This window comes from Epargyreus clarus, unplaced genomic scaffold (genome assembly GCF_041222505.1).
Source record: "Epargyreus clarus isolate Ecla_fem2 unplaced genomic scaffold, WU_Ecla_fem_2.2 ptg000019l, whole genome shotgun sequence".
Classification (NCBI taxonomy): domain Eukaryota; kingdom Metazoa; phylum Arthropoda; class Insecta; order Lepidoptera; family Hesperiidae; genus Epargyreus; species Epargyreus clarus.
Genome location: NW_027332227.1, coordinates 3,474,290 through 4,502,004, shown reverse-complemented (window position 1 = coordinate 4,502,004; position 1,027,715 = coordinate 3,474,290). Strand labels below are relative to the sequence as shown.

Sequence of the window (1,027,715 nt, the reverse complement as noted above, 5' to 3'; positions counted from 1 at the left end):
ATGAAACCGGCTTCTTATCATAAGTTATCATAATAACAGTTATTTATTAAGAGGTCTTATAATATTTTACGAAGCGTGATGGAAAATAATGCAATTCTTACAAAGTTCTCCAAACGCAAGTCACAAATTAGAAAATCATAATCGTATCAAATTAATTAAATATTCTCTAACATCTATTCAAAATGTAACAAATACTCAACAATAACAAATTTTTCTGGAACGGCAACACAACACAAACTTTTGAAAGTAGCGTAGTATGTAGACTCTATGGAAGGTGCACTACAAATACAAACGAATGTATTCGAAATGTAGTGTAGCAGTGAATTAACATACTTATCATGAGTGCACCTTACCAAAGCGAAATTATATATTTATTGTATTTATATGTTATATATTATATTATGTTTAATTTAATAAACAAGCCACGCCAATAAAGAATGATTTTGAAAATGATATACTATTACATACTTTTCAATTTCTTATTTTTTTTTAACTTGCATTACTTATATAAAATATCTGATAATTTAGTCTTAATATATCATTATGTATTCATTTACTTTTGTAACATATTTCAAGCTTCTATGTCTGTAAAATAATTCTTTCGAATTCTGTGTGACATCATTATTATTTTATACTTATACATAGTTCTATTAAATATATTTGCTCTGTAAATAAATATGTTAACAATAAAATAATAAAATATAAAATGTTTAGCAAGATTTTCATGAGTTCGTTTCTTTTCATTCATTCATTTATTCATTATCAAAAATCATTCTTTATGCAAGTGATTTAGGGTGAGAACTCACGAAGCGGTTTTCGCGTCCGCTGAGACGGTTGAATAACGCTTCATGAGTTGCAAGCCTTACTCATGCATAAAGTACATACTGCCGAATTGATTGTTGCTAAGATCTATATTGCTCAAGTCAATTAGAGTGGGTAGATGAAATTTATGTAATCGAAGAGTTTCTTAGCGAATGATAGGAACCAACACTGTTAAATAAGGTTAGTTGGGTAATATCGGCGCTGGGGTAAAACTGTAATGTGGAGATTGTAACTTAAATTACCCAAGATTTTAATTACCATTTTAATTGCGTGGTTTATAGTGTTTGTAACAAAAAAAATGGCCGATTTAATGTACAATTTCGATTATACCGTTTTACCCCATATCTGATATCACCCCAACTAACATTACTGTTCAATTATATATGTAATCAGCGTGTTTATTGTATATCATGTGTAACGCATAGTTGTATGTCTCTTATAAATAATATACATACTTGAATTATAGTTAAATTAATTTAATTTTAACCGGTTACGTCTTAAGGGTTTTCTGTCGCTTCAATATAATATTTTATAATTAGTGTTTGATATTACTTTTACTTCTTAATTTATTATTAACGAATTCTTGTATGTATTTCTTCTACTATTATCTGCTTTGTGAATAAATTATTCTGATAATATTTAATTAAATTGTCCTAATTTTTTACGATATATAAAATGTAACAATAATTTGTGAACAGATAAATTTAGTAAAATGTGGGCATTATTATCGATAAACGCACTTTAAGAATTACAATGATGTAAGTGTTATGCTAGACTCAACTAGACGAAAGTGTGGACGCGTCACAAGTGCTTGCGGCAAAAAATAGATTTACTTTAAATACATTGGATCGGCTACAAGCACTTGCAAACCTATACGAACCAAGTCAAATACTTCATCCACACGTTTGAGTTTTAACGGCTCGTTGAGGCTCGGAAAGCGTGTGAACGCGGCATAAAAACAATTCAAATTTACTAATGTACACAAAATACTTAAATATGTCAACCTATTGAATACAACATTGAATATCGTGTAGTTGCCGTAAATTCCGCTAGATGGAAGTGCCGTCAATTTTGGATTGAGAGGGAAATAAAGGAACACGCCTGATTCAAATGCATTTTTCTCGAATGCAAGGTATTTTCACTTACTTTATTGTAATTCTAAAAGTGGTATGCACAAATACAATACCTATTCCGTTTTATAACGTTTTATAAAATACTATAATAATCATAATGTTATATTCATATGAAACCCGTATAGCGGATACATAAAACACATATAATATTAATAATATAGGCTAGTTTGAATCATTTGACAAATATTAATCTAGAATTAATATAAAATAATATTATTGTATTAGCAATTGGTTTATTACTCGAGTTGTTAATTTAATACATTTAGTACACAAATATTGAGTTTACAATACACATTACATAACGTTACCACGGAGTTAACGAGAATATAAAATCAAAGAGATTGAAAATAGAATAAAAAATAAGGAAATTATAATAAACTAGCTGGCCCGGCAAGCAAAAAAATGTTAAGGGTGAATAACCCTTATCACTTAGGGGTATGAAAAATAGATAGTAGCCGATTCTCAGACCCACTGAATATGCATATAAAATTCGGTGAATATCGGTAAAGCCGTTTGGGAGGTGTACGGTAACTAACATTGTGACACGAGAATTTTATATATAAGATCAGGAAATAACATTAACAATTTCTATCATCACGAATACATTTTGAGGCGGCTAGGGGAGATAAAAAACGTAACAATTCAATTTTTGGAAATATTATTCCTAGAACCAAAAAGGAAAGTGGTCCCAAATTGTGCCGCTAGAGGCGCTACTGCTATTTACCTCAGGACGATGTTGGAATGATATGTATTATGTATGTATGTTTCAATGGAGATTCTATTTCAAAATGGTAATATATTACATCTCTTATACATGATAACAAACAAAATGTTCAAATTAACAATAATTAAATGTGATACTGTTTTACTTAACTTTTACCAAAATTAATAATTCGAGTATTTGTTTTTATATATTTTATATTGAAATTGTGTTATGCCAATAAATGTTGATTGTGGTTATTTTGTGAGATCTCGTGTATATGATTTCATTGTTATTATTTTTTTTGATATTTTTGGCAACAGCTCACATATCTGAAATAAAATTATATACTCAACTATATCAATCTAGTAATAAATTCCATATTTAAAGTTTTATCGGCCTATCATATATTTTACCGATGTAAATGCATAAGTTGTTGTGTTGCATATTAAATATTAAAAAAGGATACAAACTATATAAATTTAGTAGGCATTTCATATAAAAACTCGGGCGTCATTTTTACAAATAGTATAAGCAAGAATACTATAAATATGATTGAGAATCTGTCTGGTGATATTGACTAACGAGGCAAGACCTATATCTGTTCGATTTCATAATTTAATCATGCAGTTATTTTATATATATGTAATACGTTATTGTATATGTAATGGATGGATGTCTTACGCCCATCAGCGATTTTAACCAATTTTTGCGTACCACATTTCAAATTTGATAATTTTTCATCACTCTTAAATTTCAAATTTGGTAGGTACAAATTGGTTAGGATCTAACCGACATTAGTATGAAAAACGTAAAGCAGTAATATTTTTATATCATTTGTAAGATCTCGACTGCCATGATCACTTGACTTCAATTAGACGTTGTTATTTTACACCTAATTAAAAGTGTTTCTGATGATAACACTCTGAATGTCGTATCAATTGTGTTTATAGTCAGTCACCTAGGCCAAAGTCGTTTTATCAACAACTAAATTGCATGCAATATGCACGTATGAATAGTTTGAAAACTTACTATGTTTCCTATTGCACCAGACGCGTTTATATAATTCAGTTGATCAATAAATGTTCAAGCATTTTGTAATATAATTCTTCGACTTTAATTCACTACTGTCGCACTGCTGGGCAAGGGTCTCCTCTCCATATGAGAAGGATTAAGCCATAGTCCACCGCGCGGGCCAAGTGCGTATTGGTAGACTTCACATACCTTTGAGAACATTTTGTTTTTTAAAGATTTCTCAGTTATGCAGGTTTCCTCGCGAAGTTTTCCTTCACCGTTACAGCAAGTGATAATTAATTTGTAATATACTTTTCGCACCTGTTAATATAGCATTTGAAAGGAATTATTTTATTTTATTATCGAACGTGAGCCATTTGTGAGTTCAATGACATACTCTGAGGAGTACTCTTAGGAGTAGTTTTATATCTGTACATTATGTATATACTAGTGGTAGTCTCTTATAGGCTTAGACCTTGTGTGTAGTAATATTGTTTTTAAATAAGAAATGTGTGTGTGCGTCCTTATCTGTAATTATTTTGTAATGTTATTTTAATATTTTTTATCGTCACTTATTTTAATCTGCCAGATACGGCTTCTGTTGTAATATATTTCTTGACCTATCACATTTAGTCACATATTTCTTAATAACATTACTTACCTACTTTAAACTTAACGAAATAACACGAGTGTATGACACTATAAGTATTTTATCTTTTTTTTAATAACAAACAGTTAAAAAGTATAACCTCATGGTAACTGAATATATTGTCACTTTTATTGATTATTATGATTTGAATATATGAACTGAAAACTGATTAAAATTGCATTTACTCAAATTTATTGAATATTATATAGAATTATAGGCATTTTCAATTATTTACTCTTATAGCCTACAGTTCCTTACGATGATGCTCCGGTTGTTATAAGAATGGATTTATTGCAAACTACACCACTATTTATTTTCTAAAATTACGATTATAAATGTATCTAGCAAATTATAACGAAACCTTAACATAGACAAATTCTTTAGCGACATTTTTAACAAAATAGGAAATCTAGATAAATGTCTATTATGTGGCCAATTATATAATAATATCTTGTTGCTCTGTGAAATATTATGTATACTCGAAGATGTATGCTCGATCTTATAAATAACTTTAATAACGCAATTTAATTTTATTATAATAATATTATTGACATTTTATAAATGACATGTATATCGTAAATCACATTTAAATTAAAAATTCAGAAATCGATATAAATATATCATAAACACAGTAATGAATAAATATTAAGTATTTTATAGGATCGAGTGTAAATATCTGATATGCCTGTTATATTATGTATTTATGTATGAAGTTGTAGAATTTTAACAATGGTAATATGATAATGTAAATTTTTCGGTTAACAATAAACCAAGTTTACAAAACAAATTGTTTTATTCACCCTTAATATGGTCATCATAACATTTACCCCAATAGATTATAGAAATTACATTATAGGAATCTATTTCAGGAAATATTTGAAATTCACTTTATTTATATCATTTAAATGTTCTGAAAATATTAGACCAAATTGAAAGCTACCCAAAGCATTACATAAGAACGTAATAATATACAATTTATTTAGTACAATACTGACAGTATGAATACATCCTTATAATAACCATACATTTTATTAGGCAATAAAACAAATAATTAAAATCGCTGTAACCTTTATTTATCACGCTAACTTCTAAATATATTAAACTTAAATTTAATTGGAACTATACCTATATTTTTCCTTTTTTTTAATTTTCTCCTATAAAATGTACTTTGTAAACATCTTCGCTTACGTCTATACGTCTTAGAAGACACGCGGACTCATAAATTGAGGTTAATTTTCATTTTCCATAACATCCCTAATTTTTTTATTGTATTTTTTTACCAATAATAAGTGATACTGGTGTTTAAATACGAATTTCATCATGTATATTATCTTGTTTTACTGAATCCAAGCCATAGCCGAGGTATATGTATCTACGCAAGTAATAGGCCTATAAAAGGGCCGATAACGAAGGTCGTTGCCGTGTAAATGCCAGGGTGTGATTGTCTTGCTAACATTTGCACTGCCGACCGCCCAATTAGGATGGCAGCAGCCTTTTGGGAAGGTGAACTATAGTGATCTATATCATTGTTGAATTGTTTAAAATAAAGAAACACTTTTATTACTCTACTTGCTGTAAAAGTGGAAATTTTATATTGTAGCGTATTTCGTAGCACCACCAATATAACGAATACCCATTAGGAAGTGTAGATGGTATATGTTTAACATAATTTTCATAATGTAATTATGAGATTTTTTTAAAAGATGAGTTATGGAGTTTCTTTCGCCGCCTTTTTTCCCTAGCGAAACACCTAGTGAAGTGGTGGTTCAACATTCAAAAGGTGCCCTGCAAAGAACCTATTTTGAATGAAAAAAAAATGATTTGATTTGAGAAAATACTAAGAATCCAGGGGGTATTCGACCACTTGTAAATCTGTTAAGGCAAGGAGGATATGCTTAAACCCCGAAACATAGCCTTGGTATATGAGTGAGCCGGAGTGTATGAAATCCTGTACAATAAACACAGACATTATATCCACTCAAAATAAGAGTAGTCTACATATTTTTGGTAGGACTTTTGACGAAGTGATCATAATATATCCAAATAACATCGTTAGGTAAATTATAAAATTGTAATTGTTGTTATCGAAGTTCTTTTTATTTGATGAAGTTCTGTAATTTGTATTGGAACATATAATTATCTAAACTTTTTCGAACAGTACTAATCACTATTGTTTATTAAAACTAATTTTTTTGGTACCTAATATTTTACAATCATTTCTTTACAATTTTTTAAGATAAAAAAAATGATTACCTAAGAAAATTAAATAAAAACTAACTATGCTACAACATAATGCAGTAACTTAATAAATGAAATGTCTGTTAAAAAGATAAACATATCATTACTCACTCCCTCATATGGAGGCATTGCTAAGCTATTCGGAGCCAAAGGGCTATAAAGGGGCTGGCAGTTACGAAAACCGTCGAGCAAATGCCGCGACGGGATAGTCTCGGTAACATTTGTAGCGTCCAATTAGGGGGACGACGGTCTCTGGGCTTTATGGGTATGTAAAGTATGTTTGGGCAAGATTGGTGCTAAGCTAAAAAACGCAAAATGTAATGGTCAATCAAAGTACAGGAAAAATTGGGATAAATGTTTTTTTTTTAAATTGACACCATTACAACACACGATAGGTAGGTTACCCAATATCCAAGTCATTTACACATACAATCAGTTAATTACACATTCAATACGCATGTCGTCAATTATTTATATTAGATAATTTCATTTTTTTTATTTTAAGATAAACGCTTATGAGCAGTCCTCAGATAGAATAAAGTTATATAAGTCTTCGAGTTGCAAATGATGGAAAAAATAATGAGTAAATACTTACTTATACAATTATACATAGTTCGACGCAACGAAGATGTGCTTAATGTCTGGTCTATTGTAACTACGAGTATGTAGCTTTATGCACTTTAGGTACTATGTTGTAAGTAACTAAAACGACTCGAATGTAATGTAAAATAACGTTATTTGTTTATATGCTTAACAAACATTACAGATACATGTCCAATGCGTTTATTTATATCCGAGATATCTCTCTAAAACAGTCGACAGCTGTTATTAACCCTAAACAATATGGTTTAGCTGGCTAGTCGCAACCCTAAATAAATGCAAAAAATACCTACAAGTCGCTAACTAGTGCGTAGTTATCTACCAAATCACAGCATATAGCTTTTTTTATGACATGCCCCATATACAATAGATGATCAAAATAGGTCAATATCCGTATCAAAAAAAGAGCAACAAATATTTCGTGATTTCTTGCTTTGTAGGTAGGTACAATTTTTAACTACATCTACCCATCATAAAAAACAAATGAGACCTGGGACAGACACGTGTTGGTCAATTATGTAGGAAGATGCGTATAATAGTTTCCGCGGCGCTACCATAATAAACTACGCTAGTTTTAATAGCGTAACAGAGTTATTTCCTAGTGCCGCACCATTAAAACTAGGAGGTTCGTAAACATCGAACGCTTTATTTACAACGCGTGAAAATCAAATATTGTTTCAATTAGCCGAAGCAAGACGGTTTTCTTTATGGGTTCGGGACGCGCCCTGTCCCCATTCTGCACCACTAAGGCTGGTGGGGTTGGGGTGTCGCCTCGGGATGCTCCGAGCTTCACTGACAAAGTGACGAACGCGCTTCAAACCCGCCGCGCGCTTCCAACTCTTTGACAACTCTTTTTAACATTTTCATAAAGTTTTTGCTTTTAAATTGTAAAATATATTAAAACGTATTTATTTTATAGGAATTAGCTAGAATTTGTTAGCTAAACAATAAATTTGAAGTAATACTTAAGAAAAGAAAATTTATAAATATGTCTTAGAATTAATTTGTCAATTCAGTGTTCATAGAAAATAGATTGATAGGCGGCTAAAGATGTCCACCACAACCCTTTTTTTCGTCTTGGCGGCGTCCTCCATCATTACAGGTAAGTTTTTTTTTCATTTTAGATATATTTGAAACAACCTCATTTAACATTGTAGTTTACTTTATTTCATAGAACTTAAAACGTGTTATCTATGTCAATAAGAAAAATAGTGCCCGTCTGTAATTTCGAGCGATAAAAGCTCAATGGTGTATCTAAATTTTCACCTCCACCATGAGTGTTTCGGTTCGAATCCCCGGTACGCTCCTCTATTTGCCGAATGTGCGTAAAACGGACTAGCATTGCCTTTAATAGTGAATAACAACATAATATGCATGAAAGTCCTTTCAAAGTTGTTCAAAAGTGCCATTAAACTCTCTGTCCTAAAAAAGTCACAAGAAAAAGCTCAAAAACTTCATTTCGCCATTATTTTTACTATTTATACGAGGCTCTGATGTATAATAAAAATAATTTTAAATGTCTGTTTGTGACTTTCAAACTACCATTTTCTGAGCTCACGTGTCCATTTTAAAGACAAGCCCATTATTTTTGAGTACCTATTGTACCTATTTGTAGGTAGGTAGGAAACAATAGAACTGATTTGCACAGGACATTAAAACATATATGGAGTACTCTTCGTGAAAATATAATAGATGTTACTTCTTAAAAATTACATATATCTAAACACCAACAACAACCAACAAAACAGTGAAGGAAAACATCGTGAGGAAACCTGCAAACCTGAGAGAATTATAGAATAAAAATCTCAAGGGTATGTGAAGTCTACCAATTCGCACTTGGCCAGCGCGGTGGACTATGGCCTAATCCTTCTCATTCGGAGAGGAGACCCGTGCCCAGCAGTGGATCAATCATGGGTTGATGATGATGATGAAACACCAACACATCTACACAATATACCTAAGTACCTATATGAGTTATGATTTACAATTCTCGGGTAATTTTTCTGAACATTATCTAGAAATTATGACAAGAACCTTTGATCTATCATAAATATATTCAATTACAGCGAGTCATTAAAAGTCCGAGAACCGAGTCTAAAGTATGTGAAGTCCTTGATAGGTACGTCTAGGTCTAGAATTAATACCAGTTTTTTACAGATCTAACCTAAGTCTGGAAACTACACGTGGTGACCATGTGGCCAGATGCTCACATATTTATCATGACATCATCAAACCATTTATTACATTAAACCATACATTAAGTACCAAGTCATTTCCACACTTCATATTCATCCACATATTCATTTTCTACTGCTAGGCACATTTATTCTAGTGATAAAAAGTCAGTAATTTTTACAGTATCTCCTAATCAATTCTTTGCTTAATAATAGATTTAAACATTTTTGAATATGTTAAACAGAACTTAAAGGTATGTAAATTTTCCGCAAAACGTTTTCCCACGTCATTATAGCAATTGAAAATTTCTAACGCGTGTAACTTTATTGCAAAAATGAGAGGAATACAGCGACAGACGACCAATCATATCTCTTAGCTATTGCTGCTAATAATAAATATAAAATAGGTTTAGAAAAACAAAATCCGTATCTAACATTACGTAGACTACGCGAATAACTGTTGTAGGTTTACGTGCTTATAATCGTTACATTGATTTATGAGCACTTCTAGATGTTAAAATAAATGTTGATTACATTTCGGTACTTACACGCGTACAATGTGTTTCTGAGAACACTGTGTTATTACAAATTGTATAAGTAAAACCAATTTGATCTATAAATAAGTGTTGAAACAAAGCGCCCTTCGTGATCAGATAGCTTTTAGGTCATTTCCGATAGCTGTCCAAAAATAAAACGCCGGCACGGCTTGAACGCAGGCTAAGCGATAAGAAATTAGATGTCATTTACACAAAATATATTTAGTAATCTACATTAAATGTATAAATGTGTGAATACAGGGCCAGATTTAGAGGTCTAGAGGCCTTGGGGCAACAAAGGAGTGGAGGCCCCCTGGCCCCAAATTATTTTCCGAATAAAATTAACAATTTTTTCAGTTGAGTTTTTCAATAAATATTTTATTGTGAAACGCAGGTAGATTCTTCTAGTATTCATGTTTGTACAAAGTACTGTAGATAAAGGTAAAACAGCGAAAAAAATATCAAAGGAAAAGATATATATATATATTTTTACTAGTGTTTACTAGTCGGATTTAAAAAAAAAAAACGGCGTCTCTATTGTGGGGGCCCCTCTTTTGTGGATGCCCCGGGACGGCCGCCCCGGTTGCCCTCCCTTAAATCCGGCCCTATGTGAATAATACAAGATCTACGTGATCATAATTGAAGTTACTCGTAAATATAAAAAGTTATAGCCGAACGGCTGGTTTTAGAATTACCCCAGAATGCTGGCGACATTACCTAGTTATATAAGCCATTTTTCTTACCGGGGTTAATGGTATAATTCTGATTGTTAATTGACTCTTTGAAAGATTTGGGGAGATACTTGATCGCATCCCTACAGTTTCAACCTCAAGATGGTGAAGAAATATGTAGCATTTAATTAGTAGATTATTTTTATAAATAGCATATACCTAATAGAAGATGAATAGCAGATGTCAGTGTGAGTGGCAACGACATAGGCTGGCCTAGAAGAGTTATATGACTATCCCTGACGAACCTAACTATTAACGACCAACTAACTAAACAACTATTTTTTTTTTGCAGCAGCGGCATATAAGTAGGTTTTATAATGTTTCCAATTACGGTAATTAGTTCAGTACCCTTACTATAAGTTTTTACGTTTCGACAAATATGACTGTTTTGGTATTTGTTTACGTATTGGCTCATACAAATTCCAAGTTCTGACACAATCCGCTAGGGGCGCTGGTTGGAATTAGTATGAGCAAATACGTAAACAAATACCAAAAAAGTCATATTTGTCAAAACGTAAAAACTCATGGTAAGGGTACAGAACATTACATAATTTCAAATTAGAGGAACATGAGAACGCGAACGCGAGAGACCCAATTTTGTACCACTGCTGAGATAAATATATTTTTTATTCCAATAATTATTAGAACCTGTTTTCAACGAAACTACCTGAACTGAACTGAACCTTTTATCAATACGTAACGTTTAAAAGTCATGATAATGATAAATGATAGATGCAAAATTACATTTCATTAAATTTTATTTAGAACTAGGTATTTACTTAATTAAACTATGTAGAAAACGTTAAACTGGAAAAGTTGCTGCTAATAGTGTAGTTGTACGGCAGATGGCGGTACTGCCTCGGGAATCAAACCATAAAGGGCTCTACTTTTTTATCTTATTTTAACGTTTTTACAACTACAAAAAATAATGGATAATATAATGCCTAGGAAATGAAATAAATGGAGGACCTATAGATATACTTAATAAGAATAATAAGTAATAATTGCACATGCTAAGAATACAAAATCGAATTTTAACACAGATAATGAGAATATTCCCTTTTTTACAAGGCAAACATAAACTTTCCGAAGTTCTTGAATTGAGTAAGTTTTAACATTTCATATAGTAATAAGTACTAACTTTTTACTATAACTACGAGTAAGGCGTGACTTAAAAAAAATTATAGAGATAATTGTCAGCTATTCAAAAACTGCAATATTTTGATTGCCAGTGCTTTTAAGATCGTAAAGCCAAGTCGAGCTCGTATCGCGGGCGCCGCCCGGCACTCCCCTGACATTTTCCGTAGCCCATAAAAATAAATATCTACCAGGGGATCATGGCAGGCGAAGACTCACTTTTGTAAAGGCCTCGCCGCTCCCTCCCGAACCCATTTCGCTCGGTGACGCCCTACTAACCTCTTTGTCGCACGCTAGGTTCATTTTATCAAGCCTAGATTTCATTTTATATACCTACTTCAGTGACGAGGTTGTAAGTAATGTACCGAACATTAAGTTAATTAAGTAAAGTAAACAAAAAATAAATCAAGTGGACATAAATGGCCTGTCACTCTAAAACTACACTTTTTAGGTTTATTTGAAGGGTTTAAAGTTATAAAAGGAATTCGTATATAAACTTTTGTATACGTATATTTCATGACCTAACAGATCGTCTAAAATATTTCGTATTTTAAATAAAGTTCTTCTTTTCGAAGTAGAGTCGAATTTTCTATTTAGATAAATGAAAATATGTACCATATAAATGGCCGCTGGCACTAATGGGCTAACTTAGTGTTATATTGGTCGTACGGCGTACTTCTGTCGTATTGATCTTTCAAATGGTTCTAGAGGGTTGGCTTAAATTCACTAGCGACGTTACTTCTGCAGTCAAAACCAATAATTCTAATGGGTTGAAATTTCTTAATAATAATAATAAATTATAACATTGCTGGGCACTGGTCTCACGTTTAGGCCATAACCTACTACCACGTTTACTAGATACGCATATTATCTCTAGACAGAAATATATTTTTTTTTTTGTTTTATACCAAAATAGTACAAACGAACAGTTCAATTCCATAGATTTTTATGTATCTATTGATGCCACAAAGGTGATGAGGTCATGACCTCAAGCTCGCTGACTTGCGTGAGGCCGGTGATAAATGACGTCCATTGTCTTTATTTAGCGTAGGGCCTTAACACAACGTTCCTACGAACCATTAAAATCGGTCATCCCAATAAAGTTAATAGCTTTAGATCGGACATTGACGACATTGTTTTAGGGTTTTGCGAATAATAAAGTTACTGTAGGTATAGGTACAAGGTAGATCTCGTAGATAAATAATCTTATGAGAAATAGTGGCTTTATAATGATAGTACAGAAACACATACACATACAACTAGCTTATTAACTAGAAATCAAGTAAATTAAAAAATATTTACCATTTTTGAGAGATTTCCCAAAAAAAAGAATAGTTTATCAATTCGTCGCATTCATACAAAATAACGAAACAATTTTTATCTATCTGTCTTATCTTACCTTATCATATCTTAGAGTAGTGGAAAGATTTATTTATATCCTGTAAAAAATATGTTTTCAGAGTTACATGCGTGAAAATTAAAAAAATCTGGCTGGGGTAGATGGGTACTAAATACTAATATTATAAAGAGGAAAACTTTGTTTGTTTGTTTGATTGTAATGAATAGGCTATATTTTATATGAAATATATTTGACAAATAGATTTTGAGCCGGTACAAAATTTGCCGGGTCAAGTATACCTAGTATACTAAATATAATCATTCCGAGTGTAATCAGGTCGACCGGCTAGTTATCATTATAGCAGTAAAAAATATGCGTGGGGAGTGCTCAGTTCATGGCGTCTCATCATTTATGCAAATGTTTCTAATGTTATATTCGGACAAGGCGCAGGTAATAGCTCTAATAAACCGTTCTAAATTCTAATGACTCCGCCAATTATACTCGTATTTTATTTTTGACCTGCTGTATTTTGATGAAGGTTATTAAAATCATATTTAATGTTAAATAAGGTCTATTTTTTGCCCATTTCTTGACTATCTTATTATTATTATCATCTGTAAAGCGCTGCTGTGTTCTGATTTCAAAATATATACAAATACATCTGAGTAGGTATTATTATCAGGGTTGTTAGGGGTAGACATCCACTCGTCACAAACCTGAAAATTCCAATCCTATTTGTGGTTAATCACAGATGTCCATAAACGGCAATAACCACTAACTTTCAGATGGGCAGCTAATTCCGAAACAAAAACACAGTACGTAGGAAAAATTATTAATCTTGTTTCCGATCAAAATTATTTCTTTATAATGAAACTGAATGCACAACACAATAACAACATTCGCAATTGAATTTGCTTAACGCTTAACCTAAAATCGGTTATCGTTCAGCGCCGTGGCACACGTTTTAATCGTTTCGAACAACCATCCAACTGTAGAACATTGAGCAGAGTGCAGTGACCGGAGTGAATGCAATGAAATGCATTGCGTGCTGTCGCATCTCCTCGACGCACTGCGCGCCTGGTGCCGTGGCCGCGCCCGCCCGCTCGCCATGCTGCCCACTTGGCAACCAGCGACAGAGACGGACGCCGGACATAGAATACCGTTCATCTACTGACCACTCCCTTCGCGTTAACTTGATTGGCCGATCAGCGAGATGATCGGATCGAATTGTTAGGACCTTAGCAAGTCTTGAATGAGGACTACGTTATTAAAAAAAATATAAATTATACGGCCACAACTCCGCCTGCCCTTATAAACTTCAATAAAGCATACTTTAACCTACAACTTTAACCTACTTGTGAAATTAATAAAACGAAATTATTTTACTTTTCGAACAATTATAAAATAGGGTAATAAAAACCTAAATAAGCGTTTGTAAAACCAATTGGAAGCTTTTAGGATAAGAAAGCACACTGGAAAGCGGCTCTATAGACCTCGCGATTATTTCTCCTGTCCATGATACGGACAGAATCTGCCCCTTACAAAATATGACACCCTAATACATCTTCGAACCAATTACGCATATCATTATGGCCCCTGTTTCGCGTCTACTTTGCATTTTAACTTTTAACACCCAGTTTAAAATATTTAGAACTCTTCGAGAGATTGCAAAACAGTGAAATACCATCTATTATTTTTTCGTATTCATCTGCGGTATTCTTAGCTGCGAATTTAAAAACGTGCATCGTATTCCGGATTAAAATTCTAAGCGTGGATGATTTTTCGAAAATTCGAAATTCGACATTTTCGAAGTTACGAACGTAAGTTATGTCAGTAAATACTGATTGTTATGGCAGTAAATACATGAAACTCAATTGCAATCCGTATAGAATACGATTTTGGTGGCCGGTAAATGCGTCATTTGTGTTTCTTTTCAAGAAAATAAGACAACTGCGTTGCAATTTTTTTGCTAACTTTCGTTAGGTCGGTATATAAATTAGTACTTGTGACTTTCATGACTTTTCTTATTTTGCACAAGAGAAGCAATATCGCTTCAACATTTATATTTATGCACTGGAAGCTCCGACGTCATTGGGGTTAAATAAAATGTAGAGCCTTAGTGTAATTCATCGTTGTCAGCTCTTCAGTATAAGGCTATCTTTTCATGTCAGACCATAATGCCCTTTGCGTCCATAATATTTAGTTGTCAATGTTGTCATCAGTAATGTCATTATATTTGCCATGTCTATAGGGTGCAATCTGGGCAACATTAGAGGCACAACAGAACTTGTATCTAAAAATTTTTTTTTTAATATATAGATGTAAGTATTTATTACTATGTATTTATACAAAAATGTGTAGTCTTTTTTTTGATTTGATTTAATATCGATTTTTTATTATAGTTACTTAATTCAGATAAAATACCAATTGCAATTAAAAGAAAATTGAAACAAATAACTTTTATTTGCTTTCGGAAAGTGAGAAGAGATAATTGGAATATCTAAAATTGAAAACCATCAATTCATAGGATGTAGTATTATTATTATATCGTTTTACGTTCTCTACTACACTGCATACAAAAAATTGTAGACAGAGCGCAGACGCGGCTGACTCTCGGGTGACGCCCCCAATTGAATCCCTTCGGCAAATTCATTCACCTGTTCCCAAACGGAACCAATATACCAATCCCTATAACATCGAATTCGTATCATTCATGGTGTATCGATTTCTGGTCAGGCCTACCTCTTCTAAGTCATGTAGCCTTGGTATTTTCCGAACAGATCGACATTATCGGCAATCGCCGATACATTTCCAATATAGTCGAGACTGTCACTGATATCGATAGAATGTATCGTTTAACCATCGTTTATCCAGAAATAGATGTGTAACAGAGAGAATTCAAGAAATGTTATTTAATCATAGAAAGCATCCACGAGGAAACCATAATAATTAAAGTTTTGGGTATTATTAGATTGCTGCATTTTTGATTGTATACGGCGACAATAAACCAAATTTTATTTTTACTTTAAGAAATAGGCAACATCTGTCTTCTTATATCTCCATATTTTATAAATAAAGATAGAGAATTAATAAAAAATAAAAATAATACAGCATTTTACATGCAATACACCTGGTTTGCCTTTTGAATAAATTTAAATAAACTATATGGTAAACCATTCATATCACTAATTTTAATAAAGTTGAACAGAAAACGTGAGAAAAAAACTAAACAAAACGACTTGAAAACGGATATGCCGTACCACCGTGGGCAAAATACTAGGATAACAGACATTTGCAGAGGATTTGTGGGCGCAAGTGAAAACGTTAACACCGCACCGATTGTACTATAAGGTTGGCCGCCCATTGGCTTCTATTCCTTCGGAAACTGGTAGGATAAACAATAAAGTTCGTGTATGCGAATGTCAATTAATGTTTCTCGGTGACTTTTTAGTAGTTTATGCTTTCGAATAAAACAAACATCATCACTCGCTGGTTTCTCAAGTAACAAATTTTACACTCGAACAATTGGCAGCATGTTACACAAGTGCCCAGAAACTTAGACCAATAGATGATATTTTCAGCAAACTTTGGAGATAAAACCCATTCAGCGGTCATTGAGTGGGTCGTTGTTATAGATAGATGGGTTCTTTAAAATAATGAAGTATTAAGAAGCACGTATATAGTGTTCAAAGTTTGGTGATGGAAGATTGGCGTGTCATACAACAACAAATGCTTCAATGAAAATATTTAAAAAACTAACATAACTACATTGATTACATAAATTAGTAAAGATACTTCGCCGCCTTAAAATTGAATGAAGCCACAAACGGCTTATTAGTAGGTTCTTTTTTTGAATTCCTGACAAATAAAAACATTTTTAGAGAAAAGATACGAATAAATAACTAATACTGCGTAATTTACATACTAAATAAACAATTATTTCAAATATTTTAGGGACATTTTAGCACGGAGACGTGGCAAAACTTTTTTACGCAACTATTTCAATTCTCAAAACTGGGTACATTTTCTTGTTAGGAGTGAATAATCTTTACTAATCTATGATTGATTATGATATCGTATTCAAAATATTTTTATTGGTTCTCTTAAAAGTATGTAACCTTTAGGGTTTTTATCTTATTCGCTTTAGATTAGACTCAAGTTCAATATTCAGAGTAATTACAATCTACTCAAAAAGTTTAAATGTTACCTCGTGTCAGGATGTTTATGGAATTCGACTCCTGGAATTTTATAAGTATGCCTTGCCTATTGTTATTAAAATTGATTAGATTAGATAGAGTCAATCTAATAATAGTTATGTATTTTAAGAAGAGCGGTTCAACTTAAGGCCAGGTAAATGTAGAGACTAGTAGAACTTTTTTCAATGACCTCGATTACCCCAATTTGGGATTTTTGGGTTTTAAACCCCTCCCTCCTTTCACAAAGTTATATATCAGCCAAAATAGAATTTAAATATTTTTTTAACGCACAAGCAAAATTTTGAAACGCAAATTTATAACGAGGGGTTTGTTTTTCTTTATAATATAACAGTAGCAGTCGAGCATGCAGTCCACCTGATGGTAAGTGGCTATTGCCGCCCATGGACATCTGTAATCAACCCCAGATAGGATTAGGTATTCCTACCTGAGATCGGCCACAGATGTGCCGCTAACCCCTGAGGACTAAGCTGGAACGCCTCGGAAAAGTCTGTCTCCCTTACGACACCCTTCAAACCGGAACACAGCAGCGCCTAACACTGCTGTTATTAGGTAGAAATAGGTGAGGCGGTGGTGACGCCGGAGTCGAACCACAAAGGGTTCTACCACCGTCAAAAACCTGCCTATGTAAATTAGTCGCTGCAATAATGTTTTTTATATTGAATTTGTGGTATTGTAGCTACTTCAATAATTATATTGAAGTAGCATCGAACATGCAATCCTAAATGTTATGTTTCTGTAACCAACTGCATAATAATATAGAATTGAGGCTCTACCTAAATCTGATCTCAGATGCGTTGGCAAGAGGTGCGTTGGTTGAGGTCGCCTCACATTAACGTTACCAATCATCCACAACCTTCAGGATTACTCCACACTATAGTCTGATTCATAATTAGGTGTCCAAAATGTAAACAAAGGTGTCGACCTATCAAGAAAATACGTTTCAAATGGTAGTTTCTTATTTTTGACCATATTAAATTATTACAACAATAATAAAATTATAATTAAAAAAAATTAAGATCAATTCACATTTTCTAATATTTATATTACCTCAATTTCGTTCCATATAGTAATAATAATAATAAACAAGGTTTATGGTAGAAAATTAAAATGGGATAATGGTAACACAATCGGAACCCAGAACATTTCTTGTGCCGCCATTTTTAAGTTTCGTAGCTGATGTTATTCATTTTCGTGATTGTAATTGAACTCGAATGTTTTATCGTTTTCATAGCGCGTTTATTAAATTGTGAATAATTGTAAAGTTTTCGTTTTTTGTTGAGTTTGTTAAAGTTTTTGTTTCTTGTTATTTTTGACAGTGACATTTGTTTGTTTACATTTTGGACACCTAATTATGAATCAGACTATAGAAATTAATGTGGCGGCGGCACCTCCCTGGTCGAATCACACTGGTTCTACAAACTTTCAAAGGTTAAAATAAAATAGTAGAGCAAGTTTTCCTAGCTTGACGGAGAGTTGGATCATTGCCAGTGGTAAAAATATTCAACTTTTACTTTATTTGTAAATGGTTGAACAATATTTTTATGACATGCATAGGTACATCTAGGCAAACATACGTAATAATAACTATCCTACCTAATTTGAACACAAACTTTTACATGGCTCAACACGTTTTCATACGCTGGGTGCGTGCTACTTGGTAAAATTTATTTACATTGTTCTGTACTTTTAACTAGCTGACCCGACAAATTTTGTACCGCCTCAAAATCTATTTATCAAATATATTTCATATAAAAATATAGCCTATGTTACTCGTCGATAATGTAGCTTTCGAATGGTGAAAGAATTTTTAAAATCGGTCCAGTACTTTTTGAGCCTATTCATTACAATCAAACAAACAAACAAAGTTTTCCTCTTTATAATATTAGTATAGATTATAATTTACTTGACCATCGTTGATAGTATGTATTTACACATAGCTTCGTGTGTGTAAGTTTCTTCAACCGATCCACGAGGCTATGAACAAGAACGCAGACACGTTTGGAAGGGCCCGAGACGGAGTGCGTAAGTTCTTGCGTAACGTTCTCTCCTGCGATTGGCTGAAGAAACTCCGCCCATTGCGTAGGGACCTTGGACTTCGTCAAGCCCTTACTATGCCCTTTTTATCTCCTCGTACAGTCTGCTCTCCTAGTGAACTGTGTTTTATTATAAATAATTTAAAAGGGCTTGTTTAATAAACACAATAAACAAAACTTTGTATCACCACTGAAAAAAATGAAGGTCCCAATATAAATGAAAAACTGTTTTCTTAACTCAACGAGACTCAACACTTTCATGAAACAATGCATCTAACAATTTGAAAAAAGCTAATTAACAATAATTAATTCAGTAAATTGTGTGAAGGGCCACGAAGCCCTTCCTAGGTGTAAATGACGAAAGATTTTTTTTAATAACAAGTAATAGGTATGTCACTCCCAATGACTTTGTGTACCAGGGTATCATAAATATATAAAAGATTCTTAAGAAAGGGCTTTTTGAACGTGCTTGATAACAATCCTACCAACGCCATAGTTAAATGGAACACGGGTTGATTATGAATTACTTACTATGGTTACTATATGATTTCAATAATAAGGAGATCAAATTTATTTCAATCTCTTACGTGTTTAGCGTAATAAGAAAATATTTTTATTGCAATGTCACACTCTACATACCTACATATAAATAGCGATTCAAAATAATAAATATTATTAAATTTGTATTTTATGAAAACAAGTAAGTTATATTTATAACTAAGTACACAATAAATAAATAAATTAACATTCGAAAAGTTAAGAAAAGAACAAAACAAATGAGGAAGGGCTCATACTTGTTCTTGTTTGAAGAGAAGGGCCGGCGGGCCAAATGCCAGTCCGACAAAGATGGCCTCACTTGAATCTTATGAACCAGGCTTCCATGACTATACAACGGTATGAATGGAATGTTTACATGAACGTTTATACCTGTGTAATTTATTGCATTGGGATTTTCTTTTAAGAATATTTATGAAAGAAATCGCCTTTTAAAATCTGTACCGTCAGTTACAAATTTTACTAGGTATTAGTGTTAGACATTTGGTGAAGTAAGTAGTTAATACGCGTACTCTTATGACACCATTCGAAGTGAATTACTTTAATGACATTTTCATCAAAGGCTTTGCATTAGTAATATAACCGAAGCATACTTCAAAGTGAAATTTTCGTAACCCAGAATGCATAAAATGACATAATTATAGTTCATGGTAATATTTTTTTATAACAGTAAAAGATTTTTTCCAAGTCTTTTTATGTTGTTAAGAAAACAAATCTTAAACAAATAGTTTAAAACATTATTTTAAAATACGTATAAAGATAAGTATGTAGATGTACCTTCTTATAATGAGATTATTTTTTTCAAAGCTATATCTACTTATTGGTCTCTACACAGTTATTGCTGGTGTATTTAAATTATTGTTTCTAATATCAAAATTAGTCGCACTAGGATCATTAATATCTGATTAACTTAATTATTATTTAGGTACATCGTTTTTGAGTGAATACATAATAATATGCTACTTAAGGCGAGCATGTTCGAGAAATTAGGGTTTATTCTTCATACATACAACCTTTGCTGGAGAGAACATAGCGTGGAATACGACGACCTTCTTATCAAAGAGTTTTGACTAAACAAAAGCCTAGAAAGTTGGTTCATTTGTGGCTACAACTAATCGAGCAACAAGTCGAGGCTGGATGTCCAGAATTTATTTGCCAAATGTAGAGCGATACGGACATAACACAATAGAACCATCAGGGTATTCTAAACCAAAACAACATGAGTTCTCGAGTCTTTTGTACGTAGTGCTATCACCCCATTTTGCAATAACTTTTAAATTGATTGTTTACAATAAAAACAAAAACATATTCCTCGTTTAAATAAGACATTTTTAACCAAATATAAAATTGGTTCGATGCAGAAATTATTATCAAACGATTGAACGTTTTCTCATCAATATCCTAAAAATAATATGATGCCACTTACAGATGATAGACACAAACGGATTCTTTAAACTTAATACTTATCTTTCTGGATTGGGGATAAGGAATTGATAAGACTATTAAAGTGTAACTATAAAGTTACCATGCTATAATGATATACAACTTGATGTGATGTGCATACGGCACACTCACAACCCCGTTCGGGGCTACATACGCATACCTACATCGAGCCACCCCTAACCTAGCGAGGGGATCGCGCAGCATATGTGTCATCGAGCTACCTATAGATCATGTTTCCCTGGTACATATAGCCCACATGCTCAACCCTTTTCAGACACATTGGCCACACATGGAATGCTTCAACGCTATCCGAGGTCCCCACACGATGTTTGCATAGAATACACATTCAATGATTTGACATAACACATACAACGATGTGATATAACACCGAGAAAATAAACATGTGTGACACAATGAACCACGTAGTAGTAGGCAGTAAGTACATCGTTATAAGTACAGTATCTGAGGTATATTAGTGTGTATGCAAACATAAAAATACAAAGTCGTAATATTATTAACATTGCTCTCAAGCAAGAATATTTAGGCTGGTAGAGTCGCGCCCTTTTTGCGTATATCGTCGCTTAATTAAAAAGGAACCCTTTTTTTAGAGAAGAACACATACACTGGGTTGCCTATATTTTTTGCGAATACATTTAATTTCAGTTTTCAATTAAAAAATAGATGAATCTTGATCTAGTAGTTGGGATTCGAGCAGACAACGTAATACGTAATTTAGTATTGTAATATTATAGATTTTGTAATAAAATAAATTGTGTAATTATAAAATCTAACGGAGAAAAAAGTCCCTGTTGAATCAGAAGTTAAGTTGACGTCTAACATGTCAATTTGTAAATTATATGATAAAGATAGTATAGAAGTAAATAAAATTTTTAAATACAAAATCATACAACAATCCCTTAATACTTTGAGACAAAATAAATTCGTATTTATAAAGTAAGTTCCAAATTTAAATTAACATTGTCAATGTCCTCGTTGCCCTTTTGTTTGACACACTTGACATCCAGCTGAACAAACTCGCGCCGTCGCACACGCCCAATGACGCAGTGACATGCGTCAACAGCAACTGATGCACCAGGAACACAGCCGCGCCAACAAGTGCAATGATCTCTTGTATTGGCGCATTGCTGCGACCACTCTTGCAGGACCTACATTCGCTTGAGGCGTTCACCGACATTCCTTTTCACTCAACAGATTCCATGTATTGCGTGATAGTGACGCAAAAGGGATGGGGGAGGTCATCTTATATTGGAACCACGGTTATGTTAGTTTGCTATTTCTCTCTCTGTCTTTCACAGTTATCACCAACGAATGAATGAGTCGGTTTACAAACTGTAGGTCGTATTCGTTAGTTATTTTTAATTCATCAGTCTCACTTTTATAACATTTAATTGCAGTATAATAAAATTACAATAAAGGAAACAATTTTATGTTAATTAAAACAATTCTACGGGCGCTACAAAAACGGTTAAGATTAGTTCTTACTCTTAACTTAAAACGAATTAATAACTATTGATATAATTTAATTATGGAGTTCTTAACTATGACAATTAATATAGTTCTTACCTGCCCAGAATGATTACACAGTTTTATATATTTTATTTGACATAAAAATCTGTAGTTATTTGTGAGACGAATATTATTTGTATCGGTCAATCTGAAACCACCTTCTACGATGCAATACTCACCTAATACTTCGTTTTCAGGTGCTCACCTTCTATTCAGTTTAGTGCTCCTAGTACAACAATACTCAATTTACTAGTTACCGGCGTTACCGCTGACTAAAATTGCATAAATTGTGCACATGACTTCTCTTATCACTCTATGGTTTAAATTTGAAATGTACACTCATGAGTAGATGGGGGAATCATAAAAATAATTGTAAGAAAAGCGAAGATTTGTGAGTTTATATTGAACTTAATTAGAATATTTGAAAGGTAGAGTCGTAGTGAAATTAATCTCTCTGCAATGCTTGATTGTTACGTTCTTAAGTAACCTTTTAACTTTTTTGTTACTTGTTAACAATAACAATTATTCGGAAATAAAATAATTTTGTTGAAACTAAGAATTTCTAATCATAGGTACTACTTATGGGAACATTTCTTTCTCTACATTTTAGATTATTTACTATCCATTTACAATCTCACTTAAATTATGATAGATTTTTGCAGGTACCTAAGTTCTTCTCAAGTAATTTCTCACAGAAGCCCTATTTTAAGTCGTATTTAAAAGATGGTAAAAGTCATAGAAAAGAAAAGCAAGGTAAAAGTAATATTTTTAGAACCGTGCAGTACCACCGCCACTTCTATTTATATCGTGAAGCTACTCTAGATTTTGGGTAAAAGATGTGAATGCTGGTCTTTAATCATTACTAAAGCATCTTTGATTGAATTCAGTTACAACTCTATACAGAACCAGCGTTTTATATACATATATTAGGTTACAGATGTCCATGGGCGCCAGTAACCATATGACCACTTTCCATCAGGTAAACTGCATGATTGTTTTCTACTTAAATCTAAAAATATCAAAATCCTTTTAGGAATTATAACCAGCAAGCAATATTTGAATCAAATCGCGAATCAACTCACTTTGTCCTGGCAGGAGCTAAAATGTGCAATGGGCACGGCCGGGATCTCTTCCCATCTCATGATATCCTAGTAAAAAGTGACGTCATTGACACCAAACAGTTGAGCTTTCACTTTGCCTTTGGAAATGAAGAGCTTTTGTATATTGAATGAACTTCTCTTTGAGAAGCTTTCTCTCATTTACCTAATATAATCTCTGTAAATGGTACTTTTTAGAGACTAAAACATACATTTCGTGTTTAAAAGGGCCCAGACGTATGCAGAAATTGTGAAATATCGAACTTTTTTTACAGTAAATATGGGTACATTGATTATATAAAGAGGGGGTATATAAAGAACGTTAATTTGTTAAATAATTAATTTTAATCAGTCATTGTGAAAAATAACATTAGTGTCTTTTTATCGTAAAGATAATTATCCTTTGCAGGATTTGGTTACCATTTTTCAGGTGTTAAAATTCGTAGTCACCGTCCATACGTTAAAAAAGCAAAAAGCAAAAGCAAAAAAATGTTGTAAGATATCATAGGTACAAAATAAAAAACGTAAAACCAACTTGAATATTATAATTGTGTCTAATGAAAAGAAGTGCGTAGGGTTCCCGCCTTCGTTTGCAACTCATCCCATTGGTCTCTTTCTCTTTCATTGTGTGACCCTGACCGCTAAACAAAGATCGATTGGGTGCTACCCACTACATCCCCACGAATATCATTGTACTCCTCTACTGTCAGGAGTTTTGATCTCCTCGCGACCTCTAAATTCCCAGTATAAAAAGGGGGCACCTCATTGTTTCCACGCACACGCACTTTTTGCCTGTGAATGATAAAAAATAAATGTTATCAAGGATCCCATAACTAAGGGTGCTACCATTCTTTTGTAGTTATGTCGTTGTAGTTTGTACTTTATGTTAGGTAGTTTTTAGTTTAGTAGATACATTTTTATGCAGGAACATATCTATTATATTTTAGTAAGTGAAAGTGTAAGTAGGTATTTCTTTCTTATTAATATTAAGTATGTAGGTACGTAGCAAATACGTATTTTTTAGATTATTAAGATGATAATATTAATAGGCAAGATCATAAGTCATACACATGTACTTAGTATTTTATTATTTCATGAATACATGAAACACATAGATCTATTAAATGTCATTGATGAAACATAGATTTTTGTGTATCAATTAGCGTACCTAGCGAAAAAATCTAACTCTATGGTATTCATGAACAAAATAAAATGTACGTAATATACAAAATAACACTAAAATAAAAAATAATGGTAAATTACGTTCACATATTTTAAAATCAGTATCATAATTTTGTTCGTGGCGCACTTAATGCATCGGTGCACTTACTTCTATGTAGAAGTGAATGGCCGTTGCGCTACGTCACGCGGCGTATCTGCGTTCATTGCCTTAACCCTTGAGCACCTTGTCCTTTCGCAGGACGACGCGTTACGATCAACCTCCTTTAATTATTTGCTGCCCTGGTGATTCGCAGGATATTTCGTCCCTTTGGGAATAAGCTCCGGCGTCCTAAGGGATAGGACAAGATTTATCGAAGGACTCGCACTCATTGTTACGAGAAATAATGTACCCATACTAGAATATCTCTATAAAATGTGAACTAGACCTGATTCAAGAAAGGATTTTTTAATTAGAAGTATCATGAAATATTTTAGATTACTAAGTAGGTATATTGTGTATAAAAATTTTTTTTCATTATACTTTACTTTGCGTTACTTACACAAATATTGCTACTAAGGTTTTTCTGTTTGATTTAATTTACAGTAATTGTTAAGACCCGTAGGTAATTTGTAAAACTTTCATAATACCGCTAAAGATTTACATTCATAAAGGATAAACCTCAAAAGATCTTTCGTTATCTCGTTCCAAACTTTACTAACAAAGATACAAATAAAAAAGGGAAAGGCCGGGAACGAAGCTTCTTATGCATTCTGCGGTCCTGCTAATTGTTGACGTCATTCCAATAGAATCCACATCCCCTTGGGTACCTCTTAAGCACATGATGGGTTAGATTTAGAGAATGTTTTTTTTTCAAGACACGTTTAGTTATTTTAGCAGCAATGCGCCTGAATAAACCAATATTACATACTTAGTGAATTTAAAGTATTTTTTAATGTTTAAAATAAATGAACTTTAGATGTTGTGTGCCGCAAAAGATTCAAAGCCATAAAATAAATATAGCCCAACGCACCCCGCCGCCATTCTCAGAAATACAATGGCCGACGGGAACACGCGGTGGTTGGGGGAGTGTTAGAGCGAGAGGGCCGGAACCCCGACTTTCCCTTCCTGTCGCACGTACGAGCTTTCGAAAGCTCCTGCGATCATGACCTCTATCACATCTCTGGAAGCCTGGTACATTCCCGCGCTACTATCGTCGTTGTCGCTAGCCGCTTTCTCCTTCTGATGAACTTTTTTTAGTATCGTTATCCCATGAATGAAACGACACTATTTGTCTCGTTTCTCTGATACCGTTGATAGGGGCTTAAATTTTACTCTTGGAGAGTTATAAATAATAATAAGCATATTGAAAAGTGTACTAATATTTATAATTATATTAGAGGTTTAATACTAAAAGAATAAGTTATACCTATGTAGGATTTATTGTTATAGTTATTATGAAACTTTTGACGATATTGGTTTAGTCAACTTTAATTCCTTTACTAAAACTAATTAGCTCACCCGAGAAGCCAATTTCGCCATATACATATGCTTAAAGAATATAATTTTAATTTGAAGAGGTCCTTTTTGCTTTCAGTCGTGGTTGGAGCTAGGAATTCCCAAACATCTCCATTCAATGCCACTTTAACATCAACCATAACGCCGTTAGCCATGTCCCGGACGCCAGCCACGCTAACAATGGCCCAGGAGATGTCGACCGCGGTGCCCTTACCCCCGGTGTGCGCGGACGCGACCAGCACCACCACGCCCTTAGGCAGACTACGCAGCGCCATGAGGAACACCAGTTTCACGCAAATTAATGCTTTCTTTGACGCGTTCCTCATTTTCTACAGTGATGAACATTTGGTAAGCTATGTAAAGAGCAGTTTGAACAGTTCATTATTTTTGGAGCTGTGTTATAAAATAATAATCTTTAGGAATATGTAATTATAGGCATATTTATTTATGAAATTGGAAACTCACTCCTTTTCGATTTTAAAAACAAAACCCCTTTTAATAGACTTCGAAAAGGAGTAGGATCTATGTTCGACTGATGTACTTTTAGTCTTCAAGAGTAGGCATACTAGCGGGCTCCTTCAGTCGGGATAAAATAGCAAAACACGTTTTTTTGTATAGCCATTTTATTGATCACCTACATAATTATGAAACATTCAAGTATAGCCCATTAAATTTCTTATAATGTAAAAATTCCCAAGAGCGAAGAGCCGAGTCCCGAAGAGCGTCGTTTAGAGTACATCAGCGGCTGGGACGGGGCCGGCACGGCGGCGGTGCTGGCGGACGGCGGCGCGGCGGTGTGGGTGTCGGCCGGCGACCTGCTGCGAGCGCGCGCCACGCTGTCCTGCGCCTGGCTCGTGCTGGACGGCGACGACCCCAGCCAACCTACCATCGCTGAGTGGATCGCGGTAATTACACACAAAGTGACACATTGTCATGATAAAACACTAAAATAGAGCCGTTTCCCTTACTTTAGATTGCGGGATTCATTTTAGCTAGTTTTGGAACAAGTGTAAGTATCTACTAAATATTAAATTATATTAAATACGATATGTTTTCCTTAACTGGCCTATTTACCTCACGATCTCTATCTTACAATTGTCTCCGTGTTGCTCTTATTAGATACCCAAGCGTTCATATATGTTTACGGGTTGGAATTACCACTTAACATAATTTTACATTTTTCAAAATAAGAATCTTACACATATAATACTTATGTTAGAATTTATTTTCCATTTTGAAAATCAAGCAGGAACGGCCGATTCGAAACGGCCGTGTTGGTGGCGACGCAAGACTGACGTCTGTTAATGAATGGCAAGCCTTATCCTCAAACCTACAACGCGAAGGCTTCCAATTACTGCACGTACAAACCCTAGTCGATCAGCTGTGGAACGACGAACTCGACTCCGCTCGGCGACGGCCAGAGTTCTCGAGGATCGTTGCTAGCTTACACCACCCGCAATATACTGGTACGTGATATAAAGTAAAGAGTAAAATTTTGATGCAAATAATTAAAAATCTATCGAAGCGCACATAGCCCTAACTGCTTGTCTCTCTACCTATCTACAAAGTTAACCAACGTCGATTATGATCGGAAGCCTGATGGCTAAATGGCAAAATTCCAAGTTTCGGCAGGCATCTGATTGAATCATTGAATAGGCATGATGACAAATTTTAAAAAACCCCTTCTATAACGTCTACCGATTCCAAAAATCGTATTATTCGGTAATAAATTCAGTATTAACGAAAATAATAGCATTTGTTTATTGAAAATATAAAAAATATAAATTTATTGAAAATATATTAAATAGAGGTTTTATATTAATATGTATGTTAGTCTGTAAGGTATATATGATATGGACCTCTGTACTCAATTATACTTTTGTATCTTTGTTTATATTGTCTGAAATAAATATTTATTATTATTATATTATTATTATAAATCATAAAGTATTTTTTAAACTGAGTCATTTTTGAGAATCCTTTCAATATATTGGGTTTTCTTAAATCATTTATTCTTTGATTTTTTTAATACTATCATCATGCCAATTGCAGATGTTTAACCTTGTCTTATGTGCGATTTGTAAAACACCTCTTATGGTTTTTTTCCACTACCATGTAACCCCATCACCTACACGCGGTGGAGCAGGGTTTTGGAATACATTCCAAGCCTCACCAAGTTCTGCGAAGAGAACCGCCTAGCAGTGGAACAAGAGTGCAGCCAGCCAAACATTTTTTTTATCTTTCCATGTAGACATTCTACTATTACTACTTTTCCAGGTGTAACTTGGCGCGAAAAAGTAACAGCGGTGCGAAACGAACTGAAAACAATAGGAGCTGACGCCATGATTGTGACCGCACTGGACGAAGTGGCTTGGCTTCTGAACGTCCGTGGCAGAGACATTCCATACGCACCCCTGTTAAAAGCTTTTGTGCTCATAAGCATGAGGGAAGTAAAAGTATACGCGCCGCCTGGGAAATTATCAATGCCGGTCCGCGAAGCTCTCGCCGTTTATAATTGTTTCACTACGTCTACCAATTGTACTAGGTCTGTATAAATTGAAGTCATAATTGTATCAAAAAGTTATCTCACTTTGGATCTAGAAGTAATTCACGAGTTCTTTACCAATACTTGAATCAAAGTCATAACTCAACGCATTATTACGTTACACACGCGAATGTGTACTTTCTTTACTACTTAGTCTGATGACGTCACAGGCTTCGCGACCACTTCATAGAAATGCTCTACCGGCCTACCGGGTAGAGTCTACCCGTTCACCATTTGTTTACGAATTTATTAAGTCCCGTAGTTATTAGCGATTCAAATATTATGAGAATTTGACACAACAAAGTTCCGGTTATCACCTAACTTAACGATTGATTAGACGTTCTCATGTCAATTGTTTTTTTTAATAATATAGGAGTAGCAGACGAGCATGCAGTCCACCTGATGATACGTGGCTGCTGCTCATGGACATCTGTAATTAACTCCAGATAGGATTAGATATTCCAACCTCAGGTCGGCCACAGATGCGCCGCTACCCCTGAGGACTAAGCTGGAACGCCTCGGAAGTTTTTGGACTTACCTAAATAATATGCTTCCAGGGTTAATGATTACACAACAATCTACTCAGACTTACGGCGCACAACCGAAAGCAAGGTCCTGATACCCATCGGAGGCACGTTCCAGCGAGGTGCGTCAGCAGCTATCGCACAAAGTATTCCACAGTCGAAGAGGATTTTTCAACCGTCTCCCATCATTTATTTGAAGGCACAGAAAAACAAAGCTGAAATTGAGGGTATAAAGAAGGCTCATTTACGAGATGCCGTCGCTATGTGCACTGTACTGAGTTACATAGAGGGCATGGTAAGAATTTACTTTTAAAAATTGTCAGTTCATGATTTATTGATTAATATAAGTTCCGTAAATTCCCTTTCTAATTCGCATCTCGCGTATAATTTAATTACACAAATATACCTTACTTAACTATAGATATAGGTACCTACTCTCCTAATTATGCGTTTCTCTCAGTTTAATTGTGCATGTAAGTATGTCATTATGACAGTCTTAAGTTATTATAGGTACTCTTATATCGATGTTGCCATTTTTGAGAACTCAATTACCTACTTCAATAATAATAATCAAATCGTTCAGGCAGTATTTGCAGTTTTCCGGTCTATGTAGAGTTACTTAATGTATGTCTTATTTACAAGGTTTTATAGGATGTGTAGTGTCCATAGCTATTTACACGACACACTATATTATAGATGTATATAGTATAACAATTAAGAAGCGTAAGTAAGCGAACAATAAGTGAAATAAAAATGATAAAATATTAATTTTCGTATATACATGAAATCCTAACTGTCTTTTCTTATTTTTCATCTAAAATTAATTAGGTTTCCGATATAGAGATAGAAGGAGGTTTGTAGGTTACACTCTACAGTTTTTTTCAAATTCGTAGGGAAAAGCAGGTCTCAACGAGATATCAGTAGGAGTGAAGGTGGACATGACGCGGGCGACGCAGGCGGGCTACGTGGGGCTCGCGATGCGCACTCGAGTCTCATACGGTCCTAACGGCGCTGAACCCGAGTACCGCGCCACTAATGCCACTAATAGACGCATTTTCATGAATTCTACTATTATTATACAGTCTGGCGGGCAGTATGATGGTAAGTCGATAGCAAGATGTATGTACATCTTAAATAGCAATGTCCCTGCATTAGAACATAGATAAAGACTTATTATGCAAAATAATAATATTTGAGTTCATTCGTATTTAATATTTATACCTACATGTCCTGAGACGTTTTAGTTAGAGACTAGGAAATGGTCATATAAACGGAACCAACTGTAACGTAAAGTACTAAGTAAGTGTATCGGTATAGGTACGTTTTACTAAATTTATTTAAATTGTTCTTGTTCTTATTTATTCTTATTTATAGAAACTGATGAATTAATGTACATGCCACTGAATAGCAGTGTTGTTAATTTAACAATTCACTACAAATTGCATCCATTGGAATTGTATCACGTGATACACACTCAATACGCCCTCTATTATCTTGTTATATAAACAATGCACCAACATAAATTTTAATCTGTTCCCACAACATCTGTAGAGGGAACAACAGTGGTAACCAGGACCCTGCACTACGGGACCCCATCCCGGGAGGAGCGGCGCGCGTTCACCACCGTGCTGCGCTCGCTGTCGGCGCTGGCGTCGCTGCAGACGCCCGCCATGCTGCCCGCAGCACACGCGGACCCTGTCGCGCGGGCGCCGCTGTGGGCGCACAAACAGGACTACACACCACCCACGGGCCACGGTGTGGGAGCTGCGCTTAACCGACGAGAGGGTAATGTATATCATTGTTATATAAGCGTCGCTGCAGACGCCCGCCATGCTGCCCACGGACCCTATAGTGCGGGTCCGCAATAGAACGCAGCGTTGGAACTGCGCTTAACCGACGAGGTGAAAATATCATAATTACATTAGCGTCGCTGAAAACGCTGAAGGTGGTAGAACCCTTTGTTGTTCGACTCCGGCGGCACCACCGCCACACCTATTTCTACCTAATAACAGCAGTGTTAGGCGCTGCTGTGTTCCAGTTTGAAGGGTGTCGTAAGGGAGACAGACTTTTCCAAGGCGTCCCAGCTTAGTCCTCAAGGGTAGCGGCGCATCTGTGGCCGACCTTAGGTGGGAATATCTAATCCTATCTAGGGTTGATTACAGACGTCCATGAGCGGCAGTAGCCACTTACCATCAGGTGAACTGTATGCTCGTCTGCTACTCCTATATTGTAAAAAAATAAAATAAAAAAAAAACGCCCGCCATGCTGCCCGCGGACCCTTTTGCAAGCACCGCTGTGGGCGTAAAAAACAGGACTACACGCTACCACGGTAATAGGATCTGTATAGTCCCCGCCAAACTGCTAGTCCGCTCTGAAGTTGTTGCGAGCAGGTGTAGTCATACAATCTGCTACGGTGAAGCGATTCATTTCTATATTTAGACCGAACTAGCAGTTTTACGCGGTTTACTCGGCCCTGTTCTTGAATGAACCTTCAGACACGCTGAGCGAGAGTTCGCATTATAGTCCATTGAAATGTTACATTTTTAGGCCTAACCTAGCTTTTTTAGAGGACGCAATTTTAATTTTTTTGAAGTGTAGGGAGGGTCAGTGTAAAGCTAAAACCAAGTTTGTGGGGTCCCCACCCTTGTCCTACGGCCGCCATCTTGAAAATAGGGGTTGAAATGTTTTAACGATATATCTCTTAAACTATTTATCAGATGAAAAAAAAATATAAGCATTCTTAGTTGCAAATTTAATTCCCTACAACTTTTTTCCAGTAACTTTTTGTCGTAGAACTATAAATAAAAAAGTTATAAACGAAAATGTTAAGAAATTTCAGAAAAATGTGTATTTTTCGATATAATTTTTATATCACGGCGTGCGTAAATGGACGTTTTACGCACGCTTCGCGTGCGCAAAACCCCCATTTCCGACTCCGTAATATAAAATTTTATACAACACGCGGACGAAAAATGTTTTTCTGACTCGTGTGTGTGTTTGCAGTCCTCGCCTGCGGCTCGGCCTGCAAACTCACACTTGTCAGAAAAAAATTTTTCGTCCTCGTATTGTAATGTACTATTTTTTATCATTTTACGAAAAAATGATATCAGACCATTTTTGTAGATCGTTTTTTGAGGAACAACTTTTATACGCAACATTTTTTTATTAAGTCAATAGCTAAGGTTTTACAGCGCTCTGAAGTGAGTACTATTTTTCAGCACTCTTAACTATACATATACGTGTGTACTAATAATCTGTCATCAGTTATTTTTTTTATATTTTGTTATTATATTTTTTTTTATTATTAATTTAGCAATATTGTAATAATTAATTATTGACTTTTTTCCACTCCATTACAGAATTTTACAATTATTGATATTTAAAATAATTTTAATTCTCATGGCCGTTACCGAGAATACTATTCAGGTAGAAAATACCCAAGGGACCATTAGGGAACAAAAGAACATCTGCCTGCTACGTCCTCTAAAAACGCAACCCCAAATGTAACTTTTCAATGGACTATTAGCGCTCCCCCCCTACAGTATTTTAATTACATCTGCATACTTGACTTTCATTTTAGTCTTTTTATTGTACATTTTATATTTTTTATTTAAGCAAAGTAAATTATATAGGAAGTGTAGAATAAAAATGCATGTTATGTGTTTTAATTAGTATATTTAGGTAGTTAAAAGCTGTTAAAACAAATAAACAAAAACAAACAGATAATCCTTATAAATTTGGAACTAAAAAATATTTGCGCCTCGACTGAGATGTACGAAAAGTTTTATTATTAAATTTAATAGTATAAAAAACATTTGGATCTTTGATTCGGATAAGTTTAACAAAAAAGAATGTTGGAAAACATGGATAAGGAGGAGAAAAAGAAGTATGTTTCAATAATTTGTAAATACCTGCAGCTACTTTACAGTTTATATATTTTGCTTAAATGATTCTCGAAGTATTTTCCTCCATTTTTCCACATAGTCCACGAAATCATTGCTGGGCATAGATAAGTATAGATATCTCACCGCCTTGTAATTGAAGGAAGCCACTAAATGACTTGAACGGCTGACAAATGTGTCAGCCATTTAATAGCTCTCATGGTGTAATTTACGCCGTACAATGCTGACATGCGCAGTTAAGGGTGCAAAAATACGAAATCGAAGAAAAAGTGCGGAGAAATATCGTTTCATTCGTAAATGATCTAAAAACTACATTTAAAAAAAATCACACGAAAATAAATGACAGTGACAATTTCAATTGTCAAAACTGGTTACATTTTCTTGTTAGGAGGGAGTAATCTTTACTAATCTATGTTGCTGGGTAGTGAATTATTGTGAATTATTTTTACTGTAGTCCTGTACCTTAAATACCGACTCTCTGCGCTGAAATTGTGGTTTCTTTCATCAGGCTTCACGCTTTCGGGCCTAACAATAATCTTTATCCAAACAACGCTTAGGAAGATAGTATTATATTTACAGACCTGTATTTTGTATATAGGTCAGTGATTATATTACTATCTGAACCGGCAAACATTGATTGCCATATAAATAAAAAAATGTTAGGGTGAACAACCCTTGTCACTTAGGAGTATGAAAAATAGATAGTAGCTGATTCTCAGATCTACTGAATATACATATAAAATTTGGTGAAAATCGGTAAAGCCGTTTCGGAGGAATACGGTAACTAACACTGTGACACGAGAATTTTTTAAATAAGGGATTATTATATTAGATTTAATTTAAATGACATAGAATCACAGACCTGTATTTGTTGGGTTTGCGTAGAATCAATCATAATTGTTCTTGTTCTTCTGGTTCTGTCATTTTGGTAACTTGCAGTTTAAGATCTTTTATTTCAGCTGTGGTTGGGAAAGAACGTTTATACAATGTTGAAGGACAGGGAAGACATAACTCAGTTTGCAAAAACCGGTAGGCTTGTGAGTTTATGCAATATAATTTTAAGCAAAAATTGACGTAGTCTTGGTCGTATCGATTTCCTGTATTATGTCGTTTAAGATTACTATGGGCTTTTACTAGGAGAGATAGTTTGCCGTCCAAAAATTTATCGCAAAGTTGATGAAAAGTTATTTCTTCAGATTGTTGTGTCTTATTTTCAAGTAGTTTTATTTTCTTTCTGCATCGGAGGAGTTCATTCTGAAATTTTCTTTTACTTCGAGTGTTGCTAGAGGGACTCGTTAAGGTTCGATTTATAGTCTGTGTACAGTTATCAACTTGAATGGACGACTTGATTGATAGATCAGTTTGACTTTGTTTGTCTTCTGTCCGCAAGAATTCTGGAACGGTACTTGCTAAGCTTGGCAGCATAAATAAGGGCTTAGCATTCCTTTTTAAAAGTTTTCTTGTCGCTGTTTGTCGAATATCGTCCGCATCAAAATGCTTTTCGCAAATACGGTAGGCAGCAAAGTTAGATTTCTTTTGTAAATCGTCTCGACGGATCAGTTGCAGCCATTGAAGACGTCTGAAAATAAATTGATTCACTCTAACTCTAGTTGAAAAAATAGCCTGCTGTCGCCGAAGGTTAATAAACTTCAATCCTAACTATTAGATATATATTCAAAATATTTAATTATAATATTATTTTAATTAATTATTTTGTGTTATTTCCATGAAGTGTTATTTATATAATAATAAGTGCCCATTTATATTATATTTTTTTAGTTGTTAGTTGTTTAGTTGGCTGGGACGATCACATGAGTAAAAAACAGGAACAGAGACAAACCTTCTAAGGGGCGTGCAAAATTATTTCCTATTTTAGTAGTGTGGGCACAAGGGAGTAAAATAAAATAAACAAACTTTTAACGTCATATTATTGTTGGCCGCGCTGCCTTCATCCTGCTAATATATAAAATTTGCTGGTGCGACCCGACTCGTTTCTATATTCAGAGCAGACTAGAAGTTTTGCGCGGACCCTACTAGCCGACCAAACCAACTAGACGAATGTCAAACGTGACGTCACTCGCAAGCTGTGTGCGTACCGCTGAAATGTAAATTTTAATAAATTTCTGTCTAATAATTTATACTTTAACGACTGTTATTTTATTATGTTTTATGTTAGTTTATTATATGTAAAACGTAAAACTCTCATAATTCTTTGTTCGCTCTCCGCTGTGAATAGTCTTATTTTTCCCCATTTTGATGTTGTCTTAGCACACGACAGTCACTCATTACTTAACAAATAACTAACCAAAATAACAAAGAAACAATAACTATGTGCACAGATAACAATAATAACATTAAAGAAAAAATATAATCCAAAAATTATTTGTGAATTGTTAGATGCACGAAACACAGCGTAAGTCAGCGTGTGAATAAAGCAAGGATTAGAGTTTATGGGTTTAGCTGCGAACAGTAGTGGGTTGTGAGCGGGGCATGAGGCGGTATTCGAGGAGGGAGGACGCAATCTATCGATTTGTTATAGTAGGTTGCTTGGTCGCCTTATAGTAGTGTAGTAGTGTAAAACGCCATCCGATCAACGCGGTTGTATGAAGCTTTGTCTCTGTTACTTTTTTTACTCATGTGGTACGATTGTATGAGTCAGTTTAAGAAAAAAGAAAAAGAACTATCTTAACGTTCGAATTGTATTTTGCGCAGGAATCATAAAAGTTGTAAATTGGTCGAAGAAATAGTTTTATTGTATTAATTCAGAGGTGGGATAATCTCAGATAACAAACTTCAACATCTATCAACGGAACCAAAATTACAACAATCATTTTATAAATACCAAAATAATATAAAATTAACCTAATCTAATTGAAAATTAGACGAGCTTACCTGTAAGCGAAGTCTGATTATAATTTTATGAATGGTGATCTGAAATATAATTGAGAATTTACAGTGTAGTATCCTTCTTCCCACTCGTCGGCATCGCGATTGTTTAGCCTTTTAAAAAAAAAAATTTTAAAGACCACTGCATATGACAGTGACAATATTGACAGCTCCCGATTCCTCCCTTAATTTAGAGTCTAAGTATCATTTCCAACTTAGTGTCCTTGATAATATGCATTCTGTCTATATCTAGGAGACACTTTTGTTCTTATTGTTGCAGTATGGGTTTTGATTTTGGGAGGATGGTTGTAGTTACTAGAAAGTTTTTCGAACAATTTAGTTTCTTTCTGAGCATATGTTAATTACTGAGGCATTTCCATAGTTGTGCACACATAACTGTAAAAGGTGAATGCATTATTTTCTTACATACCTGGTAAGTAATTTGTACATAACCTATGAATCGGTGATCCAATCCGAGGAATTGCTTCGAAAATTCCTGCTACTGCGACCACAACTACGCGGACGTGATTCTTCATTCCTAGTTTCCATTTTTTCACTAGTTTTGCTTCACTATACGCGTTTAACAAAACTTTGAAAAAATAGTATCACGATGCCTTGGAAGCGCGAAAAAGAAGTGACGATTGTGACGAATCGGGAGCAATAATGTCACTGTCATATGCAGTGTCAGTGGTCTTTAAATTTTTGTTTTTTAAAAGGCTAAACAATCGCGATGCCGACGAGTGGGAAGAAGGATACTACACTGTAAATTGGCTACTTGACACTTTTTGGGAAACTGTTTTAATGAATTCATATACGTATTATATATGCCTTTCATTGATCATTTTTTCGAAAAAAGGGCTATTTATTAATAAAAAAACATATTTTTATTACGGTAAACGGAACGTTACGCCAAAACAGGCGGTCAAGTGTCATTTCGTAGCGTGACGTCAACACATTGAAAATATAGAAATAAACTTCGACGCTACACATACTTCAGGGGAAATCTTGGGAATTATTTAACTTTTATTAGTACAATTGCAAGAATGTCAAATTACAAGGCGTGTGCAGTGACGATGTGTTCAAGTACGATCGCTAAATATCCTAACAAATTTGCTTATACAAGTTCCTAAACCCAAATCTCATAAACGTTAAAGAACTTGCAGATTCTTATATGTGTAAATCCTCTGTTTGCAAGCAATGACATTTTATACTATCTATGTAAGAGAAGTATAATTGAAAAAAAAGGAATAAATTTAGTAACTCTCGAGTGATTCGTCAATTCCAAATCATTGGAACGGGACGTAATCAAAACAAAACAGCAAGTAGAAGTATTCATATATTTAATATATTATATACATGTCTATGATAAGAATAGAATTATAAGACGTCTATGAGAATTCTATTTTAAGGGCCCATTCTGTAATTAATAGGACACAATTAAAATATTTCATGACTGTGTTATTATTGATGGTGCATGTGCACTGATTAAGTTACATGACTGTATAATTAAAAATACATGATTTGCTAATATTAGTATTTTATTAACCGATTTCTTTGTTTATTTGGTTTATATGGTTCTATTAGTATGTACACACAGTAGAACTTTTGTATATATTTATCATATGTTACAGTTACAATAATTACTACAGATCACCTAAGCTAAATTTTTGTGCTGCTTGCGTGTCTGCTTTTCTTCATTACTAAAATTATTTTCCGTAACAAATGGATATATATTTTTATCACTGTCATTTTCAGAATTAAATTGCAATGCAATAATAGGAACTGTATGGTCACTTTTCTTCCTTCATCTTGTTGGGTAGGTTACGCAAGTAAAGAAGTACTATTTCCCGTGTACTTTACTTTATGTATTTCAGACTGGTGCCCACTTTCGAAACTTTTGGCTCCTCACTTCTTCTAGACAGGACAGTCATCACATTTTCATTTTCATTGATGTACCTTGTGTTCAGGACAACTTTTACTTTTCATGAAACACAAACTTGCCTTCCTCTTAAACTGCACATACTCTATAACGTCGTCACTATACGATTGTCGGGAAGATCTGTAAATATAAATATAACCAATTAATAACCTTAAAACAGTTCACATAAGAATATAAGTATATTTAAAAAAATCTTAATAATCACTTGAAGACAACCTTTCTTCTGTCTGAAGTCAGTTAAGAAATGCTTTAATTGTCCGATATGATTAAATGTAAATATAAAGAATGTTTTACTTACGTTGTTTATTTGATATTTCCATAGGTTATCTCACGGAAGTTTTTGTATCCATTTTGATTTATTGCACTGCATATATGGAGATTCTTTAAGCAGGTTCACGCTATCAGCTTTAATATAGTATGGCTTCATTTCGATTCACAACATAAATTCAACCAACTCTAACAGCAAACGATTTAATTATTATTTCTCTTGTTTGGTTTCGATGTAGTGACGTCACATGACATTTGAGGCAGCACTGTCGCCGTTTTGCGATTTAAAATCCACAGATAAAAAATCGAAAATTTCTTTTTAAAAATTAAAATACTTAGAACGTATTAAAAAATAAACGAAATACTGCATAATTTATGTTTACTTATAAGCTATCATATCCAACATATTTCATATTTTATTGTTATAACTGTCAAGTACCCAATTCTCAATTATATTTCAGATCACCATGAAATTAAATTTAGACTTTTTGACTCATCAGTTAAGGAACAATCATCGTATTACGGTATCACATAGCAACTCATTGTAGCAATGATAATATTATGTCAAGGCAACAGATTGCAACAGTAGGTAAATTGCGAACGCAGCGCTCGAACGTCATTGTCATTTGTCAACGCCATTTTATCACTAAATTCACACACATTTAACATGATATAAGCCATTATAAGCCCGTTTTTTGTAGGCGACAGGTTGACTGACATTTTGTTTTAATATTAACCTGCCGATGCCGAGTAGTAGTAGTAGTAGATTAAGTATGTAGATACATAAAAAACATTGTAATTGTCTTACCTTTCGGAGTTTGAAGGCAATTTAAAAAATAATAGATTTGGATGTGTTAATGACGAATTAAAGCAACCAAAAACAGCACAATATAGTCTACAACTCTTCGCCATATTATTATTTAAACAAAAATCACTGCTTAAAAACCGCCACAATACCCCCTCGTCACTGCGGCACATTCACGACTGTTCGCGTACTGAGTGCATACCGATGTACCGGCTACGGATACGGACTACGCCTTGAACCCCCGAAAACAATCGAGAAGCATGAATGCGATAGCTTTCTTGCCTTCTCGTTCTCGCACTCGCCTGTTCTCAGATCGGTGTCGGTATTTTTCCCGCTTCAAAGGGTTTCTTGGGCGCGAAAAAATAACGGTATTTAATTCTTCTCCGGTTCGCGATTCATTTCTATATTCAGAGCGGACTAGCATTTTTACGCGGACTTTATATATGTAAATGTCTTATTTTATTGTGGACTCCATGCTCTTTTGCTTACAAGAGTGTGGGCGTGTAGCATAGATATATTATCCTACTGATTAGTATAATATATCTATGGCGTGTAGTAACTAACCCCACGTTTTAAAACTTATTAAACTCGAACAGGACCTTCATCAAATGAACTAAAATTCTATTATGATAGAAATCATACAAGTTTTATTGCTTTTCATCCTAATAAAATTAGGTAGCAAAACAATTAAATTCAAAACATTAAATTCCTACATTAAAATATTTTCTCTTCATTTCAGATCCAGTTGTAATTGATTATCGCCAGGATACTAATTTGCACATGTTTAAGGAAGGATACTTCGTTACCAGTGGTATGTGATTGATTTTTTCTTTCTTTCAATAACATTCTCAATGATTATTTTAACCACTTCAAACAATAATTTGTTAACAGAACCTACATGGTCCGAACCGGGGAAGTTTGGCGTGCGGCTTGGTAATATTTTGGAAGTTATTTCAAAGCCCAATGGTTACCTAGGATTCCGCGAGGCGACCCTCATACCATTTGAGCCAAAGCTCATTGACAGAAACTTACTTACGGACTACGAGGTACGTAGCTTATATATAAGTTTAAAATTTATTGTATCTATATTTGTTTGAATTGGCGATTCCACAAACAAAAAATCCTCTTATTTGAAAATTTTAACGCCCCTTGCGAATATTTTTTCGCCTTTGCTACAAGTAAAGACCTCAAGTCTATCGCACAAACATATTTTCGCAAATTCAATACGCTATTTTAGTCTCGAACGAAAAAAACAAATACTGCCGAAAACATTAACTTCTCCTTTTACACGCCAGGAAAAATATTAACATAATTAACTTCTTATACCTACTTGTCATTATTTTATTAAAAATATATATAATAAGATCGTAATTGTAATTATAGCGTCATAATATAACATTTATTTAAATTAGATAAACTGGCTAAACGCATACAACGAGCGGATAAGAAAGATTGTGGGTCCAGAGCTGAACATCCAGGGTCTCACCGACGTGTACTACTGGATGATGAACAAGACCTTGCACATCGAGCTGCCCCCGAAGACTCTGAAACACACGAGTGCCGCCAAACACCACACATGTGAACTTAAACTACTCACTATGGCATTTATTGGAATCCTTACATATATTATGCTGTAGTACAAAATTGGTGTTCATTGTTACTATAATCGTAGGTATGTCTATATTTAAATTAATATTCGATATAAGAAACCAAATAATTGCATAGTGTTCTAGTTCAGCGAAATGCCTATCAGCAAATTTATAATGCTTACAAATGGCGAATCGAGGATAAAATCTAGAATGCACCGTAGTCACCTAGAAATCACTTATAATAAGCGTAAGCATTTTTGTAGAAGTTTTTATACAACTATAACAGAAAATAGTGCTATATAAATAAGATTATTTATGGTTGTTTTTTTTAATCTTATTGTTATTAATTTTTACTACCTTCACTGATTATTGACTATTTACTTAGTTCTGGGAAGTGTTATATTTAATAATTGATATAACCGCTATATTTGTTTCTATTTCTATCTATCTATATATAAATGAAATACCGCAGTAGTATTGTATTTAAAGTATTAAAAATATAAATACTGTGGAAAGAAAAGTATTTGAGTTAGTATTAAATGCAATAATTTTATAAAATATAGCCATTATAATATGTCTTATTTAACTAAGAAATGCTAGTATTAATAATAAGTATGCCCCAAACGGTGCCTTTTAAATTTAAGTTGTAGAAGAGACTTAATCACGTAGTAATAGAGCACTTTATAACTAAGTAAACATAGAAAATATTTACTATTTCAAATTGCTAATGCAGGTTTTTGTATTATATTATACACAATATGGTACAAAATATAGTCCAACCAACATTTTTGTGCATGTGGCAGGGGGCGCCACTGGCACACATGTTTTTATGTTAAAACTACCTAAGAAGTTGAAATTTTTTATTATATTATACACAATATGGTACAAAATATAGTCCAACCAACATTTTTGTGCATGTGGCAGGGGGCGCCACTGGCACACATGTTTTTATGTTAAAACTACCTAAGAAGTTGAAATTTTTAAGGATATGTATCAATATTTACAATATTATTGAGAATTATGTAATAATTATGTTAGAAATTTCTTGGACAAACAACAGGAGTCTTGTAAGTTTTTAAGATCTTAATTTTATTAATTTAATGTAAAATCTAAAAAACATCCCCAGGGGTAATAAAAAATCTGTCATAAAGCTGCCAATAAATGACTGTTTCCAAAAATCGCCACACGCACGGAAAAGTTTTTTCGGACTTTACCAGATTAATCTTAAATTCTTGATTGCACTCTGTGAGAAATACAATAAAACAAAAATATAAACATACAAAAGTATTAGATATTAAAGTAGCGTAATATTTAATTCTTTATATTAACTATTGCATTTTAATATTATTAGTATATTGTAATTGTAATTATAAAAATGGAGCCTTGCACCGAGTGCCTTATTAAAGTAGAATGTATAAACATTATTATAAATAATAAGTACCAATTATAGCAATATTATGGTATGATATTAAATATTTTGTAGTTAGTAGCAGCTTTTTAACAATTTATTGCGAATACATTTATTTATCACATTACTGTTGCGATCTCTGTTCGGTTCATTGATTTGTTCCAAGGCCAAAAATTGAACCTGAGACACTGTGTAGATGTTCGGTATGATGGCCAACACACATTTTGGTCCTTTCCCATATGTTGCCTGCCAAGGCTCATCAAAATCTTCCTTTAGAAAAGTATAATACATGCGAAATTATTTACAAACAAAATCTTTCTAATCCCCTTTAAATAATAATCTTTACTGTAAGCTAATATATTTTTATCAAATCTTCAAAATCCTTTATATCATATGGCCGTAAAAAAAAAAGGCTGATAAGCCACGATCACTAAAAATGTATTATAATTAAATGCTTTATAAGTCAAGAGCAATATGTAGTTACGTGCCTTTAGTAGATTATAAATATGCATTGAGTATTTCGCTAAATTTTAAGGACTTGACTTATAGGTACTGTTATATTATCGTAGTGCTTGATCGTCAATTTGAAATAATGTTTGTTACGTTTGAAATACGCATTAAAATTGTATTGTATATTAAGAGACATGACGTATTGTCTATGTAGTGTACTATATCAGCACTTACAAACAATGTATTGTTTGTAAAATCTTTAGAGGCTTTAGAATTTATATGTAACATGACCGCTGCCTTATAATGTTATCACATGTCACTATGTATTCAAATGTGCAATAAATAAAATTATTGATGTATTTCCAAGTTTTATTTACATTGGTCCGTATCAGTATTCACACGTAGGTACATAGGGCCTATTACTTGTCACGCGGGTTTGTGCCCACATGAGTGCCACATGCGTGCCACTCTCATTCTATCATGTCACAGATAGTTTTCAAGTCTTGCAAGACGTATGCAGGATGCAGAGGTTTTTTAATGGATTTATTCACGCATGCGGATAAGACAGACATAAAGACAAACACGCGTGATAAAAATACCCTTTTATCATCTTATCAATCTAACTGTGTAAAGGTGATTTATTTCAATCCATATTTAGTTTATTGTGACAATAAAAAAGGAATAGATCTTTCGTTCTTTTATTGTATTATTCCACATTGTATAATCGTCATTAAAATTACAGAAAGTCATTTGTCACAATTAAAGAGATTAAAAAAAATCATCTTTACATTTATTTGAACAGTTCTTTGTTAAATGGCACAAAAGATATAATGTTCCCGTGACAAAAACCAGTTTAGACCAGTGCGCTTCTATAACTACGAAAGCAACGCGTGCAATACACAACAAATATTAAATATAAAATATACCTTTGAAACAATAACATCACCTCTGATCTCTGTGCAAAACACATTCATGGCAGGTCTACCACACGATAACAATTAACAAAAAATAGGGATGGTGATTGGTCAAAGAATAGATTTTTGGAATATAAACATCAATTCAAAATCATGCATTTTTGACGCTTTTACTTTTTCATATGTCCCTTTTTCTTCTGGTCTTAATTTCAGGTTTTTTTTATCATCTACCTGTACACACAGAGCAACAAAAATAGATTTTCTACTTTTATATTTTTAAAGATCAATTCGTCAATTTGTTTTAAAATCGATCTTTTAGAATCGCCACCCCTACTTAAACTTAAAACCATCATATTCATTCCTCAGAAAAGACATTTCAAGACACAAACTTATATATGGCTCAGGTACAGCTTATATACATTCCTTTCCTACATTTTCCTTCGCCCTAAAATTAATACCACTATAAATAATTTCATTAATTAAAAATAATTGTGCTATGTGAGTTATAGAAAAGGTAAATAACTTGGCAAATTCAACCAAATATTCCCAATTACTCTGCCAGGCCCAATTAGAGGCCATTTCCTAAGCCTTGCATAGATTTTTATAATTTACATCAAATGTATCTAATTTAATGAAATCATATAAGTAAAGTTGTCGTTTACTTCCAGCCATCCAGCAGTAATTCAGATCAATGCCAAGTATTCGGATATAACAATCAATCAAACGCCGAACCGATGTTTTATCAGTACAACATTACTTATAACAATTCAATTTGTTCTAAATGAAATTATGATTTAAATTATTACTGATTTACGATTTGTAAGTTTACATTTTACTCCTTTTTAATGTTATTTTACCAAAAACACATTCAAATGCAAATTTAATACGCCTCTATTTTTAATATTCATAAACAAAAATAGTACTGATTTCTTGTAAATTAAAATGTGTTTTTTCCGAATGATGACGTACATAAAAGAATAAAATACGTGATCCAATATTCTACGTTAAGTTAAGCTTCAGTCTTCGGCTATGCCTGCTTATCACACGTATAAACATACATACAAACATTATGCATTTGTTAGTGATACATAACACTTATATTTTCACATACAGAATAATATTATTATGTCATTTTTACACAACAATCGTTAAATGGAAATTACCAAATAAACAATAACAAATCATTAATTAATTCGTAAACCATTATGGAATATTTTTTTAATCTCTAATCTATAGATAAATTAACAAAAATAACATCTAATTAAAAATAGCAACATATTGCATAAACACATACTATTGTAGTATTATTTTAATACCTTTTTAATACGAATAGATTTAAATTAATAGGTAAATGATTTTGTTAACGATTATAAAATTTTGATGAATTTTAAACAATTATGCAATTATTGAATAAAGCATAGATTTTAGTTAAGCTCATAAACATACATACCTAATATAAATATATCCCAAGCACACATCAAACTACTTATTAGAACACTGATTGGTTTAAAGCACGACGAGAGTGATATAATTTGCTACAAAACTTAGTTGTTACCATCCTCGATGTTACTCAGATCTATATTACCTTAATCACTAGATCAAAGTACAATAAAAGATCATTCATGTAACTTTTTTGTCACGCATGTATACGCCAAAACGAGTTCCGCTTGCGCGCGTGACATATGCATCACATCGTTTCATACTTACACGCTCGCAAAGATAATCCAGCGAGTTAATTAGTTAAAATCTCTGTTACGCTCATATCTGAGTCCAAAACTTACGGATCACTCATAGTCACAGATGTAGGAAGTGTTAGGTGCCGATGAATTTGAACATGGCCTGACTTAGAATAAGCGTGACAAGCTCATAATTAAAGTACTGTTGATTTATTTAGTTTTATCGGATGCCCAAAGTGCAAGTTACTCCAGATCCAGTTAATTCGAAAATGCCACAAAAGGCTTAGCAAATTAATAAATATAGATAATGTTTTAAACACGTCTTTTTATACTGCAAATTACAACAATTTATTTTATTAAACCAATTTAAAATAGTAGTCATTGTGATAAACTACCCACTATTGCAAAATAATATTTGTTGTTCTACCCGCCGTCTGTGTAATAAATGTGACATTGCAACTCGCCGGTCGACTTGACTCAGTCTTACTTCGGTAGCGGCGAGAGACGGACATGTGTTGAGCGCACAAATTTTAATATATTGTTTCGTTGAGTTCCAATCCTGAAGTAGAAATCCAAGACATAACAGTAATTATCCTGTACTTATAACTATTAGTTTATTAGTTATAGTTGTTAATTGTTAATTTGACACACAATTACTTCATTATCTTCCAGATAATCATAAATTGCTGTAATTCACACTAACAATAAATACAGCTTAATTCTTCATAAAGATGGTTTCACAAATATAATTACTCTGTTTATATATAATTAAATAATAAAGAATTGACATAGCAATAAATGCAACGGGAAGCTTTGGTTGCTGGGATGCTCTATGATACACGTTGGGCGAATTCATCTCCTGAGGTCCACCATCTCCACCGGCGCTGTGTCGTCGATGCGCACGTGTGTTACAGTCTGGAAGGTAAATGAATAATAATTTAATAAAGTACGTGCGTAGGCATGTAAGAGGTTATACTTCCTTAGTTTTATTAATATACTTTTATAAATACAAATAAATTTTATCTGTGATGAAAATAGAGACAGAATAGGTAAAATATGTGTTATACACATGTGCATAAAAATATGCTCTGTTCTGTTTTTTTACACTTGGACCAAAAGAAGTACAGCTTAAATTTTTATTAGTGGTTTTCTTTTATATTACATAAGTACAAGGAAAGAGTAAATCGTCAATTAAGTTAGCTTAGTTTTAATTCCATATTTTTAAGTACTACTAATTAATTTCTCCTTAATAAATCACTCTTCTACATTCCTATTTTAATGTTATTTTAATAATTGTCCAATCAAAATACTCTCATGCATAATTCATAATGCGCTAAATTGTCATTCATATAGCATTTTCAAACACTTACATAAAATAGTGGCGGATCATTAGGGTGTGGATGGAAGCCGGTTTGTCGGCAGCTCGCGATATACTGGATACCGTAGTCGGGAGTCAGCGCGAAGTATCCCGTTCTGAAATTATTTGTTTTTTCATAGTAAGTGCTTTACCGATTCAGTTACATAATACAAATAAAAGTGTGCAAATAATTAAACCGGTTAATATCGATAAAACATAAAATGTATTTTGATTGCGATTTCACCTTTTATACATGCGAGTAGTTCAAGACTGCATGCATACCCAATTACATAATATATAGATTCTACATTCTAATGCTATTATTTGCTCTTTCTTGTTGTGAACTAGTTACATTCAATTTAGATTTATTATCAGGTGATAGTTTGGTTGGGCTTTTAATAAGTATAAGAACCGTTTCATTTCTTTGTTCATACATTGCGCACTTGCATATTTTCTATACAAATTGTCAGTTATATAAAGCTATCCGGCAAAAACTAAGAGTGTATTATTTTTCCAATATCATTATAACTAATAAAAAAACACTCACAGCCCCACACTAGGATTCTCTGTATCGTGAATGCTATGGATACACACAGAGACAAATACACAAACACGCAGATCCAGAAATCTAAATTCATCATTTAGAAATCTGTCTGGCCGGAGATCGAACCCGGGACCCTCTGCGTGTCAGACCGGCACGGTAACCGCTGCGCCACGTGGGTCGCGAGTCAAATGGAGATAATAATATTAGCTCTACTGTAACTTAATCAACCAGCAGTCTCCACTAAGTGTCATATCCCAACCACTGTTTTGTGGCTGACGAGTGAAGGTTAAATATACTTACTCATTATATTTTGGTGCGCATACAATTGCGATGGCTTCTGGCATCATTAGCTGGTAAGAGCACTGTGTGTGCAAATCCACTGATGACAGAAACGCTGTTTGGGTTGGATGGGTCTGCAAGCAAAAACAGATGTTGGTTTTGGTAATAAATCATATAAAGTAAAAACATTTGCTATGTTTTAAAAACTAGGGCATCCTTGCTTTGTGTGTATAGTCCGCGCCAAACTGCTAGTCCGCTCTGAAGCTGTTGCGAGCAGGCGTAGTCATACAATTTGCTATGGTGACGCGATTCATTTCTATATTCAGAGCGGACTAGACCACATATACATAGATTTTCACAAACTGCTCAGATGCTAAAACAGACATGAAAATCCCCTCATTTTAGCTATTTTCTGTAGTATAATTGAATATACAAAATTTGTATGGTATATCCATTCTTTTTTCTTGGCTTTGTGGGTACAATGTGTCATTCATTGACTTCATATGGTTTGCTTAAAAAATTTTTTTGAAACTCTAATCTAATCCGTCCATTGCTTATACTATATTTATTGTATATTTTATGACTTAAATATAAGGAGATCGTTGTAAATGCGGGTTTCTTACGTGTATCCAACCGAGTGTGATCAGGTTATGCTGGTCTTGGTAGTGGAAGATCTCCTCCTCATTGTTAGTGCTGCAAGAATCCGCCGTGCCAGTCTGCTTCGGCACTATCACGTGGGTGATCTTCAGCTGATCACGCTCCTGGAAACATGAATTAATCAAATTGCAAGTATTCTTTTAATTAATGACATATTATGGTGTTTCAGCAAATAATTCAATAATGACATATCGTAGTGTAGATGTTCGGCGGCTTTAGTATTGTATTTTACAAGTTTTGTGACGTCACACTAGGATAATACATGCGCACTGTTACTTTACGTTACGTTAAGTTACGTCACGTGTTTAATCTTATTTTATTTTTATATTGTCTTTTGTTCACTTATTTTTATTTGTGTCGTCTTGTGTTGCGTGTTATAGTCCGCATCAATCCTTCTAGTTCGCCTTGAAGTTGCGCGCAGATGTAGTCAGAGAGCCAATCCGGTCGAACAGAACTACAAGCATATGCTCCGTAGCAACGTAAGGGCACACCAATGCAGCTATGTCCCCGTGAGCAACAGCAGGCAGCGGACGGATGCCGGGGCGGTCCCGCGCCGTCTTCGTCCCGCTGATATTCACGATTTGCTGTTGCGACGCGACTTGTTTCTACATTTAGAGCGGACTATAAGTTCGGCGCGGAGTGTACCAGGATGCCGGCGAGGATGCCGCAGAGCTCGGTGTTGCGCGCGGTGTGCGGCGCGGCGAGCGCCAGGAAGCGCGGCAGCAGCGCGGCGGGCGCGCGCACGGCCCGCAGCCGCCGCCCCGACCACACCTCCTCCGCGCCGCTCGCACTGCGACCGTACCACGTTTTATTATTTGTCGACTTCTTTACCAAACTGATAGACCACAATCAACACCATTATGTTTGTTACTAAATTTGTAAAAAAATATATGATACGCTACGCTGGATCGTGACGTATTATATTGCATCCTATCGTGTCGTTTCATATCGACTCGTTATCATTTTGATATATATTTTTGTGACGCAATAATTTCACGTAAATTTTTTAGCAAATCATATAAATTTGTAATATGTTTGTACAGTACCAATTAGCACGTAATCGTTGTGTAATAATTTCACGTTCAGTTTCAGATCGATACTTTAATTAAGGATGAAATTAACGACTAGTTAACTAATGTTTGTGCATGTTTCATAAATGATAAAAAGATAATATGTCGCTGAAATTACAAATGAACTTTTAAAACTATACCTTCGACCAGTGGCGAACTAGGGTCGTAGGAGGCCAGGGGTGGAAAGTCGAATGGAGGCTCCCAGTGTAAAAAGTTCGCCTGTGATTCGGTGACCTTTTTTTTCACTGACTGATACACATTTCATACATTGTTTGGTTCTAACGATCTTTTTTAACAACTGCGTTTGGAGGCTCCCCGAGGATCGGCGGCCCGGGACAGGCCTTCCGCCCCCCCCAGGGCCGCTAGAGTCATCGACACTATACTTCAAGTATTAAATCCAACATCAATTTCTTACTACGTCGACGACAATTTCATATTAATGTCATAGCAAAGTATACTTGTGAAGAACTAACAGATGCCTGGAGGGCGGTATGAGCGGCGGCGCGGGCTGGTAGTGGTGCGCGGGCGGGCGCGGCGGCGTGGCCGCGAAGTCGTCCGGGTAGCTCACGCCGTCCACCGCCGGCGCGGACGGCGCCACCGCCCACTCCTCCTGCGCACAACACACACACATCATCACAACACCTGACATGATACATACATGAAGGTGGTAGAACCCTTTGTGGTTCGACTCCGGCGGCACCACCGCCACACCTATTTCTACCTAATAACAGCAGTGTTAAGCGCTGCTGTGTTCTGGTTTGAAAGGTGTGGTAAGGGAGACAGACTTTTCCGAGGCGTTCCAGCTTAGTCCTCAGGGGTAGCGGCGCATCTGTGGCCGACCTCAGAAAGAAATTTAATTTTATCTGGGGTTGATTACAAATGTCCATGGATGGCAATTGCCACTTACCATCAGGTGGACTGCACGCTTGTCCTACATTATAAAAATTTTTTGAATAGTAAACAATAATACAAGAACATTAAGCGTAAAACATAAAGCGAAAACATCAACTATAGAGCAATAAATTGTTATCAATTTTACCGCATGCAGCAAATGTGGTGTTGGGTGTGCATCTTTCCTATCTTCATCTGCTTGCAGCCTCTCTGCCAACTTGGCATCATCTTGTTCTTGTTTCCTCCTTGCTTCTGCTTCAATGCGCCTTTTCTCCTTAAAAAGCTTAACCATTAGATATAATGTCATAGAAGTGGATCACAGATATCGGAAAAAGATTATAGGCAACAAAGTAATAGTAATAGGAAAAGGGCAAATCATAACAAATTTCGGAGTAAAGAACCAATTTTTTACAAGTAAATAAATCATCACTATCATATAAAAATTTATTATAGCACACAGAGTATTGATATTTTCATAAATGTTTTTGTATTTTTTGAGTTTTGTTAATATATTATTTAATCTAATTGATTAGGCACCTGTGAAACTAGAAGTAACATTTAATCTGACAGGAAACTTTTCATATCCAAAATATATAATTTATTTTTATCTCTACATTGAGGAAAAAAATTGTTCATAGTCATTATTTATAGTAATTAAAAAAAAAATAGCAAAAGGCAGTATACATTTTTAAAATCTTAATATCACAATGATTAAGCTTAAAGTTTGATGATTCGACTAACCTCATTTTCCTTATAATGTTGGTGTTCTTTAGCATAAAGGTCTAGAAGTTTCTGCTTGAGCTTCTCAGCTTTTGGCATGACTTCTTTAAGCTTAGACTGGTTCACCGCTTTCACATCAGCTGGCACTGATGCATACTCCGGATGTTTCCGGATCTTCTCCACGAATAATGTCATGAACTTCATGTATAATATGTAAGCGTTCTCAAGGCTTCCTTCTGCTAGGTACACGTTAGCCATCCTTACCATTTCTAGGCCTGATCTATAGTATCTGTAATAGTAAAGTAACTAGGATATATAGTTTTATGTAACTACGATCTACGGTTCAATCCCCGGCCAGATAGTAATCTAAATGTTGAATTTAGGTTTCTGTTTCTGGGTCTGGGTGTTTGTGTATTTGTCTATGTGTGTGTACAGGGCACCCACGATACAGGGAATCCTAGTGTGGGACTGTGAGTGTAGACAGTGTAGCATAGCGTAGCGTACTTACTACAGTGATACTGTCACATTAGGGTACCAATGCAACATAACTATGTGATAATGTTTGTTTCCCCTTCGCATGGCAATTTCAAGGTAAAAATACTAAAAAATTATTTTATCTATAATTGCAACTTTGTGTAAAAAAATTGTCAATATCAAATACTAAAAAGTTTACATTTATAAGATTGGTAATACCGTTTCATATACATATTCTTTGTTTCTTTAATGAATTGTTACATGATAATGCACAAGTACTGAATGAAGAATAGCAGTCTCAATTATACTATAGAATAACAGAACACGCATGAAATGTATACATATGCAATTATACCAAATTAGGACAATTTACAATTCAAACAGCATTGAGACCAATTGACTACCATAATTATTAAAACTTAATATGTGGGTATGTAATGTACCATAAACTATGAATGTTATACTATTACATCTATTGTTAACTATTAGGGCAGGTTAGAAAACTGTTTTAGACGGTTATTAGTTATAAGACAATATTATATTCTTAGTGTACTGCTGATGTAATATTAATATGATATTTAACATCAAAAACAAATTATCTGATCCTGTACCTCCAATAAAAAAAACAGTCTTCTTTTCCCTATTTCAATTTATGCAATCATAAATGCCTATCAGGGTATGTTAAAAATATGAAGATATGTACATGTTCTTAAATTTCAAATTATATGATGTTACCTTCTAGGAGGAACGTTTGGATCCACATCTACCATGGTCCCGTAGTTAGCTAACTGTTTCACCCTCACGGCGGGCTCCAAGGAAGCCAGATCCACAGTTTTCGTACGTTTTTCACTAGACTGCATGATATATTATTTTAGTCTCTTTCACACAAAAAAAAGGATAACCTAACAATAATAATACTCAAATTGCAAATACTAATACACAATAATATTATAATTCTAACGGAATCAGTCCTTTACAAGTACTGGCATTATCACAAAATTCACGAAATCGTAAACAAAATAAACTCCAGACTCCGGCAAGGTGACTAACAAATTGACAATTTTGACATTGATTTGACAAATAAGATGACATTACTTTATTTTTTATATAATGGATAGGCAAAAAAATATACTGCACAGCTGGAAATTATCCAAAGTTCGAATTCAGATTGCCTCACAATATATCTAACTGGTTAATTAAAAAAATGTAAAGATTTTAGTTTTACTATTAATTAATTTCACTTCTTAACTTCACTTTCTATACTGCCGTATATATATATTACCAATGTAGCAGCAACGTAAATTAATTATTATATTTATGCCATTTTGGAATAAAGATGGTTTACCATTCAGTCCAATTGTTTGGATTTTGAATAGGTATCGCTGAGTAACAATCGATTACTAGCTAAAATCTAAAAACAGGATAGGAAGGAACAAGTACAACGGTTTGTTAATTAAAGGTAGCTTCAGGAGGAATGAAGATAGGTAAACAATAAGTACATTGCATCAAATTTGTTTTAATTTATTTATTACCCTTACAAGGCTCTGCAAAAAGCTGCATAACACATATAACAAAATCCTAATAATGGACACCAAATACATGCAGAAATAATTAATAGCAAAAAGTGACACAAATTTTTATACAATCTATAAGTCGTTAGGAAAAATGGATACAACGATGGACATATCTTATATACGAAAAAACAGGGCTTTTTTCTTAACGTGTAAACGTATGCGTCCCCAAGACGAATATCATATCTCCACACTTCTTTCTCAACATCGCCTATTAGTCTATTAATGTTAGATACTGTGTTCTTGCAGTATCGATATACTTTATGTCTGAATGTAATTGGAGTGCCTTGTTTTGTTAAAGATTTGAAAATTCGCTCTTGAGATTGTATTGGTTTCCAAGTTTGATGAAGTAAGTCTTTCGAATAAGCACTTCTTTTAAGATTAGCCTTATTGCGTATTGGACTTGAAAAGTTAAAATGAACTGGCAAACCACGGGTATTTGTACATAAATGTCTATGTCTATGATGGCAAGAACAGCGCACGGAAGGTACTACTTTTTGTTGAGATTTGCAGACCGTGGGTTTCCCTGGATAAGACTGACTACGTCGGGCACATCGAGGCAATTTGTTCGTATTAACACCAATAGTATTATTACTACAAAACTTGCCGCAATATGGCTCGCTTGCTACTGTCCTTACACATTTTTTGCGACATTGACTACTGTTATATCTCCTTTTTCTCTCAGCAGCCTTCATTACCCAACCTTTATTTTTACTATAATACAACGTATATTTATTCTTTGGATTTGACGTCATTACACAACGCTTATTAGCCTTATTACGATACCTGCCTTTTGGTGGGTAATGTAATTCACGACGCGCTGAATCATTGTTCCCTGAATGAAGAAGGGATTTAAATACGCCAAAGGAAAGTGCAATTGAATTGAGTGCCCAATTGATACCCCTAACTAAAGGTGACCAGAGATTATTATCAGGACATGTTTGTATTGAGTTGTCTACAGTACGTTTACTGCCATGCACGTGTATTTTCACTACTGGTTTACTTTTACACCTCGAAGTTCGATTTATTTGTTTGGGCCGCAAAGGGTACGTAACTACCCAACAAAAAAATAGAGCAACAATACATGGGGACCAAACGATTAGAGCCAGTGCAAATATGATAAACTTAAGTGCCCCTTTTGCTAAGTAAATAGCGTTTTCGTGTAACATTATTGGATTGTATACAGTTTTGAAAGTATTACAGCAATCCTGGTTTGATTTGGACTCGTTTTCATGTTGCACGCTTTTTATACACACTTCTTTTAAGTCACATTGATTGCTAACGGTAGGACAGTCGCCTCCGCCTCGTCTTGTATTAGATGTTGTTACAGTTACTTTGAGATTCTCGTTTTCAGTTTGGCATTGGCAGTTATTTAGCTTACTCCTTCTTCTTCCTTTTATATTAATTTCCTCTAACTCTGCGTCTGTAACGTCGTAGTTAGGAAAATCTATGACTTTGTAATGTGTTGGGAGAGTACAGCCGCAACTTGGAATAGAACTTGAATAACGTAAATTTGTACATTTCACATCATTTAAGGCCAAACTTTTACGTTGCTTGGTGTTCTTCGGTACTTCTTGGAACATATTTACCATGTTGAGAGGCTGGTTACATTCTTCATCAAACTTATTACATAAACAACGCTCTTCCAAATCATAGATATCATTAATTAAAGACTGATGATTTCTGCATTTGTTATTCTTAGATATGTCTGAGCTAAATAAAACTTTAATTTCGTTGCTTCGCATAGAGGTATTTCTTTGCTTTTTATTTTTTGTGTATTGAAGTGTTTTGGGCGATTTAACAATTCGTTTAATATAATTACTACAGGTGGATAGGTTTTTCTTGATATTTATAAGATTTGCAGACTTTCTTCGTAACTTGCATTTTTGTTCTTTAGCTGAAACAAACATTTTAGATATTCCATTATACTTAATAGTAGCTCCGATCGAAAGGTTTCTTTCACTTTGTGTAAATAAAAAGCATTTAATTTTCATTCACAGTTTCAACTTACGCCAAATAATTAATGGTCTTACTTTTGATTTTTGTGTTGGATAGTTTTCGATCAACGTCTGCAGTCCTTTTTTTCCGAGATCTGTTTTCCTTCAGTATTGTGGGCTGTGCAAAGTTTTGTGTCGTATGTATGGCATAATTTTCACCAAATTTCGCAGCTTTATCATTACTACTACTATCAAATTTCAAAACAGGCAATCTGTGTATATTCTGAACGCTATAATCCATTTAGTTCAGTGTAGTTTTAATATTTTGCTCCTACTGCACCTATCAAAGGTACTTACTTATTTACAGAAAGTATGTAAAGTATAATTAAAAATTCATTACTATTGGAAATAGTGAATAAGTGTATAACTTACAAAAATATACATAATACTTGTGCAAATGCATGCTATAAGATGACATTGTCATTAAAACCCATTGTCAGTAGTTAGTAGTTTTTCTATTATGGCAGCCAATGAAACTAGATTATGCAGTCATTAAAGTGGTATTTGTGAATCATCCATGGACTTTTTAGCATGTACCCATGTATTTTTTTCGCTACGTAAATCGCGTAATAGTTATAAAAAACACCATTAGACTTGATCCTAAGAATCTATTAGGTCAAAAAAAATAATCAGTAATTAAAATCAATTTACCGTTATCTTCCTACTCAATTAAAAAAACCAACTTCAACTTTAGGACTAACAAAATTTTATTAACAAAATTTTATTTTACAAGCACACTTAGATAATTAGTGAAATGTAAATATGCAGAATCTCACAAATATAATAAATGCCAACACCTCTAGTACACAATGTAAACCTTTTATAGCTGCTGTTCAAGTATCTCATAGTAAGATTATAACTGCGCACAGATAACAATACAAAACACCACAATAATGAGAGAAATGCAAATTTTATAATTGCATAGGCGTTACAGCATAGCAATTGAAAAAAGTAATTAACAAGGTACGAATAATGTTCACACGACCTGTACTCTACTTTTCCCATGCGTTATAGCTAGAAGAATTACTATGCAAACATGCATATAAGGGTATCCCTACATATATCGACCTATAGAATCAACAAGAGAAGTGAAACCGGTTAGAAATGTCATCCCGTCCTGCATGCTGAGTCTGAGTCAATGGGAATGCACTTTTATACCACTTGAGAATGACTGTATGGGACAAGTATGGGGAGACCCTTACAGATAAGCGCACATTCTTTAATAATTAATGTGCTTCTAATGAAAGCACCTTGCGGCTTAAATCGCAACTAAGCACGTACTTGAATTGTTTCTTGTCGTAATGGCATACAGAATGTATGATATTAACTATATAATTAATTACAATACGTAAATAGGGTAAATAAGCTATCGACACATACACATAGTATATTTCTTTAGCAATGGCAACAGCAAGCACAAAAGAAACACTTGAGAAATTCGAAGCAGATTAATATCGGTGCCCAAAATAAAAAGCCCAGGAAAAATAACATAACATATCCCAAGTCTTTCCATTTCATCCGAGAACTTTGGTAATGAGGATAAAAGTTCAGCAATCGACGGTATTTCCACATTTGTGGCGTTTTACGAAGAGACATCAAGTAACAATCCTCTGCTGAATGCGAATTCCTTACCGTATAAGGACCATTACTTGTAAAGTCATTGCGGTTCAGGTCAAGCATGTTCGCAAAACGGCTAGAATACGGTCTAAACCTTGTATTCGTACACTGTGATGTTATAAGTTTTTCACAAAAATCATATAAAATATCGTTGAAGTCTTTTTTAACTTTACTAGGCTGTATGCGAAGATTTGGAAGACTTTTTCGTTTGGTTTTATTGTTGTGTTTGTTTCGTTTCTGGGCTTTCTGTTTGTCGAGGACGAGTAACAGTTTCCTGCGCGCCTCTTGTAGGTCCGCCGCTGTAGACTTGTCTGCTTTCGCTCTGAGCTCAGCACGTTTCTTAAATTCCTTTATCTTTCGTTGCAATACAACTTCTTTTTGAAAGAGTTCTCTCTCTTTTAAGTGTAATGACTTTTCCTTTAGCATAAGTTCATTGTAATCTTTAAATATCCTTGTGGGTTCTCCTGGTATTCCTTTACGCAAATGCATTGTTATTCTAACATGTCTGTGCTCTACATCAATGAAGCTTGGTTGATTTATTGTAGGATTAATGTAAAGGATGCATACCTCTGTACCTATATTTTATTTTATGCGTAGGTACATATAGTTTGCGTATATTAATTAACCTCTTAGTTTAAAGTGTAGTTTGCAGTGTTTAGTAAACAACATACCTTTTTAGGATTTATATAAAGAATCCCAGAATTATATAAGTATTTATCTTACTTAGACAGGCATGTTTAAATACGCTTGAATTTAGTTTTTACTTAAATTTTAAAGATTTGTTTTGGATTTGTTTGTGCACTTGCACCATGTAATTTTTGATAGATTTGAGTTTAAGGGTCTCTCTGACATTGACGGATTAGTTTTTTTGGAAAGACTACGAGTATTTTTAGCCACAAATAAAAAATATAACTTAAATGCATTGTGTTTTTTTTAATAACTTAAACAATATTTACAATATAAAATTTTCGTGGTTCCTTCGTTTGTCGATTCGAGAAATATATTACTTAATAGCTTAGCTACAAGTACAGATATAAATGTATGTACGAGCGAAATTATACGTGTGCAAGGAGCGAAGTTCAACTCCTGAGAGAGGTCACCAACACGGAGTGAGAAAGCGGTTCGTGAAATGCTACGAGTCGCGCTCGCGTGACAAAACAAAATACACGAATGCGAATCCAGCCTCATGATAGCCTAGTGGTAGGTATGAAGTAGCCTCTTATGCCGGGGGTCCAGCGTTGAAATCCTAGGTAAGGATTTTTCAAAGTTATGAACCTATTGGAAGTTAATTAATACATGCTTTAACGTTAAATGGAAACATTGCGAGAAAACATGGCTGACAAATTAAAAAAAAACCTAAAATTAAGTATGAAAAGTCTACCAATCCGTAATTAGTGAGCGTGGTGCATTATGGCCTAATGCTTGTTATCTGATAGAAGACCCCAGCCTAGCAGCGGGACAGTACTTAATGAGTTATTAATGAAAAGATAAGCTTTTGAGGTGTTTGACTTAACACCTATTGTTAAATATTGTAACCTTCGTAAAATCAAATGTGAATGTCGGGTGACGCGTTACAAAATCCGCATTGGGATCAAATGCGTCACTGCCTTTCCAAGTCTCCCAACAGTCGTGCCGTTCCTTTTGCCTTCTTATCCTATAACTGAGAGTTTGCTCTGTATTTGTCTGGCTCTTTTTGTACTTCAGTATACTTGGTAAGTATGTTCCGTCGCTTTTGAGTTAGATACTTAGGTATGTATCAAAATAAATATAGTATCATTAATTCCACATACAGGCATAAATACTTACTTAGGCATAGATACTCGCGTACTAAAAACGTACTTAGATTGCTATTCGTAAATCGGAAGTAATAGTACTAATTAATATCTAATCAAACCATAAGTTGAAAGCAAAAAGTCTTTACAATTGCATACAACTACGATTGTAAGAAAATACCAGCAAATTCTAAGTAGTGCCAGTAGGATAATAAATTCTTAATTTAGCAATAAAGAATAACGATCAATGTTTGATAAATTTCATGATTAAGATAGAGGATACCGTATCCAATGTGATTTCAGTTGAATTTCCTGCCTCGCATCCGTGAGGTCAGCGGACTTGCTCCCGCAGCGGGTGCGACACGGGTGCGCAGGCGCAAGCAGTTTGCCGCGAGCCGCCGACACACGCGCGCGTATTGCTCCACATTTATTTTCAAAAAAACAAGTGACAAAGCCAGTGAACATTTTAATTAAGTTCGGGTGTGACTTTAGTTCCATCGGATCGCATCCCAACGAGTCCAGGTATTTTTAGAGGCATACATTAATTGTCCCGGAACTGGTTATCCAGTTTTGCTTCGCGAAAGTGCACGTCTTGTACCTGGATTTACCGGATTGTTAAGGAAATTGAACCTAAAATAAGTGTATAATATATATAGGTTGCCTGTGTTTAAAATATATCTATAAACGTCTTGTAATTAAGTATCTAACCAAGAAATACTTCAGGAGTATTGATTTCATGCGTGCTATTATGTGTTTATATTTAGCATTGTTATTTCGAATTGATGATAAAATCGTTTGTCTTAACTTTAAAATAGAGCGACTCTACGAAGACATAAATTACATACATTTTAATAAGTAAGCTAAATTTTATAAAATCAATAGAAATATCATAGGTGCTGATTCTTCAATATTACGTAAATCTGAAAACTTAGGATTACCTGTCGTTCCTCTTTCAGAATTCTTTATTATTATCTTATGATTTCTTTATTTAATTATAAATTTTACAACACTGTTTTTATTGATATCAACGATCCATACCTAAAATGATAAATATATTGAGAAATTGAACGTAGAAGTACTTTTGGTTTCTATAAAATATTTTAAGTAAACTTGAAATTTACGACTATGGTAATGTGGTCAGCGCGTCACACGCTTCATTACCACAACAAGATAAAGCCAAATTATAAGTACAAATGACCTATTCGAGTTGTAATCAAGCAACCAGTAGCAGACACTTGATAAACGTACACAATGGTCGCCTAGTACTGAGTAGAATGTAGATAATAGGATCAAAATGTGTAACCAAGCTCTTTGTTTACTTACTGTGAAATATTAACGTAGTTTGAGTGAAATATTTAGGTCTAGGTATCTTTAATGGCCCGCATACGAGATACAATAGTTATTTACTGTTTTCAGGCCCCGTGTAATGAAATGGCGCAGTACCAGATCCTATGTTTGATTATCGCTACGTTGGGTAAGATTTTTCTTTATAAAACTTAATCTTATTAGAAATCAATAGGTAACCTGTTTACACTTAGTTTTCCTTCTAATATATGGAATTATGCCAAACACTGGCAGTCACCACTAAGAGTACAAGACTAAGTGATCTGCAACAGTGCAACCATTTTGTTGTGTGTAAATTTTTAAAGCATGTGGAACTCTTCAAAGTTTGGCGACACTTGTGTAATGTGTATTGGCTTACATTAGCAACATTTGCGTCGTTTCATTTTTATATTTAGTGTCTTGGGTAAGGCAGGGATATATTATATTTTTATGGAGCTAAAAACGAGGATGTATCCAATTAATCCGGTTTTTAATAATTATACGAACACCTGTATTCGACTAACCTAACTGAAGTCGATCCCAGAATGTGCAGATGCGTTGCTGGCATTTTTGAACGTTTTAATAGTGCTTTTTCATTAGACTACATGCAGTTTTACAAGCTTACAGCTGGTGGGCTTCCGTATTGCCCTCTATAAAAAGCTCTACAAAAAGGCTGTCAAAAGTCTGAAAATAAAGCTGCCACAATGAAAACAAAGAATGATTTTAAGTTTTAATATTCCACGTCACCTTTATTCTCAATTTCCACGAAGCAATAATGTTCGAACTGCCTTATATCTGTGTAAAAAATATTCGCGGCTTTACCACGACCTTTGACATTCACTAAAGGTTCGCAATTTGCATTTATTTCTCCAAACCGGACTAATCGCGCGCAATGCTACTTAGCAACTTATGGGTCAATGGGAGGGTACATTGACACTAGATAAGATAATTTTTGATGTGAAACATCTATAGCCGCACGTAAAACTGATTTCTGGCGTGGCGACGCATGCAGTAGAGTGTACGGTGTGGCGACGCGTCGCCATGCGCAATCGACACAGTAATACCGTCCTCAGAGGCAACATCGAATATAACTATTACCGAAGTCACTGATTAAACGAATTAAGTAGTCACGATTTGAAATAAATTCGTAAATTTTTGTATTTAATGAAAATAAATGTTTATTCAATAAATAGTCATCGTTATCTGGAAAAAAATCGTAATATTTTATTTTATCATTATGACATATTTAGTTCCTATCACTATATGTTATTTTCTGCATATTACTTTTACAAAATAATGTCGATGTTTCACATCTGCCAGGCGTCCCGTGACGGCTCACATTTTTTTTATCCTCAAGAATATTGTCAGGAACCAAGATTCAATAATAATCATAAGATACAATTTAAAATTAAAAAAGATTTTAAACATAATTTTTCACGTTACATTGAAGTAAACGAATGAGTACTTAAGTACGCTATAAGGAATATTCTGAGAGTAGTTTTCCGCGATTGTCAGATCAAATATTATCTTCCTTTAGTAGAATTAAATGCATGAGTAATAGAATTGAACTAATACCGCTAAATGACAGGGAGTAACGCTAAGTGTGATCAATAACACACGGAAAAAAATATTAACCATAAATGTATGTAAACATACACGTACGTTCTTATATGTAGAGTTGTTGAGCCTTGACGATAATTAAATATAGTAGTTCCGTATTTATAAAAACACTAACAAGGAACGATGTATGGAAAGATATTCTATTTACCAACAAACACTATTTTATTACTATTTTTTTAATATAATATAGTAGTAGCAGACGAGCATGCAGTCCACCTGATCGTAAGTGGCTACTGTCGCCCATAGACATCTGTAATCAACCCCAGTTAAGATTAGATAATCCTATCTGGGGTTGGCCACAGATAGCGGCGCATCTGAGCTACTAAGCTGCAACGCCTCGATAAAGTATGTCTCCCTTACAACAGCAGCACTTAACGCTACTGTTATGAGGCAGAAATAGGTATGGTGGTGGTGCTGCCGTAGTCTAATCAGAAAGGGTTCTGCTCACAGACCTATATCTAGGTCTGTGGTTCTGCTACATTCTATTACTATTTCTATTAGTTATTTCTAACAAAACATTACTAACAAGATGATAATGTTTCGAAAATTAAATGTTTGAATATCTATTTATTTGTAAACAAATTAGATGTATATAACGGAAATTACAATGTAAATTGCGGGGTACAATATATTATATACCTATACATAGTTACATCATATCCTGCCGAGCTACTTAACAATTTTCCGTAGCAGAATCTTCATCATTATTCATCAGTCATCTTTACTACAGGTATGTACTTATCACTAATTGCAATTTAATGGTTCTCGATACAGTAACAGATTCTTAGAAGATATGAGTCATATGGTTTTTGGGATTTATTTGCTACCTGAATGCGTGATCACGTGACCTCATGCGACGAAAATGTAATTCATAGTATTCATACAAGTATTAACTGTGACTTAAGTAGGACTACCATGAGTTTACAAAAGTATTACTCGCTAGCGACTGCGTAAAATAAATGTATGAAAAATTGTACAGCGCCTCTGGTGGTTACTCGTAGAACTAAAATCCGTAGTGACGTAACTCGATACGTAAAAAACCTATCGAAATCAAATCGCTAGCGAATGTCATTATGATCTATTGCCATACAAATTCGGTCCCATGAGTCATTTATTGACAGACGTTGTCAAGAAATACCGTAACGATAGTAGTTATGTTATTCACTAGGAAATGACAATAGTTTTCTATTTACCATTTCTATAGTGGCGTTTCTATGCCAACTTATGGTAATGCTACAGTACGCCGTAACGTAGGAACGTAAATGTCTGCCGTGTGTATAGTAGAAGAGTAAAATTTACATAATGAGTCACCATAATGCAGTGACGTCCATGAATGAATGAGATCTTATCTTAGTATTCACTTAAGCCTTCCATCTGAGTGGAACATTAAGCTCAGGTTACCTATGGGAAACGTGAGGCATGCTTGTTGTAAAGATGGGATATGGGACTTATGGGATGGTATATGCGAGGTACCTGACAAGTTTTATTCACGAGTTTCACGACCGAACGTTTCTTATATACGAGGAGTTATATTAAATGAAACTAGGTTATATTCATCAAATGTTCTTACTAATATTATTCAAGGTTATAAAAACCTTTATGGTTTGACTCCCAAGGCACCACCGCCACACCTGCTTTTAACACCAGTGTTACATGCTGCTGTGTTCCTGTTTGAAGGTTGTCATGAGACAGACATACTTTTTAGAGGCATTCCAGTTCTCAGGGACAACGCATCCATGACCGACCATAGTTAGGACTATAATCTGGGATTAATTACAGATCTCCATGGGCAGTAGTTGCTAACAGGTAGAATGCATTCTGTTTAGCTACTTCTATATTATGAAAATAAATCTGTATACATACCTATTTCTGTGAAACTGTTAACAAAAACATTATGTGCAGATACCTACCTACTATTTTAAACTCCAGTTCTAAAACATCTTGTAAATTTTCACATCCTTTATGTGCAGATATAGTCCGCGCCAAACTGCTAGTCCGATTTGAAGTTGTTGCGAGCAGGTGTAGTCATACAATCTGCTATAGCGACGCGATTCATTTCTATATTCAGAGCAGACTAGCAGTTTTACGCGGACTATACCTACGTACTATATAAAACTCCAGTTCTAAAACATCTTGTAGATTTTCACATCGTTATTTACAGTGCATGCATAACTCATGCATAAACCAACAGTCGATCAAAGTTGGTCCAACGAGAAATCTTGGTCACTTTCAATATCCCCGCGTATACCTACATACGACTTACAAGACGGTCGCACAACTGGTTTTGAGCTCACTTACTCGATTTGCACTTATATTCGCCGATAGTCGATACCAATGAGTTTACACTTTTAGTATACTTCCAGAGTAGGATCGAATTCTTGTACTTATAAAACCTAGTAAGCATATAATCCACCTGATAGGTAAACATTGACGCCCATAGACATTTGTGTTTGTCATCAACATCTTGGAGGAGCCCCATGTCCAGCAGTGGGACATGTTCCAAAAGGAAAGGGGTTTAGCTAAAGTCCAACATGCTGGACAAGTGAGAATTGATACTCTTTACACACCTTTGATAATTTTTATAGAACTGTCAGGGTGCAGGTTCCTCACAATATTTTCCTTCAACATTTTAGCAAGTGATAAATTAATTTATTAATTTATTATATGCACATTATTTTGAAGTGTGTGCTTATTCAAACTTCAGAGCCCCTTACTGAGAGACCGACCAAGCTATCACTACCTCTGTATCTGTGATCAACTCCACTTAAATGCCTGTTAGAAATGGTCAAATTACGGTCTGTGATAAAAAGATTAACTTTTAATAACAGACATTACTCAAAACCCTTTTAACTTCTACAACGTGCAACCTACCTGTTAAACATTTTGTCAAAAGGAGGTCTTATTACATTACCCCTCCAGTAAACATGACCTGCGCCACTATTTGAACAGATAGGTATGTTGGAGATTAATTTTGAGTTCGCAGCAAAAGATAACAAGCACTTATTCAATTCTCTTACCGGACGAGGATCATTTTGGTCAATTTATACTAGTTTCAGCTACCAAATGCCTGAGAAGTAACTGTTGTGTTTATTATATTGTTAGTTACGTACTTGTATGAATCTGTCATTCAGAGAGCACGATGCATTTATTTATTTATTTTGAAGGTGGTAGAACCCTTTGTGGTTCGACTCCGGCGGCACCACCGCCACACCTATTTCTGCCTTATAACAGCAGTGTTAAGCGCTGTTGTTCTGGTTTGAAGGGTGTGGTAAGGGAGACATACTTTTCCCAGGTGTCCCAGCTTAGTCCTCAGAGGTAGCGGCGCATCTGTGGCCGACCTCCGATACGAATATCTAATCCTATCTGGAGTTGATTGCACATGTCCAAGGCAGTAGTCACTTACCATCAGGTAGACTGCCTCTTGTCTACTACTCCATATTATATATAAAAAAAATACTTGACTAGTCAGAGGCAAAATGAAACGATTTTGTTACATAATGCAGTTACCACCATCCCCTTAGTGTCCAAGGACACGGGTCTTCTCTCATAATGAAAACTCTGCCTTAATTTACCACGCTGGTCAAGTTCTGGTTGTTAGACTTCATACACCTTTGAAATTTGAGACCTGTTTTTCTGCACAACTCTCCAACATTAACGTTTCCACGCAATGTTTTCCTGAACCGTTAACGCAAGTAATAATTAATGATTTTACAAAGCATTGATAGCTTAGTAGTTCGGGTGTTCCAATCTCAGGAATGTAGGTATCTCATGTTTTCATTTGCGTATTATAGATGAATGTAGATGTAGATTATGCCTTTTAAAAGAACAAAATCTCTTTCGTCATACATTCCTCGCCCGCTCACTATAAATAACTTTAATCAAACTATGTTTAACTATAAGCACCTGCACAAAGAAACATGTAGTTCTTTGTTTGTTTTGATAGTGTGGCTATGTAACATGGCACGTCCGAGTTCCATCAGATTGAATTAAAACAAAGCTCGCAATCAGCGCATAGCATCGGTGTAGCACGGAAACTGCATTGAGCAATGCATCGGCCCTTCCGGCAGCTGGCCACCGCCGTGCGAAACGTGGCGCCTTAGGATCTTGAAACAAAGGCTTGAGGCTGGGCTACAAAAAGAAAAACACATAGGGCTACAAAAACAAAAGGCTACAATTTTTAATAATCAGTAAAAAGGTTGCAAAAGAGCATGTAGCCCACCTGATGGTAAGCTATTGATACCCACTGACTTTTACATGATCTTTTGAGATTTACTCCAATATTATATCTGCTGCTCTTGAGGGCTAAATTGGAATACAAGTCTGTCACTTAGCAGACCTTTCAAAACCAAATATACCTATTAGCACTTAACACGGTTGTTAATAGGCAGGAATTTGTGTAGCGTTACTAGCGTTGCCGCCTGAGGAGTAGAACAAACGGCTCTATAACTTTAAAATAACTGCCGGATTTACGACTATTTTCAGACCGGGGTTAGAAATTAATAGACTCTCCCAGTGATAAATTGTTAAAAAATGTCACTAAAATGTAATGGTTGAAAATTCCACCTGGAGAATAAGTATAACATTAATAAATTTGCACTCTTTATTACTCAATAAAAACAGCGAGGTACCTAAACGTTATTCAATACGGTCATATAAGTATATAGTTACTTAAAAGGACCTATTTTACTAAGTACTTTCGGTAACTAGATGTTGGCCCCGCGTATTATTATCTTCTGACTCATAGACGCGAGGTACTTGACTAGAATAAAACCTAGAAACGTCGGTCTATATGCAGGTAAAGTATCTGGAAAGATAATTTTATTGATATAAATATAACAACATAGTTTTTTTATGAATAATGTAATGTAGATATATAACATTTTGTTGTAATTAAATAATAATTAGTATTTGAATAAAGAGATGAGAATTTACAACATAATAAATACATATACATATACAAATACATACATACATACATTATAAATTTAACAACCATATTAAAGTTTGCGTAATGTAAGTAACGGAACGTGTAATATTAAGGTAAAAATACGCTGAACATTTTCGTGTAATACACACACATAGGCTAGTGCAGGGGCTCCCAAAGTGTGCGTCGCGGCGCCCTGGTGCGCCGTAGAAGGTAAAGAGGGGCGCCGTGAGTCGATCCGCTAATTAGTTGACACCACAAATATTGGCGTTTTGATTCACATTGATTTGACTGAATAAATATCGTATTTAATTTTTGTTTTTTCTCAAGTATTTCTTGTTGTTTTCCGTTTAAAGTCTTTTAAAATAACATAAGTATGGTACAATTTTATATTGTGGTGTTTAAATTTTCGTTTCGATCAACCTAACGTTACTACTATTATTGTGGGTACCTATTTCTTTCGACTGTCTTCATCTAATAGTTAGCTAGAATAGGGCGCCGTGAAAAAATATCGAACTTGAAACTGCGCCGCGGTTTACAAAAGATTGGGAACCCCTGGGCTAGTGCGTTCGGTTGGAACAGTTAAAATTTGTCCAACGGAATGCCGTGCGTTTAGATATGTACCTATAATAGCCAAGTAACATATTAAACTTATAAATGTTTATTTACACTTACTTCTTATTGATGTTAAGTCTGAATTTAAGATCAAGTTATTTGTTTATAATTTCAGACCAATAGAAAACAATTTTGATTTTCGTATTAATAAATAGATATGTGCTTTCTCAGTCTCGGCTCTGTGTAGTCACTGGTTAGAATGACAAAGAGTAATGGTACCACAGAGACATGCGTTCTACGAGTTCATACAAAATGTATACAAAGTAGCTTATCACCAGTCACGTCGAACGATTAACGTAATGTAATTTGCAAACCGTCTTGTTAATCTAATCGCGCGTATCAGGAGTCGCGTGTAAGTGCCGTAAGTGCAGTTCAAACAAGTTCACGTTTTACATAAGCAATTCAGAAGTAAAGCAGATTACAACGCGCACCTCGTTTAATGCAACGTATTTGATTAAAATATGTAAATGCATTCTGTAACACTGTCTTAAGATACAGGACGTGGCTCTTATGTTTACAGAAAGTCCCTATATCTGACGCATTTAGGTCCAATGCTGCTTAGAGGCTCTGACGGCGTAATGGCAGTAGACATTACGGATAAGATACCAATTTACTTGCGTGTCCAATTAACTCTAATAACATGTCACAACCACATACTAAGATACAGCTGAACGGACAAAGAATCGCTAAATCGCTAAACATAACGTCGAGTTATAAATAAAAGATTCAGTCGATTTGTCTTGCTAAGGTACTTTCACTTTGAAATATGAGGTTACCGGAGTATCTCGAAGCGGATAAATCCGTGTTGGTGATTCATTAGACTTCTTAAAGCTTAACTCAGCATGAGGTATACTGTGCCAACCAGTGTTTTTCAAAGCGTCGCGACCTCCTGAAAAGTCTTAAAGAGATGAGATGTCTTAGAGAGATAAATTAAACGGTATAGAAAAATCTCAAAAATATATTTTATCTCTGATAGCGTTAATGAAAGGCGCTTCGCTACGTATTTTTTGTATGCCTGTTTCAGATACTTAATTATACTCGTACATTTAATTGTTATATTTAACATCTCATTTTATTCATATAGGTAAGTATAGTCCGCGTAAAACTGCTAGTCCGCTCCGAATATAAAAGTGAATCGCGTCGCCATAGCAAATTGTATGACTACACCTGCTCGCAACAACTTCAGAGCGGACTAGCAGTTTTGCGCGGACTATACAAATGTACAAATTTCATATTTCTTGGCGGTAGGGGGTCTCAAAAAAAATTTATCTAGTAAAGGGGTCATGTTTTGAAAAGATTGAAAACCATGTGTTATTTTATCGATTTCAAAAATTTTGAGAACCGGGTCTTGGGCACCGTTAAACACACCAGTGAAGTATCGTCTGACCCCCTAATTGAATTGTTCTGTTGGCCGCGGCGTTAAAATGTTTACTTTTGGATAAGCTAAGTGGTACTCCACGTTTCTTATTTGAACTTTACTGCACTACCTTCTATATGTGGAAATTTAAAATCAACATTGAGTCGCACTGCGCGATAACGGTATCCAGCGGTTTTAAGAAGCTCCTAATGCATGAGGTCAAAGGCCAATTTGATTGTTATACGAAATAAATGGTTAATACGTCGCCACGTAAGTGTAGGATAAATGCATAAAGTTACTCCGCGGAGTAATACCAGTTGACCATCACAATAAACGTCTGTGCAATTAAGTTGTACGTACCGATGAAAAGAATGTAAATTGTGGAATTGAACTTTCAATGCGTTCTTTGATTACATTTTCTTGGATTACGTAATTATCTTATGTAATGTTCAATACGACTACTTTGACGACGATAAGACTACTTTGAGCAACTTATTGCACGCTCTTGCCCGTGGATTCATCCGAGCAGGCTACATTTAGGGACCACGTTAAAAAGCAGGTTACCTGGTAATTTAGGTCATAAACTATCTGTGTGCCAAATTTTATTTCTATCCGATCAATAGCTTTTGCGTGAAAGAGTAACAAACAAACATCCAGCCCTACAAACTTTCGCATATATAATATCAAGTAGAAATAAAAAATAATAGCTATACGTAAGATCGATTGAGCTCTTGATCATTCCCTATTAGGAAATAGAATTAAAATACAATTAACAATTTATAAGCAACAGTTCGCATTGCAGCATCACATAGATACAATCAGCCATTTACATCCTTTAAGGTTTTGTTAATAATAATAACATGGTCTTTTATTGACAGGTGCCAGGTTATGTCAAAGCCAGAGTTCCTCCAGCCCTGATCAGCCAGTGGTTCAGAGTACACTCCCAAGCCTGGTAAGGGAGGTGGAAGATAACAGCAGGTATAAGACTTTGGAGGCCAACGCAACTCTACTGAAGCTGTTGGTTGACGACAAGGATGGTGTGAGCAGGTAATTTAAAAATTACTAAACAGTTAAGGATTTTACTAAGCGCACACTCGAGGTCAAGGGTTTCATAGTTGTAAGGAACATTTATGTACAAAAATCGATATAATTTGTATTTATATTTCTCGCTTCTTAAAGAAACTGAAAAACATTGAGTTTATTAAAAGAAAATGTTCTAGTACTTCTTTAGTTTTCTTAAGATTATTTTCCATTTGGCTAAGGAACCCTCAAAATAATTATTATGTTCAGTCAAGTATGATCAAACCTTGAACACTTTAGGGATATTACATTTTTTCCTCTTGCACGGTTTCTTATAAAGCGTAACCTGATAGGTAACTGGAAAATAAGGCTCTTTTTGACGTCTCCAATATAAATGAGTATTCGAAGGGCAATCAGGCGGATAGAATGTCCTGTCGATAATCACGCGATGTTTTAAAATTAGAAAGTGTAAAAATAACTACAACTCCTCCTACGCGCCAGCGGTTTAACAGCGGGGCGGCCAACCGCACATCGAGCCGTTAACCAGTTTAATATGCAACGCTTTATTATAGGTAATATAGGAGTAGCAGACGAGCATGCTGTCCACCTGATGGTAAGTGGCTAGTGCCGCCCACAGACAACTGTAATCAAAACCCCAGATAGGACTATATTACTACCTGAGATCAGCCACAAATGCGCCGCTACCCCTAAGGACTGAGATGAAACTACTCAGAAAAGTATGTCTTACTTACCACACCCTTCAAATCGGAATACAGCAGTGCATAACACTGTTGTTATTAGGCAGAAATAGGTGTAGCAGTGGTGCCGCCAGAGTCGAACCACAAAGGGTTTTGATTGTAAGCAGTTTAACCAAAATGAAGAGTTAGCCGCCCTTGCGGTTAACCGCTAGTGCGTAGGAGGGATAAGTAACGTTAGGAATCGTTATTTACCACTTTCTTTCAATCCTCATATTATATTCTTATACTTATAGGTAGGTAGGCAGGGTAAGTAAATAGTGTTTTGTATAGTCAAGAGTAGAATTTTATTTTATCAGGTATTATGAAATAATTTCAGATCGGAGGTATTTGACATGCTCCACTCTCGCGATGACAACGAAGATCACATAGATCTACCAACATTTCCTGAAGACACCGAAGAAGGGAGAGCTGACGTGCCACTGACGCCGGATTCACAGGCTGAGTTTCTGCAAGGTATCTTAATCATCTCCACTTTTCTTGCTTAGGAGTATATGTTAAATCATTTAAGAACGCCAAAAAGCTCAATAATGACCTATAGATAAATAAGATCTATTCAATCCTATACAAGGACACGAGCAGTTTATGTCAATGATCCTATACCTAAAACTTATCCATAATCTTATAAGGTTGACTTAACAGATAATTAATAACCCTTACTTGGCAGTCAGGTAAAAATAACGCTCAAATAATCTTAAAGATTAATGCTTTCAATACCTCGCTAGATGATAAAGACCTTTTTATTATTTTTGCTTTCATACGCTGACGTTTCTGGGATAAAACGAAACCAGTTTTGTAGCCACCTATCTACATTGACAGGTGCACATAATCTTCCCACTAGTCAAGATGGTTGGAAGCGTACATAGCGTGCGATGCATAGTACTCGATTAGGTACTCGTACTTGCTTCGCTCCCGACTTCGTTTAAGCGCAAACGAAAGGTGTAAATGATTAAAGTTAGCAATGTTGTGTTAAAAATTACGACACCTATGTATTTAAGAAGAGATAGGCCACCGAATAATATGTTCCCATCGTTGTCGTAATTTTAGGAGATCGTCATTTTTCGATCACCTGTCGACGGTATCTATTCATTGAAGTATCCTATCTAGAACTCTAACAAGTTTTCTGCAAAGCCGTCTTACCAGCTGTGTTCCCCACAAATTATTCGTATGAAACGTGTTACAAAGACCGCCGTTAAAAAGTGCTCAAAAAGCTAAGCGTCCTCAGCATATCGTTGTTTTTGATAACTACTTTGAAACTACAATAGACTTATTATGGTAGATCGTTTGCATTATCTCAATTAGAAAATAAAGAAAACTGAGGTATTATTATTCGTGTATAGCTAAAGTTTTCACAAAATCAACAGCCGAAGACTCCGTGCGTAAGGACTCGCAAAGGCGGTACGCAGCGACGAGAGGCGAGCCCATCGGCGCAGCAGCGGGCATCATGGTCGTGGTCACCTGCAGCATCGTCTGTCTCGCTTACACTGCGCTCATCGTGTGGAGACGGATATATATGTGAGTATGGCTTATTATCGAAATAGACCAATGTTACAGCAGAAGTACCTACAGACTTGCATTTAAAACTTGCACGGTGTGCACTTAGGTCTATTTTAATTTTTTATGTTATATAGGAGTAGGATACGAGCATGCAGTCTACCTGATCGTACGTGGCTACTGCCGCCCATGGATATCTGTAATCAACCCTACATAGGATTAGGTTCCTATTTGAAGACGGCCACAGACAACACTTAATTTTATATACGTATTGCACTCTAGTGCATGGAAAATTAATGTACAATAAAGTCCCGTAAAATATGAGGCATTTAAGTTTTATTATAGACTAGATGACCCGGCAAACTTTGTACTGCCTCAAAATCTATTTATCAAATATATTATATATAAAATATAGCCTATGTTACTGGTAGATAATGTAACTTTCGAATGGTGAAAGAATTTTTAAAATCGGTCCAGTAGTTTTTGAGCCTATTCATTACAACCAAACAAACAAACAAAGTTTTCCTCTTTATAATATTAGTGTAGACTTATAGAGCACTGAGTTACTAGTCACCGGTACTTACGTTGCAAATTGCTATAACAAATATAAGGTAGTTAATAAGTAGGTACTTTATCCTACTGATAAATGATACCCACGCTACCCACTGAAACTAGTAAGTAGGTACTTAACTATACGCTCTTTTATCTTATAGAGGTAAAGTTCTTGTGATAAAAGTACCAAAATAACTTTATCCGCGTCTATATCATAACACATTGACCCATCGTTAAAGTTAACACTGAAACTAAACATCTTCCCTAACCAATTTATAGGCGTATGTTTTTCAAACTTAAATATTTTATATCATAAAAGATCCGCCAGATAACATTTTACGACAGTATAAACATCGATTCGAAGTTTTTTATGGCTACACAACCATTTACTACAAGTGAACGCTTATTTGAGGCTTCACTGTGACCGTAAACCGGCTATTGTGGTAACCTAATATCTGTCTTCCTGACGTCCCCTGTTCGCGTAGGAAGCGTTCAACAGGAATAAAAAGTATAGTCATAACTTAAAATTCTACGTCTTTAGTATGACTTTAGAAGTTTTTATCAAGCGAGTTTAAATTATTGAAAATTGTATCGTAAATAAAATAATAAAATATAATCGTATACTTACTTCGGTCGGTCGTATACTTACTTACTTCGGTTAAATCATATTTTGTAATAACTCACCCGATCAATTCTAATAAACTCCAAAAGTAGGTATTTCTAGGTTGTTCAAACCAATCACAGTATTCTTTGTAACGATTTGAGGTTTAAATAATAACGCCTGATATACATTATGGCTTGTGTACAATGAACGCAGGAGATAACAGTTTTAACGGTATCGCAGGCGCAATAGACCCACAAATCTTACCGCTATTGAGTTGTTTAAACCAATACCGTTTGGGAAAGTTACCATAGCGTCAGTCATATACCATAAACCTATTTTTACACTAAAGTATCTACTGTAATACTTAGGTACTTATCAATTATTTATTTATATTTCCAGAAAACGAAACGGTCTGAAGCACGAATTGCTTAGGAACGAAGAAAATATAGCCGAAACTAGAATTGAAGTAAGTAAATAGCTTTACAACCCGTAAAACGTCAGTTTCTAATAAGAATATGTCTTCTATCGTTAGTGTCTATGTCCTCAAAGACTTAATTTAGGGAATGGGTGGCCTGGTGATCGCTGCGGCCTTACAAATGTAAGATAGATCTATGTTCAGCAGGAATCTTCCAAAAAATAAAACGATCACAGATGCGATGCCGCTCCGAAGAAATAAGATGGTAAGGTCATACATTATGTAAGTCAACCTGCATTCACACCCTTCCAAAGAAACACAAGAACTTCTTCATACTAGGAATATGGGAGGCAGGAGGAGTGGGTAGATACCCAATAAGAGAATATGTTAAGTAAGCTGTATAAGTATATGTGTAAATACTCGTATGTTTAAGTAAAAAATCGTTTATAAGTCATCCTCAATTCGATTACTGATAATATCAAAACCTCAATATACACTTTCTATTTTTACAGTTGTAAAGTCACGGCGAGAGTTCTGCGATCGGCTCCCACGGCGCTTTGACGATCTACAATTCATAAGTTTAACATTTCGATCGTTAGTCATTGATAAGTAATGAGGTAATTAGAATTAAGTTCATCGAGTCATCAGACATCACATTGGATGAATATGATATCTAATCAAGACTGAGTTGGTAGTTTACTGTAAGATTATATTTTAAACGTGGTCTTGCGATGTGTATGTAACATAATAACTTTGTTGTTTACGAAATAAACTCATTTCATAAATGCGTAATTGATAAAAGCATAATATTGTACGCTTTTAAAATAAAAATTAAAAAATAGAATGTTTTCTTGCAGTGTTTTGGTATTTACTATAACTTAGAAAAGAATAACATAAGTGTGGCGGTGGTGCCTCCAGAACAACGAAGGTTTTACCACCTAAAGCTACTCATTAACTCGTACTAGTAGACTAAAATACACTAGTATTATATACTTTTCATACGTGTAGCTAGTAATTATTATGTTTGCTTTTATAATAAATGTATCTCCTTATGACTAAGTGCTGAAAATAACTACGTAAATACTATTTTCTGAAATCTTTCCACTTTCTTTTCACTTACTCTCTAAAATGATAGACAACATGCTCAATTGCTAATTTTACGTTCTTTTACTATTTTTAAATAATATGTTGTAATATTACTATTTTATTAATATTTTACGACAAAACGATTGTATACTTTTATCCTTGAAAAAAGAAGGCGCTAGGATTACTCAGATATCCTTAATGGCACTATCGAAGTTTTCTAAACATACACTAAATTTGCTCTACAATCTACAAACGTCATCATTTACTAGGCGATCTAAGTTTGCAATTTAAGCATTAATGGTAATTACGCAATTTGTCATTTACAAACAACAAACAAAAACAAAAACATTTTACTTGTACTTTAAAATCATTCTACATCTTATGTAATTGTTTTTAAATAATATTTATATGGTTTTCAATTATATCAATATATAAGTAGCTAAAAGGTAAACTTAAGAAATATTTTTCATACAGAATTTTGATGTCAATCTTTCTTTGTTCTTGTTATTTTTAATTAAGCATTCAATACTACTCTGCTTTTAGCTTTATGTACTAGATACATACGAAAAATCTCATTGACTGCATTGTAAACTGTGCCATCACACATCATTTTCATAAATACCTTGTTTTACAATTGGCATAGTTTAGGATTATTTATTTGTAAAGTCAAAATATGTCTGTGATGTGATTAATAATAAGAATACGATACATATAAATATGTTTTTAATAAATTATTTTCATGTATAAATTGTTTCTTTTGATACTATTATCCTTAGCATTGTCCCTCAAATTTTGTCCATGGTTTGAGCTAGCTATCTATAAGGGTAGCGGTATGAGTTGTAAAATATAAGATTGTATAAGCAGCCAATCCTATGAACAGGTTTCCAACTGAAATAAAGCTATTTTTATCGCTGCTTGTAAATGCTTTACTTGTATGTATAAATAAATATTAAATATCTAAATATTACGTAATAGATTATTTTGTAATAAATTACATAATATCGCAAACGCTGTGAAGATATTGATACTGAGTAAATATTAAAATAGATGTAATCAAATAAAACCAGGTATGAAGCTCAAAACAGATGTTTATTATTAATCTTGTTTGTAAAAATCACTGTAATACAACCAACAACTAATACATCATTGTAAAAAAATGATAACATGAAAATGTACGTCGAAAAATTATTAAAGAAAACAGTATAAAAACAATACTACAATAATTACGCCTGATACTAGTAACTTAGTCAATAAATATAAGTTAGTAAGTAACAATCCCTTTTTGTACAAATTTGGTAACTGATTTTTTAACCGACTTCGTTAAAGATAATATTCCATGAAACCACACCTGTGATGTTTTGTAACATAAATCATGTAGGCTCTAATGTAAGTTAAGTAAATGCAAAGTAAATGTATTTAATTCGTCTAATATTTTCGTTAAAATTTGAAAACTATTAAATAGTCATTCAATGTAGCAGTTATTATGACTATATTTCAACAAATAGTAAAAAACAATGGTTATAAACAATATTTATCTATGACAAACTTGTACAAATATCTCAGATGTGTGTCTAATCTTATCTGATCACAATTTATCACCTGTTTGCAAAGGTTGTGTTATACTTTGTAGTATTACTTGTTTTCCTTATGCTTAACAACAACAGGGCCAGTGTTGTCGCCTGTCGCCTTGTTGTGGGCACCGTGGGCGCCATCACAGTAGGGCCACTGAAACAGAAACATTGAGAAATATGAATACATAATACTGTTGAGAAAGTTTGCTTCCAAAATAACACACAATTTAAATCCCGTAATTATGCAGGCTTGCCTGTTATAAAAATAAATATTAGTGATCATCCAAAATTGTTTATTTTTAGGTAAAACTGAACCTTCCGCTGACTTGTGCCTATTTCTTCCAGAAACTAAAACTTTAGTTGATCACTAATACATAGATATAATTATATATTTTGTGCTATCCATAAATATATAGCAATAAGATAGATATATTAGAATATTTTATAATGTTCTTTTGTTCTTATTTAGTTCATTTCTGTATCATCATATTGTTTATTTATGACCTTGTTAAAATATATTCTAGTGCCACTTACATAAAAGGAAATATTTAAATACATACAAATTTAATACAGGAGTAATCTCATGCACTGCTATCACATGCAACAGATAAGGTGATAAGAAACCATGTAGGTCACACATGACAGAAATAAGTCTAACATACACAATCTAACATTTTGCACATGTTCACAATATTTATAAGTTTAAATGAGACCTTAAAATTGGGACAAGGTTTTTTCTCTCTAAACTAGATCTGATAATTCATAACAACATAACAAAGAAATTCACTATGTAAGACCTCAACCTAAAAACCTACTAAGTAATGGGATACTTTATTCTGGAGCAGTGATAGGTAAGTAGTTTGATATTCATCCTCTAAATCTGGCATCTAAGGTTCAAATCTCAGACCACTGACTTTAGAAACTTGTGAATTAAAAAATTATCATCACTTTAATAAAGTAAGGTGAATGAAAACAACATGGGATAACATAAAAAAAGTTCTTTGAGATAACTCTGCCAGCATTGCAGACTATGGCTTCAAAGATTTGACTTTGAGAATACCTGAGCTCATCAATGGTAATGGTGATAAGTTCATGAACTATGCTTTATTCTAAGAATTTTGACACATTTATTTAATTTAATTTAGTATATTAATACTCTGAAAATTCTAAGAATTAATAGAAGTTGTAATAAATACTCACATTCTTACTCCTCCAACATCTACAGAACACTGCCTTCTCAGTAATATCTTCAATATCAATAAAGTCTACCACTTTTTCTATATCCTTCCTGATTCCAGGGTTGATCTGGCCACTGCCAGCTTCCCGGGCCTTCTTTATGGTCTGGTATGAGTAGTAGGATATGCCACCGATAGCCAGGGTTGGTGGCAGAAGGGCACACCAGTCACGCACTACAAAATTATGTTAAAATTGAATTGAATCATAAAATAAATAAAGAGTAAATAACTTTGTGCTATATCAACCACAAATAGAAGTACTAGCTTCTTCCAATGGATGTTAGGGGAACCAAATAATTTCCTTTATTAATGATCAATTGATCAATCAATCCAATTCTTCCAAATTCAGCTTAGAAATTGTTGAATTTCGATCTTTGGTGGGCAATTATAGGTAAGATGAATTATAACAGTAATTAACAAGCATAAAAAATTTGTTCAAGGAGGCAGACAGAAGTAAATCCCTTAAAGAATATTCATATATTTCACAGGACAACATGCTATTAAGAGCAATTTAGTAATTAAAAATAAAAACCCCACTTTATAAGAGGCATATATAGAGGTCCATAGTGTACTTTCAAGGCTGTTCAAAGGCATTTTTATGTGAAGAACTAAAGTAAGAAATAAAATATAACAAATATTCTGAACATAAAATAAATTAGCCATAATACATAAGATAAAAATAAACAATTAGGTGTGTCAAATTAGTACCAGTCCTTACAGATAAGTTATCAAGATTTTACGACAATCTTAAAGCTTAAACAATGGTAAGTAACTGCAGAATCATGTAATGAATTATTAATGATTACAATTAAGCATTACTGGGACAGGAGATAAATTATCAGCAAGTGTGTCAGTGGCCTTGGAATACCTCTATGCAAGCTGTTATGTATCGGATACATTGTACTTTCCCATTTCAAAATGCCTTTTCACTACACCTTGACCTCTTTTTAATGCACTTTCATTAGTTTTTTGACTTTTTTTAAATTACGATCAAACAATATCTGGAGAGTGGCTTGGCTAGGTCATACTTAATACTTTGAGTCAACAAAAGCATTTATGTCAATTAAATATAATAGACACAAAAAACGTGAAGCAAATTATAAACTGAATGAGGAAAAACAAAATAATAACTCACCACCAAGCCGAAACCAGCCTCCAATGGAATCCGGTATCGGTAAGCCAGCCAAATAATTCGGAATAGTGACTTTGACAATGTTGGATATAAAATACATGTTGGATTCTAACTTCTAACGAAATATGAAAACACGAAAGCTTACAATATAATCACGCTCACACAGTTACAGGTTAGAAAGTTACACAATTCAAAACAGTTAAGAGCGAATATGTTTATACGTATATACCACAGACTACTACTTAGTACAAAAATAAAATATTTAAAAAACTTTAATTCGCAGAAAGGTTGATTCACCTGATTGTGACGTTACGAATTTATTTCCACACTCAAAAATCACAACTGACGTGTAAATGTGGCAATGCAGCAAGCGGCCTGACAGATTATTAATGTTGCCAAGTTACCAATTTTGCCTTATTAGTTATAAATTTATGTCGAAAGATTTTCAACCTGCCATTGATTTTCTCGGCAAAGCTACATCTCCTTATTGCCTATATCCAATGATATGCTTGGCTGGTTTACAATTTTATATTTACAATCATTTTTATATTTAAATAAAATCGAAAAAAACATGCTACAGTTAATATAAATCATTTAAACTGGAAGTTAATAAGGCAAGGTGTAATAGACCATTTCGTTACAGTTCAATTTTTGGCTCTTACCCGATCTCATTTTAAAGAAGTTCCTTGTCAGAAGATCGGGAAACATCAATAAATCAATGAAATTGATAAAAATATGAATATCTTCTACTATCAGCCATCAAGGCCATCATAAGCCGAACATCCAGAAGAAGGGCAGCTGGTGTATAGAACGGTGGCTTTTGCATTTCTAGAAGGTTAGGCGTTATATTTTCTAATAAATAATTAGGTACCTGATAGGTACTGTATCAGATACGTGATCAATAGGCATTTACAAAGGACAAAGAAGATTGATATTTTTAAATGTAAGTATGATGAGGTAAAGAAAATAAAGGTAGAATGACATGCCAAATATTTAAAATATATTTATTCGATAATTTTGTATTATATTTTAAAAAGTCTTGTATTTTTTCGATTTATGAGTTAATATCGGCACAACATTTCTAAGATTAATTTTAGGGAGAATAAAATATAGAGCTAGTAACATTAGCATTTTGGTAACTACGTAAAATACGTTATCTTTTTTTGTTTCTACAATAAAACGTAAAATATTAAAATTCTTTTAGATATATTTTTTACTTTACATAAGGAAGAATGATCGATTGATGATTTAATTGATAAGAAAACATTTTTAATAACAAAAATACGATACTTATTTCAGCCATCAAAACCATAAACTCAAAGAGTACGGTAAGACCAAAAACAATAAACTATAAATCTTTTCAAAATTTATTTATCTGTACCTGTCGTCGCTTTGGATGGGTGCGCTTGCCTATCGTACGTTGTAATTATGAATCTTTTCATTAGATTTATTGAGTAATATTTCTATGTTATAGCTTTTATGTGATAGTAAAGAAGTGTAAATAGTGAATTCCATTGGAGGATTGGTCCAATGCTGTCGTCTGCCGAATATGGCTGACGAAAGACTAGTGGTCCTGAATCGTTGTGACAACTTAGGGTTTGGATTTTCTCTACTTGGTGAAGCCGGTTTGCCACATATTATATACGAAATCGAAGAAAACTCTCCTGCAGCTCGCAGCGGGGAGGTAAGTCGCGAACACACTGAATATTAGAGAAGCTCGTGAAACTTGTAACAAATACTAGAACAACTAAAGCTATGTCATCGCTGTTATATTTTTCTTTTCTAAAACTATTATTCCTGATTTTCTATGATAAAAAGTCTATATTTAATCGTGTTAACAATAGAGCTTTCCATATTATTTTCAATTTCTAGAAAATGTATTTAATACATTTTATTTACTTAATTGAATTCCTGTGCATTATGTACTATATTCCATATATTTACCTTATTATTAATCAAACTACTATAAATTATAACTTATTACTCTTTAAAAGTATTACCCTCTTTTTATTCTCCTGTCATATACCATATGCAAATCAGCTGACTGTAACAGATGTGAAACATATCCTTCAATTTTCCTTATATTGTGTATAGTATCATTAACCAACCTAATAAGAGTAACATTCACACATAAAAACATATTTTTCTGTTGTATGAGGTTAATATTTAAATAACATTGTTTTTGGATCTTAAAATTATAATAAAAACATTACCTTATAAGGAGTCATAGTCATGGTGAATAAATAATGAGAGAATTAAGATAATTACAAAAAAAGAAAACACTATAATACTTAAGTTATAAAAGTTTCTTAGAGATTTCTCAGTACACTTTCTAATCTTACACTTGTTACCATTAGATCTGCAACATTACATAAAACCAATAAACATGAATAAATTATAGCATACATTATATACTGTTCAGAAGAGTATGTGAAGATTGAATGTAATATTGAAAATACAATTATAAGGTGAAGTAGATCAAGGCCTTATTAAAAAAACACTTGACAATATTAAAAGAAATGTTACCTGTAACATGTATTACTGAAAATTATATTACTTTATGTTTTATTATGCACATATTCTCACATTTGATATGAACTAGTTGTGCTTGATGTTTTGTTAATAATGACTAATTATTATTATTAATTTGTCATAAACATTTCAGTGAAGAGATCAGTAAACATGTTTAAATGCCACGATTTTATGATACATCTAATCTAACACAGTAATACAATTTATGAGCTTGCAATTGGTTGACCTTCAATCTTTTCAAGTGTAGCATGAATGCATGCGATTGAGATTACTATGGAAACCGTTGTTAAGAGTTGAAGTCAAACACACTTTGTTTTTTGTTGAAGAATTATGTTTACTACTGTTTTTGTTTTGTTGTGCACATAAGAACAGTTTTGTCAATTTTAATAGTTTATGTGATTTTTATAAAAACTTCAAAACTCTATTTTGTATATGGTAACATTAACAAAATATAATATAGGTAGATTATTTATTTGTATAGTTAAATCATACATCCACCAAAGGTAATTTTTTTTTAATTACAATTCACATATGTATTGTTATCAAAAACATGTTAGGATTTTTATATATATGTAATAAAATAAAATGAATTTATTCAACATTGTTAAATGTGTGAACACTCAGAAGATGTAGCAAGCGTGTGCATGTGTGCATAATGTGGTCAGCTCAAGGCAAACGAGTTTAGGGACTCATTTTATGCAAATGTACTGCTCATTGTACACTAATTAGTCGAGATGTAACATATTTGCAGAAGTTTAATTCAAATAAGGAGCTGTTATTTCATATATCCACAACTCACACGCCAAATGGATTATTTATTTGCATTATCTGCCCTTTTTAGCCTATTTAATGTTGCTTGCCATGAAACAAAACCTTTAAATGTCAGGTGGAGATTGAATGAATGCATCGAGATTATAATTTTATAAATACTATATTGTGCTGTCAATATTTTTATTGCCCGGTTATAAATTAACTTCAGTATCTAGGCAATAACCATGTCAAATGTCACTGTTAGATAAATTGCATCAAATTGTATTTACTGCTATTTATGTGGTAGTAAATTGTGTACAATATTTCCATCAAATCATTTCTTTGTTTATTATCTTATTACTTATAAAAAAAAATGTGAGCCGTCACGGGACGCCTGGCAGATGTCAAACATCAACATTATTTTCTAAAAGTAATATGCAGAAAAGAACATATTGTGATAGGAACTAAATATGTCATAATAATAAAATAAAATATTACGATTTTTTCCAGATAACGATGACTATTTATTGAATTCGATTGCGCATGGCGACGCGTCGCCACACCGTACACACTACTGCATATAGACTGTATATACATACCACGGCATGCGTCGCCACGCCAGAAATCGGTTTTACGTGCGGCTATAGATGTTTCACATCAATAACAAGCTAGTATGTACCTACGGCTAACACATGTAGTTAGTTTATAAGTTATCTAAAAGATCTATTAGTTTTGCAAAATTGTATCCCGTTTCATTACTCTGGTACAAGCCAAATGAGAAAGAAATCTTGGCTGTTATAATTCCTTTGTTGGTAATCAGTCAACAGACCATTATAGAACTTGTTGAATGGAGAATACTTTTAGAAGAGACTAATTAATGCTTTGATCTCTTAAAAGTTGCGATTTCTTTATCTTCCGCTATTGTTCATGCATTCTGAACATTGACAACATATAAGTTCTAAGCTATTATGTGTTAGAAATTCTTCATATATACTTTATTTTATGTCCAATGATGTCATGTGCTTGCATAGTATTCTGGTAGTTCTCTACCCAGTTTCATATTGTATCTTGCAATTGTACGTTGTACATCCTTCCATTGGGTTTTAAATCCCGTAAAAATAGTTATCCAATCCCTTTCACCTCTTAAAACGTAACACATATTCAAACCAACCTAAAACTACTTTATATAGCATGATTGTTATTAAAGTACACTCATGTTTTGATAACAAAACAAGTAACAATGCCAAATTGATGCAAATTTTATTGATATTTGGGTGCAGAGAGACGATTCTAATTGGTCGATGTAAAGTGTCTTATTATTAGACATAATGTTGGAGCACTCGGGCCGCAATCGAGACGACCTGATGACGCACTCGGCTAGGCAGTCGACAACCCAACGAATTAAATTTACCCACAAATTACACCAAGGACATTGGATCTACTTTATTGTAACTTGTGCGAAAATATTTTCGCGCACTTTGTCAGCTGGGAAAGTCCAATATATTCGATTGGTCGATTTGCAAACGTTTAGAAATTAGGATTTTAGTAAGATGTCTAATTCTTGAAATCTTAATTTTTGTTAGTTGCAGTTTCTAAACGATAAGACACTGATAACGGCATGAATGCTTGTAAGTTTGTTTAGATCGACCCTCAAGTTAGGTAATTAGATTATTTAATCCTTTCATAATTGCCTGAACTACTTATCTATGGCCTGGACCGTGGAAGTGACACTTTAAAGAATTCACTAGAAAGTGTAGGAACTCATTCCCGAAGTCGAACGTATATTAAATTAATTATATACAAGTCAACTAATTTATGATTTAGAAAATCATGTTAACAAATTATTCTGCAAAATGTACGATATTTATCTAATTAAAGTTACGTAGTAAGCTTAATTTCAATGATTTATAAATAAAGACCGGTTTGCGGGTTAACTGAACGAACAACTTTTTCTATAGAAAGTAGCATCGCCATATCGATAATGACAAGTGACGACAAAATGTTGTAATTTATTACCGCTTTCAGTTTTCTAGCTATTCATTAGCTACTTCAATCATCTCGCGAGTGTTCGATAGAGATAAATCGACAAGGTCTTACGTCTACAGTCTACACTATGTACGAAAATAGCTATTATAAGTACGTTAAAACTGGAATTATTTGTACAATGCCAGCGCTAACCGTGCAATGCTGGAAAAAGTATGAATGAACTTGAAATTTAAATTGAATGTTTTATAATATCGTGATATAGCAAACATTAGAATTATGTAGGGTTAACGATTGCCAAGCATGACTCATGCGATAATAAGAAAACAATGTACATAAACTTACATAGAGTAGAGATAACGTTAGTAGGTATACGGTTGCAACTAATCAAGAAACTTATAAAAACCTACATTAGTTAGTCTCGCGAGCGTCGTAACGTAATCAGTGTATTATGTCATAGATATTTCATATTCATAACATGTAATTGTAATACGGTCGAGTCGGTTGACACTAGCCGCGGGCGCACACGCACGTCGACTGCAAGTGCGTACGATATGTGGTGTCCTCCGAATTCCAGCGCAACGAATATAATTATCCTTTGTTCATTTAACGGTTCGTGCTCTGAATAATCTTATCAATTTAAAGACAGACTTAAAATAAACATGTCAATAGAAGAAAGAACCAAAAGTCTAAACAAAGTCCATTCACCTATACGTAACAAAATCGCTTAGATTGCAACACGTCTGTAACTAAGACGGAATGTAAAACGTACACGTAAACCGCAAGGGCTACTTCGGGATCGGCGAAGTGCATTTCGGCAAGAATTCCAATACCTACCTAGTTTCAAAATCCCTTCAACGTGCGGTGAAAGCGATCGCGCGTGCCTAATGAAAATTTTAGCGACTTTACAAGCGGCAATGCGGCTCGACTCCATTATATACGACCACTACCACACATGCATAATGCGACCACTTTGGATATGCATTATCCAGTAGCTTTAAAGTGAGCACATCGCTTTATTATATGAATAGGAAGCACTTTTGATACTGTCACTATAAATATGCGTTAAAAATATTTTCATTCAGAAAAGTACAGCGATCCACTTGATTTACGATGTTAGTTTTAAATGTACTTTAAGTTGTAATTGCATTACACCAGTACTAATAGGAACTTTCCATATTATACATATACATAAACTATAAAACTAGGCAGTATAGAACTAGCCTAGTAGTTAAGAGACTCGGCCTCTCGATCAAGGGGTCCGAGGTTCAAATCCCAGGCACCTCTGATTTTCGAATTTTTGTGCGTATTAGAAATAAATTATCACTTGCTAAAACGGTTAAGGAAAACATCGTGAGGAAACCTTGCATACCTAAAAGATTAATTTAAAAAATATCTCAAAGGTGAAGTCTACCAATACGTACTTGGCCAGCGCAGTGGACTATGACCTAATCCTTCTCATTCTGAGAGGAGACCCGTGAACAACAATGGGTTGATGATGACGTAAACTATAATCGTCGCAGTCCCAGTTTGTTGTTTTGACTTTTGCGTCTAGTTGAATCATTCATAAAGTAACAGTACGATCCTTTATTTATTTGCGCTTAGATTCAGTCCGCGACATGTAAATTAGTTACAGTTCGTGTGAACAACTAGTTACTAGGTTACTACGTTTATTTACAACATAAACTAATGTTTTCTACACTAACAGCAGTTATAGCCCAATATTAGGTTTTTGTCGTGGGTTCTATAGATAAAGAATAAGGAACTCGGTCCTAGAAGGAAAGTTGACGTATTTGTTAAGATGTCTCCGTGAATAAGAATCAAAACCCTCTGCGTGTCAAACTAGTATAGTGACCGCTATGCCTCGGAGGTCATCATTTAAGTTATTGCATTTTATTTTAAGAAACCTTTGTTTTAGAAATGTGAACATTTCTCAAAAGCAAAACTATTGAGGTCATTATTGAGATATTAAAACCTATATAATAAAATTTAAACTTAGTTATTGCTTTAACACAAGGAATACCAAAAAAGTGTCATTTTCGCGATGGTATGATTTTTTTAAATTATCTATTTTAATGAATAAAACAATTCAAAGTTAAATTAGATAATTTATTAATCGTCTTCAAAATTACAAAAAACAAACCTACAATAAAAACATGTATAAGCGTACAAGTATAGCATAAAATATTAAATATGAAATATTGGAAAACTTCCATTCCGTAGTCTGCAGTGGAAATTTAGTTTACGATCGATTGGCTTCCTTCCACCAGTTCCTGTATATACAGGATCTAGTTATTTATAGCTCTACAACTACGCGGAATGAAAACATTTCGGCATCTATCAATTACGTTTATTTACATAAATACTATGATTATACGCGCCGTAAATACACTGAAGTAACTACTATGACTATTCCACGCGAAATTCTAACACCTATTAATACTATTGAACATGATTGTGAATTGATTATATTCGTGAGTTGCTCTTTTTCTTTTACGAGCTTTCCCTTAAACTCTTTTTGATATAGTATAAATTCCTTATAGGCACTTTGCAGCAGTTTGATTGTCTTCCTATCGCCTTATAGGTCGAAATTTATCTTGTTACTTAGATTGTAAACACAAAAGAAACGTATCGTTTACCGCTAAGCGCGAATAACTCACGAAAGATGTACAGTAGGAGAACCTTTCTTAGAATTCTTTCCTTATATATAATCGAAATGTAACTAATAAAACACAAATGCCATAAATGTGGGCAACAAGAAATGCAAGAATCGAAGAAAGCACTAATAGGGCGTAGGCCCGCTATGTGCACTCAGCGCGGTGGGCGTTCGGATACGATCGTGCGATATATGGTGGGAGTATAATATATACGGATCGGGTGTGGACTGTGGTGGTACCGACACACCTGTTTTGGTAGGTCAACATGTTTTATTAGTATCACACTAGCGGTGCACTATGGTTTCACGCGCGATTGGAAAAATATAACGTGACATACCTACTTACATATAATAAATTTGTTACCTTCAATAATTTCAAACAAAATAACATTATATCAAACAACTGATAAAAACTGATATAGAGCCGGTGACCGCGCTGGAAGATTTCATGATTTTTATTTTTTTGCGCCGTACCCCAATAATTTTTCTGTAAAAATGTTTATCTCCCAGTGTAAGATCTAATGCCAAGTATTTGTACAATTTTTGAAGATGGTCATTCCAAATTCTGCACTTGCACGACGCACGTACATTTCATGTTGATGACGATGAAATGGGGCTGCGTCAATAGGACATTGAAGGGGTGAAAGTGAAAGAATAAAGGTGATGTGGTCACCTTTTCCTGGACGTTAACTGTTGGATTCTTGAATGATTCCTAGACCCTTTGAATGGGGAGTACCATTGGATTCTTTGGTCTGATAATGTATATTACTCAGACTGTACTGTAGTGCGCCTTCCTGAAGCTGTTAACAGCTGTGCTACTGTGTAATAACTTGCATTGTATCTTTATATTCCGATGACATCATCGGAAGTAGACGATAGTTAGATCTTGTCTTTAAGAATAAGCTGTAGGGGTTAAAATAATACATTAAGCATTGTATTAAAACCTAAGAAAACTAATCGAAGTTAGATCCGCTAGGTGCATGGGGGGCGTGGGCGCGGTAGGCTTCAGCCACGATTTATGTCTCACAGCTCGACGTTACATAACTCTAACATGCACTGCCTTTCATTCGCTTCATTGTAACATGCGTTCAGAACGGCTAATAAATTTATAACGCTTCCTTGTTCTTGTGTGCTGGAAATTGGGCCATTTTTTATGTATTAGCTCATCTAGTTTATACTTCGCAGCGATCAGTTTGGGTCTGAAACGTCTGAGCGTAATAAATCATACTTTTAAAACAACTATAAAGAAGTTTGAAAATTAAAAGCTATTGTTTATTCTTGTGGCGTGAAATGAACTATAAGTTCTTGTACTTCTACAAACGCTAAACGAATAGCCTTATAAATATTATATGTTCGTCTGCGAAAATAAGTAAAATGACGTACGACGTACGTTTGCAGGTTTTATTTAAAAATAACCCACCATGAAAGTAGCAAAAAATTGCGTAACATATTTATAGAATAAACTGCCTACGATCACTTAATCACGAAGCATAAAGTATTCCCACTTAAAAACTCGATCGATCGAACATTGGGACAACATCTATTATAGGCGGTTTTTATTATAAGCGTTACTCAGGTCATCAAGTGACTTTGTAAATAAGAGATAAATAGCGCCAATTGACAGATATTGATTAAGTGGTGACAGAAATAAAGTTCCAACGATAAACGCAATTAAAGAACAGATGGTCCGTAGGGTGCGCTCCTCTTGTCTCCCTACGCTAGGATGACGTGTGTAATGAAATAGTGATCTAAAACTGACTCATGTTATAATTGTAAGAAAGAAAAACATGTCCAGATGGGTTGATTTAACTTAAATTATAAAAATATAAGTTAATATCAATTAAGTCCTCAATTATAAATTGAATTTTGAGGAAGTAAAGTTGTTATATTTAAACAATTAATTATATATTATTTAATTATATTTAAACCGTTAATTATATTTAAACAATTATGAATTTAAAGTGTCCTATATTCCTAGTGTTACAGAGCGATAAAAATGAAATAAAAATTATAGTGAAGTTCTGACTCCGGAACTTCATCAATACCCTACCTTCCAATTAAAAACTTTTTCAAAAGTTAAAGCACTTGCTATTTTTTATCGCTCACGGTCTTAGCGCCGGCAACTAGCGCCAATGAGAATAAACTAACCACGCCACAGCTGACGCTACTATCAAACTCTATTGTAATATATCGATACTAAATAGTACAGCAATGCAATAGATACTCGAATGAATAAAATACTCGAATTTATAACATCTACCATCCTCACTGACTCATGCCATTCGATAGCAATACAGTTTTACGTACTTTGACTAAACGTAATTCTAACAAATACATAACAATAACAATAAATAAACAATCATCTCAATTTATTAGAAAATTGTGAATACCATTATATATGCATTGTTATTGTATGATGCGTAAAACGTACCATCTATCCAATTAGGACATACTTCCTCATTTACGTCAGTGCTTCGAAAATCTGGCATTCGACGCTTCGGCTCTACCTTGCCCGAACGTGGGACGCATCCAACTAATTCATATTTCCGGTGCGCCCTTCTGCGGGAGTTTGATCTAATTTATCTCCTAAGCTCAATCCATTAGCGGACCCTCCTGTGATAACAAGTTGACAGCGGCGGGCGCGGCGGACGGCCGTGCCACACGGTGCTCCCCGCTCACTACACTACATCTTTCCGATAGATCAAGTTGTTCCTTCGATAATTCTTCTACGGACTCATTTGTGTGTAAATATTAATCGAAAAATTGCGTATACTAAAAATTAAAATAAAACCCCGTGTGACTTATGAGCAAAGCAAAATTAAATGTTACAGTGAATCATTATTATCAACGGTGCCAGGAAGTGGCAATATCAAAATACTCATCCTCAGCTAAGTTGTGTAAATATTGAAAAGTTGTGTGTGAAACATTTGTGTTGTGAATGTGAATCGTGGTTTCTGTGGCCTCACATAACACATGTGGTTGTGGGCACGTGTAGCTCGTGTGTAGGCAATAATATTGGAAATTAAAGGTTTGTTTTAAACAATATTATATATTGTAGAACTTTTTATCTTTGTCTGAATTGACGATATATCATGTTAGTTGCATTGCTGCAATATCTTTTGTCAGTCAAGGAATCCTTGTTATTTCTATAAATTTTGTTCTATAAATTAATTATACATACGGTTACAGCTGTTTTCCTCAAAAAGGAAAAATTCAATCATACTGTAACTCTGTAATTTAACGTCTTTTTGTGATACACTAGCGCCACAGATCAATGAACGGCGTTGCAACTTTTATCTTTTATCCTTTGTTATAAACTATAGTCTTGTGTCATATAAAAGTTAGTTACATCGTCCTATTTCCAGTCAATTTCATATATAAAATACGTCTAACATACGTCACACAGTGTAACTATCCTACTTGGATCAACTTTTAAGTCTGGCCGGCGATACATAGGATTGCTATTAGCGGCTACACAAAGATGTTTGTACAGCCAAGTGTTTACATGCGGATTATTAGGGCTTAGGAAAACCTAAACGTTGTTTCTCTCCTTATCTGTATAATCTAAAGTGTATGTCTTTTATAGTATCTTCACTTTTATGTGTACTTTTCATATTACAATTTATATTTATTTGCCATTAATATAATAGCGAATCATACTTACGATGTTTAAATACATAATAATAGATAAAAGTACCTACTGTGAATATAATTTTAAGTACTGTGAGTATACTATTTTGAAGGTGGTAGAACCCTTTGTGGTTCGATTCCGGAGACACCACCGCCACACCTATTTGTAGTAATAACAGCAGGAGCGGCGCTTTATTCCGGTTTGAAGGGTGTGTTAAGGGAGACATATTTATCCGAGGCTTTCCAACTTAACTCTCAGGGGTATCAACACATCTGTGGCCGACCTCAGTTAGGACTCCAATCTTATCTAGGGTTGATTACAGTTGCTCATGGGTGGCTGTAGCCATTTACCATCAGATGGGCTGCTCTATTGCTGCTTCTGTAATGCCAAAATATACCAAACCATATTGAAGTAGTGTGGTATGGTGCTACTAGTACTCATAAAGAGAGAGTCGTGCTCAGCAGGGGGATATTAATGTGCTTTAGGTAAAATAAACTTCATTTCGTTCGGTTATACGAATATCATAACTTTGTATAAATTAATGAGGAAAGTTGTTTGTTGTTTAAATGAGTTACGTACAGAGTGATTAACAAAATAATTGGTCTTGTTATCATATATTATTATAACAAGATCAATCGTTTAAAAGTGGTAGAAACCTTCGTGGGATTTCAGAGTTCCCACAGCTTTTATATCTACTTTACAACATTAGTATTAAGTATTGTTGTTTTCTAGTTTGAAGTATGTGATAAAGAAACGCTTAAAGATGCGTCCCAGCTTAGTCCTCAAAGGTAGCTACGAATCTGTGCCCGACCTTAGTCCTATCTGGGGATGATTACAAATGTCCATGGGTGACAGTCGCCACTTACCATCAGATGGCCTACTTACTCGTTTGTTACTTGTTAAAAAAAACTATGTTTTAAGTAAATAAGTGGATCCGTATGTTCAATTACAGGTAGAGGCGGGAGATGTATTGCTCAAGGTTAATGGGACTGATGTAAACCGGTTCACTACCCGAGAAGGTAAGGAATTCGCCATTTATCACGCGCATGACACTTATCTCGAAACATCCCAACTGCAGATAACTGTTTCGCTCTAATTGAAGCTGCAATTGTTCTGTGTTCTACGAAAATGGAAGCTTTATTCAATTTACGGACCGCCATAATAACCTACATTGTTTGAAAATGAAGACCCTTACAGTATAATGTGTGTTGTTTATTAATGAAGGGCTTTGTGATTGTGTATGTAATAAGGACGTAATCTTAACAGATTTATGCCCCTTGAGGCAAACAGCCGAAAATTTCGGTATAGTATCCGAATGATAACAGTACATATTCAAATATTAAGTAAAAGCATAGTAGCTGTGCCGGTTATTCTAATTATTCTATTGAAATTTGGATTGATTCTAATAAGAGTTTTACGAGGGTGCAACGTAAACTGTAATCAAAAACTCGTGATTGATTGAAAACTAAAAGATAGAACCGATAGAAATGTATTTTTCTAAAACCGTCAAGTGCGACCATCGCTAGTGAAGTTATTAACACTAATTCAATGATCGCGTTATTGCCGCTCCGATATCATCACGCGAATACGTAATTCACGTTTCACACGTAGACGTGGACTTGTTCTTCAAGCGTCGATATATTTGAAATAGTTTTATCGAAGTCTTGTCTAATAAACTTATCACGATACTGGGATATATTGCTCTAACCATCGGCCTTTTGAGATCCACCAGAGGACATAGGTCTCCCCTAATTTAGGCATTTCCGACAAGCCTTCTGCAATGTCTTCTGAAAGCTGAAAGTTCTTCTGAAAGATTTCCGTTGGATTCTTCAGGTCTAATGGTATGGGGGAATATATAGTAGATAAGTAGGTTCTAATATAGTATATAATAGTTCGGTAACCAACCTCGTGATTTCTCCGTCCATCTGCTTTGTTATAATTGTAATGAAAATATTCTTGGTGTAGATAATTATTTTGATTATTCATAAATGATTACACCGGGCTCTGCCTCTTAAAATATGCACCACGGACTACTTTAGGAAGTAAAATAAGAAGGTCATGAGTAAAGCCTGGCTCATTTATCTTTTGATTTTGTTCCAGTTTTAAAATGTTTGCGGCTCTCATCGGATCCCGTCACTTTAAGGCTGAGAAAGGGTGAGTTTCAAATCGATTACAATTCACGAACTCTTGATACACAGACATAATTATGATAAGAACAAAAAATTCGCTATAGTCTGTGTCTCTAAACGACACGTCTTATGTTAAAATCTGTAAGGCCTTTTGGGCGTGCCAAAGAATGAGACATACATGCATACGCACAAAACAATACATCATACAAACATCACATCTACAAACATCACCTTTGAAATTAATTGACCTGTGACATTAGAAAAGTGAGGGTTATAGTTTGCCAGTAATAAACGTCGTTTCTTGTAATAAATATCGTTCGTTCCCAGGTGGTTCCGTGGAGTTCGCGAAATAAGTCGGTACAAATAAGAGGGAGGCGTGTAATTTTATAGGTGACTCCCGGGATCCGACCTGGGATAACCTCGCTCCGCCTTCCAACCTTTTAATAATGTAACCAAGTTACGCTCTGTTGGCGAAATTGCAACATTTTTTGATTAGTACCTATTCTATAGTTGCCAGAATCTTCTAGGAAATCATGTTTTAAAAATTACTTTGTAAAAAATGTGTCAAAATTACTCGTAAAAGTAAGTAGATGTTATGATTTTGTTATTTTATAAAAGCTGAATGTGCACAAAGTCCTTGAAAAGTTATAAAAAAGTTATCTCACCAAATAAAGTCGTAATATGTAATTATTTTTGAAACAGACGTGCCAGTATGCACGGGGTATGGACAGACTGCCCTCTGATTCATTCGGACGGACAAGCGCGCCATATATTGAATCGAATTACACATAAGATTCAATTATATGATACCAGTAAGGGGCTTGCTCTAGGAATCGATTTGTTTACTTACGCCCTTTAATAATAATTAATGTACTAAAGGTCTAAATTTGACATATTTTCCTAAATGACAATTTTAGAACTGCAGTAGATAACATTTCGTTAAGATTGATTTTATTACTAACGGGCTTTAATCTAAGAGTTTCTTCACACCGGCGTTTTTCCAGCGTGAACGTTTAATGGACGTATATGAGGTATATGCAGCATAAAAGCTGCGACAACGCAACGTACTTACTTACGTCTCCATATCGCGGCGTGAGCTGCGTATATGTTCGCCGAACATCTATACTAGAAAAAACGTCAGTGAAAAGGAGCTATAAGCTATTATACAAAGTATGACTGTTTGGCGACGACACAATTACAAAATTTGTCTACTCGTAACATTGAGTCGCTATTACCGTAACAGGCGATAACTGGTGATGGTGATATTATATGGCATCATACTCGTCATGTTTTCATTTTTTGGTGGCCGTAACGGCCTGACCACCTTCACCGGGTTTTGGGTGGTGACCCCAATGCTCACCCGGGACTAGAAGACTGGGCTAGAAGGGATAGTTTAGGTCATCGTTGCCGGTTTCCTTGACCGTTTAACTTCGCTAGAGCGGACTCAGCACCTGCTGGAATCCTAAGCATCTACTTCTTGTTATACAGGGAATGCTGCTGCTCCAAGGGCAGCTCCTATTAGGTTAGGTTACCTTAGTTCAGTTACGCTAATTAACTTAATGTTTCAGACCCACAGATCAAAGCGAACGTGAGGCGGTACTTGTCCGCAGCGGCCGAGCGGCGGACTAGCGGCGCGCGGACCAAACACGATAAGTGAGTTTACACTGTTATAATATTCTTAATTTACTTATCTTTATGACATTCGGAAAATAACGAGCAGATAACGTTCAGGACAGTAGCGTTTAAGATGTTCAATTGGGATGTATAAAGAGTTTCTTTGAGACACTTTCAAATAGGGTTGACACCCGTACTGTAATATTGACTGTGCTATGTTTTAGTCAATTGTACGATATATTGTAGAAAAATAATAAAGTACGAAAAGGACTATAATTATTTTCTTTAGTAGCTCAGATGTCGTGGCTCTCCCTTGATATCAAAATAGCTTTATAAGCAGTCATTTTCAATATTTACAAGTAGAAAAAAAGATTGCCAGTTTTTTTTTTTTGCCTGAATATTCTATCCTAAATTACCTATTATCATAGGTATCTTTTTGCCCTGTTTTTGCAAAAAAAATACAATTTTCTTTTTAAAAAATAGTGGCAACCCTACTTTCAAACAAGCCGGTCGCTTTTGCGTTATAGCCGGAGGCGTCGCCCGATGTGGAAATAGGTGTCTTAAGTCGCACGTGACGGTTTAAATGCGGGGGTAGGAACTAATTAAGGTGATATTTTTACACGTACACGGTACGCCCCCGTAAGTTTATATTTAGTTGTGCCTTATTTGAAATGTAATCGGAAACCCACCCTCGTGCGACCGACAGCTGATATCCGATAAGCGATCTGTAGCCATATGTGTCCCAGACTTGGGGTCGCCCCAACCCCACGTATCGGTCTACGAGGGTAACACGGGTTGAAGCCGTCGACGGAAACTAATATTGACGTCTTGTTTCCATTAGTCCATTCAATTTCCTATCCAATCTATCATAAGTAATTATTAGGTATGATTGTTATCTTAATGTTGGGTGTGATTAGAGATGTCGTATTAGAAAGGATTATAGGTAATGAGTAAGAATGCCACAAGTACGCGAATTAAGTCACGTATGTACATTCGAAACGGAACAAAAATATTTATTTTTCCTTACATTACATTACAATTTCGCATTTAAAACCCAATGGCGGACATAATAAAATAAGGTCAGTGAAGGAGGATAACACTAAAAATAATAAATAGTGTGAATTGTATTTACAACGTCTTGTGCTGGGGAAGACGGCGGAATATTTATGTTACTATTAGAGGGGGACTTAAAGTGTTATTGCAAGAGTTCCACTGAAATAGTTTGCCATAAATGACGATTTAAAGGCGATGTTAGTTTATGATAGATTTGACTAGCACAGTATTAAAGCGACCTTTTACTGTCCTACTGCTGGGCACGGGTCTCCTTTAAGGTAGAGGATTAGGCTATAGTCCACCGCGCTGGCCAAGTGCACATTGGTAGACTTCACATACCCTTGAGATTTTTTTTTATAAATTCGTCAGGTGCAGGCTTTGTCGTGATGTTTTCATTCACCCATAAAGCAAATGATAATTCTTCACATAGTTTTGAGATTTTTTTTATACATTCTTCTGGTGTGCAAATGATAATTGATTTCTCAATTACACATAATTATTAAAAACCAGAGTTGCCTGCCTGGGATTTGAACCGCTGACCCTCAATGAAGACGCCGAGTTTTAACCACTTGGATATCGCTGCTTTGATTCAACCACCAGCACAGTAAGCCGGGCTTAAATGGACCATGTCAAAACATGTTACTCATTCACATTCATGGTTCTAAGAATCGACCGATATCATCATCCAATTCTGTTATTTGTGCCGTGTAGAAGTGGTTTTAAGCACTGATTTGTGCTAGTTTAAAGGTTGTACCGTGACTGCTTGTTTGAAATTTTAATTTAGCTTATAAGATTTTTTTAAATCGGAAATATATTTCGAATACTTGATACCCTAAAAATGGTTGTGAAAATATAATATATAACAAATCCGAGCGATACTACCCATACGAGCGAATTATAGTTTGCCTGGGACATCAATATAACGTGCAATTTTAAATGCTTTAAGCGGGGAAACTATGATTTACATATATTTTCGATTTTTTACGCGTGTTGCGGTACCCGCAACGGAAGCGGAAGAAAAACGTGAGTGAGTTCTCATAATAATGACTGGCTCTAGTATAATATCTACGGTATGCCTCATAGCGCATATTGTTATTATTATTTATATGTACCATGGTTTTATTAGTACATTCATCTATTCTAACGTGACCTACTTACATAGATTAAAACAATTGTTCATTGAACGCTGTTTACCATAACAACGACCTATAACAATAAATGATGCGCGATTAGCAGGAATGCGACGGCGAAAGTAAATCGGTTCAAATCCTTTCCAGGACGTTCACCTCCCGCTAACAATGCAATTTGTATGCCCTCGTCCAATTAGCATAGATAATTCATTTTGTATGCACGTTTTGCATGGTTATGGGACTTCGATGCTTCGTTATTAGTTTTTACTACGGTAGTGCCGTCAAACAAATCCGCCCACTACTTCGCCGGCAAATGACCTAACGTGATAAGAAAAAATATATACATTTTGAATATTGAAGAAATAGGCCATAATGACATTATTATGGTATCTTAAAAAGTAACCCATTTTTTATGAAACTAGGCCTTTTAAAAACTACATAAAAGTACTGAAATTTACATATCAGCATAAACAGTTACATAAATATATTAGAATATTAATTATCCTGTATTTTCTAGTCATTGAATTAATTAATTATTTAATAATTAAAAGTTAATTAGTGGGCTTTCCCCGCCCGCTGCTCACATAAATCCTTTAATTTCCTAACGTTAATGAAGCGTACAAAAACAGTGAAGCCTTATTAAAACCGGCGTCCGATCGAAAGTGTTTGCAAGTGGTTCAACGGTTATATATTGTTAAGGTCAAATCATTGGGGCGTAGTTGAACATTAATCAGTAGTAGAGATGGGCAAAGAACCCGGTTTAAACCCTGTGCAGGGTTAAAACCCAATAAATACCCGTTTATTTCCTCCCACTGGGTATTTATTTGGGTGTTTATAAAATGAGTTAATAAAATCTACACAAAGCTTTTAAATAGTTCAAATGTTTATTTAATAGATATACTATAGGTTTTTACTGTATTTCTAATGTTTTTACATTTTTAAATATGACATTTTTAGGGGTTCATCTATTTTTATTACCTTTTTAATTACTATTTGTTTGACGAAACAAATAAGTATACCTCTCGTATACTATTGCACAGGTGGTGTGGGAATATGGGCATATAATGTAAAATGTAATTCTTACGTATCTTAATATCTTAATAATTATAGCTTTAAGAAAAAAAAATATAAACATTATTTTATAGATAATTTTATTTCGAGAAAAATCCAGAAACCCGAAAATTGTGACGTTTGACCCCGAATAAGTGCCGACACACATCGATGAGGACTTTTGGAACTTTACTTGTAATGGTAAACCCAAGGTCTCTACGGAAATTTAGCTTTATGTTATTTGATTACAATTTTTATGTCTAAATTGACCGGACTATAAAAACTCCTCTATCAAAATGTTTCAATGTCATTTTCTGTAAATTAAGTAGAAAAAAGTAAAAAAAAAAGTCTTCCCAATGTTTAATCTATTATTGTTATTATCTTTGTTATTTTTGGTTTAACGACAAAAAGTTATAGAACTAAAATTATAGATAAATCAATTTGAAACCATAATTGTTCTTACTAAATTTCTGTGCGACAAATAGTTTGCCTGGTAGAGCGTAAAAACGCTTTGTGCCCCTTTTTTCAAGATGGCGGCCGAGGGACAACAGTTGGGACTCCACAAATTAGGATTTAACTGTACACTAAGCCCTTTACACTAATCATTGACATCTATAAAATATAATTGGGTCTTCGAAAATTGCAACCCAAATGTAACACATCCGAATGGACTATAACAGCGTAGTTAAATGAAATATGTGCTTTTAGAGTGCATATTTAGTGAATTGTTTACAATATTATTTTAAAAATGATATTACACGAAGAAAATAAAAATATGAATGACAATAGTTTACACCCGCTGTTTGGGTGTTTATTTGGGTTTAAACCCTATTTCACCCAAAATACCCGGTTTAAACCCGTATCCACCCATTGGGTTTAAACCCTCTGCCCATCTCTAATCAGTAGGTAGTAGGTAGGTATAGTCCGTGTAAAACTGCTAGTCCACTCTGAATATAGAAATGAATTGCTTCGCTACAGCAAATTGTATGGTATACCTGCTCGCAACAACTTCAGAGCCACCTAGCAGTTTGGCGCGGACTATAAAATAGTTTCTGTATTTTGCTATTCATACTATATTTAAAGCTTGTCTTCAAGTACTCGTCTTTTTTCGATTCGATTAAATTATATTACGCCATAGTATCGAACATAATAATTTATTATAGTAATGTTTGTAATCACTTATGCTGATGTGTGATATACAGTACAATATGCATAAACAACTTTTAACTCGGACATACAAAATATTAGGAAAATAGGAGTCTACCTAATTATATACAACAGTAAATGTCACAGAATATGAATCATCAACCAGACGAATTATAATATTAACTGAGCGGATAATATCACGTTACCATTATGTGTACGGGCAGTGATAGCCTAGTGGTTAAAACTCGGCGTCTCGATCGAGGGATCCAAGGTTTAAATCCCAGGCACGCACCACTGATTATTCAAAATTATGTACGTATTAGAAATTAATGATCACTTGCTTAAACGGTGAAGGAAAATATCCTAAGGAAACCTGCATACCTGACAGATAAAAAAAATCTCAAATGTATGTATCTACCAATGGCCAGCGCGGTGGACTATGGCCTAATCCTTCTCATACTGAGAAGAGACCCGTGTCTAGCAGTGGGACAATAATGGGTTGATGATGAAGATTATGTGTGCACAGGGCCCATTCACCGCCATCGAGCAACTCGGAACAGCAACAGCTGGAGCAGCTCGTCGAGCAACGGGTCGTGCGTGAATTATAATATTAACTGAACTTATAATATCACGTTATCATTATGCTTACACAGGACCGATTCACCGCCGTCGAGCAACTCGAACAGCAACAGCTCGAGCAGCTCGTCGAGCAACGGGTCGGGCGTGAATTATAATATTAACTGAACGAATAATATCACGTTACCATTATGCGTACACAGGGCCGATTCACCGCCGTCGAGCAACTCGAACAGCAACAGCTCGAGCAGCTCGTCGAGCAACGGGTCGGGCGTGCAGTCGGGCGAGAGCTGCGAGGCGCTGCTGCCGGAGGAGCGGGCGCGGCGGCCGCGCGCCACGCAGCCTAAGTTCGAGGCGTACATGATGACCGGCGACCTCATGCTCAACCTCTCGAGGGTCGAGCATCCACACCACAACCACCACGCGCCCACACATCGGACACACTATCATAGGTGAGCAATTCATTTCTTTTTGATAATATACGAGTAGCAGACGAGCATGCAGCCCACCTGATGGTAAGTGGATACTGCCGCCCATGGACATCTGTAACCAACTTCAAAATAGGATTAGATGCTTAACTGATGTCGGTCCCAGATGCGTCGCTACCCCAGTAGACTAAGCTAGACCCGCCTCGGTAAAGTATATCGCCCTTACCTCACCCTTCAAACCAGCACACAGCAGCGCCTAAAACGGGTGTTGGCGGAAGGTAACCACAAAGGGTTCTTCCACATCAAACCATTTTTGTATTTTCGCGTTATATTAATGTGGGCTGCGCGCGTGTCTCTCACAATGATAGGTTTCGTATATAGTAAAACTTCGCCATACTACACAAGTACAAATTGCATTCATACTTGGTAAGCTTACCAACATTAAAATAAACTATGGATAGAACTCCCAGGCCTATTGGTTTCCTTTAGTAATTTTCCTTGATCATTCACACAAATATGGAGAGTGGTTTAGGGGAAGTCTAGAAGACTTTTAATTTAAGTACTCCAAAATATTTACATATTAAGTATGCTACGATTACATTTTATATACTTATTTATTAACCTGTGGTCTTTAGTGGGAAATTTACCTTATCTCCAACCACAAAAACTATAGCTTTTAATTTTTTTTTCACTTTATTACGTCACTTACCATAATAATTTTCATGTGCTAAAAATATATTATGTGCATGTTTTATTTTTAGATATAATTCAACGCCCGCATCGCCGAGTGAGAACCGCCTCGCGGCTCGAGTGGAGCTCTCACAGCGACACAACTCGTCGCCAGATACCGGCCTCGTTGGGGATCATGCCAACAAGTTGTAAGTACTTTATAAAGGATGGAAATTGACAAATTGATGCATTCGACATTGTGACTCATAGGAGCTTAGGCAAACTATTAAAATAGAACACTGTATCCTTGTAATCATTTTTATCAATCTTACAATTAACTCCGGATTAAATAGTTGTGGTAGCTACTGACGAGGTTTAGAATTTTTTTGCTGTCACGTGGGATTTGTTAGTCACCCATCCCCACGCGTGCCACTCGCACCATCGTTTCACAGATACTGTTCATATCACGCACGTCAAATGCACGCGGTTTGACAATAGACTGCAGCGGATTAATTCGTGCATGCACATTCGATTCGCGTGACAGGAAAAAGATCCTTGGGCCTTCAAAATAGCCGTAGCGTGTCATGCGGTTGCAGTGTTGCTATCGCGTTGCTTTCGCGATTCGAGAGTCGTGGTGTTTTTATTCAGTTTCATGATTGACTCTGCTTGTGATCGTAGCGTTGCACCAAAAATATTTAAATATATCTAAAGCGCTGCTACTAGTATTTATGTGTTCCTGTAAAATAGTCCGACGTAGTGGTTAATTAAAAGCGCCTTTAAGGTTACAAATTAAAAAAAAAACATAAAAAATATGATAGAATTTTGACCACTACGGTTCCTAAATTTCTGACCATATTTTTTCACACCAAAAAAAGAAACAAAATTCCAATTTATTTTTTGAATATTGCATCCACTACAATATATTTCTACAATGTCCCAGGTTCAGTTCCCAGCCCGCGTCGCCGGCGGGCGGCACGGCGGCGGCGGAGCTGGTGTCGCGCGCGCAGCACGCCGTGCGCACGTCCCGCTCCGAGGACCACTTGCAGGTGCGTTCGGTAAATACTTGTGTTTGTTTGTTGTAGACGACCCGCGTGGCGGAGCGGTCACCATACCGGTCTGACGCGCAGAGGCTCCCGGGTTCGATCCCCGGCCAGACAGAAATCTAAATGATGAATTTAGGTTTCTGTTTCTGGGTCTGGGTGTTTGTGTATTTGTCTCTGTGTGTGTCCATGGCATCCACGATACAGGGAATCCTAGTGTGCGGCTGAGAGGATAAAAAGCGTATATTTTTGTCGTTTGTCTTGCAACATTTATTTATTTATTTATTATTTATGCACACATAGATAATTAATATAAAAGACTTATTAATAAAATTTCGTGCAAAGGTACTGAGAAATATTATCCAGCAGACCTGTAAAAGGAGATTGCTTAATAAATGGTGCACGAGACTAAATACAGATATGATATTATTTATTTATGCTTATTTGTCGATCATCCTACAACGTTTTCAGTTGTATGCGCACAAGACGTTATTTATCACTTGGTATAACGATGAAGGTTAACGTAGTGAGGAAATTGAAATATCTGAGAGTTTAAAAAGAAACTTCAGGTTGTCTGACGGTGTATGTGGTGGACACAGGTCTTACCTCCTTTCACTCCGAGAGGAATCCCGTACCCAGTAGTGGGACAATAAGTGGTTGGCGACAATGTAACATACAAATATTCGCGCGTCGTGCGCGCCGCCACATTTTGTCACTTTGCGGCGAATTATTCGCGGATATTTAAATGTTGCATACTACCCGATTAGCAGTACCTCATTCATTACTTACAAACATTGTTCATTAAGTGTAAGACATAACGTACTTCAATATTGTCACCTCGTTAAACATACAAACAACGGTAATTCTGCAGTTTTATTATATTCACTATACATGAAGTTGTATGGATATTCATAAATATATATTTCACTGATGTATATTATAGTGTCTATGAAGATTGTGATTAATTAATAATGTATTTCCATATCATGTGTCATCGCGCCCGGCACATTTTTCCCTTAATATATCAAATGCCATCAAATCAACCGCAAATCGACTCCTGCCGCATGTGGTTTGGGCTTGAACATACACATTGTATTTCTAGAATATTCATAATCTTCACAAAGTTAACTTGATTAGATCTATTTTACACTTCGCCGTTTTGCCTGATCAGTTTGATCTTTGTGAATTTGTTTTGGTTAGCATAAAAATACATCATGATCATGCATATATGGAATTTAGCAGGTGCAATGACAATATATTATAGATACATACTAGAAAGTATGGGGTGTCACAATCTAAAGTCGAATAGTGTAAGTTTGTAAAGGTGCAATATCAGTAACTTTAAACAAATATATGTTACAACATTTAAGAATGAAACTTACATGCGGTACCTATACGATTAACGTGTGTGCGTTTGGGCGTTTGGGCGTTTTATAAATGCATTCATTGCGTACGTCAGTCTTTTTCATACATGCATGGGTTTCACACATTACCACTGATATTAGTATTTATTTTTTACTATTTATTATTATTTAATTAACATGGTGATGGTGTTACAGAAGGAGTCGTCGCTGAGCGCGGTGGCGGTGGACATGGAGGAGGACGTGACGTCATCGCTGAACACGCTGCTGGACGCGCGGCCGGACTCGGCCACGCCCGCCACGCCCGGCCCGAGGTCCGACTCCGACGAGCGGGACAGGTTACACCCCAGCTCCCTAGTTGTAACGTGCTCCCTCGTGCCCTACCTCGTGTGTGTGTGTTTGTAGTCAGCGAAAGTTCCTTTGAATGCAATCATAGAAGGTAGTAGAACCCTTTGTGGTCCGCCTCCGATGAGGGGACCGGTTACACCCCAGCTCCCTAGTTGTAACGCGCTACCTCGTGTCCTACCTCGTGTGTGTTTGTAGTCAGCGAAAGTCCCTCTTGAATGCAATCATAGTAGTAGAGATAGTATGATCCTTTGTGGTTTAACTCTGATAAACGGGACAAGTTACACCTCATGTCCATATTTGCCACATGCTGCCTTACCTAGTATGCCTGTGTGTGTGTGTGTGTGTATGTAGCGAATGAGAGTTGCACTTGAATTCAATCATAGAAGGTAGTAGAACCCTTTGTGGTCAGCCTCCAATGAGGGGGACTGATTACACCCTAGATCCCTAGTTGTAATGTCTGCTGCCCTATGTAGTTTATGATTATAGTCAGCAAGAGTCCCACTTGAATGTAGTCATAGTTGTAGAGGTAGTAGAAACCCTTTGTATTCCGACTCTGATGAGTGGGTCAGGTTACACCCGAACGACCTAGTTGTAACGTGCTGCCCTACGTAGTGTGCCTGTGTGTGTGTGTGTGTGTAGTGAACGAGATTTTCACTTTAATTCAATCATCGATGGTAGTAAAATCCTTTGTGGTCCGAATCCGATGAGCCGGATCGGTTACACCACAGCTCCCTAGTTGTTACGTCTGCTACGCGACAAACGTAGTAGTGTGTGTGTGTGTGTGTGGTGTGTGTAGTCAGCGATAATCCCGTTTTAACTTGGGCGTAAAGACTAGACTATTACAATTTACAAAATTAATCGGAAATTAAATATTATATTTTTTTTATAACGAACGAATGCGGGCGCCCTACTCTGTGGCTTTTCGGGCCTCTAGGAGTGAGGTATCCGGGCCTCGAGGTATCCCTCTTTACACGAGCAATTCTCATTAATGCCATTCTAATGTACACGAACTAAAACGCAGTATAAACCTAACTGCATTAATCATCAGTGTTTCCCGATAAATATGAGTAGTACATTACAATCGTGTGATTGAACGAACGTGTTTGTGCCCGCAGGATCGTGTGGACATACAACGCGCCGGTGTCGCAGTGCAACGGTTCGGGCGCCACCTCCAACTCCACCTCCATATCTGACGGCATCTCGCAACGGTAAGTACGAGGGTACGTTTTTAAGTTCGCGGAATGAGGGACAAGGAGCGAAAATAAAATGTCAAAATTATTTTTCTTTTTCTACATATTCTCCTGCAAGACGAATGCATTTTTCAGATCTTTGTATTAACTTATTTAAACCCTCATAAAAAAATGTTTTGTCCTTGTCGGAAAAATACGAGGAAATTGCGTCCTTTACTTCTTCGTCTGTAGAAAATTTCTTTCCACGAAGCTCTTTTTTCATTTTTGGAAAGAGATAATAATCGCTGGGAGCCAGGTCTGGACTATAGGGTGGGTGATTTAAAATATCAAAGCCCACCTTATGCAGGGCAGCCAGTGCAATACGGCTCTTGTGTACGGGCGCATTGTCGTGCAACAGCAGGACACCTCTGGATAATTTTCCTCGTCTTTTTTCTTTGATGGCTTCTTTTAACCGCTCCAAGATTGTTGCGTAATATTCTCCGGTTATAGAGACACCTTTATCTTTGTAATCTATTAACAAAATTCCTTCTGCATCCCAAAAGACTGTCGCCATGAGTTTGCCGGCCGATTGTGACACCTTAAACTTTTTAGGAGGTGCTGTACCCTTTTTATGCCACTGCATGGAGTCTTGTTTAGACTCAGGTTCATAATGGTGAACCCAAGTTTCATCTCCAGTAACAATTCGATTCAGTACAATATCCTTATCTTCTCCACAGAGGTTCAAAAACGCACAGGAACATTCAACGCGCTGTTGTTTCTGAGGCGGCGTGAGCATTCTCGGCACCCACCGCGCGCTGACCTTAGTCATGCCAAGATGGTCATGCAGAATTTTAAAAATGGTTGTATCCGATACTCCAACCATTTCTGCAAGCTGTTTCTTCTTTAGCCGAGCATCTTCCAGTACTAATTTTTCGACTTCCGCTATTGTTTCCGGAATGGTCACCTCAACAGACCGTCCTGGTCGTGAGTCGTCTTCAAGTGAATCCCTGCCTTGCTTAAAAAGGTTGTTCCACTTGTAAACCATCGTTTTTTCAGGGCAAGAGTCCCCGTAAACCGATGACATCTCTTCCATTATGATTTGCACAGACTTTCCTTGCTTGGTAAGGAACTTTATAACGGCGCGATGCTCGATTTTCTCCATACTTCCAATTTTCTTCCGGATTGACTTGTTTAATTGTCGATAGTTTTAAAACTAATGATGCAATTGTGATAAAACTTTATATTTATACTATTTATGAGTCACTTAACACGTACCGCCCTTAACGAGCCCGCTATCCCCCCTCCAACCCTGCCATTCCGCGGACTTAAAAACGCACCCTCGTATCATTACTTTATCGAGGCGTTCCAGCTTAGTCCTCAGAGATAGCAGCGCATCTGTGGCTGCTGCATAGATTCATCTTTATTGTATCATGTTCGTACGCATGTCGGCAAACCATTACAAATTCAAAGGTGGTTTGGCTTGGTTTGTTCAAATTTGCCGAACCAATGAAGTATCGGTTTCAAGTAAAAGCTAAGTGGAATTTGCCGCAAGCGCGTGCGACGCGTCCACACGTTTATACATTTGTAGAGGTAGAGGTTAAGGTTAGGAATTCAACATCCTTGTGGTTCTGTCGTCAGGTTAAATATGTCGTAAAGTTTTACATTAACCCCTTATAATTATTATCTGAGTGAGCCTCAAGCAAAGCTGCTCAACTTGACTTTATTAATGAATTTTTAATGCTCATATCAAATTTCTATAAAAGTTATGAATATTTGTAGGACGGGAGATCTTTTTCATGAAATTTAACAGAAGCAGAATTTATAAGCAAATCGCTATTTATTTAACTTGATGTTAAATTACACTGCGAGTATTATTCATGTATCAAAATCTAAATATTAATCATACCAATTGTTTATTTGAAACTTAAAATATTATAATACATAAAACACAAATTCTATGTACAATTTAGTCGAATGAGTAATGTGTTATCAGCGATATACGTCATGCATATTCTCGTTATCGCGGGATATAACGTCGATATGTCGCATAATTGCGTGGGAGTTTTTAATTTCATTTTGGAGTGTGTCATATAAACATGTTATTGCATTGTTCATACGTCATCGATTGTTTGAATAATATTTCCGGTAAAAGTAATCGTGTGAAGGTACATATCTATTAAAAACAGACTAAAACGTATGCCTATGATGCATCTTTTGCAGTATAAATATGGTTTCGTGTATAAAAAGAAAGCAAATTAATACGTTTACGCGGACCCACCCGTCTAGTCTGTTCTGCCTATTAGGAAGGGATATATTTTTTGAATATGTTTCAAGGGGACTGTTATTTTTTGTTTTATATCATCTATTCTCTTTAAAGGTATAATTTGAGTGAACAATCAGTTTTTGATTTATAAAGTTTCTTAATGATGTGAATATTGTGCTTTTAAGACTTAAAAAACTTTGACGGTCGAGTTTTTCTTTGTACTTTTGCGCCCAAACTTAGCAGTGAGCAATACCAAGTAAAAAATAATATTATACCGAAAATCATACTTGATATTCTCAAATTTTATGTATTTTTGTCTAAAAATGCGCCATAACGAAGCGTAAAGTGTTTCTCAGTGCAGTTATTTTTGATCTTGCTACACCAACGTGAATCTAAATTAATCGAGGACTCTTTTGAATACATAAAAATGCTAGTCCTTACTTATAACATGAGTGTCATTTAATAAAGGACTCTTTTTTAATTTCATGTATTGGTGCCCTTTCCTTTATATACACTGGATGTTCTTTGACTGTAAGTTGTGTGTGGTGTGTCAGGTCGTCGTCGCCCGCGTCGCCGACGTCGGTGTCGTCGTCGGTGATGTCGTCGCGCGCCACGCCGCCGCAGCGCGCGCCGCCGCACGCCGCGCACCACGCGCGCGCGCTCAACGGTACACAATACTCCTATAATATGTAGTATTAGAAGGGCATAGAACTCCACTATTCGACTCCGACGGCACCACCGCCACACCTATTTCTGCCTAATAACAGCAGTGTTAGGGGCTCCTGTGTTCCGTTTTGAAGGGTGTGGTAAGGGAGACATACCTTTGAAGAGTAGTGGCGCATCCGTGGCCAACCTCAGGTAGAAAACTAATCTTATCTGGGGTTGATGTCTATATATAGACAGCAGTATCCACTTGTAATAACAATCCACCTGATAAGGTGGACTGCGTGCTTGTCAGCTGCTTCTATATAATAAAACTACTGAAATCAGTGAAGTAGTGTGGTTTCGCAAAGTTAATTTTGCTTATTATCTAATAGTCTAGGAAAAAAAGAAAGGGCGTCAGGATCACTGAATCTGAAATGTGTCTCTAACCTATGAGATTGATATTTGTTGACGGTCGTCCTTAATAAATTTGTGCCGCCACTGATGGCTTACCAAAACTCACTGACCCATCTAAATCCCATTCACACCTAGTTGTAACACATTGATTTTATTTAATTTCATACACATATTTTTTTGCTGAAATCCCAACTATAAAAACATAATTATGTACACATGATATGATTTATAAAAATTACTAACAAATTATTCTTAAAAACCAGGTGACATGAGCCTCTCAGAAGCGGTGTCAAACATATCTAGTCCAGACTTCCAAGACCAGGACGACATATTCGATACTGGCCGGGAATGTCCCCGCATGGAGCTCTCCGACCCGTCAGACTCCGACTCAACGATATTAGTATCAGAACCCTGTCACAAACGAGCCAAATCCAACTCCACATACTCAATGGAACACAGTAGTGACGTCACATTGAACGGAGAACACAACAAAGACTATAGGATAGTGATACAAGTGAAAGGACCGGAGAAACAGAGTGCAAACGCTAACGATAATAATGTAAATAATAATAACAATAACAATAGTAATTACGCGCAGAACGGGAAGGAGAATGGACACAACTCGCCGGAGAACCAAGGATACCAGGTATTCATGATTAAAGTTTATGTATAACAAAAGTTTGACGGGATGTTATAGTAATCATGTGTGTCGCAGATGTAATTTTTTACCACTACTCTTTTTTTAACGAATATCCAACCATTATGACGTAATACCGAGAAGTGAAGGGGGCGGTTACTTTTATTGGCAGTTCGATCCTCACCTCCATCCGACGCGCACATGCTCTTCGCGCTCTGTATTACGTATATTGTCTTGTGATTGAATTCAAAGATAATGAAACTAATATATCCACCGCAGCCTTAAAAGCTATATTATAGTAGTTTTTGTAATATATTTATTTTTATTAGGTAATTATGATTTGAAAAAATAATTATCATGTGCTAGTAGGCAGATAATATGTATATTATAAAAAAATCTATAAGTGGCTTACCTTTGGGTGCCTTACACATACATTTTCCCTTTACATGTAAAAAATATTAATCGGTATTTTGTTTCTCAATTTCCAGGAATTGTGCAGCGGTTCAGACGGCGGTTCGGACGAGGGCTCCGACGGGGACTCTCTACACTCGTTCCACTACAGCCCCAAAGCTGTGGACATACCTTCGGCCGAACGGCTCGCTAAACGACTGTACCATTTAGACGGTTTCAAGAAATCTGATGTGTCCAGGCATTTAAGTAAAAAGTACGTATATTAATTCACGTAACTCTTTTTGACTTGTTGAATATAACGTAATAGACGTAATAAACGCTTTCTACACACACAGCCCCACACTAGGGTTCCCTGTGTCGTGGGTGCCATGGACACACACATAGACAAATACACAAACACCCAGACCCAGAAACAGAAATCTAAATTCATCATTTAGATATCAGTCTGGACGGGGATCGAACCCCGGACCCTTTGCGCGTCAGACCGGTATGGTGGCCGCTCCGCCACGTGGGTCGTCAAATGCACCATTTAAAGTTACTACAGATTCGACTACAGAGAAACTTTTAAGATGAATTGTAACTTGTTGCGCTTTACAGAAACATCCCTAAGAAGCCTGTAAGAATAACAATATTTTATACGCATTAAATAAATTTTAACTGAGAAAACATACAGACACTATTGAATACGAAGTTTTAAAAAAATAAAATAGGAATGAAAAGTATTTAAGTTATTAGTAAACTACTTGGATAACTTCCGATCATAAATAAAATCTTTGAACAACATATCATTTTAGATTACCTTCATCCTGTCTTACACCTGCGCGCGCATTTTTTTTTCAATCTGAAAACAATACCTCAACCACCGCAATAACAGACCAAAATAATCATAAGTTCTTTATAGTAAGTTCTATATATCTAATATATTAAACAAGTGTTAATACGTTTTCCAGCAACGAATTCTCCCGTGCAGTGGCTGAAGAGTACGTGAGGCACTTCGAGTTTGGTAGCACGACGCTCGACGAGGCGTTACGGTCGTTCCTCGCGCGGTTCGCGCTCAGCGGCGAGACGCAGGAGCGAGAGCGCGTGTTGGTGCACTTCTCCAGACGCTATCTGGAGTGCAACCCCGGCTCTTTCAACTCTCAAGGTTAGAACAATGAACTTTATTCGCAAGGTTAGAATAATAAACTGTCCAGCAACGAATTCTCCCGTGCGGTGACTAAGGAGTATAGTCCGCGCCAAACTTCGAGTCCGCTCTGAAGTTGTTGCGCAATATCTACAATTTGCTATTGCAACGCTACTGTTTCTATATTCGGAGCGGACTAGCAGTTTGGCGCGGACTTTACGTGAAGCACGAGTTCGGCAGTACGACGCTCGACGAGGCGTTAAGGTCGTTCCTCTCGCGGTTCGCGCTCAGCGGCGAGACGCAGGAGCGCGAGCGGGTGTTGGTGCACTTCTCCAGACGCTATCTTTAATGCAACCCCGGGTCTTTTAACTCGCAAGGTGAGGATGGCATGGTTACTGCTTTAGTGAGATTGTTGAATAGATTGAAAAGCGTAACTATTGGCAAGATTTTTTTGTTCTTCATAAAATTAGTAATGGAATACCATACATACAATTAAGTACTTGTCTCTGTTGAGCCCTTTTGTATTGGGTGGCCTTCATTTTTATTACTTCTAAAACATAAGAACTAGATGTTTTCCTATAATGTTAGACATGTTTTTTATAATTTTGGATTGAAATTTTAGTAATAAATTATATAAAAACGACAACAAATATTACGAGATTCATTATATAGTGCGCTATACAAATCGAAACTGTGTGTAATATCTTTATATGCTTTGTAATTCCAAGACTGAATCATATGAAAAGATTACTTTATACAATGTCATTATTCAATGTATCAAGTTACTAAGCATGCCACTGCCTGTAAATGGTGAAGTTAATATTTCGTCGACGACGTTCCGGTTAGTTGAATCCGACAAGTCGTCGAAGGCGAATATTTACCGAGTTTTACATGCAATAACAGTCTGATCACGTATTGCTAAATAGTCACATAACGTTACAACCTCTTACAATTAAATGACTGAATTGTGGATTAATTAGATTTTATTGGATTGTTTTTAAATTTACACATTCACTTTACAATGTTCCGCAGAGTAGAGAGAATAATAGACAAGTGTCATAGATAATGAAAAAGACATTAGATGGAAGGCACGAAATTTAAATTGTAATGATAACATATTTTTACTTTGACACAACCTTTTACAGACGCGGTGCACACGTTGACGTGCGCGATAATGCTGCTGAACACTGACTTGCACGGCTGCGGCGGCGGCACCTTCCGCCGCATGTCCTGCGCGGAGTTCATCGAGAACCTCGCCGAGCTCAACGACGGCGAGAACTTCCCGAGAGACACCCTCAAGCACTTGTACCACGCGATACGCACGCAGCCGCTGCAATGGGCGCTGTGAGTACATTCTCTACTTTCTGTGTCACTAATCCCTTGTAGCTTTTCATCCTAATATTTTTTTTCAGTTATGCAGATACACGTACGGAAGCTGAATGTAGAATAAGAATAATAATTTATAATATATATTACATAATAACAATAGATACTCGTATATAATATGACGTTCACTTAGTGTAAGCCCGTGAACGCCACTATTACAACTGATTATGAAAGTATACATACAATAATAATAATAATGTACTATATTGTACCCATAACAGAATAAAAACACATGGAAAATTAATAGTTTTAAAAATACAATACCATACCGGTCTGACGCGCAAAGGGTCCCGGGTTCGATCCTCGGCCAGACAGATATCTAAATGATGAATTTAGATCTGTTTCTGGGTCTGGGTGTTTGTGTATTTGTCTATGTGTGTGTCCATGGCACCCACGACACAGGGAATCGTAGTGTGGGGCTGTGGAGTGTAGAAAGTGTTTATTAATAGGCAATAATAGAATTAACATTTGAATGTATTGTACCAGTGATGCGGAGGCGAACGCGGCGGCGACGGGCGACAACGGGCGCGCGGGCGGCGTGGGCGCCAACCCCTTCCTCGACGTGCCCGACCAGAGCCGCGCCGTCGAGTACAAGAAGGGATACGTTATGCGCAAGTGCTGCGTCGACGCTAACGGGAAGAAGAGTGAGCGTCTTTTATAAACATTATTAGTAACGAAATTATAGATATTCAATAGTGGAAGTAGAATATGACATGGGAGCCCTGTAATTTTCTTCTTCCATTTCAAGAAAGATGCAAAAAGTAGCCCGTCTGTCTTATCGCTAATAAAGAAAATCGGCAAAGTTCGTCAGCAGTCGTCGTTCGGCATCAGTTCGGCAATATACAAAAATAAACTAATTTCTATGTTTATGTATCATGCAAAAAAGAAGATACCTGTAAAAAAAGCTACCTTTTAATTACAAGCAGCTACGTTTAGCTATATCTCGATTGTTTGACAACATCCAATACATTTTCATAAATAATAACATTATTATTATTCGTAATGTTTATTTTGTTTACATATTGTTTAATCTTATTTATTTTATTCTAGCACCTTTTGGCCGACGTGGGTGGAAGATGTTCTACTGCACATTGAGAGATTTGGTACTGTATCTGCACAAGGACGAGCACGGCTTTCGGCGGAGTCAAATGTCTGACAACTTGCACAACGCCATTCGGTAAACTACTTCAGACCTTTCGTTTTAGCTGCTCTTGTGGTCTCAATGTTTAATGATATGTTTCATTGTAGAATACATCACGCGCTCGCCACAAAAGCTACCGATTATACGAAAAAACAACACGTGTTCAGATTGCAAACGGCTGATCAGGCGGAATATTTATTTCAAACAAGGTAACATTAGATTTATATAATGTAGATGAAAAAACTAATTAAAGCTCTAATTTGTAATAATTACCAATGAATATATTATACGAATAACTTAAATAATACTGTGATATTTGAATAAGACTGCACACTGATTTAATATTGCTTTTGATTGGCTGATTGGTTTTTCCTAGCTGACATGCAATGACATTACATAACTGTTAGTGCTTTACGTAGGATCCATTTCAACAACACTGAACACCAAATCAGATCAATTATTTTAGTCAGAATAGGTTCTTTACGGAGCTCTTTTTGAATGTCAATACATGTACCGCCACTTCACAAAGTGTTTTGTTATGGAGAAGAACAGGCGAAAGAAACTCCATCACACACATCTACGGTTGACTATTGACATTCTATTACAGATTGTATTTCTTATATAAACTAGCGCATTAGTAATGTTATGAAATTTACTTTGTACGTTGCAGCGACTCAAAAGAGTTGTGCTCGTGGGTGGAGACTATAAACTTCGTGTGCGCGGCGTACTCGGCGCCGCCGCTCGCGGGCGCGGTGGGCTCGCAGCGGAAGTTCCAGCGCCCTCTGTTGCCCTGCACGCACACTAAGCTATCTATGGTATGTATTCGTGCATGATTGTACCGTAATGTGATATCAATTCAGTATTTAAATTACATTACTCACTAGGTAACATAGTTTTGTTGATCTGTTCTTCTACGTTCTATACCAATTTTAGTATGATGTTAGTAGTACTTTCATAAACTAGTTTATATAAATTCTTTGAAGGACGAAAACTTCCCGTTAAAGGGGTCTTTATATCGTGCTTCCAAACATTGGATGTGTATGTGTAATTTATACGACTATTCAGATCTATTGTGATTATTCTTGATGTTATTTGTACTATTATTTATATTAATGATTTAAGTAAGTACCACATTACGTGAGATAAATAAACGAGACACACGTTTTTGACAAGTATGAGTTTTAATAATGATCTCGTTATTGCCTGTGGATGTATTTTTCTCTCTTCGTGTATCGTGTGTATAATGTGTTGGTATATTGTGACGTCAGCGGGAGCAGCTGGCGGAGCACGAGGAGCGTGCGGCGCGGCTGGAGGAGGAGCTGGCGGCGCTGCGCCACCAGCCGCACGCGCACTCGGCGCACGCGCGCGACAAGGACCACTACCTGGTGCACGAGGTGAGCTCCGGGTGTGAGGTACTGTGACATCAGCGGCAGCAGCTGGCGGAGCACGAGAAACTCGCGTAACTGACGATCATTTAAAACCTTGTCACTCGGGGTACTCGCGTTAGCATATTTGTTGTGATATTGTTTTCATTATTGAAACGTCAGTTTATTATATATATGATGTCCGTGTTTCAGATTTCAGAGGGTAATTGATTTTACCGCTTCACTTAAACATTTAAATCATAACTTAATTCAGAAAGTCTAGCTAATTTCCAATGTTATTATTATGTACTTTACATTGCTATAGAATAATTTGATTACTTCCAGATAAAAAGGTACCGCACGTACGCGTACGTGATGCGCGCGCGCGCGGGCGGCGCCGGCGCGGACGAGGCGGCGCCCGCGCTGCCCGAGCGGCCCGCCGACCGCGCGCCGCACGCCGCGCACCAGCCGCCGCCCTGACGCGCCATGGCGGTGTTCGCCGCCTGCGTGCTGTGACACCCCCCGCCCCCGCACCCCCGCTCACACCCCGCGCACACCCCGCGCGCGGACATCACGAGCCGCGGCTGTTGTACACCGGAACGAAACTTAGTACGAGCCACGTCTGGTGTACACCGGAACGAAACTTGTATTGGATCTGCTGCCTGTAGTCAGTACGAGTACGTCTGTTGTACATTGGAACGAAACTTGTATTGGATTTGCTGCCTGTAGTCAGTACGAGCACGGCTGCCCGTTACACGAGAACCACTGTTGTTCTACACCGACACGAAGTTTGTGTTGGATCTGCCGCCCGACACACGGCTGACAGTACGAGCCACGTCTGTTGTACACCGAAACGAAACTTGTATTGAATTTGCTGTCTGTAATCAATACGAGCACGGCTGTTGTAGACCGGAACGAAACTTGTATTGGATCTGCTGCCTGTAGTCAGTACGAGCACGTCTGTTGTACACTGGAACGAAATTTGTATTGGATTTGCTGCGTGTAGTCAACCGTCTCAAATTGACGAAGAAAAGATACAACAGATAAACGGAATGTACTGTTTTTGTATTCATACGAACTGGCAGCCCTGCCCGAACCACGTGACCCCGTACCGTTGTACAACGAGTGGACCGCGTCGTAAACGAAAACTAAACCACGAATGTGAATTTTGTAAGCCGGTAGCGAGAGGTGTTATGCGGGGGCGATGCCCGCCCGGCCGCGCTGCGACACCGGAGAACGTTTAAGAATATTTATTAGAGACGTTAAATATTAGATTTAGATCTCCCGAGTGATTTTAGTACTTCCCGAAGTCGTCGCGCGTTTATCGTTCCGAACGATACTGCGCGAGCGTATTTTTTAACCTACTTAGAAGTTTTTAGGGTATACGACTTAATCTTCATGAAGTGAGCGCTACCGGGTCTAAATTGTAATTTATAAAAGTAGGCTTAATAGAGTTCATTATGGTGTTAATTACGACGGCGGAAGGTATGGAACGCCGCTGCCGCACGATACCGCAATGGGTCCTCTCCGCCACTCGAACTCCGCAATAAGACTGAATAAGATACTCAAATAACATTCCACTGAGATGAAAATGTTTTCGAGCAGCTGTATAGGAAAGCGGCGGGTGTGCTTTACTAGTTGTTAGTACATATATCACACGGTTGAATCTTAAATTTAAATTATCGAATCATCTAGTCCTGTCTTCCTTGCAAAACACAATTGCTTTTGGATGTTCACATAATGGATATGGTGCGTCCACACCATTATTGAAGTGACAACTTCGAGTATTATAAAAAATGTATAATATTCTGGAAAGGAATTAGAAATTTTTAGAGTAAATTCTATCGTACAACATAATATTTCATCTAATATTGTATTGCAATAATTTAGCATTTGCTTAGTAACTACATATTGAAATTATTATATTATTATGTTGTAGTAATTGCAAAAATTCGGCGCTATTAAATTAAACTAATTACGTTTACTAATTAACTCTTTCTGTATAAATTGTATTATACAGATAAGAAGCTATTTAGTTGTAATGTTTGTTTCGACAGTCAAGCTGATGGTTTTACGCTTTAATTATTCTCTCTTTATTATTCTTTATATATTGGCTTGCACTGTAGGAATATGTTTGTCATAGAATATTATGTTCTTATATTTTGTCAGTTGAAGCGTTGGTAATTAATTTAATATATGCAATATCATTTACGATTCAAGCTCCATTTCAATCCAAACAGCTTTGGTGCTTCACATATGATACTGAATATGATTTTGACATCAATTGAATTAACATATTGTAAATAGACTTTAAAGTGTTGAGACTGATAAGTGATGTTATTTATTGTTTGTAAATCAACCAGTGTTAAATCTTGGGTGTATATATTACTATATTGTGCACCTGTAACAACCGAAGCTAATTATAGCAAATAAATTACGAAACATTTGACAACTAATGTGTATGAAATATCGAGTTATCATAATTAATTTATACTATGAAAAATACATATACTGAAAGGTAAGGTTTATTTATATCTTTTTACATTGTAGTAGCCTTAGGTCCTAATTCATCCGATAAAGAGTGCCAGTAAAGTGATATTTGAGGCCGTCATTGTATTATATTTATTTGTGTTTGTTTGTAAAGTAGCGAAACTTAAAATAATTCCTCACAACAGCTATAACGAAAGTAAGAGCTAAATAAATATTTATTTACTTGTTACACTCCATGTTTATTATTATGAACTGTATAAATATAAAATAAGTGAACTCCCAAAACTGGAAACAAAGCAATAAAGCTGCAATTTGATGTAATTTGTAATATTATTTTGATATTTACATAATAAATAAAAAAAGGAATAGGAATTTGGAATTTTTCATCATCCAAATCAAAGTTGAATATTATATAAATAGCTTTTGTATTTTCATTTGTTGTTTTTTGGTTCAGTACTTATTTATATTTTAATAATCACTAAAAGCTTCGGAGCTACTTATGTATCAGTGTTCTTTGTTGTTGATCTATTTAAGTGCTTGACTTCGGTTCACTTTTATTAGCTAATGCTCTGCCTCGTGTTTTTCGTAAAGAATATCAAACTTTAGGCTGTGTACACACGGCGCCGCGACGGGGGTGTTTCTTGCCGAAGCGTCGACCCACAACACAACGCCCGGCCGCCGCCATTGTAGCGCGGTGTAAAAGCACATAAACAAACCCTTACAAATACCACCCTTACCTTCACCTCCGGGGCAGCGGTGCGGTGCGGCGTCGTGTGTATCGCCCGTGTTTGTCTCGCAAATGTGTTTACAATACTACGTTAACGTAGCTGGCGTGTAAATTAAGTGGTTTCTGTAGTTTGCTTTTAGGATGTTTTATATATATATATGTAATCATTGTAAATAGTTTATTTTTTATGGTTTATTTACATGTTACTTTTATTTTTTATTATTTACTGAGATATGAAATTTGTAAAGGTATGTTTTAAATAAAAAAAAAAATGCCTCATATTGTGAAATTATTATCTGAATCTTGTAACCCTTCGCAGTGCTTGCAAAGTAAGGTTATCTATTTGCTTATATAATGTAGCCATATAAAAATTGAGGATTATTTTGGAAATATCATTCCGATGGCCGCTTGTTGCAGGCGGCTAGTGGTGTTGGGAGTGTAACTTGTTGCTTGTGAAGATGGTTCAAATATTTTATGCCTCCAGTTATTTTTTTTTATTGCATAACTTCTGGGGAATGTGGTTATTTGGAGAAAGCTTAAAATATTTGAACATTTAAATTATTAATTGCATTTGCATCTCTATTTTTTCTTTTGCGCCATTCCATTGATGATTATTTTGAAAATCAAAACAATTCACATTATCAGAGATTGCTTACTCATCTGCATTGTTTTTTTATCACAAGCATGTAACGATTTTTAGACCATCCCCTTCCCCAACCTTCAAGTAAGCTGTGTACGATGAACTGTCAAGTGGTTTATGTCCACATTAAAAAATGCCTTTTATAATGAAAGGGGAGATCCACAAATTACGTGAGATGTTTAAGGGGGAGGGGGGGTCGAGTCAAATCTCATCTAATCTTACGTTGGAGAGAGGGGGGGGTCTCGGCAAATATCACGCAATTTTTTTTCTTATTGAAACAAAAAAAAACTATACTATTTTGACCCATTATCCAGATTCTATATGCTTAAGATTTAAGCATAACTGTAATACGATTAAGATCATTCACTAATTCGTTCGAAAGAAAATAATTTCATTCATACTTCGACGTTTAACGTTTACATATTTAAGAAACGCACATTTTGAAAAATCTCACGTGAGATTGGGGGATGGGGGAGGGGGTTGAATAAAATCTCACGACATCTCACCAGGGGGGGAGGGAGGGACAGAAAATTCAAAAAAACACCTCACGTAATTTGTGGATCGCCCCAAACTCGATCTATATAGTATATTGTATATGACAAATTAATGTCTTCCCTATTCCTATGTTTACAGTATATAAGTGGTGAAATATTCATAACAAATACCCAAGAATATAATAGTTTTTCCTACATTATTAAAGTTTAAAAATACATGTAGCAAACTATGAATGTTATTGTTGGATAAAGAAGTCACGATAATCTTCAATAATTAAAATCATAAGCGTATAATTCTTGGAATTGATAGTATTCTGTTTATATTATAAGGTTCCAGTTTTGCATACCTTGCATGATTTGTATGTAATGTATGAAATTATTTTGGTATGTGTGATTGTTTTGATATCGTGAATGTCGTAACTAAAATGTACGACAAAGTATTACAAATTATATAACATTGGTAAGTATGGAATTATAATGTTGGCTGTGCCGGATATTTAGAGTATTCACTTAATATTATTATTGTGTAACTGGGAATTACAACTTCAACATTTCGAGAAATGTTAAGTCAATCAGAAACAAAGTATAGTAACTATTTAATAGCCAAATCATAATTATGAATCCAAAAGGAGAATTTTGTATTTGAAATATATCATAAATATACAATAATAGCTTTAGTTCCATTTCTTTATTACCAACCATAACCCTTTGAAGAGCTGGATTAAATATGTCAAATTATCCTTCAATGCTTTTATTGATATTTTTCCCTCATTTTTAGTTTGGTATACATGGGTAATATTTAAAACTTTCTATACTTCTTTCTTTCTGTAAATCTAAATGTTTTATGTAATATGTCATACAAATTTAAATCACACTAATTTAGAACATTAAGTTCACCGAACTTTTTATAATAAATTCTGACCTGAAAAAAATGCTACTCCAACAGTGACATTTTAACAAAAGGTCCATTGATTCTAGTACTTACTAAATGGACAGAATAAATCCAAATCAAACTATTCATTGATATTAAAATAAAACTTTAATTCAAACAATTTGATTGTATCATTGTTTCATTATGAAGATTTTGCTATTTGGTATGCATAATAAAAAAGTAACTAATTGTGATCAATTCAGGTAATATTTGAGTACAATGAAGTGTTATTACGATTAAAAAATACACACTTATAAAGAACTAAGGTTATATATTTAAAAGGATGAAATTCCTATTCCTTATACTAAATACTTAATATCTAGTTCCAAATGTGTAGTCAGTATTTTTTTGTAGAGGCCTTTGCAAAGGATGTGCTAGAAGTTTTGCTATATAGTCATGGATTTTCGTAGCATTCCTAGACACCTCAAACACATATGAATAGCCATCATCTAAGTCCTGCAGAGCATCATAAATCTCCTCACATTTATAGAGAGCACAATCTTCTTCATGGGCCAGAAGGATATCAATGTAAAAATATAGATGTTTCTTGAGGAAATTAAAGTATGCATCTTGTTGAGGTATCAGAGGAATACAATTTGATCTTCCATACAAAACTACCATTCTCACCACATAGGGTGGTGGCAGTGTACATTGCAGCTTGTTGTACTCCGGCATCACTATTTCATCTTCCAACATATCAAAGATCCTTGAAAATTCAAATGTCTCGGCAGTACATTCTTCTCCAGTAACAAAATCAATTGTATTAATAATATCCCTCACATTGTTGGTGAAATTGTGTAACCAACATGGGTCATTATTCTTTAATATTAGTAATGCAAACTCTGTTTTCTTATTAATAGCATGTTTAGAATACAAGAAGAAGTCGAGCACTCTCTTCAACATATTAATAGGAGTGAATGAAGAACCATCGCCCAAACGATACAAAGAATTTGGGTTATCATAGCAAGCATCCAAGCAGATTATAATTTTTTCTGGAACATTCACATTGGGCACATTAGGCTTTTGAAGGTTGGCCAAGACTTGTTCACGCAGTTCACCATAATCTCCAGTAGGAGATTTGTTAGGGACATTACTGTAACAAATAATTAAAACTTGAAACACACATTATACTACTAAAATTAATGGTCCAGTGCACCTACACATTAGTATCAAAGTCCTACAAAGATTACATATTATTATAAAATGATATGTGGTGATTTGCACCTTCTCGACTGTTTTGTCGGTATTTATGAAGACCCCGTCCTGTTGCCTACAGGAAAAAAGGTATTCATGTCCCCATTATCCAATAAATGAAATATATATGTATAGTATAAATATAAACAAAGACTATGAATAGTTATATAAATATATAATATGTAATAGTAGTTATTTAAGATATATATACCTATATAAAGTAACTAAAAGAAACCCTTATTTATGTACGTACGTACTCCATGTGTGTGCTGTGTGTTAGTGGTATTTATGTATCATTATTCTGTGTGTTGTTTACAATTACAGTGTCTCCGAGTACTTTGCTAAGTATGATTGATGTATGTATTGCTGCCTGTTTTTGTAATATGGTGATGTCAATGAATGTGTCTTAACTTTTCTATATATTTTTTAATACTTTTAGCTACTACGCCAGTAGCACCAATAACTATTGGAATGACAGTCGTTTGCGTTTTCCACAGCCGACTTACTTCATTTTTGAGAAGGTGGTATTTGCTCAATTTTTCGATCTCTTTTGGTCCTATATTGTAATTGGATGGTACTGTGACGTCTATTAAGTATGTGTGGTTATTAGTTTTGTCTATATATTATATATTATATATATTATAAATATGATAATACATAGTTTCATCATGAAAAATATTATATTTATGGAAAATAGGTACTAGAATAGAACATGAGGCCACAGAGATAGCAGCTGCTTTATAACAGCAGTTATCTTATGTTATGCTATAATAAATTAACATCATCATCAACCCTTTATTGTCCTACTGCTGGGTCTCCTCTCAGAATAAGAATGATTAGGCCATATTCCACCGTGCTGGCCAAATGTTATTGGTAGATTTCACATACCTTTAAGATTTTTTTATAAATCTCTTAGATATGCAGGTTTCGTCACGATGGTTTCCTTCACTGGTTAAGTAAGTGCTAATTAATTTCTAATATGCACATAATTTTGAAAAATCAGAGGTGCGTGCCTGGAATTTAAACCTCGGACTCCTCGATCGAGAGGCCGACTTTCTATCGAGGCACTACCACTGCCTTTATTATTAACAACCCTTTCTATATCCAATTGATGGAGACCTGTGGTATCAAATTGGTGAATGGAGTTCATTATTTATAAATATACAATTTATAAGTACTACAATCAAAATAAACTAAATATCTTAAATCAATAACTGATTTGTGTGGAAATATATTGTACACTTACTCGGCATCATGTGAATCACGGGAGCTGCCCGATTGTAATATTATTACATCTTGTGAATCCATTCTCTGTTATAATTCTATTCACATGAGTATACGGGAACTTAAAACGTTTTTTTGCAAACTGTAATCGATAAAAGAGTAACTATTTTGCACAAATATATTTGTTTATCCTGCCTAAGTGTCTATGAAAAATGACATTGACTGTTAACCTATACAGGAAATATATGTCAAGAACCGATTTTACCCATAGACGAAATATAAATTTAATAAAATTACGATCTTAAAAACAAGAATTTATTTTATGACTCGATAAAACGGATACTTTTTCGCATTATTAATAGATAATTTTAAATATTGATAAATAAATTCCTTTAGGTATTTTAGATAACATAGCAACACTACTACTATGGCTAGTGATGCACCTGCCAATTGTCAGTCTAATAGAAAACTATATAGGGAATATGCATGTGATTTAGATTTGCTTGTTATTTTTTTCCTCGGTACATTACGGTCCTGAAATTACATCTAAACCATTATTTTTTCTTTATTTCGTGTTAAATTGTTTAAAACTTTAATCAAAAATCGTAAATTATGCGCGCGAAATTCAAATTTGCAAAACGCATTCCCATTGGTCGAATCGAAAAATGACGTCACATAGCGTGTTACGATGTTTATCGGCGTCGATATTCAAACTGTTTGAGCGAAAAATTGTTTTTGTCTATATTCCTACAGTGTTAATTATTACGTAGTGCGATTTTTCTACATAGTATTATTAGGAATAATCAAGAACAATGATTGAAAGTAGTTTTGTCAAAGCACAATCGGACTGAATAAACTGGTTTTTATGCATAGGTCAATTCGGAAATATTTAACTGATCATAACTTATTATGTTAATATTCTTTTTTTTTAACACGCTTTTATTAGCTTCAGACGTATGTATGTTGGTATGTTGGTATGTTAGTATGTTAGTATGTTAGTATGTAACGGAATCTTTCAACATGATTTTAACCCCCTTCAAAACGTCGGATTAACCCGAAATTTGGCATACTTATTAAGGACCGATGACAATTCAATATTTTAAACATTAATAGTTTTGTACCATTGTCCTTATCAACATCCTCTGGATTAACGATTTTCGAGGCGAGATTTTTCAAACACCTTCAGCAAAGTTCATCGCAACTTTAGATTGCAAATAATAATTATTGCTATTTAGTTTCAATAGGCGTAACTTTTATATCGTGATTTTTAGTTTAGAAAATAATAATGTTATTTCCCTATAACTCAAATGTTCTGAAACATATCTATAATGCCCTCTTGTAGAATGATTTTTAGGATTCCGTACTCAAAGGTTAAAACGAAACCCTCTGCGGTCTGTTCGTCTGTCGTTGGGCTTTATCTCTTAAATCGTAATAGATAGACACTTGATTTTTTTACAACGATGAATAATTGTGGTCGCTATAACGAGAAATACTAAAAATTAATAAATAATTATAGTTCAAAAAACTAAAAAACACGCTTTTATGATAAAATCAACTAAAAAGTAGAAAATAATTTTCAATCTAAGAATCAATTAAGGAACAGTAAATAGTATAATCGTGGAAAAAGTGTGGGGTGCTCCATTTATCAGGTTCGAAAAGCACCATAAAAGCGTGTTTTTTAGTTTTTTGAACTATAATTATTATAATATAGGAGTAGCAGACGAGCATACAGTCTGCCCATGGACATATGTAATCAACCCCAGATAGGATTAGATATTCCCACCTAAGGTCGGCCACAGATGCGCCGCTACCCCTGAGAACTAAGCTGGAACGCCTCGGAAAAGTCTGTCTCCTACCACACCCTTCAAACCGGAACAAAGCATCACCTAACACTGCTGTTATTAGGTAGAAATAGGTGTGGCGGTAGTGCCTCCGGAGTCGAACCACAAAGGGTTCTACCACCTTCAACCAATCACCTATCTTCACCTATCTTTATAATATTAAAATAGATTATAATGCATTTTGTGTGTTTCAAATGATAGTATTTGTTGTAGAAGTCGATAAGTACCTAACGAAGTAGATGATCAATGCAATATTTTAAAATCATTTACCTAAAATTATTGTTTGCTACAGTAAATACAAATGTTAATGCGATTTTGGAGATACTTTATTTGTTTCCTATAATCTTGCACCACATTTTTCGTATTTTCGCATCTTTTGCAAAAGAAAAAACACTATATAATGTATTTATAGTAGTGGTTTTGTACAATAACTCTTGGAAATATTTAAAAAGTGGTTATTTAGCCTTTTCCTATGATGTAAATAGCGATGAAACCTGAAAACGTTTAATAATACCTTTATGTGCATACAGTTATCATCAATATTAATACAAATCACGCTACGTGACGTCATTCAAAGAGCGCGTAAAATTGCGGCGTTCAAATGTGTCAAATTTTATTGATACTTTAAATAATTTTTAAAAAAATATTTCAATCACTAATAAAATTGTTTATATTTTTTACTATGTTAAAACGATGTGATAAGTGGTTTAAAATAATAAAATAAAAATGTGCATATTCCCTATTCTCATGTCGATAGTAAAAACAACTTTTAACGATGTGCTTGAAACAAAATATGTAACGCTCACTTTTCAACAATCAAAATAAATATGCATGGATTAAATGGTATATTTTGTTATATTCAATTTCATTCGATTCTTTTACTTTATCTCAATGAATGTTAAAGACAAAGAAAAATATAACGAATATAAGATTGAGAATGGTTTTAGTCTTGTGTTTATTACGTTACAATTGTTACATAGTTAATTTTTTAATTAAGGCTTCTACGTTCGATATCGTTATCGATAATTATTATAGAAATGTGTGAAAAGTTTTTTAGTTACGATAATATATCGATAATACGTGGTCGTGTCGTGTCTAAATGTCATGAATTATATGTCAATTGTCAAAACGACAAAGTCGTCAAGTCGGAAGTCTTGTAAAGTCTTGTCATTTTCTGTTTCTTCTAAAATACAGTTTTTTTCTATCTTACGCTATAATGTTGTAACATAAAGGAATATTTATTGATTTATTTAGCGAGACGAAGTATTGGACATTACACAACGTTTAAATGATCGTTCCTTCATCAAATTAACTAATTCTCTAAAATATTTTATGGAAAATATTACAATATGGATAAACCGGAAGATGTGCATACCCTGTTATTGGAGAAGATAAATTTAGGTGAAAAATTAATACAACAAATGGAAACAATAAAAACATTGGATGGAGCTTTGAAGCTGCAGAGAAAAATAAAACAGGAGCTTTTATTCTTACAAAGAGTATGTATTGTTGATTAGAAATGTACTGAGTACAGTAGTTATAAAGTATTGTTATCAAATAATTTTAAAATGTTTTTCACCTCTCATAAAATAATATATTTTATTCCATTTAATCTTCATCTAAATATGTGTTCCTCACTTGATTTCATATAAAAAGTATTAAAAAAGGAATGAGTATAAGTATATCAGAATGAATATCAGAGATCACATTGAATAGTAATGTAATAGAAAACTATACATTTTCCTTATAACAGGCGGACAACTTGTTTGTGCTTCAATTTTTCCTATTCTCTCAGCATTCTAGTTCTTCATTTTACTTAATTTTCCTAATATGCAGAGAAATTAAGATACTAATATCTACTGAAATTGTACAAAGATATTTTTTTTTCGCTACAATTAACTGTTTATTATTTATATAAACTAAATTGCTCTTAGTCTAAATAGCTTTATTTATTACAGTGACTAGACAGCTAATATTAGTTTAAAATGATTTTAACTGTTTTATTGTCCACAATTTGTCAAAAGCAACTATTGTATGATTTCTTCAAGTAATCTGTGAATATTTTTTTTTCTTTTACAGTTACAAGATTCAAAGAAAATAAAAATAGAGCAATTGTCATGTTCAAATCTCAGGCACCTGGGTGCCTTGGTGGAGTGTGCCCTGAGACCTGGTGTGGTGTCCGTGTGCAAGACATTCCATGTGCACGAGAATAAGCTGCTTGTTGATGTAATTGGTGATGAAGGCAAGACATGGACAAAAGGTATTCACAAAAATTCAAGTCATCATAAAGATTAAAAATAGGGACAAAAGGTATTCATAAAAATTCAAGTAAAGTTAAAAATAGAGCATAAAAAATAAAGTCAGAAATGGGTTGACTATGCCATTGTTTATTGCTTATTTATAAAAAATGCTAGTTCATACTTACATAAATTATAGTTACTATTGAACAATCTTTGTAAGTGATGTGGAAGGTGAAAGGATTTGTGTCTGTGTAAGAAAATTTCCTGGAGTAAAACTATCTCCTACCTAATTGTAAAGTTTTGTAACAGACTTGCATCTAAAGAAATAAACTATAACAAGTTGACCAAACTTTACCAAACATTGTTTCATCTCCTTCACCAATAAATTACACTTTTGATAAATCTGACCTGTAAGTCCAAATAAAACAACAAGTTTATGAAGTGACTGAATTCAAATAAATTATATTTAATTGTTGTATATTTCTCTTGTTTGTTTTTAGTGATAGCAAGAAATCCAAAGTCACTGTCAGCATTAAGTTCAGGCAATGCTTCATATGGAGCTCGGTCAATCTTGGATCAGGCGGAGGATTACCTGGAATGTGCCAAGCTATTTCCTTGCATGTACCAGTCACCAAAGGCTGGTAAAATTATCTAACTTACACTTCTAGTTGATATATTATATCGACGACCTATGTAAACTGGTGCAAGTGCGTTTTCACAACTTTACAGTAGAGCGATTTGAATGTTCTAATGCGTGTAACTTTAACATTATTCAATGTACATAGTTAAAATATTAAAATGGTATAATTGAAACCTTTGGAAAATAGCTGTACTTGCATTTATGTAGCTTGTTTTTCTTAAAGTGCCACAACGCGTATACTGGTATAAGAGGCACTTACACAAGTTTACACTGTTGCATGATTTATTTAAAATTATGACTATAAAGTAATAAATCATTACTTGAAATATTTTATGCTCCATCATGTTAACGTGGTTATGGCCTAAAAATTAGAAACAAAAATGTTATTAAATATACTATTTCTTTGAACATAGAATAAAAATAACGCAAACTCCACTTACACTTACAGCAGTGTAACGTGTGCGCGCGGTAGCGTCGCAACACGCTTACTGGTGTAACCTTCACTTGCACTCGAGCGTCGCGCAATTCGGGACCACGTAGACTAGTATAAGGGACTTACACCAGTATTCACAGTCCTTTAGCGCAAAATAGTATTATTTGCACATTTTTATCTCCGAAACTTATTGATTTTTTAGAAATATTTTTGCAGGTTATTAAAGAATGGGTTATTTAAGTAAGAATGATGCAATAAAAACGTTTTTGACATTCTGCTACTTGTACCAGTACACGTAGGACCCGTCGATATATTACTTGGAGTTGATGGAGGAGTAAAATGAAAAAATATTATTTTATTTAATTGTTATTAACCATATTTTTTTTATAATATCGGGTGTAGCAGACAAGCAGTTCATACAGTAAGTGGTTACAGCAGTCCATAGATGTCTGTAATCAACCCCAAATAAGATTAGGTTCGTACAGATTATCCTTTCTACCTAGAATGCCTCAGAAGAGTATGTTTCTCTTACCACACCCTTCAAACCAGAGCACTGCTGTTATTAGGTAGAAATAGATGAGGTGGCTGTGTCGCCGAAGTCGAACCACAGATGGTCCTATAGACCACATTCATATAAATCTCTATTATTAGAAAAAAATAAATTTGAATTTCTATCTCATAATTTGACTGAAAAATATTAATATATTATTGGTTGTAGGTGGTGTTTGAATTTGCCAGTGGAATAGAAAAAAACCTAGCAAACAGGCTACAATCTTTGGGTATTGTAGTGAAAGGTGAAGTTTTGCCAGATTCCAAACCATCTGATGATTTGGATGACACTTGGAATTCCAGTGATGAGGGTGAGGAGGATTGCCATAATGGGTAAGATCTACATGAACTACTCACTGATTGCAACTTCTACTTGCTATGTACTTGATAAATTGATAGCCACAGAATAAGTTGTATATAGGAATAAGTTCATGTGTTTAATTATAAACATGATATTCTAAGCATTAACTTATGTACATTATATTGCATGTAATGTAACACCTGTTAGTGATAATATTAATCATTAGACAATTTCTGCCTACTAGAATTAACAAATTTCGATATTTGCTAAACATTGGATAAATTGTTTAGTAATAATGACCTAAAACAATTTTTGCCTTCTAAATAAAGAACAATCTAAATATATTTAACTCAAAGGTGACTGACTGACGTAGTGATCTATTAACGCACAGCCCAAACCACTGGATGGGGCTGAAATTTGGCATGCAGGTAGAAGTTATGATGTAGGCATCCGCTAAGAAAGGATTTTGATCAATTCTACCGCCAAGGGGATAAAATAGTTGGTGAAAATATTACTTCGTAACGCGAGCGAAGCCGCGGGCAAAAGCTCTTACAAAATATGGGCATTCGATAGACAAATATTGGCTAAGGTTGATGAATACTAATAGGTGTAAGTTATGGTAAGATGCTTTAACCCCTTGCTGCTTAAAAACCATTTCTTCTAACATGCAATTTCTGATTCCAGTTCACCACCATGCTTACAAGAAATCAATCAATGTATCGAAGACAATCCAGATCGGTCAGATATAGACACTCTTAATTTGGATGTTACTGCCATGATGGCGTATGTGAGCAACATGACGAATGGTCACTGTAATTATGTATTCAAACAAGATGTACTCACTCAGCAGTCTGCTTGGGAGGCAGAAAGACCTGTGAAGCCTGTGTTAGATAAATTGTTTGAAGGTAATTAAAATACTTATTTCCCATGGTTGTGTTCTGGACTACTTAGGATGGAAATTGAATTTGCGGCAATGGGCAGTGAAAATTCTTGAAAATAAAAAGAATTCTGCCATTTTGAGAAATTTTTCAGCTTCTAAAATGGCCGCCTCGGGCATACCACCCCTTACACTCCAGCATGCTACACCTCTATCTTTTACGTAACATAACATTGACATGTTAACATAAATAGAGAATGTTTAAATAACTCTGTAAGCTATTCATTATTTTCTTAGTTATGTTGTGAATAAAAAAATAAATAAATTGTAGGTAAAACTTTGGTATGTTGTAAGACTGCTTGGAATGACTTTGAAAAGATTGTAAACATACTTGGAGGTCCTAATGAGAAGAAACGCGCCGCAGATTTAAAAGAACGTATGAATATATTTGATGATGATTTTGCAGGTATGAAAATAATGATTTATTGTATAATACGTGTGCATCTATAAACATCTTTATTATCAACAACATAAATTGTAAACAATAATGTTAGTGATAATGGTCCAAAAAAATCTATTTTGCGTTTTAAAATATTTGTATTTTTTATATATATAGAGCTTGAATTAAATATGCTACTAAAATTTTCTTATTAACTTTTTGAATCGTTTTGAGTAGTTTTTTTAACTTAGTCGTTTATAATATTATGTTATAGGAGAAGATGATTATGCCAGACAAACTCTAAAAGTTCGAGGCCATGTCCGCTTACGGTCGAAAATTATATTCAACTTTGGGAATAGAATTAAAGCTCTAACCGTTTCGGCCAATGAAGGTTTCGTGAGAGCAGCTATGCAGCAGGTAATAAGAAATAGTTCATATAATGACTAAAATATTCATATATTGACCATATAATTTTAATTCATATATGTATATACCATATAAATTTAATTTAAAATAAAAGTTCATATATTTACCAAAGTAAAAGTTTCTTGTACATTTATAAAGTAGTCATAGACGTCTGCAGTTTTATTACATTTTTCTTCTGCAATCATCTGCAGAGTTTTGAAACTTTTACTTGTTTATTTTTTTGAGTAGAACTTACTTAATAAATAGCCTCCGTATTCTCCAATATGTACAAAAACGATTAAGGACTACGTAAAATAATTAGGTATGTATATTTTTCAATTGTTCTTTTTCAGGGGGTAACTTATGCCGCATTTATTCACGAGTCTCGAGCGCTTACGGAAGGAAAGGAAGCTTCGGCAACTGAGATCACATTATGATATTTATTTATAGATATTTTATACACATATTCATAATAAACGGTGGTCGGGTATAAAAACCGTCATAATAATATATTGAACTTTAACACATAACCATTGTGTATTGATATATAAAGACATTTAAATATTTTAATATAAACGCCCACGGTGCGCTTTTATGCACTTTCGATAGTCAAGATACTAGCGGTCAAATATAATAATATTAAAACTGGCAGTCCTCCAACACGCTAATATAAATAAGCAGTTTTTAAAAAGCTATTTGAGCCGCCAGTGTTATCAAAATTCATAGTTATTTTAATTTTAAGTGATATGCTTGATACACTAACACATTATTTTAAGGCACATGACGACTGCAAGGTTTTACGTTAACCATACTACATACGTATGGCCTTATATTCAATATTTTAGATACAAACCGCCCATATGTAATCGTAGCCTAAATGTAAATAGTATATCCTATTTATTCGGAATGCAGTGCAGCGACGGTGTTGTATGTATCATAATAAAATTTCTAAGTCCACTAACTGGTAATATTTTGTAGTTTTATTTCTGCAAATGTAATCTAAATGTCTATCAAAGTTTACAAATTTATTATGGGCGTCGTAGCCGATAATCAAATGTGTAAAATATTTTTTCATTCTCTAGACAGGAGGACAGCTTCCCCTCCTTGCTCCCCTCCAGCTGTCCTCTCTTGGCCATGTCTAGGACTAAGTTGGAATGCTGTTGATGAGCATGGATCCATACAAGCCCCTTCAAAGCGAAACAGCAGTGTTTAGCACTGTACTGTTATGAAACAAAAATGAACTATGTTAATTTCTGAAAAATTTAAAGATAAAGTGTAACTTATTCTATTTCTCTTTCTATAAAACACTAATTAAAAATTTAAGTACATTATAGTAACTAATTATGACAGGGATATGATTTCGTAGCAAAAAAATGTAATATCTCATTCAGATACTCGCGAACAATGTGCCGAGTAAGTCGCCGAACAATGACGAATGTTTAAACTCGGCGCATGATTATAGACGCATAATCTTTTGATTCCTGAAAAAGCTACAGAGAACAGACGAGTACCGGTTATTTACATACAGATATTCGCGTATCTTACATATTCATATTCGTGATATTCGTCTGTATCAGCGATTATCTAAACATCTCATTATAAATGATATTTCCGTGCTTGTAATTCGTCACTGTCAAACTGTAATGTCAATTGTCACTTGTCAGTATGACAAGTAATTCAGCTGAGTATTGTTATTGTTATTTTTTGTTTAATAATTAATTCTGAAATTAAAATGGATTGTTAACTGTTTTTTTCTTTTGAAATATAATGAATTTTAATGTTCTTTAAATCTTATTATGGCTAAGTTGGATACTGATGAATTCGATGCACAAATATTAGCCGAAAATGTAACTTTTTTGAATGATTGTTTCGATAATACGTTTGTTTTGGCAAATTCTTTGCCTTGTGTAAGAGAATATGTTGCGGAAACTGAGCCTGAACCGTCGCTGAATAAAATCAAAGTTTTGAAAAATAATAGTACCTGCAGCCCTTCATCAAGAACCTCTCAATTAGAAAATAGCATTCACCAGAGCAGGATATCAACACAATGTAAAGATAATAGCAGATATTTAAAAAACTGGGGTCTTCCTGGTGAAATTATTCAAAGATACGAAGAAAAAGGAATAACACAAATGTTCGAGTGGCAAGTTTCATGTTTAGGTAATTCTAAAGTGCTTGCAGATAACAGCAACTTGGTTTATTCAGCCCCTACATCTGCCGGGAAGACCCTCGTGGCTGAAATACTTACAATTAAGACCATATTAGAGAGGCAGAAGAAGGTGATTATAATTTTACCCTTTGTTTCTATAGTTCGAGAGAAAATGTTTTACCTACAAGATATTCTCTCTAGCTCAGGAATTAGGGTTGAAGGATTCATGGGATCTCAGTCACCCCCTGGGGGACTGCAAGCAGTCCACATAGCCATATGCACTATAGAGAAAGCGAATAGTTTACTAAACAGATTGTTAGATGAAAATAATATATCTGAGCTTGGTGCAATAATTGTTGATGAGTTGCATCTCTTGGGAGATCCAAACCGTGGATATATATTAGAACTTCTCCTTACTAAAGTTAAATATATATCATCAAGATTAGACATACAAATTCAGATTGTTGGTATGTCTGCCACCCTACCCAACTTAGATGAATTAGCTAAATGGTTGGATGCTGAGTTATTTATAACAGAATTCAGACCAATCCCATTAAATGAAGTTTGCCTGATAGGAAATAAATTTTATGATAAACATGGAAATTATATAAAAAATGTGGATCATATAGACTGTACTGGTGAGAAGGATAATATTTTAAATATATGTTTAGACACAATAAAAGATGGATGTTCTGTATTAATATTTTGCATGACCAAGAATAGATGTGAAAATTTGGCACAAAATATTGCTACTTCCTTTAATAAACTAGGCTGTTCTGCCGCTCAAAGTGGCTTGATTCTAAGGCAACAGCTAAAATCTGAAAGTATATTTGAGGTTTTGGAACAACTTAAAAATTGCCCTGTGGGCCTAGATCAAATATTAAAACAAGTCATTTCATTTGGTGTTGCATACCATCATGCAGGATTGACTTTTGACGAAAGGGACATAATAGAAGGAGCATTTAAGTCTGGAGCATTAAGAGTCCTTGTGGCAACATCAACACTGAGTTCTGGTGTAAATTTGCCAGCCAGAAAAGTGATCATCAGGTCACCAATGTTTCAAAGACAGCCCATAAATAATTTAACCTACAAACAGATGGTAGGAAGGGCTGGCAGAATGGGCAAAGATACTTCGGGCGAAAGTGTCTTGATTTGTACAGAAGCTGAAAGAAAAATTGGGTTGGAATTGATGACAAGTGCTTTAGATCCTGTGAGGAGTTGTATTGACAATGAGGATAAATATATGAGGTCAATGCTTGAAATCATTGCCAGTGAAGATGTTTGCACTAAAGCAGAATTGGAGTTGTATTCAAAATGTACATTGCTGTATGCACAAAAATTACTTTCAAACAATTTGTTATTAGAGGATACATTAAAAGAGTTGGTGAATTTTGAACTTATTAGGAATCAGACTGAGAGTACAGAAGAGAGCTATGTGGCTACCGGTCTAGGCAAGGCTTGCCTTTCTTCATCAATGGCTCCTCACGATGGTCTGTCTTTGTTTTGTGAGTTACAGAAAGCACGCCAGTGTTTGGTGCTAGAAACTGATTTGCATCTGATTTACTTGGTAACTCCATATAGTGTAAGCAATCAGTGGAGTGACATAGACTGGTTGCATTTACTCACTCTCTGGGAATCTCTTACTAAGGCCATGAAGAGGGTTGGGGAACTGGTCGGTGTTCAAGAGAGTTTCATTATTCGTAGCTTGAGGGGTACTAGAAATTCTAATGTATGTCCTAAGAGCTTAAATATACACAAAAGGTAATTATGTATTGTGGGTGATTATAGTAATTATAAATAACCTTCTTATCTAAGTAATTTTTATACAAGTATTAGAAATATTTAGTTCTATTTATTTTTCGTTTCTCTCCTTTAATTTTTAATTGTATCTTCTAACTATTAAATACCCAATTGTTGCAGAGATACTTACAATTAGACAATTATTGGTTCTATTCAAGTCAATGCAATTAAATAATACCTACAGAGTGCCTACATATAATTTGTACTTTTTTATTTTAGGTTTTATACTGCACTTGCTCTACAAGATTTAGTAAACGAAGTCCCCTTATCTCAAGTGGCTACAAAATTTCAATGTGCTCGAGGATTTTTACAGGGCCTTCAACAAGCAGCTGCAACATTTGCAGGTATTTCGAATTTTGGAATTTTATATTTGTTTGTGTACCATAGGCCTGTACAAACAAGAGAAATAATATCAACTTTTCTTATAGGTATGGTTACAGCTTTTTGTCGCCAATTAGGTTGGAAAAATATGGAAACTTTAATATCACAGTTTCAAGATCGCTTGCATTTCGGCATACACTCAGAACTTATAGAGTTAATCAAATTACCTTCACTAAATAGTACGAGAGCCCGCGCTTTATTCGACGCGGGCTTCGAAAACATTTCGAAAATAGCATCAGCAGATATTAATGTGATAGAAAATATTTTCCACAAGGCTGTACCATTTCAAAGCGAAAAAAAGCGAGATGATGATGACGATTTAGATTTTCGAAAACGTAATAGTATAAAAAATATCTGGATAACGGGTTGTTGTGGTATGACTCCAAGACAGGCAGCTAACGTTTTGATTTTAGAAGCTAGGAATTACTTGAAGCAAGAGATTGGCGTTACAGAAATTATGTGGAATAAAGAAGTTGATTCCAACATAGTAGTAGATGATATATTACAAAAATCCCATAGCAATGGCACAAACCATGTTGATAATAATGAATGTTCTAAACAAGAATGTAATTATGATGTGAATGAAAAAGTCAATATAGAAAGCAACGCTTCCGATCTCGTTATCACTGACTCTGATAAAAGCAATGATATCAACAGTTTCAAAAAATCTATATCAGAAAAAGAAGTTGAGACAGTTTTAAATAATGAAGTTATAGAAGAAAAAGTACACAAATCAAGTTTTACAAAAGATAGCACGAATAAGACAAATATTAAAAATGAAAAACAAATTACGTTTCCTCATATACTCTTAGAAAGTAACAACAGCAGCCCACAGACGTTAATTAAGGACGAAATACTTTGGGATTCCTTGTCCTTTACTGCATCTGCTATGCAGAATATATCTAAAGGCCCCCCTTCAGGTACATTTTTTTCTCCAAATATAAGTTTTGGTGAAACTGAAGTAAAACTTGAAGAACCAAGTAGTGCTACCAAAAATGCATCAAAATCGTCATATACTTCAAATAAGGATGTTAGTCTATTTTCGACGGATGCTGAAAACTCTTTTGTAGAGGAAAGCTTTTCTGTCAAAAGTGATACAGAAGTCTTAGATACAAAGATAAAAGGCAATGGTCAAATTAAGCCCGAAGATAACAATACCGTCGATTATATTAATTCAAGTACAATATTAAATGCTTTCAAATCTTCTGTTATTGAGAATGATGACGATGATGATATTAAATTAATGTACGAAGAGGAACATGATATATTTGATGAGTTACCGATTAATGGAACTTGTTTGGATAATGAAGTAGTCAATACACAACATAATGGCTCAATAATCGTTAAAAACAGTTTTATAAGCCCACTCAAACGCCTTTCTATTGATAATGGAGATATGTGTCAATCATCAGTAAAAAAGAGAAAGAAAATAAACGAAGTAGTTTCACAATCAAAATGTATGAACTTACAAAGCTTATGTTGCAAAGACTCAACGCATGTAGTAATGAAGTTTACAAACCATATATTAGATTGTTATATGTTAAGAGAAAATGATGTTTTAAAAATTGAGAATTTATTTCAGAGTCACAATTTTGTATCAATGATCGTAGAAATAGGTGTTGCAACTCCGACCAAAAGTAAATTAATAGGAAGCAATATTCTAAAAAATGGTCGTGGTTGTGAAGTAATACCAATAGACAATCCCACAAAGTTGCTAATGAAGGCAATTACGATATGCTTTAGTGAGAAATTATGTGTTTATTTGGACCTAACGTCTGTAGAAGGGATATTACATTTAATAAAATCAGTACTTTCGAAGTGGTTAGATAACAAGTCCATTAATATTAGAGTAATATCAATAAAATCATGGTATGCAAAGATGCAAGAGTATTTTCAAAAAGAAATATTATCACATTTTTGTGATGTAGCGTTAAGGGAATGGCTAATAGATAGCGACACGAGGATATCAAATATTTTTGATTTGGTAAGTGTAGGCTTGAACAAAGTATTTTTTATATAATATAGAAATAGCAGACGATCATGCAGCCCACTTGATGGTAAGTGGCTACTGCTGCCAATGGCCATATGTAATCAACCCCAGATAAGAATACATTCCTACTTGGGGTCGGATGCGCCGCCACCCTTGAGGATTAAGCTGGAGTGCCTAGGAAAAGTACGTCTCCCTTAGACCAAAGCACAGCAGCGCTTAACCCTGTTGTTGTTAAGCAGAAATAGGTATGGCGGTGGTGCCTCCAGAACCCTTTGTGGTTCCACCCACAAAGGGTTCTACCACCCTAAAACAGAAGAAGAAATAAATCTAATGTTTCCATAAATTTAAGCATACATTTTTTGTTTCATCACATCAACATTTTAGGCAATGAAGTACTGCAATTTAGATTTGCCAAATATGGAGCTAAAAGTAAACGAACAAAATAAGAGATTTAAAGATTTATCACCTGCGCAAAATATGTGTCTAAAGGGATGGTGTATCTTGAAAGTCGCTGAACAGCAGGAAATAACGTTATTACAGCAATATAATTTAAATAGTACTATTAGTAAGTATTCCTTTATTAATTCATCATCATCATCACCCGTTACTATGCCACTTCATCCCGAGTCTCATCTCCGAATGAGAAGCTTAAGACGTGTTAAGCGTTCACCGCGCTGGCTAAGTGCGAATTGGTAGATTTCACATACCATTAAGATCATTTTTTAATATCTCTTAGATATGCTGGTTTCCTCACGATGTTTTCTTTCACTTTATTTATTGTACCCTTGAAATTTGTATTGCAATAAAATTTTTCGATTTGCGTTGCTAAGTAGTAAAGTACCTTTTAAAAATTTGAATTTGTACCTACATACCTATCTAATCATCGAAGTTGCTATGCTTTGTACTTTCACAAATTTTCCTCCATGACTTTGTCGTCCGCACCCCTCATTGAGTTTTTAAGTAGAAACCATACATATTATCGGGGCAAATGTAGCCCTTACTGAATAAAAGCCACATTTAATTTTGTGTAAAAAGTTTGACGGTGATTAACGCATTGTATCGTGTCACACCTAAAAAAAATGTAAAGGAAGTTTGTATCCTATTTTGCAAAACTTACCTACTGGCCAACGATAAGGTGTCAATTTTACGCCCCAAAAGAAATATAACTTCAGTAATAAACTTATTTACCTACCTACACTACACGTGATTTATAATCGTCGTCGAGTTGCCTTTCCTTTGGCTCGTCTATCTTTATACCTACTTAGTCGCCTCTGTAGGGCTCTCCACTGTATCTCTGCCATCGTCAAACGGTATCGTTTGATACATAAGTGTGAACCACGAGTTGTCCTTCAGTTGAAACTTTAGATTGCCGGAGACTTCAAAGTCAAAGATATATTTTGTTTGTTTTATTGTTAAATGAGTTTGATTTTAGACCAAGGTTTTATATTTCCTTAATGTTAAGTAACTAAATTAAATAGGAGATCTAGCGGAAGTTCTGTCACCAATGCGTTTTGTGAGACTAAATTGGAATGTTTCAAATGCAATAAGAAGGCCCTTTTTTTTGTTGACGAGGGGGAAACCTTCAAAAGGTACCCGACGCCATGGGAGTGACGCCGGGTTATGTGGGATTTTGACCGCACTAAAACCCCCCCGGTGGCCGTCCTCAGCGTTTGGTGGAGAACTCCGGGATCTCCAACGGAACACAACCAGAGTCCTCCTAACGCGATGCCCTTTTATCGGGCTCTGCCCTGGGGGGAGCAATTTACGCTCCTCTCACATCCCCTGGTGATTACAGCGATATGCGACCACACAAACCGCTGTCCTTCCCGGGGTCGCTTGCTGGATGGTTTGAGCTCCCACTCTTGCCGCCCGCAACCCCGGAAGCCCCTTTTAGTCGCTTCTTACGACAGGCAGGGGATACCGTAGTCCTATTCTGGTCCTGGTACTACAGGGACAGCAATAAGAAGGCCCTTGCGTTCGCGATGTCGCAGTTAACAATGAGTAACACGAAAATTGCGAAATTTTTTTTTGAAGTTTTTTTAATGAATTATGTTTTAATAGAAATTAAAAACCTACTAATTCCACTGTTCTTTTTCATTATCTTAGATGAATTAGAAGACATCGAAACTCACGTTTTGAAAATATTAGCAAACAGCGAACGACGTGGAATCACAGTCGATAAAACTCTAGCCTCACACCTTTTGATTGATGTAAAAAAATCTCAAGAAATCCTACAAATGAAGGCGTATAAAATGTGCGGATATCATTTCAACTTTAATTCATCGAAAAGTGTTGCAAAGGTAGATTTTTATCATAAAATTATACATATATCTGCTTATTTCCATTTTTTTAATTATTCAAATAGGGCAATAAAAGTATCATGACACTTAAAGTGTTTCTTCGTATGCACTTTTAATATATGCTACCGTGCTTACAATTTTTTTTTAAATAATTGTACAATTTCAGTATAATGGAATCGAGTCTACTTCTATTTACTTGTTGTTAAAATTGATTTCTTAATAATTATCTGTTTCTCGGATTATCTCGGTGCAAAGGATTTGCTTATTTAAATATGTACTACTAGGTTTTAGGATTGTACAAGGGCCGCAAGATAAGTACGAAGAAAAGTGTCCTCACCGCTCACAGCAGCCCACTGGCTAGTATTGTTATATTCTGGCGGAAACTGAATTCCATTTTAACGAAAACATTGTATCCTCTGACTGAAAAGGCTTGTGTGTACAGCTCTGACAACAGGTATGATAACAAATTCATTATTTACATAAAAACACATATACACACACGCAAACAAGCAAGCGCGCATACATGATAATAGAAACTCGACTCACTGCTACGAGTACATACGATATATTACATAATGATTACGTAGTAACTATTTATTAATCTGTGATAATGACCTTATAATGACAGTATAAAGTTGTTATAGTAGTTTTTTTTTACTAACAAAGTAACAAACCCTGTGATTTTCTACATACTTAGGGCTAAATAGGGACATCTCGTGTGAATAGACTATCTCAGAAATCACTGGAAATAAGTTTCTCAGTTTTTTTCACAGGTTATGAGAATAATATGACTCTACATACTTAATTTCACGCTTTTATGCGCTATAAGTAGTTATGTTAGGGGGAAAGACACGCTGAAGCCTTTCGTTTAGTATACAGTACCTACTGCGTGCATTGCCGAGTAATTTGTGCTTTTTGATACTAGGTACATTTACCCAACGCGTCCCAATTTAGTCCTTAGACGTAACAAAGACTCCTTGATCAAATTAATTTTGACAATAGTCTTAATTGCAATGATCATTCAATACCATGCGGGCTGCATAACCCTTCGCCTCTCCCATCATAATAATACACAATAATAAATTTTACACAAATTAAATAATACATTTTATAATAATAATAAGCTTTGTGTCGCGATTGGCAAAGCGTCGAACAGTGCAGTCTTCATGCATAAGTAATTTGTCGTTTGCAGGATAACCCCATCCTACACAATGTTCACGTGCACGGGGCGCATTAGTATGCACGAGCCGAACCTTCAGAATGTTCCCCGTACCTTCTCTATTCCCCTAAAGTATCTCAGTATAAAGGATTCTGAACCAAGTCACGACGTCATGGAGTTCAATTGTAGGAACGTATTCAAAGCTGCGTCAGGTTGTGTGTTCGTGTCAGCGGACTATTGTCAGCTGGAGATGCGCATACTGACTCACTACAGTACAGATCCTATGTTGATGGATATAATGAGCTCTGATGTGGACGTTTTCAAGTCCATCGCGTCAACGTGGAGCGGGGTGAAGGAAGAGGAAGTGAGTTGTAATTTGATTAACTCTGTCACTTTTCTTTCTTACACTAAGCTAAAGGGTCGGCAGGTCGGACCGGAGGTTATATTATTGAAATAGTAAACGTGCATATAATCCACTAGATAGTGAGTAGTCACAGCCGCTTCTGAACCTATGCACACTGTACAGTAGGAAACTTCTACTGATCTGACTGTCGTCCTCAGATCTAGTTCACTATTGATAAAGGTGGTAGAACCCTTTGTGGTTCGACTCCGGCGGCACCACCGCCACACCTATTTCTACCTAATAACAGCACTGTTAAGCGCTGCTGTGTTCCGGTTTGAAGGGTGTAGTAAGGGAGACAGACTTTTCCGAGGCGTTCCAGCTTAGTCCTCAGGGGTAGCGGAGCATCTGTGGCCGACCTCAGGTAGGAATATCTAATCCTATCTGGGGTTGATTACAGATGTCCATGGGCGGCAGTAGCCACTTACCATCAGGTGGACTGCATGCTCGTCTGCTACTCTTATATTATATAAAAAAAAAATTAAAAGGAATAAAACCTCTCGTGGTTTGTCCATGGCATCACTTTATAAAGAAGTGTCGCGCAAGCTACTTTAAAGAGTGAGGTAAAATATGAGATATTCAGGTTTATTCGGAAAGTTGACAAAACAACGCATACGTGACCAATCTTAGGAAGATTTCATTCTTATCCCTTATAGTCACGAAAACGAAACACTATTCTACTTAATTTTCACAATACAAACCAATTATAGGTAGACGAAGATCTTCGTCAAAAAGCAAAGCAACTCTGTTATGGTATTATATACGGAATGGGCAACAAGACATTAGCGCAGCATCTCGACGTAACCGAAGCAGAGGCTGCAGTATTCATGGACACGTTCTACAAAACATATCCGGCTATTAAAGTATTTACCCGTAATGTGTTAGAGGATTGCAGGAAAACCGGGTATGTGGAAACGCTTAAGAAGCGTCGGAGATATCTGCCCGATATCAATCATCATTTAGGTGCAAAACGAAGTAAGCATGTTTAAAATCACTCCAGTTATTCTTCCATTAAATTTTATGTTTTATGAGGACGGATTTTGTTTGGTTCGCTTTTGGGATTTAACAAAACAATATAGTCTCGATCTTTATGAAACATAACAGAAATATTATACTGTCGTGACATGTTTTGGATTCAGATTGGTAGCTAAAGTATTAAATATCTGTTTTATCAAGAAAGAACTAAAATTTCGTAGAACAAAGCATTACAAAGATACTAATTAATATTAGATTTTTTTTTATTTTGTCCTACATTTTCCAATGTATACAGGAGCTATATATAAATGTATGTAAAATGTATATCCCTAAGTGTATACATAACTTATAAAATATTTCTTTAATTAGGTGCTGCGGAACGGCAAGCAATAAACACAATGATCCAGGGTTCAGCAGCAGACATAGCGAAGGCGGCGATGTACGCTATCGACAAGAGAACCAATAATAACCCAAACAAACCGAGCCTCGTACTACAAATGCACGATGAACTCATCTACGAAGTACCTGAATATGATAAACTTTCTTTCATTACAACTATTAAGGAAATTATGGAAGAAGCGATTCATCTAAAGGTCCCCTTGCCAGTCAAAGTGAAAGCTGGATACAGCTGGGGGTGTTTGGAAGAAGTCAAAACAACGTAACTGCCAAATAACGCTTTATATATTATAAATCATGTGATATAACAAAACTGAAGTGATAAATACAGTGATGTTTTTTAATTTTTAAATATCGTTTTTTTATTTCTACCAAACTAGGCACACTAAATTGGTAAGAACTAGATACAACTAATACAAACCAGTACGAGTTTCATTTTAAACTCGACCCTAAAAGTTTCATAAATTTCAGTGCAATAGATTTTCGTGACTCTCACTTACAGAATATTACTTACAGAAAAGTATAGTTAACATTAAACATTAGTCAAGTAGCGCTACATTAAAGCATTTTTCTTCTCAATACCAACGACGTAGTAACAAATTAAATGTGGCTAATAATAAAAAAATAACATATTAGTACTGAAGGTCACGACCCACAGCAACAAGGAACAATGAAACAAGGAGGAGTTTGGCAACAATGCGAGCGCCATCTTCGTTCGCGATTTGAGGGTTTTCCCATTTCCCTCGTTAGTAAGTTTGCGGACAGAGGGCGCCGTGAGTGCCGCCTCCGCTCCGCAATCGATACCTGCGCCGCGGCCAGCCTCGCTTGTCACCCTCTGTCACGCCAGCCTCGCGCCCACCGACGCACAGCGGCTCTATATAACATTAATATTCGAATAACCTGTGTATTCCCGATGTCTCATCCCTGAAATCCACAATGTCACTAACCAAACCTACCCGCGAGTTGCCCGCGGATATATCGTATGTAATCGCGCGCGAGCATCCCAGCCGTGTTTGATCCCGATGTACCTCTGAGTTTACGTGTAATCAAAATGCATCTTCACTTCGAGAGGAACGTGAACGCGAAGTGCGATTGTACGATACTGTCGCTGTCGTGGATGGGCAAGGTTCCAGACGAGCTTCCAGAGGTGAGTTTAATGTTTTATTCGTAATTTAACAATAACTTTCCACATTCTTATGGTGGTTCGTAACATGTAACATATTTTACGTAAGTTACCTGCATAGTTTCCCTACTGTTCAAACATTCGATTGCGGTATCATCTTCTATGTATTAAGTACCCATTGGTTTTCTAATGTTAATGTACGCGAATGTCATTGTACGCGAGAGACTGTTCGTTTTAAAACAAATTTACAAAAGTCCACGTGTATTTCTATTAGAATACAATTAAATAAATTGAGCCTATAAAAAGGTCACATTTTCGTAACGCAAGATCACATTTTCGAATAAAATATATGTGTGTAACGTAAATTATTCGCCTCATGAAACACCACTTTGTACGAATTTTTGCACATATTATCCGGTAGATTGCCAAATAGATTAACAGCCATCAACAGCACGTAGGCTCGATTGCCGCTGAACCTGCACATTATTACAGGACATTAAGTTTCCATTATCTTTGATGAGAATGTAAAACAATTTTGCCGCCGTCCTACTGTAATTTGATGGCAAAGAATTTGTGGATAAACCCGAATGAGTCGAACGCAATTCAACGTTAGATTACTAAGTGAAACCTTGTGTTCAATTAACCTGTCTACGCCTTTCAGTATTTCATCTATTCACGTACAAAGCATTACTTAAATTGCCATCGTTTTTCACTCTAAAATAAGTAGGCAATTTTAATGTCTTATTCCTTTTAGTATTTGCGAAATTCTTATAGGTCTATTGTTTTACTTATTATTAATTCTGTGTTCGTAAGTCCAATTTTGCACATGATTTTGTCTATGAAATGAAGATTTCTGCCACACGTCTTAAATTATTGTTGATTCAGATTGAAAACTTATTCTGAATCTTTAAACTTACTTCTCAACATTGTAACACTAAATTAAAATCTTTCTTTGTATATAATAAATTTGTTTTGTTGTACAAGATTGATATAACAAACGGGCATGGAGTTAACCTGATGGTAAGTGGTCAATGTCGTCAATTCGACCTTAGGTCTATCAGATGCGTTACCACTCCTGAGGACTTATATGGTCGTCTCATGTTAATTTAACGAAACGAAAAACTGATTCGGCGTTAGAACGGTGACTGTGGTAATTCTACCTTAACATTTTCAGAATCATAGTTTTCAGAAATGTAAAGAGCATAATTAGCCGTAATGGTGTATTTATTTCGTCGTTCTCCAAAATTACATGCAAATAACATATTTGTACAACACTAAGTATTTTTGTTATAAGTCCGAGCTTTTAACAAGCATGTAGGAAGACTATCCGAAATTTCTAACGATGTTTTTAAGCACAGTGCCTTAAACATTCTCAGTACCCGAGGACATGATGGAATTATGGTATAAGCCTGTCGTAGAAACTATATGGATCTTATCTTCACGACAGTTAGCATTCAAGTTCCATTGTCTACTTTCTACCCCAAATATTTTGCATATTTTAATAAATTAAATTTTCTTGTATTATAAAGGCAGACACTTGTAGTCTACAATGGATTCTACAATCTAAATAGTAATCTTATATATGTATAAGTCATTTTATTCGCGCGTATGGAAATTTACGCCCTATCTATATTAAATCTTGTTTCAATTTACTTAGTAAAATATTAAATCATTATTTTGAAACTGAATCATTATTCTGAAACGAACTCCTCGGGGAATAACGTCCTGAAATCATATTATAATTAATTTTTAATAATTGTAATACTTTTACTTACCACCGTGTACCTAGTGGTTCACGTAACCACATTTTCATCAACGTAATGCAATCTCAAATTAATGCAATTTCATTTGACTTAATTAATACGTAGCCAAAGTCTACGCGGCGTAGCACTCGTAGCAAACCACTGTTTCAAATTGGACGCACAGAGTTACTGACCCATATTTAGCTTATTGCTCAACTATTTGGAATAAAAATACGTTTTACATATTTGCGTTTAGATAAACAGAATTTATAACGAGCCTGAATTACTTTTTAAGTTAAATTAACCTTTCGTAGTGATATATGATAAGCCGTAAGGGGGTTACATTTTCATGGGTTCTCTATTTTACGACCCTGTCGAGCTTTTATTTGATTCACAGTTTCTCTGACATGTATTTCTTTATATATTACTTTCTTATTTTTCAATAAAGATGGCTACCATGCCTGAAACTATTGGCACTCGATTTGTGTATCGCTATAATGAATAAATAAAAAACTGGACTAAGCATGCAGTAACGTGAAAATTTTGCTTCAATTTTTTATACTACGTTCGCTTTGGCTACCTCGGCTTTGGACATTATAGTGTTGTTATTTGGTAACAGAAACATACAAGATAATAAATTAGAATTACAAAATTACTAGCTATCATCTAAGCCCGAAGTTGATAAAATACTTTGCTTTCCCGTCTGTTCAGAGTTCAATCCTACCAAGTTGGTCGGGTCTTATTCCGACCAACATACTTGTTGTTTTTGCGTTAAATTTTAAAACACCATAATTACTGACTGAAGCCGCGGGCGTCAAATTGTTCATATTATATGGTTCAAAACTAGGTACTATACGTATACCTAAATATGTTTTCACTAATAACATGATTTATGAAGTTAGAACGCGTGTGTGCTCTCCATATTTCGCCTAAAGGGCGGTTACTTAGCGTGGGACTCGTTTAAGTACCTTCTAGGCCATATGTAAATAACTACCCACTTGAGCAAACAAGGATTGTGTGTTCTTAATTTTGATATTACACGAAAGAGATGTGTAATATTGTAATTGTAATCCTATTCTAAATTCGGATAATATTCTCAAATTCATTAATAACAAATAAGTATACATTAATACTTTGTTTTAAATTTAATTTAATACAGTTACGTACGTTCAACTTAAGAAAAAAAATGTGGAAAATATCTCAATTTTTTTAATATAAATAAAGGTTTAATTATTTTCAAACAATCTAGAAAGAACTGCTTGTATTGATTAATGAAAGCAACATTCAACGAAATTGAATCTAGCAAATCTTAACAAAGCAACGGCTTTCTAAAGATTTTACTCTTTTATAAATTAACAAAGATATCGTTTCTTCGTTTGAAGAGATAATTTTACTTCAATTTTATTTAAAATGCTAGCAGGTAATGGACTCTCCTTCAAATAAATATTTTATGATGGAAACTTTGAGTCGAATAGAAATTAATATAACCGTATACCTATTTAAGTATTTATTCATCATCGTCCGTCCATTTTGTAAGACTGCTGGGAATTCGTCTTCCTTCAGAGCCACTACACTGACCTAGTGTGGGAATATAAAAATTGAATTTATATATGCCGTAATTTTGTTTTGACTCTTGAATCTAAATTCAATGCATCTATAAATAAATATAAGAATAAAAGACACCTACATAAAACATATGATACTAAGTAAAGTTTTTGATCTAATATTCCAGATATTAACGTACTAACACGATTAAAATACAACAATTACGCTATGTACGTTCTTGTATATTATAAAATTAAATGATAAATTGTTTTTGTAAGCATATAACTTGTAACTTTAATTTATTTACTCTGTAATGTGTAAGTTGCATGCTTGCATAGTAGGTGCTAACTACCCTAACAGTAACTTTCTTGCCTTGAAACAAGCACGCATCTATTGCATGCAATCTTTGTGTTAAACAGGAAGTTATTACTACGTATCTAATCATAATTGAAAGTACCTCTAATTAGTTTTTATAATATAGGAGCAGCAGACGCGCATTCAGTCCACCTGATGGTAAGTGGCTACTGCCGCTTATGTTCATCTGTAATCAACCCCAGATAGGATTAGATATTCCTACTTGAGGTCGGCCATAGATGCGCTACCCCTGAGGACTAAGCTGGAACGCCTCGGAAAAGTATGTCTCCCTTACCACACCCTTCAAACCAGAACACATCAGCGCTTAACGCTGCTGTTATGATGCATAAATAGGTGTGTGGCGGTGGTGCCGCCGGAGTCGAACCACAAAGTGTTCTACCACCTTCAAGTGACGTACCCACGATCCATCACTTATGTATATCCAAACTACATGAACCAAAATATATGTCTGCTAGTTCTTAGTAACTATAGGTGTATTATGCACAACACATGGGTGGTTATAACTTTGATAAGGAGTAGGTCAGAGGAAAAAGGTGGTAAGGTTGTCTAGTCTTTGAACAATATTTTTCTCTCTTATGCTAATTTCCAGAATAAACTCTGAAATTTGTTGGCAAAAAGGTCTTGCAAAGGTACATAATATCTACATAACTACCTCCGTAGACTGAATAAACATTTTTTTATTAAAAGCATATCAAATGTTATTTTTACCCTACTGGGGGTAATGTTTTTTGACACACCCTGTAGGCCAAACGGCTTGACGGATATTAACATATGTGGTTTTATTGGATTCGTCTAATTTGTGGGAGTAGCAATACATTATTGTAAGCAGTCCTGCTTTATACTTTTACAAAATAAGTGTCTAGTTATCTCATGTATCTTTTCCATGATTATGTTTGTGTTTACAAACTTACGTCGATATGGCAGGTATACCAGTTATACGATTAATCTATTTATAGTGTCCTCTGTAAGTGATAAATTGTCCGGCAACAGAGGTAATAATGAAGCATCGATGCGGATCGCGTAATATCTACCTAATTGCCAATTGCACCTTCGATCTCCGGTCTGCCGCGTTCCCTCCGAGACAGGACATGCTCCATTATGCGTCTGTTAATTACTAGCTGCAGACAATTCGTTATGTAAATAAATAAATAGTGTTTTGGCACATAATTGTAATCGTAGAGTCCCTCAAGCAGATTGAGTTTTGGGTAGTGGTTGAGAAGATAAAATTTACTGACTACAACTGAAGTAAACAGTACTCGCACTAATGTTACTTGTGTGATGCGATATGATAAGACGAAAACACCATGTGAACTCTTGCAGTACGATTGCCACGTCAATCTATTTATTTAGAACATAAAAGATTTTTAATACTGATATGGTCCCATGAGATGTTGTTAGGTTAGATAGTGAGATAATACCTTAATACAGAAGATCTCTTAAATAGAGACTGCATGAATTAACCGACTTGGATTACATGGATCTCAGGACTTTTTACGGTAGAAGAGCTGAATGGCGAGGCTTGGATTTTTTACAAGCAGTGTTTTTGATGACACAAAATTTACTGACTACAACTGTAATAAACAGATGACGAATTGTGTAGAATATGCCAATATTTTCATTATTATATCTCAAAATTTGTCAATTTCTGTCTGCTAGATAAGCAATAATTATATAGATTGATTTTTAATATGGGGAAAAACTACTTGAAACCTTTCGCGTCGACAGTAGGTAGGTGGATTACTGGAATTTGGTACCGCACTCCGAACTTCTTGATGGTACAGATATGTTTGTACTAGAGTTGCGCAAAATGTATCACTAAAGTGAAAAGAGTGATATATATCTTTTGAACTCAGTGATATATATCACTCTTTTAGCTCAATAGCTCACTTTAGCTCAGTAGCTCTGTAAAGATATAAGCGACAAAAATAAAACACGAAGACTTAAAATTAGTAACGATGGAAAAAAGTTTTATAAAATTAAATGACTTACTCACACATTAACAGACACAATAGTCTGCAAGACAAAATTGTTTTGACATTTTTGATTCTTATAATTAATACAAAACTGGCAAGAAATTATATGAATATATATATGAATTATCACAGCCAACGCTATTTGTATATCCCGGTTTCCATGTTCTTAGCAATAAAATATTTTTATTTAGTGTTTAATACGTAACCGTAACTGTTATATATCTCAATCAACGCATTTGACTCGAATCAGGCTCACTACTCACTCTCAGTCAGTCGCTCATTTGACTCATCGCTCACTCGCGAGCTAGTATAACACTGTTGAGTTGAAGAAGATCTTATATCCGGAATCGTTTGAATCTATGAACTAAACCATGTGATGCGGATATAAAGATATAATTCAAATCCGTCGGAGTTGATGAGTGATTAGCTCTTTGGTGAAGATATATATCTTTTATATCACTCACTCGCGAGCTACACAATTCTAGTTTGTACGTTTACTTAGGTACTTCATTTTAAATTCCTATAGGATATAATTATCGATATGTTTATACCTACAATTGAAATGGAAGGAGTTGAATTAAAAAGAAAATTACACGTCCGTTAATTAACTTTGCTCCCATGACAGTCTTCCGCTATAACTCTAAGAACTTTTTAAGTAGAACTTATCTTTAATAAGAAATGTAATGGATGTCCCTGCGGTATCTAAATCTTTTTAACTTATATATCTTTCTGAAATTATTGAGCATTGGCAAGCAACGATTAACCATGTCTATAAATGAAAATTTTACTCAACGTGTATTTCCATGAACATGCCATATTATAACAAAAATGTAACAAATGAAAAGTAAAAATAGAGAGGAGTCTCCATATAGTAATGGGTATCTTTACAAAACTGTAATATAAATGTTAAGTGTATACCACAGTCAAAATGTTTGAAAACACAAAAACATGGTCGTTAAAACCCTCCGTGTGCCATTGCGCCTATACCGACTATTGCATTTGACCATTTGAATTATTTCAATTCAAAGACTATATTGCAGCATTTTGGTGGAATATTTCAAGGCTAAAGTTTTACGTGTATACCTACTCAGTCGTACTTAAGTATCTGCGCTAAAAAGCACTTAAATGTAAGAAGCAAGGTTTAGTAGTAAGCTCCTTAGTATGTTACCGCCGAGTTTCAAAAGCGAGTGTGTCTTAACGTGCGACTAAGTACTAGCATAATGAGAAGGTGGCCTATTTCCGCGGAAACGCAAAGACAACACATTTCTTTTCGCCAAGAATATAATTTTAGAAGTAGCAGGATTATCTTTTTGTGCCTAAAGTGTGGGTACAAATATTATTATTTGTATCTTTTACTTAATTGTTGTCGTGTACCGTAAAAAGGCTGGCTAGTCTCAATTTTTCTGACTCTCAGGAGGGAGGGAGGAACGGAATTTGTCGACGAAAAACCAAAGGCATACTCTTGTTTGCTAAAAGTGGGCTGTGCCCTCTAATCCCCATCCCTTTTACGCCCATGTACTTAATTTTATGTACATAGGTATATATATGGGCACATTTGCAATACCATAACCCTTCTAGGCCATAACTATAGAGCTATACAATACCTATCTAAAACAAAATTTATCCAAAAAATATATGCGTCCCCAATAAAATAACACAATACAACAATTATATCGGCTAAGGCAGCTCTAAGTAGACCTAGGTCTTCTAAGTAATGACTAATGAGTCAGTTTCGGGTCGCAATAATGAAGCGGCAAAGTAGATCGCGTAATGTCTAGCTAATTGCCAATTGCGCCTTCGATCTCCGGTCTACCAACCTGCACTAGACAGGACATGTTCCATTAGCAGTCTACTAATTGATCTCGCTTCTATTAATATTCGCCATCGTCGATACGTGAAAAACGTTGTTGCTGTAAACATGTTTAAAATGCAAACGATTAGTGTCCCGACCTTAATTTGTAAGTAATTGACACACTAATTAGTGGATTCAGAACGCGAATTAAAATGTTTCCTAATTAAAACTTTGCTTCGTCAATTGAAACTTTATTTTTTACCGTACCTAGGCATAATGGTGAATTACAGTTAGGAAAAAGTACGTCAGAGCAAATAACATGACTTTCGTAACTTACGATAAGCAATTTATAATACCATCCTGTTTAAATTAGAATTATTATTATTATTGTTTACTTAGTCACAATACCACATCCATTTGATCAAAACAAAACAGGGCTTGAAGCTGCTATCATGGTATCACTAAGGATTCTATTGCATCTACTTACGATTGACATTAACTACCTATTAGGTACTATGCAAACATATTGATAAAATTAAATATGCGTTTATGACGTCATTTTTACATAATATAAATACTAATAAATAAATAAATAATACAGTAAGTAGTGTGGGTGTACATTTTAACATACTAATGTAGTCATATTTAAATGAATATATCGCAAGGGTAACAACAAAGACATTTCAGTCTTTGTTGACGACACCCAAAGTCCCGAAAAGGTTTGTTTGCTCTCCGTACGAACACTTGACCCGTAGCCGTCGGACCCTCGTTTGTGCTATTTAAATATCACAAGTCAGTTTACAAAAAAGATCCGTACTAAAAGGTTTCGAATATTACAATGCTTATTAAAATGTAAAACTACTTAGTACCTACTTACTTAGTATGTTGTAAAGTATAATTTATTTATTTATTTATTTATTTATTTAAAATTTATTGCATCACCTCTAAAAAATGTGCAAAAGGGCAAACATAATGCCTGATGGCATTCTCTACCAGTCAACCCTGGGTGGTTGACTGGTATAGATTTATTCTAAGCACTTTAAATAATTCTCTCTATTTTATTTAAAAGGTTTCGAATATTTATATGCGTGTAAATATGAAACACTATTACGTACCTTTGTGAACTGAAATATTTATTCTACGCTAAAATTCAGTGCACTTTAAACAATTGATTTCCTTTCGCTTTATTCACATTATCCGATTCAAATTCATATTTCAAAAGTCCGTACTAAAGTACAGTACGTAAAGTCCGTGAATTTACGTACTGTACTTAATGTGTTATTTTAAATCAACGCACACAATCGTGATGATTATCTTGATCGTACCCGATTTAACAATAGATTCTTCAGCAACATTTTATAGGACGAAGCATTTCTCGTATATGGATAATGCAGCACCAACATAAGTCCGACAATGCTGAACGTACAAATAGGTACCTAACTAAAGGATTCTGCTAGTAAAGCTTTGAAGAATTCCACCATTCATCACGTGCCTTTCTCTTTGTAAGAAGTAAGTATACTTTCATTCCGTAGAGCAATCTCTACGCATTTCTTTCACGGATTTTTTTTACTTGGCTTACTGCCCATTTCCTTAAGGCCGGAGCATGATAATATTTTAGTTCTATGACACTGGAAGAAATTATCGGAATGCTCTACTTCTCAGGCTTGTGACAAGATAAAATTGTAGTAAAATTTTGTCCTGACCTATATTTGGTTGTAATAAAGTTTACGTAATAGGATTACATTTACCGATGAATATATATTATAGGTTATTTTGACACTTCTCGCGCACCTGTTGCGTTATGATCGCTAAGCCAGGCAGCCCTTCAAAGTCCTTTCATTCCCTGTTAGGCAGACGTGACAAGGAATAAACGATATTGTTTATATTTGGATTATTTCTGATCATTGTTGTTTGCTGTACCCAGGAGGAAGGATGGAAGCTGAACAGGAACAACTACTATCAAGAGGGGTGGCTGGCGACAGGCAACGTGCGCGGCGTGGTGGGCGTCACGTTCACGTCGTCGCACGCGCGTCGACCGCACGAGCTCCCGCTGCGGACCAACTACAACCTGCGCGGGCACAGATCTGATGTAAGTGGCTCTATCTAGGAACAACTCCTGAACAGGGATAACTACTACCAAGAATGGTGGCTGATGACGGGCAACGTACGCTGCGTGGTGGGCGTCACATTCACGTCGTTGCACGGGCGTCGCTCGCACGAGGTGCCGCTGCGGACCAGCTACAACCTGCTCGGACACCGGTCTGATATAGGTTTCTCTATGTGTGAATTACCACTGAACCTCTATTCATAACTACTACCAAAAGGATGACTGGCGACGGGCAACGAGCGCGGCGTGGTCAGTAACAACCTGCGCGGCCACAGATGTGATGTGTGAGTATTATAGGTGTCTTTATCTCGATCGTTTCAATTCGATGCGATTTTTCTGAAGCGCTAAAATCTTTTTTGTGTCCATCGATATATTCGTATGTGAACTGTTCTTCCTACTCTTACTCGTATTACCTAAGTATAGTTACAGCACTTACAGCTCATGAAAAAATAGGCTATTAAAAATCAATCTTTCTTAACTTGATCCTAAATGCAGAAAATACATTATTTACCTTAGATGAGTAAAATCTAAGTTATTTTCATTCAATTTTAGTAGACAATGATCGAATCCAATATTTTCATAGAGTTTGTTTGGGTTTCATTCCGCCTACGACGAGATACGGCTACTAGAAATAGTTCGACGACAACCGCTAATAGAGAAATCGACTGATTGAATTTTATTGCCACTCTAGGTTTCTATAGACTGCAATGGAGTTACCTGTCAAGGCAAATTTAAATTCGTTGCCTACACTGTTGCTTTATTTTTGAATTTTCGAAACAAAAATGGCGACTGAAGGGTGTTCGCAAAAATACAAACGTCACTAATTGTGAACACACGTGCAACCTACGAACTGCCAGCGTTACCGCAACATACGGGCTATAAATGGCTACATTTTACGAAATAACGACGTGGAAAAATAAAGTACGCTGTGTATTGTCATTGAGAAGCAGAATATTTTTGTACCACGTTATTTTAGCACCTTCCAACATAATTTACTTGAAACTCAAAAGATTAAAAGTGCGAATAACAATACGCCTTCATCATGATAAAACGCAAGCACCGCTTTCGTTTAATACACTTCAACTAAACTGGCGCTGCCTGTAGCTACATTTTGTGGTGAGGTGGGCTCGAAAAGGTGAAAAGAAATAGCGAATGTATGTAGTATTTATTTTCTTGTGAGAGCGAAACAAAACAATTTTTCCAGGCTAACGTAATGATGCCTATGATTGTTCGCATGGCACGGTAATTTCAGTTTATTGTTCCAAGAGCGCAACGTTGTGTTTTAATTAAACTGTTTTTAAGTTCTTTGTTTTTTCTTCATTCGTTTTGTATATCAAAATAATTCTATACAAATGAGTATGTTTATTTTACGTTCTAATTTGCGTAAGTTTAAATGTTAGGGATATTATCAAGCTTACATCGGTAGAGTTGATAATATTATTACAGAATTAATAAGCAAGTATGTATGGAGATAGGCAGATATACGAGTACATACCTTCGTAATGATCATGTATTAATATGCATAATTTTCATTAAACTAAGGCTTCAGGTTTTTATTTGTTTTCGGCATAATAAATTTCCTTTCATTTCCTGGTCCAGGTAATCCTTGTAAAATGGAACGAGCCGTACCAAAAGCTGGCCTCGTGCGACAGTTCTGGCGTGATCTTCGTGTGGATCAAGTACGAAGGCCGCTGGAGCATAGAGCTGATAAATGACCGCAGCACACCGGTGACACACTTCTCCTGGTCACATGATGGACGGATGGCTCTGATTTGTTACCAGGTAACTAACGAATGCTTAGTACATACTTAATGTAATGTACCTAATACTTGGCCTGGTATATAAACATATTAGTTTTAGCCGGAAACATAGGTACTCACCATTTAGAAGCCGTATAATTACTACTACCAGAAAAAAATATCTATGGCTAGTGTAGTAATGAGGTAACGCCATACAAAATTCTATCTACATTTTAGGCATACCTAAGGCATAATCGCACATTTTTGCAAGTAGTATAACTCTTACTCGAAATAAATAGCCTTATTGTAAATATGTATTATTTTTGATTACAAGGATAGTGATTAACTCTTGTATGTTATAGATTAAATAATGTTATGACAGGCCTACAAAAAATAGATAACATAATACTTTCACATCGTTATTGCCAAGCGGATTAAAAAGGTTAAATACCTAAAATCCTTCACATAGTTAAATCTGGCCATTAGCTCCGAAATCCTATTTTAACGAGTAAACGTTGTGATATTCATTGGTGTGTCGAGCACGACACGTGACTCTACATAAAGGACGAATAGCCGTCGTTCCAATTTGCTAAAAGGTTTCTCTGCGCGCTCAACCGGACAACGCTATTTGACACCACTGAAAATAAACTTGTCAAGTAGTAACTACGTAGTTAGGTATTATTTCTGTCTAAAGAACTGTTAAGCACCACTGTGCTCCTATTTCAAGATTGTGGTGAGAGAGACATACTGTTTCGGGTTCCAACTTAGACCTATGGGGTAACGCATCCGTAGCCGACCTCACTTAGTACACTAATCTTATCTACTCTTGGGGCAAGTGCTCATTGGCCGTGCACGGCCGTAGCCACTTACCATCAGGTGGACTGTGTGCTCATACGAGCTGCTTCCCAATTATAAAATAAAGGAAGATGAGGAGCACTTATCACTTATCTTATGTATCCATGGACGTATCCATTATAATGCCATTTTAAGAAAGTCGCGTTTTAATTGAGTTTGGTTTAAGGTAAGAACATATCAATTTTATGTTGAATGAACTGAAAATAATAAGCTTATTCCAACGTGCTTTTCAATATAAAAGTTAGTTTCGCAACGTGATCTGAGAGTAAATGTATTATAAGGTATTTTTGTTACAAAATTTCCTTTTCAAAAGTTACAGCTACAAAGGAAATTCACCAAAGGTGAGTTCTTATTGTTTACTTCCTATTATACTGTACCTTCAGGTATGAGAAAAATATCTTAGAAAAACAAAACAATGTATTAATGAGCGTTACAAAATAAACAGGCGTAGCCCGAAGCGCGTAGCCTTGCTGTAGCCACCGTAGCAATTATTCGGACTTTCAGCACACATTATATTTATTTAGTGCTTTTGGACTGCGATAACTGCCAATATTTTATTTGAAACTTAACCAACGATAAATTACGTGGCGGGATTGAGCAGGAGTGTTAGAAACCACCGAACACCTATACTCCTTACATGATACGTAAAATGACAAATTTACATACAAATTACATATATACACATATTACACTCATTAGGAAGATTTGAGTCGTGATCTATTCGACTCCCGACGACTCCCTAATCAACCCGATGTTTAAATAAACATCACGAAAATAAAAATTGAAACTAAAAATAATTACTTGTGATTAAATTGTAGATGTACATAAAAATCGCGTTACACTATAGTCTGAAATCTATTCTGGACCTAGTTTGAGTGAAATTCACATTTCTTTTTCATAGAAATTCACGTATTGAGGAATTCTTTCAGAAGGCAACGTATCTAAGTGTGAGTAAAATCGTATAATAATAACCCAGCAATGTACATAAAAGTTGTACGTGTATTTATGTCAGACATAAGATCGTAGGTACACAGAAAACATATTGCTCGAGGGTCGTTAGACGCAGTAGGTAAGTAAGGTTAGCATAACAGTAGGAAAACGGTGCGGGAAAATTGTTAGTGAAATATGGCTTCAGGCATATTGCGTGTTGGAGAGCGAGCTTCGTCGGTGCCTAGTACCCATACAAAATACCTTTGTTGAATTCAATAGCTTTTGAGATACGAGTACTGGGTATGCAATTTAATTGAAAACGATAAAACCGTGGCTTCAATAGATTGATCGAATCAAATGAACTTTATGCAGATAGCTTGCCTAGTGGCCTGTATTCTTTGCCTAGGAATAATTAAAGCGCTGGCAATTCATGTGTCGGAATATACGAGATGCGAAAGCCGTGCAGCCGGTCGAAAATCGATTCAATTAATTGCCATATGGTACGGGCATTCAATGAGGGATACTTTCAACACCGAGATTTATGATATTATAGGATGAATAATAGTTTTTATAACCACTTTAATCTGCGATGTCGGCTCATATTCGATCCATATGTTCGCAATGTTCTTAGTTCAAATTAGAGTTATTGCTTTAAAAGTGTGCTTTGTACGGGATATTGTACGAGTAAAGAGTAGGTATCAAGCAGCTATCAAGCATATTACATAATTATATTATGTGTATTTTTAGCACAATTGTTTATTTTTTATTATACTTATTTGATCATAAAACAGTGTGGTAAGCATTTGAAAATATGTAGCTAGTGATGGAGATAAACATAAATCCCAGATGAAATTCGTGGATTTATGAAAAAATCTGCTGTCCCTACAGAGAGGAAATATGAAACCGTCAAAATGTCTTCAATATGAACTCAGTAGTGTATTGCGGTTGGATTTTACGAGTAAAAATGTAATTATAAAAGTAATGTAATTCATTTAGTAAAGTTTACATTGAACGTACAATAACGAGATGACGACATTAAAACGATTTTGTTTTAGTCGGCGTTGGAAAAAGTGGCTGTTTTTAGTTTGCTTATAATTAATTAATAACTGCAAACAAAGCTAAATTTGACACATTTTAGAGAAATAACTGCATGAACATATAACACTATATGGTACAAAAGTAGCTAGGCATAAGTAGGTATACACACGCAAATACACAATATGTACCTACCTATAGCGAGATTTTGTTTTTAATTAAATGTAATAATAAGTACCTACTATTTACATGAAAAAATATTTGAATTAAATGTTGTAATAAGTACCTACTATTTACATAAAATATTAACCGTTTACCAGAAAACTTTGTCATTTCGTCCTCAACTTTTTGGATATCTGAAAATAGAAATCTCGCGTGTTCTGTTCACTTTCATAGGTCAACCGTCTTCAAAATGTCGACGCGATGATGGAGTCGAAAAAGATTTTATCTGTCTGATATCATAAAAGGAAAAGTAGACCTTCCTTAAAAGAGGTTATTAAAGTTTTTAGATAGTTTTAGTGCCGGGACACTAATATCACTCTGAGCCCTAGGGAGCGTCTGGCTACTACTTTTTTGTAAGAGAGTTGTTAGTCCTTAAGGGTAGCAACGCATCCGTAATGGACTTCCGGGATGGGACTTTTGTTTTGTTCGGCAGAACTTAAACATTTTTAAATGGTGATACTGTAAATAGAAATAAAAGTTTCATATTTATTCGTAATGGCGCATAAACAAATAGTGTTTGAACATGTTTTCTATTACGAAAAAAAGTCGATTCAGTACATTAGCTTGATTTAACTGTTAAAGTCAACAACGCGAGGAAACCTGCCTGAAAGTTTCATATTTGTTAAAAGGACTACCAACTCTACATTAATTAGTGAGGTGACCTCTTCGATCCCTAATAGTGATCGAAGGGTGACCTTAACCTGTGATTAGGCGAAGATAGAAAACAAACTTTTTGTAGCATATTTATAAATCTCTATTTGACTGAAGGCGGAAGAACGCTTTGTGGTTCGATTTCGCCGCCACCACTGTCACACCTATTTCTATCTCATAACAGCAATGTTAAGCGCTGCTGTGTTCTGGTGTGTGTGATAAGGGACACATACTTATCCGAGCTTAGTCCTCAGGGGTAACGGCGCATCTGTGGCCGACCTCAGATAGGAATATCTAATCCTATCTGGGGTTGATTATAGATGTCCATGGGCAGTAGAAGGCACTTGTCATCAGGTGGACTGCATGCTTGTCTGCTTCTCCTACATTAAAAAAAATTTACTAAAACAGGTAAGTAAAAATATGGAATAATGCTTAGTCTCTATAAAAAATAACTAAATGTGTATTAATGTTGTACAAAGGATGGATTCGTGTTGGTGGGCTCGGTCGCGGGCCAGCGGTACTGGTCGTCAATGCTGTCGCTGGACGCCAGGATCACCTGCGGCTGCTGGACTCCCGACGACAGCCAGGTCTACCTGGGCACTGCGTCCGCCTCCCTGGTCGTTATGGACGTGCATGGAGCTATGGTGTCACAAGTGAGTTAATAGGCTTAATAACATGAGCTTAGCTTTAGCTTATTGATTACAGATGTCCATGGGCGGCAGTAGCCACTTACCATCAGATGGACTGCATGCTCTTTCAGGTGGAATTTTTACCACGCTTTTATTAGCTTGACCTGTATGTATGTATATAACGGAATCTTCGACTTCGATTTTCACCCACTTCGAGCGATCCGATTAACTTTAAATTTTTAACACTTATCAAGAAATGATGACAATACATGATTTTTATAATTTTGTCCCATTCTCCTCACCAGGATCGTCAGGGTAACGATTTTAGCGTGGTATTTAGTTTTTAAATTATAATTATTTTTCTTAATTTGTGGATGTCTAGAGTTTTAATCGTACTTATTATTAGGTAGTTCCTTTATTAATTAAGTAAACACATATGGATTGATTAAACAAAACGTAATAATGTATGCATGGCTGCTGCCTACAACTGAGGTATTTAAATATTGTAATGCATTCAAGCAACTTAATGTTTGTTTTCGCCAACAAATCTTTATGGATATTCGCTTAGTTTAAACAAGTGTTTGTAGACTTGTGAATTCACGGGCTTGGTGTTATTAAAGTTATCTGAATGCCGTATAATTTCTATAATACCGTCTATTTGCATTTAAAAGTACGAATTTCAAATCAGTAGGTAGGTACTAAACCTTCACAATAATTAGCATGAAAGTCCATTAAGCCCTAATCTACATTACATTGCCTAAAGCAATTTATTGCAAAGCCAACTCAATCGATCATAGCAATTAATATGTAAATGTGTTAGTGAACTCATTCAGATAGGGTAAAGTCAGGTAAGGTAAGGTAAATAATGAGTTTTGAAGTGTCATGATGGTAAATAGAACTCTTCGTAGCTTGACTAATATAGCACTGATACGAATTATTATTGCTCAGATCTTGAAAATATTGAATACGTGTCGTGTCGAAGGGTGGCAATCTTGAAGCGTGCAAGGTTGATAATGTCTGGGCAGAAGCCAACCTCGAGAGTAAATTATAGCATGTTCGGGTAGTACGTTAGCGGCCCTGGCAACATTTCAACTAGACCGGAAAACCCGATCTCATATAATCTGGGGGTTATCTAAAACAAAGGAACTTGAAATTAAACGTTACATTGAACACGTTGACCTTATTATGTAACAACAAGTGAGGAGGTTCTATAAATTCAGCTTATTTTATAGCTACTTCAAAGTAGATGGGATATTTCACCACTTCTGAGTAGCAGATAAAGTGGTATCTCAGAGGTACAGGAACATCTCCCACTTCTAAGATTTCCTTACCTCATTCTTAATTACACGCTTCTACTAAAAGCATAAAGTCAATAGGGACTCTTAACCCAATAAAGTTTATTTCATTTCTCTTTATATTAGAAGCGCACACAAGTGTTCAATTTTTAGCGTACATTTTTTAAATATTGGCCTTTAAATTCGCAGGTAAAGTTAGTCGCCGAGGGTAGCATAACGTCAATGGCGTGGTCCTGCGAGAAGTTCAAAATGGAAGAAGGGGAGGACATCGGGGAGAGCAACATCGGTCACGTGCTGGCGGTGTCGCTGGGCAGCGGGGAGATCGTGCTGCTGCGAGGACACGACGACGTGAGCCCCGCGCGCGTGCGCACCGGCCTGCGCGGCGGCACGCTCGCTATGGAGTGGGCTAACTCGCGAGAATTGCTCGCCGTTGCTGGCACTCTAGAAGCTGGTAAGGAGAATGTTAAACACAAAATAATATATTACCCACTTTTCCACGCTGAAAGATATCGAACCCTCCTACGTATAATATCGTAACTGCAAAGTGACATCTTTACAGGAGAGCGTTTCAAAGTTTAGAATATGTTAAAATGCGAATACAATTTGCATATCTTCAGGTACCTCCTCAGGTATCTCTATGAAATTTGGTATATATATTTTATATTATACGCTTTATAACGTTACTTATGCCGATAAAACACATTAAAATAGGGCAATTTATGCAATAAAAACAAAAAGGTACTTTTGATCAGGAGAGACATTTAATCTTTAGATGTTCCGACATTCTTTTCTAGAACAAAATTTTGATCAGTTTATGAAGTAGAATAGGCTTTAATAATATATACATACCTTTCTCGTGGTTTAAGTTGTGTGATATTGGGTATGCTACGACTATCCATTGAAACAATTAACACATGTTACATACGCAGATAGAGTGTAATACAATAATTCCGTTTATGTTAAACATCCTCAATTAATTTCTACTTGATTTGTATCTATGTATGACAAAACAAGCAATAGTAACGTTCCTCAATTTGATTAGGGTTGACACCTAGCTTGGCATGTAACGCTGATACAACTAACGGATTTCGCAATAGATTTGGAAACATCTATTCTCAACAATGATAAATGGTGTATTTCGTCCCTATTTTTCAATCTGAATATAAACGATACTCTACCTACCTATTACGTATTATATAGTAAGGGCCACGAAGGTTTACGATCTAGCGTTTTAGGGGCCGTTCAAGTATTACGTAACGCAATTTTTGAAGATTTTTGACCCCCCCTCCCCCCCTTGTAACGCACCGTAACGTTTTTCTATACCCCCCCCCCCTAACGTTACGTAACACTCAAGTGTCAATTTTTACCCTAAACTCGCTAAAAAGTTATGTTATAGTTTTTATCCTTGGGATACTTTTACTTACATATTTACTTTATAATACTAAGAAATAAAACAAGAGATTTTTAATCCGAATAAGAGTAAAAACTAATAAAACATCAACTCCGAAAAAGCCGAACTAAGTCGGCTGAACCCACTCATTCAAGGGATTTCCCGTAAAACGTAAATGAAAAGGGTTGCCAATTTAGGAGTTTTAATTCCCTATTTTTTTATTAAAAAAAATGTTACGTAACGTGTATTACGGAAGACCCCCTCCCGCCCCTGTAACGCATCGTAACGTTTTACAAGACCCCCCCTCCCCCCCAAATTGCGTTACGTAATACTTGAACGACCCCTTATGTGGTTTGACAGATAGTTTTCGTATTCTAAGGTTTATGAAACGGCGATAGCTATTTACGATCGTAGGTCTTTGTTAAGGGATCCATTTGATTTATGTGTATTCCGACTCCAACATAGGCGAGAATAAAAAATATGAAGAGCTCTTCGATAGTAGAAATAGAGCAGGCGGCGTCTTTGAATAAAATTTAAGTAAACTATTCAGTCAAACTCACAAGACACAGCGGAATCAGCTTCCTTATGTTTGCACTTTCGTCCATCCTTTTTAATTCCACAATTTCTGTAGGAACGTTCTAATATTAACCCTAATATGAATATCAGACGTTTGGCTGGGTTAAGCTAATAATAAATAACTAATTATTCGTTACTGCCTAAAATTATTTGTAAAATATTTTAAAAGACAGTAAGGATTTAAGACACCAAAAAAATATTACCTAGTATTAACTATTAATATCAACATTATATAAATAAGTGTACTCTTCTGTACTACCGTGTAGGTAGTCGGTTTAATACGGTGTGTAAATCTTTTAAGCGAAATACATACAAAGACTACTCAACGATCGTATGGCTGCGTATTAGCATAGTGAGATTGCGTATGAGATTAGAGGCCCACAATAAATTGATTAAGGTGGAACACTACATACACTTTGCCTATAAAATGGTATAGATGGAAACTTTAAATGTTACTTAATATAAGTAAATAAATAGTTAACATTGTAATATTTACAAGAATATTATTATATTAAGTGCGTAGTATTTTTTAAGTAAATCCACAATATACAACTATTCCCAGTAAGAAGTATCTAATTCTATTTTTGTTTCTAGAACCAAATGAGCCAGCGGATTCGCCTCCATACAAAAATGTTGTGAAGTTTTACTCAGACACTGGAGTCCTCATTTATACTGTACCAATACCTTATACTCAGGTAAGTGTCTACATAAAATAGTTTTCTTTTTACATCTTTTAGAATTTTATCAATTCAATTTACATATATTTTTTTTTATTATGGCGAATAAAATAAACATACTTGCAAAATACAGGAGCTTTAAATTTAAATGACCAAGTTTAATGGAACGTCAATTAAATGATTCCATAATTCCATACTTACCGAATACAGATAGGCTCCAATACGAAAAGGTAAATATCTTACTCGGGTGTATTCGATACTTGTCATAAATACCTCCCTAACCTACCTACTTTTTCGTTTGCCACGGAATGTTTAATAATGCGAATCAAATGATTACGCGTCTGTAGGTGCTACGCTTCGTTCACACAGTCATCATCGTTTTGAAGTTCGCGAGTTTCCAATCATGTATCCGTGTGTCAGGCTCGCGTGACAGCGCTGACGTGGGGCCACGCAGCGCGGCGCCTGTTCGTGGGCGTGGGCGGCGCGGTGTGCACGGCGCGCGTGTGGCGCGTGGTGGCGCCGCTGCAGCTGCTGGCGCGGGTGCGCGCGGCGCAGGCGCTGCGGGAGCCGCGCCTGGCGCAGCGCCTGCCGCTGCCGCCGCGGCTGCAGCCCGCGCTCGCTAGCCTCTTCGCGCACACCATACGGGTAAACAATATAATCGCCTTACCATTCATGTTTAAAGATGTCCCTTTACAACTAGGAGACGCCTGTAACATTTTTTACCGCCGTCCAATCTACAGCTAATGATCTGGAGATTATTTTGTTTGTTTCTCAAAGCTTCTCGTCAAATTTCTTCAATCCATTACAATCCAATATCATTACGAAGGTTGGGACACAGAGTTCTTAACACATGGAACTTGCATCAGACTGTACATAATTTTATTTATACCTTAATCTTAAACAAGTAACAGATTTTTGGAGTTTATTGGAGTTTACTCCTTAAGAAACGATTTGAGTTATAAGGCCCGGTACGGAAATTTTATGAGGAGTAAAATCAAGTGTAACACGAAAAGTTGAGGCGTAACGTAGAAAGAGACAAACATATATATCTGTAGGATTGAACGTGTAAAAGAATGAGATGGAATACATTACACAGCGTATCTCATTCTCGGGGTCTCCTCTTTGCGCGATACTTCGTAGTCTCACTGTATAGTTCACTACCTCCAGTCTGAGAGTTGAATGTGTGCGTATGTTTGTACGTGTGTGTTGCGCGCCTGCGTATTACGAAGTTCTGCCACAACTTGTATACTGCTGCCGAGTACAGGGTATGCATGTTGTATAATAAATGCATATAGTAGCATCTATTGTATACATCTATATACAACGTACATAAACAGCAACCTAACCATCAAGTTTTAATGTTTTTATTATTATTATTATTTATATTATTTTGTAACATACTTTATGTAATACGCATTATTGAAGTAATATAAATAATCCGAATAATTATAGATATATGTTTGTTTCTCTTATCATTTTAGCAGATGCGTTCATTTACCCTTTTTTTCTATTCGATATATATCATAATTATCGTTCGTAAGGAGTAAACTCCAATCGTGCGTCGTAGCTGACACACACACACTTTTTTCTTTTAACTTTGGCATTTAACAGTGTAATGTCCCCGAAACGAACGAGCTCCGTCGTTTCGTGTCCCGACCGCCGGCGTCGGGCGGGCGTCTGCACTGCACCATGCTGCGGCACGACGACGAGGAGACGGGCGCCTACACGCTCTATCTGGAGCATCTCGGCGGCCTCGTGCCGCTGCTCAAAGGCCGTAGGACTAGCAAGATTCGACCTGAGTTCGTCATATTCGATCCCCAGGCAGGAGGTAATTGTCTTGCTTTTTACCCATTTCTATATCTCATTTTTTTCTGCAAGCATATAGATGCTATTAAGCATATAGATTGGTATAGAGATAGACCAACAATAATTAATTATCTCTACTTATACAAAATCGTCTGGTCAGCATTAACTAGCATTTAAAATGATTCTTATATGCAGACAAAGAAATGACATGATTACAGTTAATATTCGTCACGATAGATTCATCAGATCTTGCGATATTCGATACCTAACTTCAAAAATTATCTAACGCGTCTGCAAACTTTCTTAGCAGATGAAAATTATTTTCAAGTAGAACATTTCGTAATTCAGAAAAGTTCCCTTTGGCATATGTTTGTCATCAATAAAATGAAATATTCATGCGAAACCCACCAATTTAAATATTGCATGTTGCCTGTATGGGCGCAAAAGTATGCCTATCAAACTCACCTTCTGAAATGTCGTTTCCCCCAGAGGGCGCAGGCGGCGTGGCGGTGACGCGCGAGAGCAGCAGCAGCAGCAGCAGCGGCGCGGGCAGCGCTGGCAGCGCGGGCAGCTCGGGCGGCCGCGTGTCGGCGCCGCGCACGCCGCCGCGCACGCCGCGCCCGCGCCGCCCGCGCCCTGCGCCGCTGCCGAACAACGAGTCCTGCTCCTCCGACAGCGATCGGGAGGATGGTATTGGAACTCACAACTTATGATTTAGACTCTTTGAGTTTTATTTTTCGTTAAGACTTTTCAATTGTATCTTGTGATTTTACTATTTTGCTATACTATTTGGCGCTGGGATACATAGGGCGTGATAAGCTATCGGACCTAGACATCTGGACATCTAATTGTTAAGGGTGCCAAACTTGAATACGGCGAAAAAAAAATGTGTTCATAGTGTTAAAAATAATATTTTTTCTCTAAAATAAGTAAGCTAAAAAATCAAGTTTTCGCTACAACGCGCCGACCAAACAGCGCTAATACACTGTGTCCCAGCACTGTAATCAAATGATAGGACCGGTGCTATTAGAATATTTAAAAAATCCGAAGTGTATACTTAATGTATCGTTACTGAAACTATCTAATAAATTTCCAAATAATCTAAAATTTAGTGATTTACAGGGTGCTCAGGATCTCCAAGGCTTCAAAGACGTAGGCGAGCTCGCGAACGTCGCAAATTTAGGAATTCCAGTGAAAAAGATGACACCCCTGATGAATTAGCTTATATTGATTCCCTTCCAGAGGTATTATATTATAACAACATCCTTTATAATAGTTGAACTACTTGTATGATTTTCGCTTCAATGATAAAAATTAATTTCCTTTCAGGACGTTCGGCTGGTAGAAGTCACTTCAAATATCTGGGGAACAAAATTCAAAATGCACGGTTTAGCTAAAAACGTACCCGCAAACTTAGGGCAAGTTACATACAAAACGTCGTTACTGCACCTCCAGCCAAGGCAAATGACACTTATGATAACTGAATTAAGGGATGATTATCCAGTCGGCCCCGATCCTACCTTCAATCCAAATATATTTTCAGAAGACGAAGAAGACGTCTTTCAGTCCAGTAATCCTAGTTCCCCATCACACACCAATAACAATATCAGGAAGAAATTTAATCAAAACATACTTAGTGAGAGAATCGGCACTAACAATATACATAGCCAGACTGATTATACCTCGATTAATAATAATTTTAATCCTACACTTGCGAGGGCTGAATCGTATGAGGAATTCCCATACATCGATACTAGCGACGCGTTGAACAATGTGCCAGATAACTACAATGCAACTCCAATGAGGCATACAACGCAACCCTCAGAACGGCGGGTGAATAATTCTAACAGTGTACCAAATCGACATGCCATTTCGCCATTAAGATGTGAAAGTTCCGTTCCCACACTGCAATCACCTAAGAATGCTGTGGCCCCCACCGATATTATTTTTGAAAGGCCGTCTCCACAAACTGTTTCTTGTGGTGGGCGAGGAGATTTTTGTGTCGGCAGAACTGATTACAGTGTTCGCGGCGATAATGTTTCACTCAAGGGAAATATTTCCAATATAGAACAACAGACATTCAACTTAAATCTTAGCTTAGAACCTAGTAGACAGGTAACAATTAAAAAATGTGATAATCACGTCTCTGATAATTGTCTCTCCAAGCTGCGCAAAAATATTTGTAACAGGGGTGAATCAGCATCATATGAGATCAATACTAAAATATTGAAATCTTTGTGCAACAAAAATTATGAGCATGAAGTTCATCCGGATGCGATGATTATACGCACCGACACGTTGCGAAATCTGCAAAAAAACGAGGATCTCAAATATATCGATGAAGAGACTCCAGTGGAGACCGCCATTAACAATTTAACTGAAAGAGGAAGGGAGGTGAGAGTACAGAGAACCACCACCGTGGTGCCGATTAGTCCGGTGTGCGCTAACGTGCCAATGTATGATACGATAACTCGTAGTTGCAGCGTGGGTTATCTTGACCTCGTGGACCCCCAGGTGCTCCACGCACACGTGAGCCTGACCGCGCTCAAAGGAGAGCCGCCACGACGTCTCGTCCTCGTCAACAACAAGCGACACAGGAGGCCGAGACGATACTTCAGGACTTCCGACGTCAAGCAGACGGAGATCGTAAAGACGCCGAGTCTGAAGAAGTGCGGAAAGTCGAAGAGCCTCGACTCCAGCGAGCTCGCAATGACCGCCGATAGGGGCAAGCGCCAGGTCAAGGCCGCCGCATCGAATGCGCGGGAAGATAACGCGTCGGCGAACTCGAGTAGCCGCTGCAACAGTACCGGCGAAGAGAACGGCGGCACGAGCGCGGAGGAGGGTGGCGGCGCGGCGGGCGGCGCGAGCGGCGGCGCGCGGCGCTCGCGGCGGGAGCGCGCGGCGTGCGGCCCGGGCCGCCGCGAGCCCGCCGCGCCGCGCGCCGTCCCGCCCGCGCTAGCCACCGACAGCGACTCCGACTACAGCAAGTATTATAGTTAGTAGCACTTAGATGCTTTATCTCACCCGCGGCCCTCCCCTTACTTCACCGGTGAGACTCGCAGGTACTTCGCCCCCTGCGGCTAGTCGAGGTAGAGTCGAACGCGCCCTGGCACTCACGCATGTGGCTTCCGGCAAGGCTCGATCGACCGAGGCCCCTAGTTTGAGATCACTTTCTCCGATACTAGTCCGGAATGGTATTTTTCCTAACACTAGTTGACTGACACCGATAGACTCTAAATGACACAATGACGTATTTCTAAGTATTAGAAAATTAGCCTGCTTTTAGATTCTTAATCGACAAGTGACTACGATTGAATGCGTTGCATAGTAGGTACTAAATAAATTATGATTTACGAAAGGGTACTTAGTTAGTCTACCTTCTTAACCTGATGAATGGAGAGTAATGATCCTTCGTACGCACCATTATAAACATTGTGATTTCAAAAAGTTAGACCGGTACACCTCAAAAGTAGTCTAAATTGTCTACATACATCGTCCTTTAACTCATTTCCGAATATTAATAAACGCGGCAGGTTCCTTGGAGCAGTTAGCGCTGCGGCTGCTGGCGTCGCGGTCGTCGCGCGGCGCGGCGAGCGGCGCGGCGGGCGGCGGAGAGAGCGCGGCGGGCGGCGCGGCGCGGGAGAGCAGTTCGGCACCCGCCTCGCCGCGCCCCGCGCGCTCGCAGCCCGCGCCCGCCGCCCGCCGCCAGCGGTACTCCTCTGCGTCGCCCATACGGTGCGTTACACATAAGTACACTGGAGGGTTTATTGCTTTTAGTTTGGTTGTTGCTATCAATTCCTCATGAAGTTCTATGGTTCTGTTTATAAGTAGATACAACAAATACAAAATAAAATAATAAATGAGCTTTAACATTAGGTATTCAGATTCGAAGGTTATAAGAAATCACATATTTACTTTTATAGTTATTGAAACTGAAATCCAAAGTAAATACTACAAATCTACTTAAACAGACAAACATGTACAGAACGAGTAAAGTTATACTAAACTTTATTGCTAGTAGTTATAATATACCTAGTATTTGGTATACATAACGGCAATAACTTTCTTGAATGTTTCTTTCCCATACACCATCTAAGAATTATCAATAGACACTGTATTCAAGTGTATCTGTTATAGACAACTGCTCAACTCTCCTCTGCTAAATCGTCGTCGAAATAAGAAACCTTCAGAAAGTTCCGACGACGAATACTCGAACGGCGGCGGTTACAGTGAAGTCAACAGCAAGAACTACCGCGATCTCGAAAGCTTCCAAAAGGCACAGCTTAGGAACAAGGTTAGTGAATCGACCCCAAGACCGAATATCCTTTGACGCAGCTGTTAATATCTCGAAAGAGTTTAAATTAACTATATTTATCACTAACCTGTTACATACATATGTTCACAGCTTTAAATAGGTACCGAATATAAAATATATCCCCTTAGCTCGAGCTAGCAAGTCCCATCTTATATTCACTTATCCACTTTATTATATTGTTAGGAAACAGGACAACTTTTTAACTATACAAAAACTTCTTTACTGTATATAAATTTCTTTGTAGGCATGCATTTTTTACAATGAAATAACAAGAATACAAAACAAGTACAGTAAAGCAATTAGAGTCCATTAATATTATATATCGGTTACTTCAGAACCGGGTGTCATTTTTAATCTATTTTCCCGCCTAAAATCAACGAACCAATAACGTAAGCTCGTTGATGACGTAAACGCTTCTGATTGGTTAAAATTCTATATTTTGCCAATAAGTCGGTGTTACTAGTACCTGTATCTTATTTTCCTGCTTACAATATACAGGGTGAATTTTTCAAGTGGGTCTTTATGGTCAAATTCGAAACTATATAACATAATACTTGTATGTCCACCTGTCCATTGCAAATACAAATGAAGATAAGTAATTCAGTACGTTTGTCAGCTGAAGCGCGCGGGCGGCGCGGCGGGCGCGGCGGCGGGCGGCGCGCGGCGCCAGCTGCTGATGCACAACAAGGCGCCCATGTGGAATGAGAACAGCCAGGTCTACCAGCTCGACTTCGGCGGCCGCGTCACGCAGGAATCTGCCAAGAACTTCCAGATCGAATATCACGGCAAGCAGGTCAGTTACATATGATAGGTAGGTGAGTAGGTACTCAATTGGAACAAAAACACAAGATTCTTTAAGTGCCCCAGAATATCATTCACCTTACGTAAATTACGTAGTATTAGTTACTTATACGTACATTTTCTCTAAAAAAAAATTATTTGTCAAGAATTCAAAAAATAACTGACAAGCCTTTTGTGGCTTCATCCAATTCCAAGGCGGTGAAAGTATCTTTCTATTTTACTTATAAAAGTCCTATGTAATAAAAAAATCTGTCTTCATGTACCATTTATACTACTACCGCTAATATCGAAAATATTAGAAGTCTTTACTGACTTATCTGAATGACCAAGTAGTATATTATTTCTAGGTAGGTATTGATAATTACAATGAATTTATCTAATATAATGTTAAACTCGCAGGTGATGCAGTTCGGACGCATCGACGGCAACGCCTACACCCTGGACTTCCAATACCCCTTCTCCGCTTTGCAGGCTTTCGCGGTCGCTTTAGCAAATGTGACTCAGAGACTTAAATGAGCAATGCCTATTGCGAATAGCAGAAAGTTGCGGTCCTACGGTTTCTACAACCGCAGTGGACTGTAAACTGCTGCTGTACAAGGCGACGTGATTTCATAGGACGCTATCGCAGTTATCAAAGTGTTTCTTTCGTCAAACTACAGCACAAGATTAAATTTCCTAAATGCTTACACAAAGTGCAATAGTGCTTGTGATTCCCATACGTTGCTGTTGAACGATCGTGAACTAAGCTTAATCATATTTAGTGAAACGTAATGCAATTTATGTTAGATTAGTCAATAGATCGCGTCGCGTATTGTACTCGGTCGTTATAATCGTAGGTAAAACCCTCGCTGAATATACGCTTTACCTTAACTAATTGTCTTGTAATTTAGTGAAATACCAACTCACTGTTCTACAGATATTTTTTACACATGCTTAGATAGGTAGCATTGTAAAGTATTAAATAATTCAGTACTCTCAATGCCGTATGAATAAGAAATCGGTTTCATTGGGACCATCTACAAAATCTTTTTCGAAATGTGCAGTACTATCAACTGTAATACAATTAATTGGTACAAAAGGTCGAATGTATTCACAATAATTGTGAATTATGGCACTTTAGTGTAATGAATTGTCGTTAACTGTATTGGCCTATAGTTATTGTATGATAGTAATATTATAATTATCACATGAATGTTGTTAACTATTCTGTTTTCCTATTATTTACATTTTCGTATTGTTCTTGATGTGAAAGCACTAAATGGTGGATAATTCCGTTAATATATTTTGCACGTACCTTTTAGAGATGTACTCTTGTTAGGGGCGACCAATAGGAATACCTATAGGAATTGTGTTGTTAAGGATAGTAATACCATTGAGTACTTCTAAGTGCATTATGTCCTATTTTGCTTCGTTTATAGATGTTAAACATTCTTATACCATGGTTATTGTTTTCATTTTAATTTTGTCGATATGGATAAGGTGCCTAAAATAGATTCCTAAAAAATCATAAATCATCCTGATGCATTCATGAAATAATTCTTATGTAAAGTTGGCTCAAGGAGAGTGCAATCTGAACTAATCATTATATAGTCCTATGGCCCCGCAATGTAAGCAACATTGCGGGGCCATGAAGGACTTAAATATTAGGAGTCTATTTTATATCTTCATTTGTGTTTGTAGGATAGTTGTTAATAATTTAGTTGTTCGGTCTGTAGCTTTTCGTTTGGTTTAAGAAGTACTAGGCCTAGTTTTCAGCAACCCATTGCATTGTATATCTGAAATAATTGAAGTATAATGTATCTGTATACAAAGTTAAATGTTGTCTACGTTAACAGTATAGTAATTATTCACTTTTTGTCATACATGTGACTGTTAGTTATTTATGAAGAGTAAATGTTTTAATGTTATAGTTTTAAAGAGCACATTTTAAATTATCCATTAAATTGTTGTTGTACTGTGTGTGTTATAATTAAATGGAATTGTTAATATAAATGTAATTATTATTTAACAATTTGTAACGTGTTGTTAAAATATACTTGTAACCAGAAATACCAATTTATTTCTTATTGGGAAATAACATAGTTGGTATTTTGCAGCAAATAAGATATGCTTGTAAAATCTAAAAGCTCTATTACATATCACAGAGACGGTACCAAGATGTAGCACTTGTAGCAGAAAACAACATACATTTACGGTCTTTTTCCTGTCGCGCGGGTTTACGCCCGCTCACGCGTTCCACATTTAAAATTCATTGCAGTCTCTTCGCGTCCATGTGCACTGTGCATGAAACGATACGATGCAAACATAGATTACTAATCTATGGATGCAAATGACGCGCGTGTGAATAGTCTTCACGCGTAAAGACTTAAAAATATAAAAGACGAAATCACTTAATTCCTATTTTTATGGATGGAATTACAAATAATAAATGTGAAAATATAAGATAGAAACAATGCTACATATTTTCTGCTCTGTGAATTTCCATGTATTCGTATGGATAGAGCTATAAGAATGTAGAATTTCTTTTAAAAACGTACATATCTATGGTTAATTAATTAGTTATGATTAGAATGTATACTGAAGAATATATCATCTTGATTTTTCACTCATTTCTTTAAGACTGCACTTTGTAACATATTTTTGATATCGTAATTTCTATTATATTCTCGTTTAATTATAAAACTTAAGAAAATATTGATGTTGTGTATCCAAACTTCGTTGCATTTGCTTGTGATATTGTTTGCTTTTATCGAATCAATGTTAAATGTGTTGTTTACATAAAACTGCTTTCTCGTGGATGTTTGATTTGTTGGTTGTAAATACCAGTTATAGTCGCAAAGTGTAAATAAAACTATTCTCCAAATAAAAACAATTTTGTTTTAATATAAAAACATACTTCCTATTGACAAGCATTCGTGAGAACCATTTTAATTAAAGTTATAGCAGTTGGTATTCTAATATCGCCGATTTGTGTAAATTCAATATTAGAAATAGTACATAGTACGATATAATTATATGTCTTTTATACTACAAATACAACGTCTAATGGCTTGATCTAGCAGAGTCTATAGAACATTATAACATCATAATATATTAATAATTTCTATAAAACACTAATTGAGTAATATTTCAATTAAATACATGAATAACGGCACTTATTATTTGTTGACACTTAACCAATTATTTAAAGAATTACAACGTGTTCGGGGAGCGGTAAATTTCGTATTTAATAATAATTTTCTATGTATTACAATTAGAAGACCTGACACGTTTGAAGCCACTGCTTCCTCAAACAGACGACCTAGAGCGACCGCATTAGGGGGCAAACACCAACGTCATAATCGTGGTTGTTAGAACCAGTAACTACAAAAAACGATTTAAAATATGGAGAAAAGTAAGTGTATAGTCCGCTCTTAAGTTGTTGCGGGGAGCTGTAGTCATACAATTTACTATGGCGACGCGATTCATTTACAAAAATACAGATAGGTCAAAAATCATTATAATGCAGTTAGGCCACTCTGGTTGTAGCAGCCTCAATTATAATGGACCCTCCACACGTTGGCCAATATGTATGCAGATATATTGTTTAGAAGGACATCCACTAAAACTGGAGCGCATGTACGAAGCGAGGGTCCGCTCCGAAGAGCCGGGGACGCTGGCATCGGCCGCGTGTGCTTAACTGAAGCGACGTTGCTTAACTGATATGGAAAAACATTAAACGAACGGGCGCCCGCCGCGCGTGTATAAACATGTCGCATGCACGCGCGACCAAGACATCGCTCAATTTTTTCATACAAACACTCGAGCAAGCATCCGTGTCAGCTTTAATTGACGCCCATAAGTGACGCTGATCACCGACATTAATTCCAACGACCAACATGTGGTAAAAATAGCCATAATTTGCGCATGTAAGCTTGCTGACCAGGCAAAACAATTGACACATAACATAATCAATACGTGTGCCGAGTCGTAGGCCCGTATAACCTTCGTGCAATCAGCTGCACAATAAGAATCATAGGAATACCGGTATAGGAGCCGCATGTGCATGGATAAAGGCGCTATTCTTTGGAAAGGCTTAACCCCTTATGGCCAGTATTTGATAGCCGAAAATCTAACGAGTCAATAATAAGCGCTTTAGCTATGTTAGTCCTCCACACCTTTAACATAAGAAACCTCCTCCTTTTTTGAAGTCGGTTAAAAATATTATGATAGTGGCAAAATATTAAAAAACAACACACTGCTACTGAGTATAAATGAGTAAGGATGTAAAAGCTTAACCTTTACAGTAAAAATATTTTCAACTTATAAGGGTGTTCTGACTGTTCCACTATTGCTTCCTAAGTTTAAATAGATATCACGATTACAACAAGCACATTTGTATCTCTACATGTATAATATCAAATAACGTGTTTGGAAAACTGAATACATAAGTTATAAATAAATACATATAACAATCTGACCATTTTATATTCAAACAATATTAACCAACAATTCTATGATATAAAAGTTTGCCTTGAATCATCAATGTTTCAATATCAATATATAATAATGTTAGCACTCTTAAAAATTTAATACAAAATTTTATTGATACATGGCACCTTCAGAATTACAATAATGAAGTGCACAAAGTTAAACAGGCTCATAGAAAAAAAAGACTTTAAAAGGTATGAAACTATTCAACAACACTTGTATAATTATCGTAAATTCCGCTACATGAAAGTAGTCGCAACTTCGAGAATCGATAATAAATTGAACATTAATCAAATTATTTTTACTCGAATGCACTCAACTGCTTCTTCTCCATAAACACCTTGTGAAATGGCGGTATATGTATTTCCATTTGTAAAGAGCTCCGTAAAGACCCTATTTTGAATTAAAAAAATGTTTTGATTTGCTTTGACTGTAATGTAATTCTAAAGATGCAATGATTCTTTGATGGAATTGCCTAATGTAGTTCCTATAGCTTAACACGGTAAACATTTGTGTACACAGCCTATATTTAACCAATTTCATTTCACAAGAGGTAATTTTGTTGCGCAATATTGCCATTATGATCAGTCTAAGGCTTGGGTGTTGCACTCATTGTAGAGCGCGGCTACAACTGCTAATCACTCTCACTGCCGCTCTGCCCGGGGACATAGTCCTCGTCATCTTCATCTGATATATCCAGGTCATCCAAATCTTGAAACAGGGACTCATCCACTTTAACTGCATCTCCTGAAATCGAAGTTTGAATTAGACATGGTTCTAAAATGCCATATTATAAGTAGAAATAGTAATAATATACAAATTTTTGTAACATGCAATTTATGTATTATGGAAATAGCAAATGAGGATGCAGTCTCCTGATGGTAAGTGGCAACTGTTATGAATAGACATTTATTATCAACCCAAGATTATACTAAGTACTAATTTATATAGTATTAGATTCCTTCAAGCTTAAGGCTCAAATAACTTTTATTTTATATTTGAAACCAATTCAACAGTAATAAGCTGAACTTCCAATATCATATTTTTCTCTATAGATATCAAAACTAAATATTAGCAATGTATATAAATATATATAGTGTAAATACTCTAATGAATAAAAAAAAATAATAAAACAAACAAAGCATTAAAACAGTCTAAAAATAAAATTAAACAGCTTCTAGTCCTACTAAGTACAGGATATATGATGTATAAGTGAAATGAATATATCAGTTAATATTCCCTAATGACGTCAAGTTCAAATTTCAACATTAACTCACCATCCTCCAGAAACTTAAGGTCAGATTCGTTAAGTGTGGTGTCCCTAAGGAATAGTTCTTTGCCAGTGAGTTTGTTTTTGTCCTTAGCTTCTTTTTCCCTTTTTGCTGGGATTCCCATATCAATTTCAAACTGCTTTCTCCACGCCAGGAATGATTCCACTGTCACTCTCGTGCCTTCAAACCTTTTCTGTAAAATTATATGTATTTTAAAAATGGTTAAGTTACATAAAATAATAATTAGGTTCTTTTAATATTTACAGATATAAAAGACAAAGCCATTATAAAATGAAAAGTCCAATAAAAGTACTATACACGGTGGATACCTTCATACGACAATAAATGAAAACACAAGTCCTATTCCTGCCTTGGAACATGGTACAAAAATTAAAAAACATCTAATTTAAAAAAAAAACTTCAAACAAACTTAAATAATTAATTTATAAATTATGGGGTAAAAAATAGAATGCCATTTATCATTCAATTCAATCAGTTCATTCACCTTTGATAAGATCGGCAACAGCGTAGTGTCATGACATAAAATCTTTTGCTGTGAGTGTGATCCTTGTCTTAGGAATAAGATATAATATGCATTTACTTAATTTGACAAATTTGCAACATTGTAGTTGTATTACGTCTCGATTTATAATGTTTTTACAATTAGAAAGTGTGCAGAAATTTTGAAAAATGCAAAAATAAATGTGTGCTTACTAGTAATAAAGATATTTGTTTGAAAAATTGTTTGAAGGCTTGAGAGATGGATAGGTTTGTGTGGTAAATTACCACACAAACACAATTTAGTATTCACCCTGTATATGCATGTACTTTTCCAAATTTTCTCATAATATATCACATCCAAAAATTATATAGCCCCTGGTATTACTATAAATATGCACAAAAATCTTGGAATAGTAGACTACACATACAGAGATCACACACACACACACACACCACACATCAAGATATATAGGAATTAGAATGACACAAATTTAATTCTGATAAGATTAATTGATCCCTTCATAGAAAACACATAACACTTAAACAAAACAAACCAATTCTGCTTCTTCTTCTGCTTTCTTCTTTGCGAGCATCTGTTCCTCCCTTTCCTTCTTAATTGCATCCCACTTGTCGTTTAGCCACTCTTGTCCTGATGACACCAGGGTGAACACCATCACCATGCCAAGGTTCTCCTCACCCTGAAGGTTGTAAAAGTTATATCAAGATTTATTTAATGTTGTTATACTATCATATCATTTATTAAATAATCTCATAGATTTAATATACTATGTCCTAAATAAGATTAAATATATGTCCATAATTCAGAATTGATGTATCCTACGCCTGCCAAAATGGTACGTTATAGAAAGAGTTTTGCTTATTGAAAGGGTTCTGCAAGGAAACTAATTTAAATAAATTCCTTTTATTTTTGATATCTTTTGAATACCAGAAATTTCTGGTACATAGAATTGCCATATTATTATATTGATTTATATATGGTTTGCCATGCACTTCATAGCTATGGTTAGCATAGATATGGTTTGCCATATATAAATGCCTACTTAATTACATGAAGTTTCTATTTGGTGATGAGAGTTATCTGTGATTAAATTCAGATACAATTCTCATTTTACTTGAAGTGGAAGGCATCAGTGGTACTAGAGAGGCTAGGTCATTTTCCATTTTAATTACATAAAAAAAATACCTGTTCAGTTAAATAAGTAAGAAGTTGACTTTTATCGACGACATCGTCAAAATTCTCTTCGTTGTCAATCTCAACGACCGGTAACTCATCCGGGTACTTCGGAGTATACGTAAACACCAGGCGGCACGCCAGCCCGTCTCCTTCGTCGAAGCCCTCCGACTTTATTGGTATTGAAAACTTCAAAACAGGCTTCCTTTCCAGTACTAAAATATTAATAAATTTAAACTACACGATACAAATTTTTCGTAACATTTTTACTTAAATATTATTGTAACTTTACCTACTTTGCATATCACCATAGTATATTGAATCTAACGCTTCAATTTCACTCGACTGTTCATATTCATAATCCATAATGCAATTGTATTATTAATTTGTTAGTGTAATGTGTTTTCTTTATTTTTTTAATAATTAGATGAACATTATAGGTTATGCTTAGTTTGCAATGTTGTCAGTTGACTTGACAAATGACAATTGATTGACAGTTAATCAACTTGACACAGTTGCCATTTTTTTTATCCAGGGCCACGCAATATTTGCACTTTTGCATAACATTATAGCATAACTTTAGACCTTCGGGAGAACGTTAACCCTTGAAAATCGCCTAAGGAAAGAAGCTCCCTTGTAACCTGAAATGTTAATGTTACTTCATAGGACTTGTTTTAAATGCTAAGATTAGTGATTGGATATGTTTGTGATCTTATTGGAAGATAGAACCAAAGAGTATAGTAACTGGTAGACATAGGATGTAAATATAAAAAAAACTGGAGAGGAACCACGATCTCATCTAAGGTCGGGGTCTCGCATCCTTATTAGTATTTTATTACATGAATAGTTGTATAACTTACTTTATCTTTGCTAATTATAACATTGAACTATAAAAAATAAAGAGCCATAAACAATTATTATAGTTTAACATTTTAACAAAAACCATTATATATTTATTTGGTTAAAAAATATGTATATATTTTATGAAGTGCTATAACAACTTGCATCTTGGATTGATGATGATTGATTAAAATTTGCACGTTTAATGTTCTAAACTTATTTATTTGTGGCACTTTGTGGTGCATAATTTCCCGCTATTTTTATGTATGAACGTCATAGTCACGTGACTGACATCCAAGTCATCGAACTGACGGAACTGACCAACCAACAGCCAACAGCCAGCGCCATCCCATTCTAACCAAATCAAAATCGTAGTTTGAGAAATGGCCGACGATAAAGAAGTGGAAAAAACGATCGCAGAGGACTTGGTTGTAACCAAGTATAAGTTAGCAGGACAAATTGTCAACCGTAAGTTTCATCTTAAATAGTATATGTCAAAGATTCGTTGTTCCGTGTATGATTCTATGAATGTGAGTATACGTTCGCTGGACGCGTGTCATCGCCATGCGGACAATGTGCTTCGTCCACCGTTGCCAAGCTATTTCGGTTTCAGAACATATTTATAACCCCATCGCTCATTTATCAATATGATTTCCTCGTTACAGGTGTTCTAGAGCAAGTGATTGCGAAATGCATACCCGACGCGTCTGCGCGTGAGATATGTGAATTTGGGGATAAGTTGATTTTGGAGGAAACGTCCAAGGTTTTCAAAAAAGAAAAGGATTCCAAAAAAGGGATCGCGTTCTCAACATGCGTTTCCGTCAACAACTGCATATGTCACTACTCGCCGATACCGAGTGAACCTGACTACATTCTGAAACAGGGAGATCTGGCTAAGATGTGAGTAAATATAGTAAAGAGGTTATATCCTTGTTGGGTACTCCCCATGTGATCAAAATATAGACTGCCATTAGATTAAAAAGTAACAACTCCACTAAGGTTATGGTTGAGTGGTTAAACAAACAAATAATTAGGCTAATAAGTTATACATTCTTCAATATTCCTTTCACTAGAGGTTACTTCTTTTTAAAAATTATGTGCTTTCTGTATGAATTAGAATATAAATCTTAAATCAGTAGTGCTCAATATTTCTGTTCTGAATTACTAATTATTTTGTGAAAATTATACGAGAATGTTGCATTAGAATTTTGTTGTAGTGACCTGGGTGCACATATTGATGGTTTCATAGCAGTTGTGGCGCACACAGTTGTGGTGGGAGGCGGAGAGGTCTCCGGCAGAGCAGCTGATGTGCTCCTTGCTGCCCATCTGGCTAGTGAAGCCGCCTTGAGGCTGCTGAGGCCAGGCAATGAGGTAATGTTATATTTAAAATTCTCATGTCACAATGTTAGTTACCGTACTCCTCAGAAACGGCTTTACCGATTTTAGCTGTCAGCTAGTGATGTATAAAATGTAATATCATTTGTTGAAACATGATGATAGTAAATCGACAATAAATAAAATACCAAGTCAGAATTAATAAAATATTAGTAAAGGTGATTTTTTTTCATTTTTTAATGTATTATTTCATCTTTTTCAGAACTATGCTGTGACAGATGTGGTCCAAAAGATAAGTTCAGAATATGGATGCAAAGCTATCGAGGGCATGCTCTCGCACCAACTAAAGCAGTTCCGTATCGACGGAGAGAAGAGTATAATACAGAATCCTTCAGAACTCCAGAGGAAGGAACATGAAAAGGCCACATTTGAGACTTACGAAGTGTATGCAATGGATGTACTGATCAGTACTGGAGAGGGAGTGGTAAGTTAATGTGTATCTATTTTACATCTTGAATTCCATCCATAAATCTTGTGAGATCAAATTAGGTTAAGCTGTATGTAACTAAAACAAAACATGTTTTTTTTTAATAATTACATTGGCTTATTAAATCGTCAGTTCCATTTTGTGAGATTTGTAAACAAAGTTTATATAAAATTCTGAATTGACCCTTAGCTTAAGATCCTTGATTAATCTAGTTAACAAATCATAAACGATGGATATATACATAATTATATGTTACATTGTAGATTGTAGAATGATTTATCCTATTTATTAGACCACATACAGATTATTGCTGTCGAAATTGCATGTATTGCATGCATTCTTGTTCTGACATCACATGGACTGTTAAATTGCCCTGAAATTCTTTCCAGGCTAAGTTCCTAATAACTCGCCTGGCAGTACTCAGGGAACATAAAATAAATAGGATTTAAAACTGAAATAATAGTGTATTATTTCAGTGCAAATTCTACTGACAGTGCTAATCATGATATTTAATTTTAATTTCTATGCATATGGAGTTCTATCAATATTGAGGTTTCATATTATTTCAGGGTCGAGAAATGGACACTCGGTGCACAATTTATAAGAAAACTGATGAAGTGTACCAACTAAAATTGAAAGCATCGAGGATGTTCTACAGTGAGGTAATTAACTGTTTTATTGTTCATATTAATGCTTGACACGCAAGACTTGCTAAGCGACATTGCATAAACATTGAAAGAGATTAGTTGAAAGTTGAAATGTTACAAAATAAATAAAAAAACTTGCTTAATTATTTAATTGAAATGATTTTAACATACATAAAAAAGTTTTCAATCCAACAATTTGTCAATTCATCTTGTTTTTATAATTTTGTATGTAAAATTTACTCAATGTCTCCTGTAAAATTTACTCAATGTCGATTAGTAAGGATTGCCTTGATATTATATTATATTCTATATTTACCCCAAATAAGGTGTAATATTGCTGTTATATTGTGATATTGGCTGGTTATTTGGGGGTATAGTATTGAAATGAGTTTGAGCCAGTTTTCATATATATGATTTTAAATTTGGTAAAGGTCATTTCAACAAATAAAAGTTTAATATCAACTAGTTTTATCTGCGAGTCACTGCATGTATTAATATGAGTTTTTTTTACTACCATAAAGGTAAAAAGTATGTTAATTTTTTCTCAAAATTCATCCATTTGACCATAATAGATTATTATTCATAGATCTTTGCTGGGAATGTAAACTAAACAAATCACTCTGTATAAAACCTTGGACTTTGGACCAAGAATAATCATTTTTTCACTAAGTTCACTTCATTCATATTATAGCTACTGTATAAAACAATTCTGTATATGGAATTTTAAGATGGTAGAACCCTCTGAGGTTCTACTCCGGCGGCACCACCGCCACACCTATTTTGTCCATAACAGCAGTGTTAAGCGCTGCTGTGTTCTGGTGGTAAGGGAGACATACTTTTTCGAGGCGTTCCAGCTTAGTCCGCAGGGGTAGCGGCGCATCTGTGGCCGACCTCAGATATAAATCTATCCTAATTAGAGATGGGCAGAGGGTTTAAACCCAATGGGTGGATACGGGTTTAAACCGGGTATTTTGGGTGAAATAGGGTTTAAACCCAAATAAACACCCAAACAGCGGGTGTAAACTATTGTCATTCATATTTTTATTTTCTTCGTGTAATATCATTTTTAAAATAATATTGTAAACAATTAACTAAATATGCACTCTAAAAGCACATATTTCATTTAACTACACACTTCTGTTACATTTGGGTTGCAATTTTCGAAGACCCAATTTTATTTTATAGATGTCAATGATTAGTGTAAAGGGCTTAGTGTACAGTTAAATCCTAATTTGTGGAGTCCCAACTGTTGTCCCTCGACCGCCATCTTGAAAAAAGGGGCACAAAGCGTTTTTACGCTCTACCAGGCAAACTATTTGTCGCACAGAAATTTAGTAAAAACAATTATGGTTTCAAATTGATTTATCTATAATTTTAGTTCTATAACTTTTTGTCGTTAAACCAAAAATAACAAAGATAATAACAATAATAGATTAAACTTTGGGAAGACTTTTTTAACTTTTTTCTACTTAATTTACAGAAAATGACATCGAAACATTTTGATAGAGGAGTTTTTATAGTCCGGTCAATTTAGACATAAAAATAGTAATCAAATAACATAAAGCTAAATTTCCGTAGAGACCTTGGGTTTACCATCACAAGTAAAGTTCCAAAAGTCCTCATCGATGTGTGTGTCGGCACTTATTCGGGGTCAAACGTCAAAATTTTCGGGTTTCTGGATTTTTCTCGAAAACTAAAAGCACTTAAAATTTTCTATAAAATAATGTTTATATTTTTTTCTTAAAGCTATAATTATTAAGATATTACGTAACAATTACATTTTACATTATATGCCCATATTCCCACACCACCTGTGCAATAGTATACGAGAGGTATATTTATTTGTTTTAGTTGTGCGCTATTTGTTTCGTCAAACAAATAATAATTAAAAATGTAATAAAAATAGATGAACCCCTAAAAATGTAATATTTAAAAATGTAAAAACACTAGAAATACAGTAAAAACCTATAGTATATCTATTAAATAAACATTTGAACTATTTTAAAAGCTTTGTGTAGATTTTATTAACTCATTTTATAAACACCCAGATAAATACCCAGTGGGAGGAAATAAACGGGTATTTATTGGGTTTAAACCCTGCACAGGGTTTAAACCGGGTTCTTTGCCCATCTCTAATCCTAATCTTATCTGGGGTTGATTACAGATGTCCATGGGCGGCAGTAGCCATTTACCATTAGGTGGACTGCATGCTCGTCTGCTAGTCCTATATTTAAAAAAAATATTTATGGAATTATTTCAAAAGTTTATTACATCGACAGGTCCGCAACAAACATGGTTCTATGCCCTTCAATCTGCGCAGCTTCGACAAGGAGACCAGTGCACGGCTAGGCATCGTCGAGTGTGTCAATCATAAACTTATAGAACCTTTTACGGTAATAATACTTATTATGATTATGTTTATTTTTACTATGAACATTGCATGAAGTCCTTACAATAGTTACAGCATAGACTGTTTTTATAATCAGTTCTCTAATCTCTAATCTAAAATTACAACATTACATACATTTACAATTTCAAGTTTTCACAACATGTTTAAACATATAAAAGATACCGTTCCTCATTAACAAACTAAACTTGAGCAATAGTAGATAAAGGAGATGAATTTTTTTTAATGAAGTTTTAGAGAACTGTAAAATGTACAGTTGGTTGTTGAAATCTTAAAGGCTATACTCTATCTCTACTGCATCATTTGTAATAATGAATTGGACACTTTTGCAGGTGCTGTATGAACGTCCAGGTGAATTAGTAGCACAGTTTAAGTTTACGGCTCTGCTACTTCCCAGCGGCACACACCGTATCACCGGCCTGCCATTTGACAAGACTCAGTGCAAAAGTGATCGCTCCATCAAAGACCCTGAAGTTAATGTATGTAACTTATTATTTCTTAAAAAAGTAAAATTTATTCAGTTTTTTTTTTTCATGCTTGCTATATGAAATTCCTGTAATCTTTCAAAATATTCTAATTAATAGTTTGTTTTGAACAAGCACAGGGTATATTAAAGTAATCTTTTTGAGCTGGATGGCTAATGTAGTTCTTCAGTTTGAACCATTACAACAATTTTATACTTAAAACTAGTGACCGACAAAATGTTTTTTTTTTACCAAACCACTGACTGAACCTTTAGTTCTTGTGCTGGTTGTGGCCTAAAACGAAATATTCTCATTCTTATGACTTATGTAAATGGACACAATTCCTGATAATTGAGATATATTCTGACTGCACTGATTTCGGGTCGGAACCATAAATTTGCTTGGTCACCATTCAAAACATTGTCTTGTATAAGAAAAATGACTTCTATTGTAATAGTAATATGTTATATTACCTTGTGGCAGGCCCTCCTCAACTCGTCCGCAAAGTCCAATAAGAAGAAGAAAAAGAAAGCAGGTGCCGAAGAAGCAATGGAAGTGGAAACTGCTGCTTAGTGCACCACTTTCCAATGTTCAAAGGGACTTAAAAACTGATATCTGCAACTTTCCGCAAATTCACTCTACATGGATACGAATCACCAAGCTAAAAAAAAGCTAAAAAGTGGCGAAAAATAATAAATAACATACAATATTTGGACCTGTGCATTCACTGACAAACTGTACTTCAATGTACTATAAGACTCATGCAATTCACTTAAGATCGGCTGTTATCTTTTAAATTGACTGTTGATAGATATAATTCTTTATTTACACTATTGCCTTCTTATGTGGATTATTATAGATAGCATACAACTTGGTGTGTGCTTTTAATAGTTAATATAAAACACTTGTCACTATGAAAGATGAACATAATCATAATTATATTTGTAAATAAGCAACCGCAGTCTCTGTTCCCCTTCTATTCACGAGAATTTACTTAATATGTTGTATTAAAATGTGAAAAACAGACTCCATATAAAAGATCATTCCTTGACTTATTAACTAAACCTTGTGAAGTGCACAAAATTTGCTCTCACTCAATTCCTTAAATGTGCAATTTTAAACATACATAATTATATTGTATAAGAGGACTTAGTGGTTTTTGAATTTTAATTTAATATGGATGCCTAATTTGCTATTTTTTGTTATTTACAAAATCATTAACAGATATTCTTTTAAGTGAAATGTGTTCAGCTGAGAAAATTTTGACAAATTTAATTTAGCATTCATGTAATGTTTGTTTTCAAGACCACTAAGTTTTAGCTAGCTCTATAAATAAAATGTTTGCCAGATTACAGATTTATCAATATTAGCAAATTTGTACAAGCAATTTTATAATAATGTAATCTGTCAATATGAAAATATTTATGGAGTTAAACTTAATTATAATGGAGTTGCTTCATGTGTGACCTTGTGAGAGAAGAATAAATCAAATTGTGCCACATTTGTGGGCTGTTTTTGTACATGTTGTTTTTATTACACCCCAATACAAACTGTTTTAAGTTGTCATCACCAAATCCATCATATGTGATGTATGTCATCATCATCAATCCATTACTGTCCCACTGCTGGGCACGGGTCTCCTCTCAGAATGAAAAGGATTAGGCCATAGTCCACTGCGCTGGCCAAGTGCATATTGGTAGACTTCACATACCTTTGAGATTTTTTTTTTATAAATCTCAGGTATACAGGTTTCCCCACGATGTTTTCCTTCACCGTTTAAGCAAGTGATAATTAATTTCTAATATGCACATAAATTTAAAAATCAGAGGTGTGCCTGCGGTTTGAACCTCGGACCCCTCGATCGAGAGGCCGTGTTTCGTAACCACTAAGCTATCACTGCTAGTGATGTATGTATGAGACCCTAACTAGCAACCCTGTTGCATATTACATTTCACGAGTTTTTGCTAGGGGTTGAAATGAGATCATAGTAATGTTAGAAAATTTGGGAATTTTATATTGATAGCATTGAACTATAAATAATGATTGACCAACAAAACATTGTAACAGAGAAAATATTTCATTTTCACTGTTACCATGTCATGTCTTTTTAAAGATGCTAAAATAGCATAGAAACTACTTTGTAACATTGCTGGCATTCGTTACTCAATAATTTATTTAAATAAATTATGTAAGAGTTAAGATATGATACAGTAGAGCACTACACTGGTGCTCCATGTAATGAGGCATGCAATATATAGCATTATATCCATTAAAGCAAAATGAGCTACTCATACAACTGAGCTTGGTCATTTGAATACAAGGCTCAAACAAAGAGGCAATAAATGTCTTTTGGAACTTAGTGAGAATACAAAGGCATCTCTTAATGCATGCACACATGCATTCATGCATTGACCAGCTACCAATGGGTAGTTTATACTTGTCTCTATAATATCAAGGTATGACAAATAGTTAATAATATGAATCTACTTTATCTTTGTTAAACCAACATTGTTGTACACACTTTTATACTTTAAAATAAAAACACCAAAGTATGAGCAACTTATCATGTGCATATATAATTATTGTAGACAGGGTTCACAATATGATGATCAGTTACCTTTAATTATCCTTACTAATATTATAAATCCAAAAGTAACTCTGTCTGTCTGGTTGTCTTTTCTTCACGCCTAAACCACTGAACCGATTTCAATGAAATTTTGTACAAAGATAGTCTAAAACCCGAGAAAGGACATAGGATAGTTTTTATCCCGGAAATCCCACGGGAACTAGGGATGGCAATCTAAGATTGATTAATCGGGGAATCGATCTTTTGGACCACAAAAGTCAATTATTTAATTCGATATTAGTAAGGATTGAATCGTAAATTATGCATTTGATCAAGTAATGATCTTTAGTAAAGTTGAAGGTACGAATTTTCAGTTTTATGTATGTTAGTATGTCATATTATTTTCTTTTAAACACGGGCGCCCCACGGGCAAAAACTAGTTGCCTATAGTACTATTTGCATATAACCCAATGAGATAAAAATAAACACCGAATACTTTGTTGCACACTTTAATAAATAGCTAATATGTTAACATTACTTCATTTTGCAGTTTCTTGTCCAGGGCTCGGACTTGGTTCTACTAGTTCGATGGCACTGGAGATTAATTCATAAGTCTTAGTTGCTGCATTACCAGTGTGTGTCGGAAGGTCAACCAAAAACTTGAATGTCGCTTTTACGCCACTGTTCCAATAATATTTAAATAAATATGTCAACCGGTCATTCGATGGTAAAGCAGGGAGCTGCAATTAAAGTTAAGATATCATGAAATTTGAATTGAAAAACAAAAAAAATACATTTTTTGTGCAATTAACAACAACCTACATACCTCGTAAGGTATCTGCTTTTTGAAGTCTCCAACATACGGAGATACTCCATTTTCTAATTCTTCGTATATTGCACTCGTTGTGGCGCTGTCTTTCCAAACACCTTTATCTACTGTATAATAAACTGCAGTGCCCAGTATAGCCGATTTTATACCGAACCTGAAAATATAAATTTTGTGTAGCTACAATCTTGTTACTCCTAATGGCTAAGAGACAAATGGGTGTTTGTGATATACGTACTTCAGCATATTCGAAGAAAGGTAAATTTATTGAAAAAAATTAAATTCCTACTCCAAATTATGTAATTTTAGCGAATAATCGTTTTCGTACAATAAATGTCATGTTATGCTATGTCATAATGACATAAATAAGTGACATATTTGGACATTTCATTTATTCAATTATTTTACGGAGATTTTTAAAACATTTATTATCAAAAATAACATGCAAAATAAAGACATTAAAAGTTAAAAATATATATATTTTTTAATTTACAACAAAGAGATATGTGATAAGAACTTTATAAATAATATTCATCTAAAATTAAATTTATATAAAAGATTAATTATTATAGCTTATATATTTTCATAGATTGTCCGAAAAATTTTTCTGTCGTGCGACCGGGGATAAACGATAGGAGAAGAAGAAGAAGATAAAGGAAAGGAATAGGCACAAACAACATTAGGACATCACTATGTTTAGTATCCTTGACAGTGACACTGGTCAATTGTCACTGTCAGAGTCAGACTTGTTTATATTGATTTTCCGGATTTTCGTAAATAGGTAAAAGTTATAACATTAGTAGTAAACTCGTACTACATTGTAATTTGTGTTACAATCTTCCCGTAAAAACATGGAGAATGCAGAAAACCTAATAGAAGCTATCAATCAGTGTTTCTTACCCAAACTAAATAAAAACTACGATGAGACTGAAACCCATGCCGAGTATGATACTCGCAATAACAGTTTGGAAGAAAATACAAAAGCTGTTGTGGAAGTACTGGAGAAAATGAAGATAAAAATACCTCCCGAGGAAGAAGTGCCGGCTATCATTAAATCGGATAGAATAGTTATATTAGCGACATTATTAAATTTATATAAAGAATTGCTTTGCGATTGCTCTTGGAATTCGGATAAAAGTAAAGAATGCGCCAAAAAAATAAATGAATGTTTCGAGCTTAAGTGCGAGACAAAACTAGAAGATGTGTTAAAGAAAAATGACGTGTGGGATAACCAAGCGGTGTTTAATAAAGCTTTGGACGAGCTGTGCAAAAAGTTGACGACTGACGATTTTAAAAAGTATCCAGGCCAAGTTGAGGTCTATTGTGATCTGGTGCAACACTTTCAAGTAAAGCAATTCTTATAAAATCTTGTAGTTTAGTTTTCATTTAATATACATTTTTTTACAATAGAAGTAGAGAACAAGCATGCAGTCCACCTGATGGCTAGTGCTCATGGACATCTGTAATTAACTCCAGATTATATCCTTAGCAATTACAGATGCATTGCTCTCCTGAGCACTAAGTTCAAACACCTGATGACAGCTGTGTTCTGGTTTGAAGGGTGTGGTAAGACATACTTTTGCAAAGTGTTCCAGCTTCTTCCTCGAAGGTCGAGGGGCATCTGTGTATGACCTCAAGTAGGAAATTAATCTTGTCTGGGTTTGATTACCGATGTCCATGGGCGACAGTAACCATTTACCATTAGGTAGACTTCATGCTCGTCTGCTACTTCTATATTATATAAAAAAAACTGTTTTATTGTTAATGCTTAAAAATTAAAAAAGATATATAATTACAAACAAGTTCCCGTTTCATTTACTTTTCTAGATCATGTACTTCAAGTATAAATCATAGATTTATTGATATTAAGTTATTTTTGTGTGTATGTGTGCATCTAATTGAATCATATCTTTTCAGGATTTTGAGCTGACAGTGAAATCTTTGAAGATACTTCCAGTTGCTTTAATTCTGGTTGATGACTTTATTGAAGCAAATAAGACTAAAGGATTGATGTGTTGTCAAGCTTTATTGAAGAAATTGGTATATATTTGTTTTTATTATAATACTTTAGTGGTATCCACATAAACTTATTGTATAAAAAAGTAGAATAAAGAATTATAAAACAATTATAAATTATAAATATAACTTTTGATTTTAGTAGAGATGCTTTTCAGGCAATTTACTTATGTTCCTCTTGTAATTTGTATTTCTTATGAAAATACCTTTTTGCAAATCACATTTGTTTAAATAACAAATGATTTTCCATTGTTATAAAATTATTAATAATATTTATTTGTTTTCTTACAGAAAACTGAAGATTTTGAGAATGGGAATTACTATGATGTCATATATCTAAGTGTTAAAAATTCACTTAATCATAAGGACATAAAAATCACTGAATTGAGTCAATCTTGCGCTTTACTGCTGTGCCAAATATTTCCTTCAGACATTAAGGTGTTTATTTATTTAAATTATTAAAAATAAAAAAGACACTACATAATATCACCTAATTTGAATGTAAATATGTAAAAACTGCTGTGTTAAAAGGAAAGGATACATATAAAAATATTTAAAATTAAATCTATTAATGTAATATATCATTTTTCAGGATGAAAAACTTGATGAGATGTACTCAGATGCATTGGAACAACTGAATACAGAATCAGATTTGTACAGGAAGGCAGCATACTTCAAATATATCAAGAATATAATGCAAATGCTCCAAATAAAATGTGTGGGGAAGAGTCTCTTCAAAACAGTTATTTGTGATAGCATTGAAAACTGCTTGACTGATAGTGTGGAAGAGATCCTATTGATGCCTTCACTTGAGGTAAAAATTGTTTATAATTATTCACAAGTCGTTATGTTTTGTATTGCAATTATTTTAAAAAATGTAGATTTTGAAATATCAACATTAAAACTATTAAATTCCATGTTTAAAAATGAATTTGTATTAAAATTGTAAAAAAGTAGAATATTTTTTAATGACATGATGCTTACTTTACTTTTATAGTCATCTTAAATAAATCATTTTGTAAATAATTCCTGACAATGTTTATTTTTTACAGTGTTTAGAAGAATGGATCAAATACTGCTGGCCAGTTTGGAAGCTTCCTGTAGACTTCAAGGTACTATGTGCCCTACTGAAATATTACAGCAAGTGCAACACTGGTGAGGGTGGCTTGTTTGTTCAGAGGCTTATTGTGACACTGGTCTCTCTTTGCTCAGCTGAAGAACAAAAACAGTTTGTAACTAAACTGGCAGGTAATGAAGAACCTGATAGTTCTAAAATCGTTGATTTGACAAATGAAGTTTAGACTAATGATTTCATTAGGAATTTTCTGAATATATGTTTTATAAGGAATTGATAGTCGGTAGAATAGTGACGTAGTTATGATAATTCACATTTACATATAGAATGAATTATAAATTCATTATAGCTAAATATTATAGGAAATTATGTGCAAATGAGTTGATATGTTTGTAGATGTTAATTTTGTTTATTTAATTATAATATTGATATGTTAAGATTATGTGAGTAAAAGAGATTAGAATGCATTTTTACGCAATAAAAGATTACAATTAAATTTTGTTTATTATTATTATATTACATTAAAAATTGCATCACCTTCATAAATATGTTAATGATAAAGATGAGGCATTGAATACATGGAACATAAATATTTATATCAATATAATTCACCTTCAAATTTAATTTTCCTATATATAAACATGATTCTGAGATATTATTTACATTGTTGCTTTAAAAGTCAAATGTTTCTCCTTTAAACTGTGGCGGCAAGTTAGTTATGATGTCCCTCATTTCCTCTAGTTTCTGCTGTGCGGTGTTCCGTCGCCACAGTACCGGACATTCTGTATTCTCACAGTCAAGGTACTGAGCGTGGCCACAACATGAGTTGCAGATCTGGAATGACAATATATGTTTTATTATACATCAGTAGATAAAGATAAAGTAGAATACAAATAAAAGTAGATAAAGCAGTGATAGTCTAGTGAACTCTAGTGGTTAAGAAACTCGGCTTCTCGATCGAGAGGTCCGAGGTTCAAATCTCAGGCACGCACTCCTTATTTTTTTAAATTATGTGCGTATTAGAAATTAATTATCACTTGCTAAAAGGTGAAGGAAAACATCATGAGGAAATCTGAATACCTGAGATATATAAAAAAAATATCAGTCTACCAATACGCACTTGGCCAGCGCGGTGGACTATGGCCAAATCCTTCTCATTATGAGAGGAGACCAGTGCCCAGCAGTGGGCCAGGAATGGGTTGATCATGACGATGATATACATCAGTATCACTTATAGTATGCATATGCAATTTGTGCAAAAATAAATTAAATGTGAGATTTAACAATGAAACTTATTACTGCTATTATGTCTTATTAAAGGATGTTCTGTATTATAATAAATATCTATGTTATTGACGCATTTGCAAGGACGAAGGTTCTTTCAACGTTGGGTATTAAAATATGTTGCGTACTTCATGGCAGCAGCGCAGGTGTTGTTGCGTGTTGGCGGCGCGCGCGGCGAGCGCGGCGGCGGCGGGCGGCGCGGCGCAGGCGGCGCACAGCGCGCGCGCTCCCCGCGCCCCGCACGCCGCGCACCGCCCGCGCTGCAGGTAGCGCGCGATGCCGCCTGTGCCCGATTCGCGACTCCATCCAACCTCACGCCACCTGTAAGACACGTTATACGTTGTTACACTGGAACTTTATTCTTACAATGAAACTATAAGGTCGTAGAAAACGCGGGTTCACGGCTGCAGTAGCACACGACTTACGTAGTATGTTACGCGTATACCAATTACAACACGCAGCACATTGCAACAGTCGTAGTCGTAGAACACAGGCTTAAACTTACCACTTAAACACGTCGACACCCAGCAGCGACAAGCACCGATGCAGCGGCGGGAGCAACACGCGCGTGGCGTAGTACGCGACGTGCGGGGTGAGCGCGGCGTCGCGGAGTAGCTCGTGCGGGGTACACGCCAGCCGCACGAGCGCCGCGCCCGGCGCGCCCGCGCTCACCACCCACGACACGCGCTCGCCCACGCGAGGAGCGCTGCGGCGGTCGCGGGACAACGCGCGTCTGGATATCAAATAAAGTCTATGTTTAATTTCGATTGGGTAAAATTTCGGTAGAATGTACAATTTATCCAGTAAACAAATTTTATATATCGACATTTACACACATATTTTTTTTTTATTTAATAAGTTTTTGTACACAAAAAGAAAAATAACAATTAATCTACACACAATACAATTTATCTAGATTATGTCGCTATTTCTCGAGTGTATCACAATAAAAGAAACAGTTAGATATATTTTAATAAATCCTCCCGAATACTGTAAGTATCCTCTCGCCTCACCCACCTTGTCACTCCACCTCACTACTACTTCGTTGTAAAAGGAAGGTGGCATAACCCTTTCTGGTTCGACTTCGGAGGCCCAGCCAGAGTGTCATTGATCTATATGTACGTGAATCTATTTGTATGTAAAGAAAAAATCTAACTGAACACATATTATTCCCTTTATTAGAAGATCCCATCAAGCCATGCCAAGTCAAAGATTACTTATTTATGACTTCAACACGTCAACGTCAACTGCCCTTTGCCGTACAATAAACACTTCACTACTGACGAACAGCTCATAGATGTAGGTGCAGGTCCGCGTCACGCGGCGCACTCACTTGGCGATCTCGTTGGGCGGCGCGGCGGCGCCGGGCCGGTAGCCCGCGGCGCCGTGGTACTCGCGCGTGAACAGCAGCTCGGGCGGCGGCAGCGCGCCCGCCGCCAGCCGCGCCAGCTGCGCCGCCGCCAGCCGCCGCACGCGCGACACGTCGCCCGTGGAGAACAGCTCGCAGAGCGACTGCTGCAGCAACTGCAACGATACACGAGTACATATGCCACAGTTTTATATGGTTGTCATTAACAGATATAGCCAAAACAGAACATGAAACCCCTCTCTGCCCCTTCCACTTTAAGGAAGAATTTTTGGACTTCTGTGTGTGTGGGCAGCAGATGTCACTAAATGAACAAAACAGATTTTTTTCTATTGTTGGAATAGGCATCTGTTTGAATTCTGTCTCGTCAGATAAGAAGGTAAGATGTAGCATGCTTAAAATGCTAAAAAAAAGCTTATTGATTGTTATTTTATAAACTCCAAGGTCATATTTATACTTTTTTCTGATCTCAATCATACATAAAAATATAACAACAAACTAACTAACCTGAGAAGTGGCACTCAGGAACATTTTCTTTCTTTCATTTTTTATTTTTTAAAACCTTATAATCAATACAAAAACTCACTTTGACACCAGCAGGGCAGCCGTCTCTACGCACAGTCTCGATACCCTTAGCTTCGTAAACAGGTTTCTCTTGGTCGGGACTTTCATACATGTAACCCACGTAACGTTTCTTAGTTTGAAGAATGCATGGCTGATAAACCTACACAAAATATTTACGAATAAAAAAACAAAGACATTCGTCGTCATTTTGTCTTACTTTATAAAAAGTATCTAATTGAATTAACAACAATAGGATATTGGTTCTAGTTAAAAATTCAACAAAAAATCTAAATATAGAATATTTCAATAGAAGCGAAATTGTGTTTTATTTAATATTCTTATTTGTATTTTTATTTTTGGATTTTTTTTTATGAAATTAGGGATTAATTTTTTACGGAAAATGACTATATACATAACTGTTCCATACTTTCATTGCACATTTCTATTTTGTAGCACAATTAGTTAGGACCTTTTAAAATGCAATTCCGTTCATTCATTTGTACTAGTAAGTTGATAACTCAACCTTCAAGTTCAATCAATTCAAGTTTCAATACCTTTTCTAGTTTCAACGCAACGGGCGAAGGATTATCAGCAGTGACGGCATCAGCAATCTGCTGGCCGATGCGGAACGCGTCCGCGCGCGAGCCGCCCGGCACACGCACGAACATCGAGTCCGTGTCGCCGTACACTACCTGTGTATTTAAAAAATATATATGTCAAGATAAATTTTATTTTATCAATTTTTTTTATGACTTCTCGATATATTTTTTGTATTTTTTTTTTTGAGACTCCGGTGCCAATCCCCATGTAGACTGACTGACGCATCGGCTTATATCGCTTGAGAAATAGTGGAACTTTAGCGATGAACTAATGGTTAAGGCGACTGTTCAAAGTTTTCCGACGATTACTTAGTAGCTTATGCATCTATACAGACATTTAGACAATCAACTGTTGCTAACATTTTAGATATTAGTTATAATATCAGCCGCTCAGCAACCAATTAAGGGACTGATTAGTACCTTAAGCGACAAAATGGTAGCTTACCTTAGAGGCATGGTAAACGAACAGAACACTGTTTGCGCTTTATAATTATTTTTATACCAATCTCACACACAAACCTTAACATTCCACTCAGCATCATTCCTGACGAGTTTTATAGCCCGTTCGAGCGTCTCCCTGCCCTTAGCGACCACGCTGTCCCCGACCTCCACGCACGGCATGCGCCCGCTGAAGTTCGCCGCAGTGTACCCGTACGTCACGTTCGCTATTAACTTTAAACCTGGGAACGGATAATTAGCCATTTATTACGCCAGTTATTAGAATCAATCTTTATATAACTCCTTTCTTTTAAATGTGTATGAGGCTCATAGGTAACTTACTTTATTTTCCATAACAAAAGAAATACTTTGCATAATTATGTGTATCGTATATGTTTTATCGACAATGCAACAACCTCACTCTTCAAATTGACCCATCCATTAAGAAAATCTTGAAAATCCATTCCCAAAACCAGAATTACAAATCATCGTCGACTGCTAATAGCAGCTAATGCAATTTAAAAGTTTATACACCTTTTGAACATACTAACCTAATTGTCTAGAATGCATCGCCTTTTTCACCGCTTCATCGGTCTGCAGCTTCATCCCCTTCTTCACCGCCTGGCGCGCCGCGAGGATCCTCCGCAGCAAGGCGGGTAGCACCCCACGTCGAACTGATGGCTTCACGAAACCCACGCCCACCGGCGACCAGTGGATCAGCCCGTTTTTGTGTAGAGCCTCTAGTTTTGATTTCGGTATACGGAGACGCCAAGCGCCGAATTCGTAGTGCGAGTCGCTAAAGAAAAAAAACAGGAATAGATCAGGTCTTGCTATTGTTCGGAAATATGTGCCCAACAGCGGTGCAAAAGTTTGCTGTTGACTTTATGTATTTCAACAGTTTCCAAAAATCTTAACCTTATCGGCTTAAAACATAAAATATCTAGTTTCTATGCATTTGAATGTCATGAGAGTATTATGACTTCAAAAAATAAGTCAAAAAATCCAAGTTATAAGAGAAAAATAGTCAATAAGCATGGATAATTTAAAATAGTAAGTAGCTGTGGGATTATCTATCGGTATTTACACTTTAATAAACTAGAACACTTACCCAATAATATTTTGCACACGGCCAATACACGTCGAAAAGCAGTAGTTGTATGCGATCATCATAGAGGGATATAGACTTTGAAAATCGAGCACTATCACAGGATCCGTGTAGAACCGGGACTCTGTAATATAAGATTAATTAAATATAAGTAAAGAAACAAACTGCTTAAAAATAATAGATTGAAAAGGGTAATAATGTAGCCAATGTTACTCTCACAATTGAGATAAATTATCTAAATTTGTTAAGAGTCGTCTGAACGAAGATTTGTCTAAGGGGGCGTCAACAATAATAGTCTTAAATTAAGGGTTTCGGAAACTCGCTAAAAACGTTTCACGTAATTGATGGATGTAGTAGGCATCGTGTCTTAGACTTGTCCGATTTAGTAATCGAACGATTTAGTATTCCCTCCTGATTACCCTCCGTAGTCATATATTTGGTGCATATCTATACAAAATATCATTAACCTGGTTCAAATATAAGCGGCAGGCATTCAGGCGCTTGCATGGCGGCTCGCTGCTTCACAGTGGGTGATAATGCTACTAAGTTGAGTGGACGTGCCGCGCGTAACATCAGTGACTCCACGCGGAACTGCGAGCCGCGGGACAACACTAGTGCGATTATTCATGCAAAGAGTCGATATGTTGACGGCGTTGAGCGTATACAGGTAGTCGTGCAGTCGGGTAAAAACATTTCGAGTATGTCTATTCAAAAATATCATTAACCTGGTTCAAATATAAGCGGCAGACATTCTGGGGCCCGCATGGCGGCTCGTTGTTTGACGGTAGGTGACAATGCGACCAGGTTGAGTGGGCGTGCCGCGCGTAACATCAGCGACTCCACGCGGAACTGCGAGCCGCGGGAGAGCACCTCCCACCATTGTAGGCCGAACAGTCTCGCTAGCTCGGATGTGCGGTCTGAGGAGGCAAGTAAATTGTTTGTTGTAATGGCGGTAGAGCCCTCTGTAGTTCAATTCAAGCGGCACTACCGTCACAACTATTTCGACCTAATAACAGCAGTGTTAATCTCAGCTATGTTTTGGTTTGCACGTCGTGTCGTATAGAAGACATACTTTTTCGAAATATTCCAGCTTAGTCCTCAGGAGGAGTAACACATCTTATCTACGGTTGATTACAGATGTCCTTAGCGATAATAGGCATTACTTACCATCAGGTGGAGTGCATGCTCATCTGCTATTCCTATATTATAAAAAAGAAGAGTAGGGAGGCTGTTGAGTTGGAGGAGCCTTTGTGGTTCATCTATTCCAGATAATTACAGCAGTAAGGAGTTACAATGCATATATGATCAACCTCACAAAGCAAATTTTATCATACAATAGTTTGGTTTCTATTTCATTAAATTGAATTAATTATTGTTAATGCCTATGATTTGCATAACTTCTTAAAATTTTAGTATTCAAATTAAATCAGAACTTACTTATAATATCAAGTTTTTCTAACATTCTTACGGTACCAGACAACTTCGTCAAGTAGTATTCCACGGTTATCCATCGTAACATTCGGGATTCATTGTTCCACCATTCCGAAAGCTTACTATAACTGTATTTCGGTACTCTTTCCTTCAGGATTTCATACATGCAGTTCTCAAAACTGTAACTTGAAAGCGCCAATTCATAACGAAAGAGCCGCCACACATTAAAGGTGATTCGTCCAATAATTTTCCCTTCAAATTCATTATCATCAGTCTTACATCTCTTCTGCCGGTGCTTTTCTGTTATCCTCGATATTTCTCGAACAATTTCCAAGCCTAATATTTGCGCTCTCTCTAAAACATATCCCCAAGAATTCATTTCCATTTCATACCCGCACATAATGTCGGGATCGTGTTCTTGAACCAATTTTATAAGTTCTTCGAGTATTTTAATTTCACTGTTCACATATGTAACGTTAGAATTAAAAGCACATCTATCTAGAAATTTAGGGGGACTCTTGTCATCCACTACGAGTACTTGAGTAAGCTGTCTTGTAAGGAAATGGTCTGATGGAGATTCGTTTGTGACTGTTATGAATATAGCTTGAATAGCATCATACGCTGGGTCTGGGTATAAATCACCTCTCACGGCGGTATGTACTTCGACAAGCATTAGAGTAAGGAAGTTCATCTGAAAAAATATTTATTTGAATTATAAATATAAGGTTCTATGGCTTGTATCAAAGCTTGGCAACTGAAACATTCAAATTCAAATATTATCTATTCAAAATTGATTCATACGGAACTCTTTTTGTAAGTCAAAACTATCATTTCTTCGGATGGTGTTTCGCTATGAAGAAACACCGAAAGAAACTCCATACGTGTGCAAATTTGTATATTTTAAAATAGTGTTCATATTTACCTCTACTGTAGGGGAATCAATTAAAACTTCTTGATTTTCACTGTTTCCAAAGCATAAAATTGACCCATCAGGTTGCATCGTGACTTGCGGCGAATTACTTTTATCCTACAGTAACATCACAAATATTATTTTTGTAAGCATAAATTGTGCAAATATATCCAAAACAGAAAATAAAATGTACCTTATCATTTAGTTCTAAGCTTAAACTACTTTTGATATCAACATCATTCAGTCCTATCACTTGTGAACTATCTATTTCATCTAGGTCTTTGCTTATTTCTTTCATATCCAAATTAGTTTTATCTACACACTCAGAACTCGTATCGTGCTTGTGTTCTAGACTTCTTAAAACCTCTCGAGTGGTCGGCGCACGTTTCACTGGTTGTAAAATGTATTCCTTATTATTCGCTAGTAATTGCAGCAAGTCTGGTTTAGGCAATTCTTCTGCTCCTACATTTGATTGTAAAAATAATAATTGACGCCATTCTTCGATGCTGGTTACATTTAATACTTTCTCAAATGGCTTTTGATCTCTGGCCAGTCGGCTGTGCAATTTTAGTACCATTTGACCTATTTCCACTTTATCGCCAACGTCTTTGTGGTCGGAATAGAAAGGTTTTGGATTGTTAGTCTTAGGTATTAAATATTTGTCTAAAGTAGATATTATGTAGCTTTTACTTGGAGGTCTAATTTTAGGGGCTAATATTAAGATATTATCCACCTCGTTCTTCGTGATATTGTATCCACCATAAGATTTATCTAGGTTGTCTTGGTCATTTATAACTGTAATGTTTTCTTTTTTAATATTGGAGATAACAGTAGTCTGTGTAGAAGAATCATCAAATTCTTCTATCGGATTCACGTTATCTTTGTGACTTTCGTCAAGGGAATAGTCAAATAATTTTGAGGAATCATAAAAACTTTCTATACCTAAATTGTCATCATCTGGAGACGAATCGAAAGAATCACTTAGAGCAACCGAAGCTTTATTTTTGACTTCAGTCACATTCTTGTGTGATGGACCAGCTATCGGTTCGTATTTATTTTGCATGTCATATGATGCAGCTTTTCCTGGATGAAGGGATTCATGTTTGTTAACTAAGTTAGTTACTGATTCATTTTCAAATTCTAATTTTTCTTTAATGCTCTTTTTGTTTATAGATACTTCGTCATTATTTATTGAAGAGTCTATAACATCTACGGAATCATTTAGTTCTCCCTTAACTATTATCTCACTTCCTTCTGAATCTATCTGTTTTATATTCATTTTATCGTCATCTCCATATGTAATATTTAAACAATTTATGTCCTCTTTGACAATTTTTCTACTTTTAATTAAATCTTCCTCATTTAAAGTACTTAGATTAGAATCCTCATCTATGGACGCATTTGTAATATTACTATCTTCATTACTGTTTTCTAATTCAGTCTTGTCTCCTAAATTAATACCTTTATTTTTTGAACTGGTTTCTTTCTTATTTTTTGGCTTTGACAATCCCAGTTTAAATGATCTCATTTTCCTTTTTCTAAGTTTTTTTAGACCTGCTGATAAACATTTTGGGTAAAATTAAACGGCTAAGTCAAATGAAATAAAATAATATAGATATATGAATATGATATATTTAACCTTACATTCATCATCACATGTTCCATCTAACTGTGATATAGTAGCACCCTCCCAAAAAGATTCATCCCATGAAGGCGAATCATTATCGTGGTCATTGCTGAAATCAAAAACTGTAGAACATTTCATTTGAATATATGAAATATTATATTTAATTTAAGTACCATGTACTTCAGAAAATATAATTACCCTTTAGACTTGTCTATGCATAAAGTATCTTCATCAAAAACCTTTGAATATTCAGCATCATCCAGCTCTACATTTTCTTCATCTACATTAGCAGGTGTTCCCATTATACTGTCATCCTCAATTGGTTTCTCATCTAAATCTTGTAGTATGTCTACTAGTTCTAAATCTTCAGAGTCCACTGTGAACAAAATATTAACATTATACTAATCAAATGTGGATAATAGTATAAAAATTGCATCTACAAATTACTCACATGGAACTTGACTGTAATGCAATGAATAACTGCTATTTATTGCTATATCTTCATTCACAATCGTAACATCAAAATCATCGAGAACATCGTTATCCGCATCAGGACTTATTTGTAAAGTTTTATTTACATTTGGACAAAATATGCTTTCCCGTAAATGTGCGCAGACATCAGTAGCATTAAATAATTGAGAATCATCCAATGTTTCAGCTGGATAGTGAATTTTTTCTATGTGTTTAGCATTTCCAACATCAGTATTCACAGGTTTATCCAATAAGTCGGATATTCTAATAGAGAACATATTTTGAAATTTATAATGTGAATCAGTCTCATCTGAATTAATTCTGCCTTGAGAAAGAGATTTTGAAGCCATTGATGCATTTAGCTTTTCTCTCCTTTTTAATTCTTGGTCCCATACTTCCTCTAATCCAGGATTTTCAATCCCATCACCTTTGCCTACTCTCTGTCTGTTAATAATGTGTGACGCGATACAATCCGCTTCATAGTAGCAAATGCTTTCTGGCTTCAAAGTAAACTCATCTGGACTATCAAGAGGCTCATTACTCTTTTGAGATACTGACGACTTACGAAATTTAACCTTTTCTAGATCAATATTGCTCATACCAAAAAGGTTAAAGTCGATAAAAAATTGCAATGTGAAATTCAGATGAGATTCATGGGGCTGAAGGGTTTGACCCAAAATAGCACCATTGCTACATAATTCAACTGCTTGCCTTATGAGCCCTGGATTGTACAGAAATATTTTTAAGTAGAGATGTTCTTTATCATGAAATCCGTAGAATGGTCTGAAACAAATTAAAAATTATTTTTATTTTCATTCATAAATTCATAAATAAAAATAAAAATCTGTTTAAAAAAAAACACATATCGTAAAATTTGATGGATAAGTGTTATAACTACGAATTTCACAATAAAAATAAAAACATGCAAACCTCGCGATAAACTATATTCATTACGGAGTTTACTACTATATCATTTGCAGGTACTTACAATCCTTTCACCAGAGATATCTTATAAACATGCTGGTTTGCTGAAGTGGCTTGTTTAAGTGCAATATTTAGAGCCTTATCCAGGCTCGCTGCAATCTAGAAAAATGAAAACATAGTTTTTAAATTTTATTATTATTTATTTATTAATAAATGTTATTTATATTGTCTAATGTAAATGATAATAATTATAAAGGTTAAGTTATAAACATAGGCCTGTGGAAACTTATGAACTTTAATTACTTTTTAAATTAAATTCCTTATGTATGTAAGGAATTTAATTAAAAATTTGTGTATCAACACAAATTTGTAAGCACAACACATAGTTGATAGCAAGGCATTATAAGTAAGAAAGATTAGATTTTAAACATATTATATAAGAGTAAATGGCATTAAGTTTTTATAAAAAATGCTTTTGGAAAATTTACATATTTTAGTTTTTATTTTAAATTAAAGGCAAAATTTAAATTCTATGACAAAAAAAATAGTTTTCCTAAAACTAGATAATATACTTAAGAGCTTACTTGGTACAAAAATTGGGGCTCTGGATTTGGAGTAGGGCATGGTATGTAGAAGTAGGGGAAAACACCATGAACATGAAGACATGCTTTCCGGCCATCAGGTGTAGACCCAAAAATTCTTAAGACTGGTACCTGGAGGCAAATTATTTTTTTTTTTTTTTTATGAGATTGCAGTAGCAAGTTAGCTTGCAGTCCATCTGACGGTATGTAGTCTTGGTCACCCATGTACATATATGACCAACCCAAAGGGCAGGTTGTACTTGTAGGCGATCATAGATATGTTGTCACTCCTGAGTATATTGCCAACTTCATATGTAAATTAGCTGTATAAATAAGTGTGGAAAAAAGAGACCCTTAAACATTACAATTTATAGCTCATGGGGGCAACATAGCCAGCCATGGGGCTTCATGTAGGACTCTTAGTGTTAACTTGAGGTATATATATAAATAAGTGAAAAGCATGGTCATGACTCAAAAATTGTGTCTAGAATCATTACTATGATTTTACATGGCTAGGATCACAATTAATATACATTGTGTTCTCAGCAATGCTTGATTTTCATATATATTTATATTTTGGAATAAAAAAAACAAGTTGTGGTGTACCTGTTTTATGTTGGATCCTCTGAATTCTGAGTAAATAACATCAATCCCAGGTACAGGTCTCGTTAAATAGTGATCACATACTACAATACGAACTGAAAACTCTGGGTTCACTAGCAAGGAACCTGAAATCATTGAAAATAAAAAAAATACTATTTAATACTAGTAAAGAACTTGGGACATAATTGAAACTATAAAAAATGCTATTTAAGGCTGTTTGTTTTGAATATTATTACTAACTTTTATCACTCGAACACCTGTAAGAGTTTTGGTCCGAAGTTTGAAAAGTTCTCTCCATAGTACCTAAACGCCTAACATTTTATTACGCTGTTATTTTAAACACTATGTTTAAAGTACAACCCGTCAGTACAACCGAAAATATACAAAAACTGTAGTTTTTAGGCTAAATAATATCGTATATCTGTCTTCTATGAAAATAAATTTCACAAAAAAAAGGAAAATATTATAAATATGCAAAGAAGTCGGGAAGGACGAATGAACTAAAATCGTATATTTTAATAATGTAAAGATAAATTTAAATTAATAAGAACACTAGTAGTTACACTTTACAAATATGTTTGAAATGTTGTATTTGTATCCTTATTGAACTTTGAAGAGTTTGAATTAACTGTCAGTTGTCATTGTCACAGTTACGTCTGACAGTCTGTCACTACCACAAGCTTGCTCTGGTATAATTGTCGATGGTGTCACAGACTACTAAAAAGTTAACACTTTTGAGAACCAAAGACAAGAGATTATACAGACTTTATTGTTACTTTATCTGGCCTGAAGCGAAATGTCAAAGGTCAATATTGATGAATGGTGATATTTTTGTTTATATATTTGTCTGATTCCGGTAATCCGATAGCGACAATTTTTGCGCGATCAGAAAATAAATAAATTGGGTATTTGAAATCTTCGCACTGAATATGTAGCTAAGAGAGAACAAACAAGACAGCGAATAAGTGAAAATGTAAACATTTTTGCAATTGCTAATGGAGATGCATTGAGTATTTTTCAAGTTAAATAATTAACTAAGAAGAAACATCTCGTGTATGAGTATAATATCAAGATGTATTTTCCAGTAATAATGGATGAGGTGGACATATTTTACGAGATAGCTTCACATCAGAGCAATTTCAAGGGGCGAATTGTAAGTTGACACTACATTCTATAGAATCCTTCATAAGTTCACTATCCACACCTGATTATTATAATAGAAGGCTAAAGTACTGTTATATTCCGATTTGTTCCTTATTCAAGAAGTTTCAGTTTAATCTCAAGGGTAACAATATATATGAACTTCAGTGACATTTAAGGTTGAATACAGATGTCCATAACGGAGGATTAAGGAGAATCCCAGGTACCAGGCACCTTTGAATTACAAAGTTATTTGTATTTTAAAATTATTTATTCACATGGAGGTTCTTAAAAAAATCTCAGTTTTGTGTTAAGTCGATTAATCCACACTTGGTTTGTGTGGTGGACTATAGCTGAAGGTCTTCTCAGTCATAGGTTGTTCACGACAGCTGTCCAAGGGGAAAGGAATCACCTATGGTTCCTACATATCCTATTTGTAGTACGAGCGTGCAGTGTAACTGATGCAAAGTGATCACTATGTTAGCAATAATAATTCTGAAATAAGAAGTTGAACAGGTGTATTGCTGCCCCTTGACATACTCATAGCCATATCAGTATCTCTACTTATCAAAACTCTTCATTATAAATATAACGTAGTAGTAATTTGATCACAGTTGTTGCAATAGTAGACTCATGCAGTGTTCACTGTGGGATTCACATGGTCTATCACCATTACAAGTAAGACTGGTAGAGTAGGAGTTTATAATATAAATAATGTTTTAGATGTATTCGGCCCTGTTGATATACATAATTGGTGTGTTAATAATCACAATATATCAGCTACGTTACAGTCGTCGGGATATGGAGGATGCCCAAAACCACATTATTTATTGGACATTGGTTTTGTTTCTAACGATAATGGGTATTATGTGGATTGTGGATCAAAAAGCATGGTTACTTATTTGGCATGCTATAAACTAAAACGAAATGTATCCATTTGATGGGCCTACGAAGGCACTTATAAATTGTCAGTTACAGTCAGTTGTTTTCTAGTCAGTTATTTCTATTAAATTTTTATTTTGTAATTATATTATGAACAATATCGCCATAGTCGTAGAACAAAGACAGATTTGACAAAAATGCGAAATTCACTTTTTATCATGTTTGGAAAACATATTGTCTAAATATTATTACCGCATTACAAAAAAAAACTATGTATTTTAGCTTTCAAATTAATCTGTCGGTATAACGACAGATTTGAAATGCGCTCATAGTAAATGACGTTTGTTAATAACTTGAAATGGCTGCCTTGTAAAGTTTGGTATTTGTTAGATCCGACTTTGTTCTACGACTATGATAATATGTTCTTTATCAGTCTGTTGGTTTCTAGTCCCCGATATTTTTATTATCAGTTTTTTTAACTTACATTATGAACAATATGTAATTGATTAGTCCCAAGCTGTTTTATCTTACATACATGTAAGAGTTGTACTCTTTGTATCTTAAATAAAGGATGACTTACATATTATAAATTATATGTAGTTGTTTCACTATATTCAAATAGGAAAATAAGCGAAACTTTAGATTTATATCTTCTGTATTGGTTGTCTTTTAGGTTCAAGAATATTGGTTCTTATGATTTGTATGCATTTATTAAATCCTGTACAATTATGTGATACTTAGGTCCTTAACATCATAATGACCTGTAACTTCAGTTTGGTACGTTACCTATTTATTTGTTAAAATATGATAAACTGTAGCGAATAAGAATATTGAAAGTTAATTTTCATAATTTTTGAAGCATTTCTTGTTTTTTATAAAGAAAATAATCTCATTGACACTATTGAATATTATATTAGATACTGTATTCACATAGTGAAAATCTTATTATCTTATTGGTGTGATTGTTCTAAATTATATAGAAAATCTCTATTGTGGAAAGCACCTAATTAATAGGTACATATTGTTGCATTGCTTGATAGTTATTATTATTTATTAGTGCAGTACATTTCAAATACATGTTTATCTACATATTCTTGATGTAAACTATGTAACCGTGGTAGTTTTTATGATATTAAATATAATAGGTAATCATGTGCCCTTGAACTTATTTTATTGTAAATGTAATACACACTAGTCAACCAAAATTCTGTAGTAACTTTAAGTTTAAGTTTAATGTTATAAAACTTAAGTAGAAATTTAAGAATATATTTATTTGCATTGTTATATTATATAATTCTTTGTTCATTATTTTTTTGTAGTGACAAGCCTGTGTTTATTCATAAAATGTATGCTCAATATACCTACGCTAGGTAGGTCTGGGTAGCCACCAAATATTGTAACACAAATGGTGAATATTATGCTTTGTTTTAATTTAATTATATTATTATTTGTGATATTTTTTCTTTTATAGATCTCATTTTTTGTAATAAGATTAAGTAAATATTACTATTGTAATAATAAAAATAAAGTATTTTTCTGTCCTTATTGGTATTATTTCAATATACCTACGTCATTTATAATTTTTTCGCAACGCTAAAGACCTCGGAAGAATGATAAACCTACAAAGGATGCGAAAGATATATATATGAACCCATATAGAGAAAGAGATGCCTAGAAAAGTCGTGTCAAGTCGTCTTAGGCTATGGGCGATTTAAAATTTTAGCAAAATTAATATGCTTGTTAATTATTATTGTAGTGCAGATTTTTTATTACAAAATTGGCTTGATCTATTAACAAATTTAGAAGAACTCCAAATTAATATTTGAACTTATTGACAAAAAGATCTAAATAAATTTTATTAAATTACGTTATGAAATTTTATTATGATTTTTTTTTCAAATCGGGGAACTTGTAAAATCGTTTATGATGTTGGCAACAAATTACTTTTGCTAATAAACACTACCCGCACAGATAAGTTTGCCGGCAAGTGCAAGATGGGACTTCATACCCACCGGTCTCTCATATGCCGCGTCTGCGTTTGCAATATGGGGGTGGGTAGGGATTATTCGGGTCTCGAGGGTACCCTCTTTGCCCGGGCAAATTCTCAAGGGGGTGAATACCCCCCAGATTTTAATATTCTTTCATAATAATATAATATTATTAATAATATTATAATATAATGAGACAACATTAAAATTATACCAACCCCGCTGTTTAGCGGGGGGTACAGGACTCGGTCAAATTACCAGACTGGCAGTCCCCCTCCTGATGGTCGGAGGGAGAAACCAACCCTGGGAGCTCCCGCGGAAGCGGCCGCCCCTCAGGTGGTCGATCGTGAAGGGGCGCGAACCCCTTAAGGTGGGAGTGTGGTCCGGCCTCAGCTCGTTCGTACATCGAGCGAGCGAGGCGGACCACAAACTCCTCCACGGACTGCATTTTAAGGTCGCGCTCCAACACGTCGTTCCTGACGTAGCGACCAGCCCCCACGATCACTCGCAAGGCCAGGTTCTGCTGCGCTTGGAGACGCTGCCGGTTCGACCTAGAGACCAACGCATACCATGCCGGCGCCGCGTAGGTGAGTCGGGAACGAATGTAGGTCTTGTAGATACCTAGTTTCGTTCGTAACGGTAACCTGGATGTAAGCACCGGTCGGAGCATCGCTCGGGCCACTCGGGCCTGGTGGATCGAGTGCTCCACCTGCGGGGTCATACGCAACGAGCGATCGATGCTACATCCTAGGTATTTAACATGGGTCTGCCAGGCTACCTCCGTTCCCCGGAGACGTAGCGGCGACGGCATAATACGCTTGCGGCTGAAAAGTATTGCGACTGTCTTACCGACATTGACAGCCATGCGCCACTTATCCAGCCACATAGGTAGTAGGTCGAGCAGGCGCTGCATCCTAGCGGCAGCTAGTTCAGCTCGGCGGGATGACGCGAAGTACGCACTGTCGTCTGCGAACAACACGAGCATAACGTCTCGTTCCCACTCCTCCAGGTGACCGCGAAGGGTGGGAACGTCGTTGGTGTATAGCGAGTAGAGCCACGGCGAGAGGCAGCTTCCCTGCGGCACCCCCGCACATATGGGCCTAGGGTCTGAGGCGACGTCCTCGACCGAAATATAGAACTGCCGCTCACTTAGAAACGATGCTATCAACCGTGTCAGCCCCGCCGGGGCAGGTGTATCCATCATTTTGCACACGAGCCCACTGTGCCATACACGGTCGAACGCCTTCTCTATATCAAGAAAGACGCCGACGGTGTGACGGCCGTAATTAAGCTCGGATGCCAAATGATGGATAACCCGCGTGAGCTGTAGCGTTGTAGAGTGGCCAGCGCGGAATCCGAACTGCTCGTCCCTTATATTAAGGAACGGGCGCAGTCGTTTCAACGCCAGCCTCTCAAACAGCTTGGCTGTGGTTGACAGCAGGGTTATGGGGCGGTAGCTACCCGGGAGACGGCGGTCTTACCCCGGTTTCGGGAGGACGATTACCTTCCCTAGTTTCCAGATGGTCGGAAAATGGCCGGTGCGGAGAATGCCGTTGTAGACCCGGGTCAGAGCGACCAGGGCCCCTCGGGACAACATACCAAGCGCCATGTTGGGGATTCCGTCGTGGCCTGGAGCCTTACGCCTGGGTAGGCGTGAGGCCGCCTTCCTTACCTCTGTAGGAGAGATAAACTCAATCCCTTCGAGTGCCGGTGTCGGACGCCTAAGGAAATCCCTTACTCTACCTTCTACCTGCTCATGGTGCGCGGAGACGTACGGTGCGGGTGGGTGCGGTGAGAATTGCACTTGCATGTACTCCGCAAGCACCTCCGCGCGGTCCTTTGCTGCGTGGACCCGTCGCCCCTCGCCATCTAGGAGGGGGGTGACGGGGACCTTAGCTCGAGTCAGCTGTCTGTTCAAATGATGAAGTGACGTCTGCGTCTCGCTCGCCTGGTCGATCCTCATCTCCCAGGCGGCACCTCGCAACTCCACCATCTCAACAGACAGCCGCTCGGCCAACGCATTGAGGTCACGCTTGACCCGGGGGCATCGGGTGCGCGCCCAGAGCTCACGCAGTCTACGCTTTTTAGCGAGGGCCTCGCTCAGACGAGCTGGGAGAGGTGTTGAATAGCGACCCGCCTCCACAGGAATCAGGGTGGTCGAGGCCGCCAGGGCATTCTGGATAGAGGTTTGTAATACCTCGGTGGCGGCCTCGATCCCCTCGGGTGAGGAGAGTGGGCCGCTGAATTTAAGTGATGGTAATTCGTTTTTAAATTTCTCCCAGTCCGTCTTACTGCGGGCTCTGGGGGGCTCCACACACGCCGCCCCCACGCCAAGGGTGACGAGGATGGGCAGGTGTTGTGTGTCTAGGTCATACAACACCTCCACGTGGACCGGACACGGGAGGTTCTTGTGGAACACTATGTCCAGGACATCGGGACGGTGGGACTCTACCGAGGGGATATGGGTGGGAGCCTCGGGCCCCTGTACCTCGTATCCTTTAGCCTCGGCGTCTAAATACAGCTTCCGTCCCACGGGGCTGATGACTCTAGAACCCCACGCCAGATGTTTTGCGTTGAGGTCACCAGCCACCAAGGTCGGAGCACCACCGTCCAGGATGTTGTGGATGTCCTGCGGGTCAAATTGGGGACCTGGTGGGCGATATGCCGCATAGATACGCAGCTCTCCTTCCGCCACTTTAAGTGCGACCCCTATAGATCGCGTAAACTTAAAGGGCGGTAGTGACAACTCCTCGTGTATCACGTCGTGACGGACTGCCACCGCGGTGCCCCTGTAAGGGAGCCCCACTGGTGTGGTTTCGTCTCGCCGGTACACGTGGTAGTTGGGCAGCTTCAGGTCGAGGCCTGGCCGCAGCTTGGTCTCGCCCAGGAGTACGACATGAATGTCCTGCTCGTGTGCGAGACGTCGCAGCGCACTCAGGTGGGATTTAATCCCCCCTGGATTCCAGTACAGCGCCCTGAGAGACGCCGCACTGGACCCCAAGGAGGTTTGCCCCAAGGAGGTTTGCCGGACTCTATGTGAAAATATATTCCGACAAACTTTTCTGTGCGTATGATAGGGGCGACACTTACGATCGTAATGTTGCCAAAACTACCTGGAACTGGAAATTTTTAACGTTTATTCATATTTAATATAAAATTATTACTAATTTGTAATAATAACTCAAAAAATATTCATTTTATTGAACCATAATATAAAAATTTTATTTTATTTACGTAATGTAGACTCGTTCTACCTTTTTAGTCTGTGACGTCTATAAATATTATCTTTTCATATGTAGTCTGTGGACTTGAGTCCATAGATTATTCAAGTCTTTATTTCAGCTGTTCTTCAGTCAGTTCTGTTACAAAAAAATTAGTCGTGTTTTTACATCATTCGTCGACTCATTGCTTGCTTTTATAAATAATGAATACATTAACAGAATATAATATTTACGTTACTGGTGTTTCATTGGTATTTTAAGTGAGAACGTGTTAAGTAAAATAAACTTTTAGGTGTTTTTAAAATGGCATAATTTGTGAAAATGTTGTGTTGTTTTGAAGTGGAGCATTACGAAGAAACATCAGCAGATACGTAAATCTTGATGGTGGACGATGGATGATGAGGAAACAGACTTGCGGGAGCAAATATTTCACAACAATGTCCGGGAGCAGATCGTGAGTTGTAAAAATTAAACTTGTATTTCGCAGTTAAAGTAAACTTCACTTTATATAAATGTTAACAAAAATATATATTTTAGATATTTCTGCTGCTGTTCATCCTGCTGTACTTATTCTCGTTCATGTTAATCGAGAAATTTCGGCGGCGTGACAGCGAAGACTTTTTCACTGCAGACGAGGATGAAGTCAAAGTGTACCGCATCAGCTTGTGGCTGTGCACTTTCGCACTTGCCGTGTCGTTGGGCTCTGCACTCCTGCTGCCCGTGTCAATAGTCAGCAACGAAGTGCTCATATTGTACCCCAATAGCTACTATGTCAAGTGGCTCAACAGTTCCCTTATACAAGGTAAAAAAAAACAAAATACCTACAATTTAATGAGCCTTACTTTTAAAAACAATTTCTATGAATACCATATTTAAAACTTTTAAAATAATCAGACAAATTTATATCATCGAAACAAGTAACAAGTCAAAAATTAAAGCATGTTAGTGTCGGCTTATTATTACTATTTAAATTGATAGTCATGTTTTAGACAAAAGATACTTAATTATTGTTTCAGGGCTATGGAATCATGTATTCCTATTCTCAAATCTGTCACTCTTTGTGTTTCTACCGTTTGCCTACTTATTCTCGGAATCCTCTGGGTTCCCCGGATGCCGTGGGCTGCGAGGGAGAGTGTACGAGACATTCATAGTGCTGGCACTGCTCGGTGTTGCCATGCTTGGTCTGGCATACGTTATATCTGCATGGGTGGAGGGAGACCGATCCAGTATTGATGCTTTGTTGAGTAAGTACTGTAAAATTTTTGTTTTTGTTTTGTATATGTTCATATCTATTGCTATCTCTGAAGCACAAAATTTATTTACTATAATATTCATGAGCATACATGAGAGGATTTAGGGAAACCAGACCTCTAAAACAAATTTTATGGATAGGACATTTTTTTTTCTTAAGAAACTATTTAATGTATATCACAGTTGAGAAACTACATTTAAATATGAAACCTTTTTTGGTCACAAATTTGAGAGACCAAGTAACCTTTTTTCCCATTAAACACCCTCCCTAAACAAAGCTGTAGCAACATACAAAATAAGATCATTGACTTTAAGGTATTTTTATTTTATTAAAGTTATTTGCTTTATGCTTTATGCCATGATGACTTATGAAAAGTTTTAAAACAAAGCGTTAAAAAAATTAGATGTTATCATGTAAAATATAATTAGGATGATATGAATATATTTTTGAAGAATTTTAACGATCTGTAAGGTCAATTAACCCACATTGTTTTCAAGTATTATATGAGTGCAATTTTGTCATGTAAATAACATTGGTAGTGAAGCCTAGTGGTTAAGAAACTCGGACTCTCGATCGAGGGGTCCGAGGTTCAAATCCCAGGCATGCACCTCTGATTTTTCAAAGTTATGTGTGTATTAGAAATTAATTATCTCTTGCTAAACGGTGAAGGAAAACATTTTGAGGAAACCTGCATACCTGAGAGATTTATAAAAAAAAAACTCAAAGGTATGTGAAGTCTACCAATACGCACTTGGCCAGCGCGGTGCACTATAGCCTAATCCTTCTTATTATGAGAGGAGACCTGTGCCCAGCAGTGGGACATTAATGGGTTGATGATGATGATGATGAAATGACATTATTGATGACCTACAATATTTATTGTAATAATTGCCCTTGTCATTATTTTTTAATATTGATCTTAATAAATAAAACATAATATCTTACACATATTTATGTTTCAATCAAGGAAAGGTTTGATGAACTATTGGCATAATTAGCTGATTCTATTAAGTGTGTTTGTGTTTAATTGACTGTGAAAATAGTCAAGGAGAATATATTACATTTGTTTTGAGGTCAGTGTGTTGCTTTACTTACTGAGAGCTTATGTTTTCTATTAGAGTTCTTGATTTGTATATTTAAGTGAGGATTGTACTACATAGCATATCCTTCTATCAATTTTACTCTTAATTTTACAGTGTGTTTAGATAAATACACACTTACTATTGTTTGGCAAAAAAGACTTATAAGTTGTAGATCTGCCAAAATTTGGATTCTTTTGGCCAATTATTTCACTATTGTGGGGCCCCCTCTCTTGTGGAGGCCCTATGGCATTAGCTCTGCTTGTTCTTACCTAAATCCTGTCCTGCCAGTAAGATGTTGATATACTCACAGCAACATTATATATTGTCAGTAAATCTTTAAAATTATCATACACTTGCTTGTTGCATGATGATAAGAAATTATTAAACAGGTAATTACGGTACCTATTAAAAGTAGGACATGGAAAATACAAAAAAAAATAGCTTTATTACTTTTATTACATATTACAGACAAATATTCTTGTTACAGGTTTTTCTTGTCACAGTCTGTCTCTGTATTACTCAGCAGCTATAAACTCATACATTAATATCTATTCTATTAGTATTGATAAATAATAACAGTAATTATATTTTTTAAATTATTTAAGTATACATACATTTACCCTCATTAAATTATAGACCAAGGGTCCTCAAACATTTCTATGATTAATCAGGGGTAGAAACTTTGTAGTTTGGTTCGTTTACCAAGATGCCCAACCTTTTTGCTTTTAAAGTTGTCGCAAAAATGTCTCTCATAAGGTACGTCCCACTGCTGGGCATATTAATGTCAAAGTCGGGTCTCAGAGTGAGGAGGTTGGAAAATATACTTGATATCTCACAGATCACAGATTTTTCCTTATGACTTATGAAATTTTCCTTAAGCGTTAACAAGTAAGCGATAATAAATTTCTAATCCGTACATAATTTCTATAAGTACATTGTTTAGCGTCCTTCCACATACTCCTAGAGTATACAGAATTCACAAGACTAGGCAGTCCCTTTCAAAATAATTGTCATGTCATTATTACTATTACTATTATACTTTGTTCAATCTCATAAAGCGTTTAATAATGCAGTACACGGGATTTTTTTTACAATCAATTAGTAACAAGGAATTCTAATTAAGTAATGAAATAAAACATGATGAGTAATGTCGTATAAACCACTATGAACTGCTAGGCCATGGTGTTAAAAAAAATACATACAGCGGAATATAGTATCATCGCCATTTTCGAAGTCGATAAAAATCTCGGAGTTACGAGGCTGACTTTCCAAATTACTAAGAATAATAATAAATGATATACGAAATATATGAAACGAAGATATGAAGAATATGAAAAGGCATTTTTTAGGATAATCCAATTATTATGATGTAACACAAATTATTTTTTATAGTCTATCGCGAATTGCGATTACTAAATCTTCACGACTATACTTCGTCTTTGTAATAAATTGTAATATTAGTATGGATGACTTTCTTGATAGGCACTCAGAAATGTCGATATAATATTAGGGTCTTCCTAATGTTTCTAAATTATCAACGTAATTCCACGTACTGCAGGAAAGTTTAAATTTAAAAAATCTACTGTTTTTCATTCAATATTAATATTTTTATTTGTAGATTTCGTTTGTAATGTTTCTATATTTACAAAGTTTAATAAAACTACAAGTTAAGTTTAATAAATAATTTTGTTTCAGATTTATGGACTTACTTGCCATTCTTGTACTCCTGCGTATCTTTTGTTGGCGTTCTGATGTTACTGGGTAAGTGATTTGTGTGAACCTTATTAATTTATTGATATTGATACATTTGCGTCATTTCTACATTTTTATTCTTGACTGTTGAATAAAAAATGCGTATCGATTCATCTTTTATTCTTTTTCTCTATAAAACTATATATTCATTTTTGTCATTCATGGTTTTAATCTTTTGACTTCTATAATATAGAATTGAATAAAGGAACTATCAAATTTAATATGGATTTTTCTATTCAGTTTGATAATTTCAGAGAATAGTGCGTTCTAACAAACAAACAATCTCATCAACTGGATAATATTAGTGTAGATGTAAAAGTAACAGTTGTTCCGTGTTATATTTATGGTTATGTATGTTTTATTTTTAACTGACGATTTACCGCGTCAGTGCTCGTAACCAAGCGATCGAGATAATCATGATTTTAGCCGTCCGATTGAAACGAGGTAATAAAAACGTCAAATCACGGTCTTAAAATAACACTACGGTTAAAATTGGTATAGTTTCTATTCCACTGTACCTATATTAAAACTTTTTAAAGTTATATTACACAGTAGGTATGTATGAATATGAATGTAGGAAAACAAATTTCATCTTTAACAATGTTAAAGATGAAATTCCATGAATGTTAAAATTTTCCGTTTGATGGTCGCGAATATCGAGATTTCCTCTTTTTCCGCGGGAAACCTAGGAACTTGGGATATAATTAAGAGAGCCTGAAACGTCTATGTGTATGACAATGTACGACAAATTGAAATAATGTAATATTCATAAAAATAAACTGATATTAAGATACACGCATACTGTAATAAGATTATGTATGTGTAATGAGTATGTATTAATTTTAGGTGTTTGCCTTGAACATTAACTATATAAAAATTCAACATCTGTTTATAGAGTAGATAATCCTTAGCTACTTGTGACGTGTGGTCTTGTTTTTAAGTGGTACACATTGGTGTCCATCAAAATCCACTAACACGCATAGGTAATGAATATGCGTTTGTGGATTTTCCAATCAATTCCCACTTTTAATTTTCATTCGCATCAGTTAAATTAGCACGAGAAACGCAAGGCATTTCAAATTATTCCTCAGGTATATCAATGCATCTGTGGCCGACTTTAGATAGGAATCCTATCTGAAGTTGATTGCTGATGTGTATAGGCGGCACTTACCACCACTAGCTATTTGCATATTATAAAAAATCGACACAAGAACTGTTTAAATATTTATATTTAATTATTTGCTCGTCATTCCAAAACTGACTATTGACGACTATTGATTTAAGGGGGACAGACTTTTCCGAGGCGTTCCAGCATAGTCCTCAGGGGTAGCGGCGCATCTGTGGTCGACCTCAGGTAGGAATATCTAATCCTATCTGGGGTTGATTACAGATGTCCATGTGCGGCAGTAGCCACTTACCATAAGATGGACTGTATGCTTGTCTGCTATTCCTATATTATAAAAAAAATGAGGATTAACTACTTATGAGTTAGGCGAAATGAGTTAAAGCATATATCATATTTAAGTATTAATTGTAATAGGTTGCTTACTAGGTACTTTATAAATACATAGTTAAATGTTATCATTGTCCCAATTTAAAATCATATATGGATATTGCTCAATGTTAAAAACTTCGTACTCTATGAAGTAATCTTTATCAACAGGATTAATATAATCATACAATTTACTGTTATCAGTATATATTAAGTACGTTAAAATGAATTTATATCGGAATATAAGCGATAAATAAAAGTCTCAAAGTCAACTGAACTAAATACGTCTATTATTTTAAAATTATAATTTTCTTCAACGTGTTCAACAAAGTAAAATTAATTATGTAGTTAAGGAAAAATAACCTAAATTAATAATTAACCAGGTAATTGTATAGGAATATTAAAATCAATTATGTATAAAGTGTATTTTTGTGTAGAATGAAATGTTATGTGTGTATTTTAATTTGTATGTATTTTAATTTGTTTAACGTGTTAATTGATTTTGTCAAGAATAAGTATACTGTTAACAAAATTTTTCTTCAATACAAAAATACACATAGATTTGTTGCCAGATGTCTTTAAGAATAGAGCGCTAATGAGAGATGTCATTTGACAGGATAAATAAGTTTAAATAACTTTAAAATCAGAAATCATTCCGAAGAATTTTCACCGCTATTTTCTCCATAATCATCCATATTCTTCTCCAAGAAATATTTGATCAGGTCGTCGTGTTGGGGAAATTTTTCGTATAACTCCTTTAAAGATTCCGCAAATTTCTCCTCGTCCTGCAACTCCTTGTAAGCTTTAGCTGTGTAGAGGCGAGCCTTGAAGCTGTTCTCGTTCAAACGTACAGCCCATTCGCAGTCTTTGAAAACCTGCAAAAAATAGAAAATTGATAAATAACATTTTTTTGTCACAAATATAGGTCGAATGTACTTCTAGACAAAGTAATAGTTGGTGTGCCTGACGTTTGTGTATTATATAACGTTAATATATTACGCTAAATGTAGCAAATCCATTTATCCTCGCTCCACGATAAAACCTACATCTTGGCTTACATTGATATAGGTTCAAAACCTTCCATATTCTCGTGCATCGTGTACAATACACAAAGATAAGATTGTTACACTCGAGTCATTAAAATATTTACGTTGAAATGCATTTATCGTGTGTCAGCCCGCTCAGTATGTAAACAATAGACTTTCTGCGCCTGCGCAGGCCGCTCGCATAAACAAAACTATTTTTAAAAACTAATTATTGTCAGTTGTATTTTAAACATGTCACAGGAACGTGAGACTATAATTAGCGGTTTATAAATATTTAGGAAGCTTTCCCCTGGGCCAAGACAATTTATGAATGCTACCATGAACAATTTATCTAAATCTTGAGATGTCTATTTACGGTGCCAAAATTATGTTGGTGACGAAATAGTAATTATTGTTTTACATTGTTTCCGAATTTTCTCGTATTGAATTTGGCTCGAACGTGTGCGATTTAGATGTGCTAGTATGTTCTTTACAATTAAGACACGAGTGTTTACATTACACGTGTTGTTCACGATCGGAACACATGAGCGTTTAAATTGATTTAATGCATTGCGTAGCTACCACGTAATTCGATGTAGGTAACATTTTATTGATGTAGACTACTAGCGCCTTAACGCGACTTCTGTCGGTCAAATAATAAACTCCTTCAGAAACATAAGATATCTATTAGACTGAGTCAGAAAAAAACTATAACTTTTTCCTATTAGGTTCAGTAAAAAGAAGACAAGAACTTTTTTGTAGAAAATTTTATTTCCTACAAGATTATGAAAACTGAAATTAGAAAAAAAATCTCGATGATTTATATTGAAAACAAAAAACAAAGTTTTTTTTTCAATGCATTTTAAATGGGAAAGGGGACCCCCCCCCATGCACCAGCTCAATTTTTAAGATATCAAGCTCAAATTTTAGGAGGTTTTTTTGTCTATCAAAGTAACTTTTTACATGTATTTACTCAAAAAAAAAACATTTTTTTCTGACTCAGACTAATATCTATACGTCTGAAGAGTTTTGTAAATTATAGTGGAATCCCGATTAAAATCCATTAAGTAGTTTAGAAGCAAATGCCGGAAGTACGACTTTATTTTATACTATTTTCATTAATAAAAATAAGCATCCACTCACGGGCTTGTGAGAAACAAGACTAAAACGTTAAATATGGGTTTGTGCGTTTGGGTACCGTGGAAATAGACATATTAACTTAGGAATTCAACTTTCGAGTCACAATCAATACACATGAGTTATTTATATGTAGTTAAGTATAGGTTAATGCTCATGCTCGTTGCTATAATATGCCCATAATAAAATTAATGTATCCATTTTTTATTTACCCAGGATGAATTAATGACAATTTCTATTACAGTCAAATGTTTGTGGACTAACATTTGATAGCTTTTCCAAATGGTCATTTAAAGAAATTTCTAATAGTATCGATAAAATGGATATTAAAGTGTTGTAAGCACTTACTAATTCAACACGTGAGTAACCTGAATTACACTATTAGCATCAGCGTCGCGCAGTGGCGATTATCTAGCGAATTCATTATTGACGCTCAATCAAGTGTATTGTTCCAATTAGTGCAAGATCAAGTTCACGATAAAATTGTATCGAACTAGCTATCGAAGAACCGAATCACTCACGAAAATAAAACGGTTGGAATTTTTGGTACTTTTCATCGACTTCGTCCATCTCTAGCTGTTGCTACTGCGTTTAAAAGTGGACGATTATTTTCGTGGTTAATATTGAAACATCTTTCAATCAGCTCCGACGTTTAGTTACTGGATTGCTTCAGCTATTAGAAATCACATTAGCGATTCCTTTGGGTGCTTTTAGATCTAATGTGGTGTCATTTGACTTTGAAATTCTGGGGACTATCGATGACACATCACTATCGATGACACATAAATGTTTATATATTAGTAAATGTCTGTCTATAATTTATAAAAATAGTACAAGTTTCTAAGCCTAAAAGATTATTGTCACTATGTCGTGAGCTTCAGTGCGGTCCTATCCTATCCTATCCTTTCCTATCCTATCCCTCTAAGATATCTTTGAAAAGCCTGTCGATTTTTTTATCGAATGTTAATGATAATGATAATGATAGCCTTTATTAACAATCTTATTCCTTACATTTTATGTTTTCATTCTTTTTTTTTACATCATCGGATGTTACTAAGAATTTATTATTACGTATTAGACAAGTATTTTAATGGTAATTTGTGACGTCTTAATACCCTGTATGCAAATGAATATTTCTTGAATATGTATTCATTATACCATCTTGAAAATACCACCGCATGCAAATTCATAATAGAATATAACTATCCGATTTACCTTAAAGGTACTTTGTAATTAAAACCCTCCTCACAGTAATATATAAACAACATCAATAACTCGTAGTCACATTTATGGATAAAAGATATTACTGTGCATATTCATTTCTAATACGGTGTACCTATTTCGCTGCAACCTCATCATTATTTTACCGTTGGACAAAGTGTTACTTGTCGGGTTAACTGTATTTCGTAATACATTTTGGTTATTTGTTATTGACCAAACCTGTTTTATACATTTACTACCTTTAGACTGTATCTTGTCAATGTTTGTTTTAAATTTATTTGCAGTAAGTGTTTTGGTTCGTATTTAAATATTTTTACTATACATAAATTATCCTGATATATAAAAAAATGAAGCAATATTTTTACTTTTAGTTTTTACACGAATGCGGGTAAAGTTAAAAATAAAACATACATATTTTTAGTCTCTATAAACTACTAACAATTAATTGCATGACTAAAATAAACATTTTTAAGTGTAATTTAAACGAACGAGGAAGGAAAGGGCTTTAAGTATTGTTTGTGAACGACATACAGTTTTATTTTATTATAATGTAGAATAGTAATACTAGTAATGTAGGAAGCGAAGGAGTAGGTTGACGCCGCGCGGGGACACTGACCTCGGCTAATTTTAGTGTTATGTGAGGTAACGAGTAGAACTAGGTAACTGCATAATATCACTTGTAATGTATGGACAGTTGACATGAACACTTCTTCAAGTCTTAAAATCTTTATGGTTATTGGTTATTTCCCCCCTTTTTATTATTCTACTTCTTTATTTATCTGTACGGTTGTCTTATTTTTTTTTATTTAACTTTACGTGATACCTAATATGTATTTATTATTTAATGTTTAACAGCAGCAGTGATAGCCTAGTGGTTAAGAAACGCGGCCTCTCGATCGAGGGGTCCGAGGTTCAAATCCCAGGCACGCACCTCTGATTTTCAAATTTATGTGCGTATTAGAAATTAATTATCACTTGCTTAAACGGTGAAGGAAAACATCGTGAGGAAACCTGCATACCTGAGAGATTTATAAAAAATCTTAAAGGTATGTGAAGTCTACCAATACGCACTTGGCCAGCGCGGTGGACTATGGCCTAATCCTTCTCATTCTGAGAGGAGACCCGTGCCCAGCAGTGGGACAGTAATGGGTTCATGATGATTTAATGTTTATTAAATATTATGCATGAAATTTAAAGTATTAAATAAATAAATAAATACTTTACGTTCTAATGAATATTTCTTATGTCTTTGAATAAGTCAGTTATATTTGCTATTCACTTTTAAGTAATTATCGATAGTAAAATCATAATAATCATAAAAAATAAAAATCGATGCGAATGCTTTCATTTTCAATTATAAAGCATGGATTCTACTATTCTATTAGTGGAATCCCTTGCGATATTTATTACCTTACGATAATTGCCCAGCTTGATGTTGGTAAGAGCTCTATCACAGTAGAGCATTGCGTTGTCTTTGACCTGCTCGATGGCACGGTTGTAGCACGAAAGTGCCTTTTCGTACTCTCCACGTCTGAAGGCTTTGATGGCTTGGTTCTTCAGAGTGTCGGCCTTCTCGCGGCGAATCTTACGATCCTGAGCCCTTTGGTCAGCGTCCCTTTCCACCTCAGCCATCCAGGCATCTTTGTCGATTTCGCCCTGAAATTTTATTAAGATTTCTTTATATCTTTGAATAATTGTTGTCAAATTTCATATTCACATTCTTACACCTATTTTCTTTCTTTCTTTTTACTATTAGCACAACTAGATGTTTCCATTACAAATAAATAACATATTTAAAACCATATTTTATTTTTAATACTTATTATAGGTTTGTATTATCTATCTCAACGTCTATTTTACACAAAAGTGTTTTGTACCCCCGTAATGAGATGGTACTATTATAACTTCAAAATAATATTTAATTCATTGTCTATTTATAAACAATGATTGAAATTTCGCAATGCAAAATAATTATAAACCAGTCGAATATTAGCGAAATACTCTATCGGAATATTATAATAACGACTCCATTGCTATACACGCTAATGCACAGCAAGTAGGTATGCAATTATTATTAGAAATGATAATGGGACTTTTTGCATATACTTGTATAAAACGATAAATCTACCATCTTAGTATACACATGTTTATTATAAGCGAGCATCTACTTTGGTATAGGCCGCGTAAAACTGCTAGTCCGCTCTGAATATAGAAATGAATCGCGTCGCCATAGCAAATTGTATGGCTACACCTGCTCGCAACAACTTCAAGCGGACTAGCAGTTTGGCGCGGTCTATTAGCTCTTAAACGAAGCAAGTGATGATAAAATACAAAACAATTTGCATTTCGTAAAGTCAAATAATTTTACGATCACGCTAATTAAGAAAAGCTAGTTCACGCTAGTTAAGAAAGTTTATATTTGTGATGCTCAGAAATCATCCGATAAAAATTATACTCATAATTAATCATGTCTGGTACATTTACGCAGTCTAGATTTTTATAGCATATCGCCGTTACCTTGAACATTTATACTCTGTAACTCAGATATACTCTCGTAATTGTACATACAGATATTTATAGCGTTACGTGGGCCAAATCGCTTTCACTGTCAAGATTCAAATCGCACTTGTATAGAGAACAATTAAAGACTCCGACCTAAATATTCTAGTAGGTGGTGCGGTGCATACGTCCGCCGCGTTTATTATATTATCTTGGCATCCGAATTAAACCTCTGCCTACGTTGTAATCGTATTGTACAGCTATATTTGTGGTGTATTCGTGTTCGGAAGCAATCGCTGTGCAAATATACTATACTACTGCTGATAACCCACTTTACGTACTCCAGCGTTTGTTTATTTTTGTTACAATCAAAACAACCAGAAATAACATTCGCTTTAACGCCTTGAGCTTCGGCAAGTGAATGAGAATGGACTTCGAGACGATTATGTTTATTGATAAAAGAAAACATTTTGTTCATTGTTTAGATACAAGATAGCGTTTTAAAAACAAAACGACTCACTGTATCTTTATTTTCTAAAGATTTAAAGGCTTTCTGATTAATAACGGTTCTGTTTTCTTTGACCTTCATTTCTACGTCACCGTCTGTGATAGCTTTTCCCTCGAGGTATTGGTCAGCTAGAACTTTGGCTGCGTCTGCTCTCTCCTTGTCGCCGCTAGCCAAGTCTTTCACCAAACCTGAGACCTCGCCAATTCTCTTCATGAAATTATTCCATTCTTCGTTTAGCTCCATTTCTTTGTGGCTCTTTAAAGCTGGATTTGATAATATCTTTTTCACGTTCATTGTAACTTCGTATAATGTTGTTTATTCGTAATTATTATACTCTAACACCTTACACCGTTTCGCCTTGGCAAGTATTGACATAACGACGTACATAGTTACAGTTGTCAAGGCGAGTAGTGCAAAAGAGTATTTACGTTCATGAAAAAAATGTTAAGTATTTACGTTTCTATTTTAAATGTTGTATTAGAAAATATAGTTTCTTTTGGGGTGTGTGAAAGTAATATGAATTTCGGATCTTTTGACGCAATATGCGTATCAGCAATTAATGACGTGTTTTGACGGTGAAGTATAATATCGCTAGAGTTCCCAGGTTTTTTAAAGATGTGCTAAGTATTGTGTTAAATTGCAATTCAGCAACACTGTAAGAAGGTATGAGAATTCAACTGTGGGATGATAGTAGTGGGTTGATGATGATGATGATGGTATTATAATCCATTGTATTTGGCAGTTTGTGTACACATGACACCATCGGAATATATCACTCCCTAATAGAGGTATGTTGTACGTAATATATCACATTGCATATAAAAATAACATTCTTTTCGCTTACAAGTTCATTGTTAATTATTGGCACGGTAATCTCAGGTGGTATGATGTAACTTGTTATTGTTTTAAGACAAACTCGACACTGGTGGAACCCATTACCGGGGCACAAAGATTATATAAATTAATCTTTATAAAATTCGATTTTGTTGTATTCCTAATACTATTTTTTTATGTATTTTATCTACTGTGTATTCTAATGAATGCTGATGTTTATTTTTACCGCTATTTTTATCACAAAGACTGAACATGGCGAAAGGTTCTAAACTAAAATACACTTCGATATTGCAGCCTTATTCCCTTTTCTCTACTTCCAATAAATATTTATTACATCGAATAGGCAAAGGAATCTTGGAATTGTGGCTATGTAGGCGATCCTGTATTCATTGGAGGCATTCAGCCTTAGTAATGTTTAATTTGAATTGAGTACGATGCATACTAACAATAGGCTTATATTTATTTATAATAGTGGCCGTATCAATGCGTAAACAATCTTTAATTTTTATTTGATATTGTGAAATTATTATAGCTATGCATATCGAACTTGACGGTGAATAATAAATATTTAAAGATGTTAATAGATTTTTTAGATTTCAGTCGTTATAAAATGTTCCAATATAAAATGCATCCTGATTGTATATACTTTAAGACTTATTAATCGTTTGTCTTTAACAACATATTATTTATTTTTTTAGTTATTTTGATAGTAAATGGCGTCGAACGAAATCAAAATAAATAAAAAAACATTTTGACAAAAAGTGGAGTTGGCTGATTTGCGAATTAAGGTATCGACATACAAAATTGTTGAAAGCGGTTCCTTTGTTGATTTTCTTTTCAAGTGTCATATTGTTATTACGAAGATGCGATTACGAAGTCTTTACAAAAAGCGGTTTGAAGAAGACTTAAGGTGAATGTTAGGACATGCATGCTTTTAAAGGTTGCATAACTGGTTGGGTGTTTAACTTTGTCATCGTCAATTTCTGATGGATGGATGTAGTCAATATGCTTTTTCGATTCAATCATAATTTACTTTTCCTCCCTTCTCCTCTAATTAGTAAACGTAAGCTTTAGAAATTATGTTGTCAGAAGCTCGTCATTTTTTTCGATTTCACCGATTTTCGATGCGATGATATTTGTCTAAATAAGTCGCATACTTAACTTAATTTTAATACAAATAGTTGAAATCAATGAAGCTTTTAGCACGTTTAGCGATTGTAAAAGTGGTTTAAGAGCAAATTGGTGTCGATAGCAAGAGATAACGACATGTATGAGATTGAAACGCAAGTCTTATAATGTTTAGGTTAATCGCTTGGCTACATAAAATGTTGAAATGATTTAAAATAGAAGGGGAAATTCGATTCAGTATTAGGTGAACTAAAGTTTCTATTGGTGCTTTTAAATATTAGTGGAGAAACTAGAGTAATTTTACTAATTTTGGCGAATTGGTATTTGTTGGTAGTATTTAATCCCAAGAATACTGTGAATGTATGGCTACTGTTATATTTCTGGGAAAAATATAGACAAATGTTAATGATGAAACTAAGTACACAACATTGCACAAATAGATGCCGTAAAACGGGCAAAACGAAATCACGGACGTTCTCACGAACGAATGGAATTTTAGACTTTGCCACAACACGCTTGGAAAGACAATGCAAGGTCTGGTTTTTAGATATTGCTGGGTATTTTTCTATATTTAACAAATTTTAATTAAAATATAGTGGAGTTATAATAAGTTTCAGTATTATTTATTTCATTTCGCTTTACATCTATAATAGAAACCTTATGATGGAGTACCCTCGATTGTATTTTGGTGGTTTGAAATTAAATTCTTTAATACACACGTGCCAATTTATCGGAAATAACGTTTTTATCTAGCACAGAAAATTATTCTTAAAGTGATTTCTACTTCTCTACATCCAATTACTTTCTAGCATTGGCTTTCCTGTTCTCTGGTCAACGAAAGACTTGCCTTTAATTATGTGATGTATCTTTGAAATAGATCTTCCTATTTTGAACTCCGCGAAGCTTAAAAATCTACGTAATCCAAAAATAATTTGAGTTTAGAGAAATATGTATCCCATGCCATCTGTGTGTGGTCATCAGCTGAAATTCATTGAATCAAGTAGTGGCGTGCTGCCTAGTGTTTTACTGTGATCAAATCACATTGTGCGATGTACTATAAAACTATTTGCACAGGTGAAACTCGTACATACGTAGATAAACACTAAAACGAAAGCTTAAGCGAGTAAACATATAGGCGCTGACGCAATAGTGTTATTTAAAGAGAAAGCAATGATGGATTCGTCATAAAGTATTAATAAATCGATTTGTATTGGCGATAGATTAATTGTTCAGATAAAAATAGTGTCGGCTTTCAACTTTGACATTTAGCATGAATTTGTAACACGTGTTAAAATCAATGGAAATAATGCATGTTTCGTTATCATCGCTGCTTGTAATGTCTGTTGTAATAATAATTAGGTATATAAGTAAATAGAATATATTTGAAATTTTGGTAAGGTGGTTGGACGAGTATTGTTTCACCGGATAGGTACTAGCAGTATTCATATATTCTGAGACAGTTCTTATATTTCTGAGGATGGGTGTGGCTGCCGGCTTGCATATGAGACCGAGACCATATTTAATAGTTAGTCCTCGGGAGTGGCAATGTATCTGTAATGGGTTTCAAGTAGAACCCCTATAGCCTGTATATATGGAGTTAAGTGACCACTTAGTATAACTGCATGCTCCGTTGCCTATTAAATAAAAATAATACGTTTTTCTTTTGCGGTTTATTAAGAAAGTTTTATAGTTATTTAAATTACTTGCGAGTATAAAATTATTCCTATGATTTCACTGAGTACAGTAAAATGCAAAATGCATTCTACTTGTTTTTGAACCATTGCATTTATAAAATAGAAATTTGAAAGTGTAGAAAGCGTATTATTTCCGATTAATTAATTATCAATTTAGAGCAGGGGTTTAACTGTTTTATCGTAATGGGCCATTTAACACGTCATGCCATGACCGCCTAGTCTTTGGCAGTACAGTTTGAAGTATGTAGATACATAAGAAAGGGTAATATTGTATACGACCCATTATTGTCTCACTGTTGGGTATGGGTCTCTTCTCAGAGTGGAAAGTCTTCAGGCCTTCTTTCTCTGAAGGCTTTAGTTCCACTGTAACACCTACACACATGTGTGTTATAAAAATGTGTGAACACTTACACACATTTTTAAAAACATTTTTTATTAAACTTCGCCATGTAGATTTCCTAAAATATCTTGGAAAAATCAGATGAAATCGGGGATTCGAACTTTTGACTTTCAGGTTGTAATGCTGAATTTCAAACTGCAAAGAGTACGAGTAATAATAAATTCATTTAAAACTTTGCAGTCCACTTCTAATTCCGTCGCGGACCACAGGTTCACAAACACAGTCCTAGAGGATGTTTTAACTAATTCCTGGTAATTTGTTGCAGTTTTCACGCCACTGGGATTCGTGCGGTTGTTCGGAGTGGTGAGCGCGGTGCTGGTGAAGCCTCAGTTCCTGCGGGACCTGAACGAGGAGTACTACGTGTACTCCTTCGAGGAGGACACACTCCGACGCCGGATCAATAACTCTCTTGCCACTGGTGAGTATTTTCGTTTATGTGAAAAGAACGAACTTGATGTCAAACCTTTATGCGCAACGATACCGTAGTAATGATCGTATTTATGATATTGAAACTTCTTGTGTAATATACTGACGGCAAGTGTTGCCTGGCTTTCATACGCACTTCTGGGCATTAAGACAAACATTCGACCTATAGTCGTCTCAATTTAATAGGTCCATTTTATTATTTATGATTTAGACAAACATTAAACAAATGTTCTGTTCTGTACAAAATATTAAGTAAGCTATAAAAACGATATGGGGTTGTTATCGATTTGTCGTAAAAATCTGTTTCTTTGGTTCACGATTTGTATATCACGGCGTAGGATGGCATGTGTTAGAATGGGCCTATTAAATTGTGACGACTATAATGTCGACATAGGACTACTAAAGGTCCCCTGTATTTGATGGACATTGGTAACCTACTACAGATGATTTCTAAGGAACAGCAATATATGTCAGAACGGAGAACGGTAAAACTTCGGCAGTCCTAATGTGAACGGGTGACATTTGCTAAAAATATACACGTGTTTTACGTAGGTGTATATTTTCAAAACATATCACTTGATTAATTTATATCATAAGCCTTCCAAAACATCCAAATCGAAGTGGATATTTCTAGCGCTAGAGTCTAGTGACATTAAATATGTTTTGGTTTATTTTATCTACGCGTCGTTGGAGCGTGCTCACTTCATTGAATTTACGTCGATGTATCAAACTTGGATCAAAGAATATCTTTCATGCAAGTTATATTCATGTGTAACTAAGTTTTTAATAAATGTTCGTTTATGAATAGGCAACTCGCTTTAATTATCATCTTGTTTAATTTTGTCACTGATCATATTTTTTCACATACCAAGTGTCAATCCTCGTGACAGAGTTACCGGTCAGATATGTGACGGGTTCCTGGTTCGATCCCGGGCCTGACAGACATTTAATTGATGAGCTTGGATTTCTTTTCCGACTCTGAGTGTTTGTTTATTCATCTAACGTGTTAACTGTTTTATGTAGTCAGGTTATTATATAAAATACTGCACTGAACACAAGTAAACTTCTAAAAACAAGATCATAGCAACGTATCGTAGCTATTAAAAACGTAATGACTAGTATCAGAGAGGCTTAATTTTATAACAGTTTTTATGTCTTATGATATATTTCAGTTGCAACTGTTTATGTGGGAGTTTAATACCTATAAGCTTCAAGCAACGCTGTTTTAAAAATTACATCTAACGTTTGCCAAGAAAATGTTTTATAGAAAGTGTAAAACGGTACCATACCGTGTGATTGACACGTACGATAAATAATTCTATCCGATATGTCAATGAATAGAAATAGATGATGCCGATATCATCTACGCACCTCTTAAACATTGTAAATATAGTAATTTGATTTATTTTCTATATTTATACGCAGGGAACGTGGAGCTCACTTGAATTGAATGCTACTGTAGCCCAAGCACGTCTACTTATAAAATTATTAATAGAGTTAGATTCGTTGAAGTATGTACATTTGGACACTAGTTCATTAAAACGCAATGTTTCGAAAGTTCACTTAACATATTTTACAAGCTTTTTTGTATTTATCTTTTCTTAATATTTTTCCTTTCTATATCGAACTGCTATAAAAGGAAAAATCAGCAAGCGATTATATCGCAAAGATTTTTTTACTGTTTTATTTTCCTTTTTTTTGAAAGACAGTTTTTTAATAAAAAATACTGATATGACAATACATAACTTACAAGAACAACGTACAACGTAACGTAACGTAAGAAACGTACAAGAACTTTAACCTCTACTTAATTACAATAATCCAAGATTAAATCTCCAACCATGCAGAGACGCATTCAACTAATGAAGTACGCGAGTATCCGATACCACAAGTATTTCGCGTACAAGATACTACACAAGGTACTAAACAAGCAGATTATGTTACCCCTGCATACTTCCTGCTCAATCAGCGTGACCTCGTGACGTGACCTTCGCGTATGTTTAAACTCTACGTGACGAGCTTCTATATTTTTTGCGTTACTATTTTTAAGGGACCAGTCGTATCCATTTCGCGGGACAGTCTCGATTATCAAAATCTATATGTATAAAAAACAATTGCTGTTCGTTAGTCTCGCTAAAACTTGAGAACTGCTGGACCGATTTGGCTAATTTTAGTTAGGAACAATTTGTGGAAGTCCAGGGAAGTTTTAAATGGAGAGTTAATATTAAATATATTTCATAAATAAATTCTGAGGCGGTACAAAGTTTGCCGGGTCAGCTAGTAGTAAATAAATTTCAAGGTGGCAGCCCTCTGTGTTACAACGCCGACGGAACACATATTTCTGCATTTTAACAGCAGTGTTAAATGCTGGCGTGTTCTAGATTGAAGGATGTGGTAAGGGAGACATATTTTTCCGAGTCATTCCAATTTAGTCCTCATCGACCGACTTCAGATGGAATTCTGGTCTTGTCTGAGGTTGATTGCAGATAAGCGGCATTAGCTACTCAACATCAGGTGAACTGCATGCTCCTCTACAACTTAATTATAATATATTTAAAAAATATAAATAATAATGGAAATGTTTTGGTTGAGAACGCAGTTTTTATATTTTTTTATGAACGATAAGCTACCAGCGCCTTACTAAGTGTTCCAGTTAAAGTAGATACGGCGGTAATAAATCGAGATATCTCACGTCTTATGGTAATTCTTAAATCTTTTAACCTATATTATTAAAGTATTACATGTAATACTTTTTATACAATGTCTTACCTAAAATATAAACTGATTTGTCCCAAATATAATTTTCTAAAAGTTGGACACTATAGGTATACGGTATTTTTTGTAACTACAAAGAAATAACCATTATACTATTGTTAAATACCTTTTTACACTATGTTAAAATATAAAATTGCGTTTATAGAGTTTGTAGGTAAATAACTTTTTACAATGTGTTTAAAATATAAAATTTTGGCGAAAGGCTTTTGAGGGTATAATTTAAAATAGCTTTCCAGTTGTCGTTTTCCATAGTCTCTGTTATAAACATTGCGGTTAGTTCAAACCGCAGGCCTTAAAAGAAAATGTTATAAGTTGTTTAATGCTTATGTTTACCAGTGGGTTATAATTCTTTGTTAAAAATAATACCTAACTTTTTTGACTTTTAATTTTTTACCATACTTTTATTAGCTTGACCTGTTTTTCTTTCAACGAAAGTGGGTTTGAGCTATCTGGCTATGCTACAGGTTGTTTTGATCGTACCCGCTACTTACGATGTTTTGGTTTTATATGAAAACTCAGTTTTTATTTTTTGTACCACCTGTGTGTATGTTGTGTTTTTGTGTGTAATGCGTCACCATGTACAAAGGACACGTTTTAAATTAAGAAAACAAACTGACTTTTTGTTCTTCTTGTGCAAGTGGAAACCAGTCTTGTATACGACTGGTTTCTCACTACCATTCCACTACTTCCAACTGTTTGTCTGCCACAAAGCTATAAAATCATAAATGTGTTGTTTTGTTGTTTGAAAGTGTATGTCAGCCTCGATGAAAATACTCAACACATCTGTATTTGATCGAACATTTGCCGCAATGAAATTACTTCACATATCTGTTGGATCCAACCTTTGTTTGTTATTGTCGTGTCTAAATTGACTTAAATCTTCTGCGACTTCTTACCCCACGTCAACTGGATAATTATTTAGATTGCTTTGGCCTTGCCACGTCATTGGGTATATTTAACATACATCAAGTAAAGTTGTAAATGATAATGCGGAGTATGTTTATTTACTTCATAAATAAGAAATTATGATTCACTAGCTTTTACCCGCGGCTCCGCTCGCGGTCAGAGATCAATAAAAATAGTTGATTTTATGTATCCCTCGGAAACAGTACTTTTTTCGGTTCCTTCCAGGACGGTATCTTTTCTGAACCCCTGACAACATGTGTATACAACATGACAGTCGGTTTCGTAGGTAATGTGTGAAAGCGTAGTAAACAAACGGACATACAAACCCACTTTCGCATTTATAATATTAATTAGGATTTTAATTTGTTTATTGTATACAAGGCTTAACTTTTCCGATGTACAGGCACATACATTTACTTTAAAATTATATATTTAAGATCGATTTGCGATTCGTGAGGGATCTGCTATATTGTTAGAAGGTAACATCAAGTGTGGTCGATTAGATTGGTGACTGTAACAAATTTTGTGGCTTTCATGAGCGTTTCCGTGCTTCGTAGAGCACGTTACACAGCGAAGCGAACCCAGCTATAACATGTCGGGAAACCGGTAAACCTATATAGGACAGCCGGGTCAGTATCCTATGGGCTGGTGGCTACATGCATGTAGTAGGTAAATCAGTACTCCTTGTGGTGCTTGGTACGAGTAGATGGTCACAACAGATTGAATGTTTTTCAATAGGCTACTCACTTACGGCCTTATTTTAAAAATTAGTATATCCACTTTGTGCCTTTCAAAGATCGGAATTTGACTGTTTCTGCGTACCTGCTAGAAATCTACTTACGTATAAGTTGTATAATACACATTGAGTTGTACAATAAACCTAGACAAACTAAAGCCAAAGATTTATCTCCGGAATTAACGACACAGCAAGAAACTAAGACTCCTGTAAAGCAGGTCAGTAAATTAGTATAGTTTCGCTATCTTAATAGTGTCTGCGTTCTAATCAGAAATTCTTGCAAGCACGATTGTATGTAGATACAAGTAGGTATAATTGTTACGACAGTTCGTTGTCCGATAAAATAACCTTGACCTTCCACGGTACACAATAATTGCTAAATTTAAATACGATCATTGCATTAAAAATAAAATCTTATTTCACTGTTTTTATGTGTGTTGTTGTACATTATGCACTTTGTAATAGTAAGCAATCGTGTGTACAGTGTCACGATTCGCTAATGCTTGTAGGGACGTTATTGAATTTGTAAATGTGTATACTCGTCCATGCTATGCATTATTTATAGGTGGTAGAACTCTTTGTGGTTCGATTCCAGCGGCACCACTGCCATCTATTTCTGCCTAATAACAGCACTGTTAAGCGCTGCTGTGTTCTGGTTTGAAGGTTGTGGTAAGAGACATATTTTTCGGATGCGTTCCAGCTTAGTCCTCAGGGGTAGCGGCGCATCTAGAAGGGTGTGAATGCTAGCTGATGTTTATTATCTTTGTCCTCAGGAGTGGCAAACTGGTAATGTATCTGTGATCGGATTCAACTAGAGTAAACAAGTAGAACGCCTGTTTTATATGAAGTTGGTTACAAATCCGTTTGGGCGGCATTTACCACTTACCATCAGTTTGGCTTCATGCTCGTGCTACTTGAATATTACAAATAACACTAAAATTATCATCATGTACATAAAATTATACAGTAAAGTTGTCACGATTCGAAAATGCTCGCAAGTATTTAATACGTAAATGTTTATATTCTTCGATGCACTTAACATAATTAGGTTGAAAATTCAGGAAGCTTTTAAGTTTTCGTGCCTATTATTCTTTTTAATTGATTCCAGAAATTCTTCCTGTTCCCAATTCTAAATATATTATTATGTCATCCATCCATCAGCTTATAAGAGTCCACTGCTTGGCATAGGCCACCCCTAATCTGCGCCACTCCGACCGGTCTAGAGCCGTCTAAATCCAGCGGTTACCCGCATTCCTCTTCTGGTCATCGGAACATTTGGTCAGGGGGAGTCCTGTACTTCTATTGCCCAGACGTGGTCTCCATTCGAGGACATATTTTTATCTAGCCATACGAACTATTGAATATGAAAATTAACTTTTTATTTTTACTAGCAATTCTCAATAAAATTGTTGTATGACTCCTACTGCCAATGCGAATTTATTTGGGTGATCTACAGACTCCTTATGAATATAAATCGTGTACGAATTTTTAACGTTCAGTAGGTAACTATGATAGAAATTTATTGGAATGAGAACATTGTCGTATGAAAGAATGCAATTGACACTTTCATTTGTGGGTTACATATTGTGTTGGTACGAGTAGATAAATATGTAAATAGTAAGATTGAGGACCAATTTTTTAAAGTATGTTAAATATTACATAAGTTATGTTAATGGATTTTCAATAATCAACCTACGCGGATTTGATTACGTGTGTTAATATCTGTACAAAAACAAGAGTCGATTAGCCGTTATGTAGAGATAGCGTATTAATAGATTGACGACTCGAAAAAGCTAGAACTTTCAATCAACCACAATCATTTAAGATAAGAACAGTTAATACTACGATAAATAGATGTCTATTGTCTTTTAAGATTTGTTTTAATAAATGATTTATTATGTTTGTTTTTTATTTTCGTCGGACTCTTTTGTCTATGGCGACTATCGATTCAAGTTTTAGTCTCGCGTGTTCGAATTAAGGTCGATATTTGAATAATTTAGTTATTATTGTGACCGGTTAGTGTTTGCTATCCGGACGTGCGTCGCTGAACAATGGAACAATGATTGCGAGCTCTGTCTAGGGTTGTCAACAGTTTACTTCGTGTTAACATTAAAGTCTACGTATTGACAGCAGCTGACGGTGAGCTAGCGTAAACATGAAATATTATCCTAACAATAGTATAACTACGTGTAATGTAGAAGAGTGTTGTCGATTCGGTATGAATCGACAAAACTTCCATATATGAAACGAAAAGGTGACAACTACGTAACGCTCGCTCACATACCTACTGATAAGTTAAGTTTGAGAGTTAATTTGTAGGGTAAAAAATACATTTACCTATTTATTTTTGTTAGAAAGTTGTTATTTTGACAGATAACAGTGTTAAATACTATGTTATATTAAAAATTAAAGAAATAAATTAAATTAACTAAATATAAGACTTTAAGTACAATATACCTACTTTTCAACAGCGTATAGTGTATACTTAAAAATAGTAACTGCAATGTAGTAAAATACTATAAATAAATAACAGTAAGGTTGACAACCCTAGCTACGTCAGCGGTGCTCTGCGCAGCGCCCACAGAGCACTGTCGCACACAATTGCGACACGGGTTATTAACCATTCGCGCGTATTGTCTTTGGTTTATCGGGTTTTGAATTGTTTACGATTTCAAAATAAATACCATTTTCTATAGTTATGATAATGTGCCTACGTATTTAATATTCTTACTACGTTTGCACCACAGATTAGTAAAAATTACTCACTCCTAACGAGAAAATGTATCCAGTTTTGAGTATTGAAATAGTTGCGTAAAAAAGTTTATATCACGGCGTGCGTAAATGGACGTTTTACGCACGCTTCGCGTGCGCAAAACCCCCATTTCCGACCCCGTAATATAAAATTTTATACAACACGCGGACGAAAAATGTTTTTCTGACTCGTGTGATTGCAGTCCTCGCCTGCGGCTCGGCCTGCAAACTCACACTTGTCAGAAAAAAATTTTTCGTCCTCGTATTGTAATGTACTATTTGCCACGTCTCCGTGCTAAAATGTCCCTAAAATATTTGAAATAATTATTTATTTATTATGTGAATTACGCAGTATTAGTTATTTATTCGTAAATTTTCTTTAATAATGTTTTTATTTGTCAAGAATTAAAAAAAAGAACTTACTAATAAGCCGTTTGTGGCTTCATTCAATTTCAAGGCGTGAAGTATCTTTAGGTACTAATTTATGGTTTGCACTATGAAAACATATTCAAGGGGGTTTTACGTTAAGAAACGCTATGTTTACTTTTTGTCTAGGAAATTATGCTGTAACCTAATATCAGGTGATCTAAAATTGAGGGTAACTTAGTGGTAAATAAATTCGTAGAAAAATTGGTGGAGGTTAATAACATAATTATTTGTTATTTCGCCGTCGTCGTCACTGCATTAGTGAATTTATTGCTAGGCACGGCCTACCTCTCAGGATAAGAGGGGTTTTAGTCAGTAGTTATTAACAGACTATTAGTTTTAGTAATAACTATTATTTTAGACTATTTTTTGTCGATTAAGTAGAGAAGACTTTCAGTTAATCTTAAACATCCTAAGGATAAGTTACGGGGAATATAATTATGACGCTTAATTTTGCAGGCTAATTAAGGCATTTAGATAATAGAACATTACAGGTGTACCTAATCTATGAAAATTACCCCTCACTCTAATAGAAGACCTTGCTTATTATTGGGAAATAAATTGGTTGATTATGAAGATTTGTATAAAATAAATACCTGGTAACCGAACTACAAAATCTACAAGAGACGTATTCGGGCTAACTAAAGTTGTAATATTATTAGAGATCGCTAGAGATATCTATGGAGTATGGACTGCAGTGATCTCTTACCGTCAGGTAACAGCATACTGGTTTGAATCTACCTGCTGATAATAAATTGCGAGCCGTGTTTTTATGTCAGTCTTACAAGCGATCTTTGAGGTGTAAGAACTTCGTAAGATATATATTTTTTTCTTATTTACTTAGATAATGTGCCTATCTATGAATATCTTTATTTCTATCTATTGATATAATAAGAAAAGTAACATGGAACACGCTTTGTAAGAAGAGTAACTTAGTTTAAAGTATACAAAAATATACAAATGCAAAACTGAAATCGAAATTTATCATTTTTAGGGTTCCGTACCCAAAGGGTAAAAACGGAACCCTATTACTAAGATTTTGCTGTCTGTCCGTCTGTCACAGGGCTATATCTCCGGAACCGTAATAGATAGACACATGAAATATTTACAGAGGATGCACAACGGTTGTCGCTATAACAACAAATACTGAAAATAAAATATTAGTTATTTATTGGCCAAAATCGACCTCAAAACCCACTGTGTGAACAAGTAGAATACTTGTGCGATTTTGTAATTTAACGCGGAGTAAAAAGCACCAGTTTTCAGACGCCTGACTTTAGGTTCTTATTTTTTTTACTTTTTCATACCCACTACAAATTTACAAATATGTATAATATTATGTGATACTTGGGTGTATTTCTCGCTTGGATTCTACGCTGGTCTGCGTGTTTGTTAACTGTTTCTAATGCACGCATAAAATTCAATACTCCTTCACATATGTCAGGCGATCTGTTTATAATTCCAGGTGCGGGCTACATATCCCCAGAGCCGATGTACCCGGACCGCGGGGACGTGTCGGCGCCGGTCGGGCCGGCCGTCTCCAAGGTGTCGGGCAAGGAGACGCCGTTGTTGCGGCTCAGGAATGGAGCCCTGCAGGCCGGACTCAATGAGAGATTGGCGAGGGTTGTCACGCTAAGGAAGGTTGGTTATCGCTAATAGCATCTTGTCAACTAGTGTTTTGTGAGGTGGTCGGTCGTAGTAAAGTTAAAGACCATTTAACATCGTATTAATTATAGTTCCAGTAAATGTCCATTACCACATCCTTCATATCAAAAATTGCCACTACGTTTATAAAATCGAAATAGATGTAGCGGTGTGCCACCTAAAAAAATCTGTAGTGCAACGCTGCTTGTATTTTGTTTTGAAAATTGGTAAGGCTTCTGTCAATCAGTCATTTCAAATTAGTTTTCAAGGGTACTATCTATGACCGACTTTATATTCAAAATGTTCGAGTTGTTTATTCATGGTCTGCAGAAACTATTTAAACAAATCAGGTTGACTGCTTATCTTTTTCCAATTTCTATTACATAAAAAGAATAAAACATTTTGTTAAAGTTTCATCTGTCACGAAAACCTTGCAACAATACAGATATTTGTACAGCTTGTATTTGCAAATATTGCCGATAGAAAATTCGAATAAAATTCGCCATATTCATGTTCACGTAATTATAAGCAATATAAACGTAATATTGTATTTAAAAGCACCATGATGTTGCAATAGGTAGGAATCACGCTTGGACGCACTGGTCCTGATTGTAGTGCCCCCCTGCTTGGTCCCCGTTCGTGTGGAGCTAAAATATCTGTTATTGACCTCATTACGTTACCAACGACAAATTGACTAAACAAGGGCATGGCAATTGATTCAGTTATTGATTTAAAAATACAATGTTGGTAACTATGTACCTATAGTCCGCGTAAAACTGCTAGTCCTAGAACCTCCTTGAATTACAATAATAAATAACGTATAAAATACATAAATGTAACAATGACGAATTAATCTAAATGTACATTTACATTTACTTATTTTACTTACATCTCACCAATCTCTTTCTAATTTTCCTAAAGAAGTACCATTTCTAAAACCTCTGTAATGACGTAGACATTCAGCTCAAAACATCGCCGCTGCAGCGAAAAACATTTATGTTGAATTGTACATGCTGACGGTCTAACTGATAAATAAATTATACTTCACGTCTCTCACTTACCTTAAATTGCTATTTTTCTAATGTGACCAATTCATTACGTCTGTGTATTAGGAAGTGTGCCTCAAATATACCCAAAGAAGTTTAACTTCGGTAATGTTTATGCGTATTAGGAAGTGAAGAGAGCTACAGCGAAACTTGATGTACCAGCTAACGGTCTTGCTGTTACGAACTAATATATAAATTACACCTTAAATTTTTCCTCAATATACCCATAGAAGTTTCACTTCGCTAATGTTTATGCGTATTAGGAAGTGGAGAGCCAGCGCAAGACGTCGCCGCTGCAGCGCAACGTGGTGTACCCGCTGGCGATGCTGCTGCTGCTCGCGCTCACCACCATCACGGTGCTCATGGTGCTGCAGAACACCCTCGAGCTGCTCATCGGCATCAAGGCGCTGCCGCTTAGCACGAGGGTCAGTTGGTTTGTTTGTTTTATGGTATGTTGAAGGTGGTAGAACCCTTTGTGGTTCGACTCCGGCGGCACCACCGCCACACCTATTTCTACCTAATAACAGCAGTGTTAGGCGCTGCTCTGTTCCGGTTTGAAGGGTGTGGTAAGGGAGACAGATTTTTCCGAGGCGTTCCAGCTTAGTCCTCAGGGGTAGCGGCGCATCTGTGGCCGACCTCAGGTAGGAATATCGAAGTTGATTACAGATGTCCATGGGCGGCAGTAGCCACTTACCATCAGGTGGAATGCATGCTCGTCTGCTACTCCTATATTAAGTACATTAAAAAAAAAATGCTGAGGAGTGACGTCATCGTGTGGCGCTATCTTGTGGCGAATAAGTCCCTTAAGTAGTCTTGTTGCTTTGTTGGCGTATATTTTTTTAGGATTTGGGTGTTTAAGCATTCTTCGTTGTATAACTGATGTGTGGCACCAATAACACAGGGAATACTGTCTGAGCTATAAATGTTGAAATATATATTTTTAGTATCTCTTCTTGATACCCCTTAACCCAAAACTCCGCAGATTTTTACCGATAGGATAGACAAGTTTATGTGCTTTTGGAGTTGCATCACGAATTATCCCATCCATTTTCTTGCAGATATCTTTAAACAATTAGACAGAACTTCCGCTTTGTTTAAAAAGTATATGATTATCAACATTTATGTGAGTGTGCGTAAAATATTGGTAATATTGTTGCAGCAATTCACGCTGGGCATAGCGTCGCTGTCGAAGCTCGGTTGGGCGGGCGCGGCGTTAGAGGCGGTGCTGATCTTGTATCTACACGCGGCATCGTTGACGGGTCTGGCTGCGTTGAGGGTGTTACCACGTGCGCGAAGAACACCGCTCGCGAGGATCATAGCGCTGTGTGCGCTGCTGCTGGCGCACTCTACTGCACAGCCGCTGCTTGTCAAGATACTGGGTAGGTGTCGTCACGTCATTACCGTTAGTCATGCTTTGTCGGTATTGGGTGTTGATATTGGCATGCTGCATACGTTCCCATATGGCATGGACGTTGCTCTTCAAGATAGTGGGTGAGTGTGTTACCATGCTCTGTTGACACTGGCATGCTGAGCATGACGTCACAATCCAAGCTACAACGGTAACGGTCGAACACCGCTCGCGAGGATCATAGCGCTGTGTGCGCTGCTGCTGGCGCACTCTATTGCACAGCCACTGCTTGCCAAGATACTGGGTCAGGGTGATTCCGCGTTCTATTTGCTATATCCATGCTGGCATGCTGAGCAATTGTCAATCGTAAAGTTAGACTGGGACCGGCGTTAATCTTATGTCTACATGGCGTAACTAACTGGGCTCTTGAACTTACGATAGAGGCGCGCCTGCGGATCAGATTTGCAAGTAGGGCACATACTCAGATGTTACCTTTATTCATTTTGGTACATTTCATATAATATATAGATGACTTTGCGCTCAAATATTAAAAGTAAAGAAGTGAATAATTATTTAGTAACAATGGCATACTAGTTTCACTTTGATTGAACTGATGATAGTTAGTTGGTTCAGTTCACAAATAAAAACTTCATACTATCATATTATTAATTTTAAATATTATAACATATAATATTAATCTATACGACAGTTTCCCTTCCTTGAAAATGAAATCGATTACTTAAACCTCAATAGTGAACTGTTTTCATTCTTACATCAACAGGCATAACAAACTTCGACCTGCTCGGCGAGTTCGGTCGCATCGAGTGGCTCGGCAACTTCAGGCTGGTGTTGTTATACAACGCGATATTCGCGGCCACGGTGACACTGTGCCTCGTCAGCAAGTTCACGGCGAGTGTCCGCCGGGAGCTCTACAACAGGTTGGTGGAAAACGTCAACACGGTCGCTCACTGTGTCTCCTTCCTTAACAACTGACGCGTGACAAGGTGGCGGAGTAACTCGTGGGGGTAATGCATCACAGGTACTGATTGGGTGTGAATTAAATATGAGATATTAGTGTGTTGTCGATAGGCGTGGTCAAAAAGTGACGTAACAAACAGCGCCATCTATTACGCTAGAAATAGTGACGTGCCAGATACAATGAATGATGACACAAAGGAACTGCATTTTTAGATTTTAATAGATCTTACATTATTGTTTTTTTTTAATTCATCCAAAATTAAATATCTAAAATTTATTAATTTTTATAATATATTCATTATAAGTAGACATACATTAATTTCGTTTCCATATTCACGGATAAAATAACATAACATTAATGATTCGAATTATGGTTTATGACGCTGATATTTTTTTAATAATTTGGCACATCACTATCGGGAACTATATGGCGCTATGTATTATACGAATATCAGTATCGTATTCGTATCATTAATAATTAATTATTAATACGAATAACTCACGGCTCATGAGCTACTTCGCTACTGTCATACGGTTACGGAAAATAAGGATGGGAACTGTTCTTTGAAGTGATATTAATGTATTGTGTGCTCTTGAATGTTGTAGATAGGCCTACAAAACCTGTATGTATTGTGGTTCTACATTGAACACAGCATTTTCACTATTACTTACATTATAAATAACAAATAAATTGTACCAAGTTTTAAATATTTAAATATAAATAATAGAGATCATGAAATAATAAAAAATAGTAAAATAGATAGTAAATAACATAATAATCTAGTACTGAGCCAACAAGGCTCGAATAGAGAAATCCCTCAAAAATACATAACATAGTATAATTTGTAATTCAGCATTTTAATGTAGTAATGTACCTTGCATTTATTTTTAAATTGATTCCTATTTTATATTTGGATTTTAATTAATGATATTTTATTGAAAATGACAATTAATGTAGTTCTCGAGGAAAGATGCAGAAAAATAATTAATGAATTTGTTTTGATTTTATAACCAATGAGACTGAATTTGTTAACTAATTACGATTTATGTCCGAGATTATTTATTTTATTGTACGATAATCTGTATTGTATTCGGTTATTTAAATTAATTTGATTATAATTATTTAGTTAGATTATAAATATGTGAGATATGTGTTACAACTTACCGCCATGAGTGAGAGTTTATGAGTGATGTTAATATGTTAAGAATATAAAATGCTACATACTGGTACTTTGATAATCTCATTTATCTCTGCGTGGCGTGGGTTAATGGTATGTTAAAATATATGATGATATTGAAGAAAAGGCAAAAGACATCGGAAGACTGTTATTAGAATATAAATTGTACATTAAATTCTTTGCTCAATGTCACAGTTGTACCTGCAATGGCGATACGATATGAGATTGTTTTGTGTTGTGAAATATAAATAAAGACGTGTGTATACTTATGAGCACACGTATGAAGTTATGCTTCTTTGGCGTCATTTTTTTTATGTATTAGATAAATTTGAATTCAGCTAACGACCATGGAACGAAATTAAATACTACAAATAGATTATGTGTTACATCGGCACCTAACTTCGACCCATGTTAAAATAAGTTATGATGTGTTTTCTAAAATACGTCAAAAGAAGTATAACTTCAAAAAATTGCTGAGGCTACTTGATGAATACTCTAGTCTACGTGGATCTCGTGGTTGTTGCAGGTGGAACACCTATTTAAGTCCTGAGCTTTGATATAATTTTAAGGAAACAATCCACGGAAAGTATCGTTGCCATCATCACTAACGCACATGTCTGCACTAATTCTCACAGATCATAATTGCAGTGTATTATTTAAATGAAAATTATGTGTTCCCTTTACAATTTACCTTTCACATCAACTCACTAATGTATATTAATTGTTAACAGATATAATATATAGTAGTAATAAAGTAATTTTCTGATTAAATATTATGTAATTGAAGTGTGCCACAATTTTACTTGTTGACTCAATAATTAATTTTAATGAATATTATTTTTAAATAGATATGTTTTATGAAATGCGTCAATAATATTATTACGGAATTATTCTCTTTGTAGTTTTGAATTTACGCTGATGTAGTGGTCGTGAATATCTGTTAGAATGTTTCGAAAATGTGCTTAGTGTTGTAATCGAGAAGCCTGCGGTGCTACAGATAATGTTACAAAAGATTATTCGAACTGAATGTATCAGAATGATTAATATTTTTCATAGGTACTTAGCGCAGTTAAAATAGGATTTTGTTTACATATAAGCCTTGTGTGAATTTTCAATGATGTAGTTTAGTAAATATTTGGTGTGTGAATTTTATACATTTTGTATTATCTTGTACCAAACGTTGAGATTGCATTTGAAAATAATATATGAAAAAATCGAAACAGTTTTTTATTTATTTTACCCATGTACATATGACGAATAATTGTATCGTGGCTCATTATATAGAATTCAATTGTGGTATATGGATTTGTTTTGGTAGATATGGACTATCTTGAACATTATTTGAAGTGGCGCAAGTATCAGAAACTTTTAGAGAACACAATAGTTACATTTTATCAGTATTGTATTTCTTATTTTGCATGTATTTTTGCACCACACATTTATCCATTTTGCTTTAAAATTCATCTGCTTTTGAATCATTGCTTTCTTTGATTTCGAGTATGTAACACATTTTAGTGTAGTTAGTATTCAGTCTCATTAGGTTGATTTTATATATAATTTCTTAGTACTATCCTTTTTTAATTTTTCCATTCTAAATTTTTTCTTTTACCAGATTCAAATGGATGACAGATGTGTTTACCATATCTGAAGATAATCCCAAGAATATAACTCCTATTGCAAATCGTGTATCAGCAGAAAGGACTGTTATGGATAAGGTGGATCAAAGTGAAGAAGTAACAGAACACCTGAAGTCTGATTGAGTTGACCCCTTAATTTAGTTTCGTGTACATATTTATAATTTTATTGAAGTTCCTATATAAGTATATTATTTTCTATTTTACTATCATACACATATTTTTTTTTACACTTTGTTTTCATATGTTGATACCAAAACTGAAGTGTAAGTGAATATTTCATTAATTCTTACTAAGAGTGAATGTGCAGAATAAACCCTTGGAAATGTTTTTAAGTAAACCTGCATATAACTATCATATATTATAAATTGAATCAAAATTATTTATCTCTTTGCATGATACATGTTTTAATTATTTTGAGTTTCGATTTGGAGGTTAACGAGAGCAAATGGTTGGGACCGGACCTTTTCTCCTGCATAACACCATAGGGAGAAAGAAGTGACTGAAAATCAGCACTGCACAGGATCACAATCTTTGTCAGCAAAAGCTGAGCCACTTCCTTTTGCCCAGTATTAATTTTAAGTTATGTTGTAATGTGTATTCTTTTTTATTTTAACGGGAATAAATGTTTATTATTATTGATTTTAGCATGATAATGAGACTCCATTTTACTGCTACCAAAAGAAGTGCTATAAAGAAATTTTTGTTCACCACATAATAACATATTTATTTTGTTGTTGAAAAGTAACAAAAGGGCTTATTAATGGTCTTAAATATTGTCGCCACTATATAATATGAAATTATACAGATGCCACTTTTTTGGGCATTGTTCTGATATGTTCAGTTTAGCAATCATATTAGTGAGTCATTGTAATATTTATACAAACTCTTTTCATCTTTGCTCAATCCAATATTGACCATGAGATTCCTTCAAGTACTGAGAATACATGAAAATAGGATACATTCTTCAATATATTTTGTTATGTATTATAATTGTGATAAGGAAATTGTAGTTGGACCATTTGTAATTCTTCTTTTTACAATCTGTGATCCTTATTTTATATGAAAATATTGATGTATATGTTTACAATTCTAATTTAAATAATGTAAGAATCAAATAAAATGTGTAAAATAGTTCATAATTTGTAAATATTGTAAACAGATCTTATCTTTTTATGAATCAATGAATTAATTATGAAATATTAAATAAATAAAAACAAATATTACTCTTCAACTGTTTTATTCTCATTGGATTCTGATGGTGAGATTATCATAAAGTGTTTGCCACATCTGCGAGACAGCGCTTTTAGGATCAGGTTACGGGCATTGTTTCTTATAACTTCCAGGCTTTGATTGCTGTTCAGTCCAAGAATGAACCCCAGGTTAATCACTTCATGCACACTTCTGACTTGTGAGGGACTCTCTGCTCCACTCGTCAGAATTATATTTCTGGACTTTCCAATAGCATGGTATGTGTGGGCTGTACTAATTATGTTTTTTCTAGCCGTCGAATCTTTGATAGCTGGTGAATACATTAGTTCAAAACACATGCCACGATCTGCTGCTTGTCTGTACAATTTTCGACTAATTTTAAACGGCGTCTTAGACTCTGGTTCAAATGTAACGACATCGACATCTAAAGTACTACACGCAAACTGAAAAGCTTGTAAAGTTTTTGGCAAAACGGCAAAGATATCATATTTTTTAATATTTTCAGACTGATTTATTTTATGTGCAACACTTGTATCTGAAAATTCTAGTGTCAGTCTTTGCAAAATATTGAGTTTACAATTCTCTTTTACATCTTGTGGTATTTCAATAGGTGCCGGTATTAAATCTTTTTTGTCTTTGTTGTTTTGATCACTCTTTTTCTTCTTCTTCTTAGGCTCGTCACTGGCATCTTCCACGAATGTGTTAATTGCTACCGTATTAAAACCATACTTTTCTATTAGACTAAGTTTGTTTAGATCAAAAGTTCTATTCAGTGATAAATCACAAAAACCGTAATTTTGGAATGCCATATTATTTATAATAGGTTATCTTTCGAAATGTGAGTATAATATAAAATCACATTTACTATTACGTCACTTTAGAATTATTGTTACTGAATCTTTAAGTGCCAACATAAAATTCTGAGAAAATACACAAACACGTAAATTTAATAATATTTACTTGTGTAACGTGAACATCCATGGACCATGCCGAAAGTGGAAAATTATGACTTGACAATCTTGACATTGACAACGTTGACATCTACACCAATAAAAACTCCCTCTATGCCACAGACTATCAATACCATAACGGAGCCGTATTTCTAGTTCTTATCAAAATGTACTGAGTAATATTTTTTTATTTTTAATTTAAGTTATTGTTTACTGAATTTCTCCCAAATGCAATAATAAACTTTTTTGTAGAAGCTAAATTATGTTGGAATGAATTATTTTATTATTGACGTAGTAAGTTTACAGTGCATTCATGACTTTGACATTTTCGTTCAGAAATGTTGGAATCGACTGTGTGAACTTAGATATCGATTCAAACGATTTTAACACTAAAATCGATTAGAGCTTAGGTTCTAATCGTACTAAACTATTATTTATTGCCTGTTCGAAAAAAAAAACAAAGTTATCAAATAGGCAAATGTCATGTAAAAGGGTTGATATAATAAATTGATTTATTTTATTATCGTAATGGTTTTTCAGATTGTTATATCAGGAGAGTCACAATGCGAAAAATTTGCACAAGTCTGCTTAATAGCTGATTATCTTGCTCAAAATCTCCCTAACTTTTGTTATAGACGAATAGAAAAACCAGTTCTAGAATGGAAGGTAATGGTATCGACATTTTATAACAGTTAATGCTACCTGCTTTTATGTAAATAATGCAATACTTATAATATATATTTTTTAAATCATCTACATTTACAATAACATTTTTTCACCAAGTGGTAAAGTTGATTTTATTGATTGACTTTAAAAATAATAATGATAAATACAGATCAGAATACAAGAATAGATGAGAAGAATAATATGAGTTCTAATTACAATTTCCTAATATTACGATACTATTTTATCTTTAATGCTCAAATTGCAGACATGGCTATGCAAAATAAATCAAAAATATAACTGGCATCACGTTGGCTCACTTCTTATTTGGAAAGAGTTGTTAATGGAGGGAAGCAAAGCATATTATATTGGAGGGGCACCAGACTTTTTTGATTATTGTTATTCTTATTATAAGTTTGATACTTTTCTTGTAAGTGAAAGATTTCAAGGATTGGTAAAAAACTTTGCACAGTTACAAAAAAAGCAGAAGCGAGATCAACAAGTAAAGTATTTAGAGACAGAACCAAATTATGAAATCGATACTCTGAAAAAAAGGTTTATTGCTTGCATATCTGGTGCTGCACATCCTCTAACTATGCATTTAATATCTGGTCTCTTAGATACTTCTTACGGACAAAAAGGATTTTCAAAAATCTACATTCATGACAAACAAGAAAACTTGTCATTTTTAGAATTCGTAGAGCGCGAATGTAATTATATTGGAACAAATAATCCAACTAAAGTCGTGAAATGTGTAGAAAAGCTTGGCATGTCGCTTACAAATTCAGATCTTTTGATAGTGTTGGAGCATGTGCCCTTTAAGTATGTTAAAACTATTATTTAAATACATAGGCAAGCTTTTTATAGTATTATAATATGCTTAAATTGATTTAATTTATTTTTAGCAAGGACTTATCAATCGGAGGTTGGCTTTACAAAAATACGAAATTGATGGAGAATTTAGCTTTTATGATCAATGCTTCTGCATCACCAAAGATAAGAATAATTATACCTAATCTTGGACCAGCTTGTTTTAACGCTACTGTACTCAAAAATTCTGTAACGAATATAAAGAAAAGCAATATCGTTGTTTCAACCTCAGATTTGGGATTAGAAATAGCGTCTACTGTCGCAAAAATTGCAGAAGTGCCAATGAGAAATATGTTCTGTCCTCCAGTATGGGGTTTTGTGGGAATAAATCATCTGGTAGATATTAGGACAACTATACACAAATACAACTATTTTGATGCTCTAAACAGATTTGCTAGGGTCCGAAACTCTACTCTTTGTATTGGTAAATTGACTCCTGAAATGCGAACTATGGAATATTTGATGTATTTTGATGAAAGTTTATGGTTGACGATAGCAGAAAAAAATGTTAGTACCAGTTTATATCATACTTAGGAAAATAACATCATGTTTGTTACCGATACCTGAAATTAATTATATTAAATTTTATTATCTACATTCAGGATAAAAACAGCAGACGAGATATGAGTAAAGCAATTGCACTTATAAATGTTGTTAAATTATGGTTTTTTGATTCAGATCCGAATCAAATAATATCATTAGGAATTCAGTGCGATGGTGAGACAAATAAGTAATATTTATAAATATTGAAACATCTTTAATATCTCCTTTGATATAATTTTATCTTTTACATTTTTACAGGTTCCTATGGACTTAGTTTCGATGGATTTTTTTCTCAACCAGCCCATTTTGTAGGTGGAGAATGGAAAATAGCAAATACATTTTTAATGCCAAGAGATCCTCAAATAAATATCCTATACTTAGAAGAAATGGCAAGACTTTGTATGCAACTGGGGAAACATGATTTACCACATAATTTATCAGCAGAGTAAATGGAGATCCGATAATTTTATTTTGATATTAACGTAAACATCGATTCACAACTATCGACGATATATTATTATTGATATCATGTTATTCGATTTTGGAATATCGATTTCCACACCAGTTTCAAAACGTTGAGCGATTTGTAAACAGGTACGGCACTAGTGCCTGTCGAGCCGTCGTGTAGATCGTAGTGAATGTATTCTCTTGTTTTGCGGAGAAATGTTATGACGTGCAGTAGCTGTCTTTGTTTCAATAACATTCGACTACTTTTACACGAAAGTTGTAGTTAAAAATAATGTAATAGATCGCGTAGTATTGTTACGCGAGCTTATTGCAATGAATTTTTCCAAAGTATGATCGTGCCAATAGGATATAGCATAGTTAGGTGTTCATATTGGTTAAGTTTAGTGAATGTTGTGCCAATAATGAGATAGTGGAGTGTTGTGATGTGGTTGTGGGACATGTGGGGCGTGCTGTGGACCGTGGAAGCCCTGGCGCAGGTGTTGGTGCTGGCGACGCCTCTGGAACCGGAGACGCAGGCCCCGAGAGGTGAGAGGACCTTGCCTCCTACGCCGTCTGCTTGCTAACCCTGCATGCGCTACCTTGATACGATCCCGCCTCGCGCTTAATATTTGTAATGAACTTATCCAATGTTTACACGTAAAAAAACAACTTTGTTAAAGTTACTTGTTATTTAAAACTTTTGGAAAGAAATGTAAAAGTTGTGTTAATAAATATTGTTTTATTTTAATCGTTTTTCTTTTTATTGAAAAAAGTATGAAAATAATATCCAAAGTTTCAAACATAAGTGATGGAATAATTAATTAAGTTAGCATGCCAAAAAAGTTAATTTACAAAGTATGTACTTATAACTTAAACTTTTACTGTTGTGTGTAGATTGGTGTCTGGGTAACTTAATTATTGGGTAACTTAATATATTATTTTTGTATTGCTATATAATCACAATTATACTTTAACCAGTGATTTCTCAATATGTATGTATTTTGTTATGGTTGCAATGACTGCTGATTATGATTATTCAGTTATTTGTGATATAATAAAGGTGTAATAACGCTGAAATAATCTGTTTGAAAATTAAAAACCTCTTAATTTTGGATGCAATAGAGATAACATGCCCAGGTGTACAAAAAGTTTATATTTTCCCATAGATTAGTATATTTTCCATATAAGTTTATGTTGCCAATATTGTACTTTGAGTTTCATCATCCGGGACCTTTTTGGCACTTCATACAGTATTAATTAATAACATTTTTAAGTTTGGAAAAAAAAAGCTTTGTGAATATTTTGCATATAAATCATGTTTAAGTTTACATTATGAATTAGTTATTCATCTTTACCTTCAAAAATATGTCCCTCTCAAAATAAGAGTTTATTACATAAAGTTATTTTGGTACTTGCTAGTATGCCACGGTTTTAAATAATATTGAGAAGAAAAATTGCTGCTTTGTTAACTTTGTGTAGAAGAGTCCACAGTTACTTTTGTTGAATAGTTGTTGTTGAATACCATAGTTGAATGTTATTTTCAATTTTAAGTTTTTAATGTTGCCTAGTTTTACTAGAGAGGTTTAAATTCTACTGTATTTATAATAGAAAAATTGAGGTTTTTTTAATTATTATTAGTAAAACTTGATGCCAAAAGTAAAATAGGGTTGATAAACTAAAGAGAAATACGTTGTTAACTGTTACGACTAAGCCACTTTATACAAATAAATCAATGAATCTAATTCTTTGAGATAAGATAAAATTTAGATTTTTATTTTATGCATGCACAAATTCCGCACATTCTTTATGGTTTATTTCATTATAAATGATAATATTTTTATGTAAGCGATCTAGAGAAGAGATGTAATTTATCATGCTGAAAAAAGTTTCAATTAGTACAAAATTCAGAAGTTATGGTTTTTCATAAAAAATACTGTACATTCATACAAAATACTTAAAAAGACTGCCTAATGCCTATGATTTCCAAGCAAAAATTTTCTAAATTCACATAGTCATTTCATTGGGATGTCAATATATTTATAGCCACATACACAGTTCAACCAATTTGGACTGGATTTTCGTATTAAAATATATTTATTTTTCACAAAGACTCACTTAGGTATCTTTTTATGCCTGAATCATTTAGTGTTCTTCTGTAAAAAGTCGTCGCGCGGGCTTATATTTCGCCGACGTCGAGGGTTACAATACAATATTTGATTACAGTGTTTATTCTCGTTTTACCTTTCAATACAAATGAGACCTATTTTGTAGTTCACAAGTGTTTATAAGTGATACAATAAAATAATGAATTTAATATAAAGTAGAACACAAATTGTCTATAAATGCAGAATAATCTAGGTTGTTTGTACATATGTACGATACGACGATATGTACGATTCATTTGATATAGTCAGAGCGGACTAGCAGTTTTACGCGGACTATAATAAAAAACTTTAATTTCTCGAGTGCAATATAATTATTATGCTACATACTACGTTACGCTTCCGACACGAGGCTTCAACATCACAATTTTATAATAAATAAAGATCGAAATAAAAATAAGTACGTGTTTTATAATATCCATTTAGTTTTTCAAGTTTATGTACAAGTATTTCTTCAGTAGCTAAGAGTTTGCGAAAACTATCGAAATTGAAGGGAAATGTACTGGCCTTCTGACTTTCCGAACGACCTTCCTTTGTGGAGTCAGTTACGTTAAATGTTATTCTTTACTATATTAAAAGTCGCTGACCCTGAAAAACGATTAGAAGGAAGAAGGATGGAACAATTATTATATGAGTTTAGTTCATAACTATTTTATATCATTCGGTTATTTTTTAATTTAATAACTACCGTATTTCGTATCGTCTTTGTCAATGAACTGCAGTCGTTTACTAGAGGAGAATTACTATAGCATGGAAAAATATACGTTTTTTTGAAAACTATAATTACAAATCTGGAAAGATGCGCCTAATATACTCGTAATATGTTAAAAACACTAGGATTTAATACGTAGGTTATACATAGGAAACACTTTTAATACATAGGTTTTTGGTACAATTATAAAAAAAACATAGAATTTTATTGTGGGTAATATTTTACAATAAAAAGAAAGAATAATTCCCCTGACCCACTCGTAGACATCTTATATTTTAAAATTTATTATAATATTATTACCGACAGAAATAGATATCAGTAAACCAGTTAAAATTAGTGTAACCATCTACCTGCATGTCTGCCTAATGACCGTCGATCACTTTACTTGACGCGGGGCGGCCGCAAATCCTACAAATTGCTTTAAGAGTCGATAATCCAGCCGAAGGGCCGAGTCCCGACGTACCGAAGCTCCCTCGCGCACATTAGTTCCCGCTACGCTCTGGAATGTTCTCATTTTCTTTTAATCGGACCACATTGAGTATTTTCGGATTTCAATTTGTTCCGGTATCGTTAAGAAAATCGTTTAGTTATTGCGGTCGGATTGCGTGGGTCTCGGAACGGACATAATTTGTGTAAGGAACGTACGCTGCTGAATTGCTCCAATTAAAGTAACTGCGCTTCGTTATATTTACGTCAAAACTAGTGATGTACGTGCTATTGATATTTTGAGAATGAAAATAGATTTAAATCAATGGTATTGTGTCATTAACATTATTAAAGCTAAATTTAAAATTTATAGAAGGTAAAAAATGATTGATTATTACTAATAACACGTAGATAGATGTTAGATGTTGAAATAATTTGTTAAAATACCACCACGCCTCTAAAGATACAATTATGAATAAAGTACATATTTACTTATTAACTACTTAAAATTTAGAAAAAAATAGACTAGAAAACTAGTTTTATGATTTCATAAACGTTTTAGGTGCGGTGGTTTAATAAAAGCTTTTCAAGCGTTTATTTAACTTCATTTTCTATAAAGTTTTATATATTCCCATCTCATATGTCGCGTGTCACGACTCGGGAAAGACGTGTTTCCGCCGCGCAACTCCATTAATGAATGTTACATGCGGCGCGCAGATCGCACGTCCGGCGTCAGATGAAATGCGGGTAGTTGTAATTAATCTCTTTGTGCGTCACTCAGGATTAAACCCGAGTTGATGTGATCCGAAAGGTGTTGTTTAATAAATGTCACGGGGCAACCGCTAATTAAGCGTCCTCATGCTCTCCTCTTTTGTTCGGCCGTTGTGTTCCGTTTTTGGCTAATTTTGCTGCGTAAAAGAGTCTGCAATTAAATTAACGTTATGAATATTTCATAATTAAAGTACTTCTAAGGTTAAGGTCTAATAATAATAAAGGGGATCAACGAAATAACTCAAATATTATTTATTCCTTACAGTACAGAATACTAAGAGAAGGCTGCCTTTTTTAAATGAATTACCCAGTAGGTTATTTTTATTTTTACTCAGAATCCATTCTTACGAGTTATGTATGATTACCTATATAGATGGATATTTAAAATTACTTTCATGTTTATAAATCACCGTACCAAGAAATCTAACGCTATTAGGTATTAAGAATGAGTTATTGAACATTATCTATAAATGGTGTCTATTAGTATTGATTGTTGCATTTTAATAACGTGAAAGCATTAACTTTCTACACGTTATAGAATAGTTGCATGCCTTTAGTGATCTGAAAGTATAAGCAGTAGCAAAAATAAAACTTACCATACATTTCTTTTATTCAAAATCGATGCCTTGACTCCTTTGAGCATTTTTGTTATTTCTTATACTTTCCGATTTGTCCATCCAAGGCCACCAGAAAATATCTCCTAGTATACCTAGTGAATTGTAAAGTATTTAACAAGTTTCTTAATTATTGTACGGCGTACGAATACGGCGATGCGGCGACGGCGCGGCGGAGGCGCTCGCTCCGATGATCGCGGGACACATCAGTTGCATAACAAACAAGCGGGCGTTGCGTCCGGCTAACGGGACTGTGGCGCGAGCAGGGAGACCGACACGAGTCACCATCACATGTACACCGCGATTCACTCAACAATACGATCGCATCTCAGAGGAACTCTAATCGGTCATGCCGTTAAACCGATTTCGCCTAACGCAATTTTTGGAGTTGACCTCACGAATCTTCCCCGTTTCGTCATTTCTCATCACGAAATATGACTCGCACATAAACGCCTGTGTTTGGTCTGTTCGTGCGATCATGATCGAGACCGTGACTGATCGACTCAACCCTGACTGACGCGAAGTCGATTGCTTTATTATTAAAAAAACGCAACGCCAGTTCAAACGTTTAATGCACTTTGGTAAACGATTATTAAATCCTTGGTCTGGTCAGCGTTACGTGTATTTATGTAATTGATTCGTACGCATCGAATGAGGTAGGCGCTGACCGCAATTCCTGTTTTCTGCCCCTGCGTTCACTGAACTGGTTTGCAAGTGCAATGGCAAATTTATATTTGCTAATGCTAATGACTGTAATTGCCACTGAATTTACATGACTAAAGCAAGCCAATTACAATTTCTATTATGAGAAAAAAAGATTTACTACAAATAGGTATCTGTAATTATGTGATACCTACAGCTATTGACTTCAGTAAGTAAGCTTTTGGCTTAGGTAGGTGTAGTTTGTACAAAGTAACGTCCATTAAATAATGTGGGGTGATTTTAGAAATTTTCCGACATACACTTGATGACATTTCCTTGGTCCCTAATCTCTGTGAGTAATCTCCGTAATGTTTATGTGAGATGTAGAGATTATTAAAAAAACATATTTTTAATTAAACATCAATCTATGCTTGACTGACTTGGATTTACTTTGGGAAAAAAATTAAGAAGAGACCAATTTTACACTGTAGTGCGAAAAATAGGTGATATTTGCAGAGATACTCTTTGCTCTACATCAGATTGAGTGACATTTGGCTCGACCCCTCCCCTTTTAAATCTCTCACGTAATTGATGCCCCTAACCGCGTTATTTCATAAAGGACCAATAAATGCATTTTAAAAGCACGCCTAAAACCCTGATAAATAGAACAGCAGTACGGTGTGCAAGTGTTTGCTTTTTTTGCGAGTCTATACTTTTTGCTGGCCTCTCGCCCGGCGCTCGATCGTCAGTACATATTTATTACTCATGCAACGGTAAAGCTGCTGGTTCTATTGCAGCTTACGGATGTTGAAAAAATGTTACAGTGCATTTGCGAAATTATACGGAATCACGTGACTTGGTTCCCTAAGACATATGGTAATAGTGAGCACGGTTAGTTAGGATAAACTGGATTATTATGCATAAGCTAGCTCCAGCACCATGCCTGTGTGCTCCGTCCTTATCTATGACTGAAAACAATTATGTTGCATTAATCTGGCTTGAGATAACCTAGATAACGTTCTCATGGCCTACTATTGTATTATAATGAAAGCTAAATATTATCATTAAAGCTATGGCCGGCGAGAACGCCTGTAATTAATTTCTGCAGTCTAAAGAGCTTAGCGAGTGTTTAAAAAGAGAGCAAAAGAATGGTCAAATATTTAAATTGAATCGGTGAACAAATAATGGTAGCAGTCGAATAGTCACAATCCGAGGAATCGTTATAAATGTCATCGCAATATAAAGAAATCAGCAACTTGTTTGATGTCGACTCGCTTTTGTTCCTTTTAACGAGCTCCCTGCCAACCGTGAACCGAGTGTTGGATCCAGCGCTTCTACGACCGAAGTCAGAAGCCAACTTCGTAGAACAAAAAGTTATAGGTATTTTTTTCTAAAAATGTTCCTATTGGAAGCAATTTTATAGTAGTTCTATTAAAGGTATTCAATTAGTTTCCTACTTTAATGTTTCCCCTATTAACCATCAAAGTTCAAGGGCGTCTTGACTCAGACCGGGCATGGCGAGTGGTGACGTCAAAATGTCAGGTGGACATTACATTTAAATGGAATATAATAAATAAAAGTAAGTCAACTGTGCTGGTTAAGTGCGATTAGTAGACATACTAATCCAAAAATCTTTTTCTTATTGGAGACCCGTGCTCATAAAAACAACTTTAATGAGGTGACGGTAAGCAATCGTATTGTTCCAAATGAAATATTCTCAAGCACTGACGTCATTTCAGTCGATTAAAGTAAATGTACTTACGCGCAACACTACAGCAATAGGAAGATATATCTAAATATATATAACTCAAAGGTGACTGACTGACATAGTGATCTATCAACGCACAGCAAACCACTGGACGGATCGGGCTGAAATTTGGCATGCAGGTAGATGTTATGACGTAGGCATCCGCTAAGAAAGGATTTTTATCAATTCTACCCCCAAGGGGATGTGAAAATAGGGCATGAAAATATTACTTCGTAACGCGAGCGAAGCCGCGGGCAAATCATTCATAAACTATTTGAATATTATGTGTATTATTGCGAATCACATTTCATTGACCCTAAATATATTGCGCGTAAAAGCGGTATTATGAAACGCGGAAATTGTAATTATTAATTTAATTTCAATGGAGCTTGTTAACTAACGCAATTTTCTTGTTTATTTAGGAGCAATAATAAATTGAAGGGCTACGGACAGGGATTTACTAAATGATTATTAAATACCTCATAATCATTCTTAGTAGTACTAATTACATTTTATTGATATAATTTTACCTTACATTTTCGAAATTTTCGTCTCTTTTAATCAAATTAAGATCTGGTCTCTGGTGCTGTGAGTGGTTTATATTACATGGAAAGGAATTCTTCACAACATTACACTGGGAATAGAGCATATTCTTATAAATAGTAACGAAGGTGAAGGTGGTAGAACCCTTTGAAGTTCGACTCCGGAGGCGTCACTGCCATAACTCTTTTGCTTAATAAAGCAGTATTCAGCACTTTTGTGTTGTGTTTGAAGGATATGGAAAGACAGACATACATATCGGAGAAGTTCCAGCTTAATCCCCAGGGGTAAATACCTTTGTGGCGAACTTCAGGACTCTTATCTGGAGTTGATGACACATGTCCTTGGCTTAAAAACTTACCATCGTATGGACTGCATGCTTGTTTGGCATTATTAATATGTGACAAAAATACATATAAAACACACATAAGCGACTGCGTTCCTGAGGCTCAAACGCCATTAACTAGTAATCACTAACTTACCGTAAGTAGAACAACAATCGTCGGATCTAACGTGAACTTTTTTCTGCATTCAAGTAAATCTTGATAGGTTCCACGTGTGGGTAAAGAGCATAATGGGATTACAACACGATTATCAATGATGAGAACGTTGCGACAGCTCGTTGTCAGCTATTGAGCTGGCCTCGGCCCGACTTGACACTATTGTGCGAAGCTTCGACTGTGGATATAGAAGTATCTATACAAATAAAAAATAAAATTGAAATGTCTGCTGATGATGTAGAAATAGTGCCATTTTCTAAGCTCGTCAGGTCCATAAAGGTTACAATCTCCACAATTATACTTAAAAGTGAATTATGGAATCAATTTTTGAAACGATGGAGTTTTATTTTTTGTTAATTTTAATAGACTTTTTATAGAATAAGAGATATTTGAAGGGAATAAAGAATATACAGGCAGATCTATGAGTATAAAATCAATACATGCGTGAACACAGACATTTTGGCGTTACATCATACCTTTGATTGATTATGGATCATCCAAATGTTATTAATGTACTTTCAGATTTATTGTCAGTTGTCCAAAGACGTTGGCCAACACCAGGCCAATATAAATCTAATTAAGTTTATATTAAATCTTGAGCCTTTTATGTTAATAAATTTGGTTTTTACAATAATTCAATTTAAATCCGCGTTGTCTTTGATTTTTACAACGCATTATAGATTACGTATTGCAATATCCTTCTTTGTACATGTTCCTTAATTACTATTCCAGCTTCGATGCCATTAAGGTGAGAATAAATAGCCTTTTTCTAATAATAATCTCCGTATTAAATGTCAACGACGCTTTCTATTCTGGTATTCTGGTTTCTTTAGGTAAGGCAAAAATACAAACTTGTAGAAGTGCCGTCGTTAACACTCCCACTAGGTTAGGCAAGTAAAGTGTCTTTTCTTGTTTCGTATAGTTTCTGCTACCAGCTTAATATAGATTCTACAGGTACTATAGAACAGCTTGAATGCGACAGGTTCTCTACTCTAGTAATGTAATTGTACGAGAATATACCGTGTGTGTACACATTATTATAGTAACGCGTCTGTATCTCGTTTCTATGGCGACTGATTTGGCAGTTAAATATGCTTTTTAGTGGCCTCCTTGCTTGATATCGTGATTATACTCTTTTGAATCTTTTTAATTATTGTACGCCTAAGGTAAGAATTCATAATAGTGCTATAGATAAGCATTTTAGTTTAAAATGTATAAATACGTACAATCAATATTTTTTTTTAATTTTAAGCAAAATTGCAAAAGACAGCTAGCTCTTAATAAGTTTCCATGTCAATATTTACAACTGAGAGGGTGGCTCGGAACTATGTAGGTGGCGCTTGCTCTATATGGGTTGTTAAAATTAAAATTGCGCTATTGTTTGTCCTTCTCGCATTTAAATTTGATATGAACAAAATTAAAAAAATACAGTATTTTACAATTACAATGCCCTGAAAATGTATAAAGAAACACAAGAAAATCATCACAGCATCGTATATACTTATGTGTTATTATTTTAGGATTACGCTATTTTTGCATAATAGCTAATGCTTTTTACTCTCCAAATCATAGCGCGTGTGAATAATTCGTACCGAGTCATTGCTTCATGTTGAACAAAAACTGAATGTCATAATCATCTCGACAAGAATGATTGATAGTTCGTTGGCGTGAGAGACGCGAACTTATCGAATATTTGACCAGATTCATTCAGAGAGAAGCGCTAGCGGGAACAAACAGTTGATGTAATTATTCGAATAATTGTTTTACTAGTCACATGTAAAAATGCATAGGTATAAAAATATTTTTACTAGTTCCTAGTAAAAAATATTTCGAGTGCGAACATTAAATACTTGTTCTTAGTTGTAACATTATTGTAATAAAAAGGCTAATTTGTGTATTTTTTTTTAAATTTGATAAAACACTTCTATTATTTGCAGTAGATATATAACTGAGTAACAGTACTATCAACACTGGCATATCATATTTTTCAATCCTTTTTATAGGTAGGTAATATTTTTCAAGGTAGATTACGCATACAAAACGATTGCTTGAACATTACTTTTTAAGTTTAATATTCGCTTAACTCTATTTATAACTTCTAAGTTATTGCCGTTTTTCACAATAAAGATTTTTTGTTACTCGTTCAAGATGATTCATTCACAAGAGTTATACAATCACTTAAAATATCTTAAGAATACCTATTCAATAGGAGCAGGTTTTTATATATTTTTCCTTCTAAACTAATTTCATTCACAACATTATTATTATTATTATGTCACGTTTTTTTCTATACAGTGATACGAAGTTGTAACGTCGGAGTCAATATGGTGTGTAGAATAAAATAGTGTTTCTGGTCATAGTCGACGGATTTCCTTTCGAAATGGAAGAACGCGACGTAAAGATTAAATCCAGGAGAGGAGTGTCTTTCTCCAAAACGATAAATACTATCTACTACGGTAATCAGCCAACACAGTTAAGTGTGGTGATTACGGCAAAACTTGAACCTTTGTCTGGTGGAAACTTGTACACGACAGTGCGGTGGTGTTGCCACATCGAAATTATTGAAAATACTCCCAACTTTTAAACGTGTGCTTAAAATAAAATACGTTCTTCACTAATAGGTACAATGGCCTCATTTTAGCTACGTTTTTACACAAAGAGACCTGAAATTGTGTTGAAGTGCCTGGAAGCTCGGTAACAAGCCACTGCCAGCGCCATGCGACTTGATTGAATTTGTTCTTAAGTAACTATTATCGCGCAGCTGCTCTCACACTGAAAATATCAAATTTTCTGCAACGTCGCAAACCCATTACTTAGACCTCAAGACCGATTATTGTCCACGGCCACACAATTTCATTCTGGCCGCCAGATTTTTAACGTCATACTTTGATTATAGTCGCCCGTTATAAAGTGTTTAAAAGCAGAAATTCAGTCGAGCGTAAATTGTTCCCAGAATTCGGTTAAGTAAGAAATTTTAGAATAAAACTCGTTAATTTAAATCAAGTTCAAATCCACCGGCAAATGTTGACGCCGTCACGGACTCTGAAGTCTATTATTAAAAGTAAGTTTAAAACAACTTATAAGAATAAATAATGGCATGTACCAAGGTGCAGTAATTTCTAAATTGTGGTGTACTACGCTTTTGCTTTATTTTATGTTGAAGCTTGACGTGTAATTACACAGGTTAAAGACGTAAAATATCCGTTGAAAAATACCACCTGACGCGGCCGACTTAGTGGCAGGTAATCTATTAATAAAAAAGGGGAACGTATGTACCTATTTCATCAGTTTTTATAAATTCTTAACTTCAAATGCAATCATAATAAAGGTAATCGAGGTCGTCTTTTTCTCTAACGTTTTATGGGACTACCTCTAACAAAAAGTTTATTATAATAAAAATCTGCGCCCTATTAGCATCAAAAGAAGTCAAAGTTGTCAAATTTACTCAGAAAATTTGAATATTTACCCGTAAAAACGAAATATGTATTTTTACTCTTAAAATATTAAAAATATTAAAAGTTTTCAGTTTCATTTTGCATACATAATCTACCGTCAGACACGTTGTACCTATATTGCACAGTCTGGAATCTCGTTTCTGGAATATTCATCAATTATGAACACGCTTTGATTAAAAATAATATACGAAGTGAATTTTATACGGTTCTACATATTTCTTGGATAAATCTGCTCTAACAGAACAGAAATGGAGAGAGAAAATTGTAAATCAACTAAGAGTAAATTCGTTTGGAATTATATTAATAAATCATACTCAATGACGACGACATCAAGATCTACGACATTCCCGCGTCCTTGCCCGTCTAATTATTAGATCATTATTACAACACAAACCAATTTTAATTAGAAGCTGCCTGTAGGCGTTGGACTGTAATTAAATTCTGATTATAATCAGCATAAGCGCGGTTCTAGCCATTGTGCGGTTTTCGGCACATCAATCGATAAGCAAGATCCGCGAATTGCTCGAGTCATTCGATATGTAGATATTATATATCTACGTATCAGCCTTATTTATAAATGCCTATAGTTTTAGCTATTGTATGCTTTGTTTTGTTTATAAGGGTTTGACATGCAAAACATATTAACTTTAATCTTAAGACGTTGGTATTAAAAGTTTTGTGAATAAAGGAATAGTTATTTACGCGGTTTGTGTGTGTGAATGTGGTAGTTGCCGTAGTAAAGATATTAGTATCCTACTCAACAGTAATATTCTACGGAATTCTACCAGGTGGTCTGGTTTAAACTGTAAAAAAAGTTTTGTTATTTTTTCTTCATTTAAAGTCCTTATTAATGACCCTTTTCCGGTAATAATAAATTTAATAATCAAAACCAGTCGCGCATGAAAGCATCTACTCGAAAAACAGGAATCTGTTTTCTGAAGTTATGGAATGTGGAGCGATGATACCAAGAAAATCTGGTGGATATATTTGTGCATTTAATATGAAAGTTCCGCAAGAATCCGCAGTATTACTAATTGGGTACATAATACAGATGAAGCTGAAGAAGTCTTTATTTATAAATAATAAGTTGTAAATATATTATTTACTGCACCATTATCAATTTATGTACACTAGCTCATAATAATTTATATACAAAATGTACATTCTTAATTTTTTAGTTATAGCCAACATAAAGTACCTAAACTTTAAGAATTAAATAAATAATAATGTTTTCGATTTTCTCTTAAGACCTTACAACTAGTCAAGGTTAATAATTTGCAAGTTGTACATTTGATTAAAATTTTTGTAGTATTTTATGATAATACTCGTAATTCGGAAATATTTTGCAAGTAAAAAACAAATTTAATTTCCGCCACACGAATAACAAGTAGCATCCGGTAATGGTGCGTGATTAGCAACCATAGCTAACATTAGTTTAGTACATATTAGCTTAGTACATAGGTATATATATGTTATAGTCAAAGTCCGATACACAGTCTCTTCGCGGAAGGACTGGTTTATCCTAGGTTTGGCCAAAGCCATCAGGCAATCCCCGATATACATTTCAATTTCGCCCTTTGCCTGAAGTATTTTTAGTCAAACCCAGGAGCTCCTAACTTTTCAGTCAAACGTCGAAAGTAAATTATTCTGTTTCGGTTTTGGCCTAGTCAATCCTAGAAGCGACTGCAAAACTCGGTCAAACGTTGATCTGAACATGTTTAAACAGGTTCATAATGTCTCTCGCGGTGTTCCGACCGATTGTTTTGTCATTTCATGTTCGTTCATTGAGCGTGCGGGCGTGTAATTGTGTAAAATTGAAGATGAGTGAGGTTAGGTTAGGTTAGGTTAGGTTAGGTTAGGTTAGGTTAGGTATTTTTAAATTATTAAAACAATAAACATCAAAATTTTAAAAATGTTATTTTTTTATACCTAATCTTACAAACTAACCTCCGTATATTCCAAAGCATTTATTTATTTATTTTATACTTTATTGCACATCGTACAAAAGGTGGGCCTAATGCCACACGGCATTCTCTCAAAGCATCTCAAATATAAAAGTGAAAATCACGTAAGCTGACCAATCAGGTGTCAGAACTGGCAGAGTTAAGCGGTTCTTAAGACTTGAAAGCTGCTTAAATGATAAAATGCTTCCAAATATACGAAGATAAGACACTTCATACCTATATCGGAGTTTGACTCGTCAAACCCCGATTTAATAAAATTGTGTTTTGACGTTTGCCTGACCAAATTAGTCTCTCCCAGGTTTGACGAAAATTGTTTAGTCAAAGGCCGAAAATTTACATTTGTTTGGGCTTTGACTAAGTCATTCAGTCTGACCTGAGGATTGACCAGTTCAACCTAGGAGCGCCGGAGCTTCGGAGTTTGCCTATAACATATATACCAAGCTGTGTCTACGACTTCATTCGCGTGGTTTCAGTGAATGTACAACGCCATCTATCAAGCTCACGGAGCACACCGGTAAACTGATTCTCCGCTTTGCTTCTACTTAATGCAATATTAGAAAAAATAATTCTAACTTTAAATAGAGTAGATCAATTGAAATGAAATGAAACTAAATGTTAAGTTAAGCTACGTGCTACGAATATATGAATCCCTTAAATTCAATATAGTAGCTTTGGTTTCATATAATTTAAAACACAAAAAATGTCACAAACAAAAATTCCAAAAATGATAGAATTTCGTAATAACGTAATCGTAATACGTCACGTAATAAGTTTCTTTTTGCAAATAAATTCCATGTACAGACACGCGAAGGTTACATTCGTATTATATGTATAGATAAGATAGATGCGTATTTACCATGGTATGGTCATAGATTAGTAAAGATTACTCACTCATAACAAGAAAATGTACCCAGTTTCGAGAATTGAAATAGTTGCGTAAAAAAGTTTTGCCACGTCTCCGTGCTAAAATGTCCCTAAAATATTTGAAATAATTATTATTTATTTATTATGTAAATTACGCAGTATTAGTTATTTAATTGTAAATTTTCTCTAAAAATGTATTTATTTGTCAAGAATTAAAAAAAATAACTTACTATAATAAGCCATTTGCGGCTTCATTCAATTTCAAGGCGGCGAAGTATCTTTACTAATCTTTAAATGGGTATGGTAGGCATCATCACTACAAGTGAATCCTGCCGGCCAAGGATGACGGCGAGAAATGTCAAAGTTCATCTTTCACGAAAATAAAATTATGCTTGACGCTTTGCGAGTGACGAGTTTTAGTCATAACTATGTTATAATTGAACATAGCTATGTTATAACATATCTTATGATTGAAGCCTTGCTCACGTAAATTATTTTGTAGTTAATTTTTAAAGGATAAAAAGTCGCTTATGCTTACGTTATTAACAGGCATATATCTTCACTGAAAGACTCAAATCTCACTATTATATTAAATTACCAAATCTCCCTATTCAATTAAATACGTCATGCACATTACCCGCCTTTTCGCGTCATTATTTCTTTTTTCTTTTTTTATTAGGCATACAGCCAGTTAAGTATATGGCCAGAATTATCTTTTTATTAAAATTGTTTAAACTTTTTTCTTTATTTCATATAAATATTAGGAATGTTATTGTATAAAGGCGACATAATGCAATAAAATGATGAAATTTTATATGCGTAAATAAATTGGAAGTGTTTTGATAATAATAAACAAGTGGCAGAATCTTTCTTTTTTTAACGTGGAATTACATCGCTACGGAAAAAAATATTGTTAAAGTTATTTACGATGAAAATAGAATATCATTTGCTTTCAGACAATTGCTTTAAGATCTATTAGCCAGTCCGAAAACAATATATTTAAGTGGTTAGTTACTCTTCGAAAGGCTAAATGATGTCATCGCTGGGGCACTCAGGTCGGCATTCATCGTCCGTAATCTAAGCTATTATTATACAATTTTCAATGAATAACAATAATTTGCTATATCGGTGAAGGATTGCATAAAATTTTCAATTTTGATCTCGCCTTTTATTTATGTTTTTGTGTCTTAATGGGGTAGATCCCCGTGCTGAACTAAGCACTTTTTATCATCCAAAGAAAATACCAATATGTACTTATAATCTACGCATTAAAAATACAGGATTATAATACAATAAAATATTAATACTAATTATATAATATCAATACACAATCTACTTCGTCTCCTGCTTGAATCACAAATCAATACAATTCATATATCGATCTAAGATGAATAAGATATCTATAGATACCAATTCGCACTTGGCCAACGCGCTGGACTATGGCCTTATCCTTCTCATTCTGAGAGGAGACCCAAACAGTGGGACATTAATGGGTTGATGATGATGATGAGATATCCATTTACTATTTAAAGCATTTAATACCGGCTTAGAGCTTAACACGTCTAATATTTAGCAATATTTTGTAGTCTGGCGATTCGTTAAGCACAGCGGCTGCAGCATGACTGTCACGTGTATAACGAGTTCTTCGGTTACGCGACCGACTGCCTTCACTCTATTGTTCTCCGCATCACTCGGTTTATTCCATCTAAATGCAACGACTTTCGCGACGCCGCTTTATTTCTTTTTTTATATTAAGCTTTTATTTATATTATTAAAGTTGTGAGTCCACCTCTTGGTAAATGGTCATTCAGACATGGACTTATGTGAACAACCCTTTTTTATAGGATTATTGTGATTGTGATTTTTATTATTGGAGTAGTAAATAAGCCTGCAGTTTACCTGATTGGCAAGACGAAGGATTGTATATTATTAGCAATTTTAAATGTAGATAGAACCCTCTTTGGTTCTACTCCGACGTTACTGTCACACCTATTTCTGTCTAATAACAACAGTGTTAAGCGCTGTCATGTTTAAAGATCGTGGTAAGGGAGATATTTTCCTGAGGCGGTTTTAATTACGGCTTCATTTAGTGGTAAACTTTTCAATGACTGCGGCTATATCATCAGATAATTGATAATAAACTTCATTCAACATAAACTTAAAAATAAAACGCATTGTCAAAATAATTACACTTATTTTTTACAAAAATATAAATAAAAATACGAAATTATACATTATTAATTCACACGACATTTAAAAACGAATGTTTTCGCTTTTAAAATGCAGAGTTGCCAAGAGGTTTTCCAGTGGCGTGGGCTTGCAAACGTAATTACAGTATTTTTCTGTGAGTGTTGACGTCCTAGGCTGAGATCTCGGCGCGACGTGCCTCCGAATGTGGAAATGATGACACAGAAAAATACGGAAAAACATTTTATGCAGCCTATTTTGTTATAGTTTATGGTTGTAAGGCCAACGTTGTCTATGGAAATCTATACTATCTTCTATACTAATATTATAAAGAGGAAAACTTTGTTTGTATGTTTGATTGTAATGAATAGGCTCAAAAACTACTGGACTGATTTTAAAAATTCTTTCACAATTCGAAAGCTACATTATTTACGAGTAACACAGGCTATATTTTGTATGAAGTATATTTGATAAATATATTTTGAGGCGGTACAAAGTTTGCCTGGTCAGCTAGTCTATAATAAATAAAGTTTGGAAATCCATAATCAATTAATCAACTAGAAGGGATTAGAGTTCTACCTGAGGTTTGGCATGAAACGCTTTCTACACTCATAGCTCCACACTAGGATTCCCTGTATCGTGGGTACCATGGACACACACAAAGACAACACAAACACTCAGATCCAGAACAGATGTCTAAATTTATCATTTAAATATCTGTCTGGCCGGGGATAAAACCCGGAATTCCTTGTGCGTCGGACCGGTATTGTGACAGCTCCGCCACGCGGGTCCTAGACATATGTGTTCCTAATTGTTACCCTCGAGGACTATGTTGGAATGCCTAGCATATGTCTCTTCCTAACCCTACCTTTTAAACCAAACCACAGCATCACTTAACAATAAATAACACAAATAAGAAGGGAAGTCGTGCCTCCAAACCGAAACCGTGAAGCTTAATCTGTTTTATATGGAGAAGGTTTGATAAGCTATTGATACGATGTCCAACTTAATCTCAGCTTGACAGATGAGATTATTAAGGCCAGATTTCAATATTAGATTAAATAGTGATCTTGAACTACCTGAGTACTAAGAATATTGTGTCACGAAGGGTAAACACTGCGTTACATAATCTTCACCAGTATTACTATACTCAAGTATTACTCACCAGTATTAATATACACCAGGCTAGTATTGGTGTCACATTGTTTGAAAGATCGGATCATAAGCATCTGCGATGGTTCAAAATAAAATTAATCATATTAATGATTGCTTTTTACAAAGTTTAATTTAACTAACCATGTTATTTAGTTAGTTACAAGTGCGGGTCAACATCTCAAACCAGTTAATCCCAACTGATTCAATTAAAGACATATACATTTGGTTTAGATGATAATGCGTGTTTAGCTTAGTGACGTAATCAAATATGGCGGACAAATTATTTCTTAACGAGTGATTTTTTATTTCTGACGCAAAAAAATACTACGTGATTCTTTGATCCACGTATACAATGTGTGGTTTAATGCTTTATTCAATTCAATTATTATAATCTATGTATGGTAGAGGTTAATTTATCTATATAAAGGTGTTGTTTGTGCATGTAATTAATTTGCTATTAGTGCTAAGTTCAGGGTTGTCAAAAGCGACATTGGTCATTAAATATTTTTTAAATATTTTTATGTAATATGGTTTGTAATGATGACAAAAATATTCTTCGCTATAATTACACGCGCATAGCGCTATAATTACGTTAGGAAATGAAAATTATTTACATTAAATTTTAAATTTATTTTCCTATTTACAAAATAATGCACATAATACCCACGGTCCTTGACGATTAACTTGTTGCTTGAAAGTTAAGAAGTATAAAAATATAACCTATATCATTCCCATACTACATACACCGACTACTATAATACACACAATTAAGGGAACACGGAATAAAGATAGATTTTTTCAATAAATTTATTTTCTATAATTTTTTACTCTTACAAAATTGCCTCAAAATAACTAAAATTAAACTTAAGTAATCATAATCAATCATGTATATCATTCCAACAATTAGACAAATCCTCATGTGAAAAATCCGTTAAGTTAAGCCAATCTGCAGGGCGTATCAAATCAAACATACGTACGCTCATAAAACATTACCCTCTGCCGTCTGGTTAAAAATGTATCAAATTATCCCGTTATCCAATGTATAACTAAACTTGTTATTAACACATTCTTAAGTCAGTATTCTTGTTCGCACCGGATACGTGACAACCCTGACTATGTCCAAGAGCACAGATAGTTTATTGGATCAGGTCAGCATTGGTTAGGATTCCTCACAGCTACGTCACTAACACTTGTTATGCACGTCGCTGAGATTACTTCATACGTTACGCTTATTACTTGCTCAGTAGCACTACCATGAGTTGGCATAGAAACGCCACTATCGAAATTGTAAATAGAAAACTATTGTCATTTTGCTAGTGAATAACATAACTACTATCGTTACGGCATTTCTTGACAACGTCTGTCAAATTAATGACTGGGACCGAATTTGTATGGCAATAGATCATAATGACATTCGCTAGCGATTTGATTTCGATAGGTTTTTTACGTATCGAGTTACGCCACTACGGATTTTAGTTCTACGAGTAACCACCAGAGGCGCTGTACAATTTTTCATACATTTATTTTACGCAGTCGCTAGCGAGTAATACTTTTGTAAACTCATGGTAGTGCTACTGTTCTACATACTTACGAGGTAATCTATCAACAAATCGAAGATCAATTTTCTAATCAACATGAAGAACTTAGTTTGTTTTTTTTATAAATTTATAGTTGAATTAAACGAATTCGTACTTTTAGTGGAAGATAGTAAAAGATAAAAACATCTGATAGTGTGTCAAATCACGTCGAGGTTTCATAAAATTTATTTTATTAGCACCAAAAATATATTACTTTTAATTAGATTTTTTAATCAAAATTTGTTCAAACTATTCAAATCAATTTCAATGAAATTTTGTGTTTTGCGTATAGTTTGGTTCTGGCTTGAATGATAAGATACTTTTAAACTATCATGGCTGGTGGCTATCATGGAACAGAGAAACAAGGTGGCTATTTTCGACATGTATTTTTGTGACAGGAGAATATCTGCCTAGGCCTTTGTTTTTTTTTATAATATAGGAGTAGCAGACGAGCATGCAGTCCTCCAGATGGTAAGTGGCTACTGCCGCCCATGGACATCTGTAATGAACCCCAGATAGGATTAGGATGAGGTCGGCCATAGATGCGCCGCAACCCCTGAGGACTAAGCTGGAATGCCTCGAAAAAGTATGTCTCCCATACCACACCTTTCAAAACGGAACACAGCAGCCCCTAACACTGCTGTTATTAGGCAGAAATAGGTGTAGCGGTGGTGCCGCCGGAGTCGAACCACAAAGGGTTCTAGGGGCTTACAAGTATAATATATACACGTACATATACATATCATATATGGAGACTTAAGTAATGTCTTTAATCTGAAAAATAGTGCGCAAAAACCAATTCCACAATCAGATTAAATTACATTTTTTTCTCCTGCCACTATGCTCTACTTCGATAATGGCTTTCTATTTACGAAGTAAATACGACACTTAATTGACTTTTCTTTTGTTTCAGGTTTGTGGCTGCTTGGTTTGCTTTCCGGGTGAACAAATCCAAGTACTTAAGTAGGATTTTTAGATGTTGCCCAAATATTGTCCGTAGGAAACAGCTGTGGAACGCCTGAGGTATTTTATTCTTGTAATGTAGGCACGTAGTTTCTTCAGTGGCTTTTCGGTAGAAAGACTTCTAAGAATTTTGTAATTATTAGTCATGGACTTTTTTATCTATAGACTGTGTAAGGAATTGATATTGTGAAGATAAGAATGAAAATGTCATCAGATTACCTGGTCATCTAATGTTTACCTATCGTGAACCTAAACATATAAACATAAAAACGGAAATCTATTTCGCTATCTGTCTGTTTGTCTCACTGAAGTATCTTGAATTGTAAAAGAGAATTCAAATTTTGAGATTATGTATAATGTATAATGCCGCTATAACTATAAATACTACAAATAAAATAAAATTGGTGGTACGGCACCCTCTGAGTGCGAGTTGCACTTGGGCAATTATTCAAACTTGAATACAATTTCTTTTATTTCTTAACAATTGGAATCAACAGTCACTCCGTTTATAAATCTTGTATTCAACTTAAATATAAACTGATACAGTTATGTAAAACACATTAACGACATTGCTTAACCGATATGTAGGGTGAAATTTCGAGGCGAACCCTAATTACCCAATCAATTTTAACCAGTCATCTACAAACTTGTCCGTGTTCATTACATTGCATAAACTGGTTATTAGGTCTTGCTCTTGCTAACCGTTCCCACAACCTATGGATCGATGAAAAACTGTGGGAAAATAGTAAACATATGGCTACGTTGCGGAGTAATTAGTGCTAGGTACAAAGGTTATTACAAGTTAGATCTCACATGTATGATACGAGTAGTAGTTACACTATGAGCATAGATATACTTAGTTTAAATATTTGTTTTGTAGATGAAATCCAGTAGTTTACGGTATAACGGTAGCATTTTCGTAACCCTATAGAAGAGGTAACTTTTTATATTTAACATTTTATATAAGACATAAAATATAACATTTTAAATAGCATTATATAAGACGAAAGCTTTTATATTTTACTGTTAAAATTAAATTGTATATCGATATCATTCCAGCTTTTACAGTGTTGAGTTGAGTGAATGTACCGTACATTTATGTCATGGAACAAACTCGACCAAATGGAAGTCGAACTCGCGCACAAACTTTTTAAATTTAGTATCATTACAGTATGTGGCATTAAGAAAAAATAAAAAGTTTCTTCCGACTACGGTTTGATAGATAAACCGAAAAATGCAGAAATATAGTGATATCTTGAATGTAACCTCCTACATATGTATATGTAAGTTTTTACTAATTTTATTTTTAGTATTTTTAGTGATACCGGCCTCACACGTACTGTAAATTCAAGTGTCTATCTATTACGGTTTAAGAAATAGCGCCATGTGACAGTCGGACAGACAGCGGAGACTTTACATTAGGATACCGTTTTATCCTTTGGATACGGAACCCTAAAAATGACTTACTAACGTCTCCTTTACGATTGTGAGGTGCTTTTAAGCTAGCGGGTCGCATTCTCCCGAGAATACTTTTAGAAATATTGCGGTGCTTACACTAGACGGACTCAGATGGGGTTGGAGAAGCACGTGATCGGTGAAGCAAAAATAACGACGTCCAATACGGTATATAAATTGAATTTTGCCTTTAGGAGTCCATTAAATAATGCATCGGTCCCCTCCTACGACGAGCGACGTGCGTTCAGTACCGTTACCATGAGTTTTTACGTTTTGACAATTGGCTACTTGACACTTTTTGGGAAAGTGTTTTAATGAATTAGTATACGTATTATATATGCCTTTCATTGATCACTTTTTCGAAAAAAGGGCTATTCATTAATAAAAATCGAACTTTCTGTACGGTGAACGGAACGTCGCGTTAAATCAGGCGGTCAAGTGTCATTTTGTGGCGGAACGTCATTACACTGTAAACAAACAACGCTTAGAAGAAAATTGAGAGTTATTTAGCTATTATAACTAAAATTTAAATAAATGACAAGTTATAAGACGTGTGCAGTGACGATGTGTACAAGTACGATCGTAACAAATTTGCTTATACAAGTTCCGAAACCCAAATCTCATAAACATTAAAGAACTTGCAGATTCTTATATGTTTAAATCCTCTGTTTGCAAGCAATGACATTTTATACTATCTATGTAAGAGAAGTATTATTGAAAAAAAGGAATAAATTTAGTAACTCTCGAGTGATTCGTCAATTGGCTACTTGACACTTTTTGGGAAAGTGTTTTAATGAATTAGTATACGTATTATATATGCCTTTCATTGATCACTTTTTCGAAAAAAGTGCTATTCATTAATAAAAATCGAACTTTCTTTACGGTGAACGGAACGTCGCGTTAAATCAGGCGGTCAAGTGTCATTTTGTGGCGGAACGTCATTACACTGTAAACAAACAACGCTTAGAAGAAAATTGAGAGTTATTTAGCTATTATAACTAAAATTTAAATAAATGACAAGTTATAAGACGTGTGCAGTGACGATGTGTACAAGTACGATCGTAACAAATTTGCTTATACAAGTTCCGAAACCCAAATCTCATAAACATTAAAGAACTTGCAGATTCTTATATGTTTAAATCCTCTGTTTGCAAGCAATGACATTTTATACTATCTATGTAAGAGAAGTATTATTGAAAAAAAGGAATAAATTTAGTAACTCTCGAGTGATTCGTCAATTGGCTACTTGACACTTTTTGGGAAAGTGTTTTAATGAATTAGTATACGTATTATATATGCCTTTCATTGATCACTTTTTCGAAAAAAGTGCTATTCATTAATAAAAATCGAACTTTCTTTACGGTGAACGGAACGTCGCGTTAAATCAGGCGGTCAAGTGTCATTTTGTGGCGGAACGTCATTACACTGTAAACAAACAACGCTTAGAAGAAAATTGAGAGTTATTTAGCTATTATAACTAAAATTTAAATAAATGACAAGTTATAAGACGTGTGCAGTGACGATGTGTACAAGTACGATCGTAACAAATTTGCTTATACAAGTTCCGAAACCCAAATCTCATAAACATTAAAGAACTTGCAGATTCTTATATGTTTAAATCCTCTGTTTGCAAGCAATGACATTTTATACTATCTATGTAAGAGAAGTATTATTGAAAAAAAGGAATAAATTTAGTAACTCTCGAGTGATTCGTCAATTCCAAATCATTGGAACGGGACGTAATCAAAACAAAACAGCAGTGGAAGTATTCATATATTTAATATATTATATAGATGTCTATGATAAGAATAGAATTATAAGACGTCTATGAGAATTCTATTTTAAGGGCCCATTCTGTAATTAATAGGACACAATTAAAATATTTCATGACTGTGTTATTATTGATGGTGCATGTGCACTGATTAAGTTACAGGACTGTATAATTAAAAATACATGATTTGCTAATATTAGTATTTTATTAAATGATTTTTTTTTGTTTATTTGGTTTATATGGTTCTATTAGTATTATTATTATTACACACAGTAGAACTTTTCTATATATTTATCATATGTTACAGTTACAATAATTACTACAGATCACCTAAGCTAAATTTTTGGGCTGCTTGCGTGTGTGCTTTTCTTCATTACTAAAATTATTTTCCGTAACAAATGGATATATATTTTTATCACTGTCATTTTCAGAATTAAATTGCAATGCAATAATAGGAACTGTATGGTCACTTTTCTTCCTTCATCTTGTTGGGTAGGTTACGCAAGTAAAGAAGTACTATTTCCCGTGTACTTTACTTTATGTATTTCAGACTGGTGCCCACTTTCGAAACTTTTGGCTCCTCACTTCTTCTAGGCAGGACAGTCATCACATTTTCATTTTCATTGATGTACCTTGTGTTCAGGACAACTTTTACTTTTCATGAAATACAAACTTGCCTTCCTCTTAAACTGCACATACTCTATAACGTTGTCACTATACGATTGTCGGGAAGATCTGTAAATATAAATATAACCAATAAACAGTTCACATAAGAATATAAGTATATTTAAAAAAATCTTAATAATTACTTGAAGACAACCTTTCTTCTGTCTGAAGTCAGTTAAGAAATGTTTTAATTGTCCGATATGATTAAATGTAAATATAAAGAATGTTTTACTTACGTTGTTTATTTGATATTTCCATAGGTTATCTCACGGAAGTTTTTGTATCCATTTTGATTTATTGCACTGCATATATGGCAGATTCTTTAAGCAGGTTCACGCTATCATCTTTAATATAGGATGGCTCCATTTCGGTTCACAACATAAATTCAACCAACTCTAACAGCAAACGATTTAATTATTATTTATTTATTTGTCTTGTTCGGTTTCGATGTAGTGACGTCACATGACATTTGAGGCAGCACTGTTGCCGTTTTGGGATTTAAAATCCACAGATAAAAAATCGAAAATTTCTTTTTAAAAATTAAAATACTTAGTACGTATTAAAAAATAAACGAAATACTGCATAATTTATGTTTACTTATAAGCTATCATATCCAACATATTTCATATTTTATTGTTATAACTGTCAAGTACCCAATTATGACTATTTTGGCATTTTTATACGTATTTGCTCATACAAATTCCAATCAGCGCCCCTAGCGGATTGTATCAGAACTATAGTGGCAGTAACGTAACATTAAATGTCTAAATTGACAAAATGGCGCTTTATGTTTTGTCTCTCTTTTTTTGCGAACATGTGAGGCAGACAAAAAGACTTGAGCACTTACTAATTGTTACGTTTACTCAGTCTACTGAAGCAAACGGAACAGAATAATGGATTGAGTAAACGTAACGTAAAATTGTAGGATGTTTTGAAAACTCATGTTAAGGGTACTGAATTGAATTCCGGGTGGCAAAATTTTAAACAAAAGTAATTAATTGTTTCAAAATTGTGGCCGCGTGCGTGCTTCCGGAAAATTTTCGAGTTCCGTCGCTGACAACATAATTGGTTAAGGAAACGGCTTTCAATTATCGTTACGTAGACTGGATTATACTGAAAGGAGTATCGACAAGTGGGAATTCTAAACAGTGCCTAAATTATAGCTGTCGGAGCAAAAACGGTACCAGAGGGGACTGAAATGCCTAGTTTTGGTTTCGTCCCTCATTCGCAATTCTGCTTTACAAATTGTTTCGTTAAAGTCCCATTAATCTGTCTATCCGTAATTGTTTCGTCTGGGCAGTGTATCTTCATTTAATTTCTGAGGTTCAGTAAAATATTTCGTCTGTGTCTTATTTTAGCCGACTGTTGAGAGTAATGTTTAATGGTGGCCACTGTACACAACAAATCTTATATACAAAATTCTCGTGTCACAATGTTAGTTACCGTACTCCTCCGAAACCGATTTTCACCAAATTTTATACGCATATTCAGTAGGTCTGAGAATCGGCTACTATCTATTTTTCATATTCCTAATCGATAAGGGTTGTTCACTCTTAACGTTTTTTTTATTTATATGGCAACACAACGTTTGCCGGGTCAACTAGTATTAAAGGTAAAAATATCAAGTGTCTATCTATTACGGTTCAAGAGATAGAGCCCTGTGACAGACGGACACACAGCGTAGGTTTAGTCCTTTGGGCACGGAACCCTAAAAAACCTCGAAAATTAATGAGAAACCGTTGTTTATCAGCGTGTTTCATGTCATCTATTGAGCGTAACCGGTAGACAATTCGAAATTTAACCATACTTGTGCTGCTATGATAACAAATATTCAAAATAAATAGTACGGAACCCGCCGCGCGAGTTCGATTCTCACTTGGCCATTTATTTAAAAGAATGCTGTAGATTGTTTCGTACACGTAATGACGCCAATCTTGTAAATTATCTTGTCCGCGTCAAGCCATTTAAGTGAACCTAATGTGGGAAGGAATACAAAGCAGTACCTATTGTACTTCGATTCTGGTACAGTCGATTTTGCAAATCAACACGAGAGTTCCGTGTACTGCATAATGCCTTCCAATTAGGGGTGCAACGATGTATCAAGAATCTAAAATCATCGATATTTTAGCGATATTGAACCATTACGGTATTATCACGTAAAAATTAAATTTATATGAAGAATTTTAAATATTTTATATAGGAATGCGCCAAGGTCGGCGAAAAAGGCTCGTCAAATTTATTAATCCTGAAAAAAATATTTAACTTGAAGTTTTAAATTATCGATAGGTATATCGAAACATTTGGGCTGAAAAATACTTGGTGTAAATGGTGTAGGTACCTTACTTGAAATTTTGTGAAAGTTTCAAATTCTCGATATATCGAATTGCATTGAAAATTGCGATGTAATCAGTATTTTTGTCGATTTTATCGATATTTACCAAACTGCACCCCTACATCCAATGTAAGAATCCCGTTATGCACGAATCTGCAAGTAACACGAGTTTGGTGTGCAAAATCAATTGAATATCCTCCGATCAGCGGCCAGTAAATTCAATAACGGATGTTGTGCAGTGTGGAGATTTTTTATAGAAACTGTTACATTTGATATTGCAACGCTTCGATTCAGATTAAATTTAGAATACATGATCCGATTGCAATAAAATAAAAAAATACTAAGGTACTTAGGAACTGGTTAAATGTAGAAAATGTTTTTTTTTATTACCACGCTTTTATTAGCTTGATCTGTATGTATGTATGTAACGGAATCTTTGAACTCGACTTTTACCCACTTTGAACGGTCCGATTAATTTAAAATTTTGCACAATTATCAAGAACCGATGACAATACACGATTTATATAATTTTATTCACCTCATCAGGATCGTCTGGAATCAGGATTAACGATTTTCCTCGTGCGATTTTGGCGTGGTTTTTAGTTTTTAAACTATAATTATAATTACTTTAATTGAGATAGCAAACGCGCATACCTTTCACCTGTAGGGTAAATGGTCAATGCTGTCCAAACACCACTTCATAAAGAACCTCAAGCCGATGACAAATGTGTTTCCCGTGTATGTCGCAAATGAGGACTCAGGAGTGGCAACTCAATTCTGTTATCTTCAGATATTCGCCTCAATAGAACTCGTTTTTTTACTATATTCATCGTACAATACAAACGCCTAATATTAAGTTAGTTAGTCCTTATTACTTTATGATACTTTAAGGACGCTTAAGTCATTTTCGGTTATTTCTCATTATATAGTTAAGTTGTTCAAATAAAACCAAATGCATTTTATTAACAGTTTTTAAAAGGAGTGGTTTTTTGACTTAGACAAATATGAAATAAACAACATATTTAGTGTGTGTGACTCATCGCTCACTCAACCAACGTGTATGTAATTTAAAATTAAGCTATTGTAGCGGATATTATTATTATGAATATGCGTCCATTAAATATATTTACGGATGTCAACGACCCTCCTGTTACGAGCGGCTGTGATGTGGAAATTATATGCTACGGGTACTCAAATGATAACTTATAATTGTGGATGTATTCTGTTATTTAAAAACAAATCTTCCTACTCGTGATTGTATTTTTCATCTTATATATAAAATTCTCGTGTCACAATGTTAGTTACCGTACTCCTCCGAAACGACTTTACTTATTTTCACCAAATTTTATATGCATATTCAGTAGGTCTGAGAATCGGCTACTATCTATTTTTCATACCCCTAAGTGATAAGGGCTGTTCATCCTTAACATTTATTTATATGGCAACACAACGTTTGCCGGGTCAGCTAGTAATAAATATATTTAATATTCAAGTAGCAGATGAGCATGCACTGCATTTTTGAAGGTGATAGATTTCTTTGTGGTTCGACTCCGGCACCACCGCCTCATCTATCTACCTATTAACAGAAGAGTTAAGCGCTGCTGTGTTTCGGTTTGAGAAGTGTGTTAAGGGAGATATACTTTTCCGAGACGTTCCAGCTTAGTCCTCAAGGGTAGCATATGTGGCTGACCTCAGGTAGGAATATAATCTTATCTGGGGTTGAGTACAGTTGTCCATGGGTGGTAGTAGCCATTTATAGGTGGACTGCATGTTCGTGACGACTTCTATATTATACAAAAATAAAGTATCTGCGAGTAAGACAACAATTAAAAGGATCTTCAGTACTTGTCAGCGAAATTGTAACGCAATATAAAAAAGAAGCGATCTTCATTAACATCGGCTCTGATAAATTAGTTCAATTCATTTAAAAAGGAGAAAGTTCACGAATATTTTTAATTTCACCTAACTTGTTGAATTTCGGTCCTAACCTTATTTAATATCCACCGTTAAATTTAAGGGTTATTGTTAAAGTATAAATGGAACTGCGTCATTAAAAATTTAGAGGTTTTATTTTTTGCTCGTTAAAATTTATAGCAGCTTCAAACAACACGAGTAACCGATATCTTACAAAATAATAGGTATTATTATGATGCAAATTTTTGGCGCACATTTTTGATCATGTTCTGATTTTTTTAACGAAAACTTGTATTGATTTTTTACTGTTTTGTGCTGACATACAATTTTATCAATCATGAATTATTCCAGCATTTTTGGAGTTTATTGGAGTTTACTCCTTAAGAAACGATTTGAGTTATAAGGCCCGGTACGGAAATTTTATGAGGAGTAAAATCAAGTGTAACACGAAAAGTTGAGGCGTTACGTAGAAAGAGACAAACATATATATCCATACTTTACGCGCAACACCAGTGAAGTCACTGAATAGAAATGTCATAATTTTATTTTTTTGTACTAGTGACGTGAAGGAATGCGTTGTATCGGTAAAATAGGTTCACAGACTACATATTAATAGTACATTACAATACGAGGACGAAAAATTTTTTTCTGACAAGTGTGAGTTTGCAGGCCGAGCCGCAGGCGAGGACTGCAATCACACGAGTCAGAAAAACATGTTTCGTCCGCGTGTTGTATAAAATTTTATATTACGGGGTCGGAAATGGGGGTTTTGCGCACGCGAAGCGTGCGTAAAACGTCAATTTACGCACGCCGTGATATAAAAGTATTTTTAGCCACAAATAAAACATAGATAATTTAAAATAAGCCAAATACGAAGGTGCTAAACTCGGACATGTATACATGTCGCTGGGCGGCAACGTATTACCATTACAATCCCTCCTTTTTATTACAATCATCATATCCTCTCAAAAAGGAAGTAGTGTTTTTAACCAAAATATGAATCAAGAGTGCTTTTATTAATTTAAAATACAGTAAGTTCAAATCCCATATGAAAGTAATTATTACAATAAAAATAATTAGCAATATATAAAACATTAAAACGTCATTAACTATTTTGTATTCGATATATATCATAATTATCGTTCGGAGTAAACTCCAATCGTGCGTCGTAGCTGACACACACACACTTTTTTTATTAATATACGCACTAAATATTCACAAGAGCATTTGTTAATTCGTATCTTTGTTGTTCGTAAATGATCACTTCTATATATATAAAAGAAAGTCGTGTTAGTTACTCCACTTATAACTCAAGAACGGCTAAACCGATTGGGCTGAAAATTGGTGGAGAGGTAGCTTAGAACCAGGAGACGGACATAGGATACTTTTTATCCCGTTCGACCGCGTTTCCGTGAAGTCATTTTATAACTCAAGAACGGCTGAACCAATTTGACTGAAAATTAATCGAGAGGTAGCTTAGAAGCAGGAAAAGGACATAGGATACTTTTTATCCCGTTCGACCGCGTTTTCGTGAAGCATTTTACAACTCAACAACGGCTGAACCAATTTGACTGAAAATTGGTCGAGAGGTAGCTTAGAACCAGGAGACGGACATAGGATACTTTTTATCCTGTTCGACCACGTTTCCGTGAATAAATAAGAGTTGAAAGTTTGTATTAAAGTCCCCCAGTTTTGATGCAAAACTATATGAAAATTGGTATTTGATAGGATTTCGATAGAAAGTAATTAAATATCTATTTTACGATATTTGCAAAATCAACCCTTAAGTTGGTTAAGTAGGGGTTGGAATTTTATATTAAAATCCGTTAATTTGGAAGCAAAAACTGTAAAATTTTGCATTTGGCTTCAGAAGACACTTCGTTTAGAAATCGGCAGATTTTGAAGCAGTCTATGAAAATTGGAATTTAGCTTTTTGATTCAAAATAATAGAACACATTTTTCACCGTTTTTGGAAAATCAACCTTTAGGTTCGTTTAATCGGGTATGGAACTTTAATTTAATATCCGTTAATTTGGAGCACTAAGAAAATTATCATAAGACATAATGAAGCATCTGAGTCACTGTTTGTTTTTTTAGATCAACCCTTAAGACTGTTATAAATCGCCTTTCTATTTACACACCTGTTTCAGCATTTTTAGCTATTCAACAACCCGATTAGAGTACTATAAGTAAATAAACTTTCTTTAAAAAAAACCGTTATTGAAGTTATAGGTACTTCTTTTCGCGTGTTTGTAAAAAAAATAACAAAAAATACAACCAACTTCTATGTCACTACAAAGTAAAAAATAATTCGAACGAAATATATTGAGCGCCGACTTCAGAAATATGTACTAAACCAACATTTATTTGAATTATTTTTTACTATGTAGTGACATAGAAGTCGGTTGTATTTTTTGTTAAAAATTTTTTTACCCTTTTTAGTGATGACATAATAACATTTATATGAATACAATATAAAATTGTATAAACGTGATCATGAATTAAGGTACGGTCTGAATTTACATTGATTGGAACCGCCCGCTCGCGGGGCGCTGCCGCGCCCTGCCCGCTTAGTTTTATATTGTCTTATGTGTTCCAACCTAACCTAACTAAATAGTCAATGATTTGCAATTTCATTAGAACCTCCTACACCAAATATCTTCAAACACGACTCAATTATTCCCATCGGTTGAGGAGTTACATATTTTGTCTCCGAGCCACATTATCAGACCCTTAAATAGTCAATGATGAACTGACTTTGCAATTTCGTTAGAACTTACACCAAATATCTTCAAACACAACTCAAATATCCCCATCGGTTGAGGAGTTACATATTTTGTCTCCGAGCCACATTATCAGACCCTTAAATAGTCAATGATGAACTGACTTTGTAATTTCATTAGAACCTACAATAAAAAATAACACAATAAAAAATAATTATTAAAATCGGTTCACTAACGGCGGAGTAATTCGTGTACATACATAAAAAAAAGATACCGGCCGAATTGATAACCACCTCCTTTTTGAAGTCGGTAAAAAAATAACAGAGTGCAGAGAGGTAGAGTGAATTTTATTTAATTGTATTTTTTATTTTTCTGTTCTCCTGTGGCCATTTCCTAATATTTACCAGTAGTTTATGGACATAATACATAAATTACACGAGTGAAACCACGAGGTACAGATAGTCACACATAATTAGGTGGTACGAAGTTCACCGGGTCATCTAGTTAATTTATAAAACACAAATTTGCAAGAAAAATCGGTTCAATACTTATTTATCTTTTATTTGTTAACCGGTTTTTTTTCGGGTCCTGTATTACTACGGCTAAAGCTCCTCCCTCTCTGTCCGTCTGTAACAGGACTTTATCTCTCACATTGATTTTCTTACAGAATACATCTATGGCCGCACAATAACAAAATAAAACATAAATAAAAAGAAAAAATATAAATAGTTTGTTACTTAATGAGGAACTGAAATGTTATATTTCTCAAATATTCAATAATTCATAAACATAAATATGTTTTTTTTACCTTAGACGTAAATAGTTAAATAAAGAGAATTTTACATTTTAAATTTGAGTAGGTAAAATGATGCCATGTCGCTTAGTTTTTAGAAAGTAGAGTAATGAGCAATTAGCACTCCGACTGCACCATTTAACCAAACTCTCTTACTTTAGTCACTCAAACTTTAATTTCGCTTTTAAAGGCTAGGCTAAATTCTCATTACGTAGAATTAAAATACTATACGAAACATTTAGAACTGATGCACAGAATATTTGGTAACGAAGTCGAGTTATATTGTGAGAATAGGTTGTCTTCGGCCATGACCTATAGGTTTATTATAAGTATAAGAGAGAGAAGTTCGTTAAAATAGAAACGGTGCAGTGCGAGTCGGACTCCAACGGAAGGGTTCCGTGCCGTGTTTGATTGCATCTATTAAGATCGAACAAAACAGCAAAAATGCTGAAATAAACATGGATTTTATAGGGGCCGCTTTATTTAACAACTTTTTTAATTTAAGTATTTGTTGTTAAAGCTGCCATAAATCAGGTGTCTACCTCATCACCATCAACCCATTACTGTCCCACTGCTGGAAACGGGTCTCCTCTCAGAATGAGAAGGGTTAGGCCATAGTCTACCGCGCTGGCCAAGTGCGGATTGGTAAACTTCACAAACCTTTAAGATTTTTTTTTATAAATATCTCAGGTATGCAGGTTTCCTCACGATGTTTTCCTTCACCGTTTAAGCAAGTGATAATTAATTTCTAAAACGCACATAAATTTGGAAATCAGAGGTGCGTGCCTGAGATTTGAACCTCGGACCCCTCGATCGAGGGGCAGCGTTTCTTAACCACTAGGCTATCACTGCTTTTTGGTGTCTATCTTTTACGGTTCAAGAGACACAACCTTGCAAGAGACGGACGGAAAGCGGAGCTTTAGTAACAGGGGTTCGTTGGCTCCCTTTGTCCACGGATCCCTAAAAATATATGTACACAGTTGCAGTTTGTGTTTATACAAGAGCAGTGTGCTCACTGCAATACACCTGTGTATTTTGTTTCTTTTGTAGCCTAAAAATACAAAGTTCGTAGTCGAAGCTTTAAAAATAAATACAACACAATTGTATTTTCAGTAAACTTAAAAGAACTGCGTTTTTAAACGTTGTGACGTGATTAATTCAACTTAAAACATACAAGCAACACACATTAAATCCTTTATTTAAGTATTACTCTGTTACAAATCAGCTTACTCGACTTATGCCCTTTAGTAAGCAATTTTTCATCGGAATGGAATCACGATGTTTTTCTTAACTGATTGGTTTTTAGTGGAGTCTGGAATTCGACCTCGGATCTCCAGATTCATAATCAAACTGATAATCACGAATTAAGACTTTTTTTTTATAATATGGGAGTAGCAGACGAGCATGCAGGCCACCTGATGGTAAGTGGCTACTGCCGCCCATGGACATCTGTAATCAACCCCAGATAGGATTGGATATTCCTACCTGAAGTCAGCCACAGATGCGCTCCTACCCCTGAGGACTAAGGTGGTACGCCTCGGAAAAGTATGTCTCCCATACCACACCCTTCAAACCGGAACACAGCAGCGCCTAACATTGATGTTATTAGGTAGAAATAGGTGTGGCGGTGGTACCTCCGGAGTCGAACCACAAAGGGTTCTACAACCTTCAATTTGCATTCATAACACGAGAAGCCCATATAGAATTCCTTAATAGTGAAAGGTTAGGACACAAGGCGCCAGCCTCTATGACAAGTGACGCGTGATACGCAAAAATAGCACAACATATCGACCGGTTACAACGGAAACCCAACTGGTTTGTGGTTATGGTTGAGGTCGAAACGACCAATAGAAAGTGATAATTGCATACAAAAAATGACCGACAAATTTAGTTTCGCTTTTACATGCGCGCGAGTTTGTGTTAGCCCTTTGTGATGAAGTACGAAAATATTTTGGTTGTTATGCTAATATGCCATGAAGCAGCGATGGTAATACATTGTCTCCAAGTCTACGGTGTGTCTATGGTCATGTAGTGAGTCATCTTAAAGAGTGCAATTCCTTTTCCAAATTTCATCCGTTTTTTTTATTTTTTTCTAATCCTCGTTTCCCCGTTTTTATGTGCCATTGGCAGAGCGTCCATACGCCAAAGCCATAAAAAGAAAAAAAAAGAGTGCAATAATTTATGCCCATTTATTATTATTTATCCAATTTCCTACATTTTCTTTTAGCCTACGTTCTTTGCAGGCAAAAAATTGGACAGATTGAGTAACCGATTTCGAAAAGGAGGAGGTTCTGTATTCGACTGTATATATTTTTAAAATTATTATAAACACACGTTCGTCAATTGTAGTTTTCATGTGTAAAGAATAGGAACTGACTGTTATTGTATTTTAATACATTGCAATACTATACAATAACTCTTATTGTGCACATGAGAAAAATACAATAAAACAAAAAGAGAAACATACAAAAGGCGGTCTTATCGCTATAAAGCGATCTCTACCAAACGACGGTAACAAATAATGCATTTGTGATTAAATTTAGGTTTTTCATAAGATTTAAGAAGCGAAAAAACTTGCAGACCATCTTATAGTAAGTCACTGCTGTCCATAAACATCTGTAATCGATCATATGTAGATTTTACTTGATACCGATTTGTTGCGTTTTCACCCCTGAGGACATTAATAGTAGTCTTATATGTAAGTCAGCCGGCATTTACACTCCTCCATCGAAATGAAGAACTGCTTAAGGCTAGAAATGGGTGTACCGTCGGTACCTCCAAGGTCAAACCATACTGACCCACTTTTCAAACGTAAAACCTTCCTACATTATTCTGGCTGTAAAGATGACACACAAAACAGTTACTTATTTAACAGATCACATTACCAATTCCATCATAAAAAATAACAAAATGAAAATGAAAATATAATTTAAATCAGAAAATTCACGCTGCATTAACCCTGGAAGCGTTATTCCGTCAGGTTATTTATTCACGAGTAAATAATACGGTTGCGTTACCAGTAGGGATGTACTCTGTAACCAACACTATCGGATATCCGAAACATAAATATCCGACTGTAACCGAATCTGATGTAAAAGTTTATAATTTCGGATAAAGCGGAGTCTGAATGAGATAATGTTATGAAAAGTTTCCTGACCAAGTCGACGCTGTACAATTACTTTATAAATAAAAATAAGTCATTATAATATATTTCTATGTTCTTTAGTATTACAATTCCTCAGAAATCGAATGCCCGTAACCGAAACTGCGGAATAATCTGTTTAAAGAATCTTTATTTTCTTATAAGGCATAAAAGTGCACTTATAATGAGAAATTCTTATATGAATACTTTCGTAACCATATCTGCAACCGATAGAATATTGTTTTTAATAAATCCGTATCCAGATCTAGATCCGAAACTTCATATCCTTGACATCCCTAGTTACCAGTAAAGTTTGCGTCAGGTTTTACGGGAATCATGCCTCATCGAGCCTCGTATTGATTACAACGACACATCAACGGTGTTAACGTTATATTAAATTTGTAAATTAGCTGCAGAGTTTATTAATGAATGGAAATAAAATCAATTTTATTACACTGTAACAATAAAGTAACATAGTAGATAGATAGTGGTGAAAACTCGACCTCTCGTATGAAATGTTGGAGATTCGAAATCAAGTATTTCCCTTCTGTTTTCAAAGTGATGTGAGTAATTATCACTTGCTATAACGGCGAAGAACATCGGGAGATATTATTGAGACAATGAGAAAAGTTCTTAAAGATATGTGAAGTCTACCAATCTGCTTTTGGGCGGCGCGGTGGATTATGGTCTAAACCTTATTTTGAAAGGAGACCCGTGTCAAGCTGTGGGACAGTAATAAATTGACAATGAGCCCGCATGTATCTAAAACGCTCTCCTAATACCTGATAACAAAATAATGTTAATAGTTTAAAAACTAAAAACCACGCTAAAATCGCACAAGTAAAATCGTTAATCCTGATTCCTGATTATCCTGATGAGGAGAATGGGATAAAATTATTAAAATCGTGTATTGTCATCGGTTCTTGATAATTGTTCAAAATTTCAAATTAATCGGAGCGTTCAAAATGGGTAAAAATCGAGTTCAAAGATTCCGTTACATACATACATACATACATACATACATACATACATACATACATACATACATACATAGATATAACCCAAGCTAATAAAAGCGTGGTAAAAAATAAGAAGGTTTATAAAGTATTTTAAAATGTCTAAATGTCTGTGAATGTTAGAAGCATGCAATGCAAGGCATAGAGTACCCGGGTTCATAACCTTCCTCATTGTGCTCCAAAGCTCTGCCGATATTACCCTCCCCACTCAATTTATTCCCGACTATCCGATTTCCTCTACTGAGCCAGCTTGAATATTTATGAAGCAACTTTTGTTACTTTATAAGCAAAATACATATCTGTTTAGGCATTTCGTCGGCTATTGTTTACGCCTCGAACTCCACTCAAAGAGAATGCTTTAATGAACTTTTGTGTTTTGGATTTGTCGAGTAATCTTTAGGAATACAGCTTGATTTCTGAGGTTTCGATCGTAAGTAAAACTTCTATTGTTCGTAGTTCTATTGTTAGGGTACACGAGCGACTGTTCACGTCGACGTTTGCCGAGTGTCGCCGACTGGCGTCGACAATTGTCGTTAACGGTCGTCGATTGTCGCAGTCTGTTGTCAGCAATTGTTGGTGACGGTTATTGTAATACACTCGTGTGTTACCCCCGTCGTAAATGAAAGAAAAACAAATTTTGTTTTGGTTTCACATCTTGAGACTTTGGCAACGTTCCTATAAATACACGAGCGACTGTTTATATCGACGTTTGCTGAGTGTCGCCGACTGTTTTCAACAATTGTCGTTAACGGTCGCCGATTGTCGCAGTCTGTTGTCAGCAATTGTCGGCAACGGTTGTCTTTATGAACTCGTGTGTTACCCCCGTCGTAAATGAATGAAAAAAAAAATTGTGTTACGGTTTTACATCTTGAGACTTTGGCAACGTTCCTATAAATACACTAGCGACTGTTCATATCGACGATGGTTGCCGAGTGTCGCCGACTGGCGTCGACAATTGTCGTTAACGGTCGTCGATTGTCGCAGTCTGTTGTCAGCAATTGTCGGTGACGGTTATTGTAATGCACTCGTGTGTTACCCCCGTCGTAAATGAATGAAAAACATTTTTTTTTTGCTTTTACATCTTGAGAATTTGGCAACGTTCCTATAAATACACGAGCGACTGTTCATATCGACGATGTTTGTCGAGTGTCGCCGACTGGCGTCGACAATTGTCGTTAACGGTCGCCGATTGTCGCAGTCTGTTGTCAGCAATTGTCGTCAACGGTTATCATTATGAACTCGTGTGTTACCCCCGTTGTAAATGAATGAAAAACAAATTTTGTTTTGGTTTCACATCTTGAGACTTTGGCAACGTTACTATAAATACACTAGCGACTGTTCATATCGACGATGGTTGCCGAGTGTCGCCGACTGGCGTCGACAATTGTCGTTAACGGTCGTCGATTGTTGCAGTCTGTTGCTAGCGATTGTCGGCAACGGTTGCCATTATGAACTCGTGTGTTACCCCCGTCGTAAATGAATGAAAATCAAATTTTGTTTTGGTTTTACATCTTGAGACTTTGGCAACGTTCCTATAAATACACGAGCGACTGTTCATATCGACGTTTGCCGAGTGTCGCCGACTGTTGTCGACAACTGTCGTTAACGGTCGCCGATTGTTGTAGTCTGTTGGTAGCGATTGTCAGTAACGGTTGTCATTATGAACTCGTGTGTTTTACCCCCCGTATTTTTTGTTTGTTGTTGACGAGCATGCAGTCCACCTGATGGTAAGTGGCTACTGCCGCCCATGGACATCTATAATCAACCCCAGATAGGATTAGATATTCCTATCTGAGGTCGGCCACAGATGCGCCGCTACCCCTACTAGGACTAAGCTGGAAAGCCTCGGAAAAGTATGTCTCCCTTACCACACTCACTCTTTGCGATGAACGTGAAAATGAATGAAATCAAATTTTGTTTTGGTTTTACAACTCGAGACTTTGGCAACGTTCCTATAATCGACTTCAGACGGTATCTACGAAGTTATTGGTACCTAGTTGGATATGAAGTATATTAAGTTGCGGTTTGTCTGTTGATATTAAAAATAATGTTTATTAAGTATTGTTTATTTAAGTGTAGTTTGACTTAAGATATAAAACGCAAAATAACATCAAACACATCCTTGAAATTTATTGGACGAATTTCAATTATTTCGTCTCTAATATTTTTTCACACAATTTAGAGTGAACTTCAAGATGTTTTGAAAGTTTGACAAAAAACTAAAAAGTTCTGGGTTAATCTGTATTGCAAAGACAAGTCTTTATAACTTGTTTATTGATTGCATAGATAAGTATAGATATCTCACTGCCTTGTAATTGAAGAAAGCCATTAAATGGCTTAAACGGCTGACAATTATATCAGCCATTTAATGGCTGTCATGGTGTAATTTACGCGAAACAATGCCGACATGTGCAGTTCAGTGGTGCAAAAACACGAAATCGATAAAACATTGCGGAGAAATATCGTTTCATTATTTTAATATTTTGCAAACACGAAAATAGATGACAGTGACAATTTCTCCGTTACACGTACAAATATTTGGAGAAGCTGACGTTGGGCAAGGTGGCCGCTAACACGTTTTCAATGTCGCGGATGGCACGACACCCGTATATCGAGTTGTGAGGCCTTGACATTATCATGCGCATCCGCGAAACTGTTATACCGTGTCATCATTTGATAATGCCTATTCATCGCAACTTCACACAAACATGAGAATTTACGCAAAGGTAGTAAAATTGGTGGGGAGTGTGCGCAACAGGTTCACGATCTAGTTCCCCCAGCCCCATTCTATCTTCGGACGTCCAGACGCACGGCAGGCTACCACCCCTATCAAGTCGACCTTCCTTTGGTTCGTACGAAGCGTTTTGCCTCGTCTTTTCTAATACGAACCGCCAAGGAGTGGAATGCCCTGCCGGCTTCTGTGTTTCTCGACACATATAATCTAGGAGTCTGCAAGTCAAGAGTGAATAGGGTTCTTCTAGGCAAGCGTGGCACATCTTAGGCCTCATCGAAGCTTACCATCAGGCGAGATCGAGGCCAAGCGCATGCCTATCAACTAATAAAAAAAAATAAAAAAATCTTTCTGATTCCGGTGGCACCACCGCTAGGGATTTGGAAGACTGCAGACTCTAGGGAACGAAGGAGCAGAGGCCCCTATTTATTTTCCTATTTTTTTTTTGTCAAGTCATACTTGTTCGAGGCGATCTAGCTAGTCCTCAGAGGTAGCAAAACATTTAGGGTCGATACAGGTAGGTATCTAATTTTACTTTATTTCGAATACAGATGTCATTGGGAGACAGTAGCTTACCATAGGTCGACTACAAGCTTCTTTGCTACTTTAATCTGATAAGAAACCTCGCTTTCGAAACTCTACATATCAAAATATACTTACAACACGCATTTACAAAATTACAAGTAATGGTAGGTAATCATTATTACCTTTCCAAAACTCGTTTTAAATTTTAATTAGTGTAACTGTTTTAAACGATTATGCTCAATGTATGTAGGTCTTATTTACAAATATATTTTATTAGCATATTAATGTTCTTCTGATTTATATATATTAAATGTTTTAAAACACGGATATTTAAAATGTTTTATCCTTCAATAAATTAAAAATAAGATAATTAACGAATATAATATTCATTGATGACTTTAGAACAATAAGTATATTGTAATGATGTTTTTTTCTCATCAATCTCGTGGTACATCGAGACGTCTATTGTTGTAAATTGTATGTCGGTTTTTATGCATTAAATCATATTTTATTCTCACGCATCTCTTCATGGACTCGAGACATCTGTTTTTGTCAATCATTTATTACATATCCGCATAAAACAATAACTTTACTCCTGTCTATGTGGGGTCTTAATTCTATAACGTCAATCATTCATTAGGTAATTTTATCCATTTACATTTGAGATGGAACATTTCTCCGTGACATCGCGATGACAAATTAAATAATTTTAATACACGTCATTACTTTCAATCGTATTACAGTACGTCAAGAGTTGCAAGTGGGTTACGTCACCCTCGTAATGTTTCCTTATAAGGAAAACGAGGTCATGTAAATATTGTTTCGTTAACTCGTTTATATTTTATGTATTTATTAAGCCAAGTGCGAATTGGTAGACAATACACGTCTTTGAGAACATATTCTATTTTTAAGAACTCTCAGACGTGTAGGTTTCGTCACGATGTTTTCCTGCACCGTTAAAGCACGCGATAATTAGTTTCTTATACGAATATAAGTTTCAAAAATCAGAGATGCTTGTTATGCGAACCTCGGACACCCCGATTAAAAGGCAGAGTTTCAACTACTAGGCTACCAAGACATCATTTCGTCGCAATGACAAATGAAATAATCTTAAGACACGTCGAAAAGTTTCAATCCTATTACAGTACGTCAAGAATTGCAAGCTTCACGTTACGTCACCCTCATGTTTCCTTAAGGGAGAACAAGATCACGTAAATATTGTTTGGTTAAAATATCGATATTTATGTCGAAATAAAGACTTGCCGATGCGGTATTATGGTATAAAAAATGTCGATATCGAAAGCTTTAAATAAAAGGTGCTTTATGTGGCAGGATTAGGTCGTATTTATATTTGAACTTTATCGGAAAAGACGTCCAGGTTCTTGAACATTTTATGAATTATCGATGCATTAATAATTAAGAATGAAAATTCAGATATCAAAATTTTCGAACTTTCTATATAAATATCGGATTTTTTAAAATTTGCATCCCTACCAACAGTACGTGAAGAATTTTGTATGCTCGTCGTTACGTCACGCCTGTCATGGTTCCTTAAACGGGAAACGAGATCACGTAAATATTATTTCGTTAACTCGTTTATTCCCGTTTTAAATCTCATAAGTCAATTTACTTGGATCTGCGAACAGTTTACTAATCTCTTGATGAACAGAATTAAACACTTCGTCATTAAACACGCTTCTATATAAATTTACTTTGTAATTAACAAGCGACAGACGTTTAATTTATAACATGTATTTACATACAGACGTAAAGGAAATGTTATTAAGATAGAAATAATGTGGTAGATGCGGTAAATAATTATATTTTTTAATAATTTTATTTAAATAAGTTCAAAAATTGCATAAGTCCCAAGAGACATTAAAAATATCTTTCCTGTCACGCGTGTTTACGCCTGCACGCATGTCGCAGTCTCTTTGCGACTCGAATGTATTTTCGTGGACATCTTTCCTGCCACGCGTGTATAGGTGGGCATACCTGTGTGCACGCGCCCACTCTTAAGTCTCTTTGCGAGCTGTATGCCTTGGCATATGCATTATGATGTAAGTGAAAATCAATCGTGACAGGAAAGCGCCCTAAGTTGTCATTGGGCCACGCTATATATAATTTTAACAAGATTTGGTCGGCGCGTGGTCAAGATACGAGACCGAAGTTTGAAAGCCTTATTTTATGTAAATAAATAAATAGAAACTTGAGCAAATGGTCACTAAAACTAAATAATCTTAAACCAAAAGAACAACCTAACATTGGCGATATAAGGCAAAAAAGTTTTAAAGGCTATGCCAATTTCTTTTAGGCCCATAGTAAAATACCGTATTCTTATCAGCGCTAATGATATTAAAGCTACATTGTTTCACTTATCTTTTATCAACAACAACATTTCGTAACAGAAACCGTCGTGTCATTCGTTTCACTTTCAACAGACGGTTTGACGTTGCTGTGTTATGATTAAATTCCTGTTACTTTCACGACTGTTGTAACGCATACGTTTTGAACATACTAATGACTGAGTCGTGATGGTTTCAGGATATTCTATAGTAACTACATAGTGAACAAATATACGCACCAAATATGAAGCCTTTATCTGTACTTCTATACTAATATTATAAAGAGGTAAAGTTTGTAACTTTGATTGTTTGTAAGGGCTAATCTTCGGGAATACTGAACCGATCATGAAAATTCTTTCACAATCAGAAAGCAACACTATTCAGGAGTGCAATATGCTATATTTTAATATTGAATAAAAGGCGGGCTAAGCCGCGGGTTCTACTAGTATTATAATATGAGTAGGCATGCTATAAGATATATTTTAACGGTAAAATATATACTAATTTATATTTTATACTATAGCAGTAGTAAATGAGCATGCAATAAACTTAATTTTGTGTGGTAATAACGGTAACTGCCGCCCATGGACAAAAATTGATAATCAACCACAGATAGGTGTGACGTTGGTGCCTTCAGAGTCGAACCAAAAAGCTTTACCATCTTCAATGTATACAGGGTGAATTTTTCAAACGGGCCTTCAAGGCCAAATCCGAAACTATAAGCATTAGCGAAAAATGCTAAAAGGAGGTACGAGGCCGAATTTGATCCTTATAAGCGACACTATCATATAGTAGAATAATATAGAGGGTGTATTGTTTTAAAAAAGATATTTTAAAAAACTAATGATGCAGTTTTAGTTTTTATCAAAATCGGCCTCGTAACTCCTTTCAGCATTTTTCGCTAATCCTCATAGTTTCGGATTTGGCCCTGAAGGCCTATTTGAAAAATTCACCCTGTATATACTTGTTGTAGAATAATAAAGATAACAGTAATTATTTCTTTATTTACTGGTGCAGTAATTTAAACTTATCTTTCAAAACCATAAATATGTTCTAGTTTCATGCATACATTTCCTCAAAGTCCGTTGGTCTCCAGACATTGTCGGATCTGTTACAATGTATTGTCGGAGCTAATAATGCCGGTGTAACAGTAATACTTGACTGAGTGACTGCATAGTTCATTAGTCGATTACTCGAGACCGTTACCCGCCATGAATGAGTGACTAAGTCATTGTTTCTCAACCTTTTTTCGCGACCCACGAAAAAGCCATAAATTTAACTATATAGCACTGTAATCCTATCACTAAAAATATTATAATATTTAAATTAGATAATATTTGTTCACACGTTTAATGTTAACAATTAATATGATTAATCATAAACAGAGTAAGCTATAAGTTTATATTTTCAATTTGTTATTAGATTAATGTGTTTAACTTACTACATTACATTAAAATCCATTTCTTTAATAAAGGAATATATCGTAAGAAGGTCTTATTTTTCGAATAGATTATATCATAAGCGTTTGTTATTAAATGCAGTCATAATCATTATGACTGCCTACCCTGCCTGCCTGATAAACGCGAATCCCCCAGAGGTTCAGTCCCCACAGATTCCGACCCCCCGGTTGAGAGCTGCTGGGCTAGGTGAACCGTATCGCACGCTCCACAAAGTAACAAAACCATAGCATATCGGTTCTACCCGTCACGAACAGTTAGCTGTGTCGCTCTAATATAATAACATGTGATACCCGTAATTGGTTAGTGCGTGTTCCCACGCGGCAATCATATTAAGAACGTGATTTGCCTGTTTTTGAACACTTTGGTCGTATCGAGCTATTTATGGGCGTGGTTATGGAGATAGATGTCAGGATTGATTAGGTCCGCCATGGCAAGACATTTTTTGTTGTTCCGTGAGATTTGTGGATGAATGCTTTTGGCGTAGCCGTGGTCCCGACAATGAGCAACCAGAGGAACAACATGGGGTTTTAGCCGATGGGAGACCGGTATATTCTCTGCTGCCCCCTGAGCTGGCAGGAACCCATGCCCATTCACAACAAAAACGGGAATTAGACCAATTAGGCCACTTTGCTTCTTTAGCCATTAATTTATCGTATAATTACAGTAACATTACTAAAGTAAAGCATTGAATATAAATGTTGTCGGAATTTATTCTGGTAAAGCGTGATTACGTATTTTTTTATAGAGTCATAATAAAAAACGTAAGTAATCACTAGTTTTTTATTACGTACCCTTATATAGAGGTCCAAATTAAGTTTACAATGATGACATTCTTATATATTTTTAAATACGTATATTAAGTATTTTATATAATAAGAACTGCTTGTACCCTAAAGACTTTTATTTATGAGCGAAAAATTCTTTTAATTATGACCATATAAATGGGACGTGTGGCACGCTGATGTAACTTGAAGTATTGTTGTGATAGTCCGCGTAAAACTGCTAGTCCGCTCTGAATATAGAAATTAATCGCGTCGCTATAGCAAATTGTAGGACTACAGCTCGCAACAACTTCAGAGCCGACTAGCAGTTTCGCGCGGACTATATTCTACTATTCTGCCGTCGTAATGAATGACGCAGTATTTGCAAAATTATAGTACCGAGTGTGATCGAAGCCTTCTTGAAGGTAGTCATGTATAAGTTTTGTCTCATATACGGTACAGAGTAACGATATTACAATTACACGTAAGTAGGTACACATTAGTGATTAGAGGTATTATAACTATTCCCGTTATTAAACTGTTCTTGCTGAAGTCTCCGACCAGAATGTCGCTCTCTGTTAACTCGAGCGTCGCCATGATATCATCCCCACTTGACATCCCCACTGCATCTATGTTTGAACTGTAGTAATCAAATGAGTGACTTATTAGTTTAAAGTACTAATATAAAAATGCGATATCGTTAATATTCAAGCTTCGTATCAACGATGATAACACGAGAAAAACGCGTTTAATTTAAGGATCACTATTTACAACATTGTATAAATAACACCTTTTTGAAATACGATGTTAATATTTACATTTAATTCATAACCTCCGGGACCTCACGATCCATTGGGGACTGGTCTCACCATTCGTATTAAATTCCCGAACGATATAGGTATGTTTTTGTCGTTCAACAACACATTTCCTTGTTATAAAGGGATATCATTTTGGATATTTATACGATGCTATCAATTCGAGGAACAAGTGTAGTGTAAACGTTTTTCGTTAGCTTGAATTAAATCTCGCAAACTGGATACGATATTAAATTATATTATTGTGTAAGAAATGCTACTTTTATGTCGATATCGTTTCCAGTAAAGACATTCAACTATATAGTGTCAATAGTTCAGACATAAATAGGAAAAGTATCACCTACGACTTGTTACCAATTGGTACAAAGTTCTAAAATTGATTTCAAGCGATTGAGCCAATGTGGCAGTGTGAAGTGGCATGACAGTTTATAAAAATCTTAATAATCTATCTTCTAATATATAAAATTCTCGTGTCACAGTTTTCGTTGCCATACTCCTCCGAAACGGCTTGATCGATTTTGATGAAATTTTTTGTGCTTATCCGGTATCTATGAGAATCGGCCAACATCTATTTTTCATCCCCCTAAGTGATAAGGGTTGTTCACCCTTAACATTTTTTATTTATATGGCGACACAACGTTTGCCGGGTCAGCTAGTTATAAATATCTTGACAATGTCCACTCTATTGCGCTTTACATTTAATCTCGTTGATTACCAATTGTTATCATGGCGTTATTATATGTAACTAGCTGACCCGGCAAACGTTGTGTTGCCATATAAATAAAAAAATGTTAAGGGTAAACAACCCTATCACTTAGGGGTATGAAAAATAGATAGTAGCCGATTCTCACACGTACTAATTATGCATATAAAATTTGGTGAAAATCGGTAAAGCCGTTTCGGAGGAGTACGATAACTTTTTGTGTTCAGTAAAATTCTGACAAAACATTGTGACACGAGAATTTTATATATAAGACTAGCTGACCCGGCAAACGTTGTGTTGCATATAAATAAAAAAATGTTAAGGGTGAACAACCCTTATCACTTAGGGGGATGAAAAATAGATGTTGGCCGATTTTCATAGATACCGGATAAGCACAAAAAATTTCATCAAAATCGGTCAAGCCGTTTCGGAGGAGTATGGCAACGAAAACTGTGACACGAGAATTTTATATATAAGATAAAAAGTGTAGTTAGTTCAACTTTTATCCATTTCTATCAGACAAGTCACTTAGGTCTGGTTCGCAAAGCTTTGTTGTATTTAAGCGCTCTCTTAATGAAAGTCTTGGAAGGGGGCATTCTCCTTTCATCCCCCCTTTATTCTGTACTGTGGGGATCAGATTTATAAGGGCGTACTTTATAAGACTTTCATATTGAGATTAACAGACAAATTGAAAAATGTTATTTATTCTTTCCCGTCCAATTCCTGTACAGTCTGCACGTTTCTTTTGAGAGGTTATTGAATAATGCTTCGAAATTTTACGTGACGAGTGTATCAACCTTTGTGCCCTTTATGAAATTATTTCTTTTTACATGAATACGTTTTGTCTTTTTATATATTTTGACTTCAGTATTTAGATTATGTTGTGGCAGTAGTTATGGTTATTCGAAGGTCTGAAGGTGGTAGAGCCCTTTGTGTTTCGATTCCGGCGGCACCACCGCCACATTTATTTCTGCTTAATAACAGCAGTGTTAAGCGCTGCTGTGTTCCGGTTTGAAGGGTGTGTTAGGAGAGACCTACTTTTCCGAGACGTTCCAGCTAAGTTCTCAGGAGTAGCGGCGCATCTGTGGCCGACCTCAGGTAGAATATCTACTCCTATGCGGGGTTGATTACATATGTCCATGGACGGCAGTAGTCACTTACCATCAGGTGGTTTGCATGATCGTCTGCTACTCCTATATTATAAAAAATGTTGTTCGTCGTCCTATTGTCGTATACTTAGAGTCATAAACCTTTACGGTCCTAGCAGACTAGTTAGTTAGCACCCGCGATTCGCGTTTGGGCGATTGTATTGATACTACATCACGTCTATATTATTAAAAAAAAGTCTTGGCAACTTGGTGCGTTAAATCACGGTATCGATATGTTTTAGTTACTGCATTAATGTTACATTAAGTGTAAACGAGGCTTTGACTGGCACTCAAACGTGTGGATCGTTGTATCCTTCCGAAAAGGAGGTAAATCGTTGATCGCCGATAACTAAAGTAGCAAGCTGCTGGGATAACGGCTCATGTTAGTTAGTTGGAGATTACCAGAAGTAGCAGAGACTTGAAAGTCTTTAAAGTTTGAAGTAGTAGTTTGTAGTACTCTAAATTACAATAAGACTCAAGTAACTACCTTTATACCTTAAAGTTTACCTTCAATTTAATTTTATTATAATAGCATAAATAATATTTTTTTGCATATTAAGAGATTATTCGTAAAAACTATGTACAAAGCTATGCATCTTAATTTCAGAGAGATTTAAAGAAATCCCTTTACTTTGTATTATTATACTTTATAAAGAACTATTGTAATAAAAGAGTTCATGTACTCGCTCTATCTTGTTAAGTAAGATGGAATATCCAGCTTTTCTGTGAAATAATTATTACTATGCTAAAATCTTTGATAAGTAAAATAGAAAGATACTTCACCGCCTTGGAATTGAATAAAGCCACAAAAAGATTTTAATTATGATATTAATCTTTTTTTTTAATTCTTGACAAATAAAAACATTTATAAAGAGAATTTACGTATAAATACTAATACAACTTAATTTATGTAATAAATAAATAAGTATTTCAAACATTTTAGAACGGAGACGTTGCAAAACTTTGTTTAATTCTCAAAACTGTTAGTTACACTTTCTTGTTAGGAGTGATCAATCTATGTATTTTACTCATCTAAAGCTAAAATGTAAAAGAAAGGCTGGGTTTTACGTACAAGATACGTTCCTCCATTATTCGCTATTTTCATGGAGATTTTGCTCGAATTTACTATTCATCCTTTCATCATCTCGTACAGCTAACGAGTATTTTCTGAAATACACACTCATTATACCGAAATTCCGAGCTGTCTCTTGTAATTATTATAGATTAAATTTTGCCAACGATATAACGTGTTTGGAAAGTTAGATTTCCTATATTTAATAAACGCGTTCAAATTCAAGTTGGCGAAATGTAATTTTTAAGCTCCCGCGATTTTATATCAAAATTTTGGTAATAAAGTCTAGAACGAATATGATATTTATTCAACATGAAATAATAGAATAATAATAAAAATATAATAGTAAGTAAATTTAAATTAACTATTTAACATATTTTTTTACTAATTAATTTTTTTTTATATTTGAACCTGACGATAAAGCTGACGTGCTACCTGATGGAAAGTAGTTAACGTCGCCTATGGACATTTGCAACACCAGAGGAGTCGCCAATGCATCGCCGGCTTTGAAGGAGAGCTCTTTTTGCACCTTTTTTGAAGAGCCCCATGTCATAGCGCTCCGGGAATACCTCGGGAGGAAGCTCATTCCACATCTTACACGTCCGTGGCAAGAACGTCCGTGCAAACCGTAACGTGCAATAGTAAACTAGATCTTTTGTTTAAAGATAATTTCACCAAATATTAGAGAAATATGTGAATTTAACTTAAAGCAAATTCCGTAGCAAACATACTCGTATCTCATAGTTTTGCATAAATTGTTAACAATTTATGTCATACGCATAGTTAAGAAGCCACAGACGCTCGTGAGTGGCGATTGAGTTTCAGAATTACGGTATACATGAGTTTATAAATGCTCTTCGTAGAACAAGCGCTACGAGATCGCGTAGACGTGACGCTACGACGTAGAAAAGTTCACGATATTTCGTGCTGCTAATGTCTTAATTCTGTGTGATCTAGAACTTAATTGCACTGTATATTGCTTTTTGAATAAAATGAGATCTACCGTTACGAATTATATATAAATAATTGTCTTTTCAGGATAAGTCTCGCTAAGGTACCGATTTTTTTCCGGCGGACTTTATAAACAAAAATTTTGACGACAACTTCCTGATCGAGAATGGATTATTCATAACAATATAAAAACTTGTAATTTAACTATTATTATTTGAGTGTATGTAATCTGTAATTACGGATAATTACATAGTTTGTACTGTACTTATCTGTTAAAATCATAGTTAAAAATATTAGTGCGCTTGTTAACAATAAAAAGCATACCTTCTATTAAGTCAATGTTTATTTGCACAAACGCGTTTGTGAAAATAATAGTGCTGGGGAGCAATCTTGAAAATTGTAGCAATTACCGACTTTTATACAGCAATTATTCAGAAAAGCCGTCGTTTACGTAAATGACTTGCCATTTGACGGAATTGCCCCAAAAAACGTTATCACAGTTAACCTAACATGCTTACTTGCTCCGGCATCCATCTTCGATAATTGCCAAATGTACAGGAAACATCCAAATTGATGTCGTTTCACAGAAAATATCGTATTGCTTTTAATTAAATGCGTATAATTGGTTGTTCATCGGATACATTTACATTATGAGACCATTTTTGCTAATTGCTCGTAGAAATAATAAATAAGGATAATGTGGAACTTTAATTGTGACTGATATTGTTAGAATGAAGTTTGGTGTTCCATTGTCGCTTAAGATGCTTTTGGACATTTGTCCGTGTGGACTTAATTTGTTATCGCTTTTTGAACGCGTTCTATTAAACATAATTTTTTGTTAAGGGGTCCATAGCTTAAAAAAGTTGCCTAAATCTTCTTATTAGTGATCGAAGCCTAATTCAGAAATTTGTGGCGATAAAAGGTCCTTCCATTTAAATAGTTTTCTATGTTTATGTTAAAGGAGAGGAGAGACCAGGAGGGGTTGAAACTAATCCCTCCCTTATATGCACAGGTATGATAGTGTGTCAATAGCGTACCGAAGAGACGCTGTTCTACGATCATCTCTAATTATTTTTTTACTCCAAAATATAGACAAATTTGGTTCTACAATTGTAAAAACAGAAGCAATATAAACGGCAATAATATAAACAGCGGCTGCAACGGCTGACACAGTTTTAACTCAGGGGTGGTTACTGGTCATACTCTATTTGTATCGAAAATAATGGAAAAATGTGTTATTCCGCGAATGCTCAATAACATTGTACAAAGCCGCGGTAGATCGTAAAAAATAAACTGTTTCCGATATGTTGATATAGCGTTTTATCACACGTATAAAAATATAATAACCATATTTCTATCCAACGTTTCGCCTTGGGTGGCATTCAGCCCTTTGGCAGGACTTTTTGCCGACACAATTACATTTTATGTCTTATACGCCGATGTGTCAGGTTTGATCATTTATCAAGAATTTATGTGCGTTGTTACTCTACCAGCGCCTATCCTTTTTTAACAAACATTTATGTATTTGTTAGGTATATGTTTATGAATCAAACAAACATTTAAAATATTAAGATCCACTTTAATACTGAAAAGCCTTATTGGAAGCGTTTTAGATGAATGAATGAATGAATGAATAAAAGAAGAACATGGCGAAGAAATCTGCATGCCTGAGTCCTTAAAAAAGTTAGAACTTTTTTAAATTGTGTGACCTCTACCGATCCGCATTGACTTAGAGAAGACCCGTGCCCAGCAGTGAGACAGTACTGGGATGCGGGCGACTTAAGAATATTTGTACATTTAAAATCTTTCGCCTATCGACAAACAATATATTTATTTCGGTATACCGTTATCTGTCGTGACATCACTAGGTTTGTTTTTGTTTATAAATTCAAGGGTTAGGAGGAAGGAAGTGTGTTTCTCTAATTTATCAGTCAAAAGGTTCACGTCGTTTGAGGACTTTTTACACGCGTATTTTCTGAATACATTGGGTGAAGATAGAGGATGCTTAAGCCTTTTTACCAAGCCACCAAAGTAAGGCACCAAAATACATATTTATGACTTGCGTGCAGGAGCGGTCGTACTCCCGGTCGGACACGCAGTAGGTTCCGGATTTGATCCCCGGCTAAACAGGTGTCTAAAAGAAGAATTTAGATTTTTTTCTGAGTCTGCGTATTTGTCCATTTCTGTTCATGGTTGTCTGTTCATGTTGTGGCGTCCACGAGATCGGAAAATCCTAGTATGAGACTTTGAGTGTAGAAAGCGTTATACTAAAATCTATCCGCATAATATTGAAGGTGGTAGAACCCTTTGTGGTTCGACTCCGGTGGCACCACCGCCACACCTATTTCTGCCTAATAACAGCAGTGTTAGGCGCTGCTGTGTTCCGTTTTGAAGGGTGTGGTAAGGGAGACAGACTTTTCCGAGGAGGTCTGGAGTCTGGAGTTGATTACAGATGTCCATGGGCGGCAGTAGCCACTTACCATCAGGTGGACTGCGTGCCCGTCTGCTACTCCTATATTATGAAAAAAAAAATGTCACTCTAATTGCTAATCGCCGTGTTCGAAAGCGTAGGGCACTAATTTCAGGGCCATTGTTTTCAGAGGCAATATCATTAGTTTTTCGCAAACGATACAACGGACATTAGAGAATTAGGCCACGCTTTTGTCTAACGGCCACATCCACTACGATTAGCCTTTGTAGAAAATCAATCAAACTAAATGGAAAGAGATATACACTCCAACGTTCTGTATCTATCTACTTTATAAGAATATCAAAGTGAATTATTCATACTTAGCAAAATTCGAAGTTAAAAGTTAGCAAAGTTTGATTTACATAATCATTTATTTATCTCCTAAGATTACTAATTGTACGTTTCAATATATTTTATGATCATTATTTTAAAAGTTTTGGTGACGTCATTTTGTTTTGCCTATTCTTCTAAAAACCTCTTCAATTGATTCATATATCATAGACGTGCGTAAAAATGATTCTTCCGCTATCTTAGGGCGTTTACAATTTTGGATTCAAAATGACGTCACGTACCTAATCGTGTATTGTCATACAACCAAAACTGATAACGCAAAATTTCGGCCCAATCGGCTAGGATTACCTGTTTTCAAATTCATTTACAAAATTTTACAACTGACAAATGACAACCCTTACATACATACGACCCGCGTGGCGGAGCAGCCACCATACCGGTCTGACGCGCAAAGGGTCCCGGGTTCGATCCCCGGCCGGACAGATGTCTAAATGATGAATTTAGATTTCTGTTTCTGGGTCTGGGTGTTTGTGTATTTGTCTATGTGTGTGTCCATGGCACCCACGACACAGGGAATCCTAGTGTGGGGCTGTGAGTGTAGAAATCGTTTAAAGCGTTTATACCACCTAAGATAAACAAAAGTGTACGTACTATTTTCGTGTACAAGGTAAATCAAACATAATTCGTGAATTCAAATAAATAATGATAATGGTATTTTCCCAGGCATTTCAGGCGATGTAACATGATAAACAATGGGCAGTTAATTTCATTCATAATCGCAGCAATATTGCATTTTGGACCCTTTGATTAATGACCCTTCAGGCTTCCCGGAAGCGCTGCAAATTCAAATGCGTGATTGTCATCGAGGAACTTAATGGCATCGTTGGAGCCAATCAAAGGACTGAATGTGATTAGTTCTTCAAATGAACTTTACTAATTGGAAAAATGCTTAGGTACTAATATATAAGTAGTTTATTTAATGTTAATTGGCAAACAGATTTCTCTCACTCGCAAAACCTGGGAATGTCGTTTGTTCAGAATTTGTGTCTACGGATGTTTAGAGAACTAAAGCGTTTTAATAGCGTATTTTAGGATGTGTTACACATATCATAATCCATGTCCTGTTGTGTAGGGGAGGACGATACCAAAAAAGCAGTGATAGCCTAGTGGTTAAGAAACTCGGCCTCTCGATCGAGGGGTCCGAGGTTCAAATCCCTGGCACGTACCTCTGATTTTTCGAAAGTATCTGCGTATTAGAAATTAATTATCACTTGCTAAAACGGTGAAGGAAAACATCGTGAGGAATCCTTTATACCTGATGGATGATGAATATATAATACCTGAGAGATTTATAAAAAAAAAGTCTAATCCTTCTCATTCTGAGAGGACAGTGCCAGCGTGCCAGCACCAACATATGAGGAGTCGCTAGATTCGTCTCAATATTGAGAGTAAAGTAAGCTTTCTTTTTAAGCAGTCGGTTTATTTGGTTTTAATAATAATTGCTAGTTCAAGTGAGTGTTGTCGCATGAACAAGAACAATATATTTGTTGTATAAAAAGTATAATAACAGTAATGACTAGGTTTTGGGACCGCGCTGCGGTGGTCCTTTGATTAATGATCCACCGTCGCAAAAACTTGGAGTAAGTACGAATCCCTAATTTGGATATGTTTATGCCAAATGACTCAATAATCTTGAAAATACATTTTATTTTAAATACTAATGAATATTCATTAGTGTTTGAAATACCATTGCTATACTAAATTTTGAATGGACCTTGTATGATTTAAAGTCGCTGGTTTATTCCGAAAGTTAATTTTGTACTCTTGTGCACTAGCGACAATAAAGCAGGTTTTTTTTTTTTTTTTTTTTTTATAATATAAGAGTAGCAGACGAGCATGCAGTCCACCTGATGGTAAGTGGCTACTGCCGCCCATGGACATCTGTAATCAACCCCAGACAGGATTAGATATTCCTACCTGAGGTCGGCAACAGATGCGCCGCTACCCCTGAGGACTAAGCTGGAACGCCTCTGAAAAGTCTGTCTCCCTTACCACACCCTTCAAACCGGAACACAGCAGCGCCTAACACTGCTGTTATTAGGTAGAAATAGGTGTGGCGGTGGTGCGAAGGTGAAATAAATATAGTTTAAAAAAACTAAAGTACACGCTTTTATAGAAATCAAATTAAAAAATATTTTTAGTTAAATTTCTTATGAAAGGGAGTTCTTTAGTTTCTTTAATTATTATTTATTGTTTTATTTATACTGCTGTTCACATCATCCACAAAGCGTCATAATTATAAGGATGTATGTTGATCTCTTTCTACTGAAAAACGGAGTTACTCACTGACAAACATACAAGTGAAGCTAATATAAAGCGTGTAAAAACAACACAACAAGATGCAACACACACACTCGCGCCCGGGATCCTCCCGTGGCCCTCCGTTAATATATATAGTAAACATAGGTATTCCCGTGACAAATTCTGAGTTAAGACTGTCTGTACACCGAATGTTGCGTCAGAAACTTCAAATTATAAAATTTGTATTTTCTCTTTATTTTATATTAGTATTTCGGTCAGCCTGAAATACTGAACTATATTATGTATAGTATGAGAAATTAAATGTATGAGGCTGCCAAAAGAGAAGGAATGTTAAAATTTCATTATTTTTATTTAAAAACAGCTGCAATGCAATATGCTGGTGCAATGCTAGTGAATTTTGCCGGGCGTTCCCTTCTCTTGAGAAGTGCTATTGTTTACTGACTTCTACGGCAAACCTTTTAATTTATGGTGCATCTTTGTTAAAATGCTCTTTCTAATAAAATAAAAAAATAAATAAAATATAAAAATTATCACGTAAATTCACCGAGATTTCTTAGAAAAATATATGTACACACAATAAGATTTAAAACTTATACCACAACCATCTCCTTGAAGTCAGTTAAATTAAGTAGGTACTACTATTGTTAGTACATTTTGGTTCCAAACGAATTAATAACTAGTTCGACGTCAATACCGTTTATCAGTTCGTCTTATCCCTGTCGTGAAAATGGATACCGTCTTGTGTATTCAGCTTAACGGGCGTCGGGGAAATTCATTTTGTAGGGTTATTGCCCAGTGTCACGATAGCGCCCCGCCCTATCGATAGAAACAAAGATCTTTTACTTGGATAGTACTAGACGACCTGCGTGGTAAAGTGGTCACTATACCGGATTGACACGCAGACGGTTCAAAGTTCGAGCCCCGGTCAGACAGGTCTACGTCCGATATTAATAAACGAATAAAGATCGAAATTTGACTTTTGTTGCACACTAGAATTGTCAAATTTGGTATAATTAGTAGTAGTAGTAATTATAAATATAATTGGTAGTCAAAATACTGGATAGATTGATTTTTTTTAATAATATAGGAGTAGCAGACGAGCATGCAGTCCACCTGATGGTAAGTGGCTACTGCCGCCCATGGACATCTGTAATCAACCCCAGATAGGATTAGGTATTCCTACCTGAGGTCGGCCTCAGATGCGCCACTACACCTGAGGACTAAGCTGGTTCGCCTCGGAAAAGTCTGTCTCCCTTACCACACCCTTCAAACCGGAACACAGCAGCGCCTAATATTGCAGTTATTAGGTAGAAATAGGTGTGGTGGTGGTGCCGCCGGAGTCGAACCACAAAGGGTTCTACCACCTTCAAGTTTTTGGTCTTTTTGTCCTTGGCACCCATGACACAGGAATCTGAGGCTATGGGTTTGGGTCTTGGGAAGCATTAGATCTCCTTTCACATCAAGATGTATAAGAGTTAACTTTACTTTTGTATACTACGAACATTTTAGACACAGTAAATTGTATTGTGAATCACAATTTAATAGTTTTCTCATGTATAAGATAAATTCGAGTACTTTTATTTTAAATTTAAGCTCGTTAGACATTTGACTCTAGTCCTTATTCAAGATATGATTCTACATTTAATTTTAAACTTCACAATTGTAATGATACGTAACTTTGTTAAGACATCGTAATATTTTAAGGTTCAATGTTTGCGTTGATTGAACATATCTGAATAATATAACAAAAGTAGTTAGACTCATATGCATATAATTAACTTAGTCTAGAGTTCTTAAGAAAATTATTATTTTAATAAAATTGTTTTTCTGACAGCTTAAACCAATATTATTTAAATACGTATTCACGGTTCAGTAGCACTACCATGAGTTTACAAAAGTATTACTCGCTAGCGACTGCGTAAAATAAATGTATGAAAAATTGTACAGCGCCTCTGGTGGTTACTCGTAGAACTAATTTCCGTAGTGTGAGCCACTCGTAACGTAAAAAACCTATCGAAATCAAATCGCTAGCGAATGTCATTATGATCTATTGCCATACAAATTCGGTCCCATGAGTCATTAATTTGACAGACGTTGTCAAGAAATACCGTAACGATAGTAGTTATGTTATTCACTAGCAAAATGACAATAGTTTTCTATTTACAATTTCTATAGTGGCGTTTCTATGCCAACTCATGGTAGTGCTACAGGCTGAAAATTTGTTTTTTACTAGTATTTTTACATCAAAAAAGGCTCTCTATACTTAGATAAACTAAAATTCTACAATTTTCTATGTTAGGATGCCATGGTCATTAGCGTACCACACTGTGGTACCTGTGATGACTGTAGTACCTATATCATCGAAGTCTCTGCTAACTAGATCGGCGTAATGGTCACCGTTTTACGTTAGTAAATTGACAACTTAAACTATACCATTAAAATAACAACATTTTATTCAAAATTCTTAGTAACAAGCGCGGACTGCTCGCCCACACGGTCGTATTTATTCACAAAACACCTCGTTATGTCAACTTGTACACACGGAGGTTCGTTTTCGTCGTATTCGTCGCACAATGGCGCGGCTCAGTCTTCCGCGCCGACACTGCCAACTCGTTAGGACTCTTCCAGTCCGATGCGCCAGCGATTCTTGTTTGCACGACTCTGGAAGACGCTATTGTACAATTATTTTGTATTTTTCGTATACGTACGTTGTACTTGCCTTGTTACATTTATTTCTGAGATCTGTAATTAGCTACATATTTGTTTCACATACCTAGATTTTTAGTAGCTTGGCTGGTCTCGCTTGTATGGAGATTTTTAGTTATTAACCCATTACTATCTCAAGATTAGTCACGGGTCTCCTCAAAAAGTGCGAAATGTTTAGACTTTAATCAGTCCATCATGCCGGCCAAATGCACGATGGCGATCGGTAGACTTTACACAATTTTGAGTTTTTATATAGAGCTTGTCTTTACATATGAGTGAGAAAATTACTTAGAAACTACGTAGCTACTGGGCTAAAGCATGGCATATAAATGGGGCATACCTCGTATTTATAAAAAAATATTTTGTAAATAAAATATCCAAACATTTGAAGATTAATATTTTGACACTTCATTTGGGTAAGTTGATTTCCCAGATAGGACTTGGCCTGTAAATATAATTTTCAAGCCTTAAAGAGATTAATTCATTTAATATTTAGGTTAATACCGGATTTCTGTAGCATGCCGCAATTTTTTGTTAGTAAACGCTTTTAAAAGTTCGAACTTCGCTCATTAAAAGTAGGTTCCGCGTTCTTAACTAAATAGAAAGATATTAATTTTTAGGGTTCCGTACCCATAGGGTAAGTTCGGAACCTTATTACTAAGCCTCCGCTGTCTGTCCGTCTATCTGTCTTTCATAGATTTTTTTTAAACTTTTTTGTTGGTAGATAAAGTTACGTTAATTCAGTTTAATCATAAAATTGTGTACCATTAATTCTGCCTGTAATTTTCATTTGCGAGTATGCATAAAACCCACATCAACGTAATCAAAATCATTCACTATTTTCATCGCAACAAAATTGTTTATTATGAAAACAACTGTAATGGAATTATATTAAACGATGACGTAAACTCCACAGTCGATTACCTCCTATTACCGTCAAGCAATTAAAACTGTAATACCAAGTCTAGACTGTAATTAGTTCACTGTTGATACGTTTTCCAGTAATTTTGTATAAGAAATAAATGTATAACAAATAATTTGAAGGTGGTAGACTCCCTTTGTGGTCGACTCTGGCGGCACCACCGCTACACCTATTTCTGCCTCGTAACAACAGTGTTAAACGCTGTGTTCTGGTTCGAAGGATGTGCAGTAGCCACTTACCATCGAGTGGACTGCATGCTCGTCTGCTACTCCTATAATATATAAAAAATGTATATCATTCGACCACCACAAAAAAAGCATTTTCACTAGACAAGTAATACCTGGCCATTTACGACATATTACATAAAAAGTAATAGTAGCGTGCTGGATTTTCTGTTACCAGATGGTATTAAGAACATTTTGAAACTTTAAAAGAACATTAAAAGTTTGGAACGGAGCAGCATTCAGCAGCTCGTGGTTTAACGATCACGCGATATACGATTTAAAAATAATTCGATTTACATTGTAGGTACCGACTACTTACTGTAATAGTATTATTACTTTTTTTTCAATACAGGAATAAGTCGCTACTGCCGCCATTGGACATCTGTAATCAACCCCAGATAGGATTAGATATTCCTAACTGAGTTCGGCCATAGATGCGCCGCTACCCTGCTGGAACGCCTCGGAAAATTATGTCTCCCTTACCACACTCTTTAAACTAGAACACAGTAGCAACTAACGTTGTTGTTATGAAGCATATAGAAATATGTGTGTACCATAATAAGTAGTAAACCACCTTCTTTTTTATAATATAAGAGTAGCAGACGAGCATGCAGTCCACCTGATGGTAAGTGGCTACTGCCGCCCATGGACATCTGTTATAAACCCCAGATAGGATTAGATATTCCTACCTGAGTTCGGCCATAGATGCGCCGCTACCCTTGCGGACTAAGCTGGAACGTGTCGGAAAAGTATGTCTCCCTTACCACACCCTTCAAACCAGAACACAGTAGCACTTACCGTTGCTGTTATGAACCAGAAATAAGTATGTACCATATAGAAGTAGTAAACGAAGACGCACCCCACCTGATGGTATAGCATAGTAAATGGCTACTGCCGTTAATGCCGATCCTAGATGCGTCACCATTCCTGAGTTACACATGGTCGCTTCATATCGAAGTCAGTTGGTATCCACTCCCGTACACCTAAACACAACTGCTTCACATCATTTTGTAACATATGTAACTCCATAGAGGAAAGTGGTTCTACTTTAACATAATTATAGATTCGGCGGCTCTCCTTAAGATTAAAATTATCTCCTCATTTGTAAGGCACCCAGTATCCACATCTACACACCGACACTCAGAACTACTTCACGCTAAAAATAAGTGTGACGACGGTTCCTTCTCAGTCGAACCATTCTGTCTACCTATTCAATGTTACAATAATCAGGACCAAACACTTTAACAAGGATTCCAGAAACCTGGCTAGAACAGAACTAAGGTGCGCGTTGAAATTCTATCATGAGGAATCACGCTCAAAATCCATCATGAGGAAGCGCGCTCAAATTCTATCATGAAAAAGCGCGTTCAAATTCTATCGTGAGGAACCGCGCTCAAATTCTATCATGAGGAATCGCGCTCAAATTCTATCATGAAGAATCGCGTTAAATTCTATCATGAAAAGTGATTTATAATAAAGTGTTAACTAAAACCTGTCGGTGGAAATCAAAGCACTAAGTTACGAGCCCTCCTTCACTACAAATTGGGTTAACGTCAGGCATGTCTGCTCAGTAATTTTATTATTAACGTCTGCTTGGATAGAAAATAAAAATGAATATACATTTATTTTCTGTAAATAAAATTCACGGCTTATTGAGGGCGGGAATTTATAAAATAGGTTAGGTCTTTTTTACATAGCGGTTTTCCATGTATTTCTTTTTAAAGTTTCATCGAAAAAGGTATATAGATAGAGTTTATAATTGAAGAATGCTCTACGGCGAAAATAGGTGTTATCCGATCGATAAAGTTAAGCAATGTTGGGCGCGGTCGGAAATTGGATGGGTGTCCGCTAGTGGCTACATTCCATCCGCCTATGCCTCGGTGAGCATGTTAAGCCGGTGGTCCCAGTTATTGGATTGCAATCGTTAAGTCTTGTGGCAGGCCTTATGGACGGTTTGGACACATCAGAAATGACTTGTCAAGTTACTCATGCTGTCAAGTTACTCTTGTCAAGTTACTCTACTGCGGATTGCATTGTGGTGGCATGCGTTCCTACACTCCCTCAATTGGAGTCCATGTTCCTTTGTTATTTCTATATGATAAAAATTATCCTTATACGTTCTTCCGTTTATGTCTAAATATAATAAGTATGCCTTTACAACCTGATTTAGAAGTACATTACGCTATAATAAATGAGGGCGCTTAATTGAAAATTGTAAGTGATTGGTTATCAGTACCAAAGATAAGCTTCTTTGTTAGTCAAACGAGTTTAACCTTTTACAAAGACATTGTCGCTTCGCAAACAAAATCTTTTAGTTTGAGGACAATCCGGGGTTATTTTAGACGCAACCCCATTCAATGGGCCGGTGTTTAAGTATAATGGAAACAGAGCCAAGGTGAATGGATCCCTGAGGGCTCTTGGCCTTACAATAAAATAACAGTTTTATATTTGGTAGTTGGGGATTTATTTATGATTTCAGTACTATTGCGTGGAGCTGGAATGATTTTTAGTCGAAGTAATTAAAATGAAATGTTTTATACTTTTTAAAGGTGGTATGCTTTTTGGGGTTCAACTTTGAAGGCACCACCATCATGTATTTCTGCATAACGATATATAAGTACTGCTGTATTTTAGTTTTAAGGGTGTGGTAAGGGAGACATACTTATTTGCATGCGAGAGAATATATGAGGAGTTCAAATTTAGTCTTCAGTGTTAGGAAACCATCTGTGGCCGACTTCAGGAAGAATTTAATTTTATCTGGGGTCCTTGCCGATATGCATAACCTGCAGCAGCTACTTACACATACGTTGACTGTATACTCATTAGCTAATCAATAATAATACACAGAACAATCACTACCTAGCATCCACATGCATGATGAAACATTTCTCATTACCAACGCTCAAATATGTTTCCTCTGTTTCAGGTAATCCACAACTAACCTCGGGAGAACCGGAACGTCAATTCCATTAGCCGTACTGCCGAAGTTGGCGAGTACTGGCTTTAAATAGATCTGTTTATGTATTCGGTTGATCACCAAGAGGTTTGTCGTACCCGAGTTGGACCTGATAACTCGTATTAAACTTCGGGCTCGAGAGACGTGTTTCAGGCCATTAATTCTGAGTATCCGTAGACATAAGCTGTATAGCCTAGTGATTGTGACTCAATCGGAGGGTCCGAGGTTTGAATCCCAGGCAGGCATAGGGGAGCGTATTAGAATTTATTTAATTTGTTATAACGGTGAAATCCTTTCTTGATACGTGCCGAGGAGTGGGACAATAGTGAGTTGACGACAATTAAAATATTTATTTTCTGTTGTGAGACTGTTAGTGCGATATTTCGCTCACCGTCGTATTCCTATCGCACTGTTACGTTAGGTTAGGTTAGCTTGAGAAGATTTTTAGCCATAATCTATAACGCTTGTCAATTTTGACTTCACACGCTTTTGAGAACATTTTCTATGTCGCACTATGTCTTGCTTCACTATTAAAGTAAGCTACATAACTTCTAAAAGTAAATATGGAACTTGAAACTCGGACCCTCTGAATGATCGAAATTCAAACTACTAAGCTTTAACTGCTCTATTTGTTCAAGACAGTATAATTCTCAGCATTGTGTGTATCACCCTAGACCGGATTTAAGTACCTCATCAATTAGCTTGGGGGAGATGAAGGGAACGGATGGCTTTACAACATTCAAGACAGGCTCAACATAGCCATTTAAGTCTATCCTGCAGGTTTCCGACATCGATTCCCGACTAGGAATTCATCAAAATGAATTAAGACTTCGTGATTGGCTTTAGGTAGTTTTGTATCTTTATCTTGCGGTCATAATTCCAAATGTAGAAAGTTCAAAAGATTATCGACAAAAGTTAAAATATTTATGTATTTGTTCGTTTTGATAAAGTTGTAAATTTAGAATCATTGACATAATTTCGGACTTTATTGGTATTGGCATGCATTAATGCATTGTCTATCTATGCTTTCGTATAACCCTACTAAGGAAGGTAATGTTCTTTGAGCGTTTGTATGTATGTTTTATTCTTTACCACTCCCTACTGTCTATACGGTTTGACGGATTGTAACATATGAGGTATCATTGGATTCGTCTTAATTGCGGAAGTCACATATCGATACCTTAATTCGTAAATCAGCCAACTCCACTTTTTGTCAATTTTTTTTTATTTATTTTAATAGTAAATAGCGTTGAACGAAATCAAAATAAATAAAAAAAAACATTTTACAAAAAGTGAAGTTGGCTGATTTGCGAGTTTAAGGCATTGATATGCAATTTTAAGTAGTCGAATTTTATTTAAAGAAAGCAAAGTAAAGTATGATACTTTTTAACTACAATTTCTTGGCCCATTTCAATTTAAAGTACTTTGTATGTATATGACAGCGTTTCTACATTTCAGCTTGTCGATGTTCCATAAATATCATAGAAGCTAGAGTAGATCGCATATTGATAGCAAGAACTTGAAAGCGGAACTGGGCCCTGACAGAATAAAAACCGCGCTCACCGCAATGCGGGCGCAAACATATTAAAAGGGATTTAAAACGCTCGATTTTAAACGCAGTACGGAAATAGTGCGTGAAATTAGTGCGTTATTAGAATCAGTCGAAACTGAACTATATTTTTAGGTCAATATTATAGGAGAATAATTGTCGTCGATCGAGATTTTGTAATCGTAACCATCTCTAAACAGAAGAGGAATTTTACAAAAAGTCTATCGCAGATACATTTCTACCTTCGACTAAGATTTGCAATGCCTTTTAGACTAGAACACACCAACAAAAATGCTTTTTAAAAGGAGAATATCACTAAAGTTCCACTATCTTCATTGACTTAACGTATTCTTCTTATCTTATCTTACGAGTATCTACACACTGCATTTTTCATTCGTTCATATTGGTAACCATCATACGAGTATTTTTGATCAAAATGCGGCCACAGTCAAAATTGGAATAAATTCTAGGTTACTTTAGTTAAAGTCTATCGCAGGTATCGTCTATATAGATAGTATAGATATCTATATTTTTATATAGATAGATAGAAAATTCACGTTGTCAATTTCCAACAATATCCATGCAAGATTTGACCGTTGAAGGGATGATAATTACGGCTGAGATACGGCCACAATGAAACGCACGGACTAAACAATAGAACGTAACAATATATGGTATGAGTCGAGCAGGGCGCTTGGAAAGTCGTAATTTAGTTAGACATGTCATCGTTACTGCTGTCACGCCACGCGTATTGCGTACTCGTTTCAAGTGTGTGTTATGATTCTGTTCCTAGCATTTGTAGTTATCTTAAAATAATTAAAAAAAAAACTCCAGAAGTCAGAAGTACAAGTTGACACACGATGAAGAAAATGACAGAAAAAATACGATGCGTAATTATAATTATGTACGTTTTATAGTTGTAATTGTTATTGATTTCATAAAATTGACTGTTTCGTTTGACAGTGGCATGCAAATGTTTTCTGTTATATAACTTATGTTCTAGTTAAGTTTACTGATATTGCTGATTTTAGTTTAAAAAATGTTACACGATAAAAAAGTGTGCATTTTAGTATGGATATCATTTTCTTATAATTTTGGGACAATATAAAAATATGCATATTTCTATTTTTGAATCACTAAAGTTCGTAAACATCTACCAAAAATATTAATGAAATCATATCGTCTTTTCCAGCCCCTATTCATGCAACATTTGACCGTTGAAGGGATGATAATGACGGCTGAGATACGGCCACAATGAAACGCACGGACTAAACAATAGAACGTAACAATATATGGTATGAGTCGAGCTCGGAAAGTCGTAATTTAGTTAGACATGTCATCATTACTGCTGTCACGGCACGCGTATTGCGTACTCGTTTCAAGTGTGTTATGATTCTATTCCTAGCTTCTACTTGTCTTGTTATTCTAAAAAAATACTCTTTATTTTCGTTTACAAAGTTGTACTAGTTCTAAATAGTAATATAACTATCGAGTTTTGTTCCGAAATATTAAAAGGCAAGTTGTTACTAGATGACGTTGTTTTTAATAAAAAACTAAAAAACACGCTTTTATGATTAAAAGGAAATTAAGGAAAAAAAATAAAATAATTTTCAATCTAGGAATCAATTAAGGAACAGTAAATAGTATAATCGTGAAAAAAGCGTGGAGTGCTCCATTTATCAGTTTTTTAAAGCGCCTCAATTCGAGGATAATGAGATAAAATTATTAAAATCGTGTGTTGTCATCGGTTCTTGATAATTGTTCAAAGTTTGAAATTTATCGGACCGTTCAAAGTGGGTAATAGTGGGGTGGGAAAAAGTGTGGGGTGCTTTTCGAAAATAGATAAGTGGAGCACTCCACGCTTTTTTCACAATTATACAATTTACTGTTCCTTAATTGATTCCTAGATTGAAAATTATTTTCTACTTTTTAGTTGATTTTATCATAAAAGCGTGTTTTTTAGTTTTTTGAACTATATTTATTTTATTAATTTTTAGTATTTGTTGTTATAGCGACCATCATTATGCATCGTCTGTAAAAAAATTAAGTGTCTATATGTATATTACGGTTTAAGCGATAAAGCCCTGTGACTCACGAACAGACAGCGGAGGGTTTCGTTTTATCCTTTGAGTACGGAATCCTAAAAATCATTCTAAAAGATGGCATTATAGATATGTTTCAGTACATTTGAGTTATAGGGAAATAATATTATTATTTTTCATAGCTAAAAATTAATCTAGTAACTTTGCCTGTACGCTCCATAAGGCGCTTTTTTTCGCCTCTAAAATCGTTAATCCTGAGGATGTTGATAAGGAAAAAGGTACAAAATTATTAAAATCGTGTATTGTCATCGGTTTTTGATAATTCTTTAAAATTTCGAATTAAACTGAACGTTCAAAGTGGATAAAAATCGGGCTCAAAGATTCCGTTACTGTTACGTACATACATACAAACGTACAACCCAAGCTAATAAAAGCGTGTTAAAATGGAGTTAAAGATTCAGTTGCATACATACATACAGGTCAAGCTAATAAAAGCGTGGTAAAAAGCATGTTAAAAATAGTCGAACTCATTAACGCGATTAATGTAAATTAATCTAAACTTAACTTTTACATGGTTCTTAACTTTCTTACCTATCTAAAAATTCTCAGTAATAAAAATTTGTTTGTATACAATCCAGTCCAATATTCAAATTCCATAATCGGCGCGACATATGATTTATATTATGTTTTCCTTTAACGTATCAAGAGAAATATTTAAAAAAAATAAATTACAACTTTAAACATTTGAAAATAATATACGAACACAATAAAATTTGATTCCATCTCCTAATAAGGATTTCATATAACTTCAATATCACATTATAACAATTTAATGCGAAAATCCCTGGCTATATGTTGTATAACAATATGAAATAATTAAAACTAATATATAATAGTTACAGAAACATACTTAATATAATATATAAGCGGCTTACTCGTTTGGTTCGGGGTATTTTTACCACGCTTTTATTAGTTTGGGTTGTACGTATGTATGTACTCGTATGTAACGGAATCTTTGAAATAGCTTTTTACCCACTTTGAACGGTCCGATTAATTATTTTTTTTAACAATTATCAAGAACCGATGACAATATACGACTTTAATAATTTTATCCCATTCTCCTCATCAGGATCGTCAGGAATCTGGATTAACGATTTCCCTTGTGCGATTTCAGCGTGGGTTTTAGTTTGTAAAGTATAATTATTATTCATCATATTTTAATGGAACCGTAGCTCCCAGTTTTAAATATTGACCTAAACGAAAACTACTTTCCAAGTAAGATGGCTTTGATGCAGTCTACTTATTTATCTCTGGAACTCGCGAACTGTTTTTTAATTATATCTTTTACTTTCTGTATATTTACGGTTACTTATTTATGTCATTTTTTTACATTCAAAATATATTACCATAGATTAGTAAAGATTGCTCACTCCTAACAAGAAAATATAACCAGACCAACAGTTAAAATTGTGAGTCATCTATTTTCGTGTTTGAAAAATATTAAAAAAATGTAGTTTTTAGATCGTTTACGAATGAAACTATATTTCTCCGCACTTTTTCTTAGATTTCGTGTTTTGCACCACTGCACATGTCGGCATTGTTCCGCGTAAATAACACCATGACAGCCATTAAATGACTGACACATTGTCAGCCGATAAAGACATTAAATGGCTTCCTTCAATTACAAGGCGGTGAGATATTTATACTTATCTATGGATATTACACAAATCTTTACAAAAACATGTTTGCCTAACACATATTTGTATTTTTTTGTTTTGTAGCTATTGACGAGTTTAGTGTACGTAAATTAGATAATTATCACAAAAATACTAAACAAACCTGATTGCTAAAAATATAACCTATATCACGCTACAATTTACACGAAACTAACGACACATTAAAACCCGCCAAACCGTTTAAACTGCAGAGCGTGTTAAGCCAAAACTTAAACACAAATACATACGTTATTCCCAATTCAATAGTGTCAAGAACCGTAACAATATGTCTGCTAATTAGCCGCAGCCGACACATAAAACACAAAATATACGTACAGTAAACGAGATTTTCCTTACCGTCGTCACGTAATTCTATCTCGGGCTCATACATGTTAATACTTTGTTTGGAATTGCAAATGGCATGTGTATCATCTTAACAACAAGTTTGCGTGTGGACGATTAAATAAATGTTTTCCTTTAAGTGTAATTATTATGAGTTATCCAAGTTAAGCGGCGTGACCAAGTAATACGGAGTTTTTACGATCACTGAACTTTCATACGGTGGCGAATTGTTCTATTGTTGTTGTAATAAAGAATTCCTTTCGCAGTTTTTTTTTTATAACATAGGAGTAGCAGACGAGCATGCAGTCCACCTGATGGTAAGTGGCTACTGCCGCCCATGGATCTGTAATCAACCCCAGATAGGATTAGATATACCTACTTGAGGTCGGCCACAAATGCGCCGCTACCCCTGAGGTCTAAGCTGGAACGTCTCGGAAAAGTCTGTCTCCCTTACCACACCCTTCAAACCGGCAAATCAGCGCTTAACACTGCTGTTATAAGGTAGAAATAGGTGAGGCGGTGGTGCCGCCGGAGTCGAACCACAAAGGGTTCACCTTCAATATACAGATTCAATACACAGATAATTCTATGTCGTAGTACCACAATGTTTTAAACGTGAACTTTTCTTAAACTTATATGATCATCATTGCCTCGGGTAAGATGCGCAATCAACTGGGGCATTCAGGAAAGTTGCAAAAAGATGCCCGTCGCATTGGCGACTCCCTAGGTGTTGTAAATGTCGAAGGTGACTGCTTTCGGTCAAGTAACCCGTGGGCCTCATCACTAAAATTAATTATAAAAAATCACATGCTTCATAAGCGTTCCGGTTAATTATTATTTTTAAATAGAGAGTTGATATAATATTTAAACAAAAGGCCTTCAGTGTATCTACAATTAGTCCAGAGGAATTATGATATAATATATATGTCCATTACCATTACTTCATTACAAAGTTTCAATGTCATATAATTTGAAAATTTCGTAAAAGTTCAGATGCTAAATTTGATTTATTACTTTCTAAATTGCAATATTACCAGACTCAATTTCGAATTTTCACGAAAAAAATACTGTCTCTGTGAACATAAAAATCTGTCAAAAACAGGACTGCGATAAAAGTAATTTGGCAGCCTGCCCTAATACCGAGACTCATAAAACGAAATGTATAGAAAACGAAAACTAATTTGTGAATCATGCGTTTGGCTTTACTCTGACTTTCTCTGTTTACGGTACACTGGTGCAAGGCAATGACATACGCTATTGTCATTATAATTATTATCTACATGTAAACTGCGTATAATTATACAAGTTTTTGTATTCAAAAAACGGTTGGACGAATAATTTGGTGTTACGGTTGTGATAATTGACATAAAAAAATGACAGAAAAAAATACGATTCGTAATTACGTACGTTTTACAGTTGTAATTGTTATTGATGTCTTAAAATTGACTGTTTCGTTTGACAGTGGTGTGCAAGTGTTTTAAATGTTATATAATTTATGTTAAGTTTAATGATATTGCTGATTTTATTTTAAATTAAATTTGTTATGTGACAAAAATAGTGCACATTTTTAGTATGAATAAAATTTTAATATTTCACAAATTTAAACACAATTTTGTAATACTGCTAATTACATTTAACTGTTGTCGAAATTTATTCACATTTTTTATTGAAAATTTGGGCAAAATTCATATTCCTATTTATATATTGACACCACTTAAGTTCGTGATTATGTAGCTACCAAAAAATAGTAAAAAAATGGTTTGTCTCACAATACGACAAATCTTATATAGATAAATATGTATATAGATAAATTCAACCTACCAATTCAATAATATTGAGGAGTACAATGTTAATTATCTAAACAATAAACCACCGTGCATAAATTGTTAATAACTTTTGATGTGTTGAAAGACCGCCACATGATTGATTAGCACTTACTCATGATGTTACCTAACGAGTTAAAATGTTGGCCATATTTACGTAACAGTTTAATTATCGTAGAACTAAACTGTTGCACAAAGTATTGTTTAACTCTGAAAAAGTTAAAACAAAGGACAACATTTTCAAAATTAAAATGTATGTATTTTGAATGCACTTTAGATAAAGTCGGCCATTGCGTTGTTTATTTTGTACTTTCAGCGTACTAGTTTAATATTTTTATGAGCGCAGTGCAAACTACTTAGCATATCTCTTTGAGTTAAACTGGCAGAATAACTATTACTCTAATAAAATGTAAAGCAGGCTGAAAGTAGTCTTCTGTTTGTAGTGTGCTTGAGCCTATTATTTAAGAGAGAACAGAACAACAATCTACATATTATTAAGAGTTTAAAATAAATCCTAAATATGATTGTTAAAAATACACGATTTCGCTCTTTGATGCTTACCTATTAGATTAGTAGCTAACATATCGCCATTTTATTAAATTTAGCTTTGTATGGAGCGTGAAATATTTGTAGCCTGATGTTTTAAATTATTCGAAAGGCAACGATTTTTTCTCCTGGAAATTAAAATTCTTGTTCGAATAATTTAGATCAATTTAAATCATTGAAATGGAATGCAAATATAACGATTTGGATGAATAACTTTGTTCGACTCTATCGCTTTTTATATATCTACATAAAAACATATTTATCAAATATTTTTGCGCTGAAAAATGTTTCACAACAATTTAATTACACGGAAATACCAACATAAAAACCCTATACCTTTTTATTTTAACTATTCATCCCCATTAAAGTACAAAAACAAAACGCGTGAACACATTTCCCGACATGGAACCCATTAACCTAAAGTTAACTATTCATCACACGGGTGGCCTCTTCCCAAGGTGTCCCCAGGATAATTTAGGCGAGGGCAGTAGTTGCTTTAGGGTCAAAGTGCGTCGGAATTGACCTCGGCATCGCCCCGCCGGGACAGGCCTCATTTCGAGGTCAGCGAGCATTTTTGTTAAGGAATCAGGGTTGCAAATAAGATCTCCGTGATTTATTGGACATCTTCATATTGAAGATTTGCGTTCCGAAAATAATGGCACCATAGTTTTTGTTTCACAAAAAGCGAAGTAAATCGCGACATGGATGGGATGGGGTCGCTGCGATAAATCTGTGCCTGAAAATAAAAAGGAAAGTCACAAATAAGTTATCTTAAAATAAGATTACTCTGCGCCTAAAACAACAAGCAGAGGGTAACGAAATCTGAAGAAAAAACCCCAAAATAAATTCGGCGAGTTTGGTCACAAGACTTTTATTTTCGACTACTTAAGGAGTCAGCTGTAGTAAGCTGTAATGCAAATGACAGGCGGGTGTTAAAAATAAAGGTCCATTCCTTTTAGTGCGTAGGTTTGGTAGCCCTGCCACGCTTGTGAATATTGCAGAAACAGGCGCTCCACACGTTCCGGCGACAGTAAAAACTGACGCCCGGGCAAAGCTTTACTACGCTGGCATTTTAACGTTTACCCTACTTCAGGTATACAAATTCCTAGTTTTGTTTCTGTTACATTTAAATTCCCTTATTACACAAGTTTTCACTAGTTGCGTGAAATATGCCTGATATTAGATTCGTACTGGATATATCAAATAAGTGCAACATTGAAGCTATGAGAAACTTCTATAAAAGTTATTTGCGTAGTTCAGAGATTAATACTAATAAATATATTCTGTATATAAACATATACAAAACGTTTTCTTATTGTGCTAAAGGCAATAGAACTTTTCAATTTAATAAACCCTTTAGTTGTTTTGTTACAAGAAAGTTTTTATCTTTTAATTTAAAGCGCCTTTGGTGGCAACTATATCGAGAACTTTCTTTAAGAATATCGTATCAATTTTTTGTGTGAACTTTTAAGAGTCTTCGCCTCAGTCTTGTAGGATTATTATCGTTCCCTCGAGACAGTATAAATTTTTTATTACATCTTTTAAATTCCTTTGAACATATAGCGAATGGAAAGCAGTGCGTCTTGAGATACGCATTTCGGGACTATGTTCAATACATGATTAATTAAATTTGTTAAGAGTTTTTTTAGTCGAACGGAACTTTCGAAAAGAATATTTCTTTTGAAATTAAAAAAAATGTGATAAATTTATTTTATTCGAAAAATCTATCAACAGTCGATTGTTTATGTGTGTGTATAGATGTATGAGCTACCAAATAATCGGCAAGCAACTTTTGACAGTCGCTTTAACTTACGCCCTTTATTAATAATCAATCTATCCCATCTCTTGTTTATCAAAGATCGACATTTAGTAATATTTGTATACAATAAATTGTCAAAGTGTAATCTTTAGAATCCGAAATTAGGTAGATTGAGTATTACTATCGAGCGTTAAACGGGTAAGCTACCAGTTGCTCAAACGATAATAGTTAATGGGCGGTCAACTTAAGTCTACTTCGTCTTACTACTACTTTTACTTCGTACAAGCACAAACGCTATTATTAAACTGGCTCTATATTAAGGCCTTTGCCTTAATAATATTTAATGAATGTCTATAATTTAGGTTGGATTTACAGAATGGCCTTTATATTTAATTCCTTAAGAGCACTTTACTCGCTTTATTGTCTTAGAAGCTATCAGGTCGCTTTGTCTCATCTGATTCTTAGAAAAGCTTTAATAGGCCCGAGTCGAGGCTAGGTCTGCAAGCTGATGGTATCGACACGAATATCGATATTTGTAACGATGCCTACGATATTGATAGTCGATAATATTGTTACTTTCGATAAATTGAAAAGTAATTAAAATAAGAAATAAAAATACATTTCTTTTTAATTTCAGGTAATCGCTAAATTTGATTTTATTATTTAAACTCACATTTCTCAATTAGTACTTTTTTATTTGGGAAGTCGGTTAAAAAGCACTTTATACAGCCTTTTTCTGAGTAGCCAATCCTAAAATCACTAAAAAATGATTGTAATGTTGCTAAATAAAAAAATTAAAATAAAGAAATTAAAATTGTGGAAGAAATTGTTTTGCAATGGCTCAAAATCGGTAACAATATCAACATCCTAGAGTCGTTGCTATCGATATCTTTGATGCATCGTTGCATCGCTAGTCGAAGCACAATAAAGGCCCACGTTGATTGGTCACCTATTTTCCAAGCGAACGTCCAGCGATTTTATTAGTTCAGTGATCTGGTTTTATGAGTGGTGTTTACTGTAATAAACTCGTTCTTTCCTCCGAAATGACCCCTGTATTGAACTCACCCGAATACGAGAGGGATGTTTTATGATCCTCATTCCAGATTTATGGGACGACAATTGGCAATTTAATCACAGTATTTGCAATGCGTTTGGTCGATGTAGCCATTAGTTTCGATATTAAGCTAATACTGTTCGTTTAATTAAGGCTTTCAACTGTGCTTGTCGGTTGTTGTGTTAATTGCATTTCAGTTGATAAGTTTGCGTTCAGCAGTGTTTACTAATGGCCTAGCGGTTTGATCCGAAGTCCAAGGTTCGAATCCCAGGCACGTTTTTGATTTTCTAAGCGCGCTTTTTGAAATCAAATTGGATCACTTGTTATAAAATGCGTAACGATGAAGGAAAACGTAGGGCATCCTATACCAGAACGGTTAAGCGTTCTGTAATAAAAAAGAAACAAAAAGTTTTCAAAGTTTAGGTACCAAACCGCACTTAGCGAGCGTGGTACCTGAATTCTCATTCAGAGTGGATACTCGTGCACAACAGTGGAACAGTATTTTATAATATAGGAGTAGCAGACGAGCATGCAGTCCACCTGATGGTAAGTGGCTACTGCCGCCCATGGACATCTGTAATCAACCCCAGATAGGAATAGATATTCCTAAATGAGGTCGGCCACAGATGCGCCGCTACCCCTGAGGACTAAGCTGGAACGCCTCGGAAAAGTCTGTCTCCCTTACCACACCCTTCAAACCGGAACACAGCAGCGCCTAACACGGCAATCCAATAGCTTACTTACATAGTAAGTAGCAGCGACTTGGTTAAACATTAACCAAATCCAACGCACTAAAACTGAAATGACCACTATAAATAAAAAAGAAATTACTCCAGCAAGGTCGCAAGCCCCAGAGGTTCCCTAGCCCATAAGTCATCTGGGACAAGGACGTAACATTATTAATAATAACTATGCGGAAGTCGTTACCCTGTGCGTTCCCTTAATGGCATATCTTGGAAAGTGTCCTTACGTCTAGCTGTCAAACTAGACCTCGGGGGACGGTACACATTATGTTGTACAGAAGCGAAGTTAAATAAGCTATAAGGTTCAAATTCGGCTTCGGTTCGGTTCTTCGGCTTCGGCTTCTCGGGGGTCCGAAGTTCGAATCCCAAGCAAGTTTGTGCGTAACAGAAAAATCATTGTCACTTCCTATGAATATCAAGGAAAACACAATAAGGAAACCTACTCGCCCGAGACTTAAAAACAGTTCTTAAAAGTGTGTGTTGTTCTACCAATTCGCACTTAGCCAGAGCGGTGGACTATAGCCTTAACGTCCCTTAATCTACGAGTAAGAAGAGACCGGTGTCCAGCAGTGGGACAGTAATTGGTTGAAGATAATGCAGCAGTCGTGGCCCTATTCGGTCCCTTAATGTCCCTTAATGTCTTGGAAAGTGTCCTTACGTCTAGCTGTCAAACTAGACCTCGGGGGACGGTAGACATTATGTTGTATTACGAAAGCGAAGTTGAATAAGCAAGCAGTGTTTGTGTAGTGGCTTCTCGATCGAAGGGTCCGAGGTTCGCTTTCCAGTCAAGTTTGTGCGTGCCAGAAAAATCATTGTCCCTTGCTATAATGGAAAAGAAAAACATGGTAATCCGAGACTTTGAAAAAAAAGTTCTTATACGTGTGTTGTTTTACCACATCGCACTTGACTAAACTGGTGGACTATGCCTTAACCCCTCATACTGAAATACGACTCTTGCCCAGCTGCGGGACAGTAATGGGTTGAGGATAATGCAGCAGTCGTTGCCCTGTTCGATCCCCTTATGGCATATCTTGGAAAGTGTCCTTACGTCTAGCTGTCAAACTAGACCTCGGGGGACGGTACACATTATGTTGTATTACAGAAGTGAAGTTGAATAAGCTATTACGAGTAGGTAATGGTTCGATTTCGGCTTCTCAATCGGGGGTCCGAGGTTCGAATCCCAAGCTACTTTTGCGTATTAGAAAAATAATTGTCACTTATTTCTTCTTATATGTGTGTGAAGTCTACCTATTCGCAGTTTAAAAGGTGGTGGTGGTTAAAAGAACCCTTTGTGGTTCGAATCCGGCGGCGTCACCGCCACATATATTTCTACTTAATAACAGGAGTGTAATGCGCTGCTGTGTTCCGTTTTGAAGGGTGTGGTAAGGGAGACAGATTTTTCCAAGGCGTTCCAGCTTAGTCCTCAGGGGTAGCGGCGAATCTGTGGCCGACCTTAAGTAGGAATATCTAATCCTATCTGGGGTCGATTACAGATGTCCATAGGCAGCAGTAGCCACTTCATGCATGCATGCTCGTCTGCTACTCCTATATTCTATATAAAAAAAAACTTGGGCAGCGCGGTGGACTATGGCCTTAAGCTCTCTCACTCGAAGACACGACTCTTGCTCAGCTGCGGGACAGTAATCGGTTGAAGATAATGCAGCAATCGTTGCCCTGTTCGGTCCCCTTATGGCATATCTTGGAAAGTGTCCTTACGTCTAGCTGTCAAACTAGACCTCGGGGGACGGTAGACATTATGTTGTAATACAATGAAGTTGTGTAGAGCACGTGAACCATAAACATAAATATAACGTGATTTAAAGTTAACCAATCTTGGTTTGGTAGTTACTTATGTCCCTAATAATCTTATGTATTTATTAGATCGCCCTATCATACATTAAAGGTGATATTCCCGTATAAAATGTATGAACGTTGAAAATTATTCTTAAAAGGAAAATTTTGAATTTTGGACGATCCAAGTATATATATAAGACAAAAATCTTATTGTTATAAAACAGCAACTGTTGTTATTAAGCTACAATACAAGTAAATATTAACAATATTTTCTTAGTATTCTTTGTACCAAATTGTTTCGTTTTGGTTTTCAAGTAGCCAATTTCTATGATCTTTTCCATGTTTTCGTTCAATTCATGTTTTAAAGTACCTATAACAATATTGGATCTGTATTATTCATGACATAAAACGTCGAATACAAGATAAACTTATATGTTATTTCATTCAAAAAGACATAACGCTCCTCAAAAAAGCTCTCCTCTAAAGCATTCATTGGCGACTCGTCTGGAGTTGCAAATGTTTCCAGTAGGTACACCACCTGCTTTATCGTTAGGTTTAACCATTTAAACTATAGTTGTTCAAAATAAAAAACTAACTAGGTACTTATGATTTATTTGAAAAGAGAAGTAATATCACCTATATCAGACATCTAACAATTCCGATATTATTTTGTTGATGAGCATATAGGATTTACATAAACAACTGTTCGCCAATGGTTAAACTTGTGATTACTTTTCAGTTTTCCTATTTGTATTGTAAATCGCTTTATCCTCATTCTTTTCGGTTCTCCTAATTAAACATTGAAAATCCGTCCTATAAGTTTATCCTTCTCACTTCTCACTGGCTAGATAAAAAACATAAGTAACTAAAGGGTAAGCAGTAAACAGCGCGTGTTCCGTGGTCCTAATGGCATATCTTGGAAAGTCCTTACGTCCGGTCGTCAGGCGAGAGTTGGTAGCGGGTCGACGTCCTTGGCCAGCGGTGAGCTCGCCTTAATTAATCAGGTACGGGTCCAAGTTAGGAGCGATGCGAGAACGTTGTAGCTTATGACTTGGTATGTTTTCATAAAGAGGAGATTAGTTTTTCAAATTCAAATTTATATCTCAGTTATTAAAAATTGATTCATATAGAATACTTTTTGAAAGTCAGCAAACTATCACCGCTTCAGAAGGTGTTTCGCTATGGAGAAGAAGCAGCGCAAGAAACTCCATACGTGTGCAAATTTGCATGTTTTAAAGGGTTAATATTATACAATTTTACATAGTGGTACATATAATGTATATATGTTGTCATACCATGCGGATTTATCATTTAAGTACTTATTGCCATTATAATAAGCCTTTTACATAAATTTAATTGTATAGTACTTTTAAACCTTTTCTCGGATAGATCGAAAATGTCTTTTGGTAGTTTTGTGAAGTTGTGAAGGGTTAAGTTTTACAAGCGTACGTGTGCATTAGTGTTAGAAATATATTCAAATTATTTAATTATAGTATTATTTTAATTAATAATTTTTATTTTCATGACGTGCTACTTTTATAATAATAAGTGCCTATTTATATAGTCACTGGCTGTATGCGTTACACGATTGTATGCATTAGCATAAAAAAAGAAAAAATAACGCTTTTGGCGGAGAGTAGTAAATAGTTTTATTGTATTACTAGCTGACCCGGCAAACGTTGTGTTGCCATATAATTAAAAAAAATGTTAAGGGTGAACAACCCTTATCACTTAGGGGTATGAAAAATAGATAGCAGCCGATTCTCACACCTACTGGATATGCATATAAGATTTGGTGAAATTCGGTAAAGTCGTTTCGGAGGAGTACGGTAACTAACATTGTGACACGAGAATTTTATATATAAGATAAGTATGTTTATGTGTCTCATTTTGTCGCCCTGCAGCCCAATCGGGTTGGCGGATATTTGAGTCTTAACCTTTCTTAATCATCTGTAACTAACTCTACACAAAACAAACCTCAAGCAATGACTGCAATGACTTATAATCAACTCTTAACAAACACCAGTTTTACCTACGCAACGATAGATCTGACTACCTTTGAAACTTTTGAAGCTACAGCAAAGAGTTCAATCAATGAAGTATGTGAATGATAATATCTCCCTGATAACAAAAAAAACAAAGAATTTAAATACTGCCTCATGATATTGAATTTTAAATATATCGTGTGGAATGTAGTCATAATAATATTCAACCCAACCGTCACGTAATAACATTGATTGTAATGAAGGAAAAGTCCCTTAAAGTAAGGAAAAAAGCGAGGGCTTAATCGAAAGGGCAATATAAGAATTACGTAACGACATTGACGACAAAGAACAGAATACCTCGTTGATGACAGATGCTTACAAGATTACCACATAAACGCTTAGTTGACAGAAATCAAACAACTGAATTCTGAATATAAAAACCATAGATTAGTAAAGATACTTCGCCGCCTTGAAATAGAATAAAGCCACAAACGGCTTATTAGTAAGTTCTTTTTTTGAATTCTTGACAAATAAAAACATTTTTAGAGAAAATTTACTAATAAATAAATAATTATTACAAAAATTTTAGGGACATTTTAGCACGGAGACGTGGCAATACTTTTTTACGCAACTATTTCAATTCTCAAAACTGGGTACATTTTCTTGTTAGGGGTGAGTAATCTTTACTAATCTATGATAAAACATGTATACGGTCGAATTGAGTAACCGCCTCCTTTTTTGAAGTCGGTTAAAAAAGCAAAAGGACACTCGCTCATTTACTCACTCATAGATAGAGTAATCATCGCGGAACCTAAACTTTTTGTTTTATAATATAGGAGTAGCAGACGGGCATGCACTCTACCTGATGGTAAGTGGCTGCCGCCGCCCATGTACATTTGTAATCAACCCCAGATAGGATTAGATATTCCTACCTGAGGTCGGCCACAGCTGCGCCGCTACCCCTGAGGACAAAGCTGGAACGTCTCGAAAAAGTATGTCTCCCTTATCACTACAGAACATAGAACTAACTTGGGATGTCATTCGATAGCTATTTCAAAGTTTTTTTTAAATCCACCCCAAGAGGTTGGATAAAATAGGGAATGTGTGGATACTGTGAATATTATCTTATCGTACGCGTAGAAAGTCGCGGGCAACAGCTAGTATTTAAACGCTTTAAAACGCATTCTACACTCACAGCCCCACACTAGGATTCCCTGTGTCGTGGGTGGCATGGACACACACATAGACAAATACACAAACACCCAGACCCAGAAACAGCAATCTAAATTCATCATTTAGACATCGGTCTGGCCGGGGATCGAACCTGGGACCCTTTGCGCGTCAGACCGGTATGGTGGCCGCTCCGCCACGCGGGTCGTCGTCGTATTTAAACCGAACACAATATAAACATAAAAAGTACACAACCTTCGGTAATAGAATTGGGGGTAATGAAGGGTTCTCGTTGACGTCAAGAAATAAGTGATTGGTGAATCAAAGGGGCAATTTACCTTTTTCGGATACTCAAAGAGACGCTCCAAGTCTTTGTAGTTACATAATTCAAGGTTGGTTGCTGGTTGATGATTAAATATACATGTTATTTTTGGTAAATATTGTGAAGAAAACGACAAAATTTTAAGTATATGAAGAAAGTACGGGAAGAAGTAGGTGAATGAAAAATTGTGAGGAAACCTGAGAGTTTTGAAAAAAGGTGTGTGAAGTCTACCAGTTCGCACTTAGTCAGGGCGGATTATGGCCTAAACTCTTTTTACTTCTAAAGGTAGTAGAACTCTGAGAGGTTCGACTCCGGCGGTACCACCGCTACACCTATTTCTGCCTAATAACAGCAGCGTTAAACGCTAACGCTGTCGTTTTTGAAGGTTGTGGTAAGGGAGACATAATTTTCCGAGGCGTTCGAGCTTAGTCCTCGAGTGTAGCGGCGTACTGTGGTGGACCTCTCGTAGGAATATAATGTTACCTGAGATTGATTACAGATGTTGCAGTTGACAGACTGCCTGCTCGTCTGCTACTCCTATAAAAAAGTTGTGTGAAGTGTGATGGACTATGGCCAAAACCTCACTTCGAGACTCTTCTCGAAGTGAGGTTTTGGGAACGGGTCTCTACCCGTTCCCAGCAGTGGGACAGTAATGGGTTCATATCCATAAATAGGTGGACTTGGTGTTCAATATTGACCTGACCATATACGTGACTGAACAGTAAGCAACAGCGCGTTAACGTTTAATTTCGTTTAATTTAGCGGCCACCATCATTAGTGATACCCACACGTCGCCGACTTCTGATTAGTTGCTTGTTCCGTATCAATGCTATATACTATGATACAGTAGCAAAGATATTAAATTAACGAATACCTCTAAAGCTCTATTAACGTGACTAGTGAAGTATTATTATATGTCTTTTAGGTTTTTCTTCTGCTTGTCCCTGTAGCCCCTGTAGTTTTAGTACGGTAAGAATCACACATAATCCCGTGTAGCTCCCACGGCACAGGGTACCTTTTGAATGTTTCCCCCTCGTCAACAAAAAAAAAGGTTTTAGTTTTTTCTACACGGATATAAATCATTATTTACAAAGTTTAACTTTCTAAACTTTAATTCGTGTATAGCTTATAAATATGGCATTATTACCTATTATACTCAAAGGGTAAAAACGGAACTCTATTACTAAGCCTTAAAATAAATAAATAATAGTTAAAAAAAACTAAAAAATACGCTTTTATAAAAAATTCGACCAAAAAATGAAAAATAAATAATAGTTTAAAAAAACTAAAAAAATACACTTTTTATAGAAAATCCAACTAAAAAATAGAAAATAATGTTTTTAAAATTTGAATTAAGAATAGTGTAAATAAGATAAAAATATTTTTTATTGTAAAAAAAGCGTGGTTCGTTCTACTTGCACTTGGCCAATTATTTGCGAGTAAGTGCACAATTCTTACACTACTTTATAAGTGCACAAGTATTTGCTCTTAAACCTTTCTTCTTTCGCATAGTGCTAGGACTGAGAAAGATTTATGGACCGTAGATCTTAATGTAGGTAATATCGCAAAATATAAATGACATCTACGTGTGGGAACTAGAAAATCACTACTCCTTATTCACTGCGGTTCCCTCTGACCTCACTGGCTCGCTGTCACTTATTAAATTTTTATGCTAAGTTGGAGGGATATTATGAGTGTGATGGAAAGCTGATCTTTGCATAGAACATTACAACGTAGAATAGTTCAACCACACTCATGTCTAGCATGAAGCAGTTCTGCGTTTCGGTTGAAGGGCGTGGATGCTGGCTAACTAATACCTACATGAGGGGACTATTAGCCCTCAGAAATAGCAACTTTTTTTTTTTATAATATAAGAGTAGCAGGCGAGCATGCAGTCCACCTGATGATAAGTGGCTACTGCCGCCCACGGACATCTGTAATCAATCCCAGATAGGATTAGATATTCCTACCGGAGGTCGGCCACAGATGCGCCGCTACCCCTGAGGACTAAGCTGGAACGCCTCGGAAAAATCTGTCTCCCTTACCACACCCTTCAAACCGGAACACAGCAGCGCCTAACACTGCTGTTATTAGGTAGAAATAGGTGTGGCGGTGGTGCCGCCGGAGTCGAACCACAAAGGGTTCTGCCACCTTCAATTACGTATATCAACGTATTTGTGATTGGTTACAGGTGTGATTATTTTTTATGTAAATTTGGTTATAGATGAAGGTTACAGTGTCACTTACCATCAGGTGAATGCATGGCAAGGTACTTGTTGGCTACTTCAGTCTCTTAAAATCCAGTATATATTAAGATTACTTGTTTTACAGGCTTATTGTTAAGTTACATATTTCCATTGTTGTATCAACAAATAACATGACATTAAAAAGATAAAATGGCATTAAAAGATAATTCGCTTCGTGTATTAAATTCGTTCATATTCAGCGAATTATTAAACGCAGCTAACGATTTATTCGTGTCAATTACTGAAATAAATACATTTCATTCAAATACAGCACAATTGTCACATCTTTTCGGCAATTAATTAGCATTAGTTGCATCTGCTCCTATCCTTGACTGATGATGGGGTCCAGCCATTGTGACCGCTAATGCCCTTTCAAATTAATCATCCTGTACGTGTAATGTTTCGAGTGGATTAAAAAGAGTTATTGAATCGAAGCTCCATAAATCATTGAACATTGTTCGTTGTGATGTTATTTCTATAAGACAGCCTTAATTGACTTTGTGCACTAGCCGAACGGGTAATGAATAGCAACTTTATATCAGGGTCAGGTTATTATTAGCTCCTTTATAGCTGACTTCGATGATTATTTTTCGGGATAACTGAATTTAAGATAGATCGCGTTTCATAGTTTTAGCAATGTTAGGTGAAATTTATTTCTCTGTCTGAATATTAATGTGGCAAGATGACGTCTAATTCTATATATTCATGTATGTATGTATATTAAAAGAAAACATTGACTTACATTATATAAACAAAAAAAATCTCTGAGCTTGAAAGATTTTCAATGCAATAATCTCATTAGTATACAAAGCCTTTCATTTTGTATTTTTCTAGTGTATGGCATAAATATTTCTTATTGTAGTTTGACTATTCGTATTCTATTCGTATTCGTAGACTAAACTTTTCAGACACGGGGCCCATATTCAGAAACCTACTACTACTACAGTCATAAGTTTATGATTATTCCTTTTGAGGTAGGAGGTGTTTTGAGGTGCAAGCAATCTCAGCGTTATAATAATAAAGAATTGAACCAGAGATAGAGCTTGATAAACATTACGAGACACTGCAGGTTTAGTAAATTGGCAGAAAAGCAGACCTTTTACTAGAGACATTCGGCATAGTTCATAAATTTATTATATACCTATGGGTACGTACATGACATTGTGAGGTTAACAACATTTTCATTTCATAGAGCTTTTAATTAGTTTTGTAGTATATAACAGAAGAAAACAGTTCAAAAATCAACAGAGTAGAACAAAATCGTTCACACACATTTTATTTCGAACTTTATGTGTGAAACTTCGCATTACGCGGCATGCATGCGCGGCGATGTCACACGTCACCACACACTCCACTGCTTTCGGGGGCTGTTTATTTTATCGATAAAATATGTATTGGATTTTAGCTCCATTCCAGTGCACCGCCTTTGTGCCACTTGTTATACAGCTGTTTGAGCGTTCACTAACATTTTAATGCGCTTTAAATGTATTCCGAGTGTTTTTAAGTGCGCTTCCGTTTGGCAAATAGTTGTTTAATGTTCGATCGGATCTACTTAATACATTTCGTACTGGGAATCTTTTAAGAAATGAGTGAGTTAAAACGATCAAACAATGTTTTGTTAACAGATCGGATTGAGAACGTTTGTTCTTAAATTTCCGGTATGACAAATAGGAATAACAACTTTTTAATGTGTGATGTAGAATAATATTTACCATGTTTTAAAAATTACTTAATAAAAATTTAAAACTGAATTGCAGATAATGCGCAAACAAAATAGGTTTTAAAATAGCGGACGACGACCTTTTTGGGAACAAAGACCAAGTAGTAGCTAAACGTGGTGAAGACGGGGCACATTTGACAGAAAATGCAGGTCTGAACTTATTTAAGCACGTAAAAAATATATTTCATTGATGCATTTAACAATAAACAAAAAAAATGTACGCAGAAGTAAGAAATCGTTCACACACATTTTATTTCGAACTTTATGTGTGAAACTTCGCATTAAGCGGCATGCGCGGCGATGTCACACGTCACCAAACACTCCACTGCTTTCGGAGGCTGTTTATTTTATCGATAAAATATGTATTGGATTCCAGTTCCGTTCCAGTGCACCGCCTTTTAGTGCCACTTGTTATACAGCTGTTTGAGCGTTCACTAACATTTTAATGCGCTTTTAAAGTATTCCGAGTGTTTTTAAGTGCGCTTCCGTTTGGCAAATAGTTGTTTAATGTTCGATCGGATCTACTTAATACATTTCGTACTGGGAATCTTTTAAGAAATGAGTGAGTTAAAACGATCAAACAATGTTTTGTTAACAGATCGGATTGAGAACGTTTGTTCTTAAATTTCCGGTATGACAAATAGGAATAACAACTTTTTAATGTGTGATGTAGAATAATATTTACCATGTTTTAAAAATTACTTAATAAAAATTTAAAACTGAATTGCAGATAATGCGCAAACAAAATAGGTTTTAAAATAGCGGACGACGACCTTTTTGGGAACAAAGACCAAGTAGTAGCTAAACGTGGTGAAGACGGGGCACATTTGACAGAAAATGCAGGTCTGAACTTATTTAAGCACGTAAAAAATATATTTCATTGATGCATTTAACAATAAACAAAAAAAATGTACGCAGAAGTAAGAAATCGTTCACACACATTTTATTTCGAACTTTATGTGTGAAACTTCGCATTAAGCGGCATGCGCGGCGATGTCACACGTCACCAAACACTCCACTGCTTTCGGAGGCTGTTTATTTTATCGATAAAATATGTATTGGATTCCAGTTCCGTTCCAGTGCACCGCCTTTTAGTGCCACTTGTTATACAGCTGTTTGAGCGTTCACTAACATTTTAATGCGCTTTTAAAGTATTCTGAGTGTTTTTAAGTGCGCTTCCGTTTGGCAAATAGTTATTTAATGTTCGATTGGATCTGCTCAATATATTTTGATGCTGGGAATCTTTCTTCGAAGAAATAAATGAGGTAAAACGATCAAACTATATTTTGACGTCGGATATACGAGTACATGTGTTCTTAAAATTCCTGTAAGACAAGGAAAAATGACAACCTTTTTAATGAGGAGTAAAAAAATTTACCATGTTTTTAAAATATGTAAGTACTTAGTTAATAAAATTTTAACGCTGAATTGCAGATAATCCGCAACTAAAACAGCATTAGAACAGCGTTCGCCAACCTTTCTGGGAACAAAGACCACGTAGTAGTTAAATGTGCACATTTAATCGGGCACATTTGACAAAAAGAAGACGTATGTGAACTTATGTGGGCACGTTAAAAATATATATTTCTTTGATGCATTTAGCAACAAAAATAAAAACAAAATGAACGCAGTAGTTAATATCGATCACACACATTTTATTTCGAACTTTATGTGTGAAACTTCGCATTAAGCGGCATGCGCGGCGATGTCACACGTCACCACACACTCCACTGCTTTCGGGGGCTGTTTATTTTATCGATAAAATATGTATTGGATTCCAGTTCCATTCCAGTGCACCGCCTTTTAGTGCCACTTGTTATACAGCTGTTTGAACGTTCGCTAACATTTTAATGCGCTTTAAATGTATTCTGAGTGTTTTTTCAAGTGCGCTTCCGTTTGGCAAATAGTTGTTTAATGTTCGATCGGATCTGCTTAATACATTTCGGTACTGGGAATCTTTCTTGGAAGAAATAAATGAGGTAAAACGATCATATGATGTTTTGATATCGGATATACATTGTTTCTTTTATTTCCGGTAGCATTGTAAATGAAGTACGGAGAAGGCAATAAGACATAACGTCGCCAACCTTTTTTGGGAACAGAAACTTATGTACGCATAGAAGTATTTTTTATAGATTTCATAAAAAAAATAGCGTAGTTGTGCGTGTATCAATGTCGACACGCGCAATAAGTGAAACTATTACAAAACAAAATTTATTACAGAATAATTGGTACGTATCGTGCCCATATCGTGGCGTATCATGATTAACTTTATGGTTTCGATTTTGTGAAACTTCACTCTCTTTTTTCCCAAACGCGTCAAAAGAAGAATAAGTTCAAAAAACTCGTCAAGAATAAATCGTCTCTGTCGGCAAAAGAAAACGGCGGCTTACCGACCGCTGGTAGAAGCACGAGTTCCTTATATAATGTAGATGAGCACTAAGAAAGGATTTTTAAAAATTCATTCCTTGAAGCGGCTAAATAAGGAACGGAAGCTCTTTTACTGATAAAATAATAACCATGATAATTTCTTAGCCTTCTCTTACTAGGCTAAGGAAAAAAAAATCCTTTTAATTTTATTAAAGAATAGTTAATTAGCGTGAGTAATATTTCTACTTAACCCATTTACATTTATAAACATGTACTAGACGTCATAAATTATACCATTGTATTTCTTTAGGGTTGCTTATCTTAGCTTTATGGTTAAAAGTAATATTTTGATTTATGAGTCATTTAGTTATAACCGATTTCTGTCTCACTGCTGGGCTTGTGCCTGTCTTCACTCAGCTTGAGAGGAGTTTAGACCATAAGACACCACTCGCTAACCCATGATTATCATTACTACCATTACTTTTTCGAAGAACTCCTTTGTTTTCCTTCATTAAAGTAAGTGATGATTGCTTTTTAATATACTTTTTTAAATCAGAGGTCTCAGTTTCGAACTCAGGTGTTAAAAAACTGAAATTCAAAGTACTATTCTATGACAGATTTTCAAATTCTTACATAAATCGTGCGTCTCTGTTGTGTAAACAACAATTAAGATATTGTTGTGTCAAACAAGGATTTCGAGCTTCAGTTCAACTTTGAGACTTGATATTCTATGGAGGGGATTTGAGATTTGCTTTGTCAAGGGTGTTATAGAGCAGTGTTTCTCAAAGGGGGCGACGATCCTCTTGTGGGCACTAGAGGCTTAAAGTGCTCCCAGTGAAGGTTTAAAACTGTTTACGTTTTTGATTTTAGAGAATCAGAGATTTGAAGGTGTTAAAACGGTTAACGTTGCAATGATTGTTTTTTTAAATTAAAGTCTAAATTTACCTTTTGCCTTTTTTAAAGGGTTGTTTTTTGTAGAGTAATTATTCCGATACTACTTTAGCGATGTGACAAATTAACATTCTGGGTGACGTTAGAAAAAATATTTCGTAAAACTAGTAAATAAAAGTTTGAGAACCACTGTTATGGAGTGTCAAAGCCCGCGGCGAAATTATTATTATAAGCTAGCGACGTGCATGTACTGGTAACTGTTTATGTTGTATGTCAAAGGTCACAGCGCTGAGGAGACGGGAGCAACACCCGGCGGGCTTATTGTCTCTAGTACATAATGAGACCTCTTGCCGACCCGACACCTGATAGGAGCGACTCACAGAGAAATAGACATTTTGTATTTTTTTTGCGTTCAGTCTCTTCAGAAAAATGCAACAAAGTTCAGGAGTTTTTGTCTCTAGTCTCTTCTTTAGCGATGTTCTTACACTTTTACAAATAAAATTGACGTATCGGTCTCTTAATTTCTAAGCTATTATTGTATGCTCATTTGCACTTAAGAAAGTATATATTCTCATTTTTTATGACATTCTCGTGTGGTTGAGTAGCTAGCTAGCTTAGTTAGCGAGTGTTGAGGAGACAGGAGCACCACCCGACGGGCTTATTGTCTCTAGTACATAATGAGACTTCTTGCCGACCCGACACCTGATAGCAGCAACTCGCAGAGAAATCCAATGAAATAGACATTTTGTATTTTTTGCGTTTAGTCTCTTCAGCGAAGTACAACATAGTTGAGTATCTCGTGTTTTTGCCTCTAGTCTCTTCTTTAGCGATGTCCTTACACCTTTACAAATAAAATTGACATATCTATCTTTTAATTTCTGAGCTATTATTGGATGGTTATTTTGCACCATTTGAAGTATAAATTCCCGATGTTAACGGTATTATCACATTAGTGACTGCTTAGATATTTATTTTTATCTAAGGGTGCGTAGATATTTACATCAAGGCAGAGTTTTAAGGGGAAGTCCGTATAGAAAAAAAATATGATGAAAGATTGAACTCTGTTAATTAAAGATGATACAATCTTAGTTTAGGTAAATCTTAAGTGAGTCACTGGCGGATGTAGGTAGCCGTGTCAATATGTGGTCTTAACAAATTTTGCATACAAAATAAAAGATTTCGTAATATTGGGTATATCATATTTGTTTATTTTTAAGACGAGTGTGGAGGGTCATATTATTCGTGTTATCACATTCTAGGACACATCCAAACGGCAAAACGGCTTGACAAATTTTAACATATGAGGTGTTGTTGGATTCATCAAATTGTGAGTGAGAAATACACTACATTACATCTCTTTCCAGTTAAATATTTTAAAGCAGTCAAGTTTTTTATTATTATAATAACACAGTGTAAGGAGTACCTATCTAAAATCTTGTAAGCGAAATTAAATCTTAAAATTATTCTAAGACATCTGCTTAACAAAAAATCGTAAATCACTTATAAATTGCTGTGTTCCTTTTCTGATAGGATTTTGGGGTAGAGCAGGTAAATTGCTTCTCTTTTGTTATGTTTAACCGTATTTCCGGATCTTTGTACTTATTTGAGCCGACGTAGGTTAATTTTTTTTTCTCCCCTAAATACAATTCTAGCCCCGCCCTTATATACTGTACTATACTTTGCAAAAAAATTGGAATAAAAAGGACCGCCGACGACGACGTATCTATAGTTTATTAGCAATTATACGACGTGCTATGGTCGATTTCAATGATAGCGGAAGTCATGGTCTACAGTAACTTACAGTAATTTAATGGTCTACGGTCTGGTTTAGACTGAGAGCCAAACAAAACTTTTTCCAAACGTGCTTTTTGTTTTGGTATCATACAAGCAAGCATGCGGAACATAAAAAAATAACATATTTAGCAATTAGCTCCTAGGAGTGCAACTTGTGTATATGTGTGTGTGTTGTGTGTTGTTTTGTGTATTATTGAAACTAGTAATATGAGGCCAATATCGGAAGAATACATCTCAATCTATTAATCTTCTGTGTGTAATCCAATCTTACACACAGAAGGATAAAACATTAACTTTACGTTAAATAAGTAGCATAATTGTACATGAAAGGAAGCTCTTCATTACAACACAGAACGTCTTCAAGTACGTAGATCAAAACTGTCTACGTCGTACATAAACTAACCAACAATTAAACTAGGAAGTTCTTGGAACTTCTACCGGAGCCATTGTTACGGAATCAATTGATTACAAGTCACCGCTTAACTTAGGGATTTGTCGACTATGGGAAAAGCAATCAATGTTAGGGCTTAGTCGTCTTTATGTGATAGTAATTGCTTAGGTCCAAGAACATTTGCACTTGAGTAAAATGTTTAATCAACTTTACTTTACTTTTTTATAATATAGGAGTAGTAGACGAGCATGCAGTCCACCTGATGGTAAGTGGGTACTGCCGCCCATGGACATCTGTAATCAACCCCAGATAGGATTAGATATTCCTACCTGAGGTCGGCCATATATGCGCCGCTACCCCTGAGGACTAAGCTGGAACGCCTCGGAAAAGTCTTTCTCCCTTACCCACACCCTTCAAAACGGAACACAGCAGCGCCTTACATTGCTGTAATTAGGTAGAAATAGGTGTGGCGGTGGTGCCGCCGGAGTCGAACCACAAAGGGTTCTACCACCTTTACTTAAAAGTTGGCAAAGTAATACTTTACAACACATAGTAATACTTTACCAACTTTTGAAAGATGGTAGAACCACATCCATTTCTAGCGTGAAACAGTTCTACCCTTCAGTAAAAGGGTGAAGACTTTTAATTTTCAATTGACTTACAAAAACATCAGGAGCGATCGTCACTCGGAATCTGAAAATAAGTAATCATTAATCGAATGTAAAACACATCAATTTTCAACCTGCAAATCGTATTTTTAAATACACAGCGTTGTAAAATTCAGAATATTTTAGCGTCAAAATGTAACAAATTTTACACCGTAAATCCACACCGTGCTTTAACCGAAAAAGAGAATTTCTTTTTCGTCTTCCGTGTGTAAACGGCGTTAAATAATTGTTAATTGCTTTACTAAGTATCGTAATCGTAACCACCACGAACTAGTAATAGTTTCGACGCCATAACTGGTTTTAACTAAAATCACTACGAACTTTCCACCAATTTGTTGACATGGTGGAAATTTAAATTAGTTCATGTAACTTCTACTTGTGCAACTTTTGATCGTTATTTTTCTAGATTATACTGGAAATACTAATTAGGCTATTTTGTTTTATTATTATTATTATTATTATTATATAAGTGTAACAGACGAGCATGCAGTCCACCTGGTGGTAAGTGGCTACTGCCGCCCATGGACATCTGTAATCAACCCCAATTAGGATTAGATATTCCTACCTGAGGTCGGCCACAGATGCGCTGCTACCCCTGAGGACTAAGCTGGAACGCTTCGGAGAAAGTATGTCTCCCTTACCACACCCTCAAACCGGAACATAGCAGCGCCTAACACTACTGTTATTGGGTAGAAATAGGTGTGGCGGTGGTGCCGCCGGAGTCGAACCACAAAGGGTTCTACCACCTTCTCTTTTGTGTTTATATACGTGTGATAAACAGTAATCTGTGTCTATTTTTAATGAACTAAGATTTAATTACTTTAGATTGCGCTTTGTACAAGGTACTTAATGTCTGTAACTTCTATAACATAAAGAGCTACAGTAATCGATTAATATGATTGATGATAAGGAAGGTACCATCGCCACACCTAATGTTGCGTGAAGCAGTTTTTGAGTTTCGGCGGAGGGGTGTGTGTGCTAGACTGATACATATGCCTTTTACTTATATACCTTAGTCCTCAGAAATAGCATAGTATAGACCGCGTAAAACTGCTAGTCTGCTCTGAATATAGAAATGAATCGCGTCTTTGTAGTAAATTGTATGACATCTGAAATTGTTTGGCGCGGACTTTATCTTTGACCAAATTCAGGTAAAACTAAACCAGTTACTATGAGGGTTCTGTCTATTTAAAAAATATAACAAAAGTAAAGTCAAAAAAATCCGTAGATATAAAAAATAAAGATGGCGGCCAATCGGAAAGAGATGTAAACCGAAACTTCATCGTAAAATATGTAAATAAAACAAGAAACGTTTAATATATTAAACACGAAATTGGAAATGGTTTTAGCAGAATATACTAAAAGGTTTATGAGCGGCGAGCCTTATGCGTGCTCCGAGCCGTCGAGATGTGAAAATTATGCGGGCTCTGGTCGTCGCCATAAACATTTGCCCCACTTCTAGCCACACCAATACATGTCTGAGAAATATTTAGCATTAGTGAAACGTTTCTTCAACGTAACATTGAAGTGTTATGCGTATTAGGTAAACTTGTTTTTAGTAACATAGTAAAGTGTGGAAATTTTGGTGTAAAGTAAGATTTGTCAATTTTTTTAAAGCTGTGGATGCAGAGGGTAATGCTTTTCGAGATCATATATTATATAAGTGTCTCATGCTTTGACTCGTCCTACATATCAAAGGGTTTGACGGATTTTATAAATGAGGTTTCGTTGGATCCGTCATAAGAGTGACATATATGTCACTTTTTGTCGCTCGTTCCACGCTCTCGCTAGCACTTCAAGCCTTAAATGGAACGCCTCAGAGCGAGGTAACGCCGCATGAGTCGTGTTTTTTGTTGCGTGCAGCCGGCTCCATCGAATTATAAGACGTTGTCACGTCAAAAAGTCCTTAGATATATAAAAAAAAAATAAAGACACGGTGAATCGCAAAGAGTACCGATATAAACCGAAACTTCATCGTGAAATATGTAAATAAAACAAGAAACGTTTAATATATTTAACACGAAATTGGAAATGTTTTTAGCAGAATTTACTAAAAGGTTTATGAGCGGCGAGCCTTATGCGTGCTCGGAGCCGTCGAGATGTGAAAATTATGCGGGTTCTGGTCGTCGCCATAAACATTTGCCCCACTTCTAGCCACACCAATACATGTCTGGGAAATATTTAGCATTAGTGAAACGTTTCTTCAACGTAACATTGAAGTGTTATGTGTATTAGGTAAACTTGTTTTTAGTAACGAATAGCAGAATGTGGAAATTTTGGTGGAAAGCAAGGTTTGTCAAATTTTTAAAGCGGACGGTAATGCTTTTCGAGATCATATATATTAGTGTTATCTCATGCTTTGGCTCGCCCTACATATCAAAGGGTTTGACGGATTTTATCAATGAGGTTTAGTTGGATCCGTCATAAGAGTGACATACAGGGTACATTTTTAAGCAGCTGAGTTTTTTTGCCTTTAGGGTTCCGTACTCAATGGGTAAAAACGGAACCCTATTACTAAGCTTCCGCTGTTCATAAATAGGTATTCGCTTCATCCATTGAACTGTAATAAAAAATAGTAAAAATAAATAAAATATATGAAAATATTCGTGGTACAGAACCGTCCGCGTGCCAGTTCGACTTGAACTTGGCCAAATTTTATAACACGAGAGTATGTTTAATTCACTTGCTTCAAGGTTTCAGAACTACTTATTCCTCGAAACTGTAATCTTACCATGAGTTTTTACGTTTTGACAAATATGACTGTTTTGGTATTTGTTTAAGTATTTGCCCATACAATTTCCAATCAGCGCCCCTAGCGAATTGTATTAGAACTACAGGTTCAGTAACAACATTAAATGTTTAAATTGACAAAATGGCGCTTTATGTTTTGTCTCTTTTTTTGCGAACATGTGAGGGAGACAAAAAGTTCATCGTCACTTGAGCACTTACTTATAGTTACGTTTACACAGTGATGCGCTTTCGACAACTCATTCTATTGAAGCAAACGGAACAGAATAATTGAGTAAACGTAACGTAAAATTGTGGGATGTTTTGAAAACTCGTACTAAGGCTACTCAAGTATCTCCTACAATGACGATGAAACATATGTAAACGTATAATATGTTCGTGTACTCAGGTAACATAACTCTGCACTCAAGAGACTACGGGTACCATTTCCAGAACAAGATGTTCTGGAAATGCTTCCAGTAATTATCTTGGATTTATGACGTCAGCCGTGTAGTAACGTTGATGGAGATAGTACGTTTGTAATTTAAGGTATACAAAATAGTAGTTATTAAACATATATGTATAATCTGGGAAGTTAATTTGTATAACATTAGAGTAACAGACGAGTACGTAGTCCACCTGTTGGTAAGTGGCTACTGCCACCCATTGACACCGACGTCGACGACAGATGCCCTATCCCATCAAGAAAGCAACGATTAGTTGCCTCTTCATAATAAAACTTAATTTCATGGCTGTAGATTATGGGTTTTCAAATAAAACTCCAACTTGAATCTTCAGTTCTTTTCTTCTTGTTTTTATTCCGAAGCGTACACACAATTCTATACAAAACGGCGAGCTTAAGTACTTATTGTGGGTACCGCAATAGGCGCAGGCTAAGTCAGCAACCGCGTCCTATTGCCGTCCCTTTCTAACATCGCCTGTCCTACTCCTATAATGCTATGCTTACATTCTATTGCTATCCTACTCTTACATATCTATTCTTATTATTTAAGTAGGACTTATATTTATTACAATAAAATGTCTTATTTACATACGAGTTACATTAATCAATATTCTTTCTATTAACATTATACATTAAACTATGTTTATGGGCCGTTGTCGTCCGTAATAATGGCTATTAAAATCTATTGTTATGTGGCGGTTTCACATTAATAAAATTCTACTGAACAAAACAATTTAAATTTAGCTTTGAAACCGATAAAGACACTTGAAGCATGTAACGAAATCGAGAAAGCTTTCCCGCAACCAAAATCCGAAATTCTCCACAAAGTAATATTAGTAAAGTTAGAACCTCTAGTTCGTCAACATCGAATCTGACCCACATTTTTTGAGTTTAATTAAAGCTATTTATTACTTATTAAATCGTAAAGCTGTGACAAGACTCATGGTATGGGTTTTAAGCTCTAACACTCGTTATTCGGGATTCAAATCCAATCTTTCACATTATCTGGAGTTATGTTTGTGTTAGAAATTAACTATCACATACTTAAACACTGAAGGAAAAAGTTTGGAGGAGTCAGTCTTGAAATCTACGTGCTTGGAACAAGGTACTCCAAAAGTAAAATTCTCAAACGTATGAAGTCTACGAATGCGCACGTAGCGAGCGATCGGAACATTGGCCTAATCTTCTGGCCTTAGAGGAAACCCGTGCCCGGCGGTTGATATTAATGTGACTAAATTACTCATGACTACTTGTCGTAGAGGAGATCCGCGTCCTCTAGTGAATAATAATGTGCTGATAATTAAATTCTCATGACTTTAAAACATAACTTCATCCTACGAGATATGTACGAAGCAATTCATACAACATTCACGCTTGGACCGAACCAAATGTTTATTGTTTTATTTTTGTTTGTCGGATCACGGAGACAAAGCGGAAATAGATCCACGCTGATATTTAAAACATGAGTAGAGATCATATCTATGACACTTCCGGGTTTTGGTGACCTAACTATAATTATGCCAGTATTTAAGGAAATTTAATTAGATGAACTCTGTAATTTCATATAGTAACTGATATATATATCGGAATATTTCTTGTTCAAACTCGCATATAATGCAGGTAATTTTTTATGTACTTTATATACTCGTAATAAGGCATCACTTCACTGTATGATGTAATTAATGATTTTACTTAATAAATGAATAAATTGAATAAATTATTATAAAATAAATTGGATAAATTTATTTTACAACAATCTGTAACTAAACTGAAAGGTGATTTATATTTGACCTTGAAAATGCAGCAAAGTTCTTGTAATAAGGTTTTTTTATTTTAAATTATTTTACCTTATATTCTAGTTAGTTACTGGATGCTCAAAGTGATTTAACTTATATTCAATACTCAAGTTCAATGAGTGGGTAAAATTCAAGAATCTGAATATTTTCATAGTGCCGTTACTCCGAAGGACTAAGTCAGAACGCCTCGTTGCAATATACTAATAGGCATAACCGATAATCAACACTTCCGCGTTCAACCCTGAACAATAAAACAATTAACCTAACCTTTACTATAACAATAACCTCATAAGCAACATGAAAATTGCCTTTTCGTGGAGGCTTTAACTTCTGTTTATGATGAAAAGTTTTGCGAGATAACTGCAACTCACGGCTATAACTCCTGCAAAATGTTGCATAACTGTTAACAAAGGTATACTTATTAAATAAGTATGGGAGTAAGTAACTTTAACGTTAACAATAGCCTCACCAAACGTTAAATAATTTATTAATTGCACCATTTTAGTTGAAGTTGACCGTTTTTTTTTTTTGTTAACGAGGGGGAAACCTTCAAAAGGTACCCGGTGTCGTGGGAGCGACACAGGGTTATGTGGGATTTTTACCGATTTTTACCGCGGGATTTTAGTTGAAGTTGACCCACCCTAAGACCCTAAGGATGGGTTGTATCATGTAACTCTACCTTCTATAAAAGCCATCTATATAATCAATTGTCAAATACTTAGTTAAAAAAAATGATTAGTGGCACCATTTAATTAAGGTGGAAGTAACGTCATAACTAACATTTAAGATTAACCGCTAGATTTCGATCGGTTAAAGTTATGGTTGTCAAACTTTCCTATCTCTCAACGTAGACTAAAAATTGTGGTAATAGCGACACAAATGACGTTACTGACAAATAAATTGGTGCACACATAATTGTTACATTCCATCGCTACCGTCAAGGTTACTGTTATATTTAACTTTAACGCCAACTTTAACCGGGCTTTTGATGCAACCCACCCTAACGCTGTTTGTCCACCAACCACCGATACCGAGCTGATACCGATAATTAATGAAGGCGCCGAAGTAGCGTACCTACATCTACTATAGCAGCTGTCACCCGAGCACCGTCATCCCGGCCGCCGATATTCCGAGTAGATCGGCACCGAGTTTTTGACGGGCCGATGTGCCGGCAATGTAAAACACATTGGAACTTGTCCATACACTGCCGTCACACGAGTGACAGCTGGAACAAAATAAACTGCCGATATCGGTCGCAGTGGACAAACTATCGCCGTCACGACAGAATTAAAATCGGCCCGAAATAATCTTGTTCTCAGTATCGGCTCGGTGACGGTGCAGTGGACAAACAGCCTTAAGTGTGGTTGTACCATGTAATTTAACGTTAACAAAAGCCTAACAAGCCGTCAAATCAATGGTTGAACAATTCATGGGACGCACAATAGTTATGGTTAATATGACGACAGTGGCACGAATGACGTTAATGACATGGTCCAACTATAACTATATTCAGTGCCATAGACACATACAAAGATGAATACACAAACACCCAGATTCCTAACATCAAGTGATATAGATATAAATTAATTGTTTAGATAAATTAATTAATCAAATTAATTATTTAGATATTTGTCGGGCCGGAGATAAAACCCGGAATCTCGCCGTCATACGCTCCTTGGGGGTTACTACCATCTCTTAAAACAATATTATTTTAATCATATTTTTACTTTTTTTGCAGGAAATTTAACTGTTTAAGCAAAATATGACAATTTCAATTGGTTTTATACAATGGATAAGCAAAAAATTAATAAGGGTTTAAGTTTGTTCAACTGTGTATGACGGAATATTTTACTGTTTTAAGGAGGAAATAAAATTTTCCTGAACTATGATGGTTTTTAAAAGATGGTGGTAACCTAACTATGATTAGTGATGAGTCTCATTACGCAAAGCTGTTAACACTTTTACACACGACTGTTTACTACTTTTTTATACGACTACAAAACTCAGCTAATGAAACATCAAAGAGGATCGTAATGAAGTTCCGTAATACGATCGGCCACTGATTGAAGTGTGTACTTGTATACTCACCGCCCTATACTAAAATTCCTTTTGTCATGGGTGCCATGGATACATACAAAGATACAAAGACCCAAATCTAGAACAATATCTGTCTGACTGTAGATTGAACTCGGAACCTCGTGGTCGTTATTATAGATATGCACCCAAATAGTTAATTAAGATTAGTGATGAGTTACATGGGCGCCATAGACACATACGAGTACAAGCATGAATACAAAAACAACCACAGATACATACATGAATCATTTAGATAAATTAATAAATTAAATTCATCATTTAGATATTTGTTTGGCCGGGGATTGAACCTGGAACCTCGTCGTCATATGCTCCTGAACACCTAACTAACACACGACTGTTTACTACTTTTTTATACGACTACAAAAACTGCTAATGAAACATCAAAGAGGGTCGTAATGAAGTTCCGTAATACGATCGGGAACTGATTGAAGTGTATACTTGGTTTTATCGACGAGAAAATCTCGTTCATACAGATTATTTAACAGACATTCACGTATTTAACTGATATGCAAAGGTAAGATAATAGGTACTATACTTTCTAGAGTTCCAAAGGACAAACACAGAGTGATTTTTTACGATGAAGGTGTTAAAACCCTTTGTAAATCGACTCCGGCGACGCCAACTCCACACCTATTTTTGCCTCATAACAGCAGAGTTAAGCGCTGCTGTGTTCTGGTTACAAGGGTGTGGTAAGGGAGACATACTTTTCCGAGGCGTTCCAGCTTAGTCCTTAGGGGTAGCGGCGCATCTGTGATCGACCTCAGGTAGGAATATCTAATACCCATCTGGAGTTGATTACAGATGTCCATGGGCGGCAGTAGCCACTTACCATCAGGTGGACTGCATGCTCGTCTGCTACTCCCATAATATAAAAAAAAAATATATAGGAATTTTCGTGTTGTGGTATTTTCGAGGAAAATCCGTCACATTAACTTACAATTGAAGGTCTACACACGAAAGGGTTAAAGGGACATTCAAAGACACGTAAGCTTCTAAAGGAAACCCAAGCGGCCCAAGCGATATAATATCAAAGGCTTCAAAAAACATTGATCGTAAAGATTTGGAACACGAATTAAAATATATTTGTGTGTGCGGATTTGTTCGTCCATTTTGAAAACGAAAAGATTTTTTTTCTATGATTGTTTATATTTCTTTCTTTTCTTTCTTTTTATATTATTTCTACTTCGGACTTATTATTTTGAGTCTGTTAAATTTGTACTTAAAATTAGTACAGAAAAGATATGACTGAATGAAAAGCTATTATTTGACAAGTTTTGTTATTTTTCGGAGATATCAGATTCACTTTCCAGTGCCACCAGTTCCACTCACGAAACAGCGTAAAACGTCAGCGTTATTATCAGCGGTGTTCATTTTATTTGTGATCATATCGAAGACTCTTTTTTGATCGGTATTAAGTTTTGCGATCATACTTTGAATATCAACCTGCTCTTCTTCTACCAGATTAATTCTCTGAAAGTCATCCATTGCATTTGCAGCTTCTACAGCTTCAAAGTCTAAAGGGTTTTCAGGACCATCGTCATCATCAACAACTCCCCTTTCGTTACTTATCTCAGCAACTTTAGATTCTATCATATCAAATGCTTTTTGTATCTTGTATCTTGACTCTATCATTAAATTACCATAACGGACTCCTTCTTTTAAATCCTCTTTCGCCAAATTAAAGGCCTCTGTGTAAGTTTCACATCCCATTTTGAGATCATCTAAGGAACGCCATGGCTTGAATAAAAGAAGTAAAGAGAAGAAGTATTTCTCTGGTACTTGTTCTCCGTCGTAAAAATAGTGATTGATCAAATATGGGTTTGCTCTTCTTTTCAGAAACTTTTTACCGTCATTTATCTCATAGCACTCAACTTTAGAGGAGACTGGACGTGTTTTAACAATATCGTAATTTTGAGCGAAACTGTACAAGTTTATAGACTCCAACTCTTTAGGGCGTTTAGGATAATGGTCATCAATCCAAGACTCGTAATAAATATCGGTTGACTCCGGTTCTAGCATCAACATATCCGATTTAGATTTAACGCGCCGGTTGCGAAAAATATTGACGTTCAGCCATCGAATTGTTGTGGTAGGATCTGTACCATACAAAGAAATACCAAGTAGAGTGTCACTGGCTTCCAGCGAGCCGCACTCTCTACTAGATAAAACTCGAAGGCCAATGTTAAACAGGCGGCTCCTCAAAGGTTTCGTAGAGTTTATGTCTTGAAACATATCAGCAACGTGAGTTTTTTCGCTTTTAGTGGTATATTTAGTGATGTAATAATTTAAAATGGCTGTTTTTTCGCCTACATATTGAATGTCTGTATTGCCATTCCATGCAAGCAAAATCGCGGGGTTATAATCAGTAACCATAGCCCATTCCTTTTCATCGTACAATATAGTAAAGTCTACTGTTAGGTGACAATGTTTTTCTTGCAGCTATGGATTCTATTATATCTCTAATAGTAAGTACTTCTGTGACCGGGCGGGGGAATCCGAAACGACAAACTTTTACGAAACCTCTTCTTGTTTTCTTTTGGCGCATGCAATACTTATTATGTTTATGGGTCTGATAGGACGTAACTCGTTGATAGAGTGTTGGTGAAACATTCTTATCCGGTATAGCACAAGTTATGTACTTCGAAATGAATGATGCAACCTCATCAAGCGGGGACTCGTGGAGTATGGGAGCGTCTTTTACCCATAATATTAAATGAAAGTGTTGTGCTCCACGCGACTGATATTCTCTTCTCCAAAAGTAATGTATAACTTTTCCAAGCGGCTCATCGGATGAGGTAATGAAGTCCAACATAGCTTTAAACTTGTTATCAATGAATCGAGAAGTGGAGACAGGATCTAATGCAACTAATTCACTAATGCTCTTGTTCGCCATTTCAGGACCATTGACTTCCTTAAGGTACTCACCTAAATCATCCCACATCCATTCTGAAGGACTCATGGTGAGAAACCAGGTTGCCGGCCCGTAATGTTGTGTCATACAGTTCACATCATTTCTCGGTTTTTTCCAAAATTGCTCCGTATTCCTTAACTTGCCAAATATCGCTGTTAAGTCACCTTCTAACTCATCTTTATTAAGCATCTCAAAATACTTTTCGGCTGTAATTTTTTCTTTTTGATTAATGCAATTCATTTTATAGAAAATACCTGAATTAATTTGACGCATATTAGCATCATTAAGTAGAAAAAATAAATATTGTTGATTTAGACGGAATTGTGAGTGTTTTAACATTAGTCTTGCTTTAATATATTCACTAGATGTTAACTTTTGTTGCCGATTATGAAACTGCCCATATTTACCGTCAACAAAAAGATCTGGAAAGCACTTTACATCTAAATCTTTATCTCTAGAATCAATTGGAACAGCGTTGACTTTAAGCATTTGGTAGAGTTCTGAAATAGGAGCGTTTCGCCTCCTTTCATGCAAGGGGTAAATAGTATATTGTTCATACTCAGCCTCTTTTTCTGATGTAATCTGTGTTAGTAGCCCATCGTTTCCTTCTACAACGTTATCTACTTGAGATTCTAATTGGTCGACTACATGATGGATATTGTCCTCTCGGTTAATATAATCAATCAATTGTTGAGGTGAATGTGGAAGTTGTATTTGAGAGTAAAGAGCATTTACACATTTTAAATATTGTAAGGCTCGGTAAACCTTATCGATGTCTACAATATCCTCCCACACTATTTTTAATTTTGTTGGCATACCTCGTACCATAATATACATTTCAGGATTAGTAATCGGGTGTTCTGGTTTAGATAACTTTTTCAAAGTTTCTTGAAGAGGCAAAGGAAGGTGAAAAGTTCTGCCTTTTACTTTTTTCACCATATTCCTATTAGGTAAATGTCGGTTTGCAACAGGAGTCATTAGCATTACTACCTGAAATGCTTTGGCGCGTTGAATTAATATCTTTTCATAGTCATTTAACTCGGTTATCTGGGGTGGAACAGCACTAACGTATAAATCATTTAAAACACAGACTGCTGGCAATTGATTTGCTCTAATTTTTTGTAAACACGAGTGACAAATGTAAGGGCTATGATCTAGATTGTTGGTTTTGTAATAATTGAGAAGATTATTCCAAATACTGGTGTCTATACCTTTTCTTAATCTGTTAATAGATGAAATATCTCTGGAATAACAAAGTTTTATACACGACATGCACTCAAGCTTGGGAGTATCAAGACACTTTAGTTTTAGAGATTTAAACGCAGCCTTATGTTTATCTATGACCTCATCTTCTACAATTTCATGTGATTCTTCACTTTCCACAACAATACTGCCAACTTTTTGATGTTTTCCATGTTCTTTTATTCTTTCTACGTCAGATTTATCTAATGATTCATCAATATCTTTTAGAATGCAAAAAATACTCTGAACTTGATACATTTCTCTTGAAATTGTCCTTAGACGAGGAAAGTGCGCTTTAAAGGTGTTAATATAATTTAAATACTCTAATATTGTTTCTTTTTTCATTATTCTATAATACTGAGCTGCAGATTTGGTGACCAAACTTTCGAAAATGTTTGTTAATTTTATGATTACGTTCTCATCTAGTGCACACAGATCATTACAAGACCAAACTAAACTATGACCATGCTTTTTCACATTCCCAAAGACTGCTTTTCCTGTATGGTCAATTTCAATGACTTTGTCTTTAATCACAGATAAATTGTACGCTCTCTCTGCGTAATATGGCTCCTGGTTACTTCGATGCTCTGTTTTTCCAAGAAAACATTCTAACTTTTCATTTAAGGAACTATCTGGAGGGCATGAACTTAGTTTTTCTAACGATACTTTAAATTTATCTTTTAATTGACCAATAGTTTTAATGAAGTTTCCTAATGTTTGCTGCCTGTTATGAAATGCCCATTTTATTAGTTTCTCCGCTTCTAACCTATTCTTAATTTTATTCGTTAGTGCTTGAGTGATTTTTTCTATATTTTTTAGCCGAAATTGTAATTTTTCGTTCGATCTTTTCCTTTGGACAGCTTCTCGGTTAACTTCGGGATGAGAAGCAGTGTAACGTGCAACAGCTTCTCGGTTAACTTCGGGATGAGAAGCAGTGTAACGTGTAACTGCTTTACGGTTAACTATGGGGTGAGAAGCAGTGTAACGTGCCACAGCTTCTCGGTGAACTTCAGGATGAGAAGCAGTATAACGTGATACTGCTTCTCGGTGAAGTTCGAGATGAGACGCTGTGTAACGTGCCACGGCTGCTCTGTGAACTACCGGACATGATAAATTGTAACGATTCAATGTTTCCTTTCGTTTAACGGGGTTTTTCTGACGATAACGAGCCGCTGCCTCTTTGATTTGTTCCGAACGGGATAATGCCGAAGTTTTAGGTCTTCCGTTATTAACCTTTTTAGGTCTTCCGCCCTTTTTAGGTAATTTCATATTATTTTTATTCGAATTTACATCATTCGGAGGCACTTCTGGTAGGAGAACTTCATAATGACCGCCTAAGAAACTTCCAGAAAATCGTAAACGTTTCACCGGATTACCAGAATCGCCACCGAATGATCCTCTCAAAAAACCGTTTTCATAAACCTCGAAACAATATGGATACAAAGCAGCCGCCGCCATAAGTTCAGACACGGAACCATAGGTAGTTGTTTTTACCATGGCCGCCGTGTACAAATCAGCGGTTATGTAGGGATCTCCGCGTTCATCACAAGTATAAAGTTGTAACTCTTCCCAATGCGCTACCACATACTTGACTATAGTACGTCTAATCTCATACGACGACTCAATATTTCCATACATAGAAAAGGACAAACAGTGAAATAGACACGAACCATCGCCAGGAATGGGGACAACCCAGTGTGGGTAAAGACGGTCATTCACATGAAGCATTTCGGAATCCATTACGACTCCTACTACTGATACGCAAGAGATTGTGTGCAGGAATACGAAACGAAAATCACAAATTTAATATAGGATACCAAACCTTCAAATTACCCGAACAACGTCCAAATCGTAAGCAGCTAAATCAGTAAACCAACAAATATACAGCAATCGGAATTATCAACGAAAGTCGCAGATTTCTATTCTTCGGCCAAATTGGAAGAAGAATGTTCAATTGTTCACAGTTGCTTAGTAACCGATAACGGAAACATTTTTTAAAATTAAAATAGTTTTCTATCAATATGATCTGTACCATTAGACACACTATGTCTACCGGGTTTCATAGTGTGAGTAATTACATTAGACCATGAATTTACGTTTAGCTTTTGAGAATTTTTAATACCCATTTACACTTGTATTAAGTAAATTTAAACTTCTTCTATTTATGCTGGATGATATTCTATTTTGTTGATATATATTCATTCATAATAACTCAGAAAAATAAATCAGGCCACAAGTTCTAAATACCTGGCATACGCTTATGTATAGAGTTATCCGTTATTACTAATAAATGTAACTACGGAATATATGAATTTATAGTAAAAAAATAATTGGTTAAGTACGAGTCGAACTCGCACATGCAGGCTACCGTACCACCAAATGTTCATTATTTTTTAATTTTAGTAGGTATTTAATATCATCATATTAACAGCTATAAGTACATATATTTTGATAATATAAAGTGTCTCAATGACGTTACTTAATTATTAAGTAATATTACATAAATTATGTGTGTACACCGGAAAAACAGATCGAATTGTATATGAGTAAGTTACATCCGCGCGCAGCGAGTCAGCGCAGCGCAAGTTAGCGGTAAAACAGGCAGGCAATCCTTCGTTCGCGCCAACGTCATCTAGTTTACCATCTATAGAATAACCGATATATATGCCATAGATCAATATTTTCTGACATGATTCTCTCATTCATTCATAGGTGGCGTTATGATGACGATGACTGATACGTAAACAAATAAAATTAAAATTACTCAAAGTTTATTTAATTAATGAAATACTTAAACCATCATTTTTCTATAGAATTATATTTATATCATTATCATTAGCAACCCATTATTGTCCCACTGCTGGGCACGGGTATCCGCTCCGAATGAGAAGCATTAAACCATAGTCTAGACTTCACATATCTACCTTTGATTTTTTTATACATCTCTTAGGTGTGCAGGTTTCCTCACGATGTTTTCCTTCACCGTTTAAGCAAGTGATAATTAATTTCTAATACGCACAAACTAAGAAACTAAGAATAATAAATATAGTTGCTCCATTTATCAGTTTTCGAAAAGCGCCCCACACTTTTTCCACAATAATACTATTTACTGTTCCTTAATTGATTCCTAGATTGAAAATTATTTTCTACTTTTTAGTTGATTTTATCATAAAAGCGTGTTTTTTTTAGTTTTTTAAACTATATAAAAGTATATAGTTTTTAGTATTTGTTGTTATAGCGACCACCATTATGCATCCTCTGTAAAAATAATCGAGTGTCTATCCATTACGGTATCTACACTAATATTATAAAGAGGAAAACTTGGTTTGTTTGTTTGGTTGTAATGAATAGGCTCAAAAACTACTGGACCGATTGTAAAAATTCTTGCACCATTCGAAAGCTACATTATCTACAAGTAAGATAGGCTATATTTCATATGAAATATATTTGATAAATAGATTTTGAGGCGGTACAAAGTTTACCGGGTCAGCTAGTAAGAGATAAAGCCCTGTGACTCACGAACAGACAGCGGAGGGTTTCGTTTTACCCTTTGAGTACGGAATCCTAAAAATTATTCTAAAAGAGGGCATTATAGATATGTTTCAGAACATTTGAGTTATAGGGAAACAACATTATTATTTTGAAAACTAAAAATCACGCTATAACAGTTATTGCAACTGAAAAGCAATAATTGTTGCAATCTAGTAACTTTGTGATGAACTTTCTCTAAGGCGCTCGAACAATCTCACCTTCTATTTGCTTTTTAATATTTTATATATAAATATATATTCTTTTTCATAATAAAATAAGATTAATTAACTTTTTATATCCATACTGACTGACACAGCTTTCATGAAATAAAACGTAGTTTGTTACCTGCGATTTCTGCGTGACGGACGGAACGCGTGGAAGTCTGCGGTTAAATGATAACTGTTCTTTCTTTCGTGTCGTCTCAATTTCGGGGCAATTTAGTTAACGAAATATACCTTTGAACATAGTTGAGGTTAAGTGGCAGTGATCAACCTTTTGATCGAAGAGTCCTATGTTCGAATCCCAGACCTCTGATTTTTCTAAGTTTTGTGCGTATTACAAATCATTATTATTACTTACTTTAACAATAAACGAAAACATGAGGAAACGATAAGGATAAGGAAACCTGCATATCTGATGGGTCGTATTTAAATAAGGGTAGTAGGTAAAGATATGGGTAGTCTATATTGCCTCAAAATGTTTCTCATCTTGAGAGGACACCCGTGTCCAGCAGTGGGACAGTAGGTGATGGGTTGATGATGATGGTGATGATCATAATTATATGTAGATAATCTGCATACTGGGAATTTAAAAAAAAAAACGTTCTGAAAGGTATGGGATCTACCACTTGGCTAAAGCGGTGGACTATATTGCCTAATAATTGCCTAATCCTTCTTATCATCTTGAGAGGAGACCCGTGCCCAGCAGTGGGACAGTAGGCAATGGGTTGATGATGATGATGATGATCATAACTATATCTAGATACCTATCTTCACTTATTATCTCATTATATTATACATAATATTAACATATATACGGATATACTGATTGATTGACTGCAAATGTAACTTTGTAATCCTATATATTTATATGGAATACAAAGTTATTTCTGTAGCTGATGAAACTACCGAAATTGCTAAATATTTTAGTTTTCCCTTGGTTTATATACTAAACACTAACTCTATTCTGAATTTGAAGTTTCTATGTGTGCTAGAAGTACCTTAGAGTTTTGATGATCGGTCAGTCAGTCAGTGAGTGAGTGACAAAATTACGAACTTTGACTACCTCTAATTCTTAAACTACTGGTTCAAATTGAATGAAATTTGAAATATACCGTCTTTATGCAATGCTTGCTTAGCTCCTAAAAAATCAAGCTTCTAGTTTTATCTACAACGAAGTTAAGGGGGGGTCGAAAATGGCTCGAATTGCTTCGAGAAAAGTATGGTACGGCCGTGCCGCTTTTTTTTTGCTCGACTTGGGGGGGCACTGCCGTGCCCCCAGATTTGACAAGTTTTGTTATTTTTCGGAGATATCAGATTCGCGCCATATGTAAGCAAACCGGCACACCTTCCCTTCCACACCCTCCACTTCCACTACCTTCCACACCCTTCTGCCAATTTAACCCTTCTTCCAACTTCCCCTTCTTCCAACACGTAAGAACTGCTCCAGGCTCGAAAAAGCTAGAGCGGTTGGACCTACCCGGTCAAACCATACACATTCCACCTTTTAGTAAATGTGAAATTAAAATCGGACATTTTGATACATACAACATAGTACCTATGTAACTATTCCTACCGGTGTACAATCCAGTCCTTAACTCAAGTTCAGAGCTTTACTCAGTGTACAAATAAAACCTTAACATGCTTATCAAAAATACCACCGTGCAGTCTAGCTTCATGTTCCAGCTATTCCTTTGTGCGGTCCTCCGCGTTGTGTAAACAAACGGAGCTCTAGTGTTTTCGTCTCTTAGATTAATAAAATATATAGATGTGTCAATCCTAACAAGAAAATGTATCCAGTTTTGAGAATTTAAATAGATGCGTAAATAAAGTTTTTCCACGTCTCTGTGCTAAAATGTCCCTAAAATGTTTGAAATACTTATTTATTACGCAAATTACGTAGTATTACTTATTTATACGTACATTGTCTCTAAAAATGTTTTTTATTTGTCAAGAATTCAAGAAATAACTGAAAAAACAGTGTTTTGTTGTTTCATCCAATTTCAAGGCGGTGAAGTACCTTTCTATTTTACTTATCAAAGTTTCGTCTACGCTGCCAGGCTCTTAGGTACCATATTTGCGGACCGAAAATTCTCTATTGAATCTCTTTATTGTTGCTTTGAATTTGTGATACTGCTCCCGACGTACGATCGCTTTAGAGGGTCCTGGTGGAACATAATGAAAGAATTTGTGAAGCAGATTCAAGGTCTGAAAAGGGGGAATCAACTTACTGACGTTGAGCGACAAATGTAGTATGTATATGACGTGGATCTGTTATTGTCATACTGCTGGACAAAGGTTTTCATCAAGAGTGAGAGGTTTAGACCATAGTTCACCACGGTGACCCATTACTAACATATACCTACTTCAATAAGTAAACGCGATTAAAGATCTGTCTACATTATATTATTATATATGTAGGATCTGGAGCCAAGGAAGGTATGTCAGGATTAGGAATTCCCATATTGCAGGGATTAAATAGCCATAAATAATAATCAAAAGGTTTATTTACACACCAATCTTACAGGATAGGACAACACTCAATATAATAACAGGTGTACAAATAGTAAAACAAAGTTAAAATAGTTACGAACAGAATCTTAATTCTATGTTAATATAATGGCAACACTACCACCTGAATAATGACGAACAGAACCTTAGTTCTACGTTCGTATAGTGGCAACACAGCCACCCGAATAGTGACGAACAGAGCCTTAGCTCTATGTTCGTATAGTGGCCTCACAGCCACCCGAATAGTGACGAACAGAGCCTTAGCTCTATGTTCGTATAGTGGCCTCACAGCCACCCGAATAGTGACGAACAGAGCCTTAGCTCTATGTTCGTATAGTGGTTACACAACCACCCGAATGGAGACGAACAGAGCCTCAGCTCTATGTGTTCGTATAGTGGTTACACAACCACCCGAATGGAGACGAACAGAGCCTCAGCTCTATGTGTTCGTATAGTGGCCACACGTCCACCCAAATAGCGTATCGCCTTGTTCAGGCAATACAGCTAAAGCATAGGGTATCGCGCTAGCGATTCCGCTTATGCAATATACAGTGCTAGACTGTACCAGGTAAACCAACAGTTCTGTTGGGAGCAGAGCTCTTTCATGAGTCTAATCCGAAGATAGACTGCCTGCATCAGCCAGGATGAGCTCTTATATAGGGGTAGACCACGCCCCTAATTCCCGCCAAACAGCTCTGTTCAATGGCGTTCGTCAAGTGTTTACTCGATACAGTTCCAAATTTGAATTATTAAGATTAAATCAAATATTCGTTCAGAAATTATCGTAAAGTTAATACAGTGTTCTTTATTTAAAAACTATAATCTAATTACAATGTTTTGAACAGAAACCCATTTAATATCGAATTATATTCTCAACTGCCTGCGACATTATATATATATAATCCTGTAAGGAATGACGTGCGTTCTCCATGTTGCCGTCTAGGAGCGACTTTGTTGTCTATGGCGGGTTTTCTCCTCTCCCCCCCGAGGCAAAGGGAAAAATATGAGATGCCACAGATTCAAGATGGCGGCCGATTTAAAATTTTTAACTTTTTTATTTATTGACTTTATGCTGATGTTTGTTTCTTTTTCGAATAATATTCGGGTGGGTATTACGATGAAATTGGAAAAAAATGAAAAACCAAGATGGTCGTCGAGATATTTGAGTTTGAAAATTTTCAATTATCGAGGTGTTTTTGGGAGGTCGTATCTCTTGGAATTTTTAATATTTTGTTGCCATTTTTTAAAATTTTCTCGGATATATCCTCAATTTTGACAAATCGGATTTATTTTTTTTTTCAACAAGATGGCGGGTCGTCTGTTAGGCGATTTGTAAAATGTATGAAAAAAACAGATTTTTTGAAGTGAAATATTCGGAGGTTGGCAACGTTTGAGCGATTTGCTTTGTTCGGGGCGGTCATGGGGCTCGGTCCGAGGTGTTGCCAGGTTTGAGTTTTTTTCTCCCCACTCTTACAATTTTTCAAACTTTTCATTCAAAAATATGAAAAGTAGATGGAGAAATATTTTTGATGAAAATTTTTCACTGGAATATTTTTTTTGGCCGTCGTAATGACATTTGACCATTTTCGTCGATGTCGACTGGCAACACTGGCCGCAGGATTTTTTTTTCAGTTTTACGAAAAATCGACTTCCTCGACCTGAAGGAGTAGTGGGGGGTGGGTTTGATGTATGAGTGGAATTTTTTATTTGCCTCCGTGTCTATGGGAAAAATCTGAAACTTTCAAAATTCAAGATGGCGGCCGAGCTGGATTGGGCAACTTTTTTTTTTATTTTGCACCTATCCAAGATCGGTATCGTTTCCGGCTAACTTGAGGGCGACTGATACGATGAAATTAGAAAAAGTTGAAAAAACAAGATGGCCGCCGAGATACTTGAGTTTGAAATTTTTCAATTTTCGAGGTGTGTTCGCGGGGTGGCACTGATGTGTTTTTTGAAATATTTTTTTTATTTTTTTCGTTTTTTTTCTCGGATATATGCTCAATTTTACCAAATTGGATTTATTTAATTTTTTAACCAGATGGCGGATCGTTCGTCAGGCAATTTGTAAAATGTATGAAAAATCGCATTTTTTGAAGTGAAATATTTTGAGGTTGGCAACATTTCAGCGAATCGCCTTGTATGGGGCGGTTGTGGAGCGTGACTTGAAGTGTTGCCAGGTTTAGGATTTTTTTTCTTCGTTCATACTTTTTTTGGAACTTTCCATTCAAAAATGTAAAAAGTAGAAGGAGAAACATTTTTAATGAAAATATTTTACATGGGTATTTGTCAGGGGGGTCGTAATGACATTTGACCATATTCATCCAAATTAACTGGCAACACTGGGAGCTAGATTTTTTTTTTCACTTTTTTGACATTTCGAGTAGCCCAGCCTAAACTATTGGTGGGGGGTAGTAATAATGTATGAAATATTTTGTCGGTATATTATGGTGGTTATAGGAAAAATGGGAAACATACAAAATTCAAGATGGCGGCCCTCCTGTGATTTTCAACTTTTTTTTTATTCTGCGCGCCTACCTGAGATTGGTGTCATTTTCGGCTAATTGTGGGACGACTGTTACGATAAAATTAGAAAAAATTGGAAAAACAAGATGGCCGCCGAGATATTTGAGTTTGAAATCTTTCATTTTTCGAGGTGTGTTTGTGGGGTCGTAGCGCGGTGGTTTTATTAATATTTTTTCGATATTTTTGATTTATTGGCCGGATTGTATCCTCAATTTTATCATATGGCAGTGTCATATTTTTTTAACCAGATGGCGGACCTTGTATCAGCCATTTTGTAAAATGTACGAAAAAATGCATTTTTCGAAGTGAAATATTTTGAGGTTGGCAACATTTGAGCGAGTCGCTTTGTATTGAGCGGTTATGGAGCTCGGCTCGTAGTGTTGCCAGGTAAAGTTTTTTTTTTCACCTTTCATACATTTTTTGGAACTTTTCATTCAAAAATGTGAAAAGTAGAAGGAGAAATATTTTTAATTAAATTTTTTCACAGGACTATTTTTTATGGGTGCCGTAATGACATTTGACCATTTTCGTCTTAATCGACTGGCAACACTGGGATACAGAATTTTTTTTCACGATTTTCACTTTTTGAGTACTTGGGCGGAAACCGTAGACAGAGCATATAAGTAATGTATGGGAGATATTTTTTATTTCAAATGGACCCTATGTAAAAAATCGAAAATCCAATGTTGCCATATACAAAAAAAATGTTTTCATACAAATGCATTTTCTACAGGATTATCGAAGATTTCAAGCTGTTGCCACCATTTGACGTCATTTTTTTGTATGAGGCGCTTAATGGCACTTATAGACTGTACCAACGTGTAAAAAAATATTTCAGTGTTGCCATACAAAAAATAATAATTTTCATACATGTGCATTTTTGTATGTCACATTTCAAGCTGTTGTAAATTTTTGACAACGTTATAATGTATGACGCGTTTGTATGTACTAATAGACTGCACATTTTGGTAAAAAAATATTTTAGTGTTGCCATACAAAAAATATTAACTTTCATACATATGTATTTTTGTATGTAATATTTCAAGCTGTTGTCTTGTATTGGTAACATTAGAATGTATGAGGCGTTTGTTGGTACTAATATTCTGCACATTTTGATAAAAAAATATTTTAGTGTGGCCATACAAAAAATAGTAATTTTCATACATTTGTATTTTTGTATGTGGTGTTTCGTGCTGTTGTCTCCCTTTAAATACCACCACCACCAAGCCCAGCATCACTAAACGTCCGTTTTCTGTATGAGGCGTTTAATGGTAGTTATAGACTGTATAAATTGGTGGAAAATTATTTCAGTGTTGCCATATAAAAAATAATAATTTTCATACAAGTGTATTTTTGTATGTCATCTTTCAAGCTGTTGTTTCCTTTAGATGTCATTCCAATGTATGAGGCGTTTGTAGATACTAGAAGTATTAACATTTGGGTAAAATAATATTTCAGTGTTCCCGTACAAAAAATTATAATTTTCATACATATGCATTTTTGTATGTTATATTTCAAGCTTTTGTATATTTTTGACAACCTTATAATGTATGACGCGATTGTAGGTACTAATAGACTTCACATTTTGGTAACAAAATATTCAAGTGTTGCCATACAAGAAATAACAATTTTTATAAATAGTTATTTTTGTATGTAATATTTCAAGCTTTTGTCTCCTTATTATGTCTTTAAAATGTATGGCTTATAGACAAAAAAATCACGACCCAAATTCTTGGTATTTTGCAAATATTAACTCATATCTTTTCCAAACAGCCCCAATCAGAATTAATAAAACTTCAATAAAGGGGAAAAAATGTAAAAAAAATTGCACGCAAAACTAAAGAAGACAACCGTTCCGCGAGCTGCTTTAGCAGCGAGCGCACACAAGCGATACCTAGTTATTATATATATATAATCCTGTAAGGAATGACGTGCGTTCTCCATGTTGCCGTCTAGGAGCGACTTTGTTGTCTATGGCGGGTTTTCTCCTCTCCCCCCCGAGGCAAAGGGAAAAATATGAGATGCCACAGATTCAAGATGGCGGCCGATTTAAAATTTTTAACTTTTTTATTTATTGACTTTATGCTGATGTTTGTTTCTTTTTCGAATAATATTCGGGTGGGTATTACGATGAAATTGGAAAAAAATGAAAAACCAAGATGGTCGTCGAGATATTTGAGTTTGAAAATTTTCAATTATCGAGGTGTTTTTGGGAGGTCGTATCTCTTGGAATTTTTAATATTTTGTTGCCATTTTTTAAAATTTTCTCGGATATATCCTCAATTTTGACAAATCGGATTTATTTTTTTTTTCAACAAGATGGCGGGTCGTCTGTTAGGCGATTTGTAAAATGTATGAAAAAAACAGATTTTTTGAAGTGAAATATTCGGAGGTTGGCAACGTTTGAGCGATTTGCTTTGTTCGGGGCGGTCATGGGGCTCGGTCCGAGGTGTTGCCAGGTTTGAGTTTTTTTCTCCCCACTCTTACAATTTTTCAAACTTTTCATTCAAAAATATGAAAAGTAGATGGAGAAATATTTTTGATGAAAATTTTTCACTGGAATATTTTTTTTGGCCGTCGTAATGACATTTGACCATTTTCGTCGATGTCGACTGGCAACACTGGCCGCAGGATTTTTTTTTCAGTTTTACGAAAAATCGACTTCCTCGACCTGAAGGAGTAGTGGGGGGTGGGTTTGATGTATGAGTGGAATTTTTTATTTGCCTCCGTGTCTATGGGAAAAATCTGAAACTTTCAAAATTCAAGATGGCGGCCGAGCTGGATTGGGCAACTTTTTTTTTTATTTTGCACCTATCCAAGATCGGTATCGTTTCCGGCTAACTTGAGGGCGACTGATACGATGAAATTAGAAAAAGTTGAAAAAACAAGATGGCCGCCGAGATACTTGAGTTTGAAATTTTTCAATTTTCGAGGTGTGTTCGCGGGGTGGCACTGATGTGTTTTTTGAAATATTTTTTTTATTTTTTTCGTTTTTTTTCTCGGATATATGCTCAATTTTACCAAATTGGATTTATTTAATTTTTTAACCAGATGGCGGATCGTTCGTCAGGCAATTTGTAAAATGTATGAAAAATCGCATTTTTTGAAGTGAAATATTTTGAGGTTGGCAACATTTCAGCGAATCGCCTTGTATGGGGCGGTTGTGGAGCGTGACTTGAAGTGTTGCCAGGTTTAGGATTTTTTTTCTTCGTTCATACTTTTTTTGGAACTTTCCATTCAAAAATGTAAAAAGTAGAAGGAGAAACATTTTTAATGAAAATATTTTACATGGGTATTTGTCAGGGGGGTCGTAATGACATTTGACCATATTCATCCAAATTAACTGGCAACACTGGGAGCTAGATTTTTTTTTTCACTTTTTTGACATTTCGAGTAGCCCAGCCTAAACTATTGGTGGGGGGTAGTAATAATGTATGAAATATTTTGTCGGTATATTATGGTGGTTATAGGAAAAATGGGAAACATACAAAATTCAAGATGGCGGCCCTCCTGTGATTTTCAACTTTTTTTTTATTCTGCGCGCCTACCTGAGATTGGTGTCATTTTCGGCTAATTGTGGGACGACTGTTACGATAAAATTAGAAAAAATTGGAAAAACAAGATGGCCGCCGAGATATTTGAGTTTGAAATCTTTCATTTTTCGAGGTGTGTTTGTGGGGTCGTAGCGCGGTGGTTTTATTAATATTTTTTCGATATTTTTGATTTATTGGCCGGATTGTATCCTCAATTTTATCATATGGCAGTGTCATATTTTTTTAACCAGATGGCGGACCTTGTATCAGCCATTTTGTAAAATGTACGAAAAAATGCATTTTTCGAAGTGAAATATTTTGAGGTTGGCAACATTTGAGCGAGTCGCTTTGTATTGAGCGGTTATGGAGCTCGGCTCGTAGTGTTGCCAGGTAAAGTTTTTTTTTTCACCTTTCATACATTTTTTGGAACTTTTCATTCAAAAATGTGAAAAGTAGAAGGAGAAATATTTTTAATTAAATTTTTTCACAGGACTATTTTTTATGGGTGCCGTAATGACATTTGACCATTTTCGTCTTAATCGACTGGCAACACTGGGATACAGAATTTTTTTTCACGATTTTCACTTTTTGAGTACTTGGGCGGAAACCGTAGACAGAGCATATAAGTAATGTATGGGAGATATTTTTTATTTCAAATGGACCCTATGTAAAAAATCGAAAATCCAATGTTGCCATATACAAAAAAAATGTTTTCATACAAATGCATTTTCTACAGGATTATCGAAGATTTCAAGCTGTTGCCACCATTTGACGTCATTTTTTTGTATGAGGCGCTTAATGGCACTTATAGACTGTACCAACGTGTAAAAAAATATTTCAGTGTTGCCATACAAAAAATAATAATTTTCATACATGTGCATTTTTGTATGTCACATTTCAAGCTGTTGTAAATTTTTGACAACGTTATAATGTATGACGCGTTTGTATGTACTAATAGACTGCACATTTTGGTAAAAAAATATTTTAGTGTTGCCATACAAAAAATATTAACTTTCATACATATGTATTTTTGTATGTAATATTTCAAGCTGTTGTCTTGTATTGGTAACATTAGAATGTATGAGGCGTTTGTTGGTACTAATATTCTGCACATTTTGATAAAAAAATATTTTAGTGTGGCCATACAAAAAATAGTAATTTTCATACATTTGTATTTTTGTATGTGGTGTTTCGTGCTGTTGTCTCCCTTTAAATACCACCACCACCAAGCCCAGCATCACTAAACGTCCGTTTTCTGTATGAGGCGTTTAATGGTAGTTATAGACTGTATAAATTGGTGGAAAATTATTTCAGTGTTGCCATATAAAAAATAATAATTTTCATACAAGTGTATTTTTGTATGTCATCTTTCAAGCTGTTGTTTCCTTTAGATGTCATTCCAATGTATGAGGCGTTTGTAGATACTAGAAGTATTAACATTTGGGTAAAATAATATTTCAGTGTTCCCGTACAAAAAATTATAATTTTCATACATATGCATTTTTGTATGTTATATTTCAAGCTTTTGTATATTTTTGACAACCTTATAATGTATGACGCGATTGTAGGTACTAATAGACTTCACATTTTGGTAACAAAATATTCAAGTGTTGCCATACAAGAAATAACAATTTTTATAAATAGTTATTTTTGTATGTAATATTTCAAGCTTTTGTCTCCTTATTATGTCTTTAAAATGTATGGCTTATAGACAAAAAAATCACGACCCAAATTCTTGGTATTTTGCAAATATTAACTCATATCTTTTCCAAACAGCCCCAATCAGAATTAATAAAACTTCAATAAAGGGGAAAAAATGTAAAAAAAATTGCACGCAAAACTAAAGAAGACAACCGTTCCGCGAGCTGCTTTAGCAGCGAGCGCACACAAGCGATACCTAGTATATATATAATCCTGTAAGGAATGGCATGCGTTCTCCATGATGCCGTCTAGGAGCGACTTTGTTGTCTATGGCGGGTTTTCTCCTCTCCCCCCCGAGGCAAAGGGAAAAATATGAGATGCCATAGATTCAAGATGGCGGCCGATTTAAAAATTTTAACTTTTTTATTTATTGACTTTATGCTGATGTTTGTTTCTTTTTCGAATAATATTCAGGTGGGTATTACGATGAAATTGGAAAAAAATGAAAAACCAAGATGGCCGCCGAGATATTTGAGTTTGAAATTTTTCAATTTTCGAGGTGTTTTTGGGAGGTCGTAACTCTTGGGATTTTTAATATTTTGTTGCCATTTTTTAAAATTTTCTCGGATATATCCTCAATTTTGCCAAATCGGATTAATTTTTTTTTTCAACAAGATGGCGGGTCGTCTGTTAGGCGATTTGTAAAATGTACGAAAAAACGGATTTTTTGAAGTGAAATATTCGGAGGTTGGCAACGTTTGAGCGATTTGGTTTGTTCGGGGCGGTCGTGGGGCTCGGTCCGAAGTGTTGCCAGGTTTGAGTTTTTTTCTCCCCACTCTTACAATTTTTCAAACTTTTCATTCAAAAATATGAAAAGTAGAAGGAGAAATATTTTTGATGAAAATTTTTCACTGGTATATTTTTTTTGGCTGTCGTAATGACATTTGACCATTTTCGTCGATGTCGACTGGCAACACTGGCCGCAGGAATTTTTTTTCAGTTTTACGAAAAATCGACTTCCTCGACCTGAAGGAGTGGTGGGGGGTGGGTTTGATGTATGAGTGGAATTTTTTATTTGCCTCCGTGTCTATGGGAAAAATCTGAAACTTTCAAAATTCAAGATGGCGGCCGAGCTGGATTGGGCAACTTTTTTTTTTATTTTGCACCTATCCAAGATCGGTATCGTTTCCGGCTAACTTGAGGGCGACTGATACGATGAAATTAGAAAAAGTTGAAAAAACAAGATGGCCGCCGAGATATTTGAGTTTGAAATTTTTCATTTTTCGAGGTGTGTTCGCGGGGTGGCACTGATGTGTTTTTTTAAATATTTTTTTGATTTTTTTCGTTTTTTTTCTCGGATGTATGCTCATTTTAACCAAATCGGATTTATTTATTTTTTTAACCAGATGGCGGATCGTTGGTCAGGCAATTTGTAAAATGTATGAAAAAACGCATTTTTTGAATTGAAATATTTTGAGGTTGGCAACATTTCAGCGAATCGCCTTGTATGGGGCGGTTGTGGAGCGTGACTTGAAGTGTTGCCAGATTTAGGATTTTTTTTCTTCGTTCATACTTTTTTTGGAACTTTCCATTCAAAAATGTAAAAAGTAGAAGGAGAAACTTTTTTAATGAAAATATTTTACATGGGTATTTGTCGGGGGGGTCGTAATGACATTTGACTATTTTCATCCAAATTAACTGGCAACACTGGGAGCTAGAATTTTTTTTTCACTTTTTTGACATTTCGAGTAGCCCAGCCTAAACTATTGGTGGGGGGTAGTAATAATGTATGAGATATTTTTTCGGTATATTATGGTGGTTATGGGAAAAATGGGAAACATACAAAATTCAAGATGGCGGCCCTCCTGCGATTTTCAACTTTTTTTTTATTCTGCGCGCCTACCTGAGATTGGTGTCATTTTCGGCTAATTATGGGACGACTGTTACGTTAAAATTAGAAAAAATTGGAAAAACAAGATGGCCGCCGAGATATTTGAGTTTGAAATCTTTCATTTTTCGAGGTGTGTTTGTGGGGCCGTAGCGCGATGGTTTTATTAATATTTTTTCGACATTTTTATTTTATTGGCCGGAGTGTATCCTCAATTTTGTCATATGGCAGTGTCATATTTTTTTAACCAGATGGCGGACCTTGTATCAGCCATTTTGTAAAATGTACGAAAAAATGAATTTTTCGAAGTGAAATATTTTGAGGTTGGCAACATTTGAGTGAGTCTCTTTGTATTGGGCGGTCATGGAGCTCGGCTCGAAGTGTTGCCAGGTAAAGATTTTTTTTTCATGCTTCATACATTTTTTGAAACTTTTCATTCAAAAATGTGAAAAGTAGAAGGAGAAATATTTTTAATTAAATTTTTTCACAGAACTATTTTTTATGGGTGCCGTAATGACATTTGACCATTTTTGTCTTAATAAACTGGCAACACTGGGATACAGAATTTTTTTTCACGATTTTCACTTTTTGAGTACGTGGGCGGAAATCGTAGACAGAGCATATAAGTAATGTATGGGCGATATTTTTTATTTGAAATGGACCCTATGTAAAAAATCGAAAATCCAATGTTGCCATATACAAAAAAAATGTTTTCATACAAATGCATTTTCTACAGGATTATCGAAGATTTCAAGCTGTTGCCACCATTTGACGTTTTTTTATATGAGGCGCTTAATGGCACTTATAGACTGTACCAATGTGTAAAAAAATATTTCAGTGTTGCCATACAAAAAATAATAATTTTCATACATGTGCATTTTTGTATGTCACATTTCAAGCTGTTGTAAATTTTTGACAACGTTATAATGTATGACACGTTTGTATGTACTAATAGACTTCACATTTTGGTAAAAAAATATTTTAGTGTTGCCATACAAAAAATATTAATTTTCATACATATGTATTTTTGTATGTAATATTTCAAGCTGTTGTCTTGTATTGGTAACATTAGAATGTATGAGGCGTTTGTACGTACTAATATTGTGCACATTTTGATTAAAAAATATTTTAGTGTTGCCATACAAAAAATAATAATTTTCATACATTTGTATTTTTGTATGTGGTGTTTCGGGCTGTTGTCTCCCTTTAAAGACCACCACCACCATGCCCAACATCACTCAACGTCAGTTTTCTGTATAAGGCGTTTAATGGTACTTATAGACTGTGTAAATTGGTGGAAAAATATTTCAGTGTTACCATATAAAAAATAATAATTTTCATACAAGTGCATTTTTGTATGTCATATTTCAAGCGGTTGTTTCCTTTTGATGTCATTTTAATATATGAGGCGTTTGTACGTACTAATATTGTGCACATTTTGATTAAAAAATATTTTAGTGTTGCCATACAAAAAATAATAATTTTTATACATATGTATTTTTGTATGTGGTGTTTCGGCCTGTTGTCTCCCTTTAAAGACCACCACCACCATGCCCATCATCACTAAATGTCAGTTTTCTGTATGAGGGGTTTAATGGTACTTATAGACTGTATAAATTGGTGAGAAAATATTTCAGTGTTGCCATATAAAACATAATAATTTTCATACAAGTGCATTTTTGTATGCCATATTTCAAGCTGTTGTTTCCTTCTGAGGTCATTTCAATGTATGAAGCGTTTGTTGATATTAACAGTTAAGACATTTGGGTAAAAAAATATTTCAGTGTTCTCATACAAAAAATAATAATTTTCATACATATGCATTTTTGTATGTAATATTTCAAGCTTTTGTGTACTTTTGACAACCTTATAATGTATGACGCGATTGTAGGTACTAATAGACTTCACATTTAGGTAACAAGATATTTAAGTGTTGCCATACAAAAAATAATAATCTTCATACATATGTACTTTTGTATGTAATATTTGAAGCTGTTGTCTTGTATTGATGCCATTAAAATGTATGAGGCATTGGTAGATACTAATAATCTGCACATTTTGGTAAAAAATATTTTAGTGTTGCCATACAAAAAATAATAGTTTTCATACATTTGTATTTTTGTATGTGGTGTAGCGGGCTGTTGTCTCCTTTTAAAGACCACAACCACCATGCCCAGCATCACTTAACTTAATTTTTCTGTATGAGGCGTTCAATGGTACTCATAGACTGTACAAAGTTGTGAAAACATATTTCAGTGTTACCATATAAAAAATAACAATTTTCATACATATGCACTTTTGTATGTAATATTTCAAGCTGCTGTCTCCTTCTGACGTCATTCCAATTAATGAGGTGTTTGTCGATTTTAACAGTTTGAATAATATTATAGTGAAAAATTATATCAGTGTTGTCATACAAAAGTTCATATGCATGTATTTTTGTATGTAATATTTCAAACTTGTATTCTTTTGATATCATTACAAAGTATGAAGTGTTTGTAGGTATTTATAGTCTGAAAAAAAATCATTTTGTTAAAAAAATATACCTATAAAAATTGTCAAACAAAAAAATATTTTTTTCATACATATGCATTTTTGTATGCAATGTTTCAGGCTCTTCTCTCACTTTAATGACCACGATGACCGGCACCATTTTACATTTTTTCTTAGTATTTATTGTAAGGTCACATTTATTATTATACCTTACTGTGTTAGTTCAATATTATAAAAATAAATTAAATTAAAATTAGTTTAAAACCTTTCACTCGAAAAATAATGCTGGCCACATATTTAATTGGCTGTAACGCTGTACTCGTGATTAAAAAAAAAACAAAAGGGTATTATGGCGGGAAACGGCAGATGTCAAGGACAATGTTTGTGGAGGTCTTGGAATTAAATAAAAATAATTTAGCCAGTGGGATCGCCTGCGTAAAACTGCGTAAGTTAATTTATTGGATATATTTAAATACAACAAATTAAGAATCGATACAAATGTTGGTTGGTACAGATTGTCTTAAGTTTGCTATCTGAGTTTATTAAATAGGCATGTAGTAGCCTAGCCGGCCGTTTTACAGGAATTTGATTGGGTCAAATATTTATGTTTTCATTTTACCTTATTTTGATATAAATCATAATTTAATTTTTAAATAGTAATCATATTAGAAGTTCTTACTTACACAGTCGAGATATAAAATGGCAGTACCGTTGTTATGAGCAAATGTTATATTTGTTTAGAAGAACTTTAATGTTATAAGGCAACTTTTGCATTTAACACTTAACGTTTCGGAGTTTGTGTTAAATATTTATACGTATATTACGAATAATTATAACAGTCCTATATTAGTACTAGGGCTTATTGTGCTGATAATATTCGAAAGTAATATTGATTTTTAAAGTTATCGATGTTATATTGTTTAACATTATATTATCCGTATAATAATAATAATAATAAAGGGATTAGGTTGTTGAATTTTTGTTCTATTTGCGTTATTCCTAAGTATCCATTACGTTACTAATGGCAGGGCTGGTCATTCAACACTAAAGTATTTAAATCACTTGTTACCATTTCGGAGGAGAAGAATTCATAGTCAGAGTTCATAGAAGAGTCATAAGATATGAAAGAAGAAAAGCAATACAAATTGTTTAAATTATTTGGAGAGAAGTAATGGTTATCGATTACAGGGTTTATAAGTATAAGTAAGTATATTTCGAAATTTATTTATGAGTCGTTTAAAAAGGTACATATATGATTCAATCTTAATTAGCTAACTTATTGGTATGTTAAGAAAGCAATAACTGGTTTGAAATTATTTATGACTTGAGTTTTTGAGTATTCTATTTATTTGAGTTAAATTGTTTGTATGTGTTAAATTATATTTGTGGCTTACGTTACCTATATGAATTTTACTCGTGATTATTCTTTTTGGAGTGTTACCCTACCATGCACATAGTGGGAAGAGATTTAAGATGTTAGATTCTCTTCTTACGTAATAATTTATAATTATTTATTAACAGACATAGAGAAACAGATTTTGTGGATGTCGTATGTACTCAAGTAAAGGATATAAAATGTAATAATCTTCTACATTTTTGTGAGTTATTAAAGAGGGTTAAAATATAAAATTTACTAAAGAAGGGCCATAATCTATGATGTATATTTGGACATTTTCATGATGCCGTAATGACATTTGACCATTTTCGTATTAATCAACTGGCAACACTGGCATACAGATTTTTTTTCAAGATTTTCACTTTTTGAATAGTTGAGGGAGAACCGTTGACAGAGGATAAACTTTTTACTTAAAATGATCGTTTTACTTAAAATACAATATCCAATGTTGCCATAATTAAAAGAAATGTTTTCATACAAATGCATTTTCAACAGGATTATCGAATGTTTCAGACTGTTTCCACCATTTGACATCATTTTTTTGTATGAGGCGCTTAATGGTACTTAGGTATATACTGTACCAATGTGTGAAAAAATATTTCAGTGTTGCCATACGAAAAAAATATGCACTATGCATATGTAATCTCTTTTTTTGGGAAGCGTATATGCTGTAAACATCATATTTTTAACTCATTGTTACTTTAAAAAGCTATAATCCGATGAGTTTATTTCTTTTACGCGAAAAAAATGCTGTAAGTTGTGGCATAAACAAAATTAATATTAAAATAAAAAGACGTATCTAGGGAACTGGTCTAAAACTAAAACACTTTAAAATCTTACTTTATTTTTTATTGCTGGTAATGAAAATGTAATTCTTTAACGTTTTAAATATAATTGAAATGACTTAAGAAAAAAATCGTACATTATACGTAATACGTAATTTTAAATAATTTTCACTTAAACGTTATAATTAAACTTTTCTGAATTTTTAACGCCTCAACTCAACTCATAAAACCTTTCATCTCATCATTGATTAATTTGTCTCTTACGTTATCACTCTTCTTATACATCAACATCTTCCTCGTCTGTTTCTTCTAAACAATATTTTTACTTTAATACAAGGCTTTATCAGTCCTCCTGATGGTAAGTGGCTACTGTCTGGACTGTATGTTCGTCTGCTACTCCTATATTACATAAAAAGGTACCTATAATACTTCCCTCAAGATACACCTTTCTTTTGTTGACAAGAGGGGAAACCTTCAAAAGGTACCCTATGCCGTGGCAGCGACACGGGGTTATGTGGGATTCTTACCGCACTAAAACCCCCCCGGTAGTTATCCTCGGCGCTGCATAGAGGACTTTGGGATCTCCAAAGGAACGCAACCGGAGTCTTCTTAGCGGGTTGCACCGTCGGGCTCTGCCCAGGTGACGCTCACCACTCGGTGTGGCGTGCACGACGGTATGCGATTACACATACTGCCGTCCTTCCCTGGGTAGTTGCCCGGGTGGTTCCAGCTCTCACTTTTGCCACCCGCAATCCCGGAAGCCCCTTTTAGTCGCCCCTTAAGACAGGCAGAGGATACCCTATTCTGGTCCCAGAACTACGGGAACAGATGGGCGTTATCTACGACCACGGCGACTCCTCCTCCGAGCTGTGCGCTCCCTAGCTCGCTCGGCTTCTTCCTTCGTGGACTTGACAATGTCGCAGGTGATCATGCTATATCTTGGAGCTATCCAACAATGGCGCTGGAGACCGGTCCGATCCCACTTTTGACACGAGGATCCGCCGCTGAGACTCCCACGCTGGGCAGTACTGCATACCCTCGTCTCCCTCTATCCTGTTTAGATACTCACCGAAACGGCCATGTCCGGTGAGTATCTGGGTCAACCGGTATGTTGCATGACCTTTCGCGAAGAGCCAAACCCGAAAGTTCAGTACGATAGCATTGACCACCCGTTGGCGTATGTTACGTGGTCCAAATAGCCGATGATGCTAGCAACCTCCAGATACACCTATACAGGGTGAACAAATAGGCCTTCAGGTCTAAATCCGAAACTATAAGGATTTGCGAATAATGCTGAAAGGAATTACGAGGCCGATTTTGATAAAAACTAAAACTGCATCATTCGGTTTTTAAAATATCTTCTTCCTAGGTTCCTTTAGCCGAGAATCGAACGAGTTCATTTTGGAAAATAATAAATTTCTATATTATTTCACTATCTGATAGTGTCGCTTATAAGGTTCAAATTCTGGTAAGTAATGTTATGTGACAAATTAAAGGAAAAGGAAAATTTTGAATAAAATACATATTGGCATACTAATCCTTAAAGATTATACATAACATATGACTTGTGTATAATTCTTAGAAGTATACATAAGTCATAACATTGAATAATTTGTTAGTTAATCAACTAATTCTTCGATGTTATGACCGTGACATACGGCTTAGTATGACTAACTAATAGGTTGGCAACTAAGTTTATTTTAGGATTTATATTTTAAATAAAAATAGATAATTTATTAATACGTAAATTTTTATTTTTTATTTTTTACAACTTCGTTTCAACGTTACATATGATTTTCTATATCTTTTTGTTAAGTAATCACTAGGATTTTACTTGAAAAAGTCATTCTCCCAAATTGTCAATTTACATTTGTATTAAACGAAACTCCGCGCAGAGCAAGTTGAAAATCTATTACAATGGTCCTAAAAATAACCTTAACTAAGTCAAACATAAAAATATAAATTCTAGAAGAACAAAACGTCCGCTTCTGAATGATTTGAAATATTAGACCAAAAACATTGTTAATACGCGAGATGTTTAAATTAATGAATGGCGGGAACTTAACTGCCAAATTAATATTTACGCTTTTCCTTTAGTTTGTTATTTATCATTACTTCCCAGAATTTGATATTCCAGAATTCCCAGAATTGAATTTGACGTGAAGTTCAAAATACAGTCTAGATTCTTACAGGTTATATAGATTCGATGGTCCGATATAATGACGAAAGTCGAATAGGTATAGTAAATCCTTTAGTTCATATAAGACATAAGAATAACATTAAAACTTTTAATTTTTATAAATAAATTAATTTGTGAGGTTTTCACCAGACTTATATGTTAACATCTGGAACCAGCAGCTGAACGTAAATTCAAAAGCACGAAAACGTTTGAGGAGACAAACAACATTACGTGGCGGTCACCCATCCACGTACTGACCACAAATTTAACTGAATAAAATAAATTATTTGTGCTTGCGCATATATTCAATATTAAACTCCTTAATCCTGATGATACAGGGATACCACCTGTCTATTCGGCCATTTAGCGCTCACTTTTTTATACTTCACAATATGAGAGTAACAGACGAGCATGCAGTCCACCTGATGGTGGGTGGCTATTACCTATGGAAGTCTGTAATCAACCTCAGATAGGATTATATATTCCTACCTGGAATCGGTCATATTTGAATCATGGTAAAAAATAATCTTTTACTTTTGTAACATTAGTACAGAAAAAGATAGTAGGTATGTAGAATTTGTTAGGTTAGGTTAGGTTAGAACATGAAAGAAAATATAAAACATATCATTTAATTAAAAAATCAAAAATACGAATGCACTAAAAAGGCGGAAGTAGAACTTTTTTAAAACGTGTTACTATTTCGCGAAAACAAAAATCAAAATTTATGCTCCATAAAATATATAACTGCAGTAATTTAAAGTTCCAAACATTATTTTACTTCGTTTAGGGGTAGAATTTCATTTATTTTTTTCCAGCAAACCAGATACAAAATTTCATTGCGTTTGCTTCAAAATTGACGGTTGTTCAAATGAACTTTCAACCCCGATTTTATCCTCTACGGGGTTGATTTTTAGGAAGGGGATAAATGGGTATGTCCTTGTTCCTATCCAGGAAGCCAAATACTAAATTTTACAGTAGTTGCTTCAAAATTAAAGGATTTCAAAAAAAAAAACTGTCATGACTGCCTATTTTACCCTCTTAGGGGTAGAATTTTCAAAAGGCCTTCCTTAGTACTTATTAACGCTACATACAGAACCTATGTGCAAAATTTCAGAACTCTATGGTTCGTGGTTTCGACTGTACGTTGATTTCCGAAAAATGAATTAGTCATTTAGTTAGTCAGTCAGTCAGTCACCTTGCTGTTTTATATATATACAAATATGTTTTTATAATCTCCGTTTAATTTCCTTTCATTTGATACCCTGCTCGATAGGTTCGGTTAACTTTATTTTTTAAATGTGTTACTATTTCGCGCCAAAAATCCACCATTGTAATTTTTTTTTCCTAACACCTATCTAAGGACACTCGGGTCAATGAGACGAATATAATGATACCTTAACCCTCGAAATTTAAATCTCCAAAAGAACGCATCTGAAGTCTTTTTAGCGCGTTGCCTTGTCGGGCTCCGTCCAGGTGAGCACACGTACTGCCGTCCTTCCCGGAATCATTGCCCGGGCGGTTCGAGTTCTCACTTTTGCCACCCGCAACCCTGGAAGTCCTTTTAGTCGCCTCTTAAGACAGGCAGAGGATACCGTAACCCTATTCTGGTCCCGGAACTACAGGGACAGATGGGAGTTATGTATGCCCGCGGCGACTCCTCCTCCAAGTTGTGCGCTAGCTCGCTCGGCGTCTTCCTTCGTGGACATGACAATGTCGCACGTGATCATGCCGTCCCAGGCTTTGCAACGCTTAACTATAGCTCCAATAATGGTGCTGGAGACAGGTCCGGTCCCACTTTTGTCAAGAGGAACCGCCGCTGAGACTCCCACGCTAGGCAGTACTGCAGCGTGTGCTATGCCGTCATCTCCCTCTATCCTTTTTAAATACTCACCGAAACGGCAATGTCCGGTGAGTATCTGGGTCAACCGGTATGTTGCATGACCTTTCGCGAAGAGCAAAGCCCGAAAGTTCGGTACGATAGCATTGACCAACCGTTGGCGTATGTTACGTGGTTTCAATAGCCGATCATGCTAACAACCTCTATATAGATACACCTATATATCAAAGCTTACAAAAAAATCTCTATACCTTAGTCTAGACGTCCACTGGACAAAGGCGTTGGGTATCAGTCCAGAATACTACAGCAGTAGAAGACAGATCGTCTGGTCCTCATGGAAAGCAGGGCGTCCAGCGCAACCCCATCCGCGTACCGTTCCGTCGTGTTTCTTGACGAGGACGGGCACCTCGAGCATGTCGGTCTGGATCTGTTTGACAACCAGTTGAGATTTCGCAGAGGGAAATCCACCGCAGACGTGGTACAGTAGGCGAAGTCCCTGGCGAAGAATACAGTTACCCGGGGTGAGGTAATGTTGGCTGTATCACTTGATATGGCCAACATGTTTGACACCCGCCCCTGGAATTGCAAGAGAGTAGCGTCCCATTACCACGGAGGTTCTCCCGGAGAAGACTGTCGGGGACTACTTATCTAGGCGTATGGTGGAATACCCTGGCCAAGACCGGTGGTGACGGCGGGAAATATGGTGCGGAGTTCCACAAGGTTTGATGCTAGGTCCTCTCTTGTGGAATATCGGCTAAAACTGAGTGCTGCGAGGAGCTCCCCTTCCGGGTGTCAACATAGTTTGTTATGTAGACGACACCCTGATGACTGTCTGTAGCGGAAACCATAGGGATGCTTTCCTGCGCGTCACCGCTTGCACGATATTCATAGTGGGCCGCATACGGCGGTTGTGTTTAAAAATCTTGAAAAATCCGAAACTGTGCTTCATGACAATCATGGCGATGCTTCATGGCCCTCGGAAGACGCCGCCCCAGGATGCTTAAATCGTCGTCTCCGAAATTCGTATCGATGTGAGGCCGTTGCGAACGTACGAAATGTCGGACCCGGCTTTGGATGGACCCCTCAGCGCCTGAGGTCGGCGGCGACCTTGGGTAGATTTTCTGCCTTATCTCATGTGAGGCAGCCTACGTGTTGGCGGGAAGTTTGCTCTGGGATTTGGGAGCGATGACCTTTTCATCGCTACGTTATTGGCGCGAGGAAACACACCAATCCTAGAGCCACCCGCCCGTGCGACAGGAACTGGAGAGACACAGAGCTGAGCTGCGCCAATGGGTTACCGAGACGTGGAACTCAAGATTGGTGCATCCTAGAGCCGTCCTGAGGTAGTCACTCAATAGTTTGAGGCAATTCGTGCGTTATTGAGAAGTGGTTATGTAAGCGCGAGGGCGTCCTGTCTTTCCGTCGGACACACGTACTCTAGGTATATGGTTGTTTCTGGAATTATTTGTGCTGGATCGGGCGGGTGTCAACGGCCAGATGCCATCACTGTGACGATTTTCTCGAAGAGATGGCCCAGCACACGCTAGAAGTAGTGCTGGTGGTTCGCGCTATGGTTGGAAGTGTCTGGTTGCCGGGTCGTGAATGTAATGCTAATGCTTTCTCGTGAACCGTCTCTGAACGTCCAGAGGAACGCCGCCGAGTTTTAGTTGGTAAGAGTCTGACATACCACTGTTCCCCCGATCTTCTGATCTGATATGCAAGAATCCTCATGGATGCTCTTCTGGATTTCTCCGCGTTCAAAAAATGGGTAGAAACAATAATTTTAAATATACCTACCTAGCACTTTATGCCATTAATAGCTTAAATTTTTACAATTTTTTACTAAACAAAGACTGTAATTATAATATTCAATTTATACCTAAAATGCTACTTATTTTTAATAATTAAATGTACTTTAATGAACACCTTACACGTCCTGCCACTTCGCCTACCGCTCGGCAAATGGAATATTTTCGTCGCCTCCGTCAAAAGGGCGCGAGCACACGTAGTAACATTTAAAAATATCGTAAATATTGTGAAACCTAAATATTGGATGCCTTTAAAATGTTGTAATATATGTTTTTGTGTCCATTACAAGTGATTAGGTTTAGTTTTTATGTCCATATTTATATGTTTGTGTCCATTACATTACAAGATTAAAAGTTTAGTGATTTGTTTTACGTAATTAAGGATTTAAATATGACATATTTGTATTTCTTATACCATATAAGCGCTGTAACTATAATTCGCCTTTAAATCTCATACCGCGTAAATACTGTAACTGAGCTGGGACTAAAATTCTCAGACCGCGAAAACGCTGTAACCCGTGTTGTGTTTAAATGTTTTGATAGTGAAATTAGTGTAACAGGCGCAGTACAATAAAACGAAGGACTTTTACAGGGTTACTGCAATTTAAGGTCGAAAAAAATTCATTAATTTTTCATCGAAATTTTCGCTGTAAATTAATTAAAAATGCTCTTAGAGCTACGAGAGTTGGATCATTCAACACAGAAAAAAATCTGATTCCAAATATGTATATAACGTATTTCCAGACTTTTTGGCGTAACAGCAATAACGCATTCCTGGGTCGATATGCACTATTTTATGTAATATTTCAAGTTGCTGTATATTTTTGAACGCCTTATAATGTATGACGCGTATGTACTAATAGACTACACATTTTGGTAAAAAAACATTTTAGTACTGCCATGCAAAAAATAACAAGTTTTATAAATAAGTATTTTTGTATGTAATATTTTAAGCTGTTGTCTCCTTATTATGTTTTTAAAATGTATGGCTTATAGACAAAAAAATCACGAACCAAATTCTTGGTATTCTGCAAATACGAGTATTAACTCATATCTTTTCCAAACGGCCCCAAAAATTAACAAATTTTCTATAAATATATAGAAACAAAAATTGTAAAAAATCTGCACGCAATACTAAACAAGACAATTCCCCGCGAGCTGCTTGCAGCTCGCGCACCCACGCGATACCTAGTTGACGTATCTATTTTTGTAATCTTTGATTGTCTATATTCGACACTAAAAGTATTAATTTCAAATTCCTTATATCAAAATAATCTATAGATTCTGCCTTTCCATATTTAAGGCCAAGACAACAGATAGCACATACGATTATTTTAGTAGGTGTCCCTCTTCAAACTAAACTTGAAATTTATGTGACCTTTTAAACCATTTCCTAAGTAACTGTAATAAAAATATCATTTTCAAACTTTGTTATTTTTTCGCTCCAACGATCAAAAAGTTAAAAGAAAGCATTGATGGATATTTTTTGAAACTTTGTTTGCTTACGGTTCCGTGATACTTTTCACAAAAGAACTGAAAAATTGATTTTGCACCATTTTTCTCGAAAGAGTTCTTTACAGAAAGTCTCTGCAAATACTCGTCGATTTTTATAGAACCGTAGGACATGGAGGTAGTGCGATATGAGGATTAATATTTTATGGTTTCTGTTTTTACGTGAAGTTAATCCGTGTATGTGTATTGTGTAGTCTGTAGTGTATTTAACACACTTTTATTAGCTTGGGTTACCTATGTTTTTTTTTATAATATAGGAGTAGCAGACGAGCATGCAGTCCACCTGATGGTAAGTGGCTACTGCCGCCCATGGACATTTGTAATCAACCCCAGATAGGATTAGATATTCCTACCTGAGGTCGGCCACAGATGAGCACTACCCCTGAGGACTAAGCTGGAACGCCTCCGAAAAGTCTCCCTTACCACACCCTTCAAACCGGAACACAGCAGCGTCTAACACTGCTGTTATTAGGTAGAAATAGGTGTGGCGGTGGTGCCGCCGGAGTCGAACCGCAAAGGGTTCTACCACCTTTCTATGTATGTATGTAACGTATTTTTGAGCTCAATGTTCACCAGTTTCTAGAAGCTTGATAAATTTTAAACTTTACACACGTATCAAGGACCGATAACAATGCAGTAATTTGATAACAGTTTCTCATTATCCTTATTAGATTTATATAACACGTTTTTATTGCTAATAAAATTTAAGTTAAAGAATAATTTAATCAAGAGTAAAAGCGTGGGTGCATTTTACTGCGGTTCATAACTATTCTCTCATAAATAATTGCCCTATTGGCAATTATTGTAACAGTAATTGTAACATTAAAAATATCAAGCACCACAGAAAAAGTAAACATTCTACTTGGCGGTTACTTTCACTGTCGCTCATGGACATCTGTATTTTTTTAAAGACACCAGAAAATCTAAATTCGATTACAGATTCCGAGGATTGCATAGGTAACAAAATAATGAACTGATTGCGATTATAAGGGGTAGCGGAATAAATTTGCAATTGGTAGATCGCACAAGGCCTAATAAGTAAATAGTAGATCTCGGCCAGAATAAAGGCACTCATGTGTTAGAGTATTTTGAACTAAGGTCATTTGTCAAAACTTAAAAAGATAAAATATAATCCACAATTTTGCTAACAACAATTGACAAGTGCTCTACGCTTTCGTCGTTCGGGTCACGTTGTCGATTCGTCGGACATCAATAATTAAAAGGTCAACCCGTTCAGCGCTGCCGTAATGATTTCGTGTTTGCAGCTAGCCTATGAATACTTAAATAAGAGCATGTTTAGCATTTAATGGCGTAGTGCACTATTACATGCGAAAAAGCGGTATGGGGTACATGATTCTATGGAAACGACAATGGGACAGTCTCTTCAAAGTTTAATAATTGCTCAAAACTACGTGGGAACATAGCTAAACCATCAACCCATTATTGTCCCACTGCTGGGCACGGGTCTCCTCTCAGAATAAGAAAGAAGGATTAGGCCATAGTCTACCGCGCTGGCCGATTGCGTATTGGTAGACTTCACATACCTTGGAGATTTTTATTAATATATCTCAGGTATGCAGGTTTCCTCACGATGTTTTCCTTTACCGTTTAAGGAAGTGATAATTAATTCCTAATATGCACATATTTTTTAAAACAGAGGTGCGTGCGAGTTGAATCTCGGGCCCCTCGATCGAGAGGCCAAGTTTCTTAACCACTAGGCTATCACTGCTTACGTTGGAACATAAGCACATATCAGTTATTAATGTATGTCTTAATTTGATTTCGCTTCAAGCAATAATAGTCCAGTGTTTAGTCTTTTGAAGTGGAAGTCCGAGGTTTGAATCCCAGAAAACATCTCAGTTTTCAAAAATTATGTTCTTATTAGACGTTTAGCAAGTGATCAACTTGCTTACAAGGTAAAAACATCGTGAGAAAATCAACACCCCTAAAACATTGTATGTAAAGTGTGAAGTCGACCAATCCGCACTTTGATGACCTGTGCCCTTTGCCGGACAGTAAAGGCGACGCTTCTCGTCTATTCGTCGTCAGTATAACCATTGCATTTCACGCAATCGTCAGTGACTGGGCGGTTACAGAACTATGTCGGAAATATGTTCGCTCTGACCCACTTCCCGCAAGTGCGGTCACCTGAGTGTCGCAAACACATTTCCGTCTAATTTAAAATTTCCAAAAGCTTTCGTTTTTCAGCGTATGAGGTAACCAGTATGAGGCTGAAAATGCCTCTTTTTTTTACAAAAAAATAATAAAAACTGTAAACTATTTGAAAATAGTATGTTTTCTCTTTTCTGTCAGTGTCGTGTGGTCCTAATGAAAAAGGTCCCATTGGGCTTTTTTCATTGGTTCGACACAACCCCGGCGCCGATAGCACGACACCGGTAGATGTGTTTTTGGTTTTGATCGGCTTTGACTCTTATTAAGTGAAGGATAAAATATATATTAACTAATTTCCTTACCTAAGGGACTTCATGTACACATACATGATGTGAAATAGCAATTATTACAATTTTATAGTGTTATGCGTTCACTAATGTCGTTACCGTGCCATTGTCGTGTCGCCCCAATGAAGGAAAGCCAATTTTCCTCTCTTGTATGCAACACTTAATAACAAAAGAATAACACAATTTGAAATAACCACGAGGACGGGTTGCAGTTGTCATACTCGTCGACCTGAAGTGATGTATCAAGTCACTTCATAACTCCACTCGCGGACCAGGATGCAGCTAATGTGTTCTGCCAGTTCGCCTGTCACGTCGTAAAGAACAGAATGAGACGTCAGTTGTGATTCCGGTGTGCTCCACGGGACGTTTGTGACGTAACATCGTGACATGTTTGTTGTAACTTTGATTAAAGTGTAATGTCGTGTGCTTGGTTCGATTATTTTGAAGAGAGAGAGGATTTAAATTACTGTATTTTGTTTCATATGTTGGAAATGTAAAGGTAGAATCCTCCGTGGTTACGCAATATGCATGCACGTAGTATCTAGTACCATGGTGTTTATGAACCCTTAGAAACATGGAAAATTTCACGTACCATAAATAGTGATGTGCTAAGTATACATAACTCCGCTCGCGGTCCAGGATGCAGCTAATGTGTTCTGCCAGTTCGCCTGTCACGTCGTAAAGAATGGAATGAGACGTCAGTTGTGGTTCCGGTGTGCTCCACATGACATTTGTGACGTAGCATCGTGACATGTTTGTTGTAACAGTGATTAAAGTGCAAAGGGTTCAATTTATTTTTTTAAATGGAAAGAGGATTTAGGCATCTGTATTTTGTTCCACACTCTGGCAAGGTCTAATGGATACGCGTATTACCTGGTACCATGGTGTTTATGAACATTAAGAGACATGCATAGATTATACAAAATGATACGAAACAAGAAAAGTGATGTATCAAGTCACTTCATAACTCCACTCGCGGTCCAGGATGCAGCTAATGTGTTCTGTCAGTTCGCCTGTCACGTCCTAAAGAACGGAATGAGACGTCAGTTGTGGTTCCGGTGTGCTCCACATGACATTTGTGACGTAGCGTCGTGACATGTTTGTTGTAACAGTGATTAAAGTGCAAAGGGTTCAATTTTTTTTAAATGGAAAGAAGATTTAGGCATCTGTATTTTGTTCCACACTCTGGCAAGGTCTAATGGATACCATGGTATACCATGGTATACCATGGTCCATGGATGGTATTACCTGGTACCATGGTATTTATGAACATTGAGAGACATGCATAGATTATACAAAATGAGAAGAAACAAGAAAAGAGATGTATCAAGTCCAGGATGCAGCTAATGTGTTCTGCCAGTTCGCCTGTCACGTCATAAAGAACGGAATGAGACGTCAGTTGTGGTTCCGGTGTGCTCCACATGACATTTGTGACGTAGCATCGTGACATGTTTGTTGTAACAGTGATTAAAGTGCAATGGGTTCAATTTTTTTTAAAATGGAAAGAGGATTTAGACATCTGTATTTTGTTCCACACTCTGGCAATGTCTAATGGATACGCGTATTACCTAGTACCATGGTGTTTATGAACATTGAGAGACATGCATAGATTATACAAAATGACACGAAACAAGAAAAGTGATGTATCAAGTCACTTCATAACTCCACTCGCGGTCCAGGATGCAGCTAATGTGTTCTGCCAGTTCGCCTGTCACGTCCTAAAGAACGGAATGAGACGTCAGTTGTGGTTCCGGTGTGCTCTACGGGACATTTGTGACGTACGTCGTGACATGTTTATTGTAACATTCGTTTATTTTAGTTTTATGTAGGTTTTATTCGAATGTCATGTTGATTAAGTTTCGTTGTAGCTTGTATTCAATATTTTAAGTGGAATCTCTTTGGACAGGGATTAAATATCGGATATAATATTTTTGTGGCATTAAGGTGTCGTGGCCAATCCATACCATTAATTTGAAATTGCATTACCGAATGCAATCTCATTTCCCGCTATAAATAATCTAAAAATGAAGCAGAAATTGATTTATTACGTAATCGAATATGACAGAAGTAAATAAGATAAGAAATATGGCGTCAAAGCACATCATTAAAGACAAGACCAAAATCGAAAAATAAGAGATGGATACTGTTACAGACAAGATCTTTATCGATCTCTAACACTACGACTAACGGCCATAACACCATAACATTATTTAGTCATGCCGAAAGGCTGTCTCCACACTAAGGCTGACCGCACATTAGCTACTATCGCTTGAAAAACTGCTAGTTTTATGTCCATTATTACCAATGAATCTATCCAAGCTTGGTATTGGCTAGCTACTGGAAATTGCCAAATTTCAATCTCTGCTAGACAAACATTACATGGATTGATTATTACGAGAATTATCGATTAATTGTAGTTGATGTGACTGTCAAAACTGCGATCAAACTGCTCCATGCACCAAATCATGCCTATTTAGTAGTTTCTGAATCTATAATGACGCGTAGAAACCTTTTTGACAGATTTTGGACAGCATTGGGCAGCAGCTTGAGCTACTCAGTAGCTTAAACGTCAAGGTAGCCTACGCAGCTATCTCCCAAGTTGGGAGTCCAAAGTAATAGTAGCTACTGTGTGGATACCCTAAACTGTCTGCAAAGCGCACAACACGAAAACAGCTGACACGGAATACCTAAATTCACCTCTTCCTTCATTGTCTATTTAAGGAAAGCCAGTTGGAAACTGAAATCTATTAGGTCCGACAGCTGTTAAACATAATAGGCTTTTATTTTTCCAGACTAGTTACTGACTAATGAAGTGGAAAAACTATTCTTGGTTCGAATGACGCCATACTTATTTCTGCGTCGGCAGTGTTGTTATGATGTTGTGGTGTGCATAAAAGAGTCCTTTGTAGTTCGATTTTAGCACCATCGCCACACCTATTTCTGAAACTTATACTGCAAAATTTTAGTTCCGATACAGTACATGAGGGCATTGTGTGAGTGAAAATGTAAACGTTGACCGTTTCGAGGAAACGTAAAAATTCATACAAACTGTATTCTGTTTTGAAAGATGTGGTAAGGGAGATATTACTTGTCCGAAGCTTTCCAATTTACTCCTCGATCGCTTTCGCGTCGCATCTGATGTTAACCTCAGATAGGAAACTAATCTTATCGGGGGTTGGATGTAGATGTCCTTGGGCAATACCCACTTATCATAAAGTGGACTGCATGCTCGTTTTACATTTCATTTTTTTTTTTTTTTTACTTTGACTCAAGTTGTACTTACATATTGGTGACATACGTAAGAGGTGTACACACTACATTGTGTGATGCGACTGCAACACCACGATTACATCGACTCTACTATTCCCGATTTTCACTTTGTATTATACTTATTCCCTATTTTACTTTGTAGTATACGGAGGTGTGTCAAGTTATTAACTTTTCAGCTTGAACGAACAAATTGTAGCAATCAATTTTAATTGCCGCTTTATTGATGTTTACGTATGATAAACGTATCGGAGTTGAGCGTGTGTGTGTGTGCATACATATATGATCCGGGAATTGGTAATTTACCTTCGTCCGGTCAGTGCGTTGGTATAGTTTGTGTATATTTAACTTGTTTGTTGATTTTAGGGCTCTGCATCTAAAGGGTAAAAACGGTACCCTATACGTCTCTATCTCTTAACCATAATAGATAGACACTTGAAATTTTACAAAGTATGTATAACGGTGGCCGCTGTAACAACTAATATTTAAAAGAAAAAAGCTTGATAATAAATGGGGGTCGCTATACAAGAAAGCGATTTTTAGGCGTTTTTCGCTTTATGTATTGAATCGTAATATGTAAACAGACCAAATTCTCACAATGCTTTTCCATGGCTGCTATGATAATATGATAACAAAATACTAAAAACAAAAAATAAATGAAAATATGGAGGTACGGAATCCTCCAGGTGCGAGTTCGACTCGCACTTGGTTAATTATTTTTATTGTCATTCTCACTTCAATTTTAAAGTGTGAAGTGGAAACGTGTCATCAACCTAAGACTTATACACTTTTATAAATTCTTCACACTTGAAAACACTTAACCAACTTTATCTTAAGTGTATAGATGTAGATATTTTAAGAACCTTCTCGAACGCTTGAAGGACTATCACCTAGAAAATTATATTAATACCTTGCAACACCTGATGAAGATAGGGTTGAATGACACGTCCTAGGTAAGCGTGTTTTATCTTAATCGCATTGTCATTTCCTTCAGCTATCAATTTTAATCTTGGTGTAACGAGAGTTTAAGTTTAGTTAATCTTGTCAGTATCAGATTGATTAAAGAAAATCATCTTCTTATTGTTTCCCATTATTAAGAACAGATCTTCTTTCAGGATGAAAAATTTTAGCTCCTCACGATGGCCAAGTGCAGATTGTTAGAAACTATTTTCAAACAGTTGAGGATTTGTTTTTATAATAATTACTAGTTTACAAAGCTTTCGTGCATATAGGTTTCCTCACGACGTGTTCCGTAACTATTAAATCAAGTAATAGTTAATTTAGACGCAAATACTTCGAAAAATCAAGAGATCCTCATATTTGAACCTTGAATCTCTAATAGGATAACGCCTATTACGATAATACCGCCGTATTATGGTATAGTTACTGCAGCCCATGGAAATCTGTAACGCCATACAAGGGTCCTGACCTCTTACCGAAGCAGATCCGAAGCTACTCCTGAGGACTAAAATGTTATAATCATAAAATATGTAAGTCAGACGTCTTATCTTACATCTTACTTACAAAAGGTGTCGACAACATACACCAATATCCCGCCAAATGAGTTTTCGAAAACATAACTATATTGTATAACCTGAATTTAATTAATATCATCGCGATACGTGACAGCCAAAAATGTTATTTATCTTTTCATTCCAACAATGTAAAGTAATAACAAACAGGTAGTTTATTACAAAAAAAAGTGTGAGTGTGTCAGCTACGACGCACGATTGGAGTTTACTCCTTACGAACGATAATTATGATATATATCGAATAGAAAATACCAATTAACCGCATCCATGTGTTTTTTGGATTCTTCTTCATTATCATCTAAATCAATTTCTTGCATATTTTCAAATATTTTTTCAACTTTAATCACTTGATGATTTGTTTAATAGTACATAAAAATACACGTATCAATGCATAGAAGTACAAGAAAACTTTAAAATCAAAACATTAAAACTTGATGGTTAGGTTGCTGTTTATGTACGTTGTATATAGATGTATATATGGGCGCATGGGTATAATAGCGCCATCTAGTGGCAAGTTTTAAAAATTGTAAGTTTGCAAGTTTATCAATCTATGTATTTTGGTTCCAAATATTATAATGGTAACTTAATATAATTGTTTATATTAAAGTAAATTTTAATATAATATAATTATTTATATTTAAAACAATGTTAAACGTTTTATAACTTAAAACTTAATAATTATAATTTCTTTGCCATCTATAAAATATCCTTGTTGCAATTTACGGATGCAATTTATATGAGACTCAATAAACATGTTATTATAGATATGTAATTTGGATTGTTTCTGAATGTTTTATAATTCTAGAATTCATTTAAAACGTATTGCTAATTTTATATAACTTATTTTGAACATAATTCATTAGCAATAATTCTGTAATAAATATTAAATAATACTGTTTTGATTTTGCTTGTTTATCGTTGATAGATGGTGCTTATCAATAATGCATCCATTTTTATAAGTTAAATTAATATATCAGTAACTTACAAAAGCCTCTTTATGTTAAAAACTTATTTTGCTAATATTATATCTTATTCAATTGCTTACTGATTTTATATGTTACTCTTCTTTAAAAACGTTCATAAAAGATTGTTAATCATATTATGGCGCCAATGTTCATATTTTTCACAGTGTTTATAAATGATCAAACCTATAACTTAATTTATGCAAAAATGTAAACAAATTAGTTAATGACGTTTTAATGTTTTATATATTGCTAATTATTTTTATTGTAATAATTACTTTCATATGGGATTTGAACTTACTGTATTTTAAATTAATAAAAGCACTCTTGATTCATATTTTGGTTAAAAACGCTACTTCCTTTTTGAGAGGATATGATGATTGTAATAAAAAGGAGGGATTGTAATGGATCATTAATATATTCGTATTTGGCTTATTTTAAATTATCTATGTTTTATTTGTGGCTAAAAATACTTTTAATATGTAGTCTGTGAACCTATTTTACCGATACAACGCATTCCTTCACGTCACTAGTACAAAAAAATAAAATTATGACATTTCTATTCAGTGACTTCACTGGTGTTGCGCGTAAAGTGTGTGTTCAATATTCAAATAATTTGTATATGATAGTTCCGTAATATTAAACTAGATGGCGCTGCTAAAACAGCCGTTGAATCACGCTGTTGAGAACCTTTCGTAAATACTATAAGAGGCCCCTTGTAAATTTATTAATATATATTTAGTGGAACACATAAGTGTGTTTTTTATTCAAGTGTGGTTAGTAACAACCCCTCAGCCCCCTCACCTCTCTCCGAATTCGAACAGTGTAGATATATATGTTTGTCTCTTTCTACGTTACGCCTCAACTTTTCGTGTTACACTTGATTTTACTCCTCATAAAATTTCCGTACCGGGCCTTATAACTCAAATCGTTTCTTAAGGAGTAAACTCCAAAAAATCATAACAATAAAAGTTGTTTCAATGGTGTTGATGACTTTCAACCTATAAATAAATACATTTTCTATACTTTAGGTGTCATTTTGTTCCCATTAATGCCATTACACGAATGTGAAAATATCTTTTATGGGATGGACACATTAGTAGTTCCAAAGAAGTATATTTTTTGGAAATAAGTAACTGTAATTAGTATGGTTTTCGAATGTTTGTTTTGTTTCTGTAGTAAAATAGTTATTTACTTCCGTTAATATTAAACAATCTTAACATGTTTTTCTATCAAAATTAAATAATATTTTAATGCGTAACAAAAATTGACGAAATTCGAACTGTGGTAGGCAAAGATTGTTCAAGATTCATTAATGATTATTACGAACGGGTGTTTGTTTGCGTATTCAAAAGTATGCAGGTTTATTAAATTTACTACTAGACCCGGCAAACTTTGTACCGCCTCAAAATCTATTTATCAAATATATTTCATATAAAATATATCCTATGTTACTCGTGGGTAATGTAGCTTTCGAATGGTGAAAGAGTTTTCAAAATCGGTGCAGTTGCTTTTGAGCCTATTCATTACAATCAATCAAACAAACAAAGTTTTCCTCTTTATAATATTAGTATAGATTAGGCAAGATGAAATTCCTATCTAAGATCGGCCACAGATGCGCCGCTAACCCTGAAGACAAAGCTGAAATGCTTGGGAAAAGTAATCTCTTCACCACAACCTTCATGCCAAACGCGTAACACTGCTGCTATAAGGCAGAAATAGGTGTATCGGTGGTGCTTCCAGAGTCGAACCACAGGGTTCTACCTTTTTTTTTAATAATATAATACCAGTTTTTATAATACAAGAGTAGCAGACGAGCATGCAGTCCACCTCATGGTAAGTGGCTACTGCCGCCCATGGACATCTGTAATCAACCCCAGATAGGATTAGATATTCCTACCTGAGGTAGGCCACAGATGCGCCGCTACCTCTGAGGACTAAGCTAGAACGCCTCGGAAAAGTCTGTCTCCCTTACCACACCCTTCAAACCGGAACACAGCAGCGCCTAACACTGCTGTTATTAGATCTACCTTATAAAGGTATAAGCTTTATTCCCGAACAGACGCTATAGGTATCAACCGAGACAATAACCCTTTGTCACTTGTCCATTAGGGTCGCATCAGGCGTCCAGGTTCTTAAAGTTTAAGCCGTATTAACGGTGCTAGCAAAGTTTTGATTTACATTGCAATAGCTTTCAGCGTTACGTTTAGAGCTTTGTGTGAAACGGCTTTAAGAAATCTCAAAGGTGGTAAAACTTCGTTCGACTCCGGAGGCACCACCGCCATACCTATTTCTGCTTTATAAAAACAGAAGTGCTGCTGTGTCCTGATTTGAAGGGAGTGGTAAGAGATACTTGGCGTTCTAATTTGACGGTGGTAGAACCCTTTGTGGTTCGCCTTCGAAGGCACTACTGCCGCACCTTTTTCTGGCTAAAAACCATCTGAAAACAGCAATTTTAAGTACTGCTGTGTTCTGCTTTAAAGAATGTGGTAAGGAACATTTATATGAGGCATTGTTACTTTATGCACAGGGAAGCAAGCACCTGTGGCCGAACACTAATCATGTGAGCGTGATTATAGATTTCCTTGAGCAATTCCCACTTAGCATCAAAAAACGTAGAATATCACGTTCCATTCAACGAATTGGCGTTTTGAATGACAAAGCGTTAACTTGGCTCATTATTCACGTAAATACACTGTTACATGGTAATTGATTTGAAGGTGATAGAACCCTTTATGGTTCGACTTCGTAAGTACCACTCCCACACCTATTTCTGGCTGAAAACAGCAGTGTTAAGTGCTGCTGTGTTATATTTTGAAGAGTGTGGTAAGGGACACAGTTATATGAGGCGTTCCAGCTTAATACTCAATATTTAGACTCAAGGAAGGAAGGCATCTGCAGCTGACCAAAGATAGGGCTAATCCTACCCGAGATTGATTATGGATTTCCTTGAGCAACAATTCCCACTTAGCATCAAAAACGTGGAATATCACGTTCCATTCAACGAATTGGCGTTTTGAATGACAAAGCGTTAACTTGGCTCATTATTCACGTAAAATACACTGTTACATGGTAATTGCGTGGCTTATACAAAGCGGTTTTACCTTATAATACCTTTTGTGTCTTATAATAACGACTTTATTCACGTTTTCACGCATTGTAAAGAATCGACGTGAAAAAGATAAAATTGCTCCTCAATTATGGCGGGCTTGTTAAATGTGAGCTTTTTGTTGCTGCGAGAATTCTGGATTTTTATGCTATTTATTGATAATGTTATAATGTTTTATGGAGAAGTCTATTATTAAGCTATACACTGTTTTGAGATCTAATATATTCTAATATGTCCGTTTATACCCCGCGTTAGTCATATATTATGATATCTAGCGTAGTTTTTATGCATAGTCAAGTGGACTCACCCTAGAATCCTCTGTATCGTGAGTAGTTGAGTTCATAAACACCCAGACCCAGGATATTTTAGAAGTAACAGAACATGCAGTCCACCTGATGATAAGTGCGACTGCCGCACATGGACATCACTCATGATCTCCAGATATATAGAGTCCTACCTAAAGTCAGCCACAAATGTGTTACTACCGCTGAGGATTACGTTGAAACACGTCATATCAGTATATGTCCCTTACTCCTTTACCATAACCTTCAAAACACAGCTTAAATCTGTTTTTGGGTAGAAAGGTAGCTCCGCAGTCAAACTCCGACGGGTTTACAATTGTAAGTATTCGTTTTTACGAAAAAGATAACAAAACCACCCTTATTTACGTTGGCAGACATGTCGTGTAAGATATTTCGTCACTCATTCATTCAGTCTGGGTTCATTATGTCAAATATTTTATTTAGATGTCATTTTGTATGAGGTAGACTCGAGTATATACGCTTCGTTGGTTTGCTTTATTTACAAGTGAGTTAAGAATATTCTTTAGAAATGTCTTTCCACGAACAACCAGTAGCATTACCATGAGTTGGCATAGAAACGCCACTATAGAAATGGTAAATAGAAAACTATTGTCATTTTGCTAGTGAATAACATAACTACTATCGTTACGGTATTTCTTGACAAGGTCTGTCAAATTAATGACTCATGGGACAGAATTTGTATGGCAATAGATCATAATGACATTCGCTAGCGATTTGATTTCGATAGGTTTTTTACGTATCGAGTTACGTCACTACGGATTTTAGTTCTACGAGTAACCACCAGAGGCGCTGTACAATTTTTCATACATTTATTTTACGCAGTCGCTAGCGAGTAATACTTTTGTAAACTCATGGTAGTCCTACAGGTGTGTTATAATATTTTTTATTCATTGAAAGGTCTTAAACCTCTTGTAAAAAGCGGTAAAACCCGTACGGTTCAACCAGGGGTATCAGTGTCACACCTGTTTCTTGGATGAAGCAGTTCTGCATTTCGGTGGAAGGGTGTGGATCCTAATAAGTTACATTTGAGGCGACCATATTAGTCCTCAGGAGGGACAACGTATATGTGATTGACTTCAGGAAGAACCTCATTTACATATGAACTTAGTTATCACTTACCATGTGATCACTTATCATTAGGTGGACAGCATGTGTGTCGGACATCAATCTTGTTATAAAACCTCATATTTGTAAAAACACAGCTTTTGTTTTTTCTTAACTTAAAGGAATTAATCTTTAACATTTTTGTTTAAATTTAACATAACAATAGATTAATACACTTGACAATTCATCGCTTATTCTTAAACGTGTTTAAAACGCGTCCCTTATGTCTAATGTGTTTCTTACATCAAACAGTTACAAAGCTTATTAAGAATGTTTAAAACGCGCGAACTTTCCCACCCGACAAAGAGGCTGTAACATACTTTGTTAATTTGGTACTTCGAAAATTCGGAGTCACTTGTTTAAGTTGGAGCTCATTAAATTTCAATATGAGCGAGTGACAGGGTTGGGTATTGATCGCACATGCCGCGTTGTGGCTGGATTCCGCGTAGACAACACATGGGGGACTGGTCCCCCATGTGTGGTTGTTATGTAGGTTACATCTTGACTATCTTATCTGGCTCTTCTGCAATGCTTGAAGAAAGGTTGTTTTCGTGGTAAAAAGTATTCTTAAAGAGGTATGAAGTGTGAAAAAATCTACAGGTTGAGAGATCTTAAAAAAATCTTAAAGGCATTTGAAGTCTTCCAATTCACATTTGGCCAGCATCTTAGACTATCGTCTAATGACTCTCATGCTGAGAGGAGACCTGTATCCAGCAGCAGAGCTCATTAAATTTCAATTTGCAAGCGACTGACAGAGTTAGGTATTGATCGCACATGCCGGCGTTGTTTCCGTTTTACACGTAAACAACGCATAGGGGACCAGATACATCTTGGCTATCTTCTCGGGCTCTTCTGCAATGCTTGAAGAAAGTACGTTTTCGTGGTAAAAAGTGATCTGTTATACAGTTTATAAGTACATTCCGTTTCTCACGCGAGGGGATTAGATCAAATCGAAATTATTTGCGCATAAATAATAACAACAGTAAAACTTGCCTTAACGATGAAACAAAATTAATATCCTGAGGATACTTACATGGCTTAGAGATGGTTAAAATAACTTCTCAGAGGCATTTGAAGTCTATCAATTCACACCTGGCCAGGCTCGATCATTGTCTCGTAATCGTAGTTGAAGGTGGTAGAACCCTTTGTGGTTCGACTCCGGCGGTAACACCGCCACACCTATTTCTACCTAATAAAAGCAGTGCCAGGCGTTGCTGTGTTCCGGTTTGAAGGGTGGAGATAGACTTTTCCGAAGCGTTCCAGCTTAGTCCTCAGGGGTAGCGGCGCATCTGTGGCCGACCTCAGGTAGGAATATCTAATCCTATCTGGGGTTGATTACAGATGTCCATGGGCGGCAATAGCCACTTACCATGAGGTGCACTGTATTCTCGTCTGCTACTCCTATATTATAAAAAAAAATCCTTTTCATACTGAGAGGAGTCTCCTCACTTACCCAGCAATGGAGCCCGTTAATTTCAATATGAAAGCGGTAACAGAGTTGGGTATTGATCAATGCCGGCGTCGTTGTGGCGGGTTTACGCGTAAACAACGTATAGGGGACCAGTTACATCTTGCCTTTAGGGTCGACGAATTCTTATCTTATTGAGTTCCGTTTTTACGTGATCATCAGGATGCATTTGCTTATATGATTCTGCGATGCTTTAAGAAATCTATCGTTTTGTAGTAAGAAGTAATGTTTGTGTACAGTTTATAAGCAGCATGACGTTCCGTCTCTCACGTCAGAGAAACAGATTTCCATAAGGCACCTACGCAATTTTGAATTTCTAAAATTACGTTAACAATGATAGATAATTAATAATAATATGATGAGTTTCCTCATTAACTTATACGGTGCAAGAAAATGAATATCATTGGGAAATCTTCACTGAGAGATCTTTAAAAAGACCTCTTATATGTTTTTCTCATATTTGAAGGAGACCCATGGCTAGCAGTGAGCTAGAAAATAAATGGCTCAATAATGATCACAGGTAATTATTACAGTTCTCTTACATGAAATGCCTGTCATTGCCGAATTCCAGGCTAGCTGCGTAGAAAAAATCTTTCTGTCTTTCTTTATATTTGATGTTAAGCAAATACGCACGTGACGGAGTCTACATCCCGATCTAACACGCTGTCTACAGGGTTCAATCCCCGAAGTCATCTAAATGATGAATTTCCCTTTTATATCTAATTATATGTAGTCACGTCTTTTATTCATTTCATTCTCATCTACATTTATTCTCGTCTACGTAAAAAACTGGGTCATTACTAGTCCTCAGCGAAGATATGAAAATAAGAGATATAAATCTGCGGTGTACCCATTTATCCTGGTAAAAGTTGAGTGTACATGACCATTTAACCTGCGCCGTTTCCCTTCTACTTGTTAAAAGGAAGGCATTTTTCAGGGAGCGAACCGAAACCCGGAGCAATTTGTGTTACGACGTCGCTGGCTGAATACAATCGTGGAATGTTCCTAAATTACGCGAATACGCTATTTATTCTCCTCGACAGATCGATCCAACTTTGAGAAAGTCAGCGTATCGAATTTCAGAGCGGTTCCTTTTCTTTTATTGTGATGGAAGTAATACGTATAAATGTTAAGTGAGCTATGTTCTTCATAGACTCATCACTATCAAGTAGTTGTTAGTTCATTGTTGATGATTAAGTTGGAATTTATGTCTGATTACATTCTTGTGGCTGTATTTCAGCCTCAAGCCGTATTTTCAAGCGTTTGTTGTTCTCTTTTACTTTACCGTTTACGTTGTTTATATGTATGCTACATATCTAATAGAAAGGATCTAATAGAGGTTGGGAAAATCCGGAAGTGAGTGACACCTAATGCATTTTGTAGGAATACAATTTTATCGCATATACCAACGATCTGTTGTGTAAATAGTTATGCTAATTTTCTCTGTCATACATATTTACCAAACTTCATTAATAATAATACTTATAATAGGGTGTTTCTTAAGCCTAATTGTAAGGAATAATCAATTATAAAATTAATGATTATCTCGTTACTTGACTGTGAAGATACCAAAACATCCATACAGTGATAGAAATAAGCTTAACGTCGAATAAGGCAAATATAACTTATTTCTTTCAAATTGCTGGTTAAAAACGGAATACTTTCCAGATCATCTTATTACTCACCCGTGCCTTTAAAAGTTCCTCTAGTAATAAGGCTTCTTAGGAGCGAAGAAAACTTCAGTAAGAAACTAAAATGGTTGACATATTTGATCTTCGGTAAGAGTTCAGAACTTAGAACTAAATGCTTGAAGTAATAGCTGAATTATATCTAGTTTTATAGATAAAGTGATTTATATAATAATAGAATACCTAGGTATTCTCAGGTATACTTCTGCACTGCTTGTTATCATTAATCATTATCCTAGATTGGACCTTCAAAAACTATACATTGAAAATTTAAAACAAGATCAATGATTATTTCTTGTATAAATAGGTAACTTTTGAAAGCGGTCACACAGGCTTGTGTTCTTCTCACAAATAAATTGGGTAGGAATATCAGAATTTTGCTTTTCTTGAAGTACCATGATAGTCAAAATCACACGCGAAATGACATAGCTTTTTATCAGGAACATTCGCTTTGATAAAATGTACCTACCTTAGAGAAGAACAATATTTTACAAGCTTTTATTTATTTATACGTATAACTATAAATTATTCCAGAGTACTCCAGCAGTGCATCAATATGTCCAATTGATGGAATATGGACTGAAGGTAGATCCATCAAAGGGCGAGTGAAACTAAGTAGTAATTTGTTGACACAGCAATCGATCCGGAGCAAGAATATCCTTCGTTTTCTCTTTCAAAACGTACTAATATTACAGCGGAACGCTTCATTCCGCACACAACCCTTTTTTGTCGAGTTTCCATTTTTCAGACCCCGACGAATAGAACACAATTTGTATACCTTACAGCGTTTGGTCTTGTTCCACGTTTAGTGCCTCTACCCATTCTTCAGTGTACTTCTTTATTGATGTTCCGTACTCCTAAAATTGCAAAGGCAGCTAACAACAGTTAAATTACTTTTCGTTGCCCTGTCACCCTGATGTATTGTTTTTTCATTGTTTTAGAAATATTCCAAGTTGTTAAGTAAACACGTAAACTTTTCGGAAGTTATAACTCGGGAACAAAAAGAAATAAACATAATCGTGAAACGGCTTTGGAAACGGAATGGAATAGTACGGAGGCAGCGTAAGCTTATGAATGGGCGAAAACTTTTTTAGTTGACACAATAGGAATCGAGTTTGGTGTGATTTATCGAGAGTAATGTCTTCAAATTTTTGCAGAGACAGATCAAAATCAGATATGCTTTATGTAATGATTTGAACCTTTATATATATCTATTAGTAATAATATCAACCTTTTAGTTTTTTTTAACCTTTAGCAAACGAGCTTGTAGTCCACCTGAGGTTAAGCGATCTTTGCCGCCTATTTGTGAACATTGTGAACATTTGTGAACATTTGTGATCAACTCCATATAGAATAGGTTTTATCTGAATCCGATCACAGATACCCTAACACTCCTTAGGAAAGATCTTAGTCCTCAGTGTTCTCGCATATTAGTAAATCGTCATCAACACTCTAAAATAGGTGTGGCGGTGGTATTTCCCCGGCTATACTGGCTGGCTCTACTACTTTTAAATATGTAGCATTTGCTAAGAAACAATTATTTTATCCCTTTTAATTAACAATGTATACGTAATCCATTCGCCACGTACGAATTCTGGCTTTACGTTCAAATCTAAGGTTCAGGGTTTTATTTTGAAATCATAATTAACCCACATGCCTAAGAATTACATAAATGAAACTGGGGCCTGTGAAATCTTCCAGTCCTAATACGGCAATATGGTGAAGGTATTAAATAAGTAAGACTACTTTTACTTAAAAGTCGTTGTATAAAAATCTGAAGCAATGAATTTAATGGTTTGTACTTTTCCACGAAATTAATGTGATAATAAATCACGTGGGTGTTTTATTGTGCAATGTTGTCGATACATTGACTCCTGATCGCGGAGTCACGGGTTCGATGCCCGGTCTTCATCATAACGCTAATTTGCATGTTACCGGTGATTTCATCTCTTTAACTTGTTTTTATTTGGGTCGAGTCGGATGACTAATACGGATTACTTTTTAAGTATAGGATGTGCTAGCCTCTACATATTTTTTGCGATAAAAGTTACTTATGTTTTTCCTTGTAAAGACGCGTTTTAGTAAGTATAAATTAAACCCATAAAAAGGAACACAAATACAGTGAGTTACGGAGTTTGTTGATGTGTTGTAAGGCCGATCATAGTGTAAATATATCGCAAGCAAAGACATTCAACAATATATAGTAACATATCGAACATATAGAAGTGTCATCCACAACATACTACTAATTGGTAATAAGTTGTTTTGAAAATATATGTCAAACTTCAGCAAAGTTTAAATCCACACACATTATTCACGTTTGATTCTGTAGCACTACCATGAGTTGGCATAGAAACGCCACTATAGAAATTGTAAATAGAAAACTATTGTCATTTCCTAGTGAGTAACATAACTACTATCGTTACGGTATTTCTTGACAACGTCTGTCAAATGAATGACTCATGGGACCGAATTTGTATGGCAATAGATCATAATGACATTCGCTAGCGATTTGATTTCGATAGGTTTTTTACATATCGAGTTACGCCACGACGGATTTTAGTTCTACGAGTAACCACCAGAGGCGCTGTACAATTTTTCATACATTTATTTTACGCAATCGCTAGCGAGTAATATTTTTGTAAACACATGGTAGTGCTACAGATGTGTATAGTAGACACCCGACATAAATTCTGCAAGAGTAAGTGTGAGGTGTGCGGTTCAGCGAGATGTTTGGCGAGTTTGACCGGTGGTGAGTGGTCGGACGGTCAGTGGTGACCGCATGTCGGGCCGACAGATCCAATCAGCTGCCACCAACCGCGACACGACCTCGCTCTGTTCCACGTCACTTCACACACAATAAGGGAGGTTACACACGATCGACAGCGCCAACGTCTCACGACTCGCCGCGGTCAGCTCGAGTAACCTGGTTGTGTTCAGGTAAGGGAGACGTACTTTTCCGAGGCGTTCCAGCTTAGTCCTCAGCGGCCTCAGCCTCTGTGGCCGACTGCAGGTAGGAATCTAATCCTATCTGGAGTTGATTACAGATATCCATGGGCGGCAGTAGCCACTTTCCATCAGGTGGACTGCATGCTCGTCTGCTACTCCTACATTATAAAAAAAACTGACCAGGAACGTGGACCTGACCGCGGCGAGTCAGGGCGTCGGAGCGAGCTGTTGCTTGTATATTGGCTTACCATTACTCGTATGTTGCGACCCTTATATGTGCTGTAGATACTTTTTAAAAATTCTTAGAAATATTCAAAACTTCGAGATCCAATAATTCACTTTTCGTTCATAAGAATTGGGTATTACTAATCAGTTTTAAGTAAATTTCTGTTTACAGAGATTATTATAAGTATTTTCTTTACTAGAACTAGTAACTACTTACAAAAGTACACTTGATTTCAGATGATCATTACTACCGAGTGACATCAGTACCCTTAGTATGAGTTTTTACGTTTTTACAAAAATGACTGTTTTTGCATTTTTTATGTATTTGCCCATACAACTGATTGAAAATGAATTGAAATTGAACTGATTGGAAATACGTAAACTAATACAAAAACAGTATTTTTTGTAAAAACTCATACTATGGGTACTGTATCTGATTCCGAATGGAAAAGGAATCTATTCTTAGATAGATCATAGGTTCTTGACCTCTTAGATATTAAGATGTAACGCCTTATACCACCCTCAAACTCGAACACAGCAACAATACTGCTGCCATATAGCAGACATGTATCGGGGCATCTGTCAAAGTACGAAATGTTTTCTACGTAGAGAGTAATATTTTTATCTCAAACATTCTGTGTATTGCAAACAAGTTTAATTAAAAATCATCGAGTGTGAAGCATCGACTGCTCCAATTCCGAGCACTCCACGGTGGGTCAGGTTAACAACGCCAGCGGACCGCACTCTTGTCACGATTTGCGAAATACACATTGCGGACATTTATTAACGGCAGCAAATGCCCTTTTTTTACGAGGGGGAAACCTTCAAAAGGTACCCTATGCCGTGTGAGCGACACGGGGTTATGTGGGATTCTTACCGCACTAAAACCTCCTCGGTGGCCAACCTCGGCGCTGCGTTGAAGACTCCGGGATCTCCAGGGAACGCAACCGGAGTCCTCTAAGCGCGATTGCCCCATCGGGCTCTTCCAGGTGAGCATAAGCTCGCCACATCCTTTGGTGTGGACAACGGCATGCGGCCACACATACCGCCGTCCTTCCCGGGGTACCTGGCCGAGCGGTTCGAGCTCCCAATCTTGCCGCCCACTACCCCGAAAGCCCCTTTTAGTCGCCTCTTACGACAGGCAGGGCATACCGTAGCCCTATCTTAGTCCCGGAACTACAGGGACACTGCGCCGGTGGCAGCAAATGCCCTAGGACTTTTTTTTTGTGGGGAAACCCTTCATGGATTCCTCTCAGCTGCGGGGCCAGTGGAGAGGATATGCCGGACTCCTACTGGCTAAAACCCCACGGTGTTGTCGGTTGTGGGACGGGACCACGGGTACGCTAATAGCACTCGTCCGCGGAAATGTAATGCTCTAGGATCTAGAGCATTGTTTCTCAATCATGAATGTCGCGACTAAAAAGTTTTTAAGTAAAATGCTAACGCTTCTGACCTCTTAAAATTATGTTTGCTACACAAAGAGTTTTTAGTTTTAACACATTAGTTAATTTCTCGATTATTACCATAGTACTTCGCGAGTAAAATAAATAACAAACTATTAACACGAACAAACTATAAGCCCGTTATTCATAATCAATCTATACAACGTTTTGTTTGCCATAGATCGACATTTAACAATTTTTCATACTAACATTTAAATCTTTTGATAGGTAAAGATCGGTAAAAGTAAACATTCAATATCACAACTTTACATTAGAATAATTCCTTTAAGAACAGATCTTTTCAATAGATTGCAAATTAAAAAAAAAAATGTCCTAAAGGGGAATTTTTCATAAAACCTAAATTGCAGTAATAAAACGCTTGGGTCTCCACGAACTATGTTCCGACGCTCGCCTGCATAAAACTTCCTAATTAACATACTCAGGCTCACCATCGCTCCACATTTTAATGTTTAAATAGCTCCCTCGGGTATAGATGAAAGCTGCAAGGAAATTTTATTGTCACAGTTTTATTTTTTACAGTCGTAACTAAAGAGCTTGCAGTATCTAATGTATCTAATGGTAAGTGGCATTTGTTTGTTTGTAATCAACCCCAGATAAGATTAAAGTCCTACCTGAGGTCGGTCATAGATGCATTGAGGTCACACTCTGAGGAGTAAGTCGCAACGGCTTGGTATGTTTCTTTTACCACACCGTTCAAACCAGAACACTGCATAGCTTAGCATTTTTTATTATTAGGAAATAAATAATTATACATAGTTTAAAAACTAAAAACCACGCTAAAATCGCACAAGGAAAATCGTTAATCCTGATTCCTGACGATCCTGATGAGGAGAAAGGGGTTAAAATTATTAAAATCGTGTATTGTCATCGGTTCTTGATAATTGTTCAAAATTTTAAATTAATCGGACTGGTCAAAGTGGGTAAAAATCGAGTTCATCGATTCCTTTACATACATACATACATACATATACATATACAAGCTAATAAAAGCGTGGTAAAAAATAGTTGGGGACGTAGTGTCTTCAGAGTCGAATCACGAAGAATTCCACCTTCAACCCGTTACCGTATAACCGAAAACGATTTATTCCATTGTCGCATCCAACTCCTCTGTTTTTTCAAAAAATAATGTGCGCGACAGACGCAAATTGTGCTGAATTTCGTTATTATTTGGCACCGACAGAGATTCTCGATAGCGTTATAGTTGGGGGTCCAAGAGGGGATTTCGTGAGTGTCTCGAGCGCGACAGACTAAGATATGGGAGATATCTCACTCACTGTAGAGTATCTTAAACCATAAATGAGCTTTGTTGGGGAGGCTTGCATAATCCAAAAAATCAATCATTGGACATGCTCGAGCGCGGTCAATTTTCTTTTTAATATAAAGGAAATAATGCTAGAAAACGGGAAACATCATCTGCCGATTACCACACGTCGAAGTAGTGCAAAAAGTCATTTTGAAAAAAAAAACCCTGTATTATTATGCTATCTGATAGTGTCACTTAATAGCATGAATCAGAGGGAAGTAATGATGTATTACAAACTAAAGGAAAAGGCTAATTGTAAGGAAATAACATTATTCTTCATACATTTTCATACTATTTTTGGAGTTTACTCCTTAAGAAACGATTTGAGTTATAAGGCCCGGTACGGAAATTTTATCAGGAGTAAAATCAAGTGTAACACGAAAAGTTGAGGCGTAACGGAAACCAAAATATGAATCAAGAGTGCTTTTATTAATTTAAAATACAGTAAGTTCAAATCCCATATGAAAGTAATTATTACAATAAAAATAATTAGCAATATATAAAACATTAAAACGTCATTAACTAATTTGTTTACATTTTTGCATAAATTAAGTTATAGGTTTGATCATTTATAAACACTGTGAAAAATATGAACATTGGCGCCATAATATGATTAACAATATTTTAAGAACGTTTTTAAAGAAGAGTAACATATAAAATCAGTAAGCAATTGAATAAGATATAATATTAGCAAAATAAGTTTTTAACATAAAGAGGCTTTTGTAAGTTACTGATATATTAATTTAACTTATAAAAATGGATGCATTATTGATCAGCACCATCTATCAACGATAAACGGGCAAAATCAAAACAGTATTATTTAATATTTATTACAGAATTATTGCTAATGAATTATGTTCAAAATAAGTTATATAAAATTAGCAATACGTTTTAAATGAATTCTAGAATTATAAAACATTCAGAAACAATCCAAATTACATATAATAACATGTTTATTGAGTCTCATATAAATTTCATCCGTAAATTGCAACAAGGATATTTTATAGATGGCAAAGAAATTATAATTATTAAGTTTTAAGTTATAAAACGTTTAACATTGTTTTAAATATAAATAATTATATTATATTAAAATTTACTTTAATATAACCAATTATATTAAGTTACCATTATAATATTTGGAACCAAAATACATAGATTGATAAACTTGCAAACTTACAATTTATAAAACTTGCCACTAGATGGCGCTATTTTATATTATTTTGTAACATACTTTATGTAATACGCATTATTGAAGTAATATAAATAATCCGAATAATTACAGATATGTGTTTGTTTCTCTTATCATTTTAGCAGATGCGTTCATTTACCTACCCTTTTTCTATTCGATATATATCATAATTATCATTCGTAAGGAGTAAACTCCAATCGTGCGTCGTAGCTGACACACACACACTTTTTTTTGTCAAATCGTCATAATAAGAAGACCTTCTGCTGAATCGAAAAATATCATATAACCTATCCTTCATTGTAACGTCTAATCTACACAATCGTATAGGTCCCAATGACGATCGAGTTTGTACACATTTAGCATAGTGGGCTCCCCTTTTTTTTTTTGTTGACGAGGGGGAAACCTTCAAAAGGTACCCGACGCCATGGGAGTGACGCCGGGTTATGTTGGATTTTTACCGCACTAAAACCCCCCCGGTGGCCGTCCTCAGCGTTTGGTGGAGAACTCCGGGATCTCCAACGGAACACAACCGGAGTCCTCCTAACGCGATGCCCTTTTATCGGGCTATAGTGGGCTCCCCTACTATAAGTGTTGTGAAAAATGTAATAAAGAGAAGTGTGCAGAGTTCGAGATTGGGAATATCGTTTAATGTCGTGTCGCAGACGGCCGTGGATATTATTTTGGATTCGGGCTCGGTCGGGCGCGATGCGTAAGTAACGTCGCCTTACAATTTATTGCTTGAATATTTTAGGGGTATATTTTTGTAAAAATCGTTGACAATATGTCTATACCTTGCGGCGAGTAAAAATATTGGAGTAGTAAATGCTCGTGCAGTACACCTGATGATAGGTTCTTACTACTGTCCATTGATACGAGTATCTTTTTTTTTATAATATAGGAGTAGCAGACGAGCATGCAATCCACATAATGGTAAGCGGCTACTGCCGCCCATGGACAGCTGTAATCAACAACAAATAGAATTAGATATTCCTACCTGAGGTCGGCCACAGATGCGCCGCTACCCCTGAGGGCTAAGCTGGAGCGTTTAGGAAAGGTATGCCTCCCTTGCCACACCCTTTAAACCAGAACACAGCAGCGCTTAACACTGCTGGTATTGGGAAATAGGTGCAGCGGTGGTGCTGCCGTAGTCGAACCACAGAGGGTTCTACCACCATCTACGACCAACTCCATGTAGAATAGTGATTCGACCTGAAGACGATCACAGTTCCTTAGCTCGCTGTTCCTTAGGATTAGGATGGTCGCCTCATAAGTCAGCCAGCATCTACACCTTTCCACCGACACAAAGACCGTTGTAAGTTATAAGCTAGTAGTAGCACTATGACACAAAAAGGATGTCGTCATCTGATCTTGTAAGATATGCGAATAGTTATGTAAATAGTGGAATGTTTATTGATGTTTAGGTGCCTAGATAGGTACATGTTCGAACAAGATACAAGTGTTTTCCTTTTAGGACGTGGCAAGTATTTCTTACGAGCCACCGGTAACATCTTTATAAAGACAAACATGTACACAGGTTGTTACAACTATCAGCATAACAAGGATATAGACTTTGTAGTTTTTTGAAGAACTGTACTTTATAAGGTACTGCAGAGGTTGGTAATGCCAGGAGCTAATTAATACATTAATTATAATTACACATTTAAAATACCTATATAATGGCAAGTAATTTTTTTTAACGTATTTGAAATAAATTGTTATTAAAACATTAAATATATAGGGACAATATATTACAATTTTAAAATAAAATTTTAAAAAACGTAAACAGTACAAATTTTGGACAAGTACGAGTGGGACTCGCACACGGGTTCCGTACCACCAAATTTTCAAGACAGCGAAGTTTTTACCCTTTGGGTACGGAACTCTAAAAAATATATATTTAGAAGAACGTCAGTGCATTTTATATGTCCCTTTAGATACGATCCGAGGCAAAGAAAGATTCCGCGTTGCTCCATAAAGCCTCCCCGTCCGTCATACGCTGAATATATTAAAGCGATATATCAGAGCGGAGGTTTATCGTCTGACTCAGCGCCAACCAATATATATCAACTATTCAACATGGATTTATATACGATTAAATATGTATATTTTAATATAAAATAGAATATAAATCTTATTAAATAAAAAGGAACATGAAGTATAAATATCATACGGCTAATCTTACGCAATTTTCATTTTGATTTGACTCAAAATATACTTTGAATATACATACAAGTAAATACTAATTTAACATCTTTGCATTAAAATAAGTATATGAATTTTAATGTGTAATCTTAAATAAATGATTATAACTATTACAGATTTTGTCAAGAATACTCGTACGAGTATCACTAAAACCGTCAAATTATATTTTTTTAAGTAATAAGTAAAAAGTTTTTTCTTAAGTAATATTAGCGAGAAAATATTTTGACTGCGGATTTTTTCAAGAATACCACTAAAACCCAATAAAATGTAAATATGAAGTTTATATTTTCTAATCTCATTCTTATATCTACGATGCTAAAAACTTTATATCTAATTTGGACAACTATTAAACATGGAGTAAAGAACATATCACTAGAAAAATCACTAGAAATTTGAAAACCACTATAGGACAACATATGACCATCATATATGTGAAAACATCATAAAATTATGTTGGGTTTATTAGCTTTTATACAACTTATGTTATAGTTAAAGTTTTATAATAGTTATACTGTTGTCTGTTATACAGTACCCTTCCCATGAGTTTTTACCCATAACATTTCCAATCAGCGCCCCTAGCGGATAGTGTCAGAACTTGGAAATTGTATGGGCCAATACGTAAACAAATACCAAAACAGTCATATTTGTCAAAACGTAAAAACTCATGGTAAGGGTACTGTATAATAACTTGTGCTTAGTTTCTTCTACAAAGTAACTAATTTCTAGACGTTAAAGTTCTAACGCTTCGTAACTTTTGTACGAACGTAGAATTCAATAATGAAAGCAAACCTTCTCATTGAGTCGACGTAATTTCCGACATTTTTCAATTTATCTTTGGTAATTTCCGGTTAATATTGCAAATATTTTGGCATTTGTATCCTTTACGCTTCGGAATCAAAGTTAAAAATTCTGTGATTGGAATTTTTACGGCTGACCTATTTCATGCTACCGAAAATGAGATGTTTTTGTTTCTGTTTTACCGAAAGTAATGATTAAAAGTAATGAGCAAATAACTATAGTCCTATTTATAAAGCAAAGAAATGCAATAAATATTGAACGTCACTTTTTTTTTATAATATAAGAGCAGACGAGCATGCAGTCCACCTGATGGTAAGTGGCTACTGCCGCCCATGGACATCTGTAATCAACCCCAGATAGGATTAGATATTCCTACCTGAGGTCAGCCACAGATGCACCGCTACCCCTGAGGACTAAGCTGGAACGCCTCGGAAGTCTGTCTCCCTTACCACACCCTTCAAACCGGAACACAGCAGCTAACCTAACCTAACCTAACACTGCTGTTATTAGGTAGAAATAGGTGTGGCGGTGGTGCCGCCGGAGTCGAACCACAAAGGGTTCTACCACCTAAACTTCACTTAGCTCACCTGCTAGTAATTAGACGACCCGCGTGGCTGAGCGGTCACCATACCCGTTTGACAGTGTTCCGGATTCGATTCCCGACCAGACAGACTTGAATAATTTGGGTATCTATTCTGGATCTGGGTGTATTCTTCTATGTGTGAGTCTGTGACACCCACGATGTATAATACATACATGTTAAATGGATAAAAAGAGCTAATAGTCTATGCCCAGTAGTGGCCTTACATTAACTGATGAATAATCCAGTAGCCCACGTATCTATGTATTTAAAACTTCTATTACTCTCATCATCATGTAAATGACAGATAATTAATTTTGCAAAATGTTGAGAAATTATTTACGGATTTAACAGAAAAAGTCGTTAGGAAAAGTTCATTATTAGGAAAAATCCAGTGGCCCACTTATCTATGAATATAATACTTCTATTACCCTCAAAAATATGTAAATTAAGATAATAATTTTGCAAAATATTGGGAGATGGTTTTCGGATTTAACAGCAAAAGTCATTGGGAAAAGTTCTTACTTTTCCAAGCGCAAGGAACCCTTGGTGAGTGTCAGTGACGTTTGAATGTCACCACTTATAAGTAATCAAGTGGTGAAATTTATTAAAAGTAAAGCATTCGTATCCCATTGTATGCGAGTTTAGTTTGAAATTGTTTAGTTCAACGGGACTTCTAAATTGTATTAAAAATACTAATCTTCATGTCATTGTTACATACTCAAATAACATGTTCTGCGTGTCCTGTTGTATCTCTTCAGATACTTGTATACTTCTATGCGAGTATTTTTAACTAAAGCGTAGAGGTTTTCTTACGATGTTTTTAAGAGCTAATTAAAGATAATTAATTTCTAACACGCTCAAATATGCACATAACTCGAACCTCGAACCAATGATCGTGAGAGCGAGTTCCAACCACCAAGGCCTCACTATTTATAGTAATATTTTAGTATAGTATGGCGTATGTATTAAGAAATATTATTGAACGAGCTTTTGCCCGCGGCTTCGCTCGCGTTACGAAGTAATATTTTCATCCCCTGTTTTTCCCCTTGGGGGTAGAATTGATCAAAATCCTTTCTTAGCGAATGCCTACGTCATAACATCTACCTGCATGCCAAATTTCAGCCCGATCCGTCCAGTGGTTTGGGTTGTGTGTTGATAGATCACTATGACAGTCAGTCACCTTTGAGTTATATATATTTAGATTACTTAATATTTCTGTCAAGAGTAAAAACCAGTACTTAGAAATTAAACAGAAACAGTAAGCCTTGGACACTTACTATTAAAAGCCATCGAGTCAAAGATTTTAATATTCTAAACATTATCTTGATGACTTGTGATTTAAACTGTCTAGTATGTTCAGTAAAATGTCTACCAATGACAGTATCAGGCACGAATAGATCCACTTCGCGATAATTTCAATCAAGTCTCAAACACTTGTACTAGATTCCAAATAAAAACAGACTTAACTTATTAATCTTTAACGTTGCGCTACTTCGCATTTCTGACTAATGATGATAATGATTATGATCGGTATTTATCAATATTGACGGCTGTATACATTTTTATTTATAATTACAACATTTTTAACACTAATTTTACGTGCACTTTCGATAAAAATAAGTTACCTATACAATACATGTTCTATTTGTTTTTTTTTATAACAGTAACAAAAGAGTATGCAGTTCACCTGGTAGTGGCCATAGCCGCACATGGATGTCTTAGAGTTCTTCCTGAGGTCAGCCGCAGGCGCTTCCCAGAGGACTTCGTTGCAATACTTTGTATGTCTCTTACTACTCCCTTCAACCCAGAACACAGTATCGCTTAGCACTGCTGTTATCAGGTAGATATAGGTGTAATAGTGGAGCCTCCGGAGTCAAACGGCTGATCCTACCTACTCAATCAAAAGTGTTTCCCTAAAGTGATTCCCAAACAAAACACTGCCTTCCACACCGCTGCCTCCCAATATGTCGCACATAATTTCAATTCCTATGCCATAATTTGCAATACAAATCTGCACGGACCCATCACGTTAGTATGCAAACAAATGCACCGATCCAGGTTGTTTTTGCATGCCCTTTCAAATAAACCAGCGACTTGGCACGACTTTTTATGCATTCAATTTAGAAGTATGATTTCATACATAACTTTGAAGGTTGAGCACCTTCCGTGATTCGATTCCGGAACACTATTGCCATATCTATTTGTGTTTAATATCAACAATGTTAAGTTTTGTTATGTTTTGGTTAGACGAGTTTGGTAAGGCTCTACCTTGCCACCTTTAATAAACGGGGCGTACCGACTTAGAGTACAGGTACCCTGTGTGGCCAAATTTAGGTACTCTTATCCCATCTGGAATTGATTATTCAATGTCCATGGGCAGCGGTTGTCCCTTAGCGTCAGATAAACGGAGTCAAACTAACCCAAGGTGGTCCAACTTAGTCCTCAGGGGGTAGCATGCATCTGTGACCAACCTCACGTAGGAATCTAAACTTATCTGCGGTTTATTACAGATGTTCATCAGCAGCAATTGCCACTACCTATCCGGTGAACATGTGCTCGGTGCATGCTTGTTTGCCACATCTATAACAAAAAACGAAACTCATACATAATTTCCCTGCATATTTTCGACGGCAAGTTTCGACGAAGTGTATCCGGAGCGGGTAAACTTGGGAATATCGCGTCTCATATGCATACTTTGTAAAAAATCTCTCGCGAACGCGTGAACATAAAATGCGGATCGGTCCCGGCGGCCCCGGGCACTCAAGTTCACCGATACTTCACTCCTTTATAAATCTTGCGAGGTTTATTCCTCGGGAAACAAAGTGATTTCAGCTGGTCTGAATATATATTGCCTGCGTTTGCGTTTGGTTACGTGTATACTTTATGGAACAGTAATTAAAACAGGAACTTGCATATGAAGAAGTATTTGGTGTTATAATTAAGTAATGCAATTGATTTGATTGTCTATTTAGGGACGACGATTGCCTTCTGTCTTCTGTCGCCGGCGATGGTGGCTGATCGCTGGTGGCAGGTGGCGACGGTTGAGGACTCATATAGCTAATATAAGCAGTTGCTTGTGTTACATCTATTAATGACCTGTATGGGACAGCGGTCTAAATACTGACCTACTGCAAAGTTTCAGGTTCGATTTTCGGTTAAGTGGAGATCTCAATCTTGGATTTAAATATTTGTTCATTTGTTGTAATTCCCCGTTCAGGTATTTGAATATATTTTGTGTATATTAATCGCATTTACAACACATAGAACTTAGTGTAGGCGGAGGAGGTTAGAAAGCGTAATATTTATTTATTTTATACCTACCAATTAAAACTGCAATTAGGTCACATAATCTGGAGGCACGGCAGTGGCTCCGCCAAGTCGAGCCATAAAAAAGTGGCACGGCCGTACCATTCATTTCTCGATTTGTCTTTATCACGTAAACTATCCAATTGAATCTTAATTGGCATAATATCTGCTCATATTCAATACCTGCAGTTGGTACGGCACTTTAAACGCAATACTAATAGTGTGCTACGAACAGTTTTGCAATTTGCATATCATTGTTATGATAATATGACGATAGCGTAATTATTTAGATTTGTATTGTATTTGTCGTTTGGGTTGTGCGTTGTATTGAATTTTGAATTAATCGCGGATGGTAATGCGTTCTCGTTTTGTCAGGGGTCCGTTCTGTGGGCGGGAGCTGGTTTTACCAAGTGTGTGTATAGTAAAAAATCGGTCAAGTGCGAGCCTAACTCACGCACTGAGTGTTCCGTACCATATTTTAAACATTTTTTTTATTTTTAGCAATTGAAATGATATAAGCTACAGAATATATGACACAAAGTACAGAATATAATAGTAAAGTATAGTATAGTAGTATAGTAGAAGACAAAGATTGTAGTACATAAAGTGTGAAAATTTAACGTGTACATAAACAGTTCAATAGATAAGCCATAAACCTTAAATCCCTCCTTTATTGTCCATTCAAGAATTCCTTTAATTTTTAGTATTTGTTGTTATAGCAGCAATAACGCACTATAAAAATTTCTACATACAAACGGACAAACTAACAAACAACAGAGACTTCGTAATAAGGTCCCGTTTTAACCACTGGCTACGGAACCCTAAGAAGTAAGAGTAAAAGTAACTCTGATCTGAATTTAATCTTGCTTAACCATTACCATTTTTGGACGGGCATTAAACTCTGTAACCTCAGCTTGCGTACTGTTACTTTATATTTATTTCCTTGCTATAGGTATAGCAAGTAACAAGTAGGTACTTGTTCGAAGTCTGCTATTAAATATAATTTGACCGAAAAATACTGGATTTCATGAGGTATCAAACGATGTTCGTATTCGGCTACTGCCGCACATCAACCCCAGATAAGATTAGTGTTATAATCCGCGCCAAACTGCTAGTCCGCTATGAAGTTGTTGCGAGCAGGTGTCGTCATACAATTTGCTATGGCGACGCGACTCATTACTATATTCAGAGCGAACTAGCAGTTTGGCACGAACTATACCTCAGGACAGTTACAAATACGTTACTACCTCTGATGACTAAGTTAGAAAGCTTCGTATAAAAGTTTATCCTTTACTATATTCTTCAAACCAGACACCAGCGCTTCACACTATTATAAGGCAGAAGTAGGTGTGGCGATGGTGCCACTAGAGTTAAACCAGAAAACATTCTACCACTATTAAAGCGAAATACCCAAAGCCCAACATACCTTATTGTATACCATCATACATATAAGCTAGCGATATAAGTGCAGTATTACAAATTACTACAGCAGCAGAAAATATTCCGATATCCGTTACAAACGAAACTGTTACGGCAAAGTGACATAATTATAGTTTACTAGCTGACACGGCAAACTTTGTACAGCCTCAAAACTTGTTTATCAAATATATTTCATATTTGATAAATATCTATCTTATCTTACCTTCTCTGACCTCTGCATCCCAAACATGGATTTTCAATAAACAAACCAAAAATAAAATATTAACAACTCAACGAGCTATGGAACGGAGCATTCTGCATATAAAAAGGCGACAAAAGAAGAGAAACACAGACATAAGAGAAACAACAAAGTTAATAGACGCGCTAGAATATTGCAAAAGAATTAAATGGAAGTGGGCCGGCCATATTGCACGTATGAGCGAGGACAGGTGGGCTAAAAAGATAACTCTATGGAAGGGACCTGTCGGAAAGAGAACCAGAGGAAGACCGGCGGAGAGATGGCTTGATGAAATTTTAAAAGCAGCGGGAAAAAATTGGATTAAAAAAGTGAGTGACAGAACTGAATGGAGCAAAATGGAGGAGGCCTTTACTCTACAGAGAGGTCCTTAATAAATAAAGAAATAAATAAATAGGAAGAAATATAAACATTAATTAAAATATTATAAAGATAAACATATATTTTTAAATCAATTTTCTATTAATAAAATACTCATTTTTTTTTAATTTAAATATGTACAATATTCTTTAAAAAAAATCTTTATTAATTTATTATATTAATTCATAAATTGCATGACATATTAAATTATCAATTGTAAAATTTAATGTTATTAAGGAAATAAAAAGGCTTTATTTATTATTATTATATTTCATATAAAATATAGCTTATGTTATTCGTGGATAATGTAGCATTCGAATGGTGAAAGATTTTTTAAAAAAATCGGTCCATTAGTTTTTGAGCCTATTCATTACAATCAAACAAACAAACAAAGTTTTCGTCTTTATAATATTAGTATAGATAACAAACGAGATTGAGCTATCTAGTAAATATACTAGATAGCTCAATGGGTTGCTTTCATCATGACTTCGAGTTTCGAGTAGCTTATCATCAGATTGACAAGCTTCTTGGCTCATAAAAAGTGAGACTAAACGCTATCCATCCAATGCAAGGTGCCGTGATGACAGATTGCGTCAAACTAGATCATAATCTTGATCGATTGGTAGCCAGGAATGATCAATTGGCAATTCTTACTAAATAGTAAGAAGAAAAAGATAAATAACTTTGCAAATGTTTGCTGTTGCTGATGTTGATGAAACCGATTAAAATTTATCACCACTATCATCATCATCAACTACTTCCTGAGCTACTGCTCGATATGACTATTCTTCAAAGTCAGAATTTTGTTCATAATTCTTAGACACATAGGTCATCACACATTTATTCCTTCACAGATGAAGAACCAGCCAAGTTATCCAAACTATCTTAAACCACACTCAATCAAAGTGACGTCATGCAATCCCTTGAATGTGGTAGAACTCTGTGTGATTCAACTCCAGAAATAATAGCGTCACACCTATTTTTGCTGTCCTCAGGAGTGGTAATGCATCTGTAGTGGCTACAGGTAGAATCGAAGGCACCACCGCCAGTACAAAGCCACCTACGAGTACTTATGCTTACTTTCTGCTAATAACAGTGTGATATGGTAAAAATAAATTGTGATTTGAATTTTTTGGAACCTTACTTTACATTAAATAAATTTCAATAAATCGGGTTAGGGCATCAGAAGACTGCTGTTGCCAGTGTGTACAATAGTGTACATGGTGTCACTCGCGGTCATCGCTTGATGCTCTAACCGAGTTCGTTCACTCACTCCCACGCGCGCCACGAATCCTTTTTACAAACTATTTTTCATCCACCGCCCACAGTTCGTTTGTTTACTAAAAGCGTTGCTCATTTGTGTACAAAAAATAACAAAGAGGCATAATAAGCTACGATAAACCAGAATGTAAGAGTACAGTCATACTAGGGATGTCCTGGATATGTCGGATTTGGATATACGAAAAATACGATTCAGATATAGGTTACGGCTATGGAATTATTTTTGATTAGTCAGTTTCGGATAATTGTGGTTACGCATATTAATATAAATTAATTGGAAAAGTAAAGAATATTAATAAAATATTCTAATTAATTGATTTACTTTGTAAAGAAATGCGCGCGGTTATCATTGACTCATCCTAATGATACTAAAGATTGTGTTCTTAAGACTATCGATCAGGGATAGTCTTATTATCTGTAACTTTTGTCTCTTGTTATTAATAATCAATTCATTTAATTTTTGCCTACCATAAATCAGAAAAAACATCACTTTTTCTAGTAGGCAGGAATTGTCAAACGTCTATCTTTTTCCGCTAAACATTAGATTTACATTATTAACAGGCGTATATCACACTCGGTTATGGTTTCCAACAGATCTTTATACGGATATCGGATAATTTCGGTAACGGTTGCGGAGCTTGAAATCCCTGATTCATACCTTATTTGGTAGTGCACGAGGTGTTTCGATAAGCAAGCTTATTCTCCATCGCATTTGGTTGTTTCGTTTTGCATCAGGGACCAGTCTGGAATAACGTTTGTACGAATTATGTTTTTAAATCAAGCTTCAAAGTTATTGGTTTAAACATAGATTAGTAAAGATACTTCGCCGCCTTGAAATTGAATGAAGCCACAAACGGCTTATTAGTAAGTTCTTTTTTTGAATTCTTGACAAATAAAAACATTTTTAGAAAAAAAATACGAATAAATAACTAATACTGCGTAATTTACATAATAAATAAATAATTATTTCAAATATTGGCAAAACTTTTTTACGCAACTATTTCAATTCTTAAAACTGGGTACATTTTCTTGTTAGGAATGAGTAATCTTTACTAATCTTTGGGTTTAAATAACTCTTTAAAAATCTCGCCGCTGTGTTCACATTATTTTTTTGATGTGGGAATCAAAATAGCTTATTTATTGTGAACTACATGCACTATTAACTGTGCTATCGTTTGACAGACATCGCACGACTAACCAGTGCATGGAAATATGAGTTAGTACGAGTTTTCTGAAGACAAATGATTGAATCTTAAATCATTTGTCTTCAGGGAACTCGTACTCGTACTTTTTGTGGGCTGTAGCACCCGCACAAGAAACTTACATAAAGATAAGCTCATTAACAAAGCAGACAGATATCTAAATAATATTTGCCTAAACAGTAAACAAACTTACGAGGCTTTGCTTAATGCTGTTGTCATGCGAGTTAAAGTATTATTTGTAATCATCATCATCATCATCATCATCATCATCATCATCAACAACAACAACCCATTACCGTCCCACTGCTGGACATTTGCAATGTCTAATTGGTACACTTTTCACACATTTGAAATGTTTAATTAAAGACTTCTGAAATATGCAGGTTTTCACTACGTTTTCCTTTTCCCTTAAAGCAAGTGATAACGAATTTCCAATATGCACATAACTTTCTGGAATTCGAACCTCGGAAACACGATTGAGACGCCGCGTTTCGACCACTAAGTTATGACAGCTTTTTGAGTACTGCTGTTTTAATATCTGTACCCTTACCATGAGTTTTCAAAACATCCCACAATTTTTCGTTACGTTTACTCAATCCACTATTCTGTTCCGAATGCTTCAGTAGACTGAGTAAGTACTCAAGTCTTTTTGTCTGCCTCACATGTTCGCAAAAAAGAGAGACAAAACATAAAGCGCCATTTTGTCAATTTAGACATTTGATGTTACTTTACTGACACTATAGTTCTGATACAAACCGCTAGGGGCGCTGATTGAAATTTGTATAGGCAAATACGTAAACAAATACCAAAACAGTAATATTTGTCAAAACGTAAAACTCAATCTAAGGGTACTGTAAAACAATTAAAATATCGAAAGTATCGCGAGCACATTCGTCGTAATAAAATGACTTTGTTATCAATTAAACGTGATATAAGTTGACCTTCCATTGTCTGGCAGACATTTTGAATATGTAAATAAGCATTAGGGGGTCGGTTATACAGATGACATTTTCGCGTTCCATCAAATGCATTACGTATTCAAATGTTAAGCTTCTAATCATAAGTTGGAGAGGTGTTTTTGTGTTGTATAACGTGAACATAGATAAGTAAAGATTAGTCAAGTCTCCTAACAAGAAAATGTACCCAGTTTTGAGAATTGAAATAGTTGCGTAAAAAGCTTTGCCTCTTCTCCGTGCTAAAATATCCCTAAAATGTTTGAAATAATTAGTTATTTATTATGTAAATTACGCAGTATTAGTTACTCATTCGTAAATTTTCTCTAAAAATGTTTTTATTTGTCAAGAATTCAAAAAAAGAACTTACTCGTACTTATAAGCCGTTTGTGGCTTCATTCAATTTCAAGGCGGCGTAGTACCTATCTTTACTAATCTATGAACCTGAATGTTAATTATTAAAATATAGTTGCCAGGTTATAAATATATATTCATTCCTGTTATTGCCAACAATAAAAAAGACACACAAAATTCAGAAGTCCGAGTTCGATCCTCAGTTGATGAATTTAAAAATATGTTGTATAATAATTATATCTTTATGGTGTAGCTATTTGTAGAAATCGTTTATATTTATAAAGAAATACTTATTACGACTATAGTTAGAATTCATTTAAAATAATTGGTTATTTTATTTACTAAAAGGTAAATATGTCGTTATTCTTTGAACAACGGTTCGAAAAACAACTCCAATATAATAATGTATTTCGTTGGGTTTTTGCTTCACGTAATTCATTCTCGTTATTTGTAATTGAGATGAAAATGTACGTAGTGATGCTTCATTTGTTTAAATCAGCCGCGACCCATAATAAATATATCATACAGAAGCAATCAGAAATAAAATTAAATGTGGATACATTTAAAATAAATATAGTTCTAAAAAACACGATTTTATGATAAAATCAACTAAAAAGCTTTCGGTATTCTATTTCATTATTTCATACATGCAGGGTAAGATGAGGGTGTATGTTGATCGCTTTCTACTGAAAAACGGAGTTACTCACTGACAAACATACAAGTAAGCTAATATAAAGCGTGTAAAAATAGCCATGGTACAGTTTTAAAGTAAGTAAGAACTAAAGAATTATTATAAAACCAACAAACCTGATTGCTTTAAAATAAAGTCTGTTACCCTCACAATTTCGGCAACACTTAAAATTCCAACGACACCTCATATGTTAAAATTCGTCAAGCCGTTCAGCCTGAAGGTGTGCCAAAGAATGAAACATACATAGGTATGCTCGAAAAATATTACCAATACTTACATTTTCAGTTAACTATTTTCAAACTGTCAGATTTTTGTTTTTACAATAATTAATGGTTTCAGTAGATGTCATAGGTTCAGTGGGTTTCAAATTTTTAAATCATGCAATAAGCATAGCTTAGAAAGTGGCAGTTAATTTGAAATGGCAGACATACACGTCAGTAATTTATTGTATAGATCACGCATTCAATCACGTCAAATCAAACACGTCAAAATCGCGAGTTACAAACTTAAAAAAATGATTAAAAATATGTGGGAGAATGCTTCATTTCATATATATAAATATTCCGTTTTTAAAATCACATGATATTAATTTCGAACTACCGCTCCGTATTAACAATTGGCTACCTGTATCATGGTATAAAAAAGGGGCGCGCAACTGTCAACAGATCAGAAGTTGTCCAATAGTGGGCACGGCACGGTGGTGCTCTGAACTGTTTGGTGTTTTGCTTGGGTGTTATTGTTACTATGGTGGCATTAACGCTTATTCATTTAATTATTTTAACTATATTTTTATAAATATTGGTTAAATTAGTTGAATCGAAATACCATTGTAGATCTACCTACCGGCGCGCCCACATCAGAATCGGGATAGGATACGCCCTTTTATTACGTAATAGTTTTAAAGTAACGGTAACAGAAGATAATCAACCGCGTGTATAGGAAGTGTTCTACTGAAGAATTTATCGTGGCTGTACTCCTGACGACAGTTTGGGACGCGCAATGGAGGCGATATTGACAAGGCCTTCGACATTGGAGGAGCTGTGTGTGAAACACATGATGAAACCGGTTGCGTGAGTAACGTGTACGGTTTGTCTAAATATTGTAATAATTTTATGTGCATTATTTTAGCAAGCGTGTGAAAGCAACCGCAAGCTTGGGTACCGCAAGCTTGGGTATGAAAATTGAGGAGGTGGAAGGTGGTTAGCATCATCCATGTTAACTGTCTACGTAATTAAGACTCATTTGCGCCGAGATTCATTGGCGAACGATTGGCGCTCCGGTATGATCAAACCAATGGTTTTTATATTTTCGATTTTTAAACTTGCTATTTTTTTGCTTTTTGAAAGTTGTTAAAGATTATAAGAATCACTAATATGAAAATGTTTGGTTATGCGCGAAAAAATTAACAATCATACGTGTAGGTACCGACATTTTTTTAGAAATGTTTTGGCTTTTTAAAATATTCGAGTAATTTCAACTATGCTTTTCACAGTTTCGTTACTTATAGCAACGCTTTAAGAGGCGATGCTCGCTTATGTACATGTATGTACAGTAGATGAACAACGATCATATTGTTTTAAATTATTATGCTGCAAAAAATATTTTACGATTATGAATACAAGTTCTGATATCTACCCTTTTGTATGTATTCGTTGTAATGCATTTAACATTCGTAATAAACTCCCAGTCTTAAAATAAAACTAGTCACAATGAAGATTATAATTGAAGTAAAAGGTTTGATAAATCAGGTAGCATACTTTTTGCCATCGCAATTCCATGGCCCGTGAATTTCGTAAGTTATATTTCTAGTTTCACCTGGAACACCGTGATAGTGAGATATGTATTGTGCTCATTGAAAGGTGTACTCTCAACCAGCGCTTGTCATTTTTAGTAGGATGCTATCTAATAATATTTACCTAGCGCTTGTTCCCAGAATCTGTAACTAAAATGAAAGTTGCTTATTGGGGGTTTTGTAACAACACTTGACTTGTGATGGCCGTAGACGTGGACCAAAATTGAATGAAAATGTAACATTTAGATTCTGGTGGTGAGTCAGTATGTTGTTTATCGGTAAGCGACTTTGTGCTCTTACAAATTTGTGTATTTAAAGTTATTGATAAAGGTTACAATTTGCGAAGGATACATTAAGGTAAAGCTGAAGAAAAGGAGTTTGGTAACGTTCGCATCACCCCAAATGGTGTATTGGACTAAGCAAAAAAAAAGGTGAATAAAGTTATAACTTATTAATAAACATTTAGTCTTCTGTGTTTTTTAACATTGTTTTGTGACATAATGTGTAACTATTACTTGCTATTCACTTTAAAAATTGCAGAAGTAAAGAGAATCGAAGCTTAGCTGACTGTAGAAAAAAAAAAAAACAGTTACTATAATGGTGCAAATCTGTAAGCATTTTGATCGGTCAAATGTGTTTAAAGGTTTAATTTAATAAAGACAATTCATCAGCCTCGCTCGGAGTCGATCAAGTATTTTTAATAATAACTTAAAGTTGAACTTGTTTTACAGTAGTTTAAATTGTTATTGGATCTTCTTTCTTATTTTGTGTCATAGTAAATAATACCTTTCGAGATGACGTACATCACGATCCTAGACTTTACGTGTGATATTATATTATGTTGGTACCTTTAGTGAATACTTTAACAGTGGTAAGTCAACTATACCATCATGTAATCTAGCTAACAATCTAAACGTTTTAATTATTCATTGACATAAGGAGTTTATTGTTATTTTATTTAGTTTTGTAACTGTGCAGATGACGACATTACGTCTAGATATACGACTGTGGATATAACAAATTCAAAATATTCACGCACGCAATGTTTATATTATACGAAACAATTCGGCATGTTTTTCTCCTTTTCATAACTTTATCGTCGTTACACTCAAGCAGGTAAAGTTTGTAAAGGTGGTAGAAACCTTTATGGTCCGGCAATACCAATACCATACAGCAGTGTTAGGCTCTGCTGTGTTGAAGGTGTTGATGGGCCTCAGTAGCCACTTACCATCAGGTGGACTGCATGCTCGTCTGCTACTTCTAGAGGTATGAAATTTGGTTTAAAGTTTTTGTGTGTGAGCGAATATTATGTATAAATCAATCCGGGACGAAATAATGGTATTTGTAGGTACTTATTATTCTTGCAAATGGTTAATTACAACAACTTTTGGAAGTTATTCACAATTTCTTGTGATAACAGATACTGTTACGTATGAGTTATGTTAAATTGAAATAGGTAATTCTATTATTTTCAGATATTGTATTGGAACTCGAGGTTCATACCACAAAATATTCGTTTTTATTTTGTGTTCATACTGTTTTGACCGCTGTTTGTTATTCTACGAATTAAAATGTATATCTTTGCAGATTTATAAGTCAAAGTCAGGTTCGGACGAGCAATTATATACCTACTGCAAGTTCTGATAAAATTCGAAAAAATCGAATACTGCAAAAAGAAAAAGAGACAAGAGTACATACACTACTGTCAAATTGGACTCTGCAATGTGTGATCATTATTGTGTGGTAAAGACTTTGTTTGCAGCAATGCCTATCGCACAAACGAAGGTAATTGTAATAATCAAGGTAAAAGTAAAATGATATAAGGTAAATAATATAATGAAGGTAGGATGACTCCAATAACTTTTTACGTTTAATGACCTGGTTTTCGTTGTAATGTAGCTGTGGACTTCGGAGTGTTATTTCATTGGCATTTGACGTCATCACATGAACGGTACGAACTATAGCTCATGTTATGGTAAGGCAATAGTATTTTAATTATTTTATTAAGAATAACGACCACGGAGTTCTTGCTGCTCTGATATTTTCTTTACTGTATGTAAAGTTGACATTAAAACTGTTTTGAACTTGACAATTCACTTTATTATTATTTTAACACATTTGTGTTGTAGACATCAGGTTTTTCGGTTTGAAATTAACTTTTACTTTTTTATTTTTATGCTTGTTATAGCTTATTTGTTTACAGTTCTAAATAAGAAAAGCACTCGTGCATGGTTTTGAGCAGGTCTCGAATAGTTTCTTATAAAATTCTGTCATAGTCAAATGAGCTGACTTAAAAGGCATTAATGATTTTCAAGAAATCCTGTCTGAGATAGTCAGACACATTATAACATCGGGGATCTTACAGGAAATATATTCTCAAGGGTATCTGGAGTCTACCCAGTGTACGTTTGGCGATGCAGAAGACTATGCCATAGATTTAAGCGAGCCAAACGAAAAGATCTGTAGATTTTACTCTCAAACCATGAACGAAACGCGGAGCTCTCTCGTTATTTCGTATATAATTATTGATTATACATATAATGTAATGTGTTTTCAGACTACGAGAACATGTGCTATGGAAAGGAAACTATTTGAACATGTCAGATGACTGTGAACCCTGTGAAGCAATGACAGTATCGACAGTCAAAAATCTGGTAAAAACTTTGTGTTTCTCTTGAGTACCTGCGAACTTTGGAACGGTATGTGGATTGTAAGTTCTGTGTTATCGGGATTGTCTTGCATATCGATGATTGTCTGGCCAACAGTCACGTTTATGTTTGATAATAACCCGAGTGCCATGTGATTTGGCAATTCTTTTCAGGAAATAATCAATTATGTACGTACGCTATGTGACTTAGCGAATTTATGATGTCATGTGACTTGACATCAGCCATGTGATTTGGCAATTCTTTTCAGATAATAATCAATTACGTACGTAAGCTATGTGACTTAGCGAATTTATGATGTCATGGGACTTGACATCAGCCATGTGATTTGGCAATTCTTTTCAGATAATAATCAATTACGTACGTAAGCTATGTGACTTAGCGAATTTATGATGTCATGGGACTTGACATCAGCCATGTGATTTGGCAATTATTTTCAGATAATAATCAATTACGTACGTAAGCTATGTGACTTAGCGAATTTATGATGTCATGGGACTTGACATCAGCCATGTGATTTGGCAATTCTTTTCAGATAATAATCAATTACGTACGTAAGCTATGTGACTTAGCGAATTTATGATGTCATGTGACTTGACATCAGCCATGTGATTTGGCAATTCTTTTCAGATAATAATCAATTACGCACGTAAGCTATGTGACTTAGCGAATTTATGATGTCATGGGACTTGACATCAGCCATGTGATTTGGCAATTATTTTCAGATAATAATCAATTACGTACGTAAGCTATGTGACTTAGCGAATTTATGATGTCATGTGACTTGACATTAGCCATGTGATTTGGCAATTCTTTTCAGGAAATAATCAATTATGTACGTACGCTATGTGACTTAGCGAATTTATGATGTCATGTGACTTGACATCAGCCATGTGATTTGGCAATTATTTTCAGATAATAATCAATTATGTACGTAAGCTATGTGACTTAGCGAATTTATGATGTCATGTGACTTGACATCAGCCATGTGATTTGGCAGTTCTTTTCATGTGACACGACCATTTATTTACACTATTAGACACCGGTTATGGGGTTAACCAATTAAAGTTACGTGTTTTGTGTACCATGAGATTTGGCTTCTGTGGTTAAAATTGAGACTATATTATCCGCGAATCTAAAGTAGTTTATCCACTTCTTTAATATTATGGAATTTGATTTTTTTAAACTTTTGTTCGCGAGCCGTAACGGCTGCTCGTCAGAATGGCCGTGTGGGAGAATGCTTCATTTCATATATATAAATATTCCGTTTTTAAAATCACATGATATTAATTTCGAACTACCGCTCCGTATTAACAATTGGCTACCTGTATCATGGTATAAAAAAGGGGCGCGCAACTGTCAACAGATCAGAAGTTGTCCAATAGTGGGCACGGCACGGTGGTGCTCTGAACTGTTTGGTGTTTTGCTTGGGTGTTATTGTTACTATGGTGGCATTAACGCTTATTCATTTAATTATTTTAACTATATTTTTATAAATATTGGTTAAATTAGTTGAATCGAAATACCATTGTAGATCTACCTACCGGCGCGCCCACAAATATACCTACCAGTAACAGTTTTATTTGTTATTCTGATACAGTTGTTACAAGTTACACAGTAGTGTAGTAACTCAGTTGTTAGGTTAAACTGTAAAATAGATTATTGTTTACTTTTGACGTAGGCAGTGCTAGCCAAGGACTAAATAAATTAACAGACTCATAAAGCGTTGATACTGCTTATTCCCAACACAACTTAATATTAATGTTATAGATTTTATTTAAATAAGAAAGGTAGTAGAATCTATGTAGTTCAACTGCTATAATTACTAGCATGAAGCGGCTTTGCAATTCGGTAGACGGGTGTGGACGTGTGTGGTTATCTCAGTCCTTCCCTCTATTCAATACACCTATAATTAATCAGACAAAACTTGTTCTATAAGAAGGTAGTAACAGTAACAGATATTCATGGGCAGCGATGACCATCTGCTGGAAAAAAAACGCCAACGACTGTAGTGTGTTTGTTCGGTCTAATTGTAATTTTGAGGCAGTCAGTATGCTAGTGTAAAAGTTTGGAGCACAAACAATTATTACATGTTACGAGTCTATTCAATTATTCGTCTACGTACTTAGTATACCTACTACATTCGACGAAATGCGGCCCGCTTCGTCCAAAGTTGAAACGTCAAATATTTGAGTTGGTTACCGATGTCGAATGGTTCGTGTTGCGGTTTTCACGTCAAAGGACTTGTGCCGTTCCACTGTCCCGCTAAGGGTTGGCATTGCCTGACACTTTTAAATGTGTCAGGCGTAACATTTTTGTGTCTGTCAGGTTTTTGACCACGAATAATTTGATGTTGATTAACATTCATGAAGGTGGTGGAACACATTGTGTTTCAACTCCGGCGGCACCACCGCCACACCTATTTCTGCCTCATAACAGAACTATTAAACATTGCTATGTTCTGTTTTGTAAGGTGTGGTAAGGGAAACATACTTTTCAGAGACGTTCCAGCTTAGTCCTCTGGGGTAGCGGCGCATCTGTAGCCAATCTCAGGTAGGAATATCTAATCCTATCTGGGGTTGATTACAGATGTACATGGGCGGCAGTAGCCACTTACCATCAGATGGACTGCATGCTCGTCTGCTACTCCTATATTATAAAAAACCTACCTGAGGTCTTAGAGAATGCCCAAAATCCTTTCAGATAAATATCGTAGAATCCCATTTCCCTGTTTTCTCCTTGCCCTGCCAACCCTAATCCCACTCATTCAATGTGGGAGGTATTTGACGATGAAAAGAGCATTTTGAAAACTCGCTTGCCTACGCTCCAAGCTTTAATACAATTTTCCATTGTCACGGACAAATTCCCTTTTTGAATATTTGCATTCCCTTTTACCCTATGTAGGTAAAAAAGAATAAATTGTGATATACTTTCGCCTATGGTTTTGTCTGAGTTCGAATTTTATTTAGTTTTAAATTATGTTCAATGTTGAAGCAGTGATAGCCTAGTGGTTAAGAAACTCGGCCTCGCGATCGAGGGGTCCGAGGTTCTAATCTCAGGTGATTTTTCTCCACCTCTGATTTTTCAAAATTATTAGAAATTAATTATCACTTGCTAAATGGCGAAGGAAAACATCGCGAGGAAACCTTCGTCCTAGCGGCCTAATTCTTTTCATTATGAGAGGAGACTCGCGCCCAGCAGTGGGACAGTAATGGGTTGATGATGATGATGATATGATCAATGTTGATCTTAGAGCATTTTATTTTTTTTCTTAAAAATATAAACAAATAGATATCTATTTAATATTTAGTTTTTACTTAAATTGTTGTAATGAAATTGTAATGTGATATTACACAAATGAGTGAGCCTTTTCATTTGCCAAGATTTTTGTGCCTAAATAATATTTAAGTACTACAAAGAGAATTTATTTATTTTAACTAATTTTCTATAATATAATTAACTTAACTGTATTGTCTAGTCGAGACAAAGTCCTATTCATGTTTTTCTTTTAAACTTAATGTAATTGGATTCGAATTACTTTCCGAAAACTACAGACGGCCAAATAAAGACGTTTGGATAAAGTGACAAGAATTGAGTTGTATTTTCTTACTCTTTTATTAACACGCTTTTATTAGCTTGGGTTGTACGTTTGTATGTATGTACGTAACAGTAACGGAATCTTTGAACCCGATTTCTATCCACTTTGAACGTTCAGTTCAATTCAACATTTTGAAGAATTATCAAAAACCGATGACAATATACGATTTTAATAACTTTGTACCATTGTCCTTATCAACATCCTCAGGATTAACATAGCTTTTTGAAAACTGATAAGTGGAGCACCCCACGCTTTTTTCACAATTATACTATTTACTGTTCCTTAATTGATTTCTAGATTGAAAATGATTTTCTACACTTTAGTTGAGTTTATCATAAAAGCGTGTTTTTTAGTTTTTTGAACTATATTTATATTAATGATATACGTGTTTACTATGGACCTTATTACAAATGGGTTTTTAGAACTTCTTACCTTGTAACTTTAAACGAGCCAGTTTATATGAACAATTAATACGTTTTCAGTATAATGCTTAGGGTATACTTTATGATGCCGAATATTTAAAAAAAAATGTATTTACCATGTAGACCCTGTGAATACCCAAGTTACAGTCGGCCGGTATGTCTTATGGTAACTGCTACCTCAGGTTATCTAAATCAGGGTTTCTCAAAGTAGGGTGTATCCCTTGGATTCCGGCTTTTAATTGTTAGGGGTACGCGACAAAATTACGTTGCAACAAAAAGTTTACTAAATCCAAACAAAGCAAAACAATTACTCTTAGAATCAACCAAATTTTCGATAGCAAACAAGCACACCACATTACATTAATTGTGTCTGTATAAATAAAATACTTTTTATTGTTGTAACTACATACCAAATATTATTTCTACCTTATAACAGCAGTGTTAGGCGCTGCTGTGTTCTGGTTTGAAGGGTGTGGTAAGGGAGACAGACTTTTCTGAGGCGTTGTAGCTAAGTCCTCAGGGGTAGCGGCGCATCTGTGTCCGACCTCAGGTAGGAATATCTAATCCTATCTGGGGTTGATTACAGATGTCCATGGGCGGCAGTAGCCACTTACCATCAGGTGGACTGCATGCTCGTCTGCTACTCTTATGTTATAAAAATATATATATATACATTTTTTAAGTGCTCGTCTTTGTTTTGAAACTCTTATAGGGGTTCATTGGGCTGGAAATTTGAGAAACTTTGATCTAACAACAAAATGCCGCCATAGAAATATACAGGGTGAATTTTTAAAACGGGCCTTCAGGGCCAAATCCGAAACTATAAGGATTAGCGAAAAATGCTGAAAGGAGTTACGAGGCCGATTTTGATAAAAACTAAAACTGCATCATTACTTTTTTAAAATAACTTTTTCCCTAGCCGGAAATCGAACGAGTTCATTTTGAGAAAAAATACACCCTCTATATTATTCCACTATCTGATAGTGTTGCTTATAAGGATCAAAATCTGGGAAGTAATGATAAATGACAAACTAAAGGAAAAGCCTCAATTTTTAGAAAATACATACTTTTTGATATTAATTTGGCAGTTAAGTTCCCGCCATTCATCAATTTAAACATTTCGCGTATTAACAATTTTTTGGCTCAATGTTTCAAATCATTCGAAATGGACGTTTTGTTCTTCAAGAATTTATATTTTTATGTCCGACTTAGTTAAGGTTACTTTTAGGACCATTATAATAGATTTAACTTGCTATGGGCGGAGTTTCGTTTAATACAGATGTAAAATTGACAATTTGCGAGAATGTCTTTTTCGAGTTAAATCCGAGTGATAACTAAACAAAGAGATATAGAAAATTATATTTACTGTTGAAACGTAGTTATAAACAACAAACAATAACAATTTACTATTAAATCACTTATCTATTTTTATTAAAAAATAAATCCTAAAAACGGCGGTAATTTACTTGCTAAACTATTACTTTCTCATACTAAGCCGTATGTCACGGTTATAACATCGAATAATTAGTTGATTAACCAACAAATTCTTCAATGGTATGACTTACGTATGTTTCTAAAGAATTATACATAAATCATTTGTTATGTATAATCCTTAAGGATTAGTATGACAATGTATGGAAAAATGTGTATTTTCTTCAAAATTTTCCTTTTCCTTTAATTTGTCACATAACATTACTTCCCAGAATTTGATCCTTATAAGCGAGACTATCAGATGGTGGAATAATATAGATGGTGTAATTTTTTTAAAAATGAACTCGTTCGATTCCCGGCTAGGGTAAAAGATATTTTAAAAAACTAATGATGCAGTTTTAGTTTTTATCAAAATCGGCCTCGTAACTCCTTTCAGCATTTTTCGCTAATCCTTATAGTTTCGGATTTGGCCCTGAAGGCCCGTTTTAATAATTCACCCTGTATACGCTACATACATATATGAGTATACTCATATGAAGAGCTCTTTGACTGAAGCTGTTGATAGCAATTTAAGTTACACATTCTGCTTCCACTCATGCATTTAATTGAAGTCGTAGTAAACTTACTACATTAAACTTAGTTAAATTATACATCATGTTAGCCATTCCCGTGGTCTCACTTGTCTGTGTTTTAATTTCTAAAATGAAAATAGCATTATATTTTATGTATATTTTAGGGTTAGTTAGGTTTCCCTCTCGATCGAGGGATCCAACGTTCAAATCCCAGGGACGCATCTCTGATTTTTTCGAGATTATGTGCGTATTAGAAATTAATGATCACTTGCTAAAACGGTGAAGGGAAACATCGTATGGAAAGCAGAGATTTAAAAAAAAAAAACTTAAAAGGTATGTGAAGTCTATTACTTGGCCAGCAGTGGGACAATAATGGGTTGATTATGATGATGATGATGATGATTATGATGATGGTGATGATAAATATGTGAGATATTGATGATGGAAATTTACTCGACAGTTTTGAAAAAGTAGATAGTACTTTTGTTCAGTTTATTCGGATATATGCACGTTTCAATATGTCACACGTAGTCATTTATGTATATTTGTTTGAAATATGTGCTTAATCATAAAAGGCAAAATATTAAAGAAGTGCAATATTTATCATGTCTTAATTTAAAGTTAATTGACATGAGGAACTTAAGGAAGGTGTATGCTAATTATTTATTTATTTTGTTTCAGGTAAATCACACGGCAATTCCTGACTGAAAAAGTTGATTTTACAGTCAGCAGCATCCGTATTTCAAATAATCAATTACAAAAGGTAGAGAAAAGCTTTTTTACATTACTTTTCGAATGCAATGGATGGATGGAAAGTACCGTCGCCTATGGATATTTGCAAAACCAGAGGAGTCACCAATGCATCGCCGGCATTGAAGGTGAGCTTTTTGCACCTTTCTAACCAAAATCCTCAAATCACTGAGCCCGGGAATACCTTAGGAAGTTAATTCCACATCTTACACATTCGTTGCAAAAAAATCCGATCAAACCGATCCGTTGTTCCTAATTTTTGCTTTCCAAATAAGTTAATAACTGTTTTTATATTGCCAATAAAAGTTTCTTTAAGTGGCGTCAAAGGACTCATTAAAAGAAGAAATAATTAGACAAGAAAATAATGACACACGATTGTATTGTTACACGTTCCTTACCAGTAATTTTATTGCGATTGGGGAATTGGTAATTAGTAATTACTATTATAAACTGTAATTTTTACTCTTTTAAGTAATTTGACTGTTATTTTTTTCCTTTATGAAGTGGTAGAACTCTTTGTGGTTCGTCTCCGGCGGCACCATCGCCACACCTATTTCTGCTTAATAACAGCAGTGTTAAGCGCTGCTGTGTTCTGGTTTGAAAGAGAGTTTCTAACGAAGATATAATTTTCCGAGGCGTCCCAGCTTAGTCCTCTGGGGCGGTGCATCTGCGGCCGACCTCAGGTAGGAATCCAATCGTATCGGGGGTTGAGTACTGATGTCCATGAACGGCAGCCACTTACCATCACGTGGACTGCATGCTACTTCTATGTTATAAAAAAAATCACCGAGCCCTATTCATTGCCTGAACGAAATAAACAAAGACTTTTGGACCCTAACAATACAAGTCGCTGGAATGCCTTTTGTGAAGCGCAAACATCAAAATAGAGCACCGCCAACAATGTAATAGTAATAAGTTGACCCTTTCACGACATTCTGAAATTAAGGCGTTATATGTAGAGATGTGAGGAGATATCGAAAGTTTGATAATATCGATACTGCTTGGCCGATATGATATCATATCGTAGAAGTGATATATCGAAATCGAATACTTTAAATAGCAAAAGGAATTGGTCGACGACACAAATAGGGTTGTCGAAATTAATAAACTTTAAAAAAAATCAGCGAAACTGTAGCTCCAATTTGAATATTTTGTGAACTTTAAATGCCGATATATCGATATTGCGCTAAAATCCGACATCGATTTTCGATATTTCAGGCCTACCATATATGTAAATATCGATGTTTATATCGATATTTCAACTTGCAACCCTACTTACATGTTATAATATATTTGCGACACGTAACGAGGTATTGTCGTGTGACGTATATTTGGTTAGGACGGACCTTTATTCGGAGATTAGAGTGGAGGTAATTAATGCGAAGGATGGACCACATAATACCGGGCCTAACTTTCCCGTTATGTATCTAAAATATTATTTACAAGGACGTTAAGGGCGATGTATACTTGATTTAGCGGGTCAAAGTGGAGATAAAACAGGTCACTCGATCTTATAGCCTCCTCCGCGTAGATTTGTACTAGAATAAGAGCTAGGGTATCCCCGACGGGAAAGAGGTGACTGAAAGGAAACTTGCTGGGTTTAAGGCGGCACGAATGGGGGCTCGAATCGTTCAACCAGCGACCCCGAGAAAGAAGACGGTATGTCAGGTAACACCTGAAGGCTACTGTCTCCGCTGCCTGTCGTAAGAAGTGACTAAAAGGAAGCTACCAGAGTTGCCGGCGACAAGAATGGGAGCTCGTTCCGTAAACAACCCCGGGAAAGACGATAGTATGTGAGGTAGTGTCCTAAACATCCAAAGTTGCGACGGACAGATATCAGAGGTTTAGTAATAGTACATTCACCCCTTGGGTGCAAAATCCAAAAAGAGACGCATTCACATCATGTTTGGCTAAAAACATCCCTTCATTCAAACGGTATTCTTCCAGTAATCCAGTAAATACGCATGTGTACAATTGCGAATAGGACGCCGAAATCCAGCCCCATATATCTTTTCGCCGGGGCAGTGATTTACCGGCGTGAGTGCGACGACATGATACGAGTTTTTGAAAAAGATCCCAACGTAAAAAAATAGAACCCTGTGACAGACGGACACATTGGACACTTAAGTAATACACCCTTTGGTTGCAGAACCCAAAAAAGAGATGCAGTCACATTATCTTGTTTTTTGCAAGCAAGGGGAAACCTTTTCAAACGGTATTCTTCCAGTAATCCAGTAAATACGCATGTGTACAATTGCGAATAGGAGTCGAAATCCAGCCCCATATATCTTTTCGCCGGGGCAGTGATTTACCGGCGTGAGTGTGACGACATGATACGAGTTTTTGAAAATCCCCGAAATAACCGTTCAATTTAGGAATCGAATAAGTCAATGATAACGAGTTTAAACAATTACGGGTGTATGTGAATTTATTTGTACAATTTTGATTTATTAATCAAACTGATGTATTTATTTTTGTTTTGTAATAGATTATGGTTATAGTTGCGTATTTGTGTAGTAGTGTTAAGCGCCGCTGTATTCTGTTTTGTAGAGGGTAAGGGAGACATACTTATATTTGGTGTTCCAATTTAGTCCTCAGAGGTAGCAACGCGACCGTGGACGAGTACTACTAGCCAGGGCCGGATTTAGAGGTCTAGAGGCCTTGGGGCAACAAACGACTGGAGGCCCCCTGGCCCCAAATTATTTTCCGAAACAAATGTAAAAAAAATTTTCTGTTGAGTTTTTCAATAAATATTTTATTGTGAAACGCAGGTAGATTCTTCTAGTATTCATGTTTGTAAAAAGTACTGTACGTAAAGGTAAAACAGCGAAAAAAAATATCAAAGGAAAAAATATATTTTATATCACGGCGTGCGTAAATTGACGTTTTACGCACGCTTCGCGTGCGCAAAACCCCCATTTCCGACCCCGTAATATAAAATTTTATACAACACGCGGACGAAAAATGTTTTTCTGACTCGTGTGATTGCAGTCCTCGCCTGCGGCTCGGCCTGCAAACTCACACTTGTCAGAAAAAAATTTTTCGTCCTCGTATCGTAATGTACTATTTTTTACTAGTCGGAATTTAAAAAAAAAATCGACGTCTCTATTGTGGGGTCCCTCTTTTGTGGAGGCCCCGGGGCTGCCGCCCCGGTTGCCCTCCCTTAAATCCGGCCCTGCTATTAGTGTACCCTTGGTCCTGACAAAGGGCATCCAGAGGAACACCGTGGGGTTTTAGCCGGTAGGACTCCGGCATATCCTTTCCGCTGCCCCCGCAGGTGAGACAAACCCATGCTGGGTTTCCCCACGAAAATGGGTAGCAACGCAACTGTGGACGACCTCAGCAACACTCGTAATCTTATCAGGGGTCGATTATTTTGTCCATGGGCGGTAAAGTTCACTTACCATCCAATACTCGTCTGCTGCATATAAAAAGCAGTGATAGCCTAGTGGTTAAGAAACGCGACCTCTCGATCGAGGGGTCCGAGGTTCAAATCCCAGGCACGCACCTCTGATTTTCAAATTTATGTGCGTATTAATTTGAAAATCAGAATCTGAAAGAAGAAGAAGAAGAAGAAAAAGAGAATCTGAAATTAATTATCACTTGCTTAAACGGTGAAGGAAAACATCGTGAGAAAACCTGCATACCTGAGAGATTTATAAAAAAACTCTTAAAGGTATGTAAAGTCTACTAATACGCACTTGGCCAGCGCGGTGGACTATGGCCTAATCCTTCTCATTCTGAGAGGAGACCCGTGCCCAGCAGTGGGACAGTAATGGGTTGATTTTTTTTTTATAATATAGGAGTAGCAGACGAGCATGCAGTCCACCTGATGGTAAGTGGCTACTGCCGCCCATGGACATCTGTAATCAATCCCAGACAGGATTAGCTGGAACGCCTCGGAAAAGTATGTCTCCCTTACCACACCCTTCACACCGGAACACAGCAGCGCCTAACATTGCTGTTATTAGGTAGAAATAGGTGTGGCGGTGGTGTCGCCGGAGTGGAACCACTATGGGTTCTACCACCTTCAAAAGTTGATGATGATGATGACCTATAAAAAACAGATCACTAGAGCGTTGCCCTAAACCACCTCATATAAGTCAGACTTTTAAAGTGGCTAAGCAAGCCTAGTCAGTTACGCTCAGCGTGATTAAATGACAACAATATAAATGATGGAGGCGTGCAATTAAGCGGGTTCGCCCACCGCATCAATCACTGTTGGAGATATCCCTGGAGCCGATTTTGTTTCGTTATTTTCTGTCGCTAACCCTAACCACTATATGGCTTGTTTTGTACGTAAAACTGTTTTATGTATGTATGTATGAGTGGATGTTACGTCGAGTTATAGTAGTGTCGTATTTTGTAGAATAAATGTGGATTATTAAAGATAATATATGCAAGTGCAAGTCGCACTCGCACAGGGTGAGTTCCGTACCCCCAACATTTTTATATGTATTTTTAGTATTTGTTATTATAGCGGCCACCTTTATACAGACACTGTGTATTTCAAGTGTCCATCTATTACGGTTCAGGAAATAGAGCCCTGTGACAGACGGACAGACGGCCAGGCGGACAGGCAGCGGAGTCTTAGTAATAGGGTTCCGTTTTTACCCTGTGGGTACGGAACCCTAAACTCAATTAATTTATACTGATTTTATGATCTTTTGAATGTTATGGAAGAGCTTAAAAATACATAAGAAATTTTAATTTTGTAAATGTTAATTGTAATAACAAAATTATTAAGAGATAGAAGAGATAATAAGAGAGTATTGGACAAACTTAATTATATAACTATACTTATATCAGATTGTTTCTATACTTACATATAAATAGTTGTTATATGTTAAATATATGTTGTTAGCTGCCTTTAAATTATAATAATATACTGTAATAATAACAATATTTACAATTACGGACGCAAGTAAACTTTACGGCAGTTATAACTAAACTTGTTTCAATAGGAAGTTTATTAATGGGATCATTAAAGTTTATACTTCCCTTATTAAGGTAATATAAATGTCATAAAGCTCATGCTGAAAGAAAGGGGCTCCAAGTTTCGTATAGTTCTTAGCAAAACTAGGTACTCGTACAGTCGTCAAAGTTATTTACTACGTTGGTTTATACTTCGTTTCCGGAAGCGTTAGGTAATTATTAAGTGTTGGATTTTTAACTTATGGAGTGAAAAATGTCCGATATAGATATTATAATTTATATAGATATTTACTACTTTTAGGCAAATAATAAGGATGTTTGTTTTAGAAAATTACTTCTTTTAATCAAGATATACTTCCATCCATCCATCCATCCATCAGCCTTTTGAGGTCCACTGCTGGATATACTTATTTACACCAATCAAAATATACTTATTTACACTAAACCATTTCTTAAGTAAGAACTAATAACACAGATTTAATACTATCTATACTAATATTATAAAGAGGAAAACTTTGTTTGTTTGTTTGGTTGTAATGAATAGGCTCAAAAACTACAGGACCGATTTTAAAAATTCTTTCACCATTCGAAAGCTACATTATCCACGAGTAACATAGGCTATATTTTATATGAAATATATTTGAAAAATAGATTTTGAGGCGGTACAAAGTTTGCCGGGTTAGCTAGTTATTTATAAAATTAATCCCTAAATAACTGAAACGTTTGTGGCAATTTTCACTAGACATTCATATCCCAATATGCTCATTTTATTTGTGAGAACTTAACAAACCTATTTATATAGAGGTAGGTATATTTTTTATAAAAATATTTCCTATAACATTTGAGGGGCATAATGTATACATCAGTTGTAGATAAAAATGAGTTTATTACGAAGTCGGGGTAATGTAGCGTAAACGGCTCGATATTTCAATAATATTTTACGAAGCAACCTAATGTTCGCAGAAAGCCCGCGATAATTCGCGTGAACATAACTCTTTTATACGCTCTACGAAGCCGTGAATTGGTTTATTTCTGGGAATAAATCTTCACGGAGCACACTCTTCGAGTCACTTCATAAATCTGCTGGAATCGTCGCCTCTAGTACTAGACTTTGTTACCAATTAGCCAAATTACGTAAGTGTTCTCGAAGTTAATTTTGTGCTACATTTACCTATATATATTTATCTATTTCTGGCTATTAATAGTAGTTAAGCGCTGCTGTGTTCTGGTTTGAAGGGTGTGGTAATAGAGACATACCTTTTCGAGGTGATTCAGCTTAGTCTTCAGGGGTAGCGGCGCGTCTGTGGCCGACCTCAGGTAGGAATATCTAATCCTATCTGGGGTTGATTACAGATTCCCATGTGCGACAGTAGCCACTTACCATCAGGTGGACGGCATGCTCGTCTGCTGCTTCTATATTACAAAAAGTTTTGAGTTTTATTTGAATGCTGTTGTATTGTGTTAGTATAATTGAGGATCAACTGCTGATACAGTTTTATCTCAGTAATGTAGGTAGCAGGTAGCAACTACTATGATAAGCCTCTTACAAACTTTCCGTTCCAACTTTATAATTTGTTTCTAATTAGTTTTTCATAGTATGTTAGCCGTCTAACATTTCACAAAACCATTTTGCTAGTTTTATTTGTATGCAAAAAGGCTAACTGTAAAGCCTCTAAATTCCGTAACCCAGAATACCACGAATTTATTTTTTAGTACGACTATGCTACCGGACCTAACATGGCGCGATCGTAAACCTCGCCCACGGTTGAGGAACACCACCATTTTGTATTTACCGTCAAAAATGTCACTACAATACGTATTTCCGTCACATAAAGGCTACATTAGTATTACAATTTGTGGCTGGCATGCAAAATTAATCCGTGTTAGGGATGGCGGCTCGATATAAGTCGAAGAATCGATTTTTGGTCGAAAATATCGATTTTCCAATTAATTTACAATGGTAGATTGTTATCTAGCGTATTCATTTTAGATACCAGAAAATTTTCCAATTCCAGATTTTGTACTGTAATTGCATAAAAATGCCTGAGCGTAGCTTTAAAGCAGCAAGAAAAATCGAAGATCGATTTTTGATAGATCGATTCTCCCGTCCACAATACTTTTATCGCTCTGAATCGATTCTCCAGACTTCGATTCGAATCGATATAAAAATCGATAACTCCAAAAGATCCCATCCCTAACCCATACGCCAAGTCGTTTCACACACACGAGTACATGCAAACTTGCCAAGTCAGTTATTTAAATTAAATTTGCATAATTCAGCAAAAGAAAAAGCTCTGACATGAACTCCGATTCCAGGGATAGTCGGGATCCACTTTACTTGATTTCATGTTTATATTACCTTGCGGGAATGCAAGCGTATGTGCATTTTCTTTCTTCGATAATGTATTTATTTTTAATTGTTTTCCTTAAATGAGATTTGACATAGATTCGTAGGTATATTTATTTGGTTGAAAGTAGAACTGTGGTTAGATTCCGGAAACACCACCATCACAACTATTTCTACCTAATAACAGCAGTGTTAAGCGCTGCTGTGTTCTAGTTTGAAGGGTGTGGTAAGAAAGACATACTTTTCTGAGACGTTCCAGCTTAGCGTTCCTCAGGGGCAGCAACTTGTCTGTGGTGAACCTCAGGTAGGAATCTTATCTGGATTTCATTATACATCTCCATGGGCGGTAGTAACCACAGACCACTATGCTACTTCAATATTCTATATAAACATGTGTACCGGCTGAATTATATATGAAGTTTTATAATGTGCAATACAATATTAAAATTTAAAACTTTTATTATCACATTTAAACCTTACAATAATAAAGTAATAATATTCTATTACTTATTAAAAATACAGGTACACAAAAATCCAGCGAGTGATAAATAATAAGAACTTGTCATGACATATTTTTCATTTCACGAATACTTATTCCCTAGACTTAACAATGACTGACTGTTAGTCTGGAATAAGGCTAAAAGGGTGCCTTAAAACAATCAGATATTATCCTTGTCTCTTCACAGCTACATTACACGTAAATAAACTTCAAAGCCAGATTTAATCAATTACTAGATATTTTCGTCAACATTTTTCTTTCGTAAAAATGTTTTGCGAACCATTTAATAGATACTGATACAAGAAACAACAAATAAATTGTGTACTGGCATTATTCTTAATTTATTGTGTCATATTATTATTGGTACGAAACTTATTTTCTATGAATTATTTTCTGTTCATATTCGTCTATGATGTGGAAATGTATCTGTTTTAAGTTGGTAGAACTCTTTTTGGTTCTGCTCTGAAGGCTCCATCCCCATACCTATTTGTGCCTTATAAGAACAGTGTTAAGTGTTGCTATTTTTTGTTTTTGTGTGTTTTGGGTGTGGCGAGGAAGAGTCACATTAGAGACGTTCCAACTTAGTTTTCGGACGTCGCGACGCATCTATGGCCCATCTTAGATAGCACCCTAATCCTATGTAAGGTGGATTATAATTGTTCATTGCAGTAGTTGCTACTTGCCATCAGATGGACTACAAGCTCACTTGCTACTTATGTAAAACATAAAAACATGTTTTGTTATCTTTCTGTTTAAGTATTTATGACATTTATACTAAAATTCAAAATTTAAAATCTTATATATAAAATACTCGTAACACAATGTTAGTTACCGTACTCCCCTGAAACGGTATATGCATATTTAGTAGGTCTGAGAATCGGCTACTATCTATTTTTCATACCCCTAAGTGATAAGGGTTGTTCACCCTTAACATTTTTTTATTTATATGGCAACACAACGATTGCTAGGTCAGCTAGTAAATAAATAGTATTTTATAACAAATACAAACGTTTATAAAAACTAGTCACAACATTGCTGTTTCTAGCGCAATAAAATTTAAAGAACTGTATGTGGAGATGCTCCATATAAATAATTCAAGACAATTATGGTAGTAGCTCCGATAGCACCTAATTTATTTATATAAACTTTAAACCTCGTTTAAACTTTTATCATACAGTTTGGTGTATCTCTTACTAAACTTGAAGTCTTAGTACAAGTGATAGCAAGTGGTTAAGATACTCGGCCTCTCATTCGGGGGTCCAAGGTTCAAATCCCAGACGTCCGGTTTTTCAACGTTTTATGCGTGTTATTAACTATTTTCACTTGCTTAAACGGTGAAGGAAAACGTAGTGAGGTAACTTGTACGCCAGAGAGTCCAAAAAAAAGCATTTATGTATGAAGTCTACCAATCCACACTTAGCCCAATGCGATGGACCATAGTGCGAATTCGTAGACCATAGGTAGACCATAGGCGAATTAGTAGACCGTATTGGTAAAAACGCTTTCTACACTCACAGCCCCCACACTAGGATTCCCTGTGTCGTGGGTGCCATGGACACACACATAGACAAATAACACCCAGACTCAGAAACAGAAATCTAAATTCATTATTTAGATATCTGACTGGCCAGGAATCGAACCCGGGACCCTCTTTGCGCATCAGACCGGTATGGTGGCCGCTCCGCCACGCGGGTCGTCATGGTAAACAATATGGCATACCCGTCAATCTGAGAGAAGACCCGTGCCCAGCAGTGGGACAGTATCACAGTAATAGTTGACGGCCAAACTTGAAGTCTCACTACAGAGTGAGGCGAACTGATAAAGTAATGACTTTCTATTTTACTAGCGATACGAGAGTCTTAATTAGTTTTATTTATTGTTCTTTCCGTCTACGTGATATATCTCGAGAGGAGTTGATAAAGTAACTTTCTAACACTCAATAACCTTAAAAGGTTAGGTTATTAAGTTTTAATTATTGTTATTATAACAAACTTTTGTTTAACTTGCCTAGTTGGGTATTCTATTTAATTATCAACTTTTAAGTTTTAACATTTCATATTTTAATTTACGATTGTTGTAAAATAAATATTATGAGACAAATCAAAAAAAATAATAGGGTTTTTTAAGTAAATAAAATGCAGGAGTTGCGTATTGAATTGTATATCGGGATTTTTTTTTATAATATAAGAGTAGCAGACGAGCATGCAGTCCACCTGATGGTAAGTGGCTACTGCCGCCCATGGACATCTGTAATCAACCCCAGATAGGATTAGATATTCCTACCTGAGGTCTGCCACAGATGCGCCGCTACCCCTGAGGACTAAGCTGGAACGCCTCGGAAAAGTCTGTCTCCCTTACCACACCCTTCAAACCGGAACACAGCAGCGCCTAACACTGCTGTTATTAGGTAGAAATAGGTGTGGCGCCGGAGTCGAACCACAAAGGGTTCTACCACCTTCTTAGGTAGAAATTGCTTTAAAGTAGGCCCCCACTTATCGTAAAACTTATTTCGTCCACCCGTACGTCTTGAGATAATTCAAAGGCACCCTTTAATGTTCCTTATCAAAAAGAAGTGTGCCCGTCCCTGTTGGTGTATTTCTTTGACATCCCTCGGGACGCTGCTCTCCCTCGATAATGGAATACTGGGCCATTAAAATAGCGCTTCACCTTCAAACTTAATTCGTTTATATAAAGTGACACAGTAGTATTTTAGCTGCCATGCTAGAGACCGGTTCGATTTTTTTATTTTTAATGTGTTAGCAGTTAAATAATTATTAGCAAATTCATTTTGTCTCGTCAAAATGAATTCAATTGTAATTTTGTTTATTCAATTGTAATTTTGCTCTCGAGGTCCTGGGATTTTAATAAGATGTAGAACAAGTGTAATCTGACCTGGGAAGCTACAGCTAAGCTTCTTTCTACAGCGAAGCAGTTCTGGGTGTCGTTGGGTGTGGATGCCGTTAGTTACAGATGCTAAAGCGCGGCAGTGACTACTTATCATCAGGTGGATTGCAAGCTCTTGCTCCAGTCTTATGAAATAAAAAGTCCTCGAACTTTTTTCGTGGGTTGCCTCGTGTCCCGGGACCTTGAGGCTGACGTTTCCCAATTCTATATTACGTAATGTTCCAAGCTTTACCCACGTGTAGGAAGAGGAACATCTAAACTGTTTTTGCCACTTAAAATCATAAAGCGTAAGTCAAGGTTACGTAAAAGACACCGGTAACCACATTATTGCGTAATATCTTGTAGCTCACAAGTATAACAACAATATCTCGTAGCTCACACGGCTATGCAATTCTACTTTCCCACGCAATTATCCGCTCCGCTACATTTCGTCTGATAAGTCCACGGCCATGTTCGCGGCCCCACACGAGTTTACTTAGGACTGGACCGAAAGTATTGGGAGCGTGATTGGGCACGCAGAGCCATGTTTATTGTGTACATAAATCTTTAAGAAGAAGGTAAATACGGAGCTTAAGACGTTATATTTATGTTGAATGTATGTAACTTTGAGGTCTGAAACTTATCTCGTGTTTGTTCGGAGACTTGTTTCAGCCAAGTATCGTATTTTTATAATATAGGAGTAGAAGCTCGTCTGCTACACCTATATTATATATAGAAAAAAAGATGAACATGCGGTCCACGTAAGTGTCCTCTGCCGCCATGAACATCTGTAATCAACCCCAGATAAGATTTTATTCCTACCTGAGGTCGACCACAGATGCGCCACTACTCCTGAGGAATACCTCGGAAAAGTATATTATCTCCCTTACCAAACCCTTGAAACCAGAACACATCAGCGACAACACTGCCGTTATTAGACAGAAGTAAATGTAGCGGTGGTGCCACTGGAGTCGAACCATAGAGGATTCTACCATCTTTACGCTTTACCTTAACCTTTAGGTGTAGCGGTGGTACCGTCATAAAATGAAGGGCTTACCCCGAAAGTGCTGTAGTTCTCAGATCCCCTGCTTATATCGTAAATTGAGGGCTTGCAAGTTTCCGCAGAGCTTGCGATCCGTTCGTAACGTTTATCAACGTATTCGACGGGTTTGAACCTCTGATATTTACGTAGGTACGTTACCTTTCCGGAATTGCAATATTATTTATATCACGGCGTGCGTAAATTGACGTTTTACGCACGCTTCGCGTGCGCAAAACCCCCATTTCCGACCCCGTAATATAAAATTTTATACAACACGCGGACGAAAAATGTTTTTCTGACTCGTGTGATTGCAGTCCTCGCCTGCGGCTCGGCCTGCAAACTCACACTTGTCAGAAAAAAATTTTTCGTCCTCGTATTGTAATGTACTATTTTATGATTCAATCTTCGTAAACAGCTGCATAATTATGTTTGAACCAATAACTACTATGTGTATATATAATACGTTCGACCCTTTTTAAAAATATTAAACCTCTTTTTATAATGTATTAATGTAATATGTTAAGTTCAAAGCTGACGTACTTCTTTACAAACGTTCAATACCTATTTTACGCCCTTGAGGGTGGAATCTCCAAAAAATCTGTTTGTCTTTACAAAATTCCAAGTTTCTAGATCCAGCCTTTTCGGCTAAGCATTAATACGAAATATGGCTAAGTCAAATATCAAGTAATGAGTAATTGGGTGTAAACATAAATGATGTACAGATAAGTGTATATTATATTACTAGCTGATCCGGCAAACGTTGTGTTGCCATATAAATAAAACATGTTAAGGGTGAACAACCCTTATCACTTACGGGTATGAAAAATAGATAGTAGCCGATTCTCAGACCTACTGAATATGCATATTAAATTTGGTGAAAATCGGTAAAGCCGTTTTAGAGGAGTACGGTAACTAACATTGTGACACGAGAATTTAAAATATAATTCTTTTAAGTTTTTTTGCATCTCTAAAATAGAACAAACCATTCAAACAAAGCAATTCGGTGTTCGTGGAGTTTGGGCTTAGATCCGAGCGACAATTTATATGCCATCGCACAGTTCGACCTGGCATCCTGTTTGTACATCCCGGATCCAATAATATATCCCGTATGTCACAATGGAACCCTTCCCTTGCATTATGTACGTTTCCGGATAATTCCGGATTCAATTTCTAGACGGTCGAGATGAAAACAATGTGTTAAATATTAGTGGACCGACTCATTTAGGTACTACGAGTATTATACATAGTAAAGAAAGAAAGAAATATTTGAAAGAAAGAAAGAGGTTGAGGAACTAATAAATACCGCAAAAATATGCATTGAGTCGATTCCCAAAGACATTTTAGAATCTTAAAAAATTGAAATAAAAAAGAAAACTAAAAAATATAGTATCTTCGAAGCAAATAAAGTTCCAGATAAAACACTTTAAAGGATTACTGCTTAACATAGTTTGCAAATAATTACAAAGGGCAAAGGAATGTTTGAAAAGAGTTTCGCACAACACGAAAAATTGCTTCGCTCTTAAATGTAGAACAAAGCCGCAACTGAGAATAATTTACGAAAATAATTCCCGATTCAGGTATTCAAATACTTTCTAAAAAGTTAGGAACAAAAAGAATATCTCTTTGTGAAGTAACCGAACTGAGAATCGAAATACCTACTGAAAATTGTTGCGCGGAGTTTCTTAACAGTCGGTGGTTTCGCCCGTTATAAATTAATTAGGAATCACCTCAACCTTCCACCTACCGAGCAGCCGAAATTCAGGTGAAATACATAAAGCGAGCGTAAATTTGCTAACTAACTACCCTTGTTGTGGAATACTTTAGAGCAACAATGTGAGTTAACAAACGCCATATTAATAATTGCCATTATAGGGGTGGGATGGACAACAGTGTTCCTGTAGTTCCGGGATCAGAATAGGGCTACGGTATCCCCTGCCTGTCTGACGCAACTATAAGGGGGCTTCCAGGGTTACGAACAGCAAGAGAGGGAGATCGAACCGCCAGGCCTGCGACCCCAGTAAGGATGGCGATATGTGTGGAGGTCTGCGACTGCGAGAAGGACGTCGGTATGTGTGGTCGCATACCGTCGTGTGCATCAGACGGTGTGGCGAGCGTCATGCTCACCTGGGTGGAGCCTGATGGGGCAACACACTAAAAGGTCTCCGGTTGCGTTATTTTGGGGATACCGGAGTCTACGCAGCGCCGATGACGGCCACCGAGGCTAGTGCGGCTTTAGTGCGATAAGAGTACCACATAACCCGCTCCCACGGCAGCTGAAGGTTTCCCCCTCGTTACCAAAAGAAAGAGGGGTGGGTCCGTAATCCATTATGGAAATGCTCGTAATGTCGTATTTTTTATCGAGTTGAGTACCAAAGACATCCGCAGATAAAAAGGGATCTTTGTGCTTATCTCTAAGACCTTTTAACGATCGATTTGCGGACATTGTCACGTAGCACGCTAGCTGTTCCCCGCGAGACGTTTACGTTGAAGTAAAAATAATCCCTACGGTGAGGGTCTTAATAATAAATGCTGCCACTTGTTATATTACTTTTCTGTCGTGGAAAGAAACACATGGAAGTGTAAAGTCAATTAATGTATTGAATTTCTTAATAAAAATGTCAATTTTTATAAATTTTCTTTTGCAACTTCGGCTGCGGATTTAAAGTTCGATAGATATCTTTTTGAAAGTATCAAGATCCTAGAGGAACTGAATGTAAATGTCTCTTATATAATTGCCTGAAAGTCATACAAAACCATTTCTGTTATAATGTTATGATGTAGACAGAAACTATTCAAATATAAATATTATGTTTTATAACAGAGAAAATAAAATATCGTAATAATTTTGTATATTCTGGAAGATTTGAGGACGTTAAATCCACTATAACGGCTATAATCATGATGATCAAACTAAGACCGTTATAACTGCTACGATTTAAGCAATTTGTCTCGAATACTTATAAGAATACCTACGGGTATCGAATTTCACGAGAACTTGATGAAAAGAGATGTTGACAGGAAAACGGTTACATGTAATGGAAAAGTAATATTTGCGTTCACGCTTCGGTCCACGCCTGAATCAGTCGTGGTTATCTATTTTTCGTACGACCCGCGTGGGGAGGAATACAGTGACTTGGTGGTTTTCCTGTTACACGTGTAAGTCCCTTCAGTGGCGGATCTTAGGGGCGGCAAAATTATTTTGTACGCCCTCTTTACGCTAACATTTTTTTGACTTATTCATACAGGGGCGGTCAAATAACGTAGGTATTCGATTTTACGACACTTCAATCTTATATAATTCAGTGTAGTACAGTTACAATTTTATCCATACCTACGGGTATGGAATTTCACGCGAACTTGATCAAAAGCGATGTTGACAGGAAAACGGTTACATGTAATGGAAAAATAATATTTGCGTTCACGCTTCGGTCCACGGCAGAATCAGTCATGGTTATATGTTTTTTCTTACGACCCGCGTGAAGTTACCATACAGGCTGGGCGCTTTTCCTGTGCTTAGGGCGGCAAAATTATTTTGTACTCCCTTTTTACGGCAATTTTGTTGTTGACATATTCGTATAGGGGCGGTTAATTAACGTAGGTAGGTACTTCAATCTAGCATTGGCTTATAAACGTCATAGTCTGGACTATTTTGAATTAGTTGATCAAATAGTAAGGTCAGTAGGGGCGGCAAAATTTAAATCCTACTTTACGTATCTATGGTAAACATAACACAGTGTGTCGTGTTTTGTGTCGAAATCTTGTTTACGATTATTTATAGAACATGAAGATAATTATATTGCCTAAGAAAGTAAAACTTATAGGTACTCCAAATAGACAGGTGGGCAAAAATTAAAACACTGTTAGGCTAAGCTGTTTTTAGCCTCTATCTCTTTCGTACATTTAAGCGGCTCTTTCTCTCATATGTAACATGTGTTATGGCGGATGTCCTCGCATAACGAAATAAAGAAACATAAAAAATAAGGGAGTATGAGATACGTACAAGAAACGCATTTCCTTCGGCAATTGTTGTTTTTGCTCTACCATAAAAACTGTAAAACATTCATAATTATGTATAAATGTTTTATATATTTAATTATTATGTATGTATGAAAGTTGGTGTAACAATATTTCTGTTTTAATGAAATTGTATTAATTTTGAACTTTATTAAAACATCTTTAAAAAATGGCAGTTCATTCAAAATAAGATACTTCGATCTCTGTATTACTTAAACTTATTAACTAATTCAAACCTACATCAGAAAAACCTTTTAATTTTATTGACCGTTTTTATTTTATTTTGGAGGATATACCAACGGAGTAATTAATTAAATTCGTGGATCTATCTGGAAATTGCAGTGGATGGGGAAACTTTTAAATAAGTAAGTTTCCGTGGAACTCTGCCACTGTATTGGTTCGAGTTATCTGCGGGAAGACAAGAATTTTAACTGAAGCGTAACCTTTTTGTATAACTAACATTTTACCACCAATAATTTATATTTTTTTGAATACGTAACGTGTTTTAATAGTTACCTATTACGTAATAATAATAGTGTTAAGCGCTGTTGTGTTCTGATTTGGAGGGTGTGGTAAGGGAGACATGCTTTTCTGAGGTCTTCCAGCTTAGTCAAGTAGCCATTTACCATCAGATAAACTGCATGCTCGTCTGCTACTCCTATTTTGTATTACCAAAGATTTCCAATGATTTATACGTTTCTATATCTAAGTGTTTTAATAGATTCATAAAAACACAATAAAGTATTGGACTGACGGTGACATTACACAGTTTTAGTAATAAACACATCCTACACATAATGATAATTAGCAAAAAACTCTACTTAGAACGGTTTCCAAACGTATTTTAAAGTTAGGATAAAAACGACCTATGTTCTACTCTCCTTCCCACATAGTATATGTGGCCATGAAAAATAAGAAATACATTACCATACTGCCAACACGTGGTTCGCTCCAAAACGGTCTAAAATATATGTATTTACATGTTAGTAACGAATAATCGAGAAGTAGTTTTTATTCAACTTTATAACATGGATTTCTTCAAAGAAACGCCTGATACAATTTATATTTAAATCCAAAACATAAAATTCACAGACTTAAGTACTAAGATGTAACGGCAAATTGTATATGATGTGGCTTCCTATTTCCTTTAATGGTTAGTAAGGTAAAGTTGGATGAGGACGAGTGCCGATGAAGTAAGATTAAATATATTTTAAAATACATTACGTTTGGACGATTTTTTTTAATAATTTTATCTCATTGGATCCCATCAGGATCGGACGGACAGACGGACGATACAGACAGCCATGGATTAGTAATAGGGCTCTATTTTTATTAGGTAGGTACGGAATCCTAAAAATATATGTTTAAAATACTCGTACATTAGGTGTAGACTGCAGGGTGCAATGGCGCGTGATCGGCTCAGCGGACTTAGCGCTAAGTCGCGAGTGGGAACCCGTGTTAACTCTGTTTTGCTTTTGATCTACCTTTAGCGGAGCAGCGCTTTTACCACGCTTTTATTAGCTTGACCTGTATGTAACATAATCTTTGAATTCGATTTTTACCTACTTTGAACGGTCAGATTAATTCGAAATTTTGAACAATGATTAAGAATAGATGGCAATAGACGTTTATAATAATTTTTCAGCTTTCAGCTCAGCGGACTCAGCGCTAAGTCGCGATTGGTAACCCGTGTTAACTCTGTTTTGCTTTTCACGTACCTTTAGCTGTACAGCGCTTTTTGCTTTATACATGTTTAACATCTTATTTGACCGAACTACTGATCCTGGGTTTGAAGAATTATAAGAGTCTATTAACGGTTCAGGAGGAAGAGCCCTGGGATATACAGATGATTGACGGATGGTCAGCGGAGCTTCGATCAACAATTGATCGAAGCAGCGGAGGCTTAGTATTAGGGTTTCGTTTTTACCTTTTGCGTGCGGAACCCTGAAAATGAAGCTGTTTCCATCGACAAATACTTAAGTAACAAATTAGTAAGTGAAGGAGCAAACACGGCACGGATTTAGCCTGCAATGGTTTCAGGGTTCGATCTTAGGATGAGACAGATATCTAAATGATAATTTCTGTTCTAAGTCTGGATGTTATTTTATGTCCCTGGCATTCACAAAACAGGAAAATCCTAGTACTCGTATGAGTATGAGTTTTAAAAGTGTTATTGATCTTAAAGCGAATTCTTTGTTTAAGACAAACATGAAGATTAACTTACCCACAAATTTCCTCTTCAAATGTCAGGAGAATTTTCTAGGAAAGTTAGAACTGACTAAATTACATCACGGTACTTTGAAAATCTTGTTTCAAAAATGCTCCTTACGGGTCGTCAGATATCAGATGTTTCGCCAAATAAGGGTTGGCAATTTTTTCCGAAACAGATTGACTCTTGAATCGAATCTTAAGTGTAATAAATCGAATCACAATAAAAATCGACGCCTAAAGAATCGATTCTCCAGAAATCTATCATCGATCTCTTCAAAGGCCAACCCTGAATAGTTACAAAACAACCACTTAAATGCGTATCCGTCAGCAAAAAATGTCTATAACACATTTGTTAATATTCTATCAACTGAAAAAAACAACGATTTTTTAGGATGAAATATCGATTCACTGAATCGATCCATTGCCGGGGATGGATTAAAACAATCAATGTTATCGCCATAAAAATCGAGTCTTGGATTAATCGATCTCAGATTGTCATCCCTACAAATAACCCCAATTTTGTACACACTCCCGGGGGAGATATTAGAAGTGGATTGTGGACGACGGATAAACCAGTATTACTGTTATTTTAGGGACCCATACGGAAATCTATTACTAAATCTACCGTCCGGTAATCCATCCCTCTTTTATTATAAGATCTGTAGCTATTGAGCCGTAATAGGTAAAGTTGAAAGTTATGGAAGGATTTTAATAATATTAAAGTTGGAAACAAGCAGTGCAAACAAACAAGCGTAAATGGCTACTGTCGCTTATGGACATCTCTAATCAAATCCAGGTAAAATTAGTTTTCTACCTGAGATTTGCCACAGATGCACGGCTACCCTTGGGTAGGTCCTATTCAGAACCTTGGAATGATTCAGATAAATATGTCTACCTATACTCACCCTTTAGAGCGCAACACAGCAGCGCCTAACACTGCTGTTATTTGACCGAAATATGCGTAACGGTGCTGCCTCCGTAGTCGAACCACAATGAGAATAAAATTTAGAATGAATATGTATTAAATGGGTTAAATATATGACTTTTAAAATGGCAATAATTATGAAAATGTCATACAATCGTCAAATTTGAAACATAGTCTAAACTCTCAATTAAGACATATTATTGAATACGTGATTAAAACTATATTAAAATGTGTTTCCAGCTGGTAATAAGCTTTATGGTATGTTTGCTGAGCTCAGATAGGTAGACCAACAGACAGACGCTTCGAAATTCTAGAAATAAAATATTACTTTATATAAGTATTTCAGTCCCACTTCAAAATTATTCGAACGGAAAAATCTTAGTGCACGCTAGCTTTTAGAAATTAACTGAATCTCACACTTCACTGCTCATTATGTCTTCTGTTCTTAATGGCAGCAGTGAGTAAAATACAGAGACCTTTTATAGAATTGTTAAATGTAAGTGAAGATGTACAGTTAGCCTCAAAAGTAGATGAACAGACTCAGGTTTCAAAAATACTCACACAACCAAACGTTCATAAGTAGCTAAACACACAGCAAAGCACTATATTTAGATGAACGACGTAAAGTTTCAAAAGTAGATGAACACTACAGTGCTACCACACATGTTAAAATCAAAGCTACTTTCGCTAAACACCTCTAATGTTATTTTTGTACAATATAGGAGTAGCAGGCGAGACGTAGAGGCTTCAAACCAGAACACAGCAGCGTTTAACACTGCTGTTATGAGGTAGAAATAGGTGTGGCGGTGATGCAGCTGGAGTCGAAGCACAAAGGGTTCCAACACCTTCAAAAACACATATAAATACATAGTGGGTTACCGTACTTGCGGTGCGTTGACTGTATGTTACGGCCGTAAACACAGGCTTTATACAGTGTTGTACAGCCTGAACACTCCAAACACTCGTAAAGCTAAGTAAGCAGTGCCATAGAAGTATTAAGTCAGTTAAGTGCCTGTTTACCTAGTACTTCTTGCTTTTAGCACGTGGTGTAAATAAAATATACCTACGTCTCTTACACGGTTGCTTACATATATCTTTCGGTGCTTTACGTCTATATAATCTCGTAAATGATCACATTTAAATGTTCGATTTACTGTTATGATTATTCTTAATCTTACTTTCTTGATTATTTTTACTATCTGTATGTAAGATTAAAGATAATCTTTTTTTCTCTAAATTTCTAATAAAAACATTTGCAAATTTTAAATTTACATCTTTTATTAGTTACTAGCTTGTGCCTGTGACTCCGCTCGTGTGGACCTTTACCTTAAGTTTAACCCTTAAGCTTAACCACGTTAAGTATCCCATATGTTTTTCCAAATCATAAACTATTTGTATGTCTAATTTCATCCAATGTAACTTGTAGTTTTTACGTGAAAGAGTAAGGCTCGACTTGGCGGAGGCACAACCGTGCCTCCAGATAAACAAATAACTATTGTTTTTATTAGCGGTTTTTACAAATTTGTAATAAAACAATTGTTAATTTTCATCCTCCATTGATTGCTTATGTCGAACGATATCATGTTGAGTGCTTGTCACAGGTTCGAGGTTGTCCAGATTATCTTCCCAACCAGAAATATCTAAATAACGAATTTTATTTTCGTCCTGACTCTCAGTCTATTCGTTTATATTATTTTATATCACGGCGTGCGTAAATGGACGTTTTACGCACGCTTCGCGTGCGCATAACCCCCATTTCCCACCCCGTAATATAAAATTTTATACAACACGCGGACGAAAAATGTTTTTCTGACTCGTGTGATTGCAGTCCTCGCCTGCGGCTCGGCCTGCAAACTCACACTTGTCAGAAAAAAATTTTTCGTCCTCGTATTGTAATGTACTAATGTTTTCTTGCCCCACAATTGCTTATTATTTTAGTGTTAGAGAAATCGTTAGTCATAATTATATAAGCATACCCGTAGTCCGTTTACTGTAGCTCTTAACCAATTTTATGATCCTCGCAATGCTCTCCTGTGCGATTCAGAACACTCGTAAAGGCGCAGCTGAACACAAGTGCCTATATACCTAACAATTAATCCTTACGAAACGACCACGCTCGTATAAGTAGTCCAGCAGATCCTACTGTTAGACATTAAAATCAACACATATAAGATAAGAGAAACTGATTGTTTTTTTTACTAGAATTTTATTTTTGGAGATGGTAGAATCCTCTGAGGTATTCCAGCGGCACTTATTTCAATCTAACAACAGCGGTGTTAAGCGCTGCTGTGTTTTGGTTTTAAGGGAGACATTTCTGAAGCATTTTAGCTTCGTTTTATAGGGAAGCGCCGCGTAGGGGCTCACCTCAGATAGGAATGTTATTTTATCTGGGGTTGATTACAGATGTGCATGGGTGGCAGTAGCCACTTACCATCAGATGGACTGCATGCTCGTCTGCTACTTTTAGATTATGTATGTATATAGAACTTGAATCCGAAAGACGAATCCCTCTTCCAGACTTCTACGACCACTGCAATAAAACAAGGAATCATTAAACGTCCAATTATCCAAAATATCACTTTATCATAAACACAAGCAATTTGCGAACCGAATATTTTCCTAAACTTTTCCTTCCGCTTTCGCATATATTTTTCCTCAAATGCATAGATGTTCCGGCAGTAACAAATGTTAGTCCGCAAACGCAAACGGCTCCGTTTGTGATATCCTTGTTGTGAATGGCCAGAGAAATGAAAATACATTTCACATATCCGGACTTTGAAAAATAACCAATGCAAGTGAGGAATAGACGGATTTACGAGGGAATGTCCAAACCGTACTGTAGTATTAGTGTCCTCTATTTTATTAGAATACCAGGAAGTATCTCGGTAGCGATATTCACTGTCTCAGACAAATATCTATATAGAAAAAAAATATGCTTTCTCCACTCATTAGTCCCACACTTGGTATCCTTATGCCGTGGGTGCCATGGACACATACATAGACGAACACACAAACAACCAGACCCAAAACAGAAATCTAAATCCATCATTCAGAATATCTGTCTGGTGAACCTAGAACTCTCTGCACGTAAGACAGGTGACGTGAGCGGTCCGCCACGTGGGTCGTCAAAAAAAGAATACTCAGTGACTATTTCGTCAGTAACCTTCCAGTGTTAGACCGTAAGGTACCACTTTCACAACTTTCTAGCGCGAAGCAATTTTCGTTTTGAAGGAACCCGGATGCCGGCTTACTTACGTATAAGACAATAGGTACAATAAGTGATATCAATTATAATTAATTATTATGCGACGTAAGTATGTGAAAATGACTGAATAGTTTCCATAAAGTTCTTATATCTACCAATCCTTAGCCCATGTGGTAGAGAACGAAAAGGACTTCGCCTTTCTGAGGCCACTATAACGTACTATCGGTCAGTACCTAGAGGAATAAAATGACTAAGAATTCCATTCTAATACATCATCAAAATTTTGCAAAATAAAATATTTTATATCACGTATAAAAGCTTTACAATTTTATACATATTAACCTTGGAACGCTGCCTAAATGATCTGGATGAGTGCAACATGGAAATCCGTTCAGAAAGTGAATTTTCCATAAGAGGTGCCAAAACTTTGTGTTTTCTATGGTTCTTTTAGGTCAAAGTCGCCATCTCTGGCGTCCTTCCAGATATCTCATTACAAGGTCACTTAATGCGGATGGATTGGAACCATGGTCATAATGTTTACGACTGCCAAATACGCATCCTTGATCTAGAAACTTGTTTACTTAGCTACTCATCCCATAAGTATAATAGTTCGACCCATATCTTGGTTTATTATCTGACTCCTACATCAAGGGGTCTTTGAAAACTGTGTTTTTGATAAAGGTTCTTTTAACATGCCTATGCCCATAACTGTTTAAGGCTCTAGCAAAAGAGCTTCTTTTAGCATCGGTAAATGACAATTGAACAATAAGCTACATTTCGAAAATTAGATACAGTGATAAAAACTTTACTCCCCGCACGCGTTTTAAAGTCGGTTGCAGCTACTTTGAAAAGCCGCACGCGTTTGAAAGTCGGTTGCAGCTACTTTGAAACGCCGCACGCGTTTCAAAGTCAGTTGCAGCTACTTTTAAACGCGATGCAACAACTGAACACGAAAAAGGCGATACATTTTCGATATCGCAAACGAAAACAGCTAATCACTAAAACGTGATGCAGCATGAATACAATTGCCCAAATGCGAATCACCTATGCTAAAATTTATTTGTATTGTTGCATTTATTTGTGTAGTTATCTAAAGTAACAACAACTACCAACTAGTTTCTTGTGTTGCAAGCACATTGTGGGGGTTAGAAAAAATAGATTACATTAGTTATTATATATTATAATAAAGTATAGTAAATAATTAATTTCCGATGTGGTCTCTTAGGTAAGACCAATTAATATTAATGTGTTCTGGAGTATAGTAAAATAAACTTTAAATAAGTAACTGAATAATAATAGTAATTTCTTACTTCATTGATTAATAACTTTATTTCTTTATTAATATATCTCTTTATTTGTATATAATAATATCGGGCTATATTTACTTATACATGTGAATTTAACATGTTTTTTTGCTTTTGTGACAAAGAAACGTTTATATCTTTCCCCTCAAAAATGTATTATTCTGTAATTTGGCGATCACCCTGATCGCGACCCGCCGGAGAACAGATAATACACTTACTGACAAAAAATATCGTAGTTCAAGTTTTTTAAAGTCGTTTTTCTTCTTGAAACAGGGTTTTAGTTGTTTTAGCTTTATTTTTTTTTAAGTCGGGGAGAGGGGAGGGTAGGAGAGGAGCTCAATTTTTCAGTCATACGTACATTACGTTACATTAGAACAGAAGGCCCCGTTTATAACAATAGACAGTGAAGGTGTCAGACACGGGACCTATCTGACACTCTCTATGTTTGTAAATGTAAATGAACCCTAAAATACTCGTTACACTAACCCAGTAACGACACCGTAGCAATCCTATACATATACATATGTATTCTTTTAACAAAGTACAAAAGAAAACCTTAGATTGGTCCCAGCACCATCTGTACAAAATTCATGTCACCCGGACGCTTTCGATTTATTTGGCAGCGGGTGTAATTGTCGCAGGTGTTGCGGCTCATCGCTACCTACTAGGTGTCAAGATTCCAATTTCCGAGCCCTCATTCCCCGCTGTTTTTATTAGATTCTTTCGCAATATTCCTCTCATTTCGAATAAGCGAATTTTTGACGAGAACCCCGGCCATGCGCTCGCAACGCAACTCGAGGGTGAAACCTGACGATCTTTGAAGCGGGATACGAGTTTAACTGAACCGTTCCTGACACCCTCATTTAAAGTACTTTTCTCAGTATATCAGATCTTTACAAGCAAAGCGTTTTGATTAAAATGGCATTCAAAAGAAGGCATCCTATCGCGTCGTTCAAATTTTCTTTTATTTATAACTATCTGACCCGGCAAACGTTGTGTTGCCATTTAAATAAAAAAATGTTACGGGTGAACAACCTTTATCATTTAGGATGAAAAATAGATAGTAGCCGATTCTCAGACTAACTGAATCTGCGTATAAAATTTGATGAAAATCGCTAAAGCCGTATCGGAGGAGTACGGTAACTAACATTGTGACACGAGAATTTTATATATAAGATATAGAAGCAAATACGCACGCTGTTATTAGGCAGAAATAGGCGTGGCGGTGGTGCTGCCCTTAAACTACCAAGTGCTTCACCACTTTTAACGAAGTGTTCTTGTTGTTATTATAGTTAAGACTTTAGCTTTAATTAATTCATCATACTTTTCTTAGGCTTAGTTGTCAATTATTGTAGCGTAGCTTCTATATTTCTGAACTAAATCGGTTCCGTGGCTGTTTTACTCATAGAAAAAACTAATTAATTGCCAAAATTGCTACAACTAATTTGCTAAATTTTGTAAAAGAGACTTTAGCATAAATCAAAAGAATGTATCAGTAATCTTGAGAGTATATTTGAAAACTAAAATTTTTAATGATGTACATATCCCATGTAACAGAATTTAACGTAAATCTTTTAAGAAATAATATTTACACCCAAAAACTAATCGCTGTACAAATAAATGTCACAAAACGAGTCTCTTTGTTCCATCATAAAGAAAATCCAGTTCGCATTGAATAAAAAAGGTTTCCAAATTTAATATCGAAAATATTTTCTACAATACGCGCACTCAATACTTGGATTAGTTCGCACATATTCCTTTATGACTGTCAATCGTTAAGCCTTTATAAAGGCTCTTGTATTTGCACCCTTTATACCTTTTATCGACGTGTCATTGAAACAAAGTAGCTCGTAAATCTTAATCGGAAAGATGAAGGCGGCTATGGCCTTGTGAGGTTATAACTTTAGAGTACTCTGACTTTTAGGGTCGTAAATCTACTCATTGCCTGTGAAATGGAATTATGAGTAAAGTAGCTTTGTTTGCATGAAGGTGCCCTACTGCTGTGTGTGTCGTGAAATTGACGGTACAGCCTTTCGTGGTTCGAATCTGGAGGCACCACTTTCACACATAAATATTTCTGTCCTATACGAGCGGTGTTAAGCGCTGCTGTTTCGATTTGAGGAGGATGGTAAGAGAGTCGTGCTTATCTGAGGCGTTAAATATAGTAAACTCAGAAACAGTATTACATCTAAATATATATAACTCAAAGGTGACTGACTGACTGACATAGTGATCTATCAACGCACAGCCCAAACCACTGGACGGATCGGGCTGAAATTTGGCATGCAGGTAGATGTTATGACGTAGGCATCCGCTAAGAAAGGATTTTGATCAATTCTACCCCCAAGGGGATAAAATAGGGGATGAAAATATTACTTCATAACGCGAGCGAAGCCGCGAGCAAAAGCTCGTCTGTGATAATACTCTAATATTGTAGGGTATAAATTACATACGTGCATAGGCGCCATTAACCACTTTACATCAGTAGCACTACCATGAGTTGGCATAGAAACGCCACTATAGAAATTGTAAATAGAAAACTATTGTCATTTTGCTAGTGAATAACATAACTACTATCGTTACGGTATTTCTTGAAAACGTCTGTCAAATTAATGACTCATGGGACCGAATTTGTACGGCAATAGATCATAATGACATTCGCTAGCGATTTGATTTCGATAGGTTTTTTACGTATCGAGTTACGCCACTACGGATTTTAGTTCTACGAGTAACCACCAGAGGCGCTGTACAATTTTTCATACATTTATTTTACGCAGTCGCTAGCGAGTAATACTTTTGTAAACTCATGGTAGTGCTACAGGTAGACTCCAGGCTCGTCTTATCTCCAATAAAAAAAATGAAGTCGTCCAATGTCATCTGTGATTACATATTAACATTTATATGTACACGAAAGCGCCATCTATACTACTGATATCAATTAGTCAAGACCTACCGAATCCAGCAGATCAATTACCGCTCCTCTATTCAATAGGCTTTTGAAAGCACTAACAACGTATAATAACGTAGATTTTCAAACTAAAATTTCGCCTACATTTCCATTGGTTTTTTCAGGAATATTGTATGTCTGTCACTCAGTTTCCAATTTATAACTGGCATTCAACACATCTATCATTGGCAACCGTCAGCATGTAAATGTGCAATATTAAAAACCTCGCTAAAATATATGTTCAGTCTCGTGCATTATTAGAGGACTTAAAGACCTCTGAGGAAGCCATACGTACCGAAGGCGTTCCAACATAGTCCTTAGGAATAGCAACACATCTGTGGCCGACATCAGGAAGGGGTCTTAAATCTTTCATGGAGTTGATTACAGATGTCCATGGGCACCAGTAACGACATACCATCCAGGTGGCCTGCATGCTTTTCTACGGGCGGCAGTGGCCAGTTACCATCATGCTTCTTTGTTAAGTCTAAATTTTAAAAAAAGAAGTCGTCGAATGTCATTGTGATAACATTGACACAGTAGTGCCATCTATGTTAAGAGCGCCAAATCCAGCAGATCAATTACCGCTCCTCTATTCAAGCTTTTGAAAACACTAACAACGTATAATAACGTAGATTTTCAAACTAAAATTTCGCCTACATTTCCATTGGTTTTCAGGAATATTGTATGGGCACTCGACATTCATTGCTCGCGATGTCTGTCACTCAGTTTCCAATTTATAACTGGCATTCGACACATCTATCATTGGCAACTGTCAGCATGTAAATGTGCAATATTTCAGTAATTGGCCAAGTGCGAATCGAAACGCACGCGGAGGGTTCCGTACAACCAAATTTTCATTATTTTCTTATGTTTAGGATTTATTATCATAGCATATCATATTAGAATTAAATGCATTGTGAAAATTTCAACTTTACCAATTACGATTCTATAGATAAAGCGAAAATAGTTGTAAGACGCGGTTTCTTGTATGGGAACCTCATTTACTTTTAACTTTATTTTTTTATTTCTTGTACAGCCAGCCTTATACAATATACATACCCTGTAAAAATGAAGTGTCTACCTATTACGCTTCAAGAAATAGAGCTCTGCGGCGAAAGCAAAGACGGACAAACACGAGGTTTAGTAATAGAGTTCCGTTTTTACCCTTTGTGTACGGAACCCTAAAAACCCATTAAAAATATACCTATGTTCGGACATTATAACACCACTGTATTTGAATTATGATGAAAATTCAGGATTGAGACGTGTTCAGTCTCCATGTAAATGTGCAATTTCAAAAACCTAGTTAAAATACACCTATGTTTTTAAGGTGGTAGAACACTTTGTAGTTCGGCTCCGATGGCACCTGCGTCACACCTATTTCTACCTAATAACATCAGGGTTAAGCGCTGCTGTGTTTTGGTCTGAAGGGTGTGGTAACGGAGACATACTTTTCCGAGGCTTTCTAGCTTAGTTCTCAGAAGTAGCCGATCTGTAGCCGATCTCAGGTAGGAATCTAATCCTATCTGGGGTGGATTACAGATGTCCGTAGCGCAGTAGTCACTTACCGGACTGCCTGTACGTCTACTATTCTTATACCGCTGCTCTTATACGTCTGCTACTCAATATAAAATCAAGTCTCGGACATTATAACACCACTTTATTTGAATTATGATGAGCGCTATGATTTATAGGAGTTTGTTAGCGACACTCCCGAAACGTTTCGGGATTGAGACGTGTTCCGACGGGACGAAGTTTAACATTTTATTATAAGTAGGGTGGGCGTGTCGTTAGGGAAGCATAAACCGCTTTCAGCTCGATTGGTGATATAAATTATTCAGGGAAAAGGGACAGGCAACATTATTCATTTGAGATTATTGTGCATCTCTCTTCCGAGTCCAATTTTTATTGACAGTCTAATTTCAGACATTTCAGCGTAAAATGTAAGATGTACTATAATCAGGGAATGAAAATGTAAAATTAGGCACAACGTGTATAGTTTATTAGCGTTAAAAACAGTAAAAGTTTGTATAGTTCAACTTTGGTGGCATCGTGACAAGCTATCTGATGCAAGATTGACAATCGTGTATTTACTGATTGAGAGAGCTTGAGGGGAACTTTCCTGTTGTAAAAGCATTTTTTGAAAGCATGGTATTTGCCATTCTTTTTTTATATAGTTAAGAATGGCTATTGAAGAAAAGAAATCGCCTTCACCGTTGGACGTATGAAACACCAGAGGACCGACAATTCATCGCCAATTTTGGAGAACAGTACCCTTATCAGGAGTTTTTACGTTTCGACAAATATGACTATTTTGGTATTTCTTTACGTATTTGCCCATACAAATTCCAATCAGCGCCCCTAGCGGATTATGTCAGAACAAGAAAATCGTATGGGCCAATACTTAAACAAATACCTAAACTTCTGGTAAGGGTACAGTTCTTTTTGCTGGATTTTTGAAGAGCCACCTCTAGAATAATATTATTTGTATTTCAAAGCACGCAATATATCAATTTTAGCTTAGACTCATGATGTCCCATAATCGTCTTTCATTTAATATGTTCACAGGAAATCTAGTTTCGTCCGATGATTCGGGCATTGCCCTTCCGTTGCACGGATGTCCGCTCCTGGCTTGAATTATATTAATCATATGTCAACTAAACAGTGTGATCGTTGATGTATGGCTTAAACCCATCCGAAAATGAATTTTAATACAGATCGCAAACTAAGTTTACGGATGCACAAAGTGGATCTTCATTTCGGAGTCCTGGAACCCCCCATAATACGATCTCTCAAAACAATATTATTTTAATCATACCTTGAAATTTCGTAACACAACCTCGTTAAAGTAAGATTGTTTTTATAATATTACAATAAGCAATTTTGTACTATGTCAGTCGTAATTATTCATGCTTTTTTTGCAAGAAATTTAACTTTTACTACTACTAATATGACAAGTTCAGTTGGTTTTATGCAATGGATAAGCGAAAAAATAATGAGGGTTTAAGTTTCTTCAATTGTGTATGACGGAACACAATCAAAACCGAGGTGTGAAAGAGATAATACTACTTTCGATGTCTCGTTTCCTTTCGGATAAGGAATATATAAATTACTCATTCTTTTACATCACTCGGTAGAATAAAACTACTGTTTTTAGGAGGTCCTGGTACGAAACAAAATAATGTTGATGCAATATTGAAATAAATTTTCCCCGAATTATAATGGTTTTTAAAATATGGTGGTAGGCCCCCTGTTTAATTTTTAAATATTAATATCATCCCAATTTAGAAAATAAAATCACCACAGTTAGTGTAAATAAAACTCATTTGTAAATTAACTCGTAGTAGTAATAATGAAAAACTTTTGATACATAAAATCAATAGTAAAGTATTAAAATCAGCTGATGAATTTAAAATGTTTTTAAAACACTAAACACGGTTTCTACAGCTGTAAATCCATTACTTTCAATCCATTACTGCAGTTAAAGTAATGAATCTAATGAACTATCTTGATCACAGTTCTTGCACATACGAATAGGGTTGACACCCGTACTTTTTAACAGTGTTTATTATTTTATAATCCTTACTAATATTATAAATCCGAAAGTAACTCTGTCTGTCTGTCTGGTTGTCTCTTCTTCACGGCCAAAGCACTGAACCGATTTTAATGAAATTTTGTACAAAGATAGTCTGAGACCCGATAAAGGACATTGGATAGTTTTTATCCCGGAAATCCCACGGGAACTAGGGATGGCGATCTAAGATCGATTAATCGGAGATTCGACCTTTTGGACCCAAAACATCGATATTTTAATCGATATTAGTAAGGATTGAATCGTAAACTATGCATTTGATCAAGTGATGATCTTTAGCAAAGTTGAATTTTCAGTTTTATGTATGTTAGTATGTTATATTATTTTCTTTTAAACGCAGGCGAAGCCGCGGGCAAAAACTAGTATTTATATATTTCAGATAAACGTTCTTTGAGAAGACAGTAAAGTACATGAACATTTATTTAACCTATTTCGACTATTGAAGATTTTTTTATGTTTACAAAAAAAATAGAAGAGCGTCCCTGAAAATAAATAAATAATTAGGCACTTATAGTCATGAGGTTGTTCGATTAAAATATGTAGAATGATGTCTACCGTATTCCTTGTGTAGTGGGTACCATGAAAACACAAAGACATACACAAACACTTGGACTCAGAAAAGATATCTAAATATCATTCAGATATCTGCTTTGGCCGGGGGTCGAACCCTGAACCACGTGGTGACCGCTGCGCTACGCGGATCTTCAGATATATTAGATAGTATTTGGATGCACCAAAACTAAGTTCTTCAATAAGTTATATTCAGATGTACTTTTTTATCAATAGTAAATATTTATTTTTGTTTTAAAGGATGGCAACCCCTTTTTTTTTTGTTAATGAGGGGGAAACCTTCAAAAGGTACACTGTGCCGTGGGAGCGACACAGGGTTATGTGGAACTCTTACCGCACTAAAACCCCACCGGCGGCTGTCCTCGGCGCTGCGTAGAGGGATTAGAGCCGCAACCGGAGTCCTCCTAGCGCGGTGCCCCGTCGGGCTCCGCCCAGGTGAGCATGTCGCTTGCCACACCGTCTGGTGTGCACGACGGTACCACACGTCACGCACACACACACACACGACGCGAGCACACATACTACCGCCCATACCGGGGTCGGTGGCCCGTCCTGCCTCCCGCCGTCCGCAACCCCAGAAGCCCCCTTTTAGTCGCCTCCTACAGGCAGGGGATACCGTAGCCCTATTCTGGTCCTAGAACTACAGGGACAAAGGGTGGCAACCCTATACGATCGCTTGTATACATACGCAACAAACTTGCACACAACAATGTTGCATATCCTGTAAGTAATGGGTTTCGCTGAAATGGCTATGAAATGCTATCTTTCAGGTTTACTACTCTTTTATGATCGCGCTTTATGTTGTGTGCTTATTTATTATGGATATTCGTATCTTGATATATTTAATATTAATATCATACTTTCTAATTAGCAAAAAAACAGTTATAGGCCCTGGTAAAGATTTCTATTACTTAAATCTATTTGTTCTATCAATCCTATTTGTTTAAAAAAAAAAAATAATCTTAATTCTATTTGTAAATTTTTTTTTTCATTTCTAAATGTACTTTGTTTGCTATTAAATTTATATTGTATGTCTGTTGCAAAAACTGTAAAAGTTGCGCTCGCCTATAATTGGCATGCACACGTGTCTAATACCAATAGTGTAATAGTTATAAAAAGAATTGTGTGTACTGCTGTTGTCGTGCAAATAAATAAATAAATAAATTACTCAAAATCACTTTTCATATTCAGTACAAAAGTTAATCAAAAACAAAATTGGATGATTAATTTTGCGTCACGCTGTATATAAACTATGTATCTCTTTTCTTTCTCATGCATAGGTTGTCGGAAAGTGATCGCTACTGAGCGATAAGACTGCCTATTGCATACTGTTTCACCTGTTATGTATATTGCGTATTGTAAAATTTCAACTGTAAGTGTGCAATAAAGAGTATTTTATCTTATCTTATCTTATGACAAAAAAAATAGTACATTACGATACGAGGACGAAAAATTTTTTTCTGACAAGTGTGAGTTTGCAGGCCGAGCCGCAGGCGAGGACTGCAATCACACGAGTCAGAAAAACATTTTTCGTCCGCGTGTTGTATAAAATTTTATATTACGGGGTCGGAAATGGGGGTTTTGCGCACGCGAAGCGTGCGTAAAACGTCAATTTACGCACGCCGTGATATAAAGTATAATTAAACACATTTTACCAATTTTCTAGTCCTCAGAGTACCTAATCGTATGTACATATGATACAATTAGAGTGAGGCCGTACGAATAGGATTACGCATCTCACATTCAAACCTGATTAATTTGTCGCATACCATTTCGTTTCCTTGCTCCCGTGCGTTATTAGATCATGTCCTTATACAATTATGACCACGTACGCTTCATTCTCTCGTGGCTACTAAATTTGATCTTGTTATTTGCATCCTGTTTAAGTCGAGTAGAACGCCTGTTTAATATTCACTTTGTACGTGTTATTTATCAAATTACGGGTAGTAGTGGTAATGGTAAGGGTAAATGGTAAAGGTAAAAGGCTGATGGATAGATTGGTAGAAGCAAATTCAATTTTTTTATGAAGTGGCTTTTTTATACTATACGGTAGCAAACATCACCTGATAGTAAGTTGCTACTGCCGCCCGTGGACATCTCTGGTTGATTGCCCTGGATAAGATTAGTTTCCTACCTGAGGTCGGCCACAAATAATGGCAGCGCTTGCTGTTATTAGGCAGGTGTGTCGGCGGTGCCGCCGGTGTCGAACCACAGAGGATTCTACCACCTTCAAATCTTGCCAACGAACATGTAGTCCAGTTGATCGATGGAAATGATCGTTGTTCTTGTACAATTTAAACGAAATTTGCAATGAAAACGTCATTGTCGTTTTCATTGCAATCTAAAAGTAAACAAGATGAAATAAATGTCCCAAACAACCGAAGCCAAGAGCGAGTTTCTTTGTCACAAGACTAAAATTTACATATCAGGAGACATAAAAGAAACGGGTTCTGAAAGACCATATGAAAGCGAATATATGATGTTATTATATAAACATACTTACGTAACTTTATGAAGAGAGAATTTAATTAAAAAGCGCATGCATAATAGGTCCCAGTTTCATCATTAAAATACTGAGGAGCGAAATTAAAACCTACGAAATTCCGTCCCTTCATCCTTATTGGATCTTTTTTATGATTCGGAAAGAATTCAAATAGATTTCATACTAGTCTATGTAAAAGGATCACAGTAAAGTATTATTATATTCCTGGTTATATTTCATGTGAATATTTTTCGTCTACGTATGTAGTGGTTTTACTGTTTATTTTATTGTTCGCATATATTTCAGTTTCAGTTAAGTTTTCAGTAAACTTTGTTGTTATATGTTAAGAAATATGTGCCTACAGCACCCTTACCACGAGTTTTCAAAACATCCCACAATTTTATGTTACGTTTACCCAATCCATTATTCTGTTCCGTTTGCTTCAGTAGACTGAGTAAACGTAACAATAAGTAAGTGCACAAGTCTTTTTACCTGCCTCATATGTTCGCAAAAAAGAGAGACAAAACAAAAAGCGACATGTTGTTAATTTAGACATTTAATGTTACGTTACTGGCACTATATTTCTGATACAATCCGCTAGGGGCGCTGATTGGAATTTGTATGGGAAAATACTTAAACAAATACCAAAACAGTCAAAATGTAAATCATGGTAAGGGTACTGTACAAAGTTACACGTACATTGTTCCTGTCGCGCGTGTATACGTCCGCACGCGCGGTCCACATTCATGAATTGAGTCCACTTTAGTGTTGCACTTATTTACGTCCGACGACGCGTCCCTTCCGTACGTGTGTCGCTTGCATCTCGTTCCATACACACACGCACTTGAATCGCAAAGAAACTGAACTGACTAAAGCGAATAAAATCATGTGTGCACGTGGCACGCGCGTGTTATTAATAACACGCATGATAAAGCCGTCTAGTCGTAGTCTCTTGAGACGCGCGTGCGGGCGTAAACTCGCGCGACAGGAATAAAGTTCTAAACAATAAACTTAGTTCCTTATACCCATTATTAGACCTTATACAATTTGCTATTATAAAGTTTAAACTTCAAAAAGCCCATTATAAATTTAAGTAGGCACCTAACTTGACTTATTAGCTAGCCTCTAGGTTTATACGAAAGTGATGTAGAGCCGTAGTTTAAAGTTAATTCCCCTTTATAAGCAGCTCAATACCGGCTAACATTACCCGTCGAAGCCTCCAGCCGGCGCAGGTGGCGGCCTAACCGATAAATAACCAGCATTAGTCTGCTACTATGTCTGATATAGTATAAAGTACAAAATTTTATGTTAAACACGATATTAATTTCATACGGTAATTCGTGTTCATTTTACTTATTTGTATCTATTTGCGACTTATAAAGTAAGGTCTAATATTCACCTTTTAAATTCCACGTTTTGTTGAGAACACAATTTACTTTGAAAATAACAGCCTTTTGATGACAGGATAATTATTACTACCTATCATAACATTTTTCATTTATGTACGTCAATTTTTTCGTCAAGAAATCAATTTCTTGTTTACGAACAAAGGCAATATCCAAACCGTTGCAAAATATAAAATTTATAAACACCATTTAAAAGATTATATTTATTTTTACAAACAAGCAATAAGTACTTGATCTGTTACAAATATCTGTTAGTTAAATCTACGATATATACTTACCTTTCGATAACCAGGAAAATATTAAAATAAGCAAAAAATTAACATTTCTCGCAACATATACAGTGTAAAAATATTCTATTGCTATTTAGGTAACGTATGAACTACGTACATTTCCCATTCCAATGTCGGGATACCAGCGATTCTCGAAGCGACGCGGCGCCGCGCGGCTAATAAGGCATAGCTGTTGTCTTAGGCGCGTGTAACGGAAACTAGAATTTCCCTATGTAATTTAAATACACACTGCGTACAAACGAATACGCGGGGGCATATATGAAAATAAGAAACTCGGGTGTATTCGGTACTCGCCACGAATGCTCGTCCGTTTCGACGCGTTGACGATTTTTAAGTGCGATTGTAGGTATTATGCGTTTGTATTTGTGCGTAGCGTTTACATAATGGTCATTGTTTGGCAATTTATTCGTGGCAAACATGGGACAGACTACTAGTATTTTCTGAGGCAAAATACGTATTTTTCTCATTCCAATGTCGGGATACCAGCGATTCTCGAAGCGACGCGGCGCCGCGCGGCTAATAAGGCATAGCTGTTGTCTTACACGCGTGTAACGGAAACATGGGATAGGCTTAGTATTTCCTTGTGCAATATTTAAATACTCGCCGAGTACAGACGAATACGCACGTATGCGAGCATGTAAATAACTAACTCGACTATTCGGTACTCTTCACGAACGCTCATCCGTGTCGACACGTTAGTGATTTTTAAGCGCAAAAGGATTTTACATCTGTATTCGTGCGCGATATATACAAATTCATCATGTTCGGCAAATTATTAGGCTAATTGTTTGCTAGTTTCATTACAAAACTGCTATAATTATCTTGACTTATATATTATTTACTACTTATTTTAAAAACTTTGCCAAATATCCATTTAAAAGCATTTCAAAATCACTTATGCTCTGGCTTTATCATGGCATGTTCTAGTTTTATCAGTTTATGGTCTACCACTCAGACCATAAACTGATAAAACTAGAACATGACCCGGTACATCTCATGAAAGAAGTCTTCGGATGAAAGGTTCCGAAACTGAACGGTAGTAAACAGGGCCGGATTTAGAGATCTAGAGGCCTTGGGGCAACAAAGGAGTGGAGGTCTCCTGGCTCCAAATTATTTTCCGAATAAAATGAACAAGTTTTTCAGTTGAGTTTTTCAATGAATATTTTATTGTGAAACGCAGGTAGATTCTTCTAGTATTCATGTTTGTACAAAGTACTGTAGATAAAGGTAAAACAGCGAAAAAAATATCAAAGTAAAAGATATATTTTTTTTTTACTAGTGTTTACTAGTCGGAATTAAAAAAAAATCCGACGTCTCTATTGTGGGGGCCCTCTTCTGTGGAGGCCCCGGGGCTGGCGCCCCGGTTGCCCTCCCTTAAATCCGGCACTGGTAGTAAAGCTTGAGCGCACCTCATCCCTGCTCGGGTCAGGTCAACTGCTAAGAAAATTGTGTGATAGATTGCCATAGAAAAAATAGGTCGCCGTATATTTTTGACTATAAAAAACTTTCACGTTCTTAACGACTGTATAGTGTGGGCGACGTCTAGAAAATCCGCTTTAGGTAGGCGATAGGAAAAACATTTGTAACTTAAATAAAATATGATACATGCTCGTTGAAAATAAATAACTATATGAGTTTAAATATAACAAGTTTAATTAAAATTTCAAGAAAAAATATACCATTTGAGACTTAAAAACGTTAGTTAAGAATATGTATGAATAATGAGTTAATAAATCAATTTAATTTTACCTCCAAAACAAATAAATTTGTGCTGTCGATTTGTCTAGTGCAGTGTACCTGAAACAGTTGTAAATTGATCTTACTACTTATTTGATTATTGTATACGTAAATCATAACTTAAATAGACGGGGCGAGGGCCCCCATACAAGAAACCGATATTTTCTGCCTTTTTAGGTGTATCTATTGAATGGTGGTACGAAATACGAGGGAACACTACGTGTGCGAGTCCGACTTTGTGTGTGTATAAATTCATTACTTTGAAAACGTTAGGAACCGCTGGCCTACCTGAAATAATTGAAATATATCTGTTACAACCACGCAACCAAATTTAATTAAATTAGTAAATAGGTCGTTAAACGTAATTCAGTTTTCACTGAGATACCGTGTTGGAAAACTGGATATTTTTACAAAACAATTATCTCATTTAATTTGGCATGAACGTACAAACATATTAATTCAATTTTGGGAAAAGCTGATTACGATCTCTGGATACCCTGATTTATGTGACCTATTTTCTGCACTTTATGCATTAAAATTTGGTATGATTTCATTTTAGTCATGATAGTAAAGGTGATGGAACTAGTGTCGGGCGACTGGGGAGGCATAGTCCGCGCCGAACTGCTAGTCCGCTCTGAAGTTGTTGCGAGCAAGTGAAGTCATACGATTTGCTATGGCGACGCGATTCATTTCTATATTCAAAGCGGACTAGCAGTTTTACGCAAACTATACTACGTTACAAGGTTTTAACATGAAGCAGTTATTGCGTTATATCCTAGTCCTTAAGGTTAGCAATTCATCTGGGGCCGACCATAAGTAGAATCTACTCTTATCTGGAGTAACAGATGTCCACAGACAGCAGTACCCACTTACTATCAGATGGACCGCATACTCGTTGGCTACTACTATGTTATTGTTGGGGGTATCTCCAATGAAAGACTTGAATCCAGCTAGTTATTTTTAATCAATTCCATGACCTCCACAAACATCGTCCCTGACATCTGCCGTTTCCCGCCATAATCCACCTTTTTTTTTTAAATCACGAATACAACGTTACAGCCAATTTAAATATGTGTCCAGCATTATTTTTCGAGTGAAAGGTTTTAAACTTATTTTAAATTTATTTATTTTTATAATGTTAAACTAACGCAATAAGGTATAATAATAAATGTGATCTTACATTATAAACACTTAAACAGTTTCAACGATTAATTCATTCAAACGGACAAAAGTATAATAAAAAAAGTGTGTGTGTGTCAGCTACGACGCACGATTGGAGTTTACTCCTTACGAACGATAATTATGATATATATCGAATAGAAAAAAAGGGTAAATGAACGCATCTGCTAAAATGATAAGAGAAACAAACATATATATGTAATTATTCGCATTATTTACATTACTTCAATAATGCGTATTACATAAAGTATGTTACAAAATAATATAAATAATAATAATAATTGTGTTCAAAGTTCGAACACATTTAAATTCAAAAATAGAAATGGGTCGTAATAATTTAATATAAGTATTACAAAATATTATATAAATATAAAATATATTTAATCAATTGATTAAAAATAATAATAATAAAAACACTAAATAAAAGATCTAGCTGTTCGTATTTAAAATGTATATTATTCATAAATGTAAACGATAAGCTTACCAATTAACCGCATCCATGTGTTTTTTGGATTCTTCTTCATTATCATCTAAATCAATTTCTTGCATATTTTCAAATATTTTTTCAACTTTAATCACTTGATGATTTGTTTAATAGTACATAAAAATACACGTATCAATGCATAGAAGTACAAGAAAACTTTAAAATCAAAACATTAAAACTTGATGGTTAGGTTGCTGTTTATGTACGTTGTATATAGATGTATACAATAGATGCTACTATATGCATTTATTATACAGCATTCATACCCTGTACTCGGCAGCAGTATACAAGTTGTGGCAGAACTTCGTAATACGCAGGCGCGCAACACACACGTACAAACATACGCACACATTCAACTCTCAGACTGGAGGTAGTGAACTATACAGTGAGACTACGAAGTATCGCGCAAAGAGGAGACCCCGAGAATGAGATACGCTGTGTAATGTATTCCATCTCATTCTTTTACACGTTCAATCCTACAGATATATATGTTTGTCTCTTTCTACGTTACGCCTCAACTTTTCGTGTTACACTTGATTTTACTCCTCATAAAATTTCCGTACCGGGCCTTATAACTCAAATCGTTTCTTAAGGAGTAAACTCCAAAAATATTAATCTTCTTCCACTTTATATTACTTAGACATAATTTAGATAAGGGTTTATATTATAACAAAATGACACTCATAAAAATACACGACAATTACAATAAACCAATCTGCTACAGAACAATATTATTTGACAAAACAACGGAAAAAAATGAACGGAGTTTCCATGGCGTATTAGCTAGCGGAATTCATTTCCACTTATCTATTCTTAATGTGAAGCAGTTTTTGCATTCCGATGGAAGTGTGTATTCTGGGCGACTTATATATGAGGCGACTGACTTAGTCCTTAGGAATAGCAACGGTGTAATCGGCGTCAGGTACTATCTACGAGACTATTTCCGTGATCACTGCTTATAAGAATTGTCTAAGGAAAGCCTCGTCATAATAGTTTCAGCAAGTTCAACGATTACATTGTTAAAATTGACTAAATTTAATAAAAAACATTTCTATGTTCTGTCAGACGAACAGGACATTTCAATTAAAATTAACCAATCAGCCTCGGAACAATATTATTTGACAAAACAACGAAAAAATTGAACCGAGTTTCCATGGCGTTTATTGTTTTATGGCTTGCCACGGTCCCCTCGATATGAATAGACAGTTAATACAATTGCTTTTCATTCTCTCGAATATTTGGTGTGATAAATAATTCATAGGCAGTGACCCTCACGGTAACGAACGCATGATGTAATGCTGGCGCCTGTATTAGCTACCTGATAGCGGAATTCATTTCCACTTATAAACTAGCTGAATGAATTAAACATTCTTTGTTTGCTTTCATTAAACGTACGATTGAGGCTTCGGTGAATACGTCGATAACGGTAGATATTTCTTTTTTTTATATTGTAGTAGTAAGCATGCAACCTGATGGTAAGTGGCTACTACCGCCCACGGACATTTGGAATCAACCCCAGATAAAATAGGACATTCACCAAGGCAATTGTGATTATGGCAATCGCATTGGCGATAAAGTCTTTTCTCTGAATAAAAAAAAATAGGGCATGAGCTCGGTCACAGATGTGTTGCTGCTCCTAAGGACTAAGTTGGAACGCCTCAGACAAGTATGTCTCCCTTACCGCACCTTTCAAATCGACCCTGAACGTGTAGCATTGGTGCCTCCCGTGTCGAACCTGACTTCTAACGACCCAGTTCAAAACCAACATGACCAACTATCTAGATGTCTATGGTCTCCATAAAAGGATAAAACCACTGAATGTAAACATTCTAAAAAAAACAATTGACATAATCCAAATAACAATCGTCGAGCATTAAGAAATCTCGAGATTTCAAGTCGGCAAAGATGTGAAGATTGAAGAATGTTTGTATTAATTCATACAGCGCTCGCGTAATTACAATGTAAGAGCCTGAATAGGCAGGAAGATAACATCTTGCTCTTACGAAGATCGATCGGTCATTAAGGTTTTATCGTAATCACTCCTAATGGCGAGGTCTAAGCGGCAATCGCAATTACTGACGGACTTTAGCTACTTATTACGATAACGTCTTAAAAAAGTAACTCAGTAGCGATAGTATACACAAGCAGTGATAGCCTAGTGGTTAAGAAACTCGGCCTCTTGATCGGGGTCCGAGATTCAAATCCCAGGCCGCTGATTTTTAAAGTTATGTGCGTATAAGACATTAATTATCAGATAGTTAATTATATCATTAATTTATTTGCTTAAACAGTGAAGGAAAACATCCTAAGGAAATTGCATAACTGATAAATCTTAAGAAAAAAAAGGTTTCAAAGGTATGTGAAGTATACCAATTCGCACTTGGCCAGCGCGGTGGACGATGGCATAATCCTTCTTATTCTGTGAGGAAACGCGTGCCCAGCAGTGGGACAGTAATGGATGATGATGATGATGATGATGATTGTCGTAGTATGGCAAAATGAATGCTACGTATCCACTACATAACAAGTAGTAAATACTATATTAGTTATCTATGTACGGTACAAAAAATAAATTATACGTCGGATTATACGTGAAGCCAATTTATTATCTTTGATATAAGTATGTTATAAAATAAACACTCCTAAAATAAGGATCGAAATATAAGCTTTTCTGATTTTGCGTAGAACAATCAATTGATTCACGCATTTCATAAAGAAATAATTATTTGTACGTGAACTTCGTATCGTATTGATAATCTTATAGCGTTGCTATAGAATTTGTTATATGATAAAGTAATCATGCTGTATTCCACTGTTAATTAAAAAAATGCAACAAAACTGTATTTTGGCGTTAGAATTGTCGCTCCAAACTTACAAATGCTGCGAGGTACAATTAATCAGAAGTCAACCGTTAAGGCTATAAAATGAAATTACTATTTGATGCAAAGAATAAATCCTTAAAAGACCCCCTGACTTAGGAAGACTTTCGGTCTGTGCTTAAAACGGTACAAGATTTCCCATCACTGATTGTACCAAAACGAAGAGTAACTATGCGAAGTGTCTATTTACTTCATGTATGCGACATTCTTGCCACTGCCGCATCACGTCCCGAGAACAGTAGACGCGACCTGCCAAAGCAAATGTACTGGAATTTATATTATGCAATAAAACTAGAGCACCGGCCTTTTGGCAAGCTCGCCTAAGGACAATACATCCATCTCAAGTAGCTTTCCTTTGTACACTGTTTTTAAGTTCGGCTTCAATCTCGCCTTAGTCGCCTCTATCTGTATTGAAGAATCTCGCCATTGTTTCCCACTTTCACACTCAAACTTGTAGAAGCCAATAAGAATTAAAGAAATGCTATTAGTTTTATTGCTGACTTTATTTATTATTTATGCACACACAAGAAGAAAAAAACACATATAAAGAAATCGTATGTACAAAGGCACTTTATCTTACTTTTATCTTTACTTTATATAGGTTTTGTGATCGATATGGAAGTTTTGTTATAATATAGGAGCAGCAGACAAGCTGCACTTCATCTGATGTTAAGTCGCTACCGCCGCCCTTGGATATCTGTAGTAAACCCCAGATAGGATTAGATTTACTTGAAGTCGGCTGTAGATGCGCCGCTACCCCTGCGGACTACGCTAGAATGCCTCGGAAAAAGTATGTCTCCCTTACCACACCCTTCAAACCAGAACACAGCAGCGCTTAACACTGTTGTTGTTAAGCAAAAACGTTGTTGTTTTACGTTTAGTGGTATCGTATTTTTTAAAGGAAATAAATATTTGGTAGATAATGTTTAAGCCTTTTGTACCTCATTGCTTGGTACCGTACATAATGCTTGGTTCAATAAAGTGTAAATAAATAATATTTATCAATATAAGTACTACTTATAAAAAATGTATCTTAGGTACTACTAACGATATTACCAAAGAGTTATATTTCGAAATATTGTAGGCAATAAGTAGGTTAAGCATACTTATAGACATACTTGTACTCTCTATTAGTAATATTATCTAAAAATAATAAACTATTATAATAATGTTTTTTCTTCTAACATGACCTAATTTTCTTAACTATAATGCCGACGTATCGACTATAATGCTACGTTTACTCGTAATTTACCTTCTGTATTTCTTAGAATACGAATTGAAGTCCTTTTAACATTGAAATATGTAGTATGTAGTAGATGTTTGAAGGTGGTAGAACCCTTTGTGGTTCGACTCTGGCGGCACCACCGCCACACCTATTTCTAGCTAATAACAGCAGTGTTAGGCGCTGCTGTGTTCCGGTTTGAAGGGTGTGGTAAGGGAGACAGACTTTTCCGAGGCGAACCAGCTTAGTCCTCAGGCGTAGCGGCGCATCTGTCGCCGACCTCAGGTAGGAATATCTAATCCTATCTGGGGTTGATAACAGATGTCCATGGGCGGCAGTAGCCACTAACCATCAGGTAGACTGCATGCTCGTCTGATACTCTAAAATAAAAAAATAATAAAAATGTTTTTTCGACTAACATAGCCTAATTTTCTTAACTATAATGCCGACGTATCGACTGTAATGCCACGTTTACTCTTAATTTACCTACTGTATTTCTTAGAATACGAACTGAAGTCCTTTTAACATTGAAAGATGTATCATTTTTGTTGATACACTGAAATCAAAACGAATAATTGGTTGAATGTTAAACGAACTGTTTTTATTTGTTTTCAAATGTCTTTGGAATCCCAAGGTCAAGACATTTGGAGGTTGTCCAAGCGAAATGTTTACCAATTTCGTGTTTTACTTTTAACGCAATGCGGTCTTAGGTCATCTGGAGTAAAGTTTAATAGCGTTTAAAAGCTTGGTCGACTACGAACTCTTTAGGTTCCGTACCTAAAGGGTACCTAACGGAACCCTATTACTATCACTTGAGCCGTAATAGACCGACATTTGAGTGCAAAACTATAGTAAAATCACTTTATTAAAAGGCTCACGATTTATCCAAATCTAAATATATATATAACTCAAAGGTGACTGACTGACATAGTGATCTATCAACGCACAGCCCAAACCACTGGACGGGTCGGGCTGAAATTTGGCATGCAGGTAGATGTTATGACATAGGTATCCGCTAAGAAAGGATTTTGATCAATTCTACCCCCAAGGGGATAAAATAGGGGATGAAAATATTGCTTTGTAACGCGAGCGAAGCCGCGGGCAAAAGCTCGTTTATAAAATAATCCTAAACAAAACCGCTTAAAAATAAGTCCGATACTATGAAGTTTTATTTGTTTTCATTAAAATACGTAGATTAAAACCTAACGAAAAATATTATGAAAATATGTAAATTTTGGCGCCAAGTGCGTTGTTTTAACATTTTTTGCATACATAATGTAGTGGTCTCGCTGCGCAAACACAGGCTGCAGTGAATGGAACAATTTCGAGATTGTACAGAATACTATAGAAGAGAACAATGCTTGTGTATATTTTTCTTATTTATTTATTTAATGAGTTTTTGTACACAAAAAAGAGGATACATATAAAAACAGAAGACATAGAGATGAAGTACAAAGGATTGCTAATTCCAATATGGAAATTCACATTTTCCTTACAAATCGAAATTCTGACTTGTTATCAAAATTGACAGAAATACTAAAAATAAATAATTGGCCAAGTGCAAGTCGTCGCACACGGAGGGACCGTACCACCAACATTTTCATATTTATTTTTATTTATAGTATTTGTTGTTGTAGTTACCACCATACATACTCCATACAAAAAATCAAGTTATACTATTACGTTTTACGAGATAGAGTCCTATGACAGACGGACAGACAGCGGAGGCTTTGTAATAGGGTTCCGATTTACCTCTTTGGGTACCCTAAAAATAATTAAAATTTTGGTACGGACTTGCACTTGGTCAATTATTGTACCACTGCTGGACACAGGTTTACTCTCATGATGAGAAGGGTCACAGTTCACCACAGCGGCCAGTTGCCATTGATAGGCTTTTAATTTATTCATGAATTTATTGAAGTTAGAATTGATTTAATTTAAATATTTTAATGTCTATTATCCCTTTTCATTGACTGCGTGTTTGCCTAGCTAACTAACTAGAATATACAACGTGCAAATTGACTTAAACTCACTTCATAACTCACCACATCTTCTAAGCAACATATTTAAACAACTTGCCCGTCGAAACACAGAAATGCAACACAGATATTCCTACCTGAAGTCGGCCACAGATGCGCCGCTACCCCTGAGGATTAAGCTGGAACGCCTTGGAAAAGTATGTATACCTTAAGTTAAGCGCCGGTGTGTTCTGCATCGAAGGGTGAGGCCCTTTGATACAGAACACACCAGCGCTTAACACTGCTGTTATTAAGTAGAAATAGGTGTGGCGATGGTGCCGCCGAAGTCGAATCACAAAGAGTTCCTTCACAAGACCACAAATACCTTCAAAAGATTATCAGTACTCTATGCTTATTTAACCAAATTTTTCGTAAAGTAATTTGTATCTTTACCGCTTACTTATTCTTGTTCAGACTATGATCTATTCTGTAAATGTATAATTAGTTTATCATTATTACTTAATAACTGATCGTGCGAATCATTAAATCTCATGAATATCAGAGCACGACACAACAAAGAACATTTCACACTTTCACACGCTAATGTTAGTAAAAGCACTTTTATGTAATTCAACCTTATAACCTACTAACTGACTAGGGATGGGCATGTAGCAAAATATCGATTTTAAATTAATTTGAAGTTTAAAATTTTTCTCTACAAAAAAATATCGAGGAGACACGGCTGTACATTAGTCAAGTCTCTTTTATTTTGTTCGATTGTTGTTTTAGGAATATATCGGTGTAATAAAAGAGCAATCGTCTCCCGTGTCGCTAAGAATTTGGCCGACCAAAAAACAACAACAGATTTACACGTAAAAGTAGATTTTATTGCAATCACAACTACTCACAACAAAAAAATGGAATGTCGATTTTCTGGTACTCGCATTCAATTCGCTACGTCAATTATTGCTTACTTCCTATTGATGTATGAATAGATGGTTCTTTGTAATGAATCGATATTTTTGGTCGATATTATTATTTGCATATATTAGATTAAGATTACTCACTCATAACAAGAAAATGTAACCCAGTTTTGAGAATTGAAATAGTTGCGTAAAAATGTTTTGCCACGTCTCCGTGCTAAAATGTCCCTAAAATATTTGAAATAGTTATTTTTTTATTATGTAAATTACGCAGTATCAGTTATTTATTCGTAAATTTTCTCTAAAAATTTTTTATTTGTCAAGAATTCAAAAAAAAGAAAGTTTTTTTTTTTTGGATTTTTGTTTAGTATTTTTTTTAGTTTAGTAGTATCTTAGTAAGTACTAAAATAAGCCGTTTGTGGCTTCGTTCAATTTCAAGGCGGCGAAGTATCTTTACTAATATATGATTATTCGATAAAACTATGGACATCCCTATTGCAAACATAACATGTAGTGCGTGAACGGCGTGAATGAAGACACGATCGCTATTTTATTTTGCGGTCACCACTGTCTTATTCGGTCGTAATAAAGTACAAAATCGTCCAAAATAACTTTATTTTATAAAAGTTAAACCGAATAGATAATGCAACTCGTGTGCTGTACGTTTTCTGCGGAATTAAAATGTTAGTTATCTAATGTTTAGTCCACTTTTTACTGCAGTGCTAGTTTAGGTATATTTTATTTGTGTCACGGTCATAATAACATTTTTTGTATTTTTATAAGATTGACGTAGCAAACGAACGCAGTCCATCTGAGGTTAAATGAAGATACGACTCCAGCGGCACCACCGTCACACCTGTTTCTGCCTAACAACAGCAACGTTAAGCGCTGCTGTGTTTTAGTTTGAAGGGTGTGGTAAGGCAGGCATACTTTTCCGACGCGTTCCAGCTTAATCTTCGGGGATAGCGGCGCAACTGTGGCCGACCTTAGTAATATCTAATCCTAGCTGGTGATTACAGATGTCCATGGGTGGCAGTGGCCACTTACCATCAGGTGGACTGCATGCTCGTCTGCTACTCCTATATTATTTTAAAAAATGACCACTGCCGCTTATGGAAGTAAATAACAAAAGATAAGATTAGAGTTGTATCTCAGGTTAGCCATAATTACATTGTTATTCCAGAGGACTAAATTCAAACGTCTCGTCTACCTTACCACACTCTTCAAACCAGAACATGCAGCGCTTAACACTTCTCTTAGGTAGAAATAGGTATGTCTGTTCTACCGTCGTAGTATAACAACGAAAGTTGCTAGGTGTACATTATATTTATCCCTGTAGTTTCGGGACCAGAATAGGGCTACGGTATCCCCTGCCTGTCGTAAGAGGCGACAAAAAGGGGACTTCCGGGGTTGCGGGCGGCAAGAGTGGGAGCTCGAACCGCACATCCAGCGGCCGTCGTTCGCAACAGACGGTGTGGCGAGCGTCAAGCTCACCTGGGCGGAGCCCGACGGGGCAACGCGCTAAGAGGGGTCCGTTGGAAATCCCGGAGTCATCTACCCGGCGCCGAGGACGGCTACTGGGGGGGTTTTAGTGCGGTAAGAGTCCCTGCGTCGCTCCCACGGCACCGTATACGTTTTGAAGGTTCCCCCCTAAACTAAACAAAAAGAAAAGGTGTACATTATAATAATGAACACAGCAGCGCTTAATATTGAGTGTGGCTGTAATGCCTCAGGAGTTCTACTTATTAATTGTATTAAATTCTTAATTGCAATAATTACAATATTACACGTATGCTAGGATACAGGGAACACTCTAGGCTATGACAACATTTAAAGGCTTCGTTCAAACCCTTTTAATACAGCTATCTAAAGTTTAGACAAAGCTTTATTCTAATTACTATCGTTAATTATATTCTAGTGTAGAATTATATTTTCATTTTAGTTTTACTGGCGAGAATATTGTACAGTGTTTTATTTATACTGTTTAAAATTTTATTAGAACTGGATATGAATAAAGTATTAAAATATATAAATTAACAATACTTATACCGGAAACAAAAGCCGGCAAATAATTAAATAATATAATAAGCTTTTAACGAACATTTTAGGAAAGTTTGTGTATTTAACGACATGCGTTAAGGCTAATATCTAAATGAGATAATGAGGGCAAATTATTGTGTTATATTTGAACTTATCGTCATCAAACCATTCACCGTTTAAGCAAATCATAATTAATTTATATTACGCACATAACTTTGAAAAATCAGATGTGCGTGACTGGGATTTGAACCTCGGACCTCTCGATCGAGAGGTCGAGTTTCTTAACCATTCGGCTATCACTGGTACTGTGACTTGTTATTTGGCTTTATATTTGATGATTTTATAAAAAGCTTGTTAAATCTGCATTATGGGCTAATTTTTTCTTATTCAAACCTAATTTCAAAAAAAAATAAAAATTAACAGCCATACTCCTAAATATATATAATTCAAAGGTGACTGACTGACATAGTGATCTATCAACGCACAGCCCAAACCACTGGACGGATCGGGCTGAAATTTGGCATGCAGGTAGATGTTATGACGTAGCCATCCGCTAAGAAAGGATTTTGATCAATTCTACCCTCAAGGGGATAAAATAGGGGATGAAAGTTTGTATAAATCTTCTTGGTTCATAATATTACTTCGTAACGCGAGCGAAGACGCGGGTAAAAGCTCGTTATATTATAATACGTGATTCCAAGAACACATTGACGTGACCTATTTGATATTATTTTTACATTATCGTACATTCTAGAATGTCTGCACGCATAGCGTTCAAGAATTGTTTATAGAGTTTCTGGAATTTCCATTTCGCTTTTAATAAGCTACATTACAGCAGAAAAATATACACATTTGGAATTAAAGTTCCAATAGTAGGTTCTGTTACGGTTATTAAATTTATTAAAAGAAGTATATCTGCAGTAGTTATAAGTAGTGTTAAGATATATACCAAATCTCACTCCTATAAGTGGAAAGACGAGTTATGATAGGGAAAAAACATGCTGAAACATTTCTAACACAATTTGCGTTCGTTAGTGGTGCACAGCCGTGCGTCTAGATAACTTGCTATTTGCACCTTACCTTATATGTCACTTACTACTTCAATTACTTAAAAATATATATCATCCCACAATACATTTACATTATAGAAATACGCTCAATAACAAGATCATACATCCAATCACAAACTCTATTTCACCCAATAAAATACATTTACATTTAAGAGATACACTTAATATATTAATCCATATTGGATGTTAGTGATAAATATTCAAACAAACATTCGTATTCATAACATTAGTGTGCGTATTCAAGTGCAGATTGAAGCAGTGACCTGGATTTAGTTCTTGGATCAGATAGAGTCGTCTTTACAATTTGCATACACATTCCGGACGGCAGCGATTTGGCTTCCGATGCTATACATCGAATTGTTTCAATGACTAATCAAGCACCCCAATCATACATAAGTTATAGCCTAACCTAACCGGGTGGTTAGGTTAATTTACTTAGGTTAGGTTAGGTTAGTTTATACAAAGTGGGTTCTTTACAGTGGGGATGGTTTTTGATACTTGTTCATTATATTATAATGTTTTAAATAACATTATATTATTATGAATAAAAATTTATAAATCCAGGGGGCATTTGACCACCTGAGAATCTGCCCGGGCGAAGAGGATACCCTCGAGACCCGATTTTCCTGCCCACCGCCCTTATGTTGACATTGCCGCAATATATGTGCGCCCGGGGGGTAAGACGTTCCGTAAAGCAGAATATGCTTTCTTCACCTCTTGTGAAGTCATATTTTCAAGTCCTTAAGCTCATTCTGAACCCTTTGTGGTTCGACTCCAAGGCAATACCGCCACACCTGTTCTATTAATAACAAGAGCGTTAGACGCTGATGTGTCGGGTTTGAAGAGTGTGGTAAGGGGGACGTACTTTTCCGAGGCAATACAGCTTAGTCCTCAGGGGCAGCGACGCATCTTTGGCCGACCTCAGGTGGAAATCTAATTTTATGTGGGGTTGAGAACAGATGGTCATAGGCAAGCAGAAGCCACTTACTAGGTAGACTGCATATTCATATTCTACTCCTATAATAAGTTTTTTTTTTATAATATGGGAGTAGCAGACGAGCATGCAGTCCACCTGATGGTAATTGGCGACTGCCGCCCAAGGACATCTGTAATCAACCCCAGATAGGATTAGATATTCTTACCTGAGGTCGGCCACAGATGCGCCGCCACCCCTGAGGACTAAGCTGGAACGCCTCGAAAAAATATGTCTCCCTTACCACACCCTTCAAACCAGAACCCAGCAGCGCTTAAAACTGCTGTTATGAGGCAGTTATAGATGTGGCGGTGGTGCCGCTGGAGTCAAACCACAAACGGTTCTACGAACTTCAAAGTTTATACAAAAGCTCAATATAAGGGTTATTAAAATCTTTGAAAAATATACACATCAATAATTACAACACATCTATATCTGCCTATATTTAGAAGTTTTGGGCTCACAATACCTTGTGTTATGTGTGTATTAGTGACAAACCGACCACGATGACCGCTCCAAATGATTGAAAATAGATTAACTTAGGCACTCAGGCTCATAGCTATGTAATGAATATCGAAATTTACTAATACAAATGCGATCTCATTATGTTGAACTAATTGAGGCAATTGCGAGTAATATTCATGAACATATTGAAATTTGAATGTGTGGGCGTCCTGTTTGTTTGTATTTGAGAAACATGATATACATAGAATAATAATTGTATTGAGACGTAATTATAGCGCCCGGATTAATATCTATGATAATTATTATCTGTGTTAATGAAAGTAATATTAAGATTATTAGGATAATAATTATATACGTGAAATTACAGAGGTAACATACATAATTGGTGAATTAATATCAAATCAATAATATTGTAATTTGCCATTCTTCTTTATATTCTGCCCTACCGTCCCACTGCGAGGCATTATCCTTTCATAGTGAGAAGGGTTTAAGTCATAATCTACCGCGCTGGCCAATACAAATTGATAGACTTCACATACCTTTGACAACTTTTTAACTTTTTTTTGTAATGGTGGTATTTCCTCACAATATTTTCATTCGCCGTTATTACAAATGATAATTAATTCCTAATACGCAAATAACTTTGATAAATTAGAGGTTAGTGCGTGGGATCCGAACCTTAAACCCCCGATTCATAGATCGAGTTTCAAATGTTACTTATATTGTTCATGCCGATATCTATGCCCATATCTCCTTTAAATCATCCATTCCATTAAATCCTCTCCATGTAGTATCGAAAAACTAGGGTAAATACCTACCTATATGCAGAAAACTTTAAAAAGAGATATCGTGGCATAAAAATGTTTTTGTTTTCGAGCATCACGCATCGCGGGAACGCTTTAAAGGCTCTTCAACTGGTAATTAGCCTGCTTTTACTGGCATCTGGTACGCTTCATGCCAGGAATCATCCTCATTTCTAGTACAGCGTACTTACTATCATCTTTATGGTTGCAAACTTTAATACCTGCTAAATATCGAAAGGGGTAGATAATTCCTCGCCTCGCACCCACCTCGCTAGCCCAACTTTTGAAAATATTTAAGATCCTATTTACGACTCATTTTTTTATTTAAATATATGTCGCATTAACTCCTTTATGTACAAAAAACGAACCATTCCTTCCTTTGTGGTTCACTCCAGTGGCACCACCGCCACACCTACTTCTGCCCCATTACAGCAGCGTTAAGCGCTGGTGTGTTCTGGTTTGAAGGGTGCGGTAAGGGAGACATACTTTTCCGAGGCGTTCCAGCTTAGTTCTCAGGGGTAGCGGCGCATCTGTGGCCGAGTTCAGGTAGGAATATCTAATCCTGTCTGGGGTTGATTACAGGTGTCCATGGGCGGCAGTAACCACTTACTTACCTTCAGGTGGACTGTATGCTCGTTTGCTACTCCCATATCATATATATAATTGGAATACCGAATGTATTATTTTTGTCATACATTTATTTATTCAAAATCAGCCTCACTCACGATCGATTAATTGTTGAACTTGAGAGTAATGGAATCAAAGTTTATTATTACTAGGTTAATTACAACGTACGCTCAATAACGAGATTTCAATGGTTTTAACGTAGGATTTCATTGATTTAATGGAAGCAGGTAATATATAATTAATTCGAAAACCATACACGACTCCGTGGTAAGCGGCGTTCGTGTCGCTGACATAAATGCAATTAAAACCAGTAGAAATAAATAAAATTGTGGGGTCAGCCTTTAATTTGTCTTATTACTGATACCGACTCAAATAAAATAACAGCTTTGAACTTGAATAAAATTAAATATTTGAACTGTTTTTATGTGATTGTCTGGAGTAATTATAAAAAATATTACATGAATTTTTAAAAGCTTTTACGTACTCTTTTTCATCAAACCCTTTCATTTGATACTTATTGAGTGTGCGTGATATATGGTCGGCCATTTTGGATTTATAATGACGTCACTAACCTAATGATACGTCATCCAAACCAAACGTGTTTGCAAAATTTCAGCTTAATCGGCTTGGGGCTTACTTAAAATTCAATAGCAAGATTTACTCTTTACATCCTTGCCTTCTTCGGTCACGTCGATTGAGAGTTAAATAAAATATTATAATTGTGAAAATGGTAATTAATTATTTTGAAAATACCAAATTCCGTTAAAACTTGATTACCCGTGCGTGGGCGCTAAACATAGCTCTCGTCTATTCAATATTTCTAAACTTTTAATGATAAATATTCGTTAGGCTAAGAAATTTCAAAGTAGGCCAAATAATCAAATCTCGATAAGCACTGCTTTGATTATACAGATTTTAGAACACAACAATATTTATTTCGTGCCAACATTTCGCAGAACTGTTTCGGGTTCCATTCCGGCTATTTACAAATACATTTACAAGGTAATTTTAACTTTTGTACCCTAATTTATTTGTAGAGCTGTGATAATGACAAATATCTAGTCTCAATTATATACCCGACTGTAGAGGGTAATGTTTTTGAACGTATTTATGTATTATGTATGTATATATCATTATTTTGCACGCCCTTTTTTTATTAACGAGGGGGAAACCTTCAAAAGGTACCCGATGCCGTGGGATCGACACAGGGTTATGTGGGACTCTTACCGCACTAAAACCCCCCCAGTGGCCGTCCTCGGCGTTTCGTGGAGAAACCTGGGATCTCCGAAGGAACACAACCGGAGTCCTCCTAACGCGATGCCCTTCTATCGGGCTCTGCCCAGGGGGAGCAATTCGCTCCTCGCACATCCCCTGGTGATTACAGCGATATGCGACCACACATACCGCCGTCCTTCCCGGGGCCGTTGGCCGGGCGGTTCGAGCTCCCACTCTTGCCACCCACGACCCCGGAAACCGCCTTTTAGTCGCCTCGTACGACAAGCAGGGGATACCGTAGCCCTATTCTGGTCCCGGAACTACAGGGATAATTTTGCACGCCCTACAGCCCAAACAACTTCACGGACTTTAACATATGAGGTGTTGTTGGATTTATGTAAATTGTGAGAGTGGCATAGGCTATATTTTTAAGCAATCGGGTTCTTAAAATAATTCTCTAGTACAAATAATGTTTATCCTCCTAAAGGTAATGAAAACGAAACGGAATCAAGATTTTTTAAGTATACACATATATAGTAAGAAATTTAAATAAACCGCTCGCAACTTAAAAGGCGTATGTAATAAGTTGCATGCGTGCTAAGGCTTTATACGTGGAAGTACGTTTACATGCCTACCGTTTGCAAAGCACAAACTTGGTCCGGAGATATGTAAACAAGGCTTGCATGTATGGGCAAAGTAGAGTCGACGTCAGTTTTTGTAAAAACTGTTACGTTGCTGATATTTAGCTACCGATAACGGAAACCGTTTTCATATGTCGATATCAGAACTAACTAGCAAAGGGTGTGGTCGGTGTCAGTTTTTGTGAAAACTGCTACGTTGCCGACTTTTGTTTCAAACCGATATCGGCAACTGTTTTCTTATCAATATCAGAACTAACTTGTATCGATTTTACGTTGGTTATATGAGATTGAAAAACACGTTTTATCACATATTTATTTTTATTAGCTTCGTCCCTTTCTGATTAAGCGAGTGATTGAAGTATAACAGAGATGTAGTGAATAAGAAATTGACAAAGATTTTTAGCTATGATTTTCCTAATTTTATTTTATACATGTAATTAATCTGTTGGTTTTGTTAAAACAGTTGGTTGTATCTTGTGTATCGATATGGTATGATATGAATAATAACGGTTTTGAAACAGTTACGGTAGGACATATTGGAACGCGTCGAAAAAGGCTAGCGGAACGATGTTTATTTATCTACCTTCATGTTATTTTTCGTTATTTTTCGATTCCGCTTCCATACGCTAGTTTAATTATTTACTGCCGCGGTTCAATAAATGCAACCACTTCAGTATTGATTGATGGTATCTGTGGATTGCGTGTATCGGGTGTATCAGTTTGAATCCACTTGTGTTTCATAACATTGCTAAAAGCAGTTTGAATCGGGGAATGTTGAACACGAAATAAAGGTTCGATTTTTTTTACTCTTTTGAAATTGAAGTCGTTTTTCAGTGATTTATTTTCTGGATAAAACAACGCAATAGTCCGATCATAATCGCTTTAATTTTAAAATAAACCCATACCAAAAGTAACAGATTTCAAATGCACTTTTACTATTATACAAATGAGAAAATGAAGTCAGGTAGTGTTGAAGATTTTGAACTTACGGATAGATACTTCAATTTTACATAATTGCATTTGAGATACGATTACATACACAATATATAAATAATATATAAATATCATTATATATTTTTATAATGTATAAATATCATTGACTACATACAACTAATATATTACAATATCTATTGAAGATAATCGGTCTTAAAATAGAATATGATTGCACGAACTTTCTCATAAAAAGTCAGCGCATAAGGCAAAGCGCGGCGCTTCAGCTATACCTTTTCGAGTGGCTCTCGCAAAAAATAGGTTGAGCGGTCCCTTATAGACAAGATATCACGTTATCAATCATACAGCAAGAAATTCTTACATTCTTTAACTGTTATGGTAGGAATTTGCAGCTGTGTCGCAGGTTTTTAACTAGTTATTCAACCGGCAGGATTACTTTCTATATTTTGGACATGATTCTATTAATTTAAAAACTTGAATAAGTCACTTTCATTCTCAACATTTACATTGCATTCTCATAATGCAAATTTAAAACAAGACTAAGTTTTATTCGGAATCTTATCCTTACATCCTTATTACTATTATTCAAAAGTAGAAAATTATCATTTTTTTCTAATTTATTTATTTTCTGTTTGATTCGATTTCACAGGTCAATTAATGAACCAATCTTCATCCAATTGACGTTCAGGACAGATCATTTAATGGAGACGAACATACGGTACTTTGATCTCAGAAAACTATAAACAGCTTTTTCATTCTTTAGTTGCCTTTTCAGAATTGTGGGTGTTAACTATATTAATGATGTGTGTATAATCCACCAATAAGCTTGTTTGATTTGCATTCAAAGTTTCTTTTCTTGGGTTCTTACAGCTATAATTACTGCTTAATATATAGACTAACTTCAAACACCCACGTATTCAGACAGAACTGCAAGGTTAGTTCAAAATAACCCTACGAATTAAACTTAGTCGGTTATCCCTCCAATAGGTACCCGGTAAATAATCAAACTATTCAGTTCGAGATTTGTTTGGAAAGCACTTGAAACGGATCGCTGCTGACAAATTTCTTTCGTACGAAACTCCGAATGCGTCGTCCATTCATAAACATGTAAAAGGGAAAAGGGAATTGTTACCGTATCCAGAGGACGCGATGAATAAACAGATGTTTACGTCACTTTCCGTGAAACCTTCTCGTGGAGTGTCCAATTTGAACAGGTAGATTTTTGCTATACACAATAGGGATGTCTATTTTGAAGAGGGATAAAACATGGTATTTTGTAGTAGCGAATAATGAATTGTTTGAGAACCCTGGAACGTCGTCATCAACCCATTAGTTGCGCACTGCTGCGCACGGATTTTCTCAGATTTAGAAGGATTTAGGCTATAGTCCACCACGTTGGCCTAATCGGATTGGAAAACTTCTCACATCTGTAAAAACTTTTCTACATTTAAGGCGTGTAAGGAGTCCACATGATATTTTGTTACTTTTTTTAACTAGACAAAGAAACTAGCTGAACTTTAACAAGTAGAAATTAATAATTATTTGTTTTAATGCAAGCAATAAAGCAGCAGAAAATTATAATTCTAATACACACATAACTTCCAAATTGATAAGTGAGTGGGTTAAAACTTTGAATCGAAAAAATTAGAAGCCAAATTTTAACGAACAAAAAACTGCTTATGTTTCAACAAACAAGTATTAATTAACGATATACACGATAGCCTCTACAACCCTATAACACATACATATCAAGACCTTTATTAACGGATGTTAAAAAACCCTCGCAAAAACCCTAGGAAACGCCGCGTGAACTTGCACAATAATTGCCCAGAACAAGCTCCAACTGTGTCTTAATTGGATTAAGGCATATAAAGTAGCTCGCGTGAGCTAATAAAAAGCTAGGAAGCGAAGCTCAGCTCTGACTCGTGAGCTAAATATTGCTCGAATTGCAAAAACAAGTAAAACTTTTTAGCGAAAGATAAAACCGACATCAATGATAAAACTGCTGTAGAACAGTGAATATGTGAAAAGATCGGGATGCCCTAGGATTATACCCTCTTAGTTTAAACAAAGTATTGTTAAAGATTGAAAGAAGGAATTGAGAACTCTATTTTTTTCTGTCTGCCGCAGAAAACCATTTTTATTGTTTTGAGCTTTGAGTTTATACAATGCTGTACGTACTTATACTAAATACAGAATTGTCGGACTGATATAAACGTCATTATAGCATGTGCATATAAAAAAAATATTGAAATATGAAACAAAAATTGGGTAAAACACTGAAATATTTCGGTATACATAATGGTCCACCAGAAACAGGGACACCACGTAAAGTCAACAGTTTTATGATCTTACAAAATCTATAAATTTGAAAAAAATATCTAATCCTAAAAGATGCCTAAAAGAACCTTTCAATGTATATCAAATCACTATAGTGTTAGTAACGACATTGTTTAGCTCAGAACACGAGTAGGCAATGTACCTACATTGATTAGGGATGTGCGGATAACCACTCTACATTGTTTGAACATCGGCGTCGAGAGCTGGACACGGACACGCGTGTCGACGACCATCAAACATGAGGCCGAATTCCTGCTAATCGCATTACTGTACATCTTGTTTTACTTGTGTTTAGTGTAAATACTGTAACGAGCTACTGATTGGAAGTTAAATTAAGTGTACGGTAAATCAAAAACAGTATACAACAACATTGCATAGTTTCTTTCCGAGATTGAAGAGCAAATGAGAATACAGTCCATCTGATGTTTAGTGATCACTGCTCCGCTTAGACATCTATAACCAAATCAATATAGAACAGGAGTTCTATCTGAAGCCGTTCAAAGACACATTGCCAGTCCTGAAGACTACGAGGATCGCCTCATATGTAATAGTCCAAGACATAAGTAGGCAATGTACTTGGAGTACATTTGCGGCGACTTCCCGCACTCGTCAATAGATGGCGCTACCCGTTCCTGAATCACGCTGTCGAAGTTTTCATATGTTTTACATATACAAGCTCCTAACTGAGACTGTCGGAGCATGGCAGCTCGCCGGGCATGATCACCTAGCCCGGCGGGAGATCTCCCTTTGTCAAACATTGATTAGGGATGTGCGGATAACCACTCTGGCTACAATGTTTGAACATCGGCGTCGAGAGCTGGACACGGACACGCGTGTCGACGACCATCAAACACGAGGCCGAATTCCTGCTAATCGCATTACTGTACATCTTGTTTTACTAGTACTTACTTTAATTCGGGTATCGCTGATCGAAGTTGATAGATAACTTCTTATATAACCGCTGATTCCCATGCGCTAAGTTCTGTTCCATAATATTACATTATTCATTGTAATAAGTACTATTTCAATGAGATACACATGCATTATTTTTATAAATGGAATATAAATTCATCCCTTATACTAAAAAAATAAAATAAAAAACATATTTTACCACAGATATCAGTAATGAAATTGAAGCCCGTTTTTAATTATAGTCTTTATTTGCTTTCCACCCTTTTGATTCTATCCCTATTGCATATTCAAGTATCTATTATTATTGATGCAAAGCTAACAATTCGCACAATAGCTGATAGAAATGCAAACTAACTAACAAGTGTTTCCTGAAGTGTGTCGGACGATGCCAGGTATGTAGTTCCCGGGAACTCCAAACTCGGGACTTTTGTATTGTTCCCGTCGTTATGCACTTTGTACAATTACTGTTCAAGTGGGTTATTTCGCTGTCATACATAGTTTGGCCTGTTTCGTGTGGTTTAATTTGAAACTATATTGTTTCTGTTCTCGTGTGCATTGTTTCATAACTACTTAAAATCTGTACTGATACCGAAAATGCATGGTATTTGTTTAACAGATAGAAAAAAAATAATACGAATATGCTAAATAACAATCACGAATTGTAACATTAATCTGAGCACTCGGAACCAGAAAAAACGTATAAGATAAACCATGATTAACACTTCTTTCAGAATTTGTGTTTGCCAACAACTTCAATTAAAATGTTGTTGTAACGCTTCCAGTAGTATACTAACTATTCTGAAATGACAGAAATAATCAAAAATTCTACATATCTACTTTTCATAAGCAGCGCTTCCCGCGTCTGATCCAAAGTTAATGGAGTTTCGGCGGTTGGATGCCAATCGCTCCCGTAAAAGCCAGATTTCCGCTTCGCCTGCGAACCAATCAAAGCATACCTTAAATAACCCAACGGAACCATCTCTACCAAATGTTTTGCTAACCAAGAATTTCATAGCTTCTGATTTTGATTGTCCCTGTATTATTTAATACAAATTCTCTTGTCAAGCGACTGAAGCAACCAAATCATAATAGTGATTCTTGGTGCCGGTATAGCATGCAAATTGATCATTAATGCTAGAGAATCATACAAATTATGAATTGATCTTGTCTAATTATGTGTACACTTATTTGAGTTCCTTGCCTTTCTAAATTCTGGGATTTCTAGTAAGAACCTATTAATGATCATGAAAACATTTTGTGCGATTAAAAACGCTGATAACCATCCCTATCAATTAGAATTTAATGAGCCTTTAAAAATTAATATTATTTCGAAAAAGTATTATTTCGAAGAGTTTGATGTATAAAATTAATTGATTGAAAATAAGAAATGCAATTGAAAACTGTCCCCATGGGTAAAACACTTCATTTCATATAACAAATCAAATACTGCCAATTGTTTCCTCTTAGTTGCAACTTTATCGAAATCAACTCCAAAATCATAAATTCCGACGTTGTTAAATTACCACGCACAGAAAAAAGACAAATCTTATAAAGACACTTCTTAAAGGATAAAAACACTTCTTAAAAGATAAAACACAAAATTTTATTCTACATCCTCAGAGGCAAGAGCATGTAATGGGAAAGCCATCCACGCGGAGCCGTCTCGCATGCACTTCCGCTACTTTAATAACATCCCACCCTACGGAACTAACGTCAAACAGTCACTAGGGAGCCAATGGAGTAGACAACATCTTATGTTATTGGACATTCTAAACAAAGTTCAGCCTCCCTGCTCCTATCTCCGTACGGGCGATACAGCGTCGTATAGTGGCACGTTCAGACGTCGTGTAACGTTGTGGTAAAAAAATATATTCGACCAAAATTGATATGTAAACTTACGTAGTTTTTCTCAAAATGAAAATTACTCATGAAAATGCTGTTTCCGTCAATTTCTATCCATCATCATTTCCCATTTTCAGGTCGTAGTGAATTTTTACGTTACACGATGTTTGCGACGCGACATCGAAACGTTACATGACGTCACAACGTGCGACGAGCCCACGACGCGACATCGTATCGTGTATATACGTTTTATCCGAATGGTAGTTTAAATTCATGCTGGCTACAGTTTCAAGCAAACTTTTCTATTCCCAACTATTGTTCCAAAGTTCTCAAAGTAATATTTAACTTCACAAAATTTCAAATTCACGCCCCTTTGAAATTTCCTTAGGACGAAGCAAAACGCGATCCTTTTAAAGCATAATGAAGAGCAAAGCAGAATTTCCACTCGCCTGCACTTAAAACAAAATTTGCATCCGCCTCGGCCCAAACAAGGAAAATTCGGACCACAACATTTTAAATGAGTGAAACTAATCTGGAATATGGCTCGTTAAGCTGACAAGACGGAATCCTCTTAGTTTTCCATTAAATCTCTTTTCCCGATGTCAGCACCGCGGCTAATAAGCATTCAAGCGTCCTTCATTAAGCCACAGCTCAGGGAGGGGCTATCGATTTTCAGTTCGTCTAATAAAGGTAAATTCTCCACAAATCGACGCTCGGTGAGTTTCCAAAAGAAACCCCGCTATCGCAGTCCCTTTGTCGTGGCTGAGCGGAGAACCTCAATTAATACAGTGCCGCGATGGAATCTCTTTGAGCCTATAGACCTCCCGATTATATTTCATTTGCGTTCTGAGCCAGATTTAGTAAATATGATCCATATTAAGACCAATATATCGTTATAAAGTTCGATACTACGTTTTCATGAGTCGGTTATTCTCGATGTACTTTTACTCAATTCGGATCTCTTTTGAGTGCTGTATTTAGTGTTTCTATATTTAATAGTGTAAATGTTTTTTCTGTTTGATTAAGATCATTTCAAACATACAAAAAACTTTATTTTTTTATAATATAGGAGTAGCAGACGAGCATGCAGTCCACCTGATGGTAAGGGGCTACTGCCGCCCATGGACATCTGTAATCAACCCTAGATACCCCTGAGGACTAAGCTGGAACGCCTCGGAAAAGTATGTCTCCCATAAAACTGTAATACCTGTGTATTACAGTTTTAATAATTATAATAAATTATTACATTTAAGTATGATACTTGCCCTTTTTGAAATTATGACCTTATTTACACGCCACAGGAATACTCGTACATGCATAAAACGGATGAACCTATTTAATCAAAACTTCATTCTTATTAATTTCTAAGGGACATTTTCTCAACACATGTTTTTTTAAAAAAGTTACAAAGGAATTTGATTTTTATGTGTATTACGGACACGATGATGATACTTACTTAAGTTACCATAAACAATTAACTTACTTATCTGTTACATACAAGTTAGGACTAAATTGTATTTATTTTATCTGTGCGCTAAAAGTCGCGAGTGTAGACCCGTTCAGCAATAAATAGGTAAGTTCGAGTCGGAGTAACAGAAATGCCGTATTAGGGATGTACGATATTAAATTTTGGATCTGGATACGGATATAAAAAATATTAATCGGTTTCGGATAATAAATTAATTTTGTATTATCCGATAATTTTAAATAGTTTAAATTACGGATGGTATTCGATTTTCAATGAATTGTAAAAACAAAAAATATAAATAGGTAATGATTTGATTTGAATAACAAAGGAATTTTGGATACTAATGTATCTGTGTCTCATTTAGATCAGCCCTTATCCGAAATTATTCAGAACTTTTATATCAGATTCGGTTATAGTTTCAGATACATTTTTAATTCGGATATCCGATAGTTTCGGTTACAGTTACGGAGCTTTGTAACAGCGACGCCGTGTATTTCATTGAAGTTCCCGCTATTGGTTCCCGAGGCTTCTAAAAGGACCCTCTAGTGCTTCGGAAAAATGAGTTTTCTTTCTTCACTTTGCAATCCGCCTTTTTCCAATTCGGTTCGCGTTGCGAGCTGGAACTAACGAAGCTTTACTATATTTCAGTTGTCTTTAAAGACCGTAACTGTAATAGTTATGGTCGTAAACATAACTTTACGATAATGATTCATCTTTTTACGTTTAACTTTTTATTTTGTTTTATATTGTTCCTTCTGGCACTCTCTTGTTAATAAACTTAAGCAATTAATTCTTAAAATTTTAGTAATGTTTTTGAATTTATTTATTTATGCACACAAAAATATAAAAACTTACATTATTTTACCCCTTAAAGCTGCTAGTGCTGCTGCTGCTAAGTATGTTGCAACACGTAAAACTGAATAATATTCTATCAACGGCAGAAAAACCTAATTCCTCGTTTTCTCATTCTTAATGCGCAAAATGTAACAACAAAGAAAAAAAAACTATTAATTCAAATTCAAATAAAGAACAAAAATGTATTATTTAATTTATTTCCATAACAATAGAAATTGTCTCTATTTATTGAAATTCAAATATAGAACGCAATACTTTTTTATTGTCTTATTCTATAGCTAAGAAACTTTACATAGTATCTAGTTCGTAGTACAGTTGAAGATAGTGCGGCGAGATCACGTCGCGCCGCGCTGACGCCGCGCACGTCCATTGGCAAATGGCGCGAAAAATTATACACTTCGAATTCACTCCGGGACACACACATGGAAGCCAATTTGTTTTGGCAGAGTTTTACGAACAACAGGATATTTACGCTGTACTACCCTTTATTCGAAAAACCAGAGCGGTTTTATGTATAAACGTACGTGATTTGTAAATATGCATTCGTTACGGAACGATGCTATTAAGCCGTGCTTTTTGTAATTGGCTTTTTTGGAGTTGTATGCAACGATCATTTTGTACAGCTACATTTAAAAAATCGCTACTGAATCATAGAAAACGCGCAATAAGCAGGTGATAAAGCATTTTAAAGTTCGACCGACTACGTCTGGCTCATAAGCCGTGAAGTGTTGCTTTAATAAGCTTTGAAAGGTTAAGGGCGTCTTTTCTATCGCGCGTGTTTATGTCTGCATGCTCGTCTGAGACATTTCCACGAATCATTTCAATTTAGTCCTCAGGGGTACGTGCACATCTGTGGTCGACCACCAACTATAACTGCAATCTTTTAAAGATTTATTAAAAATAAGGTGGACTGCATGATCTTAAATATATGTACTTCCAAATTTAAAACAAACATTATATGGTAGTCGAAATATTAAAATAGCAAAAGTTTGAATAAAAAAACAAGGTAAAATATCACTAATTCCATTGTAAGCTTTGTTACGTATTCTAATCCAAGAACAAGTACGAGTATACGATAATAATAATAATAATATATACTCGACTTACTCTAATATACTCCAAACCTGTTGGCCCAAACAATAGGTCCAGCGTCGATTAATCGTTACAAATACCGTCCGGGGCGATATCCAGGTGGTAATGCCGTAATTACGGTTAATCGCCGGCGTCGTTATGCGTTCGTCCTGTTAGCTTACCCGTGACGTCACGAGTTGACCTTATCTTTTCTATAGAACAGCCATCATACAACAGCCACTGTATCTTATTTTATTTCTTTTTTAAAAGGTTCTATCAGTAAATATGGTTGACTGACTATCATCTGAGTCCGCAGGAGTCAACCTTAGGTAGGACTTAAAATTTTCAAACCAGAACAGAGCAGTACTTGAAACTGCAATTATAAGACAGAAACAGATGTGGCAATGATGCCACTAGAGTCGAACCACATATTTTTATAATATGTGAAAATAATACAATTCGTTCATGTCATTCTAAAAGACGGTATATATCTATCTATGGTTTCGAGGTAGCCAAAATAACCTATAAAGCCTAAAAAACCAATATGCTTTTCGATAAACTGCATCTTCAGCACCAAAAGCGTGACAGTGATGCAGGAGATTTACCGCGCTCAAAGCCCCAATAAATCCCATTCACTTCCTAGACTGCGCCACGAGTAACTTCAAATTTTTTTTTTTTTTTGTTCACGAGGGGGAAACCTTCAAAAGGTACCCGGCGCCGTGGGAGCGACGCAGGGTTATGTAGGATTTTTACCGCACTAAAACCCCCCGGTAGCCGTCCTCAGCGCTGCGTAGAGGGCTCCGGGATCTCCAAAGGAACGCAACCGCAGTCCTCTTAGCGTCGTTGCCCGCAGCGCCTAACACTGCTATTATTAGGTAGAAATAGGTGTGGCGGTGGTGCCGCCGGAGTCGGACCACAAAGGGTTCTACCACCTCCAATAGAACAGCCATCATACAGTAGCCGCTTTATCTTTTTTTTTAAAGGTGTTAGAAGCAGTAAATATGGTTGGACTGGATTTCTATAATCTGGGAACATAATACAATTCGTTCATGTCATTCTAAAATACGGTATATATCTAACTATGGTTCCGAGGTAGCCAAAATAACCTATAAAGCCTAAAAAACCAATATGCTTTTCGATAAACTGCATCACCAAAACCGTGACAGTGATGCAGGAGATTTACCGCGCTCAAAGCCCCAATAAATCCCATTCACTTCCTAGACTGCGCCACGAGTAACTTCAGATTCTACCATATAAATTCTAGGAGTCCCTGGGGAAGGCTTACGGAGAATATATGGCTCTTGATTTTCCAATTAGGTGCAAGTTGAGGTTCATATTTCCGTTTGGGGTGCTAAATTGCAACTTTAGCCGCGCCACCTACCGAGCACATGAGCGAGAATAATTTTATACTTATCTGCAAAGTTTGTTTGCTATGGAGTTACTGGTTTAAATTGGGGTTATTAGTTGGCGCAATCGGGAAGTTATACTTGGTGTACTATATGTAGCTTGTTATCTTTTATCAATCAAGGATCACACATTAATTGCACTCGTAAGCAATTATCATTCAAAGTGTCTGTTCAGGGTAACTCGAAAATTAATAGAATACAACCAACTACCAGCATTTACCAAACGCTGAAGAAAATCGTTGTGACCCTTACATTAGAATTAAAATCATAATACACCAGATTTGTATTTTTAATTTTTAGTAGGTAGGTACATTAAATAATTAACAATTTTTCTCTTTCAAATCATCAATTCCACCGCCACATACGTATTCTGTGAAACAGTTTTTGGGTTTCAGTGGAAGTATATATGCCGGCCGGCGACAAATCTGTAATCGGCTTCAGTTGGAAACCCTGTTCTATATAGATAGTATATATACTACAGAGTATGATGGACGGCAGTCACCACTAAACATCCACCATCCATCATTCAACCATCAGTGATCAGATGGACTCTGCGTGCGTTTGCTATTTCAATAAAAACAACTCATTAATCATCAGAATTCGAACAAATTGCTCTTTTATTATAACTGTAATAGCAGAAAAGTAACCTCAACCAATATCAATTATATTCTAGTGTTATTAAAATTCCATCAATCAATTTGATTAATCCTGAGGTTAGCGTTTTGGAAATTTTAATTAAAAAACCGTAGAAGGCTGCGCTTTAACGATCATTTTATGCAAATGCGAGAGCTACCTGCCGCCCGCCAATGAAACCATTAATAAATAATTTATGTAGATTCCAGTATGGTTCGATCTGCCCAAACGTAAGCTATGTAGGTTACATTTATTACTTTTTATTATTGTATGAATTACAATTGTTTAATTATAGTCTTTTATAAATATAGGAGAGGTTTGAAGGTGATAGAACCCTCAGTGGTGAGACTCCGGCGGAACCAACGCCACACCGATTTATACCTAATAAACGCAGTGTTAGGCGCTGCTATGTTATGGTTTGAAGGGTGTGTAAGGGAGACATAGTTTTCCGAGACGTTCTAGCTTAACCCTCAGCGCGCATCTGTGGTTTACCTCAGGGAGGCAGCTAACCCTGTCTGGGTTTGATAACAGATGTTCATGGGCAGTAGCCACTTATAAAATACAGGGGCTCTATCTAAATCGATGAAAGATGCGTTGCCAATTCGGATGACTAAGATAGTCGCGTCGTGTATAATCCAACCATCATTCACTTTACTATAGTCTCGCTTTCGGTGAAACAATGAAACGGCGAAACGGAAGAAACTTCACGGTAGAAAGAGGTATGGAGGGAATACCTTCGGTCAAACATTTCGGGTATACTGTGTTTATATATTACTAGCTGACCTGGCAGACTTTGTACCGCCTCAAAATCTATTTATCAAATATATTTCATATAAAATATAGCCTATGTTACTCGTGGATAATGTAGCTTTCGAATGGTGAAATATTTTTTAAAATCGGTCCAGTAGTTTTTGAGCCTATTCATTACGATCAAACGAAAAAACAAAGATTTTCTCGTTATAATATTAGTATAGATATCTCCAGCACGCTCGTATCACGATTAGGCACAAGTCGGAAGTTTATGATTGCAGATTTATCAATTATCTTTGTGTTTGTTATCTTTGGCGTGTTGATATCTCACCTTTTCTCATACCGTTAAAGCTTGCGATTAATTTCTATGATTTTGACTCCGAAAAATCTATAACGATCTTGCGTGCCTAAAATATGAAGCTGGACGTCTAAAGTAGTCTAGGTATTTAGGTCATACCCAAAATGGTTTACACAGCACTTTAAATTCAAATTGAAATACTATATGGCTTTGCGTTTCGTGTCCATTTATGATTATTCTGTTGAAACAGTAATTAAATTTAATTTGATAGTCAAACGCAAAACGTTTAATTTGTGCTTAAAACGCATTTTGACGTAATTTTCATAACATTCACTTACTGAAATGGCTTTCAAATTGTATTGAAACGCAATATATTATTGAATTAATTACGGATTATGAACGAGATACAAATCATAAATAATCCGGTACATCAATAATGTAGAATAACGGACGCATAAATTTAATTATAACTGTAATTTATTGTAAGATGGATGGTGTGGGTGTAGGGTTAGCACATCCAATGGTTTCTTATCAAAGATATTTTCCCCTAAATTTAAAGACTTTTTTACCATACTATAAATAATAAATAACAATAAAATTTTGACACTAACACAAGTTATATAATGCGTCGGGATGCAGCAGCCAGGATACAGAAAGACCGAATTACTTATATATATATGTATTTAATCAAAACAGAATGTTACATGTTTTGGATTAAATCTAACCTAAATTAAAACTAACTATCCTAAGTGACTTGCTGGGGCAATGTTAGCGCCCAGAGTGAATTCCCACGTTCGGGACTATACAGTGGAAACGGAGCGGTGGTGCGGAGTCAGCGTTCCCACGGCACGGCGGCGGTGCAGGATCGGGTGTCTTCTTGATAATTTTGTTTAAGGCGAACTTCTAACTATGGTGATTAAGGACAATATATAACACACACATAAATATTGACTATTGGATATGTTATTTTAGTCACGGTTCTAAATTGCACAACAAAGTATTTTACTCGAATGGAAAAATGCGTCTGTGCTAATTATCTCTGTTTTACTTTGTTTTTTGAAGGTGGTAGAATTCGTGATAATTCCTTAGGGGTAACAACGTATCTATGGTCGACCTTAGGTAGGAATCTAATCTTGTCTGGGGTTGATTAAAGATGTCCATGGGTGGTAGAAGCCACTTGCCATTAGGTGGACTGCATCATTTGCTACTCATATTTTATTAAAAACAAAAAATATATACTTTATAAATTATATTCCTATAATATATGCGAATCATATCTTGCAGACTTTACCTACATATAATTAACCTTAACACTTTTTTTTTGCAGGGCTATCGCTCTCCCCGTTCGTTCGGCACTGGCAGCCGGCGACGTACGAGCCGGCGAGCGGGTTCCGGCGCCGACGGTCCGCGCCGCCCCAGCCCCCGCCCGCCCAACACCCGCTCCGGTTCGTCTTCCGAGCGCACAACAGGTAACATTTATATGTATTTTTATTATATTTACATATATTATCAAGTTTGGTAAAATTTGCAAGTCTGTACATTGAAAAATAGCAAGAACGAAAATGAGGTTGGCATCGTATTCGACTGAAAATTGGTATTATTATCTGTTCATTAAACCAGAAAAACGACAAACATATTCTTGATTTCAGATAAATCATAAAGATAACATATTTTTCGAAACAGACTTGGAAAAAAGACTATGTCTATATTCAAGTAAGAATCATTTAAGTTTTATAGTTCCAAACATACGATTAAACTAACTTATAAATGAACATTCAAAACTTCTACTTATCGTTCCGTGATAACTTCTGTGGATTCACCTATTGTTCTTTCATAAATGCATTCGATAAATAAACAAGAAGCAAAATGATACTCACGGTTTAGGTTGATACGTGATCTAAAAACTATTACTACATTATCCACGAAATATAAAAACAACGAACTATAAATATTTTTTGATAACCATGCAAAGAAGCAACAGAAAATTGAATAAATAAAAGCAACGAAACCGCCGCACAGCATTAAAGCACATAAAACACGAATACGGAATGCATTATTCTCCACAAATGTGCAAAAAGCCGCACGTTATCGCGTAGTTCAGTGGAAGCCGAACAACCGCAACGCAATGCTTTCAGTACAAAAGGCAACAGCTGGATATAACTGAGCTGTCTTGGTGTGTGCAATAACTTATGTACATCAATACACGGACTGGGTTATTGTGTCTCAATTTATCTATAAATGGAAATACAGAGACTACTTTAAATATGATTTTAATAATCATTACATTTTTTCGACATTTGGTAGGACCTAAAAATAAAATTAAAAATATATTATTTACTCTTTATTGACCATGTTAAAAACAATGTGGTGCAAAAGGCGGACTTAATGCTAAATAGCATTTTCTCCCAGTCAAACTAAGGGATGTGCAGAAAAATTAAAAGCAAAAATTATTTTTGCTTTTTCTGAAAAACGTTTCACATTTAATCAACTTAACAGTGCAATAGGTACTTATAAAATAGACTGAAGCGTGGTCTAAAAATAGGATTAATAAAATTTAAGGCACATAAAACACGAATACGGAATGCAAATGTGCAAAAAGCAGCACGTTATCGCGTAGTTCAGTGGAAGCCGAACAACCGCAACGCAATGCTTTCAGTACAAAAGGCAACAGCTGGGTATAACTGAGCTGTCTTCGCCCGACACTTGTTGTGGTTTGTGCCCGCTTCTGTCGATACGTGACGCAATAACTTATGCAAATCGATACACGAACTGAAGATATAGATACAGAACAGAACAACGTTAGTTTATTATGCAATATTAATATACTAAAGGTACGAGTATCTGCTATAAATGACCAACATATGATTGGGGATAATTTTAATAAATAATTATTTACCAGCAAACACCATTTTTTATATTATAATAAAAGGTTATAACTATAATATTATTAAATAAATGCCTAAACGTATGCATTATTTGCGGAAATGCCCGAAAATGCGTTTCGTTTTCAAGCAAGGACAATGTGAGGGTTGATATTCGTGTAAAGAAGTAAATAACTACCACTATATTTATGACAATAAGTTAGAAATACGATTTTGTTTTTTGGGTTTTTCAACAAACACAAGACAAACCCGCAAGCGACATTATAGGAACTGCTGTCTTATTTTATACTGAAATGAAAATGCTGAATTTCTCTGATCATGGAAATGATAAAAACCATTACCATTAACCGTTAACCATGGGCATAATTTTACAAATTCTGAACAAAATAGTAGTTGATACTTTTTTCCTACACAGTCTTAGATAATCACAAAACAATACAATAACGCAAGCCCTGATTCACGGACAGTGATCCATTTCTCATTAGTGAGCTCACATATATTAATTTGTACAAAAGCTCCATAGCTCAGGCACGTGGCGGCCGATCCTAGGGGGCATCGTCAATAAACATAAGTTAGCATTAATAGATGTGTTGCGTGACTCCCCGGCGGGTCATATAACCTGTCTGTGGGGCAGAGTGCAGGACTGTATCGTTATCATTCTTTAAATTGTACAGCCTAGTGATTAGAATGTCGGTTGCCAGTCTGGAGATCTGGGGTTCGATTCCCAGGCACCTTTCAATTTTTGAGTAAAACATCGTAATGAAATGTTGCGATTGAGAAAATAGTTTGCTAGTACTAGTGTCCATACTGTCGACATGTGGGAGACATTTTACGATAGTATCATTGCCTATTTTCTGTCATTTTTTTGTTTAATAGTCACCTATTAACAAGAATTATAATGAGCCCGAATATGTCCTTCCTAACTAAAATATACACTGTATATTTTAATCCTTACCGACAAGGAAACTTTTGAATATTTATGTAAAATTAAGTTGAGCTAGCGTTCACCATACTATTAAAGAGCATACCAGATATTCAGATAGTGTTGTACTAAAGTTTGTAATGTTTATGGCGTCGGTTACCTTATACGTGTAGGAATTATCTGCGATTTGCGTGCCCCAGGCGTTTCTTAGAGCAACGGTAACGCTATCGTCAGTACCCAAAACGAGCTGGCTGTGGAAATAACACCGGAGATATGAAATAACGGGAAAAGGTGGTACGAATTATGTAATAATGTTATGGGGAGTGACGTTAGATACTTTACCTTAATGAAGTTAAATATGACCATTGTCAAGGATTTTCTATACAAGAAATTTCATCCCGATTATCAATTTTTTAAGATTCCTACGAATGATCTTTACACTCGCTTTAGAAATCGGATTGATTATAAGTTGACATTTAATACCCACCGATTTGGTACTTATTGGTAATAACTCGTACGCACTTTATCTAGGCAGCCATATCCGGTTTATTATTTGTATGTAATGATTGTGCAATATTTCGCTGACAGGAATAACAGAGTTATAACAAGTAGTACCCCTTATGTATCATGTCATAAAGTGTGACGCGTCACTTTTACTGCGAACTAAAATTACAAATACAAACATTCAACCGACAAATGCGCACACGCAAGTGATAATTGAGTAATCTTTCATATTTCATCAGTATTTGAGCACTATTTCAGCGACAGTGTAGGTTTTGATTTGTGAAAAAATATCTCGGATAGGTAGCCTCGCAAACAATTGAGCTGTTGAACAATAGATACTATTGAATTGATACTAATACTCAACTATTCTAATAATTCTCACACTAATAAAAATAAGTAATCCCGGCGAATATACACATTCATCAACATCATCAACAGACCATTATTGTCCCACTGCTGGGCACGGGTCTTCTCTCAGAATGAGAAGGATTAGGCTATAGTCCACCGCGCTCGCCAAGTGCGAATTGGTAGACTTTACATATCTTTTTGATTGTTTTCACCTTCACCGTATTAAGCAAGTGATAATTAATTTCCAATACGCACATAACAGAAAAACCATAGCTGCGTGCCTGGGATTGAACCTCGGACCCCTCCATCGAGAGGCCGAGTTCCTTAACCACTAGGGTATCACTGCCTGTTACTATATATATGATGTAAAACAAATGTAAGTAAAATGACGCACAAATAGCACCTCATAACATAAGCCTTTAATTATAAACTATCTTAAAGGAAAGCACATACCAGATGTATCGTAATTCGTAATTATTTCTAAGATACAGCTCAATACTCGATTATAATTGAAACATGATATTAATGACAGTACTCGGCACACGACGCTCAAAGCAAGGGGCTATTAGTCGTGAATAATGAGAGCTTCCAATCCAATTATGTGAACATCAAACCTTAGGCAATGCTGGTTTGTAAACATAAATGTACATAGGGTATAGATGTCTCGTTGTGGATACAATGTAGTCCTCAGGTTTTGTGAGAGTAAGCATTTTTTATAATATAAGAGTAGCAGACGAGCATGCAGTCCACCTGATGGTAAGTGGCTACTTCCGCCCATGAACATGTGTAATCAACCCCAGATAGGATTAGGTACTCCTACCTGAGGTCGGCCACAGATACGCCGCTACCCCTGAGGACTAAGCTAGAATGCCTGAGAAAAGTATGTCTCCCTTACCACACCCTTCAAACCAGAACATAGCAATGCTCAACACTGTTGTCATGAGGCAGAAAAAGGTTTTTATTGATGATAGGATAAATCTTCGAAAAGGTATTCCAAGTGGTGGAAGCGACACCGGGTTATGGTATGGAGGATTCTTAACTGGTTATTCTAACCCTCAAAGGCCGTAGCGTTGCATGGAGGAAGTTCAATCTCCAACATAGTCTTCCGAGCACGGAGCTTCTATTGGGCTTTGCGCAGATGAGCATTTACCAAACCTTTGGGTGATAAGGACCACATATACTGTCGTAATTCCTGGGATCACCGACTGGGTGGTTTGAGCTCGCACTCTTGCTGGCTGCAACCTCAGAAGCTGCCCTCTAACAGTCACTGATAACAGCGAATAGCCCTAATCAGGTGCGGAAAATACAGGGACAAAGTATATTGTACTTAAATAAGTTTTCGTGATCAAGTGCTAAATTACTGATTAATTAATAATTACTATTCAAGAGAAGAGTTACATAACCAGATTTTATTTTCAAAGTGGAAGTAGCTATATATAAAATTCATAAAGCGATTGACTTATTTCAGTCAAGTTTATCCTGAGAAACATAAACCTCCAGACCTACATAATACTCCATCAATGTTTCTTACTATTTCGTGCTCGGTACAAATATCGAAGATGCATAATAAATGTTCCGTTGCTAATCCTATTACTGGGAACTTAAGTGCTGATGTATTAGTACATTTAGGTCCCTCCAGAGAATATATTGCCAGCCCTTTGGACCTCTGCCCTTTTTGTGCGAATTTAAGCTTTCCACCGATTGAACGTCGCTCGATATCTGTTACTTGTGTTGCTAATAATGGATATTTAGAATTTTCGGTACTTAATATACGTAATAATATTTAGTACTTATACCATTCTACTTTTGTAACCTTGCTGACAGTATCATATGTACCTTCCTTACCTAAGTATTGAATGATATTAAGCATAGAGTTAGAGTTAACCTGTTTTAAAAACGTCATCTGACTGTTTTTGGAAATGTCCGAACAAATTCCTCATAAGTTAGAAGACATAGCATGGATTCACAAGTGAACAATTAAATTCGGAATCAATAAACGGTATTGTCCAAAACAGGTAAGTATAGAATTGCAATAAAAACATATAATTCAAGTTTGATTTTCATACATTTAATTGTACGGTTTAAGCTTCCTTATTTTCTGAATAGCCACCCCAATTAATTAACGAAAAGTAGGCACATAACAAATTCACTAAACAAACCATTAACTGAGGTATGTTTGCAGTCTGAAGATACATAAACCAAAACAAAGGGTTGAAAATACGAGAGTTTAAGTAATTGGCAGATTTTTCCATAAAATATTACTGGAGCGGAGAAGAGCTGGGCAAACACGCGACCGCCTACTTGAAGACAAATATGAGAACCCTGATAAGTTTCTTGGGACTGAAAATACGTTTTTGTTTTTTTAGCGTGCTTCGTATGTGGGTTACGGTTATTCGTTGACAAACGTTCGTTAATCTTCCTGAAACGTACCACTTGAAGTAGGGAAATGTTTATGAAATTATTAGTGACAGACCGTTAGTTTTTAGTTTCATCCCAAAAACTAGTCTCGGGCCGTCACTAGTTCTGTCTAATAACAGCAGTATTAAGCACTGCTGTGTTCTTTGAGGGGTGTGCTTAGGGACACATACTAGTCCGAGGGTTTCCAACTTAGTCCTGAAATAACATTTGAAACCGACCTCAGATTGAAAACTCATATTTCTAGTTAATTACAAATTCCATAAGCGGCAGTGACTTGCCATCAGATGAACTGCATCCTTGAACTAGTCCTTCTGTAATACATGCAATAAAAAAGATAAACTAACCATATCATCGCAATTAAAAGAACCGAACCAAAAGAAAATCAACAAGTAACGATGCGGATATTATTCTCTATAAATTTACCGCACAAACTTCAGCGAACCGCACACGGTAACTATAACTGCAGTAACTGAAAGGTATCGTATAACAGCTCAATGAAATTACTGCACTAGTTCGTACTCATTGGATTGAATGAATACAAAAGGTCGGTGTTCGAGACTAATTCATTTGCTGTCGCATTTAGTTAAGTAATTAAACAATTAGTTAAATAAATGTTCACATGTGTGACTATATGTGTATTTTGTTCAACCACATCCAACAAAAGCAGTAATAGCCCAGTGGTTGATACGCGGCCTCTCAATAGGGCAGTCCGAGGTTCAAATACCAGGCACACACCTCTGATTTTTATAGTTATGTGTATTATAAATTGCTTTAATGGCAAAGGAAAAAAGTTTGGAAAATCCAAAAGTGCACGACTCATAATGCTCATTTAATTATGAAATATAAAAAAAAAAAAAAAACTTAAGTCGTTCAAAATTAATTGCCGAAAAAACAGCTGTAGTAGGAAGAAGGTACTGCACAAGCGCCCCTGGTGGAATAAATGTACATAATATCTATAGATATACAGTCTTGTAGTTTTCGTTTTTTATTAATTGCAATTAAACGACACTGAATTAATTAATCATTCGCATTCAGTGACCTACAATCGTCGATTAGAATTTTTAAAAAAAAATTTAACTCAAATGATGGATTTTTTCACAAGTTACAGTGTTTTCAGGTTTCACACATGACGGACAGGAAAATTTTTTGACCTATTTTGGTGTTTTTTTCCAATTCTATTGCAGTAAATCAATTTTTAAAAAGTATGGAATTAATCTCCATTAAATTATCTCGACAATACTATGCAAAATATCTTGATTCCGTGAACTATCAAGGCTATAATAATAAAAATAGCCGCCAAAATGAAGCGAAAAATTTTTTTCGATCGTAAAGCACTCTCTGATGCTTCGCATCATGAGTCGTGCAATATAGCAAAGAAACCTGCATACTTGAGTGATCTTTTAAAAATACTCCCCAAAGGTATGTCCATAGACTTAGAATTTTTTCGCTACGCTAGATATGTCTATCAGTTGGCACTTGGCTACCGCGGTAGACTATGGCGTAATCCTCCATCTTTCACATTTTAAGAGAAGACCCGAGCCCAGCAGTGGAACAGGGCTGGGTTGTTTATGAATGTGATGATGATCTCCAACCATAGATACTCTAAGTTCTGAATATAGATATACTTTTAACATTAGCATTTTGTTAACGCGAATCCATAACATGATCCTATCGAAAATCGTTCAAATCGTCTAAAGAAGTTTTGACTTCAACAAAACCTATTCTGTTCGTATAACCTCCTAAACTTTAACATTCATTGCGAAACCAACTCAATTTGAAATAGCCGTATGAAATAGCACACAATAGTTGAAGTTAGTTACTCACCTGCACGAGCAAACTAATGCATTTGAGGCATTGAATCAAATGTACTTAGTAATAGTTGAATAAAACTTGCCGCTAACACAAACTAACCCGACTAATCCATTTACCGCGCGCAGTTTCGCGTCACCATCTCTATATTTTTTTTTAATTATAACAATCTCTATACAGAAAACGTTATACTTGCACAGTCATATCACCACATCTCGTAAGAAGAACCATACAATGTAGGACAAATAAATAACAAATTCGTCGCTATACCTAAGGATTTTATTTTTAAAACAGTGCCTGTGTTTTACCTCAAAAAAGCAGAACGACTGATTACAAAAATAAAAGTAGCTGAAGTGGTCTACGATAGGAGGAGTTCAATAATGTAACGATATATATGAGGTCACTGAATACAGTTTAATTTTAAAGATTTCGTCAACATTATGAAAGCAGTGATAGGTTGATACTCGGTCTCTCCGAGAGGTCCGAAGTTCGAATCCTCCTGATTTTCGTGTGGAAAACATTGTGAGGAAATCTGCCTACCTGCGGGATCTTTAAAAAAAAACAATATTTCTAATGGTATGTGAAATCTACCAATTCGCAACTTCGCCCGCGCGGTGAACTAAAGCCTAATCCTTCTCATTCTGAGAGGAGACCCGTGTCCAGCAGTGGAACAGTAATAAATTGAGGATGTCAACGTATGTTAGCACTTAAACCATACTTTATATACGTACATCAAAAAGTAAATTGAGTAATCAACTTCAATATTTTGTAAGTAATTAAACTATGCTATTCTGTTACATCAGTTAAGTTGAACTGGCGATCGAGTGAGTGCTGCCCAGACTAATCCATTTGCAGCACCGTGCGTGCCTCCACAGCTCCACAACCATCCCAGTAATTACAATGATTCACATCGGACACCAATTTCAGACCCCTTTATGCCTGCCCAATCGATCTTCATAAACCGTCCTCCCTACCCCTCTTTGTAAATTAAACTCGTATTACCTTTATGCATGCAGGTGACTTATTTAAAAAAAATAGACTACTATATCGTGATTGTAAAATTCGTGTAAATGTAGATGTGAAAAGGTTTTTAAGAAAAAAAGGAAAGTTAATAATATGACAAGTATATGAAATACATCATTTGAAGGTGGTAAAGCTATTTGTGGTTCGACTTCAAAGGCAAAACCGCCACACTTTTCTCCTTATGCCAGCAGTGTTCAGCGCTGCTATGTACGTTTTAATTACTAACAAAACGTTAAAATTAAACTTGTATGAGTTTTACATGCATCTAAGTACTACATTCGACTTTTGATAATCGTAAATTGTCACGCTCACAACAGCAGAAAATACATAACATTTCGTGCTACTATACAACTATTTTATATTGCACATCAGCTGATACGAACAGGTCATTCGAGATCATCTAGGAAGTGTACAATTGCGGGATGATTGCTGTTAAATCACAATAGACCTTTAAATGGATAACAATACGGTAATTTATTGGGGCAGTGGGAGGGTTTACTGGGACAGAGTTAGAATTGTGGGCGAAATTTGATCTCAATCAAAAGTCCGAGGTTCGAATCTCAGGCCCAGGCCCATCTAGGATTTTTCACATCGTAAGTAAGTAGTAGTTAGTACTTACTGTAATTCTAAAGATCATCTTGAGGAACGCTAATAAATAGAAATAATATACATCAAGCTCGTCATGATGTTAAAAACGTGCAGCTTTTCAAAAAGCAAAAACATGCTCTGTATTCATAGCGAGCCTACAAGAAAAACCCAGTGATATTTTTTACAATGAATTGCATATTATGTTTGCATTATGACTGTATATTTGCGGAATTTTTAATACGGAAAATACTATTTAAAGGAAATATATTTATAAAAATGAATTACCCTAAATGTGAGACTACATACGAGCACAATAACTTGAATTTAAATTTTTATACCATATTTCAGAAATTAAACGTTTTAATTACTAAAAAATATTCACCGTCGATTCACCTCACTAATTATTCGTTACCTCACTAACCGTTTCATATTGACAACTGTTACTGACATAATGTCACTATTGACAGCTGTCAACCGCACCATTCTACAGCTCACGGACTATAACTGGCTTACATATACAGATTATACAGCCCCAAATGTGGTTTACACTTTATGGGAGCTTAAGTTTAAAACAGGTCGTACGATGATCCGTAATTCCACCAAATACTAATGTGAAACCGGGTCGATATTGCAAATCTATTATGCAGATTATGTGCAACAATAAACCGCATAGGCTTTCAGGCTGGTAATGAGAAGTTATAGTATTTGGAATAATAACGGGATAATAATACACATAGTGGTCGAAACGGCACAAACATAAACCTTAAAATGCGGTGCACTTAGTCCAATGGTTCGGAAGAGGGGCTAATCGGCAGCTGTGGATGTAAACGTAAGGGACTTGTTGTATTAGCTTAGGGAAAAGAGTAGCTAGTTTATGTTAGGTGTGTCTCCATGCAAGCACAGTAAATCAGTATGGGGCTGAGAATGCTTCCAGTGTCTTTAAAAATATTCGTTAGTTACTACAATTTTATAGAAAAACACAACTTTATGAAATAAACGGATCAATCAATATTGGCGATGTTCACAATTTAGTTAGTGAAGCGTTGTCGTGCCCTAATTACTTTTGTTTATATATTGTCGATGGGTTTATAGTTCCAAATTGATAACACTAACTTACTTTAATTACAATGAAACTTTGCAACGACTACTATCGAATTTAATACTTTATTCTCGCAGAATTAACCTACATTGTAATTTCAATTTTAATTTCGAAAAGTCTTATCTATATATTTGTACAATTGTCGTATGTCGGTATTAACCAAGTATATACGTGTACAAGCATTTTAACACAATTTTCGAAAAAATGACGGTTTTACAGGATGTTACGCAGATTTCCAAAATATGAAAGGATATGCCTATAAAATGATACATTTTTATTGCTGTCGGTATTACATACATAAAAGCCTAGCTACGCATATGACCTATTCAGAACCTGACCTTATGTTTATCCGACCTTCTCACAATGTAACTGTCCAAACACAAATTAAATGTGGTCTGCAACCTTACCATTTTGATTTAAATAGGCTCCGTGGCTTCGGACATCGCGGCATTCGTGACTTTTTAGCCTTTTTAACCGACTTTAAAAAGAGGTTTCTCAATTCGACCGTATATATGTTTTTTGAATTTCATTAAATAAGATTGTATGAAAAGTGGAATGAATTTCTTTTTAAAACTGATGCAATTATTTACATGTTTCTTTTTTAAATAGCTTAATTGTTAAAACTAGCCGTTATAAACTATGAATCTAATGTCTTTTCTAAAAGCTTTGCTTTGCACTTACCATTTTTTTTATTTAATTTTTCATAATCATCAAAATATACTAAGACAAACTTAGTAAACCGATTAGTAAATTAAAGTATTCAAAATCATTTTAATTAGAATTTAAAAATAATATTTGTATAATACATGATATATCTTGTAGTAAGATATAATGTTCAGAGGGTTCAGTAGGTGTCCCGCCGAACTGTTTGTTACCAAAAATGAATAATGACTTCGGGAAATTGCGTTCCATAACAACTTCTTACGGACTTTTCAGTTTTGAACCCTCCCAAATGAGGATGGATGTGAGGATATGGGCCCGGTTTCTAATAAAAGTTCCTAATTTATGCTGTCGCTCCCAAGTTATTTAAACTGGCGTTATTAAACCGTCGCTTAAATGACTGCTGACAAATGGTTTGGGTTTTTCGGATTCGTAAACGTAACACAGAGATGGTCGCAGAGTTGCAAGTGTTATAATAATAATAAAAATATTATTTATTGTACCCAAAAACAAAAGAATACAAGAATAAAAAACATACAAATATTGAACGATACAAAAGGCGGCCTTATCGCTAAAACAGCGATTTTTCCAGGCAACCTTAGGGTGAGGAGTTAAAGAGTGGATGAAGTTAAAAGAATAGGTAGGGTGCAAATAAATAATAGATAAAAGACTAACCACATAATACATATTGAAGGTGGTAGAACCCTTTGTGGTTCGACTCCGGCGGCACCACCGCCACACCTATTTCTACCTAATAACAGCAGTGTTAGGCGCAGCTGTGTTCCGGTTTGAAGGGTGTGGTAAGGGAGACAGACTTTTCGAGGCGTTCCAGCTTAGTCCTCAGGGGTAGCGGCGCATCTGTGGCCGACCTCAGGTAGGAATATCTAATCCTATCTGGGGTTAATTACAGATGCCCATGGGCGGCAGTAGCCACTTACCATCAGGTGGACTGCATGCTCGTTTGCTACTCTTATATTATAAAAAAAAAACATAAAAACAAGTGTAAATTTAAAATATAATTATAACTAAATAAATAATTCACATACTTGATATACATACTTATAATTATAAAGTAACTAACTAAAAGGAGTATAAGGATTGGAAGTAACGAATAAACACAGGGAGGGAGTTCCAAAGACGGATAGCGGATACAGTGAAGGTGTTCTTCCAAGTTAATTAATTAGCTTTGACTATTTAGGATACCTGTATCGGCAATTTTTAACAAACGTTATATTCATCGGAAAATACGTAAAAATGTTATATAATATAATATACCATTTTTTAAGTGAAAATTAATTAAGTGCCTTAAAGAAATGTACCTTTGAAATCTCTTTAGAAGAAATTTAAATTGGGTAAAAACAATTGTAAAAAAAAATGTAATACTTTTTAATGTAAACACTATAGTTTACATATTCAAAAAATATTTTTTAAACTACCTTACAGGAAATACGGATGGAAGAAAATCTATACATAAATACTGCACCACCAACAACTTCCGAACTTTTCCTAATCAGATATGAGGATTAATTTATCGGGGTTTTTCGATCGGCTCCTGCTAATAAAGAAAGTAAAGTAGAGCCGCCATTAATCTTGTTACTTGTCCCTAGCTGACGCCGAAATAAACTTCTTAGTAAACTTGCCTGTAATATTCATATTGCTAAATAGCTTTTACCTGCGCATTTCCCCATGATGTTTCGATGATTTTTCATTTTTGTATACTTACTTTTGCCATCTGCAATGAAAAGTAAATATAATCACCACAAATTAACCTCCACTTTGAAAGGTGGTGGGACTAGTATGGTTCGACTGAGGACGTATCACCGCCACACTAATTCGCGGTGTTAATTCAGATGAACGTATGTACAAAAAATCAAAAATGGTTTCTTTTTCACAAAACGGTCCACAATGTAGTATTTTATGAAATGGCAAAACGACGTAACGCTATATTCAATATTTTTATTTCAACTACTATATTATCTCTATTAATAATCTGGTAAAGTTTGAAGTGGCGAATTTTCACACTACTTTTGCTCTCCTGTAAAATTGACAAAATGTAGAGGTGTAAGAGTCAGATGTACGTTCATCTGACTCTTACACCGCGAATTTCGAACATGAAATACTATTTCGGTGGAAGGATGTTGTTGCTGGCTTTGATTTGCGACAACCATCTCAGCCCTCAACAGTGGAGTAGGAACGCTTTGTTGGCTTCAGATAGAAACCCTGGTCGGAGTTGGTTACAGATGTCCATGGGCAGTGACCACTTACCATCATATAGAATGCGTACTCGTGTCATTTCATTAAAAGTACTTCGACCAAAAGAATGAAGCACTTTATACTTTGCTACGATCCCGTTTAAAAATATAATACTTACACAATTTTGTAGTAATTAAATTTCTGGGCTCTTCAGATATTAAAGTTTTGAAATTAAATGTCCAAATATTTCCCAATATCACTGTCCGGACCAGCAGGATGGTACTGTACTGGCAGGTAATTAATACGTTAATTGAGTTAGAAACCCGATTGGCAAGAATCACGAAATTCGACGTGATGAGAAATTTCATAATGAAAATGATACTTTGTGCCTCGTCGGGAATTTTCATATTGGCCTAATGAATACACAATTTATTAAATGGGAACAACAAAATTAACACACTCTAGAGGTTTATAAGCGTTGTCGTAGTCCATAAATTTTATTAGGGTTCCGTACATAATGGTAAAAACGAAACTCTAACTAAGACTCCGCGTTCTGTGCGTCTGTCTGCCTGTCCCAGGGCTCAATCGCCTGAACCGTTATAGGTAGAGACTAGATTTTTTACAGAGTATGTACGAGTATAATGGCCGGCACTATAACGACAAATACTAAAAATAGAAAAATGTTGAAAATAAAAGGGGGACGCCATACAAGAAAGCGCTATTTTTCGACGTTTATCGTTTTATCTATTGTAATTTGTACCGTAAAGAAATAAAATTTTCACAATGCATGCACTTCAGTGGTTGCTATAATAAAAATGCTAAAAATAAAAACAAAAATTTTGGTGCTACGGAACCCTCCATGTGCGAATTCAACTGGCACTTGGCCAATTATTTTTAATAAAGTTGTATAAAACTGGAAAAATAGAGCGATTATAATTATTTTAGGTATCATACATTAATGATTTATTACTTAAATAATGCCCTGTAAATAAATTATGGTTTTAACAAGAATTAAATGTAGACTGGGGAATAATGTTAAGTATATAAAAACTGGGACAGCAGTTTTATTGTAGTAATTTAAGAAAATTTAACTAATATACTTTTCTTTCTACAATCTTCATTTGAATGTATTCATTTATGTTCCTTGAATTTTGGTAAAAGACACGTGCCCAGCAGTTGAACTTGGGTCTATGGTTTTATACCAATGCAAATTGGCTAATAATGTAAAAATGTCAAATAAAATAAATATAAAATCGGCATAGATACGTCAAGATAGAACACTTGTAAACGACTATCATTAACATTGAAGGTGGTAGAACCCTTTGTGGTTCGACTCTGGCGAAACCACCACCACACCTATTTGTACGTAATAACAACAGTGTTAAGCGCTGCTGTTTTCCGTTTTAAAGGGTGTGGTAAGGGAGACAGACTTTTCCAAGGCGTTCCATCTTAGTCCTCAGGGGTAGCGGCGCATCTGTGGCCGACGTCAGATAGGAATATCTAATCCTATCTGGGGTTGATTACAGATGTCCATGGGCGGCAATAGCCACTTACCATCAGGTGAACTGCATGCTCGTCTGCTACTCCTATATTATAAAAAATGTAATGTTACAACTTCGAATATTTCAATAAGAAATTATATAGAACACCGCTTGTCAAAACATAAAAGCCAATTACAAAATCGATTTTTTCTTAGCATTATTGTAAAATTGAGTTTCGAATAACATTATATTTCGTGAAAATATTTACAGCAAGTATCGCCTTTTTTCCTTTAAACGTTTCTTCGTTATATACTTCCCAATAACGATTCTTTTATTTCTAAATATAATTTGCTTTCATTAGCTTTCCTTTAGTCCTTTGCTTCTTCAAGTTTTTTAGATTTTCCTAATTTACTTTAAATGCGTACAACGTTCAGCTTTCTTGGTAATTAATTTAGAAACAAAAGAAGGACAAACTATTTTTGTACAAGTGAAATTCGATGTAATTCAACGTCTCATTATAGAAATTTAATTAAGTAATTAATTTGGATACTTGAAACTTGTATTTTCTGGGGTGAGGTTATATAAATTGATTATCATGGTTTTATTTGCTTGCGTTATATTAGGTATGAGTAGAAATAGCATTAGGCTCATTTCTTTTTTTGTCTTTGTTGTTAAACCATTACTGTCCCACTACTGGGCACGGGACTCCTCTCAGAGTAAAAGAGGTCATAATCCACCACGCTGGTCAAAGTACGAGCTGGTAGAACTTCATACACCTTTAACAACTTTTTTAAAAACTTTCAGGCATTTATATTTCCTTACAATGCTTTCCTTTACCGTTCACAAATTTAAACACGTGATAATTTAAGGGGCAAAGTGACGCACATAACTTTTAAAGATCAGAGATGCATGCCTGAGTTTGAACCTTAGACTCCCCCGTTGAGAGGCCGAGGTTACACCACTAGGCTATCACAGTGAATACCTGAGCTTAAGCTATTGTCCATAACCATAGTCCTAATTATAAGAGGAGACCCATGTCCACTAGTGGTAAACTAAAGAGTTAAGATGAGAGTCTGCTTAAGATGCCAAATTTGCCATCAGACCAACATAGAGCTCACAATTTACAAAAATATACCTGCTTGGAATTCCAACTCTATTCTCCCACGGAGACTTATTTGGAAAAATAAATATATACTTATTGGTGCCTATAGATATATAGGTATGTGTATAAAGGTGTATGTAAGTATAAATAGATCCATATTGCCAATGATACTTCACATTCGAACCACAACCGTATCGAATTTTACCACCGTGGAAATGTACACAGCATTTCGTGCTATTCAATGACCACCGAATAGAATTTCGTGTTTTCCAATAACGAAGTTGTGTCAATCGAGGGGACATTCGTGTCGTAATATCATTATGTGCAATCTGCGGCAATTGTTGACGGAATTTAGCTATTGATCGGGATAGTGTAGTGTTTCGTGTAATTTACGTGTATGGGTGCTTTGCTATCAGAGATGTGCAAGCTTAGCTTTTTTTATAATATAAAGGTAGCAGACGAGCATGCAGTCCACCTGATGGTAAGTGGCTACTGTCGCCCATGGACATCTCTAATCAACCCCAGATAGGATTAGATATTCCTACCTGAGGTCGGCCACAGATGCGCCGCTACCCCTGAGGACTAAGCTGGAACGCCTCGGAAAAGTCTGTCTCCCTTACCACACCCTTCAAACCAGAACACAGCAGCGCCTAACACGGCTGTTATTAGGCAGAAATAGGTGTGGCGGTGGTGCCGCCGGAGTCGAACCACAAAGGGTTTTACCACCTTCAAAATGTCAAATGTGACAATAGGATTGCTTAATTTTGACTGAAGAATTTTTATTGAATTTCATGAAGTGGGTGGTTCATAGATGTAATTTTATTATCAACAAAGACAAAAAAAGGTTTTGTTTCTTTCCCTGTTTCTCATCATGTTAGCCAAGTTTACATACGTTCATTTTACTTAAGCAAGATGTAGTTAAACATTTTGGAAACTAGAATTAAAATACATTTCCACGTTATAATCATTATAAGTATAATAATAAGTATTATAAGAAATACTATTTCCATAGATTTATATTTTTTTCCCTACGCTATCCATCCCATCGCATTCCATTTTGGAATGCCTTTAATCTGACATTTTGTATCTTTGATATCCTATATCTATGACTATAACACAGACTAACGTAGTGCATTCTTGAATCTCAGTGCCCAAAACTAAGTTATTTTTATGTCGTTGGAACCGTAAACTCGCATAACGAAGTCTTCAAACATCCGAACCCAGAACCCTCAACCAATCAGACCGATAAAGTGACCGCTATGCAACGGCAAAGATTTTTTTCTTTGAAACTAGGCCTCTGTTTTAAGGCATAACTTGAAATTCGTTTGCGTATATCACGTAATGTGTTAATTATGATATACCGCCGACCGCGAGCCGATTCTATAGGTCTACTCCACTTGGGGCCCGATACATCTTTATTATTCATATGTAAAGATCATAGGATTATGTTAATATATTGCCTGTTTCTAAATTTATTTAGTCTCTGTTCCAACTAGGCAATATACGTAAAATTTAAGACGATCTTCGGCGTTTGCAGTAATTATACACAAAAAAAAATACATAAAAATAGTGTACTTAAACTACAAACATACTGTATAAACAGAACAACTTCGGTATAAAAATATTGTTACTGTAAGGTTTCAGAAGGATAATTGACAAAGAAATGCCCAAGTAGACTTCAAACGATTGATTTGTAAACAACAACCCCCTTTGAACGTTAACAAATAGTCATTACTTTGGGAGGTACGAAGAAAACACAACATAAAAACGTATACGTATAGTAATATTTAGTTTCAAAGTAAAATAACTCCTTTCCGATGAAAACTAAGACAAAAATTGTGGTAAGAACAATGACATTTTATACTTATAGACAGGTTATACCCGTACTAACTTGACCGAAAACTTGAGCGAAACTCCATTGATAGCACACATGCACGTTTTTTATTTTACTTACCTTTCACTACTTAGACAAATGTTCTCTAAGGGACAGAGCTATTAGAACAATGTGATAAAAAAAGACAACTAGTGTTTGACATTGCGTTTAAAGTGTACGCCAACGTAAATATTGACCATGGAATATAGTGACCAATGATTACTTCAGTCAAAACGGGACATCGATTTTTTTATGTCAACTACTTTTTATTTGAAAAAATATGGTTTAAAAAACTAAAAACACGTTATTATGATAAAATCAACTAAAAAGTAGAAAATAATTTTCAATCTAGGGATTATTTAAGGAACAGTAAATAGTATAATTGAGGAAAAAGTGTGGGGCGCTTTTCGAAAACTGATAAATGGAGCACCCCATGCTTTTTTCACAATTTTACTATTTATTGTTATTTAATTAGAAGTTACTTAATTAAACGTTACTAATAATTCAAGATGGCGGAAATTTGCTTTTAAAACATTGTTATTTTAAATTTATGGATTTTAATATTTAGTTATCATTACTGTTATTTGGGAAAACGGACCAATTTTGTGTCCCGAGGTTCTTTTCGGAGACAACGGGACGAAGCATCGAAAAAAGGGACTGTACCGTTCAAAACAGGACATATGGTCACTTATCCATTGATCCGCATGCTTGTCAAAGACAAAGAAATAATGGGACAGAAGGTAAAAAATATACAAAACTGTTGATATGTTTTAGTGCGCCGTTTACGTAGAAATTTTATAGTACATTTTAACTAAATAATTTATTATATAAATATATAATTTAAAAGTCTGATACAAAATATGTAGATTTTATGGTTTATTCTATTTTATCTTTAAATAATGTATCTATACAGATCGATTGGTTTAAAATAGACAATTTAAAAATATAATCAATTTTTTATTCAAAATAGGTTCTTTATTCTTTTTTAATGTAATTGCATCTACCACCACTTCACAAGGTGTTTCGATATGGAGAAGAAGCGAAAAATTTCTGGCTATACAAAGATTGTTTATCAAGTTCAATAAAGACGTAGATAGGTTACTAACAAAACAACCGGCGCTTGTTAGTGGCACTCATCGGGAGAAATACACACTACTTTATAAATATTATATTTAAACAACACACTAATAAATAGTTAAGAGGAGCAAGTAGGACGGCATGTTCGCCTCTTAATGTGCGGGCGATAGGTGCGCCGGCGGCGCCATCCGCGGCGCGGGGCCAGTCGCCCCACTCCTCGACCACTTGGCCTACGGCGGTGGGCAGAGACGGACTCTCGCGATAATTTGTAACCGATCCCAATTAAACAGTTAAAATACAGTCCACTTCTTTCATTTCGAGCCCTATGCATATTAGGTTGTCCCTGTAGTTCCGGGACTAGAATAGGGCTACGGTATCCCCTGCCTGTCGTAAGAGGCGACTAAAAGGGGGCTTCCGGGGTTGCGGGCGGCAAGAGTGGGAGCTCGAACGGCCCGACCAGCGGCCCCGGGAAGGACGACGGTATGTGTGGTCGCATACCGTCGTACACACCAGATGGTGTGGCGAGCGTCAAGCTCGCCTGGGCGGAGCCCGACGGGGCAACGCGCTAAGAGGACTCCGGTTGTGTTCCTTTGGAGATCCCGAAGCCCTCTACGCAGCGCAGAGGACGGCCACCGAGGGGGTTTTAGTGCGGTAAAAATCCCACATAACCCGGCGTCGATCCCACTTTGTCGGGTACCTTTTGAAGGTTTCCCCTTCGATAACAAAAAAAAAAAGGCATATTAGGTGCTCTAACACGGCACGTCTAACTGAATATGCAAAAAAAGGATAAACATATAACTTTATGCGTGGCAATCATGATGACTATTCGTTAAAGATGAGTTTAAGTCTGATCCGTCTATATGAATTAATTGAATAGCTACCTATAATGTGCTTGGTATAGAGAGAATAAATTCGTATATGCATTAATTTAATATGGTATTAGTATTAAGGGAAAAATACGTAATTCAGTGCGTGTCTCTGCGTGAATGTTGCATGGAATGGAGAAGGGTGTTCAAGAGTGTTTTATGATTAACTACTAGTATGATTTTTGGATGCAGGCAAAATAAAAAATAAATTCTTTGGTTTTGTAAGATTTTATTATCATCGTCCATGGTATGTTCAGAGCAAGTCCGACTCTAATAATTTGGATGCGAGTCGTCTTCCCTTCTTACCTTGCGAACAATGTCCAACCACTTTAGTCGCCCTATTTCATTTAATGGGAACCTAAAACATACACAGAAATACAATCACTACACAGAAATAGTATTAGAAAAAATATCGACTTAAACATCAAATTAATAAATATAACTTTCAAATTAGTAAATGATTTGTGTAGTTTCTTACGATATATATACCAATAATGTACCTTCTGGACTATTTATTAATTTAATCTATGATACATGGATACGCACAATTCATAACGCTTCTCTTTTACACTTAGTAATATGCCCATCTTTTTATTCGTTCTATTATCTGTGACATATATTTACGCTAAATTTAATTTGAATTATTGAAAAATCGATAATAACTTCTTGAAATTGAAATACTTACGAATGATAAGTGATTCCACCACCTTGGGTGATTTTTCCGCTGTAGTTTGTGCAAAATATCATGACACAAGACGGCATTTTTAATCACTTTTCAACACAGAAACTTTGACATAGACACGACCATTCTGAGAGGCGCGCGGCCCGTGACTAAGTTGTCATAGGCCAATTAGCCCATGAATCATGTGCCAAATTTCGAACGTGTATGACTCATCTACGTCTTTATTAGTAGTATATCGATGGGTAAGAACATATTGAAGCGCTGACCGATTTATTTTAAGGAGGGCATTAGAATAGATTGCCAATATAACACAGGCTGTAAGTGGAATAATTCAACCTGTAGGTGTTAAAATGTAGAGCAGCGGTGTAATAGCCATAAATCAGTCGAGTCTTGTGTAACTCTGATATACTGGGAGCACGTGACCACTTTATTCCACTAGTTAAACTTACCCAACTTTTATACACCTATACGTCTAGTTAAAAGTTCTCCAATATTGAACGGTAGCTAAGGTTGCCATCCGTATTATAATTTCAAGTATCGTGCTATATTTTTATCAGTAATTCAGATGTGGCGATTTTAGCGACCCTTACCTGAAATATATGGAAATAGGGTACGCGAAACAAAAGAAGTCCTCAGAAAAATGTATACATTCTTAGTCAATATAGGAAATTAGTCGGCGAAATTATATGTGTACTCTTTTTCTAGACTATTCAAAAGAAAGATATTTTTAAAAATTCGATAGAAGCACTATTTTTCGTCAAAAAAGGTGACAACCCTATCCATCATAGCGAACGATGCTCTCGCTCGATAAACTTTGCGTCTTGAATTTCGTTCAGTTTTCCGTTGCTTGCATTCATAGAACAACCCTTGAAATTTCAGATCTGATTACACTGAACCCAATAAAGTGAAGTGAACGATTGAGTCTCGACCGTCTCAATGCAATCTTGTGGAAGCTGGAAACCACACCGTGAACGCAAATGGAGTCGTATGTCCATTTGTCAGTCCGACCACAGCCACTTGCGTGCTACGGATCACTTGCTGGCTCGCTGTTTTCGAATGTTACCGACATTTGGCTCCGAATTTAGCTTCTCTATGTCACATAGTAAATCTCTACTGTGTGGACGATTTTATGTTCGATACGTTTTGAGAAAAATACCTTCAGAAGTAGTATTTGTGACTTTGTGAATTCAAACTAAGTATAGCACCGATTTCTTCTCGGTTCAAACCGTAAGACCGTTATCATAAATAATTATACGAAAATAATATATAATGCATTTGCACTAAAAAGCAACTATGAAATTCAATCTATAGAATTGCTAGTCTTCTGCAATCTTAATCAACTACAGCTTTAACACTCACGAACATCCGATGACTGCGACAAACCCTCTTACTAAAGCCTAGCATTTAGTGTCTGAGTGTGAATAAGGACTAATATAAGTGTTTTGGTGCAGAGAGTTCCGGCTGGTGCTGCGACCGGACCCCAGCTCGGTGTTCGCGGACGGAGTACAGTTCCACTCCTCGGCCGGCCCGCTCATCTACAACACAGCGCAGGTCTACTCGGGGAAGCTGGAAGGTAAGAGAAAAGTTCTAAAATTATAGTCAATAAAACAAGAAAAAATATAGGGATGTGAAGTCAAAAAAAAAAGTGTGTGTGTGACAGCTACGACGCACGATTGGAGTTTACTCCTTACGAACGATAATTATGATATATCGAATAGAAAAAAAGGGTAAATGAACGCATCTGCTAAAATGATAAGAGAAACAAACATATATCTGTAATTATTCGGATTATTTATATTACTTCAATAATGCGTATTACATAAAGTATGTTACAAAATAATATAAATAATAATAATAATAAAAACATTAAAACTTGATGGTTAGGTTGCTGTTTATGTACGTTGTATATAGATGTATACAATAGATGCTACTATATGCATTTATTATACAGCATGCATACCCTGTACTCGGCAGCAGTATACAAGTTGTGGCAGAACTTCGTAATACGCAGGCGCGCAACACACACGTACAAACATACGCACACATTCAACTCTCAGACTGGAGGTAGTGAACTATACAGTGAGACTACGAAGTAATGCGCAAAGAGGAGACCCTGAGAATGAGATACGCTGTGTAATGTATTCCATCTCATTCTTTTACACGTTCAATCCTACAGATATATATGTTTGTCTCTTTCTACGTAACGCCTCAACTTTTCGTGTTACACTTGATTTTACTCCTCATAAAATTTCCGTACCGGGCCTTATAACTCAAATCGTTTCTTAAAGAGTAAACATAAAAGTCCAATAAATTCCAAAAAGAAAAACTAATTTTAAAATGTTGGTCATAAACTTATTTATAGAATGAAAGAGCTCTTAAATGAAAATGTACTAATTAACGTTTTTTTACATTTTTTAAGATACCGTTGGATTTTTATATAATATGTAGTTTGGTTTGTATACAATTAAAATACTACTTTATGACACATTATTTTATTATGACTGATTTGTAGTTTTTGAAAACTGCTCCACAAAATCTCTTTCAAATAGTAATTCAATAGCCATTACGAAAACCTAAATATGTATTCCTGCTAACAATAAACTAGGATTACCTGTTTCCAAAACACACGTCATCATCAAATAATATTTCAAACAGCCTAATACCATTATATCATTAATAAAGCATAACATTAGCGCGAATTAAATTCTATTACAGCAACATCTGCTCGTAATGTTCGAAATAGGTAAACTAGTAAAGCCACATTAGGGATGAATTATGTAACACATGATGGAAAGTAACTTTAGTATGCAACTGTTGTGAGTAAATCCCTGTTGTTGGCACCTGTACTCGCTTCTTGAGCTGAATATTTCTGTTTAAACACGATCTCTCGAGGGATGTTAGAGCGAGGAGATAGGAAATATGCGATAGGAAATATTATAGCTTTTGGTTTTAAAGTTATACGTTTGAAAAAAGTGATTAAGTGATTTTTAGAGAAAGGGGTTAGAAAAGTTATGCGCGCTAGTGTAGCACATATTTTTAATTTAGGACTAAGTTGCAGGGACTAAAGTGCTGGTGTAACACATAGATATTATATGAGTCGAAGATGCGCGTGCTAATGTAACACACAATTATATTTTGTCTGTTAGTCACACACCACACAAACTATTTAGTAAGACAAAGAACTATAACTTTCTTTTAAATAAAACATTAACTCTATATTTCAAAATTCCAAGTAAAACATACATCCTATCTAAAATTTACTGATACATAAATTAACCTAAATTTCATGTTTCATTAATATTACTATCACTATTAATGGTAATAAGATTACCTGTGTTAAATGTTTCTATATTAAAATAATTTTAAAGTTAGTGTTAAGAATCGCAATAACTTTGAAATCATGAATATTACGGCTCATATGAGTAAGTGCGAGCATTGAGTTTAAAATGTATGCATTCACACCCATAAATTAAGCTGGAACTGAGGTTTATCCTGCTGTTAGCACCTGTACCTGCTTTCAAGTTGAATATTTCTACTCTAAGCTTCACTGTCACATAAGCAGAAGCGAAAATTTAGGTAATGTTTAATATTTTCAAAAGTCTAGTTCGAAATTAGGTTCTCAGAATACGAGATAAAGTTCAAATCCTATGCACACACCTCTAATTTTACGAAATTATGCGCGTTTGAAATTTATTGTCATTTGCTTTGATGGTGAAGGATTACATCGTTGGAAAGCTTACACACTAGTGAGTTCTGTAAAAGTCCACCAACCCGCACTTGGTAAGGCTGCGGCCTGTCTTTCTTACTCTTAGACCAATGCCCAGTAGTCGTACAATAATGAATAGACGACTGTTTTCCGCAGCGTTCTTATCAACGGACTTCTTTCAACAAACGCAATTAGTTTGAAATTATTGCTTTACTTTCAACGTCCGTAAGACAGGTGGCTACAAACAACAATAAAAGTTCTCGCAATCTCTTCGCGGCATCAGTCTTATTTACGCAATTCGGTCCATCCCTACCAAGTGTGTCTAGGGCTGTGACAAAATTAACTACACTCAATGAAGTGTAGAATTAGGTAATATTGTTTTTTTCTTATATTTAAATTTTAAATCATATAAAGGATTACCTTTCATTAGAACAGGACGTATTTTTCAAATGGGCCTTCAAGGACAAATCCGAATTATAAGCATTAGCGAAAAATGCCGAATGGAGTTACGAGGCCGATTTTGATAAAAACTAAAACTGCATAAGATACCCCGTCTTATTCCATCTTCTAACTTTCATCATCTAATTCGTAACTTCTTCGTGGAAAAGTGTGGTTGCTGGCTGACTTACAACTTAGGCGACCATTTTACTCTTCTGGAATGGTAACGCATCTGTGGTCGGCTTCAGATAGAACTCCTGTTCTGTCGGTCGCTTACAGATGTCCTTGGGTCAATCATAAACTGACTGCATGAACGTTTTCTACTTAAATCATATCAAATTATAGTAACTTCGAGACCTAAATCTCTATTTCAGTTGAATATTTAAGTAATACGCACTTATCAAATTTCATCGGCATCTTATTACCAATTAGACTACACTCGCACATATCGATGAATAAATTAGTCAGTGTAATTTGATAACGGCTTGCGTATTCCGAGCAGCAACAAATCCACGCGTCACGTGCTCCAGTCTAATTTAGAAGATTTATGTCATTGAGGATGCTAAGCTTAACAAGATTTAGATAAACTTATGAAGGTGTCGGTATAACACGTATTGTCTTTTTACCCCACAGGAGAGGGTAATTTTTTTCGAGTATATGTATGTTATTACGAGTATTTACTTTTTACTCTAACGCATTAGGTATGAATCTATAATGTTAGCGGTAAATTTCATTTGAATAAATAAATGTCTCTTTCTTTGTCTCACTCTGCAAATTAAATGCGTTACGGATTTTAACATATGAGGTGTCGTGGAATTCATCTAAACTCTGAAAGTGATATAGGATATTTTTCAGATCAGATTTTTATTTCTATATATATATTTCTGTAATAATTACGATTATTGAGTTCATGTATTGAGAGCAGCGATGATTTTATTGTTTTATTTTTCGCCACACCGCACACGGGTCCACCTGCGTACAACTCATCAGTATTTTTCCAGGAACGCCAGATATCTCGAGAGTTGAATTATATTATATTCTATAGGTTACCAATATTCTTAGTAAAATCTTGGTACATTACGTTACCTTACGTTACCTTACGTTACCTTACGTTACATTTCGTTTACGTTACGTTATATTTGCCATATCTTGCTGTTAATCCATTACTGTCCCACTGCTGGGCCCGCGTCTTCGCTCAGAGTGAAAGGTTTAGTCCATCGCGCTGGCGCGCCAAACGCGAATTGGTAGACTTGACACACCCTTGGTTTTTTTCCAACTCTCAGGCGTTCAGGTTTCCTCACGATATTTTCCATCATCGTTTAAACAAGTCATCATTAATTTTTAATACGTACATAACTGAAAAATCAAGGGTACCTGGGATTTGAACCTTGGACACTCGAATGAGGGGCTGAGTTCCTTAACTAGACTGTCACAACCCTAAACCCAGGAAATGTCGGCGAAGCAGATCACGTGCGCAAGTCGTTTGCGCCAATTGATGCAACCTCCTCTAATACCCGATGCGAATCTCCATCGAACTCCGCTAACCTATTATCATAGTTATCGGAAACGTTCTGGCGGTTATCCAAACTTCATTCATTTATTACCTACGCTTGTGATAATAGTTTTATGAAGAACTCCATAATAATAGGTATCCAGTAAAATGTTCAAGAAATCGAGAAATACTGTTGAGCATAGCGGTAATTCAACTATTATCTAAGCAGAATTTTAGTATTTTTATCACGTCGTGTCATATCGTATCGCATTGTATTACAATATCTGAAAAAATAACATTAAAAATTACTTTTTTGTTAACCTTGTTAACTTGTTTTTTGAAGGGTGTGGTAAGGGAGACATACTTTTCCGAGGCGTTCCAGCTTAGTCTTCAGGGGTAACGGCGCATTTGTAACCAACCTCAGCTAGGAATATCTAATCCTATCTGGGGTTGATTACAGATGTCCATGAACGGCAGTAGCCACTTACCATCTGGTGTACTGCATGCTTTGTTGCCGAATTGAAACGAATTTGAACCCATCACATTCTGTTTGAGTTGTGTCTTTTTATAATATAGGAGCCTTCACTTCACCTGATGGTAAGTGGCTACTGGCGCCCATGGACATCTGTAATCAACCCCAGATAGGATTACATTCCCACTTGAGTTCGGCCGCAGATGCGCCGCGCTGCAATGAGGACTAAGCTGGAACGTCTCGAAAAAGTATCTCCCTTACCACCCCCTTCAAACCATAACACAGCATCGTCTAACACTGCTGTTGAGGTAGAATGTGAGAGTAGAAGGTAAGAAATAATAATTCTTATAATTCTTCCTTATTCTTTTATAAATCTGTTGAAATAAGATTCCTTTGGCCCATTTACTGTTCTCTCAAAAACACAATTACAAACGGAAGGATTTATATCGCCGCACGTACATGCCCATTCCTGACTTTATCTTAGTCTTGTAATTGCTCTGTGCCGTCACAAATTAAATTGTTTTCTTTTTCAATGCTTTCCTTTTAACTAACCTTTACCCACTTTGCACTTCGAAAACTTTAAGGGTGATTTTTGATCACTTAATCGCTACTAATTTGTTACGTATACTCAGAGTTTTCGGTGAGACTAAGTATTTCATAGATAGGTAACAATTAAAGCAGACAAAACAAATCTTGTTAGCTAAGCTAGCTAACAATTAAAACAGACACAAAACAAATCGCTTGTAAAAAAATGACGAGTGATTTTTTACAAAACCGAAAAACTCCTTTTATATATTGAGGGTTTTAGTCCATAGAGCACCGTGCTGGCCAAGATACATTGATATTTGTCGGCGACTAATTAACGATATTTAATTGAGATATGTAATTAAGCTGTTTATAATGTTATATAAGTCTGACTAAATATGTTTATATAAGTTACGTAAGTTTTAAGTTTAGGGATAAGACACGGTAGATGGCGCTATCGGTCGCATTCGTTGTATTTTATTAGAGTTTTTAGGTATTTTTATGAAAATAGTATTTAAGGTTAGGTTTTTGAGTTTTATACATGTTTTATGTTTTTAAAGTTAATGTTATCTCCTAGAATATGTTTCTAGCTTCATATTGATGTAAGTTTAGTAAGAATCAATTGTGATAATTTCGAGATAATTAGGATTATTGACATGTAAAATGACGTAACTTGAACATTTTTGGAATATTTTCGTAAATAACTTCTTTACTAATTAAGATATGAATATATAACTTATGTAGCTAGATAGGGCTAATTATGAGGATTCCAACGATGTATGATACATGTATGTAACTTTTGGAAATTAAATAAAGAAAGGGTGAAAACTAGGTCAGCCAAAGTGAAAATGACACGAAAATGGGCCTAAAAAAGCGCGGCTCTCTTTACGGTATTGCTCTGGGGTAGCTCAGAAAACCAGTTTTCCGGCTTAGCATGGTCTCAGCAGAGAAGAATACGAAGAAGACTCCTGAAGAAGAAGAAGACTCCCGAAGAAGAAGAAGACTCCTGAAGAAGAAGAAGACTCCTGGAGAAGAAGAAGACTCCTGGGGAAGAAGAAGGAAGAAATCTGAAGAAGGAAGCGTTCCTGCGCAAGAAGAGGAAGTAGGGGTTAGGTCGGGATAGGGAAGAGGCTTTGGCTGGCCTACACTCTTGTTTCTATTGCACGTCAATTATTGTTTCTATTGCACGTCACCCCTTCCCCGCACCTACCCTCTCTACGGCACGGGACAGGCGCAACTCCCCGACGCGACGACTATCACCACGAGCGGGCTTCCGGCGCCGGACGGAAGAAGGCCGTCCGTACAACATCACGCCCGCACCCCTATACGGTCGCAGGTTAGGTGGCGGCGTGGCATACCACCACACCGCCGAACACACAGCGCCCCGCGACATCAGCTGGTCCTTCGAGCCGGATCATCGTGCTAGTCGTCACATCGTCGGGTTACTGACGCCGCCATGCCAGTCACACGGAGCCAGAGGGGAACCTCGCCGCCGAACCAGTCGACTGCGCCCCGCGCCATGGAAAGCGCGCAGGGGACAACTGACTCTTCGGGGACATCGGGCACCGCAACTGAGGGTACGCTTACAACATATGAGTCTAGAGTCACTTCAAGCACCTTGGCAACTGTTCCAGCTGCTCCAGGTGTTCCAGCTGCTCCAACTGCTGCAACAGCTGGAACCCGGAAAACGCGGTCGGTGAAGTCAACGAAACGTCGGGAGATGGAAGCCAAGCTGGAATTGGCGCGCCGACAGCTGGAACAGGCAAAGGCAGCTGCAGAACTCGCCAAGGCGCAGTGGGAGCTGGTCCAGGTGGAGAATGAAGAGTCCGAGGTCGAGGATGAAGACTGGTCGCATAACACGTGGGTGCAGTCGACGGTGGAGAGGATGTCCGGGGAGGGGCATCAGGGGGAGGTGTCCGGGGAGGGGCACCGACTGGGGGCGTCCGGGGAGGGGCGAGCCAGTCACCCTCCAGTCACTATCGTCAAGCCTGAAGACCAAGCGGAACCTTCAAGCAACGGGACCAAGGAATTGGCTGAGGCCATCATGAAGGCCATTAGTGTTGCGCCGAGGAATACATCGCAACCTAACTACGTACATGAATTACCCGACTTCGATGGAAGAAGCGAAGAGTGGATCGCCTTCAGGACGGTATATGAGGACACCGCACCGCTATTTACGGATGCACAGAATATGGCGCGGCTGCGGCGGTCAATTAAGGGCACGGCAAGGGAGGCTATCAAGAGCCTATTATATTCAGAGTGCCCTCCTGAAGAAGTAATAGAAGCTCTTCGTCGAAGGTTTGGAAGACCAGAAGCCCTGATCCTGATGGAACTGGAAAAGGTAAAGAATCTTCCTAGGATCAACGAAAATGCGCGCGACATCTGCGTGTTCGCCAGTCAAGTGAACAACACCGTCGCGACAATACGGGGGCTAAGAAGACCGCAGTATCTACACTCACCGGAAATGGTAAGGATTATCGTGAGCAAGATGCCGGCGGTATTGCAGTATCGGTGGTACGACTTCGCCGCCGACGCAGAAGATCAAGATCCAGACCTGGTGCATTTAATGAAGTTCCTCAACAGGGAAGCGGACCGGTGTGGACCATACGCGACGCAGGAGACTACGCAGCAGCCGCGCCAGCCTCCCAGACGTCAATTCACGAACACCACGTCCGAACAAATAGAAGAAAAGAAGACCTGTCCACATTGCCAGTACGAGCATCACCTCTTCGAATGTCGCAAATTTCTACAGCTGCCAATGAAGGAACGGTGGGACGTCGCTACCAAGTCGAAGATGTGTTTCAAGTGTCTCCAAGGACGACATCGGAAGGAAACATGTCGGCGTCCACCGTGCAAGACATGTAAGCGGTGGCATCACTTCGTGCTTCATGAAGAACGATGGGATCACCCGAAGCCCGAAGAGAAGAAAGAAATTGCGAATAACGTCATGCTCCCGGTGAACACTGCAAGGACAGCGAAGGCATATTTGAAGATGGTTCCTGTTGAGCTATATGGACCAAAGGGAGCTGCCCGGATCCTGGCATTACTGGATGAGGGGTCAACTGTCACGCTTCTCGACTCTGCGGTTGCAAGACAAATCGGCCTCAAAGGACCCGTGGAAGCACTCACCTTGGAGACAGTAGGTGGAAAGACCATCTCCAAGGAAGACTCAATGAAGGTCAACGTCAGATTGAAAGGAATGCACCAGACCAAGAAGAGAACCATCTCTGGGGCCCGTACGATAGATGACATCAACCTGACGCCTCAGAGGTTGGAAATAAGAAGAATTGAAGAATGCGCTCATCTCAAGCCAATGTCGAAACAATTGTATTATGAAGAAGAGTCACCCAAGTTGTTAATCGGACAAGACAATTGGGAGCTCATCGTGTCCAGAGCCACACGCAAGGGGAAAAGAGGTCAACCCGTAGCATCATTGACCTACCTAGGGTGGGTGCTACACGGGTCCGATGGAGCAGCATCAAGACCTGTGAACTTCGTAACCTGCGCGCACGTGTCTTCTAAAAAAGAGGATTTGGAAAAGGTCATCAAGGAACATTTCGCCGTGAAATCGTTGGGGATCCAGCCACGTCGACCGACCACAGACATAGAAGAAAGGGCTCTGGCAATCTTAGAAGAAACGACAGAGAGAGTGGACATTGGGCGCTTCGAGACCGGCTTGCTATGGAAAAACAAGGAAGGGAAAATGCCCGACAATTACAAGCAAGCGGAAAACCGGTTAAGGAACATCGAAAAGAAACTGTATGGGGATCCGGCACTGAAGCAGGAGTATGAAAGACGGGGAAAGAATCTCGATAGTAACGACGCAACGAGGGACGTGCCCAAGGACTTCGGGAGCGGGCACAGATGGTTCAATGGACCTTCATTCCTGGCACAAGAGGAGGAAGATTGGCCGAAACCACGTACCTTTAAGGCGGAGCCCACGGGAGAAGAGAAGGAGAGGTCAACTGTGGGGGCAACGAAGCCCGTTGATCGGCATCCAACTCCGAACCCAGTCAAGTTCTCAAGTTGGACTCGACTAGTAAGAGCGACCGCGAGGGTACTTCAGTTCGTCAACCTGTGCCGAAAGAAGAAACACGCTGTGAACGTGTCCCGCAAGTCTGAGCGTCAAGATCCTACCTGGAAAAGAAATAAGAAGAAAGCCAAGGTAGCAATGAAGCCCGTGAACAAGAACACCCAAGAAAGAAGATTCATTTCCCTCGAACCCGACCAAATAAGAGAAGCTGAAAAGATCCTATTACGAAGAAGCCAAGAAGAGAGCTTCCAAGACGAAGTACGCTGCGTCAAGAAGATGAAGCCATTCGAGAAGAATAGTAGGCTTAAGAAATTGGATGTCGTCATGGAAGATGGACTACTACGACTCCGAGGAAGAATCGACGCGGCAAGACACACTCGGCAAGATAAGAAACCTGTGGTGTTAGACAGCAAGCACCACATCACCAGACTGCTCATCGCGTACTACCATGAAGTATTCAACCATGGTAACCACGCGACGGTGATCAACGAGTTGAGGCAGCGCTACTGGATCCTGGGACTACGGTCTGCGGTGAGGGCGTCGGTTCATCGGTGTCAGTGGTGCAAGGTGTACCGCGGCACGCCACGACTCCAGCCGATGGGGAATCTCCCGCTGGAAAGGTTACGGCATGGGGAACCGCCGTTCACATGCACCGCCGTGGACTACTTCGGGCCCATGAGCATCACGGTGGGTCGGCGTCATGAGAAGAGGTGGGGCGCTCTGTTTACGTGCCTCACAACCAGAGCCGTCCACGTGGAACTGGCAGCATCCCTGTCAACGGACTCCATGATCCTGGCGCTACGAAGAATGGCAGCAAGAAGGGGGATGCCGAAGACGATCTTCAGCGACAACGGTACCAACTTCGTGGGGGCCAACAAAGAACTTCAAGAAGCCCTCGCCAGCCTCAACAAAGAAGACCTCATCACCACAGCCGAGCGGATGAGCATCAGGTGGAAATTCATACCACCTGGGGCTCCGAACATGGGCGGGGCATGGGAGCGCCTGGTCCGTTCCATCAAAACGGCCTTGGCGGTCACCCTCAAGGAAAGGCATCCCAAGGAAGAAGTCCTGCACACTCTGCTATTGGAGGCGGAGCACCTGGTGAACTCAAGACCTCTCATCGAAGCCGACGAAGACAACGAAGAAGGTGCCCTCACTCCCAATCACTTCTTAATTGGGAGATCCTGCGGCACAAGATTGGGAACATTCACCGACGAAGACCTCACCGGCCGGCGCACATGGAGGACGGCGCAGCGACTAGCCGACCACTTCTGGAGCAGATGGGTGAAAGAGTATCTACCAACTCTGATCCCGAGAAGAGTCGACGCGAGAGCTGCCACAAGGGACTTGCAGTGTGGAGACACGGTCCTAATAGTGGACTCCACGCTGCCACGAGGAGCCTGGCCGAGGGGTGAGGTGGTCCGAACCTTCCCTGGGCCCGACGGTCGCACCAGGGTACTGAAGGTGCGCACTACGGGGGGCGTGTTGAAACGTCCCAGCTCCAAGTTGGTGCTGCTGGTACCAGCACGGCGTGAGGAAGAGCAAGCGGTCGACGACACAGGCGGTGGAGCATCGACCAGCGAGCCAGACTGCGGGGAGGCGGTCGTCACGTCGAGCCACGAGCATGGAGTCGCCGGGCCAGGAGTTGGTGCTACGCACGAGGGGGAGGATGTCGGCGACTAATTAACGATATTTAATTGAGATATGTAATTAAGCTGTTTATAATGTTATATAAGTCTGACTAAATATGTTTATATAAGTTACGTAAGTTTTAAGTTTAGGGATAAGACACGGTAGATGGCGCTATCGGTCGCATTCGTTGTATTTTATTAGAGTTTTTAGGTATTTTTATGAAAATAGTATTTAAGGTTAGGTTTTTGAGTTTTATACATGTTTTATGTTTTTAAAGTTAATGTTATCTCCTAGAATATGTTTCTAGCTTCATATTGATGTAAGTTTAGTAAGAATCAATTGTGATAATTTCGAGATAATTAGGATTATTGACATGTAAAATGACGTAACTTGAACATTTTTGGAATATTTTCGTAAATAACTTCTTTACTAATTAAGATATGAATATATAACTTATGTAGCTAGATAGGGCTAATTATGAGGATTCCAACGATGTATGATACATGTATGTAACTTTTGGAAATTAAATAAAGAAAGGGTGAAAACTAGGTCAGCCAAAGTGAAAATGACACGAAAATGGGCCTAAAAAAGCGCGGCTCTCTTTACGGTATTGCTCTGGGGTAGCTCAGAAAACCAGTTTTCCGGCTTAGCATGGTCTCAGCAGAGAAGAATACGAAGAAGACTCCTGAAGAAGAAGAAGACTCCCGAAGAAGAAGAAGACTCCTGAAGAAGAAGAAGACTCCTGGAGAAGAAGAAGACTCCTGGGGAAGAAGAAGGAAGAAATCTGAAGAAGGAAGCGTTCCTGCGCAAGAAGAGGAAGTAGGGGTTAGGTCGGGATAGGGAAGAGGCTTTGGCTGGCCTACACTCTTGTTTCTATTGCACGTCAATTATTGTTTCTATTGCACGTCACCCCTTCCCCGCACCTACCCTCTCTACGGCACGGGACAGGCGCAACTCCCCGACGCGACGACTATCACCACGAGCGGGCTTCCGGCGCCGGACGGAAGAAGGCCGTCCGTACAACATCACGCCCGCACCCCTATACGGTCGCAGGTTAGGTGGCGGCGTGGCATACCACCACACCGCCGAACACACAGCGCCCCGCGACATCAATATTCTTCACACACTTTTTTTTCGAACTCTCACGCTTGCAGATTGTCTCTCGATGTTTTCCATCACGGTTTACGCATGTGATAATTAACTTCTAATACACACGCAACTGAAAAATCAGAGGTGTCTGGGATTTGAAACTCAGACCCCCGAATAAGAGTCCGGGTTTTCAACCACTAGGCTGTCACAACCCTAAACCCAGGAAATGTCGGAATGAATCGAAATTCTTCCTTATTCTTTTATAAATCTGTTGAAATAAGATTCCCTCGGCCCATTTACTTTTCTCTCAAAAACACAATTACAAACGGAAGGATTTATATCGCCGCACGTACATGGCCATTCCTGACTTTATCTCAGTCTTGTAATTGCTCTGTGCCGGCACAAATTAAATTGTTTTCTTTTACACTGCTTTCCTTTTAACTGGGCTTTACCCACTTTTCACTTCGAAAACTTTAAGGGTGATTTTTGATAAGTGAAGTAGAAAGATACTTCAACGCCTTGAAATTGAATAAAGCCACAAAAGACCGATTTTATCATTTATTGTTTGAATTCTTGACAAATAAATAACATTTTAGAGAAAAATTACGTATAAATAACTAATACTATGTCATTTACGTAATAAATAAATAAATATTTCACACATTTTAGGGACATTTTAGAACGGAGACGTGCCAACACTTTTATTTATGCAACAATTTCAATTCTCGAAACTCACACTTTCTTGGTAGGAGTGATCAATCTATGTATTTTACTCATCTAAGGTTATGATTTCGTAAAACCTACTTGTTCTAACCGTTAAATATTCATTAACACACGTTCAAAGTGAATAAAGCCTCAGATTTCATTTATCACAGAGGTGTGGGCTTGTCGTATTCTAACCCTTAGTACTTTTCACACGTACCACAATAATACACGACGTCGACGAAGCAGTGGTTATGTGTATCTCTCTGCAGCTCCTTACAAAAAATGTGTGAAATTTGTTCTCTTCGAGCTTGTGTTAAACTTTTCTAGTCGCAGGATCAAATCATCAATTGAGGTATTACATTAAAAATAAAACGGATTTTAGCCTCTTCCATTTAAAATCGCGGCACGGGCGACCACTATTTAAGGTCACTAACCCAGATTTTTAGCAAAGTACATATCTAAACGACATATTTTATAACACTACACTACCTTTTAAAGTCAAAAAATCCCCATTGCCTTATCCTCATTGTCGCTTGTAATTCTGCTGTGGTTACTAAGTGGTCAATATCGTCTACATCATTCATTTGAACGGCAAAAGGCAAAATGTACAACTGTTGCACCCCCCACATAATTGTTATCGTTGTGTGGTCGTAGTACGTGTGAATAGGCTCACCTCCAAGCCGTTGAAACAATAAATTAAACACGCGCAGAAGAAACTTCTATATTCTCTGACTAACTTAATAAAACGGAATTACGAGGTGCGACCCATCTGGTATGGCGGAGACAAAGTGAATTTTGATGAAATTAGTTCACAAGTTTAATGGAGTATGCTTCTTTGGAGTTTGAACGTTTTTGAATAAATAGAAACAACACGTCACTCGCATTATACTCTGTACTCGTACGGTAAACGGAAAATCAATTTAAACTTTGTTATCAAGATGAATTTCGGAAATAATTTAACGAGTAGAGATTAAAAACAATTCAGAAAGTACAAAACTTAATACCTCGCGATAAAATTGGCATACATAATTATTTCAGCAAAAGTTCTAGGTATATAAATTCATTTGTGATTTAATATTGGGGCAAGTTTCGCTTACACATAAACTATTTATTTCAATCTTTGTATTATATTCAAGTACCAAACGAGCATGCTGTCCACCTTAAGTGGTCATTATTACCAATGGATATCTGTAACTTCACAAAGAACAGGTTTTACCTACACATCTACACATGCTTTGCGATTTATAAGGTCGAAAGTTACTTGAAACATACGTAAGTCAGCCAGCATTCACACTATTCCACCGAAACTCAGAAGTTTTCACACTAAATAGGTGTGTGGCTTAGGTGAAAATTAAGCGGCATCGCTTGGACTCCGGTTGTGTTCCGTCAGAGATCCTGGAGTTCTCCAATAAGCGTTGAGGACGGCCTCGGGAGAGTATTTAGTGCGGTAAAAATCTCACATAACCCGGCGTCGCTCCCAAGTCGTACTACGGGTACCTTTTGAAGGTTGAGCCCTCGTAAACAAAAAAATGTAAATTAAATTCACACACACGTTTACATAGCTATCTTACGACCCTTTTCAAATAAGAACACACAAGTAATATCCTATGGCAAACACAATCAACCTTTTGTCAAAAACAAAGAGCTACTTAAAATTACCATCAAACAAGAAAGATAATCCCAAATATCGATAAACGTAGACCGAAAGAAGACATTAACATATCAATCATCTATACCGAATGTATTTTACCCCTTGTTCTTTGGAAATTCAAACAAAGATCTTTCTCGATCTTAGATGAGTAACATACATAGATTGATCACTCCTAACAAGAAAATGTAAACACTTTTGAGAATTGAAATTATGTGCGTAAATAAAGTACCACGTCTCCATTCTAAAATGTCCCTATAATGTTTGAAATACTATATTTATTACGTAAATTACGTAGTGTTACTATGTTAGTTATTTACACGAAAAAAATCTTCTTTACTTGTCAATAATTCAAACAATAAATGACCAAACCATACTTTCGTGGCTTCATTCATTCAAGGCGATGAAGTATCTTTCTATTTTACTTATCAACGTTCTCGATAAACGAGTTACCCCCATCGCGGGGAGATGCCTCGTCAAATTACATACGGCAGTTACTCAAACTCATTTGTTTTAATTTCTATTCAAACGAAAAAGACTGTGAGGGGTCCCGCGTCTTTTATTTCTGTATTAAAGGTATTACTTTCCTTGAATGGATTTCTCAAAAACCTTGATTTTCAATGAAGCTTTGAGTCGATTCATAGTCTGTTTTTTACTTCTTTTATTAGGGTTCCCAAAGGGTAGAAATCGAACCCTATTACTAAGTTACAGGGCTCTAACTCCTGATCCGTAATAGAGAGACACTTAAATTTTTATAGAGTACGAGAAGCCGATATAACAACAAATATTAAAAATAAAAAAAGTTGAAAAAAATTGAGGAAAAGAAACCACTATTTTTCGACGTTTTTCGCTTTATTTATTGGCCCGCAATATGTAGATGGTTCAAATTGTCACAATGAATTTAGTTCAATGGCTGCTATAATACCAAATACTAAAATTAAAAAATAAATGTTGGTGGTAGATCCGTACCCTCCGTGTGCGAGTTCACTTGGCCAATTACATATATTGAGTACACCCCTTTATAAATACTAATTACTAGGTTTTAGATAATGAAATCGCTTTCTATGTTAGAGGGATCGGGACACAGCATACAATATTTAGTTTTTTTCTGAGGGTAGGTGTCAAACTAAAAACAGCTGTTTCTTTCCATCCAATATTTAATTCTATTTATTTTGGTATAAATAATCACAAATATTTTTTAAAGTTTTATTTTGATTAATTATTAGGGCAAAGACATTTTGGAATAATAAATGCCTAATTTAGTTAACTACTAAAATAGTTTTACCTGCACCATCCCTCAGCATAACCACCACATTTTGTGTATATCACATTTGTCACATTTGGCACATTTTACAATTTATTTACAATTGGCTTGCACTATTGGAGTACATAAAAATGGCAAATGTCACCGAATTGGAATTAAATTGGAACCGAAGAATGGCAGATTTCGAAGATCGGCTTAAAGCTGCTATTACTCCAACTAATCCCACGGTGGTGCAACTTGCACAGGATTTCCAAGCATTCAAGGTCCTTGTGGGAAACATGCTGAGTATGCTCCGTCAGCAGGTCATGGACTGCACCAGAGTAGTGGATGCTATGGACATGAGGCAGCGTCAGAAAGTGTTGCTTATCAAAGGCATTCCTGAAGACCAAGAGCTGAATGTCCAGAGTGAAGTGTTGAAGATTTTCCGTGACAAACTAGGCCTTCCCCATATCTCGGAAACTTCTCTAAAGCGGTGTCATCGGCTGGGAGTTCCGGGTAGTGACCGTGTTCGTGCTGTCTTGGTGCATTTTCGAGACCATCACTCCAAATCTGAAGTGTGGAAGTCCAAGAGCAAGCTCAAAGGAACCAATTTCACTATGTCAGAATTTTTGACCCGCATCAGACATTCGATTCATACAAGGGCTCGGAAGCATTTTGGCATTAGGAATGTTTGGTCACTTGATGGGACAATCCATATTAAAGTTCCTGGCGGTGGTCGGGAGAGGATTGCTACGGACGAAGAACTGCATTCAGTCATTACCAAATTTCCATTGACTGACACTTCTCCAACTTCGGAATCAAGGTCTGGGGGTTCTGGGAGTGAAAAGGCAAGTTGTCGTGCCCCCTTGCAGACTTCAAATCGCGTCCAGGACGCCCGGCGTAAATTGCCTCTTGCCGGTATGTCTGGCGATGACCTCAAGCGCAGTAGACGTGCGGCCCCTAAGAAGTGAGTTTGTCTCCCGTAGTACGTAAACAACTTTTCTTTTATTTTGTCACTCTGTGGGTGTACTATAAAATTTGTAACTCGATTTACCGTCATGATTGTAATATTCTTCTCAGTTGAAATTCAAAACAATAATATTATGATTTCATGTCAAACTAATTGTCAATTTCAGAATTACAAACAGCCTGTCCTTTGCATGTCATCTGTCAGACGTCACTTGTCACCTGTCGCGTGACTTTTAATTTATGTTCCGTTTTAGTTTCTGTTTTTTTTTTCTTTTTTTGTTTTATCATAAGGGACTATAAAAGTTGTATTGGTTTTACATGCATTTATAATGTTATTGTTTTTTATATTTTAGTTTTTATTTTTGTTTAAGCAATATTACTTGTGGCACTATTTATCTCATAATTAGGTTTGTCTACTAAATTAATCCCAGAGTTCCGTTCTCTATACTATTGTCATAGACAATTTTATTATTTTATTGTAATTTTTATCTTAGCACAGGCTACTACACTCTTTGGCACAGCCTAATATATATATTTTTTATTTTAACCTTTTAATTGTCTATTGACTAATACTTGATATAATTACCTTTATTTGTCATTTTTTTTGTTTGTTATTGTTTATGTTATTTACCTGAAGTGTAACTTAATCTTCACAGTATTCTCAATCATGTGATGTAAACTAAAACGCAGTGGTTATATTATCTTTGATGTAAACAGTCAACTGTGGGTTTGGTGTGGGTTTATGGAATTTCAATTTTTTATTTTTTTGGTTAATTTAGACTAAATTGAGTTTTTTTATTATTTTTTTTCTTTTATTATTTAGCTTGTTTGTTTTAATTTTATATACTATTATTATTATTTTTTTTTTTATTACTTTATATTATTATGTCAGGAGTTGTTGATAATGATGAAGATAACTATCAGTCACTCAGTGACTCTTCGGACACTTTTGACACTTGTTCTAGTTCTTCGGACGTAAGCTTAAACTGTAATTTAACTAGAGTATTTTCTTCTAAACACAACTATTTAAATGTCTGCCACATTAATGCGCAGAGTATTCCTAGTCATTATTCCGAACTTGAGGCTACTTTTAACGTAAATAATTTACATGCCATTTTGATTTCGGAAACATGGCTAAAACCCTCGTTGCACTCATCCACATTCTCACTTCCGGGCTTTATTCTGATTCGCAACGACCGCACAGAGAAAGGGGGTGGCGGTGTAGCGATTTACTTAAGATCCTCTTTTAAGTACAAACTTATTGCGTCTTCGCCGTCTTGCTACACTGCTTCCCCAGAGTATCTGTTCATAGAACTGGATGTCATGGGTACTAAGGCGATTCTGGGTGTAGTATACTGTCCTCCATCCGTCGAACTATCTATCACTCTAGAGTCAGTTTTAGAGACCCTGGGATCTGAGTACACACACTGCTTAATAATGGGAGACTTTAATACTGACATGTCTAAGTGCACTCCTCGTTCCCTAAAACTTAAATCCTTTAATCGAGTCGGTCAATTTCTCAACTCTTGCCTTATCAGCTACTCATCACAATATCAACACTGATGACTCATGGATTGATCTTATCATCGTCGCGTCTCCGGAGTGCATTGTGACTTATGGTCAACTTTCTGCCCCTGGCTTTTCCCGACATGATCTTGTCTACACATCCTACAAAATTAAGTCTCCCAAACAAATTCCCACCGTATTGCAAATGCGAAATTTCGCAAGAATGGATGTGGGCAAGCTCAAGAGAGATGCCTCGTCGATCAATTTTTCACCCTTAACTGATGCGTCAACGGTGGATGATAAAGTCTATTTTCTCAACAACGCCATTCTTTCGCTTTATGACGCTCACGCTCCGTTGCATGAGGTGAAATTGAGGCGTCCTCCTGCTCCCTGGTTCACTAACGATATTCGCGTAGCAATGGCCAGACGGGATCGTGCTTTCCGCAAATATAAGAAGGAGCGCACTGAAACCAATTGGGTTGCATTTAAAGCTGTGCGGAATCGATGCAATCAGATGATACGAATAGCTAAACGCCGATATATCCATTCTAATATCTCTCTCTCGTCAGCCGCTGATATGTGGAAATTTCTGAGGTCACTCGGTGTGGGAAAACCTTCTTCGCTGGATTGTTGTTCCTCTCTCTCTTTGGATGACCTTAATCGTCATTTTACTTCCACGTCTCCCATGAACAATACAATCCGGTCCCACACTATAGCTTCCATTGCTTCAATGCAATCTCCTTCTGTCCCTACCTTTGAGTTCTCTTCTATTAATCAGGAAGAGGTCAAAAAGGTTGTCTTTAGTATCCAATCCAAGGCTGTAGGATGTGATGAAGTGAGTAGGACTATGATTTCCAATGTCCTTGATAACTTTCTTCCAGCTATTACCCATGTCATTAATTTTTCCTTGTCCTCCGGTCAGTATCCCTCTATCTGGAAGAAAGCCTTTGTACGTCCACTTCCCAAAGTATCCCATCCTGCGCTCCCTAACCATTTCCGGCCTATATCTATTCTCCCGTTCCTTTCTAAAATTCTGGAAGCCTGTGTACATAAGCAAGTCTCTATTCATATATCGAAATATAACCTGCTGAGTATATATCAGTCTGGGTTCCGCTCCGGTCACAGCACCTCCACCGCTTTAGTCAGAGTGTGTGACGACGTCAGAAAAGGGATGGACGATCGTAAACTGACGGTGATGGCGCTTGTTGATTTTTCTAACGCTTTTAACACAGTCGACCATGATATTCTCCTAGCTATTCTTACTCACTTACAGTTCTCGCCCTCTGCCCTGAATTGGTTCTCTTCATATCTTCGCGGGCGCCAGCAGTCCATCCGTATGGGTAATGCCTCCTCGGACTGGGCTTATTTAGATGCTGGCGTCCCGCAAGGCGGTATTCTCTCTCCTTTATTATTTTCTCTATTTATTGACTCCATCACTCCTTTTATCAACTGTTCGTATCATCTGTATGCTGATGATTTACAACTGTATGCTCAAGCCGATGTTGATAATCTCCACAGTGCAATAGGTGAAATAAACCCTAATTTGAGTGCTCTCCGGAGTTGGTCTATGCGCTATGGGGTATCAGTCAACCCTGCCAAGTGTCAAGCTATCATCGTAGGAAGCTCAAGACTGTTGGCTAGGATTGACCGGAATTCTCTACCAGCGGTCATTTATGACGGTACGCAAATTCCAATATCGGAGTCGGTGAAGAATCTTGGCATATACATTGACAGCTCCTTGGGATGGACTACACAAGTTACAGAGGTGTCTCGTAAGGTCAATGTTACCTTGCGATCTTTATATCGCCTAAAGCACTTCCTTCCCGTTAAGACCAAACTAATGCTTGTGAACACCCTTATTTTGCCTATCATAGATTATGCAGATGTGTGCTACCCAGATCTGACCGAAGCCCTTCTGAATAAACTAGAACGCCTTCTCAACAATTCTATCAGGTTCATATTTGGCCTTCGCAAATATGACCACATTTCGCAGTTTCGCAGTCAACTCAAGTGGCTTTCTATTCGTCAGAGGCGTAATTCTAGGATTCTCTTTATGCTTTACTCGATCTTGAATGATACGAATACTCCTCCTTATCTTAAGGATCACTTCCAATATAGGTTTTCAACGCATGACAAGACGCTTCGGTCGTCTAATAATTTAAGAGCTGATATTCCACTGCATTCTAGCGGTTTTTATCATTTCTCATTTTCTGTTCAGGCGGTACTGCTTTGGAACGCCTTGCCCGTGCATATCCGGAAAGCCCCCAGTAAAGCTGTGTTCAAAAAGCTTGTCCGTGAACATTATCTGAACTCCTCATCAAACTCTTAATCGACTGTTGTTACTATTTGTGTTTATTTATTTATTTATATATATGATAAATGGTATTTATGTATGTATATATATATATATATATATATATATCATAATATAATATATATTTATTTAATTATATATCTGCTGTTTTTTTATTGTTTGTCGCTTTTTATTACTTTGTACACACCTGCTGCAAATTCTCTATATCAGCTCAGGGTTGACTGGTAGATAATGCCATCAGGCATTATGTTTGCCCTTTTGTGCATTTCTTTTAAGAGGTGATGCAATAAATTTTAAATAAATAAATAAATATTGGTTACAAATACAATACATAGTCATTATGGTTCTTTATTATACTCGTACAGCAGATGCGCTGTACTAATATTCAAGATCATTTTACAGTAATCATTACACGCTCAAATATTCAATCATAATCACAATTAGAATTCTTATAATAAACTACGCTACAAGTTATTTATCTGTAAAAAAAATGCCACTTCTTTTTTAAATTGATCATAACAAACATACCTATTCCGTTTACTGTCGACACTTTCATTTTCAAATTTTTGTGTGTGCGACGAAAGTCTTAACATCCGCGAATGAAAATCTAGTTTATCAATAAAATGAATAAGGTACCGTCGGGGTAGCGGGGTTGTAATTACAGTTATTTATGAGCGGTTTCCATCCCTCCCATTGCGACTGCAAGTTGTGATTTTAATTCATTCAGAGTCCCGGGGCTCTTTGCACCTCGAATTAGTTTGCATAAAATATCACCGGCCATTTATTTCAGCGTCCCCTGCTTGTTTGTATTTCAAAAGCTTATTTCGGGATAGTCATCGCTGTCGCTTGATTGTGCACAAAGAGCATAATACAGTAGTCATAATGCTTCACAATATCTTCCATAATTAATCCCTGTGTGTACTTTTTAATGTTCTTTTTTAATGGAATTATAATTGCAATTAAAATTTAGACTGAAGCTTACAGCCTATCTGTTGTAAAGTGGTAGACTGCTCAATGTCAGTAGGTAAATCCTACCTCTTATTTCTTTTGTAGACTAAATATGTAATGAAGTAGGTGCAATAGGTAAAATTATTTACTTAATTTTACGTATGTCTTGTTTACAGATGACGACTCGTCGCATGTGTACGGCGTTATAACAGCAGACGGCCTTTTCGACGGGACAATATGGACGTCCACAGAAGAGTACTACGTCGAGCCTTTGTCCCGATACAATGTAGACCATCCATCTATGCACAGTGTTATCTACAGGAGATCAGACGTCGAACATCCGCAGGATCGTAACGACGCGCCGCCCTGCGCCTCGCATTTACTCCACATCAAAGGCACTCTCGATCAGAAAGGGGAACTCTTCAATTATACAGATGAGCAAAACGTAAAAGAAATATCCACCAACAATTACACGGAAGACTTAGGCAGCGAAATAAACAGACGAAAGAAACGATGGCTACCAGAAGACGAAATGCAAGACGACGAGCCAAAGAAAAACCCCGATCTACCTTTAGACTTAGACGTCCCTTACACTAGCAACAGCGATCCCTTCGATAAGCTCAGTACGAGAAAACCGAAAACCAAAATCGATAAAAGTAACCTCATTACGAAAGTGCGACTAGATTCGGAGGAATCGAGACCGAAGCCAAAGACCCACGTCGAAGTGATAAAGACTAAAGCTGGCGTAGTTACTGTTAGTAAGGATATCGTTAAGAAGGAACCGGTAGGTTACACGGTGCTCACTGCAAACGGCACTGATGACGGGAGACACGTCAACAAAAGGGCGACAGTCGATCCCAGAAAAACGACTTGTTTGGTATACCTACAAGCAGATCACATGTTCTTCCAAAGGTACGGGTCAGAAGAGGCGTGTATTGAAGTGATGACGCGTCACGTACAAAAGGTTAATGCAATATACAAAGTCACAGGTAAGCATAAAATAAATTGTGTACTCTTGCTTTAACACATAATATAACATGCCTATGATTAAAAAAAAAACCTTAGTATCGTTTAACTACAGATTACATCCATCCATTTAAAGTAAAGCAATTCTTGGCTACTAGTATTCAAATCTTGAGTATGTACTGTGATTAAAATTACTTCAAATTGATTTCTACTAACCAAAGTGCCTATATACTTCATTTTTTATAATTTATTTACGCGTCTTATTTATTTTACAGATTTCAATCAAGACGGTAAACCGGATAACATAACATTTATGATCAAAAGAATAAAAGTGCACACTTTAGACGCATTAAAAGACCCTGCTTATCGATTTCCAAACAATTACGGAGTTGAGAAATACTTGGAGCTTTTTTCGGGTAATTACTTTGAAATCCATACCTTACCTCTTGACCTATTTATACGAATCTTCAACAAATTGCGAACCAAAACGTAGCCAAGACCTTTAATAATACGTTATATTGACGTAAGGCATACCGCACATTGGCTACTATCGTTTGAGCAAATTGCATCCATTAATAATAAAAGCTATTCTATTGTTGACGACCACAGATAGAAATTGATAATTTCTAGTAGGCGGAAATTAATAAGTTTTATTTGCAAAAAGCAAAACATTGTATAGGTAGATTGATTTATTAATAACGGGTAAATTAAGTTAGATTAGGTTAGGTCGCTAACGTCTCTAGTCGTAGTTAATACTGTCCAAACTGCAGCCAAACTACTCGGCGACTATTTAGTATTTCATCTATCTATACAGATACGTTGGCACCTGTTGACCGATCAAATATGGCCCCACGGTAGCCCACACAACATATTGGACGCTCAAACAGCAGCAGCGGCTTAAGCAACTGTTCTGTAGTTTAAATGAGAAGATTTAGCTTTAGCAACAATCGCTCAAACGATAGTTAGCAGTCAGCCTAAATGCTGAAAGGAATACTTATTTCTGTTTACTTTATTCACAGAGGAGGACTACGATGCTTTCTGTCTGGCTTACATGTTCACGTATAGAGATTTTGAGATGGGTACCTTGGGATTGGCGTGGACGGGGGATCTGAAGAATGCGGGCGGCGTTTGTGAAAAGAACGGGGTAAGACGAACATCAAAGATAGTATTTATTTCTTTTTTTTTCTAAATGCCTCTGACATTAATGAAATTGGTAAACTATGTAGAAAACATATTTTTAATTAAAAACATTTGGAAGATTGATTTAGTATGGTTCGACCGAGCAAATATCACCGACACATGCATTTCTAGCATGAAGAAGTTTTTTTACCTTTCGGTGAAATTATGTACTTTATGGATGTCGACTGATTTACATAGAACGCGATCATTTTAACCACAGTTATTTAAATACTTAGGAGTCTTTTATGCTGTTCTGTATGCAGTTGGTCGCAAATGTCCAAGGATGGCAGTGACACTTACTATCAGGTGGACTGCAAGCAAAGTTGCCTCTCCAGTTTTTAAATAAATATATATCAAAAGTTTTAGGTTACTATTATATGATTTTGACCATCCTTTTCAAGTGCTTTGTATTTAGAACTTTATTTAAAAAAAGTTCTTTTTCTAAATAAACTTTTTGATTACTATAATGATTATGCTTCAGCATTACCGGGGCAGCATGAAGTCACTGAACACGGGCATAGTGACGCTCCTGAACTACGGGAAGCACGTGCCGCCGGCCGTGTCGCACGTCACGTTGGCTCATGAGATCGGACACAACTTTGGCTCACCTGTAAGTAGCCTTTTCTTTTTATTTATCTTTCACGTGGTCAATGGACCAGTTATTGGATTTTATAAGGATATTCGTAGAGCAACTTGAAACTTGAAGAACTAAGAGTGTGCAAATAATTCAAAGTACAGTAACTCCTAAACTGCTAAACATGTCTTAAGACAGGAAAAGGTGTACCTGACAGGTACCTTTTTATATGTAACGGCTATACACAGACCTGTCCCATAACTATGGGAAATCTGGAGCAAACTCTTCCACGCTGCTCCAGTGTGAATTGACGGAGGGAGGAACTGCTCATTATCCAACTTTGAGTCAGCTCTTGTCGTATCCAATGATAAAAATCAAAACCGGTCGTTCAAAGTACTCTAAGAACAACGGAATTGTGCCTGTTTAGGTAATGACGTTCACCCATCCACGTTATCGTTAATATCTTCACCAATTCTACGCTTTCCACTCATTTTGTACAAGACATGCGACTAATAACTGAAGGATATTCCCAGCTGTATAACTGGTGTGTTCAAAGATTAGTCGCTTAACGTCTCAAAGATTTGTTAGCAATCCCTCCCTCTAGGTGTCGTCACGGAATGAGCTGGCACACCGCGGATTCATTGCATATTTGATACAAACTACGTGTGCCCTGTTTGCTTGCTACACTGCAATGTCTCACACTGAAATATGTATCAAGAAATCAGCCGTGTCTTCTCTCGGGGGATGCGAAGTCGGTCTATACGAATGTATTGTATCCGGCACAATAGATAACACAGATTTACTAACATGAACAACAACTACTAAATGTAATAAATGAATTGAAAATGTACGTTATATGCATATTGATTTTAACAAGCGCGCGTTTGTCTACGTTATAGGTAGGCTAGCGAATGTTAGAGATAAGGAATAATGATTCTTACATTCGCAGTAATAGTATTATCTGTAGGTACTATGTATGTGTGTCATGGACACACATAAAGGGCAAGCACACAAACATTGAAACATGAGTTGCAATTGTACTAGATCAAACGAAACCTCGATCTCTGTCGACAAATTTTAGTTCCTAAATGATCCACCAGATGCGCTGCAAATGCAGCATGGTGGATTATTCAGGAACATCAAACAAGGTAGGAACAATGGTCAGATAGTACATCTGGAGGCACGGCAGTGCCTCCGACAAGTCGAACCAAAAAAAACAAACCAAAAAAAAGCGGCACGGCCGTACCATACTTTTCTTGAAGCAATTCAGGCCATTTTGACGTAGATATGTGTGACAAACTCGATATCTAAATTATATTATATTAAATATTAGACTATATTAAACCCCATGTCACGCGATATACCAAACACAAACATAAAATACGCACATACCCCTAAACATATTTTTATTACGTCGAATATTTCGTATCCATTCCAGCACGATCCAGAAGTGTGCACTCCGTTCGGCGAGGACGGCAACTACATAATGTTCGCGCGCGCGACGAGCGGCGATCGCAAGAACAACAACAAGTTCTCGCCGTGTTCGCTGCGCGCGATCGATCCCGTGCTCAACAACAAGGCGCGCTCGCCAAAAGGTTGCTTCACAGGTATGGAAGTAGTGCACGCCAAACTTCTAGTCCGCTCTGAAGTTGTAGCACGCAGGGGTCAAAGAACCAATGCGGTCGAACACAACCACAAGCATATATTCTGGAGCAACAGTAAGGTCACACTAACGCAGCTATGTACCCGCGGGCGAGAGCGGGCAGCGGAAGGTGTCAGGGGGGTGCTGCGCTCGTCTCGCTAATATCTACAATTTGTTGTTGCGACGTGACTCACCTCTATATTCAGAGCGGACCGACTGCCACGACTACAAGTATAAGATAAATACATATAGCAAATACCCAGGCAGATATCTAGCTGACCAAGACTAAACCCAGGTCTTCTACGTGTTAGTTTTACCGAAATGTCGACTCAAGAATTGCATTTACGGATTACGTTTAAATGTTAATCTGGTTAACTTTAAGAAGGCAATAATTAAATCATTTTAAAATTACCTGAATAATATCATGAGTGCATATTATTGTGTTCAAACTGCTGATTTTGATAACTTACATTGGTCTTGTTTAGGTTTTAATTTGACAATATCCATCGTAATCTAATATCATTTATCACTCTAACTATTCCATAAAACAAACCAAATACCAAAATAACTAACCTACCTCACGATTGAACCATTCGCAGAGCCCCAACCAGCGATCTGCGGCAACGGCGTGGTGGAGGAGGGCGAGGAGTGCGACTGCGGCTGGGCGTCGGAGTGCACGGACGTGTGCTGCCGCCCGCAGGCCGCGCGCCCGCACTACAAGCCCTGCACGCTCACCGAGCACAGCGTGTGCAGTCCTAGTCAGGTAATGCATCAATGCATTAACTTTGCGGAGGGCGGAGTGCACGGACGTGTGCTGCCGCCCGCAGGCCGCGCGCCCGCACTACAAGCCCTGCACGCTCACCGAGCACAGCGTGTGCAGTCCTAGTCAGGTAATGGTTATTAAAATATTTTCTTAAAATAAAATGGATTGCTAACTACGTTTGGGTAGGTTAAGAAATTGTACATCTATGAGAGCTTACTAAGTCATCTAATAAAAATATGACGAAAAAGAAATTAAAAATAAGTTGCGAAGTTTGCACATTAACATTCGCATTTGAATGAATGGAAAAACTACTAAAATAATTGTGCTCTAAGTTTATTTCGAATAGGATCGCATGCCAGGTGCCTAGGCCTAATGGATTAAACCCAAGATATGGGCGGCGAGTTCTAAGCGCGTTAAACATAGTCTATTGGGTGTCCAAGTAGAAAGCATATTTAAAAAAAAAAGCGCTCGGTGTCCAGTCTCGCATTTGGAGTTTATTTAATACTCCAATGCGTACCACGCCCACGTTCAACGTGTTTATTTTTTAATTACCTTAGTCCTTGTTTAATTTTTAACTTGTACATCCTCAGGGTCCGTGTTGCACAGCGTCGTGCACGCTCAAGTTCGGCGACAAGTGCCGCTCGGACAACGGCTGCCGCGACGCCGCGCACTGCGACGGCAAGCGCGCCGCCTGCCCCGCCTCGCGGCACAAGCCCAACCGCACGCGCTGCGACAAGGAGCTCGTGTGCTTCATGGGGGTACGACACTACTCTGTACTACGCTAGTTTATTGGATTACGTGTCAAGGTGTAGCTTGCCATCGCGCACGCTCAGTTTGGCGCGCCGTCTGCCCCGTGTCCCGGCTATACCATTTTTGGGAAATTAATATAAGGGGGAAGAGTGAACATTTGGAAAGGGACGTCGTGTGCAAGCTAATATATACAATTTATACAAATAACTCAAGCCATGCAATTGTCAACCTTGTAATGCCGCGTCCCCACGCTTGGCGTTTGTGGAAAAATTCCAAACTTACACAACTCAAGTCAAACGCTTCCAACCACCCTTTCGAGTTTGTGATAATTTGACACGCGTGCAAAATAAAGTTATTTCTATTATTCTTGTAATAAAAGTGGAAAACGCATAACCATTACTACCTCCGTACATATTATTATGTTCCAGTACTTCCAGTCCATACACGCGTGCATGCTTGTCTATATCTGTGTGTGTGTGTTTATGTTTGCAAGTAGTAACAAGGCGTTTATTGTTGCAAATAAAATATAATCCCGCTAATGCAACCCCTTATCCCCAGGAGTGCACGGGCTCGATCTGCCTGGCGTACGGGCTGGAGTCGTGCCAGTGCGCGGCGCGCGCGGACGACCCGCGCTCGGCGTGCGAGCTGTGCTGCCGGCGGCCCGGCGGCGCCTGCCTCTCCTCCTTCCACTGGAACGCGCCGCCGTACGACGTGCCCGACATGTACGCGAAGCCGGGCACGCCGTGCAATGACTACAACGGGTCAGTGTAGCAATGTTTAAGTCATAGCTTAGTGGTTTTGACGTTGGAAGACTTGATTCATATCTAGGCACTTTCAGATGCATAGGTATAAATATTCTGAAAGCCTTTCGAAGAGGTTGACAATTTTTATCCCATAAAACTAATGATGTAATAATTGTCTGTATATATGTATGTAGGTAATTGTACACTACATACATCTATTAAACCCCCAATAACTTTTCGTCTGTCTGTATTCCAGGTACTGCGACGTGTTCCAACGCTGCCGCGAGGTGGACCCGTCGGGCCCACTGGCCACGCTGCGTAAGCTGCTGCTTTCAGATGAGAGCCTCGCTGGCTTCAAGCGCTGGGTACTGCGACACTGGTATGCCGTGCTGCTCATCCTCCTCGCGGTCATCGCGCTACTGGTCAGTATAATGTTTTATTTTTTGTATTGTAATAACATAAGTAAGCGCATATCTTTGGTGCGAGTGTATCTGTGCGTGCGTGCGTACTTGCGTGTGCGTTAGCATTTGTGTATGTTTAAGCTGGAAGTTATTAAACCGCGTAACTATAGATATAATGGACGCGTATTTTTTAGATTTAGTAGATAATATAGTAATAAAAACAATAAGAAGAACATGAAATATATTTTACAGAAAACGGGACTAAAATAGACTATATGTACAAAACAACTATATGGTTTTTTGGCTCGACTTGGCGGAGGCACTGCCTCCAGACTTACATACATATTAACTGTCAAGAAATTGATTTGCAACAGCGTTATTTTATATTACGTAAAATAATTTCAAGTAACTAATAGTTTTTACCAAAATTCTATTATAATATAATTCTTGTGCACTGAATTATCACAATTTTATTCTTTCTTTAGCGAGCTTACAAGATTTTAGACGCTGGAATTAACATCGAAGTAGACAATAATGCAGAAATTAAACTAGAGAATAATGTCGTCTCGTAAGGTACAAAAGAATTCCGTACGGCAGCTAGAAGTGTGGTCACATTTCGCGATACATCATTACGTGCTAATTACACATCACCACAACATAAACGGATTTTCATTATATCATTTAAATACTCACTACTTTTCACTATTATTTTTCGATACGGTAAAATCTTATATACAACACTTTGTATTCATTGTGTGACTTAAACTACACACTACACTTCTAGACACGCTAGACACATCATCTGACGGTAGTCTTCAATGTAAGGAAAATCAACAATCAACCAACAGTCATACAGTATACATATTTCGTATACACCGTATGAATTACTTAAAAAATAAAAGTGCTTGCCGGTAAGCTATTTCTGAAAATGATAAATTAATTAATTATAGAACTAATTATAAATATAGTCAAAGCCAGATTTACTTCTCAAAAATAAGAATACCTTTGGTTTCAAATTGTAATTGTTTGTCCAATTTTTAAACTTTTGATTAAAACTCCCAAGATTTCCAAAACATATGGGTTTTACAATAGGGTTCGGGCCGAGACGGTAATAATAAACGTACAATAGGTTTCGGATGTACTTACTTTATTACTCACTCTCTTACAATAGGTGTCAAGCTTATATACTCTATCTTACTCTACAGCGAACATCATTAATTCTGTTAAACATTTTGGGAAATAAATTATAATTTTGGAGTTACATATGTAACACAAGAATTATATTAACTACTATTGTTAAACGATTGTTAAACCACTTGCAGGTCGCCAGCACGCGGTTCCTCGGTCGGCACGGCAAGAAGCTGAAGTCCGTCACCATCATCCACTCGTCCACCACGGAAACCGTCCGATTGCCCGACGCAACCGACCAAGGGCTCATAGTTCATACGGCTGTCAGGTAATGATACCTATTTATGTGCATACCATAAATTACACAGATAATTGTTATAATCATTGCATTTATTAGCGCACCATACTTAAGGTTCACATTCATGAGATATAAAAACATGATTAGACTATCAAACCATCATTAAGTAGTTTTTTCCTAAAATTGACATTTGTAACTGATGTCATATAACATAAGATACTATTCGTACGATAGGTCCCTAACAAACAAAGTACATATCAGTAACAACATTCACAAACACATCAGTCTTATCAAACTACAATAGTCAAGGTACAATAGTCAAGGTAATAATTGGCAACTTGAGAGTGACTTGAATGACAGAAATCTTTATTTTAAATTTCAATAATAGTTTGGGATCGTGTGGATCTAACCTTCGATCACTAGATCTACTTGCCATTGTTATAATATGTCTGTTACAATCTTGTAATATAACACTGTATCACTTATAGGTCTAAAGTTCCTCTCAAGAAGAAAGTTGCTCTCCGTACAAGGGCTTACCGCAGCAAGAAAGATCACCAGAAACAAGGAGATAAAGCATCTCCTTCACATGCCATCAAGAAAAGGGTATGTAAACAAAAAGTTGAAATAATTTACACTACAAAGTATTATTAAAAAATTAAAAGAATTCTTACAATTTTCTCCCTTTACAGAAGCCAAGCACCCAACCTAAAGTAGATGAAGCTCATAAAGTCACAAAAGAAAGCACAGCCGTTGTAACTAACGCTGAAGGAAAGTCTCCAAAGCACGTGATTCTATCGAAACATAAGAATAAAGTGAAGAAAAGAAAAATGAAAGTTAAAAAGGAAACAATCGACTATAGTTCCATGCAAAAACATCCTTCGTCCCCTACTAAAGATACGGAGGCATTAACTAAAGTCCAGAAATGGCTGTTAAGTTCCCCGCAGCCGACAGCTATTCCTAAATCAAAATCCATTCCATTGGGACTCACAGAAAGAGCCGCACATAGACCAGCTCCGAAAGGAACACGGAAGACGAGACCTTCCAAGAGCGCGACTAATCTTCTGTCTGGAGAAAAAGCCAGGCTGCAAGTAGTGTTCAAACCACCATTCCGATTTAGCGTTAAAATTTGCAAGAGTGACAAAACAAAAGTTGTTCTTGATAAATCGTCTAAACCTGACGTAGATAGGAAACGCCATGATGTACTACCTCAACAAACTTGCGCTATTGATCCAGCGAAACTAAATCCTTCTACTAAAGTTCCAAAACATTCCAACGCTTCTAAAAACATTCCAGAAAATGTAACATCTAACGCTCTTATAGCTGAAAAGTCACAAAATCCGGAAAACGGTGATCATGGGTACGCTAACCTACTACCACGAAGTGCTAGTGATTGCAAATTAGGTAAAAAGATACCTGAAGTGAAAATTCGAAACGGGCATAAAAAGAGCAATTCAGTAGGTCAGAAAAGAGACACTACTGAAAGTAAGCAGAATTTAATATCCCAAGAAGACTTCGACAATAACACACACGTTTACGAGAATGTAGTCATGTCACAAGATGCCTTCGTTCCTAAGAGTTGTAGCATGCCGCGGCGCCAGACCGGCCCGGTCATCTCGCGGCAGAGCAGCTACGGTCACCTACCTCGCGCTCAAATCCGCCCACATAGACATAGTACAAACAACGTGAGCAGGTCTAGAAACAACAGCACCAACGAACCGGAACACTTCTACAACGTCATAGAGACGCTGAGGAGGGACAACGCGAACACCGCGTGCGGCACCAACACGAGCAGCTCGTCCGGCAGCAGCCGCCCGGAGACGTCGAGGGGCAGCGCCGGGTCCCGGCAGGGCGGGAGCAAGACGTCCAGGCAGAACAGCCTAGTCGACAAGCCGGCGCGGCCGAGCTCCGAGACCTCCCCGGCGTCGAAGCTGAAGAGGCAGCTGAGCGAGGCCGAGCTGGGCGGCGCGCCGGGCGACAGCAGCCTGCGGGGCTTCCAGCTGGTGGTGGGCAAGGACAAGCTGAAGCGGCAGCTGAGCGAGGCCGAGCTGGGCGGGTCGCGGCTGCAGCTGGCGATGCCGATGTCTGCGGGCGCGGAGCCGCGCGGCGCGTTCTGCTGGGCGCGGCGGCGCGCCGGCTACACGTTCGGCGAGCTGAAGCACGGCGCGCCCGACGCCGCACCGCCCGCAGACGCGGTGCACGTCTCCCCCGAGGACTTCCTCAAGATCATCGACGACTGACGCCGAGCCCGTTTCCCCTTAATTTTAAGTACGAGCAAATAATCGATGTGTATATTAGATATTCGCGAGATGTACTTGTCGGCCGATGTAAATATTGTAATTTGCTTTTAATATTAGGACTAACGTAACCTGGCATTAAAACAGACCATTGCTCAGTTTTTGTCTTTTAATATCTCATTATTAAAAGACTGTTTCGGAAAGCTATCGAATGGGGGATAATTCTGATTGAATGCTATTCTGAAATAATGTTTTCACGTTAAATTGAGGACAAATTATTTAAAAGGGATTTCTTTAAGGTCATAAATTCTCTTTTCTCTCTCTCTTTCGTTGTTTATGTTACAAGAATGCTAACATTTAATATATAATATAATACAAAGTATTTAAATTATTATAACAATAGATTCTGACAATGAGAACACGCCACAAATTTCGATATGTCGCTACAGTACTATTCATTTTTAACGCAACTTTCCTATTAAAAATCCGTAGGTATATCTTCAAATTTATGTAAAGGGTATTCAGGATAACCACGTTTATTTATTAGCGATTTCTTGTACAATATGTATCAGCTATGCTGGCAATGGTCTAGTTTTACTGAACGATCTCTATAAATGAATCTCTATTTTTTCTACATACTATGTACCTATTGTACAAATTTACTCATACCTATGTAAAGTGTTCATATATAATTATTTTATTATATTATTGACATATATAATTGTATGTACGAATTACTTCCTTTTTTAGTTTTTATTTTTCATTTTTAACTAAGCTTGTAATGTATTCTTATGTTTGTATATTAAGCATAACCAGTGCTTCAATTTTACTTTTAATTATATCCACATGTGCGCAAATGTTTTGCTAATTACTATAAAATATCATTTACGCCGATAGTTGTCAATTAATATGTCAATCTGTTAAATCTTGATAGATATCTATTAATATATACTTCGCACTATTACATACTTCTTCAAGAACAAATTATTACGTAATTATAAAAATGTAATATAATTAAATAATGTTTGGTTAATATAGGTTTCTCTATTAATTATTCTATCGATTTTATTTCAGTTTAAGAACTTAACATTTAATTACCATTCACTTATGCTTCTCAGAAATTCTATTTTTATCTCAAGGTTGTGAAATAAATATTTTCATTTCTTTTTCATTTGATAAAATAATTATTAATTTCGTTTAAATAAACAAACTTATATTAGCCAAACATGACAGGATTTCAAACAATAGTCATAAGGAACGGAAAATAACTGTCTCTATAAGGATATTTTTCTATAAATATTGGATTTAACGCAAATTAAAATATAAATTGATTTACATTTAATCGAAGTAAATGGCTGTAACTATTTTATTTAAGTTCTGCTATATCTGGGAAGGAATATAATTTTATAATTCGATGTATTAGTAAGACAATATTAAAGTACATTATGGTAAAGTTAATATTTAAATATTGTAATTCTTACTGTTAATGTGCATATCTAGTAATAGGTACAAAAATAAATGTCGTTTAAGTTCCCGCCTGTGTTTAAAATTGTGATAAGAAATATTACAGCGGACTTAATTAATAATCTAAACATTAGCAGTGGTACAAAATAACCGTGTAATAGTATGTATACACACAAAAAATGCCACAAATGCTTTCCAATATTTTCTTCTAAAACTGTACTCTATATCCCATTTATATCACATTATGTGACTAAGTCTTGAAACTCCAGGTATGCCAATTTGATGTGTAGGAGTATTTAGGATCGATTGTACTTTTGCATATACGCACTAAATATAACTAATTTACTTGCAGTCACTGAATGCCTCATCGTGTAACATTTCGTTGGATGCCATCTTTGTTTCTAACTTACAATTAATCTAGATGCAAGTAGATTCCTGTCTCAGATAATCAGAATGTGTTCCAATAAGTATTTGGGTGACGTAAGAGGGTCGCGAATGCTTTGCGGCTGTGCCACAGCGTCTATGAGCTTCGACGTAGGGAGATAAGGGTAATGTAAAAGCTAGGTATTGTATTGTATAGAAACCAATTTCTAAGACGATACTCAAAGTATTGGAAGTGTTACAAATTTGTATTTAAAACATTCCACCAGTACATGGATAGTGTGAAAACGCTGTTGGTTAGGTAACTGCTATGGCATTACTCATTCAGTTATTAGTAGGTGTCTTATGATAGATGTATAATAGGAATGTCATGTCTCGGCTGTTCTTACAGTATCCATGTAAACTAACAATAAATGTTTGAACTCGATGTTGCTCGAATTTTGGTTAAACTCTTAGGTCTACTTTAATATTCTTCATCGATTTAAGTATGTGTTAATTGTGAAATTTGTAATATGAATGTGATTAGACTTATATCTACGATGGTTTCGTAGTTCATGGAAATATGCATTAATTGTAGGTATCTACTTACAGTAACATTTTCAGATTTAATCTAGATGTGTTTTTTCTGTGAAATTATTCATAATTTTACTGAAAGTAATTTTGGTGTTATCTGGTTTTAAAAGATGGAACGATCGTCTAACCATGATCTCACTGTATTTGTTCCAAGTGCCTTATGAACAAATCGAAGCATTCCTACTTACATTCCATACTGAAAAATTGTTTACTAACTTAATTTTGTTTAACTAATTGTATTAATTTGTCGTGAACTGACGTGTATGGTCTGATTAAATAAGGAATATATTAATCTCAAACAATACCGCACCTACCTACTTAATACCTATGTATGTGTATACCAACTTCAGTACTTATATTACTACTACTTATATTAATTTAACATTAAAATTCTACTTTCACTACTTAATTTATGAGTTACCTCCTAATTTAATTTCTATGTTTTATTCTTTTTTTACGAAATACAAATTTGTAATAAATTCATTTTCTAACATTTTACTATTTTTTCTGTATTTTTTAAATAATTAAAAGAATGCCACAAACTAAACAATTTGATTATTTATTACCTGTGCCTCATTTAGATGTAATTATAATAATAAAATTTAATCAAATAAATACAGAAAATAAAACCGTAATTTTTAATTATGTGAATTGAGCGAAATTAAAATTATTATAATAGGCGTATAATATAAATAAATTCTTCGAAATTCTTCCTTGCAATTTGCGTACTGGCATGGTACACTGATTCCTATATTTTTTAAATGACATGTGTTAACAATACTCTCTATTCAATTGTTTTGCCCATCAAATTCTGACAAGCTTGGAGCCAAACATTCTGCATGTGTTTCGCCAGTTTTAACTGAGCGTCCGGTATGGCTCCAATCCGGTACAGTCTTCATTATGAAGATTATTCAGAGCATTTGATGTCGAGATTTGGGAAATTGTTACAAATGCAGTCCTTAGTGGACATGACACTGATGTGTAGCTCTCACACTTTGCGTGTTCACAAAGCTGTTCTTGCTGCTAGCAGTGCGTACTTTCAGGTAAATGTCAGCTGTTTTCGTATTGCAATGGTTTAAATATGCATAATACAAACTCATGATACCAATCATAGCTATTTTATTAACCTTTAGGAAGTTCTACAAAAACAAGCTGGCGAGCCTTTAATAATTCTGAAAATGCGGTTTAGCGTGCTAAAATCGTTGGTAGAATTTATGTATTGCGGCAAAACGCAATGCCTGGAAGAAAATTTAGACGAGCTAGTTTCGGCAGCACAATTTTTGAAGATCAAAGGTTTATCAAAAGTAACTAAAGAAGGGCTTGGTATTACTAATCAAAGTAAGTAATAGAGACATGAATTTTACAAGTTGCAACAAAAGACGTTAAGACTAAAATTAGTATTTTTGCCTCTCTCTAGGTGAGCTTCCTGTTTTCACGCCTCCTGTTGTTATAAACAGGCCACCTCAGTCCCTTATAGACCTGCATTCTCAGGTATTTTTTATATTTTAAACATAATTCGTAGGAATGTAGCTTATAGGTACTGTAAAATAGAAGAATCTTTATAACAAACTAATCAATTTTGAAAAGTAACGCCTTAATCAACCCTTGATTAGGTTCAAGGTTGATTAGGTTTCATTAGGTCTATGCAAAAACGTATTTTATAAGATATGAGGAACACTACTCCTGGCTAAAATTTCAGTAGATCTAATTGAATTAATTAATTTTAGTGAATCTGTATTATAACTTGATTCTCTTTGCAAGGATAATGATCCCAAACCGCCGCCTGTACCTATAGCACCGCCAAATACAAATCCAACAGCGGATAGCCTCGGTCGAACAAACAAGGTAAATATGATAACTCAAATAACTTAACGTTATATCTAAATTAGCTTAATTCAGTCTTCACTTAACGATCTCAAGTAAAATCGCGACTCCTGACGTTTGTCAATTAGAGATGCTTGACGCAGTGACACTTAGGACCGACACACATGTATAGCGTTGCCTTGCTACTGCAAAAATCGTCGTAGCGAAGAATTTTGCATCGTGTAAGGTGCAGTATGGTTGCAGTGTTATCCGGTGTCATAGTCCGGCGTTTGCGATACGTTGCCGCAAAGCTCAAGGATGCGTTACGTTTCGACACGATGCTGCAACGATTTGTGTGTTGGTTCTAATCAAAGGGTATTGACCCTAATATCGTATATATGGCTCATGATTCCCGTTTTTGCTGATTTATTTTGATTTAACAATTAAAGGCAACCCTTCAATGAATATGACTACCAATGCGCACACCTCTAATTCAAACATGCACATCATAATTATTAAGAATTAAAAAAATAATGATCATAAAATTATCATATTTCACTGAATACTTTACATAACATTATAATTGTTTCTCAGTGACTGTCTATCATCTTTTTACAATATTCCTACTACTACCAGACGTTTCATAAATTCGTGTAGATCACAGCACCATTCATAATGTAAAATATGCATACTATACCCAAACAAATTATACATCTAGTAGCGTGTATCAATAATCCTATGCTACCAGGACATGGTGGTCCGCATTCCGTTCGACATCGAGAACGGGACGAGCGGCACTAGCAGCGTGGACTATGCGGACAACATGCGCTCCATCCGGCCTCGTCGCGGCAGACCTAGCGTTAGAGTAAAACTTTACTACTTTATAGATACTCGAATTTGAAGGTGGTAGAACTCTTTGTGGTTCGACTCCGGCGGCACCACCGCCACACCTATTTCTGCCTAATAACAGCAGTGTTAGGCGCTGCTGTGTTCCGTTTTGCGAGGCGTTCCAGCTTAGTCCTCAGGGCTAACGGCGCATCTGTGGCCGACCTCAGCTAGGAATATCTAATCCTATCTGAAGTTGATTACAGATGTCCGTGGGCGGCAGTAGCCACTTACCATCAGGTGAACTGCATGCTCGTCTGCTACTCCTTTATTATAAAAAAATTACTCCGTATTAGAAATTAATTATCACTTTATGGTACTTTACTTTAACGGTGAAGGAAAACATCATACCAATGTAGGTATGTGAAGTCTACCAATACGCAATTGGCCAGCGCATTGGACTATGACCCAATTCTTATTCTGAGAGGAGATCCGTACCCAGCAGTGGGACAGTAATGGGTTGACGACAGGCTACGATATACTCTGTGAACCGACTGTATCTGTTTATCACAAAGTATTATTAATTAATATCGGAAATATAATTAGAAATAAGTAAACAGCAGAAGCGATTAGTCACTAAATTCGCTGTTGATTTAATGATAGCACTTGTAATTTTTTATAGAAGTATATTTGCTGTCTTTATTTATTTCGAGCGTAAATTTAAAAAAAAAGTTCCTTCAAATTATATACTTCAGTGTTATTTAGGACTCGAAGATACGGTAGTAAATTTTGACATGTATCTTACATGCCCGGATAGCTCAGTCGGTAGAGCATTGGACTTTTAATCCAAGGGTCCAGGGTTCAAGTCCCTGTTCGGGCGACATTTGTTTTTACAACTAAATTTGTTATATTGAAAAGGAGGATTATTTTACTAGTTAATATTTTTTTGTAATTAGCAAATAATGACGTACAATTTTTTTTCGATGATAATTTATCACTCGGTATAATATTTTATGTAATTTATTTGTGCTCCAATTTTTTTTTATTAAAGGTACCAAAGTAGTGCTCACAAATTAATGCCAATAATTACTTAATATTTACATTTTAAATATATCTGACTTTTTATGAATCGATTATTAGTAGTCTTAGTACATTCCCTTAATCTCACTTTACATTTACAGTAAGCAATACTACAAGCGATTCTCATTTTTATTAAATTACTTAATTGATAATATTGTGTGTATAGAGAGCGGGTGGCTGGGACGGCTCTAGTGCGTTGGGGCGGGCGGCCGAGCGTGCGCTGTTGCGTCGGGAACAAGACTCGCGGAAAGCCATACATCAGCTCAAACATCTCCAGACTAGGCATATGCAGGTTATTTTTAACGTGAATAAAATATTGTAGACCAGGGTCGATAATTTTTAAAACCAATTAAAATCGTAGTAGGATGAAACCCATTAGAAAAGGAGGGGAATATTATAAAAATGAAGGGAAAAATAATTTACGGGCGATCTGAGGTCGGGGAGGGGATGGGGGTGAGTCTTTAAGGGTAAAAAACGGTTTTTCTCGATTTCCGGCAAAACTAAAAGTCCTATCGAAAAAAGTCAAATGGCAAAGTTGTAGGTAATAAAAAGATCTAAAACTTTTGTATTTACACTTTTTTCACATAACCTCAAAATTTATGTGAAAAATTCAAAAAAACAAGTTTTTGGTTTTTTATTTTTATCTTTTACAAAAAAAAATTTTTTTAACGAAATTTGGCGAAAACTTACCTTTTTATGTCCCAAATACGCTGTAATTTATTTGATTAAAAATATTTATTTTTTCACCTTATTTTGAATTAATATCGAAAAAACTCCCTAATTTTCAATCGAAAACTCACCCGTAAATATATCAGCTTTTTTCAAAAAATTGGTATGTTTTCTGTTCGTTGAAATCTCTACTTTTTGATGGTGAAAAAAAATATATATGTTACTATAGTAAATCTTCTCAGAAAATGCAAAAAATCAAAAAAAAACTCGAATTCGAAATTTGGATTTGAATTTGAAATTTGGAAGTGCTGGATACCACTAAACGACTCAAAGCTGCTTTTTTTATTTCCTATACTTGCTTATCATCTGCCTTATTGCAGATGATACAAACAGATTCATCCATACTGATAATCTGAAAAGACAGAATCGAATTAATAATGCCTTCACTATTTTATCGTGAATATACCCCATAAAAAAAATATATTAAAGAAATAAATGTCAAAATGTCTAAAAAATATATTAAAAATCTATTTAAAATGTATAAATATATAAAAAATATGTATAGTAAATATATTTTTAATAACTAACTTTTGGCTGATTTTCAAGTATATTTCATATATTTTGAATACATCTGAAATATATTTGAAATGTAAAAAATGTATATGAAAATCGGCCAAAAGTTTGTTATTACAAATATATTTATGATATATATTTTTTATAGATTTTTAAAATATTTTTTATGTATTTTGAAATAATTTTTTTTCCATGGGATTAACTAAATTTGTTTGTGCAAAATTAAGGAGATTATTATTTTTATATCACGGCGTGCGTAAATGGACGTTTTACGCACGCTTCGCGTGCGCAAAACCCCCATTTCCGACCCCGTAATATAAAATTTTATACAACACGCGGACGAAAAATGTTTTTCTGAAAAAATTTTTCGTCCTCGTATTGTAATGTACTATTTTATCTTGTACTAAAACATCATTTAATTTCAATCTTTAGGTTACGTTACGTTAAGTATACTATTTTTTAAAGAAAATATTATGATTTTTATGTTTGAGTTGATTGATACAGACAAAAATAGATATAGTAATTACCTTCCTATGCAGATTCGAAAAGTTTTTTTTTTAAGTAAACTTGTCACAATTATCTTCAAGAAACTCAGCGTGCACGTGTATTTTTATAAACGATGTTGTATATTGTACTGTATTTCGAATACTGGTTAGGCTAACGGTTGTAACAGCTGCTACGAAATAGTAGGTATGTATGTAGTAAGACCCAGACTCGCCTAGCCCCTTCCCCACTTCTCCATGAAATACCTTTTGATGGGCTACTATTTTTCGTAGGTCACTCAGGTATATAATTTTTCTTAAAATAGTTATAAATAGACATCTACGCATATAATTTAAAGAAGATTCGACAACTTTCTCCAAATATTGTAAATGTCTTATTAAATATTAATTTTATTAACTGATTTGTTTGTTAATTATAGTAGTATATTCTTATTTGCAATTTTTTTTATCAATGTAACATGTAATCTAATGTTTTTCGAGTAATTAAAGTGGTAATTTTAATAAATAGCTCAAAATTTTTATTAAAAAAAAAAATTCGAATTCGAGTTTTTTTTGATTTTTTACATTTTCTGAGAATTTACTATAGTAACATATATTTTTTTTTTCACCATCAAAAAGTAGAAATTTCAACGAACAGAAAACATACCAACTTTTTGAAAAAAGCTGATATTTTGACGGGTGAGTTTTCGATTGAAAATTAGGGTGTTTTTTCGATATTAATTCAAAATAAGGTGAAAAAATAAATATTTTTAATCAAATAAATTACAGCGTATTTGGGACATAAAAAGGTAAGTTTTCGCCAAATTTCGTTAAAAAAAAATTTTTTTTGTAAAAGATAAAAATAAAAAACCAAAAACTTGGTTTTTTGAATTTTTCACATAAATTTTGAGGTTATGTGAAAAAAGTGTAAATACAAAAGTTTTAGATCTTTTTATTACCTACAACTTTGCCATTTGACTTTTTTCGATAGGACTTTTAGTTTTGCCGGAAATCGAGAAAAACCGTTTTTTACCCTTAAAGACTCGCCCCCATCCCCTCCCCGACCTCAGATCGCCCGTAAATTATTTTTCCCTTCATTTTTATAATATTCCCCTCCTTTTCTAATGGGTTTCATCCTACTACGATTTTATTTCACTTTTTATTATTTTTAAAGGCTTCTACCCTAGTCTATTGTACGTGCCATGGTTACACAAAAGCATTGTAAATTTAGAATCAGCGATCTTTTTATAATTTGGTTTGTAGGTGACAATGGGCATATTCATGTACACTGAAAACGTAAGAAAAGAAAGGCCAAAAAAGAATTATTAGTGTTTCTATTAAAATATATTTTGTTTGAGCTCTTTCTACTTATTCAGATTTGTATATGCAATAAGATTATTAATGTATCTTATATGTTCCATAGGACTATATGGATCGAGTTACTCTGTCTCAGGCGGTAAACAGTATTTGCGATCCAGACTCGTCATCAAATCATAACTATATGAATGTTGAAAGCGATCTTATGTATATGGATCAATCGGTGAATTCCAGTGGTTTGGACCCAAATATTCCATTTCCTAAAGATCATACAATAGCGAATGAAACGATTACATCAAATTACACTCATCCAACAACTTCTACAAGCGAAACTAATCCCGGTATTGGTACAGCGATGTCTCAATACGTAAATGCCTTGAAGAGTGCCGGCTTACCAACAGATTTGCCGATATTGTTTGAATCGGGCGACGGTTCTTACATAAATGTGAATGAACAAGTACTACTAGATATGGTTCAGAGCAGTGAAATACAATACGAAGTCATTGAGCAACCTAACATTATAGAAAAGGTAGCAGATCCAAGCGAAATCAAAAGCATAGATGAGCTCTCTAAATCAATTGAAAGGGGTGAAATGCTCATAAGCAGCAAAAGTTTTCCTTGTGTGTCAGACAGTAGTTTCAGTAAAGATAATATTCAATGTAATTCACACGAAGATCCTATCAACAGCTTAAATGCTATTTTGCCCGATAATCTAGAGTCATTTTCTGATCAACAAAATTATGTAGTTTTGGGTAACAGTCTTCAAGACAACCATAACCCAATTGATCACGGAAATACCACAGACTTCTCTTGCATTGATAATGATATGCAATTCTTTACAAAATCCATGAGTGATGATGTTAAGAAATATTACGAAGATCAACAACTTAATGACGCAAGGGTAATGGAACAACTTTGTCCCACGAGTTCTTCCCTGGACACAAGCTTCAACATGTCACTTTTGGACACAAAAGATTCTCACTTAAACGATAACATTACACAGCAATATACTTCATTGAATACTGAAGATTTCAGATTACCAGATTCATTTGATTGTCTAATGTCCACCTCGAAACCTACTGCTGAGAAAAATACATATGAAAATGACAATGATCTTAACAAACAAGTTCACGACCAAGACGAGATTATGAAAGATCTACTGAACATTGAAAAGAAAATAAATATGGCTGAAGATGAATCTGATATTTTGGACGAAAGTAACGCCAGAGACCTGGAAGCTAGGATTGAATACGGCACTAATTCATTAAATTCGGTTTACCAAACTGACAACAGCGAATTAAATAAGAAAAATGACATATCTAAACCCAACGATGATTTCACATCTTCAATGATGTCTGAAGAAATGCAATGGGATACAATGATTAATAAAGAGGTTCATAGAAATGACAATGATGAACATAATTTAGCACGAACTCAAGATTTTACCGATCCTATGCCATCTCATGCTGGCTTTTCCGATCCTGTGGGTGCTTTACATTCTATTGATTCACAACAATGGGACGACAACAAAGAGAATGGTAACCCAACAAATGATCTGATGCAAATACAATCATCTAGCGACGATATACCGTATGCTGTTGGATTGCTTCCACTGAAGCAGGTACGCTCCAATGAAGATGAAGGGACATTTAAAAGAAAAGATTCCACAGATGCCAGCCCATTAGATGATCTAGATGCAAAATGCTTGAAGCGTAAAGTGAAATATAAGAAATTAAGTTAACTCTATATATAGCTATATTCTAACCTATATCATATTAAAATTATAGTAAGTAGTAATAAAAACTCCTATTTTTATTTAAGTTATTTGTTGTTGGACAATTAATTAAATCTATTTACCAGATGGTGTACCAGTATATTACTTAATAAAATCGTCACATTATACAGTGTGAAAGATTTGACTGTACAGTGTACATATTGAATCGCACGATAGTTTACAGCCTTAGGTAAACATTAAAAATATAATGCAAGAAGAATACTAATAAACTGCATAGTAAATCTTAACGAAATATGTTGTTGTAAAAAATCTTAAATTATGGACACTGCGCGAGCGCTATCAACCTACCTATACCTATATATACCTACCTATCTATCGACTTTTTAACCTCTGTATTCCCCGGAAAAATAATTGCCAATAATGGCGGCTTGTACGCTTTGACAGCCCGCTGGTGTTGCCCGCTGGCGCGTAGCAACTCATTGATGCGACGCCGATGTCTATGTATCAATGTTTATAGGATTTTTATACGATAATTACTTAAAATTTTAGGTACCTATTTTCTACATATTCGGTCACATAATCGAGCACCTGATGTCCTCCTTTATTATGTAGTCTTTTACCAACCAGTCTGTGTATATTATGTAGTAGGATTGATATTGACAAAAAGACAAATTAGTGTGGGACATTATATTGTAAACTAATGTAACATTAATAAGGCATTTTACAAATTCAGTCTGAATATACATATATTTACCTATGAATAAACATTTTACATACAGTTAAAATTACTGATGGAAGATTCCCTCAGGCACGTTAACATAGTTATTTGTACTGTGTATAAGTAGTATAACATACATATCTACATGAAAATTGAAATAAATTCCCACAATTACGTCAATATACAATCATCTTACAAGATATATAAATACATGGCTCGGATTAGTGAAGTGTAAAAAACTAACACAAAATAATATGCTTATAATCTATGATTATTCAGAAATATACATGATATGGACGTCATTATAAAAGAATAGAGTAAAATATAATTGTGAGATTACATGAGATTCATATTAATATCAAATTTAAAGCCTTATATTCAAAGATCCAAATACATAATATACAAACCTAAAATAACACATTTCCATTCAAATGTTCTGTTTACCAAATAAATACATACTTATTATTCTAACTATTGGATTAAAAGCTGGACTATACTTATTGTCGGTACGTTTGCAATTGATATGATACCATGTCTATAAGAAAGGCAAAGCAAATTCGAAAATTAAAATATAAAGTCTCTCTTACAAACTACTTGTGAAAAGCAAATACAAAAAAACGGTAATATAAAAAACAATACAATGGTCGGAAAGGACTCACAACCTATTTAGCAAGTAACAGAATTAAAGCAGCAATAAATGCAAATATGCAAAAGTGTAAACAAAAAAATTGTATAAAAATATTGCTTGAAAACTGGCATTATAAAAATATTCTAAAGTTTCTTTATACCAATGTACCCTACATTTAACACTACACTAACAATATGTATATAACATTAAAAAGTTCATTTAAGTAGAATATGACACGGTGCTGCATCACCAGTTCTTTTTCTTTAGAACTTGGCTGACATACTCCCGTGCGTCTAGATATTACGTAGTAATTGGACAACAAGTGTAATTAAAAAGAGTGTTTCTATAGCCATAGAAGAAGTTTTTATTGCTGATCCTCTAACATAATAGCCATACGCATCACTGTGGTAGTCGCCCATTTGGAAGGTGATGTGGGGTGAAGACATTCTTCCATCACCACCATTGGAGTATGCCAACACTCGCAGGTTGTAAGATTTGCCAGGGGTCAAATTCTTGACATAGGCCTCAAGCTTATGTTCAACTGGCACCAATGTGTCGTTCGCAGTACTCATATCTTGGTCTATTTCCCAAACTCTCACCTGAAAATATGATTAACACATAAAATAAACATTACATATTTAAAGATTTGCATAAGAACTTTTTATCTTGCTTTAATATAATCCTTTTTTACACGCTTTATATTAGCTTCACTTGTATGTTTGTCAGTGAGTAACTCCGTTTTTCAGTAGAAAGAGATCAACATACATCCTTATCTTACCCTTCATGTATGAAATAATGAAATAGAATACTTTTCTACTTTTTAGTTGATTTTATCATAAAAGCGTGTTTTTTAGTTTTTTGAACTATATTTATTATTTTAAGACTAAAAATAGCAAAGCAAAAAGTCCACCTAGTGATAAGTGATCACTGCCACCCATGGATATCTCTAATCAACTCCACATAGGACAAAGGTTTTGCCTGAAGCCAATCACAGATGTGTTGCCTCTCCTCTAAGTTGGTCACCTCATATGTAATAAGGTTGTAACATCCACCAATACCGCAAAGCGCTTTATGCCATAAATATGTTGCTGTTGTTTCTCTTCTTTCGAACCATAATGGTTCAACCTTTCAAAATTTGCAAGAATTTGTAAAAACAATAAATAAAACACTTGTTACCTTGTAACCAATAAGTGGTTCCTCCTCATCAGTAGGCTGCACGTATCGCCAGACCACACGCACAGTGCTCGGGTTGACGGCCCACACGTTGACCGAGGAGGGCGGCTTCTGGGGCGCCTTGCGGAACGTACGCTCCAGGTACCGCTCGCTCTCGGGACCCTCACCGGCTGAGTTGAATGCCATTACCTGGAAATTGGTATTATATATATGAAAATGTTGGTGTTTCCACTGTACCGTCTCCCCCATTACTATACATACTCTATTACAAGAGCTATTCTTTTTTTATTTGGTAGAAGTAGCAAACGAGCATGCGGTCCACCTGATGGTAAGTGAAAATTGCCACCCATGGGCACCTTTAATCAATCCTAGGTAAGATTAAGTCCCACCTGAAGTACCTTAAAGATGCGGTGCTGTTTCCGAGGACTTCATTTGAACGCCTCAGATAAGTATGTCTCTCTTAGCATACCCTTTAAACCAAAACATTGGATCACCTTCACCTTTAAATTCTATCTTATCCCTCCTATCCATTTGAGTAAACTCAGACAAATTAGTGACCCAGTCGTCTGAACCTCTAGAATCTTCTTTAATTAAATATAGTTCTAAAATAAATTACCTTGACAAAGTAGTATGTATCTGGCTGGAGACCCACAATCAAAGCCCAGTTACGCGTCGTTCTCGATAAAAAATAGATGCACTCCTCTTCCTTGTTCTCTTCTTTCCAATATTTAAGACGATGTCCAATTAACTTTCCTCTTAGACGATCACGAGATTGATCGATAGGATTCCACGTAACATTTAGTGATGTGGAATTGTATGAGCGAGCGAATACATGTTGTGGAGCTACCTGTGGCATGTCCTCCGCAGAGTATATCGTTACTATATCACTTTCTGGGCCAGCGCCCATGTCATTGAAGGCCTGCACTTTTACATTATAGGCAGTGAAGAAGTAATCTAGCGAGATATGTACAACGTGCATGCCAATATTTCCATATTCTTTGAGGGAAAGAGATTGGAATTCAACTTCTGTGCCATTGCGTCTCCAGAATATTTTATAATGTATACCGGGGCCGTTTTGAAGCGATGTTGGTAGTGGATCCCACGTGATTGTGAGATCGCCGATCTTACCTCCTCCTCCACCAACATTGAATGGAGCTTGATGGGGTTTATCGGCTTGCGTGGAGAACTGCGGGCTGGGCGAGGACGGTTTACCCACTCCCAAACTATTAACAGCTTGTACCCTAAATTCGTAAACTGACCATGGCATAAGAGTTGTAGTGATAGTCGCTCGTTTCCTACCATTGTATCGGTCGATTTCCATTACATTAGCTATATTGTCGGTGACAACACTCCAAGTAGAGTTCCAATGTGTGCGTCCAGTGAGAATGTAACCGGTTATGGGACGTCCATTAGGATTGCTATCAGTCCATTCTAGGGTTACAGAGGAGCGCTGAATATTTAATATCTGTAATCCACCTGGCGGGCCTGGAGGCCCCTCGATACGTAATTGCGTGCGACTGGAGATACGACCAATCGCCGATTTAACAATACATTCGTACTCTCCCACGTCCGACAAACTAACATCGAAAATGGTCAACTCTCCTCCATCGATCTTTATTCTCTTATCGACGTAAAGATCGGAGGCCTCCTTCATACGGATCCCATTATGGTTCCATAAGTAAGCTGTGTCTAAAAGGGAATCAACTTCGGCGTTGCAATGAAGGAAGATGACTTCATTTACCTGTGTCGTAATTCGCGGCGGAAGACGCTCAATGAAGCGTGGGGCGCGCAGTACAATTAGTCGACCTCGACTCTCGTCTGAGCCATATTGGTTCTTAGCTACACACGTGTAAACACCCTCATCATCTCTAGATAGCTGCCTTATGATAAGATTTCCGTTTTCGGTAATAAATCGTTTCCCACCTGCTCCAATAACAATATTGTCTTTTTTCCAAGTAAAAGTTGGTTTTGGAGCTGCCTCAGGATTACATCTTAAAGTAACATTACCTCCTTCAGACCCATAAGTTTCAGACTCCAATGGCCTCTTCTTAAATGAAGGCTTAAGAGATAAAACACGTAGCTGCCCTGTTGAATACTTTGCTTTTAATTGATTTTTTGCCTCACACTGATACATGCCAGGATCCCTTATTGGATCCAGGTACTTTATTATCAAAACATTCTCATGAATGACATATCTATCCCTATCTTCAGGTGCTAAGTTATCCATGGACAATTTTTGTCCATTTCTCCACCATGTATAGTTCACATCCGGTATACCAAAGGCTTCACAGTTCCAGTGTAAATCACCTTTATTGTCAACATGTTTGTTTTCTAAGGGAATTGTAAAATTAGGTTCAGCTTGTACTTTAAGGAAAACACTGTTTATTATGTGTGCTCTGTCATTCCGCACATCACATATGTACTCGCCTTCATCATCTACAGCTACATTCGGTATTGTGAGCACTCTATCAAAGTTGCTCAAATGAGCTTTCTTAGGCATGTTTCCATTTTTTCTCGTCCAGTTATATGAGGGTACCGGGTAGCCAAAGGTGATGCACTCAAACCTTACCTCTTGTCCTACAACAGGTGCATCGGGGAATATTTTCGGAAAATTAATTGGGAACTTCAACTGTTGGTAATCTGAGTGTGGAAAAACTTTTAAAGAGAAAAATGGTCCATTTCTCCCTGCGTCTGAAACCTTACTCATCACATTGCAACTGTAGTTACCACGATCAATTGTTTCTAAAGCTGAGAAATATAGTCCACCATCATAAGATACAAAGACTCTTTTGTCCTCTTCAACAAGATTTGGGAAGTAATTACGAGCCCAGAGAAAATTGACAGATGGATAATATGAAGGGGGGTCACAGTCCATGACTTTACCCCAGTATTGATTGCCACTTTCCACTGGCCTTTTCTGATTGAACTCTCTAATAAATCCAAAGGATAACCGTACTGATTCTGAGCGGATTGTGCCAAATTTGTTTGTTGCTGTGCAGTGGTACTTTGCATTATCTTTATCTGCATCTGGTGAGTATATCATTAGTGTTCCACCACTTAAAATGAACCTTGAGTCTGCTAGTGGGTCAATTTCTGTGAATGTAGGACTATCAACTTGGTAATCTTCCCGAAACCATTTGTATGTCGGTGCTGGGTATCCACCAGCTATACATGTCAACTGTACATGATGATTTCTTAACGGATCATATATTATATCTACAGGCTCCTTTATAAAATATGGTCCTCTGGGTATCCGTTCCGGATCAAAGGTATCCAAGCCATATGTGAATGACCTCTCCTCTTGTATGAGATAATGCAATCTTTGAGTTTGTCCTTCACAAATAAAATGGAAATATTGTGTACCTTCAACAGCGGCGAGACCCCAGCGCCCATCGTCATGGGAGTACCGGTATACTAGATAATCACGAGGCAGCAAGTTATAGCTGGTATAGGTCAATTTGCGGTCATCAAAAAAAGCATTTTCGAGGCCAGTTAACTGTGAGCCGTCACCTTCGTTAGCCCAGTAGCCGGGCGACTGCTGGTGAGCGCCGATGTACCACGAGCCGCGCTGAGGATCTAGCTTCATTAGGTGCGTGATTATAAAACCGTGCTCCTCGGGCGTGTTCACACCAGCTAGATCGGCTTCGAACGCTTGACAGATTTTCCGAGCTTCATTACGAGGCCGATCGGGAGACTTGGTGAAACGATAGCACGATTCTCTATAGCGAATCCAGTTAGGTGGACATTTGTACCTCTCTTCGTAATCCAAGCCCGCGTAGTAGCTAGCAGTACTCTGTGGGTCCACCTCATTTTCACCCTCACCATACACGTCGGATTCGCTGTCACGGTAAAAGGAACTCTGCGCCGTGTGGGGATATTCGTTTTGGTTCACTGGAAAGCTCCCGTAAGGCACTTGTGAATTCGGTCGGTACGCTGACCCATTCTGAGCGTTGTCAGGTTGATACTGTTGTGGAAAATTCGAATTGTATTGAGTCTGTTCCAATCCCTGACTCCATACATAGCTCACCGTCGCTACCAGGAGCAGAGCCCCTTTCATTTGATAATACCACATAACACAAAATTAGACCATAACAAAATCAAGAATTAACACGTAGTTATGACTTTAAAGAAGTCATTCAAAAAACATTAAATACGTTAAAAGTTATTTTCGAACAATTTGATGACAAACACAAAGTATCGCCTCGCTCGCCTCGCCCAATCAAATAATGTTGCCAGCTACCATAGCTCAGATAAATTATTACAGATTATAAATATAAATGGATTATTTGATCTAATCCGTAAAAACTTTTCTGTGTAAAAGTACAATTCTAAAATTATTATTAGCAATTCGTAATAATATGTATTGAATAATATTATCGTAAAAAAAATCCACTTCTCAAGTTGTTTTGACATTCTAGCAACATTATGATGCAACAATATGATACCAGTGGTGCTCAATAGAAGTTATATGTCGATACGTGATTTTTCGATAGCATAACGAAATGTTTCGTATTATTTGATACGTTATATATATCAGTCTAAAAAATAATTTTACTTTTTTCATGTGTATTTTTATAACGTTATTGCGTATAAGTATATGTAATAAAATTATTGAATTAAAAAAAACATAAATTTATTGTGGTAATCAACCAATATATACAACAAAATAAACTTAAAACTTTAACTTTAACTGGACAAACTTTAAAAATAATTAATTTAATTCAATAGTGTTTTTCATATGCAGATATTAAAACTTATTTTTATGTAAGCCATATGTTGTCATATTTTTTTAAGTTCCGTGCCAAAAAAGTAAGAAAGGTGGAGGTGGGGGAGTGTTTAATTTCACTTGTCTCTTGTCTGCCTGATAAGATAACAACGTTTAAAAAACAATTTACTAATAGATCGTTGTCAAAAATAGATTGTTTTTAAATTGATAACGTTTGCGTTGTATCTCAGTTAAAATGTTTGGAAAACGATCTATGTTATAAAACGCCCACTACTCATAGTGGAATACTACGGGTCGTCACATATTTATCGGCGCGCCTTCCATAGAAGTATAGTATAGTATAATGTCGTGGACACTATAAAATACAGATTTATTTTAATACTAGCTGACCCGGCAAACTTTGTACCGCCTCAGAATTTATTTATGAAATATATTTCATATTTACTCACCTTTTAAATCTTCCCTGGACTTCCACAAATTTTTCTAAACTAAAATTAGCCAATTCGGTCTAGCCGTTCTCGAGTTTTAGCGAGACTAACGAACAGCAATTGATATATAAATATATATATATATATATATATATATATATATATATATATATATATATATATATATATATATATATATATAAATCAATTTTTAGCTTGGTAACTGATATGTTTAAATACTTGCTTTTACTGAAATGGAACAGAAGAAAAGAGATTACGTACTCCTTTTTACCACGCTTTTATTAGCTTGGGTTGTACATAGATTAGTATTAGTAGTAGTATTAGTACTAATCTATGTATGTAACGGAATTTTTGAACGGGATTTTTACTCTTTGAACGGTCCAATTAATTTAAAATTTTGAACAATTATCAAGAACCGATGACAATTCACGATTTTAATAATTTTATCCCATTCTCCTCATCAGGATCGTCAAGAATCATGATTAACGATTTTCCTTGTGCGAGTTTAGCGTGAATTTAGTTTTTAAACTATAATTATTTATTATTCGAACAAAATATCTTTTTAATATGTAGAAAAAATATATTATTTTTATATGCATTTTACAAAACGCTGTTAATAGTATAGTATAGTGTAAAAGAATTTGTGTATTTGTATTATCATCTGATGATTTTTACGCCAAATTTGAAACACACGAAATAATGATGATAAGGAAATTAGGGAATAAATGGACAGAGTAGAATAAAAGGTATTTTTTACAGTTGATCACTTTCTTTATTTTTCTGGGTTATCAACAAGAAATATTGTGTCAATAATTATTATAATAATACTTAAATCGTACATACTGCTAAAACAGATAGGTAGTAGATTTTATTTCCATTTTGTAAGAAATAAGGAAGTAATTGTATAAATTACTTTCAAATTGTTTTTGTTTAATTTCATTCCTTTTCCGCGCATAATATTATTTTCCTAATATTACTGCATCACAGATTGATCATGTACTTAATTGTTTCTGGTCTCGTAAGAAATAAAACAGGGCGGAACATGGTTCAAACTACGGAATATGTTGCTATCATTCGTACATAATTCCAAAATGCTAAACGTATTCGCGTTATCTACAGAATAAATGCCAGGGAGTAATGCAGACACCATTTCCTAATGGCCAGTATTCCAATAACGTGTCACAATAAGTTAAAAAATAATCTGTTTACAAATATTCTTATTTACAGAGTTAATAGTTTTGCGATATGCATTATAGGATTTAATAAATTTGCCTAATTTTTACAGGGATGTATAAATAAAAACGTAACTTGTTTTAATAAAAAGAAATAATTACACTATAACATCTCAGACAGACAAATATCATCAAACATAACAATGAACAAAAATATAGGTAGGTAATAAAAGATCGAACGTAATTATTATCTAGTAGCGATATCAACCAGACATTATCCAATTGGATCCATTTGCAATTTTTTTTATATAATGACTCAGTGATGTTAACAAGTAAGAAATCACTGGGTTAGGATGGCCGGTATTTTCTAATAACATTTATTTTTATACAAATATCATTTTAACTGTATTTTCACAAAGCTTTAGAATTTAGATAATATGGTTAACACCTTAACTTAAGTGTTTCTACTTTTACTTATGTGATTCACCATTAATTGCGAAATATCCAGACGTATATCAAATTGCACTCTGCGATGGGACAAGCTAAGTGCGATCGCGTGCTATCATAAGGCTACGTCCAACCCTGTCGCAGACACCACACCAATAATTCCATACAAATTCATCTATAAAATATTTAAGAAACATGCACGTATACTATTGCACACATAGATCAAGATTATGCTAACATCCTAAATTAGATTATGGTAACTGTTTTTTGATTATTCGCTATTAACGATTATACTAACAAGTTGCCGAAGCACTTTTGCCTATTCACTAATTATCCAAATAAACACCATACACCAAGTTAAATAGCACCCATGAGAATATCTTACATTTAAAGCAACAATATGTTATTTACACTAGCGATACATATTTACATTATTTACACAATTTTCATACACGTAACACAACACCTCTCACTCTACTCAACAACTTGAGTGACTCAAAAATAAATTGATTATTGTAATGGCTGCCTTAAATTATACAGTCTCATAAAAAGAATATTTTGTTTGTTCCTAAATGAGATACATCCTTGTTTCGTATATAATAAATCAGTCATAATATAAAGATCTTATTCTGAAACTTATACCCAGGCCGTACCTGAACATTGCTTATATTGAAATCAAAAACCGATCATTTATGTAATATAAACTTCCACTACTTATAAATATAATATGAAAGTATGTGAAAATATGAAATGGTTTACAAAAAATAATAGAAAGAGGCCTCGGAAACTTTTCAATTACTGAGTATATTCTAGTTTATCAAAAAGAATAAGGTCATTGTTCATCTTAGTCTAGTGTAGAGAAATAAGTTACAAGAGTCGAAAACTAAAACAGGCAGGTCACCTTCGCAACGTATAGTCTACTCAACGAAGTGTACAAAAAAGATAAAACAGATTAATTGAGCCATCTAAAAATTAATTTAATGTCAGCTAACAAGGACGGTTTCGATCTTCAGGAGTTGTCTGAGCTTATCGGTGACTCGTACGAGGGCCACCTTGGAGGCTCTCACGTTGACCTTCTCTCCGGCGCCCAGGAGCTGGTGGCACTGGGCTCGTTCTAGAAACTCTTGAGTACGAATCTCGCGCAGCAACTCCTTGGGCGAGCCTGATCCGCAGTGGATTTGTTTCAGCAAGCTTTCCTTTGACTTTATCTGAAAGGAAAATAACACAAATTAATTTTTAGACATTTTAAAGCATATTTTTTATACTTATTTTAAGATTAATTTTATTGCGCGAAAACGGCGACTTTTTTTTTATTAAACACTAAAAAGTATTATTACTGCAATATTAGTTTAGATCAAATATACTATATATCCACGACCAACATTTACTTGCATGATTTATGTACTTTTTCAAGCATGCCTTGCTTTCTCACGAATTTACGAATAGTTAAAGTAACTAAACGTCCTTATGTATACAGTCTGTCCAGACAAAAACTCAGTATATTTTTGTCCAAAATTGTACCTTAAATATATATAAACACACAACTAGGTCACAGCACATTACACATCAACGCAGAGCCGGTATCGCCTGTCGCAACTCATTTTAAAAATCGATCTATTTCTCATATCCTTTTTTAACGATAATCAATATCTTATATTATTTATATAAAATTCTCGTGTCACAATTTTGAATTTCACCAAATATTATATGCATATTCAGTAGGCCTGAGAATCAGCCACTATCTATTTTTCATACCCCTCAGTGATAAGGGTTGTTCACAATTAACATTTTTTTATTTATATGTTTGTATGTTTGTATATATTTCGGTATAAAACGCACCTGTAAAACATTAGTGACGTCTTGCAGCAAACACCAGAGGCCGTCAGCCGGTTGGCCGGGGATGGTCCGCAAGCTGTAAAACGGGGGCAGAGGGGCCTCGGTGCATTGTATCTCGATGGTAGAGTCCGGTGGTGGTGGCGGGGAACCCGGTGGTGGCGATGATAGGGGATCGCAACCGAGTTCTTCACGATCTGAAAACAACAATTTAATGTCAATACGAATACAGTATTAACTAAGGAAATTCATATTTAAAATGTATTTCTCCTTACATTCAACGCTAATTAAATGTTTAAAGCAAGCCTACTAGGATACGAATGGTAGTCTCAGATCAGAAAACCCACGCGGGGTAGGAAGTAAGAGGTATAATTCAAGTTTAAAGTTAGTGAATTTCATCAAAAATAGTAAGTATAGTAATGCTGATTAAATGTGCCGTAAAAGCTTGTAGCTTATTAGATTTGATAACAACACAATTTTATGTAATTATACCACATCTGCCTTCGTAATAAGATGTTGGCATGATGGTGATCTATACTTATTATTACCCTGAGACATAAGAAAGTTAATAATTCATGTTGTACTTACCAATTACATCAGCTGGTGACGAGAATCTCCATGGTTCAACAGCTTGTCCTTGGACATCTGCTATATGCAGCCTTAAAAGTAGGGCTGCCTGGCCTTCGGCTAACTCTTCAGGAGTTTGCCCACCGTAGGTGCCTAGCAGAGGATCGGCCCCATACGCAAGGAGCAGTCGGATGACTTCCACATGACTGTTCTCACAAGCCTCATGCAATGGCCTGAAATCATATTTGGAAAATATTTAATCTCTTTCTATTTTTAATTAAAAGTAAATAAATCATACCTAGTAAATAATTAGTATACTCCATATAGAAGTTTTTTAATTGCCTGCAGGAAATGACTTATTGAAATTATAACGCACCAAAAGTAAGTTTATAATAATATATTTTTTTTTTTTTTTTTTATATCACTTATCATATTATTTTGTCTTATTTCTATATGAAAAGATTTTTGTAACGAGAACGGTTACGCTGGAGTGTTACATAAGTACACACATTTTTTATGAATCGTATCGTGAATGGAAACATACCAATTTAAAGATGTCTATGTCCATCATTTAGACACTTACATAACAATGTTATTTAATTTTTATAGATACTAACCTTATTCCTCCTTGTGCCGCAGCGGAGACGTTAGCGCCGTACTGCAGCAGTAGTCTCGCGATTCGCACATGACCTTTGGCGGATGCAACATGTAAAGGGGTAAAACCAGCATTGTCCTTCGCTGATGGATCAGATTCCATCTTCTCCAGGCAAAACGCAACACAATCCTGTAACAAATACAATAATTCGGTTTAGAAAATAACATAAAATAATTGTCGATGTCGTACTTTTAAAACTAAACGTTCATGGCTCGACTTTCAGAGGCACCACCAATCCATGAAGCTTCATAATTTAGTCCTCAGGGATTAGCAACGAATCTATGACCCTCGTATATACTTTAACTTTATCTGGGATGAATTACAGACTATGGACGGCAGTTGCCACTTACCATCGGGTGGGCTGCACGGTCGTTAGTTACTTCTATGATATAAAATGTATTATTAAGTAACGATAAAATACTTACCGTGAACCCGAGACGAGCAGCGCGATGGAGATGCGTCTCCCCGATGCTCTTATTAATGAACCAGCCTTTAATCTCCTTTTGAATATCATGGACGGACTCAGGGTTTGGTTTGGGTGCCGGCCGGCGAATTTTATTACAAGTCTCGTCTCTGCGAATAATTTTCTTCTTCTTTCTTATATAATCGAACCCAGAACTGAACTTCCGTCGCCCAAACAGACGCTTCAACCGTTTTTTCGTATGATTCTCTGTTGTTCCAGGTGAACTACTTTCGTCTTTTGTACTATTCTTATCATCAGGGGATGGACTCTTATCCTTTTTCGTTTTATTATTTGCACAGTCCTTCATGCGTTTTGTATTAAAAGTCTTCATTAAACTGTTTCTTTTCTTTAGCCGTAGTAATCTTCCTTTAGCGTCGTTTCTTTTCAATGATTTAGTACTTCTAAGGCCGTCCCGAATTGAACTGGACCTTCTTTTAAATTTATCTTTTATTATTTTCTTAGATTTGAACTTAGGTTTAGTTTCTACTTCTTTCTTTATTAAAACAGGCTGCTCTTCTTCGGTGTCTTGTGCAATCTCGTCTCTACAAGATGGCGGCGCCGAGGCAGGTCTTTCATCTCCAAATACTTCTTTTATTGTAGCCCTTTGTTTCAAAACTCTACTTTCAGTCCTTGTTCTAGACTTCAATACAACTGGAGCAAATTCTTCCGTAGCACCCATCAAACCATCGGTATTTTTAATAAAAGCTGTTCTAAATGCAGTAACAGTTTCTTTTCTAAAAGCACCCAGATAAAAAATATCCTCCATCAATTTTTCCTTCTTTGCACTTAAATTCCCTTTGCTTCCATTTTTCATTAAACCTAAACTTGGTGTAGGAAGGAGCTCAGAAGTATTTGAACTTTTTGGTATAACTTTAGGTAACTTGTCATCTTTTTCTTTCGATTTCTTCTTAGTATCTTCCTTTTTTCCACACTTTTGAATTAAAACATCGACAATGGAGCTTCCCTTCTTTCTTACTTTTGTAGTTGAAAATACTGTAGATGTAGATGCTTCTGAATCATAATGTCTATTAACAGCAGAACAACTAGAGTTTGACTCCAAGTCACTATCCAGGGTCAGTTTGTCTGGTCTTCTGTAATCGTCTGTAGCAGCAGATGGCGCCGAGGAGGGAGCTGGTGAAAGTGGGACTGGGTCTAAGTCAGGAAGGGAAGTTGATCCACGTGTAAACATTGCTCCGGAACCCTTTACGAATGGTCCTCCGGAACGGCCTCTTGGAATAGCAATGAGTCTTGTAGGCATACGCAGAGATCTTTTATATCTGTAGAGTTCTTCTTCCCAGCCTGGGTGGAAGTCTGACCCATCACCAAAACCAGGTTTACGAATTGGAGTGGAGCAATTGCTTATAGAAGAATTATCCAATTTTTTCGATGACGACGACTTTACAGGGCTCTTAGTAATTGAAGTAACCTTATTGTCTTCCATTTTCAAGCTTTTGCGAACTCTTAATCGACAAGCGACGCTCAAAGCATCATCGTCGCTATCTGAAGTAGAATTATCGTTCTGGTTTTCATTTTTTACATTTTCCGTTGATGACGATTTTCCTTTAGTCCGCGAAAGGTGTTTAGATTTTCCTTTGTTTGCTGGCTTTTCATCCTTGTCTTTTATAGAATCTGTGGATTTTCTGGCATTCATATTCATGCGTTCATCACAGCACTCAAGTTTGACATAAGCAGATTTTTCTGATAAGTCTTTTAGTAACTGATACTTTAGCCGTTCTGTTTGTTCTTTTTCTTTCAGTATTTTGCTTTTAATAAGAGGCTCATCATCATCAGTAGATTCAGATTCTTCCTTAATAACTGTTTTTATTGATTCAGATTCAGATTCATCTTTTTCTTTTTTTATAGTAACGGCAGATGTAGTAGATGATTCATTTTTATTGTTTTTATGCTTTATTTTCGGATGTACTTTATTTCTATTAATTTTATCGTTTTCTTTGTCACCCTTTTTATCTGCTTTTATCTTTTCAGTTCTACTGCTCTGCTTATTTTTATCAACAAATACTTCATTAATAATATTTGTGGGTGCACATTCTTGTGCTATTGGAATTTCGTCTTCGTCAACCGGTTCTTGTTTAATTTCAATAACAGGCAAATCTTCCGTTATTGGTCTCTCCGGCGCAGTTTCAGTGACTTCTTTAGTTGGTATATGGTCTAATTTAACCGTTTCTTTAACTTCCACAGCTGGCACGTCTATTTTGGTTGGTTTTTCAAGTTTTACATCATTTTCACGCTCAATGGTGTCATTACGTCTTCTGTGAATCCTCTTTTTATGGCAGCCACTTTTCAGTTGTTCCATGAAACTATCACAAGCAGTAGCCCAATCTGTATCAATTTCTTGGACTTGTGAATTTATAACGACTTCAAAGTTTTCTGGTTCAAGTTTCTCTAGAATATTTTCCGTTTTAATAGGAATCTCTGCATCTTTTTCAATCTCTTCTATATTCATAGGTTCAGATTTTACTTCTGGGACCGTGTTTACGACTAGAACTTTTTCACTTTTTATAACCGATTCCAACCTTAAATTATCCTCCCTAATTTGATTGAAAAGGTGCTGCTTTTGTGATTTAGGCAGAAGTTTTATTTTCTCACCTTCAGAAGGATTAGAATCAGATTTTGAATCTGGTTTAACTGAGCTGTCATGTGACGGTGGCATTACTTTGAGTTCAGCCTTAGTTCTTATTCTGGATGCGACGTCGTTTTCAGGAGTATTCCTTTTTGGATCTGCAATCTCGAACCTTTGATAATCTGAGTCCCGTGGTAAGGAGTCTACAGCCTTAGGCATTTGAATGTGATGGTCTAAGCTCGAAACGATCTCATTATTTACAGGTTTATGATTATTTTTAACTACAGCATCTCCATCTGTAAGGTCAGTTATTTCTATGACAGAATCGTCTACATCGTCTATGACAATGAGTTCTGGTATCTGTCGTGCTACTTTATTAGGTTCTACGAATCCAGTATGTTTAGTTTCTAAACTGTTTCTAAGTATACTTAAAACCCTCTTATCAGCAGGTTGTGCTCCACTATGAATATCTAAATGATGTGGGTGTAAATCTCTATTGTGGCTCGGAATTTTTTGTATTACTTGACGGCTGCTTGAAGACGGATTCTTATTACGATAATTAGCATGATAATCGTTCATGTCCCGATGGATCGTTTCGGTCGGATATGTGCTATTAGAGTACCTGTGACTCATGTGCGGAACTTGTTCACGATATACATTGGATACGACAGATCGCTTTTGGTCATTTTGATAAGCCTCTAAACGTTTGTGACTCGCATAGCTGTAAACAGGTTTGCTCATCAGATCATATTGTTCTTGTGCCGATTGACTCATTCTTTCTATCCGACTGTCCGCCGCCCACGTCTCGTACCGAACGATTTTTTCCGGAATGTTACTAACAATGGGCCCTGCAGGACGCTTACGCTCTTCTATTACATAATGTCGATCATTCCGTATTCTACTATCTAAATGACGTTCATCGACCTTTTTAGTGAGATCTATTCGAGGAATATAATCCGAGGTTCTGCCAACTGGACCATTGTATTTGTTACGTTCAGAATATATTTGATGACGAGATTCTCCAGGATATGGTTCTGCTACTGGTTGAGTAGTTTCATATACCCCATTGTATCTAACAGGGTGGCTTGATTGAAGGGACGGACTGTAACTATGTCCAGGAATCCGTTCTCCCTTATATTGCGTAAAATCCGGTGCAAAGTCTACCTTATGAGATGCAGCACAATTTGAAATGGGTGGAACATGTCGACTGTTTGAAGTGGCGCGCGATTGTAAGGGTACTTTATTTTCTGAACTCCCTGATTCAATAATATCATCCGGAGTGGTTGAAGAATCTGCAGGGTTTTTAACCGTTTTTACAGATAAATCTAGTGGAGATTCCCGTTTTTGTTTAGTTTGATTCATTTGGTTAACCAACGTAGTAACCGATACTGTCATTCGAGCATGTTGGCTAGGGTACCCTGGTCTTACTGCCGACCGAGAAGGCGATGACTGGACATTATTTGATGGTCCGTAATCATAGCTTGTCTTTGGAGCAGTGGCAGAACGGTACATAGTCTTAGATTGTAATGTAGGATTGTTTTGAGCAATAGGCATCGCTGGCGTGGTCGGTGCATATCTGACTGAGGAAGTCGATGGTGTAGGATAGGGGTAGCTATTCCTAGAATCAACATTCCTGATCTTAGGAATATAATCCGTACGAGGAGGGAGACGAGACACCTCGTGTGGATGAGATTGGGATGCAACTGGTGCACGTTCCGGCTGTCTCGTCACATAATGCGCATTCATAGCTTCCATAGCTTCATGTTTGTATTGAGCTTGATGGTGATGTGATTCTATTCGATGAGATTGTATAGACTGCGGTGCCGCTGGCGATCGATAACCAGAATAGGCTTGTTGTGGATCGTATTTCCGCTGAGGTATGGTTGGATGTCTATCGTAATGAGACGTTACTCTCGAATACGACGATGATTCGCGACGTTGCGGAAGTGTAGGATAGGCCTGTGACGTTCTGCTGTCAATAGGCGTAAGCCGTTGAGGCGGTTGTACCGCTTGAGGATGGAGAATAGGTGGAACGCGATCATTGTGAGGTGGCGGCGGTTGCGCTAGCGGCATCGCATAACGTTGACTTGGTGGAGTGTGTGCAGCACTATCGCGCAAGCGAGACGTACTGTGTTGAGGCAAGGATCCAGTCATTCTAGCGTACGTTTGTGGGCTATTACGCGAAGGGACTGATGGCTGCGGAGAAGCGATCGGGGGACCATGTGAATTCCTACCGCCATCATTTATATTTGATTCATACTGATATCGTGAATATTGTTCCGGAGGTCGAGACGCCGAATAAGGGTCTGGAGGCCGCCCGGGTGCATAATGGTCGGGTGGCCTCGCTGTCGGCGTTTGAACGCGATGTACTGATGCCCGATATTGTGCCTGGGATTCCATCTGATGTTCGGTCGTTGTTGTTGGAGGATGTGGGGCATTCGATGGCGGCCGAGCTGGTGATGGACAAGGTGCTGCCGGAGCGGGTGCCGGAGAGGGTAGCATCCTCGGTGTGGGCTTGCGTATGATATGGGACGGTGGCGATAACGCACCGACTGCTTCTTCCTCGTCTTCCGGCTCGGGTTGCTCTCGGCGCTTCTCCGCCGCCTCTCGCATTACAGTAGCCTTGTGTATTATATGTGGTTCTGGTTCTAGTGGTTCAGAAGGTGGTCGAGGTGGAATCGAAAGAACCGGAGTTGGCGTAGACGGAGGAGCTGCTGCTGCAGAGGGTGGGCGAGACGATGGCGCCGGGACTCCAGACAGTGCTGGTGTTCCTTCTTCGGGAGGCGGTGCGCCTGAAGGCCACACGGACTGACCACTGCCCTCTGCTGCCTGCTTCGGTACCCCCATGAAAAACTGGCGCGTCCCTTCCAGTACATTGCTGAAACTGACGTCCATACTACGCGTTCCGACTCCACTGTACACCACCTGAAAAATAAACAATTATACTATTATTCTATGTTTCGAGTACGTCAAACATTTTGTACCTAGTACCGATAATAAATATCCTATCTCACGCTGACCTTGCCTTTGAGATGAATTAATTAATAGATGTTATTTTTTTCGGCATTAATAATTCAACTCTTCACAAATCCAACTTTTAATTTTAAAGTATACATACAAATGATAGGTTAATGTGCACATGTGGAAATTATCAAAGTCTAAGTGGGGTCGTTACCCGGCGGCTGCCCTTGAAAGTACTTCGCCCCCAAGCCTATATAGCGGTGCAATAAACCTTCAACAAGATACCACGCAACAAAGGAAATAGGAAGACGCCGTTTTTCATGAATTCTTTGGCAAATCGTTAATATGAACGAGTCTCGGTTTTTTGTAGATTTTCAGAATTGAGTCGAGAATTGAGTCAAGTCTCAGAATTTTCGACATTACATACAAACTTACAATGAATTACAAGAACTTAATCAATGTAACAATAAACTTTATACAATAATTTTAAATCGACTGATGTTTTGCCTTTCTGCTATTTTACATTTTCTGCTTTTTTCGCCGACTGACTATAATATAGTCTAAGACGACATACGTTATATATTTGGGGAAGGGTTACAACATCGGAATTATAGATAAAAATACCTAGTACCTATCTTTCGTACTATAACATATAGTTTAATGATTTTTCCATAATATATAGTAGGATGGACTAAAATAGTATAAAATTAGTATCATACTATAGGTATGTAGCACGGGAGGCAACCCCAGCTCACAGTATCGCGTGGGGCGGAAGCTGTATCCGTGGCGACCGCCTCAATCGATTGCATTGCAGGCGCAGCCCACCGTCGCCTAATAATAGACGTTCGAAATATTTACTCTCATTTTAACCTGGATTTCACATTCGTATGTATTTTTGTATGTAGATGCTATCACGATTTTATTCTATTTGGTTATGGATATGTATCGTATTTTAGCAGGCTTTGGTCTTGCCTGCTGTAGTATGAGCCACAGTCACCACCACCATATCACCTGTGTAAGTCTAAAACATCGGGGAGTCATCCTCCTCTATATCAGCACTGAAGGAATCAGTGGTAACAAGACATCCTGCTAAGCACGATATTATTTCAAAGATGATAAATCAAAATAGTATTTGCGAATAGAATTTTATTACATAACAGGGTATCTTATAGAAAAAGATCTTGGGTAAATTGATCTAAATACATCACAGCAATAACAACGTTTTCTCTATTATTTATAATATCAGGGCCCGATTAACCTTAGGCTAATTAGGCTACAGCCTAGGGCGCGAGGATCGGGGGGCGCGCCAAAATTGTATCTTCGGTACTATTAATTTCATGCTAGTAAACAAAGTCAAAAGTAATATATTACTTTTGAGGTCTATAGTTACGGTGGGGGCGCGTCTTCGTAAATAGCCTAGGGCGGTCAGAACTCTTGATCCGTCGCTGAATAGTATGTTCATATTCGTAGTAGCGCAAAAACATACGCTTTTATCCGATAGACAGCAACTAGTTATGCACTTATGCATGCACGCGCCCGGGCGAAGTGAAGCTGTATCTCTAGGCCGTATCCCTGGCAACGGCAATCGATTGCAACTCGCTGCCGGCGTAACAACACGCTGTTATGATTTCCTGGTACCCGTTAATGTATGTACCGACTATTGAAATGGAAACGTGGAAATCTAAAACGATATTGCGATAAGAGTTGAGAAAATGATTAAGAAAAAAAATTACGATAAAAAATATTATGATCATTTAAGTAACCTGAGTTTTGAAGTTATATAACATTTTTTGGTATCACTATGGCGAAAGCACCAAAATACCTATTTGGGGACCATCAGTATTATTTTAATAACAGTATGTGACCCTTTAGGTCGTATAAGTAGTGTCTTAGTATTATTTAGGCATGTACTAATCATAAAGCTATAAATCATTCCAACTAAATACCTTCCTTTAAATATCAATATACAGCAGGCTGATGCCGATCACTGAAAGTTTTGTCTGAGTTCTATGACATAAGATTAGAAATGACAATATTTGCATCATTCATGCAAATAAGGGAGAAAGTTTTTTCCGGATTGTCTGAAACTGTTTGCTCGTCGAACGTGTGTAGAGAACTAGAGACATTATACAATACTAAAATAGGCAGAGAATTTAGAGGACAATTTATCTGTCATCTATACAGGTGGGGAAATAAAATTTGTATTCTATTACTTGAGTCATCTATACTAATATTATAAAGAGGTAAAGTTTGTAACTTTGATTGTTTGTTTCTTTGTAAGAGCTAATCTTCGGAAAAAACTGAACCGATCACGAAAATTATTTCACAATCATTTCTGATTGTGAAATAATTTTCGCTACACTATTCAGGAATGCTATAAGCTATATTTTATTATGATTAAACATAAATCGGCCGATGCCGCGGGTACATAAAGAATTAAGAAGTATTACATAAAGAAGAAACATTTCTAATTGCCAAGTTATTCATACGTAAAACGGAAACAAAATCGTATAATCATAAGAACCCGTATCATTCCCACGTCGAAAACCATTACTTTGTACACCTATCAACATATACAACAAATGAGTTTTACAAGCGAGGTGACCGTGTTGCTTTTGCATGTAATGCATATATGCATCCATATATTTCAAGATGCAATTATGTCGGCGCACTTGCTTGGATTCCGTTATGGCACGCCTGCTATTAGGGTTACCACACATAATATAATGTATAGGAATTATAGATTCGAAATATATTTTAATCTATTATATTAAATTAAAATACGAAAGATGCTATATTTTCATCGATAATTCCGTAGGGAATCGGAAAAAAAAACATCATAAAAATGATTATTACATAGTAGCTAATGAGTTGACAAACCTATATTTTATCCTAGATTTTCCTAATGTACCTACGTGGTATGTAGGTATTATATTTATACATTTTAAAAGAGATAGGTACTATGTTTCTTCAAAAATGTGGCAACCCTACTGCCGTAAGATATTACTGTTTCTATTCCACTCACAGGTAATAAATCGTGTAATCGCATATTAGGATTATTACGAGTAATTCTCCGATCCTAACATTCGTTAAATACATACAATAACACAATACATATATTAACGTAATTCAAAAAAGTACTGCTATTTTGTTGTTGTTGGTTAAATTTTATACAGAACTGAATAGGAAGTAATCGTGTAAAGGTCAAATTACTATAAGCCAAATATCGTTCCGTAAAACGATTGTAAAATCGTTCATTGGTATAGGTACTGCTATTATAAAGCTTTACGGAAAATATATTCTTATGATTAAGTGTATTCACACGTAACTACAACACCACACGGCAACAACAAAATGTCGGCAAACTGTGGTTGCACTGTGGTTCGATTTGGTTGCCCTGTGGTACGTATATCTTATATACAAAATTCTCGTGTCACAATGTTAGTTAGCGTACTTCTCCAAAACGGCTTTACCGATTTTCACCAAATATTATATGCATATTCAGTAGGTCTGAGAATCGGCTAATATCTATTTTTCATGCCCCTAAGTGATAACGGTTGTTCACCCTTAACATTTTTTTATTTATATAGCAACACAACGTTTGCCTTGTCAGCTAGTTTTGCTATAAAATAGCCGACTTGGTGTCGCTTGTAGTTGTATTGTGGTTGCGATGTGGTCAGTATTGTCCACACTGTTGATTTGACCGTCAACACGTGGTTACAGTGAATAAAACTACTCATTTCACACAAAGGACACACATAATACATCATACAGTTGCGTTGCGTGGTTACGTGTGAACGGGCACTAAACGTGAATAGCATTGAATATTATTTATAATGACATTATAATATTTAACGCATCGCGTCAAACAACACGCAATAAATCGAGGTGTTGGCAGAAAATATTTACACGTGCTATTAGTTGTGGGCTGCGGCTTAATGATTTCAAAAGCTAGTCGCCAGGGACGTCACTTTGTTGCCAATTCACGTAGTACACAGTACTGTGATGTCAGTACATATGTATTCGACGCAAAAATATACAATGTTCTATAGGGTAACGTATATATAAGCGAGGTACATACATTACGCGGTCTTTCATTTATCTTATAGTTTGGATTATTAGTCTCGCATACCGTCGTACGCACCAGACGGTGCGGTGAGCGATAAGCTCACCTAGGCGGAGCCCGACGGGGCAATGCGCTAAGAGGACTCCGGTTGCGTTCCTTTGGAGATCCCGGAGTCCTCTACGCAGCGCTGAGGACGGCCACCGGGGGGGTTTTAGTTTGGATTATTAGAATTAAGTAGTGGCAAGAAAGATTAATTAGATATTTTTTCTATATATTTTTTTTAATTAGTGGTAAATTTTGTCACTATCTACTTGTATTATGGCTCTACAGATAAAGTCCTGTAAGAGAGGTAAAGATGGACAGGCAGGAGTTAGGTATGAAACCCCAATAATTGTAATCTGGTTATAACATGTAGTAAAGTTAAACCAAAACATAGAGTTGCTTCGGTAAGAAATGTAAGTAACTTTGTTTTTATATTTATGGAAAAATAACCGGTAATTATAATTAGCACTCAACGGTTATTAAACAGGGCTTAATTAATCCCTACGCATTGAGATAGCGCTAGGCTTATTTTAGGCCGGTCGCAGACAGATCGATCGATCTAGTTCTAGATAGTTACAATGTTTCTCATAATAATTGCGCAACAAAATTTATCTGCCATGTCTTCGTTCCTACTCATGAATTATTACCGACTGAATGGTTAACGGTTTGGTTAACGAAATTGAAGCGATGGTTTTAATCAGGGTTCGCGGATAAATATCAACGGATATATACCGATGTGACGTTGGCAACATTGCTGTATTTTGATATTTATTACAAATATCGGATTTTTGCGAACCCTGGTTCTAATACATTTCAGAAGTAGGTATACTTATATGTAAATGTAAATGATATGTTACTGTGAACTCATAGTCACAGTCATCATGATCGACGGATATTTGGACCTTTTCCTCATAACATCCACGGCTTATTAAATACCTAACCAATTAATCCAACCATTTATCATAATATTATTAAGTACGTAAGGATTAGTTTGGCATTTTTTACCCAATGTAAAGCTAAGTAAGTTTTTTAAACCCCTCCCCTCTATTCTTACATATATATAACTCAAAGGTGACTGACTGACATAGTGATCTATCAACGCACAGCCCAAACCACTGGACGGATCGGGCTGAAATTTGACATGCAGGTAGATGTTATGACGTAGGCATCCGCTAAGAAAGGATTTTGATCAATTCTACCCCCAAGAGGATAAAATAGAGGATGAAAGTTTGTATAAATCTTCTTAGTTAATAATATTACTTCGTAACGCGAGCGTAGCCGCGGGCAAAAGCTCGTTCTTACATAAGTTATTAAACTTCGTTTTTTACCTTCCAGATGCAAATGAAAGATGATACCTGCCTAGACACTAGGACCCTAATGAAAAGCCCCTAAAGTCTTGTCATATGGAAAAGATACAAAGTCTTATAAATTGAGAAAGACGGCGCTAGTAATATTGTGCTATATCTTACCTATGGTAGACAGCTATCCTGCTTGGTGAGAATGGTAATCTCTGATGGCACTCATGTCTCGATCTTTACATTCCTCTTGACCTGGAAACAAAGGAAAAAAGAGTTATAGATAGATAGATAAAGTTAGAATTCTATTCATTCATGCAATTTATTCTTAACCTTTTCACCGAGTAATTATAATACATAAATGTAAAACTGTGGGTACTCTAATAGAGAAAAGATGATTATGTATGTCTCTATGTGGTCATCTTATATTGTGATTTTCTCGTGGTGGTCAGTGACCAGTGTGATGGTGACCGTGCTTGCAATTATCCTATAGTTTGTGTAAAAGATCGATATAATGAAGTAATATGCAATCCACCTGAAGGCAAGTGATAAGCGCTGCTCATGGAGATTTGTTTCCAGCTCTATATTCATTATTCAGAATTTCTAAAGTCACTTATAGATTCTTTGTACATCTGAGGACTAAGAAGATTGCCTCATTAGTAAATCAGTGTATAGACATCAATTCCTCTGCCGGGCAGACATATAAATAATGAATTTACACATCTGTTTTGAGCTTGAATAGTCTATTGAAAAACCTGTGCGGACATTGACCCATATTCGCAAAACTATTCAGCACATCATGCGAATTGACTTGTAAAGCGATTTATTGAATAAAAACGGAACGGGCGTGTTATGTTTCTTATATACACTTTTAGGTTACGTTATTGAATGTTACAAACCTCTTTTTAAATATTCACGATATTAATTTTATTAATAATTCAAATTTAGAAATACTGGTCGCATAAAAAATATCGGAGACGAAAGCGAATTAAAAATCAAACACCGAAATTTTATATTTGGAATATTTATGAAGAAAAACCATTACGACGCAATACGCAAATATTCGAAACGAAATTCTTTAATCAACGTATTTGCGCTTTGAAGTTTTTTCTCCCCTAGGAGTAATAAAAACTAAATATGTTTAAACAAATCATTAAGATTTTATTCTTTACACACAGGAATTATATTACTAAAAGTGTTACTAAAACTAAAGTTTTTATAACTAAAACGGTGGTATTTATATCGTAAATTAAATTAGTAAATTCCGTTGTTATATTATTAAACCAACTTAGTAACGTTATTTATAACACGCATTTTGATAATGCGTGTTATGCGTGTGCCTAGTTCAGAGGGATTGAACTTTAATCGTAGTTTTTATTATCGGTTTATTATTACAAATGTTGTTGGTATAATAATTAATTAACATTTAATTTATAGCATTGAAATATTTGACGAAAACACGATTAAGTGATAAATAAGTACTTCAATAGAGCCTTCATATGTTCGGATTGGAGCGATGTGGTAAGTTCCAAGTGTCTTAATTAATGGTAGTAAAAATCTAGCGTAGTATATATAAAATGGACTCCCAGATATCAATACATTTAATTAGGAGAAAAAAAGAGTACGAATTACGTACATAAGTCGATTTTTCATCGGCACGCGGCACGTACTAGTGTGCAGTGCATACGCCACATTATTTACGTACACAAACGCTCACAGCTGTGCGGGGTCATTGCCCTCGCGCCGCGCGAAACAAGGTGAATCGTAAGTCCGCCGCTTTTTGTCTTCGACGAAATGTGACTCCGCGATGTTTTTCAATATATTAGCCTCATGTGACGTCATCCATTGCTATGTGTCATGCATATTATGTTACACGTTAAGTCAGGCAACCGATACAATTGCTTCGAGATAAGCTGGTTTCCGAAGTGCCTCATGATCTCACGTTTTATTTGCGTCCGTGTTTTATTTAGAATCCTGCCAGTAACAAGATAATATTTACTGAGAATTTTCGGTCAAATTTATTGTAACGAACGTATTTTATAATCATGTTTGTTTGAAGTCTACTAATATATGTTCCATGATGCCGATGCCCGTATGAATTTACATGGCTAATTGGCGTAAAAGTCAACTTTCACTCTGCAGAAATTTAGTTCATAACAGTGATGTTATCGAGTTGCAATGCTGAACTGGAATGAATGCTCCACGTCGTGTCTGTCGAGAGAAACGTTAGATGGATGGTCTGAGACACGTATGCACTGTAACGAGAGCGCGGGTGGGCACATTCCACGCGCGATCACCGTACGATACCTACGATATGCAAGTGGAACAGATACTGGCCAATTATCCCTATACCTGTAGGACCAGCTGTGTTTTAGTTGGGTACGGTATATTAATGACACATAAGGAGAACTTAGTTCTCAACGGCAAGGCGTATTTTTTATAAGATTGAAGTAACAAATAAGAATACAGTTCACGTAGAAAGTGGCTATAGTAGCCTATGGACTGTAACCAACTCAATATAGAACAGGGGTTTTACCTGAAACCGATCATAGATGGGTAATATTACTCACTCCAGACTAGGATTTTGCCGTTTCATTATAAACCAGCGGGCATCCACACACTTCGTCCCCCCCCCCCCCCCCGAACGCAAGAACTACTTCACGATAGAGATATTTGTGGTAATCGATCAGTAAGGATCGAACTATACGTATTGGATCTATTATGTGCAGAATGTATTAACTTCTACCATGCCATCTTCTAACAATTCGAGAAGAAGTGTCGGAATTAAACTTCAAATTAAATAAACTGCAGCGTCTGTTAAGAAATTGACAGACCATGGCACTTTGCTAAATGTCTAAAAACTGACACTTTAACCTTCAAGCATTCGAAACGGAATACAAATGATTTTGTTTACTATATCATAATGTTCGCGTTAAAATAGTTCACGAACCCAATTTCAAAGATCATTAATCTTCGCGCCCCAGGACGTTTCGCGATAAACGTAATGCGAACATGTTGACAGGGGTGGTAAGGAGATCCGAAATCATATACGATATAAAGTCACGAATAATTTCGGATGTAGACTTCGTGGTTCTTAGCTTGTTTCGAATCTAAAAAGAGAGACCTGAGGCTCTACATTCTGTAGTAATCACTAACAAGACTAATTATTTTATTTTTGTTCTGAGAATATAGTACATAATTTAAATTACTAAATTGTAACATAAAAATAAAGTAAATCATATTATTATCATTTTTGTATTTTCTTTACAATTTACATTTCCTTAACATTCAAATATCTGTAACCGAAATATCGGAAACAATTACATAATCCGATATAATTCGAACTATCTATATTAAGGACCAATATTAATCCTTTCATATTTTCGTATCCAGATCCGAATTTTCTATCCCTAACATCCCTACTCGTAGGTATACATAGAGGTCCGAATACATAGCGCCTCTATCAATGGGCTGTATGAGGGAAGTGGGGAATGAAAATTACCTCGAGCCTTTGCTCTCCCTCGCCGGTAGAGCAGTGGGGTGCATTTAATTGTGCCAATATATAAACATACACGGAAAACGCACTATCAAATTGGATTTGTCGTTATCACATGGGAGTTTCTATTCGATTTTCTTGCTTTTAGGTTGTTTTAATAAACCCCACTAGATTTAAGAAACGTGACTATCGTGGTCTTCGTATGCAAGTTAATATTAATCTTATATATAAAATTCCTGTGTCACAACGTTAGTTACCGTACTCCTCCGAAACGGCTTTACCGATTTTCACCAAAATTATATGCATACTCAGTAGGTCTGAGAATCGGCTACTATCTATTTTTCATATCCCTAAGTGATAAGGGTTGTTCGCCCTTAATATTTTTTATTTATACGGCAACACAACGTTTACCGGGTCTGCTAGTATTAACATAAAATGATTCTTACTGTTTCTGTTTATTTATATTTTCCAAATATTTTTTAAACAGATACTACTAGTACAAGTATACTGATGTCATAATATATAATGAGTAATGACTAACGCATATACGAATTCCTACGGATGAGCAAGGTCAATTCAAGAAGACCTAGATTCCTGGAAGTTTATGATGCTGCTCCAAATGCAAATTGCAACGACGACATCACAGTATTACAATTTTTATTAAATCAAAGAATTTCATTGTTTTTTCTCTATTCTTTACTGTTTTATTTTTTTTCCTCTTTTTCGAATTCTCCAATTCGTCCAACAGTCATATGCAAATTGTATTTAAATACGACTAGCATATCGAACATGTATGTTATCGGCGTTAAATCAACGTATTAGAATTCGGTTTGAGTTTGGTAAAACCATCTCGTTACAGTGTATTATTAAATATGCGACATCTATGTCATTTTATAAAATTGAAAATGCAAAGAACCACCAGAAAGTTGCATTAGTAACAGGATAAAAATGCTCCAAACATTCTTGAAGGTGAAAGTCATCGCATATGAGGCCATCGTATGACGAATATTTGTTATGGCTTGCGTATAATATGTAGACATGTGTATTGTGTGGCATGCACTGAATTCGCCTAGTTCCGTGATATCACTAGCGAGCGATGCGCGGGCGCGCCTGTGGCCTACATTTCGCGTTCTATTTTTCAGCTCGCTCTAGCGCCCTCTATAATTAGATCCGCATTGTTTATTGGGCGACCGATTTACTACGTACCTACACTTCCTGTATTGAATTTACCTCGTTCCATTCGTAGTTCGACTACTAATCGAACCGTTTAATAAATTAACGCGTGACGCCATTACGACGTTTCCTGTATTTATGGCTTTATAAATACAAGTCTATGTCGAACACGTTCGGAGTAGATACGCGAAAACCGGTTCGTAAACAAACATAAAGTTGAAACAAAGAGAATCCGATCTATGAGTATGGTTGATAAGCGCGCAAGAATTCGTAGTATTCGTAACAAAAGCAACACAACACGGTATTAATAAACCCCCATTCCGTTGCGAGGCGGTTTAAAGGACTCGACATCTGTCCCAACGCAAATAGGTCGTGATAAAATACCTGCTCGTGGGAGCTATTTTAAGCTGTAACAACTAGAGCTGTACATTTGGACTGTCTCCAACATTTACTGCTAATGAAAATCGAACTGCCCGTTATGTTTACAGACTAATATTTGTTTTGTTACGGTGTTACACTCGTGTAAAGATTCTTTTATTTATAAAAACCGCTACATAAGCGCATATATTTATGACTGTTTGGAATTACCTTGTTGAAGGTCATTGGTTTATTTTTAAATGACATACAAAAAACAGAATGACCATAATTTTCAATGGCGTAGTGCATAGGTTTTAAAGGAGAATAATGATGTACTTGCAAGCGTTGGGACGTAAATACTTAGAATAGAAACATTGATCGATTACCTGTAACTCTACGAATTAGAGCAGCGTGGTGAAATATTCCGTCCCAAATCAAAGGGAGAGTCTGATACCCTTTTCAATAAAATTTTGTAGTAGCAGTTCGCACGCAGTCTTTGTGATGACTACTGCTGGTCATGGACATCCGTAACCAACCTCAGATAAGTCAAGACCACCAAGTTAAGTGAGGTTGACCACAAATGTCTTGCTATCCCCGAGTAAGAACGCCTCGGAGTACGTCGCCCTTACCACAACCCTTCAAACCAGAACACAGCAGCGCTGACCAAGCAGAAATATACCTAAATGACAAATATTAATCGGTTAAAAGGAAATAAAACCTAATTAACACAAAACAGTAAAGTAAACGTTACTAAAAATATTAATTGAATATCAAAAGTATAAAGCACAGTCACAATGTTATCGCCTGTTGATCCGGCGTGAGTTGATTGTGACATACAACTAAGTAGTTTTCCTTCTGCAGTTTCTGTGTCAGTGGGTCAATAGCTTACAAGCGAATAATTTTCTAACTACTTACGAACCGGTTTGAACATTACATCAGATGGACCTAAATTCCGGCCCATCGGCACGAAACTTTCGAGACCGTAATTTAAGGGTCTTCAAAACGTAATTTGTTACGACATCGAGTCATTACACTGGTAACGATCGAACTCGGCAACGAGATCGCGTAAATTACGCGAAATAACGAAAAAGGGCTCGTTTATATACAGACGTAGGCCGTGTCAGACGCGTGTCGTATCAGGCAACGGAAACTAGTAATAAGATGTTCGCGAATTCTTTTTCGTACGCTAGACGTTCGCAAAAATGTTCGTAAAATCCTGATATATTTAACGAGAGAAATATGTGTGGAGGGAAGATTTGAAATTCTCTTTTATTGTCAGGTTAATGAGTAATATTCCATTGTTTTAACCTATTCTCACGATAATTACAGCGCGTACTTATTCTTTGAGTAGCCGTATGTGAGAACATGTTAAGTGATTAAAACTGTCTGTTAAGGCTCACCGCTCATTGGCTACTATCGCCTATGTAATAATTGCGTAGGTTACTATTTTGTCGCTTAAGGTACTGACAAGTGTATTGAGCTGCCTGCACTTCGATTAGTCGCAAGGGAGACCGAAGAGCGACACATGTTTGCTTTCGAACAACTGTCTACAATAGATTTTCTAGGCGTTTGTAAACCTGCAAAAGCAACTAAATAGTTGCTGAACAACTTTTGGAAGTCGCGATAACTACTACTTAATCGCTAAAGCCAGGCGTTCAAGCGATAGTAGCCATTGTGCGGTCATCCTAAAACCGAGGGAATTGTTATTAAACAGAGCATAGATAAATTTCATGAGAATATGCTCGGAATTGAAACTATGCGATAAGTCGGCGATATGATAGCGGGCCGGTGATAAAGATCGCAAACGAGTGTAGAGCAAAACATTGTAGTGGGTCACCGGGCCAATGTCACCCGCAGCCGACCTGCTCTATATAGGCAGTCCAGTCTGCCTAGGCCGCCGAGACCCTAAACATTTGCTCCACTTATTCTTAATTAATACTGATTTATTTATTTCGGTAAGTAAGGAAGTGCAATTTTTATATCTAAGTTTGTATAGGTACTTTTTTCGTATCTGGTAGAGACTCGTTCTGTCCAAGATATTTGCATTTATTAAATTTAAATACAGAGTACCAACACAACGGAAAACAAGAAGTTTTTGATCTTTACCCCAATTTGGGAACTGTCTTCTTTTAATGTATGCAGAACTGCTAGTACTTTGTACTTTTCGTTAAATTTGATAGAGCTGTCTCAATGAAAAATTGCAAACACATTAAAAAATGTATATTATATAGCATGTATAGGTATACGTTTTAGAACTACCTTCGTATTATATTTAAGATTATCATTAATTTATTACTAAGAGGACAAGGTCATAATGACAATAAATTATTCATATTACACATGTGTGCAGTCCATTATAATGTAAATACCTGAACTACGGGGGATTTATTTGGATACTTAAACAAATTATTTATTCAGAGTATTATTAAAACAGGAAAACTTTGAATACCTAGATTCCAGTAGTTTGTTTATTACTCATGATATGTTTTTAACAAATTGTTGTGACTATGTACTTAAGGAAAAGATTTCGGGTATTCCACGTCAATGTATGATTGTAAGAGTTCGAAAACAAATATAATCGAGCTATGACGATGACATTATCACGAACGCGCTACGAAAACTTGCTGGAAAACCCGTACGTACTGCTGTAGCATTACCATGAGTTGGCATAGAAACGCCACTATAGAAATGGTAAATAGAAAACTATTGTCATTTTGCTAGTGAATAACATAACTACTATCGTTACGGTATTTCTTGTCAACGTCTGTCAAATTAATGACTCATGGGACCGAATTTGTATGGCAATAGATCATAATGACATTCGCTAGCGATTTGATTTCGATAGGTTTTTTACGTATCGAGTTACGTCACTACGGATTTTAGTTCTACGAGTAACCACCAGAGGCGCTGTACAATTTTTCATACATTTATTTTACGCAGTCGCTAGCGAGTAATACTTTTGTAAACTCATGGTAGTCCTACTGGATTTCCAAAAGTAGTAGATAAATGCGTCAAACTTGCTACAATATTTTGGATTTAATAATATAATATAAAATATAAATATAAAAGACAAGATTCTATAATATAAAAGACATCACCACTTTGGATTGAACAACAATAATATAATGTAATGTTATACAAAGTTATAGTGTAGCAAATTTGTCCAAACAAGCTTTATTGTAGGTGATAATTAATAAATTTGGTAAAAGAGATATTGATAACAAGCCCGCTGGGTTTCTTGCCAGATTTTCCCTATTGAGTTTGTGTTCCGATGTGGTAGTAGAATAGAAAAAAAAACAAAATGACTTCTTCTATTAAAGGTTACTAATTTAGCGTAATACGTAGAAAAAAAAGGATTAAAAAGGTCAAAACTGAAAAATAAATGTTTATGCGGATATAATCCTCTAAAGTAAATAATGACTTTTCGTATTCCTTTCCTTATTTACCAATTAACAGGTTAACTATTAGGTAAACTTTATGTTACGAAACCATATTCTTGCCAATTATGCACATAAATAATTAACAAAGTTATTAACCAATTACCAATTAGTTAGTACACTCGTAGTCTTGTATAGACTATTATTACTACTATTACCTAAGAAACATATTTGTTCGACATACTATAATTTTTCCTTTACTTTTAAGTCATACGTCAAATGTATATACTAGCTGACCTGGCAAACTTTGTACCGCCTCAAAATCTATTTATCAAATATATTTCATATAAAATATAGCCTATGTTACTCGTGGATAATGTAGCTTTCGAATGGTGAAAGAATTTTTAAAATCGGTCCAGTAATTTTTGAGCCTATTCATTACAATCAAACAAACAAACAAAGTTTTCCTCTTTATAATATTAGTATAGATACCAGCCGAACTTTTGCCGTAGCGAAATAAATTAACATCATTTACCTGGAATCTATGAATAACATTCAATATTACTGTGTAGCTCCGAATCTGAATAATATAAATAATTTATTATTAACGTCATATTCCCTGTAGGCAGCATAATAATAGATAGTTAATGTTATCTTACTCAATGTCAATGACGATAACACTTAGTTACGCAAACACTCAAATACTTCCGATATACACATTAAACAATATAGCTTAATACTTATCATATCTTTACAATAAGCGCTTCAAAAATGCGTGTAATTGTTGTAATGACATCATTCTACTATAGGCATTATGTATCCAATATGTATATTGTTACTTAACATTGATTGATGAATACTAACACAAATTGCCCTGAACATCATCATTAAAATTATCAGAATGTTTTCTAGCGATTTTCGAAACATATCTTAAGCGAAAAAAGCTATGTACTTGAGTACTATAAATCAATTTTAGATTTTATTCTTCAATCCTAGCCTAGCTAAGGCGACATTCAATGCGACTCTGTAAGAGTAACTATATTTTATATATCTGTAAACGTACCTTTTATTAAAATAAGTTACCATTCAATGTGTTTTTGACCTGTAAAGCTAACATTAATCAAACAAATGCTAATGTTACATCTTTTAACTTTTAGCCTAACATTTAATTCTTCGATTTAAGATCTCTACACAGACGAGATTCCATATTATATACCTGTGTATATTTGAACATATTTCCAGGACGAAGCTTCAACAACATACCGTTACTGAAACATCGGCACGTGATCAGCCTAGCGCAGTTTCTGCCTAGCCACGCGGAAGTGGCGGTGAAAGTGGGGTGAAAGCGGCGCAACATTTACCTAATCGCGCGGGCGTTACATCAATGTGAAAGTCAATGTTATAGGCGATGACTGCGCCCGTATGTGTGTCGTTGACGACAAACGAATTATTCGTAATCGTGATGGGTTGTCTTAAGTTCTGCCTAGATACCTACATTTATGTTTTTTTTTATTTACAATTTTATTGTAGAGTTACGTATGCTTGTTAGTATTTAATAATTATTAATCTTAAACAGTTTTCTATCAACCTTAAAATTTGATTAATAATAAATTATTAGTTCTCAGAAACAATGTGGAATTCGATATCGTTAGTTGAGTGATGTTTGAACCTTAATTAGCGATCATAATAGTCATATACCTGTTAAATGTTTTTGCTTTACATCCTAAAACTTCGAACGTTCAAGTTAAAGCATACAAAGTGTCAACCCTTAATATTAAACTTAACTCCTTGCTCCTCTATAATAAAAATAATAATATTTACTATAAGTATATAAAATAATTCTTAGAGTTCGGTCATACGATCTTAGAAGACGGCAAGAATAGTGCCAAGGACTCGAATTTATTTTCACCTACTTTGAAAGAAAATATATTTTCTTGCGTGAAAGTGTTTACTTTAGTTCATGCAGGCGAGACTGAGTTTTGGTAATTAGGCCGGCGAGCCGTTGAACGTATAACATTAATATCTAAATAACGGGCGGAATGGGAACCACGCTATAAATTTGCAAGATTTGTTCTAAATTATTGGAACTAATCCGGCGAGTGCAATGCTAGTTCAGTGGTATACATTTCGGCCGGTGGTCCGTTTTTATGGCTAGGTCAGTCCTCTATTTTGTTGCCATGTGCGTATTAAAAAATAATCATGACTTGCTTAAGCGGTAAAGTAAAATTCACGAAGAAACTTAAACGCCTGGAATTGTCAATAATATTTATAATTATTTTTAATACTTACAAAATTAAATGACTCAAGCTGCAGTATCATATAAGCTTTATATACTGATTGTAACTTTTCAAGATTTTTTATATGATCAGCTTAATGCTATTTTATATATTAGATCGAAATCTCGGTTGTATAAGAATGTTGATTGTAAAATTACATCCAACATAATTAATCAAAAAGGTCAACACAATTGATCTTAAATATAGTTGACATATTTCTGATCAGATAATAAAAACTACGACCATTGATTAGATCGCAATTACCACAAGGATAGTACATTGGAGATTTAGTAGGACATAATTAATTAGTACTCGTATCGGTAGATAACAATTGATATAATTTTGTTGTGTAATGTTACTTAGCTATAAAAACTGTCTAGCTTCTTAATTAAAGTTTAATATTCCTATGTAGTACATATATGTATGGATGATACTCGTATTAACAACTTTGTTGTATAATTAATCTCTAAGCATGTCTCATGATGTAACGTGGACATTATGCTTATTGTAACAAATGTGGTACCACGTTTACTGGTCTGTGGTTAATTCATAGAAATGAATATCATTAAATTGGAATAAAGCTTTTTTGCAACTATCCGCGACTAACATGTCGCGTGCTTAAAGGTAAAAGGGCCTATAGCTAAGGGTTAATAGGGATTTATGCTGAAAGGGCACATAAAAATTTTTTTTTTTGCCATTTGGTTTGAAATTATCTGAAACGTAAAAAATTTTTAGTTCGGTTTGAAATTATCTGAAACGTAAAAAAATTTTTACGTTTCAGATAATTTCAAACCGAATGGCAAAAAAAAAAAATTTTATGTGCCCTTTCAGCATAAATCCCTATTAACCCTTAGCTATAGGCCCTTTTACCTTTAAGCACGCGATGTATTATGGTATCATTCTTTTAAGACGTGCAATATAAACCGACTATAGAGTCGCTCCACACACTCGTATGTACCATTGAGTCGATCAGTACAAATGTGCCATCCTTTATGCCACCAATACATAATAATATTTCGATATTCGTATTTCGACGGCTAATCGTCATTTAACTTTTTAATATGGATTTTCGCAAAATATTGCCCAAGTAAACCCCTGCTAACGTAATATTACCCACTTCTTAATATAAGCTATGACGGATAATATGCCTCATTTGCCAATAACCCCTAAGAAAACCGAGATCGCCGCAGGCTGTGAGCACGTATTCTCGAAATGGAGCAAAACTAGAGAAAGTGGCGGGGCGTTATCACGGAGCGAGTGATAGCGGGTATCTAAGTGGGTCGGTGCACGCGACTATGCTAACTGCGCTTATCATCCCAACTACATACCGATTGTTTGTTTACTAACCTCCCCCCACATTTCGATAACAGAGAAAAGCCTAGTTGGCGATTTCATACAACTGTACGCTTATCTTTGACATCCTTGACCCGAAATTAAATTAGATATGTGTTATCGACTGACCCACTGGAACGACTTGTTTCTATTTCTGCTAATTGTAAACGAGTTGTACCACTAACTACGTGCGAGAAAAACATTGTTAAAATATTTTTTTTTTGTTTTCTAATGTTTCGAAAATCATTACTTTTAATGTACATTGCAGATTTAACCATTACATAAAAAAAAAAAGTAATTTACTATTCCTATTTATTATTTTACAAATTGACGTTTCGTGGAAATACGTATGCTATTTTTTCACCTCGCGTAAATCTATGGAAAATAAACAGTACAATCATTCGAACGTAATCTAATCGCTCCTTTTACGTACGGCACAAAAACCTCAATGTATGGTATTGACGACAATCTAACCCCATTCACGCCACGTGATATAACAGATGCTTACACAACGCACCGCACCGCTCGCGTCAAAACCAAAACATGGTGGACTGTTGAGCACTTTGTTTCAATGGCGTTGGTTCTCGAGATGTCGAGTGCGAGTAACGAGTGGCTTCCTCGTGGCGAGTAGGAAACGCGGCGAGCGCCTTGACCCACTTCCAGCTCGCCTCTCTACTCTACCCGCACTGTCATGACACGAACCGAGTTGCTGACACTATGGTTGCCAACTTCGTTAATTTGATAGTCAGATTCGGTGTCTAGTTAGTGAGGCAGCCAAATTAATCGAGAATACGACACGATGCTGCTCTGTAGCTTAGTCTAATTGAAATATTGAACATTTAAAATAGCGAACACTTGGTAACATTAAAAACGCGTTTGTGAAGATGAATAGATAAATAGATTCTTTATTTATTTCATGAACTTAAGCAATAACAAAAAAATATAACAGAATAGATGTTTGGTACTCATTCACGCAAAAACTATTTGATTTGGATAACTATCGGCTCACAGGTAGCCACTCACTCAGATCACTTTGATCGAGAAAATGACATGGTACTATAATTCCGTGAAACTTATTTGTAATGTTAAACATTTTATAACACAGAAAATATAGGAAAATGCTGAATTCAAGATTAGTAATGGTTTAACATTTACAATTTCTATAAATACGTAAACGATAAGTATTATTTTCCATTCCTTTCGATTGAATTATGAACGGGTTTAAGCCCTGAGAGGCCAGACGGAAAATTTTAACGACAAGTCCTTACATTAGCTTTGGGTAGTCAGGGAAATTGTAATAATAATAGTAAGAGTTGTAGAGTGTGGCTATGATTGTGACGGACATTCCCTTATTACACTAGAAGATATGAGTAGGCCAGTCAGTTCTTCCACCAAATTCCATTGCAACGGAGTACTTCAGGTCTTCCCCGGTTTCGGGCAGGTATGATTGAGTACGTTGGCAACCCTGTAACCGACACTGAGCTCTCGCAACCGCAAGATCGCGATGCAATAGTATTACAACCGCAGACCGAGAGCGATCGCGCCCACAACTGTTTACGGAAGATAATGAAATCACTATAGGATTATCACTTATTAATGTCTACGGTACAGGTATGATAACAAGGTACAAGAAATGTAAGGTTTTAAGGCTGCATTTACATCAGCGTCGCGGCCAACGTTGAATCGATCGAAATGTGGGGTAGCCTTGTGTAATTTTAAATACAAATGTATATACAATCGAACAATATAATATTTTACTGTTATATCATTAAATCACATTTAAAATAAACATAGATTAACATTTTGAAGAACTGTGATGAGTGATAATTATATTTGTTTTTATGACGTCGAATAACATGTCGATAAACAGCAAAAGGAGATAAGCTGGTAATTTCGGGTTAAAATGTTGTGTGTAAGAAAATATCGTCAAATATATTCCGTTATTTCCAAAAGAAACTTATGAAAAGGAATTTAATAAAAGATAATTATCATTGCGCATGCTTTGAAAACCCCGCGCAATATTAATGCATTTTATTTGTATGCATACCGTCCCCATTTATTGTTTTTTATCAGGCAGATTGGATTCTCAAACTGCAATATAATATACAACTAGCACTAAATTAATAATACCATATCGTTATACCGAGCTTGTGGTTTAGATTAGAGGTTCTCAATAGCGGTGGTCGTTGAATCAACGAACTAGTTAAATCAACCGTTGATTCACTTTCAACGAATCAACGTTAACCCAATAGAAATTAACTAGTTAAATACGTCAACGACGTTGAACGGAACGTTTCGTTATTTTCAACGTAAATTGTATTTTGTAACGGTGGTCGTTGAATCAACGAACAAGTTAAATCAACCGTTCAACGAATCAACGTTACGTCAACGACGTTAAACGGAACGTTTCGTTATTTTCAACGTAAAATTGTATTTTGTTTAGAATTAAACTTACGTTATTTTTTTTTATAATATACGAGTAGCAGACGAGCTTGATTGTCGGTATAATAGCATAATTTAAACTCCAATTATGTAGAACATATCGAATTATTTCCTAATAAATAATTATAATTATCAATTCTTGATATTGATATTTAATAACACGCACTACGTCAATTTTTTTCTAAAATAACATTTACCGCACTTCAGTAGAGAAGCGTTGATCGTTGCAGCATAGTTAAAAACCGTTTATTATTGATGCAAGTTGAAATTAGTAACACGTTAACTCGTTGACGAAATTAACTAGTTGATCAACTAGTTAATCAATGGAAATTAACGTTGACGTTTCGTTGACCGAAAAAACTTCAACGACCCACCGCTAGTTCTCAAGCTTATTTCGTCTACCCCCCACTATAAAAATCGGAATTATAGGACTTAAATATTCAAAATGGCAATTTCAAATGGGTCCATAACTAAAGTACGAACATAATAATGGATAGATTGTTGTACGCAGTTTAATTAAAATATTAGTAAAAGAAATCCAGGGCCCACATGGTTATCACCAATCTGAGAAAGACTGGTTTAGATTTATAAAGCTCTTACTAATCTCATAAAATATGACATCGATAGGCGTTTAAGAAGCTTATATAGGTCAGAGTAGGTATAATAGATCGCGTGATTCAATAAACATTGTTTTAAACTACCGATCGTATCTTATTCACAGAGCGTTATTGTATCACGTGTGTGGCGCACGTGAGATGTGTAACAGAAGATTTGTTCACATACCTGTAATCATGTATCGATCGATAATAGCCGGGAGTTTAAGAACAAATGTTAGTGTGAAAATGTACTCAAATGAAAATTATTGTTAACAAATGTATTACAATGACAGGAGTCGCGTATTATTAACCTACTTGTATTACTAGTCTGGCTCTACTATATGCTACTGGACGCGGTTCATTTAATGATCCAGCGCCTCGAGTGACTACAATGTCAAGATTAGCACGTATAATATAATAATGTACATTGTAGCAGGGCCAGATTTAAGGTCTGGAGACTGACAATGAAAGACTGCTCCTTCATTTTCAGAAAAAAACGAACTATTTTTATTTCAGTTAACTCTTTCAGAAATGTATTGCCCACAAATAAAGTTATTTTAACAAAGAATGTAGTAATTAGTTAGACGCAAATATAATCGATAATAATGCGTAAAATACTGTTTGGAAAAATGCTTTTTTCTCTACTGTGGAGGCCCCGGGAGAGTAGACGTGGATGGGTTCCCACAAATCCGGCCCTAGATTAGTAGCAGTGGCTAAAGGTATAATTTACCTATACGAAATAAAACAGAATAGCAAAGTACAATAAATAATGCAGGCAAAATGTCAAGTCTAAAATTAGTGAACTTTGCGAGGCCACGACAGCCGATCAATTGCTTCGAAAGATGGCGCCTGTACGCGATCGGAAATCGACGACCTTGCTACAATAAAGGTTTCACAATAAAGTTTGAATTAAATTGATATTGACTACCTACTTTAACATTTATTCTGTGTTATGTATAATCCCTATTGTTTATTATTTCGAATGGAAACGTAATTAATATTTACGTAAATCGCAATGTTACTTTAAATTATGCTAATTAATTTAAAGTAACATAAATTTATGCTAATTATATTATTTATATCACGCAATGTATTTCAATGATTGGATCGCGATCCCCAAGGGGTCAGAAAGCTTCAGTAAGGGGGTCACGAAAGCTGGGGTATAAAAATATTGAAAAATACTGATATAATGAATAGATGATTAATGAAAATATTATTCGGTGCGATCTTATAATCGAGTTAACAATAACGTGCCGTAACTACGGGTAGCTATTGCATTAACACCTAGATTTTTTCGCAACACCAAACAAAATGTAGACACTATTACCCGCCACACACGTACGAATTGATGTTGGACATCAAAACGTGATTTTTCTATTGTTTGACTCTTATTTTCGTAAGCTTGCAATACTTGGACTATTTATTTAAACAATGTATGACGTTTAATTGTGTAGAATATATTCATAGAAAAGACAAGTCGAATATTCAGATGAACACTATGTTCTTTTCAAACTTGGATATAGAATAACGTTAAATAAAGGCAATGCGCGCGCATCTTTTGTTCTATTCCAAAAAAAAGTAATCTGATTTTCATCGTCCCAGAAAAAGCACTTAAAAAAATATTCGATAATCTATTATCATAAAATTTAATATTAAAATAATCTCCATCCTTTAACAATCCAACTTAAAATACAGGAAATGAGAAAGGTTAGATAACGATTTAATTAAATCGTGTATCAAATGCGTTTAAAATTATAATGGATAGGAACAATAATAAATGAAGTGACTGCACGCTCGTTCGCCACTTCTATTACATAAATCACCTGCATTGATGCAATTAGCCATTGTATTTCATCCGGCAAGCAAACGAGGTTGTTGGCAAAATATTCGCAAACTTCTCGAAATCCAATTTGTAGAGGTCAGATCGCACTTCACAGGCCAACAAATATTTAAAACAAGGTCACAGTGTTCGAAATATTAATAAAAACTAGTTTGAAAGATTTTCTACGTAAAAACGTCCGGTTGAGATGTAGGTAACGATATTGTCGATGACCGAAATATTTGATGCGATGCTAAATAATAGATAGTTCTTTAATTGTGGAATTAATTCGTCGCTCATGATAATTGTATATTTGCTGCTGGTAAGACTTAAATTGTAATTGGAACGACCCATATTTTATTATTTCTTACAAATAGCAATTTTATTATTCAGAAGAAGTACACATATTTTTGATCACAGATAAGAAACATATTAAAATTCCGCAAATGCCAGTATTTCACGGACAGAAATTAAGTTATTTTTGTTATCGCGTAACTCAAAATAGCGTGTAACCAAAAATATACCGTATCGTAAAATAAACAACATTTTATTTTCGACGAAAAGTTTTTCCTTAAATTTTCTCAGAACTTGCCACCTCATTATATCAAAGTTGAAAGAAATTCGATGTTCCACTTTAAAGACGACATGAAACATAAATTGTATTAAAAACAAGTAATTTTAATTAATTGATAATCTTTAATGAGTTATAAAAGCGTGGCTTTACTTTATTTTTTAATTAAATCTGTATAGAGTTGAAAGTATCTGAAATAATTATAATATTAGGGTTGCAAGCTACTGTATGGATGACGTCTAACTAAACTGTAATGTAACTCACACGAATTTACATTAGAATTGATATAATACTAACGTGGTGGCGACCCTGCTAAGAAACTGGCAATTTCCCTTCCCAATGGATGCATACTTCCTTTTGCAACACTACGTAACGCAACTGTTACGATGACATAGACACTTTCACTAAAATCAAAATCTATTCACTATTTATCGGCATAACCCGAACAAACGGATAAAACTTTAATGAAAGACACATTTAAAAAATCTACGCCTTTAAATTTTTAAGGCATGCAATGTCAGAAAACAAATTTTACTCACATTGTCCATTGGGCTGGTTCACTGCGAGAAGTTAGCGTAAATCCACAATTCACGATTAAACACAAATCACTTGTAAACCGACCGTCAAGCATAACAATAGAAGAATAATTTTATTGTCGCCGCGAGCACTTCACTTTATTGAATTTATCTCATTTCATTCCGCTTCACCGTTTCACACCGAGCGGTTAACACACACTTTTTCCAATAACAGTAAGTATAAATAAATACGATTACATAAAACTTCACACACCGTATCTAGGTTCACACCCAGTTCCAAGTAGGTACCTGTAACAAGACAAAGCGGTAGTAAGTCAAACGCTTCTCGCAGATAGGCAATCGCAAAAAACAATATTTCACTAATCTACGAACAGCAAAAGTTCACCGAGTACTTACTTGTGAAGCTTATTTAAAAATTAGAACAAAATAAACTAGGACGTAAAAGAATACGCCTTTATGAATCACACGAAACATACAGTCCAACCGCTGTCTGAACGCTGACTGGCCTGGCGCAACAGAACGGAGGGGAGCGGGGGGAGGACAGACGGAGGACGGCTCGAGGGAGGGAGACCGTCTGGTCGACTGGTTAGTCGACCAATTGGCTTGGCACGCACACAATTAAATTGCCAGTAAAACATTGGTAAAGTTTCTGTGTGATTAGCAAGCATGACGCCTACAGCCTCGCCGATCTTCATATTGAAAGGTTTTCCATACTCTTTAAGTCCAACAAAGTAATTATTAGTCTAGTTCATAAAGGACCTTAGAATCGCGGAATGTTGGGCGGCCATCCAACAAGAACATGCAACCTTCAGGAGTTCTCATGGCCATGCGCTCGAGCGTAAAGGTCATCTCACGCGGTTGGTACAGCAAGTAACAATGCTCGTCGAATAACTCGAGTCGAGTTCGAAAAGGACACCGCGGTTTCGAAACGTCGAATCATATAGATAATATTGTATGAATGTGTGGCTGATAAGACAGTTATCCGAGAACAAGTGAAGGAAACGCCGAGATAAGCGCCTCCGATAAGCGTTACGCGTGAGCAACGGCAGAGGGACGACACACGGTCGAACTACGTAATAATGTATGATAATAAAATTTAAACCAATGTATTGAAATGATTTACTTCCTGTTACTTCGTACCTATTCTGTCCGACGGCCTTATTCAAGGTTTCAATGTCGTAATTGTAGTTTAAATTGAGGTAAACATTGCAACGTCAAGTGCTAGTCATTACCATCAATTTAAACATAAATGGAATTAATCTACAGAATGATCATTCAATCGAATTTAATCTAAAGGGCTGCGAAAAATATTTTTCGCTACTTAAATTCTTGTTGCATGCCATTGTATAAATCATTGGATCACTATCCTCCTTCACATTAAACGTTGCACGAAGGCCTACAATTACAATCCTACACGATGGTATGGCGACCGGTTGTGCTAATTTTACACAAAACTAATTAAAAAGCTATCCTGGCAACGATAAGCGCAGCAATTAAATATGCTGAGTTGAATGCGATGTTAATTGTGTGACTAAACGTGATATTAATGTAAATGTGACTTGTGAAATCTATCATTATTACAAAAAAATACAGACAAATACTTAAATGGTTGGAAATGAGAGAAACTCTAATTAAAAGAATTTAAGAATACTTATGTATTAAGATCGCCACTTGTTAAGGTATTTCAGAATTATCGTAATCTACATTTCAATCTTAATATAAATTAACTAATAAAAGTTACGTACATTCATGAACCGCTACACATTGAATAAAAATAAAATAAATAACTTATTCTTCGTGGGGGTAACGCACTTGTTTGGTTCTCTACGTCTCTCTCACTCGCACTCGAGCGTAAAGATTTTTTGCTCGTACGCCGAGTCATCGCTATCGCCACGAATTCTTGACTTCATTTTAAAGACTCGGAAACCTTTCACTGGTCACTGATCAATTGGAAGTTTATTATCGAGTTGCTTGCGAAATAATGACCATAAAAGCGTTCCTAGCTACAAAGTGCCTACAACTACTTAGTAAACCTAAACGATCCATAACTATATTAAATTATCTGAAGATGAACGCCAAGGTCTAAACGACTGAACGCGCATCGTCGATCGTAGGAAGTTTAACAGTATTGGTTTTAACTTACTCACTTTTGATTGAGTTTCTCGATTCGCATTGCAAAATCGCTAATCACAAGGTTGTGCGCACACGTCAGGTAGCACAGAAGCAAGTTTTAAGGCTAGTCACGTATGGAAGGCAGATTTTCAACTAATTCACAATCACAGTCAGAGGAACTCGCGGCGCGTGAACACGTTCTATCGCGGTGGGGTCGGGCCTGAGACTGAGACAGACTGAGACCTGTTCGAGAGAAAGTGACCGTTTTCGTGCGATTACTTTCCAAGCAGTCGTCCAGTATGCTGCACTGGAGGCTACCGTTACCCCTTTTTGCGCAACGAGGTCGCGTGTAAAGTTCACGAGTGTGCTAGCGACAAAGTTGTGACCTGTTTTGTAATGTAGAGCCACTTTATTAAGTACATAGAATACTTGTTAATATAAACAAATTATATTACACTGCTTCGTACATTTGCTTGCTGAATTAGCAGATACCTTTTAAATGTAAGGATTACAAAACGTTCACACATCATCTGATGACGTAACGTGACTGGTATTGTAAACCTAGACTAATTATATTTTGCTGAGCGCGGTATACTTGTTACGTTATGTAAGTGGATACAGTGAGGGTAATCACTTCCGATCAAGTCAAACACAAAATTATGCAATAACACAAGAATCCGGTTACACGAAAGGTTTTTCTCTGCAAAGTAGAAATGTAGAGTCGGCATCGTAATGTCATTCACTTTGGAACAAAAGCAAAGATTTTTTGTGTAAAATCAATAAGCTAGGCGATTAAGAAAAATGTGGCTTAAAGTTTGTGAAAGGAACGGCGAGACAAAGAGGATATTAATGCTGAGACGTAGGACGAGAAGTCATTGTCCTAAGGCCGAGGAGGCTGAAGGGAACGCCCTTTAGTTTATCACGGGCTTTCAGCTTAATGCCAAGTTATTTGTCGCAGGCTATTACGGGCCCATAAAAGTCACAGTTCATATTAATTGCTTCGAACCGGGTTTTTACTTTAAGTGCACATAAAAAGCTTATACTCGTATACCTTTAAGTTTAAGGTTTTTGCAGCAACAGTACCACAGATAGAACATTCACCTTAATAAATCATGTTAGTTGACATGCGAAAAAGGAGATAAGATAAACAATGGTGTATAAAACCATGAACATGTTTTACCAAAAAACAACAAAAGAATCGAACTATCCGAGAAAAGGTTTAAATCTACTATAAAATTAACTTTATGTAAAAAAGCTTATTATCTAAATCAGTACTTAAATGATAAATCCGCATGGTATAACAGCTTCAGCTCCAACATCAATAATTAATGTTATGTACCACTATGTAAAATTGTATATTATTTACCCTTTAAACGAAGCAAATTTGCACACGTATGGAGTTTCTTGCGCCGCTTCTTCTCCCTAGCGAAACACCTTCTGAAGCAGTGGTAGTTTGTTGACTTTCAAAAAGTATTCTATATGAATCATATTTCAATAAATGGCATTTGAATTTGAATTTGAAAAGTAACAGAAAGTTAGAAGCTAATAAATACATTACTACAATCGCTACAACTGTGTCTAGTTTTCTATTCCTTGCAGTGGTGTAGCACTAATGTAATCTGGTTATAAGGGAGAGCACATAATACTTTTATGAGGAATTCCAATTTAGTCCTCACTCGTAACAACGCAAATCAAATAAACTTCAAGTCCTAACCTATTCTTTTTATCTTTAAATACCAGGCGAAGTGTACCGCTCGCTACTTCGTCAAATAAAAAGAAAAATAGAGATTGTTCAGTTGTTGGCATTTGTTGCCGTTATGTGAAACGGTCAATTCGGGCACATTCGGGTGTGCGCGCCCATTTCACGGACCGCATACTAAACTGTTGTAAGCGGACGGACATCTAGGGGTCGCAATCCGGTATTCGAGATTTCGAAAATACCGGGATACCGGGCCAAATTTAGGTCTTATTAATACCGGTTTTAATTTCACAAAAACCGGGATATTCGGTATTTTCGGTTTTTAGTAAAATAAAACAAAATAAAGTTATAGTCATATAAATTGACTCCAATGGACTCTGGACCAATGCAAAAGTCCATATTAAAGTTAATATTAAGCGTTACAATCGACACAACCTATGAAAATCAACAAACATCAGCATTGGATGTCAGGTGAGACTTGGCGTATTGTATAACTTTGGAGAGCTAAAGAAAAGGTTCGATTTGAAATAAAAGATATCTTAAAAAATCCGATGTATAACCCATCAATTTAAACCCAGAACATGGGCTATTGAGGATTCTGATGGTGTGATTGTTACCGAAATTAAGGAAATCGTCAATGTATGGCAAAATACTTCATATCACTTTTCTCTAATAGTCGACCTTATACACAACATATGCCAAAAAATGATATACAAAAAGAACCATCTATGTATATTCAAAGATGAAGTACGCGCTGCTATTTAACTTATTAAAACGCGACAAAGCAATTAATATAGATGATATTCCTATTGAAGTGTTTCGATCAATGGATGAACTCGAGGTTGACATGTTGCATACCATATGTAATCGCGTCTGGGAAAATGGACAGTGACCACGACACTGGGCCCACACTATTTTCATTACACGTCATACAAAAGGGTCGACAAGGAAGTGCAGTAACTATAGTTTTATGCTATTTTTCTTGAGGCTAGAGGAAGATGATATATTTTCAAGATATTTTATAACAATGACAATTATGACAATAGGCGTCAAGAAACAACCCGCCAACACGATCTTCGCTTTAACAAGATCTGCTGTCGATAGGCTTGATAAGATTTGGAGGAACCGCAACATATCAAAAAACACCAAGACAGACCAATATGGTTGTCGCAAGGGCCGATCAGCTGGTGATCTTCTTGTGTACCTCATTCACCTTTGGGAACAAGCTGTTGAGAGCAACGGGAAGGCATTGGCCGTAAGCCTGGACATCGCTAAGGCCTTTGACTGGCTCTGGCATAGGGTCCTTCTCGCGAAGTTACCATCTTAAGGTCTTCCCGAGAGGTTGTGCACATAGACAGCCAGCTTTCTGTCTGAGCGGCATATTAAGGTCGTAGTTGACGGGTGCTGCTCAGACACGGAGCTCATCAACGCTGGCGTGCCCCAAGGGTCTGTATTATCTCCCACGCTTTTTATTCTGCATATCAATGATTTGCTGCTATTAACCGGTGGCATTCATTGCTATGCAGATCATAGCACGGGAGATGGTATGTACACAGGCCGTGCGGACACCTCCCGGACATTCGTGGAAGAAAGCAGAATCCGACTTGTGTCTGAAATCGAGAACTCTCTGGAGCAGGTCTTGGAATGGGGTCGTCTTACCCTTGTTGAGTTCAACCCCATGAAGACACAAGTCTGCGCGTTTACCGCTAAAAAAGCCCCATTCGTCATAGCGCCTAAGTTCCAAAGTACCCCGCTCACCATTGGTAAAAGTGTAGGGATTCTGGGAGTTGACATCTCGTGTGACGTGCAGTATCGGAGTCATTTGGAAGTTAAAGCCAAGTTGGCTTCAAAGAAACTGGGCGTCCTGAACAGAGCCAAGGAGTACTTCACTGGGGGCCAACTCTTTCTGCTTTATGAAGCGCAAGCGAGGCCCCACATGTAGTACTGCTCGCATCTCTGGGCAGGGGCACCACAATACCAGCTTAAACCACTTGACTCCGTACAGAAACGCGCGGTGCGAATCGTCGATGACCCAGCGATCTCTGATCGGTTAGAACCCTTAAGCCTGCGGAGGGACATAGGTTCCCTCTGCGAGTTCTACCGACTTTACAATGGTGAGTGTTCTGAGGAACTGTTTGATCTGGTGCCTAAGCCGCCTTTCCTTCATCGCACCTCTCGCCGAAGGATGAAGTTCCATCCACATCAACTGGACCCGTGGCGGTCCTCCACGGTTCGGTTTGATCGTTCATTTTTGCCGCGTACGTGCAAAATGTGGAATGAACTTTCTCCTGGGGTATTCCCTCAGGACTATGACATGGGGCTCTTCAACAGAGACTTCAACAGAGACTTCAAGCAGAGACGTAGACGATTCGGATGCAAGATCGCCGTAAAATTGATGCCCTAGAAATACTATTCTCTGGATCTACGATTATCTGGATTAGAATACTAAAATATTTCGGCCGCATATTTAGGGACGAGAACTCAGTAGTACGGTTGTAGTTCCGTGAAAGGTAGATGGAAAGAGGTCACGCGGCAGATCGCCTACTCGCTGAACAGACCTTATAAAATCTAGCACACAGTGTTCCCTCGTCGAGTGTTGCCGCAAGGCCAGCATAGAAGGCGGTGGCGAAGGATCGCAATAGCGTCTGTTCAAGGCAGCTGTGGATGACTGACCAGTTGTCATCATCATGCCACGACCACTCTGTCAAGAGTGCACGACTACAGAGATATTTTTTTCCAGCTTTCCGCATATATTTTTATATAATTCATTTATTGATGAATTCGGAACTCATATCGTCGTTAATAAATCATTAACTTCTGTAATTAACTTGGTATTAAGTAATAGGACCTATTTTCCTTCGGAATTCCACTAAATTAACATTACATAGTAAAATGCTTAATAAAAATTAGTAACTTTATCTTAATCTCGAAAATATCGAAAAAACCGGAATACCGGGATTTGTCTGGGGTCAGTACCGAAAATACCGGTTTTGCTTAGATGGTCCGGTATTGCGACCCCTAGGACATACTGATTGCTTAGAACCGTAAATAATTCAGTAGGGATGCCGATCTCGATTAAGCGAAGATATTTTGGAGTAAAAGCATCGACAACTTTTAAATCGATATTAAGCTATCGCTTAATAAATTCGATTTAACGATTCGATATCTGATACCGGAGATTACAATTACTTTAAAATTACTTAATCCATTTTTATTCGTGTTGATCCCTTTGTGTTTTTAACGACCAAGTTTATGAGGACGAGGGACTTTTATTTTTTCGATATACCAGAGCAGCAATACAGCATTACAATACAAATTACCAATGAACAATTTTTATGAACTAGATCCCCTAATCGACGATATTTTTGTGTATCGATTCTTTAATTCGAATCGACTGCAAATTTATTATTTTTAGGAAAACCGCCATCCCTATATTTCAGTGGGTGCTTAGCATAAAGCTGGATACAATTTATTATTAACGAAAGGGTTCGGAGTAAACACGTTTCACTACCCACATTACTAATTCTATAAATGTACGAATATTGCATAATTTTAATTGTTGAATAAATATAGACAGTGTTATTCGATATATTAAGTAATTACCTACCTAATTTAAATTGAATAAAATTATTGAATTTATAATATACTTATTGTATTTATTTATAGTAATTCTCGCGCAATGAAAATATGGTATTTTTTTTTATAAGAGAATATAAAGTGTTGGCTGTACAAAAAACATTGCTCTTATTTTTTATTAAAATAAATATTCATAGGTTTAGTAGTTATATTCATGTTATGTCCGTCAGAGTTGTGTGGTTGTAGCATTTCAGAGCAGAGGAGACGACCTGCCTCGGTAGGCCCGTTTTGGGGGCGGCAAAAGGATTTTCGTATTATGTAATACTAGCTGACCCGGCAAACTTTGTACCGCCTCAAAATCTATTTATCAAATATATTTCATATAAAATATAGCCTATGTTACTCGTGGATAATGTAGCTTTCAAATGGTGAAAGTTTTTTTAAAATCAGTCCACTAGTTTTTGAGCCTATTCATTACAATCAAACAAACAAACAAAGTTTCCCTCTTTATAATATTAGTATAGATTATTTAAATATTCACAAATAGATCTCTTTTCTCGCCGACTTTCCTCTTTACGGGACGGCAGACTCTACTTCCGCCCCGAGCGGCAGGATAAGGGATACGATAAGGAGCCTCGAATATCAATTTAATACCACTCTTCTATTAATTTAACTCCTATATATACTCATTTTCCGATTTTTAGAGGTATTATCGTATTTTAGTGTAAATATATAAAAACTTCCTCCACGCGTCGTATTCCTCATTACTGAGGGTCGTGACCCCCCCGTGATGGAGTCATTTTCTTTTGGATGATGTCGGGCCTTCTACACCTAACCTTTGCTACGTGTAGAAGGAAAGATCCAAAATTTGTTTTATTAAACCAAACTATTTTTCGTGACATTTTACAAATCCAAATAAAATACAATCTTTACATACTTTTCTGTAAAGAAAATCTTTACACTACATAGGGCATCGATTTCTAGCACGAAAGGCAGCTATAAGTGTGAGGCGTAAGAGAAACCGACACGGAGTTGTCCTTGACGCTCAAGGACACTGCAATTGTTGGGTTGCACCACAATTGGGTCAGTGTAGCGCCAATTATTACATATGGTCACTTGGTCTCTAATGTTTAGAACAGAACAAATTGTATTGCAAAATTGGATATTTGCGCTTAGTCCAGATAGTAAAGTGACACTTTTTAGGGTTCCGTACCCAAAGGGTAAAAACAGAACCCTATTAGTAAGACTTCGCTGTCTGTGTGTCTGTCCGTCTGTCCGTCTGTCACAGTGCTCTATTTCTGGAACCATAATAGGTAGAGTCTTGAAATTTTTACAGAGGATGCATAATGACGGCCGCTATAACAAAAATACTAAAAACAAAAAAGTTGAAAATAAATGGGGGCTACCATACAAGAAACCGCTATTTCTCCACGTATTTCGCTTTATCTATTAAACTATAATAAGTAGACGGTTCAAAGTTTCACAATGTATTTACTTCAGTGGCTGTTATAATAACAAATACTAAAAGTATAAAAAAAATATAAAAATGTTGGTGGTACGGAACCCTCCATGTGCGAGTTCGACTCTTACTTTGCCAATTACGAGTATTATAATATAGAAGTAGCAATAGAGTATGCAGTCACCTGATGGCAAGTGACTAGTTCTCCTCGGACATTTATAATCAACTCCAGATAGGATTACAGTTCTACCTGCGGTCGGCCAAAGATGCGTTGCTAACTTGCTACCTCTGAGGACTAAGTTGGAAATGGAATGCCTCGGATATTTCCCTTACTACAGCTTTGAAATTATTTTTGATCATATCAAAAATAATTTCATGGTAATAATTATGTTCTATAATAGATAGTAGATAGATATGATAAATAAATTTTATGCAACTAAAACTGTTGCACAATTAAGTTCATGGACAGCGCAAATGTGTCAGTAGGTCAACCATATCGTATCTTAATTAATTTATCATCTACGGTTATATTCCAATTAGAAATGCACGAGTTGCGTGTGAATATGCTTATGAACTGTATTGCAATTTAATAGCAATATGTGTAAGAAAATAGAAATAATTGGTAGGTAAGAGCTACGCGGAGATAGCACAAATAAACTATTTTGGCGACTCTACAATACTCTACATCTTAGTAAAATTAGAGAATCTTTTCATTTTTCTAACACCAGGTGTGATCAAATACATACTAATACTACTTTTAAAACATTACTATGGAAATATATGCAATTTGTCAAAATATTTATGATCCTCATTACATTCTCATTAATACAACTCTGCATTTCCAGTTGAAACATTTTTAAATTCATTTTAAATAGAAAACGAGCAATGAGATATCATTGATTAATTGGTCACAGATTTTAATAAGGTATGCAGACTAAATTCGATCATGATATCCATGGTAACTAAATTATACTTTTCCCTTAAAAGCAATAAACGTTTGCTTCTCGTTCTTTAAATATTCTTATAGATCGTAAAACCCGCTACACGGCTGCTATAAGTCAGAAAACGCTACAAAACCTCCATCTCTTTAAGTTTAATTTGTCGATAATTTAACATCTATACAGCTATGACATGGGGATGATATGACTCTTCAAAAGGTGCAAGAAGAGCTCTCATCCAAAGCTGGCGATGCATTGGCGATGTCTGGTGTTGCAAATGACGTTGACTACTTTCCATCAGGTAGCAAGTCTGCTTTCGTTAGGTTAATCAATAAAAAAAATCCATCAAAATGTGACCAAACAAGAAACAAGTGCCACGTGTAGCGTGTTAGTGTTTCCATCAACGTGAAGTTAACCTGATGAAGCTGTTGCGGTGCGCTGGCGACCTTGCCGCGCTCACGGACGTCGCAAACGGGTCACTGGGTCAACTAATTCGCACTTTTTGCACACCATCTATATGCAAACACTTTGTTTACTTGCATTGTATGTATCCTTATATCATTATAGTGGTATTTTTCATCGACACTAACATAGGTAGGTTTCCTTTAATACGTATTTGATTCTTATAAAATCACATTGTTGATATTTATATTTTCATATTTTTATTGTGGTGTTAATCAGGACTTTCATAAATAACTGAAAAGGTTTTTATGTACAAAGCGCAATGCGGAATACAGCAGCGCTTAAATCTACTGTTATTAGGCAGAAATATTTAAAGGAGATGTTTCAAAATGTATGGGCTCCCGGCCACCTTTTGTACACTATACTAAAAACTAAGAAAACATGCAAAGAACAATTCGTGGGGGTTCATTTTCTTCAAATCATGTTCGTTTCATTGTTTAAAAACAATAATTTACACTTAAACTTGCAACACAACAGTGGAAAAACATCATGGCGGTAGTGATTACCGTAATAATGTCATGTCCTGTTTTAACCTACTATATACATTATATACTTTTTAAAATATTTTTATGCGAATGGGCGTAGATATAAAAATATTGTATTGCATGTATTGAGAAACAATACCTATATTTGATAAACATTAATTATATTTACTTTCATAAATCTTGATTTAAAACAAACGTACCAAAATATATACTTCTATACCAATTTATTTTATTTAAAACATTTAAGTGTATAAATAAAACATAAGTACACATATAGATTATATTTTATTTATTCTTCACTTAGATACATATTTTATTCATTTTCAATATCTTCCTTTATAAATATTTTTATCCAATCATGTAGCAGGTTCTGCAATATCCCGTGACGAGCTCAGCCCAAACATCAAACAATGGTCATAATGTGAGCGCAGCTACCTACGAGGACGGTTCGTTGCCCGGCGATGCAGTTGCAATAATACCTGATTATTTTGTCATCCCAAGAATGTCCTTGTCTTGCTATTGTAATTATCTAAAAAAAAGAGAAATGTAAAAAGATTAGCTTCTCTAGTTTTAAAGCTCTCTCAGTTTAAAAGTAGTAACGATTATTTCACGATTAATACAACTAACTGATCGATATTTTACCTGATGATATTGAATCCTTGTCAACACAATCCACAGCGATCGTACGAAAATCGCAAGAGTCCGTAAAACAAAAGCTGGGTAAACAAGTAAGGTAGAATCAGTCCAAAATCGTAAGCAGCACAGAGCAGAAACATATTCAGGATTGAAATGGAATCTTCTCATCAGTACATATTTATTCAACGTTTACATTAGATTCCACTATTATATTATATGTATATATCCACTTTTACACATATCAAATTGACAATTTCTTTTTTAATTTGACATGTCACTTACATCTATAAAACCAGATACTATTTGAAAAGTGGTTTTGTTATAATTGTTATAAATAATTAATTAAATTCAGAAATAATGACGGGATACACAAAACAAAAGCCTGGTTGTAAAGTTCTAAGGTAACAATAACTTTACGACAAAAACAGCGAAATACAGAATTACCGACATCCAAAGAGTATAGTAACCTATGTGTGGGGTACACATAGGTTCCCTGACCGACATCGACAGTTTTGAAAACTTGACATTGACAGTATTCCGCCATATATAATATTTCAATGAGGAATGCTTATTTTAAATAATTTTAAACAGGAATACTTTAGATTATAATAATATATGTGTATTTTTGTTCAATTATACAAATTATTTGTGTTTTTTAGATAAAGTGTACATGAGATGGCCGAAAATGAAACATCTCCTTTATATATCAGTTATTCAAAACAGTTGTTTTTCTAAGATCATATGTATATTTATATGATAAGAAATCAGTATAAAGTAGAGAGAGTTGTTACATTTACTGCTTGTCTTGTTACATATTGTATGAATGTAATAAACAATTAATGATTGTGGCAACACTTTCGAAAAACGCTCTAACAATTCGTATTGGAAAGTCATATAATTAATTGAACTTTGGCTCACACTTAACTATTGCAACATCGCTTGAAAATAAAAGATAAAACTTAGAGCTTTTTAAAATATCATAATACTCGTATTATCAAGATTTTTTCAGCTAATATTATTAAAACAGGTGGTTTAACTTTCTTTGCGTCTAGATCTATAAATAAAACTAACAATAACTAACATTTTTTGTTCTAAAAAGATCTCCCCTTGCGTCGTTCCATAGTCGCAGGTAGTCCACATTCTCCTTAGTTTACAAAAAGGATTTGAGTAACTTTTTTTGTGACAACAAAAAATCTATTGAAGCTTTTGTACGCGGGCATCTGTCAGTTATTGATAACGACTAACGACTGTCCCCAAGTTGCATCAGTTTTTGTCAAGCACATTGTATTTGACGGTCAAAATTTGTGATGTATATATAAAAAAAATATAGATAATAGATATAATGAGATGCTATAATTCTGATTGGAATTTTCTTTATATAGAAAATATTTAGAAAGCGTCTCCAAAATAATTAATTTGTTTAAAATCGTTTACAAAAATATATGTCACTGCTATTTGCAACATGTGGTCGGCCTATTGTTGTGAGATAAACAATCGATTTCACATTTTTACACGAGTACAAAGAAATATTCTTAGTAAATTCTGACAGGAATAAAGCACATGGCGTGGCCATGAATCCCAACTCACACATTATTACGTATTAAGCGATGTCTCTACATTTTTGGTTTAAATTATAAAATATAGAAGATTTTGGTTTTTAATTACAATAATGGACATTTCATCATCTCAGGATTAAATGAGTAGGTATATGGCATTTCATAAACACGAAATTATGATTTTTTGTTCTAAAATATTACAACATTTTTTATATTAAAGTTACGAGAAAGTGTTGCAACTTGCACATATGTACTCGTGTACATACGAGTACGTATATGTCCCTTATAAGCTAAGCCTAGTATTATTTACAAAAAATCATTTAACACTAGCTGCATTTACCCGCTAATATTCAGTAAGTTCACTACAAAAAATAGTAGATATGTTCCGATTTTCGTCAGTCGCCGAATTGCCACATATGTTGTGAAATCGTAGGCACATCACACATCTATGAAACTTACATTAGTCGCTCAGTCGAGGACACCAGCCACACGTATGCCATGCATTGTTACTCAAAACTGTGCCACACAGTTTCTACGAAACCTATTATAATCGTAACGTACGGTACGTTATACAAAATATAAAAATACACGACGAATAGATTAACTCTTTCCTTGTTTGTAAAACTAGGGGAATTAGTTAAAAGGAATTTACAATCCACTTTAGGATTTCGTTCAACTGTGGAAGCACCACCGCCACATCTGCCTTAACAGCAGCAATACTAACTTAGTCGTCAGGAGTACGTATCCGTAGCTTACCGTTGTTAAGACTTCTATTCAACCTGGATACATTGATTATAGATATATCTGAGTGGCAGCGACTACTCACCATCAGATGAAATGTGAACTGTAATGACACCTATAAAAATAAAAATTGAGGATATATTATTACATTCTGTTATTACAATTACTTCTCATCACCTCCCATTCATTACGATGTTTGTCGATGTACCATCATAACTAATAGGTATCTAATAAGTAGAGACGTACGCATTCTTAAAGACAATGGTCCATAGCCTAAAATATTACCAATGTCAATGACACCTCATTGTCTTAAAAGTGACAATAAAAAAACAAATACTGCTGCTATATTTGGCATTCAGTAATACCTACATACTTCCCACATCTCTATTAAGCTAACATCTTTTCAATAGCAATGGTTTTGTGGACGACATGCTCGATAAGAAATTAAATTGAAAAATTTTTTTTGCTGGACAAATAACGTCATCACACAACTCGGCGAATTTCAAAATATAAAGCGATAATTATTTAAAGATGAATGTATTTTAGTTCAAAGATAAAACAGTAGGTACATAATAAAGTTACTAAAAAATAAAAGTTCCAGGTAGAGACGATAGTAAATGAAAAGTCGTTCGGCGTTTTATTCCATCGTTCTCACTTGTCGCTTGTCGTGGAGACGAGTCCTATTCGTGTTGCGGGGTGCGCTAACAAATAATAATAACTCGTAGCGATTACAGAGAGTCATCGACCTTCGAAAAATCTGACCTGCGCCGCGCCGCAAGGTTGCGAGCACCGCACCGCTCTTCGAAATACGAGTATTTACCGATTTCATTCTTTTGTAAACGAATTAAATCGATCGATTATACAGTCTACGTCTAATTTGACTCACAATAGTTACAGTAAATATTTGTTTCCCATCTCTATTGAGTCAGTTTCGCGAGAAATGTTTTTATAAATTAAGTAAGATTGTATTATCGTTTCCTTGGTAGCTTCGCGGAAACAAATTTGTAACGTGGCATTTGAATGTATAATGCCGAACCCCGAATAATTTTCCGGTGTAAAAATAGACTTGATATATTTATAACGTCATTAATGTTATTATTGTCTATATATTAACATTTTTACTACGAATCTAGTGGTTACTACTCATCCAATATTGATAGGGCTTGACAACTAGCGCACAGAATCAGAAATTATTGTTTAGGGTTTTTAATTACACCTTTAAAAACTACATACATAATATGTGCGTTAATACACAATCAAATGTCACTATTTTAAAATAGGTATATGTACTAATTTAACAAATAGATAATAAATGAAAATCAAAAGAATATAATATTATCCAGCGTGTGCTACGCCGAAAATATATTCGTTGCAATAAATGAGGCCGTCTACAGTTCTACACGTAGGCGGCCAGTTATTAATTGTGAAAGCAACAACGCATTAATTATGTCTCAAAAAATATTTAATTTCAAACTTTTAGTAATAATTGAACAACAAAGCTTCATTTTCTACTCACAATCATTTTTATAACAGCACAAACATACTCGTACTTTGTGCCACGCAATCATTGACAGAATTTTATGTTTGTGTGTTGTAAGGAGAGGATTATTAAGCTGAGGTATTTCCGATTGCAATCTTTTTGTGTACATACCTACAGGTAGGACACAAATTATAGGAGATCACTGCTACCCTTATCGTACGTTCACCGCTGATAATTTTATCTGACGCCGATATCAATATATTATTATATTCATAAGACTAGTTTTTGCGACATTCAATGACCTTTGGCGTCGACTCCAAGGTGTTCAATGAATTTGCAAAACCCGTCCGTCTTGAAAAGACAAGTGGCGATAAGTTACGAAGGTCATTCGTATAGGAACTCGCGAGGTTAGTGACGCGGTCTGGGTAATAAATAAATTGTATAAAGGACTTTTTCCGTTCACCTGCATGCATTGTATAAAATAAACCTTTCAGAAATGGTATTATCGCCTCATTTCTACGAAGTTTATATGAAAAAGACTGTAATTTGGAATAAAATTCTTTCGCGTAAAGCTGTATGCCTCCTTCATGTGAGGTTTTTTTTCTTTCTGTCTTTCTATTTAACACCTATGTGTGTTTGTGTGTGTTTTTGCGACTATTACGATTCAAGGTGACGAGCGTCGTGCACGGCCGGTTGTAACTTCAATAACTATTTAGCTTATTGATTTTTTGTAATTAATTTGATTTTGTTTTTAATTATAGATACGTGAAATATGTTAGTCAATTTTGCAATGAAGAATAAGGAACTTCGTTCTCGACAGGGTTTCTCCGAGCGACAACCAAATTAATCCTTGCACGGCGACGATGAATAAAGTGCAGTCTGACGACAGGTGATTTTGGTAAGCACCTCAATAAGTAAAATGTCACGTTAACTTAATCAAACACACGATATCATATTAAATATTATGTTTAGATATTCGCAACCTAACATTATGATAATAAAACTGTCAAAATCGAGTAGGTTTGTGATCCTTGCTATCGGTCAATAGCCTAAGAAATAGATTAACATTGGCAAGAAGGTAGGTACACTCATACAGTGTTACCATTTTGACGTCGACTATACAAATATTTTTGCGAATTCTCACGTGCAATGATGATGAAATATCTTTATATTTATCTGACTTTATCATCATTACAATCCAGTTAAGTATTTTTTTTTAACATTCAATCATGTTCTACGTAATGTGTAATGGTCTTTTTATAAAATGAAAACTCTACATTTTAAAGAAAGTAATACAAAGTCGAATGTGGAATGTAGCAATAATGGTAAAAGCAAAAAGATGAAATATATAGAGTTGTAGAGCGGACAATGTCACTATTTTCATACAAAACCATTTATCTCGATTCAAAATAACGTCCTTTTTCTAACTTTTATTAATTACCATTGGAATATATTTCAGAACGACTTATTACCACTGTATTCGACAATATTTCTCCTCCTCATCTCCGGTAATGTCGTTAGTTAAAACACAAACATCACTAAGTATATTATCTATTAATAAATCAACTGTTGCACATGACACTCGCATCATGCAAGAACCACCGAGGGCCACCGACCGTGTGCCGTGACGGACGTGTCAATTTTGCCGAGCAAACACATGAACGAGGCACGTGCTCACTGCATGGAACCAGCTCTGCTAATACTACATCATTATGTCTCCTTACTGTAATTCATATGTCAACTTGTACGTTACTATAACTTTCAACGCATAAAATTGTTACATAGATATCTATAAACGCGTGTAGTTAATATCATCATCAACCCATTACTGTCCCACTGCTGGGCACGGGTCTTCAGAGTGAGAAGGATTAGGTCATAGTACACCGCGCTGGCTAAGTGCGTATTGGTAGACTTCACATACCTTTGAAAACTTTGTTTTTTTTTTTAAGAATTCTCAGGTATGCAGGTTTCCTCTCGATGTTTTCCTTCGCCGCTTAAGCAAGTGATAATTAACTCCTAATACGCACATAACTTTGAAAAATCAGAGGTGCGTGCCTGGGATTTGAACCTCGGATCAAGAGGACGCGTTTCTTAACCACGAGGCTAATCGTATCCCTGCTGCTGTAGTTAATATAACATTCAGTATCGTCATTTCATTATTGTTCCACTGCTGGGCAAAGCTATCATCTCAATATGAGAAGCTTCTAAGCCATAATCCATCATGCTAGCCAAGTACAGATAGGAATTACTTTTAGTTTCGCCATATAAGTAAGCGATTCCTACATTATTACTAATATGCATTTAACTTCGTAAAATCTGACACGCCTTGGATTTTAACCCGATTCCCAAAGTGATAGGTTGAATTTCAAACCAATACGCTACATTGAAGAGTTCTTTTAATATGTAGTATATTGATACTACATATTAAAAAAACACTTCAAGTATCATGTCATATAAGTGAACTATAACCAATAGGTACAGTTATTACCAATTATAAAAATCGATAAGATCCGAACTCAACCTAGATTCCGAGAACAGGAATAGTCGTGCCAATTCCTAGCATGATAGTGCTGATATAAATTATAGATATTCCACAGGTGGAGCAGTGATAGATATCTGATTCACAACCTAAATCGATCACAATTATACCGCTGTTTATAAATTCCCCAAGTGCATGGCTATAAATAAACGATGACCGATACTGCCAAACGGTTACTAAATTATTTACTCCACATTATCCGACTGACCCGTCCTAAATACAAGCGACCAAATTATAGCGGCACCTGTATCGTGCCACATAATATATAACTGTTGTTAAGGATTATTTGAAATAAATAGCGTTTTTATATGCGCTATTCATGAACTAATGAGTTTAATTAATTTTCTGTTAAAGCGTGGTGAAGACAAGATAAACACACATCGTTAGTTGTCGTCAACACGCTACCGCCCCACAGCTGGGCACGGGTCTGCTTTCACAGTGAGAGGGATTTAGTTCATAATGTATCACAGTGGTCAAATGCGGATTTGTAGAATTAACACACCTTTAAAACCTTTTTAAAAACATAAATGCGTATGGTTTACCTTACGATGGTTTCCTACACTGTTAAAGCAAGTAATAAATATTCAAATTCGCACATAACTCGAAAAATAAATGCGTGCGAAGGATCCGAACCTCGGACCCCCAGATTGAAAGGCCGAATTTCACACCACTAAGCTATAACTGACTGTAATTACTGATTAATTGAAATAAATGACGTGTTTATGTGTGCTATTAATAAACTAACTAATTTAATAATTATTTGAACACGTGCGTATTTATCACTTCATATTAAATTTACAAGGATGTATTATTATAATCTTCGCAATAAAACGACCTCTAATAAATTAATTGAAAGGGCGAATGAACTTAATAGTTCACTTAAATGCCATTAACCGATCGCTACGAACTATTGGGGCGGTATGCGTGAGGTTTTATTTTCGTATGGTCGTGTCGTATGAGGTCGATCGAGGTGAACACCCCTCCAAGGAGAACCGTTGACCCCCGATCACATCCGCATGAGGCCCCTATTAACTACAGTATATTATATCAACTATTGACTATTTGCGCCGTGTAAGTTACTGGTACTTTGTTTTGTCATTACGATGTAGGTTTTATTTAATACGGACAGAGCGTGTCAGACACGTGTCGTGACAGACAAAAGTATTTTTATTTTCTACATGTATATTACTGGATATATATACCGTAACCGACCCTAGTGATAAAGAAACTCGGCCTCTCGATCTAGGGGTCCGAGGTTTAAATCGCCTTTGATTTTTCAGTTATGTATTTCAGTTATGCGTCTCAGAAATTAATTATTACTTGCTTAAATAGCAAAGGAAAATATCGTGAGGAAACCTACATACCTAAGAAATAAAAAAAAAGTTTTCAGTGGTATGTGAAGTATACCAATTCGCACTTGGCCATCGCGGTGGACTATGGCCTAATCCTTCTCATTCTGAGAGGTGAGCCGTGCCCAGCAGTGGGACACACATGTGTTGTTGATGATGTACTGTAAAACACATAAATCGTATTTTTCTATACACTGACTATTTCTATGTATTTGACGACTCGTGTGGCGGAGCGGCCACCATACCGGTCTGATGCGCAAAAGGTCCCGGGTTCGATCCCCGGCCAGACAGATATCTAGATGATGAATTTAGATTTCTGTTTCTGGGTTTGGGTGTTTGTGTATTTGTCTGTGCGTGTGTCCATGGCACCCACGACACAGGGAATCCTAGTGTGGGGCTGTGAGTGTAGAAAGCGTATATTTATTTTAGCGTATATTTACTGACATACCACTATATTTCTATACAATATTTTGAAATCTATGATTTTCTGTGCTACGACCTGTGTCTGATAGGTAAGTTTTCGTAAACATAAACGTAGTATTGTTTGTAGTATACAGTGCTTTGACTTACAACGTGTAGTTTTAAAAACGAGTTGGAAGAAAGGTAGACTTTTAACAAAAACGAGTCGTCTTATTACACTAAAAGCTCTCTTGGAGCTTTATAAACTCTATAGCACTGCTTGGCACGGCTCTCTGCTTAAATTTGTAAGCTGCTTGTATGATAAGAACGAGTGTATTTTTATTATTAAATAAGTAAATATGATATGTTTTAACTTATGTCAGTATATAGCTAATTATATATCTAGAAAATGTTTGTAGTTAAACATTTTTGTTTTGTAATTTTTGTTAGTACGTATGCAAAGATAAAGTCACAGATATGTGCAATTAAAGTTATTGATTAATCTAAGAAATTTCATAATTTTTCAGAGAAAACCAGAGACATTGACCTCTAGTTCAACTTTATAAGTTCCCGTAAGCTTTACGCTCTTCTAGTTCCTCGGGTGATTTAGTAGAGCCACGTGATTCCACCCAAAGCTCTTTTGGTTGTCGAACGCTTCAACAGTTCTGGTTACAGTAGGTTCTGTAATATTTTTTTTATTGGAGTAGCGGACCATTCAGTCCACCTTTGGATAAGTGGCTACTGTCGCCCATGGCCAGCTGTAATCAACTCAAGATTTCCATCTAAAGCCAGCCACAGATGCGCTACCCCTGAGGACTACGCTTGAATGCCTTATAAATCTAAATATACTCGTATATAACTCAAAGGTGACTGACTGACATAGTGATTTATCAACGCACAGCCCAAACCACTGGACGGGTCGGGCTGAAATTTGGCATGCAGGTAGATGTTATGACGTAGGCATCCGCTAAGAAAGGATTTTGATCAATTCTACCCCCAAGGGGACAAAATAGGGGATAAAAATATTACATCGTAACGCGAGCGAAGCCGCGGGCAAAAGCTCGTGCCTTATAAAAGTATATCTTCCATACAACACTCCATAATACCCTAGTACCTGACGTTGGCCTTGTCGTCCACTCAAGTCGCACTAAACGCATCACAGCATATCATTAGCAGACGCAGCGATTGGAAATACACAGGATACCGTTCTCGATTCCCGCTCCGTATAAACAACATTTTTCCTTCCGGGGTCGTTGTACAAGCGTTAAACACGACAACTTACGAGCGGTTTGGTGATCGTAATACACAATTATAAATGCACCCTTATCTTTTAAACTGAACTCACGGTACGTAATTAACGGCAGCGAACTTACAGTTATTCTATCTCCGCTTCGTTTACTGTCGAATAGCGAATCCATGCGACGAACCAATTCCGACATGTTGTGAAATTGAAAACGTGAAGTTACTTGAAATTGATTGCGTTTGTCCCTAAATTAGGATAAGTTGAAAATTACTTAGGAAGCATCAAAAGCGGTGATAGTCTTGTTAAGATACTTATTCGGTTTCTCTTGTTAAGTTATACGCATATTAGAACATATTAATTTATTACTTTAACTGTTAAGGATTAATATTTGAGTATAGTTATCGGTTTACATATTATGAAGCGACCGTCTCAGTCAGTAGTAGGAACGCGTCTGTGATCAACTTCAGGTAGATCTTTTTTCTATATGGAGTTGATTACAGATGTTCATGGTCGACAATGGTAATGTACCATCAGACTGCATGCTCGTTGGCTACTTCATTACAAAAACACCCGACATAAAACAAAGTCTGGCATTGTGTTCATACGAACTGTAAATCCAGTAGGTTATACATAATTGCAGACAGCTCAGTAAATTGAATCCGAGCAGATACAATCAGGCAACTTGACTGACGGCATGTTATTAGCAGCGGCGGGCGGGTCGCCGATTCCCGCTTTGTTGAGTAACGAGCTTTTCTTTCCGGGTTCGTTAAATTGTGAATACTGTAGCTTATAAGATTTTTAAACATAATGTTCGGGATTGTATCTTGATGCTTGTAAGGAAGCAAGCAAATTTACCGCTCTACTGCTGAGTATAATTCTTCTCTCTTAATGGTTAACGATTAAGCAGATTCGATATGCTTTTGAATCTTCTGCAGATCTTGAAGATACGTTAGTCTACTTGTAATGTTATCCCTCACCGTTACAGCAAGTGATGATATTATATTCCTAATCACATGGCTTTTAGTCAGAGTTTAGAATTCAAAGCCAGATCAACTGTATGGAAAATGAAAAAAAATGCAAAATCTGAACCTAGAACAGGATCACAAGCGTGGAGGAAATATCTAAAATATCGCATTTAGAAGTACACACAATACAGTTATCGATACGATCGTATTCCGATATATAAATAACACAAACAAGCTCTTGCTTCCGGCTTCGTTAAACCTTTCCTCTTGCGATTGATCGGCTTATTCTCGTAGGTACTATATTTTGAAGTATTTAACAATCTCCTATAAACACTTCTTGACCTTTACAAGATATTATATTTAACTAGTTAAACTATTGTTACGAGTATGAAAGTAATTTTAACTATTGGTATGAACAATCTTCTTAGTTACTTAGTTGTTAGTAGTCAATATAGAATATAGGCAACCTGGCAGGTCAGATCTTCACATTCAACATACTCCCGACACGTATAATTAAGAGTCAGGAGTTAGTTGTACTAATTAGTACAATCAAGTTAATCAAGCGGTGGTTTACAAAATGAGATAAAACTATAATAATATTATGTTTTATAATAAATGTATACTTAAAACACGATTCCTACAACCGTGTCCCTATTATTACAATTACAGGAAAACTATCTGTGAAAGTACCGCAAATATATTCATCATTTCCTCAATATAAACATTACATTAAGGAAATGAGATCGTTCTGAATTAATCGCGACTCGGGAATGACGATGGGAACAAGTGTAGGCCGACGTTATGTTCGGCTTATCCGGAATAACACCTTATTTGTTATCAGACTAGTAGAATCGACCCGCAGCTTCGGCCGCGTTTAAAAAAAACCGTGACATACATATAACTGAAAATTTGTACCTTCATTGGATTGACAGTGGCGCCATCTGTCAAGAATTGGTCGTACTAATTCAGAAATCTTCGTGGGCTCATGCACAGCCACTTTGCTAAAGATCATCACATCATCGAACGCATATTTTATCATTTTATAAAGAACTTACAGACAGAAATTCATTTATATATATATATGTCGGAGAAGGACGGCTCTCTACTACTATACTATACTATACTACTACTATTACTTTACAAACAAAGGATTTGAGCAGCAGGTTCAAGGTAGTGACTACACGCTCCAAAGCACAACGAAATAATGATCCACCTCGATCACTCACATCAGTTCTTATCAAAGTTTTCCCACCGCGCCGCCACATACCTCGACCCCACTAGAGACCTCTTAAAAGTCTCTGCTCTGATTCTAATACGAAACCTATACAATGACTTCGATTGGTCAAGTACCAATAACATTACTAAAATACTAAAGTAACAGTATAGCTAAAGCTATATTAAATAACTCTGACTCTTCCTCCGACATATATATAGAAGATTTAAGTCACAATTTTTTACTAATATTATAATATTTGTACTTGTCATTCGTAGTCTTAGAAACTTCAAGACTAATTCATGTACCTATAACCGTGATTAATAATTAATTTATCCTAGTGTTGTACCTACAATAGATCCATATTTGACAATTTCTTAGTACCTACTAGAGGTTATTTAATTTGGGCCTTTGTACGATAAAAACTGAATAGGCTGATTAGGTATTAATAACGGCTATACATCATGATAATAATTATACAATTATTACATGTTGAAAATGGATTGTCATTTAGGTAGTCTCGTACCTACTTCTGCATAAGTGGAAATGACCCGTGTTCGGCAGTGGGAGATGCTGCAGCAATAAAATGCTATGCAGTTTTCATGTGGTGTGCAATGATCTTTGTAACATAATTGCAAAAAATGTCATGTTCTTGTGACCAGACGGCAGACTTTTATTCCTTCATAGCTTAGAGGACTTTCATAGGATCCATTTTAATTACATAAACATTAGAAATTATAATTGTCTACAAATTATTTTAAGGTAATATATTTAATTAATATTACAATATTACCGACTGACAGGCGAGATCCAAATAAATCCATCAAAATAAACAAAGCGTACATCATACATCAACATTATTAATATTCTGCGGAACGATTCCGAAATATTCATTAATCTGGGTTAAGCAGATAGGAACCGCATTTTTACCGAGCGGTTGTAAATCAAGATGGCTGCCATAATTAATTTCATTAGAGTAGTTGTATAGTCACGGCCGTGCGTGCTTGAGTAAGAATGTGAGGAGATAACCTGTGGACTAGCAAGCATTCTACGTCAAAAAAGTTTCGAGCCGTCCGAAAATAAGTTTTAAATACACAATGAAGAGGCAAGAACCTAGAAAACTTCTGGTAACCGGAATAGTTCAGGGCAAGAGACGTCGGGGACGCAGTCCAATGCGTTGGTCTGACCAAATCCGCACAAATCTCGACACCACTGTATACAATGCTATATACATAGCTGAAAATAAAAGTAGATAGTGAGAAATCATCAAAAGAAAGGTGACAAATAAAGATCACGAGCCCTCAGCATTGAGGAAAACGTAGCAAGGAGGAGGAGGATATACGATAAAACTGTGAAATTTAATATTTTGTACGAGGACATCGTTAGGTTTAGTAAAGTAGGGTAGCTGTCAAATGACTAATCATTCAATTGTTCGTGAACCACGTGCGAAATTACATTCGTAACGCCTGTTAGTGATAATATAATTAATCTTACTCAATTTTTGCTCATTAAAGTTCTACATTTGACAATTTATACCTCCCTAAGTTCATCAGAAAATATCAGACAATTGTCAACTTACGTAGAGTTGTCTATTTTCTGATACACTACGAGTAGATTAGGATATGCCCGAGACTTCGGATGAAAGTACGGACTTTATGCGTGCCATTCAAAGCCTAATAAAATGTAACAATGAAATTAATGTATTTGGTATATCGAGTAGTAGTGATAAGTGGTGTGAATAAAGATTTAGTGATGCTCAGACGTGACGATCGTTAGAGCATCCGTTGAGAGAGTTTATTTGCTAGAGCGCGTTTGAAAATATAACGGACGCATATATTTTTGATGAATCAGGTACTATCAGTGCTTCAAGTTTTATTTCCGTATCAAAACATTACATTCATGGATGCAGGGAAATAATATGTTAGTTACCACGCATTCATGTAATTACAAATGTTCATTTATCTTGATTGCAGTGTTTTTGTGATCTCTATCACAGGGTCTGGTAAGGAGATACAGGGCGCGACCTGAGGTACCTAGAATTCTTATCTTAATAAGATTAATTACAACCATCCATAAACTGTTGCAGTGACCATTAACCATGAGGCGAATGCTATACTCGTTTGCTGTTCTACAAAAAAATAAACTAATCTAAAATGTAGTTGAACAGATGGTTTTGGTTCCTCTGTTCTCAACGTCTCACTGTCCTACATCACAAATCAATAACTTACAATCTGCCTTAACAACAATAAGCGCGTTTCATTGACATAGCAATTTATTGCCACAGGAAGATAATTTGTACAGTTGCTAGTCAAGTAAACGTAGGGACAAAAAAAACGTGAAGAAACTTTCGTCTATTTTCGGCTCGGATGGATTACGAAACGGTTTGCGAAAGCAATTGTTGCGCCACATCGTTGCGCCGCGCATTTTTTGACAGCCTCAACCACGATATCATCGGAACCGGTATTCAAATAGCAATTTACACGATATCAAACGACGTGGGAGTTCCGAGCCCAGCGTTTCGCTATCGGCGCGAGCGGTCCTTCGGTGCGTGGATATGCAAACACGAGAACGCAAATGTAGTGGATCCTAACAAGAATGTTGGGCAGGTAGGCGAGTACAGTATCTCGGTGTAAACTAGATAGAGATGGTACGGCGGTAAGCTACATGACTTGGCCGGGAACTGGTTCAGGCGAGCGGGATGGGCGGGGGCGCGGGCCCCAGACGGAGGGACGTCATTGACCTGCGCCTCGCCCCGCGCCCCTGTGGCGACACCCGCGACACCCGCGCGAACCGTAACTTCATTGTATTGCTGCACTGCGAATCAAATTCGGTGTAGCGGAGACGTTTTTGTGGCCGACATCGCTCGCCGAGGAAACTCGATTAAATTGCTTTTAAGTTACTTACTACGGGACGCATAGCGATGTTTGACGTGGCCGGAAATTTTAGTGAAGGTACAATAAACAAGTTAATGTAATTCTATTAAATATTACTTCGTTAAGGGAAGTTTTAGAACCCTTCGTGGTTCGACTCCGGTGACACCACCATTATCTATTTGTCAAACAACTATTTACATCTGCTGTGTTTTAATTTGTAGAGTGTGATAAAGGAGACATGAGGCGTTCCAAATTAGTCCTCAAGGTCCTCTTACCATTATGTGAACTGCAAGCTACATTTGATAGTGTAACATAAGAGAATACGAACGAGCCCAAAGCAACAAAAAGTTATACAAAAACTTTTTGTAAGGTCGAGCTAGGTAAAGCGAGTCAAGTGAACACATTGGGCTCCCCTCGACCCAGTGGGTCAAGTTCATAATTTATTTAAGGATCTCGGTCGCGGAGGTCTATCTTTGATGCAGCTGCGTTAACCATTTTCCTTGTGCTATTTATACGTAGATCCTCTGGCCCTGAGTCAACGTTATAGGTATTTATGTTATACGTTTTCTGTGCAACCAAAAGCTTTATTAACTTCCGGGAGGTAAAGTACAGTCAGCTCCAAAAGTAGATAAACAGAATAAGGTTTAAAAAATACCTATACACTCAAGCTTTCATAAATAGCTAAACTAGCGCCATAATTAGCTAAACGTTATAAAGTTTTAAAACTAGATCAGATGTCATATCATACTAGTGATATATCATATTAGTGACGTTAGTCATTTTGTGCGGTTTTCACCTACTTTTGACGCGTTAGTGTTCATCTGATTTTGATGCTTCACGACGTTCATCTAATTATGATGCTAGGAGTGTTTAGCTACTTAAGAACGTTTGGGCGTATAGGTATTTTTGGAATTTTGATCTGCTATCTACTAATGAAGCTGACTGTACCTACTTATGCGATTACATACCTACTTACTACTGTGAGAATAAGAGGTTGTTTTAATTAAAGAACCGCGGTCAACTCATAAACAAAGCGCATAATTAATCGTTTTAGCAAATCCTTGAATGTGTAATTAAGTTGTTTTGTCTGTCTGCGATATTGTTTTTTTAAGGTCATTTATTCTTGTCTTTCTGTTTGTAAGGCTTAATCTTGGAAACAAAGCTGAATAGATTTTGGACGAGAACGAGTACACGTGGTTAATAGAGTTGCGCCTGAGAATCTCTTTATTACGAGTATATGTAGGTTGTGATCATTTACTCACGACTTCGAGAGATAATTTCTTCGTTTTTAGAGTTCTGTAAGGGCCTATAACTAAAAATAACTTAAACATTCACAAAAAATGTTGTTGAAGCGCATTTTCTTACAAATCATAAAAACAAAGTAATGATGAAAAGTGGCTTGGAAAATGTAATTTGTCCGTACCAAACTAAATGGAGTAACTAAGGGAAAATCTCATTTTTTCGTAGACACACACATATTCTTCACCATTTTCTTAATTGCAAATACGTGTTTGACTTGAAACTGTACGCAGTGTCTCTTACACTAAGTACCTACACTACACCAAGTAGCAGAGATGTCTGCACTTTCGTCCATTCTCATAACTCGGACGAAAAACTACTTGAGCACGGTCATCTACAAAAATAAACATTTGGAATATTAACTGGGCTCTTTATTAATAGATGCTATTCAAGCAGTTTGCGTGCATGTTTCTAAACAATTTGAAGATGCTAATTTTATAGCCATAACCCCTTTTAAAGGAGTTTTAATGTAAAATTAATCTTATATATAAAGTTCTCGTGTCACAATGTTGGTTACCGTACTCCTCTGAAACGGCTTTACCGATTGTCACCAAATTTTATATGCATATTCAGTAGGTCTGAGAATCGGCTACTATATATTTTTCATACCCCTAAGTGATAAGGGTTGTTCACCTTTAACATGTTTTTATTTATATGGCAACACAACGTTTGCCGGGTCAGCTTGTAATGAAAAAAAATGTAATGTAAAATTTGTACACTCATAAATAATTAGTGTATGAACTACAATTATTGTAGTCTCTATAAGTTGTATGTTTTGTATGTATAAATTAAAAGTATTAACAACACATTTAATTGGGTCGACAATTTTAGACACACGGCATAGATGCAAATCTAGTAGGCTACTTAGATATTTACTGTCTCACTAAAGGTCAAAGATAAAAATAATATCAGCCATCAACAATCCAATGTATTTTTATCATATCTTTTTCTAGCGTACAATATAATAATACTGATTTAAGTATTCAAATAAACTCGAAATTCACGAATACTAAAACTTCTACCAATATTTCGTTATCGTTTCAACAAATCTGTCCCATTGTGAGCAATAAAATAAATATATTTCGCTTCGTTCAGATTTATGTAGAGTTAGTCCATTTCGCATGAATCAAGCTGGAGTCTCGTTTATTTTTTCTGTGAAGGCTTTTTACCGTCTAGTTATTTCCGCAAAACTTCACGACCCCGAGATACAATGACATTGTTACAAAACCTCTTTTGTAAACGAAATGACCCAATCGGTAGACCTGTCACTGGGTATTTGAGGCTCGGCATTGGTTCGCTCTGCAGGTAGAAATAAACATTTGTTTTTTTATAACATTTTAACATTTTCTTACGCTAGGAGATATAAGATCAGAAAGAATAGAAAAAGATATAGTGCCCAAAAGTTATAATGACGTAGCGGATCCACTTCCTATATCTTTTGGTATAAAATAAAAGATGCTTCCCGGAAATAAAATTTAGAATTATATATTCTTAGAGGACGTGGAGGAGGAGGAGATTCGATTAAAAAATATGTAAATCGTCTGCTTATATTTGAAAAATGATGTGGTTAAATCAAACGTGACAGAATGTACCCAAGTTTAACAATCATGTTGAAAACATTGATTATCTTGAGTATTTATTGAGACTGAGTTTTTATTGAGAGTTAATTGAGACTTATTTATTTTTTCAGTTGAATACTCGGTTGTTACCTTGTTACAAGTAGATACAGTTTAACATGTCTGTAATGTCGGCAATACCTATTCTTATTACTGTAGCGATCTTTTCAGTCACGTTTTAAACAAAGTATATACTTTCAGCTCATTAGCTAACGACATAATTTAAATTTAAATACGTTTCATAAAGAGGTATTGTTCGTTGCAAAATACCTACGCCTAATGAATATTCAGTTGCGAAGGTCGGTCGATGTCCTTATAAAGTTAGACTTACCCATTCAAATGAAGGACTATGAGGGTTAGAATTTTAGCGAGTCAGTTTAATTTGTAACTAATCGTTTATTGGATAGGTTTTGTATGCTTTAAACGAGAAGAGTTAAGAGTTAAGACTATCTACTGTTTCAACGTTGATAGAAAATTATTTTTGCTTCCTGATAAAGGAAATAGTTTTCCCATTTTGGACTTACTATTGGCACGTTACGTAAATCAAATCAGTTCAAAGTGAACAAAAGTGTATCTACACCAGCGTAAAGTTCCTAACATAAAAATCTTATGAGTTTACATGTATTCATAAGGATTCATAAGATTGGAATAGCAAACAAACTTGCTGTCACTGCCACCCATGGATTGCGGATATTTGCGCATATTTGCGGCCACCTCCATATAGAGCAGATTATACTTCAAGTCGATCACAGGTGTGTTTCTATTCCTAAGGACTGAGATGAATATCTAACCTATGTAACTTAGCCGGCATCTACACCTTTCCACCGGAAGGCAGAACGCAAAACGTAGAATTAAATATTTCACGCTAGAATTGGGTATGGCGAAACTAGATACCTCGATCTATCACTCGTCTATATGAAATGTTAAAAAAAATGTACTTACCAACTTGTGCGTGGAAATGCGGAGGACAACAAGGATGTTAAACCTGTAACAAAACGGACAATGTAGCTTATTTAACTATTAATATTTATTGTGGAATTTGGTTAAACCAAACGGCTTATATTAATTTATTGTTTAATTTATAATATTATGTTATTCGTACATTTTCTAAGTTAGGGATAGTAAACACAAGGAAAACGTAAAATAATTCCAAATTTAAATATAATGTGGCTAGCGTTTAGAACATTAATAAGGAATTTGCTGAACAGATACATTGGTATTGATCCTAATATTCTATTTTACTCATCTCATTTTAATCATAATAACTTGAAATGTTGTTTGACATAGACGCCATTTATAAATCATGATCCTGAAATCTGGGTCTGTACGAACTGGGTCGTTATTCTGAAATTAGATCATCGAGTACCTCCGTCACCTAATTTTGCAGATGGATATATTTGTTTGCCTTTTCTGTATAATCTGACAACTCCTAAGTACTACAGAATAGAAAAAAATACATAACAACGACGTATTTCATATCCATTAATCAAACGAAATAATTCTACAGTTACAAGGTACAAATTATATCAGACTTGTAAACTTGTACCTATCTATGTCAAAATCATAGATACGTATAGAATGAAAAATTCTAAGTCGAAAATACTACCTTATTAAAACTGCCAAGTAGGTATTTTCCTTTGCGTAATGCAAAGAGCTGATGTTCAAATACAAGATTTGTGCCTTAAGCATAGATAAGTAAAGATTACTCCCTCCTAACAAGAAAAAGTAACCGATAGTGACAATTGAAATTGTCACTGTCAATTATGTTTGAAAAATATTAAAAAATGTAGTTTTTAGAGCATTTACCAATGAAACGATATTTCTCCGCACTTTTTCTTCGATTTCGTGTTTTTGTACCACTTAACTGCACATGTCGGCATTGTTCCGCGTATATTACACCATGACAGCCAATAAATGGCTGACACCTTGTAAGCCATTTAATAGCTTCCTTCAATTACAAGGCGGTGAGATATCTATACTTATGGCCTTAAGATATAAGTTACTTATTCGGTTTATATAAGTATCAAACTAACTTCAAGCTAGAACACTGTGATTTATCTTTGTACCACATAGTCACAAACTATAACAGTAAAAGTAGATGTAGCGGTAGTGTTACCGCTGTCGAACCCCCAGTTCAGCCTTCAAACACATTATGAATAAGAAAACCAGATATTTAAATTTTATACCGCTAAAGTGACAAACTGAAAAGGAGCACCATTATAAAACAAGCCCAAGGATACAGACAAGGAGGGATCTCTAGCGTTAATTATATTTCGAATGAAGTAGCTTATACACAATCGATTAAATCGATTAAGTCGTAAAATAAGCAGTAAGCACGTGTAGTATACAACAAGTACAATAAAAACTTATTTCCTCATGTTGCAATTTAAAAAGAAGTAATGAATATCTAATTGATACTACTAATGTAATGATAATTGGGAGTATAAAGCATTAATATAAAAAAAAAACATAAAGATGGTAACTAATAGAAAACTTATGTACAGTCGCGAACAAATACACAAGTAATTGGGTATAGTGATAGCGTGACGTAACTCTTATCAAAGGCGTTCAAATAAAAGAATTGCTGGTTTGAGCAACAAGTCTGTTTGGTAAAGGGCTTTTGTATTATTGTTTTCACCTTGGTCTCTTTTTATAGCAATCTTTTCTGTTCTGTTAACACTTTATAGGGTTTCAGTTATTTTTGTGTAGAGTTGTGTTATTATATTAGAATTTTGTACCTACTTAGATGACCATGAAATCTAATCCTATACGCATACTAACTCAACATTGATTTCCTAAAAATACACACCTAATATGCATTCCTTAGCCAGCAAGACGACATAAGTTAGTTGAAAGAAAAAAAATGATATTTCGTTCAGAAAACAGCCGATAAAAAAAGATAAATCGACTAGCAAAACGCAAAATATTTCATGACGTTAACAAAACCCGCCCAAATAAAATTGGCAGTAATACCTACTTCAACTATATTTAAATATTTATTTACAAACTTGTGCGTGACGTTAGCACACTGTGGACAAAACAGTAAGTGTGCCAACACTTCAATCAGCAGCACGCGGGTGCCGCTGTCGACAAGATGGCTGACAGTGGACGGTGAAAGTGGACGGTGTCCGGCCGCACCGTTTATTCCGATTATACGTAGACGCGCGAACTCGTTATTCTATTCACTCTTAATGATTCTTAGGTTGCAATCGAATAAAGATAATAAAGTCTATTGTAAAAGAACCAACCTGCCTTGGTTGACGGCGGTAGAGCCTTATTGGTTTTACTCAGGAGACATCACCGCCTCATTTTTTCCGCCTAATAACAGCATTGTTCAACGCTGCTCTGGTTTGCAGAGTGTGGCAATGGAGACATACTTAACCGAGGCGTTCCAACTTAGTCCTCAAGGGTAGTGATCTGTGGTCGACCTAAGGTACGACTTTTATCTTATCTGGGGTTGATACCAGCTGTCAATGGGCGGCAGTAGTCAATTACCAACCAGAGGTAAGATTTTATTCCTGCCAAAGCCATCAGCCACAGATGCGATGCGGCACCCCTGATACCATGAAACCAGTATACAAGAGCGCTCAACGCTACTGTTATTAGGCAGAATGTAGTGATGGTGCCGGAGTTGAACCAGAAAGGGCTCTACCATCTTTAAAATTTGTACACATTGCTTTTCAAATTGATTTATGTGATGAACATAAATAAAAAAGAATTTAATTCCGAAAAACTATTCAATTTCGACATATATAATCCTAATTGAATTATTTAGTCACTGAACTAAATTTATTAAGTTATGTTACGCAAACTTCACAATGTCACTTCTACTCGTATGAGTCAAGGTGAAATCGTGTCTTGTAGGTACGTAGACCTTTAGGTTAACAAACTGCAAAGGTTATAAATGTAATCATTATACCGACTACAAAACGTAAAACAAGGAAATACGAATAAGGTAAAACTATAGGTGATATTGCTGTTATCCTCCGAAAAATCCCTGATTGCAAACAAGTAACAAAAGGAAAACGGACAAGTTATATGAGATGCCGTATATAATAGATTTTATAGACGAATTTTTTAAAAATATAATAGATAGAAAGAAAAAAATAAGAAATCATAAAGATACATAATGTAAGTTCTCAATCATCCTTAGAACACAATAATCTATGGTTAATGAATGTCACAGAGTATAAATACGATGTTCGCGCTCGAAATTATAATGTGTGACATTGATCTGACACAATTCAGGTCACTCGGGCGATTTCTCGCAGTGCGCTCGCGCATCCGGAAGCGAAGGTATTACGACACGATACTTGTCTACACTGAGCTTGAATGTAAATGAAAACAACAGATTATATAATAAGAGCACAGACGTAAGAGAATGCTTGATACGAAGAAATGGATTAAGAATTAAGAGATTTTATTTAACAATTAAAATTCTCGGTAATCGATTATTGTTTCACTACTGGGTTTTCATGTTCTCACAGTGAAAGGTATAGCCCATGTTGCACCATGCTGGTCAAGTGCAAATTGGTAAACTTTACAAACTTTTACGAACTTCTTTTTTAAAGCACATACGCGTGTAAATGTTTTTCTTCCCCGTTAAAATAAGTGGTAATTAATTTTTAATAAGCACATAGATAGGATAGAAATAGAACTAGGACCTAAGGTAGAAAAAACCTAGGATAGAAATTTACTCTCAGATTACAAGACCGAATTTCTAACTATTGGGCTCTGAATGCTTCTAACTATATATTTAGATTGTATTTAATATATGCCTGCTTGAATAACTTTTTAATATATGACGGCGCCTAGTTGGGTTACCATGGTGACGTTACGAAAATAATTATTATGTCGTGATTTCTGCCGGAAAAAGTGATAATTTGTAAAATTATTTAAGCAACGAATTAACTGTAATTTAGATTAAAGTAAGTGAGAAACCCAAAGGATTTTATTATATTAAAGAAAGTATATCGTACACCTAGCCGATATCAGAAGCGGGATCTCCGCCTCCATTGCCGCCATCCAGTTGTGCCGCTAATAATGTGATGATGGAACAAATGTCATTGTTTTCTTCCGGCATGGAAGCTATATTCCAAAGAATCGCTGAAAATATGACATCTCATCACACTGTTCAGAGTGGACCTATCAGATTGACAACAAAGAAAGCCCCGCCGAAGCTGGCATGCGACTATGGCAGCTCATAGAAAAGATTCTCGGTGCTAATATGCCGGAGAAAGTAGCCACCGGATTTGCTATCTCTGTATTATCGCAATGTGATGACAAAATTCGTCGAGAGCTAAATTCTGTCGTCATAAACAGCAAAACTCAGTTGTTTCGTACGTTACGCGGCTTTACACTCAAACGAAAGAACGACGACCTTATTATGAGCGATAGTGACCCAAAACGTTCGCGCACTGCAACACCATTCCGTGGCACTTGCAACTTCTGCGGAAGAATCGGACATCGTGGCTTTGAGTGCCACGACCAACAGCGACAGCTACCCTCAAAAATACCTACCGTTACAGCGAGATCTGAATCACCTCATACGTGGGCAGGGGCACCAAGTGCCCGCCTGCGGACGAACTGCTACGTGTGTGGCGATGCCAGCCACATAGCCACAGCGTGCCCCATGCGCTACAAAAAGAAAGAAAACGTTGCTCCGTGTTAGGCGGAGCCTAAACGTGTCAACACGTGTTCCAGAGCTTCGCATGATGTGTTACAGATAAGTGGTGTTGACTTACCTTTTATGTTTGATTCAGGATCAGAGTGTAGCCTCATAAAGCAAAGTCATTGTAATTTACTGGTTGGTGAGCAGTTTCAATAACAAGTTATTCTAAAAGGTGTAGGATCTAATAACGTTACGTCAGTATTACAAAAATTAATGCCTAACTATAGTGCGAAACATGTTATTCGATGTTTTGTACCACGTTTTGCCAGACGAACACCTTAGTGAAAGCATTTTATTAGGTTAAAAAGCGATATTTTAGAATCAGGTTTGTCTGTGGACATTAGTAAAGACAAATTAACTTTTACAAGTTTTCTCATGAAAATTTGCGGGAAGGGCCTCGTGGCGTATCAGGCCTACTGGAAATTGCTGAAAATTACGATGACGTGACGGCGGTAGACATAGACGAAAATGACATTGTTGATGAACTGATCCTAATCTATTAGTATGTGATAATGATAGTGACACTATGTCTGTCAATAGTGATACGTTGACTGCAAACTCTCGTGCCTCTGGTGCAGGCGACATTGAGGCTCACTTTGATTGATGTGGTATTCCCAATGTTAATTCAGCATAAGTAAAGTGTGGTGCATTGCCAAAATCAGATTTGTGGTGGATGATGATCAACTTGTTAAAAAAGAAAAAAAAAAGAGAACAAAAAAAAAATAATAATAATAAAAAATAGATGGTTTAAAAAAAAGAGAGGAAACAAAATAAATAAAAAAAAAGAACAAAAAAAAATTGAAAAAAAAACAAGAAAAAAAAAACAGAAAAATGATGTCACTGAAGGGATTTCCGGTCCAGTGACTTGGCTAAAGGGATATCTATCCGGACTAGCCCAATCAGCTAAAGGGATTTCGATCCGGTCTAGCACTATCCGGTCCAGTTTTATACTGAAGGGATAAAGTACCTACCTGAAGGGTCTAAATAGACCGGACCAGGCTTAGGTAATCTGAAGGGTTTTGAGAACCGGACCAGATTGTAATAACTATCATAAACTTTACCTTAAGTTTAAATGTTGTAACTGTCAGGATGAACGAACATGTTTTGTTGGCAGATGATCAATGAGCGCCCGAGGACGTGCGCGCGTCAGTATGGCCGTGACGGCGCCTAGTTGGGTTACCATGGTGACGTTACGAAAATAATTATTATGTCGTGATTTCTGCCGGAAAAAGTGATAATTTGTAAAATTATTTAAGCAACGAATTAACTGTAATTTAGATTAAAGTAAGTGAGAAACCCAAAGGATTTTATTATATTAAAGAAAGTATATCGTACACCCAGCCGATATATACTTATACATTCGTATAAATAAAGTATTCACTTTAAAATATACCTAAAGTATATTGTTTATAAGGAAATAGCAACGCTTACCATAAATCGTGTTATTTTAGGCATTACAACCCGTTTTCTGTACATTAACGTGTAAATTATATTGAAATAAATTCAGCTATTACGAGCATCAATGATATAAAAACTTGAGTAGTAAACTCGGAGGCTCAGTAGGAAAATCTTTCAAGTTGAGTAGGTATTTATAATGCGGATATTTTAAGCTTAACGAGCCAGATATATGATAAGATAACACCTATTAATGCAAATATTGTCTTAATGATCACACACCTATAGATTAAGCATTCCTAATATTGTTCAGTATGTTTATAAAGAACTCTACGAAGAGACTTAACCGATTCACTTATTCCCGTCAAAACCGTACAAGTTTGCAGCAGAGATAGCTCAGCAAAGGTGGGTTAAATTTTAATCTAATTAAACCAGTAGAGGATCCAGTTTTCGTCATTTGGGAGGGACTTGAATCAGCAGCGAATAATCTTCATCAAGTCTAACAAAGTTAATTGTAGGTGGTGTCAGTGGCGTAGCGTCGACGAAAATAAAGATTTTTCTTCTTCTGAAACCTTACTAATGACAAAAGAAGTATCAAGTCTACCACAAGTATTTAAACGGGTAAATGAAGTTAAATATAGCCACTTCCAAAACACCGTAGGTTGAAATAACTTGTAAAGACTTACGCTTACGCAACACAATTTCATTTTTACGCCCGCTTCGCGTATAAATGGAATCCCTTTCACAATTCGAATAATGTACGACTGGCAGCTTCGTAATCATAATCTAATCGATTCGACCAGCGTTGTTTAAATTAATCAAGTTTGTTACAGCGGCCGGTACAAAGGCGCTTTGTGATCACGTTTCTCGGTACTAACGGTTCCACAGAGCCAAATTAACATGCACGTACTCGAAGTTCACAAACCTTTGCACGGTAACGTAATGACTTTAAGGGATTGTTTACTTTTATAGTACGCGTAAAACTGCTAGTCCGCTCTGAATATAGAAATGAATCGCGCATAGCAAATTGTATGACTACACCTACACCAGTTGTTGCTGCTCGCAACATACAGATTGTACGTAACTTCAGAGCGGACTAGCAGTTGGGCACGGACACGGACTATAACTTGAGAATGACGTATAATAAAAAAAAAAAAAAAAAAAATACCGGCCGAATTGATAACCACCTCCTTCTTGAAGTCGGTTAAAAATACGGAATCCGGGTCAATAACATGTCTTCATTTAAAACATCATTACCATTTTAAGGGGCGGCAAAATCGCACAAATAATAGCTTTAATGTATTATTAAGTACATTTGTATTCGTAAAGACCTTTTTTATCGTCTATTATTTTCCGGGGCAAATTCAACTTGCGACACGGGGTGGCACCTATTAGGAAGCGACAAAATTTCATTCTAAATTAAGACCTTTTTTCGTCGATTTTATAGGAAATGTTAATTTTTAAGTCAGTCAGTGCAACCTCTGGCGCCCAGCTCGAAGCCATGCTTTTCTAACATCAACTTAAGTGAAATTTACGACAAAATTGTAATGCTTCCAAAATTTCTTGTTAATTTTTATTTCACGACTTAGGGAGCCGATGGGGATTTTCCGGGACGTTTGCAACACAGCGTTGCGTTAAAACCTATTATATAAATTACTGACAATACAGATTGGTTAGTACAACACCTTTTCATTACAGACAATAATATATTATGCCTATTGTGTAGCGTTTGAAATTAATTTACTTTCTATAATTAAGGTCTATGAATGCAAATTTTGACCCTAATCATATTCGGTCTATTGTTAAAGTAATTAAAAGACTAAACTCCAAATTAAATAACGTACAATAGAGCCTTAATTTGCAATTAACGTGCAATTATTACCGCCATAGTCAATATTTATTGTAATTAATAATTTGTTTAATTACGCTAGGTAATAAATATAGTTGTTTATCACTAAAATGCAAATAACCACGTATGTAATTGTGAATAAATATTATTTATATAGATACGGACCATGTTACAATTATGTTCACCTTTCAAATTATGTCTATGATACTTGCTGTAAAATTCTCTATCGTTATCTGTAAACTCGTCAAAATGATTTCAGTCCATTCAAAATAAACTGTTTATATAAGGTGATATTTCTCAAAGAAAATATACTTAATTGACTAAGTATATTTTTTATTTGTACTGAAAAAAAACTGGAAAATGTATCTAATTTTCAAAACAGCTCTACACTATCAAGAGGTGTTATAAAAAATCTACGTAGATATAGAGTCCTCGTTAAAGTCAAACGGTTTCAATGTCTATGAATCTGATGTTATTGTCATACCATCTTCATGTTTTGAAGGTGGTAGAACCCTTTGTGGTTCGACTCCGGCGGCACCACCGCCACACCTATTTCTACCTAATAACAGCAGTGTTAGGCGCTGCTGTGTTTCGGTTTGAAGGGTGTGGTAAGGGAGACAGACTTTTCCGAGGCGTTCCAGCTTAGTCCTCAGGGGTAGCGGCGCATCTGTGGCCGACCTCAGGTAGGAATATCTATTCCTATCTGGGGTTGATTACAGATGTCCATGGGCGGCAGTAGCCACTTACCATCAGGTGGACTGCATGCTCGTCTGCTACTCCTATATTATAAAAAAAAATACCTACTTATATACAACAAAGGTACGTTCTTATACATTAGGATGAGCTTGAAAGAGGAAAGACCCGATAAATGCCTTAGCTACGCACTCGTTATTTAAAAAGAAACAAACATTCTCCACGAAGCGTCTTATAACCTAGAGATGCTAGTCGAATTAATGATTGTAAATCAGCCGGTGTCAGTTGGCGTTGAATTATGAATCATGATGGCGGCTAAGGCAATCTTGGTCAATTACTGAGCTAACCTTGCCGCGGATTCGCCAGGATGTGACGTCACGAGCCCGATAGCTCAAACGCTCGCTTCCTTTCAGAACACGGACTTGGGCATCGTTTTTTAATTACGATAATTTAAAAATTTTGCTAAATATGTTTTCTGGAATATTTGCATTTCAAATAATTAGTGTTTTATTATTTAAAATAGGTACTTAAGATAACAATTAAGTAGGTATTGTTAAGTCAAATAATCCTAGTTACTTACTAGACGTATTATAAAAAAGTATTATCGAGTTTTCATCTATAAAAAGTTTTATCAAATAGTATATTTTATTATTTATGCATAGATTAGTAAATATACTTCGCCGCCTTGAAATTGAACGAAGCCACAAACAGCTTATTTTAGTAAGTTCTTTTTTTGAATCCTTGACAAATATAATCATTTTTAGAGAAAATTTACGAATTATTACGTAAATTAGTTATTTACTTATTTACGTAATAATTACGTAATGTACGTAATAAATAAATAATTATTTCAAATATTTTAGCACGGAGACGTGGCAAAACTTTTTTACGCAACTATTTCAATTCTCAAAACTGGGTACATTTTCTTGTTAGGAGTGAGTAATCTTTACTAATCTATGTATTTATGAAGAACGTACTTATGTGGCACTATCTTCCATAATTCGAACAGGAAAATGATGACTATCGGCAGTCGCCCAATTAATAGTAAGAATCAAGGTATATTTCTGTAGTATATGTATACATATATACAGTTTAAACACACAGTTAACAAATAATATTTATTATTATATTTAAGAAACAAATAGTATTACGTATTTATTTACATATATTTACGTAATTGCGCATCTTTAATCAGCTATTATAATAGGTATATTCCGAACGAATAATATTATCGATCGCGCGATGATGACGATTTGATCATATTTTGTTTTGGTATTAAAGTTGGTTTTGGTTATGGTTTGGTTTAAATAGTAAACGAGCATGCAGCCCATGTGGTGGTAAGTGTTACTGGCACCAGTGGACCATATCCATAATCGACCCTTGATAGAAGTAGAGTCCTACTTGAGGTCGGCCACACATGATTTGCTATTCCTGAGGAATAAGTTAGAACGGTTCGCTTGTCTCTGTACACCTTTTAAATCAAAACAGCAAACTCTGTTATTAGGTATTAGGCACGAATAGGTGAGGCGATGATGTCTGCGGGGTAAAACCACGATGCATTCTGCTACCTTTAATTACACGATTTTATCAGTATGAAATAACTTTGTTTTGGAATTGATGAGAATTACGTCCACTAACATGTTTATGTAAAACACTTTATTTATTATCATCGTGTTACGCTATAGATATACATAATTGACGCATGTGGTTAATAAGTTCAAAAAGGTTATTAACCAACAAATTAACGTCTAGTACTGATCCATTATTAGGGTATATACCTATTAATGCTTCTTGAGTTATATTAATTAGTAATTGCTTATACCTGCGTAATTATGTACGCTTAACGCTTAAATAGAGTTAACGATACCATACCGTGGCGCTATCATGGTGAGTTAACACTAACATTAGGTCTTGGTATGTGCACACCAATCGATCGATCGCAGACCAATGCCTTTGATCGACGATCGATCGATAATTTGAATCAACTAAGTGTTTTAAAAATTACTCAGAAAAGAACACTGGTAGGGGCCATAAAACCATTCTATGGTCGACTATCGATTAATATGTTAACAACTAACGATCGATGTTCAATGATCCACTCTACTACCGATCGATTAATCGATTGATGTGTAGCTACCCTTACTGTAACTATTTAGATGATATAATTTAAATTTTCAATTCAAATCACAAGAAATATTTTTTTGAAATCGCTATATTTTACAATACAATAGATCGTTTGTTACGACCCCAAACAAATAACTCAATTAGCTTATTAAGTATGTTACTAAATAACATTTCGATCTGTGTTAGTACGATCAAAATCGGATGAAAAAACTAACCCGATAACCCGTTGACCCCAAGCGTATACACTTGATAAGTGCGCGGACATCGAGACAAAGTCGAGGCCATTAACCCCAGTTATCAGCTGACGACATCGCGCAACTGCGGGAAATTATCTTTCACGCTATATTTCGGTCGTTCACTACACCACCCTAACATTTCTTTGCTCCGCTGACGCAGTGTTTCCGAACAATGAACATCGATAAACATGCCGCATGTCGTTTCGAATAATTTAATAGTTTGTGACTTAAGTATAATACAGACTGTGTTTATGCTCCATTATAGAATTGGATCATGGTAAGTTTTTCCCGCTGAGGCTCCTGCCGGTTGAAGTGTTCCAATACGTATAATAGATTGAAAATATTATATTTGACAATGTAAATCGCAATCGTAGAACAATATGTAAAATAATAAATTCCTTTTTCTTGTATACAATTTCATTAATAAACACGTGAATTTTGTGATCTAAGGTCTATAAGATACATTGTTTGTTGTAGTGGTTGTAAAATGGTATACCATTAAAATGTTCATATTGAATATGTAATTACAACGACATTTAGGCTCAGAAGAATAGAACTGTAATTTTTAAAGCATTTAACAAAGTTAGACAAGCGTTCCGATACCCCTTTTAGACCGGAGTCTGGAACTGTGCCATAAGATTAATAGAGTGAATGAATAGACAACTTTGTTAATGAAGAGATTGATATCTTTCACATATTCACGAATATATTCTATTTAACCAACAATACATATTTTATTCATGTCGAATTTTTTTTTTTTTTGGGGTTCGTTGCTTTTTTACTGGTTAGCTTAAAAAATGCCAATTATTAAGTTGTTTCTAACACATTTTAATTTTATTCACATTATTGATTTATTACTAAGTTTAGTGCACTTAGTTATATGTCATTATAATGATATTATAAAATTTATTTATTAGTATATGGATTTCTGATAGCAACACGTGTGCATTAAAATTTACGTTATTAAATTATCCTCATTCAGTTTAGGCAAAATAAAATAAAAAGCTAAGAAGTATGGGTGATTCACGGCAAGTTCCCGGCATCGCATATTCTGAGTGTATGACCTGTTTTTAATTTACGATTTCTTTGAAATCATGTTAATGGTCTATACATTCTTTCGGGTTTGAGTGTGTGATGTGATTCTGATAATATATTAAAGTAATTGCTATAATACCTTTGAATAAGGACTCGGTGAATTTCAACTGTTGGTACATACTATGTTATATGAATACTACGTATAGTAAAACGGGGCTTGCTACAATTCATTTATATTCTACATTGTGAAAAGCCTATTAGGTCGTTTCCAACATTAACCTATAAAGAAAAAGTCAATAAAGATGGAAGTTTTATTTTTAGGGTGTAGTACAAATAAATATTTTTAATTTTAATTATCGCTCTCTTTAACAGCGAAGAATAACATCGTGACCAAACTCAAATATCTGAAAGTACTGTATAATGGTCTTAAAGTCATGGGAACTTAGTCATCGGATATGGCTCATGGCAGACTACGTCTACTCTACATCTCTCCTAAGAGAAGACCCGCGCACAGCGGTGCTACAACAATGCGCTGATAATAATAATTTAATTTATGTTTAAGCAGAATTTCAAAATATCCTAACTGTACATTTATACTTTAAAGAATATCCAAGAAAAATCGTAAGTTTCTCAGAAATATCATTAGTAAAAGTTTACTCAAAATTACGTAACAACTATAAGAGCTATATACCTACTGCTGAAGACATTACATCTTAGTTAAATATTACTACAGTTGTATTTAACTACGTCAGACTAGCCACGATCACTACTATGAATATTACATCGATTGTTTCAAGGTTAAATAGACTAAGCTAAGATATTAAAATGTTATAAAAACTTAATAATCTATTTATGAGCATTTATCCTAGTAATACATATACATTATACACTATGACATAGGTAATAAAATTTGACATTGGGAAACATTGCGCTGTTACACTCACGGACAAATTGTCTATAAAATAATACATAATACACATCAAGAGTTATTATTTGTAAATAGATATTACTTATATGCAATTATGAAACTTAAAGAATCGTGAATCATGGATAAAAACCCTAAAGTAAAGTTATATTCAACGGTATTTATTCCATCGGCGCGTGAATAGTCTACGCAACAATTATACATCTGTTTTATTTGTATCAATATACAAAGGAGATGTTTCATTTTCGGCCATCTTATGTACACTATATCTAAAAAACACGAATAATTTGTATAATTGAAGAAAAATACACATATATTTTGAGAACCTAAAGTATTCCTGTTTAAAAATATTTAAAATAAGCATTCCTCATTGAAATATTAAATATGGCGGAATAATGTCAATGTCAAGTTTTCAAAACTGTCGATGTCGGTCAGGGAACCTATAGGTTACTATACTCTTTGGATGTCGGTAATTCTGTATTTCGCTGTTTTTGTCGTAAAGTTATTGTTACCTTAGTACTTTACAACCTGGCTTTTGTTTTGGGTATCCCGTCATTATTTCTGAATTTAATTAATTATTTATAATAATTATAACAAAACCACCTTTTAAATAGTATCTGGTTTTATAGATGTAAGTGACATGTCAAATTAAAAAAGAAGAAGTTGTCAATTTGATATGTGTAAAAGTGGATATATACATCTTATATAATAGTGGACTCCAATGTAAACGTTGAATAAATATGTACTGATGAGAAGATTCCATTTTAATCCTGAATATGTTTCTGCTCTGTGCTGCTTACGATTTTGGAGTGATTCTACCTTAATTGTTTACCCAACTTATGTTTTATGGACTCTTGTGATTTTCGTGCGATCGCTGTGGATTGTGTTGACAAGTGTTATCGTCGTTAATAAGAAGCTTGGATATTAACGATATCACATTTTTATAACGTTACATTAAAGTAATAAGTGACGCATTTGAGACTACAGTTTAAAAACAGATGCGGGTAGGTGAAGTGGGGACGACACCTTAAAGGCGCTCGAATTAACAGAGAGCGACATTCTGGTCGGAGACTTCAGCAAGAACAGTCGAATAACGGAGATACTTGTGTAGTTATAATACTTCTAATCACTAGTGTGAACTTACTTACGTATAGTTATTATATCGTTACTCTGTACCTTTTATGTGACTATAAGATTACACGCCTTCAAGACCTTCAAGATGACTATTATTTAATATCAGAAGTGCTCGTGAAGAATCCAGCTCGCAATCATGAACGGCGATTCGTAAGTACGAACATCCTTGACACAGGACTAAAAACCGTGAGTTAAAACATTATTTTGTCATATGCGAGTTCAATCTCGGTAATAAGTAAAAATGAAGGTAGATAAATGTCTTTGATGTAAGGGCAAAGTATTTGAATGGATAGATTGAGACTAGTATGTTGAAAACAAGATATAATTGATTAATATAATTATTGTTGCTATTATAATTGGAGGCTCAATTTAAAAATATATATATAGTACAATTGTGCATACCGATAATTCTTAATACTGGAACGAATTGTCCTAATTGTTACATAAATTAACTTATAATTAAATGATATCTTAATACCCTCTGAAAACAATACAAACTTTAATCTTCTCAAATTACTTGTTAACATTATAAACTGAAGAGTTTACTTCAAAATAAGTTCATTTTCTGTGAGTGTCTAAAAAAAAAAATTTTTGCAAAGCAGTTCTTGTGGTAACTCTGATCATTTGGCTATAGTCTGTGGTGTGAAAAGTAAATCCTAATTGGTCTAAAGGTACACCTACTTATGAAATATATATAAATACACCAACTTATGAAAATATTTTAAGGGTCTTTATTCTTAAATGTCAGGCTGTATAGATATAGAGAGGCATATATGGGAACCTAATGGTTGTTAATATAGGCTAATGTACGCCATAAATTGCATACAGATTACAAGTCTAATCTAGACTTGTATTTATTTTTGATAACTTTTAATGTTGAATCAACTAGATTTACGTATATGCGTTTGTTATTATTGTATGGAAGGGACTATGCGGTAACAACAAGTGCAGTTACAGAGTACAGTATACCTACTTGATATAACTGACACGTTTATTAGGTTGCAAAATTTTGATTATTCATAATTGTACAGAAATATATAATATCTACGTGGTAAATATTTAACTGGCTGCAAATAAGTATCACGACCACCGTATTGAGTGGCTGATTGTACCCACGAGGGAAATGGTCAATGAGTTTAAGGTTTTATGTTTATATGGATATAAATTGGCTTTATTTAAACTGGCATTCACATCTACATTGTTCACATTTTCATTTTATAGATCAATGAAAGTTTCCTTTTGATTTCATATACTTGATACGTATTTGTTATGAAAGAAGCAAGGAGTACGTCGCCAAATTTGAGCTTTCCATCAATTCTAGGCGATCTCGCGCAGTACTGTGTACTACTGTGTTTTGACACCCATAAAGTATAAATGCACATCAGTTAATGATCTATAAGAAAACTGAGAAACTTATACGCTGCGGTCTTTGGAATATAATATTTAAAAAAAAAAGTCTCCCATTCTACTTCTGACTGACTCACTTATACAGAATATTAGATGTCTATTTTAAATTAATTATGCAAAGCTTCGTTTTGTATTAATATTTCATTACATCTCTTAATTTGAAAACTTTAAATTTGAATTTGAAACATTACACGTCCTTTTTGTTTGAAAATTGGGCACTATCAAATACTGGTAAATGAAGTTTTGTACCTTAAACGTTGAGACGCTTAGACTATCGATATTATCAATTATGTGAGCCACTTACGAAATGATAAACGGGATCCACTTTCATGTGGATTCAGAAATATAATTTGAATTGCATTTTTAAAACGAGTCTTGCCTGCGACTTTGTTCATGTGGATTCAAAATATAATGTGAATTATACAATGCCGTCTGTCAAGATCACGGAGTACGTTGGTAATTTGGAATACTCCATTACCTGGTCATATAATGTTTTAAAAAAATGTATACTTTTGAGATCAACTTCGTAGTTTCGGTTTTAATGCATTTTCAAACATACAAACCGACAGAAAAAATTCTTTTTCAAATATATTCGATGTAAACACGTGAAGATTTCATTCTTATTATAGGTATATCATAGCCAAATGAATAATAATGTTGTTTAATAATATAATCAAATAAAAGCATAGGTACATTTCGATGGGATTTTCTTATACAATAATTTACTTTTCATATAAATTTCATACGGTTCACAATTGCGTCATGTCTAGGTTTTCTCTATAGAAACATCGAGCGTCTCCTTGAGTGTTGGTTGTAAATGATACATATTATATTAATATAATATATACAGATATTACGCACTAATATAATTTTTATTACAAACTATATAAAAGTCAGGTGAAGCCGAGGCGTTTGAAATATATATAATAAGTATGAATTGTTCGGTAATAAGGTGCATCATAAGATAGTTTGACTAACTGTTTGTTTGGCTGGCTGGTATAAAATCATGATCAACTTTAAAATACCTTTTTCAGGTCATAGAAATTTTAGGTTGTGATTGATAAGGAGCCACATGTTATGTAAAACAGTTATAGTTTTAAATCTGACGATCCTGATGAGACAAAATTAGAATTGGACAAGATTATTAAAATCATGTCATGTCATAAGTATTCAAAAATTTTAAATTAATCAGACCGTTCAAAGTAGGTAAAAATCGGATTCAAATATTCCGTTACATACATACAGGTCAAGTTAATAAAAGCGTGGCAAAAATAAAAGCGTGCTTAAAAAAAATATTTTATCAGTTGTAGACACAAATAAGTATAGTTAAATAATGGCCGGTTTCTGAAGTCATTTTTCTTGGTAGGTAGTTTACGAGTATGTATTCAATAACACTATCCGTTTGATAACTACGGAAAAAAAATCCGCTTCCGAGGAACTCAATGTAAGACAAGCTCTGTTTAAACTCCGTTTAGATTAACGAACCATTTTAATGTGTTTATTCTTTCCATAACATTATTTGATATTTTTTTAAAAAAAAAAAAAAAACGACGTTTACGTAAAGTCTAGCAAATCTTTCTTAGTATAATGCATAACTTTTACAATAAAATAGCCCCCAAACCATAATTTCCTTATGGGAATATTAATTTAAAACTTTTGGTGAAAAAAAAAAAAAAAAAAAAAAAAGTTAAGTAGTTAAGATTATTGCACAATTGACAAGTATGTCGCTGACGTGAACGCATGGGTCCGTTAAGCTTTGTTAATTAAATTTTGAAATTCATGAAATAGTATGTATTATTATAACCGAATATAAATTCAATTTAATGTATTGAATTTTCTTTCTGACTTTCAAGTGGGCCCTACTTTGAAAGAAATAATTTGAATTTGTGATAAATAACGTAAAAAAAAATGGGTTCATACAACTTATTACGTGTTATATTGTGTGAAATTCATGGTTTACCATTATTTAGTCTTTAACTTTAATATAATTCATTTCAAATATAAACGATATATTATTATTTTGATACTGCTCTATCAGTTGATAAAAGACGTACGTTGGAAAGGCAACTATTTGTATAAAATAACATTGTAATAATTAAAAGAAGTACTAAGTAGTAATATAATAATGTTATAATAGTATTTTGAGTCGCACAGATTCATTTAGTGGCCAACTATATATCTATCTATCTATCAGTATAACAGTTATTGAACAGGTTGTTGAGCATTCCGAAATGCACTAATAAGAAACGTCGTTATTCTGATGCGTAACTTTATCGAATCAATAGTTATTAGAGATTTAACTATTGGACTTAGAATCCAGGCATAAGTAAAGTGGGCAGTTAGATGTTGTCATTACTGTAGGTGTAGGAAACTTTGTGGTTTAATTTTTATTTATCTGGAGTTAAGATGGATTAGTGGAGATGCCTCTAGCAATGTGATGTTCACGGGTGTCTCTTGGTGATGCATATGGTTGGGTTGACCCAAGGCATCGAGTACCTGGAAGACATTAAGTGAATATTGCATTTTTGGAGTAAATTTGAGTTGAGCACTGGCCGAATGTTATCGTAAACAAGGTACAAAAACTGCGGTGATACATGACTAGAGTGATCCTATATGAACATCACCTAGTTATAACCGTGTTTTTTATTATTTAACAATGGTCTAATGCATTCGCTTCAATACCTGTCGCGCATATGACATTTATGTAAAGAGTCCTTATGAACTATGCCTGCAACAGAAATCCGTGGTGAACACTGTTGGGGCAGATTTATAACCTAGGTAATACACAACTAGTGTGATTCTATATGAACATCACCTAGTTTAAGCCTTGGTTCGGATCAACAGTTCGGGCCTTTTACATGCGAGTCGGTATTGCAAGAAAATGCGTATAGTTTAAGCCATGTTTTTGATAAACAGTTCGGGCCTCTTACGTGCGAGTCGGTATTACAAGAAAATGTGTAACTCTCCTGGACTTAGGCATTAAACAACTGGTTTTCTTTTGCAGCTCTTGCATCAGACCATACACGATCGAGGACGAACGTGTGAGCAGGACGGCCGAATGTTATCGTCGTTAATAAGAAGCTTGGATATTAACGATATCACATTTTTATAACGTTACATTAAAGTAATAAGTGACGCATTTGAGACTACAGTTTAAAAACAGATGCGGGTAGGTGAAGTGGGGACGACACCTTAAAGGCGCTCGAATTAACAGAGAGCGACATTCTGGTCGGAGACTTCAGCAAGAACAGTCGAATAACGGAGATACTTGTGTAGTTATAATACTTCTAATCACTAGTGTGAACTTACTTACGTATAGTTATTATATCGTTACTCTGTACCTTTTATGTGACTATAAGATTACACGCCTTCAAGACCTTCAAGATGACTATTATTTAATACAAGGATTCAATATCATTAGGTAAAATATACATCAGTTAGTTTTATTAATCGTGAAATAATCGTAATTTTAAACTAGAGAAGCTAATCTTTTTACATTTCTCTTTTTTTAGATAATTACATTAACAAGACAAGGACATTCTTGGGATGACAAAATAATCAGTTATTATTGCAACTGCATCGCTGGGAAACCGTACTCGTAGGTAGTTGCGCTCACATTATGACCATTGTTTGATGTTTGGGCTGAGCTCGTCACAGGATATTACAGAACCTGCTACATGATTGGATGAAAATATTGATAAGGGAAGATATTTAAAATGAATAAATAATGTATCTAAGTGAAGAATAAGTAAAATATTATCAAATGTATACTTAAAGTTGTTTTATTTACACAATTAAATGTTTTAACTAAAATAAATTGGTATAGAAGTACATATTTTGGTATGTTTGTTTTAAGTCAAGATTTATAAAAGTAAATATAATTAATGTTTATCAAATATAGACATTGTTTCTCAATACATACAATACAATATTTATATATCTACGCCCATTCGCGTAAAAAATATATTAAAAAGTATATAATGTATATAGTAAGTTAAAATAGGATGACAGATGACATTATTACGGTAATCACTACCGCCATGATGTTTTTCCACTGTTGTGTTGCAAGTTTAAGTGTAAATTATTGTTTTTTAACAATTAAACGAATATGATTTGAAGAGAATGAACCCCTACGAATTGTTCGTTGCAAGTTTTCTTAGTTTTTAGTATAGTGTACAAAAGGTGGCCGGGAGCCCATACATTTTGAAACATCTCCTTTAATGACCTTAGAACAAAAGTGTAACAGTTGACAGTTGCTAGTTACGTACGACGTATGTGTGAAATTTTATTGGCCTTCGTGTATCATTAAGGTTGGCTCGCACTAGGGCACACACCGCGATACATACTTCGTTACTGTGGAACGAACATTTTACACTGAACACTTATAAAATACGAAATATTGCGAGTATCGCTTTGTCTACGTGTTAATGCACTGTTTAAGGAGAGTTTATAAGAGTATTTGACAAAAATAAATGTGGCCTAGTGCGGGCAAGGCTTTACAAACATCGGCAGTGGCGTGCGTCGCCTGCGCAGGTACGTGCAAATATCGCGACCTACTTCGCTGCAGCCGCCTCCGCGCGTGGTATCGCACTGCTAAAAATAGACGAAATGTTGAGAAAGCAATGACAGCCGACGTTTCGCTTTGTTCCACCGTTGTTCGTATCGATCTTTTTTCCGATGCACAGTAACTGTAGGTATCGCTAAATACCTACGAGCGTTGATTTACGACATCGTATCCTCCCACTCATCGCACCTCGCAACAAAGATACGTAAAAGTTGATTTAAAGCAAGTGTTTGCTTGTTCTTATTGTGTTAAAATGTTAAACGAAATTGATTTCGCGAATTCGTCGCGGATGACATCGTGAAATTTTCGATCGTCTTATTAAGCTCGGTAGAGTCTTTTGTAGAGTAAGAAACTACAAAATAAGTATCTTCATTTTCACATTAAATACTTTTTCTGATCGTAAAGTATTGAAAAATGATTGTGAAAATCTCTACTATTTGTCGTCTATTTAATAAGACTTAGAACTAATCGTTACTCCTTTTCTCTAAGTACCTTCTTGGAGCACAAAGCACTGCGACGGTCACCCGACGCGTCGGCGATGTCGAAATTTTCTCAAGTGGCCACTCGTTGTGTACGATTTAAAAACTCGTCCCCGTAGGCCTTGAAGTACTTGGCAACTTGCCACACCCATACAGACGTATTGGAAAATATTTTGCATCTCTCTTAGGTCAATTGGACTTCCTAATTAGTTTATGATCTTTGGATCCTAAACGCGAGCTCTAGACTGTATGATTAGTTTCAAAACTAGATAACCAGTTAACAAACTCTAGCACGCCTAACGAACAGTTTAATATCCAGGTGTTCAACGAACTGATCAGGAACAATAAAGTAGCGCGACGGCACTTCCGCGTATCAACGTAACTTCTTTATCAAGATAAACGATGACATTGAAATTGGCTAACGCGGTAACTATTTCCTTCTAATTAGAACTCACCGAGCACCGTTGGAAATGACTTTGAATTTTATATTTACAATATATATTTACGCCGAAGAAGGTTACGAGTTTCCGCGAGCATATTGGGAGCGCAGTCGAGTAACTAACGGTACTGTGATCGTCGAGAAGCGACAGCTTGATGGTACGTTAAACAAAAAATCTAGATAAGCACGAGTAATTAAATTAACTTATAGAAAATAGGGTACACAAAAGCACGGCACCGCAATCCGGTTTCCTTCCACGTATGCGATCTCGCTCGTAAGTCTCGGCATTTACCTCGCGAGAATTGGAGGAGCGACGCCGCCAACAAACTCGACACGACGACGTATTGCCAGCAGCCACAACACTCACGAACCACACACAACACCTGTTTCAGTTACTCAGTAACCTCACAACACTAACTGCGGTGAAGTCCTTTGTTCAGTTTGTATGCAGATGTCTAATAGTTTTTCGAAGGGAACACACGTATCAAAAGTCGGATGATATCACTGACGACGAACGACACGTGCACTCACGAATACGACGCTTAATAGACTGCCAGAACGAGAACCGGCCGAACGCGGACCGATTGGACCTGGGAGGGTAGAGGGGCGTCGAGGTCTCGTTCGCTCTCGCATCGCAAGGCTCACGTAATCACGTCCAGAGTAGGGGGAGAGGGGGGAGGACGAAAGCGACCGACGAGATCCGAAGCCAGCCGAAGAGCACCCACTAATCCCGCTATCATCGTCGCTACGGCTACGGTACCAAGAGACGAAGGGCGTGACGTTATTGCCAACGTGCGTGCATCAGACGCGAATGCCCGTTCCTTCCTGGGCGCCGTGCACGTCACTGGATTCTCCTTCCTTCTTCGGTGCACCTTCCTTTCTTGACAAACTCACAGATACAGATAAGAAAATTGATACTCAAGGTTATTCAGCATCATTAACAAGCATTTATTTCTTACTTTTGTAACGGTTACTAACTAAAAGTACAGTATTTCTAATTAACTTTAATGGCATGATAAGCGTCATTAAAATTTATATGAATTTCCTTGTTATCTTAATCATAAGGAAAAAATCATGTAACCGTGCTATCATCTACGGCACCCTTTAAGTAATTATATTTCCCGTTGGTATTTCTAACTAAAACTGGTGAAATTAATTTTATGTTGGTAATTTGCATTTTATCTAAAATAATTTCCAAATTTTTAGGTCACTAGAGTTACCAACTAATGCACTATGAATGGTTCAAAAGGCTCTATGTAGAGTCTCTTACCTTACTTTAAATAAACTTACGTAACGATGGAAAGTTAACATAACTTTAGCGAAAGAATGAAAGAACTTATTGCATTCTAAAGGAAATAATAAATAAATTAATAAATAATAATAATAAATAATTTTTTTATAGCCTGTTTCATATATTATTTTGTACTTTTTTTATTACGTTAATATTGTAAATAATTAAATGTAACTTGTAGGATTATTGAATAAAATAAATAAATAAAAGAAAATTCATAGAACTGAATGATGATGAATATCGCAACAATGTGCGAACTGAATGCACTGCCTAGTTTAAAAAGAGTGATCGACTTTAATTGAACTGATTGATTGATTACTTTAATTATAATATGACAGTCATCATAAGCCGTTTGTAAGATGTAAAAATAGTATTTTTATCATTCTGGATAAAAGCATTATTTATTTTAATCGTGGTCCAATTTAAACGGAATGTTACCGCAATAGACTTTCGGTTTTGACTCTATTATCGGTTTTGTATTATCGCCTTGCGTTCGCGACGTTGCGATCTCTCCGGTGTTAAAATCCGTTATGTATAAAGCAATTTGCATGCAACAAAAAACTAGTGTAAAGAAATTTTCTCTACGGCCAATTTTTTGCTGTTGTTCATAGTTGGATCGCGTTCCGCAAGGCGACTTGCGTTTTATTCAGCGTGCGCGTGACAAGGACGAAGCTAACAATTTAAATAGCTGCATCTCGCTCGGCTGCTCGCTGAAACGCTTGAATGGTTAGCTCACGATACTTACAGATTCCCTCGACTTTCTTCGGCAGCGAGTTCGCACAACTTTCCGAGTCATTGTTCTCTGCGGCGCACGTGTGGGAACTTTTGTTTTTGTTTTGCTTCCATATAATTTTCTATAACACTCGGGACAATAACTGTGCTGTTCTATGGGCTTCGACATTATTAGGAAATGTTTCTGCGTCAGATCATTAAACGAATTCAATTTTACGATGAGCAGAATTAGGTTTACATTTTATTAATGTGAACTGACTTACTATATTAGTTAACTTAGTTAAGTAAAAAAAGAAATATAAAAATCATGTCTAAATTGTATACAGAATATCTAGTAAAAATGTTAAAGATAATCATTCACCTTCTAAAGATTTCTAATAAGTCTGTACAGCTTGGCATTATGTCTCTACCGAATGTAGAGTATGCTTCAACATCAAGGTCAAATACGGTTTAGCGGAGATATCCTATAGCGAAAAATTCATCGGTAGGAAAAAGTACAATTTACTTTATTAATTGTCACTTAATTATAATTCTTATAAATTAATCGTATCCATTGGTGGTATCCATTGAAAGATCGCCCGCGTGCAATGTGTCTTAACTTAACATCGTTTGTTTTAACCTAGGCCTTAAATTAATAATAATACTAAACTCCAACAACCTTGCCTGGGCTCAAAATCTTCCAATTAAGTAAGTGGCTTCGTGATTTATTGCTATATTCGAAGCAGGATCGTCTCAGTACAAATGCGACGTCATTATGAATGAAATAATTTACCAACGTGAGCTAGAAACGAAACTTCAAGTCTGGTTATAAGTTATTAAGAAAACTTACATACAAAATACAACGTTAATTATAATTCTAGACACAATATTAAAATAGGACTACAGCTAAAGACTTTATGTTATTAATACATTAATCATTTAGAAATCTCAAGATTTGCTCCGATACAGCAGTATAAGTAACTGAACGCAGATCACGTCGACATCGCCAGCGTAACAATACTCGGTGATGCACGTGACACACATGCACATGTGCATTGGCCATTGAGCCTACAACCACGTACGCGTGGAGTGACACAGCGCAGCGAAGTTACCAAACTCAAACATATTCCACAACGAACGATAAACATTTATACATATTTGTAAGTCATGCTAAATGCGTGCGTTCATAACAGGTTGCGTTACCTCCGATTAATAAGTACCAATTCATATATACCACAGTCATACCACATCTCAGCGACAAAAATTAAAAAAGCAGTGGTTACGTGTGAATAGCTTCGCTGCTGCTTCTGGTAGGTATGTTGTGGTTGTCCCTGTAGTTCCGGGACCAGAATAGGGCTACGGTATCCCCTGCCTGTCGTAAGAGGCGACTAAAAGGGGGTTCCGGGGTTGCGGGCGGCAAGAGTGGGAGCTCGAACCGCCCGGCTAGTGACCCCGGGAAGGGCGGCGGTATGTGTGGTCGCATACCGTCGTGCCCACCAGACGGTGTGGCGAGCGTCAAGCTCACCTGGGCAGAGCCCGATGGGGCAACGCGCTAAGAGGACTCCGGTTGCGTTCCTTTGGAGATCCCGGAGTCCTCTAGGCAGCGCAGAGGACGGCCACCGGGGGGGTTTTAGTGCGGTAAGAATCCCACATAACCCCGTGCCGCGCCCACGGCATAGGGTACCTTTTGAAGATTTCCCCCTTGTAAACAAAAAAAAAAGATATGTTGTGGTACCAAAAACGACAGAGTAGCCGATTTCTCATGTGGTGTCACTACTGGTGGAGTTGCGGTTACTATGAGCCCAGTATCATCCACACTGTTGATTTGGACATGGAAATTATGTATTTTAACAGCTTTTATTTAACTTCACTCGCATATGTCTTGGTATTGATTGGATCGGATTGACCTGAAATTTGCATGCATGTGTTCACAGAAATGTTCGCCGACGCATCTGTTTTTGTGGCGTGGTAGTAGTGTAGTAAGGTTATAGTACGTGTGAATAGGTACAAGTGCCGTACCCATATTCACCGCTGCTTACTGTAGAAATAGGTGTCGTACAGCGCTATCACCTTTGACCCAGCAATGGGTTGTAAATGGGTTACAGCATAATGTAGAGGATATCTGATGGATGCTTGACATGTTCCCGATCCCGCAACAATACGTAGCATATGACGAGCATGTGTACGAGCTCGTGCAGGCGAGTGTACGAGTGTATCGTGCAGTAGGACTACCATGAGTTTACAAAAGTATTACTCGCTAGCGACTGCGTAAAATAAATGTATGAAAAATTGTACAGCGCCTCTGGTGGTTACTCGTAGAACTAAAATCCGTAGTGACGTAACTCGATACGTAAAAAACCTATCGAAATCAAATCGCTAGCGAATGTCATTATGACCTATTGCCATACAAATTCGGTCCCATGAGTCATTAATTTGACAGACGTTGTCAAGAAATACCGTAACGATAGTAGTTATGTTATTCACTAGCAAATTGACAATAGTTTTCTATTTACCATTTCTATAGTGGCGTTTCTATGCCAACTCATGGTAATGCTACAGTCTACAACTCTACAACCGCTTGGGTGTAGAGTGATGTACAGCAGACATAACACAAACATGTTCACGAGCGTGTAGTAAATATTTTGAACCTTTCGATGAATCTTTCTAAATACTGATACATATACTGTCTTTTTGACCGACTTATCGGTTGTGTGTGACGCTCATGGGCATCTGTTAATGACTTCAAATACGAAATGAGTCATTTCTGAGATCGATTACAAATTGCTGTCCTTGAATAATGAGGTTGAATGACTCAAATAGCTTAAATTATATGCTAGAATATAATAGCTAATGAGGTACCTAACACTATAACGAGGCAGAAGTAGATGTCACAATGATGCCACTGCAGTGGACCCGAAGAACCAATCACCTTCGAAATTTAAATAAAATCTTCAATCAATCACGTCTCTTATGCTCAACTGATTGACACCATTTTTTTTAAATCAATCTTTATTAATTTATTTATAACTGTTTTTATAGGACCATTGAAATTCCTCAACCGTAACTTCCATAAAAGTGAAAAAAAAACATAATACAAAGAATATAATGTTAATTGTGAAAAGATTAAGTTTGTGACCCTTATCTTTTATTATTTAAGTCTGAATACCTAAAATTCATTCAATTTTAACAGCAGAATAAGAAAATTTCGAAAGCTTAAACACAAGATATTTTCCATAAAAACTTAAAGGAATATTTTCGGCGCCGGCTAAAGCCCAAATTGTTTATTTTGGGAACATTCCTTCCGTATAAGTACATGCTGCAATTTGTTTTCAAGAGCGTGCATGCACGAGATATGCATATCGTAATCGTCATTAAACATTACATTACGATTCACGAACGGTTTCGTCATGACAACATTGTCACGTATGGAACAAAAATGTTAAACATACAAATTGTTAGTTCAATATAGTTCGACTAAGAAGGTACCACCGTCACGCCTATTTCTACTGTGGAGTCAGTTAGTAGAAGGGTGCCGGTTGTCTTAAATATGACGCGACTATTTATTTATTTATTTTATTTAAAAAACTATTACAATACCTCTTAGAAGAAATGTACAAAAGGGCAAACATAACGCCTGATGGCATTCTCTGCCAGTCAACCCTGGGTGAATGAAGAGATCTGCAGCAAGTGTTATGCTAAAGTAACAAAGAGCGATAGACAATAATAAAAACAGCAGATATATCAATATATTAGTCCTCGGGAACGGTCACGTATCTATAATCGCTTTTGCGTATCTGCGACCTTCTGCTCTATATGAAGATGGTGACAGACGTCCATGACCGGCAGTGACAGCATTCCACCAGGTGGACTGCAAGCTTGCTACTTCAATCTTTTAAAAGAAAATGACATTGTGTTTTTCTTCATAAATTCCACTCAAGTCGTAATGTTATATAACTTTTGTATAAACTTGTTCGATTACTTTCCGTATGTCTGTTATTAATTTTAGCACATTAACGTGCGAAGCGATTTAATTACGTAAAGAATATAAGTAACAGTAATTCGCGCATCTCCGTTATACGCTAGCAGTGGCGGTGGCGGATGGCGGATGAAGCTAGGGTTGTTGCTCTTCAGTGGCGGCGTAAAACCTAAATTTTATGTAGGCAAAATACATTTTGCGGCGTCCTCTGCCACAAGGACGGCCTAAGGTCGTCGGAGCCCCAGGTAGGAAAGTGGAACGGGGGCTCCTAGTCTAAAAAGTTGATTTGATTTGACTAAATTGCAAATGTCACATAGATTTCAGTTATGGGTTAATTCCGGCGACCTTTGTTTTTTCTTTCGTTGACCGCTAGAGAAAAATATTTAAAAATATACAATACGTATGCGATCGAAGGATCCGTATTCAGTCACAGTTGCTTCATCTGCATTGCAAAATTGCAAAACAAATAACAATCAGTTTTAACGATGCTGCGGATCGTCTATTCGAATCTCGATACATCGAATTAACGTTTATTAATTTAACGTCTCATAAGTAGACACAACAATATAAAAAAATGCCCCAAAATTTGGTTATAAATTAAATCGATTATATTAATTAATAGAAAGTATAATGTATTGTCTAATGCTAAAAAATCTCGTATTCCAACACGGATTTTTTGTACATATATCCAATGAGTATAGGCGAAAAGAGTTACAGCTTCAAAAATGCGTATCAGGAATTCGTAAAAATCGTGTCGCTAAAATTCGTTGGATGGCAATTGGCAGCCCTACGCAGTGGTGACGCAACACGTTGTGAAAGCTGATACGAGTGGAATTGGGTTAGACTCGCGACGCTAGCGCCACTACGACCACATATTTTTGTTGACGACAACATTGCCACATTTATTTTACGTTTTTAAACATCTTTAATACATTAACATTCCAAATGCTACAAAAATATTTTAATAGAATAGAGAAATGCTAATGTGTAAAGGGAGATTGATTTTAAAATAAATTAAAAAACTAAAATTCTAAAATGTACCTCTGCCTATCTTGCATTGAAAGATATAGTGACCAATGATTATATTATTTAAAAATACATAAAAAGTAAAGCAGACATACGAATACAAGGATAGGCGCGAAAAAGACATTCGTAACAGTCAGATAAACTGATAGTTTCAGTTACAAAACATCATCATAAAGCAAAAATTCCACACTCTAAATTTCCAAAAATTCGGTATTTCGGTATTCGAAAAAACATAAAATTACCATAAGTAAAACAGCTTCAATACGAAACGACGTAGCGTGCGCGGTAGTAATGTTTACAATAAAACCAAATAGGCCCGGCAATGTGTGTGCAGACAATTGAATATTCCCGCCCCTGACTTCTGATAAGTGATAAATAAAGGTTGGCGTACAATTTGCACGTATTTTGTGGTTATATGTACGTACTTCTTTTGGCGCGTTTGAAAATTAGTTCATAATTTGTTTTTAGTGTGGCTCGAAGTTGCCGAAAACTGCTCGATGAAGAGCGCCGATGTAACAACACATAACTTATTTGTAGTAAATAAAGTAAATTAATATATGTAAGTAAATACAATATTTCATAAATTACGCCAACGATAAATTCTCACGTTCGTACATATTATGTACTAGCTGACTCGGCAAACTTTGTACCGCCTCAAAATCTTTTAATCAAATATATTTCATATAAAATATAGCCTATGTTACTCGTGGATAATATAGCTTTCGAATGGTGAAAGAATTTTTAAAATCGGTCCAGTAGTTTTTGAGCCTATTCATTACAACCAAACAAACAAAGTTTTCCTCTTTATAATATTAGTATAGATAAGCAAATACGTACTTTTATAAAAAACGTCAAATGACCTACAATATACGAGTTAATAAAGTTAACGTGTAGATTTAAAATCAAAAGTGTTCTAGAAACAACTTAATCCAATCTTACTTTTGCCCGAAATAACTTGCAGATAATGAGAACAAAACCTCGCAAAAACTGCAGATTAACCAACCGAGTAAAGAAAGAAACAAGTCCTTCAACTAAATTGCTTTAAACTTCAAAAGAACAACGTTCAAAGAACCCACTACTATTCAATCTTTAATAGAGTTCCGTAAATCTCTATTCAAGATTAATCAAGAACTCTACATCGCAACTAGAGTCTGGACTTTACAAAGACTTCACGAGGACTTTAGAAAAGTTTGAACTTTAGAAAAGATCCACTATTTATTTTTGCCTTTGTGAACCTTAATTGGATTAAGCCCCTAACAAGTTAAATATTCGTTTCAACTTTTAAAAGGGTGAGGAGGGTCAAGGACGGTTGCATAATGTGAGGGCTTTTATACTTAAGGGCAGAGGGCAGCTGCTACGAAAATTGATCATTGGACTGATACGACATAAGTCCGTTAATACTTTCATTTGCATTTAATAACCAGTAAAACCGGATTCATTCGGTAGGCATTGTAAAAAGAATCTGACAGTAAACGTAATTCATATAATGAAATGAAAATACATAATAAATATAGAAGAAGCAAGGCTATCATGCAGTCCATCTGTTTATTAGGTGGTCATTGCAGCAATTGCTAATTAATTACAGAGAAGATACTACCTGTCCTACTTGAAGTCGGCCTCAGATATATTTGTATTTTTGAGGACTAAGTTGAAACGCCTCGAATAAGTATGTCTCCTTTACCGCGTATTGACATTTTAAAATCGATTTTACAGAAAGCACGCGACAAAACAAATATGGAAAATTGTGTAAAACGAGGTTTTGCACTGTATGCCGGCGTGCGCTAAGATCAACATTGTTATTCCGACGAGCGGCGACGTGGCTTTGACCCGCGAGGATTTGGGTCAAGAGGAATCGATTTATTGCCATCCCGTTCGCTATTCTCCGTTATGCAATGAGTTTCATTCGTTCGGAGGCTAGAAGAAAACAAAGAAACGAAGAGGCTTTCACTGTCAAGGTCGTGGAATTATTGGGCCTACACGAATCGAACGGCTTATTGCACGCAGTCGTAGGCTGCGAATTGGGAGACCTTCAGGTGCGCCTCGAAATTTGGCCAAGGTTAGCCGAATAATAAAAAGCGCAAATAGCTCTGTAGTTATTATTATTAGACAGGTTGTACTCATTATGAAAAAGTATGCAGTAAAATTAGTTTATTTTTACTATATTCTTGTGAAATTGATTAATAGAAGAGTTGATAAAAGTCGAAGTGGAATAATGTATTCCAAATGACGAATAGATAGCTTCCGTACTTTGGAAAGTCAGATAACAATGGATTTTATTTAAATACTTACTTAAACTTAGGTATGCTAAGTTATTTTATTTTCAATTCAAAACATAATTGCAAGACTCTCAAGTTAATACTTTGTATTGCAAGTTAACAGTTTGTATACAAAGTAGTTGCATAATTAGAATTAGCTAATTATGCAACTACTCTACTAGTAGTGTACAACAACAAGCACTGATGTAGGCTTCGATTATAATGGCTTGGCCGGTCCTCGCTGACCTTTGACTAGGATTTTGATTGTGTTTACCGAACAGTAATAAGTTTCTTAGATACTGACGTGTATTTATTTTAATACTACATTAAAATACTTTGAGATATTCTTTTGTGATTATTTTTTTAGAACTATACAGATAAGAAGTGAAAAAATCCGTGTGATAACATCGCAGGATAAAAACACGGTCAGCATGAGACTATTGACATAAGTCACGTTCATGTTATAAATGTTATGTTTACCAATAAAAAAATGTTTTGTCTGATGCAATTTGGTTACCAATCGCCTACTTAACGAAACTAACTAACATGACCTTGGTTCAACAACTGTGTGAGCTTTGACTTATTTACTACCAGTTAATTTTTTTAAACTACAGTATTGTTATAACTGAGATTGGATCTATTTGACACGAATCACATTTAGTATTACCCCAACTCAGGAGCGTCGTTAAAGTAAAAGCGCGCTAGAAGTGTTGTACAAAATGCACTGCGGTTCCGTTGTGATAATAAATCATTCTTGGACCACTGTAAACTTAAACTAACTAACTAAACTAAACAGGAATAAGATTAAGTATGTAGTTTGTTGACACACTCTTGCAATAATTGTTTTTCTGTCCTATGTGCCTTAGACTGACCAATACATATAAATCAAAAAATAAACTGTGAATCATTTAGATTCCTGATAAACAAGTAGCGTAGGGTTTGCGTAGGGTTAAGAAAATAAACCGATAAAATTGCATGTTTTACGAGATAAACCGTTAAGCCAATTAATTAATTATTCTACTTGGAATACGATAAATATCCTAATGAATAAAATACGAGAGGAAAATAACAAAAAACCTAAACCAGGGAACTATGAAATAAAGCAAGAAATTAAATGCATTATTGCTGCAGTGGGCGGTTCCATTATTGAGCCGAACGCTACCTTTGCCCTTTCTGCCTCCCGTGTGGAGCTGTGGGGTCAACACCCACGTGCATCCGCCAATAATAGTAACTCTGAAAATGTTTGCAAAATAGACCTGGTAAAGGTTATCAGCAACAATAGGTACTATATTTGTCTGCATAAAGCTGCTCGAAGAATAACACGTAGGTGTGAAATCATAGAGTTTTAAAAATAAGCATTCATTTAACAAGTTTTATTATTGTGCATATCACATCAGATTCTTACCTTGTATTATGTTGATACTGGGAAATAAACCCTTGTATTCGGTTGAATCTTTGCCGTGGGTCTGAAAAGATAAGAAATGTACGCGTTACTGACACATACGAAAATTACGCTAGTTTAAGAATTCAGCAAATTAAAAAATATATTTGTAAGGTAGTTAAATAATGTTTGATTTTTTTTTGCGCTATAAACTTATAATATACTTATGAAATTTTCACTCATATCATTCTTAATCAAAATTGTCAATATTGAATGAAGAAATTTCAAAATATTATAAAAAACTTTTATACCTGTGTTTTATACCTAAGAAATAACAAAAATATATAATACCAAATTTGATAAAATAAAAACATTATGTACTCTCATCATTTATTGTTAATGCTCGTAAGAATTAATTTGTTAGAAGCGATGACGCGTCTGCATGTTTGCGTGTAGATGCTATTCAATTCAGTGTTGCAAACACCGCCCAAGACGGGTTTCGAAACACCGTTACCGTTAGAGAGTGAATGTGGTCCGAAATCTGTAACAGACAAAACTATATCGGTAGTCTTTAAAATACTAGGTACCTTAAATGTTAATGTAAGCGTGTTTTTTCGGAATATTTTAGATCACAGATTTAAAGTATTTCTAATTCTAAAAGTGTCATTATTTTCCGATCTAAAGGTTGCGGTAAGGGCGTCCAGAGGAACACCGAGGGGTTTTAGCCGATAAGAATCCGGCATATCCTCTCCGTTGCTCTTGCGACTGAAAGAAACCTATGCAAGGTTCCCCCACGTAAAAGAAAAAGGTAGGTATTGGTACTAAATGTGATGTAATTCCTATAATATATGACGTTTTAACTTAGTTTTCGAAAGTAGCAATACATTTTTAAGGTTTTATTGAACTTTATTTGATAGTTAGTGTACGTGTGACGGTCAAATCTTGCACCTAATTTAAAACCAATTAATTCTAACCGGTTAAGTTAAAATTTTGCATAATTTGTGACGTCATTTTAAATTACATATAGTGCGCGGACTAATTGTTTGATGTGCACCCACATGATATGAGTATAATGAAAGGGTTTTCTGAGAACTAAAACAAAATTAAAACATTACTAAAAAGCTTGCTTTTAAAATAAATTTATTCTATGTAGATTTGGTGACAAGTAGGCACATATTCATGGGCGGCTGTGGGCAGTGTTCATTTTATAGTTTTTTGTTACTGTAGATAACCATACTTTACAGTTTACAGGAAGTATTTATTTGGTAAAACAGTTACATCATGATTGACCGTAAGCGGGAGTGTTGTATACCTCGTTTTTCTGGTTTGTTGACTTATTAAATACCACGTTATTAGATAAAAGAGACCCACATTGAATTCGAACCGTCCTTTTTCTATTTCTTATGATAAGATTCACAGAACCTCGCCATGTGGACAAATGGCAATGTTATCTCATGGGGCTGATAATTCTGGTCAAATATAGAGATTTGGGAAGAATTTTGTTATCATAGAGATACAAGTTTATCATATTATGTACGAAAGCGGACAATGTAGTGTTATATCTCTCTCAAATATCAGTGATAACTAATCCAAAGACTGTCTTATTGTAATTACCTATTTACGTGTTATGTAAATAAAAAAATCATAACAATATCTTTACATGCCTACGCGTTTAAGTATAGACTTGGGTATTTACTTCTCTTATTTATAAATTCATCCCTTTGGCTATGTCTGTACCTACAGAAGAAACTTTCAATTGCTTAATGCCATTAGCGTGAGAAAGAAAATGTTCTATGTTGAAACATATTCAATGCTTTTTATCATACCTACTGACTATACTGCGATTTCTGAATCTGATAACTTCAAAATTTATTTGATAGAGGATCAATAATTCGGTCTGTTCATTTATTTCATGCAATATCGCTCAATATTCGTAGTATCTACAGGGAAAATTGTTGTAGAGTTAATGTGACAAGGATTTTTATAAAGAGCATTTTCCGTTGTCCTCATTCCAACGTTATCCGGTGCGTCGCGCGGTACCTAATATAATAGTGCAGCCTGTGTGACTATGTAGCTGTGTTGATGCACTTCAAGTGAAGCCTACACATTTTATTGAGCGTATTTTTATTTTTTATGCATTTTATATAATGAATTTATTGACTTTAATTACTTGTAATTTAACAGATTCTTGTTATACTGGTAAGTGAAGGTAAGTTGAAAGTGGTAGAACTCTTTGTGGTTCGACTCCGGCGGCACCACTGCCACACCTATTTCTACCTAATAACAGCAGTGTTAGGCGCTGCTGTGTTCCGGTTTGAAGGGTGTGGTAAGGGAAACAGACTTTTCCAAGGCGTTCCAGCTTAATCCTCAGGGGTAGCGGCGTATATGTGGCCGACCTCAGGTAGGAATATCTAATCCTATCTGGGGTTGACTACAGCTGTCCATGGGCGGCAGTAGCCACTTACCATCAGGTGGACTGCATGCTCGTCTGCTACTTTTATATTATAGAAAAAAGTTGTTATTTACGCAAGAAGCCTTGCTTACTTTACGAGTAGAGTATTCGTAGTGCCAATTATTTCAAACACTACTTTTATACGATGACATGATTCTCCCCTTAAAATAGTGATGCAGTGCAATTCTTAAAACCAAAATTATGTAAGTTTTCATAATATAGACAAAGATGACAGCCGATATAGTTTAGGTCTAAAAAACAATTTTGATCTGACGACCTTACCTGAAGATCTTACGAAGAGAGAAAATAATAATAACGAAAAATAAAAAAATATAGAAAATAAACCTTATCGTATTTGGAAATCAAGTTCGCTACTCTACAAATATGAGTTTGTTTTCAGTACTAAAATTCATTTCTTAAATGAGGTTTTTTTAAATATTAGATACCTATTTACCTTTTATTCTGAAAATAAGCAAGTGTGAAAGTTATTTACGGGACTTCAATTATGATAATTTAGTCTCGTATTAAGTGAAAATAATTAATATCATCTTCTGATAAGTTATTAGAAAGTAAATGGTAGTAAAGCTGAGATGGATCAGTGAAAATCGTACACCTTAGTTTGGTGAAGCTGAAACATTTTCAAATATGATTTTTAACAAATAAAGATATTTTATATAAACACAAGCTGACCCGGCAAACGTTATGTTGCCATATAAATAAAAAATGTTAAGGGTGAACAACCCTTATCACTTATGTGTATGAAAAATAGATAGTAGCCGATTCTCAGACCTAATGAATATGCATAGGTGAAAATCGGTAAAGCCGTTTCGGAGGAGTACGGAACTTGTTAGTTGTTGTGTATGTATATAAGATAACACGAATCTCTAAACCGTGTACGTGAGCAGTGCATGTATAATACCACTATCGGCTGCATGTACTCAGTTACTTTAGCCGGCCGGGGCGGCGCGTTGCGCAAGCGCTGCGGCCGCGGGCGCGAGGTCGCCGCTCGGCCTCATTCGCGAGTTGCTCACGCCCGCGCCGCGCGCAAATGTCACGATCAAGGGCGGCTGCTGAAGATTTCGCTTTGTTCCCTTTGTCCATCGTGATTAATTATATCGCTCAGTTCCGCGTAATGATTAATTATTATGGTTTTGTTTGGTTTGCTTTTTTCTGGTTATTTGGTAATATTTTTGGGCTTGTTAAATATTTTCTCATAAAATCCAATTTTTATAATCTGAATCTTTTATCTGCAATCAAATACACGTTGACAAACGGAACTTGCTATTTATTAAGTACAGATATATAAATTGTTACTAAAAAATAACAATCGACAGTCACAAATTATGTTTTAAATTAAACGTCGAATATAAGATTTTTTTTATTCTAGTAGTTTGAAAAATAGTGAAGCTAAAAGTACCAAAACAGTTTCGTTTTCTTAAAAAATGACAAAGAAAAGGTGTTAATAAAATACAAAACATAGATTTCATTAGTACTGTTTATTGCATTCAAAACATAAATTGGAATGAAAACCAATCTGTTGAGCTAACATCAGTATTCTGTACACGTTCCATATTCTGCGGTTGTCTAAAAGTTTACAAACATTCATAGTTACACAGATATACGAAACATACAAAAGGCATTGCAGATAACAAATAAATACAGATAACATTATTATCCAGAGATAAATTGTGACTAACGATAGTATAATAAATAGATAACTTCCTTTAGCTTCCCCTAGTGTTCAGGAGACACAAACATACAAGGTTTGGGCTGTAGTATTTATGCGCGGAGGGAGTGACATACGGTTGATAAGGATCTATTATACCTTGTAACTGCCTGTAAACTATTATTAAAAATCGTGGACACGTTTTACCTACTTAAATAATTTACAAAGTGTAAAAATATGTACTATAAGTCTGCATTGAAATCTGAGAGAATTCGCAAACTTATTCGTCTGTTTTGAGCAATTTAGTTCCCGTTGCGAGTTGCGTAATCACCTGTAATGAATGTGCCCTTTAGCCGGGGTGACTCATGCTTTACGTAACCGTACGGCATAATATCCTCGCTTTACCTACCCATGCTTTTTTGAGTAGCTTTTTACTTATTTTGGAAGCTTATGAAGTTACATTTGTGATTTTGTTCTTCCAGTTGAAACGTGCTTACACAAACACGAAACCCCAAAAATCGTCATAATGCGTCGCAATTCGTATCACTTATCCAGTTCCTCCCATTTCCATTTCTTTAACCATTTTTAGTGTATCTAATATTCTATATGCATTTGTAGATATAAATAACAGTATTTGACTAAATTAAATATCGAAAACTCATATAAGTTATGTATCTAACAATAATTATACAATTCAAAAAAGGACCAAAAGTAGTAAGAAAACTATTATTTTATGTATAGGAAACCCTTTTCATCTTTACTTGTCTTATTCTGTAATCAATTATTGATGAATTTGTAAATTTATTGTAAAAAAATAAAACGAGAGACATTGCCAAATAATCAAACGAATAGAATCTTAACACTTAGTTATAACTCGCATAATCATAAAATATACAAGAAATCTATCAAAATATCAAAAATGAGACAAATAAAGACGACCTTTTCTCAAATACCTGTCCCTTGCCGACCCGAAGCCATCGTGATACAAACAATTTCTTCCTGAAATAGATGCAACGATCCTCGAGCTCAGTGGTATCTCACGAAATGCAAATAAGTTGCAGCGCCATTATATAATTTACTTACATAAGTTTAGAAATGTTAAATGTTTGTTAAGGACAAAAATGTCACATGTTAGAAAATATTCTTTGACAAAATATAGTAAAGTAATGTTGTTGAAGTATTACCAAAAAATACCAGCTTTTACATAACTACAAGCACGTTTAAATCAACATGATTCGAACGTTACCTGATCGTCCACGCCCACCCTGCCCACGTGGCATCGTGCCTTTGTATACACGAACCCTGTTACCGTTCCCTTTTTACAAAAGCTAGTTGTAAGTTTTATGTAAGTAAATAATATAAGAAGCATACAATAATTACATTTGTGCTGTACGAGCTGCTGATATGGAATCTAGTAATAAATGCATATTGGCGGCTCATTACATATAAATATGTAATACGCCCAAATTATAAAATGACTTATTTTAAAACTGATCACATAGATTATCGGAAACCCATACTTTTCGCAGAATAATAACGATGTTTGATTTAACTATCTTATCTGATATTCCGAAACTATTTTTTATCAGTATTATCAGGAATTATGTGATCAATAGATTTTAAATTAAGTCATTGTACTATTACGACAAGTCTGATAATATATTGCCATGTATTGTTTGCAGAAATAGTCGGTAATAAAGACAACTAACTAAACGTTAGTTACAATTACCTTGACAACTCTGCGGTTAGGTAAGGAACATTGCTCACCGTAAAATCGTTGTTTAAACTTCTAAGCTTTAAAAAACATTTCAAGGAAACCAAACAATCTACAATAAATAAATACACAAACAACCAATCTATATAAATATTTAAATCAATATGGACTCGATTAACAATTTACAATTTAGACATGTACTCTCGACACGTCTTAAAAAAAAAAACATAATAAAACAAAAACACTAACTTAAAAATTAAACAAAATAGTGTTTTATAATAATATACAACCTTTGTACCAGTAACAAATAACTGTACCTCACTCAATATTTTTGACAGAGATTGAAGTGCATCTCTTTATTTCATTTTCGTTCAGTCATCAATAAGAACAAGTGAACGAATCGGTTCACCTCTTAATGTATGATAAAATGTTGAAGAGTACGAGTAGTTTGACTGGCTTTTTATGATAATAATCAAAACTATCTTTAAATATGTAAAAAAGTGTACTTGGACCTCGAGGTTCTTTGAAGCTAAAGTAAATTATAATAGTTTTTCCAAGTACCTTAACTGTGAGTGCCGGTTCCATTTATTTGCAATAAATATTGACTGCACATTGTGCAACCTGTGCAATAGTCTGAAACTTGATGACAATTTTGCATTCATTTGCGCTTTGGCGTATAACGAAGTTGATAATGCATCAATTATGTCTTCGTGTACGCGTTTTTTAGTTTTAACGGATTCAGTAATTATTTGGACCGCTATTACAATGAAAGGAACGGTTTAAACTTGTATATGACATTGCGTCCCCTGTGCTTGTGTAGCAACCTAAAACTGTATACGGTAGTGGTGCGTCCGCTTACTATCCTTCGCGGACTCGGCGGAGCGGCGCCGCGCCGCGGCGTACACCGCGAGCTTGGAGGGCGAGGGCAGGCTGGCGTCGCGCGGCCGCACGAGCGACTCGCGCGACGCCGCGGCCGGCAGCGACGCGGACGTGGGCACCGACGGCAGCTTGCGCACCTCGTACGGCAGCGGGGAGCCGCGCGACGCGCTCGACGCGATCGACCCCGACCCGTCCGAGTCCTGTTCGCAGCGCCGTTGCTGTTTATGTCGCGTTTTGAAATTAATGGTGGGATGAAATGATTGATAGCAATAAAATATGGTATGACGATTAGTTGTGAGGTCTTAATATGTATCGCCTTATTAACAAATGAACTTTGAGATTAGATTTTGTGTGATTAGTATTAAATTAGAAAAACGTTCAAAGGTATTTTCAAAACACAGTTATCACCTATAAATTATAGTTACGTCGTAGTAGTGTTGCTTCAATTTTAGATAAGACATTGATTTTTAAGTCAAACGTTCTTAAACACAGGCTAAAAATTCATTTGTTATTAAGTTAATGGTATTTCATTATTATAAATAGTATTAAAAGTATATATATAAACTAAAGTTGGTAACACTGCAAATGATACTACAAGCCAGCTAGCATGCAGCAAATTTCTAATTGAAAAAAGGTAAATATGATATATTTATCTAATTTTCTTTTTTGTTATTTAGTAATTATATACTAGCTTTAGTGATATTAACAAAAAATCCTTAATTTTCTGTAATGATTATGATCGATCTCTAAGCGAAAACTGATTGTAACAAATGAGCATGATAGAGTTTAGTGTACCTTCCGTGCGTCCCGATGATCGAGGCGGTCGTATCTCGTGTTCCTGGCGGAGGGCTTGCGCGGCGGGCGCGGCAGGGCGGAGGGCGGCGGCGGCAGGCTGGCGGCGCGCGTCTGCTGCGAGGCGCGCCCCTGCCGCTCCAGCAGCAGCGCCTCCTCGCCGCGCCCGCCGCCCGCGCCCAGCCCCGCGCTCAGCCCCGCGCCCAGCCCCGGGAAGCAACACAACCCCCGCTGGAAACACACATTACCTTCTTACTATAGGTCATAAATAAGTAAAGATTACTCACTCCTAACAAGAAAATGTAACCCGTTTTGACAATTGAAATTGTCACTGTCACCTATTTTCGTATTTGAAAAATATTAAAAAAAAATAGTTTTAGAGCATTTACGAATGAAACGATATTTCTCCGCACTTTTTCTTCGATTTCGTGTTTTTGCACCACTTAACTGCGCATACCGGCATAATTCCGCGTAAATTACACCATGACAGCCATTAAATACCTGACAGAATCGTCAGCCGTTTAAGCCATTTAATGGCTTCCTTCAATTACAAGGCGGTGAGATATCTATACTTATCTATGGTATAGGTACGCAACTATGCCTCATTTTTCCCTATACAGTCAGTCCTCGTACTTACGGCATGTTAGGTTTTCGAAATACGCGACGTAAATCGAAACGACGTAAGTCGAGAACTGCCTGTACTCGACTATACTTTAATTATAATTAACAATATATCATTTTTAGTATATAAATATTACAATACAAAAAGTTATTTAATTAATCGAACAATTCAATATAACTAATAAATACATTTATAACCAACCAAAAAATAAGACATCGAACTAGAATCAATACGTCAACACCAGTTATTAATAAATAACCAATTGAACCAATTTATCCAAGGACCATTTTGATAATTTCCACCGACTAGAAATTCACAATTTCAATATTTGGTAAACGACCATTGAATAACTTTACTATGATTCATATTAATCTATAATTAAAATAATAATCACTCAATTAAAATTCCATTGTGTTTGTTTACCATTTCACACTCTTCTAAAACATTAAAACTCTTTATAAATAAATGCAGAAGACCAAGTATTCTAAAATCATAAAGATATAACATTGCGAAAATAAAATGTACTATAATATACAGAATTGTTGAGCAAGAATCCCTTCATTATCAGTTAGTTAACTGGGCTAGTACACTGCAACAACACAAACGGTAAAGTTGTAAATTTAATTAGTGGTTCTTACCTCATTACGAAAGCGACGTTCACGCAGAACTTATACGCTACGGTTTAATACGAGAGTTCTTGTAATATTACAATAATTTATTTTTAGTTACTTTACACTGTGACAAGAATCATAATTTGCTGTTTTCAAATCTATTTTAAAGAACAAAATGAAGTCTACGAAATTGAGTAATAATTATTAATAAGTCAGTATTGTTTTCAAGGTAATGTAATTTCCTTTTGAAACTAAGTGAAATCTCGTATCAAAGTAGCGTTCGGGTCTGGTCTGCTACACTCCAAACAAAGCAGACAATAACTCAGGTTAATCAGACTGTAAGACAATACACACATTAATATTAGGTTGATTTAGGGAATCCCACAGATATTTAAGTTATATACCATACATCCGATCATATGTACCTCAGAATTAATCATTTTAAAGTATATTCGTAACAATTTAGAGAGTCCAAGAAATCAACCCTTTAAAAGCAAACGGATTTTAAATCTATAGTAAAGCCACTACTTGGTTAAGAGCAGCCATTAAAACCACAACTAACAAACACACGTTTTTTATTCTTGAACATGCTTCTCTAAAAATATAATGAATACAAAATATGTTACCAAAATAATTATCAAATATGTGTACACTTGTTAAATAAGATCTTAAATAAAAGCCTCAGAATGATACAGCTCATCGCATAGGCGTAAACATCTTAAAAACAGCTTACTAGTAAATATGGTACCTACTAGTAATATAAATAGATATCTTGTTCAAACATCATAACTTTATCTTTTCTTACAAAAGACAAGATAGATATTTTACAACAGTAGTACAATGATAATTTAGGCCTAGTATGTTAATGTTATGTAATAAGAATACTTATATACTTTTTTTTAAAGAAATAGCAAACGACCTTGTGCGCCTGGGTGGTCCATGTAGGTCTATAACCCATATAGGATAGAATTATAGTCCTACCTGGGGGCCTACCACCATCTTCTAAAAACCATCATAGTTCAGGAAAGTTTTATTTTAATATTGCATAAACATTATTTTGTTTCGTACCACGACCTCCTTAAAACATTATTTTCAATGTATGATTAAAATAATATTGTTTTAAGGCATGGTAGTAACCCCCCTGAGGGTTGTATACCCTTGCGTTGCTATTCCTGAGTACTCAATTGAAATGCCTCATATGTAACGGTAATTGTGAAAATGAATCACTTGTACTCTTAAAATATTGAATAATTTATTTAACACAACGATAGATTTTTTAACTTTCCGCATTAGTATACTAGGCCTCATTACCGCCTTGATTTAAGTTACATAAAACATGATTACATACACAACTTAGACAATAAAAGTATTCTAAAAATAAATACGAAAATAAAGGAAATCTAATACTACCCCACAAAACCTAAACTACAGAATAACGTAGCCCATACATTAACTTCAATACAAAAAGAAGGTCTCTATCCTAACTTTGGCATACATTTGTGACCAATGCCTTTTACACTTTCCATCCGTCAAATTAACATTTCTATAATAAAAATAATTCTGTTCTGTACATAAATACTGGCAACCTTTTTACATATGTAACACAACAGTGACACAGGTGGACCCATAGATATAGAATTTTAAAGATACACAATGTCTGAATGATTTAATTCATGACCAAAATTGATTTGCGTATGTATGTGTGCCGTAGTTGTAAACTAATATATATTACTTTAGTTACTTTACATCTAACAATGAAATATATGTATTTATAGAAAAGAAAATTAATGTATAATTGTAATAAATATGTATGGGTTCAATTAATATGCTATTTTGCCGAAATATTTCTTAATTATTGTGTTGATAAAAACACATTTTCTTGTGACGTTTGTACTTTTATTGGTTGTTTGCCTTCTTGCGTTACATTCCCAATAATGTAATAATAATTCAGCACTAAATGAATAAGAGTATTTATTTTTCCTTAATTATTAAAACGTCCCGTAGCCAGGCGGGGCTTAAGGCCGCTTATTCAAGAATATATTAACATGACATGACTTTTCGAGACATCTTTTTCTCTCTAAAGTTCTCTTTAAAATTCTAAGTCATGGGTGCACCAATTTACATACAAGATCATACCATTCTTCTTCAATACTATTGTTTAATATAACGACTAGTGGAGTACATTTCCTAGTGTACGATACAGAGATTCTATATATCTATCTACTTAACTCTTATTGTTGGCACCTATTATGTATTTCATAAAAGTATTGTATAATACCGAATAAGGCACTGGATTTCTCTAACATACAAAAACAAATAGAGTGCGATAATCTCTTATTTGACAGTTTTCGTGTGATGAAGTATGACTGCTAAGGTTAACTTGATCGAAGAACTAAAATTTATTATGGAAAACTGTAGAATATTTTACAGTGTTAGTAGTGATTCGATGGAAAATCGGATACTTTATATAAGTTTCCGTCACAGATCTCGGGTTCTTGGGCCATCTTAGAAGCAATGATTGAAATTGGATGCGCGATCATATGAAAATAACGGTCGAGTGCCATATTACTATGTGGCATTAGCTAAGTGCAAAATTCGACCAAATATTTGTAAAGTGCCAAAATCAACCTCGCGATTGTATGAAGTTATATTCGAATGTCAAATCGATCACACATGTACGCTGCGACAGCCAAGTGCCAAAATGAAACAGAAGGGTTATATGAATCGAAGGTGGTAGAACCCTTTGTGGTTCGACTCCGGCGGCACCACCGCCACACCTATTTCTACCTAATAACAGCAGTGTTAGGCGCTGCTGTGTTCCGGTTTGAAGGGTGTGGTAAGGGAGACAGACTTTTCCGAGGCGTTCCAGCTTAGTCCTCAGGGGTAGCGGCGCATCTGTCGCCGACCTCAGGTAGGAATATCTAATCCTATCTGGGGTTGATTACAGATGTCCATGGGCGGCAGTAGCCACTTACCATCAGGTGGACTGCATGCTCGTCTGCTAGTTGCTCTGCAAGTTCTGAATAATGACACCTACTAAGTCCTCACGACCTGTGACGGATAATCACCAAAAATGTTTTAATACTAAATAATATCAATTTCACAATGTACAATTTTTGAACAAATTATTTGAAAATGTACTTAAAATGTAATAACTAACTTTTAATTATTACTCTGTCTTCGAGTATCATTTGTTGGTTTACTGTTAGAAAGCTTGTTAGAAAAACCACTTCAAATCTAAAACCACACGGAGCACACAACAAAGCTGTAACAATCAACAATTAGAGGGAATGTTATGTGAAATACTGTGCTGTTTTTTGGAATGTCGTTCAGACTCTACATGTAAGATAAGGTATGAAACATAATTGCTTTTTGCATAAAATTATGTTTAAAACTTCCTCTTTTTTTTCTTGAAACGTGAATTTATAAACACAATTCAATGTGTCCTATAAATATTTTTTATAAAATGTATACATAATTGTAGTGAAAAATAAATAATTAAGAAGTGAAGAAGTGTTTAATAAATTAATATCGTATTTTTCGCCGCGTGTACATTTCGTTTCGATAATTCGAGAGCTTACAGATTTAGTACGAAAACTTCGTTATAAAAAATCGATACATGTAAATGTCGTATAAGAAAATATGTAAATGCGTTTTATATAAAGGCACATATAATATCAGTTCCCAAATATTTTGGAAATATGTATAATATCTTTAAATATAATCATCTACGTGCACTTAATACTTTCCAAATATCTCAACAGCTTAATTTGACAATACAATAATAATTTCCTCGTCAGCTTCTTGATATATCATTTAAATTATCGCGAACAATCCGTCGGATAACTTACTGAGCAAGAAGGAAAAATATATAAATTCTGTACACGAATATTAAGATCCTTTGACTCACGCCAAATGTCTCATTCTATGGGAAACGAGCAAATATTCGTTTCGAGTATTGAATACGCTCGAGCAATTTAGCTACATATTTGTATTCGTAACTATTCGTCTATACTCGGCGAGTACCTATATACTGCATAGTGCCTGTTATTAACAATCAATTTATCAACTTTATTTACCAAGATCCAAATTTGACAATGTCTAGTATAAAAAATCATCAAATGCTGATGTTTGGAACCAAACGTTGGATAAATTGAATATTAACAGCGGATCAGTCACGGTCAGTAGTAGGAGGCATGCGAGCGCGGCGAATGCGTGACGTGCGGCGAGTGGGGCGAATGAGGCGAGTGTGGCGAGTGTGGCGAGTGGGGCGAGTGTGGCGGCTCGGGGCGGTAACTCACGGCGGGCACGGGCGGGCGCTCCAGCCGCGACTCCAGCGCCGCCAGCTGCTCGTCCAGCCGCAGGGACGTGCTGTCGAACCCGCAACCTGCAACGGTACCCATCGACACATAAGATCCAAGAGTAACGGAGTGGATAGATGGCTTCTAGGGATCGATAGTGAACAATCGTGCCCTAGAAGCATACTATTGTGCACTAGCGAACCCTAGAAATTTCTTCGAAGTACCTTCGAAGTATATTCGAATTCATCTAAAAAATATAAACTAAAACCTAAAGCTAATTGGTTTAATCACAAATAAACATGAGTTTGCAAAAGATTTCAAGGTAAAATAAAGAAATGGTTGCTTAGAAAAAAAAATCAGAATGTCAACAAAAGAATCGATTATAATCTATCCAGATCACATTTTAAGAGAATAATCACACCTACATTTGATTAAGAAAGATCTCCCACCGAACTAGTTGATTATGCCCGGGGAGTGACTTTGCAATATGTTGAGAAAACATTTCCGAGGCGTTTCAGCTTACCAACCCCAAATGGGTATGTCTATCTGGGATTGATTACCGAAATCCATGGGCGGCAGTAACCTTACCATCAGACTGCTTGCTCGTATGCTACTCCTATTTTTTTTTAAATAATATAGAAGTAGCAGACGAGCATGCAGTCCACCTGATGGTAAGTGGCTACTGCCGCCCATGGACATTTATAGTCAACCCCAGATAGGATTAGATATTCCTACCTGAGGTCGGCCACAGATGCGCCGCTACCCATGAGGGCTAAGCTGGAACGCCTCCGAAAAGTCTGTCTCCTTTACCACACCCTTCAAACCGGAACACAGCAGCGCCTAACACTGCTGTTATTAGGTAGAAATAGGTGTGGCGGTGGTGTCGCCGGAGTCGAACCGCAAAGGGTTCTACCACCTTTGAATAACTATCCTATATTATAAAAAAAAAAACTATTCCGATACAATAGCGTATGCATAACATGTTACCGCTAGCGTTGTCGTTGTGCGGCGAGTAGTTCCTGCGCGCCAGGTGTCGGTAGCGCGCGCCCGCGCTGGCCACGGCGCCGGCGCCGCTCACGCTGCCCACGCCGCCCACGCCGCCCACGCTGCCCACGCTGCCCACGCCCTCCGCGCTCGAGAACGATGCGCCAGATGATAGACCTACTGATAGATCACACAAATACATACAATAATATACACAGAGTAGCTAAGAAGCCGTAGACATCGTATTAGAATACGGGCCGCCTTTCTTTGCTACTCCTATTTAGTTTATAATTAGTCTTCAACTCACTGTTTCCATCATTACCTTAGATTTACAGTAGACTAATCACTTCCAAGAAGAACTTATTTCGACTAGGCTCGAGTCTAAAATTATTTTAAAATTATAGATTACCTTTAATTTCTGTTTATTTAAATATTTTTTTAGAGAAACAATTTCTTATGTACATAAAAGCGAGTTGTCCTATCACTCAAAATCTTTTTAAAAATAATAATATACAATGCTTACCAAGTTCCTCGCGACTAGAGTTGTTACGTAATGATGCACCACTCGTATGTTTTTGCAGCACCTTGATCATAGCGTCCCGTTCCGCTACTTTCGACTCCAGCTCCTTTACTCTACAATTATTATTATAAATGTTTGTAATTAAATTTATTTGAGAAACATTTTTAACGTAAGACCAATTCCGTCGGAATGCAATTCTTAAGAAAGGAGAATACGTACTTCTTATGTAAACTTTCAATTAATTTAAAATGCTGCTCATGGGATGATCATTAGGCGGCTGTGCCAATCAGGTAAGTTCAGAAATATCTTAGTTGGGTACGAAACCTCAGTCACTACAGTCAATATCAACTACCTTAAATAGTAATTACAATTACCGTGTACTCTTGTCTTTGTATTCGTAGTATGTATAAAAAAAGTGAATGGATTAAAAGTATTTAAAAAACCTACCTGCTCTCCAGGTCTGCGACCTTTTTCTGTGCGGAATGCAGTTCGTCCATGTGCCGTATCTTCTCGCTCCTCGCCTCCGCCATTAACCGTTCAGATTCCGCTGACGTCTTTTCCAATGCTGCTATTTTGGCATCTCTGAAAAAGGGCAGGAAGACATTGTTTTTATATTTAATACAAATAGTGAATTTCTTTATTGCAATAGCAATGGCCCATCCATTGTTAGGAGACTAAAAGGTATAAGGGTCATCAGGCATGGATGTCACTAGTATTTAAAAATGAAGATTTAATACTAACTCATGTTTGTTATACTTTAGTAACGGGTGGATTAAAAATATGAAATGGGCCGGTTTTCTAAGCATTTTCAAATTTATTTTAGTTATGTATCTTGGTTTGGTTTGGTATGGATATTGCTGTCATTTTTTAAATTACTTTCCGTTGTTGTCATGTCATTGTTGCGACACAGCTGCAGAAAATGGATTAATATTCGCGTTTTTTCAAAATTTTTTAAATGCTTTGTTATTTTATGAGGTTAAGCACGGCAAAACATGTTTAATTATTACTCCCCTATGAAGAGTACTGACAAAAAAATATTCGATCCTGTTTCAGTAAGGTATAAGGCATCGCAGATAAGGCAGGCTAAACTTACTTGCCGTCGGGACCGCGAACGAAAGCATAGCCGCAGTCCCGACAAAGGGCATACAGAAAAACACCATGGGGTTTAAGCCGGCAGGAGTCCGGCATTATCCTTTTCGCTGCCCCTGCGGCTGAGAGGAACCTATGATGGGTTTCCCCACAAAAACAAAAGGCGATATATACTTAGGTATCGAGGCAGCGGACACAGCGGCCTGCCGGAGCGCGGCCTCCTCTAAGTACCGCTGCTCCCACTTGGCGCACTCGCCCTCGAGCGCGAGCAGGCGCTCGTCGCGCTCGCGCAGCTGCCGGCGTAGCTCCGCCTCGCCGCCCGCGCCCGCGCCGCCCGCCGCGCCGCACCCGCCGCCCGCCTCCACGCACGAACACGAACGCTTCCTGCACACACGAACACACATTATGATACAACAACGGGTACTGGAACACGAACGATTCCTACACAACATCCGAACAGTGTATATAATGCTATACATGTGTGTTATAGCGGGAACACCTAATGCAAAAATATCACAGGATACCTACAACCATTGGGCAAGTAATGCGAATTAATCTAAGAAATTTCTTGTGGCAAGAATCTTCATTAAACGAATGGGCTGTCTATCAATTAACAAAAAAATGTTTAGTTTTAACTTTTTATAATAATAAAATCAATGTCACAAATATGAAAACTCGTTCAATCAAAACCCTTTCTTAAAACGCTGACGTCGATGCCCGCTGCAGCGACGCCAGTGCCCGCTGCAGCCCCGCCACCCGCTGCACGCGGCCGCTCGCGAGCGACAATGTGCGTTACCTGAGAGTCTGCAGCTCCTTCTCGAGCTGCGCGCGCAGCTTGCGCTCGGTGTGTTCGCGGCGGTCCGACGCCTGCTGCAGCGACGCCAGCGCCCGCTGTAGACCCATCACCCGCTCGACGTAGCCGCTCGCGTGACGACACTAAATGACAAGAGATTTATATAAAACTGTAGAACCCAGCTAGATAAATTTATCCCCCTTGGAATACGTACAGAGATTGTAAAGGGGAGCAGGGTATGATTGCATTTTTTTCCGTAACCAATTTTAAAGATATAAATTTCAGCATGTAGTGTTCACGACCTTATTTATAGTCGTCACAATTTAATTTGACACATGGCTTCGCAACGCCACTAAGGATGTGCCAAAAAATCGATCACCAAAGAAACCGATTTTTACGACAAATCGATTACAACTCCATATCATATCATTTGTTCAATATTTTTCTAAATTATCTAGAGTTATAATTACAAGGAGAAAGAAAAGACATTATTTCGTAATTTAAAATAAAAATTTAATCATTTCCAGAACTTGAAAAAAGTCGTCGCTCGAACTGTCGTCACCCGTATTTATAATTAATTCATTTTCGATTAAATTATCATATTTTACATCTCTTTCAAAATCTTCCATGATATTTTTTTTAGTTTTCTCCACTACTTTAAACCAATCCTCTTTTGTACCATTTTCACAAGCTTCTTTTAATAACGTCATCATTTTCTTTGTGGAAAATGGCGGCCGGGTATTATTTCGTGCTGCGTAGCCTGTAAAAAATATAATTCTGGAATGTCTATCTTCACATTATAAGTAAATGGCATTAAATATTGTAACATTTTGTTAAACATAAATACCAACCTTTTACTTGGGCCCAAATCAATTTAATTGCATTGTACTGACAGTGGTACGGCGGGGTCCTTATAATTTTATGTCCGTGCTCAAGTGCCAATTCATCTATTTCATATCTTAGGACAGCAGGTTTATTATCCCGTAATAATTTTAAAAATTCTGCTTTTAAGAAAGTCATGTTCGCTTCGACGCCATTTCTTTCTAGCCACGCCACCAAATCTGACTTTTTATTTGCCTGAGTCGGCGCTTTATCTATTTGTATAGAATGATACGGTGCATTATCCATAATTATAGTAGATTGTTCGGGGAGGTTTTGTAGTAAGGTCACAAACCATTACATATTTAATTTTTTTTCCGTCCATTTCTTCATGATAATCTTTCGTATTTTTTGATTCAAAAGCTAGTAAAGCGTTGTTACAAAACCTCCTCCGGCAGATCCAGCGTGACATATTATTAGGCGTCCACATTTTCCCATTGGCACTTTTGAACAAGAAGCTTGCGTATCGTCCGTCCAGGTCTGAGGTACGGTGTGGTTCGCATTTAACCAAATTTCATCAATAAAAAATACATTTTCCCAATTTTTAATGTTATGCATTTTCTTTAAAAATGTTATTCGGTGTAAAATAAGGTCATATCGTTCCATTATTATTTTTCTTTTATCAGTTTTCTTATATCTGAAACCAGTTTTGTTTAAAATTGTTGTTAAAGATGTAGAGCTACCGCTGAATAAGCCAGCATCTTTGAGTGATATTGATAGTTTACTTACAGTAGGGGATTCGTTTCTTGTATAGGAGGAGTAAACATGATTTCTTAAAGGATCTACGTCGCACGAGTCAATACCTGTTACAGGCTTGGTTTTCTTTCTTTTTTAGGACTATACAGGGGAATTTTTCAAACGGGCTTCAGAGCCAAATCCGAAAATATAAGGATTAGCGAAAAATGCTGAAAGGAGTTACGAGGCCGATTTTGATAAAAACTAAAACTGCATCATTACTTTTTTAAAATAACTTTTTCCCTAGCCGGAAATCGAACGAGTTAATTTTGAAAAAAAAATACACCGTCTATATTATTCCACTATTTGATAGTGTTGCTTATAAGGATCAAAATCTGGGAAGTAATGATAAATGACAAACTAAAGGAAAAGCCTTAATTTTAAGAAAATACATATTTTTTCATACATTGGCATACTAATCCTTAAGGATTATACATCAAAACTGTCAGTATTACGGAATACTGATACCGGCGACGAAAAAAGTTCGTCCCAAGTAAATTTACCATTATTGCGACTTTGACGGAGGAAAAAGGTCAGGTAATTATGTATTGAAAGTGATAAAAATGCATCAATATATTTTTGTTATTGCTAAAACCCAAATGCCGTTACTTTTAGCTAAAAAATCGCTAAACTAGCAACACTGATAATAATCCCCATGTATAAAGTCAATAGAATGATGATATTTTTACTTTCACTTTTTTGCCAGAAATTTAATGTAAATACATAATACATGAAAGTATATAAAGAATGTATTGTGTGCGTACAAGTAAAGGTTTAAATCACATATTTGTATAATTTCAAAAGATTTATCGAATGAAGACAGATTATAAACACATGATTAAATTTTATTGTTATAATAATTAATAATGTGAAATTATAGTTAGTTATATTTAAATAATAAAAATAATCAGGAACAAAGTCTTAGTTATTTGTTTCCGTGTTGAAAAAGCAATAAATAGTTCATCGTCGGTAGTTCAAAGTTTCGATTATTGGCATGTTAATCGATTATGGTTTCTTCCGAATAGTTTGAAGCCACAAGTTCTAGCCATAAATGACCATAAATTGCAAAAATACCTGACGGATATAATATAGCAACGACGCCCTATGATGCCTTTTTGATGTAGGATAAATTGTTTTTTAGGTACATTTTAACTGAAATAAAGTGTGTAATACTATTTATACATTTTACTAACTATTTCTATAAATAATCTACTGCTTAATTGTATGTCTAGAAGTATTTCAATTACGTGTTGAACGTTCATACAAAGTTACTTCAAAAATTTATGACTTCAGGATGACATGTGTCAAAATGGGCCTATTAAATTGTGACGACTATAATATGCCAATCAAAGGGAAACATAAATTTATACATAATCGGGAAAAATGTAAATAGAGAGGTCCTATGTAGGTATGTATAAATCTGCGTAGAGGTGCTCATACTCCTCAAAGTTCAAGAGTTTTAAGGACTTTATAATATAAAGTACACAGATACATAAAGTTCTGTTTATGTGTAGAAGTGTATGTTTACCTCCTCCTCGAGTCGCACGACGTTCGCCTGCGCGTTGGTGAGCGCGGTGTCGAGGATGTCGATGTGCGTGCGCTGCTCCTGCAGCGTGGCGCGCTGCGCCGCCATCTCGATCTCCTGCCGCTCCTTGCTGCACGCCAGCTCCTTGTCTGCGCACGCGCACAGTGTATAACTCACGACGTTCGTGATGTATAGTCCGCGCCAAAATTCTAGCCCACTCTGAAGTTGATGTTAGCAGGTGGAGTCATACAATTTGCTATGGCGACGCGATTCATTTCTATATTCAGAGCAGACTAGCAGTTTTACGCGGACTATACCTCACTAAATATTTAACTCCAGTATTTTGTAAAATGGAATTACTGATTAAATTGAATTGGGTAAGTCAAGCTTTTTTTAAATATAGGAATAGCAGACGAGCGTGCAATCGACCTGACAGTAAGTGGCTACTGCCGCCCATGGACATTTGTAATCGACCCCAGATAGAATATACATTCCTACCTGAGGCCAGCCACAGATGTGCCGCTAGCCCTAAGGATTAAGCAGGAACGCCTCGAAAAAGTATGTCTCCCTGATCACACCAGAACACAGCAGCACTTAACACTGCTGTTATGAGGCAGAAATAGGTGTGGCAGTGGTGCCATCGGAGTCGAACCATAAGGGGTTCTACCATCTTCTTATAAGCTAATAGAAATTTTAAGTTTTTCTACTAGATTTATCGATAAACCCTTGCATCACTTCACCTCACTTTATTTTTTCTTTCATATGATTAGAAACTATGATTAGAATAAAGCATGATAGTAAGGTGGTTACTTTGCGTGATGAGCTGTGCGATGAGCATCTCCCTGTTCTGCAGCTCCTTGCGCAGCGCGTCGCCGCCCTCGCCCTCCGCCCTCACGCCGCCCGCCACCAGCTCCACCTGACACCATTATTTTGTATACTTCTAGATTTAGACACATTATAAGGCTTCAGAGATATGTCGGTCGATGGCCTTATTTTGTGGAATTACCACTAGAATAAAATTTTATGGCTATAATTTATAAAATCGGGCAATCTGGAATCTGAAATTAAGTTAAGCTTATTTTCATGTACGCAGCTGTCATGTACGCAGGAGGTCAAAGAAAATAGTTCAAATAAATTATACATAGAGCGAGTGGGGATAGGGATGGGAAGAATTTGGATTTGTACGTCACAAATCCAAATTCTGTACTGTTTTTAAAGTAGGATTACAATAAGCATGATGGCAGTATTATACGGAAATGATTCCGCTTCATTCTCATCACTCGCCGGGATTTACAGCACCTCATATGCATCGCACCTGGAACTAAGCGAGCTCACCTGGTGTTTGAGCGCGCGGTTGATGTCGTGCAGACGGCGACAGTCGGCCTGCAGGCGGACGCGCGCGGCCCGCTCCAGCCGCTCGCGGCGCTCGCACGACCCCACCAGCTCCTCGTGCGCCTGACGCACCTTCTCCACCTCCTCCTCCAACTGAACGATAAGAAATAAGATAACCGTTAATTTAACAATTTGAAAATCCCTGAAACACAACCTCCCCATAACAATCTGCTATGAGATAAGTAATAAGTATGGTAGAGATAGTTATTGATAGGCTACAACACGGCTACAGCTATTTAGCGTGTAACAGTTCTTATGTTTCGGTAGAAAGGTGTAAAAATCTGAATTATATATGAAGGAACTACTTCCATCTTCAGGAGTGGCAACGCACCTGTGATTTACTGCAATTTACCATTAAGTGTACTGCATGCTCGTTTGATACTTTAGTTTATATGAAGAATGACTGGCAGATGATTGTGGATGTATGTAACTTATATGCTCATGGTAGCGAAGACACAAGGAAACCCTAGTTTGAGACAATAAATTCTACAAATCCGTCCAAATGTCGGTTCTAAGAAGTCTACTAGTAAACGTAGATCTCTCCCAAAAAGATTTGCGATTGTAGTCATGCTTAGTTGTACGTTTTAATTGCAAAAGATAAAATAACTTCGCGGGAAAAACCCTGATGTCCACCTTCAGGAATCAGTCATTAAGTTGCCCCAACATCACCCACTGAAAGAAGAAAAGTAATTCCTAATCTACACTATTATTACATACATTTATCAATGTATTATATTGGTTGTATAATAATTTTATTAATTTAAAGAATATCTTGTTTGCTACAACTACTTATCTTATAAATAATAGGTACATATTGTTTGACCTACTTTTAAAACTGCAAACATTTATAAATCAGGGCAGATTTAGATTAGCGTTGATAATATTATTTTCACAGAATTGTATCCAAGTTGTTTGAAAAAAAAAAACCTTTTTGATATGCATGTAAATTATTTACCTAAACTCGATAAAAGTAAAAACGCAATCCGGATGTTAAAATATTGATACATCCATTTGTCAACACTCATCGATAACACGTCCACATTCTTTCGAAAGTCACTTGAAAGGAAAGCGTTGATAAATTTTTGATAACATTTAAGCAATTTGTTTCCAACATTTATCGCTATCAATGCAGGACTATGCTTTACTTATCTAACAGTAAGAATTAAAGGCACTGTCCTATTGCGGTGATCGAGTCCAAATAGATAGATACCAATCGTTTTGAAGACATTATGAATACCTCTTTAGTAGGTTTGCCGCGGCCGCGGGCCGTGGGTACGATCTGCCCTTTGCAAATAGGTCGACGAAAAAAGATATTTGCTCACCCCCTTTAAAGTTTGCCGCCCTAAACGCGAGATAAATTTGCCGCCCCAGAATAAAGCAAACCAGAAAATTGCCTGTATTTGATTTCGACAGTGAAGAAATACATACTATAAGCTATCATTGTTAAAATGTTTTCCATCCCTCTAAATAAATAGGCCTAGAAAACGTTCATCTTACAACCGACACTATATGGCAAAGATTAGTCTACAAAAAATATCTTGAACTGAAATTTCATAGCTAATTTACGAAATTTCTTATGAACTTATGACACCTCTTATACGTCTAGTTTTATAACTCACAAAGTTACAATATAATAAAAAGACATCACTCTCCAATCTACATTTGTTTGGTGCATTACGAAACCATATCAAAACAAAGCAATCAGTCAGATCAGATTTTTCGAAATCATCATTACACAAACGTATACAATGCAAGTACACATAATAAAATAACATGAATACGGTGTAACGTGTGACTCACGATACAAAATAGAGTAAAGTGCTTTGCTCCGATTTTCATTCAAATCGTGGAGTGACGCTTGTTCACGTAAAAATAAAGATTACTCACGATTAAAATTAGATATACGAGGAATCACACGTACACTAAATTTATTTTACACTTTACATTGATATACAAATGCTTCCTTGCCATAAAATGTATGCGATTTATTTAGGTTGCTCGCAAATAAAACGGCAGGAACTGAATGAATCTTCTTCCAGGTAGTTAACCTTTCAATTGTTTTTGTATATGTCATACAAAATATTAAATAAGATTAAATCTGCAATTTTCATATGCAATAAATATTGACACCTTTATAAGGTTTACCATAGATAACAGGATAGTAATCACTCTGGCATATTATAAAACACAACATAGCTATTCGTCCAATGTACTGATGATTTTACATAGTGTAGAAATACCGCTAGTAGGCAATAGGAAATACTGCTAGTAACATCTCTATTGAGCTTCTAGTGGAGAGTAAGTCATACGACGGTAGCCACGTGTACAAGTAGTAATTGTTTTTGTACATGAAAATAAGTTGCCATTGAGTTCAACATCTGAAATCTGCCATTTACCATCAGGTGAACATATAGTCTTTTGTTCTACTTCTTTATTAAATCAGAGAATTATTATAAAACAAAAAATTTAACTTCTTAAAAGTATAATAGCCTATGTCACATCCACATCCACAACACTTCATATATTAATATCTGTCAAGCTGTTTGAGTTATAGTGCATGCCAAAGAATTAAACAGACAGACCGACAAACAAACATACATACATATGCTCGAAATGCATTATCATCTGCAATTATATAAAGGTGGTAGAAACCTTTGTGGTTCGACTCCGCCGCCACCACCGCCACACCTATTTCTATCTCATAACAGGAGTGTTAAACGCTGCTGTGTTCTGGTCTGAAGGGTGTGGTAAGGGAGACATACTTTTCTAGTTCTCAGGGATAGCGGCGCATCTGTGGCCGACCTCAGGTAGGTATGCCTAATCCTACCTGGGGTTGATTATAGATGTCCATGGGCGGCAGTAGCTACTTACCATCAGGTGGACTGCATGCTCGTCTGCTACTCCTATAGCATAAAAAATGGTTAAAAACAGTGGTGTAAGCTAACCTAACCTAACCTAACCTTACCTTGTTGGTCTTAGCGACCCGCTCGCAGGCGTCGGCGAGCTGCCGCTTGAGCTGGTGGTTCTCGGCCGCGAGCGCGTCCAGCACCGCCGTGAAGGCGTCGTCCGGCTCCTCCTCGCCGTCGCCGCCGCTGCACCAGCCGCTCGACTCCGAGCCGCCAGGCACCGCGCGGACACCCACGCTATGGAAATTAAGTTTAAGTTAACGTGACATCGACTCCGACCCGCCCGGTACCGCACGGACACCCACGCTGTGGGTAGTAACTTTAAGTTAACGTATAAAGTGATATGGTGCATGTAAGGGAGACAGTTTAAGGGACCGGACCTTCTACTTAGCACAGGCAAGAAAAATAACAACCTACGAATAGGACTATGTTTTGTTATAGGGCGAAAATTTTTAGTAAACAATTTAATCGCGATCCCCAGTGGAAATATTTTTAGCATGACATATTTGATCATTGAATGTTACCCAAAAATTATGGCTAAATTTCAAATATACCGTCACCATGTAGCTCACTCGTATTCATATAAAAAACTGGACCATCATTTCATTAGGTATAATTTATTGATTTCTCAATTAAAAACTGAATAGATAATAATAATATGATTCATAAACTTTGTTTCTTGTTTACTATACTTTCATCTAAAGAACCCTAAGATTAAGATTGAAAATCCAAAAAAAAAACCTCTGAACACTTACAATCAGATAAACCATTAATATAACTATGAAAACACAAAGTACATCAATAACTTCTATTAATATGCACCAACATGTACACCTATTCAAAGTAAGGTATATCATTACCTAGTCAAATCTGGCTGAGACCTAGACAAGTTAAGCTTCTCCTTGCTGAGCTTGGCCTTGGAGCACTTGCTCTTCGAGCGCTCCTCTCGCGGCTTGGAGGCGGCGCGGGGCGAGTGCGGGGAGTGCGGCGAGCGCGGCGAGGCGGGCGGCGTGGGCCCGCGCGGCGTCGGCGACTGCGCCACCTCCTTCGCTAGGTGCTTCAGCACGGATGACTGGTTCAGGAAGTCGTCCGGGATCTCCGTTATCTCCTGTTTACGTCACAAACACACCATAAACATTAAACAATATTGTCAAATTAGTATATTTTAAAGTGATGCAACCACTGACACATAATTCTACGTTTAAATAAATAATTGATTTTCCAATTACATGTTATAAGTCAGAAGTATAGTTTTTTGGAGCTGAGAGAGGTACTGAGACTGTTATCAAGAGAGTTCAGGTGTAATGAAATACTCTTATCATTTCTATAGGACATTATTATGTATCTTAATCTTCATTGTAATCTTAATATGTATTAAAAGGAATGAAATATGAGTATATGTGTAATAATCAAAATAAGTGATCACACGAGAACGTGCACAAGGACAGAAGCACATGAAATTTTCACCCTAGTGATCACCCATCTGACTCCATTGCTGATTTTTGTAGATCCATATAATCTACACAAGCCAAGGCTATGCTGACAACATGGACTACCAAATCAGTATAAACAATATTTTTATACATTTGTCTACATGTATTTTGATTGAAAATGTCCGAAAAATGGAATAACATGATGTATTTTACCTGGACACCATGATCAGGTGGACTTGTGTAGATCCTCTGGCCTCCTATGTCTATGTAGTTGGCTGTGGTTGTCACTGCCTGCTCCTTGTGTAACTTTGGCAAAGGGATCCCACTTGGTTTCTTCCCCTCCGTCTTCTTCAAGGTATGATATGGTGATGACTGAGTGGCTGGGTGTTTCACTTCACTGGTTGTTCGTTCATGCTCTCTGATATAAGGCAATAATTTGTTATGTTACATAGCAGAGATTATGTACTGCATTGCATGATTCTAGCATAGAACACAATATAGATAAGTCCATCATATAAGTTGGTATTATGCTTATAAACATGCTAGATACAATTTTCACAACAAAATATATTGTTATCATTAGAATTCACAGAAAGATAAAACCATTCCTGTAAGAATGTTTAAGGAAAAATTTAAAATTGCTGATCAAATAAGAAGTTCCTATATGGTGACACAAAATGTTAATAAAACTTTGTGTCATTTCATTTAGAAGAATGAATCAAAGAAAATCAACAAGCCAGGAATAAAAGCTATTCATTTTATAAGAAAAAAGCTAAAAATAAATAAATGCAGAGCTCATTGCACATAAATATCTCACCGGATAGGAGTCGGCCGGGAAGGCCATGAGTCATCCTGGTTGTGAATGATGAGTGTGTTGTAGGACGACGAGGACACATCCAGCGAGCTGCGGTTGCTGTTGCCCCCTCCGACAGAGTCCTTCAACGAGTTACGGTTGCTACCTGACACACTGTCCTGTTACAAAGAGGATAGTTGTTAAGTACAATGCACACAGAATAGTAACTAACTAAAATACCTTGACTGTTTTCTTAAATGCAAAAGTAGAAATAAATTTGATTCATACCAAAGGTATCAGTAAATTAATATGCATTTATATAGTAAATAGGACTACATGCCAAGTTTTTTTTTACTTGAAATACTACAATATACTTCAAGATACTTTCATCTTTTTATTTATACTTTATTTCCCTTCATTCATCCTTATATTTTTATCGATACAAGTCTAAAAGGGTTCCAGGTTCAATCACTGGTCAAGCAAATATGTAAATGATGCCAAGATTTCATGTAATTGTCTTTGTGTAACCAAGGATCATAGTATAGTAGTCATAAGTAAAGAGTGTCTTATTGGACTATGAAGGTAATACTTGCTTTCAAGGAATTCCTGTTATTATTGTTCTGGCTGTGGTTCTCCTGCCCCTGGGGCTCCACGCGAGCCGTGTGTCGCACCACATACCGCTCCTCCCTCGACAGGTTTTCGTTTGATGTTGATACATCAGTTTCACTGCCTGATAGGCTTTGCGGGAAACTGCTCGGCACTACATTGTATGTTAGTTATGAGATATAATATAAAAATGATTTCAAATATTGATAGGTATGTATTGCAAATTAGAGTAAAATCTTGAAAGTATTCAGTAAAAATATATATTTAAAATGTAAGTCATAAAACATAATAAATAATTTTGATTTTCTAATGACATTCAAAATCACATTTTTAAATGATAAAAAAATTTGTAAAACACTACTTCTAAATAAACACAGACGATAAACAAGGGCCTTCGTACGATCACAAACTATGATTCATAGCAATGGTATGCTGTTGGAAAGGTTCACCTACTACTTTGTGAATGTAATGTAAGGCACTCACCCGATTGCTTCTGCGTTCTCTGAATGTTGCTCGCATATGACAGGAATCGACCCGTCGGTCGCATGGAGCCCATATTGGCTCAAATATTTATAGTGGTCACTAATTTCAACTCGAAATCATTTCACACTGTATTCAATTTCTACTCGCCACGCCTATGTGTTATGCATTTAGCATCTGCAAGTGAATTCAGATATTCTTGTTTAGGTACACACTTGTTATGAATAGAAATAGATTGCAAAAAGAAGCACAAGGAATCTACTCGACGATGTCGCTAACTTGTTGACAAGACTCGAAACTGTATTGATACTTGCTTTGAATGCACATAATTAATAATCACGTAACGCAAAAACTACTCACAACGCCTCAGGAGAATATACGATTGCAAAAAACACAAAAAAATACTATCGTACCTAAATAATCTATTTATTGCTGGACGGGGTCAACCAGCTGTCAACATATTTCACTAATCTATTCAACGCATGTCAAAATTAGGGCATAGAGAAATTAACAGATTACACAATAATATATTGTTTTTTTTCTCTGAATATTTTACTTATAACATATTTTATATTATGAATATCGTAAATCGATAAGCAAAGAGATAAGATATTGCTTTAATTAAAAGATGTTGAAAAAACTATAATTAATAATTCAATTTAATCTTGATCATAGACATACACATTTCACGATGGATTTTGCCACAGACTATTAATTTGGCAAGTGATATTATGACAACCTATGTCAATTATAACATTGACATTGACAGTGAAGTTTTCACGTTTTGAGCTGCGACTTTTTTCTGTTTCACATCTGTTTTTGCAAGATAACAAAAAGCAACGTATTTTTTCTGCTTCGTTTCCTTTATCAGTAACAACTTTACTCATATACTTTCAATATTTTTTATTTAGACAACGTATTCATAAACATGTTTGGTCGTCTCGTATATAAAAACATTTCACCGGCGTTATATCAAGCAGCAAAATCCTGCGCGTCATTACAATCTAATACTGTATGTAGGAATGTAATAGTTAACAGTGTGATTACGAGAGGTATACAAAAATTCTAATGTAAACTTATTACTTAAAAATGTTTTCATGCACGTTATATAAATATTATCAAATTACAGATGTTCATTGTAAAGCCCCTAATGTTTCGCATGTACCATGTCGATTTTATTCAAAAGAAGCCACGCTCGAAGATATGGTCGTAGACTTCCAGGAAGTAAAAAAAGCAACATCTGATGGAAAAGTGCTTATAGTTGATGTAAGAGAGCCAGAGGAGGTAAAGGAACATGGAAAAATACCTAACAGCATTAACATACCATGTAAGGTTTAACATTGCATTCAATTTTATATATTCATTGATTGAAATTGCAGATGCACTCTCCTCACACATTTGGAATAACATTATAACTGATTCTCTAAATATAAAGCCCATGTTTATATGTACACCTATCCTCAGATTGATATGCTTCATTAAAATTAAATCATGTAAAAGAAAGAAATAATGAATAAGCAATTTTTTTAGTGGGAACTGTATCATCAGCGCTGAGTACAATGCCTGATGCAGAATTTGAGCGAACCTTCCAGAGACCTAAACCCACTGAAGACACTGAGATAATTTTTTACTGCATGATTGGGAAGAGATCAGGCATGGCGCAGCAAAATGCCTTCAATTTGGGATACAAGAAGTAAGCACATCTTTACATATTATTATTGTTAATAGCAACTTGTAACCCAGGGAAAATGTATAATTTTTTTTAAAAGACTGGTCTTGGCTCAATTATTATGTGATGGAAATTCAAATTGGCATATGATTCATTGAATGCTAAGTTATTTCAGCATAACAAGACAAAAGTATATCTGACCTTCAAACCTGCACATGCAACTAATAAGTAAATGTGGCAAGGTGCTGCTTGAGTGAAATCAAATTTAAAAATTATTTCTCATTTCACATATATTACATTACATTGATATACAAATTATAATACAGCTTTTTTCTTTATTCCAGTGTGAAAAATTACCTTGGCAGTTGGACAGATTGGGCCAACAAAACCCAATAGGATTTCTAATTCCAATTATTGTCAAATCATTAAAGTAGGAAGGCTCACAAAGGAATGGGTGCTAAACAATTTCTAGTCCCCAACTAGGCTTTTCAAGTTTTTTTATTACTGTTATATTTTTTTAAATGTTGTTATATTTTTAATTATGTCAAAAATTCATGTGTATTTAAAGAAATTATGCTGATAAAATGCTGTTAATTAAATAAAAACAATATTTGTAGAAACAACCATGTTTTATATTTCATCTCCATAGTATTAAGATAACATTTACATAAGATGCAGGATAAACATATTAAGTGAAGTAAATAGGCTTTGTGTCTTCTTTTCCATCAGTATACACAATATTTATTTACTTCTGTCTGCTAGACCAGTCATTCCAGCTGCCCAAATATGTTTTAGATCTGAAATTATTTTTGGAAAATTTAGTAAATATTTTACTATTTTCTAACACAAAAGTATGTATGTAATAACAAAATTAGAAAAAATGTTATTCAAAATTATAATGACCTTCGGAGATGCAGTGAGTATAACAATATTTTTACTGTGTCATATAAAACTTGTGCTACACAACAACCATCATCATCAACCTAATTGTGCCACAATCCACCACATTGATAAAGGGCCAGAAGTGATCATTAATTAATAATAAAAATATACATACCTGACATAGCCTAATTTTAGAGCCTTATCGAGGGCCTCAGTCGATCTCCTCCCTGACTGGCAATAGAAAATCAATTCATCAGAAGAAGAAGGTTTGGGTCTCTGGTACTGCCTCTTGAACTCCTCGTCAGACATTGATGTAAGCGCATCATGCACAGTACCCACTGCAAAAAACAATATTTCCCATTATTAATAATCCTAAGTTATAAACATCATTTAAGAAACTATTATTTATTAAAATAGGAAAGAGACTGCTTTTAGTGTCTGGATCAGTACACACATATAGTTTCCTTCATCACAAAAATTAAATCTAAAAAAATTCAAACTGGGCACAGATCTCAGAACTGAGTTTAAAGTTTGTTATAAATCAAATAATCAAGTTTTACAAATATTCTTTCATAAAAAACATATTACATGGTATATTGATGCTCGAGGGTATTTTTCCAGTTGAGTTCACCTCCTCTGGATTGCGGACATCAATGATGACTTTTTCTGGTTGATGAATAACTTTCAACATATCCTCATAACTAACTACATGTCGGGGATCAACCATTTTACGGAAATCGCTATTTTCAGTAGTTAATCTTCTTATAGGCGAGTAGATTAATCCTAAATTGGTAGATAAATAACAATTAGATCGGACATTAACGGTATTTATTTGACTTATAATAAAATTAAATGAAGCTATTTAAACAAAACAAACAAAAAATATAATCAATAGTTTAAGACTTGTATATAGTACTTAGTGGCCATGTCCAAGGATATGCAGTACATGTTCGGAAAACAGAGAACGACGCTATAAAACCAGTAACACGTAAAGCAAACATCGAATTAGTTTATACACAACTTTGCACAGTCCAAGATGTAAATAGATTACCAATTTATTTCTTCTAAGTCTTTATATATTTTACGATGGGTACAAAGTAAATTCTAATATGTATATCTGTTAAAAATAATAGCACAAATTTATAGTTTTGAACTTTCAAAAGTCGTATAAATTACTATAAACAAATTTCTTAAATATAATCTCATCTGACGTTGCTCTGCGTCTGACGTTTGACAAATGAAAATTGCGAATTTGCGATTTCCAACTTCCAACAAATCACTAGTGATGCCACTCGATATGCTACTATCGATAGTGTGGCAATAGTGAAAATATCGATAGGACTATCGATAGTATCGATGCAACCAATACTATCGATAATAAAAATATGTCAATACTATTGATAGTCTGCAAAAGTAGCGACTATCAAACTTCAATACTATTGCAGATTATCAATAGTATTGCCATATTTTTACTATCGATAGTATTGATTGCATCGTTTTTCTAGGTCAACTATCGATTGTTCGGCATCACTACAAATCATATTTTTTTGTGCTTGTGGGCATATCATAATGTTGCTAGTTTATCAAAACTACCTAGGAAGTGTAAAATTATAGTGTATATTGTATATTACCAATTTATGAATACAGTATTTGGTCAGAAGACCAGAAGACAAAAAGTTCTAAGTTTGACAGCCAACTAGATGACACTAAACCTAAAGAGTAGGTATAGTAGCCCATATGATATAAAACTCTGGCTATTAATAAATTATAATAGTAGTCCAATGAAGTTTGTACTAAATTTCTTTCATTACATGTTCGTTAAGCACTTTCTTGAACACACACATTTTTTAGAATATAAATTCTTTATCAAAATAAAAGTCAAGTTTTATCAAAAATATATATATTCTTTTTAAAACATACAAATATTGAATACAACATGATTATTTAAAAATGCATTCCATCATTTTCAGTCTTAGTATGTTACTTAGAATTGTGATGTTCAATGACCAGCTCTATTTAGAGTAGATAATATGTATTTAATATATTTATATAAAAAAATAACTCTTAAAACAATGGCTATAACAATTACTAGTTGATTTCAGCCAAGCTATACTTTATATTTAAGACATATTCTGTGATGTTTAATTAAAATAAAATGCAGTTACACAAAGTGTATGTAAATTATAAAATAAATTCCACAATATCATTAACATAATACTTACGTCACAGAGTATTTCATTAGATTTACATCTACTTAAAATATCTTGACATTACACTATGAACCAAATGTTTATTCAGCAAACATTTAAATCAAGTGCCAGTATCTAAATATTGAAAAAAAACTGATTTAGTGGCACTCGATATAAGTACTGTAGTAAGTTAATGAGTATTATGCTACCTACTACCAAAAGCCCAAAAATAATCCCAAAAAAAGAAGTATGTTGAAAATTATTGCTGCATTATCTCTATACAAAAGGAATTAAGTTAATGTTTGTAACATTTAATTTGCTACTTTGGCAAAATATTTCTTTTTCTCATCAGGGTTGGGAATTATCTGAAATAATAAACAAACAAGTTAATAAAAAGATAATTAAAGTAAATAGATATGTGCTTTTTCAAAGTTGTATACTATTTTAGTGTAGTATAGTTTTTTATTATGTATAATACCAGCTTTTTGCTCTTATCTTGGATTATATTTGTGTTTGGATTCAATAAGACTAAATAAGATACCTGTATTTCAAATTCATCTTCAATTATAAAATTCAAAAGTAGCACAAATGAATACTTACAGTATCTTGGCCAGGTTTCCATCCAGCTGGGCACACTTCTCCATGCTTATCAGTATACTGGAATGCCTGCACCAGTCTGAGGGTCTCGTCCACTGACCGGCCAACAGGAAGATCATTCATTGTGATCTGTCTCAAAATTCCTCTATCATCAATTATGAACAAGCCTCTTAATGTGTGTCCCAAATCTTCCAAGTAAACACCATAGTCTTTAGCAATGGAATGTGTCAAGTCACTGAGAAGGGGTATATTTATTTTGCCAAGACCCCCTTCCTTGCGAGGTGTGTTGATCCAGGCAAGATGAGTGAAATGAGAGTCAACAGAACAAGCTACAACTTCAGTGTTGAGTTTCCTGAACTCCTCAATTCTTTCCGAGAATGCTAGGATTTCAGTCGGACACACAAAGGTACTGTAAATAAAATTAATATTTTAGTTCATAAAAATATGCGATTATTTAAAAATATCAAAAATGAATATCAAATATATTCTTACAAGTCTAATGGATAGAAGAAAAACACTAAATATTTCCCTTTGTAGCTGGATAAAGATAATTGCGTTATTTCTCCGTTAATGACCGCCGTTGCCTCCCACTCGGGTGCCGGTTTTGAAACTAAAATTTGAAAGGATTTATGCAAATAAGTAACATATGTTGTGTTACAAACATTACACGTCATACACGGATTGGTACTCACTCATTGCCTTCGTAAATTGTAATTTGTGGTCAATTTTTCTTGCGCCTCCAGGAAATACATTGCCGCTTCCAAAAGAATAACAAGAATCGCTTTCAAATAACGTTGAATTACTATTACTTATGACATATACGAGTAATAAAAAGGTAGTGATAATATACTTCATGGTCATAAAATGTATGAGAGGATGAATTTCTGAATAATACTAATCACTGCTTGAACTAATTTCTAAGTAAGATAATAATGCCGATAACTGTTGTTGTCCGCGTTGTCGTTTGTCGTAGCGTAGCGGCCAGTGACGTTCCCTCGATTGTCAATGATGTCAAATGTCAATGTCATTTAACTGGAAGTCAATGAATTAAGCGACCTATTTGTTGTCGTATTTGTGGCATTTGGATTATCGAAAATTTGGTTAATTGACTTAATGAAGAAAAGCTATTTAAACCGATTTAGGAAGGTGATGTTTTTTGACTATATGTTTGTTACGTATGTATTTTTCATTCTTTGGCAAACTCAAACGACTTCATTAATTTTGATATATTATGTGTCGTTGGATTCGTCTAAATTGTGGCGATAACATAGGTTATATTTTTAGCAATCGGGTTTGTTATTTTTTATAGTAATTATTTTGTTGCGATTTGCCGACTTTCCGGAATTTAAATGCACATGTCACACAAAATATGGCTGATCTGTAAGGGTTATTACAAAGTTACTTGTTCACGTTTCTCAATCCGAATAATCGCGAATATTTATAACGGAGGTCCGGATAATCGATTTTCTACTGTATCACTAGTATTAGTTATGTATTAGTACATTATGTGATTGCTTATCATATGTTTCTTTAATACGTTTAGGTGGAGTTCCCATTATAAGTCATTGGTCTAGACGCATGTATGTAGCCTAAATGGCTTGATTGATTTCGACGTATGTGTGGTGTTAGATTTGTCTTTATCACAAGAGCAGAAAAATTACTAAATTTTCTAAATTTCAATGGTTTTGGTTGTGTCACATTTTTATTGTTTTTTTAGTTCATAATTTTTAGTTCCAATCATTTATAAGTTTCAAAATAATTATCATATTTTTTCATATTTCTTCACAAGTATAAGCGGGTTTATGTCACACGAGCTATAAAATAGTATACGATACTTGTGACAAAAGTAGCCTATTATCTGCACGGCGTTTAGCACCCTCGCTGCGCTCGGGCGCTAACTTCACGCCGTGCAAAAATAGGCTACTTTGGCCACGCGTATCGTAATGTACTATTATTGGCAATCACAAGTTATTGATATTGTAAGTCCAACATCATGTGTGATGGAAATAGAAAGGACTTGGTAGTCGTAAAGCCACGTGTAGACTGTTAATCAAATCAAAATATTTCTGATAGACATTTTTGGTGAAATTATTAATAGACTATGACCTCGTACAGGAGTAACTCCATCAAAAAGTATAGTAACCTATATAGGAACTGCACCATCCACCACAATCGAACTAATAATATTATCAGACAAATTATAAAAAACACTTACTTGTTCAGTTACCATCCGTATAGCAAATACAAAATAGACGCAGCCTTGTCCGTATTCATAGGTTTCCCTTTCTTTTATGGTTAATGCGTGGTAGAGTTTAATCTAGTGGTAGAGAAAAAATACGCTTAACAGTGCGACATATATAAAGGAGTGTAGTCAAAATAACATTTTTATCAAAAAACATCTAAAGAACTAAGTGTGTCTATGTGAAACATTGTCGAATCTCCCAACTCCGTTCCTTTAAATATGGCCACGGTCTACGTGTTGTCCAAATCGTGTGATAGAGCCTTTACACACACGCCACAGACTTATTATCTATGCAACGAAAGCTGACAGACTACTACAAGGTAATCTAGTTGTAGTCTGTGGTATAGTTAATTTTTTTATTTAATTTTATCTGTGCGTATGTATAAATTGTTCGCTTGCATTCGCGTTATTAGCGAACGTCGTTTGTATAGTACTTTTGTCATCGTAATTATTTGTTAATACAAGTAAAAATAGTGCTAAAATGCGATTATTTGGAGATAAAATATCTTTGCCTTGAGTTTGGTACATAACAAGTCCATCGCAAAGTTTTGCGGTAAGTTTGTAAGTTTACTTCGTGCGGACGGATCTACTTGTTCACTATGGCGGTCTGATTACATTACTTTTTGTTTGGAGTTTCATTGTAAACATAATTTTCATGTTAACAATACAACGTGAGTGTGTTTAGTGCATCAGTGGATTCAATGTTTTAGATGGACGTACCAGACGAGGGCGTTTTGGACGTCGATTTACTAGCTGACGATGGCTCGGAGGAAGAATGTGAAGCCCCGCCGTCTTCAGGTAACTTTATTTAATCCAATCTTATGGCTGTGATAACTACATTTCTTTACTTAATAAATTGTGCAATTGCAAAGAACATTATAAACTTCTTGGGTTTTATACAATAAAATTATTATGAAAAAGAGCAACAACTTCTTGTATAGGAAAGTATTCATTTTAAATGTTGTAACATGGACAAAGTTTTTTAATTATTTTATTTTTAATTTGTACTTTATTACAAATATAATTATACATGATAAGAGGAGGAACAATTTCTGTAATTAATTATACCTAAATAAGCTCATAACTAGTACTTAATTATTATAATTATAATAATAATAATTATTTCATTAATATGGTGTAAAAGCAAAATAAATGGTAACACACAAGTAATAATTGTGTTCCGTTTGTTAAATCACAATTGGTTTCGTTCATGAATGATTCTTGTCTAAGTATATGATGATTCATAGATAATACAGGAATATGTGTTTCGCTGTTAGGAATGTCTGTTTTTATAATTGATCATCACCAGGTTTGGAAAAGGATAGGCAGGATATTGCCCCTGGGGTCTCCTCGAGTGGGTCCATTAGAGATAAAAAATTACAAATTTCAATATATTAATAAAAACGCTACTTTATTACCAAGCATCCAATGTCTATCTATTTATTTATTAGTTGCACCAACAAAGTTTACATCATCTCCTCCAATACACACGCTTGACTAAATAAGTTACGAACTAAGTGTCACCTCAATTATAGGCACATACGGCATACATTAATACCAACATAAGTTATTGACATAAAATTTAACAATATTTCTTGTATTAATCTTAATAAACAATTTAAGTCGAAATACAGAGCATAAATAATTATAATTCATTCGATAATTTAATTACAATAAGAATATAACAATAAAGAAGAAAGAAATGAATAACATATAATTCATATGAAAATGTAAAATAAGATAAAAGTATCTTTAACAGGGCCCTATCTGTTGACTGTTATAATTGGATATTTAGAATGTTCACAGCATGTATGTTACTGCGACTGCTAAAGAAGCTTTTTAAAATATTATGATTTTATAAACTCAATAAAATGTTTTCAGTTAATGAAAAGTTTGAAAAATCTCACCTGCCTTTGAATGTTATTTATATTTTTTCAGCATAGAACCTAGAGAAAATTACAATAAATTTTTTGCAGATTTTTATGCAAGGCCTGCATCGACACCAACATCATGTGCTTCATCGCCGCGGGGAGAGGAACCGGCCTCACCACATGGGGCCATTTCTCAACCTGCATTTTTTCATCACCAACCCTATGCTAGGCCATTCTTTACCTCTGGCCGGCGAGGACCTGGCAGACCGAGGAAGGAAGGTGCTAAGTTAGCAAGAGAGGGAAAGATTGTTAGGAGGTAAAACTGCTAGCCAAAATGATTATTCCTGTACAGTACATATTAAATTTATTAAGAAAATATTCATTTGTATTTGCAAAAATAATCCACAAATTATTTTAAAATCAGTCACAGATATTTTTTAATTTTTAATTGTATAGGTATAGGAGCAATCCTGGCTCTGTTCGAGGAGCGAAAAGACATCGCGTGAGCCGTGACGACGCTCTTGACGATATGATGGATGAAGATGATTTTACCATGCCGGCGCCAGAGGAGCCGCCGTATATGCCGGAAAAATGGTATTCTATTCACCATAATATTACAATATTCTACAATGCGTACTAACTGAACAAGAAAAATGAAAAGAACAATTTATATATAATTTGCAGTATTGATTACTTACTTAATTGAATAATGTAATTTTAGGCCTGGCAAAGTCTGTGCCTTATGCAATCTTAGCGAGCGCAGTCAATTGGGACAAGGAGAGATGAGACAGTTCTCTTGCAACATCGAAGGAGATGGGGGCTCCACACCAGTAGTGACAAACTCGGGGGGCGCTACTCCCACAAGTGTGACCACACCTAGCACACCCACCATGCCAGTGCCGGCTGGACTGGCATCACCACCACCTGAACTGGTAGATGTAAATAGCCAAGCAAGTCAAACGACTATGCCTCTAAGTAGGCGTCAAAAAGCATTCAACAAATGCAAGTGAGTTATATTATTTTTTCGACTTTTCTTCACCACAAATAGAATTATTAATGCAATTCTGAATCAAATATTTTCAATTACAATTTGGATGATCGGTAAATTATTATTTTTGTTTCGCAGAACACCTCTCTATAACATGGAACATACTGATGAATTGTCAATAATTGGACATGTGGACTCTATAGAACTACCAGCAGTTGTCAGCTCTAGAATGTTCTATGTTCATCGCTGTTGTCTTGAGTTCAGTCCCCCATTTCAAGATCAAGTGGCTGCTGCTTCAAGTATTGAGGAAGATAAGGAACAGCTGGAAGAGGCCAGAGTTAGAGGGATTGTAACTATGGCTTTGTCTAGGAAGTGCGCCTTTTGCCAAAGGCATGGTGCAAGCATTCCTTGCAAGGTATAATATTACATTTAATTAATTCAGTTTTACTGAGCAAATTTTTACCTTTCAATCTTACAATATTTTTTATATCAATGTTATTCTTGCAGATGAGTTGCAGTAAATATTTTCATCTACCATGCGTTCTTGCGTCTGGTGGCTTTATTGATTTCCATACCAAGTCTTCCTTTTGCAAGGACCATTTGTATCAAGTGCCACTTATATGTAAGTGTAATTCAATCATTTTTTTTACATTTTTCTTATAGGATATAAGGAAAATGTTTAACATTATTAATTTGTGTGTAGGTGCAGCGGATACGGAATGCCGGACGTGTAGAACTATTGGCGATATAGCTAATCTAATGACTTGTGTGATATGTGGTGCTCACTACCACGGTACTTGCGTTGGACTTGCACAGTTGCCAGGTTTGTAGATTTATATACATATGTTTTAATATAATATGAGTATTTTTTATATCACAGCAACTCTTTTATACATTTTTTAAACCAGAATATAGGAGTGCTCAATGTGTAGTTCTCAACTTATAAAAAACATTGTCACCTGTGGTCAAGAGCTACATTAGTGACTGCTAGTGGTAGAAGTTTTCATGTGGATAAAGTGTTACTTTGCGTGTGCAGGTGTGCGCGCGGGCTGGGCGTGCCGCGCGTGCCGCGTGTGCCAGGTGTGTCGCGGCGAGTGCGCGGGCGGCTCGCCGGCCGACTCGCGCGCCGTCGCCTGCGAGCACTGCGACAAGCTCTACCACGCCACCTGTCTGCGCCCCGTCATGGCCACCGTGCCCAAGTACGGGTGGAAGTGCAAGGTATGTAGGCGTCAAGATAATTATTATTATTTTATAGTCCGCACCAAACTTCTAGACCGCTCTGAATACAGAAACGAGTCGTGTTGCAATAGCAAATTGCAGATTGCAAATTGTAGTAGGACGAAGACAGCGCGGGTCCCCCCGGTACCCGTCCGCTGCCCGCTCGCGCCCGCGGGGACATAGTTGCGTTAGTGTGCCCCCTACTGTTGGTGCGGAGTATATGCTTGTAGTTGTGTTCGTCCGCATTGGCTATCTGATTGTCACTGGCACTTGCTCGCAACAACTTCAGAGCGGAATAGAATAGGAAAGCATCGCAAGTTTAAGTTTATAAACAACAAAGAATTTAAATGTGTATAATCAATTTGTTGATGATTGATTTGTTAATTTATTATTGAGGAAAGTATTTTACAATAATTAACCATAAATGATTTCAAATAAAATACGAGGAATAATGTTAATTATGATATTTCCTTATTGAATCGTTCTTTTATAAAGCTGCTATCTCTTTATGCCTTCAAAACTAGAAAAATAGTTAATACACTGATTTGAATTTTTTACACAATGCTTAATTTCTTTATATGAATATTTCTTTGTACTTTGTATATAAAAATTCTTTAGGACAGTTTCCATATATCAGATTAATCTACAACAAAGCGTGGTGGGATTTGGCTAGGCAATATACCATATATTGCCTTGGCTATTGTTATGCAATGACGTTTTATACTACGTTCTATGGTATTACATCTATTGTGTTGTGTGTTTAGTGTTGCCGCGTGTGCTCGGACTGCGGCGCGCGGTCGCCGGGCGCGGGCCCGTCGTCGCGCTGGCACGCGCACTACACCGTGTGCGACTCGTGCTACCAGCAGCGCAACAAGGGCTCCTGCTGCCCGCTCTGCCGCCGCGCATACCGCGCCGCCGCCTACCGCGACATGATCCGCTGCATCTCCTGCCGCAGGTCACTACCAACACTAAATCTCACTCGCACGTACACACGCACTTGTATAAACTTCGTACAATAATACCTCGGACTTACACGATTGGTGAGACCGAGTTATCACTCAATTTGTCAAAAGTAGTCGGGGTATGCATGTACATAACATCGTATGGTATGATTTCGAATGTGTTGAGTCCGCGCAACAAATACAAATGTTTATATGAATAATTATGGGATCAGTAAGGGTTACTATTCCACAAATCTCGATTATGAATTATTATCCACAATCGAGAGTTGTGAACGCTCAAACCAAAGAAGAATCGACAACGAGATTGATTTGAAAATCACGTAACTCCGAATTCGCGTAGGTCGGGATAGCGTAAGTCGAGGCATTACTGTATATAATATGGACGCATACAAGCGCCACTCTCATAGACCAACGTGCACGCTAATATGCGCTCATACAAACATGGCACATAATATGGACGCATACACGCACACCGTCACATACCACATCTGTCTTTGTCGCACACTGGTCTATTCAGTGTCAACTCTCGTTTTAAATCTTACCATGCTCTAGGTATCGAAATATCTACATCTTAAAAATTAATTCTAACATTCCAATTAGAAAATTGGTTTAGCTTATTATTGTGTTTTTTGTAAAGGTGTAATTTCACGTTCACCGCAAAAAAATCATTTAACATTACGAAATATTTATAGTACAAATTATGCAATATTGTTTTCAAATAACTTATGATTACTAAATCTTATTAGGTCTATTATCTTACTAAATTTCATTCAGGTATGTTCACGGAATGTGCGATCCTGATGCAGACCCTCAGCAGTACAGGCAGAGGAAAGAACAGAATCCGAGTTATGAATATAATTGTCCCATGTGTAAAAGTCATATGCAGTTAGCTGGCTCTAAATCTGGATGTAAGTATTAATCTCTTGTATGTCAAGTATCACAATTTTCATATTTTCAAGTGCATAACTCGTTTTTAAAATACATTTGAACAGGTTTGCTTATAGTTTTTTATTTCAATTTATTTCTTATTTCTATGAAAAGCTTTTGAGGAGGACAATATGGCGTCAACGTCGCAAGATTCGTCTTTTGGCGACGAAAACTCACAACATGAGCAGGATCCTCTTGCAATAGAATCAAAGGTAAGTTTTTGTATCTATGTGGAATAAAATTTAATTAAATTTTGGTAAAAAAAAACTTACAAAACATTTTTCTTAACAGCCTGATGTCGGTCTCGGCAAAGGGAAACCTTTCACGGTGTCTTCCAAAGTTGCAAAGAAAAAGATTGGAGGTTACAAGTTAAAGGGTGGGTTTCCGCCCACGGGAAAGCTGGGCTTCCAGAAACGGCAACGTTCGGTGTTAGACTTCGGGCGGAAGAGAGGCTCTAAGCCTAAAATGCGGGGAGTTTTCGGAGTGCCAGGATTGGGGCTGCAGAGGCCACAAGCCCCTGATAATAAGACTTCGGAGGATGATCCAGGTAACTTGTTTTAATTATTATTGTAAATATGGTTTCTTGTTAGATAAATTATTTAAATTTTATAATTAGGGGGCACTATATTACCTTTAGCATTGACGGTAGAAGATTTAGCTTTTTTCGGAAACTAGGTATGGAACAAATGTGAAAAACTCTGATGCTAAAAGTATATCTGTTATGGTCGTTTATAATTGCTTTAGACTTATATATAAGATACAATGTTTGTTAACTTGTTATTACTGTTACAGGCATGGAAAATAAACTTGTTCTATGTTCGAGTAAGGACAAGTTTGTGCTAACTCAAGATTTATGTGTGATGTGTGGAGCTGTTGGGACAGATTCTGAAGGATGTTTGATAGCATGTGCTCAGTGTGGACAAACTTACCATCCCTACTGTGTTAATATAAAGGTAAAAGATAATATAACTACATATAAAGTTCTTTTTACATAATTGTCGTGGTAAATTGTGTCTCAAGTGTGTCTTACTGTACTTATTTTTCTTGTGTTTTATTAATATACCATTGGATAAGTTAAGTGATGACATTTGTATTAAAGTATTTTCTCATGTTAAAATGAGGGGTGCAACTTTTCTACAAAAAAGATTGTTGTTGTTGTTGTTGTGCGAGAATCTCGCGAGAACGCGAGAAAAACCCGATGATTCATATCGGCTTCACATTCTCGTTTCTTGTGCTTTTCTCGCGTTCTCGCGAGAATATGGAGCGGGATTAAGAGTGCAATTCGACCTACGTTGTTCATGTGTTGTAGGTGTCCGCGGTGATAGTGTCTCTGGGCTGGCGTTGCCTGGAGTGCACGGTGTGCGAGGGGTGCGGGTCGCGCGGGGACGAGCCGCTGCTGGTGCTGTGCGACGACTGCGACACGGCGTGGCACACGTACTGCGCGCGCCCCGCCCTGCCCGACGTGCCGCGCGGCGCCTGGCGCTGCGAGCGGTGTCGACGCTGCCTCGTCTGCGGCACCACTGATACGGCGCTCTGGTGCGATAATTATACGGGTAAGTCGCAAGCGTACACTCCTGCACTGCACCTACAAATTTGCAAGTAACTTGTGACAAGTCTAATACCTGGCATATCTTCAGTTTGGGATATCCCTTAGCTCTAAATTTGTTTTGATTATTGACAAAGTATTATTTAAAAGCCTAAGGAACTCTCCACATATTTTAGTTTATCTCCCATACCATAACCTTCAAAATAGAACAATAAAAATGTATAAATTAACACAGCTTTTAGTAGACATTTTTAGTAGCAGTAGACAAATACCCAAATAATAATATTATATTTTTATTTATTTACTCATATCTTCCATCTAACATTACAGGGTTGCCTAATGCGTTAGTGCACTTCACCTAATACCTCAACCAGTTACAATTCTCCGATATGATTATATATTATTAAATTATACATTATTTAATTTAAAATAAATACAAATTAAATAATATATTAAAAATACATGTTAATTTAATTTAAAACATTTGAAAACATGTATATGTATTTCATGTTTAATACATATATATGTATTTTATGTTTTCAAATTATGTGTGAAAAATATATATATATATATATTTTTCAAATATAATCATCTGTCGTGCAGAATGTGCGCCTTGCGCGTCACTAGTGATGTGTTGCGTGTGCTCGGAGCCGTACTCGGACGGCGAGCTCATCATCCAGTGCTTCGGGTGCCGGCGTTGGCTGCACGCCGCCTGCGATAACATCCGCAGCGAGAACGACGCTGAGCTTTGCTGCCGTGCGGGGTAATTATATTATGTATATGAATCAAGCTCGCTATCAAGATTTAAACTCCGTCATAATAAATCGCTCAAAGTGTCTTTTGGTATAGCCATGTAGTTTGCCTGTATAAGGCTTATGTTTCAAGTAGAAAAGATTGTAAGAAATATGAGGCTACATCCATTCATAGTTTTCCTTTTTCAATAGCACTTTACAAAATAATTGGTGTTAACTTTTCATCCATTTTTTTGTTAGATATGTAATAGACTTCGGATTTTGTTATCAAATCTAAATTAATGTTAATAGTCTTTATAAGTAATCCCTTCTATAAATTAAACTACAAAGGTCAGTTTTATGGTTAATTGTTTTTGTATCGATGATTAATATCGTATCGTTGTATTAGTGAAGTGAATCCTTGAAAATAATATATATTCTTTTATATATCTCATTGTGGATTAGTTGTGATGTTGTTTCAATATAAATAAATAAAAGAAAAGACATAACCAACTTGGAATTTATTTTAACTTTCTCAATCTGAGTTACATATACACACATCAGCAACTGGAGAGTAAGAGAGCGAGTGAACGAACGAATGACAGAAAATTTACAAGGCAATACTATCAATCTATATTTAAACATCCACTTTCTCTGCAATACATATAACTTAAATAAGACTAATATAAACATTACTATATACAAGTTGTCTTCCGCCGGGTACGCGATTATGCCTGGGGAGGGCCGTGCTCCAATAGTCTTCTTTCGGAATTTGTATATATACACAACGTTGTGTATGTGTACACAACATACATGGAATTTGTATACGTACACGACAAACTTCTGTAGCGTGATTTAAAAAAGTGTAACGTCATCTCTTGACTAGGTAACGGGAATTCGCCACACACCTGTAACACCAAAGCTAACAAGCTACCATCCCCAGGTACAAGTGTTCGCTGTGCCGCGGGCGCGACGTGCCGCCGCCGCACGTGGCGCGCGCCGCGTCGCCCGCGCCCGCGCCGCGCGCCGCCCCGCGCCTCACGCCGCACGCGCTCGGCCTGGCCGGCGAGTACTACGTCGACGACGTGTGCCTCTCGCAGCGCGGCGCGCACCACATGAAACAGCTCGAGGCGGAGATGGGCATCACGCACACGAGACGCAAGAGACGATTCAAGAACGACAACGTCGAGAAGGACGCCGGTGAGTTTTGTGTTGTTGTGCTACGGGTTGATGGGAGCGTTCGCGTGACATGGTTGTGGTGTATAGTCCGCGCCAAACTGCTAGTCCGCTCTGAAGTTGTCGCGAGCACGTGTAGTCATACAATTTGCTATAGCGACGCGATTCATTTCTATATTCAGAGTGGACTAGCAGTTTTACGCGGACATAACACGGTAAATGACGCAAACTGTAGCGTTTAATTTGACAATTCGGTATGTACAATGCATGTGAATGCTCCCAGTCAATTCCTTTCTTTAGTAAGTACTAGTGTAATGTAAACATAAATTATGCAAAAATATCAGGTAAAAAACAAATGTTATATTTTAACGAAATATTTTTTTGCACAATACAATATTTCTTCTGATATTTTTGTAATAATTATGGTATACTTAACATAAGTCATTAAGATATCAAATCAAAAAATATATTCATACAAGTAATCCTTTAAATAAAATCATATACTAAAAAAAAACACCTTACATTTAACACAAAACTAGATACATATTAGAATAACAGATACAATACTAATACCTAACAGTAGATACAAATCAGATTGTCATCTTGATTTCTACCTGTGGTTCTACCATGTATCTAATGAAAGTTTTTAAATTTTTGACGCTGGCATTATGGATTAGAAATAATGGCATCTATTGAAACAGTGGTTCAGAACGCAGAACCAGACGCGGGGGACGACTCGAAGCCCGACAGCACTGCGGAAGTCAAGGAAGAGCCAGGTATGTTCCTCTCTTAATACTTTTTGCTGAATGGAACAAAATAAACTAAATAAAATGGTCTCTTAGTGTTAAAATTTAATTTATAATTTAAAATAAAGAAATTGTTAATATGGATAATTCCGCACTATTAAATAATATCATTTGATATCAGTATAATTAAGAACATCAATATTATAATAGGTATAGTTAGATGATATCTATTTAATATTTTGGGGAAGTTTTACGAAATTATTTTTATTCATTATTTACAGTCAAAAAATTTTTATAATAGAAATCACTATCCATGCCTCTAAATTTTACACAAAAGACATTAAAACAGGTATACAAGCGAACACAAACCTGAAAGAGGGTATTCTGTGGAACGTGGCCAACGACGGACCAGCCCCAGAGGGCTTCACGATCTACACGACGGACTCCGGGCTGACGGTGTTGCGGCGCAAGCGGCAGCGGAACCTCAACAAGCTTGGCATAGGCGGGTTCGTGGTGCGACAACGGCAGACCACCATAAAGGCGCAGGAGAACGACGAAAAAGATGCCGAGGGGAATGCTGCCTCGGGAGGTGAGCGGAAATGTTCTAATTATTTTATTTATGCACTATAATATTAAAAATGCTTTAGATTTTGAGGTAAAAGCAAAGATTTATGAAAAATAAATGTCCTCACAGTGTTTACATTGTTCATTGTTAGAAAGAAAGGTCTTCAAGTAATTTTATTTATTTGTATGCACAATGTTTAGTTAGTGTAAAATTCACACTTAGTGAAGTTTCTTCTTTATGTAGTATACTATTTTTGGCTATTCATTTTTAGTTCTATAGATTTTTGTTTAATAAGTACGCGTTTTATATCTAGAATCGCCGGGTTACAAGCGCAAGCCCCGCCGCAAACCGCGCTCGAAGCTCATGGAACAATTTCCGTCATACATGCAAGAAGCGTTTTTCGGAAAAGATTTATTGGAACCTGTGAAATCTGTCGTAAGCTCAACGGGTACGTTCTTTTTATATTTCGTCTACTATTTACAGTTTTATATCAGACTCTGGTATTGCTATAGTTTTCCTTTTTTATAATATAAAAGTAGCAGACGAGCATGCAGTCCACCAGATGGTAAGTAGCTATTGCAGCTCATGGACATCTGTAATTAACCCCAGATAACATTAGTTTCCTACTTGAGGTCGCCCACAGATGCACCGTTACCTCTGAGGACTATGCTGCAATGTGCATATGCTGCACATACTTATACGGATGTGTCTCGTACCACACCCTTCAAACCAGAACACAGTAGCGTTTAAAACTGCTGTTATTAGGCAGAAATAGGTGTGGCGGTGGTGCGTCTCAGTCGACACACATAGGGTTCTACCACTTTCGATTGTACTTCACATCATGTTTGGTATATGTTAGTAAAACGATATTGTTATACTTTTCGATCTCTGTACAGCTCAAAGTTCAGCCAACACTCCTTTTGCAGGCAACCCGCTGGAGAGCCCGGGCACGCCGGAGGGCTACCGCGAGCTGCGCGACGCGGCCGAGCACTCGGACAGCGACGGCGACGACGTGCTGCCCGCGCTCACGCCCTTCCCCGGCGACAGCTCCGTCACCATCTGCCTCAACACGGTAACGCGCATGCTGTGCTATGGAATGTTTATCTTAAGTATTAATGTAGAAAGAGTGGAAAAACTAACTGAGTAAGTAATTTTTCGAAGTAATTAAATAATCTTTCGGATACAACATAAATAATTGTTTGGAAGATTTTCCATTGCTGGTTGGTTCTTGGTGTTTATATGGTAGGATGGATTAAATACTATTCATTGTATTATAAAAATAATTAAAGCTCAATAAGGTCTATTTGTGCATATAAAATCTCTTATACAATGACATGTTTATAATAAAATCCAATTAAGACTTTTAATTATTGTTCTCCAGAAAACTTTGATTTTGTATAATCCATCTTAACTGTACAAAATGCTTGTTACAGTCACATTACCAATATTCATTACAACAATATTATTATTCTATGTGTCTTTTCTTCTTACTCGACTACAGGAAGAATTAGAAGTCCTCCAGTCGCTAAAGCCGAAAGATGAGAAGGATGATTCCTACAATGGCATCGGCTTAGACGGAACCAAGATCAAAACAGAAGTGATGGACGACGGTCAGCTGAAGCACACGGAGGATTCAACGGCGCTGAAAAACGCGATACTAGGCCCTCAGCCCAGCGATACGGAACCGCCGCCGACCATAGCCACCGAGAGCATTCCGACAGTTCATAGTACTAAAACGGAGACTAGCGGTAAATATTTAGCCTTTAAAATTACGTACTTTCATTATTGTACTTTACAGCTTCATGTACTCAATGCCCCACGCTAGGTTCTACGGTCTTCTGGGTAGGACAGTCGCACACAGACATCCAGACATAGAACAGAAATCTTAACCGGTCATTTTCATGTTTGATTACCCGGCGATGCATGTGGCATGATGCCTTCGCCATGCGGATCATGAAGATATTAAATTACGAGAATAGATTAATTATCTATTTAATTTGTAATCATTTTCATGCCAAGAATAAACACAATACTACATTTTTAAATAAGATTTGCAATATTTCGACAGTGGCGAACTAAGCTTGTTGGAGCTCGGGCGGAGTGATAAATGAGGCCCCCAGTCTAAGAAGTTGACCTAATTTTACAATCCCTTTTCATATGTTTACAAAGGGACTTGTAGACATTTGGAGGCCCCCTAGGATTAGAGGCCCGGGGCGCACCGCTCCTGCCGGCCCACTCTTAGTCTGGCAGTTTCGTCAGGCTCTATTTAAACAAGTCCTTATGTGTTAAACGTCACGCGGGTCGTCATGATACAATCGTCTTACAGAGACCGGTGGTTCGTCGCAAGCATCGACTATATCACCGAAGGACGACCTGTCGCTGCTGGGCGTCAACTTGGACGCGATGGTGCGCGACTCGCTGCCCGACATGGATAGTAACGATGTCGACGAGATATTCAAGGGCGTTTTGACTGATGATTCACAGGTATTTTAATTTGATGAGTTGTCGTTGCCGAGTAGTTTAATAAAAATTTAAAAAAAACGTGTGTGTGTGTCAGCTACGACGTACGATTGGAGTTTACTCCTTACGAACGATAATTATGATATATATCGAATAGAAAAAAAGGGTAAATGAACGCATCTGCTAAAATGATAAGAGAAACAAACATATATCTGTAATTATTCGGATTATTTATATTACTTCAATAATGCGTATTACATAAAGTATGTTACAAAATAATGTAAACACCTGTATTATGTAATAAATACTGATTACTGATTACTGATAATATAAATAATAACAATAATAAAAACATTAAAACTTGATGGTTAGGTTGCTGTTTATGTACGTTGTATATAGATGTATACAATAGATGCTACTATATGCATTTATTATACAGCATGCATACCCTGTACTCGGCAGCAGTATACAAGTTGTGGCAGAACTTCGTAATACGCAGGCGCGCAACACACACGTACAAACATACGCACACATTCAACTCTCAGACTGGAGGTAGTGAACTATACAGTGAGACTACGAAGTATCGCGCAAAGAGGAGACCCCGAGAATGAGATACGCTGTGTAATGTATTCCATCTCATTCTTTTACACGTTCAATCCTACAGATATATATGTTTGTCTCTTTCTACGTTACGCCTCAACTTTTCGTGTTACACTTGATTTTACTCCTCATAAAATTTCCGTACCGGGCCTTATAACTCAAATCGTTTCTTAAGGAGTAAACTCCAAATAGGTTTTCTTCTCATATTATATCCTTTTGTTATATAGATTTTTCAAAATCACTTAGTATTCATCCTTCAGTTATATAGTATAAGAAAACAATATTCAATACAATAATATACAATAGTATAAGAAAATTGGTAATAATCTGTGAGTATGGCATATAGAAAGAAAATAAATTAATTTCCTTTCATGTCTTTATATGTGTGCAAAATGTCATGTCAATTAATAATTAGATATTTTTCTCATTCATAGTCATTAGAATATCGAAATTATAACAAGTTTGTTTACGCAAAAGTAAACTGTAATTTTTTGATATCTAGGAGTCTCAAGAGTCATCAGTATCGTACGTGAACTCTATGGCAGGCACACCGTATTCGCAGCAGCGGCAGCAACTACAGAGTCCAATGGATTACGCGTCGCCGTACCACACGGAGTTTGGTAGCAGGTACCATTGATTGGGTTCCTTTTAAATTACTTTGACTGAATTGTTTCCAATCTAATACTATGTGGTTTCTTACAAAGCGAAACAATTTAACTTTTTTTTTATTTGAAATGTATTTTATTATTGTTAACTTTGTACTCACATTCAGGGCCCCAATATGACCAATGTAGTGCTTTAAGTTACTACAGTAAAAAACAGTCAATGTGGTGTAAAACTGTGAAGTTGTAAAGTCAAGTCTTGAGTTAGACGGAAACATTTGAAGGTGAATCCTTTGTGGTTCGACTCCGGCGGCACCACCGAAACACCTTTTTCTGCCTAATAACAGTAGTGTTAGGCGTTGCTGTGTTTCGTTTTGAAGGGTGTGGTAAGGGAGATATATTTTTCCGAGGCGTTTCAGCTTAGTCCTCAGGTTTAGCGGCGCATCTGTGGCCGACCTCAGGTAGGAATATCTAATCCTATCTGGAGTTGATTACAGATGTCCATGGGCGGCAGTAGCCACTTACCATCAGGTGGACTGCATGCTCGTCTGCTACTCCTATATTATAAAAAAAAACATAGTTCAGGATTTGACGTTAGTTCTCCGGGTGTTACAGCAGCCCGCTGTTCCCGGAGTGCGGCGCGACGTGGGCGGACACGGGCGCCGCGCCGCCGCCCTCCTACAACCAGCGCAGCGCCGACAAGATGCGCGCGGACGAGAGTCAGTACCCGCACACCGTACTCTATACTTGACACCGACGCTAATCAAACGCCATACATATACTTACTTACATAGAATAATTATGTCAAAGTGTCAAATTTTGCATGTCCTACAGGGCCAGAATTAATTGTACATGATTTTTTCTGCATATAAACGATTTGATTACTTAACACGTAATAATATCTTATCGATTGATTTAGGTGTACATTTTACATTTGACAAAAAATCTTAACATTAATAAAAATGTAAATAATACCAACACATATTATGTGATATATTTGCTACTACTATTAACGCTAAATATGTACTAAACAAAACCTAAACATTTGCAATATATAATTTTACATTATTATAGGCTTAGGCTCAGCGGCCACTATATCGGCTGTATTGTACGCTAACACGAATCATCCGGAATGGAAGACGGAGTTTCCAAACTGGGTGGATCGGTGCAAGCAAATATTAAAGAAGTGGCGAGCGTTGCCTTCCGAACAGAAGGCGCCGTACCTCCAACGCGCGAGAGACAACCGCAGCGCCATCCGCATGAAGAAAGCCCAGCAGGTACGTCGGCTTGTCGTATGCTCACTGTGGCGTGTGCTAACCCAACTCACTTACCACTGTGTTGACAATGTGTGCCTCACACGACCCTCCGCTGACTCCCCACACTGAGATACGTTTGCTAACAAATATTATATAGCTTCACTAGCGTCGATAGCCTCGGAGCCGCGACGACGTGTGCGTGCAATATTGCACGCTTATCGAGTTGATCGAATGAATATTTGCGTGCAAATGTTCTTAGTGTGCGATAGTCAAAAGTTTGCTTTCAAGTACATATTGTCGAAATATATTTTGGAGAGTTTAGACTTGTTAAATGTCGAGGGATAGTAATGTGTGCTCTAAAATGGGATTAAAACCGAAGACACACGAAACCGATGATTTTATATAGTTTTTTAAAAAATACTGTGTGTCTCTGGTTTGAAAAACGCAATGCTGTAGATTCTGTCGCTTGTCAGAGAGCTAGCACAGCTGTACATACCGAAATTAGATTTTACACTTAGATTTCACGAACATGATGTATTATTTCGTCCTGAATTCATTAAATTATGTATCTGTTTTTTATCATTGGATAGGCATAAAAGTTTGTGTAAGTTTAGTTTTAGAGCGAATGGATCTACAGTACATTAGTTTTATCAACTGGTGTATTCTACATTATGATTGAAAAATACAGTCAAATACGTTATTTTATACATAATTTATTTTTCTCAATGACCATACCCTAATTCGAAATCTAAGTATTAAATGTAAAAGTTTTTACCACAAACTTATTAGTCCGATTGTTATTTAAGTTGAATAGCTTTTGGTATAATAAGTTTCAATGAGGTTCTTATGATGATATGAGGAAAGTATCATATTAAGAATAACACTGACAAGACTAATGCGTAATACTCTAAAAAAAACACTAAAGTAACGTAAAAATATATAGTCCAGAATTAATAGGATTAACTGTATATTCATAACGTCTTAACACGTCTTAGAAGTAATATTGTAGTTCTTATCTACGTTTGGGGTCATTGAAACGTAAAATTATTTGTTATTTTGGTTAAGTTTTAGTATGTAATTATTCTGAAATTGTTATCGTACATCACATAGATGAATTTTTGACATTGATGTTACGTTAATTATATTTGGTTTGTAATAAATAATAATTGTATCGGTCGATACGTCCATGCCGGTGAAAGATATCGGCGGGTGCAGGCAAATCAGATTCATCGAGTACCCCCGTACCGGCCGTCGCACCCGCCCATATCGATTCCCCGAGCGACCGGGAACGGCACCGTCGAGCGAGCGAGCCGCATATACTAAGCACTGGTTGGATTGCGGCGCGGCAGAACTCGGGCAGCGCGGCCGGCGAGCCCGACGGCAGCCCCGCGGCCGCCGCGTCGCCCGCGCCCGCGCCGCCCGCACCCCCCGCGCCCGCGCCCGCGCCCCCGCCCTGCGCGCCCGCCGGGCCGCCCTCCACGGCGACGGTTCGCGCGCCCAACGTGACGGTGACGGCGGGCGGGCTCCTGGAGGCCGACGCGCACATCCGCGTGCTGACCCCCTCCGAGATCATGCGCACGCTGCCGCGCCTCGCGCACCCCGCGGCGCCCGCGCCCCCCGCGCCCCCGGCCGCGCCCCCCGCGCCCGCCGCGCCCGCACGCGCACACACGGTACCGCGCCGCACGCCCCTCGCATACGCACCGACACTCACACCTCGTCTCATTCTCACATAAATATACTGCACTTTATTGCATACAGTACATGACGTTCTCATTTCCAAAATCTTATATATATATAATTCTCGTGTCACAATGTTAGTTACCGTGCTCTTCCGAAACGGCTTTACCGATTTTCACAAAATTTTATATGCGTATTCAGTAGGTCTGAAAATCGGCTACTATTTTTCATACCCCTAAGTGATAAGGATTGCTCACCCTTAAGATTTTTTTATCTATATGGCAACATGGCAACACAACGTTTGCCGGGTCAGCTAGTTATCTATAGTTATGGTAATTAATTGACGCGAAGTATTCATAACGTGTATTTTATTTATTTTATTTACCTTGTTGTCTGTAATAATCCAAACATCTTATGAAACAACAACACTCAATATTAATTATATATTTATTTATATATTTTGATACAAAGTAATATTTTTAAGAAACATATTCATATTCAACACTATAATGACGCAAAAAGTGTGTGTGTATGCGAGACGCTTTCCGAACGAAATTGTTGGGTGATCGCGCGTTCTTGCACCTCGCGGTCCTTAGCACTCCGACTCAGTTCCAATGTAATATAATTGTAATCACCCAACAAAATTTTTGGCTGTTTTATGGCGTTGTAAGCTGTGTGATTATTTTACTTTGATTTTATTTTAGCTTCTTTTGTATAAGAGGACCAATTTAATTCCCGAAGCGCCTCCCGGACTCGTGTCCTCTGTTTCCGTAATGTTGTTGTTTTTTATTTCGCTTTGCCTTGGTAGTGTTGGCTTTAACATGGTCGTCGGTGGCTGGTTGTGCGTGCTAACAGTTCTAACATTAGCTGTACGTAGTTGGAGGTTATGTGCGTTGTTTGCGTTCACGTTTAGAGCTTTGGAAGTTAGTTGTAAGTTCACAGGTAATAGCGTAACATACAATAAGAGGATACCACTAATTGTTTTTGTTATAATTATCAAACTTTTTTTTCACAATTTTTATGTTTTGTTACAGTATCTGCTGCTGTATATTTTGATAGCAATAATCTAATAAACGATGATTCATCAACGTCTTACATCTAAAAAATATTAACATAATTGTAACACAAAACCATAATTCAATATTAAGTTTATTGTTCAATTAATATATATAAGTATACATATATATTATTTTTATTACATGTATATTATAAGTATCGCATTTATTATTATAAACTTAATGTTTAATGCAAAATGGTGAAATTTTAACATCTTTCAGCATGACATCAATATATTCAAACAAAATGGCATTAAGTAACTTATGGTTATTATTAATTTATTATCTGTATATAGCATTAAAACTATCAATTATTATTGGAAAATGTACAAGTAACTGCTGTAAATTACGTACGTTCGAAAAAACTAAACTGGTCATTAGCATACTTAAAATATTGTCTGTTTTTTGCGAAGTAATATTTTTCACCAAATTAAAAAAAAATACATAAATAATAAATGTAATTTAAGCATGACCACTTTAGTTTAAATTTTTATAATTTATAGTTTGAAGGAACAACTACGCTAACATAGTACGTGATGATGTATCACTATTGTCATAGTAGCGAATTTTACAAAATGATTTGGTAAATATATAATTTTTGAGGGTTATATACATATTATTTGAATTTTATACAGCTAAAACATCGATGTATCGTTAATATTTAAAACCAAAATTATTACAGACATAATCCTTTGTATAAACAATAGTTCATTTACATCAGGGCATTTGTTACAGCTCATATTTTTTAACAATTTTATAAATAACTCTGTAATTCGTATTCAAGAAAAATATAGTATATAATAGAATTAATATCCTTTACAAAAAATTCGAGTCCTTCAGGCTGTAAAGTAGCTTGTATAGCAAGAGCATGCCTATCAAACTGCACTCGATTACTGTATGCAGAAGTATTAAGTGATATTTGTGTATATAGGAGCAGGAGCGCGCGTGCGGCCAGCAGCGGAGCGCCCGCGAGGCGGAGCAGGAGCGCCAGTGGAAGCAGTTGCAACAGATGCGGCAGCAGCAAACGCAGCAACAGCAGCAAATTATACACGATCAGCGGATACAAGGTATCTTTGTTCGAGATTTCAGGAATGCGTTGCAATTTTGAAATACGCCATATATTCGTATGATTAAAAATTGAAAATTATTTTTTTAACAATAATAACGATTGCTTATATTAGGTAGGTTATATAACTTACCTTCTTGCAGAATGTAAAGAATGGCGCTCTTGTTTTTCCTTATGTGAAATAATGTAGGTGATTGTTGCTTGAAGTACTGTTTTGGTCCCCAAGCAGCGATGCAGCGGCTAAGGGCGCCGGACGGCAGCCCGCCGCCCGTGGGTCCTGGTGTGGGGCCTGCCGTAGGTCCGAACGTAGGGCCTGGCGTCGGGCCGGGAGCGGGGTCCGTCGGACCTATCGGCGGGGCGGGCGCGGGCCCGGGGGCCGAGGCGCCCCGCAGCTCATTTCCCGTGGCGCGCTTCCAGTACGCTTCAAATGACGACATCAATCGTCAACTGCGCGATTTATTGCAGCGCCACCCGGATAAGATGTGGCCTCCACGTAAGTTTAAACTGCATTCTTGATAAATTTCTTTAAAATATATTCTCCATTAATTCATTGATCTCGATTATTATTGCACTAAAAGCCTTATGCTATCTAACTGACGGGTTTTAAAACGTATCACACATCTGATGAGTCCGGTGTATTAATAAAAGCTTCAACTAAGTTATTTTTGACTGAGTGAGGGTATATTCCGTGTATAGGTGGCGAGGAGAGCGGTGCGGAGAACCAGCCGTTCCGGCAGCCGCTACCGGTGGGGTTGCGGCCCCGTGCTCCCCTGCACCCCGCGCATCGCCCCGACCAACACCATAGTAAGATCACACATGATAACTATCTAGTGTCATATTATTTTTTATACATTTTTTCTCTGTTTCTGTATACATTGGTATCTCAATGTTTTATTGATGTATTGGTATTGTATATAATTGTTACTGGTCTGTTTGTAATGATTATCCCACCATCTAATTGGTGGTGCCTTAAATAGGTGTTTTTATATATTGCAAGTGCAACTCCATCGTGAAAACATTTAAGTCGGTAAACAGCAAAAACACTTGCACAGAGAAGCAGAAATCATAATAGACATTGCAATGATATGTTTTAATACGAATGTCCAGTGAAATAATCAATCTAATTTCAGTTATAATGCACCAACGTCTTATTACAACGGACGGCAATCAGCTACATCAAAACATTGCCAACTCCGCCACGCAGCAAGTGATGGATCAAAAGCAGAACATTGTATCACAGGCTAATGGTAAGACTTTCTAATTAAGTAACTCACACGAGCTGTTTTATATGGTACTGTTTTATATGGTATGGACTGTACTGGAAATGGATAATTATAATATTGAATTTGTATATGTACAAATATATTATAGATATATTGAACCTGTATGTATGTATACAGGTTCAATATATGCACTTTGAAAACGAGATAAAGTGATTCAAATATTATTATAAAATTAGGCAGAATAGGCATGATGACAGATTTTGAAATTATTTCCTCTGTAATATAAGTACACGTTTATTATTTACGAAAATAATATTATTTTACCAATAAAATAAGTCTAAATGTTACGGTTTTTTCTGCCCATTGAATTGTGCGTGAAACGCTCGCAAGTGTGACGGCATCCATTTGAACTTTTAGTTTATTGATAATATAAATAATTTTAAAGTTTATATTAAAGTTGCAGTTGCAGATATTTGCAGATATTTTGCAGTGTTCCTTCGAAATTTTCTTATGTGGGTAAAAATAACAAAATACAACTATTTACAATTTTATAGTACTTTGACTTTTGAGTTGTGAGACTTGTGACAATGACAACTGACGTGCTGTCAATTGACTGCCTCACGGTGCCCAGTGCGGTGACGTCTGTTAGTTGTCTAACCTGACGTTTAGTGTTTACCAATGTAGATTGCGTTCCGTTTTATCATTTTCTTTATCTTATTACCATTATTGTTTTAATTTTTATTTTTTAATTAGTAATTTTATAAAGCGTAGTGTATTTCAGTATTTGTATTATGTTTATATTTTAGTTACATATTACCTGTGATTCATAATATGTAGCTGGTAGGTGTTAGACCTAAATGATTAATGTTTGTTTGTTATAATTATTATTTTAATATTGTTTGCCTTTTTTAGTATAATAGTTGTAGTTTAATAGTAATATTTATTTTCATGTTATGTCAGCAACTAGTAGTAATGATAGCTTGCCTTATGTATCCTTTTCTTCATCTTCCGACGAGTTAAGCAGCGATGACAGTTTTCAAAGCATTTCCTCCCTACATACCACGTTAGAAACTCATTTTTGTAATTTGCAGAAAAATTTCAATGTCTGTCACATTAATGCACAGAGTATTCCAGCAAATTACCCCGATCTCATTAGTACTTTTGATAGCAAAGATATTCATGCAGTCCTTGTTTCAGAGTCATGGTTGAAACCATGCCTCCCATCTACATCTTTCTCACTTCCGGGCTTTCACTTGATTCGCAATGATCGCACTGGCCGGGGCGGTGGCGGTGTTGCTATTTATTTACGTTCACACATCCCCTTTTCCATTCTCCATATGTCAACATTATCTCAACCTGGAAGTGAAGCGGAGTGTCTCTTTGTCGAAGTTTTATTCTCCAATGCCAAGTTACTCTTAGGAGTATTTTATAGTCCCTCTTTAAATGTAGACTACTTCTCCTCTTTCGAAAAAATTTTGGAAGATCTTTGTCCCATTTATTCTCACTCCATACTTATGGGAGATTTTAATACATGCCTTCTTAAAAACGACATAAGAGCTACTCGTCTGAAATCTTTAGCAGAAGCAGCCAATTTACACATTCTACCTCTTTCTGCAACTCACTCATTTCCAAATTCTATCCCGTCACTTCTTGACTTGATATTTGTATCCTCTCTTGACCATGTATCTAAGCATGGTCAATGTGCTGCTGACGCTTTCTCCTACCATGATCTCATTTTTCTATCTTATAAACTAAAACCTCCCAAAGCTAAGTCAAGGATACTTCTTCGGCGCAATTTTAACAACATGGACATCGACGCTTTCCGTTCTGATATTGCCAAAGCTGATTGGAGCCCCATTTATAGTGCTGACAACATTGACGAACAGGTGGCTATCTTTAACTCTCTTCTAGTGCAGATTCTTGATTTGCATGCCCCTGTTCGTCCTGTTCGTGTCCGTCATCTTCCTGCTCCTTGGTTGACTGAGGAGATTAAAGCAATAATCGCCAAGAAGAACAACGCCAAGTCGAGGTACAAGTCAGATCCTAGTAATAAAAACCAACTAAAATATAAGATCATTAGGAATCGTTGCAATAAGGTGTGTAGAGTTGCACAACGACGCCATATTCACAATTCTATTCAAGATACAGATCCGGCAAAAGTCTGGAAGTTTCTTAGATCGCTAGGAGTTGGGAAACCGCGTAACAATTCCTTCCCTAGTAATATTAGCCTCAACTGTCTTAACCAGTTTTTCTCAACTATTTCTTGCATTGATAGCAACTTGAAACAAACTACTTTGAACACTCTTTCTGTACGGCCCGCTCCTGACTATCCCGCTTTTTCATTTAGTCAATTCGACAGTCGTGATGTTAAGAAATGTATCCTCTCAATCCATTCGGATTCCGTTGGAAGTGATGGCATGAGTCGTAATATGATCATTCCCATCCTAGATCTTGTAACACCCGTCATCACATACATCCTTAATTATTCTATTTCCCGTAGTTTATTTCCCTCAGTATGGAAAGACGCTCAAATTATTCCCTTACCTAAAAAGACAAGTCCCGTTTGTTGTTCCGATTTCCGTCCAATATCCATCCTTCCATTTCTATCCAAAGTTTTTGAGCGTCTTATATATAACCAGCTTAGTTCCTTTCTTTCCTCGCATAATCTTCTAAATCCTTACCAGTCCGGCTTCAGACCTGGTCATAGTACGACGACTGCTTTACTGAAAGTTACGGACGACATCCGTTTGGGAATGGACCGGAGGGAGGTAACTGTGTTAACATTACTTGATTTTAGCAATGCATTTAATACAGTGGATTTCGACATCTTGCTTGCTACCTTACAGTCTCTTAACATATCTCCGGCTGTGATTGACTGGTTTCAGAGTTACTTGTATGGGCGCAGACAGCGAATAATGGTTAATGACAGCTGTTCAACTTGGGCAACAATTACTGCTGGCGTACCGCAAGGTGGCGTGTTGTCTCCTCTCCTCTTTTCTATTTATATCGATTCAATATCTCATAATTTATCTTCATTCTACCACCTTTATGCCGATGACTTACAGATTTATTATAAATCCCCGATTGATGACTTACCTAAAGCCATCGGTATTATAAATACTGATCTGACTCGTATCTCGAACTGGTGCCAGTTGCATGGATTAAAAGTAAATCCAGAAAAAACCCAAGCTATTGTAATTGGTAGCTCTAGATTATTGCATAAGGTCGATTTTGCTCATCTACCTTTAATTTTCTTTGACGGCATCCACGTACCTCTAAGAGAAAATGTGAAAAACTTAGGTATCTACATGGATTGCTATCTTTCATGGGTTCCTCAGGTCAACGAGGTGAGCAGGAAAGTGTTTTCGGCCATGGGATCCCTCCGGAGGCTTCGCAATTTCCTACCAATTGCGACGAAAATCTCGCTTTCATTATGTCTACTGCATCCTATCCTTGACTATGCAGATGTTTGCTATCTAGATCTAACCGTGGAGCAATTAAATAAGCTTGAGCGTATCCAAAACTTATTTATCCGATTCATATTTGGAATTCGTAAATATGATCACGTCTCTGAGTATCGTAAAAAACTCAAGTGGCTCCCAATTCGCCTTCGTCGGAATACTCATATACTTTCTGCTTTATACTGCATCTTGTTTAACCCTAACACACCTAATTATTTAAAAGAGCGCTTCCATTACTTGCATCTGTCTCACGATACACATTTACTGCGCTCCAATAAAAACCTTTCCCTATTAACTCCTTCTTCTTCTTCATCATTCTTTAGTAAATCTTTTACTTCAGTGGCTGTGCGCCTATGGAATGCCTTACCAATTACTATCCGACGTGCGCAGTCACTGGATTCTTTTAAAAATCAGGTAAAAGAATTTTATCTATCACTATAATCTGCTTCCTAGTTACTCTGTTATTTTTATACTATTCTATTATTTCCTACTTTATGTATTCTCCTCTTTCTTTCCTTTTCTTCCATTCTTTACTACTCTAGCTGCTGATATATTTAAAATATAACTCTCGCTACATTAAACTTATGTACACCTCTACCCTGGATCTCTTTTATACATTATTACTTTCTTCCCATTTGTAAACGGTTGCCTGGAAGAGATCGCTATTTAGCGATAAGGCCGCCAGTTGTACCTTTAATTAATTTTTATTGTGTATTTCTGTTTGTTACTATAAATCTGGTGTACAATAAAGAGTATTGTATTGTATTGTATTGTAAAGTTGGTCCATTTATCTGTTTTTTTCGACGTATTGTATTAAATATTTGATTCATCAGTACTGCTATCGTGCCTATTCGTAGGTGTGGTGGTATTAACTCCACAATTTATCCACGCAAAGTTTGACATACATTTTGATCTCCATTTTCGTTCTACAAATTGATTTAAGATATTGTCAATTTGTTTTTATGGTGGAGAAGAGTAATGGTACAATTGATTTGAGGACACTAATTTACATTATAGATTAGAAACATATTTTGTACCAACATACATAACCTTTTGTATTGGTTGTTACGTGTTTTATTTTTATATTTATCTAGTAAAACGTGCAGGTAAATAACATGAATGAAACATTTTATTCGATTAATGATCTCAAATAAAATGTCACATTTTTGTTAGGAAGCAGACAGTCGTACAGTATGTTTGATGCTAAAACATTATATGTTATAGTATTAAACTTTTTCTAGAATACAAAAAGCAAAACATGTTTTTTTTCTTTTCTAGCTAATGACACGAAAGCTGAAAGCTCTGATCAAGGGACAGATGAAATGGACATAGGCGATATGGATAAGCTAGAACAGGATTCAGGAAACATTGGCGAGGTAAACATTCTCATTTTTGAGATTTCAAAATGTTTTTATGTTAATATTTTATTCAGCTTAATAAAGTCATTTCTCGATTTTTGATTTTTTCTTTAAATGTTTTTTTTTCATATCATCTCAATTATAGAATTTGAATTTCTTTCACCTTTTTATCTTTTACAAAAAAGACTGATTTTAGCACATATTGCATTTTATAGGCAAGTTGCATTTCCTAATATATTTTTTGTTTCATTGGAACTCTTTATTATTTTTAGTATAGTTGTACCACCTTTAATTTTTCTGCACATCCGTAAGGTTGACTGGGAGAATATGCTATTTAACATTAAGTCCGCCTATTGCACCACATTGTTTTTAACATGGTCAATAAAGAGTAAATAAATAAATAAATAAACTCTACATACAGTACAAGCCAAAGATACATCTAACAGACGTATCATCCATATCTAAATAGAACTATAAGACCAGTCGAATTGTCACAGGCATAAAGCCCGCAAGAACGCGAGAAAGGCACGAGAAACGAGAATGTGGAGCGGGCTTAAGTATATAACATTGTCGATATGTCCAGGTGGACATCCTGGGTCTGGGCGGCGAGGACGACGACGAGCTGCTGCAGTCGCTTACGGCGGAGATCGGCGAGCAGTTCAACATCCTGGAGTACGCGGACCCCGAGCTGGCCGCGCTCAACGACGCCGAGCACCTGCTGGACGGCCTCGAGCTCGCCGACGACGTGCCCGAGCGGCACGCCAAGCGCGGCAACGAGTATGTGCAAATAATATTATACTATTCAAATATTATAATTGTTAAAGGTTTTTCAACGTCGTATAAATAGCTGCTTTTAATGTATCTATACCAGTTTCATCGAGGAATTGATTAGGCATGCTGCAGTTTGCAGATTTGTTGTATTCATTGAGAAGTTTCATAAATAATAACGGACATAATAGACAAATTCACTATATAGTGCCAGTTACAAATGAAACTATACATTTAATATTTATATATGACCTTATTATATGTTGTTTATATGTTATATTTTTAAAATTTGTAAAATAACATATCCATGTCATACATTTGTTATCTTATAAAAATATTTAAACATTTTTTTACCAGTGATGAGAATGATCAGAAGCCAGATATCAAACTGGACGGTGAACTCCAAAAAGCCGTCAAGAGTATAGAAGACGCTAAGTCAGAAGTGAAGACCGAGTTGGTGGAAGTGAAATCTGAATGCCAGGAGGTGAAAACGGAACCCCAGCCGCCGCCTAGCGTCAGTCAGATGTTTCAAGATGGCATGCCACGAGTTATTACTCAGACTCAACAAGCCGCTTTACAGGTCAGTGTTTATGCTTAAAAATACCAGTTAAAAAAAAACATAATTTGTAGTCAAAATTCCTTTTTTAAATTCCATGTGGTTTACGTCTGGTTTACGTAGTATCTAAGTGTATACGAGTGTACATATACTATATTTGTGCGTTATAATTGTATAGTAGTAGAATAGATATTTTCGGGGTAACAAAACCAAACATAAACCAAACGGCGCGTTAACTGTTTGTAAAGTTTAAAAATCCTGAATCATGTTTTTCTAACAAAAAACAAACAGACTTAGAATATAAGAAAGAAATAATATTTACGATATTACGATTTATTACAATTTTCAATATTTTCACATTGGGTGATATAGGGAAAAAGAACTATACAGTTTCACGCAGGATATAATAAAGTAAATTAATTTCCTTGTAAAGCGATACGTACCTCACAAAAGGGCAACAGCAGTAAGTGTATACGTGTGTGGTTGTGCAGTCGGCGATGCAGGCGATGAAGGCCGAGGTGAAGCTGGAGGGCGGCGAGCGCGACGACGGCAAGGACGAGTGGCGCGGCGTGCCGCAGCGCTCCGTCTTCTCGCACATGTTCGGCCTGCCGCTGCAGCTGCCACTGCAGGTGATAATAATAACATGTATGCAATATGCTGTGGGAGATATGGCAGTGACAGCCTACTGGTTAAGAAACTCTACCTCTCGATCGAGGGGACCGGGGTTCAAATCCCAGGCACGCACCTCTGATATTTCTAAATTATGTGCGTAATAGAAATTAATTATCACTTGCTAAAACGGTGAAGGAAAACATCGCGAGAAAACCTGCATACCTGAATTTATTAAAAAAAACTCAAAGGTATGTGAAGTCTAGTCTAGTCTAGTCTGGCCAATATGCACTTGGCCAGCGCGGTGGACTATGGCCTAGTCCTTCTCATTCTGAGAGGAGACCCGTGCCCGGCAGTGGTACAGTAATGGGTTGATGATAATGATGATGATGATGATGATGATGATGATGATGTTAACGTTCTTGTCATATTGCAGCAACAAACCATTCAGCGGCCGACACAGTTTGGGCAGGCTGGCCAACAACAAGTGATGAGTCAGCAGGTCGTGCAACGTCCGCAAGTGCCTTTCACTGGCGGTCAACACATGCACTTTACACAGGTTTGCATTTATGTAGATTTATTTTATTTATTTATTTATTTATAAGTTGCACCAACAAAGTGTTTTACGGTTAAAATAATTTGATCAATATTAAAATTAGACGTCTTTTATTTTTAAATTATAACAGATACTGGTGAACTTAATTTTTATCATTCAATTTTAATTCGAAACGCGGCTGATGAGTTTTATCATTACATTTCAGAATTTGATCTTTGTAAGTTTCACTATCCAATCATAGTGTTTTATATGATCTCGTTTCATTCCTTGCCGAAAGTGAAGATTTTTATACATTCACACTTTTTGCAGCATTATTTACGATTTGTTTACTTCCGGATGTGATCGTTTACGCTAAATAGTTTATCCTTAAAAGTAAAGTACCTTGAACTTTTTTTTTTTTATAATATAGGAGTAGCAGACGAGCATGCCGTCCACCTGATGGTAAGTGGCTACTGCAGCCCATCGACATCTGAAATCAACCCCAGATAGAATTAGATATTCCTACTTGAGATCGGCCACAGATGCGCCGCTACCCCTGAGGACTAAGCTGGAACACCTCGGAAAAAGTCTGTCTCCCTTACCACACCCTTCAAAACGGAACACAGCAGCGCCTAACACTGCTGTTATTAGGTAGAAATAGGTGTGGCGGTAGTGCCGTTGGAGTCGAACTACAAAGGAACTTCTACCACCTTCAAAATACCTTTTCGTCCCAGACGATAACGAACGCGGGCGTGTCCGGCGTGGCGGGCGTGCACGGCGCGCAGGGCGCCAGCATCGTGAGCGCGATGACGGCGCAGGTGCAGGCGGCGCTGGCGGCCGGCCGCCCCATCGCGCCCGGCACGCGCCTGCTCGCCGCCGACGGCGCCGTCGGCGTCGTGCGCCACGACCGCTCCGTCGCGCTCACCGCCATGCCGCACAATGGTATGTACACACTGACATATTACTGTAACAGATATGGAACTCGCTGTCTGGACTCACGCTAGACGTTAGCGCTAGAAGTAAATCCTGACGCTGCGCTCTAGCGCCAAGTTGTGTTCTACATAAGTATGAACACCATCTCATACTAAGTGATCAAAGCAATCTATATCAGTATCAACTCCAAATAGAGTTGATATACTAGAAGTTTGTCACAACTAAGCTGAAATACTCGTATAACTGTTTCTGTCTTTATTTACAAGCGTCAAACCAAATTGCAAGAAAATGTAATATTTTATTCAAAATAGTTGTGATCCTGTGAAACTACGAACGAATTTCGCCTTCGACATATTTATTTATGGTGACGATTGGTTGTAACACGTTAAAATTGCGTTCATCACGTGACAGCAGTGGGCGGTGCGGGCGCGGGCGGTGCGGCGGGCGGCGCGGCGGGCGCGAGCCGCGCGGCGCCGCCCCCGCCCTACCCGGGCACCCTGCGCGCGCCGCAGCCGCCGCCGCCGCCCTACCCACAGGTATGCACACTACACGCATTCGCGAACACGAACACACACACACAGACACACTTGTCATGCACATTACACGCACTCTCGCACACACAAACACAGACACACAGAGACACACTTGTCGTGCACGTTTCGTGTTATTGTAGACATACAGAAGAGACGCTGGCGAGTCATAAGGAAATATTTGTTGCTTTAAATTAGTCTCGCTATTTTCATATTTATTATTTAGACGAAAATTTAAAACAGAAAACAACACAATATTTTCTACACAATTTTAGAAATGACAAAGTACCTACACATACACAAATTCTGCTTTACATTATTATAACTTTACTATTAATAATTATCACAATAATCAAATTCAATTAATAGTTAAACAGCCAAATGAATATCTTGGAGGATTTTTGGGTACATTATCGTGCATGTAGTAACATTTTTTTTTATATCTAATTGTTATAACAGAACTTATTTTGTCATTTGAACGACAATACACATACATTGTCAAGATAAGTTCAACAGCTTTAAGTGTATGCTGTAACAGCGTAAGTTTACATTTAGCATCAATTATATGATTGGATAAAAAGTAAATAAAGATTCTTAAATGTAAACTTGTAAATATAATGTTCATAAGTCGCTTAAGTTTTGATGGCATTGCAATATAATGTGATTTGTTTGAAACGTAAACATACAACGTAAACATTGTTTGTTTGAAGGTGGTAGAACCCTTTGTGGTTCGACTCCGGCGGCACCACCGCCACACCTATTTCAACCTAATAACAGCAGTGTTAAGCGCTGCTGTGTTCCGGTTTGAAGGGTGTGGTAAGGGAGACAGACTTTTCCGAGGCGTTCCAGCTTAGTCCTCAGGGGTAGCGGCGCATCTGTGACCGACCTCAGGTAGGAATATCTAATCCTATCTGGGGTTGATTACAGATGTCCATGGGCGGCAGTAGCCACTTACCATCAGGTGGACTGCATGCTCGTCTGCTACTCTTATATTATAAAAAAAAAATCCAGAGCAATATTAATTTGACATTGCATTTGGTGGAGGCTGATAAGCAGCTGACGATCATTTTTGTTTTCCTAGAACAGTGCTTGTTTTATTCGTGACAAGCTTCGTAAACTAATATTGCATGGGTATATTGACTTTTTGTTGCCTCAAACATATACGTCATTTTCATTCTTCCCAATATTATCGAGAATTACAATTGTTTTAACCTTATTTTAATCAATCAATATTTTTCTCTTAATAAAATATGTCTTACTCAAGAGTTAGAAAGGCGTTAGTTGTAATTCTGATATATTGGGAATGGGTGAGAGTGTGTGGTACGAGGCGTACAGCGCACATTCCGTACGTCGGTAGCGTACGCGATGTCCGCGGCTACAGGGTGGTGTGTTGCATGTGGGTGATTGGGGGCCACAGGCGCCGTATGACGACGCGTGGCCCGAGTGGCTGCGCCGCCGCCCGCTGCTGCTGCAGGTCAGCGACCTCCCTCCCCACACCGCGACCCCTCCCCTTCCCCCTCCCCAGTTAGTACCCAATCCTATATACCCTGTTTAACGTACTAACATCACTGAATTGTTACTGTTTATTCGCTACTTATTCGTACTATTGTCTGTCTAGTTTACGATGATACTGTCCTGTCTCGATACTGTACCGCACCTATATAATATGCGGGCTTTTACTGATTATTTATATTTTAAACTGTTCCTTCGATTTCATTCTGGATTTCTAAGAACTCAGTTGCACACACGTCTATAGTGTATATTATTATAAAACATATTTTTTTAAATAAAGGTTACAAAACTTATTGTTTTTTAATTTTGTTGATTGAATTCGTAAATTTTATTAGGTCAATAATTAATTTATTTTACTATAATTAATGTAACATTTTTATTAATTGAGATTTTAATGAAATGTTTGACACTATTATAGAAACTTAGAAACAATTAACTTATATGATAAATAAATATTAAAATGATGAGTTTCTGTTTAGTTCCCTGCTGTCTTCCATCTTGTCTGTAACTCCTCAACTCCTTCCCTCTAGTATCTAGATGAGTCTCCCACAGATAGAGGGCCTTGTCACCGCTAATCACCTTACGCTAGAGCTTCTTACTTCGCTTGCTCGCCGCACGCATGCCTACTGACTAACCTAAGTTCCTTTTCAGCATATTTCCTAACACTACACTAACCTAGTTAAGGAACATTTTACTAGCACTGACATAAAATTTAACTATAATCAAGTCATTATAAAACTGAATTAATAGCATCAGAATAATCCCAGTTGTCTCAAACTGCCTATCTCATCTTTGTTCCATGATTGATTATAATTGTTTAATCAAATTTATCGTTGGTTACAAGTTTCAAATGTTTTATCGCTCACTTCTTAACTAACTGCAATCATTTCTGCAGCGTGTATATTAAAAGTTACACAAACAGACTTACACATTCTTTTTTTCTTCTTATATTCTTAAAGTATTTATTTGCCATAGAAGCGTATACAGTTTTAGATCAATTTTTGGCACCATATCGTAGTTTCACAAATTTAGTACAGATTATGTAATATTTAATGAAAATTGCACAAATCTCTTTTTAGTTCATGTCTATTTGAATACAGTTAGTTTGTTATAGATAGAATTATCGTAGTGCAACCCATATTTTATATACTATGGTATATTATATTAAATTGAGTTTTTTCTTTGTCACAATATACAAAACCGCGTAGAAGTTTTGTAAATTATATTTTTTTTCGTAATCACAAATTTCTCCAAGAACATTCCGTCGATCGAACATCGCATATAATCTATCCATTGCCGGAGATGAGATGGGTACTTAAATAAATGAATTAAATCAAATGGCGCTTATCGGATGGGGCCGATAACGTCAAATATAAACGTGGTTAAGAGAGATCAATGTGGGGCCGTAGTGGGACATTGCGGGGCGCGGGGCTCAGCGCAGGTAGAGATCTAACCATGAGCACGTAAAGCAGGAGCAACCGTTGCTTCTGGAGGAGCTGTTGGAGCAGGAGAAGCGCGAGCAGGAGCGCGAGGGCGGCGAGTGGGTGTCGGGCGCGGGCGCGGCGGGCGCGGGCGGGGGCGGCGCGGGGGCGGGCGGGCCGGCGCCGGGGCTGGCGGCCGCCGCGCCGCCGCCGCCCGCCGTGCCGCTGTTCGCCGGCGCGCCGCCCGCGCAGCCGCCCGCGCCGCCCGACCGCCCGCTCACCGAGGCCGACCACCACGCGCGCCTGCTGTACGAGCAGTGGCTCCAGCAGTACAACGCGTTCGCCGCCGACCAGCTGCGCTACTACGAGGCCGAAGTCCAGAAGCTCCGCAAGATCCGCAAGGTGAGCCCGCTGTAGTGCGCTTTTGTGTTCGTGTGCTTCGTAGTGGCCTCGTAGCCTCCTCCGAGTCCTCGCCCGGTGTGTTTCTCTTTCAGGTTTCTCGGCGCGCTCGTGATATACGTGGGGTCCTCGTTCTAACTGAATGTTATCGTTTACTAACCGGGAACGTAGGGTCGCTCCCTATCCCTGCCCTTATCGCTTTACACGTTAAATTTTAATATTCCAGTCGCTGAATAGCAAGCAACGTCAGCTACGAAAATCTGGGAACGAATTGACTCCTAATGACGCCGCGGAGTTGCAGCGCGTCTCGACGGAACAGCAGGCGCTGCAGAAACACTTGGAAGCTGCTAGAAAACAAGCAAGACAGCACAGCGTGCTCATGCAGGTTTGTAGAGGTTCATCTATGATTAAAAAATAAAATAAAAAAAAGTCATAAAATAATTGAAACTTTCTTTTTAGGAATACGATACAAAGCAACGTCAGCAAAACCCACAACTGGCTCAACAAACCGTTGTAAACCAACAACAGATCACTACGAATCAAACCGTTTTTGCGCAAAATCAAAATATCGGGCAAACACAATTGCAACAGCAAACCATAAACAGGCCGATGCAAATTGGACTCCAAAGCACAACAATCCAGCAATCACAAACGCTCATTCGGACGCAACAGACCGTCCTCGGCGGCGACGGCCAACCTCTCACCCAGCAGAGGATCGGGCTGGTGACGTCGCCCCTGAACACGCAGGGGAGGACGATCCTGCAGGGCAGTCGCACGCTGGTGATCGAGCAGGCGGGCGCGCCGCAGCCGCAGCTGGTGCGGCAGCTGTCCGGCGTGCAGGAGCGCGCGCAGGCGGTGGGCGGCATGGTGCAGTTCTCGCAGCAGCAGCTGGCGGCGGCGCGGGGTGCCCTGCCCACTGCCCCGCGGGCGGCCGGCGCGCGCCCCGCCATGTCGCCGCTGCACGTGCAGTCGCCGCACTCGCAGTCGCCGCTGCACTCGCTCGCGCCGCAGTCGCCGCTGCACCACCTCACCTCGCCGATGCAGTCGCCGCTGCACTCGCAGCAGTCGCCGCTCCACCACACGTCCCAGTCGCCGCTGCACCCCTCCACGCAGTCGCCGCTGCACACCCAGCAGTCGCCGCTCCACTCGCAGCAGTCGCCGATGCACGCTCAGCAGCAGTCGATGCCGCAGCAGAGCCCCATGCACCCGCAGCAGAGTCCGATGCATCCGCAGCAGAGCCCGATGCATCCGCAACAGTCGCCGATTCACCAGCAATCTCAAATGCACGCCCAGAATCAGATGTCGACTCAGCACTCGCCGATGCATCCGCAGCAAAATTCGATGCACCAACAGAGCCCGATGCATCCACAGCAGAGTCCGATGCATTCCCAACAGAGTCCTATGCATCCTCAGCAGAGTCCAATGCACTCGCAGCAATCGCCCATGCACTTACAGCAGTCGCCGATGCACACGCAGCAGTCGCCGATGCAATCATCAATGTCGCCTCAACACTTTCTACAACAATTACAAGCACAAAGAACTAGTCCCCAGCTGCCAACGCCAAGCCGTAGTCCGCAGGTTTGTTATTATATTGCTTCTATTCAGCTGCCTTGCAAGATGATTTTGTGTGATAATTTTAAAAAGATAAGATATTCAGACTCCCTGTGGCAAAAGAGCTAAATAAAATATTTTTATTCGAATATTACTATGTATATTAATTTTACTATATTGTATATTTTCTGTTTTAGATTTACCAACAATCGCAAATACAAAGTCCTGTCGCATCACATTCACCGCAATTGCAAAGTGTAAGTTTCTATATTTATACATGTACCACATCGAATGTCGTAACTGCATAAAAATATAATAATGCATAATTATATATAATACTGCATAACTTAAATAAAAAACTTTCCATAATTAATAACGTATCTCTTTGAATTCCAGAATGATTTTAACGTGGGAAGATTTTCTAGACCTGCCCCTGGTTGTTCACCATTACCGACACGATTTGCGAGACCACCTCACCATCAGCAAGGTATTATTATACTATTGCATACTTAAATGATGGCTTTATTTATGAATGTCCAATAAAAATATTTAAAAAAATCCTGTTATTTTAAGGTATGAGAGTTGGTGTACCTTTTGGAGGTCGTCAACAAACTTCACCACTCGGCAGTCCACAGCCAATGCCTTCGCCGGGAAATACTGCGAATGAAATGGCAGTAAGTAATATGTTCATATTAAGTTTTTCTTACGGGTTTCGTACGTAACGTTACTAACTTTCTATAATTTAATTGCAGCGCCAGCAAATGCTTCAACGTCAACAATACAGCCCCATGGGAGGAGCCCCTGCCTCCCCCTCGTTATCAAGATCTCCGCACGTGGCGCGCACCCCCACCCCATCAGCATCACCCGCCGCATCACCGGCCCCACATCACGACCACGGCGGTGGTGCCCATCATCACCACATGGCGCCTATACCTCCAGGGTATAGATACTTCAAACCCGGTCTGTTCGGCGGGGCTCCAGTTTGGCCCAGTAAAGACGATGATCGCCAACGACCCGTACATATTAATAAAGTGTCTATAATAAAAAGTCGAACTCCACCTCGACCGAGGTATTCAGGGAAAACTGCCGCGCCCGCTATGGAGAGCCGCGTTGAAGAGTTAGGAGAATCAAGCGAAACGAGGAAGTATGTATTATATTCAACAGATACTGTTGACTACGCTTCAGCCTCGGATGACTCTGCGCGGATGAGTTTCGCCAAAGACGACGATGACGACGATATCGATGAATACGTGGACCATCTTGATGATGATGACATAGTAGTGGTTGAACCGGGTATTATATCTCCCGAGGAACGTATAGCCACTGAGGAAGATTTTGAGGAGCTTATTGATAGTGGCAAACCCGAAGACGAGGTGGAAGAGGAGACTCCACCAGACAAACCAACAAAAAGAACGGAAACTACAACAAAAACTGTCGCTGTTATAAGTTTAGCTACAGCGAAGCAGCCCTCCGCTAATGTACAACAGTATAAAATAGTAAATTCTTCCCAAAGTTCAGCACTCTCGCGGCTTCCAGTTCTAAGCGCTACAGTCTTAGCTCCCCACGCTAATACAAAAATACTAAACGAAGTTTCGCAGGCTACTGTGGCTTCCGTGTCCATTGCTAATCAAACTATTTCGGTGCCCGTTTTAAAGAGTCTGGCTGTACCCATCGCGAACATGGCGGGCCATGCTAGTGGCTTGGGTAAATCACAGATTAAAAAGTTACCTTTGAACATAAGTAATTCACCATTGAGCGTAAATATGTCTACGCAGTCTCTTTCGAAGCCAATCAGCTCGGTTATAAGCGTAATATCTTCGAACGTACCTAAAGTTGCCAATCTAAATCCGGTGATCACTCTTGCAACTTCAAATGCGTCTGGTACATCTCGCGTACCAGTGTCAATATTGAACCAACATCAAGTCAAACAGAAAATTGTAAAGACGATCGAAAAGCCTATGGGGTTATCTCTGTCTAACCCTAAACTATCTAGTTTGTCCGTCACACATGACGCTACATTGCCGGCCAAGATCTTCCAAGATGAAGCCGCCTCGCCCGATAGTACTGTTGCATCAGAAAGCGGGAACGACATACAAAGTCAAATTACATCTACCGCTCAACATTTGCTAATGATGAGTTCTCAAAGCTCACTGCAAAAGGAACAAAAGATGCCACCTATATTGAAGGAAAGCAATAAAGATATAGACATAGAAACTGAGATAAGTCAACAGACAGAGTTGCCACATTCTTTGTGTATAACTGAGAGAACGCCGTTGATCTTAGGCAAAGCAGATATTAAGAGCCCTGATCCTATACCTGAAAAAATTCCTGATAATATCATGGAAGGTGATGATGAAGACAAACCGGAAGACACGATGCCAAATAACTTATTACTTTCTTATAATAAACCTCTTCATGACACGTCGGTACAAAACCAGCCTAAGGAGAGCAGCGCCGAAGAGAATGTGGTCAAAACGATAAAAGCGATTGCCAACCAAACTAAAGAAATGGTTATAGATTCAAACATGCAAATAACATCAGACATGGCACAAGAATCTGTTCAGATTTCTATCCCCTCACCAACTCCGTCTCAAGAGAGATATCTGAACGACATAACGATGCGAGAGCACTCTGAAGCTGTGGAGGGCAACCAAAAGCATGTAGAATCATTTGAAGATATGCTATGCATGCTTAAGGGAATCACCGACGATGGTAAACCTTATACTATGAAACAGCCGCCCAAACAACCCCCAGTACCAACTACTTCGAGTGCAAACCAAAATATAAATACACCTTTAAAACCCGAAACTAAAGAAATTCAGGAGCAACCTTCCTTCCCAAAAAGGGACCCAGACAGATTGGGGTTACAGTCGGCAACAATACCACAATTGTCGCCGCTATCCCAACCAGCCGAGCTAACGTCTAACATGGCCAACGTTTCTCAACAGTTGCGGACTATTATGTCGTCGTTGAATACAAGCACTGCAAAAGTTGAATCTCAAACCGTCACTAGGAAAATTAGTGATGCGACTACTCCAACTCAAGTGAACTTTGAGAATTTATTGCCGTCGTCAAAAGTGGAGGTAGCGATCTCGAGGCCATCACCTATACAAAGGGTTGAAAAACCGGTAACATCTGCTCAGAACATGGATTGTATGCCTATAAGTGCGGCTCAAGTAGTGGGCTCTCGCGTAAATACATTGTCTACTATGGGCCAGATAAGAAAATCTCCAACAGTATCACCAATAAATTCTCCAGTGGGACTTCAAAACACTATAATGAAATCACCGGCGCAGTCACCTCTAATAACTAATCAACCGTTTAACCCTAACGAAGATCTAAACACAACTTCGGTGGCGTCACAAATAATCCAAATGCCTGCTCTCTCAAAAATACACAGCAATCCTTCCACGCCGTCGTCAATGATGCATTCAAGTAATACAATAACTACAAGTGTAAGTTTTCAGAAGAATTCTTCGTTGCCCACAAGTATATTGGGTCACACACTACTTCAGCCTGCGAGACAAACGAATCTGCCATTCAATTCACAAAATATAAGTTCTAGTCAACCTCCTGCTTTAGTAATGACTTCGCGACCAATTATAGGCAACAAAGAGCCAGCTCCAAATGTTACAGTGCGCACGCACAATATAGTCACATCGGCCATGAGTCAAATGCAAGCTAAGCCTGCCCCTCAAGCCATTAACTTTATTACTACTTCAAAACTTTTGCACACGCAATTAACTTCACCGCTGAAACGATCTAAGTCGACCGATGAGCCCAAAAGTGAAGTTATCGTTGGTCACATCCAACCAACGAAGCGGCACAGCGTAGAGTCAGTCATAGTAAAATCTGAACCCATGGAAACCGATGAACCTAATGCGGCAACAGCTACGTCTGATACGTCAGGAAATAAAGTGTTGCCACAACAGGGCAACAATGCTAATCAAAGAAATGATGAATCTCAAAATGTTCTTTTGAAACAACTACTGCAGACCACGACAACGGCAGCAAATGTAGTACCTCAACGAACCATGACTATACAAAGAACTGCTCCGGCCCTTGGGGCTATACCATCATTGGAAGCTCAGCTAGCGAGGCCCTCAATACCGCCACCCACATTAAGCTTAACACAAGAAGTAGAAATACCTAAAAATTCCCCACGACATATCACGCATACGACTGTTAATTCTCCATTTACTAGTCGTCCTATACAAACAACGCTACCAGCTTCATCTATTTCCCCAATGATACAAACTTCAACTCAATCTCTCATGGACGTGCGTAAACCCCCACTGAAAATATTGAACAAGGAAGAAACAACACCTGTACCTGAATGTTCGCCCAAAACAATGCCAATGTATCCGATGAACATAGTAGAAAATCAGCAGATACAGCAAGCTATAAAAAAGGAAGTCGCCCCACCACAACAGAGCCCTGTGCATCGGCCTTTTACACCGATGGATGTCAAAAAAGAATTACTGGACGAAAGCTCACAGCAATCCGCAACCTCCGGTGTCTCCACGGCCTCCGATCAAGGTAAACTAGATCATCCAATGAAAGAAGAATTTCCGGAAAACGTAAGTATGGACAACACGTCAGAAACAAATGCGCCAGAAACGCCCTCTGAAGCCAAGAAGCGCAAACGGCGCGAATACCAACAGAAGAAACGAAAGCAGATGCAGATGAATATGAAAGCTGCTGCTGAAAATAACATAAACGCAGCAAACGCCAAAAAACGACCTCGCAAGGGATCCAGATACGAAGAAGACTATGATACATTTATTGACAACTTAATGGCTCAGTTGAGATTACTTCCACCGATGCAGATACAAGAACCTGCTTTAACTACGAACTTTGCCGTTTGCCCTCTTTTTGGTTCCGGTGACTTAACAAAATTAAAAAATAAAGATTATGACATTTTAAAAGGAGACTTGGTAGGTGAATTTGGCAATGCAAAAATACCTAATGTGGGTGATTATTACAACACGAAACCATTCGGTGATGAAGAACCGTTGCCGGAGAAACCACCATCTTCTACGCAAAGAGGCTTTTACGACCAAGAGTTTCAACCAATCATGTTTGATGAAGACCCAGAAGATAAAAAGCTCGATTTCATCTGTAAAGAGCGTGACACCGATACGCCGGATACTATCGTTAGTTGTTCGAGTCCTGAAGGTTTTGACTTTGATCCCGCTGATCGGTTCCCCGGACTCAAACTCATTGACGACGAGGAAGAAGAAGACGATGAGGAATCTCCGTTGTCTGGCCGAGTTTCACCTATCATCCCACTCATTGCGCCCATTCCAATTAGAGTTAAGCCACTTTCGTTGTACCAACTGAAGGACGAAGAAGATAATCAGAAATCATTGAAGTCGATTGAAACTGACTCTCCTATTAAAACAAAGATGGAGGATTCACCAGGCAGCACGGAGAGCAACGAGAATGTAACCGTGACATTAACTCTTACGTCTGGTGCAGCGGAAGATATACTGGGCGTACTGAAGGAGCTCGCTGGCATTTTGCATATCCCACCACCGACGTCATATCAAATTATAGAACGAACAGCCACCCCGCCTTCTCATAAGCTCGGCCTTTACAGGTCAAAAGGTAAAGATGGCAAGGAAGGCACGCCAATCGACATTCAGAGCATTTTGAACGGTGCCGCAAAATTCTGTCGTCACTGTGACGTAGTAATATTAGATTCTGTTGTTAGAGCCAAAGCATCTGAATTCCCTCTACTTTCTGCCAACAAAGGAAATGCCGAAGAAATATTGTGTGATAGTGACTCGGAGTTATTTTTCTGTAGCACGCAATGCTACGAAAGGTTCGCGTGGCGGCCTACGAATATCATACTAGATGGCAAATCAAAGACTACTATCAAAGAAGACACCAAATCCGATATTGACACGAATATATCTAAAGACCGTGATGACTTCGATACTGCCTCTACGGAAAGTATGGAAACTGATGACTTAGACATAAAACCGGATATCAAAGATGAAAAAATGGATTTATCATTTATCGATTCCTTAGATAACGATGAATTGATGAAAGAAGTTGGGGACGATGTAAGTGCACTAGATGAAGACTTGAAAAGTGTAGAACAAGAAGATAAGAGTAATCAAAGCACTGAGCGTGAGAAGTTCAGAGGGATTCGTTACAAATCATGGTCCCCGGGTTGTATAGGGCCGCCTGTTAAGTACAAACGTCCCACCGATAGAGAGCTGACGGAACTAGTGTTCCGAACCGGAGTTGCTATTATGCCCGTTACGAATGAAGATAGTCGCAGATGTGAATTATGTGGTATACAAGGAGATGGGGTTGCAGACGGCGTGTCCAGGCTCCTTAACTGCGACGTTGACCGATGGGTGCATCTTAACTGTGCGCTCTGGTCCGAAGGAGTGTACGAAACTGTGAGTGGAGCATTGATGAATGTGGACACCGCTCTAGCGGCCGGTGTGAGTGCGACGTGCGCTGTTTGCAGAAGATTGGGCGCCACTGTGAGATGCTTCAAAGTACGGTGCGGAAGCGTTTACCATCTCGGCTGCGCAGTGAAGGACAACTGCGTGTTTTACAAGAACAAGACTGCTTTCTGTGCATCCCACGCTCCGAAAGTAAGTTCTTTGATTAAAAGTAAAACTGGCAAGTTATTACGACATATGTGATTTTATTTATTTTAATTTTACTATTTTTTTCAACTATAATAAAATAATTTTTTTTAAAGCTATTTACCATTAAAATATATATAATTATATATTTCTATTAAACATAAGCAGTGTTAATTATCAGTACATAAATTTATTTAAGTTAATTATACAGTACAGTACAGTTAAATTCCATAACACTTGCCATTTTTACCAATACTCATATTTCTTTATTGATACCAATGACAATTTACAATTTGTGATCCGTCAGAACGAAAAAGACAACGAGCTGACGACGCTGAGCGTGCAGCGGCGCGTGTACGTGTCGCGCGACGAGCAGCGGCAGGTGGCGTCCGTCATGCTGCACTCCGACACCAACCACCTCATACGCGTCGGCGGCCTCATCTTCCTCAGCCCCGGACACCTGTTGCCGCATCAGCTCGCGGCGTTCCACACCCCGAATTATATCTATCCTATTGGTTATAAGATTGTGAGTGTTGAGTTATGTTTTTTGTAGGGGCTATTTAAATTACTTGTGATATATTAATTTTAATAAAATCAATCTAATGCTGTTGATTTTCTTTTTAATCGCTTCTAATTTTATATATATTAGGGCATAGTTCGCCATGGCCAAGTGCGAATTGGTAGACTTCACATACCTTTGTAAACTTATTTTCGTTTGCAGATTCCTTTACCGTGTAAGCAATGGATACTTAATTTCTAAAACGCACATAACTTTGAAAAATCAGAGGTGCATGCCTAGGTTTTGAACCTGGAACCCCTCGATCAAGAGGCTGAGTTTCGTAACCACTAGGCTGTGACTGCTGTTATTAAATGTATGTACGTTTGTATGAAACATATGTTGTGTTATCCAGGTGCGTTTCTACTGGTCGATGTCGCGCGCGAACAGCCGCTGCCGCTACCTGTGCTGGATCTCGGAGGAGGGCGGGCGGCCGCGCTTCCACGTGCGCGCGCAGGACGAGTCCCGCCAGGAGATGTGCGCGCCCACGCCGCGCGCCGCCTGGGCCGCCGTTAGTATCATTTATATTTATTTTAATAGGAATTTTTTTTATTATATTTTTCTTACGAATGATATAATAGGTATCTACGTATTATATCATTCGTAAGAGAAATTTTTGAGGTATAATATTTACAACGTTTGTGTGAGCCATCTGTCTTGTAGAAGACTTGTCTATATTTATATCATCCTTTATAAAATTTGGTAAAAGTGTAATATTACGAATCTTAATTTGAAAGTTTTTTTTTTTATTACAGTTACAAATACCTGAATACTTTTAATTTTTATTGAACGTTAAATTCCGGAAAATATATACAACAATCATTTCTTCTATAGGTACTAGACTCAGTGGGAGCGTTGCGAGAGGGTCGTGGGGAAGACGGAGTTTTGAAACTGTGGCCGAACTATGTTACCGGGGAGGACTTGTTTGGACTTACAGAACCAGCTGTGGTTAGAGTACTTGAAAGTTTACCAGGTATGTTCTAAAACTTTATTAATATTACTATACATTATATAATTGTATGTGTTTTTGTATACAAAGATTATTCATGTGTATTTGTGTGTGTACAAATATGTTTATCTGTGTGGTACTAAATTTATTAAATAATAATAAAAATATGAATAGACTAGCGTGATGGCGTCGTGCAGTACTAATATGTCATTAACACTGATACCGTATCGCTCGTCGTCAGGTATCGAGACGCTGACCGACTACCGCTTCAAGTTCGGTCGTTCCGCGCTGCTCGAGGGCGGTCTCGCGGTGAACCCGTCGGGCTGCGCGCGGTGCGAGGCGCGGTGCGCGCGCACGTGGCGGCGGCCGGCGCGCTCGCTGCTGCCCGCCGGCGCCGCGCCCGCCGCGTCCGACGCCGCGCCCACCCACCCCGCGCACCCCGCGCACCCCGCCTCGCCCTACTCGAAACAGTTCGTGCACACGAAGAGCAGCCAGTACAAGAAGATGAAGCTCGAGTGGCGGAACAACGTCTATCTCGCCAGGTACGCCCCCCCGTCGGTATGTTTACCGAATTGCCCGCAACACGACAAGAAAATATATTTATAAAATTAAAAACCGATAGAAACGTAACTGTGTATATTGCAGAAGTAAAAGTCGTACAGGAAACAGAACATATTGTTTTCCGGAAGTCCACGCCTTTATGTCTGTCAGTTATCAAGTTAAAAAGGCAACGATAACGTTTTTACGTTTTACATTTCGTAACACTACCTTCATCTGACATACCGCAACGACATTTGCTAAATAACGCTTTCTACAATCGCAGCTTTAAATTAAGATTCCCTACATACATACGCCCACGCACAGAACCAGAACAGACTTCTAAATTTATCAATTAGATGTCAACCTGTTTTACTTTATGAGTCAGATATGATGACTCTGTGCCATGCAAATCACCGATTTCTTAAATAAACCCATATTGTGTCTTTATTGATAAGTTTTTACATACTTCATCACAACGTTAAAATAATTATTCAAATTAAAAATTGCCGGCCAACGAGTCTATTATGCGTTAATTGACTTACATAATTCCTAACAAATGCAAATCTCCGTCAAAAACATAGCCTAAAATACAAAATAAGCACACTTAATTTACAAATGTCCTGTTCCATATTTATCTTCACTTTAATTTTGTATGTCAATATTAATAAGAAGTATCATTTCAGGTCGAAAATTCAAGGCTTAGGTTTATACGCAGCACGAGACTTGGAGAAGCATACCATGGTCATCGAGTACATCGGAGAGATTATTCGCTCCGAATTATCGGAATTACGTGAAAAGAAATATGAAGCTAAGGTATGTACTGTTTAATTAACCATGAGAAGCTTAAGAATTTTGCAACACCAAAGTAATTTTAATAATTAGAAAAAGGTTAGAAAAGTTTTTAAGACTTATGAATTAATATTTTTGTCTGAATTGTGAGACCTCTTTTTACATGTTACATTTTTGAACGAAAAATCAACAATGAAAATTGGAATTGAATTTTAGAGACTATATAATATATTCTTATAGTGGATGTTAAAGTTTCGTTTATATTGATCGTATCATCCGCAGGAGATTGAAGACAATTTTTTTTTTATTCAATTTCGTATCTACCATACATGGACATGCTTATCAATAAGAATGTAAAGTTGAAAATATGATTATGTCAGACACGGCGTATGTTTCACGTTCAATGTCTGTAGATATAAATGAACCGTAAGCAATGGCGGCGTAAGACCTAAATTTTATGTGGGCAAAATGCATTTTGCGGGGCCCTCTACCACAATACAATTTTACCAGTAGCGGACTAATTACTTATTCGCCGACAAATACATATGTCAGTGATGGTTTCATTCCGGCGACCTTTTCTTTTTTGTTGACCACTTGAGGCGTGTGGCCCCCTGGGAGGGCGGTGACCCACGTCGCCCACGGCCTTACGCCGCCACTGACGGTAATATTAATATCTTACGTCGCGGTATAGAACCGCGGCATCTACATGTTCCGGCTGGACGAGCGGCGCGTGGTGGACGCCACGCTGAGCGGCGGGCTGGCGCGCTACATCAACCACTCGTGCCAGCCCAACTGCGTGGCCGAGGCCGTCGAGGTGGACCGCCATCTGCGCATCATCATCTTCGCCAAGCGGCGCATCGCGCGCGGGGAAGAGGTACCTCAGCTTTTTAGATTTTTTTAGAAGATTATGTGTGTAAAGCTAGGTTTAAAAGCTATCGTAACTTTTGCGCATGCATTATTACTGGTAATTCTATTATTCCGACTGTCACTCAATATGTCTTCAGAAGTGTTGAGAGTTATCAAATCGAGTGTACTAATTACTGTCTTAATTTTTATGGCATCAGCAACTGGTATAACGTTGTTGACATTCGATAGATATTGCGCTCAAAATGTAATTATGTATAATACTGCTATTTTTATATTAACGAATAGAAGTTTCTAAAGCATCTCTCTAATATAATCTTGATCTAGGGGAACGTTATAATAATTTATTTCCTATATAATATTTTATGAATATATTTCCAGCTGGCATACGACTACAAATTTGATATAGAAGACGACGCGCACAAAATAATGTGCATGTGCGGCGCGCCCAACTGCCGCAAGTGGATGAACTAGTTGGCTACCACAACCTCCTAATAATTATAGTAGTAAAGGCTATGAATGTTAGTTTTGTGTACCAAAGTGATTTTAAAACCTATAACATTAAGCAAATATTATTTTAATACTGTAATGGAATTCACTTTTATAAGCTAACGTGTGATCTAAAGTATCGATAAGACAATATCAAAAGTTTTACATAACAATCTCTGATTAACTGTTATTTTGTAATTCAATTTAGAAATCGAATATTAGAGGTGATTCAGACGTTCTTTGTATATAATATTAGATTCGAAAATCATTGTTGTTATTACATTTTAATGTTCTAGATGTGAATGTTTTGACATAAATATATTATTGTAGATTAAGTTTTAATTTAATTTTTTGATGTATTTTATGGATATCTGTGTCGCTGTTCTTTTCTATAAAAATATTATAATTTACTTTGTTATTCGCGGAAGCTTGTTTAGTTAGTATAGAAATATTCTCATTTCTAATTTCGATCAGTTCATAGAGAACAAGAAATATTGACCGGATATTATGTCATATTTCTTTTTATTTTCCGCATACAATCGAATTGAATATAGTATTTTATTATACTCTTTGATGGTCTCATCTAAGGTGAGATGTAGGTTAAGTTACCAAATACACGAGTCTGCATTTAGTATCGCGTAGCACGAGTCATTAGCGATATAGATACATGCCACATTGTGCCTGACCCGTTTTGTATGTAATGTATTCATATGTAGATTTAGAACTACGGAACACCACAGGGCGCCTTTGGTCGACTAAATGTATACTAAATTTTATTTTCCGTAGAAAGAGCGCACGACTTCATATTAGGTTTCTTTTTTATTTATAAATATACAGCATGTCAGATGACGATCGAACATATAGGTCGGGGACCAATAGTAAGTATATTTTTCTACTCTTATAGGAAATTCTTTGTCGCAACTTTAATAATCAAGTCTCATTTGCTATTTATTTAATACTCAATCATGAAATCCTATCTTTAATTCGTTTTAGTAATATATTTGAAGTCTTCTTTACCAGTGACCCACATTTTCTAAGATACCTTAATTTCTTTTAAAACAGTTGCCTAGTAGAATTAGTGCGCGGTGAGTAGGTAGCGTAATTTATATATAATAAATAGATTAGATGGTTTAGAAGTGGCCATCTTCACTATAAGGGTAGGCTGGACTAAATAGAATGTGGTCGAGTCGACTGATGTAGCAGAAATATTTTTAGATTTATGAAGTTGAAGCACTATGTGATATGGTTTCACGCCATTCAAGAGACTTCAAACTACCCGTAGCTTAACGTGACGACATATTTATAACTTATGTTGTTTCATACATTATTATAGATAATTATCACCAAAATTAAATATTTTAACTGACATTTGAGTAGTATTCGATGAATTATGGGGTGGAGTGCGTTACTTATTTATAAGTATAAAGTACCATAGAGTTATTTTATGAATCAGGTTTCCATTTATGACCGTTATATAATGCAATGTAATTTTAAGTGTTAAATGTGCAATATCATGTCAGACAGATTGTAAATAGTGTTTGAATCGCGGCTGAGAACAGGCGTTTTAATAATAATCATGTATTAGTTTTATGTTTCGATGCATTGTTCAGATTCAAGTGATATTACGTTGCTTTTCTATCGAATTATTTATTTAAAGCATTCCCATTCATTTATAATAAAATAAAGCTCTTTGTAAAAAATATTTCTTTACAAATATTCTATTCTTAATATTTTATCGCATTATTTTCCTTTCATTAAAATTTATAATAAGTAACAGTTTTTTATTTATTAACCACCTAAAATTTCCGTTATTAAACAGGATCAAAAAGATTAAAACACATAATTTGTTTTGTATAAATTTTATTACAAACATTGTTTTGGGCTTATACTGCAAATAATATATCAAAGAAAAAATCTAAGTAAAGCTGTAAGATCAGCTTAAATTGAGTGCGGGCACTGGTAACGGCTGTCTAAGGAAGACAATCACTTTCTTATTTTCATCAAAGTGTAGACTTAGTTACAAGTAAGTAAGAGTAAAGTACGTAAGTAAGTAAGAGAAGATATATTTATTCTTTCCTAGGAAAATCACTGTCGTTGACAAAGGTTAAGTTAGGTATTTGTGCATGAATTTTATGAAATTTTATAATAGCAATTCTTTGTATTGAAAATAGAAATGTTAACTATCTTCATCCCAGACCAACCGTTACGATTTTATAATTATTTTTTTAATGGAAAACAAATGATACAGAAAAATTAAAAAAATATATTTATATTATCATCCCTTTACAAATATACAACACAATGAGCACTATTTGTAGTTATAATCGAGTCAAAGTAATCACTCAATAGAGTTGGAATGAAAACAGAACAAAATAAATATAAATTATAATTCAATCTGTTACATTACACTCGTTTTTATTATTGGATCAGTTATATATAAAAATAATATTACCTACAAAATAATAAAAGATAGATATAGAAGACATGAAACATGGGATATCAGTAAAATAAATAACTTTGTATATGTCGGCCATATAAATTGCACCATAACCTCAGTTTACATTTCTCATGGTATCACAAACCCAAAGGGGACAACAAAGGGCTCGTGTTACTACAGCGGCATAGTACTTTTCCTTCCCTCTTTTATTTCCTATGTTCCTCAACCTGTGACCATTGAAGTAAGTACTTATTCGGAATTGAACATTTATTTTATTAGTTTACATTTAAATCATCGGCCTCATCAATGGTCAGGGTATCAGAATTAAAATTGCTTTTATACATAATGATTACATATTTTAAAATAATAACAAAATCACACAAACATGCCCAATTTATACAGGTGTAGGTATGTTATTCCACTTTTAAAATGCGATAAAAAATCGCAAATACTGACATATAACTGGACATTGAGTAAACACAAGGGCATGTAAGCTCATTGATTTGAAATAATAATAATGTCCATAAAAATTTCTAAGCTAAAGAAAAGAAATAAATGTTTATAGTGCTTAATTACGGTCTTAAGAGACACGAGTCCATGTGAAAATTATAGACCAGTCAAGTTAGAGCTCTTTCCACCACAAGGACCAAACCCGCGCCAAACCTGACACCGAACAGAACAGCAAGAAGCTATTTTAGAAGAGACATTTTAAAACTATATCAATATTTTTACTTCGCTAACTAGTAACGCTTGGCTCATAACCAGATGTTAAATCATTAAAATTATTTTTGTACTCTTAAATTGTGTTGTAAGTACTCAGCAAGAATTCAACTCTATCACACATGGACAAAGTACAATATTACATGTCTATTTTATTATAATATTTTCCTAAAATAACAAACTTGAACAATACAATCGTATTAAAAATTGCTGTAATTCGAAACTAAATAAAACACTAGTTGTCTGATAGTTTCAATATATTAATACATCATAGAAAGCTACGCATTACTAGTGAGCGAGTATAAGGCTGCTTACAAACGGGAGCATTTCCACTTACACCTGAAAAACGTAGCCATTTTTATTTGACTAACAATTGCGAACACCGCGCGAGGTACCACACTATTTTATTGTCACCTTAAATGTACTGCTTATCGCAGTATTTTATTGAATGACCTCTTTTCCCATAAAAATATAGATAAGGTCTAAACTATTTCCTTTTAATATTATAATGAAACCCATGGCATCCATAACTAAAACAAACTATAGTAGAAAACTGGTTTAGATGAAAATTTCACTTCTGTGTTACATTACTTCATTTCTGATTAGTTATAGTCGCTTACAAATAACATGAATAAAATATTGGTATTATTAAAACAGGCTACGTTCTGACATCATAATAATGAAAAGCAAACGATCATAAGCGAGCCCTCGCGGCAGGTGACGCGTAGATTTAATCGATGTACTGGGCCAACCAGCGGAAGCCCTCGCCGTAGCCCTGGCGCTTCAGCACCGAGCACATGAACAGCTCCAACGGCCGCCCGGGAAGCTCTGATCGGGAAACTTTGCCCTGGAAAATGTAGTACCATAATTTAGTATTTCAATTTCTTGTTTTGTAGTCTTAGTTAATTTTAAATTTTCCTATAATTAAATCATATTTAGGTCAAAATATTTGCCATTTCTTACCAAAACCAAAACTATTGTTATGTAGAATTCTTACACAAAAAATTTAACATAGCACAGAAGCTCATTTAAAATGATATTTTATGATGTCTTTTCAGGTAATGAATATTATTTTTTGTCGACTGCCAAATAAAAAAAATAAGCTGTAAATTAGACAACTTACCTTGCCAGTAGTCTGCTGGTAGAGGTTGAAGAACTGTCTGAGCTCGTCCTCGCTGGCGGCGCCGGGTTTGTCGATCTTGTTACCGAGGATGAGCACAGGGCAGTTGCTGAGCGTCTCGTCGGTGAGCAGCGAGTCCAGCTCGGTCTTGGACTCGTGCAGGCGCGGGCGGTCGCACGCGTCCACGAGGAACACGATGGCGTCCACCGCGGGGAAGTAGTCGCGCCACACGCGCCGCGCCTGCTGATGCCCGCCCAGGTCGAACGTCGTGAAGCGCATACTGCCTATCGACAACTCTTCAGACGCTGAAGACGATAAAATACTCATTTTAGGCAAAGCTTTATCAGTGTATAAAGGGTTATATGCATATTAAAAAAAAATTATATAAATGCTTCAAAAATTTTTTTATTGCAAGATTATTGCAGTTTAAAGTTTTTACTACTATTACTATTATGTGAAGTCTACCAATATGCACTTGGCCAGCACGGTGAACTATGACCTAATCCTTCTCATTCTGAGAGGAGACCCATGCCCAGCAGTGGCACAATAATGGGTTGATGACTACTATTACAATTATGTTAATTCCATGTTTATTGATATCCAGATCTGAAATTGCTTATGCACTAAATTTATATTCATAAAAACAAGGAAATTTATTTACAATGAAGCATTTGAAGTGCACAAATAAATTATAAGACAAGGTGAAATATTCAAGGTGAAAATGAAAACAATTTATGCATATTAGCATCATAAATTAGGAATTAAGTCATGGCTATATATGAGTTTATATCACATTTTATCAGTACATAATAAACTATAGACCAAAGTAAATGTTTTCCTCAAGTGATATACAATAGAAATCTACTTAAGTTGTACAAAAACAAATATGGAATTACTAACATATAATAATGTACCTTACTACTACTTCCATAAATACTTATTATACATGTAAATCACAATACAATCATCTCATTGCCTTTCATGAAACAATGACAAAACTGGCACTGTTTTTTCTATTTTTTTGTCAAATGATTTCATTTAATTTTTTTAATTTAAATTTAATTTAATGTTATTAATGGTGACCTCTAGAGAACGAAAGCGTAAACACGAAACTTGCGCGAGGGCGGACCGAGCCTCCGCTTTGGACGCCATGGGACCATCGGCTGGGGCCGCGGCGTCTGTCGTGTGTGACCCGTGGTAGTAATAATGAACTAATTTGGAGGAACATATATGCGAGCGGGCACCCGCCGCGTCCGTATGTGCTGCTCATACTAATTTTCAATAAAAACAAGTGAAAGTGCATCTGCGTCAGTTTTAGCAGCCCTTAGTGTAGCAAAATAAAAATTGGAAAGTTTGTGATTTTGGTTGATTTTTGACTATGAGGCAAACTACTTGTTAATATACCCCACAAATAAATAACCTCATACCTTTAGAATATTGGATAAAAATAAACCTTTATTTTTACAATACTTACTGGGATGCAACGTTGGAACATGCTGTGCCAATCTGTCATCTTTCAGCATGTGAAGTAATGTGGTTTTGCCAGCATTGTCCAAGCCCAGGAATAGCAGCTTTCCAGACTTCTTGTATAGACCTGGAGAAACAATAGTATAATTGACATCTAAGTCATATAAGTAAATTGTAGTTTTTATACTACTGTCTGAAGCTGAAGGTACAGATTTGAATTGGTAATTTATTTTATGGACGGTGCCTAACAGACTTGTCCTTAATGAGTTCCACCTAACCTAAATACACAACACCATATGTTTCATACAAAATAAGCAATGAAACCTTGATAGCGATAATGAAAATGAATCATCATTATACATGGAGTATTCTACATTCATAATTTATTCCTTATTGGCTTCAAACCAGAAGTTTCACATAGACAAAGACCATAATTATAGTAGATTCTTTGCATAAACTGTCTTACCAATTCTGCAATGTAATTAATTGAAATGATTATACATTGTAGGACTATTGTTTCAAATTTAAAATATTAATAATAGTATTATAAATAGACAAAGTATATATACATGAAAAAAAAGATAAGTAATACCATAAAAACATATATAGATGAGATAATACTTTTGGACAATAGACATGGATATGTACGTCAGAAGATAACTTTTATTTTGAATATCATATCACATTTTACAAATATTTTTCATTATATAGAAACACTTATGCAAAGTCTTGTTTTTTCAGTCCAATCTCAATAAACAGTCATTCATTTTGTTATCAACACATTTTACAAGGACATAAGAAATAATTCTTAATTCAGATCTTGCCACCAATGTCATTGTAGGTCTTATTATACCTTTGTTGTGTCAATACTGGTTTATTACTTTACATTATATATAATATATAGTATCTTCAGAATGAGCATAGATGTGTTCTACGCAATTCTTTATCATGTTGACTAAGCAAAAACTTACATTTATGGGAAAATTAACCTTAACTGGATGTAAGTATGTAGTATCAAAGTAAACAATTTACTCACCCAAAAATCCTAAGACACCAGTGACCCAATCCCAGATAAACATTTTGAATCTGGAATATACAAAACTTATTACTTTAATACATCGCCACCTATTTCACAAAGAAAACAAACGTTAATGACTTGCACATACTATTTTTAATTAATTATGTAGTATCATCTGCTAACAAAAGATAACAAAGTTCAAGTCTCGAGACGCTCCTGTGCCATCACGCTCTCAAGAAGAACATCGGAAATTATAGTATTGCGAGAATGAATTGAGTAACGTGAATGACAAAACGTCATATGCGTAGTTGGAACTTCAAGCACACACTACACTAAATTACAGAGATAAATACTCACTTATTATAATTGAACTAGATTAACTAATGCTAAAGGAAGTTTATCACAATTTCGCACTTATTTGCAATACTAAACGTCGCTAAAACCGACGATTTTCTAAAAAGTTGGAAATATACGATGGAATATCAATCTGTTGGCAATGACGTGCGCTACTTCCGGAAGTTGTCACATCACATTGCCTTGTGAAAATTATGAAATATGTAGACGATCATGAAACACAAGATGGCGGGGCAATCGGTTGGCTTCTTTAAATGTAGTCTGGGCATGGCATTATACTAATCAACATGATATTTATTTTTATTGAACCGCAGTCTCATATTTTTAAATCTCATTCTGAAATAATGTATTCAGTAATGGGTAAAAGGTTGTAAAGATGTTTAACTAATATTAAATGTTAGAGTAATATTAAAAAAATTAATCAAATTAAGTGTTTTTTTTATGGCCGTCGTCCATATTTATGAATAATCATCGGTATATTTTGATATGAGCTAATCAATGAGTATTGTAACCTATGTAGGAGCTAATAGGCAATTTAAGGTGTGTTTAATAGATTTTTTAGAACAATATGCTTAGTTTATTCTTCCGAGATTGCTATAAATATCGCGCGTTAAAATGATGATACCCCATGAATAAGATATTATTATAAATTGACATTGAATAATGAACTGTTCTACTAAAAAGTATTTTAAAATTATCTGTAAAACAATTACTACATTACATAAATGTAGTAATATAAATAATACATTATTATTTTAAAAATACAACGATTTTAAAATATCTATATATTCATGAAATTTACATCTTTTAGTCGTACTCTGTATTTATAATCTATGTATATGTTACAGATGCTGGAAACACTAAGGTCCGGAAGTCTTTTTGATATTTGACAGCTTTCAAAGCTAAAGGTAGTTTTTCTAAATCCATGATTTTTACGAATAAATTTGTTAAATGAATGAATATACCAACAATATTACGGATATCTAATAATATATTTCCTAATCTACGTCACTGCTTTGTTATGTGAAGTTATGTGTAAGGATTACTAAGATTTTTAAAGGTTAGAAAAGTGTACTGCAATAGTGTTGTCATTTTCTAGGCTAAGCCATGGCTCCAAGGAAAAACAAAGTAGCAAAAGAGGAGGTCCAGGTGACTCTGGGCCCGCAGCACTTGGCAGGCGAGACAGTGTTTGGCGTTGCGCACATCTTCGCTTCTTTCAATGATACATTCGTGCACGTTACTGACTTGTCCGGCCGGGAAACCATCGCCAGGGTAACTGGAGGCATGAAAGTAAAAGCCGATCGTGACGAGGCTTCGCCTTACGCCGCTATGTTGGCCGCTCAGGTATGTTATTATTGTGTTATTTACATGTCACGTAATGTGTATCAAGCCTAATGCTAAATTTTAACCTGCCCATGAATAACATGCAGTACCCAGCATGTTATTCATGGGCAGGTGTTCATGTTCTATTTGTTGAGAGCAAGTTAATGTTATTGGATGTATACTTTCCAATGCTGTACACTTAACAATAATCTTTACATTTTCAAAAACATCACTTAACATGTTTGGCTAAAAAGAAATTGCTTTTATGTAGATGGTAAAGTTTGGTTATTTTATTATAGGTAATTATCTAATATTTTCAATGTATAGACTTCAAAGCAAACTTATTTTATATTAAATTAAAAGTACATTTAATGTTATCAACAAATATTCTTGAAAATACTACACTAATTCTAGTAATTATTTTACCTATCAGAAGGCTGTACATTTGGATAGATTTTTAATTTCTACTTGTTGCAAGTACAAAAAACCTCATTTTGGTCATTGTTTGCTCATGGCACTTTGGGTTAATTCTTATTTTATACTCCAAAAATATCAAAACAAACTTTTTATTAGTTGTTTGTGGACATACAATTCAATATTTCCAATTTATAGTCCATAAATTCTTGAATATATTTTAAGTAAAATGCTATTATTGAATAAATTTGAAATAAAACAAGTGAAAAATTAAAATTGGATTATTTTCCAACAGTGTGCCATGTAATTTTATAATGATATGTTGTAGTAATATTTGTCTCAATTTACAGGATGTTGCAGAGAAATGCAAGACTCTTGGTATCACAGCTCTACACATCAAGCTCCGTGCAACTGGTGGCAATAAGACAAAGACCCCAGGACCTGGTGCCCAGTCTGCCCTCCGTGCTCTCGCTCGTTCCAGCATGAAGATTGGCCGCATTGAAGATGTGACTCCTGTGCCATCAGACTCTACCCGCAGGAAGGGTGGTAGACGAGGACGCAGGCTGTAATCTTATAGTTTAAGTGCACTGTGGACTGAAATAAAAAGTTTACGGTATCTATTTGTTTCATTTTAAATCTCTTCAATGTCTTGTAATCAATGTTAACTAATTCTTGCCTAGTTTCATTGGTTGTAAAAGTTCTAATTCTTGTAATATTCAAAAACTGTGTCACTTTAACATGCTACAGAATATAATTACGATTTTACTGACAACTCAGTATAATAAATTGGTAACCTTCAGTTTTGGTGATTCAGAATTCATATCACTGATTTCACCTACTATTTATCATGTTTTTTTATTTTACCTATTTTTTTCATGAAAAATACCAGACTACCTTTTTAACTTGTTACCATTGCATTACTATGGAACACATAAATAAAACAAATTTAAATGAGAACATTGTTATTTAATTATATATTATTTCAGATAAATAAATAGACTTTTAAAATATACATGCTATGTTTGTCTATAGTAAACACTTCATATTATACACAAAACATGAAAAATTTTCGTAGTACATACATAGGTACCTAATTTATATCTAGCGTACCTAATGTTAAAAACTTGATTAACAAATCCTATATATTGCACGGTTATGGGTTTGGATGTAGTTTGCGCAGTCTGTGAAATGTAATTGTAGGGGTGTCCATGAATCTTTATAACTGAACTTACAAATGGAAAGCATTTGAATTACATTGGTGGTAGCAACATTATAGTAGTTGTCCACTATACAGCATAGAAAATTCTATAACCTTTATGTAGCTAGCTATTCTGATTTATAGGTATATTAGGCTCCAGACACATTTCAAAATCTGCGTAACATTATCAAAAATTACTTAATTAAACAGAGAGAATCTATACATTTTTGATACACATACGTGATGTAATTTAACAGCTGCTTGCTTACTTGAACTTGTATATATGAACAATACCACAAAACTTGTAAACATGTTTAACATCACTTCTGCACAAAAATTTTACAATGAGATCAAAAGGTAGGTATATTATTTATTTTTAAAACAATGCTCCTTGAGCATACTACTCTACACGTCTGATTACACTTTACAATTTACATAAATGTATTTTACCATTTAGTTTTTCAATGTTTTTGTCTTTTACAATATCTATATATTTTTTATAATTTATATAATCCATATCTAAATAACACTTTAATTACGTAGACAATGAAGAATAAAAAACACGATTTTCACAAAGCATATTAAAAACGTCGAGTCAGTCGGCATTGAACTATTTAATTTTAACTAAATTTAACTGGGCATTTAAAGTATACTTTGTCGTTAAAGCTACAATTTTATTTTACAAATAAATTCGGTTCGGCTACGAAGAACACGCGTTATAAATATCTAATTAGACCAGATTTCTTAATCAAGCGAATAAATAAGTTTAGGCTATACCCAGACCAAACGACCTTATTTAAAAATGAATTGCTTGTGACATTTTTGTTATATTGATAATTTTTCAATAAAATGATTCAAAATATTAAATTGAAGCATCAATTAGATCATTAATAACATAATATTATAATAAAAATTAAATATAACAGCCCTCAACACAATCCATAATTAAAACTAGGACTTTTAAATTATGGCAAGTTCTTAAAAAAGACAGTAACATTAAATTTTAACAAACTAAAACACCGACAAAACATTAATAAAAAAAAAAACTATAAGCAGCACTCATGATTTTAACGCTAATTTAAATTACGCATATTACAATTATGCAATAAATGTTGATATTTTTTCATTAATATAACTATAAAAATACAAATAAACTTTTATTTTACGTAAAATTTCAAATTTGGCTGTAGAAAAAATATCAATATTTCATATTATTTATATTAAAATTGCACAAAAAGTTTCATAATAATATTGTGACATCTCGACTATCTCGGGGAGACCGCACTATGCGTCATGTTTTAGCCGCTAGCGTCGAGGTTAACTGCAGTTAGTAAAAATATATTATACGGTTCAACGCGGAGTTGGTTCCTTATCATGATACTTATCAAAGATAAAAAAAATGTATAAGTCAGTTAACGGGTCGCAACAGGGACAGAGGTCAATTCTGCGTCGACGAATGAAGTTACGGACACGTATTTGCTACATTTATATATATTCATAAAAAATGTGTGGCAACACGCCGGACACTGCAAGACGAACGATAAACCGACGGGCTCGCTCGTCGGCGGCCAGCGCAACGGTCATTCAACACGTAAATTTGAACATCACTCGGTTTTTTTAAACTTTTCGCGGGTCCCCGGCACGTCGGCGCGGAGTGGCAGCGCGGGCGGGCGCGGCGCTAGCGGCGGTGCGCGGCGGCGGCGGCGGGGCGCGCGCGGAGCTTCCGCTACAAGGCGGTCTTCAGGCGGATCTTCTTGAGGTGCGACGGCGACGGGTGCGGGAAGGAGCGGCGCTTGCCGGCGCCGGCCGCCGCGCCCGCCTCGTCCCACGCGGCGGCGGGCGCGGGGCCGGCCACGCCCGCCTCCGACGACGAGGACGAGGCGAGCGCGCGGCCCCGCGTGAGCGCGCCGCGCACGGAGCGCGAGAAGCTGCGCTTGCTGAGCTTGGTGGACAGCAGCGAGGCGCGCGGGCTGTCGTCGTCGGCCGAGCGCCGGCTCAGCTTGGCCTTCACGGCGCCCGCGAGCTGCGTCTTGCTCGCGTTGGGCTTGCGGATCGCGAGGATGTTGCGCCGCTTCGTCGACAGCGTCTTCGGCTTCGGCTCGTTCTCCGCGAGGTACCGCGTCCGGGAGGCGGTCTTGACGGGCTCGTTCTTCTTGCCGAACTTCATGTTCATGTTCATGATGTCGTGGCCGGAGCGCTGCGCCAGCACGGGCGGGCTGCGCTTGCGCTCCGTGTCGGTCTTGGCGCCGACGTACGTGTTTTCCTTGCGTTCGTCCGTCATTTTGCCCTTGGATCGGGCGTACAGCGGTAATCGAGTGGGGGAGGTCGTCTTCGGCCGCAAGCGAGACATGGTCAGCTGAAACGAAGATTTCAACGTCAATCGACGCTCTAAAAGTAACGAAAACTAATACAACGACAAAATTCACTTTACACCTTACACCCATTAGTTTTAGTGCATAACATGTATGGAGTTATTCAATTCGGAAAAACACAATTCACTCTGACATTAGTTCTTACCCCGATTTAATTAAAAGGCTGGTGTTTTTATAGAAGTTTAGGGTGATTTAGCACTGAAAATTAAAGAGGAATGTTACACACAAAAAGAAAAAGAAAGAAATCAAATTAATGTTTAATTCAAAGTGTTTTGTCAGTTTTGTTAAAAAAATAAATCAATAATTCTTATAAACATTTAATGGGTTAACCATAGCAATAATTTAGGATATAAATATGTACTTACAGTATTTTAAAAAGTATTTATATTTTTAAACAGAAACCTAAGTAAAAAGTTATTTATAAAAAATAAATGAAATGAAAAATTAAGGCAAATTACTGTGGACAAATTCTTACATAGGCAGAAACCAATAGTTTGTGGTCTTATACTTTAAGATAAGAATTAACGCTAAACCAACCAAAACCAACTGTTTTGGGGAAGAATTAATGTTGAATATATCTTCGAATACGTTAGTTGCTGATGTACTTTTATAACATAATTATGTTTAATGCGAATAAAATACATTTATGCTTGTGTTTAATAGCTAATATTGATCATTTCTATGTGTTTCTGCTTGTCCACGCTATTTGTGTGTACATACTGGTATGTATGTGCTTGGAGCTCGGTGTATAAATGTACCTGTACATGTACGAGTAGTGCACGCGCGTGCGTGTATGTGTGCTTGTTACATGTGTGCGTACGTACGTGTATTATGTCTTTGTGTGCACATACCGGTGCGTATGTGTATGTGCGCGCGTGTTTCTACACGAGCGTGCGTGTGTTGTGTGTGTGTGTGAGTGTGTGTGTGTGTGAATGTGCGTGCGTGCGTATGTGTGCGTGCGTGCGTATGTGTGCATTGGTGTAAGTGCGCGCGCGTGTTAGTGCATGCGTGCGTGCGTGTGTATGTGTGCGTGTGTGTATATGTGCACGGGTGAATGTCCGCGCGCGTGTTAGTGCATGCGTGCGTGTGTGTGTTTGTGGGTGTGTGCGTACCTGCGGGCGCAGCGTGCGCGTGTGCGTGCGCAGCCAGTCGCGCAGCGCGGCGAGGTTGCGGTGCTCGGAGCCGGGTATGCGCGAGTTGGGATGCTGCCCAGTAAGGTCCAGGATCGACGCACCCAAAGATCTGCCCACCTGGGGTCCACAAGTCATATTAATACATTAATAAAAAAAGGAATACGATGGGTCCTTTAGGGTATGTAGGTGTTTACTGTAGTTAGATGCCCCAGACAAATTCTTACACTTACGCCTTACAATGCTTGACATTACATTGTAAAGATCTGCTGCAGTAATGTGTTGCAAATTTCAGTTGCAAAGTTAAAATCGCCATAATACGTAATATGATAGGGTTTAAATATATTGAAGGTTTTGGCATTGGTGTCTTTTATCATTTTAAATCAGTGTCTAAAAAAACTGATCATACACATTTACAAACTAACTTTAATTTTTTTTCAGTGAATACTACAGAAAAACACCTATAACGAAAACTTATACATAAATATGTATCAAATTATTATTTCTTGTTACATATCTTAATTAAATAGTGGTATTAAAGCAGCAGTGACTCATAAGAATTTTGGGAGATTTTTGAAGAGATTTCGGATATTAAGCATAAACTAAAAGCATTTGATTTCAACACTACTTGGAAGGATGGAAAAGCATTTACAGTTGCTCCTTCATCGCTCATATAAAAATCTGTACAAAAATACGTGTAACGTAATTGTAAATACATTAACAAACCTTCATAGGATCTATCTCTTCGAAAAACTCCGAATTCTTAGCGCGACAGTGCCTTACCTGAAACCGTGTTAATGCATCTGAAACTTTAGATTCTGATCGCAGACAGAAAACACACAATACTCTACTGTTATTTGTCAAGGTTACACTATAATGTGCTAATTAGAATTCGTTAATTTAAATTATAACAAACAATGGACATTTTGTTTTGTTCAGTTATAATTTAGTTCACAACACGAATAGCTGGTAAATAATAATATTATGTAAATTCTAGTTTCCAATTAGGCACCTATTAGACTGTTTAGGTAGATAATGTTTTTTATGAATGATAAATGAGTGAAGATGTATAAGTAACTATCAATATAAATATCAAAATTTAAAATTTATTGTATCTTACGTTTATAATAATTGTTATTCTATAATTTTGAAATGAAATCTTCTTCAGACATGTTCAGAAATTTTAGTTCGAAAATCTAAAGGGTTCCCGATATCTATGCATTAAAATTATATTTGTAGTTATGGGTATGACGTGTTGCGTTTGTGGAACTAGTTAAACCGCAAGCAAAGATTAGTAACAAGCTACTAACACTGTTAGTGTTACTGGGGATACCGATATATGCGAAAGAAACAAAACGAAAACACATTGTTATTTTATACTTTTAAGTGTTCATTTATTCCTTTGTTGCCTATTCGCTCTCTGTAATTTTTTATTTTTTAAATAGCTATTTTGATTATTTAACGATAGGGATGCCATATGCTAATCACGTTAATTTACATCTGTGATAAGATTGATAACGTATAGTCTACGAGTACGTTACGTATGCATAGTTATAGGCTCTAAAAATTAAGCGAAACTAATCTATTTTTTCTGTTTTTAAGTATATTTTGAAGTTTAACTCCAACGCGTTTTACACATCTCATTCGTGCTACGGCATCTATACCTTTATTTATTTATTTATTTACTATTTATTTATTTTATTGATCTAATTAGAACGGCAGAGGCAACTTACATTAACTAGACACATCTAACATACAGACATCTCACAAAACTCCAAGCATACAGACACGACAGACCAGTCATCAGTAAGCACATCACAGTTCGGATAACGATCTATGAGCGCGTTCAATGTCGCAAGTGTGCGAGGAACAGGTGATTTAGCGCGCGTTAACAAGTTTACCTCCTCGAAGATGTGCGGCGTGTACTTGGGCGGCGCGGGCGCGGCGGCGGGCGGCGGCGCGGGCGCGTCGCGCGGCGGCGGCAGCACGTTGACCAGCCGCCCGGTGTTGTAGTTGCACTCCAGCGTGTACGAGCGCACCAGCCCCGTCGCCTTCAGCACCGCCACGCGCCCGGAGCCCTCGCGGGACATGCCGTCGCGACGGTCCCTAGGACAAACAGGTGGATTTTAGGTTTAATCTCGGTCTATGTGTATATGAACGCATTTAATGATGCGAACAATAAATTAGAAATATAACTGTTTAGGTTTTTAGTTGTTTTTTGATCTATATGTTTGTTAACTCTCTTTAAATTTTGCAAATAATTAATTATAAATATATCCTACTAAGATATAGCAAAAGAATATGAAGCAGTAAGTCATTACTGTTCATCAACTTGAAATAGGATTTTGAGGTCTATTTAAAGTTAGAATGTACTATAGAATTTCAATTTCCAATAATCAAATATCTTGATTTTGAAATGATTTCGTTGTATTACTGTACATGAAATAATTTTCAATAAATTACCATTTATGGTGGCGTTTGTATCCTATCTACGATTCCGTATCAAAATGTAAAAAAGAAATCATATTTCCAGCCTCTTCTGTGTTTATTCATATGTCACAAGGCTCTGCTTTTGATACGTAACATCTTAGCTTAACTTGCACTTGACCAATTATTTTGTACGTAAGAAACATAAAAAATAATTGTAATATAATAAACGTAACTCATTTACGCGTACATAAAATGAACCTACACGGCGGGCTATTAATACAGAATACATTTTTTGTATGGCCAAAAATGGATCTCACTTGAGATACATGTTCCTTTCGGTGAAGTTGCAGGAGGAGAAGTGGAAGTGCAGGTTGTTGAGCGACATGATGCGCGGCAGCAGCATGCACTCCACGCACCGCTCCACGTCCTCGAAGTGGTTGCCGTACATGAATATACCTGCAGAACACAGGGAATCTAAAATTTGTATAACTAAAAAGGTTATAAAAGTTTAACTTTAGTTTATTCGTTACAAATTAGATCTGTCATTCTGGGTTTCCATGGTTCGAATACTAGGAATCTCTATTTTTTCGAAGTTTATCAAACTTACACAACTAAAAGTTCTTTCAAGTAAATATGTGTAAGTCCATCAATACGTATTTGACCAACATGGTGACATAAATCTAGCAGTGAAACAGTGCATATAAGTTACACAACTAAAAGTTCTTTCAAGTAAATATGTGTAAGTCCATCAATACATATTTGACCAACATGGTGACATAAATCTAGCAGTGAAACAGTTCATATAAGTACATTTCACATACATTTGACAAAAAAAAATAACGATCTCGTATGCAGGTTCTCAGACGATGTTTTCCTACGACGCTAAGGCAAGTGATAATTAATTTTTAATACGCTCATAACTTCACAGGTCCGCGGTTGGGTTCGACCATCGGTTCCCTCGATGAAATGGCCGAGTTTCAATCAATAGGTTATCATACAAAATACATCATACAATAAACAATTATTGTAATGATGAAAGTAACCTTTCTTGGAAGCGTGTCCGTGCAGATCAATATAGAGGTAGAGTCCGGAGTCGGGCTCGCGCGGCGGGCGCGGCGGCGGCGGCGCGGGCTTCTTCTTGCCCAGCTTGCTCACCGCGGGCTTCGGCTTCTCCTCCTTTATCGGGGATGTTTGCTGTAACACACAATAGCATTGGTTATTGATTCATTGATGTTGGTACTTTTGAGGATTCAAGAAGTATGTATTTTAAAATTTGATGGTTTCATTGATTGGAAAGATTTAAATACAAGTTGTTAGTATAAATCATAATAACTTGTTTTCTTTGACATATAATGAGAAAATGTATTTTAAGGTTTAAATGAAGTCATAGCACGAGGAAGTTATTTTAAATCAATAGAAATTTGAAATATTTTATTATTATTATTGGATTTAATAATTTAATTTATATTAGAAAGTGCATATCTACATTATGTTAATAATGTATCACACCTTTTTTACTTGTCTCTTTATAAAAAGAAAAATGCCTCAGATTTTTTATAATAAAAATGTTAATAAGTAAATAAAAAACCCAATTTATAAGTAACAAAATGAATTGAATCATAAGACAAATCAAAAGCATGTACGCGCCTAAGAAGTTACACTTTTTTAAAGTATAACAAAACAGAGGACATGTATAACGTGAAACGAGAGTAAAACAAAAATGTTTTGTTTTTAGATTGAATGGTTCACGACACGACACGTATCGTATACCTAAACATTGAACTTTCTGCAAAACTTGTAATATTTACTAGCTAACTTCACGGAGTCGATTTTATCTGTCGGTTTTGTAAAAAAAACATACTCAATTGAGTTATGGGGCGTTTGGGTTCAATTGAACCCAAACGCCCCAAAAGAAGTATAACTTCATGTAGTATATAACGGCCTGACCATACAGAATGCAAATGTTAGCGTTAGCGTTAGAACAAAATTCTAAGGCCGCGCTTTAGCGCAGGGGTGTGTTGTACTGAGTAAGTACTAACAGGTCACACAGAACTCCTGTCGCGACGCTCGGCGTTCTTGTCGCCGGGCGTTATATTTTTTTACAGATTTGGGTACAAGCGTCATTATATGGGCAAAATTACGCGCGGGCGTACTCATACGCGTACGCGCTCTGTGTGACCGCTTCCTACTAATTCGATACAATACAACGCAACGGCGTCAGGATATACTTTTAGCGCTGACGCGCGGCAAACGCAGACGCAGACGCAGAGGCAGACGACTAGAAGACGCGTATGGTCAGGCCTTAAGCTCGCTCCACATTCTCGCGAGAATGCGAGAAAAGCACGAGAAACGAAAACGTGGAGCCGATACGAATCGGGTATTTCTCGCGTTCTAGCGAGATTATTGCGAGAATGTGGAGCAGACTTTAATGTCATAGTGTCGGTGCGTCAGACCCGGTCGGCGCGGTTGTCGTGCGCGGCGCGGCGCGCGGTCACGTCGCCGCTGTCGCCGCCCGCGCTCAGCGCAGACGTCGTCTCCACCACGTTCTGCACGAACACATCATTAATTATGTTACCTATATTCACACTAGGAACAAATTTACATTATCTCTGGACATAATATTTACATATTTAACAAAATATTAAAGTAAGGAACAAATTGGGATTATCTCTATTAGGAAATTTACTATTCAAATTTGGAACATTAGCTCGTGGCAAATTAAAAAAAATATATGTTTTACATATTTTTAACTTTACAGGCATTGACCACTGACGGATGTAGTCTACTTAGAGTCTACTGTATGTATGAAAGTACTTGGAAGGCAAAATAATGAGGTACTATAGCCACTTTTATTGTTCAGGTGGAGAGATAAAAATAGTTTAAAAGAAAATATACAATAATAAATTATGTTATACCTACATAATATTATTTAAACTTTTAACTCCTCGTTATAAATGTATGGTTATGTTTCGTATGTAGTATTTCTTATTTTATTTTATTTTTGATTATAATAAAGCATTTTTAAAAAGTGCAAGTTTATCAAAGTACGTTATTTTAAGGATTGAGATACAAATAAATACTTTACGCTTCAAACTTACGCTAACAATCTCCTCATTGAGTTCCGATATTACGTATCTCTTGAAACAATTTGTACAAAAATATACTTCTTCGCTTTCTGGTGACGTTTCTGTGTCTTGAAGCTGTAACAAATAACAAAAAAATGTGATTTAACTTAAAATATAGCTATGTAACGTTTTGGCCACGCATCATAGCTCGACAACATTATTCCAGTAAGTGTACCACATTACACCACATTATCATAAGGGCGACAGGGTCGTCATGATTTTCACATAGTTTTATCTTTAGAGACTGTGCAATGTTTGAGAATTTTATCTATATAATTTTGACGATAAAATGGGATCTATTAAATACCTTTCGTTCTTGGTCGTCGATTTGTTGCCTTTGATGTTCTCTGTATTCGTCGATCGAACCGTAAGTTGGTGAGTCGGAGCGTACCTGTGTAATGATAAAAAAGTTAAATATAATTAAAGTATGTATTAAAAGTATTACTTTTTTAAATCGAAATATGTTATATTTTACATCACTATTTTTTATTATTGTGTAGATGATTTGTATTAAGTATTTTTTTTTTGTATTAATTTGGAGTGTATTTATAAATCGTTATGCAGTTCTAATGAGGACTGCATTGTATATAAAGTGTGTATTTTTCAAGTGTGCGTGAATGGGCAAATCTTAAACAATAAGGGTTAGCGAAAATACTGAAAGGAGTTTTATGATGATTCAAAACTGTATCATTATTATATTTTCCATACTGACAATTCACTATCGACGTACACTAGAACAAATGTTCTAAAGTAATATATTAGTGTTTTGGCAACTTACTGTATTGTAATGTAAAGCCTAGGAGCGCATAAATACCAGGTGTGTGCAGGTAGGAGTTAACAAATTGAAAATACACATTTTTCATTGCAGTTATTTGTACTCTTTGATGTGAGAGTTATTTGAAAATGTACAAGTTGCGCGTGTAGCAATAAAATCTTGTTAACTTACTTATTTACCTTATATATTAAACAATATTCATGCTTACTTGATTAAAAAATATATATCTTATATATAAAATTCTCGTGTCACAATGTTAGTTACCGTACTCCTCCGAAACGGCCTTACCGATGTTAACCAAATTTTATATGCATATTCAGTAGGTCTGAGAATCGGCTACTATCTATTTTTCGTACTCCTAAGTGTTAAGGGTTGTTCACCCTTAACATTTTTTTATTTATATGCCAACACAATGTTTGCCGGTCAGCCAGCGGGACGTCATACCCTCCGGGTCTCTCATATGCTAAGGCAATGTTAAGGGCGGTGGGCATGGAATTTCGGGTCTCGAGGATACCCTCTTTGCCCGGGCAGATTCTCAGGTGGTAAATACCCCCCGGATTCTTGATATTTATTCATAATAGAGGGGAGTGAGCTCCTATGAGGGAAGCCAGTCGCCAAGCTGGTCTAATTTGGCACACATTCAGATGCAGATCCCCTGAGGTCTGATCAACCCTTGTCCGATTACTGGTCGCGTGATGCGCCATTCTCTGAACGTTTGCCGGGTCAGCTAATTAATAGATAAGTTATGTGTTGTGTTACCATGGTGGCGCTGTAGCCGGGCACCATGCTGGCGATGCCGGGCATGGAGCGCTCCAGGCGGCGCACGGCGCGCCGGCACTCGCCGCACCAGCCCATGCGCACCGCGCGCCCAGCGCGACCGCTCTGGCTGTCGCTGCACACAATGCTTACGTTAACCATAGATAAGTAAAGCCCGCTCCACATTCTCGCGAGAACGCGAGAAAAATTCGATTCGAATCGGCTCCACACTCTGGTTTCTCGTGCTTTCCTCGCGTTATCGCGAGAACATGGAGCCGGATTACTTACGGAAGATTACTCACTCCTAACAAAAAAATGTAACAAGTTTTGACAATTGAAATTGTCACTGTCGTCTATTTTCGTGTTTGAAAATATTAAAAAAATGTAGTTATAAGATCATTTAGAATGAAACGATATTTTTTCGTGTTTTTGCACCACTTAACTGCGCATATCAGCATTGTTCCGCGTAAATTACACCATGACAGCCATTAAATGGCTGACAGCAAAGTTAGCCGTTTAAACCATTTAATGGCTTCCCTTAATTATAAGGCGTTGAGATATCTATATTTATCTATGATGTTAACACGCATCTCCACACTAGGATTCCTTCATGGGTACCGTTGACAAATACAGAAACATCCAGAAATCAAAATTCATCATTTATATATTTGTCTGGCGGAGGATTGAACCTAGAACCCTCTGCTCGGCAGACTGGTATTGTGTCATCGTTAGGTGTCATTGTTTTTTATAACATTCAAAAAACAAAAGCAAACGAGTGTGCTGTCCACCTGATAGTAAATGGCTGCTGCCACTCATGGACATCTGTCCCAGATAAGAATCCTACCTAAGGTCCGCCACAGATGCGTTGCTACCTCTGAGGACTAGATCTAACGCCTCGTATAAGTTTCTCCCTTAGCTCACCCTTCGAGTTAAAATATACTGCTGTTATAACATACGAATAGGTGGAGTCTCTGGAGTCAAACTAACGTAGATTTCACCACCTTCTATTTTTAGCACGTTAAGGGCAATAACGCATGACGCCACATTTTTTTATTTTAATTTTAACAATTTAGTTGCAAGACAATAACAATTACATTAAACGTTTTAATTGAATCCTCATAATAACTTTTTTGGATGTACCTTACGACATCGTTCAAACCAGAAATTACCATATCCGTTATAAAACAGATGGAAATGTTTTCCCATATCACACATGAATACAATATAGCATAACAATATAATCCATATATATTAGTCTTACCCAGTGAGTGAAGAGCTAGATTCCATGAGTAAACTAATGCTGTTCTTCAGCGTTTCCCTCAAGGGTTGCAAGGGATTGCTTCCTTGCATGTTGAGCTCTTCGCTGGTGCTCAGGTGCACGTTGGAGCCGAGGCAGGAACGCAGCACGTTCTCGTTTAGTAAAGAACTGGTTTCAGCAATGTTAGTGGCAGTGTTCACTGATATATCGCTGGTTTGTGACGGCATCTCTTGGAGCTTCATGTCGTACACCTAACGATAAATATGTCGCGTGCTTAAAGGTAAAAGGGCCTATAGCTAAGGGTTAATAGGGATTTATGCTGAAAGGGCACATAATTTTTTTTTTTTGCCATTCGGTTTGAAATTATCTGAAACGTAAAATTTTTTTACGTTTCAGATAATTTCAAACCGAACTAAAATTTTTTTACGTTTCAGATAATTTCAAACCGAATGGCAAAAAAAAAATTTTTTATGTGCCCTTTCAGCATAAATCCCTATTAACCCTTAGCTATAGGCCCTTTTACCTTTAAGCACGCGATGTGAATATCACTGTAAATATTTATTGAGAAGTAAAGTTGAATTTAATTGACAATCTTGTGGTCTATTGAAAGAAAGACTGAAATGTAATTAAAACACACTACTAAATAGTAATATACAACGGTGTAATATAGAAAATTAATTAAGGTTTTACATTAGTAGCAATTTAGTAGTTTGGTTTTGATGGTTTGTTTTATAAACATATATTGAGGAAACAGTTTAAAAAATAAACACATGGTATTGCAAAACAATTAATCTTTAGTAATTCCACCTAAAATCTATAATAGTGTTATTACAACAAAAGTTAAGTTAAGAAGAAAAGAATAAACCCAGAACAAAATTCTCTAAATATGTTTTATACTATACATTTTCTAGAAAAAAGTAATATTTTTTTAATTTAGCACGCCATTCAACAAAGCTTTAGATAAAGCTCCAGTGTAAAGCCGATAAGCGCTCAGTGGTTATCACGGGTTGAAAATGTAATTACAATCAAGTACTTAAAAGTTATCATTGTATGTAGGCGCTAATTAGGTTGGCAATTTTACGATAAAATATTTACTATAAAATATTCTGGAATGTTTTTTAAACAAACTTTTTGTTTGTGTTTAGATCACAATGTGTGTATTATTACAAATACTACATAAATTCAAGTAAAAAAGGCTAACAACATCGTTTGTTATCTCACAAAAACACTAATAAATCTGACGTATCGAATAATTTTATAAGACGCAGAGGATCTATCCATTTTTGCAAGTCCATTTTATTTTTTTCAATAACATAAAATATCTATCTATTTTGGTCTTTCACTTTTATTTTTAAAATTAATAATAGATGGCGTTGAGTACTGATTTATGATGTCGATTACAGATGTTGGTGTGCACGTGGCATTAAAATAAATACCATCATATTTTTTCCCAAATGCGCCAAAAGTGTAAATTCAAAAGTGACGTAAGTCACCAATATAAACATGGCTACCTTACCTGTTCCGCCAAGTTAGCTGCCTCCCCGCTCAGCGATTTCAAATCTTTCCTGGTACTCTCCGATGACGGTTGCTTGATGGTCGCCGACGACTTATCCATGGTTACCCCCTTAGCCGATTTCTCACGTCTGAAAGGTGACGTCGTGGCACTCTTCTTTCTCGTGTCAATTATCTGGGAAATAATATTTGGAAATCCCTTATCTTACACAAAACTGTAAAAATCAATCTATGCAATTTTTTGCATACTAAAGATAGATTTTACCAATATTTCTAGTAGGCAAAATTTGTCTAATATTTACCTCAGTGGCTTCACTAATATTTGGTATACTGCGCGACGTAAAACTCTTGCTGTCATCACAAATAGGGTCCTCCTCTTTTTCAGCCCCGAAGTGATAGTATCTAAGAAAAGAAACTAAGTTACTTAAATTGCAATTAATTTAAAATTACAAATTACAACCACTACAGTACTGTACTGTTATGAGTTCATATTTGTATAAAAGAGACGTTTTTTTCAAGTCAGATCCTAATAATAAGATTTATATTATTTCAACAATAACAATAACTTTCCCTATACGGGCCATTGACACACGCAAAGAGCAATATAGAAAGACCCAGACCGAGAATAGAAATTTAGATGTCTGGCTGGCCGAAGATACTTGGGACCTTCTGCAAGTGACTTGGTAGCAAACTCCGCAACGCGAGTGTCGATATAAATATAATTGATGTATGTAAAATGTAAGTAAATAATTTAAGTATTGTGACGAAGATATTGATGATAATGATAAAAGAATGCATATAACGTACCTAATGAGCGCTCGGGATGCGTAAACCGACGGGTGGTACATCAGGGAAGGATTAAGATACACCCTGTTCAAATTGACCCCTCTCGTGTCGGTCCTATAGTGTCCTCTGGCCACACCGTCCGGGTTCAGAAAGGGTATCAATTTAAACACGTAGTTCTTGCGCAGCTGGATCGCTATGTGGTCATTTCTCGTCAGCAGGAGGTTAAGGAAGCCGTTGAAAACGAAACTTGATGGCGTCTCCCCAGGATGAACACGTGCCGATATGAAAATTATCTGTAGATATTGCACATTAATGAAGGTTAAAGTTAAAGAAATAATTTATTAAAAAAAAACAATAAAACACTGTTTATTCGTAAGACTAACAAAAAACGATTGTTAACTCTAAAATTGTTACTTAAATAACTTTATTATTGCAACATTAACTTTAAAATTGTGATTTTATCTGAAGTAAATACACCTCCACCTAGCATAATATTGGTGAAGAAAGCTAAAAAATACCTTTTTATTCTGAAACTTAAATGGCCTCTCCTGGTTTTCTGGAAAGAGATTTTTTAATCTTTCCTCTCTTTCTGTTGTGATGCCATGATGTGAAGTTATTGTTAATAAATCTACCCGTCGACCTGTAAAAACATTTTTATAATAAATAATCTAACATGAGCATGTCATGCTTATTTATTATTACTACATATTTGTTTCCATTGCAGGGCCATTATGTTTTTTTTACATCAATTCTTTTAAGCTAGCTTCTGTGGCCTTGAGCGTGGAGACCGAATCCAGAAATTCCGTAACGAAAAAACCTAACACCCCCCACTCCGACCGGCACAGCGGTGATACTTTTTAGTAGCGATCTGTGCGCCCGGGGCGCACACGCCAGTTGACGACTTTTTGCATACTGCATAAATAAAATAAATATATAATTGTAATTGCATAAGTTGATAAAAAATGCTATGCAATAGCTTTACCGCGGCAGTCTCCGAGTGCCACACGTATTTTTTTTATTTATTTATTTTATTATTGTCATAATTTATTTACAATTACTAAATACATAAAACTTAAAAGAAAAAAGTAATAAATTAAACTATAAACTAAAAAGAACTTATTTACAAAATTTACATATGGAATTATAGCGGAAAAAACATGATGAAATGTCTCGTGTAGTATACACATAGACTGCGTTCGGAAGCGCGTGTTTTAAACGACGACAAACGAACAAAAGTGGACGTCATATTATGAGTTCTCTTGGGCTTTCATGTGTAGGGTATATGGACCTCCAGGTATCCCTCTTTACCTGGGAAATTTTCAAGAAGTAAACTGCCCCCAGTGCGTGCTCCCGCGCGTTTTGATAGTAGAGTTCTTGTAGTTTTTGTTAATAATTCTTACCTTCAAGTGAATAAATAAGACACTCTCTGGAATAGTATATGTCATCTGGAGACTGTGGTGGAGGTAGTGGAAGCATTTTCAGGTCAATGGAGTTGAGAGCTATTTGCAACTCCGCAAACGAGTATGGGTAGGTGAAAGCAAAGAATGTGGTTGCTTTCAGGTTTTCTGATGTCCTGTACTTGAAGCTCAGTGTGAAGGTATTGTCATCCGTCTGAAATTCAGTAATAAGATTGTAATCCATAACATCAACTATTTGCAATATATTCTAACTGGATATAAAAAATCATATTTATTTTGTACTGTGGTAATAACTTTGGTTATTTCCATAACTAATACTATATTTATTACTCACAATATAAAAACATAAATCAATGTTATGGAGTAATACATGTGATGGAATTTGTATTTCTATACAGGGTGAATTTTTCAAACGGGCCTTGAGGGCCAAATCCGAAACTATAAGGATTAGCGAAAAATGCTGAAAGGAGTTACGAGGCCGATTTTTTAAAAACTATAAATACATCATTACTTTTTTAAAATAACTTTTTCCCTTAGCGGGAATCGAACGAGTTCATTTTGAAAAAAAATACACCCTCTATATTATTCCACTATCTCATAGTGTTGCTCACAAGGATCAAAATCTGGGAAGTAATGATAAATCACAAACTGAAGGTAAAGCCGCAATTTTAAGAATATACATATTTTTTCATACTAATTTGGCAGTAAAGTTCCCGCCATTCATCAATTTAAACATTTCGCGTATAACATTTTTTTTGGCTCGGATGTTTCAAATTATTCGAAACGGACGTTTTGTTCTCCAAGAATTTATATTATTCTGTCCGACTTAGTTAAGGTTATTTTTAGGACCATTATGATAGATTTAACTTGCTATGGGCGGAGTTTCGTTTAATACAGATGTAAAGTCGACAATTTGCGAGAATGACTTTTTCGAGTAAAATTCGAGTGATTAATAAACAAAGAGATATAGAAAATCATACTTAACGTTGAAACGAAGTTGTAAACAACAAACAATAAGAATTTATTATTTAATCAGTTATCTATTTTTGTTAAAAAATAAATCCTAAAAACGGCGGTTACTTATTTGCCAAACTATTACTTTTCCATACTAAGCCGTATGAGAAGGTCATAACATCGAATAATTAGTTGATTAACCAACAAATTCTTCAATTATGTGACTTATGTATGTTTCTAAAGAATTATACATAAATCATTTGTTCTGTATAATTCTTAAGGATTAGTATTCCAGTGTATGGAAAAATATGTATTTTCTTCAAATTTTCCTTTTCCTTTAATTTGTCACATAACATTACTTCCCAGAATTTAATCCTTATAAGCGACACTATCAGATAGTGGAATGAACTCGTTCGATTCCCGGCTAATGAAAAAGATATTTTAGAAACTAATGATGCAGTTTAAGTTTTTATCAAAATCGGCCTCGTAACTTCTTTCAGCATTTTTCGCTAATCCTTATAGTTTCAGATTTGGCCCTGAAGGCCTATTTGAAAAATTCACCCTGTATATCCATGTGTTAATTTTACATATATGAAATTATTCTTACAAGTAAGTAAACTTAAAATTGTAATTTTAAATCCTACGTTAAGTTATAAACCACAATAATTATATGAAGTAGTTTTTTCATTTTACCGAATGAACTGGACGGTCCCTTATTCTCTCCCACTGAGGCTTCCCAGGCAGTGTCCGAGTCACTGGAGCCATACCCTGGTTGTACATTTTACCTTGTTTGTTTAGGTTTATGAGATTCAACCGCACCTGAAATATGACACATATTACAAATCTGGTAATCTAAATTCAAGAAATCATATCTGAAATTAAAATTTATTTGGTATTCATAATAAGTAGATTTGACTACTTGTAATATTCATACTATTTCATACATCAACATAGTAGAATATGCTATATTCTTCAATTTTTTTAATAACACTTGGTTAACAGTAATATATAATTTATTATACAATAAGATATTGCAGCCATAATATTCAGTAAAGAATAAGTTTATTGGAATATTACAAACTTAAAATTTTGTTATAAGTCATTCCTGAGTCAATCATTTCTTATAGTGATCAATAAACACTATCATTATATTGTTAAACCTTTTACAATTATATAATCAAGGATATTTAATTAAATGTATTTTCTTACCAATACATTGGCCTCACTGGCTTGCACCCCAAAATAGAACCAAGTGCGGTTGCCATTCTCAAACTCCGTGCCAGCACAGTCTGGCCGTGTCCACAGATTGAACTCATAGTCTGGAGTTTCTGGAGCATTGGTTTTAGGGTTTATCGCAGAAGCTGAAATTTGTTAACTGACTTGGTATAAATCTATAGATAAACTAATGCTTGACATTCTTAGCAGTCTTATAGGATTTTTGAAATTGGTCAAGTGTCTGAAACCTGTGAAATTTCACACCATAGAACAGTCCTGCACATCTATGTTATGGTGAATCAGTGGTATTAATTTTAGCCTTCCATCCTCTGACTTTTTTAGTTATATGCATGTTAGAAATTAATTACTGTTTGAGTTAACAGTGAAAGTAAGGTCAAAAAAAGTTCTCAAAGGTGTAGGAAGTATAAAATTATCATTTCTTATTTTCAGGGGAGAATAGTTCACATCAGCCGCGCAGTAATAGGTTGATGAAAATGTTAAAGTATTTAGTTAGTTGATACCAATATAAAAGTTGGTAAGTTAAGATTAAACCATAGATGTACATGGACACTAAACAAGATTATTATCTAATCCAAAAATGTAATAACAGTATGATCACTGAAATTCTATGTAGGAATGAATGAAGGAGTTCTTAAATGTATATACAAACAAAATATTACATGCAATTTTGTGTAGGTTGACACAAAGCAATACTCAAAAGGATTCAAAATTTAAAAGGAAATCCACTGTCATTATAAACTAGTAGCTACAAAATCGTGGATATGGGTTTATTCCATACTTCCAGGTAATGACTTTGGACTTTGAAGTTCTTGAACGAAATCGGGAAGACTTACCGATGAGCTCCGTGGGCACCCGCTCGACATGTCCGAGGTTTCCCGAATCAAAGTTGTGTATAAAATAAAAACCACCGCACTCTATTATATTGTTGTGATCCATAACTAATTTTATTTCGGCTACATTATAATATACAAAATCCTGAATTATGTGTCACTTTTGTCACCTTTGTGTACACTTCTACTTTACAATTTGACTGATGAAACCTTCGCTAGAATCTGCATGCTTGCCAATTTTTGAATGACGCTCAAAAATAAAAACTTCTCTGTTTTTCTAAACAAAATTATGTAATTTTGTTGACATCGATTGACGGATAACAGCTGATTTGTTTTATTGGTGATCTCTTTAAATTTAAAATTGTCTTCAAATGCACCAAAATAAAGTAAAATGCAGTCTTTAAACCTACAATAAATTTATATCCAATGATATTTAAGAACTCGTTTAGAATTATTGCATTCACTTTTTATTTGGAACAACACTTTTTGCCATGATGAAATTATATTCAAGATGGCTGCCGTGTAAAATCTAAAGATGTCAGTGAACTGCCAGTGCTAAAATTATAAAGTTACTCATACTTATCCACAGATAAATAAAAGTGTTTACAAATTTCCATTATAGTCCAAATCTTTGCGAATTGATATATTGTACTACATTCAATATGGCTTTGGGATAATTAATAACTTTCTATGAATTTATAATGTCTTATCAGTTTATCAGTAATCGATATTTAGTGACGTTATTAGTATCGATATCGATAATGAAATGTGAAAAAAATGGTCTTACTTTATCGTGTCGTTTTCGGTGTTTGATAAGGAACCAATATGCAATTTAAAAATAAAAAATATTTATTTTATTCAATTGTCTATAGAAATCTGTCATCAACTCCAGGATCCTACCTAACGTTACAGATGGTCACAGATGCGTTGCTACCCCTAAAGAGTAAAAGTCCTTACATCTCCCTTAACACATCCTTCAATCCAGAACACAGCAGCGTTTAATACTAGTATTAACAGGGGCACCACCGCCACATCTATTTCTACCTAAGAAATAGATGTGGCGGTGGTGCCCCTGGGTTCTGGGTCGAACCAAAATAGGTTCTACCATCGGGTTCTACAATCATAATAGCGAAGCCACACTATACAAGGGTTCTTTAAGTCACTGGACCCATGGACGCATAGAAGAAAAGTGCATAAATAAATAATATTATTAGATTAAGAAGATAAATGAGTGATTAAGAAGATAAATGATGATAAATAAATGAATAAATAATTTAGATGTTTGACTGGGAATCGAACCCATAATCCTTTGCGTATCGAATATGGTCGTCCGATCGTAATTATTGGATTCTTCATAATAAGTGTCTATGTTATTAGAAATTACAAATGTCTTTTAGTCTAGTAAATAAAGCATCAATCTTATTTAATTCCATACTTTAAGTACTTATATGTTAGTTTTGGTAATATTTTGTTGTTTATGATAAAAATAGAAACAAGTTGCGTGCTTTACGACCATTAATAGTAGTTGATAAAGTTGTTATACTTATTCATTCCCTGAGTTCTCTAGGTCAATTGGAAAGGTCGTCAATATTTTAAGTACTTATAGTCATTATTACCAAACCTATTGTTTTTACGAAATGTGTTGAAAACATAACGCATTGAAAACTAAATATTTTTGTGTTTAAATTCCTATCAAGACTAGCTCTGAATGCACGGAAAGTCAGCGAAAAAAGGAATTTCTGTAACAAAATCCGGCTCTAAAATATAAAGTGGACGGTATTCTGTTCCTTTTCTGCCTAGAAAAAGGGGCTCTCGCAAATCACCAAACTCTACATTTAGTCTATTTCGTAAAATACAAATCAACTATCGCTCCTAAACAGCATTTACGCCCTCCAAATTTCTTTAGATTCTTCACCGACCCCTAGAGGTGTCTATAGCCCACGGGAAGGCATTTTCGCCCACTTTGAGAAACACAGGTTAAGACTCTATCTATTTGTAACACTAATTAGGTGGTAATTCTTAGAAGTCATGAACGGACGTTTTTGTCTTATATATTTATGCCTATATACCTTGAAAAAGTTACGGGGTAAAATAGTCAATAAAATAAAAACAACACAGCTTTTTAACCCAAAATTGTATTTCATTGTCCTTACATCTATAACAATATTAAATAAGCTTAATTAAGTATACAATATAATAGATTACTTAGGCGTGGCACTTAACTATGGATTATAAAAAATTACATTCCTTATAATTTCCAATAACTTGGCCAATAAATGCCGTCATCACAAACTTAATCGTTAAAATACGACCTATCAATAGTCTACATACGTGTGAACTACAAATTTCCCCTACGCTCTTAGTCTTGCTTCCTACAAATTGTCTTTTGTGAGCACAATTACTGATTGCATTATGAAACAAAGCAATTCATGGATAGGTTCTACGCATGGACGTGAGTATTTTGGCAACATTTTTTGGCTCGTTTACCAAAACAATACAATGATAGGATATACATACATTATACAAGATAGTTAATCAAACCAACCTAATATTGAGGACCATATAAAGGTGTATGTATAAATATATAAACAAAATATCACAATTCGGAACTACACCTAGGATATACGTTTGTATGATACCTATCATTATAAATAAGTATAGTTAAGATAGAGTTAGCTACGTATATTGTTACATACAAATTAATGCTTGACATTACATAGACCTACTACAAATATTTAATAAATTAGGAGCAGTTAATCTACTGAGCCAAAAATGTAAATATGTAATTGAGTCTAACGTATAATATATTATAATATTTTGTTAAATAACAAAATAATATTCTATGGACTAGATGCCAACAAAATGAGCATTGCAAGACTGAAACAAGCGAATATGAAATGACAAGAATAAAATGAAGTTATGATTATTTTGTGTCGTATAAGCAAAAGTAAATAGTAATCGTCGGTATCGGTATGCATAATGAAGTTAACTATCAAACGAATACGCATGTTTTTTCGCATATTATAGGTAATGCGAAATAGAAGTTATAGGTATACTTAATTCAATAAATAGTGTGGAGTAGAACTGTAGAATAGAACTAGTTTGTGTGGAGACTTATTAAAATGTAACATTCCATTTAAAAGTAGTGACTTATTAAAAATAGATGTAAATGCAAATGCAGCTTCTTTGTTGTGATATACTGTGGTGTTACATAAAATATATTTTATTGTGATGTTATTTATATTGCAAAATTTTCAGGTGTTCAAATTTGGTGAGCGCTAGCGGAAGACGTGTGATTGTTGAGCAGATATTAAATCTTAATAAGAGCTTCACATCACGAAACCAATGTTTATAAAAAATAATTATATTTCTCAATCGTTTCGATGAACAACAAATAGAAATTGTACGCACATAATTACATCATTCCGCACAAAACGATGGAATGCACTTGCGCTGCCGCGCTGGGACGATTATCGTTTTATAGTTAGTTTTCGTCACTGGAAATCTTCTTTCACATGATAAATGTCTTGAAATATTGATTACTGACCGATCGTTCACGACCGAACTACACGACCATTTATTATGTAGAAGAAGTAAAACCAAAACACTAATATTCGTTATAAAATATTCAACAACACATTTGTCACATTCTGGCACCAAACACTTCAATTCAAACAGGGCATTCACGTAAATTTGTTTGAACATATTGTTTATTTATCTAAATATAACATGAGGGTTAGCCTTTGCCTTCGTCGGGTATGGCGATGGCCACTGAGGGTGGCCTGTGACGTTCTGTTTTATGAACAGTGGCGTTAGGAGCACTACACAACTCGTCCATGGTTGTTATTTTGCACTCCACTATTCGATAGTTGCCGGTTGGCGAGCCACAGTCGAAGTCCGTGTGTGGCACGGCGTTCGGGATACAATCGCCCATGGTCTTTGACTCCTCTTTGAATGGCGGACAGCTGAAATGTAGTTATTAATAGTTATAATGTTGTATTAGGTGTTGTATTTAAAGCAGGTGGAAATTGCAGGAACAGTAATCGCGCTAGTGACTTCTGGTTTTGAACATATTCATTTAGACAATGTACCTAAAACAATCATATATGTTATGTCAGTAGTCTGTCAGTAATAGAGCAACATTCATACATCGGACCTCAGTACAATAACTATTGTTCTGAGCATCGGACAGATGGAAAGGAAAACATTAAAAAAATTTTTATCCATTAGGTCCTTTTGCTTTACGCCATCTTTAAAATAACGTCATAGGATGTTGTAAGTGTAAATTTAATTTAAATGGTATTTATTTAAATCAAAAGGTTCTATTAATAATACGAGTATACCTACCTCAATGGCGGTGGTGTCGGTGAGCGAGACAGCGGGAAGCTGGCCACTTCCCTCGATATCGCTAAAGACTTGATGGACCCGAACGTCTGCTCCGGACTTAACGGAGCGCCTAATACTGATGCCATGCCACTGTAACAAAATAGTTTTTAGATTAGACAAGGTTTATATATATTTTTCGGTTCAAATAAAAATAAATTCAAATGCTCTAGGTGTTAATATTGAATCATAGTACACTTATTTATCAATGGAATACCAGACTCAGGTTCAAATTTTTGAAATTTCAGAAATATTTAACGGAAAATCCTTAGAGCTCTTTAAAAAATAAATCAACTTCTATAAAATAATATATGAAGTCTACCAATCCACAATTGAGCAGCATAGTGCATTATAGCCTAAACCTTTCTAATTTTTGGAAGAAACCCGTGTCTGGTAGTACGTCATATAGCCCTCTGAAGTACGGGTGAAGATAAAAAAGTCACAAGAAACTCTTCTTCTTGTTCATGTGCCTCTTCACTACTGAAGGTTGGCCGTTATTTCCTTGAACTTCCCTCTATCCATGACCAGGCAAAACAATTGCTCGACAGAGGTGATGCCTGTCCACTCCCTTATGTTTCTGAGCCACGACTTTTTCCGGCGCCCAGCGCGCCTCTTCCCTTCCACCTTGCCCATCATGATGAGTTGCAGCAGATTGTACCTATCATGTCTAAGGACATGGCCGAGGTATACGATCTTGCGCTTCTTGATGGTACGTATCAGCTGCCGGGTCATGTAGACGCGCTGGAGTACGACGACAAGAAACTCACACAACAGAATCGCTGGGCACTAAGAAGGGCAGCGGCGGCGGGCAGGGCGGGTCCGCGCGCGCGGGCGAGGCGGGCTCCGCGGAGCGCGGGCAGCGCGGCGTCTCGTTCTCTTCCACCATGCCCAGCCAGCTGCGGAAACGACGCCAGAGGCCGCTGGGGCTGCCTGCGAACGAAAAAATATGATGGGAGTAGAGTCTTAAACTTCGTAGTTGCAAACGCATGCAGTCCACCTTATAGAAAGAGGCTATTGCTGCCAACGTAATCAACTCTAGATATGATTGAGTGCTTACCTAAGGTTGGACACGGATGCGTTACTAACCCTGAGGACTAAGTTGGAACACCTCGTTTAAGTGAGGCCCTTTACCTCACCTTTCAAACTGGAACACAGCAGCGCTTAATAGTACCATTAATCGGCAGAAATAGGTGTTTAGGTAGTTTGATTGTTACTGAAGGCAACACTGCACGAGAAAACTTCATAATATATGCAGATGCAGATGTCCATGGATGGTAGTAAATATAATATATATAATATGGTAGATTCATTAATATATTTACAACGGTAAAATGTTAATTTATAGAAAATGGGCAATTACTTTAAGTTTCATCTACCAAGGTATGGCAATGCCGGATAATTGAAATTCATGTCGTTATTATGCTGTTATAATTTACCAAGAAAAAAAGTGTGGTAAAAATACTTTCATGTATTTTAAGGCTTGACCGTGGATGGCCTTGAGTTAAGGCCTTCAAGCTCGCAAAGTAAATTAAAAGGATTGTTGTATAATAGTCTAGACTCTACAAAACCAATAGGTACACCGCGTATTAACTGCTATTACGTAAGTAACCTAGTTTTAAACAAACATTGAACGTGGAAGTGAAATCTTTCGCAGTTCCAGAAAATACCGCGGCCAAACCTATTTCTGCCTTAAAACAAAAGTGGTAAGTGCTACTGTGATTTAATGTTAAGGATGAAATCAGAGATACTTATAGGTATGATACGCTCCAATTCAGTTCTCAGGGGTAGCAGGTTAATGGCCAAACTCGACAGCCGGCATACACACCCTTCCACAGGAAGGCAGAACTGATTTACGTTAAATATGGTCGAGACGGTGGTACCTCCCCGAGAACCATAACCATAACAGCTCTACCATCTTTCATAGTGTCAGGTGCACTACGCTCGTTTGCTAATGCTTAACTTCTAAACATAGTGTAAAAGAGAACTATAAGAAATTAATACTTACGAGAATACTTTCTGCTATTTTGAGGGCTTAATGGGTAAAAGTCTCCATGTATGGGGCAGTGGAAAGCTAGTCTGCGCTGTCGGCGCTGAGCTGCACGCATTAATATACACAACACGATACCTGAAATATAAAATAATATATTTAAACTGGATAGGAAATGGGCCTAAGAACGTGAGCATCATCTTATATATAAAAATTCTCGTGTCACAATGTTAGTTACCGTACTCCTCCGAAACGGCTTTACCGATTTTCACGAAATTATGCATATATGCATATTCAATAGGTCTGAAAATCGGCTACTATCTATTTTTCATACCCCTAAGGGTTGTTCACCCGTAACATTTTTTTTATATGGAAACACAACGTTTGCCGGGTCAGCTAGTAATAGCATAAAGTTTTATGCATCGTAGTTACTTTAAATATGTATTTATTATTAGACAGAAAGATAGTTCAAAAAGAATTGTGTAAAGAATCTACATTGATATTGATTTTGTATCTTTACAATATACTTAATACTCTCTTATTTGGTGAATCCTATACAAAGATGACCTTTTCTTAGATATTTACTTAAGAATCTTAAGATACGATTTGACCTTTCCGGTAAAATGGATTTCTGACTATTTCGAAGCTTTAAAACACATCGGTTGCTTTAATTATGTAAAGAGTGGATTTCTGAACAAATTTCTTGGTAATTCCTTTTAAATATTCACGACTGGCATTTGCATATTTCGTGCAAATATATTTAGTAAATTATAGAGTTAGCTAATGGAAACTAAAACGCCAAGTTTATAAGTATTTATAAATACAAGTCTTTGGATATGGAAGAACTTAATATTAAGAATGGTTGGCGATATAGGTATCGCTAATCTTTATGACCACTTGGCAAGATGACCGATATTTCAGAGCGCGATCGAGGAACTATTAACCTGCATACAACCGAACTATACTAAAATTCACTTGTATTTAAAACCAATCATAAAAGCTCAGATTCTTTAATAATTATTTATCGTAACGTCTGAAAAGAATAGGAGTTTAAGTCGTATTCGTTGTTAACGTAAAAAACAGTGACAGCCTCGTGGTTAAGAAACATGGCCTCTCGAAGTCTGTGAGTTGGGTATGCGAAATATACCAATTCGCACTTGGCCAGCGCGGTGGACTATGGTCTAATCCTTCTCATTATGAGAGGAGATCCGTGCCCAGTAGTGGGACAGTAATGAGTTAATGATGATGTTATTACCGGCAATAGTCATGAGCGCGCCGGCGACGATGCACACGGGGCCCAAAACCCGCGAGTTGCCCGTGAAGGCGATCCGCGCCGCGTAATGATCCGGCTCTTCATTCTCGCCACAACCGCGATACGACGCCGCTGCAATGAAACAAAAATAATCGTATTTAGAACTACATTTTTTTTTAATTTAGAATAGTTAGGTACATATTTTTTTAAATTAAGAAGTAACTTGAAGTATTCAAGGGTTATACGGTTTAGATGTTTGATTTATACTGATGTATGTTTTATTGCCTATGCCTATTATATGTTTTATTTTGTATGTATTATATTATGTGTGTCTTTAGCCTAGGACTCTAGGGGCTTAGGTGTTCAACTATGATTGTATTTATGTAGGAAAGACACATATTTAACCATAGATATGCCATGGCCGTTTGTAATCCAATATAAATAGGTCAAGTCTTGCTATCCTTGGGAATAAGCTAGAACCAGGTCACGTCAATATGTTACAGCTCTTCAAATATGGTATACGTCAGCGCAAACGCTATTTTATGGGAGAGAGGTGTCAATGACCACTGTGGTGCCGTCACGCTTGATGCGTTTTACCATCACCGCAGTCCAGATCCACTTTGAAGTATAAATTCTGAACATGTGGGCTTAAATATATTGCCGTGCTGTATTTAAAGCTACTTTTGTCTATCTTTTTAATTGGTACGTGGTGCAATATTTATAATTAACAGATACTGTACAAATTAGTTAGAAATATATTTATTTACAAATTATTTATTTATACTATCATTTTAATTAATGATTTTGTGTTATCTGTCATTATCTAATGGCGATGTTCATGATGCTCAGAGTAAGGACTATAGCATCATGATGTGTTATTTTTATAATAAGTGTCAATTTATCTATATAGTGGCTATTCACTGGCTGGTACGATAATATGAGTTAGCATAAAAGAAAAATAATGCTCTGGACCACAGAGTACATTTTTATTTATTGGAACTCTAGACGTTTGTGTTGTACTTTGCGAGGGAGTAATAAAAGTTGGAAATTGGATCAAGAAATAAATAATAATATGTGATACAAAACATAACATACAAAATAAACATTGCTTTCATCATTTACGAATACACAGGCTCCCGGTTCTCTGCAACCGACAACCGCAAAGTCACTGCGGATGTGGCGTGTTCGGTTGCGGTACGTAACTTGAGCGGTATTGTGTTGCTGGCTATTTATACGAGACTGTTTAGTGATTCTGTGATATAATTAATGGCGATGTTGTACTAGGTCATGTGAATTAGTGGAATTTATTTGCTATTTTAAACGGCTACCTATTGACGAATGAATAGATAAATGACTTCATTTTCTTTCAATCCGTTAATCATATTTACTCCATTCTCCCTTAGAGAAAAATTATTTGCTATTGTCTATCTGTTAACACATTCTACATTTCAAGCCTTGACATAGGGTAGGTATGTAAGATGATGACGAAGGGTACGTTGGTACGTTTCAGTAAGCATATTTACTGTTTTATTCGATAAGTTATATACTTTAACTGAGTTATTTAATTTAATCAAAAAGGTACATATTTTCATAATGGGACCTCTTTAGGTTTATAATGTAACTTCTTTATGTTTGTTTAAATTGTTTGTATATTTGTATATTATACATAATACGAATGTACATCGTATTTGGCGTAAGTTCCCAAATAATATAATATGACTAACTAGGTAAACCATAATGTTACTGTTATCTTTTTTATTTAATCTATCTCATTTAATCTTTATTAGTCTGACAAAGAAGGTCATATGCCTAAAGTTAAGTTTTAACGTAGAAAATTGATACTGTTGCTGAAAAATTATGGAGCTCGGCCAACATAAAATGAGTATAATATGTTGATTAAAATTAAAAGATATTTTTGGAAGAAATAGTTTCGTTTTAATATTTAATTGATATTTTTAGAAAAACACTCAGTTTCTTAATGCGCTATTCGTACGTCTCAAAGTTTTGGTGTTTTTCCAACAATTCTAAAAATATATTTTTCTTCAGCTGTGTAAGATCTGCATCGTTTTTGTCACAATTTACGAAATAACTGGGTAATTTCCATTAACTATAGAAATTGTTACTTTCAGGTATAATTACGTGTTAAGAATTATAATTAAGGTAACACGAATGGATTCACATCTTGTTGCTTATTTTCCATCGAAAGTAGGGATTATTTACTATTTTGAATTAGAAGTATAGCATACCTACATATTGTTTCTAATAGTGTTTCTTTAATGACAACAAAATGTTACCATTGTATAAGTTATATGTAGTATTGAAGTAGTGTAGTATTAATAATTTTCCAATGCTCATATTATAGCCTTCAAGTTAGGTATATAGAAGGTTAGGTTTGGGTTATTGGAAGGCACCATTTTGTATTTAATCCAAGGAGGCTTTTAAGTTAGTCTCCAATGTTCTATTTCAAGTTGGTTATGACCATCAATGGTTAACAAACATAAACTTACCAGTGAGCACACATCCAACAAGCATAAACAGGAACCCGAAGATCGGCAGCACAATCTGGCAGTTGGCCGCGACGACCACCCCGGCGACGGCCAGCCCGCCCTCCACCTTCTCCACGCGCAGCCGCGAGATGGCGGGCGGGCAGCGCGGCTTCCCCACCGGCGCGCGTACCAGCGGCTCGCCCGGTGGCGACGTCGTCCTGTAGATCAGATAGTTCAGGTTGTAGTGTCAACTCTTGGAACTTATAAGAGAAGATTAAAGTAGATCTGTCGTCTTGGTACGACGGTTGAAGTTATATTGAGAATATTTGTAATTTATAACAACGGCAGATTGAATTTGTCGCTATGGTAAGACGGTTCAGGTTATACTTGCAACTCTTGCAATGTGTAAGAACGAGAGATGAGATAGAATCCTTTGAACTTTGTATTGATAGTAGATCGAAATCAACCTTACGGTGTAAGCATTCTTAGTAGTTTTACCTTAATAAACATAATTCTTGTCTATATGTAAAAGTGTGTATTATTTAAAATCTTACTTACATAATCTGTTGTTTATTAAAATAAATCAATACGTATTTATGTTTTTATTACTAATCTATTAAAATGTGAAAACATTATTGAAACGTTACCTATCCTATACTATCTTAATTATGCATTAATCTCTCATTTAACGAAAGTAAAAAAATGTAGCTCTAATGTTAGAGTAATAGAGTTAACCACATTAGACGTGTGCGTGCATAAACTAACACGATTCACATGATTGAGTTTTAATTAAACTCTCGAGATGAAAGATTAGGTCTTGAAAGTTGTAGCTATTCCATACAGTTATACCGTGTAAGGTATCAGGGTAAGTTATTAATAGGATAAAGCTAAAATTACAGGCTATTTCGGGACGCAATGCGGTAATATCGCCGCGGTAATAAATAAACAGATCGATCAGGAAGTTAATTATGGAATGATTTCGCAGACCACAATATTAAGATTTCGTAGAGTACAGAAGATTCGCTTACGAAATACACTTTGACTCTTACATACATGAGACATAGCAGTCGATCGTCAGTCGTTGGGAATGACATATCTGTGATCGGCTTCCAGTAAAATCTCTGTCCTATATGAACTTGGGTACAGATGTCTGTGAGCGGTGGTGATCACTTACCATCAGATGGACTGTAAGTTTATTAGCTGCTTCAGTCTCATAAAAATAAACGTTTTTCCGCAAACCACAAGTAGGTACCAACCATTTTAAGGATTAGTAAAAACCTTGTTAGGTAAAACTATTTTAGTTATTCCGCCATGACGATTATTACCTACTAAATTTAAGTACAGTAAAAATACCCAATGAGTCATGCATCTTTTAATCATAGAAAATACATATTTCGTAAGCATTATTAGGTTAACCTACCATCGAGAATAATTGCAATACAACATATTTATAAGTTACTTTAATTCAAAATCTTACAAAAAAATGTCTATGATATCATTTGTAAAGAAATAAAGATATAAGAATGTTTTTTACAAGAACGTCGCTACGAGTATTAATATAATTTTCATATTAATTAGTGCAAAAGTTGGGTATAGCTTGTATTTCGAATTGTGGTTAAGACTTTCTTAAATAAAACAGAAATAAAAACAATATTGAGTTACAAGTGCGCAGAGCTGAGAAGCTCACCTGCGCGAAATATGTTAATTTTAATTTTAACCACTCATGAACTCTTGGCTCGGTTTAAGAGTCTAATATAGTTTGACTTGCCTTGATGGTTCATCAGAGTGGTGGAGTTATTTATGATGTTCTTTAATATTGACAGTCCATTACATATGATAGTTTTGTGTTTGTTCAGCGTGTTAAGCCGCGATGGCCTATTATAGGTTTAAAATGTTCTTTCGCCTCGCTTTGCGGACTTGAGGTTCGTTTCTCAAACTTTACTAATTTTCAGAAGCCATGTGCGTATGAGTAATTAATGCTTGCTTACTACGGCGAAGGAAACATACAGGCTTTAAAAAAGTTATGTAGAGTAACAGATTAGTAGGTAAAGATTACTTACTCCTAACAAGAAAATGTAACCAGTTTTGACAATTGAAATTGTCACTGTCATCTATTTTCCTGTTTGAAGAATATTAAAAAAAATAGTTTTTATGTGATGGCTGATAGAATTGTCAGCCGTTTAAGCCATTTAATGGCTTCCTTCAATTACAAGGCGGTTAGATATCTATACTTATCTATGTGTGTTTTGTTATGAGTTTACCAATCCGCATTAGACTAGCGTGGTGGACTATTTTCTAAACTCAAAACTTTGCTAATTATCAGAAATCATGTGCGTAAAGGAAATCAATGATTACTTACTACAGAAAAGTATACACACAGGCTTTTAAGTTAAGTTTAAGTTATGTACAGTTTACCAATCTGCATTAGATCAAGGTGGTGAAATGTGGTATAACTCTTTCTAACCGTAGATCGTGCCAAAGAGTAATGGGTTGACGACGTTCTTTGTTTATAATGTTTGAAAGAAAAACATACGTAGGTTCCAACAGATCGTAGTCCAAGTCATTGTTCGGTAATGGGACAGAGCTAACAGAGCTAATCTTAGACACGAACGACGCACAAACTTTGAATTCCAAATGACTAATTATAAACGTGCGAATTATATATTTATTTAGATACGTACTCTGCAAGACAAATTTGTTCTTGTATATAATGAACAAAATTATTAAAATAAAAAGGATGCAAATGAAATAAGTAATAAAATTGGTAATTAATAAAAAAAATAGCTCGCGATTTTATCTTACGATACGATACGTAGCAATTGTGTCATCATAATAAAAATATATACATATGAAAAATAATTCCGATTATGTTTCACTAATTTAAAAAAAAAACTGAAGAAAGTAAAATATATAATAAAATACTAAGTGACAAGCATACTGCATATAACATAAGTCTATGACAAACACACTTAATGTATGTGATTATCGTTGACAGCGGAACATAGTGAGTCAAGCAACCCTTAAAGTGAAGGGTGAGTATGGTAATATAAGTACACGTTATTTAGGGCTTGGTGAAATTGGAGAATTCAACAATTATAATGTTTTTTAAACTAATTAAATTTAAGTATAGATAATATCAGGCCTACGCGTCATGCCTCTAGGGGTAGTAAGAACATGCGAAACCAAAATGAATCACATTGCGCGTGCTATACTTTAACTGTGTACCATGATAGTGCCTCATAGATATGTATCTATTGCTATCAATGAATCTACTAAATGCAAATTAACAAAGTCTATAGTAAACAGTAATTGAAGTTAGAATTTTTAAAGGATTTCCAAGTTAAATATGGCGAGACCCAATTGGATTTTTGAAAATTGCAGAAAAATTTATTTATAAAAAATATTGATTCCATTTCAGAATCATAAAACGTTTTAAATTGGCTACCGATGTATTGTTTAAATGCAAGATGAAGTATCTATATGTTTTCATAGAAACACCATTAAATAGTGAAATTCGCATGAAAATGAAATGTTTTAACTCCAAAACCTAGAATAAGTTCTGAGCTTAATTACCGTAGTGAACTGTAAACTTTGCATTGAAGCGAAACTTCGCAGAATCGTTGAAGATGAAAAAACTCAAAAGCTCGTTAAAGTCAAAACAAAGGCAGGTGAAATCGTAAAATTCACGCAAATAGTACCATTCACTCTATTACAGGAGATTATGTCATCGTATAATTAAATACACGTATACCAGAATTAATGAATTTATTGTCCATTGGTTTATTTTATTTCTTTGAGCTTGGGCTTGTGTTAGAACGTAACTAATTCTTACGTCGCTACCCTTTGTACTTGTGGTGTGCCGTCCGTTATTCAGCTTCTTAATGGTATCAATTGTAATATTTTTTAACCCATTTTAATCTTATTAAATTTAAACCATTATAAATATCAAAGCGGGGAGTTTCAGAGGGGAACTTGTATGAAGTCTTGAAAAAACGTGGTTAATGTAAATCCACCAAGCGTGAAGACTGATTTGTAGCATGCTTAGTTTAAGTCTAGAAATAGTGTCTTGACTTTGTCTAATGACCACATCCCCATATTTTTTGAGTTTGTTAGAGATGTGTCAGGCCTAAGCAGTTTTGTTTATACTAACAATCTGACATATTATATTTAGATACCCCTGTTCAGGCTCTTTAAATCTAGTTTTGTTTAAATCTGGTGAATCTAGCGATCGATATATGCCGTAGCACCTGGATTTAATGGGACATTGATTGAATACGTTTTTATTTACAGCTATTTTATTGGTAACGTTATTACCTACAGTACGGTGAGTAGTTTTATGGCATTCGTAATTATACACTTTCATACATTGATAGTACGTGCAACCGATACAAACCATACAACCATAGATTATAGATTAATAATAATTGCTCTGCTCTATTCCTATCGTAGTGGAAACCAATAATTAATCGATGCTTAAAATTTTATAATGTAAAATAGTGGTAATATTTTGTTTAAAAGTAATACATAGTAAGTTGCCATAGGTTGTCAATTGACACATTTTTAATCAATTTTGAATAGTACCTACTTATCATAGTTGAATTTCCGTAACAGGTGTTTACGAGATCCAATAAGCTAGCCAGTATACTAGTTTGATGGATTTAATATATAAAAAGTTACATTAAATTGTCATTACATGAAATAAACAAAGTCATCAATCATTCGAAAGTTCCGGACGTGACTGGTAACATACACTGCACGATGCCAGTCACGTTTTGGCGAAATTGCATCAATTTGTTATAAGAAACCTCATCTGGCCAATTTATTTTATATGCTCTATTTCATTTATTAATTTGCAGATTTACTTCCAGCGTTGTTGTTGACATTTGATGTGGTTGTGGTATCCTCTGTATTATAAGGGATGCAAATTAAAATATAAATAAATATTTCTAATGGTAACCGAATTGTAATTGGTTCAGTACTTTCAGAGGTTATCGATTACGAAAATAAGCAAAAAATTTAAAAATATTTCCTCTATATATAATATTAGGCACCAATAACTAACCATAGACAAGAAAACGATAAATTAAGTCGTAAAACTATTTCCAGTTTCAATTATAAAATACCAATGGTTTTGTGACTTTTTTATCTACTGAGATATGATACTATGCCATGTGGTTGAAAGTATTTTCTAATGACTTTTAAAGAGCACGTTTTAAAACATCCCCTCATAACATTTTAACGACAACATCATTTAAAATGAGTGTGAGCGCTATTACCACTAGGATAAGTAGATTAGACGAAATAAGTATTATTGTAACAGTTAAAAAAGGTTTGTATGTTTTGTATATATTACATAACATAGTTACAATATAAAGTTAGATTAATGAAATGTGTAATTAATAAAAATAGATATTTCATTGTTATTCTCATTTTATAACTGGGATCACCATTGACATAAAAACCTAATCGGTCTTTATTTAAATTATTTTATATAACAATAACTATAACAACAACTATAATAACAATAGTCATGGAAATAAAATATTAAGTAGCAGTCGTCTGTAGTACTTCTGAAGCTGTAGGTGAAATAGTGACGTCACAAACTGAAATTTTAAAAGTCCATGAGTCGGTCGTCGCGTTATGACATTCGCCAAGTGTTTTAAAATTCCGTAGAATTGAGTCAGACTCCTCTGGGACAGTGATATTGACTTTGTCAGTCAGTTTCGTCTCTCAACTTTTCTGGCAACGTTATAAGCTTTAGGAGCGTAATTACGTATTGTCTTTGCAACAAATATATTTATAGCTTTGGAGATATGACAGATGTGGTTATTAGTAAAACGAGTGGGCTTTAATAGCTGTATTGCAGATGTAGGCCGATTAGTGATTCAAAGCTGTGCACGAGGTAGAATTGTGGGCACCTAATCCGTTGCTATAACTGTTTTCATATAGACGTTTCTCTATAGTATGCTAGTGGGTTAATTCTCGTGTGCTATTTATTCGCAGACTTTCCAAAATGCTATTACATTGTTTGAAGTCACGTGAATTTTCTTACGTTTATTTTTATTTATATTAGAAAACTAAGATTTAAGTCACGTTTTAACTAAATAAATAATCATTATTATTGATATAACACGAGATTTTTACGAGTATAAAGGTTTTTATTTGGACATGTTCTACATTTATATTGCGGAGTGTGTGTTAACAATTCACACGTACATTTAAATTTGGCGTGATAACAGACAGTTTGTTACTGTGGCTTAGTAACAAGCTCTTGGCACCACTTTTACATTATTAACTCATTTGCCCGTCATTCTACTGTTGTGAATAAATTCTAGCGACAAAAAACTAAAACAATATTATTTCTCGCGGAAGGATAAATGCAAATTAATTTATAAGAGCATTTAAATAAAATTGTTTATGTCGTACGTTTATCTGTACATCTGCTAGCCGGAAGCATTAGTTAAGTCTCAAAAACTTTTGAATCCGGTCATGAGTACAGACAGGAAATGTCATGCAAGACGTAAATATTCAGATCCCTCTGGCGGCTAAACGTAGACAAAACAGATGTGATATAATTAGTCTGTTTATTAGGATAATGAAAAAATGTACGTTAAATAAATAGTAGAATATAAATACTGTATTAGGAATAGACAATACAATTGTACCTATTGTATAAAATTTGTTTAAATTTGTGTCCATGTAGGGTAACTTTTAGGCAATATTTCAATACGAAAATCTTGCATGCGGATGAAAATACGTATTAAATGTAAAGTAAAATCCAAGCAATGTTTCCTCCGAAAATACAAAAGTAATGTGCTGAGTCAAGAACCAATAACAGCTTTCCATCTGGATCCGCTGAAAGGAACGAGGGAAGCTGTAATTTATCACTCAGCTTTAGTTCGCTGTGGGTCCGTTTGAGACCCTACAATGAGTTTTCGTTTCATATTAGTCCATTAACGACGTTTTATAGAATAAGATTATTTTCGTAAGTTTTTACAAATATTTCCAATGGGTTTATGATGAATACGGTACTCTCCTTTCTAGCACTCATGTTTCGATGGTATAATAGTCGGTTTTAGTTCTGATTCAGAAATCTAGGTAGATTTACACGTACACGTAGAATAGGAATTCTACGTGCATTATTATTATTTGTAAAATAATTAAGGTTTTCATTAACGAGGTACTGTGTTATCTGTTATAACCACCAAGAATTACTTATATTTTTATATAAAACTATCCATCCTAGATATATTTAGGTATACAGCGTGTTGTAACAAATAACAAAATACTTTGATTATTGAAATTAAATAGCAATTTAAACAACAAATCACACAGCATTGATTTGTTGTTTTAATTGCTATTTAATCGTAAAATCAAATACCGTCATAGTTTTACCATAAATCAAGTCATCTTTTTCCAAGAAATTCTGTTATTTTCGGATAAACTGTTGCGTTCATATATCAGTCTGATGTGTTGCTGTCATTGTTGTGAATCAGGCATTGTCAACACCACACACAGGGCGAGTAAGATTGATGATTACTGAGGCTTGCTTTCATATTCATTATGTGTCCTATTCGTTATCTTATAGTTCGTACGTTCCCTTAGTCTTCTATTACTTATTTATTTGAAGAACGTATTTCAAGGCTAGCAGGGAAAGCCTGATACATTCGGTTGCTCCCTCCGGGGTAATGGGGTTCAAATTCTAGACAAGGAACAAAGACAAGAATTTTTCAAAATTGTTTATTAGAAATTTATAACCAAATGCTTTAACGATAAAGAATCATCGTGAGGTACCCTACACTAATGCGAGATCTTTAAAAAGTTTTCCAAGATACGTAAAGTCTATCAATCTTCAATTGACTAGCATGGTGTACTAATTCCCAATCCTTGTCATTCTGAGAAGAGATTTGCTCGGCAGAGGGATAATAATGGATTGACGATTATGAGACCCTGCCCACCAGTGAGACTTGACTGGGTTCATGATCTTTAAGTATAATGAACTTGAGGATATAACAAGATTAGAGTTAGATCACTAAAATATAATTATATCCCCACCGTTAAACTAATAAATAATAGGTTCCTACGTATTACCAACAACGCGCTTAATATATTTTGCTATTATTACAATGTGGTGGAGCGCAAAATTTAATATATTTATAGAGACGTTGAGTGGAGCCATTTGTCATGTTTTGGAGCAAGACTCGTGTTATTAATCTTGTCGGCATTACGATCGGCTGTGGGCTTTGTTTGAGTTTCTCTAGTGCAGGTATAGTACTTTTGAAGAATGTGCAACGAATATTAAGAAGTATATCTCTAGCTTATGTTTTGCTTTAGGATCTGTTAGGATATCTGAGGGTTACAAAAGAGTTTTGAAAATATAAGGCAGACGGGATCATAGTCACCGTTGGACATTGGCATATGGACATTGCAACGCCAGAAAAGTCGTCAATGCATTATCGGCTTTGAAGAAGAGCTCTTTTTGCACCTTTCTTGAAGAGCCTTGTGTCAATCCTTCAGGAGATAGATAATTCTACATGTTCACGTTCCTGTCAAAAAAAGCAAAGTTGAAAAATGCTAAGTTTAAAAGTATAAAAGACAACTCTTCAATAAGTGTAGTGCCTACATGGATTTTTAACTCAATCCGATCATGATGAAGCGCTTGTAATTATTTTCGTATCACTAATGGAATTGCCAATTAATGGAAAAACGATCCGCATAGCAACAGCGAGTAATTAAAATCGGACCTCCGCTGACCTACATATAATTTAAAAATATATTTGTATAAAAAGGTTGTAAAAACAAGCTCACGTAACTTTTTTGTATATTGCCGCTCATGGACATCTGTAATCAACCTCAGATAAGACTAATTAAGTCTTACGTGCGGTCTGCCACAGATGCATAGCTACCTTTGAAGATTAAGTTGGAATGCCTCGGATGACTATGTAACCGAAACACAGCAATGCTTAACATTGCTGTTTGGCAGCAATATGTGTCGCGGTGGTACCTCAGAAGCCAAACCACAACGGTTTCTACCACCATCAAACGTAAAAATATGTAATAATAAACTTGATTGGGTAATCATCTGTGTATTCACTAATCTGTTCTGGACTGGTATGGCATACCAATATAGGACAGCCAATTTGATTACACAATTGTGTTACGTTTCATAACAGATCTGTATGAGAGGCACAAAGAGCGGTTGTGTACAAATCGGTATGTTTTGTCATCGGACACAATGGGCATGTAACGGACAGCATTGGACATTACGGTACGGTTTCCGACTCAGTGAACCCGCAAATCCGACTTCCTTTGTGTGATGTCGCGGATCGCGGAAATCAGTGTCATTTGTATCAATACTACATAAAGATGACTTGATTTTATTTTGGCACACAAAATGGCTTTTTAATAACAAGATATAATTAACCTTTTGACGTTCCGCTAACTCATTGCTTCTGATTTCAAAGATACTACTGATTCTTCAATTATTCCATTCGATAACAGATTTTATTTGAATAGACAACATAATTTCACGTTAAAATCACACTCACGTCACACACGTCACTGAAAGCCATCGCAGTTATATTATAAAAACTAATAATTCTAAAAGATTAAATCTCGAATCTATTTGTAGCAACGAAACACTATCAGATTATAGAATAGTTTATTAATAAACCCTTTAATAGAGCATAATGACGATTGACAGCGCAATATCTAGTTAAATGGAAAATTGATCTATTATTACGAATTAAATCGGTACAGGTAGATTAAAACAACTACGAAACACTTGTACTGATTGATACAATAATCGACAATTATAAAGTTATTACTTATTCAGTGCAATCAACCCACATTCATGGAGACACAGTATTACAACGATATGTCAAATTTACGATAATATCGACCCGCAAATCGATATAAATCGTTGTCGAAAAATATGAAGTACATACATATTGTACAATGTACATTTAAATAAATGTTTGTAAAAGGACCCGTGATTACTTATTTTTTTTTTGTAAAGAAGATTTTGTTTTTTAATCGACTTTTGTCAATTGTGGAATAATATGCTTCGGGAAGCTTAGAAGAGTCAAAACTTCTTTTTTAGTGGAATTAAACTTATGTGAAATTAAAGGGCTTTTTATAAAAAAAATATTTCTTGTATTTTAATTTATTTACCTACCAAATTCTAAAAACTTTTTCAAAAGTTTAAAATTTTCGATACTATCGATATCTTCAAGCATTCGACATAAATATCGACATTCGAATTTACCAACCCTAGCCACACACGACGTGGCTATTTCTGGTGCTATTCTGGTCGCCGGGGGGGCAATTTGCCGTCATTAGCCAGACGCTCAAAAATACTCTCGTCCCCCACACCAATTGAGTGATAGAGGACGCTCTCAACAAGTGTATCCTGTACGCTACAATGTTGTTTGAGGCCAGCAAACTGTGAAACTAATGCGAAGTTACACTTCTGCGGCTATTTTTGATGCCAGATACTGATACTGAAGTCAATTTAACCGAACGTTTTTAGGTTTAACATTTGAAAATTTTTAGTAATATTTGATTAAGGTTCCGTAGTCAAAAATGGGACCCTATTATTGAAACTCTACTTGGTCCGGATGTGTGTTTGACGTCCGTCATAGGGCTCTATCTCTTGAAACTCTATATAACATACTTGAGTTTTTACATAGTGCTTGGGTATTACTATGGCCGCTAGAATAGCCAATGCGATATTTCAGGCGTTTTTCGGTTTTCGGACACTATTTTTTCACAATATATGTACTTTAATACACGTTGTGTAAGAAATACTAGAATTAAAAAAGTGGCACTGAAGCCTGGTACATGTGCGACTCGCACTTAACAAATTATTCATGTTATTAGAAACGCAAAACGATTCGGAAGTAGAAAAAGAAATACATTACTGAAGACGGCGTATAAGTGCAATAATAACTGTAACGACTTCTCGCAATGAATATTTATTACCAAGATTATCTTTGCATGTTAAGTGTTACTAAATTACATGTTTAATACAGTAACATGAGTAATGAGTATAGGTTAGTTAAAAATGTGTTCTAGAAAATTGCACAGGACACCGTCAATGAGTATATCCTGCGATTACGAGGGTCATTGGCAAAATGTGACTTTAAGTCGTTAAGTGTGTTTATAGGTTGAACTCAATTTTTACCGACTTTGAAAAATTAGGGTACACTGTATAGCGGTATGCAATTTTTTAGTCTTCATATCGAACTTGCTTTGGATGCTTACGAATTATAATAACTAAAATGGTTGTTAAATTTACCGTGAACTATCCTTATTTATCCTTATATTTTTACCGTATATCATATTTTAGTTGCAAAAAGTATAAAATACATACTTATTGCATACTATGGTTGGTTGCAACTCAGTGTTAGACAACTTTTGTGCACAGTTTACTAACGTTAATTAAGTTTATCGTACTTTCGTGTATACAAATACAGGTTTTGTATAGTTAAATACATTAAATAAATAAGATAACTATTTATCTTTAGTATGGAACTATTGCCTTCGTTTGATTTAGTAACTTGGGGCAGTAATAAAATATACTGTACGGTTTATTGCAACTGATTTTATTACAGACGGGCGACCTCGTGAAACGACGTTACTCCGATGGGATTGAGAAGATCCCTGATGTTACACAACAAACTGATATTATAGTTTTTTTGAGCTGAACCAGTACGTAATAATTAGAAATTAAACGAACTTACCTAAGTGAAGTTCCAATTTCAATTGTACGAACTGCATAGTCTCGAAATGATAATGTTGACATGTAGTACACCGCCAGTCGTCAGCCTTGTGTCACGTATATTCAGAGCTAAAAACCTCGAATTCAAATAATTTAAAACAATATCCAACCTACTTATAGCGCCCCCTACCGGTAAATGTCATTAAGTTTAGAGATCCTGGGGTCAAGATGTAAGTTCATTAGCTCGATTATTTTACAACATAGATGATATTATGGGTAATACTTATCGTATATAAGTATGGGTGGGTGGGTTATAATATCATTTCGAGACTATGCAGTTCGTACAATTGAAATTGGAACTTCACTTAGGTAAGTTCGTTTAATTTCTAATTGTACTTCACTGCATAGTCTCTTCAATGATAATGTTGACATGTAGATGTTTAGAGATTTGTAAAATAACGAGCCTATTAAACAAAATACAAAAACATTTAAATCCTATTATTTTTAAAATTCCTAATTTAATATATCTATTTAAATATTAATTACAGTTATCAAGTATACGTTTGATGTAACGTCTCTACTACAAAATTGAACTTAGATCTGATCCATTCAGCTATCCTTCTAAGAGGGTCTTAACTGACACTCATATGTTTAGACGTCAGCGTAGCAGCGTGGTAATGCGTGCTCTCTAATGGTATGTATTGTAAAAAATGATATATCAATGCCATCATCCTCCGTGGTTGATAAAATCTAGAAACTGTCGTCTGGGAGGTCACTGTAATATAAGATTACATAAAGGAAATAAACTTATTCTTGTAACTCTCAAGTGTTACTAGGCCTATCTAGGTAATTTTATTAAGGATGAGCTGGACAAATACTATGATTACTATGAAATAATGGTAATACTAGATTGTTTGAACACTAGTTATAGTAAGGTTTAAATTCATGTGGCAATTTAATATACAATATCTTCCGCCAAGCAATTTGGTTAATATACAATAATGTTATTATTATGTTTATGTATACTTTTTAGAAGTCTCGACTCAGATGTAGGCGAATCGGTAGTAATAATGGCATTCACGGGCTTACACCAAGTGAACGTCATAATATATACGATATCTATTGTTTTTATATATTACTTATATATATATTACTTATATATTATTATTGTTTTTTTTTTTTTTCTTTTTACTATATGAGTAATTACAATAACCAAAAAAAGTAAATAGTATTTTTTCTTCATCTCCATTAAATAATATATAATATTTTACACTTAACTCGCTAAAAATATTTATACATCAGATGTAACTATCCCAAGTAATAGCATACTTGGGATATGGAGGATAGAAAACCTAAATATGCATTTTAAGAACAAAAATAATTCTAGATATATATATATCAAAATGAAAAGAATATTGTAACCAGTCTACAGATAGATCTAGTTATTTACACTGTTTAGGCCAAAATATTATAAGCACCAGCATCACGTTTTCATTATTGCGTCTAACATTGCTTGTAGAGCAACAAAATCTTGAGATTCGTGTATAGAAACGAAACGCTCCTCGAGGAAGCGAGTAACATACAGGGTAAAGCGTTGACGAAAAACAAATGGAGTTAGATCTTTTTTTTTTTTTTTTTTTTTTAAATTCATATGAGACCCAAAAAACAACCCTTCCAAAATGAAAGGTTTATTTATTTATTAATTTTTTTTTTTTTTTTTTTTTTAACACTATTTTTTAGGACTGTCTGGACCAGTCTGGTACTACCACAAACTCCCCAACCGTTCAGAGATAATCTTTAACAACAATTATTTTATTAGAAATAAAATGAATATTTCCATTTAAATAGTATAACCTTAGTCATGACATGTAAGTCATACTTCTTGTAGGTTTCCTAGTAAATAAATCTATTTAAAAACCTTCAAAGTGTTAATTCGCAATGTATAATCTTGATTTAGTGATAGCAAATTCATTCTGAAATTATTGAATGTATTAGGGAAATAAAAACATTTTTTGGGTATTCAATAAATCCAATATGTGCCTTGATATTACGGTTAAATGTGGGTATTAAACACCATGCTGTTTCTATATGAAATAACTGTGGAGTTGCCTACACGTATTAGGGTTTCACAGTGTTGAAGATAATTATTGAAAAAATATCTTTAAGCACAAGTAACGCTGCATTTAACTTTAATTAGTTGATCGGATTTGTTATTTAAATCAAATAACAAAAATACCGAGAATAATGACCATATGTTACATAACTGATTGTGTCCCGATAATAAAAATAATATGACAACTACCACCTGTAATTATATCTATCTGTAAGAGGGATAGTATTTTGATAAACATTATTAAAATTGTTATATTTATATATACATATCTTTGCATTTATTATAATTTTTATTTTTTAATATTATTGTTATATATTTTTTTTTTATTTTTTTTTTCTTTTTATTTCACCCTTGTGTTGATTTTTAATCTTTTATCTAATGGTAAAGCAATTTGATTTTTTATTTATTTATTGCTTGTATAATACAATGAACAACCTTAACAGTTGTATTATTTCCAATTATCGAACTATCTTTTAAGTAACCATTAAATCCTAAAGAATGATATAGCTTGTTATGTCTATGATCCTAAATTACTAAGTGTCGTTATTGTTCCTTGTCCATTATTATGACATTTCAAATAGGAACTATGTTATATAAATATATAACTGACACAATGTCCCTAGATCTTAATCAGTTATGTATGGTCTTGTATATGTTTAAAAGGTTAGTATTAACATAAATATAGTGTTCTGCTCAAACCAAAGGAAAGAACTTGAAATGCATATAATTTCCATTTAACCATAGACATGTAAACACTGTTTAAGGTAATCATGAATTAGTATCCAAATATGCATGCTTGAAAACAATAGTAAGTAGTGAGTGGAATGCCAGGCTTTATTTAAAGCTCAAGATTAAGACCAAGATATTCAATATAAACCAACATCACCATCATCAGGTGTTGGTAAAGTAAAAAATTGGTTAAGAGTAAACAATATGTTACCACTGATGTGAGAAGTCTTTCTACATACATACCGAGTATATTTTGACAAAATCTTCATTCCTTGAGAATAATGAGTTTAAGTGTTTATACAAATACTCTTAAAGCTAACCACTTGCAAAGCTTGGGTCAATAGTTATTTGTTACAACTGGTCTTTAAAATTATAATTATAATCGACCACATTATTAACCACTCACCTAAAAATCTGTTGTGATTGTAGATTTATTCCAAAGGAAACTTCGATCAAGCCTTTCTGTGACACAGGTATTTGTGCATGAGGCTTGTTGTAAGTCAGATAATGACCCTATTTGGTATGAGTATCTCAAACTTTTGGATGAAGTTTATCATAGGATGAAGTGTAAATATCTTCGTTATATTTGTTATTATAAAATATTGTACTATATATATATGAATTGAACAATCATTGTTTCTTAAACCATTTTGCTGATTATTTGTTCCAGTACTTGTACTATGAAATTTCTTCTTATTATTTATTATACATAATAAATGACCAGCACCAGTAATAAGATAATTGATAGCAAATTATCTTTATAAAGGCAAATAATTTAAAATTATTAAGAAACAATCATGTCAAATGCTCGAGAGCAGTAAGCATTCACCTGATGTGGCATGGCTTTTGACTCTTTACAGCTACAATAGTAACTGCGACTTGTGCAACTTTTAAAGTCTAATCATGTGTTATCCGTCCCACAGTTTCCTAGAGGCTAGTGTTCTTCCTTTAAACTATTTTTTCCTTTAGTCTATCTATCACCATCTAGATAGATAGATAGTTCCTTTAGTAAATTACTCTTTAATATGCTGATCTATCTAGATACCAAATTCTTATGAATGGTTAAACCAAATTTAGGTTCTTCTAGAGTATCAAACAAAAGGATATAAATTGTCATCTCTATATCCTGTATCATGTACATTATTAATCTGAATGATTCTTCAATAAAATGTTCATTCATTAAAATCATTACACCCACTCGATGGTAATAGTTGTGTCTATCTACTGATTATTAGTATTTTGTTATATGGGTTATTTACCCAATGTGAAGGACATAATACCCTATTAGAATGGGTGAATATCTGTTGTATCCGTCTACTTAATAGTAGTATCTTGTTATAGTTGTTATATAGGTAAATATCCAATATGTAAGGGTCCCTTATTTGAACGGATGAATATCCATTAGGTATATTCTACTCAATAGTAGATTATTTTATGTGAGTAAATACTCAATATAAACAGGTTAGTACCCATGAACGGGGCTAAATAGCACCCTATTTCTTGTAATGTAGGTAAATATCCAATATGTAAGGGTCATAACCTTATTTGAACGGGTGAATACCCTTTAGGTATATTCTACTCAATAGTAGATTCTTTTATGTGAGTAAATACTCAGTATAAACGGGTTAGTACCCATGCACGGGGCTAAATAGCACCCTATTTCTATGTTCATAGCTTTGTATAAGCGAGATTTATATAAGGATTTAAATAAGCGAGATCACCTAAATAGGTGACAAGCTTAGTTAATGAACATAAGACGTCAAATTCCTTGCTACAGAACAATATGGTAATCTAAAAATCCTTTGCTTGGAAAAATATATATGTAAAAATTTACCTTGTCATTCCTCATGAATATATAAGATTATCATCTTATCTTTAATAAATGAAAATAATACATTTTCAATTTGCGACGGCATTCGTAATGGCCGCCTAGTACAAGTCTTCAGAATAATTTCGTCAAAATTCTTTATTTTCCATTGTAACTTTTCTGCACAATATATCACACCTACGTCTTTTATAAATTATTAATTGAAATATTTGTTATAAATTAACAATTTTTACTATAAATTACTTATTTTATTTCTTATTTTGAAAAATCATAAATGTACACAGGCTGCACGAAAAACGATAATGACATTTACCGGTAGGGGGCGCTATAAGTAGGTTGGATATTGTTTTAAATTATTTGAATTCGAGGTTTTTAGCTCTGAATATACGTGACACAAGGCTGACGACTGGCGGTGTACTACATGTCAACATTATCATTGAAGAGACTATGCAGTGAAGTACAATGCAGAATAAAATAATATGATTCATATCAAAGATGATTTTTAACTATGGAATTAAAATGTGCTCAGTGAATATTATTACATCTGTCATTCAGCTGTTATTAAATAACGCATATGTTTTAAAATAAATTTGACTAACGACAAATTATTCAGTAAGTAAAGTAATATAATTGAAAAAAAAGGAGTAAAGTAAACGAACGGAAGTAAATAATTGTTTTGCATTTAAGCCATCGCCGTAGGAATGTTAGTAATAAAAATAATATAATATAAACATCAATAAATAAATAGCTTAAGACAAACCTGTTAATAATTTCACTTTAGACGAGCATTTCCACTGAAAAATCCTGAACTTCTCACACAATTATGGTCGAACGTCACTCGTCTAAACTATTAAATAATAATACAATAAATAAGTAGTAACTGACCCTGTAGGTCACACGAGTACCGATTAGAAAACATCATCCTCAACACGGATGAAGCTAGTTAAAGTTACCAGCAACTATCCACGTGGTTATCATGGGCTTCCTCATTGCGTTCTCACTTTATTTACTAAATAGAATTATTGCCGGAATCTCGTGGTTGAATTGAAGATAACATTATGTCGAAGAGCCGCGGGCTAAGAATAGACTTTAATAATGTGGTAGTCATCCTTATATAAAAACATGATTGTAATTGTAGAAGTATATAAGTATCATAAACCTAACAAAAAAGAGAGAGAACATGGAGATGTGAATTATGGATGCGCATTAAGTCCCTTTTCGGCTGATCTCATGAGAAAACCTTAAAGTTGACCGCAATAAGCACTTATTGTTTGAGCGTCCGGAACGCGGGACTTGTTTGATTATATTCGAATTTGTCAACAAACAATTGTCTACGCGTTTCTATAGAAACGTCAGTTAAATAGCCACCGAATAGTTTAACTGCAGTTTTGTTAGGAAATGGCCACAGGGGAACGAGAAAATAAACTATGAAATATAATAAAATAAAATTCACTCCAAAAGGATACTTTTATTATCGAATCATTGACAAGAATGACAAATCAGAAGAAGTAAAATATATGTTTTTCAGCTGCCAGCTTTATCATATACAACCTACTTGAATATTATACATTATAAGAGGCTTGGGTATTTTGCTATATTCCAACAATTTTTGATAACGCATTTACTAATTTCGAGTCCCGTTAACTACTATTGAATCGGTTAAGTTACCAGTTGCTCCAATGACGGAAGCCTCTGGGCGGTTGATCGCTTCATGTTAGCCTGAGATTAAATATAGAAGAGAATCATTTTACAAAGTACAACTATATACAATACGTGCGTCACAAATTAAATAACGGTTTCACGTTTTGTTTCGTCGTATGAACTAATCCGTCCTTGTGTTAGTTTATAGGTATTCAAATCTTCTTGTGGGCAGTAGCAACGGGTTTCGTAGGAGGGCGGTGATATTAGCTATACCCAATGATGCAATACTAGAAAACGATGACGTTAGACTACAGAAAAAAGCACTAGAAATGTTTGTCTACTAGTATTATTACTACAACTACTAATAGTTTGCCAAAAACAATAGAAGGATTTTCAGAGATTTTTTGGATATATTGCATACACATTGTTCTAACCAAAAATATTAATAAAAGAAAAATAAAATTTAAAAAAGTGTTATTCCTGCTATATCCTAAACAGAAACATGTTCTACCTACAGCCAGCCGTAGGCAGACTTCTTAAGACGCATGGCAGGGCGGAAGAGTGTAAGGCGCGAATGCTGTCAGCTACTTTCTTTTACAGACGCTTAGTGGTGACTTCTTATAATTCTTGGTAGAGCGACTATGTCACCACCAAAGTTGCAGCATTTTAGTCAGAAAACGACTTTACTTTAAAACGCTTCTGAGGTGTCTAGACTTGTCTTCAGGGGCAGTAACGCATTTATAATCGATTTAAACAAGAAGTCTGTCCTATTTAGGGTTGCAAATAAATGATCACAGGCAGCAGATACTACTTAACATGAGCTGGATTGCATTTCAAGCGTTTTGGAAAAAAAAGGTATCAAGAAGGGAACATAGTCGCGCTCTGTCGGCACACGTCGCCTTTGTGGACTTGTGCCTAAGATAGATGGCGCACCTCTTGTCTGCAGCGTCGTTTCCTGCTGTTACCGGTAAACTTTACTTTGTACGCGGTGCACGCGCGCTCTTCCTTGCCAACGGAAGCAGGGAAGATATTAAAGAAATGAACAATGTGTCTTGCTTCTTTATAGGTACATTATAATTTATTGAACAAATTGTAACGATTGTAAAATTGTTCGTTTTGACTTTTATTTTCATAAACGTTAAAGCAAAACTAAGTTATCCACGACTGCAAAAGGTACTGTCCAAAATCTACGAAGTGAATTCAAAAGAGATTTGTTTCCCCTCTTCATAGAACGAACTAATCGAAATTGTGTGAGTTTTGTGCCTTTCTACAGAAGAATTTCAAAACTTTTCCCTGCAGTTATAAAAGCTCTTGTGGCATACGAGAAGTTTTGGCGAAATCAGAGCGAGCATTGATGCTTACAAAATATAATGAGATCCTGCATAATCGGAATTTCATGTTGAGAAGTTCCCAAATTGTTTCTGTCGCTCTTTTGCTGGAGTTTGTGCTGCAGTAGGATATTTTAATATATTTTATTCGGTGAATATTTTGTTCATTACAATTCATTCATTCTGTCGGTTTCAAATCCGTCTTTTTGCGAAGTCAACTGATTTCATTGAAATCTATAACGAACTTTTCTTATCTTTTTGTCCAGAAGTCCAACTTGTGAAGGTGTTTGGAACTGATTTAAGCTATAATACGGTGTTCCTACCAGGCCGAAAAATATTTCTTTTACCTTACAATAAGTATATTTAAAATCCTTTTGTGGTTGCATCTGTAGCCGAACTCTGATCTGACTTTAATCTGTCTGGGATAGATCTCAGAGGTCCTTGAGCGGCAGTGACACCATACCAACAAGTGGACTGCATGTTTTAGTTACTTGCATATTTTTTGCAAGTACCGTAAGCGTAAGTTACGTAATATTAATTACAATCTAGCCTAATATAAGTCTAATGAGTAATTCTACGCTAACTTAAACTGCTAAATACTCATATAATGAAGGTGGCGTCCTCCGACACTGCACGTCTATGCTTTATCACGTGTATGTTAAAAAATTACTACGTGGAATATACACGTCGCAATATACTGTAATCTAAAACATCAATAGTACTGTAAATACTTGCGTGAACCTGTGTTGTATTTATAAACCTTTGCGCTACTTATTGTATGACGAAGGTCAAGTACACAATCTTGTAAGCTGTAATGCTGAAGCCGTATCGGGTGGCGAAACACCCCGGTGCTAGGTCAACCGTAAGTACTCAGTATATAGAATGGAATGTTGGTATTTATTTTTATATATCATATGCAGTGATTTAACAATGGCTTTATAATATAAATTTCGTTTCGTCGTAAGTTACTATAAAGTTAAGTACAGTACCCTTACCATGAGTTTTTACGTTTTGACAAATATGACTGTTTTGGTATTTGTTTACGTATTTGCCCATACTACTTCCAATCAGCGCCCCTAGCGGATTGTGTCAGAACTTGAAAATTGTATAGGCCAATACGTAAACAAATACCAAAACAGTCATATTTGTCAAAACGTAAAAACTCATGGTAAGGGTACAGGTTTTGTTCTTTATCCGTTACAGGTCATCCGAATATTGATTATAAAAGTCGGGTTCATATTGGAAAGTAAGTCAATCTTCACTTTAGAAGTACACATTTACACTTGGAAAAAAGAATTGAGTTGACTGCGCGCTTAGTAATGGACAACCTAAATTCAGCAACAGACGAATAAAGTTGCACGAAGAAGATATGCGCATCTTCAGGAAATGCACGTGGAAAGAAAGAACAATGCTTTTCAAAGCCAATAACTTTGGAAAACAAATTAAAAACAATTATATATCTAGCCTGTATTAAAGATCAATCGCAGGTAAAGCCTAATTCCGATAGCATATTTAACGAACCATTTCTTCTTACGCACAAAGAAACGACTCGGAAACGTTTTCCAGAACTCTAACTGAAGGTAACGGTTACGGTAATTGCGATCCAATTACCGATAAATGCACGGCGCCCGCTGGTTTACTTAAGGAAATGAAATAATTAATTAGTTGCTCTAATGGAAGACAATTCCCATCGGTTTCATTCAGATTTCCTTACTGAGCGGAAGCTGTTGCAAACGGAATAACAATGTACCTTCGTAACTGTTCGATTGTCTTCATAAATGTGTATGAAGTTACTGTTATTGAAGTCACTATTCAATTTGGTAGAATAATATAGGGTTTCGTCAACATCACACCGTTGCCGCATATTTGCAACTTTGATGTGAAGGTATTTTGGTAAGTCTATCTGTGATATGCGATGCTTCGTCTTCCGGGGTATCTTAGTCTTTTGTAGGTACCAAGGCATAATTACGATTGATGTATTTTCGCATACTAATTCGAAATTCTAAATAAATTATAATTTACTATAACAGCGAAAGAACTTCGAATGGAAAACTATATGTTTTAAAATCCTTCATCAATCTTCATCTTCATCATCTTTAATTTTTATACTGATCACTTAAGAACTAAAATCTCTACAAGTAGTTCTGTCATAAAATACGTTTATGTACCGACGTTTAAACTATTCCCATAGCGATGTTATATTGTCAAGTCTGTCTTATCGTTTTGATTCAAATTTCCTTTTGGGACGGATGCGGACGGAATGTCAATGGAATATCACTTCGCTAGTAATGGCAATCGAATAGACTGTTTCCGACGCCTCCACTTTGTTTCCGATTGACGATAAGACAGATTTTATAAACGTTTTACTTTGATGGATCGAGGATATTCAGAGATTGATATTCGATACAGAAAAATAGCTGTTTATTATTCTGTATTATATTTCCTATTAGTCTTGTAGTTTCGTGTAGGACATGATTCTTGTCTTCTGAATTACTAAAACAGTAATCAGCGCTTTTAAGAGCTACTTATACTGTCAATACTAATAATATTAACTAATTAAGTAAAAGTAATAAATAAAAACATACTCATTTAAGCTCCATAATTCGAAAGAAACAGTCACAAATAAAATACGCATAATTTTATAATAAACGCGTTATTTAATATGCTGAAGTATTTACTAAACACATAGTCGTTATAAACCATATTTGAACACGACAGAGTTTTGCGCTAACGACGTCGTTTAAAACAGAGTAAACCTTCAAAGGTAGGTAGCTAGTCTCAAGTTACACAGAGGAAGGTTAAACGGGAGTGTTAGATGTGTACACACTTTACACTGTGACTAAGCCAAGTAAATTTGAGTAAGGGTTTGTACAATATAGCGGGAATAGCGACTAAGCGATTTTTACTTTTTTGGGGGAATAAGTGATATGGCCTAACCACATTAGATATATAAATATACTAGTATACACATAAAAAAAAAATCATGACAAAATATATGACATTCATATAACTGAAAATGTGTACCTTCTCTGGAACGACAGTGGCGCCATCTGTCGAAAATTAGTTGTACCAACTCAGAAACGTTCGTGGGCTCATGCACAACTTTGCTAAAGATTATCACATTATCAAATGCATAGTTTACAATTAATTAAAGGACATACGGACAAACATTCATTTTTTATATATTATACCAATGTCTAAAGGTTAGGTTACACTCAAACTACATAGCGGAGAAAATCAAGTAAGTTTGATAGTTATCGAGATTAGTGCTGTCAGTTAGATAGACTGACAGATTCTTGGGGACTTTCGCTTATACATCTATTAGGTAACCGTTTATTGATTTACAACAAAAGCTTCGGGTACAACCGCTTATAGTAATTTCCGCCTTTAACATTTGCGGCACAGTCCAACTTGTCCTATAAGTTCTATCTGAAGTCGTTCACGGATGCGTTGCTGGTTGCCACTTTTGTGACAAGTGTGTGTAATATGATCGCCTCATATGTAGCCAGCATCCTCTCTTCTACCGAAATACAGAATTGCCTTACGCTAGAAATATTTCTGGCGTCTATACCACCCCGGCTTACTGGCTCTACCAATTATTGATCAGATTAACTTCGTCTATGGGCAGAGACGATTTAAAATCTGGTCTAGCAAGCTCGTGCCTCTAAAATGCTGCAAGTGTATTATGGAACAAAAGGAGAGAAGCACGCGGAACGAGTGGAGGCGACGGCGTGGAAACGGGACCGGGTTCAATGACCCCGGCCGTCTCGTTCGCGATAACGAACTGCTGTAATTACGTTACCAACAGGTTAATTGCAGATCAAAAATTACTCTGAACTTGCAATACAGTTTTACGCTTGAATTTAACAAAATTCGTAATTGAATGACGTGCACGTGTAAATATCACGTTTTTGTGTACGTGTTATGTAAACGTAAATATCGTGAAGCAGTTATATTTTGACGTATAACAAGTTGTATAAAGAATGTACTTTTAATAAAAATATTACGATTAGATTTGTACTTCCGTAAAATTGTGAATTGCCAACCATTTCATTTGTTTGAGACTTCCGCATTTCTTTGCTTAATATTTAAGTTCAACAGTGTTTTTTTTATTTAGTAGTAGCATATGAGCATGCAGTCCACTCGATGGTTAGTGGCTACTGCCGCCCATGGACATCTGTAATCAACCCCAGATAAGATTAGATATTCCTACCTGAAGTCGGCTACAGATGCTGTTATAAGGCAGAAATAGGTGTGACGGTGGTACCAACGGAGTCGAACCACAAAGGGTTCTACCACCGTCATGTATGTACTTTGTAAGACATCTTTATTTAGTTTATGTGGACATAATGCGCTTATAAGCGTTTATAAACGTTGAAGCAGACCAGTGCTATATTTAGGAATTTAAATTAATTATTACTTGTAATGTATTACGTTGTTGCTACACATATGTTATACATTACACACATATGAACATTCATATTTAAGCAAAAACTGGCATCTTATAATACTCTACTTATAAAGAATATACGAAGTTACGAAATCCGGCTACGTTTCTACGTCCAACTGTTTAATATTTTTATATTGATTTACATACGGACCTACGATATTGCGGTACAATAAATAATAAGAAATTCCCTTTTATGTATACTTGAATAGTTGCGTACTTCTCGGATTTCTACATAGTTGATTAAATTGTTTTGCAGTAACGGTGCATGAAATTGGTATACAATAGAATACAATAACATGTATATTGTATGTATGTACAGTGTATATGAACATGTATAGTGTATGTACATGTAGTTGTATGTATGTACCTATTCGATTGTTTTATATCGGCATTATCGACAGACTGCCCACATATTCGATTACCATTATGTAAATGACAATGAGTGAAAGGAGGTTAAGCCCAGATGCATGGCTTTATAATAATTGTGCTTTGGCTCGATGGCACTCCACAATGGGTACCGAACAATGCCCGTCTCGGTGGTTTCACCAGTAGCACTACCATGAGTTTACAAAAGTATTACTCGCTAGCGACTGCGTAAAATAAATGTATGAAAAATTGTACAGCGCCTCTGGTGGTTACTCGTAGAACTAAAATCCGTAGTGGCGTAACTCGATACGTAAAAAACCTATCGAAATCAAATCGCTAGCGAATGTCATTATGATCTATTGCCATACAAATTCGGTCCCATGAGTCATTAATTTGACAGACGTTGTCAAGAAATACCGTAACGATAGTAGTTATGTTATTCACTAGCAAAATGACAATAGTTTTCTATATACAATTTCTATAGTGGCGTTTCTATGCCAACTCATGGTAGTGCTACAGGATGGAGTTACGTAATGTAAGTAAACAGATTACTCGCTCACAATGTAAACCATTGTGATTTTAATTGAAAATGGAAACGCTTTCTACACTTAGGTAGCAACGCAGTTTCCTGTGACAAGGGTGCTACGGACATTGTTGCTAGTGCATAAACCTAGAAAAATTTAAATTCATGACATTGTTTATACAGGAGTTGAAGTTGAAGCTTTCATTTGTTGAGTAGGGACTGTTTCTGTATTTTTGTAGAATTAAATAAATAAAAATAATTGCTATACGGAGGAGTTTATTCAGTTAAATATGCTCCTTTTTAGTCTGAAACCTTTGATAAGTAAAATAAAAAGATACTTCACTGCCTTGAAATTGGATGAAGCCACAAAAGGTTGATTTGCCAGTTGTTTTTTGTAATCTTGTCTAACAACATTGTTTTTTAGAAAAAAATTACGTATAAATCATACATTAGTAAAGATACTTCGCCGCCTTGAAATTGAATGAAGCCTCAAATGGCTTATTTTAGTAAGTTCTTTTTTTGAATTCTTGACAAATAAAAACATTTTTAGAGAAAATTTACGAATAAATAACTAATACTGCGTAATTTACGTAATAAATAAATAATTATTTCCAATATTTTAGGGACATTTTAGCACGGAGACGTGGCAAAACTGTTTAACGCAACTATTTCAATTCTCAAAACTGGGTACATTTTCTTGTTAGGAGTGAGTAATCTTTACTAATCTATGGTATAAATAATGAATACTACGTAATTTACCTACGTAACATCTCGTACCTACTGACTAGATAGTGAGCCTGCGTCTGCCTAGTAATTTCACCAGGATAACGTTACGTAACCGAGATATGAAAGAATAAACAGATTATGGTTGTGTAATAATTCGCAGACGAAGCTTGTTTATAGTTTAGCCAAGAGTTCTCGTCATTGGCTAACACTTAATTGTTGGAAATAAATTGAATTTCGTAAATAGTGCATTTGATGCAGTGATTTTATTATTTTTTACGCGACTTTTATTTATATTTGGGAATTGCAATTATTATAATGAATCGGTAATCAGTTGTCAAAATTGACATTGACAATTAAAAAAATCAGTTGTCTATGGTAATTACAGTGTCAGTAGCGCCACAGCATGCTACGACAGCATGTTCTAATTTTAAAAATCAACTTCGTTACACTTAAATTTTAAAAATTCAGCATATTCTCATGTTTCTTGTTATTGTGCCCGCTAATTAACGTTTATTAAATTGAGTAAATAAATTTTATTAAGTTATTATGGGGCTTGTTTTGATTAAGGTCGTGGTCGTGACCTTCTGTAGTATCGGAAAATCAAATTGCTTGCGGCAACATTTCCACTTTCGTGTTATGTAATACTTGGAAGATCAAGTATTACTGATATAAGTTACTGAATGCAAATTTTATGAGCTCATTATACGATATCTTTTGTCTAAACTCATTGTTTCTTTTATGGGTTTGGTCGGGGAGTTAACCGCATTAGATACTAGTTAAGCTTGTGTGAACAGGAAAATAAATTCACAATGAATTAGGCACTGCAATTTAAAAATACGTAATACGTCATGTAGTTGTCGGCTGTATTACATATGAGGTGACTATCTTAGTCGTCAGGAAAGGCAACGCATCCATGATCAGCTTCACGTAGATCCTGTTTTATATTATGGAGTTGGTTAAAGATCTCTTTGGGCGGCAGTGACTTACCACCAGGTGGATTACATGATAATTCTCTACACCATTCTTATAAAAATAATATGTTTCAACACTTTCAACTCTGTTCCTATAGTTTTCGTCATTGTAATGAAATTTTATAAAGCAATGAAGTATTATTATAGACATGAACTTCTTTAGAAACACACATGTAAACCTAAGTCAATCAATGTGAATGTTAGAATATATCTATAAGTCCTAGAAAAGGTATGTGAAGATATTTGTTAAAGCATGTGCAAATAGCTTGCCCTCATATGAATTAATATTCAGTCCGTATAATGAGACCTTAATAATGAAGTTGAATGACTACTAGGTGCCATGACGTCCATAGCTCCATGTTTGATTCATGGCCCGTTGCGCAGGAATTACTGCATAATTTTGTACCTTTTGTACCTGTAGGGCGTACAGAATACTCATACATTTCCTATGTTCACAAAGCAGACGTGTTATATAATTTTTATTTGTTACAGGTGATTTTTTTGCTGATTTATACATGGGCGGCAATGTTATCTTGGGTCCCCGGTTGGAATTTGTAGGAGGCGGCAAAATTTCATAAATACTTGAATCTTTTATTTTTTTCGCCTTGTGCAGCTAGATTTCACGCTATAATTCTAATAAAAATAAAATAGGAAGTATTATTATCTTTACATAGGTCTTTCACATGAGTTATACACAGGGTACATAAGTCTTTTTCCCTGATGTTAACATGTCCTTAAAACGCACGGACATTTATAAAATGTCCCCAAATATTAGGTATATCAACACATACCGGTCCGCTAATTCTATTTGCACTCAGTTTTATCAAACCAAACACCAATAAGTGCATTGGATTACATAAAAATGATATAAACGTGGAAGAACCGTTGGTTGTTTAACCGTGTAGACATTACGGCTACACCTATTTCTGCCTCACAACAGCAGTGTTAAGCGCTGTGTTTTGTCTGTAAAGCGTGGGAAGGTAGACTTACACAAGGGGTATCAAATGCGTCCTACGGGTAAAGCATTTCTATGATTATATTGATTGCATTTCTATGATTGCCTTTAGATAAGCTCAGCACTTATTTGCACACACACGCACGCAAACACACACACACACACACACACACACATACACACACACACATACACACACATACACACACACACACACATTAACAATTATTCATTCCATGGACCGCAGTGACCACATCGCATCAGATGCATTTAAAGCTTCTTAGCTACTTTATTTTGAATAAAAATCGTAAAAAAGTTGTCAAGTAGATTAAATGAAGAACGCTGAAGAGATATTTCTTAATGAACATCGGAAATCAATAAACGTGGGAAAGTAAGTCGATGGTCTTATAACAAATTACGGACTTAGTCGAGATGCAAGCTAAACGCTTTCTATGGACTCAAATGGGATTAAATACTAAAGAGATTTCATTTTACTCACTGCTGCATTGCCAATAATTCTAGCGTCGTTTTTGGGTTCCGTATAGAAAATACACTTTTGCTAAGCCGAAAATAAACTAAGCCTATCTAAGTGTAGTAAATTCTAAAGACACATAAAAAATCCGTCAACTATGAGACAAGCAAATGAGATTGTCTTAAACCAAATAATAGAAACCTAGTTTTTTGATAAATTTATATTGTGTACAAATATATTGTGTGGTACGGAACCTTCGCCAATTCTGTCGCAATTCATCGATTTATCTTATTATGATGAAGCAATTTCTATTTCGAAAATATTTTACCATACTTTACAGTGGATTAACCTAGATTGTTAGAAATTCCACAGACTACGTGATCTGCAATTAATTCACGCTTTAGGTTTTGCGTAATTGACCTGCACTCAGTGTGTGTGTCATAGATTTTAGGTAGACCTCATACATTCACCTCATACTCATTCTGATTTTTTTTAGTCCCAGGTATTTCAGGTTTTCCTAACGATATTACCTTGATGTGACCATTAAAACATACTACTACGTATACATAAGGATATATATTTTTAATATATACTTCTAAAAATTATAGATTCGCAAAATCAGATCAAAACTTTATTAGAATACTTGCTATAAGAATATTTTGCGGAGTCATTTTATATTTGTGTATGGCTTCCCTGAGGGTATCGCGGAAATGTGACTGTATAAGCTCATTAAAAATCAGTCATATGAAAATATTTATAAGGTTATAGTTGTAAATGGGCAGGGTTGTCAAGCTGTGCCTGAGGAGCGTTCCAAGGTAAAAAATAATACTACTTCTAATACTAGAATATAATACTACTACTAGCAATACTTCTACTACTCGATGATGCAAACGTCTCCTTCATATACCTGACTAGGCTAGACTAACGTTGGAAATTTTGGAGTTATTTATTGCTATAGAAATGTGTTAAAGGCTTTACAAATAAACAGGATGATATTAGATGCTGAAACACATATTATACAAATTTCTAGATTTTATAGCTACTCTAGGCGACCGACCGTTTTTTCTAAACTGAGTATGACATATCTTGACTACGTCCCAAACGGCGTAGCCATACTTAAAGTGTCACAAATAATAAGATTGTTAAAGTTGATTTTTTTTTAATCTTAACAAATATTATAGTTAGTTATCTTATTTTTTAATGCATGCTGTGACTGGAATAAATGGAATTACATGTAAGCACTAGATATTTCAGGACACATTATTGTTACATCATAATATAACATGTATTTCTGTTAATAGTCCAATAAAATAAATAAATAAATATCCAAATTATAATATTACCTACAAACTAACTATAATGGAACAGAGAAAATAAGTAGTAGGCATATGAAATAAATTGTTTTACCTTGTTATACGGATAAGGATCTCTTGGGATATGAGTTTATTCACCCCGATACATTAATGTTATATGTATGAGTTCGACATAATAAACTGTTAATTCAATTATCGTATTCACCGGGAAATTATACCATTCATGTATCGCTGTACCACTTATTTTTCAGTAAAATATTTTTAACGACGTGAAATGACATGAACATAACTCACCAGGTTCATTGACATAAATAAACATCTGTGACCTATATAAGTTCCACGGTTTGAGTAATAAAATTAAAATACTAAAGGTATGACGGTGTAAAAGGAAAATCTTCACGGTGATTCTATCAAATTCTTTATGAAATATTTTCTAACATAATCTGTTTCAACGAGATTTCAAAAGATCGTATACACTATTGAATTTTGATTCTACGATAAAATTTTACCCCAAACTTGCTACATAGCTACATTAGCTTGCTACATTTCTTTAAGGTAGCGTAACCTTACCTCAATAAATTTCGTGACATGAAACTATCTGTTCCTAGAAAAAACAAAGACAATATAATAAAAGCATCGTGAATACTGTGATTTGCGACGCTATAATTCTTTTCTCGGTCGTTAAATCCAGCTACCGAAAGATTAAATAGAACTTACCCACTGATTAAATTTAAATCTATAAATATATTATCGCTGGGCGGAATGAAAGCGTCTATCAAACCGATCGACACGAAATCGACAAGGTTTTTGAACTCGGAAAAGCAGATTTAATTTGCTCAAACCGATGGAAAATCGCGTAGGAACCTCGTTGACACTTCGAGCAGAGAGGTCGTGGCACTTGAGTTTATTGGAAAATCACATGACATGTCGCACGTGGCTTAGCATTGGCTTATCGGATAACCGAGTCGATAGAGTTTTGCTTGAGATTGTAATCGTATGATATGCGGCTTTATATATATGTAAGAGCTCTCCTTTCATTTAACTTTTCAACGTCTCATTATTATGTCTTAAAACGTAAAAGTCTAGTCTATGTCGATTTTAGTGATTAAACTCATAGTAGTTTAATGTTTTGTGTTTTGTAATTGTAAGTTTAAAGAGTGTCTTAATGAGTTATATTTTACCTCGAAAATATCAAAGGCTAATCAGTAAAAATAATAAAATGTCCACTTGAAAAGCTAATTCACAAAATTGACAATGGAAGGTCGTGAATAAATGGACAATAATACAAAATACGGATATAAATGTACAATAACGTCTGTGTTCATGTATGGACTGTGTGGACCCTTTGATTAGCCGTTCTCATGCACGAGGAAAGCGAAAATACTAATTTGTTATATTTTTAAACATTGTTCGCATGTCCTGGACGACCTTGTGAGAGTAAATTAATCTTGGAGTCAATATTTGCGAGCTTTTTGGGGATGAGTGAAATATAAGATGTTAGGCCGGGATATAAGACGGAAAAGGACAATGTAGCTATTCGTATTATGTCTTATTACGATTGTCTCCGGGAGGTCAATTCCCGAGATTCAAATCCCAAGCACGCACCTCTGATTTTAAAAAGTAATGTGTGTTTGAGAAATTAATTACCACATGCTCAGACGGCGAAGGAAAATATAGTTAGAAATCTTGCATACCGGATCGAAAAAAAAATTACATGTAGTCTACCAATTTTCACTTGGCCAGCGCGGTGGACTATAATCTAATCCTTTTCATTCTGAGAGTCCCGAGAGAGAGTCCGAGAGAGAGTAGTGGGACAGTAAATGGTTGATGATGATATTAATGTTTGCTTTTATGCTTGTATGTATGTGTATAAAGAGTCACGTTATACAATGCTGGTGAAAACAACAAAAGCGATTCCGTGTGAACATAGTTTTAATTATGTTTATATCGATATACCTTTTTATACATCGATCCAAAAAAATACAATACGCTTCGCAGAACAGATCTAGTTTTTACGGCTCATTACTGTTCGGAAAATCAACAGAACTAAAACGTAACTCCGTAACAAGAATACACGAATTTATTCAGAGGTTATTGCTAGGCAATAACGGGTGTAGATTCATTATTTCCAGATTGTATAATTCAGTCTTACATTGCTTTATATTTACACGATCTATTAACTGTTTCATTATGACGGCACGTTTTCGGAACACAATTATCTACGTCACTATATTTTGATAATAATTTGCAAATAGCCGCTAAGTAGCGTCATTACTTGTGAAATATTCAAGCATCTATAAATTAGCGTCATAGCTTTATAATAATGTATATTGACCATTCATATATTTATTTCAAACTGGATACCGTAGCTACGGTATGGTTACATAGCTATGTAGGCAATTTCTTTCAGCAGCGTTTTCTTTCAGTGGCATAGTGGGGGTTCATGCCTTCTCTTATATGGAATGGGTTGAGCAAAAATGATTTGTCGGCGAAAAAACTGTTTACTTACTTAGAATTTTGTAGACATATATTTTTTTTCCTAAAATGTGACAGTTTCGACTCCGAGTTGTCCGGGATAAAGTTGAACACGGGACAGTCGGGCTCAAAGCGGAACATGTGGTCACTTCAATTATACCCTAAGGGTTGATCATTAACCCTTTAATTAACAGAATAAATATGCTCAAAGTATGTAATCAATCCTTAACTTATTTATTATTCTTTTTTTTGTACCTATATAAAAATGAAAATAATACAATCCACTCAATAAAGGCCTATAAAATACCACTTTGGTGAAGGTTGTCGCCGTCACAACACAAACAAGTACGGCACCCGAAACGTCTGCTTTCCATTTCATCTTGAATAGTCATTAGTCGCAAAGTCTTTTCATTTGGTAGGCAAAGCTGGCGCCAGAGAACTTAAGTTTCAATGTCTAACTTGTCGCAGGCTAAAAATAAATCTAGAAGTGGTATCACAGCCCTTAGATACAGGTCTATGAGTGGTATAAATCTGGGAATAGTTTTAAAATCTTCTCTTTGTGATGTTGTATTAATTGAAATACAATTGTCGTACTTGAAGTAGATCAAAGTGGACCTTGAGGACTAATTTAGATAGAAAATATTTTAGGGTCATCGTTCGTACTGGTTTATCAATTCTATAGTTGTTGCTATTGTTGTAAAACTATTATTCGTCGTCAGGCCATCGCACTACTCTTTACGACGGGTGAAACTTGGTACTAATATATTTTGGAAATAAAACATTTTATACCTATAGTTTTTATGTATTGGAAATATACAAACAATACATAAACTTTCCTCTATACAAGTAAATAAAATTGATTATTAAATAAATCTTATTGTGCCATGCCGTCGTGTGGTTTTTCACTTGAACTTGGGCAGTTTAATTTTTAGCTTCGCAAGTAGGTAGAAAAAATTTAACATTCATCAAGCAGGTACCTATGAGTCCATGAATCAAGGATTTTAGTTAGAATTGTAATACATTTTAGTCTACTAAAAAAGAAATATATATTTTAATTTCTATAATGTACAAAAACTTAAACAGCTGATGTTATAAGGAAAAATTGAACAAATATTCCTTTAAATGTATTTTCCAATTACATGGTGAATACTCGTATAACATGTGAATTGTATCCACACATTGAGGGATCTACCAAGCCAACCCTAAAAATGTATTCGTGTATCGTGTTACCTTGAAATGGAGATTTGTATTCAAGGGCGTGATTCTGAATACATATTCGGATGATGATACTCGATGTTACCGACAGGTCTATCAATATTTATGCGTCGTTGAGTACTTAGTGGCTATTGGCGAGCTTAATAAAATAATAATTTAAAATGAAGTGTTTGCTTGTTATTGGAAACTACGAGTCCATGTTTCATTTCGTGAAATTCTTATTTTAAGGACAATATAATAATATGATAATTATATTAGATGACATGAAATAAAAATGTTGAAGCAATAATTTTCCGAGCTTTGTTGAACGTCAATAGTCTACCACAGTTTTGCAACGTCTTTTGTATATGAAGCAGAAGCGGCGAAAGAATCTGACGACAGAAGACATCTGTTTTCTAAAAAAATATCATTCATACCTTAATGACTTACAATCATAGCGTAGTGGTTAAGAAACTCAGCCTCTGGATCGAGGAGTCTGAGCTTCAAATTCCAATACACTCACCGCTGATTTTTCAAAATTAAGTGCGTATTAGAAATAAATTATTCCTACCTTAAACGTCGAAAGAAAACATTATGAGGAAATCTGCTCACGCATATGTTGATCATGATGATGATGATGACTAACAACGAAGCAAACGGAGCTGGAACTTATTCAAACTATACATACTTATTGTCTACGTTACAGTTATTTTGTGATACGCTATTGTAGAGCGTTGGTCTAGCGACCTATTTAATTTTTTCTGAGATTCGGCTTTTTAAAATTCCTATTGACCTATGTAAACTCGTATGTTTCACTGTGCATACATTGGTTAATCTTATAAACTAACCTGAATTTCACACAAGCCTAGAGGAGTAGATTTCACGTTTAAGCTTTAAGATTATGCAAAAATATATAGGCAATATACAGGAAGCTCTATTAAGTGATGTTATTAATGTCGAAATTAGCAAACGTATATGCCGTTCACGTTATGGTAAGTAGCCATTGCAGCCCATGGACGTCTGCGTTCAAGCCCAGGTAAAATTGAAAGGTCGAATTTTACCTGACATCCGTTACAGACACTCCTGAGGAGTAAGTGTATCTTTTCTTACTACGCCCTTCAAACCAGACATCAGAAGTGCTCGGGGTCTATGCCATTGCTCCCAGACAAGCTGCAGACAGGTTAGCATGGGGGAGGCTCATTAGATCATCTACCTAGGCTTATCAGAACGGGCACGACCTTCAGAAATGAAGAAAAGGACGAAGAAGAAGAAATGGGTCTATGAGTGTGAACCATTAGAACACTAGAGCAATTTCCTAATTTAGCTGACTACGAAGCGGACGTTGACGTTTACAGTCAGTGGGTGTAAATGGGTATAATATGAATTAATGTAGTCTTGAGGGGTGACGAGGTAACTGAAGGCTCTATTTATAGACGAGCACTCTTGACACAGTTGTGGAGCGCCACTCGGCCGTATATCAACTCACTATTGTTTTTGGGTTCCGGAAGATTTTATTGTATTGTATTGCTGTATTGTCTACTCTTATTTTTGTATAGTTTTGTATCTTTTTAGATATAATAGTGGTATTCTTCGCAAAATTTTTGGTTGTTATGATATTTTTCAGGGAAATAATCTTTATGATTTAGCTATTTATGTTTTTAAAAGAATCTCGGTCATTTAAGTGTAGCTTAATGACCGTTAAAACATGAACAGTATTTAATATAGTTATATCCTATCAATATCCGAGAAGGAAGTTTAAGCATAAGCATAAGCTAAAGCATGTAAAAATAAGAATAAAATCGTTTTCGCGTATAAAGAAAATAAAGTTTCCTTGAAAGAAAAACTAACTTTTATACGTTGTAACGGATTGTTTTTGGATGATAAAAGTTTATACGTTCTATTTTATGTGAAGATAAACTGAAGATAGGAAGCAGAATTAAAGTTCCTTAGTCAAACAGGTTGTATTTATACAAGTTAAAACAAAAACTTTAACTTGAGATTGCAAACGTATTGTTTCCCGGGGATAGACGAAATGGGTTTTGTTGGAGTAATTTACACTGAGGACCTATGTTATTATTATCTACTGTTAGTAGTCGATTAAACTACTTTGATTAAAATACGTGAATACGCCACAAAATCTATTTTGATCCTATTTTATCGTCTTTTTTAGTTCCTATTACACTATGTATTCGTATTTTTAATGTTCATATTAAATTACATTATATTATCTTAGTAAAGTTTACTAACGTTTTTTATTCTTTAAAACATGTCTTTTACATGCGCTATTTGGAGTGGGAATTACTGAACTCTCACTAAATCAAAATAGTGACATTATTTTTAACTTTTAAAAGTAGGAAAGCACTGAAGAATGTTTAATCATATTATCAAATAGCCCAATAGGCATTCCATTTTTATGAACATCGATAAGGTTTACTACGCAAATACGATTGTAGAGTTATGGATATAATAATATACACAAAGAGTCGTAACAGTTTATAGCAAAGCCGATATGAGAAACTAGTAAAAATAAAGTTCATGTCACCGTTACAGTGGGCGGCGATAAACTTCTTTTTTATGTAATATACGAGTATGAGTAGCAAACGAGCATGCAGTCCACCTGATGATAAGTGGCTACTGCCGCTCAAGGATATGTAGTTTACCCTTCGATCAACAATTGATCGTAGAGTTTACCTCAGATAAGTTTAGATTCCTACCTGAGGTCGGCTACAGATGCTGCCCCTGAGGATTAAGCTGGAATGCCTCGTAACAGTATATCTCCCTTACCACACCCTTTACACTAGAATACAGCAGGGCTTAACACTGAACTTAACGTTTAAATTAAATTAAATGTTTTAAATCGCTTCAATCGAATTATTAAGAGGCTGCTATTTTATAAATCAGTCTGAAAGTTAACAAAGGCCTATTAAACTTTATTTCTTATCGAGACAATTACTTTTTAGCTGTTAATCTCCGATGATAAGACAAATGCCTAAGATCAATGCACGAACGCACGTGATTCAGCGTTATCGCGGAATTAATTATAGTTTATCGGCACAGCAAAGGTTGTAAATACTTAGATAACACATACATATTATAGGAAATGTGGTATTAATATACTACAGGCGGTTATTATATTACGAAGCTTTCCATAAAAGTGTGTTAATAACTCGTGGCTCATATTTAGATAAATTAGATACAACAAAGCGATAGAAATTAGAAGGTCATAAAAAATGATAAGTAGCGCTAATTACTTCACCCTATTAAAGCATTAAAAGAAAATATATAATACACTTGTAGTCTTAAATGACGGGTTGATTTCCAAAATGATATTTTATAGTCATTTTATTGGATTTCAATTCCCATTCTTAAGGCTGAGACCGCACTGCGATTAAACGCAGACTGAATAAAAAAAGCTGAAAACGCCAAAACGCATACGAACACGCACTGCGGTTTTCTTTTGGCTTAATTTTATTTCAGTCTCATCATAGATTTCAGGCGAACAGCACGTGTTGTGGGGTTAGAGACTGAATAAAAAACCAATGATATTTAAAACTATAGATATGTTACCTGCCCACAAAACAACACAAATAAGTGTTACACTAAACACACAAATACACGTTTTTCTTTTTGCTTACCCGAAAGTAACTCATTCATTCATACGTAAATATGTACGTAAATTTTGCTTCTCTATTACTACTTGTGGAAGGAATACGTTATCTCTATTTTGTCAGTTACGTAATTATAGCGGACCAAGCACGAAAAACAATCAAGATATAATGATTTCTCCTCATTTACTTGTGAAATGTGATTCCATGAATCTTGGGTATTTTTTTGCATAATTTGTACATTTAAGCATTGCCCAAGAAGGCATTTTGAGGCTTAGAAGACTAAAATAATGACGTTAAACGTATACAGTGACATACATACGTGTCAGTTACTACGCCGCCGCGAGAGCGGCTGGAGTCGATTCACTCCCATTGGTGTATTTTGTATATTTCATGTTTTACCCACTAGTAACATATCTTTAGTTTATATCAATGCCCCACCATACAATTACTATGGGAGACAAAAAACCGCGCTTTAAACAAGCCGCGGTCAAAATGTAACAATAAATCAGTCGACTGAAAAAGTCACTAGTGCGTGCACTTGTATAGAAAGCAATATGTTTTATATTTTAGCGGTTTCAGTCTTGCGGTTAAACGCGTGCGTTTAATCGCAGTGCGGTCTCAGCCTTAGGGTCTTTCTTGTCACGCGGGTTTGTCTGCGTGCGTGAATAAACTCGCTGCATAAATCTCTTCGCGTCTTCCGTGTAGGCACAGAAGCATCAATAAATCGATAGGATGCAAATGATACGCATGCGGCCCAAAACCGCACGCGGGCACAAACACGCGTGATAGGAGAAAAGTTCAAATGTCGCTTATTAAAGCAATAAAATGGTAGTCAATAACAGTCAAGGGTGTGTATAACAAAACATGCAAAACGTGTATCACTGAGGCGTCAACATATTATTATCGGATTGTATTACACGTTGATCCAGCGATCCAACATGGCGGTCGTGATGTGAAGTGGACGCTCATCTGGTTAATAATAACTTCCGGTCTTTTATAATGTAGGATGTCGTTTGATGTACAGTGGCATTTTGATGACGACTTTTTTTATATAATATAGGAGTAGCAGACGAGAATGCAGTCCACCTGATGGTAAGTGGCTACTGCCGCCCATGGACATCTGTAATCAATCCCAGACAGGATTAGATATTACTGTCTGAGGTCGGCCACAGATGCGCCGCTACCCGTGAGGACTAAGCTGGAACGCCTCGGAAAAGTCTGTCTCCCTTACCACACCCTTCAAACCGGAACACAGCAGCGCCTAACACTGCTGTTATTAGATAGAAATAGGTGTGGCGGTGGTGCCGCCGGAGTCGAACCACAATGGATTCTACCACCTTCAATTTACTTTTATTTATTTACTAGCTGTATCAGGCAGTTTCACCCTTTTTTGGGTTTCGTACCCAAAGGGTAACGGGTCAAAGGTCAAGGGTAAAGGTCACGGAACCCTATTTACTTCGTTTGTCTGCCATCTATTACAGGGCTCTATCTTTTGACTCATAATAGGTAGACCATTAAATTTTCACAATAAATGCTACGGAACCTTCTATGTGGTACTTCGATTTGCATTTGGCCTATTTTATTTATATAAAATTAACAGTACTTTCCTGCTGTTCATTTAATATATAATAAAATATGCATGATAAAGTAAACGCATAAAGTATACGTGCTCATATACAATAGAAAAATTATGTAAATGTTACGAATGACTTAAATTACTCAATTAATATACTCATGCGGGTTTATTGAGCGATGTAATTAGTTACCTACGCACTATGTTTTCAGGGTCCCTTGTATATTTAAACTAAAGTAAATGAGCAGTTTCAGTGTTGAGTTACTACTGTTGAAGTGTTTTTTGTCAGGCGATTGTTACATAGTTACTAAAATATAGATATTGGATGTCAGAAAAATAAGTCTATGACATGGAGAGCCTTTAATAATGTATTCAAATGTGATTGCAGGCAGAGAAGACTAGACTTGGTGTAATATTGTTTAGACGCATAAGAAGTTGCGACAGTAATTTTGAACATGATTGTAGATTTCGTCAATCTAAATGAGTTATACTTTAACTCTGTTGTGTTATACTTTAACGGCTTAAAGACAATCACTGTTTTTATATCGTATAATAACGTAAAGAGTCGTTTGAATATCTGCTTTGTAATGAACCACCATTGTCATCGCATTATGCGAAAATATTTTGGAAACTTTGCTTACTCACTGTCTACTTTTGGGCTTAAAATTATGATATTCACCTCTTTATTAGTAGTATATCGATGCGTAAGTGTAAAACAATAATTCACGTACGTAATATAAGTAACCAATAATGTTTATTAATTGGCCTCCATCGTGAAAGTTAGTACAATGCAGGTACAATAATTTAACTCGACTTAAACGGAAAACGTTGGTACCGTTCACAGACAACATTGCACAGTCATAAATTGTTTTGTACTATCGTGGTATAATGGTAAGGCAATATTTATGTGCTATTCTTGTTTATATAAAACCATTTCATTTTAAAAATGCGATATACTTGCACGAACACACACATAGACTCATATTGAGAAATAACACACACATACACACAGGTAAACTCACACACACATATACATATTTACATTATAAGTGGAAAAGATACCATCGAAAAACAAATCGACAGAAATTAACAAATAACACACACAAATATGCACACGCAGATAAATTAAGTACACTTACATTAAGTATCACATATAGCACATACACACTTATGTTAAGTAATGACACACACACGCACGAACATACACTACATTATACATACATGGAAAAATCAAAGCAAGATCGCAAATATAGTGCCATCTACGCTTATACGAGTACGGGAAATATTGCACTGGATGCATTCTTACATTTTACAGTGAAATAGAGGTAGAGGTTTGAGATTTATTCGTGCGCACCGCGGATTTTTGCGCCGAATAAGCCGGAATATTTCTCCCGGGATTAGAGAGGAACGGTATCTCGCGAATTGTCTCAGGGGCCTTTATTTTAACGTCCACCATCTAGACTTTAGACATTAATTGTACCTATAACCGACTGAGATATGTTTCAGAGAGTATCCCTGACTTTTTTTTTTATAATATAGGAGTAGCAGACGAGCATGCAGTCCAACTTATCGTAAGTGGCTAGTGCCCATGGACAATGGACATCTGTAATGAACCCCTAAATGTGGTCTAAGCTGAACTAAGTTGAAATGCCTCGGAAAATTACGTCTTCCTTACCACACCCTTCAACCCAGCATCGCTTAAAACTGCTGTTATGAGGCAGAAATAGGTGTGGCAGTGGAGCCGCCGGAGACACTTAAATACTTATACTATGGTGTTGGTTACACACGGGCATAGGCGACAGTAGTCACTTACCATCACGTCATTTCATGCTCGTTGGCTACATCGTTCTTAAAAAACATTAATTTATGTAATTGTACTGATCAAGTAATACGATTAAGTAATATTGATAGCGACATTTATTATTTCATGTCACGTGTGAGTAATAAATAATTAGAAAACATGTTAGTAATAAACTTGAGTGTGTTATTAGTAAAGACGATTAATATTGTAGGCTTTTTATGTTTTATTTGATAGGAACATGTCATTTTAAATATGCGTATACGAATTACAGTAACAAGCAGTTTTATTGGATAACAAAATTGGAGAACAAAAAGGTTCTGAGAAAGACGAGGTGTTTTATTAAAATAGTCACTACAAGGTTCAGAGAAATTGGATATTTTATCAAAACAATAAAAATAGAAGTATAACTCTTAATGGTAGTCGACAAAGAGAACGTAATCACTACGTTTTAGTAGTTGAATACGAATTGGAACCACTTTGTCTACCTAGTTTACACATTTATGTTCTGGTAAAGAAAATGCCCATACCTAATGTGGTAAGGCGGACTTATTTCGTCTTCAAAGCTTCCCATATTTGATATTTTTCAGATAAGTAAGTGTTGGTAGTTCATACACAGCGGTTACAATGGTAACTTCATATACATCACAATCGTACAACGTTTCTTTGCTTCAACGCAAAATCTCTACAATGTAACGTATGTAGCGTTGGCTTTAAGTTATTAAACAGCTTACTCGAGCAAATCCTATTTAGCACGTTGACTAAATACTTAGTGATGTTATTAAGCATCGTATAAGCTGCTCATTACGATGCTCAAGCCGGACAAATGCAGGGTCTCGGCCGCTCACAAGGCCACTGCGGCAGGGGACATGATTTGTAGTGTATCGTTTACAGCGTCTGTCTGAATGGTTTGGTTTGTCTGAATGGTTTGGTTTGAATCAATGTGGATATTTAGCCGCTCCCAGCACGTGTTATGCAGTTTCCTATTTTTTAAGAATATAGGCATAGTAAAGGAGCATAAAGTCCATCCGATGGTAGCCACTGCCGCCCATGCAGTAAGAGTTGTAATGTATCGACTCGTATACTCTTACCAAACATTACATCATAATAAAGTAGTGCTTAACACTGCTGTTGCAAAGCAAAAACAGGAATGTCGGTGGTTTCTCAGAAGTCAAATCACAATTTTTGATGTGAAACATCTATAGCCGCACGTAAAACCGATTTCTGGCGTAGCGACGCATGCCGATGGTATATATGGTATATATATACAGTCTATATGCAGTAGTGTGTACGGTGTGGCGACGCGTCGCCATGCGCAATCGAATTCAATAAATAGTCATCGTTATCTGGAAAAAAATCGTAATATTTTATTTTATCATTATGACATATTTAGTTCCTATCACAATATGTTCTTTTCTGCATATTACTTTTACAAAATAATGTCGATGTTTCACATCTGCCAGGCGTCCCGTGACGGCTCACATTTTTTTATAGATATTTAACTTTCGTTCATACCAAACAGGCAATCAAACGCTTTGCTTAGTGGCGGGCTGATTTGTAACATGTAATAGTTTTAATATTACATTAATACTACTAATAATTCTACCAAGTACATACGTAATAATATAAATTATCAATACATCAAACGTGTCTTAATAAAGCAGGTACACCTCTGAAATTGCATAATGTCTTATTCAAGGCATTGCTAAATTAAATCATTAATATTAAAAAGTCAACCGTAACCCTAGAAACGAAATCCTTTCATTGTATTCTTATTTCTGCTTTAGAAAAAAAAGAAAGAAATGTTATCACAAAATAAATATCGAGCGCTGAGGAAAATGAGTAGGAAATGCCCGGGGCTTTTCGGTCCGTTTTCGTATTGTGCTTTCAATGTTCTGAAAATACTTGTTTGGGATCAGTGCCTTCTTGCAGAGTTTATGATTCTTTGAGTGCTGTTACTGTAATGCGTGCTGCTTGACCTACATGCGGATAAAAGATTCTTTTACGACAAAGCGAAATGGCTGGAGTAAATACAAGTTGATGGCTTTTATTTCTGTTAGTGAGGACGGTTGCGTGCTGTTGCTATATAGAAAGTGTGCTATTCGATTTCCTGATAAGCAAAATATTATTGACGGATAAAGATGTTTACCATTTATTATATCTTTTTATTGGCGTTGGCAGTGATAGCCTATTGGTTAAGAAACTCAGCCTCTCGATCGAGGAGTCTGAGGTTCAAATCCCAGGCACGCACCTGATTTTTCAAAGTTATGTGCGTATTAGAAATTAATTATCACTTGCTAAACTGTGAAGGAAAACATCGTGAGGAAACCTGCATATCAGAGAGATTTATAAAAAAAAAAAACTCAAAGGTATGTGAAGTCTACCAATACGCATTTGTCCAGCGCGGTGGATTATTTCCTAATTCTTCTCATTATGAGAAAAGACCCGTGCCCAGCAGTGGGACATTAATGGGTTGATGATGATATATCTTTATATTTACATTTGGACATATGTCATTAAGCTCAGGTATGATTAGAGTCATATCTGAGATCGGCCACAGATGCGTTATAAGTATAGTTACGCCTAAAGAACTAAAATGGACCACTTCTTACATGTATGATTCATTACTACAGTTTCAAATATTTGTTCCATATAGAGCACATATATTTTTTTTTATTAATGCACGTTTTTTTTAAATAAATCAGTTGCTTTTTACATTCATTAATATAGCGAAGAACCCATAAAGATCTACAACATAGCTATTCCAACGGCGAAGCTTGACAAGTGACTAATAACAGAAAGTTTAGTCAATCCGGTAAATTTAATTCAGGGTCAGGCCTGCCGTGATAAGATCTTATTACAGCCAGCTACTGCCTTATAAATCACGAAGCTTTGGGCTTACTAATGGAACGTAAAAAATAAATTCACGCCTGGATTTGTCCCACGAATAAAAGTCTTGTTTGTGTGGGTAGAGTTCTTGGACGGTGAATCGCGACGACATTTTATGTTTGCCAAATATCACTACTTATATAATAAGATTTTTTTTCACATAGGAGTATCAAACGATCAAGCAGTTCATCTAATACGTAGCCATTATCGCCACCTGGACATCTGTAATCAATCCCAGATAAGATTAGATCCCTGCCTGAGGTCGACCAAGTGCTATGCTACCCCTAAAGAATAAGTTGTAACGCCTTAGATACGCATATCATCCATACCACACAAGGTATAATGCGGATATGAAGCTTGTCGCATAAAAATGACAATACAAATAAGAGACAATATTAATAAGACACGTGAAACAAACACGTTTATATTTATATTACGACCGTCGCGTTCGAGTTCATCTCGAAGATAGCCTTGATCTTCGAAACGTGTAACCTCAGATACAAATATGTATGCATTAGAAATCGACTCGATCGGTGACTCACCGCGATCTCACCTAATCGAATTAGTTTCCAGTAGTTAAACCTTAGACGTTTTTCGTGTAGCAGAAATATCGTGCCGATTTATGAAGTTGTGGCGTGCAAAAGAAACAGTTTAAATGGTGTTCCTTTTGAAATTAACGGTTTTGCGTGGGTTGTGACTTTAAACAGGCGAAGGTCGGGACTGTGGTAGCGATGTTTATGTTTAACCCCTTGGGGGTGTAAAGCAAACTTTAAAATACCTTAAAATTTTTATTCTCTACGTAATAACAATTGCAAAGTGAACTATTTCATAGCAATATTTATATTCAACTTTCAATACCAAATGTAGTTAAGTAGTGGTGTCCTTCAGTTAATAATTAAAGTTTAATAACTTTAATTACGCTACGTACTACAAGCTGATATTTCAGTTATATTTCAGAGAACAATGGAATATTCTGATATGTGAATAATTATGTAATTTGATGCTGCAGTTATGGTCTAATATTACTTTGGCATATTACATATTCCAATATTTTGTGATAAGCCAGTGTTTGGACGCGATATCACCTGAAACAAAGCAATGACGTGGCGAGCTACTTTGCAATATTGTTAGACATATTTATTTACCATCAGTTTGAATTTTTTAACTCATACGTGTCCTTACAACCTTTTGTCCGAGTATCTTTATGTATGCGTGTACGCTGTACGATTAGGTTTGTTCTTTTAATTAATCTTATAACCTCTGCGACAAAATTTATATCCTTACTAATATTATACTTCCGAAAGTATCTCTGTTTGTCTGTCTGGTTGTCTCTTCTTCACGCCTAAACCACTGAGCGATTTAATGAAATTTTGTACAGAGATAGTCTGAGACCCGAGAACGAACATATAATAGTTTTTATCCCTGAGATCCCAGGGGAACTAGGAATGGCGACCTAAGATCTATTAATCGGAGAATTGATCTTTTGGACCAAAAAAAACGATTATTTTAATCGATATTAGTATGGATTGAATCGTAAACTATGCATTTGGTCAAGTGATGATCTTTAGCAAAGTTGTTGTCTATGCGCCCACGAAGGTTCCAGAGTTGGTACGACAAACTCTGGAACCTTCGAACCCCGACTGTCGTTCCAATGAAGGTAAGAATTTGCAGTTTTATGTATATAAGTATGTCATATTATTTTCTATAAACGCGGGCGAAGCCGCGGGCAAAAACTAGTAATCTATAAATCGCGTAGAAATTTAATAAAACTATATCACAATTATAATGTTAATAAAGAATAATGGCATGAGCTGATGTATTAAAATAAATTTTTAGTGCAGAGAAAATGCACATGAAGCTAAAAATGAGATAAAACTACGTAATTGTTCGCCATTAATTTAGGAATGATGTTAATGTCCCGTTTAACATATAGGCCACGGATCATGTTTTTGCTGCTTTTTAATATTTTTAGTTTCATGACTTGTTTCATCACATATTAGAAAGAGATAGGCGATATATGAATAACGGAGTGATATTGAGGCAGACGGATAACAGTACCCTTACCATGAGATTTTACGTTTTGACAAATATGACTGTTTTGGTATTTGTTTACGTATTTGCTCATACTAATTCCAACCAGCGCCCCTAGCGGATTGTGACAGAACTTGGAATTTGTATGGGCCAATACGTAAACAAATACCAAAACAGTCATATTTGTCGAAACGTAAAAACTCATGGTAAGGGTACGGTAGTTCATAGTAGGTATGTTCAGAAATAAGGTTGCTTTTACAGACAACATAAAGGTTTACCACTATAGTATTTTTTCTTATATTCTAGCTGCCGATGCAAAAAGAGGGGTTTTATAAGTTGAATGTGTGTATCATAGCTCTTAAACGGATGATGCGACTTTGATTTTGATTTTGTTTCTTTTTTCTTGATCGATTGTTATTAGTTATGGTGAAAGAAAGTTACAGCTGTTTAGCGATCATTAGATCTTTTGTATATAACATTTCTTAAGCTAATAATAGTTTCTCAGTATATAGTGAGACAAATGGCCCGACACATGTTTAACGATGAAAATGAAGAAACGCACAACGATGCAAGTCGCATAGAAGTCGCCATTTTCCAGGTCACATTAATATTCTGGCTTAGATCCAGATCATCTGTGTTTATTTATACATCTAGCGTATCCCTTTGAGCCATTGCGTTGAACAACCACTCATACTTATTATGATATTCATGGAAGTAATTTCGCCTATTAGATTGGTTTTTAACGGTTGATAATGCCGTATTTTTATCTCACGTATGTTGACATAAGTACGCGCATACGGCTTCGATGGGATGTATAACTGTAATCAGTTACCTTATTACTATACTTCTGTCTACTTCTGTCAAAATGGGCACATATATTCTATCAGAGTGAGAAAGATTCAGGACGCATTGTACCACTTAGGTCTAGTACACATTAGTCTTCATAGAAACATAAGATCTTTCTTGTCCAAAACTAATTTCTAATAGGCATAAATATCGAAATATCAGATATTGAACCCCCGACCCCGAGTGTGAAAGGCCAAGATTCAAACCTATTTATCGCTGCTTATGATTAAAAAGGAATCATCAACTAATGGATGCATAAAACATAAAAGATAATTTTATGAAAAACTGCTTTCATTTTCAGTGCCGTGCCACAACGCCATAACTGGTGCTTACGGTAAAATTCATTAACCGTTACTGTAATGGCCTAAGACCAGACTCGAGGCTACTTTGCAATCGTACAGATATTTCCTATTATGTAATTGAACACAACGGTGTAGTTCGCAAAATAGACTACATGATTTTGAAACCTAATGTCCAATATGCACTCACATTTTTGAAAATATGCGTCTTTTGAAATAATTTATTTGCTTTCCTAGTTTAAAAATTAAACACTTGCCGCTATATTGGTCTTTAGTTGCCTGAAATAAAGGAATTTTATAAATTTTATTTTATATCAACTAATATATTTTTTTATTCTTTTATTTTTTTGTAACTCTGGATATTTTCCTCAAAATTACGAATTTTAAATCTAGTTGTTTCTTAGAGGCCGCGTAAAAAGAGTTAAACGGAAGGTAAAAAAACTAAAGTGGTATATCAAAGATAGCTTATTTTACCATTAATTTTTCTAGAGCAATTTCCTTCCGTATAGCAATATAGCGATCGTTGCGTGTCAATGTGGTTTAGTCGCTTTCACAATGCGATACTTTCGACACCATAAAAATTGTCTCGATAACATCGAATGTAGAATATAATATAGAATATAGAATACATAGTCACTACTTTTGGGCACGGGCCGCCTTTTTTAAAATATCCTAGGTAGGTAGATTTCCGCAAAATGTCTTCCTTCAACGTCTAAGCAAGTATTAATTTCTAATACGCCCAAAATTTTGAAAATCCTGAGGTGTGTGCCAGGGATTCGAACCTAGCACCCTTCGATTTCTTAATCGGCCTAACTAAGATATTACTGCTTTCCATTGCCATTATTACCTTTAATCTCCATACGTTATACAGTCGCTTTAATAATGAACATGTGTATTCTAATTCAAAGGCTAACTTCGGTTCCAACCCCTATTACAAAGTCCTTCAACTTCATGAAGGAAATAATCGGAAACCACCTATTGAGCTTCAGTTCTCGCCGAAGTTACCCTACTTGAAGGCGGATAGAACTTCGCGTACTAAATCACTTATTTAAATTATAGCTCACGGGAACGCAAATGGGGCGTTCCTCGATAACAATCATTTATATCCCTTATTAACGGTGTTGCTAGCTTCGTCGTTAATTCCCCGACGAGAGGTCAACCTCTCGATCTGTAGATTCGACGCAAAAACGAAATAAGATTTCGACTTACGGCAAAAAGTCTTAGGTATTCGAGTTCGACGAACTTGCTGCGATCTCGGTGTCTGATCTGGTTTGATGTAATTTTTTACATCACGTGGTACACTCAGAAGGCAACATCGCGTGTGTCCGTATGATAAATATTGAGTGCAGATGGCACTTTGTTGCGCAGATTTATTTAATGCGTATTCTGTTTTATACCTAATTCGGGTGATTTTATTATGAACATAAATCGCAGTAACGGTATATGTATTTGACAGTGAAGTAATATCTGACCGATTTTATTGGGGCGACGTGCGTGGTGCTTCAGAATTATTTAGTATATTATTTTAGTTATTTAAGAAGAACGAAATGAATTGGAAGTATTTATGTACCTGCATACAAGTAAAGTGCGAGTTACTTATAGATTTTTTTAAATTTTAGTGTACTTTGTTTATTGAAAGGTATATAGTTATTCTTACTGTTACGAATAGATAAAAATATGCTAACCTGATTTTGTAAATATTGTCAAAGACAAGTACCTTGATCTGATAAAATGTCTACATGAAATTAGGTTGCAGTATTCTACAAAAATTTACGTCGACAAAGCAGAATGTACGAAACGAATAATGGCCGTCAATTCGACAGCGTCGAATAAACTTACCAAAAATTCACCTCTTATATCAAATCGATTTAGTCAGGTAGGTAGTTGACCCAGAAATCTGGATCTACATTTAAACTACGTTTCTCATGATCTTTCCCGCGAAAGCATATTTCGGCCGCACTAGTTTTTGTGCAAATATTTACATTGTATACGCTTTATGCGATCACGTGATTGTTTTCCCATTACCGTATCAATAACCATGTGTGCCGTTATCTGAACTCTGATTAGCGGGCGTGGTTTAATAGTGCTGTTTCATAGACACACTCATTTGGGTTTCTAGTACGTTAGACCATGAAGTCATTCACCGTTTGGTAGGTAAAACCGTTTTTTGTTCCTGTATAAAACCGTATAAAGGGGGTGATATAAACTAGTATGTACTAAATCATTTCAAATCAGATAAGCATATGTGTAGCTTTGTACGTTCGTAAGAAGTTAAACTTCTTTGTCACGTTTTTTTTGCAATTAATATTTTTTCAATTGTGCATACGACCAATAGACATACCTAGTCCAAATAAATATACACTTCTATTGTAAGAAAGTTTTCGGTCCATTATATAAAAGTTAAATAGTATTCCACTACTACGACCTCTTGAAAACAAATCAGAAATATTCGCATTTAATTTTTAAACTAGATGGCGCTGTTTACGACCAATACAAGTATATTATGTGATACATTCTTACGCGCAATTTCCTTCACAAAAATACACTCTGAAATGCGTAAAAGAATTATAATTTCAAAAACATAATAAAAGAAATTACAATATGAATAACACTAACATATTTTAACATTATAGTTTAGTGGTTTCCACACTACTTTAAATGAAGCTTGGAATGGTATGTAGGTGGTGAGCGTGCGTTGGGAAATAAACGTAGGTATAAAATATGTTCGGCTTTTAAAAGCTCTCCCGATAAACAACCAATGGTTCAAAGAAATACGAAAGTAGTAATAACTTTAGAATAGTACTTACGATAACTATGGGAACTATTTCTAAGTACTAAAGTAAGTTCTATATTGATTACAGGTTTATAGTGTAAAACTGAGTTTATCTTTATTTTTATCGTAATTGGACTCTGTAGGAATGATCGCCACCTCAATTTCTACCTATACCCATAATGGGAGTGTTAAGCACTGCTGTGTTATGATTTACAAGATGTGTTGAAAGATATACGAATCACTCTTTAGTCCCCAGGGGTAGCAACGCATCTTTGGGAGATCTCAGGTAGAAGTCTATATCTATCTTGGGTTGATTATAGATGTCCATAGCAGCACTGCCTTTGCTATTAGGTGGATTAAACGTTTGTTTCCTACTTTTGTAAAATAAAGTTTAGTAGGTAAAAGGTACTCAGGTAAAATTATGGAAACTACCTATTTCTAAGCACTAAGGAAGCTCTAAATCGATTAGGTTTAAAGTTCAGCTCTGTTCACCCTGGCTTCATAAGTTCAACTTTTTGAGCTTATGCAATAGCCGACCATTTGGCATTCTCTTAGCTTTCTATTGTGACATGTCTGTTTTATTAACTGTGAAAATACTTCATTATTGAGTTTGTGTTATACAATAGTCTCGGGCAAAATTTAACAAAAGGTTTTCGCTCTCAAAATGAGTAATAGAGCAAAGTATAAATTATATATCACAAATATTTCTATTGTACTAAATAACTCTGCGACTGCCCGTAGACACAATTATAAATTTTGAAACGCTTGTAAAATAATAAATGGAAATAATTTTCATCAAATGTAAAGGAGTATGCCCATTCTTGGTACTGATTTTTCTCATGCGTCAAAATGAAAGTAATATTAAAATTAATTTTTGATTTTTTTACATAATTTGTCGATCAGAATAGTTTCTTTGAACAGGGGATTCCATTTAAGATAAAATAAGACGAAATGTTGATAGTTGTTCTCAAAAATTAAAATGGCGGAATTTTATACTCGGAATTAAATAAGATCTATTAGTGTTTTGATTAATGATTTTTCTCAGGCATCAAAATGAAAGTAATATTAAAAAAAATTTTTGATTTTTTTACATAGTTTGTCGATCAGAATAGTTTCTTTGAACAAGGGGATGCCATTTAAGAAAAAATAAGATGAAATGTTGATTGTTGTTCTTAAAAATTAAAATGGCGGTATTTTATACTCGGAATTCATTATTTTAGGTTTTTAGGATTATTTTAGGTTTTTTTTACCGACTACCTTTAAAAGTAAATGGAATATGTTAGTCGAACTACATTATAGATACCTACTATCAGTTAAAACCGACCATCAATCTATCGTCGGATAATTTCGATTTTGAGGTTATGTGACATTTCGGTAAATAACTTCAGAGCCCGGGTGCTGATCTAAAAAATAATTATTGGTGGTAGTATTTGGTTAATTATACATCGTCCACAACAAGTTTCAATTTGATGCAACTCTGGACGGCGGTCCATACTTTCATGGGCATTGTCCTTTATACAATATACAGGCTCCAAAATTTACAAGTGCAACTAATTTGTGTACCAATGACCGACCACGAATAGTAAAAGCTGATTAATAAAATTAATACCTCGGTTTCACACATCATAACGCGATATAATAGAGTCGAGCGGTTTAATTAAATTCATATAGCTGTTAGTGAAGATCATGTGTCTCCTAAATATTTAAACTTCGATCCAAAATTCGAATATATAATATAAATCCTTAATAAGTATGCCAAATTTCGAGTTAATCCGACGTTTTGAAGGGGGTTAAAATCATGTTCAAAGATTCCGTTACATACTAACATACCAACATACATACGTCTCAAGCTAATAAAAGCGTATTAAAAAAGTAATATTAGTAGAGCTCGACAATAGACGCCAAAAACAGTTGACTGTTTTGTTTTGTCCTTTTTTGGCTAAAAACAACGTGGTTATTCATTTGAAACAAATCAACTCGATCAGGAAGGGAGCTATTCATGTGACCTCCAAACAGATTATTGAGCCTAAGGTAAATTAAGTTTGTAACACCGCTAATTGTCGGAAACACTTGGATTACGATGGTTATAAATAGGTTACTTTCAAGATTAATGTGCATTGAGCACAGAAAGTTATTTCAAATACGGTCTTAGACATTTTTTTGTATTAGTAAATATATAAATGAAATGAGATGAAATAACTTTATTTGCTGCAACGTGGTTACAATTTGATATTGGTTACAATTCATAATGATCAGAATCCCATATTTGCTATATTGTGACCTACAAATTGAATCAATTAAAATTAATTAAATATAGAAGTATCTTAAGATACATTAAAATAGACAATCGAATAGAAATTAAAGTAAATAGTGATAGAGTTTCTATATTAAGTATGGATGTATAGATAGAGTTTCTGCGCGACTTTAATCAGTAATGTAGAGTTCTACACAACGCATTGTTTCTGGACCACGGCTGTAAATTGTTGCATTGTGATACGGCTTTTTGCTACTAAACGATTCATTTACGGCCTGCTTGGTACAAAAATAGGTCTATTTTTAAAATCGTTTCGTGCTCTACATTTTTGAAGTTACTCTAGGTCGTTCTGAATCACGGATTACCTTATGGTTTGTTGTTCGTATATATAAATTTTATTGAAAACAAATCGAGGAAAAGCAGCATGGATGTCTAAGAATACCTTTATTGATATATTTATCTCTTTTTGTTAGATTACTAGCTTTTATGTAACTTGTGTTGTTAGTTCGTATGTATGTAAGAGTCAAATCTTGCAACTCATTTTTAAAAAGTTAATTCCAACCGATTTTTTTTCATATACGTTTGGTTTAGATGACAATGCATCATTAGTGTAGTGACATCATTCTTAACCCAATATAGCGGACCCCCAAGAAGGCGGCTTAGTTATTTTTTATGCATCTTCATGATATGGGTATCCAATGATTTTCGTTTTGAATTTCAAATGGCCATTATACACACATTAATATGTCGGGCTTAGGCCTCTCTGTACAATTGAGACAGCTCTGAATACAGATTGTAGAGTTCCCAATTAGTCCATTCAAAAAGCATTACCATCAATGATTTTTATAATAAGATTTAACCACTATTAACAATCTAATATTAACAAACGAGGTGAAACATTAAATACCCTCCTAAACCCGGAAGCGTGATATTCAGCCACTAGCGGTCACCTATCCATTCCCGACCGCGCTCGACATTGCTTAACTTTGTAGATCGGTCACGATCTAAAAAGGCCACGGGGCTAAGCGCTTCGGTATTTAATTATCTTGTAATTATTATCGGTATTTCAGAAAATACCGATAATAGTCGAAAATTGGTCGTACCAACTTAGAAACCTTCGTGGGCTCATGCACAACAATTTTGCTATAGATCATCATATGATCAAATGGTTAGTTTACGATTCCATATCCTTTATAAATACAGACAAACATTTTTATATATAGATGTGTTTATGAATGTATAAAGATTCCTCTATTAATTCTATAGTTAATAGGTTAATGTACGTAACACATATGTTCTGAAATAGGTCACCTGAATGCCGAAGCATATTGATTACAATATTTCAATTGTATACAGTATACAGTATAGAAGGTGGTAGAACCCTTTATGGTTCGACTCCGGCGGCACCACCTCCACACCTATTTATACCTAATAACAGCAGTGTTAAGAGTTGTCGTGTTCTGGTTTGAAGGGTGTGGTAAGGGAGACACACTTTCCCGAGGCGTTTCAGCTTAGTCCTCAGAGGTAGCAGCCTTAGACCTCAGGTAGGAATCTAATCCTGCCTGGGATTGATTACAGATGTCCATGGGCGGCAGTAGCCACTTGCCATCAGGTGGACGGCATGCTCGTCTGCTACTCCTATATTAAAAAAAAAACAGTTATTATTACGTGAATAATGATTTCTATTTATAACACAATGATTCTACGGAGATTTTCTGTATAATGACATTAAATTAGTTTATGAGCCGTGAGAACTGGGTTTCTTGCAAGAAAGCGGTATGATAGCAGTCGTTATGCAGTCTACTTTGCAATCTGTTACTGTTACTTATTACTTCAAATTTGACTGTCTTGCTTTCAACATTTGAGATTGTAAAGTAATTAGAACCAATATTCGTATTGTATTTAGATGGTTAAATTCCATTTGATGGTTTGATTTAAAAGTATTTCTTGTGTGTTAGTTGGTTTTATTAGTTTATGTATTTAGTTGGTCTGCCTTTTAAATTTCAATGTTATCTAATGTTGTAGTTCATGTTCCCAGGGCCTTTTATTGCAGGATGCTATATCTCATTTTTCTAGTTAGTCAAAGCGTATGCGATACTATGATTTTAGCTTACTGAAGAACTTTATACTTTTCTATCTATTAGCAGAATAATCCTTTAAGGGTATTAACATAATCCTTGCTATTAGAGAAATTATTTCAAAGATTCCTTCCTTCTCCCCCATTTCTAATTACGTAATCCTATAAGAATTAAAAATAATTTCTTTTGTGTATTCGAGGAAACCTTTTTCTTATAAAGTATATAATGTTTTAAGCATACTTTAAATTCCGCTTAAATTGTATGATCACTTCAAAATGATGAAGACAAATGATTGTTTTATCCAATCATGATCAAACAGTGTTATCTGGACAGTGTAAATGAGTAAATTTGCCCTCGTCAGTGTCAACAGTTCACAGAAAGTTTGCCGGCTATGACGGCGAGAGGAATGTATAACGAGGCTTTTCACAAATAGCCTTGATGGCTTTGAAGAAATCTGCGTCGATAGGCATTTTTGGTCTTGTTTTGGTTTTTTAGTTAGTATCGCTGGGTAAGCTAAAGAAAGCTGTTGTAACCTTAAGGCTTTCTTAATCTTTCTTACTATTCCAAAATTGGTTTTGGAAGAAAATGTCTAGTTTATTTTGAATACGCTTACTATGTTGTCTTTAATTATAACAAAAATTCATATCATATTCATTAATTATAATAGCAAATTTTGAATGAATTAAGAACACAAATCTAAATTCAACATTTAGATATCTGTCTGGTCGGGGATCGAACCCAGAACTCGCTGTGTGTCAGATCGATATCCGGACCGCTTTACCCAACGGGTCGTCATTGTAATCTGTCGGCTCTATCTCTTGACATTCGGGCATCATAATGTTTTAGGATCACGACAGTATTCTTATACTTAATTTTATAGGTTTGTATAGTAATAAGTTATAATAGAGCTAGGAACATCGATATACTACTAATAAAGACGGCTAGGAAATATTTAAGTCACTGTATTTCTTTTTTCTCATTTAAAATAGCCGAAATAAGTAATTATCGTGATTTTTATCGAAAACTAAATTAAGAGCAAACAAAAAAAAAACAATAACCAAAACCCACAGTGTGTTTTATTTCCGTTGGGATTGATGAATGTTGTTTATTAAAAATATTACAAGAGTTATCCCCAGTTCTTCGAAGGCTCATCGTTGGTTCAGGTAAGTTTTTGTCGTTGGAATCCAAACGTCACCTAATCAAATATCCCAAGCTGAGTCAATATATGTTTGAAACAGGTGGAACAAAAAATAATTGAAATATTTTTATTTATAACAAGTGAAAATATTTATATTATTTTTATTTAGAGTATTACAGTAACAGTAACATTTATATTTAGAGCAGGTGGGCGTTCTAAATATACCTACTCTATATATAAATATTATATGCAGTATACTCCGAAATTTTGTTAAAAGTGAACTCTACGTAGAGATAAGTAGATGTTTTACGTATTTGTTATCGCATAATTTAATAATCTAAATCTAAAACAATTAGATAGAGTCATTCCGGTTTGCGTATATTTGTTGTAAACATTTTTTACAAAGGACGCGAATATTTTGTGGAGTAGTAGAATTCATTATTGTATAATGACCGATATGCATAACGAAAATAACTATTATGGGAGTAGAAAGGTGTTAAAAATAAAAAAAAAACTGAGTAGCTTTTAACTGTATAGCTTTCTCATCAGCGTTTGTCAACTGACATCTTTAAAAATAATTATTAAAACATCTTCATATCTTAAAAACAGCGGTATTGAGATCAACAGGACTATCGAACCATACTTATTGGTATGGGGATAACTAAAATAAAACTCATTTGTCATTTACAATACAAAATTAATTGTAGATTCTCATTACGTAAAGTACTTCGACCAACAATTATTTGTAAGTGTGGTCACTGATCATTTGTATTTCTATGTTCGCGTGTTGATTTGAATCGACACTTGATAGAATATTAAATTATTTGACGTCAAGTATTTACGATTATGTAGACAGAATTGACAAACATAATCGTTATATAAAGAGAGTAAGACAAAACAGTAGGTACTTAAAGTCAATTTTGTTTGTTTTGTTCGTTCGGCGTTTTGTTTTTATTTTTTTGGTAATGATTGATGAGCTTTAGTCTCATTAATTAAAGGATTTCAACAACTGGGCGAACTACTTGTACATAAATAGGGATGGAGAAAACAATATTTTCTTTTCTTTATCTATTGACTTTCTGTTTGGAAACATCGGCATAATTAATTAAATAATGCTCAATTTTTTATAATTATTTTGGTCGCCTTTCGACCACCAGGCTTACATTTTACAAAATTAAAAAAAAATAGACTTACTGAACAAATCTTAGGTTCTAGTAACAATGTTTAAAACATAAAAACTGCAGGTAACATAAATTTAGACAAATGAGCATCTCGTCTTTGTTATGTAGAGATGATTATGTAGTTTTAAGGTTTACGTCCACTTAGTCTAAACTATTATTAGTAGATTAATGTAGCTTCAAATCGTAATGACTAATATACCTAATGTTAAATAAATTAGATACCTACAAATAAATGTATTAAATTTGTTAAATATTGTTTACTATTCAATACATTATTTTTATTTAAAATTTAAAAACATGCTTGGCTACGTTCCCAATAAAAACTTAACCGGTTGCTAACCGAATTATGGTAACCATTTAAGTAAACAATAAGACATGCTAACCAAGCGGTAAGAGTGCTTTCTAATCTACATACATGAGTACGGTTGTCATCTCACCAGACCGGTTGCCCCTTCATGCCGGCAGAGCGTTCTAGCGTCAACAGAGCTCGCAAGTGCATCGCTCCCTTCACCCAAGGGACACCATACAACTAAATCGAGTTTCACCGATCATCGTATTCAAGCACACCGCATCCTCTGAATACAAATCACAACTGTCAGTTCGAACTCCCGATCGACACGACTCACTCGCGCCGCGGCCTACGGACGACTGACAGAAGCAGACGCCAGCTATACCTATCTCACGGAAAATACGGGATGGCGTGCGATGTGTGGACGGCTTAAATGAACTCGTCGCACTCCGATACAGACTTTAGTGTGCCGTACTAGAATTGATATTTGTGTTCGATTGTGCGGTGTTTATGGCGCTACGGTTCGTGTTCGCCAAAGCCCGCTAGGTGCAGTGGGCAGTGGAAAGTAGGTGCATTTCCCCGGCTGGATGCTGTGATCGTACCAGTATCGCGGTCACTGTCGTGTTTCGTGATTACAAATATACGTGTTTTGCATGCATAAGTATTCTTCCGGTGCCAAAAGAATGTGCATAATTCATTAGTGCTGCGTGACCTTCGAAATTGTCCAAACATTGTAGTTGGAGGTCCTTTACTTAATGCAGTAATTATTGCTACTGGATGCAGTATAAAAACGTGAAAATTTAAACGCAGAAAGTTTTTATACGCAAAAGCTTATTTCTAGGACAATTCACAAGATCTTTAGTACAAGTGGGTATTACAAGTTAATTAATCCTAAACTATTCTTAATGATATTGGGTGTTATATAACGAATAACCTTGTGCGAGAGAAGCTCTATTCTGTTGGTTGTTAAAGATAAAATATGAATCACAGATACAACAGGAAAACTGTCTTCCAGAAAAAAATGAAGGAAAACATAATACACGAGGCGAAAAAGTATAATTTAGTATGTATGCTGTAGAAACCCCAAATCCATATTAATTTGTTGTTTTGGAGTAAACAGGAAATGTTGCTACGTGATGTTGGTATCAAATATCCCAAATGATGATTTGGATATCTGGATCTCTAGTTACAATGAAACCATACAAACTTATTTACTGATCATTCACAGATGATATATGTAATTCACTGATAAATTATTGATCGATTACGTCACTTATTTATTACTTTCTCTACTTTTTTTTATAGTGCGAGTGTTCGATTTATAAAATGTCATCTGACTTTGTTCGATGTCTTATATAAAAGAAATGTGAAAATGTAAAACATAAAGTTATTCCCATTATTCTGTAATTAGAATTCCCGTATTAAAGAAATATGCCGTTTACCTGATGGTATGTGACCACTCCTACTCGTGGAAATCTATTATTTATGTATAATATAATTGACTTCAGACAGGATCGCCGTATTACCTGAGGTCGGCCATAGATGCAATGTCACCCCTGAGGACTAAGTCTTAACGCCTCGTATAAATGTCTTTCCCTTACCGCACCCTTCAACCCCTAACAAATATCTATTTCCTAAAATAGAGCTGACGTAATATGATAATAGAGTGTCAACGACCGTAAAGCTAGGCAAATGTGATAACAGCTCTACGTAATGTATCCAACCCTTTTAGTTTGGGATAACTGTGTTGGAGTGGGATTCTAACGGCTTAACTCTATAACAATGAGAATGTATATCAATGTGTATATATATATATATATATATATATATATATATATATATATATATATATATATATATATATATAATGCTATGTATTCTACACTATATATATATATATATTTTATAAAATTGAAGTAGCGTTACCAGATGGTAAGTGATTATTGTCGCCCATGGACAACTGTAACCAACTCCATATTTAACATGGTTTCTGTCTGAAGTCGATCAAAGATGCATTACTACCAGTGTTACCAACTCTCAAAAACATTTATCCCTAAACCTAAAACAAAGCCCCCTAAAATTGCCTTAATTATTTGAAAATTCCCCTAAAAATATATTTAATAAAAATAATATATAAATCTCTTATATGTAAAATTCTCGTGTCACAATGTTAGTTACCGTACTCCTCCGAAACGGCTTTACCAATTTTCACCAAATTTTGTATGCGTATTCAGTAGGTCTGAGAATCGGCTATTATCTATTTTTCATACCCCTAAGTGACAAGGGTTGTTCAACCTTAACATTTTTTTTATTTATATGGCAACACAACGTGTGCCGGGTTATCTAGTATTTTTTATAAACTTGCAGTAGCAAAAAAGCATGCAGTCCATCTGATTGTAAGTGGTATTTATTGCCAATGGACAAATGTAGCCAATTCAATATGGAATAGGGGTTCTCCCTAAAGCCGATTCTAGAATCGTTACTAGTCTACTTCTGTAGCCTTACCGTGAATTTTCAAAACATCCCACAATTTTACGTTATGTTTACTCAATCCAATATTCTGTTCCGTTCCGTCAGTAGACTGAGTAAACGTAACAATAAGTAAGTGTTCAAGTCTTTCTGTCTGCATCACATGTTACATTTAAGGTTACGTTACTGACACTATAGTTCTGATACAATCCGCTAGGGGCGCTGATTGGAAATAGTATGGGCAAATCATAGATTAGTAAAGATACTTCGCCGCCTCGAAATTGAATGAAGCCAAACGCGGCTTATTACTAAGTTCTTTTTTTGAATTCTTGACAAATAAAAACATTTTTAGGGAAAATTTACGAATAAATAACTAATACTGCGTAATTTACATAATAAATAAATAATTATTTCAAATATTTTAGGGACATTTTAGCACGGAGACGTGGCAAAACTTTTTTACGCAACTATTTCAATTCTCAAAACTGGGTACATTTTCTTGTTAGGAGTGAGTAATCTTTACTAATCTATGGGGCAAGTACGTAAAAAATAACAAAACAGTAATATTTGTCAAAACGTAAAAACTCATGGTAAGGGTACAGAGGACTAATATGGTCGCCTCATAAGTCAACAGGCATCCACTCGCTTCCACCGAAACGAAAGGACGGCTTTACGCGAGCAAGAGCTGTGACGGTTGAATAATACTAAGTTGTAAGATTACATATTAATACTAGCTGACTACTACTATATGGCAAACGTTGTGTTGCCATATAAATAAAAAAAATGATTGGGGTGAACAACCCTTATCACTTATGAAAAATAGATAGTAGCCGATTCTCAGACCTACTGAATACGCATACAAAATTTGGTGAAAATCAGTAAAGCCGTTGCGGAGGAGTACGGTAACTAACATTGTGACACGAGAATTTTATATATAAGATGAGACTTCCATCTACAGACCAGAAATATATACCTGCCATATCCATATATATACCAGATATATATACCAGACATATCGTGTTTCGGTTCTTGGTTCTAAAGCTGATTTTTATATGAAAAAAGAACATTTTATTCTTCAGATATAGCGAGTCATGTGTGATCAAATTTACATATTTTTATTTCAATTTTATTTCAACATGGTCTGTAGCTATTTAGTTTGTGAAGCGTATTTTTGCTATTTTTATTACACAAAAAATACCATACGTAGGTTACCTTTGCACCTGTTTACGTATTAACAATAGGTTATACTTGGTCATGTCAGTCAGTGTTCTGACGTTTCATTACTGCGAAAGGCTTAAGCTACAATATTAATTTAATTTCTTACTGCGTAGTGGCTCACGAAAGTTATTTTTGGTTCGTCAAAGGTATCGGAGGTTTAAGTTCAAATGAGGAGTTCCAAGTAAGTGTCAAAATTGAAGGATATCTAATAAATAAAATTGATTGCGACTGTAACAAGTAGTGATAGCCTAGTGGTTGAACTTAGCTTCGCGTTCGGGGCCTCCGGTTCGAATCCCAAGCATGCAACTCAGATTTTTTTTAATTTAGGTGTATATTAGACGTTTATTACCACTTGCCTTAACAGTGAAGAAGTTGAGTAAAAACCCCGTAAGGAAACCTATATGCGTGTGAGTTTAAAAAAAGTTCTCAAAGACGTGTGAAATTTACCAACTCGCATCTGACCAATGCGGTGGAATGCCTGCCTAAACTGCTCCTGATCTTAGATGAGAACCGAGCCCAGCAGAGGGACAGTAATGGGTTGACGATATAAAGTTGATTGTAGGCGCCTGGTGGTAAAGGGGTGCCAAAAAATCAATTGCGAGTAATTAAAATTTATAATTGTTTGCTGATGTTAAGTGTATGACTTATATGTCACAAGTTTTAGTGTCCCTTTTGGGTATCGAATCATTAGTTACAAATGGTTAAGGGCGGCAGTGGCTTCTAACATGGCCTCTATATCAGACACATTAATTATACAAAAATATTTTTGTGAAGAGACCAATTTCCATTAAATTAGAGAACGTGTGAGATATCCTGGTAAGTTATATCGTCACTCCGTAATTAAAAGTAAGAGGTATCTTATACCGTCATTAGTAATTTATATTACATGAAATAATATTATAAATATTACAAATTCCATCATTTTCATTCAGGGAAGATTATTTATAGAATTCTTTTCAGAAGTCTCATCTATTGTAAGCTTTACTTGACCCTTCTTCTTGGAAATATTATATTAAAAAGGCAAAACATTAAACAGATAGAGAAAAAATAAGAACATGAATGGAAATTATGTTTTCTACATTTATAGTCTGAAATTACCTGTGCTGAAAGTACCTCATATACACACATACAAAATACGGAACCACAATACTCAGAGCAAAAATCGAAATCATCGAGACTGTCTGGCCCGGAATCGAACCCAGGACCTCCGTGTACTAGTAATGTATCGTGTAGACTCTATTAAATAGGCTCAAATTATTTGTGCACTAATAATTGACACAAAGTACAAAAATATCCAGATTGACAAACCTAATTTCATAATTTAGTCTACCGAGGATCGAACCCGAGACCTGTCTGTCTTAGTATAACCGGTAAACTTAAATAGAGCGCTTATAAGGGTATTAAGACAAGGAATTAAATATCGTTGAACGGAATAATGTAAGAGCAAATAAATCAAGTGTTACAAAGCAAAAAGGAAAGTTGTTTGACAGCGCCCAACCGGTCCGCCGATACCTCTGATGATATCTGTAGATGCACCGTTTACGACCACTAGACGTTCTGTAATTAACTGCTCATTATAATTGTAATGGGAATCGGTATGATGATTACCTAATTTTACTAAGGATACAGGTAGCGAAGAGTAATATTACGCGTAAATGGCGATTTTTAAATCTTACTTTCTTCCCAAATTTTTATCTGACAGCAGAGGATTATATTTTGGTAGCCTATGTGTATATGCCTCAATCTAGTCTTGCCCTCAGGGTAGCAATGCATGCAGGACTTTTAAGAAGTCCATGGGTTATAGAGAATCCTAGCGAAGATCAACTGCATGCTGGTTTACGGCTGCAATAATATAAAGTAGAAAGGAATCTCACTAGCTGACCCGCCAAATAGTAGCCGATTCTCAGACCTACTGAATATGCATATAAATCTTGGTGAAAATCGGTAAAGCCGTTTCGGAGGAGTACGGTAACTAACATTGTGACACGAGAATTTTATATATAAGATATACTACTTTTAAATCATGTTTGAATAGTATTATATTTTCTCCAATTAAACCTTAGTTACATTTTATATCTACTATTATCGTAAAAGCTTAAGATCAATGTACTCTACATAGTGTTTATGTTTATTTTATGCAGTTATTATGATAGTAATTATTGTTATTGTTTTGATGTAGTGTTTACATATTTACCTTCTGTTATTACATTATTATATCATATACATAAATACATAAAGAGGACCACAAATCAAATATATTTTTTTAATTCAAAGTAGGTTCTTTACAGAGCACTTTTTGAATGTCAATACAACTACCACCACTTCACAAGGTGTTTCGTTATGGAGAAGAAGCGGCGAAAGAAACTCCACAACACACATCTTTTAAAAAAATGTTTTTTACAATGTTAAACTTAACCTAATGGTACACGTGGAGCTGGAACTACTTCAGACCACACCGTTTTGTCAGGCAAATAATCACTTAGTTTGTAGTACGCTTTTTTACATAGCTTATAAGTTAAATGTATACTATGATATAAAACTTTTAAAGGCATATTTTATGGGGACGTTAAACTTATACGGCGCCTCCAGGAATACTTTGCACTAAAGTTCTTTTTAAAAGCGTATGTGATGCACCTATAAATAATACTTAGGTAGTTTTCATGAAAAAATTTTATATTGAAGCTTTTAATACATATTTCTATTTCCATTTATTGCGGGACTTCGACAGGTTTTCGGTTCAAAATTTCGGGACTGCACCGAACATAGGCAAGGATGAACCCTTTAAAATCCGTTGTCCCTAAGGACGAACTTTGACAACGAAAGAGATAAACCAACGTTACAGAAATAAAGAAAACAGCGATAAAAATGCGTATTAAGTAATATAACTATTATGGGACTAGTACGGTTTCATGGAGAGATAATACCGTCGTGTAGTAGTAACACTAGCGTGAAGTAGTTTCAAGTTTTGGTTGAAGGGTGAAAATATCGGCTGACTTACATTCGAAGCGACTGTCTTAACCTTAACCTCCTCCTCCAACTTACTTAACGTCTGTACCCTTACCATGAGATTTTCCGTTTTGAGAAATATGACTGTGTTGGTATTTGTTTACGTATTCTCCCATACAAATTCCGATCAGCGCCCCTAGCGGATTGTAGCAGAACTATAGTGTCAGTAACATAACATTAAATGTCTAAATTGACAAAATGGCGCTTTATGTTTCGTTTCTCATTTTTACGAACATGTGAGGCAGACAAAAATACTTGAGCACTTACTTTATTGTTACGTTTACTCGGTCTACTGAAGCAAACGGAACAGGATAATGGATTGAGTAAACGTAACGTAAAATTGTGGGATGTTTTGAGAAATCATGGTAAGGGTACTGTTATATAGAACTCCTGCTTTATGTGCAGCAGTAACCAGTGGTTATAGATGTCTACGGGCAGGAATGACTTACCATCAACTGGCCTGCATTCTCGTTTGCTATTTCAATTGTACAGTGCAGAAATAAAGATAAACACACGTACTTACGTCTAATACCAATAAATGTGTACCATTTTAGCTGATGGTACGGATTAGAACAATGCAACCTACGTGTTAGTGAATTAGATGTTTATTTAAAACAATAAACAAACATGGAAAACACGAAGGTGTCGTGACAATAACGTATTATATTTAAATTAAATAGCTATAGGCAATCTAATTGTGGCATATTTGTTGGATTTGGTTATCAATAACAAGAAATCATTGAAAGATATACAATACATAACACTTATTTGTGAGCCAACTAAAACATACTTTAAATAATTAATTAAAGTGTACCTTTAAGTAGTTTAGAAAACAGATTTTGGTTGTCTTTATCACACTTACCTTAATTAGGGCTGTATAGACCAAGAGGATTATTATGCACCATAATTTATTTTTGTTTACTTCAAACCTACTCGGACAGAAATCCGAAAATGTTTATCTTATTGTAAGTAACGACAATAATCTTAATGAGCCATTTATTTATTTATTTATTTATTTATTGTTAATTAGAACGATACATTAATCACTTACACTAATTAACATGTAAAATTCAATGTCATAATACAGGAGACTTCATTATTAAATAGAATAAACATTTATATAATAGCTGAAAGTTAAATAGTAACATTTAAGAATTAATAAGGAAAACAATAATTAAATAAACTATGTCAGTACGAAATTAATATTACATTACATTTACAGAAAAGCAACTGAGAATGTAGGAGGTTAGAATTTATCCGTAAACTTAAGGCACACACTTAAAATTTCCTGCCATCCGTCAGCAAATAGATCGAAGTCAGGATATGCGTAATCATAATCGCCATAACGGGCGAGGGTCTCCTCATCAATAAAGTTTAGGCCATAGTATACTATAGCGTAGATTGTTAGACTTCATATACCTGAAATAACTTTTTTACAGAATTTTAAAGAGTGAGAATATCTCTCATGATTTTTGGTTTAAGCGAATTTCTATTATTTAAGAATTTCTATTATTAATTAATTAAGGCCGAATTTCTAGCCATTCCTATCGCTGGTATAATTTGTATCGGGAAGCAGTTTCTCGTTTCGGTGGAAGGGAGTGGAATTTAGCGGACTTTCATATGAGGCAACCATTCTTGTCCTCAGTACCTACCCTTACCATGAGTTTTCAAAACATCCCACAATTTTACGTTCCGTTTACTCAATCCATTATTCTGTTCCGTTTGCTAAGTAGACTGAGTAAACGTAACAATAAGTAAGTGCTCAAGTCTTTTTGTCTGCCTCACATGTTCGTTAAAAAGAGACAAAACATAAAGCGCCATTTTGTCAATAAAGACATTTAATATTACGTTACAGACACTATAGTTCTGATACCATCCGCTAGGGGCGCTGATTGGAAATTGTATGGGTAAATACGTAAACAAATACCAAAACAGTCATATTTGTCAAAACGTAAAAACTCATGGTAAGGGTACAAGAGTTGTAACACATTTGCTTCAGGTATGCTATTTGGAGTCATAGATCCATAACAGCTAGTGACCACGTGCCATCTTTATACGGAAAAGCAATAACTTTCCATTAAAACATGACCACGGTGCTTGTCTCAATAGCACATTTAAAATCAATGAATAACTTTGAAAGTTCCTTTACCCTTGAAGAATAGTGCGGGTGGGTTGTTGATGCTGTTGCAATATTCATGCGGACGGAAATTTAAATTATTCACTCGATTAAACTGAGTGGAAATGATTTAGTAAATAGATTAAGAGACACTACAGGATCTCTTTAAATGCTAATGCCCTTACTTTAAAATGTACAAGAATTTCCCCTGTGAGATGTTAATGCTTGTGTGCTTCATTGTTCGGAAGTGCATCGGAGGAGTATCAGAATATTTGTGTCGCATGTCGTGATATAACATTATAAGTAGAATTATATGATTTAATCAGAAAGATATGAGTTGTAGTGACCATACACATTTAAGAGTCCTATAATGCAATTATCAACCTTTAAGCCAACAGCACCCTCGCAGAGACAAAAAAATTGAATTTAATTCGTAAAAATAAAAAATAAAATACAAGGAAATATAGACGTTATAGGCATAAGTCTTAGGAGAATACTTAGTAATTACTATGAGGTACCTTTTGGTTTTTTTAAGGTAGGATGTATTTTTGGTTCTTTAAACTTAGGATGGATTCTCCGAGCGCCTTCGAGGTTTCGATGTCACGTACACGTATATGACTTGATGTAGCGGCGAAGGAAAAAAATCTTGAGGAAAATACACGGCTGAAAGTTTTTCGTGGTGCTCTCACACGTGTGTGATGTGAATTCAGGCGTTTCTGAACTTGGTTTTGTCAGTAAATGGGATGGTGATGATTACGGTACAGTCAGTATTAGCCTTACATTTATTGCATTGGACCTAATGGTGATAAACCCAAAAACAAACAAAAGCAAATAATTTTGAACAATCGCATTATATTGGGAAACTAATTTATTTGAGGTATCTTTTGTACCTAAATAGTTTTAATAAATCTTCAAGGTTTGCGAGTTAATGACTTGGATGACAGAAATAAAATGTTTTTGGTATGCAATAGAAAGATATGCAAGCACTATAAAGGTTAAAAATAGAAACTCTATTTTCACACAAGGCCTTTGCTGCATAAATTATAAAGAACTGTCCAAACTAACGCGAATGTACTACGGCTTTTAACTAGCGGGATCTCTTTTTAACCGACTTCAAAAAAGGAGGAGGTTACTCAATTCGACCAATTCGATTCAATATGTTTTTTTTTTTGTTTTTTTTTTTTTTAAATAAGATGTGTAAATTATTAATTAGAACTTAATAAACATGCAGTAGATGTAAACGATTAGTTGGAACTTACAGATATTCGTTTAAAGAAATAAACCACTTGGACTTTGCTGAAAAAAACCCGTGCGCCGTTACCGTTTCACAATACTGACGTCACTGACGTCTTTGCAGACACGCAGTTTTAATGAGAATAGTGATATAAATAATAATTTTATATTTAACTTTTAGACCTAACATTGGTAGTATTAGTTTAACATATTTCAAGAGGCACCACCGCCACACCTATTTCTACCTAATAACAGCAGTGTTAAGCGCTGCTGTGTTCCGATTTGAAGGGTGTGGTAAGGGAGACAGACTTTTCCGAGGCATTCCAGCTTAGTCCTCAGGGGTAGCGGCGCATCTGTGGCCGACCTCAGGTAGGAATATCTAATCCTATCTGGGGTTTATTACAGATGTCCATGGGCGGCAGTAGCCACTTACCATCAGGTGGACTGCATGCTAATCTGCTACTCTTATATTATATAATAAAAAAAAAGAGGCTGTAATAACATTTTGTTTATACTTCTAAAAAAACAAAACAAAACAATAGCGTTAACATTGTCCACTGAGTTATGGGAGCTGGGCGTCGAGGAAATAATTGCAGTCTATTTCGCGAACAAATTAAATTTTTATTTAAATTTAACACAAATTTTACACAAGTTTTAACAAAAATGAAATTAAAAAAATAAATTGATGGGATAGGTCGAGTCACTTTCCGCGATGGAGGTGAACTGATTCCATGGTGGACGGCCACCTGTACGTGGGACGGCCACCCGCGCGTGGGACGGCCACCTGCGCGCCTCGTCAGCGTTGGCCGTTCCGCGAAGGCCCGATGCAGCGCAAGCACGATGCAGCGTGAGAACGGTGTAGGGCTGGCGCGATGCAGCCTTAACGTGTAGGGCTGTCGCTTACACGTAACTTCTCCCGCCCCAGCTGAGCAACTATTTGCCTACGTTTAGTGCAAATATTGCGGCCTTCTTGTCCTCTCGTGTAGCTGTCGACGAGTGATGCTCACTTGAGGTTGCACACGGTTGAAGAGATATTTCAACATTCGATTTTGATATGTCTTCTGATTTTCTATTTCGCCGGTATCGCCTTATGTACGCAATAGCGAGAGCAATTGTACCCAGTAGGATTAACAGGTACAGAGGAAGAGTAGTATGGTAAGTACTCATCGAAGTGGCGTCGGTTACTTTTGGTGAAGTTTCCATTGATATTTGGTCTTCAATGACATGTAGTTTATTAAGATCTATTGCAGTTATGTTGAAATGAGCTTTTCGATTCCTTGAAGATGACAAGGCTAATAATTCAGAATTTGTGAATGTAAGTATTTCGAAATGCTGTCCACGGAGTTTATCGTTGACGTTGGTGATAGTGAATTCTGTTGTTCTGATGCTGCAGGTTCTCGGTATAGTAGCAAGGAAACTACCCTCGTTGATTTGATGGCGTTCCTGTCCACATAGCGTTTGTACTTTCGTGGGGGTTTGAAAAGATAGTATATAGTGTTGATCGTCAAGCTCCAGTAGAGCCTCCTGAGACAGAAAAATAGGCGTGGGGTGACACGTTTCATCTATTTTCTGTAAATGAATTAGTGTGCTGATGCAGTCCTGAGATGTTCTGGTTTGATAGCTCATTTGTTGCTTGCATATGAATATGGTGTCGACCTTCGGGCATTCTGCCTCCATGTATGCATATTCGTTGGAGTTGGTTGCAACAAAAGGAGATGGGGGAATTATAACTTCATGGTGCTTATTAGGAACTGGACACAAACGGTAAAGGTCATAAGTTGATGGAGATACAATGGGAAATTTAAGAACAATAATGAGTTTATTGTCTACGAAATAACATCCTAACCTAATTAAATCATAGTAGAGTCGAGCATCAACTAAATTAATAATCTGATCTTGGTTATATATATCTTTCAATCTGCTTAACATATCAATTACATTACTAGTACTTAAAACAGAATGATGTACGGTACTTGTACGGCTAAACGCTAAAATATTTTCTATTCTATCTATCTCTAATCGCAAATCTTGAATATTTTCAGCTATAAGTGTTAATATTTGCGACAATTGGACATAACGGGTAAGCTGTATAGTATTATTACTTGTAGTATTAATATAGCGTGTCAAAGCTTTTTCTAACTTAACTTGATTGCTACTTAAATTACTTAATATTTCTGTTTGATGGAAAGACATCTGCTTATATAAACTTATGTGATTATTTAAACTATTAGCTAAATCTACATCATTCTTCTGTAAGATATGAAACATTTGCTCATACTGTAAAGCATCATTATAATCGAGGTTTCCCGTAATACTTTTAATTATGGATCCCAATGGATTGATTAAACCACGCTTGGTTCTTTTTGTTGGCAGAAAAGTATCTAATTGAGAATTTATTTCCTTAATTTTGTCAGACAAGTGTATGATTTGATATTTAAAAAGAGCGAAGCCTCTAGTAGTTAAGTTATTTGTGACATCAGTTAACTGAGTTTTAGTCAAATCTAATTGCTTCTGAATTTCATCAAAATTAATATCATGTAAAAAGGTGTGATAATGTGAGGTTATTTTTGCAGACCCGAGTTTGAAAGGAAGAATGCCAGGACCATCATTTAAACTGTCAAGTCGAATGTCTTGTGCTTGGGCCAGGTGTATCAGGATCACCAGACATCTGTAGCAATCCAGACGTTTTGCGTTTACGTTTCAGTCTATTTTTAGCTACGGGTGTGCGCTTCTTTGAAGTGTATATATGTACAGGTAAGTTTGAAATAACTCTATCATGTATGTAACGCGGTGCAATTTTTTGTCTTGTAGCTACCGGGTTCCTAATGTAAACTTCTTGTCCTTCTTCATAATCTATCTGTGGTTCTCTACGTGCATTCTGTTGAGACATAAGTGTGTTACGTTCAGTCTGTGAAATGTCGTGAATAATTTTATATACTAAATCCATTTTATGACGATGGTCTTGAATGTATTGTTGCATTAGTCGTTCATTTAAGTTTAAGTCAGTAGGGTCACGCGGATCGAAATGTCCAGATATTAAGTCAAAGGGTCTGCATTTTGTTAAACTATGTACGGAACTATTGTAGGCAATTATAGCATAATTCATTAAAGTAGAAGTGGATTCATTTTTATACTGTAGTTTTAATAACCTTAAGTGTTCGAGTATGGTGCTATGAAGACGTTCAATCATTCCGTTTTCATTAGGAGAATAAGGTGCAGTAGTGTGATGGTGTACATTATGTAACAGAAGAAATTCTCTAAATACCTGATTAGTAAATTCTGTTCCTTGGTCAGTAGTTAAATTAATTGGAAATCCATGATGAGTGCACAAGGTAAGAAAAGCTTTTACTATATTTGGGGCTGTACAATCAGATATTTTGTATATTTGAGCGTATTTAGAAAATGCGTCTATTACAGTTAAGTACTTTTCTTGATTAATTGTTAATACATCTGCATGTACCATTTCAAAAGGTTTACTAGGAGGTGGCACAATTTTAAATTCTGGACGAATTGGATGACGGTCGTATTTAGCTCTACTACATGTAGTACATGAATTTATAAATTTACTTATAGATTCTTTTAACTTAGGCCAAAAGTATCTATGATAAAGGGATAAATAGGTTTCTGTGATACCACGATGGTTCGTTTTACCTTCGTGATACTTGCGTATAATATCTTGTTGCTCAAAATAGCTGCTGACATTTTCTAATTCATGCTTAACTAGGACTAATCTTATTGATGAATTTTTAAAGAATTCTTGCAAAATTGGTACAACTGTAAGCATTTTTTCAGGCGGATTTACAAGAAGAGCAGTTAGAATTTTTGGGTCGATGAAATTTTTTACTCTATTTATTAAATCTTGTTGAAAATTATTAGCTGAAATATCTGTAACTACTTTTTCATACGTGTTGAAAGGTGTTGTGACTTTTGGTTTACGGTTAGATGGATGCTCACAAATATTAAGAATTAACTGTTTATGATATTTATTCAAAGGGTCATTGACAATAGGTATTTCAAGTACAGGATCTTCATTACTGGTATGCATGGTTTCACTACGTGATCTGACAGTTTCAACGTCATTCGCAGGTATTAATTCGTCAGTAATAGAAAAACGAGAGTTTGCTGTTACTGTGGAACATGGACTACTTAAGGGTTCTATGTTTGGTGCTGTGTCAGTCGACGATTGGCTTATAAAGGGTCTATCATCTGGAGCGGTAACAGTTGATGATGAACAAGTTGAGATATTAACAGCTATTGAGTTTAAATCTTCATTATGAATTTCAACTCTAGAAAGAGCGTCTGCATTAATATTAAGTCTCCCTTTTTTGTAAATTACTGTAAAGTCATATTCGGCTAATTTTAATTTCCATCTTGTCAACCTACAATTCGATTCTTTTAAGTTCATGAGCCATTGCAAGGGCTTATGGTCTGTAAAGATTTTAAACTTTCGGCCAAACAGATATGCTCTAAAATATTTAGTCGCCCACACAATTGCTAGCAATTCTTTTTCAATTGTAGAATAATTTAATTCACTGTCATTAAGAGTCCTGGATGCGTACGCTACTGGTCGGTCACTACCTATAGGTCCTTGTGATAAAATAGCTCCAAGTGCAAAGTTTGATGCGTCTGTGGTCAAATTAAACTCCTTAGTGAAATCAGGGTATTGTAATATCGGATCGTTTGTCAGCAGTGTTTTACAGTGATTAAAACATTCAATGTATTCTTCAGACAAGGTTATTTTTGCACCTTTTTTTAAACAGCTAGTTAGTGGTTTGGTCAGTCTTGCAAAGTTAGGTATGAAACGTCTGTAATAACCTAGCAAGCCTAAAAATCCTTTAATTTGTTTTGTAGTTTTGGGAATTGGATACTTTGAAATAGCACTAATTTTGTCAGGGTTTGGCTTTACTCCGTCAGATGTTATAATATGTCCCAAATACGGTGTTTCATGTTTCAGAAACTCGGATTTGTCCATTTGAATCTTAAAATTGGATTGACGAAGTCGGTCAAAAACTTTACGTAAATTAACTATATGTTCTTGTAGTGAGGTGGAAAATACAAGTATATCGTCTAAGTAAACTACGCAAATTTCATTCTGTAAGCCTTGTAAAACGTTGTCTATGACTCTCTGAAAGGTTGATGGGGCATTTTTAAGACCCATGGGCATTCTTAAAAATTCAAAGTGTCCGGGAGCAAAGTCAACACTAAATGCAGTTTTATGTATGTCATCAGGGTGAGTCTCCACTTGATAAAAACCACTAGCTAGGTCCAAAGTCGAAAAGTATTGGCATTTACCTAATTTGTCAAGTATGTCGTTAATATTAGGGATGGGGTATTTGTCATCAATAGTCTTTTCATTCAGTCGTCTAAAATCAACCACAAGTCTCCACTTAGTCTTACCCGAAGCATCTGCCTTTTTGGGTACAATCCAGATGGGTGCACTCCACGCAGAACTAGATGGTCTGATAATTCCCTGATCAATCATACTTTTTATTTGAGCCCGTACTTCATTTCTATGCACATGAGGGTATTTATATGTCTTACAATGAACAGGAAATTCATCGGTAGTTTTTATACGATGTTTGATATTATTGGTGAATGTAAGTGGCTCGTTTTCTACATAAAAAACATCGGCATATTTTTTGCATAAGGCAAATAAATTTGCACTTTCTTCCTTATTTAAATGATCAGTTCGTAATCTGGATAAATTTTTTTGAGTGCGATCTAAATTTTTATTTTTATTACAAAAATCATAGGCCGAAACTGATTGTTCACTGAATAAACTTGCAGAAATTGGTTGGATCAATGTGAAAATCACATCATTTTTAGAAGGGTTAGAAACTTCTACATAGGCTTGGCTATTTTCAGAAATAGTCAAACAATCACCAATACTACATTCACAAATGGTCTGTCTATCTATAATAATTTCACCGTTAGCTATAGTAGTTGGCACTTTAATAATTTTGCTAGATTGTGCTGGTATTATCACCTCTATTAAATTTACACTGCCAGATTCAAACATATGGATTTTATTTTTTGCAAACTGTGTGTTAAGTATGCGAGAGCCTAAATCAATTTTTGCTTGCCACTGCTCTAATAAATCACAACCTATTAAACCGTCGAAATAATTGTGAAACCTATAAATGTAAAGCTTTACGGGGTTATTGTCATTAATTTCAGAAAAACATGGTATTTCTATGGAATAGTCGTTTCTAGTAGAAGCATGAATATTTGTCACAATAAAAGGGTCGTAATATAATGGTAAATCCGAATAGTATCTTTCTATAGCTTCTGGATTGATAAAGGATTGATTTGCTCCTGTATCTATTAATAATTTCAGAGGTGGGTTATGAATTTGAATGTATGGAAGCTGTCTTTTATTTTGTAAATTTAATTCTATCTTGGGACACTTGAAATTTGAGCTGACAAAAAATTTTCGTCCGTTTGTTCGTCAGTCTGTTCAATAAATTGTTGGTCATTTATGTAACCGTTTCCCACTAAGTGTTCAACTACGTTAGATGGGGTGTCATAGCTCATGTCATAGTTATCGACGAAGTTATGGTCAATGTCATCACAGTTATCATACTCATTAGTATTAATTTCTTGGTAATAATTTGGAGAACGGTACTGACCTTGTCGGCTCCAGTCAGGTTTCATTGAAGTCGGTGGCAATGTACGGGCTTTGGGGTGGCTAATGCCACTCATAGGCTGTCCGTGCATTTGATTACTGACCTGGCGTTGGTGCTGTGTGGGGTGAGTTTCCCTAAGTGGTATCCTAAAACCAGTGCTCATATTCGATCGTGGTAGAGCCCTAAACATTTGCTGGGTTTTTGATGGACCTTGATAAGGCTTATTTAAGTGTGGCAACATCTGAGAATTATTCATGCGTGACTGCTGGCTAATTTGCTTATTAAAGAAAGGATTAAAATTGTTAGTTCTGAATGATGGTGTCTGTTGTGTAAGTTTTCGTGAATAAGAATTTCTATTTTGCATGTAAATAATATTTAATTCCTCCTGAGCAAACTCCAAGGCCTTTTCAAGCGTTGGAGGCCTCATACAACGTATGCGTGAGCCTAATGGTTCACGTAAGCCTTTAAGGAAAGTCTGTAAAGCTAATTTTTTATATAAGGTCCGTTTAGCTTCAACGGTAGTGGAAATATCATCATGTAACTCAACATATGTCATTATTGTACCGAGTAAATTCTGAATTCGTTCATAAAAAATGTGGGGTGTGTCATTACCTTGAGATAACATAGATAAATCGCTATACAATGAAGATTCATCACGATGATCTGAAAAGGTATTAATAAGAGCTGCGCGGATTCCATTCCAATCCGATGGGATGCCATTCGTAGCTAAGGTTCTAGCCGCGGGTCCCTTAATTTTATTTAAAATTCCATTTATCACTGCATAATTATTTAACTCATTTCCAGATGCCGGATCGACATATGCTAATACAATTTGATCACATATGTTTAAAAATCTAATTAAAACATTTGAATTTCCATCAAACTCAGGGACTAATCTTAAAGCATTAAAAATTTTATCGGTTTTGTCTGACAAAGAAGCAGAAATTGCCGTTCCACTTACACTTGGCATTGAATTTTCTGTCATATTTAATGATTCTTCTATGACAAATAAATCTAAATTACGATTACGGTCTCGTATAGATCTACGAATTTCCTGACGAGAACTGGGTGAACTACCCTTATTTGCTCGTAATAAAAAAATCTTGAAAGATTTTATGTCACTGTTCACTCAAATTTTCAATAAAATTATATTTATAGGGATAGGAAGGACATATATTGTATAGGAGCTGCAACCAATAGGTACATACTTAATATCTACTTATTACTCACAGAAGTAGCTTCATCTCGTATTTGCACATCGATTTTTGGATGTAGCGAGCTGAGCAGGGTTCCCCGACGTCCGGATCTCGTTCAATGGTTCGGTTTCCCGTTTAATAGCGATAGTCCGAAACACGCACAAACCGGGAACTTTCGATTGCGCCAGTTATGGGTTCTGCGCCACTTATGGGTTCCTCGTTTAATTGCGATAGTCCGAAACACGCACAAACCGGGAACTTTCGACTGCGCCAGTTATGGGAGCTGGGCGTCGAGGAAATAATTGCAGTCTATTTCGCGAACAAATTAAATTTTTATTTAAATTTAACACAAATTTTACACAAGTTTTAACAAAAATGAAATTAAAAAAATAAATTGATGGGATAGGTCGAGTCACTTTCCGCGATGGAGGTGAACTGATTCCATGGTGGACGGCCACCTGTACGTGGGACGGCCACCCGCGCGTGGGACGGCCACCTGCGCGCCTCGTCAGCGTTGGCCGTTCCGCGAAGGCCCGATGCAGCGCAAGCACGATGCAGCGTGAGAACGGTGTAGGGCTGGCGCGATGCAGCCTTAACGTGTAGGGCTGTCGCTTACACGTAACTACTGTTTTCTTTAACACAACACTAGCTATAGATACTGTTTTTTCGATACACTTAAATGTTGTGTATTTATTTTCATTTTTAATGTTTTTATTAGCTTATACTATGTATACATAAGTATTAAACTATGAACAACAGTCAGCGGATCATCTGCCAGATTTTTAACACGCACTTTGTATTTGCCGCAGCGTGTTTGTTATGTAACAAATTGACGTTCTACGAATAGAACGCTTCTACTATGGTATTCATATGGATGATACGAAAGTAGTGGCTAACATAGCTAATAGCATTTAAGCATAGCGCGCTATATTTTGTATACAAATAGCATGCTGTTTAATACATCTTATAACGCTTTTAAACGACAATTCATACGCAAATATTCGAGTTTATTTATGTGTGTGCTAGTTATCAAGTGACCTTAGCAATATCACATATAATATCGCATAGCAATATTATCAGTATAACAGCGGTACGCTGGCTGATTTGATGTAAAGCTTTGAGAGATATGCTTAAAAAGTTAGAAATCTTGTCTTTTATTGTGCGCTAATTCTCTACTAAAATAGCATTAAAATAACACGCTTTTTTGTCCATAGCACGCTAGCAGCACACGGTTTTGGTATTGCAGACATCTTCACGCGGGCACGTGTCCGCCGGCGCGGCGTCAACATGACAGTGAGTGGCCACAACGTGTGTGTAACGTAAACATAAACATTAAACGCAGAAATAGGCGTGTTTGTATGCTGTGTATCGGAAAGCAATGGCCCTAAATTTGAAGAGCGGCTCTTCGTAACTGCGTCGGATATTTAGGGTTTTAATCTTTTATTTTTTAGTATAACGAAAGCTGGTTTTTGATGCATTTTTTTTGTAGAAATCTTGTCGTTTATTATGCGCTAATGGGAATTAGGATATTAAAATAGCGTTAAAATAACATGCTTTTTTGTCCATAGCACGCTAGCGGCACACGGGACTCTCGCTCTGGCTCTCGTCGCGTACGGTCGTGCCTGCGCGTCCGTTCCCACCGTGAGTCACCGCTAGACGACGCCCTGTGCGTCACCCCGTGCGTCATCCGCCGCCACCTGCGTGCCACGTGGCACGTATCCGCCGCGCTACCTGGCGCGGAGTTTTGTTAACGCGAGTGCTGTGTTGTGCGTTTTACATTGTATCCCTTGGGTACAGTGTATAGTGTGTACAGTGCAGTGTTTGTGTCTTCGTTGTTAGGACAGTGTAGTTCGCTTGCCCGAGGCTCTGCCCGGCGCAAGCAGCTTGTCCGTGCGTGGTTCCAGCCCGCACGCTTACACGAGTAAGTCTTATTATTAGGCACCCACCCCGATTCACCAGATCGAGACATTAGGGTCACACAATAGGCACACACCTCCCTGTTTAGGCAGGGAGGAACACACTTTCGCTTATTGTCAGTATGGCAAAAACTCAATGGTTCGAGGGCATGGAAGCGTTCTTAAAAGAACGCTACCCAAATGTGCTCGAGTCATATATCAACTCGAGTATGCCCTTATCGCCGCAACACCCATCCTCACCCAGCCCTCCAGCCTCTCCACAGGTAGCACCTATGGACGAGGATGAACCTAGGACTTCCGATTCGGAAGCTAGCGCCAAAGCGTTCTCGGACGCAACTACATCGTCGGACTCAGACTCCGAAGGTTTCCAGCCCGTTATGGGCCGTAAGAAGCGCAAGGCGAAGGCCGCCAGCACCCCTCCCCCCTCGAAAAAACCCTCCGTTCCAGAGGTATCTGACCCTAGCCCTGCCTCTGAGCCCCAAACTTCCGGCCAAGTACGGCCAAAAAGCCTCCCGCCCCCAATTTTCGTTAGGGATAAATCCAAATGGGACTCCCTCATGTGTGTCTTGAACACACAAAATATTAGCTTGGTCTCGGCTAGGTGCACTCCCCACGCTATCAAAGTACAGGTAACCTCCGAACAAGACCACAGGAGGCTTACCCGCGTTCTTTCATCCCAGTCGATAGGCTACCACACCTATGCGTTGGAAGATGAAAAAATGCTGAGGGTCGTCATAAGGGGCGTACCCAAAGAACTAGAGCTCGAGGTCATCTCAAATGATCTCAAATCCCAAGGTTTACCTGTTAAAGAGGTATTCAGGATGTACGGCAGGACAAGGCAACCGTATGACATGGTCCTTGTGGTACTGCCAAAATCAATCGAGGCAAAGAAAATCTTTGCCATTAAAACTGTATGCCTACTCTCGGGCATTGCCATAGAGGCTCCCCACACTCGCATAGGCCCCTCGCAGTGCCATCGCTGCCAACTATACGGCCATTCGGCCAGAAATTGCTTTGCACGCCCTCGCTGCGTGAAGTGCCTAGGAGACCATAGCACCCCCGATTGCCCCAGGCCCAAAGACTGCCCTGACCCACCGAGCTGCGTGCTCTGTGAAACTGAAGGTCACCCGGCCAGCTACCGAGGATGCCCCCGAGCTCCTCGCAAAAAAACGTCCAAGAAGGCTCCCCGCCCTCTCCCAAAAAATAATTCAGCAGGGAAAACTCCCTCGATCCCTACAGCTAAAGCCTTCCCGGTATTAGCCGCACCCGTTCCCAACGCATGGGTCAAGCCGCCTTCGATAGTGGCAAAAAAGGCCCCTGAAACCACTCGCCCCCAACCGGCAGCAGTTACTCCTAAACCCCCTGTAGCACAGAATTCTAACCCTTCTGTTGCCCGCAAGCCAAACCCAGTCCCACAAAACCAGCCAACACTGGTGGCGGAGGACTTCCAAACTATCGGGGCTTTAATGCAGGCCATCGATTTTGGTGAGCTCAAACTCCTAGCCACGAAACTCAGGGCTGCAAACTCACCCCATGAAATGATGTTCGCAGCATGCGAGCACTATTCATTATTAGACGCCATGTGGCGATCAAAGTCCTCTTTTAAATAAATCAATTATGGATTGTACACCAACTAGGGAACACCACACAGCTAGGGTAAAACCCCGCTCTCTGGCCATAGCGTACTTTAACGCAAATGGCCTTAAACCCCAAACCGATCTCGTTCGTGAATTCCTTACATCTCATCAAATAGATATAATGCTAGTACAGGAGACTTTTCTTAAACCAAGCGTAAGCAATCCCAGAATTGCTAACTACAACATCATACGCAATGACAGAGTAACCTCGAGACTCGGTGGTACTCTGATCTATCACAGACGGTCCTTACACTGCACCCCATTAGATTCTCCCGCTCTTACTAACATCGAGGCATCCGTATGTCACATGGCAATGACTGGACATCAATCCATCATTATAGCTTCAGTATATCTCCCTCCAGGGAAAACACTCCTTGAATCCGACCTTAGGCTGTTGCTCAGTATGGGAGACTCAGTCATCCTGGCCGGGGACCTCAACTGCAAACACCCCAGGTGGAACTCACTACGCCAAAACACAAATGGCTCCCGACTAGACAAACTAACAGACAAACTACAGTTTGAAATCGTAGCGCCCCTCACACCAACCCGATTCCCCCCAGGGGAACAGTCAAATCATAGCCCAGATGTCCTCGATATAACGCTCCTCAAGAACGTCACACTCCGGTTGCGAAACATAGAGGTCCTACACGAGCTGGACTCGGACCATCGTCCAGTCCTACTCAACCTAGGTACCGTTCACAACCCCCTCCAAAGGACCAATCGCATCGTCGACTGGTCTAAATTCTACAAAATCCTTAACTCGACCGACTTACAGACGTTGCCTGAAAACATTGTCACTACACAGGATGCCAACGTGGCTATTAGCTCCCTGACTAACCACATACGGACTGCGACAGACAAATCGACACGGGAAGTCAAAGTGGCGAACGATCGACGCTTTGAACTCCCGGACGATATAAAATCTCTCATCACAGCTAAAAACACTGCCACCCGTAGATACGACCATTTCCCTTCTCCCGAGAACCGTAGGACTCTTAATTTCTACAAAAGGAAGGTTAAAGAAAGCATGAACGAGATACGGAATAACCACTGGGGTTCCCTGGTCGAAGCGATTTCGCCATCACACCAGGCTTACTGGAAACTGGCGAGATCGCTCCGATCAGAGACTGTAGTGTCAATGCCTCCATTGACCAGACCGAACCTACCACCAGCGTTCGATGATATGGAAAAGGCCGAACATCTGGCCGACAGTCTAGAGAGCCAATGCACACCAAGTACTCAACCGACAGATCCAACACACGTCGCCCTAGTCGAAACAGAAGTCGAGGCTCGGTCTGGCCACCCGCCAATCGATCCTCCACTATCACCTATCACGTTAGACGAAGTGCAAGCAGTCATAAAAGACATGCACGTCAAAAAGGCCCCAGGCCCAGACGGAATTACAAATAAGGTGGTTAAACGCCTTCCCCCCCTCCTGCTAGGACTTCTTTTAGCAATATTCAATGCCCTCCTATCCAACTGCACATTTCCAGACGCCTGGAAGGAAGCAGATGTCATAGGAATCCCTAAACCCGGTAAACCGAGGACTGAGCCTTCGAGCTACCGTCCCATAAGCCTTCTGAACACGTTTGGAAAAATATATGAAAAGTTACTTCTGAACCGACTTAGAGCGGTCGTCCAGTCCAAGAACCTCCTAATGGATGAGCAGTTTGGTTTTAGAGCAAAACACTCCTGCGTACAGCAGGTGCACCGCCTCACGGAGCACATCCTCGTAGGATTAAATCGGAAAAGATCCAGAGGCACAGGTGCCCTCTTCTTCGATGTAGCAAAGGCGTTTGATAAAGTCTGGCACCAAGGCTTGCTTTATAAGCTCTACCATATGGGAGTGCCAGACAGGCTCGTGACCATCATACGAGACTTTTTATCAAACCGCCGATTCCGCTTCCGAGTGGATGGCACACGCTCATCCCCTCGCTCCTTACGAGCCGGAGTCCCCCAGGGCTCCGCTTTATCCCCACTCCTATACACACTTTATACAAGTGATGTCCCGCGTCATCCAAACGTGGAACTAGCCTTGTTTGCGGATGACACCGCTCTCTATTACACCCACCCAAAACCCTCAGTCGTCACCTCAAAACTCCAGTCCGCAGCCACCGCCCTAGGTGAATGGTTTAGGAAATGGAGAATTGAGGTCAATCCAGGAAAAAGCCAAGCTGTTCACTTTGCCAGAAGGGCTTACTACCTCTCTGCCAAAAGGGACTGTTCCCACAGGACCAAACAGGTACTTAAACAAGTATCACTATTTGGAAAGCCCATCCCATGGGCTAAATCCGCCAAATACCTAGGTGTCACACTAGACAGTAGGTTGAACTTCACTGAGCACATCAAAATAACGCGAAATAGGGCCGCTTTCGTACTAGGGCGACTCTACCACATGTTAGGCAAGAAAAGTAAAATGGCACTTCGTCATAAAGTGACGCTTTACAAAGCTTGCGTTAGACCCATCATGACTTACGCCAGTGTAGTCTTTGCACATGTAAAACTCATTGATAGATATCAAAAGCTTCAAAATCGATTCTTGCGCATGGCCACGGGCTGTCCCTGGTACGTGCGTAATGTAGACCTCCATAGAGATCTTGAGCTGCCCACCATCGCTCAATACACGAAGCAACTTTCCAAAAGCTATTTTGATACAGCTATTGACCACCCAAATCAGCTAGTTGTCAAGGCAGCCAGTTACATCCCTGATAAGGATGCAAAGGCTCTACACAGACGCCCAAAACATGTCCTAGGCTACCCTGATGATAAGATCACGTTAGACAATGCCCTCCGGCAAGGAGAACCCCCTCCTCAGCCTCCACACACACTCAACAACAACAGATTCTATACAAACCGTCCCCGCCGGCGGAGACGAGGACCCCACTACAGTACAGCCGTCACAAGGTATCCCCGCGTGATTGGTCGTCTTTCCCCTGTGCCCCACATTAGCGTAACTGACCTAAGCCGAGGTCCGTACCTCACAGGAGGTGCCCTTGGGTCAGCCGCAATCCCTATCTGACAAGAGGTGGATGGTCAGGACTCCGGCAGTAGCTGGGTCCGCAACCTTCTCTCCCTCCAGCGAAGGTGGACGGCTTAGGGAACCGGCAACGGCGACCAAAGCTATCCCTCCCTTCCAGCCCATAGTCTTCTTGTCCCGGCTGAGCCTAAGGCTCGCCTCTCAAAACCCGGTGAAGCTGTACAGGTCGCTAGGACCAACAGTAAACTACACAAATCGAAAAAAAAAAAGCGGCACACGGTTTTGGTATTGCAGACATCTCCACGCGGGCACGTGTCCGCCGGCGCGGCGTCAACATGACAGTGAGTGGCCACAACGTGTGTGTAACGTAAACATAAACATTAAACGCAGAAATAGGCGTGTTTGTATGCTCTGTGTATCGGAAAGCAATGGCCTAAATTTGAAGAGCGGCTCCACGTAACTGCGTCGGATATTTCTGGCTTTAATCTTTTTATCTTTTTAATATTTTTTTTATAATGAAAGTTGTTGAAGCATTTATTTTTTATGGAAAGACGGGTAAGCCAAGAGTTTGAAGTATTTAGTCCTGATGTGAACATGATTTTTAGGGTTCGGTACAAAAATGAATCCTGTTACTAAGCTTAGACAGTAGCTACTGTCTGTTATATTTTAAAATATCCAATGCAAATGAAATGTAGATACTTTGTGGCGCGTTACGGAACTCTCAATGCGCTATACCGACTCGTACTTGACCGGTTTTCATGTCTAGTAGAAGAGATAATAATAAATAAGTATTATTTTATACTTAAACTAGCTGACCCGGCAAATTTTGTACCGCTTCAAAATCTATTTATCAAATATATTTCATATAAAATATAGCCTATGTTTCTCGTGGGTAATGTAGCTTTCGAATGGTGAAAGAATTTTTAAAATCGTTCTAGTAGTTTTTGAGCCTATTACTTATAACCAAATAAACAAACAAAGTTTTCCTCTTTATAATATTAGTGTAGATTAGACGTTAAAATTACAATTATTTTATGTCATGTGTGAATAAATAATTATCAAGAGAGCAATAACATTTACGAATACAGAATGCTAAAAGGTCAAATATTTCTTAGCGTATTAAACACATTATTTAAAATAATCGATCGAAGAATCGATTTATGATAATCGGTTGTAAGGCCCGTCTTGTAAACTGACTTGATTGTTTTTGTATTCGGGGCGACAACCCGCTCGTATATTATAGTTATTGCAAACAAAGTTAAAATATTTCCTACATATTTATAATTAATTTGTGATTTAAAACATGCAGCGTCATTATTTATTAATGAAATAAGACTTACGGGAATTCGCTTTAAAAGTAGATACAATGAGTGCTTACATTTTAAAACATCTTTTGTGATAATTTGCAGGATTAGAAGTTAAAGATAGAATAACACTGGTAATAATGGACTAATTCCTGTTGCCAATAATCAATCTATACATTTTTATTTATCTACCAAAAATCGAAATTGGACAATCTAGTATGAAGAAATGACCATAAGACGATATTTGGCTGGCAAAACATTGGATAGATTGATTAAAGAAAATATGGAACAAGCCATACCGACAAATATGTAGTATTCACACTTTACTTTAGTACAATGATAGTTGAATGGGCAAAGAAAATGGACTATGATGAAATTGATGATTTATTAAATGTAATTTCATAAACACACACACACATACCCACACACATATACACATACACACACGCACACACTTAGTTAGTAAGTGAAGAAAACTTGTAATTTTAAATAAATAATATTTGTATTATGCTATGGAAGAGCGCGGCTTCCTGTCACAGGTATAAATATACTTAAAAGGAGGCCCCAACAATGGATTACTGATGTATTGATAGATATAATAAAACTATAGTGATACAAATAAAATATTTTCATTTTCAAAAAAATATTTTCATTTCATTTCACATACTTGTTGAGGCAAGTGAATTATTTATTTGCTTATATTTTAAACACTTTTGCTTTCATTCGATGGGCGCCTGTTAACTCCTACGCGTTTCGTTGAAAATGAATAGTCATCATTATAATTAGCCACTTCAACCTAGAGTATGTTTAAAATAAATTTTGTTCTATAATCCTTGCTTGTAGTTTGGAAATGTTTTTAAATATCTGGTAATTAATTTAATATTATACGTTTTATTTTCTTAAAGCATTATTTAAAAAATTAACACGAAAGCTAATTAATTTCAGTTATTAATATTTTTAGCTGCGTAATTTAAGTTAAATTGTTTATTAGCAGCTTAAAAAGTTTGTAAATACTTAGTTCTTAATTTATGAGTATTATTAATTTATCCAGCGAATAGGTCTTGCAGTTTGTGCAATTTCTATCATTCATCAGAATTTCTTTGTCACTTACACTAAGAATTTTATAATATAAGCGAAATTCTTAATTAACAAAAATATTGTTTGTAGGTTGTGTAATAAAACTATAAATAAACGTATTCTATAAGCTTCAAAATTTTATGTATAGTACATTCCTGTTTAAAAAAAAATAGAGGGCAATTCAGGTTAGGGATTTAGGTACGATTATTCAGATTCAGCACACGACAAGTGGTAAAGAGCGCAGAGCGCTACTCTAAAATGTTTATCGGTCCTGAGTGAGAATTGAGACAGGAGGGACAAAACAGTTGAGTGTGGATTTGGAGGATAAAGGAACATCAAAGATGATGCGCCTTCATCGGTAGATCTTCTTTAATCTGATGCAGTCACTGGTAAAGGATATTTCTCGAAGAAAAGGATGTTCCTTGAAGAAAAGGCTGTGGTTTTATCAACTCATGGACGGCTGTAATCAATGCCAGATGGAATAAAACTTCCTCTTGTAGCGAGCTCATAAATGCAGGGTATTTTTTAATGAAATGGTTAGTTTTGATAGTAAAATAAGTACTTAATAATTACTTGCTTAATGGTCGAGAAAAATAGTGTGAGAAAATCTTTATGCCTAAGAGATTTTCAAAAAAGCTCTTATATGAGTGTGAAGTCTATCGATACACACTTATCCAGTACGGTAAACGAATGCCTACGCAACCTATGCCCAGCACTAGGACATGGGTGGGTTGATGACGACGACAAGTCGTCATCCATTCGTGGTCCATTCGTGGTAATTCCTGATTTTCTATCATTAAAAAAACAAACTTATCCAGTAGCACTACCATGAGTTTACAAAAGTATTATTCGCTAGCGACTGCGTAAAATAAATGTATGAAAAATTGTGCAGCGCCTCTGGTGGTTACTCGTAGAAGTAAAATCCGTAGTGGCGTAACTCGATACGTAAAAATCCTATCGAAATCAAATCGCTAGCGAATGTCATTATGATCTATTGCCATACAAATTCGGTCCCATGAGTCGTTAATTTGACAGACGTTGTCAAGAAATACCGTAACGATAGTAGTTATGTTATTCACTAGCAAAATGACAATAGTTTTCTATTTACAATTTCTATAGTGGCGTTTCTATGCCAACTCATGGTAGTGCTACAGTATACTTACAAGAATGGAAAGATATAGTAGGCAATACAGATTCGCAAAACAGAAGACGACTCATCTGAAATGCAAAATCTAATTTCAGAAACAAGCTTACCTAGCCAGTTCCCGGTATTTTGCGTAACCCATATCCGGGTCATCCCTCATTCGGACATTTCATGCGTAAAATAAAAACGTATTGGGAATTGTTTTTTCATAAAGTGCGGTGTGCAGACAGAGATTATTCGAGGAATATTGTTTCACTGCTGTACCTACTGTTTATCTCAGTTTAGTAGAATTTGTAAAAAGATTTGTAAATGTTTACGATCATTGATGTTTGATCTTCGATTATGGCAATAATTGTAAGTGGCTCATCTAAATACACATATTATCCTATAAAATATGTTTGTACAACTAATGTATTCAATCGCTCAGCTAATTTCAAAATTATTTGAATGTGCATGGTTAGTCCTATTTTTTTAAATATAGATACTTGTGTTCCCGAAAGGAATGACAGTTTTATGTGGCAGGGTAACATTGAAACACTAGTTAAGAATGTAAAATGTTAAATAACTTGAGAGTTTGCCTGACATTCATGCGTTGGATGATATTTGCAAAATATTTCTGAAAAATAAAGCATAATCTAATTTCAGCTGATACAGAGTCACAAGTGGCTGTAATTCTTCCTATTTAAGTAGAAAAACAGTTACATGTGAGAAATATGGCAGATATTTTCAGAGCTAAAGTACGCCATAAAGACTTCAATGTTGAGCGCGGCGGAAACATCGCTACTTTTGGGTATTTCGAGGAAAATTTTAGCAGTAATGAGGGGAAGTTTCCGGACTGCGTCCTTGATGGCTTTCAATGGACGGAACCCTTCGGTACTTGCTACATTTCTAATTTGGGAGCGAAAAACCAATATTCATTTAAGAAGCTTATTTACAAAGGCATGTAAATGTTTTGCTCTTGTGTTAATAAAGCTTGCTTGAGTAAGATTACATTACTTACATAATAATTAGGTAGGTGCGTTTATGTCCTGTTAGAAGCTTGTATTTTATTTGCTTTGATTGCTAGTATGTGAAGGTTGAACCTTGCAACTGAATTTTAAACCATTAATACCTAACAACAGATTGAGTTGGAATATTGCATTCAAGTTTGTTTTGGATGATACTGCATGATTAAATTAGTGACGTCATTTTAAATCCAAAATGGCGGGTGCCCTAACATGGTGGATCAAATAAATAATTATGTCAGTTTCATATGATTCCTATGTCAATTAGAAAAAAAGGCTACGGAAATTGTTATAAGTGTAAAAACAGGACTTGATCCAGTGAACTTTTGGGTTAGCTAATAGCTTTAAACATTGACAAACAAATTATAAGAACATTATATTTTTTTGAAAAGTAAAGCCAATGTGTCGTCTATTACTTTTCGCTACCTGTACCCTTACCAGGAGTTTTTACGTTTCGACAAATATGACTGTTTTGGTATTTGTTTACGTATTGGCCCATACGATTTCCTAGTTCTGACATAATCCGCTAGGGGCGCTGTTTGGAATTTGTATGGGCAAATACGTAAACAAATACCAAAACAGTCATATTTGTCGAAACGTAAAAACTCCTGGTAAGGGTACTGATGCACTTTCGCCAGTGATGTGACTAATGGCTCTCACCCTCCGCGCCCGTCCGGAAAATTGCTAGGCGTTTTAAGCGACATTAATTTACTTTTGAATCTTAAATTACAATAAAAATCGTTGACGAAGTATTGAACGTTTTATATCGGTAAAGAATTCACATAATGTTCATGTCTTGAAATGTTTAATTATTATAATGATTTCTCATTGAATACTTAAGTATTAATATTATTATGGCGTGTAAGAAAATTGGCGTGTAAAACTTTTAGCATTTCGAGTGACAACATGAATTTGTCTTAAGAAAGAAGTTATGCGAGACGTTTTAACTTAAGGGTAGCAAAGGTAGGCTTCAAATTCTATCTGGGATTCATTATAGATGTCCGTTTATCTATCGATGACAGTTAGCCACTCACAATCCGGTGTATGTTAATTTGTTACCTCTATGTATAAAAATATTTTTAAGGTCTGAGCCCGAAGGGGCAACGCGTTCAGAGGACTCCGGTTGCGTTCCGTAGGAGATCCCGGAGTCCTCTTGGCAACGCTGAGAACAGCCACTGGGGGGGTTTTAGTGCGGTAAGAATCCCACATAACCCCGTGTCGCTCCTACGACACTGGGTACCTTTTGAAGGTTTCCCCCTCGTAAACAAAAACGAAAAAAGGAACAAACCTTAGTCAGACTGCTTTTAATCATAAAAGTCTATTTCATTAATTTAATCTACAAAAATAAAGCTATTTTGGCCAGTGAGACGCAAAAACACCTGGCAAGTTTATCAGTGTAAGCAAAACAATCTTGATAAACATTGATAAGGAATCTCGTGATAACATAATCACATTATGAACATTTTAGTTTATGTCACACTGATTTCATATAGTAATGAGCTAATGTACCATTTTTTATTATAGTTACATTTTACAACTTCACTTTTAAATTCTAAGTTGCTTTAGTCTAGTCAAAATATAAATACCAAAATATAATATGGTAATTGAAACTATATAAACTATTTATTTTAAATATTTAAAAGAAGTAGCAAACGTACAAGCTGTCCACCGAATACTAAGTGGGAGCTGCCGCCCATAATCTATAATTAACCTCAGATAGGATGGCCCTATGAGGTCGCCCACAAATTCGCTGTCACCTAAGAGGTAACGTCTCTTATAAGTACTTTACCACAGATAAGATTACTATCACAATTTGCGTAAGCAAGTTAAGATTACTATGTCAATTACAATATTGGACTAAGGCACGGTTATTTATATAAGATAAATGACATAACACAAGTCTCCCAGGCCCTGAACCTAGACATTTTCGTAGTACTACTTGGCACCCACTCGCATCTATTGCATTTGCACCTGTCTTGCATTTGGCTTAGCACGTCACGGCACGTCTGCCGTATTCATAATTACATTGTTGTAATTTATAGGTTTGTCTAACATACTTGTAATTAGGTCATAGTCTCGAAGTACTCAAGGGTGATGTTTAGCAATCCGTATTTGGCGTTGAGGACTTCAAGGTTTAAATGTTTAGTCTGAGAGGAGCCAGTATTGTTTAATTATCTATCAGCAAGTAGCACATGCGCATGCAGTCCATCGGATGGTTAGCAATGCTGCTTTCCATGGACATCTGGTACCAACTCCAAAAGGGTTACTATATGAAATCGATCACAGATACAGTGCTACTCTTATGAACTAAGGTTGCCTCATCGAAACATGCTGATTCTAATTCTTTTCAAATTTTCTTTAGAAATAATTAAATAAAGGTCTCCTTTACAAATTTAACGAACACAACGGCTTTACATGACAAATCGAAATGTATGTTGAAATACGAACAAATCCGAAAATTCCGTCAAGACCCTACGGGATAAAATAGGTATTATTTTATTTTACCCTTCTGGACCCAAATCTGATTCGTAGTCCCGAAGTAATAAAGGAGGTAAATAAAATTGCGTTATACTTTAGGAAAAAGGTATTTCTCGTAAGGAAGAAACACTCATACAAGGCGTTTGAACCTAGGTAATCCGCAGGGGTAACAACGAATCGGTTCTCTTTTTTTTTAAATAATAGAAATAGCTAAGCAGCATGCAGTCCACCTGATCGTAAATAATCACTGTCGGCCATGGACATCTGCAATCACCCTTAGATGGATTAGAGTCCACTGAGGGTATTGAGGTTGGCCACAGATATGTTGCTAGTGTTGCTAGCCCCAGAAACCAGTTAGAACGCCTCGGGTAAGTATATCTTACACCCTTTAAACGAGAACACAGTAGCACCAAATACTACCGTTATGACGCAAAATACTTATGAAGGTGGTGTCTCTATCATCTGTTCTTTATCAAGAAAATTATGTTTATAAAAGAATAAACTGAATGTACATCAACTTTTTATTTCATTGCTCGGATTTCCGGAGTGGGCAGTAAACATTCACAAAGTGATAGGAAAATTATTTTCATACGAGACTCATACAGTTGGATTTCAGGAATCACCGTTACACATTCGCGAAAACGTGTCAGTTTAAAAATAAATGATTCGGTCTGATTCCGCAAATTTTATCGCCGTAAATACGACATTGTTGAATCATAAGATTAGCTGGAACTTACAAAATGGAATAATCTTGGGTTAACTGCGCATAAGCATGATCATCAATCGAACTCTCTTCCACTATTGGCCACGGGTCTTTTGTTTGTTTTTTTATAATACAGGAGTGGCCGACGAGCATGCAGTCCACCTGTTGGTAAGTGGTTAATGCCGCCCATTCACATCTGTAATCATTCTCAGGTAGGTTTAGATATTTCTACCTGAGGTCGGTCACAGATGCGCCCCTACCCCTGAGGACTAAGCTGGAACGCGTCGGAAAAGTAAAGCATGGCCATCTCTCTCATAATAGGAGGAGTCTATTCCATAGTCCCCCGCGTTGGCTAAGTGGCGCATTGGTATAGGTAGAACTTCATAGACCATTGAGAACTTTTTTATATAACTCTTAAGCACGTAGACTTCCTCATTATGTTTTACTTTACCGTTAAATCTAGTGATATTTAGGTATTTATTTAACAGCCAATAATTTCACAAATTACAACCATGGTAAGTTTTACTATGTCACAATCTTTCTTACGTCGTATTTAGGAAACCAAGTTTTCCTGGTATTAGAATGCAATGTTTCTAATAACACATTTAACACATGTTTACGTATAGGTTCATTAAATATTTTTTGTGATACTCTTAAGTATTACTCTCTCATATTTTTTACTTGAAATCAATACACTTTATATCTGAAGGTTACTATTGGGAAATAACGTCACGCCTGTAGATGTTTGACGTCAGAACTCACTAAAATGGCCGTTAATTCGATAAAGCTGAGCCTAATCCAATGTCGAATGTAATTAGATATGGATAAGTCTACTTTTCGCACAAGAAATAATATAAGCTATCCATATCTCTGATCTGAAGGTCTAGAATTGGTTGTGGGTTGACTCCAGCGGTACTACCGCCACACCTATTTCGGCCTAATAACAGCAGTGATAAGCGCTGCTGTATTTCGGTTTGAAGGGTGTGGTACGTGAGACATACTTTTCCAAGGCGTTCCAGCTTAGTCCTCGGGTAGCGGCGCATCTGTGTCAGACCTCAGGTAGGAATTTAATCTTATCTGGGGTTGATTACAGATCCATAGCGATAGTAGCCACTTACCATCAGGCGGACTGCATACTCGTCTATTACTTATATTATAAAAAAATAGTATTATTGTTCGCTTGAACCAAAATTTACTATAGATAACGTATTTCTTAATTAGCACTACCATGAGTTGGCATAGAAACGCCACTATAGAAATTGTAAATAGAAAACTATTGTCATTTTGCTAGTGAATAACATAACTACTATCGTTACGGTATTTCTTGACAACGTCTGTCAAATTAATGACTCATGGGACCGAATTTGTATGGCAATAGATCATAATGACATTCGCTAGCGATTTGATTTCGATAGGTTTTTTACCTATCGAGTTACGCCACTACGGATTTTAGTTCTACGAGTAACCACCAGAGGCGCTGTACAATTTTTCATACATTTATTTTACGCAGTCGCTAGCGAGTAATACTTTTGTAAACTCATGGTAGTGCTACTGTCAGAAGTGTGTTTGACGTCACTACTCACTACATCACTGTTTAATCAACATTACGCCGAAAAATAAAAACAAATAAAGATCGCAATACCGATTTATCTCAAGTCATGTTGTAACTGTAAATTACCTACTACAAATTGTGCAATTCCATTCATTGTATTTTATTACGTTTATTTTTATTTTGGTTTTCAAGTTGGTTTTGCAGCAACCCCAATACCAGTGGATTGGGGTTGCTTGAGTCAATTGAGTTGCTTTTAATCACTAAGATGAAACGACTCATATAAATGTCTCTCACCTACTACACCTTTCAATCCAGAATACAAATACAATACAATAAAATAGAAATAGGTGTGGTGGTGGTTCAGGAATCGAACCATATTGGATATTGCTTGAGTTCTGAGACCAATTAGTTCTAAAATAGACCGCGGCGTAAAAACATATACTTGGTCTATCATACAGTATAGGCAGTAAGTCTAGACCAGTGAAAATAGACTTAATAAAAAATAGAATTTCCAATAAGACATTCCTGAAATCAGAGCGCACAAGTTGAATGACCTCGGGACAAGTGGCCAAACCACATGGACGGCTGGTCTATTTATATACTAAGCGTTGCGTGTCAGTGACGAAACCAATGCAACTGTCTATCTGCATACGTAAATAATAGAATGGTCTGTCTCTAACTTTGTAGTGCTATGTTAAAGTTTGGATTGTTTCTGTGGGGTGTCAAAGCTAAAAAATATGTTTAGTGTACACATTCGAAAAAATCTTTATTTTTCTATTTAGTAGTGGACCTGGAAATAATGTATATATATTTTGATTCGGCTATAAATTAAATATATAAGTATGAATATAAATATCGAGTGAAAAAGTAAAAAAATCATTCGCACAACTGTGAACGATTTTTCTTGCTCGCTGGTAAAGAACGGTGACAGTCGGAATCCATTCAAGAATTTAAGAATTGGGTGCCAACTATGCCTGTATGAAAATTCGTCGCCAGCTCCCTCGCGATTAATGGACCATACCTTTTCTTTTTTTTCGTGGGGAAACCCTTCATTGGTTCCTCTCAGCTGCGGGGGCAGCGGAGAGGATATGCCGGACTCCTACCGGCTAAAACCTCACGGTGTTCTCTGTACGCCCTTTGTCGGGACTGCGGGTACGCTATGCATTCGTCCGCGGTCCCGACGGCGTCTGCCCACCACAGGGCCCGTCTCTGTGTGGGATGGAGCTGGAGCTACTCCATCCCCTCGTCTTTGAGGAGCGCGCGGGAACACCACGCGCGCCACCTCGAGGCTAATGATGTATTTGACGTAGGACACCCCCGTGTGCTACGCCAATGCCTCTGTTATGGGGGTAGGAGATGGGCGGGGGGCGCCCACCTCCTACGCCCGGTTTTCCGGCTGCGGATAGGGAGGTCTGAGGATTTCTCTCTTTCCCTTAATGGACCATACCTAAGGCAACCTATCTATTATCAGGTCTAAATTTAAACGTTTATTTTGGTTGTGTTGAAGTAGCGAGAGAACGTAGCCCAACTGACGGAAAGTGGGCACTGCTAACCCCAAATAACATTGGAGTCCTACCTAGGCTTATCCACGGATTTGATGCTTCATTCAGAGATGTAAGATTCCAATAACCTTTGCAAAAAGTTTCAAAAGTTACTATTGGTTTAGATAAAGAAATACAAGTAGATGTTTATTTTATTGGACTTATCTGTTAAAATTGGGGTTTATGTATACAAATCATTGGTTTACGATGAAACTAAAATAGATAGCTAAACGTTTATTCGAGTTCTATATTCGGGTCGACCACCATAAAATTTTTCTGATAGTCTTGGTATACAATTAGTTTACCTGATGATAATTGGTAACTGGAGTGCATAGACATTATATGATCAACCGAAATATTAAGGAGGAATATATATTTTTTAGAAATTATTTTTTACTCGAATTGCACTATCGTCACATTCCTGTTTTATAGTAGAAATACGCTTCTGTGTTGTGGTTTGAATTATAAGGTTGAGGTGTGGGAGACAGTCATGCTTATAAAATACATTAGCTGACCCGGCAAACGTTGTGTTGCCATATAAATAAAAAATGTTAAGGGTGAACAACCCTTATCACTTCGGGGTATGAAATAGATAGTAGCCGATTCTCAGACCTACTGAATATGCATATAAAATTTGTGAAAATCGGTACAGCCGTTTCAGAGGAGTACGGTAACTAACATTGTGACACGAGAATGTTATATATGAGAGAATCTGAGATGTGAGATGTGAATCTGAGATGAGATGATGAGATGTTATATATGAGAGAATGAGGACCTCAATCGGCTGCATTTTGAACTGCAGCCCTATTCAATACAAATTTGGTTATAGATGTCCACGGGTGACTGGTGCACTGATATAATATTAAATGGACTGTATGCTCGTCTTCTACTTCAATATTTAAACTTAATACTGTTTGTGTCCATGGACGGTAGTAGCCACTTAGTATCAAGTGGGTTGCATATCCGTACGCTATTTACGCAGATAAGTAAATGTCGAACTGTTGTATTACTAAAACTATTTCGGTTCTCCTTGCTTCTCCTTATTAAATCACTGATGTATTTACTTAAACTAGATTGTACCGGGTAAACTTTTGTTTATGTGAAATTACGTACGAATGATATTTATATATATGATATTATTATTTTTTTTTTCTTTTGTTTTATGTTATTTTTTTTTTTTAGTACTACTATACTACATTATAGTATTTCATTTGTGTTGCAATTATCCGAATAAATGTTTCTTTCTTCAAACATGAAAGCAGTGATAGATGTATGGTTAAGAAACTCAGCCTCTTGATCGAAGGGTTCGAGGTTCAAATCCCAGGCACGCCCGATTTTTCAAATTTATATGCGTTCCAGAAATTAATTATAACTTGCTTAAACGGTAAAGGAAAACATTGCGAAGAAAGCTTTATATCTAAGAAACCTTCAAAAAAAGTTTTCAAAGTAATGTGAAGTCTATCAATACGCACTTGGTCAGCGCGGTGGACTATGGCCTAATCCCTCTTCTGAGAGAAGTACGGTGCCCAGCAGTGAGACAGTAATGGATTGATAATGATGATACTATGATGATAATAACACGTGTGCAATCATGTGTTGGCACTGCCTGTCGCGTGACGTAGCCGCCCACATGCAACGAGCTATGTACGAGTAGCTTTGTTCTCATTTCACCTTTTGCTTAAAAGCTTTTGCAATTCGCCAGAGTTTTCAGGAACCAATTTGGATTTCAGTTTGAAATTGACGGTGGGTTTCGGTGGTTTAAAAATATCGGGATTCAGTGCTCAAATATCAGGAATATTGTTAAGGTTAACAATAGTTTCTTACATTCGGAGATGAAAATGATTTTCCTTATATTTTACAGTTTTAATAAGTTATGTTAAATTATAAGCAGAAATCCTGTAGTGGTCAAATAGAAGAAGTTAATTATACTTATCATGTCATGCTAGACAGAGTCAGAGTGAGCAAAAAGATGGCTTGGCACAAAAGAAAAAATAACATTATGAGAATGAAATTTGAAAATAAATCTAAACGGCCTAATAAATATATAATCAAGTTCAGGGATGAGTAATATGGCATATGAAGATCACTAAAGCTTTATATTTTGTAGGCTAATATTAGATAAAAAATTGATAGACAAAAACAAACATTTTCTGGTCTGTTTTATAGGAGCGTGCGTGTGAACAATCTTCATCATATTTATTTCAACCGACCCGGATTTTCTGAAAACTAAATCACTGTTAAATAGCTGTTACCACTTAATCATATCACGATTATTAAACTAATATTTTTTGCTGCAAAAACATAAATAAGTATAATTTAAAATATAGCTGTTATATCTGTCTGGACATCGATATAAATAATCATAATATTTGTAAAAATCCTATCTATTAAAAGCGTGTTTATTTTTAAATCTGCGCAACGTAACGCATGCGTATGTAATGTGTTAAGCTATCTTTTATTTAATATTTTTGGTGATTTTGTGGCTTTGTTATACGCTAAACAGTAGTAAAGTAAAGGTAGAGTAGATCATCGTTTGACTCCAGAGATAGGCCCGCCAAACCTATTTCTGCCATGAGACATATAAAAGCTGTGTCCTGGTTTTGAAGGGTGTGATAGCGCAGAGAAACTTATACGAGGTGTTATAACTTAGACCATAGCGTCAGACCTTTGTGTCATTCTTCGGTAATCCTCTAATCCTATCTGGAGTTAGTTATGGTCATTTACCATCAGGTGGACTGCATGCTCTATATAATAAATATATACAGTACTCGTATATACAGTTATAAATAAATCACAACATTAATATATTACGTTACTTGATGTAAGTACGAACCGTGCTATTTCTTCCGTATTACGGTATAAGGATAAGTCCATAATGGTAGCTAAAAATTATAGCTATGTCGATAGTTAATTACAACATACTCTCTACTTATATATGATACGCAATTAGCTTTAAACAAAGGTTTCTCATTACTAGTAATGCGTAACGACATTAGTCATGATAATATTTGAGATCATATGTAGCTATGGTAGTATTAGTAGAAAAACTGTTTCCCACGAGTTATTACCAATCGGTAGTAAGTCTCTTTGTCTTGTACGTCAATCATCAATCAAATCGAGATGATTTTAGTGTGAAAGGTTTTATATAATATTTTATATAGTATAAGTACCAGACAAGCATGCAGTCCAACTGATGGTAAGTGGCTACTGCCGCACATGGACATCTGTAATTAACACCAGATAGGATTAGACATTCCTACCTGAGGTCGGCCACAGATGCGCCGATACCCCTGAGGACTATGATGGAACGCCTCGGAAAAGTATGTCTCCCTTGTCATACCCTCCAAACCAAACAACAGCAGCGCTTAACACTACTGCTATTAGGCAGAAATAGGTGTGACGGTGGTGCCGCTGGAGTTAAACCAGAAAGGGTTCACCAATCACCATCTACAAATCTCGACAAATTGCGCGCTTGAGATTAATTCTAATATTAGCAAAATTTATACGTAATTCTTAGAAAACACAAAGTTAGTATTACGACAAGACGCAGAGTAAGCGATTCTAAATAAAATTACACAAGATCACACGAGAACAAACAACTTGCGGAAATATTGGTTCACTCAATCACCTCTTTCTCAAATTGACTGTTGGTAGCGCGCCAAAAAGTTTTACTGTCAAACAGAACGTCATAATTTCTAAAGCTTGTTTTCATAGAACACCTACTTGCTTCTCAATCAACTTCCATTATTATTTAGCTGCAGTTTGCCAGAGATGTACATTTTGATGAGATTTTAATAAAATTGCGTAAATTCTGGGATCTTGGTAAAACAGACAATAGTTATTATCGGTAGATAAATCCTTTATAATTATTGATACAGATACAAGTAAATTATATCTTTAGATACGAAAAACCCTGTGTGCGTTGTTGTTATTTTTGTTCAAAACAGCTTAACTTTTTTTTATTTTTGTGGTATTGTTGTATGTATAAGGTCACCTGCATTGTTCTAAGCTATATCTAGAGCCGGTAGGTAGCGCTATTTTCAAAAATCACTTTTTTTTTTGTAAATTTTTGGCCATATTTTTTTACTAATTTATTTTCGGATTAGTCACTTAAAAACAATATTCTTGAATTTTCAGCTGCTAGTAACAAGTCAGCTAATAAGTACTAACAGAGGCACTAGTCGTAAATAACATGCTAGCTTACTAGTTTCCAAGACAAATAATCGGCTTCAGTGGAAACCTATAACTTAAGTTGATTGGCATTAGTCAGAAAGAAAAGTATATCCGTTTGTTTCCGCTTTCCGCATGGAAAATATATTTGCTACGTGAGTAGACACCGGGTTGAGTGCTACGTGTTCTAATCTTGTTAAGTAGTTAGGTAATAGTGATAAAAAGCTGTGATAGCCTAGTGGTTAAATCGGCCTCTCAATCGAGAGGTGTGAGGTTCAAATCCTCAGTTTTTCCGATTTTTCGAAGTAAGCACCTCTGATTTGTCAAAGTTATGTGCGTATTATAAATTAATTATCACTTCTTTTAGCGGGGAAGGAAACATCGTGAGGAAAAGTTTTGGAAGGTGTGATGTCTAACAATTCGCACTTGGTCAGCGCTAGACGATGGCTTATTCTTTCTCTTTTTGAGAGAAGACAATAGATTGAACATTAGCCCAGTAGAACAATAGATTCAAGATCTAAGAGATGCTGATTATTTCGCTAACAGTTTGTAACGCTTATGAAGATCTAATAATAACATGTCGAGTAGTGATAAGGGCTTTTGTGTAGGAATAGTGCGTGGTGTGAAGGAATTCAAAACTCACGCCAAAGGTCATTGTTTCTGAACCATTTCGTGGTGTTTACGGAAATACTAAACCTTCACATTTATGTGGCTTTTATTAGGATCTATATAGATCCGAAGATCATAAGGGATGTCGTCATAATTGAACAGTTAAGTGGGTACAAATTTATAATTGTACTTCATAGTAAATTTGATTATTTAAGCGGTTACCACACCTGTACCCTTAGTATGAGTATTTACGTTTTTACAAAAATGTCTGTTTTTGTATTTGTTTACGTATTTGCTCATACATTTCCAATTGCGCCCCTAGCGGACTGTATCAGAACTGATTGGAAATGTATGGGAAATACGTAAAGAAAAACAAAAACAGTCATTTTTGTAAAAACGTAAAAACTCATACTAAGGGTACTGTTAACTGTATGACGCGCAGAGGGTCCGGGTTCGATTCCCCATGAATTTAGATATTTATTCTGGGTCTAGGTGTATGTGCATTTTTCTATATCTATAGCATCTACGATACGGAATCCTAGTATGGGGCTATGAGTATGTAAAAGTTATTTTTTATTATATGAATATTAAAATAAATAAAGTTTTTGTATTTCACAATAGAATTTGTAGAGCGGTTTTACAGATAGGTACAAATTTAGTTTTGAATTATTCATTCCATGTGTATTTCTATATTAAAGTAAATTTGACAAATTGTATTCATATGTGTTTCAAAAGCTTGTATTGCGTTCCTAATTCGATATAATGACGCACGATAAGCTCATTAACAGTTAGAGCTTTTCGAAAGCTTTCGTGTATGTATCATAATTTTCCACAGACAGATGGGTCAGTAACCCGTACCTCAATTAGTTTGCATTACAGAATGGTATATTCAAACACAAACTTTCATAACTAACAAAGGTGATAGAACTTTACTTGATTCAATTGTAAGTTAGGGTTCCATCGGCATCTATTCCTGACAGCTTATAATAGCGGTATAAATTCTCACTGGTCTGGTTGAAGGGTGTTGTAAGGCAGATATATATACATCGTCTATCTTTTCTTTGTCCTGCACTTTCATCTTAGAGTGATAGAGACTTCAGTCTATCGCACTGGCCAAGAACGATTTTATACATCTTTAGAAAAAAAAAATCTAAAGAACTCTAGGCGTCTAGGGTTCCTTAGGCTGTTTTCTTATAATTTTATAGCAAGTGATATTAAATTTATAATACGCATACAACATTGTAAGATCAGAGGTGCCTAGGATTCGAGCCTCAGATCCCCCAAATGAGAAGTCCAGATTAGACCACTGTATAGAACTAGAACGCCTTTTTAGGCTCTAAAAATGGTTATACAAATGTTTAGATATCTGTGTTGCAACTTACATCAAGACTATAAATTTACTTACCCCCCAAGTTCATTAGGTACTTTTGAGTTTAAGTACATTTAGGTACTTTTAATTTAACACGTGTTGCGGTTATGTTATCTACATTATTCAAAATACTCACATTACAATACGAAGCGGTGCAAAGTTCAAGCGACACGAGGAGGTACGTTCTTGTATTGTACATGTTTTGAATCACTAACAAAGAAAAAACGTATACTTTTTATTGAATAAAGTATCCGCGGTATCAACATTTCGAGTACAATATTTGCAGCAAAATGGAATTTGACAAATCATCGGATCAAAATCAGGAGCCAATGGGGTTTCGCAGACTGATCGCAGACTTTCAGACTGATCCTAAACTTCGTATAGTCTCCTTGGATTATCGGATCAATTTTAATTTGCTGGTTTTGTACATAATAATGAGTCTTTCATTTTTTATTGACACTGCATCCAAAAAAAGAAAGATGAATATCTTAGACGATACGATAGGATATGGTACGATTATCGCCCGATATTTATTTATATCGGTGGTTATTACCACACTATCCAAGATCGACGTTTGATAATTTCTGCATACTAAACTTTTTCAAATATGGATTTTTAGTTTGTAAGAACTGGATGGATCGATTATAAATAACGGGCGCTTGTTTTCCGGTTGGTGAATTAGATTTTATTATCGTGTGATTCAAACGTGGAAGTACTGACATTTGATCTCTCTATTAGATGATGAAAACACGTGTATTTACTCATTCACATGTATTGATAGTAACTGTTCATGTATGTATATATGTATTTACATTGATAAAGTGTGATAATAATATTTTATAATCATCAGAAACATAGATTATAATGTATGCGATTAAATAAGTATATATTTCATAGTAAAGTGTGACGTCAGGAAACACGTCACGAAAGATTGAAATTTATGAGTTCTGTCCAATCGTCATAAAGTCGTTTCAATAGTAGTCGGATTGAATCGATAGAGTGAGTTCGAAATTCGAATTTGATGTCTAAAATATTATCATATGTTTTTCTTGAGATCCAATCAATCACATGAGACACTGAGAAAAAATAATCTGCTCTTTTAAAAATATCTGTAGGTACTAGAAACGGATATAAGAGTTTCTAGTATCTACCTTAAATAACTTTTAATAAATTTTATTATTTCTCCACATCGGTAGAATCGTAAAGAGTTTGTATGTGGCGTTTATTATTGAAACTATAGTCCGTTAGAATGGTTAAGAATACATAATTCATGTTCCTAAATACATATGATGGAGAACTATTATGCGCAGAATTCTATATATACTTCACAATATTCTTAAGCTTATCACAAAAACAAAATCTAATAATATTACTTGTAAGTATAAACAAGATAAATGTACCATTTTGTACCAATTATGAAAGTAAAAATAGGTCGTCATAGGCGTTATAACGGACTTGCGTTAATTCTAGACAAAGAAAGCTAGTTAAGACGGTCAGTTGTATACAATGGCATAGTTGTAACCTATTTCTGAAATTATGACGCTATCCTTTGTATTAAGAGAGATATAAATGATTTGTGAGGGATAAATAAATTGTACGTAAGTATAATGTATTTGGACTTAGTGGAATAGTTTTCTAGATCGTGTTAATGATAGAATAAATCAGACTGGTAATCATGATAATTAATAAGCAACAAATAATATACACAGAAGATTACTAGAGAGCAGAGATATTTGAAGATGAATCACGTATGTTTGAGTTTCCTATAAGGCCCGTTGTAAATAAGCGACTAGATCGCTTATATTTTGTATATCAAATATCGATCGATCGAGGTATTGTTAAATTTCGATCTCTGGCTTGTTATCATTCATTATCATCAACCCATTGTCGTCCCATTGCTGGGCACGGGTCTCCTCTCAGAATGAGAAGGATTAGGCCATAGTCCACCGCGCTGGCCAAGTGCGTATTGGTAGACTTCACATACCTTTGAGATTTTTTTTCTTTTAATAAGTATTATTAATAAAGGGGGTATCTCCGGAGTTTCTAAAAGTAGCGACATTCACACGTCAAAGAAAATTAGAAATATATGTGCTACCTATAAGTAATTATAGAAAGCTTTCTTTTTAGTTTCATTTTTATTCCCTACTCTACATATTTTCCGCTCTTCTATTTCTCCCTTAAGGCATTCGGCATTTTTACACGCTCTCTTTGTGTTAATAAACGTACTAGAAATTGCTGCTATGGCAACCGGTAAGGTAAGCATTGAATTAAAATTAATACAGGCTACACAGGTACTTGTTTTCTTAAGTGTAAAATATAATTTGTTGTAAATATATATTTGAATGATATTTGAATGTGGGTGACATTATTCCCATTTCCTGAGATTTCCAGGTTTTTAAAAACACCTACAAAACCTTTATCATACGTAAGATAAATTCTAAGCCTTACACAATTTGAGAATACATTTACAGTTACATTAAAATTTTCATTTCTGTAAAGGAAAAAACTAATACTATGAATGAATACATGTATGCAAACTAATCCTTTCGCTACTGCCCTTAAAAAATATTTCTACACATTTTCATATGAGTATAAAAGGAAAAATGTCTTGAATAGAATCCAAATGCAGCTCTCTCCGCGCTCATTAAATAGAGTTTTAAAATTCGCTTTTCCACTGCGACCGTATTAAAATAATTTAATAAGAGCATTCCGTGGCCTACTTGCATTCTTACATGTTAAGTAAGCTGGCTGAGAGCCCTATTTAGAAATGTAAGATATATTTTAGCAGGTTCAGTAATAGTGTAGATTAAATATGTTTTTAATCTTTCAGTACTTACAAAGGGATATGTGTTACGTTGCTTATAATTAGAAGTAGCTGATTAAAAATAGTGAATGTAGGAAAATCATAGTTACCTATAACGATTGATTAGCATAAATGAGTCTTCAACCTATATTGTTTATAAAATGATTAAAAAAATATCTCACGAATCATGCTCAACACTCTACTTTTAAGACCATTTAAGACCCTTATTATGAGTTTTTACAAAAATGACTGTTTTGGTATTTGTTTACGTATTTGCCCATACATTTCCAATCAGCGCCCCTAGCGGATTGTATCAGAACTGATTGGAAGTATATGGGAAATACGTAAACAAAACCAAAAACAGTATTTTTTGTTAAAACATAAAAACTCATACTAAGGGTACTGTAAGTATTTTTAAACATAAATGTCCATAATATAAAGAAATATCAAAATTACGTGCACTGAAGAATTTCATCAAAGGCTGTATTGTCGAAGCTCTATTGTCTAGAAATGAGCGTGACCTAGTTACAGGCACGTTGCTCCTGTTGACACAACCTTGCGCGTGGAACTCGCTGCCTCGTGGAAAAATTCCTAAGCTTCACGCCTCACTGCTTCGCACTTCACTGCTTCGCACTTTACTGCTTCGCGCTTCATTGCTTCGTGCGTCACTGCTTCGCGCTTTACTGCTTCGCGTTGAAAGCTTTCTGAGTTTTAGCTTAAAGTTATTATCAAAAGAAGAGTTTAAGTTGTTAATAACATATGCGTGTAAGACTGTAAATTTAATAGTTCTGTTTGATGGCAAATACAAAAGCTAGATTAACGTAAATATTAGTCATTAAACTAACATTTTCTCATGATTTTTCGAGGAGGCCTCTTCGGTGGGATAACATTGATGGCCCACTTCTGGCACATAATACGTTGATGAAGTTAAAATACAGAAGCAGTGTTTATGGCATGTCTATGAAGCTACAAAGAATAAAAATAATGATTTTTTGTGTATAGATCTAACTGTGCGAACTTATGTATTTAATAGTTATCTATTCATAGTCTTACATCTTCTTGGATCTTATGTTCTTGGTTATTTATCGAAAGACTAAATATAGTTTTGCAGGAACCAATATAGGTACCTATTAAGCCATACGAGTTCATTTTAAATTTATAAAAGCTCATTAAATATAAAGTAGACTTACGAGTAGCTCTGAAGTACCTTCCTACAATAATGCTGGTAAAAATAGAAGCACTTTAAAAATCTCATATGATAACCGAGTTCCAGGTAAAACTTTTAACAAGACATATAGGTAATGCGAAGAAATATTTAACAAGATCTCGGTTGCTATGGTGCAGTAGTGTACCTACATATTACAAGAGTAGGTAAGCCTGGCAAGACTTTGCAATCGTGTGATTGTTGGATGTAGAATTTTGAAGTCTTCGTTATAAGTACACTATGACTGACTTTATTAATTTAGTATTTATGCATCTCGAATCCTTGTAACCTTTTTTTTTTTACGCGAAGAAACCCTCATGGATGCCTCTCTGCTCGGGGGAACAGAAGGGGTATGTCTAAAGACTGGAGTTGGATTGCGAATCCTTGTAACCTTGCGTTATCCTATAGCATTTTATGCGTTACTAAATTTTATAACTTCAATCATTATTAATATAAAAATGATCATTACAAATCAAACCGTTTTTATTGCAATGATTTGATATTAATAAGTACATATGATATAATTGTTTCAATGTTTTAAGTTAAGTCAAAAAATAAATGTTTTATTAATTCATCTCATCTCAATCTTTTGTTCTTTATTTGTATCTTATCTTTACATGCTTAAAAAATCGAACAATCAATGGTAAGCGATTTATGCAAAATATTATCAGTACATTTTAAGTTTCATAGATTGGTTTAGATAGTGAATCTTATTGTTTTTGATAGTTAAGTTGTCTAAGTAGCGACGTTGTAGGTCTGTTGCTGGTCTGACGGGTTGCTGCCAGGGTTGCAACCTTCAGAGGGGGACGGTATTATTTATTATGATTAAAACTATAGGTACCTAACATTTCAATACATTGTAGTGACTAATGAAAAAAGAAAGGTCTTACAATGGTATAGTATAAATACAATAAAAAAACATTTATACCTTAAATGTCCAAAAACGTCTTTCATAAAATAAATTAAAAAAAAAAGTTTTCTAGAAAGTTGTCTTGTATCTATATGAAGATTATAATAATTTACAGGCAGCCACTGAATTTTATTTATTTGTACAGATAATAACTATAAATCAGACACAGCTGCAAGCTTAATTGACGTTCATTCAGTAATTAATTATGTATTGTCATATAATTTAGTGCCTATCTTACGGTATCTTATCATCTTATGACGTCGGACATTGTTCTCATTAATAGTTTTACGAAATATATTGTCTAATTAAGAATATTTTGAATATTAGGAAGTTTATTCTATTGTGTAGTTTAGTTGCTGGTTGAGTCTTTTGAAATTAGTTCTATTTCGGAGTCACCATTACCATCTAATAACAGTGTTAAGTGTTGCTGTCTTTTGGTTTGAAGGGCGTGGTAAGTGAGAACTACTTATCCGTTCCACCTTAGTTCTCGGGGATAGTATCTGTGACCAAACTCAGGGAAGACTCTTATCACGCCCCTCAAATGTGACCTTTTGGGACGCCAAAATTTTAGAAATAAGAGGACCTTTTTCAACCATTCTTCACTTATTTCGGAGACTGTACTTATTCTCATATGTACCTATACATCTCATTCAGTCGGCTCGACAAATCGATTGCATGCATGTTGCTACTGATAAAAAAAAAATAGGTAGGTAATATTGATGTATTAAAATGACGCAATGTAACAATGCGACAAAGATCAGATTTCAATGCGACTTCACAGGGTAAAGCCTAAGTAAGGAAGGTGGATATCAGTACCATGTATCTTTACATATGCATATACCTACCGTAGTACCTTACCTTGATTGTCATAACTATGTTTCCGCATTCGATGCCTCATTGCTTACCTCGTAATGCAATACGCTGTACAATGTTAACAAGAGGTTTATGTAAGTATTACGTAGTTAGATTGTTAAGGATGAACTATAAGAATCTAAAGGATTTAAGAAAAAAAAATTAACAAAAAATACAACCGACTTCTATGTCACTACAAAGCAAAAAATAATTGAAATAAATGTTGGTTTAGTACATAATTATTTCTGAAGTCGGCGCTCAATATAGTTGGATAACGATGTAAACAGCGTGTCTAATATGTGCCAGGAGAAGTGAAATTTCGAAACCTAACCTGAATAATAAAATATGATAAATAAAAAATGAAAAGAAAACCCATTGGCATATTTTTTCTATGCTGACACCGGATGACATCTTGACTTTTGCAGTTTTGTTTGCCGTCTTACGAATTTTCGATCAGGCTACGTGTCCTAACGAGTTTAACATTTTTTACGCATCACAAAAGTGCACAACGCCGCTAAAGAAGTTTTCACGTCAAAAAAATTTTAGTCTACGGCAGTATCAACCAAACACATTGATAGCTTTCATTGAACTCGATTACCGTGCGTTAAGCCGTGGAAGCATTGCATCTGTCATTGACTTTAGACAAGATGTCATTAGAAGTTAGTTTTAATGTACATGGGCGACAGTGCCTATAATTCATCAAAGGTTCGTTTGCTACTACATTTTAATAAAACAAACACATTTATATAAATTATCATTACTTCGTGATTAGTGAACGCTACACTGCTTTTCAGGTTACATTGCATTGTTCATAGATGGCGTTATATACAACATAATGAAGTAGGTACCTAGACAGAGGAAAGTCTTGTGTTCTGATAAAAAATCTAATAATAGAGCAAAGGGGAGTCTCATAATACCAGTTTAATTTGTTAAATTAGTTAAAAGCAAAAGTGTAAAAATGTAATTAAAATTATTTTATTCGATCTCGTCTATTTCACAGGAAGCAATACTATAACTACTATAACACACATAAATAATAATTAACTAATTTAAACTTATCATTTATTTGATAATGATCATTAATTTTCTTGTATATATTTTGTAAATAATTCCATTTTTAGTTTATATTTAACTTTTAGGGGATAAAATAGGTATTTATAGTTTGTATTATATTATGTTATTCTTTATTTGATCACACCATCACATATAAATATTAAATATGTGAATCACAAATAGTAGAGACAATGGTGGGTTTAAAGCTACATTACTCCGGAATAATTAATTTTATGGAAAGCCCGACATTAAGGTCAGTATAAGATTATCTTATCGCCAGACTAGAACTTCCTGGAAACGAAAATAGAAGGAAGACAATTACTATCTATTTAATTTATCGCCTCATTCGTCCGCTCCAGCATTTACAATTAGAATAGTTCATTCTTGGCGCTGATAACGTTATCAGTCGCTCGCCACATCTCGTGCGAATGACTTGTTAGGACCGGTTTATCTGTAGTCATTGAATGTGTCGGACAAAATATATTTTTCTATACTATAACTTTTTGCCTGACTTTTTTAAAATATTTTTCTATAATATAACTTTTGACACCCGTGTCTCTGCAGAAGTGTTATGGAACATATACTGTACTCTTAGTATGAGTTTTTACAAAATGATTTATTTTTGTATTTGCTTACGTATTTCACACACATTTGAAATCAGTTCTGATACAGTCCGCTAGGGGCGCTGAATGAAAATTTATGGGCAAATACGTAAACAAATACAAAAACAGTCATTTTTGTAAAAACGTCAAAACTAATACTACGTAAGTCTGACACGTACGAAGTCTCTACATATAATTGCATTCACTGGCTTATCGTTCGTTACTTTAATAATAACCACTTGCCTGGAAGCCTACTATTTACCTACTCCGAGTACTAAATAAACAGTCTTATCATTACTTTTATGCAATGGAACAAAACGATTACACAGTCTATCTGAGGTGAATGAGCGTGAATACATACTGTTTTGTTTTAAATATAACAAGTAGGAGTACTTACTTGACCTAGCAAACCCGAATGCATTCAATTTGATGGTACGAGCCCATTGCATACTACTTTACTCTCTCATTAATAGTACTGTTAAATTCTACTGTAAATGTGCAATAAAGTATTCTATGTCCATGGATGTCTGTAACTGCTGCCCATAGACATTTGTAATATGCTGTCCCGTTTGCCACTTTATTATTATAAAATAACCGAAGAAAATAACTATGTATCTTGAAACGTCAATAGGATAATATATCTATGATCTTGAATTAAAACATGGTGAAAAATTATAACTGTCAGATAACATCTGACAGGATTAAATTTTCATCAAGAATGCCAAGTTCACTTATTTATAATTATTTTTTATGAAGTTTTAAGACGAATAATGAACTTGGGATGATTAGTCTCGACTGTAACGTAATACAAGGCTATCACGAAGTCGTTAATGAAGCACTGTGCTAAGAGGCTTTGGACTGCTAATTCTAATTATCCCTTTGTCCTACGGTCATACGTTTGCCTTTGTTGTCCAACTGTTAAGTACTTTGAGTACTCAGCGAAGTGGGAATTTTCGGTTTTGTTTTGTTTATATGCATTTTATAATATTTATTTTTATAATTCTTGTCTATAAAAGGTGTTAGAACCAGTATGGTTCAACCATTGAGGTATCTAGCACCGCCACATCTATTTCTAGTGTAAAACTGTTCTTGCGTGTCGTTAGAAAGGTGTTGAACTCGACAGACTTGATAACACGATCATCTTAGCCTTCAGGAGTAGTAAGACATTATTAATGAACCATAACAGTTGTAAGTCCTGTTCTGTTTATGTTGGTTATAGACATAGTGCGGCAGGAATCACTTACCATCAGGTGAACTGAATGATCAGTTTCTCTAAAAAACTTTAATCATCAAGCTATTTTCCTATCTTGCTCTCTGGGACAAGTAATTATAGTATAGTGATTGGTAGAGTCAACATACCCTGTATAAAACCTATAAACCACCTAGGTTCACTTTAAAAAAATGTCTGGGATTTACATCCTAGTTTTTCAATTAGAAAAACAAATTCCGTGCCACTAAATTGCTTTAAAAAAATAAGGTCACAAATACAAAAAATATTAAGTAAAGTAAATGAGCGGAAAATAGACTAAATATAAAAGAAAATGAGAGAAAATGTGAAAATAGGATCCAGGATAATACGCGTTCATTCTTTAAATAACTCAGCTTAGCTTAGCGAGCTTTGCAAGTAATAAAATGGACAGTAAATTCCGTGTTAATGGAAAAATGAAGTCCATTTTCTAAAAGCTCTCTGTAAGCGATATTGGGAAAACTTTAACTGATTGCCTAACCCAAATGGTTACCGATATCCAACCTACTTCTGGATTTTACGCCCATGTGGCCCTAATATGCCGGGAAATGGAAAACTCACTGAATCTGTTACTGAGCATTCGGATTACTGTGATCTTGCTATCTTAAGCAACACATTGCTTGGAAACTTTCCACTCGAACTCAGAGATTAAATAGAGGGCTATTGATAGAAGATTGTGAATATACTTGTATTACAGATTGTCAAGATTTTCATATAAAATCTTTTATATTGCCTTATACTAACATAATTTCGGGTCGATTAACAGTGTGAAATGTATTTGTTTTCGACCTACTACCATTTATTTTATATAGTGGAATATCGTTGCTCGTCAGAGATTTTTAAAATTGCCTGGAAGATGATTCATTAAGCGTATTGTTATCAGAAGATTGTATATCCTTATAATCCTTTCATGATCTTAGAATAACAGTGTAAAATAGCTATTTTCGTTCTTGCTGTGTATTTAACATGATAAGGAGCACTTTAAATTAATATAAACAGTGTGACAAAACATATTTGGTTACATAAATGTTTGTTCCATTATATGAAAAACAATAATGTAAATTTATTACAGAATTTTTAGAGCGTATTTTAGGCGGGGCCACTGTAGGCGACTGTTCTTTAACTATACCTATAAAAGAACCCAATAGTGCTTAACACTGCTTTTATCTTAAGGCATCATCAGACATTATTGCCTGGTATTGTGACATCTGTTTTTTCCCTAATAACAGTTAGTGCTGCTGTGTTCTGGTTTGCAGGGTTTGGATATCGGTATGGAGGCGTTCCAACACCCTCAGGAGTAGTAACGCAACTGTGGCCGAGCTCAGACAGGCCTCTTATGTTGATCCATGGGCGGCAGTAGCCACTTACCAGCCGGTAGACTGCATGACCGGTTGCTATAAAAAAACTTATGCAACTATTCTTTCTTTATAAGTTTATTTTTATCAAGTGAGAGAAAAGTAAATTGATTAAAAACGTGAAAGGCGTAGTTTCCTTTTTGTTATGGTTGTGGAAGGGAATCTAGTTTCCGATAATAATTGGATTTTGCAGAGCCTGGATATTAATAAATGACTGGAAAAAGGACTTAGAATTTTATAAGGTCAAAAGATCTAAGCGAATAAGTCAAAGGTTGAAGTAGTGTACCTACATATTAAGTTTTTTTATTAATAAACTAGCAGACCCGGCAAACTTTGTACCGCCTCAAAATGTATTTATCAAATATATTTCATATAAAATATAGCCTATGTTACTCGTGGATAATGTAGCTTACAAATGGTAAAATAATTTTTAAAATCGGTCTAGTAGTTTATGAGCCTAGTCATTACAACCAAACAAACAAACAAAGTTTTCCTCTTTATAATATTATAAAGCTATATTTCAAATTTCACGATTGTAGCTTCAGTGGTTTCGTCAAAACCTTGATTAATACGTTTTGAACGTGAGTATCTTTTCGCTTTTATATATATATAGATTATAGTATAGATAATCAGTCTGTCCAAATCTGTTCCAAAATCTTTTGCCTTCCAAAGAACGTTGCCAATTCTAGTAGGCAGAAAATGACAATTTTCGATCTTAGGTAGTTTGTTAAATAAAACCGTTTAAGTACATTTTTTTAATATAATATACGAGTAGCAGACGAGCATGCAGTCCACATGATGTTAAGTAGCTAGAACCCTAGCGGTACTAGCTACTTAACATCTAGTGTCGCCCATGGACATGTGGCACTAACCACAGATAACATTAGATATTTCTACCTGAGGTCGGCTTTAGATGGGCCACTATCCTTCAGAACTTAGCTGGAACGCATCGGAAAATTATGTCTCCCTTACCACACCCTTCAAACCAGAACACAGCAGCGCTAAACACTACTGTTAATAGGCTGAAATAGGTGGTGCTGACGGAATCGAATCACAAAGGGTTCTACCACCTTCAAAATGTTTATAAATGTTAGTTTCTTTTGTAATAATAAAGGAAGGTTAGACATATCGAAAAGAAATGGTGCCGTTCAATATGCACCAATGAAAAATGGATGTCAGCACGATTCTTCAATAAAAAAGTTTTTCAGCTAGGCTGGGCTATAAAGTTGTATGTATGCATGGTATATGAGGAAGTCGTGAACCAGGTCATAAGTAAGAAATGCCTCGCTGGCGACATGCCAAAAAGCAACGATTTCAACCGTAAGATTGTTTTACTTTCTGACTCTAAAGCAACTCACGTGCTTTTAATATCATATAGGTGAAGCTTTTCAAGTTATACATCATTAGATGTATGAGTGAAAACGATTGGCTTGGGCACATCGTCAACAGAAATAAATACATGCTAACATTAAACTAATTAAAAGCAGATTGATACAGAAATAACAAACATTCGACCCGTCTTAATTGGATCCGACATCATCCGTTACAACTTACAGATCTTTCACATCTATTTCTACCTAATAACAGCAGGTGAACGCTGCTTCGTTCTGGTTTGAAGACTGTGGTAATGGAGACATACTTTTCCGAGGTGTTCCAGCTTAGTTAGCTGTTGCCGACCTTAGGTAGGAATGTAATTTGATTTGGGATTAACTACACATGTCTATGGGTGCCAGTAGCAATTGACCATGAGGTGGACTGCATGCTCGTCTACTAGTCCCATATTATATACATAAAAAAGTCTTGTCCTCTAATCCATTAATTCGCATAAAACAGCGTGGTCTCCATCATGCTATGCTATAAGAAGTATGCAGAGTATGCTATGCTCCATAGCATACTTTGCGTACTTCTATGTTACAAACTTCCTTTAGTTGTAAAGAGGGAAACATTTATTTATTTATTCATTCATTCTTATTTATTTATTTATTTATCGCTTCATCTATCATTACAGGTTTTTTTAACCTAAAGCGATAGAGTAGCCTAATATGCACCGCAGTGAGACATAACAAGGGTTCCTAAAGAAATATTGCAGTGTTATGTGTAAGGTCAGGGGCAAGTTACGTTACAAGGCCTAGCTTGCGGCGTTGCGTTGCTTCTCATTGGCAAAACGCCCGACCAGCGGAAACCTAACTGTTCTGATTTTACACTCGGGAAATTAAACAATTTGTTGGCATTTAAACGTACGGCTAACCGAAATATTGTTTAGTGATATACTTAATGTAAGTGGGATTTCAAACTGAAATATAGTTTTATTTTTGACTGACATGGGCATTTGAACATAATATATTGAAGTAACACAACAATACTAAAAATTAATGTTATAAGGCAGACAGGTGTGACAATGATATCGCTTTAGTCGAACCAGAGAGTTTTCCACATTTCGACCAACACCGCCATTCACATGATGCATACAACACAATTATATACGTGACTAAAAAGTTAACTTGACTTAACTTAAGTTAACCTTAACTTGTGTGTTAAATACTAAGTTGGAACGCTTACAGTGATGTAGGAGCACCTTATGTAGCAGTAATAGACGTGGTGATTAAGTATTTCGTAATTGCTACCGAATATATGACACACGTGAGAAATAATTTACAATTAAATGTTTAAACATTCTGGTCGTATTACACAAATTGTTTTATCGAGGCACCTCTTGAGCAAACGAGCACATACGAGTATGTGTGTCAGAAATGTGTCATAGATTGAGTAATTGATGTGCAATGAGTGGATTGTATTAGCATCACCTGCAGCTCCTCGCACCTGTTCTTAACAGAATCTAAAATGTATTCACTTACCCAAATTTTTGGTAATTTTACATTAATAATTCTGAATTCTGTATATTTTATAAGATAACAAATGAGCATGCCGTATTCCTAGTGATCATGGCGATCTGTAACCAACTCTTATAAGTTTATATCAGAGTTCTATACCCTTTTTTTTTATAATATAAGAGTAGCAGACGAGCATGCAGTCCACCTGATGGTAAGTGGCTCCTGCCGCCCATGGACATCTGTGATCAACCCCAGATAGGATTAGATATACCTACCTGAGGTCGGCCACAGATGCGCCGCTACCCCTGAGGACCACACCATTGATTTAGATGGCAATGCCAGTGTAAAGAAAATTACGCATTTTCGTACAATTTTGCACCCGTCCACGTATTTGTCGCTGTGTTGTGGTACGTGTGAAAGGATACTTATAATGTTAGTATGATTGGATCTTCCGGTTACAGCAGGTCGTTAGATTTAATCTCGTGTACAAGTTATTCGCCCGGTTTAATGATACCTACAGCTTTCTCTACATATGATTAAAATACAAACATACATGATTTTTTTCAATTATAGAGGACGAGCATGCATTACACCATTACACCTGATAATAAGGGGCTACTGTCGCCCATGGACATCTGTATTCAACCCCAGACGAGATTAGATTTCCTCTCTTCTCTGTGGTTCGGCCCCCGCGGCACCACCGTCACACCTATTTCAGCCTAATAACAGCGGATACTTTTTAGACGCATTCCAGCTTAGTCATCCGGGGTAACGGCACATCTGTGGCCGGCTTAACGTAAGAAACTAATTTAATTTGGAGTTAATTACAGATGTCCATGGGCAGCAGTTGCTACTTACCATCAGGTGGACTGCATGCTCTGCAGACTGCACGCTCTATTTAAAAAAAATAGTTATATAGAATTTTAGTAAAATGTGTGTAGGTTTCGAACCCCGCACCCCAAGCATGTAGTCATTAACCGCACGAAACCACTGGGCAATCAATCCTATACCTACTTCAGTTTCATAAATATATGAAACTTATCAGCCAATGTTGATAACAATGGCAATATGTTGATTTTCCCTATAAGATATGAAAGAATGGTACATACCGCGATAAGATGTATTTGTTTTATGATATGATGCTTGATGTAACTACACTTGTATTTAATATACTCATGTGGCAATTAACCGCGAGTAAACCATACATCATCATCAACCCATTACTGTCCCACTGCTGGGCACGGGTCCTCTCTCAGAATGAGAAGGAAACCTACATACCTACCCATTACTATTACTATTACCTATACTAATCAACCCCAGATAGGATTAGATATTCCTACCTGAGGTCGGCCACAGATGCGCCGCTACCCCTGAGGACTAAGCTGGAACGCCTCGGAAAAGTCTGTCTCTCTTGCCACACCCTTCAAACTGGAACACAGCAGCGCCTAATACTGCTGTTATTAGGTAGAAATAGGTGTGGCGGTGGTGCCGCCAGAGTCGAACCACAAAGGGTTCTGCCACCTTTAAAAATAACTTATCGAATAGTTTTTATTTCATAGCTAAATTTGTTGTAAGTAATGTATTAATTTGGATGTAATCACTCATCATAATTAATATTTTGTTTTATTACCCATACATATAAAAGTAATTGATACCTATAAAATATAATTAGCACTAATTCTCTATTGTTCGTCAACAGTAACCTAGACAATTAGTATATAGCCGTAAATCTTAAGAAATGACGTCATCAATGCAGTATGTGAGCAATTAAGTGTAAGGATTAATGTTTATTTACTACTTTTTACACTGACACTAGAACTTCCTGTATCGTAGACACTGTCACAAGCATATAATTATCTAGCTTCTAGATCAAAGAGAATAAATACATAAGGCTATAGAATATTGTCAAGGATTTCACATAAAAACGTTAATCCTGGTTTACACTCTTCATCTCGGATGGATTGCCGTTTGATATATTATATTTTAGATCAACTTAATAGCAATAGAATTAATTAGTTCGCTTCTTTGTTTAAATAGCCGCAAAACTTAAAATTATTTTTTCTATTAACACAATTACAATCGAATCGAAAACATTCCTTATTTTAATGTGTCTAACTCTACTGTGGTTACATATACATATAATTACTTAGAATGTACCTTTTTGAGTCGTTCGATTATTCTTACAAAGCAGCGAGTTGTTGATGACTCTTTTCTTCTCATCTCCTGGCCAATACATAGTTATGGCCATATACCTACATATAGTTGCGTGTCTTAAGTCTAAAGAATCCAGACCTATCAAACACATCTTAATTTATCTGACACGAGAATGGACGTGGAATACATACGCGGTGGAGGTGGTGAACATTTCTTTACTTCGATATGTGTAACATATATACATCTTAGTTTAAATTTGAAAGCAAGCGATATATAAACGATTGTAAGTATTATATACAGTCAAGACGAACGTTCAAGTGGTTTCTTATCCACCTGTCAAATATCAAAATTCTTTTGTTAGACCGGTCTTACTTTGAGCCTTACGACAAGTTTATTCACCTAAATAAGGCATTACTTAGACTCCTTATCTTTGTAAAAATGTAAAAGATACAATATTAAGGGAACAAGGGAATTGCAGACATCTTTCCCAGCTGTTTCGCAAAAGGCGAAAGGAAAGTCAAGTGCGCCTTGAAATTACAGGAATACTTCAATCAATATATACGAGTACATTGGTAGATTTATATAAATATAGTTATATTCTAAAAATACATAATGCATGAGTAATATTAATATTAAGCGAAAATACTAGAAAATTATGTGTAATTTATTTTCCTGAAAACTGTAAGCCCCGCCTACTATTTTCTCTTCATTGTGCGCTTATCTCAACGATTGAAACTGATTGTTAATAAAAAAACGGTGATTTTCCTAGTCAATGATTATTTGTATAACATTCACATTTATTTATAACACAAAGACTTGGTACTAAATATAATTACTTACTCAGTCTCCCGATTCTCCAGCGAATTGTTGGAGGAGCGTGGAACGAGGGGCCTGTAGCTCGACCTGGTCATCTTTACTGCAAGTCCGTCCAACACAACACATACAGTTCTCTCATGAGCACGTTATCACACGAAACGTTTATTGCCGCACGCCTGACAGCCAACGACGTCTCCGAACAACTGATTACATTACAATTGTTAGCCGCACTGTTTACAAGTCGCCCGAATGATAACAGCTATCTATCTTTTACATATCGAGGACGAATACTTTACAACCAGTTATGTGAGGACAAGAATAAATCGCCGAAAACGGCATCAAAAACTATTTACGTTTATACGGTACTGTGAATGAGGCGATCGATAAAGTTTACTTGGGGTGAAAGCTCGGCCAAGCCACGCCTCCGGGCCGGTTCTGCAAGCTTTTGCCGGCTAGTTCAGCGCCATCTGTAAAGCTCTAAGCGAACTGAATGTTCCGTGAAAGCGTCACGTGCCCGAAATCATGAAAACTTTCTTTGGTTTTTGATTTTGCGTTTTGGTTTATTAATAAAATAGTAGTTTCTTTTTTTTGGTGAGAAAATTACCGTATTTCATATTTTAAAATCAAATAAAAAATGAATTCACTATTTCACTATTCACTGTTTCTTTAATAAATAATTAAGTTTTACGATAGTCAAAGTGTATATTAAGTTTGAGTAAGAGAAGAAAACTAAAATGAAGGAAGCAATATTTCTTCCATAACGAGTCGTAAAACCATTTCTAAATGAACCCGATAGTTATTATTTTCTCACCTGTTTGTATCAGAATTTTCCGTTAGAACAGTTTCTCGAAGTCTACGAGAATTATTGAGTACTGATAATAATATTACAAACATTACTGATAAGGATTTATAAATAAATGTTTTACAGCTACACAACTGTTGAAAAATGTGTAAACAAAGTTAGTTTACGACGTATTAATATACTCATAAGCATGTTTACCCTCTTTATCAATTGAATTACAACAAATATAATAATTTATCTTAATAGCTCATGTCCAATATTAAAAATAACGTGAAATTACAATTATAAAAATATATTTAGGGTGATAAACTTTAGGGTACAAATATATTTAAGAAAATTGCTTAGAAACATTTTATGTCGGGTAGAAATATATTTTAGTATTTGTAATAATATTAAAATATTTATTTTGCAGTGTTTATCTTTCAGTCGCTACACAAATTTAAGGCATGTTGATAAAAATTGTAAAAATAGTGCATATTTTTTTATTTTTATCTATCATCTAAATACAAATACCGTGCTGTCAAGTAGTACTAATTATTCTTGTAGTGGCTCTTTAGCGAACGCACTCTGTGCTTCTTGAGTTATCTATGGTTTTATCGCTCTCGTCCTTTTCCTCTGGTTTGGTATCATCTTCAGCTTCCTTTTTCTCGTCATTATCTTTCAACAATTCTTCCAGTTCCTTTTCAGCGTTTTTTAGGTCCTCCTCTGTTATGTCGAGGTCCGGAAACCGCCTCTGAAAATATTTCAAAATATTTTTTTGGTAAAGATTTTTTCCCTAGATATATTAAGGTACTAAATCTACCGGACCTCAATCACAGGCGTTGATATTCCGAGCTTTAATAGAACGACTCTTTTTGTAACCTAACCATACCTTCAAAATGAAACATTGGTATTGAACGTTGTCATGGGGCAGAAATAGGTAAATTATAATGTATTTTTCAAGATACAATGAAAACTGACCAGGTTTTTATAAATATCACATTAAGTATATTAGCTTGAAAAATGTTCAATAAGTCTGTAATCGAACAGTGTGTAAATAATCCTGTGTCTTACTAAAGATAAGGTAGTCACCAGACAAAACGTGATCGTTGAAGGATAATACAGCAGATGTGATTATAAAAATGATAGTTTAAATGCAGTGATAGATAGGATTAATGACCAGGAGATAAATAAAACGATAAGTATGAAAAGTCTGTATGCACCAAATGTACAAATTGTAATTTGGTAATTTACATAAGGGTAGGGCAGGGGAACAATCTTTGATGACTATGTACATACTCGTATGTAATGGTAATTGCCTATTTACAATAGGTAGGTATATCTGGCAATATTTTGGCAGATATATATATCTGAGTAAAATGTCTTTAGACTATGTCTAGCAAAACCACGGGGAATAGTTAGGATTATATTTAAATGAAGATTTCTCATTGAAATGCTGTACATTGAAAAATATTATCTGTAGTTGCTAATAAATAATTTCCTCAGTGTAATTGATAGAAGTAGTAGTAGGTAATAGATTTTTACTGTTCGTACTTGGGACAAACCTAAATACAAACAAAACAATAAATTTCTTCCCGTTTCGTCATCAACCCATTATTGTCCCACTGATGGACAGGGGTCTCCTCTCAGAATGAAAACGATTAGGCCATAGTCCACCGCACTGGCCAAGTGCGTATTGGTAGACTTCACATACATTTGAGATTTTTTTAATATAAATCTTTCAGGTATGCTGCTTTCCTTTCGATGTTTTCACCGTTTTAAGGAAATGATCATTAATTTCTAATACGCACATAAGTTTGAAATATCAGAGGTGCGTACCTAGGATAAAAACCTCGGACCCCTCTTTCGGGAGGCTAGTTTCTAACCATAGGGCTATCACTGCTTTGTCGTTCCTATATTAAATTATGTTAAATGTCCTGTAAACAATATACATAAATTTAAGGAAAGCGTATATACCTACTATTAATTCTATTTGCATCCACATAATAATAATTACTTACATGGAATAATAAAGAACGAGTAACTGAGACACATAAAAATAAGAATTGTTTTGTTGTTCTGTCTGAAGTGATAACCTTTGGACTGGATACATTCAATAGAGATAAGATCCACACGTGATAAAAATGTAAGCTTCGCTTGTCTGTGTATCAAATATATTTGCAAAAAAGTAGTAAAGCGAACACAGAATAAGTAATAATAACATTTTTTAGAATATCTGACTGTTTGTGCGTGTGTTTCAAATAGCATCAAACTAAAACTACTTTTTTGTATGTGACGTGTATGTGGGGCGGGTAGTTTCAGTCTACTGATATGCTCCGTAAGCTTGATAGATGGCGTTGTATCATCGACTCTATATTCAGAATGCATGCGAGCGAAGTCGCAAGCACAGCTCGTTTTAACATAATTATTTCCGTCTCAAACGTCTGTAAAGAGATAAGAGTTCTTTCTGCGTAATATGGTTCAGGTTTTGTTATCTTATCTGTTAGCGGTTTGGCAAAGTTGTAAATAAACAGTGAGAATGAAACATGGGCAGCGGATTTGCAAAAAATAGACGTAAATACGACAATAGACAAATTGACATAGACAAGACACCGTACATTGCAAAAAATACATACAAAATCGCATCGTGGCACATTGCGACGTCGTCATGTCGTGTCGTGATGTTTTACGATACGCATCGTAGATTTTTACGACACTTCACGAAATCGAAATTAGACACGATATGGCGTCGTATCGTATATATTATGTATGTGTTTTAACCCATATATTTGTCATTTATCTCCTATTATCGTCTGTTTATTAGATTATTCGCACTGCGCACGTTCCTGACCTAGTTTAGGTAATATTGTTAGCGAAATGTGACATTTATATGATATATAATATCAGATATTGGTAGAAATTGAGATAGATTGGACGCACGTAAAGAAATTACCAACAAAATATAGATATTTTTCTTAATACATAATATACGCTGGTCCCATTAAAGCAATGCCATTCATAAGTAAATTTCAACATCAATATTTTGGATTGTATTTAACTATTTATACTTGATTATTTTGATATAAACCGACAATTATACCTAAACATTGTTTAAGTAACATTCGAGTCTCTTAAACAAATATTCTGTTTAAAAAATACAACCGGCTTCTATGTCACTACAAAGTAAAAATGTTTAAATAAATAATAGTTTAGTAGGTACTTGTTACATAGTTCTTGTTAAAAAAAGTAACAACAAAATACGACTTCTGTATCAATATTGTTTTTATACGTAGTTCTGAAGTTTAAACTTTAGATATTCCCACAATTTATACAAATTCAACGATACCCCATAACATGGGGTATATATTATATGAAATAGCTGTCAAGTCGTTTGGGCGAGCCAAAGAATGAGACATACGTACATATAGGTCCTCGAATACTATTCGCCGTAGTCGGGTAAAAGGTATAGTACCTTGCATTGGCTTCAAGCACAGAATAAGGATCTACCTTCAAGTGAGTGCGTCACTTGAAGCCGCAAAGAAAAGGTGAAGTAACAGTGCGTCTTTGGAGCTAATAATAAAGTGCCAAACGCGAGTTGAACTCGCACAATGAGGGTTCCGTACCACCAATGTTACATTTTTTAGTATCTGTTATCATAGCAATCATAGAAGTAAATGCTTTTTTAATACGGTTCAATAGATATAGCGAAAAACTCCGTAAAATAGCAGTTTTTTATATGGCCCCCATACATTTTTAAACTTTACCTACTCTGTAAAAATTTCAAGTGTCTATCTATTACGGTTCCAGGGATAGAGCCCCACGACAGAAAGACAGGCAGACGGACAGACAGCAGAGGCTTAGTAGGTATAGTTCGCGCCAAACTGCTAGTCCGCTCTGAAATTGATGCGAGCAGGTGTAGTCATACAATTTGCTATGGCGACGCCATTCATTTCTATATTCAGAGCAGACTAGTAGATTTACGCGGACTATAATAAAGTACCGCTTTTACCCTTTGGTTCCGGAACCCTGAAACACATTGACGAAAGCCATGCATTGTTTGAGGCATGCTCGACAGACTTTTTCATTCAGCTTGGATGACGCGATTACTATTCAGGTACACGCATATGGTTAGAATCAATGTCGGTTTACGTAACATGGCCGTTAAGGTAGATGACAGACAATAACAATTTCATTACCATGATCTTGCACTAGGATTTCCGTCAGCGACACAAACAATAATAAATACACGAACATCCAAGTGCAAATATTATAATTAATAACATTGTTTAAATATATAGCCATGGATTGAATCTGAAACCTTAATATCTAACCGTTATGGCGACTTCTTTCTCAAGTGGATTGCTCCAATACTGACCTCTTTTATTATTATTATTTTCCTTCTTTTATTTACGTTGTTATGTACGTTTTATTAACGTTCTATGTTTTCAGCTACTTTTAGCAATCATAACACTTTGTTGTTAACTATTTCTTTACGAAAGCGTCTATATTTAATACATTGGGATCGTTTTGACCCTTTCTCTACGAAAAAGATCATTTTCTAACAGTGAGAGTATGAGGCAATGACAATAATGGTAACGTACCTGAAGTTCCTGTAACGAGTTCTGTATGTTTTCCTGCTGAGCTCGTAATCTTCTAGGCAGCATGAAAACCGTATTGAACAGCCTGAGCATCAACCAACATAAAGCTGTTAAAGCCCCATACACAAACATAGTTTTGAGCATCGACCAATAATCTACATTTACTTGTTGGTGTTTCATTTTTATGCCTCCGTATATTGTAGATAGACACTCGGATTTCTTCTTAAACCTCTTCTTAAAGCCTTAGTTAATCATTCAGAAAGAAGACTCTTCAATCTCTTTCAATACGTCTCCGTTAAAGATTTAATTTGTCAAGTTTTGTTTAAAACTCATTCTTATGACAATTTTGTGTTATGACGTGTGTTTATACGCGTGGTGGACGACAGTAGTGACCCATTTCCCATCGCTTCAATGTCGGTGCCGCCACGAATTATTTATAATGCAGGGGTTGTAACTGAGTTTTCGTTTTTGATATTTTAATAGAAAGAAAATATATTTAATACTATTTTATAGAGGGAAACTATTGGAGTTCTTAGGTAGGTATATGTCTTGCACATCAGCTAACATTGTATTGTTCTAGTATTAGATAGACACCTACTCGTATATAAGCATTAAATTAAATGACGTAATAGAGTAATTCGCTATTTAAACAATTTAGGAAACTACCCTTATTATTAGTATTGGTATTCGTGCTAGAAATTTAGAAGAAACACTGCTATATCCCACACTAAATTATTAATCGCCGTTGGGTCCTGGCTTGAAAGGTAAATGAAATTAAAGGTACTTAGGCTTATTACCTACGAGATGGTGTAACTTAATCTTCAGGAGCAGTAATTCTGCTGTGATTGATGTCAGGTACGATTCCATTCCTATCTGGGTTTAATAATAGGGGTACACGCTCATCTCTTTATTGAATTTATTACCTATACATAAAAAAAAATTCGTTTCTAGTATCATATGGAACAGTTGACAACACGTTCACATGTCGGGTCGATAAATCGATAGCTAATGTCTAAACCGTGTTAATTTTACATGACAGGGACACGAAGGTGTAGTTATGTTGATGGCGTAGTCACCATGCCGGTCTGGCACGCGGTAGGTTTCGGGTTCGATCCACAACAAGACAGATCTAAATGTAATGTAATGTAAATCTAAATGATAAGATTTAGATTTTTGGTTAGGATCTGGGTATTTGTATTCGTCTTTGTTTGTGTATATGGTAACCACGATACAGGAAATTTCTTAGTGTGTAGCTATGGGTGTAGATAGCTCGGATTGAGACTAAGATTTGTATATCTATCTAATATTTGCACACATTTGGAATCTACATTAAATAAATACTTTCTATAAAGTTAGTATTAATATTTTAATGTAACTTGGATATTTGGGCATCATATGTAGAAGTTTAAAGGTTACTTCAAGGTTGTATTTTTTTTTATATGCAACCTAACGATAAGGGCTACCTGATGGAAAGCAGTCACCGTTGCCTATGGACAATTGCAACACCAGAGGAGACGCCAATGCATCGCCAGCTTTGAAGGAGAGCTCTTATTACACCCCTCTTGAAGAGCCCCATGTCATAGTCCTGAGAGAATACCTCAGGAGGAAGTTCATTCCACATTTTGCACGGTTGTATTAGGTATGTATGTAGGTACTTACCTAAATGAAGAGATAATACAAGTACAAGTATAAGTAGGAGCGTAATACCTTTGAAACAAAACACTTGTTTCAAAACAAATTGAAATGGGATCGAGTCTTGAAGGTTTAGAGCTTGGGTTATATAGGTGAAGGTTAAATGATGCCGCACTAACACTTTTTTATACAGCGTGGCGGAGTAGTAGGTACCTTATTCTTAGAATGGTATTTATATCTGTAAGAAGTATTTTTCCATAATTTCATAAACGTGCTCGATGCTACATAGACATATACTTATAAGAGAAAATGTATGTAGGTATTTCTTTGAATGATACCAAAACAAAGTCTAGTAATCGCTAGCGGCTTAAGGGGGCGGGGGTGGTAGGGGAGGACCGCCCCGGGCCACCGATCTTGGGGCCCTCTAAACATAGTTGCTAAAAAAAGGTCGTCAGAACCAAACAATATAATATGAAATCTATATCAGTGAGCGAAAAAAAAAAATCGGTTGTCTGTAAAGTCGGTTTACTGACGATAGTTGAACGTGACAAGGTCATAAGAAAATACTGGTGGAATGGTTGCATTCAAAAGAAAATTTTTATTTTATTTGTTTTATAGATATTTTGTATGGATATAGAGAAGGAGGTAAATGGAAATCACAATGGAGCGATGCCGAACGTGGGGGCCGATTGTGCCTCTTTGTCGCTCGTTCCGCGCTCTCGCTTGAACTTCAAGCCTTAAATGGAACGCCTCAGAGCGAGGTAACGCCGCATGAGTCATATTTTTTGGTGCGTGCAGCCGGCTCCATCGAATTAAAGACGTTATCACCAAACAGTCACCGAATCACAGGCGTACTTTTTACACTCGGAGCCTCCATTCAACCTTCCGCCCCGGGCCTTGGTCCGCCACTGCGAGTAATAAAGGCCAGAGTTCTCTGGCAGTAGATTATGACGGAGTTTTTTTACGTAAGTTACTCTAAAAGCTCATTCTACCTGTTACCTTGAAAGTATTAAATATTGCTGTGTAAAAAATGGAAAATATAATTTCCACGTCTGTTAGGAATTCTTAAGTGCTAAAGGCACGCGAACTTAACCGCACGCTTAACTCGTACTTCATAAATAATGATATAATTACTAAGTAGGTGTACTAATTGTACGTTGTACAAATTATAACAATATAACGAATAGATACACACGCACATGACGAAATTATGCGGCCTTTTCTAAACCTTATACTTCTGTATTTAGATAATTGCGTTAAGTAAAATGAAAAGGGAAGGAGGTAGAATTAGCTCGATTTAACCTGGAAGGCACACCGCCACAATTTTCTTTTTATTCTTTAAAACCTAAAAATAAAGCTGACGTGCGACCTGATGGAAAGTAGTCAACGTCGCCTATGGACATTTGCAATACCAGAGGAGTCGCCAATGCATGGCCGGCTTTGAAGGAGAGCTCTTTTTACACATTTTTAAGAGCCCCATGTCATATCGCTCCGGGAATACCTCAGGAGGAAGCTCATTCCACATCTTGCAATAACGAATATCCGTCCGTCCATGGCAATAACTTATATTTCTAGCGTGAAAGTTTTTGCGCTTTAGTACATGGGATGATTGCCTTACTTACATATGAAGAGGTCATCTTAGTTCTCAGGAGTGGCAACACATCTGTAATCCCTTTCGTGTAGAACCCATGTTCTTTATAAAGTTGGTTATAGACGTCCATGGGCGGTGGTGACCACCAAAGATCACAGTAATAGTGTGACTAACCACCAGATGGACTGCAAGCTCGTTTCCATTTCAGTCTCACATAACAAAAACTGCATTAAAAGGGGAATAATAAAAAATAATTTATAAAAATGTTTTATTTATTCAAACTACAATCATACACTTTCTATAAAATAAACAATCAACATAAATATCTTATGACTGAAGGAGGCAATCTAGCTAAACAATAGAATATTAGCATATTCAATAAACGATTTACAATATCATACATAAGGCTAATTGAGTTACGCTTTAATATCAACAGTCATTGACCGTGCCAGACACGGGCCGTAACAGACAAAATCTCTTTTTAATCTATTTTGACAGGCTTCTTTGTATGTTCGATCGCTTTACGGTAGACATAAATATATTAATACAAATTGTATAGAAAATACATACATACATATATATAAGCTGTGATAGAAAAGTGGTTGAAACTCGAACTTTCAAACGAGTCCGAGGTTCGAATCTCTTATTTATAGTTATGTTATGTGCGAATTAGAAATTAATTATCCCTTGCTTTACCGGAGAAGGACAATATCGCGAGTACATACATGAAAGATCTTAAAAAAAATCTCAAAGATATGTCTACCAATACGCACTTAGCCAGCGCGGTGGGCTATGACCTAATCCTTCTCATTATGAGAGGAGACCCGTGCCTAGCAGTGGGATACTAATGGGTTGACGACGTATAGGAAAATACTATTTGTCTGGCGCGACACGCGTCTGACACGTTCAATGACTGAAGATGTAAATGAAACCTTAGTCTTCAAATCACAGCTGAGTATTCATTTACTTCAGAGCGACTGGCTTTTTATATATTTACTATATATTAACATAAACAAAATATTCCATTCTTGCCTTTAGTATAAATATTACCGTATCGAATTAAGAAACGAGATAAGGTTGTTTAGTGATTATATTATTATGCATATAAGATTTATTTCTTATTCGTCGTCTCCGACGGTTACTTACTCCCGTTAGTAATAATCAATCTATCCAAGTTTCCCCAGTTTCTCAAAGGTCAAAATATTAAAACTTCTGATAAGGAGAAATTTTGAAGTGTCGATGTTTGGTAGTTAAAAAGACATATCTTTTTAATTTCACTGTTATTTATTTATTTATCACATATTGTTCAAGTTTAGTAGACATACTAAATATTAATAAAAAAAAACTACGTCTTTTTTAAATATAAGAGTAGCAGACGAGCATGCAGTCCACCTGATGGTAAGTGGCTACTGCCGCCCATGAACATCTGTAATCAACCCCAGATAGAATTAGATATTCCTACCCGAGGTCGGCCACAGATGCGCCGCTACCCCTGAGGACTAAGCTGGGACGCCTCGGAAAAGTATGTCTCCCTTACCACACCCTTCAAACCGGAACACAGCCGCGCCTAACACTGCTGTTATTAGGCAGAAATAGTTATGGCGGTGGTGCCGCCGGAATCGAACCACAAAGGGTTCTACCACCTTCAGAAGGTAATGATGGTCTTAATTGATGTGATTGACCTGTGGGATTCATTGTAGAATTTGATGTAAAATAATTATATATTTTTGTATTAGGTGTAGATTTTGTAACTTTTTTTATGGTCGTGAGAAACATTGAACATAAAAAAATCATAATACTGAAGTTATTATGATAATATTACGTATAGAAAACTATTTTTATCGTTTCTGCTTTTACAAGTAAACTTATACTAAAGGCCTTACACAAATTATAACCGTTTCAACTATATATCAGGTATAATCAGCTATAATCAAAAAAAATTAATAAATACTTCTCTCTTGAGATATATGTATATTTCAAGAGAGAAGTAATGTGAGATGTCTCAAGTGAGAAGGCATGGGCCAAGCAGTGAGCAATAAGTAAATAATTACATGTGTATTATTTACCCAAATAAGGGCTAATCGTACTATTTTAATTTGATCTGATGCGACTTCATACCTTCAACGAAGTGACGAAAAAAGGTTTTAATGTTCAAAAATAACTCTTCTGTCTACAACTATTTTCATATTTTTACATTTACATTGTATTCTGAAAGGTTTACAGTATTTTACAGTAAGAAAAAATAAATTTTATCTCAGAATAAGTTTCGTCTATCGAAAAAAAAATAAAAATTTTGTGACTAATTAATTGTTGTTATTCTAAATTTTGATATGCGTAATTTTAAACACAAATTTATAATTGAGAAGATCCAGACGACCAATTTATTGTGATATAAAATGTAAATTAAGGTAAACATAACTTAAAATCACAAACAAAAAAGAAACTGAAAGATATAAGTAAGATAATAATTAAGGCTCATAATGATTATATTATAATTTAATTAATTGTTAAATAGCAATCATAGCTATTCCATATAATTATGCAGATTTATCTTTATTATTACTGGCTCATCTAATAAGGGCTGGTTTGGGGGTGGAATTTTTACGAAAGACAAATACATATATTGCGTTTATAATAATTACCTAAAATCCATTATTCCGCGAACTAATTTGTCAGACGTAATTATTTAATTTTCGAAAATTTAATTCGAAATTAACTTTAAAAATTGACTTTGCATACTTCCACTTCGATGCAATATGTCAAATTATTTTTAAAAATATGGCAGTAAGAATCTTTTAATAATATCAACACGAACAATAATTATTTTGTTCTGTGGCAACATTTATAAATGTTATTAATTTATGAATGACAGACGTATGAAATGAATTCGCCGAATTACGAATTTTACTTTACATAAATGAAAATGTAAATGTAGCAATTACTCTAATACAAAATAAGATTTAATATTAAAATTTACAATACTTTATCATTGTTACATACAGTACTGATAAGGTAGTGAAAATATACGTTTTTATAACTAATTCGCAATGTTCATTTGATATGTAACACTAATTAATTGCATCGATATAAATACTGTTAACTTTATACAATAAACTGAACAGTTATAAACAACATTCTTTGCTGACTAGCTAACATCATTATATTAATTAATATTATATAATGTACAAAGCAAAGTTTAGGCGAATTGAAATATGGTTGACAGCGCAACGTAATTTTATATGTAACTTTTTATGATCAACATAGAAGATATAATTAAGATACATATTTTATTGTTCAACTTCTTCTTATAAAAAGTGAAATTAGAAGAATATATACATTTCCGTCAAAAAATGGAACATCTATCCAGATAACAAAATAGTGGAATTTAAAATCTAATTTAATTGATTAGACATGTTTTGAATGGATATTTATTAGAATACAAGATTCTCAGCATATTGCCGATATTGTCTGTTAGGTGCAACAAATCCCTCTGATATACTATATGATATAAAGCATTATTTCTCTCATATTGCAATATAAATATTTCATATTGTATCATACTTTTAAGACATAAAAATCTGATTAAAAAATTGCGTAAAAGGCCATCTTTTTTAGCATATCTATAACTAGCCATTTTTTTAAAACAAAGTTTGATTTTAGGCGGCCAGTGATACAAAAATATTTATCGATATTTTTGAGTTCATTTGACATTGATCCACTAAAAATCAATCAATTAAGTTTTTCAAGATGGCCGACTTGAAGGTTGTTTGATGCCCTTAACATCAATTTAAAACATTTTTATATATTCGTAGTAGAAGTAGAAAGAACATTATACATAACATTTTATGTGATACATATTGCCTATTATGTTTGAGCACAATTTAACCTTTGTTTCTTCCTACAGCCAAAATATTTAATGAAGATTTCACATAGCCTTTAAATATAATTGGAATGAAATAACTTAAGGGAAATGCAAAGTATAGTTATCTATATTACATTTTATTAAAATTGAACACATGAATAGGTCTTTTAATGCATCTCCTATCTACATTTAAGACACGTATAGAACTAGCATTAGAAGGGAAATGCAATTATTCAAGTGTACAGCTTTAAAAGTGAGCGGGCAATATTGCCGGGCAAAATTAATACTTGACGATCATATTTATTTTAACGTAATATAATTATGGTTATCTTGGTTTTAATAGAGCGGTAAGGCAGATATAGTAATGTTTGATGTTATAAATTAGTGGAAAGAGATACAGATTCAATGTGTTGACAATTATTGATTCACATTAGACGGACTGCACGACTTTTTGGGCAGATACGAAAATAGTTCCTGACGATATTTCAAACATTAATAATTTACTCGTATATTTAATAATAAGGTGCAAATTTCACAGACTTACATACTTTTTAACAACAAAAGTCCATTACTCGTGTAAAGGGTAGTTATCTGGGTCCTTGAAATACCTTAAACTGTTCTGAAATACTAGTAGGGCATTTAAAACATACCATACAGTGCATTATGCAACAAAACGTTTATGTTATGTGTACCTAAATTATATTTCTGAGTTGAATTTGCAACCTCATAGATGAAATTTTTGGATCGGCTCGAAGGACCAAAACACGGCTCACTAGTTGTATGAATCAGGTATGTCGTACGGTACCTTATAATGTATTTAATACCACTTGTAGCTGTACACTAACACACTCATTTCATTAACACTGATCACATATCCACGCCTTATACCTTTTAATTTTTATACATCGCCACACAAAAATGTGATTCAAAAGGTATCTACTTACAAAGTGAGATATAAAAATCTAATGATCTTATGTGTTTAATAATATAAATAAAATCTGTAGGAAAATTTGGTATAAATTACCCAAAATGGGGGTTCCCTTCAGGGCATGTTCTGAAGACACTCTTTGATTTGAGTCCACGCTTGTAAATTCTGAAAAATGACAAATTATAGTTACGTTATTCAATTGAGAAACCATGTATAAGGGCTTTTCATAGAAACATGTATACGGGTTTGATAAGCTAGAGTATACTTAAGGATAATACATAAGCCCTTGATTAGTAAATAAATTACAATATCTTACCTTCTTTGCAGCTTTTACTTGTAATGTTATAAATCCAACGAGGGATTCATGCAAATCTTTGTCTTTTTGCTTTTGAAAATATTCTATTTCTACCGATGCTTGCTTAGTAAACTCTCTGAAAAGAAAATAAAGCATATTATAATATACTTTATTATACGTTTTTATCACTTGTTTTAAAGAGTGAAGGACAAAATTGTGAGGAAACCTGCTTGTTACCACGCGGTTCCCCCGACATCCTGGTGACGTCATCGTACCCGGTGCCCTGTACTATGTACCCTGGTCGCGCGGTGTGGTGACGTCACCGGGCGTGTGGCTAGGGTACTCACTCGAGGTCGCGCCGCGCCTTCTCGATGGCGTCCTGGTCCTGGCGGATCTTGGCGTCGAGCGCTCGGGTGCCCTGGTCGCGCACGATGTCGGGGTCGGTGGTGCCGAACAGCCGCGCCATCAGCCCCGCCTTGCCCGCCGCCGCGCGGTTCCTCTCCGATATCCTGAATACATCATCGACAGGTAATGTCATCAGCAAGCTCATAGAGAATAATCAACATGCACGAATGTTAGTCGATTCCACGCCAAACTGCTAGTCCGCTACGAATATAGAAACGAGTCGCGTCGCAATAGCAAATTGTAGATATTAGCGCGATGAAGACAGCGCAGGACCCCCCTGGCACCCGTCCGCTGCCCGCTTTCGCCCACGGGTGCATAGCTGCGTTAGTATCCCCTTACGTTACGAAGTATATGCTGACTAATACTGCGCACATCAACTTCAGAGGGGACTAGAAGTTTCGCGCGGAATATACTAGAATAAAAGTGAAAAATTGGGTGAAAGGTTAGCTGCAGGTCGAAATATAATAATGATAGTAATTTTTGGCTACTTAACTCCTACCGATTGAGCTGAAATTTGTCATATCTGTTTGGTTTGATATAAAAATGAACAATGAGATTTATGACGTCATTTAATCCAATATGGCGGGGCAATTATTTATAACGTACATACCTATTATTAAGCGCATCCCGTGCGTTCTCCAACGACCGTTGCAAGGCTTCGTGGTTTGCGCAGAGATGCTGCAACGCGGCTGCATAGAACAGATACTCTTTCAGTTGGTCTGCCAATTGCTCCTCCTCCTCTGCTACCGAGTCCACCCATTCCGCTATTGAATCTGAGGAGGTAAGTTATAGTAAGTTAAATAAAAAAATGTACACTTATGTATGCACATAAAAGTTACAAATTTTTGGTGTATTTAAAAAATTAAAACTGCGTTTCAATGTGCACACAAGCAAGAAGTGAAATTATGCGAAATAAAAATACTACAAAATGTTTAGTACGTATCGTATTAGATACGGATGGGACCACACTTCCCACTTTCCAAATACGCCAAAAGGTATAATTTTAAAAATATTTTCATTATTGAGCCCTATTTTGTTTTGTTGTTTACTGTAAGAAGTTTAACTAAAGTGTGTTACAATATTGTGCATACCAAAATAATGTCCAGCTTTTTGCAAGCCATCTCCCATCTCCTTCTCTATGACACTCCATTCGCTGAACAACTTTCCATAGTTAGCATGTAGCTTGCATAAGGCATAGTTCTTTTCTATTATCTTCGATCTGAAATGATAAGATAACATAAGGATTTTATAAATACCAGTATTATAAAAGATATCTGTAAGATAAATGTGAAGTATGATAAAAGATATAAATGTCAAATAACAAATAAAAACATAACATAACATAAAACGTTTTCTACATTCACTGCCCTCACACTAAGTTTCCCTGTATCGTGGGTGCCATGGACACACAAACACAAATACAAACACCCAGACCCACAAACAGAAACCTAAATTCATCATTTAGATTTATGTCTGGCCGAGGATTGAGCCCGGGACCCTCTGCGCGTCAGACGCGGAGGTATGTTGACCGCTCCCCACGCGGCTCGTCGATATCTTTCAAATAAAAATATTACAGACATGTGTAACATTTATTTTGTTTATTGTGTAAATTGTCACCTTGCAAGTACATATGTTTCTTGAAATTCCATTCAGATGAGAACATGTTAGCATACTTATTTTTTAAACCTAAAATATATTGTTATGTTCAAAACTACAGGCTTTTCAAAGCGTTAAAAAAACAAATAGTTTAAAGCAATATTCCAGTCAAATATAAAATGAACATGATTTCTAGGGTTCCATACCCAAAGGGCTATTACTAAGACACTCCTGTCTGTCCGTCTGCTACAGGGCTCTATCTTCTGATTCGTTATAGATAGACACTTGAAATTCTACAAATTGTTTGTACACAAAGAGTATGTATAAGGGTAGGTGATAAAAGATAATAATTAAAAAGTTAAAAATAAATGTTGGCCACAATACAATAAACTGCAATTAATTGCCGTTTTTCGCTTTATTTATTGAACCGTAATAAGTAGGGAGTTATAATTTTCACAATGCATTTACTTCAATGGCTGCTATAATAATAAATATTAAAAATAAAAAGAAAATGAAAATTTTGTATGGAACCCTCTGAGTGCGAGTTTGCCTTGCACTTGACCAATTTTTTATTCTAACACTCATTATCTGTATTTAATTAATAAAATAATACATCTTATTATGCATTACCTGGTATAGAGAAAATTTCCTAAGTTAGTTTCCAGTTGTTTTCCATAATTCTTAACACTCTCAATCTCTGGATCTGGTTTCTTTAACCTTATTGATACTGACAATGATTTCAACTTATTTTCCGCCTGAAGTAAATAACCTGAAAAATAGTAAATATTCAGTAATCATAAAGAAAGTATTCTATGAAAGGAAATATCTAAAGAGACATATAAATACATTATTAGAGGTTTCTGTTATTGTCCCTTGAATTTTAGTAGATTAGGATTGAAGTATTTTTCAACCAAGGTTCAAACCAGAGGCACGCGCTTCTGCTTAAATGTCCATAGTTTAAGCCAAAACCGACTTGCCTGTGCCCTTTAAAAAAAAAAACTTCTCAAAGGTGTATGAAGTCTACCACTTCGCAATTGGCCAGCACATTGGGCTATAACCTAAACCTCTTTCCCTTCGAGTGGAGACCCATGCTCGGCAGTGGGACAGTCTTTACTAACATTTGACGACGTAATAAACAATAAAAGAGTAGTGTACCGCTATCTGTAATAGTTTCTCGCCACCCATGCTCCTGTTGCAAAAAGCTGATGAACTGGTCATCGAAACACAACCTCGGATGTGAAGCAACTCGCAACAAGAAGTTTTCAAGCCCTGCCCGGCGACGCTCCACAAATTCTGGATCTGTTGTGTCGGATTTTCGCCATGCATAGAGAACCTAGAAGAAAATATTAGAATTAAATGTAATGTACTTCGTTATTATTTAATTGTGAGAGTACTATTGGTACTTCAAAGGGTTATTTCTTTTTTATATTTGAGCCTAACGATAAGACGTGCTCTGTGATGGAAAGTAGTCAACGTCGCTTGTGATCGAACATTCACAACACCAGACGATTCGCAATGCATCGCCGGCTTTGAAGGAGCGCTCTTTTTGCACCTTTCTTGAAGAGCCCCATGTCATAGCGCTTTGGGAATACCTCAGGAGGGAGTTCATTCCACTGGATTCCACGTGGATTACTCTCTCAAGTACCCATAATATACTAGTTTTGCTTATACCTTCAACTGATTTATCTTAAAAGTATTTTATAAAATAATGTATGCTAACAACAAAGATTTTCTGTGCGGGTAGTAGATACTCAGCAAGAGTTTGTATAAATACAATTTTAAGAAAATTATAAAACAATCCAATTTAATATTTAGGCCAATCATACTTTTATGTAATAATAAAATTCATGTTCATACATAATTAGGTTAATTAACAAGGTTTCTCCTTGTGAGCTAAATATAAATATTAAATCAATAAACAGACATACAACACCTCTTTTGTCTTATTACAATAGTTTTAAGTGCTTCTGTGCTCTGGTTTCAAGGGTGTGGTATGGAAGAGATTTTTATATGAAACATTCTTCAGGGGTAGCAACACATGCAGTTAATTACAGTTGTCCATGGGTAGCAGGTACCACTTATCATCAGTGGAATAAACCTAGTTCGGTCAAATGCTATATATAATGATCAAATATTAAAATACTAATCTGTTATCATAAAAATTATATGTGCATGTGTGAGTGTCGTAATAAAAAAATGGTAAAGACAGTTATTACATTGAGATAAAATTGTTATTGTACATTGTTTCATAAATATTATTGTTGGCCAACATGACATTGTAATAGTTGCTACAAGTAAAGCATAAAAATATTTGTTTTCATACAATTTTATTTTGAGGGTGCCTTCTACTTTAATTTTTATATCTAAATTCACATGTGTGATACAGATATGCTCTAGCTGATTCTTGTATTTAAGATTTCAGTGGTTGCAAAGTAACATACAGTCCACTTGTTGGAAATTGGCTACTGTAGCTGGCAGATAGGCTTAATATCCTACCCAAGGTTAGGCACCGTTGCATTGTTGAGGGCAACGCTGGAATAACTAACAAGTACCTTTACTGAATCCCTTCAGACTCCTAACTCAGAACAATGGCTATGTGGTTTATGAAGTCCAATGACAAACAGTTTTGGCACTTTGAGTAATTATTCGGATTATTTATATCAAAGTTAGTGATTGTAGAAAATGAAAAGTTCCTATTACGGCATTTACTGACTTACTTGCAAGAAATATATTAGTGTGTACTTACCCTTTTTTCAGGTAATGGTGGAATAACTACATGAGGGTATGTGACTTGTAAGTAGTCATGTATCTGTTCAAACTCCGTGTACCGTCGCCAAATTGTGTTTATCCTCGACTGCACTAACTTGTAATCTGGTTCTGATAATCTGAAATATATGTTTCCCATTATAAATAAATGAAATATTATTGTCGTTACATTTGTATATACTCTAATACTTAAATCTATTCAATTTCTGCATACCAATTATCATAGATTCACAATTTCTGCCTACTAAAAATTTACAATTTTAGATCTTGGTAGGCAAATGGAGAGATTGATTATTAATGGTCATCAGGCAATATGGTTTATGATAATAAGAGTTGGCAATATTGCCTTATATACTCATAGCCCTAGACCACATAAGTATTTTTCCTTGTCATTTCTGAAATGTTTCTGAAACATACAAAGACAAATACAGGCACCTACACCAAGCATAAAAATCTAAATTCATCATTTATATATCTGTCTAGTTGGATATTGAGCTTGGAATCAACTGTACGCATAAAAATCTAAATTCATCATTTATATATCTGTCTAGTTGGATATTGAGCTTGGAATCAACTGTACATCTGTCTAGTATGATGACTGTTCCACGACAATAGTTATCAACACATACATTATTTCCAATAGTTATCAACACATACATTATTTCTTCTTTTAAAAACTCATAAATCTCATTAACAAGGCTTGTAATGGGATTAATAAAATAATCCATAAGTCTCCTATACATCCAACCTACAAATGAATTATACTTTGTATATACAACATATTTACTATTATGAACACTTTGTAACATATTTAGTATTTACACATAGTGATTCACAAACACCTGAAGCGTTTCCTCAGGATGGATGTAATTGCGATAATTAGTAGTCAACAATCGACACACAATTTCGCGTGATAACAACGAACAACTTACTTCAAATCGATTAGATACACCGTGTAATGATCTCGAACATGCAGAGTTCCATTAGCCCGCTTCTCCGACTCCACGATAGATATATCAACATGTTTAATCAATGTGTCCTAAAATCAAAACAGTGAAATCATGTCTTGTTAAGAAATGGTAGGCGGTGCAGTTAATAGAAACACTATATACTTGGCTCTCGAATTCTTCGACCGTTTCTATCACATTCGTAGGTCTAGCTGCTTTGATCGGCGAGGTTTCTGCCGACATTTTTAAGATAGATAACGAGAAAAGGGAAAATTAGAAATCTTTCGTGAACACTACAATTTGATGATATTCCAAAACAGGCGACAACGACAGTCAAAGCAATTGACTTCACTTGACAATGACATACGGAACGTGACAAACTGTTTGTCACGAGTCACGACGACAGTTGACATAAAAAAAGGCTGCGTTCAGTTCAAAAAGTACGTTCCATTCCAAGTTAAAACTTGAATAACCTACATGGTATAGTTCGCACCAAACTGCTAGTCCGCTCTGAAGTTGTTGCGCACAAATACAAGCATATATTCCGTAGCATCGTAAGAGTATATTTAACGCAGCAATGTTCCCATGGGCGAAGGCGGGTATCGGTAAGCGGTGGGGTTTCCGCGCTGTCTTCGTCCCGCTAATATCTACAATTTGCTATTTGACGCGATTCGTTTCTATATTCAGAGCGGACTAGCAGTTTAGCGCGGACTATACTCGCCACAACATTCGTTCTAAGATGGGACTTCATACCCACCGGTCTCGTTTTCAAATCAAAGGATTACGCGCTTGTCATTGTGCACAGCGCTTATAAACTGGTTAACAAAAGTTAACATATAGTTTCATTATATTTTTCAGTTTTATAACCAATAATATTTTATGAACTTAACTACATATTGTAATATTCCATTCTATTCCTTATAACAGCTATAGCTAGGCCCACTAGACAAAGATTAAATAAGTGAAGGTCTACATTTTGCAGTCTTAAGTATAAGTTACTATTTTCTCCCTGATTATCAGTTGTGTAGTTTTATAAATAACAATGCATATATATCGATGCAGTATACAAACTAGTATGGTGTAATCAGTAATGGAATACCAAACACGCAACCAACCAACTTCGAAGTACAATTTATTTGACAAGTTCTTTGCTCCGATAGGTACACCTTGGGGATTGACGTGTTTGGCAAACTGAGATCAAACACAGCTTGTAAAATCACAGCTGGAAGTCGTAAAGGTCAAAATTCATTTATTATTATAGCCAACACAAAAGGAATATTTTAGGCTCAACAACCCTCTGACTTGAATGCATATTATATTTAAGCTCTTTTAGATACCTCAGACGATGGAAACGATTAAGTTTTCTTTCATCAATTTTAAGTCGTATTTTCTAGTCTAATTTACAAAAGTACACAGTCATTTTATGATACTTAAGTAGTAAGTAAGTATGCATTCTACGTAAAGTAAGGGGCTACAACCGCTCTTGGACATAATATTCGGTAATTGATTGGTGACCGGATAAGATTAAATTACTCCTATATGAGGTCGGCAACGGAATCAGATGCATTGTTAATTTGCTACCCCTGATGACTAAGTTGGAAAGGCTCAGACAAGTACTTCTCTTTTATTACATTGTTCAAACCAGAATGCAACAACTAAATACCGTTGTTGTTAGGCAGATAAAGGCGTGGTGGTGGTGCTGCCAAAGTCGAACCACACAGGTTTCGAACACCTTCACCGTGTAGACAGACAGACAAAAAAACTTTATTGAAGCATAAAAATAAGAATATAGTTAAAAACCTACACTGATTGTGAAATGACACTGCAATTTCATTTATTTGTTAGACAATCCGTCGTATTTAAACGTCGACGTGAGAGTCCGTAAAGTTTTTATGACAATATTATAAATGACGGCAGCTAATGGTTGCGTCAAAGGGAAATAGGCAATCTTTGTGCGGTTCGATACGACTTTTTACATCAGTCATTAGTTTACGACTAGTTTTCGAGTTTCAGTGGGATATGAAAGCAAAGGCCGACTGACGTAAATTGCCGTGCCATTACGCTAATGGTGCGCCAACCATGTTATTCAACGAAAACTATATAATGGGTAGAAATGAATTATGAATGTCTTATTTTGAGAATTGGTCTTTTATTTCAGTAACGGAAGCGCTCCGCGGCGTTCGCGTAATGATCACCATTTGTCATGTAAAGGACTGTTCAGTCTTTTGTTAAGATTTGGTGTTTTAAAAGGAAAAGTTAGGGATAGAAGGACTGATAATACTATATTTTTATTGTACTCTTGTGCACGTTTGCATATTATTCTTATATTATTGGCTATTTCTTCTTAATGAACTCATTTAATTTACTTAAGTTACGACCCGCGTGGCGGTGCGGTCACCATACAGATCTGACGCGGAGAGAGTCCCGTGTTCGATCCCCGGCCAGACAGATTTTTAAATGATGAATTTAGGTTTCTGTTTCTCGGTCTCCTTGTGTATTTGTCTTTATGTGTATCCATAGCACCATAGCATACGGGGTATTCTAGCGTGGGGCTGTGAGTGTAGAATGCGTTTTTTTCATTAATTTCTTCTGAATTACTATTCGATCCAAGTCTGAAATGAATCGCGTTAGTTTTTAATAGAATAGCTCACTAAAAGGTCCTCTTCCTAAAAAAATTATAAGTCCATTGATGATCAAAATTAGCAATTGCAAATTTTTTTCACTAATATTTCTCGTTTTTGGAACCTGTCTTCGTCTGGGTTGAGTTGCTACATCATGCTAAGACTGCTAAATGTGTTTATATAGATTCATCGAATAGAATAACAAACAAAACAAATATACAGTGAAGTTTATAAGATTAATTGAATACTAAAGTTAGATGAATTTGGACGGGATATTTGCAGAGGCTTAGCCGGAAGTCGTTAGGAGGGTGTTCATGTAAATTCACATGAAAATTTTGAACGAAGATCAAAAGTTGAGTAGTTGAGGTTACATAGGAAAGATTAAATTGAATAGCCTTTTTCACTTCCACTACGACTAGTAATTCATATAAATAAAATCTTCGCTTCCGCTTTTTTCAATTCCGTTCCGAAGAATGTGGTGAAGAATTTTCCGTTCCGAAGAGTGTGGTGGTGGTTAAAGGTGTCTATTTTGTTCTTGAATTACAGATATATTTTTTTGAATTACCTAAAAATAACAAGTAAAAGAACAATGGTATGAAAGTTGTAATTTTCAGAAAACGTTTAATGAAATCCATATTTATAAGTTCATAATAACTTGTACATAGGTACATACGTTGTAGATAGGAAGGTGGTAAGTAGGTAATAAGGTAACCTATACATGCTTTAATGTGATGTAAGCTTACACAAACAACTATGTCTGTAAATCTCTTTCCATCTGAAATATCGGCATTTGCTGAGAGTGAAATGTTAAAAGTTTGACTTATGGCGTCGAAATAATTAATTTATAATTTATGTGGCTTGCGAATTTCACACTGGTACCCTTCCCTACCACGTAGGTATACCTTGTCACGTTTCTAGCTAGATACAAAACTAGCTTAAGTTTCCAAGAATAAGTTGAAAGCACGTACTCTGAATGTTTCTGAAAGCACCCTAACAAAGAGATAAATAGACCAACAACAGTAACACGGGTTCCTAAGTTTTCATGTCTTATTAGGTAAATAAACCTCTTTAAACCATTATAATATATTTTATTTTTATACCTTATAATAATGATAATGAAGTGAAAAATGTCTCGCATTTTAGTTTGCATGAAACCACCTGGTTTGCTATAAGAATCGATAAAATCTGTGTGAAAAGTTTAAATTATATTTTAATCAATGATTAACAATTGACAAACGGCTTAACTATGGCTAAAAAGTATGTTATTTAGAATATTTAATTAAGTTGTCTTATAAGTTTAGTGTAAAATTTTGAAAGGTATGATAGATAGAATTTATTTCTAAAATAAAGCCATTTTTGTGTGTCGGTGTGGATGGTGGCTGACTCACATATTTAAGACGATCAATACGATCATGTTAGGAGTGGAAATGAATCTATGGCCGGCTTCAAGTGACCCTGTTCAATATGAAATTGGTTATAAATGTCCATGTGGCAGTGACAATTACAAAAAAATCCGTATACCTAATATGCCAGCGATTCGGATATTGCTTATTTCATACGTACAAACATAAGTAGGCGAAACAGTTGACGACCCGCGTGGCGGGGCGGTCATCACACCGGTCTGACGCGCAAAGGGTCCCGGATTCGATCCCCGGCCAGACAGATATCTAAATGATGTATTTAGATTTCTGTTTCTGGGTTTGGGTGTTTGTGTATTTGTCTATGGGTGTGTCCATGGCAACCACGACACAGGGAATCGTAGTGTGGGGCGCTGAGTGTAGAAAACGTTTATAGTTCTCAAAGCTTTACTTGAAAGCTTTCAAAAATAATCAAACTACGAAATGCCTAAACTCCGAACAACATTATAATTTAGGAATGGTATTATGACTTGCTCCAATTAAGCTTTAATACATTAGCAAATACAAAGGGTAATTAACTTTTGAACACTTGAACGGCGGTACGGTGACCTGAAAAGTGTAATTCGATTAAATACGACGTCTGAGAGAGTTTTGTTCCTTAAATTACTATAAAAGAGTAATAAAAGTGATTGTTGTAATTATTAATAGACTATGAGGTAAAAGGTAGGCAATTTAAATTTATATTATTTAAATCATTATTTTAATTTCATTATTTCAAAGTTCGATGATGAATTCCTTTAAAAACTTACGTTTTTCACAAGACGTAAAACTATTAGATCAAAGCTACATCAAATTTTTTTTGAAAGGCGACATGTACCTAACACATTAGCTTATTTTGTGAATCTGAGTTATTTTAAACGCATAAATTACTAATTAACCGACATAGACACACTACATAGACTACAACATGACCAAAAAAAGTGTGGTTCGGGTCCCGTCTAAAAATCGTTTTGTAAGTATAAAAATTTTAACAAACATTGCTTAATCAATGAGTAAGTATTGTAGGTTAACCACGAATTCTAATCATCGCAATCATTGGAAACCGAACATCTTCGTAGAGTATTTGGAGTTATTGCGCGGTTTGGCTAGCTATCAATAATTATTTATTTATGTCTTTGAAACTAGCAATCATATAAATCATATGATGTTACCATAAACACGTGTGGTATTACGAAAGTTTTGGCTTTGAAATAACTACATAGTTAATAATTTTATGATTATAATGCATTTTGACGAAAATATGTCCATGTCAATCGTTCATGAACTACAGTGTTAGCCAGTCGAACTTTTTTGTTACTCTATTAGGTACTAGTTTTTGCCCGCGGCTTCGCCCGCGTTTAAAAGAAAATAATATAACATACTAACATACATAAAACAGAAAATTCGTACCTTCATTGGAACGACAGTGGCGCCATCTGGCGAAAATTGGTCGTACCAACTCTGGAGCCTTCGTGGGCTCATTAACAACAACTTTGCTAAAGATCATCACTCAATAAATCCATAGTTTACGATTCAATCCTTACTAATATCGATTAAAATAATCGTTTTTTTTGGTTCAAAAGATTGATTCTCCGATTAATCGATATTAGATCGCCATCCCTAGTTCCCGTGGGATTCCCGAGATAAAAACTATCCTATTTCCTTTTTCGGGTCTCAGACTATGTTTGTACAAAATTTCATTAAAATCGGTTCAGTGGTTTAAGCGTGAAGAAGAGACAGACAGACGGACAGACAGATTTACTTTCGGATTTGTAATATTAGTAAGGAAGTAAGGATTAGCGATTCAAATACGTTGGTACAGTAATTATTGTCGATAGGCATTCGTATAATCGAAAATCTGGATATCGAATATATGAAGAACAGCTGGTTTTGTGGATAATCGAATTTCTAATGTATTCAAATAGCTACGAATCCTTAACAATGTTTGAAACTACAAACGGATATGTCTTTACAAGTTTGTCTTGCAATATTCGGAATAAATAGTCTCTCAAATTTGTGGGCAAAAAAGTAACTTCTTATTTAAAGTTTTTTTCTTATCTCGCCTGTGTTAATATCCTTACCTCTATGAGCTTAAATAAATGTTCTTTACATAAGCTTGGCCTTCTAAAATTATAATCATAGCGATATTATTTGTGGAATACTTAAACACTAGTCGTTGTAGAGTGTTGGTTGATTATGTAGCTTGTATTTTATTGCCCAGTTAATCGAAACAGTTGAAAAATAGATTTACATATTGACATTTCACATGTTATTTTTGGTCTAGGTTCAAATAATATTGTGTTGACCAAATTACAACACATGTTAGCATTAACATATGTATTTATTTTGTTAAATGAAAATAGCTGATCATTACATTTTGTTTATTATAAATGAGCGTAGTTCCGCCCGTTTTCATGTCAGTAATGTTTTTAGATTTTTAGGGTTCCGTACCCAAAGGGTTAAAACGGAACTTTATTACTAAGCATCTGCTTTCTGTCTGTCTGACTCTTGAACCGTTATGATAGAATAGACAAATATTAAAAATAAAATAAAAGGAGGTTCTCATTTAATAAGTCTGTACTGCTCTGTCTGCCAATTGAACAAATAAAAATATATATACCTATATTTGGTGGTACGGAACCCTTTATGTGCGAGTTCGACTTGTACTTGGCCAATTATTTACTTATTATAGAAATAAAATTCATTATTATCAACAGTACACCATTAGTAGGTAGTAGGTACATAGACATCTAGAAAACATTTGTTGTGTAAACCTTCACCCACCATTAAGTAATTCAGCGAAATTGAATTGTACGGATGATCGGGTCATGTTTCATTTTTATTTACGAACTCATTTCCCAAATGACGGATAAACAGGAAGCGTAGCGAGCAACGCTTCGTGGAAACGTTCCGAACAAAACTTCTCTGGAAAATTATATTGAGTTTTCCAAAAAAACAGTTTGAAGTTATTTTTAATCATGTTTTTAGAAATCTCCCTAATTATTATCTTCCGTCAAATAGATAATTACCTACATCATTTTTTTTTAAGTGTTTCTTAAAAACAACTTTACACAATTCATATGCAAGTCGGGTTTCTTTTTGAGGCTGCAAACAAGCATATTTAGTTTTTTTAAGCTTTAATTTTAAAATCATACAGCATAATATAATATAAGCAATTTAAAAGCTACTTTACCTTTCAAAAATTAATTTATTTAATTAATATTAAGTCTATGCAATATTCCAAAAGTCCATAAGTTAAACTAAGTTATTCATAAGTATTCATTTATTATTTAGCTCATATGTCTTCATTTAGTACAAGCATATTATTAAGAAAGAAAGAAAATAATTTATTTATTACAATAACTTTCTATATTACTCTGGCACAGCTGAGCTCACTATTAACATATTTTGCTAATATTGTACATAATACGTTATATAAATACTTATAAAAGTGAATTAGCTCATGATAAAGTGATATTATCTTTAGCATATAGCCTTGTTCCCGCGGGAACATTACAAGGGGCTCTACTACGCATATCCCTCAATTTATTACGTGTGGGGTAAGCCATGACTTTTAGCCACATTACCTTATTATTATTACTTATGTTACGTTAGGAGTCATGTTATAATAAGTAGTTTTCGTTATAACACAGGCTTAGAACGGTAATTTCATTAAATCATAACCATATTAATTTTGTGTATGCAAATGTTTTTAATTATAGAAGTAGATAACGAGCGTAAAGTTCACTTTATGGTTAGTGCAACTTCCGTCCTGGACATTTATAATCGACCTCAAATGGTATTTGAGCCCTAACTGAAGTCAGTTACAAATGTATGACTACCGATGAGAGCTGTAGGATAAAGTTAAAAGAATTTTCAATTTTCATTGGCAATGTCAAGCTAACTTTAAGATGCAATTTATTAATTATTATTCTATAAAAATACACGATATCTATCTATACGTAGCCTTACCACATCTTCAGCTATTTAATTCCCAATAACTAAATTGATAATGGACTAATCTTTGGAATTGACGTCGACTTATATTTCGATACACATTTAGAGTCGATTTCACCAACACATAATTTATACTAGAGTAGCTATCCCGATATAACTTTAATCTGTCAATTTATTCCATGGTTAACTTCAATTTCATTTCACCACGTTAGTCTAAGGACAACTTACTCTTGCATTGTTACTCTGTGACGTTGAACGAATGAATTGAACGAATACGTAATGCATCCAAGTAAAATAGACAGTTTGACGTATACTTGCACAATAGCGCTGCATATTTTTACATTTGTTCGGATAATACGTTATCTTGACAGTTGAGTTGACAGTGATCTCGCGCTTTGACAATGACACAATGACACTACTAATCTAAGAATAGCAGCTTACTCGGCCGAAATCGGTGGTATACGACTTTACTCCAGTATGGAGATTTTATCCCTAGGCTAAATGTTGGTGAAACGTAAAATAGGCTTACTCGCGAGTAACTAACGACTTATTCTGGGAATAAGATTTATGCGACGTTGATGAAATCGGCCCTTAGTAGAAAACAAATCTTATTCAGACATAACGTTGCTCATATTCTTTTATTGGGCTTGAAAATCTCTAACAGAGATTCGAGGAATCAATTCACTGGTTAGATATTACATATAAAAAGTAAGTACGGGTATCCACGCATTTTATGGTTACATGAGTAGATTGTAAAATAGCCTTTAATATATGGACTCATAGTCTTTCTCTGTCTAACACAGGCATTTCGCCTTACGTGAAAAAGATAGAGAGACCTCTAGGGGTCAATTTGCTTGCGTGTGAGAGTCGTGTGGAAAATTTGCAATTTCTTTTCCGATGCCCTATGTTTTACGAGCTGTAAACCTGTAGAATATTTTATCTTTGATATATAGAAGTAACGTGAGGATTTAAGGATTTTGATGGTTTAGTCAATTTATAAAGTGGTATAGAAATGTAATCGCACTCATTATATTTCATTATATATTTGCGTTTTTAATATACAACAATTGTGGACGGAAATCGGAATAATTCTCATATAAACTCTTGAATAATATAGGGGAAACTGGAGACACTTGATCCTTACGGGAGACTTGGTACACTGGATTTACAGAGCTTCTGTGAACGCTACATGATTTTAGTGTGACAACATTGGTTGTCTGTGATACGTTATAACTTTCTAAACTTGGTACTCTTGTCCAATTTGATATTTAAGCAGATGGCCGATGATTGTGTGTTTCGTGTCGCAGGAAAATTATTTTTGTAAGTTTTCATTTTGATTAAATAATTGGTTAGTAAACTTATTTTGGGTAAGTAACATTTTTAAACTATTCATTATCTATGTTTTTAAACGTCTGTTTCATAGAATAGTGTTAATAGTAGTCGATTTTTTACCCGACTGCCAAGGAAGGGTTATGTTTTTCGCGCGTATCTTGTATGTTTGTCTTTCTTTATTTGATCCGATCTAACAAACGGCTGGATGAATTTCAACAGTTAAAGTGTTAACATTATATTTGTCTCAACGACCCGAGTGTCCTTAGATAGGTGTTAGTAAAAAAAAATTAAAATGGCGGATTTTTGGCGCGAAATAGTAACACATTTAAAAAAAAAAGTTAACCGAACCTATCGAGTAGGGTATCAAATGAAAGGAAATTAAACGGAGATTATAAAAACATATTCGTATATATATAAAACAGTAAGGTGACTGACTGACTGACTAACTAAATGACTTTTTCATTTTTCAGAAATCAACGTACAGCCTAAACCAAGGATCTTACAGTTCTGAAATTTTGCACACAGGTTCTCTATATAGCTTGAATAAGTAATAAGAAAGGCCTTTTGGAAATTCTACCCTTAAGAGGGTAAAATAGGGGAAAATAGTTTTTTTGAAATCCTTTAATTTTGAAGCAACTACTATAAAATTTTGTATTTGGCTTTCTGGATAGGAACAAGGACGCACTTATTTATCCCCCTCCGAAAAATCAACCTCGTAGAGGGTAAAATAAGGGTTAAAAGTTCATTTGAACAATCGTCAATTTTGAAGCAAACACTATGACATGTTGTATCAGGCTTGTTGGATAAAATAATTAAATGCCTATTTCACTGCTTTTGGAAATTCTACTTCAGCCTTTTTGGTGCAGTCGGGTTTTTGATTTTTTTAATTAATTACTTGTTTACAATATCTTTTTATAACCACAGTCTAGCTAGGGTACACTTGGTACACTTTCTTATGGAAGATATGATCCCCCCGCATCAAGCATCCACTAATGTTTTATTTGAATAATTTCAGGGTTCAATATGCCTAGAGTATATAAGACAATAGAAGGTGCAAGAAAAAAAATATCAACCATAAGATTCTGTGATAATAGGAACATTAAGTAATGTTAGCTGAAAACATAGTTACTTATATATGTGATTTATCAAAACAGTGGATATGTTGTTGTTGTTGTTTCTACTTTATCTACTAAGCAAATAAATCAATGATAAATCAATATTAACATATTTTTTATCATTTTGGTATCATATGAAAATATAGGAGACTTATTTCCTTCAGGATCAAGTGTTCCAGAGGGGGGGGGATCAAGTCAGACATATATATGGGACACATGGTATCATTCCCTATACAAAGTTTTCATGGGCTGGTTACAAAATTTATATACCGATATAATTAGCTTTTATACTTAGTATAGCCAATGAAATTCCACGTATTTCACGTATATAAAATCGGATCAATATTTACCAAATAGTGATCAAAAATCAAAAGGGGGATCAAGTTTCCCCAGTTTCCCATACTAATTTCTAGGGAAAATGGAGTAAACTTTTCTACCATCTAGCCTATATTATTATCGAATAATCATAAAAGAACTATCATAAACGACCGAAGTTACTGCAGGCAATCACACTTACCTACTTAATGAGACAAACAAAAGTAGTACAAATATAATTGTTGTATCGTTATTATTTCCTTTCAATGTTATAAGTAATTACATATTACATGGCATCGTTAATATATCATCTACATTAATAATAAGATCTATTGTTAGTTAGTGTTGTACACAAAATAAACAGGAGAATATATTTAATTATATACCAAGAACATTACATACATGTTGCGGGCGTACTCTAATTAAACCTTAGCGTATGTTACCTTCCTATTATATGTTTGTGGTTTACATAGTTACTAATATAAGCTTACGAAAGAACCTTCATTATTTCGTATATTTTATATTAATAAGTAGTCCATACGGGAATGTATATTAGTTTTTAACTCTACAAATATCGTAATTGATTGATTGATAGTGATTTTGGAGTGCTAGATAGGGAATATAAGTTTTAAATTGTTTAACGTATGCATACAAACATCAGCGCATGTATCAATACGCGCACGCACACAAACACACACACTTACATAAACACACATACAAAACCCCAAACAGATAATCATAGGATTTGTATGTTAAAAAGGATATTATAAAACAGAGTACCTATGTCTCAGACAAGATTATATCCCAAAATATAGCATCGGTGGCGAAGATATGTGCGATACCTAAATCTAGGATTTCTTAACTTAGAGCCAAGTACGACGAACTATAATCTATCCATAATCCGCTTTTAGTAGCTTAAAGAAAATAAAAGCTCGACTTGGCGGAGGCACTACCGTGCCTCCAGATCACACTTTTGTAGAGTTTGAATCTCCGCGGATGGCAGAAACTTTGAGAAGTTAAAATAATATGATACATATATGATGAGAAGGTAAAATATTAAGATACTTCACCTAAAATTGAATGAAGCCACAAATAGATGATTTTGTCATTTATTTTTTGAATTTTTGTCAGATAAAAAACGTTTTTAGAGAAGATTTACGTATGAATAATAACTAATATTATGTAATTTACGTAATAAATAAATAAGTATTTCAAACATTTTAGGGTTATTTTAGAACGGAGACGTCACAAAATATTATTAACGCAACAATTCCAATTCTCAAAACTGGTTACACTTTCTTGTTAGGAGGGATCAATCTATATATTCTACTCATCTAAAGAAGTTAAACAAACTTTTGTGGTGTCAGTATTCGTTTTGTGCATTTCAGTGTAGCGGGAGTTTCATGATTTAAAATCTTTAAGAACATTATTTATCTTAAGAAAAGGAAAAGATTAAGTATAGATGAACATTCAACAGATATAAGACTGGTTTTTGCTGAATCTGATTATAAAAGTTATAAGTTTCTATCAGTTTTTACCACGCTTTTATTAGCTTGACATGTATGTGACGGAATCTTTGAACTCGATTTTTACCCACTTCGAAGGGTCCGATTAATTTAAAATTTTGAACACTTACCAAGAACCGATTACAATACACGATTTTAATAATTTTGTCCCATTCTCCTCATCAGGATTGTCAGGATAACGATTTTAGCGTAGTTTTTAGTTTGTAAGCTACAATTATTTAAGCTTTTATATTTATTTGTTGCTTAGAATCATTAGTATTTCAGGTTTTAATCTTACAAGTAAGTAAACCAAATCAAATATCTAAATTTGCTTGAATATAGGTTTGACAGTTAAAATATAAAGACCGCTATATTACATCTAGCAATGTATGCAAGTTAATCCCTAATTGAGTTGATACAGAGGTGTATAATTGAGACTTGTAATTTATATATGGATGTTCTTACTAATTAGTCAACATTAGAAGTAAATCTGTGAAAGCGTTTAAAATAACCACGCCCTGTCACCCGCAACAAGATTCTCCTCCAAACTCTAAAATTGAAGAAACTATACCAAAAAAATGTGCAATATAACGTTTATTCATTCATAATATTATTTCTTTAAAATTGTCAAGTTGTACCGCCTTCAATTTTTCTGCACATCCCTAAGGTTGACTGGGAGAAAATGCTATTTAGCATTAAGTCCGCCTTTTGTACCACATTGTTTTTAACATGGTCAATAAAGAGTAAATAAATTCTGTAGTATATTCTTTCTCCATCGCTCGGTCGCGAGTTCTAAAACCCAGCAGTAGAGAAATATAAATTGTAACCAAAATTAATCTTTGCCGCTCAATGCCACAACGCAAAGCCATTTGTATGGAAGTCACGAATTTTTATACAATTTCATAGTAGTTTTTACTACAATAGCACAAATTGAAAAGCGTTGTACTGGACTTATTGTTGAATAGCGTTAGCTGGATGTGGGTGAAAAATATGTTTAAAAAAGCGTTACATTATTGTATGTTGGCAACCATTACTGTCCCACTGCTGGGCACGGGTCTCCTCTCCGATGTTTAGGCCATAGTCCACCACTTTGCCCAAGCGAATTGGTATACTTCACACACACTTAAGATATTCTCGAACTCTGGAAGTTGCCTCACAATTATTTCTTTCACCAAGTTTTTTAATCAAGTGATGATTCATTTATAATACGCACATAAGTTAAAAAATTAGAGGTAGAGTTAGAGTACCTATCTGAGATTTGAACCTTGGACTATACGAATAGGAGCCTGAGTTTCTTAACCACCCTTTGCGTTGCTACCCCGAGGACTAAGTTGGAATACTTCGGATAAGTACTCGTAAGTATGGGTTCTATCTTCACAAATGTAACTATTTTTTGCGTTGTGTATCCAGATTGTGTGTATCCGAAATACTTAGTAATAGACTAATTACAACAATACAGAACAATACAGAGACAAACTTGTATTTTATTTATTTATATCAACAAATTCTTCATACTAAACCAATTGCGCACATTTCACCGTTTCCAGGAACGCTTCGCTACGTATTGCTTCTTCCCCGTATCTTAATCCTCTTTTAATATATATATCATTGATCTAAATAGGGAAGTATCTAATCCGTTTTCCTCAAGTTTTACGCAACATGAAGGCTGCTAAGAAAGCTCTTTAGTTCGCCCTTCGTGTACGAATTCCCAAGGGCTACGATATGTCCAGAGGGGGTTGAGCCTTCCTTGAATCTGCAGTCGTGTTGATGCTGCCTAAAGAAAACGGATATCCTTGGATATGGTAACACGGGTAAATAATAGTAAATATTATAATAGTCAAAAATCATATATGACTTGGATTCTTTTTGTTATTCTATATCTATTAAATAACTACGTTTGTCACCATATGCAGCTCTTTAAAACATTTAATTTAAATTCCTACCTTTCATTTTCAGTTAATTATTTTGACACACTTAGTTTTTTTTATAATATAGGATTAGACGAGCATGCAGTCCACCTGATGGTAAGTGGCTACTGCCCATGGACATCTATAATAAACTTTAGATAGGATTAGATAAACCTACTTGAGGTCGGCTACAGAATATCCCTAAGGACTATCCCTGAAGACTAAGCTGGAACCCCTCATATTCAAACCAGAACACAGCAGCGCTTCACACTTCTGTTAATAAGCAGAAATAGGTGTGGTTAGTGCCGCCGGACTTGGACCACAAAAGACTCTACCACTTTTAAATTCACCGTCATTTGTGGTAGTTTGTATTAAAATCCGTTAATAAGATCTTCAACAAGAATGCAAATATTTACCAAGAATGTGAATGTGAACAGTATAGTTCACACGTGGCTGCTCATAGCAACCTAGGAGCATGAGTGTATGTGCCATGAATGTAACCTAACTAAGGTCCAATCAAGATTGTTTGCTATTCACTCTCAGGCACTGCGCACTAACTATTAGTCTAAGATCCTACTACACGAGTTCTACGTTTATCTGATTTTAGAAACTTTGCACATTCACTACTAAAAGTATTTTATTTCATCAAAGTATTATTTTTTCATGCTTATTATTTTACTAAAGATGCTTTTAAAATTTGTTAGACAAGATGAGATGAGATGTATAATATATCTTGTCTCATCCTATGTCGTCTCGTATCGTCTCATCTCATCTCTCATCTTATGAAATGATTACTTTTTCATGCTCATTATTTTACCAAAGAAGTGTTTTTAAAATCTGAATTTATTAGACGAGACGAGATGAGATGTATAATATATCTTGTCTCATCTCATGTCGTCCCGTCTTGTATCGTGTTGTCTCGTGTCGCCTCGTCTGGCCTTACTACCTTTCACCTTGGCTCATCTCAACTTGGCTCATTTAACATACCAGTGTTTTTAATTATTCACGTTATCCAAAACGCGTCAAATGAAATATGGCGACTTCCTACTACTCGTAAAGAGATGGCGCCACACGTATTTTGAATCGCGCTATTGAAGTTTTCTCTACATATTTCATATATACAACCTCCGAACTGCGACTGGACGGAGCATGGCCGCTCCTCGGGCATGATCACTTAGCCCGGCGGGAGATCAAATTTGCCAAAGAAGTAACACTTCAAAAATGTAATTTACTAAAAACACTGACATCACATTACACAATCGACCCCCGTACTATAACATGTATTTTCGTAGCATGAATAAAGACCCTGTGATTTATTTACACATTCATTCTTGTGTAAATCTTTTTATCTGCGTTCTCGTTTTTGGAGCAATTTTCTCCTGTAATCTTCTTCGCGTTTTTATACTACCCTTTTCGCGAGTTCACAATACCGTCTCTAAGGGCGTCTTGGCGGTTAGAATTTAGGGCTCGGTAACAAAATTCTGAAAGATTGCTTTACAATAATCCAGTAGGGTGTTACTTATCCCTGTTTTATAAAGACAAATTCTTACATGCAATTTCTTTGTGGTAGGTATTTTAAATCTTCACATTTTCGTTCTATTAGACAGGTGTCTCAAAATAATAAGGTTTAAGACATGGTCTACCCTGCTAATTAAGGATTGGTAGGCTTTATACCCTTTATTTTTTTTTACAGAATTCTCAGGCATGTATTGCCATTAGTTTGCCTCAATATATTTTCCGTCACCATTATGGCAAGAAAGATAAAATTTCTAATACGCACTCGCGCACACATATTCGAACCTATGACCCTCGACGTAAGAGGCCGAATGTCAACCACTTGACGATGACTTTTATCTTCTGAGAAAATCTTTATTGTCATAGCTTAAGATTTTTCTTTTCTTATAAGATGCTCAAAGCCGTCATGCCGTCACTCTATCAAAAATAAATGGAAAAGAAACTAAGTAAATAAAATCAACGTGTAATCGCGAGAATTCTTCCATTCTGCGACGAAATGATAAATTTATTCATTATTTCAAGTTCCTTAGGCGCCATTTCTTACGCTTAACACGAGTCATGGGAGAAAAGAACCCATTTAACTTAAGATGGCGAGTAATATACAAAATGGTTGATGTTTTATGTCGCTTTCAATCGCGTGGAATGGTCATCAGTTAGAGAAATCTAGATCCGAGCTGGACGTTACGTGATGACTGGCGTCCACAGTTCATTGCTATACCACTGCTGGGCACTGGTCTCCCTCAGGGTAAATGATGCTTAGGCCATAGTTCACCCTACTGAACAAATGCTAATTTCACTTCACACGCCTTTCAGAACATTTTAAAAATTCTCAGGCGTGTAAGTTTCAAAGCAATAAATTAATTTCTGATAGGCACATAATTTGATAAATCAGAAAAGTGCGCCTGGTAGATATTCAAATCTCGGACCTTCTGATTGACAGGCCAAGTTTCAACCACTAGTTATTAGTTAGTGTCTTGTGGTTGAAATTCGACCTCCACTAACACTCGACCTCCAGTATATAAATGACATAAATATTTTGTGGTAAGAGCGAGACACAATTGAGGTCGACTTCAGATAGGTTTAAATCCTATCAGTGATTACACACCTAATTATGACCTTATAAAAAAAATAGGTGAACCCACGAGGTGAACCTCTATTATTTTCTATTTTGAGTCTGAGTTGTATACCTTTATTAATATTATGTAAATGTCAGCCAAAACTTAGAAAATTATATTGCGGGCAAATTGAGGGCTTACGAATTTAGAATCAGTTTGTTTGTAAGTAAATTCAATTATTCCATCAACTTTTCTATTTATACTTCAAACCACAAATGAATTAGATAAACTAGTTTTCGTAATTAAGATTAATATTGTCGAAAGTGTTGCCTGATGTTAATCGTTGCTTAACTCTGAAACTTCGACGGTGTCTAGGGACACGAAACTCGAAATCCGACGAATTTCGCCCCAATTTAGTTATATCTCGACGAATCGGGCGTACTAACAAAACAATTCCTGTAGGTACATAATAGAATTTCAGATTTATGATAGTTAAATGTTACCTACTGGCATTAATATCCTTGAGGACTAAGCTGAAACGTGTTATGTAAAGTACAACTTAATGCCATAGATTAGTAAAGATACTTCGCCGCCTTGAAATTGAATGAAGCCACAAACGGCTTATTAGTAAGTTCTTTTTTTGAATTCTTGACAAATAAAAACATTTTTAGAGAAAAATTACGAATGAATAACGAATACTGCGTAATTTACGTAATAAATAAATAATTATTTTAAATATTTTAGGGACATTTTAGCACGGAGACGTGGCAAAACTTTTCTTCTTATTTCAATTCTCAAAACTTCGTACATTTTTTTGTTAGGAGTGAGTAATCTTTACTGATCTATGCTTAATGCCTACATCAGCTTTATCATATTCTTCAAACTATAAAACTGATCGTATTTTAGTAGTGCCTATAATTAGCTAAGTGACGTCATTTATCACCTTTGGATACAATATTATTAATACTAAGTAATAGCGTTAAATATAGAAATGTAAATTTCACGTCCTCATGTTGCTTTAACACGGTAACGTAATGTAAATATGGTAGTAAATGTAGGAATTAGATGTTAACCTGCTTGTTATAATATCGATTTGAAAAAGTATTTAACATTGTCTAATGTCGGTTAAAGTGTCGCCTGACAATATAGTAATTTTGTATTTGGGTGAACACAATTGTTATAAAAACAAAAATCCAATCCTTCCTGCGTCGTGTAGCACACGAGAAGCACTTGGTGGTAAGTGGGCACTGCCGCATAAACATCTATAATCAATCTCAGATAGAACTAGAGACCAGAGGCAGCCTTGCTGCCTCTGAGAACTAAATTAGAATGCCTCATGTGCCTTTTTTGTTAAAGAGGTGGAAACCTTCAAAAGGTACCCGGTGCCGTAGGAGCGACACAGGGTCATGTGGGACTCTTACCTCACTAAAACCCCTCCGGTGGCCGTCCTCGGCGCTGCGTAGACGACTCCGGGATCTCCAACGAAACGCAACCGGAGTCCTCTTAGCGCGGTGCCCCGTTGGGCTCCACCCAGGTGACCTTGACGCTCGCCACACCGTCTGGTGTGCACGACGGTATGCGGCCACACATACCGCCGTCCTTCCCGGGGTCGCTTACCGGGCGGTATGAGCTCCCACTCTTGCCGTCCGCAACCCCGGAAGCCCCCTTTTAGTCCCCTCTTACGACAGGCAGAGGATACCGTGGTACTATTCTGGTCCCGGAACTAAAGGGACAATACCTCATGTGCTACCACATAAACAACCATAAATAAAACATACGAAAGCGGAGCTCATATTTATAGTCATGTAAGTTTAAATTGTGTTTGCCAGCGGAAAACTCGATAAATTATGACGCTCTCTCGTCTCCGGTCGGAAACTGCATTCAGTTTCATCGAAAATCTATAAGAGCAACACGCCACATACAAAAAAAAATCGCTTTTAATGTAAAAAAAGTAATATTTTTTATCTGTGGCGTACAAAAATATATTTTTAGTACAGAGTAAAGTTTTAGTTTCGGGATGGAGGCTTAAGAGTTCCGTGACCAATTACAAGATGACAATCTTTATATAATTTATGAATATAAGGAAGACATCTCAGGCGAAGTAACTTATATCGATTGATTAAAGTACGAGTATCTTTGATTTTTTAAAGTTGTGTATTAGAAAATATTTATTTTGTTGTAACTGTAAAACAACGCGAGGAAACCCACACACCTCACAATTCTTAAATAAAGGTTTTCAAAGATTTGTGAAGTCTACCAATTCACACTTGGCCAGCGCTGTGGACTTCCTTCCTTCCTTTGAAAGGAGACCCGAGGCCATAGGATTGCAGTCCTAACTGAGATTAATCACAGATGCTTTGCTGCTCCTGAGTGCTAAATTAGACCGATTCTCATAAGTGTCTCTCTTACCACACCTTTTGAATCATAACTCAGCGTAGATAACATAGCGCTTAACACTATAATATCGTAATAGGTGTGACGTTGGTGCCTCCGGGGTCGAATCACGAAGGATCGTATATTTAATTTGTTTACCCTACTAACATAGATTTTACCTAATATCTATATTTTAAAGAGTGTAGATTTATCGTTCTAAAATTCATGATCACACGGGTATATTTATAAATTAACATTTACCAAAACTTTACCTTTAATTGAATCCATTCCGAAATGTAAGTATTTACTCTCAGAATTCGGTGGAAAGAACATTGTATTTATTTAACAAAAACCCCACTATGATTTCAGTAGCAGAGTTTGTGTAACGTAGGGATGGCGATCGGAGATCCATTAAGTGAACATATTATAGACATTTTTGCGGATATGTATGTCAGTGCTTGTTTGGTACTGATGACCATTTTTTTTTCTTCGCCCTTTTGCCTGAAAGGATCAAAGATCGATTTTTAACCGACTTCAAAAAAGGAGGAGGTTTCTCAGTTCGACCGTATATATGTTTATTTAGAGAATCGTTTATTTGGGCCTCGATTTTTTTTTGTGAATCGATTTATTGGACTTCGATTAGAATCGATTCGAGAGTCGATGTTTTTCGAAAATAGTTGCCATCCCTAGTGTAACGTAACACGCTGCTCAAATAACATTACCCTGCGGAAAATTCAATGAACTGTGGGAACTTACGCGATTTTGCTCACGGAGAACACTTATATATGCTACTTATTGTTATATGTATAAATACTAGCTTTGCCTCGCGGTTTCACTCGCATTCAGACGTATCTGATGAACATTAGATTGGTATGTAGGACCTGACAGCGTAGCAAACAAACTAACAAACAAATTCACTTTCGCCTTACATACCATATGCATATTACTTCAATACTTATTTTGAAAGTAAGATATAATCGGTTGGTTTGACCGAGGATGTACTACCGCCACTGGAACGCCTCGGGAAACTATGTCTCTTACCACGCCCTTCAAATTAGAACACAATAGCGCTTAACATTGCTGTTATGAGGTAGAAATAGGTGTGGCGGTGGTGCCGCCGGAGTCCAACCGCAAAGGGTTCCACCACCTTCAAATGCATGTATCAGACAATAGCAGCAATACAGGAGAAGATATCTAACCCTTTACACCCGAGATGATATGAGCGTGAGTTTCACTTTAAAAAAATTCCCACGTGATAGCTTCTTATTTTTCGAAACGCAACCGATGCCGATCGATCGTGAGGAGAGTATCGCACGTGCTACCGGCTAAGTGCAGGCGGTCAGTTGTGCTAGGGACTCATCCAAAGATGGCAGATTTTTTCGACCCGCGCACTGTCACAGGTATATAATTATTTATGGTATTAAATGTTTAGTATTTATTATTAATTATAGCTAATTTGAAAGCTAAAAGAACACTAAATACGTGGAATTTAGTAGTTTATTCGATTAACTTGCAATTTAGATACAATTAAGTTGCAAATTTCAACTGTTACGATCGTGTGCCTACGGTTGTTGGTGCAGAATAACGTTTGATGAAAATGCTTTTATTGCTATTACCAGTTATGTGTAAGTTTCGTCAATATCAATTTTGTTTGTTTCAATTTTAGGGGTACATTTAAATGACGATCAGATTTTGCCAGTGCGGGGTGAGGAGAAATGTATCGGACATTGAAGATCTTCATGAAAGTGAAGAGCTTCAAGATTCAAGATTAGAGGAGTTTCAATTTGAAGAATTGTGCCCTGAAACAGATCCAGAAGCACATGCAGACCCTCAAATAGAAACTGACCTAGAATTGGATCTGGAACTTGAGCCTGAACCTCAACCATCTACTTTAAAATCATCCCTAGAAATTTCTCGCCGCCGAGCATCTTCACGTCCAACACAACGAAAAATAGCTTGGAAAAGAATACGTTTTCTGTCTTGAAAAGGTCTACACATCCCTACCAACATCTCCAGTAAAGTTTCCAAAGAAATATTTTTCTTACTATTTTAATTATGAGGCTCTTGATATGTAACCAGATGCACAAATTTATATTATCTAAGAAGAACCGGTCGAAAACTTAATTTAATTGCAATAGATATGGCTAAAGTTTTCTCTATCTGCATTATCATTGGATGTATTCCCTAGCCAAGAATACCTACGCCTTGGAGACCTGGATTTAAGACGGAGGCAATAACGGAAGAAAGATAAATGTTGATTTTCATAGAATTACGTAGTTTAGGTTTCATTGCCAAGACAGATTTTTTATAAAGACTAATAAAAATAAAGACAGTGATGTTAAATATCTCCAAATTGTTTTAATTTTCTAATATTTTTTGATAAAAAAACTAATTTTTTTTGCAATTTTCACGATCGTGAGTGTGACAGTTCCCACCGGAGACTCACGATCGTGCGGGTCGATTTCTGGATTACGTATAAACTCTGGATTTTTTTTCGTATTTTTTGTGGATCCCTTAAGCTATATAAAAAGCCGTAATAAACGTTTTGAATCGGAAATTGCGAAAAAAAATCTTCGGGTGTAAGGGGCTAAGATATCACCCAAATAATAATGCGAAGGTCGTTACGCAAGTTTGCGTTCTTGAGCAGCATCAGAGTGGAGAAATGTTTTCTATTATGACCTACATAAACCTATTACCTTCCGATTATTCTTATGATTGTAGCGTAAGTTGGGTGATCGTTACAAAGTTTTGGGAAGATATTATAAGGGAGTTGTGAAACAAATGTAACACATGGAAGTATTTTTATGAAGTGAGCTTTTAATTTTTTTACAATACTTTTAATTATTTGTATAATAGTAAGCCTTTACGTTCTAAATCGTATGCTTTTCATGAGATCTTTTGAGTTTATTAATTTTTTTTTGTAGTTTCGTGTATAATGAAAGCGGATTATAGAGTTGCCAGGATTTAAAGGTGATAGAATCCTTTGTGGTTCGACTCCGGCGGCACCACCGCCACACCTATTTCTGCCTAATAACAGCAGTGTTAGGCGCTGCTGTGTTCCGTTTTGAAGAGGCGTTCCAGCTTAGTTATCAGGGGTAGCGGCGCATATGTCGTGTTGTGGGTCGACCTCAGGTAGGGATATCTAATCATATTTGGTGTTGATTACAGATGTCCATGAGTGGCAGTAGCCACTTACCATCAGGTGGACTGCATGCTCGTTTGCTACTTCTACATTATACAAAAAATAAAAATCATATTTGGTGCTTAGAACAACGGAATATAATGTTACATTACTCAAAAACATATAAATAAATCGCACCAACATATTGACTGATAGTAGACCTGATTTATAACATACATATCTTACCATAGTATAATTTACTAACGAGACACTTTTTCTCTCTCCTCTATATATGTAAGCAAATTCGTTGCATGAAATAAATATACCTCAGATTTAAATCTAGATAAGGTTAATTAGTACCTCTGTCCTCGGCAACAAATCTTACTTAGGATATAGACACGTACATCGATTTATCGCTCTACTAGGCAAAGGTCTCCATTAGATGTTAACAAGACGAAATGGTTACGGGTATTTCGTGTAAATGTGGCCATTTTAGTCTTACAAAACATCGTGAGGAAACATGCCTTTTTCATACAAACTTTTTTTACATACATTCTAATGACCTATTGTACTAAATGCTTTACACAATAAAATAAATAAATAAAAATAAGGATATAATGCTTTCTCAAAAACTGGAGTGATTGTGAAAATAATGATATATTTTCTTTTCGTATCCGGCTCGAAGGACCATTAATACGTGAACAATTGCAAGTACGCAAAAGTGTTTATTTCCTGAATAAAAATATTTTGCCCCTTTATTTTTGTAAGTCATTAGTCATTTTTAGAACACGACACGAAAAAAGAGGTAAGCATATAATTTGTGCGAAAAAATTCCACGTCGTAATTACAGTTCTTTCAAACTTTCTACGGTTAATTGATGATGATTAGACTAAGGGACTTATTCTTGTCACGCACACGCGTGTTTCACGCACACATGAATTAACTCATCACACTCTACTTGGCAGCGTGACTTAGCAGTTAGAAAAAATATCTATGTAACGCAAAAAAAATGCAAGTTGTACGCATGCGGATCTAATCCGCCCGCGGACACAAACCAGCGTGATAAAAAAGGCTCAAGGCCGCTTTTCCTGTCGTACGTGTTTTTGCACGCGCCTTTGATAAGTATTTACTCATCTCAGGCCCGCATGCTTGTCCCATATGCACACACGCCACTTACATCCTATCATTTCATACATAGACGCACGCATGTTGCGAATAGATTATAGCGAATTCATTCTTGTGTGCGAGATGCGCGTGGACGTAAGCACGTGTGACAGGAAAAGCGCCATAAAGCCACGTCATGTCATGTACAAATTATTAAAACTTTGTCCATAAGGGCGTATAATGTACAATAATTGGTTTCACATCATATTAGCAACCTATTTGCTGTCGTTAACAGACATTATGTTTTCATTCAATAAAGGCAGCATTTAAATTATCCCTCGAAAATCGGCTTCTGTTTTTGTAAAAGGGTATTATTTTTTTCTGAATATTGTTTAAAAGGCTTTGACGGCTCAATAATAAAAGGTTAATCCCAGTTTAGCCTTCCTATTCGCCATTACTCGTTTCAATAAATATTGGATTATTCATAAAAATATATTTTCCAATGTAAGTAAACTTAGTTTGGACCTTCTGGAATAAATTTTGTTTTTGCCTGATATTTTTTTTTGTGGTTTAAGATAGAAAAAGCAAACCCGCTTACTGTCCATCTTAAGGTAAGTGGCCCTTGTCGCCCATGGACAACTATCGGCTTCGGATAAGTAACCCTTACCACACTTTTCAAATCGGAACTCAGCAGCGCTGAACACTGCATTCGGCAGAAATAGATGTAGTGGTTGTGCCCCTGAAATACATTTTAATAATTTTGACCTATCTGTATTTTCGTAATTTAAAAATATTGTATAGTCCGCGTAAAACTGCTAGTCCGCTCTGAATATAGAAATGAATCGCGTCGCCGTAGTAAATTGTATGACTACACCTACTCGCAACAACTTCAGAGCGGACCATACACTTTTACTTTTCTTCATATTGTAAATCGTTTTTTGTAGTTAGGCTACTCTGGTTCTAACAGCCTTAATTATACACGCAAATACTCTCTAATGAAACAAGTGCTATAATTACAAGAGAAAGATTTATACATATGTACAATTCTGTAATTTGACGTTATACAAACAAGATATATCAGACTAATTGTACCGAAGAATTCGCGTTACCCCGATGAAGCAAATGTACCTATGTTTTGTAATTGCAAATTGTGAGCTGAATTAAAATTAGCTGCCTAAGGTTCTAATTACAAAGGTACGGCGATGTAGAGAATTGCCAATGAAACTAATTTACACAATTCGTTAATAAGAAATAATTAATCTTTTGTTTGCAATTTGAGTAATTTTAAACTGAAGGAGTAGGTATTTACACAATCGGTGTTCCGGCATCCTTACTTTTTGTTAGTTCCTTTTCGTTTTTTCCGTTCAAGAAAAGCCATCCATCTATGATAATAATAATTATATTTCACGTGATTAGAGATGGTATATTTGTGGTTCGACTATAGCGGCACCGTAACTGCACCGATTGGTGCCATGATATAAAGAGTGTGTAGTGGAGATAGAGAGGCTTGCAGGACGCATTCCAGCTTAGTCCTTGTGCATGATGTTTTGATACTTCAATTTCGCCAAAGAAACTGATATATTCGCTGGAATTTGGTGGATAGGATGGGTCTCTGAAATTTAGGCAAAGGCACTTCTGGTTGGCATATTATAATGAGAATACGTATGCTTCAAAGACACGTTCAGTTATGTATGCTTTTGTGCTCGACTTAATCGTAAGTAGTTTGATTTCGAATTTTGCTTCGAATTTCGCAATTTACCAGCATTTTTTGGTAGTACATTTTTGTAAGAAAAAAATTCTTTAGGAACGTCTAACGGATGTTTTTCAGTCAAAATCGTATGCATTTGCATAATAAATATTTTATTAATTTGAAAATTAAAAACTGTTATGTTTTAAATTTTTTACGAAGGAATTGCCATCGTGTGCTAGAGGTAGGTATTTGATGGCGATGGAAAGTATACAACTCTATTGACGCTCATAAGAACAATGTAAGCCGAGATCTTAATCACACTCTTCATCGAACACTACTGGATGTTCTTTCTTCCCCGACTGGATATTAGTTTCTTTGGTAATTAAAACCTGCATTGTTTGTATTGAGATCGATTGTTGCATCTACGACTTTTTGTTCTTCTGTTTTTGGATCTATATCAACAACACTGCATGTTACACCATTGGGTAGAAGAGTTTAGAAGGACTTTTTATGTTTTGAAAGCTTTTATTTTTCAAATCCAATTAAGACTGGAGTTCTTCATGTCTTTCCCTAACGACTGTAATATATATGTGTATACTGAAGAGTGAATATCAATACTTCACGTTCGGGAAAAATAATATAGTAAGGTATAACTCAAACCGTAAGTTTACCTTTAAAACAGCAGCATGTAAATCGAATTATTGAAAATAAAATTTTGAAATTCCGAAACTTACGTAGTTTGGTTAAAATTGGTGCAAGAATTTTAAGGCAAAATTCCCCTTGTGGATACATTGATATTCGGAATTCTTTCCATTGGCACATTTTTAATTTGCACATTTTTCGGGAGCGCGTCATTATCGATGTGTACGTGACTTATATCTCTACCTATCTACGTAGAATAATAAAATTGCATAAGAACTTGAAACAAGTTGCCTTTAAGACCACGGTTTTTTTCTTGATATGTTATACCAGTCAGCGTTAAGGACTGCAATGTTTTTCGAGCGTATGTATGCATGTATGTATGTATGATCAAATAGCTTGACGAACATATGAGGTATCGCCAGAATTGTCTCAACTGTGAAAGTGACATCGGATACATTTTTCCAAATATGTTTTCCAAATATGACGCTTGCGAATAGAAAAAAGAGTTACGAAAACATATTATTTATTATAAAAGTATGGTGAATAATTATTCATACTCAGTAGTCGACAAATAATGAATGTGAAAATAGAATAAAAATACACACTTATGTAAAATAAATGATGTGTAAGATAACAAAGGATGTGTAGCGTTTGCTAGGAAGACAGGTGTCTCTCTAGATAAGGGACTGAGACATAGTAAAACTTTGTAGGATTATAAATACACTTTTATCCCATTGCTAAGAATATTTTTATTCCACCGTATGTAAAATACAATTATATATCCTAGGGTCTTGACCCTATGATATGTTATTCTTGATGTTTAGGACCCTGTATGTTGGACTTGGCTTGGTGGCGAGTGTAGCGACATGTGCTGACTATAAAACCGCCACTCTTGTCTACCTTCGTTGCTCCCCGTGGGACCACCGTTAGGTATTTCTTCATGAGGGAAGGTCTACATATATATACATATATTTGTATGTATGTATGTCTCCGTGCTGGTTAAGTGTGGATTGGTAGACTCCACCTACCTACCTAGACCCCACCTACGAACCTTGGACCACCATACTAATAGGGCGAATGTTTAGCCAATTATTTTAATGCAATCACAAAATAAAAGTACCGTTTCACAGTAATGACGTTGTGTTTAATCTTCTTAAAATTCGATAATGTCAGCTTGACACAATAAATTACGGCGAGCGTAGGGACTTTTCTTTATTATAACGATACGACACGACACCGGCAATGGTCTGTTCTTCATCGGAACGACACGACATGGCACCGCCACTGACAGAACCTCTGTTAGTATTGTCGGTACCTATTTCTACCTCATAATAGCAATGTTAAACCCTGCTGTGTTCTGGTTTGACGGGTGGTAAGGGAGACATACTTTTCCGAGGCGATCTAGCTTAGTCCTCAGGGGTAACGGCGCATCTGTGGCCGACCTTAGGTAGGAATATCTAATCCTATCTGGGGTTGATTATATATGTCTACGGGCGGCAGTAGCCACTTACCATCAGGTGGACTGTGTGCTCGTCTACTACTCGTGTCGTTGTCGTGCCGTATCGTCCCAATAAAGAAGAGCTGAAAGCCATTCATTAAATTCATTTGCTCCATTTATTCATAGAGTACAAGCGGCGTCGTTTTAACAGTTTGACATGGGTGCTATGAATACAATTAATCAATGATGTGAGTTGTTGGGTTATTTTAAAGGGATTTTTTGTATAATTTAAGATTCATGTAACTACATGAATGCAGCTATAAGCAATGATGGTCTAGTGACCGATGAAATTTGACCTTTTAAACCAGGGATTGTATGTTCAAACTCTAATAAAAATTTACATAACGTAGAACTCAAATTCAGAACTCAAAGGTCTGGCCTTCGAGATTTTTGAGGTATGTAAGTAAGAAATGAATTATCACTTCCTTTTATCATAAAGTACAGCATCGTGAGGAAACATATACACCTAAGAGCCCATTAGGCATCTTACTCTTATAAGAACCTCCATTTCTTTTTGTTTTTGCGCATTCTTCTTATTATAGTTGATTACGACCATTAGGCGAAAAGAGTATAAATATACAAAATATCTCCATATTAGAATCATCATCATCAACTGTCCTAGTCCTAGTGCGGGGTATGGGTCTCCTCTCAAGATGTTTTCCTTCACCGATTACGCAAGTAATAACTAATTTGTAATACGTACATAACTTTGAAAAGTCAGAGGTGCCTGGGAATTGAACGTCTGACCCCTCGATCAAGAGTTTCTTCGTTGCTATTAGAATCATAGTTGTGTATAAAGATATCACGCCGACAGTATGTTGAGCGATGTGGATATTTGATTGATCACCGTTTTTCACGACATTATCCAGAACGTTGCTTATGCTATTTCATTTTTGGGGTTCCGTACCCAAAGGATAAAAACGGAAACATATTACTAAGCCTTCGCTGTCTTTCATAGGGCTCTATCTCTTGAACTGTACCCTTAGTATTAGTTTTTACATTTTTTCAAAAATGACTGTTTTTGTAGCGCCCCTAGCGGACTGTATCAGACCTGATTGGAATTTATGGGAAATACGTAAACAAATACAAAAACAGTCATTTTTGTAAAATCGTATAAACTCATACTAAGAGTACTGAAATAGACATTTGAAATTTTCACAGGGTATGTAACTGTGGTCGCTATAACAACAAATACAAAAAATAAAAGTTTGAAAGTGAATGAGGGCCCCAGACAAGGAACAGTTATTTTTCGACATTTTATGTAGTAACTTTTGAATAGACCAGGAAGACAATTTAAGTTTCACAATGCATTTAGTACTATATGAGACTTAATAACAATTTAATTTGTATAAAAATAATTTCCCTTCTACAAAAAATAAATCTTGGGTTTACGGAACACTCCATGCGAGGTCGACTCATACGTAGCCAATTATTTGAAAATGCAAATTTGCAAACATATCGAATTTTTTGCGCCGTCGCTTCTTCTGCATATGTACACTTCAAAAAGCAATAAGCACCTTAAAGGCAGTACACGTAGATTATTGAGGTTCAAAAAGAGTTTTATCAATTTCGAGCAAATGAAATTTAAATTAAAATTTTCGAAAAGACACTGAACATTTATCAAGTAGGATTAGGAGCTCGTGTAAAGTAACGCCTATCTGAATAACTCCTAGTCCCTTTATTTACGTCACTAAGCCTGACATTATCTCTTCGCTAATCCCTTATTTTCATTTCCTGGAATCTCCCTAAATAAAGGGAAGGATTCCATTACATTCGTTAAATAATTCCTCATTCAAATCTGGAATTAGGAACCCTCCTGTGACTTTGTTTCATTGTTTCTTCGTAATTATATTTTCGTATTGGTTGACAAGGATATTAATTTAATTTATAATACCTATTTGTAAAGTTTTAGTAAGTTTAATTTTCGTAATTTTTATTTTTCTGTATGTCGGACTGTCGGTGTTATCAACCCATTTCTGTCCTGTGGCTAGGCATCGGTCTGCTCTTAGTTAAGTGAAAAATAGACTCAAATACCTCTGAGACGAATTTTTTAAAGCACTTTTTGGCATGTAGGTTTCTCAAAAATTCTAATACCCGTTCTAATACCACAATTTACAAAATACTACTACTTTGATATTTAAAACACGTAAGTAACTTTGAAAAGTCAGAGCCTCGAACCTTTGGTTGAGCGATCGAGTTTCAGCCACTAGGCTATGACTACTCCATGTATATGAAATTAAAAAAAAATCTTAGTGTAAATACTTTAATATATAATTCAATTTAATAACAATCCTGTCCGTTATAGTGTAACATTTTTAGGCAACATCCTTTCCAATAAATACCAATTAATTCCCAGTCAATCCAATTATATTTCTGTGATTTTCCTATCCGAGAATATTGTAGAATTGAAAACTCCGTCACGTATTTACCGAACTGAAAAATTCGCTGTGCTTAAGCCGTCTATATTCGCAGTATATCACAAGATTTTCCTCAAATTGCTCACACGAGCGCCCCTAACGAATTTAAGTTGAAAAACTTTCCGAGTAAAACTATTGTAGGAGCACTATTGTTACAGTTCAACTTAAGTAACTTATGAAGTTAGACACGTAATGAATGGATGAGTGGAATGACATTGCATATAATAGCAAGTATATAGTAAATGAGCACAGAGTACATTATTTTTATAATATAGGAGTATACAAATAAGAATGCAATCCATTTGATGGCAAGTCGCTACCTACTGCTGAACATGGACATCTGTGAGCAACCTGAGGTTGGGTTCTTATCTGAGGTTGGCCTCAGATGCATTGCTGACCTCTAAGGACAAAGTTGGAATCCCTCAGATTATTATATCTCCCTTACAACGGTGTGTCAATTCTGCCCATTCGCACTGCGCCAGTGCAATGGACTCGGGTCTAAGCCCCTCTCATTTGGGGGGGAGACCCGTGCCCAGCAGTGAGACAACTTTGGCACAGGGAGACCTCCCGCCGGGTTAACTGATCATGCCCGAAGAGTGGCCGTGCTCGAACAGTTTGGAGCATGTTATACGAGATGTTGAGAAAACTTCGATAGTGTGATTCAGAATATACGTGGCACCATCTCTTGGCGAGTAGCCACAGTACCTTTACTGAGGTTGAGGATTCAGTACCAGTGACCACAGCAGCTGACGGTGGGTGGTGGAAGGCGACTAGTCATTTTTCGGCAAATTACTCGCATTTACTCACGCGAGTATCTAAATAAGGCATTACATTACATCGCATCTACTCACGCGAGTATCTAAATAAGGCATTACATTACATCGCATCTACTCACGCGAGTATCTAAATAAGGCATTACATTACATCGCATCTACTCACGCGAGTATCTAAATAAGGCATTACATTACATCGCATCTACTCACGCGAGTATCTAAATAAGGCATTACATTACATCGCATCTACTCACGCGAGTATCTAAATAAGGCATTACATTATATCGCATCTACTCACGCGAGTATCTAAATAAGGCATTACATTATATCGCATCTACTCACGCGAGTATCTAAATAAGGCATTACATTATATCGCATCTACTCACGCGAGTATCTAAATAAGGCATTACATTATATCGCATCTACTCACGCGAGTATCTAAATAAGGCATGACATTATATGAATTCAACCAAGCACAAAACAATTTCTCAAATTGAATAGAACTTGAGCGCCAAACTTTACAACTATCGAACAATTCGGTTGCATTCCGAAACTACCATTGAATATTCAGCGTCCGTGGAAGGTTCGAGAACTATTTGTTTCGTTGTATTAGTGTAATGTTAACATAAAAAGTTTATTTGCTTCGTTTCTAGTAGCGGATATACTATAAACAAACTTTTTACGTGCACTGTTTTTAAAGATGCAGAATTGTTTAAAGTTAGTACGTACAATGGTACAATTTACGTGCTATCTACCTGCTGGTAAGTATCTGTTTGCGCCAATAAACATCTATAATTAACCACCGATAAGATTATATTCCTACTTAAGGTCGAGATAAGAATCCTACCTAAGGTGAGTCATGACACCCCTGAGAACTGAACTACTAAACTAACATTTCAAACCAGAAATCAGCAGCGATGACACTGCTATGATAAGACAGAAATAAATGTCGCTGTGCTGTTTCCGGAGTCGAACTACGAAGTCTACTATCGTATACTACTTACTGATTTCCATAAAATAATTTGGTGTTAGAGTTACTTAGCGTGAGGTCTATTATTTTACATAAAACTACCTGAATTTTTTTTTATTGACCGTTAACAGACATATTCCCAATAAAAGGCTATCAATTTGCGATAAAATAAATAGTGTGACTCTCAAAGAGATTAATACTCACTTGTCGGATATTACAGTAGCCTAGATGTCAGTCAATCTGTTTTTGGCGTGATTAATACATTTCAGTGCGAATAGCCTCACGACTTATATAGATCTTAATCTATTTACATAGGCCCGGTATTAATAAAATCAATCTATCCAATGTTTGCCTACCAAAGATCGACATTTGATAGTTACTGCCTACTAAATTTGTATTGCCTATTCCTAACGGCAGTGCGATTAGGAGATGGAGGGGTGACCGCTAGTGACTTAATTTGATGATTAAATGGTAAGTGACTACTACTACCCATGGACATCTGTAATCAGTTCGAGATAAGCTTAGAGCCCAACCTGAGGAACATTGGTAGCTTTGACGACTAAGTTGGGATGTCTCGGATAAATCCCTACAATATCCCTTACTACACACTTTAAAATAGACCACAGCAGCGCTACACTGTTGTTAGAAGGCAGAAGTAGTCTTGTTGGTGCCTCCGATAAAAACACCTTCAGCAAGTTCTATATACTTGTTTACATTTCAGTTATTTCAATTGCTTTAAATAAAAATAGTGTCTCCTATAAATGAGATATCCAGCTTGCCCTGGGGGTCGCTTCAGCTTTATCTAGAAAGCTGTTTCCACTCAATATCTCGGAAGTGGTCGGGTTTACGTAAAACGGGGAAATGAAACTGACTACTGCACTACAGCTGAGTGGAGGTATAAATATTGATGAGAGTAATAGAATTAAGTAGATAAGAAAAAAATGTGAAAGGAAAACTACATTTGAATTTTATCTTGTTAAACTATGTTTATTTTTTAACATTTTCTGTTCTTTCTGGCATTTAGTAATAATGGAAAAATTAATTTTATACTACGTTGTATAAATAAATATGTTATATAAATTAAGGCTTAATGCAAAAACATATGGTGTGTATTTTAAATTAATTTTACACGCATTAAAAAGTGTGAATACTCGGGAGATTTCATATCATTTATGTTAGGAACCCTAATACTTTTTCTACAATTAATAATTCGCCAAGTACGAGTCGAAATCGCACATGGAGGCTTCCGTACCACCAAATGTTCATTATTTTATACTTATTTTTATTCATTTTATTATTTTAAACAATATTTAATTATACCAGACAACAATAGAAGGCGTTGGGGTGATAATAAATGATACGTAAATTTTCAATAATATTTAGTTACATTACACAAAAATAGATGGCGTTGGGGTGATGATCAATGAAACGGAAACAACGTATAATAAAATTAAAATAACTATATTAAAATATGTTTTATGGTTCTTATTTGTATTTATTATAATAATAGGGTTCCGTTTTTACTCTTTGGGTACGGAACCCTAAAAATTAACCTTGGTTACTTTTTATACCATCAGTAAAAGCGGTGAAAGTGCTGTGAAAATCAAACACAGACGGATAAACATTTTAATGATTGTTTTTTTTTATTATAAGTATGCTATGTTTTCATATACATTTACTTTTATAAGGATTTAGTTTATTTTAATGAGTTGATATTTTGACATCACAAACGAACACTTTAATTTTTATTTATGTTCATTATTTATTTACACCATTTTATTTTTTTATTTACCATCTTTCTCTCTACAAGATTAATCTTAAAACAATGTGGATTTCACAACATTTACAAAATCAATCGAAGGCGGTCTATAAAGCCATCGAACGGTATCAAGGGCTTATTACCGTCTATAAGCATTCTTCCAAGGGATCGAATTCAAAAATAGGGAATATCTGAGCAAAGGAAATTAATCTTTTCCGGGACGCACCCGACACCTCTTGCTTAATTGGCGGGAACGAATGACTCTGGATTATTGAAATGAAGCTCGTTCATTTCCGAATATTGCGCCCGGATCGAAATGGACACGTTCGCCCATCCCTTAAAGGATTAAACCTACTTAAGTTCATTATTATCATTGAATTTAAATTCAATTGAATTAAAATGAATTTCGAGCTTAAGAGTTTTTGCTTTGTTTACCTACTTTTTTATATTTTAGCCCCATTAGCTAGTATCGTGTGAGGGATAGTTGCGTAGGCTACAATTTTATTGCCTAAGCAACTGAGGAACTGTACAAGCCCGTAGTTTTACGTCGAATTTTTGATCGACTAGCGGTACATGTTGGATATTATTGGCAAAGTCTCTTGACAGTCGATTGTTCATGTATTTTCATAGATCTTTAAAGATGTTTTTATAGAACATGGGTCTATATAGACTTTTATAAATGCTTAGCTACCAAATAGACACAAAGTAGCTCGAGTATCAAGCGGGATGTGGATTTTGTGCTAAAATCTTGACAATGTGTAACGTAAAAATTACACGAGGCAATTACAAATTACAAAAATTACTCTTCACAGATAGCTAATTTTTTTTTTAATTTTAATTTTACATATTTCTATACTTATACTTTTCCTTAATAAATTTACTCAATAATCTAAGAAGACTTAATAAATTTGATCTTACCAACTTGGTCTCCCAAGTCTCAGAAGTTTAAGTTGTAATCACTTATTACTTTAGATTCCGCTAGTTGGTAACTTTTATTGACTTACTAGTTTGGAGATATTCCAAAATTTGAGATAAATTTGTGAGTAGCGTGAAAATTGTAATGTATTTATAACTTAGGTAACTTTAGTCTGCTTATAATCTATTCTCTTCAGATTAGGTTTACGAGGATAACTGACACCTCTAATATAAAGGGGGCATCCCACGGTGCCACATATTACGGACGGACGGATTTGCCCGCAGCCTTGCACCAACAACATAGAAAGAGTATCACTTGTGAAAGCGTAGTCAAATCCGTAGCGGTGCGTCGGATCCGTTACGATTCGTGCACTTAGATGCACTTAGATAGGTTAAAAACTTTAGGTGCGCACGAAATATCACTAACATTACCGATGGACGGATCAGCCTGGACAGACACCATAAGTTTATCACCAAGAGTATCGTTTTTGAAAGGGCAGGCAAACCCGGTACGTGGTATACGAGTGAACTACGAGTTGATACATTAAAAAAATCTCACTTAATATCCCTACATGACATAAGTTTTGTTTCACTTTTCATTATCAATTAAAACATGGCTTTGCATCTCAAGACCGACATATATGATTTGAAGAGCTTTGGTGCGGGGAGTAGCTCATCGACGGTCGGCGGCTGTGCGTGAATTATCCGCAGAATCACGCATCGTGGAAATCCAACTTAAGACTTCTAAGTATATTTAGTATATTTTGAACTTTAACTTTACTCAAGCCACATGGGCGAACATCTGGATTAAGCCGAGTGCACTGATTGATGTAGGTCCACCAGCTCTAAGTTCATTCCCTGAAGATCTCTGACGTTTAACGTTGTTACAGTTTAGATGGACGGGAAAGGCGTAGGGTCGAACAAGGGTCGAAACAAAATTGCCATCGTGTTCTATTAAACCCATCACATCAAGATCTTTTGGAAGTTTGAATTTATGGACCCGCGTGGCGGCTTGTGAAGGCTTCCGGGTTCGTTTCACGGTCACGTAGATTTAAGGATATATTAGATATTATATTATCGATATAAGTGGTTGGTCTGGGCGTTTATGTATTTACTATAATATATATACAGGGTGTCCCGTAAGTACCACGACAAACTTGGGGAGAACATAGGTGAGGGTCTGACCTCTCTGGGTAAAAAAAATTACCTTAGTAAAAGTGTCACTATCAATTGTTTTAGATTTTTGGAGAAATTCAGCCCTCTTCTCTCTCTCTCTCTCTATATATATATATATATATATATATATATATATATAGAGAAGAGGGCTGTATATATATATATACATATAGGAGTAGCAGACGAGTATGCAGTCCACCTGATGGTAAGTGGCTACTGCCGCCCATGGACATCTGTAATCAACCCCAGATAGGATTAGATATTCCTACCTGAGGTCGGCCACAGATGCGCCGCTACCCCTGAGGACTAAGCTGGAACGCCTCGGAAAGGTCTGTCTCCCTTACCACACCTTTCAAACCGGAACACAGCAGCGCCTAACACTGCTGTTATTAGGTAGAAATAGGTGTGGCGGTGGTGCCGCTGGAGTCGAACCACAAAGGGTTCTACCACCTTCAACGTGTTATCAAAATGTTCGTATCATATATTCGTGATCATATGTTCGTGATTCGTCTGTTCCGAGACCTCATGGGCAGTTTGAAGAACATCCGATATATGTTGGCCCCGTAACCTGTATTTTTTAATTACATATGAGTAAAATGGTGGGCTATTCTTCAAGCTTTCCTTAATAGTGGTCCAACGGTGCCTATTGGAAAAGCGAATTCACTATTTACATTACTCAACAACAACCCCAATACTACAAAAGCTTTCAATATGTTGGAATTGTACGTAAATAAATTAAGGAATGCGAATAAATCTCTTTTGTTGTCAAGAGAACAATATCCTATCCGATTGAATAAAGTATTTCTCGTTAAATAATCCAATTGATTCTACTGCTTCACATTTTGTTCTTACATCAAATAATTGAGTTTGATTTCAGATACATGAATCTGCTCGGTCCTGGTATGATTAATATGCGCATGTCGTTTATTTCGGTTTGAAGACTGTTTGGTATAAGTAATGTCGTAGGAGGTCATGGTTCCGAAAAAATTGCCTCTGAAAAAGCTGCGTAAAAATATTTTGAACTTACTCATGCCTACAGGCAGGCGTACAGATTTATAGGTTATCTGATATTTTAGGATTCCGTTGTCAAATGGCAAAAACCAGAACCCTTATAATATAGTCTTGGCCAACAGAAAATAGTTTATAACATAGATTTAGGTAGGATATATTACGCTCTTCTACAGTCGTAAAGTTGTGCTCCTCTCTCTAACTTTGAACTAAATGTTAACTTTCAAGTTTTCAAATTGCTTACTCAACTTTAAAACACATTCAACTATACTTAATGTTATTTAATAAAACTTTGAGTTATATTTAGAAAAATGATTAGTTCTGTAATTCCCTGATGTATAGTTTCTGCAATAACGAATATTATTCGTAAACGTTATTATTTAACTTGCTATTACAGAACCCTTCAGTAGTTCAATATACACTTAGCCGCTTTTTATGTCTACGTTTTCGCTAAATAATCTTCCGTTCGTATGCTTTACGAACCCCCAGGGAAAACTTAACCTGATTATAGCACTGCCTTAAAAAGTCTGTTTCTCTCAAGAAAATCTACCAAGGACGTTCGGCCGAAATCTGTTGACTGATAGGTATAGCTTTCGATACTGATCGAACCGAATAATAGAATATACCTTAACAGGGAGGATTATTATTTAAAAAGTTTTTGAAAACATGTTTTATTTTCGTATCTCAAAAATGCTTTCATTAAATTTTTATTCCTATATCACGGGGCTCTCAAACGCTTAATTCGCCGCCATCTTGGAGTGTCTATCATGTCGCACTTTTCTAACGTCATAAAGATAGTATGCATTGTCTTGTACGTGTAGACAAAATTTCAGCTCCATTGTTTGGGGTTAACTGTTTTAAAATTCATTTCCAAAACGAATAGTTCACATAGAAACTAACAAAGGAACTAGCAAGAAAAGTTAAATAAAAACTTGTTAAACATGTAAACATTAAGTTCATTCCATAAACTGCATGCGCATTTCCTTCATTTATTCCATAAAAAACTTCTTAAGATCTGCCGTTTGCATTCCGTTCATTCTTTTAGAATGGAGTATTAAAGAATAATGGAGGAAGCCATTGATCGGGAATGCCAGTTTTATTATAGCTAACTTCAGTGCAACGTTTAAAAATGCGAATCCATCATTTATTTATTTATTTATTTCATGTCTGATTGCAATCCTTCGAGGAATATGATACAGACAAATTTATAAGGAAAAGTGTGTTGGAGGACACACACGACACACGTATGAGAGTTTATGTGCTTATCTGTAATTTCAAAGTGTCATTTCATATACAAATAGGTATTTATGCTATAGAGAACACTCTTAAATTTTTTAGTATTTTTTATATTTTAGTAGCAACACGCAAGCAGTCTATCTGATGCTAAGTGGCTACTGCTGTCGCCCCCATGGACATCTGCAATAAAACCTAGATTATAATATAAGAGTCCTAAGTGAGATCGGATGCTACTCCTGAGGTCTAAGCTAGAACGTCTCGGATAAGTATGTTTCCCTTACCACAAAATTGATATTTTAATTGCATTTATCGAAGAGTGGAGAACAATGGAGCCTTGGGTGTTTTATTAATTAAGTTTACGCTGTACAAAAAATCATATGTTTTAAAAATATTGCTTTTGCCTGGCACAGCTTTTAATTTATTACGTAATCGGATTCGACTTCAGGATTGCAAGTCCAATTAGTTTGTGAAAATGTATCCAGACTTTTTAGGGTCCCGTACACAAAGGGTAAAAACGGAACTCTACTACTAAGCTTCCGCTATTTGACTGTTTGTCTGTGTGTAACAGGGCTCTATCTCGTGGATCGTAATAGATAGAGACTTGATTTTTTTTTCAGAGTATGTATAACAGTCGCCGCTATAACAACAAATACTAAAAAAAAATAGATCATAAATGGGGCTCGACATACAAGAAATAGCTGTTATTCAGCGTTCACTTTATCTATTGAATCGTAACAGACAAGCCGAAAAACAATTACTAAAAATAAAAAAAGAAAGAAAATTTGGTTATTCGGACCCCTCCGTGTGCGAGTTCCACTCGTACTCGTACTGGGCCAATTATTTAAACCTGACTATTCAAGCTTCATCATACAAAGCTAATAACTTAAAATTATGCAAACAGGTTCGTAATGTATCACAGTAATCGATTCCGTATTGGATCTATGTAATCGATGTTATGCTAATGTAATTGGCAACAATACCTGTAGCATTACCATGAGTTGGCATAGAAACGCCACTATAGAAATGGTAAATAGAAAACTATTGTCATTTTGCTAGTGGATTTTGCTAGCTACGGCACTACGGATTTTAGTTCTACGAGTAACCACCAGAGGCGCTGTACAATTTTTCATACATTTATTTTACGCAGTCGCTAGCGAGTAATACTTTTGTAAACTCATGGTAGTCCTACAGGAGAACATGAGTGTAATTGCCGTCAGTAATAGAAATTGGTTGGCTACTCTTGCTGGATCATACAGTGATGTTGTATCTGATAGTTTTGTAAGGTTTGAATCGCAGGCACTTCTGTACCCTTACCATGAGTTTTAAAATATCCCACAATTTTACGTTACGTTTATTCAGTAGACTGAGTAAACGTAACAATAAGTGCTCTAGTGACGATGAACTATTTGTCTCTCTCAGATGTTCGCAAAAAAGAGAGCCAAAACATAAAGCGCCATTTTGTCAATTTAGACATTTAATGTTACGTTACTGACACTTAGTTCTCATACAATCCGCTAGGGGCACTGATTAGAAATTGTATGGGCAAATACTTAAACAAATATAAAAACAGTCATATTTGTCTAAACGTAAAAACTCATGGTAAGGGTACTGATCGCTTATGACCAATAGTTACTACTACTAGCAGTAGCTAGTTAGCTACTTTAAGTACGGACACACATAAATGTCTTCACACATATTTTTGTCTAATAACAGCAGTGTTAAGCGCCGGTGTGTTCTGGTTTTAAGGGTGTGGTAAGGGAGACATACTTTTCCGAGTTTCGGCTTAGTCCTCAGAAACGCAAGAATTGCTTCACGTTAATAATAGGTGTGACGATAGTACCTCTACATTTGAACCATACTGACTCTTCTATGCAGCGATAACCTAGTGGTTAAGAAACTTGGCCTCTCGATCGAGGGGTCCGAGGTTCAAATTCCAGGCACGCACCGCTGATTTTCAAAGTTTGCGTATTGGAAATTAATTATCACTTGCTAAACGGTGAAGGAAAACATCTTGAGGAAACCTGCATACCTGAGAGATTAAAAAATCTCAAATGTATGTGAAGTCTACCAATACCCACTTGGCCAGCGCGGTGGACTATGTCTTAATCCTTCTCATTATGACAGGAGACCCGTGCCCAGCAGTGGGAAGTTTATGGTTTTAGAATGATGCAACATATATGTAGTACTTACCTTACGTTATAAGTAAATATTAACCCGTTCTTTCTATCTACACTTTATAAACGAAATTGTGGTGAGCCTCGTTAGGAACTTTCAACCACAATTAGGAACCCTTACTTTACACGTCTCTACTCTCTCTGTAATCTATTCAGCGAGCTATAAACCAACTCCTAAGTAACTCTAATTAGGACTGAAAGAACATACGACTTTTAATTAAATGTTTCTAAAATGTTTCTGAAATGAATTTGTAGGTGGTAGAACCCTTTGTGGTTCGACTCCGGCGGCACCACCGCCACACCTATTTCTACCTAATAACAGCAGTGTTAAGCGCTGCTGTGTTCCGCTTTGAAGGGTGTGGTAAGGGAGACAGACTTTTCCGAGGCGTTCCAGCTTAGTCCTCAGGGGTAGCGGCGCATCTGTGGCCGACCTTGGGTAGGAATATCTAATCCTATATGGAGTTGATTATAGATGTCCATGGGCGGCAGTAGCCACTTACCATCAGGTGGACTGCATGCTTGTCTGCTACTCCTATATTATAAAAAAAAATGTATTTGGCTTGTGTCAAATGTTTGAAGGAGGTTTATATTTTTTTTATAATTTCGTAGTAGCATGGCCTACTGCAGCATGGACATTTGCAATTAACCTTAAGGACAGCTCTTAAGGAGAATATTCGACTGGAATGCGAAGTGTATCTTGTCGTGGAAAATATGGTAGAACGCGCACAAATGTTTTTCAACGCTGGTAGAAGAAACTTGACAGATATCATCTTCTCTAATACCAAAAAAAAGCTACAGGCCCTGGTAAAGATTTCTATTACTGAAAAATCACTTCTTTTATTCAGTTCAAAAGTTATTGAAAAATAAAATAGGATGATTAATTTTGCGCCACCCTACTAACTACTTAAACTGAAAACAATTTGGACTTTTGCTAAAAGTTGTAGGCAAGTGGAACCATGCGAAAAGGCTACTCAGAAATATTTTAATAACATTTCATTTAAACAGCAATCACATAAATTGGAAACAAATAACCGAACTAAGTTGGCACAATCGGTCCGTTTTTCCCAAAATAATGGGAAACAAAACAAACTATATTAATTTAACTTCCATCTGAGACAACCTTCGGGATTGGAAATACTCATTAATTCTGTTCTCAACTAACTGCTTGTTAGCGCTAATGAGTTGGAAATTGACTAATATTTGCACTCAATGAGCATCTTTGTTATGCTATATTTTTTTTTATAATATAGGAGTAGCAGACGAGCATACAGTCCACCTGATGGTAAGTGGCTACTGCTGCCCATGGACATGTGTGATCAACCCCAGATAGGATAAGATATTCCCACCTGAAGTCGGTCACAGATGCGACGCTACCCCTGAGGACTAAGCTGGAACGCCTCGGAAAAGTTTGTCTCCCTTACCACACCCTTCAAACCGGAACACAGCAGCGCCTAACACTGCTGTTATTAGGTAGAAATAGGTGTGGCGGTGGTGCCGCCGGAGTCGAACCACAAAGGGTTCTACCACCTTCAAAAGATTTATATTAGATGACAGATTCAGTTTTTTATAACACAGAAGTAGCTAACCAGCAGTCCATCTGATGGTAAGTGGCTACTGCCGCCCGTAGACATCTGTAATCAACAGTAGACGCCACAGACGTGGCGGTGGCGCCTCTGGAGAAAAATACTGTTGCACTTTTTAAATGAACACGTAAGACTACAAAATAAAGCCATTTCATTTCTTATCGAGTTATCAAGTTGGAACTCGTATAAACTTCTCTCTCAAAGGACACACTTCAAACCAGAACACAGCAGCATTTAACACTTCTGTTATAAGATAGAAACAGGCAACTGTGATTCTTTCAGAGTTGACCCACGTGAAAAAAGTTAATAAATTTACTCTGAAAAAGATTTTAGGCTATTTTCAAACGTGCATGCAAAATTTCAACTCAATGTATTAAGGTTAACTAACATAAAATTCTGTTGCAAGATTTAACCATCTGTGGCCGACCTCAGGTAGGAATATCTAATCCTATCTGGTGTAGATTACAGACGTCCATGGGCGGCAGTAGCCATCAGGTGGACTGCATGCTCGTCTCCTACTCCTACGAGTATATTATAAAAAAAAGATAATAATATATTTTTTCTTGCCATAAACACAAGTGATAGGTACAAAGAGTTGCTTCATTATTTGAGATTTCCATCGCCGTCAGTTACAAGGAAATAAAATAGCAATTTTATTTTTATTAAAATATTCGCACCATAACACTGACTTATAACGAATGCCGATAAATAAACATCGATTAACGAGCCCGCGGTGTTTGTTCAGACCCACTAAATTGCTCTTTTATTACAACCATTTCCATAAAATATTTCATAAACCGTTCATCATTGAAACGCGATTTGTTTACTTATTTTCGTAATATTTTGGTTACATTAAGTAACAATGTATTAAGTATTTATATAATAAAGGAGTAGCAGACGAGCATGCAGTCCACCTGATGGTAAGTAGTTACTGCCACCCATGGACATCCGTAATCAACCCCAGATATGATTACATATTACTATCTGAGGTCAGCCACAGATGCGCCGCTACCGCTTGGGACCAAGCTGGAGCGCCTCGGAAAAGTATGTCTCCCTTGCCACACCCTTTAAACCAGAACACAGTAGCGCTTAACGCTGCTGGTATGAGACAAAATTATCTATAGGTATTAGTCTGGGTGTACTACTCGTACCTATAGATATTTCTACCTTGACGAAATTTTATCCTAATCATATTTTTTTAGGTTCTACGGTTCTGTACACAAAGAATAAAAAAACATTACTAAGCCTCCTCTGTCAATTTTTTTATCAGTCCATCACAGGTCTCTTGAACCGTTATAGATGAACTTAAAGTTATTTATTTAAATTAAATAAATAATTCACAAAACCTGGACAGATTTTGTTAGGCAATTCTAGCTACAGTGAATAAGCACTGATTAGATGGAAAAGGTTTACTCAAATAATAAAATTAAAACCCATGTAGCAAAAATAATTCTTATTAGTTAAGTAATTTCTAAAAGTATGGCATTAATGTAGGTATATTCTCATACAAGTTTTTCACTTGAAGTTTTGAGTAAACACTTAGAAGCCATTACACCCCCTTACGGCAGAAAATTAGTGTCATTTTTAACTTTGATGAAGATGACACGTCACTTTGTACACGGAGTTTATACATAACTTTGTTTTTAGCTTTCATAAGCAGGCCATTATGTAATCTTTTTTAATATACAAGTTGCTGATGGTAAGTGCCGCATACTGACAACTGTAATGAATCCTAGATAATTATTTGTCTAAGTTACCCTGAGACAAAGTTGGAACGCCTTGAAAAAGTATGTCTCCCTTACCTCACTCTTGCTGCAACACTGCAGTTAATAGGCTGAAACCGGTGTGTCCCCTTGTGGGCTCATGGAGGCAGATTCAGGTGAATCCAACTCTGTTACATAGGATACGAAATGTCCGTGATGTTGCGTTCTGCACACTCAGCTCATGAGCCTATTGAGATTGTGCCCCTAACTGTTGGTATGTGCATGGCGTTAACACCATTGCCGGCCTAAATTACTGTATCTCGAAAGGGCCGCTAATGCTTTGAATGCAGAGAAACGAATTTTATAAGATGAGAGTCCGATATACCGGATATAGAGTATTCCGAGTAAAAATTAAAAAAAAAAAAAAAAAATTCATCATCACCTCATTACTGTACCCATTTGCTGGGCACGGGTATCCTCTCTGAATGAGAAGGGTTAGGCCATAGCCCACCGTGCTACCAAGCGCGTATTAGTAGACTAATTTGAATAGTGCCAATGCACTACTTTTATAGACATTTTATTATGTAACGGGTACTCACGATATGCGTTTTTAAATCCATCGAAACAGTTTCGCCGTGACCACGATCCATGCAACTGGGTCGAAATATCGGCAATAAAGAAATTTAAAAACGTATATCGTGAGTACCCGTTACTTAATAAAATGTCTCAATTCCGCGATAATTTAAGTCTAAAATCATACTTTTATAGCTTTTATAACTTCTAAAAACAATAAAACAATTGTGAGTTACACTCAAAACTACTTCTCGTCGAAAAGACGTAATATTGCAGATAACTGCAGACTTAAAGAGAAGTCGTATAATTTAAGGCTCGTTGTCGTTTCCTCTTTGCAAACATGAAACTCAGTTGTCGTCTTTATTAGGGATGGCGATTTTGTCTCGACCAAAATCGATTTTGAAAATCGACGTCTGAAGGATCGATCAACAAAAATAGACCATATATTTGATGGCGGTAGAACCCTTTGTGGTTCGACTCCGGCGGTACCACCGACACACCTATTTCTACCTAATAACAGTAGTGTTATACGCTGCTGTGTTCCGGTTTGAAGGGTGTGGTAAGGGAGACAGACTTTTCCGAGGCGTTCCAGCTTAGTCCTCAGGAGTAGCGGCGCATCTGTGGCCGAACTCAGGTAGGAATATCTAATCCTATCTGGGAAATAGTTCAATATCAATTTTCGAGTATTTGTTAGCTAAATTTGATTTTAACACATAACTTATCATCAACGATGATAGCTTGTAAGAAGACCAATACTTTGATCCAAAGAATCGATACTTCTATTCGATATTAAATCGACATCCCTATTCTTTATTTTATGCTGTAATCGAATAAGACTGGCATTATAAGGCAAACAGACTCAAATTTTGTTACAGTCTTCAAAATTATGAATTTAATTAGCAAGAGAAAATGAAGCTACTGATATTTATAGACTTAACATATTCTGTCTCGAGAATTAGGAAAATTACTTCATATAATATGTATTAGGTGCTTATACATGTCTGTGGTTGTGTGGTGATGCCGCGGCTTTATCTATATTTCAATCCTTTCTTTGTTATTATGTTTTGGATTAAATTGTTCGGCGTTGAGCCTTGGGCGGTTTGATGTGGGAGAGGTATTTACAAAATATTCTGATAATACAACTCGATAAGCCTGATTTTTTTATTTTAGGGTAGTAGAACCCTTTATATTTTTGCCTAATAACGGCAGTGTTAGGCGCTGCTGCGTTCCGTTTTAAAAGCTGTGGTAAGGGATATACTTATCTAAGGCGTTCCAGCTTAGTCCTCAGGGGTAGCGGCGCATCTGTGGCCGACCTCAGGTAGTAATATCTAATCCTATCTGGGGTTGATTACAGATGTCCATGGGCGGCAGTAGCCACTTACCATCAGGTGGACTGCATACTTATCTGCTACTCCTATATTATAAAAAAAAAAACTTTATTTCTGACGCATGCTTTTTATATTTAAACCTTGCGATAGGACAGATGGCTACCTGGAAGATAGTCCTCGTTGCATTTGGAGGGGCACCACTGCCACAGGTATTTCCACCTGTTAAGTGAAAGCAGTGTTAAGCACTGCTGTGTTCTGGCTTATAGGGTATGGCAAGAGAGACATATTTTTCCGATGCATTCCAGCTTAGTCCGAAGGTATCCCTAAGGACTAAGCAATAGGAAAATAGGGTATCAGGGATAGACAGTAGGAACCTTATCCTATTTCCTATTGGCGGGCAGGCGGCAGTAGCTATCTACCATTAGGTGGTCTACATTCTTAGTTACCCCTATTATACAGACAAAGAAATTGCAACGTCGGCTTCCTGATGGGCTATTTTTGGACATTTTGGCGCAGTTACAAGATACAACCAAAAAGTAAAATTTCAAACTATACTAACATATATACTCGTAGATAAAACCTTTGAAAAATGAACCCATAGTTGATAGCAATTGTATTACGTATAGTGATAACGTTTTGTTTTGGTGAAACTTTAAACGAAACTGATTAGCATGAAAAAGCTTCAAAAAGCTTCACAACTGCATACAAAGTGAGGCGTTCGTGCTATTGAATTTTTCATAGAAGCGAAGTAATAAGTAACTTATGGAAGAATACTTAGAAAGTAGGATAATAAGTACCTACTGATAAATCGATTTTAAATAGCACAATGAAAGTTGTTTTAAGTTTAAATATTAGCTACATATTGTATGATTAGTAAACATGTTTCTGGTTCAATAATTAGGTTGGTTACAGAGGTTCCTATGCAGCAGTAGCCACTAAGCCATGGACGCCAGGTTCTTATTTACCTTTTTTTAAAAGACTGATATAGCAAACTAGCGAGCATGGAGTCCAACTAATTGTTTGACGACCTGCGTGGCGGAGCGGTCACCATACCGGTCTGACGCGCAGAGGGTCCCGGGTTCGATCCCCGGCCAGACAGATATCTGAATGATGAATTAAGATGTGTGTTTCTGGGTCTGGGTGTTTGTGTATTTGTCTATGTGTGTGTCCATGGCACCCACGATACAGGGAATCCTAGTGTGGGGCTGTGTAGTGTAGAAAGCGTTTGTTTGTTTGTTCTCATCGATCGCAGATACGGTTGAGAACTAAAATGATTATAAGTAAATCAACTGGCACCAACACTCTTCTATTGAAACACAAGAATTGTATAACGTTACAATTTGGTATGGAGGTAGTATAAAGTGATAGCCTAGTGGTTAAGAAATTCGGATTCTTGATCGAAGGGTCCGAGGTTCAAATCCTTCGTATGCATTCCTTCGCATGCAAAGATTTTAAAGGTATGTGTATTGTATTGTTGTATGTGTATTTATATATTTTATTGGACGATTAACAGAAATACATGTTATATTATGATGTAACAATATGTGTCCTTAAATATCTAGTGCCTACATGTAATTCCATTTATAAATATGTAGTCACAGCGTGCGATTTTTAACAGAAGTACGATAACGAACTATGGTATTTGGTAAGATTTAGAAAATTTTCAACTATCAAGCCATTCTGGTTCTACCAGCATTCATAAACTCCTTAGCAGTGCACTAAACGTGATAATAAGAATGTAAACTTAAAAACAGGCTATTAGATTACACAAAGTTCCCGAGATGTGAACGTAAATTAAGGAAACAAAAAGAAAAAAATGGATGATTAATCTGATAGTCAGCTCTTCGCTGCGAGATTTTCTACCACTGGTTATCTTTGATAAGTAAAATAGAAAGATACTTCACCGCCTTGAAATTGGATGAAGCCAGCACAGGCTGATATGTCAGTTATTTTTGAATTCTTGATAAAAAAAACATTTTTACAGAAAATGTACGTAAAAATACTATGTAATTTATGTTATTAAAAAATAAGTATTTCAAACACTTTAGGGGTATTTTAGTACGTGGCAAAACTTTATTTACGCAACAATTGGAGTTGTCAAAACTGATTACACTTTCTTGTTAGGAGTGATCTATCTATGTATTTTACTCATCTAAACTGGTTATTAAAGAAGTTGGTGTTCTTTAATAACTTCCCTCGCTCTCGGGGATGAAAGAAACTGGTGCTAACGACAGATTGCCCGTGATTACCCTTTAGTGAGGGAATTAGTTCCTTTGTTAGTTCGCGGAGTAAAATAGATTTCTTTAAATGATCATTATTTTATTGTTAGGAATCATTGTTTAATTTTGCTTTCATAACTTACAACTTTCACAATAAAGTTAGTTTATGTAATCAGAGCTCGCATTTTAAAAAAATATGACTGATTTGACGACCCGCGTGGCGGAGCGGTCACCATACCGATCTGACGCGCAGAGGGTCCCGGGTTCGATGCCCGGCCAGACAGATATCTGAATAATGAATTTAGATTTCTGTTTCTGGGTCTGGGTGTTTGTGTATTTGTCTCTGTGTGTGTCCATGGCACCCACGGCACAGGGCCTAGTGTAGGGTTGTGAGTGTAGAAAGCGTTTTTTTTAAGCGTCATTTTTATTTTCTTACATAAACACTTAGGTATAAGTTATACTTCTTAGACACAAAACAAATAAATAATTGGGCAAGTCCGACCGAACTAGCTCGCGGAGGGTTTCGTACTACCAAATTATCATTTGACTTTTAATTTCAGTATTTGTTATTAGAGCAGCCATAGAAGGGAAATGTATTGTGAAATTTGATCTGTCTATTATGGGTCAATAGATAAGGCAAATAACGCCAAAAACTGCAAAGAAACTGCTAGTTTCTTGTACGATAATCCTCATTTATTTTGAAGATATTTTTAGGTTTAGTATTTGTTGTATAACAGCCACCATTATACATATTTCGTGAAAATTACAATATACGGTTCCAGATATAGAACTCTGAGGCAGATGGACAGACAGCAGAGGCTTAGTAATAGGATTCCGTTTTTACGTTTTGGTACGGAACCCTAAATTCACGAAAACGACGTCACACGTCACGAGTCATCACGTCACATTATATCGTAATATAACAGTATCGTATAACATCGCTCATTATTTTTCCCAAACGGCCCAAAAGAACTCTTAACTTCAAAAAACACTTTTTTAAGACGAGACAATCCTAAAAATGACTTTCAATAATAACCTATGTGTTAGTGCTGAATTACATCCGCTCTCTAAGTCATAGGCAGTTAAATTCTACAGTTTACAGGCAGTTTTATTCTAGATTTGGTGTAAATAGGATGATAATTGCAGCGCAATGGAATTCAGTCGGCGACCGGAGACTTCGGAACCAACTAACTCATAGATCTCAACTTAAAACATAGTTTTATACCCCGGCTCAAAGTAGGGTCTCTATAACTTTGAAGTCTGAATGCCACAACAATTTAGGTCCCAATTTAGATGGACCGACTTCAACATTTGAAAATTTAAAATTCGAAGAGTTTCTTCATTGCGGTCATTTCAGTTGATGGAGTTTAGTTTAACATTATTTAATTTTCGGTTTTAATTTTGATTGTAAGTTTTGTTATTGTGCAAATATAACAATAAAGATTTTAGAACGGTGTTTTATGTTTAAAAATACCGTAATAGTTTAAGGTACAATTTATAGTTTAACACCAGTGCATAATTTGTATTCAGTAAATTCAAATTGTTGGTCGTTGAGCGTAATTTTGGAAATGCACCTAACGAGCGTCTCCGCAAAGTTTCGATGTCAGCAATTCGTATATGCAGAGATCGCGTACAAATGTGAGTAATATTAAAGCTGAATTTGCATAATATATGCAGTTGTATGTGCAAATTGCGCCGAATCTGCAGTAAGTCCTATGTTGGTATTTACGTGCATATTGGTGCAATTTACTTGTGTAAATAGCCCTTAGTATACTTAAATTATTTCGTTTTCGTGTACTCGGATTGCTGACGAAACAAAGACGAAGACGAAACAAACACTCAAACCTTAAAAATCTGAATTTACAATTTAGTCATACATTTGTATTGCAGTTGCTGAAACCTGGACTAAAGCAAGCTACAAATTGTTCGGCTGGAATAATCTACAGGACGCATTGTGATAGTAGGTAATCGGTAATATGTCCCTGTAGTTGCTGGACTAGAATAGGGCTACGGTATCCCCTGCCTGTCGTAAGAGGCGGCTAAAAGGGGGCTTCCGGGGTTGCCGGCGGCAAGAGTGGGAGCTCGAACCGTCCGGAGAGCAAAATCCCACATAACCCTGCGTCGCTCCCACGTCGTCGGGTACCTTTTGAAGGTTTCCCCCTTGAATACAAAAAAGAAGTTAATCGGTAATAATGGACTTCTACGGATATTCCCATATATTGATTTTGGAAGAATTATAGTTTTTTTCTTTGTTATATATCATCAATTTACCCCTTCAAGTTAGCCCTTAGGATAAAGCACGGAAAGTAAAAATGGCGAAGGAAAATATCTTCTTGATATTCTCCAAGGAAATAATAACGTTTAAATTATGAGAGTTGTGAACCTGGTATTTGAACCCCGAATTCCCAGCGAAAATCGATCACTGCTGTAGTTAATATACTTACAGTTCCTTTAAGTTGGAAAACCTCAGGCAAAGTATACTCGAGCGTGTCCATTTAGTGCCTCTAAGTGGCACTTTATCAAGTGCGTCCTACTTCAGAAGACACGTTGAACAATCAGTATTACCCAATAGTAAAAGTCTAATATTTTTTTTTTGGAAAATTCATTATATACGTAGATACAATAATTTCTAATGAGAGTGCAATATTCCGATACTAAATATTAAAACTGCATTAAAATATCACTAGGCGCTATTTTAGAAAATAGAAAAATAAGGGAGTACCCAATTATCAAAGTAGAGATTATTTTTATAATAACAAAAAATCCGACTACCTAAAAAATATAAACGTATTACTCCCACAAATTGGGACCCGACACCTCATATGTTAAATCAATCTAGCCGTTTGGGCTGTAGGGTGTGCCAAAAAAGTAGACATAACGCTAAAAAAAATTACATCCATTACTCACAGATTTTTTAAATAGTATACTTTATGATACATTATGTACTAATCTTCTTAGATATAAAAAGTAATACCACCCATAACATTTTTATGTGACAGTAAGTAATTTTGCAAGATTGTGAGGGGTACCTGTAATATTTTCTAGATAAATTTATTGCTCGTAATATTCGGTGTGAGGTCGGCGTCTTCGGTTAATGGCATCATTCACAGGGCACTGGTGATAATGGGTACCATAAATAACAACATTATAATGATATAAAAAATCGTCGCGGTCACAAAATATATCTTAAGTGTAATTAATGGGGCGAGAGAATGCCGGAGTTGAATGAAAAGAAATGGTTAATGAAGCATGTTTATCAAGAAAATTTCTATCAGATTGAAGTGGCAAATGCTGTTCACCTAATGGTAACTGGTTTCTGTTGTCCATGGAATATGTAAGTGTTGAAAATGCTACCGAACTTAAAAGCAGTAAATGGTCCTTAAAAAGAGTTAACCTTCTTAAACTTTGATTGAATGCGACGTTGAAATGTCGACGGTCGTTTGCATTTTATTAGACGAAAATCATTTTTCTCATTATACATAAATGGGATAATTACATGTTTCTACTCTTTCCAGTTTAATATGCAGCCGCTTGTATGCACTTGACTGCCACAAAATGATGAGGAGATGCTAGCCGCGCAGTAAGCCGCTCCTGCGGTTAACCGTTAGTCCGTAGGACGGGTAAGACTACTACAAATCTTTATTTTTATATTTCTTATATGCGTGCGTATGTCACTGAACTCCTCCTAAACGACTGGACTGATTTTGATGAAATTTGTTGTGTGTGTTCAAGGGGACTTGAGAATGGTTTAGATTCACAATTTAGTCCGTGGGAAAAGGTTTTTTAAATTAATTTTTAATTCGTAAGTAGTTATAGAATCGGAAACTATGCATTTAATCAAGTGATGATCTTAAGCAAAGTTGTTGTCCTAGAGCCCACGAGGGTTTGGGAGTTGGTAAGACCAATTTTCGACAGATGGCACCACTGTCATTCCAATGCAGGTACAAATTTTCCGTTTTATGTATGTCATATTATTTCTTTAAAATGCGGGCGAAGCCGCGGGCACCACTAGTTTTATATATTTTTTGATAAGTTTATTGATAAATTTTGTATTCTGTTTTTGTAGCTGTATTGTACTGATTTGAGTTAACTGGAAAAACTACATAAATCCTACACATATTTTCATTCACCTTAACAGTCAATAGGTCTAGTAAATGGTTGTAACTGTAAAAGAGCTCTCGACTTACCAACCATCATGCTGATCGCTAAATTGATTCAGCCACCGTCGGCCATTACAGCGATGTACGAGTAAGATGACAGCTGAATATTACCTTGATGGCTCGTATAACGCCCATTTTCTTTGCGTTGTTAAATTTGGAGAACTTTTACACTTAACCTCATTCTGAGTAGTTGGGATTACTGTAATGATGCTCGAGTGCGAGTTTATTAGGTGAGTTTTTTAAAGATTTATTAGAACATAAACTTTAAACGTATTGTTTATGGTACATAAATGTTTCTTTTACTTCTTCCTGGCCAGTTGTATGTAACATACAGACTTAACCATACTATAACTATTAACCAATAGAAGCAAATATGGTAGATTTAAAGATGGCAGAATCCTTTGTGGTTCGATTTCGTCGGCATACCTATTTTTGTCTTATAAACTCAAGGGTGTGGTAAAAGGTCGTCCTTACCGTTAGTCCTCAGGCATTACAACGCATTTGTGGCCGACCTCAGTTAGGAAGCTGAATTTATCTGGGCTTCATTACAGATGTTATATGTGATATTTTTGACTTTGACTTTTATGAGCGGAAATAGCTTCTTACCATCTGGTGAACCACAAGCTTATTGTCCACCTTATAACTTGACGAAACGCATAAAAAACGAAGGTGGTAGAACCCTTTGTGGTTCGACTTCGGTGACGCCACCGCCACACCTTTTTCTACCTAATAACAGCTGTATTACGCGCTGCTGTATTCCGGTTTGAAGGGTGTGGTAAGGGAGACAGACTTTTCCGAGGCGTTCCAGCTTAGTCCTCAGGGGTAGCGGCGCATTCGTGGCCGACCTCAGGTAGGAATATCAAATCATATCTGGGGTTGATTACAGATGTCCATGGGCGGCAGTAGCCACTTACCATCAGGTGGACTGCATGCTCGTCTGCTACTCCTATATTATAAAGAAAAACAAATATTTACGTATTTTCTTTTTAAAGATAACTATTGTGTTACTTAATTATATCGTTGACCTGTTTCGCTATCGCCCGACCTTCTTTTTTATTCACGCTGGTTAACGGTTTGGTTCATTTCTAATTTGTCTAATGTCACCCCGTATTATCGGTAGAACAATCCCATTACTTGTTGGGCATCAGATTGTATCTATCAAGCAGTGTTCTGAAAAGACTGTTTCTTTCGATTTTGGAAAAGTAGATTGCTTGTTTGTTGACATTGTTTTAACCATTGATTATAATTAATTGAATAAATAAGTAGGTAGGGGCGAAGCTGTCCCTGTAGTTCCGGGACTAGAATAGGGTTACGGTATCCGCTGCCTGTCGTAAGAGGCGACTTAAAGGGGGCTTCCGGGGTTGCGGGCGGCAAGAGTGGGAGCTCGAACTGCCCGGCTAGCGGCCCCGGGAAGGACGATGGTATGTATGGTCACACACCGTCGTACACACCAGATGGTGCGGCGAGCGTCAAGCTCACCTGGGCGGAGCCCGATGGGGCAACGCGCTAAGAGGACTCCGGTTACGTTCCTTTAGAAATCGCAGAGCCCTGTACGCAGCGCAGAGGACGGCCACCGGGGAGGTTTTAGTGCGGTTAAAATCCCACATGATGTATGAGGACTAAGATCCTCGTCGAATATGTTTCCTATAACACACATCATCATTATAATCAGACTGTCGATTTGCAGTCGACATCAATGCAAATGTAATCAACAGAAATGTGGAATCTGACCAAATCAATTCTTTCAAAGTAGCTTACCTATTTGTCATCAAACATTTGCACAGCGCGCTATACAAGCACTAAGAGCTTGTCAAATAAATTTCGATCACGGATGTCCGTTCGGCGAATCGAAGTACACGTTTTCAAATTGAACTTTTCGAATGCAGAATGCAACCTGTGAAATAGTTTTGTTAAGTGAAATAGGTATATTTGAGGAAGTTAAACATTGAGGTGATAGAAAGGTGGTAGAATAGCGTGGTTCGATTGTGTAGGTATTATCGCTACATCTGTTTTAAGCGTGAAGTAATTCTTGCTTTCTTACAAAGAGACTTACATATTTGTTTTTATAGCGGCCATTAATGTGCATATTTTGTGAAAATTTCAAGTGTCTATCTATTACGGTTCCAAAGATAGAGCCTTGTGACAGACAGACGGACAGTCGCCAGAGGCTGACTAATAGGGTTCCGTTTTACCCTTTGGGTACAGAACCCTAAAAACAAAAACCTGCTTAAAAATTGCGTTAAAAGGGAAGCAAAGCTCAAAAGCATTCTCTTCGTAATCGGGTAAAAAATAGATATAGGAAACGGCGTCCTCATGTTAAGTGGTTACTGCTGTAGGACATTTGTAACTAAACCCAAAGTAGATCGGGGGTCTAACGGGAGGCACTGAATAATAAATATTGCCTCGTACTATTTCCCGTTTCCCTTACGAGCTTGGTCGCGGATACACTGTTTTCCTTAAGGATTAAGTTCCAACGCCTCATGTACAGTCAGCTGCAGTAGTAGATGAGTAGATTATAATTCCAAAAATACATACACACCCAAATGTACATAAGTAGCTAAACACTCCTGGGATCATTATTAGATGAACATCGCAAAGCGTCAAAAGTAGCTGAACACCGTACCGAACGTAGTAATATTGCCTCGTACTATTTCCCGTTTCCCTTACGAGCTTGGTCACGGATACATTGTTTTCCTTAAGGATCAAGTTCCAACACGTGTACCTAAGATTACCTGTAGCACTAGAATAAAGCAATGTAAACTTTGTGCTTGTAGTAGAAACATGTAAAATTTTAGCTACTTTCAGCCACTAATAAGTAAATAAACATTGGCAATTTTCATTTAATAATTCAAAAACCATCAGTATTTCATCGTAAATAAGTAAATACACAATATGATAACTTTTACACTAACTACACGAACATAATCATGAAATAACATTATTTAAGTCGTATTTAGCGATCAATCGCCTTAGAGCGAACTTATCCTTATAATGCTCCATTTTGGAGCGAAACACGTTTTGGTGGTGGTATGTATAGCATACCGTGTATGTGGGACGGAGTCGTGCAAACATAAAATTATAAAAGATTAGCTGACCCGGCAAACGTTGTGTTGCCATATAAATAAAAAAAAATACGTGTGGCACTCGGAGACTGCCGCGGTAAAGCTATTGCATAGCATTTTTTATGCTATGAAAACGCTCAGAAGGAATTCCAGAAATACAATATATTCTTCCATAATCATCAACATTTACATTAATACATCTTTATCCACTATTTTATCATATCTCCATTATATAAGACATTGCAAATATCAGCTGACATTTCATAACTCCAAGCAAGACTGAACATTCTAAAATATAAAATAGAAAAGTATTTAATAAGTGACGTAAAGTATTAACAACCAGCAATATAAATGGATCAATGCGATGTGCCTGTGACATTTGGCCGAATGTTACAGGTACATCGCATTTTTCATTAATAAATGCACTTTGTTTATTCATATTTAAAACACTTTGTACACAAATTATTTGTACCATAAATCATAATGGCGTTTTGATTTTGTGCTGTCAAGTCTGTCAGTTGTAATTGTACGTTTAAAAATAACAAACACTCTTTTACGTTATTTTATCAATCCAGAATTCAACATAGCTTATGTTGATAAAACATATTATTTTGATAATATGGTAATATAATTTTGAACTTTATAATGGGAATATAAAATATACTTCACGCAATTTTAAGATTTCTGCACGGATTATAAAAAAAATGTGTATTACTGCCATCTGTGTTCAAGTTGACGAATTAAGGTTATCAAATAAAATAATAAGGAATGTAAAATAATACTTTATTCAATTATATCCATATTTTTCTATTGACATTCAACAACTCGATTGCCTGGAGACTTGATATCCAACAGTCCTCCACCGCTATTTTCACTTACACCACCAGGGGCGCAGGCAGCATTTGGTCAAGGTGACGGCGCACCAGTATGCCATTTTCAGTTCTCACTTCATAATGGAGTCTACCTAATCTTCGGATGACGACTCCGAACTCCCATTTAACTCTTGGGTTGGTGTAACTGCGGACTTGTACCTTATCACCTTGTCCGAACTCCTGCGTTGGCGGTGCATTGTAATGTAATCTGGATAGTGGGACGGATTTCTTAAATAAGGCATGCATATAGGTTCTTACCTCTTTGCCGAACATTAACTGGTAAGGTGATAACTCTTTTGTATTAGGTGTACGTCTCAAGCGTGCCTTGAAAGTTAACAGTTTATCAAATTAACTTCCGCTCTTGCTGATATAAAAGAACATTCAGGTATTAGCCGATTATTTTCTTTTTGTACATTCAAAAATTTAAATTTTAGCTTTGTATATATTTCTTCAAATTCGTACCTGTATTTTATTTCCTCTTCTAAATTTTCTTCTTCTGTAAGCCATTCAATTTTTTCTTGAATCGCGTAGAATTTGTTCAAATTTTCTTGTAAAGAATTCAGTCGTATATTTATTTCTTCAATGTCAATTTTTTCTATTCCCGAAATGTAATTTTCGGTTCGTTTCATTAACCCACGTAATGTGGCTCGTATTTCCTTATTGTTTTTTAGTTCATTAGACATCTCGTCGCCAATATCAAATAAAATAATAAGGAATGTAAAATAATACTTTATTCAATTATATCCATATTTTTCTATTGACAGTCAACAACTCGGTTGCCTGGAGACTTGATAGTTGGATATCAAGTCTCCAGGCAACCGAGTTGTTGAAAGGTGTTACTTATTTTCGTTACGGAATTTCTCGATTCGGTCGCCGCGCTCAAAGCCCGCGATAAAAGCTATGCAATAGCTTAAAAAAATGTTTAGAGTGAACAACCCTTATCACTTAGGGGATGAAAAATAGATAGTAGCCGATTCTCAGACCTACTGAATTGGCATATAAAATTGGGGGAAAAACGGTAAAGTCGTTTCGGATGAGTACGGAAACTAACATTGTGACACGATAATTTTATATATAAGATATAACATACATATTGGTAGCGGATTATTGCGAAGAAGTTTCTATCCTAACTTTTTAGAATAGATTTTCACGAAGCATTTAAATTTAACTATTTAAATGTAGAGCCCTTTCTTAAAAGGGTTAAGTCCACATTCCATTCAGCACTTAACCAAGAATACTTACTTAGTTACTTTAATTCTAGTTAAACAGTTTTCTAGTAGTTTCTGAGTTTAATTGAGTTAAACTAATTTAATGAAATCTTTAGTTTTAACAACGACATCTATCCTACCATAACAATAAGGGCTCTAAGCGTATAACAGTTCTTTTATTACCACCAAAGCGACGGCCTTTTAATTTTACTGCCAAAGAAACACCCTCTTTAATTTCTTTTTTATATTCGTGGTCGTTCACAAAATAACAAAAGAAGGAGATCAAAAACGTTGTCGTCGTCAGCCTGGTGTCCCACTGCTGGGCACGTGACTCCGTGACACGTGGACACGTGATTAGAGTGCTAGGAGTTTAGGTTATAAATGTGGATTGGTAGAATTACACACCTATTTAAAGGGTTATTAAAAAAGCTTAGGCTTATAACTTTCTTCAGGGTTTTTTTCCTCTGCCGTTAATGTAAATGATAATTACACTTTGAATAATCAGTAACCTCGGGCTCCCTGAGTGGGAGGCTGAATTACAAATAACTAGCCTACGATAATTTTACAAAAATAAAATACCGAGTCTTATTACATTAAACATTAAATTATACATTCATAATACAAACATAATTTGAAAAACGGGATATCTTAATTATCATATTAAAATACGGCCCGAGTCTGGTAAGGCAAAATAACATTTGAAAATTTTCATACTAAGTGAGCACATGACTCAAAAATAATGTGACTTTTAGATTTTCTCGGAGCGTTATCTCATTTCTTCAAGAAGATGCGACAAGCGGTCTTTATCAAAGTCAGAGATGCATTTGTGACTCCTCTGTGATGTATGTCTATAGGATTACATATTAAAGTAAAGTATTCGTGTAAGTATTAATATAATTAAAAAAATATTAATTATATTATTAATTATTTCAAATTATTAAGCTATTGCATAGCTTTTATCGCGGGCTTTGAGCGCGGCGACCGAATCGAGAAATTCCGTAACGAAAATTCCTAACACCTTAATTCGTCAACTTGAAAACAGATGGCAGTAATACACATTTTTTTTTTAATTTTATTTTTTAACAACAATGTTGATTAAGACTGATGTTTAATATGTTTATGCCACTAGCGGTCACCCATCTAACATCCGACCTCGACAAACGTTGCTTAAGTTACGTCTTAGTAATTTAAATGTTGATTACAACTGCTATTTTAATGTTTTTGTCACTAGCGGTCACCCATCCAACATCCGACCTCGACCAAAGTTGCTTAACTTACGTTTTAGTAATTTGAATGTTGATTACAACTGTTATTTTAATGTTTTTGTCACTAGCGGTCACCAATCCAAAATCCGACCTCGACCAACTTTGCTTAACTTACGTTTTAGTAATTTGAATGTTGATTACAACTGTTATTTTAATGGTTTTGTCACTAGCGGTCACCCATCCAACATCCGACCTCGACCAACGTTGCTTAACTTACGTTTTAGTAATTTGAATGTTGATTACAACTGTTATTTTAATATATTTTTGTCACTAGCGGTCACCCATCCGACTTTCGAGCGAGCCCACCATTGCTTAACGTACGTTTTAATAATTTTAATGTACATTACGACTGATAGTTTAATATGTTTTTGCCACTTTCGGTCACCCATCCTATTTTCGTCCGCACCCACCGTTGCTTAACTTATGTTTAAGGAATTTAAATGTTGATGTTTTTAAGCTATTGCATATCTTCTATCGCGGGCCTTGAGCGTGGAGACCGAATCCAGAAATTCCGTAACGAAAAAAACCTAACACCCCCCACGTCGACCGGCACAGCAACGCCAGTTGACGAGTTAATGACTTTTTGAAATATCATGCTTGCAATTTGCATAGGTTGATAAAAAATGCTATGCAATACCTTTACCGCGGCAGTCTCCGAGTGCCACACGTATTTTATTACAATTTATTTCAGTGTAACTTCATTTTTTTACTAAATAAATGCGTTTTTAAAACATTTTTGTAACTATAACTATGTTGAAATAATTAACCAGCTTTGAAGACTAGGAAAATTAATAACTAGATTTTAATGTTAGAACTTAACCTAGATTATAAATTTCGAAAAAACTGTCATACCGAGAAAATTCAAAATAAAATTCTAACTAAGTAACTTTAAATTGCATCTGCCTTTCCAGTTCCAATATCAAAGCATAAAAAAATATAAAACTTGTCTCTGCCTGTAGAATCACGACCTTGGATGCGGTAAGCGCGGACCACTAAGTGGCTGAGCGCTTACCTCTCGCACAAAACAACTTTACGATTGAAGCAATTTATTTTGAAAGCTTTATTGTTTATTTATTGCCATTTCTCAACGAGTTTACAGAGTTAAATATACTTAGAAAGACATTTACAACTCGCCAAGTACGTTGAAAATCGATTGGTGTACAATTCTGAGAAAATTCGTTGTAACACGTGATTTTGTGTCCCTCTGGTAATCTATGATTGCATTAGATAAAAAGTTATTCTAATCAGGTTAATATAAACTGCATTTGTCTTTTCCAGTTCAACAACAACAAAACAACTTTACGATTGAAGCAATGTATTTCGACAGCTTTATTGTTTATTTATGAACATTTCCCAACGAGTTGCTGAAATAGCTGATGTTTCGCTCTGCACGGGAAAGTTTGAGAACAATATTAGTAAAATTCTACAAGGCTTTAAAACGGGGATGAAATCAAATGTGCATACTGTTATCTAGACATTTCAGTACTCTTGTACGTTTATGTTAATGTTTAATGCTTCTGATATATCTATTATAAAGTGTAGGGGTTCGATTTTACAAAAAAAAAATGGTTTATCGAAAATCGAGATTAAAACGTGACCGCACACTTGCTAATCACCGAGAGAGAGAGGGAGGGGGTGAGGCGCGGGTGGAAGGCCAGCGCGTGGGCAGGGAGCGCTCTCATTGGTAGTTATTACGCGCGAAGTTTGAAAATACGGAAGGAAGCACAGACTATACGAGTACAAGAAAAATAGGGAAGGGCACGCTACAAAAGTTATTTATTTAAAACAATACATAATATTTCATAAGGACCCTAATAAAACATTTATCTAAGGATGAATAGGTCTCCGCAAAATAAATTCTGCTACTATGTCAAATAATTCAAAGGGCTTTTTCGCGAACAGTCATGTGAACAATACCCAAAGATAAATTAGCACATTACTGAAGATAAAAACGGACGAAATATAGTAGTCATTAGAGATCGTTACTACTTTTTAATGTCGCTAAAATATGTTAGCTAATAGACCTCTTAAAAATATTTAAACTCTTGTTTGTAAATGTACACAATGCCCTGGATTTTCTGTTATTCAAATGTTAAATGTGTTTTTATAACTTAGGCGGTGTTACGGAGTTGACAAAAACTAAAACTGTATGAAAGATCGATATTTCTCAATTTATAGTATGAGGATATTGTCAAATGGTAGTAAATCTTTGGCAGACAAACAATTGGTCCATTATTATTAACGACCATAAGTAAAATAAAATAAAATGTCATTTAAAACAGCGAAATGTATGGTCATTATAGAAATGATAATTATTGCTATTTTTCTATTGTCCCTAGAGACACCATCTCAAGTGTTCCTATTTTTGAACGTCCAAGGCAAATTTAATCAATGATATTAACTCCGAAAATGTATTTGACACGCAAAAATAAATTAAATTATCATTCCACCATAAAGCTTTACGAATGATAAATAAACAGCGAACCAATTTGGATCTCATGTTTATATTAACGGGCCCTTGCCCAGACCTCTGTTTACCGTCGTGTTTTCCTGAGAAGACATGCTACTTTTAGTATTGATTCGCGTTTTGGCTCATGCAACGATGCTGCAATATTTTTGGAAATTTGTTGATTTCTGTCGTAGTATCGAACGTGCTTGTCTTAGCGTCATTCAGTTGCTGTATCGAGTATCCAAACGTAGTTGTGATCGGCGCTCTAACGTGTGCTGGGTGTGACATTTGCTCATTGTGTCGATGTTTAAACGTGAAGCCTCTGTGGGTAGACTCCGGTGACCCCACCGCTTCACCTATTTGTGCCTTATAATAGCAGTTTAAACGCAACTCTGAGGCTAAGACGTTAGGGACACACACATTTCCGATTCATTCCAGAGTAGTCCTCAAGGGCAACGTCACATATGTGGCCGACCTCAGATAGGAATTTAATCTTTTCTGGCGTTGAATACAGATGTATTTTTTTTATAATATAGGAGTGGCAGACGAGCATACAGTCCACCTGATGGTAAGTGGCTACTGCCGCCCATAGACTTCTGTAATCAACCCCAGATAGGATTAGATATTCCCACCTGAGGACTAAGCTGGAACGCCTCGGAAAAGTCTGTCTCCCTTACCACACCCTTAAAACCGGAACACAGCAGCGCCTAACACTGCTGTTATTAGGTAGAAATAGATGTGGCGGTGGTGCCGCTGGAGTCTAACCACAAAGGGTTCTACCCCTTCATATTCAGATGTCCATGTGCGGCAGTAGCCATTTACCATCAAGTGGACTGCATACTCGTCGGCTACTCCTATATTATGTAAAGCAACATATCTGCTGAGGTCATGAGCATGAAAAAGTAATGAATAATTAGTGTCGAGTTAATGACGAAATCCACTCTGAACGTCATTAGTGAGTCTCAAGTGCACTTGAGATCAGTTCCCGGAATTCAATGTAAGTTTGTGAAAAAAATTGGTTTACCTAACGATTTATAAATGGGGTAACGTCGTGATAGCGTCGGTATGAATTTCAGCCACTGATTTGGGGTGCAGTTTTAAATCCCAAGCAAGGCTTTCTATCTCTGATTATACGGAATTAGACTGTGCGTTTGTTTAGATCATAGATCCATGAAAATCTAAAATTATAAATATACATTTTTTCTATTACTTTTACAATCCGTTTTAAATATAAAGTCTCTACACCTTTTTATTTCTCTTTCTATCAAAACGTATTTGACTGCTCATATTATAAAATTGAAACGTTTTATCTTTTCCATTCCAACTTTATGTATATGGATGTTTTTGAAGTACCGGTGAGGCCTCGTAAAAATAAAGAGTGACGTCAATACCATCCATCATAAACTCGTAGGAATTAAAAATGACCCTGAATTAATTAAATTGCCCGACAAACAACGGATGTACAATGATGTACAGTTGTTCCGAATTCGGAGGATTTGTTTTGTTATGAAAAGGTTTTAAGAATAATTGCCGGGCTTAAATGGTGCTCATAAATACTAACTCAATTATTAATCGGTCGGTATAAGTCGTTTTTACAGAGAATGACGCCGTCTATGTATCGTTATGGAGAACTTTTTTTTATAATATTAGAGTAGCAGACGAGCATACAGTCCACCTGATGGTCAGTGACTACTACCACCCATGGGCATCTGTAATCAACCCCAAATAGGATTACATACGCCTACCTGAGGTCGGCCACAAATGCGCCGCTACCCCTGAGGACTAAGCTGGAACGCCTCGGAAAAGTATGCAACACATCAGCGTTTAACTCTGCTGTTATGATGCAGAAATAGGTACGGCGGTGGTACCGCCGGAGTCGAAACACTGAGAGTTCTACGACCCTACATACTTCTTCTATATGTATAAAGAAAATGAATCGACTTCTTTGAAAAAAAAAAAAAGTTTGGAAAATCCAAAAATGCACGACTCATAACGCTCATTTAATTATGAAATATAAAAAAAAAAACTTAAGTCGTTCAAAATTAATTGCCGAAAAAACAGCTGTAGTAGGAAGAAGGTACTGCACAAGCGCCCCTGGTGGAATAAATGTACATAATATCTATAGATATACAGTCTTGTAGTTTTCGTTTTTTATTAATTGCAATTAAACGACACTGAATTAATTAATCATTCGCATTCAGTGACGTACAATCTATGATTAGAATTTTTAAAAAAAAAATTTAACTCGAATGATGGATTTTTTCACAAGTTACAGTGTTTTCAGGTTTCACACATGACGGACAGGAAAATTTTTTGACCTATTTTGGTGTTTTTTTCCAATTCTATTGCAGTAAATCAATTTTTAAAAAGTATGGACTTAATCTCCATTAAATTATCTCGACAATAGTATGCAAAATATCTTGATTCCGTGAACTATCAAGGCTATAATAATAAAAATAGCCGCCAAAATGAAGCGAAAAAAATTTTTCGATCGTAAAGCACTCTCTGATGCTTCGCATCATGAGTCGTGCAAAACTTTTAACAAAAGTCTCATTAACAAGAGTTGATGCGTCGTATTTTGACACAAAACTTTCTTAACCTTTATACATGATACGTACTAGTGGAATTGTAACAGTTTCTTGTGAAAATAGTTGCCTCAACCAAATGAAACTAAATTAGAAACCCTTTCATGTCCAATATTAAATATCCTCTATTGAATATTAAAAATGGATCGCAATTTTGTTCGTAATATCATCTGGTGAATTCCATATCTTTGACCCCGCAGGCAAGAGGCAGTGAGGAATTTCAGCGTTTCATATATATCCCTCTAAATCTCACTAGCACGACATAGTATACGCTAGGACAAATTTGAACAACGTAGACTTGTATGTTAATTGAATTTTTAACGGTTTTATTTTTGAAGTTTTGTTAAAATTAGAAACTTATTAATATTTTTGTTTTATATCACGTTTTTCTTGTTTTGTTGCTTAAGCCTGTTAAAGTTCATTTATAGTATCTACAGACATAGACCGTGTCAGACGCGTGTCGTGGCAGACATATACTTATATAAACGTAATATGTATAAGTAATAATACAAAATGTATTATTGTATTTATATCTACTGTAATGTCTGTAACAATCGCGCATGTCCGGGCCGTGCCTGTCGAAATACCGTACAGAAAAATATGACCTTGTCTACCACGGGGCGCGTCTGATACGTTCAATGACTGTTTATATAAACCAGGCGTGATTTAAACATTTTAACTTTACTTATTGTATTTGTTTGCTTATAGCGTAAATCTTTTAGTGATAAAAATATTGCCTGTTCGATTATTGTTTGTGTTTCAATGTGCGAAATTTATGACATCATTTTTCACAACGAATTTCAACTTTTTGTAGCTAATACCAATTTAATAAAAGTAAAAATACAGCTGTAAGAAGATAATACAGGTAACAATTTGTGACGTCGACGGTACCGAGTTTACATGCATTAAGGCAAATTATAGCGTGTAACGTGTTTGTGTGCTCAGCTGTACACATTTGCATTTGCAGTTGCAAGTATGATAGCAGTGTGCAAATATAGAACTGCATCCGTTACGAAGCACGTGCCGTACCTGTTATATGTTAGGTACCTATAATGAGTATTTTTTAGTTGAAGTAGAAAACGAGCATGCAGTACACCTGATGGTGAGCGGTCAAAACCGTCCATGGATCTGTAACCAATTCCATATAGAACATAGGTTCTACTTGAAGACGATCACAGATGGATTCCCACTCCTGATGCTATTAAGTAGTGATAGCCTAGTGTTTAAGATAGGCTGTTGGTCGAAGGGTCCGAGGTTCAAATCCCTGGCACGCACCTCTGACATTGCAAAGTTATGTACGTATTAGAAATTAATTATCACTTACTCAAACCAATTCGCACGTAGTGGACTACAGTCTAATCCGAGTCTGAGAGAAGACCCGTGCCCAGCAGTGGGATAGTGATGGGTTGAAGATGAATTATTACTAACATTGTATTAACGCGTATCATTGAAATTTACATACAACTTAAATTATTGTTTATTCGGTTTTACAAGGAATACGACTTGCGATAAACCAGCGTCGCATTGTAGAGATTGCTGCTAGCAGTTGGCAAATGTAAGACAATTCGCTCCTTGATTTTATTGATACTTTGCCAGTTTTCTCTAATACTTACGAGTATAGTTGTGAACCGGAACAATCCGGACTTCGTTATTACCCTTGTCCAATACCGAAGGATTTTTTACGACTAACGTTAGTCGTAACCTGGTTCCGGTAATCCTGCTGAGATGAAATCACTGGGTTGTACGCTGGTAACAATAAATTATGTGAAAATAATAACCATTATCGTCACTTCGTTAAAAAATAGATATTTAAAAATAATGTTGAGAATACGATTGTTGCAATTATTGAACTGTGTTCAGTACCCTTAGTATGAGATTTTACAACCCCCCCCCCCTCAGTGCCTCGAGCGGACTGTAACAGAACTGATTGGAAATGTATGGGAAATACGGAAACAAATACAAAAACAGTCATTTTTATAAAAAACGTAAAAACTAATACTAAGCGTACAGATGTATTAGTTGGAATGTGTTTTGTTTTTTATGTATGTACCTTAAACAAATTAATATCCTGCGCTTCGCTTAGTTTTGTTTGTAATTACAATATATAATAAAATCATATCTATTTTTGTGCATACTTGATCAAAATAATAAATATAATGTAGAGAAAATGAACTTCAATTAATGTCTTTTAACGGTTTGATAATATAATACGATATGAGACCACACATAATCTCACTCACATTACCTAATAATAATTGTTAAAATATGTATGTGTCCTCATTGTATTGAAATATATACATACATTATGCTAATACTACTTGAGTGCCGAGTAATCTTAATATTCACGTTATTAGTTAATGATACATACAATTCTAGCCTAGTGGTTAGAAACTCGACACCTCATTGGGGAGGTCCGAGGTTCAAATCCCAGGGCACTTTTCAAAGTATTCACCAACGTAAACGGCGAAGGAAAACATCGTGAAACCTGCACGCCTGAGAGTTCTTTAAAAGTTTTAATGGTGTGTGAAGTCTACTAATTCGTACGTGGTTGGCACGGCGGACTATGAGTTAAACCTCTCTCACTCTGACAGGAGACTTGTGCCTACCAGTGGGTGGGGTGTTGAAGACATACAGCTTTATTTGTGGTAGGCTCTGCGGCGCTATGGTATGTCTATTTCATTCTGATAACGCATTTGGACGTTATCGGTCGGGCGGTCTTTAAACACGGTCCGACATCAATCTATTAAGTCCTATTGAGCACGGAGCTCCTCTCAGATTGAGAAATGTTTAGGGCATAGTACACGTTGGTTAAATTTCAGAATTTCGTTTTTCCTTCACCGATAAAGCAAGCGACAATGGATTTATAACACATATATTTAAGTCGTAAACAATTCCTTATTTGGATCCTTATTTGTTAGAGATAGAAGATAACGTTTCGATTTTCTGCATATATTAAGATATATAAAATTCCCTATTTCTAAACACAAAATTAATGTAAATATTCACTCGAGCAGACTTGAATGTCCGAGAAACTACTGAATTAAGTCCAGATAGTGAATAGATCGGAAATTTAAAGACGCAGGAATTCAATACAGGCTTTTATACCAAGAGATCTCCGATAAAATTTTCGGTATGTTTCGTAAATATTGTTACTCTCCCGGTCGGTAAGGTTCGTAACATTATTAGTAATAAGGCATGGAACATTAGGTTTCAGTGCTCCTTTATTACTTATGTACGGTAAATTATTTTTAGTATGAAAAATTCAGCGCAAAATTGTATTAAAAAGAGCAATATTTTTATATGTACAGGGTATGTCGAATAACATATAAATACTAGTTTTTGCCCGCGGCTTCGCCCGCGTTTAAAAGAAAATAATATAACATACTAACATTCATAAAACTAAATTCGTGCCTTCAACTTTACTTAAGATCATCACTTGATCAAATACATAGATTACGATTCAATCCTTACTAATATCAATTAAAATAATCGATGTTTTGGGTCCAAAAGATCGATTCTCCGATTAATAGATCTTAGATCGCCATCCCTAGTTCCCGTGGGATTTCTGGGATAAAAAGTATCCTATGTCCTTTCTCGAGTCTCAGACTATCTTTATACAAAATTTCATTAAAATCGGTTCAGTGGTTTAGGCGTGAAGAAAAGACAACCAGACATACAGACAGAGTTACTTTCGGATTTATAATATTAGTAAGGATAAGGATGAAGCGGCTCAGTCCTCAGGAGTGACAACGCATCTATAGCAACGCCGATAGGCTTAAGGTAGGATCTGTGTTATATGGAGTTGGTTACAGATATCGATGGGCGGCACTGATTACTTCAATTAAGTGGACTGCAAGCTCGATTGCTACACATATCTTATAGAAACGTGTGTCCATATGAAGTGTGAGTGTTTGTCTCTACACGATATCCTAAATGTTAAACTTGAACTCGTAACTAAATCGCGAGAATAATTATGATAAAACTCACTAGTCATATTTATTGCCCGTCAGTAATAAATCACTCTTAATCAAGATTTGCCTAACAGACAAATATTGTCTAGAAATTAAAAAAAAAAAAACTTTGGTTGGAAGTAATTGTGTAATATCGATTTTACGGCTTTTAGTAATAAAATTAATTATTACGTCTTTACTGAATGTAACAGGAAATGAGATTGGTTTATTATATACTGCTTCTTATTGTTTCTTGCACAAATAGATATGTTCAAAACCTTCAAACAGAAATCCCAGAGATCTTCGCGTCGAATGATATTGTTAAGAATTTAATCTTGCTCCCAATTTCCAAAGCCAAAAGATTAAATGAAAATCAGACATTTACCCAAATCAAATATAAAACAGACTTGAAATTTGAAATTATTAAGGCGTTGCGTAATAGGAAATAAAATGGGAATATCATAGGGATGTGAAAAAATAATCGATTTGTAAATTATAATAATCGATTTTCCATCAATCATTTATTCTTAACCTCGAAACTTGCTAGAGCCTAGAATTAAATAGAGAGAGAAAATTTTGTTGACTATCATGTTTTATTTCGCCAATCTGAAAATCTGCCAATTTGGCATTGATTTCGAAAATCATTTCGAAAGTGAATGCCAAATTTGCACCGATTATTTCTATGAGAATTATTTTTTACTAATCGGTTTATTTTAAAAAAGATTACTAATTAATCGATGTTTTTACTCGTCACATTTCTAGATCAAAGATCTCGCTCTCCTCTTTCAATATTTGATTGGAAGTCTCAGACGGAGAATTTTGAAATGCGAGGATTCGTCTGGGATCGGAAATGCAATTAAAAGTTTTACACCGCCAATGAAGAAGATTTTTAAAGAATAATATTTCCTTCCTTAACGTTGTTTTAAATCTGAGATGAATATAAATTAGTTTACTTTTAAATTATAGTTTTTACAAGAAAAGCTTCGTTGCGTTATGACAGTAGTGCTGTGTTCTGTTCTGATTTGAATGATAAAATAAGACAGAAGCACTTCCATGAGACATTTCAATTTAATCATCAGGAAATACAACGTATTAACCAACACAAACACTCACAGCCCCATATTTGGATTGTTTATATCGTGAGTGCCATAGACTCATACAAAGACGGAAATACGAACATTTAGGTGAAGAACAGAAATCTATATTTATTATTTAGATGTCTGTCTGGCCGGGGATCGAACCCAGAACGTTTTGCGTGTGACACTGGTATCGTGACTGTTCTGACAGCCACGAGAGTAGACAAAAAAGTAGATAGGTAGTAAACTAAGAAAGAAAAAGAATGTTAATTTATTTGCAGCTAAAACCGTGTTTCTAGTTGGCACATGAAATTCTGATTCTCACAGCCCATATTATCCACTTACCGAACTCAAGAGGTCCCACATCCTAATCACCGGTCACAGCTGCCACTAAATTGCCCCAATTGTACTGGAACGATTGTCAATTTATGCTGTCGAATAGAAAATATACATACCCGTGACTATAGGATTTTGGACTAAAATAAAAATAAAAAAATAATTTCATTTTTTTTATTTAATACAAGTTATAAGCATGATGTGTTTAACCCATAATTGTAAGAACAGTTAAAATTTATCCATTTAGCTTATTTTAAATTTATGATTGTAAAGACGGTCTTATCTTATGTCTTATGTCGGCAGTCCAATAAATAAATAAAAAAAAAACAAATAAAATGCTATTATGTACGCTAGAGCATTAATTTCTATTACGACTGCTACAGTATATGGTAAGCAGGCTACGAAGATGAAAGATTATCTTTAAGACGAATCTATTTTGTAACCCTAAATCGAGCTAACATATAGAATTACTGAGAGTCACAATCAGAACTATGTATATTAACAAATAGTAGAAGGAAACGGTGATAAATCACAGACCAGAGGATAAATATTATAAGAATACAGACTACAAGAATACATTTAGGAAATTTTGCTAGGAGTTTTTTTTGAAGAATAGCGTTTAGCTAAACTCAGAATAAGACTTGTTCTATACTTGAGGAGGCGTACAATTACGTGATGTAACTTTGGATTTTTTTTGGCGTAAAAGAATAAGGGGTTCTTGATGAGACCGCTTGAGATCACGTTTGATTGATCAATACAGGAACATTTTTTACCTAATTCAACCCAACTTTACCACAATTAAATCATTCTTCTTGCAAAAAAGTGTTTTTTTTTTATAATATTAGATTAGCAGACGAGCATGCAGTCTACCTAATGGTAAATGGCTACTACCGCCCATGGACATCGGTAATCAACCAAAGATAAAATTAGATTCCTACTCGCCGCCGGCCACAGATGCGCCGCTACCCCTGATGACTAAGCTGGAATGCCCCGAAAAAGTATGTCTCCCTTACGATACCCTTCAAATCACAACAGCGTTTAGCAGTGCTGGTATTATACAGAAATAGGTGTGGCGGTGGTACCGCCGGAGACGAATCTCTGAGTGTTCTGTCACCTTTGCTGTTGTTGCACCCTTGTTGCTTTGTATTATTTGCTCAGAATTATACAATTCCACGTGGAGAGAAAGAGGGGGTCTCTTTCTCTCCACGTGGAATTGTTTAAGATTTGAGACCAAATCTCCCTAAAATCCCCATAAAATCTACAACAACATTAATTATGTTAATTATTAAAGTACTTATAGTTTGATGAAGCATTTACATTTAATATTCAACGACATTTTTTAAGAAGATTTCCCCGTCTAGGAATTTATAATTTATCTGTCTCTTCTATATTTTCATTGAAAATTCAAGAGATCCGGACTGTCGTTATGCAAAGTGATCTCCACGGCTACTAAAGTATCACTGCACACTATATAAGGTATATTATATATAACAATATAACGAAAAATACCTTCTTTTTTGAGCTCCAGAAGAGCTATTTTAAAAATAAGAGCTATTTTATTGCAAACTTGAATATTTTTAAATTGGTCCATTATTAAATTGATAAAGAAGAAATTAATTTTAGATATACCCTCAATATCAAGATACGTAGTCATCATCATTATGAAGTCGAAGAAATCCTTTTAAGTACGATATAAACGATGGAAACAATTAATCAAATATAATAATTTTCGTTTTCTTGTATTTACTTCTATTACCTTGAAATCTTACGATTTCAATATTGTATTCAAAGGCTGACTTTGTCTTAATTTTGAAAATGTTATTTCCAATTTTAATGACTGTTATTTCTTTGATTGTTTTTATTGCAGTGCATATTTTGATACTACAAATAGTTTTGACTAGCTATGTTATAGACTTTTATTCAGAAATTTGTATGTTCGAGAAATAAATGATATCGTCATCTCCTTCACACAAATAACGTGTCCGCCAAATTTAATTAAGATTAGTCTAAGAATGTCTTTGAGATTGATTGAGGAATTAACAATGTGCGTAACAAATACTATAAAAATAACGGTTGGTATTGAAAATCGTGAAAATGAATGTGGTAAGTGGCCAATGAATGAGGAAATTAAATACAATACAATACAATACAATACAATACTTATAATAATTACTTATTTTGTTAAATTAAGTAGTTACTACCGCAACACGACCACAACTGAGTGTAATGGCAATAAAAATTAGGTGCATTGGAGTCAGTCTTATTTCTTCTTTGTTATACGTACTTATAAATATAAATACTTTATAAATATAAATAATGTCTTTCCTTTGTTTTTTCGTTTTAATTTCATTTTGTTTCTTCCTTTCTTTCTTCAAGCCAGTACTTTCTTACATTTCTTAACAGTGGAGTTAGACCCTCAAAGATCGTAGCGTAGAAATATCCCTGAACTTGTCTAGACTGGTGTTTAATACGGTTAAGGTAATTATTTAGAGAGCACTTAATGTAATTTATTCGCTTCCCACCACGTTAGCTTCGCAATTTGTGTGGATATTTGCACAATTTATCATTGTTTACATACGGTAGCGGTTACATAATTACCCACTTCATATTTACTTCGCTATGAGGCTCGAGAAATACATACACGGAATATAGAATATCAGATAGAGCTACACATAAAAATATAGGAGTAGCAGACGGACATGCAGTCCACCTGGACTGTTGTAATCAACCCCTTTTTTTGTTTTCGAGGGGGATACCTTCTAAAAGTACCCGGTGCCGTGGGCACGACACAGGGTTATGTGGGATTCTTACTGCACTAAAACCCCTTTCGGTTGCCGTCCTCGGCGCTGCGTCCTTCCCGGGGTCGCTGGCCGGGCGGTTTGAGCTCTGGCCGCCCGCAACCCCGGGTGTCCCTCTTGCGACAGGCAGGGGATACCATAGCCCTATTCTGGTCCCGGAACTACAGGGACATTGTAATCAACCCCTAAGGATAAAAATAGTTTCTTACCATAGGTCGATTAGAGATAGATAGATATCGCCGTTGCTCCTGATGACAAAGCTGGAATGACTCGGTAAAGTACGTATAGAGTATTCACTCTCCTCTCGCACCATCTAGTGTTTACAAGGGTGTGACATACACACATTACCATACATTTTGTCTCTTTCCCAACGTCGCTAAGTGGACGGTTTGAGATGTCACTCTTGCCGCTTGCAATCTCTGGAGTCCCCTTTTAGTTACCTCTTATGGCAAGTAGAGGAAACCGTAGCCTTAATCCTGAGATTACAGGGATAAGGATTGGAGACCAACCTCAGATAGGTCTGAGGTCGGCCAATGTGCTGCAATCTCTGAGCACTAAGTAGGAATGTTTTGGATGAATATTTCTTTCTAATGACACTTACTTACCACAATACAAATACAGCTTATACTTACTGTAATTCCTTTGTTTGATCTTACGAATAACATTAACTCTATCTGCCTCGTTACCTTGAATCTAAGCGTATACAGCGCGAGTTTCTAGATTTATTATTTGCACGGATAATGGATCCTGATGACGAGATTTAGGCAAACATCATGTATGTGTAAGTCTTAATCGGTATACGAAATTACCTGGAAACTTATTGAGCATCAATTATGAAATTTAACGATGAAAAATAATCTTTAAGAGATACTAAAAATATCATTAAGTCTACACAATAAAGGACATCATTATTGCTTTTTCCAGTGACCAATTTATCAACGAAATTCCTTATAATATCAGAAAAGTCTACAAATATATTGACGAAAATCCAATTCGAAAACCTAATTAACAGAACAGCTTATAATAAAAAAGTTACGTTAGTCTTAAAAGCTCAAGTGGCTGTTCACACGTACCACAATGACACCATAATGACAATCTGTAGGTGATAGAACCCTTTGTGGTTCGACTCCGGCGGCACCACCGCCACACCTATTTCTACCTAATAACAACAGTGTTAAGCGCTGCTGTGTTCTGGTTTGAAGGGTGTGGAAAGGGAGACAGACTTTTCCGAGGCGTTCCAGCTTAGTCCTCAGGGGTAGCGGCGCAACGGCCGACCTCAGGTAGGAATATCTAATCCTATCTGGGGCTGATTACAGATGTCCATGCTCGTCTGCTACTCTTATATTATAAAAAAAAACGGTGCGTGTGAGTGCAAATTTTACTCACGCGGACCACGTTTTGCCACGTCGCGACCACAATTACGAGTAGGTAGAAGCGAGACCGCTAATGAGAAGAGCTGTATCTATAGTAAAGACACATTTTTGTAGTTACCCTACAATATACAAGAAGGTATAGCGATGATATTTACACGTGACCACTGCTTACAAACATTTTGTGGCTGTCGTGTGGTGTAATTGTAGTACCTGTGTATAGGCCTTAGTCGTAACAACCTATCGATCGTCAATTAGTGGGAAATAAAGCTGCTTTATAAAGACTAAAAAAATATACGGCAATCAAATCGGATAAAAACGAAGGCATATTTGAGTAGGCTTTGCCTAATTGCAATTTTTATCGTTTGAAGAAATGAAAAAATCAAACCACGCACTTTGTGCCTTTGAGCTCGGTATCGAGTGCCAATTGCCGATATTATTAAGCTCTTTAAAAACCTCTTTTGAATAAAGTTTTTCGTTCAGTATTTTTCAACGCAAATGTAAAAGTCGTAAGATTCGTAACTATTAAATTTGGTATTGGATTTGTAATAACATCTATATGTATAAAAACATTGAAATGTCTGTTTGGTTTTGGTGTCAATTCTTAAGAAGAAAGATAAGTAAGATGCAAAATATTTTTATTGGAATGTAGGAAAGAAGTAAAGAAGGTATATTTTATTAAAATGAGTTTATACGAGACTAGGCCACTTGATTTTAAAGGATCATTGTTGAGCATTGACATGTGTAACTAAAGAATTCCTTCAGAAGTCGAATACAAATGAAACTATACAATGAGGAATAAAATAAAATAAATACTTAACACTACACTCTTCAAACCACAACACAATAGATTTCTACAACGATTGCCGCACTAAAGGTAAACTCTTCAAAAAAGGTGCAAAAAGAGTAGACTTGAGTAGCTCGCGAGTGAGTGATATAAAAGATATATATCTTCACCAAAGAGCTAATCACTCATCAACTCCGACGAATTTGAATTATATCTTTATATCCGCGTCACATGGTTGAGTTCATAGGTCCATACGATTCCGGATATAAGATCTTCTTCAACTCAACAGTTTTATACTCGCTCGCGAGTGAGTTATAAGTCAAATGAGCGACTGACTGAGAGAGTCTGATTCGAGTCAAATGCATTACGTCTTAAACACTAATTAAAATCCTTTTTCTTTGCTAAGAATATGAAAATAGGGATATACAAATAGTGTTGGCTGTGAAATGTATATATAATTTCTTGCCAGTTTTGTATTAATTATAGGAATCAAAAATGTTGTCAAAACATTTTGATCTGATTCTCTGATATACTGATATAAAATGTCGCTTATATCTTGACAGAGCTACTGAGCTAAAGTGAGTTACTGAGCTAAAAGAGTGATATATATCACTGAGTTGAAAAGATATATCTCTCTCTTTTCACTTCAGTGATATATAATGCGCACCTCTAAAAAAGAGCTCTCCTTCAAAGCCGGCGATGCATTGGCGACTCCTCTGGTGTTGCAATTGTCCATAGGCGACGTTAACTACTTTCCATCAGGTAGCATGTCTGCTTTATCGTCAGGTTCAAATATAAAAAAAAAACTAAAATATAAGATAAACAATTTAATATCTCTAGTATTTTCTTTTGTTACTTATGTAAGCGTAGCAATGCTAGATGAAAGTGTATTTTGCATTTAGTATTTGCTTTCGTGAGCTGATGGGAAACAAAATGAATTCATTCGGGAACAGGGTTAGCGTGCAGAATGCGAGGTATAAATGATTTTTAGAGATACAGCGCGGTTTAAAACGCTAGGGAAATGGGGTTGCGGGACGTACCCCCACTCGTTCATCCAGGAAGTATGGTTGGCAAGCGTATTACTACATTCGAAATAATTTTTCAACGTTTAATTGTTAGAACTGTCCGTGATTCGTCCCCGGGGGTAGTACTACTACACTGGCCTCTGTTTAAAAACAACAATGTTAAAGATTTTCCAGTTTGAAGGGTGTGGTGGAAAGCAATTTTTATGAAGCATTCCGACTTAGTCCTCAAGAGCAAGTTCGATAGGACAATGATCTATCTGAGGTTGATTATAAGTATGGGCGGCAGTTCTCACTTACCATCAGCCGACTGCATGGTCGACATGGTCGTATGTTACTTATCCTAAGCTAATTATTTTACAATTACAAAACGGCATAACTCGAAGGAACATACGCTATATTTTACACGATACCGTGTGTAAAGCTCCGGGGCACAGCTACTCAGGATACCAATAAAATTCGAATAAATATTTAATTGAAAAAGTATTACTGTACCGTACACAAAAAAGGAACGTGAAACGTATTACTAGAAGTAATTATAAGAATGAATGAATAGGTATAAGAGATTGAAGTTATCTTTGTAAATCTTCTTAAGCTTTGGAACGGAAATAATTTAACGGAAATACCTTAAATACATTTGGAATTAATGTTACGTAATATGAATAATCCCCAATTCCCCTGAGTTAACGAGATTGGACGGAAATAGGCGCATGTTTATGGGGTTCTTGCGTCGTCGACTTATTACTGTCCCACTGCTGGGAACAGGTTCTTCCACTTAATAAAAAGTAAGTAAGACCATAGCCTAGCACGCCAATCAAGTGCTTTTGGTAGAGTTCATACACCTTTAACCTTTATAAGATCTCTCAGGAATGTAGTTTCGTCACGATGTTTTCTTACACCGTTAAAGAAAATGATTTTTAATTTTTAATATACATGTAACTTAGAAAAATTACAGATGCTTGTAAATTTAACGGTGGATCCTCAATGTAAGAGATTACATTTAAAGCTAGGTTGTCACTATTCACTACTTACTAATAGTTAATTATTCTTTCACACCACAATCATATTAATCCCGCTTAGCCCTTAGCCTAAAATGCGGTCAAACACATCCGCTTATCCCATTAATCAACAGCCTGGAGTGAATAGTTGTTCAACTATGTATGTAAGTTACTATGTAAATCTAATATATAAAATTCCCGTGTCACAGTTTTCGTTGCCATACTCCTCCGAAACGGCTTGACCGATTTTGATGAAATTTTTTGTGCTTATCCGGTATCCATGAGAATCGGCCAACATCTATTTTTCATCCCCCTAAATGTTAGGGGTAGTACAACCCTAATTTTTTTTTATTTATATGGCAATACAACGTTTGCTGGGTCAGCTAGTAGTAGTATATATTTTAGATCTTAGTAGGAAAATAACTTTATACTAGTACTAGTAATTTTACGCTCTAGACGTAGCAAACGAATCCTTCTGAATTTAAGTCATTGTGCCTAAGAACTAAGGTGAAATACTTTATAAACCTGCCTTATCATGTTGTGAAAAGAAAAAGTTTTTAACATTATAGAACCCTTCATAGTTCAATTCTGTAGCTAGTTCAATAGCAGTGTTACGATGTTGTATTCTGAATTGAAGGGAAAGACTCTCATATGATGCATACCAAATTAGTCCTAAAGGGAACAGCAAACCTATGGCCGACTTTAGACAAGACTTATCTTATCTGACGTTGATTACAGATGTCCATGGGCGGCAGTAGCCACTTACCATGGTGGACTGCATGCTCGTCTGCTACTCCCATATTAAAAAAATAGTTTTTGTTCTTGTATCAAGAGTTTTTCTACTCACCCATTTATATACCCAATACCTATTATTCTATGTTCATGAATAAAAAATAAATGTGAGCCGTCACGGGACGCCTGGCAGATGTGAAACATCGACATTATTTGGTAAAAGTAATATGCAGAAAAGAACATATTGTGATAGGAACTAAATATGTCATAATGATAAAATAAAATATTACGATTTTTTTCCAGATAACGATGACTATTTATTGAATAAACATTTATTTTCATTAAATACAAAAAATTACGAATTTATTTCAAATCGTGACTACTTAATTTTGCGCATGGCGACGCGTCGCCACACCGTACACACTACTGCATATAGACTGTATATATATACCATCGTATAGCGTGGCGACGCGCCACGGCATGCGTCGCCACGCCAGAAATCGGTTTTACGTGCGGCTATAGTAGTTTCACATCAACAAGTTTTAATTACCTATAGCCCTTAGTGGCGCCGACCCTTCAAAAGTTGTTTCAGTTGGTTTACAACATAGATAAGTAAAGATATCTCACCGCCTTGTAATTGACGAAGTCAAAAAAAAATCAAACAGCTTACGGGTTTCATGCATATACACGAAATTACGCACACACTCACGTAAAACAGTTTACGGTTTTTCCCATAACGTTTCCGACCGTCGTGGTGTAATTTACGCGGAAAAATGCCGACATGTGCAGTTAAATAGTGCAAACACAGCACGGAATCTAAGAAAAAGCGCGGAGAAGTATCATTTCATTCGTAAGTGGTCTAAAAACTACATATTTTTAATATTTCACAAACACGAAAATAGATAACATTGACAGTACTAAGTGTTGCCAGTACCTTATTGTGAATTACTTTATATGTGGGAAATAACTTGCAAGTAAAATTAGATCTTGATTATGTGTTTTATTTAAATTTAACAGAAATAATAGCTACGTACGAGTAACATTAAATTGAAATATTATAATATTATTAAATTATAATTAAATTTTGGAAATATTTTATTCAGTCGAATCATAAGGGGTAAATAATAATAATAATCACCTTCAAAATATTCATACGTAAATATCGACGTAACTTTTGCGTCACTTTACTTTTGGAAGGAATACATTGTCTCTTTCTTGTCAGTAACTTAATCATGGCGGACCAAACACGAAAAATAATGAAACAATAATATCTCCTCATTTACTTGTGATATGTGATTCCATGAAGCTTGTTTATTTATTATTTTTTTGTTTAATTTGTACATTTACGGATTTAGTTAATTGTTGTTATAGCAATTGTATATTTTATGTTTGTTGTTGTCACTGTCATATATTTTCTTTTGTATATTTTTTGTTAATTTTTAATATATTTTACTTTTTATTGCTTATTAGTTATGGTGTGCGTTGAGTATATTTCATAAATAAACATTACTTTCGTAATACACATTTAATTTAATCCCTTTTCCCTTGCTACTCTAAGCGCCTACTAAATTATACTACTAAGAAAACAATTCGTAATGTGGTGTAGATACAGACGACGGGATTGGTCATTTTATTGTTTGAATTCTTGACAAATAGAACCTTTTTAGAGAAAGTTTACGTATAAATAAGGAATACTACGTAATTAACATAATAAATAAATACGTACTTCAAACATTTTAGGGAGACTAGAACGGAGACGTGGCAACACTTTATTATTACGCACACAATTCCAACTGTCAAAACTGGCTTCATTTACTTGTATGGAGTGAGTTATCTTTACTAATCTATGGTTTACAATAACAACTTAAGGTATTATACCTCCGGAAATTACCTATCAGTTAATTATTTTGTATGAAATACAAATCTATCATAATCTCCTGATATTCGTTATCTTTAAAATTATTGACGGGCGGTTATTTTATGTAGAACAGAATTATTTTGGTCGTTATGGTTAGAAAAGATAGATATAAGTCTTGTTCTTCACTTATCTCTACCATATAGCAATATATTTGGTAATGATGTAAATATTATTATTACTTGCACTACCTATTGAATTCATAAGTATAATTATCCAGTTTAAATCAATGATATATCAAACTTTTATCAAAATAGAACTTCAAAATCAAATTTCAGAAATCGGTTGAGGGATACGTTGACACATGTCTGTATTTTAAATTAAAATTAAAAATAAAATTAAATTACACAGATTACAGCTAAAATTGTACAAATTAAACACAAACCATCTCTTAACTTAAGAAATACAAAGACCCAACATAAATATATGCGATTGGACTTTCTTTCACCGTTTCTTCTCCGTAGTGAAACACCTTCCGAAGTGGTTATAGTTTGTTGACTTTCAAAAAATGTTCTGTATGAATCAATTTTGAATAAATGAGATTTGATTTTTTTGCTGACTGTACCACCGCTCGTTTCAGGTCGCAAACATTAGGTTTCGAGGCTTCAATTGTAACAAACCTGAAATTGCGGACGCTTGTATCTGAAATGAATTTAAGGTTCCAACATAAACGTGTTAACGCTGTAACACATAAAATACACACGTTCAGATGTAGTATTTATTTGTGTTTAACGATTTTAGACGGCGTTGGTTTAATTAAAAGCAGTAGCAATATTTGTAAGGGTTCCCCACTTCGTAAATTTTCTTGTTTGATTTGCTTCGCAAGTTTTAACTATACTATAATGAATAATACCATGTAAGTATTGTTTTATTTATTAGTCAAAGAACTTATGTTTTCTTTATCTTGTTTGAAGATGTATAACGCTGTCATATAGTAACAGTAGCAAAACTATCTTCCCGGTCTTCCGAACTTTCAGAAAGTTCGGAAGTGTCCTTACTGTACTTATTTTTCCTTTTATATGTTATGTCTAAGTAGATGTCTTACAGACTGTATTTTTGCTCCGAAAATGCATAAGATTAGTTAGCATACAATAATTAAATTGTTGCTTCTATGCACAGATTTAATTATTTTTGCAAAGCCCCGCATGGTTTCTTGTATCAGCATGGATATGAGATATGATAAGAAAATCTAGTATTTAGTTATACTGTTAATTGACACAGCGTGTAAATTCTACTAACATTTTACAAATTACATAGCTAGATGAAGCTGATTCAAGTAACAAGCAACCAGTTTACAGTAAATAAAAACAATTTAATTAATAAAAATACAACATGTTTGATATGAAATCACGAATCGGCCTTTTAAACAAGTATCTGTTTAACTAGGGACATTTAATTTGTAAAAGCAAATTGAATTTAGTCCATAGCACTTAGAGTCATTACGAGCTAAATCTGTAAGTAAAACAGAATTTGCCTGGAATTCGTACGAATGTTTCGGCGAGCCAATCCAGTATGAAAACAACATCGTTAGACTACTTTAAATGTTTAAATGAATAATTGTAAATGATTTTGATAAATTTAATTGAAAAGAATTGATAAATTGAAGAGAAAAAGTAAATAGTGTCTCATTTAGACTCCGCCCAGTCAAAATTAAAAACATTTAAATCGCATTCAGTTAGTCTCAGATATATTTCTATGCCTACAGTTTTGGTTACGGTTACAAAGTAACATAACATCCTACTTTAAATTTATAAACTCGACAAGCCAAAGAATAATAACAAAATTTTCTTTTAAAACTTTGGAAACATTAAGTAATATAATAAAGTTGCGCTTTATACGATCAAAGTTTGGAAGACTTAAGAGTAACGATGATTACGCAACTATGAATTGGCAAAATGCCGACGCTCCACAATTTGATGTAATAATATCGTTCCTTGCTAATCTAACGATATAATCCGTACAGAATATCTACAGTCACTTCTAAGTCAAATAAATGTCTCAAATGGAAATCTGTGATAAAATATACTGATAAATCATGAAGTAGACAGATCACACCTTTAGAAGACGTAAGACGTAGACGTAAGTGCAAAAACACTTTAAAAGGTGTGTAATGTAGCTTTATAAACATAATGCAAATTAAAGCTTTAGTTTTAGATATTGTTCTAAAATATCAGAAAGAAATCTGTTTTGAGTTTTCTCAGCGCTATAATAAGTAAAAATTAGAATCGTAGAAAAAAAAAAATTTAAATATCTCAAGTTTTTACTTATCGTAAACGAAATCCACGGACTAATAATTCCGTTGAATAATCTTACCTAATAATTTCGTGGTAATGAGTTGAATAATTAATAACGATGTAGCCGATATTTATAGATCAATTTTTAATCGTTAATTAATAAAATTCCATTATAGTAGATTTTAAAGGGAGAGCTTTTTGTGGTTCGACTACGGCATCACCACCACCACCACAGCTATTTCTGCCTATTAACAGTAGTGTTAGGCGCTGCTGTGTTCTGGTTTCAAGGGTGTGGTAAGGGAGACATACTTATCCGAGGCGCTCCAACGCTCAAGCGGACCAACACATTATTTGCCGACATCAGGTACAACTCTAATCTAATCTTATCTAGATTAACTGCAGATGTCTCGCAGCAATGGTCACTTACTATTAGTATATAACAAATAACGATAGTTTAAAACTAAAAATCACGCTAAACGCGCACAAGGATCTTTAATCATCATTCCTGACGATCTTGATGAGAAGAATGAGATAAAATTATTAAAATCGTGCATTGTCATCGGTTCTTGATAATTGTTCAAAATTTTAAATAAATCGCACTGTTGAAAGTGGGTAAAAATCGACTTTAAAGCTTCCGTTACAAACATACTGGTCAAGCTAATAAAACCGTGGTAAAAAAAAGATATGATTTCAAAACCTCTATAATCTATGTTTTAGTTATTCGTTTGACATATTAAAGATGCGTTCAAAGTCAAACGTTTAATACCATAAACACGTTTAAGCGTTAGCAAACAAACATAATCAAAGTGGAGGTTCGGCTCGCGTTATTGCTTCTTAATAAATATGTACCCAACGGGATGACTCCGACGCTCATTGAATTAATTAAAAGGGTTGGGGCGTGTGGTGATGAGAAATACGGCGTGACGTCATCGAGTTAAGCTGTTAGTAATCAATGTTAGTAATTTATGTCTGCCGAAAGTTCGCAATTCGACAGTTTGTACTTACTTAAATTTTCAAATTTTGAACAATTGCAGGCAAAAATTAGTAAAGATTGATTATTACTAAAGGACAATTATGTACTTAAATAATGGTAGAGATTGAATAGGGAAATAAAGAAGAAATTATCAAAAACTTCGACCTGTAATACTATGGCCGCTGTTACTAATAACACTAGAAAAACTATACAAACATCGTATTTTCCGACGTTTTTCAGTTTCAGTTAAATATTTCACACTGGTTGGGACACCTCCATGGGCGAATTCGATTCTCACTTGACCGCTTTTAAGAAAAAAACAAACTTAACTTATAAAATTATTCATCTTAGAAAATATAAACACAAGTCTTATTATAATTTATAGCAGTGGTTGATAAAATTGATGTTTAAGACCACATACTACTCTTTACAATGAAGTAAAACGCCACTACAATCGCGGTACCTATATATTAAATTACAACCTCTTTATTTAATGAACTATCCCCATCAGTGGTTGAGATACACTCTTACCACTTGACGTTTTACCACAGTGTGATAGGTTAATGTGTCAACTGTCACTTAAGGGCTAAATTGGGCTGCTATTTTAAGGTTAGTAATTTATTTATTTTTTCAATGGAAATACTGTTGCATGAACAATACTAGTTATATAGAGGTAGGTACTAGTATTTAGGCTATCGAAAAAACTGTAACGACTTAGATGTCCTACATTATGTAAACCATGAATTTACTCATTGACACACAGAGAGAAAAACACGCTCAATTTTTTTTTTTTTAATTAATGCATTGCATATTATGATTGCCCACAGTTATACAAATATGAAGTGAAGTCGCAATTAACAAATTACTTGTGCGTTGTGTTTTAAGACAACCTATTCAGATGTAAACAAATAAAAATAACGCTTTGTTACAGACAAAATTCTCAAAACAATTGAAAATTTATTGCGAACATCTAACATCGTATGTTATTCACAGACCTGTACCCTTACCATGAGTTTTCAAAACATCCCACAATTTTACGTTACGTTTACTCAATCCATTATTCTGTTTCGTTTGCTTCAGTAGACTGAGTAAACGTAACAACAAGTAAGTGCTCAAGTCTTTTTGTCTGCCTCACATGTTCGCAAAAAAGAGAGACAAAACATAAAGCGCCATTTTGTCAATTTAGACATTTAATGTTACGTTACTGACACTATAGTTCTGATACAATCCACTAGGGGCGCTGATTGGAATTTGTATGGGCAAATACGTAAACAATTACCAACACAGTCATGTCAAAACGTGAAAACTCATGGTAAGGGTACAGACCGAACCTCTGAAAGTCGTGAATCAACACGTAGTAGAAGTTAGTGGACAGACTCGATTGTTCCAACAGATTTATCGGCGGGTGTCTTCTACATAATTCATGTCCCCTTCAGACCTGTCTTGTGGAGGTGGGATAGTACACGTATACCTTGTTTTATGATGCCTAGGTTAGTCTAGATGTATTGGTACGGCTTTAATTATACACTTCACATGTAGGTAGGTACTATTATTACCGTTGTGACGTCTTACACGTAAATAAACAGTATTTTCTGTGGCATAAATATCATGCATAAGTGTAATTAAAATTTTGTATCATAATGATAGTTATGCACTAAAATCATAAGTATGTAAAACGAGTTATGTGTCGCAAAAGATATCTGTAATATATAATATCGATTTCAGCTACTAATCTATGATTTAAGCGTAGAACTTGTTTATATATTGATATTTAAAAATCAATAGGTTGCACTCCGAGAGTGCCGGTAGAATAGAAAACTTTCGTAACCTAACCTGAATAATAAAAGATAATAAATAACAAATGAAATTGACACCTGTGCAAATATTTTTGTAAGCTGAAACCGGATGCCATCTTGACTTTTGCTTTGCCATCTTACGAATTATCGATCATGCCACGTCTGACGCGAGATTAACATATTTTACCCATCACAAAAGTGCATAACGCCGCTAAAAGAGTTTTCAATTCACAAATATAAAAAAAAAAAAAATGTGTACATACATACCTTATATGTCATTAAAGTATACGTAGAATTAGTGTTGAAAATAAGCTTTGAGCGTTGAGTAGACGCTTTTAAGCGTGGGAGGCTGCAGTTTTAACGCTTTGTCGTTTACGAGAGTGTTACTGAAAGAGCACTAAGAAGAGATTATTTTTCAAATTCTTCCTTTGAGCGTATTAGAACATGCACGATTTGTAAAAGATTTTAATTCAGAGTTTATAGGGAAGACATTTAACTATATAATAGTAATTGGCTGGATTCGGGTAGATAGTGTCATCGCCAATTTATTACCAATTGGTAATTCATTTATTATTAAAATAATAGTATAAATAATATATTTATATATGTATGTAAAGCATCAATCAATCAATAGGGTCAGTGTGAAGCGGAATGAAAGTTGGATGAAATGTTTAACCTGTTCCCTTTATAGCCGTTATAAAACTATATTTATTGAATCTTTTTACTTTATAGGTACCCACTACAAAATCAAAAGTCACGCAAGGAGCAAGCCTAGAAAACGCTAGTTCGTAATGCAATTAAGTTTCCGTTGAAGCTATTAGAGATAAATATGATGAAGTGCGGTCGTAACCCGGGCGAGGGACCGTGGCCGTCTTCGTAATTTCCTTCGGTACAAATTAATGCGAAATCGATAGCATTGGCCACAGGCAGTGGAGATTATCCAATAACTAGGTGAGTTTATATGCTTTTTATATATTTTTACGTTCTTTGACTAAAATGTTTTTTTTTTTTTATAATATAAGAATAGCAGACGAGCATGCAGTCCACCTGATGTGGCTACTGCCGCCCATGGACATCTGTAATCAACCCCAGATAGGATTAGATATTCCTACCTGAGGTCGGCCACAAATGCGCCGCTACCCCTGAGGACTAAGCTGGAACGCCTCGGAAAAGTCTGTCTCCCTTACCACACCCTTCAAACCGGAACACAGCAGCGCCTAACACTGCTGTTATTAGGTAGAAATAGGTGTGGCGGTGGTGCCGCCGGAGTTGAACGACAAAGGGTTCTACCACCTTTAAATTGGTGCTAATTTTTCGAAAGTCGAAGCTTATGTTTAAGGAATAGTAGCCCGTAATTTGTCACTAATTCGACCAATGTAACGATGCATTTATTATAGAAATCTTTCGAGCATTTCAGAAGCTATGTTGTAATATAAATAGTGTAAACATACAAGCGCGAAAAACATAACCTTTCGTTGCAGTCGGATTAAAACAATAATGAAATACATATTAGTTTTGAATTGAATTTGAAAATAGCGCATACTTAAACAAACATAACATAACATAACAATTTTGCAATATAAATTATAATACAAATTGTTTTAACAAATTCAATGAGGAAAAATTTAATTTCAAATGAATCGTAACTAAACTATCGAATGCTGTCTAATGTCTAGGACATTTATTTTCAGGCGGAACACTATTATCCACTACTCCACCCGGAGTAGTGGATAAAATTAACTGCATAGGATATATCTTATCTATAAAATTCTCGTGTCACAGTGTTAGTTACCGTACTCCTCTGAAACGGCATTACCAATTTTCACCGAATTTTATATAGATCTGAGAATCGGCTACTACCTATTTTTCATACCACTAAGTGATAAGGGTTGTTCACCCTTAACATTTTTTTATTTATATGGCAACACAACGTTTGCCGGGTCAGCTAGTATTTCAATAAATACACTTTATGATGCTTATAACGATGAACATCGAACTATTACTCAATTTTATGTCCCAAAACGTAACAGCTTTTTTTTAATTGATATCAACCAAATTATCGATTTGTAATTGATACTAATCAATAGAAAAATAATAGGAAATTTATCTCAAATACTAAAAGAGCTGTCCCTAGTATTGATACTTGTCGCACAAAAATAATTGAGATACTGGTTCTAATGGCTTATCTCGGCTGTTCCACATTGATTGATGAGGTGTCGCTGAGGAAAATGCTTGCTTCTTCACCTTTTAAGCTACACGGCATTTTCTTTAAGAACGTCAGTAACAGTTTTTGTAAATGCTTGATAGTATGTCGCACCCTCTGAAAATAATTGAATTTTTCTTATGAATTATTTTATGAAGTCATAAATCAGAATTTTACTTCTCAGAATATTATGGGAGCATTATAAGGACGTGCATTACGAGGCTAATGTTTTCAAATTTGATTTTTCATTCTGGAGGTCGGCGGATCGAATCCCAGGCATAACAGATTTTTCCAATTTATGTACTTCATCCACCCATTACAGTCCCACTGCTCCTTCTCATCTTGAAACTAGTCCCACGGCCAGCATTGATATAGTAATTGTAAGAGTTGATGCTACCGACATTAGCGAACGTATTTAGTAGTTAGAAAATTTACGAAACAATAGTTAAAAATTAATATAAACAAAAAAAAACAAATGAACGGTTAAACATTTTTATAAACAAAAAAAACAGTAACAGCGCTTATAGGTAGGTACATAAAAACAAGAAAAAAATGATTAAAATAGTATGTGCTGCTCGGCGGTCGCTCAAACAACTTTATGCCGATTTAATGCCAAGCATCAGCGGCTTAAACAACTCGTAGTAGCTCGTAGTACACTAGCCGGTCAGCATTACTTCAAGTTTTTTGTTTTAAAGTTCACAAAGTGACGTGGAAAGTTAGGCTGAGGAAACTGAATTTAAAATTTTGATTTGAATATCGATCGCGGTGCCCAGTTTACTTAGCTCTAAATACAATACATACGATACGACGTCGACACGACACGTAACAACTACATGTAGTGATGTGATATCTGATCGTAGCAATCTATGAGGAAAACCTGTAAATCACGAATTTACAGGTTTTACTCATGCAAATTTTCAAAAGACGCTTCAAAAAAGAAAAAGTAAAGAGAGAAAAGTAAAAAATAGAAGATCGATATAATTTCACTGTGATTGTATGACTAGTTCTCATGAAACGACGTCATATCACAATGCGATGTCGCCATGTGTTTTACGATGCACATTGTACCTTCGCACTTCACGACATCACGTAGCTACAGTACCCTTACCATGAGTTTTCAAAACATCCCACAATTTTAAGTTACGTTAATTACGCTTACTCAATGCATTATTCTGTTCCGTTTGCTTCAGTAGACTGAGTAAACGTAACAATAAAGAAGTGCTCAAGTCACTCTTTTTGTCTGCCTCACATGTTCGCAAAAAAGAGAGACAAAACATAAAGCGTCATTTGTCAATTTAGACATTTAATGTAACGTTACTGACACTATAGTTCTGATAGAATCCGCTAGGGGCGCTGATTGGAATTTATATGGGGAAATACGTAAACAAATACCAAAACAGTCATATTTGTCAAAACGTAAACACTCATGGTAAGGGTACAGGACACACGATGGAAGGTCGTATCGTATCTTTGTAATTAGCCCTCAGGCACGTGCAATTTTTGTGTGGGCGCTTATAATTCGTACAATGGATAGCGATCGTTTGCTATTTGCGTCAACTCTAATGAAATTCGTTCATGAATGTTGTCACGAAAAGCAAATAGCTGTTTTATTTTTGGATTTTTCTCTCTCGTAATAAACGCCTATCAATATTTTGTGTTCTAATGGTAATTGGTTTACAAAGTTAAGTGACGGTAGGTGTTGTCAGTAGTTGAGTGGGTGACCCTTAGTGGCGCGGATAGGACGTAGTTCCGTGCTTCAAAGGACAGATGAAGTCATCGGTTCCGATTGAATCATTGGATAGAAGTGGTTAAGCTTTGGTGGTTGAAGCACTCAACTATACCTATAACAATCAGCTTAGCATTCTGGAGTGTATTTCAGGCCTGTCCCAAAGGAGAATGCCCATTCTTGGTACTGATTTTTCTCATGCGTCAAAATGAAAGTAATATTAAAATTATTTTTTGATTTTTATAACATAATTTGTCGATCAGAATAGTTTCTTTGAACAGGGGATTCCATTTAAGATAAAATAAGACGAAATGTTGATTGTTGTTGTTAAAAATTAAAATGGCGGAATTTTATACTCGGAATTCAATAAGATCTATTAGTGTTTTGACTAATGATTTTTCTCATGCATCAAAATGAAAGTAATATTAAAATTATTTTTTGATTTTCTTACATAGTTTGTCGATCAGAATAGTTTCTTTGAACAAGGGGGTTCCATTTAAGATAAAATAAGACGAAATGTTGATTGTTGTTCTTAAAAATTAAAATGGCGGTATTTTATACTCGGAATTCATTATTTTAGGTTTTTAGGATTTTTTTAGGTTTTTTTACCTACTACCTTTAAAAGTAAATGGATATATGTTAATCGAACTACATTATAGGCACCTACTATCAGTTAAAACCGACCATCAATCTATCGTCGGATATTTTCGATTTTGAGGTTATGTAACATTTCGGTAAATAACTTCAGAACCCGGGTGCTGATCTAAAAAATAATTATTGGTGGTAGTATTTGGTTAATTATACATCGTCCACAACAAGTTTCAATTTGATGCAACTCTGGACGGCGGTCCATACTTTCATGGGCATTGTCCTTTGGGAGAGTTTTTTTTTGCACAGCAGTGGAACTTTAACAGATTGCAGGTATTAATATTATTTGTCCTACCAGTAGGTCAATAAAGCTTGGGGTTTTTTATAAAATAAAAGAAAAGTCCTGTAGCGAGGTTTAGGTTCGACTCCGGTGGCACCACCGCCACACCTACTTCTGCCTAATAACAGCAATGTTACGCGCTGTTGTGTTCCGTTTTGAAGTAAGGGAGACATACTTTTTCGAGGCGTTCCAGCTAAGTCTTCAGGGGTAGCGGCGCATCTGTGGCCGACCTCAGGAAGGAATATCTATCCTATCTGGGGTTGATTACAGATATCCATGGGCGGCAGGAGCCACTATAAAAAATAATACAGTCCGCGACAAACCTCCAACAGACTTTAATATTCTTACTTATTACCAAGCACTTAATGCCTATTTATTCGAAATTGATTAAAGTAACTCAGTACATAATTTCCTCCAAATATTTAACGCGCACATTTGTCATACAAGTATATTCAGAGCACACAAGACGAGTTACGGAACCTGTGGAATTTCCTCTTGAATGAAATCTCCTTTGTTTCGCCACTTAGCGTTGTCATGTGAGAGACGTAATTTTAATTAAATCGTAGAAGACAATTAGTTCGGGGAAATAGGAGCGTCACATAAGCTCGTGGAACACCTATCGTGTGGGTGTGTCATCTTATTTAGCACATGATGTCAAGTTTTCAAATGTACACCGTGTTCTTAGTAATGCGGTGTTTTAAGTTTTGGATCCAATTCATGTAATTATTGTCAAGAACTGTTTATATGTATACCTTGTTTTTAGTACGTTTGCGGTGTAAGTTTTTAAGATCCAATTTATCTAATTATTGCTAAGAACTTTTCAAATTTATAGCTAGTCAGTTAGCGGTGTTTTAAGATTTTAGGATTCGATCTGTGTAAATGTGCTTAGTAATGGTTGATAACTTTTTTACATTTAAAAACTGTGCATTTCCAACTACTGAAGTAGATTTGGGGGCGTTCAAGTATTACGTAACGCAATTTGGGGGGAGGGGGGTCTTGTAAAACGTTACGATGCGTTACAGGGGCGGGAGGGGGTATTCTTATTTCTTAATACACGTTACGTAACATTTTTTTAATAAAAAAATAGGGAATTAAAACTTCTAAATTGGCAACCTTTTTTCTTAGCAACCCTTGGCAACTCTTAGTATTATAAAGTAAATATGTAAGTAAAAGTATCCCAAGGATAAAAACTATAACATAGGATAACTAACTAACTAATATACCATAACTATAGCATGGAGCTTTTTACACTATGCTGCGCCGACTGGTGGTGGAAAGTGTAAGCTTGGAATTAGCCATTAACACATCCGCCTCCACACTGTGCCCGATAATTTTAAACGTGTTGATCAGTATATAATAAGAATCTATTTATAAGAAAAAATATTTATTATTTATTCACACAGTATATTTTATATATCTAATTCTCGTGTTACAATGTTAGTTACCGTACTCCTTTGAAACGGCTTTACCGATTTTCACCAAATTTTATATGCATCTTCAGTAGGTCTGAGAATCGGCTAGTATCTATCTTTCATGCTCTTAAGTGATAAGGGTTGTTCACCCTTAACATTTTTTTATTTATATGGCAACACAACGTTTGCCGGGTCAGCTAGTAAGAATCTATTTATTAGAAAAAAATATTATTTATTCATACAGTATAACAAAATACATTCATGCGGTCGGCAGGCGAACATTTAAATGACAATACGAACTTTCACTGTACTAATAGTATCAGTGGAATTTAGGAAATTCCTGAAGAGTTTAAACTAAGACGACATACCAAAAAGGACAAAACTCGAGTTTAAAACTTTCAGGATGATTGCAGTCTTCGGATCAACTGCAATTTCTCTAATTAAGTTTGAACTTATTTGAATTCTTCAGGCTATAATGAAAATACTCTAGTACCGTTGCAAGAAAGTATTTATCTCGCCGTGATTATAGGAGATATTTTTACCTAATGTTAAAAGCCCTTTACAGTCCATAACATTTATAATGAAAGTGAAGTAGGTAAAATTATTGGCTGCCGAGCGTAAATATATTACACCCCAGGATTTAATTTTAATTATTGTTATTTTTATATGATTAAGCAATGAACGAACATGCAGTCCAACTGATGGTTTTTTTTAAATTTAAGAGTAGCAGATGAGCATGCAGTCTACCTGATGGTAAGTGGCTACTGCCGCCCATGGACATCTGTAATCAACCCCAGATAGGATTAGATATTGCTTCCTGAGGTCGATCACAGATGCGCCGCTACCCCTGAGGACTAAGCTGGAACGCCTCGGAAAAGTCTGTCTCCCTTACCACACCCTTCAAACCGGAACACAGCAGCGCCTAACACTGCTGTTATTAGGTAGAAATAGGTGTGGCGGTGGTGCCGCCGGAGTCGAACCACAAAGGGTTCTACCACCTTCAGTAAGGTACTACTCAGGTAAGTGGTCACTGCCGTCTATTCGTCTATATTGGATATCTGTATCGAACTCAGTATTTAACATGAGTTTTACTTGAAGCCAATAACAGATACATTGCTATTTCTTAGGACTAAGATGGTCGATTTATATCTAAGTCAGCCAGACTTTTCCATTGAATTGCAATTCAGTATGAAAAATATGATCATGGAACGTCATTGTCACAAGTTGTTAATCGTCATCGTTTAATTAGTAGCTTGTGGTAAGACACAAAAATAAATCAGAGCTGGAATTAAATCCTCGGATTTAATAAGTGAGTGTATTTTATACAGCCACATTTCCAATCGAATCCGGAATGAATTGACTCAAATCCGATCCCTTGAGGGGTTAAGAGATGTAATTGGAAAATTAAACCTTTCGGTATTTGCCACGCTTTACACAAGATAAAGGGCTTGGATGGAAGTAATAGGAAATTAATGATTTGTAGGTAGGTATATTATGTTTAGGAAGAACTTATATAACTTCATAAATACCTGATATTATCTAGATTATTATTTAATACAGATGAACGACAAAGGCATACACACAGACAAAAAACTTAGACTTAAACTTAATATAAAAAAGAGAATAATTATTATTAAAAAATAGACTAACCCACTGAGTTTCTTACCGGATCTTCTCAGTAGAGGTCGCGTTCTGATCCGGTAGTAGTTTAAGAAAAATATTGTAACTGACATTTTGTAAGTGCCGCAGTTGGCCTATACAAAATAAATATATCTCATTTCATTTCATTTCATATAAAATAAACACATCGTCTATAATAGCTTGACTAGTTAAATTAATGTACTGTTAGGGACGTCAATAGAAGAGAAAAAAATAATTGTAAAATGAGGGTATTAACTAAAAATTGGCGTATAAAAGGGCACTGTAGTTCGCCTTTTGGGCAGTTATTTTCCGATTATTGTAAAGAACGTTACGCTGCCAGTTTTGTTGTCGAATCTATAATTTGTATGCTTAATTGCTATTTTGTTATATTTGTAAAGTAAAATTGTGAAGTAAAATGTTCTCGGTTTATAAACGTTTGTTTTTAAATTATTTCCTGACGAGTTTTCCTAATAGTACATAATTATGTAGTTTAATGCTTACACATCTAATTTGACGGTAATTGATAATATCCTGTAATTTGACGGTAATAAGTAATATCCTGTTGTCTCGGCACCCTGTTGACGCAATTTAAATTCCCATTTTCATCTATTACTGCTAGTGAAACTCTGCTCAATTATTTTTTTTTCTCAACTTAACTCAATTTCTTGAAGCAATATTTGATCACAGTAAATCATTTTAAATTACTCTTTTCATTCTAAATAAAATAAATTAAACTATAGTATATACTAATAATAATGCCCTAAAAAGAGAAACAAAAAATATTTTATTTTTATTAGTATTTAATTAAATGTATGTATGAAAACCCTATGTATGATTGAAATAATAAACTTTTCATTGAAGACATGAAAACGCAGAACAAGATTTACGAGTATGGTATAAATATAACACATGGCTATTTGAAGAGAAAATGGATGTGCTTCTCTATACTGTTGGAATGTATCAATTTATAAAGGAAGTCCATTCGTGCGACTATTCAGACGCAAATGTCTCAATTTACTAGTATTGCCAGTGTGTTGTGTATCTATTCCGCATTTGCCCCGAAGATATCTCAGAGGTGTAAATGGAATGCAATCTCGATAAACTTCTTGCAAATATCTTCCACGTGTTAGGAACTATGACACATTATTAAAAAGGAAGAAAATTCAGACATCGTAATCGTAAATTGGTGTAGAGATATTTCTTGTTTTTTCATAATTATAAAAATAGCCTGCTGCTGGTTTTTTAAGTCTTAAGTCTTGAAATGAGAAATACGAGGCGTTCCAAAGAGTCCTTTAGGGTAGCAACGCATCTGTGATACTATGGTAGTATTTTTTTATAACATTGAAATAACACACGAATATGCAGTCCACCTTTTAAGGTGGTAGAACCCTTTTTGGTTCGACTCCGGCGGCACCAACGCCACGCCTATTTCTGCCTAATAACAGCAGTGTTAGGCGCTGCTGTGTTCCGTGTTGAAGGGTGTGGTAAGGGAAACATACTCTTCCGAGGCGTTCCAGCTTAGTCCTCAGGGGTAGCGGCGCATCTTCGGCCGGCAGTAGCCAATTACCATCAGGTGGACTGCATGCTCGTCTGCGACACCTACATCATTAAAAGAAAAACCTGGTAAGTGGCCCATGGATATGGATGGTTGGAACAGGCGTTCTACCTGAAGTCGATTACATGCGTTGCTATTTCTTGTAGCTCAGATGGTCGCTTTGTGTGTAAGTCAGTCGGCATCCACATCCATATACTAAAATACAATAACTGTTTCACGCTAGTGTGGGGGTGGTACTTTCCTGATTGAATGACACTGATTCTACCACATCTCTACCTGTCTGGGTCTAATATAGATGCAAATTGACGCTGACTGCTCAACGTCAAGTGGACTGAGTACTCATGAGCTTCTCTGATGGTAAATAAAAAAAAAAATCGAGTGTCTATCTATTACAGTTCAGGAAATAGAGCTCTGTGACAGACGGGCAGGTAGCGGAGGCTTAGTAATAGGATTCCGTTTTTAAACTTTGTATACGGAATCCTAAAAAGATGTACTTACAGTGTTTATAATAAAATCGATATTTTTTTTTTAGTACACTTTATTGACCAATAAAAACAAGTGGTACAATAGGCGGACTTAATGCTAAGTAGCATTTTCTACCAGTCAACCTTAAGGATGTGCAGAAAATATAAAGGCGGCGCACAATACATTTAATATTTAAGATAATTAAAAGAAAAAAATATATATATAGAAAAAAAGAAAACAAAAGAATAGAAGGATAGAAAAAGAAAGTCAAACATGAGAATATAAAGAAAAGAGAGTGAAAAAAAGACATATAAATAGATATATAGCAAATAAATAGATAACTAGGATAAGCAACGAACAAATATAAAATGCAATTACTTATTTAATATTACATTTTTTAAAGAAATGAGCTATAGCTTTCTTTTTAAAAGTGTATTTGGAGCACACTTTTCTTACTTCCTCAGGAAGAGCGTTCCAAAGCCGTGTTGATTGAATCATGAAAGAATTGGATATATTATATTTGATTTGTAAATATGTATCTGTAAATGAGGCTTATACATAGATTCGAAGTAACATTCAATGCCGGACTGGAGCGATGTTACAAAATTATCACGTTTTCCAATTTTCTCGGCTACCGCTTCCTACTTCGTTCCGTTATTGACACTTTAACAATTGGGCCTCTGATTAAGTACTTAAACAGGCATCTATCTTTAAGCCATAAAATTCTATTGATTTAAATTAATTCAAGAAGATTTTTAACTTGCTGATTGAAAAGTTTCAAATCCTAGTATTTTAATAAAATTTACTTAAATAAAATAAATTGAAATTGAAATTTACTTATTTTATTATTTGTATGTGTATCGTGGGAGCGACAGGGATAAATGTGGTACTCTTACCGCACAAAACCCCTTCGGTGGCCCCTTCAGTGCTGCGTAGAGGACTCTGGGATCTCCAAAGGAACGCAACCGGAGTCCTCTTAGGGCGTTGCCCCGTCGGGCTCCGCCCAGGTGAGCTTGACGCTCACCACACCGTCTGGTGTTCACGACGGTATGCGACCACACGTACCGCCTTCCTTCCCGGGGCCGTTGGCCGGGCGGTTCGAGCTCCCTCTCTTGCCATCCACGACCCCAGAAGCCCCCTTTTAGTTGCCTCTTACGACAGGCAGAGGATACTGTAGCCCTATTCTTGTCCCGGAACTACAGGGATAAGACTTCACATACCTTAGAGAGCTTATTTAAAGAACTTTCAGACGTGTAGGTTTCCCAAGGACCTATTTCCTTCCACCATTGAAGCTAGTGGCAAATAATTTGTAACACGCACATAACTTTGAGAAATCTGTAACCTTAGACACCCTGTAGGTCTACCATGAGTTTACAAAAGTATTACTCGCTAGCGACTGCTACTGGTGGTTACTCGTAGAACTAAAATCCCTAGTGACGTAACTCGATACGTAAAAAACCTATCGAAATCAAATCGCTAGCGAATGTCATTATGATCTATTGCCATACAAATTCGGTCCCATGAGTCATTAATTTGACAGACGCTGTCAAGAAATACCGTAACGATAGTAGTTATGTTATTCACTAGCAAAATGACAATAGTTTTCTATTTACCATTTCTATAGTGGCGTTTCTATGCCAACTCATGGTAATGCTACCTGTTGGGTTGATTTTCAATAGTACGGTCAATCAAAGGGATACAGGCTACTTATAAGTAACGCCGAAGAAAATTAGTTCTGTAGCACTACCATAACTTTACAAAAGTATTACTCGCTAGCGACTGCGTAAAATAAATGTATGAAAAATTGTACAGCGCCTCTGGTAGTTACTCGTAGAACTAAATTCCGTAGTGTGAGCCACTCGTAACGTAAAAAACCTATCGAAATCAAATCGCTAGCGAATGTCATTATGATCTATTGCCATACAAATTCGGTCCCATGAGTCATTAATTTGACAGACGTTGTCAAGAAATACCGTAACGATAGTAGTTATGTTATTCACTAGCAAAATGACAATAGTTTTCTATTTACAATTTCTATAGTGGCGTTTCTATGTCAACTCATGGTAGTGCTACTGAATTCTGTGTAAATTCTAAATTGATATATAAAATATGAAAGCATGACAAATCAAAATCATTTCGCTGAAACATCTTTTATTTGGGACGTAAGGAGCCGCTCATAAAATAACTTTATGTTAAAAGGTTTCATACGTACGTTTTCTTTTATCACGCGTAAATCACGTTCACAACCAGTAACATTGCTCCAAATAGTCCAGTTTATGTTTTAGTGATATTTTTCTGTTTATGTTAGATGTAACTATAACTATATCTGACGAGTACTGCCCGTTGTTAACAATCAATCTTTTGTTTATTTGTATACCTAACGATAGGCCAGTTTGTACCTTTTTTTTCTCGAGGGGGAAACCTTCAAAAGGTACCCGACGACGTGGGAGCTACGCCGGGTTATGTGGGATTTTTACCGCACTAAAACCCCCCCGATGGCCGTCCTCAACGCTTGTTGGAGAACTCCGGGATCTCCGACGGAACACAACCGGAGCCCTCCAAGTGCGATGCCCCGATCGGGCTCTACCCTGGGGGAGCAGTTTTCGCTCCTCCCCCACCATGTAATGTTTACGACGGTATGCGACACACTTCCCGGGGTCGCTTGCTGGACGGTTCGAGCTGCCGCCTGCAACCCCGGAAGCCCCCTTTTAGTCGCCTCCTACTACAGGCAAGGGATACCTAGCCCTATTCTAGTCCCGGAATTACAAGGACAAGGATAGTTTGTATACCTAATGATAGGACAGGCGGGCTACCTGGTGGAAAGCAGTCCCATCACCTATAGACAATTGCAACGCCGGAGGAGTCGCCAATGCATCGCCAGATGTAAATGTATCCAAAGATCGACATTTGACAATTGCTTCGTACTAGTCAATGTTTTTTTTTATCTTTGGTTGGTGAAATTTAAATAGATTGATTATTAAAAACAGACGTGACAACTGCCGCCGCTCCCTGAAGATAGGATTCCTCCTCCTACGCACTAACGGTTAACAGCGGAGATGGCTAGCACACTACCGGTTATGCGTGGGAGGGGTACATTACTATCTGACATAGGTCACAAATGCTTTGCTTTTCCTTGAGGACTAAGTTGGAAAGCCGTATAAGTGTCTATCTGTTCAAACTAAAAGAACAGCGCTTAATATTGTTAACACACGGGTGGAGGTGGAGTCTCTAGAGTCGACGAATCTTGAAGGATTATAAGAGTTTTACATCTCCATGAAGTCTTGATTTTGATGTAAGGTAGACTGTTATATTAGACTTATACATATTATCACGTTTATCGATATTAAGTAGAACAAATATTACGCTGTCAATATGATTCAGTATGTATCCTAAAAATCTTAGTAAAGTTCCACTAAATAATAACAGACGTAAAACTATCTTAATACACATAAGTAAGAGAACATTATATTATATCGTTGTCATCGTCAAGTGGAATATTGCGGTTATTTATCCACAGGAATATTGAATAAGTAACCTAGTTTTTTCATAACATTTTACGTTACCTTCGTAATTATGTAATTTACATTATCTAAAGTTGTACCACCGCTCGACCGTAAAATGTAAAGCAATTTCCAAAAACGTAATATAGTAATTGGGCCTCTGAAGTTGGGTAGCCTAATACTTAATTCAGTTTAAACCTACTGGGAATTAAAATAGCTTAAGACTCAAAGAATATGTTGTTATTTTATACTAGTATAAGTTCTTAAAATGATTAGAATTTAAGCCCTTAGATATTGCTTTATGAAACAAACATGTGTACTCTCAATGTTCTGGATTATATTGAGATTAGATAAAATGGATCTGAACACTAGAATAATGTTAGACAGAAAAAAATAAAATAAAGTAAATAATAAATTGATGTGAACGGTCTGTACCAAGACCCGTTGAATAGACACGCAAACAAAATCCATTTTTGCCGTTACATGTTGCTATAAAAGCGATATGAACCAGCTAGAGTTATAATCGCTGCACGTCATTGAATCGATGTGAACCGACTTTTAACCATTTTCCGTGCTTACGATTCCTTGGAAACTGGATTAGAATGATGTGAACTAGGTAGAGAAATAGACGTTGGATGCATGTGAACTGATGTTTATTTGAACAATCTATTGGTATAGAATATTAATCCAGCTGCAGAATGGATGTGAATCAGCTAGAAATTCAGGCAATGGGCACCAAAACGAATAGCCCTTTGGGAAAAAACATCTCGTACAAAGGTCCAGTACAAATACACATCGCTTTCAGCCAGTTACGTTTATTAACAACGTTAGGGCTTTGGTACACTAATTGACCGTGTCTCCATCCATTTATTTACCTTGTTTGCTGTCTGTCGCCAGCGGGCATAGCAATACATCGTGTGTAGTTGTGTAATTACTTGCGCTTTGATTTTATTTACCCAAAAAGTAAGTATTGAATAAGAAATTGTTGTAAACCGTTAAATTAGAATACAAACAAAATACACTCTCTCCGTTACATCCCGCTATTGAAGCGATGTGAACCAGTTAGAGATCTAGTCGCTGGGTGTTAGTGAATGAGTGTGAACTGATGATAGTTTTAGTACACTTTAGACCATGTTATTAGAATGATGTGAACCAGTTAGAGACGCAAACGTTGGGTGCTGATGAATGAATGTGAACTCATCTTAATGTAATCTGATATTTGACCATAAATAGAATAAAAAATCTAGCTGCAGAATGGATGTGAATCAGCTAGAAATTCAGGCAATGGGCACCAAAACGAATAGCCCTTTGGGAAAAAACATCTCGTACAAAGGTCCAGTACAAATACACATCGCTTTCAGCCAGTTACGTTTATTAACAACGTTAGGGCTTTGGTACACTAATTGACCGTGTCTCCATCCATTTATTTACCTTGTTTGCTGTCTGTCGCCAGCGGGCATAGCAATACATCGTGTGTAGTTGGGTATTTACTTGCGCTTTGATTTTATTTACCCAAAAAGTAAGTATTGAATAAGAAATTGTTGTAAACCGTTGAATTAGAATACAAACAAAATACACTCTCTCCGTTACATCCCGCTATTGAAGCGATGTGAACCAGCTAGAGATAGTTGCTGGGTGTTAGTGAATCGGTGTGAACTGATGATGGTTTAAATACACTTTAGACCACACTACTAGAATGAAACCAGTTAGAAACACGAATGCTATTGAATTAATGTGAACTGATATGAATCTGAATCAACTTTTGACACAGTATAAATTCAGTTGCAGAATGGATGTGAACCAGCTAAAAATGTAGGCGATAGTCGCCAACACAAATAGCCCTTTGGGAAAAAACATCTCGTACAAAGGTCCAGTACTAATACACATCGCTTTCAGCCAGTTACGCTTATTAACAACGTTAGGGCTTTGGTACACTAATTGACCGTGTCTCCATCCATTTATTTACCTTGTTTGCTGTCTGTCGCCAGCGGGCATAGCAATACATCGTGTGTAGTTGGGTAATTACTTGCGCTTTGATTTTATTATATGTACCTTTAACGAATTGTTTCTTTTTGTAAATATTAAAAGGATTTCCCTCGCTTTCAGGTCAATAAACGGTTTCACCCACATAAACACCCAATGATGGTTTTCATTGCTTACTTTAGATCTCTCTAAGCTTTGGGGTAAATACAAGCCTATATCTCTTCCTGTAGTCTACTTTTCTATATTTGTATACATATCCTCTCCCAACTTTGTCCACTAAAATACATAAGCTTTGAAGCCAGAATAAAATAACTTAATATATGTTAATTAGATTTCAGTTATATTTAAAATTCTATGTAGGCTCTTCCAGATGAATAAATAGCCTTATCCTATGTCTAGGTTTTAGTTTTTTAGAATACGCACTAAAGCGTGTTATTGATCCCTCTCCAGAGGATAGAAGGTATCCTCTTAAGGTATTAGATAAAGAAATAATATTATTTCAATATTCAAAAGCCAGGAAATTATTTATTAATAAAATATTTTTATTCTTAAAAAGGGATTAGGGTATAATTTAGGCTCTAGCGGACTAAGGGTGGGGGGAGGCTAAAGGTCCACCCCGGCCCTGGAGGCCTCCCAAGCACAGTTCCTAAGAAAAAGGTCGTCAGAACCAAACAATTAGTGAAATATGTATAACAGCGACAAAATGTCATTTTGTAAAATCAAACACAAACAATTTTTTGAACTGGGGGCCCCATTTTACATTTCCAAACCGGGCCTCCGATACCCTTAGTTTGCACTGAATGTATACCAGTTTTCACGTCAAATAAAAAATAGATACTTCAACTTGTTTGATTGAATAAAAAAATAAAAACGCTATGCTTTTAATATTTAGATAAGTACACGTGTTATAATGTTTGTACTCAGTTAGAACTATTGAACAGAATATCAGCGCCCCTAGCTGACTGTATCAGAACTGATTGTAAATGTATGGAAAATACGTAAACAAATACAAAAACAGTCATTTTTGTAAACACGTAAATACTCATACTGAGGGTACTGTTTACTAGCCACTATTTACCTTGTTATATGAGTCGTATCATGTCATGTCTTGCTTAGCTTCAATGTAGATCTAATACCCATTGTATGGAATAATTGGTTTGACAACCTACATGATACAGTGGTCACTATAGCGGTATTCCATTCGAAGTGTTCACGGTTCGATACACAATGTCCTAATCAGGCTGCAATCGTAATCTGAATAATGGTCTCATCTATATGCGATAGCTATTAGGTACTATCTACTGTCTGTTGCATCTGTGTATCCAATTACCCATACCACTTAGTACTCGTATGTGAAATTAAAGGCCATGTGTATAGATGGTATCAACGCTCTATCTCACACATTCATCATCATCAAGCCATTATTGTCCCACTGCTGGGCACGGGTCTCCTCTCAGAATGAGAATGATTAGGCTATAGTCCACCGCGCTAGCCAAGTGCGTATTGGTAGACTTCACATACCTTTGAGATTTATTTTTATAAATCTCTCAGATATGCAAGTTTCCGCGCGATGCTTTCCTTGTGATCATTAATTTCTAATACGCACATAAGTTTGAAAAATCAGAGGCGCGTGCCTGGGATTTGAACCTAGGAACCCTCGATCGAGACGCCGAGGTTCTTAACCACAAGGAAATCATTGTTTTCTCACACATTATAATACACAATAGAGTCTTACAACTAGTAAATCAAGATGAAAACAAAAATGCCGTTTATTTAAAATTGGCTATATTTTTACTCCCACACTTCAAGGAATCCAACACCTCATATGCTAAAATCCGTCAAGCCCTTTCGACTGTAGGGCGTGCCAAAGAATAACTGATACACACGTACATAAGCTTAAAACATTACTCGCTGTCGGAAAAAAACGTGTTAACAAAAGCGATTTGTTTTACAAAACGCCGTCTAGGGTTGCGTAAATGAATTTCACTGTCTTAATAGCAAGATTTGCTGTGTTGAGCCCTCTTAACATCTGTTATTACCCACGTAGCTCGTTGCTCCTTGGAAGTTCCGAAAATTTTCCGTAATACGTACGTATAAATTGGAACAATCTAGGAAATCCTTCTCCTTGAATGAAACATAATTAAACACGTAGCAAGTAGGATATTCTCACGGACTCTTACGGAAGCATACGGAAGCATACTCATTACGGAAGCATTAAGTAAAGTTAAAAGTTTAACGAGAATTTTTGAATCATTGAATCAGCAAATGAACATGAAGCCCACCGAAAAGTGGGCACTGCATGGATATCTGCAAGCCACTCCATATAGGCAAGGGATCTGGAGTCAATAACAGATGCGCTGCCACATATATACTGGTTATACCATTGCATACAACTTGTTAAAATATACTTACAAAATGTACCTACGTAAATTTATACAAACAAGAAACAAAAGTATATAAATATAAAGAATGTCTTTGGACAACGTTTCCAAAATACATTTTTGTCATCTAAATAGACTTTTCCAAAAAATCTTTTGTTATTCTGAAAATCTAGTCTCTCGACACACAGGGATGCAGGTTCGTCCCTGTTCAGTTATAAGGCTTAGCTTTTTTGAGCTATTTTACTTAAAAGGCCAATAACAACTTACTTAAATATAAACTTTCCCATATACGTATTCTGATATATCCGCGCAGACTAGGCGGTCTAATCCACTATTCTATTTCTGGCACACACAGAATTTACTCAGACTTTACTTGCTCTGCTGGGACTCCGAGTGACGGGTATCGGTACGCTATCACCAAACTAGATCCTATCGCTAGGCTATCTTTAGAGAACATCTTGTTTATAATCAATGTAGGACACCGCGTACTTCTTAATTTTAGTAAAAAATCATCATTATTTAATTACATTTCGCATATCATCAAATGATTATTAATTAATTTATTTAATCTTCTCGAAATACCTGAAACTAGTGTAACATCTACAACTAGGGTAATCTTAATGCCTAATGGCATTCTCTGCCAGTCAGCCCTAGGCGATGGCGATAATATGTCGTAGACTTCTTAATTAAAATAGTAGACCTATTGTTGCCTGTACTTAAAGCTTGTACGAGTATATAATGAAAATTGTGTAATGTAATAAATTCATGAGTTTAGTTTAATTTAAAGTTTATTTTTTTCCATTTTACAGCATTTAAATAAAAGCTTGTTTTATAAATTTTCTATTAATTTATTATTATTTGGTACACAAACATCTTAATCTATAACATTTAGATTCTTTTTTCGAGTATAAAAAATATCGTTTTTGTTCCCAAATATGTCAGAATATACGAGATTGAGAAAGGTAGTTTTGGAATATACTTACCTGTGTAGTTTTGTATATCGGCGTTCAGAAAACCGCCTAGCAATTTGCACTCAACCTCACGTCACGAGTAAATTGATCGGCGATATATATCACTTACGTGACGGCAGCGACCTAATGATCGTGCCCTTTGCGATACAAATCCCTACGCTGACTAAAACAAACGTGATCTTGCATCGACCGGAATTATTAAACGATACATCATTGAGCCAAGGAAGTATCTGCTCACGAGTTCTGCGAAAGAACTAGTTAATAATAACATTTTCTCACCGATAAAAGATATGGTATTCTAAATATATTTATTTGCCGCCCCTTAAAAATGTTGTCCGAAATCGTAAGTGAAGTTTAAAACGTTTGTATGCAGTAAATGCCAGATAAATACGCATCATATATTATGAAAACGCTGTTAGTTGTAAGATTTTGCCGCCCCAGAAAAATGCCGCGTAGTTCAAGCTGCGCTTCCGTGCTGGCTAAAGTCTGAATTAATGTTAAAAATGATACTAAGCTTATTAAGGAAAATAGTTTTGTATGAGAAACTCGCTTGGAGAAATATCGCATATAAACCTTACGAGCGAAGTATTTTGAGATATATCATTTACGTGACGGTACTAACCTAATGATCGTGCGGCCTTTGCTGCGTCACTTGACACAAATCCCTCGGGTGACTGAAACAGGCGTGATCTTGCATCGACCGCCGTTATTAAACGATATTTCAAAGGGATACAAAATTAAAGACATAAATACTTAGCGATTAATCGTTATAGAGTCAATTTGCCCTGATGATGCTCTGTTTTGGAGCGAAATACGTGTTGGTGCCATCAAAAATATGCACCACTAAAACTACCATATGACCGTTCATATGGTAGTTTTAGTGGTGCATATTTTTGTTGTGGGAGGGAGGGTGATGCATACTGCATTATTTAAAATATACATGTCCCATCATACGTGGTGGTAGGGAATTATCAGTAGTAAGTGTTCTAACTTTAAAGACCTAAAGTTTATTAGCTTAGAAACACATTCAATTTTATATTTTTTTCAGCGTACACTCAGAAAACATGTGATTAAATTCAAATTCATTCAAATGTTAGCAATTCATACAGCTCTGTTATAACTCGTGAAAATGTATATAAAATTGCGAAATTGCCACGTGCTTTGTAAGAATATTGTGAACAATTTTCTACAAAGTTTGTTGGTACGAAGTTTGGGAGTGAATTTAAGAATAAATCACCAACAAGCACGTGACACTGCCGACCCCGAAAACTTTTATACGCCGCGTCACTTTAAGGTCTCCTATTAATTGGGAGCCACGACACGGCACCGATACTGACAGAATTTCTGTAAATTTTCAACAGGTAGCGTCTTTTTTACCTATTATGACGTCATACCTATTAGGCACAGATAAAAGGAGGCCGTCCAAAAGTGGATTCATAAAGGATGAATGAACGATAAATCCACAAATGATGGATGTACGACGTCATAAGGACGGTTTAGTGATTATTATGATTACAATAAATCTATCAAGCGAATAATTCTCTGATAATGTTGGGATGGGTATAAATAAAGGAATAATTAACTGTATATTTTTTAAATTAAGATCTCTATAAGTTTGCTCTCCCTTATGATATGCGAAGCACACACTATGTATGTGTTACCGGTGCCGTGTCATATCGTCCCAATGCTCTAGCATGGCATTCCTTATTTATGCTCTACTTTATCTTAAGCCATACTAATCTAATGTGTCTTTAACCAAAATAGCTTTGGTGTCATGAGCTATTTTTATCTTAATACGTGCTTCTTTAAGCATACTATGAAAGGGAAGTAAGTATCTATTGCTGAATTTATGTAACGAAAAAAGTTACGCTCGAGTACTATTTGAGTAGTCAATACGTTATTCAATTCCACGAAAAATAAAATAACAGAGTAAAAATGATATTTATCATTTATTAATTTCACTACTATTTTTAAATGTTTGATGCTTTTAACGTAGTATTTTCGTACCAGATTAGACCATAATTGTGTCCAGCCTTGTATAAAGATATTAATATATCTCAAATCCCAAACAATTCAATTGCGATCAGATTTCATCCGGTGGAAAGTTACCAACTCCCTTCACTTTTCAATTTCCTTCGCACAACTCAACGCCGGCTGGAAAATGGCTATCGATTTACTTTCTGTATAAAACATTTCTACTGGGGCACATAGGTACATACCTATGTCGGGCTACGAAATGATCATTTCTCCCTGCGGAATTACGTTCCTTATTTGCATAGCGTGTTTTTTTTATATTATGTAGCGGTATGGCACCATCAGTGCACCAACCTGACTCGCATTTGGTTATTTTTTGCTTTCACAGTGGCGTAGGTAATATTATCTTTATTTTTGAAGGGAGTTAACGAGTTCAGTACCTTTTTTATTTTGTTTGTCAACCATTTTCTTTTTCTTTTGGCATTCATGACGAGATTTTGTTATCAGCAAAATATTGCAAATTCAATAATGATGATTATGGTGAGTTTGTACTGAATAATCAGCTTTACAGCTGTAAAGTGATTTTTTTGAGTGTAAATTTAATTTGGAATAATTTGTCGGTGCCTTACCAGTAAGCCTACCTATATTGTATTTGAAATCTTTTGGTTTTATCGTTTACGTACATATATATCGCGCTGTTTCATAACATGGATACAGATGTTAACTTTTAGTGTTATTTTTATTTTTATTACGTTACACATATTTTATTATTGCGGCGTTTCGGCATCGCTTTTAAATATAATCCCACATATTTTATTTACGGGCTTTGTTTACGTCTCAGAACCCATGTCACGGCGCATCAAATGAGATCTTTTGGATGGTTTCCAAAATAAATATTTCTGATATGATAACGTGTCAAGTGGTTAACCAGCTGTTACGAGGCGGAATAACCAGATATATTTGTGTGATGTTTATTAGAAACCACGAAATTTACTTTATTTCGGTTGATTTATGTTTTTAAGTTATATCTAAAACCATGCGTGAATATTAAGATTTTATAACATTTTAAACAGATTATGTATATGTAGCGAGTATATGTAGCGAGATCCGAAAATAGTAATTTAACAACTCCATAACTTTATGAATTTTAACTATGGGATCTAAAGTAGTTAACTCATCACTCTCTGTATTATCTTTACCTAAAAAGTTCATGACCAATGTCAGCAAATAAGTAAATTCATTAGTGAGACTATTAATTAAGACATTTTCATAGATATTTTTTGTCATGCATGCATTACCGTGTAGAGCGCGAAAAAACTGCTGCTGAATAATTCACGCATGTGGGCGCTTTTCCTGTCACACGTATTTACGCCCGCATTCGCGCTACTTATATCCTGTCGGTTCAGACAAAACACATAAGTCCCTAAGATACTGTAGCGATTTCAAGTATTCGTCTGAGAAACACATGTGGTTGTTAATAGTCACGACAGGAAAAGAGTCCTACAAATGGGACTAAATCTCTATTTTTTTTTTATTTATTATCATATAAACAAATAGTTATATGAGAAAAACTGTTCGAAACAAAATTATCAGTAGATATTTTTTACACCGTTTTATAACAAATATTATAATTTATATCCGTAATAATATTACTAAAAGTCTAGACTGTGATCTCACTATATCACACTACTAGTTTACATTTTAATACGTGTAGTTGTCAAGCGAACAAGTTCTAACTTGGCGCGTTTCCAAGGCGAGTTAGTTGCTTATTGAGTTCGAAACACATTATCTGCTTCAACCACTGCTTGATTCATTCAACACGATCATATCTATAGTAGCTTTCATTGAGAACTATCTCTTGTTTCTCTTTCCAACTATGCTTAGAGTTAAGTCAACTCAATAAGCGAATACTTAGTTGCGTGCTCGCAATATTATAATGTTTATGCAATGTTGCTCATAGGTATAGGGTGTCGGGGCAAAATAGCGGTGCGCTTCAGGCAGCACTTATGGGGGCGGCATTTTTTTAAACGGACGGCAAAGTCCAAAATTCCGAAAAATATTACAGTATTTTTTTAAGATTTAAGTAGCAAATATAAAGAAATGCCGCTGATATCTTAAAATATTTTAACTTCACTGTATTTGAATACGTTGGCAACTTCCTTCCGTAATATAAATGATACGTGACAAAAATACCCTGAAGGTTCTGTAACAAAAAACCCATTCATTGAAATCTTTTTATATTTGAGTTATTTAAGAGAACACCAAATCGGAATTTACAGAGTTTCACGGGTAATAAATATTCGAATTTTATAAAATGGGTCACCCGTGGACTTAGCTTCGTATAGCATTTAAACCGAGATAATTTAGATCGGTTGAGGCACCGAGTAATCATTGAACACAATTGAGAACTCTCCTTTGGCAAGTCGGTTAACAAAATTACCTTTTGTGTTACGAGCTACGTGACCAGCAATGGAAAAGTTCTCAGAAATTATGAATTTGTTTAAGTGAAGCAATTCGGTAGCTGATTGTTTAAACATTTTGACGGAACTTCCTAATCCAGTTCCTTAAAAATATTTTCTGAAAACCGATTGAAAGGGATAACAATAACCCTCAAGTCATACCCTGTATATAAATTATGGTGCGTTATATTTCACTATGCTCTTCAAACCAGAACACAGCAGCTATAAAGCGTAAATCGGTGATAATATTTTCCCTTGACTTAAATTAACATTTTAACCACAAACTGTATGCGCGATACTTTTATTTTATAATATAAGAGTAGCAGACAATTATGCAGTTCACTTGATGGTAAGTGGCTACTGCCGCCCATGTACATCTGTAATCAACCACAGATAGGATTAGATATTCCTACCTGAGGTCGGCCACAGATGCGCCGCTACCCCTGAGGACTAAGCTGGAATGCCTCGAAAAAGTCTGTCTCCCTTACCGCACAATATATCCTTATTGGTAACCTGTGTCGAGCTATTGTTACAAATAAGGCTTCAATAATTCACTTTGTGTTTAACTAAAGGTGGTAGAATGATTTTGAAGGTAGAATCTCTTGTGGTTTGAATCCGGCGCCACCACCGCCACACCTGTTTCTGCCTTATAACAGCAACGTTGAGCGCTGCTGTGTTCTGGTTTAAAGGGTGTGGCAAGGGAGACTTTTCAGCAGCTTAGTCCTCAGGGGTATTGTCGAACCATATTCGTTCTCCATCTTAAACAGTTTTAAACCCGCTAGATCGTTTAAAAGTTATCGACAGTCTAACGAGTAAATAATTGAGTTATCTAACTTTATCTTGTAGTTAGTTGAACGCACGGTTTTCGGGAACTCAGCGGAACTTCGAAACTTCGCCGGATTACATGAATGGATGGCTTAATAGAGCCTAGACAGTGATGGGGGTATTCTTGGTCAATATCCGTTCACTGTAATGATTGGACACGTTTTAGTTTACGCTCGGACGATCAGTCTTAAGTTTGTAACTTTCGCATCATGATCATATATTCATCAAGCTATTACATATCAGGCTTTAATAATTTGCTTTGTGTGTAAGTATATAAGTAATATCGTAAATTAAAATAAGGGTGCCTTTCACGAGAGGTAGCGAAGCGACGTAGTGAAGTGGTGTGGGAGTTAGCCGCCAAGCTAAGAGAGCAAGCTGTGCTATGAACATTCTATAATTACATCGGTCGTGATTCGTAGCTCCAATCTTTAGCTCGCATCAGTCCATATGAAACAACTATATTGATGTATTTGGCACATCTCCATTGATTAGCTACATGGCTCATGTCTGGTGGAAAAGCACCAAATAATAGATTGTAGCAAGTATATCAGATATTTAAAAAATAATTGTAAAATTTTGAATAATTTTGCTATTTGCTATTGTATCAGCTTTCTGGCATCTACATCTATGTCAAACCGGAACAAACCAGAACTGCTTCCATTGCACCAGCGTTAGCAATATCACGTAAAGTTTCACTCATTATCAACCACAATATGCATCATCTAATAAATCTTATAATAAGTACTTGATAATGTTATGTTTCTGGTCTCCTAGCTACAAAAGTGGTCAGTGAAAGTAAGAGGTGCTTGAAAATTGCAATAACTGACGTCAAGTACCAATACAATGCACGATACACGTAATAAACTTATTAAAATTGATTACACGTAAACGAGTATGAAAGTCGCGTATTGTACAGTCAACTTCAAAAGTAGATGAACATATTATAAAGTTCGATAGGTATTTTTGTAGTCTTACTCTGCTCATATACTTCTGAAGCTGACTGTACGTAATCCAAGTATTACGGTGAATATTAAATTCTGTTTCTGAGCTAGCGATCAAGCAGAACTCGTGAGCGGTAAGCAAAGCGAGCTATAAATAACACGAAAGTCTTCCGTTACCGAAACTTGGTTTAATTTCGCTAACATATGGTAAAGGAGAAATTTCGTCGGTATACATAAAATACGTAGGTACGTAAAATAGGTAGGGTGTGGGGTTTAAATACCAAATACGCACCAACAACTCGTCAACTTTATATGTGTTAGAATTTAATAATTTTAATCATACTTTAAAGATGAGAGAAATACCAAATTATAAGCAAAAAACTCCATGAAATAGCGGTTTTTTGTATGGCGACCCCTATTCATTTTCAAGCATTCATTTATTTTTATAATTAAATTTTTTCATTTGTATTTGTTGTTATAGCGGCGACCACAGGAGGCCACCATTGTATATACCTTGTAAAAAAATCAAGTAACTATCTATGTATTACCGTTCAAGAGATAGAACCCTGTCAGTTAGAGCCGCTGTGTCAGCGGAAGCTTAATAATGTGATTCCGTTTTTACCCACAAGGTAAAAACAAAAAATAGAGCCCAATTCAGTAACACTAGAAAGTGAAAAATAATTTAAGTATAAGTTGGTTCATCCTACTTCTGAAGTCAAATACAGAATCTCAGTTTTTGAAGTAGTCTATGTACGACAGTTGCGATTTCCCAGTAATAAAAAATGCAGTGTCCTTACTCGACAAGAAGTCTGATGCTACTTGTATGATAAAAAAAACTAAAGTTCCTTTTATTTTAAAGCAACAGTTTCGATATTACTACGACGCCTACACTGAAGAGTTGCAGGACTCATTAACAAGTTCAGAACTGTTTTTGTAAGCGCGATTGGAAAACTTCTGCTATAGCTCTGTATTTCTGTATAATCATGCCGCTTGGTAGGTTTTGGTAGGCTTCACGTATATTTGAAAACTTGTTTTTTAATGTCTCATGTATGCAGATTTTTCACTATGTTTTCCTTCACTGCTAAAGCTATTGTGATACTTAATTTCTAACAGACATATAACATTGAAAAATCAGAAGTGCCTGGGATTCGAACCTCGGACCCTCGAGGCTAGATCGAAAGGCTGAGTTTTAGACACAAGGCCAACACAACTTTCTAGGAAATTATTTTATAAAAATGAAGTGAATGTCGATTTGTAACTGTCTGACTTGGGAAAGTTCACTTTTCCTGTTAGCGACACTTTGCATTTTGCCATTAAAAGTGTGTTAAGCCATTTCCATCGTATTATTTTGGCACTTAACTTTTCCCCTTGGCACTTTGTTTTATAATTTGAAGATGTGAAATGGCACAATAACGTTGTTTGTTGATTTTTACGGTTGGAGAACGAATGTATTTTTTTCGTGCTATTAGAAAGCTTGGATGTTATGAAAGATGAACTTGTAAATTATTTTATGTGGTATAATTGACAGTGAAAGTGCAATTTTCCACATATTTTTTCACTTCACCGTTTAAGCAAGTGATAATTAATTTATAATACGCTCATAACGTTTAAAAAACAAAAGTGCGTGCCTAGGGTTTGAAACTTAGACCCATCCGATCGAGTGAGTTTCCAATAACGAAGTTATTACTGTTTTCCCAAACCATCCGGAACCACCACTGCTACGCCTGAAGTCTAAGTTTGAATGCTTCGTATAAACAAAGAAAACAATCCTAATAAATACAGGTCTACCTACGCATTTATTAAGTTCGACAAGTCATGTTCGAAATGGAGATCTGTAGCCAAATCAAATCAAATCAAATCCGTTTATCATGGAATGTAGGTAAGCTAGGTACATGTACAGTCATAAAATGATATTCCTCTACATTCCCGCCGCAAGCGGGCATATAATAATTATAAGAAATACAAAAAAAGAAAAAGATATTACAGCGTGAATGATAAAGATTGTGTTCATAAATTTAATTTAAATTACATAAATTTAATTATGATATGATGCAAAATTTAATCAATGTCAAAGATAAAAATTACATACATTTCATTTAGATATTATTATTAGTGCAATATGTCATCAGTTATGATCAAATAGTACATTACAATACGAGGACGAAAAATTTTTTTCTGACAAGTGTGAGTTTGCAGGCCGAGCCGCAGGCGAGGACTGCAATCACACGAGTCAGAAAAACATTTTTCGTCCGCGTGTTGTATAAAATTTTATATTACGGGGTCGGAAATGGGGGTTTTGCGCACGCGAAGCGTGCGTAAAACGTCCATTTACGCACGCCGTGATATAAATAGATTTTTATTATATATCCGAAAAATATTCATTTATTGTATAATAGCATTTTCCTAATAAATAATCATGGAGTTGTTTTTTCCATATAAAACAGGGATTATACCTGAAGGCGGTCATAGAAGCATTGTCATACCTGAGGACTAAGTGTCGCCGCTATGTCAGGCGGCATCCACACTATTAACAAAATGCAGATGCTTTACGCGCAATTAAAATTGATGGCAAGTCCCTGGTCAAACCAAACTCGTTCTAGTACCTTACTATGCAACAACAACGAATTTTCACAAAAATAAAAACAAAATAAGTATTCAAAACATTGTTGCTTAATAAAATTTATGCTAGAGCTTTTCAAAAACAGGCTTTATAGCATTCATATTACAAAATAGGCTTCATAAAATATAAAACAAAAGGTCGTTAATTGCCATTTACGTAGAGTGGTTTCAATTTGCGCAAATGTCCGTGTTCAGGCTTTATTATTTTGGCTTGGTTTATTTTTAGCGCAAAAAGTTACATAAGTAAGACAATTGAACATCAACCGTAGCTTCTAGTCCATAGATTTTGTTTGATAAGATCTCGTTTGTGCCAAGTCGTGCTTACATTTGGCTAACGGATTTTCCCTTATGATATGTTTTTATATGCCAAAGTACTCCTAAGTATATGCACACTTATTCGCTCGTTATGAATAATTATAATTATAATCAATCTATCCAATGTTTTGATTTCAAAATACTCGTATCTGTCCAATAAAATTACTCATATTTTGATCTTTGGTCTCAAAATGGATAGTTTGACTATTGTTTATGGGCGTATGGAAACATAAATAAAGTTAAAACATTAACAACCATATATGAATTACAAATGCAAACATAAATGAAATTTAAATATGTGTTAAAATAAGAGCTTAAAAAATGATAAACATACATACTTCCGATTATTTACTTGTCATTTCTCTATTTAATTTATAACTAGCTGGCCCAGCAAATGTTGTGTTGCCATATAGATAAATAATGTTAAGGGTGAACAACCCTTATCACTTAGGGGTATGAAAAATAGATAGTAGCCGATTCTCAGACCTACTGAATATGCATATAAAATTTGGTGAAAATCGGTAAAGCCGTTTCGGAGGAGTACGGTAACTAACATAGTGACACGAGAATTTTATATATAAGATATGTGAATAATACGGGCGGAGTGTACAACTGGGCACTTTCATGTAACTTATTTGTCAATTGTGCCAATGCACAACACGAATACACCTTCTACACATTTATAGTTGTATACCACATGCATATGCAATAAGGCTACGAAAAGAAGATATTCGCCTGCAAAAACATTGTTATAAATGAACCCGCGCCATCATAGTTCGCGTCCCTGCACACTTCAATAACATATACTTTGAAACAAGCACTAAAAGGGTTTTCCAAAATTGAATTAAAAAAAATTATTCTAGAGTCGATCACATATGTGTTGCTACCTTCGGGACTAAGTAGAACGCCTCATGTATATAAATACGTAGATGTTCTTCAAAATCAAAACATTGTAGCTTTACTGCTGCTATAAAACTCGAAAAATTTCTGAGGTAGTTTCGAAAGAAGGAACATAAATATTTATTTATAACATATAAAATATATTATGATACAAAATACTGTATCGATTTCATACTTCGATATATTCGTATGTCAAAGAAAAGATAAAAACAGATTAGAAGAAAATATTTTGTACAATTAATAAATACACTAATGAAAAAAGCAAAACTGACTATAACTAATATAAAATACAGGAATAAAAACATGACTCAAAAAATGAATGATACTATTTAAGCGTCATCTTTTCCTGCCGCAACATTCCTCTGAAAAGGCACTCAATCAACGGCCGAGATTTGAGAACCGCTGCACTAATTTACAGTTTCATTTTGTGATCCCGAGCAGTTCGCTTTAGCTGGAGTTCAAAAAAGATAGAAAAAACTTTATAGAACATTTTATAGTAGCTAACTTACATTAGTGTGAGTGACTTCGACAGCCACGGTAGATTTTGTGAATGTTTTGAATGTAACATTTTATGTTATTTCGAAGTTTGGAAAGCTTAGGATTTATGAGGATTTTAAATATTGGATTTGTCTAAATTGTTGAAATAACATAGTCTATATTTTAAACAGTGGGCTTTTTTGATTTTATAATAGTTCTCTAGTTTGTGTCGTCGTTTCCAACATAAAATAAATCTTAGCGAATAATAGGCATTTTCATGTTAATAATTCGTATTATGTAGGTTATTCCTACGCTAGTTCAATGCCCTATTTCTTGTTCGAACTAAAGTATTAAGATATTTTATTAAGTTATTTTCCTATCTTTTTGTCAATATGTCCAGCCCCTTTGAAGTTTTTCCCTAGCTGTAACGCCCATTGCGATTTGACGTCGCGACGCCGAATATTTTACGTAGTTGTGTGAAATACAACATGTCATATGATTTTTATTTTATATTAGAAACCCAACGAGCGGGCTTCTCTATATGCTATATACTATGTTATGCTATGCTATACTGCGCTATGCTACGCTGTGCTATGCTATGCTTTTAGCGCCCGTTGCATCTATATTTGGACACGCGATGTAGTGATGGGACTCAAAAAATATTGCAGTTATAATGTAGCCACTATAACGCGTATTTTTGATATCACGACCGAATGCAGCAAGTCGCCCAAACGCGTTGCAGCATCGATACAATCGCCAAAAAGCGAATCGCCAATAAAAGTAGCATGTCTGCTCGGGCCCTTATTACCTATTAAGTTGACTGAACTTCTTAAATGAAATATGAAAGAGGTTTTCGTAATATAAGATTTGATTCTATATAATGATAGGGATCACATAATCATCTATTCTTGTTAGGGCTCGAACACAAAACTGCGATGCGACGCGATGCGAATTCGCAACGCAGAAAATTGCAGCAGCATCGCAGTTTTGTGTACGAACCCTTAGGGTTCGTACACAAAACTGCGATGCGACGTTGCATCGCAAAAATCTGCGAGCTCCCTCGACGCATCGCAAGAACTTGCGAATTGATTCGCATCGCACAGTGGTTGTTGTTGTTGGTCACCCTGAGAGACGCTACGCCGCACGATATCGCATCGCAGCAATTCGCATCGCAATTTTCTGCGTTGCGAATTCGCATCGCGTCGCATCGCAGTTTTGTGTTCGAGCCCTTAACGAGAAAATATGATTCGGTATCATATTGTAAGAACTTGTGTGCAATTTTCGTAGACATTTTTATAATTTTCCACTTTCATTATATTAAGGTCAAGTCTGAAAATATAATTTATTTTTATAACAAACGTAACTTATAAAATAAAAAAATCTCGTTAGACTCCTCAGTAATCAATTCGTATTTGACGACAAAAATAATTATTTTACACTTTTAAAACATCAAATTACGTAAATTTGATTTAATTTTTTAAAATATGTGTGTTATGGAGTTTTTTTTGCCGCTTCTTCTCCATTACGCCTTGTGAAGTAGCGGTAGATGTGTTGAAGTTCAAAAAGAGGTAAAGAAGCTATTTTGAAAAAAAAAAGATTTTCATTTTAAAGCTGTTTGATATAATGTTTAAAGTTATCTACTCATTGCAAACAGTTACTCAAAACATTAAAATTTTAAGGGCTCAATAATTCCTTAAGACCTTACGCAGTCTTCCGAGAAATAATGGAATACAAATGATCATTGATATAATAACTAAAGATACGTTACTATCGGCAAAATTGAAACATATTATACAAAAGTAAACCTCAGTAACGTAACTGACAAGAAAGAGATAACGTTTTCCTTCTACAAGTAAACTGATAAAGACGAAAAATTTACTTCGATATTTATGTACTAGTTTTTGCCCGCGGCTTCGCCCGCGTTTAAAAGAAAATAATGACATATAATCGATTATAATATGAAAATTCGATTATTTTTGGGTCCAAAATCGATTCTCCGATTAATCGATCTTAGATCGCCAACCCTAGTTCCCGTGGGATTTTCGGGATAAAAACTATCCTATGTCCTTTCTCGGATCTCAGACTATCTTTGTACAAAATTTCATTAAAATCGGTTAAGTGGTTTAGGCGTGAAGAAGAGACAACCAGACAGACAGACTGACAGACAGACAGACTGACAGACAGACAGGGTTACTTTCGGATTTATAAATGTAAGGATGAATAAAACTTAAAACGCAATATCAAACACTAGTTGCCTTTTTAACCGACTTCAAAAAGGAGGAGGTTATCAATTCGGCCGGTATCTTTTTTTTTTTTTTTTTTTTTTTTTTATGTATGTACAGCAATTACTCCGCCGTTAGTGGACCGATTTTAATAATTCTTTTTTTATTGTGTAGAGACGAGCTGCGAGTTGGTCCCATTTAAATATGGTTAGGATCCATCGATTGGTTCTGGAGAAAAAGAGGGGAACTCCTCCACCCATGTAAATATAACAGCCATAACTTCGCCATTTATGAACCTATTTTAATGCCTTTAATTTCGTGTGTGGACAATTGCTACAAGTTGGTCCCATTTAAATATGATGAGGATCAGAGTGGGTTCTGGAGACAAAATATGTAACTCCTCAACCGATGGCTATAATTGAGTTTTGTTTGAAGATATTTGGTGTAGGTTCTAATGAAATTGAAAAACCAGTTTATCTTTGACTATTTAAGGGTCTGATAATGTGGCTCGGAGTCAAAATATGTAACTCCTCAACCGATGGGAATAATTGAGTTGTGTTTGAAGATATTTGGTGTAGGTTCTAATGAAATTACAAAGCCAGTTCATCATTGACTATTTAAAGGTCTGCTAATGTGGCTCGGAGTCAAAATATGTAACTCCTCAACCGATGGGAATAATTGAGTTGTGTTTGAAGATATTTGGTGTAGGTTCTAATGAAATTGCGAAGCCAGTTTATCATTGACTATTTGAGGATCTGATAATGTGGCTCGGAGACAAAATATGTAACTCCTCAACCGATGGGAATAATTGAGTTGTGTTTGAAGATATTTGGTGTAGGTTCTAATGAAATTGCGAAGCCAGTTTATCTTTGACTATTTGAGGATCTGATAATGTGGCTCGGAGACAAAATATGTAACTCCTCAACCGATGGGAATAATTGAGTTGTATTTGAAGATATTTGGTGTAGGTTCTAATGAAATTGAAAAACCAGTTTATCTTTGACTATTTAAGGGTCTGATAATGTGGCTCGGAGTCAAAATATGTAACTCCTCAACCGATGGGAATAATTGAGTTGTGTTTGAAGAATGTTGGTGTAGGTTCTAATGAAATTGCGAAGCCAGTTTATCATTGACTATTTGAGGATCTGATAATGTGGCTCGGAGACAAAATATGTAACTCCTCAACCGATGGGAATAATTGAGTTGTGTTTGAAGATATTTGGTGAAAGTTCTAACGAAATTGCAAAGCCAGTTCATCATTGACTATTTAAGGGTCTGATAATGTGGCTCGGAGACAAAATATGTAACTCCTCAACCAATGGGAATAATTGAGTTGTGTTTGAAGATATTTACTGGTTCTAATGAAATTGCAAAGCCAGTTCATCATTGACTATTTAGTTAGGTTAGGTTGGAACATATAAGACAATATAAAACTAAGCGAGCAGGGCGCGGCAGCGCCCTGCGAGCGGGCGGTTCCAATCAATGTAAATTCAGACCTTACCTTAATTCATGATCTCGCTTATACAATTTTATATTGTATTAATATAAATGTTATTATGTCATCACTAAAAAGGGTGAAAAAAAATTTTTAACAAAAAATACAACCGACTTCTATGTCACTACAAAGTAAAAAATAATTCGAATAAATGTTGGTTTAGTACATATTTCTGAAGTCGGCGCTCATATTAGACACGCTGTTTACATCGTTATCCAACGAAATATATTGAGCGCCGAATTAGACACGCACACATATTAGACACGCTGTTTACATCGTTATCCAACGAAATATATTGAGTGCCGACTTCAGAAATATTTACTAAACCAACATTTATTCGAATTATTTTTTACTTTGTAGTGACATAGAAGTCGGTTGTATTTTTTGTTAAAAATTTTTATTATATTGTTCTAATAGCTCCATCCCTTATAGAATATTCGTCTATGTGTAGTAACATGTAAGTAAAATGAAAAGTGCTCGCGATTCGCTCCCTTTTTGTGTTGTTTAGTGGGCATGTAACATTTCTATAGTTTCATATATCATTGCAAATGATCTACACACCCTCACAGATTACTTATTCATGATGTTACCTACTGGCAACGGCTTTCGTCACTTTATTTTAACATATTTCATGTCATGTTTCTCCAGGTGAAAAATTATTGGAAAGGTGGAATCAGATTTACAGATGATGGTGACAAAACTAGTTATTTTCCTCAGCAAAATCATCATCGTCGTAATCGTCAATCCATTACTCATCATGACTGTGCCACCACTGGGCACGGCTCTCCTCTCAGAATGAGAAGGATTAGGTTATAGTCCACCGCGCTGGGAAAGTGTGTCTTGGTAAAGCAAGTGATAATCAATTTATAATACGCACATAACTGACAAATCAGAGGTGCCTAAATCAAATCAAATCAAATCAAATCAAATCATTTTTTTTATTCAAAATAGGTTCTTTACAGATCACTTTTTGAATGTCAAAGCAACTACCACCACTTCACAAGGTGTTTCGTTATGGAGAAGAAGCGGCGAAAGAAACTCCATAACACTAGGATTTGAACCTCGGACCCCTCGATTGAGCAACGCAGCCTGCGTTGCTATCACTGCTTATACTGTATCATATTATTAGTAGTACTACTTCTCGATTTTTTGCCACCCTTCGTAGCCTAAACTAGAAAAACTCATATGCCTTTGCAAAAACAGTCTGACTATATTTGAACAGCGAATATCGAATATGTATTCGAAGGTGGTAGAACTCTTTGTGGTTCGACTCCGGCGGCACCACCGCCACACCTATTTCTACCTAATAACTGCAGTGTTAGGTGCTGCTGTGTTCCGGTTTGAAGGGTGTGGTAAGGGAGAAAGACTTTTCCGAGGCATTCCAGCTTAGTCCTCAGGGGTAGCGGCGCAGCTGTGGTCGACCTCAGGTAGGAATATCTAATCCTATCTGGAGTTTATTACAGATATCCATGGGCGGCAGTAGCCACTTACCATCAGGTGGACTGCATGCTCGTCTGCTACTCTTATATTATAAAAAAAAAAATGTAAGACCATGAACACACGTCCATGAGTGGACCATGACATAAAGTACAATCCGGACATTGTAAGATAAATAGAGAACAAAAGAATTTGTTCACTCGCATCCACGAGACCAAAGTTTTGAAGGTGGTAGAACCCTTTGTGGTTCGACTCCGGTGGCACCTCCGCCACACCTATTTCTACCTACTAACAGCAGTGTTAGGCGCTGCTGTGTTCCGTTTTGAAGGGTGTGGTAAGGGAGACAGACTTTTCCGTGGCGTTCCAGCTTAGTCGTCAGGGGTAGCGGCGCATATGTGCCCGACCGCAGTTAGGAATATTTAATCCTATCTGGGTTTGATTACAGATGTCCATGGGCGGCAGTAGCCACTTACCATCAGGTGGACTGCATGCTTGTCTGCTACTCTTATATTATAAAAAAAATATGGGTTTGAACACAGGGGACAAAGTGCAAATATGTTTACTTCTTTAATTTGTATTGTTGACATTTTTTATTGGCTTACACAAGGAATAAATAAGAACGCCTCATGTTCCTTTGAATGAACGGTTCAAACACCATATAACCATATATGAAAAAATGACGAAAATTTTCTTTTCGCCATTTTTCTCAGATACGAGCGTTCGTAACTCATAAAGATATAATAAACACTTAGCAAGGAAAAGCATACACACACGTCCTTACATAAGTGTTCGTAAGTGCAAACGGACTTCAAAGTGTACCATGACGTAAAAGTGTCCGGATTGTAAGATAAATAGCGAATAAAAGATTTGTTCCATCGCACCCATGAGACGAAAGTTACGGGTTTGACCACAGGGGACAAAGTGCAGATATGTTTACTTCAGTCTTCAGTCTCAGTGACTTCTGACGCAAGATTTTATTGTTGACAGTTTGTGTTGTCTTACACTTGGAATAAATTAGAACGCCTCGTATTTTTTGCATGAAACCTATAAACACCATGCGACCATACCTGAAAAAAATGGCGATTATGTTCTTTACGACCGTACGTAACTTATAAAGATACAACAAACACTTAGGAGGGAAGAGCAAGGACACACGTCCTTACATAAGTGTTCGTAAGTGCAAACGGACTTCAAAGTGTACTATGATGTAAAAGTGTCCGGATTGTAAGATAAATAGCGAACAAAAGAAATTGTTCCATCGTACCCATGAGACGAAAGTTACGGGCTTGACCACAGGGGACGAAGTGCAGGTATGTTTAGTTCAGTTTGTAACTTGTCTCGAGAAGTTTTTGTTGAAATTTTTGTGATACTGATCAATATAACGTCGTAAAAGTTCTGTACACCTGTATTTACGACATTGTGGTAGAGATTTATGATTATGTTCTAACTAAAACAAAGTTTAGTTAAGCATTATAACTTCAAAGTATTTTGTGGTTTATTTGGAAATTGAATTTTTATAAATTTTAACATAGCAACATCTTTTTCCAATAGTACAAACTTACAGGATTAGAAATTTTAAGGATACCAAAAATGTTTTGTGTGGTAAGGGACATATTTATTCGAAGCTTCACTTGGTCTACAGGGATAGCAACGCACCTTCGACCTTAGTGGTACTTTAATCTTATATGAGGACGAGCTTTTGCCCGCGGCTTCGCTCGCGTTACGAAGTATTATTTTCATCCCCTATTTTATCCCCTTGGCATTGATCAAAATCCTTTCTTAGCGGATGCCTACGTCGTAACATCTACCTGCATGCCAAATTTCAGCCCGATCAGTCCAGTGGTTTGGGCTGTGCGTTGATAGACCACTATGTCAGTCAGTCACCTTTGAGTTATATATATTTAGAAGACTTTTTGGTATGGCGTAGATGGAGTGTATATAAAAATACTTAAAAATATTTTCGATATTTTCTTTATTTTCAGACTGTTTATTCAGTATAGAACATATACAATGCACGTCACTATTGTAATAAAATGCTCATAACACACAATCAAATACCAGACCAATCAATTACCGAATACTCATGAAGAGAATTAGGCGTCTGAAGTTACATCAGACTCAGGGACTTCGATGATGGATTAATTTGATTAGTAGGGATGTAATTTGGTAAATTATCAATAGAAATATCGATATTTTTGTGAAAAAGAAAATAAAAATTAAACAATATAAAAAACTATATGAAATCGATAATTAAAAACTTTATATATTCAAGTTGGATCCATTTTATTTTCGTTGAAAACTTCAAGTATTAAGTATTCGTTTTTTTTTATTTTTTCGCCAATTTTGAATTTTTTTGGTAAAAAAAAATAAAAAATCGATATTAATGTTTCAATTTTTTTCTGATGTAATAATTTCGTATCAGCTATGCAATATCGAAAAATTTATAGATATTTTATGGTCGATATTATTGACATTATTGAACTTTCGATATATCGTTACATCCCTATCAATGACACACATTTCTATTGTTATTAATTGACACCAGTTGTGAAATTAGGTGGCAAATATTACTTCCAAACAAATATATCAGACATATCTCAATATTGTGGGCAACCCCGATTTCACTGTTGCTAATTTACTTATATTTATTTAGATACGTTATACCGGCTTCCCACGTTCCATGATAGTAGGATGCCCGTACAGACGTTCCGTGGGAAGAGCCTCGTCTGTGGCAGCAATATTTCAAATGTGCTGAATTCTCACATTGAATCTCTTTTACTATTACGAAATACTTCGAATCTCAACCAACACTTACCGCCGAGCACTATTGAAAAATAGCCTTCACGCGTGCCTAAACTTAAACTTAAACGATTTCTACACTTATAGTTTTACACTAGGATTCCCTGTGTCGTGGGTGCCAAGAACACACACGAAGACGAATACAAAATCTAAATTCATCATTCCAATATCTGTCTGGCCCGGGATCGAACCCGGAAACCTTTGCGCGTCAGACCGATACAGTGGCCGCTCCACACGAATCGTCTTGATGTTGCCGTGGTTGTCCAACGTCCTTGCATAAATTGAACGCTGGACCACACACTTGTCAAACCGGCACAAAGTCAAACGTGGATAGAGCATTTGACTTAACTACTGCTGTCACTGTACTGTCAACTGTGCTAGCGATTGAAACATAGCTCTGGCAAACATTTGTAGATGTTTGTAGTTGGCAGCAAATGCCAAGCGCACACGGCAGTAGAAACACGGACAATCGAAAGCCATCACAAAATATAGACAAGGAAGCAACCTTTTTTAATTCGTTCATTATAAGTTAAGCTTCGATAAGCAACTAGTACATTTTAAACATCGGCTGATAAAATTCATCATTTAAGACAATATGGCACAAAACAATTTTATGACGAACGCTCGTAGTACGAGATCCGTCCGCGTTATTTCAACATCCGTCTGTTTTGATAGTGATGTTTTATAAACGATTAAGATTTTTTTTTTGTTAATTATTAAGTAATAATCTTGAAATACAAATATGCTACATTTCCAAAACATGCATGAAAGTATTTTTTATTCATTTAATAATTAAGTAATACACATATAACTTAACATCAAAGCATATGTTTTATTTATATTTTTAAAAACAATTTTGATGCATTAAAATATAGTAAAATAACCACTCTGTATAACAATATTCTTTAATTCATAAATTATTTTAGGTATGAAAATAACTTTGATTAAATCCTACAAACGTGGACATTTTGCAGCCGTATCCCAGACTATAACAATAACAAAATTATGACGCAAAACAAATTCCATCTTATCTTTGGCGTGAATACGATAACCTTCATGTTCGGAGATGATGTTCATAGAATTACTGTAATTGAGTATTCCCTAAATATCGCGTCGCGTGATTTTAATAACCCCTTTATGGAAACCCCTTTTATAAAAGCGATGAAAACATCAAACGGGTTTGTTCCCGAACAATAGGTTATATTCAGAAATCTTATATATAAAATTCTCGTGTCACAACGTTAGTTACCGTACTCCTCTGAAACGGCTCTACCGATTTTCACCAAATTTTATATGCATGTTCAGTAGGTCGGCTAATATCTATTTTTATACCCCTAAGTGATAAGGGTGGTAAACCCTTCACATTTTTTTATTTATATGGCAGCACAACGTTTGCCGGGTCAGCTAGTAGTATTATATAAATAAAATCATTGAGCAATACGAGCCCGATGTTATTAATTTCGGCTTCTCGCGCGTCAGAATTGTCATCAACCCACTGTCCCACTACTGGGCACTAGGCTCTCGTGTCCTTTCAGTTACGAGTCCAGTTCCAGAGGTTGGCGATAGACGTGTCCTCATGGTTTGATGACACATCTGTTACTAACCTCTGGTGGGAATCTTAATATTATCTAAGGTTGCTTACAGATTTTCATGGCAATAGTCACTTACCATCAGGCGGACTGCATACTAGTTTACTACTTCAATGGTATAAAAAAGTCGTTCTAATTACGACTTCTACCCTATTTGTGATTGCAATGACCACCATAAATTGAACTATTCGGCCTTTTTTTACTACGCACTTTTGTTGTGAATAAGGTATGTAAAAAGTAATCAACCGTTTGGAAAATACATTACCGTCTGATTCCGACACGTAAATTTGACGCCGGGCTTCAAGTATAATTTATTCGTGACCTTCTCCTCCCCTTCCAACAAACAACAGATATATGTTATATCGATGTCGCAAAGTGTTTTTGTTCGCTTTTATACATCACTTCATTATTTAGATACATAAACACTTTGAGAAAACGCGCAAATTGTTTTACATCAAGCAGATTGTATTCCGGGGTGGCTAAGGCCTGAACAGTATACGATACGACGTCGCATCGTTACACGTTGTGTTGTCGTGTCGTAAAAATGTACGATGTGCATCATAAGTGATATGTTATCATCGTTAATACGAAGCTTGGATATTAACGATATCGCATTTTTATAATAGCACTTTAAAATAATAAGTCACTCATTTGACACTACAGTTCAAACATAGATGCAGTGGGGATGTCAAGTGGGGATGATATCATGGCGGCGCTCGAGTTAACAGAGAGCGGCCTAGTCGGAGACTTCAGCAAGAACAGTTTAATAACGGGGATATATTTATAATACCTCTAATCACTAGTGTGTACTTACTTACGGGTAATTGTAATATCGTTACTCCGTACCGTATATACTTACTACGTAGTATACTTATACATTACTACCTTCAAGACGACGTCGATCATAGATACATATTGTCGATACAATGTCTTTGAAATTTGAACATCCACCTAAAGTCCACTGAAAGTCCACCTAATACTAAGTTGTCACTACTGCCCATGGATATTTGTAAGAAACTCTACATCAAACAGAGGGTTCGGTCTGAAGTTCATCGGTACCATTCTTAAGGACTAAGATAGTCGCCATATTTAAGCCGGGCGGCATTTGAAGGTGGTAGAACCCTTTGTGGTTCGACTCCGGCGGCACCACCGCCACACCTATTTCTACCTAATAACTGCAGTGTTAGGTGCTGCTGTGTTCCGGTTTGAAGGGTGTGGTAAGGGAGAAAGACTTTTCCGAGGCATTCCAGCTTAGTCCTCAGGGGTAGCGGTGCATCTGTGGCCGACCTCAGGTAGGAATATCTAATCCTATCTGGGGTTTATTAGAGATGTCCATGGGTGGCAGTAGCCACTTACCATCAGGTGGACTCCATGCTCGTCTGCTACTCTTATATTATAAAAAAAAAAAAAAATCCACAAAAATTAGAAATTCTTCTTACTAGAAATAGGTGCAATTCTTCCAGAAAGCAAGTTGCAAGAAAAGTTTTTTACAATTTACGATTTTTGACGAATTTATGATGCACGTCGCAGATTTCCATGTAACGACTTCGCGTCATAACATCATAGCCTGTCACGACGCGACATCGTATCGTCTGTGTGTTTTAGCCCTAAGTGTTATGACGTCATTTCAAATTTGTTCATGAAATATGTTCTTCGTCCTTAATATTCAAGTGGCAGTCTTACAGCATTATTCAGTAGTCTGTATTCTGTAATAACGTTTCGGGATGGATAGTCATTACTTTATTTCGCTATTCACGTACCACGCTTTACACAAATTGCAGCGCATACATTATTTTAGTATCTAGTCGTCGTCGTCAGCCATTATTGTCCCACTACTGGGCACGGATCTTTTCTCAGGGTTTAGTCCACCGCACTGGCTAAGTGCGAATTCACGTACCTTAAAGTTATTATTTCGAACTTTAAGGCGTGCTGCTTTCCTGACTATGTTTTTCTTTACCGTTTAAGCAAGTAATAATAAATTTCGAATACGCACGTAACTTTGAAAAATCAGGCGTACTTTCGATTTAAACCTCGGATACCTACTTCGAATGAGAGGACGAGTTTTTCAACCACAAGGCCACCACTTATTTAATTATCTAGTATTTAATTATCTAGTATTTCATTTCATTTCATTTCATTTCATTTCATTTCATTTCATTTCATTTCATTTCATTTCATTTCATTTCATTTCATTTCATTTCATTTCATTTCATTTCATTTCATTTCATTTCATTTCATTTCATTTCATTTCATTTCATTTCATTTCATTTCATTTCATTTCATTTCATTTCATTTCATTTCATTTCATTTCATTTCATTTCATTTCATTTCATTTCATTTCATTTCATTTCATTTCATTTCATTTCATTTCATTTCATTTCATTTCATTTCATTTCATTTCATTTCATTTCATTTCATTTCATTTCATTTCATTTCATTTCATTTCATTTCATTTCATTTCATTTCATTTCATTTCATTTCATTTCATTTCATTTCATTTCATTTCATTTCATTTCATTTCATTTCATTTCATTTCATTTCATTTCATTTCATTTCATTTCATTTCATTTCATTTCATTTCATTTCATTTCATTTCATTTCATTTCATTTCATTTCATTTCATTTCATTTCATTTCATTTCATTTCATTTCATTTCATTTCATTTCATTTCATTTCATTTCATTTCATTTCATTTCATTTCATTTCATTTCATTTCATTTCATTTCATTTCATTTCATTTCATTTCATTTCATTTCATTTCATTTCATTTCATTTCATTTCATTTCATTTCATTTCACTTCAGTTCAGTTCAGTTCACTTCACTTCACTTCACTTCACTTCACTTCACTTCACTTCACTTCACTTCACTTCACTTCACTTCACTTCACTTCACTTCACTTCACTTCACTTCACTTCACTTCACTTCACTTCACTTCAGTTCACTTCACTTCACTTCAGTTCACTTCACTTCACTTCACTTCAGTTCACTTCACTTCACTTCAGTTCACTTCACTTCACTTCACTTCAGTTCACTTCACTTCACTTCACTTCACTTCAGTTCACTTCACTTCACTTCACTTCACTTCACTTCAGTTCACTTCACTTCACTTCACTTCACTTCACTTCACTTCACTTCACTTCACTTCACTTCACTTCACTTCACTTCACTTCACTTCACTTCACTTCACTTCACTTCAGTTCACTTCACTTCACTTCACTTCACTTCACTTCACTTCACTTCACTTCACTTCACTTCAGTTCACTTCACTTCACTTCACTTCACTTCACTTCACTTCACTTCACTTCACTTCACTTCACTTCACTTCACTTCACTTCACTTCACTTCACTTCACTTCACTTCACTTCACTTCACTTCACTTCACTTCACTTCACTTCACTTCACTTCACTTCACTTCACTTCATTTCATTTGGGAAACATACAATATTTAATACATACAGTAACTTTCACATAGACAACAAAAATCAGCAATGTTTCCACTAATAAATTGCCTTTAAATAGATTTTTTTTATTTGTATGAAATTATTTTAAACACTGAAATGACATGGTAATTTGAGACCCATGTACTGTATCACACGAAATATTTTTTGTATAGCGGCAGACTACCCGTTATAAGCGAGCCCTTATAATAATTTCGAGTAAGTACAACGTGTCCCTAGAAAACTTGTATATCAGATACGAGCCTACCTTCGTTACTGTTTTGTTAGAATAGAAAACTTTGTTTCCAAAATGTCAACCTATTGTAACGAAATTTCCTCACTCAAACAAGGGTAAAGTTTGGGGTCCTAGAAATTCTATAAGTGCATACCTATCCCTAACCCAATTTTATGATTTAGTACTAGCGGTGACCCCGTATTCACTTGCGGAGATTTTCGGCTTTGATTATACAGATAGAACAGTATAAACAATAGAAATTATTGTGAAGTTTAAGTACGTCAATGAAATCATTTGAGCAACTGGTATGTTCTGGTGCTGCTGTGTTCTGGTTTGAAGGATGTAGTAAGGGAGACACACTTTTTCGAGGCG

The 1,027,715-nt window shown here is 35.9% G+C and overlaps 34 protein-coding genes, 4 long non-coding RNA genes and 1 other non-coding gene across 53 annotated transcripts; 17 read left to right on the top strand and 22 right to left on the bottom strand.

Annotated features, from left to right (window-relative positions):
• The first annotated feature begins 8,177 nt into the window (after positions 1–8,177).
• On the top strand, positions 8,178–41,934 carry LOC140750422 (xaa-Pro aminopeptidase 1). 2 transcript variants are annotated; one of them, XM_073083920.1, is made up of 11 exons: positions 8,178–8,258; positions 26,702–26,970; positions 27,321–27,527; positions 27,872–28,088; positions 28,900–29,167; positions 29,725–29,986; positions 30,585–30,792; positions 31,243–31,476; positions 40,230–40,301; positions 40,382–40,536; positions 40,903–41,934. In XM_073083920.1, exons 1-11 carry the CDS (start codon positions 8,207–8,209, stop codon positions 41,125–41,127), a joined length of 2,169 nt encoding a protein of 722 aa, XP_072940021.1. In that variant the 5' UTR covers positions 8,178–8,206; the 3' UTR covers positions 41,128–41,934. The 2 variants fall into 2 exon arrangements, with proteins under 2 accessions (XP_072940021.1, XP_072940020.1); XM_073083919.1 differs by having other exon boundaries at positions 27,869–28,088.
• On the bottom strand, positions 33,347–37,114 carry LOC140750423 (uncharacterized). Its single transcript, XR_012103206.1, has 2 exons — positions 36,486–37,114; positions 33,347–35,172 (listed from the first exon to the last, which is right to left on the bottom strand). It is a non-coding gene; the product is annotated as an uncharacterized LOC140750423 (long non-coding RNA).
• Positions 37,917–39,448, bottom strand: LOC140750424 (uncharacterized). Its single transcript, XR_012103207.1, has 2 exons — positions 38,717–39,448; positions 37,917–38,538 (listed from the first exon to the last, which is right to left on the bottom strand). It is a non-coding gene; the product is annotated as an uncharacterized LOC140750424 (long non-coding RNA).
• Positions 41,935–44,706: 2,772 nt separating the features above from the next.
• Positions 44,707–52,577, bottom strand: LOC140750421 (STAM-binding protein-like A). The gene is made up of 9 exons (XM_073083918.1): positions 52,255–52,577; positions 51,067–51,334; positions 50,474–50,599; positions 49,908–50,044; positions 49,010–49,154; positions 48,331–48,468; positions 47,729–47,841; positions 46,898–47,000; positions 44,707–46,442 (listed from the first exon to the last, which is right to left on the bottom strand). The coding sequence occupies exons 1-9, from the start codon at positions 52,377–52,379 to the stop codon at positions 46,380–46,382; spliced, it is 1,218 nt and encodes a 405-aa protein (XP_072940019.1). The 5' UTR covers positions 52,380–52,577; the 3' UTR covers positions 44,707–46,379.
• A 453-nt stretch (positions 52,578–53,030) lies between these two features.
• LOC140750087 (uncharacterized) lies at positions 53,031–55,537 on the bottom strand. The gene is made up of 2 exons (XM_073083439.1): positions 55,124–55,537; positions 53,031–54,987 (listed from the first exon to the last, which is right to left on the bottom strand). Exons 1-2 carry the CDS (start codon positions 55,326–55,328, stop codon positions 53,054–53,056), a joined length of 2,139 nt encoding a protein of 712 aa, XP_072939540.1. The 5' UTR covers positions 55,329–55,537; the 3' UTR covers positions 53,031–53,053.
• A 3,301-nt stretch (positions 55,538–58,838) lies between these two features.
• On the top strand, positions 58,839–74,195 carry LOC140750088 (uncharacterized). Its single transcript, XM_073083440.1, has 7 exons — positions 58,839–58,998; positions 59,893–59,950; positions 69,194–69,362; positions 70,410–70,546; positions 71,455–71,605; positions 73,140–73,206; positions 73,668–74,195. The coding sequence occupies exons 2-7, from the start codon at positions 59,908–59,910 to the stop codon at positions 73,671–73,673; spliced, it is 573 nt and encodes a 190-aa protein (XP_072939541.1). The 5' UTR covers positions 58,839–58,998; positions 59,893–59,907; the 3' UTR covers positions 73,674–74,195.
• A 1,116-nt stretch (positions 74,196–75,311) lies between these two features.
• Cisd2 (CDGSH iron sulfur domain 2) lies at positions 75,312–78,510 on the bottom strand. The gene is made up of 3 exons (XM_073083502.1): positions 78,183–78,510; positions 77,013–77,221; positions 75,312–75,966 (listed from the first exon to the last, which is right to left on the bottom strand). The coding sequence occupies exons 1-3, from the start codon at positions 78,277–78,279 to the stop codon at positions 75,874–75,876; spliced, it is 399 nt and encodes a 132-aa protein (XP_072939603.1). The 5' UTR covers positions 78,280–78,510; the 3' UTR covers positions 75,312–75,873.
• Positions 78,511–79,539: 1,029 nt separating this feature from the next.
• Positions 79,540–116,334, top strand: Efa6 (Exchange factor for Arf 6). Its single transcript, XM_073083923.1, has 20 exons — positions 79,540–79,863; positions 90,684–90,750; positions 91,832–91,885; positions 93,429–93,513; positions 98,633–98,881; positions 99,619–99,735; positions 100,467–100,572; positions 102,126–102,265; positions 103,391–103,483; positions 106,262–106,374; positions 107,030–107,412; positions 107,892–108,067; positions 108,765–108,958; positions 110,083–110,281; positions 110,810–110,967; positions 111,374–111,500; positions 111,572–111,673; positions 112,135–112,279; positions 112,733–112,858; positions 113,174–116,334. The coding sequence occupies exons 1-20, from the start codon at positions 79,729–79,731 to the stop codon at positions 113,306–113,308; spliced, it is 2,904 nt and encodes a 967-aa protein (XP_072940024.1). The 5' UTR covers positions 79,540–79,728; the 3' UTR covers positions 113,309–116,334.
• A 1,580-nt stretch (positions 116,335–117,914) lies between these two features.
• Positions 117,915–120,748, bottom strand: LOC140750425 (BRISC and BRCA1-A complex member 1). Its single transcript, XM_073083922.1, has 2 exons — positions 120,551–120,748; positions 117,915–119,203 (listed from the first exon to the last, which is right to left on the bottom strand). Exons 1-2 carry the CDS (start codon positions 120,610–120,612, stop codon positions 118,423–118,425), a joined length of 843 nt encoding a protein of 280 aa, XP_072940023.1. The 5' UTR covers positions 120,613–120,748; the 3' UTR covers positions 117,915–118,422.
• A 2,765-nt stretch (positions 120,749–123,513) lies between these two features.
• Positions 123,514–129,221, top strand: LOC140750146 (UPF0415 protein C7orf25 homolog). Its single transcript, XM_073083535.1, has 8 exons — positions 123,514–123,868; positions 124,449–124,629; positions 125,110–125,246; positions 126,401–126,564; positions 127,217–127,437; positions 127,741–127,875; positions 128,123–128,265; positions 128,607–129,221. Exons 1-8 carry the CDS (start codon positions 123,719–123,721, stop codon positions 128,688–128,690), a joined length of 1,215 nt encoding a protein of 404 aa, XP_072939636.1. The 5' UTR covers positions 123,514–123,718; the 3' UTR covers positions 128,691–129,221.
• Positions 129,222–129,926: 705 nt separating this feature from the next.
• On the top strand, positions 129,927–140,155 carry DNApol-theta (DNA polymerase theta). 2 transcript variants are annotated; one of them, XM_073083342.1, is made up of 9 exons: positions 129,927–132,163; positions 132,422–132,546; positions 132,631–134,567; positions 134,958–135,138; positions 136,680–136,873; positions 137,158–137,327; positions 138,222–138,396; positions 139,143–139,407; positions 139,777–140,155. In XM_073083342.1, exons 1-9 carry the CDS (start codon positions 130,050–130,052, stop codon positions 140,067–140,069), a joined length of 5,454 nt encoding a protein of 1,817 aa, XP_072939443.1. In that variant the 5' UTR covers positions 129,927–130,049; the 3' UTR covers positions 140,070–140,155. The 2 variants fall into 2 exon arrangements, with proteins under 2 accessions (XP_072939443.1, XP_072939442.1); XM_073083341.1 differs by having other exon boundaries at positions 138,066–138,396.
• A 421-nt stretch (positions 140,156–140,576) lies between these two features.
• Tusp (WD40 superfamily protein Tusp) lies at positions 140,577–169,834 on the top strand. The gene is made up of 15 exons (XM_073083729.1): positions 140,577–140,950; positions 150,278–150,442; positions 152,060–152,242; positions 156,372–156,545; positions 158,006–158,267; positions 160,377–160,477; positions 160,880–161,104; positions 162,071–162,287; positions 162,755–162,955; positions 163,388–163,509; positions 163,595–165,260; positions 165,799–166,000; positions 166,403–166,559; positions 167,197–167,373; positions 167,781–169,834. Exons 1-15 carry the CDS (start codon positions 140,855–140,857, stop codon positions 167,895–167,897), a joined length of 4,065 nt encoding a protein of 1,354 aa, XP_072939830.1. The 5' UTR covers positions 140,577–140,854; the 3' UTR covers positions 167,898–169,834.
• A 2,332-nt stretch (positions 169,835–172,166) lies between these two features.
• On the bottom strand, positions 172,167–175,306 carry LOC140749988 (RWD domain-containing protein 1). The gene is made up of 5 exons (XM_073083266.1): positions 175,112–175,306; positions 174,828–175,030; positions 174,178–174,321; positions 173,129–173,315; positions 172,167–172,598 (listed from the first exon to the last, which is right to left on the bottom strand). The coding sequence occupies exons 1-5, from the start codon at positions 175,179–175,181 to the stop codon at positions 172,486–172,488; spliced, it is 717 nt and encodes a 238-aa protein (XP_072939367.1). The 5' UTR covers positions 175,182–175,306; the 3' UTR covers positions 172,167–172,485.
• Positions 175,307–175,953: 647 nt separating this feature from the next.
• Positions 175,954–182,515, top strand: LOC140750012 (proliferation-associated protein 2G4). Its single transcript, XM_073083297.1, has 8 exons — positions 175,954–176,123; positions 176,321–176,555; positions 176,873–177,026; positions 177,253–177,474; positions 178,047–178,139; positions 180,404–180,517; positions 180,864–181,010; positions 181,479–182,515. The coding sequence occupies exons 1-8, from the start codon at positions 176,039–176,041 to the stop codon at positions 181,566–181,568; spliced, it is 1,140 nt and encodes a 379-aa protein (XP_072939398.1). The 5' UTR covers positions 175,954–176,038; the 3' UTR covers positions 181,569–182,515.
• A 1,539-nt stretch (positions 182,516–184,054) lies between these two features.
• On the bottom strand, positions 184,055–184,768 carry QIL1 (MICOS complex subunit MIC13 homolog QIL1). The gene is made up of 3 exons (XM_073083438.1): positions 184,626–184,768; positions 184,388–184,544; positions 184,055–184,301 (listed from the first exon to the last, which is right to left on the bottom strand). Exons 1-3 carry the CDS (start codon positions 184,631–184,633, stop codon positions 184,101–184,103), a joined length of 366 nt encoding a protein of 121 aa, XP_072939539.1. The 5' UTR covers positions 184,634–184,768; the 3' UTR covers positions 184,055–184,100.
• A 335-nt stretch (positions 184,769–185,103) lies between these two features.
• On the top strand, positions 185,104–187,973 carry LOC140749999 (uncharacterized). The gene is made up of 5 exons (XM_073083277.1): positions 185,104–185,733; positions 186,305–186,427; positions 186,695–186,841; positions 186,996–187,217; positions 187,456–187,973. The coding sequence occupies exons 1-5, from the start codon at positions 185,239–185,241 to the stop codon at positions 187,702–187,704; spliced, it is 1,236 nt and encodes a 411-aa protein (XP_072939378.1). The 5' UTR covers positions 185,104–185,238; the 3' UTR covers positions 187,705–187,973.
• On the bottom strand, positions 187,964–199,977 carry DNApol-zeta (DNA polymerase zeta catalytic subunit). Its single transcript, XM_073083278.1, has 20 exons — positions 199,622–199,977; positions 199,385–199,506; positions 198,782–198,910; positions 198,262–198,356; positions 197,254–198,056; positions 197,001–197,178; positions 196,820–196,911; positions 195,369–196,729; positions 195,188–195,292; positions 194,272–194,956; positions 193,560–193,751; positions 192,838–192,958; positions 192,281–192,525; positions 191,811–191,971; positions 191,247–191,384; positions 190,715–190,852; positions 190,096–190,286; positions 189,268–189,495; positions 188,891–189,083; positions 187,964–188,312 (listed from the first exon to the last, which is right to left on the bottom strand). Exons 1-20 carry the CDS (start codon positions 199,677–199,679, stop codon positions 188,151–188,153), a joined length of 5,397 nt encoding a protein of 1,798 aa, XP_072939379.1. The 5' UTR covers positions 199,680–199,977; the 3' UTR covers positions 187,964–188,150.
• A 185-nt stretch (positions 199,978–200,162) lies between these two features.
• LOC140750219 (uncharacterized) lies at positions 200,163–202,944 on the top strand. The gene is made up of 2 exons (XR_012103180.1): positions 200,163–200,534; positions 201,245–202,944. It is a non-coding gene; the product is annotated as an uncharacterized LOC140750219 (long non-coding RNA).
• A 3,771-nt stretch (positions 202,945–206,715) lies between these two features.
• Positions 206,716–238,845, top strand: lili (LMBR1-like protein lilipod). The gene is made up of 10 exons (XM_073083248.1): positions 206,716–207,066; positions 207,150–207,414; positions 207,629–207,856; positions 210,642–210,707; positions 222,902–223,054; positions 232,122–232,297; positions 233,610–233,771; positions 234,506–234,725; positions 235,476–235,632; positions 238,463–238,845. The coding sequence occupies exons 1-10, from the start codon at positions 207,004–207,006 to the stop codon at positions 238,608–238,610; spliced, it is 1,638 nt and encodes a 545-aa protein (XP_072939349.1). The 5' UTR covers positions 206,716–207,003; the 3' UTR covers positions 238,611–238,845.
• LOC140750203 (tetratricopeptide repeat protein 12) lies at positions 212,683–218,979 on the bottom strand. The gene is made up of 3 exons (XM_073083616.1): positions 218,593–218,979; positions 216,984–217,229; positions 212,683–213,065 (listed from the first exon to the last, which is right to left on the bottom strand). Exons 1-3 carry the CDS (start codon positions 218,872–218,874, stop codon positions 212,841–212,843), a joined length of 753 nt encoding a protein of 250 aa, XP_072939717.1. The 5' UTR covers positions 218,875–218,979; the 3' UTR covers positions 212,683–212,840.
• Positions 238,846–239,515: 670 nt separating the features above from the next.
• On the bottom strand, positions 239,516–240,706 carry Rpp30 (ribonuclease P protein subunit Rpp30). Its single transcript, XM_073083250.1, has one exon. It carries the CDS (start codon positions 240,503–240,505, stop codon positions 239,708–239,710), a length of 798 nt encoding a protein of 265 aa, XP_072939351.1. The 5' UTR covers positions 240,506–240,706; the 3' UTR covers positions 239,516–239,707.
• A 404-nt stretch (positions 240,707–241,110) lies between these two features.
• On the top strand, positions 241,111–243,917 carry LOC140750232 (putative malate dehydrogenase 1B). The gene is made up of 5 exons (XM_073083660.1): positions 241,111–241,312; positions 241,578–242,131; positions 242,215–242,686; positions 242,782–242,896; positions 242,981–243,917. The coding sequence occupies exons 1-5, from the start codon at positions 241,175–241,177 to the stop codon at positions 243,169–243,171; spliced, it is 1,470 nt and encodes a 489-aa protein (XP_072939761.1). The 5' UTR covers positions 241,111–241,174; the 3' UTR covers positions 243,172–243,917.
• LOC140750233 (uncharacterized) lies at positions 243,574–540,641 on the top strand. The gene is made up of 15 exons (XM_073083661.1): positions 243,574–243,715; positions 484,076–484,217; positions 505,727–505,848; positions 527,172–527,984; positions 528,237–528,377; positions 528,981–529,105; positions 529,622–529,750; positions 531,153–531,321; positions 531,956–532,119; positions 532,710–532,877; positions 533,428–533,630; positions 533,869–534,034; positions 535,336–535,469; positions 535,928–536,042; positions 536,129–540,641. Exons 1-15 carry the CDS (start codon positions 243,613–243,615, stop codon positions 537,674–537,676), a joined length of 4,242 nt encoding a protein of 1,413 aa, XP_072939762.1. The 5' UTR covers positions 243,574–243,612; the 3' UTR covers positions 537,677–540,641.
• Positions 348,061–348,963, bottom strand: LOC140750449 (uncharacterized). The gene is made up of 2 exons (XR_012103214.1): positions 348,228–348,963; positions 348,061–348,170 (listed from the first exon to the last, which is right to left on the bottom strand). It is a non-coding gene; the product is annotated as an uncharacterized LOC140750449 (long non-coding RNA).
• Positions 540,642–540,866: 225 nt separating the features above from the next.
• On the top strand, positions 540,867–548,713 carry LOC140750276 (uncharacterized). 2 transcript variants are annotated; one of them, XM_073083720.1, is made up of 7 exons: positions 540,867–541,134; positions 541,225–541,429; positions 541,509–541,582; positions 541,853–541,936; positions 542,643–542,759; positions 543,966–544,091; positions 546,947–548,713. In XM_073083720.1, the coding sequence occupies exons 1-7, from the start codon at positions 540,964–540,966 to the stop codon at positions 548,579–548,581; spliced, it is 2,412 nt and encodes an 803-aa protein (XP_072939821.1). In that variant the 5' UTR covers positions 540,867–540,963; the 3' UTR covers positions 548,582–548,713. The 2 variants fall into 2 exon arrangements, with proteins under 2 accessions (XP_072939821.1, XP_072939822.1); XM_073083721.1 differs by having other exon boundaries at positions 542,643–542,753; positions 546,947–548,711.
• TRNAK-UUU (transfer RNA lysine (anticodon UUU)) lies at positions 543,527–543,599 on the top strand. The gene has a single exon. It is a non-coding gene; the product is annotated as a tRNA-Lys (tRNA).
• A 534-nt stretch (positions 548,714–549,247) lies between the features above and the next one.
• Cont (Contactin) lies at positions 549,248–555,327 on the bottom strand. Its single transcript, XM_073083719.1, has 3 exons — positions 551,711–555,327; positions 551,098–551,283; positions 549,248–550,520 (listed from the first exon to the last, which is right to left on the bottom strand). Exons 1-3 carry the CDS (start codon positions 555,164–555,166, stop codon positions 550,215–550,217), a joined length of 3,948 nt encoding a protein of 1,315 aa, XP_072939820.1. The 5' UTR covers positions 555,167–555,327; the 3' UTR covers positions 549,248–550,214.
• Positions 555,328–557,018: 1,691 nt separating this feature from the next.
• LOC140750220 (uncharacterized) lies at positions 557,019–641,453 on the bottom strand. 5 transcript variants are annotated; one of them, XM_073083637.1, is made up of 9 exons: positions 641,210–641,453; positions 619,909–619,951; positions 590,330–590,614; positions 572,526–572,606; positions 561,369–566,912; positions 560,906–561,072; positions 560,310–560,521; positions 559,728–559,918; positions 557,019–559,096 (listed from the first exon to the last, which is right to left on the bottom strand). In XM_073083637.1, the coding sequence occupies exons 5-9, from the start codon at positions 566,880–566,882 to the stop codon at positions 558,872–558,874; spliced, it is 6,309 nt and encodes a 2,102-aa protein (XP_072939738.1). In that variant the 5' UTR covers positions 566,883–566,912; positions 572,526–572,606; positions 590,330–590,614; positions 619,909–619,951; positions 641,210–641,453; the 3' UTR covers positions 557,019–558,871. The 5 variants fall into 5 exon arrangements, with proteins under 5 accessions (XP_072939738.1, XP_072939743.1, XP_072939741.1 ...); XM_073083642.1 differs by lacking the exon at positions 590,330–590,614; XM_073083640.1 differs by lacking the exons at positions 619,909–619,951; positions 641,210–641,453 and adding an exon at positions 592,470–592,653.
• A 14,033-nt stretch (positions 641,454–655,486) lies between these two features.
• On the bottom strand, positions 655,487–679,224 carry LOC140750030 (uncharacterized). 4 transcript variants are annotated; one of them, XM_073083324.1, is made up of 18 exons: positions 679,143–679,224; positions 678,733–678,906; positions 678,237–678,403; positions 677,668–677,822; positions 677,064–677,268; positions 676,278–676,525; positions 675,477–675,654; positions 672,455–672,604; positions 671,930–672,035; positions 671,123–671,268; positions 667,984–668,123; positions 667,362–667,571; positions 666,546–666,680; positions 666,102–666,211; positions 665,582–665,758; positions 664,595–664,680; positions 659,064–659,291; positions 655,487–658,486 (listed from the first exon to the last, which is right to left on the bottom strand). In XM_073083324.1, exons 2-18 carry the CDS (start codon positions 678,803–678,805, stop codon positions 658,214–658,216), a joined length of 2,787 nt encoding a protein of 928 aa, XP_072939425.1. In that variant the 5' UTR covers positions 678,806–678,906; positions 679,143–679,224; the 3' UTR covers positions 655,487–658,213. The 4 variants fall into 4 exon arrangements, with proteins under 4 accessions (XP_072939425.1, XP_072939424.1, XP_072939426.1 ...); XM_073083323.1 differs by having other exon boundaries at positions 679,090–679,204; XM_073083325.1 differs by having other exon boundaries at positions 655,487–658,468; positions 679,090–679,204.
• A 263-nt stretch (positions 679,225–679,487) lies between these two features.
• Positions 679,488–681,021, top strand: LOC140750167 (rhodanese domain-containing protein CG4456). Its single transcript, XM_073083560.1, has 4 exons — positions 679,488–679,781; positions 679,859–680,056; positions 680,260–680,422; positions 680,743–681,021. Exons 1-4 carry the CDS (start codon positions 679,658–679,660, stop codon positions 680,792–680,794), a joined length of 537 nt encoding a protein of 178 aa, XP_072939661.1. The 5' UTR covers positions 679,488–679,657; the 3' UTR covers positions 680,795–681,021.
• Positions 681,022–681,418: 397 nt separating this feature from the next.
• Positions 681,419–682,337, bottom strand: LOC140750168 (rhodanese domain-containing protein CG4456). The gene is made up of 3 exons (XM_073083561.1): positions 682,197–682,337; positions 681,869–682,063; positions 681,419–681,618 (listed from the first exon to the last, which is right to left on the bottom strand). Exons 1-3 carry the CDS (start codon positions 682,279–682,281, stop codon positions 681,434–681,436), a joined length of 465 nt encoding a protein of 154 aa, XP_072939662.1. The 5' UTR covers positions 682,282–682,337; the 3' UTR covers positions 681,419–681,433.
• An 826-nt stretch (positions 682,338–683,163) lies between these two features.
• Positions 683,164–685,068, bottom strand: Prx4 (Peroxiredoxin 4). Its single transcript, XM_073083376.1, has 4 exons — positions 684,759–685,068; positions 684,559–684,676; positions 684,070–684,475; positions 683,164–683,834 (listed from the first exon to the last, which is right to left on the bottom strand). Exons 1-4 carry the CDS (start codon positions 684,925–684,927, stop codon positions 683,781–683,783), a joined length of 747 nt encoding a protein of 248 aa, XP_072939477.1. The 5' UTR covers positions 684,928–685,068; the 3' UTR covers positions 683,164–683,780.
• A 1,628-nt stretch (positions 685,069–686,696) lies between these two features.
• On the top strand, positions 686,697–733,182 carry LOC140750283 (uncharacterized). The gene is made up of 52 exons (XM_073083728.1): positions 686,697–686,861; positions 687,019–687,106; positions 688,285–688,495; positions 688,636–688,773; positions 688,901–689,185; positions 689,306–689,582; positions 689,675–689,789; positions 689,871–689,990; positions 690,204–690,385; positions 691,150–691,340; positions 692,122–692,255; positions 692,389–692,486; positions 692,566–692,821; positions 693,067–693,227; positions 693,584–693,827; positions 694,424–694,583; positions 695,495–695,751; positions 696,405–696,503; positions 696,823–697,062; positions 697,352–697,486; positions 697,965–698,110; positions 698,540–698,786; positions 699,365–699,522; positions 700,601–700,725; positions 701,316–701,419; positions 701,775–701,977; positions 705,620–705,755; positions 705,981–706,247; positions 706,451–706,586; positions 706,862–707,001; positions 711,717–711,814; positions 712,380–712,573; positions 712,922–713,144; positions 713,612–713,749; positions 714,166–714,288; positions 714,999–715,206; positions 715,609–715,733; positions 717,145–717,201; positions 718,712–719,062; positions 719,286–719,444; positions 719,519–720,637; positions 720,808–720,867; positions 721,007–721,097; positions 721,184–721,284; positions 721,363–727,227; positions 727,529–727,747; positions 728,133–728,288; positions 728,612–728,750; positions 728,968–729,268; positions 729,950–730,079; positions 730,747–730,929; positions 731,301–733,182. Exons 2-52 carry the CDS (start codon positions 687,019–687,021, stop codon positions 731,391–731,393), a joined length of 15,186 nt encoding a protein of 5,061 aa, XP_072939829.1. The 5' UTR covers positions 686,697–686,861; the 3' UTR covers positions 731,394–733,182.
• Positions 733,183–733,251: 69 nt separating this feature from the next.
• Positions 733,252–738,713, bottom strand: Sar1 (Secretion-associated Ras-related 1). 2 transcript variants are annotated; one of them, XM_073083282.1, is made up of 5 exons: positions 738,528–738,713; positions 738,189–738,238; positions 737,160–737,279; positions 735,689–735,990; positions 733,252–735,412 (listed from the first exon to the last, which is right to left on the bottom strand). In XM_073083282.1, the coding sequence occupies exons 2-5, from the start codon at positions 738,229–738,231 to the stop codon at positions 735,296–735,298; spliced, it is 582 nt and encodes a 193-aa protein (XP_072939383.1). In that variant the 5' UTR covers positions 738,232–738,238; positions 738,528–738,713; the 3' UTR covers positions 733,252–735,295. The 2 variants fall into 2 exon arrangements, with proteins under 2 accessions (XP_072939383.1, XP_072939384.1); XM_073083283.1 differs by lacking the exon at positions 738,528–738,713 and adding an exon at positions 738,319–738,483.
• A 584-nt stretch (positions 738,714–739,297) lies between these two features.
• RpS14 (ribosomal protein S14) lies at positions 739,298–740,877 on the top strand. Its single transcript, XM_073084080.1, has 3 exons — positions 739,298–739,432; positions 739,624–739,868; positions 740,612–740,877. Exons 2-3 carry the CDS (start codon positions 739,632–739,634, stop codon positions 740,828–740,830), a joined length of 456 nt encoding a protein of 151 aa, XP_072940181.1. The 5' UTR covers positions 739,298–739,432; positions 739,624–739,631; the 3' UTR covers positions 740,831–740,877.
• Positions 740,878–741,206: 329 nt separating this feature from the next.
• On the bottom strand, positions 741,207–760,573 carry LOC140750499 (cytosolic carboxypeptidase-like protein 5). Of its 2 annotated transcripts, XM_073084078.1 has the most exons (19): positions 760,045–760,573; positions 759,185–759,336; positions 758,669–758,794; positions 757,004–757,214; positions 756,122–756,243; positions 755,625–755,896; positions 755,120–755,219; positions 754,822–754,992; positions 753,309–753,556; positions 752,051–752,183; positions 750,824–750,907; positions 750,490–750,591; positions 749,845–749,937; positions 748,435–748,585; positions 747,709–747,847; positions 746,863–747,067; positions 745,688–745,744; positions 744,944–745,081; positions 741,207–743,815 (listed from the first exon to the last, which is right to left on the bottom strand). In XM_073084078.1, exons 1-19 carry the CDS (start codon positions 760,145–760,147, stop codon positions 743,186–743,188), a joined length of 3,237 nt encoding a protein of 1,078 aa, XP_072940179.1. In that variant the 5' UTR covers positions 760,148–760,573; the 3' UTR covers positions 741,207–743,185. The 2 variants fall into 2 exon arrangements, with proteins under 2 accessions (XP_072940179.1, XP_072940180.1); XM_073084079.1 differs by lacking the exon at positions 745,688–745,744.
• Positions 760,574–762,158: 1,585 nt separating this feature from the next.
• On the bottom strand, positions 762,159–883,293 carry LOC140750121 (uncharacterized). 3 transcript variants are annotated; one of them, XM_073083497.1, is made up of 7 exons: positions 882,908–883,293; positions 770,171–770,367; positions 767,667–767,795; positions 766,430–766,549; positions 765,192–765,354; positions 764,389–764,517; positions 762,159–764,006 (listed from the first exon to the last, which is right to left on the bottom strand). In XM_073083497.1, exons 1-7 carry the CDS (start codon positions 882,976–882,978, stop codon positions 763,778–763,780), a joined length of 1,038 nt encoding a protein of 345 aa, XP_072939598.1. In that variant the 5' UTR covers positions 882,979–883,293; the 3' UTR covers positions 762,159–763,777. The 3 variants fall into 3 exon arrangements, with proteins under 3 accessions (XP_072939598.1, XP_072939600.1, XP_072939599.1); XM_073083499.1 differs by lacking the exon at positions 882,908–883,293 and adding an exon at positions 825,839–826,084; XM_073083498.1 differs by lacking the exon at positions 882,908–883,293 and adding an exon at positions 825,861–826,084.
• A 945-nt stretch (positions 883,294–884,238) lies between these two features.
• On the bottom strand, positions 884,239–888,687 carry LOC140750282 (uncharacterized). Its single transcript, XM_073083727.1, has 2 exons — positions 888,266–888,687; positions 884,239–884,418 (listed from the first exon to the last, which is right to left on the bottom strand). The coding sequence occupies exons 1-2, from the start codon at positions 888,440–888,442 to the stop codon at positions 884,239–884,241; spliced, it is 357 nt and encodes a 118-aa protein (XP_072939828.1). The 5' UTR covers positions 888,443–888,687.
• A 5,411-nt stretch (positions 888,688–894,098) lies between these two features.
• LOC140750073 (sorting nexin-4) lies at positions 894,099–902,643 on the bottom strand. The gene is made up of 10 exons (XM_073083400.1): positions 902,450–902,643; positions 902,270–902,376; positions 901,318–901,456; positions 899,727–899,904; positions 899,202–899,340; positions 898,067–898,194; positions 897,586–897,748; positions 896,918–897,079; positions 896,592–896,706; positions 894,099–896,440 (listed from the first exon to the last, which is right to left on the bottom strand). The coding sequence occupies exons 1-10, from the start codon at positions 902,525–902,527 to the stop codon at positions 896,390–896,392; spliced, it is 1,260 nt and encodes a 419-aa protein (XP_072939501.1). The 5' UTR covers positions 902,528–902,643; the 3' UTR covers positions 894,099–896,389.
• Between the last annotated feature and the right edge of the window lie 125,072 nt (positions 902,644–1,027,715).

Excerpts from the sequence above, each read along its gene's own strand:
- LOC140750422 (XM_073083919.1), top strand. The coding sequence starts at position 8,207 with ATGTCCACCACAACCCTTTTTTTCGTCTTGGCGGCGTCCTCCATCATT. Across the intron at positions 29,987-30,584 it reads TGAGTTACATAGAGGGCATG|GGAAAAGCAGGTCTCAACGA; the intron begins GTAAGAATTTAC and ends TCAAATTCGTAG. Across the intron at positions 40,302-40,381 it reads AGGATACTTCGTTACCAGTG|AACCTACATGGTCCGAACCG; the intron begins GTATGTGATTGA and ends ATTTGTTAACAG.
- LOC140750421 (XM_073083918.1), bottom strand. The coding sequence starts at position 52,379 with ATGCAGTCTAGTGAAAAACGTACGAAAACTGTGGATCTGGCTTCCTTG. Across the intron at positions 48,469-49,009 it reads GCATCCTCGCCGGCATCCTG|GAGCGTGATCAGCTGAAGAT; the intron begins GTACACTCCGCG and ends TCATGTTTCCAG. Across the intron at positions 47,842-48,330 it reads TCACACTCGGTTGGATACAC|ACCCATCCAACCCAAACAGC; the intron begins GTAAGAAACCCG and ends TTTTGCTTGCAG.
- LOC140750087 (XM_073083439.1), bottom strand. The coding sequence starts at position 55,328 with ATGGATTATAGCGTTCAGAATATACACAGATTGCCTGTTTTGAAATTT. Across the intron at positions 54,988-55,123 it reads ATCCAACACAAAAATCAAAA|CTAAAGAACAAAAATGCAAG; the intron begins GTAAGACCATTA and ends TGTTTGTTTCAG.
- LOC140750088 (XM_073083440.1), top strand. The coding sequence starts at position 59,908 with ATGGCGCAGTACCAGATCCTATGTTTGATTATCGCTACGTTGG. Across the intron at positions 59,951-69,193 it reads TTTGATTATCGCTACGTTGG|GTGCCAGGTTATGTCAAAGC; the intron begins GTAAGATTTTTC and ends TTTTATTGACAG. Across the intron at positions 69,363-70,409 it reads GACAAGGATGGTGTGAGCAG|ATCGGAGGTATTTGACATGC; the intron begins GTAATTTAAAAA and ends AAATAATTTCAG.
- Cisd2 (XM_073083502.1), bottom strand. The coding sequence starts at position 78,279 with ATGTATTTTATATCCAACATTGTCAAAGTCACTATTCCGAATTATTTG. Across the intron at positions 77,222-78,182 it reads AGGCTGGTTTCGGCTTGGTG|TGCGTGACTGGTGTGCCCTT; the intron begins GTGAGTTATTAT and ends ATAATTTTGTAG. Across the intron at positions 75,967-77,012 it reads GATGTTGGAGGAGTAAGAAT|TGGCCCTACTGTGATGGCGC; the intron begins GTGAGTATTTAT and ends TTTCTGTTTCAG.
- Efa6 (XM_073083923.1), top strand. The coding sequence starts at position 79,729 with ATGGCTGACGAAAGACTAGTGGTCCTGAATCGTTGTGACAACTTAGGG. Across the intron at positions 91,886-93,428 it reads CACTTTAAGGCTGAGAAAGG|ACCCACAGATCAAAGCGAAC; the intron begins GTGAGTTTCAAA and ends TTAATGTTTCAG. Across the intron at positions 108,068-108,764 it reads TCCAGGCATTTAAGTAAAAA|CAACGAATTCTCCCGTGCAG; the intron begins GTACGTATATTA and ends TACGTTTTCCAG.
- LOC140750425 (XM_073083922.1), bottom strand. The coding sequence starts at position 120,612 with ATGGATTCACAAGATGTAATAATATTACAATCGGGCAGCTCCCGTGAT. Across the intron at positions 119,204-120,550 it reads CGTGATTCACATGATGCCGA|TAATGTCCCTAACAAATCTC; the intron begins GTAAGTGTACAA and ends TATTTGTTACAG.
- LOC140750146 (XM_073083535.1), top strand. The coding sequence starts at position 123,719 with ATGGATAAACCGGAAGATGTGCATACCCTGTTATTGGAGAAGATAAAT. Across the intron at positions 126,565-127,216 it reads GAGGAGGATTGCCATAATGG|TTCACCACCATGCTTACAAG; the intron begins GTAAGATCTACA and ends TTCTGATTCCAG. Across the intron at positions 127,438-127,740 it reads GTTAGATAAATTGTTTGAAG|GTAAAACTTTGGTATGTTGT; the intron begins GTAATTAAAATA and ends AATAAATTGTAG.
- DNApol-theta (XM_073083341.1), top strand. The coding sequence starts at position 130,050 with ATGGCTAAGTTGGATACTGATGAATTCGATGCACAAATATTAGCCGAA. Across the intron at positions 135,139-136,679 it reads TAATTTAAATAGTACTATTA|ATGAATTAGAAGACATCGAA; the intron begins GTAAGTATTCCT and ends TCATTATCTTAG. Across the intron at positions 139,408-139,776 it reads TCATTTAGGTGCAAAACGAA|GTGCTGCGGAACGGCAAGCA; the intron begins GTAAGCATGTTT and ends TTCTTTAATTAG.
- Tusp (XM_073083729.1), top strand. The coding sequence starts at position 140,855 with ATGCATCTTCACTTCGAGAGGAACGTGAACGCGAAGTGCGATTGTACG. Across the intron at positions 156,546-158,005 it reads ATGGAGCTATGGTGTCACAA|GTAAAGTTAGTCGCCGAGGG; the intron begins GTGAGTTAATAG and ends TTAAATTCGCAG. Across the intron at positions 160,478-160,879 it reads TACCAATACCTTATACTCAG|GCTCGCGTGACAGCGCTGAC; the intron begins GTAAGTGTCTAC and ends TCCGTGTGTCAG.
- LOC140749988 (XM_073083266.1), bottom strand. The coding sequence starts at position 175,181 with ATGGATTATGAATATGAACAGTCGAGTGAAATTGAAGCGTTAGATTCA. Across the intron at positions 175,031-175,111 it reads ATACTATGGTGATATGCAAA|TACTGGAAAGGAAGCCTGTT; the intron begins GTAGGTAAAGTT and ends TTAATATTTTAG. Across the intron at positions 174,322-174,827 it reads TTACTTATTTAACTGAACAG|GGTGAGGAGAACCTTGGCAT; the intron begins GTATTTTTTTTA and ends TACAACCTTCAG.
- LOC140750012 (XM_073083297.1), top strand. The coding sequence starts at position 176,039 with ATGGCCGACGATAAAGAAGTGGAAAAAACGATCGCAGAGGACTTGGTT. Across the intron at positions 178,140-180,403 it reads CGAGGATGTTCTACAGTGAG|GTCCGCAACAAACATGGTTC; the intron begins GTAATTAACTGT and ends TTACATCGACAG. Across the intron at positions 180,518-180,863 it reads AACTTATAGAACCTTTTACG|GTGCTGTATGAACGTCCAGG; the intron begins GTAATAATACTT and ends ACACTTTTGCAG.
- QIL1 (XM_073083438.1), bottom strand. Across the intron at positions 184,302-184,387 it reads AAAAGCAGATACCTTACGAG|CTCCCTGCTTTACCATCGAA; the intron begins GTATGTAGGTTG and ends CTTTAATTGCAG.
- LOC140749999 (XM_073083277.1), top strand. The coding sequence starts at position 185,239 with ATGGAGAATGCAGAAAACCTAATAGAAGCTATCAATCAGTGTTTCTTA. Across the intron at positions 186,842-186,995 it reads TATTTCCTTCAGACATTAAG|GATGAAAAACTTGATGAGAT; the intron begins GTGTTTATTTAT and ends ATCATTTTTCAG. Across the intron at positions 187,218-187,455 it reads TATTGATGCCTTCACTTGAG|TGTTTAGAAGAATGGATCAA; the intron begins GTAAAAATTGTT and ends TATTTTTTACAG.
- DNApol-zeta (XM_073083278.1), bottom strand. The coding sequence starts at position 199,679 with ATGGAGAGAACTTTTCAAACTTCGGACCAAAACTCTTACAGGTGTTCG. Across the intron at positions 195,293-195,368 it reads GCTTAGAACTAAATGATAAG|GATAAAAGTAATTCGCCGCA; the intron begins GTACATTTTATT and ends ATGTTACTGTAG. Across the intron at positions 192,959-193,559 it reads GCCGCTTATATTTGAACCAG|AGTCCCGGTTCTACACGGAT; the intron begins GTTAATGATATT and ends CTTATATTACAG.
- lili (XM_073083248.1), top strand. The coding sequence starts at position 207,004 with ATGGATGATGAGGAAACAGACTTGCGGGAGCAAATATTTCACAACAAT. Across the intron at positions 210,708-222,901 it reads TGGCGTTCTGATGTTACTGG|TTTTCACGCCACTGGGATTC; the intron begins GTAAGTGATTTG and ends AATTTGTTGCAG. Across the intron at positions 233,772-234,505 it reads CGCTGCCGCTTAGCACGAGG|CAATTCACGCTGGGCATAGC; the intron begins GTCAGTTGGTTT and ends ATATTGTTGCAG.
- LOC140750203 (XM_073083616.1), bottom strand. The coding sequence starts at position 218,874 with ATGAACGTGAAAAAGATATTATCAAATCCAGCTTTAAAGAGCCACAAA. Across the intron at positions 217,230-218,592 it reads CTTTAGAAAATAAAGATACA|GGCGAAATCGACAAAGATGC; the intron begins GTGAGTCGTTTT and ends ATAAAATTTCAG. Across the intron at positions 213,066-216,983 it reads AGCTGGGCAATTATCGTAAG|GTTTTCAAAGACTGCGAATG; the intron begins GTAATAAATATC and ends TATTTTTTGCAG.
- Rpp30 (XM_073083250.1), bottom strand. The coding sequence starts at position 240,505 with ATGGCATTCCAAAATTACGGTTTTTGTGATTTATCACTGAATAGAACT.
- LOC140750232 (XM_073083660.1), top strand. The coding sequence starts at position 241,175 with ATGGTTTTTCAGATTGTTATATCAGGAGAGTCACAATGCGAAAAATTT. Across the intron at positions 241,313-241,577 it reads AACCAGTTCTAGAATGGAAG|ACATGGCTATGCAAAATAAA; the intron begins GTAATGGTATCG and ends CTCAAATTGCAG. Across the intron at positions 242,687-242,781 it reads TGACGATAGCAGAAAAAAAT|GATAAAAACAGCAGACGAGA; the intron begins GTTAGTACCAGT and ends ATCTACATTCAG.
- LOC140750233 (XM_073083661.1), top strand. The coding sequence starts at position 243,613 with ATGTGGTTGTGGGACATGTGGGGCGTGCTGTGGACCGTGGAAGCCCTG. Across the intron at positions 484,218-505,726 it reads GTCTTCCGAGCGCACAACAG|AGAGTTCCGGCTGGTGCTGC; the intron begins GTAACATTTATA and ends GTTTTGGTGCAG. Across the intron at positions 535,470-535,927 it reads ATAGTTCATACGGCTGTCAG|GTCTAAAGTTCCTCTCAAGA; the intron begins GTAATGATACCT and ends TATCACTTATAG.
- LOC140750276 (XM_073083720.1), top strand. The coding sequence starts at position 540,964 with ATGGCTCCAATCCGGTACAGTCTTCATTATGAAGATTATTCAGAGCAT. Across the intron at positions 541,937-542,642 it reads GCCTCGGTCGAACAAACAAG|GACATGGTGGTCCGCATTCC; the intron begins GTAAATATGATA and ends CTATGCTACCAG. Across the intron at positions 542,760-543,965 it reads GCGGCAGACCTAGCGTTAGA|AGAGCGGGTGGCTGGGACGG; the intron begins GTAAAACTTTAC and ends TTGTGTGTATAG.
- Cont (XM_073083719.1), bottom strand. The coding sequence starts at position 555,166 with ATGTGGTATTATCAAATGAAAGGGGCTCTGCTCCTGGTAGCGACGGTG. Across the intron at positions 551,284-551,710 it reads ATACATACTACTTTGTCAAG|GTAATGGCATTCAACTCAGC; the intron begins GTAATTTATTTT and ends ACCAATTTCCAG. Across the intron at positions 550,521-551,097 it reads AACCACTTATTGGTTACAAG|GTGAGAGTTTGGGAAATAGA; the intron begins GTAACAAGTGTT and ends TCATATTTTCAG.
- LOC140750220 (XM_073083637.1), bottom strand. The coding sequence starts at position 566,882 with ATGGACGTCAGTTTCAGCAATGTACTGGAAGGGACGCGCCAGTTTTTC. Across the intron at positions 561,073-561,368 it reads CTGCTCGTCTCGGGTTCACG|GATTGTGTTGCGTTTTGCCT; the intron begins GTAAGTATTTTA and ends TATTTGTTACAG. Across the intron at positions 560,522-560,905 it reads GCGGCACAAGGAGGAATAAG|GCCATTGCATGAGGCTTGTG; the intron begins GTTAGTATCTAT and ends ATATGATTTCAG.
- LOC140750030 (XM_073083324.1), bottom strand. The coding sequence starts at position 678,805 with ATGGGCTCCATGCGACCGACGGGTCGATTCCTGTCATATGCGAGCAAC. Across the intron at positions 678,404-678,732 it reads GAGAACGCAGAAGCAATCGG|TGCCGAGCAGTTTCCCGCAA; the intron begins GTGAGTGCCTTA and ends CATACAATGTAG. Across the intron at positions 664,681-665,581 it reads GCACAACGACAACGCTAGCG|GTTGCGGGTTCGACAGCACG; the intron begins GTAACATGTTAT and ends GTACCGTTGCAG.
- LOC140750167 (XM_073083560.1), top strand. The coding sequence starts at position 679,658 with ATGTTTGGTCGTCTCGTATATAAAAACATTTCACCGGCGTTATATCAA. Across the intron at positions 679,782-679,858 it reads TAACAGTGTGATTACGAGAG|ATGTTCATTGTAAAGCCCCT; the intron begins GTATACAAAAAT and ends ATCAAATTACAG. Across the intron at positions 680,423-680,742 it reads TTCAATTTGGGATACAAGAA|TGTGAAAAATTACCTTGGCA; the intron begins GTAAGCACATCT and ends TCTTTATTCCAG.
- LOC140750168 (XM_073083561.1), bottom strand. The coding sequence starts at position 682,281 with ATGTTTGCTTTACGTGTTACTGGTTTTATAGCGTCGTTCTCTGTTTTC. Across the intron at positions 682,064-682,196 it reads TCCTTGGACATGGCCACTAA|GATTAATCTACTCGCCTATA; the intron begins GTACTATATACA and ends CTACCAATTTAG. Across the intron at positions 681,619-681,868 it reads CTCGAGCATCAATATACCAT|TGGGTACTGTGCATGATGCG; the intron begins GTAATATGTTTT and ends TGTTTTTTGCAG.
- Prx4 (XM_073083376.1), bottom strand. The coding sequence starts at position 684,927 with ATGACCATGAAGTATATTATCACTACCTTTTTATTACTCGTATATGTC. Across the intron at positions 684,677-684,758 it reads ACAATTTACGAAGGCAATGA|TTTCAAAACCGGCACCCGAG; the intron begins GTGAGTACCAAT and ends TTCAAATTTTAG. Across the intron at positions 683,835-684,069 it reads GGAAACCTGGCCAAGATACT|ATAATTCCCAACCCTGATGA; the intron begins GTAAGTATTCAT and ends TTATTATTTCAG.
- LOC140750283 (XM_073083728.1), top strand. The coding sequence starts at position 687,019 with ATGGACGTACCAGACGAGGGCGTTTTGGACGTCGATTTACTAGCTGAC. Across the intron at positions 689,991-690,203 it reads TGGACTTGCACAGTTGCCAG|GTGTGCGCGCGGGCTGGGCG; the intron begins GTTTGTAGATTT and ends TTGCGTGTGCAG. Across the intron at positions 707,002-711,716 it reads CATTGTATCACAGGCTAATG|CTAATGACACGAAAGCTGAA; the intron begins GTAAGACTTTCT and ends TTTCTTTTCTAG.
- Sar1 (XM_073083282.1), bottom strand. The coding sequence starts at position 738,231 with ATGTTTATCTGGGATTGGGTCACTGGTGTCTTAGGATTTTTGG. Across the intron at positions 737,280-738,188 it reads TGGTGTCTTAGGATTTTTGG|GTCTATACAAGAAGTCTGGA; the intron begins GTGAGTAAATTG and ends TTGTTTCTCCAG. Across the intron at positions 735,413-735,688 it reads ACCAGCAGACTACTGGCAAG|GGCAAAGTTTCCCGATCAGA; the intron begins GTAAGTTGTCTA and ends TACATTTTCCAG.
- RpS14 (XM_073084080.1), top strand. The coding sequence starts at position 739,632 with ATGGCTCCAAGGAAAAACAAAGTAGCAAAAGAGGAGGTCCAGGTGACT. Across the intron at positions 739,869-740,611 it reads CCGCTATGTTGGCCGCTCAG|GATGTTGCAGAGAAATGCAA; the intron begins GTATGTTATTAT and ends CTCAATTTACAG.
- LOC140750499 (XM_073084078.1), bottom strand. The coding sequence starts at position 760,147 with ATGGATCACAACAATATAATAGAGTGCGGTGGTTTTTATTTTATACAC. Across the intron at positions 757,215-758,668 it reads GGGACCGTCCAGTTCATTCG|ACGGATGACAATACCTTCAC; the intron begins GTAAAATGAAAA and ends ACTGAATTTCAG. Across the intron at positions 750,908-752,050 it reads CCGGCTACAGCGCCACCATG|GTACGCTCCGACTCACCAAC; the intron begins GTAACACAACAC and ends ATCATTACACAG.
- LOC140750121 (XM_073083497.1), bottom strand. The coding sequence starts at position 882,978 with ATGACCAGGTCGAGCTACAGGCCCCTCGTTCCACGCTCCTCCAACAAT. Across the intron at positions 766,550-767,666 it reads CGCGCTCATGACTATTGCCG|GTATCGTGTTGTGTATATTA; the intron begins GTAATAACATCA and ends TTTATATTTCAG. Across the intron at positions 764,518-765,191 it reads GTGCCCAGCGATTCTGTTGT|TGGCATGGCATCAGTATTAG; the intron begins GTGAGTTTCTTG and ends ATTTTGTTACAG.
- LOC140750282 (XM_073083727.1), bottom strand. The coding sequence starts at position 888,442 with ATGAAACACCAACAAGTAAATGTAGATTATTGGTCGATGCTCAAAACT. Across the intron at positions 884,419-888,265 it reads ACTCGTTACAGGAACTTCAG|AGGCGGTTTCCGGACCTCGA; the intron begins GTACGTTACCAT and ends AAATATTTTCAG.
- LOC140750073 (XM_073083400.1), bottom strand. The coding sequence starts at position 902,527 with ATGTCGGCAGAAACCTCGCCGATCAAAGCAGCTAGACCTACGAATGTG. Across the intron at positions 902,377-902,449 it reads TCGAAGAATTCGAGAGCCAA|GACACATTGATTAAACATGT; the intron begins GTATATAGTGTT and ends TTTTGATTTTAG. Across the intron at positions 901,457-902,269 it reads GTGTATCTAATCGATTTGAA|ATTATCAGAACCAGATTACA; the intron begins GTAAGTTGTTCG and ends CATATATTTCAG.